A 1133760-nucleotide genomic window follows, 5' to 3' on the forward strand; every position below is an offset into this window, starting at 1 on the left:
CACACTCCATACTTCCGAGTACCTTTAGGTTCTTATGGTCCGTGCGTAACACGAAAGGATGGGTACCGCCTTGGAGTAGGTGTCTCCATTCTTCACAGGCGACTTTGAGGGCCAAAAGTTCTTTTTCTATCACAGAGTAATTCCTTTGGCTAGCTGAAAGGGTTTTAGAGAGATAGGCTACGGGATGCTCTGTGCCATCCTTAAGTTGAAGGAGAACAGCTCCCAATGCGTGGGCCGAAGCGTCTGCCTCGACTATGAAGGGCTGGTCCTGATCCGGTTGAGACAGAATCGGAGCGGAGCAGAATCTTCCTTTCAGATCTAAAAAGGCTTGGTTGGCCGATTCCGACCAAAAGAAAGGTTTGGTATCCTTTTTCAGGAGGGCGGTGATTGAAAGGACTATCTGTGAGAAGTGATTGATAAATTTTCTATAAAAATTAGCTAACCCCAAAAACCGTTGGACGTCTTTTTGGGATGCTGGAACTGGCCAATCCAGGATGGCAGATACCTTCCTGGGATCCATACTGATTCCTTCTTGAGAGAGGATGTATCCTAAGTATGGAATAGAAGGTTGGTAGAAGAGACATTTCTCAAGCTTGACCAATAGCTGTTGCGAGCGTAGTCGCTGGAATACTGTCCGAAGATGACACACGTGTTCGGAATTGGTCTTTGAAAACACCAAGATGTCATCCAAATAAACTATGACACTACAATATAGTAGATCGGAAAACAGGCGATCCATAAAGCGTTGGAATATGGCGGGTGCGTTTACCAGGCCGAATGGCATCACCCGATACTCAAAAAGGCCAAACGGGGTCCGAAAAGCAGTCTTCCATTCATCCCCATTTCTAATTCGCAGGAGATGATAGGCACTGCGAAGGTCCAATTTAGAAAATATTGTGGAACCCTGGACTGCTTCCAATATGTCAGCTATCAGGGGCATTGGGTATCTGTCTCGAATTGTGACCTTGTTCAGGCCCCGGTAATCAATACAGGGCCTTAGTTCAGAAGTATCTTTCTTAGGTATGAAGAAGAGAGATGCACCTGCCGGTGATTTGGAAGGTCGAATAAGGCCATTAACTAAATGGGAATCCAAATATTTACGAAGGGCCCTCTTTTCCGTAAGAGACAAGGAGAACATGCGACTGAATGGCACCAGGGCATCAGGTAGCAACTCGATGACAGTCTTCCGGCCGATGTGGGGGTAGTTCCAAAACTGAGTTGTCCTTGAAGAGGTCCGAAAATTCGGTCAATTCTTGAGGAACTTTACAAATCTCGTTTACCCCTTGTTGTAGAGGAGTAAGGACCTGTACCGGCTCTTCTGCGGGATGGATACCGCAATTGTGTTTACAGTATGAGGAAGTGAAGGCCAAAGTGTTCTGTGTCCAATCTATTAGCGGATTATGCATCCTCAGCCAAGAGATTCCAAGTATTACTGGGAAATGTGCTGCTCGAATTAAATCGAACTGTAATGTTCCGAATGGTGAAAGATGCGAACCATCATGGTTTCGGTGGAGTGGGTGATAGGACCTGATGAAAGCGGAGACCCATCGACTCCTTCCACCTTCTGGACTTCCTCCCTTTGTACAAGTGTGAGCCCGTGTTTGTGTGCCCACATAGTATCCATAAACACTCCTGCAGCGCCACAATCCAACAAGGCCATGGTGGTAAGGACTTCCGTCGGGGTAGTCAATTGGATGGGAACTGCCATAAGACGTGAGTCCAGCGTAGTTGGATGTGACGTCACTGTCACTGTAAGATAGGGACTAAAAGTCCGACCTCGTTCACTCGTCCCCTTTAGTTCCGAGGTCGTTCGTTTCCCGACCGTCTTGGCGGTACTTCTGAGCAATTTCGAAGCAGGTGGGAATCCGAGCCACAATACATACAAAGTCCCAATTCTCTACGGCGTCTTCTCTCTTCGGATGACAAAGGAGTTCTGGTAGACCCAACCTGCATAGGTTCTTCCTTGTTGCTGGGGTGAGCTAGAGAAGGTACCGAATGGGTGCCTTGAGGAAGGGAGACAGGGGACTTATACTTCTTTCTCTCTGCCTTACGTTCACTCAAACGATACTCAATCTGGGTGACTATGGAAAACAAATCCGACAGGGTTGTTGGACGAGTTATTCTTGCCAATTCGTCCTTGATCTCCTCCTTCAGTCCACGACGGAACACAGTATACTGGGCCTGTTCTGGCCATCCTGCGGTGGAAGCCAAGCGCTTAAACGTGGAGATATACGTCAACAGGTCACTGGAACCCTGGTGAACATCCAATAGCTCTTCTGCTGCTACATGGACTATCTCGTCCTGTTCAAAGGTCTGGCGCAATAAGGTCACAAATCCACCAAAATTACTTATCACAGGATCATTGTTTGACACCAGGGGAGTGACCCAAGCTAAGGCGTTCCCTGTCATGTTGGAAACCATAAATCCCACCTTGGTGTGATCAGTTGAAAACAGACTAGGTCTGAACGTGAAATACATAGAACATGCTTCCAGGAATTCTTTGAGGCGCCTTGGGGTTCCGTCAAACTTGCCAGTAGATAAAGCCATGGGAGGCAAATCATGATCCCTGGGTTCTCGTGAAGTGATCATTTGTCTCAAGGTTAGATTATCAGCCTTAACGTTCTGTAGTTCAACGTTCAAGGCCTGAACTGCGACCACTAACTCCTGTACCTGTTCAGGGGTGGCCATTGTTACTTCCGGGCGTTGCAATCTGTCAGCTGTACTCCTACTTTCTTCTAACTTCAGCCCTGATCCCCCTCTATCTTCAATACCTTCCTGCTCACCTTGGGGTATCTTTTCCGGTTCAGCTCCGAATCTCCTTTTCCAGACTTCCTGTTCTCTGGTATGATGATATGACCTACCCCGAGAGGAAGCCACCCTGCCCCTCAAACTCGGGGCAAAAAGAGGGCCCCCGAACCGGGGTAGACCGGTGTAGGGGAAAAAGCCTAAAAGGCACAAAAAACCCCTTCTTGCAGGTCAGTAGTGGTTCTGGTCTGGACTGCAGGGCATATCAGGAGTATGTCGATAGCGAAGCTTGAGGGGTCCGCTTAATAGGGCAGAGGCAGGAGTGTCTACCTAGGAAGGCAGAACGGCAAGCAGAGAAAGGAGCCAGTAGGGAACGCGACACAATGAGAGAGCATAAGAAGGGGATCCCAGTAGTCAATGAGGGAGAAAAACAAAGGGAGAGGACGAGGAACAGAAGGAGGAACAAGAGAGGGAGGAGAGAAGCAACAAGGGGAATGCGGTGGCGAAAGCCACGGAAAGGAAAACTGCAGCGTACCAACCCGGAGCCTGACGCGAAGGTTGCAACGCGCGGGCTTCCGGGTTGGGTGACGTTAAATAGGCTCTGCCGGGGAAGCGCGGAGAAAACTAGACCGCTGGATGTGGACGCCATCAGCGTGACGGCCAATTCAATGGCCGCCCCATCGCCAGCGTCTCCACAGCCGCCAACGGCGGCCGAGCGTGACACATGGTCTGATGAGCTATCAAGACCATGATTTCCATGTCATGCTGGGCATAATCGGATGAGCTGTCCGCAGCATGATTTTGTTGCCAGACCGGCCCATGATCTGATGAGCTCTCTATTGCCCAGCATGACATGGAAATCATGGTCTAATCTGATGAGCTGTCTGCAACATGATTTTATTGCCAGGCTGGCCCATGATCTGATGAGCTGTCTAGACCATGATTTGCATGTCAGGCTGGGCAATGATCTAATGAGCTGTCTGCAGCATGATTTCCTTGTTTGGCTTGCCCATAATCTGATGAGCCATCTAGACCATGATTTCCATGTCAGGCTGGACAATGATCTTATGAGCTATCTGCAGCATGATTGTGTTGCCAGGCTGGCCCATGATCTGATGAGCTGTCTAAACCATGATTTCCATGTCAGGCTGGGCAATGATCCCATGAGCTGTCCGCAGCATGATTTTGTTGAAAGTCTGGCCCATGATCTCATGAGCTGTCTAGACCATGATTTCCATGTCCGGGTGGGCAATGATCTGATGAGCTGTCTGCAGCATTGTTTTGTTGCCGGTTTGGCCCATTATCTGATGAGTTGTCTAGACCATGATTTCCATGTTAGGCTGGGCAATGATCTCATGGGCTGTCTGCAGCATGATTTTGTAGTTAGGATGCATCCCGATCTCATAAACAGTCTGGCTCGTGATTTCATGACCTGTTTAGAGCATGGGTTCATGGGCAAACTGGATAATAATCTCATGGTTGATCGGCACATGAAATCACATACCCAGGTTATAACATGTGGAGCCATTTCGTAGAACCAGTCAGGAGTGTTTTCCCTTTAAAACAATGATGTGTGATTTCGACTGACCTCACGTGACCTGCATTAAATTAATGATTTCAGTTTATCACAGAGGTTTGCAAGCTTTTCAAATGGAGGGCTGAGGGGAGGGAGTGACCATCGAATCATATACTCAGGCGTACAACCCATGCAACCATGTATCTGAACCAATGAGGAGTGATATCTTTTAGAAAATTCCAAACCATTGGAAGGCAGACTGACCTCACTTGACCTACCCCAAATAAATGCTTCAAATCCATTGCAGAAATGTGCATGTCTTGTTCACAGGGGGGGGTGTAAGGTATTTGGCGACCAACTCCATCAGCATTACTCAACATTCTGCACTTCCTTTCATCAACTGCATCCCAGACATCCTTTGCCTCATTGACCTGGACACGAGAACCTACCTCGTGCTTGAGGTTTGACTCGTGCTTGAGGTTTGAGTTGATTTTTACTAATGTGTGCTTTTCCATGGCTCAGTGCTACCCAGTGGGATAGATTCCTGTGTTGCTTTCTCTGCGATGCATGGTATTGCATTTCTCTGCAACACAGTCTAGGTGGAAACTTTCCAAAGTCTTGATAAAGACAGAAGCACTGCCATGTGCTACTTGAATGCATCCCAGACATCCTTTGCCTCATTGCCCGCGGCATGAGATTATAGTCCATGCTTACGTTTTGGGTTGATTATTACTGCTGTAGGATATATTTTCAATTTTCCTTCGCTTCGATACATGACATTGCTGATCTTTCATCATTGCTGATCTTTCATCATCATGTTCATGTCAATTACATGCGCAGCTGTTAGAAACCTTAATGCCACCACCGCATGAAATTGGAAGTTGTGAAATGACTTGTGCAGTCACTGATCTGAAATGCAAGCTACATGTTTGGTATTGGGTGGTGATGACTACAGAAGTGGAGAGCTGGGAAAACATTGAGTCAGAAATAGCGAGGAACCCAAAGACACATCTTTATTATTATTATTTTTTTTCAAAACAGCTTTTTTTTTTCAAAACAGTAAATTCACTTGAAAAATCAGACAATAAGTAAAAAAAGATAGAATACTTTAAAAAAAAAGAGTATTTAAAAAAAAAAGGGAGATGGTCCAACCTTTACAAGTAGTATTAGATTTTGTGGAGGAGATTAGGGTAAGGTGGACAGCAATTCCCCACCTAGCTAGATGTAGTGTTAGGGCTAGATTGATAAAGATGATGTGCTTTGAGACTCGTGCTCATTTTTTTGGGCGTGGACTACAAAAGACCAGTTGGGGGCAGAGAAAAGCAAAGTTTGACAAAAAAAAAACCAGTCTGAAAGTGAGCAGGTTAGAGATGGAAAACTACATTAAGGTAACATGCATGGGAAGCAGGCATTCCTAAGCAGGGCAAAGTGTTCAAAACATATTTAATACATTTCTTATTGTATAATATTTTTGGTCATGGCTGAACTCAATATAATTGGGCTCTTAGAGTCAATGTTTTAGATATTCACAGAGAACCGTATATTTGGCACAACGATTGGCCAAGCCAACAGGAGAGGGCCAGCGAGCTCAGCACTTTCGCTGAGGTTAGTGAGCTTGGTATCCAGTTCAGCTTGTCTCCAGGTTGTAATATGAGTTTCCTAGTGGAACAGTGTTCCCATTTCCCAGGAAAAGCCCCACTCTTGGCACTCGAGGGGTCCTTCATTGCTGGCCTTGGATGCAAGTCGTCTAATGAGTATGGCACGTGAGCTATTCCCTCACTTTCTCTGCAGGATTGAGATGCATTGGTAGAGCAGCGGTGGGCACTTTTGCTGTACTTGACTACGCAATACTTGGGCTGTGACATAAAAGAAGTCTTCTTTCAGTTCTCTAATTTTGGCACACTTCTAAATTGAATACATTTACGAAAATGTGTAAACTGTCTTCTCACAGTAATGAACACTCACTTTTATGAAAAGAAATTGCGCTTGACGCTTTTTTTTGCATTTTCCCCCTCATGGCAGAAGGTTTCCTTCACATAAAGACTTCATATTTTGCACTAGCACAGCCCATTCCTGTCACATTGGTTTTATCTGTGATGATTTGTGAATACTGCTCAGATGGCCTCATGTTTATAAATGCCCCGCAGACTGTGCAGCAACTCCCTACTGAATGATTTGGTTGCTGGGCCTGACCTCTCAAGAAAGGGGCTGCCGCTGGAGACGCGCATGTGCGAATGAGCATTGGCGCAGTGCAGAGAATCTTAGCGGATGTGCTTCTGCTGAGATCCGAGTGTGTTGTCACAGTTGGCAATCCTCCATTTTGCCTGCTGCCTCCCAGTGACTATTCGCGACTCTTGTTCTTGCATCTGTTTATCAGGGGCCAGCAATGCAACACTGCAGGCCCCTCCCTGCCTGACAGCTCACTCTGACTGTGCAAGTTACTTCAGAGAGTTAAAGGTCATGCATGTGGTGCTCAGATTGCACAGAAAACCCAAGTGTGCATTGGTGCATGCCCCTTCCTGTGCAAGCATTCGGAATTCGGTCTTATATGTTCTTTGTTGAACTTATGCTTGCTAGATGAATTTCTGACAAGTCCATGATTACCAGAGACCATATGAGTTGATTTTAGATTTCTCGTTTGTTTCTTACCTAGCAGTTCCGTAGTAAGTTTGAACAGTTTGCGTTGCAAGAGCTACAAGAGGCCTGCTATAGTGCGGTTCATGTTTGTCTACCTTGTGGGAGCAACCTGGCCTCCCGGATTCTCTTGCTTGCTACAACAGCAGTCCATCTTTTCTTTTCTTCATTCTTGCACTGACTGCCCCGCCTGAGCTCTGTGCGCCTCTCCTTTGAAGCACTTAATGCTGGGCCTGGGCCCTGTGTTCCCACGGTCTGTTTTTGCACTGCCTGTGCTGTTTTCTCCTCCCCTTCCTTGCTCTGTTTGCCAGCTCCTGCCTGTGCTCCTCCCCTCAGTTAGACTGACTGCTGGGCCTGGGCCCTGTGTTCCTGCACCCTGTTTTTGCACTGCCTGTGCTGTTTTCTCCTCCCCTTCCTTGCTCTGTTTGCCAGGCCCTGTCTGTGCTCCTCCCCTCAGTTAGACTGACTGCTGGGCCTGGGCTCTGTGTTACCCCACCCTGTTTTTGCACTGCCTGTGCTGTTTTCTCCTCCCCTTCCTTCCTCTGTTTGCCAGGTCCTGCCTGTGCTCTTCCCTGAAATGGGTTACCCCTACTGGGAGCATGGTATCTTCCTGTTTCGAGGCTGCGACCACCATGACAGTGCCCCTGCCGCGCAACGCTGTCACTCATGGTTGCCTGTCATGCTGGTAGAGCCCCTGCTGGGCAACTCCGGCATTGGCTGCTGATGCAGGCATGGGTGCCCCCAGGCCATGGAGGAGCCTGTGTGCTCATGGGCAGCCTTGAAGTAATGTCGGGTGATTTTGATCCCTGCCTATAATCCGATTGCGTGATCAGATCCTGGGTGTCTGCTGGGTGCCCCCAGCTTTGGTCTGCCTGGGCTGCGTGACCGCAGGCCAGGACATAACATTGGCGACGAGGAAGGTCCAGGGCCCCGTATTGGCAAGTAGCATGGGCTGCCGCTTTCTCGCTGCCCCTGTGATGGTGAAAATGAAGGTGTGCAGTCATAATGTCGACATCAATAATGTCGACAGTCAAAATGTCGACAAATTAATGTCGAAAAACAATAATGTCGACAAACAAAAATGTCGACATTATTCGATATTTTTTCGACATTAATTTAGTGTATGCATAATTAAATAAATAAATATATATATGATGTGTTGAGTATGAGGGGTGGTTGGGGGGGTGTGGGGGGGTGGCAGGGGGGTGTTGGGTGAGGGGGGGTTGGGGGGGGGACCCCCCCATAGTAAATACAATTTTTATTTATTTAATTATTGAATAAATAAATAAATAAATAAATAATTGGTATGTGTTGAGTATGAGGGGTGAAAGGGTGGTTGGGGGGGTGTGGGGGGGCGGCAGGGGGGTGTTGGGTGAGGGGGGGTTGGGGGGGACCCCCCCATAGTAAATACAATTTTTATTTATTTAATTATTGAATAAATAAATAAATAAATAAATAATTGGTATGTGTTGAGTATGAGGGGTGAAAGGGTGGTTGGGGGGTGTGGGGGGGCGGCAGGGGGGTGTTGGGTGAGGGGGGTTGGGGGGGACCCCCCCATAGTAAATACAATTTTTATTTATTTAATTATTGAATAAATAAATAAATAAATAATTGGTATGTGTTGAGTATGAGGGGTGAAAGGGTGGTTGGGGGGTGTGTGGGGGGGTGCCAGGGGGGTGTTGGGTGAGGTGTTGATAGTTTTAAGGGTTTATAGTCATAATGTCAAAAAAAAAAATGTCGACATTTTTTTTTCGAAAAAATGACTTTTTACATTATAAGTATAGGATGTCGACATTATTATTTTCGACATTTTTTTTTCGACATTTTTGTCTGTCGACATTTTTTTTTCGACATTATGACTATAAACCGAAAATGAATATGCAAATGTAGCATCAGCCGCGTGTAAAGAGACGGCATCGGCCGCGGAACATGGAGCGGCTGCACTCAGCAGCATCCGCTGCATGGAGAAGAGTTTGGCTGCTCCCTGCCCCCGAGAAATGGGGCTGCTGCATCCGGGGAGAGGGAAGTGTGCTGCCCCTGTGGCAACCGCTGACACTGCAGAAGCCTGCCTGCAGTGCGCCAGCAGCCTCCAATGTGATCCGTGGCTGCCGGGCTATGCTCCGATCCGGAGCGAGCAAGAAGTTCTGGCGGTGGCCGCCTCTTTCGGGCAAGGATCCCGGGCCGCCCAGGGGTAGGGGTTTGTGTGCTCAGTGTCGGAGCAAAGGTCAGGGGCAGTGGGTTGATACAGTGTACCTGGGCAAACGGCGGTGGTGTTGGAAGGGATTGAAAAAAAAATGCAAAATTGACCCTACCCTCATGGAAAGCAAAGCGATCCACGTTGGAGCATAAGATAAGGGCCGGCCCATCTGCGTTGAGGGTGAACGTGGCGAAAAGGTACTACAACGCCACTGTCGAATCGGCCGTGCACATGGAAGCCATCTGGGTGGGCAAATAGCATTGTGACCTGGTGCAGTTCCCGGGCCTAGTGGTGGTGACTGGAAAAAAAAAGAAAAGCAGAAGGAAAAGGAAAGGGGAATAACACGGGCGGGTTGCATCTCTTATGAGTGCATGTGCGCCCTCCTAGACCTGTCGCTCAGACACCCTGCCATCTGTGTCTCCCTGCCAGCAGCCCCAATGTAAAAGAGGAAGTGTGAAGAGTGGCCTGTCACCTGTCAACGGTACCCTGCCATTGGTTTGCCCCCAATGTACATGGGCTAGGCTGATGTGGCCCCTGGTTGCCCCCAGGTCCTGCTTTGCCGGTCCCTGAACTGGTGTGACTGTCCTGAAATGATGCTGGAGAAGGCATGAACTGGCTTCCCGCAACTCCACGAGTGCGTAAAATGGACACCATAGACATCCCCATGAAGGCTGGGAGCCTGCAAACCTGGACTTGCTTAAAATGGCTCAGTCAATGGGCAATGTGAAGTTGTGAACATCTGTATGTGTGGACATGCTGTAAGTGGTGCCAGGGCTCTCATTGGTGTTTTCAGTGGCTTTAGATCTTGCACACCCAGGTTAATAAAGGGTCTTTTAAAAATGTGATGAAACCCCAAACATATCACCAACCCTGTCACCCCCATTAAGTGTGTAATTGTCAGAGCATAAATGTAAGTGGCCTTGATGTCCAGTGATGGTTGTCATTTAGTTGTTCCCTATGGAAAAGGAGGAGTGTAATGGGTTACCATCCTGGGAACATGGTATTTCCCTGTCTCGTGGCTGCGACCACGTGACTGCAATGAATAAAACGAATGAGTGGCCTCCCGCTGATTTAGTCTTGCGAGTAACGGAGCAGAGTGTCCTGTGTCATTATTGTACAGCACCATGCTGGTGCAGCGCCGCTGGCTGAGGGCCTGCCCTGCAGGGCCCTTCACCATGACAGTGCCCCTGCCGGGCAACGCTGTCACTCATGGTTGCCTGCCATGCTGGTAGAGCCCCTGCTGGGCAACTCTATCTCTGGAAGCTGGTGCCCCTGCTGGGCAACTCCGGCGTTGGCTGCTGATGCTGGCCTGGGTGCCCCCAGACCATGGAGGAGCCTGTGTGCTCACGGGCTGACTGGGTGACCCTGGTCCCGAGATGTCTGCTGGGTGCCCCCATCCTTGAAGTAATGTCGGGTGATCCCGACATAAGCAGAGTGATCCCTGCCTATAATCTAGTTGCGTGATCGCATCCTAGGTGTCTGCTGGGTGCCCCCAGCTTTGGTCTGCCTGGCCAGCCTGACCTCAGGCCAGGACATAACACTCCCCTCAGTTAGACTGACTGCTGGCCCTGGGCCCTGTGTTCCCCGCACCCTGTTTTTGCACTGCCTGTGCTGTTTTCTCCTGCCCTTCCTTGCTCTGTTTGCCAGGTCCTGACTGTGCTCCTCCCCTCAGTTAGACTGACTGCTAGGCCTGGGCTATGTGTTACCCCCACCCTGTTTTTGCACTGTCTGTGCGGTTTTCTCCTCCCCTCTGTTACACTGACTGCCAGGCTTGGCCTCTGTGCTCCTCCCCTTTCATGCAGTCCCAGTAATCAAACTTTGCAGATTCTGTGTGCACCATCTCACAACTCTGGATGCAAACTGGAAGTCCTAAAACCTTTTGATCACAGGGCATGCCACTTTTGACACTTAGGATAAAGGGTGGAAAATACCTTAAGGAAAATCATGATTCCATTAAGGACACAGGGGCAGTGTTTTATGCGCTAAACCTCTTTACTTACCAAACCGACGGGTACAACAAACAAATTGAACAATTCCCCAATGAAATGTTCAGCTTTTTCAGAAAGTCCAGGCTTTCACCAGGAAGATCTGAAATTCGACAAGGGTATGAGTTTGTGCGCTGCCTGTGTTCCAGAGGATGTGAGAGTCCTGTTGGGTCCATTAAGGTTCTCCCTTCTTGGGTAGGAAAATCGGGATCTGCGTGGACATCTCCAGCAGATCTGGGAACCAAGCTTGACTCTGCTAGGGTGGAGTTACTAGGACCTGCCTTGCTTTCTGCCTCCTAACTTGAGCTACAGTCCTCACAAACTTCGTATGTGGCCCCCAGTTCTGCAGGAAGGCATTTGTTCCCAATGCTTCTGGATCCGATCTACAACTGTAGAACTGGCTGAGCTGGTTGTTCCCCCTTGAAGCATAAAGATCAGCGTGGAAAGGACTCCTAAACCACGTGAGTTCACAGAAGTTACCTTTGTCCAATTGCCAGTTACTAGAGCGAACAATGGATATGTCTTCCTCTCTTCCTGGCATCGAAAGGCAGCTATACTGCTGGGGTACCTTTGTCCAAAGCCTTGGCCGGTCAATGGCACCATTCTCAACCAGCCCTGTCGAAAACCTTGGGGGTGAACACTTTCTTCAGCGAGACTTGGGACTTTCCAATACCTGCGTACATGTCGTCAAAACTTGACATGTCTTGGACGAAGTACTCTCCAAACAGCATGACCATTGTTGCTTCTGCTGCTTCCAGTTCGGAGTCTATTTTCACCACAATGGACCTTCTGTGTTCCATCACTGTTGTGCAGTTGCAATTGATGAGCAAGCAGATAGCACTTTGTGTCCAACCTGTCGGGATGGGAGGATCAATCGGGGCACCACGGTCTTTCACTTCTTCTGCTAACTGGAGAATCTTGACTAGCACCCCCACAACATCCAATAGCCTAACTTAGCAAGCCTTCCATGATCGATCAATGCCTTTCTTAGCACCCCGTCCAAACGTTCCCATAAAAGTCAGCATGCAAGGATTCATCTTTGGCATCTCTGCTCTTTTGCCTTGCTGTGAGGGCCTGTGGTATTTGTCTCTGAGCTAGTTCCTGGCTTTGCGGCCCAGCGGCATGCGTAGTTGCTTCGTGAGGTAGTCTGCCACCTTAGCCAGGGGTTCCACTCTGGGATCTGGGATGTGCAAGTGAGTCCAGGTCGAACGCGTCTGCTCACTCGTCAGTGGCATTGTCTGGGTCTCTTTTGCACTTCTTTCTCTCCTGCATGTGGCTCATCTTGATAGACTCCAAGTTGGGGAATCCTGTGGATTCCTCGTCATCACTGTATGCTGTTGAGTCTATAGACTCATGGCCCTTGATGACATACTCGGGCTAGAGGGTTCGTCGCCTTTGCTCCACAAGCTGCCCTTGCTAGCCTGTTCTACCAATTCCAATGTGTTTGCATGCTCCTTGGTACATCTCAGAGTTTTGCATGCCTGCACTGGGTGGATGAGTGCACTGCGATTGGCACCTATCTGCAGCAATGCGTTTCCTATTGTGTAGTCCTGCGCACGTGGGGTGAAGGGCTGGAACGCCACAACCTGAAGACTCCTAGCTGCTCTGCTGCGCTTTTTAGTCCTCGCCTCTGTGTGTACAGGCCATGCCACTCTGGCCCTCTATGGGTCCGTGGCAGTGTGAAAAATGCCCCCCGCGTTCTCTCTAGTCGCTGAGTACAATTAAAGTGCAAAGGAAATCTGTGAGGGGAACTAACTGGGCTCGCACTGTGATGCTGCGAAGCAGGGCAAGTTCTACACAATCAACAGAATAATGAAGAATAATACTTATCTGCTGGCTGAGCAGCAAAGAAAGGGGAAGAGACAGTTGAAGGAAACGAGGTTATGCGGAGAAAGGGATTGTGATTGGTGAAGAGCAGCACATGATACATCACATGATCCAATCAGTTTGAACTGCAATGAACACTGTTTTGTTAGGGATTTGTAGTTGTTCTTGTGCATTTGTTTATTGTACTTGGTTGCTTGAGAAGTAAAGAGAAGAGTAGAGCATGATATGAGCCTCAGGGGTATGCAGTGATAAAATTGCGGCAAAAATGTTGCCTATACAAAAAAATCGCAGAAAAAATGCAGTGGTTTGACCAGGTAAAAGTGAACTCTGTTATACCATTTAAGGAGAGCGGAGGTTGCGGGGGTGTCAGTACTGCCCAGTGGTGAAGCCAGGTTATCTCTTCTCTTGTTGGGTGGACTGGACAGTTCAGGTGATCTTATATGGACAGATGCGTGTGTGTATAGATTTATACACAAAAGCACTAAGACAACTGTGCACCATCAAACTACAGATAGCATGAACATATTATAAATGAGCACACTTGCTACTATAGATAGGTAGTTAAAGCCACCTGGCTGCAATGCAGTCAGAAATGTCCCCTCTTGACAGCCACTATTGGGTGTATCTGTCAGAGAATGAATAGTCAAGCCTTCAACCCGCAACTGACCAGGCATCTTGTTCTCTCCCAGGAAGAGAATGTTTTGTCTAGAATTTAAACAAACTGGGCATAATGGAGTGCAGGTGGGGCCAGGCCACACTCTGTCAGAGATTATTGGGAAGGGGGAAGAGTAAAAATGTTGTACTTAGCACTCTCTGGGCCATTGTGGAGTCTGGTACCAATCCCATATTTTAAGGGCGCAAACTAAGAACTCAGTGAGGGTTCACCTGTAAATAGGCCTTTGGGCCCCGTGAATAGGACTCGGGTCTATGAACCCTGCCCAAATACGCATAGGGTTGTTAAAGTGAAGGTGAAACTGGAGACTGGCTAAGATCGCTGGGAGCTATGATAGGTAGGGAACTTTGCAACCACTTTGAGAGTAATCGCCAACAATGCGTCGGGGAGCTTGAGCAGTAGAGGAGAAGTTCAGAAGGATGGTGTTCCTCTGTGCCTTTGTAGAGTTCAATCCCTCCACTATGACATGCTCCAAAATGATCTACTTTTAAATACACCAAAGGGTGATAAAGATGCACCATGTTCTAGCAGTTAACTATTACCTGTTGTTTTCTGAATTCAAGAAAAAAGATTTCATGTTTGGCATTACCGTTCTGAAAAAGAGTCAAGTGGTTTCAAAGTTGCGTTTATGTATTACTTTTTTTGGCATCACAAATGGTGGAAGTCCTCAGGTATTTCTGTTTTGTACATTTGTAAAACATATTTTCAAATTTAGATGTAATAGTTGCCAATTGGAGCCTTTACAAAGAAACTCAACAATGCCAGGGTTCATGCTGTAAACGTAGAGGGCGAGCAAAACAATGCTTGCCACACTGCTCTGCAGAAATACACTCAGCACAGAACCGGAGTATTTGTCTCCTGAAGAAGGGGGCAACCTTGCAACATTACCCGGTTAGGCCGAAACATGAGTTCACCGTAAGTATGCACTAAAATGATTCATTTCATTTTCAATATAGCAAAACAATTACCTTTTGTATCACTTGCTTTGGGATGATAGGATTGTCTACTATTACACGCACACGTTTTATTTTTTATTTTGCTTTTGTAATCAATTTGTTATCATTACCATACAAAAATATATTAAAGAAAGCACAAATACTAATTGAGAATGTGTGGCATTAATTAGCATGCGAGTTGGGAGGGATTAACTGATTGACTCTCTATGTAAAGGGAAGACTTGTGCACCCACAATGTTTATTCATCACAATATCAAACCCGGGCAATCATGCACGCAAATGTCCAGTTTCACTGGAGCACGCGCACGTGACGCGAGTGACGTCATCATTAAAAATAACAAAAATGTCGAACGCAATGCGAAAAGCATGTGGACTGCGTGTGCTGAATCCATACCGGACTTCTGCGCTTGGCAACAGTAGTACATTAATTGGAGGGGTAACGCTACTTGCTTTTTGGCTTAACATGACCTGGTTACTTATTAGTTCCTCTTCAATCTACCCTGTAACTAAATGGCTGCTTTAATTACTGCAGGCAGCAGATCTGTTTTGGGTCTGCAGTTACCCATTATTGGGGAAATTTACAAGAAGCTACACAGTCATTTCAGGAGATTTGCTATCCCTCAATTATACGGTATGTTTTTATGTTTACCCCTTAATTATAGGATATATCATGGAATTACAATTCTGTTATGTACATGACTAATGGATCTCATTCCTGACTTATTACAGGTCGCATTGAATGAAAAGCCTAGGTGAGCAACCTCGCCAGGGTATTATTAAATATATGATCACAAATGTGGGGTGAGCTACCGTTTACCAATGCATGCTCCTTTTGCACTCCACCTTGGACACCATCCAACCAATATATTGAAGCACTTGTGTGTGCACAATCACCCTGCTCATAGCAGTATTTAGATACCAAGAGACCAATATCGGCAGCCAATAATTGACCACAACTTTTGTGTTAAATATTTGTGACAACTACGCAGCACTTTGAAGAACGTCACCTTAGTTATGGATAGGATTTGGCATCAGAGTTTATGCAGCACTATAGGACAATAGTGTGGATCTAAATATGTATATGTAAATGAGGAAAACAACTAATATGTTTATATGTCTACTTTGTTTCCTTCTTCACCCCCCAACTCCCGTCAATGGTATGTACTCATGTATTTCATTTGCATTGGCATGCTAATTAATTCCACACATTCTCAATTATTATTTGTCGTTTCTTTAATATATTTCTGTATGGTAATGACACGAATCGATTCATCACAGCCTTGAGAAAGACGACATAAGTCGAAACACGTGTTGGCTCTTCAACTAGGATTAGATTAGAAGAGAATACATTGATGAACATTATGAACTGTGTTATTGATAGATTTGGAAATATAACCATGTACTAAATGTAACAGTGTTGGGCTTAGCACGAAGAGCTGGTGGTAGACACACACACTTTACTTACTGTATGGTTTTGGGTTTACCACAGACCACTAGCCACGCAGCTGGCCTTCTTGCCTTAAAACCCACGTCCCAGCGCAATTGGACATCGTTTAAACCTGCTTTCTATATTATGCACAATGTTATCAGATGCGATTTCTTAGGCTCCAAACAGCCACACTTGACAAGTATACAACGGAGAACCTACATTCTTGACTATTACCCCTTTTTTGAATATGGAGCTTCCCAACATGCTTTGGTGGTATGTTCCAGGTGTATTTTAATGAGTGACCAGGACTTCTGGATCAGTAGACCTGTTTCTGGCAGTTCAAAGTGCAAATCATTACCCTGATATAGTTGAGATTAAATTACAGCGATTGCCAACTGGGCCATTTCAAACAGTCTTGGCATGCCTAATAAGGTGCATTCGTAATGTTTTGCCCAGGCAAATGTTCTACCAAATCTGTTCCCTTCAAGTTGCTTGCCCACTCATTTTTGATGGTGAATAGTGACAGCATTTTAGGGTGTCAGGTAGTTCTGGGCCAAAGCTGCTGTAAATGTGCAAATCCTATAGAACAGCTGGCTCTCTAGTGCCCTCCCGTAGGCGCTTGGCTAGGGTATTCTGGACAAGCCACAACATACTGCCCTATGTACAAGCCCTTGTGTTGGCTTCCGCTGCTAGATATGGTATGATAGGTTATTTATGATGTGCTTAATAGCCAGAGGTTTCTAAGCACGGACCCGGGGATCGAATCTTTGTGTTGCTCTGTGTCGTCTTGCTTCCAAGGCGAGCACGTTGCCCCTGAGCTATCCTCCCAAGCTATCCTCCCAGATGCTAGGTCGTGCGTTATCAAATACGTTAAGCATATGATAGCAACACAAGGGTGTCCTAGTTGACCTATATTCTAAATTATACAAGCGAATTGAAACCCAAGTTCCTTGTTGAGGTGAAATCTGTTGAACATGCCGAATGTAAACTTAGAACTCAAAATTCAGCCACCAAGGCCTCACATAATACTGTGCATATCACACTCTCACCCTACTCATTGGCCATTACCCCACATGGTAGGGCTTGGAAGAAGTTCCTTAACATGCTCCAGTTTAAATATAGGAGCACCAGGCGTACATTTTTGTTTTGTGCCCTCCCTGATGAACACAGTTTATATTCAAGCCTTCCACGTAAAAGAGTTTTTAAGGAAATGTCTTCACAATGTTTTTTTGCCGCGAAACGTGCAACATCCTTAAATTGTAGAATTCCTTTTGGGCAACAAAAAAACCAACAAAAAATAAATTATGAAAAATGATGATGGAATATTTTTTTACTTTACAAGTTTGTGGCAAGAGGGTGAGTGCTTTTCAAAGGTGCATATCGGTCATCTCATGCTGTTCCCGCAATCCTTTCTAGGATGTCCTGAAATCCGAAAATTATCCAAATGAGACGGAATGTTAGAGTGGTATACTGACTCTCAGGTTCCTGCAAAACCAGCTGTGATGGATCCCTGGGCCGTGGCACATATAATGTCACACGCAGGCTGAAATGCTTGGTCCACTGGATGTAGGCATTAGTCTGCACAGACTCAAGTCTGCTCTTGCACGCTTTCTCTGTCCTGTCCATTTAGGAAGGGGCCACTCGTCTCATCGCTGGTGGAGGCCGAAGAAGAGACGAGCATTGGGATGGAGGAAGTGGGCTCTGTGTGTGAGGTTGTTGTCTGCTGGCGTCTGAAAGAAAATCATTTAATTACAAAAGTGACAATTCCTGATGATAAAAAAAAACGGATGCATACACTTTTTCAGGGAACTCCTATATGGGCACACTATGGGCCTCCTTACAGTTTTGCTGGTTCGGTAAAAATGGCAGTATAGTTGCCAGTAATTGCAGCACCAGCATTTTTACCGGACCGGCAAAACACAAGTTTGCCAGTGGGGGCACTGATATAGCTCCAGCCCTGAGCTGCTGGTAAATTAGGCCCATACTAGCAAGAAAATTCTGCAATTATAGGCAGCGGTAATACTGGTGCCGGTAATTGCAGCAATACCTATGGCACTCCATGGAATGGGGATTTGCAGGCGTTTCCACCACCTGCAATATCCCATTAATACCGGAATATTAGGTGGCGGAAACGGTAGGGGCAGTTTCCCGGTATCCTGCTGGCAAACTTGTAATGGGCCCCTATGTGATAAAACCTTCCTCTAATGCACAATGGTAGTCATTCATACATTTATATATTCATTGCATTCATGCATGTATATTACATGCGTTGACAATGTCGAATATATACAAATATACAGACACTATTTAGGTATAGATATAAATATATTCAAGGAAACAACTTTAGTTGCAGGGAAATTAAGGTGATACCTTCACACAACAAAACCCCTGAAGCTCAGCTAAAGCCACCTTAACTTTGCCCCCTAGTTGTGCAGCCTATGACCACAAGGATGACATCACAGATAAGATCCCTGGTGACATCACTGGTGACATCCCTAATTACATCATCTATGGCATCCCTGATGCAATCTCTGATCAGATTACAACACTAAGCGGCTATGACCAGTGCCCACCGCCTTTGGCTGTGCCCACTGCATTGTTTCACACATTAAGGGGCCAATAGTCGAGGCCATCGGCCATGGTCAGTGGCCACGGCCTTCGGCCATGCCAATTGTATATTTGAACACATTAAGGGTGCACACAGTGATAATGTCGCTGGGGAAATGGCCACCATGTGGTGTCATTTTCCTAAAAATTAACCTTCCAGAAAATCAAACACTTTCCCCAAATATTCTAGGACTGGAGTTCATAATATATAATGATATTGCTCCTAGAATATTTGGGGAAAGAATTTTAGGGGTCAGGAAAAAAGTCACCTACCTGGTACCTTTTTCCTGGTGACATTATCACATGGAACCATTGAGGGACCTTTAGCCATGGCCTTCGATCAAATGTTACGCTGTCCATCCTGGCTAGTGGGCTCAAAAGACATGTATAATGGCCAGGGTTGAAGGTCGTGGCTATCTAGTGGGTACAAAAGAAACATTTTGGGGGAACATGTATAGTAGAAATGACCAAAGGCCATGGCTAATGTCCTGTAAAAAAGAATTTGGTATTACATGACCCTTAAATTGCTCAGATTTAACGCAACAAAACACTTGAAATTCAGCGGATGTGGGAAGTCATGACGAGCTTAACTCGGCACGTTCCCGTTGCAAAGCCCATGAGCACATACATATTGTAAGAGAAGAGGTTCACAATGACATACAAAATCGCATTATGGGGGACATTTATTGCATTAAATCTGTGCAACATAACTGCGCATTAAGTACGTTTTGATCAGTGAATATATACACACATATACCTCCCCCACACACACATAAACACACACGTGAATGTATATTGTTGACCCAAAAGAAAATACCAAAGTAATACCATAATGAGGCAAGCAAAGTCATTCATTCATGAGCTTTTTTGATCCAATAAAAGCATTTGGAAAAATCATTGCAACTTTTTCCAGTCCCATCAGAAATTCCATGTGTGCCGGTCTTTTTCCAGATTTTTAAGTTTCCTCACAGAAAGAAATGCACTTCAAAGGTTGACCCCCGACACTGTTGTCTCCAAGGTTGGAATGGTACACTGACCTGTGTGGGGGCAGGGGAAAGAAAGAGTCCATCTGGGTAGGTGAGTATTAGTTGAATACCAGTATATGTCCAGCTGTTCCCTTTGCATAATCAGTGGTGGCACAATCGCCCACATTTTGTGCATGTGCTTCTAGAAGGTCGGTTGGGAGGGGGCATGAGAAGTTATGTGCTAGATCTTCGAGTTAAGGAGGCTGTTGTGGCAAAACTAGGGTCACAAACCATATGTGTTTCTCTTCACCTGAGGAAAGGGCAGGGTCTAACATGAGACAGGGGCACTCGGAGGCCTCTTGGAAGAAGGTTTGTGGGACTGGGTCGTTTAGGGGGCTAATAGGGTTGGGGTGAAGTGAGTTAAATCAAAAATGAAATCGGGCTGCTTCCTATGAGCAAGAATCTTAGTAAAAATGCAAACCTGTTTGACATGCTTTGACCGGCATCTCCATGGTCTCATTGTAACGAGTCAGTAATCCGACCTAACCCCCTAAACCATTGTAGCTGCCATGCAAGATACGGCCGGTACCCCCCTATGCCCATGATTGCTGAAGGCAAGGGGAAGTTCTGTGCCATCCCCAACATGGTCTGATGGTTGTGCTGCTTTTTGATCCTGCTCCCAACTGAAATCATTTGAATTCAAACAAGCATTAGCAAATCCAATAGGTACAGCGTTGCAAAAGTAGAGGAAGAGCCTTTTTAGGTCTGGCTAGAGCGAGCTTTGCTCACTGGTAGACCATGTGACGTTATATTAGAGAGTGGCCCTGTTGGCAGTTAGCTGCCATGTCATGCATAGCAAGTACATTTTGGAGAAAGCTCTGTTAAAAGGTATCCCCCTTCAATTTGCCTAAAAAGACTTCATCTACATCTAATTCTTCTGCATTCACTTAGTCAGACATTTACATCTTCGTGCACTTACTTCTTCTTACCTTTACTTCGTCTTATAATGTCAAGGTGAACATGGATATGGTAAGGTTATCTGTAAGATTAGGGTTGGGGTAAAGTGGGCTTAGGGGGAAGAATATGGATCAGAAAAGCAGGTTGTAGGGAGTCTCTCTCTGTATTTTTTCGTATTTCGTATTTATTTGTTATTTATATAGCACTTTATGCCAAAGCACTTTAGAAAATACCGATTTACAGTGCAAATGAATGAAAATAGTGGTACAATAGACAACAATTAAAATCTACAATGATATAAAATACAATTAAAATTGAAGTTATCAGAGCTGTTTTCAGTGCAGCTCGGAAAGTGTGATAGGAGTGTATAGATCGTAGAGGGAGTGGGAGAGCATTCCGCTGAAGAGGAGCCAGTAGAGAAAAAGAGCAGAACCGTGAAGATGCACATGGGGGGTGGCCAACAGTTAGAAGAAAGTGAGATTGAGAGGGAAGAGCACGTGAGGTAACACATAAGGCGACAAGAGATGTGAGATAAATAGGAGCAAGTCCATAAAGGGAAATGAACACAATACAAAAGGAATTGAATTTCAGTTGAGAGTGAAAAGATAACCAACGAAGAGAAGCCAGAGAGGTAGAAATAGAGTTGTGAGCAGATCAAGAATACAGGAGGCACATAGAAGAATGAAAGACAGACTTTAGAGGAGCTAGGTGAGAAATGCTGCAAACAGAAAACAGCCATGAGTGAAAAGTTAACCAAAATGTCAGAGTGCGTCACTCCGTGGGAAGAAGTTGCAGGTTCTGCGAGGGTAAGAGAGAGATTCTGAAAGGGGTCCAGATGTCACGTGGCTTATGTATTGCCCCGGTAAGCTCCAGTATAGATGTTTGCACCTCAGAACACCACGCAATGTCTGTCATCCACCCGAAAGCAGTAGGTGCCCTGGGGTTTAGCCAAGTCTTTAGGACACACCTTTCTAGGATATAGGACTAAGCGCTTCCTATGCTGAGAAGGCAAGCACAGCGTCCTTCCCAGTAAACATACAAGCGGGTTGACCCGCACTTCCATACCTCAAATAATTGATATCTTGGACAGTGCTGCATTCCAAAACCTCTTTGTGACCACATAAGGCCACATTGGGTGGAAGAACGATGCACTTGGTTCCCAGCACTTGAGGCAATCACCAGTGTTGGAGGAGTCATATTTATGCAATTGTTTGGTGATATGTACGCTTGGTGTGGTATTCTAAATTGTATTCTCTTATGTTTTGTGTATAAGGAAACCCTGTGGGTGTAATGGAAAATCCTCCCTCTCCTCAATCACCTCTGCCGTATCTCTTTCTCATTTTACCTTAGCTTCGTGGCTCACTTCTCTCATTTCTGCTTGGGTTCATTTATAAAATGTAGACAACGGGTGCTTAGACCCTGCCGAAGGAATCAAGAGCTTCAGACTAGGGGAATGCTTTGGTTCACTTGGAAAGTCCTGACATCACACAGTAATAGCATAGCAGTGACATCAAATCTCCTTCTACTTTCGCCACAAAGAGATCCTTTGTAACAAATTCCCTGTCCAGAAACATGTCTCCCAGATGAGTTATCCCTAACCGGACCCAGTTCACGCATGGGCTAGAGATCGAGAATGCCCCATAGACTCAGTCCGGGGGATAAGGGTTGGATATTCTTAATCTCTTATGCAGCCGCCACCAGGGTCAAACTTGCACTTGTCTACCAGGTGGTGAGAGACCCTTAATGGTTACAGGGAGTGCGGACGACCAGTGAATTCTTCGACACTGACATGGGAATAGTTTAGTGAGCCAGGAATCCAGAATGATGCAAACTGCGCCTGTGCGGCCAAATAATATAGTTCCATATCCAGCACTACCAATCCCCCCGCCACCCCCCCACGCCCATAGGTTCTGGATAATATGTCCCATCTGACACGCAGGACTTTTGGTGACCTGGCTAGAGATGCTAATAATGATCGCATTTTGATAAAGAGCTCCCTATCCTGCCAGTTCGGTATATTTTGGAAATAATACAGGTATTTTGGTACAATTATCATTTTGGCCAGCGATAGTCTACCAAATAGCGAGAGCGGAATCGGTTTCCACTTGTCGATCCTTGTGGTCAGTGAGTACATAACGGTTTTGATTGAGCAGTCTAGAATGGTTTCGGCTTATTGCTATTCCAAGATACTTTACTGACTCCTGTTCCCATTTATACTTCCCTCTATTCTCAGGCCTCGTAGCGGCCTAATTTAGGGGGATGACTATAGATTTTGAACAGTTTATGCAAAACCCAGAGTGTGCTCCAATCTCGGCTATCTCTTGTGTGAATGGGTGTCAATTCGGCCTGGGGTTCTTCAGGTATATCAGAATATCATTCCCATATTGGGAAACTATTTCCCTGCGTCCCCCCAGAGTGAGGACCTTATTTGACTGCAGGCTCCTAATTCTGATTGCCAGCGGTTCCATGGCCAGTGCAAATAGTATAAGAGACAGCGCGCAGCCCTGCCTTGTCCCCTATACAATCAAAAGAGTGAGGAACTCCTTCACACGGCACCTATTTTGGCAACCAGAGCTGAATACAAAAGCCTCAGACAGTTAATAAAATACCCGTCTATGCCCATCTTCTCCAGCACCGTGAACAGGTACTGCCACGACCAAGAGTCAAAGGCCTTGTTGGCATCTAAGAATACTTCCGCTTTATGCACGTTGGGATCCAGCTGGGCCAGTACTGCAAATAGCTATTCCAAATTATGGGCAGTGGACCTCCTGGGGAGGCACCCAGACTGATAAGAGTGTATAGCCGATGCCACTGATTTCAACATGCACCCCGCCAGGACCTTGGGGAAAGTCTTTGTATCCATGTTTAAGAGCAAGATCATACTATAGGAGCAGTTCGCAGGGTTCTTGTCAGGTTTTAGCAGGATTGTGATATAGGCCTCGTTCATAGTTGCCGGTAGACCTCCCAATTCCAGTGCTTCGTCCCACACTGCTAGAACCTGTGGGCAGGTTTCGCTGCATGCTCCTTATAGAGTTTGGCTGTTAAGCCATTAATCGCGGGCATCTTTGCCATAGGAAAAGCATTTTTAGCTATTATTTCTTCAATTGGTATTGGAGTATTCAGCATATTCTCTGTCTCCCCATCTATCCATTTAGGGCAGAAAGATCTCTTCCAGGGATCGTCCATCCTTCTTCCCATAAAGGTCTGCATAGTATTAATGGAATACTCTCAGGATGTCTTCGGGTGATGTGCCCAATGGTTCCACAATGGCCTTTACAGGCCTAAGAGGTTCAGAACCACGTCATCCTCTGGGTTTAGTTCCTGTCATGCAGTCTGGGGAAACTGGAATGGACCTTGTCCATCGGGGGGCAGGGGGGTTCCATACTTGCAAGGCGGTGTGGGTGGGGCGATCTGGCCATTGGGCACTGAGACAGCGGGAAAAGGTGCTGGTGGGTACTGGCTGACTGTTCAGGCCCTCGGCCTGAAGGGGAACCTGTAATGGAGGGTGGGTGCGGAGGGGGGGAATTACTGGGTCCTTGCACCGTAAGAGGCTGGTTATAGTTGGCAGGGTAAGACTGGGGTACTGAATACAGATTCGGACTGGGGGAAGGTATGAAGACTTATCTAGTACTGGGTGGGCCCAAAGTGGTTCTATGACGGTGTGGCCAACTAGCTTTCCAAAGTCCATATCCTTTACAATGTGTGCCCTGATACAATCTGATACTGGGGTTTGGCTGTTGATGGTATCCCATTATTGGATGATAGTCAGGAGCAGATATCTGGTACGCAGGGGCATGGGGCTGGTAAACGCCCCTTCCTAAACCTCCTCTTCGTGGCTGACCTCTTGCTGTGGGCATCATCTGCAGGGCCTGGTCACCTGAGTCTGCAGAGGCCTGCAATGCAGCATTTAGTACTTCAGACTGCTGCTGTAGATGTTGCAACTGTTCCTTGACATCCTGCTGTTCTTTAGTGAGCAGATTACAAACATGTTGTTAGGGAGAATTCTCTGTTAAGGCTAATTTCCCAAACCTAGTGAGTCCCCCAGCAGCTTTGCTGGATTTTTGGGGTTTATTTTTTTCTCCTGCTAAGAGTGAGACTCTTTTTCTCCCACTCTTAGACATGATTTGAGATATCCTTTGACTTTGTAATGTGTTTTAGGGCTATGGGGTCTTTTACTCCATAGGGTTTCATGTGGTCTTTGGTAAGTGTGTTACACAGCACCCTCAGTGCAGTAACACAGGGGTGTCATAGTGACCCCCAAACATAGACTCCATACCCTGGGACTGACTACTGTGCCCCAGGGCATGTAAAGTCAACATTGACTTTACTAGTCTTAAATTGGGAACAGAACCAGTACAAACCATCATATTGTGGAAGTACTGGTAGGGGTAATTACATTGCCCCTGGGTCTGTTTTGCGAGGGGGCACTGTGCAGCCCCCCCTCGTCGAGTTTCTGGCTGGTGGCAGTGGTTACAACGCGAAATATTCCACCGGAATATTTCCTATGGGATTTTCCCATTCATTTTAAACGCACCACTTTTTGGTGCAATGTTAAAGGTACCGCCGGGTTATTTATTTAATATTTATTCCCCGGTTGGGTCTTTTCGCCAGGACTCGGTTTTAAAATGGCGTTTGTGTTCGCCTCTGTAACTCCAACCCAATTCAAGCCCTTTGTTTCACTTTTTGGCGGGTTTCTACACAGAAGCCTCCAAAAGTGGTGCCACTCTGTCTGGGTCTATAGGATGTGTGGGAGGGGGGTTTAAGCACCCTGGACTGAGTTGCCTCGGCAACTCAAGTCGCACTCTTGTGTGATTGGCCCAGTGGTGAGCCGCCCGGCTCACCACTGAGCAAGTTTGAGTGACAGCTAGGACTGATGAATAGGGGTTTTCTGCATAAAAGCAGGGCTTTGGGGACTGGGACATCAGACGTCGCCACAGGACCAAAGAATCCAAAGAGGGAGAAGCTGAGCCGACCTGCAACAACGACACCACTGGTGGAGCCCTGCTGAACCGACTCACCACTAATTCCAACGACAGAGGAGATCTTCATCCCGAAGAGTCTTCTTCCTTTGACTGGTGGGGATAACCAGTTTGCCCGCCTTTTCGCCTTGCCGGATCATCTCGTGGCCGCCTTGCCTGTGCCAAGCGCCCCGGCAACTGGGATACCACATTTTACCACGACTGCGAATAAAAGGGTGGTACCTTTTAACCGGAGAACTCCGCGGCTGGTTTCTTCCCTGGCAGTGCAACGACCTTCAGCTTTCCTCCACGTCGAGATCTTCTCTTCCTCTGGATGACGCCGCGACTTGCACCCGCTGCCAGGAACAACTGCCCCCGCTGGAGGATTCTCTCCACTTTAAAGGTACTGTGTCCGCCTGGCCTCCCTCACAAAGGTCTGTGTGGGGTGTCTCTTAAATCCTCAACTTACCACTTGGGTTGGCCCTAGGCTGGCTAACTGAACTTTTCTGAGCTGTACTAATTCCTTTTTGAACTCCCTGCAAGACTTTTCAAGCCGTTTAAACTGTGTGATCTTGGGCTCATTGGTGTTCTACTCTCTCCATGAGGGGGAGCCTGGCCTCTGAACCTTTTGCTCACAAGTAGACTTTGACTTTCCTGCCTTGCTGGGTGCTTCTAAAGTATTGTGTTGTGTGCTTTTCTAATTTCTGCCTTTTCCCTCCCTTTTCTGATAACTTATTGGAGTGCCATCTTTAGTTAAGCGCTCACCTCTGTCTGAAATTAAGTGGTGTTAACTAAGACTTGTCTAATAAGGAATAAGGGATGTATATATATTAATAGTGACTGTGTTTTGAACTTGCTTACAATAATAGTGCTCAAGTGTTTCTAAGTGTGTATTTTAATAAATAATTATATACTTTGATACCAAGGCTCTGGTTAGTGTTTGTTTGTGCTACTGTATTTTGGTACCTATCTTGTATACTCTATATACTGTCAAACTCTTCTTGAGAGAGGTCTGATTGCTCAGCCACAGCTACCAGATAAATCTGGGTGGTGCAGACTGCTACCAATTGGGTTTACTACCAACACATGTGGTCTGAAGCCTTTTGCAGTGGTCCCTAAGGGAACTGCACAGTTTTCTGCCTAACACATGTCTAGCCTGGGCAAGTATAGCAGAATACCTCATACTGCCCCACCCCAGACAGCTTCTTTCTATATCAGCACTACGTGTTGGATGCAGACTTCCACAAGTGGGTCCAGCAGTTTCAACAGGGTCAGCAATCCTCGAGTACTGCTGATAAGCCTGTTTCACACGTGCCAGGTCATCTCAAAGTTCTTGACTCTTTAATTGCTTTTTATTACCCAAATGTACCTTTTACAATTGACTTTTTGTCCTAATTGACCTAATAATAGTGGTCCTAATTGACCTTCTGCACAATTGACCTTTGCATTTATTTTATTTTTATATATATATGTGTGGGGTAGGTTTGGGGTAATAAAGAATATAATGAGATTGGGTAAGGTGTTGCAGGGTGTGGGGGGTCCCCCGCATATATGTCCTAATTGACCTTCATTTCACGATCAATTGTGAAAAGGTCAATTCTCCCGTGATCAATTGTGAAAAGGCAAATTCGTATACATCCAATTGCTTTACTGCTCTAATTCTTATGCTCGTATTCTCTCAAAATCTGTGATGGAAGGGAAACATTTCTCAATAGCCTTTAAGATCTCTTATAATTTATTAGACGGGGCAGGATTTGCAGGGGTCTGCATACTACCTTCTGTCTTTGCAGAGGTGTTCCTAAGGTCCATGTCAGCAATCCAGTTTGCACTAGTCCTAACAGTCAGGCACGTTCTCAGTAATTGCTGCATGTCAGACCGGGCAGGGTATAGGTTGCTATTATATCGATGAGGAATGTAATGCATTCGTTAGGGCTCTTATGCAAATTCGGGAGCTGACTGTTTAAACTCAGTATCTCAGCAGGGGTCCAATGGGATCAGGCATGTGCTGAGCAAAGCGCCTCAAAGGCCGCGCCCGCCAAGCGGTCGGTTCTGGTGCAGATGGGTCAGGGTCAGGGATCATAACAGGCAGAGGAGAAACAGGCTGGGCTGTGGTAGAGCCAGTCACAGTAGAGGCAGATACAGGAGCTGCAGTGGCAGAGGTTGCAGGGACAGGACTTGCTGGCGGCGCAGGGACTGGGCTACTGCGAGCGGGCAGGTAGGCAGACAGGGCTGGGGCTGATGCAGGCTCACTATACTGGGGCGGGGGCAGAACAGAACAATCTAAAACATCTTCACTGGGGCAGAGGGATCATGGGTTAAGGTTGGGTGATCGTCTTAGTGGAATTGTTTCATTAATACTTTTCAGCTGGGCATTCTGATGCTCTCATTTCTTCTCCAGCTGTTGCTGATGTTTCTGGGTTTTCGTCTTCTGTTCCATAGCACTTTGCTGAGCTCAGAGACAGAAACATTTCCACTGTTTGGCTGCCCCTTTTTCCACACTTCTGATTCTGTAGAACAGTGCAGACAGCTTCTTACCTGCCTTTTATTGCCTGCTCCAAGGACGAACATATTTTGGAAATGTAATCCTGCTCACATTTTCTCTGTAGGTACCCCACTTCAGATCTGAAAAAAGTTGATCCAGTGGGGCTTTAGATGGATAATCTACTCTTGTGACTGTATTATCTGTGGGGAATGCACAAATATATATGTGTCTGCCCGTCTGTCTACCTGCACCCCTTCTGTGCCAACAACAGCGTGATGTGGTCTGGGGAGCACCAATGGTGATTGCCATTCTTCTCCTCTGAGCCCGCGACAGTACAGCCTAGTAGGGTCCCTGTAATCAGTGGTTTCGAACTTCGATCAGTGGTGAACATATGGACAGGCCACCCACAGCCTGGCTTGATGCCAGTTATTTCGACCTCAGCCCTATTTCCCCCAAAACACCTGTCCATAGCTGCATGCCCTTCTCACGGAAAGCACTGCTTGGGACAATGTACAGCTTTTTATACTCACGGTTACATATGGTTCACTGAATGTGGTGTAAGGAAGGCATGGTATCACAAGTATGACAGACACAAATGATGTAGTTAAAGGGTGTTTATTGAACTTTTATTGGGTTGGAAAAATGCCCATCTAAACCTGAGCTCTAACGATGGGAGCAAACTACGACCATACAAGCAAAGGAAAACACAGTCTTAATCATGTCTTGTCAAATAAAAAAACTATTGCCAAACCTTACTCTAAAGAACAAAAGGGTGTGGGGTATTGTAAAGACTGGAGGGGCTATCAGTACTCCTGCCTTTTATATGGCAGAGTAGAAGCACAGAGCACCCCAGCCAAGGTTCTCTATAGGGTAGCTATGGACGAGCAATCAAGGCTTAAGTTCTCAGGAGGTGATGCAGGCTGGTTCTTAAGTACAGTGTATTCCCCAAGCCCCCCACAAAGGAATGTCCACACACTATGTTATGTGATAACAGTTCTTTATATAAATAAGGTTCAATATATATACACAATCAATAGCACACCTTGTGCTTTGGCAAATCTAATATGGTAAATATGTACAATGTCTATGTGGTACCACAGTTAACTCTTGACTCCTTTAAAATGCACCAACTGCTGATAGTTTCTAATGGCATACAAATCAATCAGTAATGTGTATCAGCATAAGACATAGGAAGGAAGACAAGTTAGGTTAAACAATGGCACAATACTTTGTCCCACTGCCATGACACAGTTTTGTGTGAGGATACCCCCCACCTGGGTACCTGTAAATAAAGTGTGTCAACAAGACTAGTCCATATATGTTTAAATAGTCTTGTTTCCTGCTATAATGTTCCACTACCCCAATGTACCTGAGTTTAGCAGAGTTTCTTCGATGGTTCGTCGACAGATCCCTCGAGGGTGAACTCCCTCTAAAGCCGGAGCCACAGAGTGTAGAGAATCCTCGAAGAAATGTGAACACGGGCATTGAGACTGCAGCTTCAATCTTCACGGTGCTCGTCGACCATCGTTCGAGGACGTTCTGGGAAGATGAGGCATGTGGTGCATCTCGATGCAAAGAGTTTGGCATGGCACCGCAAAGAAGACTTGATGAAGAATGTAGGCCCGGCAGTGGGTGTCGGCGTTGAACATCGAGATTCGACTACGGCTGGCTTGTGGATCTTCACCTTGTTGGCGTCTTTGTGGACTTCGGGTGTCAGGAAACCCACTGGCGGATTCTGCTCGGGCATCAGCGACCTCGACTTTCTCTGGCAGGACAAAGCGGTTGACAGTGATGGCAAGGGAGACCTTTGTTTCAATGTTCTTAGGCAAAAGGTGGAATGGTGTGGCTCCGGTCGTCGAGCAGCACAACATCAAGCTGTCCCCGCTTCTGGGCAACACGACTCGACTGGTTTCCAGTGGTTACAGCAATCCTCTGAACCGTGGTCGATGGCAATGGACTTCGATGGCCTTGATGTCTGGGTGCTTTACTTCAAGATTTCTCAACGGACCCCGTCTCCGGTCGACAGGCTTTCGGGACTGGCCTCCAGGGTGTCTTGATGAATATCAGCTTCTGCATGATGTTCCCTCTTAGCTCGGGGAGAGGACTCCTAGCCAGGTCTTCTCTTGGATCAGTCGTCGACAGACTCGACAGCTTTCAGATTGGGTTGAAGAAAATCACCAGCAAATATTCTTCTCGCAGCTGGGCTTCAAGAATAAGCAGCTTCAAGTTTCAACTTCAGCTTCTGAACAATTTGGTCAGTGAGTGGTCCCCAGATATACACATATGTTCCTCGTTCACACTGCTGAGCCCAGCTCAGTCAGCCAATCAGTCAGAAGGGCATTCATGCAGGCAGGCAGCCAATCAGGCTCACAGTGCATTCAGGCCATTCACTTCCACCCAGACACCCATAACAAGGAATGTGGATTGGGGCAAGCACCCAACCTTTCAGCACACCACACTGCATTCATGTCGGTTTCGGGCAGGGCTGTCTGGTTCATGGTGTCACACACACAGAAACAGACACCCATAACATGGAATGCATATTGGTCACACACTCCATTCACACAGGTCCCACCCCAAGGTTGTACCCACAATATACAGTCACTGGGAAGGCTCCAGCCAGTCTGGCCTGGACTTCCCCACAATACCATATATGGTTCTTCCAGGGACAGAGTCAGGGCTTCCCAGGACTTTGGGAAAACAAGGTACCAGGTAAAAGAAACCAAGAGGCACAGGGTCCATCTTGCCTTCTATCAGGAATCCACTGATTCCTATGGCAGGGAATGGGTATCCCAAAATGGAGGATATTCAGAGCACCTGTAAAATTCAGCATGGAGCTGCCACCAGCCCATAACTGGCTCCCCAAACCACATGGGTGCTATAAGGGTAACCCAAGGGTCTCTGTTCAACGCAACCAAAAAGAGGAAGAGCTGCACTGCCAGGAGTCCCAACTGGACTTCTGTACAGAAAACAATACAGAACAGACATGATAAGGGAGTGCAGGACAAGGACATGGAGGCTCTGTCCCTCCAATGCATTTCCAGCATCATAGGTGTTGCAATATATAAAGAAAACAGCATAGGATAAATATAAAAGGTCCATATGGTATGGTAGCTCAGGAAAATTGTTGTCGGAAAAAGGGGGATAGTCCTGGTGAGTTAGTCCACTGGGTCACATATGTAATTTCCTTTTTCTATGCCTCCCCTCTGTGTGGGTACTTGCTGGAATTACGGAGGGCGCAATGGGGCAGGATCCAAATATACCATAAAGGTGGACGAAGTGTCGGAAAGGGGGGAATACTGTGTCTCGCCATTGGATGTCTCACCCCAACTTTCCGAGACTCTTCTCCCAGGAGATCCTCCTGCATTTGTCCACCATCAGAGTCTGGATCAAGAGCGATGGCATCTAAGAAAGGGATCTCCTGGGTCCAGATAGTGAGACACTCTCAGGTTTCTCACAGTGGCCACAGCCGAGTCTCAGCCACCTATCATGGTTGTCTCTGCCCAGAGACAGAAAACACGGAATGAGGACAGGAGAGTATGAGACTTACACCCCAGTTAGTGAGTTTAATATTTCTGCACTTTTAATGGTTGGTCTATCTTGGAAGGAGGTAGCCCTCATATAGCAAGGGCTGTGATGAGGAAGGGGTCTTGATGGGAGGGGGTAAGGAGAAGTCTCTTAATGTGCTATCTTCTTCTCTGGCTAGCATCTGCTCAGTAACAGAAATACTACATATGCAGGTTGCTTTGCATCGTATCCAATTTTACCTTCATTCCTACTGTCAAAAGAAAATCTGTCACCATATCCCGTTCTACTTTCTAAAAGGTACAGTTCCAGATTTTATTTCTAAATAAAGTCGGTTGTTTTGTTTTGGATGGCATCATGGTTCAGGTGTGTAAACCTTCTATGCTTTGCACTGCAAATAACCAATGTCACGGGCGGATGGCTTCACAGACCGAAATATGGTTCAAGGGTTTTTCATAAATACAACGCAATAAGGTTTGATATGTTAAGGGTTAGTTCCACTAGTGGACACTCTAATGGGTGTCCTTCCCAATTGACTCCCTACATCCTTGCCCAGACTTCCCTACAATCCCAAGTTGACTTCAGGCTAGAGATCGGTAACACCTACTGTCTAGTCCTTGTAGCTGCCATGATCCCTTGAAGGCTGTAACTATATCTAGTTAACACCCTCTGGGACTTCCTACAGGGTTCCTGACTCTACAGTTCCTTCCCCAGGTTTGATAGTAAGGGCAAGATTTTGGATTGTGTCGATAACAGACACCAAGCTCCTTTCACTTTCTCTTCCACTTGCCATTATCTCCGATGTCTGAACGTGTCTGTAACTCCCGCTTCCCTTCTCTTCCTATCCTAGTCCTACTCAGCCATTACCCTCCGTCTCTCCTTCATCTCCTCTTGTCCGACTTTCCATTTCTGCCCCCTCCCTTGCATGATCACATTGTCTCTTTCCTTCTCGCTCTTTTTCCCCCTTCTCCTGCTCTATCTCTTCTGTTGGCCTTACAGTCTCTGTCATCCCTTCTTCTACTCTCTCACTTAATCGACCTACAAGGGTCTCAAAGTCTCATAGTCATGAAACAATGGCCCCCAGTTCCAAATGGCAATTCATTCCTTTTGTGACAGACGGTTTGAGTAGTACCTAAGGGGGAAGTTTTTGATAAAATGTGATGCACTTTGTGCATTTTAAGGTGTATTTGTTCAATAACACTGGTGGCAACTACTAGCGGCATGGTGAAGTTAATCTTGTAGACCCCTGCACTAGATTCGTCAGAGGTTTGTTTTAGCCTTGCATAGCTCTGCTTAAATGATGTGCCAGATTCATTTGGGGGCAATGCAGACAGATGGTTCAATGGTGGGCAGCTGGATTCTTCCAGTTTAGCATGTTCAGATGACAAAGGCCTTTTGGCCTGCAGAGGTTTTCTTGGATGCATTTGTGAAGGGCCTTGATAACAGCATTTCAAGAGCTCAGGTGAAGGGGCTGAGGACAGGAAGCACAGGTAGTCTTAAATCAAACCTTCACATTGCTGATATACCCTTGGTTACAGCAGCATATTGTCATTACCTGGGATTTTGCTTCAAGGAAACAGGGGCTTTCAAAGTTGAGAAAAGCCACTGGGCATTGCAAGTGACAGGGATGGGGTTGAGCAACTTCAGTAGACACCTTCGGAGGGCGACAGTGTGGGTACCCTGGGGACTGTCCCGGAGGCATTCAGTGTGAAGATTGGTGCATTAAAACATTGAATACTCGTTTTTGCATACCGAGACGTTCATTTATATATATTTTTTATTACATCTTTTTGCAACTACATCTACTTATTTCATAGGTGCCAACACACCACAGCTGAGAATGATCAGGTGCCCTCTCTATGAAGGACTTAACTTCTAATTCAGACCTCAAAGGTTACTGATTAAGTATTCCATACACTCTTTTTTCTTTAATAGTACAGTGAGGTAACTATATGTCATACATTTTTCCTCTATGGAATTATTAAAGGGGAGGTTAACATCTCATTTCTGAAGAGTGGAAAATCCAGAAATGCCTTGACAGCCTCACAAATATCTTGTATTTACTATGATGGTCAAGATATTTTGTTATGAGATCTAAAGAATATTGCCTTCCCGTTGGAAACGTGTAATCACTGTAATAGTGAAATTTTTCCCGAATTTGTTGAATTTTGACAAAATTCTTCTTCTCTGGTTACATTATTTGCAAAATTGTTTCTTAAAATTACTATCTCTATTGAAAGCCAATATTGAACTTTTGCACTAAAATTATTTGTACATTTTTGTCTATATCTAAATCACTATTATTGTACTTTTTCTTGGATGTTTCCTTTGGCTGAGTGCAGTATTGCATACACAAATATTTTCTGTGTGACAATTTTCTGTTTTCAAAAGAAAACATGCACACAACAACCCTGATCCATCCAAACCAGACCACACACTACTACATGCAGCCCTCATCAATGCTAGATCCCTACCAGCGCATGCTATTGATATCTACGACTTACTATCCAGCCGGGAGCCTAACTTCCTAGCTATTACGGAAACCTGGCTCCATAAAGCTTCGGGTCCGGCTCTATCCCTTGCGAGACCACAGGGCTACACAATCAGTAGATGCGAGAGAATAAATTCATGTGGAGGCGGAGTTGCTCTTATCCACAGAGATAGCTTCCTTATCAGACTCAAAACGTGGCATCAAAAGGAAACTATGAATGCCTCACTGCAAAACTGTTCACAGCACCATCAGGCACCATTACCCCACACGTCATATATCACCAACCTACTACAGTGGTCAACTTTGAAGATGACCTCAGTCATCTTCTATGTGAGAAATTCAAACACACCTCAAGAGTCATACTGCTAGGTGACCTAAATCTTGACCTCCACAACGCTTCTGATATCAATGCTGCTAGTATCTGCAAAGCCCTCACCGACCTAGGGTTTAACCACAGGGTCTCTGCACCTACCCACTTCAAAGGAAGAACCCTGGACTGGTTAGCTGACCTCAACAACCAGACAGCCATCCCCTCCAACAAACTTGTCCCATGGTCGTATCACCATCTCCTTACATTCGGTCTCCCCACGACTAAACCCCATTCTTTAACTATCCCTCCTCCACCCCCTACTTGGGCCCGCAGCACCAAGAAGATCACAAGAGAATCGCTAGCCCGCTTCCTATTACCGCTGTCCAGGGAAAACATCACCACAGCCAACCCTCGGAAATTAGCAAATCTAAACTCCAATACCCTCACTAAAGCTATCGACACCATAGCACCACTCATCCCTAGCCCAAGCCAAAGACCACCGCAATTCTTGTTTCATCAAGTGCCTTTTAGCACTGGGATCCAAGAAGAGGCAAGCAGAAGCCATGTGGGGGAAAAACCCCTTGGTTGCGTAAAAACTATTCTTTATTAACCTGGCCAAAGAATACAAGCAAGCAATCATCAAGGCCAAAGCCAAAACCTGCAATGCCAGGTTAGCTAGAGCAAATTCAACCTCACAGGAGTTATTTAAAATACTAAGAGAGCTTGAATCTCCCACCACACCAACCTCCTCTATCCTCAAAGACGAATCTTAGTGTACTAACATCCAAGATGCCATGAGAAACAAAATGTTCCTCCTACAGAAAACAATTGCCTCAAAATGTAGTTAAACTTACCAGAATCACCTTCCAGCCCAAGCTTGGTGTGTTCTTTCTACCTTGGTCACCTCCTGTTTCCTTGATTTCTTTCAATGTGATCGTTCTGGCTTGTACACCTGCTGTTTCTTTGATCTGTCAGTATGGTATTTCACGCTGGGCCACCTCCCAGTTCCTTGCTCTTTCTGTGTGGTCTTTCTGGCTTGGCCACGTTCCAGTTCCTTGCTCGCTCTGTGTGGTCTTTCTGGCTTGGCCACCTCCCAGTTCCTTGCTCGCTCTGTGTGGTCTTTCTGGCTTGGCCACCTTCCAGTTCCTTGCTCGCTCTGTGTGGTCTTTTTGGCTTGGCCACCTCCCATTTCCTTTCTCTCTTTTCAGGGCTCATTTGGTTTGACTGACACCTGGTTCTTTGCTGTTTCTAGTGTGTTTTTCTGACTTGGCCACTTCCTGTTTCCGTGATCTCTTTTGTTTCTTCACTCGATCTCAGTGTGGACTATTTGCCTGGGCCACCTCCTGCTCCCCTGTCCAGATTTGCCTGTTCCTCCCGCTGCTACAACACCAACACCCTAGACCACCTTCCTAACTCCCTCATAAATCTTGTGCCTCTTTTCTCTAAAGGTACTGATAGAGTAATTGTCTCTATGTCATGATGCATACCCCCGGGCATCCAGACCACGTCCATCAGCCCCAGGAGTAGGCATCATGTCGCCTTGAGAAAACCCAGCAACCCTTGTGTTAGGCAGAAACCTGTGCAGTTCCCTCTGGGACCACTGCAAAAGATTTAAGACTACAGGCGTTTGGCAGTAAACCCACTTGGTAGCAGTCTGTACCACACAGATTCACTTGGTAGCTGTGGCTGAGCAGTCAGACTTCCCTCAAGAAGAGTAAGGCAGTATACAGAGTATTCACAATAGGTCAAGAGAACACAATAGAACAAGTAAACACTGACCAGGGCTTGGTGTAAAAGAGATATAATTATTTATTTAAAACCACATCTAGAAAAACACACAGGCACTAATAGTAAGCAATTCAAAAACAAGGTCACTAAAAGATATACACTCCCTTAAAAGAATATTAGAGAAGTCTTAAGTAAAGCCCCACTTATTTTCAGACAGTGGTGAGCGCTTAACGTAGATGGCACTCTTATAATTCGTTTTAAAAAGGGAGAGAAAAGCAGAGAATAAATTGAAACAGATCCCAACACTTTTTCACGAACACTACAAGAGAGGAAGGCAAAGTAACACTGTGAATTCAGAGTCAGTAGGCCGGATCCGCTTTAAGAGGATCAAAACAAAATGTGTCCAAGGCCACACGGTTGCAGTGCACAAAAGTCTTGTAACGGTTCAAAAAGGAGTTGGACCAAAGAAAGGGACCAGTTAGGGGGTCAAGGCGGCCAGCCCAGTCCAGAAGGTTAAGGGGTAATTATTACCTTGTAGCAATCTTTAGAAAGGGAGGCCTGGCGGGCACAGTACCTTAAAGTGGTGAGAACACTCCAGCGGGGGCAGTTGTTCCTGGCAGCGGATGCAAGTCGGTGCTTCGTCCGGGGGAAGAGAGGATCTCATCGGAGAGGAAGACAGGAGTCCGTTGCACTGCCAGGGAAGAAACCAGCCGCAGAGTTTCTCAGGTACAAGGAGCGGTCTGTTGATTCGCGGTTTAGTGGTAAGTGGCTATCCGGCTGCCGGGTGCTTGGCACGGGCAGTTCAACCACAAACCAGTCTGGGGTGTGAAGAAAAGAAGGTAAACTGGTTGTGCCCACCAGTCAGGGGAAGAAGTCTCTCCAGCCGGGAGATCTTCTCTGTCGTCGGGAAGTGGTGAGTTGGTTCCGCAGGGCTCCACCGGTGGTGTTGTCGTGGTAGGTCGGCTCAGCTTCTCCCTCGTCGGATTCTCAGGTCCTGTGGCGACTTCTAAAGTTCCAGTCCCCAAAGCCCTGCTTTTATGCAGCATACCTGCATTCACTCAGCCTAGCTGTCAATCAAACATGCTAAGTGGTGAGCCGGCTGGCTCACCACTTGGGCCAATCACACAAGATTGCGACTTGAGTTACCAAGGTAACTCAGTCCAGGGTGCCTAAACCCCCTCCCACACCCCCTGTGGTACCCAGACAAAGTGCCAGCACTTTTGGAGGCTTCTGTGGAGAAGCCTGCCAAAAGGTGGAACAAAGGGCTCGACTTGGGTTGGGGTCACAGAAGAGAACACAAACGCCATTTTAGAATAGAGGCCTGGCAAAAAATACCAACCGGCGAATTAATATTAATTAAATAAACCGGCGGTATGTTCGAGGCTATGAGAATTAAATAATTAAAGTTGGTAGCCTCGAACAATGTGAAAATCCCATAGGGAAATATTTGCGGTCGAATATAAAAAGTAGTATCCACTGCCACCAGCCAAAACTCAATCAGGGGGGACGGAGACGTGCCCCCTCGAACAACAGACCCCGGGGCAATCGAATTGCCCCGACCAGTACGTCCACAATATGATGGTTTGTACTGGTTTCTGTTCATAATTTGGGACTAGTAAAGCCAATGGTGACTTTACATGCCCTGGGAGACAGTAGTCAGTCCCAGGGTATGGAGTCTATGGTGGGGTGTCACTATGACACCCCAGTGTTACTGCACGGAGGGTGCTGTGTAACACACATAGTAAAAAAACATGAGACCCTATGGAATAAAGGACCCCATAGCCCAGAAAACACATTAACAGTCAAAGGAACACCAGAAATCATGTCCAAGAGTGGGAGAAAAAGAGTCTCACTCTTGGCAGGAGAAAAAAACAAACTCCAGAAACCCAGCAAAGCTGCTGGGGGACTCACTAGGTTAGGAAATTCAGCCTAAAGAGAGAATTCTCCCTAACACCCTGCTAGGGGGTCATATGGGACATCAGGCTCAAAGGTGCACACTTACCGATGCAGACCATGCTGCAAGAAGATCCAAGCCCGTGTGAGGCCTGGAAGGGACTACTTTACCTTAGGGACTATTTTGTTACTCGGGTGTGGTCGGGGAGGAATACCTACCTGGGACTACTTTGGAGGCTATTTAAACCATGCCCGAAGAGCAGCACACGCCTCGCATTATTCTGCATCCAGCAGCGTAACGCTCACCGTGCCAGCAGCAGCATCCAGCCTTCTGCCACGCCCACCTCGAACCTGGAGCACCTAGAAAGAAGGAAAGAAGCAAAGGTTAGAACAAGAGTATTACCTGATTTCTTACCTGATTCCGGATTCATCGCATCTTCAAACCAGAGGAAAGACTTTGTTTTAAACGCGTCGCATCGCCAGCAGCAGCGCCGCGCCAAACTCACTGTTCCACGCAGCATCTCTTCGATCCGGCGCTGTCCCTATCTTTACATCGCCGAATCCTAGCACCTAAGGGGGACAAGAAACAACAAGGTGAGCAGAGAGAACAGACAGAGACAATCTCTTTAGCCGCCATATGCTTACCTGATTTTACCGCCGAAGGTATAATTCATCAGCATGCCACATCTTCTTATGCCGTACCTGTAAAATAAGGAGAAAGCAGCAAGTTTAACCCTTGGCATTATTCACCGGACAGTGTTGGGTAACACAGACTTTTACCAGAGTGCTTTCAGCTGTCAATCTACTTATTGGGTCAAAGCTGCAAGATAAAAGAGGAATTGGACAGGAGTGAATTCCAGACATTTTGAACTCTTACAAACTATATACTTACGGCTCTTCGCCAGGATCTTTTGGAGTCAGGATTCGTCTACAACTCTTCCAATATCTTCAAGCCAGTGAAGTAACTGGTCATCAACGCGCCCCTGCGTGCTTCGCAGGATGGAGGGCTCATCCTTCAAGAATATAAGGTGAGATTGCTGAGACGGCGCTTCAGAGGTGATTAGTGGGGAGGGCAGTGGGGGTGCTATCACGTGAATCCACAAGTAGCTAAACCCATCCCTCCACTTGTAGGAGAATATTTCTACGAGCCAAGCAGACAAGATTAGGAGGGCAGATCCAGTCAGTCATCGCTGCACTACGCATCACGTGGGTGAGGCTGCAGCAGTCCGGGTCCGACCGACGCCCCTGTGGGAGCCAGGTGAGCGTAACAGAACGCAAAGCCTATCTAAAAATCCCCACCCGGACGTTATGGAAACCTCAGAAACCGACCAACTGGCCCAACTATTGGGGGAACTTAGGGCGGAAGTGCACTCCGCTCGCCAAGAGACTAATGCCCTCAGAAGAGAACTAATTGTATCGAAGGAGCGCACAGATGATCTCGCTAGACATCTGCTGCAAACTCAAGCTGGACAAGCACCCCTACCTGGTTCCGGGGGGAACCCAGCTCCTGTGTTATCGAGTAACCCTGTGCAAATAAACCTACCAGGAAATATTCCATTAGCTCCACCCGAACGCTTTGCCGGAGATCCCAAGAGGTTCGCCGTGTTTATGAACCAATGCCGCTTGCACTTTTTATGCAGACCAGGGACCTTCCCAAACGATCAAACCAAGGTAGCCTTTGCATTATCATATCTCAGCGGCAGTGCAGCTGATTGGTCAATTCCACTAGTTACTGAGGATGACCCAATTCTTCGGGATTTTCAGGGCTTTCAAACGAGCATGGAAAGACTATTTGCCCGGCACTCTCAAGGACAGGCCCTGGATAACGAACTTTTGTCCCTACGACAGGGTAACCAGGATCTCCTAACCTATATAGCAACCTTCAATAGATTGATAGTGGAAACCGGATGGCCTGAGGAAAAACAAATTACATTGTTTTATCGTGGACTTCGGGGAGAACTTAAAGACGTCTTGGCTCAAGTTGTGAACCCACCTCAGGATTGCGCAGAGTTTATGGACTTAGTGGTCCAGCTGGATCATCGACTCCAGAATAGAAAGGCTGATCGAGCTAAGTTCTAAAATCGGGTATTGGTTAAATCCAACGTTGCCCCCAAAGGAACAGATGCATCAGAACCTATGCAAATCGGGGGGGAGGGGGTCAAAGGAGCCTTAACTCAAAAGGAAAGGGAAAGAAGAAGACTGATGCAATTGTGTCTGTACTGTGGAAACTCAGGACATTTTCTACGGAATTGCCGTATAAAACCACCCAAGAAGGTGGTAGGAGTTGCTGATAAAAGTCCAAAAGAGCCTGATTCGGAAAACGACCACAACCGACAAGCGTAGAGGTCCGCTTGCCGAGCTTAAAGAAGGACACTCAGACTTCGCATCTGATCATACCAATGGTCCTAATTGATTCTAGACAACCCTCACGTAGGCATGCAGTAAGGGCATACATTGATAGCAGGGCTGTAGGGAACTATGTGGACCATGAATTGGCTTCCAGGATGAATCTACCTCTCTGCCGAAAAACCACCTCAGATGTCATCACCACAGTTGATGGAACTGAAATAGCCTCTGGGCCTGTAACTCATTCCACCGCAGAGATGACTCTATTGGGTCAGGATGGGCATTGAGAGACTATTGTGTTTGACCTAATCAAAGCCCCACAGTTCCAAATAATACTTGGGATACCTTGGTTGGAAACACATAATCCTTGTATTGATTGGCGCGAGAAGAGAATAACCTTCCCGGATTGTGCACAAACCTGTTACCCAAAGAAAAATCAGAACGCAGACCTGGCCACATTAAGCACAGCAGTCTTGCAACTACCTCCAGAATACCAAGAATTCCAGGATGTCTTCCAGGCAAACACCTTACCTCCTCACAGATCGTACGATTGTCAAATCGATCTCATACCCGGTGCACAACCCCCTTGTAGCAGGATCTATGCCCTTACGGAACCTGAGAACCTTCACCTACGACAATACTTAGACCAGTACCTTGCCAATGGCTTTATTCGCCCTTCCAGGTCTCCAGTATCCTCAGCTTTGTTCTTCGTGCCACAAAAGGAAGGTGACCTTAGAACGTGCATAGACTACCGCGCACTAAATCAGATTACGGTAAAAAACCGGTACCCATTGCCTCTGATCCCCGAATTACTAGACCAAGTAAAGGATGCTTGTATCTACACTAAGTTAGATCTCCGAGGCGCATATCATCTGGCACGTGTAAAGAAAGGCGACGAATGGAAGACGGCCTTTCGCACCAAGTACGGTTTATTCGAGTATCAGGTGATGCCCTTCGGGTTGTGCAATGCACCAGCAGCCTTCCAGTATTTTATGAACGATGTCTTTCGTGAACTCATTGACGTCTGTGTTGTCGTATACATAGACGATATCCTTGTGTACTCCTCCTCAGAATCAGACCATGTTAAGCACGTATGTGCAGTCCTTGAGAAACTACGCCAGCACAAGTTATATACAAAATTGGAAAAATGTGTTTTTCATGTTACTGAAGTTGAATTCCTTGGATTTATCTTGACTCCAAAAGGAGTCCGAATGGACTCACGAAAGGTGGACGCAATTCTCAAATGGCCATCACCTAGTTCAGTTAAAGGGGTGCAAAGCGTGCTCGGATTTGCCAATTTCTACCGCAGAGTCATTCCGGACTTCTCACATGTTGTACATCCCATCACAGCACTTTTGCGAAAGAACAAACGGTTCTTCTGGACCGAAGAGGCTGAAAAGGCCTTCCAAGAGCTGAAAGCGAAATTCACGTCTGCACCTGTCTTAAAGCATCCACGCCCAGAGCTTCCATACATAGTGGAAACTGATGCATCCAGTTTAACCATGGGAGCTGTCCTGTCCCAGAAGGATCCTGAAACTGGTCAACTTCACCCAGTGGCATTTTGGTCCAGAAAGTTCTCGGCACCCGAGTTAAACTATGCGGTTACCGATAAAGAGTTATTAGCCATCAAATCTGCCTTTAAGGCTTGGCGACACTATCTTCTCGGTGCCAGGCATACCATTACTGTAATCACCGATCACCGGAACTTGCAGTATCTAAAAACAGCCAAAGCCCAATCATCGCGCCAACTTCGATGGGCATTGTTCTTTGCCGAATTCTATTTTGTGATCACTTATCGACCAGGCTGTAAAAATGGCAAGGCAGATGCCTTATCCCAAATGGGAATGGAAGAAGCATATGCAAACCCGGAGCAGGTGCCTATAATTTCTGAACAAAGAATTCTTGGCATAACTACTTTACAGACACTAGAAGACATTCATTTAAAAATCCAACAACTCTTCAATCCAGCAGCCCTGCAGGACTGGGTAAAGAAAGGACCGGATTACTCTGTCATCAATGACCTACCCTACTATCAAGGACGACTATTTCTACCACACAAGGAATTACAGGAACTTGTCATCTCCAATTATCATGATAACCTAATGGAAGGTCACCCAGGTATCGCAAAAACCAAAGCCAAAATTAAGAGACAATTCTGGTGGCCCACCTGGTGAAAAGATATAAAGTAATTTGTGATGTCTTGCGGCATTTGCGCCCAAAACAAGAGTCAGAAGAAAAAACCAGCTTGCCTTTTACAACCTTTAGATATTCCACCTACACCATGGCACACCTTATCTTTAGACTTTATTACTGATCTACCTCCATGTAATGGATTTAACACCATTCTAGTTATCGTGGATCTTTTTTCCAAGATGGCCCACTTTATTCCTTTGAAGGGATTACCTTCTGCTTCAGTCCTGGCCAAGGAGTTCCTCGAAAACATCGTTCGAATACACAGGTTTCCTTCTGTATTGGTCTCTGACCGAGGTAGTCAATTCATTTCACATTTTTGGAAGAAATGTTGCCAATTGGCGCAAATCGACATAAGGTTATCAACCAGTCACCATCTCCAGACCGATGGTCAGATGGAGAGGACCAACCAGACCCTTGAACAGTACCTTTGTTGCATGCTTCACCAGACCGAAATGGATTTTATGGATTTCTGAATATGCATACAATAACTCTGTACATTCAGGAACCGGACAAAGCCCCTTTTATACCATATATGGACACCACCCTCGAACCTCAGAACTCGATTCGCCTCAGCACTTAGAAATGCTTGCAGTTAGTCATTTACATTCTACTATTACACAAGCCTTCAAGGAAGCGACAGAACATTTGAAGCAAGCAAAAGAGAAATACAAGAAAAATGCTGATCTACATAGAAGTGAAACTCCACAGTACCAAATTGGAGATCAGGTTTGGCTAGCTACAAAACACATACCTCTGAAAGGAACTCAGACTTTTAATCCTAGATATTTGGGACCTTACACCATTAAGGCCATTATCAACCTGGTGGCCGTCAAACTGGAATTACCCTCCAATATGCAAATTCATCCTGTCTTTCATGTTTCACTTTTAAAACCAGTTAAACCAGGAACAAGATTAACCAAACCACCAGATCCTATCTTGATAGATGGAGAACCTGAATTCGAGGTGAAAAACATCCTGGACTCCAAGGTGGTTAAATCAAAACTTTTTTACTTAATCGATTGGAAAGGTTACGGAACACAGGAAAGATCATGGGAGCCTAGTGACCACATTCATGCACCACGATTAGTGAAAAGATTCCATCGGGACTTCCCAGACAAACCAGGACCAAGGGGAGGAACGACTTTAGGAGGGGCCTTGAGGGGGAGTGCTGTCATGATGCATACCCCCGGGCATCCAGACCACGTCCATCAGCCCCGGGAGCAGGCATGTCGCCTTGAGAAACCCAGCAACCCCTGCTAGGGGCTGTCTGGGTTCAGTCCTGGCACCTATGGCACCAGGCTCATATGGGACATCAGTCCTGGCGCCATAGGCGCCAGGCTCATAGGTGCACACTTACCGATGCAGACCATGCTGCAAGAAGATCCAAGCCCGTGTGAGGCCTGGAAGGGACTACTTTACCTTAGGGACTATTTTGTTACTGTCACGGCTCGCTCCCTTCACTCCTGTTCCCGTCACTTGGGGGCATGTTTTGGGGTTTATTCCCTACTGGACATTTCCTCCGAACCTTATGCTACAGTGCTGTGATGAATTGGGAGCGCTAAAACCTTATTTTCCAAGTTACTTCCCTTCCAGATCCATTCCAGGTTTTTGGCAGCCACCATGCTACTTTGATCTAATGACTATGCTTCCCAGAATGCCTGGCTCACTGCTTCACCTCCTCCCTTGCAGGACAAGGTTGGGTGGAGGATAGGCAACACCTGTGGCTGCAGGTGCAGCAGGCGGCACACCTGAGGGGTGTGCTCGTTAAGCAGCTTTAAAAGCCTCAGTTTGCTTCAGTCCAGCGCTGGTCATTGTTGCAGTGTTCCTGTTGTGACTGGTCCCTTGTTCCTTGTTCCTAGCTTGTGTGCCTAGTTCCTGTTTCTTGTTCCTCTGCCCTGGATTTCGGATGTATGTGCTTAATTGATTTCTGCTTTCTGGATTTCCCTTTCTGTCTTCCTCTGTCTGCAGGCAGCCTTTCTCTGTGCTTTACCCTTTGAGGCTGCCCATTATGCCTGTGTTCTCTGTTTCTTTGATGCTGTCCTTTGCTACTGAAAAACTTGATGCATTAGTCTTTCCCTTTATAGATTTAGCTTCCTGCCTTTTCTCCTTGGATGGGTGGGAAAGGTTTCCTTTTGTGATATCATTTGCCCTGCTCCTGATCCTTACTTTCTATTGGGAGCCATTCCATGTTTTCCATTGCACTTCTGCATTTATTTCCCATTGATTATTAGGTGTGGGGTGCTGTTGTAACTAGTCCCTGTGTGAACGCCTTTTGTTTTCCTCACTATTCTATAATCACAGTTCCTACTTGCCCCTTGACTTGGGTCTTATGTATTTAGTTATCCTCCACCCATTGCTGTTATAGCCTTCTGGGTCCCTGTTTGATCAACTGGGTTTGTGGGTTTACTGACATTCAAGTGGTCTTTCCGGTCCTCGTGAGTACTGTTTCTAAGTTCCTTATTCAGTATCATCCAGAGTGTCAGCTCACAGATCCTGTCCTTGCTTGCCCTCTACGTGGGCTTAGCGCTGTCAGTATCTGTAATAGCATAGTGGGTAAGGAGTTTGCCGACTTTCCTTTCAGTCATAAGGAGGTTCTAAGTGCTTACCCCACATCCCTTTTCATATATTGGTATTATTGTTTCACTCTATTTGCACTCTTGGGTTTTAGTATACACGAGCATAGGGTATTGTATGCACGTTGTTAGATTCAAAGTTGTTCACTGTGCGATTCCGTGCACATTTCCCTTGCCATATGCATTGCCTTCTTCCTTTCTTAACAGAATGACCAGCCGTTATTCCCGTTTGAATATGGCCAGTTTAAGAAATAAAGGCAGCAAGGCCACTAACAGGTTTGTACAGAAAGCTTCCCTTACGTTTACCTGTGACAATCAAATCACTGATCCTGACTTAAATTAACTCCTTGTCACAAATGGGTATTTACGTGCAAAGTATTTCTCCCACAGGATGGCCCATCGTACATTGCCTGATCCTAGTTCTGTCTTTAATTTTGATCCAGATTCTATGTCCGCACAAGCCTTAGCAGCGGAAAACAACACACTGCTAGATTTATTACACACGAGTACCTCTGTTGTTGAACCCCATGATTCCGGTTGTGCTTTATCTCAGATTGAACAGTTTCATGATTCAAACATAATGAATGGAGGGGTTCCTTGCATATCTTCTGTTTTAAGCTCTCAGTCTACAGCTTACTCCTCTGCACAAGTACTTACTGTAGTCCCTAATGCCAAGAGGTCTGATGTCAATAGTCTGCTTAAGGGAAACACAGACCAAGTCGGTAAGAGAGAGTATAGATCACAAAACCTGCAAGCAGTAAATGACAATCTACAATCAGTGCACACCCGGATGGCTAGGGCAGGATCCAGCCCTGATGCCACCATGCCTTCCCCTGTGCCTACTGATAGGGATGTACAGTTAAGGCGGGGCATGCTAAAAGCTGAACTTGAGGAGTTAAAACAAGAATACATTACTTTACAAGAGGAGAATAAAACCTAACAGTCTTTTCTGAATACACCTCAAACTTTATCCGTTGATGAAGTGAATACTGTTCAGTCCCTGAGTGCAGAGATTTTTGTAGGTCATGATACTTGTCAATATGTAAAATCTATTGGGAGTGAAAGTCCTTTTTCTAGCACAGCACTTATTCAGGGCACAGGTTCTGACAAGTGTTCTACTCTTTGTCAGGAATTGCTGTTAGCTGAAGATTTACAAGCCACTCCTTTACCTATTTCCTGTGTAGCAGTTTGTCATAATTCTGAGCTTGAACACATACATGCTTCTGATTTCCAAACACAATCCACAATGGTGGCATACACAGAATCAGTCACTACTGTAGGCTTAGGTTCTGCCTTTGATCTAGCTGCTGAGACTGAAGTAGACATTCAAGCTGATGTGGAAAACGATGCTACCTCTGTGTTCGCTCCTCCTTCTGCTAATTTATGTCACAACAAACAGTCAAAGACAGTACAGAATTCTTGTTTTGATGGACTCATTCCACAGTATACTGAACCAAAGACCCGGCAGGCGATTCCTGAACTGTTGATTGTTAACATGCCACTTTCAGAAGCTAAGACAGAGGAATGGACATTTGACGAAATCCTGATTAACAGAGACTTTACTATGGTGATTCCTCTGGTTGATTTTGACTTCTACAAAGGAAGAGACTCTGTGTCATCCACTAAGGAGAGGGACGGCATGGGTACAGCTCAGTCTTTGGTTACTGGTGCCAAGGAGTCAACCGCCCTAAAGGTGCTTTCCATTCCTGAGCCACAAATGTGTCTGTCGACTTCTGGGACTTCAGTCTGTCCTCCTACAACCATTGACTCTTCGATTATCCAGTCCACGGCTCTGCAGTCATCGTTGACTCATGTGTCTTCAATCAATGAACAATTGCTATGTCTGCCAGTCACTCAAGAGCCTTCACCATGTACGTGGTCAGAGCCAAAGACCTTGACTAGTTTGTCTTCAGCTAACGAGACGGCTCCAGCTTGCATGCCCTCAGCCTCAGAATTTCCTCTGGCATGCCTGTTTTCGGCTACAGTGACTCATCTAGCTGATTATCCTTCAGCCATGGAGCCTCCGGTAGCACATCCTGAGTGCATGTCTTCAGTCCCAGAGCCTACTGCTAGTTTGGCTTCAGTTCATGAGAGACCTGTATCCTGCTCAGCCTCGCTGCCAATATCGGAGGTGCACCTGTCTACTCTGTCTGATCATGTTGCATATTCTTCTACTTCAGAGTTACCTCCTGAATCCCAACCATTTATTACGGATGAACGTCCAGCCTGCCCTTCTTATGCTTCAGGGGGATCACCAGAATGCCTGCCTTTTATACAAGTTGATTCTCCCAACTGCTTGACTGTAGCATCAGCGCCTCCCGAATATGCAACATCTGAGTCTGAGACTTCTGCCAGCTCTCTCTTCAGAAACATCAAGCTGGATCACGACTCGGGAGGGCCTTGCATGCGAGGCCGTTGGACTTGCCTGGAGTGTTACGAGAGGGAGACGGACACCATCCGCCATGGCCCAGTCACCGAACAAGTAGCCGACCAGGATAGCGGGCTGGACGGTTCGCATTTGGGGGCCGGTTTGGATCAGCCGCTTGACAGCTTTCTTGTTGCCGGATCCCACAAGAGCCTGAGGGAGGGGACGGGCACGGCCCCCCAGCTGCAGCACCAGTCGGGTGCAAGTAGCCAAAGGAAGGGTATGACTGCTGCAGTTCAAGATGTGCCTGTTATTGCTCCTGCTGCGAGTGTGCCTGATGTACCAAGTACTGCGTCTATCACTCCTATCGGTATGCCAAACGTCCCTGCGGTTGTATCCCACATGCAACAAGGTGGCTACATGACTGACACCAGGAGTGCCAGCCTCGTACAACCCATTTGATTTCCTGGCCCCCAAGGCTTGGAACAGATGCAGTCGAACCTTGGTCACCTTCAACCACAGGCCTTTACCCAGTTGGATGACGGGAGAAGATCCGAACCTCTACCTCGGCCGCCACCTTCTTTTTCTGAACATGAACATTTCCTGAAACCTGCTATTTTCTCACCTCCTGTGTGTCCGCTCTCGGCAGGGAGGCTACCAGAGCAGCTACCATTGTCTAAAGCATGTTGCACCAGCCTGCCTCCCTCCTCAAAGATGTATGAGTGTTCGCTCCCAATGTCTGAGCTTCCTGGACCTTCCAACTCTGCTTCGGGTCCTGCAAGTCCTTCATGCCTTTCTTCGACCCATGAGTCTCTTCCTCACCGAAAACCTGCCTATGGCTCTTCTAGACTGCGGCCTGATTCTATTCATTCCAGTCCCTCTGCTTTTGCCCGCGGGTCATCGTTTCCATCGGTGCCACCTCCGAAGACAAAGCGCTCCTGTCATGGAAGGGAAGATGTTTTGTGCGGGTGACGGTCGCCTGGAGTCGGCCGTGGGAGGGGGTATACTGTCACGGCTTACTCCCTTCGCTCCCGTTCCCGTCACTTGGGGGCATGTTTTGGGGTTTATTCCCTACTGGACATTACCTCCGAACCTTATGCTACAGTGCTGTGATGAATTGGGAGCGCTAAAACTTTATTTTCCAAATTACTTCCCTTCCGGATCCATTCCAGGTTTTTGGCAGCCAGCATGCTACTTTAATCTAATGACTATGCTTCCCAGAATGCCTGGCTCACTGCTTCACCTCCTCCCTGGCAGGACAAGGTTGGGTGGAGGATAGGCAACACCTGTGGCTGCAGGTGCAGCAGGCGGCACACCTGAGGGGTGTGCTCGTTAAGCAGCTTTAAAAGCCTCAGTTTGCTTCAGTCCAGCGCTGGTCATTGTTGCAGTGTTCCTGTTGTGACTGGTCCCTTGTTCCTTGTTCCTAGCTTTTGTGCCTAGTCCTAGTTCCTGTTTCTTGTTCCTCTGCCCTGGATTTCGGATTTATGTGCTTAATTGATTTCTGCTTTCTGGATTTCCCTTTCTGTCTTCCTCTGTCTGCAGGCAGCCTTTCTCTGTGCTTTACCCTTTGATGCTGCCCAATGTGCCTGTGTTCTCTGTTTCTTTGATGCTGTCCTTTGCTACTGAAAAACTTGATGCATTAGTCTTCCCCTTTATAGATTTAGCTTCCTGCCTTTTCTCCTTGGATGAGTGGGAAAGGTTTCCTTTTGTGATGTCATTTGCCCTGCTCCTGATCCTTTCTATTGGGATCCATTCCATGTTTTCCATTGCACTTCTGAATTTATTTCACATTGATTATTAGGTGTGGGGTGCTGTTGTAACTAGTCCCTGTGTGAATGCCTTTTGTTTTCCTCACTATTCTATAATCACAATTCCTACTTGCCCCTTGACGTGGGTCTTATGTATTTAGTTATCCTCCACCCATTGCTGTTATAGCCTTCTGGGTCCCTGTTTGATCAACTGGGTTCGTGGGTTTACTGACATTCAAGTGGTCTTTCCGGTCCTCGTGAGTACTGTTTCTAAGTTCCTTATTCAGTATCATCCAGAGTGTCAGCTCACAGATCCTGTCCTTGCTTGCCCTCTACGTGGGTTTAGCGCTGTCAGTATTTGTAATAGCATAGTGGGTAAGGAGTTTGCCGACTTTCATTTCAGTCATAAGGAGGTTCTAAGTGCTTACCCCACATCCCTTTTCATATATTGGTATTATTGTTTCACTCTATTTGCACTCCTGGGTTTTAGTATACACGAGTATTGGGTATTGTATGCACGTTGTTAGATTCAAAGTTGTTCACTGTGCGATTCCGTGCACATTTCCCATGCCATATTCATTGCCTTCTTCCTTTCTTAACAGTTACTTGGGTGTGGTCGGGGAGGAATACCTACCTGGGACTACTTTGGAGGCTATTTAAACCACGCCCAAAGAGCAGCACACGCTTCGTGTTATTCTGCATCCAGCAGCGTAACGCTCACCGTGCCAGCAGCAGCATCCAGCCTTCTGCAACGTCTGCCTCGAACCTGGAGCACCTAGAAAGAAGGAAAGAAGCAAAGGTTAGAACAAGAGTATTACCTGATTTCTTACCTGATTCCGGATTCATCGCATCTTCAAACCAGAGGAAAGACTTTGTTTTAAACGCGTTGCATCGCCAGCAGCAGCGTGTTAGGCAGAAACCTGTGCAGTTCCCTTGGGGACCACTATAAAAGATTTAAGAATACAGGTGTTTGGCAGTAAACCCACTTGGTAGCAGTCTGTACCACACAGATTCACTTGGTAGCTGTGGCTGGCAGTCAGACTACCCTCAAGAAGAGTTAGGCAGTATATAGAGTATACACAATAGGTACAGAGATACAGTAGCACAAGCAAACACTGACCAGAGCTTTGGTGTAAAAGCATATCATTATTTATTTAAAGACACACTTGTAAATTACACTAGCAACAAAGAGATAAGTAAATTCGGCACACAGTCACTATTATATATATATACAACCCTAATTACTTATTAGACAAGTCTTAATGAGAAACACCACTTATTTTCAGGCAGAGGTGAGCGCTTAAAATAAGATGGCACTCTAATAAGTTTTTAAAAAGGGAGGGAAAAAGGCAGAGTTATGGAAGTACACACATTTCAATACTTTTAAAAGAACCACAGTAAGGCAGGATAGGCAGAGTTCTACTGGAGAGCAAGGAAGTCAATTGCAAGGCCCACTCTTGGAGAGAGTAAGCAGAAGGGGTCCAGGTTCACACAGTGGGGTTATGCCCAAAGAGTCTTGTAGATAGTTCGCACACAAAGAATGAAATTAAAGTCAGGAAAAGTTAGCTAGGTTGTCCCAGGCCAGCCCAGGTTAGAAAGTCGAGGCTTTACTGTCACCCCGAACGATCTGTCGCAAGGGAAGCCAGGCGGGACACAGTACCTTAAGTGTGAAGGACGCTCCAGTGGGGGCAGTTCCTGGCACCGGGTGCAAGTCGGTGTTTCGTCCAGAGGAAGAGGAGGTCTCGCAGTGGAGGAAAGATGAAGGTCGTTACACTGCCAGGGAAGAAACCAGCCGCGGAGTCCTTCGGTTAAAAGGTACTACCCTTCTCTTTGCGGTAAACTGTGGTATTCCGGTTGCCGGGGTGCTTGGCACAGGCAAGGCGGCCACGAGATGCTCCAGGAAGGTGAAAAGAAGGCAAAACTGGTTATCCCCACCAGTCAAAGGAAGAAGACTCTCCGGACTGGAGATCTCCTCTGTCGTCGGGAAAAGTGGTGAGACGGTTCAGCAGGGCTCCACCGGTGGTGTTGACGTTGCAGGTTGGCTCAGCTTCTCACTCCTCGGATTCTTAGGTCCTGTGGTGACTTCTGAAGTTCCAGTCCCCAAAGCCCTGCTTTTATGCAGCAAACCCCCATTCACTCAGCCTAGCTGTCAATCAAACATGCTAAGTGGTGAGCCGGCCGGCTCACCACTTGGGCCAATCACACAAGAGTGCGACTTGAGTTGCCAAGGCAACTCAGTCCAGGGTGCCTAAACCCCCTCCCACACCACCTGTGGTAACCAGACAGAGTGGCACCACTTTTGGAGGCTTCTGTGGAGAAGCCCGCCAAAAAGTGGAACAAAGGGCTCGACTTGGGTTGGAGTCACAGAAGAGAACACAAACGCCATTTTAGAATCGAGTTCTGGCAAAAAATACCAGCCGGTGAATTAATATTAAATAAATAAACCGGCGGTATGTTCGAGGCTATAGGAATTAAATAATTAAATTTGGTAGCCTCGAACAATGGGAAAATCCCATAGAGATATATTCGCGGTCGAATATAAAAAGTAGTATCCACTGCCACCAGCCAAAACTCGATCAGAGGGGACGGAGACGTGCCCCCTCGAACAACAGACCCCGGGGCAATCAAATTGCCCCGACCAGTACGTCCACAATATGATGGTTTGTACTGGTTTCTGTTCATAATTTGGGACTAGTAAAGCCAATGGTGACTTTACATGCCCTGGGAGACAGTAGTCAATCCCAGGGTATGGAGTCTATGTTTGGGGGTCGCTACGACACCCCTGGGTTACGGCACGGAGGGTGCTGTGTAACCCACTTCAAAAACACATGAGACCCTATGGAGTAAAAGACCCCATAGCCCATAAAACACATGGAAAGACAAAGGAACACCTCAAATCATGTCTAAGAGTGGGAGTAAAAGGGTCTCACTCTTAGCAGGAGAAAAAAATAAACCCCAAAAATCCAGCAAAGCTGCTGGGGGACTCACTAGGTTTGGGAAATTAGCCTTTACAGAGAATTCTCCCTAACACCCTGCTAGGGGCTCATATGGGACATCAGGCTCATAGGTGCACACTTACCGATGCAGACCATGCTTAAAGAAGATCCAAGCCCGGGTGAGCCCTGGAAGGTACTACTTTACCTTAGGGACTATTTTGTTACTCGGGTGTGGTCGGGGAGGAATACCTACCTGGGACTACTTTGGAGGCTATTTAAACCACGCCCGAAGAGCAGCACACGCCTCGCATTATTCTGCATCCAGCAGCGTAACGCTCACCGTGCCAGCAGCAGCATCCAGCCTTCTGCCACGCCCGCCTCGAACCTGGAGCACCTAGAATGAAGGAAAGAAGCAAAGGTTAGAACAAGAGTATTACCTGATTTCTTACCTGATTCCGGATTCATCGCATCTTCAAACCAGAGGAAAGACTTTGTTTTAAACGCGTCGCATCGCCAGGAGCAGCGCCGCGCCAAACTCACTGTTCCACGCAGCATCTCTTCGATCCGGCGCTGTCCCTATCTTTACATCGCCGAATCCTGGCACCTAAGGGGGATAAGAAACAACAAGGTGAGCAGAGAGAACAGACAGAGACAATCTCTTTAGCCACCATATGCTTACCTGATTTTACCGCCGGAGGTGTAATTCATCAGCACACCACATCTTCTTATGCCGCACCTGTAAAATAAGGAGAAAGCAGCAAGTTTAACCCTTGGCATTATTCACCGGACAGTGTTGGGTAACATAGACTTTTACCGGAGCGCTTTCAGCTGTCAATTTACTTATTGGGTCAAAGCTGCAAGATAAGAGGAATTGGACAGGAGTGAATTCCAGACATTTTGAACTCTTACGAACTATATACTTACGGCTCTTCGCCAGGATCTCTTGGGAGTCAGGATTCGTCTACAACTCTTCCAATATCTTCAAGCCAGTGAAGTAACTGGTCATCAACGCGCCCTTGCGTGCTTCGCAGGATGGAGGGCTCATCCTTCAAGAATATAAGGTGAGATTGCTGAGAGGGCGCTTCAGAGGTGATTAGTGGGGAGGACAGTGGGGGTGCTATCACGTGAATCCACAAGAAGCTAAACCCATCTCTCCACTTGTAGGAGAATATTTCTACGAGCCAAGCAGACAAGATTAGGAGGGCAGATCCAGTCAGTCATCGCTGCACTACGCATCACATGGGTGGAGGCTGCAGCAGTCCGGGTACGACCGACGCCCCTGCGGGAGCCAGGTGAGCGTAACACTCTACAAGTTTTCTGACTCATGGGTTAATTTTCCCATTAGTAGCTGTATTCGTAATAGGTCTTTTTCAAAAGGTTGATCTCCTCCCTTTGTGTTTCACTGTTTGTAATCATCAGGCCCAGATGTTGTGGCTTTCCATTATACCAGTGTTCAGTGATTGCCGGGCTCCCCTTTGGGGATATGGTTCATGGGCTGCATATGGGCACTACCTATGATTGACAGAGACTTTCAAAAGGTCAGGTCAGCCAGCTCTCCCCCTTCAGTGACCCCCATGGTGCTGTTCCTCCAGTGTCTCCTGCCTTGCCTCTGGGATTCCTTTTAATCCTGGCCACGGGGAACCCTCTGGCTACCATTTGTCCGTGTTTTGGTAAGTGCATGTAAAGGTTTTGTCTCCCTCAGTGTTGTGACTCCTACATAGCACTGTGGTGCTGTGCCCACATTTTCCTATATGGGTATGAATGAGAGGCTGAGCGCTGCCAGAGCTTGTGTATGTCTTGTCCTTTTGCCCCACTATTCATCCCGAGGGAATGTGATGGGGTTCCCCAGTTCTTTATACTGCAGTGCCATTCACACCCCACTTTAGGGAATGCCCTCGAATGTCTATCGCAGGTGGATCCTGAGGTGACCTTTGGTCTCGCCCTCCTGCTTCCAAGGAAGAGTGGTCAGGCCTCTTCTCTTCTGTCCCTGCTATCATTCTGTATGAACCTTTGGTACCCCAGTCTCAGATACTGGCAGGAAAATGGGACCAGCACATTTAATAAAGGAGAGGGAAGACCCCAGAAAAAATAGTTCTCTACAAAGGGAAAAAGCAACAATAGCAAACCAAGTTTCCAAAGGGAAAACAACAATTATACTAACATTTGTTGATTTATTTTAAAATTCATGTTTTTCTTTTGGGAACTCCAGTTGCTAGTATGATCAATGGTATTGTGAATTGTGACCTCTCACCAATTACTGCACGTAGCCGAAAGGTGTGTACCCCTCTGCCAACCAATGTTCTCACATGCATCCCATGCCACCATTATCTTTATGTGTTTACAATCACGTTTTTGTCAAAGGTCGAAATGCTTTGGGCTTGCCCATAGGTTAGTAATGATAATGTCTGTATACCCGTGCTCCCTGTGCCTAAGGAGACACTGCACCCCAGCCACACCTCACTGACTAATGCCAAACAAAGCAAAAACATGTTTCTGGTGTTGCTGTTGGTACTCTTAGTCAGAGGGTGGTCTGTCATTTTGGTGCCAAACTATAGTTCTGGGCACACAAATCCCATATAATTTGTTATTTTACTTTGTTCATTATGGGCAGTGTGTCTCCCATGCTTTTGGCATAGATGTCCAGATGTGTAGTGATGACACACAGCTTCACCTGTCTTGGGTGTGGGTCTGTGAGGCGTATCGACATTTCACATAGTCTAGACTACATACACTTCTGGGTGATGGAGAGCTACCTGTGTCTGACTACAACAGGGCTGAAACAAAAGGACAAGTGATTGGTGGTAGGCAACAGAACTGGCAACATCCCTGGTCGTGGCACATCTGGACACGTGTATATGGGCCTATCATAGAAACATATCAAAAAAGGTAGTAGGCACTCCTCTCCAGAAAGAACATGGCCTGATAACCTGTTCTGAGATGAGAGTTTGCAGTACGCGCTTTTTGCTCACGGTACCTTTCACAGATGGGAAATATCCATTTGCGTATCAGTCTTTGTCCTGCCCACATGGGCAGTCCAGCACCGAAATGCTATGGCAATTCCTCTCTGAACAAGAGTACCAAAAGCAACCCCATACACGTGTTTTAGCCTTGTTGGGCCTCATCAGTGAGGGGAAGCTGTGCCTCTCTGAGCACAGTGAGCAGGGAGTCCACGTCTGGTTGGCCCCTACTCACTGTGCTCAGAGAGGCACACCTTTCGCCAACAACACGGATTGTCGAATGTCTTCTCAGACCCTAATTGAAGAAGATGAAGATAATACATCCCAGGTGGCGCTCTGATAAAATTGCCCCTCCTCAAAGACAGCTCTGCTGCAGAGCTCCCAAAACGGCTATAACTGGGCGCATTTTGATCTCCTAACCAGTGGTAGAAGTGGACCGAAAACAGTACTGGACCTGTGGTCTCGGGCAGGGAAGACAGTAGGCAGAAGCATAGTGCAACATGGGACAAGGTGTTGCAGTCAGAACATTGTGACTAGTAACTAAGGCTCCTATTGCACCTTTACACTTGTACAGGGATATGAATGGGAAAATCCTCCGTATAGAATGGTGAATATGGTCGCAAAAAGTAGAGGAATGGTAAACGGAAACAATATCAAAGTAGCGGAACACCGCTCCCGACCGTTCCCGCTCACTTCGATCACTGCGCCTAACACATTCAGCCAGCACCCCTTAGTGAGCAGCAATGGTTATTACAGGTCAGTAGACAGAACAAGAAACAACACAGTACATCTTAGCTATGGAATTAACATGCAAAGTGCCATCTACCAGCCGCCCCAGAATGAGCCACTGTGTAACTCCGGGTAAGGGCACCATGTACCTTTTGTTGTATCTGCACCAGGCCACAATGGCGATTAGGATGAATACTAGCACCGCTGCTCCTCCAGCAACATTGCTTCCTGCAAGAGAAAGCAGTTCCTCTCTTTATTCAAGCACTGGAGAATTGACATTAGCATTGACTGAGTTGAATCGCTCTTACCTATCGGTGTTCGTTTCTCCCTGAGCTGATCTGCAAAATAGAAGAGTAAAGTCACTGGAGAACCTCTTACAGCATGATTGCCATTGCAAATAAACATCAGCACCTACAAGTCTTCAGCTCATATCTTGCACATAACTACACCATTGCTGGGTCCTTTTGTCCTTTTCTATATCTTCAATTGCATTACTTTATGTCAATGTTGAAGTCAGTGGTAAAAGTGCACCGAAAAAAGTAGTGGAACTGTGGTCTCGGCAGGGAAAGAGAGTAAGCGGGAGCATAGTGCAACATGTGACAAGGTGTTGTGGCGGAACATTGCAGTATTCTAAGTGACTAGTAACTAAGGATTCTATTACACCTTTTCACTTGCACAAGGACATGAATGGACAAATCCTCTATATAGAATGGTGAATATGGTCGTAAAAAACTAGACTAATGGTAAACAGAAAAATATAAAAAATAGTGGCACACCGCTCCGGACAGTTCCCACTCACTTCGATCACTGGTTGAAATTCAGCTTTGTTAACATGAGGGGGCTTCTATTTTGTTTGTTTATTTATTTGTATTGCGCACCAGACCCGTGGGTATCAGGGCGCAGAGCATAAGACAACTTACAGCTTAGTTACACATCAGAGTAATACAGTACATATGCTTTATACAGAAGAGACACAATGTACAAGCAGCGATCAAATGACAACATAGGCATGGTATGGTAAGAGATAATGACATATACAATGGATAGACATAATATAACTAATGATATAAATATCATGGGCAGGTAGATACAAACTAAATTATTTACATAGAATTAGAAGGGGTCAGTTCTAGGTGTCAAGGAGCAGGCCTTACTTGTCTGAGTCTTTGAACCATCTTATAAGGTTCTGGCGGAAGTTTTGGTAGGATTGATGTGCCCTCAGTGGAGAGGATAAGGAGTTTTGAAAGCTCTGTGGCTGCTGCATCTTTGTGCCATGATATGACGCAACACTAGACACCTTAGTCCATTATTCTTCTGGCTAAAGAAGAGCAAAGGTTTGTCATAGAATGGAGACTGCATTTTGGGACTGAGGGATGGGAAAAGAGGGAGAACCTGTGAGGGGTGATACTTCTTCCAACGGAGTGCCACACAATGTTGACATTTGGAAATCAGCATTACAACTGAGGGAACGATCGTGTCTGCAAGTGCCAGGCTATTATGCAAGTCTATGCAAGAAGGACGAGCTTACTCATCCTTGGCACTTAATGGGTTTAATGAGCTACACTCACGTTCAAGGTTAGGCCAAAAAGGGGGTGTTTTAATATTGAGTGGCAATTGCATTAGGTGGGGGGTCGTTTACATGAACCTGGGTCCCCTGCGTGCAATTTTCATCGTTTTGCAAGGAGGAGTGCAAAAGAAAAGAGTCAAATCAGATAAAAACAAATGTCTTTCCTTACACGCTGTCTTGTAAAAAAAAAAAGTAAATGCCAATGATGCTTTGCAGACGGCATGTACAATGGAATCGTCAGGGACGTCATTTCACCAAAATGCCAGGGGTAGCACAAGTGACAACACACGACCTTTGACCTCTGATGACATCACAGGAAGTGATGTCATTTGACCCCCCCACTCCAACCCGAAGTGACATCACGGGAAGCGATGGAACACAGCCTTTCACCCCTTGACAAAACAGGAAGGGACATCACATATTGTTCCTAAGTACACTACGAAAAATATAGTTGCGATATCACCATGTTATATACATTTCATACAAGAATGGATCACCATATGTATCATTAATATCAGTGTGTATAGGCCCTTATTACCAAATTACTGTGAATGCAAGCAGACGTCCAGGGCCAAATGAGAATGATGTGTTATTATATAGCACTTATGCTTAAGCGCTTTATATAGAACAAATATACATACAATATCATCCAACCTGTGTTGGTACTCATTTATCGACCTCAGAAGGGTTAAAGGCTGAGTTCAGGTGTTTAAGAACAGGCTAAATCAGTGACTCACCCCCTGAAGTGTACTTGGTAATAAACCTTTATTAGTCTAGCAATTATTGGATAGAATTCCAGAAAGACAAATGTATTTGTTATTCAACATTCTTTCTTATTTAGAGTCACTGCTCAAAGGGATATACTTGTGGAACCCCTTGTTTTTTTTAAGAGGCCTGAACAAGAAAGTCAGCCACTCAAAAAATAAAGAGCCACATGACACTGGCCACAGCCCAGGAGCTTACATTTAAAAAATAAAAATAACAATAAAAAAAACATTTTTTTTCTAGGGGTAGCAAGGGAGACCTCATGGGTTGCAGTTGCGACCCCTGGCGACCTCCAAATAATGTCCCTGGGAATCGTAGGTAATTTGTCTGCTTTTACCAGATATATGATATGATATGGCATTTGAAAGGTGCCTATACACAAGTGTTTCAAGGCGCGACGAGGCAGGGAGAGGGGACCAAGGGGAAGACAGACAATGATCCTACTAGGCCAGGTGGCATTCAGATCGCGCAACTGCATGGGTGGAGGGGAAGGGAAAAGTGCAAGGGGAAAGGGAGGGGGGAAAGTGCAGTACAGGGTAAGTAGAACAACAAATAAATACTAGGGCCAGCTGGTGGCAAGTGCAAGGTAAGTGCAGACAAGTGCTGGGAAGGGGGGCTGTAGGGATACAGAGACAGTCCCGCAGTGTAGGGGTTGCCAGGGAGGCAGTGCAAGTGGAGAGTGGCTGGGCCAAGGACCGAGATCGGTGAGAGTGGCCCAGTTGCAGATTCAGTGCAGTTTCAGTCATGAATTTAGCAGGGGGGAGGGGGAGAGAAAGCAGAAGCAACGAGGAAGGTTTTGAGGTGCTTCCGGAACCGTAGATGGTTCTCCTCAAGTTTCAGGGAGGCAGGAAGGCTGTTCCAGAGGGAGGCCCCTTCCGCGGAGAGAGATCGAAAAAACGAAGGCGGACTCCATAGGAATCCAATGGTTTTGCACTTTCATGGGCATCTCATGTTGGCATAAAACGAATTGAATATCCAATACCGAGGAAGAAAGCATGGGGGAGATGTGCACGCTCCTCCTCCAATTAAAATGGCTGAAGCAGCGAACCAAGGCGTAGAAACATTACGTCTTGCTTTTACTTCTTCATTTCCTGCTCTAACCCATGCACAATGACCCCCACATATTTTCTTGTACTGGGGCAGAGGATTTCCTTTGGAGTAAACAGATCTACATCATGTAGTCCTACTTTCAAGCAGGTGTATCTCCCTCCGTTTTACTCTTTGGAGAGAATGCAGGTTTACAGTAGTGTATTTTCCATTTTCCTTTAGTTTCCTGCAGTAGTATGCCCCATTAGTTTGTGCACAGGTCTATTCAACCTAAACCCTGCAAAGATTCCCACACACATACTTTTCTGTTTGCGCTATTCCCAGGCTTCTCAGACAGGCAAATGTTGGACATATCCCATAATTGTTGTACTCAGGCCAATATAGTAAGTTCATTTAAGATGGCACATGCAGGGGGCAGTGTGCTTTCAATTCAGTGCTACTGGCAGGTGATGATAGTGATTTCTTACCAAAAATATCATGAAATAGTGAATAATTTCTTTTTGTGATTTTAGAGTTTCTTTTTGAATTAATTTCCACACAGAGAGCAGAGTACCAAACACACCTTCTCCTCTTCCCTTGTGGCTGGATCCAACTAACCTAAAAGTGTGGACATCTTATAGATATCACTTGCTCCAGGGGGATGAAGTTAAAGCTGGGCTCTTGCAACCTACCCAATGCAGAATTCCATCAAAGAAAATCAAGTACATTTGCAATCATTTAGAAGCGGATCCCTTCTGAAAAGAATTCCAGGTAGAAGTAGCCTAATATGAAAACTTAGGGAGTCTCAAATCTCTTTCCAAGACCTCTCTATGCACCTACAATGTGGAGACATCGAATTTGTTTATGATTTTTGCCTCAAGGTCTGTATGCTTCATTCCGGCTGCTCCAGAGCAATAAAGTAAATCCTATTTCTTAGAAGACATGGACTATGAGACAACCACATGAAAGGTCGATTAATGAATTATTGCTTTTGTCTCAGACGCAGTGAAGTTCATCTCACTTCTTTAATATGTCAGAGAAGAAAGTACATAGCATCCTGAGCCGGGCAAGTTGTAATCTATGGTGTCGAAACCAACCCCTAGATTGAGATACTTCTCTACCCGTCTCAAAAACCAAAGTAATGCAACGCAATACAATATCTTGAGATACTACTATGGAGAACAAACCACAGTGGAGAACGATCCAAGCTGCTGCAAATTATTGAACTATATGTCTGATTACAACATAAATACAGATTGGAATATTATATAGTTTGAGGAGGAGGTTCATACTAAAGTTTGTGAAACGAGAAGTGGTTTGTAGATGCATGATTGATGTAAAGTCCTGATGAAGAGTGCAAAGCTTGAAACACAAGTATGGCTTGAAATGCGCTCTGAAAGGAGCTTAATACATATCTTGAAAGGTTTATAATTGTGGAAATCCTGATAGTTTGGCGCATACCCAACACCTAAAATGTGTTTTGTGTTATATCCCATTTCTGGCTGACATTGCAGTGATAAAGCTGCATGCAAGGTCCTTAAACTGTATTTGTCGTATTTATAACGTGGCCTTGTAGAGGTGAAAACATGACAAAAGAGAGAGCAGCAGTTGTTGGCCTAATTTTATTCTGTAAAATGGGTACACCTAAACATGCCACACAGGTCTTTCTATTTGTTTGTTTCTCCTTTTAAGGTAAGTTAAAAAAAATATTCTGTATTAAGGATATTAAAATCACTTTGCTCCATTAGTGAACAAGCATTTACAACTCTCTATTGATAATTTTTATTGGTAGTAAAAAAGAAGGTCCAGGAAAAGGTGGTAACATCTGAAATTGAGAGGTGGCAGGCAGGAATACGTTGAAGGAGGAGGTTGTAAGGTCAAAGGTATGGCTGTAGAGGATTAGGAGGAGATACCATCTGGATTGAGGTGTAGGAAGGAGATGGTAGGAAGAGGCAAGAGAGGTGGAGGTGTTTGAGAAACCTGAGAGTATCCTCACTCCTACTCACCCTGGATCCTCTTCTCAGGTGGCCAGGGAAAGGCCATCTCTTTTGGATCCTGACCCTGGGGGCGGAGAAGCGAGGATCACCTGGGTGCAGGGTCCTTGGGGCTTGGGAGTGGGGCACCCACAGGCTAGACATAGTATCCCCCTTTCCCAATTGAAGACCAACCTAACCCTCCCCCAGCCTTTATAGACTATTGTAGAACATCCCTCCCATTTCCCCACACTTTACCTATGGCAGTACTGGGACAAGGGAAGTGGCAACTAGGAGTAATGAACACTAGTAACTCCTTTCACCACTCCTTACTGAGACGAAGAAGATGCCTGCCAAGTACTGTGAAGGTCAGGCATGTCCCTTTAACTATGGTCAGGCAAGTCCAGTTGGGAGCTTACACCTGCAACCTGTCAAGTGACACCTGCAACCTGTCAAGTGGTTGCAGGTGTATAAAAGGAGACCAAAGGAGCAACAAAGAGAGCAACAGGGAGGCCTGTTTGGGAGAGACCAGCAGGGGACCCTTTCCGCAAGGAGGCAGCCGTGGTGGGACCCAAGAGGAAGCCAAGACGCCGGCAGAAGTCCCAGCAGACCTGTGGAGCACAGAGCGAGTTGGGCGTTAGACTGCTACAGGTATTGGGAGCCTCATGATTGTCAGAAAGCAGCCAGAGCAGTGGGAAAAGGAACAAAGAAGAAAGGACGCTGTCCATGTCCGTAGCAGAGGAGCAGAGCTGTTGGCATGTGCTGGGAAGCACCCGGAGTTCGAGCGGGGCTCACAGAGACCAGCCCGCCAGCCTGCAAAGCGGAGGAGAAGCAGCGGGGCTGCCAAGGACCGGTGAGTGCATGGTTATTGCACTCGAAGCCGGGGCACTCCTAGGGGCTACGCATGAGTAGCAAAGTGCCGTAGCAAGCAATATTCAATATCAAACTGAATGAAACTTGAAGCAAAGTTGAATTAAGTAAATTGAATACCAAATTGAATGAAAAAATGTATTGAATACTGAACTGAATGAAAAGTTGTAGCAAAGTAAAATTGAATACAAAGTAAAATTAAACTTTATGGCCAACGCTGTTAGCTGTTGAAAGCCAAAAGGGAACAAAAATGTCCATTTGAAAACTACTTACAAAAATAAGCACAAGTGTGAAAGAGTGTGACAGAAAGGTGGGAAATCAATAAGACCACCACAAAGTGAACTATATGAATGGAGACAGTGTGGCAAGGCCAAAGATTGGCATAAGAAGTGCAACACATTGCGGCAAAGTCATGTGAATTGGGACACAAGGCAAATGCAGAAGAACCTGTGTGGGCTGATGAGCCTAGGGTTCCTGGTTGCGTGACCTGTGATGGCTGGACTGTGTGATCAGACAACAGCACATAGACCAGGGAGCCCTAAATTGTGAAAGCCAAAGACATTGTGAAACACACCAAGAAGGAGAACTGTAAGTGAACTGTTGATGAAATTCAGAAGGAGGTTCAAGTTGACCTCGAGTTGTGTTGAACTTTGAAAACCGGCGACAAGTACAAGTTGCTACGTTGGGATCTTGGGGAAGGGAACCCTGAGACTGGATGAGTTGCAGATGCTGTCTTGAGGACAGAGTATCAAGACCCCTTTCTTTTGAACTGCGTTGCCTTGAACTTGGGGAAGAGAATCCTGTTGGATTATGTGGAACTGTATTGCTTCGAACCTGAGAAAGCTAATCTTGAGACCATTGTGGAACTTTCTTGAACTTGGGGAAGGGGAGCTGATAAGGAAGCGAAGAGCTTGAAGAAACTAAGAACTCTGTGTTAATCACCATTCCTTTTATTATTGACATCCCTACATGTTGTTTAGCTTTACCTCAGACTTTCCTTAGTCTCGTTCAGGTAGGGAAATCCTACCTTAGGGTAAGTTAGGCCTTCTACCATCCTGACATTTGAGTTAATACATTATTTCTGTTTGAACTTTGAATCTGTTGTCTGTGTCTTGCTTCATGATGCCTTAACAGGTGGTAGGATATAGGGGTCAGGAGGAGGTGCGAGGCCCATGGGTGACATTGGCAAAATCATATCTGGAGGAGAGAGTGGTACATAGGTGGTGGGAGAAAAATAAAGACCTTTAGGAAGTGAAGGATAGAGTGAGGAATGACAAGATAAGGACAGAAGGAACAGGAAAGTTCCAGCAGGCCAGGCTAGCCCTATGCAGGACCAAATGGTGGGGGAGGAGCGATACGTGGATAGGGCGATTTCAGTCCACTCAGAGAGGCAGATGGGAAGAAATCCACAGTATGCTCTGCCAGACCCAGCTATCCCTCTCAGATATTCCCGACGGTCCTCACTAGGGACCCCTTTGCTCACAAGACTTGTTGCCAGCAATAGTCATGGGGTATGGGACCCCGGAAATCCCTCAACTCATTTGGATAAACCAATGGGGTTCAGGTTATCGTAAACTCACTAAATAAAGGACGGTAACCTACAGTGAACCCTAGAGACTTGGACATTGCCAACAGAGGACCAAATATCCAACTGCCCTTTTTGACGGAAAGGAAAGGAGGAGGCGGTAGCAGTCTGAAGGAAGAAGAAGGAGCAAAAAGCCACAGAGGTCGCAGAGTGGGAGATGAGCTCCAAAGCAGAGCCACCAGAACAAGCCACGCTGGAGGAGGGAGACGCTTACAGGCACTTGCCTGGAGGCATCGCATACGGGAGGAGGGAGACTCAGGTGCAAGGCAGTGGCTGCAAGACCCGACATGGACTTGCAGAAAGGCAAAGGTTCCATTGGCGGTGGTACGAGAGACCGATGCAGGAACCATGAGAGACTCTGGGCAACTGGGGCAATTGGCCAGGTAACGGCACTATGGTACAGCCACATGTTACACCGCTGAGCCAACCAAAAGGAGTTTGGTGGACCCGGGACGTGTTGCAAATCTGAAGGACACTTGGGAAAACAATTTGAACCCCGAACAAGTAGAAAAAAAGGGCTAAAAGGGTACAATTCCCCCACATGAGATGTCAGTCTGGGGAAACCTGGAACCCACAGTGCCACAAGAAAAGAAACAGGCAGACATTATACAATTCTCCTCATATGATATGTTGGTGCGGGGAAACATGGAACAAACATTGCACACACAGAGAAACATTAGCAGTTCGCAGAGAAACATTAACAGTTGTGTAAAAGTTAAACCCCATACTGGCAGGCAAAGTTGTTTGTTTGTTTTTTGCATTTATTTATAGCGCAATACCTCGTCGGTATCTAGGGGCTATTCTCATTGTGTAAGGGTAGGTTATGTCTAACTTGCTATCTTTTCAAAGCGTGAGTCCGGGATTCAAACCTGTGTTTGCTCAGCGTGGTCTTGCTTCCAAGACCCGCGGGTTGCCACAGATCTATCCTCCCGTCCTCCCGTTGTGTGAAGTAGAAATCATTCCTGGCAGGCGAGTAAACCAGGAGAGGAACAGTTGTGTAAAAGTGAAACCATTCCTGGCAGATGAGTGAACTGGGAAAGGAACAAGTTGTGTGAAGTAGAAAGCATTTCTGGCAGGCGAGTAAACCAGGAAAGGACAGTTGCTTTAAAGGAGAACATTTTTGTTGTTATAAAGAGTGTGGCGGGAAGGAAATATTTGCCTTATCCTCTTAACAAACTATTGTACAACAAAAGAGACTTGCTTTGCCATTCTGACAAGAGTATTGTACGAGAAAGACTGTTGTTACATCCTTCAGAGTAATCATGTTGGCATCTTGAAAGGAATACTTTGAGAGAAACAGTTGCTTTTGTTTAAAAAAAGTATTCTATAGGAAAACTGTTATTATATCCTTCTGAGCAACTATTTCAACATCTTGAAAGGAATACTTGGTGATAGAAACAGCTACTTTGGTTTTGAACCAGTGTTCTATGGAAGAGACATTTATTTTGCTAGTTTGAGAGATGTGTGGGATGAAAGAGACAATTTACATTGAACTGAATAGAATATTGTTGGAACAGTGCACTTTCAAAAGTCTTGCGGAATTGATCCAGGGGAAGGGAGTACAACCCTGGGAACACAGACTACTTTATAGGAGTTAACATTTCAAACTGTTGCACATTTCTGTTGAGCTGGAAACAGATGCATTTCCCTTGCACAATTTGATTGTATATGTTAGTGTGAGGGTCAGATATATTTTGGACACAAGGTCCCCTTTGTTTAGTTTTAGTTTGCTAGGTATGAACATTCCTGTTAGGATAGGGACAGATAGTCCTTTATCCCAACCCCTTTTATTTTTAATAAACATGGCAAATGTTGAGAAAAGTACAACTATGTTTCTGTCTCTCATTTCTGACCCCTCGCAGTATGTTGAAGTAATGAACACGTCACCCAAGACATAAAACATTAGTCATTGGCCATGAAAGAGAGTGGGCGATATGAACTATTGTGAAGGATCTTAACATGCCAGATTAGGTCTTAGACTAATAGCTTATCGGCCAGCCTTGTGTAGACACACAGACTGAATGTACATGCCAATTCCTTATGTTACTGTATATAGTTCACTATAAAGGGTCTCTTTTTTATGTAGGTTCAAAAGGAGTAAACATTGATGAAGTATCATGGACTGTCATTCTGGTAGTTGTTAAACTGCATTTTCATTTCCAGTGCAACCAAAGTGGAGCAATATGTCATTCCCTTCCTTCCATAGAATAGGTCCACATTTGTGCATCTGCCACTTTATTGGCACTGTGGCATGACGCAACAAAGCTTTTGAGGCCAGAGACCTTAAAAAGACTTTCTTTTCACTTCCTACCTTTATGCACCCAAAATGATTTCTGCATTTAGAAAAATAAAAAAAAGAGTTGGTTGGCTTCTTGATCTCACATGTACTTTTGACCTATTTTCAGTTTGTGCACTTCACTTTACTATTTACCAAAGTAGTGCTGAAGCAAGACACACTTGTTTCCCAGTGGACTATGTCCTTGAGAAATAATTTGATAGAGTTAATTTTATAGACACATTGGGCCTCATTACAAGTCCGGCAGTAACCCTGCCGCTGCTACTGGTGGGTTGCCGCCGGTCTTGCAAGATTTACCGACGTCTGGCTTGCCGGTAACACCAGGGGATTACAACCCCACCACTCCGGGAAGTCAGGCACCGATAAATTGTAAATCCCCATTACCATTTGAGTCCCATTGGACTCAATGGGAATGGGGACCACGGAAGCACCAGCACCGTTAACAATGGTGCCGGTGCTTCCGTGAAACTCTGCGGGTGGGTGCCGTTCGGCTCGCGCGGCTTGACCCTGGTGGGCGGGACGGCACCCGCCCACAGCGTCATACTGTGCCGGTCTGGTAACAACAGTGCCAGTAGGCTTACCGGCACGGTAATAACCGCACCGGCACAGTTGTAATGAGGCCCATTGTTTCTCTGGATATTAACTTCTTTGCAGTCTATTTTTCTTGAAGAGGGACTAGTGAGTAAAAGTTGGATTTTAAACAAGGAATAAAAAGCCAGGCAGTAACATTAATTACATGTGCAAAAGTCTAGCGTATGAGTTGTACATGTGTAATTTACGTTATGGCTCTTGTTCGGTTATTTGTATGGCAGAGAGGAGACACGGATAGTAAGTTATGATTCCACCTCGCCCCTCCTCCTCGCCATGCAAATACTCCAGCATTTATGCCAGCATTATTTTCATGCTAGGGCCAATGCTGTGGATTCCTATGGAGTCTGCCTGCATTTTACACCAGGAAAATGCAGGCAGATTCCATAGCAATCCATTGTATAAGCTGCCTGCTATGCGTAAATGCCAGGCAGCGTTTACTCATTTGTGCACAGCAGAGTGCAAAAGGATGGCATAAATGCGAGTAAAGGACCTCCACCTCTGACTACGCCAGGCAAACGTTGAAAATTACTATGCAAAAGGGTAAACATAACGGATACCCTCTGCATAATTTACATGGAACTAAAAAATGAGCTCCGCAGTATTTATTTTTGACACATATAATTAAATTGCAGTGTTTCTGGGGCATATTTGGGAAGTAGGGCGGACCTGCTTTTCTGAAGTGGATCGTTTCAATAATGGTTAGTAGAAAGAATAAAAGTGTAGAAATTCTGTTTTGTGCGGATGTTCACACCAGTGCAAGCTCTGTCAATGCCTTCATGTTTCTTCTCTTACTTGTCAGTGACCAGGGAAATGATGGTTTTATTGTCAGTCATTTTATTTTCATGTGCCACTATGGTGATGTGCCTAGTACAAAATACTATAATAGCATAACATGTGTAAAAGCAAGTTATGATATGATATGGTATTTATAACGCGCCTATACACAAGTGTTTCAAGCGCGACGAGGCAAGGGAGGGGAACAAAGGGAGGACAGGCAATGATCCTACTAGGCCAGGTGTCATGCAGATCGCGCAAGTGCATGGGATAATATCCGAGGGTGGCCAGGTGACCAGTGCAGTTTCAGTTTCAGCCAGGAGGTCAGCAGGGGAGAGGAGGAGAAAAAGCAGAAGTAAAGAGAAAGGTTTTGAGGTGCTTCCGGATCCGGAGATGGTTCTCCTTAAGTTTCAGGGAGGCTGTTTCAGAGGGAGGCCCCAGCCAAAGAAAGACATCTAAAGTTGTACTGATATATAACTTCTTTATATTATTTTCTCTTTTATCAGGTGTATTTTTTACGGAAAGGGAAGCTAGTTATCATTTGATTTCCTTTTCTTTTTATTGTGCAATTACATTTGGATAAAACCCAGCAGTGAAATTAACTCAAGCAAAAAAAGGCTTTTAATGTCTGTATATTTATTTATTTAGACATTTGTAAAGCGCATCTAACCCGAGATATCTGGGTGCCAGTTTTTCTTTTCAAAGTACATATAGTATTATGACATATCACTTAGCAGTTAATGTTATAGTTCGGTTTGGTAGTAGAACACATATTCATGCTTACATACATAACAAAGGTCTAGTTTAGCAGTTCAATTTCGAAGGAAAGCATATAGATGTGCAGTAATGGGAAGCATAAAAATGCAGAGTGGTATGAGGGAGCTTGAGATTAGTTTGCCTGATCTTGTGTAACTAGCTAAGTTTTCAAACTTTTTCGGAAGGCCCATAAGGAGGATTCCGCTCTTAATGAAGATGGTAGTGGGTTCCAGTGTTTAGCCGCAACCACTGGGAAGCTGTTGCCCCGTGCTTTCGGTTATTTGTATTTGGGGATGGTGAGTAAGTGGATGTAGGCTACATGGGTAGGTCTGTTGGATTTGTTCTTTGCAAAGTTGTTGGATAGGTACTTGGGAGCTGTATTCGATAACAATTTGTGTATCAGGGAGAGATTTGAATAGGATTTGATCATGGACCGGCAGCCAATGGGCTTTCCTTCTTGCCACGCTAATGTGGTTGTTCTTTGGGATGTTGAGCTCTGCTCTTATGTCGTTATTTTGGATCACCTGTAGTTTTTTTATATTGCGTTTGTTAGTTCCAGTGTAGAGGGCATTACAGTAGTCTAGTCTGGATAAGATGAGGGCTCTAGCCAAGGTGATACAGCTCACTGAGGACAGGAAGGGTCTACAAGCGTTGATGAGATTAGATATGTAGGCTGTCACCATAGCCGTTGCATTGACTTGTCTAGTTAGGTTGAGAGCAGAATCAAGGTAAATGCTCAAGGTTTTTACTCCCATGTAGCCTACATCCACTTACTCACCATCCCCAAATACAAATAACAGAAAGCACGGGGCAACAGCTTCCCAGTGGTTGCGGCTAAACACTGGAACCCATATATAAACTCAAACAAAATATGATTCCTGGTCGAAATTAAACTGGATGAATTAACATAGGTTCAGTGTAACTGCTTTCAAAACACTAGCAGGCACAAAGAGACCCAACACGGACACAGAGTTATTACTTGTTATGTTTAGCTCACACATAATAAAGAAAATGTTAGGTCAGAATTGAGACATCAGTGAGATGCTAGTTTGAAAGATGACACAATTCAGTCGACAATCTCAGTAACCTAATAAAGTGGGCATAGTAATGGCACAGTTTACATCTGTTTCCTGTGGAATTACTTCCAGGTTACTTTGGGAATTTAAGCACTTGTCTATGGACATCCTATTGCCCTGGCGTCCTGAGTTAAGGATGGATAGAGCCAAAGGTCGACAGAGCAATAGTTGACAGCTAATCTCTTTCTCTATTTGATTCTTTGTCCCCTGTTGGCTTCTGTTTGCCATCAGTCATGCCTCAAACAAAGCACTCACCAACATTCAAATCAACCTTCACCACACCACTGAAACAACTAATTACATACACCTGCATTCTACTGAACACACACACACACACACACACACCCCCCCTATTCCTCACCTTCGCTACACTACCTTAACCACCACTCTCTCATCCACAGGGACTAACAAGTGGTGGTCTTGCCACCATTTAAAAAGACTCTCTCACACTTAGCAACCTCACCCACCCACCACACACATACTTTGAAGCATTCTCCCTCAGCTACTCCCCTCCATCATAGCTGCACACATCCACCTTGTTTACCGCTCCCCAACAGGCAATCCTAACTGATTGGCCTTACTCCACTACTGACAACCACAGCTCCCCCTGCACCAACATCTAACTTGATGGTTTTAACCCATGTAGTTCCCAACAAGACAGCAACCCCTTACTGAACAGTTTCCTCATTACCTCGCACCTATGATCTCACCCAACAGATCATTTACCCCACACACATCGCTGTCAATACCACTGAGCTTCTGATTTCTTGCAAAAATGACATCTCTGTGCAAACTCGAATTTCGATATAGTGGTTTGACCACTTTGCGATCCCCTTCACACTCAGCCTGGCACACATAACATCTACCCGTCTGCCAGGCATCGCCCACGCCCCTAAATCAGACAAAACACACACATTACATACACTGCCTTAGCACCACTCATAACACCCCATCTCCCATCAAACGCATCCCTCCAGACGCCTCAACAATTACAACAACACTATCACCCAGGCACTCAACAAAATAGCACCCCTCAAAAAGCCCAAAACCACCACCACAGTTCAACCATTCATTCCTCTCCATGAAATAAGAAGCCCTGATATCTGGACTTTCCATCGAAAATGAATTCATCGAATTAATTTCCATCGAATTTTATTAATGAAAATACTTTCCATCGAAATGCATTTTCATTGAATAAAATTCAATGGATTTCGATGGATTTTAGGTTTAGGCTTAGGGTTAAGGTTAGGGCAAGTAGAAATAGGGTTAAGGTTAGCGGAAGGGTTAGAATTAGGGTTAGGGATTGGGGTAGGGTGGGGGTGCCCTTGGGGGTTGCAGGGGTTAAGGGGATCACCCCATTAAATAATAATTACTAAAACGTTCCATGAAGCTGGTCAGTGCCAAAATACTTTGATGTGTTCAGCACTAGACAGCTCCATGTAACGTTTTCACATGTAAAATAAATGCATGGAAATGCTATCTTTTACATTTAAAAGTACATATCCATCGAAATTTGTCCATGCCTATATTCGATGGACAAGTTTCAATGGATATGTACTATTACATTTAAAATATAGCATTTTAATGCATTTATTTACAATGGAAAATGTTCTATTGAAACATTTTTGATGGAACATTTTTCGTTGAAAAGACCATAAACCAGAAGCCCGCACCCTGAAATAGCCTGACACAAGAACCAATTAACTGCCACCGGAACACCCCTCAAACACTGCTGCAACAAATAGAAGATGTCCATATGCAATACCAACCCAGCCCAACACCTCAAAGAACTCCAATGCACCATCAATCACACTTAGAACCTTTACAGAATTGTCACCAAACAACTACCCACACCTTCCAAACCCCCATTAACCTCCGTATGCAACTCCCTGATGTATTACCTCAACTCTATAATACATAACATTAGATGAGCCCTCCCCACAGCACCCCCACCCCATAACCCTAAACCTGCCAACACATAGAACACATTCCGCCCCATCGACAATAACACCGTCATCATCCTCGCAGCAAAGAAAAAAACAGCACACTCCCGGACGATGCCTGCCGACGCAAAGCTGCATCCAACTGCATCACTTCCCTGGCTCCACACTGACTCAACATCATCAACTCCTGTCTCACACATGGTACAATTCCCTCCACACTTAAAAAAAGGAAAAATGTGTCTCCTCCTCAAAACGTCATCACTCAACCCCACGCTCCCTGTAAACCTACATCCTATAAGTATCCTGCCATATCTGGCCAGAATCATGGAACACTTTGTCACCAGCCACCTTCAAAAACACATCACCACAAACAACCTCTTTAACCCCTTCCAATCTGGCTTTCGACTCCGCCACAGTATTGGGATGGCTACACTTCACTTCCTCAATGACCTCCACAACATCACAAAGGACACACAGCCCTCCTCATATTCCTCGACCTCTCCACAGCCTTCAACACCCCCAACCACTCCTTTCTCCTAAACATCCAATCCCACAGGATGGAACTCTCAGGCACTTTTCTCAACTGGTTCACCTCCGTTGACACTGACAGGGCACACATTGCCTCCATTCCTCTAATTGATCCGATCCACTCCAGTGAAGTACAGGGTTTCCCAAGGATCCTCCCGATATCCTCTCCTCTTCAACATATATGTAGAATTCTTTCGACAGTCCCTTAGTAACCACAACATCCATTTTCACCAATACACAGACTAGATACAAATATGGTTACACGTCTCACCCCCTCACAACACCACACCCTTTAAAGCTGTCTCTCCACATTTACCACCTGATGGACACCCACTTACTCAAACCCAGCCCCACCCAAAAAGAATACCTCCTCATCGGTACCCAAGGCACATTCCTGACCTCACACCCTAGATTGACTCACCACAGACAACCCACATATATCCCACTCAACAACAGCCAAATCTCCAGGTTTTACCATCGACCCTCACCTTACCTCCAAACACCACATAGCTGCCATCACCAAAACATGAAACCTAAAACTGCACCTCCTATGCAATATAAAACATATCCGCCCCCCTCCGACAAGCACAAGTTTTGTCCAAGCTAAACCCTGGGGATGCTCTCCATGTAAGCCATGCAGAACACAGCGGCGAGACTCATCCTGCACCTACCCAAACACTCACACATCACTCCTGATCTTTCTCAACTCCGCGAGCTACCCATACCCCCAGAGAATTGCTTTCAAAATGTTGTGCAAAATGCTGTGCATTGTATAAAAAGCCATCCACCTACTAAACCACTTCTTACCTCCACAACACACTAAACCCCATCACCTACACAGACACGAGACAAGCTAACCAACATCCGCTATGCATTCACTCTGCAAACTAACATGCACACAAAAACAAACTTCACCCACTGGGCCTCCAGAACCTGAAACACCCTAACACTCCACATCTACCCTGAACCCTCCATCATCACTTTCCAAAATAGCCTGAAAACATACCTCTTTCTTCACATCCAATTCTGCCACACCACCTCCCCTGCCATCACCTATCTATCATTTCTTCCTATACTAGCCTAAAATATTTTGTAATTTCTGTTTCACCTCCCACCTTCTGAACTATTGAACCTTGTAAGGTGCTCCGAGACTCCCTGCGTAGGGCCAGCACTGGACAAAAAATCTAATGAAATAAAATAAGAGATTAAATGATTCTATTTGCATCCAAACCATCTAGCTAGTGTTTCTTTCTTTGGATGGCGTTTACCAAATGCTAGGATAATTAACTCCTCCGGACCTTGGATTGCTTGTTGAGGATTTGTCAACCAGTTCCGGGCCAAATAACTACAATGTATGTGCAGTTTTACTATGCGTCAATTACTCTTGTCTATGTTCCTCCACACTATACACAATGTTTCCACCCAGTGTGCATATAAAATTGCTCATTCGGTATGATGTTAAGGGAATGGTTGGTCCAGAAAGTCTCTCACAATTCCGTTTAGCAAATTATTGCATTGGTCACATTATCTGCGACTCAAGGATACATGAGTTGGTTCTATGTTTCCAATTAAATCTGCACATTCATCTGGGACCCTCATCTTTAAATAGTTGTTGAAGATGTTTACACTTGTCAGTAAAACTCGGAGCAGGATCTTCACAATCATCATTCATCTGGAGCCCCCTTTCTTTAAATGGTTTTTAAATATGTTTACACCTGTAAAGTCCACTGTAAATGAGAGAGGGTATGTTAATGTTCTTCTAGAAGATGGATTTACTTTAGTCATTTCTGAATATTTAGTTGATATGCGATCAGAAATGATATCATCAAAATATGATCTTCAATGCTGTTATTGACAGCAACAGTGAATTGTTAATTACCCAAGTATTATTCCATTCCCAACAACATTTGCTGAGACTATTAGATGTATCTGCAGAGCCCTTATACAATCAGGATAGGCCCCCAGTGACTCCAGGTGATCATCAGGAATGCTCACCTGATCAAGGATGTAATCTTAATCCTAGAGGCCCTTTTTGTATAAATACAGAAAAAAAGAATTGCATATACAGAACAGGCTAAATGGAAATCCACAGAATGCATGGTCGCTGGTGCCTTAATAATCTCACAGGTCTTTCAGGAATTTGGCCTGGCAGCGGGGTCTCTCTAGCTCCATGGGCTGCAAAATTCATGGGAGTGAACACAAGGGATTCTGGCTCATTCAAGAACAAGAAAATGAGAGAGGAGATTTTTGATAAACATGATATAATAGCTCTCCAAGAGACTCGGCTAGTCCTGGGATTCAAAGTCGATGGATTTACAATCATAGAACAATTGGCACCCAGCCAAAGTAATGGGAGACCAGCCAGGGTCTACTTTTGGCCCTTAGAAATTCCATCTTGAACACCATAGAAGTGGTGACCAATGTGAATCTGGGGATTTTAGCTGTAAAAGCCAAACAATCAATCGGAGGAGCCTTATCGAGGATAGCAGTAATAGATGTTTAGTGGAACCCCTCATCCTCATTACTCCCTGTCTTCCTTGAACAACTGGCGGAGGTCCTCACACTGATTAAGACGATCCATGAAACAGAAAACATCATATTCACAGGGAACTTGAATTCTCAGTGCATTAGATTGCTTGACGTTAATGGTCAGCATAAAGATCCATCGAGGAATGGCAATCTATGGTCAAAGTTCCTGTCAGATTGGAATATGTTGATGGCCAATGGTAACATTATGGGATATGTACTCTTGTGCTAACATTATCTAGGGGTAAACAGGGGTCTATGATTCACTATCTATATCTATCGAAGGACCTATTCAATGCCTGCACAGACCTACAAGTGAAAATGTTGGGATCAAGTGATCATAATATCTTGGTGGGCTGTTTTTTGAATGAAATGAGGCATCAAGCTAGATCTTATTCCTCAGAGGTTAAACGGAATAATGGGGGAAACAGATTGTCAAAGTTTGCAGGGGTGGCCAGCGTTTAAATGAAGGTCTTTCTACGTTTGTTTCCACTTGTATGGATGTTCAGCTGGAATCACTGTGTAATTCATTGTCTTTTGATGATTTTTTGTGGGATATTCACCCCCTCCCCCCCAGGTTCGTAGGTTATTCTCCGAAGATAAATCATATGTACTCTTATGATGAGGAAACCTTCCAAAGCAAGAGAGAAATGAGGAGGGAAATAAAAAGGATACAAAATAATTACCACCTACAAGAGAATAGTGCCAAAAGTAAATGTTATGTTATGTTGAGTACATTTATATAGCGCACGTTCACCCCCCGAGGGCATCATGCGCTCACCAGACAAAAAGATAGAACAGGATTCAGCAGGCAAGATTCAGCACAGAAAGGTCTTCAAAGCCATGCGAAAAGGAAGATGGTCAGAGGTGGCATGCAGGGACAGGGGGAGTGGATTCCAAGACTTGCCTGCTGCTACCGAAAAGGCACATCCACCCATACGCGAGTGTCAAACCAGAGGGATTTGAATCAGGAAGGCTGATTGTGAACAAAGGAATCTCGGGGAAATGAAAGGAGGGAATTTGGTTTGGAAATATTAGTGCCACATTTTTAATTTTTTTTTAATTGATTTGGCTGAAAAATCCAATCTTTCAACATGCATAGAAAAGAAGAAAAAAACATTTCCATTTATCGAAAAGATAAAATTCATTTGATATGATACACAACTTTTCACTTTCAAGTTCATGAATTCATATAACAATTAAGAAAAGATCTTTAAAATATTTGTTAGAGTATAAAAGTCTAAAAGAGTTCAAATCAATTAGAAAACTGTTTAGACTAATATTTAAACTTTCTGTTAAAATCAATTAAATTGCATCCCTCAAATTACCTCATTGCTGCTTTCTAATTTTAACACTTCCAAGAATTTCACAATTGCATAACCAAGGGTTCTTGACTGTATATGAAAGAGATGATTCCATAGCATTTGCTCATTTCCAACAACATGCCCTTCAAAATGTTTTCTAAAGTACGCTATTCTGATTGATAACAAAGTTGGACATTGAACCATGACATGTTGTAAGGTTTCAACTGCTTTTTGACAGTACCGACATAATGCTGAGAGTTGCTTCAGTGGATACCATGTTGCCAAGATTTCCCTCGTCCGCCATAAATTCCATCTAAAGCATAGAAGCCCTGCACGGAGATGACAATTTGGAGATTTTTCTAGATATGGGGCAATAGTACCATATCGTTTGATAGCAAATAGATTTTTAATAAACTCATGGTATGTTAAACATTGTGTCCGTGTGGTAATCCAATCAAATTCCCACAGTTTAATTTTAGCTCTAGTGGGATTAGTAAGAAGTAATTCAATGGAAATATCCACCCCGTGCAAATACTCCTCTGCCTTGGATTTCCAAGAAGTAATAAAAGCATTTTTTGTGAAGTATTGACATAATCAGCTAACATTATCAGCAAATCATTATGGTTAGTTTTAGCCAAACATTTCCGATATAAGGAGAACAGCTTCCATTTATAATGTGCATGCATTGAAATGAAGCCTAATTCATATCTAATCCTAGATATCGGGACGGAAGATGGCAAGTTAAGCAATGTTTCCAATAGTTGCCTTCAATCCTATCCCAATAGGGCTTAGGCTTCCAACATTTAGTTTCTGAACCGTATAAAATTATAGGTAGGACTTTTTGTTTGTAATAATTTACTATTGGCAAGATAGAAAATTTGCAATATTTGTTGTTAATGAGTGCTTGTGACGTTGTTGTTGCAAGTTTCATTTTTAAACTCATATCACAGGGTAGATCAGCATTATGGTTATTTATATTCACACCCAGATAAATATAATTTGAAACTGTTTTTAACTTCATATCATCTAGTTCCCAATGGTTTTTAGCTATTCGTTGCTTGACATTTCCAAAATGAACTATCTGAGTTTTCTTGGTATTTATCGTAATCATATTACTGAGAGCAAATTTTTCCAAAACAATTAACACATTGCGTAGACGTCTAGGAGTTTTTGAAATTAAAACGAGGTAATCCATTTAAAGGAGCCATTTTATAGTATAGTTATCCAATTTCAGAAAATCAGATACGGAATTCTCTAAGCCAATGCCCACATCAGATATAAAGAAATTGTAGAGGGCTGAAGCAAGGATGCAACCCTGCTTCAGCCCTCTCGATGTAGATATAGGAAGTGACAACAGACCATCCTGATTTAATCTAATTTGTATTGACGTGCCATCATGAAACTCAATTAGCCATTTTAAAAATGTCCACGGGCACCCTCTGTCATGCATGCTGGACGTGGTTCTACCTCTTACGCTCATAGAACAGCTAGACCGTTCTATTCCAAATGGCGGTTGTTCGATTCATTGTCGGGAAAGCGACGTCTGCACTTTTCACGTCGCTAAATTCACGTGAATTCTGCTTCGTCACGTGAGCTACGGCATTACGTATATAAGTAGCGTGGAAACTTCACTCGCTGCTTCTGATCGAATCATTTGGCGTTGTGTAGCTGAACCTCCGATCTGCGTCCTTGCAGTTTTCCTCAGCTGCTTCTTGGGCCTTCTATAGTGTGTTTTCCGCCACACGCTGATTCCTGGAGCTGTTTGTTCGCGTGTAATTTCACACGCGCACGTTGTCTTCAAACGCGGCTGTCCTGGGCTACGTGTATCCTGTTAGCGTGCAAATCCACAAGCGCACGTTGTCTTCAAGCGTGGCTGGCCTGGGCTGCGTGAATCCTGTTCGCGTGTAATTCCACACGCGCACGTTGTCTTCAAACGCTGCTGTCCGGGGCTGCGTGTATCCTGTTAACGTGCAAATCCACAAGCGCACGTTGTCTTCAAGAGCGGCGGACCTGGACTGCGTGAATCCTGTTCGCGTGTAATTCCACACGCGCACGTTGTTTTCAAACGCGGCTGTCCTGGGCTGCGTGTATCCTGTCAGCGTGCAAATCCACAAGCGCACGTTGTCTTCAAGCGCGGCGGACCTAGGCTGCGTGAATCCTGTTCGCATGTAATTCCACATGCGCACGCTGTCTTCAAGCGCGGTTGTTCAGGACTGGGTGTATCCTGTTCACGTGCAAATCCACAAGCGCACGCTGTCTTAAAGCGCGGCTGGCCTGGACTGCGTGAATCCTGTTCGCGTGTAATCCCACACGCACACGTTGTCTTCAAGCACGGCTGGCCTGGGCTGTGTGAATACTGTTTGCGTGCAATTCCACAAGCGCACGCGGTCTTCAAGCGCGGCTGGCCTGGATTGCGTGAATCCTATTCGCGTGTAATTCCACACGCGCACACTATTTTCTTTGCGGCTTTTCAGAACCGCGCGTACTTTGTTTATTCCACAAAAGGGCGCTGTTTCCGACTCCTGCATCTGTGATATTAACAGGTGGATTTATTCATTTCTATACTTTTCTCTACGTGGGAAGGAAGCTTTTCAAGGACTGTTGGAAGGTGACAGTGAACAGTACTTTGGACGCTATCCTGTGGTGCAGCAACCCGGTATCTAGCATGAGCCTCGTGCCGTTTGGGATAAGTCTCCCTTACTAATCTTCCCTTCCTTGTCATTTGTTCCAATTCCGGATTTTCCTCAAGAGACTTCTGCTGGATTCTTCTACACCAGTCATAAGGTCAGTGTGTGAATTAATGCCAAATACTGTTCTATCATAGAGAGTCGATTTGGGGCAGTTTCTTATGATACTTTATTTTCTTCTAGGCTGACTTCCTATACTTTACCCACGCCCTTTCCAGTGATCCATCTCTCTGCCTGTTTCATCAGTCAGAGAGTCGTATCATTTGGAAGGTCTAAACTTGACTTCACAACTATCAAATCGTGTGAACAGGGATCCGGAAGACCCTACCATCTGTATCCTTTTGAGTACTGTATCCTTTTCAGTCAATACTTTGGTGCTTTATGACACCCTCGATCCATTCGTTTTTTTAATAATAAGTCTAAGGGTACTGAGTCGAACGCTGTTTAGAAATCTACAAAGGCTATGAATAAAGGTTGTTTTTCTGGTGATTGTGTGCAATAAGAGAATTCAGTGTGAGTAAATTGATACTAGTACCAAGACCTGGAATGAAGCCTGTTTGATACCGATCCTGACGTTTTGCCTTGGCTATCCATTGATTAAACTCCTTAAGAATGATACAGGCAAAAATGTTCCCCGGGCAGTCTAACAAAGCTATTGGTCTATAGGATCCTGGGTCCATTCCATCTCCTTTCTTAAACAGTGAGACTATTATTGATCTTTTCCAGGATTGTGTAAGTACACCCCTCAGCAGCACTTTGTTAAAGATTTGATTTAAAATGGAAGCCCATACAATAGGATTTTTTTTATCATACTATTGTCAAGGCCATCAGGCACAGTGGCTCTGGATGTACCTAATTTTGATATGTAATGTATGATATCATCTTTGTCAAAGAATATTCGATGATTCCAGTCAAGCTTTGCCAGACTTGAAAGACAATGAGATAGAGGAAAGCCATACATTTCTCAGTAGTAATTGTTCCAAACAGTCTCTGAAATAGGGTTAATTTGAACAGACGCCTGTGTCTTAAAAGTCGCTTCGTTCAATTACACCCATATATTAGCTGTTGATTTTGATGCCATACACGACAACATATGTTCACTGTCATGTTGATATTGTAAAGCTTTTTTCCCCGGAGCCAATTTTTATATATCAATTTCAAGTGTTTAGTTTCTCTTTCTATAAGTGGAAGGTGATTTAAATTTCGAATGGACCACCTTAGGCTCGCTTTTTTATCTTTCACCATAAGATCAAAAACATGTGTATGTTTGTAAGAATGTTTCTGGATGTTTATTCGAATCTGCACAAACCTCTGCATAATCTTTGTGTAGCACGTTGATTTTTGAACTGTTAAAAGATTAATAAAATCCAATAGAGTAGCCACAGACCATCTCAAGCGATTCCTAGCATTGTTTGCTATAACACTACCTGTGTATAGTAATCTTTTCGTTTCTCAGTGTTATACAACTTCAATGTCCATTTTAGACATAATTGATTGTGATCACTTAGATCTGTTTGTTTAATTACTAAGGAGTTTATTACATCTAGAACATTTTGATTAGTATATATGTAATCTATTATTGCTCTTGCAGATTCTCTATGCCAAGTATAATTGGCCGGGGTATCGCCATTAATCGCTCAATTGAGCATTATATACTGTCTTTGTTGTATCATTTGGGATCATATGACTTCTTCTTCTTTTCACAACTCATTCCTGACGGGAAGAAGGTGGAGATTCAAGTCTCCAGCAATCACAACAAAATGTATGACCTTTTCTGACATTAGAGAGTCAAGAATGAATGAAACATGTTCAAAAAAAGTATCAGGGTGTAAGTGGGTTCTACCCCAATAGATGTTCAATATAACTAATGTATAAACATCCTTTTCAATTTTGAGCATTTGAATAAATGGTGTCGGAGATGTACACATTTGAACAGTAAAATCTTTTGAAATCTTGGTGGCAACTCTACCGCGTCAATGTCACTAGACCTGATGTTACTTAGCTTGGGAGAGTCTACAAATGTTCAATATACTGAAACGATTAAGATCGAATTTAGAATAAGGATGACCATGACATCTAATTATCAATTCATGACAATCTTTGTCATATTGTTGTTTATTGGGTTGCAGTTTGTTTCTGTTTATCGTGCTCCATGGTGTGAAAGGTTCTTTGTTCTATAGATCGATTCTAGGAAAACGGAACTGTATTCATAGCGGCCACTCCTCTCGGACCCAAGAATGTTGGTTGATAAGAGGGAACAGACATTACATTCAAATCAAAACCCTTGTGCCCGAAAGGCTTATCCTGGCCACTCAGAATGTAATGGGCAACAGATTTTCCTTATTTCTTCTCGGATTTCATTATTGATTACATCTGAACCTCCTGATGGGTTTTGAACAGTAGATTCAATAGAGGCTGTTATTTTCTTGTGTGAGCAGGTTACACTAGACTGGATATCATTTCCAGAGCCATCTAGCTGAATTGAAGCAGCAACTAGGTCATCTAGGGGTTTGTATTTTAATGCCAATTGCGATATCCTTGCAAATACATTCTCCTGATTAGTAATGCAATCTTTAAGCACACCAGGTTGTTGTGATGCTATTACTGGTCTTCTTCTCCGCAGCGTTGGTTGATAAAATGCCTCGTTTTAGCTCTAACTTTAGCCCTTTTTTGCGTTAATGCCACATTGCCTTGTGGTTTGGAGGATACAAACAAGTCTTTTTTTTGGTTATATTTGTTGTATTCTCAGCAGTTTTCTTTTTTGAAAAAATGTCAAAAGAGTAAGGCACCAGCAATTTTGTTTGCTCATTTACAAGAAGTGTAGATGGAGAGCAACATCTCATGATATTTATGGTTGCATCTGTATCAGTGAGTTTGACTTGTTCTCCAGCTTCTTCTAGGGGTGGTGCAAATGTACTTACATGTTGTTCAAACTGGGGACGTTTTGGCTTATCTTCATTCACAAGTATTGGCATAATGTTTGGGAGTGCAGTCGACGACAGCTTGTCATCATTGGTTTGTGTTCCTGCAGTTGACAATAACTTGTCACTGCTAGTTTGTGTTCCTACGTTGATCAACTCACAATGTCTAAAGATTTCATACATTTCCGAGGGCGCATTCTTCTTGTTTTGATTTTCGCTCATACATTTTGAGTCTGCTAGTTGGTTAAGAATGACCGTCAGATGATACATTTTTTTGATCTATAGTTTCATGCAATCTGGCTAAAGTAAGTGTTCATTGCTGTCAGTGTATGGTTTACTGCATTAACGTTAGTGGGAATAACTTGGTCTAAATATGGATATTCTATTCTCTAGTATGATTTTTGAATATTCACTGTGGGATTGAAAGTAGGTGGTGTTGGTGGAATGAATGAAGAGGAATGAGAAGAGGGAGAGAACACATGATGGGTTGAGTAGCTAAATGAGTAACGCAATTGGGTTTTAAACTGATCGCCCTGAAAGCTATCTAATGAGATGCCTTTGTTTACTACTGGTCAAGTTATTACTTCAGTTGGGACTTCAATTGGAGAAACTTCCCCCATCTGTATTAAATCTCCTGTATTCAAATGTATAAATAACACCTCACCAGAGCGTCCACGTTAGTCCATGAAATCTAGCGCTTCGTCATCAACTTGTCCTATTACTCTTAACGCTTGATAAGCATCCCTTAATGCTTGTGTGTAGCTACCGTACATGGTTTCGGGTTATCAACAACTGCATTTGCGCAACAAGGCTCTAATTTATCTTGCTGAAAAGGTGTAAAACATGATTTGGTTGTATCTGTAATTACACCTGCAAAGAGAGGATTCAGTATGGAAATAGGGTAACACTGATTAAAAGCTGCTTCAATTGTTGTATCGGGAATGCTAGCTTTGTTGACTGATGTTACATTGGTGAGTGGCCGTGTATTTTCCAACGCGCCAATCTTCGCATTCATTTGTGAACATAAATTGCCTGAGTCGCTCTGAGCAAGAATAGGAACACTAGTCATGCGAGGCACAACAGGACTGCAAAATAAACGAATATCGTCTCCTGTGGATTTTGCCCGGCGGATTGATCTCGCTGCCACGCTTCTCCAAACACTCTTTTTTGAAGTGGCGTGGTCGTTGGTACAGAGATATACCCTTTATTATTTCCAGGCATACCAGATTTAAGGGAATACGGAATTAAGGCCATAACGAATGGAAACGCGGAAAAATAATTGTTCAAAGGTTGTTCAAATGGGAGCCTTTAAATATTAGCACTAGCAACAGATTGCAAGTTGATTTTTGTTAGTAAAAATATTCCAAAAAGTAAATTATCATAAAAAAGACACACAAAATAACCAATCCATAAGCATATGAAATTGCAATGGGGAAGTATTTGGTTATTAAAAGAAACACTTCTATTATAGTACGGTTAAAACAAATAAAAAATGCTCCAACCCAGCCCAGGATAGCCACAGACAGCCCTTAACAAAAAAGCCCTTTCTGAAAAAAAGCAAAAGCGCGAGCGGGGGCTGTATATGGGATTGTAGGTAGGGGAGGCGGTGCTTACAGCACTTAGAAAGTTTCCATGAAATTGAACCTGAAATAATGAAAGAAAAAAAATGATAGTTGCATAGCAACTTTCCAGTCTGAGCCATGGATAAGTTCCTTTCAAAGCCATACCGTTGCTCTAGTAGAATGGACACACTGGGGGACACTGCGTAGAAATCCAGTCACAGCAAGGTGAGACAGAGCTTCCAGCAGCCACAGACAGCCCTTAAAGAAAAAGCTCTTTCTGAAAAAGCGCATGCGCGCAAAAGCTTGGCCGTGGGCTGTATATGGGATTTTGGGTAGGAGAGGCGGTGCTTACAGCACTTAGAAAGTTTCCATGGAATTGAACCGCTGCTCCAATTAGAATAGACACACTGGGGGACACTGCGTAGAAATTCCAGTCACAGCAAGGTGAGACAGAGCTTCCAGCAGCCACAGACAGCCCTTAACGAAAAAGCCCTTTACGAAAAAGCACCACATTTATAAAAAAGCTCTGTGCTCAATAAAGAGTGACTTAAAAAGGACACGTTTCTCGACCGGAAGCCAATGAAGCTGGCGGAGAAGGGGCGACATATGAGCGCCGAAAGGACGGTGAGTTACTGACCTAGCTGCTACCTTCTGAAGAAACTGCAGACGGCGCACAAGGTAAGCAGGCTGAGCCAGTAAAGCGCTTTGCAATCATCAATAAATAAATACCTACGGCAAAGATATAGAAACTGGTCCAGGTCACAGAAATGTCTCGGTCTACAAAAAAGACGGAGAACATATGTTCAGGGCCGTGGGGAAGGCAAACTCGAGGAATTTCTGGTGCATCATAAATATGAGAGACAAGCCTCAGTCAAGCTTCCAAAGTAACCTAATTCAAGAGTCAGAGTGGCAGAAATCTTCTCCTTCCTCTATGGCCAATTAGATTGTGGGGGGAGACTTCCTCTCTGAGAAGTAAATTGGTCCTTAAATTTCAGCCAGTGCACAATAAAGGGTCTGATTAAGAAGTCTTCTGGATCTAGGTCGTTGGGGTCCAATGGTCTGACAAATCAGAAATTTAAATCAGACATTCCCATGTGGTCCTAAATTCTGTATCTTCTATTCAGGGAGGTGATTAGGACAAGAACTATCCCAAAGTCATGGCGCTAGAGTGATGCCTATCTACAAGAAGGGAGATCCGGCAAACTATCACACAACCTCCGCCCTAGATGCAGATAGCAAGATATATGCAGGTTTGGTACTAATGGAGCTGGAAATATGGCACAAGAAGGTAGGCATCCTTTCAAAAAATCAGATAGGCTTCCGAAGGGGTTTGTCAACAACACTAAATGGTCCATTAATTAGCATAGCATTGAGTCAGTCTTTCATAAAGGGTACACAATCCCTCTTTGGTGCATGAGTCGACCTGTCCTAGGCATTTGACACAGTAAATAGAGATCATCTGTTGCAGAAGCTAAGATGCTGGGGTCTCCCAACCTCCCTGCAAGCAATAATTGTAGAGCTTCATGCACGCTCCTACCTGAGGGTAAGGTTGGACAAGCAGGGGAGTTTTTCAATAGGCATCCAAACTGAGCGAGGGGTAAGGCAGTGGTGCATGATAGCCCCCTGCTTATTTAACCTTTACTTGGCCGATTTGGCATTAAAATTGAGAAAGTGTGGTCTGGTTAGACCCCTCGTTTCGGGAGGCTAGCTCAGGTGCAACGTGCTCACCTTGGAAGCAAGACGACGTGGAGCAACACAGGTTTGATCCCCGGGTCCGCGCTTAGAAATCTCTGGGTATTAAGCACATTGTAAATAACCAATTACAATTGCAAAGGTGGGATTGGTGCGTCTGAATTGGGTGGCCTATGCGGATGACATAGTGCTGCTCGATCATACCCTGGTAGGACTCCGACGCTTGCTAGATGCATTGGGGGCTTCTGCTCTAACACATGGTCTAAAGATCAATCCTTCAATACCTAAAATTGTAATATTCAAAAAACCATTGAAAAGAGTACCCTCTTTCACCTGGAGGGTGGCAGGGGAGGTAATGCCAGTTGGGCAGGAGATATTGTACTTGGGATTTAATCTGCCTTCTTCCCTATCGCAGGAGTACGTAAAAGTAATCATGGATGGGAAACTAACCCAGTTGGGATGTAAAATGAATACAATTAAATACGATCAATTTATGTTCTCAGTGACGTTATTTATAAAATTCCTCACTGGTAGGGTAATTCCTGTCTTGCTATATGGTGCAGATATGAACCCACTGAGAAGCACAATAAACTGGGCATGATTGGAAGGTTAACTGTGGAAGAATGTCCTATCACTTCCAATTGTCTGCGTTGGGTATAAACTAGGTCTACAGTCCCTATGCTCCCATGCAGATTGAAGGGTATTATCAACATACAGATCGATTCTGGTACCATTACCTGTATGAGGAGATTAACACAGATCTCCAGGCGTGTAGAAATCCTTTTTAAGTAACTTTGGGAAGTTGGTGGAGGAAATCCTGAGGTCATATGAATGCACGAGATATGATTTAGTGGATAATCCAATGCATGTTAGAAAGTCCCTAAAAATAAATTCAAACAATCTCGGAAATGCTCAGCCAGAAAATACACCAATCATGGTCAATGCAGGGTTATCTGAAGCATTTTCCTAGTCCCTCTGGTAGAGCTGATTTCTTAAGATTCCGTGTGAACATTCTACCTATCAGAGAGATCCTGTTTTATAGGCACAAGGATTTATATTCTGACAATCTATGTAAACGCTGTGATGGCTCATGTGTTGAGAGTCTTTGACATGTCCTGATTGACTGCCAAGGGACGAAGGAACTGAGAGTGAAAAGGTTTATAAAATTCGTGGATGAGGAATGGTGGTTAGACTCGCATTCATTTTGGGAACGCATTAACGTGGGACACAAGCCCATGTTAACATGGGAAGTAATTACAGTACTAAAATAATTCAACTTGCTGATTAAACTGGATTCATCTGCATTCTGTATTTAATTTCTCTTTTTTCTTCTTCTGATTGTTTTCTGGCAAATTTTTCTCTTGTATATAATTTGTAAGAATTGTATTTACTGCTTTGCATTGTTTTATTGGAAATGTGTTGAGATTTTAAAGCAATTATCTGAAGGTGTACTGAAAAAACGCACTGTCAGAACTAGATTGTATCAAGGGAAATCGCTGCATTGTTCTGGGATGTACATTATGGCGGATCCCTTGTTTTTATGTTGTAAATGTACGTTGTTTTTAATCTACTTGTACATGTGTTTATAATGATGTAATGTTTGCAAAACCTATCAGTTAAATGTATATTAAATAAATAAAAATAAAAATAATTTGTATGAAGTTTGCCTTTTGGTTTTAAAAATGGTTTCTTTTGTAAGAATGTGAAAAGTCAATTTTGTTGGCTATACCACATTAAATAAAAGAAATAAAAAAGACTGTACTCATCTACATAGTCATTTTCTGTCACTTAGCACCTTGGGCAGTGTGGGTTGTTGAGTGAGCTTGCACAGTGATGTAAGTGTCTTATTTCCAAACCTAAATAATTACTTGTGTCTTCCATGGTTGACTCTTCGTATTGGTCGGTCAGTGGTTGTGTTGTTGCTGTTCCTCTTGAGCTGCTCTCAGGTGTGCCTCTTGCCACAACAGAAGGATCACTTGCCGGAATCGTGAGATGACCAAATGGTGATGATGGAGTCCTGGATGTTGGAATCCCTGGAGACATGGCATCGTTTTTGTAGGGGCTGGGGCTTCCTGAATCTTAAACACAATAAATGGGTTTTGAGGCACTGCATTCTCAGTTACTTCCTGACTGTAACCACACATCATTCAAACCATTGACTTGCAACATTAACAATGATCTGTTGTCTTGTTCCTGACAAACCTGATGCAATGGACCTCGGGATTATTTCTAGGCATACTGAAATTTGTGATAATTAACCTCTTCTCTACAGATTACCAACCTATTACTGTTAGGCAGAATCCCAGGCAGTTCCCTTAGGGAGCACTACAACAGATTAGGACTACAGGTGAGAGCAATAAATCCCCTTTGGTAGCAGTCTGTACCCCAAAGATTTAGTTGGTATCTGTGGCTGAGCAGTCAGACTTATCTCAAGAGGGAGATGAGCAGTATTCAGGGTTTACACAATAGGTAGTACAGTACTATGGAGCAAGGAAACACTGACCAAAGCTTTGTATTAAAAAGAGAATATATATTTATTTTATACACTTCTAAGTCAACACATAATCACAATTGGTAAAGTAAGTTAAAAATTCAGTCAAGGAAAAGTGAATACAACTCCCTATTCAATTGTAGACAAGTTTGCGGTAGGGTGAAAACTGAGCAAAACGGCACATTGAAAACCAACTACAAATGGCACTTTAGCAATTCAACGAAAGGGAGGGAAAGTACACGTTAAACCGAAATATCTTCAGACACCCACTAGCAACACTTCCCTGACGTTTTGTGAACAAGTAATGCACAGTCACACTTTAGCCAAAAGATAAGTGAATGAAAACTGAGCAAAATGGCACTCCACAAGTTAAAACAGGAGGATGGAAGAGGGGTTTAGAAGATTTAGGTGCATCAACACATTTCTCATTGAAAACCAATCTAGTGAGAGCAGATCTAACAAATCAGCCAGAGTCAATAGGCCTGAGCCAGAGTCAGTGGTACAGGACCAAGAGCTTAGGAGCAAAAATGTTCTTGTAGCTGCAGTCAAGTCTTTAGTAGAAAAATATTGAAGAGGTAGATGCGAGGTGAAAGACAATGTTAAGAGAGAGGGCGGCCGACCCCACATGTAGTTAAAGGATTTAAAACACCTTTAGGGCTACCACGGAAAAAGGGCGGCCTAGCGGAACAATGTACCTTAAACATGAAGAAGTGGCTCCTGCGGTGGCGGTTGTTCCTGTTAGTTCCTGCAGGTTGAGGAATCCAACAGAGGAAGAGAGGCTCTTGTCGTGGAGGAAGGTTTGAGTCGCTGCACTACCCAGGGATGAAACCAGCCGCGGTGCTGCCAAACGAAGTTTAAAAGGTACGCTCCTTTTAATCGCAGTCCCGGTCGATATCTGCCTGGCTATCCAGTCTCCAAGTGCTGGGCACTGTCGATTCGACCAAGGCAGGTCTGAGGAAGTGATAGGTGAACTGGTTGACCCCACCAGCTCAAGGGAAGGAGGCTCTTTCGCTGAAGATCTCCTCTCGTTGGATGGAAGAAAAGTGGTGAGACGATCCGGCAGGGCTTCACCGGCGGTGTAGATGCTGAAGATGTCTTTGGCTTCTCTCACCTTCGGTTCCGTAGTTCCAGTTGTGACGTCTTGCTCTTCCAGTCCTCAGGACCCTGCTTTTATGCAGAAAGAGACCCATTCATACAGCCTAGCTGTCACTTACACAGTGGAGTGGTCTTCTTGGCGGGAGTCCCTCCAGCCTATCAGGTTAGAGTGCGACCTGAGTTGCTGTGGCAACTCTGTCCAGGGGTTCTACTCCCCCTCCCAAACAACAGACCCACCCCAGACTCAGAGGCGCCGAAAGGAGGGCTTCTTGGCAGAAGCCCGCCAAAAGAGCGAACAAAGGATCCCCGACCTGGGTTAGGAGTTTAGAGTAAGACACGAGAAAGAAATTATCTCAAAGTTCTGGCAAATAAAACCTACCGGAGTAAAGTTAATAATAAAATAAACCAGCGGTATGTTAGAGGCTGTCAGTAAAAGTTTTAGCCTCGAAAAATGGGAAAATCCCATAGGAAAATATTTGCGGTCAAATATAAACGGTGGTAACCACTGCCACCAGCCAGAAACTTTGTAGAGGGGGGCTTTAAGGTACCCTCTCGAAAATGAACATAGGGGAAAAACTATTAACCCCTTCCAGTACTTCCATATTAAGATGGGGGGTACTGGTTTAGTTTATAGAGATTGACAAGTAAAGTCAAGGGGGACTTTACATGCCCTGGGAGACAGTAGTCAGCCCCAGGGTATGGAGTCTATGTTTGGGGGTCGCTACGCCATCCCTGTGTCACTGCACGCAGGGTGCTGTGTAACACATGTGCATAAAGATGGTTCCTTTGGGTGAGAGAAAAGATCCCATTGGCATTAAACACAAAAATAGCCTAGAACACACATAGCAAAGATGCCTAAGAGTGGGAAAAAGAGTCTCACTCTTCGCAGGTAAAAAGAAATAAACCCTTCAAATCCAGCAAAGCTGCTGGGGGACTCCATAGGTAAGGGAAATTAGCCATAAGTGAGAATTCTCCCTAACAATTACCAATCCATAATTTTAATGTCCGGGATACATAACACATGATAACCTTTCAATAAAAGAAAATAAGTCTTTAGGATGCTAATCATACTGAACAAACTGTGGGCACCACTAATGCATGCGCACTTCTGTGTGGATACTTGATCTTTTGGGAGGGGGGTCATGATACATTTGTTGAAAATTCCTTACTACCACTGGGCAGACATATTTAAAGTGGGAACTAGCAGCCCAGGTTGGACTGCTCCTCTTTGGCATGGAAACCAGCCTGATTTGCACATGGTCTTTCCACTTCTGTAATGGCAAGGGCGATGAAAAAACTATTATCTGAAGGGTTCCCGAGAGCAATGCCAGTGGCTATGATTAATCCAATAGCTTCCGGTCAAGAACCTTCACTTTTGTATATAGTCCTCCACGGCCAGCAGGGATTGGCTAGTTGGCAACAGCTCACAGTGGTTCTGCTACTCCAGTGTTGCCCACCCTCTCCCGCGTAAACCGACAGTCTTCCTCGCATTGGCCGACTGTCATCTTGGATCGCCGCTTGGTCGGCTTGGAGCATGTGCGGAGGGTAGCTAGAGTAGCAGAGCTCACTGCTTCGCGATCCCAGAGGTTATTCTCCACCGCATATGTGGATTCCGTAAACCGGGTGTGTGATGGGGGCGTGTCAGTCAATGCCGACAGAATATATTCCTGACTCTGGCGGCTTTACATGCTCTTCTCCTTTACTCGTGGCGTTTGGCATTTGCCCCCTTTCCAATGGTCCTAGTGATAGCCTGCCCGAACTTCAGTCGGGCGGTGGGCATCCCGCCACAGAGGCGTTGCTAGGGGGGGCTCAGGGGGCTATAGCCCCTGGTCTTTTGGTTGTAGCCCCGGACAGAATCTCAGGAGCTACAACCAAAAGGCTAGCTAGCCCCAAGTCTCGACAGTTCCGACAGTAGCGTAGCCCCGGGTCTTTTCCAGACCTAGCAACACCCCTGCACAGCCAAATAGAGTATGAACATGCAGGGGTCTTGAAAGGTCTTTATATGCTTGCTTCGTGTGACATGCCCCTCCCAGCGGACTGGGGCAGCGGGTGGTAGTACCCAGGCCCCATGGTTACCCTACCATCTCCCAGAAGTACCAGGCAGGGAACTTCGCCACAAGGTTTAATGCCGGACCATTTGTGTTAGAGCTTCTTTCTTATACATTTTCACAGCGATAGCAGAATACAAAGAACACCTTCTATTTTAAAGTGTAACTACAGACGATTCATAATTAATGTACGACTGGTTCATAGAACGGGTCCACGCATGCGTGTTTATGCATTTCTAGGACACGGGCAAGAGAACGATTCATTGTTCACATCTACTTTATAGCTGTTTACACTTGTAAATCAGCATAATCAGAGGGTTCTTGACATTCATCGGCTGCTCCCTTTTTCTTTAAATGTTTACACCTGTTAAGTTCAGTGTAAATTAGAGAGGGAACCTTACTTTTTTCGAGAAGACAGATATAGTTAGTCATGTACGATTATTAGAGTTGCTATGCAATCGGAATGAATAGCATAAAATATGATGCCTTCCTGATATCCGATATTGATAGCAGTGGAACAAGGTACATTTCCCAAGGATGATTCCATACCCATAACACTTACCAATGACCACTTTTATATTCTTTTCACGCCATTAACTTTTGGAAAGCCACGCAAGTGCCAACGAGGTTTGCTTGGCTAATGTCTTGCTTTTGAGTTGTCTGCCCTGATCCATACAAAGTGATTTTCTGTCTCTTAGCACCTTGAAGATGGCCTCACTGAGCATGCTCTATGAATGTTTTAAGTGTCAATTCTTCCAACCTGATCCATTGCGCGAGTCTCCAATGGTTGATGTCCCATGTTGGTCGGTTATTGTTTGCATCGTTCCTTTTGTGGTTGCTGTTCTTGTTGAGTTGCTCCCTGGTGTTCCTGTTGTCACAGCAGAAGAAGCATCGCTTGTAGCGGGAGTCGTGTGAGGTCCAGATGGCGATGTTGTGGACTTGGCTGTAGAAATCCCTGGAGACATATCTGTTTCAGAAGTGCTGATTCTTCCTGAATCTGGAGCACAATGAATGGGATCTGAAGTTGGTATTTTACACTTTCTGCCAGCAGTCATACATCATACAACCCAATGACATGCAACATTGGCAATGAGCTCTGGCTAGTTCTTGGCAGAAGCAAAGAGGTCAGACCTCTTTTTAGGCCCCAGACTACAATGTATGGTAATGATGATAACTAACCTTTTTCTTTATAGATTACCAACCTGTTGGATATCACCAATTTCAAAGTCAGTGACCCATAGAATGAATCGCCAATCAATAAAAGATAATGCTTCTGCAGGCAGCAAAATGCACTGGCATCATTGCCAACTCCTGAGAGCTTGTAGAAGCCTGGGGCCTAGTGCGCGAATATTTGCACTGGAGCAAATCGGAGTTGTCCGTGAGCATTTCTGATTTGAACCTGCTACTTTATACCTGATTCAGAAAGAGTACAACGAGAGTAGACCCATACATGCCTGGAGCATCTGGGAGATGCTCATGTGCAAATGTGATTCTCAGAGATTTGCCCAAGGGGATCTAATAGATCCTCCAAGCATCTCCAGATCTTCTCCAGTACTAGGCGTTTCTTATCAAGCATGAGGATCAAACCAGAGATGCTCACATGTATCTCAGCTTTTCACTAGTTAAAATCTTTGTGAATCCGGCACTTAATGTTACTGGGCAAATTATGCATTTGTTGAAAATTCCTCACTGCACGAGTCAAACATATCTATGCACATTTCAAATAGGAGAATGTAGGAAGGGAGATCCTGGAACAATAACAAAATGCACCATACATACTTTAAAGATATTATAAGATGCAATACTGAAAAAACAACAGCAATGAGAACTAGCAATTCAATGACTAAAACAAGTGAATGGAAAAGTCATATGATAGGGTTCTAGTCATGAGGTCCTTCTTGTTCATAGGGAAAAACAATTAGCAATGGTAAGATTGTGTACCTCACTTTTGAGGACAATCGTACGTGCCTTAACCACTTTTTGTGTCCTATTCCTGTCCTACAGCCCCACACTACCCCAAAAGCCATTGTAGCACCTCTATATTATTAAAAACAGATAGAAGAGATTTGGCAGGAACAGAGGAGAGTACCATATGTTCTTTCCTGTTGGAAAATACATACACAACCATGGGATTGTGAGGAAAGGACATCTGCCCCCATGTTGCTTGCTTGCAATTTTGGCTGTAGTGAGGACATTCCACTGATGGGAGATAACAAATATATGCATTTCCTATGATTTGCCACTGGGGCAGACATAGTGGGAAAGCATACTGAGCAGTATTGATGTTATTATATGTTTTTATGTTAATATGCTGCAATAGTCGACTCCATTGCACCCCTTAAACTGCGGAAAGCAAAACCCACCACTCACAAAAACCCCTGATTCACTCCCACACTTCAAACCATGAGAACCAAGAAACACTCACTGGAAACCACGACGTAAAGCCCCCACTTTGTCCAACAAAGTTTGCCTAGCCAACCTTTCCAAAAATCATAAGCATACCATCGTCACTGCCAGAGCCACTGCTATCACCAACAGAATTACCAAAGCCCAGTCCCACTCACGCAAGCTTTTCACTATTTTACGTGAACTTGAGACCCTGTCACTCCCATAAACAACTTCACCAAAGACAATGCCTGTTGCCAAAACATCCAAGACGTTCTCACCAACAAAATCTCCACCCTCCAACAGAAAATCCTTGAGAAACAAAAAACCCTCCAGCCTATGGCCCACACTCTTGACCTTATGCCTAACACTGTCCCCGACCCCTTGCCACTCATACCCACCCCATTTAGCCTCCTCCCAGTCTCAGGAGACGATGTCACTAAATTCCTGGTTAGCCTTAAACCATTGCGATGCCAGGGAGACATTTGCCCCGCTCCACTCATAAAAGACTGTACAGAAGCCATCACCCCATCATCACAGCTTTTCCAGAGCCAGCCTCATCCCACCCATACTCAAGGAAACCTTTCCCTTCATCCAGAAACTATCACTAGACCCTGCCATATCTTCCAACTACCGCCCCATTCCCACAGTCCCATTCCTATTCCTATTGAAAATCCTCGAACGTGCAGCCTCCCTCCAAACTCAGTCCTACCTTGGTAATAACATCATCCTTTGCCCATGCCAATCAGGCTTCCACCCTGGGCATGGCACTGAGTCTGCACTCCCAGATAGACGATATCTGCGATTCCGGCAATTTAGCCCTCCTACTTCTGCTCAACCTGTCAGCAGCTTTTGACTTGGCCAACCACCACACCTTATGAAAACACCTCACCACCGCTGCCCATTTTTCCCCAGAAGGAACCAACTGGGTTGCATCATTCCTAGCAGACAGAACAGCGAGGGACTATGCAGGAAAGTAGCTGCCATCCCTAAACCTGTTCTTTGTGGGGTCCTGCAAGGCTCCTGCATTTCCCCGACCCGTTACAACATATACACAAAGCCCCTCTTCGACCATCTGGACTTCCTCAGCATTTCCTACAACAACTATGCTGACGACACCTGATCCCGCTCCCCCTCTCTGGCAATCACAGACAAGATAAAACCTCCCTCAATAGAATCTGCTAAATCATACAAGCCTGGATGGCCATTCACCAGCTGTGCCTTAACACCAACAAAACTGAAATACTCCTGGTGGGGACCTCCTCATGACTGGCCAAATTAGAGCCGGCCTACAGAACCTTCATCATTGACACCGTTGGCATCACAGTCTGCCCTCACAGCATAACTCTGGGGGTTTACCTGGACTCCAAACTCAGCATCTCTTGCCATTCCAACGCTATTGCGTCTTAAGCAGCCCATACTACCAAGTTACTTAACGCAGCCAACCCTGTCCTCACTACACAAGACCAATTAACGGTAGCCAGAGCAGTAATTGGATCCCATCTAGACTACTACAACTCCCTCTTTGTAGGCACCTCCAAGCGCAACATCAATGAGCTCCAGACTATCCAGAACAATACGATCCGAACAGCTATGAACCTGACCAAACGGGACCATGTAACAGACCATAGAAAATCTGTCCACTGGCTACCAATAAGAGAGAGAGTGCTCTCCATCACCCATCGATGCCACTGGAATTTGGTACCACCTTTGCTGCACGACTCTGGAACGCCCTACCACCCCACCTAAGGGATGAAACCTCCTACTGGACATTCAGAAAACAACTTAAAACTAGACTGTTCAACTGACTTGGTTCTTCTTCCTTTTTCCCCTGATACCTCCTGACCCCTTCTGTAACCAGCGCCTGGATGCATGGGGGCTTGGAGTGCTTTATAAATGAAAAAATAAATACATTTCATTATAGTAGTTTCAAATCTTCTATCCTTGTCCGTATAGTTACGTACTGTACTAGTCCTGCATGGGGTAAGCCGACCTTAGTCTGCTGGGAGAGCTTGAAAAAGGTGAAGATGGAGGCAAACCAGAAAAAGAGGTTCCAGGTGGAGGTAGAGAATGCAGCAGGGCGAGAATGTTTGGTATTAGTATGGATGTCTCTTAGTCCAAAATATATGGACTGAACTCTAAGGGAGATGCCACTTGGTGATATATGTGCCATCCTCCCACCCCAGTTACAATTATAGATGTCCCTTTTATCTTTTCCTGTGGGGCACAGGGTCAACCATGTATAGGGGAATTCCTTATGCTCATAACGTTGGAGAATGAGTTCATATGGGAGAAAGGACCTTCCCGAGCCCTGAGTTCATGACTGGCAGCTTGGAGCGTGTGAGATACTCTTTTTGTCTCTGTTGGCCCACCACCATAATGCTGCCCCATCCTTTCTTTCTCTAGGCTTCCAGTTCCAGTTAAACCTGTAAGGCCCAAAAGGAAGCGGGTGACCTTTCTCGGTGAACCAATCTTTTCCTTCCATTCCTCTCAAATTGATTCAGCAATGCGTGTGGGTGGGGCGGGTTAATCCTTTTCCATCCTTCCAGCAAAGCTTCAGAGGCTAAACTGCATGAAGAAGGTCAGAGGCAGTAGAGTTAGGAGGATCAGCAAGAAAGATGAAGGTTCAGTGTTAACAGGTCAATAGGAGAATAGGCCAGGCGGGAAAGCAATATAAGGACGAGGTAGAAAGTTAAGGTGACAGGAAATGTGATTTCAAGGGAGTAAAAATAGTTTTCTCCTTCAAAAGAGAGTAAAAAGTATGTGACATCCAGCCGAAGCATGCAAAAGGTTAAAACTGTATGAAAATCCTTATCATGCGGCAGTGGTCCAAATCAGAAAAGCAGACTTCTCTCACAATTGAAAGATAAAGCGCAGTGTGCAGAACAAAGACTTTCTGACAAATGGAACAGATCAGCACTAGAGTTTCCCTGCATGCAACGCATAGGTAAAACAGCAGAATAAGATGTTGAACGCTTTGCTCAGACAGAACTGGTCAGCTTGAGTAGGAGCCATTCAGGCTTCCCTCACACAAACAGAAAAGGCAAAATCAGGGCAACAGCAATGCAAGCTTTCATCATGTAGAACAGGTGGAGTGGATCAGTGCAAGGTAAAAAAGGGTAGAAGATACCCAATCAGAGAACCGATAAGGAATGTCTCTGCAGTAGCAGCTCCCCTCACATACAACAGGTGCAACATAGGCTTCAGGAGTGCACACTACCCTCCTAATATAGACAAGCTATGCCATGGACCGCAGTAGATAATTCTTTCCTCAAATGGATCAGAAACATTGCGAGTGCCAACAGAAGACGATTACCACGGATAAGTCGTCGGTCACAGCAGTAGACGTTTCACTCACACAGAGAAGGAATTTTCTGGGATAGAGCAATGCAAGCACCCCCAAAATGATCAGGTAAATGAAGGGTGTCGGAAATGCAAGCTACAGTCGCACAGATTGGGAACACCAAAAGCCTCAGCAGTCCAAATTTCTATCACAAAGGACATGCCCAGCGGGGCTACGCGAACCAAGCTCCCCTCACATAGAATAGAAATAGCATAACCACAGTGCGAGCACCACCCACATAGAACAATAACAGTGTATTGCCTCTGCAGTGCAAACTCCTCACAGATAGAACTAACATAGTACTGATAGGAATTTAGTAAACTGTAATTAGAAGGAATTCAACCTTAGAAAAACAAAATGATTTGGGTCCCACTTCTCAGCCACTGTACAGTTGGATCACTTAAAGAATGTTGCAGAATGGGATGTGTATATTACAGGAGGCATTTCAGACCCCTCTATGGTATGCATCTTGTTTGCTCGGCATGCCGTGCATTGCCAATCCAAGATGGAAGCCAAAATGGATTGATACCCATTCCAAGACGGCAACAAATCTGTTTCTGGTTTTGCGTGCAGAAACGCTGGTATAAAGTCCAGCTCTTGAACGTGTAGGGTGCGCCTTATTGCGTTCTTGATTCCTGTGTTCCTGATTCCTGTTATTGCCTAGTACTTCTTCCTGTGCACTGCTTTCTAGATTCCTCCTGTCACCTACTGCTTTCCATTGCTTCAGCCTGGCTGCCTGGTATTTAGGCTGTTGCCTTTTCCTTCCTGTTGCTTACTGCTGTCCTTCCTTGGCCTCCTTCTCCAGCGACCCATCCTTCTGCTTAGTGGATTCTTCTAGTCCTCTGACCATCATTCCTGCCTTTCATCATTCTTCACGAGTATTGCTGTGGCGATTATCCATCTTGGATTGGGTAGGAATGGGAAGCGAATGAATAGAGCAATTCTAGGAGGTTAAAAATAGGGACTAACGAAACGGAGTGGAGGAACTGTGAAAACACATAGGGCCTCATTACGAGTCCGGCGTTAACCGAGGCGGTAAAACCGCCTGGTTAACGCCGGACTCGTATTACCATTCCGCCTCTGTGATTCCCGGAATTACCGGGGCATTACAACCCGGTTTTCCGGGAATCACGGAGGCGGAATGGTGTTAATCCCCATTCCCATTGAGTCCTATGTAACTCGATGGAAATGGGGATCATGGAAACACCGGCAGCATCTCGTAATGCTGCCGGTGTTTCCTCGTCCGCCTGCATGCGGGAGGTGTTAAACCCGCCAGGTCAGACCTGGCGGGAACATCACCTCCCGCCTGCAGGGGTCGGACTCAGGCGGTCCGGAAACAACGGTGGCGGCGGGTTTACCGCCACCGTTATTTCCGGACCGCCTGGGTCGTAATGAGGCCCATCGTCTTTGTAAAATTTGTTATACAATTAAATATAAATAAAAAAAAACAAAAAAAACAAAATTGGGTTTTCCTCTCACTTACTGGTTGCTGTCCTCAAAGGTCACCAACCTAGTCTGTATTATACCGTGGGAAGGGGGCTTCGTTGGATGGTAGACTGTAGTTACCAAAAAGAAAACAAAGGTATCAGAAGCAAGGCCTGCTGTTGACAAAGTCACCCAATATGTCTTTCATTGTTCCTCTACATAGGTCTGACATTTGATCTCTTCTCTTCGGTGCATATTTACATTTTTAAGACACAAACAAACCTGGACCATTACACAGTAAAGCTAGCATGACTTGTATTAAGTGTTTTGAGATTTTATAGCAGAATTGGCTTTCGATGATTAATGAAAGTCCTAATTTCCTGGAACTAGCACTATGGTAATGGTATGCCAGTGTTGTGATATGATCGTACAGAGTACGCAATGCTAAAATGTATATCTAATCTCATGTCAAATGTTGGCTGGCTCGAGTTAGCTTTACAACCATCAGAGGTCAGTAAAGTGACTTTCGACTGAGGTAATAATCACAGTGCTTAAAAGTTGTTGGAATCATGCATGAAGCATCACGTGAACATGTTCAATACCTAGCTGGATTACCTCTTCATGGACATGTTTTGCTGAGTTTCTATGCAACCATTTCATTGTATTTTTTTGAACAGTGCTTGCACTGGGTGAAAAGTCAGGTTTTGAATGTTCAAAGAGTATGCATGAAGATTTTAAAGAGGCTGTGGCACCATGGGATTTCTGTAATAACAATTCTTCACCCTTCAGTGAGGGCCCTGCTGCTGATGACCATTTATCACAATGACTCCAAGTTAAGGTTTAATGGACGTTTAAACTAGACATTGCACACTAATATGTGCCCCAGATAAGGTTTCGAGATGGGAGGGTTTTACACACAGTTTTAATACTTGGAGTACAAACTATTTTCCTCTGCAAGAGTTTAAAAAATATGCGTCAAGCAAACAAAACATGACTAAACTTGAAAATGAAAAGAGCACATGACCAAAACAGTTGTGAATAAAAGATGTCTGACTTCAAACAATGTATTACTTTTGTGTAAATTGTTCTCCTGCACATTAATGTGCATGAGCACACCGCAAAGATTCATATTAATGCTAAATGCACACAACATAGGAGCTCCAAAAAATACTTGTGTGCATGCATTCACTGAAAAAGTATAATTTGTTTTTTTTAAAAGGCGACCTCCAAAGTGTAATTAGGGTTTCCAACTTATAACAGTTAAGATTCTAAAATGCTAAGTAAACAAATATGCATTTGTAATGCTTCTTTCCATGAGCATTTACAGACATGAAACACAGCAGAAGTTGAAAAGAAGGAAACCATTCTTTATTTCACTGCACACTGTTTCTGAGTTGCTCAGTGAACACAACCCAGCGAGTAATGTGTTTTCAGACATTCATGGCCTGAAATTGCTTCCATCCGCATAAGAATAAAAAGATGTGTTCTTGTTTCTGTCAAGTCCACTGCCCTTTGCACTGCCCTCTGCTTTCAACTGGTGTGTAAATAATACTCATGGAAAGATAAACAGTGTCATACTTACAAGATTATAATATGATATGATATGATATATATGATATGATATGGCATTTATAATGTGCCTGTACACAAGTGTTTCTAGGCGCGACAAAACAAGGAGGGGGAAACAAAGGGAGAACAAATCAACAATATTACTAGGCCTTGTGTCACTCAGATCGCGCAAGTGTGGGGAAGCCGGATGGGGAGAAGTGCCAAGGGGGAGGGAGAAGTGCAGGTAGCTCAATAAGTGCAGCCAGCGAATGGATCATACGTGCAAAAAGAAGGCACTGTAGGGTTGCAGGTAAAGACCCTTAAGTGCTGGGGAAGTACGCAGGCAGTGTGAGGGCAGCTGGACATGCAGGAGCCTGGGCCTGAGTTCAGAGGGTATCCAGGTGACCAGTGCGCAGAGCAGTCAGGTACGTCAGCAGGGGAGAGGAAGAGAGAAAGCGAAAGCGAACAAGAAGGTCTTGAGTTGCTTCCGAAACCGGACCTGGTTCTGCTCAAGTTTGTGAGAGGCAAGGAGGCTGTTCCAGAGGGAGGCCCCAAACCGAGGAGAGACATCTGCCCCCAACTCTCTGCTTGGAGAAGTGTCTGGCCCTCAGAGAGTTGGTGGTGGATGAGCGGAGAGCTCGAGAAGGAAGCTGTTTAGGAAGAGAAAGCTGGAGGTACAGCAGTCCGAGGCCCCAGAAAGTCTTGTTGACGATGCAGAGCGTCTTGAACGTGATCCTTGCACCCACGGGGAGCCAGTGAAGAGATTTCTGGGCTGGAGAAATATGATCCCTGGGCTTGAGGCCAAGGACAAGTCTTGCAGTCCTGTTCTGGATAAGCTGTAAAGGTCAAAGAGTAGAGGCAGGCAGATTTAAAAAAGTGGCTGTTGCAGTAGTCCAGCCTAGAGAGGACCAGGGCTCTGGAGACAGTGAGAAAAGGAAGAATACCTCTGAGGAGATGCAGTTGAAAGTTTGACTTCTTACAGGCGTCAGAAATGTGAGGAGAGAAGGAGAGGGTGGAATCGAAGATGACACCAAGGTTCTTAGCCTCACAGGCAGGAGCAGGAAGAGGGCCTAAAGTTGGCAGCCAGAGAGAGAGAAGAAAGGAGGGAGCAGGTGTCCCAATGAGGAGGATCTCAGTCTTACTGGCATTAAGACGGAGTTCGTTGGTGGCACACCGTTCCGTAATTGCGGGCAGACAGTCTGGTAGGAGAGAAGGAGAAGAAGTGGCTGAGGGGAGCCTGAAAGAGGGCTGGGTGTGATTCGCAGAACACTGAAAACTGGAACAGAAAGTAGTGATGTGGTGGGCAAGGGGTGCTAAGTAGTGGTTGAAAAGCCAGGCAGAGAGGTTAGACCCCTGGGGAACACCACAAGTAGAGAGAGAGAGATAGAAGGGAGGAAAGACCCCAGTTGGACCTCAGAGGGTCGGTCAGTGAGTCAGGAGGTCAACCGGCCCAGGACCTGATCAGTGATACCCAGGTTGTCACGGGTCGATTGAGCAGAATGGCATGGTTGACCGCATAAAAAGCAGAGGATAGATCGAGGAGAATGAGGACAGAAGGGAGATTAGAGTCAAGATTGGAGAGCAGGTCTTTGCGGGTGTTCAGGAGAGCAGTTTCCGGCTTTTGGCAGATTAAGTTGGGAGATGGCCAGCTTTTCCAGGAGTTTATTCAGGGAAGGATTGATGGAGATTGGGCGATAGTTATCCAGAGAGGAAAAATCGGACATGGGTTGCTTTAGAAGGGGGTGCACAAGGGAGTGCTTGACGGGGAGGAGAAAGTTCCAGTGGCAAAGGAGTGATTACAGAAATCGGCCAAGGATGGAGCAAGGGTGTCGATTGGGGGGTCCTTGATGGTTCTGGATGAGCAGGGGAGAATCTGCTTTGACAAGTCTTTCATAGATCAGACTTGTCTAAAAAACATTGTCCGGGGTGAACAGGGCAAAGGAGGAGAAAGTAGGAGGAAAGACGTTCTCAGACAGGCCAGGAGTGTTAGAGGAGGAATAAAAGGAGGTAGAGGAAGAGAGGGTGGACAGGATGTCCTGAGTTTTAGTGGTGAAATGAGAAGCCAAGGCCGTGCAGAGGGCCTGGGAGGGAATAGGAGAGGTAAAGACTGCAGCAGGTTTGGCCAGCTCCTTGCAGTTTTTGAAAGGTTTGGCCGTGATGTTAGATGCCGCAGACATGCTGGCTTGGATGTAGGCTCTCTTCTTAGAGAAGACAGAGAGTTTGTAATGCCCTTGGAGCAGGCGGCAGGTCAGTTTGTCAGGGGGTGCGCCTGATGGCCTCCACTTCCTGTCTGCCAACCTACACTTTGGTTTAAGGCTGGTGAGGTCAGATTCGTACAAAGAGTTGAACTTGGATTTGGGCTTCAAGCAGATCCTTTTGACAGGGGCAAGGACATCCAGAGTGTTAGAGATAGAAAGATGAAGGTTAGAGAGGGTTGTGTCAAGGTGTCAGCCAAAGGTGCAGGAGGGGGAGAGAAAGTAGCAGTGACAGCCTGAACTGACACACGCTTCAAGGGTTGGATGTCTTATTACCACAATTGTCTGGACTTTGAATTGGATGGAACTGCACAGAGAACTTTAAAATAGTTGTATATCCTCAATAGCAATGCTGAGTCTTTATGATTTGAAACATAGAGTCTTCCAATTGCATCACGTAATTGCTGAATATAGCCCTCAATTCATCACTGTACTATTCTTTGGTGCAGAACTTTGTGCCAATATTGACCTTGAATGGCAAGAGATTCCGGAAGAAACGTTATGGAGGATAGCACTGGGTTTAACCCAAGGAACACCCATTACATGTGTTTTGTGTAAGGGCAGTCCCTATCAATCTTATTATAGCAGGAGATTTTTAGTGATTACTCTTCAAATGTGTATGGAGCGGCAAAAGGGGGATTGTCTCTTTTCAGCCTGGCTTTGTTGCCAGAGTTTCAACAAAGGAGCTTTTGAGGGCCCTCACTGGGCCCCTTCCCTGGGGTCCTTATGTCTACCCGCTGCCCTGCTTCTCTGATACTGCACTGGTCCTGGTACTTCTTGTCACCCTGCCACATGCTCACCTCCACCCCTTTCCCTGGGCAGTGAATGCACTCTCAGCAAGTTCTAATCTCACTAGTCTTGTCTCCCTCTGTTAGGGAGAATTCTCTGTTAAAGCTAATTTCCCAAACCTAGTGAGTCCCCCAGCAGCTTTGCTGGATTTTTGGGGTATATTTTTTTTTCTCCTGCTAGGAGTGAGACTTTTTTTCTCCCACTCTTAGGCATGATTTGAGAATGTCCTTTGACTATGTAATGTGTTTTATGGGCTATGGGGTCTTTTACTCCATAGGGCTTCATGTGTTTTTGGTAAGTGTGTTAAACAGCAGCCTCAGTGCAGTAACACAGGGGTGTCATAGTGACCCCCAAACATAGAATCCATACCCTGGGACTGACTACTGTCTCCCAGGGCATGTAGAGTCACCATTAGCTTTACTAGTCTCAAATTGTGAACAGAACCAGTACAAACCATCATATTGTGGAAGTACTGGTAGGGGTAATTCGATTGCCCCTGGGTCTGTTTTCCAAGGGGGCACTGTTGAGCAGTGGATACCACGCGAAATATTCCACCAGAATATTTCATATGGGATTTTCCCATTCATTTTAAACGCACCACTTTTTGGTGCAATGTTAAAGATACCGCCGGGTTATTTATTTAATATTTATTCCCCGGTTGGGTCTTTTTGCCAGGACTCGGTTTTAAAATGGCGTTTGTGTTCGCCTCTGAAACTCTGACCCAAGTCGAGCCCTTTGTTCCACTTTTTGGCGGGCTTCTCCACAGAAGCCTCCAAATGGTGCCACTCTGTCTGGGGTCAACAGGATGTGTGGAAGGGGGATTAGGCACCCTGGACTGAGTTGCCTTGGCAACTCAAGTCACACTCTTGTGTGACTGGCCCAGTGGTGAGCCGCCCGGCTCACCACTTAGCATGTTGGAGTGACAGCTAGGCTGTTGAATGATGGTTTTTCTGCATAAAAGCAGGGCTTTGGGGACTGGAACTTCAGAAGTCGCCACAGGACCTAAAGAATCCGAAGAGGGGAGAAGCTGAGCCATCTACAACAACAGCACCAGCGGTGGAGCCCTGCTGTATGAACTCACCACTTCCCCGACGACAGAGGAGATCTTCTTCCAGGAGAGTCTTCTTCCCTTTGAGCTGGTGGGACCAACCAGTTCGCCTTTTTCGCCTTCCTGGATAGTCTCATGGTCGAATCGCCCATTCCAAGCACCCCTGCGGCCAGATAGCCACGCTTCACCACTACCGCGAATAAAAGGGTCGTACCTTTTAACCGGGAAATTCCGCGGCTGGTTTCTTCCCTGGCGGTGCAACGACCTCCAGCTTTCTTCCTCGTCGAGATCCTCTCTTCCTCTGGTTGAAGCCACGACTTGCACCCGCTGTCAGGAACAACTGCCAGCGCTGGACCTTTCTCACCATTTCAGGTACTGTGTCCCGCCTGGTCTCCCTTGCAACAGATTGTCCAAGGTGTCCCATAAATCCTTGACTTTCTATCTTGGTTGACCTCAGACCTGCTAACTTTACCTTTCTGAACTGATCCAACCTCTTTTTGACTTTTCTGCAAAGACTTTGAGTGCATTTCCACTGTGTGATCTTGGGCACATTCCGCCTTGCTCTCTCCTAGAGTGGGCCTGGCCTATGAACTTTTTGCTATACAGTAGACCCTGCCTTTCTTGACTTGCTGTGGTTTCTTAAAAGTGTTGGTACTGTGTTATTTTCCTATTCTGCCTTTTCTCTCACTTTTTAAACAAATTATTGGAGTGCCATCTACGGTCTCGCGCTCACCTCTGTTTTGCTAAATAAGTGGTGTCTTAACCTAGACTTGTCGAATAATTAACTAGGGAGGTGTATATACTTATAGCGACTGTGTTTGAACTACCTTGACATATAAGTGCCAGTGTATTTTTACAAGTGTGTTTTTAAATAAATAATTATATACTTTTATACCAAAGCTCTGGTCAGTGTTTGCTTTTGCTACTGTATTTCTAGCCCTATTGTGTATACTCTATATACTGCCTAACTCTTCTTGAGAGAAGTCTGACTGCTCAGCCACAGCTACCAGGTAAATCTGGGTGGTGCGGACTGCTACCAATTGGGTTTACTGCTTCCTCTGTAGTCCTAAACTTTTTGCAGTGGTCCCTAAAGGAACTGCACAGGTTTCTGCCTAACACTGGTGTACAGCAGTGGGATTTGTATTGAGTATACATTTTAGTGTGCTTTTAGATACCTTAGTGCAACTAACCACAAAGCTTAGCACTAAAAAGTTTATTTTCTAACCTGGCAACTATGGAAAGTTATAGTCAAGAGTCCCTTGCTACAAAAACTGCTGATTGTTTAAGAGTTATCTGTAAGCATACGAATCTCCTGACTAAAGGCAATAAAATGGAGCTAATAGAAAGCTTGTTAGCAAACCAAAATCTGGGTGATGGTTCAGAGGAACCTACTCCCCCAGGAAATGTAGATAACAGTGATGATATTGATCTTGATCAAAGTGTTGATAATCTTGAGGCAGAGTCAGAAGAGGAGGGTGAGGCTGTTGTGACTGTCCCCCCAGGACTCTGTCTGCTCTACCAGCTGTACCTACTGGACCTTTACCAGGTCCCACATTTAGTCCTCAATGTATGGAACTAGAGAAAATGAAACTTGAATTTGAGTTTAAAAGACATAATGCTCAAACAGAACAACAGCACCAAGAACTAAGGCTCAGAGAAATGGAGCTCAAGCATGAGCTAAAGATGAAGAACTGGTCTGTTGAAAATGCTTCTCTCTCCGGGTTCCTCTAGGAGTTCCAGTCCCAAAAGACCCCGGATGCCTAAAGAGCTTGTGGGTATGCATGAGCTTAAGTTGGATGTGTTGGATTGGTTGGCTATGTTTGAGTATAATTATGGGCTCCAGGACATCTCAGGGAATGAGTTACTTCCTTGGTTGTTCTCTAGGCCCCCCCCTGTTGCATATGATGTGGTAATGGAGTTGGAGGAGGTGGGTAAGAAGGATTATGAATGTGTGAAGCTAGCTTTAATAGCTAGATTTGGGAATATCCCTTCCCAGTACCTTAAGAGGTTTAGGACCCTCAAAAAGCATGATGGTACCCCTTGGGCTACCTGGGTGAGTGAAAGTTTGAAGAACTTAGAGGGATGGATTAAGGGCTAGAAGGTGAACACTTATGAGGGAATGAAGAATCTTGTAATGTTGGAGTCAATTTATGATGCCTGCTCTCCTGAGCTCAGATGGCACTTGGCTGATTCAGAGGAATTAGATTCCAGAAAACTAGCTAAGGCTGCTGACTTGTGGGTTGCCAACAGGGCTACTCACAAGGATTCTGGGGCAACTCAGAAAAAGGATGAGGGGAAACAGCCAAAAAAGGACTCCAAAGAGAATTCTAATAATTCCAATCCCAAAGCGGGCCCCAAACTAAACAATAAGGGTAAGCCACAAGGGAAACCAAATCAGGCTAGTGTACCTTCTGGTGCCAAACCAGAAGGAGGTCAGAACAAGCCACCATTCCAAAAAGCATTTGATAAATGCTATGTTTGTGGCTCAACTGACCATGTGAAAGGGGATCCCAGATGTAAGGGTAAACCTTCAGGGGTCCACACTGTCTCCTTAGACTTTGCTCCAGAGGAGGAAGTACAAATGGCCAGTGGAACTTTATACTACTGGCTGATGATCCCATTGGAGTTTCAGCCAGTGTTTCTTTCGTGTCCCTGGGGTTGTGGGAACAACAGAATTTAGATGTGTATAATTCTATCCCAGATAATACTAAAGAGTATTATAAGGACAGTGTCCAGGTGAATGGTCAGGAGACTCCTGCCATTAGGGACACTGGGGCCAGCATAAATGTGGTGGATGAATCATTTTTCAAGGCAGAGGATGTTGCTAAGGCACCCAAACGCCTCACCAAGTTAGCTGGAGGGCCTGTGCAGATGCTTCCCCAATTACCAGTTCTCATCCAGTGCAATGATATGACTGTGAAGATACCTGTCAGTGTACAATGTGAGGTACCAGAAAGGGTTCTGTTGGGTAATTACCTGAAAACTCTTGGAGTAGTGTCACACATCCCCAGACCTCCTAGTAAAAGGTTACAGGAGCTAACCATACCTGCAAGAGAGAAAACCATGAGAGGTTCTTCTCTGGAGATGATGAAGAAAAATATCACTCCTTCTCCACTGGAGCTACTTATTGCAGTCTCTAAATCATCAGAAGCAAAGGGGGAACCCAAGACTTCTAAGAAGAAGCCAGCAGCAAGCACTCCAGTACTTCCAACAAGGACTTCCCCTAGGTTGTCCAAAGTTACACCTGTAACTCCACCTCCAGCTGAGGCTGAGAGGGAGATACAACCCTGTATGGTTGAACTAGACTCTGAAGAAGAGCTAGTAGAAGGCCAAGAACATATTGGAGATCTGCATCCTGTTGACCATCCTGAGCTGCAGTCTTTACTGGCAGAAGGTGGACCCAACAGGGCAGACTTCAGTAAGGGACAAAGAGAATGTCCAACTCTGGAAGGCCTTCGCCACCAGGCAGCTTCTCATGCTGATGGGTAAGAGCCTGGGAAGTATAGGTTGCACTGGGAAGATGGCCTCTTCTACAGTGAACCGACTGTGTCTGCACCTGGAGACTACAAGCGGCTTGTAGTACCTCAAGAAAACAGACAACAGTTCTTGCAACTAGCCCATGAGATTCTTTTGGCTGGTCACTTGAGTTTCAAGAAGACCAAGGAAAGGCTCTCATTCTACTTTTATTGGCCAAAAATGGGGGCTGAAGTAGATAAGTTTTGCAAGAGCTGCCACACCTGCCAAACTTCTGGGAAGGTTGCTTGCAAGAATGTGGCACCCTTAGTGCCTCTCCCAGTAGTGGGAGTCCCATTTGAGAGGGTAGGGATTGACATTGTTGGTCTCCTGGATCCTCCAACCTCCTCAGGCAATAGGTTTATCCTTGTTGTAGTAGACCATGCTACTACCATGAGGAAATTCCTATGAGGACTGTTACAGCTCAGGCTGTGGCAAAGGCCCTCCTTGGTATTTTTACCAGGGTTGGGTTTCCTAAGGAAGTAATCTCTGACAGGGGGGTCAAACTTTATGTCCCACAACATGCAAGCCATGTGGAAAACCTGTGGAGTTACTTACAAGTTCTCAACCGCATACCAACCTCAGACAAATGGATTGGTAGAAAGGTTCAACAGAACCATGAAGAGCATGATAGGTGCTTTAGAAGAACCCCTTAAGAGAAAGCGGGACCTTCTACTGCCATGCCTTCTCTTTGTTTATAGAGAAGCCCCTCAGGAGGGAGTAGGTTATTCTCCCTTTGAACTTCTTTATGGCCATCTAGTCAGAGGTCCATTGGCCCTGATTAAGGAGGGGTTAGAGAGTGCTCCTTCCCCCAAGCTAGTCAGAGGACTGACTATGTGATAGGTCTCCGGAGGAGAATGTCACACATGATGGCAGAAGCTAGTGATAACCTGAAAGCTGGACAAGCTTTGGTCAAGCATTGGCATGATCAAAAGGCTAACATGGTTGAGTTCACTCAAGACCAGCTAGTTCTAGTTATGATCCCAACAAGGCAGAGGGCCTTGCAAGATAAATGGATGGGACCCTGCAAGGTTGTGGGTAAACTTGGAGAGGTAAACTATCTGGTGGACTTGGGCAATCCCAAGGAGGCTCCCAGAGTCTTCCACACCAACAGACTAAAGGCGTATGTCTCCAGGCCTGAAGTAGGAGCCTTGCTTCTAGCTTCAACAGAAGAAGAAGAAGAGAGTGAAGCTCTCCCTGATCTCCTCAGAGGCTTACCCTTGGATGAAAAGATTGAAGGAGTACATCTCTCTTCAAATCTGACACCTGAGCAACAAGAGGAGTGCAAATCTATGTTAAATCAGTGTGCCTCCCTGTTCTCACTTTCACCAGACTTGACCCCTTGGGGGCAGCATGATATACTCACTGGTGACTGTCTGCCAGTCAAAAGCAGAGGATACAGAATGTCAGAAAATGTAAGATCCCACATCAAAGGGGAGGTCAGCAAGATGCTTGACCTCGGGGTAATGGAGCCCTCTGCTAGTCCATGATCTAGCCCAGTTGTGTTAGTACCAAAGGCAGGATCCAAAGAATTGAGATTCTGGATGGATTTTAGAGCTCTTAATGCAGTCACCAAGACTGATGCCCACCCTTTGCCTAGAACAGATGAGTTGGTGGATAGACTTGGTGCAGCCAAGTTCCTCAGCACATTTGATGTAACGTCAGGCTATTGGCAAATAGCCCTGACAGACCATGCCAAGGAGAAAACTGCATTTTCTACCCCAGTTGGCTTATACCAATTTAAGGTTATGCCTTTTGGACTGAAAAATGCACCTGCAACATTCTAAAGGATGGTAAATCAGGTTCTGGCTGGGATGGAGGACTTCTGCATGGTATACTTGGATGACATTGCAGTGTTCAGCCACTCCTGGGAAGAGCATGTTAACCACCTAGGACATGTTTTGCAGGCTCTTGGGAAGGCCAACCTGACCATAAAGGTAAGCAAGTGCCAGATTGGAAAGAGTAAAGTGGTCTACCTTGGGCATGAGGTAGGAGGTGGAGAAATAAGGCCTTTGCTCAGTACGATTGAAGCTGTGCAAAAATGGACACACCTACTACTCAAACCCAGGTGAAAGTCTTCCTAGGCCTCACTGGGTATTACAGGAATTTCATTGAGAACTATGGGACCATAGCTTCTTCACTGAATGTGATCTCCTCTCCAAAATTCCCTAAGAAGGTCAGATGAAATGAGGAGTGCAATCAGGCCTTTGAAAACCTGAAGAATGCTCTTTACCAAGCACCAGTACTGAGAGCTCCTGACTACCACCAAACGTTCATTGTACAGACAGATGCTTCAAATGTAGGTATAGGTGCAGTCCTTAGCAACTAGATGGGAAAAGGAGGGAGCACCCCATTTGCTTCATCAGTAGAAAGCTGAAGGATCCTGAGACAAGGTGGGCAACAATTGAGTGTTTTGCCATTTGTGGGCTCTGAAGAAGTTTAGGCCATACTTGTCCTGAGTTTTAGTGGTGAAATGAGAAGCCAAGGCCGTGCAGAGGGCCTGGGAGGGAATAGGAGAGGTAAAGACTGCAGCAGGTTTGGCCATCTCCTTGCAGTTTTTGAAAGGTTTGGCCGTGATGTTAGATGCCGCAGAGATGCTGGCTTGGATGTAGGCTCTCTTCTTAGAGAAGACAGAGAGTTTGTAATGCCCTTGGAGCAGGCGGCAGGTCAGTTTGTCAGGGGGTGCGCCTGATGCCCTCCACTTCCTGTCTGCCACCCTACACTTTGGTTTAAGGCTGGTGAGGTCAGATTCGTACAAAGATTTGAACTTGGATTTGGGCTTCAAGCAGATCCTTTTGACAGGGGCAAGGACATCCAGAGTGTTAGAGATAGACAGATGAATGTTAGAGAGGGCTGTGTCAAGGTGTCAGCCAAAGGTGCAGGAGGGGGAGAGAAAGTAGCAGTGACAGCCTGAACTGACACACGCTTCAAGGGTTGTATGTCTTATTACCACAATTGTCTGGACTTTGAATTGGATGGAACTGCACAGATAACTTTCAAATAGTTGTATATCCTCAATAGCAATGCTGAGTCTTTATGATTTGAAACATAGAGTCTTCCAATTGCATCACGTAATTGCTGAATATAGCCCTCAATTCATCACTGTACTATTCTTTGGTGCAGAACTTTGTGCCAATATTGACCTTGAATGGCAAGAGATTCCGGAAGAAACGTTATGGAGGATAGCACTGGGTTTAACCCAAGGAACACCCATTACATGTGTTTTGTGTAAGGGCAGTCCCTATCAATCTTATTATAGCAGGAGATTTTTAGTGATTACTCTTCAAATGTGTATAGAGCGGCAAAAGGGGGATTGTCTCTTTTCAGTCTGGCTTTGTTGCCAGAGTTTCAACAAAGGAGCTTTTGATGGCCCTCACTGGGCCCCTTCCCTGGGGTCCTTATGTCTACCCGCTGCCCTGCTTCTCTGATACTGCACTGGTCCTGGTACTTCTTGTCACCCTGCCACATGCTCACCTCCACCCCTTTCCCTGGGCAGTGAATGCACTCTCAGCAAGTTCTAATCTCACTAGTCTTGTCTCCCTCTGTTAGGGAGAATTATCTGTTAAAGCTAATTTCCCAAACCTAGTGAGTCCCCCAGCAGCTTTGCTGGATTTTTGGGGTTTATTTTTTTTTCTCCTGCTAGGAGTGAGACTTTTTTTCTCCCACTCTTAGGCATGATTTGAGAATGTCCTTTGACTATGTAATGTGTTTTATGGGGTATGGGGTCTTTTACTCCATAGGGCTTCATGTGTTTTTGGTAAGTGTGTTAAACAGCAGCCTCAGTGCAGTAACACAGGGGTGTCATAGTGACCCCCAAACATAGAATCCATACCCTGGGACTGACTACTATCTCCCAGGGCATGTAGAGTCACCATTAGCTTTACTAGTCTCAAATTGTGAACAGAACCAGTACAAACCATCATATTGTGGAAGTACTGGTAGGGGTAATTCGATTGCCCCTGGGTCTGTTTTCCAAGGGGGCACTGTTGAGCAGTGGATACCACGCGAAATATTCCACCAGAATATTTCATATGGGATTTTCCCATTCATTTTAAACGCACCACTTTTTGGTGCAATGTTAAAGATACCGCCGGGTTATTTATTTAATATTTATTCCCCGGTTGGGTCTTTTTGCCAGGACTCGGTTTTAAAATGGAGTTTGGGTTCGCCTCTGAAACTCTAACCCAAGTCGAGCCCTTTGTTCCACTTTTTGGCGGGCTTCTCCACAGAAGCCTCCAAATGGTGCCACTCTGTCTGGGGTCAACAGGATGTGTGGAAGGGGGATTAGGCACCCTGGACTGAGTTGCCTTGGCAACTCAAGTCACACTCTTGTGTGACTGGCCCAGTGGTGAGCCGCCCGGCTCACCAGTTAGCATGTTGGAGTGACAGCTAGGCTGTTGAATGGTGGTTTTTCTGCATAAAAGCAGGGCTTTGGGGACTGGAACTTCAGAAGTCGCCACAGGACCTAAAGAATCCGAAGAGGGGAGAAGCTGAGCCATCTACAACAACGGCACCACCGGTGGAGCCCTGCTGTATGAACTCACCACTTCCCCGACGACAGAGGAGATCTTCTTCCAGGAGAGTCTTCTTCCCTTTGAGCTGGTGGGACCAACCAGTTCGCCTTTTTCGCCTTCCTGGATAGTCTCATGGTCGAATCGCCCATTCCAAGCACCCCTGCGGCCAGATAGCCACGCTTCACCACTACCGCGAATAAAAGGGTCGTACCTTTTAACCGGGAAATTCCACGGCTGGTTTCTTCCCTGGCGGTGCAACGACCTCCAGCTTTCTTCCTCGTCGAGATCCTCTCTTCCTCTGGTTGAAGCCACGACTTGCACCCGCTGTCAGGAACAACTGCCAGCGCTGGAGCTTTCTCACCATTTCAGGTACTGTGTCCCGCCTGGTCTCCCTTGCAACAGATTGTCCAAGGTGTCCCATAAATCCTTGACTTTCTATCTTGGTTGACCTCAGACCTGCTAACTTTACCTTTCTGAACTGATCCAACCTCTTTTTGACTTTTCTGCAAAGACTTTGAGTGCATTTCCACTGTGTGATCTTGGGCACATTCCGCCTTGCTCTCTCCTAGAGTGGGCCTGGCCTATGAACTTTTTGCTATACAGTAGACCCTGCCTTTCTTGACTTGCTGTGGTTTCTTAAAAGTGTTGGTACTGTGTTATTTTCCTATTCTGCCTTTTCTCTCACTTTTTAAACAAATTATTGGAGTGCCATCTACGGTTACGCGCTCACCTCTGTTTTGCTAAATAAGTGGTGTCTTAACCTAGACTTGTCGAATAATTAACTAGGGAGGTGTATATACTTATAGCGACTGTGTTTGAACTACCTTGACATATAAGTGCCAGTGTATTTTTACAAGTGTGTTTTTAAATAAATAATTATATACTTTTATACCAAAGCTCTGGTCAGTGTTTGCTTTTGCTACTGTATTTCTAGCCCTATTGTGTATACTCTATATACTGCCTAACTCTTCTTGAGAGAAGTCTGACTGCTCAGCCACAGCTACCAGGTAAATCTGGGTGGTGCGGACTGCTACCAATTGGGTTTACTGCTTCCTCTGTAGTCCTAAACTTTTTGCAGTGGTCCCTAAAGGAACTGCACAGGTTTCTGCCTAACACTGGTGTACAGCAGTGGGATTTGTATTGAGTATACATTTTAGTGTGCTTTTAGATACCTTAGTGCAACTAACCACAAAGCTTAGCACTAAAAAGTTTATTTTCTAACCTGGCAACTATGGAAAGTTATAGTCAAGAGTCCCTTGCTACAAAAACTGCTGATTGTTTAAGAGTTATCTGTAAGCATACGAATCTCCTGACTAAAGGCAATAAAATGGAGCTAATAGAAAGCTTGTTAGCAAACCAAAATCTGGGTGATGGTTCAGAGGAACCTACTCCCCCAGGAAATGTAGATAACAGTGATGATATTGATCTTGATCAAAGTGTTGATAATCTTGAGGCAGAGTCAGAAGAGGAGGGTGAGGCTGTTGTGACTGTCCCCCCAGGACTCTGTCTGCTCTACCAGCTGTACCTACTGGACCTTTACCAGGTCCCACATTTAGTCCTCAATGTATGGAACTAGAGAAAATGAAACTTGAATTTGAGTTTAAAAGACATAATGCTCAAACAGAACAACAGCACCAAGAACTAAGGCTCAGAGAAATGGAGCTCAAGCATGAGCTAAAGATGAAGAACTGGTCTGTTGAAAATGCTTCTCTCTCCGGGTTCCTCTAGGAGTTCCAGTCCCAAAAGACCCCGGATGCCTAAAGAGCTTGTGGGTATGCATGAGCTTAAGTTGGATGTGTTGGATTGGTTGGCTATGTTTGAGTATAATTATGGGCTCCAGGACATCTCAGGGAATGAGTTACTTCCTTGGTTGTTCTCTAGGCCCCCCCCTGTTGCATATGATGTGGTAATGGAGTTGGAGGAGGTGGGTAAGAAGGATTATGAATGTGTGAAGCTAGCTTTAATAGCTAGATTTGGGAATATCCCTTCCCAGTACCTTAAGAGGTTTAGGACCCTCAAAAAGCATGATGGCACCCCTTGGGCTACCTGGGTGAGTGAAAGTTTGAAGAACTTAGAGGGATGGATTAAGGGCTAGAAGGTGAACACTTATGAGGGAATGAAGAATCTTGTAATGTTGGAGTCAATTTATGATGCCTGCTCTCCTGAGCTCAGATGGCACTTGGCTGATTCAGAGGAATTAGATTCCAGAAAACTAGCTAAGGCTGCTGACTTGTGGGTTGCCAACAGGGCTACTCACAAGGATTCTGGGGCAACTCAGAAAAAGGATGAGGGGAAACAGCCAAAAAAGGACTCCAAAGAGAATTCTAATAATTCCAATCCCAAAGCGGGCCCCAAACTAAACAATAAGGGTAAGCCACAAGGGAAACCAAATCAGGCTAGTGTACCTTCTGGTGCCAAACCAGAAGGAGGTCAGAACAAGCCACCATTCCAAAAAGCATTTGATAAATGCTATGTTTGTGGCTCAACTGACCATGTGAAAGGGGATCCCAGATGTAAGGGTAAACCTTCAGGGGTCCACACTGTCTCCTTAGCCTTTGCTCCAGAGGAGGAAGTACAAATGGCCAGTGGAACTTTATACTACTGGCTGATGATCCCATTGGAGTTTCAGCCAGTGTTTCTTTCGTGTCCCTGGGGTTGTGGGAACAACAGAATTTAGATGTGTATAATTCTATCCCAGATAATACTAAAGAATATTATAAGGACATTGTCCAGGTGAATGGTCAGGAGACTCCTGCCATTAGGGACACTGGGGCCAGCATAAATGTGGTGGATGAATCATTTTTCAAGTCAGAGGATGTTGCTAAGGCACCCAAACGCCTCACCAAGTTAGCTGGAGGGCCTGTGCAGATGCTTCCCCAATTACCAGTTCTCATCCAGTGCAATGATATGACTGTGAAGATACCTGTCAGTGTACAATGTGAGGTACCAGAAAGGGTTCTGTTGGGTAATTACCTGAAAACTCTTGGAGTAGTGGCACACATCCCCAGACCTCCTAGTAAAAGGTTACAGGAGCTAACCAGACCTGCAAGAGAGAAAACCATGAGAGGTTCTTCTCTGGAGATGATGAAGAAAGATATCACTCCTTCTCCACTGGAGCTACTTACTGCAGTCTCTAAATCATCAGAAGCAAAGGGGCAACCCAAGACTTCTAAGAAGAAGCCAGCAGCAAGCACTCCAGTACTTCCAACAAGGACTTCCCCTAGGTTGTCCAAAGTTACACCTGTAACTCCACCTCCAGCTGAGCCTGAGAGGGAGATACAACCCTGTATGGTTGAACTAGACTCTGAAGAAGAGCTAGTAGAAGGCCAAGAACATATTGGAGATCTGGATCCTGTTGACCATCCTGAGCTGCAGTCTTTACTGGCAGAAGGTGGACCCAACAGGGCAGACTTCAGTAAGGGACAAAGAGAATGTCCAACTCTGGAAGGTCTTCGCCACCAGGCAGCTTCTCAGGCTGATGGGTAAGAGCCTGGGAAGTATAGGTTGCACTGGGAAGATGGCCTCTTCTACAGTGAACCGACTGAGTCTGCACCTGGAGACTACAAGCGGCTTGTAGTACCTCAAGAAAACAGACAATAGTTCTTGCAACTAGCCCATGAGATTCTTTTGGCTGGTCACTTGAGTTTCAAGAAGACCAAGGAAAGGCTCTCATTCTACTTTTATTGGCCAAAAATGGGGGCTGAGGTAGATAAGTTTTGCAAGAGCTGCCACACCTGCCAAACTTCTGGGAAGGTTGCTTCCAAGAATGTGGCACCCTTAGTGCCTCTCCCAGTAGTGGGAGTCCCATTTGAGAGGGTAGGGATTGACATTGTTGGTCTCCTGGATCCTCCAACCTCCTCAGGCAATAGGTTTATCCTTGTTGTAGTAGACCATGCTACTACCATGAAGAAATTCCAATGAGGACTGTTACAGCTCAGGCTGTGGCAAAGGCCCTCCTTGGTATTTTTACCAGGGTTGGGTTTCCTAAGGAAGTAATCTCTGACAGGGGGGTCAAACTTTATGTCCCACAACATGCAAGCCATGTGGAAAACCTGTGGAGTTACTTACAAGTTCTCAACCGCATACCAACCTCAGACAAATGGGTTGGTAGAAAGGTTCAACAGAACCATGAAGAGCATGATAGGTGCTTTAGAAGAACCCCTTAAGAGAAAGTGGGACCTTCTACTGCCATGCCTTCTCTTTGTTTATAGAGAAGCCCCTCAGGAGGGAGTAGGTTATTCTCCCTTTGAACTTCTTTATGGCCATCCAGTCAGAGGTCCATTGGCCCTGATTAAGGAGGGGTTAGAGAGTGCTCCTTCCCCCAAGCTAGTCAGAGTGACTGACTATGTGATAGGTCTCCGGGGGAGAATGTCACACATGATGGCAGAAGCTAGTGATAACCTGAAAGCTGGACAAGCTTTGGTCAAGCATTGGCATGATCAAAAGGCTAACATGGTTGAGTTCACTCAAGACCAGCTAGTTCTAGTTATGATCCCAACAAGGCAGAGGGCCTTGCAAGATAAATGGATGGGACCCTGCAAGGTTGTGGGTAAACTTGGAGAGGTAAACTATCTGGTGGACTTGGGCAATCCCAAGGAGGCTCCCAGAGTCTTCCACACCAACAGACTAAAGGCGTATGTCTCCAGGCCTGAAGTAGGAGCCTTGCTTCTAGCTTCAACAGAAGAGGAAGAAGAGAGTGAAGCTCTCCCTGATCTCCTCAGAGGCTTACCCTTGGATGAAAAGATTGAAGGAGTACATCTCTCTTCAAATCTGACACCTGAGCAACAAGAGGAGTGCAAATCTATGTTAAATCAGTGTGCCTCCCTGTTCTCACTTTCACCAGACTTGACCCCTTGGGGGCAGCATGATATACTCACTGGTGACTGTCTGCCAGTCAAAAGCAGAGGATACAGAATGTCAGAAAATGTAAGATCCCACATCAAAGAGGAGGTCAGCAAGATGCTTGACCTCGGGGTAATGGAGCCCTCTGCTAGTCCATGATCTAGCCCAGTTGTGTTAGTACCAAAGGCAGGATCCAAAGAATTGAGATTCTGGATGGATTATAGAGCTCTTAATGCAGTCACCAAGACTGATGCCCACCCTTTGCCTAGAACAGATGAGTTGGTGGATAGACTTGGTGCAGCCAAGTTATGATATGGTATTTGTAACGCGCCTATACACAAGTGTTTCAAGGCGCGAGAGTTCCTCAGCACATTTGATCTAACGTCAGGCTATTGGCAAATAGCCCTGACAGACCATGCCAAGGAGAAAACTGCATTTTCTACCCCAGTTGGCTTATACCAATTTAAGGTTATGCCTTTGGACTGAAAAATGCACCTGCAACATTCCAAAGGATGGTAAATCAGGTTCTGGCTGGGATGGAGGACTTCTGCATGGCATACTTGGATGACATTGCAGTGTTCAGCCACTCCTGGGAAGAGCATGTTAACCACCTAGGACATGTTTTGCAGGCTCTTGGGAAGGCCAACCTGACCATAAAGGCAAGCAAGTGCCAGATTGGAAAGAGTAAAGTGGTCTACCTTGGGCATGAGGTAGGAGGTGGAGAAATAAGGCCTTTGCTCAGTACGATCGAAGCTGTGCAAAATTGGACACACCTACTACTCAAACCCAGGTGAAAGTCTTCCTAGGCCTCACTGGGTATTACAGGAATTTCATTGAGAACTATGGGACCATAGCTTCTTCACTGAATGTGATCTCCTCTCCAAAATTCCCTAAGAAGGTCCGATGGAATGAGGAGTGCAATCAGGCCTTTGAAAACCTGAAGAACGCTCTTTACCAAGCACCAGTACTGAGAGCTCCTGACTACCACCAAACGTTCATTGTACAGACAGATGCTTCAAATGTAGGTATAGGTGCAGTCCTTAGCAACTGGATGGGAAAAGTAGGGAGCACCCCATTTGCTTCATCAGTAGAAAGCTGAAGGATCCTGAGACAAGGTGGGCAACAATTGAGTGTTTTGCCATTTGTGGGCTCTGAAGAAGTTTAGGCCATACTTGTACGGTTCTACTTTTGTCATTCAGACTGACCACCAACCCTTGAGATGGTTGATGCAAATGAAGGGGGAAAACCCAAAACTATTGAGATGGTCAATCTGCCTTCCAGGGTTTGATTTCACCATTGAGCACAGGTCAGGGTGTCACCACCAAAATGCTGATGGTCTCTCTAGGATGTATGTCATCAACTAGAGGTATGAGATTCATCCAGGAGTGGATTAAATCCTCCTGTCCCTTAGTCTGGTGGGGGCGAGTGTTAGGGAGAATTCTCTGTTAAAGCTAATTTCCCAAACCTAGTGAGTCCCCCAGCAGCTTTGCTGGATTTTTGGGGTTTATTTTTTTTCTCCTGCTAAGAGTGAGACTCTTTCTCCCACTCTTCGGCATGATTTGAGAATGTCCTTTTACTATGTAATGTGTTTTATGGGCTATGGGGTCTTTTACTCCATAGGGCTTCATGTGTTTTTGGTATGTGTGTTACACAGCACCCTCTGTGCAGTAACACAGGGGTGTCATAGTGACCCCCAAACATAGACTCCATACCCTGGGACTAACTACTGTCTCCCAGGGCATGTAGAGTCACCATTGGCTTTACTGGTCTCAAATTGTGAACAGAACCAGTACAAACCATCATATTGTGGAAGTACTGGTAGGGGTAATTCGATTGCCCCAGGGTCTGTTTTACAAGGGGGCACTGTCCAGTCCCCCCTTGTCGAGTTTCTGGCTGGTGGCAGTGGATACCACTCGAAATATTCCACCAGAATATTTCATATGGATTTTCCCATTCATTTTAAACGCACCACTTTTTGGTGCAATGTTTAAGATACCGCCGGGTTATTTATTTAATATTTATTCCCCGGTTGGGTCTTTTTGCCAGGACTCGGTTTTAAAATGGCATTTGTGTTCACCTCCGAAACTCTAACCCAAGTCGAGCCCTTTGTTCCACTTTTTGGCCATCTTCTCCACAGAAGCCCTCCAAATGGTGCCACTCTGTCTGGGGTCAACATGATGTGTGGGAGGGGGATTAGGCACCCTGGACTGAGTTGCCTTGGCAACTCAAGTCGCACTCTTGTGTGACTGGCCCAGTGGTGAGCCGCTCGACTCACCACTTAGCATGTTGGAGTGACAGCTAGGCTGTTGAATGGGGGTTTTTCTGCATAAAAGCAGGGCTTTTGGGACTGGAACTTCAGAAGTCGCCACAGGACCTAAAGAATCTGAAGAGGGGAGAAGCTGAGCCATCTACAACGACGACACCACCGGTGGACCCCTGCTGTACGAACTCACCACTTCCCCGACGACAGAGGAGATCTTCTTCCAGGAGAGTCTTCTTCCCTTTGAGCTGGTGGGACCAACCAGTTCGCCTTTTTCGCCTTCCTGGATAGTCTCGTGGTCGAATCGCCCGTGCCAAGCACCCCAGCGGCCGGATAGCCAAGCTTCACAACTACCGCGAATAAAAGGATCGTACCTTTTAACCGGGAAACTCCGCGGCTGGTTTCTTTCCTGGCAGTGCAACGACCTCCAGCTTTCTTCCTCGTTGAGATCCTCTCTTCCTCTGGTTGAAGCCACGACTTGCACCCGCTACAAGTAACAACTGCCACCCCTGGAGCTTTCTCACCATTTCAGGTACTGTGTCCCGCCTGGTCTCCCTTGCAACAGATTGTCCAAGGTGTCCCGTAAATCCTTGACTTTCTATCTGGGTTGACCTCGGACCTGCTAACTTTACCTTTCTGAACTGATCCAACCTCTTTTTGACTTTTCTGCAAAGTCTTTGAGTGCATTTCCACTGTGTGATCTTGGGCACATTCCGCCTTGCTCTCTCCAAGAGTGGGCCTGGCCTATGAACTTTTTGCTATACAGTAGACCCTGCCTTTCTTGACTTGCTGTGGTTTCTTAAAAGTGTTGGTACTGTGTTATTTTCCTATTCTGCCTTTTCTCTCCCTTTTTAAACAAATTATTGGAGTGCCATCTACGGTTACGCGCTCACCTCTGTTTTGCTAAATAAGTGGTGTCTTAACCTAGACTTGTTGAATAATTAACTAGGGAGGTGTATATACTTATAGTGACTGTGTTTGAACTTGCTTGACATATTAGTGCCAGCGTATTTTTACAAGTGTGTTTTTTTTTTTAAACATGTTTATTTTTGGTCGACACATAGGAGAATCATACATTACAGTTTATTAACTCATCATCAATTGTCCTGCGCATTAGTCCCTATACTTTAGGCTAGCCCCCTCCTCTTAACCCTCAGTCTAGATCCAGCTCTCGCTCCCCCGTCTGCCGCACCATGTGTGCGCACTCAGCCGCTAGAGCGTTTGCCACCAAGTAATTATATACTTTTATACCAAAGCTCTGGTCTGCTACTGTATTTTTAGCCCTATTGTGTATACTCTACATACTGCCTAACTCTTCTTGAGAGAGGTCTGACTGCTCAGCCACAGCTACCAGGTAAATCTGGGTGGTGCGGACTGCTACCAATTGGGTTTACTGCTTGCTCCTGTAGGCCTAAACTTTTTGCAGTGGTCCCTAAGGGAACTGCACAGGTTTCTGCCCAACACCCTCCTCCTGCACTCCAGCTACCTCTGGCTGATTCTCTCTTTCCGCCACCTGCTTTTCCTCAGCTTTCAACCCTTCCTGATGTCCTCTTTACACCACTTTTGTCCTCCCCCTTCCAACCCATGCTGTTCTACTCCTTCCACCACCTGTTTGATGTTCTCCTCCTTTTCACCACTTGTTCTCCCCTTTCCAGCACCCTGAAGCTCAAGGGCATGGGTCGCTTTATAAGAATTCAAATAAATAAAATAAGTAAACCCACAATCTTCTCTCTTCTTCCCTCTCATCTCCAGTCTCCTCGTTTTTCTTCACCCCCCCACTCTCCTCATTGCTCTCTCTCTCAAAACCAACTTGATCCAAACTCTGCTTTGCTCCTGCTGCAAACACCCACACTAACCAATTCTTAGTTGCTGCATTTTCCGCCAGTTTTCTCATCTCCTGTGTTTGGGCACATGAGTTTTTTTTTCCAGGTGTGCACCATTGTTTACTTTGCTTTGACATTGTACGATTTGAAAAATCGTTGTGGATCACCTGTGGTGTGAGCCAGTGCTCAAGAAATGCGCAGTGGTTGGACCATAACTTTAAATTGTCTTGGGACTGGATAGGAAATCTAGCCGTGCAGACATGAGTGGGTACAGCCTTGAGGGCAGAGCCTTGGGAGCAGAGAATCATCTAATTTGTGTATGGTTTACACTTGATGAAGTGCAGATTTTATACAGCGGGTGATTCTGCATTCTCCGTCCCACTGACCAAGGTGTGCTGGGTGCGTGTGGGGCAATTGTATATTTGGGTTTCCCTTGCTCTGGGACTTGCAAAGGGTCTTGATCCTCAGGGCTAGCAGCAATTGATGTGCAAAGGGGATGATCCCCTGCCTGCTGGAGGGGACTTGGTGAGAGTGAGCCGGGCCCACCATCCACAGGCTCCGGGATGCCCCCCGCCCTCTGAGTATCCCCCTTAAAAGTCCCCAGCACAAGGCAGGGGGCTCATGACATATCTCCCCCTCTTTCTTTGAGACACTGGTGGTTCTGCCATAGGGTACCAGCTGAAATATTCTACACTGGCCTGGAGCCTAGACTCTCATTAAATAGCTGAGAATGGGTCTAGTTGGAGAGCCAGGGACCACCTCATGACCCGGGGGTGTTGGTATGATTCGCCCGGGACAACCAAGTAGAGGGGCACGGTCGGTGGCTAGGGTGATCTTCATGTCTATTAGATAGTACCTGAGGGCTTCTAGGGCCAACCCATTCGCCAGACACTCAAGTTCAATAGTGACATAGTTCTGATGGGTATAGAGTGGTTGGCTATGGAAGAGAATGGGCTGATCCACCCCATTCCTGACTTGAGGCAGTACTCCCCCTTATCCCACTTAGGAGGGATCTGTTTGGTAGATAAATGGGTCATTACAATACAAAACTATTAACCAGGGTGTCACATGGAGTTTGCCAAGATTCTAAAGGCCTTCACATTACTTTCAATCCATTAGATATAATTTCATTTGTACCCTTTTAGCTGGTCTGTTCAGGGTCCTTGAAGGTTTACAAAGTTTGGAATGAATTTGTAAAAGTAGCAGAGCAGGCCTGGAAAAGTTCATAATACCTTCTAGTTTTTAGGAGTAGGGATGTTCTGTATGCTTTCAACCTTTACTTATTGGGGCTCAACTGCCCCTTTCAGACCTGAAATCCGAGGCCGTTAACCCAAAGCAGGGCTAGTTGGCACTTAGCTGGATTCGCCTTCAGCCTGGCTTTTCTTAGGCTGTGGGATACCAAATATAGATGTCTCGGGTGATCAGGCCATCTTTCACTATATACCACAAGGTCATCCTGATAGGCTCTATTCAATGCTTGATGGAACCGGTCACTGGGTGCTAAAGATCAAGAAATAAGCTAAAACAAGCTTTAGCAGAAAAGTGCTTGATCAGTGAACCCACTACACAGGACAGGAAAAAATTATAATAGGGAGCTGAATAATGTAAATTTTGCAGGACTCTCTGTTGCTGATGGTAACCCTTTCTGGGTTATGACTTTACAGCCTAATCGATCTCCCGCTCTTACCTAAGGATGTCTCTCGAGTTTCCTCATCTTCCCCTCTTCCTCGATGAGGTATCTGGAGTCTCTTTATCCCCCTTTCACCTGAGGAGGTGTCTTGATGCTCTTTGGGCACCTAATGGGAATCCTTCCCTCCCAGGTTCCATTGGGTCCTGCTCCGGTGTCTGTAGTGTCTGTTGTGGGTTTCAGCAGAGTTCCAAAACCCCTTTCCACTCTACACTGTGGCTTTCAGAGGGGTTACCGAACCCTTATTCCTTATTCTAAAGTCTGTTGTCGGTTTCACATGTGTTCCAAAAAACGTCCTCTCTCTATATCTGTTTCTGGTTCCAGAGGGGTTCTCAAAACCTTATTTCTCTCTCTAAAGTCCTTAGCATGTTTCAGTGGGGTTCCCGAACCCTGTGTTCCGGCTTTTGTGCCTACCTCCTGAGCTTCTATTGACTGTTTCTTCTCAGCGTCTATGTGGAGTGGGCTCCACTGACCGACAGGCACAGCGATGGCAGTCATTGTGCTCTAGAGGCTGGACCTGACAGCCCCTTTAAAGATGTTGGTCCTGTGCCATCTCTCACCACCTTGTACTTGGCAGGCTCGTACTTCAGCACTACCAACCTGGACCACATAGACCACCCTGAGTTATCTGGCTGATAGTGTTCCTTTCTCCTTCTCAGTCATGTTCCAACCACCTCCTGATGTAAAGCCACCTCCTGCTTTTTCATCTCAATTCAACCACTTCCTTTGTTTGCACCATCTCATCCTTCTTGTTCTCAACCCCCTTCTGATATTATACTACCTCCTCATTTCCTCTACCCCCACCAACACCTCCTGATGTTACTTCCTCCCCTGTCCCCTGATCCAACCACCTCATGATGTTTCAACTCCTTCCTGAGCCATCCACCTCTTGATGGTCCTGCCTCCTCTCTCCCTAGTATTCTCGCAGGCCTTATCTGCAATCACTTCTGTACTCTCTATGTTTTTGCCACTCAGCTCCGACCTCTCCTTACTAGCTCCTTCTCCAGGCTCCCACACTGCTGGACTGATCTGGTGTTTTTATGGCCCAGTGTTCGCTCCCCAGGACGAGGCTCATTGGTAGGGTCTGCTGCTATATACCTAGATTAGTTAAGGTCTGTGATTGGACCCCTGCACAGGGTCACCTTATAAGGTTCTGGCCGAACCAAGTCTTCAATTGGCCTGTCATAATTGCGGACAGCTGAGAGAAGTTGTAGGATTTATGGCATTTCAGTTTGCTCCTTCACAATTCTCTTTCCTCTCCAAAGCCCTCTTGTTAATGGTTTCCAACTTCTTTACCTCTCCACCGCCTAAGGATCACATTCAATAACTCTCTTAGGTCCCTTCACAGCCACTGTCTTTGTATGTTAGAAATAGTATTTCTCCCCTCCTCAATCTGGGTGCTTCTGCTCTGCTTAAACTTCTATTTGGAGGGTTCTGTCTTTTGGCCTCCCTCGCCCCTTAGGGGTTTCAGCTGTACTGCTGTCAGCAGAGCTGTCCCCCCTATTCCCCAGGGAGGAGAGAACAGCATGTCTATCTTACAGCTTGTCCTCATTAATGGTTCTTCCCAGGACATTTAACTCACCTGGACTAAAAGTAATCTGTGTAAGCCGACAAAGGATTGGTCTTTTTTGTGGTTGGCCTGTTTGGGATCTTTTGATTGGTCGGCTTTGTAATGTGGTCTTATTGTGTTTAAAGTGCCCAGATTGGTGCCCCTTTACTATTGGTTAATTGATTATTGGTCTTTATTTTTCGTAATGATTTTTTACGAGGATTTAAATGGGCACAGTCTTGATCTCAGCACCATATTTTAAGTCTTACTCTGTTTGATCGCGACTCTGCTGTGTTCTGCAGTGTTCAGCATATGTGGTGCGCGCTGGTATGTTGCTCTGGCCTGACCGTGCCATGCCGTTGTGAATCCCTGCTTCCTTCGGCATGCGCTGGTGCGCTCTTAATTCGTTGAGCTCTCACAGGTCAGGGAGCAAGCATGTTCATTACACTAGTCGTTCCCCGTTCAGGAGATACGTTGGGTTCCTCGAACGATCTGAGTTTGAAAGTTATGTCTGTTCCACCAAACGCTCACTATTCAGGAAATGCGATTGTTGGACCGAACCTTTAATGTTTAGAAAGCCTGTTTGTTCCAAAGAACCTTCACTTTTTCTAAACAATAGTTTCTTCCACTGAAGGTGCCCGGTTTGGGGCACACTTTACTTCGTGATCAATTTCTCTAGAAGCCCCGGTCTGTAGGGCCTTGGAGTTCTTTTCCAAACTTTGTTGTGGGTTGTGTGTCTTCTAAAAGGCAGTAAGGACACTGCGTCTTGGGAGGAGTGACAATCCCAGAGAACCCTGCCCCACCCACCTTCCGGGAGGGACATCTGCTGGCAGATGTGCCCTCCAGGTCCCCTTTGGCTTTGCCCCATCAAATGAAAGAATGGGGAGGTCTTCTAACTCGCCACACAACCCAATCCCAATAATCTGTGTGAATCCACATTCCCTCAAAATACACTGCTGTAGAACCGAGGTTGCCAAGCCGTAATTGGGACAACCAACTAAAGATTGACTTCCAGGGCAAGTTCTCCTGTTCCGTGCCAAGTCACATGAGAATAGCAAATTCACCTGTGCAAATAGTTAGAGATTATGCGACAACATCTATCATTACAGGTATGACAGCATTGCAGGAGGTAATACAGCCAAACGGAATAACGTTTACCACAGGTGGTAGTAATCTGACCACCTCCACCTAATTCCGACTTGCTCGTCATAAGGAGATATCACCAGAGATAGCAGTACTTTTATGGCACCTACAAATTCCTTATTACTGCATTTTCCAGCAGAAATGCCATTAACTGTCAGAAATTGTGAGAAATGCTGAAGCTCAGCAGTGGCCATCATCGGGGTGACAGCTGACAGTTCTTGTGGATGAGATAGTCAAATTGGCTGACTGCCTATTTAGTGCCTAAATGAAAAAAAAAGACTTCTGGGTACAGGCACAGTGAGATTTTGAACGGTGTATGGGAGAAGGTGGTGGCAGTGGGGCAAACTTCATGTCTCAGCAAGGACATTCGAAAGTGGTAGAGCGACCTGAAGGTCCATGTATGCAGCCTTGTCTCATAACACACAGCAGCTTCAGTCCTGGGAGAAAAAGGTGGCTTGCTTCCTGGACATGTGCAGGTTCAAGTGCACTTAAGTCAGGAGCTGAGAGCTTCACCCACTGCAGACGCTTATGAGTGCACAGAAATAAAGACAAAATAGCCAATATGTTATGTCCACAAGGTCCTGCAGAGACTGGCAAATGCTAACCTTGTAGGACCTCATAGTCCAATGTGAGGTGTGGCCAGTTACAACTGACAAGGCTGTAAATGAGCCCAGAGTTGTGTTATAATGTAGAAGTGACACCATGCATGTTCCATATTCTATTGGAGTGTTCATCTTGTGTGGTTCTAGAATCTAGATTGAGAACCACACAAGAAGAAGATGCAGTTTGACTAAGATATGCTGTGAGGGACTTCCTTATAATAAACCTATGAAACTCATTAGTAGTGTCACATCGTTATTGGTGAAACTACATAACAATTGGCGACGAGGAGCTCACATCGTTATTGGTGAAACTACATAACAAGTTGGTGAAAGCCTCCAAATGAGGAAGGGTTGAGAGACATGCAATATTATGTTGCTCAGATTAAATAATAATAATTTCATGGAAGTGTAAAATCAAAACAGGTTGCTTTTATGCCCCGATTTAATGCCACTGCACTCTTTTAAGCGGAGATGAGGCAGAGAGGCTCTTTCCTCCTCTGTCTTCTCACTGCATTTAGATTCGGGCGTGTGAAATAAGGTGATCGCCTGAGGCAGCAAGTAAGTCTTAAGCTTCTTTATTCTGTTACCAGATAGTCAGGTTACATCAAGACATCGGGTCCTAGGATCAGGAGCAAAGATATTCAGGGGAGCCCACTGGCTCCCACCACCCAGGCTACATATCTCCAACTGCCAGGACTGGACCGCTCACACTCACACAAACATTCCATGCACTCACAGAACATTCTCTCGTGACATCACACCATCCATACAGGAAGGGAGACGAGATATAACCAGTGGTCGAAGGGCACGAAAAGAAGTAGTGGAACTATGTTTCCTGATGGCCTGTCCCCTCTCCGCACAAACCCCATAACCACACCCTCTCTCACATGCCATACAAACCCCTACACAAAAGCTCCTGCTGTTTAAGGGAATGTTCAGTGCAGTGCACTGAAGTTCACTTTTCAACTTCTCCCTGCCCTATCAAAAAAAAAACATTCTGGAATGGTTTCTTTTTAAAATAAAAGTATAGGAACACAAAAACTTGCTTTAAAAAAGTAGAGGAGCAACGCTCCCAACCGCACCCGCTCACTTTGACCACTGGATATAACACCACCCCCCCTTCTTTCAATATACCACAGTGGAAACACCAACCGCGGAGAGGAACACACTCATGCGAAGGACAATACAAAACACACCTTCTTTCCTATATGTCTGGTTACAAACTCTTGATGTTCACTGTGGGAGTTGCTAAAACCCCCAGTCCCTCTCCGACTGCTCTGCGCCTCACTGTATTAATTTCCAGTAAGATTCAGGTCAGCCCGGCCAGGGAAAGGGGAAGTGGATAAAATGATAAAACACACTGGAACTCTTCTTACTTCTTTCCGAGGCTCCCTGCACATTAATTAAGTGATCATGATTAAATGCAAAATTATACTAAACAACTGAACTCCCAAAACCACCCTTAGATACTCAGAATGCTCTTCTAAAAGCTCAGAGGATAGATTCAAAACTTTACTTGTTCAAAGGCTGTTTCCTATTGGGTTTCCTGTTAATGTTCATAAGATGCCAAACTCTTTTTACTTCTTTAATTGACCAGTCCTCGAACTTTTACTACCTTGCACCCGTTAGTTTGTCAGTGCATGCAGTATCTTAAAATAGTATTCTCTTAAAATATTTTCAATTAAACTTCCCCTTCAAACTGGTAAAGTAACTGTTTTAAAACTAAACTCTTATATAGTCTGCCTGCCCTTCTTACAAATGTTTGATGCTGTTTTAAGTTCTTAAAGTTATATCTAACTTAATGTATTTCTTTTTATTCCCTGGGTCTGCCTAAGATGCGCATCTCTAAACTACACTAACCACAATTCCATGGAAACAAAATGGCCACCGGGACCCACTTCAAGCTACAAGTCAGAGACACATTTCTAAGACATCCTTTGATGAATTTGGGAAATGTCCTTACCGGAGGCTGCCTTCACAGTGAAAGGTAATTTAACTTTCTTTTGCTTTCACTCTCGAACTGAATAAATAAAATTGTGCTGCCAGTGCTGCGCAGCAAAGTCTCGAGCTGATAACTACATTTCGTATGTTGGAGCGCCACCTGCTGGTATCTCAGTTCTTGTCTGTGAAGCTTTCTTTTCCTCACAAATAGGTTTTAATAAACGTTAGCGCTGCGCAATGTATTTTTATGGACAGTCCTTAGTTCACTTGTCTGCAGCTGGAAATCAGGTTTCCTCAAAAGATCAGATAAATAATTAACACACTCACTAGAACAACCCCTTTGTGTTGTCTGTACCTTGCTCGTGCGCCTCCCACGAATGTTTGGAACCACTCATGGTGTGGGGGTGTTTCTTTTTCACCTACACTGGTAGATCTCCTGTTCCTGTGCCTCTCAATCACTGGATGGCAAGGTGAGCAGGAGGGAGAGGCCTGAAGAGAAGAAAAAGGAGCGTACACTTTGTTCAATGTGGTCAGTTGACTATGGAGAGCACAGCTACTGATCTGTGTTGGACACTGTGTGGAGTGTGGCTCTGGTAGCATGCTCAATGTTTGTGTGAGGGATTCTTGGACTACTGGCAACTCCTGCGTGAGTTGCGGCCCCAGAGACTACGAGGGGTGCTTGTGCGCTCGCCGACATTGATGCCCAACAAGGGGGTAGCGCAGCCGGTGGAAATGCGCAGCCAGGGCATGCAGTTCCGGTGGGTGTCCGTGTACAGTGCCAGCAAGGGGCACTAGCACCAATGCCCAAATTTGATATTTCTGGGGCCCTATCAAGTCTAGGGCCAAGGTGGAAGCAGTGGATTGACCGCCTAGACAATATTTATTTCAAGGCCACGGGCGAGACGGACGAGGAGAGCAAGGTGGCCACGTTGCTCTACTTTGCAGGCGCAGCGGTTCATCACATTTTCCAGTCCCTGCTACTGGCCAATGACTCCTATGTGGAGGCCAAGAATGCTTTGCACGAACACTTTATGCCTCTTGCCAACGTGGACTATGAGCGTTTCATCATGTGCATGTGCAGTGCAAAACAAAAAGACGGTGAGTCCATGTACACGTTTTAGGGCCGCCTCCAGCGCATGGCAGTCTTGTGTGCGTGAGGTAACGAACAATCCATGATTAGGAACCAGCTCATACAGGGATGTCCAAGCTCAGACGTCAGGTGCTGAGTGAACTTGGCCTCACACTACACGGCATACTGGAGTTGGGTCGCTCGCATGAGGTAGCAGAAGTGAGAGCGTTGAAGATGGACGTGGCTATTTGGCCAGGAAAGGCAGAGGAGGTGTGTGCCGTTGGCAGTGGTCAATCGGGGAGAGGAGCACGTCGGCTGACTGGTGCCCCACGAGACAGAGGGAGCAGATCATCTGAGTCGTGCCTGAAATATGGATACGACCTCCCACATCCTGCAGAGTGCCCCGCACAATGCAAGGTGCTTAGAAGGTGCGGAACAGCAGATCACTATCCAAGCATGTGCAGGGCAACGGTACTGGTGGTAGTACAGAGAGGATCGGCCCGGGCAGTATTCTTCCGACAACAACGCCCACCCAACATTGCCTTGGTGGACCAGGAGGAGGAAAGGTTTGCCCAGGAAGTGGAAGAGGAGGACAATGAGGAAAACATCTTTTTCATCTACAGTGTAAGTGCGCTGCATGCCAACACCCGAAGACAGCCAAAATGCCTGGTCCATGTAAATGAGTCAACGGTGCCGGTGCTGGTGGACACAGCTGCATCAGTGAATGTGTTGGCCAGAGTGCACTATGATGCCATGACTGTGCCACCCACGTTACTTGAGCCGAACACGCGCATCTTGACATTTGGGGGAGAGCAACCCATTCCACTGGCTGGAGCGTTTGTAGCGAGGTTGGAGCATGGTGGCACCTCGATCAAGACCTGTTTCTACGTAACTGATGTAAGCGACAAAACCCTACTGAGCTGTGCGGCGGCGGAGGCGTTGGGCAATGCCATCTTTGCCTATGGGGTCTATTTAGAGGATGTACAAGGGATCCTCCAGAAATGTGGTCAGCTGTACGAAGGAATTGGCTGGATGGCTGGTGAGCCAGTGAGGCTACACATCGAGTCCATCCAACCGATAGCACTCAAACACTGCAGAGTCCTGTTCCACCTGCAGGACCTTATGGACAAAGAGTTGGGCAGCCTGGTGTCTCTGGACATCATAGAGAAAGTTGATGGCCCACGCCTTAGGTATCACCCATAGTCATCGCTCGTAAACCAAAGCAACCCAATTCGAGGTACATCACAACCTTCACTACACATTGAGGGTTGTATATATACAAGCGCCAGCGTTTTGGTGTGTCCTCTGCGACGGAAGAACACCATCCGATGAGCCCTGGTAGATCTAGGCGGCATGCTGAACATCAGCGATGACATCCTGGTGTTCGCCAAAACAGAGGTTGAAGATATGGCATGCCTGGTGAGGACCCTAGAGTGATTCCAGGACCTTGGACTGACACTGCACAAGGACAAGTGCAAATTCTTGAAGGCTAACATTGCATTTTTCAGGTTCGTATTTAAGGAAGGACGGATGTGACCAGATCCCTGTAAAGTCAAAGACATTATGGAGGCGAAACCACCGGAAAATGTGACAGAGATCCACAGCTTCTTAGGGATGGTGACCTATTGTGGTCGGTTTACCAAGAATTTGGCTTCCAGGTCGGAGCCCCTGCGGAGCCTCACCAGAAAGGATGTCACGTGGCAGTGGCTCCCGCTGCAGCAAGCTGCATTCGAGGACGTGAAGAGGGCACTCACGGCAGAAGACACCATGGCTTTCTTTGACCCCTGTCTCCCATCCTATGTGGTAGTGGATGCCAGCCCATTCGGTTTAGGTGTGTCTCACCCAAACGGATGCCCTAGCGGAGGTCAGGCCCATTGCCTATGCAAGCAGAGTCCTGTCAGAGACTGAGCAACGTTATTCCCAGATAGAGCAGGAAGCCCTGGCAGTGCTGTGGGGGTGAAGGCATTTTCTGCTCTATGTGTTGGGCCGACCGCTGACGGTCATGACATACCACAAACCACTGCTGCCGATCATGGCTGGATCCTCCTCAAAACCCCTGGCACATATTGAAAGGTGGATGCTGGCGCTCCTCGAATACGGTGTGTCATTGGTGTATCGTCCTGGGACCAACAATGCAGCTGATTACCTATCACGACATCTGCGTAGCGGATCTGAGAAGGGGGAGAACATCAGTGTGGAAGAGGCTGAGGAGCATCTGCAGTTTCTCATTGAACCGGTGACCCCAAACCCCCTGCGCCTCCACGAATTGGAGGGAGCGGTGGTAGCGTATGAGTGCTTCCAGGTGCTCAAAAGGGCGAATGGAGGTCGGTAGTGGAAATCCTCAGGAGAAGGACCCAAGAAGCACAGACAACATTGTAACATCTATGGAGAGTGAGGGATGAACTAACGATCGTGGAGTCGGGGCTTCTTCTCCATGGGGACCGCATTGTGGTAACGGACAGCAAAATTCAGCAGGTCATCGAGCTGGCACACCAGGGCATGGCCAAGACAAAGGCCAGACTGAGGCAGAAGGTGCTTTGTCTCGACCTGTGTTGGCTAAAGCACAGCGGGAGCCCATAATTGAAGCCATACACAGAGGAACACAGCCCTGGCAAACATGCAGACTTTAGGTCCACTGCCAAGGATGTTTATTTCCTTGTGGTAATAGACACAGTACCCCCAAGTTGAGTTTGTCAAGTCGGTGTCATTTAACAGGGTCGCAGTGGCTCTCAAGAAGATCTTTGCCGCTCATGGGCTGCCCCAGACGCTGTGCTTGGACAACGGACTACTGTTCCAAAGGGACAGTTTTGCACAGCTCATGGAGAAATATGGAATCCGTCACCAAAAGATAACACCCGTCTGGCTGCACGCGAATGGCGAGGCAGAGAGGTTTATGAGGGCACTCAACAAAGTCTTCAGAATTGCCAATGGACAAGGCCAGTGCCTTCAGTGGGCACTGTACCAATTCCTGAGGGAGTATAGGGCTAACCCTCATGCGTCATCTGGGGAGGCACCGGCAGAGGCAATGTTTCAGCGATGCCTAAGGGGCCTGATACCTGACGTAGGTGTGCGGGAACCAGCAGTGATCGACGATGCTCCTGTTGAACAGGAAAGGAGAGCAAGGACGGACGGCGAGAACGCGTGAAGGGGCCTCCGACAGCATCAGCTAAGCCCTGTAGATGAGGTACTCGTGAGAAACCGCTGCCCTCAAGGCAAGCTGTGCCTCACTTATGAACCCAACCCTCTGGACGTTGTCGCAGTTAAAGGGATCAATGCTGACGGCATCCGATGGAACTGTAACTGTCACCCGGAATGCTAGCTTCTTCAAGAAGGTGGGAGAAACCAGCCGAGCGGAAGTGACAGTGAATGCCAGGCCGGAGGTGCACTTGAGGTGGTGGCTCTGGCCATCCGCCAAGTTCCCTGGGTCGAGGGGACCCAGGTGAGGAAAGTACGAGCCAGGAAGGGGGCAGGAGGTATCCCCAGAGTGTGGGAAGGGGGAAACCTGCACACCTCCACGGCTATATATTGGACCCCTGAACTGGTGCTGCCTGCCCACCGACTGAAGGGGGATAGCGGGTGCCTGGTTGAATAAAGCAATGGGACGGGGGTGAAATGTTTGCAGTGAAATGTTACTACGGTAAAATGTGTTATACCTGTGTTCACCTCCTGCTGTGTTTTTGTTGTTATGAAAAAGGAGGAGTGTGGTGTCTGTACCTTTCAGGCAGACACACGCGGCGGAGTGACGCAACTCTGCTGCGTGTGGTTTAATAAATGGGGCGGACCACGTGAGCGGCAGTGCGCCTGTGGAGCCCGGACAGAGAGCATTGCGTCCATTGTGCTCTGTTTGACTGTGGGGGCTCACAGAGTGCCAGATGACCATGTCACATCTCAACACCTTGTAAAATCTGAAGTCAGCTGTCAGAATGTAATGTCAATTACACGGAGCGTTTAAAAACTGAAAACAATTTAAATTTCAAACGGACAACTTCAATGAACAGAACTCTGAATACTTAGGTTTTGGTAATCAATCTATTTAAAGAATAGTCTTCATCTAGGCCAGCTTATTCGTAATGCTTTGAGGAAACTGTTGGTTTAAGTTGAATCAATTAAGGATGATGGCTCTCTAAAATTCTGCGCTCCCACCAGTTACTGAAGCAGCTGAGAATTCTGGTTTTCTTCTTTCTTCCTGCTCTTCCAAAATCCTCCATTATAGGCCTCAGTCGAGAAGGCCCAATGCTCGTCTGCTCTTCTTGGATAATGCTGATGAAAGGCAGTTAGGAACTGTGCTCCCCTCCAATCTGCAGTCAACATTTTTATTTGTAATTCTACTGAGGTGAGCCAACATCTTGCCCTGGGTTGTTTCCAAATTCTCCATTTTGTGCACATAACTTAGCTGATCTCTGTAGATAAGTGTTAAGGGAAACAGGGGTGATTTTTAGAATACCATTGTACCCAGCCCCAGACTGCATCCTACTGCGTTCTACAGTCCTTGATAACGGTCTGATTCTCGACCCCAGCCTTCCCATGACCCTAACACTATAACAGAACCCAACAACCACAGTACACCACAACCATCTTCACCACACAACCATCTTCACTGCACAACCATCAACACCACACAACCATAATAACCACACAAACCACCTCCAAGCACAGACATTGATACCAACCATGCGTAACTGACATTCCGCAGACAGCCGCAACACAAACCTACACTCACAACCACCAAAATGATGGCACTGCCACTGGTGGATCTCCAGCCTGCCACACTGAAACAGAAGCCTGCCCCTAGTGGTCCTACGACCTACCACCACACTCTACCAGGGACTCAATCAATTCCTTCCATCCATCACTGCCACTGGCAGACCTCAAGACTGCCACCCTTGAACACAAACTTGCCCCTCTTTGGGCTGGCATGCGAGCCTGCTGCACCACAAGATCACAAATTAACATTCCTATGGCAACCACAATCTCCCAGCCTGAATACCGCCATGCAGGGACACACACATATGAAGAGCACACAGACCCTCACCAGATTATCACTCACAGCCAACACTCATACAGAATCCCACCCCCCACACAAGTTGCAACACAACCAAGTAGGGACCTCCTCTCAGGAAAACAACTAACATCATCAACTTCCCAATTGACTGGCCAGGCAAATTAAGAACCAACAACCATATCAGCAAAACACAGACTATTAGTCCTGCTGGCAAGGTGGAATATAGTTGCCAAACTGACCAACCCAACAGGACTGAGACCGAATAAAATTAACAAGGGGTTGAGAAGGTTCATCAACCAAAAATAATTAAAAAAAAGAAAAATAAACAACTACTGACAGGGCTCAACAAACACGTTAAAAACCATCACACATGACAATACACAAAATACGTCCGAACCCCATCAACACCAAACCGAGATGTTCAAGCAGGTGGTGTATCCGGGCATGCCTCAACTAGACTGCCTTCCAGGAATGAAAATACTATAACCTGGCACACACATCACTGCAACTCCCAACACAATGTGTGTAACTCTTCTAATTGGCATAACAACTCCAAAAAACTGGAAAACACCAGCTAACAGCGAACAAACACATAAACACCAACAGTGAACAGCATTGGTCAAATCTTCAACTCTCCAGAAGATGAATTAAGATTCTGCTGGAGGCGGCGTCCCCGTCCAAACCAGCCTTACCTCCAAAGCTACAATGTGGGAAATATCCTACCCACAAAACTCCAAACTCCTTATATTCCTACAAACTAACATGTTAACACGGTCAGTGACAGAAAGTGGAGACTCACTCTATAAACAATGTCATCCCCTTAATTTAAATACTGTAGAACACTTTGCTAATGATAACAGCATACTAATTCCCATTGAAGAGAGAGTCCCAAGAATGCCCCTCCTCACCCCCAAATTCATGACAAGACGGAGAGCCAGAAATGCTTGCAGCCACCCATCTTATTTCGGACGAATCCTGAGTGCACCAATGATTGGCAAGTACACCGAAAGGTATCCGCTCAGCCAGCCATACAGACCAAATCCAATACATGTCTTCATAGGTATAGGAGAAGAAACAGAGATCATGGATGGAAATACCTATATGGAGAGATTTGAATAAGCACCAAGAAGCCATGATGCTGAAGTCCTCAGTGACACCACGACGTAGCAGCGTTAGACATTAAGCATATTCGCAGTCCTGCACCGCATTACACAAACACACATTTGCATACACGAAGAACATGCTTACACAGTTCTATAGCTAGAGGACAGATACATATACATACTGTCAATGCTTTTATTATTTTCCCAGTAGCCAAATGTAGTAACGCAGAACCGCAAGGCACAAGGGATCCTGAGCAAGCTTGCAGATGCTTAACGTGAACAACCCTATGATACTACAAGGATATATAAGGAACCTGATAGAACCATGTGTGACTGACCTATAGAGTACTTAAATTACATGAACATGTAGAATTTATATTATACGTCTAACGAAAATTACAGAAGGCCTAAAGCCACAGAGCCTGAGACGAGGAGAGCTGACTCCGGCTGCAAAGAGCAAGTAGCAGGCTCACAGCCAAGGTCGGAGATTTGCGGACACATTCCAATCTCCAGACGACAAGGGAACCAGCTGCAGGGAAACAAAATAAATCCTCATAAATGCAAGCTGAAGAGAGCTCGATTTTGTAGTCTCAAAGCATGTGGTATAACCAAAACGAGACAATGGACATTCACCCGTGGTGGGAAAGCGGAGCCGATCCCAGCAAGTCAAACGCAGACAGCAACACGTTTTGCAATGTAAGGAGTGCATTCTCATAGGCAAAGGTGGTACACACAAGTTACAATGCAGACATATAATCAATCACATCACCTTGAAGAGGTGCACACAGGGCTGAGAACCGTATCGAGTCCCAGGCCTGGGGAGACCAGCCCTAACCAATTACAGCTTAGCAAGTCAGGGGTGGATAACAGGGTACGAACCAATGTTAAGCCCATTACTCTGCAACAATGTAGAAGACAGTTTGTTGGGGATGGGACAGGCCAGCCATCTGACATGCAAGGACCAGTAGAATAACCTCTATAGGGTACCTCTATAGGTAATAGTACTCTCGATACCCAATCCTCTGTGACAGTATGTTTTTCGGGGAAGCAGCCATGTGATGAAGCAATACTAGTACAAAATCGGAGCGCACGCCATTGAGAGCCTAGAAGTACTGGAGAATTTCTGTTGTCTTGTATGATCCCTGTTGTTTTTTGCCTTAAACCGCAATTCTAACTTGCAGTTGACTGAGTCGTCCATTTATTCTGGGTAAGGGTATTGGGCCCTTGAGAGTACGGCGGACCCCCCAGACCTCTGGCATACCTTGGGAGAGATCTCCCTCAACAATTTGGCAGCAGGGTTGATAGTTGGCTACAGGCAGGTATTGCTCAGTGGAACATCCACTAAGCTTGGAGACGCCTATTTTGTAGTAAATACTACTTCAGATATTCAAAAAATAGGTAAAATACGTGATATCTGTTATACAATCAATCATTCCAGAAACCAGAATGATATGGATACTTTGGCTGAGATTCAGTCACTTTATACTTTATTTATCATGTTCAATCATTAATTTGGCAGAGGCCCTTGCCAATGCATTTCAGATTATATCCTTCTTCAGGGCGGGCTCTCTAGCCGTGGCTGCTGCGCTTCCAGTCGTGTCCTCTCCGGGCTCGGGCAGCCCGGCATGAAGCTGACTCCTCCGCTGCAGAACCTGCGAGGCTGCAGAACCCCTTGCGTGTTTCCCGAAGATAGGGAACACGTGCCCCGCGTTGAAAGGCAGTCAGGAGTCAGCCTGGGAAATATCCAGTCCGAGGTCCGTGAGGCATCCAGCAGACCAGGAACGGGAAGTGGCTTTGTTGGGGGACGGCACAGCCGAGCAACATCAGCAGACCACAGAGTGTCAGTATTGACCCAGTCACACGGCAACTGTGTGTGTGGGGGAGGGTATCGAGTATCATGGGGTATTGTTGAGTATTGTTTAGCATTGTCCAGTATTGTCAAGGTATTGTCTAGCATCATCAAAATTAGTAGGGACAGGAGCGGAGGTAGATGTCATTATTTGAGGTTAGGGCACATCCGGTATAGAGGTAAAAGGTTTGGTGAACAACCTAAACTATTGACTTGAAAGCACAGATGACAGAAGTTATGTAAGTAGTGGATTTCCTGTAGGTTGGGTGTTTTAGCTCAGTTCGTAAATGACGGTATGCCCATAAGGTTTAGCAAGGGAGCTGACTTAGATTGAGGAAGGTGATTTGTCTGGTTAAGCCTCGAGAAGGTGTATTACTTGCGAGGTGATGAAGCAGGTACAGATTGAACACAAGAGAAAGGTGGTATACTCTGCTAGGAGGCAGGAACACAGCTGTGGGGTTTGTGCTGGGGTTGTGTGTATTTTGGGGCAATGGGTTATAGAATTCTGTGCACAGTATTTGACTTCTTAGCGCTACTTTGTCTAGTAAATTGGTGATGCCACCCATAGTTTTGAACATAGGACAAAGAGAACACGAGACGGTGGGGAGCTAGCATTGGAAAGCTTGAGATTGGCAGACGAGGTCAACCAGTGGTGGTGCACGGAAGACGCATGCGTAAGAATGTGGGTGTGCCTGAGGAGGCAGCGATTATGAAAGGGGTGGTGCACGGAGCACACCTGACAGGTTGTGGAGCCAGAGAGGCTCGTACTGAATTAAAAGACATTGTGATTACATTGTGATCCTCCCTTAACAGCGGATTATTGAAACCCTCAATTTGAGGTCAGGTAAAAGCAAGAGCAATGTATCAAAGGAAGTGCGGGGGTGACATGCCCCTACAGCACCTGTGTGCGACCCTCCCACCTTATAAAGACAAGATTGGCAAATATAGTGTAGAATGGACCAGAAGCACAGAGGTTAAATTTACTAAACCTTGGTCACCATGCTGAATTATCTCCAAGGTTATGCAGCAATCACTCTTGAGACACATACAGGGTACCTTTAAGGGAAAGAAGCTAGTGAGCTGCCTGGCAATATGCAAATTGTGGGAGATGTTTCAGGAGGGCGAGGGGGACGCAGTGAGGTGTCAGTGGATGCTGAGTCAGCAGGAGGTGCAGGGGCTCGTGCCAGCACCCTCCGCTGCCCCACCCGCTCCTGCAAAGGAGAACTGCAAGGACACAGCCGATGAGCAGGGGATGTACCAATTACAAGAGCTAAGAGCAGCAGAGGGGTACTCAAACATGACATATAAACCGCCACCATATTCTCGGGAAGAAGGACAGAAAGGTACAGAGCCGCCGGTGCAGAAGGGCACAAAGGAGGGGCTGGAGGAGATAACCACAAACAAGTGGATAGGGGGATAGATCCTCTTGAAGCTGGAAGGGGAGACGAATGGGGAGGCAGAGGAAGCAACCAAAGCAATAGAAGGCCTTACGGAGAGCAGCGAAGCAACGGATTGGGCTGAGATAATGGAGGAAATGGCTAGGAATGAGAAGGAAAGAGAAGAGAGGCTAGAGAAAGAGAGCAGGGAGAGGAGAAGAGAGGAAGAAAAAGAACAGGGACACAGGGAGAGAGAAGAGAGGCTAGAGAGGGAGTGCAGAGGGAGGAAGAGAGAGGAGCGGGAGCAGCGAGAGTAGCGGGAAAGAAGGAGAATAGAGCAAGAAGAAATCAAGAGATGGAGGTAGGTAGAGGAGAAGGGAAAATGCAGGTTGATAGAGAGGGACCAAAGAAAGTTGCAGGTGGAGAGACTAGCGAGAGAGCTTGCACGCAAGGAGGAGGATGAGCGCGCAATTAGAGACTTCAAGACATGATGGACAGTGGGCAGGGAGAATGACAGAGTTGGAGGGGGCAGACGAGCAGAGCCGGACAGCACAACCACACAGGATAGGATTACCACAGTACCGGACAGAGCGGGCCTAGGGTACTAGGAAGGAGGAAGTAGATATGGCTTGTGTGACATCGATATTACCATGAAGCCCAATATGGATACAACCACTAGGAAACTGAGCTTCCTCAGATGACTTTTGCAGTAATATGGGCTCAGAGTCAGACAATGAAGGAATAAACAGTGGGGACGAGGGAGGTGAGCGATACAGGCCTCAATCTACAGGCACAGGTGCGGACAAATGGGTGACATGGGAAAGAGGGACCGGTTCAGGCAGAGCAGGAGGTGGCAAGGATGAGCGAACACCACAGTCGGTGGACGAGTTATGCAACATCGAAGACCTAGAACCATACGCAGAGAGACTTAGAGACTTCCCAGGACGAAGAAAGGGAAGACAGCTATAGTATGTTCCAGAGAAAGGATCATGGGGGAATCTGATGACTGTGTTTGAATACCCATAACAGAACCAATAGATGTGAACATTGACATTAGAAACGCTGACAGCCAGATCAGACTGACTAGGAGTGCGAATGGGGAGGTAGGGTTCACACAAATGCCCCTGCTGGAAAAGGGGAAAAGGGAGGGGGACGACCTCAATATATACCATGGAAGCACATTTACAAAGAAAAAAGGAGATGTAGGTTACTATTGTTGTCCGCGGGTGCTGGGAAATGGATATATGAGATGGAAAAGATGACAGCAGGTCAGAGGTTTGCAGTGGGGGACATAAAAGGACTGTTAGTGTCAATACTCAGGTAAGCGGCTGATGACATATGTAAAAGGGCAGGGTTTCGCAGAGTGACCACCCAGAACACAATGCATGATGGTTCGCCATTTGCAAATTGCAGAGCTGCCGTATGGAAATCTTTGAGGACCCAATACCCTGACACGTCATACATTGGTGCAATTATGTCTCGCAAAATGGTGATAGGGGAAGACCTCTTACAATACATTCAGGGTTCCAAGAGCTTTGGTGCCCTGAAACATGTGAACCGTGGGACATAACAGTAGCAGTATTTTACCACATATTATGCCAGGGACTGCCAGAAACTGTTCAGAAGCAGCTAAGGAAGTTGGTAGGCATGGAAGCAAAATCTTGGCCAGAAATACAACTTCCGATCGGTCATCATTGTAGGATATTGCAAGAGAAAATAAAGAAGAAAGTGGAGGAAAGCAAGCTAGAGGAAGCAAAACTAGTGCAGAAAAAATGATCAAAGTACGCCATGGAAGGGGCGGTACTGAGAAGCGCGAGCGCACAGCTGACGCAGCAGCAGTACACATTGCCGCCCACGGGGGGGATTCATGGTGCGGGGGAACATTCAGAAAGGGTTCTGAGGAAGAGAGGGGCCATGAAGAGGACGCAGGTATGTGCCACAGATACATCACAACCAAGGGGGTTTCCCAGGAGGGTTTCGAGGATATGGGCCACAGGTTTAGCAGGGCCCCAGGAATTATGCAGGGAGTTTCCAATAGCAAGGGAGATAGCCACTGCAGTGCTGGTTGTGCGGGCAGATGGGGCACATTTTCGAGAGCGTGTAGAAACAGGGGGATGCTGCAGAATTGGGGAGCGCAGTACCAGCAAGCATATCAGGTGGACCAAGATGACTATTATACACAGGACCAACCACAGCAACGGCAAGGACGGACACAGAGTACACACCCGCAGGCACACCAGCCCATGACACAGATACCACAGATGCAAGCATCCATACCACAGTATTTGCAATCACCACAGATTTGAGGCAGCACGCAGCTGGTGCCACAGGTACAGAACAGCATACAGCCAAACGACGGCACAGTATTGCGCATAGACTCCATGGATACGATCCGGTTAGAAACCAGGGAGGGGTCACCATGGTGGGGAACAATCCATTTTCTGGGAATGGGATGTCCTTATACCCTCAATAGGAAAGGCCACAGACAGACTTGATGTGTCACATCCTGTCGATTACACCCAACCCTGCGGAGGAACCTCGCATAGTGAGGCGATAGGTGACAAAATGTTTCTTTTCTTGTAGACACATGGGTGGCTAGGTCCTGCATTTGAGAGGGAACATTTGGGATGTCAGGCGATGCCATGAATACCCAAGGATTATCTGAAGCTCAGGAAGTGGTTCCTTTTACAGACAACATCTCTCTTTCTATTGGAGAACATGATTTATCTCTACCTTTACTTTGCTCTTGACATACACCTGTAAATATACGGGACGAGACATTATGAGCAGACTAAACATGACAATTTCATTCAAAGACACGGAGCTAGTGTGCTCTACACCAGGGGTACATTTTCTCAATGTAAGAGTGATCATTGAAGCCTATTGTGGATGGAAGGAACAGAGGGGGGTGCCAGTAGACGAGGAGCTGTTCCAGCATGGGACTGAAATTGCAATTGCATGGCTCCCAGAGATTCAAGGGAAGATGTGGCGAGTCCCAAATGAGTATTTGTTCAGATCAGAGATACCAATGGATGAGGCAGAAGGGACAATAATAGCAATTGGAATTGAGGCAGTGATTGTGAGGGACGAGTGGATGGCAATACATGGGATGGACACAGGACAATCATAGCAAGCAGTGTTCACGGTAGCAGAAAGGTACAGGCTAACCACAGTGACAATGAACTGTTCAAAGACGAACAATCAGAGCACAAAATGGTGTTCGAAATGAGTGTGACTTATTGGTTGAAAATACACTACCAAGAGGTACCACAGAGGATGGCAATGGCGCTAGAAGCACCACCATCCTTCTGCAAGGAGGATTTGGCCAAGGTGCCCAGCATCCTATGGACCACAAGTCCCTATGATGTGGGGCTTCTAAAGGGGTGGGGGGAGTAAAGATAAAGCTGAAACCAGGAGCAATTGTACCTACAGTGAAACAGTACCCACTATCAAAGGAGGCAGACAAGGCCATTTATGAGACGTTTGCAGCACTAGTGGAGCAAGGAATTCTAGTACCATCAGAGTTCCAAGGCAAAAACAGCTGTGTGCCCAGTTAAGAAAGCAAAAGGGGTGTCATGGCGCCCTTTTAATCACATTGTAGATGCAGAGTATCCTCTGGTTCCAAATCCAGCCACAATTTCGTGCAGCATTGCGGCAGAAGCTGCCTGTTTCACGGTCATAGATTTGAAGAATGAATTCTTCTCTGTATAAGTACACCCACACTCACAAGCCGTGACTTCCTTTATGTATAGAAACCAGAAATGGAAAAATACAAGACTTCCCCAAGGGTACTGTGAGTCACCCTCTATATACAATAGGTTCCTCCAGATGGACCTAGGCAATGTACAGATGGAGAGCATGGTTCTACAGTATGTAGACAACATTTTGATCTGCAGCATGACAAAGGATCAATGTTGAAATGACTCGGTACACACGCTGACAGTGTTAGCTGACAAGGGATACAAGGGGGACAAGGAAAAACTCCAGTACTGTCAGAAGGAAGTGCTATCCATTGGCCAGACAATCTCCCAAAATGGCCTACAGGTGATGCCAGAAAGGGTGTAGACAATATGCAAGACATCAAAACCCATGACAGTGAGAGAGATGCAGCAATTTTTGGGGTTGTGCAATTACTGCAGGGCATGGGTCTGACTACAGCACTTAAACCAGGCCTCTTCTAGGCTAGGGATTCTGAAGGAAGCACAGAAGGGACGCAAGACAATAGCATGGACAACAGAGATGACTGAGGCATCTGATGAGCTGAAAGAAGCAATATGCACAGCTCAAGTGTTAGGGATCCCAGACTATAAAAATGAATTATTTTTGTTTCACACACTGATGGGGTGATAATGAAAGCAGTACTGATGCAGAAGACAAGTTTGGGGCACAAGTCCATAGCCTACTACAGTGGGAAGCTTGACCCAGTAATGAGAGGATCCTTGCGAACAAGCTTTGGCTGATGCCGCATTTGCAGCGGATAAATCAGCAGGTACTACCAAGGGGTGCAGCACCACTCTTTATGTGTAGCATGTCCTCTTTGCGATACTGGAGAAACCAAAGAGCACACTGACAACACAAAGAGCATCAGGATACAAGGTATTACTATCAAACCCATCACTCAAGGTGGTGAGGTGCAGAGTTGTTAACCCAGCAATCTTTCTCTCAGACGTCTTACAGGAAGGTGACTATGCACATGACTGCGCAGAAAACATACAGGAATTCAGTGACACCTGCAAAGTACAGGAGCACACACTCGAGGGGGGAGACGTGCTGTACATTGGTGGTTCTTCGACAATTTACCAGAAGGATGGGGTCAGGCATTCAGGAACTGCAGTGGTGAGGTTGAGGGAAGATGGAACAAGTGAGGTAGTGGTCAGTGCATGATTGCCATCACATTAGTCAGCACAAGCACCCTTATATTAGCATTGGAACACACCAGGGGAAAGGAGGTGACACTGTACTCAGACTCCGCCTACATAACGTCACCAGAACACTCAGGACTGTCATGATGGTTGAGAAGGGGCTTCAGGAGGGCAGACGGGTCACCAGGACAGCATGCACTTTTATTGGGCAGATTAATTGAAGTTATACAGTATCCCGCGCAGCTACCCATAGTGAAATGCCAGGCACACACACAAGGAAAGGGGGAAACGAAGCAGCAGACCCAGAAGCAACATGCGCATCATATTTTGGAGAACTCCTAGAAATGGAGGCATCATCCCATGCCTAAGACTATGCAAAGCCAATGGTACTAAAGGAGCAGTACAAAGTATTACCAGAAACACAAATAATGGAGTTGCAGGGAACTGCACCCAGGGAGGGGGAAGACTTGTGGACTACGAGGGATGTACAGTTTCTCCAACAGAAGCTATATGGTGACAGAATAACATAGGAAACGTGGTCATGCCACTAGCATTATTGCACACTGCACTGACAAAGTTACACTATCCAACGCACAAAGGAAAGGAGGTCATTGCCGCCCCTATTGGAGAAACATGGTTCTGTCCTAATTGGGCGGAACACGTGGCTGAATTTGTAAGGAACTGCTTGACATGCAAGCAGTTTACTGCAGGGCATACATTAAGAGTTGTGAGAGGAGCCATACCTCGCCCAGCAGGCCCATTCCAGCATCTCCACATCGACTATGTCGACATGATCCAAGTCTGCCAAGGATACCGCCACCGCACAGGTTGTGTGCCTATTCTCTCAGTGGATTGAGGCAGGTCCCTGTTGCCATCCTGATGCCCTCAGGGCAGCAAGGTTCTCGGTGCGGGAAATATTCCTGCGATGGGGCGTGTGTGAGGTCCTGCACCAATGAGATGTTCAAGCACATTACCGCGTTGCTGGGCATTCAACATACATTCTCCTGTGCTTATCACCCGCAAGCAGATGGGATGTGTGAAAACCTAAATGGTCTCTTGAAGGAGAGCATAGCCAAAACAAAGAAGAGTACAAAGAAAAAGGACTCCATTGCTTACCCCTTGGACTCTTTGCATTGTGCAATAAGCGTGGGTCAGATCAACATTTAACACCACATGAGGTAGTCACAGGATGGCGCCTGCGACTTCCCCTGGCTCCTCCCACTAGAGCACTGAAGGATGCTGAGACTAGTGCAGCTGTGTTAGGCCAGGAAATATACAATTACATTACTTCCTTGATTGCTAGTGCCCCTTTTTTCTCTCACCAGATACAACACTGGGGAGGCCCAGAAGACAGCGGAGAAAGCAACAGTGACAATGAACTAAAGGACTCTTGGACAGAAAGGCTTGTCATTGTTGGTGACCCTGTACTGTTGAGAAACATTGTAAGAAGGTGGGACACGCCCAGATTCACAGGTCCCCACATTGTCGAGGTAGAAGCAAACAGCGCTGTCTGACAGGCAGGGAAGACAGTCTGGAATCATCTCTCGGACGTCAAGCCCTACAAAGCGGAGACCTCACCTGGCAATGAGATCGACAGGGTCCACGATCCTCAGCAAGGAGAACAACAAGATAATTCTGAACTTACACTGCCGAATGGAGGACACCTAATGGTTACTCGCTGAAGGGCAGCAGAGTTAGGGCAAGGACTTCCTAAACATCCAGAGAGGGGGGTACACTGTCTGTTCTTTTATTCTCTACACACATTCTTCGAGAAAGCCAACTGTGATATTTGATGACTGTTTATGTTACCCACTGATTTCCACCCTGATACCTTTTCAAATCAATTTGCCCACAATGTTAGAAGACTCAGTCGATTTAGGGCCCGTTCGTCTAGAGTATACTATCTTGCTTTTGTAGCATATTTGGGCCAAGCCTACCCACAACTTGGACAGGGAAACCCGTCTGTTCTTACCATACTGAGGGACTCTGGAGTTAGAGATCTGTGGGAGCAGTTATTTATCTTCGCCATTAATGATTATACGGTTTACAGGGCGTAAAGATTAATTTGACACTAACACAGTAACGCTCACTTTTGCGCATTTCAGGCGGGCAACTGGGAATCATCCAAAAAGACAGAGAATAAAAGACCTACTAAACCAATTGTTCGTTTTTAGGCAGTACTAAATGTTCTACTGATAGAAAATCTCAAATTATAATTAAAAGAAATCTTACCTGTTGTTCTCTAATTCTTCACATTCAATCTTCTTTTTCTTTATATATAGCTGTAATTAAAGAGTTTAATTATTTTATATGTATTGGTCTAATAAATTTGATAATTCAACCACTTATTATTATTAATTTAATGTTTCTTTTTAATGAAGTATATTCTAGTTTGTGTTTAATAATGCATGTAATTGCTATTTCGATGTTTGTCCAATAGATGGCATTTCGTATTGATTTTTTCTATTGCGAATATACTAATCCCATTACGTTTTGTGTTTCTGGTTTACCGCTGCCATCTTGTTTAATAGAAGCTCTGTTCGGCTGGAGGAAGTGCCCGGTCCTTCATTTCCCTGTGGATTTTTGGGATTTCTTATTTCTGGGGGATTTTGAACGCATTGCTTCGATGGATTTTTTTGCCCATGGTTTTTGAAGTCTTCTTTGCGTGGTGCAATTGTCTAGTCCTACATTTCGCCGTGGATTTTTGGGATTTGTTTCCCTTTTTTGCATGTATTTGCATTCTGGTTTTTTGATGGATTTTTTCTTTTTCGATGGATTTGGAAGTCCTATTCGCGTTCTTAAAGTGTCCTGTTCTTCAGCTTAAGTGGATTGTTTTTCTTTCTCTTTTCGTTTAATTTGGATTCCGGTTCTTGGATGGATTTTACTTTTCTGGTGGATTTGGAAGTACTGTTCGCGTTCTTCAAGTGTCCTGTTCTTCATTTTCCTGTTGTTTCTCGGTTTTTGGATTCTGGTTCCTTGGATGGATTTTTATTTTTTGAAGGATTTTATTTTTGGCCGGATTGTCTTCATATTGCTTTGCATGGAATTGGCATCTACATTTGTTCTGGATTTTTATTACATTTTCCTTAGATTTTTTTGACATTTCTATGGACGCCTTGCTCTCTAAGTACATATTTACTCTCATTTTTTTTAATGAACATTTTAACCAATACTAACTTGTTTTTATATGTAATTTGCATGCTTTTTGTCTGCTTTTTTAGCATTATGGTTCTTGATATGCACTTTAAAAGACTACAATGTTTATGTTGAATGTGATGCCTGTTATATAGTCACTTAAGGTTACTGTTCCAAATGTTTCTGCTCTTTCTCTTAATTCTTTAATGTTTTGCACACTTTTTGATGTTCGTTTATTCAGATTATTGCCACTTATTTTCTGAATTATGCTGTTTTCCTGCATTCATTGCTCATTCTGTATTGCTGTTATAAATTTCCAAAGGCTTGGTTTGCTATTTCCTATTGCCACATTTAGCCCATGGTGCCAGCCCTCTAGTTTGATATTAGTTTTTGGTGTTTCCTCTTAAATGGCTATATAGCAATTCCAGTAATCTATTGACACTTTTGTGTGTTTTCTCCCAAATCTAGTTTGTGTCCCTATCCATGTTGCCTCAAAGTAGTTTGAGAAACTTTCCAGTTGGGTTACATGGCGTTGATAATAGCTTTCACTCACTGTTGACATGTATGCAATTATTAATTCTGCTTTGGAACAAACGTTAGTGCACATAGTTTTTTAATATAGAATTGAAATTCAATCATGATTATAATGAAAGTAACATCCTTGTATTTCTGTATTGTTAAAAACGATTTCATGGCCTAATAGCAGATATCTAAAAATCCATGTTAGATTTTTTTGAATTTTTGCATGCCTCTGGCATTCTTTCCTTTATTTTTCAAAAATCTCATGGTAGCTTTTCTCTGTTCTGTTAGACATTAGGATGTATAAAAGAGGAAAAAACTATTTTCCTATTTCTGCATGAATACTGTATAATTGAGCAAATGGGTTTGGACAACATTTAAAGGTTCCATCCAACATCCCCTGTTCGCGTTTCATAAACCTTTGTAGATTGTATTCACTAGCAAAGATCAGATATTAGTTGTCCATGTTTTCACTTTCGTGGTAAAAAACACCTTTCTCCTTGTAGTGTGATTTTCAGATTTTCTGGTATTTTCAAATCATTCGTGCTTTTTGGGATTGTTGGCATATTCATTTTATGAATTTCTCAGATAAATTACCTGCTGTTTTAATAACTTTGAAATTGGCATTTTTGCAGCTAAGTGCGGTAGTAGTTCGCCCAATATTAGTCTAACTATTTGGCCACTTGTTCCAGCATCGTCTGTTGCCTTTCTTTTGAGTTCAGTTATTTTTTTCTTAATTTCTATTTTTGAAATATTAGGTTCGTGGTTGTGCATTCTTATGTATTCGATATTGTCATTTACTGTGCACACTCTTCCTCTGCAATCTAACTTTCGATACTCCACACATTTCCACCAACTTTTTTCTATACTTCTAAATGGTATATAACCAGATTGACACAGTTGCTTTTTTCCCTTGTGTGAAATCATGCAATTTGCCTTCTCCATATCTTTTAATCCTATATTAATAAAACACAAATGTTAACCATTGATTAATTAATGTCCGTATTTTCCTTACGTATTATAAGTAGTTGTTTTTACATTAGGTATTTACGTTCGTCTTTCTTACCTGAAGCACGTTAATTTATTCACTAATCAACTTTTTTTTTCCCACTCTGCTTTCGTTATAATAGCGTACTCGTAACTTGCCTCCTCACAATCACTATGTAGACGGTTTAACAGACTTTTCTCTCAAATGATTCTTCTACTCTTCCTGCAACTTGGGTCTTGTGCTATTTACTATCCAATCAGCTTTCTTGTATTTTCTCGTGAATTGCTCGTAAATGCAATGTATCTTCGATCTCCTTCATATTAATATTAAAAACTCTAATTTCTAACATCTCCTGCATTTTTATAACTCAATATATGAATAAATCTTAATATTTAGAACATCTTGATACCATTGAAAAATTAGTATGTGCGAACAATAAATCTACAGTCTTTTCCATCGCAAACTATTCAGCCTCAGTAAAACAACCCCAATCCGGCAACTGATATCTTCAAGTTGCACAAGGATCCAGCAGCACAGGTAAAGAGGGGTGAAATAATAAAAAATGTGCTTATTTTGTCATGTCTCTTATTTCCATGTGGAGTATTTGTATTCATATTCTGGCAAATATCGCTAGAGTCAAGGGAAACGGCTGAATCGTCTTTTAACATCACCCCGACCACAGGAGGTGGAATTACCATGTCAGGTGGACAGGGGAGCACTGAAATCACGGTAAGGAGAGGTAAGTGCAGTGCTGACACACACATGAGGGGGGGTGGATCTCTATCTCACCGACACTGCTCAAGTGTCTAATAACATGTGGTACAAGCACATGACCAATGTAGGTAAGGAAACCCCCGGGGAGAGCTGGTATGCCTGCTCATGAATCCCCTACACCATGAGTGCCTCCAGAACGTTTATAGCAACTGAAATACCAGCTGCAAGAGCCCAATGCCCGATGTACCTGTCCATGGTAACAACTCAAGGAAGATTTCAAGGGAAGACAGCAACATTGAGATGGATGTCTCGAGCGACATTCCCATATGAAGACAGTTACATGAAGACACAACATGATGAACAATTATTGGCAGTTAGATTAAGCTATACAGTACATAACTGACGGGCCTCAGAAAGGCGACACAAAAACAATAACATTGAAGGAGAAGTCCTGCCCGAAGAGTGGTGGGGGGAGGAAATAGGTGTTAGGAAAGTCCACACATGCACGTGCATAGCCAAGTATGCACGGAAGAAGGATGGAAAGACGTAGTGGTAGGAAGCAGAGCACACACCCTAGTACAATCACCATTGAATACAGTGCAAGGAGAAAATGACAAGTGCCTGAAGGAAGGGGGTGCGAGTGCAAAGCTGATCACTTGGGTAGACAATAAAACTGAACCAATGCCTATAATAACCCTGAAGAAGCAGCATTGTGCTACAAGACAGAAGGAGAAGTGAAGGTTGGAGAGAACACAGAATGTAGATACACAGAAAAGCACCCAGCAATGAAGATAGGCACCACAGTACTGATGGACCACTACTGGGCTTCTGGATCCAAGGTATACGAGAAGCTACCACCCAACTGGGGAGGACTTTGCTCGTTGGTACACATCAATATGCCATCAATGGTAGTGCCCTACAAGGACATAACATTTGATGACTTCCTAAAGGTGGACACTAACTCAAGAAAGAAGAGATCTGTGGAAGCAAAAGTAAGGGGAAGCGAGAAAAGGTCTTAGGGTGTAAATAGAGTGAAAAGAAGCAACTATTTCTCAGATGCATTTGAAACAGCTCTAGTTGATGTACCACCAGATCATAGGTTATTTAGAAGAACACAAATATTTTTCGCATCAATTGTTCCAGCAGTACAGATGTATATAGACGCGAAATGGCTGCAAATTAGCAGGTGGGAGCTGATGATGACAAAACACTCTACAGATATATTCTGGATATGATATGATGTGGCATTTATAACGCGCCTGTACACAAGTGTTTCTAGGTGAGACAAGACAAGAAGGGGGAAACAAAGGGAGGACAAAATAACCATCTTACTAGGCCTTGTGTCATTCAGATCGTGCAAGTGAAGGGAAGAGGGAAGGGGAGAAGTGCCGGGGGGGCAAAGAGGGAAGTGCAGTTAACTCACAAGTGCAGCGAGCGGGTGGCTCATAAGTGCAGAGGGAAGGGACTGTAGGGTTGCAGATACAGACCTTTAAGTGCTGGGGAGCCCGGAGGCAGTGCAAGGGCAATTGGACATGCAGGAGCCTCGGCTCGAGTTCAGAAGGTGACCAGTGCGCGCAGCAGTCAGGTGCATCAGCAGGGGAGAGGAAGAGAGAAAGTGGAAGCGAATAGGAAGGTCTTGAGTTGCTCCCGGAACCGGAGGTGGTTCAGCTCAAGTTTCAGAGAGACAGGGAGGCTGTTCCAGAGGGAAGCCCCAGCTGATGGGATAGGTCTGCCCCCAACTCTCTGCTTGGAGAAGCGCCTGACCCTCAGAGAGTTGGAGGTGGATGAGCAGAGAGCTCGAGATGGAAGATCCATCTCATTATTCCCAGATACCTGAACAGACTGTCCTCATTTGGGGTCCGCATCGAGACCAGCTCATCGCTAGTGAAATAAGGTGATCGCCTGAGGCAGCAAGTAAGTCTTAAGCTTCTTTATTCTGTTACCAGATAGTCAGGTTACATCAAGACATCGGGTCCTAGGATCAGGAGCAAAGATATTCAGGGGAGCCCACTGGCTCCCACCACCCAGGCTACATATCTCCAACTGCCTGGAGTGGAACTCCCACACAAACACAAACATTCCATGCACTCACAGAACATTCTCTCATGACATCACACCATCCAGGAAGGGAGACAAGATATAACAGCATGAATGACATTTTCATGCAGGCGTGAAACCAATGGATTCCTATGAAATGTGCTTAAAACCAAGCAGATTTCGTAGGTCGCCATTAGTTAATGCCATCTGCAAAGCTTACTTTACAGGCAGTGTTTACTTTGCCACACAATGGAGAGGAAATCGAAAGAGTTTCACCTCCGATGTGTGAATGCTTCAAATTATATGCAGAGGACCCCACAGCATGTCAAGTGCTACCGTTGGTGCTCGCCCGCATGCAGATAATCAATAGAAAATAAGGCTGGCAGTGTCATAACCTAAGCACTTAATTTCAGGCCAACAGCGTTGAACATCGAGCAAAATATGTTACTCTTCTAAGAGCCACTTTTGGCATGTCATGGCATGGGCAGGGCGGGCATGGCAGAGTCGGGGTCAGGGCCGGCACTGCAGGGGCATGCAAGGGCATTGCTGGAGGTAAGGGCTGCAGCCAGGGTCGGAAATGGGCAGAAACAAGAGAGCGCTTTCCTGAGGCCAGGCCCAGGAGACGGAACGCAGAATCAGCCAAAGCATCAGATGCTGTTTAAAAGCTGTCCAAATTGGTATTTATGTCTTGCAATATGCAGACATATTTGTGCTGGGGAGAGTATTGTGACAAATGGAAAGAGCAGAGTCCAACTTCCATTACTCGCTCAATAGCGTTTCTTGCTGCATCGGTATCAGCGGGCATTCTTATATTGCCATAAGGGTCCTTACTTTTATGCACATTGCGGATTGTGTTCTATCAAGAGATGGGTGTTGTGTGGCCTGGCCTGGGGACAAGCCCATAGGCCCTGGCCCAGTTGCAGAGGGTAGCGACCTTTAGTTCATGTCCAGCGCCTTACTTTTTTTGATTGATTGATATTTTATTTCTATCGCGCTTGTGCACAAGTGTTTTAGAGCGCGACAAGGCAAGGGAGGGGAACAAGGGAGAACAAAACAGCGATCTTACTAGGCCCAGTGACATTGAGAACGCGCAAGTGCATGGGAGAGGGGGGAGGGGAAAAGTGCATGGAAGGGGGGAGAAGTGGAAAGTGCGAAGCAGAGGAGAAACAGATAAATAACAATAAATAAATAATAAAGGCAACAAACAGTGGTAATGCAGCCAGCAATATGCAAGTGCTAGGTTTAAGGCAGCAGACAGGGTAGGTCTAATAAGTGCAGGAAGAAAAAGGGGGGGCTATAGGGGTACAGATACAGACCCCAGTGCAAGGGGTGGCCCGGAGGCAGTGCGGGAGGGTGGCAGGGTGAGCAGGTACCTGGGCCCGAAGGACAGAGGGTGGCCAGGTGCACAGTGCCAAGAGCGAACAGATCAGCAGGGGAGAGGGGGAGCGAAGGCAGAAGAAAAGAGGAAGGTCTTGTGGTGCTTCTGGAACCAGAGATGGTTCTCCTCAAGTTTTAGAGTGGCAGGGAGGCTGTTCCAGAGGGTGCCCCCAGCCAAAGACAGAGATCTACCGCCAGCTTTGAGTTTTGTAGCCCATGATCTGTGGTAGAAAGCTATGTTATGTGCAGTCTTTTCAGACTAGTTGACATCAGTATGGAGTTAAATCACCAAAGAAGGCTTTACCAGCGACGGCCACACGAGTCCCAAAGGTTCAGGGACATTGGCCAAAGTGGCACTTCTGTGGTGTAAACTGCACCTCCAAAGTGGGTGCAGGTGCTTTTGGGAGCGAGCTTTGATCCTGGGCCGATGAAGGATCACACTTGATGGACACAGGAGAGGGCAGGTTTGCATCATTTTCCCATCATACCTTGACCACTGGCAGGGGTGCTGGGTGCCACTGTTGAGGGCCTTGATGGTGTCTTCTCGGTTGTGATTGTGGCTGGCAGCGATGGATCCCCTGAAGAACAAAAAATATGCCAGCATGTTACATAAAACGAGGAAATTCATAGGGCGCAAAACGTGCCAGAGCCCAAATTTAAAGTGCATAAATACATATGCCACCAACCGATGCCCCCCACATCCCCAAGTATGTCCCAGTAAAGCAGCGCAGAAGGCCAGCTATCTCTGATTGAAAGGGTGGACCTGCTTGCAAGAGCCTCTCTTTTCACCATTGGAAAAATTGACACCCTGTACAATGCTCCAAATATTCTCATGTCCTTTAAGAGCTTAAGGTTATATATATTTTGAACCGGTGTATCAGATGTGTAGATGCATGAAGGCAATACTATGAATGTACGTATAGTATTTATGTAGCGTCAACATGGTGCATTTGGTTCGATGCTAATATCCTGCCCAATGGACGGCGCTCCTGAAAAAAGATCGCCTTTTTTGGCCGTCCTGGAGGCCATCCAAAGGGTAGAATTTTGGCTTCATCAGAAGTTTCACCTCACTGTAGAACTCCCTATACCCCCCATCCTTCCCCACCTCATCTTGGCCAACACGCCCCCGCACCACACCCAACTTACCCCGCCCAAAGCAACCACAGCCCACCTGCTCCTCCAAACGCTGCTGCCCCCGGCCTCTCCGAACACTTACCTGAGCCGCTGCTCACCCCGCCCGTTCCGGTGTGGTCTTCTCTGGGGGTGGAGGGTGTTTCCTGGGTAGTCTCTTTAAGTGGCGGTCCAAGAAACGCAGTCTAGAGACTGCATACTGCCCATTTACATATGTACGCATTTGATTTGATTTTGACTATACTCTCTAACCCTTTTTTTGCTGTAAAGACATGTCATATCATGCATAATACCCATACGAGCAATAACGAGAGACAACAGTTGGAGTGTTGGTCTCCCCAGGAGATGAGAGGTGGTAGCCTTAGTTAGGTCGTATTTGGCCGTCTGGTGCTACACACAGTGAGGAATTTATAGACCAGAAAGCCCTTAGCTGTAGGGTCTACAGAGTCTTGCGGATGCCTGGTAGGAGGTTGTTCCATGGCATTGGCGTGTAGTAGGAGAAGTATTGTTTTGTATTGTAGTTTTTGATGTGTCTCCTTTTATTTTTTTATTAGACAGGTAATCTGTACCAGTCAGCGCCCAAAGACTCTATGGTCTGAAAGACAACAGGATAAGTTAGTCTCGAATTGCTAGGATTTGTTTCTAGACGGTCATGGGTTTGAATCCTAGGGAAGCTGACGCATCCATACCTCCTTCTGAGGCCAATAGGCAAGCCCCATGGGGTTGAGTAACAGTACTTGACGCTTACAGTGTTACTTGACAGCAAAATCGTGGTAGCAAGTGCTACACAAAAACACACAATAATTGACAGAACTCATTTTTTTTTAATTTAAAAACCCCATCCAGGTTTTGTGACAAGAAAGTCTGACCATTGGCAGAATCACGGGTGACTGTAAAAGTCCATTTATCGAGCAATTATAAACCAAATATGTCACTATAGTTTATCTATTTTACATTAAGCTGTCCAGAGACAGTCTCAAAACTCACAACCTTGTGGTTAGCAGCAACGCGCATTGAGTGATCAGTCACAGAGACACAGAGACTGCGCATGCAACGGCTTCATTACCAAGACTTAAAATAGTCATCAGAGCAAAAGTTGCTTTGTTTTCAGCATACTTACAGTCACAACCAAATCTTTAACGTTTATTTCCAGGGCAGTGACTGAATCCCAACCCCCTTACCCCACCCCCTCATTATCCCCCTACTGATGGGTATTCAAGGTAGTCCCTTTCAATTGAAGTCCTATTTTTATGTCGATGACATGACCCAGATTTTTATTTTTTAAATCTGGTCACCCTACATCTCTTCAACACCTCTCCCCTTGTCTCCCGTTTTCCCACAATGTGTTCAGTTTTTCATTTTTTTATGCCCCGTCACAAATTAATTTACACACAAATTCCCTTTGCCAAAATTATTTTTCTCAATGGTGGAGTGGGGTGGAAATGGTGGGATTCTCAATTGAATGTTCAAATTGGTGACTGTACATGATTTCCCCCCTCAACCCCAAAACTCCTTGTACCTGCGGTGAATGTCATCAGGTGGGCCCGCAGCTCTAAAAAGGTCACCCACACGTTGTTTGCTGAAGTCACTGCATCCCCACCTGCTAGCATGCGCTGCTCTTTCGCTAAGGTGTCCCCGTTCCACTGTGACATGAAGTAAAACAGCTTTCATGCAATGTGCTTTGCGAGCAATGTGTTACGTCAGGGTCTTCTAAGTAGACCGGCCCACCTCTATTGGCATAAAGTAATGTGGCCTGCGGTCTCTGGTGCAGTGACCCTGAACGTTACGGTTTCTAGGTTTATGGCCTGAGTTCTCTGGTGCAGTGACCCTGAACGTTCCGGTTTCTGGGTGTAGAGTGGCTAGTATCCCTGGGGGACAGATTCTCATAGGTTTGCGCTTGTGCAAAAAAACGGAACATTTGAATTTAGTACCAATGTTGCAGCCTAGACAATGCAGAATAGGGCGACCAGACTTAGCTCTGATCTACATCAGCTAAACAATGTCTTCACTAGAGCAAAAATTAAGTAGACTGTTTGTTTTGTTTTCTGAGTAACATGGTAACAAATGTAGTAAACACATGTCTATTTATGTTATGCAGCAAACAATACTAAAACACTCAGATTACATTTTTGACCTAGTGCAAGCGTTTTTAGCGAATAAGTATTGCTTCAAACCGTGTCTGCTCCATTACGTATTATCTAAGCATTTGCTCAATTATTAGCACTAGTGCTAATCTCAAACATTCTGCCACTGGTGTACATGGAAAGTGTGCGTGAAATGTAGCAGTTAAGCCGAACTGAACTGAACTTAGAGGTTTATCTAACACTGGCACCCGGGGAAGAGCGCTCAGCCAATCAAATGGCCAATCAGATGGCTGGAAACGTGGGTGATACTTTCCACGGCGTATTTAAATTTCCAGCAACCCAGATTGATGGGTTCGGACCGCATTTGCACACCAGCTGGTCTTTAAAGAGCACAGAAGCACTCGCATTCCTGCTGTTCCCATGTGCCACTCGAACTGTTTAGCACCCATGAATCGAACTACATCATCCCCCAAATGCTGACACAGAATCTTTCTTCTCCCACCTTGAGGAGGCCTGCACCCAGGACTTGCCATGGTACCCATTTGCAGTATTGCTCAGACACTTGCCTGCAACAGGGTGAGCATTCCCTGTCCAAGTATGCCCCCGTTTTACTAAACGTTGAGCTATGCATGTAACCCCTGTACAAATAAACAAACTAAACTAAACTAAACCCAAGGGGCAAGACTTCGACTGGGGGAAAAAGCTGCAAGCAGTAACACGCTCCAACTAAACTAGGGCTTCAAACTGCAATCGCTGGGCCAATCCAGAAGACTCCTTGTATAAAAGCCACACATAAGAACCATAACAGGAGGGGTAACAGGAAGCCATGCAACCCACGTATCTTCCTGAATGCCCTCTTAACTACCTGAAAAGAAGGAAAATGCTGAACTTCATGATGGCTTTGCAAACATCCAAGTCTACTGACCCCAAACTGAGATGTTGCAAATAACACAGCAGCCATCTTACCATGGGAAACCCACTGGTAACATCAGGAAACTGATCCCAGCTGAGGTGGTGCATGTTAGGCACTACAGACCCCAGCACTGAGCATGGACATGTAGAATTGATCAACAAGTATGCCACTGGATTCCTAATGCCCAGGCCTACCTATCTGCTGGACCCCACCAACAGGCCTCCAACACTACGGATAAACGCATACCACACCTACCACTACATATTTGTCTGGAAACTGTTAATGAAACAACTGCACAAGTAAGTGTGAGTTAGCAAAAGCAGCAGGATCCAAAGGACTCAGACTAGTGGGATGACCTTATTATGCAATCAAATACAGGAATCACAGATCTCTGAAACCTTTTTCTTCATTGTCCTCAAAACACAACCGATGGTGGTGACCTTAATGCGTGCCCAATGGAATCTGCCTCAAAGGATTTCATCAGAGAAATATGGCTAGAATGAATCTTCCAAGCTCTAGACAATTTCAAATAAATAGCTACAGTTTTCATGATCCGGTTAAGACCATAAAATGCAAGTAGGTGGTATCAAAGGCAACAATGGAGGCAGCAGAAACCCGGTCAACGAACAAACTTGATTGCCTATGCGGAACGCAGTTGACATGTTCTTTTGTTTATAATGTTTAACATCTTTCAAAAATAAAACAATACATCGAGTAAAGAAACAGTCCATACTTTTTCCAAATCAATACAGCAAAAAGGTGCACATACGCATTATAATAATCATGCAATGAGATGAGAGCCATGCATTCCGTTCACACCAACATCGTTCTTCAGCAACGGGAGGACTATCCTGCAGAAAACACCTTCATAGACCTTTCAGATTGCTTAAGAAATAAATACCACCATTTTCCACATCCGAAATACCTTGTCCAAAAACACCTCAGAAGCAGGAAATAAATCCTCAGAGGAATTAATTTCATAAAAAAACATTTCAGTGCATGATATCCAAGCAGAAAATGTTGTCAGAATGCAAAGATTTAAAAGAAGCAAACTCTGCTTTGGGAAACAAAACCACCCAACTCGATTAATCAACATTAAGAAAAAACACAGTGCAATGTGCAAACGTCTGATTGACCCACTCCATCTGACCACTGGTCTTTGGGTGGTAAGTGCAGGGCAAGGCCCATTTAACTCCGAAAGCAGTTTGCACCACTGCCTGAAATTTGTCAAGGTTCTGCAAATGTCGGTCTAAAGTACCTACTAGGTAAATCATACTTGAAACATTCACAGCAATAACAAACACTGAGTGAATTCCAATACTATAGGTAACATGCTAAGTGGCACAAAAACTGTGCCATTTTTTAAATGTATCGACTTTTACTATAATATCTCAAAGGCAACTGCATTTACTCACTGGCTATGAATCATCAGAAATCTCCAATGGCCTAACAACCCACAGATGATTGGCAATATGATGTATTCTGTGAACAAACAGCACAGCCAGTACATCTCAACATACATTCACCAACAAAATGAAGGTTATAACAATTCTAGAGTACCCTAATCCCTTGATGCCAATCACATCTTCTTATTATGGCCAATCTCTGACCCTTCCATTCTGAATTCACAGGTTAGACCAAGAAGTGTGGGTCCAAAAGATAACGATCTATCCTTCTTGTCCAATTTCCTTAAAGACTGAAGCAAAAGGACTTCTGCATTAGATGCTCTGACAGCCTCTCTAACCGGGACCAAAATAGATCTAGCTGAACTCACAACCTGCTGCAGTAAAATCAGTAAAGAAGGTACCTTCCCTATGATCCAACTCCAGATAATCTCTGAACAATACGTAATAGCCAAAGGTAAGACCACCGGGATTGCCTGCTGTTTTGACATTGCACATGTAAAATCACTTTCAATAAAGGTGTGTACTGAGTGGAAGCCTTCTTCATTGGTAACAGCTCTCTCCCGATCATCGAATAATGTATCCAAGTTAAAATGTGAGAGAAAGATAATAAAATTGATCCTCCAGAGGATAGTGAAACTACAGTGAGCCTGGCTCTGTCCATGGCATTAGTCTCCACAAAAACAAGGTGCAGTAATGTTGGTATGACTCACAGCAGGCCCACATGCAGAGGTTTTCCAAAGAAAGGCCTTTGTGATGGATTTTTCCAAAAGAAGCACTGTTGCAAATTCTAATTCTTGAGAAACCAAAAATTTAATTTGCAAAATGTTTATAGCTGTGAAATAAATGCCCATACAAATTGGAAAATCCTGAAAAATGTGAGTCTTTTTCATAGAAGCAGACACTGGCCTCTCAGCCATTATCCTCATCTTCTCGGGATCCACTGCCGATCCATTAATTGACAACACAATCCCAAAATATTGCATTGACTAATTTTCAAACTCAGCTCTCATGTAGCTGTGAGCTGATGTGCTTGTAATCTTTCTAACACATGATCTCTATGCTAGTTTAAAGGGCCTGAAATATTAAAATGCAATCAAAAAAAGATTACAAAACTATTCAAGACATCCAACGCAATCGAGTCCATGAAGCTCTGCAAAACTGACACAACAAAAGGACATTGAGCAGTACTCACAGTGCCCAAATGCCATATGAAAAGTAGCGTTCCACTTACTTCTGCTTAAAGACACAGTAGATAGCAAGCAGCTCAAAGATTGACCTAAAAGCGAATCCTTGCTCCTCAGGTTCCAGAATATCATTGATCAATTACAAATAACCATGGCACTTTACAGTAAGTTTCTTGGCCCAGGAGTATTATTGGGCACGAATAAGAAAGATGACACAGCGGGAGGCTAAGAAGGACCAATGCGTCCATTTTGAAGGTTCTTATGAATGTGCCCCTGTAGTGTCTCCATCCCTTTCACAGATAATGTAAACGAACTGCGAGCAAGACTACTGGATTGGGATCCAGCGATCTGTACCAAAGGCACGAGGTTTCAATGATTGCTGAACAATACTTCCTACCTTTCCTATCATACCATACACGCTAACCACAACAGGAGCAGGTAGGAATAACCACCCCTTTGCCTTCTGCGCTCCCAAGCAGCGGGATACCGCCATCTTCCTGCCCGGCTGTGCTCCATTCTCCACCTCCCTCCCCTCTTCCCCTGCTGGTATCCCATCCCTCTCTTGTCCTGGCTCCAATGCGCCATGGAAATAGAAAAGGCACTATGAGTAGATTCCTTATCCGTTTTTCATGGCAGCCATTTTCTTTTGTATTTTTTTTTAACTTGAGAAACGGTTAGTGCACAGTTTCTCAAGTAAAAAATAGAAGCAATTAGCACCCCAGAAATTATGCCAGGGTGCAAATAGCTACAACCCACTTAATATGGGTGGTTGGGGGGGCAGGGGTTTTTACAGGGGGGTAATGCTGCTGAGTTCCATGTTAGGATCCCTAACTTCAATCAGGTCTATAACTTGGCCCCCTGGCTATTACCTGTTGGTAACATCCCTCACCTCAGGGGCTATTGCTTAATAAATCAAACGGATGAAAGCACTCTTGGCTAAAACAGTTTTATGACTCCAGGAGCAGATTTACAGCTCCAGTTAAGACCTTACTTTTCAGAAGACTGCTTACAAATAACAATGGCATCACCTTAACAGCACAGCGCTAACTCAAAGAGGTCCCAGGTGTGTATGTTTTGGGAGGGGAAATGGAGGTAGTGGGTGGGAATGGTCATAGGGGCTAGCATGGTCATTGTGTAGTCAATGTGTAGATGAAAAGTCAAAGAACACCCACAGGTTGTGTGTAACTCCTCACATCCCAGCTCTCTTCTATCTTTACTACCCATGCTAATAGTTTTGGCTGACAGGTAGTGTTTACAGCATGATCTATACTGTAAGTGAAGTATACAAATCAGAACAGTATCTAAATCGAGAACCAGAAACATGGGTGTTAGGTTTCGCAAGCCAAGCCAAATGAAAGTCATCTTAATACACCTGATAACTGCTGGACCCGTACGCATGCACAAATGCCATAGCCCACCCACCCACCCTGCATAGTGAGTGAGAGCACACAGTTTGCAAGTGTTGACACAGTTTGCAAGTGTTGACAATAAAAGGCCATAGGATTTTATTGTTACAGATGTAGTTATGGAAACAATAATTATAATCTCATATCCATATGATAAACTTTTGGACCGTGCCAGAGGTAGCCCCCTCTGGCCCGTGCCGTCTTTCTTGTCCCACGACTTGTTGTGGACACCGTACAGTGCCCTGTACCTCTTTTCCTTTTGTTCTTCTCCCTTCTTTTCCGGCGGGCGAATGCGCGCGGGACGCAGCATGGCAGGCGCCACCCCTTAGTGGGGGTTGCCGGGCCAGAGATCCACCCCCCCAACCCCCCCCCCCCCGAGTCTCCGCCCTCCTGAGGCTTGCGGGAGGCACGATACGGATGGGGGCAAATGGCAATCAGCGACAGATGAACACGGGGTAGAGAGAAGATAGTCAGGGCCGGGGTACCCCGGAGGCGTCCGCTTGACGCCGACGGGGAGGGGGTGGGGGGCGACCCTAGGTAACCTCACACGGAGTAGAAGAACCTGTGGTGTGGTGAATTACGGATCGTATGTAAGATAACTCCAAGACTTTATGCAAAAATAAAGCTGCTGTGGCATTAACACTTCCAATCGTACAATTGTCTCCGCCTATTATTGCTTGCGCGGGGAAGGGGGAGGAATGAAGGCCCGCACGGGAGAAAGGGTGGGGGGGGGGAACGGCCGGGGGGGAGGTACCGGCCGACACAACACTGGGGCTACAGAATGGAGGGGTGGTGGGTGTGCAGTGAGGGGGGGAGGCGAATGGCGTTAGGCTGCCCCCGCTACGGCGGGCGAATGCGCGCGGGACGCAGCATGGCAGGCGCCGCCCCTTAGTGGGGGTTGCCGGGCCAGAGACCCTCCCACCCAACCCCCCCGAGTCTCTGCCCTCCTGAGGCTTGCGGGAGGCGCGGGGGGGAGGGGGTAACTGACGCTCACAGGGGGGGGGAAGGGGCCGCCCGGATGTGGCTGGGGTACCCGGGGAGTGATTGGGGGGGGAGGTGGCCGGGGGGGGGAACAGGAAGCCGGGGGGGGAAGACCCTACAAAAGGGCAAGGATCGTCGCGGGAACGATCTCTTCCTCCGGTTTCCTGTCCCCCTCCACGTGTTGGGACCTGAAGAAGTTTTCTTTGAAGTGCCTGCCGTCGTTGGTTCGAGCAGCGGTAGCGGTGCCGCTTCCAGCAGTTCCTGCGGAGGAGTTCGGGCATCGTTGGTGAAGGTTCCTGCCCAGTGGCCGGTTCGGGAAACGCGGTAAAAGTTCCAGGTGAGTGTGTGGGCACTTGGATAGGCATGGGTTACGGGTAGTGGTTGTAGTGGGTGGCCGGTGGCGGTGGGGAGGGGAGTACGATGAGTGGCCCGCGTGGGGGGGGAGAGGTGCGGTCGGGGCCTGCACACGCTTCCCTTCGGCGGCCTTTTCCCCCTTGTATCTCTACTACTCCCGGCAGGTTCCTTGTTGCCTCACCCCTATCCCCCCCGCCCTCCGCTGTTGCTCTTTGCCCGGTTGGACAGAGCCCAAAGCCTCTGCGGCTTTTTCCCGATTCCCTCCCCTGGCTGCCGTACCGGGTCCCGGGCGCGTGTCCCCCTAGGCCCCTGCGCGTTCTCCGTTTTCACCCGGCGCAAGGTGCGGGGCTGCATCAGCAGGTGGATGGGTGCAGGGCCTCGGAGACTAGGCCCCGCATACACAGAAAGCGTCCAGCGTTGGCGCAGGCACTGGCGATCGTGGGTCACCGCGCAACCATGGGGGGGGGGAGCCACAAGAGTGGAGCGAGTTGCGGGACGTGTGTGGGTGGGGAGTGGGGGCAGCGGGGGGGGGCAGTGGGGGAGGAGGCGATCGATGTGTTCCCGCGCAGGTGCGGGGGGCGGGGTGGGCACCACGGAGAGAGTGGTCATATTACGATGCCAACGGGTGTTATGCAATATCTGGGAAGCTTGCAGTGGAAGTCGAGCAAGCTTAAGGGGAGAGAAAAAAAAAAATCAAGGGCGGTGTGAATCTAATGAGAACGTAATGCATGTGATGGAAGGATATTGCGCGCATTGGCGAGACTTGCAGTTGAGTCGGACGTGAAAAGCACCCAGCCTACTAGGTAGATTCCCATCCCCCAAAGGAAAGTAGGCAAAGAAATGAGCTCCTGTTAGGAGCCTGCTTTTGATACGGTTACGCGGGCGGCGTGGGGCGGCCGCGCGGTTTCAAGAGTTTCGAACAATGAGAACTGTGTAACTTGACTAATTTACTGCTAAATGTTTCTTGTGGCTTGCCTTGCTATTACCACGCGGTTGCCCACAGGGCTTTGTTTTCTTTTGCAATGTGTGACTAATTTCCTACAAAATGTTTCTTGTGGCTTGCCTTGCTATTACCACGCGGTTGCCCACGTGGCTTTGTTTTCTTTTGCCCAAAGGGTCAGTACAGTGTTGCTTTCACAGGAACACGAGGATTGCTCCAGTAAATAAACAATTGGCAAATCGAAACGGCTATACCTTTGAGAAATGAAAGTAGGCAAAGAAACGAGCTCCTGTTGGGAGCCTGCTTTTGATACGGGTACGCGGGCGGCGTGGGGCGGCCGCGCGGTTTCAAGAGTTTCGAACAATGAGAACTGTGTAACTTGACTAATTTACTGCTAAATGTTTCTTGTGGCTTGCCTTGCTATTACCACGCGGTTGCCCACGGGGCTTTGTTTTCTTTTGCAATGTGTGACTAATTTCCGGAAAAAATGTGTCTTGTGGCTTGCCTTGCTAATACCACGCGGTTGCCCACGTGGCTTTGTTTTCTTTTGCACTGTGGGCGCCGAGTAGCCCAAAATCGGCTACTCCGCGGTTTCGGGAGGGCGGGTCCAGGCGGACAATTGTTATGACATAGTCCCCTCTCCGGGGGTTGCCGTTGGGTTTTGCACGGCTGCGATCGATGGGAAGGGGAGGGCAATATTTGAACGCTCGCGCTCCAGCAACACACGGGACTAGCGAGTCGCTTTGGCACTCCTGGTTGCGGTGGCCCTTGAAAAATTACTTTTAATCTTAAAAGTTTACCGCAAGGCTTGTTCTCCCTGTCTGTTGGGGATATGCCCTTTTCATGTGTTGACTATGCACCTTTCAGGGATCTTTCGTCTTGATGGCGGCTTAGGCCTTTGATTGCGCTTTGCGGGGGGGGCGACCCTTTTGAGGCTATGACTGATCCCCTGGGGTTGGGGGCGGTCGGGTAGTGATCTTGTATTGACGAGGGGCATGCCATTTGGGGACTTCGGGGTGTTGCATGGGGGGATAGGCTAACATGGGAATACCAGTGGTGGGTGTGCAACACAGGAGGGGCGCTATTCAGGGGTTGCAGTGTGTGGGTATATATTGCTTTAATGCGGTTTATCGTTTACATGTGGCACACACCTGGGGCATCGCGGCGTCGAGCAGGGGTGCTTAGGGGCGGCATGCACGGTGTGCGTGACACGCGGGGAACTTTCAGGCATCGCAGCGTGCGGGTTTGAGTGTTAGGGGTTTTTGCATTTATGCACTGCATACGCCACGAGTGTGATTGTTAGGGGTAAGCATTTAAGCACGGCACACGCCCTCAGGGCACCGCAGTCAGTTGCAGGGGCCGAATAGCGGGGGAAGTTCATGGTGCAATGAGGAACAGTGATGCATGTTTGGCGGACATCATTTGGGTGGGGGTACAGTGGTCACCTCGTTTGGTCGGTTTTCCCTTTGGCCCCCCCTGCTGTGCCGTGGTTTGGGTGTTGTTCCGGCGGGGAATAATGCCTATCGTGTGGGCATACTGCACCTCGCCAGTGGCCACTGGCAGGTGCGCCGCTGGGAGCGTCCGGTCAAAGGGGCTTAGTTAAGGGGGTCGGCACGACGGGGCTGACGCCGGGGGGCGTTTCCAGGGGCGGTAGGCGGTTTTAGGTCGTGCGGGAGTTTTTGCCGGGAGAGGGAGTTTTCGGGGAGCTGGAGTAGAGATGCCCAGCTGTGGAGCACGCACAGCCGCTGGGTGCACCCGGCATTGCACTGGGGTATAGGCGGGGGAGGAGGGGAAAAAAAAAGAAAAAGAAAAAAAAAAAGACGACAAAACCCAAGGGCCATGCACTAAACTAACATACCTAGGGATAGAAATAGATACTGAGGAGGGCTCATGCCGCTTGCCCAGGGACAAGATTGAGGAATTCATAGCAGACATTGACGCGGCACTTGAAAGCGAACGAGTCACTGTGAAGAACATCCAATCTCTGGTGGGAAAGTTCAATTTTGCCGCGAGGGTTATTCCGGCTGGGAGGGTGTTCGCAAGGAGGTTGGCCAGGGCAAAGGGGGAGCCGAAACAGCATGGCATAAGATACGCATGGGGAAGGGCATGAAAGAAGACCTCCGAGTGTGGCGCACCTCTTAAAGGACTTCAATGGGGTGTGTCTATGGCAGGCACCATGGACAACTAGCGCTCAGTTACAGCTGTTCACGGACGCGGCGGGGCGGGTGGGCTTTGGGGCCATATTGGGGAGGGAGTGGTGCAGGGGCGACTGGCCCAAGCAGTGGAACAGAAGGGGCCTATGCACGAACATAACAGTGTTGGAATTATTCCCGATTGTAGTTGCTCTGCACATCTGGGAGAGCGAATTGACCAACAAGCGGTTGGTGATATGGTCAGACAATATGGCCGTTGTCCAGGCGATCAATAACAATGCGGCACGATGCCCAGCCACGCTATCGCTGCTGCGCAACTTAGTACGGAAATGCTTGTACATAAATGCAGCGGTATGCGCGAGGCACATTCAAGGAGTGTCTAACACGGTGGCGGATGCTCTTTCTCGTTCACAGATGGCACGATTCCGGAAAGCGCATCCGCAGGCACGGCACAACATGACGCCATTCAACGAGCAGCTGTGGCACCTCGTAAGCTGGAGCAGGGAATGCGACAGTTAGCCACCAGGGCTCTGGCAGGGAGCACTAGGGCACGCTACAGAGCGAATTTCACAACATTCCAAAATTACACCAGACATTTGGGGGCGGTGAGTGGGGAGGAGAAGGTGCATGGATTCACGCTCAGGGCAAAGGAGGAGGGGAAAATCAAGGTCATGGATGGCGGCGCACCTCAGCGCAGTGGCCTTTCATCACCAGCTTGAGGGTACGTCCGACCCAACCAAAGGTTTCTTGGTCAGGTCGGCCCTAAAGGATGGGACAGGGATAGGGGTACCACGCAAACAATACATGAGAGGAGACCCATAGAGTTCGAATTACTAAAGAAGATAATGAGGGCCTTAGCAGATGTATGCTACTCAGGACACGAGCATACCATGTTCAAGGCCTGTTTTTCCACGGCCTTTTTCGGCGCGTTACGGGTTAGCGAGTTAGTGGCCGCGGCTAAGGGCGATAGAGAACACAGGGCACTGCTAATAGGGGACATCTCCATCATGAATGAAGTACTATATATAAAGATAAGGGCATCGAAAACCGATCAAGGGGCCAGGGGCTGCTCCCTGCCCTTGGCGAGATTGGGGCAAGACACATTTTGTCCGGTAAAAAACATGGAAGGGTACCTAGGGATAAGGAGGGAGGGACCCGGGTACCTATTTACACACGCTAACGGCACACCACTCACACAGTTTCAATTCCAGAGGGTACTGGCCAGCACGTTAGAAAGAACAGGGGAGAACCCGGCACAATATTCCACGCATTCTTTCCGCATAGGCGCGGCAAACACGGCCAGTAGAGAAGGCATGGGGGAGGAGGCGGTCAAGAGGCTGGGCCAATGGGAGTCCGATAAATACAAAGGGTGCGTACGCCTATAAGAAGGGCGGCACGGGATGGGGGGGGAGGGGGTATCTGCGGAACAGGAGGAGGGACACATCCGGTAATCACTGTAATGTTTCCTCACAGATGCGGCACGGGTATGGATCGTGGGCCATTCCTTCGTCACTCGGGCGGCAGGAAGAGCACGGATGCACACAGGGATGGTAACTTGGGCTTTCGGCAGACACAGATACGGTGGTTGGGAAAGGCCGGCCTCCACTGCGACCAGTTGTGGGACACCCTGGAAACGGCCTCGCACATGCATGGCTACCCCGATGTTGTGCTGATACATGTGGGGAGGAACGACCTGGTCCCAAGGGGCCGCAAGGACTTATCCGCTCGGTTAAGGGCCCTGTTTACCAGAATTGGCAGGGAATTCAAGGCGGTCGAAGTCATGTGGTCTGAAATTATCCCCAGAATGGTATGGAGGGGGGCGGTAAAACACGGGGCGATTGAGGAATCGAGGCGAAAGACCAATGGGAGGATGGGGGGATTTTTGAAAAGCAGGGGAATGGTTTGGTTAAGGCATCCTTTGCTAACATTAAAAGTACCCGGGTACTTTGAATCCGACGGAACACACCTTTCGGATGTAGGAACAGCACTGATGTGCCTGGAATGGGTAGAAGGGCTAAGGAAGGTGGGTTGTACATAAGGGCGGCCAAAGTGGGGGCACGGGTAAGGAGGGGGCGAGAGCCATTGGGGGGGGCTGAGCAGGAGATCAACAGGGGAGGGTAGGAGATGCAGGAAGGGAGAATGGGGGAACTCTCTGCCGCCGGCAGCCCGCAGAGAGTCTTGGAGGAGTTACATTGCGATCCCTGTAGCAAAGTGCTGTCAGGCCCATAGGGGAATGCACAGCCAACAGATTAGATCTTACGGTGCCCCAGGAGTACTAGACTCAGGGGAGGCCCTGGGAAAAAGGGGAGGGAGATAGGGGTCTTGGAAACCATTCCAAACCCAAAAGAGAGTGGGGGGAGAGCCGGGGGGGGGGGGTCAAAAGAACGAAGCTCAAAATACAACAAAGGTATACAAGGGGAAGCCCTCCGGGGGGGGAAGGAATTGGGGGATGAGGGCCTCAAGTAGAGGCTGTGCTAGAGTAGAAGGTGGGACGGTGAGTCTCATTAGCAGGGGACACTAGTGCATATGGACATCGCAGGATGATGACCTTTTAGGCAGGGAGAAAGTGGTGGGTCGGCACCGGAGGTCGGGGCCGGCCCGGTGTATGTATGAGACATTGGGACACTGTCGGTGGTGTCTGTATAGGAATTTGCCAGTCGCCAGGCGCCAAGGGGCGGCCTGCGGTAGATAGAAGGGGACCTGGGGGACGCAGAGAGGGGAGGGGGCGGGCAGAGCTGCATTCTGGGTCTATGGACCAAAGTTAAGAGGTGAACTACACGCTACGGATGGGGGCAAATGGCAATCAGCGACAGATGAACACGGGGTAGAGAGAAGATAGTCAGGGCCGGGGTACCCCGGAGGCGTCTGCTTGACGCCGACGGGGAGGGGGTGGGGGGCGACCCTAGGTAACCTCACACGGAGTAGAAGAACCTGTGGTGTGGTGAATTACGGATCGTATGTAAGATAACTCCAAGACTTTATGCAAAAATAAAGCTGCTGTGGCATTAACACTTCCAAACGTACAATTGTCTCCGCCTATTATTGCTTGCGCGGGGAAGGGGGAGGAATGAAGGCCGGCACGGGAGAAAGGGTGGGGGGGGGAACGGCCGGGGGGGGGAGGTGCCGGCCGACACAACACTGGGGCTACAGAATGGAGGGGTGGTGGGTGTGCAGTGAGGGGGGAGGCGAATGGCGTTAGGCTGCCCCCGCTAAGGGTGGGAGGGTTTTGCGGAAAAAGGAGGAAGAAATGGAGGACACTGAGTTCACAGTGTACCTCCAGCCTATTTGAGACCCCGTTCAGGGTCTACAAACAGATTGTGTTTTTCTGTTGAGCTGGAAGCCCTTTTTATAAGACCCAGGTGTATCTGTTGGGGGCTGACCCAGCCCCCAGGCCGGCAGAGCCGACTGTCTGGCCCCCCAGGCAGGGGGGTGGTGTGTTCCTGTTCTCTCTGCCTGCCCTTAGGGCGCTTAGCACCCTGCTGCTTATTGGAAGGGTGAGGTGATTTTCTCACCTCACCCTTCCTTTGCTTTGTACTGGGGGAAGACTGCTGTCTCCTGCCTAAGTGGGGGAGTGGAAGAGGGGCCAGGTCCGGATAGTGGGGGGAGCTGGCCCTCTCCCAGGCTTGCTGGATGGTACCAGCAGTTACCCTGCCTCGCTTTGGGAGGCCCTACAGCATTGGCCAGAATCACGCCAGCTAACAGCGGGAGTGTTTTAATCCCACATACACTGTTGCGCTTGATTCTTCGTCCATTAATAAACATGTTTGCTGGGTGTATTAAAGGCCTCTGATAGAAGGAAACGTGGTATTAACATGCATCAGGATTCATTGTGGAAAGGAAGGCTATGCTCGCTGGGGGACTCCAAGCTGGAGCTGGGTCCATGTTTGGGATGCAATGCAATGATGCTTTATTTATAAGAGAAGATGTGACGTGGCACATACAAAAGGGGAAATGAATGCAACACCCCCTTGAAAAAAAGGAGGGGGCACTAAAGAGTGTAAGAGTCTGGTGCTTACATCAAGAGGAACATGGAACAGACGGACGGTTCAGAGCGTTCTAGTAACTGTGTGCGGGATATCATTTATCTCCACATAGGGGGCAGATTAGAACATTTCTTTGAAGAGGAGAGTGTTGGTCCTGCAAATTGAAACTGAAATGGTGCTATTTGGGCAATGCTGAGATGTGACATTATTGTGCTATGCATGCATTTGTGCATACAAAATATGTTGTAAGATGCTTGCGAGTTTATTGGTGTGATCTTTTTCTCTTCCTTTTTTTGGTTCTGCATCGTTTTATCTCATTTTGGAAAGGTTTGAAATCAACCAAAAACTATTTTAAAAAAAAATTCTATGCCGAGTACGTTTTTAAAAGAAAGATGTACGTAGTACGTAATTGTTACATTGTGCCTTTTTTAGAGCACCATATACGACCCTTCTCTGAATAAGCAGTATTCACCCTGCTTCCCCAGAGCGGAACCAGTCGAGCTCTGTCTTTCCTGCTTCTCTTTTAAGCTTTCAAGTAGTGCAAATCTCACCTATTAGAGAGATGTGAAGTATGTCTTTAGGGTAGGAACACACATAGCTTCGGAAGATAATAATACCACGATCACATTTTTATATGACACTTTATGCCATAGTCTACTTGCTTCTAAGCACTGTAATAGTAGAGGGTATCACTCGATTTAATAGTACTCAATGGATGGATCTGAGAAGGATGAAGGGCTGAGTCAGCTGAGTCAGCTGAATCAGCCTTGCTAGGAATCGAGCTTGCAGTATGTGTAATGCGATCCTAGTGCTATCTGGTTCTCTGACCTGACCTTGTCTGTCAAAGGGACAGTGCTATTTCCCGTGCATACCCTTTGGTCTCATTACTCTCCATTTCTTAGACCAATGTGCTGAACGCGCCCTGACAGCACCGGAAGTGAGCTAAGGTCGCGGTTTTCCTGTCTTAGAGCCGGTGAGGAATGGGAATGGCGCCGCTGCATGCTTCCGGCGTCCCTCTACAGTGCCTTGCGGCAAACACAGAAATGCGGCTATGTATGCTATTCTCTTCCAGCTAAGCCATTATAATACAAGTGGAACTGCGCAATGTTTCTTAAACTCTTGTAAAGAGTTTTTTTTAATGATGAATGTCACAATTCCCTCACAATAAAGACATTATGATGCATGGCAGCCTGTAATACTAGCTTGGAAATAATGTGCTTATTACAGGCTAGTTGTGACATCCCTACTGCTCTGTAATCCATTACTATGCTTCTGTTGTGATGTCACAATGCCTGCTGCTTGAGCCTGCATAGAGCAGAACTCCAGCTCTGGCTGCAGCACTTAAATAACGCCTTTTATTTATTTATTTTTATTTATTTATTTATTTACATTTGTTATACGCCCAGGCCCGCAGTTATCAAGTCATTCATGACAAGCTTTACAAATTCCATTCTTGTAAAATCGCTTTCTGTGCCTCGTGACAGCCATTAACTAATAAGGAACTGTTTAGGTTAGTATGTTTATTTGGTGCACTGAAGAGTTTAACACATCAGAACACGAAGCTGCATGCATGGTATTGCCTATTTTAAAAAGAAAACGTTGTTAGCTACATTTTTATTAATCTTCTTTTACTATTTTTCTGCAACACATTAGATGTTGCATATGGTTTTATTTTGTAATCCAAACATATTCTGCATCGAGTTTATGTATCCGCAGCTGGAATTATTTTACAATACATTAAGCAAGAGGCTAGGTATTAATGGGGGATGAAAGTGTGTGGCCATGTGTTATAAGGAATACAATATCCCCTACTGTACTTAAAATGTATGTTGCAGTGTGGGGTACGTTATCCCATGTGTAACACTAGAGGTGTGTACTTATCAGAAGCATTGTGTGTGTTAGTATGTGTCAGAATTTAATTCTGAAAAAAACACAACAATAAACACTGGATGTTGTGTGCCTTCCCAACCTCCAGTTTATGAACCATTTACAGCGCGAGAGTGGGGACTGCTGCTCTCGGCTCTGCAGGCACTTGCTGTGTCCTTTTCCCCTCCTCGATCACCCCTTTCATCCCTCGCCAGCACGATGCGGATCCAGCTCTTAGGTCGCTGTCCTTTGACTGTGTCTCTCCATCTGTCTGACCTTCACCCAGTTTCACCACAGGGGTGGCCTGAAGCTACACACGTGTGCCCTGGACAGGGGCCACATTAAATAAGGGAGATATAACCAGTGTTAGAAGTATACCAAAATAAAAGTAGTGGAACACCGCTCCCGACCGTTCTCGCTCACTTCGACCACTCGATCTAGTCGTTTTGTCTGATTTTTTTTTGCATGATACCGAAGCCTGAACTTTTATAGGCTATCTTCATTGCATTTTAAACGGATGTTTTTTTTATTGGTAATATAATGACCCTTAATGGCGAACTCCTCGAGTTTCTAAGCCCCACACCTATGTTGCATGGGATCATCGTATTCCATATGTGAGCGCTATGCCCCTGATGTATCCTCCTATCCTGGTGCTACTATTAACCATCTAAATGGTACTCATTTTATCAAGTATCTAAGGACAAAAGGCAGAGTGTCCCTTGCCGAAATGTGAGCATAAGGTTCCACACAGAGCTTTGGAGTTCTAAATCTGACCCCCATTGGGCCGCTCTCTGTTGTTCCCTTGCTCTGTCTATGCCTCCATTTTTCGTACTGCGTTCCAGGGCGTGGTTGCTACGTTCACACTATGGATATATATAGCGATGTCATACATACCTATGCAGCTGTTCTTTCTTCTGCTGCACAACAGTAAATTGCATGCAGTGTAACTGCTGAGGGGGTTCACATATTAATATAATGGAAACACTGCCTATGTTTCTCAGCCAACTACTTAATCTTAAACTTTACTATAGCCTACCCGTTGGCTGCATAAAAGAGATGGCTGTCACATAGTACGCTTTTTCAGTGAGCTTCTGCCACTTAAGGGTTGAGTTTGCCTTCCAAGTGGCGGTACACTGACACACTGGCGTAGCGGAGGACCCTGCAATGCGGGGTGGGGGGGGGGGTGGCTGGAGGGTGGATGTGGGTGGGGGGAGTGCTGCCTCACGTCCTGCGAGGGGGCCCCTCAGACTTCAAAAATAAATAGTTTCTTTTTGAAGTCACTCTGCCTTCATAATGGAAATCATTTCTTCATGAAGGCATAGTGACTTGAACATGTCTTTTTTTCTCTTTTAGTCTGAGGGTCCCCCCCCCCCCCGGCCACACCCCTTAACATGGAAGCCTCCAGGCTGGAGGCCTGCATGTCATGAGGTGGGGTGGGGGGCTTTGGACTTCAAAAATAAACTATTTTTTTGTGAAGTCATAGGGCTCCCTCCAACTCCATGAGGTGGAGGCATCCAGATCCTCTGCAAATGATGGGAAGGCCTCATTCCCTGGACCAACGGATTCAGAAAGGTAAGAAAAGGTATTTTGTTTAAATGTGTGCGCTTGCATGTAAGTGTGTGTGTATGTGTATATAATGTAATGTGTGAATGTATGATGTATAGGTGGCTGCCTGGGTGTGCGTGTGCGAGTGTATGGTAAAAGGGTGCACATGTAACTGTATGGGTGTCTGGGTGTGTCAGTGTATGGTGAATGGTGTGTGTGCTTGTGTTTAATGCCTAGATTACTTATTGGTAATCTTCATTACTCCTAGCCCTACTCTTCCTTGTCACAGTACTTGTGTATGACGCAATTTGCCTCATACAAAAGTACTGGGACGAGGTAGAGGGATGGAGGTAATGCATGGTTTAGTTACCTGTAATCTTCATTACTTCTAGTCCCACTCCTCCTTGTCCCAGTACTTACCTATGAGGCATTGTACCTCATTCGTAAGCACTGAGATGAGGAAGAGGTATGTGGAAGCAATTCTGGGCAGAGGAGCTGATTTATGGGGTTGGGAGGGAGAGGGGATTTGTCGGGTGGTGGGGGTTGTGCACTAAATAGTAATGGTCATCCATGTCCAGGCTAAGAAGGCATGATATGTGTTATTTGTGCCTGGACAGGCATTTTGGTGCAGCCAGTCTAGCCATTTCTTACTTTGGCTTGAGTTTTTTTTTTGACTGGGCATCTCTGTCTAATAAAGTTGTCCTGCTAAGTGTAATTACCAGGCTAGACTGGCATGTATGATACAATAACCATAAGTGTTATTGTTTCGACTAGCATTTTGATGCAACCAGTCTAGATATGTCTTAATGTGACATGGCATGTTTTACTGTAAAATGTTATTACGGATCTAGTCTGGTCCACATTGTGCAGCCAGTTGGACATGTTTTTATTGTGGCATGACATAATAGCAACACATTAAATTAATGAAAGCATTAATGTTCCTGTGCACTGTTGGTGACTTGCAAGTATTGGATTTTTGGATCGGCGTTACCTTACAAAAGAATTGCAATGGCTCTCGCTTTTTAGCCACTTTTTCACAGAAAGTGTGCTGTATAATGCATTAAAACACATATTTATATCTGTCACCTAGTGCACTGTATGGCGTGGTAGTCTGGGCCAGGAAAGAGGGTGGCACAACCCGTGATTTGTTGCCGAGCTGGTGTGTGCTCGCAGGGGGCCCCCAGATTTTGTGCTCCGTTACTGCACTGACATTTCATTGGTCTGTGTGCTAAGAAAAAACGACTGGCTGTGGTTCACCTCTGCAGCCCCCACATCACAACATGTGACCTTGCCTCTCCATGACATTCCTTATGTAATGAACAATAGTGACTACAAATGTCTATGGTTACAAAGCTGACATTGGTGGTCAGTGGCATAACTGTATGGAGGCACACTACCCTCAGACAGAAACATGCAGGAACTCGGAAATGTAGCATTGAGTATGCCTGATAACATTCCTCACACATGCACACACCCACAATGCATTGTGTGAACATAACTACAGTTGCACTACGTGCACCTATACACTGATGCATTGTGTTCCCGAGGCAACAGGTGCATTGTCTGTAGTCTGTACAAACCTGCTGATGCATTGTGTGCACATATCCTCTGTGTGTGCATAAATACGTACTGATTAATTGCATGCCTATACTTATGCAGTGTGTGTACACGCATACAGCTACATTGTGTGCATTTACCCGCTGATGCAGGGTGTGCATATACCCACTGATTTATTGTGCGTGCATGGTTACTAATGTATTGTGTGCACATTCCTAATTATGTTTTGTCTATATGTTTACTGATGCATTGTACTGTGAATTGTAATTAGTTTTTTATAACACGCTTAATCCCCAGAGGTTCCTAAGCGTGGAACCCGGGATCGAACCTGTGTTGCTTCACGCCGTCTTGCTTCCAAGACAAGCGTGTTGCCCCTGAGCTATCCTGATGCAAGTCCTCATTCAGTGTTCAACCCACTAATGCATTGTGTGCACGTACTTACTGATGCATAGTGTGTGTGTATTATATGTACACCAAAGTATTGTGTGTATATACTTACTGATGCATTTTACACACATAGTGATGCATTGTGTGATATATTGTGTGCTGATATCTGCTAATACATTGTGTTCACATACTTGCTAATGCATTGTGTGCACATACCCTATGAAGCATTGTGTACTGTCAGGTGTATTGACCCCGTTCGAGTTATTATGCTGCAACATTTGGTGCTGTGGGCTGAGAAAATCCAAGATGTCCGAAAAGCCCACATTTGCGCCAGAATCCAGGAAAACCGCGCAGTTTTTGCACACACCAAAATGGTCGCCTGACCTGCCACCCACCAGTGCGAGCGTGATGGGCCAGAAGCGCCATGAGCGAAATCAGTGCAAAGGAATATGGTGCTGTTCAAAATCCGTTTTAATTGATGTAAAAAATTGCTAAAATCATGGGCACAACACCACCAAACAAAAAATCCAACGTCTGGTTGGGTGTTCTACATTACTCTACTGCAAAATCCACATCAATACAATGTTAGCAAGGATCATATGCCATCAAGTAAAATCCCCTTTTTTAAATGCATTAATTCAAGAAATGGGTGCAGTTACCGGTGTTTGACACTGACCGACGCTAGCGATCTAAACTCTGACAGGAGACCTGCATTTCAGGAGCTGAAGAGGATCCTAAACCAGCTGGGACTTCAAAGCCTTGCTGGTTAATGAGAATTCCTAACACCTACTATTCCCGGGCCCTATACTAGAAGGCAGTCTGATTTAATTAAAAGTTCAAGAGGCCTCTGTCCATGGGAAGCATTCACACCTGCCCTTACCAGCAACAGCACAGGAGATCACATGGTCATGTTAACCAAATGCAGAGTGGCACCCTGGACTGATGCCCTGCTAGCAGGAAAAACCAGACAAAGGATGCCTTCAGCTGAATGGGATATGCTGATTTTGGGTGTGAACTGTAAACATTGCTCTGGGAGAAACAAGACATCTGATCTCTGAGTCAAGCCAAGCTTCTGGGGGCGGACCCAGACTCAGATGTGAATTCCATTAAGGGCAAATGTATGTTTTATTAAATTGCTCATAAAATATTGTATTAAGCTGACAGAAATGTACAATTTGGGGATTCTTAATATGAGAAATGTACCCACAATTTGAGACTAAGCTCAACTCTGTGTGATGTTCTGAGACCGAACCTCGTGATTATTAATATTACAGACACTGTGGTTATCTCAGAAAATCGAAAACTTATTGTAATGTGCCCAGAGAGGGGGTGTGCCTCCGGGGAAGATTTGATGCCGAACCGACCAGGGCAAAACCCACTAAAAGCACAAAATGTTGTAGTTTCTGAACCCAAGCTCGCAGGAACATGGGGCTTGAACAGAGAACTGTCTTGAAACATGTTTGATTATGAAAAATTCATTTATTTTCTAAGTAAAAGCAAAGGGGCGTTTCTCCAATAGTTTGTAAAAGGGTAGCATCACTCTGACTCACAACTCAGTTATCCAGTTAAAGGACAGAAAATCCTCTAGCCTATCAGGATCCTTAGTGGGTTGGGCATAGGAAGTTAGCCTTCCCACCCATTTTCAAAAGACATAAAAAGAGCCACTGAGACCTAGGTGGGGACTGCTCTTTCCACTTTCTTACGAAGCACTTTGACGGACGACTTCAAATTCAGGCAATATCCAGAGACCAGAACTTAGAAAACCAGACTCCAGATTCCAGAACTTTGAAGCAGAAGGCCTACTGCAAGCTAAAAGTATTCTCAGCTGGCCTTACAATTTTGCAAACTGATTTACCCCAGACTTCCAAGGGGCACATCAGAATAAAACAGCCGGGCTGTGCTGTTTGATTCTAGCCAAGAACCTTTGCTAGAACCAGAACCAGACCCAGAAAGCAGAGCTGTATCTAGAACCGCAGACCAGACCAGACCAGACCGCTGTGCAGTGCCAAGAACTTTTGCCAGGACCAGAGACCCAGACCAGCAGAGCAGAGCTGACCCAGATAGCTGTGATTTCAGAACCACCCGCTAGAAGTCCAGTCTAAACCTGTTGACCAGATCTTGACGGCCTATTTCAAAATGATAGTGTGAGTATCCAGCCAGAACTGTGCAGAACCAAGCTCTTAGTCTAAAATAATCTCATCCCATCCATTTCAACCTATTTAGAACTGCATAGAAATCGTGTGTCCATTCTGTGATTTCAAACCTGTGAAAGTGGTATTTGTCATTTGAATCTTACTTTATTTCTGAGAATCTACCTCCACTAAATTGTCCGTATCTGTTGAACCACACGTCCTAGAAGCGAGATTTAACTTTCATTTTAAAGCTAAGAACCTAAGCTTTCCAACTCCTTATAGTTTTTCCGTAATCGCGATCGATGCACTCGGAAAAAGTGCCGCGAATTGCAATTTGACTCAATTTCTCCACCTGTCAAAAATAGCTGTCTTTTGCTTGCAACTGCTGAACTCCGTTTTCAACCTGATAATCATTCATGAATCACTGATAGTGTTGACCTGAACCAATCTTAAATAGCTGTCACCTACCCTGAATCTCCTATAGGGAATTAAAATAATTTTTAGCATATTTTTCACTTCATTGCAAATCACATTTAAAAGTATTTCTGCCTGTTTTAAAGCATACCGGTTGCTCTAAGCTTGCTAGGGGGGAACTGGAATTTGTATTGCATTTGATTCTATTCCTGAAAACTGTGGGCTCTCCTTCCATCTCCTTATATTGCATAGGGGGGGAGTGAATTGTCAAAAGAAAAAGTGATCATATTATCTCTTGTTGAAACCATATCAGTTTATTTCTGTGCTGCATTCTTTCCATCATTGTTTTTCCTTGAAACCATAAAAGTACTCTCTGCTACCTTATCCTTTCTATACTAACTCCTCACTGATTGAAAAGAGTGTGCAATTTTAACATTACCCATTGTTGATCAATGTTATATTCATAAGTGTGCTATCAAATATTAATTTATTCATAAAAGTGTGATATATATATATTGTTTAATTTTTCAAATAAATCTTTTAATTTGCAAAACAAACCTACTTCTTGGCTCAGTGAGGTCAAGGGGATTCAAAGAGAGGGGCATTATACAAGGGTTTATCATCCAGATCTATGAACTTGTCATAAAAATATATAAATAAGGGCTTCCCTTGGGCATCCCAGACTAGGCATTGACTTAGTTGGAGTGCTTAATTGAAGTCACTTAACAGTACACATACCTGCCTATGTTTTTTTGTGCACATACATACCGATGAATTGTGTGCATGCACCTGCTGATACATTTTGTTCTAATACACAAGAGTGTATTGTATGCACGCAGCTACTGATGCACTGTGTGTAGATACTTGCTGATTCATGGTGTGTGTGTGTATACATACCGTGTGTGCATACATACCAAAGTATTGTGGGGATGTACTTACCGATGCATTTTGCACACATACTGATGCATTGTGTGCATGTAAATACTGATATATTGTGTGCACATGCATGCTGGTGCACATTCCTGCCAATGCAGTGTGTGCACATACATAATAAAGCAATGTGCGCACGTACCTGCTGATGCTTTGTGTGCATGTGCACACTGATGAATTGTGTGCATGATTTGAAGCTGCTGGTGCACTTTGGCTAGATACTTACTGATGCATTCTAAGTCTGGATTCGTCCATTTAACGTTGCCATCCGTGGAATCGACTCTGCACACAATAAGACTGGACGTCCCTGCTTTTCTTTTGTAGCCGCTTTCACATGTGTATCGCAGTGCAGTTTCTTTTGGGAACATCTTCCGGGGGAAAGGCTCTGTGTGCAGGACTTGCCTCGGAGAGCTGCACTCTGTAACAAACAGGAAGTGAAGAAGATCTTACTGAGCAATCAATTTCTGTGATCAATTGATACATTAAGGTGGTATCAGGAGCAGTGTCCGAAGTGTACGAAAAGAAGCAGTGGAACTATGTTCCCTGATGGCCTGCCCCCGCTCGCCACAAACCCCATCACTGCACCACCTCCAACACACAATCCAAACCCACAAACAAACACACCTGCTATTTAAGGGAATGTTGCGTGCAGTGCACTGAAGTGCAAGCTTCAACTTCTTCCTACACTTTTATTTTAAAACTAAACCATTCCAGAACGGTTTCTTTTAACAATAAAAGTATAGGAACAGTGAAACTTAAAAATAAAAAGTATAGGAGCACCGCTCCCAACCGCTCCCGCCCACTTCACCTCTAATCAGGAGGCATGGCTGGGTGTGCCACCAAACCTCCATGGACATATAGTGCCTGAACATGGCACCATATGTGTTCCAAACCCATTTCAATTGTTAGGGGAGTTTACCCACTGCCCTCGGGCGAGGGGCGTGGCAACACTTCTCCTAAGTGAATACAGGGTGCACACCAAAGGTCATTCAAACTAAGGGCTATTCACTATACACCAGAGGTCGACAGTATATAAAAACAGTAAAGGGCTTTTGGTAAGACCCTTCCCTCTTCTAAAGGAAGTGTCCGAACTAAATCCCGGTGGCATGTCCTACACATTGAAATGCTAAGGGTTGGGGGAGAAAAAGGTGATCCTAAACACAGGTAAATTGCATGCACATGATATGATATGATATGGCATTTATAACGCGCCTATACACAAGTGTTTCAAGGCGCGACGAGGCAAGGGAGCGGAACAAAAGGGAGGACAGACAATGATCCTACTAGGCCAGGTGTCATTTAGATCGCCCAAGTGCGTGGGAGGGGGACAGGGACAGTGCAGTACATGGGAAAGATAACAATAAGTAAGTAAAGGCCAGCTAGTGGTAAGTGCATGGGTAAGTGCAGACATCAGGTGTCAAGGGCTGGTAGGGGGACTGTAGGGATACAGAGACAGTCCCAAGTGCAGGGATTGCCAGGTGGGCAGTGCAGGTGTGTGACGCTGGCTACTAACCTGGGTCAGACCTGGGCCCGAGATCAGAGGGTGTCCAGGTGGCCAGTGCAGTTCCAGTTACAACCAGGAGGTCAGCAGAGGAGAGGTGGAGAAAAAGCAGAAGCAAAGAGAAAGGTTTTGAGGTGCTTCCGGAACTGGAGAAGGTTCTCCTCAAGTTTAAGGGAGGCAGGGAGGAAGGGAGGCTGTTCCAGAGGGAGGCACCAGCCAAAGAAAGAACTACCACCAACTCGTTGCTTGGAGAAGCATAATAAAGAACCACAGTGCCAACATTCTCTCCCACTTCCATCCAGTACATTGCATCATCCGACAATCCCAAGGAAGGAGCACCAGCTACAGTGCAGCAAATGGAGGAAGGGGAAAAGGATACACCTAAGGTAACGGTCTTCAATCTGTGGGGCTGGCCCACTAGGGCGGCCCAAAGGATGTCCAGGGGGGGGATGTGAGGCTCTTCCAAAAGGGAGTACAGTGACTGCTTTTAATAGAAATGATAAGCCGATGTGGCATCTGGAGGGAGACCTAGCAACAATAAATTTTACACAAGGGGGGACCGGGCAATAACATTGGTACTTAAGGCGGGCCAGCATAGCTAAGTTTGAAGAAGACCGACCCAAGGAAAGACTACGATAGTCACTGAGATAAACAGAGGTGGGCCGCTCAGTACTGGGCCAATGCAGGTCCCAGTGCACTCTAAAACCCCACAGAACACAGTGAAAACATACCTGGACAGTGACGTGTTATTCAAGGTCAGATGAACCAGTGGCAGCCATTAAAGCATCTAAATTAGGCATACAATCACTGGTACCTGTTACACATACCAAAGGCCTGCCTGAATCCCAGGAAAACCCTACTCCTACTCTCCGAATGACAGTGACCTTCTTGCAAAACACTGCGTTAAGATCTAATTATGTATAGAATGACCACCTAGTTAATTGGAATATAGGAAAGCCTACGTTTTATAACAAAAAATACAATTATTGCAATATTTGTATTTATAAATGTAAGAGTTAAACATAAAATTAAAAGTTCCTGGAAATACAAGTTACCGAAGGGTGACCCATGCAAATCTTTTCAGTACAGGTGAGTACATAAAAAAGCTACTTTAGATGAGTTTCCACATAGTTGATGATGGGCAAAGGGAGGTAAGTAATATTTTCGCCCCACGGGTGCATCAGAAAGTGCAACCAGCCACAGGGGATCCCAGAGGAGACCCCAAGATGCGTTCCAACCCACGGTTCAAGAACCAGCAGCGTTCACCTCCCCACTCCTATCCCAACTCCATTGGCTGCCATGGAAATAGAGAAAGGGCTAGGGGTTTGCTCCCTTTTCTGTGTGAGCTGGGTGCAGAAGACCCATGAGGGCGTGGCAGCCAGACAGCAAGTGACCAGTTCCACAATGAAGGCAACAGCAAGAATGGGGCAGCCCAGGATGGCCCATAATGTGGCTGTGTTGGAGAAACAGTGAACCGCCATATGTACGGGCCAGGAATGCTCCCCACCTCAAAGTGGTTTGTCCAAGAGGACTTTAAAGAGAGGAAGCCCTGCGAAGGGCAGGAAAACATCTCCCCTTGAACAACCAATCCAGCCGGCTAGAGGGGCTGGGGAGAAGCAAATGAATCAACCAGTTCAGGAAATCCACCATCAAGGCAGTGCAAGGAGACGCAGGGACGAAAAGGACCCAGCGGCAGGCCTGTATGCCCAGTCTGGGTTCTTCAAGGTGGATCGGTAAGCATGGGGCACACCAATCCATGAGGTTCACATGTGATCAGTTCTATCCCAGGGTTGCCCCATACTGTATGGGCCCCGCCCTACAAAAAGCTCAAACCCTGTTGATATTGTACCACTCGTTGTTTCACAGCTATGCTTGTGTTACAAGCGCGCACAAGCGCGCGCACACACACACACACACACACACACGCACGCACGCACACACAGGCACACACGCCCCCATTCCAGAAAAATGCTCCGGGACCAAGACCATAAATGCAAGACCTGTACTGATGTATGCACTGTACTGTAAGGTAATGGCACATAATAGTCTTAACAGTTTGGGTTCTGCAAATGGTAACTCTTCTGATGTTTTGCACTACATCTCCCTTGATCATTCACTTTTGACAATGCTGGCTAGGGTTAGTGGGAGATGTAGTCCAAAACTTCTGGTGACCCAAAGTTTGCAGGTCTCACAGTGGATCACATAAACAGGGAACAGAATTCCCCTAATGCTAGGCTATATTTGATTATTTCAGGTATGCTCTACCACTTTATGAATGCTGCCATTTGATAACACTGAGCAGCGACCCATTCCGCTATGAAGTTGAGCTAAATATGCCAGTGGGAGGCACCATGTTCATCTTGTCTTTTGACACAACATCCGGCGTGTTGTATTGTGTGTACATGGAAATCTATAGTTCTGGTATTATAGTATACAGTTATGGGCATGGCCCTGTCAAGGGGGGGGGGCTGATGTGGCCTACCTGGCCGCGCCAGAACCAGATCTACCCCAGATTAATTGTGGGGGAATTAAATGGGCCCCAGATCCGCAGAAGGCATTAAGCTGTGTCTGAACATTGGACCCTGCCTCAGACGTGATCACTATCAGCCTCTGTCCTGGTCATGTCTGTCTCTCTAACCTTTCAGGTGATTCCCAGGAGGCAACAACATGCAGAGAGGAACTGGGAATACAAGTGCCACATTGCACCTGGGCTTTAAAGAACAAGACTCCTTGGAACAGGGGGAACGGACTGGTTACCCAAATTAAAATGGCATAGATTCTCACATTCAGGAGCTTAGTGGAATCCAAACACCTATTACAGACTACCTGGGCATGCTGCAGGGGAGCCTCAAGTTACTGATTATTTTGAGCTTTATTCAGCATTCGTGCCATCAAAGCAAGTTACATAAAACATACAAAAACAATGCCCAATAAAAACATATAGAATTAATTTACAAATGTTAAACATAAAGCAAATCAATACTGTTTGACTCAATCCAGTTCTTTTTAAAAGAGGCAACTCACAGGGTGCCTGCTCTTAAATCGTAAAAGAGGGACCAAGCATAGTTTGGTCATATAACATCATGCAAATATTGTTCAAACCCAAAGGCTTCCTTGGTCCTCAAATACTGCTGGCCACTGGGTAACCTGGAGCAAGTGGCCTCCATGAACCTTCTCAACTCTAAAATGCTACCCAGCTTGACGTGTTATTGGGAGCCAATCCCCATGCCAGATGGTTGGTCCCACAAGACACCAATGCTCAATCTATTACACCAATATTTGACATGCTTTAACCATGGGGTTTGTCAGCTACCTTCTGATGCCAAGAAACTTGTCAATAATTCTCTGAACCTGGATGAACTCGGCACCATCCAGAGACAAACCCAGAACAAGAGTGTTTTTAGGAAAATCAATTGCTCAATGGCACAGGGATCGCATGCACGATGTAATATAGCATTGGATGTACTAGCTGGTCAGACTAACGATTGCAAAAATGTATTTTCTTCCACACTCTTTGCTGTGGTTTTTGTAAACCCTGAACTCTCTGATCCATAAAGAGTAGCTGGAACAGCCTGAAACCTATATAAATGTAAATCCGGGGCCAGGGCCTCCCCCATACCCCCATGGGACTGTGAAGATTTCTTAATTCCCCCACTGTCTTTACTTAGGCTCACAGTAGCTTTCATCACTTGTTCAGACCAAGAGTCATTCTCGGCAAAGCGCAAGCCCAGATAATCGGTATGCACTGACCTGCTCTAGTTTCGCACCTGCTACATTGATGATTAAAGTGCAGGGGCGTGGGGGGTTGCCAGTCTATGTCTGAAAACGAGTTATTTATTTTTGCTTTTGTTTACTTCCAAGCGGAGTTCACCACATTTCTTTCAAATACAGCCAGTGTTTTCTATATGCACATCAGAGTCATTGATCGTAGGACCGCGTCATGTGCGAAAAACCACACCAGATAGCGCCAACGGCACATCCTGGGTGAGTCCATGCTGTTGGCCACCAACTCTTCTATCCTCTATTAACCTATTTATGTAAAGGAAAAGAGGAGTGCACCCAACACACAACTCCATCTTACTCCGCGCTGGACAGCACATTTCTCGGTGCACTCGCCACACAACCGCCATCGCATCGATTTACATGTTGATGTCAAGCGTGAATGGCTCGGGGAGAGGAAGTGATGGAAGAGAGAGAATCTTGAGCCGAACGTGGCTTTTGAACAAAGTGCTGCATTGTGGGTTCTGAGAAGTGCACTTTGCTGTAGATTGCTTCAATTTCGTTTGCACTGTATATATTATATAGGAACGTGCTGAAGGACGCCTATGCTAGCCCAGACCAGCTCATGAGTTCCCAACATCATAGAATATCAAGGAGCCGCCAAGTGATGCAATGCCAAACAGCATCCAAAACTGCTGATGATGACGGCTTCGTAGAAGCATTGCGATCAACATAATGTCAAGATCTGTGGACGATGTGGACGATTCATCCAATACACTAAGCGCTATCTACAAACTTCACTGATAGGTACTGTCTGTATCCGGAATCTCATGTAATGTATCATTTCAGTACTCAAAAGGAATCTGGGATGCTGTGGCTGGACTTCCCGACCTGCACCATTTCTATTGAAGGTCTCTCTTTAACTGTCCATACAAAATGGTAGCCGCATCGTGGAAGACTAGTCCCAGGGCTCTGGATGGATCGTACTTTGAATTGGGAACATTTTACTGTCTACTTTCTGAAGCTGGGGATACACTTATTTTTTAGAGCGTAAACAAGCAATTCCCTGTACCAAATGGGGCATATTTTAGGCGTTTACAAGTGTAGTTTAACTTTAAAACAAGAATCGTTCTGTAATCCATATCTAGTTGGTAATGCAAATTTAAAGATAGATTTGTACCTTGAAGTTGCTCGTCAGATCAGGCAAGAATGCAGTCACATCTCCTTGCTCTGACACCACGAATTCAAACAGATCTGTATCGCTTTGCGTGTGGGGGCCAGGAAGCATCCCCTCTGTTTCATTGTTTTTGTTGGGCATATTTGTACTCCCTATTTTACTTATGTTGGGAATACTTGCCTATTTTTCAGGAGCAAAAGCGGCTTATATGCTGCTTATTTGTAGGGTGGAATAGGTCTCCATTAGGGAACATATCATTAGCTCATCAATGTAGACCAGAGATCTTCTCGTAGGTCGGATTCTCATCTGAGTATTCTTTCGGCATATGAACCTTCTGCTTCTAACTGGGTTTTTCTTTCTTGTCCGTTTGTGTATTGTGAGTGTTTCGTTTCGAAGCGCCCTTAAGCCCTAGGGTAACTGGTGCGCTATATAAATGTTAAACATAAACATAACACATTTCCAAAGATTGCCAAATCACAGCATACAGTACATGCTATCCCAACAATATACGTTTCCTTGGAATAAACCACTTCTGGGGGATTGACATTTTTTCTGAGATGCAAGTCTTTCTGCAGCGGGGAATACATGTACATAGTGCAGCTGTTTCAATACACGAGGTCATTCTTGGCACAAGGCTAAGAGCAACGGTTCTCGAGTAACAATTCACAAAGACAATCCAATTTCTGCTGCAAGCAATTCACTTTAGATGTTAATTTTCGGATAATGTGTAAGCTTTAATCATTACACTCAAGCATGTTTCCTGAGTCTGTTTAATTTTTGCAATGCTTTATTTTGTCAACAACTGACTTCAACAAGCCGCTGGGCCAGGCCTTTAACACAAAGGTGAACGGGAAGAGGAAAGGAGTAGGGACAGCTGGGATTAGAACCTGCAGTGAGTGAATGAGAAAATCAAGCGTGCTCAGCCAGGCAGGCCACACGCTAAAACTGTCAGTATGAGTTTGGCGGTTACTGGACTCGGATTACTGCATACGTAAGATGTAGATTTTGTGAAAATGTTCATGATGTCTTTTGTAATTTGTTTTAAATCTAGTTCCATCACTGCTTGCTCACTTGGTTCTCTTGTTCCCAGTTTCTGACTTGTTTTGTAGGGGTATGGGTAGCTGCCCTAATATATATTTCTCTTGGTTTTTGTGTGCGGCTTTGAGCTGTTTGTCTGATTACCAGGCTTGGGTTCATAGGGCCCCAGTAATCCCTCTGGTTATGTATGTCTGTCTACCTCTCTGGACCTGGTTGTCCATAATAGGGATCTCTCCTGTTCTCACGGTCTGCTCTCTGTAACTCCTTCTGCTGCGAGCACCCTGTGAACCTTCCCTACTCCGTAGCAGGTCATGCTCCAATAAGGTGGCTTTGACCCGGTGCTGCTTGCGTTCTCCCCAGCTTCTGGGCGTCCTCTCCTGAATGAAAGCAGTAGTGTTTCTGCGCTCAACTCTATGTTGCTTTCTCTGTGGTTTCACGTAGTGCTGGCGGGGGGACTCGTTCCTCTCTCGCTCGCCAGGTTTGGTGTTGTTTCTTAGGCTCCAGGCCCACCACGTCCTCTGCATGGTCATGCCTTCCCACTGGGTCAGCTCCGTTAAGCCTCGCGACTCTGCATCGCCCTTTGCCTCGTCGGTCTCATTTCCTGTTCTCTCAGGCTTCTCTCTCAGTTCCTCTTCGGGTCTCTTTCCGGGTTCTTCTCCATGCCACAGCTGGATGCGCCTTCAAATGACATCGGCATGTCGGGGGCACGCCTATGCGTATAACTTCTCCTCCTCTATTCAAGGGGGAAAATCCTTTTATTCTTGTTAATAGATACAAAAAGGGTGTATTTAACTGTCAAGCTCATTGAGAGTGCCTCCTATGATTGTAAAGCACTCCATTGCTTTCCGAAGCTAAGTCTGTGCTCAATAAATACCCTAATAATAATAATAATAACTGAGAGCCAGCATTGCCTTCAGCCAACTGTTCAAATGCATTTTCTAAATTATTTAGAGTTCCACAGCTGGCAGTGAGATCCACTTCTGGTATTCCCATATATGCAGATAATGTCTCAGTTGTAGGGAGTTTCTTACCACATTGGGAGTCCCTGTGTCCTGATAGGGAGTCACTCCCAGTGAGGTGACACTTTCCCAAGCCCCTAGGCTCGTTTTACTTAGCGGGCTCACCTCCCTAGCCTCAAAGGGGGTGGCTCCCCTAAGGAAGGAGGGACGAAACCTTCAGATTTATCACACTACCTATCACAACATTATATCTACCTATCACAGCAGGTCTCAACTGCACCCAACACTCCCCACTGTACTACATGAAGCACCTCATGTTTGAGATATGCCTGTTACAATAAATTGTTCTCTGTAAAGAGCTCAGCTTGGGGGGATAGCTCAGGGGCAATGCGTTTGTCTTGGAAGCAAGACAACGCAGAGCAACAGAGGTTCGAATCCCGTATTAAGCATGGTATAAAAGATTCATTAAAGAGCTCAGCTAGATCTGTTCTTTATCAAATTCATACAAATTGAAAAAATACAATATACAAAATACGCTTGCCTAGCTAAACACTATGGGTATTTAGGTGAAAACAAAGGCATACGGGCAATCAAAATTGTGTACCTTGTAATATTTAGAGGCAAAAGCCAAGATGTATTTACCCTGCAATTGAATAGATAAACAGCAAACAAAAACAAGAATGGCACCTCATAGACTCCGTCAGTTATGATTTAGGATCTAGATCTGCTGGTGAGGAAGATTGTGTGATATGATATGATAGGTTATTTATAACGTGCTTAATACCCAGAGGTTTCTAAGCGCGGACACTGGGATTGAACCTGCGTTGCTCCATGTCTTCTTGCTTCCAAGGCGAACACGTTGCCCTTGAGCTGTCCTCCCGAGAATGTGGCACTTCACCCCATAACGAGCACAACATACAAAACATGGGGAGCTATGTGGGTTTTTATCTGGAAGGATGAAGGATGGCTTCACAAAGGTGTGGCAGAGAACTACCATGGAAAGTCAGTGGACACAGTTATGTAGTTTTGCCAAAATGACAACAGTAGTGGAAAGTGATTTGCTGCAATGCAGAATGCCTTTCACAAAGCACACATCTTCAGTGGTACAGGCAAGTAAACCAGTTGAAACAAACTATGATGACAGAGCAGCTCTGACCCGGCTTCCTTAAATATTAGCTACAAATCAAAGCAAGAGATCCTGGGTTCGTAACAAGGAAGGATCTACTTATTAAGACCTTTATACTATACTTCTGAACTCTTCCTAAATGGAAAATGTAAGTTTTACAATGGAAGAATTAGCCACACTCATTTATGGGGTATTTGCACTTGTTGAACATCTAAAAGGCTGAAGATTATTTAAAGCTTAAAAACTATGGAAGATCAACAAGTATGCAAACATTCCAGTGACCAAAGCTTGACTGGGCTTTGACCTCTGCTGTTGGAGATCGATCTCTTCCAAGTATTCTTTCTAGCAGCGCAGAGATAGAATCAGAAAGAACACTGGTCTGCAACTCAACTGATGGTTATTATACCAAGTGTAACATCTTATTTACATAATCAGCTTGCGGCGTGGAACGTTGGGTGGGTCTCAGCCAAACTGCTTGGAATGTATGTTAGAATTACCAATAGTACCTGGGTTTGGGCATTCCTCTTTACCTATTTGTTTAAAGTGGATTTTTCCTGATGGTAAGGCTTGCCAGTTTGCCTCCCACCCTGCCATGATGCTGTCCCTTGTCACCTGCACCTGCTGCCAACTTCCATTTATTCTCGCCAGCCTCTATCCACTCCTGTGGCGAACTCCACCATGCCCTTTTTTCCTGTAGATGCATTTTTCTAGGACAATCCTGGTCCTTATGCTGTCTCTATGTCCCATTTGTTTAGACCAATTTGACCAATGTATGTCCATCAGTGGAATCACTTAGGCTGCTCCTGTCCGTTCTAAGACTGTGCATCCATTGTTGCTCTTTTTTTGTAGTGTATTTTCTAAAAAGGGATTCCTAAACAATGGATCAATGGTGTCACATTTTGTTGAACACAAATATGGTTGAGATGATTTACACTGGATAGTATTGAAAAGGGTTGGTTCATTTTTGAGGAATCTCTAGCAAGAAAAAAGTATCTTTAAAAAAGAACAACAATGGATACACCATCTATGAATGGAAAGGAATGGCCTCAATGAGGCCATTGAATGGCATACAATTGTCCTATTCATCTAAATAAACTGCTCCCCTTAAAAAATAAGGTGGGGAAATTATACAGTAAATATGTCCTTAATACGAACATAACTGAATATGGATCCTTCATTACAAAAGAATCAGCATACAACGAGGGGCCTGGTTAAACCATAAGCCCCACTGCGGGAGCGCTGCTTAGCAATTCAAGTGATAAACATGTAAAAGGAGATGACACAATACCTACAAAAGTATAAAAGCACACACCTTTACCAGGATACACTCTACATTATAGGCCATCACGTCGCCCATAGGGCCACCTGACTCGCTAGATGCAGCCCTCCCCTCTCCTTCCCTCCTCCCAGTACAGCTGTACCCCTCCTCTGTGACCTTCTGTATCTACCCCCTGCTGTATATCTGTTCTGTTGTTACCTCTGAAAAGCGCTCCGTTATGCATCTGTACTGTTGTATACCAATGTAAAGCGCTCCATTATGCATCTGTACTGTTGTATACCTCTGTAAAGAGCTGCGCTATGTATCTGTATTGTTGTATACCTCTTTAAAGCGCTCAGTCGCTTCTCGAAGCTCGGTCCGTGCTCAATAAATACCATTATAATAATAATATTAATTATCCATTCCAAGATGTCTGACTCAAAATGGGCAGAGTAGTCCTGTCTCTGTTTCTGACATCATGCTAGGAAGCCACTTTCTCTCTCTATGAGATGCCATGCTTGATTCCTGCATGATGGATAAGGGCACTTTGAAGAATATGCCGGGGGTATCTGGAAGGATACAGGTAAGCACTGGCAATGCCAACAGTGTTGGCTTTGCCAATGCTTGTTTTTAACAGGACTTCAGTGAAATACACGAATAGGTAAAGACATTAGTAGACCAGTCGCATGTTTACAGCTCCAACTAAGTCACTATCTCTCAGAAGACTGCTTGGAAAAAACAGGGCAGACACTTTGCATACAACGTTTGATGGTAAGGCTTGATAAAGCTAGTTCAAGGAGCTCCCAAGAGGATGTGTTTTGGGCGAGTGGGGGATGAAGTGGGTGGGAGGGGCCATAGGGATTAGCATGGCCATAGGGTCTGTGGGTGGGTAAATAACCAAACAACACCTTCAAGCTTTGTGTCTCTCCTCATATGCCATTCCTGCCTAGCTGTACTCTAATGCAATAGTTTTGGCTTATAGCTGGCGCTTTAGCACCCTAATAGCCAAAACATTGCGAAGGAGCAAAATGAAACTCAGAGGCACGCTGGAACAATGCAGAGCTAGCAAATATGAGCAGAAAAATACAAGGAATGAGAAATAAGTAACTACATAAAAGCACAAGAGGAACAGTTTTGGCTTTTGTAGATACAGGAATGTCTCACTATGCATGCATTTTTAACATTGCCAATTACATACATTACAATGTTCTAAAGTCGTCCCTAGAATGCTACAATTATGTTTGAACTGTTCAATACAAAATAAAACAAGCAAAGTACTTGATTTCAGGGATGTGTGCGGCAATGCTGTACTGCTTAGAACCAAGTGGCCTTCGGCCAGCTAAAGTGGCTTTAATTACACTGGGAGCTGCTCGATAGCTGCAATGAGCAGCTGTTGTAGCATGAGGAATTGCTGTTTTCAAGCACCTTAATGTGACAATAATTTTGGTAGAAGTTAAAAGTCAAAATGTTCACGACTACCTAATCCTCCAAATCTACTGCTCCTTTTGTGATGCCTGTTCCCACGGTATCTAATGACTTCTAATCCCTCCCTCTCTCTTCTTATTCCTACGGCAGACCGAGGTCTAGGAAACCAAGGATGGGTACATAATGTTATTCTCCAGACAAGTATCAGTGCTGGGAGACAACTACGCTGGTTAGTGACACAATGTAGCTGCTTATGCCATTACATCACTGGCCCACATCTACTTCCTGCAGCAATAGTTTTTTTTTCATACAGGTGGATAGTGCCTCCTCCATGAGCCAAAGCTAGAACATGCTATAGGAAAAACAAAGAGGGAAGAAAAAAAAGAGAACGATTAATTAGAGAAAAGCTGCAGATAACGAATATAAAATGGGGGCGGGATCAAGTAATGGAAATGGATGAAACGAAAGAAAAAATCTCAAAAGGGATGCAGCTAGACAAAAAGTAGGAGAACAATATTGCAAGAAAATATCCTTCAGAAAAAGATCACCATGGATTTACTGTAGGAGGCCCGACAGCCATGATGTATAAGAAACGACATATCACCAACTGTACATAGAATATTGCAGGTCACCTTGGAGTTCTGTGGCCTTTTTATAGGCAAAAGCCATTATTCTCACTGAACTCTTCCGTGACCTGCAACCAGGGTCGGACTGGGGCATAGCATTGTCTCGGGCATCAATGAAAAACTGGCCAACAGTTGTAAATGGCTAGTTTTTTTATAAAATATTTTAATAATATTTATCTGGCAACAGTGGTCAAAACTATTAGCCGCATAGTGAAGTAACTCATGAAACTGGCCCACACTGGCCAAAAAAGTAGCCCACTTTGACCAAAACAATGGCTCAAACCAACATTATGTGTTTTTGATTTGGCCATGGGCCTTTTGCCCTATTTGCCAGTACGAGCCTGCCTGCAACATGCTTATTCCGCACAGGTTTGGGTACGTTATCCCAAAGGGGATCAGTTCTGACACCAAAACTCGTCATTTATATAACACTCTTCCAGTTGTGACATCACAACTGGCCGTTCATGTTACACTCCTTCCAATGTGCAGTCACCCCAGGGCCATAACATTAAAATCCTCCAGTTGTGATATCAGTCAACATTTACATGCCGGAATCAAAGCTGAGGGGAAATGCCTGCGAGCCTAGCTTTTGCTGGTCGCGCTCTGCAAGGCCAGGCCTCAGCGAAACATTGAGGTTCATTGGCGAGATATCTTCAGTTGCCTTCATGTAGGGATTTCAATATTAGACATCAGAACCTGAAAGAAATTCTAGAATCGAGGGACAAATCTATGGCAAGGGACCAACACTGGAGAGATGGTATCAGTTTTATGAGTCCCAGTTAGCAGATGGGCAGCTGAATGAAATGCAGGTCTCGGTTAACCTAGAGTTTCTGGTCATCCAGGAGAGTATTACCCTGAGCGATATGTGATAAAACCAAGGCGGGAGCCACTGGTCGAATTAATTTGCTTGCGAGAATAGATTTTAGTTTTTGTAACAGACACAATTGTAATTTGGCTAACTGGGCCTTTTTGACACATAGGCCTTCTAGGAAAGTTTGGAGTCAAGTAACAATCCTAAGGGGCGATAAAAGGTACAATAAAAATGAACTAGACATAGTCAACAAAAACAATCAGTCATCTTAATCAAGATGGAGAAGGTAAGACTTCAGTGACTTACAGAATAAAGGATAGGCAAACATAGATGGAAGAGAATAGGGGAGAGCATTCCAGTGTAGAGGAACTAGAAGAATGAAGGAGGGGAAATGAGATTGAGCACAATGGGGGGGCGAGGAGCTACAAGAAAAAACTGAGAAGAGGAATGGTGAGATTGTGAAGAGGAATAAGAAGATACCAGAGAGGAAAGATAGTTAGGTGCCAGACCATGGAGGGACTTAAAGACAAGACATAGGAAATTAAATTTGAGTTGAGAATGAAAAGATAGCCAGCCAAGGGTAAAGAGAGAACAAGAAATAGACTCACGAAAAGAGAGCAGACAAAGAAGACGAATAGAAGAATTGAAAACAAATTTCAGAGGAGCAAGACGAGAAATTTGGGACCAAAGAGAGTGGTAGAACAATAAAGGAGGCGGGTGAAAATCAAGGAAGATATCAACAGTTTGGAGGCTTCAAAGGTCAAAAAATGCCCGAGCTATGCAGCTATTATATAAATGGCAGCGACAGGCGCGCGAGGACAACGAGATATGGTGGGTAAAGGAGAGAGCAGAATCAACGTGAAGCCCCAGATTACGAGCCGTGGAAGAAATTGGAAGCTGAGATGGGGTAACGAAACAAAGGATCGAGGAATAGGAGGAGGAAGAGTATTAGCAGGGAACAAGAGAACCTCAGTTTTGCCAGCATTGTGTGTGAGATGATGGGTGGACATCCAGGATTTGATAGCGGACAAACAGGCAGAGAGTGTAGGAGGAATATCTGAAGAGAAAGAAGAAAAAGAAAGGAAAAGCTGAGTATCATCAGCATAGAAATGATGTGAGAGGCCAAATGAAGAAAGAACTGCAGCAAGACGAGAAGTCTAAAGAGGGAACAAAAACGGGATCCAAGGCAGACCCTTGTGGAACACCATGAGCAAGCAAAAAAGTGTCAGATGTTTTGCCGGGTCATGAAACTGAAAAGGTTCTTTGGGACAGATATGATTGAAACCAAGAAAGAACAGAACCTGAAAAGCCAAAAGATGAAAGAGAAGTCTATAGGAGGGAGTGATCAACAGTGTTGAATGCAGCAGACTGATCCAAGAGAATAGGAAGGGATGGATGATTAGCATAACGTGCAGTAAGTAGGGAATTCAGAATGGAAAGGAGCACAGTTTCAGTGGAATGACAAGGACGAAAGCCCAAATGAAATCGTGGAAGAATAGAAGAATTGGAGATGAAAGTAGAAACTTGTGAATACATCACCCATTCAAGTAGTTTAGAAAGATAGGGCAGTAAGGTAAAAGGACAGAAATTAGAAAAAAGCAAAGGGTCAGCAGTAGGTTTCTTTAGAATTGGGATAGTAGAGGCATGCTTGAACGATGAAGGTAAAGTTGATGTCAAGAAACAGAAATTGAACAAAGAAGTGAGATATGACACCATAGAATGATAAACTTTAGAAATGAGTACCAAAGGAATTGGGTCAGTAGGGGAAGCAGTAGGGTGGGCTTTTGCCAATTTGAGAGAAGTATGTACATTAGAAATGGGTTTGAAACAAGAAATAGAAACCGCAGGAGCTGGAGTGGGAGAAGTAGAGAGTAATGGGGAGAAGGAAGCTTCAATATCGGAACCGAGAGAAGCCACCTTGGAAGAACAAAACAGAGCTAAGTCAGAGGTTGAAAGAGTAGAGCCAGATGAGTAATCAGGGGAGGGAGGGAAAAGAAAACGCAAGAGAATTTGGAAGAGATGCCTAGGGTGGGTTGATTGTGCATGTAAAAGATCAGAGAAGTACAAGCACTTAGCAGAAAGCAAACACTCATCATAAAGAGCATGATAAGAAAAGTATGAAGAATAGTTAATTGTAGATTTAGATTTAAGTCAGCGCCTTTCAAGGTGATGGAGAAAGCGGTGCATAGTACAAAGATGAGAAGAGCGCTATGGTTGAGAAGGTTTATGAGTAGGAAAGAAGACTGAAGATGGATAAATCGTGTGTAAAGAAGAAAGAGACGAGGAAAGAGTAGACACAGCCTCATCAGCAGACAAGACTGTAAAAGAGGGATGAGAGGGGAGAAATACATGAGGAGACAAAGAGTGGAGAATTAAGGTAATGTAAATTGTGCCGATAGAAAGGTAGTTTAAGAGAAGAAGGAGAAGGGTGAGTGGAAACTTGAGGAAAGAGTGAAACGGAAAGAAGATAATGATCAGAAAGATAGACTGGAAGAGAAGAGACAGATGAAGTAGAAAAGGAGAAAATAAACATAAGATCAAGACGAACTCGAGATGTGAGAAGGAGGAGTAGGAAGAGGGCAGAGAAAATGAGTGTCAAGAATTGAAAGCAGGGGGGAGAGTGGAGTGAGTAGAGGAAAGGTGAAGATTGAAATCACCCAACAGAGTGAGAGGGCTGGAAGAAGGAAAAATATCAGAGAGAAGAAGATCAATGTCTTCACAAAAACAACCAATTGATCCCGGGGGGCCAAGAGATAAGGAGGAAGGAAATAAGATAACGTTTAGAAAAGATAGTATAAGAAAATTCAAAGGAGGAATAAGTAGAAAGAGACTGAGTGGGAAACATAGGTATAGAGGAAGAATGCTGCCAATGCCCCCTCCCCGGGCACTGGTATGAGGGTTTGACAAAAGGAGGTCTGTGAGGTGATCAGGGATGCAGCGACAGTAGTATTGTAAGGAGGAATCCATGTCTCCGTAATACAAAGTAAATGTAAGTTAAGCCTTAGAAGGAGATCAAGCACAACAGAGGATTTATTACAGAGGGATCGGGCATTCCATGAGGCAAGATCAATAACTGCAGTATTAGGAGTGAGTGAAGGATAGATAAAATGAGCATTATTCTGAGAAGAAGTAAGTCGAGAAGTGTAAAGATGGCTTTCTGGAGGCATAATGTTACAATCAGGAGAGAACAGGAACAATGTTACCAGCACCAGAATAAAATAGTTCTTAGCTGAATTAAATTTCACACTGACTTTATCCATTCAGTACTCAATGGCAGTTAGGCAACCTTTGCTGTCATACTGATGGATGGTGACATAATAGTCCTCAATCAAATCTCCCCCACGGCTCCATATAAGGATCAAACCATAGTGGCGAAAGAATGGACACTTGAGCTACACCACACTCTACCACTCACGTGGGGAGGGAGCCCTTAGGACAACATCCAGATAGATTGGCATCTTCCAGATAAGGAGTTATCCATTATGTGAGAAAAAAATGAGAAATGTTTTTAAAAATACAGATATTGGTATTACTGGAATACCACTAGTGGAATGGAAGTAATGCTGTTACCGTTACAACAGAGAGCATTGGTAACTCGGAATTGGGTTGATTTTTAGGAACACCGTCGGTGAAGGTGATATATTCTTGCAGCAGTATTCCTGTTAAAAAAATCCACCAAACTTCTTAAGTTATGATGGCATCAAACTGATTTTATTCAGGAAAATAAACGTATGCTGAGGCATGTTGCAACACAATACAGGAGAGCAGGGGCTGGAGTAGGGGTGGAGTAGGGTTGGAACAGTGGTTTACTGCTTGAAGCAGAGAGTGAGATGTATTCAAACTGCATTCATTTGAAAATTATATAAAGCCAATATAGCTTGTTGTTCAGCTAGATAAAGGAATCTACAAGCTTCACATAGCTGGGATGATGTTTGTTATGTTATACGAATTTGTAAACCGCTAAATCTACACAAAGGCATCTTGCCGCTAAAAGAAACAACAGATAGGAACCAAAGGCAGGAAGACAGAGATCAGAACAGATAGGTCTTCAGCAGCCGACGGAAGGAAATGGTTAAAAGTGTCTTGCAGCGTACGCGGAAGAGAGAAGCTTTAGCGCTGCCACTGAGAAAGCCCGCAAACCGATCCGGGACTGTTTAGCAACTGGTACCTGTATGGTCAGGGATGACTGAGAACGAAGTACCCTCGAGGGAGCAAAGTGGCAGAATTTAACCTGAAGATATTCAGCACTGATTTTATAAAAATCTCTGGGAACAGTGCATAGAGATTTGGATAGAATTTGCTTCTCAATGGGGAGCCAGTGCAGCTAACGGAGAAAAGTGGACATGTGCGAGCCAGACGGGATGTAACACTGCCCTTGCTGCCATATTCTGTAACAGTTGGAGGGGGCGAATAAGATATGCTGGCTGGCCGAGGTAGAGAGAGTTACAGTAATTGACACCACTCATGACCAGTGCAGATACTATTGGCACGTGGAAATGAGAAGCAATAAAAGAGTCTTATTCAGGGTCTTTAACTTAAAATGGCCAGCTTGGCAGATAAAAACTACCTGGTCCTTCAGTGAAATAGAAGCCACGATTTTGACACCCAGACCTTTCAGCACAGTTACCAGGAGAGGACAGGGACCAAGAGCAGGTGGCCAGAAGTCAGAAGTCCAGGAAAGTGAAGAAGAAGGAGAGCCCATTACCAGCTCCTCTTTTTTCTCCACGTTCAACTTACCAGTTGTCGGACATCCACCTCCCCACGGCCTCAAGGCAACCCCTAAGACGACCAAAAGTATCAGATGAAAAAGGTCAAAGTGCAGAATAATCTGTGTGTCATCTGCATAGGAGTAGCAAGGGAAGCTGTGGGATTGGATACGTCTGACAAGGGGCTGGATGTAAGCGTTGAACGAAAGCAGAGAACGTACAGAGCCTTGCAGAACTCTGCAGGCAGGTCAGAGGCACTGGTTTAGAGCAAAAAGGAGAAAGGGAAACAGACTGAGAGAGCCCAGAAAGAAAGGAGGAGAACCAGGCACGTACCTGGCCGGCGAGACCTGCATGGGCTAGCTAAGTGACCAGGGTGGAGTGGTCAACAGTATTATAAGCAGCTAAAAAATCTAGAATATTCAGTGTACCCACTCCACTCTAGTCAACAAAACGTGCCAGATCGTCCAGCACCGAGACAAGAAACAATTGAGTAATCCGGCCAGGGCAAACCTGATATGGGTCAAAGAACACAGAAGAGGCAAGGAAAGAACTAAGTAAAGGAAAGATCAAGGATTCCAACAATTTCATCAGAAATTGGAGTTTTCTCTGAGCCAGATGGTCAGCCACCTTGGTAAATACCTGAGTCAGGGAGGCTAGAATGCAGGAATCCAGGTCGGCACAGTTGACCTCAATGTGGGTACCTAGATCTTGGAAGGATGGCATGTAAACAGAGTAGGGCACAATATGATACTAGGACCAAATAATGGCAATACTGGGAGAAACTGAGATTAGTGACTTAGGCGCAAATATAAGATCCAAGGTATTGACCAGCTGATGCGTAGGATCTAGCACACATTGGCTACGCCTAAGTACAACATTAGAGTCAAGAATTGAGTAATCAGCTGGTCATCGGCCTTGTTGGCAGGGAGATTAAAATCACCTAGGATAGCTAAATTGGCATATTTTAGCTGTAACTCAGATGTGAAGGGAGGAAATTCTTCACAAAAGGAACTATCATATCCCGGAGGGCGATAGACCAGTAGGATTAGCAGAGTAAAAGAGGCAGAGACAGTCAAACGGATTAGGAGAGCCTCCATCTTGAGGTTGTGCTTAATGGGTAAAGTACTAATTCGAAAAGAAGATTTGTAAAGCACAGCAACACCTCCACCAGGAGAGTTAGAGGGGCAGTCGCAGCGTAGAATATTGTAATTGGGAGGTAGGGATTGAAGTACAGAGGGACCGGAATACTCACAAAGCCAGGGTTCAGTAACAAAAGTGAAATCTAGTCATAAATCATCCAATAACTTATGGCTGTTCTGGGTGTGGGCCACCAGGGAGCGGGCGTTAACTAGAAAACAGGATAGGGATGGAATGCATGTCCCAAATGACCATCCTTCTTACTGGGTGCACAATGAGTACCAACAGGTAGTTTGGTGCCTGCTGATGCACAGTCCAGTATTTCAGCACGTGACAGGTTACGGATGTTAGGTGGGGACACGAAAGTCACAGATAACTCAACCCAAGGCCCGTCCTGTACCCCAAAGAGCAAGGTGCTCCCATCAAGTACATTTTACAGCTGTTCTTGTAATCAACCCGGAGTTCCTATGCTCTATCCAGTTTAGCCACTGTGCAGCCTTGTGAACTACATGGCAGTGTAATCCTAAGTGACTTATAACAGGGATCTAATAAAGATGTGATGAACAGAGGGTAAATGGAGCTCCTTGAAATTGGGCATTAAACATTAAGAAGGAGCTAGAGAACCAGGAGTTAGTGTGCTGTAAGACTCATTTTCACACAATGTCTAAACTATGACTTTATGCTCATTCTAGGCTATACCCAGGAGCAAAATAGCTTCTACAATTTGCAATCCCTGTTATACCATCAAAATGTGCAGGGGGAGGGAGGAATTACATTGATTTGTGTATTATTCCAAACACAATGGAACTTCTGCTGCTGTACAGAAAAAGACCTAATTTGGCTACTTTGACAATCTCCAAATTGATTTATCTTTTACTTTATCCAGGAAAACACATTTTCCTGGAATTTTTGTATGTTCCCCGAGACGAGGCAAATGCAGTGATCAGTAACAGCTTAAATTAAAATTTTAAAGCAGAGTGGCTCATTTTGCAGTCGCCCGGAGCAGAAATGCAGGGGCTAAAGACCAGTGTAGCACTGTCACGTCTGGTCAACTCACAAGAAAGTATACCCAATTTAAGAAGGCCTGGGTTACAAGAGTCAGCAAGGCATAAAAGCCTAGATCAAAGTATAAAAAGAGTGCTAAAAAGGAGTTATTGAAAAACTGTCCCTAAAGAGATGATAAAACCCAAGTACATTTTGAAAGAGTTACATGAACTTATCCAGAAGGTGGCAAGTAGAGCAGCGTCATGGTCTTCTCGGGACTTGCCGAAGACAAGTATATCATCGCTGTAGTTCAGCGTGCCATTTATCGGACGAATTACCTGTCTAATCGCCACCGGAAAAATGTCAGCTGCTGACGAGATGCCAAAATTGAGGCGTCTGCATCGAAATAGGCCATCGTGAATTTCAAAGGTGATGATGCCCCCCGAGCCAGGATGTAGTTCTAACTGGTAGTATCCTTGAATGAGGTCTAATTTGGAGAACATCATCGACTTGTTCAGCTGGACGATCATGTCTTCAATTTGTGGGCCAGGGTGTCATTCTCTTCGTATGGCACTGTTTGCCATCCTCATGTCTATACACAGTCTTAAACGTCCACCTTCCTTGGGCACGATGACTAGAGGCTATACCCAGGATGTCGGTTCTGTCGCCGGCTCGATGATGCCGTCATTGAGCAGTTGGGTGAGATCCTTTGAGACTGCCTCTTGAAAATGGAATCCCACTCTCCTGGGATGTTGGGGAATGGGCTGGACCGTGCTGTTGATGTATAGTTTAATGGGGGCTCCTCTGAGTTTCCCTAGTCCAGCGCATAGGAGTGGGAATTTTGATAGGATCGCCTCCTTCGTGATGAGGCTCTGCAGCATGGGGGTGGCATTTACTGTGAATATGTTTCCTTCCCTGCCACTTGGTGGTGCCACTGTGTGGATAACATCGCCTTTGTGGAAATGGATGTCGATGAGGCCTAAGCAGGATTCAGTGTGGTAGCTCAACAGACAACTCCCTTTTGTCAGTCTCCAGATCACGTGGATGACAGTATCTATGGTCAGACCTTTGTGTATGAGCTGGTGCTTAAATTGTCCTATGGAGTGGAGGGGAGGGCTGCACCCCACTGGAAGATTTTTGAGTTTGTTTTGGACAGCGTCGGTTTCTCTGAGATTTGTAAGAACTCTTGTTCGTCCATAATGTTGACAGTGTCGCCAGAATCCACCACAAAGCAGAATTCTATTTCTGATGTTGACGGCAATCCTGGGCACCTCCCTTGCCTCTCAGTCATCCAAAATGAGGTTAACATATTTGTCTCGGTATGGTTGATCATAGTCGTCCCTTCCATAGGAGGGTGCAAATTGCTGGTGCACATTGTGTTCCTGATACATTTGTGGGGGCCCGTTGTATTCGTCCTCAAAGTGAGGGACTTGGTCATAGGGTTCATAGTCTTGAGCGTAGTCCACGGGGTGATACTATTCTACTGCTCTTATGTAGTGCCTTGGTCCTGGTTGGTAGAATCTATTCTGGTTGACAGGCCCTGGGGGGCTCGACTGTACATCCTGTTTTGTGGTTGAGGGGTTATACGCGTGGTGGGAAATGGTCTGCCTTACCTGCAAACGGACTGAAAGTGTCCCCCTCTTCCACATGTGCTGCATCTTTGAGAGAGTGTGGGGACGTCCCGGAGTGTGGGAACGCCATCCCATAACGGTAGCACTATCTTTGTGTTCTGGGCCCTGTTTGACTTGTCCCTCTGTAGGGAACTGCTCCCCTATCACCAGATTGTTGAGTCTTGTCTTGTTTGGAATTGGGGGTGCACGTCATCGATGCTGCCCGAGCCTCCACTATTTCAAAAATTCTTGCCAGCTCGCTTTCTTCATCTATTGACAGAGGTTTCTTTAGTAGTTGCTTCTTCAGGGCTGGGGACAGGCATCCTATCACCTGTAGCCTTATTGCCTCGTCTAATGAGAATGCATAAATCTGGCAGTGTGTGCCTTTGACTCTTAGGTGGGTGATGAACTAATTGACTGTTTCTTCCCCCTCTGCATGCACTGATTAAACATGTAGCGTTCATAGTCACGATTAGCTTCAATCACAAGTTCCTTGTTTAAGGAATTTATCAGTGAAGGCAAATCTGGCTGTTATTCTGGGAGAATTGTCTTGACTATTGTCTTGATTTCACTTCCAATAAAGTTAGTAAACATGTCCTATAAATTCAGGGACTTCTCTTCACCTGCTGCTTTCACAAAGTGGTTAAAGTCTTCCATCCACTCAACCCACCTCGGGCCTTTGTCTGCTTGAGGGATCATGGTGAACGATAGCGGCATGCGCAGCAAAGTCAATTTCGACCTTGTTGCAGCAGGCAGTGATGCTCGGTTGCTCATTGTGGCGGGTGTGATAGTTAGAGTATGCGTGTCCACTTAAGTGTGGGCTTCTTTGGCAGTGGTTAGCTGGGTGGCACACATATGGCCTGTGCACGGGCCCGATTGTGGAGGCAACCACAAAGTCTACTTTTAATGTAGTGGCCACTCAAATCGTGGGATTTGCCTTTGGTTAATGCTGTATTGTACTTCTTGGTGTTCTGTATGAATGTCAGGTGGCACGTCAGTTTTGTATGGAGGCAGGTGTGAGGAGAAACTTGTAGCGGTATGGCAGATGCACGTTTGTTTTCTTGTTCAGAGCAATGAGTGCCTGCGGGGCACCGCACGTGCCTCTCTGTTGCTGCTCTCTGATCTGCGGTAGCCGGTGTGTGTGTGTGAGACCGGATGCATCGGCTAATTGCTTATTTGCATCAGCCATCATGTGAAAGAGACTGGCTGTCGTGGCGGCGGGATTGCCTGATGAGGAGGGAGGTAGCAGTAGCTTCTCTTGATGGGGGCCGGATTGGCTGTCGTGAGGAGGAGACAGGGCGGAGAAATGGCAGGATTACCAGTGATGGAGAGAGGAGGAGGCACCCACCAGTGGGTTTCGCGTGTCGTGCTCCTGCACGTGGAATGGAGGTGACTGCTGGTGGGTTGACGGGCGGTGGGGATGGCTGTGTACCTGCACAGCAAGAAGTGACACAGTGCCTCTCTGTTGCTGCTCTCTGATCTGCGGTAGCCGGTGTGTGTGTGAGACCGGATGCATCGGCTAATTGCTTATTTGCATCAGCCATCATGTGAAAGAGACTGGCTGTCGTGGCGGCGGGATTGCCTGATGAGGAGGGAGGTAGCAGTAGCTTCTCTTGATGGGGGCCGGATTGGCTGTCGCGAGGAGGAGACAGGGCGGAGAAATGGCAGGATTACCAGTGATGGAGAGAGGAGGAGGCACCCACCAGTGGGTTTCGCGTGTCGTGCTCCTGCACGTGGAATGGAGGTGACTGCTGGTGGGTTGACGGGCGGTGGGGATGGCTGTGTACCTGCACAGCAAGGAGTGACACAGTGATAGGGCATCTGGAGCGTCCTCCGTCCACAACCCGGGGATCGCTGGCTCTTGGAAAGCACAAGGACAGTGCGGCGGAACAATATGCTGGAGTAGTCGTTGGCGCAGTGGGATCACCCGTCAGTCACGAGGACTACGGGTCGCAGGAGACCGCCTTGTCGCCATGTGTTAGGCCTACAGTAATAAGGACGCGACACCAGAGGATCTTTGGAACGTCTTCTTTATTGGAACACAAACTACGAACTAACTGGTCTCCCCAAACTCCTCCCCCATATGATTGTCATTGCCCACGTGGTTTCTCTCCCTCTTAAAGGGGACAGGGACTCGTAACAGAATCCGACTTCATGTATCATCTTCTGGAAGCAGCCAGATCCCAAAGAAATCTATTAATAAATGCTGATAGCAAAGCATAACTTGCAGCCCACATTTACTTTTTGACAAGAGGAGAGTAAAGTGATGCATAAAGTCGATTTCGCTTGGTTTTAGTCTTCACTTTTATACTCAGCTTTGCAGATGTGTGCAACTGCATGCAGGGGATCTAAGAACATATGAGTGTTAACGTTACTGGTTCCCTGCGTGTAATTTGCACTCGGTATAAAAGGACCCCCTCAGAAGGTTTCACTAGGAAACATTTGATTCAGAGCTTCTCCCTTTCTCTGGCTCCCACCATCCCAAATCCTAGACTCCACCTCCTATTGGTGCCTTCCTTGTATGATATGATAGGTTATTTATAATACGCTTAATACCCAGAGGTTTCTAAGGGTGTGCTCCATGTCGTCTTGCTTCCAAGGCAAGCACGTTGTCCCTGAGCTATCCTCCCGAGCCTTTTGTGGATGACAAAAAGGTGAATAAAGGTTTGCTACAAATTAAAGAAGTTGAACATGTTAAAGTAAAAGTATTCTAAGATTTTGGTTACAAAATGTATTTTAGTGAATGCAGCTATTTGTACTTTTAGTGTTATTTTTCTTGAATACCGACAAAAGTAAAACCTAATTGCAGATTCGTTCCCCATGGGTAGTCAAAGCACCGTGCCATTGCCTTAATTTGTCTTAGCTGTAACTTGCTTAGAGTGCCAAATCAGTCTTCAGCTTGTGCCTCTGTATTTTTAACGTATTTGTATTTTCAAAATCAAATGAGATCACGTTTTGGTCTTTTTAGTGCTTGCTAAGTTAAGATGTAGCTCACACATCCCTCTTGGAAATGGGATTGCATGAAAAGATCGAACCTAAAATGCTGAATGCACATTTAGTGTGCATTCGGCATGGTAGATTAGATCAAAGCTCATAATACCGAACAGGCTAGAGGGGGTTGCAGGGGTGTTCCCTGCTCCCTCAGTTTGGTTTATGGGGCTGTGGGAGTTGCAGAGGTGTTCCCTGCTCCCTCAGTTTGGTTTTTTGGGCTGTGGGGGTTGCGGGGGTGTCCCCTGTATAATTAAAGGCAGAGCGGGGGGCAAACGGGCAAAACTCAGCTTTCATCTACAACTCTTGCTCCTGCTGGTTGCATGCATACGACCACAATGTCTGACAGAGTTGCCGGCATCAATGGTGAAGAGCAGCTTTGCCCACATGGGTCTAGCACGCACGGTGTGTTTACCATTTTTTACATTTCGCACTGTAGTTGCAGTGTGTTTCAACAGGGCTGCTCCCTACCTCACCCTGGCTCACTGCCCATGCGGGACTGGTGGCGCTTGTAGAGGAGGAGCCAAGTACCCCTACTCCAACTGCCCGCTTCTATTACCTATAGAGTGGAAACCAGAGTATTAGACATACACAGACCAGTTGAACAGATAAAGAACAGAGCGTGGCCTCTGTGCAGTACCAGTGAGAGTACCTATACCTAAGAAGATCTGGGAGGCAAGGTACACATTGCGAAAACCGTACCTGCATACAAGACAATATGATGGTGATAACTGAGATTCCAGAAGAAACAGAGAAGATGAAGGGCTAAGACGAATATGACATTACAGAGAAAGAGATGATGCACACAAAAGAGACGCAGAGGCCAGAGAATGCAGATATTTTATAAGGCATCAAGAAAGTATCAAGGATAAGTGACATCTTGGGATCAAGGTAAAGAAGCTTACGCCACAGAAACAGATGAAGATATTAAGCTAGTTTAAACATGTACAGATGCAACAGAAACGCAAGCTGCAAAGTAATCTTAAAAGCTAGCTTCAAGCTTTATAGTAAATAAATTGCGGCAAGCACCAATATATATAGACGCATATGGATGAGTAAAAGATGGATGTTTCCCCTACGCATTATAAGCAGTGCTGAACATTAACAAGAAGGCCTCATTTCAGGGTGTCGCAGTTAAAAAGTTAATTGAATAACAAGTGAATCTCAGCAGAAGGAGTTGGATGAGCCAAAAAGCCAAGGTCTTATCAGAACTGGAATTGGCTGACATTGGCTACAAATCGTGTGAAAGAACAGAGACTCCTGTTCGGAAGGCTTGAACAAAACAAAAGACGTCAGAGGATTATTAGAAAATAATATTAAATACACGAAAAGGCTCGATTTCCTGGTGTCCAGCCACGTGGAAGACGGAAGTTGGCCGATCGAGGTGGTCACACCTACGCACAAGGGCAGGATGTGCCCGCACTCCTTAAATTTCTCAGAGCACAGTACAAACACAAGGTCAAACTTCAAAGGACTAATTGACACTGGACCACTAAGTGATGATGGACTGATACATTAATTGGTGGGAAGCTAGCCCCCCAGCACCTGGACGTTCAGTCTGCATGCTGCTAGACATAGGTGGAAAAGTACTGATGGGGGTTAGAAGCCAACCAATTGTAGAGGACTGCATAATTAAGGGTCTGATAGTTTGTGTAGCCAATGGAACGTTGTGTATTTAGTGACGTTCATAGTGGCCGTTTTAAGGGGAGGGCTTAGTTGCCCCACCTGATAAGTACACTATCACCCTCCTTCACGGTTCTATACTGATATGGAACTTATACTTAAGATATTCACTTAGAGGCAATCACTCCCTCTCCCGTAGAATGACGTTGGTAATGACACAGGTCAGTATGTCACTGATGATGATTTTGCATTATAAAACCTCAGTTTATACTGAAGATAAGTTGTGTAAGAGGATCGAGCAAATGCTGATGTTTGTTGTACTCCCTTTTTTAGATACTTGGTATTAAAACGAACTTCCTTTTGCCAAATTACCTGAGTCATCTTGATTATTGATGTATGAATAAAAGCTGCATCCCCATCCATCTCCAGGGTATTGCTACTCATCTTAAAGGGCTGGGCAACCCAGTTCCCACTCATCAGGCGCGCAACGCCATTGAGCTAATCGGCTTCATCCCCTGCCCCGAAAATGTGTGCTGAGGGGAGGGGCTGAAGCCCAATTAGATCAATGGCCTTGCATGGCATAGCTTTTTGTTAGTCAGAGAGGGGAAAGAAGACTTTCCTGAAACCAGCAGCTTTAAAATGCTACTGTGTTAGTACAGATAAATGTATTTGCACAAACACAGCAACACTTTAAAGCTGCTAGTTTCAAGAAAGGCTTCCCTCACGTCTCTGCCTAACAAAAATCAAATGTACAGAGCCCCCTCTTCACGGATGCGAGTGAACATTATATGTTATTTCACATCTGAGGGTAAGGGGCTAATGTGCACACTTGCTTTTGGTAGGCAGAGATGCGAGGGAAGCCTTTTCTAAAATTAGCAGTGTCAAAGGGTGTTGCATGTTATCTCATAATGTATGCATGTGTGCAATGAGTGTATATGTAATGTATGTGTGAATGAGTGAGTGTGTGTGAATGAGTGTATGATGTATGGGGGCTGGGTATGCATGGAAATGAGTGAGTGTATGATGAATGGGATGTTAGCGCCAAGGAACCACGAAAGCAAATGGTGACAGTGTGTGGTATAAGAACCTTTAACATAACATGTTTAAGTGAGTGAATGTGTAATTGTGTGTGTGCCTGTGTGTAATGCTGGGTTTCTACCATTTGATACTTGAGTCCCATGCCAGTCAACCCTTGGGGTAGAACAGAGGGGGCAGAGCCTCCAGGTTGGCAACACCCAGTTTAGAAAGTGGCCCGTCCCATCACCAGTTAGCCTCCCGCCTGAAATGTAGGTTTTGTTGTGCCCCTGGCGCTCATGGATCCAGCCTCTCTATAGCCCAGTTTTTCTTTTTTTCATCATGGCCGCCGCCGCCCTCCGCATCTGTGGGCAGCATCCTTGCTAGCCACTCCTCCAATCCTGATTGGGCTTCCTTTGCATCATCTGCCCAATCCGGTAACCGGCAGGCGTTAGTCGGCCCCCAGTCAAGACTCACACCAAGCCCCTGTCTGTGCATGTCCAGGCCTTGGAGGGCCACTCACACCTCCTGGATCTGTCCAACATCAACTGCTCGGAGGCGCTCCATCGTTCATCGTACATTATCCCAGTGCTGCCTAAGGTAAGAGTGCCACATGCGATGATTTTGCAGGCCGCCCAGCACATATGTTGCTGCCATTACCTGTGACATTGCGCACCTGTGAGCTGAAGCATGCTCCTGGGTGACATTCCACGCCACTCGACCACTGTGTTATCCAAATATGCGCACAATCCAGGATGCCCTGTGCCCCGGCTGGATCCTTGTACTTTTCCTTTACTGAAACTGTTTCTTCAGCACTGATGCTTTGGTGTTTGATTGCCTACATTGGTCTCCTTGCCCTCTTAGGGCAATCAGAATCTTGTTTTTTTTCATCTCTGCGCCCTCCATTTTGTACTGCGTATGTGTACTTTCTGGGACTTTTTGATTCTAGGCGCTTTTTCATCTCTGCTCCTCCCCATTTTGTACTGAATATGTGTACTTTCTGGGACTTTTTGATTATAGGTGCTTTTTCATCTCTGCACCTCCCCATTTTGTACTGAATATGTGTGCTTTCTGGGACATTTGAATCTAGGTGCTTTTTCTCTGCACACTCCTATTTGAACTGCATATATGTACTTTCTGGGACATTTGAATCTAGGTGTTTTTTCTCTGCCCACTCCTTTTTGTACTGCATATGTGTGCTTTGTGGGACATTTGCAATTGGGTGTTTTTTCTCTGCACCCTCCATTTTGTACTGCATACATGTACTTTCTGGGACATTTGAATCTAGGTGGTTTTTCATCTCTGCACCCCCATTTTGTACTGCATATATGTACTTTCTGTGACATTTGAATCTAGGTGTTTTTTTCATCTGCGCATCTTCCATTTTGCATTGCATATGTGTGCCTCTTTCGCCTTTCCACTACCCTTCTCTATCTCTTCATCCTGTCAGTCCCTCCCCTTCCTCTCCGTCATTTTATGTCATAGCACTTGAACTCTCTGAAATGCCGTCAGGCCTAGTACGGCAGTTTTGTTCTATGTTTTTGAAAACTAGTTCCCTGTTATTCTATGTCCGTGCCATTTCTAATGCTTTTAGCACTTGCCAAATTCCGAATGACTCAAGGCCCAGTAAGAAGGTGTTATTGCATTTACCCTTGTGCCCTCCCCTGCTTTGAAGTGCTTTGAGACACTGTTTATGTGTATAGGCACTTTACAAATGGCAAAGACATAAATATCTCTCTATTTGTCTGAGGACTCGGCCACCCTCCCCGTCCACTCGTAGCCCAGTGGATTAGGCTGAGGCGTTGCTAGGGCGTGGCTAGGGCGTGGCTAACGGGGTTATAGCCCCTGGTCTTTTGGTTGGAACCCCGGATAGAATCTCAGGAGCTACAGCCAAAGCCTAGCTAGCCCCCAGTCCCAACAGTTCCGACATCAGCGTAGCCACGAGTCTTTTCCAGACCTAGCAACACCCCTGGGATTAGGGGTTACAGGTTGGTGGGCAACATCATTGAGAAGAGTACAAATGGATAAGCATGAGGATTTGGCTCTCTTGTTTACTTGCACTCTGCTAAATCGCAAAAAGGCCACAAATCCAGGTGGCGCGTGTATTTACTTGGATACAATGTAATCCGTCTCTCGAGAGATTTTGTCGATTACATTGTGAATAGATGACATGCAGAAGGGATGCAGTTTTTTGGGAGATGGCAGAATCCATTTGCTACCTATTATTGGTGTTGTTAAAATGTGTTCACTTATGTGTAATTTACCTAAGAATGTACAATGTTATTGTTAAGGTAGCTCTGCCGTGTCATGTCATCATCAGTAACTACTGGATGACACATAAAACAAGAAGAACACAACTAAGTATACATTCCACATATATTGCGATTAGATCCCTTGAAAAGACATTAGAACCCAGCAAATGTCCACCTTACTCCATTCCCAGCCACAGTCTCTTAAAATATGAGACAAAACAATTTAATCGATTATGCATAATTTGGTGAGTTGCTTGCTCGTTGCTATCTGAGGGCGGTCAGCATGGCCTGTGAACCCAGAATTTAGACAAGCCCGTAAAGATGCGCTGTCGTATTTGCAGCACCGTGAGCGTATAACCTGCCCAATTACTTAGACATGATGGAATTGCTAAATCTCCTGGTCGCCAGCGGCACTGTATTGGCACCAGAGAACACAGGGCATTGTGAGCTAACTCTGGAAGGGCAGTTGGCATTGGGTGGAGAGTGGGCTCTGATTTCTATTGTGATGTTTAGCGGGCGATAGCATCTTGTATCGATGCATAGTATGCCATTAACCACTCTCCCCTCCTTGAATTCAATCCGTATAGCGTCAAAGGCACTTTCCCCCTGGTGGTGCACCCTAGGGCAGTTAAGAATGTCCTCACGAAATACGGATAAGCAACCACGAACAGCACGTAACCAGTGTGTACATTTATTTATGAGGGTTTCCCTGGTTTCAAGTACTTGTGGGCCATTCTAGGGACCTTATGCAGACATAGAACCCCTCCAGTGGAGTAACTTTGCTGAAAATGTTGGGGGGACATGACATCTGAAGAAAAGGTGCCCCAGCTAAATGAATGGGGACAAAATGGTGTGCATTGAAAGTTGGGGGGGGACAAACACCCCAGCCCCCCCTAAAATTACTCCCATGAGCCCCTCCATGCATCCCTACCACCTTGCTGTTTTTCACACCTTGCCCAAACTGTAGACTAGGGCCCCCGGAAGTGATAAGGTTAGGTGAAAGGCGACCTGCTCTGCTATCCATCTTGCCGACCAGAGGATCCGCACATAATGTAAGATTTGCCAGCCGGGTGGGAATCGACAGGAGTAGAGGTGCTGTGTGAATCAGTGCGCTAGAGTTGTGGACAGGGGGTGGGGGGTGCGCTAGATGGATTGGACCTTGGGGACCTTTGCTGGAGAAGGCACTCCCAGTCCCACTGCTCTCTCTTTTTTCACAGATGGGCCCCAGCCCAGCCATGTTGGTGCTGGTCGTGCTGGCACTAACATCAGAAGTTTGGAGAACTGCTTCTTAGCTTGGACCCCTTTATGGCACCCTACACACTGGATGATGATTCCAGCATGGTGGCCCCTCTTCCGTGAACTTCAAGGGGGGATACAAGTAGTTTCTTGAACACCACTAACTCAGACAAGACAATGCTGCATTTGCACCCGCCGGCCAGGGTTGCCCTCTTATCAACCACCTTACCAGCTAGATCAGGTAAAGAGGAGCGACTTGGGAGGGAGGATGAGCAGGGAGGGTTGCTATGAGGCGCAGGGCCACTCTTTGCGAGCATGAGCTGTGTTTTCTTATTTTGGTTGGACACATGGTTGTGGGGCTAACTTCAATGGCAGCATCAAAATTACAATTGCCTGCCTCATTTTCAATTGGTGGCGCAAATCTGTTGGGGGTCCAGGTTGTGAGCGCTGGTAATATACCCTGCATGAATGTGGCACATTGTTGGTCTTGCCTCCCTTGAAATCTCTCCTAGCCAGCACCACCGCTCCCAGAAGTCCACCCGGTTGCACAGTGTTCACAGTGGGCTGGCCGTCGAGACCACTGGTTCGCCTCCATCCACGCTGGTAATGATGTCAGAGGTGTCAAGGGTGCTAAGAGTGTCAAGAGTGACCTTAGGGGTCTGGGCGTCGGGGGCTGTGCTGGTCATATTAGTGTCACTGGCTCCCCCACCCCCGCGCCAGCAGGTAGTTTAAATCCACCTTGGGTGAAAGGCAGGCCCCCGGACCATGAAGGCACTGTTGTGCTGTCTGTGATATCTAAGGCATGGCATGTAGGGCTGCACGTGATGTCTCTGCTGTTACTGCGCCCTTGCTTTTCTTACCCCAGGGGTCGGAGACAGGGACCAGTGCGTTACAATCATTCGTCATGCCCAGAAACTGTCTTATTTCATTAATCAACGTGTTTGCCTTTGCTTCCCCGCAGATCACATGGGACTGAGCGCCCATTTCTTGGCTGTGCCAGATGGAGAGAGCTCTACCGGAGTTTTCTCTTTTGACATAATGAGCTACAGCGCACAGATGGAAAGACTTCTCTTGGGTGTCCACGGTGATCAAACCGAGGGGGGGGGTGAGGGGTCGTGGGGGCCGGGGTGCAAAGCCCGCCGTGCCTGTGCTGATGAGACTTTTACCCCACCCCGATTAGCCTTTTATCCAACTATGTACACAGTACTTGCCTTGCATGTTTTCTACCAACTCCGCCGTGGGGTGCAGAGGAAGTCCAAGCTGCAGAATCCACAGGGTGAAGCAGGGTTGGTTCACGGTAGCCTCCCCCTTTCGGTGACGAACATCCTACAGGCGCCAAACACCCGCAACCTTACCGTGGACTTCACCCTGTGGGTTTGTTCTGGCGATTATGAAGAAATGGGGCGTGGTCTGGACAGCAGACAGCTAGGATGGGTCCCACGGGTCAGCAGGAGGTCCTCAGGCACCAAACACCCACACCCTAACTGCAGGCCTCACCCTGTGGGTTTGTTCCGGCGATTATGAAGAAATGGGGCGTGGTCTGGACAGCAGACAGCTACGTGGGTTCCGAAGGTCAGCAGAGGGCCTCAGACGCCAAACACCCAGACTTTACCGCATAAATGTAAAAAGGTTAGATGCATTGTTCGGCCACACTACACATTGACCAACAGAGACGCTTCAAGCCCTGGTTGGATTTAAGATTAAGGGAAGCATTGTGGATTGAATGTACTCTTCACATTTGGAGTGTATTGATTACCCCTGAGCTCCACCGCCCTGTGCCAGTCATTGTTTTGTACTCTCAGGGGACAGCACACAACCCATAAGATAACACAGGGCATCTGAGGACTCACATCAGTACATACAGACAACACAGGCAGTGTGTATGGGCATTAGTGTATGTTCACATGCAGTCACTGGGAACACACACAGCACCCACAAGCATACTGTTTGTAGGCCAAACACCGACAGTCACGCGCATAACAACGCTGCCAGGAAGTCAAAAGACTTCCACAAGCAGCCACACTTAACACTGCTCACAGGTAGTTCGAAGATACACACAGGGAGTCACACACATTGCAGTGCTCCCAAAAGGCGGACACAGATGGGGCACAGACATCACTTATAGTGACGTGGAACTCATAGGCAGACACACATATCGTAGTGGGAACATAAAGTTCTTCCAGGCAGTGAGAGGATCCTTGTCTTTTGGCTGTCCCATGGTACACTTGACAGACACCCAGAGCACTGCTCAGAGTTAGTAACAAGGCGCGAGAAGGCAGGCTGAAATCAACAGCAGTGCACTCTATTTTCAGAGACACGCCTTACTCGCTGCTTGTGCCGTGGCGTCCATATGTTCTGCCTTTTAATGGTCGGCTAAAGCTTATTTCTCACTTTGCTCTGCAGAAACGGCACCCTGGTCTTCTGATGTTGTGAAATATGAGCACAATGTCCCCTTGTCCTGGTCGGAGGCCCATGATGCTCATTGGAGGGCTCAAACATGTTCTGCAACATCAGGTCTGCTCTAGGTGGGCAATATTGCATGCCAAATTCTTATGTACATGCGTTCTCATTGAGCTTCGGATACAGAAAGTCACAGAAATTCTTTTGACAACATGGTGTGAATGCATTATTGTGACACCAAAGCATGGCGCAGTGCATTGAGACCAGTGCTGCCCCATGAATTCCTTTGGCCAGAATAAGTGGATCCATCAAAGCACAGAGGATGGAAGAGAGACATCCTTGAAGTTTGATTTAAAATACCTTTCCTGCAGTTTGTACACCATGGCTTTAGCTTGCTCCTATGTTATCTTTAGGTAACTGCCCCTAGAAACCCTTAGAAGCCATAGGTTTTTTACTGTTTTTAGACCACCTTATTTAAGTGGTTTTACAGTGTTTGGTATAGCCGACCCTGTCCCCTGGATCACCACTCCAGGCAGCACCAATGTGAATATAACTGTACGTTTTACACACATTGCTGAGAGGTTGTAGATTGCTTTAACATTCTTGGAGGAAGTAGGCGAAGAGTAGGATGCTGGGACTATATTCAGCTACATTATTGCTACTATTGAGAACTGACTATTGTTTGGCTACACTATTTTTTAAAGCTTATATATTATCTCTACAAGAAAATAAATATACATACATGCTAAACAAAACAAAAAGACACCAGTGTGTTTCCATTTATGATTATAAAAAGACACTATATTGCAAATGTAAATACTTATTGTTTTAGTGATCAAACTATGTAGGGAAATATTGATATAATTTAATGTTGATCATACACACAACAATAATAATTGGTTCATCGATGCTCCAAGAGGGTGATCCATGACAATATTACTGTCAACTAGTAATCCTTTCAGGGTTAGTACTTTCTCTTAAACTATGCACAGAGATCCAACTCCCTCTAAAGTATTGCATCAGTACAGCACTAGTCTGTACCGCAAATCCTGCCACAGCTCCATGTGGAAGCAGGCCTTTTGATAGTTTTATTTTTGCTTGAATCAATTTGGCTCACATGTTTCTGCTCGAATTTCTCCCATAAAATGTAGGTGGTGAGTTGGGGTTACGCAATATTGGTGGGGATGGTGTGGAGGCGTGTGTAGGTGCAGTTAGGCGGATTTGTGGGGTCTTCTCTTTCTATCAAAAAAGATTTAAGCAAAACCAGCCAAGAGAAATCATTTGTGCAAAATAAAAACAACTATCAATAGACATACAACCCTGCCGGTGGGCATTTAGGCCATCGACAGGGTGGAGGTCAGGCTCTGGCATGTAGGATATCATGAACATAATGACACTTGCATGACCTATTGGGCATGCTCTAGCTGGGCTATACACAACAAGAGGGACACATGGTTACCCTGACAACAAGGGCCGGCCCAGATGCGTAGTTTCACTTGTTCTGAGAAGCTGCTTGGTGTTGCTGAGGGAGTGCTGGGGCTTATCTGTGCCTGCCCTTTGGCTCCTGCCTAATGGGTGGAGGGTTGTTGCCACGTAGGCCCTTATGAATTAGCCTCCACAGCTGTGCCAGACTACATTGCCCTTATCCTTGCTTTCATCATCTCCATGCTCGACTAGGGCAATGGAGTCCACAGTAGCCTCCATAGGAAAATATTGGGCAATGTCTAGTGTGCACAAAATAGTGCGGCACAACTCACCCATGGCCTGATTTGCACAGATCACATTACGCCTGACCTGTACTTCCTGTTTAACAGAGTGTAATTGAAAAAGCTATTCCTGCTGCACAAAGAACTGCATAACGCTGCACCTGACTATCTATTGGAACTAATGATCCCTTACCTGCTAAAAGTACAAGTCTGAACTTCCAAATCAAGCTATCTCTATGGATCATACCCCATAAACACGTTGGCGAAATATCCCTTCTCCACGAGCAACCCTCCATATGGAACTATCGTCCTCTGATCCTAGGCCTTCAGGCTGACTACAGAAAGTTCTACCAAGGCATTGAAATGTAACCCTTCCTTTAAGGTTTTGGACGTGGCTAGCGACAACTGCCCTGTCTGGACTTCCATCTCTACTCTTTTTCTCTCCACTGCGAAGAGGATAACTGGTAGCATGAGCTATATATATAAACAAGTGAATAAAATAGAGACAGATAAATACACCATCCTCACCAGGAAAATCAGAACTGTAAGACAGTACAAGGCACAGGCATGAGAGCGCCACTCAGCTACTCTGCACCCAGGCTGGGCAACTCAATGCTATAGTGGCTCCTCCCCTTAGCTGATGGCATTGCAGGTAGGCTCTTCTATGCCTGGCCAAGTTCCAACAGACTCTCCGTGATTCAGGAAAGAACTCAAAACCCTGTTCTTCAAGGAACACTTCACCCACAAATGAGGGCCATTGATTGACAGGACGATCCACCACCTCCCCACTATGTAGCCCTTCCTCTGTTGTGCAGCGTACCGTTGCGTTTTACCTAGGTTTGCGCTATATACATCACCTACAAACTCTTTGGATGCCAGGAGCTGGGCTCTCCGCAACATGCCCACTGTGCATGGGTTCCAGCCATAGTCAAGGGCAAGAGCCGGCCGCACTCACAGAGTTCTCCACTCAACCTCCAAAATGCGGGATTCTTACCCATAGTGCGTTTGCGATTTGAAGTGTCTGGCAACGGCTACTACACAACACATTTCCAAGCGTAGGAGGCCTAGGAAGAAGGTTACCAGCTTAGGCATTGCCTGCCAACAATGCTATAAAGTGACACGTTAAGCTCCCACATCATTCAAAGCCACGCTGCCAGATACTGCATTGGACTGACCCCACATAATAATTGAACTCAAATGACTCATGGTTTTATCTGTTGTGCTCACTAATTGAATGTACATTACGTTTCTGAAAATCGTTGATACAGTCAAAAAGCAGATGTTTAACTTTTCTGCTGAGATGGTTTTGGTGGGCAGCCAATGTCATGCTTAGGGACTTCCATCGAAGAAGGATGCGAGTTTGCTAGGTTCGCTTTGTCTGTAATGTAGCCTCCTACTATTTATTATTTATTATTTCACATGCTAGATGTTTTAATGCTCCCATCGTTCTGAAAGTAAACCGCTCCCTACGAACGATGAATAAAGTAGCAAACACTTTAGGGAAAGTAGGCCACCCTGCAGAGCAGAATCGCTACAGATTGCGATCTGCTTTTGAAAGGAGACGCCATTTAAATGTTACCCTCATGTAGTATTTCCTTCTGTCTGGCCCTGTGAGACTGGGTGCTTCCTTCCCTCCCAGTCAGAGGAATTACTTATCAGGCTGACCTGAAATTAGTCAATTCATGCATAAACAAATCGCCTTGTTAATTGTGGAGGGGGCATGAAGCAAACCAGGCAATCCCACAAAGGGTCACCAAGGGAAGTAACACATTACACAGCCACGCTTGTTCTTTCCAGATGCAGGCGGGCAGTATATCTTTGCACCTGTACAAGCGCAGATGTGCCTGCTATTAGCAATAGAGGAACAACAACAAAATACCTAGTGCATGAAACGGATTAGGTCAATGAAGTTTGTAAGAGGGCAATGTTTGCCCTAGCGCCTATAGCGCACAGTATTGCACTGGTGCATCACAGCACAGAAAGAATGTGTTTTGGCACTAGGCCAAAAAACTGCAAAATTGCACTTGCACTGGTGCAACGTTTCTCTGACACAGGCAATTGGGTGTGAGACAACATAATACAATGCAACCAGACTGCATACATCAGTGCACGGCTTCCACCAATCCCCCGAAAATCCCTTTGACAAGGCTTTTCTTAAGGGCGCATTTTGCAATGGTGAGTCGATTCCGGGCCACGGAAGGCAGAGTGCATGTTTGCTGATGTGTTACAACACATGGCACTTGCAGGCTGCTCTACATGTTAGGAGTGAACGTCTTTAATGGAACTTCTTGCGGAATCTTCAGGATAGAAAACCTATTTAGAGAAATGATGTCTCCTTATCATGTAATGACTGTGAGAGGCAAGGGAGAGTTAGTTCAGAAGAAAGAAGCCTGGAAAGCGAGTGCCACCTTGAAGTAAGCGTTGCCTCTGGCAACAAGCATTGTAACAACATAACTACTGTCTTAGGTTATTATAGTTGTGTATGGACGTACTTTCCTTCTTAGAGGTGACTACTGATGTCCCAACTATACTATTATAATGTAACACAATTATGTGCAGTTCTTTATGTGTATGACTATAGGTGTTTTGAGACAATAATCGCGCTCGGTGCTGTTTTAGTTGGACAAATTGTTTATTTCCAAAGCCTAGGCTGTTTGCCCAGAGACTTTGGAAATAAATACAATTTGCCTAACCACAACGGATTTGAATATTGAAAGATTTATTCAGACTTTCAAATTGCAACGGGAGTTCACCATTGGACTTAAATTTCTTCTGATAATTTGTCCAACTAAAACAGCACTGAGCGTGATTGTCTCAAAACACCTATACTCATACTTTTATCCATTACGAACCCTAGTGGGTGGTTCTCAGGTTTTGGGATTTTCACAGCTGGTATCAGATACAATTAAAAAGAGGCATGGTGAATAGCGCACAGTAACTTGGTATCTGACCCGCTAAATGTGTTGTTTCAGTGTAATAATGTGCCCTGCCTAACCTTGGGGACCAACAGTAGGGTAGTCCAAGGGTCTGGGTGACAACTCGAGCTACTTGATTCTGGGCCTTAAGGAAATATACTGGGAATCCCCTGACCACTCTTAATGGACAGCACATTAAGGCAGGGTGCAATCACAGGAGCCCTCACACCCACCAATGACAGCCATAAGGACAAGGGAAGACCCATGCCCATTGAAGAGACCCCATCCCATAAGGGTAACACTGTCAGTGAGTCAAACTAGCCCTCATGCTACAGCCAAGGATTCAGCATAAGAAATAGGACCTTCCCCTTTGCAACATTTCCAAAGAATGGACGAGCAAAGCAATACATGTGCTTATCTGGTCCCACTGTTGGAGAAACCACTCCTGATCATGACTTACATTTGAGCTGCACGCGGACGCACAATAGTCACAGAGTTCCAATTGAGAATTAAGAAAGGGACTTGCGTGGACTGCGTGAAGGAGGAAATAAACACACACCATTCTCATATCCTGGCTAGTGCTGGAGGGAATACAAAGATGCAGATTCCTTGTGACGGCGTCACCGTTAACTTAATTGATTCCTTCCCCCGCTTACCAGAGGATTTTGTGACTAGATCCAAATGCTGAATGACCAGAGAGACCCAGAATCAAGCAGGGCAACAGTGGCTCAAGTGGAAAGAAAATAAATCTATTTCATGCCATAGAATATATGGTGGCGGCCTTCACGCAAGCTTATATATGACCACTTCCAAACCCCATGACTATCAACACAAGGCTTAATCACTAACCAGCCAAGCAGTCAGTACACATGTATCCTACATATCCTTAAACCCCATCAAACGGGAGGAGAGACCCTACTATAAAAGCCAGCCTATTCAGTCCTCTGGTGTGGGGAGTTTGAGTAGGAACTGGTGAAAGGAGTTTAGTGGAGAGTGGCGAGACAGAGGAGTTAAGAGAGGAGTACTGAAAGGGGAGCAGGAGGAGTGGGTTGGAGGTTGGAGAGAAAGTCTTGAGTAGGTTGGAGGAAGGAGAATTGTCATCAGGGGGAGAGAGTTAGAGGCTGTAGGAAGTGTGTCAAGTAGGTTAGATAGAAGGAGAGACTTATCTAAAAGGGGGGGGAGTTGCCACTTGTATGGGAAGAGTGTAAGGAAGAGAAGGAGGTGACCATTAGATGAAGGAAGAGAATTGTGAGGAGGTTGGAGATACTTTGGATACAACCTGCAGGAGAGGACTGGAGGATGGAGAGTCTAAAGAGGAAGTAGGGAGGAAGGAAAGTATCTGGAGAGAAAGAGGATGAAACATTGGATGAGAGGAACCACTAAGAGGCCAAAACACCAGCATGGGGAAGTGGACTACTATCATTATCATTATCATCTGCGGTGAAGAAGAGAGCGGAGCAAGATGGGGAGAGACCGCAACCTTGCCTGAGGAGGGGAGAGGAGTACACGTTCCCCTTCTAGCAAAAGAGGGCAAGGAGATACTGGCAGACCCCATTGGTCCAGGGCAGAATCTAGATACTGTGGGAGGTGGTATGAGGATAACCGAGGAGGTGAAGCCGTTCATCCCAAGCGGCCAGGTACACATACATGAGGATTCTCACAGATATGTGCAGGACCTGCATTCATAAGTTTGAATTTTCACCGGGTACTTTCTGCCTTTCATCTTGACACTTAATGAAATGTGAACCATTTACACCCACATCTTTTTGGGGGTGCACAATGATGCAGCTAATAATAACATTGGGTCCTTATATAGTGCTTCATGCCAGACTGCACTAGCTTCTATGAGATGTAATAACAGGTGACATTATTACGCCCTTGTTTGAATGGTACTTCATTTATTAACCCCAGAAGGATGAAAGGTCAGCCCTGCTGCAGGATTCAAATGTACTGAGCTCAGACTACAATTCTATCAGAGACCAAAGCTTTACTTGTGCAGCTATTTACCTTTGGCTATGCGTGAAAACTCCATAAACAATGTTTCTACCGGTTATGCTGCCTCTGCGCAATTTTGGGTCCCACAAACCAGGAACCATGGCAGAAAACCTACTCAGCGAGTTCCCCTGCTCCATGCTGGGGTACCAAATGTGTCACAGCCCAAATGGTGGACGCAAGGCTTTTCCATAGAGCCCATCATTAGCAATCTTTGTTGTTCACTCCTGGTAGAGACTGAAACAGGCTCACCACATGCTGCAGTGTTAGGCGCGGGAACCCGGATTCATCCGGGTCCCAACACTGCATTATCAATTGAATATTCGTAAATTCTTCAGATGGAGCCGGAAGTGTTTAATCCGTATTGGTTAACCCCTTGCTGATGGATCCCACGCTGGAATGAAAATGGGACTCTTAGTCGTATAATAGTAACGTATGTTATTCACAATTATTAGCATATTTGATCTTATACTCTGGCCTGGTCTTGAGACAGTACAAAAGAACGCACTCCAATGGAATAAATATATCTCCCTTAATTTATTGTGACCTCTGCCCTAGACTCAGCTGTATACGGTGCAGGCCCACTCGCAGCAAGTAAAATAAGACATAGGGCTTTATTACAGAACTTCATTAGGTTGGCTCCCATTTCACTCCCAGCTCAAATTCAATTTCCTCTGTCTAGTCTTCAAATCCCTCCATGGTCTTGCCCCCCCTACCTTTCCTCCCTCCTCACTTTCTATACTCCTTCTTGTTCTCACCGCTCTGCTGATTTCTACCTACTCTCTTCTGAAGCACCCCCGTGCCCCTTCTCGCTTCTGCTCTTTCCAACTGCTTGCCCCTTACCACTGGAATTGCCTCCCTCTCTTCATATGCTCTACTTCCTCCTTCACTTACTTTCGTACCTCTCTAAATCTTATCTCTTCCATTCACCTCCTTAAAACACTTTGCTTAATCTCTTACTTCTACTAGTACTCCCACCCACACCCCGTACTCCCTCTCCTACTTCCCTTCCACCTCTCTCTCTCCTTTCACTCTACTCCCTCCTACCCCACGTCCTGCACTTTTCTAATCCTCATGTCTTCCTTCCTTCTCGCTTACTCCCTCGGCCTCCTCTCTTACTTCTGCTCTCACCTTTGCTCATACCTCCTACCTCTTCTCACATCTTGACCCCTCCTTACTCTTCTTCCCATTCCATAATGTAAATTGTTTTTGTACGGCTTTCTGGTTTAATTCAATTGTTATGTAATGCTTACTGTATCTTGTTTGTTCCTCTTGTAAAGCGTTTTGGATTAAAACGCTATATAAATTCAATAAAATACAAATACAAATACAAATTACAAGTGTGCCAGTCTGCAAAAAAATGAATTTTTTCTAGAGCGCACACTTCAAGTTTGCTTGTGGGGGCCACGGATCTTCCGGCAGGCCTGACCTAATGTGTCCTAATAGTTACTAATAGTGCCGGTGATTCAGGGAATCCCATTGAACTCCATGGAAATGGGAATTTACCGGCTCTCCGGTATACTCCGGTAATACCGGAATATCGGGTGGCGAAGACGGTAAGTGCAGTTTGCCGATATCCTGCTAGTAAAACCGACGGGATACTGGCAAACTTGTAATTACACCCATAGACTGGGGACAGTGACAAAGGCCTCCAAATAAATAGGATAAACATAGTAAGGCCTAGTTCCATAGTCTATAAAGGAACCATATACATTTTAGCATAATTACAGTCATTGGAGACATTGGGCCTCATTACGACCCTGGCGGTAAGGGGTTTACGCCAGCGTTAGCTGCGCCGACCCCTTACCGCCAATTACGAGGTCCCCTAGCGCCATGGTGCTTTTAACACCTGCTTTTAGCAGGTGTTAAAATCCATGGCGCTAAGGGACCATGGAGTTAATTACGCCACCGTAATTTACGGTGGCGTAATTAACGCCTTCCCCACTCCCATTATGCCCTATGGGGCAAAAATGGGAATGGGGAAGGGTAAATGGGGATTGGGGACTTACCGCCCCGCCAAGGTCGGAATGGGGCGGTAAGTCCGCCAACCACCATGGCGTAAACGTAGTTTACGCCATGGTGGTAAAGTCACGGCCCAGGCGGTAACTTACCGCCTGGGTCGTAATGAGGCCCATTATCAGTAGCGGTGGGCTGGAGGCACATTTGGACAGAGAAGAGAGGATGTAGGCGATTCCTCTTCACAGGCTAGGAAGCAGTGTTTGAGTCAGGTTTTAAACATTGCCACTGGTGGGCTGGCTTCATGCCTGGGAGGAAAGCATTCCAATAGAGGGGGCACGTAGAGAGAGGGATCTGTGAGAAACCTGTGTGTGTTCTCATTGGTAAACCCCAGGCATCCTTTGTTCAGGTGGCCTGTGGAGGGTCATCGCGCTTGGATCCCGACTTGGGGGCGGTCAAGTGAGGGAGGATCACCTGGGAAGGGGCCCTTGCGGACCATGGAAGGAACGCCCTATGGCAAGACGTGGTATCCCCTTTTCTATGATACACCCATACCCGACAAGCCCTCCGTCTTTATGGGATATTGCCACCACAGTCCCATCCTACCCCAGTACTTCCCTTTAAGAAAAGGCAGGAGAAAGCATATTTATCCACAACGCCCCATCTGTTCCCCCCTTTCTGACAATAACCTTTCTCCCTCTTCCGTCGAACACTACAAACCCCATAATCCTTGTTATTTTGTTGACAAAACCTTTTCTAAATATTCAGGTAACTTTCTCCCAAAATCTGCAACTACATTGCCCCGAATTCCCTTCATTCACTTTGTCCTTCAAATACTGCGAAGAAGAGGAAGCAACAAGGAGGAATGAGGATTACCCATAGGAATCCTGGACCATCGACTTTTATGTCGGACCACCATTTTGTCCCGTTAACGAGGACAGGCAAAGTCAGGCATTCCCTTCCAACCATGCACACCTGAACCAAATTACCACTCCCAGGCAGCATAAAAGGCGGGGCAGGAAAGCTCACTTTGAGTGAGTTTGGGATGCTGGAAGGTGCATGAAGCCAGAGGAAGACCAGAAGAGCTGCAAGACCTGGAAGACCTGGAGGAGGAGAAAACTGCCCTGACACTGGCCCTGTGAGTCCAGAGGAGGCTACACTGTGGAGAAGGAAATGTAAGACCAGGGGAAGATGGAGTTGCCTGGCAGTACCCACAGTAAGACTCCTCCCCTGGGCCAGTCAGGCAAACCCAGGTCTTTGAGGGTCAGCAAAAGAGACCCTGACCCCAGCACAATATCCCCCTTTAGCTCCTGCAGCTCCCAATGCCAAATAACGTTTTGGGGAGCTGAGAAGTGGGAGCAACATCCTGACAGTGCAATACCCTTTTTGAAGATTGTGAACTTTCTGAGAGGGTTCCAAGCCCGGCATAGGGAGGCCCTGTGAACTTTGTGAGAGAGGGTCCATACCCAGTGGAGGGAGACACTGAAAGACTGAACTTTTGGGAGCAGGGTCTGAGCCCAGAAGATGGAGGCCCTGTGTGAACCCTAAAAGGAGTCTGAGCCCGGTAGAGGGAGACCCTAGGGAATGTTGTGAGTAAAACAAGTACCAGAGCTAGAGTGGTCCGTGGCTACGTGGGCACTCATTAGAAGGTCTCTGGCTGGTACCCCTCTCTTGAACAAAGAGAGTGTATTAAACTAAGATTGTGGAAACTAAATGAACTGTGCAAAGCCTGACTGGGGGCTTTAGAGAAAGCCTGACTGGGGCTTAGAAAAAGGAAAGAACCTAAGGGGTCCAGAATGACTTTTTGTTGAAATGTGAACTGTGGCAAATGTGAACCTGACAGAGGGATGCCAAGGGGAAGCTAGGGGAAGGGAACCCCTGCTTTCTCAGCAGATTGAGAAATTGTGAACAGTGCAAAGTATGAACCCGACTAAGGGAATTGTGAAACCGGCATTTTCACCCGGCTGAGGGGAATGCCGTGTGAACTGTGATATTATGAAACATGCACTTGCCACAGAATAACATGGTGACCCAGCGAGACGTGATCGTCCTTCGGATGCCTCTGTTCAAGTTGGCAAGTGCTTTGAGATGCTAACGCTGAAAGAAGGATCGTAGCCAAGCTGAGGGGGATCCTAGGGTAAAGAGTAATCATCCGACGTGAAGGTTACCAGAAGGAACTGTTTGTTTTGTTGTTTTTGTCATATAAGGCCCTCTGAAGCAAGCAACTTTGCCTAAGAAGAGACTTGGGCACAGAGGGCCCTGATATAGAGAAAATGAACTGTAAGCTGGTGCCGGAGAAGCCCAGGTGTGTGCTGTGTTCAAGAGTTCCGTCTTGTCCCGTGCTAAAAACGTGGGGAAGCAAGACCCCGGCCATAACATCCTGACTTATCATTTTGTGAACACTTCTTTCTTTTCTTGTGAACATTATCCCACACTATTTTGTAGCATTGCGGTAAGGATTGGCAATAGTTATTTTTAGTATAGGCCCTTTTTATTTGGCTAGACTCCACTTGGACTGTATTATTATTATTTAAAAGTCGTAGCTTCCTCCAATCTTAGATTTAGGTTTAGATTAGGCGTTTATCTCACCCATTTTTACAGTGTAATAAACACCCTTGAACCTTGATCACTTGTGTCTGTCTTGCTTTGATACCATGCCTTCCTTACAGATCACAAAGTGGGGCAAGGCATGGGGAAATGGACAGAGGATTATCCCGAGTTCAAGAAGGTGAGTAAAGCGAGATGCATTCATCAAGGTGCAGGGGAAAGACCGTGGATAGACTCAGGCAAGGAGTCTACGTTTGAAAAGTGATCGATTTTTTCATGGAGGGCCATCCATCATGATGTTGTTGAGTACATGTGGCAAAGGATCTGGCTAGGTTGTACTGAGTGCATGTGGTGAAGTTTAGGGATAAAGGCGTACAGTGGAAGACCAAGGAGTAGACTTGAGCAGGCGTCTACTCATGAGAAGGTCTTAGACAAAGTGTCAATAGTTAGCTGTCTTTTAGAAGAAAGACAGAACTTGTGACCACTCTTTACAGCACCTTATGATTTCTCCAGGTAACTTTGCCAGTGAACACACGCTTCTAATTTTGCTAGAAACTCCTTGTCATAAACAGTGCATTGAATCTTATTAGAAGTAACCTGTATATTCTTTCATGGAATGACGGGTTGATCTCAGCCGAGTTCCTTGCAGAAAACTCAAGTAAATATTAAATGTTGAAGAAAATGGCCAACCTATGGCGATGTACATGGAAGGGGTACATACATCAGTCGTGACACATCAGCCCACCCACCGTTCCTGTATAGTGGCTGGTGTCCGGTTTAGCCAGAATCAGCCATTAGGCACAGGTCTGATATCTTGCTTCCGGCAAGGATATCTTCCTCTCTCCATTATTAATGTTAAATTGTCATCTGTAGGGCCGTGTATGTTCAAGGACAGTTGAAACAATGTTGCACTTGTTATTTTTGTCTACTTAATAAACCCATGAGCATGTATGTTTCCCTGGTGTAGACTGGCACTTCGTTGTCTAATATTATTTCCGGATAGGGCCACAGGTTTCATCTTGAAAACATATCTGAAAATAGCACAAGTCTGTCCAAAGTCGTGGGGGACAACTTGTTCTTTATAGACTTTCTTAGACTACTTGATTGTATCAGTATAGCTCTTTCAAATTATTTTATATTTGCACATTTAATATTGCATTTATCTGTGTTTTTATGTACAAGTACATGGAATACTTTATTCATTCCGAAATAAACTCATTAATGTCTTAATTGCATTGAATCTTGGGTACAGTAAACTATAATTATAATAATTATAATTGGTTATTTATAACGTGCTCACTACCCAGAGGTTTCTAAGTGCGTACCCGGGGATCAAACCTGTTTTGCTTTGCATCAGCGTTTTGCTTCCAAGGCAATCATGTTGCCTATGAGCTATCCTCCGGGAACAAACTATTTTGGAGTGGTGAGCAATCAGATGTTGAACACTATAGATCTGTGATTGAAATGGCAAAGTCCTCATGGGGGGATTAGGGCATCTTTTTCTAAAATAGAATATTTTACTTTTTTTTAAATGTATCTTTTTTCTTAATAAGGCAAGTCGGAGGGCAAGAATACATAGGAGAACGCTGAAATAACACACAAACCTTAAAGCCCACACACTATAGAACTCTATGAATAACGCTCTCTCGGGGGTGCCTGTTGTCAACTCTCTCTTATTCATACTGCATCTCAACCAATGTGTCTAATTGTCAAGGACAATTCAACCTTGATGACAGGTGCACCTCATTATTTAGACAGGTACGATTTTATTCAATCGATCTTAAAAACAACTCAAATTAAACACATCCAAAAAGTGATCTGTCCATTGTAAAGCGGATAGTGCATCCCATCACAAAAAGTGACTTGTGCAAAGGACAACGGTTAATAGTTAATCATATGAACATCACACAATATTCAATTTATACATACAATGTTTACTAAAAAACTGTTCTAAAAACCTATTTCTAATAAGTCCACAATTGTACATTAGGTCATTATACAAGTTAAACTTGAAATTGAAACTAAAAAAATGTGCTAGTTCAGACGAGATACGATACACTACAAATTAGACATTGTATACTCTTGGAAAGAATATTATAATAAAAGAAATTTACAACCAATCCCGACCAGACCGAGAAGAGGATACGCATCACAAACATCATCATCAGAGGCATCCGAAGTTGAAACTGGAGAGGAAGGAGTATCGAGAAACCAAGAACCTGGAGAAGAAGTACAGGAAGCTTCAGGAAGTGCCTCAGGTCCGGGTACAGGTATGTTTTTAGGCAAAGGAAAACCATAAGATCCAAAAAGAAAAAATCCACAAAGACAAGTCAATTTACCTCCAAGGAAAACTTAGTGATTAATCTTTCTTCATACAAATTAACTCCATTCGAATTGAAAACATTACAGAAAGGCGTATCTTTTGTTTCAAGATATACAAGTAGTTTATTAAAAGGAAAGATTGATTTCTTCAGATTAATCAGGAAAATGAAGTTGAAATTGTTCTTTGTAACTACTGAAATGGCACAATCATTACATACTTCACGGTATTTGGAGATTCCTCTGAAGAGTACATTTTTACCTCATGTACAAAATCACGTATTGGAAGTATTTCAAAAACAAACATTAAAAGACTTCCGGAAGATACCATTCAAGAAAAAAAATATCAGAGGAAATTTCAATAAAGAAGAACAGGAGGTATTGACAAAATCTTGGAATAATGAGGACATTATTTTAAAACCAGCTGATAAGGGTGGAGCCTTGGTCATCATGAATCGATCACTTTACAAACAGAAACAGGAAGTAGAAAGACAATTGCAGGATCAAGATACTTATTTAGAAGTATTCATAGACCCTACAGAACGAGTTAGGGAATTGATTAATTCCTTTTTGGAAGAAGCGGAATCACAAGATTGGACTTCTGAAAAAACTAAACTGTTTTTGACCAAGAAATATCCGATTATGCCAGTATTGTATATACTACCTAAAGTTCATAAGAGTTTGTCTGAACCTCCTGGACGACCCATTATAGCCGCTACTGATAGTCTACTGGAACCATTAGCACAATATATAGATCAGGCTATTCAACTGTTGGTACAATCAACAATGTCTTATTTGAAGGATACTACAGACTTCCTTTTGAAAATCAAAGATTTGGACTTTGAAGAATCTACAGACAGCATTTTTATCATGGATGTCTGCAGTCTGTACATCAATATTACACATGAAGCAGGTTTGGAAGCCATGAAGTGGTTGTTGTTGACATCTCAAGGCTGCAGTGCCAACAAATTGTGCATTCTAAGTCTGTTGAAAATAGTACTCAATAATATTTTTTTCCGATTTGAAGATAGATTCTTTGTGCAAATATCGGGTACATCTATGGATGCCGCTATGGCACCAGGATATGCCAATGCATATATGGCATATCTCGAACAAACAGCGGTATTTAACAAAATACAATACAAAGACCATTTGAGATGCTATTTCCGTTTCATTGATGACATCTTTGGAATCTGGAGAGGGCCTCAGGAGAATCTTTTGGATTTTTTTCATACATGAACCAACTAGCACCAACAATGTAATTCACAACTTTAACCAGCAAAAGTCGCATCCAGTTTCTTGATGTTGAAATATACAGCAAAGAAAAGCGACTGCATACTACTATCTACAACAAGCCAACTGGTAGGAACAGCGTATTAATGGTGTCTAGCTTTCATCCTAAGACCACATTGGAAAGCATACCTTACAGTCAATTTTTACGGTACAAAAGAATTATCTCAAAACCTGAAGAATACAAGAATCAAGCAGCAAAATTACATGAAAAATTCATAGAAAGAGGCTACTCACAAGATTTAACAACTTCACGCATTAAGGCATCATCATTACCAAGAGAACACCGTTTAGCACCATCTGAAAAGACTAATCAAGATTCTTTGGTCTATATTACTACTTATTCAGAACAAAGTCATAAGATCAAAAAAATTCTAAAAAAGAATTGGGAGATGCTTAAAATGGATCCGGTTTTGGCACAATTGTTTGAAAATGTCCCAACTTTTGCTTACAGAAAGAGCAAATATATTAAAGATTTCCTAGTTAAAGCAGAATATCAAGAGTCATCAAAAGAATCAAATATATTCAAAGGGACATTGCCTTGTAACAACTGTCAACATTGTCACAATGTGATTAGAGGTTCAAATATCAATCATCCCTTTACAGGTAGAAGAATTTCATTGAATCACACAAGTACATGTGATACATCGAATGTGATTTATGGAATAAGATGCCCGTGCGGCATCTTTTATGTAGGAATAACATCAAGAAAAGTGAAAACAAGATTGACTGAACATAAATCAAACATAAGAAATACATCCATCCACTCACCGGTATCACAACACTTTAATTCTCACAATCACACCATAGCTCAAATTAAATTTACAATCCTTGAACATGTCCAAAGTCCAAAACGAGGAGGAGACATTAAGTTGTTATTGAGACAGAAAGAGATTGAATGAATTGAGAGGCTTGAGTCCCTGGAGCCCAGAGGGATGAATAATGAGTTTGATTTAGCTTGTTATATTTAGTTTTGGATTGTTTTTGCTCAAAACCATGTGAGAACCATGTAATGTTTGATGATTGAGTTTTATGATACTCTCTACTGTAGTGGTAAATGAGTAATATATATATTGAGGAACAGATATTAAGTCCAACATGTTTTGTTTTCCCTAAGAGCAAACTTGTGAGAAATTAATAATGTTATTTTCTCAGTGCCAAGCACCTTCAGCGCTTTTTTGAATTTGAAATTACCCTATTAATATCCTTGGTCTGACATTGAGTTTATAACAATATGGGTTAATCAAATATATCCCTGTATGTCATCAGATCCAACACAGAACTTTATCAGTATGGGTTATCACCAGTGTTACTAAACGAACATATACTCTTCATGTGTAAGTACGTATAATTCCACAAAGAAAGTGTAACTTATTGATCTGAATTACGTATTGGTCTTTAGTTAAATAGAGTTTTGAACAATATTTTTTTATCATTTTTTTTTGGGTATTCAATGATACTAGATGTAGTAACGTAATGCAAATGAACATTGCACAGAATTACTAGGTTACGACTCACATGATCATGTTTCTCGCGCGATTACGAATAATAAAAAAAAATTACAATTAAATGAATGACTTACATTTGTTAATCTGTTGAGGTTTAAGAGTTGTCCAGAGAGATACTCTTATTTTGTATTAAAAATCTTAAAACATTATGCTATTACTATACACGCATGTCACGTGGCCGGCATCGCGATCAAGTGACTATACCAGGAAGAGAACTGAACCCCGGTACGAAAGACTAGTATCCGGGCTTTGATTTTAGTAATAAGAACTAGTTTCGGGGATTCCAATTAACCACTATGACGATTTCAGAGTTAACATAGATGACTATCACGTGTCACGTGATCGGAATCACGATCACATGACCGAACCAGGAAGAGGTTACAACCGAGGCCCGGGATGGGAGACTGCTTGTGCAGTCGTTTTCACAGTACCCGGACTTCGGGTTTTGAAAATACATCAAGCAGTGAGTCTCAATAATTAAATTTAGCATTTTCCTAGAGCTTTTTTGTGATATGGAGATTTATTTTCCTTAACACGTAACTTACTGCTGCTGGTGGTTTCTCTTATAGATCCACCGCGTGGAATACATTGTTGGCTTTAGCTTGAGAGATACAGGGACTACCTAGTAGGAAGTCTGCATGACTCTTTAACAAGTAGGTGGTTTTTCACTTCACATTTGGACATGTAGTTATATAAAAATAAAAAAAAGATCTTATATATTTTTTGGATCATTGTTTTCAGATCCTAATGACATTAACTCATGAGGAACACGTATAATTTATCCGGATGGATTGAAGACATCCTAGGATAGTAAGGTTAGTGAAGGTATTTACATGATATGCGCTTAGGGACTTGGCAAGAGAAATAACATTAGAAGTTGCTGATGGAAATATTTTGTCTTTTTTTAACAGAAAGGAGAATCTAACAGTAACAACCATACCTGAAGAAGGGGACATTGGACCCCGAAACGCGTCGTATAAAGTGTTGACTAACTGTTTTGTGAACAATATGAAGATAATATTGTTAGATCAACATAGGGTTGTTACTTTATTGTGTTACATTTCATTGATGCTCTTTGAACAAATCAAATGTATTGTTTTCTAAACATATTGTCTATGATAAGTAAAACACATCATGTTGAATTCAGTACTCTGATTTATTTTGGATGTATACAGATGAGACTTCATGCAACTGTTATTAACAATGTAATTGTTTTCTTTACAACACACTGCATTTTTGATTTCATCAGGAAGTTTTTTTTATGGAATTTGTATATATATTTATATTTTGATGAAGAGGATAATTTCCTCATTTAGAGTGACCAGGTTGTCATCTCAGTGGGTTTTGAGGTGGAAATATTGTTCTTATCTTTATACAGGTTATCATCAAGTCTTAGGCCCTCATTCCGAGGTTGGTGCTAGTCATGGCGCTATTAGCGCTATGACTAGCACCAATACCGGTACCGCCACCGGCTTGGTGGTATGGGGACTTACCGGTCCAGTCCGACCTTGGCGGGACTGGTAAGTCCCCATTTGTAAAGCCATTCCCCATTCCTATTTGTGTCCCCATAGGGCTCAATGGGAAGGGGGAAGGCATCAATAGCGGTACCGCAAATTGCGGTACCGTTATTGACCCGGTATCCCTTTGCGGGTCCTGTCCTTAACGCCTGGTAAAACCAGGCGTTAGGGGAAGGACCCGCAAAGGGACCTCGGATTAGGGTGCAAAGGGATTACCGGCACCGGTGTCATTACCGGTGCCCGGTATCCCTTTGCGCCCACCTTGTAATGAGGGCCTTAGTCTTGAATGCATGCGTACAGGCAAAGTTATTTTCTGCCTCATGTCTTCATTATGTTCTTTATTCTACAATCACAGCAATGTGAGTGTTTATATTCCGACCCAACATGTTTCATTCCTCAACTCTGCTCTATCAAGTCTTCGGGAACTTCTTCAGGGGAAGTAAGGACATGCAAATGGCCGTCTTGGCCTCACTCTCATTGACTAATTGTGGGTGAAAAGGACTCAAATTCCTGATGGACACTAAACGTTCTGTCACAGAATCTACAATGCTGAGAACTATATGTGTGTCGACAACTCGTCGGTTTTCAGCAGTATCATTCAATGCTCTTAAACGACGAAATCCTCATCACTTATATCATAGACAAAAGAACAACCCATTAGTGAATGTTGCTCTATTGTCATACCTAAATTGCTTACTATTAGCAGTGGTAAACTTAATGATGCTTACCAGTTTCAAGTCCACGGTTAAACATCCGATGTAGCTGCTGAATCAATGTTTAGTGCACAAACCCTAAAGGAACACATAAAAAGCCATGCATTATTGCCACGCCCTATAGGCTTTAAGTGTATATATCGCGAACAAACAGACGGAATGTATACCAATTAGTAAGTATGCACTTACTAGTAATCTGTGGTGGAACACAAGCACATGTAGATGTATACAGAGGAGCTTGGTTGCCTATCGTGCATAGTCCTCCTGTGTCTCATCATCATCTACAAAGAGAATGTCAAGCCATGTATGAGGGTAAGAATATAGCTCCACATGAGTTAAGACAATGGGGCAGATAATGTTGCAGCCCACCACTTCTATATAGCTGTATATAAGCAGTTACAGATCGATATCTCATTTCAAAAGGGGAAATATCTCTTATCATGGTGCACCCGGCGTCCGCCATAATTTACATTCAGACTTGGATGCTCTGATCTTTTAAAGAGCTAAGGCTACACAAAGCTGTCAACAGTCCTGTTATTTATATTCTCGTATAATTCGGTTTCCTCAACTAGACAAATGTACCCAACCAATGCTGTATGTGGTTCATGCAGTACAGATGCAAGCTTACGTTTTGTGAACACATGGATCAACTCATTAGATGTTTCATTGTTAGTCCACGTCGCGGATGAAAATGTCACGTTGCGCCCTCAATGATAGTATTATGCTATCAGACCGGATCTAGAATAAATCATCATGATATTACCTACTGATTACCTTTCCTCACTGGTCTCATTCTACACTCCAACTTGCTCCCTTTGCTCTAATTCTCAGTTTTGACTTGTAGTTCCAGTCCCCCCCTGTGCCCAATCACACTTTCGCACAATTGCTCACCTTGCCCCCCCTGCACTGGAATCTTCTTCCTTTTTCTCTACGTTCTATCCCCTCCTATTCCTTATTTTGAAAATCGCTGAAACTACATCTGGTCCAGGGCTGATTCCAGGCTCCCAATGTCAATCTTTATTTGTTCACTATAGTACCGTTTTTACACTTCTGCATCTGCCTCTGCATCTTGTGATCACTGTCTACTAGGTAAACAGACACTATTGTGCATCTTAAGCCATGGAAGACAACATTCGCCAAATATACTATATTTTCAACACCATGGTCTAGTGTATTCCTACAATAGAAATCTTGTAAGATTAAGTTGAACAATTTGAACCTTGTATTGACAATGGCTAAAAACACAGATTACTTCAGATAGACAATGGAAGTCATTATCTAGTGAGATATATTATACTATAAGAGAATATGCCAATCAATAGCCTTGTTCAAGCCCTGCTCATGGCTTTTGGTCAAATAGATCAGGCATTGTTCCTGTATAGATAATTTTTGTTTATCATTCTCATTGTTATTTGTTACTTCATTTGAATTGTCCAGCGTAATTCTTCTGGTTTATAGTCTTCTGAGTTGAAGTATCTTAAAATAGGTGTGGTTAACACTTTTTACAACTTTTGTGGTCCCCTATACGTATTTTAATCTTGCGTTCTGTTTTGCCTTTATATAGGCATGTGCACGGGCACCAAATGGCATAGATGACCATAGACGTATTGCAATTGATCTATAATCTTTGTTTCTATGGTGTCCCGAGGCCTATATCGACCTCTTTACTCCTCATTGTTTGGGCACAGCAGCTACAGTGTCCATACAGATTATGCCCTGTTGGTTTTGCCATCCTCACTCTTGAGTAAGTGTCCTTTGGGTGGTTGGGCGTTCATATATGTAATTTCTCATAGTCAGCTCCTTTAAATTCTTGCCTCTATGGAAAGCACACCTGGGTTGGACCAGTGGGCAATCACCTCCATTTAGTACATGCCAATTCTTTTTGATAATATTGCTAATTGCATTGGACACATAGTTATAGGTGCTCACAAATGTTATTTCACTCTTCTGGGGTTTTGGTCTATATTCCATCAGAGCATACCTGTGGTTGTTAGAAGCACGTTTTTAGGACTTTTTAACAGATTTCCTATGGTACTCTCTATTCACAAGAGTATTTATCAATGTCTTAGCTTCATGATCAAACTCTGTTTTTCAACAGCTGTTCCTCTTCAATTGGAGGAATTGGCCAAGTTCTCTCTCCTGTGTTTTTGGTGGAAACTGGAGCACAATAGTATTCTATCAGTGGTTTTGTGAAATGGTTTGACGTTTAATGATCTCTCAGTATTGTCGACAAATATCATCAAATCTAAGATTGATCCCTTCTTTGTCATAACTCGCTGTAAATTTCAAAAATGGGTTTTGATCATTTAGCCAATTGACGAAAGCATCAAAACTCTAATTGTCACTGTGCTATATCAACAAAATATCAATAAAATGTTTCCAAAATTGTATGTATTGTTTGTACGGATTGGTATCTGCTAGAATAAAAATCGGCTCCAAGGTTTCCACATACAAGTTGGGCAACGTCGGGTCCACTGCAGAGCCCATTGCTTTTCCATGAATTTGATGGTAAAATGTGTTGTTGAACATAAAATAGTTCTCCGTAAGGGACATCTCAGTATCCCAAAGAATAAAAGAGTTAGGAGTCTGGCCATCATGTCTTTCACTTAAAAGTAACTCTTCTACCATATTTAGTGTTGCTTCCTGTGGAATTCTGGTGTACAGGGATATAATATCCAATCTGACCAGGAGATCATCATCGTCAAAGGGGTGACCTTCAATTATTTTAATAACCTCAGTCATGTCCTTGACGGAAGACTGCTTGAAATGCAGTCGGCAAACTTCTCCAAAGGTTCCAAAATGGAACCAGTGCCTGAAACAATAGGTCTCCCTGGTGGATTCCCCAGTGCTTTATGGATTTAAGGAAAAACATATAACTTGGGGGTATTCAGGTTACTGGTCATGAGATATTCAGCCTCCTGTTTAGATAACCATTGTCTTTCTTGCGCTTACTCGATCTTGTTATTAATGAACATTTGTAGTCTCTTAGTCAGTTCCTCTGGGATCTCTTATTAAAAGGAATTATCACTCAATTGTCAATCCCATTCAATTAAATAATCCTGTCTATTAGGAATCACGATTGCACCGCCTTTATCAGCTTTCCTGAGGACTAGTTCTTTGTTCGTTTTGAGTGCATGGATAGCCTCTCGCTCTAAACTAGTAGTAGTAGTGTTATCAAAACGTTGTTTTAGAAGATTATTCTCCATGGTTCTTAAATTCAAATCTGCAAGTACACATTTTTCGAATACTGTGGCTTCTGCAGTGTAACTATCTGTCTGTGGATACAAGGTCTACATAGGCCGGTCTCGTTACCATCACCTTCAAAAGTATTGTTCATGAAATATTGTTTGAAATGTAGTTTCCTAAACAATAGTTTCATTTTGAAACTATCATACTTTTCTGTCCGGACAAAGCTAAACCCCTTTTCCAATAATGTGGTTTCTGATTTAGAAGGGGAATACGTAGACAGATTAACTAATAAGTCTTCTGCTCCGAGTCTGTTGTGGTTCGAAGTCCCAGTTCCTGTCTTGGTCCCTTCCTAAAAAAGCGGCCTGTGCTCCATTTCTTCCTCTGCTTCTACTGTTTCTCTGGGTATTGCCATGCCTGTTCCCAGATGAGCCTCTGCCTCTATTTACACCTCTCGTGTTAGAGTTAAAATCATTGTCTGTTCTATTGTCTCCACTATACTCGTCACTTGACCCATGTGAGTTGTAAGATGTATTTCCAAACCACACTCATTTTCCTTTTGTTTGTGTATATTCTGTATTATTATTTAGGTCATAGTTGTCCTGCGTATAAGGAAAAGCTTTCTCATGAGAGAAGTTGGTTAAATCCTTCTTCATCCTGCGTCCAACCTAAGTGTGCTTTCTGTAAAGGCAAGAATTTAAAGGAGCTGACTTGGAAACATGATATTTATGAACGCCTAACCACCCAAAGGACACTTACTCAAGATTAGGGGATGGCGAAAACAACAGGGCATAGTCTGTGTGGACACTGTAGTTGCTGTGCCCAAACAATGAGGAGTAAAGAGGTTGATATAGGCCTCAGGACACTGTGGAAACAAATATTATTGACCAATTGCAACACCTCTACGGTTGTCTATGCCATTTGGTGCCCATGTACATGCCTATATATAAATATACAATATATTTATATATATAGTCAAAACTGAACGAAAGCTCAAAATACGTATAGGGGAACACAAAAGTTGCATACATAATATAGTGTTAACCGCACCTTGTTGGACACTTCAACTCAGTACACCATAAACCAGAAGAATTACGCTGGACAATTCTAATGAAGATAGAGCTTTCAAATAACAATGAGAATGATAAATACAAATTATCTATACAGGAACAACGCCTGATCTATTTGACCAAAAGTCATGAGCAGGGTTTGAACGAGGCTGCTGATTGGCATAGTATCATATATCGCACTAGATAACGACTGCCATTATCTATCTGAAGTAATCTGTGTTTGTATATAGCCATTGTCAATATGATAAGGTTTAAATTGTACAACTTCAACTTTATCTTAAAAGATTTATTTTGCGGGAAGACACTAGACCATGGTGTTGAAAATCTAGTATAATCGATGAATGTTGTCTTCCATGGCTTAAGATGCATAATAGTGTCTGTTAACCTAGTCGACCTAAAGTTCATAAGAGTTTGTCTGAACCTCCTGGACGACCCATTATAGCCGCTACTGATAGTCTACTGGAACCATTAGCACAATATATAGATCAGGCTATTCAACTGTTGGTACAATCAACAATGTCTTATTTGAAGGATACTACAGACTTCCTTTTGAAAATCAAAGATTTGGACTTTGAAGAATCTACAGACAGCATTTTTATCATGGATGTCTGCAGTCTGTACATCAATATTACACATGAAGCAGGTTTGGAAGCCATGAAGTGGTTGTTGTTGACATCTCAAGGCTGCAGTGCCAACAAATTGTGCATTCTAAGTCTGTTGAAAATAGTACTCAATAATATTTTTTTCCGATTTGAAGATAGATTCTTTGTGCAAATATCGGGTACATCTATGGATGCCGCTATGGCACCAGGATATGCCAATGCATATATGGCATATCTCGAACAAACAGCGGTATTTAACAAAATACAATACAAAGACCATTTGAGATGCTATTTCCGTTTCATTGATGACATCTTTGGAATCTGGAGAGGGCCTCAGGAGAATCTTTTGGATTTTTTTCATACATGAACCAACTAGCACCAACAATGTAATTCACAACTTTAACCAGCAAAAGTCGCATCCAGTTTCTTGATGTTGAAATATACAGCAAAGAAAAGCGACTGCATACTACTATCTACAACAAGCCAACTGGTAGGAACAGCGTATTAATGGTGTCTAGCTTTCATCCTAAGACCACATTGGAAAGCATACCTTACAGTCAATTTTTACGGTACAAAAGAATTATCTCAAAACCTGAAGAATACAAGAATCAAGCAGCAAAATTACATGAAAAATTCATAGAAAGAGGCTACTCACAAGATTTAACAACTTCACGCATTAAGGCATCATCATTACCAAGAGAACACCGTTTAGCACCATCTGAAAAGACTAATCAAGATTCTTTGGTCTATATTACTACTTATTCAGAACAAAGTCATAAGATCAAAAAAATTCTAAAAAAGAATTGGGAGATGCTTAAAATGGATCCGGTTTTGGCACAATTGTTTGAAAATGTCCCAACTTTTGCTTACAGAAAGAGCAAATATATTAAAGATTTCCTAGTTAAAGCAGAATATCAAGAGTCATCAAAAGAATCAAATATATTCAAAGGGACATTGCCTTGTAACAACTGTCAACATTGTCACAATGTGATTAGAGGTTCAAATATCAATCATCCCTTTACAGGTAGAAGAATTTCATTGAATCACACAAGTACATGTGATACATCGAATGTGATTTATGGAATAAGATGCCCGTGCGGCATCTTTTATGTAGGAATAACATCAAGAAAAGTGAAAACAAGATTGACTGAACATAAATCAAACATAAGAAATACATCCATCCACTCACCGGTATCACAACACTTTAATTCTCACAATCACACCATAGCTCAAATTAAATTTATAATCCTTGAACATGTCCAAAGTCCAAAACGAGGAGGAGACATTAAGTTGTTATTGAGACAGAAAGAGATTGAATGAATTGAGAGGCTTGAGTCCCTGGAGCCCAGAGGGATGAATAATGAGTTTGATTTAGCTTGTTATATTTAGTTTTGGATTGTTTTTGCTCAAAACCATGTGAGAACCATGTAATGTTTGATGATTGAGTTTTATGATACTCTCTACTGTAGTGGTAAATGAGTAATATATATATTGAGGAACAGATATTAAGTCCAACATGTTTTGTTTTCCCTAAGAGCAAACTTGTGAGAAATTAATAATGTTATTTTCTCAGTGCCAAGCACCTTCAGCGCTTTTTTGAATTTGAAATTACCCTATTAATATCCTTGGTCTGACATTGAGTTTATAACAATATGGGTTAATCAAATATATCCCTGTATGTCATCAGATCCAACACAGAACTTTATCAGTATGGGTTATCACCAGTGTTACTAAACGAACATATACTCTTCATGTGTAAGTACGTATAATTCCACAAAGAAAGTGTAACTTATTGATCTGAATTACGTATTGGTCTTTAGTTAAATAGAGTTTTGAACAATATTTTTTTATCATTTTTTTTTGGGTATTCAATGATACTAGATGTAGTAACGTAATGCAAATGAACATTGCACAGAATTACTAGGTTACGACTCACATGATCATGTTTCTCGCGCGATTACGAATAATAAAAAAAAATTACAATTAAATGAATGACTTACATTTGTTAATCTGTTGAGGTTTAAGAGTTGTCCAGAGAGATACTCTTATTTTGTATTAAAAATCTTAAAACATTATGCTATTACTATACACGCATGTCACGTGGCCGGCATCGCGATCAAGTGACTATACCAGGAAGAGAACTGAACCCCGGTACGAAAGACTAGTATCCGGGCTTTGATTTTAGTAATAAGAACTAGTTTCGGGGATTCCAATTAACCACTATGACGATTTCAGAGTTAACATAGATGACTATCACGTGTCACGTGATCGGAATCACGATCACATGACCGAACCAGGAAGAGGTTACAACCGAGGCCCGGGATGGGAGACTGCTTGTGCAGTCGTTTTCACAGTACCCGGACTTCGGGTTTTGAAAATACATCAAGCAGTGAGTCTCAATAATTAAATTTAGCATTTTCCTAGAGCTTTTTTGTGATATGGAGATTTATTTTCCTTAACACGTAACTTACTGCTGCTGGTGGTTTCTCTTATAGATCCACCGCGTGGAATACATTGTTGGCTTTAGCTTGAGAGATACAGGGACTACCTAGTAGGAAGTCTGCATGACTCTTTAACAAGTAGGTGGTTTTTCACTTCACATTTGGACATGTAGTTATATAAAAATAAAAAAAAGATCTTATATATTTTTTGGATCATTGTTTTCAGATCCTAATGACATTAACTCATGAGGAACACGTATAATTTATCCGGATGGATTGAAGACATCCTAGGATAGTAAGGTTAGTGAAGGTATTTACATGATATGCGCTTAGGGACTTGGCAAGAGAAATAACATTAGAAGTTGCTGATGGAAATATTTTGTCTTTTTTTAACAGAAAGGAGAATCTAACAGTAACAACCATACCTGAAGAAGGGGACATTGGACCCCGAAACGCGTCGTATAAAGTGTTGACTAACTGTTTTGTGAACAATATGAAGATAATATTGTTAGATCAACATAGGGTTGTTACTTTATTGTGTTACATTTCATTGATGCTCTTTGAACAAATCAAATGTATTGTTTTCTAAACATATTGTCTATGATAAGTAAAACACATCATGTTGAATTCAGTACTCTGATTTATTTTGGATGTATACAGATGAGACTTCATGCAACTGTTATTAACAATGTAATTGTTTTCTTTACAACACACTGCATTTTTGATTTCATCAGGAAGTTTTTTTTATGGAATTTGTATATATATTTATATTTTGATGAAGAGGATAATTTCCTCATTTAGAGTGACCAGGTTGTCATCTCAGTGGGTTTTGAGGTGGAAATATTGTTCTTATCTTTATACAGGTTATCATCAAGTCTTAGGCCCTCATTCCGAGGTTGGTGCTAGTCATGGCGCTATTAGCGCTATGACTAGCACCAATACCGGTACCGCCACCGGCTTGGTGGTATGGGGACTTACCGGTCCAGTCCGACCTTGGCGGGACTGGTAAGTCCCCATTTGTAAAGCCATTCCCCATTCCTATTTGTGTCCCCATAGGGCTCAATGGGAAGGGGGAAGGCATCAATAGCGGTACCGCAAATTGCGGTACCGTTATTGACCCGGTATCCCTTTGCGGGTCCTGTCCTTAACGCCTGGTAAAACCAGGCGTTAGGGGAAGGACCCGCAAAGGGACCTCGGATTAGGGTGCAAAGGGATTACCGGCACCGGTGTCATTACCGGTGCCCGGTATCCCTTTGCGCCCACCTTGTAATGAGGGCCTTAGTCTTGAATGCATGCGTACAGGCAAAGTTATTTTCTGCCTCATGTCTTCATTATGTTCTTTATTCTACAATCACAGCAATGTGAGTGTTTATATTCCGACCCAACATGTTTCATTCCTCAACTCTGCTCTATCAAGTCTTCGGGAACTTCTTCAGGGGAAGTAAGGACATGCAAATGGCCGTCTTGGCCTCACTCTCATTGACTAATTGTGGGTGAAAAGGACTCAAATTCCTGATGGACACTAAACGTTCTGTCACAGAATCTACAATGCTGAGAACTATATGTGTGTCGACAACTCGTCGGTTTTCAGCAGTATCATTCAATGCTCTTAAACGACGAAATCCTCATCACTTATATCATAGACAAAAGAACAACCCATTAGTGAATGTTGCTCTATTGTCATACCTAAATTGCTTACTATTAGCAGTGGTAAATTTAATGATGCTTACCAGTTTCAAGTCCACGGTTAAACATCCGATGTAGCTGCTGAATCAATGTTTAGTGCACAAACCCTAAAGGAACACATAAAAAGCCATGCATTATTGCCACGCCCTATAGGCTTTAAGTGTATATATCGCGAACAAACAGACGGAATGTATACCAATTAGTAAGTATGCACTTACTAGTAATCTGTGGTGGAACACAAGCACATGTAGATGTATACAGAGGAGCTTGGTTGCCTATCGTGCATAGTCCTCCTGTGTCTCATCATCATCTACAAAGAGAATGTCAAGCCATGTATGAGGGTAAGAATATAGCTCCACATGAGTTAAGACAATGGGGCAGATAATGTTGCAGCCCACCACTTCTATATAGCTGTATATAAGCAGTTACAGATCGATATCTCATTTCAAAAGGGGAAATATCTCTTATCATGGTGCACCCGGCGTCCGCCATAATTTACATTCAGACTTGGATGCTCTGATCTTTTAAAGAGCTAAGGCTACACAAAGCTGTCAACAGTCCTGTTATTTATATTCTCGTATAATTCGGTTTCCTCAACTAGACAAATGTACCCAACCAATGCTGTATGTGGTTCATGCAGTACAGATGCGAGCTTACGATTTGTGAACACATGGATCAACTCATTAGATGTTTCATTGTTAGTCCACGTCGCGGATGAAAATGTCACGTTGCGCCCTCAATGATAGTATTATGCTATCAGACCGGATCTAGAATAAATCATCATGATATTACCTACTGATTACCTTTCCTCACTGGTCTCATTCTACACTCCAACTTGCTCCCTTTGCTCTAATTCTCAGTTTTGACTTGTAGTTCCAGTCCCCCCCTGTGCCCAATCACACTTTCGCACAATTGCTCACCTTGCCCCCCCTGCACTGGAATCTTCTTCCTTTTTCTCTACGTTCTATCCCCTCCTATTCCTTATTTTGAAAATCGCTGAAACTACATCTGGTCCAGGGCTGATTCCAGGCTCCCAATGTCAATCTTTATTTGTTCACTATAGTACCGTTTTTACACTTCTGCATCTGCCTCTGCATCTTGTGATCACTGTCTACTAGGTAAACAGACACTATTGTGCATCTTAAGCCATGGAAGACAACATTCGCCAAATATACTATATTTTCAACACCATGGTCTAGTGTATTCCTACAATAGAAATCTTGTAAGATTAAGTTGAACAATTTGAACCTTGTATTGACAATGGCTAAAAACACAGATTACTTCAGATAGACAATGGAAGTCATTATCTAGTGAGATATATTATACTATAAGAGAATATGCCAATCAATAGCCTTGTTCAAGCCCTGCTCATGGCTTTTGGTCAAATAGATCAGGCATTGTTCCTGTATAGATAATTTTTGTTTATCATTCTCATTGTTATTTGTTACTTCATTTGAATTGTCCAGCGTAATTCTTCTGGTTTATAGTCTTCTGAGTTGAAGTATCTTAAAATAGGTGTGGTTAACACTTTTTACAACTTTTGTGGTCCCCTATACGTATTTTAATCTTGCGTTCTGTTTTGCCTTTATATAGGCATGTGCACGGGCACCAAATGGCATAGATGACCATAGACGTATTGCAATTGATCTATAATCTTTGTTTCTATGGTGTCCCGAGGCCTATATCGACCTCTTTACTCCTCATTGTTTGGGCACAGCAGCTACAGTGTCCATACAGATTATGCCCTGTTGGTTTTGCCATCCTCACTCTTGAGTAAGTGTCCTTTGGGTGGTTGGGCGTTCATATATGTAATTTCTCATAGTCAGCTCCTTTAAATTCTTGCCTCTATGGAAAGCACACCTGGGTTGGACCAGTGGGCAATCACCTCCATTTAGTACATGCCAATTCTTTTTGATAATATTGCTAATTGCATTGGACACATAGTTATAGGTGCTCACAAATGTTATTTCACTCTTCTGGGGTTTTGGTCTATATTCCATCAGAGCATACCTGTGGTTGTTAGAAGCACGTTTTTAGGACTTTTTAACAGATTTCCTATGGTACTCTCTATTCACAAGAGTATTTATCAATGTCTTAGCTTCATGATCAAACTCTGTTTTTCAACAGCTGTTCCTCTTCAATTGGAGGAATTGGCCAAGTTCTCTCTCCTGTGTTTTTGGTGGAAACTGGAGCACAATAGTATTCTATCAGTGGTTTTGTGAAATGGTTTGACGTTTAATGATCTCTCAGTATTGTCGACAAATATCATCAAATCTAAGATTGATCCCTTCTTTGTCATAACTCGCTGTAAATTTCAAAAATGGGTTTTGATCATTTAGCCAATTGACGAAAGCATCAAAACTCTAATTGTCACTGTGCTATATCAACAAAATATCAATAAAATGTTTCCAAAATTGTATGTATTGTTTGTACGGATTGGTATCTGCTAGAATAAAAATCGGCTCCAAGGTTTCCACATACAAGTTGGGCAACGTCGGGTCCACTGCAGAGCCCATTGCTTTTCCATGAATTTGATGGTAAAATGTGTTGTTGAACATAAAATAGTTCTCCGTAAGGGACATCTCAGTATCCCAAAGAATAAAAGAGTTAGGAGTCTGGCCATCATGTCTTTCACTTAAAAGTAACTCTTCTACCATATTTAGTGTTGCTTCCTGTGGAATTCTGGTGTACAGGGATATAATATCCAATCTGACCAGGAGATCATCATCGTCAAAGGGGTGACCTTCAATTATTTTAATAACCTCAGTCATGTCCTTGACGGAAGACTGCTTGAAATGCAGTCGGCAAACTTCTCCAAAGGTTCCAAAATGGAACCAGTGCCTGAAACAATAGGTCTCCCTGGTGGATTCCCCAGTGCTTTATGGATTTAAGGAAAAACATATAACTTGGGGGTATTCAGGTTACTGGTCATGAGATATTCAGCCTCCTGTTTAGATAACCATTGTCTTTCTTGCGCTTACTCGATCTTGTTATTAATGAACATTTGTAGTCTCTTAGTCAGTTCCTCTGGGATCTCTTATTAAAAGGAATTATCACTCAATTGTCAATCCCATTCAATTAAATAATCCTGTCTATTAGGAATCACGATTGCACCGCCTTTATCAGCTTTCCTGAGGACTAGTTCTTTGTTCGTTTTGAGTGCATGGATAGCCTCTCGCTCTAAACTAGTAGTAGTAGTGTTATCAAAACGTTGTTTTAGAAGATTATTCTCCATGGTTCTTAAATTCAAATCTGCAAGTACACATTTTTCGAATACTGTGGCTTCTGCAGTGTAACTATCTGTCTGTGGATACAAGGTCTACATAGGCCGGTCTCGTTACCATCACCTTCAAAAGTATTGTTCATGAAATATTGTTTGAAATGTAGTTTCCTAAACAATAGTTTCATTTTGAAACTATCATACTTTTCTGTCCGGACAAAGCTAAACCCCTTTTCCAATAATGTGGTTTCTGATTTAGAAGGGGAATACGTAGACAGATTAACTAATAAGTCTTCTGCTCCGAGTCTGTTGTGGTTCGAAGTCCCAGTTCCTGTCTTGGTCCCTTCCTAAAAAAGCGGCCTGTGCTCCATTTCTTCCTCTGCTTCTACTGTTTCTCTGGGTATTGCCATGCCTGTTCCCAGATGAGCCTCTGCCTCTATTTACACCTCTCGTGTTAGAGTTAAAATCATTGTCTGTTCTATTGTCTCCACTATACTCGTCACTTGACCCATGTGAGTTGTAAGATGTATTTCCAAACCACACTCATTTTCCTTTTGTTTGTGTATATTCTGTATTATTATTTAGGTCATAGTTGTCCTGCGTATAAGGAAAAGCTTTCTCATGAGAGAAGTTGGTTAAATCCTTCTTCATCCTGCGTCCAACCTAAGTGTGCTTTCTGTAAAGGCAAGAATTTAAAGGAGCTGACTTGGAAACATGATATTTATGAACGCCTAACCACCCAAAGGACACTTACTCAAGATTAGGGGATGGCGAAAACAACAGGGCATAGTCTGTGTGGACACTCTAGTTGCTGTGCCCAAACAATGAGGAGTAAAGAGGTTGATATAGGCCTCAGGACACTGTGGAAACAAATATTATTGACCAATTGCAACACCTCTACGGTTGTCTATGCCATTTGGTGCCCATGTACATGCCTATATATAAATATACAATATATTTATATATATAGTCAAAACTGAACGAAAGCTCAAAATACGTATAGGGGAACACAAAAGTTGCATACATAATATAGTGTTAACCGCACCTTGTTGGACACTTCAACTCAGTACACCATAAACCAGAAGAATTACGCTGGACAATTCTAATGAAGATAGAGCTTTCAAATAACAATGAGAATGATAAATACAAATTATCTATACAGGAACAACGCCTGATCTATTTGACCAAAAGTCATGAGCAGGGTTTGAACGAGGCTGCTGATTGGCATAGTATCATATATCGCACTAGATAACGACTGCCATTATCTATCTGAAGTAATCTGTGTTTGTATATAGCCATTGTCAATATGATAAGGTTTAAATTGTACAACTTCAACTTTATCTTAAAAGATTTATTTTGCGGGAAGACACTAGACCATGGTGTTGAAAATCTAGTATAATCGATGAATGTTGTCTTCCATGGCTTAAGATGCATAATAGTGTCTGTTAACCTAGTCGACACAGTGATCACAAGATGGCCATCAGTGTTGCCTAATAATATACTCGACGACTGTAGTCTACATTCTGAACAGTCACGTGATATGTAACGCGACTGCAGTTTCGACACGGAAGTACGGCTTCCACTAGTTACCAAGAGAGGTCCCATCCATTGGAACGGTACGGAACGATTACAGAAGGATATTGGAGTAAGCGTGTATATGTATATATTTATATATATATATTATTATCAGATGCCGTGAATACTCTCCTTAATCCTTACTAGTCAAAGTATGTGACTCTGCTATACATTCGAGAGGTAGACGTTAATATCATGATGATTCATTCTAGATCAGGTCTGATGGCATAACACTATCATTGAGGGTGCAACGTGACATTCTCATCTGTAACGTTGACTAACAACGAAGCATCTACTGGGTTGATCCATGTGTTCACAGATGGTAAGCTTGCATCTGTACTGCATGAAACACAAACACCACTGATAGGGTTAATTTTTATAGTTGAGGAAACTGAGCTATACGATAATATATATATGATATGATAGGTTATTTATAAGCCCTTAATATACAGAGGTTTCTAATCACGGACCCGGGATCAAACCTGTGATGCTCTGTGTTGTCTTGCGTGTTACCCTGAGCTATCCTCCCTACACAAGGTTGTCAACCGCACTGTTGACAACCTTGTGTAGCCATAGCTCTTTAAAGGTTCAGAGCATCCAAGTCTGAATGTACACTATGGCGGGCACCGGGTGCACCATGATAAGAGATATTTCTCCTTTTATCGATCTAAACTGCCTATATAAAGCTATCTAGAGGTGGTGGGCTGTAACTTTATCTGCCCCCATTGTATTAACTCATGTGGAGTTATATTCTTACTCTCATACATGATTTAACATTCTCTTTGTAGATGATGATATGAGACAGGAGGACTGTGCACGATATGGGACTTTGCGACGAAGCTCCTCACCGTACATCTAAATGTGCTTGTGCTCCACCACAGATTACTAGTAAGTGCATACTTACTAATTGGTATCCATTCCGTCTGTTAATTATTCTCGATTTATACACATAAAGCCTATAGGGCGTGCCAATAATGCATGGCTTTATATGTGTTCCCTTATGGCTTGTGCAGTAAATATTGATTCTGCAGCCACATCAGATGTTTAACCGTGGATTTGAAACTGGTAAGCATCATTAAGTTTACCATTGCTAACAGTAAACAATTTAGGCATGACGATAGAACAACATTCACTAATGGGTTGTTCTTTTCTCTATGATATAAGTGGTGATGATTTAGTCATTTAAGAGCATTGAATGATACTGATGAAAACCGACGAGTTGTCGACACACAAATACTCCTCAACAATGTTGGTTCCGTGAAGGAACGTTTAGTGTCATCTAGGAATTTGAGTCCTTTTCACCCATAATTAGTCAATCAGAGTGAGGCCACGATGGCCATTTGCATGTCCTTACTTCCCCTGAAGAAGTTCCCGAAGACTTGATGGAGCAGAGTTGAGGAACAAAACATGTTGCGTTGGAATATAAACACTCACATTGATGTGATTGTAGATTAAAGAACAAAAAGAAGACATTGAGGCAGAAAATAACTTTCCCTGTAAATGAATTCAAGACTAAGGGCCTCTTTATGAGGAGGGTGGTACCGCCCCATTACGAGGTCCGCTTGCGTTTGACCAGACGTCCTTAGCGGGTCCCACGAGCGGCCCATCATGCTATCAATGGGCCCGTCATTAACGGGCCTGTTAGCATGTTCCCCATTCCCTTTGAGCCCTATCGGGGCTCAAAAGCGAATGGGGATGGACCCGGGTCTGGGTTCCCTGAATGGGAAATACCGGGCCCACCAAGGTCGGACTGGCCCGGTATTTCCCCATTCAGGGAACCCAGACCCGGGTTTGGGGGTAGCCATGCCCTTAATAAGGGCATGGCTACCTCCAAACTCGTAATGAGGCCCCAAGAGTTGAAGAGAACTTGTATAATGATCTAATGTACAATTGTGGACTTTTTAGTAAAAGGATTTTAGAATTTTTTTTTAGTTAACATTGCATGTATAAATTTAATATTGTGTGGTGTTCATATGATTAACTATTAACCTTTGTCATTTGCACAAGGCACTTTTGTCGGATGCACTAGCCACTTTAAAATGTACAGGTCACTTTTCTGATGCGTTTCAATTGATTTGTTTTAAAGATAGATTGAATAAAATAGTACCTCATTAAGGTTCAATTTTCCTTGACAATTAGACACCTCAGTTGAGAGGGAGTATGAATAAGAGAGAGTTCACCACAGGCAACCCCGAGACAGTGTTATTCATAGAGTTCTATAGGTTGTGGGCTTTAAAGTTTGTGTGTTTGCTTACAATGGTCGCTTCTTCTGGTGTTCCTTAGTGTTAGGAACAAGCTCTGGAATAAACCAGTAATAAAAAGTTGTGAAATCGTTTCTTTCACAAATATGCTGGCAGTCGGTGATGTCATTCTTTGCTGTTGAGATCCGTGCTCAACCTGCAGGTCACAAATTGGAATCCCAAGGTTAGAATCCCGACATGGCTGCGCAAAAGTAACACCTGTTATTTACAGTGCTGCAAAATGGCAAAAATTGAGGAAACATTCAGCAAATAAAATTAGCCGCCTAGTCTTGGCCTAAAGAGATCGAACCACAAGGGATTTTCAGAAGAGCCTCTGACTACATCAACAACTCATAATTAGAGTCAGCATAGTAATATAGCCCAAAAGTATTTTTGTGTGGTTATCCCGAAAATATGGAGTGGATTCAGCTCTTCGGGCTGCACTTGGATATTGAAATAATCTATTTCCTTGATGTTGCGTGAGAGCAGCAGTACAGTATGCTAGCCCTTTCTGCTGGCCCAAGGCTGCCCTTCTGGGCCAGACACTAAACTTAACATAAAAGATTATTTTTGTTTGCTTTGGATAGAAAGGGGCTTTGCACACTACACACAGCGACTATAAAGACTGAAGGACCTCTTCCCATGTGTGCTGTGTGACCATTTTCCATGTAGCAACAATTCAAGATGTTATGCAGATATGTAGTCAAAAAAAGTTGTATTTATCCCAAGAAATCTCAATAACAAAAAAAGGAAACGCAGCTGGAATATTACATAACTCCATATGACTTGGCGTTCAAAACACGTGTTTTTGATTGTGGAGTTTTCCGAGCATGATAGAGAGACCATGGAGAACTTGGAGAATAGACCTGCATCCTTGAGCTGTCTGATGTAATCTGGAGATAATGGGAAACATTGGTTTTCTGCATCCAACACGTTATTTATTGATATGTAAAAGTTAAAGGATTTGTGATTTTATATTGCGTTTAAGGTTTAGCCAATTACCCACACAAGATAATTTGGGTGCGTGGAAAGTTGCCCCTAGTTCTTCTCGGCTATGTAGATTATGTAACAAAAAAGTAGAAACTATTTGGCATGTTTTAACTGGCTGTTCTGTGTTACATGCTAATTATAAAGCTGGCTATGGCTCTTTTGTACACAAGTTGGAGGATTTTGACTCCAATCAAATCTGGAGTATGATTTATGCGGGACAACTGATCATTACAGTGACGGCAGCATTTTATATATGGATATTTTTTAATCAGATTGAGAAATTAAGAGTATGGAGTTGTTTCTCTTTTATTAATGGAATTTAATTTTTTTAAACTGTATTGTTTTACATTTAAGTATTTTTATGCTTACATATTATTGTATGGTGATATGTGATTAATTCTATGATATTTTTGTAACACTTTTTGGATAATTGTGATGAGTTAAATTATGTGTCCAAAGTGTGTAAGAAACCGCGGTACACATTAATAACAACAATTAAAAAATTCCTTGATGTTGCATGGAGCACAGCAGTACAGTATGCCAACCCTTTCTTCGGCCCAAGGCTGCCGGGCTGGGCCAGACACCAAACTTAAGATAAAAGATACATTTTTTCGCTTTGGATAGAAAATGGCTTTCACACTAAAACAAAGCCACTGTGAATTCAGATGGACCTCTTCCCATGTGTGCTTTGTGACAATGATTCAATGTAGCAACAATTCAAGATGGTATGCAGTTATGCAGTCAAAAAAAGTTTGATTTATCCCAAAAAATCCCATTAACAAAAAAAGGAAACACAGCTGGAATATAGATAACTCCATATGACTTGGCATTTGAAACACATGTGTTTTTGATTGTGGAGTTTTTCAGGCATTTGCCGAATACTTTCCGCGCACGATAAAAAAGACCCGTCGATGTCACTTGGCGCAAAGAGATGCTTCCTTGAGCTGTCTGATGTAATCTGGAGATAATGACAGCAGATGACAATTTCTTTAATGACACCTTTCAGAGCTACACTAATGATGATTTCCAGAGCAGATTTCAAAAGCTTAGGTCTGAATTGGTTACCAACACTCAACACGTCCACCTTGCTACTCAAGGCACCAGAGCCAAAAGGTTACTGTTACATGTTATTTGTAAATCGCTCGTCTGCCGTTGATATGGACTGTGGGCTGTCTGAGTGTGCAGGGCTGCATAGTGATGGGTTTCAGGAGCACCGTAGTCTGCCATACTATACTATAACAAATGACCACGCATGCACACCTTGCACATTGGTATACAAGCCACACCATAACAAACAATGTTATACAGCAGAGCATAATCGCGTTGCACAGCGTACCAAACCATAACGGGGCATGGCGTACCATAATGTGACATAGCACAACAAAACAGTGTCAAAAATACAGCACACACAGTACAGCAAAACATAGTGCAGAGCACCGTAACACAGCAAAGCAGGACCTAGTAGCGTAGATGGCCCAAAATAATACCATAGCAATGAAGCATAGCATAACAAAGAAAAAACAAATAGTATCAAAACACTGCGAGGAAATACATATGAGATGGTACAAAGGCAACTATGCGCATGGGAGAGGTGTGGTAGGCAAATAAAGTGTGATTTCTTTGGTCTTAGTACCGTAAAAATTCAAAACATCAGGGCTGAGGTAGCCTGTTAAGGGATATATTTACAAACAATCGGCGGGTTAATTAGTAACACCCAACCCGTGTTTCGACCAAAAAACCCAGGTCTTCTTCAAGCAAAGTAGTGTTCACCTGACAAATAAATCAGTCCTGATACGGACTAAAGAAAGGGTTTGCATAAGGAACTGGATATGGTCAAGTCTAGTGTCATGAAGTGGGGCACTACCTTAGGGTATGGGCATGAGCGCTGTTTTCAATAAATTGACAAGCACTAGTCCTGCAAATGGGTGGCAAGGAACAAGTTACTTACCTGTAACTGTTGTTCTCCAGCATGGGTCTGGCATGGATTCACATGCTCATGAATATTCCCCGTCGTCAGGCTGGGAATCCTCGGTAAAGAAAAAACCAGTATCAGTTTTGTTTCTGATCTGTCTTTCGTAGTAATAACCAATCACTGGTCTCTGTGTCATACTGACCACAGCCAATGACTGCCCTCTACCTAAGCACCGCCTCTGGCAGCCATCTTCAGATTTGGAAGCACGTGAAGTGGCAGTATGACCAAGTGAAGAGCCGCAGAGGGGTAGGCGGGAGGGTTCGCATGTGAATCCATGCCAGACCCATGCTGGAGAACAACAGTTACAGGTAAGTAACTTGTTCCTTCTCCAGCATGGGGTCTGGCATGGATTCACATGCTCATGAATAAAGAATACATACCAGTACACACATGCACAACCACGGGAGGTGGCAAAGGCTCAACATTAAGCATTACAACAAACTCAACATTAAGCATCTTACCTCCTCACCAGGCTCACTTCAGGCGAACAGGTTGCGCAGCACTGCTTGGCCGACCCTGGACTCCTCCCTGGAATCCCGATCGACGCAGTAGAATTTCGTGAAGGTGTGCGTCGACCTCCACGTAGCAGCCCTGCATATGTCCAGCAGGGGCACACCAGAAAGGAACGCCGTGGTAGCTGCGATCGCTCTGGTGGAATGGGCTCTCGGATGGCCAGGCAGCGGTCGGTTTGCCAACCGATGACAGTACATGATACAGCCGGAGAGCCATCTGGAAATGGAAGCCTTCGAGAGAGCCTTCCCCTGATTGACAGGTCCAAAGTTCACAAAGAGTTGTGACGTCTTCCGAAAACACTTCGTGCGGTCCACGTAGAACTTCAGCGCTCTAGCCACATCCAGCGAGTGCAAAGTCCTCTCAGCCGGCGACGAAGGCGACGGGAAGAACACAGGCAACACCAAGGGTTCGTTGAGATGGAAGTCCGACGGTACCTTGGGCATGAAGGAGGGGTGCGTCCTGAGCACTACCCTCGTGTCGTGAAAAGTCAAGTACGGGGCCTTGCAGGAAAGGGCCTGGATCTCTCCCACCCGTCGTGCGGAGGTGATGGCCACAAGAAACGCTGTTTTCCACAACAGAAACTTCAACGGGGCCGAGTGCAGAGGCTCGAACGGAGGTCCCCTGAGCTTGGTCAGCACCACGTTGAGCTCCCACGCCGGGGCCGGCGCCTTCACCGGCGGGAACGATCTGAACAGTCCCTTCATGAACTCTTTCACCAGACGATGAGACCACAGGGACGTCCGGCCCGTGGTTCTGGTGTATCGGGAGATCGCAGCAAGATGAATCTTGATGGACGCGTGTGCCAGTCCAGCTTTGGCCAGCGTCAGCAGGTACGGCAGTACCTGGGGAGCCGTAATCCGTAGAGGGTTAATCTTCTGTGCGTGGCACCAGACAGAGAACCTCTTCCATTTGTGTCCGTAGCATTTAAGAGTCGAGGACGCCCTGGCCTTTGCAAGAACCTCTCTGCAGTCGGCCGGTATGTCGTACCCTCCAAACTCTAGTGCTGCAGGAGCCAGGCCTGCAAGTTCAGCGATTTCGGGTCGTGGTGGAGGATGGCGCCTCCTTCCCTGGAGAGTAGATCCGCGTCCACCGGCAGCTTGATTGGCGGGGACGCTGACAAGTCCAGAAGGTCCGGGAACCATATCTGCCTCGGCCACGCAGGTGCGACGAGGATCATCCTGCACCGTGACCTCTTGAGCTGGTTGACGAGCCGGATTAGCAGTGGCAAAGGAGGGAACGCGTAGAGGAACAGGCCCTCCCAGGGGAACGAGAAAGCATCGCCCATGCTCCTCGCCTGGGGAAACCTGCTGGCGAACCTCCGGCACTTGGAGTTCGTCGCCGTCGCGAACAGGTCGATCTGGGGTGTGCCCCACCGTCGGAAGAGGCGATCCACTAGATCCTGCCGTAGTTCCCACTCGTGGCACGAGCGCAGCTCCCTGCTGAGTGAGTCGGCGATGGTGTTTTTTATCCCTGCCAGATGAAACGGCACCAGAAACATCCTTTGGGCGACTGCCCAATGCCACAGGTCCTGCGCCTCCTTGGACAGTGCTGGGGACCTGGTTCCGCCCTGTTTCCTGATGTAAAACATGGTGGTGGTGTTGTCGGTGAAGATCCTCACCACCTTGCCCTTGAGGGACGGAAGGAAGGACCTGAGGGCCCAGAACACTGCACGGAGCTCCAGGACGTTGATATGGAGGGACTTCTCCGTCGGGAGCCAGAGGCCTCTCGCGTGCAGATTTTCGGTGCGCGCTCCCCACCTCTCCAGGAGGCATCCGTGGTCACTGTCTCCTGGTGGTCTGGGGTCTGGAAGTCCATGCCCGCCGTCAGATGCGCGCGGGTGCCCCACCACCGGACCGCTCGGCGGAAACTCTCGTCGAGTGTGATCCTCTCCTCGAAGCCGCCCGTCGTTTGGATCCAGCGCGCGTCCAGGAACTCCTGCAACGGGCGCATCCGGAGCCTGCACATGGGAATGAGGTAGATGCAAGAAGACATCATTCCGAGGAGGGACTTGATGGACCTCACCTTGGCCGCGTCGGAAACCAACATCCCCTATACCTTGCCCAGGATGGACCTGGTCCTTTCCTCCGACGGGGAGGCCAGAAGGGACACTGTGTCGAGCTTTGCTCCCAGAAACAGTGCGTTTTGCGCGGGTACCAGGTGGGACTTGGCGTAGTTCACGGAGAATCCCAGGTCCGTGAGAAGTTGGACGGTCCTTGCCGTGTGCTCCACGGCGAGCTCCCTCGTCTTGGCTCGGATGAGCCAGTCGTCCAGGTAGGGGTAGACGTGGATCCCCTCGCGGCGCAGTTGCGCCGCCACCGGTGCAAGGCACTTGGTGAATACCCTGGGTACCGACCGTAGTCCGAAGGGGAGGGCTTTGAACTGGTAGTGACGCCCTTGGACCACAAACCTGAGGAATTTTCGGTGCCCCTTTAGGATGGGAATGTGGAAGTAGGCATCCTCCAAATCCAACGACGACAGGAAGTCTCCTTCCTCCAGCTGCCCCAGGACGTGCTGGAGGGTGACCATCCGGAACTTCTGCGCCTTGATGAACTTGTTCAGACGTCGCAGGTCTAGGATGGGGCGCCATCCTCCCGTCTTCTTCTTCACGAGGAAGTATCTCGAGTAAACTCCGGAGCCCCGAAGCCTCTTTGGGACGAGTTCGATGACGCCCTTCCTGAGCATCGCCTTTACCTCCAGGAGAAGCTGAGGGACGTGAAGCTCTTTCCTGGCCACGGGGGGGACGCGCGGGCACCTTCTTTGAAACTCGAGCGCGTGGCCCTGGGCTAAGGCGTCCAGCACCCAACGGTCGTTGGAGATGGACTCCCACACGCTGACGAAGCTCGGCAGCCGGCCTCCCACCGGGGTGCTTCGGTGGGGGCCCGACCCCACGGCCGGTTCAATCCTGTTTCGACGAGGCCTTGCCGCCTTGACCTCCTTGGCGACAACGGCGGGGTCCGCCAGACTTGCCTCGTCCTCTGTAGGCCTCCTGAGACGACGAGCGGGCCGCTTGACGGTAGGTGGAGAAACCGCCGCCGGAACCTTTGGAGGCGCCCTTGCCTCCGCTGCTCCGAAAGGGCGTCCGACGTTGCTGCAGAACCCCAAGGGCCCGGGCCATCTCAGTGTCCGCTTTAATGGCCTGAAGGGAATCGTCCACTGTTTTCCCAAACAGGTTGTTCCCATCGAACGGCATGTCCAGGACTCTGGTCTGTACGTCTTGACGGAAGTCCGTAGCCTTGAGCCATCCACGCCGCCTAAGGCACACGCCGTTGCCCAACTGGCGAAACCCCGTGTCGGCGATGTCCGTCGCAATAGTGATGGCGTGGTCCGACGCCACCTCGCCTTCCTGTAGGATCTCCAGGGCATCCGCCCTCTTGTCGTCCGGTAGGAAGTCCAGCAGGGGAGCCAGTTTGTACCATAACTCCCTGTCGTAGCGGTCCACGATAGCCAAGGCGTTGGCCGCTTTAATCGTCGTCGCTGCAGACGAGATGACCCTGCGTCCCATAGCGTCCAATTTCTTTCCCTCGCCGTCCGGTGGGGAAGTCGATGTGGAGGCCGCACCCCCCCGCTTTCTTCCTGGCCGCCGCGGAGACGACGGAGTCCGGGGTAGGCTGCGCCCGGAGGCACAGGGTGGCCGCGTCCGGGACCCGGTACTTCTTCTCGTACCGGTCTCTTCTAGCTGGCGTCGTGGAAGGGTTCTTGAGGAGGGCGAGGCCCTCATCCCAAATGTCGTCCAGCAGAGGCACCGCGAGGACCGTCTTCCTCTTGGCCTCGCGCCGTTGATAAAGGAATCCTTCCTTTTTCTTCTCCTCAGGGCAGAGTTGGAAAAGCTCGGATGCCCTGGCGATCATGGAGTGGAACGATCCAATCTCGTCGGGCGGAGAAGTCCTGGTGGGAGGTGACGACGGTAGATCCTCGTTGTATACCTCGTCGTCCGTACCCGTCGCTGCCGTGTCAGTCCCCGTATCATCCCCTCGGGTGGACGGGGAGGAGGGCTGGACGGGGCGCGACGGCTGAAAAGGAGGTGGAGGGTGAATCCTTCTTTTCTTGGGCGAGGGAGCACCAGAAGGTCCCGGTTCAGGATCCCCCGACGGGAGAGGTTCCTCCGTCGGCAACGGTAGTCTCGTCCTTATCTCCGAGCATAAGGACTGTATAGCCAACAAAATGGCCGCCGAGTTGTCTTGCGGCACTGGCAGAGGGGAATCCGACGGGCGATCAGGAGCCCCGTCGGCACCCTCGACGATGTCGTCGTCACCTGCGTCGGGATCCATCCCGACGGGCCGGTCTTCTTCCACGCCAAGGCCGTGGCTTAAGACCTCAATCAGCTCTTCCTCTGAGGTTGAGGCCGAATCTACGACGCCCTGCCCCCCCTTTCTCTTCCCCGCCGGGGGTTTCACGGGGGTCCTATCGATGGGCACAAAAGAGGACTCCCTCCGAGGTGGCAGGGAGACTCTGAGCCCCGAGGTCGCCACCACTGGTGTAGCCTCCACAGGCTGAGCCAGGGCCGCCGTGACAGTATCGATAGAGGGCTTGGCCGGATGGATTAAGGCCTTCACCACCTTAGGTGCGCTCACCGCCTTATCCTTGAGGGGGGGGACACTGCCTCGCTCCCCCTCCGATGGGGCCTTCGAGCTCGACCGGGGCCTCTCCAGGAGCTTCGCCGGGTGCTCGCCCTTCCTCTTACCCGACCCAGAGCATTGGCTCGTGGCTGAAGGTGCCGGGGAGGGTGCGCCCTGCCTGGCGCCCGTAGAGCCCGACCGTTCGGCGCTCCCGGTGCCAGCGGACTCGCGGTGCTTGGCCTTGTGTTGGACCCCCGTCGCCGGGGAGTCCTCAAAGGTCTTAGAAGACCGCTCGGATTTCTTCCTCTTCTTCTCGCCTGACGGGCTCTTCCCTTCCAGCCAGTTGGCGAGACGTTGATGGCGGTCCTTCATGGTCCGCTCCGACATATTGCCGCAAAACGCACAGTCCTTCTCCACGTGCGTCTTGTCCTCATGTAAGCAGTAGAGACAAAAGGAGTGTTCGTCCTCCTTAAAGACGTTCTGCAGCTGGCATCCAGGACAGATCCTGAACAGCTTTCCGGGCGTCGAGCTTCCCTTCTTCTGGGCCATGTCCGGGCCTGAGAAACTTCTGGAGTCCTCCAAAAGCGTAGCTCGACGAGATCTTCACCCTTGAGGGGCGCAGACGAATCCGACACGGGTCCCCGTTGATCGGATGGAGAGTCGGTGGAGCTTGAGGCTCTTTTGACCGAAAAAACTAAGTTTTTTGAGAAAAAATGTGAAAAAATAGCACTAACGCTCGAGAGCAATAGCACGAGGATCCCAACACATGAACGTGCGGTAAAAATCTGAAGATGGCTGCCAGAGGCGGTGCTTAGGTAGAGGGCAGTCATTGGCTGTGGTCAGTATGACGCAGAGACCAGTGATTGGTTATTACTACGAAAGACAGATCAGAAACGAAACTGATACTGGTTTTTTCTTTACCGAGGATTCCCAGCCTGACGACGGGGAATATTCATGAGCATGTGAATCCATGCCAGACCCCATGCTGGAGAATAGAAACTTTCGGTATCAGAACCAGATTTGCCGGAGGGTGGCTGTGTGGGGCTCATGCAGAGAGAGCCTTTCAGTGAGTGGGGATTCTGCGTTCCGAATTTGAACTGTACCTGTTTGCAGGACTAGTGCTTTTCAATTTCGTACAATGTATTGAAAACGGTGCACATGCCAATACCCTACAGCAGTCACCATCATTCTGGCACTCATAATCCAGCAGAAATGCCACCAGACTGAGTCCCGGAAACGGTAGAATCATTTGCCGGTATCCTTGCAGGTTTACCGCCAGGATACCAGCAGGGTCGTAATGAGGCCCATAGTGATTTCACACTGTTCTCACCTGCACATATGTAGTTGTGTGGGATAAAATATAGCCCCTGAATGTTAGAAATAAAGAGGCCAGGTTGGTATTTAAGTGTGAAGCTGGCCGGTGATAGCCATTGGAAAATGCAGGCCAGTCTAAAACACTTCTTCTTCTGACTCAAGGCCTAATGACATGGAAAGAAATGGGCCTAGTTAAACTCTATTAAAATTGCAGGTGCGCAAGTGGAGAAAAGCACTTACTTTTCACAAATGAACTGACATTTTGGATAGGCCTACTTCAAGCATTAAAAGGGACATCGATTTCACATGGTAAATAATGGTCTATGCGTGGACAATAACGAAGGGATACTCATGTTATATCAACTGTTATATTAAAGAAAGACATTAAACATGGACAGATTCACAAAAAAACTGCAGCAGTGCACATGGCATGAAAAGAAATAGTTGTGCATTTGGAAGCTAAAAAGGAGGAAGAAGGCCTTTGCAATCCAGAAATAAAGTGAAGGACAGATTAAATTCATCAGGAGGAAAGAGACTTAATGTCATCATATAAAATTACAGCATGAACAAAGAAGGGCTTATTTCTTTGGTGTGGATTTAAATACTGCTTCCTTATGTAACTATGGCCTATCTGCGGGGATAGAGTGAACTTATTTCTGCTTATACAGTATGTAAAGAAAGATTGTATTTATAGACAACTGGCCCTGGTGCAGCATTGAAAGTTACAGATATACGGTGGTTAAATGTAATATACTAGTGTTCCAGAATGGTGAACTGCAACTTGTTGTTCTCGCTGAGCTGAAATCCCCTATTGAACTGTGAACTGAATAGTGTATCTGGATCCTGACCTTGCAGCCCTTTGGTTTGATGAATACTAGATTATATAAAGAGAAAGATTGAATTTGTGGTGAATTGCTGATAACACAACCAACAGAAATGACCTTTAAGGTTAGGTCCCCCGTAAAAAGTGCATTTATCTCTGAACAAAGACCCTTTGAAAACCTGAACTCCAGACCTCTTGGGGCTGGGCACACCAAGAAGAATGTCTCGTTGTCAATGTAAAGGCTAAGATATACAAAGTAGTAGGGTGGATGTATTGGAGTTGCTGATAACATGTCCTGCAGAAGTGACTTTAAGGTCAAGTTTCCCATGAACTGTACATTAAGCACAGAGCAAGGCTTTGAAGGCAAAAGATGGAAAAGGTTAAGGGAAACAAGATGGCTGGTCACATGTCTTAAGTGAAATGAAACTTACTGACACATGTTATGCCCTGCCATTGATTAAACATTAAAGTTTTTCCTAAATAAAAGGAGCATTGTGTGTCCTATCGAGCCCATCCCGTGTTCAAATTAAACAGAAGAAAAAGTCCATCGGGACCCTGAGAAAACAACATTTTTGTGATGTACATAATTTAAGTTATTGGTAAAATTATGATTCTGACATTCTTATACACCTGAGAAATGGGAACGTTGGCACAGGGGTAGATCATGAAACCAAGGTTTAAATTGGAAATGGTCCCATTTTTACCTATTTCAGCAGAGCAGAAAACCACAAAAACAATAGCTCCGCTCAGGAAGGTCATGCCGAAATAAAATTTGTATGGTCTGAGTCGACATAAAATATAGAACCCAGATATATCATCATGTGAGGCCGCAGCTGACATAGGAATGCTTTCAGTGCATGCTACTTCTTGCAATAGATTATCTAAGGGTTCATATTTCAACTCAGCTTCTGAAATGTCAACAATTGATGCTTCTACTTGTGTGTTTCGACTAGCATTTTTTTCTGTGTTAAATTAGCATACTTTTTTGTGACAGCAGCAGAAGCAGCCTGGGTTGGCTTGTTTGGGAGCGTTATGGAGCGAATGAATTGCTGCGAGCTCGCATATTAAATGACCGCAGTCTGTTTCCTACATTTCGATTTATTTAATTTAAAAAAATATATATTTTATTTTTTATATGCAGCTGCGTTTAGAAGATTTGTTGACATATGAAAAAATTGTAAATGCAGCTTTAGGTAAAGGTGTCTTCATTGGCAAGATCAGTTGGGAGAGTTCATCAGAGATTGTGACAATGTCTTCACAGTGGGAGGCTGAAGGAATTGCAACGTGCCCATCATGGATATCACTCTCGAGAGTCATTAGAGGCAGCATGTCTTGTGATTTTGGTAAAAAAAGAATTGAGCTTCTTACACGGATTTGTGTTATGAGATATAATTGGAGACACTTCTGACAGGAGCGCTTCATGGCGCTGGGACACCTTGATTAACAGTTTGTACATTCATTTTGGTATCAAGCGTTTCATATAATTTCGTAAGAGAAAAAAAGCTGTGTTCATTGCTTGCAATGTGACTTCAATGAACGATGGAATTACTGAGTGCAGCGGTATGGGGTCAGCTGAGGGATTTGGTCGAATTTTCCTTGGGGTGGGTTCAGCAAACGATAGTGATAATGCCAGCGATTCCTGGTTGTTATTAGAAAACATAACCAGGGACGGAGACAGATTAGCTAGTGCTGGCACGGAAGGAGGGGTAATTGGAATAGATGTAGGGATGCCATCGCCATCGATGGGAATTATGCCGTCCCTGTTCGCAGACATGTGCTTATCGGTAAGGGCTTCAGGTGAGTTAATGGAATGGCAAGTGTGATTTGCCTCAATTAGTACAGGTGATTTCAAGGTGTTAGGCGGGGCAAGGGAATAATCATGTACTTGAGCAGTAATGACTTTGTTAGTGGCAGGGGTGTTGCTAGGTCTGGAAAAGACCCGGGGCTATGCTAATGTCGGAACAGTTGGGACTGGGGGCTAGCTAGCTATTTGGCTGTAGCTTCTGAGATTCTATCCGGGGCTACAACCAAAAGACCAGGGGATATAGCCCCCCTAGCCCCCCCCCTAGCAACGCCTCTGGTTAGTGGCATTTTTTAGAATGGGTGCATGAATCAGAAAAAACTGAGCTGGCAAAATGAAACCACCGGCAGCAAGGGAACCAGAAGGAGTGGATAAATTGATGATTGATACACCAGTAGTCATGCATACTTTAGCTGGACTATTAGAGGTTCGAGCAGTAGAAACATTGACAGTTTCATACGCCACCGGAAGCTCTTGACTAGGCAGGGAAAGGGAGACCCATGCTGCGGCGGCTCTGATAACTTCCAGGAAGTAAGGGTGAGGAGAGCAGTAGTTACAGATGTCTGTAACTAAAGATATGGAGCACGGGCGTTTTGGAGCACCATGGCTCTGAGTCAGTTTTACAGGATGTGACTTCGGAGTGTGCTTTGTTTTATTTAAGAGTTTTGCAATTTCCTTTGCAGGGGGCATTGCAGAAGTCAGCGTGTATATGCCTGGCATTGGCGTTCGTGCAAATTTCTGCTTGAGTTGAAAGTGATATAAAACATGGTTGTTTAAAGTATGATGATAGAAGACAGAACAATATAAGAATATAAATACAAATACCACTGAAAACAGAATAAAAATTAAAATTACCAGCACATCAAACACATCAAACCAGCTAAACAGCACTTTCTCATGCACTTCCGAAATGCGCGCGCGAAAACGCGCATGTGCCTGGAATGATATAGGGTTTTGGGTAGAAGAGGAGGAGGCAAGTAAGTATAATGGTCTGTGGGGCCAAATTAAAAGGAAATAAAAGGAAATAATAATGTATTAATATTTCCAAATCAACATGGGTCTGAGAGAGCATTCATAAGTCCTTGTAGATGTTAAATGTCCATGTTTTAGTCCATGCCAGGTTAAATTTCCACATGCAGCACGACCAGCAGGACAGCTCAACAGCACTTTCTCATGCACTTCCGAAATGCCTGCGCGCAAATGTGCGCGTGCCTGCAGTGATATAGGTTTGGTGGGAGAAGGGGAGGAGCCAGGTAAGTATAATGGTCTGTGGGGCCAAACAGGTTAAATTTCCACAGGCAGCACGACCAGCAGGGTAGCTTAACAGCACTCTCATGCACTTCCAAAATGCGCGCTTTGCAGTACCCCAATAGTTGCTGCCATCAGCAGATTTGAGTCATGGGTAGAAGAAAAAATGTATCCAGGTTCACACCCTGCAGTCGGGGGAAGAGGCTGTGCACTAGGCGGGGTTTTAACCTCTCGACCACATCTCCTCTTAAAACACGATATTCTTCTAAATCACAAGTGTGAAAGCTTACGTTGATATTTAGCATTACTGGCAGCAGAGACAGTGGATGTTTGCAGGAATTGTGCAATGGTGAAAGGGGTGATCCATCAGGCCCAACGGGACCACAGGAGCGGGGGTGGGTGGTCATGTGAAGTTCAGGGAAGCAGTATGAGAAGATGGAGTCCTTGAGGAGTGTGTGGGATGTCAGGGAAGGAGACTTGGAACGCATGCAGTTTCAAGTCATGTTTGCACCAGGGCAAAAGACTAGGACTTGGGCAAACATTGCACTGGTGCAAAAATGTATTAAAATAATATATTGTTTGCACTGGGGTATTGTTGCCTTAGTGCTAATTTCACTTGTACTGATGCAAAGTTTCTGTAACACCACATATACTGCTTTGATGCCCCTCAAAATAGTACTTTTTCTACTTTATTAACCATTTTATTTAGAGCTTTGCCTATATTAATGCATCTATATAGCTCTCTCCCTCTCACACTTTTTTGCTATCATTATTTCTCCCCCTCTCTCTCTCGCTCCTCCATCTATACAGATATCTGTATATACGTCATCTGTGATGTCGTTAGTGTACTCTAGTTTCCAGTGATGATGTCCTAAGTGTTGTCATATGTGATGTCATCGTTGTGCTCATGCACAGTGCATCATCTTAATGTCACTTCCACTGAATTTGAAGGGTGTTGTTGGATTAAGGGAGTTCACCTTAACTGTGTCTTGTCTAAAGTACGCTTTTTCACTGAATATGCACACAATCATCTCCTAGATTTCATCCTCGTAGGATGTCTGTGCATTGGGAACTGAGAATGTGCAAATCCACCCTTGCCTTGATACAGGGCTAACATTCTTCTTCAGACATTCTTTGGACCCCAATGGAGAGACTGATGCTGTAGGTTGCAGACATGTTATCATCCAGACTCCTCCTATAGCTGTCATAATAGTATATATGCATCAGTGCTCGCATAATGCTATGGTGATTATTGTCTAAAACGAAGCCCAGTGTGCAGCATTTTCTTAGTGATTAAAACATTCAAAGCTTTTATCACAGACACACTCATCAAATATAAAGTTTCAGGGTCATTCTTATGTTCCCAAAATGCGCTTTGATTTTATGTAAAGCCAGCTGGAGCCCTTACTGGTGCTATTTGTATGGTTCTCCTTTCTAATAGGGGTATTTCAAAAAACGTAGAACAGGAATGTAATAATGCCATCTGGGAATGATAACCATTGATCAGAAAATAATGTATATAATTATTCTAGGTTTTGATAATGTGCTTTGCTAAGTAAGACAATAAGAAAAAGTACCCTTATTGTATTTACAATATACACTGGAAGTGGTCATTAGACCACGCCACATCTACCTCAAGCTTAAGGTGAGACAAGTAGAGACAAGTAGACATGAATTAAAGGAAACAACAAGCCAGACTGGAAAAGCTTGACCACCTGATAAGTCTTTCATTGGCCCGAACTCAAATCATTATCAAAGCCATAAGAAAGATGTCTGTTGGCATTCGCTCCATGTAATGCAATTCTATTGATGAGCAACAGAAAGCAATGCGGGAAATCCTGAAGATACTGCCCAAACCAATCTGTACCCTGTCTAAACTCCTGAGAGTCACCAACATTGTTCCTCGGCTAATTATTATAATTATAATTGTTCTTTTATAACATGCTTCATACCAGAGACCAGTTTCTAAGCGGGGCAAAGGACAAAGGACTTTGTGATGTAAATTCAACAATGACATGTCAGTTGGGAGACTTTGGTGTAATTCCATCAGAATAGTGGGGGTATAGAAAGCTAGGGCACAGGCCTTATTTGACCATAAATGGGTGAAAACTATGCTAAGGCAGTGGCAATTCCATGACCTCTGCATTAGCACTGAAATTACCGCACTGACATACTACAGGTTTGGTGATAAGGTGGAGGTAAATCCTCCTCTGCACCACCAAAAATAAGCAGAATTACTGCTGGCAGAATTACCACTGGTGATAATTCAACCCAAATTCCCATGAAGTCCTATGAACTCGAAAAATGGGGACTAACACTGCCCTCCCAGAGCTTGTATTTGTGCAGTAAATCCACAGGACCAAGTGGCAGTAACAGTAATCGAGTTTAACAGTCATTCGGCAGATTTACTTCTGAATTACCACCAAACTCGCAATGGAGTTTTCAAACTACTACACTTTTCCGCCTACTGATGTTCTTCTTGGCGACTGCTAAGTAGAGGTTGGTGAGTCTGCTGGGGACCCTCCCATGGCTTCCACTTTTCTTTGTCTTCCTGCTCGGATCGGTGAGCGGGCCGAGGTGGCCTCTTGTGCATCTGGTGGGGCACCGTTGCATAGGCCCTGGTGTCTGAGTGAAGTGCTTGGATGCATTGTCTAGCACTAGCAAGCGGATTTCTGCTTGACCTGGGGTAACATGTGAGTTCTGAGTGGTGGTGTAGGGTCATTTGTCAGGGTCTGGTGATCAGCTTTGGTAATGATCAGCCCTTTGGATAATAGACATAGAAAGAGAACTGCTCGTGCATGAAACCTTTGGAGGCAACATTGAATATGGGATGCTAGAGAAAATCGGATTGCCATTAACAGGTGTCTAGGATCCAGGCTTGATCATTGCAGCTGTAATCATATGTACTGGAATTGGTGTTGATATTAACAGCCGTGATCTGACATTGTGATAGTGCAGGAGCAGTCCGTACCAGAGCACGGAACTCACTAACGAACCACAACAGGAAGCCAGTCCGGCCCATAGTAGTTTATTACTCGCTCATAAGCTCCAAATTGGACCTTCCACACAGTAATAACAATTAGGTACCAGAGGCCATTTTAAAAGTGGGTAACCTCTTCAAATAAAATTTAACTCAAACAAGCTGGTGTCCATATCTAAATCAGACTAGTCCCGAGTCTTTTAATAGATGCCAAATGTGATGAATGCTAAGCTTTGAATCAATCGTATGAACTGCCCTTGCTTTTATATGATAGGTTATTTATAACGTGCTTACTACCCAGTGGTTTCTAAGAGCGGACATGGGGTTCGAACCTGTGTTGCTCTGTGTAGTCTTGCTTCCAAGGCGAGCACGTTGCCGCTGAGCTATCCTCCCTTTATGCCGTTTCCATTTAATTGTTATAGCTTGTTTGCGCCATTACTGAAGGGGGCCAGCCATATGCAAAGTAGCCATCAATGGAAAAAGTCCAGCCGGAACTGGTATAGCTCCTGCACTCTGCACAGGAATACGAGCATCCCCACACATTGTAGACGGGTTGGGCATCATCAGTGAGGTGCAGCTTGACTCCCTATGCACAGAAAACAAGGTGAACATGCCTGAACATTCTCCACGACTCCTTTAGGGATACTTACAAAAGACTCGAAAATGTGATGAATGGAAAGCTTTGAATTAATCATAACTACTGGTTTCTCGAGCTTTGTAACACTTGTGTATAGGCGCGTTACGAATGTCATATCATATAACTCTGGACAGCCTCCATTTACCATTGTTTTAGCCACTCTGCACTATTGTAGAAGAGGACCAGTCATATGAAAATCAAGCCTGGTCCATTCACCCTGTGGTTTCTCCCTCTCCCTGTCTTCCCCTCATACTACAAAGGTAAACAACATCCAAAACTAAACACCCAAAATAAGCCAGCAAAGACTGTACAGGCTTCCACAGGCACATAGAGCCAATCAGTAATTGAGTGGGCCTCCCCTATCGTTGTCATCCCAAAACATGATAGCTCTTGACTTTTCTGCATCCATTTCCGAAAGGTAAAGGGCATCTCGGAGTTGGACGCCTATGCCAAGCCAAGAGCACTAAGTCAATCTAGGTCTGTCACTACACTGGATATGATGTAGCGCTACTGGCAAGCACTACCCCTTCTCAGACATAGGAAAAAGCTATATTTGCCAACACATCGAGACCTTTATGAACTGACTGCGTTACTTTTTGGACTCCAGCCACCTTCCACGGTTCTAATTGTATCACCACACCAAAGAGGTACGCCAGTGCATACCTGGATGATGTTGTGGCCCACAGTTCATCATGGTCAGAAGACCTGTGCCATCTATGATATCCCATTGGGATCCCACGCAGTGTATACCGGCTACCACGGTGGTTACATATCTTGGGTGGTACGTGTGTAACGGAATGATCAAACCTCAGATCAATAAGGTACAGTTTAGCCAAAATGTAAATGTTTCATCGAGTAAAAAGGTTTTTCAACTTGCATAGTTCCTTTCTTGGATATGTTGATCAATTATCAGCCCACTCCGGTCAAACCGAGTAGTGTGGCAGTGGAGAATTTTCAAAACTTTAAAATGGAACTGTGTAATCTTAGTCATAGCCCTTGACTTCCACAAATTCTTCATGTTACAGACAGAAACTTGTCATGTAGTCCTTTTTTGTGTAATACTTTTATTGAAAATTAAGGCTGCAACACAAAACTGAAAAGTAAATGTGTTGAATTCCATCAATGGCAAAGGACCATAGTTGTTCCAGAATAAGTACAAGGTATGTCACAAACGTAGGACATCACAGTAGTGCTCCTCCATTCATTTTTTTTCACCATATCGAGGTGCCCTATAGTATCCAATTTTGTCATTTCATAATTTGTAGCTAACACAACAAAGGGAAATGCCTCATCAAACTTTGTTTACAGGCGATCAAGGGTCGATTATACAAATATTCAATAAAAGGTAACCACACTCTCACATATTTCGTGTATTGTCCCATGAATAAGGCAGTGATTTTTTCGGCTGAAAGAATGTGCCAAATTTTACCCCACCACATCTGCAAAACAGGACCCATGGAAGCAGTTCTATCGCAGTTGAGGGTCACAGATGGGAAACCCATACTCTATGTAAGTAGACAATTGTATCCAGCAGCCACCCAGTATGCCACAATGGATCCCAGAGCACCAACGTGTTCACAAGCTGTGTGCAGCTAAATCTACCTACCCTCGCCTCACCTACCCAGCAAAACCTCATTGAGTGCTGAGGTACGCAGTTTTGCCATCTCTGGAGGGTATGACGTAAGTGATGCCCAACAAGGCTCAAGCACATGTATGGGGTTGCTGTTTGTACTCTTCTTCAGAGAGGAATTGCCATAGCATTTCGGTGCTGGACTGCCCATGTGGGCGGGACAAAGACTGATATGCAAATGGATATTTGCACCCACTACCCCCATGGTTAACCCTGCTACTGCTACTGATTGTCATGCATGTGTGCCTACTGCCTCTGATATTGCTATTGATTGCCATGCCTGTGTGCCTACTGCCCCCTATGGTTAACCCTGATACTGCTGCTGATTGTCAAGCATGTATGCCTACTGCCTCTGATTCTGCTACTGTTAGCCATGCGTGTGCGCCCACTGCCCCCATGGTTAACCCTGCTGCCTGCCATGCCTGTGTGCCCACTGCCCTCTCCACTACACAAAAGGACCCTACAGGCATTAAGCTCGCAAACCCACTAGCCTCAAACATCAGCAGCACACCTGCCCTGAAATGTGCCTTGGTCAACGCCAGGTCAATCCCTGCTCACACCCTGGATGTTCACGACCTGATTACTTGGGACCACCTAGATCTCCTCTTCATCTGTGAAACCTGGCTCCAAGAATCATCTGGCCCCGCCCTCTCCCTGGCCATCCCCAACGGATGCACCATCTTTAGACAGGATAGGGTCGGCCAAAGAGGAGGAGGTGTTGCCATTATTGCCAGAGACACTCTTAACATTAGAAGAATTCAAAGTGATTTAGGGTCCAACGCTGAATATCTTCTAATCAAACTCCAAACCTCGCCCACCTCTACCATAGCCTTCCATCTAGTGTACCGCCCTCCTGGTCCCTCTTCTGAGTTCCAAGAGGCTCTCATACATGTTCTGTCCAACAACATCAAAAAAACCTCCAAGATAGTGCTACTAGGTGACCTTAATCGTGGCCTCAACGACAGGAACGATGCCCAAGCCTCTACTCTACATAAAGCTCTGTCCACATTAGGGTTTATCCAGTCCATCACTGAGCCTACCCACACTAAAGGCCGGACACTTGATTGGGTAGCGCATCACAACTGTCCCATCCTTATCTCCGATATCTCCCCCAACCCGTGGTCAGATCACTTCTGCATCAAGTTCAACATTGCCACCACCACAAGGCCCACCAGATCCAACCCAGCTTTGCCGGCAGACCTCTCTAGAAGCTCGCGCAAACTCACTACTGAAAACCTCCTTCCCCACCTCCTAGTTCCTGCCCTCCAACATCCAAACCTCCTTGCTAACACCTTTAAGCATGTCATCACCTGTGCCGTAGACACGATAGCACCGCTCACACTTAAGAAAGGGAAGAAATCTAAGCACTCAAACGCCTGGTTCACCCAAGATCTTATAGAATTACGTTCCTCAAAAAGGCGCATGCTTGCAGCCTGGAGAAAAAAAAAACTAACGATAAAACTAAAACAGCTTTTAAAAACTGTTCTAAACAGTACAAAACAGCCATCACTCAGGCTAAAGCTGCATCCTTCAACTCTAGGATCAACAATGCCAAATCTGGAACCAAAGAGATCTTTGCAATCTTCAGGGAACTTGAGACTCCTACCACCCCTCCTTCAACCATCATCAAGGATGAGTCCTGGTGCAACACTATTCAAACCGCTATGCTACACAAGCTTCACACGCTGCATGCTAAAATTATAGCGCACCAAAAAGCTTTAATATCCATCCTAGAAACACAGCCACCCCCCCCCCCACCACAGCCGAGGAATTACCCACCTTTGACTTCTCTGACCTGACGGAAGGAGAAGTTAGAGACCTTATCAAATACATTAAGCCTTCTAACTGCAAAGGGGATGCCTGCCCGGCACACATCATCAAAGAATGTGCCCACTCCCTGGCCCCCCTCATCACTGCCTTCATTAATTCATCCTTCCACTCAGCTCAGGTACCTACCTCACTGAAGGAGGCCTGGGTCCACCCACTCCTAAAGAAAACCTCCCTTGACCCAATGGTCCCAGGGAACTACAGACCAATCACTACTGCCCCCTTCCTGCGAAAGATTCCTGATAAAGCAGCTTACCTGCAAGTTCAAAAATTCCTGGAAGAAAACCAGCTTCTAGGGTTACGCCAATCTGGCTTCAGACCACGGCACAGCACAGAAACTGCCCTACTGATCTCAAAAATCAAATCGATGACTTAAGAGATGCCGGCAGGCCTGCTCTTCATCTCATGTTAGACCTGTCGGCTGCATTCGATCTGGTAGATCATAAGACCCTATGTCATCATCTGTCCTCCACTGCCAACTTCTCCCCAAAAGCCTGCAAATAGATATCATCCTTCCTCAAAGAGAGAGTGATGAAGGTATTCTCTGACTCCTCTAATGCCATCCCTGGCCCTATCAAATGCGGTGTCCCTCAAGGGTCCTGCATATCACCAACTCTCTACAACTATGCGGATGACACACAGGTTCTCATACCTCTGACTGGTGACTACCAGACAGACACGAATACTCTTAATCGCATCTACTCCACAATCCAGTCCTGGATGGCTGAAAACTGGCTGTGCCTAAACAGCGAGAACACAGAACTCTTGCTAATTGGATCCACAACCACACTCAGTAAACTCGATGCGCAATACAGCGCATTCACAATAGACAACATCCCCATTACCGTGTCCCAAGCCATCAAGACTCTAGGCGTATACCTGGAACCGAGCATGACCATGGACAGACAGGTTAATGCCATCGCTTCCGCAGCTGCTTACCACTCCAAACTAATTAATGCAGTGAGGCCTTTTTTATCACAAGACAACTGCATCACCATTGCAAGGGCCATTATAGGTTTGAGGCTGGATTACTGCAACATACTCTATGCCGGTACCTCCCAAAAAAACCTGGCAAAACTTCAAGTTGCTCAAAACAATGCCTTGAGGGCTGCAACGGGTATTGATCGCAGAGAGCACATCTCTGGGGTAAGAAGGCAGGTCCACTGGCTGCCCGTCAAAGAAAGGATCATTTTCAAAACACTGGCCATTGCACACAAATGCATCCATGGACTGGCACCTACCTACTTAGCTCAGAGGATCTCCATAAAAACACCCGCCAGACCATCCAGGTCTGCGTATGCCAATCGCCTCAATGTTCCTCTTACACGAAGAGTCAGAGCCGGTGGCTCCAGTTTCCCTACCTTGGCTGCAAGTCACTGGAACACCCTCCCTGCCCAACTCAGGATTATCGAATCACACACAACCTTCCGTAAAGCCCTAAAGACCAAGCTTTTTACCTAAATTGCCTCCCCCTACTGTCTCAGTCTATGACTGTCTATGCTTACTGCACCGGACTTGTAACCTACTGTATTTGATGTAACTGTTCTATCAACTGTACTGGGCCGCTATCTTGTAACCCTCAAGCAAGCCTGCATATGTATTCTTCTCAGCGCTTCTATGCCCACGGGTTGCAGCGCGCTATACAAATACTAAAATAAAACAAAAATAAATAAATATTTCCCATCTGTGAAAGGTACAGGGAGCAAAAAGCGTGTGCTGCAAACTCTCATCTCAGAACAGGTTATCATGCCATGTTCTTTCTGGAGAGGAGCGCCTGCTACCTTTTTTGAAATATGACGTACAGTACATAGTCCTTTCAAGCACATAAGCATTCAGGTGCCGGTTGTTTTCTGCAAAATTTAACAGGTGCCAGGTGAACCCTTGATAGTTTGCGGACCAGGGTTCATAGATTGGGGACCAGGGTTGAGCCCGGTAGGTGTTTTCACCTATACCAGGCTTTCTATTAATGTATATAATCTCATTTTTGGTTCTGCAAATAGGCACCCAGACACCGGTGAATGTGTTCAGTATTTATTGTCACTTGTTTATTATTTGTTAATTTCCAGAGAGTGGTAATTGAACAGATTCGGAAAATAGATGATACTGTATCAAAAATACTGTTTGCCATTCTCACTTTGATGCCGCTTTGGGCTCACTGTGCTGATACAAGGGGGTGGCAGGGCTTTTGGCATTCAAAATTAATTGGACTTTCATGGTGGGAATGCGAGGTGGTGGTACCAGGGAGAGATTGCTCTACAAGCCTATGCCGGCCGACAGGAATTCTTTCAAAGTGTTATACTTTGAAAGAATTCTGCTGAAAACTCATTGAAAACAATAGGGGGGTAAGGGGATAAAAGGAGAGGGGAGGGGCTTGGCCAAGGGTAATTCGTGTAGGGAAAAAGAGCGATTGGGGGGACCCCCAAATAAATAAACATTTGATGGGCTTTGTCAGCAGAATTGCCGCAAATTACTTCGAGGGAATTCCTGTTGGCAAAATGACATAGAACCCGCTATAAGAGGCAGAAGTTTAGTTCACCTGTAAAAAAAAAGTCTGTGCAGAAAAACGTGGGTAAATAATGACAATAAGAGAGGCGCACACTCACAGTTTAACTTTGTTTCATGTTGTACTTACAGTAACTATGGTGACACAGCCTGAGAGTTACCAATTGGTACATAATGACAGACTGCCATACATTACCAAAGGAGTACACATTGTTCGCGTGGTGAGCTGGGATGACAGCTGTCGCGGTTTATTATGCAGTCACTCTGAACTCAGGGAGTTCCTCCCCCCCACACCTCCCCCATGCAAGGCGACACACAATAAAGCACTTTTAAATTTAGATTATCTTTGGTGAGGCCTCCGACCCGTCTCGCACCCAACCCCAACAAATACCCTGTGTCACCAATGGATTAGGAGCCAGGCCGGTGTATACGAAGAATGTATATTTATTTATTTAAAGTTTGACAAAAATGCTAACATTAGCCACCAATGCTGTGGCAACAGCCAATATCACAGCAGTAACTCGGTTATATAAAACAACACAGCTGAAAGTTTTACACACGCAATAACAACTTACAACAGATTTAATTTCAATTTAGACCAATATACAACATTCACAATACATACAAGGTCCACAGGAATGGCTTAATTTGAAACAATACTTTTCTCCCAGCAACCTACCAGGCCTCAATTAAATAGGACCCCTTTGATTTAAAGGCAATGTGCAGGGAGTGACCACAATGGAATGATCGTTTTGGCTGCTTATGTAATAAGGGATTACCGGCACCGCATACCGCTCCGGGCTATTCCGACTCAACAACCCGGTATTAGCGCCACCGCTGATAGCGTGCTCACCCATACCGGCATGCGGCGGGCACGCGTCCCTTGGGCCCCGCAATTGCGGGAAGGCACTAACAGGAGGACATCACAAGTCAGGCGGACATGTAAATACCGGCATCATGAAGGCGGTAATGAGGGTTACCGGATGCCGGCAATACCGGCATCGCGAACCACCCGCAAACAGCAATGTGCTGTGTTCCCAACTGCCACAGGTGCACACAATCAGCACAGGTGGTGGCAATGGAGTCTGGCCCAGCACAAAAGGAGCACACACACACACCACACCCCTTACCACACTAAAATGATTCCACTTGTAGTAGCAATACTGGGGCTGGAGGACATGCTTATATTGCTACACCAGCAACAACAACAGGCAGCACAGAGGAGATGCAGGAGGAGAAGGAGGGTGAGACAGGGGCAGCAAGACCCACCAGTGCAGCCAGTGGTACCACGCAGGCAGCCCCCAACCCCTCGCATTAGAGCCAGTCTATTCAACCTAACCCCTGAGCAGATCAACACTCTGTACCGTCTGGACCGGGACACCATCACCACCATTGTGGACATGATACACGACAACATTGTCAGCCTGATTGAAATACGCACCGCCATCCCACCCCTACTGAAGGTAGTGTCTGTGCTTCACTTCCTGGCCACAGGCACCTACCAGCACACAGTGGGGCACATGCATGGCATTTCACAACCCTTATTTTCTCGCATGCTGATCCAAGTGCTGGATGCCCTCCTGAAGCACGCAAGGAACTACATATCCCTACCACGGACTGCCCAGGAGATATTTGACACGAAAGTTGGCTTCCATGCACTGGCAGACATGCCAAATTGTATTGGTGCACTTGACTGCACCCATGTGGAATTGTTGGTTCCGCATGCAACGGAGGTGGTGTACCGCAATCGTAAGCTATATCACTCAATCAATGTACAGATGGTATGTGACTCCAGCAAGATAATCACACATTGTTGTGCCCGATTTCCCGGATCAACTCATGACTCAATGGTCCTGCGGAACTCCACGCTACCACGCTACATGGAGCGACATGCAGGACGACGTGCCTGGCTGCTTGGTAAGTTGCATGACAGGCACATGGCAGTGAAATGGGGGGAGAGATGCACACACCATCATGGTGTCATTGTTGTGGTGACTGCACTATGTCCACATCCCACAACACTGTGCCCCAAAGCATCCAAAACGGAACATGACAACCAATCCCCATAACAATGAAGGGAGCTGCACACCAATCACAACATGCCAAACTTTCAACCACCCCATATCCCACAACACGTGCACCACCCATCATCAGACCTCACCCTTCGTAACACAATCCAGCAACATGCTGCGAGTATACACAATGTAAATGTCTGCATCAAATCACCACACAGGACAAGCATCCATTAGAGTGCACAAAACAAAACCACCAATGGAATCCATTGCTTGCCACAGGGCCACCACCACAATAGTGCAGCATGTCACCATGGGAATAATCAGCACAGAATACTAAATAATGCAGAGACTACAGCCAACGCTGCCAGTAAGAAAATCATACAGACCATTACACATCACATATATAGCACAAACACAGCGGTATGCGTCCACAATGCATGAGCAACATCAAGGCAGTGTACACTGTGTATTATCTTGAAGACGCAATCCACACCATAAGACCATGGCACAGCACACATTGAGTCAAGGTCAAATGTGTGCATCCAACCAGGGACATGTGCATGTGACCAACAAATATCTTCAGGCATGTGTGATAACTACAGCTGTCCATCATGTATTCACTAACACATACCTCATTTTGCACCCATGCAGGTGATAGTGGCTATCCCTTGAAGACGTGGCTCCTCACCCCTGTCCGGAACCCGCAGAACAGGCACGAAGAGGACTACAATCATTCCCATACCCGTACCCGTGTGGTCATCGAGCAGGCATTTGGCCTGTTGACGGCACATTTTCGTTGTGTCAGCCGGTCGGGTTGGGCACTCCTCTACAGGCATGAGAAGGTCGCCAAGATCATCATGGCATGTGTCATGCTGTACAACATGTGTATCCGACGGAACGTGCCCCTGCCCTCCTGACATTGCACAGCAACCACCAGGTGATGATGAAGAGGACAAAGAAGATGTGGGCGCACATCATTGCGGTGCAGATGCACAGGAGTGATGTGCTGTGTGCCAGTCTGTGATTGGCCAATATTTCTTAGACACATGGGGGCAGAGGGTGCCATGAAAGTGGGACTGAGGGTACTGGGTGTGGGAGTACATGTACACTATGCACTGTAGACCAATAAATGACACATATACAATAAGGAATGTCCACTCATGTTTTTTTTCTGGTACACAACAGGTGTACTAAACGGTAAAATAGAAAAAAGTGCTCATACCCTCCACCTCAAACACACCCTCTCCGCCTCCCCCCACAACTCCCCCACACACCCTCTCCCCCCTCCCCCTCCCCCAAATCCCCCTACACACCCTCTCCCCCTCCCCCACACACCCTCTTCCCCCTCCCTCTCCCGCCACAACTTCCCCACACATGGTGTCCAAGCAAATGCTGCAGGTTTCTGCGTCAATTTCCTTTATCAGGCTGCCCCATCTACTTTTGTCCACTTCCCGCATCTGGTGGCGGCATGTCCGATCGCCGCAAGGTGTGCGCAGACCTGTGAAGGGGGCGGTTTGAGTGGAGCTCGATGAGGATGCCGTGCCCGCTTGCTCCAGTCTCGGGGCAGGACGCTCTGCCTCCAAGGCATCCGCTATGCGGCAAAGGACCTGCCTCAGAGCAGACACCTCCTCGCAAATACGCATAGTGCTGGCCTGTCTCAGGGACACAGTGTTGTCTCAATGGCCTGTCTCAGGGACACAGTGTTATCCCGCCCCTCCTGCCTTGCCTGGGCACCATCCGAAACAAACTGTCTGACTAGGCCTGTCAGCTCCTCCTGGCGCTGCACCGCATGTGCTATTTGCTGCACGCCATCCCGGACACCAGTGGAGGTGGATGCTGCATATGGCAAATTTCCAGAATCGTGTGGCTCATGCTCCCTTGCCCTGGCTCCCCTCCAGACTGCTCCTGTGTGCTGTCATTGGTGGAGAACAATGGTGTGATCTGGGGTGATGGTGGGGGACTGGGTATGGCAGGTAAGTCTGATGAGTCATCCTCCACAGGGACACACACCTGGCCTTGGCTCTGCACATCCTCATCGGTCTGGGGTGCCGTGGCTGCCGCCTCCCCAACAGAGCTGTTGGCAGCTGAAAGCGCCCCATCGGCCACTGGCTCCGGTGCAGGGGACACAGATGTTGCGGGGACTGTTGCTGTGCCAGTAGCCCTTGGCCGCACCAGTGACGTGTGGCATCCTGTGGTGCCTTCCCCTTCTGTGGCAGTCGTGGATTGCCTGGCCCTTTTGATGTTGAAGGCCTGTTGTCTTCTTCCCTGCCCCTGGCCCTCTTCCTGGGAGTTGTTGCCTGTGCCGCCGAGTCTCGGGCCTCGCTGTCAGGATCTGAGCCTGTGGGGGACCGAGAGAGGGACGGCATCAGTGATGGTTCTACAAGCATCATGCATACATTGGTATTATTGCTATTCTACACATTAGAGGGGATTAGGTATTGAAGTTTTGACATTCAGGTTGCTTGATATATGTGGGAGCATGCAGGTATACGTCAGGGTCACACATATTTGAGGTGGTGTATGCTGTGTCACATGCATTTCTGTTGTGGACTGCGTGCAGTGTGACTAATGCTGTTTCCATGTTTGTGGGGTGATGCTCAGGTATGGCATTGGCATGCTGCATGCATGTGGATGTGTCAGTGCTGAGGACGGCATCTAGGCAAGGATGTGTCCATGCGTCTGTAAAGGGCCATGCATTGTCTCTTTTTTCTTGATCTGAGCTTCTCTCTTGAGGTTATTCGCAAAGACAACCTCAGCATTTTCTGCCAGTGTTTCTGCTAGCATTTTGAGCTCGTCTTTTGCGAAGCGCTCTTTACGCTGCCGGGATGCCCCTTTTTTCACTGCCTTTGGCATGATGCTGGTGGTGATGATGTTTTTCTGCTGTCGGAATGAGGATCCAGGTCCTGTGTAGTGAGGATGGCAATGGATTGTGTTTTTCAAGATGGCCACCGTGCTCTTTCCCGTTCCGGCGCGATGACGCTACTTCCGGTTCCGCTTATTAGCGGTCACCGCTAATAGTGGTGGCCGCTAATGCCGTATCCACTGATGCCGGGCCCGTTATTTAGGGTTGGACAGCAGCGGTAGTGGTGTCTGTGCTTTCCATGATGCCACTAATGGGCATTTTTGGGACCTTAGCGGCATGCCGGTACTGTTGATACGGACACAGTATTTGCTCCATGCCGGTAAAACAGTTTTTTACCTCCAACCGCGTAATGACCCCCATTGTTTGTGAAGTGAAATCAATGGGAAACATTGTTTTGGGCTTGTTACTCGAAATGCGATATTAGGGAAAGGAATACAGTTGGGAAAATACGTTTTTCAATTTTTTTTTTAAAGTCAGGTTGGGAAGAAGGATCTCAAATGGAAATCGTTTTTCAACACACATGAAAATAAAAGGAAGGCCTTGGTTATTTGGGGTCAGAGAAAAATGAAAACAAAAGGGGAAATTTCGTTTTGCAACACACATACAGATGAGATGCAATACTTTGTAACTCTGATTTAAAATGAATGGGGAATTTAGTTTTGAGCATCCTCGGACTGATCTATAAGGTCATAGGGCAATGCACAGAGTGCAGGCCCAATATGCTAGTGCAAGCCAGTTTTTGGCCAAACTTGGGCCTGTTTGAGGAGATACTTCACTTTGCAGCCGGCCGTTTTGACCAGTACTACTGTACTGAACATTTATTCTTTAAATGCACTATTTGCAACATAGTTTACCAAAAACTGCCCTCTGGGTCCTATTCAAACTGTCTGTTACCAAAGGAACAAATTACCATTTGCGACTGTGGGCCACTTCTTCATTGGTGCCGGAGACTATTTTATGCCCTAGTTCGGCCCTGTGGACGGTGCTGAAACACGCAGACAAAGGTGGTGGTAAAGAGATATACCTGGGGTCAACATTTTTAGAAGTAATGTAGGTGAGGGGACACAGTAGAAAGGAACCATTTCCTGTGACCATATTTCAGGCCCCGGCAGCCCTTTATCGGGTGGGTTTCATCACAGACTCAGACCTCATGCAGGAGCTGGGAATATGCAGCTTTCCAATGACGGATGATCACTTTCCAGTGTCAACGCTCCAAGCAGAAGCTTAGTGCAATGCCATGATTTAAGCTGAGTGAAACCCTTTGGGACAGGTCTGCCAATGAAAATCAAGGCCATTCTGTTGTCCAGTTTGTGCCTCCTCAGTGTGATTCAGGTCCTTTGAGAGGTGATGTAGCCCCAACGACCTTATAAGTAGCCACCCATTAGAAAATGAACTATCCACTGTGATGTGCAATGAAGCGGGCTGAATAGAAAGGGAAGGTGGCAGACCAAGAGTCCTATGTCTTGCAAGAGAGATGATGTGCAGGCTAGTGCTAACATGTATTTATTATTATTATTATTATTATTATTATGGTATTTATTGAACGCAGACCTGGCTTCAGGAAGCAACGCAGCGCTTTACAGAGGTATACACCAATACAGATACACAAGGGAGCGCATTGCAGAGGGATACAGCAGTACAGATGCATAACATAGCGCTTTTCAGAGGCAACAACAGAACAGATATACAGCATGGTGTAGGGTAAAGAGGGGTATTGAGGAGAGGCACAGATGTACAGGATGGCAGGGAGGAGGGAGGGGGGATGGCATCTAGCGAGTCAGATGGACCGGGAGACGACGTGATAGCCTACGTGTTGAGGAGCTTCCGTATTAGACCCGATCATGTTATGTTACGTTATTAAGAGTTGTACTGCGTGCCATTATTGCCAGAAACTACTAGGTCTCATTGGCTTGTGGTCTTCATTTTTAGTTTGGGCTATTCGGTGTCACCTGCGACACCTGTAAACTGAAACTATTGCATTCGAGTACAGATAGGGAGAAATGGCACATGAGGAGGGACACACGGCTTGTAGGTGTTGTTTGGATATTTTCCCGCCCATTGATTGCCCACGGCCATGCTAATCCCCATGCCCATTCCCCCCTAGTTCCTACCCATCCCCTCCCAAAACACGTCATCAACGTTGTACTGGAATTGCCCGCCAGTGCTTTTTCAAGGTAGCCTTCTGAGAGTTAATGACTTAATTGGAGTTGTAAACCCGCTACTGGTGTAATAAAAATGTCTGCCTTCCGCCACTCGATTTCTAAGCACTCTGCATGTCCTTCACAGATGTACTGTTAAAAAAAAGCACTGGCAAAACCAACTGTTATGGCGTGTGTGCAGGTATTAAGAATTTGCCAGGCACTGCTTTTAGACGCCCATGTATTGGCACCATTTTGCATCTGGTACCATCAATGGGAAGTTATTACCACGATGGCTGTTCCCGGCAAACGCATTTACCATGCCTATACTGAAGCCCAAACTGTTGACATTACCAATGCTTGGGTAACTTTTGGTATTGTTTTTTCCCGAATTACATTTTTGACTCATACCTGCCTTTTCCACCTGAATGGGATTGGTACACATCCAATAGCGAATTGGGAAATGTATAATCTAGAAAAGTATTAGTCCTTTTTTTCTCCCAGGTCAGCTTCTCACTGTGGCCTCTTGCGTTCCAGGCATTTGTGTTGCAGGGCTTTCTTTTCAGCATTCCGGGCTTTCTGTATCTCCAACTGTAGGCTTATTATAAGTCATAGGGCTTCCTTCTCTGCTGAGCTTACTGGTGAGAAGGTCTTGTAGAAAAGGAGCTGTTGAGATTGCTGCTGCATCCACAAATTCTTCCTTTTCTTGTTCTTGGGGAGCCACATTGCGCAAGTTAGGGTCAACTGCAAAGTCAAAGGTCAACTCTGACCTTTGGGTGCAAAGCTTGAGAGACAGTTCATAAGTTAGTTAATATCTTGTAGCTTGTATTAGCTGAACGTAGAGTCAGTCTGTTATAGGAAGCAACCAGCTTCTGGTTGGCTGAGCATGATACTGGTCCTGATGCTGTACGGTGCACACTGGTAAGTACAGGACCCTGGGTAGAAGATATGCCACAATATTACACATTAGACATTACTTTGAGATCACATGGGTGTCTTTCAAAAAGGTGATCTGATTGCTGGGAATCATGTGGTCGCTGCGAGATAATGTTGAGTGGTCGAAAGGTCCTCCGTGGTGATTCTTCTGGTACGGCGATGCAGTGGTGACGTGGAGGACCTCCAATCAAGAAGAGTACTGTGGAGTCACGAGTAATGATGCTGTGCAGAAGAGGAGCTGAAATGCTGGAAAAAGGGTACATCTAAATGCAAAGTTTGCTGAAGGCACGTTGTCGGCACTGATGCACCAAATGGTGTACCTCAGAGGCAGTTCAGGTAGGAAATGGATTCTTCAGAGTTTGAGGGTATTTTGGACTTCTTGGTTGTTTCATTTTTTTCACTTGTTGTTCTTTTGTGTCGGTTGCCAGTCTTTTTAGTGTCCTATGCTTTTGACCCTTTGTGCTGGTTCTCAACAGGGACAGGGCAGCGCATCTTTTCTAGGAGCAGAGGAGTTTTGACTTAGCTGTGACTTAGTTGATCCTTACAGGTTAAGGGAAAGAATTGCTGGTTCCTTGGTTCCCTCTGGAAACTGCCAAATTCCAGGGTCCGCAGACGTCGGGCATAAGGTTGCCATCAGAAAGCTTATTAGAAGAGTGCAGCGACCAGCATCAGAATGTCAGTCACAATTTCTCTTTAGGTAGCCAACTTCTTCTGTCCTTTGGGACCTGGCTCCATGATCGACCTGGTCCGGATGCAGATCCTTGGGTTAAATAGGAACTTTGGGAGTTGAGAGGAAACTCAGCTTCTAATCACAGGGTTGAATACATTTAAAGTTTTGGTGGACACCAAATCACTGCAGAGTCATCACATTTAACTTTTGCAGGGCCCTGCTGTGCTTCCTCTTAGGTGCGAAATCAGAGCTTAAATCCTAGACACCATTCACAAACTTCACTTTTATAGATTTATACTGTGCTATCCATGGGCCCGAAGGCTTGAGGGCGCCAAAAAACAGACAACAAAAAAACACAAATACAGGAGGAAATTGCAAAAACAAGACTAAAAGATTCAAAAGAATTAGTTAAAATGCCAAGTTTTCAATTTCATTTTAAAATCGTCAGTAGATTTAATACCCCTTAATTCAGGGCGTAATCCGTTCCAGGGTCTAGGAGCCGCATGCAGGAAGGCACCTTTGCCAGCCTTGACAGTGTTACATTTGGGGAGGGTAAGCTGATCAGTATTGTTGGATCTAAGACACCTACTGTGGCTCTTTTCTTCAATCAGAAACTGAAGATAATCTGGCATCTTGCCCAGCTGGCATTTATTCACTATTAGCACTATCAACTGTTCATATTTGGCTTTTGCAAATTCAACCCTTGCCCTGCGAGGAAAGCAGTAGCTTTGACCACATACAGAGACATCCACATCCCATTCATGCTCCCGTAGGAAACAACATGTTTATGTTGGACTCAGTAATGGATGATTTACAAGGGGTACAGCAGGAAGTACCTCAGTATAATCATATAAGTGGATCTGGAACTCACGGGGGCACATTCAGGATTTCCGTCTCTGATGAGGCCCAAGACGAGGACTCCTCAAGGAAATGTGCAGTAAACCAGGCAAGCAAATGTGCTCAGAGAAAATACTCAGAACCTTGTGCCGCAGTCCTAGGATGGAGTGTTTGGACTCGCACTCACATCACAGAAATAGTCAGAGGACGGATGAGAGCACAGGCTTGAAGGCAGAAGACGAGATGGATCAGACAATTGATTGGCCACATTTTGAACACACAGTGTTGCTAATGTTTAAACTTTTGCTCCGTGTCTTTAATAAAATAATAATTTCTGGAACTAATAAATGTTGAAATCGCCATTCTTTACCAGAAGACAGTGAACAGAAGGGAACGAGGACTGATGCTGGTCGAGATGGATAGAATAAGGAGCCTACTGTCGTGGAACAGATGAGTGATCACCTTAAGTGCCTTGGAACTGCAGGGACTTTTTTTAAGATCGTTCTCTTACTCTCAAGTCTTATCCCACCAACAGTCCCTATTCTTTAGTTGCTAAGCTCTGGATTTCAGATGGATCACGTCCAACTAGAGACCCTCATGATGCAGAGAGATTTCACTCTAAGGCGTATTCTTTCTTGGAATGCTGTTCCCTGCCTGTATTGTCTTCCCAACAAGTTGCATGGAACCTCAGAACCACTGCCATTGACAAAGGCACGGCCGTGGAGCAAAGTTATCACATTGTTTTAGTTTTGATTCAACCTCAATTTTTTAATTTCTTCTCTGATTTTGTGCATTAAGGTAGCCCTGCACGTGATTTGAGCCTGCTCGTTTAAACCATATACACAAATAAAAAAAATAAACTTGCTCTTTTGCATTTTCTGTATGTTGGCATGCATGCCTCTAGATCAGAGTTTTGGTGCATGTTGGTATGCTATGTAAACATGTATTATTGCAGCTGTGAAGCTTGTATCAATTTTCGTAAGGGTTCCGCCACACTTCATTGCATGACGTATAAAGGACCAGCATTTCCTGTATGTGATGTTCTTCCAATTCATCTAGTCATTTGCCACAATTTTTAGCATGACCTCCGATAGTATGGACAAATTGCTGGCCTTCCAGTTGGTTAACAAATATACATTTCAAGTTTCAAGCTGATAGCCAGTCATGAAGGTCACAGTGACTACACAGTGTGAAGATGGGTGCATAAGGCAGTATGGCAGGGGTCTGCAACATTGTGTTCGCAAGATGTTTTGGACTACAACTCCCACCAACCCTAGTCAGCTTAGTCCATGATGAGGAATCATGGGGGATATAGTCAAAAACAACTGGAAAGGTGCAGGGTACAGACCTCCACTGTTGGGACTGTGAAGACTTCCCTTGCAGGAAAGCCTTGCAAAAAGGCATGTTTTTTGTGCTTTTTCAGTCTCTATTTTTCTGGGGAAGCATTCAATAGTTTGGCGCCAGCTAATCGTGCTTGTCAAGGTTGGCATCACAGGGCTTGCCTGATGCAGGTAATCTTAGCTCATCTTTTTGCAGTCTGATTTTTTTTTCTCCATAATATTTCTATTGACTTATTGCAGAGAAATCCATTTCATTCTAACTAAATTACTGGCATTAGATTTGTGGGTATCATATTTAATTTATTTTATTTGTATATTTATATACAGGGAGGATCAATGTTCTTTTGATCACAAAAGAACGTACTCTCAATAAGAAATCAGATTTGATGCAAAGCAGTGAACCTCTTACAATGGGGTGAGGTCGAGTGACATTCGGACCAGGTTGTGGAGGGGAGTAAATGGAACAGTCACCGGGACAATGCATGGACATCCCTAAACTAAGTGCGTGTAGGCGGTACGGCCAGCTGTGTTAGGGATGTGACCATGATGGATGAAGTGCTAGTGTGGAGGTAGAGAAAGTGAGGGACAGAGGCAGGTTAAAGGAGAAGGATATATGTTAGCTAGAAAGCAAATGAGGGGTAGGTTAAGAGGGTAGCTCGGAGGCGAGGACAAAGGCTTTTAGTTTGGTTTTGAACAAAGCCGTGTGGACTGTTTCTCAGATATCTGGGTAGAGAGAATTCCCTGCAAGTGGAGCAAGAAGAAAGAAAAGAAGCGAGAGGAAGCACAGGTGCGACAAGGCGAGTCTTGCCACAAGGCATGGCGGCAGAGCAGAGATTTTGAGATGGCTTGTAGTGTTGGATAGAGAAGGTTATATACAACGCTGCCTTACCGTGGATAGATTTGTGAACACGGAGAAGAAATGTATATCTGACCATGTTTCGCATTGTTAGCCATCCAGCCTGGTGACGGTATGAGGAAGTAGGTGTAAAGTGAGGGAGTTCAAAGAGCGTCCTGATAGCAAAGTTAATGATCTTATCGAGAGGACAGAAAGCATAGTTGGGGAGGCCAAAGAGGATGCTGGCACAGCAATCCATTTTAGAGAACACAAGAGTGGTTAAGCGACGCTTGGTGGTGTTAAAGGGACCAAGGTGCCTAATTTTCTTAATATTTTGGAGGTTAAGGCTATCTGCCATTGCCGTTTTGGAGATGAAAGTAGAGTAAGTGTGAGCAGGGCCATACATAATGCTGGGGTTTCTAGCTGAAGAACAGAAGGGAAGAGTATCAGGTGGGAACTGGATAGGGGAAGAGATGAGAGAGAGTGGCAAGGAAGAACAGCACCTTTTTTATGGGTTTAACATCAGAGAGTACATAGCCATCCAATATTTAATAGGAGAGAGACAGCTGGAAAATTTCATAGAGAGATCAGAGGAGAGTTAAGGAAAAGAGAAGAAGATTTTGGTGTTGTCTGCGAGGAGCTGGTAAACCTAAGGATGAGATTACTGCCCCAAGAGTAGAGGTGTAGAGTGTAAAGAGAAGATGACCTAAGACAGAGGCTTGCAGAACTCCAACAGTAGGATGAGTGAGTTGAGAGGTGTTTTGGACCAGCAAACACAACATTGGGGAGGTGCTAGGTAGGTTTGAATTCAGACAAGGGCTCGATCACTATTCCCAAGGAGAGAGTGAGCATTAAGGAGATCAGAGCAATCGACAGTGTCCAAGGCAATGGACAGGTCAAGGTAAATTAGGATACAGGATAGGTTGGAGTGCTTAGCAGAGGCAATGAAGTTGGATACAGTCATGAGAGCAGTTTCTGTGGATTGACGGGAGCAGAAACCTGTTTGTAATGGGCCTTGAAGGTTGAGGATGTCTAATAAATGTGTAAAACGGTTGATCATATGTCAAGTGCAGTCTCAAACACCCTATTAATGTCACTATATGCATGGCGTAGTCTATAGCCCCACATGTGCAGTTTATGCCATTATATGACACATGTAGGATGAATGTCCAGACACCATGCTTTATAAAACTTCCATGCAGACGAATCAAATACATGTAAAGTCATGCATGGACTCCTGGAGGGAGTTATGAGTGAAGAGTTCCCTTTTTTGTTCAGCCAACTAATGCATCTTGCCTGAAAGCATTTTAACTGCAACCTATGAAGCAAATGTGCTTTAAGGTCATCTTTTTTCATTAATCAATGCATTCTATCCTGGTAAGCAGGAGGAAGAAGCACAACCCCTTATCACACCAACCTGCCAACTGAAGTGTGGGGCAATGTGTTTCATGATCTTGCTATTGATTTAAATGTCTGTATCAATCAATAGCTTATTAAATTCGGATTTCTCCATTAACATTAAATGAAACATTCATATTAAGGTGAAATGGGTACAAAACGTTTCCTAATGCAATCGATCACCAAATTGTAAAACATTGTGTAAAATCTATGCAAAACCGACCATTTAATATCGTTATACAATTCTGCCGAAAATCAATACAAAACCTAACATTTCATATACCCTGCTCAGCATATTAGCACAACCTTGACATATTCGTACAAATTAAACATATAATCTGGATTATTGCAATTCATGATATACCAAATTCCCTCCCCAAACGGCCTTATGTCATTCAGGCTAAAATGCGGTTTCAGCAGTTTCTTACGCAAAGTCATCGAAGCATTTGCAGATCAGTAAGAAATTACCCAGATCCTCCAGGGCACACATGTCACAAAAGCAAAGATTAGTCGTTTCTCCCTCTGCCCATTTAATATGTGCATTTAGAGGGAGTACAATTAGGCGGGTCATCAGAACTATTCTTCTACAATCAGGTGAGATAATGTTATGCGCTTCCCCTCCTATGACTGTGCTTGTAGTAGAGTGGCATACAATCCTAGGGATCCTAAACTGCATACCATTCTCCGGTCTTCTTCCAGATCAAAGTGTAGGGCCTGTTGCCTTAAAACCAATCTTTAGTGGACATAAGTGGATTCCTTCAATAATGTCCCATCTACAAGCCCCCACTTCATGAATAATGCACAGCCCTCATTATACCGAGTATATCTGGTTCTCAAAGGAGAGTGTACAATTTCTGAAGCTGAAGCTTTTGGGATATTTGAGGTCTCAACCACCCTCATTTGTGCACATTTGAGTCTCCATAAAAAAAGATCCAAATCTAATATTTGCCTGTGTTTGACATTTTGAGACCCTTCATTTCATTCAAGCTTGGAGCACTATTTGGAGTGCCCATAGGGCAAAATGTTATTTTGTGTGACAGCACATTTGGTACATTTTGAGTACCCCCGCCCCCGATCTTCCGTGTTACCAAGTTATGAGTCAAAAGAGTTCCCCTTTTCATTCAGCCAACTAATGCATGTTGCCTGACAGTATCATCACTAGAACCTATGAAGAAAATGTGCCTTTAAATCTTTTTTTTAAACAAATCAATGCGTTGGATACTGGTAAGCAGGAGAAAGCAACAAATCCCCTTATCACACACCAACCTGCCAAATGAAGTGTGTGTCAGTGTGTTTCATGATCTTGATATTGGTTTACATGTCTGTATGCTTACAATGTCACATAGCACTTAACATCACCCCAAGGCAGCAACAGATTGCTCCTTCATGAAACGAGGAACAGGGGAAAGAGGGGGTGGATGGGTAATGAATAAAATGGGGCAAGGGACACAGTGGTGCTGTCTGTGCACTGGCTACAGGTGGCCAGAGAATGGGAGGGTGGTAAAGTTCACAGAGAGGGGACATTTCCTTTGAGCATTTCAAGAGATGTTCAAACCCCATATGTCAGCAATTAGATCCAGTAGAAACCAAATGTAACGTGTAATCTCTTACAGGCCCCCTTCCTGAAAGCATAAAACTGCAGTCAGCAGGGGATAGTTACAGAGGGTGTGATATTACAGGCTGTTTTATGTCATCTGTGGGTAGCCATGCTAGTTGAATTTTTTCACATTAAGCACCGAGTATGGGAAGAGGGGAGAGAGAGGGGGTTGGCCGGTAACAGGATTAACGCTATAAGCACACTGGGCAGCTGCTGGGTCACTAATAATTTTCTTTTTAATGGAAATCACGACAGCTCTGCTAGTGCAAGCTGGATGCTGTTAAAATATTTTAAAAAATACAAACCAACTCTCGCGCCTAGAAACACTTGTGTGCAGGCGCATTATAAATGACGTATATCATATCAAGATGGTCAGCACACAATGCAGAAAAGAGCATCACTCCAATCTCTATGTTGCTGGTGGCAATCGCAGGAGACTGGTGTGGGCGACGAGGGACCCAAAGGGCTTGTGGCGGGTTTGTAGAATGGAGGGGGGAGAGGTTGGAGGAAGGAGAGGCACTGGACATGAAAGTGTGTGGAGACAGGAGGAAGCAGAGACAAGGCCACTAACTAACAACATTTTTCCAGAATGTTGGAGTGACACATGAGGCCCATGCAGATCCATCTAGGTGCGACACCCTCCCCCCTCACAACAATCCATCCAAGTGTGTCACATTTCCTACCCCCAAAATCCCTCAAAGTGCAACTCATTTCCACCCCCAAAAATCCATCTAAGTGCAGCTCATTTCCTAACCTCAAAATCCATTTAAGTGCAACTTATTTCCTACCTCTGAAAATCCATCTAAGTGCTATTAATTTCCTAACCTCAAAATCCACTCAAGTTCATTACATTTCCAACCCCCAAAATCCATCTAAGTGCAACTCATTTTCTACCCCCAAATATCCATCGAAGTGCAACTTAATTCCTAACCCCGAAAATCCATCTGACTTGCTGACTAACGCTCATGGGGTAAGAGGCTCTGGTTCCCAAATTGCTTTAAATAATGGAAAATTGAATTTGCGTGCTTTCCACTACTCACGCACCTCGGCGCCTTTCTTCTTACACTGAGCCTGCTCCGGGCCAGTGTTTCTTCATGCTTTTCCCCTGTGCCCACCCGCCGGCATCGTGATTGGCCTTGACAAGTTTTGTTACCTGCAGAGGGCCTAGCCCTTATTGTTTTCACTGTGCAGGCACTTTCTGACCAACGCTCATGGGGTAAAAGGCTCCAGTGCCCGAATTGCTTCAAATAGTGTAAGATTGAATGTGTGTGCTTCCCACTACTGGCGCACCTCCGCGCCTTTCTTCTTACACTGAGCCCACTCCTTGGCCGGTGTTTCTTTCTGCTTTTCCCCTTTGGCCTTCCACCGGTATTGTGATTGGTCCATGGCCTATTTTAGGTCTTTCATCCAGGGCAGCCCTCCTGTCTGTGCAGCCCCCCTCCGGCAAAGGGCCAGAAGGCTAAAAGCAGCTACCACAGAAGCAGCTCCAGATCGTGTCCATCGGTGTCAACCAGGGAAGTAGGAAGTCTGCAGCCATCAACCTGCTGCTACCAACCACTTAAGTGTGGTGTGGTCTGGCGGGAGTAACAATCACTGCACTCCAATAAACTGATCCACCCTTCAAATCAATCCTATTTGGGACCCACACCACCGTTTAGCACCTCAGTTAATTGTTTTTTAGCCACCCGCTACATTTCCACTGGAATGTCGCATTTGCACTGCTGCTGTCTTTGTAACTAGGCCCTTTTCCCTCTTTTTAGGAAAATCAAATCTGGGTGGCTTTGCATTGAGGTTACTGTTGTACTGTGAACTTGTCCCTTTAGGCTCTCTCCCACTCTCTTGGTCCCTACCCTTGCTGGGTACAGTTCTACTGCTGTGCGTCCCATGTCTGCTCCCACTAAGTTTCTCTATGGTGTGACATCCAACATCCCCCTCTGCGCTTCCCGCATTTTGCGGCACATTGTGCGGCACATGGTTGTGTCTCTCCTTCTCTCCTTCCTCCCCCACTCTCCTCCTTGCATCCTCTATGGTACTTTCCCTCTTTCCCATCTTCTCTAACTGCTACTCTATCTCCTATCCCTCACACTAAGTCTGGAAAGAAGAGGTTCAAGAGGGACATCCTGGTCTCCAACCCAGGCCTCCCTATCGCTGATACTTACATCAGTGCTTCCTCCAGACAGACTCTCATTGACATCCTCTGTCGGTCCCTCACCAGACCTATGGACCCCTCCAATGGTCTCAGTTCTCTCTCCTATCTCTTCCTCTTCCATTAATGGTGGCACTCGGTGGGAGGTCCTCTTGGCTTCCTTCCACTCCTCCAATACCATCATTAATGTATATCTGAATGGCACCATTCTGGTCCAGGGCCCTCAGCCCAATCTCCTCCTTTTCGATAGGCATCTCCCACGTCTTATCAACTTCCTTCCCTCCCCTGCTACTCCTAGTAGCACGTCTCTGGCTCCTCTGCCACATCCTGCCTCTGCCACCTCTCTGGCCCCCCTCCTCCTTTCTGGCTACTGTCCCACCTCCTGCTACAACCTCTGCCAACTCTCTGGCCCCTCTACCACTTCTGCTGGGTGTACCTCAAGCCTATGGCCCACCCCGGAAGACTTTTCAAATGTGGCCATCTGCTCCATGTTGCTACTCTTACTCTCAACTCTCGCTCTGCTGTCAAACACTCCTCTGAGATCTGCCACCTCCTCGAAGAACTTGACCTGGATGTCCTTGCACTCACGAGACATGGTTCATGGCCAGCTCTATCACGAGTTTTGACACTCTCCTCCCCGATGGCTTCAAGATCCTCTCCCAGCCCAGAACCGACTGACCTGAAGGTGGAGTAGCTCTGATCTTTCTGGAGTGGGTTACTGCTTCTGTCATTCCTACGCAGGCATACTCTTTCTTTGAATGCCTTTTCTGCAAGCTCTCTATCTCTCCTGGCCTCTCTCTGTTGACTGTGGCCACCATCTACAGGCCTCCTATCCAGGTTGCCCTCTTCCTCTTGGAGTGGGCTGGCCTCTCCTCATGTCTCCTTGCCTCTACTCTCAAAGTCTCCTTCTCTGAGACATCAACAACCACCTGGGTGACATCAACATCCACCTGGATGCTTGTAATCCCTCCTCTGGGCTCTTCCGCACCCCCTGCGACACTCTCTCTTTCTCCATTCTACCCTCTGGTCCGACTCACTGCCACTTTCTGCTTTCCTCTCACCTGAAACTCTCTGTCCCTCAGGCAAAGCCCACCTCAGCATTGCCACCCGCCTTCTCTTTCATTTGGTTCATAAAGTGTGTGCCAGTGGATGCCTTTGCCTTTACTTTCTCTGCTCCTCCTACTCCTGCGGCAGACTCACACACTGACACAGCCCTTCCTCTGTAATGAGAATCTGTCTGAAGCCCACCTCCAAGTGCAACAGTTGGTATGACTCTGACCTTGCCGCCCTGAAACGCGAGTGCAGGGTGGGTGAGAGGAAGTGGAGGGCTTTGGGCACATCCTCTGACAAACTGGTCTGCCATCTGCTCCAAATCCAATAGAGACTCTTTGTCCTGTCCAAGCAGAGAGTCCACATCCAAGCGTGTGTCTCTGCAGCCTCTAACAACCTGGCTGAACTCTTTAGACTCTTCAAGGAGCTGGCCAATCCTTCTGCAGTCTACAACTCTCCTGTCCCTCCCAGGCCCTCTGTATAGCACTGGCTTCTCACTTCACCACTAAAACTCAGGACATCCTGACCTGGTTCTCTAGCCTTTCTGAAATGGGCAGCCTGACAAGCAAAGGGAGGGCAGAGGAAGGCTGGGGAGGGGTCGCAAAAGAAAACAGGTACCAGAGCAGGTGGGGAGTGTGAGTAACCTGAGGGTATCTCACCTACTTGTCCCCAGGGATCTGTCGTCCAGGTGACCAGGACACGGCCATCACTATTGGATCCAGTTCCTGGGGGTGGATCAGTGGCGGAGGATCACCTGGGCGAGGGGTCGTCTGGGAGTGGAAGTGGGACCCCAATGGTTGAGATGCGGTAATCCCCTTCCCTGTAACACCTTTTCCCCATCCTACCCTGTAGGTTATTTAGAAGCTCTACCCCTTTCCCCCTTCTCCCACACAATCCCTTTCTAACACTGTAATATACAACGTGCTAACACCACAGCTGTATACCTGACATTTCCGAAAAACACGGGTCAGGCCGAGTCAGGCAATTGACAATAATCACACACACCTGACGGACCTTTCCCTTCCCCACAGGGATAAAAGGCAGAGAACTAAAGCACACTTCGGGGCAAGGCCGAACGAACGAGGAAACAGCTACACCAAACCGGCAGTTCAAGAGGAGAAAAAGGCTGTTATATCTGGATGGATACGGAAGGCAGAATTGCCCCTGCCCTTTTTACCTCAGACCTGTGAATCCTCCAAAAGGGAAAGCATAGGAACAGGAGCTGCAGCTGGCGTGCAAAACAGCAGACGTCAACGGTACACAAGGGCCTACTGCTTTGATAACACAGGCGGAGAGGCAAGCTGGCTACCGTGGTACAATCCTTGACTCCAGAGAACGAAGAAGCCAAAGGGGTTCAGCACAGCCGGTGAGTCGGAGGAAGCTGATAGTAAACCGAACTGTGTTGAGCCCAAGGTTGCAAATGGCAACCTTATTTGAGTGCAAGGAATCTGAAGGACGAAGAAGTTGTGTATGTGTTGAACTTTACTTTAGAGAAAGCCCAGTTGAGGTCCAGGTACAGAGGGGTTCGGCACCACGTGGGCTCTCATTTGAAAGACTCTGACCGGGACCTATTCTTTGAAACTACAAGAACCCAAAGCCCTAGGAAGGGGTGGCGTGAAGCATCAGAGTGATCCTATAAGGGTTACATCAAATCCCTTATACAGTCACAGCCTCATCACGAGTTGGGCTATAGCCCTTAAATGCAGCGGTAACAGTATTACCACCACATTTAAGGGCTGGCCATATCACGAGTTGGGCGCTAAATTGGCTGTTTTACCTCAAGCTTTTTTCTGGAGGTGAGAATCCCATTTAGCGCCCTGTTTTCGGCGGTATTACCACCGGCTGTATTAGCCCACAGTATTAGCGGAGAAAATGCCCCAATGGATCCAATGAACCCAATGGGCAATGGGGATTTACCTTTAACACCCAACCTGTGATCGGGCAGTAATACCGCCAGACCAGTGGGTGCTAAGGCTATTACAGTCGGGCGGTATTACAGCCGGGATACAGCCAACTCGTGATGAAGCCCAGCGTTGCCAAAAGAAAGCTAGGGGACGGGAGCCCTGCTTCCCAATAAAGTTGTAAACTGTAATTTGTGGCAAGTATAAACCCAACAGAGGGATGTGGAGAGAAAGCTAGGAGAAAGAAAACTTGGCTTTCTGATGGAAATGAGCAATACATGAACTGTGTTACAAATGTATGTTCTGTGTGAAAAAAGACCATAGTGAACCCGACGGAGGGAGGCCCAAGCTACAAGGAGGATCTTAGCCCGACGGAGGGAGACCCTAAGGGAAAAGGCAAGAACAGGAGGATCTGAGCCCGACAGAGGGAGATCCTAGGGGCGAGAGGCAATCGTTTGTTTATTTGATTATTTTGAACATTGTGTCAACAAGAGGAAATCCGGTAGAGGGTTGTCCGCAGTGGGGAATTGTTTAAAAACATTTGACTCATACAGGCAACATCTGAAAGGCTGTAGTGAACCCGACGGAGGGAGGCCCAAGTTGCAAGAAGGATCTGAGCCCGGCAGAGGGAAATCCAAGGGGCGAAGAGCAATCGCCCAAGGTACGAGAGTACCGAAGTAACTTTTTATTTATCTGTTTGTTTCTTTGAATCAGCCAGCCTTCTAAGGCAAGAGACTTTTGCAAGAAGGAGACTTAGCTTTTGAAGGTTTTTGAAATCACTGAACTGATCTAGGAGCCTCGTTCTGACGAGGCCAAGGAGTGTGTCTTGCTCAAGAGACCCACCTTGTCCCGTGCTTCAAGTGTGGGGAAAGGAGACTCAGCGATACCATCCTGACATTTCATTTTGTGAACACTTCTTTCTTTTCTGGTGAACATTTATCCCACAGTCTTTTTTTTGTAATTTAGCAGTAAGGAATTGGCAATAGCTTTTTTTAGTGTAGGCCCTTTTTATTTGACACAATGCCACATTTTTATTTGATGGTCGTAGCTTGCTCCCATCTTAGATTTAGGTTCAGATTACGCTTTTATCTCACCCATTATAAAGTTCAATGAACACCCTTGAACTGTAATCACTTCAGTCTGCCTTTACTGTTGCCACTATGAGTTCCTTACAGGAGGGAAAAAGCAACAAAAAGTGGACAAGGGGCCTAAAATGGAGGACAAAACGTGGTGGGGGATACTTACCTCACTAAACCCTGGGTGTCTGCACAGGACCCGCTCTCATAGGCCTGTTGCTGGCAAAATACCGTCCTTGGTGCAGGATTGAAGTTAGCCTTCCTTAAATGGGCAGCATATCACACACAGGGAGGGTGGGAGGAGGGCTGGGGAGGAGTTGCAAAAGAAAATGGGTTCCAGAGCAGATGGGGAGAGAAAAAGCAACAAAAAGTGGCCAACTGGCCTAAAATGGAGGACAGGACGTGGTGGGGGACACTTCCCTCACTAAAACCACGGTGGCTGCACAGGACCCACTATCACAGGCCTGTTCTATAGGGATTTATAGATTATTTATAATGTGCTTGATACCCATAGGTTTCTAAGCGTGGACCCGGGGGTCAAACCCACGTTGCTCCGTGTTGTCTTACTTCCAGGGCGAGCACGTTGCCCCTGAGCTATCCTGTCGAGCAGGAGAAATGCCGTCCTGGCCTCGGTGCAAGATGGAAGTTAGCCTTTCGGAAATGGGCAGCCTATCACGTGCAGGGAAGGTGGGAGGGAGGCTGGGGAGTGGTCGCAAAAGAAAACTGGTACCAGAGCGGGAGGGGAGGGAAAACACAACAAAAAGTGGGCAAGGGGCCTTAGATGGAGGATGGGATGTGTTGGGGGGCACGTAGCTCACCAAACCCAGGGGGGTTGTACAAAATGTTGCTGGTGAAATGCCGTCCTAGCCTCGGTGCAGGATGGAAGTTAGCCTTCCTGAAATGGGCATCCTCTCAAGCGCAGGAGGGGTCTCAAAAGAAAACAGGTACCGGAGCAGCAGGTGGGGTGGGAAAAAGCAACAGAAATTGTGCAAGGGGCCTAAAATAGAGGACAGGACGTGATGGGGGCACTTAGCGCACCAAAACCAGGGCAGTTGCACAGGATCCACTCTCACATGCCTGTTGCTGGCGAAAATGTGGGGAAACGTGATGGGTGTGGTGATTCTGTTTCAACATTGGAAAAGTCAGCAAGCTCTCACATTTTGGGGCATATCCCAGAATTTGAGCATCCACAATTAGTTCCACCCTAGATCTCACAAAAGGATACTGACCGGTCACACTAGCTCTGGAGACAAAGATACACTGGCATGCCCCACGCTGGGAAGGGTAGTTTCAGTGTACACTATTACCATTTGGGTTGCATGGGTGCCTCTTCACTGAAATGATTTATAGATTTGGTTTTAAGGCCAGACAGGAATTTTGCAGGCACCTATATCAGAAACATCAGCATGAGTGAAGGAGTGAACCTGGTGGAGAGCTGGGGAGACTTTCACAAAGCAAACAAGGCCCATGGCTGCATATCATTCCAGTTCTTTCCATCTTCGTAAAACATTTTCCTTAAGGGTTCTTCAGAATGTGATTAAACGTTTCCAGTGGACCATAAGTCTAAGACTTGTTCATGGAGGTGTGCAATGTCTTCATGTGGAGGAAACCCTTAATTTCACTTATGAGCTTTGAAATTAAATTCACTATCAGGTTGGTGAGAATCCTCTTGGGAAACCCCACCCAGGTGAAATAGGGGGCTAAATACTTAAAGATTGGCTGTTTTATTGCTCAGAGTTGAAGACATGCGGTTGGCGAGTAGCATTGTCAGCTATGACTTGTATCAATTTCTTGCTCTTGAAGGCTCCATAGGTCTATCCACCCCTATCCGAGTGTAAGGTACTGGAAGACGCTGAAAGGCACTCTCAGGAAAGCTGTCTTGGGAGGTATTCTCAAACATTTGCCAACTGGGGTACGTGGTTTGGAGACTTCAAAATGGCCTATGTGGTATGAATCTACCATTTCGAGAACTTTCCATTGGAACAGCCTCGGGACCAACAGTTGGAACTGGGTCGCTCCATCCTTTTTGGGGTTATTCTTATGAAGCCAAATCTTTATACAAAATATGAACCTATTTTTTCTTCTCCCTTGGCTTCAGCGTTGACTTTCTGAAAGGCTCTGTCATTTCTCTATTTCTCTGAATGGTCACAAAGTCCAGAGACACTTCTAAGTTCCGAGCCAGTTGAATAGATCTAAGCTCTCAGCCAGCTAAATATAAGATCACAAATTAGCTGAGCTAAGGGATTGCCTTTCTGTACCAGACAGGGATGGGCTCCATGGTTGATAAGCACAACCAAGACTCCCCCCCCCAGTAGTTATTTTATTTCCCCCTCAGTACCCACATTGATTTTGTATTAGCAGTTAACCCGCAATTATGGCACATGCCTACTGTATGTACCTCAGAAAACAGGTTTGATATGATAAAAACCCTGCCTTCGGTAGGAACTACTGCCTCTTCAGGACTATGGAGAGCCGAGGCTAGCCTGATAGGGAAGCTTAAGCTCTTGAGATAAGCAGGCTACCTTAGCGCTGGGAGGCAGTGGACCAGTAGGCTCTTTAAGCGAGGTAGCGCTCTATGGGATGGATGGGGATGCAGAAGCTATTTGTACATCAACAATTAGACTGACTCAGGAAGTTGGCAAATATTCAGCTGTTTTATTTAACAATTATCTAAATCAGGGAGTACAACAGACATCATCAGACATCTCACAGCATATCTCTCAGTGAGTTACATAAAAAAACACAGTTATATAGTAAAAACTCATCATCATTGACATCATACTACGTGGCAAAGTAAGAAAACCTATGTTAGATATTAGTTGGTCTATGGGGAATATCTAGGTATACTTTCTATGGGTGATGGAATTGGGATTGTGTCTCTACAGTCAGGTGGACAACTATGCCCACCCCTGGTGCAAGTCATCTTCAGTGTCATAAAATAGATGACGTTTCATTGGGTCTCAAACTATAAGGCTCTTGTCTACATGGCCCACTACAATTGGTTGCCACGCTTGTATCCTTCTGGAGTATTCCACTCGCTAGCAGCATGCAAGCTGGTAGCCCAGGTGCTGGTGGGTTGGACTTGACCATGCCTCTCCACCCAATTAGCCCATCATCCATCATCACTCAAGCTGTCTGCCATTCAAATAGTCTTTGAACTTGGCCTTGAAGAGTATCACTGCTCCTGGGAATAGAAGGGAGTGTGAGCATGCTCTTATCTTCAAGTCTCGGCGTAACCTGCCCAAAGTGTATTTCCTTCTAGACCATGTGACAGGAGACTGTGCTTTGCGCTCCTTCTTCGTATTTAATACTATTAAAATGAATAAAACTTGGCACTCATTGTCTTTTTAGTTGCACCTTAACAGGAGCTTGTCTCGTCTCTCACATTCATTGTATCTATCCATGATAGATAACCATATTCTTGGCTGCCTCAACCCTTGAATACATATCAACTTGCGACATTCCATGTAGTATTGTGATTCCTTAATGCGAGTGTCAAATACATTTTCTACACACTGTCAATTGCTTTTTCAAGATTTTTAGTATTTTTATTTCATATACAAACGCATACTCTCACTCTCTACACGTGTTTCACCCTTGTTCATGTCACATAATTCAAGAGAATAGAAAACATTTTTTTCAAACAAGAAACGTTTTAACAGTGATAAAGTTTTGAACATCCTTTTTTGTCTTCTAAAGCTTTTTTTTCGAAGCAACTCAAGAAGAAAATGTTTAATTTTGTAAGTGGCACTCACCAATTTCGTTTGCTTTGGGCTTGTTTTGCCACCAAACATTCAACTTGTAATCTATGCATTTTCTGTGGGTGCAACTTTTGATTTTCTTTGGGTAATTGCCCTATTTAGACAAGAAAGCACATATTTCTTAGTTAAGGATGAACCTAGTCTGGTTTCCTTCTAATTTGCAGTATAAATACTTATAATCCTTGGGGGAATCAAGGGTTTTCTCAGCTTACCTTCTGAAGTGATCCGCTTGTCACTCCCTGGCTCCTATTCCGGCACGCTTTTTTGTTTACATTGTGTGCATTTAAATACCATTTCCGCGTATGACGTCATCGCGCTCGCGTTCCCGCGTGCGCGATGACCTCATCGCGTACTCGCGCATTACGTGGTGGCCATTTTAATTGCTGTGACCACTTTGCAGCATTTTATGCACACTTGCGCATTATGTGGCGGCCATTTTAAGTGCTGCGACCAAATTTAATAATTTTGTGGGATATGATGTAAAAGACTGTTGCCTGCAGTTGGTTTTAAACATGCTTGGGAGCATATGACATTTACCGACTTCAAAAATATTATAATAACAGTCTTTTACATGCCCAAAGTAACCATCCGAAGCACATCATATCCAACATCCCGTATGGGGAAATACTAAGGATCAAAAGGAACTGCAGTACAGAAAAAGCATTTGAATCAAACATTGAAGGAACAATTACTAAGTTCGTACAAAGAGGATACAAAGTAAAAAAAGTAAAGGAATCAATCAAAAAAGCTGAAACAATTCCAAGAGAATACCTGTTGCAAGATAAACGAAAAAAAGGAAAGCAACCAACAAAAACAAAATGTATTACGACCTATGGATCAGATACCTCATTACTAAGAAAAATCCTTTAAAAACATTGGGACATGTTAAAGCTAGATGACACCCTACTGAAGCATATAGATGACAAGCCAGGCATATGCTATAGAAAAGCACCAACATTACGGAATAAGTTAAGCCCCAGTCACCTTGAATCCACTGAGAAGCCAGATATTAGAAGCATGCTCTATCAGCCACCAATTTATGGCTCATTCAAATGTGGTAACTGCAAATTATGCCTACAAATGGTTAATGGAAAGAAATAAATTATGTTACCAAATGGAAAAGAACAAAAGATGAAACATTTTATCAATTGCAACAGTAAATTTGTGGTTTACGCAATCGAATGTATCTGTACAAAAATATACATAGGAAGCACAATAAGAAATCTAACATTTACGTGCCATAAGAAACCAAGATATAAAATATCCATTATCACTCCATTGTATAATGGAACATCAAGGACTCAAAGTGGAAAAACTGAAAATGTATGGTCTTGACAAAATTGAAGATTTGCCCAGAGGAGGAAATAAGGAATAAGGAACAGATCCTGTGGCAAAGGGAATCCAGATGGATTTGTTTAATGGACACATGTGAAACCGGACTGAATTTGGAGAATGAATTTTGTAACTGGCTTTAAGTGAAACCAGTTTGTTTGCCACAAGAAATTATTTGTTCTCTATATATTATGTATATATTGTTTTAATCTTTTTTCCTTTTTCTTTATTTCTTCTCTTATATTTTTTCCCTTATCCTCTTTTTTCTTATGTCAAAAGGAGTAGAATTTCTTCTTTTATAATTTAATTATATTACCGTTTTCAAAGAATTAAAACAGTATTATTTCTCATGCAAAAGACAAACTAAATGAATTGCCTGCAAGCATTGTCCAGGACAAAAGTACCAATACTTCCTCAAAGCTATATAGAAACCTAAATGTTTTCGTGTTGTGCATAAAATGCTGCCGAACACGATTGAGCAAATTCAAACAAAATTGTTAAATTTGGTTGCTGCACTTAAAATGGCCGCCACGCAATGCGCGAGTGTGCATAAAATGCTGCAAAGTGGTTGCAGTACTTAAAATGGCCACCACGTAATGTGCGAGTACGCGATGACATCATCGCACACGCGGGAACGCGAGCGTGATGACGTCGCACGCGGAAATGGTATTTAAATGCGCACAATGTAAACACAAAAAGCTCGCCGGAATAGGAGCCAGGGAGTGACAAGCGGATCACTTCAGAAGGTAAGCTGAGAAAACCCTGGATTCCCCCAAGGATTATTAGTATTTTGATTGCAAATTAGAAGGAAACCAGACTAGGTCCATCCAGATTCTATATAATGCGTGGCACCGCCTGCAGTCTATTCACTACGTACAGCTAGCCTTCATGATTACTTAGTCTACTTTCATTACTGCATATGTACAACAGCTTGCATTTTCTTCAGTGCTCCTTGCACATGCAATCTTCATTCCACATGTAAAGGTTAACTCAATCCTCTACTTTGTCATCAGATTCTATATGGTCTAGTCACCTTCTCCCTTGGCATTTCTTCTTGGCGTATCACCTTGCTTCGTGTGACGTCACCAGTCCCCTCTTCCATCCGTCTTTACATGTTCTTCAGGGATCTCTCCCAAGAGACTGTCAGCTCTTCGTGGATACATAAACAATGTTTTTCTCAATGGATACCTTGTCTCAAAGGCTTTTCGTGTTATGGGCATTATTAGAGATGTCATGCTTATTACTATTTCTGGTACCCAACATATAGGCAAGATAGAGGCATTTGGCCCCTCCTCTAAACTAGCTTTCTGGGTGTGAACCCCGATTAAGGTTCTGTTGCTCTTACACGCTTTGTAACAGTGAGGATGCAGCAGGCAAGTTATACACACGAGACACAGTTCACATTTTCCTTGCTGGAAGGTCTAGAAGAATATCTACAGGAACTATTGAGACCCCACCTAAAACATAAAAGAGAGGCTCTATGGTAGTAGTATCAGGGTGTAGAAGTAAAACAACCCAGTGACAGTGTCTATCTATCTATTTATTTATTGTTTGCTTGTTAGGTGCTTATACAGCAAGTGAAATACAATTTCAAAGCGCCAACAGGGCAAGGAAAGGGAACAAGGGAGTTAAATACATTACAAAACACTATATTTAATGAGAGCAGTGGAGGGAAAAGGAAGGAGGGACGGAGCTACTATGCATTGTGAATATTCAGAATGTGCAAGTACAGCAGGCAAGAGGGCAGAGGGCGTAAGTGCTGGGGACTCCAGGCTCATTGGTGAGCCACAGATGAAGTGCGTGGGTTGTTGAATTGCTACACGGCCAGGCGGCAAGTCAGGAGTAAGTGCAAACCTCCAGGAGTCGGAGGGTGTGCCAAGGCAAGTGCTGAGGGTAGACAGGAGCTGGGCCGATTGGGTGTGGGAGGTCAGGGGCCCCAAGGATGCATAACGGTCCCGGACACCAATCACAACAACTGTGGGATTAGCAGAGAAGAGAAGATGGGAAGGAGGAGGTGAAGAGGACAGTCTTGAGGAGCTACTGGAATTTAAGAAATTCCTGCTCAAGGCACAGAGGCAGGGGGAGGCTGTTCCATATGAGGGAGCCCACTGAGGAAAGCGATCGACCACCTACCCTCTGTTTAGCTAAACACTTTACATTCAAATAGTTGGTTCCAGATGAACATAGTGGTCTAGAGGGAGAGTATTTAGTAAGATAAAGTTGAAGATAGTGTGGTCCCTGGGCCCAGACAGTCTTGTGGATGATGCAGAGGGATTTGAATTTAATCTGTGCAGAACCTGGGAGCCAATGAAGACTTTTTAGGGCAGGAGAGATGCAGGCCCTGGGCTTAAGGCCAAACATAAGTCTTGCTGCCCTACTCGCGCCTTGAAACACCTGTGTAAAGGCGCGTTATAAATACCATATCATATCATATCATACTCTGGATTAGCTGGAGGGGTCATAGAGTAGAAGAAGGTAGATTCAGGAGGAGGCTATTGCAATAGTCAAGCCTAGAGAGAACCACATCTAGGGTAACATTGAGCCTCTGGGGGAAAGTGAGAAAAGGGAGACTTCCTTTGAGAAGGAAGAGCTGAAAGTGTGACTTCTTTGTAATGTCCTGAGAGTGAGGAAGGAAGGAGAGAGAGAGAGGAGTCGAAGATGACTCCAAGGTCTCTGCCTTCAGAAGAAGGAGCAGGGGGAGAACCCAAGGAGGAAGGCCAGAGAGAAGGGAGGGAGGAGGGAGCAGGGGTCCCGATGGGAAGGATCTCTGTTTTACAGGCATTGAGGCAGAGATCGTTGGAGGTGCACCAGGACTGGATGGCAGATAGGCAGTCAGGGATGATGGAGGGTATAAGAGGGTCAGCAGGAAGTTTGAAAAAGAGCTGTGTGTTTCGTCTGCATAACACTGGAAGATAGTGTAGAAAAGGAGATGAGGCGTGCTAGCAGAGCAAGGTTGATGTTAAAGAGCAAAGGTGAGAGGAAAGAACCCTGGGGGATACCACAGGTGGATGAGGAAGCAGGAGAGGAGAAGGTGTCAAGGATGACTTTGGAAGAGCGGTCTGTAAGGAAGGATGTCAGCCAGTCCAGTGCCCGCTTGTGGAGACCATCAAGATGTTTGGTGTATGAGTTGAGTTGGGGCAATGACAACTTCTCCAGCAGCTTCCCCAGGAAGGGGGTGATGGAAATAAGGCAGTAGTTGGCAGCGCAGGTAGGGTCTGCTGTAGGTTTTTTCAGGAGTAAGTGCTCAAGGGAGTGGTTAAGGGAGGATGGGAAAGATCCAGTGTCAAAACAGTAATTGCAGAAATCAGCGAGTGCGGGGGCAAGAGAGCCAATGTTATCCTTGATGGACCTGGATGAGCAAGGGGAAAGCTGTTTAGGAGAGACCTTCATGGAGCGGACAACTCTGGTAACTTCTTCAGATGAGACGGGGGAGAAGCAGGGGAAGGAGGAAGGAGGAGGGTGAAGGGCCAAGGGGAAGAAGGGCGTGTGGGATGGGTTGGGAGGGTGGGTAGCAAGGGTGTTCAGGATGTAATCAGTTTTGGTGATGAATTGTGTGGCCAGTGCGTTGCAGAGGGCCTGGGAAAGAGAAGGGGTTGGAGGAAACTGCGGAAGGGTTGGCCAGTTCTCTGCAGATCTTGAAAACTTTAGTCGGGTTGTTGGATGCACCGGAAACCCATGCCTGAATGTGGGCTCTGTTCTTGGCACTTTATTGTCTGTATTGCCTTTGGAGCAGGCAGCAGGCCATTTGTCAGAGGGTGAGCCTGAAGTTTGCCACTTCCGTGCCGCCACCCTGCACTTTCGTTTCAGGGCCGCAAGTTCTGTGTCGTACCAGGTGTTATGCTTAGATGCAGGTTCCAGGCGGATCCTCATGACTGGGGCAAAATGTCAAGAGTATTGGTGATGGAAAGGTGGAGGTTGCTGAGAGCAGAGTCAGAGGTAGAATCAGAGGTAGGCAGGTGAGGGGGGATGAAGGTGGAAGTGAAGGCAGCAGCTGGCACTCGTTACGTCAGGCGGATGTTAGTGAACAAGGTTGGCGTGGCTTTTTGGGGGGCGGTCAGAGGATCCAAGGGACCCAGTAGGGAGGAGAGGATAGAATGGTCTGACCAGCAGAGAGGGGTGACTAGATGGGTGGGGGGAGAGAGAGGTCAGAGTGTATTCTAAGAGGACCGAAGGTCTTAGTCCATTGTCCAATTCACTAGCTATTGTATATTGTTATTAAATGCCGCACGTTAGCTTTGGCACGCAAGATCTGTTTTGTACGATTTGTAAAGGGTTTTAATTATCTAAGCCGGGACCATTTCTAGCTTATAATTTCCAAGGAAATAATGTGTCTTTACCCTTGGTAGCTACTAGATTATTAATGTATGTATTTCCATCGATGTGCTCTCTCACTTGGGTAGTGTAAAGCGATATTGTGGTAGTACTGATCAAGCCCCATGCACTTTATTATTATTTGCGCATTACTTTTCCTGGAGACGTTAATGCTGCTGTTTTAGAGAGAATGTGAAATATTGTATTTTTTAATTTGAACTTTGTATTTTGAAATCATGATATTTGTAACTTTCTGTATTCTGTGAAGTTTTGTAAACAGCCATGACACAGTAAGTATAATAATTTAAAAATAATATTCCATTCAACAAGATCTCAGGGTGTATAGTTCAGCTCAATGACAGTCTCAGGGTATTTGAAGTGACCCAGCACACTTTTTTCTTGTCCTTGAAAGTTGCTCCGGAAGATAGATGGGCATCGGTAGCCGGTGGTCACTGCAGACTACTAGCAGGGCAAGACCTGGGGATTCCTTCCTCATTTTTCTAGGGAAGGCTGTGAATAGTCACCAGTAGAAATGCCTGCCTGCATGGGTGCTTTTCAGACTGATTTTATTATAACCCGCCAATCACAGGTCAAATTATTGGACTAGAACCCACAACAGGATCTTCTTTAATTCCCAAGGACTGCATCATCTGCCAGGGTCTAGCTACAGCATTATAGTGATGCTTCTCTCTCTGGTGGACTTAGGGCTACCCTTGGGTTCCGCGAGATAGCCCCCCAGCAAGCTATTTATAATACTGCTATTTCTCAATGGTGTCTAGTTCTTGACAGCTTCTACGTTATAGTCCCCAGCCGTCTCCTTGATGTCTAATCTCTCTCAGGGACTGAAGTATGATATGATATGATGAGTCATTTATAACGGGCCTGTACACAAGTGTTTCTAGGCGCGACAAGACAAGGAAGGGAAGACAGAGGGAGGACAATAGAACGATCTTACTAGGCCATTAAACATTCAGATCGTGCAAGTGTGACAGCACCAAAGGGCAGGGGAGAGGGGGAAGCGCCAAGGAGAGCTAGAGGGAAGGGGAAGTGCGATCAGGGCAGCAATGCTCTGAGTAAATGCATCCAGGGCAGCGCGGCTATGGGTAAGTGCAAGGAGGCAGGGGACTGTACAGGATACAGTTACAGCCCCTACATATGCGGTGGCCTGGAGGCAGTGCAGGGGAGACTGATCATGGAGGAGCCTGGTACCCATTATGCTCAGAGGGTATCCAGGCAACCAGTCAGTGCAGCAGACAGGTAGGTCAGCAGGGGAGGGAGAGAGAGAAAGCAGAGGTGAAAATGAAGGTCTTGAGCTGCTTCTGGACCTTCAGGTGGTCCGGCTCAAGTGTGAGAGGGGCAGGGAGGCCATTCCAGAGGGAGGCACCTTAAGAAGAGAGAGATCTACCCGCCACTCTCTGCCTAGCGAAGTGTCTAACCCTCAGAGAGTTGGAGGTATTTGAGCGAAGGGCTTGAGAAGAAAGGTATTTTGGAAGAGAAAGTTGGATGTAGTGTGGGCCTGGCCCCAGAAAGCCTTGTGGATGATGCAGAGGGTCTTGAACTTGATCCTTGCAGCCATGGGGAGCCAGTGGAGAGATTTCAGTGCAGGAGACATATGGTCCCTGGGCTTGAGGCCAAGGATAAGTCTTGCAGTCCTGTTCTGGATTGAATGCAGAGGGCAGAGAGTAGAGGAAGACATACTGAGAAAGAGGCTGTTTCAGTAGTCCAGCCTAGAGAGGACCAGGGCTCTGGAGACCGTGAGCTTCTGGGGTAAATTGAGAAAAGTAAGAATACCTCTGAGGAGATGCAGCTGGTAGTGGAACTTCTTCGTAGGCTCTGAGATGTGAGGAGAGAAGGAGAGAGTGGAGTCAGAGATGACACTAAGTTGTTTTGACTCACAGGTAGGTGAAGGAAGAGGGCCCAAGGAAGGGGGCCAGAGTGAGAGAGGGAAAGCAGTGGCAGGGCTCCCAATGAGAAGGATCTCTGTCTTACTGGCATCAAGGTTGAGATTGTTGGAGGCACACCAAGAATGAATCATGGAAAGACAGTAAGGAATGAGCAAGAGAGAAGAGGAGGTTCAGGGGAGCCTGAAAGAGAGCTGGGTGTCATCCGCGTAACACTGAAAGTTAGAGGAAAAAGTAGAGATCAGATGGGCCAAAGGGGCCAAGTAGGCATTAAAGAGCCAGGGAGAGAGGTTGGAGCCCTGTGGGACACCACATCTGGAGAGGAAGGTGGTGAAGAGAAAGGACCCAAGTTGGACCTGGGAGGGCCGGTCCGAGAGGAAGGAAGTCAACCACTCTAAGGCCTGATTCGTGATGCAGAGGTTCTTACAGAGTCGACTGATCAGGATGGTGTGATTGACCATGTCAAAGGCAGAGGAAAAGTCAAAGTGCATGAGGACAGAAGGAAGGCTGCAACAAGATTTGAGAGCAGATCATCACGAGTGTTCAGGAGAGCGGTTTCCTGGTCTCTCGCTGTTCTGAAGCCAGACTGATGGCCATGGATACAACCAACAGATTCAGTATGGAGAGAAAGCTGGGGGTTGGCCAGCTTTTCCAGCAGTTTGCCCAGGAAAAGAGTAATAGGCACTGGGTGATAGTTTGCCGGGGAGGTAGGATTGGCATAAGCCTTTTTAAGGAGGGGGTGCACAAGTGAGTGCTTGAGGAGAGAGGAGAAAGATCCAGTGGCGAAAGAGTGATTGCAGAAATCGGTAAAGGCTGAAGCGAAGGTGTCAATGTGGTCCTTGATGGTTCTAGAGGAGCAGGGGAGCACCTGTGTGGACGACACTTTCATAGATCAGACTTGTCTAGAAACCTCGTCAGGGGTTGTCAGGGAGAAAGAGGAGAAAGGAGGAGGTGGAGAGGCGGCTGGAAGGGGGCCAAGAGAGGTAGAGGGAGAGGAGGAGGAGAGAGAGGACAGGATGTCCTGAGTTTTAGTGGTGAAGTGAGAAGCCAGAGCCATACAGAGGGCCTGCGAGGGAACAGGAGAGGAGGAAACTGCAGAAGGATTGGCCAGCTCCTTGAAGATTTTAAAGCGCCTGACTGTGTTGTTAGAAGCCACAGAGACACAGGCTTGGATGTGGACTCTCTTCTTGGACAGGACAGAGATACTGGAATTGCCTTTGGAGCAGGCAGCAAGCCAGTTTGTCAGAGGATGTGCTCGAAGCCATCCACTTCCTCTCATCCACCCTGCACTTGCATTTCAGGACAGAAAGGTCAGAGTCATACCAAGACTTGCACTCGCAGGTAGGCTTCAGGCGGATTCTCATGACAGGGGCAACGATGTCCAGAGTGTTGGAGATAGAAAGGTGGAGGGTAGAGAGGGCTGTGTTAGAGTGTGAGTCAGCTGCAGGAGTAGGAGCAACAGAGAAAGTAGCGGCAAAGGCATTCACTGACACACGCTTCATGGGCCGAATGACTGAGAAGGTAGGTGGCAGTGCTGTGGTGGGCTTTTTCTGAGGCACAAAGAGTTACAAGTGAGCGAACTGCCATCTGATTTTCTTTCCTCCTGCTACCCTCTTTGTTAGCACACAAACTTCTTGGAACACTGCACTAACTCCTTTCATGAGGGCCTCCTTCTGCTCCTCCCATACCTTTATACTGTTTTGCTGGATTCCAGTACCGCAGTAATGGAATAGACTAGCTGGACCCTTTCCTCCTTAACTCTGTGTCATGGTATTGCCTAACGCTCTGTGGGCCAATTTCCTTCCCTGTGTTTCACCTTTCTTTCTTATATGATTCAGGTGTTTCCTAATTGCCTTTGTTCTGTAAAGTCTTCATTGGACATGACGCTGCGGGCTGACTCACACATACACAGGGCGCCATCTTTGAATTAGGCAAGACTATAATGACGGCTGGGCAGTTCTTTGCAAGGCTTGACTGCACTGTAGGTGACTGTGTTCTCTTACTAAGACTTCTAGCTCACCGTGCAGATGTAACCTCCTCACTGTTCCATGTAATCAAGCACCTGCTTCTGCCAGAACTCTGCTGCGCGCTCCACTGCTGGTCTTTTCTGCCTTTAGGGTGTATGGTGACGAATGCATCCACTCCATCAGGAGAGCGGCATGCACTTTGGATATACTGTACCCCATTCACATCCTTCCTTAGGCTGGTGTGGTATGTGTGTCTGCTTCCTGGTACTACTCCACGCCTGACACTCTATAATGGACGACCCTTCTCCCTCTTCTTTGTACTACAACCCATTGTTGGCTACAATTGATGGCTTCCCAGAATGGGTGGCTGCAGATCTCCCTATGGGTTTGGAGAGGGGTGGCTGGGTGGACCCCTGATGATTTCCATATGCCATCTCCATGGATGGCATGAAATAGTGGCTGGTGAGTTCATACATATGAGTCACTCCATCCATATGTTATGCAGGTGTGCAAAATGTGCCCGAACCGGGGAACCAGGTTCGTGGGAAATTTAGTGTGGAAAATATTTCTTACTTGGCAAACCTCGGCTATAGGGTTGTAATGAGTATGGGCCTAGTCTGAAGAAAATCACCCATCCCTTGTGGGTAATTAAGTAAAGAAATGATAGGCTGTGTATATACCACACATTTTAATGACTGGGTTACTCTGCCATGGTCCAACCCTGCTCTGAGGCAGTGATGGATGAAAATATACATGTAAAACATTAATGTGCACTGAATTTATTTCATTTTCATTGAGGAAACACAAAGTAATTTGATAGATAAGGGTGAGGCATTGGGTAGATGAGGGGATAAGATGATGAGGAGACAAACTGACTTGCCCAAGATTCATCCATTTTGATCAAAAAAGGAAGGCCCTTTTTGGACCCAGACATTCTGGTGCCAAAGGCAGCAACTTGGCACATCATTACATCTTCTTAATTTCGTCTCCTTGGCTTTCCTTGTCATGTGATATAGCATTTTATATCTCTGTTGATTTATAACCATTCTCACATTTGTTAGATAAGAAAGCAGAAGCGGATGGAGGAATAAAGTTGCTCAAGAGCACACAATTTTGGGCAAGTAGGGAAACAGGGATTACGACCAGTGGTATTATTTCACAAGATCACAACCCTTGCCTCCTCTCTAACTTCACTTGAAGGGTCATCGAAAAGTCCTGTGCCCGATTGTGACCAGTGCATTCTTTTTAAACAATATTTATTGGAAGCCTGGCACTGCAACAAGTTACTAATAGTCTGGGATTGACCACAGCACCCACAACTATTGAAACTAGCAAAAGCAGGAGGCCTGCTGAATTAAGAGATCAGCAATCAGACGGTTAAACTGGGGAGATTGCTTCACAGTCCACATTGGATGCCAGCAGAAAGAGGGAGTGCATGTATTGCACCGAAATGATACCATGATTATGATCCAGAACGTCTAGTTCAAATGTCTATAGTTTATCCATTAGAACATACCTCTCGTCAGCATTCATTTTGGAGTAATATTGCTCTTTACACTTGTGTTTCTCAAGCTCAAACAGTTTTAGTTAATTGGGGAAGCCTGGATTAGCACGTGGATCACCGGGTTCTAAAGTTTACAACCTCTATCCTAGTTTGCATTTCCTCTCCTGCCCAATCGCTTTGACTTATTACTTTAAAGAAACTACGGGGAGTAAGAGGTAGGTATGCGCTAGTCTTCTGTATTCGAACAGTTGCCCAAATGCAGCAGTAACAGCATACGAGACCCCCCTGAACACCGTAAAGTAAACAAAAGAGGAAAAGTTGTATGCTGTTGATCCGTGCAAAGATCCTGATTCAGTTCATTAATTCGTAATCAATAATGCACATAGTCCTTGTATATCAAATCCGAAATTGCCTAGTGTAAATGTTTTGATTTATTGGCAAGATCCAACAAATCAACAGCCGACACGTGTTTCAACCAAACGGTCGTCCTCAAGGCAACTTTGTCAGTGACTAAAATCCTTGCTAGCATGAGCTAAACTCGTCATCAGACACGTGCTTCGACCAAACGGTCGTCCTCAAGGCTGTTGTTACCCCAACAGTACACATTACAGAGATTTAGGTAATTCATACATTACTAATTATCATAGCATTAGATATATGTTACACAGATTAAAATAATATAATATCAAGCATTGGTTATTACATACCATGATGTCAATCAGTGTCAGGCAGGGTGGACAGGTACAGAGGGATTGAAATAAAATAAAAAGCGCTTATCAGTTCCTACAGTTCATTGCAGCTTCCAATGTAAAACCCCATGCACTATAAGTGCTTGCCGCGTGATAGCCTAGTCCTGCTAACATACATTCAATTCCACACCAAATAGTGTCGTGGGTGATTAGTTCGGGGTATAGCAAGCATGAGATGCCAGTTTCTTAAGGGGCGGGTTCGTGCTGACATTGCACTTAGTGCAATGGCTGAGTGTGTCTCATGCAGTCCCATGGACTATGCTCTAAGTGACAATATTGTTTGGTGGAGATCAATGAAAAGTGCCCGATACAGATGTCCTGGTGCCAACCCAGTGATGGGTCTCATGCATCAGCCCATTAAGCATCAGATTGGATAGCGACTCACCAACTTGACCAGTGACTAAAATTTGGATCAGGAAATAATAACAAAGAGAATGGCTTACATCCCAGTGAGATGCTGTGGTTTGAATAATAAGTGACTGAATGCATGATGTGCAGATGGGCCCTTCCCCTTGGTAGTATGAGCTAAACTTGTCCTCAAAAGACGATGTTGGAACCAAGTACGGTGTGGTCCCACATTAGTACTGTATCAGATAGGTCAAGTCCTCGTGCTATTGCTCCACTTATACAGTAGCATATCACTAAAAATGTATTGAAAGCCGAATCTTTCGTAAGAAACCACATTAGTTCAAACATCCGCTCTGCATTTGTTCGTGTGATGATGTCAGGTAATTCTTACCTAGATAGCGTTAAGAATCCTCTGATTCATCCGAAAATCCTAATGTTAACTTGTCATCTGTTCTTTTCATACATTCAATATGGGGTTCTGATAGCGGCAGACTGCTGCGCTATAGGTGTTGGCGGCTCCAATCTTTGACTTATTGTTGCACATTATGCTGGCATTCCATTTATGTCTAAGCACTCCTGCATTGGACAGACAACAAAACTGCAGTTCGGGGAACTAAAGAGATGTGCCCAAGATCACACATTGTTCATTAAAAAGGGGAAGCTAGGATTAGAATCCACATGTTCTGGCTCCAAAGTCTGCAGTTTTGCTATGAAACGACATCCTTACTCTGTGCTCCTGTCTTTTTTTAACTTAATAAAGCTCTTGGTACTAGTCTTATACTTTTTCGTGAACTCCCCCATTAAGTGAGGAAGCAGAAGGAGAGGAAAACAAAGTGATTTGGCGAAAAGAACACACTTTTTTTTTAATTCGGGGAAGCTGGGATTAGAACTCTGATCTTCTGCTTCCAAAGTTGTAATTTACAAACTGGACCTAACCCTTTATTTGTGATTTTATAGTTGATTTTTTGGCACCGATACCTGATGAATGGGTTATGGCAGAGGCAAGTTATAATGGTCCTTTAACACCAAGGGCTTTACTGACCACAGAATCAAGAGCGAGAAGTGTGAAAGATCCATTGACAGTCTGTCTGAGAAATTCCTGGAAGAAATGGACTGGTTTGTTGGGTGTGGATGCATATGGATGCATACGAAGATCCTGGTGCCTCATTATGGATGAATCCCTCTATTAAATTAGAAAACAAAACGTTATTTTGGTCAGAATGGTTTTTGGGTGGTGTGAGTTGGATTGATGATCTATTTAAAGAGGGGAAATGGATGAGTGCTAAAGAATTACAGCAACAATTTAATATTGAAAATTTCAGATTTTCAGATTACAGGAAATTGAAGATTGCTGTTGGTGAGATCGATTTCCAGGCTAGGTTAAATATGAATTTTCTTACAAGAGAATCATTAGTAGGTGAGGATGGCTTAACTAGACGGGTTTACAAACAGATTGTGAATGAATATAAAGGCAATGATTTGCTGAGAGATGAATGGAGTCGAAGGATTGCCTCTGACATTACAGTGGAGACGTGGACAGGGATATGTGTAAATGTAAAAAAAAAATTCCTTGGGGTTGACTGAAAGAACGAGACGAATTAAGATCTTAAACAGGGTTTATTGGACCCCTGATAGATTATGTAAGAGAGGTTTGAAGGATGATCCGGAATGTTGGGCTTGTGTTCATGAAACCGCTACACTGGAACACATGCTGTGGGATTGCAGGAAGGTACGAGGATTTTGGAGAGAATTTGGTGTAATCTTGGAGAAGGTCTTGAATGAACCGATTGGCTTTGATTTTGAAGAATTGATATTGGGAAATGATGCTACCTTGGAGTTGCTCACTCAATGCCAAAAGAAGTGACTATTTAGAGGTGACGTGGTGGGAAATAAAATCATCCTTACGAATTGGAAATCTGACATTACTTTAGAGAAGGAGGTCTGGTTGAATGAAATGCTTTACCTGGCAGATGTGGAAAGATTTTTATATAGGAAACAAGGCAAGAATGGGTTATTTATGAAGATTTGGGGTACATTTCTAGCATTGTATTGAATCTGACCTTTGTATATTATATGATGTGAACCATGTGACTATGTGACTATGGGGGGATGTTTCTGTATTGTTTTGTAATTATATATTTATATAATTATATATATAGTTTTTGTAATCTTGTTGACATTTCATGTATCATTACATTTTGCCTTTATGTTATTTTCTCATCCTCTATTCTCTCCCTCCTCGCCACATATTTCCACTTCTGCCTGTGCTCGGTGGGGAGGTTTGTATGGATGTTGGGCATGTGCACTTGGGAGTATAAATGGATGGTAGTCCTGTGCCTCGACAGATTGGGGACTCGAGGGTGCTTGGGGTTGTGCCTCTATAGGGTGGATTTGAAATGGAAGTGAGTGCTGGAATTGGGGGTCTGCCTGTGATGGTGAGGATAGTGTGGCGATTGGAGGTGGATGGTGAACTAGAAACTGTGTCTGAAGAAGTGAGTGAGCCTCTGGAATACACCTGTCCGGGTGGGCAGGGTGAGAAGATGTACACATAGGACTGTTGGTAAAAGCTGAGGATGTGCTTTGAGAGAATGAGGAGGATGGAGCTGTATCTGTGGCACTGTCTGTGGGGGGAATTGGATGGTTGTAATATGGAGATGTGCACGTGGGGCACTTGGAGGTTGAGGGTATGCCTTTGAGGGGCAAGTGATAATGATAGAAAATCCCGCACCTGATCATCAGTACTGTTAACCTTGTCAATATAACTACTACCTCCTACGGTCAATTGTGCTAATCCCTGGCCCTCCTGTAATTTCTGATCACTTGCCTGCTGGTCAAAGCTGCACATTCTGCTTTGTGGCCCTTATTCCTTATTATGTCTGATGCTTATCCTATCTGTTGTTATTATTCCTCTGTGAGGGACAGCACAATCTTCACTAAAAGCACTTACAAATGTGCACAAATGCCGAGTTTGTATTTTAATATAAAACTAGTCTGGGTGGAGAAAGCCCCCTAAACTACTGCAAGAATGGTTCTGTTTGCTTGTTTAGTGATCCCACACCTTTCCTCACAAAAGGACTATTTCACTGTGATCCATGGGTTGTGGGAAATCCCTTGATCGGTGGAAGATTGTGGAAGACTGATGCTATGTCTATACCTATGGGATTGAACATAATAGTTGGGGCCATTCAAAGTGCCCAACTACGGGGAGTTGTAAGAATGCATTCACAAGTGCAAGCCAAAATATTACTTGGCCTTATGATGCATTTATTTGAGTAGCTGATTATAACAATTTTCGGATAATATCAATGTTGATTTTATCCCATTTGGAATGAGGCAGAATTTGTATTTATTTGTCACTTTTTGTGCCAAAATGGTCTTTGTTAATATTGCATTTGGCAATGATGATGGGGTTGGTAAGATCTCTATGTTTCAATCGGACCAATGGCCTGGGTAAATCCTTTCCAGTTGTGGTAGCTAAAATATGGAACTCCCTTCCTCCTAATCGGAGACTTGAGGAAAACCAGCCCAGCTTTTACCGTAAACTGAAAACTTTCCTCTTTGAATAAATCCCTTCCTGCTCGTAATCCTGCTGGAGCTCTTGCTGTCTCGTCTGCTTTGTCTGATGCGGACGGGCTTCGGCGCCTTATAAATAAATAATTATGTGCTTTCATAAAGTTTGATCTGACTACTTATCCAACTACAGTGGATACAATTAAGTCATGTTTCTAGGACATGTGGTTTACGTTATATAGAGTATACAGGGCACTTGCGTAGTCTGTTTACCTTTTCCATGATTAAGCCACGGAAGTGTCAAATGCTTTGCAAATTGTCTGTGAAATGACGCAGCAATCACACCATCTCTAGCCACCTGTCTTGTTGTGTGCCTTGGTGAATGCAAAAGTCATCCCATTGGGAGGGATTGAACCAGCAACTGATTCTACACTCAACATGCAAGAATGAGCTGGACAAGACAGAGTTATTTGTTGAACTGGGTAAACATTTACTAATCAAATAGGCAACTTGGTACAGCATGTATCATAGTGAAGTGACCCTCCTTTATATGTTTCTTTGGTCAAACGTTGCAACATACGCTGGTCAAGTGGCACAGCGAGTAGAGCGCTCACTTTGGCACCCGCTGCCGCAGGTTCGAATCCCAGCAGGGCCAAACTCAACCTTTCATCCTTCCGAGGTCGATAAATGAGCACCACACACCTTGGGTAATAATAAGCAGCACTCAGATACCTGAGGGTTCATAGCGCTATATAAATGTCAAATTATTATTATTATTGTTACTATCACTGGTCCGTCTGGTATTTAATGTTGCTTGATTGGTTGTTCTGATCAATGTACCAGTTATATGAATCCAGAAAATATGTGGTGGTTCGATTCCGCCGATTTCATAATGTTCAAAGCACATTTCCTTTCATGGTGTTTGTTCATATGAAATAGTATTTTTATTTTTGGTTCTGGAAAGCCATCTATTTGCCTATGAGGAGGAGATAGGCGCAATATATTATAGCATGGGGACTAACATGGGCCGTAAAGAGAAAACGAAATGGTTGTGCCCATGCATGCTTCTCTATTATGCTCAAGATGTTTTAGAGTGCCATACAGTATCTGCGCTGACATGCACTGCGGCACTTTAATTTTACCTAGAAGTATTTATTCAAACATGAAATCAGTACAAATCATATTATGAATAATTGCCCAAGTTTAACAACAACATTGTATGAGCAATTTGGTTAGAAACCAAGTTTGGCTTTGAAGGATGAAGTCATTCATAAAAAATAAATTGTGTGGACTGGAAGCTGTTGGCATTTTTTCAAGCATTAGCACTTTATTACAATGAACTCAGGAACATGTATTAACATGTATTTGACAATCGATCAATAAAAAATAGTGCCCTAATTATTGGCACTATACTTGAGCGAGTGAGTTCTGTAATGCACTGGCACTTTATTGTAATATGAACATTGCCAAGATCAGAAATGCGGCTATTAAAAGGAGGAGATTTGCCAAAGCCCAATCTCCGAGGCTCTCCATCTCTGGGCTGCATTCTTCTGCTAAATTGGTTTTGAGAAGGTAGGATTTCCATGCACTTTTCTGCACTTTGAAATGGGATCGTGAGTTGGGTGCAAAGGAATGAATGGACTGTGGTAAGAGGCATGGTGCCACAGAGATCAACATATACATATGTGTACCAAGTTGCCTATTATATCTACGTACATTGAAATAACACAAAACGGTCACGTTTCACAAGATTGCAGCATAAAAACAGTCATGTAAATAACAAGTGTTCAAAGAAATGACAAGATAAAGAGTGAGCTATACATTTAGTATAGAGAGGGTCTTCTTGGGTAGATGTGAGCACAGGGACGTCATTTCACCAAAATGCCAGGGGTAGCGGAAGTGACATCACACAACCCTTGACCCCCTGATGACATCACAGGAAGTGATGTCATATGACCCCACCCCGAAGTGATATCGCGGGAAGCGATGGAACACGACCTGTTGACAAAATAGGAAGTGGCATCACGTAGCATTGTACACTACGAAAAATATAGTTACGATATCACTATAATGTGATGTACATTTCATACCTGAATGAATCGCCATATGTATCGTTAAGATCAGTGTGTATAGGCCCATATTACCAAATTACTGTGATTGCAAGCAGACGTCCATGACCAAATGATAATGATGTGTTAATACATAGCACTTACGCTTAAGCGCTTTACATAGAAGAAATATACACCCAATATCACCCAACCTGTGTTGGTACCCATTTACCGACCTCAGAAGGATGAAAGGCCGAGTTGAGGCGTTTGAGAACAGACTAAATCAGTGACTTACCACCTGAAGGAAGTGTGCATGAAATAAACCTTCAATGAGTCTAGCAATTATTTTATAGAATTCCAGAAAGACACATTTTTTGGCATTCCCATTATTTCTTATTTAGGTTATGTTCAGTGCTGAAAGTGTTAGACTTGTGGCCCTCATATTCTTATTTTTCTTCTTTTTTAAGGGGCCTGAACAAGAAAGCTAGCCACCCCTGAATTAAAGAGCTACATGGTGCTGGCCACAGCCCAGGAGCTCGCATTGCAAAAAAAAAAAAAAAAATTTTTTTCTAGAGGTCTCAAGGGAGACTACAGAGGTCGCAAGGGAGACCTTAGAGGTTGCACTTGCGACCTCTGGCGACCCCCAAATGACGTCCCTGGGTGAGCACCACAGAACACAACAGAATTGCGATGTCCTATTCAAAGAGTCTAGGCTACTTAGCTGACCTACCCCACGTTGAGTCTCCGAAGGAATGTAGAAAAGAAGTCGGCGGATTTAAAAGCTAAGAATTACAATTGTGAGACCACTGTGAAACGTTGCCTTTTTGGGAAATAAGCTCCACAAGCTGAAGTCTTGATCCCAATCAATGTCCGCAATTGGCAGAAGCCATAGTGTGTATTTACAGCATTCTGTTCCTGTTAATATCTCCTTTTGTGAAACAGTTGTTGGAGTAACTGAGTCCTTGTGGTGACTTTGTTGAGAAAAAGACCTTGCTTGGTCTATGAGGGGATCTAAGAAATGTGGTTCTGATATGATATTTATAAGGCGCTTAATACCCAGAGGTTTCTAAGCGCGGACCCGGGGATCGAACCTGTGGTGCTCTGTGTCGTCTTGCTTCCAAGGGGAGCGCGTCGCCCCTGAGCTATCCTCCCAAGACAAAAGTAAACTTGATTATTGGACAATTAGGAATGAAATGTGATCAACGCGGCATGTGCCCAAGATCAATCTGGCTCCCACATGTTGTACCACATTTAAAGGGGGCCAGCCACCTTTTAGGGCTGCAACTTAAGAGAGCTTTATTACAGTACTTGCCGTGCAGAGTCTGCAGCTGTGTCCTGCAGGCACCGCCCCCGAGCCAAGGCATAACTGATAAAAAGTGTATGATTTACAATATCAAATCGTTGAAGCTCTCAAGTAATCCGAACATTGAAGAGACTTTTTGGTGAGGTGCCCGATCAGCAAATTTGGAGAAAAGGAAGGGCCGAGTGACCCCACCCCAGTGTCACAAACCATGGTCTGGGACCATGCACTGCTGGTACGGTGAGCTTGCCTGAAAGACCCGCACTGTATATGGCCTGTCCCAAACACATTAATGGGCCTCATTACAAGTTTGTAAATGTGTGGTAAAAAAAAGTCAGTAATTCCCTTGCCATCGCTTTTTTTGGGAGATAACAGAATTACTGCAACTTTACTGCATCGCCAAGTTCCGAGTTTGACCTTGAAGAGGAGGATTTTCTTCCAAATTAAGGCCACAAATCTGTGGATTTACTGTGCGGTATTACCCTTTGTGATCACTCCGCCATAAATCCTGCCGAAGCCCTATGGACTCCAATGATGGGGATTGACACCGCCATACCACCCCAATAGTAATTTCATGGCAAGACCACAAGAAGGAGTGGCGGTAACGTTACATGATTTTGGCAGTAAATTGACAGATTTGCTGCCAGTTTACTGGCAAACTTGTAATGATGCCTTGACACTTTGTGCAGTGTGTTCAGTGAGTGGCCACTGCGCCGTGCCTGGCAAGCACCCTTGCCGTGGCTGATGACATTACAAATGTAGAAATATAATAACTATCTCATAAAAGTCAAAGAAAATGCGACCCCTGGGGCCTCAGTTGCAACCCCTGGGTACACCATTGCGTCCCCAAATTTTTATTTACAAAAAGAAAAAAGCTCCCTGATAATTATGCAAAAATGCTTGTGATGGAATAGGAATTTTTATTAAAATAAATAAATAATTCTGCCCTGGCCTAGAGCAGAGGCAGATGCGGGTGCATTCAGGCACAGGGGCTCGTCCCGACGCTACGCAAGTTTTTTCTTTTTTTTTTAATTATTACGTTTATTGAAGTTTACAGAAAACTTACAGAACATCAAGTTTATCAGTATTGTAACTGTAGAATTCACCGCAAACAATCTACACACCCACTACCATCCCCAACCTTTACAGAATTAAAAATGTAAAACAGACCAACTTATTATTACATGTCTCCCAAAAATCTACCCCACATTTGATCAAACAATTTCATTTTTTTGTTTCTGCGAAGAATTACCTTCTCAATCCTGGCAACCTGGCTCAAGTCCTCCACCCATTCTGAACAGGTCGGCCTCTCACCACATTTCCATTTTCTCAAAACAATTTTCATCAGGAGTGGACTGGGAACCAAAAGAGGCCCTGGAAATAATGTTCAAAGTGGCCTAATTTCACACATTTTCAGCAAGCCCAACCTTTTATCCATGAGGACATTAAGAAATAAAATACAAAAGAGTCCCAGGGTGCAGAGGCCTACCTGGAAATCTCCAGAGTTCCCTATCGGCCAGGCCACCCTGTTTTTCATGCGCTGCTACTCGAGCCAGGAGGGCTGAGCGCACATAACGCAATCATTTAGTTTTGTGGTTGATGGGGCGCAAGAGATGTGACCCCACCAGTTTTATTTCATGCGCAAACAGCGCACTTTGACACTTTCTTTTGTGTGGCTGACTGTCAATCACTATATCAGTACATTTCATTGGCTGCTTAACAGCCAATCAAATCTGATCTGTTAGGCAGGGGGGGGGCAGATCAGTGCTGCGTGCAGAGTGGCAGAGGCCCAGAGCCAAGGAGTGGTCTATCGCGTGCTAGTGGCTGGCAAGGAGCCGAGTTGCTGAGCCAACCATGTGGCGAGGATACAGCAGCCTCGAGGTAAGTACTGCATGAGGACTTTGCAGACCCTCTCCCCTGCCCCCTCCCTCTAACTCCCTCACTGTCCCTGTCTGGCTGTCTCCCTCTCTGTCCCTCCCCTCATGCCTCTCCGAGCTAGCTGGCCCTGACTTTCTCTCGTTCTGTCTCCTGGCCCGCCTCCCTTTTGTGCCCCTCATTCTATCCCTGTCCTTTGTGTACCCCTCTCACTGGCCCTCTCATCGTGTCCCCCATCCTCCAAGCCATCACTAGGCTATCTACCCTTCTCCCTCTGGGTGACACTCGCTTGCCTGGCCCCGTAGAGTAGACACTCCATGACCCTCCTCATCCTCGTGTGTGGTGCTCCTCATGCTCTATACAGACCCGGCCTCCCTCTCTCTGCCCCTTAATTCCTCATTTCCATATTTCCAGGTACTACTAGTCAGTATCTGTGTCTCACTGGCTCTCACGAATACATCGCATCAAATTGCAATGCATTCCATTTCTCCCAAATCCTCATCCTAAGGAAACGCCAGCTAGGCCCGGGAGCTCGACCCATGACTATAAATTAATTCTGGGATCGGTGTGTATGGTTTGGATACAGAAGCATCTTTCAGATCGAGGCTTGCACACCATTCATTGAAATAAATGCACTCCGGTGAAAATAGAAATGTATTTGCACAAATTGTTAAAATCTGTAGCAATTGTGTTTTATTATAGGATAGTGTACGTCCCAACCTGCAGAATTCCATAAGAGGAACTTTCCTGACAAAGTGTTTGCTCACAGTTTCAGCCAGTCTTTACACACTGTAGATGTTCTTTCAGACTTACTCAGGTCGTCCTTCGTTCCTTTTTTGTGTTCCGAATGTGAGTTCATAAACCACTGCTTGCTCTCCATGTGCACACATCTGGCCTTGTTTAGTGGCGTCCAGGGAGTTGGGGCACAGCTGTTTGAATTGTAAAATATGTAATTTGTCTGGAGTGTTATTTGCCTTCATGTTTCCCACACATGCCCTTCTTCAACATATCGCACATTCCAGGATGGTGAACATTCCACGGTGCGTATGTTCAGGGTTCATCAAAGATCAAAAAGGGCTCTTTTTATATGCCATCTTAAAGACGCAGTGTATGGACCTGTCAAAAGTCCTCCTACCGCTCGCCTGCTTCAACACCACAGATTGCCTACTTTCTAGCTCCAGATATTCTGAACGTTCTGAAGATAGCTCAGTGAGTTAGGTTCTGCCTTCAGACATGAGCCAGCCTGCTTCTTGCAAGTTCCAATTACTACTGGCTTGGTCAGTGCTTCTTCGTTCCAAAGTCAATTGAGTACCATTAAATTGAATAGTCAGAAGGAACTTTAAATGAACTAGTACTTTCTGGGTTTCATAGCAGCACTCCTGTTCTTTGGTTAATTTAGATTACAACAGCACTTCTCCCTGCTGAAGGCTACTGTCGTTGAGGAGGGAGCCTGCTGGCTTTCACATTTAAATCATGTCTTTTTCTGTATCCTGTTGGATTGTCAATAGGAATATACTATAGGCCTTGTGATTGATTGATTGCCTTACCCCACCATTTGCCATTCTTTGAAAGCTTATGTTGCTGGTCCTGTCTCTCATGCTTACATTGGATCCCCTGCAGAAAAAAGGGAGTAATGCTGGGCCTATAATTATTCATGTGCTCACTAGCACAACAATGACAGGGCCCATATGAAGTATGCTCACAGAAAAGGCACACTCATGCTTTTGGAAACGGAAGAGAGCCGAGGCACGTCAGGTGATTGGATCCCAATACCAGCCTCAGCTGCTCGACTATCACTCAGATTGAACAATATTTTTAGTCTTCTCTACTTCCTTGCTCAGATATATGAAAAGAGGGACCTATGCTAAGTGAAAGTTGGGTCAAAGGAGAGACAAAAAGTGATAAAAAGAGACTTGGATGAAGAGAAAATTAGTTTTGGATGAAGAGAGGGAAAATGATGGCAATGCCGAGAGACGATGTTGAAAAGAAGAACCTGACAGAGAATGATTCAGAAGGAGATAAAGGGAGAGTGAAAGGAAGAAGTGAGTGTCTGTGTTCATGTGCAAGAATGGGAATGGCACTACTCTGGATTAAATCATTCCTAGCAGACAGAACACAAACCGTATGGATCAAACCCTTCAAATCCACTCCACGATTTAACGACTGTGAAGTGCCACAAGGATCCTCACTATCACCATTATATTTCAACATCTACCAGACTCCGGTAATCAGGATCTTCAAAAAATACAACATTACATGCAACAACTACTCAAGCCAATCACTCAACCCTAGTAGAATGTCTAAAAGAAATCTTTGATTGGATAAGCGCAAACAACTTGAAAATCAATCCAGGAAAGACAGAAATCATGATTATATCCAAAAATCAAGAGAACAACACCTACATGCCCTGGCCAACGGAAATGGGAACCGCGCCCACACCATCTAAGGTCGTAAAAAACCTGGGAGTCCTAATGGACAACGCCCTAATCTTAGAACCACAAATAAACACAATAATAAGAAATGTGTCTTCCTCCTTCACACAACAAGAAGAATCCTACCTTTTCTCTCCTTCACCCACAAAACATTGACAATCGTTGTGCTCATCATGTCAAGAATCGACTACGCAAACAGCCTCTACCTCGGGATGCCGTAATACCTCCTGAAGAAATTGCAACGCATCCAAAATGCAGCAGCCAGACTCCTCCTTAAACTATCCAGAAGAGACCACACCACTCCAGCACTTAAAATACTACATTGGCTCCCAATCAAACATTGTATAACGTTCAAAACAATGTGCATCGCTCACAGGGCAATCAGCAGACAGGGAGCAGAATTCCTACAAAAGAAAATAACAATCTACAAGCCAGCGAAACTCCTCAGATCAAGCAATGAAACCAAAACCATACATCCAGAAAAAATGAGGGCGTTCCTCTTTCTCCCATCTAGCCGCAAAAACCTGGAACAACTTCCCAAAAGAAATAAGAAACACCAAAGAACAACTAAAATTTTGAAAACTTCTAAAAACCTGGCTCTTCAACTCCCCGAACCAAACTGAAACAACTAAACAATCAAACAGGAAACAAAAAAACAGATTGACAGAATATATGATGGCACAGACAACACCCAGAACCGACTAAGAGAAACTCCAACATGAACTAGAGAGACAACGCTAGGTGGAATAGAACACAAGCGACAACCCCATGAGGACAGGAATTTAACATACATGTGAGGCGAGGAAGACAAGGGTAGAGCATGTGAGAAAAGGAAATTGGGAGCACCACTCTGTCTCCACAAGCTGCTACAGAAGGCAGTGGAGCGCCCAGTAAATTACATGGCTGAGAACTATTAAATGTCATGTTGTGTGTCCCAAATAATCGTAGACAGCATATCTATTTTCTACATTATGCACAGGTCCTTTCTGCAGTTTGCAGATCCCTTTGCCTGGCTGTTCTAGGGTAAAATGGCAACACACAGATTAACATATAGAAAGTATCCTATTCCCAGTTTTTACCAATTTCACTGATGTAGGTGTGGAGTTTAAGGAACTCATGGTGGCAACAGTAAAGACAGACACAAGTGATCACAGTTCAAGGGTCTTTCTTAAATTATATAATGGCAGAGAAAAACAAAATGCTTAATCTAAACCTAAATCTCAGATGGGAGCAAGCTATGACCATCAAATGAAATAAAGAAGTCCCAGTGGCATCTTGCCAAATAAAAACGGCCTATACTAAAAAACCTATTGCCAATCCTTACAACTAAGTTACAAAATAGTGTGGGATAATGTTCTCAAGAAAGAAAGTGTTCACCAAATGATAAGTAAGGATGGTATCGCTGGGTCTCCCTTCCCCACGTTTTTAGCACGGGACAAAGCAGGACCTTTGAGCACAGCATACTCTTGGGCCTAGCCAGCACGAAGTTACAGTTCCTTTCAATGATACCAAGACCTTCCAGGGCCAAGTCTCTTTCCTGCAAAAGTCTCTTGCCCTAGAAGGCCGGCTGTACCAAAACAATAAACAAACAAAAGTTCCTTTTGTAATCGTTTCACGATGGGCGATTGCTCTTCGACTCTTGGATCCCCTTCAGCCGGGCTCTCATCTTTCTTGCAACATTTGCCTCCCTCAGTTGGCTTAACTTCAGCCTTTCACTCAAGAAATATATCATTCTTCACCAACAATCCATTGTAAACATCCCTCCGCCGTGTTCACATTTGTCACCACGGTGTTCATGGGTACATCACTATTTACCCTCTACTCGCAAGCATCACCCGGTCGGGTTCACAATTGCCAGTCTCACAGTTCAATCAGTTTTCTCCTAATGTGTCAAAGACTTCTGAGTGTACAAGGGGATTTTGCTTGACCCTCGTAGGACCACTTTAACACCTTCCCCTAGCCTCTTCTAAGGCCTCTTGGTTTTTGTAGTTTCAAACACAACATACCCGACACAACATACCCCAAAAGGGTTTCAGTCAGAGTCCTTTCGAATGAGTCCCCAGCAACGCCTGACCACTCTGCTTCTGAACCTTTTGATAGGGTTCCTTTAAAGTTCAATTACACAAGTTCTTTGTTCACCAAGGTTGCTGCTTGCAACCTTGGGCCCAGCACAGTTCGGTTTCACTATCTGTCTTCTCCCGACTCACCGGCTGTGCTGAACTCTTAAAGTCTCTTGTCTCGGGAGGCAATGACGGCACCACAGTGGCAAGCGCTTCTTCCTGCTTTGACTATCAGCGTGTGTGGACCCCATGTGCCGTAAACACCTGTCACACCACACGCTAGCTGGACTTCACAGTCTTATGATTTCCCTTTCGGAGGCTTTGCAGTTCTGAAGTGAAAAGAGCAAGGGCAAATTCCTCCTCCTCGTCCCTCCACGTCTCTATGCCTTTCTCCTCCATTTGAACTGCCGGTCTGGAATAGCTACTTCCTCGTGCGTTCGGCCTTGCTCGAAGTGTGCTTTCATGCTCTGCCTTTTATCCCTGTCGGGAAGGAAAAGGGATGTCAGGTGTGCGTAGTTATTGTCAATTGCCTGACTTCGCCTGACCCTTGTGTTGGGACATGTTAGGTAAATGGTTGGGGTGTTAGTCCGTTGTCAGTCACGGTGTAGGAAAGTGTTCGTGTGGAAAAGGGGGGGAGGCATAACCTCTGAATATCCTACGAGGTAGGATGGGGGAAAAGGTGCTATAGGGAAGGGGGTACCAAGTCTCACCCACTTCCACTCCCCGAGGCCCCCTCATCCAGGTGATCCTTCCACAGTGGTCCACCTCCAGGAATTGGATCCAATAGCGATGGCCGTGTCCTGGCCACCTGGATTAACAGATACCGGGGACTAGCAGGTGAGAAACCTTCAGGATTCTTACAGGAGGCAGGGAGTTTAGCAGTCATGCCCTATTAAAAAATATGCCCATCCAGTCATAAAGTCAGACAGAAAGGAGGGCGACTTTTGAGCCCCCAGCAAGCTTTCCATTCTAGCAACACACAATGAAATCATCCCCGTGAAGTGCTGCATTGTCTCCACAGACTAAGTTCCCCTGGTTCTGCTGCAGCTCACCACCCAGCTCCTTAGGAATCTGCGTAGGTGGTGTCCAGTTGTGGCTGTGACACAGGGGAAAAGATAAGAGATAAATGGTAACACTACAACCCACTGTGAAGACGCCTTGATATTCCCCCAGGCATAAACAATGGCAGATGAAGGGATAGCTGAATCGGAGAAAAGCAATAGAATTTTTTTTTTATGGTTTATTACAAACCTTTAAAATATGTTTACAATTCATACATCACTTTTCACAGCATTAAAAAAACAAGAAGAAAGACAATCCAAAACTATAGCTTGTTGTTAGAATAAAATGCAACATATCCAATAGCCAATTTCGTGACTGTGTAGGAATATCCCCAGCCACATCATTATAAGACTGATCACTATGAGTTCTCTGTTGCAAGTATAATTTGTATGCTTCTTCCTCCAACGCTAATAGCTTAGTGAACATATTGTCTAGGGAAAATGTTAAGGCTATAGTTAGTTTTCTATTGATTTCATCAAACATCACCTGCCACCAATCTTCCGCGTTTAACAAGGGGCTTTTTGCCATGAAGCTTCCAAGGTGCACCGTTCTCTCATGTCAAAGATCTGGGCAGAAGAGCGTCAGATGTTTCAAAGTTTCTTCAGTTCCATTACACAACCTACAAGAGACAGTGGTTTTATTGTCCACTGACCAGAGAGTTGTTCTTTCTTTGGTGTTGAATAGATTTATGCGAAACTTCATGTATACTCTTCTACGGCACAAATCAGGAAAGATTTTCCAGTAATTTTGAGTTACATTTACGGCTCTTTTTTCGCAAGGGACGTTTTTCATACTGGTTTGAGCTCTTCTTTGGTCACAGGTCGCACACCAGTCCCGTCTCCATTGCGTTTTTTTTTACATGGACGGGGTTTGTGTGTAGTGTGTCAATGTCAATATCAAGATCATCTAATAAGACTTTACAACGGTTTGCCCACAATGCAAGAACCACGTTTTTGTTGGCGTTTCCAGGATTTTTCCCTATCCTAAATCTTTGATTGTCATTTTTCGGTACAGAGTGAGCATATTCCAACAGACTCATATCAAACTGAGTTCATGGCGAATGCAAGCTGTAGGTGTTCCTCGGGGTAAACCCAGCACTCTGGACCAGAAGATGTTTTCAAGTGTACACCAAAGCTCCTGGGAGAATCTCAAAGCACATTCTGCTCCAAATATTAGGGCAGGAACCGCCTTTTGTTTGAAAAAGCCCAGAACCGGCAACAATGAGTATATACCATATCGTTTGTTCAATGTTGAAGCCTGAATTGCCAGCTGATGGAATTTCTTTTGGTTGCTTCAACCCACTGAGCATCGTTTAAGCTGGAGGTAATTTGCATCCCCGGGTATCTGGTGTGCCCTGTTGTATTTAAGCAAGTTTTCTCCAGATACCACCAGAAGTTTGGCTGATGACGTTGTTTTTTGCCTCTAAGCTTTTCAAGAATAAGTACTTCCGATTTCGATGTGTTGATACACAACCTGTTTGTGACAGCGTATTTCTCCAATGCATTCATATTTCTCTGCAAGCCAACAGGATTTAGATCCACTAAAATTAAGTCGTCAGCATAAAGAAGAGGACTTCTATGGGATCCATTGATTTTTGGTGAATCTGAGACTACGCTTTCAATGGACTGATCGATATTGGAAAGAAACAGGTTGAAAATGATGGAGGCAAGTGGACAGCCTTGTTTTAATCCACACTTGGATGGAAGATGATAACGTACCAGAACGATCTAAACTGATCTTTATTTCCGTGTTAATGTGGAGGTCTTTTATGGCCAAGAGGAGACTTGCCAGACAATTCCACTTGACCAATTTTGACCACAATATCTCACGGTCGATACTGTCAAAAGCAAGAGACAAGTCAATTATGGCAAGGTAGATCTTACTATATGTTCTTATAGCATCCATCTTCAGGATATTAACAATCAGGAGATTCAGGCTACACCCAAATCCCTTAACAAATCCTGTTTGTCTATGATTGGAATGCTTGCTAGAGACACTCCAGGCCAGCAATTTATGTTGTAATAGAGTTGCATAGTTCTTGCTCAGAACGTCTAATAGGGCAATAGGGCGATAGTCTTTTGGATTTGCTCTATTGCCCTTTTGAACACTGGAACAATGATTGCGCTTTTCCAGGATACCGGGGTGGCACACTCAGATGTAATCTTCTTGAATAGATTAAACTCAAGGGCAACATTTATTGTTAAGTTTAACACCTGTCAGTACAGTGCTTCGAAGCAGGAGGACTATGTCGTGGGACATATCTCGCAAACATGATATTAATCTTACATTTTGTATTAAAAATAAAGGAGGGACAGCGGACAGGAGAGGTTTTTTGGGTATACATCATAACAGATGTTCCTTTTTAACTGCAAAGCAGATCAATCAACATACTGTAGTGCATGTGGATAGCTTATCGAGTGACGTGCGCAACTCAGACACGTAGCAGCCTGCACTTTCCAAATTCAATTCTCAGCAAAGCTGAATCAGCCAATCATCGTGTGGGCTTTTTAAGTCCTGTGGCACCCAGTATTATTACACTTAATAATAAAAACAATGGGGGGGTCTTGAGAATATTGAAAGAACCTTTCCCAGGTATTATACTCCAGCAAAGATAGCATTATCAGGTGCACTCCCCTGTGTGCACGCAGACCAGTCTACTAGGTTTCTTCTATCATAGTGGTAGCTGACTCATAGATACATTTATGACCAGGGAATGTTGTTGATACCATATCCTGGTCAATGATTTAATTTTCAGGCCTTGCTCGTCCAGCATTTTGCTCCTGGGTAAATAGACAGTGCAAGCCTCTCCAGGTCCGTGCTTTTTTGGCTTCTTTTACACTGCAACGCCACAGATAACGAGTACTTCTGTGTCCATTGATCTGTAGATATTTTATACACTAGTTGTAGCCTGCATTAGAGATTTTGGTTACTGTGTGTTACAAGTGCTGCATTATGTATGTTTTACATAAAGACCCCAAGTCGATTCTGGAAATTTACATTCTCCAAATGTGTGATTGTGGACAAATCACGCCTCCCTCTGTGCCTCGGTCCTTTTTATCTGGCTGAAATGAGAATGCTTGAAAACACGGGTGCTATACGCACCTGAACAATCTGAAGCTTGTTTGCCATCACTTCCCGTGATGTCACTTGGGGGTGGGGTCAAATGAAATCACTTCCTGTGATGTCATCAGGGGGTTAATGGTTGTGTGATGTCACTTCTGCTACCCCTGGCATTTTGGTGAAATGCCGTCCCAGCATAACATATGCAAAAATGTGCCTTTTAAGTGACATGATTACCCTAAGCAGAAACATTAAAAATATGTCAATTTCACATCATCCAATATTTTCTCTATAAAGTGTGCAAAGGACGTTTGAAACAGTTCACAATGCGCTTTCCGTTTTTTGTTGTATTTTTTGCATTTATTTCAGCGCACCAAGCCCTGAGGTATCTAGGCGCCAGTTACAGTAAATGCTTGTTTACAGATTATTGGTACAAGAATATGCAGGAAGATTACATGCAGACATCATGAGACACAATAGGTGCAAGCATACAGACTGGGAAAGCCTCACTTCATGTTACAGGGGCTATATCCGGCATGCAGACATCATGGGACACAATAAGCTAGGTATACAAACTGGGAAAGCCACACCTCATGTTACGGGGGCTACATCAGGCATGGAGACATCATGGGACACAATAGGCGCAAGTATACAAACTGGGAAAGCCTCACTTCATGTTGTGGGGGGCTACATCAGGCATATAGACACCATGGGACACAATAGGCGCAAGTATACAGACTGGGAAAGCCACACCTCATGTTAGGGGGGCTACATCAGGCATGGAGACATCATGGGACACAATAAGCTAGGTATACAAACTGGGAAAGCCACACCGCATGTTACAGGGGCTACATCAGGCATGGAGACATCATGGGACACAATAGGCGCAAGTATACAAACTGGGAAAGCCTCACTTCATGTTGCGGGGGGCTACATCAGGTATATAGACACCATGGGACACAATAGGCGCAAGTATACAGACTGGGAAAGCCACACCTCATGTTAGGGGGGCTACATCAGGCATGGAGACATCATGGGACACAATAAGATAGGTATACAAACTGGGAAAGCCACACCTCATGTTACGGGGGCTACATCAGGCATGGAGACATCATGGGACACAATAGGTGCAAGTATACAAACTGGGAAAGCCTCACTTCATGTTGCGGGGGGCTACATCAGGCATATAGACACCATGGGACACAATAGGCGCAAGTATACAGATTGGGAAAGCCACACCTCATGTTAGGGGGCTACATCAGGCATGGAGACATCATGGGACACAAAAGGCGCAGGTATACAGACTGGGAAAGCCTCACCTCATGTTACGGGGGGCTACATCAGGCATGCAGACATCATGGGACACAATAGGCTAAGTATACAAACAGGGAAAGCCTCACTTCATGTTACGGGGGGCTACATCAGGCATGCAGACATCATGGGACACAATAGGCGTAATTATACACACTGGGAAATCCACACTCCATGTTACTGGGGGCTACATCAGGCATGCAGACATCATGGGACAGAATAGGCGCAAGTATACAGACTGGGAAAGCCTCACCTCATGTTACAGGGGCTACATCAGGCATGCAGACATCATGGGACACAATAGGCACAAGTATACAGGCTGGTAAAACCTCACCTCATGTTAAGGGGGCTAAATCAGGCATGCAGACATCATGGGACACAATAGGCGCACGTATACAGGCTGGGAAAGCCTCACCTCGTGTTACGGGGGCTACATCAGGCATGCAGACATCATGGGACACAATAGGCACAAGTATACAGACTGGGAAAGCCTCACCTTGTGTTACGGGGGGCTACATCCGGCATGCAGACATCATGGTACAACAAATTAACATTGCGGCAAGTAAACTCAGTGAGCAGGTTAAAAACACACCTAAATGTCATTTTTAGTGGAGTGCCGAGTACAGTAGAAGATAGCCAGTGCTTAGGTTTGGAGTGCCACCTAGATGCAAAGTTACATCAGAGCGCTGAGTACAGCATAGCTAGCATCTACATGGGTCAAGGCGATCATAGGGTGAACTTTGAGTAGGACACTAGCATGCAACATTACGTGGGCAATGTGCAGGTTTACGACGTGTGCACAAGATAAGAAGTCAGTTACAGATGGTAGTAGGCTATTAGACAGAGGGGCAAGCAGCAAGCTGCCGGTCAGAGATTATTGTCCTAGACAGGGCGAGCCAGGGTGCTTACCGCAGCGGTGAAAAAGCAGTTTTGCTATAAAAAGCATTTACAGTGTCCACACAGCAGAAACTATTTAACAGGAGTTAACTAGCAATTCTCAAATCAGTCATTCACTACTTGTATTATAGTACATGTAAGTAGACATTAAAGTTAATTGCAGCTTAAACTTGTATCTAAGAGGCAGTGAACAGGTGGGGCGTAAATATGCGCCCTGAATATGAGCAAGGGAGCGAGCAAAGCGAACGAGCCCAACCAACCTATCCTTCTTCTCCGTTTGTGGGATTTTGGTGTTTTTTTCTACTTCAAAAACTCTTTTAAAATAATAGGTCAAAATCGTGCATTTCTTTGGTATAATCTTTGGAAGAGGCTGAATATAAAGCCAGAAGGGAAACCCAGAAGACACCACAATACTTCAAATACAGTCCCAGGCATGCGATTACATTTCTCCTCTGCAAATCATGTATGTATTCATCAAAACCCTCTGCGCCTGTGAGGACTCCTGGAGGCACAGGAGACACGTTTGTGGCAGCAACAATGAGAAAATGACATCAGCGACATTAACTGGCGTAAGAACATCACCATCTCCCCTCCTCACTTCTGAAAGGCTCTTCTTTCATCTCTTTTTTTCTCACTCATCTTGCTTCCTAAATCAATGGTCTTCCAATTCCCTCTCTTCTCTGCCCGCCTTTTCAAAGCTCTATATTCCACTCAGACTGCAATGTCAATAAATAGGGAAAGCTTTCATGTGCGCACGCTAAAGGTTATTGCGTGCATGCACCTGAAAGGATGTGAACGGCTGAGTGTGCACATGTGCATTTTTGGTGAGCATTTATACAAAAGGCTACAGTTTGTGTGCCTGAAAAGCTATGCTGCATATGAAAGGCTAAAGCTGAGGTGTGTGTGCATGTGAAAGTCTGAATTTCTCATGCAAAGCTGTGGTGCCATGGTATGTATAGCTCTGGGTATTGTGCATGTTACCATTTGGAAACCATATTAATTCAATGACCGCACCAAAAGCTAAAATTAAGATTACCCTGTTTATTACCTGGTTCTATACTCTGGACCAAGCATGCAAAGTGTAGGCTGGTCATTTGTATTTGATGTGAATGCTGACATTCAACTTTCATGACCAACGCGAACTTTGCTTTCCATTGAAAGTTGCCAGGTTTTATAATGTGCGTGGCTGTGTGAAAAAATACATGAAGCCTCTCCTAATTTGCATATTATTGACATTGCTGGAAGTGATACCACAGACAATGGGCACATATGTAGCCTTAGATATTCAATGTGATGATGGTAAGTCACATTACAAAATGTTTTTATAAGTAAACCAAGAGACAAATAAGGTTTCAAGAAGGTTAGGAGTTTAATGTCGGGACAACCGGTCCCCTGCGCGCCTTCTATTGATGATTGTGGTTTTGCCTGCAGCCTGGCACATGGTTTGTCTGGGAAACAACTCTGGGGTTCCCGAGTGAATTGGTACTTGGTGGGGTGACAAAACCTTGTTTGATGTGGGCACTGGCAGGATTGAGGGTCCAATATTTGCAAGTTATGCTGATTGTTACAAGCTAGTGATAGTCCAGTCTTGAATTGTTTTTGTATGGTGTTTTATTTGTGTTCAAATATAGCATGACCAATGTGGCATCTTGTGCCAGGAGTGGTGAAACAAAAAGCCGATGCGCGTTTCGACCGTAGTGTTTATCAAGGCAGAGGTGAAGTGGCAGCAGGCTCGTGGTGCAGCTGGTGAGCAATTGACCCTGATTAGGATGCAAGGTAGACAATGCGAGTAGACAATGCGCTGAAGTATTTTAGAGAGATAAGGTAGTAATGAAATAGAACGGAAATTAGAAACTAGTGAGGGATCCGCAGAAGGTTTCTTTAGGATTGGAATGATTGAGACATGTTTAAACAAAGAAGGAAAAGTTGAAGTCAAGAGACAGATATTGAAGAAAGAGGTGAGATAAGAAACAAGAGAAGGATAGACTTTGGCAATAAGTGCCGAGGGCATTGGATCAGATGGAGAAGTGGTCGGGTGAGCCCGAGCCAACAGGAAGGAAGTTCCTTCCAATTGGTAATTGGAGTGAAACAGGAAATTGTCTCTTTCAGAGACGAAATCGGGAGAATAGCGGTTGATTGCAAAGTAGAAGACTCAATAGCGGAGCGAAGAGAGATCACCTTTGAGGAGAAATATGAGGCAAAGTCAGAGGCTACTAAAGAAGAATTAATAGAGTAATTAGGAGTAGGGGAGAGAGAAGACGTAATAACTTTTGGATACTTTTCAGGAATGCCTTATGCACTTTTAAGGTCTGTAAGAACTGTGTAACACTTTGTTTCAGATCCTTATGAGAGAAACATCACCAACACAAGATAAGTAACTGTAACATCCTTTTCACAGTCCTTCCCTATCTTGTTCTGAGTCACTTTCAGGGTCAGAATGAAGGTCAAAAGGTAGGCACAAGCTGTAGAAAAGTGAAGAGTTCCTGTAGAAATCTTCTGTAAGTAGAAAGTAACATGTTTTGTGAAGAAAATGCACCAGGGACTTCAGGGAAGTCCCCCTTAATGCGCTTAAGTGTTAGGCTTGGGCGAATGTGCATGGGCTAATTCCCAAACACACGAATAACCACCCTAGCAACACAGGAGCAGCAAAATGACCCAAGGTAAGTATTCGCAGGATTTCCACCGTACCTGAAGTGTGATGAAGAAGATGAAGCTGGACCCCTTCACGATGCAGCAGCCATAGACCCGTTGGACTGTTCCTTGGTTGTGGTGACGAAAAGAGGGACAGAAAGGGATTTCACAGCTGCAGCTGAGAGAGGGGGCTTTCAGCAAAGGATTCGTCATACACCAACGTGAATGTGTGGTATTGGCATCTTTTCAAGGACACCAGATGAAAAACGGTTACCGCCTGATGGATTCTTCTCACCTGCTTGTTCCGGCACTCTGATGAGGGAGGTTTGAGGAGTCAAATCTTGCTTCTGGAGGTCCAGCAGGAGTCCACCAAAGGTTCAGGTGAATTCGTTATTCAGAAGATGATGCACTGCACTTGGGTCGGCGGTCCCATGGTATTTGCGGTATGCAGCCCAGAAAGGTCGCAGAACGTTGTAGTATGGCTTCGTCTTAAGGCTGATTGCTCTCACCAGCCCAAAGGAGGCAGTCGCTCTCTTGTGAGCTCCCCTGAATCTTTGAGTGAGGGGTTTTGCAGTAGCAGTTACACTGGAGACTTCTCTGGTCGTCTGGAAGTGGCTGCGGACGTCTTCTCCTCATCTTCTGTGTCGGTTCTTTAGTTCCAGTAGTCAGCTTTGCTTCAGCCTCCAGGATCCAACCTTAAACAGGAACCAACACATTACCTCTGCATACTACCCCTGCAGTTTACAGAAAGGAACGGGTGGCCGTCCAATCAGAACAACCATCCTCCCATTAGGACCTGTATTCTCTCAGGCACCCCAGAAGACAAAGGACTGCAGAGTTTCGGACTCCTCCCCCATTAACTGTCTTCCCAGAGACTCTGGAGCCTTGGAGGGTTTCACAAAGGATTCTCACTGAAGACAAAACTCAAACCAGGACATCTCCCACCCAGGACGGCAGAAGAAGGACCAAGAAAGGACAAGCACACAAGACATGGCGAAAAAAGAAAGAAGCCACCCTCTTGGAACAATGGTGCCCCTTCTGTGCATTACTGCGGCTTTTAAGACAGCCTGCGGGTAAAAATTGCATACGTGTTCATTGTTTCTTTTGTTAATGTTATTAATTTGTTTGTGTAAAATATAATTTGTACACAATAAAAACAATGTTTTTAAATGGCACAAAGGTCAGTAAAACACATCCACTGCCAGCAGCCATAAAGAAATGCTTGTCACTGTAACAGAAATGTATGTAACATAATTTATTGAGCGCAAACCAAGGCCAAAAGGCATCTCTGCGCTATCCAACCAATAGGAAAAAACAACAAAGGAACAGCAAGAAATGTTACAGGAGCAGTGGGAAAGGGGATACTATGTAACCCCTCAGTACTCCACATAAGGTAACATGTAAGAAGAAAAACAAGTATCCCTCTACCCTTGGGAACATGTGTTCCCATAAGGAAAATAGTATCAAATAAAATGGGAAGACCAAAGGGCTCCCAGCAACACTACACAAAAGGTGATGTGTGCTGTGAAAGGACATTTCAGATGCCATGAACACTTGGAGGAAAACGGTCTTCAAGGGTACAAGTATTAAAGAAAACAAAAAGGTTCACAAGAGAGTAAACATGGGGAAAATATTCCCACTCACGCAGGAGACAGACCAAAACATCAAGAAGTCCAGCAAAAAGGGCTGGGGCCTCACTGGTGAAGGGACTGTGGCATAGACATGCAAAACCTCCATAACAACGGGTATTAGAGATATACATGCTTCTCGCGTCTTCTTGATGGCTGTCCTTGTTTGGAGAAATGAGGTAAATAGTTTAGCTTGCAGGGCCTTAAGGGTGCTACTCAATCTATTCTGGGTCTGGTGCCTTAATGACTGGCAATGCTATAATCTGCTCTTTGACTTACTTTCCTGTTCTGGAAAGTTCCAGTTCTGCCTTCTCATCCTCACTCAGACATTACGGATCTGCTCCCTTTAGACATAGGCTACGATTCTCTCTGGGTGGTGAAACAGAACTATGGAGGCTGGCGTGGTATTCCTGCACTACCAGGTGTTCTTGCTCTTCCTTGATGTGTTCCAACGATATTCGTTCCAGGCATTAGCCATCAACATGTAAGCCAACAATCGGTCTGCTCTATTCCCTATATCAAAGTACACCTGTGTCATGCAATGCCAACCTGACCTCTTCAGTCATCAATCCCCAGAAGTCTCTGAATATTGACTCCCTATGAGGGTGGACCTATTCCCAGAAACAGGGGACCTCCATTGATGGAACCAACTACAGGAACAGGACCACAAATGCCAGGGAACGGTAGTCACAGCACTGGTTGTGATAAATGTGGCTCAGGAACCACAGGCGCACAAGTAAGTTCAGTGTCCTATTTAGTTCTGGCTAGTCGTGATTGGGGATTCCGAATGGAGGGGACTTTAATCCATGACCCAGCAAAGTTCTATATGGTTAAAGGAGCAACAAACAGAATGCCTGTGATGATGATCCATGAGGCAGAAGACTTGGCAACCATGGAGATGGTGGCAGAAGCACGGAGGAAGCCAGTCAAAGTGCCAAGTGGCTCAGGGGAGCAGGAATTGGCAGCCAGTCAGGAAAGAACAGTCCCACAGCTGGACATCCCAAAAACAGAGCAGCATCAAGCCACTCGAAGACTCCCCACCTTAAGGCATTTGGGCCAAAAGAATTTTGGCCCAAATGCAACACTACAGACCTGGAAGATGTGCCACAAAGGAATAGCCAGACCAGCGGGTCAGCAGGAACCAAAAGAAGACCCCAGAAGGAGATTCCACCAACAGGGCAGGAACTGGGTGAAATGACAAAGAAGACAGGGTCCAGCCAGGATGGCCACATCAGGATCCTCAGCAGGAACCCATCTTCAGCGGCAGTCCTCCAGAAGGTCAGGTATGTGTCTCAGGAACGCAAGGAGACTCCTGCTGGTCATACAACCACCCAGGGACTGGCCCTAACAACCACCAAATACACACTCATGCCTACACTGGAAGTCGATTGGGAAGTGCGGAGGACTTCTAAACAATACCAGGCCAGTTAAACTACAATCAAGGGTGCATTGGTGGGCTAAGTATGAGCCCATTGAGCAAAAACAAACATTTTGGGCATGCATCATGGTACACATAGACAAAATCATAGGCCAAAATTAAATGGCAGAGAGCAGGGCTTTCAAAATGCATTAATGCCCCAATAGGTACCATGCAGGTGCATGGGGCTACTAATGGAGCCAAAACTAAATTACAATCACCACCAGCCTACTTCATAAACACACGTTCAGGATGGCAGGGTCACCCGGAGACCGACATGGGGTGCATAAAGAACATCCCATTTACTGGCAGCCATATGGGCTACTAGGAGCGGCACACCAGAAAAGGGTTGCAGTGGCAGGAGGGCTTCAGTCGGAGCCATATAGACACAAAAGAAAAGAAAAATAACATGAAAGCCAAACATCCTTTCGGGGACAAAGAAACCGAGAGAGCAGAACTCCAAAAATCCAATGCTGCCCTAACAACCACAAAGAGGTCGGAGAATGCCTTTGGTACTGCTTCCTCCAAAAATGGGCAATCATCCTTACTTTAACCTTGTATTGCACACAACAACAATCACATGCACATCCAGGAGTGGCTCAGCCCCTTGAACACCCCTCTCCAATCTCACACTCATAATCCCCTACTTCGACCATCCCACCACAGCACGGCCACTACACAACCGCCAATGGTGGCAGAGCAGAACTCCTTAGCAAGCAACAGAGTAGAAGGTCACCACCCAGGGATCCCCTGTGGCAAGACATCCAAGTCCCCTAGATTCTCGCAAAGTTCTCTGTGTGGTAGTGAGATTCTAAATGCATTGGGTTGGGGGGGCACATGAGGCCTGTTTTGCCAGCGGGGAATGCAAGTCCATGTTCTGACCTGTGACCATTGGCGGGCTAAGGGGGGTTATAGAGTGGCCTGTAAAGGGGTGGTTTCGTGGCTGAGGTGTAGAGTTTGCTGGTTGTTGGTTCAGAGCTAGAAGACTGTTAAAGTGTCAGCAGCTGAGGCGCTGCTGCACGTGTAGGAATGGCCGATGTGTGTGTGTGTTTGTGTGTGTGTGTGTTTATGTGTAAAATGCAAGGTGGAAAGAAAGATGGAGCTTGAGCGTGTTATTGAGGAGGTGGTTGGTTATCAGAGTCCACCACTCTACTACTGTGCTGATTGTTGCACTATGCAGGCAGTGCTAACTAATCCGGGACGCAGGAAACGTTGGGTGCAGTGCTAAGGATTGTGGGAGGCAGGAAATGGTGGGTGTACTGCTAAGGATTGTGGGAGGCAGAAATGTTTGGATGAGAGAAGGCATGGCTCTCATGAATATGACAAAGCAGGACTCTAGTCCTTTTTTAGTAAGCACACGGTCAGGCTGAGAATATCCTCAGGGATCGCCCTACCTAGCCTAAGTGCTATGCCAAGTGTGCCTCATTGATTTTCTGCCCATAAGGTAAATTCTCGCTGTTTGTCAATCGTTCATCAGGTGGTCGGGACTGAGGGCAGATCCCTGATCATTTACCGGGATAAATCTGCCCTGGTACCGTCAAAGTGGGGGCAGCAGTAAACCTTCAGACCTTCAAGTGCTCGATGTATACCGATCTATATACGTGAGTTGAAGTCTTGCAGAGGGGTACAGAGTTTGCTGGATTTGAACCTCTGACGGGTCACAAAAACGGGTACTGACCCTGATGCACACTTAATGTTAATGTTAAAGGTATTTGAACTGCGCACCGTCACCACTGGACTGGTCGGCAGGCGCTCTGGTGGATCTGAAAAGGAGAGTGTGAAGAAAGGAGGGAGTGGGGGGTTTAGTACAGTGTAGTGTGAATAGGAGAGTGAGAGTTCTGTTGTCCTGTTGACAGCTTCAGTTCGGTTTGTACCGTTTGCTGAGCTTAAGTGCGTTTTTCAGGTCGGTGGGAATTCCCATGTGCTGTTGTGCCGGGTTATGTGTTGTTAGTCTGTTGTTGCAATGTGGGGAAGTGTGTGCAGATTTCTGTGCCGAGAGGTGGCTGTGTGAGCTTCTGCATAAGAAGTGTATGCGGAAAGTTGAGAACTGGGTTAGCAGGTTTTCCTTACTTCTTCGACTTTGCATTTCTATGCTCAACATCTCTGATTATCCTGTGGGTTTGGAATTGTAGTGTGTCCGCCTAGTTCGCAGGCTGTTGAGGAGTGGCAGTTTTCCTCTGTGTTACTCTAGTGGTATGTGAACCTGGCTTATGCCGGTGTGCTCCCCCACCCTGAGCTTGGCGATGTTTAGGTTTGAGGATTCTGGTCCCTCCCTGTCTATCCCGTGTGGCGATCTTACCTACCTTGGTTTCCTTTGTGGATTAGCGGTATGTGGACATGGGTGGTCGGGGCACTCCCCGCCTTCTGGTTTTCGGAAGATTAACTTAGGGGTCATGGTTTCCTCCCTGGGATTCTTGTTTCCCTTTGGGTCTATGCTTCCTAGTCATTTCCTCCTCTTTCTGGGGCCAAGAGCCAAGTTTCTAGTAGTTTTCTGAATTCCAGATAATCCCTTGTGTCGGGCGATGTTTTTTGGTAGGTGATTCCAGGTTATTGCTGCCAGGTGAGAGACAGATGATCCTCTGAATGTTCTTTTATTTTATATTTTGGCTATAGCAAATGTTGTTGCATGATCTGAGAGCCCTTGTCAGACTTTAGACGGTTATTTTCTCCTTTAGGAACTCTGTCCCTTGGCCGTGGAGTGCTTTGTGTGTTAAGCACATCATTTTTAACTTTTATTCGCTGTTTTATTGGTAGTCAGTATAGCACTTTCAGCACTGGGGTAATGTGTTCACTTCGCGGTAGTATGAGCAGGTGTCTGGCCACAGCATTTTGGATGGGCTGATGTTTTTTTAATAGTCGTTCTCACATACCTAGATGTATGCTGTTGGCATAGTCTGCTCTGGACATGATGAGTGTGATGATGGTGAAGTGTTTTATGGGTGAAAGAGAGGAATGGTAGGATCCTTTTTACTGCATGTAGGAGGAAGAAACATTTCTTGATGATGGTGTCTACTTGTGGCTCAAGTGTTAGTTCGCTGACCATTGAGACTCCCAGGTTCTTTACTATTGTAGATTTGGTCGGTACTCTTCCCAGTTCTGTCGGCCATGGGATGTAGTGATTCTTTTCTCTGCTTTTGATATGATCATTATTTCTGTTTTGCCTGGGTTGAGTTTGAGGCTGTTAGTCAGGGGTGTTACTAGGTCTGGAAAACACCCGGGGCTATGCTAATGTCAGAACTGTCGAAAGTGGGGGCTAGCTAGCCTTTTAGTTGTAGCTCCTGAGATTCTATCCGGGGCTACAAACAAAAGACCAGGGGCTATAGCGCCCTTAGCCCCCCCTAGCAACGCCTCAGCTGTTAGTGTTCATCCAGCTGTAGAGTTCTTGTAGGCAGTCTTCCAGGGCTGTGCTTCCTTCCTGTGTAACTTGTATTTTGTAGATGATCTGTGTTTCATCAGCGTAGGTGTAGCATGTTAGGCCGTAGTTTTTAATGAGCTTGATTACAGGCGTCAGGTATATGTTGAAAAGCAATGGGGATAAGGAGGATCCTTGTGCTACTCCACAGGTGGATGCCCTTGCAGTGGATGTGAAAGGTTTGATCCATATGGTTTCTGTTCTGTTTGTTAGGAAGAATTTAATCCATAGTAGGGCTAGGTCAGTGATTCCTATTTCTTCCAATCTCCCAATGAGGATTTCATGGTTGACCGTGTCAAATGCTGTGTAGAGGTCCAGAAGTATTAGAGCTGTGTTTTCTCTGCATCTGCATTAGCTTTCAGATGGCCCCAAATTGAAAGCAGCACCGTTTCCATTCCTGTCATTGGTTTGAAGCCTACTTGTGTTTGGTCCAGCAGTTGGTGTTCTTCTATGAATTCTTGGGTTATTCTATAGACGTATGTTTGGAGTATTTTCGCTGGGTAGGGATTTTGGAGATGGGTCTGTAGTTGGAGAGGTCCTCTCCATTTCCTGCTTTGTCCTCGAGGAGCGGTTTGATGTATGTGGAGTTGAATGATCATGGTACTTTCCCTGTTGAAAGTGATTGGTTGAAAAGGTTTCTGTAGTATTGCATGGGTGTTCCTTGAGTGAGGATTGACTTGTGTATGTCTCAGGGGCATGGATCCATGGGGGGGGCTTGCTTTGTTGCTATTGCTTACCAACTTGACGAATGTCGCAGCTAATATTTGGGGAAAGCTTCAGAGTGTGTTCTGGTGATCCTTGGGTGGCTGGGTGGGTTGCACGTTGCAGTTGCTTGGTCTGCTTTGTATGATTTGTCGGATGGTGCAGATTTATTTTTTGAAGCAGTCTCCGAGGTCATTGCATAGTTTCAGTGAAGCTATCTGTCTTTGGTGCCCAAAGGAAACTATTCTCACAAATCACACACATGCTTGCATGCATGGCCAGACTCAAAGGACCTCTGCCCATTTCTATAGTGCCCCCCGTCACCCGGTGTTGAGGCAGCTTCTGGGTGGTCCAAAATATCATCGACTGACATTCAGTTGTTGCAAGATGGCAGCGGAAACATGGACACAGGGAGAAAGTGGCAGTGGCTTTAAAGGGAACAAGAGGGGTAGAAAGGGTGATAAAGTGACTAGATGGACATGTCCATTGGTAAGATTGGTGCCATTCTAATGATAAACAGTAAATAAATGGGCCTGCCAGGGTCTGAATGGAGCATGTAACAGTAGAATGTAAGCCAGGATAATGCACTTTAAATCATAGGTTGGAAAGAGAAGGCCAATATTAAGGCTCCAGTGGGGCTTGGTGAGGAACTGTTGGAGACTAGCAGTGAAAACACATGCATTGCAAGGTGGGTAAATGGAAGAATTGTGCAGAGACTTGTGATGTGCTGTGCCCGGGGGCAGAGGAATCACTTTGACACACAGGCTCTGAGTGAAGGGAGCATGGGGACCCATGCGTCATGAGCGGAGAGTTCATGGGGACTCATGCACTATGAGTTACGGGACCATGGGGACACATGGACTATGAGTGGAACTAGCACGATCACTTATGTGCTATGAGACAATGGAGCGTGGGGAGTCTTGTACTATGAGTGATGGAATAATGGGGCCTCAAGGGCTTTGAATGGCGCGAGAACGTGGACTTGGGGACAAAGAGGGGAGGCAGCATGCGTGCACTCCCGCTGTTCCCCGAGATGCCCATTTGGAAGGGATGCCCTTCTTTCCGGGGTACACGGGCCATGCACAATGACTCCTGGATTTATCATAATTGCCAGAGTGACATAGGCAGCGGTAGGCCAATAGGCTCCTGGATGGTGTAAAGGTGCTTCCGGGGTCATAATCCCATGCAACAGTGTCGCTGTGTCTCTCTCAACATTATTATTTCATGTAAAGTATTCTATGTGCAATACAATTCAGCCTGTTTCACCCCCAAAATTGGAATATTGACTATTTGCTAACTGTAGCTAGGGCATTAATATATCCACTGACTCTATGTGCAAATTCACAATCCTCTTTAGACCAAGAGACGACCCACTGCTTTAAGTCTGTCTGAGAAATTGCCAGGCGAACTGGTTTAAAGGATATTACATCATCTCAGATCCGAAAAGAGAAATATTCACATTTTGTGTTTTGATCCCTAGTATGTTTGATTTTGGTCATTGCCAAACTGGGCATCCTGCATTGCAAAGTATTCACTACTTTGTTGCCAAACAGTTTCTGCAAAAACATGAAATGATTTTGTATTGCTGCAAAGAATAGGAGGCATAGTATTTAAGAAACTAACTGCTCCATCTCAGATTCTTGTAATTGGAAGATGATATGATAGGTTATTCATAACGCGCTTCATACCCAGAGGTTCCTAAGCGCGGGCCCGGGGATCGAACCTGTGTTGCTCCATGTCCTATTTGCTTCCAAGGCCGCATGTTGCCGCTGAGCTATCCTCCCGCGACCCAAGATGGATGCAATGGGAAACAAACCATGGGCACATTTGGAATAGTTACAAAATAAGGCGGATCACAATCAGTGGCACAGGAGAAGCAATCTTGGAGCATATGTGGGAGGTCTGCAAAACAGCGATAGACTGGGAATGTATAAGAAGAACAAGTTACTTCCTTACCTGGTAACGTTCTTTCGATGGGATGGTCCGACGACGTATTCCATATCTATGACATGTAATCACCACAGCTGTGCTGCTTCGGAAACTTTTTTCGGCGTCTGCGTCCTGCGTCGATGACGTTGATGCGCCGTCGTCGAGAACCTCCTCCGACGTCCGACGTCATCCGATGTGATAAGTAGGACGCACGACGCCCGTAGCCTCAGTTGTAGTTTTTTCCCCCAGAACGTGTGACATTAGTCAACTGCCAGTCAGACACAAAGCCTTGCGGAACGTAAGCTGCAATCGCAAAAGAAATTCTGCAGCGGGGAAGGCAGGGCGGGAGCGATATGGAATATGTCGTCGGACCATCCCATCGAAAGAACGTTACCAGGTAAGGAAGTAACTTGCTCTTCGAGGGGATTGGGTCCTCTGACGTATTCCATATCTATGACAGACTCCCAAAGCAGTACCAGAGCAAGGAGGAGGGAAAGAATTTAGAATCAAAATTTGGAATAGCCAATCAAATAGCAGAGCAAAGGACCGCCTTGCCAAAGGCCAGATCCTGTCCTCGGATGGAATCGAGGGAAAAGTGACGTACAAATGAATGTACTGAAGCCCAGGTGGTTGCATCACAGATGTTGCGAATAGGTACACCCTTCTGCAGGGCAGTAGATGCAGCCACACCCCTGGTAGAATGGGCCCGCAAGCCAGCCGGTGGGTCCTTACCCGCCAAGCGGTAGCACTCCGAGATGGCTAAAATAATCCAGCGAGACAAAGTCTTTTTCGTCACAGCTTGCCCCAAACGCTTTCCAGCGTAACCAATAAAGAGTTGATCGTCCACTCTGACCCGGGACATGCGTGAAACATAAAAGCTTAAAGCTCTCCTAGGATCAAGCCTATGGAGCCTCTCCTCTTCCTTACCAGGATGCGGAGGAGGAAAGAATGCCGGAAGAACAACCTTCTGGGCCAAATGAAATTCCGTCACTACCTTCGGAAGAAAAGAAGGACGAACTCTAAGGACAACCCTGTCCTTGTGAAATACAGTGAAGGGTGGCTTAACTGAAAGTGCCTGTAACTCACTCACTCTGCGAGCGGAAGTAACCGCAACTAAAAACACAGTTTTCAGAGTTAACAGCCTCAAAGGGCAAGAATGTAAAGGCTCAAACGGAGCACTCATAAGAAACTTAAGAACAAGGTTTAAATCCCAACCGGGCACCAGGAAAGGTGACGGAGGGAACACATTAGTGAGCCCTTTCAGAAACTGTGAAATTAAAGGGATTTTAAAGTAAGAACACTCTTCAGACGAGCGCTTAAAGATGGACAGCGCCGCCAGGTAACCTTTAATGGTACCCACTTGCAAGCCCCTGTGGGCCAAAGAAAGTAAAAAGGACAGAACCATAGGGATGTCACATGCAAAAGGATCCACATTCTGAACTCTGCACCAGTTGCAGAACTTACGCCAACGGCAACGGTACAGAGACTTTGTCGCTGGCCTTCGGGCCGAAAGCAACACCTCCATCACGTCCTCAGGGAGGTCCCAATCCCTATACCTCAACCTTTCAGAAGCCAAGCGTGAAGGTTGAGGGATCTGACCTCTGGATGGAGAACCTGACCCCCCTCCCGTGAGAGCAGATCGTCTCGGTAGGGAAGACGACGCAGAGGGCAGATGGACAAGTCGAGAAGGTTCAGGTACCACGTCCTCCGAGCCCACGCCGGAGCAATGAGGATCATCCGGGAACCGAACTTCCGTAACCTCCGCAGCACTTGCGGGATGACGGGGACTGGAGGAAACGCGTACAGCATCGGGAACGACCACTCCACCACGAACGCGTCTCCTAAGGCTCCTTTTGGAGGAAATTCCCGCGAGCAAAACCTTTCGCACTTCCGGTTGACACTGGAGGCGAAGAGATCCACTTGAGGGGTCCCCCAAAGGGCGAAGATCTCCAGGAGAATCTCCTGAGCCAACTCCCACTCGTGAGAGATCGTGCTCTGCCTGCTCAGAGCGTCCGCCGTCACGTTTTCGTCTCCGGCCAGATGAACTGCCGAGATCGAAACTTCCTGCTGGATGGCCCAGAACTCGAGCTGCATCGCCTCCCTGCACAGAGGAAGTGACCCTGCCCCCCCCTTTTTGTTGAGGTAGTGCATGGCCACTGTGTTGTCCGTCAGGATCAGGACACTCTTTCCTCGCACAGTCGGCAGAAAAGCCTTCAGGGCTAGCCTGACGGCCCTCAGCTCCAACAGATTGATATGGAGTCTGGACTCCGACGGAGACCAACGACCGCTGACTGTCAGCCCGTTGGCATGAGCTCCCCAACCCGTGAGGGATGCATCCGTCACGATCGTCACCTCCGGCCAGGGAAGCCAAAATGGAGCCCCCTTCATCAAGTTGCCTTCGACGGCCCACCACAGAAGGTCCCGGGCGACCAAGGGCGGCAACGGGGTCCGACATCCTGCCGGAGGACTGCGACCACTGCGTCTTGAGCGCCCACTGCAAAGATCTCATCCGCAGGCGAGCCTCTGGCACCAGAAGAATGCAGGATGCCATGAGGCCGAGCAACCTCAAGAACTCGAACGCTGGGAGCGTCTGGGCATGCTGAAACTTGTGCACCATCTGCTGAATGTGAAGAGCCCTCACCTGGGGAGGAAAACACTGCCCCAGGGAAGTGTCGAGCACTGCTCCGATGTACTGGAGCCGCTGTGTTGGCGTCAAATGGGACTTCTTTAAATTAAGTGAGAAGCCCAGCCTGTGAAGGGAGTGGCAGGTGACGGACAGATGATCCAGGACTCGCTCGGGAGAGCTCCCCCTGATCAACCAATCGTCCAGGTAGGGGTAGACGTGAATCCCCCCTTGCCTGAGATGCGCTGCCACCACCACCATGAGCTTGGTGAAAACCCTCGGGGCGGAGGTCAATCCGAACGGCAGGACCCAAAACTGAAAGTGCGAGTCGCCAACCGCGAACCTCAGGTACTTCTTGTGCTTGGGATGGATCGGCACATGGAAGTAAGCATCCTTGAGGTCGAGTGACACCAACCAGTCCTGAAGCTGAAGGGCCTGGAGGACTTGAGAGAGAGTAACCATCTTGAACTTGTCCTTCCTGAGGAGTTTGTTCAAACCGCGCAAGTCCATGATGGGTCTCAATCCCCCGTCTTTCTTCGAAATCAAAAAATAAGGGGAATACCATCCCTTGTTCCTCTCCGCTACAGGCACCAGTTCTATGGCGCCTTTCTCCAGCAGGGCTTGAATTTCCTGCGCAAGGAGCGGATCCGGACTCTGCAAAGAGAGGTTCCCCGGTGGATTGTCGCGAGGCCTGTGCCGAAAGGGAAGACAGTAGCCGTGGGTTATGATCTCCAGAACCCACACATCTGAAGTAATGGCATGCCACTCCACAAGATGCTGCGCCAGCCTTCCCCCAACCGGCGAACCATGGGACATGGCCTCATGACTGAGTGGGAGCGGCCGCGGCGTTACCTGAGGGCAAAGAGGCAACTGCCCGAGCGGCCTTGGCACCACGGGTACCTGGTCGTCCACCTCTGGTACCCCTGCGTTGGCCTCTTTGACTGCCAGCTCCTCTCGCTTTACTGAAGGACGAGTAATAGCGAAAGGAACCACCCCTCCACTGCTGTCCCCTAGGACGAAAAGGCAGAGGTTGGCGAACTGCAGCGCCCAACGACTTCGCTGCAGCTTTCGAGGTCTGCAACCTCTCAAGGCTCTCGTCAGCCTTGCTGCCAAAAAGGTGTTCACCGTCAAAGGGCATGTTGAGGAGCCGAGACTGCACATCAGGAGCAAACCCTGACTTCCGCAACCACGCAAACCTGCGTATCACGGTGCTCACCGCCATGGACCTACTGACGCATTCAGCTAAGTCCAAACCCGACTGAACAGACTCACACATGGCATCCTTACCATCCTGGACCATAGCAAGGAAACCATCCCGTTCGTCCCCTTCGGAAATATGTTCAGCCGCTAACGCAACACAGTTCCACAGAGTGTGTGTGAAACGAGACAAGGCACAAATGGAGTTGGCCGCCTGAAGCGCCATACCACCAGAAGAAAACACTTTCTTCACCCAGCCATCAAAACGTTTGTCGTCCCTATCAGGAGGGATGGTAGGGTACGACACCTGCTTTGCCGGAGCCGTGGCCGCCTGCACCACCAAACTCTCCGGAGTGGGGTGCCTGGTCAAGTAGCAGGGGTCGCTACTGGCTGGACGGTATTTTCGCGACAAGGATCTGCCTACCGCCGGGAGACTCTCCGGAGCAGTCCAAGCCGCCACCACCCTTCTCTGTAAAGCCATATGGAACGGCAGTACCGGATCAGTTGGGGGACCAACATCAAGGATGTCCGTCAGATCATCCTGCACAAACTCCCATGGGGGAGCAGACCATCCCAAGTACTCAGAAGCCCTAGCCATAAGGCGCCGGTACGAGGAATCGGCATGAGAGCCAGGCTCAGGCCTACAAAACTCCACCTCCGGAGAGGTGTCCAGTCCACTGGCATCATGCAGTGACTGTCTCAAATCGTCAAACTGACTATGGCCCGAGACAATTTCATCTGGAACCTGACTAGGAACCAGGCCATCAGAATCCTCATCCGCCTCTGAAATATAGTCCAGGTGGCGAAAAGAAGGCACCCGAGAGTGCTTGCTCTTAACCAGAGCCTTCCTAGGGGGTCCTCCCGTGCCATGGGGTACCTCCGACACGAAAGGCGTCGATGGCGTCAAGCGAATCGGCGCCGGCGTCGAGAGAACCGGCATCGGCGCCGAGAGGATCGGCGTCGACGTCGAGGAAATCGGCGTCAACGTCAGATGCAGCGCCTCCAGCATTGGCGGCGTTGACATAGCCCTCGAGGCCGGAGCCCCGAGCGTGTCCCTCGACGACCTGAGCGTCGACGGCTTCGACGACTTCCTCGGAGCCGGAGCCTCGAGAAAGCCTGCCGACGCCCTAGACGCCTCAGACGTCGATGTCTTCCTCGAAGACCTCACAGGTGCACACGGTCTCGAACGCGTTGAGGACCGGGACCTGGAACGGGTAAGTCGAGAACGAGTCTCCTTGTCCGAATGGGACCTCTCCCGTGACCCGCGCCGACTACTCTTGCGAGCGGTGTCTCTTGACCTCTCACGACCGACCCCACTCGGGGGCGCGGACGGCTTAGTACCCTGCGACTCAAGAATCGCCAGCATTTGGCGTTGTGCGAGTCCGTCACCGACATCTTGGACCCACACTCCCCGCACTTCTTGAAACCCGGACGCGGGGTCGAAGACGAAGTAGAATACATCTTCACACGAAGGATTTTCACAAAACGAACAGGTTCGTAGAACCGAGAAAAACAGAACTCTAAAGAGTCGAGGCGTGAACCGAGAATCATGAAGCAACACGTTCGCGGAAAAAACGGAACTGAGGCTACGGGCGTCGTGCGTCCTACTTATCACATCGGATGACGTCGGAGGAGGTCCTCGATGACGGCGCATCGACGTCATCGACGCAGGACGCAGACGCCGAAAAAAGTTTCCGAAGCAGCAGAGCTGTGGTGATTACATGCCATAGATATGGAATACGTCGGAGGACCCAATCCCCTCGAAATCCATGTGTGCAGGTCTGCACAACAATAAGTAGGGAATGCATTCAAAGGTACATGTGGGGGGGGGGGCCTGAAAAGCAGTGACCAAAGGGGGATGCATGTGTGCAGGCCAGCAAAACAGTGATAAGCAGGGGATGCCTCAAATGCATGTGTGCAGGCCTGCGGAATGAGCGGGGCATGTATTAAATCCAGGTGCAAGAAGCCTGTAAAACTGTGGAAAATGCATTAACTGGCATACATCATAGGCTTGCAAACACTGACAAGTGGGTAATGCATTAAAGATACATGTGGGGGCTTGAAAAGCAGTGGCACAAGTAGAATGCATGGAATGCATGTGTGCAGACCAGCTAAACAGTGATAAGCAGGCAATGCATCAAATGCATCTGTAGTTGGCTCGCAAATCAGTGATAAGCAGAGAATGCTTTAAATGCATGTGTGGCAGGCCAGCAAATCACGAATACGCAGGGAATGCATTCAATGCATGTGTGGGAGTGCCTGATTAACACTGTTAAGCAAAGAATACGTTAAATGAATCCCCTGCTCAAAAGAAGGCGATCCATAAAAGCATGCAAAGGGTCAGCAGAGAGAATAAGACAATGGGCATAAAATATCAGGCTACTGTTAGTTTTTGATTTCAGAGGTCCTCAACCTGCGGCTCTCAAGTTGTTTGGTACTGCAACTCCCATGATCCCTCGCCATTGACTATGCTGACTAGGGCTGATGGGAGTTGCAGTCCAAAATATCTGAAGAACCAAATGTTGCAGACCCCTGTTCTACTGCAGGTCTTCCTGGCCTGCTGGTTCTCAAACCTGGGGCTGGAACTCACCTTTGGGTCCTCTCCATTGTCCCCTCGTGCTGGGTTCCTCTTCTGCCCAGGTGATTATAAAGAAAACTTACCTTACTTTCTGCTATCACCACAGCAGACCTAGAACAGGTTTTGGCCCCATATTTTCCTTTGGAAAAACTTCTTAAGACTGCAATTTTTGAATGTACCAGGGATTTCATATAGGTTTCCGTACATTAAACCACTGCAGTTGACACTATGCATAGGAACGCAATTATAGGAATTGCTCCAAGTAGGAAATCTGTTGCTTCTCTGATAATCTGGATTACTTGTATCAGTTCTGAGTGAGCAGCACCAGCGGCGTCCCCGGGCTGAAGAGGGGGAATTCTCTCTGAACCGTTTATGAAGGAGCAATGGAGGAAAGGCGTCGTCTTGCATGTTTCCTGATTATTCAAGTGATGAAGGCTCTGTGCTGTGCTAAGGCTATGGGCATGCCAGAGCTCTGAATCATACCCTGCCTCGTGCTACGGGTTGGCACTGGAATTATTGCAACATCTTCAGGAGTTTATGGCCATCAGATGGTCCTCCTGTGTGTGAAATCATCCTGGACCTTCTGTTCCAGAGATTAGTGGCCACACGATAGCAAAGAAGGTCCCTCCTTACTGTTTCCTGTTTTGGCCTGGAAATATCACTGAGTCTGGGTTGTGTTGTTTGCCTGGGGCACATGGCATGAACTTCTTCAAGGATACTTATGGGGCGCTACCATGGAAGACTTGGTGGGCTATGCATAGGTTTTTTGATTGAATCTTGCATTTGACTGCATGCAGGGGCAGGGTCCAGAGTGCTGGGGTGATGTGTTTCCATCTTTTCAGGATCAACAGGAGTCTTGAGGTGGTTCAGCAGGTGCTTCCCTCTGGAACAACCTCCCTGCCCTTCTTGGTCTCGAGCCTGATCTCCTTAAGACCCGGAAACTCCTTAAGACCTTCTTCTCTTCCTATTTCTCTCTCCCTCTCCCTTACTAGCCTCTCCATTCCCTCCTCCTTCTCTTCCCTAACTCTGTCAGTTTTTGCTGACTGGTTGCCTGGTGCACCTACAAAGCCTCACAGGTCCCAGGTTCCCCCGCCAGTCTTTGCACTTGACCCCGGGCAGCTCCACTTCTGCTCACCACTAGTGCACTTCTTGAATTTGCTCCATGACAAGGGTATCCTCTGTGCACTTAACCCAAGGCACTGCTTGACGGTGCGCACTTGTTCCCCCCCTTTCACTTTCTGTCGGTGCGCTTACATTACCTAGAATGGGTTCCATGTGTTAAAATTGCGTCAAAAATGGCTGTGGACACAAAATATCATGGGAAAAAGGCAGTGGTTTTGCCACCGCAATCCATGTAAAGGATGCGGGGGACACCCCCGTAACTTCCAGACCCTTTATACCATTTAAGCGGAGTGGGGTACACCTCCGCAACCCCTGCTCCCTTAAATGATGTAATGGGGTACACCTTTAACGGGTCAAACCACTGAATTTTTGCCGCAATTTTTTGTACAGGCGACATTTTTGCCGCGATTTTATCACTGCATACCCTAGAATGCACCAAGCCTAGGTGGACTGGCCTAGTACAGTAGTTGTTTCTATATGCCCTTCTCATCCTCCCCTCCCCTATCGCCCCACTTTTTGTCATGCACATGCACTATTTGAAATGTCGCTGGCCTAGTATGGTAGTCTATGGATTGTATGTCTGCTCCCTCTCTTCACCCGTTCCCCTTCCTTCCTGTCTTGCACTTCACTAGTAATAATGCTGTCAGCCCTAGCATGCTAATCATTTTTTTATTTTATTTTTTTTATTTGTATTTGTTACGTGCACTACAGCCCACAGGCATTGAGGCGCTGAAAGCTTGGAGAATACAAGGGCTTAATTAAGAGAGTTAGAGTGAAGCCGCCCAAGGCGTACTTGATAGTTACGGTACATGTTTCACATAAGAATGGATACTGGGCCACACACAGGTAACTACAGGTACAGGTCGGATTATACGAACAAGCAGGTTTTGATTGCTTTGCGGAAGGAAGCATGGGAGTCAATTTTTTTTTGTTACCTCATTCACAATATTCATGCCATAAGAATGACTCTGTATTCATCTGTTCCCTTCCCGCCTTGAAGCTCTTTGAAGCACTTCTCTTGTGTATAAGCGCTTTACAGATAAACAATTACAATGCCTAGAGGCTCAATCATAAGAGTACAAATGTGATGGCTGCAGACCTCTGTGTGGGAACAAGCATGGCATTGTCCATGTCAAAAACGTTTTCAGACCTTCAGGTCATAACTATGCATTGATCCTTTCCGTGGAGATGTTTGTTTATATATCACATCCATGTAGGAAACAGCTTCAGCCTCTGCTGGACAGGTGTTATCTGCACTAGGTTTATGGCAGCCAATAGGGGTGGAACCAGGTTTCCATCTGCGTGACCCATGCACATGTTGCAATTACTGCCCCTTGGCAGGTACTGCTGTTGCTCCAGTTAAGTAGAAAGGGTTGCAGAGAATTGCCGGGGCCCAATGGGTTCCATTGCCTCATGTAGTTGTGCTGTAAGACTAGTATAAAGGCCGGATATAATAGGGTCAGGGGCTTATCACTATCTGACTGGCCAGCCTTGGAGCACCTCGCTGGCAGGTGTAAGGTTATGCAGTGACACAGTGCTGCCTGCGATTCAGTCTCTCTGTGCCATGGCCCTACTGGGCTCTGGCGGAGAGTCCAGGTGACCTTCCTCAGTGCCAGTTTGAGGGCTGCTACAAATGTGTGTTTGACATGTCATAAAAGCATATGTGCAGTTGTCTGATATGGAAAACTGGGGAAAGTGCGATGAACTAAGAAGTCACCTGCTCTGGATCCGTAATTACTCTTCTTTTAAGTGTACCCGCGACATCTGTCTGGGTGACAGACCTGCACCCTAAAGGCCCAAGCAAAACCATAGAAAGTAACCAGAAACCCAAAACAACAATGCGCGTGCCTTAGTTGTTTTTTTAGAGGATTTAATGTATCCTCCAAAGGGGTGTTTAGAATGAAACATGGATGCAGGTTGGCCCTGCATAAGAAAGGAATTGGATAACGAGGACAGCCGACACGTGTTTCGACCTAATTGTAGTTCTTTTTCAAAGCTGTTAGCAACTTTACATTAGAAAAAGATTATCACACATTGTAAATCACCCGAAATGTGAGTCCCATGGAAGACATTTCAGTACCCGTGGTATCAAATAATTATTCAATTGCAAGTTAACCTTAGTCCACGAAGACAAACATATTTGAGATATACCATCAGTATGTACAAGATTGGTTAACATCAGGTACAAGGGGGAGAGAAGAACAGAAGAACAAGCAATTAAATACTGATCATGATAAATCTTTGATAATGATTACTTGTAATGAGTGACCACCATGAGAATCTACCTAGGCTTAAACTCTTGTGCCCCGTGAGTCAAATTCAAAGAGAATAAGAATACGAGGGTATCAAATATAAGGTAAATGTCACAGTTAAATACGTGGTATATAAGCATCTCGGTGCTAATGAAGGTTAGCAACACCTGTGCAACCCAGTGAGAGCAGAGGCAGCAAGTGAGTAATTACCAAGTAAAGTTAGGAGCAGTATGCAAATTATATGCATGTACCTTTAACCATTGTGCGGTTATTAATTACTGGACCACCATTTAAGGGATGAAAAGCATCAGTAAGCCATTGTGGATATTTAAAAATGCCTGGTCTTACCAGGACAAATAACTTAAGCTGACTGCCTATTATGGTTTAAGTTACCTCCAAATATTGTTGTCCAGCATGGGTCCGGCATGGATTCACATGCTCATGAATATTCCCAGTCATCAGGCTGGGAATCCTCTGTAAAAGAAAAACCAGTTTCACTTTCACTTTAAAACTGTATTTTTCCTCTAAACCAATCAATATCATCTGGGTAATACTGCCCCCATCCAATGACAGTCCTCTCCCTAAGCCCCACCTCTGGCAGCCATCTTCAGATTTGGTAAGCACAAAAAGTGGTAGTATGACCAAGAATGTTATGTTATGTTATGTTGTTATGTTACCATATCTTGTAAAGCGCACAGTCGCTCAGGGGCATCATGCACTAGAGGAGAGCGAGAGAAGAGGCCGAGAAGAATCAGAACACATATGTTTTTACCTTCTTTCTAAACTCCAAATAGTTGGGAGTTTTTTTGATGACAAGCGGGAGGCCATTCCACAAAACAGCAGCAGCAATGGAAAACCCCCGTCCACCCACCCGGTCACAAGAGTATTTAGGCACTATGAGCTGTTCCACCGTGGCCGAGCGAAGACTCCAGGCAGGGTGGTAGCTGAAGAATTTGGCTTGGAGATATTCTGCTTCTTGACCATGAAGGGTCCGGTGAACAATACACAGGGCCTTAAATCCACCCGCTGAACCACCGAGAGCCAATGAAGTGACCGCAGAACTGGGGAAATATGAGCACCATACAGAGTGTCAGTGGTTACCCAGGCATTTTGGAGCCGTTGTAGTCGTTTAATCAGGTTCTTGGGTTGGGCTAGATATAGGGAATTGCAGTAGTCTATACGTGAAAGTACTAGATCTGCTACCACTGGGGGCACAGTGGAGCCGGAATCAGAGTCAGTACCTTACTCAGAATTTTCAACTGGAAATGACTAGCCTGACATACAGCAGAGACTTGTTGGTTCATGGAGAGTGAGGCCGACAGCACAACGCCCAGGTTTTTTACCTTTTTTACCGGCGACGGCAGTGGTCCCAAAGAAGGAGGCCAAAAGGAGGACACCCAAAGAGTGGGATCGGGAGGTAGCCCACCACCATCAACTCAGTCTTATCGCCGTTCAGCTTGAGCCAATTGTGGTTCATCCAATCTCCAATGGCAGCCAGGCACCCCCGCAGGCACGACGACACTTCAGACCGATCCAGATCTAAACGAATCAGTATCTGAGTGTCGTCAGCATATGAGTAGCACCTGACGCCAAAGGAGCAGATGAGACACACAAGGGCCCAGATATAAATATTAAACAGAATCGGCGACAGGGAGGAGCCTTGAGGCACTCCGCAGCTGAGGTGACACGGGGGGGACAGAAAGGGAGGCATAGAGAGGGTCTGTGTCCGGTCTGCAAGGAACGACTGAAACCAGGCTAGCACCTGCTCTGAGATGCCAAATTGGGCAAAGCTGGACAGCACGATGGAGCGGTCGACCGTATCAAAAGCCGCTGAAAGATCCAGCAGAATCGGGGCTTTTGCAAACACTGTTTCCCATCTGCTGGAAGCCCGAGTCAGCAATGTCTAGTGAAACTGTAATGGCATGGTCCGATGCCACCTCCCCTTCCTGGAAGAGGGCGAGAGCCTCGGTTTTCTTATTTTCTGGAAGGAATTTCAGGATAGGGCTCAGCTTGTACTAGAGCTCTTGGTCGTATCGGGACAAGATAGCCAAAGCATTAACCACTTTGATCATGGATGCAGCCGTGTAGATGACTCTCTTCCCCATGGCATCCATCTTCTTCCCCTCGTTGTCCAGAGAGACTGAAGATGCAGATGCCGGTTTGGCTGAATGTTTACTTGCGGCGGCCAACACTATGAGTCCACTGACAGTTGTGACCTCAAACACTTGTGTGCGGAATCAGGTACTCTGTATTTCTTCTCCAACCTATACCGTTTGATTGAAGTCGTTCAGGCCTTCCTTGCAAATGTCATCCAAAAAGGGTACAGCCGTGATAATCTTCCTCTTGGACTCACGTCACGTGTTATAATAAATGTATATCTGCACAAGTTGCGCCCGGATGCCCCTAGGCCGGATGGTGCGCGTTATAAATAAACAAAATACAAAAATACAAATACATCGTTGACATAGGAACGCCCTCTTTTTTGTTTTCCTCGGGTACTAGCTGGAACAGCTCAGAGGCCTTGGAGATCATCGAGTGTAATGAACCCACCTCATCTGGTGAAGAGCCTCTATGAGGGGTGCCCAAGTGCAGTGATTCACCATTTGCCGGGACAAAGTCCACATCCCGGTCAGTGTTCATGGCCGTCTCCGTACCAGTGTCTGTGTGTGTATCTGGGTCAGCTAGTGGAGTCAGGTCCCGAGGTGGTGGAGAAGGCTGATGCGGCGGCGACAGGTGATGCTTCCTCTTCTTTCGTGGAGGCTGGTCCGGGGCTTGCGGAACAACCGGTCTTGACCTCTGCCTTGACTGACCTAGGAATCATAGTGAACGAGTGTGGTGTTCGAGCTAAAAAACATGGCGCTGGTGCGCAGTGCATTCTGGGGGAACTCAGAGCCATGATGGATATTTATCCATGCCTCAGTGGAAAGCTGCACTTGCTTTGCGAAACAACATGTTTTCAACGTTATTCGCTGATGGGTTTGGAATGCAGGCCTTCTCAGCCAAGGACACGGCGCTGGGAAAGCTAAGATCCGCAGGTGCCGGCTGGTACCTGATAACGAAGTTTGTTTTGGTTTGCTATGCTTGCGCCAAGGTTTTGAGATGAGTTATGGAATTGTTTTCCGGGGCGCTTAGGAGAGGGAAGCGCTCTGCTCCTTGAGGTTACTGTCGGTTGACCCAGCTGGCAATCAACGGTCACCCATCAATGCGCAAGCGCATTTGCCAGAAGGTTCGAGAAGGTGCCACCCCTTGTTGAGGAGGGCATATATGCGGAAGCCCTCAACGGTCAGACGGGACATGCACAAAGACCTCAGTCGGAGGGGGGACGCCCTGGTCCGATATACCTGTGGGCTGTTGTGCTCTTGGCCTGGCTGTTGTTGGGGTCTTTCAGCCGCTTCTGGCGAGATGAGGTTTTGTCAAGATACGCCCATGGTGATGTATTCCTGCTAATTTCCTATGATTTATCTGATTTATGCTTGTATTGTATACATGCCTAATTACGAATAAATAGCCGTATAAGTGCTACTTACTCTCTAAGCGTGCGTGTGGTTGTAAGTCATTGCGTTGTCTACCTGCGTTCAAAGTATTGGCTCTGCGGCTGCGCTGGTGATAAATTACTGTCCGTGCACTATTGGCGAGCAATACATGTTTTGGCTCTGCGGCTGTACTGGTGATAAATTACTGTCCGTGCATTTGGAGAGCAATACAACGAGAAGTCAGCACTCACCCCCAGCAAGAGGACAGAGTTCCTAGGCTTTGTGGTAGACCCCAGGAAAGCAACATTGGAACCTCCAACTCTCATGATGATAGCGATAAATGAGGAGTTGCGGGTAGTCCTCGGGAGATCGGTTATTTCCTTCAGAGTCTTTGCAGGATAGTGGGTCTGCTTGCAGCTTCCATCAAAGCGATTTTCTCTGGTCTGCTACACTACAGGACCCTGCAGAGTTTGAAGATCAGGCATCTTTATGAGGGGGCATGCATTAGCATCATCTGTTCCTGCTGGACGAGAAAAGCAGGACAGAGCTTCAGTGGCTACACATGGAGGCATGGAACTGTTGGGCCATATTCAGAGACGCTCCTGAGATTATCAAAGAATCTGATGTCAGTAGGTCAGGATGGGGCCCCAGATGCGGGTAGATGCAAACAGAAGGAATATGGTCTACGACACAGCTAGAATTACACATCAACTGCTTGGTGCCGCAATCGGGCTCACTTGCAGTGAAAGCATTTGCCAGGAGGAAGGCACATTGTTTCGTGCTTATGCGGATGGACAATATATCTGCAGTGTGATATAGCAACAAGCTGGGGGAACGAGGTCTAGGATGTTGGTGGAGCTAGCAAAAGGTTTCTGTCACTTTTATCCGGCATGGAGTATCTTAGTCACGGCAGAATACCGGCTGGGATCACAGAACATAATACCAGATTAGAACTCCTGCTATTTAAGGGATTCGAGCAATTGGAGGTTACAAAGAGCAGTGTTCGAAAAAATGTGAGACAAATGGGGGCCATTCAGTACGGATCTCTCCGCTTCCAGACTGAACATGCAACTACCAAGATACTTAAGCTGGAGGCTAGATGCAGAGGCGTTGGGTACAGATGCATTCCTGCATCACTGGGCAGGGAATGTTCATTACATGTTTCCACCCCTTGTGATGCTGACGAGGGCACTAGGAAAGATTCACAGGCAGAGTGAAGGTAGTGATAGTTCCGCCAGAATGGAGGTCGCAAACATGGTTTCTAGTTCTCATGGAACTTTCCTCAGACTTTTTGCCAAAGATTCTCTATCAGCTGGACCTGCTGACGGACCCATCAGGAGCAGTACACCCCCTAGTGCAAGAGCAGAACCTCACTCTGATAGCGTGCAGGGTTTCAGGCACAGATGGAATATGCTGGGACTTGCGGAGAAGCAAGGTACCTTGGGCCTCAATCACTGATAGGAGCTATGATGCAGCATGGCATTCCTGGGAGAGATGGTGCGAGCAAAGAGGTATTCCTCCCATTTCTGCCCTGTAGTACAGGTGATGATTTTTTGGCCGGCTTTGCACTGGCAGGGTAGAGCTTTCTGGATGGTCGGAGAGTCCAGGTTAGCCATTTCAGCAGGGCCAGAGCTGGTGGACGGCGTGCCTATAGACGAGCTTACAGTGGTCGTTTGGCTGATCAAAGGGGTGAAGGTTAGCAAGCCCCCTCTACCGAAATGTTCCTCTTTGTGGGATGTCAATGTGGTGCTCCTAATGAGTTGCTGTCTATGCGGCAGCTATCCAGCAAGCAAACCGGCCACCTTACTATTCTTATTTTCTTGTAGACGCATGTGAGACGTTAGGGCTGAAGAGGTATATTGGAAGGTTTTCTAACTAGAGCAATTCTACAGTAATCTCTTACCCATACTTTCCCCATAATGCCAGGTTATGAATCACACAATGCATTAAGCGGTACAAAGCCACTACGGCAGAAGTCATGTCACACAGGATATAGAAGCTTTTGATTGCGCGCAGGAAGCCTTTCCATGCCGTTGCGTCAGCCACCATGGCGACGTGGGTGGAGGAAGTAATGATCATAGCAGGGTCAATGCATCTATTTTCAGAGCACATTCTGTCCGGGAGCCATGGCTTCCAAGGCCTTTGCGACAGGCGTATCATTGCAAGAATTTCACGAGAGCTCCAGATTGGTCTAGGGACTCCCCATTTAAAACCTTCTATTTCAAGCCAGTATCGGTCATTGCAGCAGCAGCAGCAGCAGTCGAGAGCTTTGAACAGTCTTGACATAGAATGAAGATTACCCAAGCTTACAGACCAGGGAGTCTGGATTCTATTAAAGACACAGAGGTGAGATTATCCCCCCGATGAATACGCGTTACACAGTGCATTGTATGTGCATTGATATGCTGATGCTAAGCGTATTCCCCCTCCCTAATTGCCGTTTTTTCTCTCCTATTGCAGAGGAATGACTGAGCGTGGAAAGGGCTAACAGTGACACTGGTGATGGAGTGGGCGTCCCAGCAAGCGAAACTTCAAGCAGTGTTCTGTGTTGATGGAATGGTTGGTTTTGTTGAATTAATTGTTCGGAAGAAGTGTCAGTTTCAAGGCACCCAAAAGAGGAAAGGACCCAGGCAGGGCATGACATGTGGAGGAGGAGTGCATCCTGATTGGACAGAAGCAGGGCACTCTGGACTACCAGAAAGAAAGGATCTATGGGGGGTAGTATCTCCCTTTTTGTTTTCTTGTTCTTTCTACAGTTTGTTACTAGTGTTTTATAACAACACAAAAGTTAAGTTTAAAGTCTTGAAGGGCTGCTGGAGAGTAGCTAATAAAGAAGTTAAGCAAAATGCTTGCATACGTGTCTTAATTAGAATCAAGACTCCCTGTGCTATAAGCTTGGGTAATCTTCATTGTTTTTAATTTAGTCACCTGCCTGCTGTGGCTTCCCTTGCTGAGGAGTCCCTGGCATCTTCAGGCCGATTAAATGTAACACAATCTATTAACCATGTTTTCATTTGTCTGCCGTGTGCTGAATCGGAACCACAAGTAATGTGCACAAGCGGGCACTGGCCTTGCTCCAGAATCACTGAAGAAGTGCCATTTCTCAGCCCTGTCTCAGAAATATGTCTCAGGGCTTGGCACTGGCAAACACCAGCACAAATTAAGCACCAGCAGGCATGGAAACAGCAAACTTTCCTCCAAGATCACAAGACACCACAAAAAAAAGACAAATGCTTGCAACAACTTTGCAAACAGTCAGCGAGGACCTGAAGATAAGGTGTTGCAGTAAGTACCCCTTTGGCAGGGAGCTAATAGGGAATAGCAGCTTTTTAACACTAAGCGAACTACGACACAACCTGCGGAAATACATGTGAAGCCTCGAGTTCGAAGGTTCAAATAACTGCACGACCAATTCCGCCTTTCTTCCACTTAATGGTTGTTTAAATAAGTACTGTTAAGCTGGGTGATAACGAAGCCTGTATATGGCAGCACAGATCGGTAAGTCAGTTTGTGGAGGGTGCCATGTGAATGATCGCTTTCGACCAACTCATCCGAACACCTTCTTACACGCTCAGAGAAATCTGACTGATTTCTCGTGATCAAGGTGTGATGAACAGGACACACAGAACTAACCACAAGGGGCCATGTTGAATGTTACGCTACTCTTGAATAAAGAAGTAAATAAAGCATTAAAAAACATACGTGCAGGGAATGATCACAGTCATGAAACACTTTTTTCAATGAGCACTAATCAATACAGAATTTAGGAATGAACCAAATTACCCGTATAACACCTCTATCACCCCTCCTGACCTTCACCAACCACACAAAGGACTATGACAAAAACTATGATGACTGATGTAGTCACTGAATGGTAGTGAGACGTATCCAGTGCTCCAGATACGATTTTGAGGTGTGAGTATTTTACTCCCTATTTTTAAACTTTGAGAGTAAATGCAATTTCAAAGGAGTGAAAATTAGTTTTCTCCTTGGCAAGAGAGGAAAAAGTATGTGACATCCAGTGAACGAGCGCAAAAAGTTAATTGTATCGAAATCATTATCAAACAGCAGTGGACCACATCGTAACAGAAAAGCAGGTGTTTCTCACACTTAACAGAGAAGTACACCCACCAGATGAGCACTAACACTCTGGGTTTCCCTTGCATGTAAAGAAAACGTACAACAACAGCAGCATACGCTTTTTAACGTTTCGCACACCCAGCGAAGTCAGCTTTATTAGGAGCCATGCAGGCTTTCCCCCATAAAAACAGATAAGGCAAATCAGGGCAGCCCCAATGCAAGCTTTCATCATATAGAACAGGTGGAGTGGATCAGTGCAAGTTCTAAAGTAAGGGTAGAAGATTCTCATACATTTCCTCGCATCTACAACAGGTGTAACATAGACTCCAGTAGTGCACACTCCACTCCTAATATGCACAATGCTTTCCTCAGATAGAACAGGAATGTTGTGGGTCTCAACAATGCAAGATTACGACATAGATAAAAGATATGTGTGCCTGGGAGCAGTGTACATTCGTCTCGCTGAAGGAGCTGCACTGGATGGGGCAGTGCAAGCCATCCTACACTGCAGAGGTAAAGGAAGAGCCTCACCATTGCGCCCTACACTTGCACAGTACTAGAGCATCATAGGCCTCAGCTGCCGAAATTCCTGTCACAGTGAACATGCCTCAGTGATCCAAGCTCCCCTCACATAGAATAGGTACAGCTTAACCACAGCAGTGGGAGAACCACCCAGCTAGAACATGAACAGTTAATTCATTACCTCAGCAGTCCACAATATTTACAGAACTAATATACCATCGAGAGTGACTAGTCCAAATATGTAGGCTTACTCCAATCTGAATAGCTCTGCCTAGTAGCAATTTAGTAATCCATAATTGGAAGGAACTCAACCTTAGAACAACACATTTGTGTGCCAATTCCCAGCCACTCTACAGTTGGTTCACTTCCTAAAGTATGTTGCAGAAGGGAATGCTATTATAACACAGTAGGATAAGTTTTACAAAAAGCCTTTCATTATTCCTTGATGAAGGCCTGGACTTTCGATCTGTTCTTTATATATTATAATTTTTAAGACAAACAAACCAGGCCAATTACACATTAAAGTACTGCTGGCTTGTATTGGTGTGTTATGAGATTGAATAGCAGATTGATGATGCATGAAAGTCTAGAACTAGTACTAGTTAGTGGTATGCCCATGTTATGAAACAACAGTGCAGAGGGTTAAGGGCTCAATAATGCATTCTATAGATAATCTCTTGGTCAAGTGTTGGCTGGACAGAATTAGCTTTACATCCTTCAGAGCTGACTATCGAATGAGTTAACAATAATCACAGTGCTTAGAAGTTGGAGGGTCCTGCATAAAGCGCTATGTAAACAGTTAAATACCTATCTGGACTACCTCTACAGGGACATATTTTATTGAGTTTCTATTTCAATTACAAATGTAATCATTTCATTTTTGTTTGTTGCAACAGCGATTACACTGGCTGCAGATTCATGTTTTAATTGTACTCTTGAAGAGAGGCTGTGGGTCATGTGATTGGTGTAATGTCAATCACTCACCCATGAGTGCAAGGACCCTGCTGCCACCTGTCATTTATTTTACTATTTACCACAACGACTGCAAGTTCAGGTTAAATGGATGTTTAAACTAGACATTGCATACTTATCTGTGGCCTAGATAAGGTTTTGAGGTGGGAGTATTTTACACGTTTTCACAAAGAATGTAAATTATATTGTAAGAGTAAGCGTGATTTCCTCTGCAAGAGTGCACAAAATATGCAGCAGGTAACCAAAACATGACTAAACTTGAAAATGAATAGGGGCCCATCACAAAACAGAGTTGTGTAGCAAAGATGTCTGACATCAAACAATGTATTACATTTGTGGAAAACCTTCTCCTACGCATTGTGCCTGAATAAACCACATAAATGCATCTTGATGATAAATGCACCTGGAACAGGAACTCTGAAAAATACTTGTGTGAAATGCAAGTTTCCTTTCACTGAAATAAGCATTTTTATTTTTACAATGGATACTTCCCAATTGTAACTAAGGTTTCCATTTGATTAATACTAGGATCCAAAAATGCTGGCAAAATAAAAATGCATGATGTTTCGGTTTTCTCCATGAGCATCTACAGACACAAAACACTGCAGAAGTTGAACAGAACAAAAGCATCCCTTATCTCACTGTGTGCTGTCTCTGTGTTAATCTCGGTGCACACAGCTCAGGAAAAACTGTTTATGTTGAGAGGCTTTCTCCATAGTGTGCCATTTCATCCATGCAGATAAAGATCTAAAGAAGTGTTCTGGTTTCCATCAACTCATCTGTCCATTGTTCTCAACTGGTGGCTAAATGGTCTGCATGGAATGATGAAAGCTGTGTATGTACAAGAATTTAATGCATGAGAAGGCCTTGTAAGAAGCTTATCTTGAGGCCTGGACGCAGCAATGCGTTATTAACTTCAAGGATGGGACAAAAGTGTAGGTTTTAAAGAATATTTTTCAGAACAGAGTAAAGAGGTTAATACCCATCTAGTGCATATGAAACACCTTTTTGGACCGTATTCAGTGCAAAGAAAAGTTTGTCGCTGTGTTAGTCCAGATTAAAAATCTCACAAGATAGAGGTTTCTTTATACCTTGTTTTGGACTAACTGAAAATACTGGGTAGAAGTGGAACAGTACATTAGCCTTCAAAGTCCCACAAGCATCACCAGACGGTGTAATTCATTATAACAAATTATATTTGGGCTTTTATATGGCACTTCATGTCAGAGTCCAGCCTCTAAGCGTGGGAATGAGTATCAAACCCATGCAGCCCAATGTTGTTTTTCTTCCAGGACAAGCACTTTACCCCTAAGCTATCTTTCCAGCATTCAATCAATCAAAGACGTCTCTTTATTTGGGAGCTACATTGGATAAACTCAAAAGGAGCACAAGCTACAGCACAGGAATACTACTCATCACAATGTAATTAATTAATTAACAATCATTTAAACATGCGCCAATTTAATAAAGCACAGTAAAATTAATAAAAGCTTATACAGCATATTTACGGTCACTCCAGAATTGGGGATAGAGAATTTAGAAACGGTTCCCAGAGTGCCAAAGCTCTACTTAGAAACTGAAGTATCACCAACGTGAGCTTAACTGAGGTGCCCCATCTATCTATATATCTATATTTATAAAAGTGAAAATGTGTGGGGGGCTGGGTTTGTGGCAAAGCGTGGTTCCTTATGCAATTCCACACCGTTTCACCAATCTGCACCACATTTTGCATAGTTACCCGTTAGGACCCTCCAGACATTAATGGCCACATGACATTTGGACACCCCAACCCTTTCCCCAGATTTCAGCAAAACTCTATATTTGTTTGTGTGTTTGTTGCTTGGCGAAGTGTTGTTTGTTATACAATTCCACACTGTTCCACCAATCTGCACCAAACCTGTTAGGACCCTCTGGACATGACTGTCTTCATAGCATTTGGACACCCCACCCATTTCCCTGGATTTCAGCACCTTCACACATGAGGCAGTTGCCTGAAATCAGCAAAACATCAACGTGGTCATAGAAGGACCGGTCCCAACACAAGGAACACAACTCGAGGTCCTCTAAACCCACATTTCAAGGCCCTAAGGTGCACAGTTTCCGAGATATTTGCACCACAATGCACAGCAATGAACTGCACCATGCCAGGGTGAGGCGACAGGTGGGGAGAGAACATAGAACGTCCCAGTATGCAACAGAACCCCAACTCTCGCCTTCCCCAACGTCTGCTCCGGGTATGTTAGCCAGCCACACGCACCCATTCTGAGTGCAGTTTATTTCAGGGTGCAAAGCACATCAATTTTTGAGATGACAGTCTCTGAAGAAGAGCTATTTTAACTCCAAACACGTCAATATGTCGGATTTCAGAAATGGAAAACCTTGGCTCCACGAGATCATCATAGAAGATATATATACTTTTTTTTCGGGTACCAGTGGGCACCCCCCCTCTCTGCCGATTACTTGATGGATTTTCATCAAACGAAGAAAGAACCTCCCTGCCATATCTGTTATCCTCCATTATAGAGGCTTCAATCCCCCCTGTGGCCTCACCATTTTCATCCCACAACTTACTCGGTTGGGCTCATTTTTCATTTTAAATCCCACCTTGTAAACTAACAATCTTTGCAGATATCCCTACAATATTCCTAATGCACAGTAGGTAACTTTGCCACCTGCACCACATTATCCACAGTGAACAGTCCCTCCCACCCCCTTCCTAGATTCCTCCTTTCATGTTTTTCTTGGTGGCTTTAAAGATAGATACGTAACCACCATAATGAAAGGGTGCCAACGACCATGCTCCTTGTACCAAAAAATGTACCACATAAGGCTATCATAATTAATAATTCAGACTCCAGAAGGCTAGTGTCTTGGGAGGATAGCTATGGGGCAACACGCTCGCCTTGGAAGCAAGACAACGTGGAGCAACACAGGCTTGATCCCCGGGTCCGCGCTTAGAAACCTCCGGGTATTAAGCACGTTATAAATGACCAATCATAATCAGTAGCAAGACAAGCCACATTCCAGGACATAACTCTTGCCAACATATTGTTCATACTATTATGTTGCCCATCTTTATTGCCTCATTTATCTGCATCTCAATTGTGTTCAGACAGACCTGAAATACCCCTAGAACATTCTGTAAGGACAGATGGCAAAACAGGTTTCATTGGTTTACCTTTCAGTAAAACTACAAACTACCAATGTGTTGCATACAACACAATATCGGGCATAAAATGGCACACCATTCAGTCGATGTATTCTAATGACGCCAATATGGCACACCATTCAGTCGATGTCTTTTAATGACGCCAATATGGCACACCATTCAGTCGATGTATTCTAATGACGCCAATATGGCACACCATTCAGTCGATGTCTTTTAATGACGCTAATATGGCACACCATTCAGTCGATGTATTCTAATGACGCCAATATGGCACACCATTCAGTCGATGTCTTTTAATGACGCCAATATGGCACACCATTCAGTCGATGTCTTCTAATGACGCCAATGGGTGGAAGTGGTTTTGAAACTGAACTATTTTGGCAGAATAAATCTGTTTTTACCTAAGAGCTTCCATCTTGACGCACAGGCTTTTTCAGTATAAACAAGATGGTTTGGGTAGAAAATATTTAACAGAACCAACCTTGTTTTTCTCCCTCCTGGTGCTGTAACCAAGTCTGATGTCAGTGGGCCTCATTACAACCCTGGCGTTAAGGGGTTAACGGTGCCGTAAAAGGCTGCGGCGCCGTTAAACCCTTAAAGCCAGATTCACACTTTAACGCCTGCTTTTTGCAGGCGTTAAAGTCCAAACCACTAAGGGACCTTGGTGCTAATTACGGCACCGTAATTTACGGTGCCGTAATTAGCACCTTCCCCATTCCCATTGAGCCCTATGGGCCAAAAATGGGAATGGGGAAGGGGCCATGGTGAATGGGGATTTACCGCCCTGCCAACCTTGGAATGGGGCGGTAAATCCGCCATCCATGGTGGAATCCGGCATGGACCATGGTGCTAATAGCACCATGGTCCAACGCCAGGGTTGTAATGAGGCCCAGTAAGTACTCGATCACCGAAGAGTTGTAAATGAAACAGACTCACAATCCCCGTCAGATTATTTTCGGTGTTGAAAATCCGTTTGGTCCATTATTCCATTCATGATTTTTTGGGGTCCATTTGGGGCTTCTTAAAGAGGTATTAATTAATATTGTTTTATTTAGTATTCATCAGTCAATCCAATCACCCAATTGGTCTTTCAATACTTAAATAGCAGAGCAATTGAGATTAAATATTAACAAGTAATAACAATATTAAATCGACCAATGCAATTAAAAGGTTAGAACATCTAAGACCTCTTTGACAGTAATCCACATTTTGGCCGTATGGCATATCAATGACACTTGATTGGACCTAAAGAATAATTCCCTTCTTAAGATAGCTACACTTTTGCAGTGGAGCAACAGACGTGTGGTGGTTTCCAACAATCTGCTTCCACACCAGCTGCATGTTCTGTGATCTTTTGCCAATCCCTATCTTGCCCCAAGAATTTCAAGAATGTTAACCTGATTAAACTTCAAGGGCAGAGATTCAATTATGATCTGATCGTTGGGATAATAAACTAAACCGGGGGAAAGAGTTTGACGTTTATTGAGCTGTGAGATAAACTCACCGTTATGTATTTTGGTTGCCAAATCAACTCTGCTCGGTTCCAGGTCGATAGCATAGCAAGCTCCAGTAGTGTTGCGCTTGAAATGAGAGTAGGAGGTGCAAGTAGGGTCAATATAGAGGTGAGTACTCCACTGACAGCCTTCGTCCATCATTGATTTCAGGCACATACCATTCAATCCACCACCATTAATGCAATCAACCTGCTGTAAGATGTTAAGCAAGGTGTTCTCAGCACTGTTTACCAATTTCCAATAAAGTGGGACTCTCCTGGACAAGAGAGCTCCACCAATGCTAGGGAGCCAACATTCAGCTACTATGTATTCTGCTGAAGCATGTCTCGCACTTTTTGTAATTGCTTTAATGCACATTCCTTTGATCTTTTTTAGCTTGAGTAGATGTCTTCTCACCCAAAGCTCAGATCCATACAGTAGACATGATCTGATTGTGCCTTTGCAATCATTTATAATCCCTAGGTACTCATCGGTCCAGACAATGGCAAGCAAGTTACTCTCTAATTTCCACCATGCATTTTTCTGGAGGCTGTTAATTTGTAGGTTAAAAATCATGGCTTTCGATGTATTGGTGTTCATAGACAATCTGTTATTATGGGCACAACATGCTCCACCCTTGGCAGATTTCTGCAATCACTCCTTTGCCCCTGGAACCTTCCCCTCCCCCTTAAGCACTCCCTTGTGCACCCCTCTTCCAATCTTTCCTCTCCGGCTAACTATCGCCCGATCTCCATCACTCCCTTCCTGGGCCAACTCTTGGAAAAGCTGTCCGTCTCCACGACCACCAGTCTGGCTTCAGAGAAGCCAGAAGCAGGGAAACTTCTCTCCGAACACCCATGAAGACCTGCTTTCTAACCTTGACTCTAACCTTCCTTCTGTCCTCATTCGCCTCAATCTTTCTTCTGCTTTTGATGCGTACAACCATGCCATCCTGCTCAATCGCCTCTGTAATATCTTGGGTATCACTGATCAGGCCCTGGCCTGGCTGACCTCCTTTCTCACTGACGGACCCTCTCAGGTCCAACTGGGGTCTTTCCTCTCTTCTCTCTCTCTACTTGTGGTGTTCCCCAGTGGTCTAACCTTTTTCCCTGACTTTTTCAGCCACTACCTTGCACCTCTTGCCCACTGCATCGCTACTTTCGGCTCAAACATTCAGTGTTATGGGTATGACAATCTGCTCTCTTTCAGGCTCCCCTCAGCCACCTCTTCCCCTTCTCTCATACCAGACTGTCTGGCCGCAATCTCGGAATGGTGTGCTGCCAATGATCTCTGCCTTAATACCAGTAAAACCGAGATCCTCCTCATCGGAACACCAGCTCCCTCCTTCCCTCTTTCTCTCTGTCCACCCCCTCTGGGCCCCCTTCCCACTCCTACGTGTGAGGCTAAGAACCTTGGTGTCATATTCAACTCCACCTTCGCCTTCTCTCCTGACATCTCTAAGAAGTCAAACTACCAGCTGCATCTCCTCAGAGGTATTCTTCATTTCCTCACTTTCCCTCAGATGCGCACTGTCTCCAGAGCTCTGGTCCTCTCTAGGCTGGACTACTGCAACAGCCACTTTCTAAATCTGCCTACCTCTACTCTCCGACGTATACAACTTATCCATGACAAGACTGCAAGACTTGTCCATGGCCTCAAGCCCAGGGATCATATCTCTACAGTTCTGAAATCCCTCCACTGGCTCCCTGTGGCAGCAAGGATCAAGTTCAAGACCCTTTGCATCGTCCACAAGGCTTTCTGGGGCCTGGGACCACACTACCCCCAACTCTCACTTCCTAAACATCTCCCTTCTCGAGTTCTCTGTTCATCCACTTCCAACTCTCTGATGGTTAGACGCTTTTTCAAGCAGAGAGTTGGAGGCAGATCTCTCTCTTTGGCTGAGGCCTCCCTCTGGACAGCCTCTCTGCCTCTCTCAAACTTCAGCAGACCCACCAGCGGTTCCGGAAGCAACTCAAAACCTTCCTTTTCGCTTCCACTTTCTTTCTTCCTCTACCCTGCGGATGTCCTAACCTCTCCATGCACTACTAACCTGGCTCTCCTCTGAATTTGGTCCCAGGCTACTGCTTGTCCAGTTGCCCTTGCACTGCCTCCGGGCTCCCCAGCACTAAAGGGTCTGTATCTGCAACACTACAGTCCCTTCTCTCTGCACTTATGAGCCGCCTGCTGGCTGCCTTTATTGAGTCACCTGCACTTCTCCTTTCCCACCCCCCCTCGGCACTTCTCCCCTCCCCTGCACTTGTGCGATCTGAATGACACATGGCCTAGTAAGATCGTTGTTTTTTGTCCTCCCTTTGTTTCGTTTCCCCCTCATTGTCTTGTCACGCCTAGAAATACTTGTGTACAGGCGCGTTATAAATGCCATGTCATATCATATCACAATGTTGTGAAATCTTAGATAATTGTTTTAGATCATTTTCAAATGTATTGTAACAAATTGTATGACATATTGCTGCTATATTCTTATTTTTCTTTTTTTAATGTGTTATAAGGTTTAGTTAACCATAATAAAACTAAATATATATTGGGCAAATGCAATTATATCCAGTAGAATGTAAAGGCCTTTTGCCATGCAATCGAGTAACACGAGATCGTCAGCATAGCCAAGCCACTGAAGCTGATTCACGCCCAGCCTCAGCTGTGTAATTTGAGGGTCCTCAATAGCAAGAGGTACATTGGCCAGAGATAAATCAAACAGCCCAGGGGCAAGGATACACCCCTGCTTTAGGCCGACAAACGTAGGGATAGTGTCACTGACCTCCTCAGCTGCAGACATTCTGGCTTGGACCCTAGTTTAGCGATGCAGCAGCATAATCATTCTGAGTAGGCCCAGGAGGATTCCCCAATAGTAAAGCTTGAGCCAAAGGGTGTCTCGCTGCATAGTGTCAACAGCAGCACTGAAGTCAATGGGCCTCATTACGACCCTGGCGGAAAGTGACTGACCGGACCGCAACAGCGTAAATAGCGTTTCCGCCATTGCACGAAGGAGCAAAGTGCGGCTAATTACGACCCATCGGGCACGAGCATTACGCCATGGCGGAATCCGAAAGGCTGCGATGGCGGAAATGACCCCAAAACGGCCCTTACCGCCGCCGTACGCTGCACTAGGTGCAATACCGCCACCCATCTTAGCGGTCACCGTAATGAGCGGTCACCGTAACGAGCGGGCACCGCAAATTACGGGCACCGTAAATATACGGAAACGGAAGTAAAAGCATGTGGCCGGAACGGGAAACAGCACGCCGCACAACTATAAAATCCGAATCCCAACACAACCATTAAAAATCCGACCCTGACACACATCCCAACCCGTTAGCAACCCCAGTTAAAAAAATAAATATGGGAAAGGTAGCCAAGAAAGCGTGTGATCGCAAGCGGCAGGTCCACTTCTCCCGAGAGGAACTGACCGTGCTCACCGAGACTCTCCAGGAAAATGCCGCCGTCGTCTTCTCCAGTCAAATGACCAGGACGGCCCTTGCCAACAAGAAGGCCATATGGGCCCTGGTGGCACAGCGCGTAAGTGCGGTGGGGACAACACCCCGCACGCCACAGCAATGTCGCAAGCGGTGGGACGACCTGCGGATCCGCGTACGCAGCATACTTTCTGCGAACAGGAACATCGCCACAGCTACCGGGGGGGGTTCAGAGTCGCCCATCAAGTTGACCCCCTGGGAGGATATCTGCGCCTCCACCATAGGAATGGAGAGCATAGAGGGAGTCGGAGGGATGGAGAAAGGAGTGCCGACATCCGGAGAATCAGGTAGGTTGGCCAAGAGAAACAATGCGAAATCCACAAAACACGAACATGTGCAGTACCCTGTGACCCCATAGTGCAATACATACTTTGCCCTGACAGCGCCCTCTAAAAGTCAGAATGAATAAACAAATCAATCAAGATGCCATAAACAACCCCTACATGTGCAGCATGCACCCCCTAACTGCAGGCAGCCAAATGAATGCATCCTCAATCCACACGAAAATGAGACCACCTCCAAGGCCCAGTCCCAAATCAGCCTCATGTACCACCCCAATGCATTTGATACGTTGCCATTCCAAATCCGACAGACCCATAACTAACGCTCGCCCCTCTTTACTCCACCACAGGGTCCGATACCAACGACGAGCTGCAGGACACCCCTACCAGCACGCCTGCAAAGAGGGCCAGGACCAACGTCCCAAGAGCCTCCACCTCAGGTGCAAGGATCAAGACACGGCAGCAGCAGGAATCAAGTGGCAGCACACTGGAGGGGACTGCAACAGGCACCCCAGCAGCCAGCAAGTCCACAACCCCAGCACCACAGGTCCCCCCAAAGAACGTATCTGATGGCACTGCCTCTGGTGCTAGCAGCACCATAGGTGACACAGCTGTCATGCCAGCATGCTCCGACACGGAAAACAGTGCTGGCGACGTAGGTACCATCCATGACCTTTCCCAATCCCCCTGCATGTTCCATCCCCTACACCATGACGAAACCACGCAGGGGCACCCTGAAGACGACGACTGGCCAACCCCCACAAGTCCTGTGCCAAGGCAACATGTGTTGAGCAGCCCCCCTGTCACACCACCGCAAATGTCCATGGCCCAGCAGAGGCAACAGTCCCTCGACCTGCTGATCGAGCAACAGCAGGAAGTGTCCACGCTACTCAAGGACCATGCAAATGAATGCGGGGGTTCCAGGGCAGCCATGGAAACATCCACCGAGACACTCAGGGCACAAATAGAGAAAAGTAGTGAGAGCCTCAGGGGAGAAATGGAGAGAAGCACCGAGAGCCTGAGAGCACAAATGGAGAAAAGCACCGAGAGCCTGAGAGCACAAATGGAGAAAAGCACCAAGAGCCTGAGAGCACAAATGGAGAAAAGCACCGAGAGCCTGAGGGGGGAACTGCATGCGACGTCCAAAGACGTTTGTGCTGAACTTGCTGCTGTGCGCCGTGTGCTCTCGGAGCTCTCACAAACCCTCAGAGACATGCATGGACGCGAGCAGGCCGAGACATCATCCGTGGCAAGTTCCGTCCAGGGCAGCCCCCAACGCAGATCTGGCAGGAACCTGCGCTCCACGGGCAGGGGTGCCCCTGATACCCGTAGAGGGGGCTTGCAATAGCGTCTACCCACGGACAGCATGCATATTTGGACACTGGTGTTGGGGGGGGAGGTAGTCGGGTGGAGGGGGTGTGTTGGGCTTCACTGGGTGGCGGGTCCACAGGGTGTATAAATCAAATCACATTAACAATACAGCACCTCATTATCATCCAATGACATGTGTGGACATTGATATTTGCGTACGAGGCCTTCATAGGCGTACAGTCCACAATGTGCCTGTACTACACACACACAGTGCCACAGGTCCCCTTTCCGTGTAATAGGCACCATGCGTGGTTGCTAGAAGCATGCATCTATGATGCTCTGTCGGATTGCACGTGCATCCTGTGCCTCATGGACTCCTTGAGGTGCCTCCACATCCCCACCCTCATCATCATCATCATCTTCAGGTGCATGCAGTACAGCGTCAGGGGGCATGGGCACATTCCTACGTATGCACATGTTGTGCAGCATGACACATGCCATGACCATCTTAGAAACCTTCTCATGGCTGTACATGAGTGCCCCGCCAGACCTGCTGAGGCTGCGGAAACGAGCCTTCAGTAGGCCGAATGCCTGTTCAATGACCACACGGGTACGTGAGTGGGCATGGTTGTAGTCCTCCTCATGCTCGTTCTGTGGGTTCCGGATTGGTGTAAGGAGCCATCTCTTCAGTGGATACCCGGCATCACCTGTATGAGACGAATAAAGGGTGTCAGTGGAATGATAGTGCTAAGTAGCCCCCCCCCCTCCTGCAAGGTCATTGACGCATCAAATGGGCCACGATGTCATGCATGGAATGAGACTCACCGAGTAGCCAGGATCTGTGCCCTGCGTGTCGCTCCATGTAGCGTGGTATTCTTGTGTTCCTCAGGACCATAGAATCATGGGTAGATCCTGGAAACCTGGCACAACAATGCGTAAAGATCTTGTTGGAGTCACACACCATTTGCACATTGATTGAATGAAATTGTTTCCGGTTGCGGTACTGGACCTCCATGGCATGTGGGACAACCAATTCAACATGGGTGCAGTCGATGGCACCAATGCAACCCGGGATGCAGCCAAGTGCATGGAATCCCACTTTTGCGTTGGTAATCTCCTGGTACGTGCGTGGTAGTGTGATGTGGTCGTCGGCGTGCTTCAGGAGGGCATCGTGCACTTGGAAGAGTGTCCGTGAGAACAGTGGCTGTGAAATGCCATGCAACTGTCCCACTGTGTGCTGGTAGGTGCCTGTGGCCAGGAAGTGGAGTACAGACACCACCTTCAGTAGGGGTGGGATGGCGGTTGGGCTATCTATCATGCTCACGAGGTCAGCATGTGTCATGTCCACAATGGCGATTATGGTGTCCCGGTCCAAACGGTAGAGGGTGTGGATCTGCTCAGCAGTGAGGTTGAACGGATCAGCTCGGAGGCGTGGGATTGCGGGCCGCCTGCGTGGTGGTAGTGGCAGTGCTTGTGGGCCTTGCTGACCCTGCCTTGCCCTCCTCCTCCTCCTTCTCCTCCGTCTCCCCTGTGCGCCCGGTTGTTGTACCTGTTGTTGTTCGTCGTCTTCTTGTAGTTGTAGCACTTGCAGTGCTATCTGGTCCCCCAGGCCCAACATCGCTAGTCCTGCCGGTAGCATTTTGGAGTGGGAGTGGTTGTGGGAGGGGTTTGGGTCTGCTATATATGTGCTGTCGGCCTGTATGGCCTCCACCTGTGCTGATTGAATGGATCTGTGGCAGATGCAATCCCTTCTGGCCGAGCACGTCCCGCACGTAAGGCTGCATTTGGCCGCATGGCATCTTGGGATTGGAATCATGTATCAAATCCCGATGGCAGTGTGATGTACTTTGACTGATTTTCATGCTATGCTCCCATTGTTACACATGATATAATTGCAGCCGCTTACATACCTGTGAAGAGTCAGTGGTATGTAGGGCTCGATCGATGGCCGACCCTCATGCAGCACAGTAACGTACTTCACCGACGGGCGTGGCGTCCCATTTGTGATTGCAGCCAGTTAGCATTATGACACACAGCCGCACTACATTGATGTAATTGTGAATGCAAGCGTTCACAGAAGCCTTTTCGACGTAATGTTGCAAGTGAGGAATTCGAAGGCCAGCATTTTTGGTTTTGAAGTAGCGGCGAGGATACGCCCACAGGTCTGGGTGGAAATGTAACGTTCTATTGTAGAATGTCCTTGGGACATGGCCCATAACGAGCAAGCAATGAATGATATGAATTGAATGGGATGCGCAATAGCGTAGTGGACGATAAGGCAGGACGTTCCCAAATCCATCTTGCTTCACAACACTACAGATCCGGCCAGGAGCACAGTGGTTTTTGCAGACTGCATTACGCACAGACGCGATGGAAGTTTCACATATTATGTGAGTGAATATTCATGCGTTTTCATTGCGGGATGAGGGAATGATGAATGGATGCATGGACAGATGATTCCATTTAGGGTCTGCCATGTACATGGGTTTTTTGAATCACTCCCCTTCCCCTGCGCTATGTGATGCAAGGCTGCCATAGTGGGATTTACGTCTATCTGCCCTTGTCGGATCCTCCCTGTCTCGACGCGCCTTCATACACTTGTGTCTAGGCACGTTACTAATCCCATGTCATGGGTTCTATCTTGACGGACGCATGCACAGTAACCGACGTTGCCAATGGTGTATTTACCTCGATTGATTTCGTTATGAATCGATACTGATTTAGGGGTGTGTATATTCCTTTGGAGTGGGCTAGCATGCATGTGGGTGTGGATTTGGTGTGTTGAATGAAGATTGTAATGCATCATGAGTCCCGTAATGCAATCGGTTAATTTGTGTTTCATTTGGGTGACAGGTATCTCCTGCCCTATTGCAGATGCCATCTCTACGCCACTCCTCCAGATGGGTTTTACTCTCGACACCTGCAGCTTCGGGTGAATCAGTGGAGCACCATTACGATCTTATGGGACGATCGCCAATGGGCCACATGCCCTTACGCTGTACTGGTGGCTAGGTGCAACATTTCGGCCTTTCAGCTCGACTAGTGCCTGCCTCATGGGACGGACCTGCGGTTCTTGCCGCTTCCATGTTGCCTTTTGGAACGTTGATGTAGGCCCTGTGTGCCATGATGGTACAGGGCGTCACACAAGTGGAAGCTGGTCAATTATTGCAGATGCAGCCCTCGGTGATGATGGATGTTTTGGTGTTATTTTGCAAATTGCTGTGGGGCCTTTGTCATTTGGATGTGCATTTAAATTGTATTCCGATATTTGTCGTGTTGCGTTATTCTTTGCAGGTGATGTGGCGATTTTCGATTTGTGGCGGTATGTATTGCGAGATGATCTGCATTGTGTTCCGCCTTCTGAGTTGAGTTGTGTGGTACAGTACTGGCCGCGTTTGCCTACGTAGCACAGTATGGTCACGGATAGGGTCTGCCATTGTGACTGTTTACATGATGTGCTGTTCAGGGGCGGGGGATTGGCTTTTGGCCGACTGGTGCCTGTCAGCCAGGTCGATTGGTGGAATGATGGGATGTTCAGAATGTGGCTGGTCACAGGTGCCTGTGTTTGCGTGCGTTTGTTGGAGGGGGACTGGGGTCATGTCCATTGGAATAGCTTCTGTATTCATGCCATCTGTGCCCTGCAGCTCCCATCGGCCCCTCTTGGGATGAGCCTGGCTGCTCAGTCACTCTGCCAACTTGTGTGGTACATGCTTCTGCTGATGGTTGGTTTGTTTACTGGCAAGAGTACAGGGCTGGTGCAATCCCCCTCAGGATGCTGTTTTGGATGTTGCCTTGCGCTGGTGGCAAGTGATGGGGGACTACTGTTGTTTTGTGTCATGTGTTCTTGATTTTCATTTTGATGTATTGTACCTTCACATTCCTGTGCTGCATCAGTACGGCTATGGTGACATGCCGTACATGGATGCCCACTCACGGGGCGCTTTGAGCCCCTGCATGCATTTCTACGTTGGCATGCATGGGTGAATTGTAGATTTCACTGGTTGCATAGTGTGAGTACATTGCGCCTGCCAGGAGTTGTGCAATGTGGCCAGGGAGTGGAGTACAGGCACTCAGTGGGCCATTTACGGTTGGTTCACGATGCCGTATTTCTCGCCATGGCGGAATGGTACTTTACGACGTGCTTGATGGCGTTCAGTACATGTCCGCTAGGGTCAGAATTCGCGTACCGTTGCGCCATGGCGGTGATTCCAGTTTTGCAAGGCGCGCGTGCGCGTACTTGGTGCAGTTAGCGTTGCCGTTCACTGCGGTGTCGCTAATGGCATCGTACTTTACGGTGACGGGTCATAATCGCAACGAGCGGTGTTCGATGGCGGTATTGCATTTCCGCCATCATTTTTCCATTTCCGCCAGGGTCGTAATGAGGCCCAATGACAGCCACAGAGACGCTTTGCTTCCAGACCCGCCATGAGTATTCCCTAGTGGAAGTAAATGCCTGGGGATTGTTAGAGGAGCCAGAGCCCTTGTGGAAGACGGTTTGGTTTAGAGTAATGAAGTGAGCGGGAGCGGTGCTCCTCTACTTTTTTAAATTACGTTTTACAACTCCTACACTTTAATTTTAAAAAGAAACCGTTCCGAAATGTTTTCGTTTTAAAATAAAAGTGTAGGAAGACGTTGCAGCTTGCACTTTCAGTGCACTGCACTGAACGTTCCCTTAAACAGCAGGTGCAAGTGTTTGGTGGTGTGTATTGTGTGTGGGAGGGGTCGTGGCAATGGGGTTTGTGGGGAGTGGGTGCAGGCCAGCAGGCAACATATTTCCACTACTTCTTTTTGTACACTTCGACCCCTGGAGTAATGATGTTGTAATCATGCACCCAGTTATTAAGTTAACTGAGTAAAATACGTGCAAACATTTTAGATGGAGGGTCCACCATCGCTAGAATGCAGTTGTTTTTTGCACGGAATAATAACGCTACACAGCCAAGAACACAGGAGCTTACCACTAATCTTAATAATCGTCAAAAGAAAGCACTGCGTCCTGCTCCACCAATGAGGGTTACGCTTAACTTAATTAAGCCATTACACAGTCCATCTGGGCTGGAGCGTGCGCACTTTTATTAAGGGTCTTCCTCTCCAGCTTATCCCACCCGCCTGTCATATGGAGTGTGACAGCCTGTGTGGTCGGCAGCCGCCCTATGGTGCTCCTAATCTGCTTTAGAGGCTCCATCCAATAAACATGTTTCAGGGGGTTTGTGATTGACGAAGCTCCAAAAGCCACAACTATCATTTTGCCTAATAATAATAATTTAGCATTTATATAGCGCTATGAACCCTCAGGTATCTGAGCGCTGCTTATTATTACCCACGGTGTGTGGTGCTCATTTATCGACCTTGGAAGGATGAGTTTGGCCCAAAGCGAGGCTATACTCGCTGTTCTATCGGCCATAATCAGCAGCTGTGTTTAGATTGTTTAATCACCTTACAACAATTTTAATGGTCAGAGATGTTCCTGCAAATCCAATGTAAGTCGCTTCTTAGTTGGCGTTTAGCATCTCATATGTCGCTATCAAATGTATGCCTAGGTGTTTTTTGTATCTGAAACATAGTCTTATTAAAAAATTAATGAGTGCAAGTTCTTTAGTGATATTTGTTCTGATGTCATCAGAGCCATTGAAGAACCTCACATTATTGTGGTCAGTAGGAATCTCAGGGGCCAGGTCCTCATTTAGCCTCACATCTAATGATGAAAAGCTGGGCAACTCCAGCCATCGGGTCCAATTGATTTCGCTATGAGGTCAGATAGATTAGTATGTATCTTGGACCGATTAGTAATGTTCCATTTCATTCTATTCTGCCCATGGTTGATTTGCGACAGCTCTGACAACATCAAGGTGAGTTTGAGGCACTTCCACTCCAATCTGTGCGTATAGTGGAAAGTGATCATTCTAATCCCAAATGAGTTTGTGAAGACTGGTTTTGATTGTAAATGAAAAGCGGGACAAGAAAATATAGTCTATGGTACTAGCACTATTATTTGAAAATCTGGTGTATTTGCCAGGCCAGTTACCCTGGCACTGACCGTTCATAATGCATAAACCATGGAAGCCCATGACTTTTGCCCGTTGCAAATAACCCTTTATTATAGTTGACTTGTCTAAGGATAGGGTTAAGGCAAACCCTCATGGGAAACCAAGTCTGCCGAGATCTTAGAATGGAAATCACCAAGCACAGTACATTCATCCCAGCCACCTTGCATCTATAGTAACTAACTTGCCTCATAAGAGCATGATTCAAGGCATGACCAGGCGGGTCGTAAACATTTCTAATTAAAACAGAAAGACTGTGGCCGGCAGGAGTGGGCCATGTAAGTATTGCAGCTAGTAGCAGACCTCCCGGGTTCTTTGTGATATTACCGAATATTTAAGGCCACTTACCAAAAAGACTGATTTTCTTCAGCTGATTTGGTGCGGTCCTCAATATCTGTCATATGTTACATTTTGGGGGATCCCCCCCTCCACTACTTCACCCAATCCTCTGCCCTCTCACCTCAAAATGGGGGTTTTCACCCTCTAACCTCCCTTTGCTCCTTTCCCCGTCCCGAAAAAATACATCACCCTAAACCTCCTCTGTTATCACAGACACACACACTAACAGACACACACACACACTCACCCGTCCCTTCCCGTCCTTGACACAAACAGTCCTCCTGGACCCCACTCAAACACCCTTACACATAACTTATCCCGGCCCCCACAATGCTACATTCTCCCTCAACACACACACATACACACAGAGACAGAAACACACACTCATGATACAGCCGTGTCTTCCGTCTTCAGGTCTGGCCTTGCTTGCCAGCCCCTCCGCGCACTCGTATCGTATGTGGCAGGGGCGTGACTGTTTGATTTAGAAAGACTACTATGAGCGGTCTCACAGCAGTCTTTCGAAATCTTCTTTTTCCAGGTAAAAATAAAGAGAGTGATTTTCCCTCTGTACCGATCCCCGGCTCATTTAAATCGATCAATTGATAACACCTTTTCACTCTGTCCAACAAGCCACCCATGAGTCGTTCCCTGCTGGCTTTCCTAGCGAGTCACTGAATGGAACATCTGACATTTGTAAATCTTCAGTGAGCCAAGTTTTCCTGGCGGGCCAGAACGCGGAACCTATGTATGTTCACTAATAGTCCATCTTCACCAAACAAGTGATTGTGGCCCTGAGTGTTCGAGGAGATCAAGTAAACCTGGCTTGTTAAGGGCGCAGCAAATAATCGGCAGAGAGAAAAGGTGGTAGCCACGTCCAACTTTGCTCTTCATGGCTGTTTGAATCATTAAGCTCCCTGTCGAATTGTGCCTGCTCCCTACTCTGTTAGTGACAATTTTAATGACTGCCATGTTATTCGGTGGAGGTCGCCAAGTAGCTTTAATGTTGCCACCACTATCTGTGTTGCTAAGTTGGTTTAATGTAGGGTTCATTGAAGCAGGATCTGCCAATATGTTACAGACACGACTAAGGATTTTTTCCAGGGTACAGATGTAGCAAAACTTCGAAGCTGTACATGAAATCCAGGGTAAACCCAGAGTGAAAATGAATTCTAGAGATGACGTGTATGGTTTCCTCTAGTATTTCCATTATCTTGATGTCCTTGGAAGTAATAATACATAGCGCTAGTATATGAGGCAAAAGAAATAAAACAGGGGAACGACTTAGATGGTAGTCACCCTTCCGATCGAAAATATTCTGAATTCTAAGGGCGCGTTTGTGTGGGTGGTGAGCCAAGTAACAATTGGAACGGTGCTCTACTATGTCCTGTCTGAGTCTCATAGGATCATTTCGGTCACATTTGCCAATGTTGCAATCTATATCATGGTGGTCTTGTTGAGATGCATATCCAAGTCTCCGGCCCACCAAAGCGATTTTTTGTTCAAAGGCTAGGCACTCGATCGCACCACCTTACAACCGCCCCAAAAACACACATGGCCAAGTCACCCCTTATGACACCTTCACCAAGTGCCACCTCACAGCTAAAAACTCGCAGTGTATCTGCCACCACTACCTACATCCCTCTCAAAACAAAACCTAGGAAAAATCAGGAAACACAACTCCAATGCGCACCCATTAATGCATGCTCCATCCCAGCGCATACCATGCAGATCCACGATCTCATCACTGACCTGAACCTAGACATCCTAGCCATCACCGAGACGTGGTTACACACAGCATCTGGTCCTGCCATTTGCCAAACCCTAACACCTGGATACATCATCCTGCACCAAGATACAACCTCTAGTAAAGGTGGAGGGGTCGCCATAATCACTAGGGAAACCCTCAACGCCAGACAACTAAAAACCACTGAAGCTGACAACTTTGACATGCTACCAGTACAAATATCCCCATCACCTAACGACACCATTACATTCCACACCGTTTATCGGCCCCCAGGCCCTACATTCGACTTCCAATACAACATCACCCACACACTAGGAGCTAACCTCAAAGCAAACACCTGTGCTATCCTCCTAGGTGACCTCAACCTGGGCTTCAAAGACCACAAAGCCAAAAAAGGTAAAGCCTTCTCCAAAGCTATCCAAGACCTAGGCTTCTCCCAATTAGTCAACGATCCCACTCACATCAAAGGTCATATATTAAACTGGATCGCTGATCACAACTGTGAGGTAGACATCAGTTCCAATACCCCACGCCCATGGACTGACCACCATCTTCTGCACTTCTTCATACCAACTAAAATAGCACCCAACCTAAACACACCAGCACCAGCCACACTGGCCAGGTCCAAGAAACTGCTCACCGTAGAAAGAATCCTCCCGCTCCTCAACACATCAGTACTTACCCATCCTACCTCCCAAGATCCCACAGAACTAGTGGAAATCTACAACACCACTCTCAAAGAGGTACTAGACACCTCAGCCCCAATTGAATTGAAAAAAGCCAAAGCCAGACTACACGTCAACTCATGGTTCACACAAGAACTCTCGGACATACGAACCACAAAGAGGGCAGCACTAACCGCTTGGAAAGCAAACCCATCTACCATCACAAGGGACACATACCTTACAATCGCTAAACAGTACAAGCAGGCCATCTCCACAGCTAAAGCGTCCACATACAACTCCAGAATATTGAAAGCTAACTCCCAATCAAAAGAGCTATTTGCCATCTACAACGAACTGACCACTCCCCTTACGCCAATACAACCTACCGAGAAAAACGAAACATGGTGTAACAACATCCAACACGCCATGTTAAACAAAATCAAAACTCTCCAAAACAAAATCAAGACACAATATGACAACCTTCCCACAATCACTCCACCCTCACCAGAGCGTTCGACCCCCCCTGTTGGTCACAGACTCCCCACACGACACAAACAAGCCCACATCCTTTGCATTCAGGGAAGTAACAATCCCTGAAGTCCTATCAATCATGAAGCGCATCAAACCTTCACTATACAATGGTGACATATGTCCAGCTAATCTAATCAAAGATTGTGCAACTGCCCTTGCCCCATTCATCGCCACATTCATCAACGCCTCCTTCACTAACAGCACCGTCCCACATGCCCTCAAGGAAGCATGGGTGCAACCACTACTAAAGAAACCGACCCTTGACCCTGACTCCCCTAACAACTACCGTCCAATCACCACTGTGCCTTTTTTACTAAAAATTCTGGACAGGGCTGCCTATCTACAGATACAGTCCTACAGTCCTACTTGGAAACTCATAACATCCTTGGCAAAAGACAATCTGGCTTTCGCCCTCGTCATGGCACTGAATCAGCCTTACTTGACCTTAAGAATCAGCTCCTCGTAGCCATGGACAAAGGCAAGTCCTCACTCCTCCTACTCTTGGATCTCTCAGCTGCCTTTGACTTGGTTGACCACAAGATCTTGTGCAAACAACTTGCTGACAATGCTCATTTCTCTCCGGAGGCCACCGCCTGGATCACTTCTTTCCTGGAAGGCCAAGCTATGAGAGTCTTTTCCGACCAAGCCTCAGCATCCCCAACCCCCATTGAGTGCGGAGTGCCACAAGGATCCCGCACCACCCCCACTCTTTACAACCTCTTCACACTCCCACTCTTCAGAGACTTAGAAGAATTCGGCATAGCTTTCACAAACTATGCCGATGACACACAAATTCTTCTCCCCCTAACAGGCAACTATGAGCAAGACCTCAACACCCACCAATCTACATATGCTCGCATCAAGGCCTAGATGCCATCCAATGGGCTCTGTTTAAATGGGGAAAAAACAGAAATCCTGCTGGTAGGCCCCAAAGAAGCCCTAAAAAAACTAGATTAGAAGTACAACACATTCAGTATTGAGAACACTACCATCACAGCCTCTACCGCAGTGAAAACCCTTGGCGTATATCTGGACTCCATGCTATCAATGGACAAGCAAGTCAGCGCCATCTCATCCGCTGCTGCATTTACCACCAAAATCATAAACGCAGTAAAACCTCACCTTTCGCCAAGCAACCTACTTAATATCGCTAGAGCCACAAATGGCGCAAAACTTGATTACTGTAACATCCTTCTCATAGGCACCTCTGCTTACAACATCAACAAACTTCAAATGGCACAAAACAATGCCCTCAGAGCCGCCCTCAGCATCCCTAAGCGAGAGCACATCTCCCAGGCTAGGAAGGATGCCCACTGGCTCCCTATCAAAGAACGCATAACATTCAATGCCCTCACCATCACACACAAATGCCTCGCCCGGACCGCCCCAGCATACCTAGCAGACAGAATACACCAGGCTCCTACCCACAGACCCAAACGTGACCAATATTCTCACCTGCTCTGTGTTCCAGCATTCAACATAGCTAAAGCTGGCGGCTCCAGCTTTGAAGTCCTAGCCCCAATAGCATGGAATGCGCTGCCCCTCAGCCAAAGAAGCGAAGAATCCATCACAGTGTGCAGAAAGTTGCTTAAAACGAAGTTATTTAACTAATACTGTCTACAAATGTACCGTTCTCCCCACTGTTCCATTGTAACCTCGGAACACCCTCCCAAAACTGTCACTATAACATGTACTATTGTAACATTGCCTTGCACGCTAAGTAAATCTTCTTTAACAGCGCCACAATGCTTCCTGGCCGCTGGGCACTTTATAAATTCAAATAAATAAATAAATTAGTAATGTCTATTAGGCTTGTTACTTGGAACGTTAAAGGGTTAAATCATCCCATCAAATGTAACAAAGTTCTTACCCAACTCACAAATATGAAGGTAGACATTGCTTTCCTTCAAGTGACCCATCTAGACTCAGTGAAAATCTCAAAATCACAGCTTCATGGACTAACCACACATTTTTCTCGTACGCCTTAGACTAAAAAGGTGGGGTCTACATTTTAATTAATAAAGAACTCACCTTCGCCCTTATCAGTGAAGATAAAGATCCCGAAGGGTGCTGGATCATTATTGAATCTACTATAAACAACGTACCCGTTACTATTATCAATGTATATGGTCCTACTGCCCCTAACCTCCTGTTTTGGTCCAACCTTAAGGCAAAACTTATTCCAGATAGAATTGTTTTATGTGGAGATGTTAACCAAGTTATTGATTTCACCCTCGATCGTAAATCTACCTCCAATTTCGTCAACTCCAAATGCCACAATAATTTTCTCAATATGCTACATAACCTTTATCTGATTGACTCTTGGCGTTTTTGCCATCCAGACATAAAAGACTTCACGTTTTACTCTTCTCCTCATCATTCTTTCTCTAGACTAGATTATATCTCGCTAACCCTTTATTAACCTCTGCCATTATTAATTCCGAGATTGGCCTCATTACCATTTCTGATCATGCAACAGTCTCTACTATTTTAGAATGGATACCTATACCCAAACTCTCCCCAAGATGGAAATGTAACTCCTTAAGGATAGCTCCTTCATTCAAAAAACAACTAATTAATTGAAGATTTCTTTCTCAATAATCGCCCCCAGAACATACTTCATTCCATAATAATTGGGATGCCTTCAAAGCCACCCATTTGGCTACTAAAAAACAACTATATGAATCCACTCATAATACACTATTAGCCTCCATTAAAGATCTTGAGAGATCATATTATGACAACCCTGATCCCACTATTGCAAAACACCTTATGAATAAACGTATTGAATTAAATATTTCTCCATTATTTCACTGTATGCAGGCCATCTGCTCATTATCGCCCTTTAACGGCACTATGTATCATGTATTGACCTGGGTGTATGCCAGTCTGCTTTACCAGTTTGAAGAAGGGTACAAAAACAGTATCCTGCAGCATATATCCTCCAGTGGCCACCACGCATGATTCCCAGTATCTACGTATAGCCTTGCTCACCTGTGGTGTGGATGACATTACTGAAATCAAAGGAGTCTGTACTGATATTGGGTCCTTTAGTCCCATCGCTTCCAGGGCTCTGTCCCACATATTTACTCCTAGAGACATTAGGTGTGCCCCCGGACTCCCTGAGGCTTCCCCACCCACAGTATTTCCCTCAGATAATAACGCGCCTAAGTAGTTTGCAACATCTATGTAACTGGTGGGGGGACCTCAGCAAACCAATCCACCACAAATTGTAGTTGATCCGCTATATAATATAATTCAAAGTGCGGAACTCTGATACTCCCTTCTGCATGCGGTCTATATAGTGATGTCAGTGCTATCCTACTTCGCCCGTTCTGCCACAGGAATCTCCTACTGATACCTTCCAATTTCTAAAAGAAGGACCTGGGTATGGAAAATGGAACGTTCACAAAAAGTGCAATAGTCAAAACCATCTTCTTCAGCATGGACGCTCACCCCATCATTGACAGTGGCAATTTAGTCCAACATCTCATGAAGTTCTTGATACCTCAATGGGAATGTGGATTTACAATTACTGGCGCCTGACTTCCCGGAACGCCAGGGTTGTAATAATCCTGGTGTTTCCGGCAAGCCAGGTGCCAGTAAATATTGCAAGTCCGGCGGCAACCTGCCGGTTTTACTGGCACGGTTACTGCTGGACTTGTAATGAGCAGCAGTTTCTCAAACAGAGCCATAGCCTCTAGCAGCAGCTCCAAATTATCCTCCGGATTCTGAATATATAATAAGGTGTCATCTGCGTACATGGATATCAAGTGTCTAGTCCCATCTATTTTTATACCTACATCCCCGTATTCCATCCTAAGATACTGAGCAATCGGCTCCATGGCTAGGACATAAGCAGCAGCGTTCAAGGGCAGTCTTGCCTTGTGCCTTGCCCTAGTTCCCACGCCTCTGTGAAATAAATATATATCCGTTTTAACCCTAGCCATCGGTCTGGTGTACATCAATTGGACCCACTTAATGTACGCCAACCCAAATCCAAATCTATGCAGTACTGCATAGAGCTAGTCCCAAATCACTGAATCAAAGGCTTTTACAGTAGCCAATGTGGATATAGCACACAGGATGTCCCAGGATGCTGTCCTGTCTATCACATGGTGTAATCTCCTCAGGTTCCAGGTCATACACTGCCTGGGACATACCCTGTCTGATCCGACTGTACTAACTTATGTATCACTGTCTTCATTTTAGTCGCTAGTATGAATGTCAGTATCTTATTATCCTGGTTGAGCATTGAGAGTGGCCTATAGGAGCTGCATTCTGTCGGAATTTTATTGGGTTCGAGTAAGGGTATGATAGATTCTCTCAGGCTGAGTGGGAGTACTCCTTCTTCATAGGAATCATTGAAGGTACTAAGCAAGTGGGGGCCCAGTTCCTTTACATATTCGTTATAAAATTCACTAGGTAGCCCATCTGACCCTGGCGATTTCCCCTTCGGCAACATTCAATATCGTCCAGAGTAATGGTCTCTTCTAGGCTTTCACTCTCCTCTTAGGTCAGTCCAGAGAGCTCAATCTCGTTCAGCACAGCCATCAAGTGGTTGGCTGGAGCTCGAGGTCCTTCTTGGTGTATAGTAGCTGATAAAAAAATCACAAAACGCCCCGCTAACCCCTTCCTGAGTATAGCATAAATTCCCCTGTCCCAGGTTCACCAAATGTATGGAGCCCCTGCACCCTTCATTCTTGTATAGCGATGGAAGCAGTTGGCCCCGTTGGTCCCCCTCTCTATGTTTTCTCTCTGTGTCTTTGGAAAAAAACTGTGCTTGCCCAGTCTCTCCCAGCACTCCATGCATTTTGACTTCAATTCTCTAGCTGTCGCCTTACAGTACAGGTGTGGTTCCCGAGACTGCTCCAGTTTCCTAAGTTGTTCCTCTGCAGAGGTCAGTTCCTCATGTAAAACAGAGGGGGGTCTGGGAAACTCTCTACCAGCACAAACACAGCCCATTGACTTGTTTTTGGGTGGATGGCCCCTGGGAGAGTCTCAACCAAGTCTTTAGCTCACTGTTCTTTTCACAGAGAAGAAATGTCCCCGCATATCAGTCTTTGTCCTGCCCAGGGGCAGACCAGCACCGAAAAGCTAGGCAATTCTTCTCTGAACAAGAGTACCACAGCAACCCCATAGACGTGTTTCAGCCTAGTTGGGCATCATCAGTGAGGTGAAGCTGTGCCTCTCTAAGAACAGTGAGCAAGGGGTCCACGTTTGGATTCCCCTGGTAATTTAGGGTGAGACCCAAACTTACTTGGTATGCAAAACAGAGGGGGTTCTGGGAAACTCTCTACCAGCACGAACACAGCCCATTGACTTATTCTTGGGTAGATGGCACCTGGGAGAGTCTCAACCAAGACTTTAGCTCACTGTTCTTTTCACAGAGAAGAAATGTCCCCGCATATCAGTCTTTGTCCTGCCCAGGGGCAGTCCAGCACCGAAATGCTAGGCAATTCTTCCCTGAACAAGAGTACCACAGTTCCTTATGTATACTTGCTTGGACACCTCGCGAACCCGCAAATCCAGCGTTCATTCTTGTTAAATACACACATAGTATCGCAGACACAGATCCCTGAGTTACTGCCAAGAGGCAGCGAAGAAAGACTTGTTTAAACACAGTGCATAGCGTTTTGAAAGCAAAAAAAAACATGGCGGCTGGGCGCGAGACCCCGAACAGCCGTAGAAGGCCAGGCAACCTCCACCGAGCAGACTTGGATACAAGGAACAAATTGAAATGAACTAAATAAAGAAATCAAATAATAATTAAATAATAAAATGTGAATGCTTGCGTTGTGAAAAAGAACTATTGTTGCAGTTCGAGGTATTTGCTATGATAATACTTTTTATCACTTCTCCTTGTTCATCCTGTCTCTTCCAAACTGTGCCTTTCGGTACCTTTTGCAGTTCTTTGCAACCTTGTATGTTCATATGTTTCCTGTTAGTAGGCAAGGTTGCTATTGGGAAATCCTTGAGTAACACTTCTAATTTGACCAGTCTCTCGGACATAAATACGACTATCAAAATTATGAAGTTCAATGATTTTACTTTTGAGATTTCTTGTGGGAGGCCTTCTCCTATGATTAACAACAGTGTGGGGTTCCCAGAGCGAGCAGTGAGCTTGTTTGATGTGACATGAGAGGTATAACCATTGAACAATTTAAACCCCCTTCCTATTGCATTTTGCCAATTTAGTAGTTAAAACCTTTGAATTAGAGACACCACCACTCTTTTCGTCTGGCCGTTTAGAGTTAGGTTGATTGTAAGAAGTTAGAACAATGGCTCTTGCATTCTCTTTATTGTTCACCATCCATCTCTAAGTTTACCATAACTTCAGGCCTAGTTTTCAGGAGGTTATCTTGGCTATTAATCATTGACGCCGTCATTTGTGTCTCTTTACTCTCTACCATCCTAGGTTTTGAGCCTTTTCGTGCCACAATATCAGCTCTCGCTTTTGAACCATGATGCAGGTGCAATCATAAATAAATAACTGTACTATTGTAACAGCCTCTTGATGGGTACGTCGAAGAAAAATATAAAAAAGTGGCAAGTAATTCAAAATGGAGCTGTCTGTGCTATCTTTGGACTGAGTCAACGTTCCAAGATCTCATCTGCTATGAGGAAGCTGCACTGGCTGCCTGTTAAGCAGCAAATTAAATTCAGAAGCACACTTCTGGTATACAAATGCCTATCAGGCAATGCACCCTGCTATCTTGTCAATAGGATAAAAAGAGTTTCCGTAAGAAGGACCCTCCATTCAAATGGCAATCAGCTGCTGCATCAGCCATGTGTGACTATCAAGAGGGTTGGGGGTACCAGCTTTAATGTCTGGGCACCTACCACCTGGAATCCTCTTTCCTCTGATCTCAAGAGCTGTGTGTTCATTACTCTATTTAAAAAACAACTAAAGACAATGCTGTTTGATGAGGGGCCGGTCTAGTTAATTCCATCTTGTTCCAGCTGATATCAGAATCTCTCCACGGAATGTCTACCTTTTTATGTCATATGTTTGTTTCTGTCTATGTGAGCGCCTTGAGGCCTACAACGAATGGTGTGATATAAAAAGAAAGGATTAGATAGATAGATCACTGATATTGCTTCTGCAGAAAGAGGACCAATCTATGCTGCTACACTGGCTGAGGTGCTACAAGACTACCTACAGTGTTTCCCTTCTGGCAAAGGCCCTTATAAATTCGACTCTGCTTCAATGATATGAGCTTCCGGTCTCCAACTATCTCTTTCAAGTACATATCCAGTGTGCCATTAATCTGTAGCCTCTTAGGTACATTGATGCCCAATGCTGAAGCTGATGCTTACCTTTTTAGCCATTACTCTTAATAGGTAGTATTTATGACTTCCCCTTTATAACCAAGTGTTCTCTGCTGGTCATGCCACTAGTCACGTTTTGCCAAATGGCACATTCAATTTCTAAAATGTTTTTGCTATTGTAAATATTTATTTGAAGAACAAGGATGCCACATTCGATCCATAATGACTGGCAATAACACATTTGCAGATGGCAGAAGCCTTCCCACAAAGGGTGCTGTACAATAGCACAAAGATGAGAACAAGTGGTGAGCCGGTTTTTGAAGGAGTAGAAAAGTGCAACATATACCAGGACAAAAATATACAAACAGTTAAATGCGTCCTTGTCTAATTGTAATCGGGTATGAGCGTCTACTGCTCTTCTACAACCAGATACACATGAAGGTAGAAGTCACTTAGAGACATGTTTCACCCTTGAACACATGATACCTTTTTGTATATGAGGAGCCTGTTTTGTTGGGTTCTCCTCTAGGTGGACCTCAGCGCCCTACTTGATAATTGCTGACTGACAGGTCACGGTCGCATGACTGTAACAACGGAGTTTCCTTGGCTCCCTTACTCCGTTTGAATTGAGAATACAACAAACTGTGTTACTTAAACTATTGACATGTGCCCTTGTTGATGTGGAGAAAAAAAGCAAACAATGACTCTTGTTCTCCAAATTGTAGGCTTTGAACTTTTAATTATGCATAAATTCTAGAGGTGCCCTTTGTGATTACACGTGTTTCGACGTCTCCAGCATCTTTTTCAAATCAGGGCTAGTAATGTTGATTCAGTATTAATGATTTAGTATTTTGAGTTAAATAGTCATGGGTTAAATCCCGATATTTGCATTAATCCTTGAAGCTCGTGTCAACCTATGAGGTTTGTAAGCTACTGTTTGATTCATTGAACTGGAATCTACTCCAATGCTTACTCTTGCAATGTCTCTTTTCTATCAGTACATGTTTTCGTTGACAGTCTTTATTTCGATAGACCTTACTGCCCTCAATACTAAACTTGGATTGTTATTGCTTTATCTTTCAAAGCTGTGTCTGTAAATGTAAATTGAAATGAAGTTGTGGGAATAAAACAGAGGGATATGACTTGAACATCTGACAGCATTAGAAGGGCCATACCTGTGAATGAACCATCCACGACAAAGACCCTTTCTTCAACAATGAAAGCACAGTGGTAACATTTGTCACCAGCATCCCCATTCACCACCAGGCATCGACACCCTCCATGGGTGACCCCGTCCATTATGCTGCCTCTAAATGGTAAAAAAGAGCACCCCTCAAAACAATGCAATAGGGTGAAAGTCATGTGTGTTTAGGTCTACTATTCTGTACTGTGTTCTGCTAAACTGTGTCAAGATCTGCAAGGATCCCTTTTACACACCTCATCACAATATACGTGGTAATATAGGGCTGGGCAATATACCGAGTTTTGGAGATATATGGATATATTTTCAAAATCGATGTAGGATGAGACAATATCGTTAACATGGAGATATATATACATTATTGTATGTACTACAATTTTTATTTATATTTTGACATTTACACAGCTGTGTGCGTTCTCAAACAGGAAGAGGAACCCTGTATTTGCACTTTATTTTGATCAATGTCTTATAAATAAAGATGTTTGTGACATCTCACATGTAGTTGCCGGCTTACAACTGAGCATTTAACCCACATAAACAATATGAATATATATATATCGTATATCACCATTCAGCCCAAAAATATTGAGATATGACATTTTGGTCTATATTGCCCAGCCCTAAGGTAAGGCTGCCTATCCGTGTTCAGATTCATGCCGTGACGCAAATAACAGGATCGCTCATGCTGTACATTGAAACGCCATGTCATATTACCCTACAATAAACTTAGAAATGGTATGAACACAAGCAAACACTGTTGATTGATGTGATGTCCACGATAAGTGGTGTATTATGAAAGCATCTGTAACCTTCTAGCTACTGCCCGAACATTCACCCGCAGAGCTCTACAACAGAACCCTCCATCAGCCTCCCTAAAGGATAGTTGTGTAGAACTTCATAAACCAGACAGCCAGAGGACAGATTTTCTGTTATTTGTTTAGTCACCCCAAGAAAAATTCAGAACTCTCCCCTCGTTAACCACACAAGCTAGATTGAATATATATTTACTACGGTGTATTAATCTATCATCACCCACTAGTTATACATCAACTATCTCACAGGAATGCTGACAAAGAGTGTAGGCCATGGGCTGCCAACTATAGCTACCTGTGGACCATGGGCTGCGTAACTGAGGACTGCAGACTGCGGCATTTAACTGTGGTTTGCCGTGGCCGGCAGCTGATGCAAGTTTACAGGTCTGGTTTCCTCCCACCTCAGAAATTGGGAGACTGGATACTGGCCTTAATATCGCTTAATCTCCCTTTGCCACGGACTGCACCCAATGTAAGTTTCCAAACCTGAGCTCCTCACACGTTAGAAACTGGGACACAAGAATACCGGGAAACTGCATTCTGTGCGTAACCTCGCTTCGCTGCGGACTGCTGCTCTTAGAAGTTTACGGGTCCGGACTCCAAAAGCTGCTCCTCCCACCTGGGAAATGCGCATATGCTTATCCATCTAGAGGGCTCCAAAGGAGTGTAACAGGGGTAACATTTTATGGGTAATCTAATGGTGTGGTTAAAAGTTCCTAACATGATTCCCCTGGTGAATAAAATTACAACTAATGCTCATTTTGCTTAATGTAAAGTTGCTGAAGTAGTGCCCCTTCTGGATGAACGTAGAACTAATGAACTTAAAACAGATGCTTACTTTACGTAACAAATGACCATAGCCATTTGTCTTGACATTCGAACATAACAAAAGCTAACAATTTGCTCAAGAAATTAGCATAATAAAAGCTGAACATGTGCCAATGATTAGTACAAGAAATCCGGGAAAATGAAGACAAGCAAATCCGGCAATTACTCTTCTCAACAATCAAGAAGTACACATCCCCAGTGACAAAAAAACCCTGCAATTCAATCATCATGCCACCCAAAAGACAATCTACTTTTGGAGACACCAGAATAGAGACAACCCAGACAACCGGCTGATGCAGCCAGACATGCAGCACAACAACCAGACAACAGGCTGATGCAGCCAGACAGGCAGAACAAAGACAGCAGGAGACCCCAGAACAAAGGCAAACCAAACAACAGGGTGATGCAGCTAGGCATGCTGCAAAATGACAGCAAGAGACATCAGATACATGACAAAGAAGACTCCAGAATGAAATGTCCAGGAAAGCTGAGGCCAGAGTGAAAGCCCCAGGCAAGTTGAGGTAATCTTTTTGGTTATGACCCTCTGGAAAGTCACACAACATTGTGTATAATAGGGTGTTCAGTGAGAATGCTAATCATTGCTATGTATGTACATCTATGACTATGCATTGATAAAGAAAACAGAACTATTTAGTCAATTCTTATTCCTCTTTGATCACCAGTGGAAAACCATGTGAAAGGTGTGGTTACTTTTTAACGTGGACAACGCTGGGATATCTGCTAGTATAATATATATATTTTCAAAGTGTGTCTGTCTGTTTGTCCACTATAGAAATTAAGTAGGAACTATCTAGCGGGCTCCAAATGGGCTAACAAGGACGGCTTTTTACGAGGAAACTATTGATGTAGTTAAAAGTTACTAAAGTGGTGCCCCTGGTGTACAAAATTAAAAACAAATGCAAATTTTGCTTAATTTAAAGTTGCTGAAGTGGCACTTCTGGTGGATGAACTTAGAACTAATCAACTTACAACTGATGTTTACTTTGAAGCACCAAAATACAAGCACAAAGTCTCACTCGGTGCCTCAATCGAAAAATCAAGAGCCATGTACCAATTGTTATCAATGTGTTGTGAATGTATTTGAGGATGATAGTAGATCCTTCAGTGGAAGGACACAGTGCAAATACGACATTAGGCATGTCTCAAAATATACAAAAATATAAAGTGAAACTATAATGAATCCAAAGGATACATGTTCAGCAAAGACGTGTTTCGAGCTAATTACTTCCTCAGAGCTGTTACTATTATGTGTATTTTTCCAACCACAAGTAAATCATCACACACGTACATGGCAAACGGTGAAAACAAGCAACATACACACTGGAAAACACAGGAGAAAAATATAAAACAAGTTAATCAAAATACATAATTATAAATGTACATGTATTATCATTGATTTTATACAATTTTATTGGAATGGTTTTTCCAGTGTCTATTAACATAAATATTAAATTACTAAATTCCTATTAGTGAATCTTCATTTTAGTGTGAAACAAAGTTGTGGGAGTTGTTCAGTGCAGTTAGGCAGGTGTTAGTATATTTGTGCATCACCTTCCAAATACAGGTGTTGAGGCGGGCTAAAATATATATATATATATATATATATATATATATATACATACATCATCAATACATTCTTAGGTCCTGAAGTGGGTGTATTCCACATGTCCAGTAACCAATAGTGAGAGTTAGATTGGATTGTGCTAAGGTAGTGGCTATGCAAGGCCGCTTCATACCTGAATCTTCTGTCAATCCTTGAATCCTGTGTCCAGGAAATACAAGATGTATGTATTACTAATGGTGCTAAAAGTAGGTGACAGGAAGACAGAGATGTTCCTCTTCCCATGCTATTTTGGACTGGAAATGTTGGACACTTACTCGATATTAAGTGGCAGTATTGGAATATGGTTGATGAACAACCGCTGTCTACACTAAACGGGAACCTTAGCAGTGCAGTATACTGGGTATTTCCCGCCTTTTTAGATGGATGTTTACTTTGCTTAACAAACAACCATAGCCATTTGTCTTGACATACGACCATACCAAAATCTAACAATTTGCTCAACAATCGACCATAGTAAAATCTGAAAATGTGCTAAAGATTAGTACACGAAATCTGGAGAAATTAAGACAAGAATATCTGGGCAATTACTCTTCTTGACACTCAAGAAGTACACATACCCAGTGACAAAAACAACTGTTATTCAATCATCATTTCACCCAAGAGACGATCTACATTTGGAGACACCAGAATAGAGACAAACCAGACAACAGGCTGATGCAGCCAGAAAGGGAGCACAAAGGCAGCAGGAGACCCCACAACAAAGGCAAACCAGAGAACAGCTCAATACAGCTAGACATTCTGCAAAATGACAGCAATAAACACCTGATCAACATCAAACAACACTCCAGAGTGAAAGGGCCAGACAAACTCAGGAATTCGTTCTGTGTATGCCTCTACTGGAAAGAGACACAACATTGCATATACAGTGGTGTTGAGTTACAATTCTAATCATTCCTAAGTATTTACATGTTTAACTATGCACTGACAGAGATTACAGAACTATGTAGCCAATTCTTATGTCTCTTTGTTCACTAGGGGAAAACCATTATCAAATGTTTGGTTACTTTTTAGCCTGGGTAACCAAGATGCACATTGGTATTGCAATTATGCAGGTCACCATAAGGCAAACATTTTGATATAAATCAAACAAGTATTCAAAATGCCCTGACCCACAGTTATGCAGGCACAGAAGAAATTCCAGATCACACTTCGATGAAAGCATACACAAAAGTGAAATGACTACTCTTATAATTATACAAAACAGAACAACATTGTGTGTAAAGAATAATGCATTAACAAAATACAATACTGTAAACATGTTGACTTAAACCATTGTTCATAAAAGCCTTCTGTTCAGAAAAAACTAATGGTGCAAGAGATCAAAATCTCCCAAACAATACCGAAGGAAGGGTCAGTGGAAGAATGAATCTTCTGTTACATGAATGACTCCACCATTGTGGGCATGATGGTGCAGACTGAATCCCGAATGAATATGATGGGGGTTATCTAGATACTTTGTGGAATGATGAGGGATAAAAAGAAATCTGAAACATAAAATACATGCCTCTTATTGGTTCAATTTCTTAACCTATCAGATATTTAGTAACAAAGGGAATACTCAGACATTAGCCGGTGCTTTTATGTTTCCTGGTCCTTATGCGCCCATATTCTCTGGAAGATTGCTCTGTCTACTTATACCGTGCTGCATCTGCTTCAGCCATATATTAGCGGTCTGAATAATCACTGCCATTCCCCACTCAATACAAGCATGAAGGCAATGTTCAAAGCTCTAACAGGTGATGAGGGGTTCACATGTGAATGGCACAAGCACACGTTGAAGCTTACATGTCTGTGCTGAGGAACGCAAAGGGCTTCATTATGAGTTTGGCAGTATATCAGACTGTTTGAGTCTATTAAGTGCTACACTCCTGAAGCGGATGCTTCTTTGGCGGTGTGGAGGGAGAGTGGGTTTGAGCCCCGCAAGATCCATGGCTGGTGTCCATAATCCTGTGAGTTTGGCCTCTGAGATTCTCGGCATCCCGAAATAACAGAGGCATGAATTGGCGTGAGGGAGCTGATGGTTCAGCAAAAATAACAGACCTAAGTGATAAGGGAACAGAAATAGCCAGTGGGTTAGACGTAGCTAGAAACAATACAACTGGCTGCTCAGGCAGCAAACCAAACAATGCTAAGTTTCTGGAGGGTGGGTCTGAATGCCCAGAAATATCACCAGTCAATTAATCATATTCTGCTAATATGTCCAATAGCGGGAGTTCAACTCAACATTCATCTGCAACCGAAAGCAACACGCAGATGCAATGGAGACAATAACACTACAGAGATGAACATCAGAATATGCAAATTCTCTCATTCCTGCAGTCGATATCCTTACACGTGGAGCACGCCTGGACATGTTGATAATACAGAAGATATGTAGGTACAAAGGAAAGCCATGACCCTTGTGACTGACTCCTCTTTGGAATGATCCCATTCCAAGGAATTCTCTGAGGGTAAGAGTATCTGCTTGATAGCCATTTCTCCTATTGAAGAACCCAACTGAACCAGGGCTGCTCAGCAGTAGCTACACTGATTGGCTGCGGGGGATGTCTAGGAAGTGGAAAGTCACTGATCAGGCAAAGAATGCTTGAGAAATTCACAACGCGAGAAAGCACTTATTTTAGGACTGTTGCAGGAGCTGTGAACCAGACGTTGATTCTGAGGATGCGTCCTCTTCCTGGTGTAACGATGCAGTATACGTTAGAGTTGGAGATCCAAATGCCACACTACCCAATACTGTGCAACTGCTGGTCTGGCCATAGAAATCAGCCACATTCTTAATCTACTTTCCATGCATCATGGGCTACCTGCTCTGCAAGCAATAGAAAACTGTCACAATACAGAAAATTCTAGGCATTTGGATCCAGTACTCAAGGGCACGCTAGCTATCAAAAATAGTCCACCAGCCTCTCTGCCTATCAATGAGCAATCTATTTCAAAAGAAATAATCGGAGGGGGTGACTGTCTCCACCAGTAGTTTAGCTACTATGCATCCAGATGTGGCAGACAAAAGCGATGCGACAGAAGCTCTAAAGACAATCATCACTAATACAATTGGCAATCTGACCCAATTATGCACACTTAACTGTGATGTTTAAAGTCTGCTGAAGGAGGATGCTCCTAAAAAGAAAAACTTGGTTAATTAAGAAGTTGTTAATCCACTATCCTCTCAAAAAGAGTTTATTTGCGAAGAGATGCATATTGGGTACTTGCCAAGTGCCCTGAACGTAGTACTTTGGGGCATTCAGATAGGGATTGTGTGACAAGTACTGAACCTGTAATGGCCATCAAACTAGATGTCACCTCAGTAGAATGTGCAAAGCCAAGAAATATGGATGATAGTCTGCACATGCAAGGAAACTCTAAGTGAGCGAGAATAATCAACCAACAAAAAAAGAATTAGAGCTCTGCAGGACACGAGGGTCTGCCATTGCTCCGTTTAAGGCAGCATGCTAAGGATAGAGAGGAAGGTGAGAAAGAGGTTGAGGACTACCGTGTGGATGAGCAAAATATTGGGCACCACCAAGCGTCTAAAGGGATGCTCAAATATTTGACAATCATTCACAATACGCTTTCTGACAGCTTTCCTGCAACAGAGCCTCAACTCAAGGGATTGAACCATCATGGCGCGTTCACCACTACACACTTGCTGCTGAGCAATTAAGATCTATCCGTCTGGAAGAGCAGGTCTGGAATCGTGGATAGTAAATCTGATGCGACACTCATCAAGTATAAATGCGGAATAGAGGATAAAATGGCAATAAGAGAACACATTGGATGTGCCGATGTAACTTATTTTGCCAGGGAATTCCTGAGGGTGCCCATTATTGATCTTCCTAAATCCACACTTTTCAAGGGTGAGGATCCCATCGATCCTTTTATCTCAAAAGAGAGGTACTCACTTGGACTATTCAGTCATGAGATCAGTTCATATCAAAGGATTATTCTGGATCAATTAAACATCCAAAAAACCTTTGCATGTAAATGACAAACATTAAGACACATGCAATTCATCGACAAAGACATGTAAAACCAACTAAGGATAATTTTACATGGGTTATAGGGGTAAACCAAGGCGTAAAAACAAGTAAAAATGTGTGAATGCCTCGATTTACTGATCCAGACCATTTTTGATTCCCCTGATGGCAGAGAAGCGGAGTTAAGATCTCTGTCATACTTTCTTCTTCCATCTTCAAAGTACAATTCGCTTCATGTCTGCATGAGATTTCCATGCATGGGCAAAAACAAAAGGAATTCTATGTTCTATGGAATCAGCCCCAGTTAGCACCTGCTAAAGGCTGGCGTATATTATAGAAATCCATTTGTGAATGCTGCCTGCAAAACAATCATTTACATTTGCTGCACAACAAAGCGTGAAATGAAAGAGTAAAGGGGATCACGCCTGGTTTTACTCTTTCAATTAACACTCTGGGACTCATTACGCGGTTGGAGGTAGCCTTGCCGGTTTTACCGGCAAGGCCACCTCCAAACTCGCATCCGGGTCTGGCACCCGCGAATGGGCAATTACCGGGCTATTCCGGCCCAGCAGGACCCGGTAATTGCCCAATCGCGGGTGCCGGGCCTGGTACATCCCCATTCTCATTTGAGGCCAATAGGGCTCAATGGGAATGGGGAGGGTGGTAGCACCGGTACCGTTAATAATGGTACCGGTGCTACCATCATGTTCTGCTCGCGGGTGCCGGTACGGCCACCAGGTCAGACCTGGTGGCTGCAAGGGCACCCGCGAGCAGAACTCCTAGTATGGCGGTACAGTAGAAAACGGTGCCGGTATCGATACCGGCGCTGTTGTTGCCTTACCACCATACTTTTGCAAACGTGTAGAGCTAACATTGGAGGTCCTTTGCATGCCATTGACACTTGTTATACAATGGCCCCAAAATAAATTAATAACATTAACAGCGTTAAACAAATTCCTAACAATTAAATACAGTCAGCTCATAAATATGGAAACAAGGCCCTGGGTGTGGAAACATTTAATTGAAGAGACCCAATACCTACTTAATTCTAGATTCATTTGGGATGCCTCTGAGGCAAATTAGTTCAAGGCCCAGGTAGTGGGCGATCTCCTGCACGTGGGAAATGTAAATACACTCGCCTACATTGCTTAAAACCCGTAATAGTCGTCCTTACCCCAACCACTCTACAAGCTAGACAAAGTAATTCAAAATGCACTGAAGTTTCAATCCTCTTTGTCCAGTCTGGGATGTCCAGCCCACGTGCCCAAATCTAATGTGAAGAAGATTGAAGCTAAAATGATGGATAATAAATCGCTGTCGCTGACACTGTCATCACGGTCTAGCTATAACACAATACACAATTGGCCAACAGTACCATTTGGCACATTGGTCAAAGTCAATTCAGGATAAGAAAAACAAAGGATCGTTAATGCCTTTTCCTTGGGTAATATGTTATTAATAATGGCCATGGTCAAATATGAAAAGCAGGGTCGGGTCGACAGCTGTTAGACTTTCCACTCACCCCAAACCCCAGCTCAATATGTGTTGCAAACACAGATGCTGAAGGAGGAAGGGCAAGTATGTTGCGACAAAAGCTCTTCTCCCCTTTCTGACCAGGTCCAGAATTCTCAAAGCCCCAATTACCACATTGGGTCAAAGATTGAGCTTTGGGCCTTTATGTTCTGAGCATGATGTCAAATGGGTGGACTCGTAGATGGTTTGAGAGTTGAGGAACCGGCTACAGCCTGGGTCATACGTGTGGCGTTCGATACAGGAGCTTTCCTAATACGTTTTTTGATAAGACATATAGCAAGATAATTAAAATCCTAAATTATGCCCTTCAGGGTGAAACTTCCTACTATTTTTGGACCTCTTCCGACAATCAGGATGAGAATTTAGAAAACATCTATTTTTAAGTCCCTGTCCCTCATAAAAGCAAATTATTCACCAGTGAGTGGCTGTAGTGCCCTATGTTTCAGGCACCCAAGACCAGGAGTGTTGCTAGGTCTGGAAAAGACCCGGGGCTACGCTAATGTTGGAACTGTTGGGACTGGAGCCTAGCTAGCCTTTTGGTTGTATCCCCTGAGCTTCTATCCGGGGCTACAACCAAAAGACCTGGGGCTATAGCCCCCTAGCACCCCCAGCTAGCAACACCTCTATCCAAGGCGGTGTGATTTGCATAGGATTAAAGGCGTGGTGTACTGTCCGGTGTAGGGACCATCTCACATGACTGTTTCCAGGACTCCAGGAAGAGTGTTCTTATTACAATTTTTTTTTTAACACATTTTATTGTTTTATAATAACGACCAAGAAAACCAACACAAAAGAACATAACATGATTGGGTAATCTTGTAGAGTACAAGGACCAGGGGAGTTGCCACAAAGAAAACAAATGAAGCAAAGATGATCTCATTAAACAGCAATCAAGCCCCCTCCCCCTGAACATCCCTCTCCCAGTTCCCTCATATTTTAGACCATTGCTCTGGCAGCCCTGTGCATTATAGACTCTTTTTAGGGCCATGCTCCTGTACCGCTCAGCGATCCATTTAGTCAGACATGGGCGCTCCGCCGCCCCCCCCACATAGATGTAATAGTTTGTTTCATCAGTCCAATGGATTAAGCGTATCCAATCGGAGATCCCAATTTTCCTGGGAAAAAGCAGGGCCTCTACCCAGTCTTCCAACTCCAAGGGTTCCACATCCCTCTCCCACCGAGCCTTAAGATTGGTCAACTCCTTGTCCCCAAAGGCTGCATATATATATAGGGTGGAGATAACCCTGGAGAGTATGCGTTCCGGGAGGAGATTGGCCTCAAGGTGGGAGCAGGTCAGCACATCCTGGAATGTCAGAAACTGAGCCTGCAGAGCACGTGGCAGCTGCAAGTGATGGTAAGTTTCAGTCACCGGAAGGCCAAATGTGTAACTCTGCGAATGTGACCAATGCACCCTCCTTTACCACATCTGCGACACATAACACATTACACCTTATCCATACCCTAAAACTGACAATCTTATGAACTTCCCCCATGTGCACGTTGTCCCAAATGGGTTGAACCAGGGTAACCCTCTCCCCCATCCCATGTGATGGTAAGTATCCCTCCACACCGGTATAGTATGTTGCATCATGGGTGGAAGCATCTGTCTGCCTGGTCTACTATAAAGATATAGCGCACTATAAAGAATCTGGAGAGGAGGGAGAACCTGCAACCACCTCCTCTCCGCCCCCACATGCGGCAGGGATATGTCGCCATGTAGGCAGTCGTTTACAACCGCTGACTGTTCGGCCCAGTAGTAACGGCGCAGATTGGGGAGCTCGGTAGCCCCTTCCCACACTGATCACTGTAGAGTGGCCAGGGCATGACGAGGCTGAGCCACACCACAGAGAAGGGCCCAAAGAGCAGTGTCAGTTCTGTTGAACTCCGCCTTGGGGACCAGCAGTTGGGCATGTTGAAGTGGATATGAAGATGGAGGTCCAAGCGTGGCCCTTGTGACCCCCACTTGACATGCAGCCCGAAGGCAGAGAAATGAGAGATGTGCATCACTTCTGGGCCCTTCATCATCATTGTGAATAAATCGCAGATGTGAGAAACATTACTCGCTCAGGCAGCCATTCAAACCGTATCCGACTGACAATATGGAAGAGACAGAGTTGTCATTGATCGAATAAGTCGACTGACTAGAACTTCGGAAGCTGATGACGTCACTATTACCATCATGATCTAGATGCATTTAGACATGAAGCATATAGGCATCCATGCACGAAGCTACACAAACACTTTTAGTTTATTGCAGATAGACAGGCAACAAATGCTTAAGAACCATGGTAGTTAGAGGACTGATACACTTACACCAGTACATCTTAAGCTATGTTGAAACAACAAGATGCCAAGAATACGTACAATCAGCTTGCACATGCGACTTACATGCACAGCCATAAGAACAAAGATGGAAGCCATAGGTGCAACCAAGTGAATGGGAGAGGCAAGATGGACTTCGAATACATGGTGAAGCCGACAGCCTGGTTCTGCAGAAGGCAGACAGACAGAGCTTCCAGCACAGACATGGTGCACATCCTAGCCAAGGACGAGCAGAGACGGGAAGTTTCCAGTTTACCAAGGCGATAAGACACCTGCAAGGAATACAGCTTGAAACCCTCATAATTACAAGCAGGAGAGCTCCATTTCATGGTCCACACACATGTGAAATAGAAGACTAGGACAGTGCCTATTCATTCAAGGCAGATGGAGCAAAGCTGATCCCATCGAACCATAGGTGGAAAGATACAATTGCTACACAGATTCAAAGCTGGATGTACGCTCTCAGGTAGAAGGCAATCATGGTGGCAACATGATGGGAACATACAGCACCTTCGTGATCCTAACCATTACTTTGAGTAATTCCACTCAGCCTGGTAGCTCTCCAACGTCCCAAGCCTGGAAAGCCATGTTCTGTCCAATCCTTAACTACCTTTCACATTTGCGCACACTATGTTGCAGTGGTCAATAATATCCCTGTACCCTGCAACTTTGTATTTGTTACATTTAGAGGTGGTCCTAGGAGGAGCTACCAGATACAGCGATCCACTGGTGAACGAGGACCTGTGGACTGCTATGCCGTTCTAGTGTGATCCCTGTCACTTTCTTTGATAATAAAGACAGTAAACCTTGCCCTATGGTTGAGTCTTACGTTCTTGCGGCAGTGATTTTGTTGGGGCCCAAGTACTCTCTTGCTGGTAATCGGGGTACCTGCTAAGAGTGCCCCTGCCGTTCCTTTACAAGTGGTAGCAGAAAATGGTTGCTAGGACCTTTTGGCACTAAGCCCGCCTACTCCCGCCGCATGCCTGAAGGGCTGTGCAGCGACCCGAGAGGATCGGACCCCAATACCACGGGTGGGACTAATTGAAGAGGTCATCAGGGGCCGCCTTGGAGGAATTCTATGCCCGCTCCCTGTGGGACGCCAAGCATACCGGACGGCAGAGTGGCAGATTGTGGGAGAGTCGGTATCCGTGCAGCTTTAGCGAACCATCGAGTGTAAATATAGACTCAACTATACAGCAAATATAGGGGAATGGGAAGTTCTGCTTACTGTTATGTTTCTGTGTTTATGTGAAGGTTACCCATTCTTTAGTCGGTCAGTTTAAGCGGTCATCTTAGATTACGGATGAAAAATACAAAAAATACCTTGGCAATGTTAACATATTAAACAGGGCCGCCCTCCCCAGTAATGTCAGGGGGAGAGAGACCCCCAGTGGGTGACATTGCGGGTGAACCTATCAGTAATAGGAGGGAGATTGGTGCGCACAAAGTTCCCAAGTTCTGGGCCCACTTGCACCCCCAGGTATTGAAGCCCTCGATAGACACCCAGTATGGAGAATGCCGGAGAATGACCTCGTCCACTCCCTGAAGCGGGAAGGAGATGGATTTGTACCAATTCACCCTCAGGCCATTACCCCTTGGAACTCCCGGACAGTATGTGTGACCCGAAAGCAGGCTACCTGCAGTTCCCCCAAATATACCAGGAGGTCGTCTGTATACAGCAAGACCTTATCTTTATCCCCTTGCTGCCAACGGAATCGCGACCAGGTCTGATCCATCCCTAGGCATATTGTTAAAGGCTCAATGGCCAGTGTAAATAGGAGGGGAAAAAAGGACTGCCCTGCCTCGTTCCCCTTCATTGGGGGAAGGACATAGAAGAATAGTACATTGACCCAGACCTCTGCACTTGGTGAAGCTTACAGCAGACAAACGCAGCTTCAAAAATGATCCACGAACCCCATGATAGACATCACCTCCCAGAGAAACTCCCACTCCACAGAATCAAAGGCCTTTTCAAAGCCCACCAAGAGAAGGGCTAGTGGATCATCAAGCACGGGTGCCTGAGAGATGGCCATAAATAACAGTTGGATATTCATCCGGGTGGACTTGTCTGGCAAGAGTCCACATTTGTCCGGGTGAACCAGAAAGGTAAACCCCCTACCCGGGCGCTCTGCCAGTACCCATGCCAGGACCTTCACCTCTCTGTTGATCAGGGAGATAGGCCTGTAGGGAACACAGGACTCCGGGGTTTGCCCACCTTAGGGATGACCACAATGCAAGCCCACCTTTGGGTGGAGCAGGCCAGTACTCTTTAAGTAAATACAGAGGTAGTGCATGTGAAAAGGCGTTGACTCCCTAGCCTCTTCCAGACCTCCACAGGGAACCCATTGGGCCTGGAGGCCTTTCCAGCCTGAAGATGTGAAATGGCTGTGGCCATTTCCTCACCAGTAATATCCGCCTCTAGGTCAAGTCTTTGTGCAGAAGCCAACTGTGGCAGAGTGATACCATCTGTAGGAGTGGGCCTTTGATCACTGTAACCCAAAGCAGGCACACCCTGAAAGCGTAAGTGCATGCTTTGTCCGTAAAGCAAGTTTATTGTACAAATGGCAGGGAGGGGTTAGATGACATCAAAGAGTCAAACTAACCTGTCTCTCTGGACCACACAAAAAACACACATTTTATACAATTTGCAATAGTTAAAACACTCTGAGGGGTTTTGTTACAAAGTCAACCCCCACACATGATTGGTTAAACCTATACAATGCAACCATATTCCCTTCAGTTCCCACACTTCTTACTTGATATATTCATCTAAGCACCATCCTCTTTAACTTATAAGTGTATGTTTCATATTTACATTATACCCCTCTCTGGGGCCTTTCCATGTTTGGTTATATCCCCATCTCCTAGTTACACAGTTTACACAATTTACAAACAATGTCAATTATCACAGGTTCCATCTGGTTGGAAACCTTTACCCCTAGTTGTGACGCACCCGGCTACTCTATGTAAATTCCATTGATGTCAAGAGGAGGGGAACAAACAGATTTCCTTTTGATCTATTGTTGCTGGTTTTATTGCCCAAACGTGTTTGTGTCCCCATTTCATTCTAAAATATGCGACTGACAAAGTTACTCACCGGAGTGACTACCTTACTCCTAGTCCATAGTCCTCCATACTTGTGGGATATTCCGTCCACCGGGACGGGACCGGAGCACTTTTAAAGCATCAAAATATTAACTTTTTCTCCTTTTATTTTTACGCAAGGACACCACACGTGACCGTAGCCCAGCCTTCCTGAGCTCTGCAACGCACATCACCCTTCAGTCCTTTTCTATTGCCAGGTCCAGGACCATTTAGCAATAATAGAGGATACTTTTTGGAGGGGGCGGTGGGTGGGCATGTGGAGGAATGGGGACTATGAACTAGGAGTAAGGTAGTCACTACGGTGAGTAACTTTGTCATACTTCTGCGTCCCATTCCCTTTCCTCCGTATTTGTGGGAGATTCCCAAGCACTGACCATAGGAAATATGGATGGATGGAAAGTCCCTTATTGGAACACATTCTTAAGAACTGCCTGGCCAAATTGGGCATCAGCCCGGGAGCACAGGTCAAGACAATAATATCTGCAAAAGCCGATGGGGAAGCTCACGTAGAAGCCTCGGCTATGGACTCCCAAGGGATGTATTTTTGGAAGGCAACAGGAGCTGCTTTGCCACAGACCAGATGTGCATGAGTGCCCTTTGGGGGCTGAAAGCCTTGAATTCTGCAGGCTGCAGAAATACATCAAGCTATCCAACGAGAGATGGACGCTTTCGAGGTTGGTTTCCCTTTTGGGTCAGCAAACATAACAAAGAGTTGTGGAGAATTTTTAAGGTTCCCTTGTTCTGTCGAGTTAAAACTTCAGAGCATGTCTGACGTCTAGATTGTGTAAAAACCCTCTCAGCATCGTTGGTGTGGAAGAGCTTGTCAAAAAGGCTGCTTCAGACCGTGTGGGTTGAAATGACATTTGGTCACTGCCTGAAGTGATCTGCGTCACAGGTTTTCGTGAGGCCATTGTCTCTACAGGGATAGTAGGGGCTTTTGCATCGGTTTTAGCCCTTTGACAGGGAACCTCGGCAGAGCCGATACTAGCAGACCTGGAGCACCTTTCAGCCCTTTCGGTTTCTGCAGAAGAATTCGCCCTTAGTGAGGGAACCTCTGCAAGGCCGATGCTTGAAGACTTGGGACCTTTGCCCCCTTTCTTTGCCCCTCAGCAGGATCAGTAAGACCACAAGATTGTGTGGTAAAGCTTAGGGCACACCCGGTAGCCAGAGCTCCGAAATGGAGCTCCTCGTTCCACTAGTCTTTGAAAGAGCCCGGATTGGGGAGCCTCAGGGTTTTACCCTAGTACTTTTAGTCACTTGACAGGAAACCTCGAGACTAGGCTCGGTACATCAAGTCCTAGACTGAGAAACCTCGGGGGATCACCCCAGTTGAAGCAGCCCCAGAAGCGTTGGGCTTACTCTTAGCCCCAAGATGGGGAACCTAAGAGAAAAATCTGGTGTTTGTGGTTCCATTCATCATCTGTGATTGTCTGCTATGCCTCCAGATGAGACGATATACGTCCCCCCACCAGCATCTTGTGTGACCGATGGAAAACAATTTGGATGACTTATTGGGGCGGGATCACCTTTTGCCAAAGAGAAGGCTGATGACCGAGAGAAAAACAGAGAGAAAAACCGACCACTGGATGCTCCTGGCACCCTATGAAACCTGAGAAGCACTTTGTCTGGGTCCCCGACCTCTGCATATAGGCCGCTTTAGCTGGGGTTTTGGCAAGGACCGACAAAGATTTAGCCGTTTGCGTGCTTGCATTTGTTTTGAGTTCCTCATTGGTGGACGAGTGAAACAGCTACTTACCCTCGAAGGAAAGATCAAATACTGTATCCCAAACCTAATTCGAGAACCTTGTAGCATGCAACCACTCTTGGCAGGAGATGTCCACTCCAACCATAAGGCCCAGAGCAGAAGTGTCTACATGATGGGCCGTGGCCTACAGCAGGTCCTGAGCCAGAACTCTGGCATCGGATAGGCCCTCTTTAAAATCTTCCATACATTCAGGAGCTCCTTCCAGAGCTTGAGATTTGCTGCTACAAAGATGACACGCAGGAGGGAGCGAGACTGTGTGTGGCAGTGGAAACCAAGCACGCCAATCCATTGGAGGGCGTAAAGGATTCCTATTGTCAACATTCTGTGGAAAATTCTGCTTGCCCCCCAAATATAGGCCCCTCTGCCCCAGCCGTTGAGAACGTTAGTGCGAAAGAGCTCATCAAAATGGCCACCTCAGACCAAGTGGGTTGAACTGCCATTTTGTCACTGCCCGAGGTGAACCGTGTCACAGGTATCATTGAGGCCATTGTCACTACAGGGGTTTCAGGGGCTTTTTTTATCCATGTTAGCCCTGTCACATGGATCCTCAGCAGAGCCGGTACTGGAAGTTCTAGGGTGCTTTTGAGCTCCTTCGGATTCTGCAGTGAATTAGCCCTTACTGAGGGAACCTGGACAGAGCTGGTACTGGCAGATCTAGAGTACTTTTGAGCTCCTTTGGATTCTGCACAAGAATTAGCCCTCAGTGCAGGAACCTCAGCAGGGCCAGTACTTGAAGACTTAGGGCCTTTGCCCTCCTTCGTTGACCCTTCAGCAGGATTGGTTCAACCACAAGGCTGTCTGTGGGAAGGATTAGAGTCATCCCCGGTAGCCATACCCCTCGGAGGAGGCCCCTCAATCTTGTCGGTTTTAAATATAGCCCCTAGTTGGGGATCCTCTGGGATAACCCTGGTGCCTTTATTCACTGTATAGTTAACCTCGGGACTAGGCTTAGTACGTTTTTAGTTCCAGACTTGGAAACCTCAGGAATAACCCCGGTCAAAACAGCCACAGAAAAGTTGGGCTTAACCTTAGCCCCCAGATGGGGAACCTTGGATGAATATCCAATCTTGACAGTCCCTTGACAGGGGCCTCGGAGCGAACTCCAGAATACAGGTTAGATCCCTTTCGGGACACCTCAAGGAGAACCCTGGTACCAGAGCCACTTAGGCCCCTCCCGGAATCAGAAGACCCTGGGGGGAGTCCCCTCGCCGGCGTACCCTAAAAAGGAAGGAACTTGTTTCAGAGGCTTTTTAATCCATTTTGTCCTTGTGACAGGGAACCTTGTCAGAGCCTGTCCTTGCAGAACTAGAGCGCTCTTGCGCTTCTTTGGATTCTGCAGAAGAATTGGCCCTCGGTGCGGGAACCTCGGCAGGGCCAGTAATTGAAGACTTAGGGCCTTTGCCCTCCTTCTTTGCCCCCTCAGCAGGATTGGTTGAACCACAGAACTGTTTGTGGGAAGGCTTAGGGTCACCCCTGTAGCAAGAGCCGTCGGAGGGGGCCCCTCAATCTTGCCGGTTTTAAGTATAGCCCCTAGTTATGCCTGGTGGGAGTTATCTAGTCTGACCATAAGGCCTTGAGCCGAAGTGTCTACATGATGGGCCGCGACCTCCAGTAGCTCCTGCGCCAGAACTCTGGCATCAGATAACCCGCCCTTCGAGCCTATTAGGAGGAATACATTCCTGGAATTCAGCAAGCTCCTTCCACAGCTTGACATTAGTAGCCGCTAGGAAAATCTCAGTATTAGTCTCACACAGCTAAAGAGCCAAATTGGAAAATACCTTTTTCTCCAAAGGTGTCAAGAGGCTTATCCTTATTGGAAAGGATCTGAGATGCTGCAGTGGAGTATGTAGAGACCGGCTTCAACTGGAGCGTAGTTTCCACCATCGTCGAAGAGTGTCAAAATGGCCACTTTGAGCGGGTCTGCCGACAAGGATATGACGTTCCTGGTGCGTTCATGTGCTGACAGAGTGAAGGCTCCAGGAAGTACCCCCGCTTGTGGAGATGGGGGCTCGGGCATTGGGATTTCTAGCAGAGCCATCATATCCAGCATCCGGTCTTTAAAAGTTCTATTAGAGCAGGTTGAGTCATCACCTTTCTGGTCCACCTCATCCTCATCCAGTGAGGCGGGATCAGAAGTCTGATCCGCTACACATTGCGCTTCTGACCCCAAAGGCGTGGTTGACAGAGCAACCAGAGTCTTTTCCACAGGGGAAAGTGGAGGCAGAGGAGGCAGTGGGGAGGAGGCTCCACGGGGAGAGGTGGAGGAGGTGGCACTACCAAAACCTGCCTAGGGATTGCTGGGGCAGGGGGCCGGTTCAGGTGGCTTAGGATACATTTCCTTAAATCCTTACAGTACGCCTTCATGGGTTTAGAATGCATACCATTTGAAAACGTGCTAAAAAAAGCATCTTCAGATGAAGTCTAGGCGCTGGAGTGGGCTGAGGCCGCTCTGAATGGGCATATCCCCAGGAAGAGGATGGTTACCAGGATGGTCCCCCACCATCTGGATCTACGTAGATCAAAGGCGTGGATGCAGAAGGGATCAAGACTGCATGCGGCAGCACAGTCCGAGCACATCAATTCATTGGAGAGCGGAACGGGTTCTTGTTATCAGCAAAGTGCGGAAAAGGCTGCTCTGCCCCAAAAACAGGCCCCTCAGCATCAGCCGTGGTGAACGTTGGTGTAAGAAAGGTAGTCAAAATGGCTGCTGTGGATTGCGGGGGTTGGACCGCCATTTTGTCAACGCCTGAGGCGAACTGCGTCACAGGTGTGATTGAGGCTGTGGTCACCACAGGGGAATCAGAGGTCTTATGTTCCATTTAGCCTTGTGACAAGGAACCTCGGCAGAGCCGGTGCTAGCAGATCCATAGTGTTTATGAAACACCTTATCGACTGCTGATGAAATTAGCCCCAAGAAAGGGAACCTAGGCAGAGTCGGTACTGGAAGACTTCATAGTGTTTAGCCGTCTCCTTTGCCCCCTCAGCAGGATTGGTTCTACCACTGGTCTGAGTGTGGGCAGGCTTAGAGAGACACCTGAAGCCAAAACTCCCAAAGCTACTCCTCAATCCTGCTGGTCTTAGATATAGCCCCAAGAAGGGGAACCTCAGGGACAACCCGGTATGTTTAGTCAGCTTGAAAGGGACCTCGAGCCGAGGCTCGGTACACTTAGTTCCAGATGTGGAAACCTCAGGGCTGTCACCGGTGAGAACGGCACCAGTAGAACTGGGCCTAATCTTAGCCCCCTGAAGGGGAACCTCGGATGAATATCCAATCTTGGCAGCCCCTTTTACAGGGGTCCTCTGAGGAAACTCCAGTGTGCCTGTTAGAACCCTTACGGGACACCTCAGGGAAAACCCTGGTAATAGAGCTCTTTGAGCCCCTCACGGACTAGGAAGACCCCGGATGGAGTCCCCTGGCTGGGGTGCCCTGAAAATGAAGGAACTTACCAGTCGTCTTCGTTTTTCTTCAATAAACAGCTGTAAATGTGGTGGAGGAACGCATTGGAACACTTCCTCGCACCTGACAAGCCAACGCTGGAGTGCCCGCACGGAGAGGGAGTCACAGCAGAAGCACGAGTCCCAACAGTGTTCCGGGTCTAAGCACTCCAGGCAACGAGTGGGGATCCGCCCTAGCAAAGCGACGTTTTCAGGATGTACAGGACATGAATCCCATATGCTCTGGCATAGACGGAGGAAGAGATGACCGTGGAACTGGAGCAGGAATGAAGGACAAGGGAACAAAAACAAAAATATTCCCTGTGATGCAAGTGTGTCCAACCGCGCAGAGAAAAGGACTGAAGGGCCATGCGTGGTGCGGAGCTCAGGAAGGCGGGGCTACGATCATGTGCAGTGGCCCTGCGTAAAACTAAAAGAAGGACAAAAAAGTTAATTTTTGATGCTTTAAAAGTGCTCAGGTCCCATCCCGATGGACAGAATGTCCCAAAAATATGGAGGAAAGGGGATGGGACATAGGAGTATTACCATTCCAGCCCATATTGTCCCAACTCACACCTTATCAATAGTTACTCCTGGTAGCCCTTCTCAATGTGCCAACTTCAAGTACAAAACATAAAAAATCCAGTAAATAGGGTGGACCGATTCTATACCATTCTTGTTTCTCACTTTTTTCTTTCACTGATATTCTCAAAGGAATTATTTAAGCACTAGTTGGCATGGTAAACAAATTCCATTTTTTATTTAAGTTTTTCTTAATTCTTTTTCTCACTATATTCCTTTCTTTCTACATGTGTTTCCCCACCATTTTAAAGTGGATCATCAGGAGAGAATCTGAGATTTAAAATCAAAACAAATGGCAAAATGAAAATAATTAGCCTCTAAGGGTGACAAGTTTCTTCTTCAATAATCATTTCAAACATTTCTCACATATCCTTTTTTACTTGTCAACTGAACACTCACCCTATTACTTCGGCTTGCTCCTTCTGCAAGTATATGATTTTGTTAGTAATTGGTTTCCCACTTTTCAAGCCAAAGTAAGGAAATACCCAGGCGAGATTAGCAAAGATCTATTTTAAGATTTAGTTAAATTTCTACTTTTTAGCACAGATTTTCTAGGGAAACCCCACTACAAGTGTGTGATTTAGTTGTAAAATCTTCCCATTAGCTGTTTCACAAAGGATCCACTTGTCCTTTGTTCGAAACCGCCGATCCGTGATTCGGATCGGCGAAAAAAAGATGGCAGCTTTATGTTTATGGGCGCAATGACATCATCACGCTTATATACGTGATGAGGTCATCGCCTATGTGCGTCCCGCAACCATCTTTGTTTTCACTTTACGGTTGGCGACTTGGTGTATGCTCCATCATCCATAACTTTCTAGGTTTTTATAGTTATAGCTTTCTGTTATCATAAATGACAATGAGGGCAAACCCCGCCCTCCATAGCTGTTAGGAGGTCAAAGATATATTGATTTTGCAATGCTACAAGCATCAAGGCCCTGAGTTCTTCTTTAACTGCACTGAATGCTGATTCAGAGGATTTAATGAATATTAATAATTCATAGCGAACAATTTGTAATTATTTTGAATTCACCAAAGCTTGTACGCCAGGGGCCAAAAGGGAAGTAAAAAACATTTCCGACTGGCTGAATAGTCGAAATTGTTCAGGAATGTTCAAAGGATGCTGATGAGATGTAGTTTGATCTTCTCGATCATTTCAAGGAGTTTGTTCCTCTGAAAGTCCCTGAATCATCCATATCTGATGGCAAAAGAGATGCAAGGGGCACAGAGGTTAAAGAGGGCACAAATATAGACTCCAATTTTGAATATGCGAATGTCAGGTGGCTCTGGGGAACCACAAGGACGGGCACATATAGGGTGGTGAGACTGAAAATGCCATTGCGGAGGTAACTGCAAACTACTTGCCATGCCGGAGGTAACTGCTTATAGGAAAAGGGTTCAAAGGACCAGTGCAAGTTGAGAAGTGTTGCCGTACCTCCAGCCAGATCAGCGATGCGAAGTATGAGGCTGCAGTTTTGAATTGTGGCTACAGGCACCATGCCTTCGCCCTTAAAACACAGAGAGAAATGTGTAAGTAACTGGATCCATACACTTCCACATACTCAGTTTATTTGTGCAACCCCTTCTTCAGGAAGTCCCACCAATCCTCCCGCTCTGCAACTCGTCACCCCTTGCTCTCATTTATTGTTCAAGATTGAACTGTACTCTTTGCATTCAACGGACATCCTTCCGTTTTTCCCCATCTAATGGTAAACATTCTTCTTTGACTGGAAGGATAGAAGCTGCTACAGATGGCCCCTGAAACTGCCCTTAGACCCTGCACAAGGCTAGGTGCAGTAGACACTGTGCCTCTGCTACCTCTACCTTGTCGGGAATAAATGAGCTAGTGACACCAAAAGCATGGGGGATAAGAGAGCAAATGTAACACAACTCTTTCGCTTTCTCTCTCCTCACACTCTTCATATAATGATACCACAAATTATCTGTCATGAAGCCGTGTGCGTCATTTACTGTTTCTAAATTTACATCATCATCATTATTTATAAAATCTATTTCAAGGTCTTGTTGTGCTCTTAATAAATGTTCTGCCGTATCCATAGTACTTGATAACTCAGATCCAATTACATTCCTGTTATTGAGAACATATACCACAGAAATCAAGAAAGAAATAGATCTAGACATTCTCATACACATTTTTAAATGCATTCTTTTGTTTTACAATCAGAGTAACAATTCTCGATCTCTGTGCGCTCCCTCCCCCCTTCACTGGCATGAACTGCATCTCCCTACAGCACACTTATCTTTTCAGGACTGCTCTACCCCAGGTGTCTGTGGAGGGACTATGGTGTCCCCTCACACGTTATGGACGTGGATCCAAGTTTTGTAGCCCTCCACTTTGACTGGTATCTGAGCATATCTCTGAACCTTTATTTTGGTATTAAAAAAATTGGTGCCATTATCTGATCTCAGGACTTCACATATTCCCCACTGTGGAAATACCTCCCTCACCAAAACTGTAGCTGCCAATTTTGTATCAGGGTGCACGCAGGGACCAACCACAAGCCATCGGGAAAATTGACATGCAATTATAATCAAATACCTGAATTTGGTACACTTCTGTATCATATCGACAAAGTCAATATGGAGCTCTCAGAAAGGACCTGAAGGCCGGGGAATTACCCCTCTCAATGTTTTCATGGCGGTAACAGGATTGAATTCTTTACAAACTATACAATTCCCTACAAATCTACTTACCTGTTTGGTATAAACCACTCCTCCTGGAGTTCTGTTGCTATTTGTTGTTGGGACATATGTGACGAGTAATGTAGTTGCTTTAGAGCCACAAGAAGTCTGTGCACAAGAGTACACATCCCTTCTTTGCCCAGAGCTCCTTCTCCTCTTTAGATGCCTTTCCCTGCCTTTCTAGTATTTGGAGCAAAGGGACTGCAGTATCTGGGACTGGCAATTGTACCTGTTGGGACACCATTTCCATTTTCAGAGGTTCTGAAAAGGGAAAACATGCTGCTTCCTTTACTACTCTGTCTGAGGCATCATTACCAAGCGTTATTAAATCAGTTCTGTTAGTATGCACTGCGCACTTCACTATTCCTACCTCTAAGGACAATGTTAGCACTTCGATTAGGTGGGATAGCAGCAGAGCATGCTTGACTGCGGTTACGTCTAATCTTTTAAACCCTCTTCCCTTCCATCTAGATAATCCAGGATGTACCGTGGAGGTGATATACACAGAGTCAGAGTAGATAGTGACTGCCTTCCCCTTACTCATCTCTAGCACCTCGATGAGTGCCACTAGTTCTGCCGCTTGTGCGGAATAATGTGAAGGCAGCCATTTCTTTACTCCAGCCCGGTGTTTCCAAACCACAAGACCTACAACAGCTGCCCTTGTGTGCCTTTCACCAGGCTCCTGATCAATTGTTGATGACCCAGCAACAAAGAGTACCTCACCTTTTTTCAAGGCATCCTCCTTAACATTCATATCATCAGGTTTCACTGGTTCAGCTGGAAATGTCGCCGGATTGACTAGGTTACACCTTACTGGATGTATGGAGGCATTTGACAAAATAACTTCATTCCCTGCTACTATTTGGTTTGTAAAAGTTGACTTAGACTTTTCCAAGATAGCAAAAGCTGCATAGTACACAGACAATGTCACCTGGCAGCCTGTGCACTTTATAAATCTAAAAAATAAAAATAAAAAATAAATAATAATGGTTGAAGACTTTTGTTTCGCAAAAGCTGCTGCCGCTAGAGCTTGTTCACATGGGAACTGGCCTTGTATAACTGAATCCAAAAGCCTGCTGTAGGAAGCCATGGGCTTGTAACCTAATGATTTTGCTGTCATTACCTTTCCATCTGTATGTGAAAATAGAAAAAACAGTTTCTGGTAATTCGGGGTCACCAAAACTGGAGCATTACTGATCGCAGTCTTGAGTTCCCAAAATCATGTCTCATTTCCTCTGATCATTTTACCAGACCCTTCTCCTTTTGTGCTTCCTAAAGCACTTGAAGTAGCTGCCCCATGTAACTAGAGTAGTAAAAAAAACCAAATAGTTACAGAGGCCCAGAAAGCACTGCATCTGTTCTACGGTAAATGTCTGAGGCGTATTCTGACCCAGTTAAAAACACTAAGGGATTCACAGTACCCCTTGGGTAACCCTGTGTGCTCAAATCTCTGCCCGTGATACATAAACACTCTGCGGCACTGGGAATCAGGGTGTAAAGGGACAGAGAAAAAGGCATTTTTAAAATCAATTACTGTAAAATGGGTCGGCCCAGTAGGGACATTAGAGAGAATGGTGGCAGGATTTGGTACCACCGGAAACTCTGCTTCAACAATGTTGTTCAGAGGCGTCGCAAATCCTAGACCATCCTCCAACTGGACCCCTTTGCTTTCTTCACAGGGTAGATGGCCGTATTACATGGGGATACAGATGGTTGTATAATGCCTTGCTTTAACAATGCGATAATGGTCACAAAAATCCATTCCACTGCCTCCCTAGACATGGGGTATTGCCTAACTCATGCCATTATTGCTCCTGTTTTTAATTTAATCTGTACTGCTCTTACACTTTTCAACAACCCCACATCATGAGGATTGTTGGTCCACAAGTGGTCTAGCACTTTCTCCAAATCCTCCTTCCAACATGGCAATGTTTTTCTAGCAACAAGCATTGTCTGTGGTACTTCACTATGCTATGTAATTACCTGGCAAGGCACCCCAGACTCAAAGACCATCTCTCCTGTGTCTTCCGCATCCTCAAAAAATTGCTCATCGGACACATCTCTTAACAATGAGGTTGGATTGATGCACAACACTGTGCACCATTCACCTCCTTCCTCATCTGTGCCTGAAAGAACCACCCTCTCATTCTTGACTTCTAACACAATGGTACCAATAGTCCCTGGCGCTATCTCCTGTGACTCAGCAGGCCGAAACAAAAATTCAAGAGGAATACGCATGTTTGATCTTTAATTCCCAGAACCCAACACAACACTATCATCACCCCATGCAGAAACAATGCTGAATGCACTGGCACCCCCCTGGTCGCACTATCACTGTAATACACGGGGGAAAGTGCTGCTTCTCTCACCGGCACAATCCTGGACGCGAGCATACTATGCCGTATTTTGAAAAAGTAATCGACATATTAAGCTTGCTCAGAAGGTCTCTTCCGCAATGATTTCGCAGGGGTATTCTTACAGTATAAGAAGGGAGCAGATCATATTTGCTTAGCTACCTTGTACCACAGATCATCGGTGTAAGTAACCAACAGGACAGCCCCAGAAAATCCCTGTGTCTCCATTGTTTTGCCTGCAAGGAAAAACTCACCTTCTTTGATGCATGATTTCGTAGTCCTTGTATCGATCATAAATGAAAACTTCTGCTCACCTACATTTAATAATATCAGAGCTCCTCTTCCGGATCAGTAGTAGCCGATAGAATCGGGCACATCAGAGAATCCCTATTTGCTGTCCTATTCCTGGTACATATGAGCACTAGGAGGCCAAAAAGGATTTCCTCCACACACACTTGCTCCGGTGTAGTGGTTGACTGTCCCGTGGGATGGAACAAGTTACTTAGCTGTAACTGTTGTTCTCCAGCATGGGTCTGGCATGGATTCACATGCTCATGAATATTCCCCGTCGTCAGGCTGGGAATCCTCGGTAAAGAAAAAACCAGTATCAGTTTCGTTTCTGATCTGTCTTTCGTAGTAATAACCAATCACTGGTCTCTGCGTCATACTGACCACAGCCAATGACTGCCCTCTACCTAAGCACCGCCTCTGGCAGCCATCTTCAGATTTGGAAGCACGTGAAGTGGCAGTATGACCAAGTGAAGAGCCGCAGAGGGGTAGGCGGGAGGGTTCGCATGTGAATCCATGCCAGACCCATGCTGGAGAACAACAGTTACAGGTAAGTAACTTGTTCCTTCTCCAGCATGGGGTCTGGCATGGATTCACATGCTCATGAATAAAGAATACATAGCAGTACACACATGCACAACCACGGGAGGTGGCAAAGGCTCAACATTAAGCATCACATCAACTCAACATTAAGCATCTTACCTCCTCACCAGGCTCACCTCAGGCGAACAGGTTGCGCAGCACTGCTTGGCCGACCCTGGACTCCTCCCTGGAATCCCGGTCGACGCAGTAGAATTTCGTGAAGGTGTGCGTCGACCTCCACGTAGCAGCCCTGCATATGTCCAGCAGGGGCACACCAGATAGGAACGCCGTGGTAGCTGCGATCGCTCTGGTGGAATGGGCTCTCGGACGGCCAGGCAGCGGTCGGTTTGCCAACCGGTGACAGTACATGATACAGCCGGAGAGCCATCTGGAGATGGAAGCCTTCGAGAGAGCCTTCCCCTGATTGACAGGTCCAAAGTTCACAAAGAGTTGTGACGTCTTCCGAAACCCCTTCGTGCGGTCCACGTAGAACTTCAGCGCTCTAGCTACATCCAGCGAGTGCAAAGTCCTCTCAGCCGGCGACGAAGGCGACGGGAAGAACACAGGTAACACCAAGGGTTTGTTGAGATGGAAGTCCGACGGTACCTTGGGCATGAAGGAGGGGTGCGTCCTGAGCACTACCCTCGTGTCGTGGAAAGTCAAGTACGGGGCCTTGCAGGAAAGGGCCTGGATCTCTCCCACTCGTCGTGCGGAGGTGATGGCCACAAGAAAAGCTGTTTTCCACGATAGAAACTTCAACGGGGCCGAGTGCAGAGGCTCGAACGGAGGTCCCATGAGCTTGGTCAGCACCACGTTGAGCTCCCACGCCGGGGCCGGAGCCTTCACCGGCGGGAACGATCTGAACAGTCCCTTCATGAACTCTTTCACCAGACGATGAGACCACAAGGACGTCCGCCCCGTGGTTCTCGTGTATCGGGAGATCGCAGCAAGATGAATCTTGATGGACGCGTGTGCCAAACCAGCTTTGGCCAGCGTCAGCAGGTACGGCAGTACTTGGGGAGCCGTAATCCGTAGAGGGTTAATCTTCTGTGCGTGGCACCAGACAGAGAACCTCTTCCATTTGTGTCCGTAGCATTTAAGAGTCGAGGACGCCCTGGCCTTTGCAAGAACCTCTCTGCAATCGGCCGGTATGTCGTATCCTCCAAACTCTAGCGCTGCAGGAGCCAGGCCTGCAAGTTCAGCGACTTCGGGTCGTGGTGGAGGATGGCGCCTCCTTCCCTGGAGAGTAGATCCGCGTCCGCCGGCAGCTTGATCGGCGGGGACGCTGACAAGTCCAGAAGGTCCGGGAACCATATCTGCCTCGGCCACGCAGGTGCGACGAGGATCATCCTGCACCGTGACCTCTTGAGCTGGTTGACGAGCCGGATTAGCAGAGGCAAGGGAGGGAACGCGTAGAGGAACAGGCCCTCCCAGGGGAACGAGAAAGCATCGCCCATGCTCCTCGTCTGGGGAAACCTGCTGGCGAACCTCCGGCACTTGGTGTTCGTCGCCGTCGCGAACAGGTCGATCTGGGGTGTGCCCCACCGTCGGAAGAGGCGATCCACCAGATCCTGCCGTAGTTCCCACTCGTGGCACGAGCGCAGCTCCCTGCTGAGTGAGTCGGCGATGGTGTTTTTTATCCCTGCCAGATGAAACGGCACCAGAAAAATCCCTTGGGCGACGGCCCAATGCCACAGGTCCTGCGCCTCCTTGGACAGCGCTGGGGACCTGGTTCCGCCCTGTTTCCTGATGTAAAACATGGTGGTGGTGTTGTCGGTGAAGATCCTCACCACCTTGCCCTTGAGGGACGGAAGGAAGGACCTGAGGGCCCAAAACACTGCACGGAGCTCCAGGACGTTGATATGCAGGGACTTCTCCGTCGGGAGCCAGATTCCCCTCGCGTGCAGATTTTCGGTGTGCGCTCCCCACCCTTCCAGGGAGGCATCCGTGGTCACAGTCTCCTGGTGGGCTGGGGTCTGGAAGTCCATGCCCGCCGTCAGATGCGCGCGGGTGCCCCACCACCGTATCGCTCGTCGGAAACTCTCGTCGAGCTTGATCCTTTCCTCGAAGCTGCCCGTCGTCTGGATCCAGCGCGCATCCAGGAATTCTTGCAACGGGCGCATCCGGAGCCTGCACATGGGAATGAGGTAGATGCAGGAAGACATCATCCCGAGGAGGGACTTGATGGATCTCACTTTGGCCGCGTCGGCCACCAACATCCGTTGCACCTTGCCCAAGATGGTCCTGGTCCTCTCCTCCGACGGGGAGGCCAGAAGGGACACTGTGTCGAGCCTCGCTCCCAGAAACAGTGCGACTTGCGCGGGCACCAGGTGGGATTTGGCGTAGTTCACGGAGAATCCCAGGTCCGTGAGGAGTTGGACGGTCCTTGCCGTGTGGACCACGGCGAGCTCCTTCGTCTTGGCGCGGATGAGCCAGTCGTCCAGGTAGGGGTAGACGTGAATCCCCTCGCGGCGCAGCTGCGCCGCCACCGGTGCGAGGCACTTGGTGAATACCCTGGGTGCCGACCGTAGTCCGAAGGGAAGGGCTTTGAACTGGTAATGACGCCCTTGGACCACGAACCTGAGGAATTTTCGGTGCCCCTTTAGGATGGGAATGTGGAAGTAGGCATCCTCCAAATCCAACGACGATAGGAAGTCTCCTTCCTCCAGTTGACCCAGGACGTGCTGGAGGGTGACCATCCGGAACTTCTGCGCCTTGATGAACTTGTTCAGCCGTCGCAGGTCCAGGATGGGGCGCCATCCTCCCGTCTTCTTCTTCACGAGGAAGTATCGCGAGTAGACTCCGGAGCCCCGAAGCCTCTTTGGGACGAGTTCGATGGCGCCCTTTCTGAGCATCGCCTTTACCTCCAGGAGAAGTTGAGGGACGTGAAGTTCTTTCCTGGCCACGGGGGGGACGCGCGGGCACCTTCTTTGAAACTCGAGCGCGTGGCCCCGGGCCAGGGCGTCCAGCACCCAACGGTCGGTGGAGATGGACTCCCACACGCTGACGAAGCCCGCCAGCCGGCCTCCCACCGGGGTGCTTCGGTGGGGGCCCGACCCCACGGCCGGTTCAATCCTGCTTGGACGCGGCCTTGCCGCCTTGACCTCCTTGGCGACGACGGCGGGGTCCGCTAGACTTGCCTCGTCCTCTGTAGGCCTCTTGCGACGACGAGCGGGCCGCTTGACGGTAGGAAGCGAAACCGCCGCCGGAACCTTTGGAGGCGCCCTTGCCTCCGCCGCTCCGAAAGGGCGTCCGTCGTTGCTGCAGGACTCCAAGGGCCCGGGCCGTCTCAGTATCCGCCTTGATGGCCTGAAGGGAATCGTCCACTGTCTTCCCAAACAGGTTGTTCCCGTCGAAGGGCATGTCCAGGACTCTGGTCTGGACATCCTGCCGAAAGTCCGTAGCTTTGAGCCATCCACGACGTCGAAGGCAAACGCCGTTGCCCAGCTGGCGGAACCCAGTGTCGGCGATGTCCGTCGCCACGGTGATGGCGTGGTCCGAAGCCACTTCACCTTCCTGGAGGATCTCAAGGGCCTCCGCCCTCTTGTCGTCCGGCAGAAAATCCAGCAGGGGAGCTATCTTGTACCAGAGCTCCCTGTCGTAGCGGGCCACGATAGCCAAGGCGTTGGCCGCTTTAATCGTCGTCGCTGCCGACGAGATGACTCTACGTCCCATAGCATCCAATTTCTTTCCCTCGCCGTCCGGCGGGGAAGTCGATGTGGAGGCCGCACCCCCCCCCCGCTTTCTTCCTGGCTGCCGCGGAGACGACGGAGTCAGGGGTAGGCTGCGCCCGGAGGCATAGGGGGGCCGTGTCCGGGACCCGGTACTTTTTCTCGTACCGGTCTCTTCTAGCTGGCGTAGTGGAAGGGTTCTTGAGGAGGGAAAGGCCCTCATCCCAAATGTCGTCCAACAGAGGCACTGCGAGGACCGTCTTCCTCTTGGCCTCGCGCCGCTGATAAAGGAAGCCTTCCTTTTTCTTCTCCTCAGGGCAGAGTTGGAAAAGCTCGGAAGCCCTGGAGATCATGGAGTGGAAAGATCCGATCTCGTCGGGCGGAGAAGCCCTGGTGGGGGGCGATGACGGAAAATCCTCGTCGTATGCCTCGTCGTCCGTACCCGTCGCTGCCGTGTCAGTCCCCGTATCATCCCCTCGGGTGGACGGGGAGGAGGGCTGGACGGGGCGCGACGGTTGAAAAGGAGGTGGAGGATGGATCCTTCTTTTCTTGGTAGGGGGAACACCAGAAGGTCCCGGTTCTGGATCCCCCGACGGGAGAGGTTCCTCCGTCGGTAACGGTAGCCTCGTCCTTATCTCGGTGCATAAGGACTGTATGGCCAACAAAATGGCCGCCGAGTTGTCTCGCGGCGCTGGCAGAGGGGAATCCGACGGGCGAGCAGGGGCCCCGTCGGTATCCTCGACGATGTCGTCGTCGTCACCCGCGTCGGGGTCCATTCCGACGGGCTGGCCTTGTTCCACGCCTAGGCCGTGGCTTAAGACCTCGATCAGCTCCTCTTCTGAGGTTGAGGCCGAATCTACGACGACGCCCTGCCCCCCCTTCTTCTTCCCCACGGAGGGTTTCACGGGGGTCCTATCGATGGGCACAAAAGAAGACTCCCTCCGAGGAGGCAGGGAGATTCTGGGCCCTGATGTCGCCACCACTGGCGCAGCCTCCACAGGCTGAGCCAGGGCCGCCGCGACCGTTTCGATAGAGGGCTTGGTCGGATGGATCAAGGCCTTCACCACCTTAGGTGCGCTCACCGCCTTATCCTTGAGGGAGGGGGCACTGCCACGCTCCTCCTCTGCCTTAGAGCTCGACCGGGGCCTCTCCAGGAGCTTCGCCGGGTGCTCGGCCTTCCTCTTACCCGACACAGAGCGTTGGCTCGTGGTTGATGGTGCCGGGGAGGGTGCGCCCTGCCTGGCGCCCGTAGAGCCCGACCGTTCGGCGCTCCCGGTGCCAGCGGACTCGCGGTGCTTGGCCTTATGTTGGGCCCCCGTCGCCGGGGCGCCCTCAAAGGTCTTAGAAGACCGCTCGGGTTTCTTCTTCTTCTCGCCAGACGGGCTCTTACCCTCCAGCCAGTTGGCGAGACGTTGATGACGGTCCTTCATGGTCCGTTCCGACATGTTGCCGCAAAACGCACAATCCTTCTCCACGTGCGTTTTGTCCTCATGAAGGCAGTAAAGGCAGAAAGAGTGTTCGTCTTCCTTAAAGACGTTCTGCAGCTGGCATCCAGGGCAGACCCTGAACAGCTTTCCGGGCGTCGAGCTTCCCTTCTCCTGGGCCATCTCCGAGACCGGGCCTGAGAAGCTTCTGGAGTCCTCCGAAGTGTAGCTCGACGAAATCTTCACCCTTGAGGGGCACAGACGAATCCGACACGGGTCCCCGTTGATCGGATGTAGGATCGGTGGAGCTTGAGGCTCTTTTGACCGAAAGAATTGAAGTTTTTTGTGAAAAAGCGCGAAAAAAAGCACTAACGCTCGAGAGCAATAGCACGAGGATCCCAACACATGAACGTGCGGTAAAAATCTGAAGATGGCTGCCAGAGGCGGTGCTTAGGTAGAGGGCAGTCATTGGCTGTGGTCAGTATGACGCAGAGACCAGTGATTGGTTATTACTACGAAAGACAGATCAGAAACGAAACTGATACTGGTTTTTTCTTTACCGAGGATTCCCAGCCTGACGACGGGGAATATTCATGAGCATGTGAATCCATGCCAGACCCCATGCTGGAGAAAGAGGGTTTTTCTCACAAGCCTGTACTGGTGCCTGGGCTGACACAGTCGGTGGGGGTGCATGGATCTGTGCTATTCCAGCTCCAGGGTTCTGATCAACCTGGATTTGCTGCGATGGCACAGAGCTTGGGGCATATGGAAAAGTTGGGGGACTCATTTGTGAAGGACCTGTATTAAAATATTGCGGCTGGCTTTGACAGTCCTGTGCGATGTGTCCCATTCTCCCACATGCCCAACACTGCACTCCATACACTCCATAACCTCCTCCCATTAGCCCATTAAACCAGGATCCCATCCCTCCATACACGCCAAATGACCCACCACCCCGTGATAATCATCCCCTACCCCGTGGAAACTCTCTCATAGGTCTCGGTCCAGGTGCGTACCTGTCCATCCGTCCTTGCCCCATTCTGGTTTCCATTTGTCCCTGCTGTCCTGATTGCCTCTGCTGTCCCTCTGTGAAGCTAATTATCATTGCTCCTTCTAAGTCAATCTTTGCCAGCTATTTCTGAACCAGCTTGGCCTCTGCCTTTTGTGCTTGCTCCATGCTTTCCTTCTCCTTCTCCAGACGCCTTTTACAAAAATGCACCATGTGTGCTTGATTCTCCAGCAAAATCTTGGCCTCTATTTCTATCACTTTATCCAGGTCGTGCTGGACTTCTTTGGGGAGTTCCCTTTTTAACATGTGGTAGAAGATAGCCACATTCTCATCCCATGCTTCTCCCGGCTCTGCCCTCCACATTTGTTGAATTAATTGGATATGGGCAGAAGTATCCTCACCTAGGTTCATTGTTTTTGCCAAGTTAGAGTTTATATCAGGCATATTGGGGTAGATCATCCTCAATTCCCCCCCAAAACCTGTGCCCTATGATTATTAATTGCCACTCCATCATGGATGTTTGTGTTCAATTGAACCCCAGGATATTCTGCCTTTTTCCAGAGCTCACCAGCCTGTTCCCCCATCAACACCGTAAAAAGGCTTTCATGTCCCCAATCTCTAACATGATACCAGCGGTTTGTTTTTCCAAAACATACATCCACTTCCCAGCCCCTGCAGTGAGAAAAGGAAGTGTATTAATTAGATTATTTTTCCAGTCCATGTGTGACCACAGGACATAATATGCCTTCCCATGACCCTTCTGGAGTAGTGGGAATTGAGTTTCCCCTACTTTTACTGGGGCTTTCCCCATCTGTCCTCGGCTTCTCCCTACAGCCATGTGAGCTCCACGGCATGTCCGAAGGCCCCTTGATGTGCTTTCCCTGATTACTGCTGGAGTGGGAGGCACAATTACTACTTCTTGTCCTCCCTGCTTGTCAACTGATTCCCATGCATCCTCTTCCTCCTCTGTCCCTATTACCTTATCCCCTAAGATTTCTATGGGGGCGGAAGCGTATTTGGCACTGCCATAGCCTGCCGCTTCTCTTTCTCCTTGTTCTTATTCCGTACCTGTGACGGCACGTCCTTCCTCCAAATCCACATTTACTCCCTTTATAACTGATTTATCTAACCTAACGAAGTTCTGACCATGCCTCTATCTCCCTTCCTCAACCTCCTTCACTTGCCTATTACCTTCTTCTTGTTTGTCATTCCTGCTCTGTTGTAACTGCATTACTTCATTCTCCGCTAATCTTACTGCTTTTTCCTGTTTCCGTTGTTTCTGCCTCACTACTACCATCCGCAATCTATCTTCTATTCTAGTGACGGGGGCACCGCCTCCCTTCTGAACTCTTCATCGCTCCTTGCTCTTACAGTTCTCTCCTGCTCTTGTTCCTTCAGCTCCAATTTCGGTGATGATCTAAACGCTGAATAGACTTTTGTCATTCAACATTCTTTTTATGACTGATTAAACTTTATTTCAATCAAAAGTCATAAAAGCCAGCAATATAAACAAAATTTGCACATAATCACATAAACCAGCGAATATAAAAATATCAGTGCATTGGTACATCATTTGGGCAAGTTCATAACAATTCCATAAAGTATCACTACAATAGGGATCCTTTGGGCAAGTACATAACAACTGTATAGCACTGTGTACACACATCCACTATCAGTATTTAACAGTTTTCTACCGTGGTTTTTGTCACAATGTAGATATATATCCTGCAACCTCCTTATAAAACGAAAAACATCATCAATGGACTAAGGGATCATTACATTGCATGGGTTTTAATACACTCAAACTCAAATGTAGTCCTATCACAGTGCAACCAAACAGGCTGTAAATTGAATCCAGCTCTCTGGGAGCACCACTATTCAAATTACTACATAGTATACATAATGGGGTCATCTAAACTTCATGATGGCGATGCCTTGTTTCTAATGCTCCAGGCCTACCCTAGGTACCTGCATGTAGCAAATACTGCTGGGCTATCCCCAGAGTTTAAACAGGTTGCCAAGGCAGCCCAACCGTCCTACAGCTCTTTAAGGCCGGGCCTTAGAAAGCACTTCCTTAATGATAATGTAACCGGGCACAGCAGGAGAAAATGCTCCAAATCCTCGGTCACTTCCTTGCATAGAGGACATAAGGGAGAAACATTAATAGAGCATTTGTGAGCTACAGACCCTATAGCCAAAGTGCCGAACCAGAATTTTATGTACAAAGATCTCTCAGGCTTGGGGTTAACATAATCAAGATACTCTTCAAGCCCCACATGGGTTTTAATGGCCACATATCGTGCCAGCTGAATCACAATGGAATTTTGCAAGCACAGCGTCTTTTAGCGTCTTTTTGGATTGCTTCGAGATCCAGGATTGCTCCAATAGACCCCGAGACCGAGATCCTTGAGACACGCCTTGACATGCTGTACCCATTTCATTTAGGAACTTATTTTCTACACTAGCTAAAGAATGAACCTCTGACTGTCCCCAGAGGTCAGCCTCAAATAAAGCAGCATGTGTTGCCTGGGCCTTAAATAGGGCCCTTTCAAACACCTTTCCCCCAGAATCCAGCAAAGAGATTGCCCTATAATTACCAGGTTGGTCTCTAGGGCCTTTCTTGTATATGGGGACTAGGTCCGCACTGGTCCAAGTATCGGGGACCTCATCCGGTTGAGGGAAGCATTAAATATCTTTGTCAGGTATGGTACCCAGACAACAGGCTCATTGGCATAGCTGGGACCCTGTCCGGGTCAGGTGCTTTACCCAATTTTTGAGAGAGAAGGGCTCTGCTGACTTCTTCCTGTGTCAAGACCAACAGTGAATTAGTGGGCCCAGAGGCTAACTTACCCTTAGATCTATTCGCACCAGAGTCCACACCATCATTCTCCCTTCCAAGCCCACAGAGACTGCCTTAGTGCTCCACCCAAGCAAGTTAAGTAATGCAACAGTGCAAGGTATTTTGACCCACTGTGCTCCACCTCCCAATTAAACCTCAGAAACTTCTAGAATCGCCCTTCTTAATAGCACCAAGTAGTGCCCCCACACGTCCTTATATGATATGATATGATAATTTATTTATATTGTGCTCGTACACAAGTGTTTCAGAGCATGACAAGGCAAGGGAGGGGGACAGGGGAGACAAAACAACGATCTTACTACACCCAGAGACATTGGGAACGCGCAAGTGCATGGGAAAAGGAAAGGGGAAAAGTGCATTGAAGGGGAAGAAGTGAAAAGTGCAGAGCAGAGGAGAACAGATAAATAATAATAAATACAAATAAATAGATAAAAAACGCAATAAACAGTGGTAGTGCAGCCAGCAAGTGGCAAGTGCTGTGTTTAAGGCAGCAGTCTAGGTATGTCTGATAAGTGCAGAAAGAAAAAGAAAGGACTGTGGGGGACTGTATGGGTACAGATACAATCCCCAGTGCAAGGGGTGGCCGGGAGGCGGTGCAGGAGGGTGCAGGAGGGTGGCAGGGTGAGCAGGTACCTGGGCCCAGGGGACAGAGGGTGGCCAGGCGCACGGTGCCAAGAGAGAAACAGATCAGCTGGGGGGGGTGAAGGCAGAAGCAAAGAGGAGGGTCTTAAGGTGCTTTCAGAAGCGGCAATGGTTTTCCTCAAGTTTCAGGGTGGCAGGGAGGCTGTTCCAAAGGGAGGCCCCAGCCGAAGAGAAAGATCTACACCCAGTTCATTTTTTTGAAAAGCGACTCACCCTGAGGGAGTTAGAAGTAGAGGAGCGAAGAGCTCGAGAAGGGAGGTATTTGCAGACGGATAGTTGAAGGTATTTTGGATCCAGGCCCCAGAAAGCCTTGTGGACAATGCAGAGGGTTTTGAATGTAATCTTTGCATCCACTGGGAGCCAATGAAGGGATTTCAGAGCTGGAGAGATACGATCTCAGGGATTGAGGCCAATGACAAGTCTCGCAGTCCTGTTCTGGATTAGTTGTAGTGGGCGGAGAGTAGATGCAGGTAGATTTAGTAAAGAGGCTGTTACAATAGTCTAACCTGGAAAGAACCAGAGCTTGGGAGACCATGAGCTTCTGGGGGAAGGAGAGGAAAGGCACAGTACCTCGTAGGAGGTGCAGTAGGAAGTTTGACTTTTTAGAGATATCTGAGATGTGGGCGGAGAAAGGAAAGTGTGGGGTCAAAGATGACCCCAAGGTTCTTAGCCTCACAGGTAGGGGTAGGAGGAGGGAGGCCGGCCAGAGAGTGAGGGGAAAGGATGGTGAAGGTGTACCGATGAAGAGGATCTCAGCCTTGTTGGCGTTTAGACAAAGATCATTGGCGGCACACCAATCTTGAATGGCAGTTAGGCAATCGGAGATGAGAGGAAGGAACCTAGCTGGATCTGGGAGGGTCGGTCTGAGAGGAAAGAGGTCAGTCAGGCCAGAGCCTGATCAGTGATACCCAGGTTATAACGGAGATGGTTGAGCGGGGTGATATGGTTGACCGTGTTGAAGGCAGAGGAGAGATCGAGTAGGATGAGGGCAGAGGCAATGTTAGAGTCAAGGTTGGAGTGCAGATCCTCACGGATATTCAGGAGAGCAGTTTCCGTGCTTCTGGCCGATCTGAAGCCAGACTGGTGGTCATGGAGAGAGCCAACAGAATCAGAGTGAAAGTTAAGCTGAGAGATGGCCACTTTTTCTGCGAGTTTTCCAAGAAAGGGAGTAATGGAAATTGGGAGATAGTTAGCAAGAAGGGTCAACTGTGGGTTTCTTGAGAAGAGGATGCACAAGGGAGTGCTTCAGAGGGGAGGGGAAGGATCCTGAGGCAAAGGAGAGGTTGCAAAAATCGGCAAGGGCCAGAGCGAGGGTATCAATGTGGTCCTTGAGTGTTTTAGGGGAACAGGGATGAACCTGTTTTGATGAGGCTTTCATAGATCGGACTTGTCTAGCGACCTCATTAGGGGAAAAAAGAGGAAAGGAAGAAAAATAGGGTGGTTGAAGGAGGGTCAGCAAGCACAGACTGACAGGGGATAGGAGGGGGAGGGGAGGAGAGCGTGGACAGGATGTCTTGGGTTTTTGAGATAAAGTGAGAGGCAAGGGCATTGCAGACAGCCTGGGAGGCAAGAGGAGGGGTAGAGACTGCAGCAGGGTTGGCCAGTTCCTTGCAGATTTTAAAGAGTTCGGCCGATTTGTTAAATGCTGCAGAAACACAGAGGCCAGTTTGTTAGAGGATGAACAAGAAGCCCTCCTTTTCCTCTCAGCCGCCGTACACTTACGTTTATGTGTAGCGAGATCGGAGTCAAACCAGGAATTGAAAAGAGCTGATTTGGCCAGGGGGCCGGTACAGAGTAGCAACAGTAATAGAGTGGCGAGGAGAGATTGAGAGCCTGCAGACAAGGCATTCGAAAGAGGAGTATGTCTGAGTGGGAATGATAGTGGCAGGAATCCACTTAGGAAAGATCAGGGCTACACTCCCTCCGGGCCGGGTGGATCTGGGTGCAGAGAAGATCTTGTAGCCAACAGGGAGGAGAGTGTCAAAGCTCGTGACAAAGCTGGCCGTGAACTATGTCACCGTAAAACCGAGAACATCAAGGTCCAATTCTTCAAGGAGGTGGCATATGTCAGAGGAGTGTTTGACAGCAGAGCGAGAGTTAAGAGTGGCAAGATGAAGAAGGTTGCAAGCCTTAAAGACATTTCGGGGAAGGGTTCAAATCAGAGGTACGACTTGCAGAGGTGTGGAGGTAGCCTGAAGTGGGGCAGAGGAGGAGGGAAGAGTGGGCAAGGTTGCCACAGAATGAGAGCAGAGGACAGATGGAGATGATAGTAAGTTGATGAGGCGAGAGAACCGAATATCGAAGAGGAGGAGATTGGCCTGAGGACCTTGGACCATGACAGTGCCATTTAGGTAGATATTAAGGATGACTCTGGAGGAGTCGAAGGAATCCATGAGAACTTCCCAGTGAATGCCACCATTAATGGGAGCGGAGGAGACAGGACAGAGCACAGAGATCATATGCTGGGTCCATAGATCCGGCGAAGGAACGACAAGGAGGATGTCCGTGAGGGTCTGTCTGGAAGAGGCGCTGGAATAGGTATCAGCGATAGGGAGACCTGGGTTTGAGGCCAAGATATCCCTTTTAAACTTCTTCTTTACAGACTTAGTGAGAAGGGAAGGAAAGTTCATAGAGAAGCAGTTGGAATATATGGGAGAAACAGAAAGCGCCATGGGTGGGAAGAGAGAGGAGGCAGAGGGAGGAGTATGCAAGTACAGTGGTATGGAACAGTCACTGTGTTAGCAGGTTACAATCAATGGACAAAGTTAAAGAAATGCAAATACACCCAAGTTTGACTATCAAGTTAAATCCAAAACACACCCAAGTTTAACTATCAAGTTAAATGTAAGGCCCTGTAGTTAAGGAAGCAAGTGGGAATCAGATGGTAAAGGTGAGTACAGAGACTGCTTCAATGGAGTATATAACAGGGAGAGCTGAGAGTACCAGTAGAGAAGGGAGAACAGGGCAATCATAGGGAGGGAACTAACCCATTGTCATGCCACGGGACTTGAGACGGGTTTCAAGAATTCCACGATTCGCCAAGAGTCTTGCTAAACCTAATGTAGTACAGAAATACGGCAAAAGACTCCTGCGTTTCCGACCCGATTCAAACAGAAGGGCTTGGAAGTTACCTTGGCCACGGTGGAAGCCGTTGTCAAGGGGAGGGAGTCGGCGTTCAGGAAGCAAACACTAGTCACATGACTTGCTCTTCTTAAACTCTGCCCTGTTCTAAGATCAGTGCTTCTGATTGAGCCTTTTTGGTATACTGCTTCGATCTGTGCCTTTTTTGTGATTTCTGCTGACGTTTTTCAGACCTGCATTTGGATTTCCCTAGTCTGTCTTGTACCGGGAACTTCTGTTTTTTTCGACGTACGGCACTCGTCCCTGGACTCTCTACTTGCCTGCTCCTTGGTTCTGTCGCCGCCCGCTTGTGTTTTTGATTCGGACTGGTATTTGGCTTGCTGTTCTTGACCCCTTGTTTTTTGACGCCTATACGGATTTCAGGTTTTCCGCGTTTGAGTTCCTTTCTTGTGTACTCACTTTTTGTTACTTCCACGTAATTTTGTACCGATAACTTTCTCAACCCTCGCTTCCTTGCGGGATAGGAGTGTTTCAGCCTCAGCTGCATCGTGGGATAGTATCAGCCTCCGCTGCATTGTGGGAATAGGAGTTCTCAGCCTCAGCTGCACCGCAGGATCCTGCCAGCCTCCGCTGCTACGTGGGAGTGTTGTGTTTTCCATCCTGGCCACCCCGTAGGCTTCGTTGAAGACCCAGACCCGGACTCAGCCTCAGCTGCACCGTGGGAGAGATCTAGTGGAACTATTGCGGTACGGTAACCTGTGCTTCATTTTTGTTTACTTTTTGGTTCAGGGAAGTGGGTCACTCCAAACCATACGGGTTAGATAGGAACTTTTCTCTCACGTTTGGCTATCCAAGGGATATTATTACCTCCTCATACTGTTTATCTAACATAGGGGTTAGGCTATTATTTGTATCATCGATCCCTCAGTCTATTCTGTTCTCCCGCAGTGGTTTCTGTTACAGGAAATTCCACGACTACTGACTAGAGTCCTTGTCCTAATAGTTCTGGGTCTTGCCACTAACCTCACAGGTTAGTGTAATAGATACATTAATTACTGTATCTTTCTTCACAGCCACGAGGTCTCCAAGGATTCCAGTCTTTCGATTAATCAATCTTTCTGTATGTTCCTTTGTACATTCAGAGAGGTATATTGATAGAAAGAATTCTTCCTCTACACTACGGGGTCAAGTTTGTGAGGAAGAATTCTGACAAAATCAGAAGCCACATAAATGGAATCTAACGAGACCCTGGCTAATTTGTTTCAGTTAGTGTCAGATTTGCGCACTGACATGGTTAATGCACATGCCACGACCCAACAACAAATCCTGGAAATACAAACGGCCATGCATCCCCCCTCCCTTCCGGTTCATCCACCTCCATCCGCTTCGGGTGCAGGTGCTGCAGCCGCACAGGCCGAGGCAGGACCGGTGTACGTTACCTCACAGTTTCCGTTAGCTCCTCCTGAGCGGTTTCATGGGGATCCTAAACACTTCAGGACATTTTTGAATCAATGCCGGTTGCACTGCTTATGTCGACCAGGATCTTTCCCTGATTCCGCAACCAAAGCCGCCTTCCTATTATCCCATCTTGGGGGTACTGCTGCAGCTTGGGCTAACCCTTTATTGGAAGAGGGTAGCCCTCTACTGTTCGACTGTGATGCGTTGATTGCAGCCATGGGTAAGGTTTTCGATACACGGTACACGGCCCAGGTTATGGAGTTGGAGTTGTTAAGTTTACAACAGGGGGATTCAACTCTTCTGGCTTATTTGGCCAAATTTAATCAGCTGGCTGCTGAGACAGGGTGGCCGGATGATAAGAAGGCCTCGCTTTTTTACAAAGGGTTATCCGATTCATTAAAAGATACCCTTGCTTTGGTACCAGTCGTCCCAAACACATTTCCACGATTGTTGGAACTGGTTCTGCAGATCGATGCCTGCAAGGCTGCTAGAAAGGGTGAGAAAAAGGGGTTACCTCCTCCAGTATCAATTAACCCTATTGCAACTGCAGGAGGACCCGAGCCCATGCAAATTGGAGCGGCCACACGGGGACCCCTCTCTCCAGAAGAGAGGGAAAATAGAAAAAAGAACCAGTAATGATTCTATTGTGGTGCTTCCGATCATCTCCTGAAGGAGTGTACTAAGAAACCCATGAAGAAACAGGGAAACTTGAAAGCTCGACAATAAGAGGAGTCCGTTTGTCGAGCCCTTCCATGTTAATGGACTCCAGTTTGGTAACGCCTTTCACTATGACAGTTATGTTCCTGTTCCCTCCTGGGAAATTGGTTCCAGCTACTGCGGTGCTTGATTCAGGTGCCACAGGAAACTATATCGATTCGCAATATGCCAAAGAGCTAGCCTTACCCATTCTCGCGAAGGACAAACCAGTGGCTGTTAATGCTGTAGATGGTTCTTCCTTGTTGTCTGGCATGGTTACCCATCAAACTATTGACCTTGTTATGGAAACTGGTCAGGGGCATACTGAGACCATTGGATTCGATCTCATTTCAGCTCCACACCTCAAGTTAATCTTAGGGATTCCCTGGCTTAGAGCACACAATCCAACCATTGATTGGTTCACGAACAATATTGAATTCTTGTCGGAACACTGTGAAAACCAGTGTTGGCAGTCAAAATCTCCAGTAGATAATCCATGTCGTCCGTTGCTGGATGTTACATCCACCATCGGAGCAGTGCTCACAGGGGAACTACCTAAAGAGTATGCTGAATTTCAAGACGTATTTGATGAAGGAAGTGCCATGGTTTTACCACCTCATAGACCCTATGACTGCCCCATAGATCTTATTGCCGGATCCAAGATACCTTCCGGGAGGATTTATTCATTGACTCACAAGGAGGACCAAGTGCTCAAAGAATACATTGATCAGTCTCTTAAGTCTGGGTTTATTTGTCCTTCTCGGTCTCCCGCAGCTTCCCCCCTATTTTTTGTTCCTAAGAAGGAAGGGGATCTGCGTCCATGTATCGACTACAGGGCTCTGAATCTAATCACTATTAGGAATCAATATCCTATTCCTCTAATCTCTGTCTTGTTGGATCAGCTGGGTTCTTCAGCTATCTTTACCAAATTTGATCTCCGAGGGGCCTACAATTTGGTTAGAATTCGTAGTGGGGATGAATGGAAGACTGCATTCAAAACTAAATATGGCCTTTTTGAATACAGAGTTATGCCATTCGGACTTTGTAATGCCCCTGCTACCTTCCAGTACTTCATAAATGATGTCTTTCATGATATGATCGATCAATTCCTTGTTATCTACTTGGATGACATTTTGGTTTACTCAGCTAATTATGATCTTCATGTACAACACGTCACCCAGGTCTTACAACGGCTTCGAGAGAACCGTCTGTTTGCTAAATTGGAGAAGTGTATCTTCCATGCCACTGAAGTGGAATTTCTCGGGTATGATATCACGTCCAAGGGAATCCAAATGAGTCAGTCTAAAGTCAAAGCAGTATTAGATTGGCCAATACCTACATCACTTAAAGCTCTCCAATCTTTTTGGGGATTTGCAAACTTCTATAGAAGATTCATTAGGGACTTCTCTACAGTGGCAGCTCCTTTAACTGCTCTCACAAGCAGTAAAAAGTCGTTTATATGGGGAGAGGATTGTACTAATGCCTTTGTTAATCTCAAGACGGCGTTTACAACCGCTCCCATTCTTCATCATCCAGATCCTTCTCTTCCTTTTGTGGTTGAAGCCGATGCTTCTGACATAGCTCTGGGTGCTATCTTGTCTCAAGAATGCCCAGATACCCATGGGTTACACCTGGTTGCTTTTCATTCCCGAAAATTAACATCTTATGAAAGCAACTATACCATAACAGAAAAGGAGTTGTTGGCCATCAGGGATGCGTCTATGACCTGGCGACATCATTTATTGGGTTCAGCAGTACCAGTCCAGGTATTCATAGATCACAAGAACTTACTAGCCCTACAATCGATAAAATGTTCCACGGCTCGACATGCCAGGTGGCATGAATTCTTTTCAATGTTTAACTTTACCATAACATACAGACCTGGAGCTTTACACACCAAAGCTGATGCATTATCTCGTATGCATGGTGTTCCCTCTTTGAACCGACCCGAGAAGCAGTTGCTTCTACCCCATCAGGTGGTATGTGCTTGTACTCTAAAACCCACTCTTCGTTCTGAACTACTGGTTTGGGTGCAGAAAAATCCAGATGAGGTTAAACGATCGAGTCTTGATATCATCAGGGGTCTTCCGTATGTCAAAGGTTTGTTATACTTGCCAGATGAGACTACTCGGAAGAAAGCTGTTAGTTGGTGTCATGATTCTAAGGTGGCAGCACATCCTGGTACTAAGAAAACCATGGATCTATTACATCGGTGGTGTTGGTGGCCATCCATGGGTAGAGATGTTACTGAATACATCGCTCGCTGTTATGTTTGCGCCCAGTGTAAAAGTTCCCATTCTAAACCAGTAGGTTTGCTACAATCCATGCCCATACCGGACCAGCCTTGGTATATGATATCTATGGACTTCGTGGTTGAACTACCTTCGGTGTCCGGTTTTGATACTATTTGGGTTGTCATCGACTATTTTACCAAGTTGGCCTTGTTCGTACCTTGTCATGGGATACCTACTGCTCCGGTGTTGGCGGAGTTGTTTCTAAAGAATGTCTTCCGTTTCTTTGGTCTTCCCTCAATTATTATCTCGGATAGGGGTTCGCAATTCACCTCTCATTTTTGGAAATCCTTGACTACCTCTTTTGGTATTGATGACAGGTATTCTAGCTCATATCATCCCCAGACGGATGGGCAAACGGAACGTTTGAATTCCACCATGGAGCAATACCTAAGATGTCTGACCCATCAATATCAGGACGACTGGCTCTCAGTCCTCACTATGGCGGAATTTGCGTATAATAATTCTCTGCATTCCTCTACTCAGTCCTCGCCCTTTTTTGCCTTATTTGGACGTCATCCTAGGTCTTTGCCATTGTCCCCTGTTTGTCCTGCTAATCACCCCGCAGCGGCCTCTTGTGTGGAAAGTTTGGTGTCGATCCGTAGCCAGGTTAAGCGACATTTGGAACTGGCTCAGGAACGCACCAAACACTATGCTGATGCTCATCGTTCTCCAGCCCCTAGCTATTCTGTGGGTGGGAAGGTGTGGTTATCTACGAAGAATCTACACTTGCCGGGGAAAAGGGCCCTCTTGCCTCATTATGTGGGTCCTTATGTGGTCACTGCATTAATCAACCCAGTGACGGTGCGTCTGCGCCTTCCTCTGAAGTGGCGGATACATCCGGTATTCCATGTGTCCCTTCTGAAAGCATTCTACCCAAACACCTCCCTGCCTTCACGTCCACTACCTCTACAGATACAGGGTGAGGAGGAATATGAGGTTCGCAAGATCCTCTCTACTAAAGTGTCCAAGGGTGTTCGATGGTATTTTGTTGATTGGAAGGGCTATGTGCCAGAAGACCGTACTTGGGAACCCGTGGATCATATCCATGCCCCACGGTTGATTGCCTACTTCTGGGCTTCTCGGAGAGGGGGTCTACCTTTTGGGGAGGGTACTGTCATGCCACAGGACTCGAGACGGGTTTCAAGAATTCCACGATTCGCCAAGAGTCTTGCTAAACCTAATGTAGTACGGAAATACGTTAAAAGACTCCTGCGTTTCCGACCCGATTCATACAGAAGGGCTTGGAAGTTACCTTGGCAACGGTGGAAGCCGTTGTCAAGGGGAGGGAGTCGGCGTTCAGGAAGCAAACACTAGTCACATGACTTGCTCTTCTTAAACTCCGCCCTGTTCTAAGATCAGTGCTTCTGATTGAGCCTTTTTGGTATACTGCTTCGATCTGTGCCTTTTTTGTGATTTCTGCTAACGTTTTTCGGACCTGCATTTGGATTTCCCTAGTCTGTCTTGGTACCTGGAACTTCTGTTTTTTTCGACATACGGCACTCGTCCCTGGACTCTCTACTTGCCTGCTCCTTGGTTCTGTCGCCGCCTGCTTGTGTTTTTGATTCGGACTGGTATTTGGCTTGCTGTTCTTGACCCCTTGTTTTTTGACGCCTATACGGATTTCAGGTTTTCCGCGTTTGAGTTCCTTTCTTGTGTACTCACTTTTTGTTACTTCCACGTAATTTTGTACCGATAACTTTCTCAAACCTCGCTTCCTTGCGGGATAGGAGTGTTTCAGCCTCAGCTGCACCGCGGGGTAGTATCAGCCTCCGCTGCATCGTGGGAATAGGAGTTCTCAGCCTCAGCTGCACCGCGGGATCCTGCCAGCCTCCGCTGCTACGTGGGAGTGTTGTGTTTTCCATCCTGGCCACCCCGTAGGCTTCGTTGATGACCCAGACCCGGACTCAGCCTCAGCTGCACCATGGGAGAGATCTAGTGGAACTATTGCGGTACGGTAACTTGTGCTTCATTTTTGTTTACTTTTTGGTTCAGGGAAGTGGGTCACTCCAAACCATACGGGTTAGATAGGAACTTTTCTCTCACGTTTGGCTATCCAAGGGATATTATTACCTCCTCATACTGTTTATCTAACATAGGGGTTAGGCTATTATTTGTATCATCGATCCCTCAGTCTATTCTGTTCTCACGCAGTGGTTTCTGTTACAGGAAATTCCACGACTACTGACTAGAGTCCTTGTCCTAATAGTTCTGGGTCTTGCCACTAACCTCACAGGTTAGTGTAATAGATATCTTGCTCGAATTTTGTTATAAGAATTCAGGTTATTAATTAATGTATCTTTCTTCACAGCCACGAGGTCTCCAAGGATTCCAGTCTTTCGATTAATCAATCTTTCTGTATGTTCCTTTGTACATTCAGAGAGGTATATTGATAGAAAGAATTCTTCCTCTACACTACGGGGTCAAGTTTGTGAGGAAGAATTCTGACACCCATGCCGAATGTGGTAAGAGAGTCATGGTATTCCAGTAGTCCAGGGGTAGCAAACTCAAGGAGGGTTGGGCTGTGGCAGAAGTCTCATATAGTGCCTTGTTAACGGACAGGGAATCTGACAGGGGCCTTAGAAGTAGGCCTTTGTAGATGGTGCCGGCCCCCGCCTCCCGGTTGCTTCGATTGGGCAATGAAGGCCCAGGCAACCAATGGGGGTGGGAGTCAGGCAAGGCAGGAGGACATCAGGACAATGAAGACAGTGAGGCCATCTTGGAGGGGCCTGAAAAACAGTGGGCCCCAATGGAATGCAGCAGGCAAAAAGTTACAAACCCACAAGACGGGTGATGGCAGTATGAAGAATGCAACTATGTGCAGTCCACCGCCCTCCTAACAAAACCCAAATACATTTTGCGTTTTTTTTCTACAGAAAAATCGCGCTTCACGCGCACGTTGCACACCACAACTCAGGGCTTACCCTGCAGTTTGATCTGGTCCCTGGAGAGTGTAGAAATAGGCAAAAGGGCCAGCCGGGCCACTGGAGGCAAGGATCAGACCTGGGAGGGATCAGACCTGGTAGGGTTCAACCCTGCCAAACCCTCTTCTTATCCCTCAGAAGTCTAATATAAGCTGTCCTAGCTGACTTTAACCCCAAATTAGTTACCCAATCCTTACACTGCAGTTCACTAACCAGGCGCCCCTTTGCCAATTTGCACTCCTTATCGTACCATGGGGTTAGGGATTCAGTTTGCCTGCAGAACAACCCCAGGGGCTTCGACAACTTGGACCTCACAGCAACCACTATCCTTTCATGCATATGTATTAAGAAGGCAGCATCACTGGATTCCAGTGAAGCCACCTTTACATAAACCACTGACGGGCACCCCCCAGAGGTGCTCACTCATCACCATAGCAAGAGGGTAGAGATCCCTCTCATTTCTACCAACAACACTGAACGCTTTCACATTCGCCCAAGCCTCCAGGTTCACCAAGATGTAGTCAATCTTATTTTTCCCCTGACTACTTTCAAATGTTGGTGCTGCTGGAGCATCCTCCATGAACCGGCCATTACAAGCTCTCAAATTAGCTGCCATAAATAGAATGGTTACCTCCTCTACGTTTCGGTGCTGCCTTGATGGATACACACTGTCGATTGGTGAAAGGCTTCAGTGACTATCCTCCTCATTCCACATTCCACTCGAGACCCATCAATAACTTTTACTAAAGAAGGTGTTATCCTCCTGCTCCCATCATGATCCCATCTTTCAAATATTGGAGCTGACGGAGGTGTCACCCCTGTCCGTCTTATAACCGCTGGAGTGGTTACCGGGGAGTATGGAGGTTCAAACTCAGGGGTGGTTTGTGAGCGACAAAGGATAGCACCCATATGGGAGTGGTGCAGAAGACAGTCCTATATCCTCCTTTCTTGTCCCTTCCTCAACAGTCATAATTGTATGGGTCTTCCCATCCTTCTCATACAACCTCCATACCTCCACGATATTCAATCTATTCTCCAATTACAAACTTTTATACTTAGGTACTTGGAAAGTATGCATATTCTCCAACATACCCTTATCATAAAACCCTTTGTTAGACCAGGAATTAAGCAGTTTGCCTTTCGTTTCCCTCAAACATTCTCGATGGTATTTTAAAATGTTTACCTTATATCTGGGAAGCACCGGACATAAGGATTCAATGGAGTCTCCATATTCCAAACCAATGTAACTCAAACACATTTTCAAAAAATCACGATATAAACCCCAAGAAATAAACCCTCAGCACAAAAAAATCACTACTCTCAAAAGATCCCCTTTTCCTTTCCCTTTTCTAAAATAAAAAAAAATAATTTCCTGCACTCACTCTCATTACTCGCCTTCCACAACCTTCTCTGTAATTATGCACTCTTCAGGCATACACTAAATACAGCATATTATCAAAACACACAGCAGCCAAAAATCCTCCTTACTTTACTCAAGCATAAAAGGAGTGCAATGATTTCTACTACAACACTGCTGTATCTCTATCTTCTTTACTAGTGCAACATTCTTGACTACAGTGCCGTCTTTTCTTGACTACAGGAAGATACCCTTCACTACTTTGACTAACCAAGGAAAAGCGAGGCGCGGGCTCCGGCCGCACAATCAATACAAAGTAAGGGGTTACCAAGGGTACACTCCAGAAAGGTATCTACAGGTGGATTTACCATAAAATACCACCTCACCCTAAGATGAGAGCTCTTGCCAACCAGACAAGCAACCTGAAGGGTATCAACACTATCCTTACAATGGACGTGCAGGTGCGGGAGACCACACCTCTAAAATAACAAACTAGGTAAAAACGTATGACATGGAACAATTCATTCACTCCTCCAAAAACACTCTCTTCCAACCTACTTGACCTCATCTAACCTTACACTTACCTATCTTGCCCTATCCAAAAACAAAATAAATTCTTGTTTCTTCTCCCCTGTAGCCCTCTTGCTTTACCTGGCAAAGATGCACTCACATGAAAAGGAACCCCAAAGCACTCAGACGTAGTACTACTTTAATCTGGCCTGCACAGCCGAGCAACGGCACCACACCTCTGGGGGGGGCAGACAGGCCTCTCACCGATATGGTACCTGTAGACCTCTTCCTCAACAAGCTCGAAGACTGGTCTGTGCAGAGAAGCTCTGCGGCCAAGCTGGGTGGACCAGAGACCCCCAACATCTCAGAGAACCTGAGGCCCACCGAGGGATGTCAAATGTAGGAGTGGGCCTTTGATAACCGTAACCAAAAAGCAGGCCCACCCTTAAATAGTAAGTGCACGCTTTATCCGTAAAGCAAGTTTATTGTACAAACGGCCAGGAGGGGTTAGATGACAAAGAGTCAAACTAACATGTCTCCCTGAACCACACAAAGAACACACAATTTATACAATTTGCAACAGTTAAAACACACCCAGAGGTTTTGTTACAAAGTAAACCTCCTACACATGATTGGTTAAACCTATACAATGTAACCATATTCCTTCAGTTCCCACACTTCTTATTGAATACATTCATCTAAGCACCATCCTCTTTAACCTATAATTGCATGTTTCATATTTACACTAAAACCCTCTCTGCGACCTTTCCATATTTGGTCACAGCCACATCTCCTAGTTACACAGTTTACACAATTTACAAACAATTTCAATTATGACAGTTTCTATTTGGTTGGAAATCTTTAACCCTACTTGTGACGCACACGGCTATTCTATGGAAATTCCATTGATGTGAAGAGGGGAACAAACACATTTCCTTTTGATCTATTGTTGCTGGTTTTATCAGCCAAACGTGTTAGTGTCCACATTTCTTTCTAAACTATACAACTTAACATTCCAGCCCACATCGGCCCAACCCACACCTTGACAACTCATTTGAAAATCCATGTTCTATCAGTGCTCCTTTCCCCGCAAGCAACCCACAACAGGTTTAATTGTCTGGCCCTAAAACCCAGCCCTACCTGGTGGCTGGAATCCCTCAGTGATTCAATAACAGACTCCCATATACTTACAGAAATTGCATCCCCCCTCACAATGCACCAGGCCATAAAGAGGCCTGCCAGAAACTGACCATCTGATATTCATCACAACTGCTGCTGTTTTTCTCCAACCTTGTAAAAAGAGTTTCTCAGTCACACAGAGGTCAATTACCCAACCCAGGTTTTCAGCCAGCACAATTCCTAACTTAGAGAACTCTGCTGCAAAACAGATCTGTAAATTCATACTACCCAGAACCAACTTCCGTAGAGACCCCTGTGTTTGTCTGCCTATACATGTATGTTCAGGACTACTGCATCCTCTCACACTGATTTTCCCATTGCAAATCTCCTACCTTGCATGCACCTCGCTGCCCGATTGTTAGGCGATATGTGGCACGACATACCTATATTGCATTTATATTCTATTAGCAGTTTTGATATTTATCTTGCTGCGTGCATGCAATTCGAAAATATATCAACTAAAACACAAACAACACAAAAAAATAACACATATCTCATTCCCATTAGCTACACTGGATTCATGCAAAATTGAAACATCATGTCAACATCGCTGCCACTCCAGCCACCAATATGGCACTCAATTTAAACCTCCCTTTACCCGTGCTACCCTTATCAACTACCCCAAAACATCCAAGAAGGAGATGCTGAATAACTGGTTCTGAGCCTGTTGGGAGAGATACAGCCCCTCGTAATAAGTGGCAAATGCTTCTGCAATCCCTGTATCCTCTGCAAATTGCTCCCCCCAAGCCAATTATCTCCCTCACATGTCTGCGCCCCTCACCCCTCTTCTCAATCCAGAGCCCAGCCCGGTCACCTGTCTCATAGATCTGGCTATGTTTACGCTAGTGGGTTTGCCTCACATTGTCCAGGGCAATATTTTGCAGCCAGTGTTGCGCACTATGGAGGGCCTCATGCTTTTCTGGAGTTCCATCCTCCAAGTATGCCTCTTCCACGGCTATCACGAGGTCCACAGCTTCACACAACTCATTTTATATCAATTAAATAGAGGGGACAAAGACACAGCCCTGCCTAAACCTTCTCATACTAGTAACAGAGGGTGTACAATTGCTTGCACCATCACAGGATATGTGTTTGAGTGCATCACGAAAAGTACTCTAAGGAGTCCTCCAGGGATTTCCCTCTCAACAAAAACGTGCCACAGCCTCTGACAGTCCTCCAGATCGAAGGTATTTGAGAGGTCCATGTAGATTACATCACCCTTCATGATGACATACTTGGAGATCAAATGGAGAAGGCGCAAGCCCTGACACACCCACTCAAGAAGGAACATTAGTCACAACTTTGTTGTGCAAAGTTGTATTAACACCCTGGGGTAATCTATTGGAACCCACATTCTTTGCTTCCTGAGACAAATTCTCGAATGCCAGCACAGCCTATTCCCCTTTTTTACTCTAACCCTAAAATATGACAAACTATTTGTCCCTTATCATGCGGGTGACTGGGATCAATAATGAGGTCAAGATGGAAGTGCAAGTTAAACTAAGTTTTTTTAATTAAAAAATAAAAATAAAGGGTGGCCAAAACAACAAACGGGACACTATAACATAAATAAAGGAAACTGAGATCCTTCAGAATCTATCACAACATGAATCTGGTTTTACAGGGGTTCCCAACCCCTTTTTTCTCTTTCCTAACGAGGAATTTCATGTAGTCTCAGGTTGGGATTGAAGGTTTCCTGCACCTTTCTGCTCTGTGCTTCTCAGCGTTTCCTCATCCCTGGATATTTGGTCTTTGGTTTAAGAGGTTCCTCTGCTCTTATTCTCTGATCAGCCCTAACTCTTCACCTCCCGATCTTACATCTGTTCATTTACCTGAACAACTTTCGTCATCGAAGACTGCCCATGACCATTCTCTCTCTAGTGCACCTATTGATTCTCTCCCTCATTCGTCACTAGCGACTCATAACTCCCTCCCTAGAAAGCCCTCTTTCTTTCACCCCTTACACCGTATCTGAAGTGATTTTGATCATACTAAAAAATGAAGACCACCTCATGTAAAGGTGATACTTGTCCATCTAGGTTGCTGGTACAATGCCTGCAGACTATTAGTCCCTGGATCACTAAACTGATCAATCAGTCCTTTATGGAGGGCCAAGTACCAAGAAACCTCAAGGAAGCATGTATTACGCCCTTGCTCAAGAAGGCCAATCTGGACCCCCTTCTTGCAAAACATTACCGCCCTATCACCAATGTGCCCTTCCTTTTGAAGGTCATGGACCGAGTGGCCTATCTTCAGTTACAGAAATGTATTGACGACAATGCCATCCTTGGGCCTCGTCAGTCTGGTTTTCAAACCTGTCATGGCACAGAAACTGCCATGCTGGATTTAAAATCCAATCTAGGATCAATTATCGATAGAGGCCATCCTGCACTTTTGATGCTGTTAGATCTCTCTGCTTTGTTTGTCAACCATGCGCTCCTGGCAACAAGGCTACAATCTCTTGTCGGCTGCTCAAATCTTTCCACACAATGGCTAGTCTCTTTTCTAGGTCCTCGGAACGCCTGCATGGTTATCCAAAATGCATCCTCTATACCCTCTCTGCTCACACATGGTGTCCCCCAGGGATCTTCCCTATCTCCTACTCTGTTTAATATTTATATTCTCCCCCTGCTTCTTCTGCTTGACGACCTGGGTGTCCTGTATACCAACTACTCTGAATACACCCAGGTCGTCCTTGAAATGTCTGGCTGCCACCCCACAGACTCCAAGGCCATCTCTGCCATCTATTCCATCGTCCATTCGTGGATGAGCCAGAATTTCATGGCTCTGAATGCGGATAAAACCGAGATCCTCATTGCAGGATCAAGTCATATGTTTTTTACTATTGCCAATGTGTTGTAACGCTCACCTGGTATCCACGGGGACGTCACTCAGCCTGTTCTGACCTTTTACGACCTTAAACCCTTCCCTGGAGGCTATTCGACTGGAGACTGGGCCTGAAACACATGATTGGTAGAGTTTAACTCCCTATTGTCTCTGTGTGCTTGAACTCCTTCTACCCCGGGGTCCAACCGTTCCCTTTGATCCACAGCTCACCTTGTTTTGTTGGATAGTGTGCTCTCCGTCCTGCTTTCAGCGCAGGGGCGCCTTGATTGATGCGGGCTCGTTGCTGCTTAGTTACTTCACTGGCAAGAGTCCGACAGGTAAGTATAATGAGTCTTTTGAACAGTTTTCTAACTTTGGTTCTTTCCTTCCTTAGATGATGGCCGGCGTCCAGGGATGGCGGTGTGCTGCTGAGATGAGAGGCGCTGATGGTGAGAGCGCGATGCACGATGCACCCCTTTCATATTTGTATTGAACTGAGTTCTTTTCCTGTGTCTTTTAGGTGCCGCAACGTTTTCATCGTGGATGCCGGTTATGAAGAACAAATGCGGTGAGTAATAACAGTATGCGGCGCCTCTAGATGTTTCCACGCTAACCTGGATTGTCTTTTCCCCCTTGCAGATGGATGAGAAGTTCCAGAGCTAGAGTTCCCCCAGAGCGCCTGGGATTCAGGTAAGCATTTGAAGCTCGTACAGAATTTAAAAATAAGCAAAGATTTGCAGAATGCTTACTAATGCCTTTTTTCTGTTCTTTTCCCTTTTCCTTAGGAAGCGGCGTGCCGGGATGGGAATGACACCGCCGAAGAAGCCCGCAGAACAGAAGGAGCAATGAATGATGGGCAGAAGCGCCGCAAGTTAAGGCTGTTCCTAACAGTGTTCTTGTTCTTGCAGAAGCTGAGCGCAGAAGAAAGATGCAGGCCTACTGGAGACCGATCAGAACACGGTGAGTGTCACGCTGCAGGTGCAGAAAACACAAAGCATGTTTCTCAGCCTAGGCATAGCTTAAATAGTCTCTGGGTATCCCAGGTGTCTCTGGGCTGAACCACACCCAAAAGACTAGACTGCACATGCAGTTCTGGGAACCGAAATATGTGGGGGAATCCATCTTGTCCCCATCAATGCACTACAAGTCCAATCCCCAAGGTTATCCTATGGGAGTGAGTAAGTCTGGTGCCACAAGCGCCAAGTCTGACTCCAAGTGGGTCTTTGGAGGGATGGAGAGGCCCTTGAAGGCCATGTAGGTGATTGTGGCCTGGCTCCAGCCTGACATCTTGGAGGGCTGGGGACATGAGGGGCAGGAATCATGACATGTGTCTATTCCAGTGGCCCAAAGAGTTAAGACTCTTGGCGTCACCATTGACGCTGAGCTCTCAATGCGCTTGCATGTCACTAAAACCAGGGCAACCTGTATCTGGATTAATAGGCAACTTTATGAAATGCACCCTTTTCCATCAGTCAGCAACATGTCCCTTCTTGTATATGCCCTTGTTAATTCCAGGTTAGGCTATTGCAATAGTCTCCTTGCATGCAAGTCGGCAGCTAATATCGCCGCTCTCCAGACGACCCAAAATGGTGCAGTCCGAGCAGTGTTTGGTTTACCCAGGCATTCTTCTATTACTGAAGCCAGGAAAAAATTACACTGGTTACCCATCAAGCATAGGGTATCCTTCAAGATACTCACTCTTACATTCAAATGCCTGATTGATTCTGCACCCATTTACCAGCACAGTGCATTCATCGATATGTCCCTGGTCGATCACTCAGGTCCACCGAGTAAGCCAGGCTTAGTCAGCCTCGCTTTCGCTCAGTCAAATTTGGCAAAACCATCCTCAGTGTCACTGCTCCTGCTCTTTGGAACTCTCTACCTCTTCACCTTAAGAGTTCCTACTCTGACCAATTTAAAAAAATAAATCTTAAGACCCATCTCTTCAACACTCCTTAGTCTTTGCTAAATGGTATTTTTTCAGATTTCCGCTCTTCACTTTCTCTCTCTCTCTCTGTCACTGTCTTGTTTGTTTTATGTGTGCCTTGAGACCTCTGGACGATTTTGGCACGTTACCAAGAATTGAAATAAATAAATAAATAATACATAAGGGTTCCCACACTATTCTTTAGTGATCAAGGTCTCTCTTGATCTGCTCTTCTTGGGGTCCCCTTTTTCTGTACTTAAGTTGGCTTCTTCAAGACGTTCTCTGCCTCCTCTTGATATTCCTCTACCACCTCCCCAAGCCTCTCTCTACCTCCTTCTAATTATCCTCTACTACCTCAAGTCTCGCTCCACCTCCTCCTGATGATCCTCTACCACCTCAAATCTCGCTCCACCTCCTCCTGCTGATCCTCTACCACCTCCAGTCTCTCTCAACCTCCTCCTAATGTCCCTCTACTACATCATGACGTCTCTCTCCACCTCCTCCTGATGATCGTAAACCACCTCAAGTCTCTCTCCACCTCATTCTAATGATCCTCTACCACCTTCTCAAGTCTCACTCCACCTCCTCCTGATGATCCTCAATCACCTCCTCAAGTCTCTCTCCACCTCCCCTGATGTCTACCAACTTTTCATCTATCTCCCCTCTGCACTCCAACTACATCCTCCACACTCCTTCCCTCTCCAACCTCATCCACACACTTTCCCCTCTCTCTAGCCTCCTCCAAACGCCTAACTATCTTTCCAACAAACCTCCAAATTCTTTCCATGCTCCACCAACCTCCACCAAACTCTTGCTGCCAGCTCCTGTTCCAACTGCTAAGACACTATGGCTGGGATGTGGTCTTCCATCGCCTGGTAACCCCTCCCCTGGGGTTTGGCATTTGGTAAGGACATGCTATGTGAAAGTAAATGGGAGAGGCTGGCTGCCATTTGTCCACATGTGCTTATTTCTGATTCTGGGGATGGAGACTATGAAAGTCTGATCTTCCATTTTGAATGTTATTTCCCTAAACCCTGTTGGCCACTGGGTGCCTTGGAGACAGTGTTCATGGTTTGAGATTTTAGCTAAGTGTAGGAACAGCATTTATGTACTTCCCACCAGTTGCCTCCCTAAGCAGTGGGGGTTTGATTTCCAGGGAGATGTGTAAGACATACTTGTGTATAGTAGGCCCACAAACCGGGTCCTTCCAGAAAACACAACCTCTCTCGGAGGCTCAAATGGGCACATGTTGTGAGCCCCATAGAGGATTTCAGTATGGCTTTGATACTTGTTTGTGCCTTGGATCTTTGTGTCTGAGGGCAATAATTTGAATGTTACATGTTTTTCTGAACACTCAAAACTATAGGCCCTTAATGGGACAGTGCCAGCAAATGCCTTGGCTCATGGTATGTGCAAAGTGATATGGCTGGAGGACAGCGGAACCTGTGTGCAGTCGACTTGGTTTATTTGACATGGTCCTATTGAACCTACGGTTCCTCTTAAAGAGACAATGGGAGTCATTACGAGGTTGGCGGTAGCTGTGCCGGTAAATACCGGCAAAGGTGCCGCCGGAGTCACAATTTTCCAGCACCCGCCAATGGGGGACTTACAGGGGTTTACAGGGGTATTACAGCCCTGGCGGGCCCGGTAAGTCCCCGTTGCCGGGTGCTGGAAAATATTACTCCCCATTCCCCATTGGACGCAATGGGAATGGGGAGGACGGATGCACCGGCACCATTAATGAATGGTGCCGGTGCATCCGTCGAAGTCTGAGAGCGGGTTCCGTTCCGCCCGCCAGGTCAGAGGATTTTGAGTTGCTCAAAGGAACCCTCTCGCAGAACTCGTAGTTTGCCGGTCCGGAAACAACCGTACCGGCAAGCTTACCGGTACCGTTGTTTCCGGACTGGCAAACTTGTAATTTTTTCTGGAATTGCAGGGCGAGAGTCTGTCTCCCTTATAGCAGCAGTAGCAGTTACGGGAAAACTAGTGTTTTTAAGGGTACAGTCTTCACCGGCCATACTCTGTCTATTGTGGTAATGACCCTGTTGAGGGTAAAGTCCAGGTATGGCTAAGTCCACCACCGATAGACAATGGTGAGGTAAGCTGCACGGGCCTGCCCCCTGCCCAGTGATGGGGACGAAGTGGGGGTGGCCAGGGGATCCCCCCTATGCCACCCTGGGGCCATCATCCACTAGCTCAGGGAGGCATCCAGCCCCTATGGCCAGTTCCACTAGAACTCTCCAGACACAGGCAGGGGGGCCTCATAACACTGCCCACCTATTAAAGGGATTTGCAGCCCCGGAATACCTTTCCAGAAAGGATGCAGACTATGTACAATAACAAAAATTTCCCTTTCAAAACTCCCTCTGAGGAAAAGGACTTTCTATGGAACTGAGTGCTCTTCACTTACAGTTCCTGAATGCATGGCAGACCAGTTGCGAATAGAGCAGACATGATCTTGCCAGGTGGGGTGATAGCACAAGCTATATCCAAAAAAAAAGGGATAAGGGGTCTGGCTGATAGCCAGGAGCAAGGCCTTTCTTTTTGGTATGCAAGGAGGGACAGTTCAAGCCTCCTGACTGTTAAGAGACGAAGTCCTGGGTGAAAGGCGGAGGCGTAGCCAGGAGTGTCTAACAAATATGTGCCTGTAGCCTAAACTTCTGCAAGCGCCTAGATGCCTGACGGCCCAGTGCGCTCTATAAATAAATAAACAATACAATACAAGTGGGGCCTGAAGCTAATGGAGTTGCGCCCACCGCAGTGACATTAACACCTGTAAATGCCCACACAGTGCTGCTGAGTGGGCATTTACAGATGTTGGGTGGGCATTACCCGCTCAGGCTCCACCCTGCCTATGCCTGCGGTGAAGGGCTCCCTCAAGCAGGGTGGGTGAGTTAGATATGGACCGTGGGTGGGCACTTCATTTGTGGGATTGCGCTGAGGGGACTGACCATAAACATATTATTGAATGGTAGGTTAAAATAGCAATAAAAGGGACAAGCTGCTGCATTACTAACGGAGCGAAACATGGTGAAAAATAAAAGTATTTAGTTATCAACTGTCGCACAATGAGCCCACATCTACTTGCTTGTTCGCCCATTCACTACTTGGATGACTACTGTTTCGGAAAATCATTAAACAGCAGCTTTGCTGACTCAAGTGCTTGTTGAAGTATGGCATATGCTTCCGCAGCACAGTCATCACAAGACCTGAGTAAGATAAATGCTGTCTGAGATAGTGGTGTTCGGTGTCCAGGCCCCCATCCGTTCTTATTTTCGATATTTACAACAGCTGCAACTAGAGCTCTTAGAAGCGGGATTCATTCGACATAAAGCACTATATGAAAAAGTATATCAACAACATATTTTTATTTTTACCACAATCAAGATGTTCTTATTGTTAGGCAATAGACAATAAAAGATCACACCTACCCCACTTCCCTGAAGAAGTATGGATATGTGAAACACACACTGTCAGGCAATTAAATTACATGTGATAATGATGATATAAATATGCATCAGGAATAATTCATTAACGTGCATGACAAGCTCAATTTAATTTATGTACTCAGTATCTGGGCTAACACTTTGTTAATGACCATCATTGCTCTATTTATGTGAGCCGGCTCTCCCAACCTATTACACCTGTGTATTACTTAGTTTCACTTGGTGTGACACTGCTGCATCATACACACACAACAACTTCATAGGTGCAAATAAAAAAGGCATAATATGGCTTTCATGCCCTGCCAAGAGGGTGAATATGCCCTTTAATGGCACTCCAGCCCGATCTAAGGCATGCCCAAGCGTAACGAGGGCCTCAGCTCGGCCGTGGGCCGTTAAAGGCCATGTCCGCCTTCCTGGCAACGCATGAAAGACATTCGCACCCCGGGGTTCGTCCGGGGTGCGAATGGCTTTTACAATTTATCATCGGGAGATCCGTGCTTCTAGCGCAGCCAATCTCCCGATGAAAAACAGAAAAGAAAAGATGGCTGCTGCCATATGGAAAATGAACTAAGTCCCTTTTCTATGTCTCTGGCGGCAGTCAGACGGCTCCGGTCCGCAGGTAAATGGAAGGGGTGGGGAGGCAACAGGGAAAGGCTCCCTGTTTCCTATCCACAATGAAAAAAAGAAGAACAAAAGTGCCAACTGGGGAAGGGCCTTGGGTGTCTCAGACAGCAGGCGGGGATTGTGTATTCTCGCCCACTGTTCCAGCCATCTGATTGGCTGAGCGCCCTTCCCCGGGTGTGAATTGACAATCAACATGTGAGGGCAAAGCAGTCCCCTTTCAAAGAAGTGTGTACTGTCATATTGAACACAGGTATGCTTATTCAACAAATTATTCATAAAACAAAAATCAGGCCTATCAGTTGATTGTGCCTTCTCCCTGAGCATATTTGTGATTTTTGGCACAAAACAAACCTTTTCCCGTATTTTCATGTATGTAATTTGCTAATTTTCTATATATGGTTTATTTTTTGTCTTTTGACAGTACACACTTCTTTGAAAGGTGAATGGTTTGGCCTCGCATGTTGATAGCTAATGTAGATTACCCCTGCTATCTGCGCAGGGAGTATTAATTCTATTAAAGACTAAGGAGGCGAGCATGCTTCATTTAATTCTACTTTTCAGCAGTTCAACAAAACACATATAAACCATGACAAATGTAAAACAACATTTCTTTTTTTTTTTGCTTTTTCAAACTACAACATCCATGAGTCTCTGTAGTCCATGCCCTTTCCACCAGTCATAACCCACTTCCTGTGCCTGGACTCCTCTGCTTTTACTCGCTCTGATAGTCTCTCATGTCCATTAACTGATCCTCGCCAATGGTGGGAAGGCTCCTCTGAACTTTAAACTCAACTGCCGGTGAACTCTCGGCCTCCTGATACTTTCAGCTACGACACTGTCTTCAACTATTCTTCTGATCTTCCCCTATGAAAACATAATAGGAAATCTTAGGATGGTGCGTATGTAGTGTACTTACTCATATAATGCATCAACATTTTATATACAGTACATCACTCGGGTGGGAATTTAATGCTCGCCTCCTTAGTCTTTAATAGAATTAATGCTCCCTGCGCAGATAGCAGGGGTAATCTACATTCTATGACAAGACTGGAGGCGAGCATTATGCTTGTTCAAAGCTTCCCCAACACAGGACTAGCCAAACTCTCCGCTGGCTTAAAGTAAAACTCTTTAAATGTAGGCTCCCTTGACCAGTCTGCTGCTAGCATTATCTCACTCAAGGGCACTCTTGCTCTCGCGGCTGACAATGCCATTGCTCCTCTCACTGAATGCGCTCCATACGATCTACATTCACACCTGCTGCATGCATGACCTCCTTTATCCATCTAGCTATGGTAGCTGATGCCACTGCGTGATAGGGTTTCCTACGCGCTATTAACAACTGAGTAGTATTAGCTGCTCTATTCTCTGCTGTTTTGTTCTCGTATTCTTTAATACATCGTGCCACGCACCATTTAGAATTGTTTGGAAAATAAGGATAATGCACTGTGGATGTGCCCGTCTTAGTTCTCCTGGCTATGGAGAATGTGACTCCTTCCGGTCCGAAGGACCGTCTGACACTCGTTTGCATGAAATCAGACATAATAGCATAGCTAGTTTACCTGATAACTGTTTAAGAGAAAGGTATTTGTTTGCTGGCCAATCTGATAATAATCGTAATACTGTCGCCACGTCCCATGTCGTATTATATCTGGGCACTGGTGGCACTCTGAATTTTGCTCCTCTGATGAGTCTCACTACTGCTGGATGCTCTCCTGCTGGTACCCCTTCTATTGGCATATGTCCTGCTGATATCTGACCTGTATACTCCTATCGTACGGAAAGCTCTACCGTTCTGCAATAGGTTCGCTAAGAAATTCAGAATTTCCACTACAGATGCTGAAACGGGATGAACACCTCTGTTCTTGCACCAACTTGTCCATTTTGTCCAAGCTGCGTCGTAGCTCCTCCTAGTGGAAGGAGCCCAGGATTCTGCGATAAGCTGAGCAGCTTGCGCCGAAAATCCTGGCAGGGCCCAGCGTCTCCTGATATCCTGCACGCGACTAACGGGAGTGTCCCTCTCGCTCTCAGAGGATGACACGACCCAGCTGGGTCCGTGGTCAGTCGCTCTCCTTCGGGGGGGAATCTGGGTACCTCCGCTACTAGCTCCATTAGCGTCGGAAACCACACTTGAGACTTCCACAAGGGTGCTACTAATACCAGTTCTGCTTTCTCCCTCCGACATTTCGCTAGAATTCTGCTCAACATCGCGAAGGGGGGAAAAGCGTAATGGGGGCCTCCTGCCCACTCCTGCTGAAAAGCATCTGTTCCTTGGGCTCCCGGATCCAGCCTCCAACTGTAATAGAGGCTCATCTGAGCGTTGAGCCGAGAGGCGAAAAGGTCCATACGCAATGGTCCCCATCTCCTGTCCAGCTTCTGGAACACTGCTGGGTCTAGTCTCCAATCGCTGGAGTCTGTCAGGTAGCGAGAGTTCCAGTCTGCTACCACGTTCAGTGTGCCTGGCAGGTACTCCGCTGTCACTGACGTCTCTGACTGAAGGCAAAAGTACCAGAAATCCTTTGCTAGCTCTGCTAGCATCTTGGATCTCGTGCCGCCTAAGTGATTTATGTACCGTACCACTGAAATGTTGTCCATCTTCACCAGCACACAGGATTTCACTCTTCCTCTTGTGAAGGCCTTGATTGCAAAAGATCCTGCCAGGAGCTCCAGACAGTTTATGTGAAGACGAAGCTCCTCTTCGCTCCATTTGCCCCCGGTCTGTAAGGTCCCACATCTGGCTCCCCAACCCTTCCGGCTGGCGTCTGATTCTATTATCAGATCCGGCTTGTCTCCGAATATGGCTCGCCCATTCCAAGCGTCCATATTCTTTAACCACCACTCTAGTTCCGTAATGGAGTCTTGATCTAGAGGTACCTGCTGGTGATACTTCAGACCCTGTTGTAAATGTTTTATCTTCAGTCTCTGCAGGGCCCGGTAGTGCAGGGGCCCCGGGAATATGGCCTGAAAAGATGCTGCTAATAGTCCAACTATCCTCGCCAATGTCCTGAGGGATATCCGTCGTTTCTCTAGACATAATCTGATCTCCCTCTTTATGTCTTTCAGCTTTCGAGCTGGCAACTCCAGAGTCGCTTTCTTTGTGTCTAGCACAAACCCCAGAAAGTCTAACCTCTGAGCTGGTATGGTATCGGATTTCTCTATGTTCACTAGAAATCCTAGTGAGATCAGAAGGTCTTGTACCCATCTTGTTTGGTATATTAGCACTTCTCACTCTTCCGCTAGTAGTAAGAGGTCGTCCAGATAGATGATCAATCTGACGCCCCACTCCCTGATCGCTGCTGCTACTGGTTTCATCAGCTTCGTAAATGCCCAGGGAGCTGACGCCAGTCTGAATGGCATTGTCTTGAATTGCCAGAACTGACCGTGCCAACGGAACGCTAGGTATGGTCTGTACTCTTTGAGTACGGGGACCGTGAGATACGCATCCTTCAGATCTAAACGCGTTAGCCAGTCTGCTTCTCTTATGGAGTCCCTGAGCTGGTCTATGCCCTCCATCTTGAAGTGGCAATATATGGCCTAACCGTTCAGCTCTTTGAGATTTATAACTGGGCGCACCTTTTCTTTCCTGTGCACCAGGAACATATTGCTCACAAACCTGGGTGACGTCTCGCATCTCTCTATCGCCTGCTTGTGAACTAACTGCGCTATCTCGCTGTCTAGAAGTGCTTGTTCCGCTTGCACTAGTCTCTGACTCTGCGGTCTGTTCGGCTGAACCAGGGTCTCTATGAAATCTAGTCGCAGACCTCTGACGGTCTGCAATATCCAAGAATCGCTTGAAAGCTTGCGCCAACGCTCTAAAAACATGCGCGTCCTCCCACCTACCGGAGGATACTGAGCCGCTCTCACCTGGCGTAAATCCTTGACCTCGTCCTGATCCTCTGGACCTGTGGCCTCTCGGGAATCTCCCTCTGGACGGGAAGAATGTATCCTGGCTCTTGTTCTCCCAGTATTGTGCTCTGGGGTTCTGAGGTCTTCTCCCTCCTTGACTGCGACCGGCTGAACGACCTCTGTAGCGGCCGGTCCCTCCAAAAACCCTACTCGGGAATATTTTGTGGATGGACGCCTGGGCCTTCTCGAGAGAAGCGTATGTCCCGACGAAACGGCCCATCTCCTTCCCAAAGGTCTCTCCAAACAGGAGGCCCTGGGCTCCTTCTCCCGCTTCATACGATGAGAGGTCGCTGAGCTTTGAATCTATTTTGAGTAAGAGGCCCTTCCTTCTCTCAGAGGCAATGGCACAATTTGCGTTCCCGAGCAGGCAAACTACTCTCTGCGCCCATCCCACGAGAAGCTCAGGGTCGACTTCTTCCCCCGTGTCCTTTGCCCTCTCCGCCAGGTCCATGATTTTTGCGAGAGGGCCTGCCAAGTCTAATACTTTTTCCTGGCAGCTTTTCAAGGATCTATCAATGACTTTGCGGGGATCTTTACTTGTTTTTGACACGAATGTCAGCATCTTCGGATCGAGCTCGGGGGCTTCCGCTACTTTTCCCGGAAGGTCTGGGCGCGGACACTCAGCCCGTAGTCGTTGTCTCACCTCCTTGTCTAAAGGCTTACAAAGTCTTGCTGCCATGTATTGTGCTACTCGGGGGGATGGTTGCCACTCGGTGGACCTCGGATTTATTATGCTATCTGGGTCGAACATATCATCCTGCGGCTCCAGGAGATGTTTCTCCTTTCGCGCTCTTTTGCCCCCACTGGGTTTCGCCCAGTCCTCATCCTCGACCTCCTCGTCTTCCTGCGAGGACTGATCGTCAACCTGCTCATCTTCCGAGCCAGGGTCTTCTCCAGTATTCTCTTCCCCTGGAGAGGGAGACATGAGGTGTGGCACTGCCTGCCGTTGCAGATACGCCTCTTTAAGCTTTGCAAATGCGTCAGGCACCTCTGGGGCCTTCCCTGCTGCCCCTTCCAAAGAGCCCTTGGGGTCGTCAGAGGATTTCCTCTTGAGGGCTAGTGTACTCCCCTTGAGTCCCTCCTTCAAGGGATCCGTGGGTGTGCTCTTCCAGTCTATGGTGCTGCTACTAGGCTGTGAAAGCATAGCTTCCAGTGTCTCCAACCTCTCCTGTAAGGGTCTGACGCCCTCTGCCACTGCATCAACAAGGGAGCTTCCCAGCACTTGCTTAAAGCTGGCAGCGAGGTCCTGAGACTGTTCCTCCTCGCTCCACTCGAATTCAGACATCTCTAATGTTCTGTGTGCCTAAATTACCTGAGCCAGGTGTCTTGGCACGCCCACTGCCCTTGCTTGATGATTCAGAGTCAGTAAAGTCGTTTTACTCTTTGTACTCTTTTCTCTTTTTCAGTGGCTGCACCTTCACTGTAATCAGTTTTTTGCGGCTCCTGAAAGCCCTCTTCTCCGTAGCGCCAATCTACTGCTATCTAGCAGACTATGAGCCCTGCAGGCTCTTGTCTCCTGCAGCTCCTTATCACGTGGACTGCAGTCCTCTAAGTGTTCCCTCGGAACACGGCGCTCGCGACCGTGAAGACCGCTATATTGTGAACAAAAGGTCTCTTAATTGAGATCAATCAGAAACTGCTGCTCCTATGAGCGTACTGGTGCCTGTGTGCCTCTTAGAAAAACGTCGCATGAAAGTGGCGTCCTGAAATGCGTGTAAGACGCGACTAACTCCTCCCACCCCTGGGTGGGGGCCAATGCTTAAGAGAGATGGGGACTCCACTCGGCTCGCGGTAGTCCCACCCGCGGGTGTGGGCTGCTGCCTGAGGAGCACTCTGGCCGCCCTACGCGTCTCGCGGAAGCCGGCTCCGCCTACGCGAAGGTGGGGGCCGGCTCGCAGATGCAGGCGCGACCTGTGCTACGTGTTTCGCGAGGCTGGCTGAACCCCTGGCGTGCCGGGTTTACGACACAGGGCCGTCAGCCTCGCGAACAAAACACTTGCCTGACAGAAAACTTCGGGGATTCTCCTGCGTAATCCTCGCGCAGTTACGAATGCGCGCCTAAACTGCTATGCTAACGGGTCGCCTGATCAAAAGAACCACGCTCATAACTTTGTAAAATCACTATTATTATCATATATATAACACCATTATATTTATTTATTTTTTCAAACGCTGTATAAGCGGCTCTTCTCTCTCACACACAATACCGTGACTAGTCTTAATATTAATCTCCCACTCAAACCCAGTCAATACATTCACTGACATGCGGAGAGGGAAGAAATGGTACTTATATGCTTGAAGTGCAGTAAAGGAAGAGGAGTCCAGGCACAGGAAGTGGGTTGTGACTGGTGTAAAGGACATGGACTAAAGAGACTCATGGATGTTGTAGTTTGTAAAAAAAAAATATGTTGTTTTACATTTTTCATGGTTTATATGTGTTTTGTTGAACTGCTGAAGAGTAGAATTAAATGAAGATGAAGCATAATGCTCGCCTCCAGTCTTGTCATAGAATTATGCTTTTTCTGTCTGTTGCACCTATCAAGTTGTTGGGTGTGTGTGATTAGTTTGTCCTAAATTTCATAGGGACCTCAGCGTCCCTGGTGTGTTTTTGAGACTGATGCACCTACCAGCAGCCCTCTTTTGTGCCTCCATTGTGTAGTAGGTTCGTCCAGAGCACAGCCATTTCTGGAAGTGTGTAATGCAGTACATGCGGGCAACGCCCAAGCAAAGCTAGTCAGGGCTTACAAATGTGCATACTCAGTAGTTCCATGCAGACTCAAATAAACCCTGCGGGGTAATGTTAGCAACCCGTCCCGCCCCCTCGGCCCCCAATGAAAAGGGGGAAGAGATATGAGCATGATTAGCAGAGCAAACAGAGCCATGAATTGGATGCACTTGTGAGTGTTAACGTAAACACGGTGCGACATGTTCTGTCTCTCTCTCCAGTGCTGGAAATAAAATGCTACTGGGGGAACCCTCTCATCCTTGGAGGGGTGGGGTTGTGGGGACAATGGGGCGGGCCGAGGGATGTGGCCCCAGGCCAGGTCATGCAATAAAGTATCCCTTCATAGAACCCAATCCTGTTGATCTGCGTAAAAGCAGAGCATTATGGGTACTAAGAATGTGCACAATTTAAAATTTCAAACATGTCTCATAATGATTCAGTAAGAACTACTTTTGAGCAAATAATGGAAGTTGGGCTTTACAGTTTTGATTGGTCATACTACTCACCCTAAGAAAACATGTCTGTACATTGCAGGACATACATACCAGTTTGGACAGCTGCAGCAAGTATGTGAGGCTTTGGCTCCTTCTGTGTTCAGTTTCCCGTGCTGAGTTTATTGAAAGTATCTGCTTATTGAAACGTGGGTTTCTCGTGCATGTGATAACTCGGCTTTAGGATTCCCTGGGAGTAGCCTATTCCAAAGCTGACTTATCACACGCATGAGCAACCTGCGCTTCAACAGACCCTTTTTAGAAGCGTGGGTGGTGTTGCATGGTAACCCTTCCTGGGAGCATGGTAGCTGCCAGGATGCTGTGACCAACCTAATAAAAGAAGCGAGCCGCTTCTGGCTCGCCAGTCACTCCATCACGAGGCTCCAGCGTCGTTCTTTGGGAAGCACCATGCTGGTGCTGCGCTGTGTGTGCTGGGCCCAAGGACGGGGCCCAGCTGGAGGATGGTGCCCCTGCCGGGCAACGCCGTCCGGACAGTGCCCCTGCCGGGCAACGCCGTCCCTGCGGGTCCCCCTAACCCTGTGAGCCGGGTTGGGGAGGCAACGCCGGCCTGGGTGCCCCCAGAGCCGGGGCCGTGGTGCGCTGGGTGTCCCCAGCCACGTCTGGAGCTCTGGTGGTCCGGAGCGGGTGGGGTGACCCCCCACCCATGAGTCTGTGGCGTGAGCGCCACCCCCGTGTGTCCTGCCGGGTACCACCCGACCCGGGTATGGGGCTGACCGATGACCCGTAGCAGCCCCCAACAGGCGGGTTGCACGTCCATGCGATAACACGTCTTCAGAGCAGTGTCCTGGGCAAGCCCCTGGGTCTGGGCACAGGGCTGGCCCATTTCCTGCTCTATCTCTCTGCAACCTGTGGGCAGTGAAGGCAGCAGAGGCATGCTGTCTCACCTGCTCCATGCGAATTGGAGATAACCCTCTCATTTCCACAGAATATCGTCAGACCTAGGGTCCTCCTTTTTTAAAGTCGGGCTCTTTGCCGCTGGTGACAACTGCAAATAGGAGCTGTCCGCGAGCTGTATGGTAAAGCTGTACAGCATCATGGCGGAGTCCTTCCTCGTCAGCAAGCTGGGACATTCCTAGACGCATTTTTTCTCTTTCAGGAAAATCTCTTTAGCCAAAAACATATTTGGGGCCAGCAATCACTCTCATCATATCTGCTAAATTGCATTGTTTCATGCGTGACACCTGGAGTCAGTCCAGCACGTTGCATGCTGGGACATGTAGTTTTGTTTTTTTCAATGTAAGTCTGGGCCTTCAAGTGCCAGGGAAGAACCAAGGACTGGCTCAAGTGGCCTTCCCATTTATGTTTATTTAAAAAACAAAAACAAAAAAGAATAATTACTTCAACAAATAGCAAAAGTCTTGAATAGCCGAGGTGGTGGTGAGAGGGAGTTACAGAAGTGCTCTGAAAGGTGAGATTTCTACCACCAAAAGGTTTGTTATTGGGCCGGAAAGATTTTGGAAGTTGACCTTGTTCATGCCTGGCCGACTGATAGAGTTCAAAAGGTTTGGTGAGGTAATAAGGTGCTAAGCCATGGCATGGCCTAAACAAGGTAACTGGAAGTCAACACATTTTTGTAAGGTTACCCAGTGACGGGATCTTTTTTTTTTTTTAAACTCTTTTTATTAGTGATCAAGAGATACATAGCTCAGTTACATCGTTACCACAATGAAGAAACGTCAAATTAAATACATATTGTGCAAACATCAGGGTCACACAGTATCATCTTCCTCTGGGATCATGTCACACAAGTACATTCTGAATGGCCCCCATATGCCTTTGGGCCTACACATCGATGGACGTGTGATGACAAACTGCTCTTCAGCTTCATTAACATATGTTAATTCCTTAAGAAACTGTTTCATGGTGGGCGGCCCAGTACTGTTGTAGAATGCATTTTTTAGCCACTGCACACAAAACATTAAACAGTCTTCTGGTTCTTTCGGAGCATTTGCCTATGTCTCCAAACAAGTATTTCTGCAGGGTTAGTGCAGGGGGGACTTGTATGATTTCCTCTAACATCTCTGCCACCTCCTTCCAGAAACCTGCCACTATCGGACATCCCCAATACATATGAAATGCACCCGCCCCATCTGCCTTGCATTTGGCACATTCTCCCGACACATCCGGTGCAAACTGTGCTATTTTGGCTGGAGTAAAGTGTAGTCTATTTACAATTTTGAACTGAATTAGACGAAGGCCAGCATTCAGGGAGACTCGTTTGGTGAGTGAACAGTACCTTTCCCAGGTCTGGTCATCTATGGAGATCTGCAGATCCCTCTCCCATTTTACTCTAACTATGTTAGTCGAGGGGGAGTGCGTTTGGATCGCAGCATATAGTTCCGAAATCCCAGCCTGTCACTAGATGTTACCAACTGTACACAGGGATGAGTCGGGGGTTCCTCGGGGAAGGATGACCAGCGTCTCTGAAAGGCTGATCGCATTCGATAGTATTGAAGCACCCTAAGCGGACCCCCGCCAAAAGCCCTAGTAATTTCCTGCAGGGTCGCAAAGCTCCCGTTAACAAATAGGTCACCCAGCTTCATCTCCTCATTGGGATCCCAGGCCTCGTGCAAGCCACTGTCATGTGTAGGTGGTATGCCAGGGTAGTTCCAAAGGGTGGTCTCCGAGTTATATGGGGACTCAACGCCCAGTTTTTTTAAATATGGCTTTCCACTCACCAACTGTACAACTCACCGGGTTGAACTCGCATGTGTCTCTATAGCATGTGTCAAATATCACAGACTTTATATTAGTATGGTGTAGGGGTGTCACGGTATTAGTTTTATGACGGTACAATAACCTTCTTGCCAAATGACGGTATATCATGGTTATCGCGGTATAGCAGGTGGAGTTAACTAATCTTAACAAATATTTTCAAAAAGGTCATACATTGTCAGGTTTATCATCACAAACAAAACCAGGCACCCAGGGCCAGAATTGGGCTTTTCAACATAATTTCCACTGAAATGCCACCCCTTGCTTCCACCAAACACAAACACGTGTGGAAAGGGGGGGGGGCTGCTGCAACTGGCAAAGCAAACTGAATAGCTTTTCTTAAATGGTCCTTTAGGCTTTTAGCTCCGCCCACTGGCTACTGGTGAAGATTAACTTGTTGCCATCTTGATAATCTGCATGCCACAGATCAATGGAGTCTGATGGTAGTATACGCTTGTGCGCATACACACACACACACGCACACACTCTCTCTCTTTATGTTACAGCCTTTAGTTTACTTCCGGGCCAAAAGGTGTTCAGTAATCACAGACATGTTACCCTTTGTTATGGCAGCAGGGAATACCCACAGAGATGATTACATTTCACAGTGTGACTTATTATATGTAAATTCAATGAAAGAACCAGGCAAATCCCCCATTGTCATACGTTTAGAAAACATTATCCATTATAAATATATAAACCACAAAGCCACCAACCTAAAGTCCCGGGACGATAGCTCAGCGACAACGTACGTGCCTTGGAAGCAAGACGACACGAAGCAACACAGGTTTGATCCCTGGGTCCGCGCTTAGAAACCTCTGGGTGCTTAAGTGCGTTATAAATACGCAACGAAGACAAAAACAATTACGCAACTAAATAAACAAAACCAATTTCTTTAACAGCGCCTCGATGCCCGCAGGCTGTGTGAGCGCTTTTAAAAAAATGTACATAAAAAAAAAAACCCTCTTCCTTCTTGGCACTGTATTTATTCTTCCTATTGCTAACATATTGCTTTTGTGTCAGGCACGTGTGGTTTATGGAATGGCATTAAAAACTGCTCAAACTGAAACTACTTAGCAGACGGCACATCCAACAGTGCAAGACCAAGACTGTGCAGCACTTGCTTACTGCAGCCTTTCCAAATCAGATTGAAAAGCCCACTTAACGGTATGAACGGTATACCGGTATAAACAATGTGATGGTTATTATTGTTCAATTAAGTGGTTCACGGTATCTTTAACGGTATACCGTAATACCGTTACATCCCTAGTATGGTGTGTGATGAGTGTTTCTATCTCTACGTGTGGGGGACCAGTAGGTTCATCATACCAGTACCTCGAAAATTGGGCTTGGGCCGTGTAATAGTATAACTCAAAATCAGGTGCGGCTATACCTCCTGAGGAATATGGCTCAATCAGTTTTTCCCACCCTATTCTAGGGGTTTTTCCATTCCAAAGAAAGGTTGTCGCCATTGACCTAAGCCTATTGAAAAAGAGCCGGCCTGGCCATATGGGGATATTAACAAAAAGATATAGCAGCTTGGGTAAAACTATAATTTTAAGGACCGCTACTCTTCCATGCAGTGATATCGGGAGGCGGTCCCATAGTAGTAATTTAGTGCTTAGGGCTTGGAGTGTGTTTTTGTGGTTGTCCGTGTAAAGCGTGTGTTTATTCCTTGAGACCACAATTCCCAGGTATCTAATGCACTCTGCAGATCACTTGAGTCCGTATGTAGAGTTGGGACACATGGCTGTCGGTGTAAGTGGGAATACCTCGGACTTGGCCTTATTTATGGAGTATCCCGAGTGGGCAGTAAATTCTTGAATCTCAGTCATCAGGGGAGCAATATTGTTTTCGGGTTCACGAACATACAGAAGGGTGTTGTCCGCGTATAAAGAGATCAGCTGGGAGGCCCCCCTTAATTTAATATCCCTATCTGAGTGTCTGAGCCTGATCGCAATCGCCATAGGTTCTATTGTCAGTGCAAATAATATGGGTGAGAATGGGCAATCCTGCCTGGTCCCTCTCCCCAGCAGGACCAGATCAGAGATAGTTCGATTGGTCAGCACTCGTGCCCCAGGTTCCGTGTACAGCAGTTTCACGTATGCAATGAAATGGGGACCGATACCAAACGCCTCCAGCACCGCCAACAAATAGGCCCATGACACTGAATCAAAGGCCTTTTCGGCGTCTAGGAATATGGCCACTGCTTTCCTCTCCGGATCTAGCTGAGCCATGATCCCAAAGAGTCTGCGGAGGTTGAGGGCCGTGGACCTGTTTGCGATAAACCCGTTCTGATCAGGGTGAACCAGGTTCGGGACCTCAGGCAGAAGGCTGTTGGCCAACACCGTGGCAAATATTTTGGCGTCAATGTTTATTAAGGAGAGCGGCCTGTAGGATGAAATGTCCTGTGGCGGACGCCGGGGTTTAGGGAGCACAGTTATGATGGCCTCCCTCATCGTAGGGGGCAAGGTGTTGCTCTGTAGTGATTCCTCCCACACCTGCAACAGCACAGGGACTAGTTCTTTGTGGAATTCCTTGTAGAATTCCGCCCCTATTCCATCTGATCCTGGGGCTTTATTGGATGCCAAGTCTTTAATCGCCTCTGCAATTTCCTCAGCTGTAAAAGGCTGGTCCATGGCCAGACGTGCCTCCTCGGTGAGTGTAGGCAACCTCTTTGATTCTAGGTACGTCTTAATTTCGGTGGGTGTTTTGGTATCCTTGTTACTATATAATTGCTGATAGAATTTAGCGAACTCAATATTATTCCCTGTTCCCCCAAAAGGACCTCCCCCTGTGGAGTCTGTATGCTAGTGATCCGGCTGGGATACACTTTCAAGGATTCCCATACCGTGGAGTATCTGTCAACAGAGCCTATGTTCCTGTCTAGGAACTCTGCAATTTCAATGTGAAATACTTCCACGATCCCGGCATCACAGAGCAACCCTCCGGGCATTCTCCATCTTTTGACAGGTCTGGGGGAGTCACGACAATCGATCTCAATCACAATCGGGGAATGATAAGACAGCGTGCGGGGCAATATCTCACACGTCTGCACCGCAGTAAGTGCAGCGGGGGAGACAAACCAGTAGTCATTTCTAGACTGCGAATCGTGTACGGACGAGTAGTATGTATATCCTCTACTTTCCGGGTGGAGCACCCGCCAGGCATCTTCAAGGGAGAGTTGAGATAGGATATTGTGCAAGGTAAGAACCGTTTTGGTGGATGGCCTTACAATCGTACTGGACCTGTCTAACCTGGGGTTGAGAGCAACATTAACCCCCCCCCCCAAATTATGGTGGACACATCAATGGAAGTGACTATCTGATATACCTCGGTATAAAAAGCTGGGTCGTCTATGTTAGGACCATACGTGTTAACCAGTAACACTTGTCGACCAGTGATCACACCCCACACAATGACATACCTGCCAAGGGGGTCGATTTTTTGGCCTTCCAATGTGAATCCCAAACCTGGGTGTATTAAGGTGACGACCCCTCTGGACTGGGATGAGTAATTCGTATAGAACCTAGTTTTACCCCAACCAGGCATTATGCATTCAGTAGTATTATCCATGGCATGCGTTTCTTGTAACATGACAATCTGGGCACCATGTCTGGTAATGTAGTTCGCCACCTTCCTAATTTTAGCTCGATTGTTTAGGCCCCTAACATTCCATGACAGTAGCTTCATTTTCAGACCGCAACCAACATTTACAGAGAAGTGATCGGATAATGTCATACATTGTGGTAATGCACCTCACGTGGAACATGCACTGCGCCAACACCTCAGAGATCACTTGATTAACCGTTAACCAACAACCTGGTTCTCCCCTTCTCTTACCCATACTGGGTTTCATAACATGAAACCCACTGCCGGCTTCAAACTGCAGGGCTGCATAGCGACAACAACTTACTGGATTCCCTTCAACCAGCCCGCCTACCTCACCATCTCCCCCAACTTGACGATGTTCCCATGGCAACTTGTGGAGCATTCCAGGGGTGGTCATGTTGCCTCACATGGCCACCAACTCCGTCTCTCCCGCGCCCCACCTGTTCATAAGATTGTGAGGCTATCTGTACTACTAAATAAACACAGGCTAGAAAATAGAGATTCCAGAGAGGATCGGACAGGTCCATGCTACCTTACACCTCAATCAGCTGGACGGGGTCTGTTGTTCTGAGTGGGTCTGTCTCCTCTGGGAGGCAGAGGTATAGAGGATTCTATGTAAGCCAGGGCTTCGGCGGGGTTTTCCAAAAAGTGAGCTCTCCCAGCATGTTGAATCCTCATTTTTGCTGGGAATATTAGGGCATACGTGATTTGGGGCGCTTTCAAGAGTTTCTTTACAGGTTCGTATGATCGTCTGCTCGCCTGAACCGCAGCTGAGATGTCTGGATAGATATGTTTACGGTTTTCCTCAAATTGAAGCGTGCCGGCCTCCCTAGCTAGTCGAAGAATCGTGTCTCTGTCTCTGTAGTTCAGGAGACGGGCAATTATCATACGTGGAGGTGCCCCAGGCTTGGGGGCTGGCGCTAGTGTGCGATGAGCCCTTTCAATCAAGAAAAGTTCTGAAAAAGCATCAGGACCAAATAAAGATTTGAACAGTTCCTCCAGTTTCTTTTCCATTTGGTTCTTCCCAAAGGATTCCGAAAGGCCGACGTTGTTCCTTCTTGATCTGGATTCGAGGTCTTCGCACTTGTTTCGCAATTTACTGACCGTGTCCTTGATCTGGGATATATCTTGCTATGGCGAGCAATAGTGTCCTCATTGACGGATATTCTATTTTCAGTTTCTGTAACTCGAGCGCTTTCCTTGTCGATCCTGGCCCTCATGGAGCCTATGGTCGCCACTATTTCATCCAGTTTCACATTTACTGCCAGGAACCCATTCTGTACCAACATCGCTAGTTTGTCCTCACGTTCCCCCAATTCATGTTCTCCAGACCCAACGGGTTCTCGGTGACTGTCGTAGTTCTGGCTCTCAGTGTTCGTGTAGGTGTCCATTGGGCCCTTCTTTCTACTTCCAGGGTTCTTGCATGACTTGCCCGACTTGTGTGGTTCCTCCACCTTAGCGAAGAGCAGTGTATGTCTATCTCCAGTACAAGCGTAGGTATGAAGGCAATCCCCCCAGAGCTCAGCTCGTATAGGCAAGGATGGAGGTTTAAATGTTTCTGTGCTTCGCCTCACTTCAGGGTGCACCAGTGCTCGTGAGCTCGGATGGACTGTGTTCTGATATGTTATACTATTATTTCCCAGTCGCGCTTGTAGCCTGGCGCGTGCAGCGCACGTGTCTTACCGGTACGTACTCCGGGATCTGGGAGTAGGAGGCCCGGGGGCTGCTCCCCACGTCTCTCAGGTCAGTCAGGAGATGGTGACTCGCAATGCCGGGGATCTCACGACCCGCGAGGACTCAGGAGATCAGCACTTCTCCCCGCAGGCTGCCGCAGCGCCCATCTATGTCCGTCGGGCTCCGCCGTCACGGAGCTCAGGATGTGTCTTCACACGAAAGGAATGGCAGCTCGGCGGGGATCAGTGGCCCCCGAGCGACCACACTGGCCGAAACCACGTCCAGGGAGGAGGGGCCGGGGGCACCAGAGCCAGGCCCGCAACCGAAGCTCACACCCGCCCACTCCTGGTACCTCAGAGAGCACGCGACCCGGATCAGGCTCCGTCCTCGATCCCGCTCCAGCACCGTCCCAAGGAGGAAGGATTCCGCCCTGTTCAGTTTTTATCTTCCGCTGCCTGCAGAAGCTCGCAGCACGGCACCACAAGCCCGAACAGAGGGAGGGATCCACAGCTCCCCGCCGCCTCCACTGGTCTCAGCCAGACCCCGATCGGGTGTGAAATCGTCGCGTGAGGCTCCTCCCACCTGCGGCCCACAGCTCCTCCACAGCCCCGGCGCCTGGGTGAATACACGTGGTTCCGGCCGCTGGATCACCACAGCGCCAGGCGGCGGTAAAACTTCACACGTCCGTAACTTGAAGGATTTAAGCCGTTTTTTCCCAGGATTTTCAGACGTTGTGTCCGGCTATATAGTATGTTGGTGGAGCCGTCTCACGGCTCTTAAAACAGCCTCCAAACGGAGTTTGATACGGATCTTGCGGTGGAGCGGGAGCTCCGGAATCAGGCGGCCATCTTGATTGTGCGCAACAGCGCCCCCCCAGTGACAGGATCTTGAGGTTGGGAGATGTGGTCATTGCGTTTCAGGCTGTACCTGTTGTGGGCAGTCTTTCTAGGTGTTTACCAATTAGTCAGTGTATGTTATGTTACAGTAGTCCAATTAGGAGATGCTGACAGCAGCAAGGAGTGAAACCATATAAGTTATCTTGAGGAAGGGAAGCGTTCACTTGAGGCATGATTCAATGCTGGCAACAGACCATTCGCCTAGGTTACGTTCATGATATTTGGGTGAAGTTCTGACGGCGATGGAAAAGGGCGTGACTGAGCAGACCAGTAGAAAGTCTGACTTGCCTGCATTCCAAGTAGGTTTATTGATGGTTGGCTACGTCATGACAAATATAACTTCCTTCATCGTTATTTAATGTTAATGTTAATGTTAAAGGATATTTGTACCACGCACTATCACCACCGGAGTGGTCCGCTGGCGCTCATTTAAGTAAACCGGCTGTCGTAAACCACAATATGTCGTAATCGTTCTTTAACTTGCGCCGCAGTGGAATTATGGAATGTGCTCCCTCCAGAGATTAGAATGATTGCAGAGTCCTTGAAATTTCGAAAAGCAGTTAATACATGGTTCTGGAATAAATGTTTTAATTAAATAGTTGTACAAGGGAAACCTTTCTCTTAAACTTCTATTTTATGAATTTGACTGACAGTGTTTTTTAGTATTGTTCGCAGTGGTAGAAGTGTACCGAAAAAAGTAGTGGCACTGTGGTCTGGGGAGGGGAGAGGGTAGGTGGAAGCCTAGTGCAACATGTAACAAGGCGTTGCAGCCAGGGCATTGCAATAGTCTAAGTGACTAGTAACTAAGGATCCTATTACAACTTTACACTTGCACAGGGACAAGAATGGACCCTCTATATAGAATGGGGAATATAGTCCTAAAAAGTAGCGGAATAGTAAACAGAAAAAAATAAAAGTAGTGTACTTCGACCACTGAGTTAGGTCGAAAAGTTTAGATATGGACCTTTTAGTTTCAACTATTATTAATTACTGTGTATTTGTGTTTGTACAGGTATTTATCAATGTATTTTAATGTAATGGTTGTACAGCGCTCACTCAGATAAGCTTTTTGTCTATTTCGCACTTTCTAAAAATCATAAATAAATAAATATGCATGTTTCGCCCACTTTGTGGTGTGCTGATGTGGTATAGGAATTGAAAAGGATCAGAGAGAGATGGAGACTGGGAGAGTCGGCGAGAGAGGAAATCTTTGCGGGACCCAGCAGGATCTGGCGATTCTGGTTGATGTGGAGGTAGCCCGCTTGAACTGTCATGTGTGGTTCTGGACAGTTGCTCCGTGCCACTTCGGCGCATTTCTGGAGGCTCCTGCTGCCGCTTTCAGGTCGTTGCGTGGCAAGCTCTGGTCTACTGTATCAAAGGCGGTAGACTGGTGGACGAGAATCAGCACACACATATGTCCTTGATCAGTGGCATTGAGTAAAACTGCTCTGATCTTCATGACCGTTGTTATTTATTTATTTATTTATTGAAATAATTATTACAAATAATTTAAACCCGAAAGAGAATGAGAGTGGTTGCTTGCCTAAATATTCAAATGGATGTGGCGATTACTCGAAGAGGAGAATATGCATAGAGCTGGGGCCCCCAACCTTAGACTCCCCAGATATCTTCGGTATACAACTCCTATCAGCCCCAACTAACAGAGTCAATGGTGAAGGATCATGGGAGTCGTAGTCCTGTTGTGCACCATGTAAGTGGTCCAATAACTCATGACATTACTGTGGGGGAAGGGGTGGGGGAAAAGGATTATACCTCTGGGCCCTAAAATGAAGAACAAATCGTCAAATTCCCTGAATCAGACATATTCCAACACATTGTTTTGCATCAATACATTTTTTCTCCAATATAATGTTTCTTTGCTTAATCAAGCTCAGGCCAGCGCCTGTCGGGGATATGGCTAGCAGAGGTGCTCGTCTCCACTCACTCACTGAATATTCTAAATATATAGTGTGGAACAACATAATCCACAAGAGAGACATTTGGAGGCTCTCACAAGCATAAGGACTATCAACAACGCCAGAGGTGAAACCACGGCATCATTCTTGTTTACTTATTATCAATTATTGTACAATTCAAATGGCATTTCTGATAAGATTATGTATTCCATATGGTGAGCAGTTTTCTTCAGCAGAGTACAAGAGACCCTGATTTTGCAAAGGTTTATTATTAACCAATGCAGTGGGGGGATTTATGGAGTACACTCTAGGCAGCCATCTTCATATTTGTATAATGGACCAACACATTTCAATAGTAAATAAATAGTGCAGGGACACCTAAATCCCACCTGTTAGCTTTCCACGACAATACGTGTTTGTCAGTAGCCCGCCGTCGCTCTAGGTGCAGAACATTGCTTCAGTCCCCTCCCTACTCTAACAGCTTTCTTTTTTTTATTGTTTCTTCCTCTCATACCTCTCTTTCCCTTTCTAGTCTTTCCTCTTCTCATACATTCTTTCATTGTACTACTTTCTATTCGTCTAATGCCTTTTTCCCTGTAACTCACTCTTCCCTCCTTTAATAGATCTTTTTATGTATCCTCTTATGCCATTTCTTTCCCTGATGGTCCATTTTTCTCTTCTCCTACTGCTTCTTTCCTCGAATTCCTTTTTTTCTTCTCTACAAACTTCCCGTTCTCCTAAATTCTTCCGTCTTGACGTTGATGCCTTCCTTATGTACTTCTACTGAAGTTCTTCATCTGTTTTAGCTGTGAAGGAGTGAATCCTTAAGGTAGAATGATTCACCACTTAAGACAGGAACCTGGTTACTCTGGTAGCCATCACGAGCAAAGACGCGGGCCTAAGAAATAGACAATGTTCAACAGGAGGAGGAGTCAGTAGGGGATCATACATGACCGAGAGAGTATGCGGAGCAGAGAGATATGACAGATGCTGTTGGGACTTGATGGGTGGGAGGGTACGGCCAGAGAGAGAAGCCAAGCCTTGCTTAATCTACTTGGATATTTATGCAGTGGTGCTGGAAGCGATGATGAAGTGGTCCCAATGGAGATCCTGAGGCCACCAAGACCACCTGAGGTTCGTGGTTACCTACCTGGAGATGGAGAGAGGAGAGCACAAGTTCAAGGACAGGCCTGCGAGAAAACCCGCCATGATGAACTGACCATAAGGCAGAGAATGTGCACCACTCACCCCTCTGAGTATGAGACCAAGGAGTGCAACCCTGAAGGGATTGCCATTGAGAACTGGTGCAGAAGGGTTGAGAGGTTGATGGAAGCTGAGGAGGTGGTGAGGACGTAAGGACCTAGAATGGAAACCCCCACATGAAGCACAGGAAGCGGTCCTATACCATTAAGACAATCATTTTATTTCTCCAAAGACATTGTGCAGTGATGATGTTAAATTCAAGGAACGCTAAAGAGAATTACAATGTAGGAGATGTGGTTCCAACACACCATAGACAGCGCACAGTTACGCTGATAAAGGCAAGGAACCAGAAGCCCATTGCTTTGTGGGAGTTGTGGTTCCAGCACTCAAAAGACATAGAGCAAGACCACAGATGAAGTCGGGGAACCTGCAGAGCATTGTGTGAGGTGTGAATCCAACACTCCATAGCCACAGTGTAGTGGCACTGACAAAAGAAAGGGATCCTGAACTAAAATGCCTTTTCGGAGTCAGTGGCCAAGGCAAATGAACCACATGCACACTGTCTATTGAGAGTTGTGGTTCAGTCACTTAAAAGACATACTGAGTGCTGACTAAGCCAAGTGAACCAGAGAAACATTGCCTTCTGGGAGTTGTGGTACACTCACTCAAAGGACACAGCACAGGAGCACTGACCAAGGCAAATGACCTACGAGAAAATGTCCTTCTGGGAGTTGTAGGTCACTCACAAAAAAGACATAATGAGTGAGTCAAGTTAAGGTAACCAGCTGAACACTGCCCTTTGAAAGCTGCAGTTCATTTACGGCAAAAAGACCTTGTAGGAATGCCGATGAAGTCATGTGAATGCAGGAGACATTGCTTACTGGAGATTGTGATTCAAGCACGCAAAGGATATAGTTCAGTGACATTGAACAAGTCAAGGGAATTGGATTGTGTGATTTCTGGTTCCAAAACTCTGAAGTCAAAGAGCAAGAGCAGGGATTAGGTCAAGGGAAACTGAAGGCAAGCATAAGGTGAGAGTCTTGACTCCAACAATCCAAAGGTACAGTGCAGAACTACTGACATAACAAGGGAATCTGATGAGATCTACCTAACAGGAGTTCTGGTTCACTCAATCAAAAAAGACATAGCGCTGACCTAGTCAAGCAAACCAGAGGAACATTACCCACTGGGAGTTGTGACTCCAGCACTCCAAAGGCATGGTGCAAAAGTGCTGATAAAGTAAAGGGAACCTGAAGAAAATGGTATTGTGGGATGAAATGGTATTGTATGGTAAAACACTTGTCAGGTGCAAACATTCATCTCCACGGAGGTATCAAGGCACTGTAAACAGTGGGTACAGAATGACCCAGACCAAGAAGCTAGGCCAGAGACCCAGCCCTCCCACCCCCATCACTACACTACAAGGTACTCCGAATTCAAGGTGGAACCAAAAAAGTATTTAGCTTATGTCTGAATCTGTGTGACAGGATCTGTGGTTCCAGCATCTAAAGACATGGTGCAACAGCACAGATAAAGGCAAGGGAACCTGCAGAACAGCATTTGGTGGGAGCTGTGAATCCAACACTTCAGAGGCTGTGGATCAAAGAGTCCAGAGACGTAACACAGAAGTGTTGACCATGTCAAAAGAAACAGGAGAATCTTGCATATTGAAAGCTGTGGATCAGCCATTGCAAAGATTTAGTGCAGACCCTGTGATCAAGTCAAGTGAACCAGGGGAGCATTGCCTTCTGGACATTGGGCCTCATTATGACCCTGGCGATAGGGAGTTAATGGGGCCGGTAGAGCTGCCGGCCCCGTTAAACCCCTATCGCCTCATTACGAGGTCGTCTGGCGGGACCCGCTAAGGATGCCTGGTAAAACCAGGTGTCCTTAGCGGAACCGCTAGCAGACCAGGATGCAAACAACGGGCCCGTCATTAACGGGCCCGTTGTTTGCATTCTCCCCATTCCCATTGAGCCCTATGGGGGCTCAATAGGAATGGGGATGTACGGGGTCCAGGTTCCTTGAATGGGGAAATACTGGGCTCTCCAAGGTTAGAATGGCCTGGTATTTCCCCATTCAGGGAACCCAGACCCGGTACCCGGTATGGGGGTAGCCATGCAGCAAATAGCGGCATGGCAACCTCCATAGTCGTAATGAGGCCCATTGTGTCCAAGCACGCGGATGACATTTCCCAGGAGTGCTGACCAAACCAAGTGAAGCAGAGGAGCAATTCCTATCAGGAGTTGTGAGCCAGTTTCTCCATCACCGACAGAGACGCGGACTAAAGAAACAGTGCCTACTGGGAGCTGTGGTACAATCACTTCAGACACATAGCACAGAGACGCTGGACCAGTCGAGCGATAAAGCTGAACAGTGACCATTGGGAGATGTGCTTTAATCACCCCAGAGTCATAGTGTGGGGGTGCTGACCAAGCCAAATGAACCCGAGTCAAGCAGTGGAGCATTACATCTTCGTGTCACCCAAGACCAGTCACAACATATTCTAATTTTTAAAACGTTTACACAAATGAACCTTTTGTGTCTGAGCATCTCACATCATCCTTTGTAAAATGTTGTGTGACATACCTTCTCCTTTCCTATAGTCACGTGTGCATTCCTCTCCTACACTGCCTTTCCTTCTCTTCTTTTCTTCTCTTGACATTATCTTTCCTTCTGTTCCTTCATCTCTCCTCCACAATCTTCTGTTTTTACTCTGCATGCTAAATCCTCCCCTCATCTTCTATTCCTCTCTTTCCTGTCAACCCTTCACTTTTACCCATTTACTCTCTCCCACACCTTCAATTTCCATGTATTCTGTGCTCGTACATATCACATATTGACCTTCCTTTCCAATTTTCCCTTCCTCTCTTGTTTCGCCTTTGCCTTCAGTGTAATGCCCTGCCCTCTCTAGTCTTCCACTTTTCTTTTGATACTTTCCCCTCGTTTCATATTCATGTCCAATCATCCTATCCCTTCTAGCGTCTTCCCACTCCCCTGTATTGCTCTTCATTACTTTGTTTCCTTTTCGCCTTTCCTCTCCCCTCTTATACCTTCTTTTCCTCTCTCCTCTCCACATCCCATTTGCTTCTGTTTAATTCTCTTTCCTTCCCTTTTTCCTGCTAGTCATTTCTCTAAACTCACATTGGTCCTTACCCATGTGTTTCTCCTCCTCGTTACCATTTGGTATCCAGTGATAAAGTCCCCAAGGAAAACATCGCAAGAGGGGATATTTACTCAAATTTGCACCCTGATTAAAATCAAGCACTTTCCCCAAATATTCAAAGACTGGAGCTTGGAATAGTAAATAACACCAGTCCTAGGATATGTCGGGCAACTCCATACCTTCAGCCTCTTCTATGCCGTCATGCCTCTGCACATATCTGCTTCCTGCCCATACTCATGCCGTTGAACTCATCAGCCTACTTTCATAGCCTTGCCCACTTATATTGCTTCCCCTCTTAGATGTGTGCTCCTTTGTATTTCTCCCCATCCTCACACCCTTCTATCTCTTATCTTCTTGTACTTGAATTCCTTTAACTTTCCCATCATGGCTTCCATGCCTGGCAACAAGACAAACTCGGCTGTCTGCTGACAACCTGACGTACAAAACGTGCACACCTAGCTAATAACACTGAAATGTTCGGTATACGTGCTGATGGGAAAACAATGGCATACATGCCACCATAATCCATTCCATGTCCAGCCCTGGTTTTAACTTTGCCTTCTGGGACTTTTAATCTTGAAGCTCCCCATTATATATCCAGGACAACGAGTCTCAGAATACAAAGTTACAACCAGGACTGGCCTGGCATCTCCCGAATGAAATGGCAATGTTGGCATGCAGGCAATGGAGAACCCAAGGAGAAAGTGAGTATGTGTATATCTGTCTTTTTATCACCATAGCATGTGCTGACATGACTCTGTCACAATGAAGACGGAGGTGAGAACACCCATTAGGTCGACGCTGGAGGTAACGGCTTTCCTGCCCGAGTTAATGAGGGCCCACACAGCGCCATTACTGCCAGGGTCGGCCCTGCCTTTTGTGTGTTCCCCAGTCAAAAATGAAGATCATCCTGGAATAATTCTGGAGGCATCCAAGTACTCCATCTGAGAGTCATCCATGGATAGTTCAGCAAGATCATCTGAAGTCATCCTGAAGTATGTGTACAGGCCAAAATATTTAAATGAGATGACTCTAGAGTTATCACCAAAACTACTCAAGGATCAGTTCCAGTGATGATCTTGGATTACTCCAGGATGACTGCACGACAACTACAGGATGAGTGGGGATTACTCCGGGATGATTTAGGATTACTCTAGGATGACTAGGTGACAACTTCGGGATTACTCCAGGATGACTTCATGACAACTTCAGGATGGGTGGGGATTAGTCCAGGATGACCCATGACAACATCAGGATGGGTGGGGATTGCTCCAGGATGGTTCCATGAGAACTTTAGGATGGGTTTTGAATTGTGAATGATTATTGCAGACCACTCCAGGATGAGTTTAAGTGATTTCAAGATGCTTCCAAAAGATTTAGGAACATGCTAACATGGCCTCACACCCAATAAACAATTACAAAGCACTGCATTAAAATACACACTTCCAGAGACCTAAGTTCTACCTGCATGACAGACTGGCGCCAGTCACTTCACCAAATATCACTAAAATCAGCTCAAAATTACCTAGTTTACGTTATGATAGTAAAATACTGCAGGTATAAATTGTGGATATTTTAATACTTCATTGCTGTGATAATGCGTTTATCTGTCTTTTTATGAGCATAGCATGTACTGACATGACTCTGTCACGACGAAGATTCAGGTCGACGCTGGAGGTAACGGCTTTCCTGCCCGAGTTAATGAGGGCCCACACAGCACCATTACTGCCAGGGTCGGTCCCACCATTAATTCCGAACACGCGGACGCTGAAGGCCTTTTTTCAGTTTACAAAATCAAAATTAAAGTAACCCCAGGTATCAGAAGCAGCGCCGTCTTGTCTGTTTCAGTGTTTATTACGAAGACTTAAACAAGATGGAGAATGGACTTCAACATAGAGGAGTGGCAATGAAGGTACTAAATGTATCAGTTTTGTTTTTTTCAATAAGAAAAGAACCATTAACACCCGAGTCTTAAGATCTGAGTTGCTCGTGGGAGTGCTGATGGCTTCGGAAGGGGTCAGACTGGCTAATAGCTCTTAAAGGAGTGCAGCACTTAGGCTGCTCTTTACGTGGGCTTGTGCCTGTGAATGCATTCTGTGCTTGGAGCAGCCTGATTGGCTGCACACCCGTTCCCAGGAGCTAATGCAGCCCACGTCATATTTCCAATAGAAGTAGAACCCTGGATTTTCATGTTATGTTTGCGTGCCCAACTCTATTGGGAACACTGTTTACAATACAAAGAGTGTATGCCTGAGTGAACATTCAATGGGCTTGCTTTACAGAGCGTTTTCCAATGCCATTGCGCCATTGTACAACACTTTTGTAAATCAGGCCCAGTTCCTTTGTTCAAATGCAGATCAGTGCACGTTACGCCCCAGTGCACCGTAATAGCACCAGGGAATAGTTTGTCCTAGTGCTGAAAACATTGGGGCCATATTAGAAAACAGTTGCACCATGATAAGTGCAATGTTTCATGGCATAAGCAAAAATGAATGGAAAGTACATGTTTTTTGCACTAGGTCAATGTTTGCCCTAGTGCTTATACCATGGAAAATTCCACTTCTCATGGTGCAAATGTTTTCTAATAAGGCCCCAATGTATTCTGCACTAGTCCAAACTTTTCTCTAGTGCTAATATGTGCAACCTTGCACTTGCACAAGTGCAACGTTTCTGTAATCTGGCCCCTGGTGTTTTTTTCAGCTAAACTAGTGCTCTGTGATGTAGGTATATTCTCTAATACTCAAAAAGAGAATGCACTTATTTTGGTCCCCCGTACCAGGTTCTCGCCCTACTCCAGCCGACAAGGTGAGGAATTTGGGATTCACAAAGGGCACAAAAGTTCTACTGCCCTCCATCCACCCTCAAAGGATCAGGTGCCCATTTTGGGGAGCGGACGCGTGAGAAAACAAAGGGCGTTATTAGATATGTTCTCTTTCAGCTGCCAGATCCATCTTGCCAGAGCCTTTGCACGCCCTCTGGTCATCCCAAAATATCATATCCAGAAACTACAGAATTTTAAGAACGCTGGGCAAGAAAATCTTCAGGTCACTCCACAGCGCGCTACAAATCCAGCTCTCAAAGAGCTGTCCTGGCTTCCCATTCCTGAACAGGCAAAATGTACAAACTTTCTGTTTAGTTCGGTTTTCATCAAAGCGGTCCATTAACCATGTCAAAATAATTCAAGAAAACTATCCCCGCTTGGTCGCTGCACTCAGCTGATCACTGACTTCTTATAGCTCCACAATGACGCTATGTTACTTGGACTGAACATTCCTTCTCAGGCCAGGCTCTCATATGGGGTGTGCATTCCTTCTCAGGCCAGGCACTCATATGGGGTGAACACTCCTTCTCAGGCAAGGCACTCATATGGGGTGCGCATTCCTTCTCAGGCCAGGCACTCATATGGGGTGAGCATTCCTTCTCAGGCAAGGCACTCATATGGGATAAAGAGAAGGCCAGGCACTCATATGGGGGCCAGGCACTCATATAGGGTGCACATTCCTTCTCAGGCCAGGCACTCATATGGGGTGCGCATTCCTTCTCAGGCCAGGCACTCATATGGGGTGCGCATTCCTTCTCAGGCGAGGCACTCATATGAGGTGAGCATTCCTTCTCAGGCCAGGCACTCATATGGGGTGCGCATTCCTTCTCAGGCCAGGCACTCATATGGGGTGAGCATTCCTTCTCAGGCCAGGCACTCATATGGGGTGAAGAGAAGGCCAGGCACTCATATGGGGGGCAGGCACTCATATGGGGTGAACATTCCTTCTCAGGCCAGGCACTCATATGGGCTGAGCATTCCTTTTCAGGCCAGGCACTCATATGGGGTGAACATTCCTTCTCAGGTCAGGCACTCATATGGGGTGAGCATTCCTTCTCAGGCCAGGCACTCATATGGGGTGAGCATTCCTTCTCAGGCCAGGCTCTCATATGGGGTGAGCATTCCTTCTCAGGCCAGGCACTCATATGGGGTGAGCATTCCTTCTCAGGCAAGGCACTCATATGGGGTGAAGAGAAGGCCAGGCACTCATATGGGGGCCAGGCACTCATATAGGGTGCACATTCCTTCTCAGGCCAGGCACTCATATAGGGTGCACATTCCTTCTCAGGCCAGGCACTCATATGGGGTGCGCATTCCTTCTCAGGCCAGGCACTCATATGGGGTGCGCATTCCTTCTCAGGCGAGGCACTCATGTGAGGTGAGCATTCCTTCTCAGGCCAGGCACTCATATGGGGTGCGCATTCCTTCTCAGGCCAGGCACTCATATGGGGTGAGCATTCCTTCTCAGGCAAGGCACTCATATGGGGTGAAGAGAAGGCCAGGCACTCATATGGGGGCCAGGCACTCATATAGGGTGCACATTCCTTCTCAGGCCAGGCACTCATATGGGGTGCGCATTCCTTCTCAGGCCAGGCACTCATATGGGGTGCGTATTCCTTCTCAGGCGAGGCACTCATATGAGGTGAGCATTCCTTCTCAGGCCACGCACTCATATGGGGTGCACATTCCTTCTCAGGCCAGGCACTCATATGGGGTGCGCATTCCTTCTCAGGTAAGGCACTCATAAGGGGTGAAGAGAAGTCCAGGCGCTCATATGGGGGCCAGGCACTCATATGGGGTGAACATTCCTTCTCAGGCCAAGCACTCATCTGGGGTGCGCATTCCTTCTCAGGCCAGGCACTCATATGGGGTGCGCATTGCTTCTCAGGCCAGGCACTCATATGGGGTGAGCATTCCTTCTCAGGCCAGGCACTCATATGGGGTGAACATTCCTTCTCAGGTCAGGCACTCAAATGGGGTGCGCATTCCTTCTCAGGCCAGGCTCTCATATGGGGTGCGCATTCCTTCTCAGGCCAGGCACTCATATGGGGTGCGCATTCCTTCTCAGGCCATGCACTCATATGGGGTGAGCATTCCTTCTCAGGCAAGGCACTCATATGGGGTGAAGAGAAGGCCATGCACTCATATGTGGGCCAGGCACTCATATGGGGTGCGCATTCCTTCTCAGGCCAGGGACTCATATGGGGTGCGCATTCCTTCTCAGGCCAGGCACTCATATGGGGTGAGCATTCCTTCTCAGGCCAGGCACTCATATGGGGTGAACATTCTTTCTCAGGTCAGGCACTCATATAGGGTGAGCATTCCTTCTCAGGCCAGGCACTCATATGGGGTGAACATTCCTTCTCAGGTCAGGCACTCATATGGGGTGAGCATTCCTTCTCAGGCCAGGCACTCATATGGGGGGAACATTCCTTCTCAGGGCAGGTGCTCATGTGGGGTGAACGTTCCCTCTCAATACAGGCACTCATGATGCGATTGTTTCCTCTTAATCCAGGTATTCATGGGTGAAAGTCCCTTCTCAGTCCAAGCACTCATGTGGGTGAATGTTCCTGTTCAGTCCAGGCACTCATGAGGGGTGAACATTCCTTCTCAGTCCACAACGTCATGTGGGGTGAACATTCCTTATCAAAACAAGCCTTCATGAGGTGATAATTCCTTCTCAGTCTGGGCACTCATGTGTGGTGAACGTTCCTCCTCTGTCCAGGCACCCATATGGAGTCACTCATGAGTGGTGAACCTTCCTTCTCTCTGCAGGCACACGTTGGTGTGAACATCCCTTTTCATCCAGGAACTCATGTGGGGTGAACGTTCCTTCTCATTCCAGGCACTCATGTGGGGTGAACGTTCCTCCTCTGTCCAGGCACCCATATGGAGTCACTCATGAGTGATGAACCTTACTTCTCTCTGCAGGCACTCCTGTGAGGTGAACATTCCTTCTCACTCCAGGCACACGTGGGGGTGAACATCCCTTTTCATCCAGGAACTCATGTGTGGTGAACGTTCCTTCTAAGTCCAGGCACTTATGTGGGGTGAGCGTTCCTCCTCTGTCCATGCACTCGTGTGGAGTCACTTGTGAATGGTGAACCTTCCTTCCCTCTGCAAGCACATGTTGGATTGAATATCATTTCTTCTCATCCAGGAACTCATGTGGGGTGAACGTTCCTTCTCAGTCCAGGCATCACTCTTTCATAAACCAACTGATGTTAATAATTTATTGCATTTTGCGAGTTTTCATCCAAAGCCAATGATTGCTAGTCTGCCATATAGTCAGATATTGCGAATTAAGAGAATTGTTATGGATACTGATGAATTTAAAGTTGAATGTGAGTCGCTCTCTAAAAAATTCTCTGAAAGAGGGTATCCAGTACAACTTTTGAATGAGGCCCAGAACAGAGCGCTCCCGATTACAAGGGAGCAATTGCTTACACCTAAGGTGAAGAAGGAGTCTGATGCAATTTTGCATATTTCCAAATTCTCTCGACAAAGTTGGCATGTTAAAAGAATCATACATAAACACTGGTTGATTCTCCATCATGATCCTATACTTCTGGGATTGTTTCCATCTCCACCAATGTTGGTGTATAGAAGAGGTAGGAACCTGAGAGATAGGGTTGTGAGAGCCGAAAGAGGCCCGAAGGAAATTCAGATGACATTGGTGACTAAAAAAAAGGGAACATTTCCTTGTTTGTCGTGTAGTCATTGTAACAATGTGGCTAAAGGAGAATACATTCTTCACCCGCAGACGGGCAAAAAAATCACTCTTAGAGATTTTGCCACATGTAGATCCACAGGGGTGATTTACAGCATTAAGTGCCCGTGTGGATTAATGTATATTGGACAGACAGCCAGATCCGCACGTGAAAGATGGACTGAACATAAATCTCAAATACGGTGTAAAAATGAGAAATCTTCAGTTGCTAGGCATTTTAATATGTCTAGACATACTATTGCACAATTGAGGTTTAATGTTTTGGAAGTGGTGAAGAAACCACCCAGAGGAGGTGACTTTTTGAGAATATTAGCTCAGAGAGAGATGTTTTGGATTGACCTCTTGGGGACTTTATCTCCAAGAGGGCTCAATGAAGAGTTCTCTTTGAATTGTTTTGTGTAGGTGTCGAGGTATGGTTGGTGAATGGTTTAAGTCGTTCATAATGCATAAATTCATATGTGTTTGAGGTCACATGGAGTGATTTGTGTTTTCCGGGTGTTACATACTGGTTGTTCCATTAGAGGTGTATGGAAGAGTAGTTATTGGATTTGTGTAATGAGTACATAACTAGGTTATTTGGTTATTTCTGAATTTGCCGCGTAGTTCATAATGCATAAATTGATATGAGTTTGAGGTCACATGGAGGGATTTGTGTTTTCCGGGTGTTACATACTGGTTGTTCCATTAGAGGTGTATGGAATAGTAGTTATTGGGTTTGGGTAATTAGTACATAACTAGTTTACTTGGTTATTTCTGAACTTGCTGCGTAGTTAGGTATGGTTGATGGACAGCAATTGTTTTAAGGCACTTATTCATTATTTTTTCAATTTTTTCAAAAATGTAGTCTTTCTTCTATGTCTATCTTCTTTTTAAATACATACACATTTATCTTTAGTACATAACTAGTTTACTTGGTTATTTCTGAATTTGCCGCGTAGTTAAGTATGGTTGATGGACAGCAATAGTTTTAAGGCACTTATTTATTATTTTTTTATTTTTTCAAAAATGCAGTCTTTCTTCTATGTCTATCTCCTTTTTAACTACACACACATTTATCTTTGGTGTCTTTTTTATTTTGTTTGATTTACTCACTCAGTACCTGTGTGCTTAGTTAGCATTAGCTGTGTATTTGGCAGTTCGTAGGGAGTTTTGTGCATTCTTTTAGTATTCAGTGCCGGCGGGTCACGTGACTTTATCATGTGACTACCAGGAAACAGTATAAAATGAGCCAGGAAGTGTGTTGTGGGTTGGGATCTGTTACGTGTAAATTGGAGAGGAGCCGTTGAATCTGAGGTGAAGAGGTGCGCTTCTGGAAGTAAGTTTAAGCTGTGTGGATGTGTTTATATTTATTTATGTTTGTATTGGAAAGGTGGTGTTAGTTTGTAAATGGTATATTTTGTGTTTGTTTTTTAGTTGCATTATACATATCTATAATCAGCAGGATGCTTTACATTGGATGCTGAGTACTGGAAGTCCTGAATTTGGATTGGATTGGCTATTTGCCTTAGGTAAATAATATATGTTGGAAGAGTTGCACAATTTAAATTTTGGGTTTTCTTTGAGGATTTGGGCTTTTTAACTTTCTGTGTTAAGTTGATGTGTTGGCACAAAGATGAGGTGGTGGCACAAGGTTGTGGATTTTGGTGATCGTTGAGCTGCACAGATTAGCTGCCAATGAGTAATAGGTGTTTTTTGAACTAGTTGTTTAGTCATTAAGGTTTGGTGATTTAATTACGTGTAATTGGAGCTGCTAGATATACTTTGGTATTCCAGAGTTCGGCAATCACATTTCACTTGTTGAGGACGGCAGGAGTATTCGCAGGGATCCTGGTTCTGTGTACGACGTGCACAGACAGATGCACAGACAGAGACTCTATTTTCTTTGACAACATTCCCACTGTGAGGTACATACGAATAAGTGTTTTAGGTTTTAATGCATTTTGAGATTTACATTTGGAGCCATACCAGTTGTACCACTGTGAATATACAACCACTTGTGTATGCTATGTAGAATTGTGGTTCGATTTATGTGTACATAATTATTTAATGTATTCTCTTTATTTAATGTGTTTAGTTTGTCCAAACTTTTAATGATATGTGAGATGTCCTCTAATTGTATATATATCTATACTTGCAGATATTTTTGCTCCTGAAGAAGGGGATAGTCCCCGAAACGCGTAGAGCTTGAAGCTGCAGTTCAAAATTGGGAGCTTATTTCTTTGTCTGGTTTGATTTGTTTTTCATGCTGGCCATATTGGAAGTCAGTTGATAGCTTTTTTCTGTACTTTTATGAAGATATTTTGTTACCTATGTTCTAAATTGACAATTCTTTCTATATATAAAAGTGCAAATGTTATGAAATTTGACTGATTTATTTCAGCTTGTAAGGTGTGCAGGGGACGGGAGTGTCTTTAAGTTTAGACACTTTTTGTTTTATGTTTAACACATGCTCCAGTGTCAGGGCGTGTATTCCTCCCCAGCACCCAGAATTGTAATAAAATCTCTCTAAATAGTTATTTAGTTTTTGAGTAATTAGGTGTGCTCTGATAGATACTTCTTTTTGTAATTGTGTGGAGTCGCTCATGTGTGGTGAACCTTCCTTTTCTCTGCAGGTCCTCCTGTGAGTTGAATGTTCCTTCTCACCCCAGGCACACGTGGGGGTGAACATCCCTTCTCATCCAGGAACTCATGTGGAGTGTACGTTCCTTCTCAGTCAAGGCACTCGTGTGGGGTGAACGCTCCTCCTCTGTCCAGGCACCCATGTGGCGAGTGCTAATGTGTTCCACTCTACTGTTGCATATAGTAATCATAACCCTAATTCATGTTGTATCAAATGCACTGGAACACACTGTGGGAGATGGAGAATTTTCTTCCTACAAAATGCCTTCGAGTGATACCCAGATCTTCCATGATAGACATAGTGCAGTTTCAGGCCCATATGTTAATATGGGGCATACTTTCTGCTTGTAGAAGCTCAAAATCAGCACTAGAGAAAATGTGCAATATCTTCGCTGGAGGAGCCTGGCTTGTATGGTTAAGACGTGCATCTTAGATTTCAGTGCCATTACATGATTTGCATCTGTCTTACTCGAATTATTTTTGATGCCTAGGTATTTTGCCTTTGGCAATTGTAATACGGGTTCTTTTGCCAAATGCCAGATAAATTTGGTTTTTGGTCGTCTTCCCTCCAGCCTTTCAAGTACTAGGATTGGGGATTTACGACCAGTATGTCCAGGTTCTCTGGCAGGATAGCAATCCCAAACTCATACTATGCCTCTAGCTCCCACTGGGTGCTGTGTGGCCACACTCACTCTCTGTCCTGGGGTCCCAACCCTTCTGGCATCCATTCTGTGCCCTTCATTTTCTCCTTGGGTGGTGGAACATCTGTGGAGGGGAATGTGTCCCCTCTCCTTTCGCCTTCCTCCTGCTCCCCCCGCAGCCCCCGCAGCAGTCTTATCTCTTCACTCCCCCACAGGAACCTTGTGGCTTCTTCCTCCGGGGTCGCCTGGGTCTTCACCCAAGACCAGCTCATCGCTAGCGGTTAGATTCAGAAGATTGATACTCATGAAGGCCGCAGGTCTGATGATTAGCTTCTTTAATCACGTTACAGGTTCAGTTCATTTTAGGATCATATGACATCAGGTTCTTATGGAGATCAGGAAGGACAGAGACGAGCCCACTGGCTCCAATCACCCAGGCTACATAGTCCAACTGCCTGGGTGAAACCTCATTCAACCACAAACATTCGAGTCACACTCCGAACATTCCTTTTATGACATCATACTATGCATTTAGGGAGCACGGACCAAGCAAGGAAACCAGTCATAACAATGCTGCTTGGGAGAAACATGGGCCTCATTACAAGTTGGGTGGTGCATCTAAATTCGGTGGTAATGCAATGGTAACATAGTTTCTGCTGCATTGCTGCACTGCCCAACTATGGTTTTGGTGGTGGCGTGAAGGAAAAACCTCCAGAAAATTGCTGGGTTTAACTCCGCCTCGTTACCGTCGCAAAAAGGCCATTTTGATGGAATTACCGCCAGCAAAATTACTGTCACTGGTAATTACACCAAAATCACCACAGAGGCCTATGGACTCCATATATGGGGAATAACACCACCATACTACCACTTTTAATTTGGCAGTAATTCCACTGCACCAAGTGATACCACTGAAACTTGTAATGAGGCCCACTGCAAGGCAAACTTCTAGTTATAACTAAAAATAGTTTTAATTAGCAGCACCAACTCGCAACCATTTTCACTAATAAAGTCACTAAAAGTAGTTAATTAATCATCACATATCCCAACAAATCCTTCTAGATCCCTGTCCCTGCTGACACAGAAAAACACAAATAAAATACAAATGTTTTGATTGATGAGATAGGTGTTCTTAAAGCACATATAAAGAAATATTTTTACTATCTCCAAAACTGTGTTCCTGCTTGTCAAGTCCATATTTATTATGTTAAATACAAACAATCAATTCTAGAAATCGGGTTCACATGTTTCGCGCTTCACTTGTGCTTCATCAAGACCTTAAATGAAGCAAGGAACAGAGAACCTAACATAAAACATTATAGACAAACAATCTCACAGGTAGCATCCTGTAAACATAATATCGACAACAGCCATCAGCCTCAATAAACAAATCCACACTGTGTAAGTACCATTTAACAATCAGTACAAATATACTGTAAAATGTCATCAACTAAAATATCCTTAAATGTATTCAAACCAACATGTTGATAAGTATAACAATATAATAAATTGATCTTGTTAATACAGAGAGGAAGATAATAAAATAACTTTCAGAGACATACAACCATCCTCTGATGGTGCACTAAAATCAACGAACTTTTTATTAGGGAAAATGTAAAGAAGAGAGAAGAAAACACCAATTGCGCCCAAGGTGAAAACAAAACAAAAGTTATATGTGATTTAATCTTTCCTCAAATACCGAAAACACAAAATAGTGGTCCAATAATAGGAGTATAATTTTCAGAACACCCCATTCGCAAACACTGGAGTAGGTAGTTACATCATTGAATAAATAAATACTGCTGCCATAAGCACAAAAAGAACCCGAATCTTGTTTCCAAATGCTAATGTAATTTAAGAGACAGAACAAAGCTATTTGTAAGAGGCATCCAAAATAGAACCTAAAAAGAAAATAGCAAAATTAAAAGCTCTTTCAGAGGCAAAATCGTCAAGTGGGACTGTAGTCAAACAAATTTGCCCAAAAAAGCCATTTCACAATGCAGAGTATTGTGTTTAACTTAAAATATTAAACATTGGCCCTCATTACAAGTTTGCTGGTCCAGAAACAACAGTACCGGTAAACTTGCCGATACCGTTGTTTCCGAACCGGCAAACTACGAGTACTGCGAGCAAGTGCGTTTCAGCCTGCCAGGTCTGACCTTGCAGGCAGAACGGCACCCGCTCGTAGACCTCGATGGATGCAATGGCACCATTCATGAATGGTGCCGGTGCATCCGTCCTCCCCATTCCCATTGAGTCCAATGGGACTGAAATGGGAATGGGGAGTAATATTTTCTGGCACCCAGCAATGGGGATTTACCGGGACCTGCTGTAATGCCCTGGTAAGTCCCCATTGCTAGGTGCCTTGAAAAAACTTTACTCTGGCGCATCCGTGCCGGTATTTACTGGCACGGCTACCGCCAGTGTCATAATGAGACCCATTGACTGTTAAAAGACATTACAAAATTCAGAAACCACAGTTATTAAAGAATAAAAAGTTAAAATAGTAAACGTACCAAACTTCACGTTGTAAATATCCATCCAAGTATTGCACTGTTTAGAAAAGTTATCTTTTTTTCGATTTCCAAGAGGAAATACACCAATCCAAGAACCATATCCTGTAAAATCAATAATAAAATCCTGTATAAATTGGCATCCAAACCGGCGTGATAAAATCCAATTTCCAAAAAGTAATCCAGCGATCCGAACGAAGTATCCAGTGAAAGCATTCCAAAGCCAAAGAATCCAAGAAAAATGAACATCCGAAAATGTGAAATAATCCAAGTTCTCACGTGTATTCCAAAAAATCCAAATACAGTGTCCATAAAAAACATTACAAAAACCAAAGATCCAAGAAAACCCCTCCGAAAATATGAAAAATTGCAAGTTCCCAAAATAATCCAGCAATCCAAACACATAATCCATAGTAAGCATTCCAAAATACAAAGAATCCAAGAAAAGAAAATCAGAAAATGTGATGAAGAAACAAAGATCTCAAAAGTAATCCAGCAACTCAAACACAGTGTTCAGAGAAAGCATAAAAAAAATCCAGTAATTCAAAGAAATAAAACATCCAAAAATGTGAAAAAATGCAAGAAATATAGTAACCCAAAAACAGCGTATACCTAAAAATTTACTAACAACCAAAGAATCCAGGAAAAAAAGCCATCTAAAAAAATGAGAGAAAAAATTGTCCAAATGAGTGCGGAGAGTCTTCACCAGGAACTTCCTCTGGAAACACCGATGAATGAAAATGGTAGGCGCGGGTAACCGGAAATAAAAACTAGCGCAAAAGCTTCCAGTGGACGAAAAGGCAACCACATTGCATTAAACTTGTGCAACTGCCTCTAGTGGTGAAAATGGGAATTACAGGCCATTTAATTAAGTACATTAATATATGAACTATAGAATATATGATATTTAAGTTGTATATAAATGTACATTGGCATTGACATTTTCAGATATTAAAATATTTCAATGAATATTCACCACTGAATAATGCTTCTTCATCCTTTGTGTCAATATTATCATTAGTTACCCAAAACAAACTGTTAAAGTGCCAGGCTATTATGCAAGTCTATGCCAAAAGGACGTCTTTGGCACTTAAGGAGTTAATGTGGAGCACACTGCACTTACTCACACATAACATGTCTTTTACAAGGTTTCATAACCCAAAATCTGTCCAAGATCAAACAGATTCAAGGTGCTAACTACCAAAATGTATGATCAAATTGAAATAAATCAATAACAACGACTAAATTTATATGAACAACCAGTTGAATTAAACCGAATCCCATTCATAACATCAACATTACTGATCTAATCCATATATCAATTAGGTTTCACTAAAATACAGCCGACAGGCATGTGTACTCAATTTCAGATATGGCATCTCCAAATGGCCTAAGCATACCGCATTAAATAACCTGCCTTCCTCTTTACTCACATACATAATGTCAGATTTATTTGATATACAGAATAACATATACACACTGCTGCTTTCTTATGGAGTGTTACAAAACAAAATAAATTGGAAATATTAATGTATATAACAAATAAACCCTTTGCAAGTGCATGTTTAATTACATGTATTGCAGTAACATCAATTACTTGGACATACAAACTGTGGTACAGGCTCTTCTCAGCCTTGGTGTCTTCCACTTTCACCTGGTATGAACAAACCCGTTGCTAGATTTAATCCTCATCTAATCAATTATGATATGATATGATATTTATAATGCCCCTGTACACAAGTGTTTCTAGGCGCGACAAGACAAAGAGGGGGAACAAAGGGAGGACAAAACAACAAACTTACTAGGCCTTGTGTCATTCAGATTGCGCAAGCGCAGGGGGGAGGGGAGAAGTGCAAAGGGGGGTACAGTGAATGGAGAAGTGCAAAAGGGAGGGGAGAAGGAGAAGTGCATATAACAGAGCGCAGCCAAAGGGTGGCTAAGTGTCAATAATCAGAGGGTGCAGCCAGCGGGTGGCTTATAAGAGCAGAGAGTGGGTGGACTGAGGGGTTACAGATACAGACCACAGTGCTAGGGGGGCCAAGAGGCAGTGCAAGGTGCAACTGGACAGGCAGGGACCTAGTCCCAAATTCAGAGGGTGGCAGGTGACCAGGTGCGTGGAACAGCTGGGTCATCAGCAGGGGAGAGGAAGAGAGAAAGCAGAAGCGAAGAGGAAGATCTTGAGTTGCTTCCGTGGCCGAAGATAGTTCTTCTCAAGCTTGGGAGAGGCAGGGAGGCTGTTCCAGAAGGAGGCCCCAGCTGAGGAAAGAGATCTGCACCCAACTCTGCTTGGAAAAGCAGCTGACCCTCAGAGAGTTGGAGGTGGATGAACAGAGAGCTTGAGAAGGGAGATACTTAGGAAGAGAGAGTTGGAGGTTGTGTAGACCCATGCCCCAGAAAGCCTTGTGGACAATGCAGAAGGTCTTGAACTTGATCCTTGCCGCCACTGGAAGCCAGTGAAGAGATTTCAGAGCTGGAGAGATACGATACCTGGGCTTTAGGCCAAGGACAAGTATCACAGTCCTATTCTGGATGAGTTGTAGAGGACGAAGAGTAGAGACAGGAAGTTTTAGAAGGAGGCTCTTGCAGTAGTCCAGCCTTGAGAGGACCAGAGCTCTGGAGACAGTGAGCTTCTGGGGGAAAGTGAGGACGGGAAGAATACCTCTGAAGAGGTGCAACTGATAGTTTGACTTTGTAAAGACGTTAGAATTGTGATGAGAGAAGGAGAGGGTGTAGTCGAAGATGATCCCAAGGTTCTTAGTCTCACAGGTAGGAGAAGGAAGAGGACCCATAGTGGGCGACCAGAGAGAGAGGAAAGGAGGGACTGGTGTTCAGATGAGGAGGATCTCCATCTTACTGGCATTGCGACAGAGATCATTAGCGGAACATCACTCCTGAACTGAAGACAGACACATCAGGAATCGGAGAAGGAGTAGAGGCGGCCGAGGGGAGCATGAAAGAGAGCTGTGTGTCATCCGCATAATTATGAAAGTTGGCGCATAGAGCAGCTTGCGGTGGGAGAGTGCTGGCAGGTATTGGTTTAACAGCCAGGGAGAGAGGTTAGACCGTTGTGGAACACAACAGGTAGAGAGTGAGAAAGAAGAGAGGAAGGACCCCAATTGGACTGGAGAGGGTTAGTCCGAGAGAAAGGAGGTCAGCCAGGCTAGGGCCTAATCAGTGATACCCAAGTTATCACAGAGGCGCTTGAGGCATGGTTGACCATGTCAAAAGCAGAAGAAAGATCAATGAGAATGAGGACAGAAGGAAGGTTAGTGTGAAGGTTGGAGAGCAGATCTTCACGGATCTTCAGGAGAGCAGTTTCCATGCTTCTTGCCACTCTGAAGCCAGACTGATGGTCATGGAGACAGCTAACAGATTCAGTGTGAAGGTTAAACTGGGAGATGGCCAGCTTTCCCAAGAGTTTGCCCAAGAAAGGAGTGATGGAGATCAGGCGATAGTTAGCCGGAGAGGAAGGATCGACTGAGGGCTTCTTGAGGAGGGGGTGCACAAGGGAGTGCTTCAGGGGGAGGGGAAAGTTCCAGTGGCAAAAGAGTGATTGCAGAAATTAGCCAGGTCCGAAGAAAGAGTGTCGATGTGGTCCTTGATTGTTTTGGAAGAACAGGGAAGAACCTGTTTTGACAAGACTCATAGATCGGACTTGTCTAGAAACATTGTCTGGGGTGAACAAGGGAAAGGAAGAGAAGGTAGGAGGAGAAGAAGCCACAGATGGTCCAGGCATGGAAGGAAGGAGGAGGAAGAGAAGGAGGACAGGATGTCCTGAGTTTTAGTGATGAAATGAGAGGCCAAGGGCGTGCAGAGTGCCTGGGAAGGGACAGAAGAGGTAGAGACTGCAGCAGGGTTGGCCAGCTCCTTGCAGATTCTGAAGAGTTCGGTGAGTTGTTAGATACTGCAGAGATGCAGTCTTGGATTTGTGCTCTCTTCTTGGCGAGGACAGAGAGTCTGTACTGCCTTTGGAGCAGGCGGCAGGCCAGTTTGTCAGAGGGCGCGCCAGTAGCCTTCCACTTCCTCTCAGTCACCCTGCACTTGCGTTTCAGGACGACAAAACCTGAGTCGTACCAAGAGTTGCACTTGGATTTATGCTTCAAGCAGATTTGAGTCAGCCAAAGGTGCAGAAGGAGAGAAAGTAGCGGCGAAAGCCTCAAATAACACACGCTTCAAGGGTTGAATAATCGAGAAGGTATGTAGCAGTGCTGGGATTGGCTTTGCCTGGGGGGTAGAGAGAGAGAGATAGAGATGGGAGGAAAGGAGAAAGTGGTCATTCCAGGAGAGAGGAGTGGTGTGAGGGTTGGAGAGAGGGAGGTCTGAGGAGATCAGAACATCCAGGGTGTGCCCTGCAGAGTGGGTCGGTCAGAAGGACGAATAGAGAGACAGAGGGACTCGCAGAGGTTGCAAAAGAGTCCTGCAGAAGGACAAGAAGCATCCAAGTGGATGTTAAGGTCTTCCAGGAGGAGAAGGTGAGAGGTAGAGGCATGGAGGGAGGAGGAGAGATCCACCCACTGAGCGAGGAAGGTGGCTACCTGGCCGGGCGGCTGATAAATAGTGGCCACAGTGAGAAAAAGGCCAGGAGAGCGAGAGAGCCTGCAGACCAGGTATTCAAAGGAATGATAAAAGCAGGGGTCCACTCCGGGAAGATCAAGGCTACATCCCCACCGGCACACTTGGTTCTGGGCATGGAGAGTGTCCTGTAGCCATCAGGAAGGAGAGTGTCAAAGCTTGTGACAGAGCTGGCCGTGAACCACCTCTTGGTCAGACCGAGGACATCCAGATCGAGTTCTTCCAGGAGATGGCAGATGTCAGAGGAGTGTTTGACAGCTGAGCGAGAGTTGAGAGTGGAAATGTGGAGTAGGTTGCCACCCTTGAAAGACTTCCGTGTAGGGGTACAGGCCAGAGGAATGCCTTGAGGAAGTGTTGTAGGTGCCCGAGGGTGGGCAGAGGAGGAAAAAGGAGAGGGCAAGGAAGAGGAGGCGGGTGCCTGAGGGGTTGGCAGAAGAAAGAGGCAACAGGGTGGCCAGAGAAGCAGCAGGGGCAGCCGTAGAGGTGGCCAAGCAGGAGGGAGACAGAGGAGCCAAAGAGGGGAGAGAAGGGACAGCAGGAGAAGAAAGGAAGTTGATAAGGCACGGGTAGCGTCTATCAAAAAGGAGGAGTTGGGCCTGAGGGCCTAGGACCAATACGGTGCCATTTAGGTAAACATTAATGATGGTCCTGGAGGAGTGGAAGGGGGCCAGGAGAGCATCCCATCGTGCGCCACCATTAATGCGTGAAGAAGAAAATGGAGAAAGAACAGAGACCGTATGGAGGGTCCATAGGCACAGAGAGGAAGCGACAAAGAGGACCTCAGTAAGGGTCTGTCTGTGTCTGGAGGAAGCACTGGTGTAGGTGTCAGCAATGGGGAAGCCTGGGTTGGAGACCAGGATATCCCTCTTGAACTTCTTCCTACCAGACTTAGTGAAAAGGATAGGATAGTCGACAGAAAAACAGTTCGAAAACATAGGAGGGACAGAGAGCACCATAGAGAGTGCAAGAGGGCAGAGTGGGGGAGGGGTGAGAGACTGGAGAGTGGGGGGTAAGCGGTGGGCTAGGGGGCAGACAGCAGGGGGGAGAAACACTAGGATGAGGGGAGGACACAGAAGGAGGAGGGAACAAATCGGACATAACAATAACCGAAATGAGATACAAATATAGACAAGCAAACAGGAGCAAAAACGCTGCTAGAAAGCAGAACCATCAAACAGGTCACCTGAAAGAAGGAAACAACAGCAAGATGTAGGCAATAAAAAGGCGAAAATAACCAGGAGAAACAAAACCACCAAGAAAGCGCAAACAACCAGGGAACCTAGAAAGGAAAGAACAGCAGGGATACAATGACGCAAACAACAAAACCGCCAGGCAGAGCAATCAACCAGGAGAACCTAGAAAAAGAATGAACAGCAGGGAAACAGTGACGCGAACAACCAGGAGCTACAGAACGCACAAAGACAGAGCAATCAACTAGGGAGCCTACAAAAGAAAGAACAGCAAGGATGCAGGCAGCACGATGTAAGCAAGCAACCCTGAATAGTAAACAACCCAAGGCAGGACAACTACCACGTGAATCTGGAGGGAAGAAAAACAGCAGGACAACTATCAGAGGGAAATAAAACAGCAGTACATCTACCAAGCGAACCTAGACAGCAAACCATGGAGAACAAAAAACACAGAATTAACAGTAGGTCAGGTGAAAGTTGGGAGGGGGGAAGGAAGGGCTCGCAGGGGAAGTGGAGGGCGAACAGCAGGTGGAGAGAAGGCCTAAGCGTGAGGTAGCGCACGCAATCAGGGAATGCGTGGGACCACATGCGGCCAAGGACGCGAGGAGCGCACATGGCCAAGGACGCAAGGAGCACACGTGATCCAGGGATGTTTGGGAACGCATGCAGCCCGGGGCGCAAGGAGCACACGGGATCAAGGAATGCAAGTGACACACGTGGCCTAAGCATGAGGGAGCGCACGCAATCCGGGAATGCGCCGGAAAATACATGGCCCATGCACGAGAATGCACGTGGCCAAGGGCAAAAGCAGCACACCCCATCATGGAATGCGTGGGCACGCACATGGCCAAGGACACAAGAGAGCGAACGAAGTCCTAGAACTGAGCTTCCTAACAAGAATCTATAAACAGCATTCTCAAAGGGCCATCAGCCAATCAGGTGGCTGGAACAGCGGGCGACAATAGACATTCTCTGCCTGCTACTTCCAGCCACACAAGGCCCTCCCCTGGTTGGTGCCATTTAAAAAAAAAATAATGTTGGGAGGCAACAGGGAGGCCGTCCCTGTTGCCTCCCCATGCCCTCCTGCACAAAATCCTCTGATCCCCTTTCCCACGCCCTCATCCCCTCCACACTTACCTATGGGATTGGATCTTTGAGCTCTGGTCCTGGCACTCCTCCTGCCTCCTGACTCAGTCCCTTCTCCATGTCTATGGCGGTGGACATCTTTTTTGTGCCCCTTTGGAGATCATCTGCACGAATCTCCTGAGGAAAAAATGAGAGAGCCATTCGCACCCCGGATGAACCCTAGGGTGTGAATGGCTTTCATGCCTGCTATGGGGGTTGCGGGATGTTCATGGCCTTTAATGGCCCACAACCTGAGCCGAGGGCATCGCTTTGTTTGGGCATACCATGGTTTGGGCTGGCGCGCCGTTGGAGAACATATCTGCCTTCCAAGGTGGGCATGAAAGCCATATTTGCCAATGTGTCTATTCCATTTAACTTTCTTTTTCAAATAATACCTAATAATGTTAATTGAGTAAAATACCCCAAATCAATGTTTATCACTGATGATTACAGGACATCTTTGCTCGGGCTGTTCAGGCGCACCCTTTCCATACAATTTTGTGAGGATACATCTTACATGCTCATATTTTACAAATAATGTTTTAATGAATTACACCTTGTACTTATAGAAGTTTTCACAGATGGCATCAAGAACACACCAACTCTCAAAACGGTTCAAGGGTTTTACTTAAAATGTTTCAGAGGGGTCTAACTAAGTGTCGTCCCTCTCTCTATCATCCCCTGTGGGCTTTGACCTTCCTAACCCAGGCATCCTTAAACTCCAAATCAATAGAGATGACCCCTACTATCAAAGATCTGGTTAGCTAGTGGTGAGGGCTCAAAGGCAACCACGTTATCTCTCTTACTCCCACTGGGATCTTCTAGGTGGATCCTAACCTGGGGTCCCACAAGGAGAATGATATTAAGAACTGGTGCCTCCAGTCACAGAGGTTTCACTTGGTGTTTACCTCTAATGCTCTTGTCTTGCTCACACTGCGTCTGTGGGGCCCATTTTATAGGCAGCACAATTCGAGAAGATATGAGTACTTTCGCTAGTCAAGACGCTAAATATCCACTTGCCATGCACTAGCAACATTACCATCAAATGGATGATACTAAATACATACGATTTCTTTACCTAAATGGCACTGTCATGGTCCAAGACCCTCAGGCCAGCCTCCTCCTTTTTGATACTGATACAAGAACATATGTGTACTATCTATAGTCAAGATGTTAAATATCTACTTGCCATGCACTGGCAACGTTACCATCAAATGGATTATACTAAAGACATACGATTTGTCGGCATGATACAAGTTATCCTACCAGAGGGAGGTGGCAACCGACAACTCAAGCTGAGGCAATCAGAAGCACGGCTTATATGCAAACATAGGACTGTGTAACATGGACTTAAAACAGACCATGAATTTTCGGTTTTTCTGTAAATGTACTTAGAAATTCTGACTCACATAATTTGTGGGCAGGCAAACATTTAGTATTTGGTAATTCCTATTTATCGCTTAAGCTGTCCGAAAATGTTTCTTTGTAATGGCAATGGTGGTAATTCAAGCTGACAGTTATATAAACATATCTTTTTATTTTTATTTGTTATTGCGCATTCAGTTTATTTTCAAATCAAGAAAAAACTTTTTGCACATTTAAAAGAAAGCAAAATTCACATTTTACAAGTCTAAAAAACCTAAATAACATACATTGATGTATTACAATAAAATTAGGAGCATTACGTTCAATTGTCTAAGTCATAACCTGCTTCCATATATAAAAAAAAGCTGCAGCATTCATAACTATAGATTCAGCCCCTATCAAAGCAGCCCAAAATTGTTCTCCTCTTATATTATCTATAGATCTCACAAAACCTCCATATCCTCTGACATCTAGAGACATCACTGCAGTACAAGAAGTAAGAATGTTTCTTCTTGTCTCAACTTCACAGAAGCAATGCCCACAGATTCCATCTTGCACCTCCGTTTTTTCCACTTGCTCAGAAACTCTTTTGTCCCTAGAATATTAAAACGGAGTTGCATTGCAAATCGTTTAAGGCCTGGATTAGACAATTTTATTAGATAAGAACGAGGCTTACCACTTTTAAATCCCTGGGAAGCATATTCTCTGTACCTCTTAAGTAGGGCTGTGCCGAATAGCATATTTAATATTCGGCCGAATACCGAATAGTTTGTGAACTATTCGGCCAAAGCCGAATATGAAGCCGAATAGTTGCTTTCATTAATAAATCATGTTCCAAACTTGAAAAAACACACTTATTAAAAAAAAATAAAGCATCATTTTAAATGCATGCTATACTTGTTTTTCTCTTCATTGTAATCAATGCAGCCTCTTTATTAAAAGTATAAAAGCCAGAGAAAATGCAGATTTAACCTTCATTGTCTGATTGCTCCGAGTAAGAGTAGGGTGTTATCTCTTTGCGTGGTCTGGGAGGTGGGAGGCCATGCAGGCATTTATGTTTAGTAGGGATGGGTAAGCAGAATTCCAGGTAGAGGATTTGTGTTCTTAGGGTAGGAGGTAGAATGCCATGTATGGTATTTGTGTAAGGGGTTTTCAGGCCTCAAGTAGGAAGTTTGTGGAGGTGTTGGGGAGGAAGGATGCCAGTAATGGGGGCTTGCACTGTAGGCTGGCACAGTGTCAGCAATGGTGTCTTTGGTTCCAAGACTTACATGCTAATTTTGCCGGTTCAGCCCACGTTTGCCACTTGGAGCCAAGCCGGACTCCAAGGCTCGGCCCAGACTTGGCCCATCCCAGAAATTCTCTGGCTCTCCCAACTCTACATCCTACAAATTCCACCAACAGAGCATAGCTCTCTGATTGTCTCATACAGAGTCCTCATATCTATCTTCACCCGCTGTCACACACTGGCCCACTTTGGAACTGGAGAGATTACCCAACATACATTCCTCTGAGAGGCCTGTTGGGTGGGAGCATATTACTCTGCCTGAAATAACTCAGCCCTGCTTGTCTCCACTACCTATTGTGAATTCTTAATGTTTTTCCATGGGCATGGCCCATTAGAACAAATGCTGCAAACTTTTCACTTATCCTCGCCATTCCTTATTTATTTGGATTTGTAGAGTGCACGTCAGCCCGGGGGCATCGTGGCGCTTGTTACAGACATATCTTAGTTGCATATACACAAGTAATACATAATTTACAGGAGCAGGTATGACATTTGTACAAATTTACAGTGCAGTATATTTACATAGGTTAGCGAGTGTCACATATTGTGCAAGGAAGGAGGTCTTAAGTTTCCTACGAAAAATCGGGAGTGAGTTCTCCGCTCTAATGTCTGCAGGTAGAGAATTCCAGGACTTGGCAGCAATGTAGGGGAAGCGTAGCTCCTTCTCCCCAATACACAAACATATGCACCTTATCATTCCTGATAAAATATCAGATAATGTTAATAAACTCAGGACTCAAGTCCTTAAAAAAGAAAAGGGGGGACTATGACATACACAATGGGAAGTGACATGACAAGAACTTAATGTATCCTAAAGTGAAATATACAAATTTATTTCAGTTTGTCTTTTCCAACTGAAGAAATTGCACAGTGCATATAAACCGTCACCAAAAGAGAAAATGTTCTTGTATTATTGCTGGCTAAGTATAAAAGGTGATAGCAATTTGTCTGGTTTGGTGGCTAAGTGTCTGGTCTAATTCTATTCAGTTTTGCAAACTGAAGTCTATATTTGCCTTCCTGAGTTCTTGTTGCATTGTATTCAAATGAGAATGACAAAGTATTCGGCAAGAGCCGAATAGCAAGAAACTTTTCGGCCGGAGCCAAATAGCTTTTTTTCAGCTGGAATTCGGCCGAATACTCACTCGAAACCGAAGTTCGGTACCCCCTTCTCTTAAAACTATACAATCTATCTATCGCCCTGACCTTATCCATCTCGCTTAGTTTCCTCTTTATTAGTGTTACAAACTCAGGGCAATCGCGTATTATATCCATAGTAAGTTCTAATTTGGACAAATAATCTTTTGTGAAGGTGTATAGGACTTCGACGAACTTATTTGGGCAAGATGTATGCATGTCTTTGCACAGTAGTTGTGAGAGGTTGTTCGAAGCAAAGGCCATTTTGTCTAATTTAAAGTAAAAGAGACATTTTTTAATCGACCAACATGAAATCCAGGATTGTTAGCCGTATTCCAATCTCAGGGCCTCTATGGGCATGTTTATTATTGAACGTAGCAATTTGGCCTCCAATTTGTCAAGCCAAGCTACTCCCAAATTTAGCAGAGTCTCCAAAGCATATAGAATGGCCGGACATATAATGGTTCTATATATTTGGACGAATCCTTCTATGTTACTTCCACCACTGCGCTCGACATAGGTTTTTATGGCCGACCATCTCCTCCATATTTTTGTATGCATGTAATCCTCATATTGAGAGGCAGATGGCCTAGACCATATAGAGAAGCCCAAATACAGAACTTCTTTCACATTGAGCAAGGCAATTCCATCCAAGTGCCACTGTGGTTTTCTGAGCGTAATTTGGGAACCCTTTAGGCACATGGTTCTTGTTTTTGTTTTATTTATGATCATACAATTTCCTTTCGCATATTGGCTTAAGGCAACCAGTGTACACTGAAGGCCAATCTGCGTTTGGTAAAAAATGATGTCATCAGTGTATGACATACTAATAATTCTAACACCATTTATGCTAGGAGGAAAGTTGCTTACAGCCTTAAATGCTTGTTCCATGTCAGCCGTATATAAATTGTAAATGATGGGTCGGGTCGCAAAACACAGCCCTGTTTAAGCCCCTGGTAAGGATATAGTAAAGCAAGACAGGATCAATGCCCCAATCTTTTACATTTTGCCAAAGCCTGATTCTGGAGACCAAGTCGAAAGCATTTGAGAAATAGACAAAACAACAATAAAGCTTATTCTTCCCTTTGGGCAATAATGCCCTCAGGTACTGTAAAGTTGCAATATTGGTAGTTGTATTGTATTTTTTCTTGAATCCTGTTTGGAATGTACTCAGTGTGTTATTAGTTTCCATCCAGGTATTTAGTTGTTCTAGGAGGACATTGGCAAATAGTTTCTGGCTTGAGTCCATCATAGCAAGAAGGCACCAGTTAGTTGGAATGAGTCTATCCCCTTTATTTAAGACCGGCACCAAAATAGACTGACACCAGCTATCTGGTATTTGGCCACTCTTAAGGAATTTTAGGAAGTAAAATTCCAAAATCCTAGCCCAGAGAGTTGGAATATCCTTAAGGACAAGGTTAGGGATGCCATTAGGTCACGGAGCACGAGAAGCTTTAGATTTTATTATTAACCTTTCTATATTTGCCACTGTCATCTCTGCTTCTAATTTGGCTCATAGTGGCAAACCCACCATGCCCCGGGCCACAGACACCTCTGCCTCCATCTCCATAATTGCACTTCCAGATGGGGAGTACAGGTCTTGTATGTGTTTAATCCAAATATCCTGTGTCAAGGAGTTCCCCCCCTTCTCACCTGGGTCCATTCTTTGCAATAGCAGTGAGACGCGCAGAGCCGCGGAAGGCGTGGTCTATTAATAGAATATGTTACGTCCAGTGCGTGGAGCGAGAAAGGGGTTTCACGCTGGACGGCCATGTTGGAAGTATTATGGAGTGCATGCCCCGTTGTGACAAGGACCAGGAAGTCCAAAAGGGACGTGTCCTGTAGTTCATGACAGCATGCCTCCTCCGAAGACCCTTTCCTCCAGGTTTGCCTGGGTGTATGAGGTGAAATCTTCTGAGCAACCGAGGGGCCTTGATATTAGAAATAGGTTCCCAGGTTCTTTCACTAGGAGGGTATCCTTTCCATTCAACCAGGTATTGAAGCTGGCCTTGTTTATACCTGGAATCGCAAATCCGGGATACCTCATATTCCAGTTGGTTGTCGACCAGCAGAGGAGGAGGTCTACAGGATTTCCGGGAGGATGGAATGTAGGGTTTCAATAAGGAGGTATGAAAAACTGGATGAATTTTCTTCCAGGAGTCTGGTAGTTTGATCCGGTATGAGACAGGGTTAATAATTTCCTTGATAGGAAATGGATCATAGTACCGGGGGGCCAATTTGTTTGGTCGTAGATGTCGGGGCAGTAATTCTGATGACAACCATACTTGCATAAGAGGGGCCTGGTCTTCTTTTGGAATCCGCATATCTCTTGGTCTGCGTTCTGGACTTCTCTAAGTATTCCTTGGCCTCCTGGTGTATGTTGACAAGGGTTTCGATCCAGGAGTCAACAGTAGGTACCGGTGTAGAATGAGGAGGAACAGAGGGTAAAACCGATGGATGGAACCCTTGACTACAATAAAAAGGACTGGCTTTGAGCGCTGAATGTTCGGAGTTGTTGTAGGCGAATTCAGCAACGGGTATCAGGAGTGACCAGTCATCCTGGACCTTGGTGGCGAAACATCGAAGATACTGTTCCAGGGTCTGATTCGCACGTTCTGTGGCTCCGTTGATTTGGGGGTGATACCCCGAAGAGAGGGCACGTTGAATTCCAAGAACTCGACAGAGATGTTACCAGAATTGTGAGACGTATTGAGGTCCTCTATCAGATATGATCTTGGAAGTCCATGCAGGCGGAATATGTGTTCCAGAAAGATTCCAGCTAGTTCGGAGGAGGATGGTAGTTTACTGAGGGGCGTAAAATGAGCCATATGAGTGAACAAGTCTATGGTAACCATGATAGTAGCGTATCCTCGAGATGGTGGTAGTTCCACAATAAAGTCTGTAGCGATAAATTCCCATGGCCTAGTTGGCAGTGTTGGTTGCAGTAGAAGACACGCCGGTCTCTTGTTATCATCCTTATTTTGAGCACAGACAACGCAAGCTTGGACGTACTGCTGTACGTCAGTCTTCATTTTAGGCCATCAGAACTGTCTCTGTATAAGACGGAGGGTATTGGTGATGCTACGATGCCCGGAGTGAAGTGTGTCATGACAGAGGTTTATTATTTTCTGTTGTCATTTCTGTGTTGGAATGAGCAGTGCATTGTCCTTGAATAAATATCCTTCCTTGGCTCTTAGATTCCATTGGTTTTTCCTTGACATATCCCTCCATAACTCAGAGGATTGGGTTTGCGCTCGGATTTCTTCCAGGAGGTTGACTGCTTGAGCTACGAAGATCGTGGGGGAAAACATTTTAGGATATGTCTTATCTTCAGTGGTTACGTAGTCAGGACGTCGAGACAAGGCGTCAGCAATCAGGTTATGTGATACGGGAACATGAGTGATGTGGAACTGGTACTGGGCAAAAAAGTAGGCCCAACGCGCCTGATGACTATTTCTACATTCCAATGACTGTAGAATCTGAAGATTCCGATGGTCCGTACGGACTTGGACTGGATGTCTAGCTCCCAGAAGTAGATGCCGCCATTCAGTGAAGGCTTGGCGGATGGCTAACAATTCCTTTTCCAGGACGGAGTAGTGTGTTTCACTCGGAGTCAGGGTTCGTGAAAGATAAGCAATGGGGTGTTCCAGCTTATCTTCTAATTTCTGTTTCAACACTGCTCCTATAGGGTAATTAGGTAATTAGAGGCATCCGTTTCCACTAGAAATGGTCGGCTTATGTCGGGTTGGGCTAAGATAGGAGATTGTGTAAACTCGGTCTTCAAACGCTGGAACGCTGTGTCTTGCTGTGTGGACCAGATAAAAGGGGTGTCCTTCTTTAAGAGAGCAACGATCGGTGGAACAATCTCGGAAAAGGTGGATATGAACCGGTAGAAATTGGCAAGCCCCAGGAAGGATTGAACTTGTTTCACGGACGTAGGAGCAGGCCATGCCAGAATAGCCTTTACCTTTGAAGGGTCCATACCAATTCCCTCTGGGCTAAGGATAAATCCTAGGTAGTGAACAGAGGTAACGTGAAACAAGCATTTTTCGGGTTTGGCTGAGTTGGTGTTCACGGAGTCTTTGTAGTACTGCCTTTACGTGTTCTTCATGCTTTTGAGGGTCCTTGGAAAAGATCAATATGTCATCCAGATATACAATGACTAAGAGGAACAACATGTCAGAGAACACCCTATCCATAAAACATTGGAAGACTGCCGGGGCATTAGCTAGTCCAAAGGGCATGACCAGGTATTCGTAATAGCCAAAGGGTGTTCTAAAGGTGGTTTTCCACTCGTCTCCTTCCCAGATCCGGATCAAATGTTAGGCACCCCGGAGATCCAACTTGGTGAATATTACCGCGCCTCTTACGGCTTCCAGGATATCCGAAATCTAGGGTAGTGGGTCTCGGTCTTTGAGGGTGCATTGATTTAGGCCACGATAATCGAGGCAGGGTCTGAGTTCCTAGGTATCCTTTTTGGGAACAAAGAATAACGAAGCACCTGCTGGAGATTTTGAAGGTCTTATGGTGCCATTTTCAAGGTTGGCATCCAGGTATTCTTTGAGGGCCTTTTTCTCGGGTTCAGAAAGGATGAACATCCTGCCGAAGGGAATCACTGCTGAGGGTTCCGTTTCTATTGCACAGTCTTCAGGCCTGTGTGGGGGTAAGGCCTGGACTATGGCAGTCGAAAACACATCAGCGTAACCTTGGTAGGCCTCAGGGACTTGTATGATATTAGAAACCATGAGTGGTGTTTCTTGGTCTTTATGCGGTTCCTAAGGGGGTGTTAATGAAGGTACCAGGAATAGAGATTGAGACATACAAAACTCTGAGCCTAGGAATAGTGATCCTGCTGTCCAGTTGATATACAGATTGTGTTTTCGTAACCAGGGCATACCCAATACCATGGGGTAGTGGGCTGACTTAATGATGTCGAACCTAATCAGCTCTTGATGGTGATTTATTGAGAGCTGGATTTCCTTGGTCTGCAGGCTTATGGGCCCTCAAGTGAGGGGTCTTCCGTCGATGGCTTCCACAGGCTGCAAGGTACTTCGTGTCTCGTACGGAATATGGTGACTAGCAACCCAATCATGATCAATGAAGATCCCCATAGCTCTGCAGTCTACCAAGGCCAAAATGGGATAGGTCTTGCTCTTGGAGGGTGATAGAAATGCCTGTAGTATGACCAATTTGTTTTGTCCAGGAGAGTTCAAGGATGGAATTAATGTGGAGCAAACATCTCTCTCCCGAAGCTCTGCTCCATCTAGGATCGGGAGCTGGCGTTTCCTGAACACCGAGGGGGGGGGGGCTAGAGAACATTCCCTAACCAAATGTTTGTCCGAAGCACAATATATACACAACCCAATATGAATCCTTCTCATCCTTTCTTGCAGGGATATGGGTCCACGGAAGGCTCCTATCTGCATGGGTTCTGGTTCTGTGACTGAGCCTGGGTTTGTGTCCATTCTGACGGTGCTCTCAAAGGACACCTTGGAAGGATTTCCCCTGGATTTCTTCTTTTCAGCCTTTCTTTCCTGGATACAGAAGTCTATTTGCATGGCAAGGTCCATAAGTGCCTGGAATGAGTTTGGTCGAGCCACTCCGGCCAACTCATCCTTAATCTCATCATTCAGTCCTCTCCTGAACAGGGTGAAACTCGCCTCAGAGGACCAATCAGCTTCCTTGGCCAATTGTTTGAATCTGGTCACATAAGTGAGCATATCCTGGGATCCCTGTTGAAAGTCTAACAGACGTTCCTGGGCACTATAGACCTGCTCAGGGCGATCAAACATGTTTTTAAGGGCCTGTATGATCCCATCATAGTCATCTAGGAGGGCATTGCCGGATTTAATGAGGGGTGTAGCCCAGGTTAAGGCATTCCAGGAAAGGTGGGAAATTATGAAACCCACCTTAGCCCTGGGAGTCGAAAAGTAATAAGGCTTAAATGTAAAGTGGACCAAACATGAATCCAGGAATCCACAAATGGTTTTTGCTGACCCATCGTATTTGTCAACAATGCCGCCCAACAAGACGCTTTCTTTTGTGGCCGAATCCCGGGATAGGACCAATTGTTTGAGTGCGGCGTTTTCCACCTTGAGATTTTGGACCTCGGTTGATAGTTCTTGCATGCGACGCATCAGGTCCTGAACGGCGGCTTCCATGTCGCTATCGAGTTCGGTCAGGTGGCGTCTCAAACTGTCAAGGAGTTCCCCCCTTCTCACCTGGGTCTGTTCTTTGCTGGAGTCCTTGGTCGCTGCCTTCTTGCGGACGGACCTGGTTTTGAACAAGGCTGCCTGAGTCTCTTCCGACTCCAGAGTGCGTTCAGGAAAGGAAGGGGCAAGGAACGGGTAGATAGACAGGTACAAGGAAACAATATCGCGAGCTACGGGACACACGTCGGATCGCTACTTTCCAATAGCATTGAGACGCGCAGAGCCGTGGAAGGCGTGGTCTATTAATAGAATACGTTACGTCCAGCGCGTGGAGCGAGAAAGGGGTTTCACCCTGGGTGACCATATTGGGAGTATTATGAAGTGCACGCCCCGTTGTGACAAGGACCAGGAAGTCCAAAAGGGACGTGTTCTGTAGTTCATGACATCCTGTGAGAATAGGTTAAGCTCCATCTGAGAGGAGGGGTTTATAAAGCTGTTGAAGCTGCACCAAAATGTAACCTTATTATCTAGCCTTAGCCACAGATACAAGTTCTGCCAATCAACAGTTCTTATGGAAGCTTTATAAATGTTATGCCAGTTTCTATATATTGTGGCAAGACTAGTCATCATCTTCTTTTTGGTATTGGGAGATATTGCAACATTTTTTTCGACAGCTGTCTTATCCCTACGGTACTGTCTCTTTCTTTGCAGAATCTTTACGTCAAAGGGCTTATGGCAGCTGTCATGGGGATTATCAGACTGTCCATTTCTGGGGTTAGTGCAAGATGGGATCATAGCACTAATCATTTTCTTCTAGGTTCCACTCAGCTGTTTTTAACATAGTGTCTAGAAGTTCAAAATTTTTACTAATGTCACTATGTACCCAAAGTATTCTATTGCCTGCAAAATTGGTTGTTACTTTGGCACATTTCTGAGTTGTCTCTAGGATAGCTTTTAAGTTCGCTGACCAGCGTAATGCACCATGATCACTGATCCCATTGTGGAGTAAGACTATTGGGCTACACAACAAGCTCATTTCCACATCAACTATAAAGTAGTCAATTAAAGAGGTTACAATGCCATTTGACCATGTATATTGTGGTTCAACATAATTGCATGGCATAATACTAAGAGTTCAAGGTCAGACAATTCAAACAATGTATGCCAGGAATAATTCTGCCCGAAATTGTTAATGTCAGACATATGTAATAATCGCCTGTTGAAATCGCCGGCCAGCAATACGTGACCAGATGGAAAGGTACCAACCAGCGAGATATTGTGTCCGTTATTAAGGACTGTATGGACTTAGTGTGAATACCTTCTGGTGGATCGTAGATGTTGATAATTAGAATTTCCACAATGGGGAGAGTTGAAGTCTGCAATGTGTCCACGAATACATTCAGGGACTGGTTCTCGCTTGAGAATCCCCTTCTGTGGCCGAGTGGCATTGTTAAACAGAATTTGATATCCGTCAATGTGAAAGTGCTTGTTGCTCCAGGTTTCTTGCAGCAAGAATACATCCAGCTCTTGCAAAAGTGCCTGTCCTTTCGGATGAAGAAAAAGGAATGATGACCTTGTGAGTTCCATGAAACCCACGACAAGCTTAAAATGGTACTCCCTCGTCAGTTGGCTCCATTGTAGGTGCACGTTGGCATCCAGAGGAATGAGTCTGTCATTTTGTCTCCCATCTGTGAGCTGTGATTTTGCAATGCTCTTAATGCTGCTCTCTCCGTTGACCGTGTTAAAGTTGGAACGGTTTTTGTTGCTGTTTTTACAGAATCCATATTATGCCCAGGTATTTTCTGACATGCTATTAGTGTGGATCCTGCCTTCAAAAGCGTCTCCGCCTGAATTTTCAACATGGCAACCATTAAGGGTGATGCAAACTCTACCAGCACCCAGTTTGTGTTGCTGTTCCATCGCGGTTGTTCCATTTTCAGTATATCTATAGATTGAATGAGCTCCAGGTATGGCAACTGCTTGAAAATAGACAGTAACACTGATCTATTTAGAAAAGGGCCGTAGGGCGTTGGAGTATTTTCTTCCAAATTGACCCAGGTACCCCTATCCTTTAAGGCACCAGGAGGTATAATCGGCAATGCACTATCCAGCTTTTGGGGAACTTCACTCACCCCAGAAGGTTTTATCTGAGCTGATGAAAGAGATAATGCTTTATTCTCTACAGGTTGCCCCTTTTTAGGGGCCAGATTGATCAGTTGTTGGTTTACCCTCTTAATAGTTGAGTCTTTGTCTTTTTGGCCACTGCAAAAGTACTTGTCTTTTGGGTCCTTCAGATGCACATTTTTGAAAGCCAGGGCCCTTGCACACTCTCTGTTTCTCCTCCTTTGGATTTCCATTTAAATGTGTCTGCCTAGATACATCTGCAGGTATATGCAGGGTGGGTAATGTATGTATTTTCTGAGGTGTACGTTTGTTTTTTAGGGCCTTCTTCAACTCAGAGGGTGGAGAAATGTGAACTTCCTCAAATTCCCAACTCAAATTAGGTTTTCCAATAACCCCACTAGCTTTTGGTTTCTGTGTGGTAGCCAGTTTTACTTTAGTAGGGGTTCATTCATTTCAGCCAAGGTGAGGTCAGTGTTATTTTGCCCCAAGACTTTTTGCTTATCTCTGGCAATTGCAATAACATCAACTTTCCTAGACAAAGATGTAATTATGTCTAAGAGTTTCAGACAAAGTCTTTGGCTAGCCCCGAGCTCTGAGCTCGTTCATTATGGATGCCACTATTAAAGCTTGGACATCAATCTTACACTCCAATCCTGCCATATAGTCCTTCATTACAGCTTGATCAGCCACACTTATTCCGCCAGCGATGTCTGAATCGGTGTCAGCCCCTGATTCCGTTATGTTAGAAGAATCGGAATGTGAGGCAAATACTGTCATGTCTGGTGTGTATGACAGACTTATAGCATCATTAATGTCAGGGTTTATCTTATCCAGGAAATGGTTCTCACCCACCATTGAAGCTCTTTTCAGATTTGTTACCAGATTCAATAAAGAGTTGTTATTATCTACTGAATCGGCCAACTGCTTTTCATTTTCTTCTGCCAAAGTTACAGATGAATGTCTAACCACATGGCTATCTTTAGCGCCAAAAAAAGCAGTTATTTCGGCTTGTGAAGGCAGGTCTAACTTAGAGCTTTTTAGTGCATTGTGTTTATTGCCACTTCGTAAATTGGCACGTTTATGCTGTCCCATTGCGCGTAATTCGTTGCTTTGTGTCAATTCAGAAGGGCGTTGTTGTAACTTGTAATATCAGCAGCCTCTGTCGAAAGCTTCTGTGTTCTGGGATAACAATGGCGGTATATGAAAAGTTAGCTGGGCTTTCAGCTTGATTGTCGGAGGGCCGCACTGAAAGGCTTCTGGGGTACCAGTCACAGTGAGCTTCCCAGTATACGTAGCAGGGCGATGACGTATTTTACCTTCTGCGTGTGTATGCAAGGATAAGATAGTAAGTGTCCTTTAAGTGGGTAAAGCACACAGGCTCACAGCGGCTTACCTCATTATTAGATGTACCAATGCGAAACGATGGGCAAAGGCGATTTCTTCAAATTGTAGAAATTCATTCCCAACTCATAGCAAGCTTCCAAGAGAAAATCCCGATTCCCAGGTGAGCGTCCCCCCGAACATCAGAACACACTGCAGCACACCGCCGGCAAGGGAGCTTATGAGGGGAAAACACCTCCCTCAAACAGCTGAGCAGTGTGAAGTAGTAGACAGACTCAGGCAATATCTAACGAGGAGATATTTTGGTACATGTAACCCCAGGCCCCGTTTGGGCAATATCAAAGCCGAGATAGGGTAAGTGCCCCACAGTGTTGGAAGCAATTTATAGCTTCGTGAGAACAGGAATTTAGAGTAACAAACAAGCAAAATTGCTTTGAGGGCTTTGGCCACACATCGGTGCTCATAAGAGGTTATTAGAATTGCCATTGGGTTTAGATGTAAATTCAATTAATATTTGGTAACATTATATTCACAACTAGTAACAAGCTTAATTTCAGTCTTATTCTACAGCTATTGTTGCGTCTTGGCAAAATGGCAACAATCACCATAACTATATAGTTTCACCTTAAACTGACTATAGGGTAATGTTTGAGATTGTGGGTATTACTAATGGACTAGTGGCATACTCTAAATATTTCCCTTTCAAGATGGCGGACCGTTGTCCCCAAAAAGGCACTTCCGGCTATGCATCTAGTGTTCCTGTTTAATGATTACGAAGAGACAACTGCCTCTGAAAGTTTGTTGTTCTTTTTAGGCTACCAGCGTGAGACAGGAGGTGAGTGCCTTTAGCAATACGGGGAAGCTTGCTTATTATGGTTTGTTTACGTGTGGCAATATAATTACAGTGCCATTTTCTCTCACTTCCCTTCTTTCCAATTTCATTTGGATTCCATATTTCCAGACCACTGTTCCTCACTGGCAGTATCATTTATATCATTCAGGTAAGGGAAAGAGTTCTATAGCTCTTTGAACATGAAATCCGACTACATGTGGCAAACAAACAATGACAGCGTCATGGTCTCTCCCCCTTCCCCTTTTTCTTTCACCTCCTTTGTATGCTTTAACTGTAGACCTTCCTTCTCCGAATAGGCTAAGTCAGAGAAGCCCAATTGGACATGCCTTAGAGGGTAACAGAGCCTGCCCTTATTCTACTTTACCATTTCAGCTCACGACCCCCAAAAGTGGGTGACTCTTAGAGGAAACATTCACTGGTAGGCGGCCATCATTTGAAGGAATGCTGTTCACATTACTTTATTATGAAACACACGGGAGTCTAGTTAATTGTGTAGTTTAATAAGGTAACATAGACATACACTGCATGGTTAACTCATGTGTTATGGTGCACTCGGCTCTGATGTAAACCAACGGGTGACAATAAAGGGTATCATTTATATTATCTCTGTAATTTCACCTTCATATATAAGATATGTGAATGCTGTTTCTCCTTGGCAATCAATGCCATGCTCTCATGAATTTACAAATGTGCTTTCATGTCTTTCTTTGTCTGACCATGATATGTGACAACGTATCCTTTCACGATATTCCTGAATGGGTTCAACCAATGTATGTTTAATTTATCCTCACTGGATTTTGCAAACACACCAACATTCTGTGCCTTGCTTCCTCCCCCCACACCCCTGGTGTTTTGCTTAATGTGATTGGAATTTCCTAAAAAAATGCTAAATGTTTTGCTACCTTTATTTTATGCATGCTTGTGACTACTGATACCGATTTCGGGTGTGCTATCATGTGAAAATCAGCCTAGAAGAAGACCTGTGGTCGAAACACGTGCCGACTGAAGTCTATTACATTACATTTGAACACCATTTCACAAACTGTAATTGCGCAGTGTGGTTGTGTAATCTCGAATTTCAAATCTCTTTTGGATTCCTTGGGCAGAGGATCTATTCTGACACACCTACCCACAGCAGTTACACTTCTTTGTAACCTTGGCTTCAATTTAAACAGATACTTGATTCCCTTATAACCAGGTCATAGACCCGACATGCGCTAAGGGCTCCAGCCTCATGCCCCGTAAGGTTTTGTTTACTCCTCTCACTGTTGTGCTTTCCTTCCTCCTAGTCTCTCCCTCCCTCTTCACCCACTTGCCTATCTCCTTTCCTCTCTGTCTCTAGGATCGTCTTCCATCTACTGCTACTCTCCCTCCTCCTTACCACTCTCCACTACCCTCTCGACTGCTCTCCCCTCTCTCTATGCTCCACCCTGCTCTCTACTACACTCTCCTTCCACTACTCCCTACTCCACTCTTCTCCCACTCTACACTCCACTCCACACCTACTTCTTTCACTGTCTCCCTCCCTTCACTCCCTTATACACCTTAGTCACTCAGCCTGATTTACGACCCCATACGTCCAGTTAGTTTCATTCACTCACCTTATTACCATATACATGCTCTCATCCAAATAACACTTACCAACCAATACCTCACCTTATACACACTCTCTGTAACCTTCCTCCATGCTTTACTGCACTGTCCTTCCTCTGGCTTGTCTCTCATCCCGCCTTCTCCTCTCTTTACCTCACCCGAACAACCCACACTGCCCTGCTCCTGGCATTCCTTTTTGATCTCCTCCTTCCTATCTCATTGTTTCTGGTGCCCACCTGATTTCCCACGACAATCGCTACCTTGTTCTCCCCAAAGGGCAGGGCTACAGATGTGGGAACACATAAAAGCCTCTTTAGACTCTGCTCCCTTTTGGAAATCAATCCAGCTGGAAACACGCAATGATGGCCCGCTACAATAAAAGTCTGTTTCTGAGTTTGTACTCCGTGTAGGATGAGTGTCTAACTTGACAGTCTGCAGGGAAAAACGCTACACTGGCTTGCGGTTGACCGCCACCCTCTCGCTGGAGAGTTGCGCATTCCCTCAAGGACTTTTGGGCTTTGGAGTCCTAGAATATAAGAAAGAAAACAGGTATAGGGCCAGCAAAAGTGTCACTGTGCAACTGCCTCCAGGCACATGTATAAGCGACGGGGACTGCAACCCCCAACTCCCTCACCATGCCTATGGGGCAGGGCTGGCTCTGACAAACAGTATGGCTATTCTTCTGCCTCAGGTTGAGAGGGTCCCCATCCCAATAAATTCCCTGACCCTGTGTCAAAATATAATCTTAATAAAGTTAGTATGCATTACTGTCTAGTAAGTTGCTGGCCAATAAAGACCCCCATTTCATGCTCTTTATTCAGACCCAGAGAAAAAGATCTCAAAGCACAATTCCATCGTAGTTCCAGCTTTGTCAAAACCAAAGTCTTGTATCCTCTTCCTTTTGCATAGGCAATTATTCTAGTAGACAGAATGTAATATCCCTCAAATGCATGCCTTTGCACTCATCACACCAATGAACCCCTGAAGGATAATTAGTGTTCTGGAACTTAATATCTCCCAATTATTCCGAAAACCTATTACGCATTGGCGGAATAGTGCTTCAAAAATAGTATGTTTTGCAAATACTCTTTTACTTTCCTAAACTCCCACTTAGGCTCACTCACTCACCTTACTACCATGCACACACTCTCGCATCCAAGTACCACTTTCTTTCACCAACCAATACCTCACCATACGCATGCTCTCTGTAAGCTTTCTCCATGCTCTGCTTCACCGTCCTTCCTCCGCCTGGTCTCTCGGTCCGCCTGCTCATTCCTTGAACACACCGAACAACCCACACTGCCCTGCTCCTGGCATCACCCTTTCATTCTCCTCCTCTCCCTCCCATTGGTTCTGGTGCCCACCTGGTTCCCCTGACAAGTCATTACCTTTGTTCTCTCCAAGGAGCCGAGCTACAGATATGGGAACACTTAAAATCCTCTTTAAACTCTGATCCCTTTTGGAATGCATTTGTGCCAGTAACACACAGTGGCGGTCCGCTCCAATAAACATCTGTTTCCGAATCAGCATTTTATGAAAATACAAACAATTTACTAAACAGCGGATACATATTGGCAATTCAAAGGTTTGTCCATGAAATAATTAAATGTCTAAACTGTATTAATAACTTTTACATTATTTATTGCATAATTACACATGGAACATTTCTCGCATATGAAGAAATATTTTACTACTGTGTTCAACTATGTACCTTTGGTAGTCAACTCTGGAAGCAAACTTGGAAATAGTTTATTCTTCAAAGTCGATTTGCCTTTTTATGGGTAATCAATGTTTTCTCAGTTGGATATATTCCTTGAGAACCCGGTCCATTTTTAACAAGCTCCAGGATTTGCAGAGCATGTGATACGCTCCTGAGCTTCTTCGATTATAGGGACTGATCCTCTGAAATGCCCCCACTTTGCCTATTTGTGAATTTCCTCAAAGAGTTTTGTAATAGTTCTCTCCGATTTATTTTTCGACATTTGCAATGGTTTCCAAACTCTCCTCCTCAAATCCCTTAACTTACTTATTTTCTTTGATAGAGAAGATTCAAGATCATATTTAGTTATTGCAATACAGTAGTTTCTGATTGTTCAAAATCATCCTAATTTAATATTCTCATTCTGAAAGAGAGGAATATGTGTGTTTTTCGCATGTAATATTACATTTGGAGCAGTAGTTTTCTATATATCCTGCTCTTCAAGAACCCTTGGTATACATAGATGAGGAGGTCAAGAAATACAATGGCCCTGATTCATGGAATTATTTGCCTCTAAAACAGGGATTTGCGTAAAACCCTCCTTGACGAATGGGGATTTGCGGGCAGAATGGCACGAAAATCCCTGTTTTACAGGCAAATAATTCCATGAATCAGACCCAATAAAGTTAGTCTTATGTCACAATCTTTCTTATTGAATTCTTCCACATATTCTTCTAAATGTTTATTATGTCATCCTCATAGATGTCCTTTGAGGATGCCAGAGGTAGCATCGCCAGAGGTAGCAGTGGCAACAGCTGGCTCCCTCACTGCTACCCCTGACCTTGTGACCCTGATGCAGGTGTTGCGATGGCAGCAACCCCAGAGATGATGAGAAAATCACAGTCTTCAGTTACAATAAAGCAGCAGAAGGAGCACAAACACCAATATTGCAATTCGCCAATCAGTAAAAGTAAATATTCAAGTGTTTGATCTTGGGAGACTGCCATCGTTAGGAGCAAGATTACATGTCATTATGCACGTGTCGTTATTATGTGTGAGTAGTGCTACTTGCCTTTTCTTATTTTAGAGCAGTTTGCTCGGGCCCTGTAAGTATATTTGCACGGCGACTGACCTGTTATCAACACTCTGTTATTTGCATACCACACACCTTTGTGTACATTGTGCGCACAATGCAAAGTCTGCATGGAACTCGTGCTTGAAATCCCCAGAGATGGCGCTTGCTCCTACTCTTGCAGGGAGAACTGTGCAACTATGGCATCAGTGTGAGAAAGAGTGACATGTGACGGGTCCACATTTTCACTGTACACACCTGCTGTAAATATGCACTGCTGCTTGGAGCAAGGCTTTACTTGCAGAATATGTTTTTGTAAAGACTGTGCATGTTGCGGGCAACATGCAAAATGCATATTCTGTGTAAAAGAGATATTTTGTAAATGTAACCTTGCATTGAGCAGTACACATACATGCTGTATTGCCCAGGAGATCCTCATTTTGATGATTGTACTCGCATTTTACTCTAATTGGACAAGCATTCCATTGTCTGAGCTTTGCAACACGCTTGGACTGAAGTAGATGCAGTCAAGCTCTGAACTGTAAGAGGTATCCTCAATGGTGCCAGTGAAGAAGCGTTCCTGGGTCTAAAACACCCATTAATAAAAATGCTGCTGGTTGCTTGTGGGGTGGGAGCCCACTTTGGTGCAGAATTATGAACTCAACTCAGTCGGGTGAGACTTGGTGGAGACTACCCAGAGAATTAACATATGAAGCTTGGTGCTCTGCTGCTTTTTTGACATTTATCTTAAACCGTCCTTTAGAATGTGCACCCAGAGTTCTGTCAGCCAGTGCCTTCAACAAGACCCTTATGCTAATGATTGAAATGACGGCGCGCAAAGCAAGGAGGGGAGGGGAGTTTAGGTGCGTGACTTAAAAGTGCCTATTTTAAACTTAAGTGTGTGTGCCTGTGTGGCTTGTGTAGCCGTGTCTGTAAGTAAACAATAGTAAACACTACAAGCACCTCTAATTAGGCCAGTGTTCCACGGTGTCAATCTCACAATTCTGCTATATCAGGCTTTTTTTCCTGACTGTTTCTGGAATGTTGATTTCAAAGGGCAGCTGAGTAGTTGAACACCTTTGCATCCCTGTGCATGGCAGAAATGGACTACACTGGCTCAAAGTATGCTTTGCGTCTCTCAGCTGAGCTAGTGAATCTAGGTGTACTGCTGCAGTGCTGAGCAAAAGACGGCAGCATTTGTGCATGTGAAATTGCACTTAGTTTGTAATGAGAGCGACTGGATATGGGATGCTGTATCCTGCTTGTGATCACTGATTGTGTGGAGTTGTTGGCAGCACGCCAGTGGGACTTATCCACCTAGATGGGCTTTTGGAACGTGGATGCTTATTTGAAAAAAAACTGTGTATGAATAGAATCAGACGGATAGAGCGTACATGGGTTTAGTCCCTCCAAAGATGGGCTTTGGATTGTGGACGTTTATTTGAAAAATACTGTGTATGAATAGGTCTTCGAGCATTAGACGGATACAGCGTATATGGCCTACAGTCCCTCGAAAGAAGAGACCGTGTGCTGATTAAGAGCAACTACTAGTCATGAAATTCCTATTAAATTGGAATTGTGGAAATAACTCCATTGCGTGGAAGAAGTTTCATGTATAATTAGCAGTGTATTTTACACTGTTACAAGTGTTTTATGAGAGTCACCCACAGCACCAAGTATTAGAACCATCAAAAGTAATTATGAAATGACATCCCCTGATGAATGTACTACCAATGTGGTGCGATGAACAGAAACATGTTGGGATTTTGAGTTATCATTTTTTGTAAAATTGTGTCTGATGTATTGTTTAGTGTTGAGGTATTATTATTGATATGTGATTCAGTGTATTTGTATATGTGATGCTTTGTGTTTTGTTGGGTGTTTAGTTTTTACCACTATGATGTGTCATATTGACAAAATAATGTAATTGATGAATTTGTTTAGGTCTACTGAGTCCAATATTTCAGGACTTACAGTGGGAGATAAGATTGACCTGTCACCATATATGAGAGAGCTGTTATAAATTAATTCTATCTATCTCTCTTCGTACGTGCATAATTAGGTCTGCCCCAGACCGTAGAGATAGATTGACCTTGTGGAGGGGTCAATTTATGGGCTGTTTGGTATATTGCCTATATTGGGTGCATACATCTGGCATGCAAGGATTCATTCAGCCCATGTTGTCAGGATTTGGGCATTTCAGTCTTCAATTAGCATATGATAGCAATACCTGCGCATGTAACAATGCACCTTGCATACAATAATTACACCGGGTTCACAAGGCTTTACCTGGCCTAAGGCAGCACCGCTTTGGCATTTTATGTTACCTGTGACATATGATAGCAGCACCTTGACATGTGCGGCTGAGCCATCCATAATGCCAGTGCGCGGACGAGGGAGACATTGTCCACCAAACCCGCATTTGGTAAAAAAGCAGATGATTCAGATTACTGAGACCGCCACAAATAGCACCAGAAACACTACTAAAAATCACCTCCTGCCAAAAGCAGGCAGGAATTAGTGCCAGGTGCATTGAAACCAGTCATAGGTACCTTGCTATCAACAGCAAGACCATTGAAAAGGGAGAGTCAAACAGCACAACATGCAGCAAGGGGGAGCCCTGTCATACCTGATTGGAGACCTGGTCATAATATTTGAAGGCAGGAGATTTGATGCCATACAGCAGCCGAGGGTAACACAGCCTCCCTGATACTGAAAACCCCCCACGGACCTTCACAGACAGCCAAATGGTACCTCTGCATTGTCCCACAAAGAACACCATCATTGAACACCTGCAGCTCATAAAGGTTGAAATGCAAAGTCATACCCGTGAGCAGGCATACAGGAATCACATGACGCAATACACAAGGAATGTGGAGATGACGTGATGTTGACCTAACCATCGCCCACTGCCGTGTCCAGATTCCAGGGTGAGTACAAAGAGAGAATAACTAGGTAATTCTGTGGGTGAGTATGCAGAGGTAATACCACAGAAATAATTGGGAGTGACTATAAAGAGCAAATGCCTGGGAAATAATGGGTTGGGACAGAATGGAGATGGGAGTGCACAACACGTCCTCTACACACAAGCGGGTATGCCCAGTCAGATCATCAAACATGTCTACATATATCGTGGAAGAAGAACATCACCAATATTGTGCTGTGACATGTCCTTTTCATCCCTCATGAAAGGTGGCACAGGCAGCACCCTCCTGCAATGGATAATGACCCCATATCATGTCCACCACAGCCCACAGGCGAGACCCCACAATGAAGCACAGATCCATACCAGATGCACACTTTAGAAGTCTTTTTGGCTTCACAGCAACATTCCGCTGCCCGCAACCAACAGGTGTAGAACTAATGTACACGCCCAAAAAGGTGGGTGACATCATCATTGAATGCTGTATGCTGCAAACAATAATAGCAGAATCTTGTTACTGCTGAGATCTGTGAGTTCAATAAAAGCTTGTTCTCCAAGATGATGCCCGAATTGTTAACTTCAGTGTTTAGCGCAGGACAGGGACCAAATGAGTCTGGCCAGCAAGAAGAATTCCAGGAATTGTTTTTTCCATTGATGACCAGTATTTCGGTTTAGTCTGGATTGATTTTAGGACGTTTTTATCCATCCAGACCTTCACTGTCAAAAGGAAATGTTTGATTCTGTCTGATATGACATCATTATTCTCCTTAAGGTCTACCAACATTTGGGTATCATCAGATTAATTTTAAAGTATCCCACCCGCTTCCTGGAGAACATTAATCAGTGGCTGAAGATACAGATTGAAAAGAAGGGGGGGCGGAGCAGAGCCCTTGGGGACACCACAGTTCAATGACAGAGGAGAAGAGAAGAAGTAACCCAGTTGATGCAAGAAGGATTCTATCCAATTTGTTTAAACAGTCCGTCAGTAAGCAATGGTCAACGGTATCAAATGAGGCTGACGTCGAACAAAGTTAGGGCACCAGTTTCATTTCTATCAGCCTTGTTTCAAAGATAGTCAAGGACTGATAAGTACACCAGTTCTGTGCCACGTATTGGTCTAAAGCCCATTCAGCCCTTGTCCAGTAGATTGGCAGATTATACGAAGTTCTGTAACTGAGAGACCACAATGCTCTCAAGTTGCTTGAAAAGAAACGGAATTTGGGTGATTGGTCTATAATTAGACAGGTCTGAGGATCAGCAGAGGGCCTTTTCAAGAAGGGTTTCACAACCGACTGTTTCCAAGTTGTAGGATCCCAGAAGAAAAAGAGGTATTAAAAATGGTGAGAACGTTAGCTGCAAAAATAGGGCATACACCCCTTGCCATTTTATGGGGACAAGATCCAAAGGGGATCCTGATCCCTTAGCTGTAGTCAACAGGTGATCGTTTTCCTGTGGACCAAGTTTAACCAAGGTATCCATGATGGCTAAGGATGTGATATCATTCTGATCTATAATGGGCCATGGGTCAACAGAGCTCGTATTTGTATAAGATAGATGTGTTCTTATTTTTTCAATATTTCCCATCATGTGGGCAGTAGATCCGCCATGCTTTTGCGTTGGAATGATAGAGTGAGTGTTCAACTCCCTATAAAGATCATTCACCACTGCAAATAGCTGTTTGGAGAAATGGGGAGTGGAGTCAATCTTATTTTTATAGAAGTACTTTTTTACTAGACTAATATTCTTTTTATAAACTAGTTGTTGTTTCAGGACATTAGGAGCGTCTTTGTTCTTGGAACTGCAGCATTTTCTTTCTAGATTCCTTAGACTACAATGCTCAGTATTAAGATCAGGGGTGAACCAATACTGTTCCCGAGTCTGAGACAGTTGAGGTCTTTGAAAAGAAAGGGGGGCAGGCTTGTCAACCAGATTTAGCATTACGTTATCAAAGTTCCTCAATAATGCATCTGGATCAGTTTGGTCATCGTTTGCTGTGTAAGGAGGAGTTTAGAAATATTCGTAAATCAAAATGCTCATCAGTTTAGAGGAATGTCAGAGCTGAGACCAAGTAAAGAGTATGCTGCTGTGGCAGGCAGGGTAATTGGCAACTTCAGATGAGCAAATGGACAAGTTGGCCCTTGCCTTTCATTGATACAACTAATTTCAATATAGCCATGAATACTGCTTTGAGGGGCGGGCCGAGCTTGTAACACCCATACAGCCCGAGCAGGGTAGGGCTGGGGAGCAACGCTGCAGCCCTGCTCGCCCCCGATGTGGTATTTATTGGTATTAGCACCCCAGGTGCTGATATGTGTTTTTTATTTTTCAGGGCAGGTTTTGCATGTGTCCCTTACAGACAAACTAGAAACAAATTTATCTAAGTTTGGAAATAGCTGTTTCCAGAGCCTGGTGGCGATCCAGGGTGTGGGTTGGGCATGGGGAATCCAGATTGTGGTCCAGATGGGGACTCCAGCAGAGACACGACCTGGGACAGCGGCACCAAGATGATGGCCCAGGGCAAGCTGCAGGGGGCTGTAATGGAATGTTGGCAATTACTTGCAGATTCTGCGTGCTGTTGGGATGCACGTAGAGCTGCCATGCCCTCCCAAGCCATTCAGACTCAGAAAAATCTATTAGCGCATGAAAAAGTAAATGTGCGTGGCAGCAGGGGGGTGGAGAGCGCAGTAGTCATAGAAGCGTAGGTAGGCCCAGGTGATATTGTGTAGCAGTAGTGAAATATAATGTGTAACGATGATGATGTAGACACAGAGCCTGAGTTCGGGAAATACTGAAGCATTGCCATATTGGAAATGAGGCCTACCATTTTGTATTCCCTGTTGGTAAGTGTAGCAGTGTGGCACAATGAAGAGATTGAATCATTTTTCTTTTTCCAAGCCTCCGTAGTGAAGTTGAGAATAGTGACGTTCATGCCGAACAGATAATGGTTTACGTGTATCAAGATATAGGCTTCCGAAACCCAAATGAAATGTGAATAGAAGAGCAAGGGTAAGGCTGTGCCTATCCTGAAGGACAAATCCATGGGAGCCAGGTAAGAGGTCTCGAGCTGCAAAATGCTCTGCTTAGATTTAGGACATCAGCACCCCCCGGAAAATTGGCCATCCCATTTGAACTGCCAGGCGGCTGGAAAACAGAGTATATAAATCCCTCAGAATTGGGTGGATTCATGTGGTCCTCGAGAGAGCCAGGAGCTTTACTGGGGGTGCGCAACAGATAAGGGGCAACGAGGAGCAGGCCATCCAGTGATTTGTGATACAAGGATCAAGAGGTGCAGCCACCAAATCTAGTCCCACGTCGGGGTGGCATGGCTGCGGCGTCTGCATGTCTTGTATCAAGAGAAGCGCACTATTTTTTCAAAGGGCCAATTTGACCTCGAAGTTGTCCACTGAGCTCATGCTAATGACCAGGTGCAAACCATGTGACTAGGCCGATGGGGTGGATTTCATTCAAGCTAACTCGCCAATCCAGTAGCTGGGAACCAAGGTGATGGACTTGGGGAATCATGTGTTAGAGGGCATGGGTAGATTAGGATGTGGCCAATTGGCCAAAGGACTATAGGGGACTGGTAGTATGTATGTAGGTGGTAGCCAATGAGGGTGGGGGATAACTCTGTATACTGTTTGCATCATGAGTGATGATTACCTTCTTTAAAAGCCTTGTACCTGCTTTGAACTAACAGAGAGCTCCATGCCAGTTTGGTTCTGCAGGACCTCCTGTCACCTTTTTCCTATTTGTTTACAAAATAAATCTTCTTTTCTTTGCAAAGAGGAGCTCCAGGCCTTTTTCCTTAGAGGAGTGTTTTAATACAGTCATAGGGGGATCTGAAGACTAAGTATAATGCATGGCTTTGCAGTAGGACTGTGATGTACAGACTGGATGGAACTATTGGTCCTAACTTTACCTAAACATCTAGGTTGCTTTGTGTATTTATTCTTCCAAGAGGAAAGACAATGCTAAAGACTAAGCAAAGCGAATGGCGTAGCTGGCAGACAACTGGACAAATTAGGTGGAAAATTGTAGTTTGGCTACATCGCCACTTTAAAGGAATTCATGGTCAGCTCATGCTTTAAGCACCGGCTAGACAGATATATTTAAACCAGCAGGTTCCAGAACTAGGTTTTCGATTTTGGTTTTGAGATACTGTACTTTTTCAAAAGTGTTCTCTTTTGTTCATCAAATATGATGCACTTTCTACTACACAATTCAGTACAGTTCTCACAGAGATTTAGATACACTACCCTGAACTGAACTTTATGCAAAAACATGGAAACAATGCCGTGTTTTGGAAATAATTGTGTGATGTAACAACTTGCATTTGTAGAAATAGAATTAATTAGCTTAATACAAATATCCTCCTGATTACTGCTTGTTTGCAATGATTTGAAAAAACAAACAACTTTTCATGGCTAACTTTACCACACAGGTCCTTGGAACGTTTAAGAGTGGAGGAGATAATTACTGCCGTGTTGTGTGTTCATCACATTGAACTTTCTGTGAGCAACGGAAGGACGATGGGGAAAGCAATGAGCGCAAGAGAAGAATGCAGTGTAAACTGTGGTGTATTGGACAGGATCATTTAAATTGCCGGTTCTGCTATACAAGTGTCAAATTAATTAACACATCTACAGAATTACATAGCAAATTGTGATGTGATACTGCTTATTTTATGCCTTAGAAAACTACATTTGTTTTAAGTGACTGGTTTTATTTAGAGTGTAAAACAAGAAGGTAAAAATATGTAAGCACTAATGCCGCATTATGACAAATCCTTTCGTTTAATTTCACTGAATAGAGATCCTGATATTTAATTTGAACCGAAAGGAGTTGACATATAAGGTAAAAGTGAAACCTCATTTAAAAGTTGCATTTCTCATCTATTTTGCATACCAAACAGGGAACAGAAACACACTGCAGTTGCATTTCGAGGCCTATCCGTATTGGGAATGTGAGATGATAAACACATGGAGAATCACAACACATGAAGCATGGATATCTTCAGTGCGGTTGGGGGCCTGTTAGTAGATTATTACATTTAATGGTTAGGCCAGATGGTTGTTGGCTCCCAATACCAATAATATGTTTTGGAGTCCTCAACTTCAAAGAGGTTTCAATATCCAGCAGAGATAAAGGCTCAAAAAAGTTGCATTAGCCCCGAAAAGTCAGGAAAAGAATGACTGACATTCAGATTGCCGCAAACAGAAATATGCTTTGAATTATTCAAGGTGAAAGGTTATGGAAAATGTGACTAGCCAGAGAATTTTGCTTTGAATAGTAATAACATGAAGAGGGAATATTTAGGTGGGTTATCAGCACTGCTCTCCAGTGGAGAACAGCTGCAATTGCACAATAGAAAATCCAATGGATTTAACAAGAAGGAAAACTTACATTACCATGTGTAATCACAAAATAAATCAGTGCATGGTAATGGAAGCTCTGTCTGATTGACATGGGATGTTGATATGTTGTTGCCAGAGATAGTGCCTATCTCAATTTATAAAATATAAATAAAAGCCCAAAGATTGTAAAAATGGGTAAGATTGTGAAATATAATCACATAATGTTCATTAAAATCTCTAAATGTCCACCCTGAATACGGAATCTGAAAATATAGTTTGATCAAGGTAGCAGATATATGTCTAAAACATATATATAAAAATGAAATTGCCATGTTTTTAAAATAGAGCAGCTTCCCTCCCTCCTTATCTGGTCATATGGCTAAGAAACCATACCTCTGTGAAAAGGCAGGCATGAGGTAAACGGGCTATAAGAATGGATACTGTAAGAAACCTGACTGTATCCTCACACCTACTCTCCTTGGATCCTCTTCTCAGGTGGCCAGGGAAAGGCCATCGCTTTTGGATCCTGACTCTGGGGTGGAGATGCGAGGGAGGATCACCTGGATGGATGGTCTTTGGGGCTTGGGCACAGGATATCCACAGATGAGACACGGAATCTCCCCTTTGCTGATGAGAGCCAACCTTACTCTCCCCCTGCCTTCATAGGCTGTTACCAATCACTTCCCTTCATTTCCCCACATTTATATCACCATAGTACTGGGACAAGGAAGAGGCGACTAGGAGTAGTACACACAAACTTGCATTTCACCACTCTGGTACTGAGACAAGGAAGAGGCTTAAGGACTGTTGTAAGGGTCAGGCATGCCCCAATAACTATGGTCAGGAAATTGGAGCTAAGAGCTCACACCTCCAACCCAGTAAATGGTTGCAGATGTATGAAAGGAGAAAGCAAAATCAGAGGAGAGAACGAGATTCAGAACGAGATAGAGAACCACCTGGGCAGGAGAGCGCACCAGTCTGAGGTGGAGCAGGCAGAATATGGGCCATTGAAAAGGACACCGATTACTGAAGGGAAGCCAGAAAGACGCTGAGGCCAGAGTGGGCCACGAGAGGAGAAGGAGCTTTCCAGAGTGTTAAGTCGTGTATTCCCCGTTGGAAGCACAGAGACCTCCCTGACACCACCAACCACTTTAGGAGAGTCTGGGCAAAGCGAGCGCTGCTCACCAGAGCTTCCCAGAAGTGAGAGAGGAGCCAGCGAAAACCCGAGAGTGAAACCAGAGCACCCTGGGGAGCGGCTGCATACTGACGAGTGAAAGGGAAGGACCACTCAGGCCGGGGCGCTTCAGGGACATGGTGTGTGTACTGGCAGATGCCAGTTACATGAACATACATGACAAATGGGCCTGGAGACCAAATGTGAACTGTTGAATATCGAACAAGATGTCAAGCACGTGATGAGTTTTGAATGCTGAACTGTGGAAAAGATATGAGAATATCAAAGCAAAGTGGTAACCAGGAGAAATACTAAGAAGGAAAGTGTGTGAGAGTCACATGTTGGTAAAGGCAAGAAGCCATTAAAGTGAAACAGAAAAATATGCAGACTTATGACACAGATACAGAAAGAAAACCAGTGTTGTCAAGGAAGTCCTATGAGGAAGAATGAACTGTTGCAAAGTGCTAAAGGTTATCGGTTACACGACCTGTGATAGGTGGACCGTGTGGTCCAACAGCTGTGCCTAGACTGAGGAACCCTTACTTGGAGTAAACCAAGGGAAGTCAAGAGGCTGAGGCTGGTTGGCCTAAGATTGTTCAAGTGACAGAAAGAAAAGGCAAACTAAGGAAGTTGATTTGACTGCGAATTTCACACCAAAAGAGCTGCCTACTTGGGGAAAGGGACCCAGACACCTTTTGTGTAAAACTGTGCTAAACCTGGGGAAAGGAAACCCCAGACCATTCTGTGGAACTGTGCTGAACTTGGGGGAGGGATCCCCAGACCATTCTGTGGAACTGTGCTAAACCTGGGGAAGGGAATCCCCAGACCATTCTGTGGAACTGTGCTGAACTTGGGGAAGGGAATCCCCAGACCAATTTGTGGAACTGTGCTGAACTTGGGGGAGGGAACCCCAGGGACATTTGGTGGAACTGTCTTGAACTTGGGGAAAGAAGCCAGGAGCTGGAAGTAGCTCAGAACCTTTGTCTGAACACTGTTTCTTTGTTTGCTGATATCCCTACACATTGTTTAGCTTTATTTGTGAGGGCAAGTATAGGTTTTGGACACAGACATGCTCGTTTCAGCTGAAATTACTGACTCAGACTATACTTAGTTTATTTAGGTAGGGGAATCTCATCTTAGTATAGGGCAAGTTAGGCCTAATTTGAGTTAATAAAGATATTTTTTTTAAACTTTGAATCTGTTGTCTGTGTCTTGCTTCATGATGCCTTCATAAATTGTTTCATGTGTGGGATACGGCTCAACTAATACAAGTTGGGGAATCCTAAGATTTGAGAAGCTAAGTGCCAGAGCATCAGACCCATCAATAGCCACAAAGGGCTCTATTTGGTTTAATATTTGTAGCGGTAGGGAGGAGATTATTTCCCCAGGTCAAAGAAGACTAATATCCACTGGTTTGATTCTAATTCCACCCCCTGATACTTAAATTAGACTGGCACCCAAATCCGGGCTAGCATGGAGGTTTGGAATTGATGTGTTAGCTGAAGTCATAGACCCAGACATTAGTGGTGATGTTAAGGTGTTGTTACAAAATCACGGTAAGGCACCCTTTCAAATCCATCAAGGGGATAACATTACTCATGGGGTGCTGAGGAAAGCAATGTTCCCTAGGGTTAAGGAGGTGTGCACTAGCACTTTGGAGCGTCTCATGTGCTTGATGGAATTACCAATAATGATCTCAGACCAAATAACTGAACAGACTCAAAGAATATGGCAAAGTACTACTCTATACATTTTTTAAATCACTTTTTTATTCAGGTTTTTCACAATATTAGTAAACAACGCCAACTTACTTGACCCCAATCCCACCACCCTAACACTCCCAAACAAAAACCCTCTAAACTACAGATGCGGCTACAATTACAGATGTTATATGAAAGTAAGGTAAGTGCAAGGTTAAAAAAAAGCAGGACAATCATGGTTGTGCATATTGGGTATCACAAGCAGTGTATATGGCATTGAAAGCAAGACAGGGGGCCATACCTAAGGAACATTGAGAGTGGCTCTGTTTTACGTTGTGATTTCCTGGTCACTCTAGTTCATCTGGGATTCTTCCTTGCAAGAGAGGTTCATTGGTTTCAAGAATGTACGACCGAAAGGGGACCCAAAAATCAACCGGTCTAACTCCAGTCGGGAGAAAGGGAAAGTATAAGGTCTCTCTACATTCTCATGTTTTCATCATATGCATCCATTCTTTCAACGAGGGGGGTCTCTGTCTCTTCCATGTTTTTGCTATTAAGGCCCTGGCCACTGCAGACGCCATGGCTAAATGTTTTCTGTCCGCTTCAGTGGGGACATCAAAATATGCCAGCAGCCAAGCCATAGGGGTATTCTGTGGACAGGCAGGGACCATACCAACCATTACCTTATAAACTCCCTCCCAAAAGGACTGTATGTGTCTGTAATTCCAAACCATGTGAGTATAATTAGCAGGATCAACCTTACACCATGGGTGGGTGGCTGATCTCTCAGGGTATTACTTTTGTGAGGGAGAGTGGTAGGTCTGATGAAGGAATTTAAAATGTATTAATCAATACCTAGAGTTCAAGGATATCTTCTGAGTCATCTTACATTACCTGCCATTGCGACTCTGTGTGGGGTATGTCAAGAGACCTTACTGCTTGGGAGCTTGTGGATTACCCTACAGACCTCCTCCTCTGAGGGGGTGAATTCAGTAGGTCTGCCTGTGCAGGGTCAATCCACCCCTGAGTTACCCGGTTGTGGTATGACCTGAATTCCTCCAAGGAGTCTGTTAATTGGGATGAATATAATCGGTTGTAATAGTCATCGAATACAACATTAATTTCCTTGGAGTCCCATACTGGAATCCCGCTTGGGTCGTCCACTTACAATATCCGCCCCTGGCTCCTTTCCTTGCAGTTCGCCCAGGTGAGGGTGCAACTGGGTCTATTACCTTCCACATATTTTGCTGCAAGAACCGGATTTTCCAGATATCTGTCCTCTCTATCTGATGTTTCCAAGTTCTCTGAGTTTTTTCCCAGTTAAAAGTTCATCAACCGACAGGTCCCCCGTAGTGCTTGTCTCCTTGCAAGGTCGATCTTGGGGGTTTAAGGACACTGCCCAGTCTTGAGATACAACAGCCCCTTATGAACACCTTAAAGGCCTCCCAGATTGTTCTATAGTCCGGGACAGAATCCACGTTGGTCAGAAAGTATTCCTGAATATCCCCCTGTACCCCCTCGGAACACTACGTCGTCCGGGGCACGAGGGCGGAAAGGCCATTGCAGGGTAATGGTATGTAGGAGTATGTAGGAAAGAGTCCTAGGTAACATTCTGGTGAGTTGTGTCACGCCACCTAGGAGAATGGTTAACATAATATAGTCTATCCTAGAGGCACTACCATGGACACTCGAGTAGAATGAGAACTCTTTAGCGTCAGGGTGCATATGTCTCCATAGATTGACAAAACTGAATGAATTGGCTATGCCCTCCCTGGCAGTGACCACCTTAGGTACAGTTGTTTGCATCATAGTTGAGTGGTCTATGTCTTGGGACATCGCTAGGTTAAAGTCACTGACCCATACTATTTCATATGTAGGGAATTTATGAATCAAAGCCACACAGTTTTGAAAAAATTCAGGTGTGTCAACATTGGGAGCATACATATTGATGAAAAGAAGTTTCACCCCAAGACATTCGCCTGCAAGACAGATATACCAACCCTCATCATCACATATTTTAACGTGTAAGCAAATTTCAATCACTGGTGTACATATATTATGACTTCTCTAGATTGTGATGAATAGGAACACCTGTAGCTATGTGCCCCCACCCAGCCTCTGGCCAATAGAAGTGTTCCATCCCTGGGGAGGTGAGTCTCTAGCAAGCAAAGGTCCGAACCTGGTGCACACACTTCCTTCCATTGCTGTAATTAAATCCAGAACATACCTGTTCTGGAGGGTCATGAGCCCGATTGCCCTCTTGCCCTCAGTTCTTCTTTGATTGCATTAAATCCTTTTATTGTTGTGTTTGATCATTTGTAGCAGCTCCCACTTAGTAATCTGTAACCACTTAGCGTTTACTGCTGTCTGTATTCCTGCCATGAATATGGCTGCAAATATCACTGCTGTATTGCTACATAATCTATGCTCCACTGGAATATCGTCATAGACTGCTATTGATTTTGCTGCAAAATAGTTCACCCTCTTCAGCCAAAGGAGGTTGAGCGACCTCTTCTTCCTCTAGTGTGCATCCATCTTTGGAAACTCTTCAATATGGAGGTCACTTTGGGGAATCACTAATGCAGGAAAATGTATGACCACAATAGAAGGTATTCCTCCCCAATTTTTAGGCAGCTTCATATAAACTTTGCATCCACAGGCACAATATCAATTCATTAACACAGCAGTTCCATCATTCATTCCTGGTAATTCGAGCATCTGCTTGCATCCTTTATTTTCTTCAACTAAAACCAGGCCGTTGGTCGCATTATTTATTGGCATTATGGACACATGTCCTGCTTCAATTTTCAACCCATATTAGTAACTTGGAATACTTGGCCCATGCCTTTAGGTATCCCTCGTTTACAATTTGCACTATGTCTACTGGCTCTTAAATCAATAAATGCAATGTGGGATAGCATTCCTTCTTCCCATCCTGTACTGGTGGAAACTCGTCCATATACCAATAGCTGTGGTCTCTCCCAGCATCCTGGCAATCCTGGTGTTTCCGGTATATCTACACATCCCAAAATCTTCAGTTCAGCAATCCTTATTTGCTCTCCAGAGATGGATGAATATATGAGCATTCTGCTCAACCAACCTGTCTCTTTTACCATCTACTGCATTTTTACGTTTGCATTTTAATATGTAAATGATTTCTTGGATCGTCAATCGTAGGGTTGCCCATCTTCCTTCAAATTGTCCTCTTGTTGTGCATGCTGCTAGATGGCAAAGGCACTTCGCACCATGTGCAGGTATTTCTCTTGCAATTAATGTTCTGGCTGCGTTCAAGGCATAAGGGATGAGAGAGCATACATAGCAGCTTTCATCTGATATTCTCTTCCCCACCTCTGATACCACATGTTATTTTCTAAATGGGCTGAATTATCAAGATATGTATTTATATCTTCATGATCTTCACCAGCATTTCTTTGAAGCCGAAATCAGGGAAAATATTACTTGTGCTTTTGTTAGGGATCATAAAAGATGTTACATTGTCAACCACTGTATCTGCATTTGTTATCATTATGTGTCTGAACACCCTACTAATAAGGAAAAAAAGACAAATCATAATGCAGAATGAAATCACAACTATTATTCCAGAAAAACGTATCGCTTTTCCTGATGGTAGTGAGTCTCCTATATTTTGGAACATTCCCATCTTGTTTTAATTCAATATGTAATTTTGTTATCTTTTGTAAATCACACTTTTATATCAAAAACTGCAGAATGATCGCAACAATGATTCTGAAAATAATATGACTGTGTTTAGGGTTGGCAAAAAATGTTACAATGTCCACATGTCCTCTTATCAGAGCTCGGTAAGACTGCAATATGTAGGTAAAAACGACATGCAAGATTGTGTGCAATGTTTTTGTGATTGGTAGCATAGAATGTATTATGTAATTCTAATATCGTGTTTTTCAATATTCAATCTATTTTTAATTCAACTGAGAAAGTTATGGAACAGCTGCAAGTCCATTCATTCCTTATTAGACTGAGGAAATTTCAATTTTGTTCCAGAGTGTTTTTTCATCCATGGATTCTTTATCTTTGCTCTTGGTAGCCGATCTGTTCAGCATGTGTGGAACTTCTTCTCTTGCTTCACTGTGGGCAGATGCAGGAGGGGTCAATGCCTCTCCTTTGTATAGCTTGATGACCTGCAGGTGTAGCTAGGCTCCTCTTTCTTGTAGCTTGACAGCTGTAGGAATAACTTCTTCTACTTTGTATTGTCCTTCGAAACAAGATTTATTCCAGGTGAGGACAAACTTTCGAACCAGCACCTGGTCCCCTGGATATAAACTAGGTTGTTTCAATAGATTATCAGGATCAATTGGTTGGCTGTCTTCTTCAATAATCTTTGACCCCCTCCCTCCAGTTCTTGTTCTGGTCAGAAATAAGAGACACTAGCAGTCATTGTTGCCAAATAATTATGCATCTCATCACCTAATATCTTTGCTACACTGTCAGCATCAGTTTCTATCCTACTAAAAGGAACAAGATGTATTCTCAAGCAGCGTCCAGTCACTAACTCATGAGGAGTCAGATGGTGATCTGAGCCAGGCTGATTTTGGAGTGCAAATAATTCAAGGGGTAAGCAATGTAACCACCCTTCTGTAAAGCAACCTTAATTACTTTAAAGAATGGTGGTAATTTTGACTATCCTCTCATTAAGGAGTCTGTTTAAATGCTCGCAAATCCCATTCACCTGTGGGTGGTCGGCAGAAGAGAACCTAAGCTTTACACCTAATAAAAAAGTGACATGCTCAAATAGTTCATTTACAAAATGCAGTCCATTGTCAGACCGCAGGACTTCGCACATACCCCATCTTGGAAACACCTCACACATGTGAATCTTGGCAATGCATGTGGCATTGTGGTGCGTACATGGACCTGCGTCAACCCATCTGGAAAAGGGACATACTACTACCAACCTGTACCTCTACCAATTACATGTCTGCAACATATCCACATAATCTATATGTAGATGCTGGAAAGGGCCATTAGTTCCAGGGAGTGCTTCTCTCACTGCCCGCAAAGTGTGCCCTGCTGTAAATTTATGGCACACAATGCAATTTACAATAAACAGTGCCACCTGTTCTAATACATTGGTGAAAATCAATCTTCTGCAATCATAGCAGAAGGACTCTCTCGAATCGTATGCGCGGGTTAGTGCCGCTGCTCCAGCGCCACCTTCAATAATGCTAGAGGCAAAACTGGCTATCCAGTGCTATTCTGTCTCCATGTAGCCTCAGTAAGGGATAACATACACCTCTGTTTTCTCCATAAATCTTGTTCTTCATGGGGGGCTTGCCCTTGTAATTCCATTAGCTGAACAACAGACAACATATTAAACCCCTCTTTAACATCATGCACCTTCCTGGTATTTGTTTAACACTTTTTACTTCAAAATCAGAAATGTTTGGGAAATATGCTGCCCTTTTGGCTTCTACATCTGCGGCTTCATTACAGTGAGAAATCATGTCTGTTCTTTTAATGTGGGCTGTGCCTTTCACGATAGCGATAGCCAATGCGAGTCTTAGTGCCTCAGTAGGCTTATCCAATAGGGACTTATGTTGCAATGCTTTGCCATCTGCATGGAGGAACCCCTCCTTTTCCAATGTGATATACCTGCGTGCACAATTCATGTCACATAGGCGGAGTAAAAGTACATTGTCACTTCCTAATCCTCATATCTTCGGAGTGCAGCGATAAGTGCCACTAATTCTGCAGCCTGTGCTGAGTAATGCAAAGGCAATCTCGCCCTTGTCACTACTTCAAATTCACCTTCACGGTTCAGCTTTACTACTGCTGATCCAGTATGCCTTTTGACAGTCGTTGGGTCAATTTTTGAAGAACCATCAAGAAAGAAAAGTCCCCTCTCGAGAGCATTTTCTCAAATGCGGGGAATATCTTCATAAACTCAGTATACGTTGTGCAGTCATGTACATAGTCCCCTTTCCCTACTGGTTCTGCTATGAATATTGCTGGGTTCACTATTCTGCATCTAATAATTTGATCGCTGAGTTCAAAATAATTGCCTCATATCCTGATGATATTTGTGTAGTCAATGTACTTTTGGGTTTCTCTAAAATGGTGTATAATGAGTGCTCGACAAATAATTTAACTGAACATCCCATTGTAATGCTTGAGCTTTTTCAGTAGCAACGCAGCAGCAGGTAATGCTTGTCCATGAGGGTAATGCCCTTTCATTACTGTATCTAAAATCTCACTATATTAAGCCAATGATTTGTGCCCATGTGCCGTTTTCTGTATGAGGACTGCTGTCATATCTTCTCCATTTGAATGGGAAAATAGGGAAAATTCTTCATGATAATCTAGAATTCCTTGTACAGCACTTGTACTGATCACCTTTTTAATTCTTCAAATCCTTCAGCCATTCAATCTGCCCATATTATCTTACTTTTTCCTACCTGTGCTTCCTTAAGCCCTTTTAAAAGTGGTTGAATATATGTGCTATAATCGAAGACACAGGCTCTGCAGTAGTTTTATGTTCTGGTGTCTTCATAATTGCTTCTGCTCTTTCTGGTGTCACTTTTCTCCCTTCTTGAGAGATTAACTGTCCTATATACAGGACCTCTTCCTGACAATATTGTAATTTTTCTTTTTCTACTTTGTATCCATTTTCTGCTAGCGTTGTCATCAGTCGAACTGAGTCTTCCCTGCATTGCTCTTCTGTTTCACTGCACACTAATATATCATCTAGATTCTGGATTATTGCACTCTCAAGTTGTACGTTACTTACATTCATCTGGAGAACCCTATTAAAGATTGAGGGGGATTCCTGAGGAAGACGAGTATTATTTAGGTGCTGATTTCTATACGAAAATGAAGTCAAGTCTTGTGAGTCTTCATGAAGGGGAATTGAAAATAATGTGTTCTTTAAATCTATTACTGTAAAATATTTGGCCTTAGATGGGATGTTGCATAATATTGGAGCAGGATTGGGAACTAAAGGAAACTCTGCTTCAACAATATTGTTCAGGGGAGGGAGATCCTGAATATATCTTCATGACCCCCCCAGTCCATTTCCTCACTGGGAACACAGCCCTGTTACAAGGGGACCATGATGACATTAATATTCCCTGCTTCATTAAAGCGGAAATAGTCTCAAATATACCTTCATCTGCTTCTCTGGACATGGGATATTGTTTTGCTCATGGCAAGATTACTCCTGGTTTTAAGTTTGATTTTAACTGCTCCATTCAATAGACTCACGTCATGTGGACTGCTGGTCCATAAAATGTTTGGAACTGTGGGCCTCATTACGACCCGGGCGGACTTCGCGGTGCTAAATGCACCGCGAAGCATGGCGGAAAGCCGCCGATAGCGCCATGGGGGTTGGCGGATTTACCGCCCCATTCCGACCTCGGCGGAGCGGTAAATCCCCAATCCCCATTCTGCCCTTCCCCATTCCCATTTTCGCCCCATAGGGTATAATGGGAGTGGGGAAGGAGTTAATTACGCCACCGTAAAATACGGTGGCGTAATTAACAACGAGGTCCCGTAGCGCCATGGTTTTCTCCGGCTGGTAAAACCAGGCGGAGAAAACCTCCATGGCGCTACGGGAACTCGTAGTATGGCGGAGAGGTACGCCATGCACTACGCTGGCGTAATACCCTCTCCGCCAGGGTCCTAATGAGGCCCTTTGTCTAAATCTTGCAGGAAAAATGATGGTTTCTTTTTTTACCATTGCCATTCTTTGTGGTATCTCTCTATTCTCCACTTTAATCCAGTAAGTGAGACTTATGAAAAATACTAACTCATCATCTGAATAATGATCCCTGAAAAGCTCCTTGTCTGTCAAGTCTATCAACCTATATCCTTCACCTAGGGCTATCACTGCTCTCCATCCTCTTCCCTCATCATCTGTCCCATGTACGCCCACCCTTTCTTTTCTAACCACTGCTGATTCTAACTCTAAGGTGATAACCTGTCCTTCTTCATCATCCATAGTTCTGGTCTAAACAAAAACTCTTCAGGTATTCTCAATATTAGACCTACCAACCTGCGTAACCACGTTAATAAAACAGTCAATCCATACAAAAATACTTCTGGATCTAAACGAACTCCTCATACTGTTTTTGGCCTGAGAATGCTAATATAAACTCTTTCACATTCATATAATATATCCCTGGAGTGGAGCACACAATTCCTTCATCAGTAAAAGATATTGGGCCTCATTACACGGTAGGCGGTGGACCAAGGTGCTATTAGCACCTTGGTCCATGCTGGTAAAATACTGGCACCGCCTTGGAGGAAAGGGGAATTACTGCCCTATTCCAAGGTTGGCGGGGCGGTAATTCCCCCTTCCCCATTGCCCTTCCCCATTCCCATTTTTGCCCCATAGGGGCAAAAATGGGAATGGGGAAGGGCAATGGGGAAGGGCAAAAATTCCTCCATTTTTGCGGGTTGGTTTTTAAAAGCAGGTGTTAAAGTACCAACCGGCAAAGGGACCTCGTAATCAGGCGGTAAGGGTTAACGGTCACCGGTACCATTACCGGTGACCATTAACCCTTACCGCCTTCCGTGTAATGAGGCCCATTGTCATGTTAAGTCTTGTCATCAAGCCAAGCCCTAATGTATTAACTGGTGTCTGCTGAGAATACATTAATGGCATAGACAAGTCATGTTCTCCTATAGAGATTGGTCATTCGTCTGTAAAAGGAACTAAGCTCATCACCCCAGCGAATCCCAGTGCATTTGTGGCAATACCTGACATTGGGTATTTCTCACAAACACAGGAACAAGTCACACCAGTGTCTACAAGAAACGAAAATGTCTTGCCTCCTATCGTTATCTTGACCCTTGGTCCCTCTTGTGTGCCCAGTGTCACTGATAGTACTGAATACATCAGATCTCTCTGTGGGCTATATAAATGCATCCCTGTACCCGTCAAAGGATTTCCTCCTACCACAGTCACACTCCCTGTTCTAGGTGTGGGTGCTTGAGGGACTCCTGCATTCACATTCCATTGTCGTACCATGGTCTGTTGTCTCTCCGCTTGCTGAGTTTGTAGCTGTTGTGTTTGCATGGTCACTTGCTGTGGATGTCCTTGTGACGGTTGCATTTGTAATGGAGCTTGCTGTGTTTGCTGTGTTTTGCTGCGCACATGTCTGATTCTACATGTTATATTGTGGAACATAACATAGCCCATCCCCCTCTTGGAGTTTGCCAGTTTTTCTGCATGCTCCTTCTACTTCTACTTCTACATGTTCTGGCTATGTGTCCCATCCTTCCACAGTTTCACCATTGCTGTGGCTGTCCGCCATTAAATCCTCCTCTTCCCTGAAGTTTTTGAAATTCACCTTGTCCTCCCCTGGGTCCATTCACTCTCCCTCATGGCCAAATATTGTACCCACTCTGATACATAGGGTACACTACATTGCTTCGCTGTGCTGGCCATATCTCTTGTTTCATCACGCCTTCACCACTCGTCAATACCACCGCTAATTTGGTCAATTTTCTCTGAACTAACCTCGCTTCCTCCTGCTTTCTGCTCTCAGCTTTCTTCTTATTTTTCTTTCATGTAACAATCTGCAATGATGCACCAATGTTAATTGTATCTCTGGCCATGGCTTCGCTTCCATGTCTACATTTTTCTGCACTGGCTCGGGCAGTCCTTACATAAAATGCAGTAAAATAATGCCACTGCTTTATCCCACGGTTCTCTCGTCTTGAGACACCAGCATTCTTGAATATCTTGAATAAAGACAACATGGTCTTCATCCTCACCCATATTCATAGTCATAATCGCACCCATGTCTGATGTATCGGGATATTGTACTATGAGCGCCTGCCATACATCTGCTCTACAGTTATTAAATGGCACTCTATCATGTGTCATGTTTTGTGCAGTCATACTCGCATACCCAGCTCATCTCCAATTGTCGTCAGCCCTCTCCCCTAGAATGGCTGTTGACAGGCCTTTCATATCGCCTATCGCTAACGTCATGCCTGATGTCATTCTCTCTATTTCATAAATCAACTTTCCTGCACCTGAAGTCAAACTAGGTAATTTACATTTCAAATTATCCTTGACCATTTGTGGCCACGGTATATGTTGTGGTCGTCCTCCCCCTTCCTCTAATAACAGGAAATGTGTAACTCCTGATCTGTAATCATACCCACCTACACTTATTGTTTTCCAGATGGGCCTAGTTTCACCCATTTGTCTCCATCCTGGCAGTGACCTAAATCTGCTTACATAAAGCGTGGCTATAGCCTCTGCACTCTGTGATCGCACTTGTGGTCGTTCAGTGTAAGGTGTCGGTTCTGGTGTTTTTTCTTTAGGGTCCTCCAAGTCTGACGATTTTACCCCTTTTTCTACACTTGAGTCTTTTGAAAAACTGCATGCGCTCTCTTTTCGTGCTTTCTCATTTTCTTGATATAATAAAATATGATAAGGCATTTATAACGCGCCTATACATAAGTGTTTCAGTCTTCCCTTTTTTTGTCTGACATCATTATTACACTACCCCTCAGGCTCCCATTATTAAATGCCAAAAACATGAAAAGCTTCTATTTTCCTTTGAAGCCGTTATAGAGGACTCTCTTATGAAAATTCTCAAATTGTCTTGGAACATTTGGTTATTTTTACACCACTTCTTACTTGTTTCGTAAATGCCTGCTTCTATGACAATGATGTGCCTGACTGTAACAGTAACCTCACTATTGAAAAAGCCTAATTTTAGATCTGGCAATTCATTCTAACTTTAGGCCTATAACCAACGTTCCATTTATGTTGAAATTAGTGGACAAAGTTGCTGCCATACAATATGAAAAACATCTAGAGGAGCTAAATATACTCCATCATTGCCAATCAGGCTTCAGAGGTTTTCATGGAACAAAGACTGCTATGCTGGATTTACAGACTGAAATGTTGAACATCATTGATGAGAGCAGATCAGGGCTGCTGATGCTTTTAGATTGATCAGCAGCCTTTGATCTTGTAGATCACGTTAAATTGTTACAGTGAATCCAAGACATAGGAAAAATCTCTTCTAACACAGTAAAATGGTTCCAGGCATTTATGAGCAACAGGACTTCGATGATTGTTTTGGAGACTTCTTCCTCATACCCAGTACCTATTATATGTGGAGTCCATCAGGGAGCGTGCCTGTCTCCGGCTCTCTTTAATATTTTCTGTCGTCCTTTGTGTGATCTATTGGAATCGATCGGATTATATTTCACAAATTACGCTGATGATAATCAGCTTGTATTTAAGCTGAGTGGGGACTACACAAGGGATTCTGACCTTATCAGGTACCTCTATGACAAAATAAGAATATGGATGACCGGTAATGGGATGTACCTCAATAGTGAGAACCTGAGTTTCTTATTTTTGGCTCACCCCAGGTAAGGGAAAAACTCGGCTCTGCATGCGCCAATTTTGACATTGATCAGCATCCTATAAAAACATTTGTCAAAGTGAAGACACTAGGTGTTGTAATTGAAGCATCACTCAATGCGGACGCTCAAGTTGCCAATGTCACAAAGAGTGTACATTATTATCTGAGACTACTACGTCTGAACAAGCCCTATATTTCAGATAGTAATTGCATTACAATGGTCAGAGCCCTAATTCTACCAAGACTTGATTATTGTAATGCCTTGCTTGGTGGGGCAAGTAAATCCTGTTTAAAAAAGCTGCAGATCCTACGAGATGATGCTGTCAGAGACGTGAATAAGGTTTCTAGATTCAAGCATGTATCATCTTTCAGAAGGAAACTGCACTGGCTCCCGGTGGAAGCCAGGATACAGTTCAAAATCAACGCGCAGACACACAAGTGTTTGTTTGGTAATGTTCCTGCCTACCTAAAAACACAAATGAATGTCCAGAGTTCTGCTAGGACCATGAGATCTAAAGAATCCAAGAGATTGTTATGTCCTAGATTTAAGCAAACTAAAGGGAAAGAAAGGTCTTACCCAGTAAGATCTGCTATAGCCTGAAACAAATTGCCAATATACCTGCGCTGCAAGGAGAGTCTTCCTGCTTTTAAAAAAGCGCTGAAAACACTTGTATTTTCTTAAATTGCTATGCAGTATTCCTTCTCCTTCCATTTATTTGATCTGTATTCTCCGCACTCTTATGCCTGTGGGCTGAGGTGCGTATGATTTAATATACCTAAAGACACCATTCTATGTTTGTCTGTTATTACGGCCCTCATTACGACCCTGGCGGAGTGGGTTTACGCCAGCGGTATTCGTGGCGGACCCGTCCGCCCTACTACGAGTTCCCGTAGCGCCATGGAGCCTTTCTCCGCCTGGTTTTTCCGGGCGGAGAAATCCATGGCGCTACGGGACCTTGTTGTTAATTACGCCACCGTACTTTACGGTGGCGTAATTAACGCCTTCCCCACTCCCATTATACCCTATGGGGCAAAAATGGGAATGGGGAAGGGTAAAATGGGGATTGGGGATTTACCGCCCCGCCAAGGTCGGAATGGGGCGGAAAATCCACCAACCCCCATGGCGGTATCGGCAGCTTTCCGCCGTGCTCCATGGTGCATTTTGCACCGCGATTTCCGCCAGGGTCGTAATGAGGGCCTACGTCTTCTGACCTGCCTCCTGTTTCCCTTGATAGAGATCCTTCGACATTCTCTTTGGTTTTATACCCATCCTTATCCCTCATTTGCCTATATAAATCCCCAATCCTTTTCCCTATGTCTTCTGCCTCATGCTCGTCAACCCATGTTTGTATTCTCGGTATCCCTTGCAGCTCCCTACGGGACTGTTGTGACCCTCTCTCTTCTTCCCATCGTTCTGGTGCTTCAATCTGCACAATGCCTCTGTTGAACAGATAATCTATTTTGTCATTCCTTCGCCCCCTACTCATGTTCATCTCTTCTTCCCTTTTCCTCATTTATATTTTCTCTTCAATTTCTTGCCTTCTTTGCAACCTTTGTACTTTCAGTCTCTGTGTTTCTATCTCCACTCGTTTTTTTCCTCTACTCAATCCTTTTCTTTCCTTTCCTCATGTCTTCTTTGTTACTCCTTTTGCTTCCTCTCATTTTGCTTCTCTTCCTTGTATGCTTTCTTTCGTTCTCTTTCCTTCTTTTCCTGATCTTCTTTCTTTTCTTTCTCTATCCCCATTAATGCCCTTGTCCTCTAGTTTGAGTAATATCTGTCCTCCCATCCTTTCATTCTGTACTAGCTTCACTCCCTTGGCCTTGTCCTTCGCTTCTCTTTGCTTCTTCATCTATCTCTGTTTGTCTGTCCATTCTCTCATCTCAATGTTTATTTTCATTGCATGTTGATATTTATGTGAGTTCTCTGTTTGCTTTCTTCCATATTGTCCTCACTGTTATAAGCATGGGCCTCGTATGTCGGATTAACATACCCCAATCCCTGCTCGTTTTATTATTTTATTTTATTTATTTGCATTTTTAAAGCACTCACACAGCCCGCGGGCATCGAGGCACTGTTACAGGAATTGTTTGTTCTAGTTGCATAGTTGTTTGTCTTAGTTGTGTATTAATAACAAGCTAAATACCCAGAGGTTTCTAAGCGCGGACCCAGGGATCGAACCAGTGTTGCTTCGTGTCGTCTTGCTTACAAGGCGAGCACGTTGCTGCTGAGGTACGGTTATTCCTTCGTTTACAATTTCTATCAACTCTTGCTGTCTTGTTGTTTTACTATTGACACTTTAAGAATACCGTCTTTATTTATTTATTATTCTCCTTTGGTTTTTATCCTCCTAATTGACGTCAAGCTCTTGATTTAAAAATCTGGTGATCACCTTAGTTTTTTACTATCGTTTTATATCTCTTAACCTAAACACAATAAATGTTTTACACTTAAAGTTTTATAAACCCATACACAAGCACACTTTTTAATTTTTTGCGTAAGCCTTCCTTTTCTACCTATAGTAAATGTATCTCATCTCACTTTTTATCCCATTTTGGAGTTTGATACACACTCTTCATTTTGACCTTGCCTCAGGATTCCTTAAATAATGCCCCCACTTGGAGTTTTAGTGCATACCCTTCCACTCCTCTTGGAACCAGGAATCGGGGTATCTATTTCTTTTCTTTTTAAATCCCCAAAAATTCCCATTACTTATATACATATATTTACAATACAGTCCCTTCCCTTATATTTGCAACTTTCGATGCTCTACTTACTTCTGTGGCTCCGCTCGGGTCCCTCAGCATCGACTCTGATGACCAATTCTTTTCACACGTGTGTATTGCATGGCGCTCTCCACAGGAAGCTCCACAATCTTCTGGCTAGTGGCGAAGGTTGTCGATAGTCCGAGAGTCTAGACCTGGGCCCAGGTAGACTGGACAAGAACCATTCGTACTTCTACAAAAATGTGCACTAGCACCTTGGAGAATCTCATGTGCTTGATGGAATCATCAATAATGATCTCAGATGCAAATAACTGGACAGATTCAAAGAATATGGCAAAGTACTACTTTATTATCATCTCAATAAAGTAGTGCAATCTGGCGAGCAACAAATTGTAGTCCATGCACTCACACTTAAGTTTTGATTATAAAAAGGCTTTATACCTCAAGATGCATCATCTATGACTTCATCCTACATTGCAAACTGTAAAACCTATTGAAGGAGGGGATTGGTTAAGGGAACATATGTACCTATATGTCATATAAGTATTAGTAACGTTACTGGGTGCCCCTTATCTGGTAGGCACGCCTTGAACCACCTCTAAATATGTATAATAAAGATCATAGCCGAATAACAGCAGCGGATTGGCCTGTGCAACATTGTATAGCATGTGGCTACATAGACCCCTATGATTGGTTGGCATTCTCTCCCAACCTTGGACTTTCAGCTCATTAGCAGCGCGTAAGCAAAACGAAACCAAGGTGCAGAGAACAACGTCAGACTACTACCCACTTGCCAATTAGTCCATCCTCACTCATCGGTCAGGCCCCAAGCCAAGGCTTCTCCTTTGTAGTTGACCTTGAAGCCTGTTCTATGCTGTAGGACTTTCAAGTGAGTGTAGGTATATCATTATCTTCGTCTGGAACATAATGAATAGCTCTTATATTGGACTTCTGAATCACGTGTGAAGAGACCACAGTTATGTCCATTGTGACCTTTTACTTAGTGTTATTTATGCTGTCATTACTCCTCTTGGCATCTACAGACTTGGTTGCTCTATCTCACATAAGCTTTCTGCATACTTGACTGTCCAGTACTTGGCCCTTGCAGATGTTTTCTTCTTTGCTTAATTGAAGAGAAATATGTTTTAAGTACATGGCTTGTCCTCTAGACTCCCTCTGTGTCTTGCAATTGTTCCTCGATGTGGCATCTTTGATCTCAGGCAAATAGACTCCTCGTTATTCCGCACACAAAGCTGTTTTTCCAGGGTCTCCTGTCTGTGCATCCCTGGTTTGTCTCTGAGGTAGCGTGATTCGTTTCAACACAAATCTGGCATCCATCTTTTTCTCATGGCTGCTTTAGTTGCATTCTATTTTCCCTTGCAACCAGCTTCTATATGTCTCATCTACCTTGTGTTTCTGCATATGTACATTGACTTAGTTTTACTGACTTATTTATTTGGGGCACATGATTTCTTTGTATTCGATTACATGTTCCTGAACTATTTGCATATCATTTCAGTATGTCCTTGTGTCTTCCCTTCAGGATGTCTCTCTACAGCTGTCAAATTTTCTTTACAGCTCTTCAAAGCTTAGTGGTTCCTGCAACTTTCCCACTACCCTTTCAGTTTGTGGGTACATTCGATACAGTTGTCTGAGTGCCTATCGTCTCTTATACACTCAATGCAGTATTGGGACAATACCTGGTGACGCACATAGGGCTCTTCTACTGCTGTTCCAGTATGACAGAGGAGAGGGGGCGGGAGCTAGGGATGATGTCAACATTTGCTCCTCTACAGAAGAATCTAGTGAAAAGGGAACAGATAGAGGTACTCAAGGCTTCGGAGAGGCAGATGAGACACTTGATGCCCCTTCCAAACCCGAACCCAGAAGAATTACAGAGGAAGAACCCGAAACACTTCCAGACCTAGCCTTTGCCCAAAGGAATGATCTCTTATTGGCTGAAGCATTCTTGCAAGTCCTAGCTGAGCCAGAGGGTTGTGAGAAAGGGCGACCCTTTTTCTTTTTGAAACATGGACTTCTATATAGGGGAGACACCACTTCAGAGAGCTTGGTAAAAACACAGTTGGTGCATAAAGGTCATAAGCAGGTGGTCCTAGAGATAGCCCATTCACATCTGAGGTGAAGCCATCTGGGACAATACAAACCTCAGGCCCAAATAACTAATACTGGCACGGAATGCATGCAGATATTAAGAACTTTATTGAGTCTCGTGAAATCTGCCAGAAGACTAGCACTCATATACCACCACCAGTTCCCTAAAATCCCCTTCCATTAATTGTGGTTCCATTCTCAAGGATTGGTAATGACATTGTGGGATGCCTAGAGACTTCCAAACTGGGAAATAAATACATTCTGGTAATTGTTGACTACGCAACACAATATCCAGTGGCCTTTCCCCTGAGAGCAAACACAACACAATATTTGAAGCAACTGCTCCCTTTATTTTCCCTAGTAGGGTTTCCAAGGGAAATATTAACCGACCAAGGTACTACTTTTATGAGCAAACTCATGAGTGAAGGTAAACAAGCACCACACCACGGACATCACTGTATCATCCCCAGACAGATGGCCTTGTGGAAAGATGAAATAAAACCCTAAAGACCATACTACGGATGTTGTGGCAACAGGATGGTAGAAACTGTGACCACATGATTCCCTTGCCTCTGTGTGCAGTTAGGGGACCCATCAACCTTCCACAGGATTTTCCCTGCTTGAGTTGCTTTTGGGTGGGAACCCCAGGATGTCCTGGATATATTGAGGGAAACTTTGGAAGAGAGAGAAGAAGCCCCAATTACACTCTCCCAAACTGCAACTAGGCTAAAAGAACATATGATGCTGTTAGATCTTTGGTTCTGACTCACATTGTCAAAGCACCGGAACAACAGAACATTTCTTATGACAAAAAAGGTATCTTTAAGGTCCTTTTCTATAGGTTAAAAAATACTAGTGCTGTTACCCACATCTGAAAATAAACATATATCTAAGTGGCATGGACCATATGAGGTATTGGAATAGATGGGTCCCTGTAATTATAACATTTCCCAACCGTACCATCGTTTTAAAACCCAAATTTACCATCTAGATCTGTTCAAAGGATGGGGAGAAAACCCTTCTGAGCCCCATGCTATCATATTATCCTGCCTGTGACCAGAGGATACAGATAATAATGCCTTAATGTCCCCTAATCTTAGTGATAACCAAAAGCAAGACCTATATGACCTGATCAGACAGTTTCCTGACGTGTTTAGCAAGGAGCCCGGAAGAGTGAAGGATATTTATCATCACATCCGCACTCCAGAAGGAAAGGTGGTACATTTAAAACCTTACGGATAACCAGTGTGTCAAAAAGATACCCTCATTCAGGAAGTTAAGCAAATGCTTGAGGTCAACATCATAGAACCTTCTAATAGCCCCTGGTCCTCATTTATCGTGTTGGTGGCAAAACCCGATGGAAGTTGCATAAAGGTGAATGCCATCTCTGCTTTTGACACTTGCCCAATGCCACGTATTGACAAGCTTATTGGACGGCTGAGTATGCTGTCTATCTTTCAACAATAGGTCTCACAAAAGGATATTGGCAGGTTCTGTTGTATGGACCCGGCAAAGAGAAAACTGTCTTTCCTACTCCCACTGGACTATTTAAATTTAAAGTCCTACTGTTTGGTCTACATGGTGCACAACAACATTTCAAAGATTGATGGATAGAATATTACAGACTTACTCTGACTTTTGTGGAGCCCATATAGATGACATTGTAATACATAGCATGACATGGAAAGATCATGTGTACCACCTTTACACAGTCATGAGTGTGTTAAGAAAAGCTGGGCTAACAGATAACCCCAGAAAATGTGAATTGGCCCAATCAGTGAAACATCCCGTTCGAACCCGCATATGGGAAGGGTATGTGGAAAACCTGAGGGTTTCCTCACACCTACTCCTCTTCAATCCTCTTCTCAGGTGGCCAGCGAAAGGCCAGCGCTTTTGGAACCTGACCCTGGGTGTGGAGATGGGAGGAAGGATCACCTGGGTGGAGGGTCCATGGGGTTTGAGGAGAGGATATTCGCAGGTGAGACATAGTATCCCCTTTTCTGATGAGAACCAACCTTACCCCCGCCTCTATTTGTTATTTATTTTATTTAATTTACAGGACAAAGTAGAGATCAGGCAAAGAAGTGGAGAAAGGTCGGTCCTCTACTCAAAGAGGAGTGTTTTAGGGACCAACGGAAACTCGTCAGAGTTTGCTCCTGTCTTAAGTGCAGGGGAAAGGAATTCCAGATTTTCACAGCCCAGATTGGGAAGGAGCAGCCCAGTCCATGTTTGCATTTGAATCCTGCGCACTTGATCAGAGACTGGTCTGACGAGTGCAAGCGTCTGGCTGGGGTGTAGCTCCACACTAACAATTTCAGGTAGATGGGGGCCGAGCCATAAATGCACAGATGAACTAGCATGGATGCCTTGGAATGGATTTGTGCCGGTACCAGAAGCCATTGTAGATTGCTCCTATAATTGGAAATATGGGTTCTTCTTGTCACACCTTAAATAATGTGGACAGCATCATTTTGGATCACTTGACATTTTTGGAGGCAAGAATGATTTGCTCCAATCAGAAGCGTGTTACAATAATCCAGCCATGATAGAATAGTAGCCCTAGCTATTGTTGCACAGTTCCTCTCAGAGAGAAAAGGGTGGATGTTTTGTAGTAGTCTAAGATGATGGGTGTAGTTCCTGGAGATTTGATTGACATGGGTCTCTGTACTCATTGAGGGCTTGAGTTAGACGCCCAGCATTTTTACCTTGTTTAAGACTGGGATATTGTTGTTCAGAATTTTGAAATTCTGGTAAACCGAGAAGTTTAGATCTTACATGGTAGACCCGAAGATTAACGATTCAGTTTTATTCCCATTGAGGCAGGGCCAGTTATTAGTCATACATGACTCGACAAGATGGTATGTGTGTTCAACATTAGCCATCAGATTCATAGTTTCTGCTAATCTCGAGAACAAGCGGTGTGTCGTCGGTATCATTTGTGAAAAATATCCTCCTTTCCTTGAGAAGTATACAAAGAGGTCTAATATAGATGTTAAAGAGGAGAAGTGACATACATATTCAGAGAGTAGGAGGCGTCCAATGGCGTTGATGCCGGACGATGACCAGTGAAGACCGGCTTGGTCCTGGTGCGCCGGCACTGGTGCGCCTGGTCTTGAGATATAAACGCTAGGGTTGATGGGAAATATAGGTTTCCAGCCCTTATTGCGTGATTAAAGGCTAACAAGGTAAACAAAGTGTAATGCACACCGCGGGCAACAAGAAATGCTCAATGCGGTGTATGTAACAGCAGGACAAGGCGATAGTTTGCTAGTAGGTTTGTTCTGCACAAAAACTGTTTCAAATTTTAATATTTCAACCCAAGTATTCAAAATAAAGCCAAATGAATGACCTGGTGAAACTTCTAATTTAGATGGCACAAAATACAATTGTATAAGTACAACACAGGTATTCAATGCAAAGGAGGATGCGACCTAGTGAAACTACAATTTAAAGATAGTTGTTCAATTATGAATGTGCTAACTTTCTGGCAGTGATATAGGCAACAAAAGTAACAGTTTAGCTCATACTAATGCCAACTTTATCGGCTGTTACCAATCACTTTCCCATATTTGCCCAAATTCAAATCACCATAGTATTGGGATGAGGAAGAGGCGTCTAGGAGTAATGCACACTAACTTGTCATTTCACCACTCTGGTACTGAGATGAGGAAGAGGCCTGAGGACTGTTGTGAGGGTCAGGCATGTCCCAATAACTATGGTCAGGTAATTGGAGCTACGAGCTCATACATGCAACCTGTTAAATGCTTACAGGGGTATAAAAGGAAAAATGAGAAGCAGATGAAAGAACGAGATCCAGATCCAGCTGGGCAGGAGAGCATGGCAATCCATGGTGGAGCAGGCAGAATATCCACCGGGGAAAGGGACGCTGACTACTGCAGGGAAGCCAGAAAGACGCAAAGGCCATAGCGGTTCACAAGGGCGTCAGGAGCCGTGCAGAGCCCTATGTCATGTGTTCCCCGTTGGGAGTGGGGAACACAGAAACCTCCCTGACACCGCTGACTGATGCCGGAGAGTCGGGAGGAAGCTAACGCTGCTCACCAGAGCTCCCCAGGAGTGAAAGAGGAGCCAGCGAGAACCCGAGAGTGAAACCAGAGCACCCGGAGGAGCGGCCGCATACCGGTGAGTGACAGGGAAGGATCACGAAGGCCAGGGCACTCCAGGGGCACAGCGTGTATAACGGTGGATGCCGGTCAAGTGAAAATACATGACAAATGGGTCTGGAGACCAAACGTGAACTGTTGAATACTGAACAAGATGCCAAGCATGTAAACAGTTTTGAATGTTGAACTGTGGAAAAGATATGAGAATATCAAAGCAAAGTGGTAACCAAGAGAAATATCAAGAAGGATAGTGTGTGATAGTCACATGTTGGTAAAGGCAAGAAGCCATTAAAGTGAGCCAGAAGCATATGTGGACTTATGACACAGATACAGAGAGGAAACCTGTGTTGTCAAGAAAGTCCTATGAGAATGAACGGATTGTTGCAACTTGCCAAGGGTTATCGGTTGCGTGACCTGTGAGGGTTGGACTGTGTGGTCTGACAACTACGCCTAGACCAAGGAACCCTTACTTGGAGTAAACCAAGGGAAGTCAAGAGGCTGAGGCTGGTCGGCCTAAGATTGTTCAAGTGACAGAAAGAAAAGGCAAACTAAGCACGTTGATTTGACTGTGAAATTACGCCAAAAGAGCTACCTACTTGGGGAAAGGAACCGTGAGACCTTTTGTGTAAAACTGTGTTAAACATGGGGAAGGTAACCCCGAGACCATTTTGTGGAACTGTGTTGAACTTGGGGACGGGAACCACAAGCCCTTTTGGTGGAACTTTCTTGAACTTGGGGAAGTGAGCCAAGAGCAAGCCAGGAGCAGGAAGAAGCTCAGAAATTTATTTGGAACACTGTTTCTTTGGTTGCTGATATCCCTACACATTGGGCCTCATTACAGGTCAGGCAGTCCGGAATTAACAGTGGCGGTAAACCCGCCGCCACTGTTAATTTCGGACCGCCCGATCCTGAGTCCGGCAGGCGGGACGTGATCTTCTCGCCAGGTCTGACCTGGCGGGTTGAACACCTCCCGCCTGCAGGCGGACGTGGAAACACCAGCACCATCACGAGATGGTGCCAGTGTTTCCACTTCCCCATTCCCATTGAGTCCTGCTGGACTCAATGGGAATGGGGATTAACACCATTTCGCCTCGGTGACTCCCGGGACACCGGGGCTGTAATGCCCTGGTAATTCCGAGAGTCACGGAGGCGGAATGGTAATACGAGTCCGGTGGTAACCAGGCGGTTTTACCGCTGCGGTTATCGCCGGACTCGTAATGAGGCCCATTGTTTAGCTTTAGTTCTGTGGACAAATATAGGTTTTGGAAACAGATAGACTTTTAAGTTGAACTTACTGACTCTGACTATCCTTAGTTTATTTAGGTAGGGAAATCCCACCTTATTATAGGGCAAGTTAGGCCTTACACCATCCTGACATTTGAGTTAATAAAGATATTTTGTTTAAACTTTGACAGGCCGATTCATGGAATTAATGTGCGCTGAATATTTCCGCGTAAGCGTGCGAAAGCGTGCGAATCGCAGCGCAAGTGCGAAAATCGCAGCGAAACCCGCGCACATCGATTCATGGATGTCTGTGCGCGTGTAAATCCATGGATGTGTGCTGAAATCTTGCATGGCGCACGCGGGTGCACACTTCACCAAACAGCATGCGCTATGCGCATAGCGAAAGCGCACATAGCGCGGCGCACACAACAAAAGTAGGCGGAACACGGGGCATAACACGCGGAATGGGGAGCGAGTGAAAATGTGGGCATTATGAGGGAAGTACAGGAGGCAAATGCGCGGAACGCCCTCACGCGCGCCTACAACACGTATTCATGGAATCGAACAGGGCTAACGCGTGCGTCAAAAAAGACGCGCTAATCCAGAAACACGTACGCCAGCAGGAAGCAGGCGTACGCGGTCCCGCGCAGCATAAAAGTGCACGCAAACAACAAACAAGCTCAGACGCTACGATGAATATACCGTTCCTCGCAGCAGTGGGCGTGGGATAACGCAGCAGGAGAAGGAGGATAATCAGGGCCAGAATGTTTACACCCAGGGCCAGCCTTTCTGGGATGCCTGATGACCAGGTGTATGGGAGGTACAGGTTTCCACCTCACATAATACTCGACCTGGTGAGTGAGTGGGAGGATGACCTCACATAACCCATCCTGTGCTCCCAAGCACTGAGCCCCTTGGAAATGGTGCTCAATGTACTGCACTTCTTGGCTACTGGGTCATTTCAGCGGACAAGTGCCATAGTGGGGGGGTGTCACAGGCCACGCAGTCACGCTGGCTACACCAGGACTTGGCCATCATGACTGCACGGCCATCAGTCCGCAGGCACATATACCTGCCCAGAACACCTGCAGAAAGGCAGGCTGCCGTCCAGGATTTTTACGGGGTGGCACACTTCCTCAAAGTGATAGGTGCCATTGATTGCACCCATGTGGCTCTACGTCCTCCCAGGGCATCAGAGCACATCTATAGAAACCGCAAGCACTGGCATTCCATCAATGTGCAGGTAGTATGTGATGCCAAGGGAATCATCACCTCAGTATATGCCAACTATCCAGGGTCTATCTAGAAGCTGGGCGGAATGGCGATATATGGCTGCTTGGTGAGTATAAATGCCACTGCACATGCATGCATGTCAGATACTGAGTAATGTCACAACCCCACTAATGATACCCATCATCACCTCCCCAGGGGACAGTGCCTACCCTCTGCGCACCCACATGATGACGCCAATTCGGAACCCCACCACACCACCCGAGGTAAGATACAACACAGCCCATATTGCAACCCGGGGCATAGTGGAGCGCACATTCGGAGTGCTCAAGTCACTCTTTCGCTCCCTTAACCGTTCTGGTGGGCAGCTGCTATACACTCCCCCAGTAGTGTGCAGGATCATAGTGGCAGCATGTGTCCTGCACAATGTTGCAACACGCCAGGGCCTGCCGGTCGACATGGTGGTGCCCCCACATCCCCAACCACATGCACGGCCGCTGAGCATGGCAGGAGAAAGGGCACGTGGTGAGGCAGCCCGTACGGAGCTGGTGGCTAATTACTTCACCTAAAATCACACCCCTGTGGAGTGCACACAGCCCTGCCACATACCAGCTGACAATCAATGATGATGACATAAGGGACAGTCAATTGTCACAACCATACCAGCCTGAGATTGGTCACCTGGAAGTGTTACATTGTGTGCATCCCTACCTCCGAAAGACAACCAATGCTGTGTCATTAAAAGACATACATTCATGCTGCATGAATGACTACCCCCTGGCAAAATACAACATGAAAATAGCGCCATGTCACCCAACCCCTCCCCATCTCTGCCACTCAACACACCATGGCATGTCATGCAATGTGAAAGCAAACAAAGCAATACACAAGACCTGACACATGTGTCACAAAGTGCACTGTCCCAAATGGAAACAGCCCACAGACAATATGCTCCCAGTAATCAATAACAAACAGCACACATGACCAAATACTTACCACCAACACAATACAGCAACACAGCATGAAACATTGCAAAAACATGACAGTACAAAGTCAAAGTAGTGGTAGTCTTACAACCTGAATAAGCCATCACATCGACCCCTTCCAACTGTAGAGTGTTGCTGCCACGCAAATGTGTCATTGTACTGCATACAACATGAACTCCATCTGCAAAGGAGACGGCCTTGTGAAGACATGAAGAAGGTACCTGCGAATTTTGAGGAAGACATGGATGCACAAGCACATATCAATACACCATGCAGTGTTCAATACAACAACAATACCCACTAGGGATGTCCACACAGTATTGACTACAGACTGCCCACACAGCTCATGGGAGCTTAATGTCACTGTGTAAATCACTGTCACTTGGTCACACCCTTTGCAAGCCCATGGAAATGGGAAGCAGGAGGGGTGTGTGTGTCACGAACCCAAGCATCTAACCCAAACTCAGGACAAGCCTGCATGTGCCCAGCCGGAACAGACAGTGGATGCCCACGGGAGCCACACAAGGCAACACACTGTAAAAAAAAATGGCCATGGGGGGGAGAGGAGGCCACCCAGGAGGTTCGAGGACAGGGTGCACACCAACACCCACCTGCGTGGATGTTGTGAGGAAAAATAATACGTCCATGGGCTCATGGCCTGCACGGCTATGCCATTGTGGGAGAACTGCTGTCAGTCTCTTCACCCTCTGCTGCTGTATCAGGAGGTGGTGGTGCTATGGGAGGCAGCCCACGCAAAGCCCTGGTATGGTCCTCCATGGCAGCAAGCATGCAGGTCTGGAAGGTCTGATTCTGCAGGATGATAGTGCGGAGATCCCCATGCAGCACCTCACGGCTTGCCTGCATTTCTGCACGTATGGCCTCGCGTGATGCCCGGATCTCCTCACGGGTTGCCCGCGGCTCAGCTGAGAGCGAATATGTGAGCTGCTCCAGCTGCTGTCCTGCCCTAAAATTTCGGGAAGCCTCAAGTTTAAGCAGAGTCTCCCTGACGTTATGGAGTTCTACCCTCAGGGCTTCCCTGTGGCCCTGTGACTCTATTGACATGGCTTTGCACAGAGTCTCCAGTGCCGCCCGTCGGTCCCTGTTGGACGCCAACATGTCTTCCCTGTGTGATTGGCAAATGGAGTCTGTTGCCTGCTGTTGTTGCTCCATCTGCCTTTCAGGGGGATAATGGAAGTGGCCACCCTCTCCATTGCCTGAGCCATCATTTCAACTGATGCTGCCTGTTGGGTTGCCATACCGTACATGGGCCCTCATTACGACCCTGGCGGAGAGGGGTTTACGCCAGCGTAATGCATGGCGTACCTCTCCGCCAGATTCCGACTTTCCGTAGCGCCATGGTGATTTTTACGCCCGGATTTTCCGGGCGGAAAAATCCATGGCGCTACGGGACCTCTTGTTAATTACGCCACCGTAATTTACGGTGGCGTAATTAACGCCTTCCCCACTCCCATTATACCCTATGGGGCAAAAATGGGAATGGGGAAGGGTAAATGGGGATTGGGGACTAACCGCCCCGCCAACCTCGGAATGGGGCGGTAAGTCCGCCAACCCCCATGGCGGAGTTGGCAGCTCTGCGCCATGGTCCATGGTGCAAATTGCACCATGGATCTCCGCCAGGGTCGTAATGAGGGCCATGGAGTTTTGCCATACAGTATTGCCTGGTGGCGCACGGCTACCGTGTCGGCAGGCACCCCACCTGTTTGGGGCAAGGCGATCTGCGCCTTGCTGTGCTGGCACTGCCTGAGGCTGCAGGACTGCATTCCCCATCTGATCTGCTGGCCCAGGAACAGGATCAGATGTTGTGGAGTGTGACCCTGCATCCGTAACCACAAAAGGCGGACCTACCAACACTGATATCCCCAAACAGGGTTCTACCCCTGATGCAGGTGGGTTTGACAGAACAGAATCCCTGCCAGAAGCACTCACCTGCGACAGCACATAAGTCTCATCATCTGATTCAGCACCTGAATAGAGGTCTGGGGAGGTGCACCCAGAGACACCCCTGGACAGTATGGTCTGCAGTAACAAAGGGTTTTCACCCACCACCACACCACGTCCTCCACTGGTGCCCGGTCGTGGCTGAGATCCCTCCTGGGTCTGCACCATCTCCTCAACCTCACCAGCATCAAGTGCGTCATCACCTGCAAAAACATGAAATACAACAAATGGAAACAGGCATGAGCACCATGGCACATACATAGGCCTGACAAGACAGAGATCCTGTACAGACACTGAGGCCACCAAGATGGAAAAGCAACACACTTGCTGCATGGTGGGTAGCACTGGCATCACACATTAGCCTGTGAGTGGCATGTCCAATACACATACATGACACATGCCAGCACACAGATGGAATGTAGCATAGCCATGGTACATTAGACAACTACAGCGATATGTCAGTGAATGAGTACTGTCGCCCATCCATGTGAGATGGACATGATGAGATAAAAAATCCTAGTGTGGCAAAATATGCATGTGCCACACACAGCAACACATCCAGTGTACAATAATACAGTGATTGTAGGCAGATGTACACATCAATGGTTGGTCACTTTAACATGACAGGAAACAACTATCATGTTCCACATGCAAACAGGCCCTAAAAATAAATGTGAGCAGGCCAATACTCTATCGGCCTGAATGGTCTAATCATTCACATAACCAGGTAACAAATGTGGCCCAATTTGTGGTGTAATCAATGACAGAAGCATGTCACATATGTGGCATTAGGGCTGAAAAATGCGTAGCAAAAATGGGAGAATTGAAACAATCAGCCTGAATGAACACTGAAAAAATCTGAACAATGTTGTTGCAAGATGACAGTTCAAGGGCAACTGCAGTAATGTGGTGCTAATTGGCTACTGTGGGCAGAAGGGATACTGGCCCTCATTACGACCCTGGCGGAAATCGAAAAACGATGGCGGAAATGCAACACCGCCATCGAATAGCGCTCGGTGCGATTATGACCCGTCACCGCAAAGTACGATGCCATTAGCGACACCGCAGTGAACGCCAACGCTAACTGCACCAAGTACGCGCGCGCGCGCCATGCCAAACCGCAATTACCACCATGGCGCAACGGTACGCGAATTCTGACCCCAGCGGACATGCACCTAACGCCATCAAGCACGGCGGAAAGTACCATTCCGCCATGGTGAGAAGTACGGCATCGCGAACCAACCGTAAACGGCCCTACTGAGTGCCTGTACACCGCTCCCTGGCCACATTGTACAACTCCCCGTAGGTGCAATGAAGTCACACAATGCAACCAGTGAAATGTACAAGTCATCCATGCCTGCCAACGAACAAATGAATCTCAAGAGGGGCCAATGGGAGCTGCAGGGCACAGATGGCACGAATACAGAAGCCACACAAATGGACATGACCTCAGTCTCCCTCCAAGAAACGCACGCAAACACAGGCACCTGTGACCAGCCATATTCTGATAATCACATCATTCCACCAATCCACCTGGCTGACCGGCATCTGTTACACAAAAGCCATTCCCCCGCCCCTGAGCATCACATCATCAAAACAGTCACATTGGCAGGCCTCATCCCTGACCTCACTGGGCTTCGTAGGCAAACGCGCCCAGCACAGTACCACGCAACTATACTCCGAAGCTGGAACCCAATGCAGATCTTCTCACAATACATCGCTCCACAAATAGGAATATGACACATCACCTGCAAAGAAGAACGCTACACGGTTCATATCAGAATAGGAATTTAATGCACAACAAATTCACCAAGCCCATACAGCCATCAGGCCATGAACTCCAAAATACATTTCACCATTGTGGGCTGCATCCGCAATAAATGACCAGCTACTTCTCGTGTGACGCCCTGTACCCTCATGGCACACAGGGGCTACATTCTCGTACGAAAAGGCAACATGGAAGCGCCTCGACCCGCAGGGCCGTCCCAATAGGGAGGCACTAGTCCAGCTGAAAGGCCGAAATGTTGCTCCTAGCCACTAGTACTGCGTAAGGGCATGTGGCCCATTGGCGATCGTCCCATAAGATCGTAATGGTGCTCCACTGATGAACACGAAGCAGCAGGTGTCGGGAGTAAAATCCATCTGCAGGAGTGGCATACAGATGGCAGTGGCAAAAGGGGAGGAGATACCTGTCACCCAAACGAAATGAAAAAGAATAGTATGGCCATCAGAACTACATTTGAATTACTCACTTCAATGATCACACCAAATCCACAGCCATATGCATGCTAGCCCACTCCAAAGGATCATCACCAACCAAAAACCACTAGCGAATCATAACTATCTATATCGAGGTGAAAACACCATCACAAACGCCTGCTTCCATACTCACATGACATGTGAAACTTCCATTGAGTCTGTGCGTAATGCAGCCTGCAAAATCCACTGTGCCCCAGCCCGTAATTCCAGTGTTGTGAAGCAACATGTAATTGGGAACGTCCGGCCTTATCGCCCACTTCGCTATTGCGCATCCCATACTATTCATATCAATCATTGCATCCTCGCCATGGCCCCTGTCCCAAGGACATTGAACAATAGAACGTTATATTTGCAGTCAGACCTGTGGGCATCTCCTCGCCGCTAGCTGAAAACCGAAAGCGCCGTCCTTCGAATTCCTCATTTGCAACATCACGTCGAAAAGGCATCTGTGACCGCTTGAAATCACAAATTCATCCATCTAGTGCGGCTGTGTGTGAAAATGGCAACTGCCTTCACTCACAAATGGGACGCCCCGCCCGTCGGTGAACCTCGGTGCAGTGTTGCATGAGGGTCCACCGTTACTCGAGTACTACGTTCCACTGACCCTTCACAAGTCTGTTCGCGACTGCAAAGATAGTATGTGAAACAATGGGACCTAAGCAGAATGAACATATCAACCAATGTTACACTGCCATCGGGTACAAATACATGATTGTAATGGCAAGATGCCATTCGTCGAATTGCAGCGTTGTGTGCGGGACGTGCTCGCCCAAAGGGGAGAGCAGCTTGCACAGGTGGAATGAATCACCACAGGTGGAGGCCATACAGCCTGGAAACACATAAATTGCACACCCAACCCCCTCCCACAACCACACCCACTCCGAAATGCTACCGGCAGGACTAGCCATGTTGGCCCTGGGGGACCTGATAGCACTGCAAGTACTCCAACTTCAAGAAGAAGACGAATACCGACTACAACCGGCCGCACGGAGGAGACGCAGGAGGAGGAGGAGGAGGGCAAGGCAGGGCCAGCAAGGGCCGCCAGCACAGCCACTACCACCACGCAGGCAGCCCGCAATCCCACGCCTCCGAGCACATCCGTTCGACCTCACTGATGAGCAGATCCACACCCTCTACCGTTTGGACCGGGACACCATAACCGCCATTGTGGACATGACACAGGCTGACCTTGTCAGCATGATAGATAGCCCAACCGCCATCCCACCCCTACTGAAGGTGGTGTCTGTACTCCACTTCCTGGCCACAGGCACCTACCAGCACACAGTCGGACAGTTGCATGGCATTTCACAGCCACTGTTCTCACGGACACTATTGCAAGTGCTCGATGCCCTCCTGAAGCACGCAGACGACTACATCTCTCTACCGCGCTCGGAGCAGGAAATTACAAACACAAAAGTGGGATTCCATGCACTTGCCGGCATACCGGGTTGCATTGGTGCCATCGACTGCACCCATGTGGAATTGGTCGTCCCACATGCCATGGAGGCCCAGTACCGCAACCGAAAGCAATTTCATTCTCTAAATGTACAAATGGTGTGTGACTCCAACAGGATCATTACACATTGTTGTGCCCGATTTCCTGGATCAACCCATGATTCTATGGTCTTGAGGAACTCTACAATACCACGCTACATGGAGCGACACGCAGGGAACAGATCCTGGCTACTCGGTGAGTCTCCTTTCAAGCATGATAATGTGGGGTATGTGATGCGCCAATGACCTAGCAGGAAGGGGGGGGTGCGTACGTAGCAATGGCATTCCTCAAACATCCTTTATTGTCCACATACAGGTGATGCCGGGTATCCACTGAAGAGATGGCTCCTTACACCAGTCCGGAACCCACGGGACCAGCATGAGGAGGACTACAACCATGCCCACTCACGTACCCGTGTAGTCATAGAACAGGCATTCGGCCTACTGAAGACTCGTTTCCGCTGCCTCAGCAGGTCTGGCGGGGCACTCCTGTACCGCCATGAGAAGGTTGCAAAGATGGTCATGGCATGTGTCATGCTCCACAACATGTGCGTACGTAGAAATGTGCCCATGCCCCCTGACGCAGAACTGCAAGCACCTGAAGATGGTCATGATGAGGGTGGGGATGTGGCAGCACCTCAAGGAGTCCCCGAGGCACAGGAGGGCCGTGACATTCGTCAGCATATCATAGATGCATGCTTCTAGCACTCACGCCTGGTGGCTGATACATGGACACGGAACTTGTGGCACTGTGTGTGTCCGGAACATGCACAATAGGGACTGTACGCCTATAATGGCCTCGTACACAAAGATCAATGTCCACACATCTCATTGGATAATCGTGCATTGTTTATGGCATATGTGAAATCATGTTACACACCCCATCGACCCGCCACCCAAGTGAGCCCAACACACCCCCTCCACCCTCCTACCTCCCCCCCGAACACCAGTGTCCATAGATGCTCATTGTCAGTGGGCAGTCGCTATTGCAAGCCCCCTCTCCGGGTATCAGGGGCACCCCTGCCTGTGGAGCGCAGGTTCCTCCCTGATCTACGTTGGGGGCTGCCCTGGACGGAACTTGCAACGGATGATGTCTCTGCCTGCTCACGTCCATGCATGTCCCTAAGGGTTTGTGAGAGCTCAGTGAGCACACGGCGCACAGCGGCAAGTTCGGCACATACGTCTTTGGACGTCGCATGCAGTTCCCCCCTCAGGCTCTCGGTGCTTCTCTCCATTTGTACTCTCAGGCTCTCGGTGCTTCTCTCCATTTCTACTCTCCGGCTCTCAGTGCTACTCTCCATTTGTGCCCTTAGTGTCTCTGTACTTCTCTCCATTTCTGCCCTAAGTGTCTCAGTTGATGTTTCTATGTCTGCCTTAGTGCCCCCACATTGATCGGCATGGTCCTTGAGGAGCGTGGCCAGTTGCTGCTGTTGCACGATTACCTGGTCGAGGGACTGTTGCCTCTGCTGGGCCATGGCCATTTGCGGTGGTGTCACAGAGGGGCTGGTCACCTCATGTTGCCTTGCCACAGGGCTTGTGGGGGATGGCCAGTCGTCGTCTTGTGGGTGCCCCTGCGTGGTATCCTCATGGTGTACGGGATGGAACAGACAGGGGGATTGAGACAGGTCATGGATGGATCGGACTTCGACATCCCCGTTTTCTGTGTCGGAGCATGCTGCCATTAATGCAGTGTCACCTATGGTGCTGCTGCCACCAGGAGCAGTGCCTTCTGTGGCATCCATTGGGGGGACCTGTGGTGGTGCTGTTGTGGGCATGCTGGGTGCTGGGGTGCCTGTTGGAGTTCCCTCCTGTGTGCTGCCACTTGATTTGTGCTGCTACCGTGTCTTGATGCGTGCAGCTGAGGTGGAGGGTCTTTGGCCGTTGGTCTTGGCCCTCTTTGCAGGTGTGCTGGTAGGGGTGTCCTGGAGCTCGTCGTTTGAATCGGACCCTGTGGTGGAGTAGAAGAGGGCGAGCGTTATTGATGGGTCTGTGGGAATTGGAATGGCAATGTATCACATGCATTGGGGTGGTACCTGAGGGTGATTTGGGTTGGGGCCTTGGAGGTGGTTTCTTTTTTGTGTGGAGTGAGGGTGCAGTTGTTTTGCAGCCTGCAATTAGGGTGTGCCTGCTGCACGTGTAGAGGGTGTTTTTAGGATTTTTAATTATTTATGTATTTAATGTGAGTTTTAAAGTGTGCTATCGGGCCTATGTATGTGGCCGTTCTCCTGGACATGTGTTACTGTTGCACTATGTGGACACGTGGTACTTCACATGATTGGACATTGTGGTTTTAGCATTGTTTTATTTGGGACACCTACCTGATTCTTCGGATGTCTGCACTCCTTTCTCCATCCCTCCGACTCCCTCGATACTCTCCATTCTAATGGTGGAGGCACAGATTTCTTCCCAGGGGGTCAGCTTGATGGGTGATTCCGATCCTCCCCCGGTAGCTGTGGCAATGTTGCGGTTGGCAGAAAGTATGCTACGGACGCGTATCCGCAAGTCGTCCCATCGCTTTCTGCATTGCTGTGGGTTGCGGGGTGCGGTCCCCACCGCACTTACCCGCTGTGCCACCAGGGCCCATATGCCCTTCTTGTTCGCAAGTGCCGTCCTGGTCATTTGCGTGGAGAAGACGACGGCAGCATTCTCCTGGAGGGTCTCTGTGAGCACGGTGAGTTCCTCACGGGAGAAGTGGACCTGCCGCTTGCGGTCGCACGCTTTCTTCGCTACTTTTCCCATTTTTCTTGGTTTCACTAGGGTGGATGTCGGGTTGGGATGTGTCTCAGGGTAGTATTTTTAATGGTTGTGTGGAAATAGTGTTTTTATAGGTGTACGGCGTGATGTTTCCCGTTCCGGGACCATGTTTTTACTTCCGTTTCCGTATATTTACGGTCACCGTACTTTACGATTGCCGCTAATTGCGGTGACCGCTAAGAGGGGTGGCGGAATTGCACCTAGGGCGCCGTACGGCGGCGGTGTGGGCCGTTTTGGGGTCATTTCCGCCATCGCGGACTTTGCACTTCCGCCATGGCGTGGTGCTCGTGCCCGATGGGTCGGAATGAGCCGCACTTTGCTCCGTCGTGCAATGGCGGAAACGCTATTTACGCTATGGCGGTCCGGTCGGTTGATTTCCGCCAGGGTCGTAATGAGGGCCACTGTCCTACCCAAATCCAAGGCACGTGAATGTATTGGAGGAAGCACATGGGTGACCCATACCACTCTGGAGTACACACCCTCACCTGGCGCTCAATCAGAACCCGTCACCCAAACAACATACACATGGATTACACACACATGCATGGGCACTCACCGGACAATGCGTTGTAATCAGGTAGGTCTCCCACGCCTCGGATATGTTCCTCTGCGACGAAGGTTCCAGCAACAGACTCATGTTCAGTGAGTTGGTTGTCCTCTGGTGGAGACCCACCACCAGTCACCAGAGTAGAGGCATGATTTGAGGCCAGCTTGTTCTTTGCTCTGCGTTTCAGGTCATTCCACCGCTTGTAGCAATCATCAGCTGTGCGCCTCACAAATCCAAGGGCACTAATGTGGTCCGCGATGGTCTGCCAGTGTGCCCTACATTGACCAGGTGTGGTCTTGCACCCTGCAGTCACCACCATTTCGCGGCTATGTGCCAACACATTGGACACAAGTGCATCAAGTTCGGTGTCATTAAAGCTAGGCTTCCTTGACGTGCCGGAGTGTGTAGCCGTGTCTGGGGTCTCAGCCTGTAGTGCCAGAGCACCCTTCTTCTTTTTCAAAGGTGGTGCGGATCCTGAGTGGCTTACGCCGCTCTGGTCAGTAGGGGCAGAAGCGCCGGTGGACTGTGTATTAGGCGTGTGCGAAGGCACAATGACCATAGGTCTTGGTGCAGGCATTGGCTGCAGGGTGATGTTGGCAGGGGCACCGTTGGTTTGATGGACCTGGACCGACACTGTCCTGGATGGGAGACTCAGAGCTGGGATGGATAGAGCTGCAGCTGCCCCTGCAGCCTGCCCACCCTGCCTACTTGGGGCAGCAGATGACATTGCTGCCCCAGATCCACGTGGCCTGGTGACACCAACTTGCACCCCCATACGTGGCTTAGACTAACTGACCTGGAAGTCAGCCTGGGAGTGTTTCTGTGCCGGTTCAGGTGCCACAATGGGCCGGTCCAACAAGGGCTGAGCTGGGATGGTGTCAGCTACGTTTCCGATAACCATGGGGGGGTGGGGCATGGGTGTCCCTGATTGGTCCTCCACACATGGGGGTCTAGGGGCACCCTGCAAATCCTGGCCACGTCCCCTTACGCGCCCACCACTCCCACCTTTTGAAGGTCGGCCACCTTTGCCTCCCTTACCACTTGGTCACCTCCCAACCATGACACTGATGTTGTTGTGCGTATGGGAGTAGCATTCAACTATTGTCCTGGGCAATTAGGGGTAAAAGGGGTAGGGTACTAGATGGAATTCGTACCCTAGTGCTCTAGCAAGGCTGTCTGTGACCCCTGGGGGAAGATGACGGGTCACGCAACGCACAGGCACCCCGAAAACAAAAATGAACGTGCACGCAACCCCTCGTAGACCACGTGCGTCGAAAAATGAACCCGCACTACGCTGTGGAACCCAGAAACACAAAAATAAACGTACGCGTAATACACGCAGCCTACAATGACCTCTGAAGGGGTACGCGACACACGGGGCAAGCACAGTTGGTAAATACGTGCGCGACTCACCATATGCCTGGAAAAAGAACGTGAAAAAGACGCGTGTGTGCGCGTTGGCAACACCCCCGCCAAAAGAAGAATTGTATGCTGTCTGAGGAAACAGGACAAAAGAAGAAGTGAACGCTGTTAGAGGTATCAGGGAGTACGAACTTGAAACGCTGTGAAGTAATCGCGTGTGAACCGACAAGAAGTACAAAATTCACCCACTCGCTCTCCACGAAAAGCACGTACAAGTAAATGGCATCCTACACGTACCTTTTAAACCGCCCCACAGTTAAAACGTCACTTACGCCTGTACGCGCTAGGGCCCTTTCCTCCAATTACACGAGCTGACACTCAGACGTGCAGTTTTTGCACGTGTACGATGAACATACACCCGTGTTAAGGGAAATGCCCTTGCGCGTCACGTCACAGACGCCCTTATGCGCTAAAGGGCCTTTTGGTCCAATGAATTCGCGTACGTGCGGTGTATTCACGTGCTGATTCACTATGCACCCGTCACGAGGGAAACACCTGCGTGTGTAACGTCACAGACGCACTTACGCGCTAAGGCCCTTTCCTCGAATTACACGTTGACGTGCAATTTTTTCACGTGCCAAATCACTCCGTATCAAGCTGGCTACGCGACAACACACGGAAGACCATGCTCCTGCCCAGAAGGCCGAATTACTGCCCCCAAGAGCCCCGAGCACGCTCCCACCTGCCATCTGCTGCTGCCTGCCTGCCTGCTGCCCACGTGCCGTGCTATTTGCTACCTGGACATCAGCCAGGGGTGAAGTTGCTCTGACCACCCCTGCTGGAACTGAAGACTCCCGACTGGGATACCATCGCTCCACAGCCCAGCCCCAGGACCCAGTTGCCCACCCACACCTGCCTCTGGGGTTGCCATGTCGGGCACAACACCATCTGGCCCCACTGGCAACCCCCAGCCAGAGAGGCAGAGGGCCACCAGCTTCAGTGCCAGGGAAGTTGGTGTCGTGGTGGAGCAAGTCCTGGGGCAGTATGATGCCCTCTTTGGAGGTTCGCGCGCCGACTATGAAGGATGGACCAGGATCTGGATGGACTTCGTGACTGTCATCAACGAGGAGGGGGTGGCAGTCCGCGACATCAAACATGTCAAGAAGCGCTGGGAAGACTTCAGGTCCAGGACCCTCGACAAGGCCCGGCGCCTCTTGAAGGCAGCGCATGCCAAGGGGCACCGGGGCCACCTGTCCGACCACCAAATGAGGGTCCTGGAACGCATAAGCCCAGCGCTCCACGTCCAGGTCCTTGAGAGGCAGACCCATCTGGAGTTGAGCGGTAAGTGTACATGCATACTGGTTGGACGCTGTGCGTGTGCGTGTCGTGGTGTGCCAGTAGTGTGCAGGTTGCACATGTGTTTCTGTAGAGCCATGTATGGATGTGTACGTACAGGGGCGCGAGTCCTCTCATGTGTGAGACACATGGATGGTGTATGTGTGGATAAGCATGCAGGCCAAATGCAGATGTGGGAGCACACAAGTTTGAATTACTGTGTATGTACGTTGGCATGGTTGTGGTGTCACACATGGATGTTGGTTCCAGCTGCATGTATCTGCACTGTGTACATGTGCATGTGTGTGTATTTGACAAGTGTGCAACTGTGATGCAACATGGATGCATGTGGCACTGACATGTAGAAGGCTGAATGCCAGATGTGACATGGATGGTGATCTCATCACTCTGATAGCTGGTGGACATGTACACATGCATGTAAGTGTGTTGGTGTGTGTGCATGTGTTGTGTACTCCCCGTGTTTCATGTGACGTCAGGCTCACCTTCGGATGCTGATGCTGTTGTATGTGTATGGATGGTGCTGCCTGGTGCAATATTGCTGTGGAGTTGCTCATGTGTGTGAGTAGAAATGACATGTGTGTTAGGGAGTGTGATGCCATGTCTGAAGTTTGACACTGCCACTCATGTGCAACTGTCATGTGTGTATCAGTCCATTGTACAGTGCCCTGATGCCTGTGTTCTATCTCTCCCTGTCTGCAGCGTCAACTGATGAAGAAGGCGGAGAGGGTGCTGTGGAGCAAAGTGGCAGGGATCGCACCACCAGCCGGAGACGCAAGGCCCAGCTCCCCTCCCAGATTGTCATCTCTTCGGGGAGTGAGGAGTCTGGTGCCGCGTCCCAGGCCACAGCTGCCGAGGGTAGGTTCAAGAGCGGAGGTTGAAGATGGACTCCTCGGCAGCAGAAGGGGCAGCTGAGACCCCACAGGGTCCAACTGAGGAAGATGGCATGGAGTCATCAAGGTTGGTGGGGGGTTTGGAGGAGGAGGAGGCCGTGGAAGGGACACACACGGGGTCTGGAGGTGGGGATTCCACTGGTGCCAGTGGTGCAGTGCAGGGGCAGGGACAGGAGGCAGCACAGGCTACCGCGGAGGTGCCTTTGTGTAATCCTGTCCCTGATCCTGTCACTGCATCATCCGGCACCGGCAGGGATGCCTACGTCCAGACCTGTTTTCAGGGAGGGGATGGGCGCACAACAACTGGCCTTCCTCTCCCTGCAGATGTGAACCCGGGACCGGGTTCAGCCTGTCCTGGCTGGGATAGCGTTGCGTCAACGGGGCATGCGAGGTGACCTGCAGTGTTTTTGTGAAGACACTGCACGTCATCTCGGATGCCTCTTTGACCGCGTTGACCTACTGGGACGGGTCACCAGTGCTGGATTCCTCTGTGTGCTGGACCTTCTTGCGACCCCCTCCTCACCTGAACCTCCTACGCGCCAATCATCCTCCATGCCATCTTCCCACCAATGTATCACCTGGGTACCCTGTGGAGCTGCCTCTGACCCAGCGGCCAGGCTGGTGAAGGACACATCCCTGCCACAGTCGGGAGTTGGACGTCCAGCAGGGGTGGCCACCACGACAACTGCACCCCAGCCGGAAGAGGACGTGCAGGCAGCAAGAGCCAGGGTACAGGCACAGGCACAGAAGCAGCAACAACATGGTGGGAGCAATGATGGCTCGGGGCCTTCAACATCGGAGGGGCAGGCATCGGCCAGAGGGCAGGGGGACCCAGGAGTGCAAGTGTCTTCCGTGTGGCAGTGGTTGGGCCACGCCATAGATGCGGAGCAGCAGCGGGCGGAAGAGGCACGGCTCACAATGGTCAGGGCGGTGAACTCCATGTGGAGGGCACTGAGGCAGGCCGAGTGCCTCGAGGCAATTCGCAGGGAGTTGGAGGTCAACATGTCATCGGCCCTGCGAACCCTCGGGCCATGGAAGAGGACCGCCTCCAGGACATTGAGCGGGAGTTTGATGATGCCCTGGCCCGGGACATCAAAAAGTGAGCCGTCGGACTAGCCCGCTGCCATTGTAAATAGTTAGTTAGTTAGTGTTAGGTTTCATTTTGGTTTTCATTTTTGTTTGGGGCACTTGGACAATACCCCACATTTTTGTATATAGTTCTTCATTAGTTAGTGTATTTTTGTAGGTTTCATTTGGACAGTTGGGCTCATGGACCCAGAATTTCATCCTTGTAAATAGTTGGAGTGTGGATTTGTCGGCATTTTCTGTTTTGATTTTTCCATGGAGAAATGGATTTTACTTTTTCATTTCTGTTTGGATTTGCTTTGTTGGAAGGAGACTTTGGAGACATTTTTGATATCATATATTTTGGATTCTGATTTCCTTTTTTTATCATTATGTGAAATTCTGCATTGTTTTCCTTATGTACATTGTTTGGTCATTGGATTTCTTTCACCACATTTTTTTTTCAATACATTTGTTCCCGTACTTCAATGTGTGGTATTCTATCATTGGTTTCATGCATGTCACGATGTGGGTTTTCACATTCACTGGCACCCATTTTGTGTGTGTGACAGACATGTGTTGATGTACATACATGCCATTTGGGTTGTTTCATGTAATGGGCATTTCAATGTGGGGTGTATGTTATGCTTGGTTGGTTATTTGGGCAGGGGTGGCGTGCTGTGGGATTTTGGTGGCCATGAGGGCCATGATTGTGGGTCATGTTGACATGTTGGGGGGGACATGAGTGGGGGCCTGCTGGTAGGTGCCCCTCACTTCTGGGGGTGGGGGTGCAGCGGGACATGTGTGGGACATGTGTGGGGGCCTGCTGGCAGGTGCCCCTCACTGCTGGGGGGTGGGGGTGCAGGGGGACATGAGTGGGACATGAGTGGGGGCCTGCTGGCAGGTGCCCCTCACTGCTGGGGGGTGTGGGTGCAGGGCAACATGAGTGGGGGCCTGCTGGCAGGTGCCCCTCACTGCTGGGGGTGGGGGTGCAGGGGGACATGAGTGGGGGCCTGCTGGCAGGTGCACCTCACTGCTGGGGGGTGGTGATGCAGGGGGACATGAGTGGGGGCCTGTTGGCAGGTGCCCCTCACTGGTGGGGGTGCAGGGGGACATGAGTGGGGGTCTGCTGGCAGGTGCCCCTCACTGCTGGGGGGCGGGGGTGCTGAGGGACATGTGTGGGACATGAGTGGGGGCCTGCTGGCAGATGCCCGTCACTGCTGGGGGGTGGGGGTGCAGGGTGACATGAGTGGGACATGAGTGGGGGCCTGCTGGCAGGTGCCCCTCACTGCTGGGGGTGTGGGTGCAGGGGGACATGAGTGGATGCCTGCTGGCAGGTGCCCCTCACTGCCGGGGTGTGGGGGTGCTGGAGGACATGAGTGGGACATGAGTGGGGGCCTGCTGGCAGGTGCCCCTCACTGCTGGGGGGTGGGGGTGCAGGGGGACATGAGTGGGGGCCTGCTCGCAGGTGCCCCTCACTGCAGGGGGGGTGGGGGTACAGGGGGACATAAGTGGGACATGAGCGGGGACCTGCTGGTAGGTGCCCCTCACTGCTGGGGGGTGGGGGTGCAGGGGGACATGAGTGGGGGCCTGCTGGCAGGTGCCCATCACTGTTGGGGGTGGGGGTTCAGGGGAAAAGAGTGGGGGCCTGCTGGAAGGTGCCCCTCACTGCTGGTGGGTGGGGGTGCAGGGGGACATGAGTGGGGGCCTGCTGGCAGGTGCACCTCACTGCTGGGGGGTTGGGGTGCTGGGGGACATGAGTGGGACATGAGTGGGGGCCTGCTGGCAGGTGCCCCTCACTGCTGGGGGGTGGGGGTGCAGCGGGACATGAGTGAGGGCCTGCTGGCAGGTGCCTCTCACTGCTGGGGTGTGGGGGTGCTGGGGGACATGAGTGGGGGCCTGCTGGCAGGTGCCCCTCACTGCTGGGGGTGGGGGTGCTGGGGGACATGTGTAGGGGCCTGCTGGCAGGTGCTCCTCACTGCTGGGGGGTGAGGGTGCAGGGGGACATGAGTGGGACATGAGTGGGGGCCTGCTGGCAGGTGCCCCTCACTGCTGGGGGTGGGGGTGCAGGGGGACATGAGTGGGACATGAGTGGGGGCCTGCTGGCAGGTGCCCCTCACTGCTGGGGGGGTGGGGGTGCATGGGGACATGAATGGGGGCCTGCTCGCAGGTGCCCCTCACTGCAGGGGGGTGGGGGTGCAGGGGGACATGAGTGGGGGCCTGCTGGTAGGTGCCCCTCACTGCTGGGGGGTGGGGGTGCAGGGGGACATGAGTGGGACATGACTGGGGGCCTGCTGGCAGGTGCCCCTCACTGCTGGGGGGTGGGGGTGCAGGGGGACATGAGTGGGGGCCTGCTCGCAGGTGCCCCTCACTGCAGGGGGGTGGAGGTGCAGGGGGACATGAGTGGGGGCCTGCTGGTAGGTGCCCCTCACTGCTGGGGGGTGCAGGGGGACATGATGGGACATGAGTGGGGGCCTGCTGGCAGGTGCCCCTCACTGCTGGGGGGTGGGGGTTCAGGGGGACATGAGTGGGGGCCTGCTGGAAGGTGCCCCTCACTGCTGGGGGGTGGGGGTGCAGGGGGACAGGAGTGGGGGCCTGCTGGCAGGTGCCCCTCACTGCTGGGGGGTGGGGTGCAGGGTGACATGAGTGGGGGCCTGCTGAGCCTCCTGCATGTAATTTTAACATTTACTAAGTGGAGTGCATTTGTTGAGCGTAAATGTAGTTGAAATTGTCTTTAATCTTCACCTTTAAACTCTGTTTTGCAAAAAAAGAAACACTACCTGCAAATTACGCTTTGCAGGCAGAGTTTATGAATGGATTTCTATGGAATCCTCCTGCTTATCAACTGGTGCAAAGCGGATTCCATAGGAATCCATTGGTTTTACAGTTGGATGAAAATCTAATACAGGGTAAAACCTGGTGCTCTTCCAAGACAGAGGAGGAAATCAAAGGGGAGATGCAAGCTCTGCTTTGCTCCCCTCCTTCGAAATGGCACGAAAATGTCCTGAATGTAAACGTAAGGCATTAACGAATAAAGCCTTGCGTTTACAGCTTACTTTTGAGCTTCACTACATTTCAGGAGATTAAATAACCCCTACTTTAAGAGATAAGGAGCGATCAAGCACAAAGGGATACATGAAAAGTCATTGTATTAGCAGACTCAACACTGAAACAAAACCGTGAAGCTTTTTTTCTATACATTTTGAAAAGCAAACATTCAGAAAATATACTATATTTGATTCTCTCTGTTTCCAGTATATTCCCCAAGGCATTGTCTCTGGAATATCTCATTAGCAGAAATCACCTGTATTACTTTCCCCAGCCATTACTTTGATTGGTGCTAACGGTGTGCAAACGCGTACATATTTCAAGTTCCAACCTGGTGACGTGTAAAGCCTTAGCTACATGCTCTACAGCGAATATTTTACATGTAGTTGCCTTTTCAGTTCGCTGTGTAGACCAACATTCAACGGCCGCAGTTGGTACGTCATACTTTGCGATGTACGGGAAGTGCAAGCACTTTAGAAAATCTGGGCCCAGCCGAAGTTGCACACTTTTTGTCATCACAAAACCTGCACCGGTGCACTGAAAGAAAGTGCTTTGGTGTGTCAGCAGCCCTTCTCAATCGCTTGTTCAAACGCATCTCCATCATTCCTTCTTTGAAGTGCAAAGATTTACAATGTGCAGTTTGTGCTGCAGATGCAAGCGGGGAGGCAGCAGCCCTGTACAGCTGTGCGCGTCCATGGCCCTGTGCAGTGTCAGGGGATGTGGATTGGGAACGATTTGTTACTGTGTTTTAAATGTCTTAGTAATGATCATGTATTTAGAATGACTGTTTTAATTTTCTTGAATATTTTAGTGAAGTTTTGTATGTTGAACTTGCAATTTTATTTTGTTTTATAATACTTTTGAACCAATGTTGTGACATTTTTTTTTGAAAGGTTGATTTAATTCAACCAATTCAATAAATAAAAAAATTAATAAAATTGTGAAGATTTCACTCGTAATCATAATATACCATTATCTTGGGCACAGGCCGACTGTCTTTCGGGGCTCAGCACACAGCCACTAAACTCATCCCTAAAATCAGCCCTAATCACACACAGTGCTGTAAATCGTAAATGTGTCTCCGTGTTTCCTTCTGCCTGGAGGGGCAGACTCACTGCATCTGTAATCTGTGTGATTTGTAAGCAATAAAATAGTCCGGACGTGTGTACAGGTCTGTGAGTGTTCCTGATGCAAGGCCCTCCTGTGCTGCTCCTTTGCCTCCACGTCGCGTAGCCCTGGGAGGATGGCCTTATGGTGGGCCTCGCCTCATGTATGCTGAGATCGGATCACCGGAATGGTAGGGGCACCCGCGGCTCTTCCGGGTGGTTGCACAGGAGGTGTTAGTCTGCATTTTCATGGGTTGGCGCACGCTTTTCTGAGTGGGCTTTCCGCCATCATCGCCCTCTGCGGTGATTGTGGCAGGCAATGCGGGGTTTACAGTGTGTTGTGCGGTGGCCTCATTCAGGACTGGGACCAGCATTCTTTGGTCTGGGGGCCCTCCTAAGACGCTGCATTGGGTGCAGGGGCCGTGCGTGGTGTTTGGGTCTTCTCATGGGCACTTGTACTCAGTGCAGGGGCCTTGTGCCTCCCCACCCCCCTTGCCACCTTTACCCACAGAGCTGCGTTCACTGGGAGGACCTGCTTGTCACTGCGCTCGATATATTGGCAGTTGGTGGTAGCAGAGGTGGTTATAGTGTAGGGGCCCCAGCCCCGACAGACGTCCTTCCCCTCTCCAGGATATCTGCAGACGCGACACCCTTATTGGGCTGCCATTGACAGATGGAGGGTGGCATTGTTGGCTGGATTAAAGTGTTATTGACACAGAAACATGCCTAAGAGACCTGCTGCGTGTGCATCCTCTAGTCTCTGAACGTTCTCTGACTTCGGCATCCTTGGCCCTTCACTCCCGTAATGAAGCAGCTGTCAGCTCCCAGGGGTGCATGACAGGGTCAGTCACACGCATGCCACCTGTGCTCGTGCATGGTTTGCTATGCTGTGTTAGTATGCCTCGCGCTCATCACTTCCGGTCATCCCAGCGCGCGTGCCCGCCCTTTCTTTTCCGGGAGTATGTGGATACGGCCCCCACATTGTCCCGGACCCTGCCCCACTGTGCAGCTCACGTGCTGGGTGCAGGTGTGCCCAAACTACTATTATTCGAACCACTCTGCTAATCGTCACACCCTTTATTAACCTGGGTGAGTGGTTCTATCATCACACAATACTAAAACTACTGGCACCATTTGAGACATTCCGCGTGTTCAAATGTGCACCGTACTACACCTCCCACCCACCGAGCCATTTTACACCAGGCTATCTCTGCAAGCCCAGAGTGTTCATCGAGGACGTTGGTGATGACGTCCATCTTCTGCACCTCCGTATCTGGACATAGTCTGTGTCTTCCCTCACGTTCCCCAGAGTCAAAAAAACCGGCAAAGCCGCACCTGGGGAGGCCTAGGGGCCACATCAGCTATGTCCTCTTGCATGGGGGGCAACTCGCGGCAGGGCACTGTTGACAGAGGACAAGCCACTCCTCACACTTCCCCCATCACATAGGGGCTGCTAGTATTGTGTTAGGCCATTCAGGTCTCCTGCAGCTCTTCTTGGCGCGGTGCTGTTGGCAAATGACAGGCTCTTCCTTCCCGCCCGGGTCAGCTAGCAGGGCGATGCTGGTGGTCTGGTGCCCGGGTGTCAGGACGCACAAGCATTCCGGAGAGCTGCAACCCCTGCGTGTGGAGATGCTTACTTCCCCTCCACTGGGCCCGGGTTGAGCCTGGGCCACGCACCGTTAGGGGTGGGCTACAGGGCACTCTGCCATTCGTTTTCTGATTGCCCCTGGTGATATGCCCACATGTTCCTCTTCACAGAGGCCCAGGTGGTAATGGGCCCGCTTCATTGATCCACTTTTCGGGGACTCAGGAGGCCCGCCTTCTGCCGAATTGACGGGCCCAGTTGAATTTGTGCCTGCTTCCGTGAATAGGGAAGGGGGGGGGGGCAGGCAGCTCTCTCTCTCTGCCTGCTCCTCGGGGCAAGCACTCCATTGTCCTTGCGAGCCCAGCTGGTGCTGGGCCCGCCTCCTTTGTTCCTTTTGCAGGCCCGTTTGATTCAGGCCTGCAATATCCTTTTTTTGTTGCGGGCCCAGCTGATGATGGGCCCCCCTTCCATTGGGGGCCGTATCAGCTGTTGGGCAGCCCCTGCCCCAACTCCGTGCCGCGGCCGATGCCGCTCCTCTGTCAGGGCCACCTCACATCCTTGCAGCACGGCCGTGGGGATGGGGCACACTGCCCACGTACCCCGTCCCGCCTGCCATCACCGAGCGCTCCTCCCCGTGTTGGGGGGGAAGACCGCCCTCTTAATGCGGCCAGCGCCGCTCTCTGTCGGGGCCGCCTCAGCTGTTCCACGGCCCCTCGTTTCCCTCCTCCTCCTCCCCGGGTGGGGGAGCGGCTCCTTATTGCCTTGCTGCCCAGTTGGAGGTGGGCCTGCATCGTTGATTTTCCTGCGGCGAAGTTGGCCGCTCCTTGTCTCCACGGCTTGCGGGTGAGGGGGGAGGGGCAGTGCCTCTGACTCTTGTGGCCGACGCCGCAGAAACTTCTCTCCCCCACGGGGATACGGGGGAAAACAGCCTCCGCTCCTCCACATCGCAGGCCCAGTTGGGGATGGGCCTGCACCATATCTTCTTCGGGGAACGCGGGGCCCCTTGCCTCGTCGCCATTGTTGGGGGCTGCTCTGGATCACCGGGCAGCCCCATGATCATGTCGGGTGGCACCCGACAACATGCTCAGGGTCGCAGCGACCACGCTGCATACACAAAGAGTGGGGGGGGTCACCCCACCCGCTCCGGAGCTCCGCACAGGGGCCGGGTGGCAACCGGCTTACCGCGGCCCCGGCTCTGGGGGTCGCCACCCTGGCCCAACTCACCGGGCCAGGGAAACACACAGGGACGGTGTTGCCCGGCAGGGGCACCATCCGGACGGCGTTGCCCGGCAGGGGCACCGTCCTGGAGCTGGGCCCCATCCTTGGGCCCAGCACACGTGGTGGGGCGCCACCATGGCGCTAACACAAGAACACACACACACCACGGAGTCTTGTTGGTCTCGACTGATGAGCCAGAAGCAGCTCGTCCCTTTTATTAACGTGGTCACATGGGAAGCCATGTGACCACAACACACACTGGAGGGTACCATGTCCCCCCGGCAGGGGTGACATGCAACACCCATGAGGTTGCCTTGCAGACCAGGCGCCACTTTGGCCACGTCCTCTGCATGACTATATTGCCGTGCCCAGGCGCCCATCTGCATCCTTCCCACCTGCCGCGTCCCCTGTGGTTGTCCTGATTGCAGTAATGGCTGCCGGCAGCTGTGTCTTTCTATGCTATTCTGCATTCAGAAACTGTGAATGTGCATGCTGCTTGTAGTTTACACACGCAGTGCTGTATTGCCTGTAAATATCTTTGTGTTATTGCATGTGGAATTTAGCCTTACCATCTGCATGGCCGAATCGCCTGAGTCTACCAGTGCACCTCATTTTACCGCATGTGGTAACAGCAATCAACACTTTCCATTTATCTGGTGATTTACTGCCACACACTAACGGAGGCCCCAAAACGTTGTGCCCATTACTGTGTCGATTATATGTGACTCATTATGCTTTAAATATCATCTCTACACGCCCAATGCTGCTTTATACACGCTCCCAAAACAAACATTGACACACAAAGGTGTGCTTCTATGCACCCCTTGGCCTGGGGTGTCAAATGCAGTTCCTGGTAGCTCGTGTTGGCAAGCTAACCAGGCTCTTATAGCTCCCAGCAATTTTGAATCCTGTTCTTTACTTATAAACTGTACAGCAAAACAAAATAGCATGTGCCCAGAATTCTAGGCATGAGTGTGAGTCGAGCACTCTCAACATCTTTATCTGAAACAAGTCTGTGATGACAGTAGGGGAGAAAGGCGGCAATGGTGTGTACTGTTTTGCAGCAGACAGTGGCGTGTCCAGAGTCTTGTGGGGTGGGGAGAGAGGGGACTTATGCAGGGGTGGCATGAAGTACGAGCACACGCACACACAATGATCATAGTTTAGGATAACGGGTTGGCACTGGGGTGGCCAATCAGATTCCAGGGGTAGCACGTGCCACCACGGGCCACTGCCTGGACACGCCCCTGGCAGCAGAACAGAAACAGTTCTTACATTGTGTATGCATATATTATGTATGTGTATGTGATTTACATAGCGGTAACCTAGCGAGCAAACAACAGACTGCTGTCTGAGAGAGGGGGCGAACTGTGACAGATAGAAACTGGGCAGAGGAGGGAGGTAATGGGAGGAGGTGATCTTTGGGCACCCTGGGGCCAGGCTTACACATATGTAGCTACTCAGGGATTGTTGCTGGACCTGAATGCATGCCTATGTTCAACTACCGACTCGGTCCTCCTGCCTTTTATCCTTAAGCAGACGATAAAAGTACCATTTAGTTGGTTAATAGTAAAATCTGTTATTTAGAGTGCATTGAGACAGACGATGGTCCTGGGAGCGTGCATAAGAAAGCGCTCCAAATAAATATACATCTCTCTCTTAGCCTATGCAGACGCCTGCTAGGCCGTGGCCCATGTGTGTATGACTCATGCCCGTTCTGCAGAGAAATGGACAAGGGTCACACCAGGCGAGGAGGCGAAGGGTGGAGAAACAGTGAAAGGACTTTGAGGCTGTAAAAAGGAAAGCATTGCACACAGGGCTTAGGAGGCCTCAGATTCCCAAGCGCACGTGAGGAGCACAATGGGAAAGTCTGCATACATGAACACGGAGAGAGAGTTCATAAAGTATATGAGCCTTTGTTACGCCCTAATGAGACGTTCTGTATAGAGGGACACTGAGAGAAAGTTCCTAAAGTATATGAGCCTTTGTGACGCTCTGATAACCCCGGCATCCGTCCGTTTTGGACACAACACATAGCAATAGCTGCTTCCCTTTCTCCCCCACAGAAAAGTGTAGAATTAGTCTTGCTTTGTTTTTTAGCATAAAAGGCTGCAGATTTATTTCCACAATATCATAAACCACACTGCACACATTAGTGGAAAACACTCAGAAGATGCGGTGACTGCTCCGTGTCCAAATAACCTGCTTCCCCCTTTCTTTCCCCAAGAGTCCAGAATAGGCCCAACTCTCCCAATCTTTGCGTCCGAGCCTCTCCTGCCCCTGCAGGCGCTCTTGGGTGGGGAGAGTGCCGTATCCTTGGGGGCAGCTGAGCCTTGTTGTTCCCCCCCTGATTCCCCTGCCGCTTAGGCTCCCAAGGTGCGCTGGTCTGATAAGAACGAAGACCCTTCCAGCTTTCTCCTGGCTCATCCGGAGTCTGTCTCTTGTGCACTCCATCCTTGAGAAAATATTCCGGAGATTTCAAGTTAATCAGGCTGTTTCTGATCTGCCCAAAGCCTCTGCCCCTGCAGAACTTCGCCATTGCACAATTTAGCTTCCGCCTGGACTTCTCCACTGCTGCGTGATTATCCGCGCCTCTCCATTCCCGTCTCGGGATTATCTCGGACCATACAATTTCTGTTTCACCCAGCTGCCCCGCCAGCTCCTGTAATGAGAACATAATTTCCCGCATCAATGCCCCCCTGCCCAGGCTTGTCGTTCCCCCCCAAATGAATAACCAATACGTCCAGCTTTTGCTGTTTGCCCAGCAATCTGCTCACTTGCCCCTGCAATTGCGCCCATTTCATTCCTGGCACCCGGTGCCACACAATCCTGAACTCGCCGCCCGTCAGTTTTTCCTGCTCCGCCGTCCAGCTTGCCCCCGCCCTAGCCACAAATGAGTGCCCTATTACCCAGACTGATATCTTCCTCCTTCGGGCTGGTGCTAGTGGGGAGAGAAGGAGGCATGTCAAATGTCAACCTTACAGTTTTCCGGCTGATATACCTTTTGAAACTCCCTGATTTCCATCTACCAATCTGCTTGATTGCTACCTCCCTCAAGCCCATAGCTGCGGCAGATGTAGCCGCCCCAATTCGGAATGAGTGTGTCCCGAATACTCCCTTCGTCTCTCCGATTCTTTCTAGTGCCAGCTCCATCACCCTCCTGAATTGAAAGCGGCTCAGTGCTGATCCGTCAAGGTGAATGAGTAGTGGAGCCCCCCCCCCGCTGAGGTAGGTCTTAGCCTGAGGAAGCCTGACACTGCCTTGACTGTGCATACTATGCTCCCTGAGATGGGTTGGAGGGAAACTGTGCACCCCTTGCCTTCCTGATCCGTCTTTGATATTTTTAACCATAATGTCACCTGTTCTTCTGAACGGTGTACATCCTGTAACTGTAGAAATCCTGTACCTTTATCCCCCTTGTTCTCCGGTACCAGTTCACTCACCCTGAATGCCCCAAAGAATGCCAACGTAAAAGCTGCTTTGAACAATGCCACCTCAAAAATCCCGTGGCAGACTTCCCCATGCCACTACCCTCTGTAGTTTGACTATGTCTATGGGCCTCCTTTCGTCACCTTTAGGCGTCCCTTGCTTGGCCCAAACTTTCATGGCCATAATAATGTAGTGCTCCTTTGTAGGGTCACCTTCCCCTTCCAGCTTAGAATAATGGGCGATGGTTGCCAGGTGGTATGTCATCCATGACCTGTTTTTCCCCTCATGCCAGCCCCAACCCACAAAGGCCCTCACCGGCATCTGCCGCTGGCTTTCCTCCAATACCTCCTGTTTGAACTCCAGGTACCGTTCCCAGCATGCCTTGTATCTCCTTGCCGTGCCTGGTGCTAGTGCCGTCTGCATCAAGGAGCTCAGATTGCCCCAATCATGTCCCACCACTGTGTTTCGAATGGGGACATCACCTTGTCTGCTGCTGGACAACTCCCTCAGAATTTTTCCCACTGCAAAAGAGAGAGAGCATCAGCTGCCGTGTTTTGAACCCCTGGTATGTGTCTTTCCCGTACTTCGATATTATGTTCCAGCATGCATTAATTGAGCTCCCTTAGCAAAGGCAAAACCCCTGCGTTGCTAGCAGAACCTTGGTTTATGATCTGGACTACCGCTAGATTGTCTGACCAGAGCATGACTTTGCTGTCTTTCAGCTGATCCCCCCACAGTTTAAACGCTATGACAATGGGGAAGAGTTCCAACAGCGTGATATCCCTGGTGTCCCCTTGCTGATGCCATTCTTCAGGCCACGCCATGCCACACCACTTGGTGTCCAGAATTGCCCCAAGACCCAGGGCCCCAGATGAGTCTGTAAACAACTTGCACCTGTCATTGGTGCTCCTTTCACTTCTCCACATTAGTACCCCATTGAAATTGTCCAGGAATGTGTCCCACATGGCCAAGTCCTCCCGCACTTCCGGCCCCAGCCTGATATGTTGGGCTGCATGTTGCAGCCCCACCATTTTCAGCTCAACACTCTTTGCGAATGCCTTACCCACCGGGATGACTTTTCCTGCAAAGTTGAGGTTACCTGCCAGTGCCTGGAGTTCCCTCAAGGTTGCCTTATTCTTAGCCCTCAACCCTTTGATGGTCTCCTTCAGCTTTTTGACCTTGTCCAGGGGGGAGCCTGCATTCTCCTTTCACTGTGTCAATTTCAATCCCCAGGAAGGTTCAGACAGGTCACTGGTCCTACTGTTTTCTCCGCGGCTAGCGGGACCCTCATTACCTTCATCAACCTCTGAAATGTGCCCATGATGGCCTCGCATTCTTTAGACCCCTTTTTACCGATGAACAGAAAAATCATCCAGATAATGTACCACTGCCCCCTCCTGACACTCTTGTTTTACCGCAAACTCTAGAAAGGTGCTAAATGCCTCAAAATAGGCACAGGAGATGGCGCACCCCATCGGTAAACATTTATCATAATAGTACAGATCCTGCACCTTGAACCCAAACAAATGTTGACTTTCCTCATGAATGGGCAACAACCGGAATGCCGACTCAATGTCTGCCTTCCCCATCAAGGCTCCACTCCCGGCGGCCCTCACCACTTCCACTGCGTCCTCAAAGGATGAATAATGCACTCTGCACAGTTCTTCGCTAATCCCATCATTACTGACTCCCCTTTGGGAAAGGAGAGGTGGTGGATCAGCCGGTATTGCCCTTCCTCCTTCTTAGGGACCAGCCCTAGCGGGGATACTACCAGATTTGACATTGGTGGTTGGTTGAATGGGCCCGCCACCCTGCCCAGGTTCACCTCTTTGGCTACTTTCCTTGCCACCACCTCTGGCATCCCTAGTGCTGAACGCAGGTTGAGCGCCTCGCGCCCTTTTTCACCTCTGCACACGGGATCTTGAACCCCCACCTGAAACCCTCCCACAACAATCTAGCATCCCCACAGTTGTGATAAGTATTCAACCACAGATTCGTTGCCTGTAGGTTGACCGGGGTTGGCAGCCCAATTTAATCACACCATTACACATTCGTTGTTGGGCTGACCTTGACATGCTGTTCTTAACCTCATTCCTTTTTGACTTTATCCTTTCCCTTGGGGCTGCTCCTGCGTTTCCCTTCGCTGGCAGAGGAGCTGCGGTCCTTGTTGCCTCCCCCCCCGTGGATGCTTAAATCGGCATGTTTTGCCAAAGGGGCAACCCCCTTCCGCATTGACCCTCCAGCAGTCAGCTTGCTCCCCCTGGTAGCTGGCTCTGCTGTTCCAGGAGGAGTACCCGCGAAAGTACGCTCTCCCCCACCGGGTATACCACCACTACCCCTCCAAACCTGGGGCTCCTCCCCTGGGGATTTCCCCCCCCTTCTCCTGTAGGCACTAGTTTATCCAAAAACCTGCCCATATCCATTTCATCCCATGACAATGCTGGCCATACTTGCATTTTTAAACAGAAAACCCGGTCATACTGTAGCCATCCCTCTCCCCCGCGTTTCAAATAAAGATCATGGATGTACTTTTCATAAGCAAGCATCACCAACGCATCCTGCTGGTACTTTTCTATCATTATTGACGTATACACCTCGAACGCCTTTAGCCAATTATGAATGAATGCCTCTGTCTTGGGTGTCTCCCTGTCCCTCTTCTCCTTCTCTTTTTCAGACAATTCCTTTATCCCATTTCCCAGAGGCTCCATTCCCACAAAGTCCAGGATTTCAATAAACTCTTTTCTCCACACCCTCTCTTTGACAGCCACTGGTATGTGCCATGATAGGGAGTTCACTGCCACCCTGACCGGGCCAAACCCCAGCATTGTTCTCCCATACTGAGTCATTGTTCCCCACACCCCTTCCTGCCCGGCATTGGTGCTGGAAACTGGAGGCAACTCCGGTCCCGATACCCCTTGATCCCACCATGTGGGAGCCTGCGCCGCCCCTGCTATTGGTGGCCCTACTTGGGTCACTGGACTGGCCCCGCCTCTGGGGTTTGCATTAGGCACTGTAGTGGCCTGTTGTTCCTGAGAAAAGATTCCCGGAGCGACCTGGCCCATAACGTTAACACTGGCCACTGGGTTGGCCCCTTGGCCTTGTGCCTGCTGAACCGCCCCTCCTGGGAGTGGCATGATGGGCCAACCCCCCGGCCACTGGCTCCCCCCTACTGGCACCATGTTGCTGAAAAGGTTCCCTGGCTGCTGGTAAGCCCCTGATCCCACGCCCCCTGGCCCCGGCGTTACCCCTCTGTGCTGTAGTACAGCTGCCCCACTACCCATTTGGTTAAAAGCATTTACATTCCCACTTAGCAATTGCCCATTACCCCCATTCCCCCACGTTTGCACACATTGTATTATTATACCTTTTACCGCCTCCAAGGATGCAGGCCCGTCTTCCCTCACAGCCACCGGTCTGGTTGCAGGCGTGCTGGGTGGACCCTGGTTCCTTGGTGCCTCCACAGGTGCCGGTGCTGGTACGGCTACAACCTCCTGTGTCCTTCCTTTATTTCTTACCCCATTTACCCTATGTTTCTTGCCATTCGTGGCTTGTTCCCTGTTAGCTTTGGCTTTTTGTGTCATAGTCCTCTTTCTTTTCCCGGTCGGTTCTTCTTCCTCTTCTAACCATTCCTCCTCTTCCTGTCCTTGTGGGTCCTCATTGTCCGGGAACATTAAAGGTGAGTCAGGCCTTTGGCTAGGCCCTGCTTGCTCCTCCTCTGGTTGGGGTATCATTGCCTCCATCCAGTTGGGGCCGTGTTTGGCTGCTGCCAATCTGGCCATAGGCATGAATGCCTCCAGATCCATAGTTCAGCAGAAGACCGTTTGCCTGATTGAGTATTTGCCTTCTCTGCTGAGTTTTTCTGTTTCAGCCCGTGATCCTCACGTGTCCTTTACTCGCTTTGTTTCCTGGACGTTCCTATGCACTTCGGCGCTTGCTGGCTGGAGGAGGTGGGGGGAAGAAAGTCCTTTCCCGCTCTGGCGCTTGCTGGCTGGAGGGGGGAGGAAGGAAAGTTCTTGTGGCGCGGGCCGCGCTTAGAATCCTTATTTCTGCCCCTGCTGATCGCCCCGAGCCTGGCAGGGCCCGCGTGCCTACTTTGTCCTACTGGTTTAGGCTGCCGTTTCCCTTTTTGCCGCACCTTCGTGCTCCTGACGTGGCCAACAGGTAGTATCCGGCAGCAGTGTAGCGGCGCGTGTGGCAATGCTCCGCCGTGAGGGCGGGGGGCACTCAGTGCTGATGGCCGCCCCCTCCCAGCTAGCGTGTGTTTCCTCTCCCCGGCACCTTGCCCACAGTCTGCTTCCTGCCCGCTCACCTGGATCCTCGGCGGCAGCAGGTCCTCCCGATGTGAGCTCCTCCTCAGCGCACAGCCCTGGACCCTCTGCGTTGGTCGGTCCTCTTTCGGTGCGACTCCCTCGGCGTCCGCTGGTGCTCTCTCTCACTTCGCTGTGCACCGTCCCCTCGGCGGCTGGTCCAGCAGCTGGGCACCACCTTCCTGCTCTTCCGGTCCCTCGATCAACGTCCGCTGGTGTTCTCTCTCACTTCGCTGTGCACCGTCCCCTCGGCGGCTGGTCCAGCAGTTGGGCAACACCTTCCTGCTGCTCCAGTCCTCCGATTGGCCTCTGCGCCTTCCCGGTCTGCTGCGCACCTTCTCTGCACCGTCTCAGCTGTTCGATGTCCCAGCTGTTCGCACGGCATGCAACCGATTCGTCTCACACGATCCCCGCGCTGGAGCCTCTCCCACCTTCAGTACTCCTTCTCCTCACAAAAGCAAAACGAAACGAAACGAAATCCTCTTCTCCATGTAGACAGGCGGGCATCCCTCTGCTGCGGCTGGATGCTAGCTGCAGTAAGGAGCCCGCTCGTTATAAAGGGGGTAGCCCCTCCCCTTTCATTTGTTTGCCCTTCGCGAGCTTTACTCGTGTTTCGCCGCGCTTTCCCTTTTCGCGGGCTTTCTCCTTATTCCGCTGCGCTTTTGGGCGGCGCCTCCCCTTCTTCCCAGGAGGGGGAGGACAGGAGGAGGACACTGCCTGGGTTATCGGGGTGCCTCCTCCATTTTGCTCTGCTCCATTCGTCATCACTGGCAGACGTGCTGTATAGAGAGAAACTGAGAGATAGTTCCTAAAGTATATGAGCCTTTGTGTAGCCCTAATGAGACGTGCTGTATAGAGGGACACTGAGAGAAAGTTCCTAAAGTATATGAGCCTTTGTGATGCCCTAATGAGACGTGATGTATAGAGATACACTGAGAGAACGTTCCTAAAGTATATGAGCTTTTGTGAGGCTCTAATGAGACGTGCTGTATAGAGGAAGTGGGAGAGAAAGTTCCTATAGTATATGAGCCTTTGTGACGCCCTAATGAGACGTGCTGTATAGAGGGACACTGAGAGAAAGTTCCTAAAGTATATGAACCTTTGTGTAGCCCTAATGAGACGTGCTGTATAGAGGGACACAGAGAGAAAGTTCCTAAAGTATATGAGCCTTTGTGAAGCCCTAATGAGACGTGCTGTAGAGAGGAATTGTGAGAGAAAGTTCCTAAAGTATATGAGCCTTTGTGACTCCCTAATGAGACGTGCTGTATAGAGATACACTGAGAGAAGGCTCCTAAAGTATATGAGACTTTGTGACGCTCTAATGAGACGTGCTGTATAGAGGAATTGTGAGAGAAAGTTCCTAAAGTATATGATCGTTTGTGACGCCCTAATGAGACGTGCTGTGTAGAGGGACACTGATAGAAAGTTCCTAAAGTATATGAGCCTTTGTGACGCCCTAATGAGACGTGCTGTATAGAGGGACACTGAGAGAAAGTTCCTAAAGTATATGAGCCTTTGTGACGCCCTAATGAGACGTGCTGTATAGAGGGACACTGAGAGAAAGTTCCTAAAGTACATGAGCCTTTGTGACGCCCTAATGAGACGTGCTGTATAGAGGGACACTGAGAGAAAGTTCCTAAAGTACATGAGCCTTTGTGACGCCCTAATGAGACGTGCTGTATAGAGGGACACTGAGAGAAAGTTCCTAAAGTATATGAGCCTTTGTGTAGCCCTAATGAGACGTGCTGTACAGAGCTGAGGGAGAAATGTCCTAAAGTATACGAGCCTTTGTGAAGCCAGATTGAGACGTGCAAGAAAGAAAAACTGGAAGAGAAAATTCCTTAAGTCCTCTAAAAGTGTTTGTGAAACCAAACCGATAAGCACTACACCACGGAACCGGGGATGAACATTCTTAAATCATATGAGAACCTTTGTGAAGCCAGGCTGAGAAACCATACAGGGAGGAGCCGGAAGAGAGAGTTCTTAAAACAGATGAAACCCTTTCCGAAGCCAAGCTGACACACTCTGGATAGGAGATCTGGGGCGCGAAAGCTCTAACACGCGTGAGTCTTTGGGAAGCCAGTGGAACATTGTCGCATAAGAACCGGGAGAGACAGTTCCCTCACACGAAGGTGAGTTGCAGTTCCACCTGAGAGACTCTACATGCAGGAACTCAAAGGCCAAGGCCTACGCCAGTCCAAGTGCCAGTCCCGGAATGGCAAAGCCATCAGATTCTAAATATCCTGATCATTTTGAATGTAATAAATTACAGTAAATTTTGTATAGCATTATCTAAATCGGGCTCTATCTGTACAACTAAAATATCTCAAAATATATGCAAACATATAATGCATCTTTGTATGCCAAAAAACTATGTATAGTTAAATCCTGGTGCATACGCATAAGAACACCTTATAACAATGATGACAAAGCAAAAACCTGCACAATACACCATTGAATATTATCCACAAAAAAACAGGCAACACGTGGTCATTTCACACCTTTACACAACCTATTGTAAAGCCAAATCCGATGAATGTTGTAATGCATGTCTTCTATTCCATTGCTGCGAGAAGCGCTCCCTCTTGTTTTGTTTGAAGCAAGAGCGTTTCTGCTTTGGAAGGTAATTAGTATATTTTAGAAAAGACTGGTTGAACAATCAAAAGTGAAACGCTATTCAGGAGCAGAACACACCCTCTTTTAAAGGGGGATAAAGAAATCGCACGTACAGCAGTGTTTTTGCGTGATTGGTTGAGAAAGGTAAGAAATTAACAAACTGCTATCATTGGGAGTATTATGCCAGTGACGACGAATGGAGCAGAGCAAAATGGAGGAGGCACCCCGATAACCCGGGCAGTATCCTCCTCCTGTCCTCCCCCTCCTGGGAAGAAGAGGAGGCGGCGCCGGCAAAAAGCGCGGCAGAATTTGTGGAAAGCCCACGAAAGGGGAAGCGCGGCAAAACATGGGGAAAGCCTGTGAAGGGCAAAACAAAAGAAAGGGGAGGGGCTACCCTTTATAACGGACGGGCTCCTTGCAACAGGCAGCATCTTGCCACAGCAGAAGGACGCCCGCCCGCCTACACAGAAAGAGGACTTCGTTTTCGTTTTGTTTTGTTGGAACCTCGTTTCGTTTCGTTGGAATCGTGCCAGAAGAGGAGTTTGTCGGACTGCGTGGAGCACGGTTCTACAAGAGTCTTGGTGTGCGGATCGACGGATGTCTCGGTCGGAGACTGGGAGCCCAGCAGCGAAGGATCACTACAGCCAAGGCGGACCGTGACCCACAAGGGGCAGGACAGCCGCCGGGGGATCCGAAGAAACCGCTGCAGCAACCCACGAACACAGGAAGAGCAGGAAGCGAGGGAGGCGGCGGAAGACCAGAGGCCGAGCGCAGAGCTGCGGCACAGCTCCGAAGGAAACGCGACCCCACTAGACGCCCCCTCTCGTCCCCCCCCAAGCAACGATCCAGAGCGAGAGGAGGAGGCGCTCGACGCAAGCCTACAAGGGAGGCAGCCGCAAGAGGTGTGCACGCGGCACTAACCGAACCGGCGGTGAGAAACAAAAGGAACCGGGGCTGCCTGGGTGAGTGATAAGGTTGCAAGCCCCAGATTGGCCCCGGGCCCATCGCAGGCAAAGAGGCCGGGCAGGGGCGGCCAGCAGCACAGTGTACCCCACACAAGCAGTAAAACACAGCTGCGTTGCTTGAAACGCAAGCGCAGCAAAGGGGGAAACGGCAGCCTAAACTACTAGGCGGAAGATGCACACGGGCCCTGTTGGACGCGGGGCGAGCAGCTGGAGCTGTAAGGAGGAGTCAGAACTTTCCTCCTTCCCCCTTCCAGCCAACAAGCACCGGAACACAAAAAAAAGAACATTCCTCTCTCCCACCACCAGCCAGCAAATTCAAGAAACAAAGCGAGGGAAAGACACGTGGAGGTCACGGGGTGAGGAGGAAAGCGCAGCAGAAAGGCAAACACTCAGTCAGGCAAACAGTCTAATGCTGAACTATGGACTTGGAGGCATTCGTGGCTATGGCCAGATTGGCTGCAGCCAAACACGACCCCAACTGGATGAAGGCAATGATACCCCAACCAGAGGAGGAGCAAGCAGGGACAAGCCAAAGGCCTGACTCACCTCTAATGTTCCCGGACAATGAGGACCATTAAGGACAGGAAGAGGAGGAACAGTTAGAGGAGGAAGAAGAACCAACCGGGAAAAAGAAGAGGACCATGACGCAGAAAGCCAAAGCTAACAAGGAACAAGCAGCGAATGGCAAGAAGCATAGGGCGACTGAGGCAAGAAATAAGGGAAGGCCACAGGAGGTTGTGGCCGTACCGGCATCTGCACCTGTGGAGGTGCCAAGGGACCAGGGCCCACCCAGCAAGCCGGCAACCAGACTGGTGGCTGTGAGGGACGACGGGCCTGCATCCTTGGAGGCGGTTAAAGGTATGATAACGCAATGTATGCAAACATGGGGGAATGGGGGTAATGGCCAATTGCTGAGTGGAAATGTAAATGTGTTTAACCAAATGGGTAGTGGGGCAGCTGTACTTCAGCAGAGAGGGGTAACGCCGGGGCCGGGGAGCATGGGCTCAGGGGGTTACCAGCAGACAGGGAACCTTCCCAGCAACGGGGTGCCAGTAGGAGTGAGCCAGTGGCCGGGGGTTTGGCCCATCATACCACTCCCGGTAGGGGCGGTTCAACAGCCACAGGGCCAAGGGGCCAGCGCATTGGCCAGTGTTAACATCATGGGCCAGGTCGCTCCAGCACAGTTCGCACAGGGGCAACAGGACACTAGAGCGCCTAATGCAAACCCCATAAGCGGCAGCTCGGTGGCCCAAGTAGTGCCACCAACAGCAGGGGCTGAGGAGGCGCCCACATGGTGGGGTCAAGGGGTAACAGGACCGGAGTTGCCTCTGGTTCCTAGCACCAATGCCGGCCAGGAAGGGGTGTGGGGAACAATGACTCGGTATGGGAAAGCAATGCCGGGGTTTGGTCCAGTCAGGGTGGCAGTGAACTCCTTATCATGGCACATACCAGTGGCTATCAAAGAGAGGGTGTGGAGAAAAGAGTTTATAGAAATCTTCGACTTTGTGGGAATGGAGCCTCTGGGAAATGGGATAAAGGAATTGTCTGAAAAAGAGAAGGAGAAGAGGGACAGGGAGACACCTAAGACAGAGGCATCTATTCATAATTGGTTGAAGGCGTTCAAGGTGTATACATCAATAATGATAGAGAAATACCCACAGGATGCTTTGTCGATGCTTGCGTATGAACAGTACATCCATGATCTGTATTTAAAACGCGGGGGAGAGGGATGGCTACAGTATGGCCGGGTTTTCCGTTTAAAAATGCAACTATGGCCAGCATTGTCCTGGGATGAACAATGGTGGTGGTGGCACGGAAAGTCGCCAAAGAAGTGAACCTGGGCAGGGTTGCGGGCCCATTCAGACAACCAACAATGTCGAATCTGGTAGTATCCCCGTTAGGGCTGGTCCCTAAGAAGGAGGAAGGGCAATACCGGCTGATCCACCACCTCTCCTTTCCCGAAGGTGAGTCAGTTAATGATGGGATTAGCGAAGAACTGTGCAGAGTACATTATTCATCCTTTGAGGAGGCAGTGGAAGTGGTGAGGGCTGCCGGGAGGGGGGCTCTGATTGGGAAGGCAGTCATCGAGTCGGCATTCCGGTTGCTGCCCATTCATGAAGAAAGTCAACATTTGTTTGGGTTCAAGGTGGAACATCTGAACTATTATGATAAATGTTTACCGATGGGGTGTGCCATCTCCTGTGCCTATTTTGAAATGTTTAGCACCTTTCTTGAGTTTGCGGTAAAACAAGAGTGTCAGGAAGGGGCAGTGGTACATTATCTGGATGATTTTCTGTTCATCGGAAAAAAAAAGGGGTCTACTGAGTGCGAGGCCCTCATGGGTACATTTCAGAGGTTGATGAAAGTAATGGGGGTACCACTAGCCGGGGAGAAAACAGTGGGACCAGTGACCTGTCTGACCTTCCTGGGGATTGAAATTGATACAGTGAAGGCAGAATGCAGGCTCCCCCAGGACAAGGTATCAAAACTGAAGGACACCATCAAAGGTTTAAGGGGCAAGAAGAAGGCAACCTTGAGGGAACTCCAGGCACTGGCGGGTAACCTTAATTTTGCAGGAAAGGTCATCCCGGTGGGTAAGGCATTTGCAAGGAGTGTCGAGCTGAAAACAGTGGGACTGCAACATGCAGGCCAACACGTCAGGCTGGGGTCGGAAGTACGGGAGAACTTGGCTATGTGGGACACACTCTTGGACAATTTCAATGGGGTACTAATGTGGAGAAACGGAAAGAGTACCAATGACAGGTGCAAGTTGTTTACTGACTCATCTGGGGCCCTGGGGTTTGGGGCAATTCTGGACACCAAGTGGTGCGGCATGGCGTGGCCTGTGGAATGGCACCAGCAAGGGGTCACCAGGGATATCACGCTGTTGGAACTCTTCCCCATTGTGGTAGCTTTCAAACTATGGGGGGAGCAGCTGAAAGACAGTAAAGTCATGCTCTGGTCGGACAACCTAGCGGTAGTCCAGATCATAAACCAAGGTTCTGCTAGCAACACAAGGGTTTTGTGGTTGCTAAGAGAGCTCAATAAATGCATGCTGGAACGTAATATCGAAGTACGAGCACGACACATACCAGGGGTGCAAAACACGGCAGCTGACGCTCTCTCTCATTTGCAGTGGGAAAAATTCCGAGGGAGTTGCCCGCGAACAGACGAGGTGATGTCCCCGTTCGAAACATGGTGGTGGGACATGATTGGGGCAATCTGAGCTCCTTGATTCAGATGGCACTAGCACCAGGCACGGCAAGGAGATACAAGGCATGCTGGGAACGGTACCTGGAGTTCAAACAGAAAGTATTGGGGGAAAGCCAGCAGGAGATGCCAGTGAGGGCCTTTGTGGGTTGGGGCTGGCATGAGGGGAAAACTAGATCATGGATGGCATACCACCTGGCAGCCATCGCCCTGCCCATTATTCTAAGCTGGAGGGCAAAGGAGCACTACATTATTATGGCCATGAAAGGTTGGGCCAAGCAAGGAATGCCTAAGAGTGACGAAAGGAGGCCCATAGACATAGTCAAACTGCAGACGATAGTGCCATGCCTGGGGGAGGTCTGCCACAGGGGTTTCGAAGGGGCTCTGTTCAAAGCAGCTTTTACGTTAGCATTCTTTGCGGCATTCTGGGTGAGTGAACTGGTACCAGAGAACAAGGGGGCGAAAGGTACAGGATTTCTGCAGTTACAGGATGTACACTGTACAGAAGTACAGGTGACACTATGGTTAAAAAGATCAAAGATGGATCAGGAAGGCAAGGGGTGCACAGTTTCCCTCCAACCCATCCCAGGAAGCATGGTATGTCCAGTGAAAGCGGTGTCCGGCTTCCTCAGGCTAAGACCTGCCACAGCGGGGGTGGCTCCACTACTCATCCACCTGGACGGATCAGCACTGAGCCGCTTTCAATTCAGGAGGGTGATGGAGCTGGCATTAGAAAGAATCGGAGAGACGAAGGGAGTATTCGGGACACACTCATTCCGAATTGGGGCGGCTACATCGGCCGCAGCCATGGGCATGGGGGAGGTCGCAAGCAAGCAGATTGGTAGATGGAAATCAGGATGTTTCAAGAGGTATATCAGGCCAGAGAAACTGTAAGGTTGACATTTGACATGCCTCCTTCTCTCCCCACTAGCACCAGCCCGAAGGAGGAAGAGATCAGTCTGGGTAATAGGACACTCATTTGTGTCTAGGGCGGGGGCAAGTTGAACGGCGGAGCAGGAAAAACTGACGGCCGGCGAGTTCAGGATTGGGTGGCACGGGGTGCCAGGAATGAAATGGGCGCAATTGCAGGGGCAAGTGCGCAGATTGCTGAGCAAACAACAAAAGCCGGATGTATTGGTGATTCATTTGGGAGGGAACGACCTGACAAGCCTGGGGAGGGGGACATTGATGCAGGAAATGATGTTCTCATTACAGGAGCTGGCGGGTCAACTGGGTGAAACAGAAATCGTATGGTCTGGGATAATCCCAAGACCGGAATGGAGAGGCATGGATAACCACGCACCAGTGGAGAAGTCCAGGCGGAAGCTAAATTGTGCAATGGCGAAGTTCTGCAGGGGAAGAGGCTTTGGGCAGATCAGGCACGGCCTGATTAACTTGAAATCTCCGGAATATTTTCTCAAGGATGGAGGGCATTTGTCACCGTTGGGAATGGATCTGTTTTACTGGAATCTATGCACAAAAATCCTGGAAATGTAAGGAGAGGAGCAAAGGGGGAGCCACGGTGGGCGGTAACCTACCCGTGGCGTGGCAGTGTTTGGCCGAACAAACACAAGAGACAGACTCCGGATGAGCCAGGAGAAAGCCGGAAGGGTCTTCGCTCTTCTCAGACCAGCGCCCCTTGGGAGCCTAAGCGGCAGGGGCATCTGGGGGGAACAACAAGGGCTCAGCTTCCCCAAAGGACACGGCACTCTCCCCGCCCAGGAGCGCCTGCAGGGGCAGGAGAGGCTCGGACGCAAAGGTTGGGAGAGTTGGACCTATTATGGAAGGAAAGGGGGAAGCAGGTTATTTGGACACGGAGCAGTCGCAGCATCTTCTGACTGTTTTCCACTAATGTGTGCACTGTGGTTTTATGATATTGTGGAAATAAATCTGCGGCCTTTTATGCCAAAAAACAAAGCAAGACTCATTCTACACTTTTCTGGGGGGGAAAAAGGGAATGAGCTATTGCTATATGTTCGGTCCAAAATGGACAGATGCCGGGGTTATGGTTAAAACTACAGAGGCACAATCAAGTTTGTGTATTAGTTGTCAGGGCTGTTATATGATCCAGCGAAGTAAACATTAAAAGAGAACATTATTTTGTGGGTCTTCTGCAGCCCATTAATGTGCAACAACTACATATAATATGACACGGGAGTGAGAAAAGAGAAGTTATACCCCCTGCCATACAGCTGCCTTCCACGACTATTACAAATACCAGGCAATCATTTGAGCTACAAGGAAACAAACAGTTGTCTGTAAAGGCTAAGGTAGCTCTTTTATCAGAAGGAGAGCAAAGGCAGACAATAAAAGCTGCCACACTCACAGCATGTTCTGAAAAGGTTATGCACAGCCCTGCAGATAAGGGGTGTATTAGCCACGCTTACTCCCTAAAAATAGGCAAACACTCCCGACAAAGAAAAACCGGGAGTACACATACTTGCAACAAAAAATAGGAAACAGAGTTTGTCGCACCCAGTGCTTTCACCCAGCAAATTCCATGGATATGCTTGGACCAGTAAGTACAGTAACACGTAGCGCGACATGAAGAAACACTATTATTATCATTGCCTGATCTCAAAAGGAAAAACTGCGTTTGTTAATGTGTATGGATAGCTAGCTGCAAAGTCCTATTTATGTTTATTTTTAGTATTGATTTGGCTGAAACATTCAACCTTTCACCATTATTGTACAAAATATTAGCATTTAAAATATAATTCATATTTACAGTAATTAAAATTTAGCATGAAAGTAACAAGGAAAATTAATACAAAAAAAATAAACTTTATAAAATTCATGAAAGCACTTAATAAGAAAATGTTCCCTAATGAATTCAATTATTTTATACAGCATATTCATGACAAAAACTATTCTTTTTAAAATAAAACATTTTGACTCACTCATAAAATACTCCCATTGGGAATGAGACTCCCTTTTTTACTGCCTCACAATCATTGACTCACAACTATAAAAAAAAATCGGGAGTATTCCTATTTCAAATGTACATCTGGAGCACTGGTTGCTTTAACAAATGACAACGGCAGGCGCCGAGGAGCAGCTAGCTAGAATTCCATATTCCGCTTGCCACACTAAATACCAATCGGTTTGGCAGACGAGAAACTATGAGCCAAAATTAAAAAACGCCAGTGATTAAGGTTTTGAATTATTCCCTGATCCTGGGAGTTTCCAGCCAGGGTGCTTCACAGGTTCGCAGGCCCCGGGGGTCCCCTGAGATGATAACCAGAACAGAGAGAGCACACGCGCGCCGTTGTGAGCACTGGAGCTGGCTCCCGGAGCTAATGATTCTGCATCTGTCTGTGATTATAGCTCTGCTCCCTGCACACCTCTGCATTGCCCGGTCAGAGGGCAAAGTGCAGGCTCAATCTCACATCATACGTGCCCTTTCCTGTCAGCCGTCCAGGAAAGAGATTCGTGATCCACTGGAGGCATTTCATTGAGGGGGAGGGAGGGTATAGCGTGGGCGTGGCTCTGCTGGAAGGGGGCACTCGAAGATGCACGAGGACTCCTCTGCAGCAGGGGCGATGACTGGAGGAGAGAGCCGGCCCGCTGGGGGCTTCCCTGCAGCGCGAGGCGCGCGAGCAGGCGTGGTGGAATGGAGAAGAAGAGGCATGCACCTCTATTCGTGGATTCACAGCAAGACCTTTTTCTATGCATTGTGGTCCTTGTAGTTTTGCTTTCCCCTCTTTAAATCCAATACTACAAGTCCCAGAGTGCAAAGAAAAGGCTAGGACTGGATGGGCACCCCTGAATGACATGGGCTATGTTGGCATGCATAGACAGAGTACGTGATAAGCAGTAAGGACGCCTCCTCTGAGAGTGGGCGAGGACGGTGGGGAGTAGGGAGGCTCCCCTGGAATAGGGAGGGCTGGTGATGACCATTAGAGTGCCCCTCTACGGGAGGGCACCGCGCGAAAGTGATTTCATGCAGTGAGTAGGACTCGCATGGAGGGGGGGGGAGTAGTGATAAGCAGCAGCAGGGACCTGGTGATATGCAGTTTGAGGGACCCCAGAAGCGAGACGGCTGGTGTTGAGCAGGAGGAGGCCTGCGTTGGAGGAGAGGGGTGGTGATTATCAATAGCAGGGCCCCGTGGAGGAGGGAGGGTTGCTGATCATCTGTAGCAGGTCCCCCTGGAAGAGGGAGTGCTGGTGATAAACAGTGGGAGTGTTCCACTTCAGGAAGAGATGACTAGCGATAGGGAGTTGCAAGGCCCCACTGGGGGTCCAAGGGTTGGTCATAAGCAGCAGCAGGGCTCCAGTGGAGAAAGAGAGGGCTGGTGATAAGCAGTAGCAGGGCTCCAGTGGAGTAAGAGAGGGCTGGTGATAAGCAGTAGCAGGGCTCCAGTGGAGTAAGAGAGGGCTGGTGATAAGCAGTAGCAGGGCTCCAGTGGAGTAAGAGAGGGCTGGTGATAAGCAGTAGCAGGGCTCCAGTGGAGTAAGAGAGGGCTGGTGATAAGCAGTATGAGCGGTCCATAGTTGGTGATAAGTAGAAGTATGGTTCCCCTGAAGGAGGAGGGGGCTGGTGATAGGAAGTAGTAAGGCTCCCGCTGGGGGTGCAAGGTTGGTGATAATCAGCAACAGGGCTCCAGTGGAGAAAGAGAGGGCTGGTGATAAGCAGCATGTGAATTCTCTTGGAGCGGTGGACGTCTGGTGATAAGCAGTAGGAGCAGGCCATAGTTGGTGATGAGTAGTAGTATGGTTTCCATGAAGGAGGAGAGGGCTGGAGATAGGGACTGGTAAGGCTCCTCTGGGGATGCAAGTGTTGGTGATAAGCAGCAGCGGGGCTACACTGGAAGATGAGATGGCTGAAGGGAAGCAGCACAAGGTGTTTCCTGGAAGTGTGGATGACTGGTGATAAGCAGTAGGAGCGGTCCATAGTTGGTGATGAGTAGTAGTGCTGTTCCCCTGAAGGAGGGGAGAGTTGGTGATAAGCAGCATGCAAATTCTCTTGGAGGTGTGGGTGTCTGGTGATAAGCAGCAGGGGTGGTCCATAGTTGGTGATGAGTAGTAGTGCTGTTCCCCTGAAGGAGGATAGAGCTGGTGATAGGAAGTGGAAAGGCTCCTCTGGCGATGCAAGTGTTGGTGATAAGCAGTAGCGGGGCTACACTGGAAGATGAGATGGCTGAAGGGAAGCAGCTTGGGTGACTTGTGATAAGCAGTACGAGGGGAGCATAGTTAGTTATAAGCAGTAGGAGCGGTCCATAGTTGGTGATGAGTAGTAGTGCTGTTCCCCTGAAGGAGGATAGAGCTGGTGATAGGGAGTGGAAAGGCTCCTCTGGGGATGCAAGTGTTGGTGATAAGCAGTAGCGGGGCTACACTGGAAGATGAGATGGCTGAAGGGAAGCAGCACGAGGTGTTTCCTGGAGGTCTGGGTGACTGGTGATAAGGAGTGCGAGGGGACCATAGTTAGTTATAAGCAGTAGGAGGAGTCCTTAGTTGGTGATAAGCAGGCGGAGGGTCCACTAGTCTGGTTATAGGCCGGAGGATGGTTCACCTGGAGAAGGCTGGTGATAGGCAGTAGGAGAGACCCTTGGAGAGGCCCTTGTCAACAGGAGAGTGAAGGCCCTTGTCAACAGGAGAGTGAAGGCTGGTGATAGGCAGTAGGAGAGGCCCTTGTCATCAGGAGAGTGAAGGCTGGTGATAGGCAGTAGGAGAGGCCCTTGTCAACAGGAGAGTGAAGGCTGGTGATAGGCAGTAGGAGAGGCCCTTGTCATCAGGAGAGTGAAGGCTGGTGATAGGCAGTAGGAGAGGCCCTTGTCATCAGGAGAGTGAAGGCTGGTGATAGGCAGTAGGAGAGGCCCTTGTCATCAGGAGAGTGAAGGCTGGTGATAGGCAGTAGGAGAGGCCCTTGTCAACAGGAGAGTGAAGGCTGGTGATAGGCAGTAGGAGAGGCCCTTGTCATCAGGAGAGTGAAGGCTGGTGATAGGCAGTAGGAGAGGCCCTTGTCATCAGGAGAGTGAAGGCTGGTGATAGGCAGTAGGAGAGGCCCTTGTCATCAGGAGAGTGAAGGCTGGTGATAGGCAGTAGGAGAGGCCCTTGTCATCAGGAGAGTGAAGGCTGGTGATAGGCAGTAGGAGAGGCCCTTGTCATCAGGAGAGTGAAGGCTGGTGATAACCAGCAGGAATGTTCCCCTTGAGCAACAGAGTTCTGGCAGCACGCAGAATCACCCCGTTGAGTGTCAAGAGCAGGCCACTGCTCCACCGGAGAAGGATGAAGGTCTGAAGGTATAAAGGCCATAGATAAGGGGCCATGCCAAGTGTCCCCATGTCATTGCAGACACCACGATCAGCAAGCTCGGGGTTTTCAGTCAAGTGCATGCTGGGACTTGAAGTTTTCTTTTGCTTCACTTTAAATGGGCCTACGAGTCCCGATATGAAAAGTGTGGTTAGAAAAAGGCCTGGAGTCACACATGGCATGGTCTCACCTGACTGCTTCGATAGCGCTACTATTTATTGGCGCTGGAGGTTGTTTCTGGTCAAATGAACCAAGCCCTTAGGAGGGAAGAGGGACCAGCTGCTTACTTATTACAAATAACTGTTTGACCAGCAACATGCCATCAAAAGGGCCAATCTGCATATCAGGTAACACACTCAGTGATTGTTTGCACACTACAAAATAAGTGATATCTAAGCACAGTTATTTCCAACAGTGAAAATGCTCTTTCAGTTGGACAAAGAATGCGGTCATAAAAGTTACATTCATAATGTTTTCTTAAAAGCCACTCAGTACATGCTCACATTATAACTGCTGAACCCATATGCATGCATCATTATACTTTGCCGAAACCACACCCTTACCCAGAAATAATTTGGCTCACACATTGTTTGTCAAGTGTTGGCAATAAAAGGCTGTAGGTTTTTATTGTACAGATATGGTTATGCCAATAACAATAATCACATATCATAAGATAATGAACAATACTTTTGGGCACCGGGTCTTGGGGTTACCCCCTCTGGCCCGTGCCGCCACACGTGGGCAGGTTGACGGCTGACCGCGTTCCCCTAAAAGTATCTCCTATTTACAACCCCTGGAGGCTAGAGTTGCTGTAATTTCTCGAAAGAAATGTTCCATGCCCTTGATAGATAAGTGAGTGCCGTCTTTGTGAAAAAGGTCCAGATCACCCAGTGTAGTGGCTGGGTGCCTTATGAAGCCCAGTCCTCTTTCTGTGCAGAATTTTTCTAGCCCCCTGTTGATTTTTCGTCTGGAAATGTCTACAGATGTGTAGCAATTGGCCCCTTGCTATTTCTTTCTAGGCAGGATGGCTGAGAAATATATTTCCGTTCCTTTCCAATTATGTGCGATGCCTGCAAGGGAGTCGCACATGTCCTCGAGTAACTGCCTCCTCCCCACTGATACAAGGTCATTGCCACCTGAGTGGATGATCAGAAATTCTGGCGGATCCCTGTATGCGACCAGCTCTGCTAATGTTTCATGGATTTCTGCCCCTCGCAGGCCTCTGTAGCCCCACCATGATGAAATGGTGTTCGTGAATGGTGGCCTTTCTTTGGTCTCCTCTGCCCATCGGCCCGTCCTGAAGAAAAAAGCGTGGCCGACTATCCATGCTGATTGAAGCACGGCCCTCCCTTCGCCTGGTGTTTCTGTATGAAGGGAGGGAGAAAGAAAGGGTGAGGGTGGCTGGCTATATTAGTTGCGGTCTGATGTATCTTTTGTAGCAATCTGATTTCCAACCCCCTATGTTTTTCAGCTGTTGGGGGGAGGAATGGGTGCCGAAATCCTTGGGGTCCCACCCGGCATTGTTGATTGCTTTCATCAGCACCCCTTTCAATTGGTAGCGGCTTAGTGCCGAGGCATCCTTGTGGATCAAAAACCTCCCCCCAACCTTGGGTCTCTGCGCATAGTAAAGATTGGTGATACTTACCGGGCAGTTTACTGCTTCATCGATACAACAAATATTGATGGTTCTTTTTGCCCCAGTTTTCGATTGTTGTACTTCTATGCTGATGCTCTCCTGTCTGACCCTGACTTCTATGATGCCCAGGCTATTGCTGGCCTTGGCCCTGGAAGCAATGAGTTCACCCACTCAAAAAGCCCCTGAAGTATGCCAAGAAAAAGGCTGTTCTGAACAGTAATATCTCAAACGGATGCCAACATATGGCTTCCAGCTGGTTTGTAATTTGTACCAGTTTGCAGAAATCAAGGGGGCGGCGGGTATCTTCCTGTGGGCCCTCTAATCTGCCCCATCCTTTTAATGCATATGTAATGAGGGGGCTTTGGGTGGGTCCGAATCACCCCGAATTTTAGAAAAATATGACACTGCGACTAGATGTCTTTTGGCCCAGTCCCTCTTGAAGCCTTGTTCATGTGCCCATTTAAAAAAAGTTTCTATGTCTTTCATGGTTTTTAATTCTACGTGTTTTATGCCTATGGCTTTAAAAACTGTCTGTAAGCACTTACTGCATTGCGCTGCGGTGGTGCTTGCCAGTGTTTTCTCTGCCATTTCCGTGAGGAAACCTAGGGAGGTGTTGGCACCCGATTTTGAGGTGCCTGGTTCTTGTTGGACATCCTGGCCTAGGCTCTCTGGCGTTGATGCCGTTATATTATTGGCACCCGTATTTGAGGTGCCTGGTTCTTGTTGGACATCCGGGCCATGGCTCTCTGGCACTGGCGTTGATGCTGTCATATTATTGGCGCCCATATTTGAGGTGCCTGATTCATGTTGTGCATCCCGGCCTGAGCTCACTGGCGCTGGCGTTGATGCTGTTATTTTTGATTTCCCATTATTCCCAGCATTCCGCCGGTATTGGCGTCATCTGTTCCTGGGCGTGAGGCGCTAGCTCCCGGAATCTTGGCCACTGAAAGCGAGACAAGGCATCTGCAATGTTATTATCTGCCCCAGCAATGTGCTTAGCTTTGATCACAATTTTTTCTTGTAATGTGACTGCTGTGATGGCTCGTAGGACATTTAGTACTAAAAGGCATTTGGTAGACCTTCTGTTTATGGAGCCTACGACTGCCATGTTGTCGCACCACACCAAGAGTTCCGTGTTAGCAATCTGCCTGCCCCAAATGTGTAATGTTAGCCAAATGGGAAAAGTTTCTAGGAGGGTGATGTTTTTTGTCCATCCTGCCCATTGCCTTGAGTCGGGCCAGTGTCCTGCCACCCACTATGTGTCTAGTATGGCTCCAAACCCCTTGCTCCCAGCTGCATCGGTAAAAAGGACTCTTTTTGTCCATGTGTTCAAAGGTGTTCGCCAAAGCGCTTTCCTGTTGAACTTTATTAAGAAATTTCTCCAAATTTCCAGGTCTTGTTTCACCTCTGTGCCTAGTCGGTTGTGTAGGTGGGGTTTGGTAAATGATTTGATTTTCAGTTCCAGGCTTCTGGAAAATATCCTCCCTTGCGGAATGATTCTGGCAGCAAAATTGAGACTGCCTGCTAAAGAATGTATTTCTTTGACTGTGCCCTTGTCTTCAGTTATCAAGGCTTGTGTCTTCTCCAAGAGTTCTGCGATTTTTGTTTTGGGGATCCTGCATAGCCCTTGTACAGAGTCAATTTCAATGCCCAGGAAAATTATGTTGGTGGCTGGTTTGGTGGTTTTTTCCTTTGCTAGGGGTATTCCCCAGCCAGCGGCCATTTCTTCTAGTTTTGCCAGGGCCCTATTGCATTCTAATGAATTTGCTGGGCCCATGACCAAAAAAGTCATCTAAATAGTGAACGACTTTGGTCCCTGGTCTCTGTTTTTGAAAAGCCCATTTGAAAAAGGAGCTGATTTGCTCGAATAGGGTGCAGGATACTGCACACCCATCGGCAGGCAGGTGATTGCTCACACCTCACCCTTCCTCAGCTTTGTGCAGGACAGACTGCGTGTCTCTATGACTAGGAGGGGAAGGAGAGGAGCAGAGAGGGGGAGAGGACGTGCTGCCCCTCTCCAGGCCTGCTGATGGTAACAGCAGTTACCCTGCCTCGCTTTGTGAGGCACTGCAGCATTGCCCACAACCATCAGACTAAAAACCTTGATTCCCTTCCTCATTGCGCGTCAGTGCGTAACTAGTCTCGTGGTTAGGTTGGCTGTATACATTATTTGAACCCAGGCAATCCAGATGTCTGCAAGCTGTGGCTCTCCAGATGTTTTGAGCTGTGACTGCCATGGCCCCTCACCATTGACTATGCTAGCTAGGGGTGGTCAGTCAAAATGTCGAAAATAAAATGTAGAATGACAATAATGTCGAAAAATAAATGTAGAAAAAAAAAGTCGAATTCCCTCTTTTTTAATTATATATTTATTTTGGGGTCCGGGAATAAAAAATAATGGGTAAAACAAAAACAAAAAACAAAAAAAAAGGGGTGTTTGGGGGGAACCCCCCCATTTCGAATAAAAAACATCATAAAATTAAATTCGACATTTCTTTTTCTACATTTCTGTTCGACATTTTGACTTTCTACATTTTGACTTTCTACATTATAAATATAAACCCTAGCTAGGGCTGACGGGACTTGCATTTCAAAACATCTAGTCGGCCAAAGGCAGCACAAGTGCACAACCCTGCTATAATCCAACCACACCCAGTACTGACGCATCATGAAATGATGGGAAAAAAACTATTAATTGTGCAATTTAAGTACTGGTAGAAGTGGAAGACAACATGTAGTGGAACTCGGTTCCTGTTAGCTCCCACTGATTTCGACCTCTGAACATAAGCTCACGTCCAGCCACACGATAAGGTCATTCAAAGCAAATGTGTTAAGAAATGACTTTGGACTCAACTTCGCAGCAGCTAAATCTGTGAATCTGGGGGAGTTTATACTTAGGGAAAGCAGGTTCCAAGAAAATGCATATCTGTACATTCTTAAATGTAATAATATTGCTTCTGAGTGACACATGTAGAACTTTGATCTGCCACAATCGAACTAAAGCAAAAATTCGTTTCTATCTTGGCCAAATGTGTGGTTATAACCAAGACTATTTTGTAGGTTGAAGAATCAAGCAACAGGTAGTAAGTAGGCTTTTGCTTCGTTTACTCAAGGTGTACAATTCAGCCTAAATGCTGTAAAAAGGTCTTCAGACATCCCAAAAAAGTGGCACAGTCAATGGACCGGTGTAGGAGTGCATCTCAGACCATCACTGCAAGCTTGACCCATAGTATCCGGTCATGAACATGAGCCAGACGAGAGAGCAAACCCCCCTGTGTGAAGTGAAGTCTTGGCGCTGAATGCTTGACTGAATTCCTATTTACCCTGAAGATGGCTAGTCAGCGCAGCACGTGACTGCCTCCCTGTGTAGTGCAGTAAGCTGTACCTTGGGTCAGACATTGTGTTGGCCCCTGCTGAATGCAGCGCTCTTGTGGGGGGTTATTTAAGATTGTTGCCAATGAGTGTTGGGGGATCTTCAGCATCTAGGATCGTAGAGAAGGCTCTGCATTTAACTCCCACCATCACTGAAAGCGAAAGCAGCCCTTTGGCATTTTAAGTAATTTCCCTTTTTACCCTTAAAGGAAGGTATATGCAGACAGGGAAAATGGCATACGAGGAGGGACACAAAGCTTGTGGGTTTTGAATGTTTACTTACCCAACCATTGGCAACCCATGGCCATGTGAATCCCTATGGCCGTTCCCATCCAGTTCCTCCCACTCCCCGCCCAAAACACCTCCTCATGGGAACTCTTTGAGCTCACTTTAATCAAGCCTAACTATCAAACTTTGCACTGAAAGTGCCTGCCAGTATGTATTCAAAACAGTCTTCTGGGAGTTGAAGTCTTAACTGGCGGTGTTAACGTGTTAGTGTTGTATTTAAACATCTACAAATCTGCTCTGCCTTCAACAACTCGATATATAAGCTCTATGCGTGTCCTTCACTGAAGTCCTGCTAAGAACCAGCATTGGCAAAGCCGAACATTTTGGCTCGTGTTTAAGTATTAGGCATTTGCCAGGCACTGCTATTAGATGCCCAGATTCTCACACCACGCTGCACCTGCTACCATCAATGGCCAGTTAATAAGACTACAATAGAGCCGGGCACGTGCCTTTCACATGCCTACACAAAAGCTCAAACTGCTGGCATTGCCAATGCTTATTTGTTGCCGCAAGGAGCTGATGTTATCTAAACTTTACTTTACGGATGAAGGCAGCAACATGTTTGGAACAAGGGGAGAGATAAGTCAGGGGTGGAGCACCCCAGCCACCTGCTTGGGGGTTGAAGCCCTCCCAAATTGAGGAAGCGAAGGTGGAAGGCAGCAATCTGCTATGTGCACAGCCCGGGGTGCAGATGGGCAAGGGGGTGCTACATCAAGAGCCTGTCATCTCTCAGCTGTGGAAGCAGAGTGATGTTTAAACAACCATTAACAGGCAGCAGCAACACAGGGGCAGTGGCAGAAGACCTGTCCATATCATATCCACCCCATGATGAAGCCAAAGCTTTAAGTGCAGAAGCCGGCCCTGTCCATATCAATATACCCCCCATGATAACCATATCATATTCACCCCATGATGAAGCCAAAGCTTTAAGTGCAGAAGCCGGCCCTGCCCATATCAATATATCCCCCATGATGAAGCCAGAGCTTTAAGTGCAGAAGCCGCCCTGTCCATATCATGTCCACCCCATGATGAAGCCAGAGCTTTAAGTGCAGAAGCCGGCCCTGTCCATATCATATCCACCCCATGATTAAGCCAGAGCTTTAAGTGCAGAAGCCGCCCTGTCCATATCAAAATATCCCCCATGATGACCATATCATATCCACCCCATGATGAAGCCAGAGCTTTAAGTGCAGAAGCCGGCCCTGTCCATATCAATATATCCCCCATGATGACCATATCATATCCACCCCATGATGAAGCCAGAGCTTTAAGTGCAGAAGCCGGCCCTGTCCATATCAATATACCCCCCATGATAACCATATCATATCCACCCCATGATGAAGCCAGAGCTTTAAGTGCAGAAGCCGGCCCTGTCCATATCAATATACCCCCCATGATAACCATATCATATCCACCCCATGATGAAGCCAGAGCTTTAAGTGCAGAAGCCGGCCCTGTCCATATCAATATATCCCCCATGATGACCATATCATATCCACCCCATGATGAAGCCAGAGCTTTAAGTGCAGAAGCCGGCCCTGTCCATATCAATATCCCCCCCATGATAACCATATCATAACCACCCCATGATGAAGCCAGAGCTTTAAGTGCAGAAGCCGGCCCTGTCCATATCAATATACCCCCCATGATGACCATATCATATCCACCCCATGATGAAGCCAGAGCTTTAAGTGCAGAAGCCGGCCCTGTCCATATCAATATATCCCCCATGATGACCATATCATATCCACCCCATGATGAAGCCTGGTCTGATCAGCTTTTAGATGGCTCACACCTCTCAAAGATTAGCATAACTGTGTGGAACAAAATATATCCAAAATCGGTATGGAGGGGGTGTTAACGGTATAAAGGGAGGCAGAAAAAGACGAAGGAAGGGACAAAAGAAAACAACAGTCAGCCTCCTGGTCTCATTGGAAGACAGTTTTTTTCTTGTGCGCGTGCACGTGTGTGTGTGTACGCGTGTGTGAGCGTGCATGTGTGGCTATCTTTGTGTATGTGTGTGTGTCTGCGGGGGTGTGGGACTTACAAGTACTTGGTATGAAACCAGATAAGACCACCGAGTATGTTAATGCACCTACTGCAGAACTCTATGTGTAACCAGAAGGCTGCAAATCCCGTTCCTGTTGAGATACTGATACATGTTTGCTCGGCGGAGACCTGTAGTCACCTCACATCACCCTAAAAAGGTGCCCTGTTTGATTCCAAGTACTAGTAACTTATCACCATTGACCCTTATGCTTCAGGTATATTCCTCAATTTTTCTCAGGTCAGTTGAAATCAGAGAGGCAGCTTATTTGTGACGAAGGTTACCAATATCAGAGTGTTAAAAGAAACGGCACACTTGATAGTGGGGATGCAGACATTTGGGGAGCATTGGGTGCAGGGACGTCATTTAGGGGTCGTCAGTGGTCCCAAGTGTGACCCCTGAGGTCTCCCTTGCTACCCCTGTGGTCTCCCTTGCTACCCCGGAAAAAAAAAGTTTTATTTAAAAAAAAATAAATGCAAGCGCCTGGGCTGTGGCCAGCAGCATGTGGCGCTTTGCTTCTGGAGTGGCTGGCTTTCTTGTTCAGGCCTCTTAAAAAAAATAAAAGAAAAAGACGAAAAAATTAACAGGGGCTCCACAAGTCTGACACTTTCAGCAGTGATCCTAAATAAGAAAGAATAGGAATACCAACTAATTTGTCTTTCTGGAATTCTATACAATAATTGCTAGACTCATAAAGGTTTATTTCAGGCACACTTCAGGGGGCGAGTCACTGATTTAGTCTGTTCTTAAACACCTCAACTTAGTCTTTCATCCTTCTGAGGCCGATAAACGAGTACCAACACAGGTTGGGTGATATTGTATGTATTATGTTTCCTTATAAAGAGCTTAAGTGTAAGTGCTATATAATAACACATCATTATCATTATTTCCTTGGACGTCTGCTTGCATTCACAGTAATTTGGTAATTTGGGCCTATAGACACTGATATTAACGATACATATGGTGATCCATTCTTGTATGAAATGTATATCACATTATAGTGATATCGTAACCATATTTTTCATACTGTACTTAGGAACAATGCTACGTGATGTGGCGATCCATTCTTGTATGTAATGTAAATGACATTATAGTGGTATTGTAACCATATTTTTCATACTGTACTTAGGAACAATGCTAGGTGGCGCCACTTCCTGTTTCGTCAAGGGGTGAAAGGTCGTGTTCCATCACTTCCCGTGATATCACTTTGGTGTGGGGGCAAATGCCATCACTTTCTGTGATGTCATCAGAGGTCAAGGGTCGTGTGATGTCACTTCCGCTACCCCAGGCATTTTGGTGAAATGACATCCCTGATTGGGTGATCACTCAAAGCCCCACTTGCTACTCGGTTTTCAAAACTGTTTCCAGCCACCCCGAAAATGGTGTGTCTGACTCCATCCCAAGATGCAGAATTCATTGACCCACATCGTAAATCGCAATTTGTGATTTTGGATGACAAACTGTGTTAATCGTACCCAGCCAGGGGCATATTTTCAGATACATTTGTGGAACATTTTACATTATAAAATACCATTTGGACAATATCATTCACCACCATCTGCAGAGTCCATTAACCCATCAAACTGACCCACATTGGCCAATAAAAACAACACACACCGGCCCATGGTGCCAGCCAAAACAGCAATGCCCTATTGCCCTATCCAGGCCAGATGATGGTTTTTCCATAATCACCATCATCAACCTCTTAAAGTCAATGCTGAGGGCAGTACTATCATTGCTGAACAAAGCCAGCTGGTGCTCTTGTGGGCATAGGCATCCCTAGAAGGGAAACTAGGTGGACAATTGCCCACCCCTGCTATTTGTCTAGTTGGTGGCCTGCACCACTCAAACTCTTACCAAAAGGTGCTCCTTTGCCCAGCCACCATTCACGTGTTTGCAGGGCCTTTATTTCCTTAGCCTGTGTTCTTTCTTCTGGCCGGGAAGGGGCACCATGGGGATCAAAGGGCCATAAATATCACTAGGGTGGGGGCCATCAGTGTTAAAAGCAGGCTTGCTACATGCTGGGCACACTACTGTTTTCCAAATGTGCAGCTTAAACTTGCATAGAAAAAACAAAAGACATTTCCAAACTGAAACATGCTTCTTAAATTTACATTCACTAGTTTTCTTTAAAATGTGTTTATTTTTTTGTTGGACTACCCCAAAAGTACCCTGTGAATTGTGTGCCCCTTCCTTTTTTTTTATCACAAGATATATTTCTAAAGATCGTATATGCACGTGAAACTGCTCAATAGCCAAATACATGCTTATATTGTGCTGACAGCAGTTATTAGGAAATTAAACAGTGGGTTCATGGGTGCCAACTTTTAATTTTCACTATGAGGTCAGAAATTCTCCCGCCCTGAATATAAGCAAGCGACCAGACCAACCTATCACATGGCTGAAAACATTTATTAGCACTTAGGAATTGCAAAAATTCATATTATTTACAGCCATTTTTAAATAGATAACACCTCAGCAACAGTCACTCCACCTGCTAAGCTACCCTGATAGCCTTCTACTGTAGGGTGCCTCTATAGATACCTTAATGTGCTTAAAATCACTCCATTAGCAACAGTGCAGTTCATGTACATGACTTCAAAGCAACAGTATTTCATAACCAGCCACACTGACCCTGTGCATAGATTCATTGAGGGTGTGCCATTGGCAGGCTCGTCCATAAAGGGCAAGGGGACACAGACCCACGGGCACACTCACCCAAAATGGAGGAGCTAGGTCAGTATAAACTTTGAGCGCTCCCTCAGCTGCTTATTGCAGCTGAGTGAGTGCTTCTGTGTTGGCTTGAACTGTTAAAGGGAAACGTGGTTTCCGTTTGACAGTTCTGTTCCCTAGTTGTGCATGTCAATGGAAGCCTGGGGTGTTTTGCTTCCATAACCTTGTATGGTCCACTGGGGAGGCTGACAGGGGAAGTGCATGTCTGTATGTACGAGGAGGTGCTCCTACTCCTCCCTGCACATACAAACCGAGCAGTGCGGTTCGTCATCAGCGTTCTGGATCTTGCATGCATTTGCATTAACCAGGATATACTCCATGCTTCCTGGTACTTGTTCATGCTACGTGAAAGCTGGAGAGCTGTGAGGAAACTTCAGGATCAGGGAAGAAGGTAAATTAATGTAAATATGTGTATGTATGTGAGTATGCTTGTACTGTGTATGCATGAGTGCATGATAATGGATGCGTTTGGGAATAAGTGACTGTATGCTGCATGTGAATGTTTTTTTTTCCAGGGCATCTACGATAGATGCCTAGTAAAAAATACCATGCCTGCCCCTTGGGCCCTCCAGCATCTCGAATGCACACATACTCACATTGGGCCTCATTCCGACCCAGGCGGTAAGGGGTTTACGGCAGCGTAAACAGCGCCGACCTTTACCGCCTGATTCCGAGGTCCCTTAGCGCCATGGAGGATTTAACACCTGCTTTTGGCAGGTGTTAAAATCCATGGCGCTAAGGGACCTTGTTGTTAATTACGCCACCGTAATTTACGGTGGCGTAATTAACGCCTTCCACACTCCCATTATGCCCTATGGGGCAAAAATGGGAATGGGGAAGGGTAAATGGGGATTGGGGACTTACCGCCCCGCCAACCTCGGAATGGGGCGGTAAGTCCGCCAACCACCATGGCGTAAACGTAGTTTACGCCATGGTGGTAAAGGTACGACCCAGGCGGTAACTTACCGCCTGGGTCGGAATGAGGCCCATTATGTTCATGCAGGATGCGAAAGTCTTAGGGGACAGGAATAGCATTTTATACTTGGCAGCTATGATAAAGCAACCATGCTCAGTGCTATTATGTAGTTAGGTTGGCATTTTGGTGCAGCCAGATTAGACATTTCTTACTGTTACATGTCATTTTGTTTTGGGCATCTTTGATAAAGCAAACATGATAAGTGTTATGTAGCTAGAGTGGCATTTTGGTGCAGCCAGTCCAGCCATTTATTACAGAGGCATTGCGTTTTTTATTAGGTAGCTTTGCAAAAGGAAGAATACTAGTGTAATTATGCGGCTAGACTGGCATTTTGGTGCAGCTATTCTAGCCACTTCTTACTGTGACATGACATTTTGTATTGAGCATATTTGATAAAGCAAGCATGATAAGTGTTATTACTTGACTAGGCTAGGTTTTTGCTGCAGCCAGTTTGGACATGTTTTCCTTCTGCGGCCTGGCATTTTTAATGGTAAAGCCACCTGGAGTGTGTTGTTACGTGGGGATACTGCCATATATTGGCGGCAGAACAAGCGTGGACATGTTTTCCTATAGTAGCATTGCTGGCATTATACACAAACCAAATCTGAGCACGTTCTTACATGGGAATTCTGGCATGCATTGGTGCAGCCAGTATGGAAATGTATGGGCTCAGCTAGCGTGAACATGTTTTATATTGGCTTATATTGTGGCCAAAAGCATTATGAAAATGTTTTGGGGAAATGCTCCTGTGTGCGGTTGGTGACTTGCATCTATTGACTTCTGTCATGAGTTGCCCTACAAAACCAATTGCAAACTGTTTGGCTTTTTACCCAAGTTTTCAAAGTGTGTTGTAAAATGCACCATTTTAAGTGATTATTTAAAATATGTTCTTAGGGGAGAAACCCCTCCCCCCCTGAAGCCCCTCTTGATGTGTTCGGGCTCCTGTCGGGAGTGATGCCTCTTTTGTTAATACCACCACTAAGCACACATTATTTCAAGCTGCGGTGGGAGCGATGTCTACTTCAGTTATCTTGCCGCGGGCTTGTTTGCAACAGTTGAAACAGAGAAAGCTTTTCCGGCTGTATATTAATTTGATGCAAAACTTGTATTGTCTTACATTTACTCTGAACATACCTAACGTCATGTAACCATCCTGGTAAAGGTAGGTATACTTAAGCCAGTTTGGCAGACCCTTATTTGAGGTGCAAACACCCCGCCGCCCCCCACCCCTGCTGTGCCTGTGCCCCCTAATGCTGACTTCTACCGACGCCCATGCCAGTGGCGCCCTCCCCGCTGCGCCCGCTGCGCCCCTGGCCCGTGCGCTGCACGCTGCTGGGCAGGCTTGCCGGGTTCCTGAGCTGCGCCATGCCGTGTGTGTGGCGCCCGGGGCATGGGCGCTCCCTGTGTGGAGGGGGGGGCGTCTCTTACCTGCGTCTGCCTTGGCCTGCGGTGCTGCACAGTGGGCACGGAGCAGCACGAGCAGGGCGCTGCACAGTGTTCCCCGCCAAGCCATGGGCGGGTGAGCGGCTCTCCTGCCCGGCGGCAGGGGGCGCTTCACCCCACACGCTCACATGGCGGCCTGGGGGGGCGCGGGCGGCACCGGGGTCCGTGTTGCCGGCTGTGGAGTGAAAGAGCCGGACGCATGTCTCCTCAGCCGCCTTCGCCGCCCTTTCACTTTCGCTTTCGCCTCAGCGGTGCCTTTAAGAGAGGGCAGCACGCGTGTGCTCTCGTGGAACGGGTTTATTGTCTTTTCTGGGTGACCGGGGCACGGCTCGCGCTGTATCACCGCTTTCACCCCGGGGCAGTGCCGTTTGTGTGCTTATACTATTGTAATCTTTGCACCCCAGGCCTGCCGCCTCTCCCCATTCCCTCGTTTCTCCAACCATCCCCTGTCTCCCTTCACAGCACGACATCGCTTCTTTTCTTTCCAAAGTTTTCTTTCTTGCCTCGCTCATGTTCTCTTCACATTTCTCCCCTGCTCTCCCTCGCCTCAACCGTCACTTCCCAATGCAAGTTTCTTTCACCTTCTCTCATTTTCGGTCGCTAGCCCCTCCACCCCCTTCTCTGCCCCAGCCCCACTTCCAGCTCTCCTTTATCTCATCGGCCAGACTTTTTCTGCATTGTCTGCATGTTTTGCCCTCAATGCCCCGTTTCCCTTCTGACTAATAATACTTTTCTTTCTACAATCCTTCTTTCCCTTCCAGGACCTAATTTAAAAAAAATAATAATATTCCATTTTCCTCCCGAGTACTCAATTTTATTCCTTAGCCCTGGATTTTAACCTCAAACTCCCCACTCACACCACTTAACCATTTCTCCTACTGGTCCTCAGTTTTTCTTCTCTTTTCTTTTGTTGCTCTTTTTTCATTGCTCATCCTTTTCTCTGCCCACTCCTCCTGTATCTCCTTAAACCTCCTTTTATCTCCCCACTCCTTGCTTTCCACTTTCCTTTTTTTCTCACCAGGCCTCATTTTCTCTCTCCACCCTTTTTTCCTTTTGCCACTTTTCCTCCCATTCCTCTTACCTAAGTTTGCTTTTCAACTCTGCTGTTTTTCACTCCTCTGTTCTTCCCTTCTCAGCCCTCCCTTCATTTTTTCACTCCTGGTTTTACTCTAATAACTCCTAATTGTTTTCTAAGTAGTCTAGGGAGGATAGCTCAGGAAGAAAGATAACATGGAGCACCACAGGTTCAATCAATCCCCTGGTCCGCGCTTAGAAACCTCTGGGTATTAAACATGTTATAAATAGCCTATCATATCATATCATACCTTCTCTTCCCGCAATTCCCCCTCTTCTATTTTCATAGATTCTCCATTTCTTTCTCTCGTCCTTTATCTTCTAGGTTCTCCTTTTCACACCTCATCCCTTCTTTCCTCTCCTCAGTGCTCCTTTTCTCTACCATCAGCTTATTTTTTATCCTCTGTCCTTTTTATTGCCACCCAGTGCCTTTCTTTCCTGGGTTTTACCTTTTATCTTTGTTTGCCCTCTTTGTCTCTTTTCAGTCCATTTTGTATCTGCCCAGTCCTCCTTTTCTCTTCAAAATACTCCCTTTATCTCTAAGGCTTTTGGAAAAATCCATCTTTAGTCTTGCATCCGCTGATATGTTTTGCCCTGAATGTACCCCATTCTGCCCTCGGCGGATGCCTTGGGGCTCTCTGGAGTTACATCAAGCAAACATGCGATCAGGATCGGGAACACGTGCACTTGGGAGCACTTGGGAGCACTTGGGAAGCAATGAAATGCAGCTGCTTTTCATTTAAGGCCTAAGAATTCTCCCCAGGCCCTTGCACTGCTACCATTTAGCAGGGCCTCCCTCCCCTGAATAAAGTAGCAGAATTATTCAATGACTGTGACCAGTAGTTGTGGCTATGTTGTGACTTCATAGGGCAGGTATACAGGAGCCCCTTTTTTTTGCCACAACACAGGGCACTTATGGATTACCTCGAGACCGCTCACCCTGCATTTTGCTTGACAATATTTTCTTTCATCGTTGGACTGGGACTAAAAGGAGGAAAAGAGAATTCGCACATCACGATTTTCATCTGGTCACAGCACACCTAGGACACATTTATGGAGAACATGTGGTTGAAATGGCTCATTATAAAGCACACTGGGCCAGTAACATTGGTTATAGCTGCCAGCTGCATAGGCACCAAGCCATTGCCATATTGCCCTACAGGCCAGTCCTAGCCTGTTAGTAATGTGATTTTTTGGGGAGCACAACAGACTTTTGGCTTCAAAGATGGGGCACTCTATACGGACAGGCAAGATGAAATGCGTGTTGTACCCATGGTTCCTATCATGCCCAAAACCGTCCTTTATGTGGGTAACTTTAAACATCATTGGACCGCCTTAGCAGCAATTCTGGACTAATGGAATCTGTTACGTAAAAGCCGTCCCTCTCAGGACAACTGTTGTCTCCCTTAAAACATGGGTTCAATAAGCATCGATTCGAGGGAGAATTCCGAAAAGGTGTTGTTTAGGAGGGGAGCAACTTTTATGTTGGCCTGCATGCTGGTTGTGTGAATTGAGACAGCTATGAGTGTGTTTGATTCTAAAACGCTTAAAACGCTCCTTAAACTCCAAAAGTCACTGGCGATCGAGTATGTGCGTTTAGCATTCAAACAGAAAAGCTGTGTAACGAGACCTTGCAAAAGAGTTTGCTGTTATATAAAAACAGTCACACAAACAAGGGGGGTTCGTGGAGTTTCTCTACTACCGGCCTATATCCTGGGTTAGAGTCTCAACCAGAGTCTTTAGCTCACTATCCTTTCACAGAAGAGAAATTTCCACTACGTATCAGCTTTTGTGCTGCCAAGGGCAGTCCAGCACTGAAATGCCTGGCAATTCTCTTCTGAACAAGAGTACCAAGAGCAACCCCAGCCACAATGGTCTGGAGGGTTGCCCAGAGCTGTGCGCTTGGTTATGATATATTCAAAACCTTCCAGCCATCACCTTTTTGTTTTGCTAAAGTCACCCCGAGTGGGACGGGTCATCCCGTGTCTGCCGGGCCTAGAGACCCAAGCTACTCCTCACTGATGATGCCCAACAAGGCTGAAACATGTCTGGGGATGCTTGTGGTCTCGTGCAGAAGGGATGTGACCTAGCAGTTCGGGCTGGACTGCCCCTTTTGGGGTAGGACCAAGCCTGATTTGCATATGGTTTTTCCCCTTCTGTAATGGCTTGGCAGGCTGAAAAACAATGGTCTGGAGGGTTGCCCAGAGCTGTGCACGTGGTTATGATTTATTCAAAACCTTCCAACCATCACCTTTTTGTTTTACATATAAAAACAGTCTCCAGGAATCAAATTTAGGGGGGCACAGAGGGGACCACAGACAAAAGAAGGGGGGCTGCGTATATTAGGCCAATGTATATGGTTTGGTCAAATTGACGCAGTCAAAGTAGTCCAAAGTGGCCCGGTGGAGGTAAAAAATTGTGCATTTATACAGCAAGCAATTCTGTTGGAAGCACATTCAAAATTGTAATACTTCTGAAGCCAGGGCATCAACTGTAAGCAGCATGCCATGAATCATAAGTCGGTAGAAATATTGGCGCAGGAGTACATGCAGTGCACAGCATTGGGTTTCTGCTGTTCCAGACTATAAAACATATCTGCGAGTGGTTAGTCTGATAAGTTACTTCAGCATGTGGATAGTAGTTTTGATCAGTGTTACTGAATAAATATTATTTAAAATGCAGAATTTGCATCCCATTTTATCAGTCCTCCAGCCCCCGGGTACTATTCAAACAGTCTGTCACAAAAGGAAAAAATGTCCATTTGCAATGGTGGGACACTTTTTAATTGGTGCCCGAGGCGATTTTATGCCTCAGTCTGACTTACGCTGCGGCCATTGAGGACGGGGCACACCAAGAGACCATGAATATGGCATTGGATGCACTATATAAAAACAGCAAAGAGCACAAGAAATCCACTAATTTATGAAACTGCATGAATGTGTTATAACTTCTAAGGTCCTGGCATTTTCCTACAAGCTCAGCACACATAGGCTCCGATGCTTCCTCAGGGAGCTACGATTTATTAATTCGCTTGAATGTCATTATGTGCTGTGCTTTGCAGATTGTATTAGTAACAGTGACATGAATTCCGTTATTTCTCTCAGTCACTGTTTATGGAGGGTGTAGGAATGGAGTTTGCAGGATGGGGAGCGCTGGTAGATAGTTTAGGCTAGGTAAAGTGCAGGGTTGGGGAGAGTGCAAGTTATTTATTTATTTATTTATGTATTAACATTTATAAAGCACGCATCAGCCCGTAGGCATTGTGGCGCTGTTACAGACATTTTTAAATGTTGCAGAAGAAAAACTTAGTTACATAGTAGAGCAGAACGGATTTCAAGACAAGTTTTAGAAATTGAAGAGGGAGTAATGTTTCACATAGAGAATCTAGCATTGATATGGGACACACACAGGGCCGTACAACAATCTTGATGGGGCGGGTTCTACATGGCAGTGAAGTGGTAGTAGTTCTATTCCTACTACCACTTTTCTGTCCCACTGAATTATCACTTTCAAGGAAAAATGGAGAAGATACCGCTAGCATATTGCATAAGATACCTCTTTCAATTTACCAGCAAAAAATTCCCACTGGTATTATTACCACCACAAAAATTAGTCCAAAATCCTCATGGAATTCTGGGATTTAAACCATCATTATTAGCGTAGTCATAATACTCAGAGGCAGTAGGCTCTGGGAATGTGTGTTTTGCAAGCACTAACATTCCTTTCTCACTGTGCGTGCGCACCACTGCTTTTATTACACTAACCCTACCATGCTTCTCCAGGCCAAGCCATTTCTCTGTGCTTGAAATAAAATAACTGGTTGGTAATTATCACTATAGCTTTAGCGGATGAGATTGCTCGTTGGGCCGAAAGGAATGCTGAGAGATGGGTCTTTATGCACAGCAGCTGCCCAACAAACAGTTCCGGTCTTTTTATGCCTTAACTTTTTTTTTTAATTTCTTTATTGGGTTTGAACAACAACAAGACAACAAAAACAAAACATACAATCTGAGATGACACAGCATCACTGGCGCGTTAGTATGTTTCTCGGAGCCTGCCGTACTTCCGCAGCTTCGGGGTTCTCAGGCGACCGTACCCTTCATGTCCATCACCTTTGTTGGGTCTACCGCAGAGTTCTTTACAGAGGTGTCTCGCCACGGCGCTCGTGCCTGGTAACCTCATTCTTACTCGTTAGTCTGCCGTCCCCATGGGGTCCTCACTGTCTCTCTCTTCTCTCATGTCGAATAGGTCCCGCATCAAGGAGTTCCATGCGGCCAACTTGTGTACTGTTTCCCCTTCCCCTCTTTTCACCACTCTTATCCACACCGCAGTCTCTGTCTGCGCCCACTTTTGGAGATCTGACCACCATGCATCTATGTTCGGGCCCTCCTTTGACTTCCATGACATTGCTATTCTTCTTTTAGCCAATATGCATATTAAGTCCTTCATTTTTGCTTGGTGCGATTCATGTCTGCTTCCTCTTGGGAAGAGGCCTAATAGGTATCTCTCTGGATGCTCTGCTTGTAGTTGGAGTCAGCCTTGTGCTATCTTGGTTCTGATTCTGTCCCAGAAAGTCTGTATCACTGGACATGTCCAGAACATGTGGAGCACGTCGGCGTCCTCAGCCAGGCAGCGTGGGCGCCTGTTTTGATTTTCCGTCCGCATCTTGTGCATCGTCTTGGGCATGAGGTATGCTCGGTGTGTGATATATAGCTGTGCCTGCCTGAACGTGCATTCCTTGAGACCTTTTTTGGGTATCTTAGCGCCCTGGCCCATTCTTGATCACAAAATGGCCTCTGGATTTCCTCCTCCCAACGTCGCCTTGTGTTTGATCCTTGCGGGTCTACTGCTTTTAGCAATTGTTCATATAACCTGGAGGTTGTGTGGGTTCCCTCTGAAATGTCATACCATACGTCTAGCTCTGTCATCTCGAGGACGAATTGGCCTTCGTGTATCTCGTGGTCATCTACTATTTCTTGAAAGTCTGCCCACCTCTCTCCTCTCCTCAGGTCTCCAATTTGTGCTACACCTTTGGTCTCCCAGTGCACTCGGTACATCGCTAGCATGTTCATGTTCCCCCCTAGGAGGCCCGCCAAAGGGATCTGTGTCGAACACGGGTCCTTCATACCCTGGAGTTGCCATGCCCTTTTCCATAGCCCCACTGCGATCTTAAGCATGTTCGGCAGGGTCTTGAGCTGGGGTGTGTTAAGCCACAAGGTCTCCCTCAGATAGTATTGTTTCAGTGCTGGCTGAAAGACAATTGTGTCTATTGTTTCATCCTCTCCCAGCCACTTGACTGCGAACTGCAGCTGTCCTGCTAGGTAATATTTCTCGAAATCCGGTAGCCTTATACCACCGTCCTCGTAGTCTTTCTCGAGAGTCTCCATTGCAATTCTGTTCCTCCCTCCTCCCCATAGGAAATTCCGTGTTATCATATTTAATCTGTTGAAGAAGGCTCTGGGAATGGCGTATGGGATGTTTGTGAAGTAATATAGCAGGCGCGGCAGCACCACCATTTTCAGGAGGGCCGCCCACTCCATCATCCCCAGCGGGAGTGTTCCCCAGAAGACCATTGATTTCTGTGTTTTTCCCAGTGCCGCCAGTGTGTTTTTCCTATGGGTGTCAGCAGTGTCGTGGTGTATTTCTATTCCGAGGTATCTGAAGGAGTTCCGTGCCCATGTCAGGCCCAGGTCCGGGAGGCTGCCCGGGGGGACCCGCCTTAGCCCCGCCAGAGGGAGTACCAGGGATTTATCCTTGTTAATTGCTATGCCCGATAGTTTGGTGTATGCTCCGATCGCCTCTAGGAGGCATGGTAGATTGGCGGTTGGATTTTCTACGAATAACAGCATGTCATCCGCGTATAGCGAGATTTGGTGGAGAACCCCGTCTATGTTTATCCCGGTGTCCCCATATTCCGCTCTAAGGAAGGCCGCGAGCGGCTCCAGGGCCAGAATGTATAATAATGGCGACAGTGGGCATCCCTGCTTGGTACCCCTATGTATTCTCCACTCCCTTGAGATGAATGGCCCCGTCTTCACCCTTGCTCTAGGATCGTTGTATAGCAGTTTGATCCACTGGAGGAATCCCTCACCAATGCCGAAGTGGGCGAGTACGCTCACCAGCCACTCCCAACGCACCGAATCAAACGCTTTGACAGCGTCCAGGGACACTATTGCGCTCTCGCCTTGTCTTTGATTTGTCTCTTCTAGTACATGGTGCAATCTGCGAAGATTCCACGGCGTGTTCCTCCTCGGGACGTAACCCGTTTGGTCCGAGTGGATCAAGGTGGGCACAATTTTTTTCAGGCGGTTGGCTAACACCGCCGTCAGAATTTTAGCGTCCTGATTGATAAGGGAGATTGGCCTATAGGAGGCACATTGCTTGGGCGGCTTCCCCGGTTTTAGGATCGGGACTATCGTCGATTCGGACATGCTGGGTGGCAGCCGATTGCTCTCGTATGCGCCTTGATACGCATCAAGTAGCTTCTGGGAGATGGTACTCTTGAATGTTTTATAAAACTCCCCCGGGATTCCATCCGGACCCGGGGTTTTCCCTGTGGGGAGCTCCATAATCACGCCCTCTATTTCCTCTACTGTGATAGGTGCGTCCAACGACTGAGCCTGTTCTTCTGCCAATTTTGGTAATCTAATTTCTGCCAGTGCATCCACTATGTCCTCTGAATCTATCTCTGGGTTCGGGGCGTATAGTCGCTCGTAGAATTGGGCAAATAGGTCGTTAATATGTTCCTGGTTTCTGATCTCTTTCCCTGTATGATCTTCTAACACTGTTATGGGGTCCCTTTTGTTTTCCTGCCTAGTAAGCCACGCTAAAAGTCTACTGGGTTTATCCCCTTCCGCATGTAGGCGTTGTAGATACCTCCCGTAATTCAGCCTTCCCAGTTTTTCCCAAAGTACCATACAGTCTGACCTCAATTCCACTAGCTCTCGGGGCTCACTCCCTCCCGTTCCTGCTCGTCGCTCTTCCGTTTCTATCACCTTCTCAAGTTCACTGAGCTCTTTCATAGCTGCCCCCGTTAATCCCCCTGTCCTGCCTATTGCCGCCCCCCTTATCACCACTTTGAACGCGTCCCATAGTGTAGAACTACTTTCCACGCTACCCTCATTCTGCTCAAAGTAATCCTCTATGGACTCTTGGAGGTATTCCTCCAGCTCTCCCTCTCTTAGGGCCTCTGCCCGGAGCAGCCAGGTTGATATCGGGGCTTTCCTGTGGGTGTGTGCCCATGTTGCTAATACTGGGGCATGATTGGAGAGTGTGCATGCTTTGATAGTGATTTCTGTGAAATCATTTAATGATTACCTGCCCGAAAATTTGTAGTCTAACCGTGTAAATGTCCCATGCGGTGCACTGTAGTGTGTGTACCCCCTCCCCTCTCCATGTACCTGTCTCCAGATGTCGACCAGTTGTAATCCCTCTAAGGTCCTGTGCAGTTCCTTTGCCGGGGGCGCTGGCTTCCTGTGCCTGTCGTCCGACCTGTCCAGCAACGGGTTTAAGGTGCAGTTGAAGTCGCCGGCCCAGATGAACGTTGCTTCCCTGTACTGGGCCAGCCTGGGCGCCAACATTTTAAAGAAGTCTGCTGCGTCACAATTCGGGGCATAGGTGTTGATCAGGCACACTTCCTTATGTTCCAGCATTCCGTGTACCAGCACCAGCCTTCCCTCCGAGTCTGACTCCTGCCGGAGCATTTGAAACGGAATCCCCGGGGCAATCCATATCAGTACTCCCCGTGCATAGTTCGAATACGTGGCGCTGTATGTTTGTCCTCCCCATTTCTTGTTCACCTTGGCCTGCTTTTGTGAGGTTAGGTGTGTTTCCTGGAGCATCGCTATTTTGACCTTCATTCGATTTAGCCATGCATAGACCCTAAGTCTCTTGACATACGCATTAAGGCCTCGCACGTTCCAGGTGACTATTGATGTGCTATCTAGGCCCATTGTTCTTTTTGCCGTCTGGCTTCCTCGTCCCACAGCCGTGTCTCCGTGTCCTGCCCTCTACTCTCCCTGTGTGGGAGTCTCCTACGGTTCCTGTTGCGGGGCCCCCGCGTCTGGTGCGGCCATATTTGTCATCTTTTGCCACTTGCTGTATATATTTCTGGTCACCTTCTACTCGTATCTCCCCTTCATCCTTTGCGGTCGTTTTCCTGTTGCCTGCGCCATATGCTGTCCATTCACCACACTCAGCAGCGGCGTGATGCCTTAAAACTGGCATCTAAACTTGGTGATCGCTCTCACTGTGCGGGGGCGTCGCCTTTCTCAGCCAACCTTGACTGAAGTGAGGTTGATCACTCCTTTATACTTGTCTTCCGGCTTAGTTGCTTATCAATTGTTTGGTAACATTGCGCGTGACTGCGTTTTCTCTCTCTCGTTTCGCCTTATCAGAGTCTGTTTGCATTATTATTGGCGTTTCTCTGCCTCAGCTCGGGGATGCCCTGCGCGTCCATCCACCTGTGGGCCTCCTCCACCGAATCGAAGAAGCATGTTTTATCCTGGTGTATCACCTTAACTTTGGCGGGGAACAACAGCATGTACCTCACCCCTGCACACCTAAGTCGTTCTTTCGTTGGGCTGAACTGTGCTCTCTGCTTTTGGACCAGGGCCGTATATTCTGGGTACATTGTGATCTTAGAGGAGTGTCTGACGATCTCCCCCCCCCCTCTTGAGAAGGCCAGTATTTTGTCTCTGTCTTTGAAGTTCATGATCCTGGCAATTATCGGCCTCGGAGGGCCACCCGGTTGGGGTCTTTTTGTCAGTGCTCTGTGTGCCCTCTCCACCACGAAGCCCTGAGACAACTCCCCGGCCCCTACCTCCTGGAGAAGGATGTTTTCTATGTACTCGGTAGGGTCTTTACCTTCTTCGCCTTCCAGAAGTCCAATTACACCTAGCTCTGCCCTCTGCATCCTCCGCTCTCCGTTCTAGGGCCTTGACTCTTTGCAATACTTCCGTTAATTGCATCCGTGTTGTGGCGACCCCTGCCGTGTTTTGCTGCACCTGTTGCTCCGTCACCCCCACCCTCTCCGTCAGGTTCCTCGTATCCTGACGAAGGAGGCCCACATCCACCATCACTGCATCCAGTTTGTTTTCTAGCGACACCTTCAGGGCCCCTATTGCTGCGTCCATTTTGTTTTCAAGAGATGCCTTCATGGCAACTATTGCTCCTATGATTGTGCCTTCGTTTGCGTCTTCTGTCGGTTGAGGTGCAGCCATTTCCATGTCTGTTGGCGTTGTCTGTTTTTGCCCTGGTGTCTTGGTGTAGGTGTCCATGGTACTCTGCTTGGCCTTCCCTTCGATTTTCTTATTTGGCATTGTGCCCCTGTGTGTCTATCCACTTTCGATCCTGTGGACAGCTGGGCCAAAGGTGGGGGACGGCGTTTCCAAGCGGAATGCTAGTACCAAGTCCTGATATTTGCCTCTAGATTTTCCCGACCCGGCTCCTCCTCTACCTTCTACGGGTCGTGCACTGTAGCCCTTTACCTTATTGCGTGGGCGCCATGTTGGACTGCCGGGGGCCCGGCCCTTGCCTTGTCTTGGGGGTGATGTAATGGCGGCATTTAGTCAGTCCTGCTTGGTGCGTGTTGGTGTCCAGGGAGGCGGGCCGCCTCCCCCTCGCTCCGTGGCCTTTCGGCCGGCACCGGGAGGCCTTTCCCCTATGCCGCTCAGTCAGCGACCTGGAGCCGGAGGTCCTGCCGCTTCGTCCGGTGTGCACTGCCCGGTGTCTTCTCCACAGGCCATGGCTCGTTCACCGTCGGGAGTCCGCTACGCGGCGACCTCTCTTTTGCTCTCCGTGCCCGTCGGCCTCTCCACGGGGTCTGTCTCCTCCAGGGCCGCTCCTTCCCCCGCTGAGGCGCCCACGTCCTTTTCCTGCCGAGCCTGTTTTCCTGCGGTTGGCTTCAGTTTTCTGTTCTCCTCCCCACGAGGGGGGGTCGGTTGCCGCAGGATCGCTGGGTGGTCTGCTCCTTGGCCCAGTCGTATCACCGCGGGGATCTTCCCTCTACTTCGAGGTCGCGGCTCCGTCCGCCATCTTGGATTTTCACCGAGCTTTCTTACAATCGGGCGTTTTACTATGTAAACGCTCAGTTTTTGCTCGGGATTTCGCTCCGCTGCTGTAGGATTACTTCTTCCTCCTTACCCTGCACTCAGGCCGCTGCAGCGTGCGCCAGGATGTCTCTAAGTCGGATATGTGCACGGATCGTAACGGGAGCTCCGTCTCAAGACGACCTCACTCCATGGGCTCAGGCCACGCCCCCCTTTTATGCCTTAACTTTGATGCTGAACGGGCGGGCCGGGGTCAGGCTGCAGACTGGATCCTCTGGGGACTGACGGTCAGCGTGGACGGCAAAACAAAGAGAAGCTAGATCACTCGAGGCCGGCAGGCAAAATTCCTGTGGCAATGTGCTGGCTGCTGTCAGTGCTGTGCTGACATTGGGGCATTTCTAAGCGTGTTTTATGCAGGCATAGTGGCGCCTGTATCAAAGTGAGTCAAAGAGTGTTAAGTCGTATATCAAAGATGACACATGCACACCTACAGAGAGGCAAAGCTGCGTACAATGCACGCCACCTACCCACACCCCACTGCACCTCCCCATCAGAATGCAGGCCCAAAACCATTCAATGACTAAGGCCCATCATTAGCAGTTCCCTGCGCTCCATTCTGATGGGAGGGGTTGGACCTAGCTGCAGCGTGTCACAATATATTATACAGCACAGGAAAGTCAGGGATCTCTTTCCCCTGCAATGAATGTGGTGTACAATAAAACCGTTTTTATTTTTACAATTGCGCTTCATTTTTTAAGGAGGCCTCCAACCCGTCTCACACCCATCCTCCACAAGCACCCCGCGTCACAGTAGACCAGGAACCAGGCCGGTGTGTTATCAATGAATATTTTATTAATTTATGATTTAATGGAAACATTTAGTAACCAGTTACAAAGGTGTGGCAACACAAATTTAGAGACTTTTTAGTCTAGTGGCCCACTGAGAAAACTGAAACATGTATAGCACAAGGATTTACTTTTTTACTTCTCTCACCAATACTATCAAGACCGTTTTAAAACAGCATGAAAATGAATGCAACCCACTAGAAAGTGCATGCTCACACAAAGGATTCTTGGGTCCCAGCAACCCTCACCCCCGTAGACCTCCACTAGGCTTGTCAGCTTTGGATGGAAGTCAGTGGCGAGGAATGAGAACACAAGCTTAAAATCGGATTTTGAGTGGGGCATTCATAAACAATAGGGGAGCCAGCAATGAAAAGGACACTTTGTTTATCTGCACCAGGAAAAATGGGGTTTTACTTAGTTAGGACAACTGCTTTGGTGTAAAAGCAAAAGGAAATATCGAGGCTGAGTACCCCAAAAGGAAATACACCAAACGCTGGCTTACAAAGATACACAGATCTTTATTCAATAACTGAACAGTTTTCAAAGGAACAAAGTATCAGATAGCTATCTGGCCCTCAGTACATCACAGCGAATACCAGCCCGTTCGGTTTGTGAAGTGAGTGGGACTGTACATCACAACTTTCGCTCTTTTATACAATTTTGTAACATGATGTCCAGCCCATCTACAGGTTAATAATTCCTCGGGCTAGGGGTTCGTGCCGAGATCACTTCTAATTTATACATCTATATGTGTATGGATTATTCCTAGTACATACTCCAATAAGGTTACAATGGCAACAGTGTGTCTTTAGATTTAAACATTAAGCCTTAGTACATATTTTATACAATGTAGTTCAACAAGTGTTCATGTTCGGTATTTAAACAGCATTGTACTTAATATATGCTCGCGGATCAGTTTCGTTGGCACAGGTAATCCTTGATCTACAGGTCAACGAAGGACAAGGTCTCATTACATGACCCTAACATTTGGCCTACGGGCAGTTTAGGCATTAACTTGTCTGTGGAGGTCAAGACAGCCAAGTTACAAACAGAAGAACACTGTCCACCATTTTAGAACAGAGGGTGACTTTGGAGAAAGAATCAAAATGGCGGATGAACCTAAAATGGCGGCTGGGCTTAGGCCAATATATACAATAAAGGAGGCACAATACATGGCAGTGCTGGGCTTAGGCCAATACAATAAAGGAGGCACAATATGATTTCCCAAACCCTCCTTTTGGCCTAAGCCAAGCGCTAAACTACTTCTAGTCACTTTACGAGTAACTCCATGTCCCAATGTCCACACATCCTGAATCACTATCAGAGATATCAATTGCCATAAAATCAGATACTAAGATTTCTTTCAACACATATTTGTTGGAGATCTTTTCGGAGGCATATACTTTGTGTCCCAATGTACCCATCGCTTGCGCGCAACATCCCCGTAGCATAGAACACATACTAGGAAGACATTGTATACAACAACAAAGAAACAACAAAATACCCAAAATAATCAGCAAGACCGAAAATAGTTTCCACTCCCAAGATCGCAAGAAGTCCCAGAACCAAGCGCTAAACCTCTGAACTAAGGGCATGCTGATTCTGTATTGCCTTGAAGATAGTTGGGGAGGAATCTGGCACGAAAACGCAGCAAGAGGACCCCAATAATTTACATACACCACCACGTTCAGCCAGGATGACATCTAATGCCATCCGGTTCTGAAGTGCTACTAACCTTATTGCTTTCTATTCCAGAGTCATATTATAGAGTATGCCAGTGGTCCGGTTGATGGTCCTCTCCAGTACTCTCGCTAGTCTCCTGATATCTTCTGAATTCATTATTTGCCCCCAAAATGTCACAAAGGATTTAGCTACATCACCCAGAACTTGTGCTGAAGTGTCACCATTCTCGTCTCGTCGTGGACGAGCCTTCGAAATTTCTACAGTGCTAACTATGAATACCCCGGGTAGCAAAATCCCTAAATAACAAGTTCCCTGCCAATTCCTGGGCAACCATGGAAATGCTACATTACCGCAAACAAAGTAGACAGGTTCACCTACATACAAAGGTCTGTCCTCGCCAGTCAAATTCGCAACTTTGGCGCAACCTTTAAAATCACCCATTGACTGAGTACCATTCCTTTGTATGCAGAAAGAAACTGAATCGGGGCTGTGGGTAACAGTATAGGAAGGAGGTGTGGCATCCTTATTGCCTATAGGAGCCATCTTGAAAGAGATCAAAGATTGAAAAGGTTGGGACAGTCTATCAGAAGGCCTAATAGAAGCAACATTAAGCTTACTCCTATTTGCAAAAAGCAAGCATCCCAGGGGCGTCAGAACATATTTCTCAAACTCGTTCAAGTTAGTCCCATCAAAGTTCCCCGAGATGCTATCATTCCATCGGCCAAAGAATAGTGCTCTAAGAGAAGCATAGCATGCAGTTGTCAAAGGTAAAGGATGAATATACCAACCTAGCCCCTTATCCCTGTTTTGCGGTAAATGTGAACAGTCCCAACAGTTAGACTTGTTAAAAATGGCATGTGTAGCATTCATGATGAGTAATAGTGTGTTGTTGTGATAGCTCTGTGTGCTGAGAGTCTCTAGGAGATAGAGTGTGCAGATGCACGAAAGGAGTAGAAACAGTAGGTACATTTTCAGTAGGTAACACATTCTCAAATGGATGTACTTCTTCTAGATACCAGAAACCTAAGACAATGACCATTGTAAAACCAATTAACATTATCACAAGACAGCAATACGTTTTGTCCATTTTCGCAGCTGGTCACACGTTCTCTTATCTGTTCCATGCGAGCGGGAGCGGTTGCAGGCATTGTAGTTTTCAAACGAAAGCACCAATGTTATTTGCTGGCGACCTCCAGGCCGACCGTTTTCTTAGTCCTTCCACAAACCCTAGCCAACAGAATCCCCTTATGTACAGATGATCGGGCCAAAAAGACAAGCCCTTTGATGATTTTCCTTGATAGCACAGCTGAACCGTGCCGTAAGTCTACTTCCTCAGATGCAGATCGTACCTTGCGATCCCTGGTACTGAATGATCTGTGAACAACGTGTTGTCACTTCCCACTGGAAGTGGCGAATGAGCAGAAGCAAGGTCAGAAAACGGAGCAACTTCCGGAAACAAAACAGTTGAAGAGTGTGGAGATAAAATGGCTGTTTCCCCAGGCCTCACGGGCTTAGGGAGAGTCTCTGATGCACTGTCGATGCTGGTTGCTGCTTTGTGATTGTTGGTTACAGGATTGGTGAGGGGTTCTGCATCTTCTGTATCTTGTGGCACTGGGTGTGGAATCTTCTTGGTATGTGACGCATGGATCCAATGCTTCCGGCCTGCTACCCGCACCGCAGTCTGTGTGACCAGCAAATCTTGGAAGGGGCCCCGCCAACGAGGTGCGAGGCAAAAAGATCACTCAAACCTCTTTGTGAGGATCCAGTCCCCCGGTCGTATGCTGTGACCATGGCCCTCGTACCGTACAGGTAAAGCCTCTCTGACCTGCTGATAAATCAAATACAGGCTTTTAGTTAACTGTCCACAGTAGTCAGAGAGAAGTACATTTTCAACGTCTCGTAAAGAACGAGACTTCGGAACATTCCAAATATTAGCTGGCCTACCTATAACCACCTCAAAGGGAGAGAGCCCAGTCTTAGTTTGAGGGGTTGTTCGCATAGATAACAACACGATCGGTAAGGCGTCCGGCCATTTTAGTTTGGTGCGGGCGCACGTCTTAGCGAGCTTGTTCTTGATGATGCCGTTGTGTCTTTCTACTAGTCCGGCACGAGCGTGTCTAGCCGAATGGAACCGTTTATCGATCTGTAATCCGCGCATATCTGCAGAATTACAGCAGCAATAAAATGTGGACCATTGTCTGACCAGATGACTCTCGGCAACCCAAACCTTGGAAAATATTCTTCTAACATAATCTTTGCCGTGGTCATAGCAGCGGCATCTTTGACGGGAAAAGCCTCAACCTATTTGCTAAAAGCACAGATGACAACTAATACATACTTGAAATTGTTGCAATGCTCCATCTCAATAAAATCAAAATGAATAACCTCGAAGGGGACAGAAGGTGGACCAAAACTACTCCTAGGAGTTGATGTGCCCTTTCTGCTGTAAACAAATCATGCACCCCTGAATGAAGCGTTCAGCTACTTTAGAGATGTAGTCATTTACCCACACATTTTGCAACATCTTAGTGATTTTTCGAGCACATATATGGGTGGGACCATGAGCCATAACAACCATCATCATAGTGTATGTGTCAGGCAGTAACCATTTCCCTTCAACTTTGTCCACCCAACACCCATCATCATCCAGTTTCCCCAAGCCCTCAGCCCATTTCTTAGATTCTTCTAATGTGGCATCGGATTGGATATCCCTTAAAGAGTCAATACCCTCATCCAAAGTATAGGCATTTGTGGCTTCCCTTGAAGTATACATTTCTGAAGAGAGAACAGCGGCAGTCTGTTTGGCTATCTGGTCAGCAAAAGCGTTCCCTTTTGCTACATTGTCTACAATCTTCTGATGCGCTGCGCATTTTATGATAGCTAGCTGAGTAGCGAGTGCAAGCGCAGAGCGTAACTGCACTATCAAGGAGCCATGTTGAATTTTTGTACCATGTGAAGTCAAGAAACCTCTTTCTGACCAAAGTCTACCGAAGTTGTGAACCACCCCAAAAGCATACTGACTGTCAGTGTATATATTTAATGTAAGCCCTTCGGAAAGTTCACATGCTCGGGTCAATGCTATAATCTCTGCGGCCTGTGCGGAGTTATGCGTGATTCTCTTGGTTTCCACGACCGTGCTCAATGTGGTGATTGCATAAGCAGCTGTGGATGTACCATCCGGGAGTTTGAAGCAGCAGCCATCGCAAAACAGCTCCCCTTGTGGATTGTTCAAAGGAGTATCCTTCAGATCGATTCTACCTTTTGTCTCTTGTTCAGTAGTGTAAAGGCAATCATGTGACTCTTTGTCACTGCAAGCAGTACATTGCGGGAAAGGTAAAAGTTCAGCTAGTTTAAGAACACAACACCTCTTTATTTGTATGTGCGGTGCAAACAAGATCAATTCATATCTCGTTAATCGTGCGGAGGTGAGGTGTTGCATTTGTGTTTTGTTCAGTAGAACATCTACAGAGTGAGGTACCATCAGGGTTAAAGCATGGCCTAGGACCATTCCCTCGCTCTGTTTTATGGATGCAGCAGCAGCAGCGACAGCTCACAAACATCTTGGCAAAGCACATGCTACAGGATCAAGGGCGGAAGAAAAGTAGCCGCACGGCCTATTCTTCCATGTTCCTGGGTTAATACAGCCAAAGCATATCCATCACATTCATGCACATACAACACAAAGGCCTTTTCGTAGTTTGGTGTGCCCAAAACCGGTGCCAAGCACAATGCAGTCTTGAGCAGATCAAATGCTTGCTGGTGTACCAAGTCCCACGGCAATGGCGAAGAAATGCCCTTCTTCGTGAAGGCCAACATTGGTTTAATCACTAGTGAGAAATTATTGATCCACTGTCTACAGTAAGAAGCCATTCCTATCAAGTCTCTAACTTCCTTCTGCGTATTTGGGACAGACATGCTAGAAATGAGTTTTATCCGTTCAGGTGACAACCTTCTTCCCTCCTTTGACAGGAGATAGCCTAAATAGGCGACCTCCTGACAACATATTGACATTTTTTAAGCAAAGCTTTGTGTCCATGTTTAGCCAAGTGAATAAGTAACGACACAGTGCCCTCCTTACAAGCACTCTCTGAGTCAGCAGCTAAAAGCAAGTTGTCGACATTGAAGCAGTGTACAAGTAGAGGGCACCTCAAGGGTATCGAGCTGCTCTTTCATAGCCCTACTATAGAGGCTAGGACTTTCCGTGTAACCTTGTGGTGCACGGGTGAAGGTAAACGAGCGTCCCCCTAAGGTGACCGCGAAAGGTATCTACTGTCTTTGTGTATGGGAATACTAAAGAAAGCGTTCTTTAGATCTACAACACTAAAGTGAGTAGCTGAAGCCGGAATCATGGTTAATATTGTCCTCACATTAGGCACAATTGGAAATTGAGGAGCAACGATCTTATTGATGGCACACAGATCAATTATGAAACGAAAAGGAATTGCATTATCACCCTTTTTGTACACGGGCAAAATCGGGCTATTGCACAAGCAACTTGCAATTTTCTCAATCACCCCTCGATGCACAAAATCGTAGACTTTGCATTTCAAAGCTTGCTCTCCATTGACCGAGATCTCATACTGGGGAATTCGTGGCAGCTTCACTCCATGTTTCAAGACAATCTTAACAGGTTCAATTTGTAAAACACCAACATCATTGTCAACTGCCCACAAACACTCCGGAACATCACTAAATTCCGGTGGCAAAGGTCTGGTCAAAAATTGAGAGACAGAAAGTTGCTGTGGTGAAATCGTCAAACGCACTCCGTCAGTAGAACAATGAATTACTGCATTTAATTCCTTCAACAGCATCAACCCCAACAAATTCTCTCCACAATTCGTAGTCAGAAGGAATGGACAATGGTCTGTAAAAGGACCAAAAGAAATAGGTACCGGTGAAGAAACTGGACAGACAACTGGTGTGCCAGAAAACCCTACAGAAACATTGGTTTGCCCTGACAGTGGAATGTTTGGAACGCACAAATGGTCAATGGAACACTTCTGTGCCCCTGTATCTATCAAAAATAGATGTTTCCTATTTCCCACTAACATTTCAACGTAGGGACCTTTCTGATTAACGGAAATAGGCGTTGGTTCCAAACCCTGATTCGGGCAATCCTAGCAAAACAGAATATCATCAAAAGGAAGTTCAGAGAGGTAAGCAGCAGAAGGATGATCAAAAATGTTCCTACTATCCACACTTGGTGCCTGATTGTCCCGTGAAAAAGGTTGCTGTTAATCCTGTGAAAACTGACCTCTACCAGGACCCCCTACGCCTGGGCGACCTCTAGATCATCTACCCATATTCCCAAATGCGTTATTCGACCTCTGTTGGAGGATCGGGCATTGTGCATGCCAATGACCCTCTTGTCTGCAATAAGCACACTGGTTTATGTTTACAGGACCCAATGGCGCATTTCCCTGTGGAACATACTGACCTCTAAACTGTGAGTTACCCAATCTAGGGCCTCTAACAATTTGCTGCAATAATACTTTAGTTTTTAAGTCACCTTTCTCTTTTCAACTCTCTCCTTTTCATTATTGACACGATTCTCATAGTACTGAGCCATGTGCAATACTTCTGACTGAGACTTCACTTGCCAAGCGCTCTCAGAGGACATGATATGTGACTGGATGTCAGGCAGCAATCCACGCACAAATTTGTCCACGAATAATCTTTTCCCAGACTCTGTGCCTAAGTTTTGTCCACTGAAATCTAAAAATACCTGTTCGACCCGATTAAACAACTTGGTAGCACCCTCAGACTTCCCTTGGACACAGGCAGTAAGCTTGTCCCAAATAATTCTCTTTTCAGGAATTATAGTTTTCAATTTCATAACTATTCTGTCAGGCAAAGTTAGTATCACCTGAGGCGGTCTTTCGCCAGCTGGCCTTTCTCCATCTAGCCTAGCCATATTAGTCCATGTGTCTCCTAGCCCTGGTACATCATCTACAGTTCTAATCTGTTTCCACAGATCAACAGGCAGGAGTACGGGAAATAACAAATCAATATCACTTAGAGTGAATACCGATGATTGCAGGACAGACTCTATTTCTTTGTAGAACCCTGTCGGATTCTTCCTAATGTCGGGAATAGATTGTTTAATGGTGTTCACTTCCTGTCTTCAGAACTGGACGTAAACGAACTGTGACACATAATGTGCAGGAATTTCATAGGCCAGTGTAACTGCTACAGCATTAGCTGGAACCTCGTCTTTTGGGACAAATGACAGAGGGACCTCTCTCATAGGCAACTGAAAAGTAGGCAGCTCCGAAGTCTTAATAAGCAACAGAGCCAGTTCGAGAACTAAAGCAGCTGAAGAAGTGTCAAACGAAAAAGCTCTCTTATAAATACTCAATAACTCTGCGGGACAACAAATCTTTTTTTTTACACAGTGATCCTGTAGGTTCTCTACCATTACCTGTATCACTTTCCTCTGTATTTCTGGCGTATACTGACTATACGTGTTATATACTTCAACAGGAGTTATCGACATAGCTGAAATCCATCTAATCGCATCTTTCATGCAAATCCGTGTTTCTTCATTTATCAATTTACGACAAGGAAGGAACCGTTTCTGTACGAACATAACGTCCAAACTATCACCATCTTCATCTTCATTTCGTAACCTTTCTAGCTCAGTTCTATACTCAAGAACCCTCTCAACATGCTCTTGTACTTTCTCCGCAGTATCTCTAGAGAACGCTAAAGTATTCAGATCCCTCAACCCTTGTGGGAGATCTATATCATTTAGCCTGTTCCACATTACACATAAATGAATTCCCAATCCTTCAATAAAAACGTTTTTCTCAGGAAAATTGCCTATATTAGAAAGTGTGGCAAAAACATCAGCTTGTTCACCCTTCTCCATGCAATGCTTAGCCCATGCAATTAGCTCACGCTTTTTCTCTGAAGATACAGTATTACGAGTTACAACCCTCGGTCCCGCTCCCCGATCTTCTACAAGTAGTTTAGAACCACTTGGAAGAGAGAGAGTAGGCAAATTTTGAGGTACTATCACTGGCATGGCAGGTAAACCCACCGGACCCATAACAGCAGGCAAAGGTGGAGGAACGGGTGGAGGAGCAACAACAAGAGAAGGAACAACGACTGGAGGAAGAGGAACGGCAGGAGGAACAATAGGAGGAACAGGCGGAACTATGGGAGGAGGAATAACAGCAGGGAGAGGCAAAGCAGCAGGAAGAGGAACATACAGAGGTGGCGCAGTGGCACCAGGCCTTAGTTCATTTAACAGTTTATCGATAAGATCATCAGAAACATGAAAGTGTTTAGAAGGATAGATTTTCTGGATACCAAGCGAGAAAGCTCTATCCATAGTCCTAGCTGCCTCAGACTGTTTATTCTGGTCATACAACAACGCTTTTTCGGCGTTCGTCATATGACGGCGCGCATGCTTTTCTCTACTCTTAAGTTGCTGCAAAGCTTCTTTCTTCCAATTCTGTAATACATCAAATGCTGCAGGTCTAGCCTTTTTCTTCAATAATATAGAATCTAAGTATTCAATACGAGGGATTTCAAAACTACGATTGATTGGCCACTGAAGTTCGGGAGCATGTCTAGTTTGTCTGAACCAAATATCATTAAATACTATACTACCAATGCCATGCTTACAGTACATAGTACATGCCGGCGACCCCTCCATTGGTGCCTCTCGGCCAAATTCCAAAGATTGTCTGTCCTTGCGGAATAATGCCCTGAAGCAGGCAGACAATTTCCCAGGCATATCAGAATACTGGTGTTACCTGGTCAATAATTGTACTCGTGAGTGCAATACGCCAAAACAAATTATCAGGATACTTAAGAATCGGGTCACGACTCACCTGATCAAATCCTAAGGAGGTCTGATCGGATTACAAATTTTCTAACAAAGGTTGCCGCGTGTTTGGTGATTGCGGCAAATCTGCTCGCTTCGATATATGGACCCTCGTCAAGATGCCGACTCGGACCGCGTGCTCACCGTCCAGGGATCGGGTCGTGCAGCGCTGCTGAGGTGTCACGTCTCATCCAAGAATGTGTCCCCCTTTACACTGTCTGATCCCGGTCCGATAGCCGCGTCAACCTTCAACAAGCTGGCATCAATTTTGTGGGTCCCTATTCGGGCGCCATCTGTAAAAGCAAAAGGAAATATTGAGGCTGAGTACCCCAAAAGGAAATACACCAAATTCGGGCTTACAAAGACACACAGATCTTTATTCAATAACCGAACAGTTTTCAAAGGAACAAAGTATCAGATAGCTATCTGGCCCTCAGTACATCACAGCGAATACCAGCCCGTTCGGTGTGTGAAGTGAGTGGGACTGTACATCTCAACTTTCGCTCTTTTATACAATTTTGTCACATGATGTCCAGGCCATCTACAGGTTAATAATTCCTCGGGCTAGGGGTTCTTGCCGAGTTCACTTCTAATTTATACATCTATATGCGTATGGATTATTCCCAGTACATACTCCAATAAGGTTACAATGGCAACAGTGTGTCTTTAGATTTTAAGATTAAGCTTTAGGACATATTTTATACAATGTAGTTTAACAAGTGTTCACGTTCGGTATTTAAACAACATTGTACTTAATATATGCTTGCGGATCATTTTTGTTGGCACAGGTAATCCTTGATCTACAGGTCAATGAAGGACAAGGTCTCTTTACATGACCCTAACATTTGGCCTACAGGCAATTTAGGCATTAACTTGTCTGTGGAGGTCAAGACAGCCAAGTTACAAACAGAAGAACACTGTCCACCATTTTAGAACACAGGGTGACTTTGGAGTAAGAATCAAAATGGTGGATGAACCTAAAATGGCGGCTAAGTCGATCTAAGGTCAGAACCTTGCAACGTGGATTTCTTCGCAGAGCGACTGGGCTTAGGCCAATATATACAATAAAGGAGGCACAATATGATTTCCCGTTTAACAATGGGACAGCACACATGGTACTTCGTGCTGCTTATTCTTAGGAGACAAATAAGGCTTCAGAACAGACTAGCCAGCACACAATAGGAAAATCGATTTTAGTATATGTAACACAAGGGCAAATGGAAACGTATTGCAATTGCAAATTCGTTATCACAGTACAGTATGGGAAGAGGAACAGATTAGGAAAAACGGTTTTTAAAAGGTTAAGCTACATTTCCAGGAAAAAGAAAATGAAAATGATACTCGTTTTTTCTAAGGCTACAAATGGCAGGCACACTTTAGTCAATGGTGAAATCAAAATAGAAAAATCGGGTTTCAGTTTATATGACAGAGGCACATAACAGGTAGGCTCTGGGCAAAGAGATTACTCACAATAGGAAATCGGTTTGGGTTTAAAATGATAGATACAAATAGAAATTTGTTTTGTAGAACATCATTTAAACACACAGACAAATTGTTTTTCAGCTCACAATGAAATTACTTCTTTGGGGAACACTTTATAACTATAATGACTCACAAGGCACCGGGAAGAGATAGTTTCGAATTCCAACTTCCCAATCCTGTGAAATAAATGTGGAAGTTAATTGATTTACTGCACAGAAATATGCTAGGGATCTACACAAGCAACTGGAGATTCTTCAATGTGAAATGACTGAAATGAACAGGCAAACAAAGGATTTTTCCACTGGGAAAATTACTGAATTACACAAACAAAGAAGATAGGGATTTTCCCATGGGGGAACCTCTATGGCAATGTTGAAGAAGATAGGGCATATTTAATCTATGGCTGGGGATGTATATACATACAGGAGAGGGCTTGAGGGACATCAGGGCATACCAGAGCCTCGCTGCTGGGACAATCAAGGGGTCAGTCAAGGCTTCTCTCTGTCCTCCAAAAGGGTCCCACTCCAGCTACTACAGCTCCTGGCTTCACTCCAAGATTTAGGCCTCACTCTGCAGGTATGGTTCCAGTTTTTGTCAGCTGCACACCACAAGATTTGGTTGGGAGAGTCCTTATTTGAGGCAGAGTGACTATTTATAAGGCAATTGACATCACTGATGTGTCATAGTTCTCGCAAAATGGATAAGGCAGTGTTCAAGGGTTCCCCACCATCTGTGGGTCGATAGAACCAGAGAATGTGGGCATGTTTTGGGAAGCCAATGGAGGAGACCCAATCCATCATCTACTAAGACAGGGGGGCTGGGTCTAGTTTTTGCACATGGAAATCTCACGGTATGACAAATGTCCTTTCTCATCATATTAGGACACATATGCCAGCATTTTCTAACACTACATTTTTCAGTGAATCGTATACACTTTATCTGGTGTCTGTGCGACCTACTGGTGCAAAGCAACAGTATTTTCTCATTTCCTCCCGAACTATATTAACTATATTAATGCCCAAGTTATCCCATTAACAGCATATCTTCCATTCTGTGCAATTGTTGTAAAACTACCCCTTAGCTCTGGACCCCACCCTTGGAATGGATCTTTTGCAGGCTCTGACATCAAGAGGAGTTCCTTTGTTTAGATTAGCCCAAGGCTTCCAGGGCTAATGGCCAGTTTTATGATGGCCTAAGTGGTTTTAGTCCTAAACTGAGGAGCAGGAGAATGTTCTCATCTTTTCCACCCCCTGCACAAAGGATCTCTACCAGCCTTAGGTTTATATTTTTAACAGAATGGGCTCATGTTTGAAGGAGAACCAGACTTTCATTCCCATGACAATGGAAACTTGAAATCTAGTTTCACATCTGGGACCTACACCAGAGAAATGCAACCTTAGCAATTGCACATAATCTAAACATGTAAACCCTTGCAAAAGTAGCTTCCTGCAAACAGTGATCCCAGAAGGGCAGCATAAATATATGTGTAAAGACTTTAGCTATACATCTGAATGCTTAAAGTATTAATTTTAAAGGCACACTTGCAATGTCAATGGGTGAAGTTTGTATCCATGAAACCTTTCATTCTGCTGCAATTCACATGTCCTTGCAGATTCTGTGAATTATGGTTTCCTCTATGAGGGGCTCCTTATGAACAGAATTCCAGTTGCTTTATCACACTTTTGCACACATTTTAAGGAGCATATCTTTAACTCAAAGGGAAAAACGGGGTTTACATGCAATTATTTCTGTCATAGTAACAAGCTCCATTCTGCAATGTAGCATTGCACACAATCTTGGTATTTTCATTCAACATTCTGGAAACGACTATTTCTGACAAGATGACTTCAGCTCTCCGAGACTTTTTGCAACTGTTGTTTCATGTCTTTCCCTTATGTAAGACAATGAACATTTTTGGGCATCTCCAAGTTTTGATGTCTAAGTTCGCTCCTTTTCACTTTGAAATTGCAGGGCCTTATTTCGATGTTAATTCAAAGCAGGCTTTACGTTTTGGGGAGCCCTCATACTGACTCCAGCCTTTCTTTATGGCAGTCATGGTTATTTCATCCCACAAGGGGGAACTGAACTGTTTTTATTGTTGTGCTTATGTAAAAAAAAGCACAGCAATAAGGGGTCAATTAACACTATGGGACTGATTCACAGAACATTTTCCTATGGGATTGCGCCAATATAAAACACTTCCATGAATCAGGCCCTACAATGGACCTGAAAAAAAAATGAGCGACTTTTTGTAAAAAACAAGACCAAAGTTGCTTATTATAAGTGGACATGGCAATACTGGAGGTGCAGCCTCGACTGACAGCCTCTGTTCTTTCATAGGACGAGAGACGGCAGTCACTGGTACAGTGCTGGTAGCTTGTGGTGAATGAGGCTGCAGTCAGGAAGGTGCAGGACTCAGACAGTGCAGAGAGGGCAGCCCAGCTGAGTTAGGAACAAAGAATTGAGACCAGGGTGACTTATATGTACACCACCTCCTTTCACCCCAAGATCAGTGAATGGGTGGAGAGGTTCAACACAACCTTGCATAGTATGATGTGTATCACAAAAAAAGTGACAAGTAGAAGAAATCAGACATCTGCCTTTTCTGTTTGCCTACAGTGAGGTATCACAGAAGGGGGTTGACACCAGTCCTAATGAATGTGCCTTTGGACACATGGTCAGTGGTCAGATGAGTTTTGTGTAAGAAGGTGGGCACTGAACACATTCAGAATTACATAGTGAGACTTAGATTCAAGGTAGCCAGTACGGGAAGAAAGCCTACAATAATCTAGAAACTACGAAGGTCAGTCAGATGAACCTCAGGATTGACTCCAAGGAAAGCCCTTACATGTCAGAGAACTTAAACCTCACAATAGCTGAGCTGTTATGGTGTGGCTCCCTGTGGCTGGTGATGAGTATGAAGGTGAGCTATCCATGACTTAATGCAGGGGTCTGCAACTTGTGGTGCGCCAGATGTTTTGGACTATGATTTATCACTTTGGACTATGCTGGCTAGGGTTGATAGGAGTTGTAGTTCAAAACATCTGGAGAGTGAAAGGTTTCAACCTCCTACATGGATGGAGGAGAGACAAATTGCTCTGTGAAAGGGGTAACTCCCTTCATACAACGGAAACATAATCATCTAAGAGATGGTAATGTAATGGTTTATTGAGAGGCCACCCTTAACACAGTGAGATCCTTCCCTCCGCAGTTCAGGTGTCACATAACACACCTTTTAATGTCAGTTCTTTGTTCAGCCCAATTTTCCCCTGGGACGCTTCCCCCTGAGCTACCAATGAGCCAAGAACCAAGCCGGTGTACAGGAAATATACTGATATTTATTTGAAAGATTGAAAACAGAGATCACACTAAAATGACACATGCCACCTAATTTGTGGCTCGCAATTAAACTTTTTGTTGCATAAATAATTCACACAAATTGGTTGGGAAAAACACAAACCACAATACTTTACTTTCTACAAAGCTCACTTCAAGGAATAATTAACTCTGGTCAATGAGCACAATCAATTTACAAATGCAATGCTGTGCAATTTCGATTTTTCTTGCGTGCTTAAAAGGCTAGCAGTTTGGTTTACAGATGTGTACAAATGCATGTGGCAATTATTATCTCACCCACACTTTTGCTTTAAAATAAACACAGGGTGATTTAGCAGTTGGTTTTTCAGACCCCTCCCCCTTTACTTTGGTCTGTGTTGGGGAAGTCGACAGAACATTGGGATGATTTAAGCTTTCTGGATGTCAGACCCCCTCTACTTAAATGCATGTGTTGGGGAAGCTGGACTGAAAACAATTGGGATGATTAGAGAATGTGGGATTTTCAGCCTCCCACCACTTAAAGGTCTGTGTTGGGGAAGTTGACAGTGTAGGGATTTGTTTTAGTGTTTTAGTTTAGGGACAAATGCACCCCTCTTCCTAAAAGAAGTAGGGGTTAACAGGAAAAATAGGATTACCCAATTACATTACAGTTTATAGTTTGCAGCGCACACTGGGAATGTGCTTTGTTAATTTCAAATTTTAGCAAAAATCACCCTGTGGTGTTCTGCCAAGGGGAATTAATTACATTAATATTTTTAGTTACATAGGCTAAGGATCTACACATGCCCCCTAACCCTGCCCAGTATAAAGGGAAAGGATTTAAGGCAAGCAGATGCCCCCACATTTTGGTTTTAAAGTGCTCAATTCTCCTTACATTGAAAACCTCTGTTAAAAGTTCAGGAAAGCCAGCTGCATTTCAGGACCCTCTTGGAGGACAGGGCAGGGTTCTGGTCACTCCACTCTCAAGGATGGTCTCTAGCTCTTCACCAGAGCACCCAGTCAGCTTTTCTCAGGCCTCCCTAGCAATAGACAGCTCCACCCAGATGCAATAACAGCAATAGCCATTGGTGTTTCCTTGCAGCTGTCAGATGGTAATTTTTAGCAGCTCTCCCCCTTCTCTCATAGTACATCCACTTTATATACCAGTGATGACACTATCAAGATTTCAATATTGGGCATTGTGACCAGGATTGGACAGTTACACTTCTCTCTCCTCCCAAATCAACCTCTCTCTAAGGATTGGTTTAGTAGTCTGGAACAGACATATGGCCACTCCCATTTGAAATCCCCTTTTGTTATAAGGTCAAATTTTGGGCAAAAACTAGTTCTGTGGCAAAACTTAATAATTTACTGTCATAATTTATATATATTTCGATTCTGCTAATTATGGATGGATTTTATTTCAATAAAATCACCTGGAAATGATCTAAAAAATGACACCGAAATGGTTATGACACTTATGGTTGCTGAAAAAATCCAACAATTATGATAGTCCATTTAAACTAATGTGGAATCTTCATATGTGTACAAATCTTTTCTCCTTTCTCCCGGCTATTTGTCATTCCTGGCCAACATCTGACCAGAGCTTCCTGGATTGTGTTTTTATTAGCCTCTTTGTTGTTTGAAATTGACAGGCTTCCGGTCATGAATAGTTGGAATACACAGGTCAAACATCGATCCCCCACTGCAGATAAAGAGCTAGGCAGACCCTGTGATGTCACAAGGCCCTACAGACATCTGGCATCCTGTCCTCTTATCTGAAGAGGGCCACCATTTCAATCCAAAAAGCTTCTATGTTCTGGTATTTCTTTCAGCCTTGATTGCAGCCCTTATTTTCACAACTCCACCCTACATTCCAGTCATGCACTGGCGAGGGCCATTTGTCCTGCACACAGCAAAGCCTTAAGAGACAGCAAGTCTGGGAAAGTTTGTTTTCAACACCTCTTAGCAGGACACACTTTATTGCAGTTATACATAGCTGGGATGCAAGCCATGCTTTCAGTAAGGGAAGCCATATGTGCAGTCTGCCCAACAACATGCCAAAAGGGTCTGCCTCAGGCGTAAACTAAATCTTCATGTGACCCATGGAAACAAAGTGTTTCTTTTCACTTGTTGCCGGTATTTTGCACGTGAAGCATAATATACATTACATCTTGTTTAACACACTAAGGGCCTGATCACGACTTTGGCGGTAACCCTTAAATCCGGCAGTAGCGCTAATACCGCCGGATTTAAGGGTCTGCCAAATCAGGACTTCGTCAGATTTCACCGAAAATTCGCGCTATTACCGCCGGCGGGAAATCAGCCGGCGGTAAGAGTGCGAATTTTCCCCATTGAGCCCAATGGGGAATGGGGCATTCCCGAATGGGCTCAATGGGGAATGGGGAATTACATTACTGTCGAACTCGTGATCCGGCAGTATTAGCGCCGGGGAGTTCAGCGGTAGAATTAATACCGCCAGCGGTAATACCGCCAGCGTTACTGCCAAAGTCGTGATCAGGCCCTAAGTTTTTCCCCTGACATCTTTATGTTAACAGGGGAAACTGTTTCTCATATCTTGCTTTCAAACTGCAAACGCACATGGAAAGCCATTTTTGTGTCAGTATTTGCAAATTCTCCTTTTCATGTGAAAGTGGCCTTTGATTTTCTTCTGCCACCATGAATTGAAAGGCTGATTTTCCTTTTGTAATGACCGGTAGGCCTTTTTTATCTTGTACTTCCTTGTGTTACTTGCCGAACCACCACAGCCTGCTTTAAAAGGCCCATTTTCAGTGCGAGGGTTTTGTTATTTTTTTATGACATCTCACAGATAATTTTTTCCAGTGGGCTCTTAATTTCCGTTGGTTTGGATGATTAAACCGCCCCCCCCCCACACACCTCCCAGTTCTTCCATGATTCTTTCATGGGGAAGAACAGGGAAGAGTGAGGTTTTCATCCAAAGTCTCTTTTTTATCTTTTATATTTTTCTTTATGTTGGTGCCCATCCGGCTCAATTTCCTTCATTAGGGAGTGGGCAATGTCGGGAATGGAACACAATCTTCCCACAGCCTCAAGCACTTTAGGATAAGGCAAAGGCAGCTGCAGGTACTGGAAGAGACCAGGGGGCAGAGGGGAGCTCTTAAGGCTTCTTCACAATTACATTATTGCATGCTTTATAGGCGCAGCACACATGCGAGAATAGCAGCCATCTTAGATATTAGCAGCCAAAATGTGGTCCGAAGCTTAAATGTAGCACAACTGTCAGCACCCTAGGCTGTGAACATGAGCAAAGCAACAAAGGAATAGATTGTATCCCAGACACTGATGAGAAAGGCCAGAGCTACACAGATATATAAACCCTTCATTGTCCTAAAATGTTGCCAACCTTCGCGCCCTGGGAAGAATGTACCCCACAAAGCCATGGGAGGAGGGCTGAGTGTCTGTGAACAATACGATCCCACGAGAAGGTGGGCACTGGCCTCCAAACCCCACCAGTCCAAATTCTAAATTATAGTACCAAATGCCCTAGTTTTAGAACCCATTAATTCAAAGGTACCAGCCAGCTCCAGACCACTGATCGTAAACATGTTAGACTCCCGATAGATCAAAAGATCAGAATGCAGGGCCTTCCTGCCTTCACTTCTAGGTCATGTGATCCTTCCAAGGTCGATAAAATGAGTACCACTCTGTGGGATAATAATGTCTTCTGTTATTTGAGTGCTGTGAGACCTATGGGTGTGTAGCGCTATATAAGAAATACATTATTATTATTTATCAGGGCCTGCTCCTGAGTTCTGTAAAGCAAATGCTGAGGTAACACCATTTTCCGTCCAGTCTTGACCTCAAATGGAGACATCTTTGTTGCAGAAGATGGTGTAGACCTAATAGCCAAAACAACTTGAAAGGGACGAAGGGTAGATGTGAATGTTGGGATCTTACCGTTATAGAGACCACAAAATATACAACAAGGATCTCAACACCACAACACTGTTTCCTTAGGACCTACCAGGTTATGCACCTCCTATTAATACAAGAACTCTCTAAACGTTGGATTTATTCAGAGTGACTTGACTTGTATTCCTAATGGACATCATCAATTGCAGATCACAATATTAGAAATATGATAAATTCAATTACTTAAACAACCTATTTAAAAAAAAAAGTTTAATATTTATTAAATTCTTCTTCTTTTTCTAAAAACACATACAAAATCAATTACATTTATCATTTCATTTATCAAACCACTTTTGTCAAAGTGACTCGTGCAATACAGTGAAAAATACAAACTTTCTCAAAAGATTATTTTATAATGAGAACGTGAGCAGGGTTCTTACTCCCCTTACTGCAATGTTATCATCTGCCAGTTAGTATCTAATTGATTCAAACATATACTCATCTAGCAACAAAAACATTCATCTTTTACCGGGTCCCTATATTCAGGAAAAGCGGTAATCAGATGTCCCAATTTGATCCAGAGTCTGCCACAAACTTCTTTAAGATACTCACAATTGTCTTGTTGTATCACTCCACCTTGAGGCCAGGTGATAAGCAATGTGGAGTTTTATTTTCACCCCTAGAATCTCCCACATCTTTGCCATCACCTGACTGGTAAAATGGCTTCCTCGGTCTGAAATGATAGAATATGTGGTTGATCATGAGTGCAGCAGCTGTTTCTGCCTTATAATTTGGGGTTGGAAGGCACTCTACCCACGTTGTGAACAAACATGTCACAGTCAACTTAATTGTTTCCTCTAGAGGAGTGAATCACTTTGTTGACCTTGTCATGTTTTTGATGGAGTCCGGTGATTTTTACGAATAGAAAAGTTTCGAAAGGCAAACTTTCGAATCTTTTTTTTGGAAATACAAAAGTTTGGAATGACAATTTGATTAAAAGAATTTGAAAGTTTTCCTTTCGATACTTGGGTTAGGGTTGGGGGGTGGGAGGGTGGCTTGGGGGTTTGGAGGACTGGGGGGAAAACCCCCCCAATATTTACTAAAACCTTGCAACATTGCATGAAGTTGTCCAACGTTTCAAAGTGTTTTGTGTATATTGGCATTTAAATGCCTTTTTTTTAACTTTGAAACGTTACATGGAGCTGTCCAGCCCTGTAATTTCAGCACTGGACAGCTCAATGTAACGTTTCAACGTTACAAACAAAAAGGCAGTGAAATGCTACTTTTAACATGTAAAAGTGCATTTCAGTTGAAACCAATCCATGACTATTGTCGACGGATTGGTTTCGAACAAAATGCACTTTCCATGTTAAACATAGCATGTCGTAGCCTTTGATTTTGAAACTTTTGTTTCGAAACTTTGGCTATTCGATTCTTTTGATTCGAACAAATGACCATAAGCCGTTTTTGATACAATACCACTGTTAGGCAAGTATCTGAGAACCCTGTCTCTAAGAAGAACTACATGTTCTTCATGTGGTAAACCAAACAAGGAGCATGGGAATGGCTCCTTTTTAGTTGTTTAACGGCCTTGGTTTGTTCTGAACCCCACTCTCACCTGATTTCGGACTTTAATGAATGGACCAAGGGTCGAGTGACCTCTGTGTAGTCTTCAATGAACCTCCAACTATAGTTAGTGAGTCCAAGAAGGCTTCTTAATTTTTTTTAGAGTAGTAGGGTCTTTTAATTTCATTAAGGCTTCCACCTTTTCGCCTGGGGATTAAAACCCTCAGGGGTGATCTCGTGCCAAAAGTTCACTCAGGTCTTACACCACTGTGCCTTCCTAAAGGACAGTTTTGCTCCTGCTTTCTGCAACTGTTTCAGAACATAGCGGATCTCTGTTATATGTTCCTTTGTGAAAAACCAAAGGTGTCTCACTTGCTAGTCGCGAGGAATCTCTCTCTCAGGTGGCCAGGCCACGGCCATCGCTTTTGGATCCAGACCCTGGGGGTGGACCAGTGCGGCAGGATCACCTGGGTGAGTGATCTTCGGTGACTGGGGGTGAGGCAACCAATGGTGAGACGCTGTATCCCCCCTTTCCCGTGCCCATACCCCATCCTATTTTTTAGGATTCGTCAATGTCCCAACCCGCCCCTTTCTACAAAAACACTGGGCCGAGGAAGAGGGCAACCTAGAGTAAAGAGGCTAACACTTACATATCTCATTGGACATGTGCAATTAATCAGGTCATGGGAAAATAAGGCACTTGACCGTAATCACATATATCTGATACCCATTAGCTCCCACCACATGGATAAAAGGCGTAAAAGGAGCAGATCTTCTGGGGCAGGACGACCGATCGAGGGACCGAAGTGAGGGGTAGGAAAACCCAGAAGTTCCCTGCAGGAGGTAGTTGTCTAGGGAAACCATGAAGGAGACGCTGAGAAAGACAAATCCCAGACAAAAAAAAGCCTGCATTGTGTTTCAAAGATGCCAGCGACCCTCCTGGGTGAACAACAGAGTTGGGGAAGTAAGGCAAACCTTGACTCGTGAATCAAAGCTGCAAAGACAAGAAAGGAATGCACACAACCAGTGAGTTAGCAAAAGAAATGAAAGGCCGGTTTGTGTCAAGAAAACATTGAAGCCGCAACAGTGTATTGTACGATTGAAGGTTGCACACGTGATGATGAGGCGTGAAAGAAAGCAAACCAGTAATGAACTTATATGTTACATATAACTGTGAAACCAGTTATACAGAGTAGCGGAGTGGTCCAGCGAAAGGAAATTGCCCACTTGAAAGTCTCAGTGAAATGTTTGATGTCTTGTTATAAAGCAGCAAAATGAACAAACCCATAAATGCGCAATGGTCAAGATTAACCCAAACGAAAGGGGAAGCTAAAAGGTGATTGTTTGCATAGGAAGATTTCTTTGAACTTTTCTGATTGTGGTGTAGAACTACCAATACCAAGAGACATTGCGGCAAATAACATTAAGGTAAAGCTGAAGTGAAAGTCAAAGTGGTCCTGCGAAGATCTATGTTAAAAGCCTCTCACATTCGAAAGCCTGTGAAAGGTCCGAGCCCGGCTGAGGGAGACTGGAAACACAAAATAAGTTAGGAGGAGGGGACCCCTAAAAAATGTGAATAAAGCTTGGCGAAGGGAACCCCTGCAGTGCTGTGATTGCGAGCTCCAAGCCCTGCTGAGGGGATTTATATTGAATCAGGTACTTTTGATTGAAAGGTCAAAGTCTGACTGAGGGAGGCCTACATTAACTAGTAATGCCTTGAGAGGTCCGAGCCTGACAGAGGGAGACCTATGTGAACTTTTGTTGAACTGTAAAAGAACCTTTGTAAAGCTGGAATAAGTGACTTTAATGTGGAAGGCCAGGTGGGCCTCAACCCTTGTTTTGAACTGCCTTTTTTTGATAACCTGAGCCAGAGCGTGTCATGGGAAGGAGAGCTGACACAACCACATTGAACCTTATGTTATAACATTGACTTTTCTTTACATACACATTCTTCTTTACACAATTTTTGTATATGAGATAGGGCAGGCATTAGGCTTTGTTAGCATAGGCCATTCCGATTTGACATAGACTGATTAGGACTGTGTTTTCTTTATTATTTGATGGTAGAGACTACTCCCATCATAACTATAGGGAAACGTAGGAGTTTGTCCAAACCCCAAGTATCTAATAAAGCTTTTGAAACTTGTAACTCTTGTGTCAGCGTGTGCTTAGGCAAAGGAGCACTGAGGCTCTGGACGGCGAAGGCGGTCGTCGATGGTGATGGACTTCAATGTCCGCGCGCTTTGCTTAGTGATTCCGCAGTGGTCCCCGTCTCCAGTCGGCACCCTTTCGAGGACTGACTTCAAGGACGCTTCGGTGAAGGTCAGCTGGTGCACGATGGTCCCTCGTATCTCGGGGAGAGGTCTCCTAGCCAGGTCCTCTCTTGGATCAGTTCCTTGAGGGAACAGCATCTTTCAGATTGGCAAAGGACAGCAGAAGCAATTCTTCTTCTTCCAGTGGGCTTCAAGGTTAAGCATCAAGTATCAACTTCAGCTTCTGAACGATTTCCATCAGTGAGAGGTCCCCAGATGTACTCTTTGGTCTCTCATTCACTCTGCTGGGTCACAATCAGGCAACCAATCAATCAGAAGGGCATTCATGCAGGCAGACAGCCAATCAGGCTCACAGTGCATTCAGGCCATTATCCTCCCTCCAGACACTCACAACAAGGAATGTGTGTTGGGACAAGTAGTCAGCCATTTAGCACTCCACACTGCATTCATACCAGTTTCGGGCAGGGCTGTCTCAGTCATTGTGTTACATACCAGAAACCAGACACCTATAACATGAAGTGCATATTGGTCACACACTTCATTCACCCAGGTCCCACCCCAAGGGTGTACCCACAACATACAGTCACTGGAAAGGCTCCAGCCAGTCTGGCCTGGACTTCACCACAATACCATATATGGAACTTCCACCCAACAGCCAGTCAGGGGGAAGGGACAGAGTCAGGGCTTCCCAGGACTTTGGGAAAAACAAGGTAACAGGCAATAGAAAGCAAGAGGCCACAGGGGCCATCTTGTATTCTATCAAGAATTAACTGATTCCAATGGCAGTGCTCGGGTATCCCAAAATGGAGGATACTCAGAGGAGCTGTCAAATTCAGCATGGAGCTGGCACTAGCCCATACTCTGATCCGTGGGCCACACACAGGTGCCAAAAAACATACACTAGGGTTACCCCCACCAATGGGTGCCAGAAGGGTATCCCAAGGGTCTGTACACCAAACCAAAAAGAGGAAGAGCTGCACTGCCAGGAGTTCCACATGGACTTCTGGGCAGACAATAACACAGGTCGTGCAACCAGGAACCGTTAGTTTTCCTGCTTTTCCACCTTCATGCTTATCATCCTCCAAGTATACACGTTACTGTCCTTTAGACACAGTTATGGGGGTTTTAGTAGTTCAATATGCAACAAACCAATAGTTTCTCAAATGTAGTTTCACAAACACAGTTTCTTTAACTGGACTTCCACTCTGCAGTCTGAATACTTAATTCGACTTGGTTTACTATTTCTATCAGTACGTGATTCAAGATTAGGAGGTTTGCTACTTTCTGTCAGTTCGTTCACTATTAGCAAATTCATACTTTCTTTCAATTTGTTATTCAATATTAGCCCACTGTTGCTTTTCTTCAAGTTGTTATTAAATATTAGCAGATTGGTGCTTTCTTTCGGTTTGTTATACAATATTAGCATATTGAGACTTTCGTTCAGTTTGTTATTCAATATTAGCAAATTGATGCTTTCTTGCGCCACTTGTCGTTCTTCCGTAGCCTACCCGGAGCTCCTCGGTCTCTGGGTAACTTACCCAGCACTCACCGGTTTGTCAGCGTCTTCCTCCGGAGGCACTTGCTGCTGCTTCGCGCTCTGTGAGCCCTGCTCGCTCTGGGACTGGAGCTTGGCAGGGGCAATGTCCTCTTTGTATTGGCCTCGTCGCAACTCTCTTTGATCCTACTTCACACGGGAGGCTCCCCTCGACCTGGGGATATCAGCCGGCCTTCCATCTGCATCTCGGGTCCCACCACGGTTGCCTCCGGTCTTCTGAGGATTTCTGCTAATCTCTGTCCAAGTTCCCCAGGTCTCACTCTCTCTTCACTTCACAGCTTCTCTTTTTTTCACCTGTGGTTCTTCAATAGGCTGCAGGTGTATTCCATTATTCAATTTTTTCCTGACTCAGATTAAAAAGGACATGCCTGACATACATACCTTGCAGGCATCTTCTTCGTCACTGTACCAAAGTGGTGAGAGTGAGTGGTGTTCATTGCTCTCAGTTGCTTCTTCCTCATCTTAGTACTCGAGTGGGGAGAGTGTGTGGTGTTTATTACTCTGTTGTTTCTTCCTCGTTACAGTACTGTCATGTACCCAAAGAGGGTAAAAAAGGAGAGATGATCTACAGTAACTCATAAATGTCGGGGGAGGGTTAGAATGGTTATCACTAGGAAAAGGGGGATACCCTGTCCCACCTAAAGATACCCCACTTCCAATCACCGAGGTGATACTCCCTTGCTTGTCCACCCCCAGGGTCGGCATCCAAAAGTGATGGCCCTTCCCTAGCCACCTGTGTAGAGGATCCAAGGGGACTAGTAGTGAGAATACCCTCAGGTTTCTCACAGCTCCTATGTGTGGAAAGACGCTTTAAACTGGCTGCCTTATAGGTGGACCATTTATAATGATTCTGGTCCTCCAGTCCCAAAAAGAAACTGGAGTACTCAGGAGAAAACGTCCATTTCACAAACGCCATGCAATTTACGTCATTTTTAATTCCAAATGAGGACATCATTTGTTCATACAATTCTAGAAGTTCCCACACAGAATACTTAGCGTTTCTATGGTATGAGGTTGTGAAGCTCTGTCTAATTGGGTCTTTGGCAAAACCCTTTCTTTGTTTCCTGTCTTCCTTTTTCTCTGCACCTGAGTTAATTCACCTTCTGACTCAGAGCTGCTATTGGTACTCCATACCCTATCTTCAAGGCACTCCCTATCTCTATGAGACTGGGAATACCTCCCAGTACCACAGGGTCTGGACTCCTCTTGCCAGTGCCACAGGGAATTCTCAGGGTCATTTCCCCTGTAGTCACCTTTTGGCACAGGATAATACTCAGTCTCTTCCTCAGACTGACTCAACTGTGTATCTACCGCTTACACCTAGTCTGGGGAAATTCACCCTTTTAATATGCCCCTCCTGTGCGGAGGTTTTGAATGTTCTTCTCCAGCAAAGCGAGCTAGGTGGTCTCTCAATCTCATTTATTTTAAGTCCAACTGCCTCATTTTCTCATCAAGGGAGCTTTCATGGTCTGAAGTACTCACAGGATTATTCTTAACATCCCAGGACACACTGGTCCAGCCATTTTCCCTTCTGTGTTGTAGAGGTGAGTACTCCTCAACCTCAGATAAGTACTGGCCTTCTAGATCAGTGGCTAGGCCTGGGTAAGTCTAGGTGCCTCATGTTTCCTTGGGCTTTAAAGATAGAAAGCCTGAGGTCAGTCAGAGTCGGCCCATAGGAAGTTGTGGTTAACTGGCATGAGGTTCCTGATGGGGAGGGCATCACCTTAGATTAGAGGGCCCATTCCAATACCCTGATTGGTCAGGGTGCCTCAATGCCTGTTTGTAGTTTTAAATGTAATTTGTCAAACTGTCACACCGGCTTCTCTCCGTCCTTATTTCCTGATGGTATTCAGAGAGCTTGCTTTTTAACTCTGAGACCAGGGCATGGTTGGCCTCGAGGCACTTTGCTCTGGGCCATTAATCGATCTTTCAATTCCCTGATTTCAATCCGACTTGACTCATTTTCATTTTGTGTGGCCTGCATTGTGTGTGTATATTCGAAGTGGTTTGATGTCAAAATACCAATCTCTTTCTCTTGCGTGTTTCTATATTGCGCTGCCTGTAACAGGCCAGCTTCTGCTTGTTTCACACACTCCATGAGTTCTACATATTCATGCCTATTTCAAGTCAGTTCCCGAGAACCTGACTGAATCTTTTCAGCATTTTCAACTGATGCACCTCCTGGTAAAAGAGGTCTTTTTCCTTTATAAGCTGCATTTTCTATTGCTGATGCATCTGATCAAAGTCATTTTTGTAATCAACCTCTTTTATAATTAACTAACTGTTTTCATTTTCTAACTCCTTTATTTGTAATTGAAAGGTTATAATGTCATCTAACAGCCCTCTATTATAAATAGTCTGATCATTGACCTTATGTTGCAGCATGCTCACATTTCCAACACACTCTTTATGTGCAACTTGCAGTGCAGAAAACTGTGTTTCACGCTCTACACTCTCTTGCTGCTGGATTTTTAACTCATTTTCGAATTGTTTCCTGAGGCTTTCTTGTTTTAACTCAAAATGATGTCTCTGCTGTGCTTGATCTTCTAACTGTTTAAGTTCTTTCTGCGCCTTGTTTAGAATCTCAGTCTGACTTCGCGCACAGGCCTCACTCTTCTGCACTCGCTCTTCCACTAACTGCAAGTGAAAATAAAGATAAGCTGTGAGCTGAACCATTTGACTCAGTTCTTCTTGAGCATTTAGGGTCAAATAAAATGCCTCTAATGCTTTGTGCCACCTTCACACCAGATGTCAATTCCTTCTGATGTAACATCTTGCATAATATTAGCTTGCAAGCTCCTTTTATCCACCTCTGTCCACTCACCGTGAATGATCAGCTTAGTAAGGAATTGTCTCCTGGCATCATCTAACTCCATTGCATTCATTTTTTTAAATTGCCTTTTTACAATTTATGTACAATTTGTTTGCGCAGGGGCAAAAATCACCCGGTTCCCCCTTAATTTCCACTCACAATGCTAAATCAAAATCCCTTTTTACTTAATCTTAATTTATCACCTATACACCTGCATGGAAATCAGGTGCAAGTCCTCACAGCACTTTAACAAAGCAAAGATGACTTTCCATCCACCTTAATGCAATTCTATCAAAATGAATAGTCTGTCGCAATGCACTTGTCATGAGTCAAAAATAGCCAGCCAAATCCCGGCCATGAGCTCCCAATTTGTAACAGTTTATTGAGAGGCCACCATCAACATGGAGAGTTCCTTCCCTCTAAAGTCCAGGTGTCACACAAATGTCATCTCTTTATTCTGCCCTATTTCAGACTTATACCATGCCTCTGTGATGCATCCCCTTGAGCTACCAATGAGCCAAGAACCAGGTCGGTGTGCAGGAAATATATTGGTATTTATTTACATAATTGAAAATGGAGATAACACTAAAGAGACACACACCACCTTCTTTGTGGTTCACTATTAAACATCTGTTACATAAATAAATCACACAAATTGGTTGGGAAAAAAACAAATCACAATATTTTACTTTCTTCAGAGCTCACTTCAATCAATAATCAACACTGGCCAATGAGCAAAATCAATTTACATATGCAATGCTGTGTAATTTCGATGTTCCGGCGTGCTTAAAAGGCTAGCAGTTTGGTTTACAGATTTGTACAAATGCATATGGCAATTATTTTTTCACCCACACTTTTGCTTTAAAATAAACACAGGGTGATTTAGCTGTTGGTTTTTCAGCCCCCTCTTACTTTAGTCTGTTTTGGGGAAGTCGGACAGAAAAGTGGGATGATTTAAGAATTCTGGATTTCAGACCCCCCTCCACTGAAAGGCCTGTGTTGGGGAAGCTGGACAGAAAATAATATTGGGATAATTGAACAATTTTGGATTTCAGACCCCTCTGTACTTAAAGGTCTGTGTTGGGGAAGCTGGGCAGAAAAAAATCAGGATGATTTAAGAATTTTGGATTTTCATCCCCCTTCCACTTAAAGGCCTGTGTTGGGGAAGTTGACAGTTTAGGATTTTTTTTGTTTTAGTTTAGGGACAAAGGAAGCCCTTTTCCTAAAAGAAGTCAGTGCTAACAGGAAATTTGCATTACCCAATTACATTACAGTTTATTGTTTTCTGTGGACACTGGGAATGAGCTTGGTTAATTTCGAATTTGAAAAAAAACCTGTGGTGTTCTGCCAAGGGGAATTCATTAAATTAATATTTTTAGTTACATAGGCTAAGGATCTACACAGTTTTGCACCCCGCCCCTCTCCACAATAAGGGGAAAGGATTTAAGGCAATAGGATTCCCCCACCTTTTGGTTTCAAGTGGCTCTACTTACATTGAAAACCTCTATTTAAAGTTCAGGAAAGCCAACTGCATTTCAGGACCCTCTTGAAGGACAGGGCAGGGGTCTGGTCACTCCACTCTCAAGGATGGTCTCCAGCTCTTCACAACAGGGTCTAGTCAGCATTTTCTTAGGGCTCCCTAGCAATAGACAGCTCCACCCAGGTGCAATCTCAGCAATCTCCTTTGGTGTTTCCTTGCATTCTCCCTTCTCTCATAGTGCATCCACTTATATACCAGTGATGACACCATCATGATTTCAATATTGGGCAGTGCCCTTGAAGAGTTCTTGCGACCAGGATTGGATAGTTACCCTTCTCTCGCTTCCCAAATCCAGCCTCTTGCTAAGGATTGGTTTAGGATTCTGGAACAGACCTAAGGCAACTCCCATTTGAAATCCTGTTTTGTTTCCATGTCAACTTTTTGTCAAAAACTAGTTCTGTGGCAAAACTTCATAATGTACTAGTAACTGCCATAATGTATATATTTCGATTCTCCCAATCATGGGCAATTAAATAAAATGACACCATGTTGCACGGGCGTTTGGCAATTTTCCACCATTTTTACAAAAACAATAATAGCTATGCACATGCAATTTACTCTCCAAGTATCTAATTTGACCATCCACCAGCATGCCAATTCTCATATTCGGGACATGTTCAGTGCAGCCAGGAACCCCTATTAGCTGGTCATTACAATTCTCTATGTTGCAGGTGGATGGATTTTATTTCAACAGGATCGCCTAGAAATTATCTAAACAACTACACAGAAATGAAGGTAGTACGACTTATGTTTGCTGAGAAAATCCAACATTGTGATAGTCCATTTAAACTAATGTGGAATATTCATATGTATGTAAATCTTCTCTCCTTTCCTCTGGCCATTTGCCATTCCTTGCCAACATGTGACCAAAGCTTCCTGGACTGTGTTTTATTAGCCTCTTTGTTGTTTGAAATTGGCAGGCTTACGGTCATAAATACTTGGAATGCACCGGCCAAACAGAGATCACCCATTGCAGATAATGAGCTAGGCAGGGCCTGTGATGTCACGAAACCCTGCAGACATCTGGCATTCTGTCCTCTTATCTGAAGGGGTCCACCATTTAAATCTGAAAATCTTCAATTTTCTGGCATTTTTTCAGCATTCAGCATTGATTGCAGTCCCTGATTTCATAACTCCTTCCTATATTGTAGTCATGCACTGGCTAGGGCCATTTGTCCCACACAGAGCAGAGCCTTCAGAGACAGCAAGTTTGGGGAACATTTGTTTTCAACACTTCTTAGTAGGCCACACTTTATTGCAGTTATAAACAGATGGGATGCAAGCCAGGCTTTCAGTGGGAGAAGCCATTTGCGCAGTCTGCCCAACAACAAGCCAAAAGAGTCTGCCTCAGGCCTAAAGGTAATCTTCATGTGATCCATGAAAACAAAATTGTTCATCTTGTTTAACACACACTAGAATATCTTCCCTGACATTGTTATGTTAGCAGGGGAACATTTTTCTTATGTAAGCCATTTTCGTGTCAGTATTTGCAAAACCTGCTTTTTGTGTGATAGGGGCCTTTGATTGTCTTCGCCACCATGAATTAAAATGCTGCTTTTCCTTTTGTAATGACAGATAGGCCTTCTTCACCTTGCACTTCCTTGTGTTACTTGCCGAAGCCCCACAGTCTGCTTTAATAGGCCCATTTTGAGTGTGACGGTTTTATTTTTGTATTACAGCTGGCAGATACTTTTTTCCAGTAGGCCCTTCAGTTCCGTTGGTTTAGGGCCTTTGATTACACCCCACAGTAAGGCCTTGCCGCAACACTTTTCCAGTTTGTGTTCTATGTTCCAAAGGCTTCAAGACTGGCATCCTCCTCACTTCAATGCAAGGACAGCATGCCTTCCAAAAAAACTCTAACATAGTACATATATGGTAAAGGGTGAACATTGAGAGCAAAGCCTCGAAGATGCTGGGCCTAACAGCATTTGCAATCACTTACAAGATTTTACCACATTTGGATGACCCCATCCATTTTGATTAATTGCAAAAACTCTACTCATTTTACAAATGTCTTTTTTATGACAATTGTTTACACTCCTGTTTTATCAGGAGTTGTGGCCAGCGTGTTTCCTCCACATACCTCAAAAACCCTTTTCTACTGCTTAAAATGCTCCCTTATTTCTTTTTTATTCCTTGACTTTCTCTCTTTTTCCTATTTCTATTTCTATTTGTCCATCTCTCCTTTAACCCTAGCCCTAAGCCTATGACTTACCCTCGTCTCCCTTTCCTCATAGTACCTTCTTCTTTCCACAGTCATCTGTGGGCACTTCAGGGTGCAAACAGGCAGCAACCGTTAGTTTTGGGTGCCGCTGCTTTCTTTGCATATACCCGGGCCTATTGTTCCGAATTTACTCTGTTTAGAGTGGGTGTGCAAAAGACCGGCCTCTTCAACCTAAAAGACCATCAGCGAATCAACTCTGCTCCCTCCGTTCTTTGGACTTCCATGAAGTTCAAATGTTATCCGCCCTTCTAGCTGCAGCAGACTAAGCACATTTTTACAGCTGGATGTTCAACCTACTTTTACTTTGGCAGAAGGGGTTGCGGGTGGGGAATGCTAGAACAGCAGGGTTTGGTGAGTGACCCTCCCCATAGAAACACCAGGGTAATGTGATGAAATGTCCCACGTGGTCAGATTCATTAGATCCATTCAAATCTCCTTCCGTGTAAATGTGAAATGGGACAATGGGAACTCTATGCTCCTACCATGGCAATGTTTCATTCCCTGCTGATGCTCTCCATTGGTTCATTTGGATCAGCTCCCTCCTGGTTTGGGTGTGATCGGCACAGATTGTACTCTCTATTAGTCATCTTCTTTCTCCCCTTGATAGTGGCCTACTTCAGGGGATATGAGATGGAAAATGCCATGCATCTTGTGCTTTCCCGAAGGCAGATGAAAAGCCCTGTATGACAGGAGACTGAGGTTCTGCGTGGAGGGAAGCGAGTAGGGAGGAAACGATGTGGCCAAATTTACTCTCCTTCAGTAGCTTAGACAGATGGATCTATGTGAAAACATCAAAAAAATCACGCGAATCACAGAACATAGATATTTGAAATGAATTTTAGCACAGTTCATTGACGATAAATGCGACAGCCCCGCAGCCCCCAAATCTGCCAACTTTCATTAATACAGAACAAGACAAAACCATAAGTCACCGTATAGTAACCCCCGGGATGCACTCCAAAAGGGTCCCTCCGAACCCAGGGTAAGTATGGCAATGTATTAATCGGGAATTTAGCACCACGTCAAAGTCCCCACTTTACATATATATAAAAAATAGTTTCAGGATTTATACAATGATGTTCAAAAGAACACAGTTCAAACAAGGATTTTAATTAAAAAACAAATGTAATTTAGTGAGCATAAAACAATACTTTCAAAGAAATTTCAATTATTTCACAAAAGGTAAGTACACTTATCGATGAACCCCTATTAACTCATAGATTTCGTATTCATAAACAACAAGATAATTTCAAGCAGTTCTGTGCTTCAAATGATTCTTAGTTTAAAAGTCCATGTGATGACTCTGTAACTTCTTGATTCAACTCCACATGATACAATTACAATTTCTGGAGACACAAATAAACAGCTTTGGCCTCAAATAACTTCCCTTCAGTAATACATCCAGCCCCAAGTGACTTCCTTTCAAAAATACATCCAAATAGACTTTGCTCTATGTTCTTATACAGTCAACGCGTTTCGGATTGGAGAACAATCCATCTTCAGGGTATAGGAAGCCTAAATGTTCCACAAGTCAAAACCACTCAGGGAGGCGCACCTATGAGAGTACAGACATAAACCCATTAGGGGACTACTCAGAAACAAACATTCACAACACCTTAATCCAACATCACCCGATACCAACCTTAGCGCTTGGCACATGAAATTAATGTCTTCCAACAGAATCCTGATAAAACAAAATCAATAATAAAGTATGTAACTCAAATTGTGCCGGCACCGCTATATCCTTCAACAAAGCATAAGGCGCTGTATACTATACCAAAACCACATCACCACACTGTGTAAATAATACGAGTGCCCCTGAGGGTGAAAGTGACTACACCAAAAACAGAGGACCCCAAAGCCCATAAAACACCACAGTGTAGCAACATGCACTCGTCCCCACACGGAGGAGCTAAAAGCCACCCCCGAAGATGGTAGTTAAATCTATGGGTACAGACATGTAAAATCCCCACATACCAAAGCGACCGGAACTCCGGCATTAAACCGTACCACAACCGTGGTCGTCACTCGCCTGTAACATCAAAACACAAGTAGTTCATAACGTTAGGTCCCTATCCGCAAATCAACCACATTACTAAATCAAATGCGTGCCTCCGACAGGAGAATATGTACACTTACCAGAGTAACACCCAACTCCATTCGTTCAGAATCTAACTTCCTAGTAGCCGGTAGCCGCACTAATCAGCCTGACAGATAGGATCAAGGCGCTAATGCGAGTACACATGTGTAAATAACATTTACTGACGGAGTCCGCCGTAAACGACGGACCAAAGAAAGTATGCGTATGTCACTCGCCATCTTGGATTTGTAATAGAATGTACGCTCAATCATCTAAGCAACCGAAATAATGCCACAACAAGTTCCGTGATACCAGCCAATCAGTCAGCGGTGCAGCACAGGAGCCCGCCCTAAAACAGACCCAAAGAAGGTCTGTACAAGATGACCAACTACGCAGAGCCGCTTGTATATAAAAAATGACAGAGCAGAGGGGGAAAGCAACGCAGACCAGCGAGATCTGCTCCAGTCCCCATGCCAGTCAAGAGATAAATAAACGCATAGAACAAAAAAGACGGAAATAAGCTGTACCCCAATGTACGGGATGTCTACACTCCGATAGGCACCCCCACGGAATGTGAATTGAATCAAAAATGTAATGCTTGTAATTTCAAGTAACAATTATAATTCCAAGAAAAAAATAAATACATCAAAGTTCTCAGCATCTAGGCGTTTACACTATGCTCGCCATTTCAAAGAACACCATATTCCTCTGTAATTTCTCAGAACAAAATGCATTTACATGAATGTAAATTAAAACAAATGGGATACATATAATTACAAGAAAAAATATATACATCAGAGTTCTCAGCATCTAGGCATTTACTCTATGCTTGCCATTTAAAAGAGCACCATATTTCTCTGTAATTTCTCAGACAAAATGTATTTACATAAATCAATATACCTCACCAATTAGATAACACAAAAGTGTAACACTTTGACATCCTAGACAAGCTGTATTTTCTCATCGTTATTCCTTATACATCTCCACATAAAAGTTGTTTTAAAATATACAATAACTTTTCAAATAAAGCACATCAAATCGAATTCAACATTCATGCCTCTAGGACTTAGGGAGTCCAATAGATCAATCCACATAATTTCCCTTTGAAGGAGCTTTCTATGAAGATCACCCCCCCCCCCGTGGGTTCATTTTGACTTGCTCAAGGATTACACAATTAAGCTGAGCTACGGTATGCCTAGCTATGTGAAAGTGACTTGCAACAGGAGATTTTTGGTTATTATTGCGAATGTTAGATTTATGCTCAGACCAGCGTGTTTTCACTTTCCTAGTCATTATCCCCACATAGTACAGGCCACAAGGGCATTTCAGTCCGTACACCACGTTTGTAGCATCACAGGTGCAGGAATGTTTCAACCAAATTGGTTTACCAGAATGTGGATGTGTAATACTATTCCCTTTGATCATTATTACCCCAAACCAACCCCATCTATATTTTCGATGAAATGTGTTAAAATTCATTATTAAAAAATGTGATGTTTTGTGATTCGCAGCAATGGTCTTCGATGATTTGGTATGACACCAGATCTAGGGCTAGGAGGCAGGTTCATTTCTGAAGGTCTCAGAGTGCTACTGAGATGTACTCATTGGTCCTGCTTGAGTCAAGGCAATGATCCCTGAAGGTGCCATGAGAGCTGCGTCTAAGAGCCAGATAATTATTTGAGGGGCTAGGTGTGCCCGTAGCAGTGGGTCTTAAGGGGGCTGATCAGCCACAGCAATTGCTCCTGAGGTACTGAGAAATGTTCTGCACCCAGAAAATAGGAGTCAAACTGATTAATTTTCAAACAAACAATCCCAGGTTTTGGGATTGTCTGGCCAAGTGAATGGGGGTTTTCAAAGAAATAAAAAAAAGGTAGCTTTTCCAGCTTGCTTGAGGACTGTAGCTCATTAGGTTCTTCCTCACTTCCTTGTAGCTCCCACTCCTGGTCGAAAAATAGAAGCCAGTCAAAGTCAATGGGGTTTGTAAGTGCCCTCAGGACTGATCTTTCGTGCCTTGGTTGGTTTCTTTGGCTGTTGTTGTCATAGCCAGGATGCTTATTTCTGTAGGTGATCCTCTTTACCTATCAGACTGGAAGGGCACTGACATTTTTCAGGCAACGCCACCCTTAGGTTATGCTACGCCACATCTTACTGAGTCCATGGATCTTTGGTTGTGAGCTCCATTGTACTGGTGACTAACCCTGTCACAGTTATTGCCAGCACAAGGTGGTCAAGGGGTCCTTCCACTGGTCCTCTTGAAACCCCTCTCAATCTCCAGAACTGCTCACTCTCTTTCTTATCTCCTCTCTTCCACTCCTCAATTTCCCACAAAGATAGGGCCCTCTTCACCCCCCTCTTAATGTTTCTTCATATTCCATGAGTGTTTCTGGTCCTTTACCCTGTGCACTCTCTCCTTCTATTTTTATTCTTGCTCCTTACTTGCTTTCACACCTTTCTCATCCTCCTCCCTCTTACTTGTTATGTCTTACCATTATACGCCTCCTTAATTCTCTTCTCTCATTTGTGTTTTGACACTTCCGCTTAGCTGTACACTACCACCTCCTCTATTCCCCACCTGGAGGTTCCACTCTCTACTTTGATTTTCACTGTGTTCTCCTTATATTCAGCTTTCCATATCTTTACACGTGCAACATTTTACTTTTTGTCTCCTCCCATTTTTATTCCCCTGTCAGGGTATTTACACTCTCCACTTTTCGTTTCACCACAGCTTCCTTCTATTTCCCTCTCCAGGCCTTTCGTCTCCCTTCTTGCACTTCCTGTTTCCTCCCTCCTCTCCCCGCCTCTGCAAATCCTCCACCACCACCACCATCCTGTTTGTGCCTCCTTCCTGTTAGTTTATCTGAAAGGTAATTTCTCAACAAAGAAGGATGTCTTAAGATTTTTTTCAAACATTCCCAGCACACTAATGGTACCAACCTGCAGACCTGGTCTGTAAAGACAGTCTGCATGAACTATTGCAAGTGCTACAGGACCCTCTTCTCTTCTACCTTGCCCTCCCGCTCCACTGCTGATCAGCACAATTTTCCTCCTTCCAACACCTACTCACATCATTGACTGACTGAAAGCTGCTTATATAGCAGTGCAGACCTGCCTTCTGGGTCTACAAACTCTGAACCATGCCACGCTGCTGTGCTGTGGAGCTCCAGTGTGGGGATAGGAGCCCTCACTAAACACGTAAAAGGGTTGTCGGTCATCTTGTATTTCACCATTTCACCATTATCTTGTATTTGCTGCTGCCAATCTCCTACTCTGTGACTGCAGCGGGGATGCTTCCATGCTCGCTCTGCCTTATGGGCGGTTCACCTTCCAGTCCATTGGTCTCCAGAGGGAAGCACATGCTGGTCTTTTTCACATTGAACCATTGTTTAATGGTGGTTGTTTACAGGTGGCCGGACACCATTGTTGTGAACCCTCTCGTGGTTCCTGCAGTCTCTGGTTGCCGTTCTCATGAACATTAATGATAAAGCGTTCTGTGTGTGATTTCGCTGCAAATCCCACATCCATTCTTCAAAGTGGCATTGCAAGTCTAGTGGGCCTTGAAGAAGAACAGACTCTTGGCAAACATGGTGTCACCAGTATGGGGGATGGCGATGAAACAAAAGGGAAGCACCCTGGGCTATAAGTGAAGACCTTCACAATCGTTTTTGGAATTTCTTCAAGAGATGGGGTGCATGTCTTTCTCAACAGGGATCATAGGTTTTAGGGGCCACAGCAGCGGCACACGTGGGATGCAGGCCTTGATCCTGCTTATTCCTTTCCCAAAGATGGTGAACCATCACTCTAATCTGAGCCCTCTCAACCTGAGAATGGACCTTTTCCTTTTCGGGATCCTACTTCCACCCAGGTTACATATTTCGCCTGTCCTGGGGTCCTGTGGCTAGTGCTGAGGAGATGTTTCCTCCTAGGCTTGCGAAGGGCTTAGGAGCCTACACCATGTAGCAAGTCTTGGCCTGGTATCTTGCAACATCATTATTTTGGAAATTCATCTAAAAGTTAATTTCTTCATCAAAGGATGCCTTTAGAAGTTTTTGTCAAACATTAAGCGTACACTCCAATAAAACAACCCTTCGATTCTGGTTTCTAAAAAAGGTATCGAAGAACCGTGGTCCTGCATGAACTATTGCGACCCCAGGTATGTGCCTGCCTTATACATCGAGGTAAGGAACTTTTTGTTAAGTTAGTGGCTGTAACGTTTCTGATTACCCAATAAGCGGGCACCTTTGGCGTACCACAGCGGATGGTCCACAGGAAAGATATATATTGTCAATTTATAGGATCCGCATTGAATTTGAAGTGAAGCATATGGGCTAAAGAATAAAAAGAACTCATATAAGAGGTTGGCCTAAACAGCCCTTAACTGCCATGCAATGTATTAGCTTGGCATTTCTAAATGCTATTGCTATGGTAAGTGTGCACGCTGAAAGAACCACACCTTAAAACGACTCCAGAAAGTGTGTATGCTGCTTAGTAGAGTCAACATGGCGTTCAAGTCCACAGTTAGATTATGGTGGGTTCATTTGGATGCCTTTGCCACTATCAGGACACGGTTGCCAAATGTTATCCTCATGCTCCCTCAAATCTCCTTCTGAGACTCAGGTAGGTAGAAGGGTTACAGCAGATTTTTCCTGCACCCCAAATCTGCCAAAATCTCCCTGTAGAGCTATTAACCTTTAGTGAAGATTGGCAGAGTCTGGGCTCTTTTGATTTGATTGTTGGGGAAAATACATACATAAAATAACTTCAAAGTCTGCAGGAATGGAGATAAGGTTTAAGAGAAGGGAGGGTGGGGATGTTGCTGGATACTGGTGTTAGCAATAGGAAAGTGCATCTATAAATGTTATCCAGCTACGGCAGTACAATAAGCTCTGCAGTGGGATATCTCAGTAGGTTAATGCACCTGAAGAGGTGGAGAGTTTGTGCCATATATGGCTGCACTGTAGATCCTCAGAGGCGAGGCACATTTCTTATTTTGGCCATTTTATTCAAACCTATGCCCAGGTCCATACTGAAAGAGTATGGCAGCTCATCATGAACTCTTATGGTCATAATACAGGAATGTTCGCTGCGATTCATTTTCTAAAAGACATCTTAGATTCATGTGAAAGGGTAACATGATTGATTTGACTTGAAATGTATTCTAATACATTTTCCTTCCTAGTGTTATGGTTTCTTTCCTTCTTTCCTTTCTTGGGGAAATCCGTTTTAACCTACATAGTTGTGTTTTTGATCATCATATGTTGCATTCTGATTTCTAAATGATTTCTAAATGATTTCTAAATTAAATATTATCTTTCATTCTGTATTTTAAATGAAATATTATCTTGTATTCTGTATTTTGTACTTTGTTAAAGGTTACTTTGTTAACCAAATAGCAATTAAAAAATTCCCAAAATATGCACCTTTTGCAGAGATCTGTGTATATCCTGCAGATCCGAGCTTTACATTTTGGTAAGAACAACTCTTCCTTTCATGCTTCTGAAATGAGTAAAGGTGAAGTGGGCATTTGTAAGATTTCATGTCATCTGAGCAGAGTCACTCTGAGGTTGGTACATTGTTCATTACTGAGGTTTATCATCTTATGATGTATGGAATTCATACCAGACATGGACCTCACAAAAGCACATTGGGCTGTGGAAGAGCCAGGCATACACTCGGGATGCATCAATTGTCATCCTGCTGCGTTTGCTTCCATAAGGACTACCAGGGTTAATTATTTTATAATGGGGAGTGTCCGTGGCTGCGAGGTAATAACCCCAGAAAGACCAGTAAAGCTCCAGCACAGTTAAGCACATGTCATGCATTCATGATGTAGACTTTTGTCCTTCTGACATTGTTAACTCTACCTTTTTGAGTGAACCAGCTGAGCAAGATGTGAGCGTGCAGAAGGGCCCTACCTTGGAAGTCAAATGTTCAGTGATTGAGGACCAGAGTGATGGGAATGCCTCTATTTTATCTCCTCACTTTCAAGCACGGGGGGCCTCACAGCCACCAAGTCTCACAGGAACTAATTCCACACCACCTCACAAAAAGTGAAAACATCCAAAGTTGCCAATTATGACCCAACAATCTAGGAAATTCATCTCCTGGATGTTCTTGAGATCAGTGGACATTGAATTCAATACAATATTGCTCATACCTTGAGAAGCGAGTTCTGATAGCATTCGACCAGAGATATCTTCTTCAACATTCAAGAAAAAACCAAGGCGGGGTAAGAAGAATTTAAAAAGAAAAGGGATCTGAAATCAAATTAGGATAATCTGGAGTTCTTGAAAAAATCACAATTGTCTGAAACCAAAGACCATTTGTTTAAGGCATTGAACACAAATATGTTGTTACTCTTGGATGTTGTCCTCCAAGTGAACATGGTTGATACTCATCATAATGCTCATTCAACACAGGTGGTAAATAAATGAATCGAGCACAAAGCAGCGCACCTGGATTCTGGCTTGGTCCCAGGTAAGGAAAAATTGTTATTAGGAGTAATAGAATATCCCAAACCATCAAAGGTATCCCTAGCACAAACAGCACCAGCAAACTTAGCCTGCAAGTTGTTGATCATTGGTTTTGAATATATTTTCAAAGCTTGTGAGAATACTCTTCTTAATAGGACAGCAGTTTTATAGTTGTCCTGTATGATTCACGTCTTACATATCCTGGACTCATGTGATATTGCCCAAATAGAATTTGCGGATGATATGCAGGCTTATTTGGTAGATGTCCATCTAAATTACAGACTCATTTATATTTTAACAACGAATGAGGCAGAAGCATTTCTAATGCATCATATTGACATATTCTTGTTTCACAAGTCGATGATCCTAAACTCCCATGATCAGAGTTGTGGGGGTTGGCGGAAAGAAGCACAAAGGCTAAGACAAGTTAAAGTTCAACTTCGGTGCACTTTGAGTGATATCTGCAAGTAGGGTCCCGAGATTTTCGTTCTGATTGGTCTCTGCTGCCGGCCCTGTTATATTCCGAGGAAATCATCTGTACAAGATCTCAAAATCTTTAACAAAGCAGAACTAAGAATAATATATTGGAACTCAAGGGATATAATTGTTTATTGAATTCCGATGTACATTTTTTAAATATTAATTATTTTTATGTATTCTTATTCCAAGAGGTTTGGTTACTAAAATTCCTAACATTTATGGTTACACCCTGTTTTAAAGAAAGCAAGCAGGGGAGCACTGGGCTTCCTTCAATCGGGGCTCCTAATGACTTTTAATAATTTTATTAGCTCCTCATTGCAGGACTGACAGGCATCGATAGATACCTTAATGGCAGTGAGTATGATTTCGAGTGACATCCAGCTAGTGATTGTCAATATTTTTGTAACCTGATCAAGATGGCAAAGGATGCTCTTTTTGGATCCATAGAACAGTAGCTGTTGGGTTGGTACAATTCCACAGGGTCAGGGAGGATCATCATAGCTGGAGACTTAAATTGTAGTGCCCTAAATGGGATGTTTTGAAGCAAGAGAGCTTTGAGTTATTGGGGCTCACTTCTTCACCAGAGACAAACATGCCAAATGGATATGTCTCCTTTGTGAAGGGTGCAGTGAGCTAAAACAGGGTTGTAGCCCCTCCTAAGTGGAAGAAATTCCAGCGAACAGGGTATTTGATCCATGTTCGTCCTCAGTAGAGGGGCACCCACATTCCTGTTGAATTTGTAAAACTTCGGGTGTCACCCTAAGTAACCAAGGGTAATCCAGGCGTGGGCCCCTTGCTCACTGTGCCTTAGAGAAGCTCAGATTAACGTCACTGAGGAGGCCCAACAAGTCTGAAACACGCCTGGAGTTGTTGGTGGTATTTTTGTTCGGAGGAGAATTGCCTTGCATTTCAGTGCTGGACTGCCTTTGAGGGCGGGACCAGACTGATATTCAAATGGATATTTCTTCTCTGTGAAGGGTTCCGTGAGCTAAACCGTGGTTGTAGACCCTCCCGGGTGGAAGAAATTCCAGCTAACAGGGTATTTGGACCATGTTCGTCCTCAGTAGAGGGACACCCACACTCTTGTTAAACATTTACTCTTGGATTTTGAGAAACCCTACAGAAATGCAGATTGTTTGGCAAATTCATTTACGATTGTGACACATATCCCTACCCTGTGTTTTGGTTTCGTCTTCTTGTGGGAAATCAGGCATCCTTAATACATGCCCTGATCAGAGTAATACAAATTAGAGATGAATTATTGACTTTAAAAAAATAAAAAAAAACATGTGTTTTGGCTGGATCTTCGTGTATTGTGTTTTTTAAACTTGTGGTGCTCTTGTGACTATTTCTAAATTTAGCAAAAATGTAAAGACATTTACATTTTTATTAATGAATAATTTTTTTAGGATGTATCAAATGGATTTTACTGTTGGAATTTGTGTGTGGTTTATCAAACTAATACACAATTTAAAAAAGTGCATTACAAGTCATGGGCGGCATGGAAATAGCCATATATGTGTGGACGACATAACCTTTTTATGGAAAGTAATGTGTTTTTAGTTGCACATTAGCATTTCAACAATAATAAACAATTTTATTCCGTGTTATAGTTCACATAAAATAAACTACAAATCATATATTTAACTTGATAATAAAATGCATCCTAAAAATCGAACATCTCATTTCACAATTCATTTAAAACAGGAGTACTGTGATATTTCTTATCCAGATATTTCATTTAAAGTGTAGTCCTTACATTTCATTATCATTAGACCTGTAATACAATCATTTCTCGGATTAAGAGCCAATCAGATCTTTTCATTAGATTCGCCCAGTTTGAACTACGCCACTTCCCATACATTGCAAAGTGCAATCATTCATGAAACATTATTAGAACTAAGACAGTACTTCCAGAAAGCACAGTCGCTTATAGAATGCACACTATATACAGATTGAGTGAGTAATTGTAGATACTGGTGTTTCAAAGTCACACATGAGGTCATTATGTGTTGTGCCGTCTGAATTAGGTCAGATCTCAGACAGAGACGGCATGTGCAAAGCATCCTTGGAATTAGACGTTGGGGACCCCAAGTTGACAAAGTGGTAAGATGGTCCAGCCTTAGCAACAGATAGAATCTACGGGTCTCACTAGATGGTCATTTCTGTAAGTAACATCATGGAGACAAGAATGTGTGTATCAAAAGGCAATGGTCAAGGTCTCTTTTAAGCGATTCAGTATGAGTGTAATTGACTACCCAATCCAATGCATTTATTTTTTCCACAAACTCTGTCTTCAATTAAAAGAAGTCCAAAGCCCAATCAGGGGTCCAAGTAAGGACTTCAAACAAATCAAGAGTTAGTGCTGCCCATGCATGTACTCTATTCCCCTTGGACTTCTCCCGCTTCCAAAGGCCCATACCCCTCAGCAAAGGGCACTTAGAATCTGTCCAAGCCTTAAAAAGGAGTATGCCTCTTCATCTAAGCACCAATGAGGTAAGCAAGCGTAACCCAAATTCAAGGCACACTAACTCGATTGGAACAGGCCTAGGTAGATTCAGTATTGTTCTCCAAAATGACCCCTCGATTATTTTCAACCAGCTCAGGAAAGCCATACAAAGTGCTTCTAAACTGTAAATTATAGCTGGGCAAAAACATTCCTTGTACGGTAGAGCAATTCCTGCATAGCTATACCCCACAATATTATTAGCATTTTTTTTTTAAATCAATACACTCTGAATAATTGCCTTACGTTGCGTCTCCACCTTAAGTTCGAAATAGTTTCCCCTATCAAATTTCAGACCAAGGTATCTATAGCAGGTGGTAATTTCTTTCTTTCGCTCGGGAAGTCTGTAGGGGTCTTTCCTGCAATCCTTGCCATAACACATGAACGTAGTCTTCTCAGAATTAGGTACCAATTCGTGCTGTCCCGAAAATCGACAAAACTCACTGACTGTCCAAATCATGGCGACATAGATATCATCGATCAGTACAATGTTGTCAGCGTAGGACAGCCAGTGAACGGGTTCTCCCGTCAACTTCGGCGGACAGCCCCTTGCTTTCCCAAGGCACTCAGGCAAATCCGAGATGTATAGGTTGAAAAGTAGAGGGGCCAGTACACAGTCTTGTTTGACTCCACAATTGGTGAGCACTGGCTCAATGCAGGCCCTTCCACTATCCAACTAGACATGCACGTACGTAAACTTATGCAGCTGCCTGATCACCTCCAACAACCAGGGCATTATGCCAAAACCCACATGTTTTCCCCGCAATTTTGCGCGATTAACTGTATCAAGCACCACCCGCAGGTTGATGTATAGCACATGTGGAGGGAGGGAACCCTTCACAAGGCATTTCCAATAAGAGAGTCCACGAGCAGTAAATTATGATATGTGGATGAACCACGCCTAAATCCCACCTGAAATGTTCCCAGCAACCGCCTGGGGTCTACCCAGTCCTCTAATACTTTAAGAAGCAGGGTAGCAAACAGCTTGCTGGTTGATTCTAGCATGGACAACAGGCGGTAGTTGGTCAGCAAACCTCTGCTGCCCTCCTTAAAGACAGGAATAAGGATCGATCTTTGCCATGAATGAGGAACACAACCAGTATGACGTAACTTTCTAAACAGGGTCACCAAGACCTGTGGCCAAAGCTCTGGGTTCTGTTTAAGCACAGAATTAGCCAGGCCATTAGGTCCTGGCGATTTTTGGCATTTTAGCCTCAATATCAGGGCTTCCACATCCTTTTTGTCAAAGTTTAGTTCAAATGATATCCTGGGGCATTAATCTTCATCATTAATGGCCTTCACTGTATACTATGTTTTTTAAATATATGCAGACCATACTGGACCTGCAATTGGATTAATCGTGCAATGTTGTAAATTCCCCCTATAGGTACGCAAGGCTTCCCAGATTAATTTGGTCTTCCCTTCTGCTAGGACTTTGAGTATGTTCTGCCATTGTATGTTGTTTAGGGAGTATTGTGCCTTCTTAACCAATTAGGGCATAATTCACAGAAGCGTTTTGTAATGGCAAACCCTCATTGGAAAATGCTCTGTGAATAAGGGCCTTATTGTGCTTGTTTTTAGCCATACGAATCTTCGCTTGGCACTTCAAAGGGTCTTCAGTTTGTCTATACATTCACCCAATGGTTAATCTCAATATACGTTTGGCCGATACAATAGCTTTATCATGCCTTTTTCATGATAATTGTTTCCCTCCTGCAATGCAAACGATAGGGGACACAAGGCAAAGCATTCTGTCAGCTGGGTAGTCCATTGGTCAGTCGAATCAGCAGACTTATAGTTGATGTCAACCATATTTTGGTCCATTCTGTTTTTCATGTAACGAGTCATCCTTGCCAAGTTACGAGCACTCCAGCAAATCCGAGTCCCTCCACTGTTAGCCAAACCTGACTCATACTCATCCTTTCCATTGGTGTTAGGTACAAACATCTGAAGAGCCACCAGGGAATGACCACTGTTTACATTCAGCAGTACACACACATTTCAAACAAAGGGAATCAGATCACATGAGCAATAGAAATAATCAACAGTAGCGTGATAATCACCCTGATACCAGGTAAAACCACCCGGAACATCCACACTTGTGCCCCCATTCAGCAACACCATAACACAGTCCCCAAGGAAGTTGCACCAGCGTTGACACGCTCTATTATCCAGGACTGAAATCTCTGCACTGGCTCCCAGTGACTGTGCAGATTACATTCAAAACACTTTGCATTGTCCACAAGGCCGCCTGGGGCCCTGCGCCTCAATACCTTCAACTCTCTCTTCCTAAATATCTTCCTTCTCGAGCTCTTCGCTCATCCGCCTCCAACTCCCTCACTCCTCCAAGCAACGAGCTGGCGGTAGATCTCTTTCTTCTGCTGGGGCCTCCCTCTGGAACAGCCTCTCTGAAAACTGAGGAGAACCATTTCTGGTTCCAGAAGCACCTCAAGACCTTCCTCTTTGCTTTGGCTTTCTCTCCTCCTCTCCCCTGCTGAACTCCTGGCTGAAACTGAATCTGCACTGGTCACCTGGCTACCCTCTGCTCTCGAGCCCAGGTCCCCGCCCCACCAGTCGCACACCTGCACTGCCGCCTGGCAACCCTTGCACATGGGGCTGTTTCTGTATCCCTACAGCCCCCTACCAGCACTTGACACCTGATGTCTGCACTTACCCTTGCACCTCCCACCAGCTGGCAGCACTTCTTATTATTGTTCTTATTTATTGTTTTTTTTTAATTTATTTACTCTTATCCTATTTACTGCACTTCCCCCTCGCACTTTTCCTCACCCCCCCTGCACTTGCACAATCTAAATGTCACCTGGCCTTGTAAAATGGTTGTCGGTCTTCCCTCTGTTCCCCTCCCTTGCCCCATCGCGCCTTGAAACACTTGTGTATAGGCGCGTTACAAATGCCATATCATATTCATTCTGGCCTGAGATAGGATAGAACTCGATTGAACCCAATCATTGGCCTCCAGCACGACTGTATCTCTACAACCGACATTCAGATCCCATGCAATGTATGTCTGAAGAATACCGTAACAATACTATTTCCAGAATGCTGGCAAAGATATCCGCGGTCAACATACCCTTGGAGGATCATAAACATTTTACAGTAATAGCCTTCTCTACTGGCCCAATGAATCAAAACATAGTTCTACTGCAAGCAACTTTTCCTCAAGTTTAGAGGTGTTTATCATTTCTGCTACTATATCATATTTTGCACCTGTATCCTGCCCTCCAAAAGGCCTCCCATGTACACCTTATTGGGCCATATTTTGAAAAGCAACATTCCCCTCCACAATCAGTTCTGTAGATATCCAGCTGTCTTGGAGCATAAAACATTGGCACATCTCAACAAGGCCAACGAGCCAGGCTTTACCAATATGTGACAATAGCCTCGTGTACTCCAAATTCTTAAGCCGATTCAATCCTGCTTTCCTTGAGCATGCAGCAAAAACGTTGCCAACCAGTTCGAACCCTGTTGATCATGAAAGGGTTGGTATGCGCTCGACGTATTGTCCTTTTTGTTCACAGCTGGCTTTTCCATTGGAATTACGTTTCCATTAATCTCAGTGTTGGACACAGCCAAAGTGTCAATGTCCAGCCTGAATCCCAATTTAAATGTAAAGAAATGTGTAGAGAGTTTAGCTATTAATGTTGCAATAATCTCCCACGTGCAGTGCACCCGGTATTCATGTTAGAGGCTTCAATTATCTCTGCAAACTCTAATTCATGGGTGCATAGTACTCTCAATGTGGGGATGAGTTGTAATAGATTCAGAAACACTGAACGATTGATTAATTGGTTCTTTCGATTTGAGAAAATACTGGTTATGCACTCAAGTAATGCTTGTACTTCTAGGTTTGAGTAGATGAATTCTTCCTCCACACTCATTTTGAGGTTAGGTGCTGGTGTCGAGCAGCTGTCTGGTGCACTCACGCTGCTGGATTCGTGGTCCAGTACAGATTCCTCCAGGTCTGCTTCCTGAGGAGGTTCCACACGATTTCCAGTTAACAGCCAAGATAAAATTCAGCTAAACCCTGAAGGCCAATTTGCTCAGTTAGCCTTCCACTTAGTTTAAGTCGCATATAAAAGCGAACTACATAGTGGACATTGCAGACAGGAGGCCAAGCGAAGGTTCACAGCCAGGGACGTCATTTAGGGGTCCCCAGGGGTCGCAACTGCAATCCCTGAAATCTCCCTTGCTACCCCTGTGGTCTCCCTTGCTACCCCTGTGGTCTCCCTTGCTAGCCTTTTTTTCTATTGGGGATCCTGGGCTCTGGCCAGCAGCGTGTGGCTCTTTGTTTCTGGAATGGCTGGTTTTCTGGTAGCTATAGCCGGTAAGATAGCTCAGTGGGTTGAGTACTCGCTGCTGAAATGTGTGTGTGATCTGCAGGTTGCAGGCTCGACTCCCAGCAGGGTCAGCTCAGCCTTTCATCCTGCTGAAGTTGATAAATGAGGACCAACACAGGTTGGGTGATATTGTATGTGTATTTGTTCTATATGAAGCACTTAAGCTACATAATAACACATCATTATCGTTTGGTCATGGACGTCTGCTTGCATTCACAGTAATTTGGTAATCTGGGTCTATACGAACTGATATTAATGATACACATGGCGATCCATTCTTGTATGCAAAGTATATCACTTTACAGTGATGCCGTTACCGTATTGTTCGTAGTGTACTTAGAAACAATGCTATGTGAGGCCACTTCCTGCTTTGTCAGGGGATGAAAGGTTGTGTTCCATCGTTTCCTGTGATGTCACTTCGGGGTGGGGGTCAGGTGTCATCACGTCCTGTGATGTCATCAGAGGTCAAGGGGCGTGGGTTTGTCACTTTCGCTACCCCTGGCATTTTGGTGAAATGATGTCCTTGTTCACAGCGTTTACACGTATCTTCAGAGCCTAATGGATACGCGAATAATTGGGGTGTGGTGCTCAGCCTGGTCCCCGGAATCAGGGTAGCACAGGCTGTTTCGATGGGGTCCTAGCTGGAAATTGGAGTAATCAGAGCAGTATGCAGAGGGGGAATAGCGTGTGCAGCTATCTCGGTTTGTAACGAGTGGCACATTGAGGAGGGAATTGTTATCAGTATCCAAAGTTTAGGTGACGCCTGACAAATCATAACCTCCCCCTCAACTTCCCCGTCCTCAGTTTTATTGACCCCTTTCCCCGCCTGGAGATATGAGGTAATTTTATCAGTTTCCGGCAGTGTTTTAGTAATTTTCTCGCTCCTCATTTTACCATTAATAACTTTGGCATGGGACCCCCGATAGCAGTGCTGGGAGCATCACTGCTAGTTTTCTTTTTGTTTTTATTGCGAAGATTACAAACGGGCATTTCCCCCTTATGTTTATTCGTCATTTAAAAATGTAGACAAATGAGGTACCAAAAAGAAGTTTCAAAGATGATAATATATAATGGTGTTGCAACTGAGTCACTATGCCAAAGCGACCAGCACTGCCAGTTCAGATGAATTTCCGGCATACAGTTTACACACATAGGCCCTCATTAGGATACTGGCGCTAAACCATGGCGCTATTAGCATCATGGTTGGTGCCGGTATTGTAACGAGTCCGCCAATGTTCAATGGGGAATTACCACCCCATTCCAAGGTTGGCGGGGCGGTAATTCCCCATTGAACATTGGCCCTTCCCCATTCCCATTTTTGCCCCATAGGGCTCAATGGGACTGGGGAAGGCACTAAGTACGGTACTGCAAATTGCGGTACCGTACTTAGCACCAAGGTCCCTTTGCGGGTCCCTACTTTAACAGCTGGTCTAGACCAGCCGTTCAGGTCGGGTCCCGCAAAGGGACCTTGTAGTAATAGGCGCTAAGGGCCTCATTACACGGTAGCCGGTAACCATGGCGCTATTAGCGCCATGGTTGCCGCCGGTATTTTACTGTGTCTGCCTTGGTAGATGGCGGAGTTACCGCCCTACTCCAAGGTAAGCTGGGGCGGTAATTCCCCATTCACCGAGGCACTTCACCATTCCCATTTTTGCCCCCATAGGGCATAACGGGAATGGGGAAGGAGCTAAATACGGTACTGCAAATTGCGGTACCGTACTTAGCACCAAGGTCCCTTTGCGTGTCCCTACTTTAACAGCTGGTCTAGACCAGCCGTTCAGGTCGGGTCCCGCAAAGGGACCTCGTAGTAATAGGCGCTAAGGGCCTCATTACACGGTAGGCGGTAATGAGTACCGCCGGTATTTTACTGTGTCCGCCTTGGTGGATGGCGGAATTACCACCCTAATCCAAGGTGAGCGGGGGCAGTAATTCCCCATTCACCAAGGCCCTTTCCCATTCTCATTTTTGCCCCCCATAGGGCATAATTGTAATGGGGAAGGCGCTAATTACGGTACCACAAATTGCGGTACCATAATTAGCACCAAGGTCCCTTTGCGGGTTCGTTTTTTAACGCCTGCTCAAAGCAGGCGTTAAAGTACCAACCCGCAAAGGGACCTCGTAATAAGGCAGTAAGGGTTAACGGTCACCTTCTAGCATTACCGGTGACCGTTAACCCTTACCGCCTTCCGTGTAATGACGCCCTAAGTGTTTAACGGCGCCACAGCCTTTTACGGCGCCGTTAAACACTTAGCGCTAGGGTCCTAATGAGGGCCATAATGTCAAAATTCGAATGACTTATATGTCAAGTAATATGTCTGCTTCCCCGCCACAGCACTTAAAGAAGCACTTGCTGTGAGAATGCACGCATAAGCGCAGGGGGTTATGATGTAGGCCATGGGACCAAGTGGGAGGAGTCAGCATTACGCTATGTAGAAGTCTGACAAAGATACAGGAGACAGTGGGAGCCACCAAACCAGCACAGCACTTAAAGAAGCACGTGCTGTAAGCCATAAGAGATGACAGTCAGAGAAACATGAATAAAAAGGGACGAGGTTGCATAACGAGGCATACAAGTATCTTAAGATGCATAGGAAGCATGAAGAGGCAAAACAGCATGCAATCTCCCCTTCCCCCTACATCTCATAAAGAGTTTGGGCCTTCAATTGGTTATAGGACAAAAGCTGTCCAAAGGATTGGTGGAAGAGGAATTGCCAGGGCTAGGGTGTCCAGATGGGCACAGGTCAAAGTATGTTTAACAATCAAATTAATCCTGGGAGTTGTAGTTTTGGTTAATTTCAATTCAATAAATTTGATTTATTACACAGTAAATTATTGTATTATGCAATTTGAGTGTTGTCTTATATTTTAGTTGATTGCTTTGAAATCGTAACTCTGGGTTGATGGAATTATGTATCCTTGAATTGGAGCAAGAGAGATAACTCTTCCAATAACAAGCATGGGCAAAACCGAAAGTTTTGGCTTTTGTGTAGGCACGACATTCTCATTTCCCAGGCACTGCTATAAGGAAACCACCAGGCCATAAGATGGCAAAAATAGTGTTGGTACCTGGTCATATTATGGCATAGCTTTTTAAGTGCCTAAACAATGCCTATCCATCAGCCACAACTGTTGGCGACTTTGCCAATGGGTGTTGTTTGTGAGACATGCCTGTGCACGTTTCTACCATTAAAACAGGTACAGTTCATTATATATCTTTTCCTGAACTGGCTAAACTGTGAGTGCTCTGTATGGTGTCGCGCTCCGCTGCAAATCGAATTAGCATTTTCTCTTAATATAATGCAATTGAAGATGATGTTAAAAGAGCATGAATTGGGCTACACAGGGCCACATTTCTTCACAAATCTGAAAAGGCAAAGAATATTAAGTAACTGGAGAATCCATTTTCTTTTGTAGTTTGCACGTGACCAGAGACAGTAACAGCAAATTTAGTATGTTTCCTAGCAGCATGCACCAGTAATCATATCTGGCAGGTGGCCAACCTCTGCTGGCACATTTCCAAAAGTACCAATGACAAGAAAACCTGTCACTGATATATTATGGTTTTAGTGATACAAATGACATCCAAATGGTTGTGATAGGTTATTTATAACGCGCTTAATACCCAGAGGTTTCTAAATGGGGACCCGGGGATCGAACCTGTGTTGCTACGTGGCGTCTTGCTTCCAAGGCGAGCGCGTTGCCTCTGAGCTATCCTCCCGATTTGTGTGGCATTGTAAGTAAATGATTTTAGGAGCAATAAAGGTCACATTTAATTCAAGAACTGCCTGGAAGTGTTGCAGTATGTAATCCGTTCACCTGCTACATATTTAGCTGTGGTTCACAATAGTGGCCAAGCAGGGAACACTGGGGTAGGCCTCTAAGGGGAGTGTCCGAATGGCAGTTTCTAGACAAAGCCGTGCACAGGGCAAAACACCACAATACACCTCTATACTGAGAATCCCGCACTGCAGCCCCTCCCCTACACACATCTAGGTATTACAACATGAACAAGTATTCACTTATGATGAAAGTACCTAAAAGTAATAAGCAGACATGGTAGATTAGATAACAAGGATCCTCTTTGAGTATTGCTTGCATACGTTCATTGTCTAAAGCACAATCTCCTAGATTTGGCTGCTGAACATTTTTTTTCTTGGTTTTCTTGCTGTTGTGTAATCTGTGTTTGTGATGATGTTGCTTTCTTTCTAATGTATAATTGGAACCAATAGCTGCTATTTAGCCGTTAATAACTGTAAATATGTTTTTTAATCAGATCTAGTTCACTGACTGAAACACTTCTCAACAATCATTACCAGCACTTGTAATTCGGGGTGACCCACACATTTGGAAACAACACATGTTTCTTTGTATAGTGAATATGTAGTGAACAAGCAAGCATTTTCCTATCCACAACCTACAATTGTTGGCTTATACAATAACTGTAGTGGACTTTGTCAATAACCATGAGTGAGGCATTTTTTTTAAAAGCACACACTGCAAACTGGATCACTTCTAGGCACCCACCTATTTTGACAGCTAAACCATAGTGAGACCAAATTATTTGCCCAGGATCATAGGAGATTAAGTGGTGAAGCTGAGATGTTAGCCCAGTCACAATTTTGGCACTAAAGCAACTATCTTCCCAGCTCTAGCTAGTAAGGGTATGTTGATTGGAGCTTAAACACATCTTCTAAGTTGGAAGAAAGGCTGTAGTAAGGACATCAGTTTCTAGTCATTGTTTTACACAGCATGGAGCTTATTTTGCACCCTCCTATTTTGGATCACACAATAGTTGCCCTTCTTAAGGGACATCACATAAAGAATAGTAACTGCCAAGTATGCAGCTGTGCCTGCAGTCCTCTGCCCCTAATTGCCCTGAATTTAAAATGCTCTGTCGATAAAGAAGACATCTTACAACTTGTCAGACTCTGTGCCATCTTCTTTCTCTCTTTGTACTTGAAATGCAAAGACAAAACAACCTCAAACAAATTGGAACAGCGCTGCAAAATTAGTCTCTGACTGGGATCAGCTGATCCCGTGGATGAATGAACGGACAGAAGGTGTCCTCCAGAAACGACAGACACTCAATCAGGAAAATAGAGCGCAACACAATTTCTGATGAAATAATCACCCGACCTGGGGGCGCCAGTGATGTAGTAAAAACGAGTGCTAGTAGATATACTCAATGGCAAGATGGAAATGTTCAAGTCATTTCTTCCTCATATAAGTCCTTTAATTGGTGGAGTTCTTACTACTAATCAGCTGAGGCCAATGCCGATGCATTTCGGACTGGAAAGTCCATCTTCAAGGCTGGCTCTACAAACATACACAATGGCCCTCATTCCGAGTATGGAGGTAGTCATGGTGCTATTTGCGCCATGACTGCCTCCCATACCGGTATCGACTCCGGTTTGGTTCAATGGGGACTTACTGGTCCATTCCGACCTTGGAGGGACCGGTAAATCCCCATTTACCAAACCATTCCCCATTCCCATTTGAGCCCCCATAGGTCTCAATGGGAATGGGGAGGGTGCAAATAACGGCCCGGCGTATGCAAAGCCTGTTATTTGCACCCACGTCCCTTAACGGGTCCCGTCCTTAACACCTGGTCAGACCTGGTCAGACCAGGTGTTAAGGAAGGGACCCGCTAAGGGACCTCGTAGTAGGGCGGTAAGGAATTACCGGCACCTGTCTCCTTACCGGTGCCCGGTATCCCTTACCGCCCCACTCGGAATGAGGGCCAATATAAACTTGCTAATAAAATCTGCTCAAAAACAGATCCTAGAATATTAAACGGGCAGCTAAAGGAGACACTTATAAACAAATGCATGTAGGTTCTGGTATAAAGCAAGAGAGTCTTAACTGATTGCATTCCCCGCTTAAGTAAATATGGTATCTGCCACCTCTACACAAAAATGGCTGCTCTAGCGTGTGATGTCATAACGTTGCGTGATGTCACGACAGGAACAGCGAGTCGGCACAAAAATGTTCTTATTCGTGAAAAAATCATCGGTATTGTGAACCGGAATGAGTGGGAAATTCTCTTTAACATCTGTAATCAAGTTCTGCAGTGGAAAGGTTGTTCCCAAGCTTCTATATGGTATGGAGGTTATGCCTATTTGGCTGATGACCAAATTAAACAAGTTTGAAGCAATACTTTTTGGCACCTTCCGAATTGCGTCCCACTTGTGGCCAGCCGCAGGGAATTGGGTCTTCAGTCACTTCGGATAAGAGCACTGTGGAGACTTTTATCGCTTCTCTGAAAACTGCTATACTCGCCTCAAGATTCGATGTATTCATGTCTGGGAGGGGAAGGTATGTTATCTAGGGGTTCCCAGGGAAAGTCAAAATGGCGGTGCGCCTGTATGACTGGCAGATTGGTACACGCTTAGACTGCGCCACCTCCGTAAATAAATGAAGTTTGAGTCACACTCAAGGGCCTTTTTCAAAACAATAACTTATTTGTGGGCAAATAAAATCCTTTTTAGTACTTTCGGGATTCAGTTTCACGAATATCACGGGTTAATCCCTGTTACCTGTTTCCGCGTTGTTACACAGTCCCTCGCGTCGGCATCTGTCTAAATTTAGACAGATGCCGACGCAAAAGTACTACAAAGGATTTTATTTGCCCACAAATAAGTCATTGTTTTGAAAAAGGCCCTTGAGAGGCTGAAACACGTGTCAACAACAAACGGGCAATAGGAGTCAAAAAATAATTAATACATTACTCCGACAACACCAAATCAAGTATGACTCAAACTTCATTAATTTACAGAGGTGGCGCAGTCTAACTGTGTACCAATCTGCCATAGCTGTGAACCAAGGGAAGGAGGGGGCTGGTCGTTAGCTAAACCAACACACAAACGTGACGCCAGACCAACCGGAGGCATATTAAGGTCGCTGGCATAAGTAGCTGCACCCAGAGCCAAACCCCAAATAAAATACCGCCTGTATGACTGGATTGCTACTGGTGATCAGCTCGTGAGGTTCAAATTATATGGCCATTTAAGCCTTAAACAAAAGCGAGCAGGTATGGGTGAACCATATGTTTATAGATCTCCAGATAGACGAACCGGGATCAATTTATGAGGTTTCCCTTTAATGTGCTAAGCACTAATGACATCCGCTGTATACAGAGGCAGGTATCCACAGACGTAACCATGTGTCGATTTTGCAAGAATCCGTGGGTAATTGAAAACGTCAAGCACGCATTGCTATTTTGTCCAGAACTTCTGGCTCAGCAAATTTTAATCTCTGGAAAATGTCCGTAGCTTAGATTGGGTTGATATCGAGAATCTCTGGCTGGCCATGTGGAGTGGCCTCGGCCATTGTGAGATGCTTAACATTTTGCAAGCTTTGCCCATAATGCATTTTTAACTGATTTGCTTAATATGTGGAGTTGTATTGTGCTATGTTTGTGCTATGATATTGATTATTTCTTTCTATGAAGATTCGTTTGATAGATTATTTGTGAAGATGTATATGAATTATGATCTTTTTAGTGCATATTGTAAAGTTGCATGAAAGACTATTAATCCACCACCAATGTTCACTTTCTGATATATGCAGTACACACGCTGATGAATAGTTTACATGGACATTTTCATAGCTGGGAAAATCCATCACCCAGGTCGTTGGTATTTCCGGCTAATGGTGCTATCTATATGCAGCACAACCAATGGATGCAAATTATAAGCATTGAATCACATGATACATCTTTGAATATTGCCCGCCTGACTCTGCAGCTCCGCGTCTAACAATATCCTAACGAGACAGAATCCTAATATTTCGGCATGGCAGATTAAAGCAAATACATTGCCCGACTCCAGAATGTAGTGGCATAATATTGGCTGCTTTTCAAGACGTTCTGACCCTCCGTGGCTCAGTTTTGGTGGCAGCGTGGGCAGCCGCTTAGGGTTCCTGTGTCAGCCGGGTAACTACTGATGAGCAGAGGTGCACAGAGGGATGGATCGGCTGAATAAGACTGTAGCCGGAGGGGGAGGACGGTAAGCGCAAGCTTCTGCACTCCTCATGTAAGGTGGGCTCGCCCGGTGTTCTGCTCCCCATTTGATGTGATTGCTGGGGACACTGTCGTGGATTGCGGTGACCAGAGGGTGGCTGCCATCTTTTCTGGAGCTCCTGGACTTTGCTTTGGGGTTCCCGCTCCTGGCGAAATTGGAGTAAGACACAGATTAGTGTCCCTTCTACTGCTCCCCATGACGGATGATTTGCAGAACTCGCCACGCCCATGCTGGCTGCGGAGGTGCAATGGGCTCCTTTAACGCACAGCGCTGCTTATTGAGAGATACTGATCGTCGTGTGTGCTACCTGCTGCGCGGCGGTCCTGGGGGCGATGCTACAAATGATTGCTGTGACCATGAACTCCTCTTGAGGCCTGTTGGGGCCTACCTACGCAGGGGTGTGTGGTTGATGCTGCTACCCCTCTCCTCTTGGGGTCGCGACACTGGGGGCTGCTGGCTATACATACATATAGGGCCGCTGCTGGGAAGTTGGCCCCCAGTGATCTGCAGGCTAGCCTTGGTGCTGGCTTATTGCTTCATTGACACCTTGTGTGACTGTGTCCTCCAGTGCAGCAGTAGCCCCATTTTCTTTTTCCTGCTTCTGGCCGACTGACCCGAGGCAATGAGAAAAATAGGAACGGCCCCCATGGACTATTTTCCAAGCATCCTGCACAAAGATGCCATGGCGTGCCATGCAACAGTGGGTGAGAATGAGGGGTCCCTCCTTTGCACTCCCAATATGGATCCTTATATGTCAGAGATGCAGGCTGGGTTTGCGTCTGTATTCTCCAAGCTTGTTGATATCGCGTCGACCATCAACTCCGTACAGATTAAACTTGATAAGGAGAGTGGCCGGATCATGGTGGTGGAAATGTGTTGGCGACCTGGAGGACAAAGTGGGGGTGCATGGCCAAGATCCTGAAGTCTTCAAGAAGGAGCTCCTGGTGGTACGCTCGAAATGGGAGAACCAGAATAATATCAGAATAGTGGGGATCCCCCAAAGTCTGTGGCCCAATGGAGCCGTTCATAGAGGCTGTCCTGCAGTCTGTCTTAAGCAAGGTGCAATTTTCTGCACAGTTCCTGGTCGCCAGGACGCACTGTTTGTTAGCCCCGATCCAGAAGCCTTGGGCTCGACCATGTACGATCATTGCTAGGCTCCTAAACTATTGAGACCAAGCTGGCGAGAGAGAAGGGAACCCTTCCATTCGAGTCTGCACATTTACCCAGTCTTGTCTGCTGATGTCCAGGCGGGGAGGAGAATATTTTGCCATGTAAAACACCTCCTTCGAGACAAACAGGACCAATATGCCATGATGTTCCCAGCAAAGTTGGGCATACTGCACAGAGGAAAGGCCAATTCCTTTGAAATCCCTGAAGAGGCCACAACATAAATTGAGAGGTCCAGACCTTTCACGGTAGGTCGGGGTCATGATGCTGGATAGAAAGACTATGCTTCTACAACTGCATAGCTTGCATTTGGTGACTGCCTGTAGGTTTGCTACATCCAACACTAATTCCTATAGCTCCTTGTTGTGATGCACTGCTGTGCCGCACTGGACGCTATGCTGAACGTTCCTACCATTCCAAGTTTCAGTTGGTGTTCAGACTGCGCTCCTTGATGTTACATACGAAGAATCACTTGGGGTAAACTATCAAGTTGGGGTGCATGGTGAGGGTGGGGTTAGGTTGGGTATTGGAAACGGGTCAAAAGTTAAAATGTTTAAGGGTCATGTGGGGGGTGTCTGCATGTGGGTCATCGTTGAGGTTCTTGTGTGCTTTGGTGCAAGTACTTACACATGGCAGGTGATGGGTTAGGTGGGAGAGGTCTCCTGCTCTCTTTACTAACATAGAATGTACAGGAGCTAAATAATCCTGTTAAGGCCCAGAAGATTCTCCTGTATGTCGAAAGACATGGGCCTAAAATGATCATGCTTCCTGAAACGCATGCCCTGGGGAGGGTGCACAAAACATTTGTTCACAGGTGGGGCCAGATGCGGTTCTACACAGATTACTCCTCACAGTTGCGGGGCATCCTCACTTTAACACATCATTGTTTAGGGTTCAGAGTCTCTAGGAGCTGTGTGGACCTTCTGGGCAGCTATGTTATAGTCTGGGGGGGCTCTGCCGGGCAGTCTGGTTATCTTGGTTAGTACATCCAGTCCAAATGTGGACAACCCCGATTTCTACTAGCAGAACTCTGATACACTGACTAATACTGAGGGGGCATGGATAATCTGGGGAGGGGATTGCAATACGATCCTTGATAATCAGGTTGATTTAACATCTGGTACCCCTCGGGTGCTGGCCAGGGTGGCCCAGACAATCCACCAGCTGTTGTTGTACCTTCCACTGTCAGACGTTTGGAAGGAGTTGCATCCACATGAGTGGGCGTACACCACCTATTCATTAGTCCATGGCTCTGGGTCATGCATAGACCTTTCGTTACTAAGGCCTGAGTTGTTGTTGATGGTTCAGGATTGTTGCATTTACCCTCAAACGTTGTCTGACCATTCCCCTGTGGTTCTGTCATTGTTTTTTGTGAACTGCTCTAGACCACATCCTCTCTGGAGAATGGCCCCGGCTGTGTTGCAAGATTCAAACATTCACGGGACATTGCTTAGTGACATAGCCAAATTCTTTACTCTTATTGAGGGATCTGTGCAGTTCCAATCCACACTATGGGAAACATTCAAAGTATGGATGAGAGGCGTGCTTCTGTCCACATCCACATGTGCTCTCAGAAGTTTTAGGCCTTAGCTAAGTGAGGTTAAGAGCCAGCTAAATGAGCTGGAGAATGTGCAAGGTAGGACACAGAATGGGTCTATATTTGGATACATTTGGGACATGCTTGTGTGGTTCCATGCCCTGGCTGATCAGGAAGTCTTACACATGACCATACCAGCTAGAGCCAGGCGGTACGTGGAAGGAGATAAGATGGACAGGCTGTCTGGGGCAGAGAAGCTTCGACAGCTTATCGCTATACTGAGTGGGGCGGTACAATGCTGGTGTGAGAAAGTGATATCAATGACACGTTTTCCACATTCTATTATACTTCGTATTCTAACTGTGGCACCGTAACGGACAACGATCTTTCCCATTACTTGACATTGAGTTACCTACATTGCCTGCAGAGGCAGGTCAGGTTCTAGAGCAGCTCATAACGACTCAGGAGATAGTGGCAGCAGTAAAATCGTTGGCCTCTGGAAAGGTTCCGGGCGCTGACGGGTTGGGGATAGAGCTTAATAAAGAATTCCATCAGGGACTAGCTCCCAGATTGCTACAAGTGTGGGAAGAACCTCTCGTGAGGTGTGAGCTCCCCCGTCCATGCGTGAGGCTATTACAACTGTAATATTGAAACCCCACAGACCCTCCCACTGTGTGGAATCCTATAGATCGCTATCTTTTTAATACAGACTCAAAGATTTTTGCTAAAATGTTGGCTAGACGTTTGCTCCCATTCATGCCTCAGCTAGTACACCTACATCAGTCTGGCTTAATTCCCACCATGTCTACAACTTTAGATCTGCGGCGGCTGTTTTGTGTGATGGCACAAATCAATCCCCAGGCCAAAGCGGTCGCTGCGTTGTTAGATGCAGAGAAAGCTTTCAATACGCTCTTGGCACTACTTTTTTCAAGTTCTCAGCCGATTTGGAATTGGCACCTATTACTTGCAATGTGCTCAGTTGCTGTGCCCACTGGCCAGAGTTGGTACCAATTGGGAAGCGGCACCAGGCTATATTACATTTGTTTAAAGATACTGGACACAGTATAAGTAGCACTGATCCCTCTAAAAGAATTGAGCAGCTAGAGTATTTAATAAGTAAAGAAATAACCCAAAAATTGCATGCCACTATACTCACCAAATACTACAATGTCCAAAGAATCCCTAAAGGGTTACGCATTTCATTACGTCCAGCACTGTGCAAAGAAAACATAGAATTTGTAAGGAAGTGTGAAAACAATCTTAATAAATGCTCTCTTCATTTAATTCTACTTACTATTCAGGAACTATCTCTTCAGTTGAACTAAATTTCTAAGGAAATAGAAGAAATTAAGATAGAGCTTATATCGTCTCTAGGCGAGGAACAAATCACTTACTTACTGGAAGACATTAATTCAAATCTTGACAGTTATAAATCATAGCTTCAGAACAAAAAACAAAGATAATTCAAACGAGACATGTTTGATCATCATTATGATGAAGTTTTTACACGGAGGAACAAATGAGAACAAGACAATCCATCCAATAGAAACAGCTCAACTGAACAATCTAGTTTTCAGTAACAAACCAGCACACAAGAAGCACCAGGTGGGACAGATTCAAAAGGGCCACCCAGAGAAGGAAGTGGAACATTAGATAGTACTTCTAGCAGCAGACCTGGTGAACGACAACCAACACTGCATAGAAAAACATTTTTAGAAAAAGACTCAAGAAGAAAAGAATCAGGCGGGGAAGGAGAAAGAGGCAGACCCCAGAAAACACAGAGCAGACATTCTGACAGGGGAAACAAGTTGTCAATTTATCTGATGCAGCCTTCAATAAATTAGAAAGACACATCCTTCAGAAAGGACTTAATGTTGTCCCAACCAATGGCTCGAATTTATTTAACAATAAAGTTGAGGTGTTTAGTTTATCCAAAAATTAAAACTAAGATTTTTTTTGCTGATATTTACACTGAGGAGTTGAGATCTACAGATGAGATGGGGTATTTAGAACTTAAACCCAAAAGTTACTTTATGCCGCCACAAGGCACGTGGCACGATCAGTGTTTTTCATGAGGCTGTATTGAGAGACCTGAAGAAACTCTCTTACAGATTTCCTAAATATAGAAAATTAAGTAAAATGGAATTAACCATAATCAAGAACCTATATAAAGATGAAGAAATTACCATCCGCCCCGCAGATAAAGGGGGTGCATTAGTTATCATGAACACTAAAGATTATGAACAGGAGTGCAATAGACAGCTTGAGGTTGACAATACCTATGTCAGTCGAGGACATGATATCATACCGGAAAATGCAGAGAACTTAACTTGAAAGTTCTTTTGGAAGAGAGTTGTGACTGGGTCAATGACAAGACCAAGGGCTTCATTACAACTATTGAGGAAAGCGTTTAACAGCGCTGGTAATGGTGCCGGCATGTTAAACGCATTCTGCAATATTACGAGGTTCCCTCGCGGAACCCGCTCTGGACGTCTGGTTTTACCAGACGTCCAGAGCGGGACCCGCGAGGGGACCAGGGAGCTAACAATGGGCCGGTCGTAATCGGCACGTTGTTAGCTCCCACACCCATTCCCATTGAGTCCTATGTGGGCTCAAATGGGAATGGTGAACGTTCGGGCCTGGGTTCCCTGAAGGAGGAATTACCGGGCACTCCAAACTCGGAATGGCCCGGTAATTCCCCATTCAGGGAACCCGGACATGGTTTTGGAGGCAGCCATGCCCTTGTTAAGGGCATGGCTGCCTCCAAAGTGGTAATGAGGCCCCAAGACTTTTTTATTTAAGGGCTATCCCAAGGTATCCAATATTTATTTGTTGCCAACAATCCACAAATCGTTACAGAAACCACCAGGCCACTCGATTCTATTAGCTACAGACAGCATCTTGCAACCACTTGGGATTTAGATTGGTAAAATACTCCAACATCTAATTCAAAAACATTCTATATTTATCAAACACACCACACATTTCTTGAATATACTTAATTCTTTGACAATAGAAAAGGATGACACATTGATAACCATAGATGTCAGGAGTTTTTATACTTCTATTCCTCATCATTTAGGACACCAAGCAGTGGAATGGAATATTTTGAAAGAGAATGAAGTGAGAGTATCTAAAGAGTTTAGCATGGTTGTGTTAAATTTTGTATTGCAGAACTTTTTCTTTAAATTCAATTCTGAATTCTATCTTCAGACATGTGGCACCGCAATGGGAGCTTCCATGGCTCCGGTATATGGCAATACGTTCATGCCCAAATTTGAACATGACTGTATATCTTAAACCACCATGTGCGGCATAAGTATTTATGGTATTGGGGTTGATACATCGACAATGACCTTTTAACATGGAATTATATCATTGAAACACTAGGTTCCCTTTTAAGGTATCTAATGTCATCTATACTAGAATACAATTCACACATGCGATAGGAGAACCAGGAATACATTTCTTGAATGTTCAAATCAAACCAGTAGCACCTGGCTTTGAGACATCTCTGTACCCTAATCTTTTGCAAAGGATGGGTTTTCATCTCACTTCGACCATAAAGTGCCCTCCGTACAGTCAGTTGCTCCGTGTTAAACAGATAGTGAATACTGACGATCAACGCAAAGAAGAGTTTGATAGGTGTGAGAAACCAGAGGGTATTCTCACTCCTATTCCCCATGGGCCCTTGGCACAGGTTGCCAGGGAAAGGCCATCACTCTTGGATCACATATCCTGGGGGTGGACAAGCGAGGTAGGATCACCTGGGTGGAGAGTCTTTGGGGACTGGCAGTGGGATGCCCTTGGGAGAGACATGGTATCCCCTTTTCCTACTAGTGACCAACCCAATCCTTCCCCCACCTTCAACTCCCCTGCCTTCCTCATCTATGACTGCTAACAGTACTGGGACAAAGGAGAGGCAATCAGGAGTTATGAAGACTAGGTGCTTTTACCACTCTGGTACTGGGACGAGGAAGAGGCCTGCTAAGAGTAGTAGAGGTCAGACATGCCCCCTTAATGATGGTCAGGCAGGGCTAATTGTACATTCACAACTGCAGCCTGTTGAGGAGCAGCAGGTGTATAAAAAGCCCAATCAGGTAATGTCAAAGCACTGGCGGCGAGTGTGAAGCAGCAGCAGAGAGTCCAAGGGAAACAGCGAGGAGCTGTACATGGGGAGCACGCCAAAGGTTCAAGGGAGAGTGGGCCGGGAGTTGGGGCTCCGTGTAACCGAATGAACATTTTAAAGGAGAGCTGTGCAGGCAGGCTGCACCTTTCTCTGGTGCTCGAAGTGCTCCTTCTCCTGGGGACAGAAGCCAACTCAGGAGTGCCCGAGGGGCAGAAGGTGGAGCCCTGAGGCGGAGAACTGAAGGCCGAGAGATCTGCGCTGCAGGAACTCGCAACAAAGCAACCAGTGAGTTTCTATGAAAGCAGAAACCCGGTATGCGAGTGCGTGAACTTACGCACAAGGTTATTTTGTATCGGAGTGATCGCGTGAATGATGAGACACTTTTTGGAAGGTCTCTGATTCGAATCCTTGATAACCAGCAAACAATGGAACTTGTTGAACTTTGAACAAGTGAGAATACTTTGTTACGGAGTGGTCGCGTCTATAAAAAAGCACGTTTTCGCAAAAGTCTCTGAGTGCTGGGCACATTTAAAAGCAAACTACAGAGGCATATTACAACTAAATGAAATTTTGACTATGACAACAAAGTGAATTAAATGAAAACCTTTAATAATCATTGAATCCCAAACCAAAAACAAAGCTTAACAAGCATATCTTCATTTTTATTGAATACTGCACTGAATGAAATCTGTTACCTATGAAGTTTATAAAGAACTGAAGCCTTACAGTTTAAATAAATCCTTGTGTGTCAAGTTCAGACTGAATGAAATTGTAAATGCAAGCGAAGTTCATGTATGTTGAATTTACAAATCAAGCACATTTCTAATTGAAGAAACTAATACATATTGAGCCTTAATGTGAATACAACTTTAAATAACGCAAGTGAACCCCATGTCTTCTGGACTCCAAAGTGAATGGAACTTTGGAGATCAACATTAACTAATGAATTCAAACAAACTGCAATTTTCAGCCAAGACAATTTTGTGGTACCAAGACTAACCCTATGCAGAAGGGCGCAAATGTGGCGCAGAACTTTAAGAAAACTGGGAAATAGCATCATATCAAAGTAATATTGAAAGTGCATCTTGGGGAAGGGAACCCTGAGGTCTGAATTACTTATTGACTTGAGGATGGAGTCCCAAAATATTGTGTGTTCATTTGAAATGCGTTTTGGAACTTCGAGAAGGGGACCCTGAGTACTGGTAACTTCTATATCATCCTGAACTTAAGGCAATCCTGAAATTGTTGTGGGAACTGCTTTATACTTGGGGAAGGGAGCTGAAAGAAAGCTGCAAGCTGGGCCGAGCTCTGTACTTTATGTTGAACGCTGTTTTGTTGGTTGCTGACATCCCCACACTTTGTATAGATTAGTGGTTAGGGCAAGTATAGGTTTTGGACACAGATGGATTCCTAAATTGTTTTGGTTCGGCAGGGAAATCCCACCATAGTATATGGCAAAATAGGCCCTTTTCCATCCTGTCTTTTAAGTTAATAAAGTTTTATTGTTAATTCAGAATATAAGATGCCCTCACATAGGATAATGGCAGAATTCACAGAGAGGGATTATCCTAGTGAGGAATTGCAGGCAGCTAGAACTAAGGTAGAATCCTGAGAGAGATTGTCACTACTTAAAGTGAATACAAGAATACAAGACTACTTGAAACAGATAAGAACCCTTTGGTCTTTGTAAACAATTATAGCATTCTGTCAGTGAAGATCAAAAAAACTATACTGAAACATTGGCAAATACTTTCATGTGATAACAAATTACAGAACCTGTTTAATGAAAAACCTATCTTTGCATTTCAAAGTAGTCGTAACTTAAAGATTTATTAGTCAACACCAAACTTAAAGAAAAAATGATACCCAAACCTACAAAAAGAGGCACATGCCCATGCCTGTCTTTCAACATTTACACCTTCCATTATTGGACAGGAGAAAAGATATATTTACACCATTATGCAACATGTAATTCTCAGAATGTTATATATTCCCTCAAATGTCCTTGTGGCCTCCTTTACGTAGGTGAGACATTCTGTAAAGCACGTATCAGATGGAATGAACACAAGTTAAAACGGATATTCGTGAAAATGTCAAAAGGGAAAAGATCGCAGGAGGAAAAACCGACGTTTTCCTAACTGCATTTCCCTGTCAACATATTTACATTTCTCCTATTACGCCCTCAACCCCACCCTACTTACCTTCTGGTGGCAAACTTTGTTGTGTGCCACCGACTCCCCTGTCTACCTACGATGCATGTTCCTTCCACTTATGTGGACGATAACCAGCGCCGCAGGGTCCTTTTCATTTTTCTCTTTTTTTCTAAACGTTATTGTTTAGAAAGCGGGGATACCCCAACAACCCCTGATGCCATTATAGCGAACAAGAGTACGGGGCACACCCCAGCAACCCCTGCTCCCCTTGTTCGCTATAATGCTGTTTGAATTTCGGCAGTACAAAGGTTACGTACAGCCGAAAATTCTGAACAGTTGCACCATACGTTTTTTTTCTACATTTTCTACGAATTTCGTCAAAATCTATCAGTGATCAGACATTTTGAACAACACAGAAACCAACTATCCCAAATCAGGTTTCAGATTCTTGAAGTAGCGAATGACACAGGCTTAAAATTGAGCATCATCAAAAATTGGAATAGCACGAGTCTTACTGGATTGATAGACTAAATACAGTTTTTCCCAATGGGATAAATGAGGAGCTAAACCAACATTGTTTTGGATAAGAATGATTATATGTTTTTTGGCCTATACCATTTTTCCATATTATCATTGTAGGAAACTGTTGTGGTTATATTCTCACAATTGTGTAACCTGTTTCCGATTTGATTTCAGATTCTGCAATTGTGTTAATAACATTTTTAGAGACTATGTTGAGACTCGGTCTCATACTTGATATATGGTGATTTTACGGATCTTAGGTTATCCATTGTTTACACAATCTCTGTATGTATGACATAACCAACTAAGAACTGCAATACGTAATATGTCAATATAACTCAGAGTTGAACATTTCGATAAGACATATTACCTACCATGTGAGGACGGATGACTTATTTTACTGTAACAATGATGATGTTGATTACATAAGATGTTAACTATATATGGAGCAACCTTTTTATACGCGACCGTTGCATCTGCACACTGACATACATATATGCTTCTATGCTATTGGACTGGCAATTAGGACTTTAATTATTATTCCAGCAGCCAGAATTTTGATTATAGTTAACACTACCTTTCCTTTTGCTGTCATGCTGTATAAGCTGAGACTGTATGCAATATTCAAACGAAGTATCATGTGATTCAATGTTTATAATTTGCATCCATTGTTTGTGCTACATATAGATAGCACCATTAGCCAGAAATATCAATCACCTGGGCAATGGTTTTTTCCCCAGTGCGAAGATGTCTGTGTAAACCATTAATCAGAATGTGCACTGCATATATCAGAAAGTGAAAATATAAAGGCATCACTTTAATGATGAATATCAGACCACCTTCAACTACGGTATCATAAGGGATACTGTGAGTATATTATGAAATTTCAAAGTGTATTAACACCTTGTACATATATATTCTCTGTGAGACCGACACATTCTACATGACAAGACGTTTCCGTTTTGAGAGACATGGTTGACTCAGCATAACATTACTCATAACAGTTGTCCAAGAACAATAAAAATGAATGCTCACCAGTCTGAGACCAAGCTATTTAAACTAATTTCAGTACACAATCCTGATGATTTTTTCACAAATAAGAGAATTTTTGTGCCGACTGGTTGTTCCCGTAGTGACGTCGCCCGACGTTATGATGTCAAATGCCAAAGTAGCCATTTCTGTGTCAACGTGGCAGATAACCTATTACTGAAGCGTGGAATCAAATAAGATAAGACTCTCTAGTTTTATGCCAGCAGCTACACACATTTGGGATGTGTTTCCCAGATGTGAAGTAAGACGAAATGGCCATAGGATATGGAATTTCACTTTAAGAGATTTTATATATATTTATACCTGTTGATCTGACACTTTTTTAACACAATTTCTAAGTAATGTCTTTTTACACCTCATCTGCAGACAATCCAATGTTTCTGCTCCGCGGTAAGATTACATTTCTATAACATATTGATTTTCAAGTATAACCACATTTATGGACTATAATGAGTTTTCCTTCACTGATTTCAGGTAGACTTTACCACACCACAGCTGCAGACAACTGGTGATTTTTTAATTACTAAGGACCTCTTCTGTTTTAATAAGTTAGGACATGCCTACCAAAATTACTGTGGGTGTACCGATTGTATAGGACAGGTAGGCTAGTATAGATTACTTGTGTTTATAAGTGCCCTCCTTATCTGCAAGTCTAATATTCTAGGATCTGTTTTTGAGCATTGTTTATATTGTGTATGTTTGTAGAGTCAGCCCTGAAGATGGCCTTTCCAGTCCCAAATGCATCAGCACTGGCCTCAGCTGTTTAGTAATGAGAAGAGCACCAACAGAAGGACTTCTATGAAGAAGATTTGACTTGAACATTTGCATCTTCCTGTAGAGTTTATATAACATGCAATAGTTTTTGCTACATCACTGGTGTCCGGTCTGGTTATTATTTCATCACAAATTGTGTTGGGATCAGCTGATCCTGTGTCATCAAAGTACCTGCTCCCCAGGTAGCAGGCCACTTTGCCCACCCCAAGAGTGTTCATTTGGTAATCCATACATATTAACCAAAAGTTGTACACATCCATTTACCAACTGTATTATTTGTATTTATTTTTTTGTATAGCGCACCAAGCCCTCAGGCACCTGGGCGCATTACTTTGGTTACATAGGTGCAAAATTACAGTGGCAGGGTAGATAAGCAAGGGAGCGATACAGAACAAGAAATAGGGACATTTAGGCAAGTAGACACGGTAGGCCCAATAGACACAGACACTGTACAGAGATGTACGCCTGGGTGGTGGGAGCCAGTGAGCTCCTATAAGACATCTTACTGTAACCTGATGTAAAGGAATAAAGGACCTTACCTGTAAATAAAAAGAAATACAAAAATAAAAAAAATGTACAGAAACCTTTGCTTATCCTAGATATTTGTTTAGAATCACTGTCAGATGCAGTTTACAAACCATTCTTAAGACATTCTTGAAGTGGGAGACCGCTTTCTGGGTTGCTTGCTGCACTCCCTTAAAGCTAAAGTGCACCATGACTCAGCATGTTCCTGCACTAACCGCTGATATCTACAGAGGTACTCATGGGTATCTGGTATCACATTCCTAGGGCGGGAGACCGCTTTCTGGGTTGCTTGCTGCACTCCCTTAAAGCTGAAGTGCACCATGACTCATCATGCTTCCGCACTAACAGCTGCTATCTACCGAGGTACTCATGGGTATGTGGTATCACATTCCTAGGGTGGGAGACCGCTTTCTGGGTTGCTTGCTGCATCCCCTTAAAGCTGAAGTGCACCATGACTCATCATGCTTCCGCACTAACAGCTGCTATCTACAGAGGTACTCATGGGTATGTGGTATCACATTCCTACGGCGGGATACCGCTTTCTGGGTTGCTTGCTGCATCCCCTTAAAGCTGAAGTGCACCATGACTCATCATGCTTCCGCACTAACAGCTGCTATCTACAGAGGTACTCATGGGTATGTGGTATCACATTCCTACGGCGGGATACCGCTTTCTGGGTTGCTTGCTGCATCCCCTTAAAGCTGAAGTGCACCATGACTCATCATGCTTCCGCACTAACAGCTGCTATCTACAGAGGTACTCATGGGTATGTGGTATCACATTCCTAGGGTGGGAGACCGCTTTCTGGGTTGCTTGCTGCATCCCCTTAAAGCTGAAGTGCACCATGACTCATCATGCTTCCGCACTAACAGCTGCTATCTACAGAGGTACTCATGGGTATGTGGTATCACATTCCTAGGGCGGGAGACCGCTTTCTGGGTTGCTTGCTGCACTCCCTTAAAGCTGAAGTGCACCATGACTCATCATGCTTCCGCACTAACAGCTGCTATCTACCGAGGTACTCATGGGTATGTGGTATCACATTCCTAGGGTGGGAGACCGCTTTCTGGGTTGCTTGCTGCATCCCCTTAAAGCTGAAGTGCACCATGACTCATCATGCTTCCGCACTAACAGCTGCTATCTACCGAGGTACTCATGGGTATGTGGTATCACATTCCTAGGGTGGGAGACCGCTTTCTGGGTTGCTTGCTGCATCCCCTTAAAGCTGAAGTGCACCATGACTCATCATGCTTCCGCACTAACAGCTGCTATCTACAGAGGTACTCATGGGTATGTGGTATCACATTCCTAGGGCGGGAGACCGCTTTCTGGGTTGCTTGCTGCACTCCCTTAAAGCTGAAGTGCACCATGACTCATCATGCTTCCGCACTAACAGCTGCTATCTACCGAGGTACTCATGGGTATGTGGTATCACATTCCTACGGCGGGATACCGCTTTCTGGGTTGCTTGCTGCATCCCCTTAAAGCTGAAGTGCACCATGACTCATCATGCTTCCGCACTAACAGCTGCTATCTACCGAGGTACTCATGGGTATGTGGTATCACATTCCTAGGGTGGGAGACCGCTTTCTGGGTTGCTTGCTGCATCCCCTTAAAGCTGAAGTGCACCATGACTTAGCATGCTCCCGTACTAACAGCTGCTATCTACAGAGGTACTCATGGGTATGTGGTATCACATTCCTACGGCGGGATACCGCTTTCTGGGTTGCTTGCTGCATCCCCTTAAAGCTGAAGTGCACCATGACTCATCATGCTCCCGAACTAACAGCTGCTATCTACCGAGGTACTCATGGGTATGTGGTATCACATTCCTAGGGTGGGAGACCGCTTTCTGGGTTGCTTGCTGCACTCCCTTCAAGCTGAAGCACACCATGACTCATCATGCTCCCGAACTAACAGCTGCTATCTACCGAGGTACTCATGGGTATGTGGTATCACATTCCTAGGGTGGGAGACCGCTTTCTGGGTTGTTTGCTTAAAGCGGAAGCGCACCTGACTCAGCATGCTGCCGAACTAACAGCTGCTATCTATGGAGGTACTCATGGGTATGTGGTATCACATTCCTAGGGTGGCAGACCGCTTTCTGGGTTGCTTGCTGCACACCCTTAAAGCTGAAGCACACCATGACTCAGCATGCTCCCGCACTAACAGCTGCTATCTACAGAGGTACTCATGGGTATGTGGTATCACATTCCTAGGGCGGGAGACCACTTTCTGGGTTGCTTGCTGCACTACCTCAAAGCTGAAGCACACCATGACTCAGCATGCTCCCGTACTAACTGCTGCTATCTACCGAGGTACTCATGGGTATGTGGTATCACATTCCTAGGGCGGGAGACCACTTTCTGGGTTGCTTGCTGCACTACCTCAAAGCTGAAGCACACCATGACTCAGCATGCTCCCGTACTAACTGCTGCTATCTACCGAGGTACTCATGGGTATGTGGTATCACATTCCTAGGGCGGGAGACCACTTTCTGGGTTGCTTGCTGCACTACCTCAAAGCTGAAGCGCACCATGACTCAGTATGCTCCCGTACTAACAGCTGCTATCTACGGAGGTACTCATCGGTATGTGGTATCGCATTCCTAGGGTGGAAAACTGCTTTCTGGGTTGCTTGCCGCACTCCTTTAAAGCTGAAGCGCTTCATGACTGAGTATCCTCCCGTACTAACAGCTACTATCTACGGAGGTACTCATGGGTATGTGGTATCGCATTCCTAGGGTGGAAAACTGCTTTCTGGGTTGCTTGCCGCACTCCTTTAAAGCTGAAGCGCTTCATGACTGAGTATCCTCCCGTACTAACAGCTACTATCTACGGAGGTACTCATGGGTATGTGGTATCGGGCGTGTGCATCACGAAGTACGGGCTAGTGAACAGGAGGGAGTGCAAAAGAGAGTGTATGATGGTGGCATCATTCATTTTAAACACCAGAGCTCTGCTGAGGTGAACTGGACAGTCAGCTGCAGGTTTATGCTATCAGCTACAACACAAATATATGGCACTCGTTTTCAAATGCGCTTTCTTTGTTTATCATCAGTTACAATATGGGTGAAGTTTGCCGACTTCTCTCAAATCCTATTTCCTAAGATTCACTTGTCAGCCTTTCACCTTTTGTAAACTAAGGGCCATTATAAAGGGTTAAAGCACCTGGTAGCAATGTCCTCATTGAAGGTCAGTTCAAATGTACTTCAGACATTGTAGTTCATCTGACTACCCCAGTGTCTCTATAAAGCGCTCTTAGAATCCTGCTAAAGAGTAGCCCTCAAGCCCTAGGAAAAAATGGAGGACTGTGGATTTTATGAATATCTTTGATTATAGCTGAGCAGTTACAGATTTGAATCCGAGTCACATAGCTCTGCTGTTAAGGTGCCTTCTGCAGAGATTGACGTGCAGCTTGCTGGTTACAGGTTTTAATCCTAGTAAAATAGCTAAGCAGGCTAATGTGTTTCCTGCAGAGATACTCTTATTCCCCTGGGCCCACAAATTATTACACACCAGCTCCCCCGGAAGTTTAATCCAGTCTTGCGTGTGTGTGTTGAATGTTCTTACGTTGTTGTAATGGTGTGTGTGTGTGAGTGTGTACGAATGCTCAAGCTAAATGGTATGTGATGACTAACGAGTGAACAGATTCTGTTCACTTGTCAGTCATCAAAGAGTGAGGGGTTGAGGAGACCATCATAGAACGTTCAGGTTGCCTTTCAGCATTTTTCCAGTAATATTGTAAAAATGGTCAAAGACCACATCAGTGTGTTGATGTAGGGGGGAGGGGGAGTGTGGTGGTTACATTGGTGCACTGTGCAGCCAGTCTGGACCACATTTCCTCACAGAAGCATGCCTTTTCTTTTACTGCCATCAAGGGTAAAGCCAACATGACAGGTGTTCTTATGTGATTGTACTAGCCCACGTTGGTGCAGTCAATCTGGGAATATTTTCTTACTATAACATGATGTCATAGTAAGAAAATATATCCAGATTGGCTTTGGAATCGCATTTGTTACTGGCATCAAAGGGTAAAGCCACGGGAATGGGAGGTTTGGTAGCAGCATATTTGCTCGAAGTAGATTTAATCAAATTCTATTTACATGATGTTGTCGCAAATATATATGCGGGGTAGGTTTAGGTTAATATTGAGTGTAGCAAGTTAAGTGGGTCCCCCCCCCGCATATATTTGCACCCATTACAAAGACATTTTATGAAATCTAATTTGAGAAAATGATCTCTGTGACCTCTGAGCCTGCTCGCTGCCACTGTGCTTTTAGTGTGGAGTTTATGGAATGACCCGCATCATTGTATTAATTAAAACAAATAATTTAAAAAGGCAGTGCTTCTACACACCTGCATTCTCCTCAACTGCCAATCTGCACCTTCATCTGCACACCCACATGACCTCAATGGGTTCATTAGCACACACTCCCCACTCATGGTTAAAACCCCTCACACACCCATCATCCCTGACAGACCCCCTCCACACTATCTCATCTACCACATAGACTGCCCAATAAAACGAGATGGCGGCATTGCCATCATTTACAATAAAACACTCAGTCTCAGCCCCCTACACATCCCCATACACTTTTCTTGAAGCTCCCTCTATCAAATGATCTACCTCATTTACCGTCCCCAACACACAATCCCAACTTTCACATTGACTGGGCAGACTTCACTACTTACAGCCACAACCCCCCCCCCCGCGCCAATATCTACATTTGTGATTTCAACCCTGGTAGTTCCCATCCAGACAACAACCCCATCCCAAAATGAATCATCTCCCACTCAACTCTATGCCCTCACCCAATTTATCACCTACCCCACTCACATAGCTGTCAACACCCTTGACCTTCTGATTTCAAGCAAACATCATATCTCTGTGGAAAATCCAATTTGGGTGATGTGCTCTGACCACTTTGGGGTCACTTTTGGGTCACCTTCACTTGGCCCACGACATCTCTGCACCCGCCACACATCACCACCGCTCACCAGCTAGATAAATAAAACAAATTACGGATATAGGGCCTCATTACATGATAGGCGGTAAGGGTTAATGGTCACCAGTAATGGTACCGGTGACCGTTAGCCCTTACCACCTTACTACGAGGTCCCTTAGCGGGTTGGTACTTTAACGCCTGCTTTTAGCAGGCGTTAAAAACCAACCCGCTAAGGGACCTTGGTGCTAATTACGGCACCGCAAATTTGCGGTACCGTAATTAGCACCTTCCCCATTCCCATTATGCCCTATGGGGCAAAAATGGGAATGGGGAAGGGCAATGGTGGAAGGGGGAATTACCGCCCCGCGAACCTTGGAATAGGGCGGTAATTCCCCTTTCCACCAAGGCGGTGCCGGTATTTTACCGGCATGGACCAAGGTGCTAACAGCACCTTGGTCCACCGCCTACTGTGTAATGAGGCCCATAGTGTTAGCACCACTCATGCCATCTCCCTCCTCCTCTCACACCCATCCCTCCATTCTGCTCAACAATTACAGCACAGCCATCACCCAAGCACTCACACTCAACAAAATAGCCCCCCTAGTCACACACACTGCAACCACCACCATAAACCATGGTTCAGCAGTTACCTTCTCTACATGAAGCAGGAAGCCAGGTGGACTAGAAGGAGCCTGGCAAAATAACCCATTCCCTGACAGCAGGACACCTTCAAACACTGCTGCAACAAGTACAAAACAGCCCTCTGCATTGCCAATGCCACCCACTACCCCCAAGAACTCCAATCCACCACTAATTGTACAAAGAAACATTTCAACATCTTCAGATCACTCTCCAAAGGACCACACACACCTTCCACACCACCATCCATATTGGTATGCAACTTCCTCATGGGCTTTTCCAACTCTAAAATAACACAACTTCAGAGAAGCCCTCCCCTCTGCTGTCCCAATCCCACTCTCCTCTCCCAAACACTCCATCACATGGGACACTTTCCACCATATCGACAAAGGCACCCTCATCACCTTCACCTGCCAAAGCCAAACATGCACACTTCCTCGATGAATCATGCCCACCTCATGGCACATCCAACTGCATCACCACCATGGTCACTCAGTGGCTCACCATCATCAACTCCAGTCTCTCATATGATACTTTCACCCCACACTCAAAACTGGACAATTCAACTCCCTCCTCGCAAATGCATTCCGCCCCACACACTCTCCAAGAACTACTGCTCCATCACCTCACCATGGAATGCTTCGCCACAACCCAAATCCAAAATCACATTACCAGAAACACCCTCCTCAACCGCTTCAAATTTGGCTTTTGACATGGACATAGCACAAAGACTGCTACACTTCACATCCTCAATGACCTCCAAAACATCACTGACCAAGAACACAACGTACTGTCACGCTCACCTGATTCCCACGGAGGCGCAGGTCTGGCTTCGAGTGCTGATGCTTCTTCAATGGTGAAGCGCAGGACTCTGAAGATGGACAGGATGGGCCCCTCTACTCTGGCTTTTCTGGCTCGCAGGAATATTCCCCTGTGCATGAAAAGGGAGTATTACCTACTGACGGAATAATGCTCAAGCCTCCCACTCCCTTCCAACCCTCCACGATACCCTTCCACGATTCCCCGTGAAGTCTCACCTTAGGGTCTGGAAGGATGAGTTCTCCATCCTGCTTCTGATGCAGGGGCGCGTTGAAACCCAGTTACTTCACTGGATTGAGGTTTGATGGGAGTTCAAAATAAGCTTGACTATTCAGGTGAGGCGCTGTAAGAGTTCTGTTGCAAGTTCAAAAGTTCAAGCTTAATAATAATGTTCATTGTCTTATTGCAGCAAGCGCTAACGCTTATGTCTTTTTCCCCCTTAGGGGCCGGGGTTCGGAATGCCGGAGATATGGCGCCGTCCCGAAGTGATACGTGCAGTTCCAGTAAATGACAGGTAAGTTCTGGATGAGCGTTCGGGTAATGTCTTTGCATTCGCTCATTCAATGTCTTTGTCTTTTTTCCCCATAGGGGCCGGAATCCGGAATGCCAGGAAGCGGCAGGACCCGAAATGAAATGGGAATGACCCAACAGGTAAGTCTTAGAAGGAAACTGAGCTTTTCCTATTCCCTTCCTTCTCTCACCTTGTGTTCTTGTCTTTTTCTCTCTAGGCTCTGGGAAGTGGCTGCGGATCCGGATGATCGCTGCTGAAGATGGAGGTGCCCAGGAAAGGTGAGTGAAATGCAGCGCTGCAGCGATCGAAGCGAAATGCTTTTAAAAATGATGTCTTCCCTTTCAGGATCGTCGGTGTGATGTCTCCGTGATGCAGCTTTAGCAGGTAAGGTCTTCTTTCTCACCAATTCTCTCTTATCTCACTTTGCAGGTGACCCAGGATGCTGACAGGCGTGGCTGAAGTCCAGATGCAGGAGCTGACACGGTGAGCGTCCAGCTGCGAGGAGCAGAACAACGCGAAGCGTGAGTTACTGATCAGGCGTGGTTTAAATAGCTTTGGAAGAAGTTCCAGGTATGTATCCTTCCACCGATCAGGTATGTATCCTTCCCCGACCACACCCAGGTGGAAAGTAGTCCCACAGGTAAAGTAGTTCCATTCAGGCCTCAAGAGGGCCTGGATGTAGCAGCCTGGTCTGCATCAGGTAAGTGCACATTAAAACACTTGAACACATGTCTAGCTTTATGAGCCTGGCGCCTAAGGCGCCAGGACAGGGGTCCAACATGTGCCTGGCGCCTAAGGCACCAGGACTGTGTCCAAAGGGCCCCAGCTTGGGCCCGCTGGCACTTCCCTGGGGGGAATGATGCCTGCCTCTGGGGTTGCTGGGTCGGACCTGGCTCCTTGGAGGTAGGCATCATGACAAGTACTGCTCGACCTCTCTGCAGCCTTCAATACAATCAACCACTCCATTCGCCTCAACATCCTGTCCCACAGGATGAAACTCAGGCACTGTCCGTGATTGGTTTGCTTCCTTCTTTACTGAGAGGACATAGTTTGTCTTCAGGCCCGTTATTGATCCAACCACACCACAGTCAAGAATGGGGCCCTGCAAGGATCCTCTCTGTCTCCTCTTCAACCTTTATGTAGAACCACTCAGACAGACCTTTACCAAACACAATGTCCATTTTCACCAATACGCAGACAACACACAAATGTACTTCCAAATCTCACCCCCCTCACAACTTCACACCCTAAATAGCTGTCTGTGGACTATTACCATCTGGATGGCCACCTCCTTCCTCAAACTCAACCATTCCAAAACAGAATACTTCATCATCTGCCCCCCAGACACAAACCCAACCTCAACCCCCTGGTCAAAGAACTTGTCATGGACACATCAAATATATTCCTCTCCACACTTGTCAAATCCCTTGGTTTCACCATGGACCCCAACCTTCATTCATGCACCACACAGTTATCATCACCAAAATATACAACCTACAACTACACCTCTGCAAGATACGACACATTCTTCCTGCTGGCGACTTCCGCACTGCAGTCCAAGCACTGCTCCTGTCCAAGCTGGACCATGGTAATGCTCTCCTCACTGGACTCTCCAAAATCAATCTTGCCCCCCTGCAAGCCATGCAAAATGTTGCAGCAACACTCACCCTCTACTTACCCAAATACTCACACATCACCCCTGGTGTCCCCCAGCTCCACTGGTTCCCCATACCTGAGAAAGATTCCTTCAAAGGACTCTGTATTGTATTCAAAGCCATCCACCTCATATTACCTTAATGACAAACTGAAACCCATCATCCACACAAACAGCAGACAAGCCACCCAGCATTTTCTACACTTTCCAATAACATTCACCCAAAAACAATAATGTACTCATTAAGCACACAGAGCATAGAATATCGTAGCACTTCACATCTGCTATATCTGCCCTTCCACCTGACAACCCGTGGTTTAGAGGACGCTAGCGGGTGTTCTGCTGAGCGGAAATAGCGGGAGGAATGCTGCTACGCTCGCTCCAAAACCTGGTGCAAGTGGTGGGCAGACCCCTTCCAGAGGCATAAGAATCCCAGAAGCGTTCAGGTATAGTTTTCTTGTGAGGGTCCAAATAGGTAGAAAGGAGAGAGGAACTGGCAAATTGTATCAATATTGGGTTAAATTAAGTGGCAAACACAGAAAGCCAATGCAAAAGTGTTGCAGGTCTGATAGAAGTTCAACCAATAAAAACCCAAAATCACAGTTCCAAAGAAGTTCAGAGTCCGTTACCAGGTCGAGAAAAAGAGACCAGCAGCAGGAATTCAGAGAGAGGAGTCTCCAAGGGCAAGCATGTCCAGAGGTCAGGGTGGTCGTAGCGTGAAAAGGCGACGTCGAGGCATGCAACAGCAGCTGACTTCGCAGGAGCGTGGCTCCAAAGTAGGCATCATGGCTTTGGATTCACGCCGACACAGGCCACACGTGTCCCCTTAGGAGTAGTAGTGTACTCCCCTCCACAACCTCGCCAGAATGTCACTCAAGCTCACCCCGTTGTGAGATGCTCACTGCTTCCTGTCAAATTTGATTTCTTATCTATTCTATGCTATTTTGTGATCAAAAGAGCATTGTTCCTCCCTGTATGTAAACATAAATAAATAAAATATATACATAAATATATAAATAATGCAGATCAAGCTGCGGTATGTCAGACGCCAGGGCAGCCGCAAATCATGGCGACTCGCAGCAGTACCGCCCAGAGGGCCTTTACTCCCAACAGTTTTCTCCGCGACATGCAGGACCTGCATATTCACATGGTGCACTGTGATCATTATTACTAATGTTTACTTGATGGCGTGCTAAATGTTCACTGCTAAGGTTTTGCTCTATAACCTATACAGTGATCCATTGCTCCCAAAGTAGGTTTGCTCTACAAAAATAAATAATAATAACAATAATAATGAAAAGGAAGTTTGAAATTCTGGATCACTGTTTACAGGTAACTTTCTTGGTTGGTGGAGCATTAAACTCGAAGAAGAGTGAGAGGACTGACATGTATTATTTACTTGTGCAAGAAAGTCGTGATTCTTGTAAAGATGTACATTTTCCTTTACGCACACAAGTGTGCAACTTTCTATTTATTTATAACCACATCGAACCCATAGGTGCACTTCAGAATGCCTATACGCTTGCACTAGGAATCATGTTTTTGTGCAATTCTACTCACCTTCATCTCTAGATCGCCAATAGGCTTACAACCATGTTTCTCATTGCATTTAATGAAAGGTAGCATTTCAGGTCTAGATGGCACTAAACATTTTTTGAAAATCTGGACCCATTGGGTGTTGATTTAAACCTGCTGTATTCCAGGATCTGCATTTGACTAAACAATCCCCTTGAGAATTTTTGAAAACACCTTGTCGGCCATCTTATAATACCTGCTTGATTATCACTCATTGCACTTGTTACTGATGCCAAGTGGTTGGGAAAACAGAGGGCCACTGTGCTCTGGGGGACATTTGTCTTCCATTGGCCCTGACTGGTGTATGGCACGGCAGGCTGGGCAGCTGCGCCTCTGCCTGCTTCATGAAAGAGCATTGTATTGTGGCAGTTCACAGTCCACAGTGCGTCCACTTCCTTTCAGATATGGTTATTCCCACAGTAGGCAGTTGGTATTCTATTGCACGAAGGTGTTGGTGCGCAGAGTGTGTCACAAAACCGACACAGAGCGGGGTTACCGAACAGACTGCAGATCAGGACGAAACGTTTTGGCCTTAAGAGTTGGTGTCACACTAAACCAACATGTCAGAACGTTAAAGTCACACAGTTACTAACCCACTGCAGTTTGTGATGTAATGAAACAGAATTTACACATACATTGGAACAATATATAAACCACATGACGTGGATTGTTTATGAGTTGCACTGATAACGGGGGAATCTTCTTACATAGTATTTTCTATAAAGGCTAGGTTGTTAACCTTCCCCAGTGATAAGCAGCACTCAATACCAATCAGTAGGACACAAAAGAAGCAGATACATTACAAATATAGGGAGGCGCTGGCAAGCTGAGCCTATCAACTACCGAATCTTACTTGGTCTAGCAGTAGTCGGCTGTGCGCTTGCCTGCTTCATGAAGGAGCATTGCATTGTGGGAGTTCACAGTCCACAGTGCTGTCACTTGCTTCCAGATAGGGCTCTTCCCACAGTAGGCAGGTGGCATTCCATTGCAGGAAGATGTGGGTTCTGAGAGTGTGGTGGTGAGGGGGCAGATGAGCAAATGCAGGTGGAGTGGAGGAAAGGCAAGTCATCTTGTATTTAGATACCGGCCTGGCCCCCGGATGATCATTTTGTCCATGGATGTGGTGGACCCTCAAGGGGCTGTAGAACCTTACCTGTGGACACCAGCAGGACACAGCAAGCCTTCTGAGCTTGGTGTCTGCAGTTGACCCTTAAGGCAGCCATTCCAGCAGTCTCAAACGGAATAATATAATGGATCACCCTTCTCCTGGCTCTGAGCTCTGGTCTTAATCCCAAAACCCGCCACAGATGAGAATGTTGATTGCGATTCAATTTAGTTTTGAAATCATCTTTTCTTGAAAAACTGTGTATTTGTTCTTAGCTTTATTTGTTTTGCCACTTGCTTTGCATAATTACGAATCAGACTTAGATATAGTAGTCCAAATCATGTACTTGACCACTGAAACAGTTTCACAAGCCTTAGATTAAAAGTGAGGTACAATAATAGGCAAGTGTGTCATGTGCTTGCATAATGGATTGGACAGCATGAAGAGTGAAAAGCTGGTGAAAGGCTGTGTCAGAAGCGGCTGTGGCGTGTAACGAGTTATTGGGCACGTTCTGACAGTGCGGCTTGGCACGTTTCTTTGGGCCCGTTCCTCTAGCTTCCCTTTTGGATGCCCAGCGTTCGAGGTAACTGAACCCGCGGCTACTTTGCTATTTGGCGTGGTAATTTCAGTAGCATACATTGGAGAGCTTGGTGACCGTGATGACTAAGGAGACCTCTGGCTAAATTGGAAGTGAAGAGGGTGTGAGGGGGTGTCAAGAGCCATCCAAAGTGCCAGAGACTCTCGAGTCCCATGAGTGCCGTGACCCATGAGCCATGCTGGTGAGAGTGGGAGTTGAGGATGCCCTCACTTCCTTGCTGTCATTGGCTGACTGGGCGGCTGGTAATTGGGCTGGTAATGGGCTGGTAATGGGACAGTGACTGCCTTACTCGCAAAATGTTCTCCCAATTCCCAATTCTTTGCACTATTATACTTGCACTATTTTACTTGGATGCCGTCTGCAGCAGGCTAATTGCTGGTTCTGGTGGTAGTGTGGTGTGGCACAAGCCACTTCCTCCATAAATACCTTCCCACTTTTCGCTCCTCCACCTCCAACTCCCTCAGTGTCAGTCGCTTCTCCAATCAACGAGTTGGGGGTAGATCTCTTTCCTCGGCTGCGGCCTCCCTCTGGAACAGCCTCCCTGCCTCCCTGAAACTCGAGGAGAACCATCTTCAGATCCGGAAGCACCCCAAGACTTTCCTCTTTGCTTCTGCCTTCGCTCTTCCCCGCCCTGCTGATCTGTCTGCTTTGGCTCCGTGCACCTGGCTACCCTCTGATTTCAGGCCCAGGTCCCTGCCCATCCAGCCAAACACCCGCACTGCCTCCTGGCAACCCTTGCACTTGGGTCTGTGTCTGTAACCCTAGAGTCCCCTTACATGCACTTATCAGACATCCCTTGTCTGCGCTTTAAACCTTGAACTTGCCACCTTGCTGGCTGCACTACCAGTTGTTGTTTTTATCCCTTCCTCACCACTTTCCACCTCTCCCCTATCCCTTGCACTTTTCCCCTTCCCTCTCCCCTGCACTTGCGCATTCTCAATATCACTGGGCCTAGTAAGATCGTTGTTTTTGTCCTCCCTTGTTCCCCTCCATTACCTCGTTGCGCTCTGAAACACTTGTGTATGAGTGCGATACAAATAAAATATCGTATCATATCACTGTAGCGCTGTAGCACGTGCTGTGCAGAGTGCATAGTTTACTCACCCCCAGTTAGGCCAGTCAGGCCAAAGGCAGTCAGTTTCTCTATTGGTGAGAAAGTGGATCGTTACTTATGATGGAATCAGGTGGCCCCCAGACACGCCATCAACTTAAGCTCCAGGACGCTCCTACACCAGCACCCTCATTGGAGGATGAGGTGAGGGTGGGGAGCGAGAGTGTGACCATGGCTCTGATACCTGGGACTTCTTCTGTAGTGCCCGCTGCTGATTTTCCTCTACACTCACCACTATTTGGACTGTCAAAACCCCCCACTACAAACCTGGATCTAATGGATATTGAGAGCTTGGAGGTGGGAAATGTGGGTAATGTGGACACTGGGGATCTGGGAGAGAGGCATGTCTGAAGATCCATGTAAATAACGCATGAAGAGATTGAGGGTTGGTGAAGCAGATGCTCCAATCATTACCTCTCATATGCCTGCCCTCCCGCCATCTCATCCCCTGAGCATGTGTTGATAAAGATACAGCTGGGGCCCATTGTGGCATCGGGGGAAGTGCAACTCCTGTTATTTACCACAATGAGACAGAGGGAAATGAGATGAAACCCCCAAACCACAAATCCAGGATTGCCATTGGGCATTGATGCCCCCGCCTCACTTTTGGCAGCGCGTCTTTCAAGGGACATTGCTGCTATAAAAACAACACTGGAGCGACATAGGAGTGTGAATGCACTGGTGTAGAGATTGGAGAGAGCGGTCAACGCCCCATGCCATAGAGAAATGGGTGGTAATTCGAGTAAATAACGGAGGGTTGCTCTTCCCGAGAAAATGTCGTTATCAACATCATTACAGGGATAACAATCTGTCCCTTCAAGGGCCATAGAGCATTTGACATATTCTCAAAGTCCACTCCTTGAATCAGGCCCCTCATTTAGAAATGAGCATGCTGGCTTCTACTCTTCGTCGGCTTCAACAACACCAAATCATTTGGTATTTTCTCCTACTGTACGGCCTCCAGATTTTTTATTTCTCAGCAGGATCTGCCTTTCAATTCCAGAATAATATAATATCAGCTCTTACTATTTCCTTGGGCCAGTTCTTAAAACTGTATGAGACAATGCACGATAATTATAAAGACCAGACTATCCTATTGGCCATGATACATTCAAAGCTGATATTTCTGGTATCTTTTACAACAACTGTACAAGCAAGGTTGGACTATGAGGCTGAGATATCGTCACAATGGCAGGCCACCTTCGCGATTTGGCCAGAGGAGAATTGGCTGATAAAAGCATCCTGATGGAGGCTACAATGGAATCTCTCAAATGGGGGCGAAAAAGTCATGACCTTATGACTATGGACCGTAATCCCCAGACTAAGAAAGACGAGAGAGTGACCATTAGGGGGGACACTATATCCTTGGTGCAGGATCAGGGAGATGTCATCCGGGATTGATCGCGAAGCAAAGGAACACCTCAAGGAAGGGGGAGGAATAAGGATGGAGTTGTTGTTCAAAACTCCTCCAATATGGGACTGCTGGTACACCTTACAGACTCTGTTCATTAACTTTTGATTCCGACTGCAACTGTAGACTTGGCACCAGCATTTCACCCTGTTAAAAAATAATTTCCCCTCTTTGAGAAGCAAACAAATCCCACCTCGCTCGCACTACCCTCACAAAATAATTCAAAAACATACAACCATCTAAGAAAATTAGATCGAATGGATCAAGAAAATGTCTCCATAAATTTCAAAACTCCTCCTCCATTACAACAAAGCTCTTTTGACCATACACAAGAGAAACGAAAAGATGCTTATGATTTGAAATCCAATTCACCACCACAATTGCCCCTATCGGAGTAAGTGCCAATAAATCAAGACTTGGATCAGACACATAGGGAAAGTATATTAGATGGCTCATTTATTTTTTCTACTTATTCAACAGACTCAATATCTGATGTATCAGGAGTACGGGCAACTGTGCCTATTGCAGTAGAGGAAAGGAGGGAGCAGGTGGCCACCACTATTGACACTGATGATGAGGTGACAGGATCCTCAGTTAAAAGTGGGCAACCCTTTCTAACGCTTGCACAAAAATGCAATTTGGCGGATTTAAAATTCCAAAATGATGGTTTTTAAATGTCTTCCTTCCACTAGTTCATAAACCAACTGAGAATTTTTCCCACAAAATAAATGACAAAGATGGTAACATGACTTTGTCATTGGAATGTCTACTTGACTCCGATGATAGTATAATTTTAAACAGACTGAATGTTTTGAATTTACTGCATCATATACCCCAGTTACGCTATATAGATTCCGAGGATATTGTAGTAGTGGAGTTTGTGACAGAGGACAGAACGGATTGGGTTAGACTGCATTTTAAATCTAATCTTGTGACAATGGCCTTCTGGGAATTTACTTTGGCATTTCTACCATTGGGTTTTTAACTAAAAGACGGACCTATGGGGTTGCAGTGTGGGAGATCTATCATGAAGGGTGGAAGAATCGAGAGATTGTGTGTTGCCCAGAAGCGTTCCTCAAAATCCTCAAAATTCAATTATATTTAAAATCCTAGAAACACGGCTTGGACCCCAGTGGCAAACACAGTAGGGTTCACTAAAAATGCCATCAGCTCCTTTAGAGTGACCTTCTCATGCATAGATAATCATGAAAGGTTGGTGGATATGAATTTTTAGCACCAGCCCTTGCAAAGGAAGGTTCAAGACTGGCATTGGCTATGGGGAGCCTTACACCAGTCAAGTAATAAATAGATTTTAGAGGGGCTGGACGGCAGGCAGGTTACGGTTCGCAGTTGGAGCATGTGTGGCTTTCTGCACCTATTTGATTAAGGTGACCTTTACCAGGAGCTTTTTGATATTTTATGTCTCCAGGAAACTTGGCTTTTGGCATAGTTCGATCTGTAATTGCTACTCAGCCTTCTTAAATCCTGCAATTAAAGGAGGGAAGGGTAGACCATTTGCAGGGCTCCTAACATTGGTCAAAACAGGTCAAAACAGGAAAAGGGATTTGAAAAACTAAAAATCTGAACTCTAATCCCTGGTTTCCAATGTTAGTGTTGGACATTGTGCTGGGAAACTCAAGTAGAATTAAGTTGGGGGTTGTATTTAACCTTTACTGGAACGCTGCCAAAATAACCTCTACACATTTTATTGATGGTGTAATGAGTTTAATGGAAGAGACCTTTGTAGATCTGAAAGATCCTTATGTTATCATATGCAGTGATCTTAACATAAAATCTTTGGATAACAAGGGTGTACCGATAAGACATCTGAATGATCGGGCTCCATCCTCACAAAAGAGAGCAAGTGTTTGGATGCGAGAAGTAGAAACTAGGGATTTACATCTATTGAATGGTTAGATCAGTGGTGATATCCCTGGGAAGTCAATTTGGGATTGTGGTAGCTCAAAAGCCGTCTTTGACTACTTCCTTGTATCCACTAACCTACTTTCTCTTGTTGATTCATTGACTGTGGTTTCTATGAAGAACAGTGATCACAGTCTGCTGAAAATGATATGGAGGGGTGGGGATGGGGGCTGTAAAAAAGTATTGGTGGCCGATATTGCAGTCTCACAAGAAAGATGGATTCTATGAAGAACAGTGATCACAGTCTGCTGAAAATGATATGGAGGGGTGGGGATGGGGGCTGTAAAAAAGTATTGGTGGCCGATATTGCAGTCTCACAAGAAAGAAACATGTTATTCATCAAACCAAATAAATGCCTTACATTCTATCGAAATTGAAGGATGTGATAGATAAAGACAGCTCTGGCCTGAAATACGCTTTGGCTTTTATGGAGTTTGACGTAAACAATGGTAATCATTATAAACCAAACTTTCACCATAAGCACACTTATAACAAAGATTTGGTGGAGGGTAGAACGATATATCACAGAGATCTCCGAATATTAATGAAATTGCTGAGAAATTTGAGCATAGCTTTGATGAGGAAAAGAAAGCAGCATTACAAAAATTGGCTGCAGCAGAACAAATGCTGAGAGCAGTAAGTAAAAGAAATCTGCACAACATATGGGATTTAATCAATAATAATGGTACCCTTCAAGCTGCTCTCCTAGTTAATGCAGTTTCTGAAGAGCAGTGGATTAGGCATTTAACAGCCCTCTTTCCACCCATTAATTTGGAAATCCCTAAAAAAGAACTGGGATATAAGGATGAATGGTATTTCAATTGGGACAAGGAGGATATTGAGATGCTAATTTCAAAATTGAGCTCTTCACGTCCATGGGACCAGATGGTCTCACCAATGGTACACTGAACCTATCATCATATCATATCAAGTGTGGTCCAAGCTATCTTCTTTTCAGATCTATAATTTACAAATTAATAAAAAATGTATATGGTTCTCATCCATACCAATCCCACAAGTGCATGGTTCTAGTTCCCACCGGGAGAAGATTTAATCTTTTAATCTGATCATAAGGACAACCCGCCTACACTCTTGATATTTGATCAGAAAGTTTGAAGATGCTACATCGATGCAAGTCTCAATATAAAGTGCTAGGGGGCAGCCTCAGGACACGCAGCGCAGTGTTCTCAAACTCTTCTTTTTCATCGCATATCTTGATATGATAGGTTATTTATAACTATCACGATAGTCTGTAATATCTTCTTCTTCACTGGACAATTCCGGTTCACCCACCTCCCCCGACTCCTCACCTTCCACCTTCTTCTTGGATTTCCCTTTCTTGGAGTCTGAAGGTCTCTCCTTTTTTTTTGTGAAGAAATGGACGTCCCCGGAAGGATGCCACCGTGCCACCAATAAAGGGTGCAACGGGGGGAACCCTTCCGGAGACACCAAGAACGGGGAAAAAGCCAGAGGCACAAAAAACCCCGAAGAGGCCCAATCCACGGAAATGAGGTTCTGACTCGAGTGGCTGGTGCTTGGTGTGGATGGAGGTTCCAGGGAATGGGGGCGCCGCTGAAAGGGTGGCGCTAAAGATGGTTCCACAAGCAAGAAGGTGTTAGCGGACAGTTAAGCACCAAGGGCAAGGCAGAGGTAGTCCGGCAACAGGCAGAGTTCTGTACACAACGGAAGCGTAGATGCAAGGGGTTAGACAAAGGCAATCCGTAGAGCAGACCGGGTCCTGGTACACGGCGGACGGGAAGGCAGAGATAGGGCGTAGCTGAGCCGATAACGAAAGTCCGGCTGGTTCAGGTAAGCAGGAAACGGAAGAAGGAGAGAAATTAAGGAGGGAGGAAAGGCTGAGGAAGATGAGAAGCAGAGAGCGAAAGAAGGGGCACGAGAAAGGGAAAGGAAAACAGAAAGAAGGAGAACAAGATGTACACAGCGGAGTACAAGGAAGGCGAGGGAGCAGAAAACAGAAGCGAATGAGAGCGACAGCAACACAGTAGGAGAATCCGGAAACATTGCAACGCGCTCGCAACCCGGAAGTGGTGAGATATATACTTCCGGATACGTGCGCGTGCAACAACTAGAGCGGTGCAGGTAGAAAAGAAGAACATGATGGGAACGTCATGGCAGACCAAAACGCCAGCGGTTCCAAACCCGCCATCCCTGTCTAGATGTGACAGTATGCCCCCTCCGAAGGTGGCCTCCCCCAGGTTTGCCAGAATGAAGGAAATGGAATCTACGAACTAAGAGCGGGGCATGGATGTAAGAGGCCGGTTCCCAGGAATTTTCAGACCAAGGATACCTTTTCCACCTCACCAGGTATTCTAACCTACCCCTACGGTACCTTGAATCGCAAATCTGGGCCACTTCGAATTGCTCCTGGGTGGAATCTGAGGGCAAGGGAACTCTTTTAGGATGACGATCCCAAGTGTCCTCATGAAATGGTTTTAGTTGAGAAGCATGAAAAACAAGGTGCACCCTACTAAGGCCCTTAGGCAGTTTCATTTTAAAGGCCACCGGGGTGATTCTGTACGGTCCCAAAAACAGGGGAAAGCTTGGAGGGGTGAGCCCATCGTGGTAAATAACTAGTGGACAACATTACCCTAGACCCCACCCCCCACCCTGGCACTGGGCGCCGGTGTTTGTCAGCTTGGGATTTGAACTGTTCTTGGGCCTCTCTGAGATTCTTTTTTGCCTGCATATGAGTTTCCCGAAGGGTGGCTAAAACGGAATCCACTGTAGGTAAGTTAGAAGGGGAGTCAGAGATTGTTAATAAGGATCGCGGGTGATAGCCATAGGTACAGAAGAAAGGGCTAAACCCGTGAGCAGAGTGGAAAGAGTTGTTATAAGAAAATTCCGCTATGGGTAGAAGGGAGGCCCAATTATCTTGTTGGAGGTTTACAAAACATTGTAAGTATTGCTCAAGGGTACCATTGAGGCGTTCAGTTTGTCCATTGGATTGAGGGTGGAACCCGGATGTTAAAGCCCTCTCCACTCCTAGTCGACTACAAAGATCCTTCCAAAACCGGGAAGTATATTGGCTTCCCCGATCGGAGATAATCTTTGTGGGTAACCCATGGAGGCGGAAGATGTCCTTGATGAAAACAGCAGCCATATCAGCAGCCGACAGAACCCCCGGTAAAGGGGAGAAGTGGGCCATTTTAGTAAAGGAGTCGACTACCACCATGATACAAGTACATCCCTTAGATTGAGGCAGGTCCACAATGAAATCGGTTGAGATGACATTCCAAGGCCTGTCAGGAACAGCGCAGGGTTCCAACAGCCCTATCGGCTTTTGACGTACACTCTTGCTGCGAAGACAGACTGTGCAGGACTGAACGTAACGAGAAGCATCTTTTCTCATACCAGGCCAGTAAAAATGTCTTTGTAGATACTCCAGAGTGCTGCCCTCGGTACCTCTGTGTCCAGCCATCATTGAATCGTGACACCACGTCAAGGCCGGTTTACGAAAAAATCGTGTGGGTAGATACAATTTGTCTTTTACAAAATAAAGGCCGTCCATGATGTCGTATTTAATGCCTTTGGAATGGTTATCCACTTCAAATTGGCCTCCAGAGGTTTCTCTCACCTGTTCTAAGAACGAGGATACCACACCGACACGCTTGGTAGCGGGAAACATCAGTTCCCGAGAGGTATCCGATTCGGGTAGGTAATCCCCTCGACGGGAAAGGGAGTCTGCCACCAGATTGAGATGTCCGGGTATGTAGGTGATGTCGAAATCGAACTGAGCAAAAAAGTGGGCCCAACGCGCTTGTCGTGTGTTATAACACTCACATTGTCTCAGTACTTGCAGGTTTTTGTGATCTGTACGGATTGTAAAAGGATGTTCGCCTCCCTGTAATAAATGACGCCACTCTAGACAGGCTGACTTCATTGCTACGAGTTCGTGTTCTATAACGGAATAGTTCTTTTGACTAGCATTGAGTGTTTTGTAATAATACGAAATAGGGTGTTCCACTCCTTGATGTTCTTGCAATAGGACTGCCCCAATGGCAGACGTGGAGGCATCAGTCTCTACAATGAATGGTCGGCTTTGATTGGGTTGGCGAAGGATTGGGGCGGTACAAAAGGCTTCTTTCAGGCTGCGAAAACTGTCTTCAGCCTCTGTAGACCAATAAAACGGGGCTGAAGATTTCTTGAGCAGGGTGGTAATGGGTACTATCCTTTGAGAAAAATTAGAAATGAACTTCCAATAGAAGTTCGCCAAGCCCAGAAACCTCTGTATGTCCTTGATGGATTTGGGAGAAGGCCACTCCAGAATGGCAGTCACTTTACGAGGGTCCATGGCGATGCCTTGGTTGGAAAGAATGAAACCCAGATATGGTATGGATGTGACGGAGAAAACACATTTGCTCAGCTTGACCGAGAGATGATTATCTTTTAACCTCCGGAAAACCTCCTTGACGTGCTCTTCGTGTTCTTCAATGGTGTTGGAATATACCAAGATGTCATCTAGATACACAATGGTGGTCTGACACAGTAAGTCAGAAAAGAGGCGGTCCATGAATCGCTGGAAGATCGAAGGGGCGTTTACCAGCCCAAAGGGCATCACCTGGTATTCATAGAGCCCAAACGGTGTCCGGAAAGCCGTCTTCCATTCGTCTCCTTTCTGTATCCGTAGCAAGTGGTAGGCATTCCGTAAATCGGGTTTAGTGAAAATAGTGGCACCCTGGACGGCTTGTATGATTTCGGCTATCAGAGGCATCGGGTAACGATCTTTAATAGTTACTATATTCAATCCCCTATAGTCGATACAAGGTCTCAATTCTTGTGTATCCTTCTTAGGGATAAAAAACAAGGAGGCCCCAGCAGGTGATTTTGAGGGCCTGATCAATCCATTGGCCAAATTACTGTCCAGATACTCTCTGAAGTATTGTCTTTCTTCCAGAGTCAACGGGAACATCCGACCGAAGGGCACTAGAGCTCCAGGAGTGAGCTCGATACAGCAGTCTTCAGGTCTGAGCGGAGGAAACTCTATCAGAGTCTTCTCTGTCACTACTTCCGTGAATTCCTGAAGATGATGCAGAAGACAGTGAACGATTGTGGGTTCGCCGCTACATGAGGTCTGGACGGTCTCGAACCTTGGTTCAGGTAGACACTCTGCTTTACAAAAAGCAGATTGAAAGCTCAATAGATTTCTTGACCAGTCAATATAGGGATTGTGTTTTCGCAGCCAACCTATCCCCAAGATGAGGGGAAAATGGGCAGCACGAATGATGTCGAAAGAGATCCTCTCCGAATGTTGCTGTACATAGAGAGTGAGTTATTCCGTAGTGTGGGTGATCATTCCAGAACTTAGAGGTTCTCCATCTACGCCTTCTACTTTCTGGTCTTCTGGTTTAGCCACTCGAGGAATACCCTTTTGTTCAGCCCATAGGGTATCAATAAAGTTGCCGGCTGCTCTGCAATCTAGTAAAGCCTGGGAGGCTACATCAGTGTTCCCCAGTCTTAATGTTACAGTAAGGACCATAAGATGGGAATCTTCTGGGATGTTCGAGGAGGATACGGAGAGGGTAGTATAAGGACTTGGAATAGCCCCTCGGAAGTGAGTCCTAACACTTACCGAGGGTGATTGTTTCCCGACCTTCTTGGAGGAACTTCTGGGCAGTCACGCAACAAATGGGTTGACACTCCACAGTACATGCATAGCCAGCCTTCCCGTCGTCTCTTCCGTTCCTCCGGGGTGAGTGGGGCTCTGGCAGTCCTAATTTGCATAGGTTCCTCTTTGCTTTGACGTGGAAGAGGCGAAGGAACTAGTGAAGGAGTGTCAAGAAGAGGGGGTCCATAGAACTTAGTCTTTTTTTTTTTCGGCTCGTCGTTCCGACAGTCTGAAGTCGATCCGGAGGGTTGCAGTGATGAGATCGGTGAAGGAGGCTGGTCGAGCGATCCGAACCAATTCATCTTGAAGATTCTCTCGTAACCCTCGCCGAAAGATGGCATATTGAGCCTGCTCCTGCCAACCTGCTTCTGCAGCAATTTGTTTGAAGGTAGTGATGTAGGTCAACAAGTCGGAATTTCCTTGTCGGATGTCCAACAGGTCTTCGGATGCAAGGAACGTGCTTTCTGTGCGCAGGAAAGTTTCCTGTAGCAGGGTCTTGAATGCGCTGTAATCCTGCAACACAGGATCAGGTTGATTGACCAGAGGGGTAGCCCAAGCCAGAGCATTAACCGTCATGTAGGTAATCATGAATCCCACCTTGGCGTGGTCAGAAGCAAAGGTTTGAGGATGGAACAAAAAGTGGAGGTTGCAGGCATCTAGGAATTCTTTCACTCTTTTGGGTGAGCCATCAAACTTGCTCGAAACCAAAGGAAGTGGCGGTAAGTCTGTAGAGGGCCGTTCTCTTTCCGTTATTCGCTATTGTAAAGTTGTGTTAGCGGCCTTGAGATTCTGTACTTCCAGGTTCAGGCTTTGGACAGCAGTTACCAATTCCTGCACTTGCTGGGGCGTAGCCATCTCAGGTATTTGGTGGCGTTGCAAACTATCACGATAGTCTGTAATATCTTCTTCTTCACTGGACAATTCCGGTTCACCCCCCTCCCCCGACTCCTCACCTTCCACCTTCTTCTTGGATTTCCCTTTCTTGGAGTCTGAAGGTCTCTCCTTTTTTTTGTGAAGAAATGGACGTCCCCGCAAGGATGCCACCGTGTCACCAATAAAGGGTGCAACGGGGGGAACCCTTCCGGAGACAACAAGAACGGGGAAAAAGCCTGAGGCACAAAAAACCCCGAAGAGGCCCAATCCACGGAAATGAGGTTCTGACTCGAGTGGCTGGCGCTTGGTGTGGATGGAGGTTCCAGAGAAGGGGGGCACCACTGAAAGGGTGGTGCTAAAGATGGTTCCACAAGCAAGAAGGTGTTAGCGGACAGGTAAGCACCAAGGGCAAGGCAGAGTCAGTCCGGCAACAGGCAGAGTTCTGTACACAGCGGAAGCGTAGATGCAAGGGTTAGACAAAGGCAATCCGTAGAGCAGACCGGGTCCTGGTACACGGCGGACGGGAAGGCAGAGATAGGGCGGAGCTGAGCTGATAACGAAAGACCGGCTGGTTCAGGTAAGCAGGGAACGGAAAAAGGAGAGAAAGTAAGGAGGGAGGAAAGGCTGAGGAAGATGAGAAGCAGAGAGCGAAAGAAGGGGCACGAGAAAGGGAAAGGAAAACAGAAAGAAGGAGAACAAGAGGTACACAGCGGAGTACAAGGAAGGCGAGGGAGCAGAAAACAGAAGCGAACGAGAGCGACAGCAACACAGTAGGAGAATCCCGAAACGTTGCAACGCACTCGCAACCCAGAAGTGGTGAAATATATACTTCCGGTTACGTGCGCGTGCAACAACTAGAGCGGTACAGGTAGAAAAGAAGAACATGATGGGAACGTTATGGCAGACCAAAACGCCAGCGGTTCCAAACCCGCCATCCCTGTCTAGATGTGACAATAACGCGCTTAATACCCAGAGGTTTCTAAGCGCGGACCCAGAGATCGAACCTGTGTTGCTCCGTGTTGTCTTGCTTCCAAGGCAAGCGCGTTAACCCTGAACTATCCTCACGTTATGATCAACTTCTTCAGTTCTTTTGTCATGAAGCTAAGGAGCTCTATCCTATTTATCTCCCATTTTTCCACTAAAACAATCCCCTTCGAGTACCATTGGTACTTCCATTGTAATGGCATGGCATACTAAAACAGACCGGTTTGGATAATTTCCCAGTGCAATGCCAGTGGTTATGACTCGTTCTGTCCAAGTCCACAACATGGGCCACACTTGGCAGCTTGGGTCGGTTGCAATGTTAAAGGCTGGAAAACAGTCACCAGACTAAAAAAAAAGTGAATTGAATCAGAGTAGAGAGGAGAAAGAACTGATGTGCAGGTGAGGTGGCACTCGACACACAGAATGCACTTTAACAATATGACAGCAGCCCTGCACATCAGATGCGGCTTTTAAATATTACTGCATATCATGCATGACAACAAGGTGGGGAAGGGCTTCGGTGTGTACATGCCCAGCTTCACAACTGTAAAATTGAAGCAATGGAAACAACATAGTAATCAACAACATAATGTAGCCTATAGGATAAATGCCTTCCATGGCGACATGATTTTCAGGGTTCTGGGAGTTTTTCAGCTCGTGCCAGAATGTTTTTTTCATGAGATGTCCATAAGGCCTCCAGAAAGGGGAACCTGGATGCGTGTTCAGTCAGTAAAATCAGCGCATGTAATGTGACTGTCCTCCACTCTCTGCAATTTGGTTTTCTGCTGTGAGAATCCTGGAAGCCACCACCGGAGGTGCCAGTCCCAGGTTGCCTTAGACTCTGGCATGCAGGAGTAAGCGGTTCACAATCAGCATGCCTGCCACACGCCCCGATTTCGATCACAGCTGTACATTAGAGGAACCTACCGCTTCAGGGCCCGAGGTGAATGCAACAATGAAAAAGTGATGTTCCGTAGAGGAAGAACACTTTGATTAAAAGCACCATATTCTGTTAAAGTAAGAATGTGCTGGCCTGGCATCAAAGCCTAGACTTTTGCAGTGCCTGATTTACAGACTGACAACACTTCAAGCAACCATCAGTGATGCAGGGCGGGCATTACGAGGTGATTCTACTTGCTAAGCGCTGGTTTTGCATGTACAAAAAGGAGTTCAAATACAGCACCTATAATCAAGGCACTTTCCAGACCAGACGCAGCGTCACCTTTCAGATGCACTCAAAGCTCCAGGACACTTTTGTAAATCAGAAAAGTGGCACCGTTTTTAGAAATCCTCACATTGACACTGGTTCACACTCTGCCCCCACCATAGATTTTAGCAGCTTTTGTTGCTGGACAGCATGATGGACAGCATGACGGCACCCCTCCAATCCTTCCACCCACCTCAGAATGGTGATGCTGGAAACTGGAGGGGGGGAATGTCAGCTTTCCACACTACTTTTGTCCTGACCTCAGAATCCGGCCCTGAGTCAGTCTTAGTGTTTGCAAGACTCTCGCTATTTCCACTCTGTTTTGTTCCCATATGAATATGGAGCAAATGCGTACATTGTGACCATGCTGGTGTCCGTAAACAGCAAACTGATTCTGACACTTTTGCTCCACCTGTGCACAGAATATTGCAGTTGTGCCACTTGACATGTCTGACGCATCAAGATCAGAAAAAGGCTGGTCTGATTTTTGGAGCTATTTCCTCCAGGTGTACAGTGTTGGTGAACGGACACCAGGTCCTGATTTGCAGGAGGCCTGTGAATAGCAGCACTTGCGGGAAAGCAGGTTTACTCATGGAACACAAGCTCCTTTTTACAGGCAAATGCATGTACTGCAATAGTCACCTGTCTCACAGTCCACTTTTTCAAATATTCTGTGGCAGTATGTTGAAAAGTGAATTTTACAAAAGTGCAGGTTTTCTGAATGTGGTGGGAGCTACTTATAGGACACATGTGCGATCAGTGCCCCCATGTCCAAGGGAACTGATGTTCTACAACAGAAAAATGCAATATTGAATTAATGTTGAAATGATCTTCTCAGGGATGTAATTTCACCAGATTTCCAGGGCTAACGGAAGTGACATCATGAATCTGGTGACATCACATGAAGGGACCTCACATGACCTGATGTCCCCCAGCACCACCAACAGTGATGTAACATAAACTTTGATAATAGCAGCATTGCAAGAATGGAAACAAAAACCATGATGTTTGTAAAATTAATGCAATAACAAACTTACTACGGACAAAAGGGTTATTTTAATTAGTGCCCATGTTGCCAGAGGTGCATCAATTGTTTGCCAGGGGCACACGCATCACACACATCAAAGGTCGGGGGCACCATCGTCTTATACCAGTACAGTCTGGCATGGCCAGTTACTTCCCTTCCATATCAAGTGAAGCTACAAAAGCCAACCATCTCACCTGCCCATGTACTGTCATTATGGAAGGCTCAGCATCACATGTCAATGTGCTGCTATCATATGCCATAGGCAACATCAAATTCCAAAGTACTGCTGCCCTATGCCAGGTAAAGCCTTGTAACAAAACAAAAGAGGTGATGGCTCGAAGGTTTAAAATTAATCTCGACCTCTAGCATTGCTCTGGGCAACCTTCCAGACCATCATTCTTCGCCTGCCAAGCCATTACAGAAGGGGAAAGACCACATGCAAATCAGGCTCGGTCCCTCCCCAAAAGGGGCAGTCCAGCCTGAACATACCTTCTGCATGAGACCACAAGCATCCCCAACCATGTTTTGGCCTCGTTCAGCCTCATCAGTGAGGAGTAGCTTCTGGGACGTCATTTCACCAAAATGCCAGGGGTAGCGGAAGTGACATCACATGACCGTTGACCTCTAATGCTATCACAGGAAGTGATGTCATTTGACCATACCCCAAAGAGACATCAGAGGGAGAGATAAAACACAACCTTTCACTCCCTTGATAAAACATGAACTGGCATGACATAGCATTGTTCCCAAGTATACAACGAAAAATATGGTTACGATATCACTGTAATGTGATATACATTTCAAACAAGGATGGATCACCACATGTATCTTCCTCTTCGCTTCTGCCTTCTCTCTCCCTCTCCCCTGCTCGACCTGCTTAACTCCCCACTGAATTCTGCACTAAACCTGCATCTGGGCCACTCTCAGCGACCTCGGTCCAGGGCCCAGCCACTCTCCACCTGCACTGCCTCCTTGGCTCCCCATGCACTGTGGGACTGTCACTGTATCCCTACAGCCCCCTTCCCAGCACTTGCTCTGCACTTACCTCGCACTTGCCACCAGCTGGCCCTTTTTATTTATTATTATTTTGTTTTTTACGCTACTTACCTTGTACTGCACTTTCCCCCCCACCTCCTCCCCCTGCACTTTCTCCTTTTCCCCTTACCTCTGCACTTGCGCGATCTGAATGACACCTGGCCTAGTAGGATCGTTTGTCTGTCTTCCCCTTGTTTCCCTCCCTCCCTGCCTCGTCGCGCCTTGAAACACTTGTGTATAGGCGCGTTACAAATACCATATCATATCATATCATATCATTAATATCAAATATCCCATATTACCAAATTACTGTGAATGCAAGCAGACGTCCAGGGCCAAATGATAATTAGGTGTTATTATATAACAGTTAGATTTACGCACTTTATATAGAACAAACATACATACAATATCACCCAACCTCATTTATCACTCTCAGAAGGATGAAAGGCTGAGTTGGGCTTGCCGGGATTTGAACCTGCAAACTGCAGATCGCTCACACATCATAGCTGCGAGCGCTCAACCCACTGAGCTATCTTACCAGCTATAGCTACCTTACCGGCTATAGTAAAATCAGCAATTACATGTCTGAATGTTCTCAAAGTCAGAAAGAAAATTACACTTTGTAGTGGATACTGATGAACTGGTAACTGAGATTTACAGGCCTGTTGATCTGCAGGTCTAGTTCAAAGTTGGCCACATGTCAAGCCTGCGTGGATCTATTTTTCAGACTTCAGAGGTTGGCAAAATACATACCCTTGTGAGGGTTCATAATTATGTATTAAAGAATTTAGAGTAGCGCAGGGAAAGCAGTGCACTCGCAGGACATTGTGTACTCTGGGAACTCTTTGCCTCAAACATGCAAACAAACATCCAGAACAGCTAGCAGGGTAGATAGGAAAGATAGACACATTACAACAAAACATTAATTGTGGCACAATGAAATCAAGGGCCACGTTATGTGCTATGGTCAAACATTTCTACACTGTACACAAGTTTTTAGGCACAAGGATTTTGTCAAATGACCGAGGATATCGAGATGGAATATCTTGTGAAGAGTGTAACAGAGACAACGGCAGAAAAAAACATGCTATAACTGCAACTTGCGAAAAGCAAAATACATACTCCAAAATGGATGCTTATTCTACACTATATACTTTTGGGAAGTTTTCCTGCATTGTGAATATGAGGTGTTTAAAAACAGACTAAATCAGTGACTCACCCCCTGAAGTGTGACTGAAATAAACCTTTAATGAGTCTAGCAATTATTGTATAGAATTCCAGAAAGATGTTATTCCTATCTTATTTAGGGTCATTGCTCTTGTGGAACACCATGTCTTTTTTAAGAGGTCTGAACAAGAAAGCCAGCCACTCCAGAAACAAAGAGCCACATGGCGCTGGCCACAGCCCAGGACCTTCCTTTAAAAAAAAAGAGAAAAAGATTTTCTTTGTTTTTAGGGGTAGCAAGGAAGACCACTGCGGTAGCATGGGAGACCTCAGGGGTCACAGGTGCGACCCCTGGCAACCCCCAAATGACATACCTGAGTAGCTTGGGTCTACATCAAAACAAAGGAGGGCATGGCTGGAAGGTTTAGAATGAATCCTAACCTCTGACATTGCTCTGGGCAACCCTCCAGACCATCGTTCTTCGCCTGCCAAGCTATTACAAAAGGGGAAAGACCATGTGCAAAGCAGGCTTGGACCTCCCCAAAAGGGGCAGGCCAGACCAAACTGCTGGGTCACATCCCTTCTGCACGAGACCACAAGCATCCCCAAACATGTTTCAGCCTCTTTGGGCCTCATCGGTGTGGAGTAGCTTAAGTCTCTAGGCCGAGCAGGCACAGGACCCACATCTCGGCATACCCGTCCCACTCGGAGTGACTACAGCAAAGCAAAAGAGAAATTGAAGACTCAAATTTCAAATCCTAACACCATAGACCAGTTGAAACCGTGCATGCTGGATGCAGTCATCAGAAATGAGGGACAGCATCAGATATTCAGGTGCTGCCATCACATACCAAGTGCAATTACAAATGCCCAAATACTGCCTTCTTATGTGTAGCACTGCATCAGGACGTATAGATTCACTAGTTTATTCGGAGTCATTATATTCCATTTCTGGCAAGATAACTGATAAATAGGTGTTCAACTACTCAGCAACACTTTGAAATCAGCAGTCGAGTAGAAGCAAGTAAAGAAGTCCTGATATAGCAGAATCGTGCAAGCTTTTTTCAATCATTAGCATACAGGTCTTACTGAAGGCACTGGCTGCCGGAGCTCTAAGTGCACATTCTAAATTCTGGTTTAAAATAAATGTCAAGCAGCAGTACAACACCATGCTTCATAGAATCCATGTGCTCATTCTCTGGGCCGTCTCTTGACCTTGCAGCCTGTTCTCTGTTCTGGGACTTTGAAAGGAGTGTACGTACACCATTATCTTCTTGTCATGATCTCTGCTTCCAAAAGATCAGGACCTGCCCGACTCCCTTGGAAGCAGACCCATAACCCCGGTTCCGAGTGCCAGCCAGTCCCAATTGGGACCTTTTGGACCCTGTCCTGGCGCCAGTGGCACCAGGCTCATAAAGATGCCCAGTCCCAGCGCTGGAAGCGCCGGGCTCATAATGCTTGGGTGGATTTACCTGCAGCAGACCATGCTGCTTACTTACCTGCCAGTTGAACCCCTGATCCTCTTCTGTTTGGGACTACTTTTCCTGTTGGGTGGGGCAGGAGCCACTCCCTAGGTTCAGAACACTGGAACTCTTCTGGAAAGCAGGAACTCTTTTCTTACCTAGGCGTGGCTGTGGAAGGAGTAACCTAAGCACTACAGGAGGCTATTTAAACCACACCCGATGGATGAATCTTGCTTTGTGTTATTCTGCATTCTCTGCAGCAGAACGCTCATCGTGTCTTCTGCTTCTGATCCTGGGCCTAAGGGAACAAAGGCTTACCATCCTGGAATCCAGTCTTCAGCAGCACCTGTAAAGACAAAGAAAGAACAGGTTAGCACTACGGTCTTCAGTGGCAGCGCATCTCTTACCTGGTCCATCGGCTGTCACCAACGCCTCGCGCTGCATTCCGGCATCTGAAAGACAAAGGCTTACCTACTCTTCGCATGCTCCGGAGGTCTTCGCACTGCATTCCGGCATCTGAAAGACAAAAGCTTACCAGCTCTTCGCACGCTCCGGAGGCCTTCGGCGCTGCATCCCGCATCTGAAAGACAAAAGAAGGTGCGTTTAAAGACATTGGGCAACTTTATTACTCACGTGCCATTACTCCTTCCCACGCCGAATCCAGTGGGTATTCCAGTACCCTTCAGCTTCTCTAAAGCTCCGAACTTGTACCTGCAAGATAAAAGGGACAGTTAGTGCGCATCGTGAAGCAGGCTACAAGCGCTTACTTACGTGCTTCCAGGCGCTTCTATTCCTCACGCGGGTTCGATCCTCAACTCTCATCAGCCCGCCATCCGCCATCGCCGGAACCCTGCAAAACAAGAGATATCATTACAAAAGACTTTTAAGACATTTGAAGTGCCCAGAACTTACCGTTCGTGCAGTTAACGACGGACAGCAGTCCTCTGAGGTCAAGAGGCCTGCACCCTTATCCAGTGAAGAAACTGGTTACGGCACCCTGCCCCGAGGCAGATGGAGAGCTCGGCGTTCACTTACCTAAGACATCTTACTCTTCGAGTCAGACATACAGTGCACAGAGGTCCAGCCCAAAGAGCCAACCGTGTGTTACACATCACCTTTGAAGATACGGCATTCACCCAGTCAAGACCGGCGCCTCTGCGGGAATCAGGTGAGCGTTACAGAACACAAAGCCTACCGCAAAACTCCCACCCAGGCGCTATGGAAACCTCGGATACCGACCAGCTAGCCCAGTTACTTGGGGAACTAAGAGCAGAAGTGCATGCAGCCCGTCAGGAAACAAATGCTCTAAGAAGGGAACTGATTATTTCCAAGGAGCGAACAGACGATCTCGCTAGACAATTGCTACAGTCACAAGCCGGACAAACTCCGTTACCCGCATCAGGGCAAATCTTCCTTCAACATCCTCTACGAACCCAGTGCAGATCAACCTACCTGGGAATGTACCTCTGGCTCCGCCCGAACGATTTTCTGGTGACCCAAAGAGGTTTGCAGTATTTATTAATCAGTGCCGGTTGCACTTCTTATGCCGGCCAGCAGCCTTTCCAACTGATCAAGCTAAGGTAGCTTTCGTGCTTTCGTACCTTAGTGGCAATGCGGCAGACTGGTCGATCCCTCTAGTTAATCAAGATGATCCGGTTCTCCATGATTTTCAAGCTTTTCAGCTCAGTATGGAAAAACTGTTTGCAAGACATTCACAGGGGCAGGCCTTGGACAATGAGCTCCTTTCATTGCGACAGGGTAATCAAGACCTTTTGGCTTATATTGCGTCTTTCAACAGACTGATAGTGGAAACTCGATGGCCTGAGGACAAAAGGATTACGCTGTTTTATAGAGGTCTACGTGGAGAGCTCAAAGATGTGTTAGCCCAAGTAGTGAATCCCCCGCAAGACTGTTCGGACTATATTGACTTAGTCGTTCAAATTGACCACAGACTGCAGAACAGGAAGGCCGATCGTTCCAAGTTTGATGCTCGAGTATTTTCCAAACCACCAACTCCTACCAAAGGAGTAGACTCCGGGGAACCCATGCAAATAGGGGGCCTGAAAGGACCACTAACACAAAAGGAGCGGGAAAGGAGAAAACAGCTGCAATTATGCCTCTATTGCGGAAACTCGGGGCACTTTCTTCGAGACTGTCCGGTGAAACCAGCCAAGAAGGCAGTAGGAGCTGCAGTTACCAGGGTCACAAACTCTGAGCAGGGAAACGACCTCGCCCGACAAGAATAGAGGTCCTCTTGCCGAGCGTTAAAACCAGTTCAGTGACCTCGCATTTCGTGATACCTATGGTCCTCATTAGCCCTGAACATCCGGATCGATTACATGCGATTGAAGCTTACGTCGACAGCGGTGCCATCGGCAATTATGTGGATCATGAAATGGTTTTGAGGATGAATCTGACTCTTTGTCCAAAGGCTGTAAAGGACGTCATTACTACGGTGGATGGTACGGAGATAGCCTCCGGACCCGTAACGCATACCACCCAAGAAGTGACGCTAGTAAGTCAAGATGGACACCATGAGAAGATCGTGTTCGATGTGATCAAGGCCCCTCAGTTCCAGATTATTCTAGGAATTCCTTGGTTAGAGAAGCACAATCCTCAGATCGATTGGCGAGCAAGAACGGTTCAGTTTCCAGAATGTGTCTCTACTTGTCACCCTCGACCTGGTGTTGCACTGGCAGCAATTTCCTCGGAGGCTCCCCAGTTACCTCCTGAATACCTAGAATTCCAAGATGTTTTCCGGAAGGATCAGGCTAACTCTCTACCTCCTCATAGGTCTTATGACTGCCAGATAGACCTGATACCTGGATCTACTCCTCCTTGTAGTAGAATTTATGCCCTCACCGAGCCTGAGAATCTTCACCTCCGACAATACCTGGATCAATACCTAGCGAATGGGTTTATTCGTCCTTCCAAGTCCCCTGCTTCCTCAGCTTTGTTCTTCGTTCCAAAAAAAGAAGGGGACCTTAGAACTTGTATAGATTATCGCGCCCTGAACCAGATCACCGTTAAGAATAGATATCCGTTACCTTTGATCCCTGAACTCCTGGACCAAGTCAGAAAAGCATGCATATATACAAAGCTGGATCTTAGAGGAGCCTACCACTTGGTACGAGTAAAAGAGGGCGATGAATGGAAGACGGCCTTCCGCACCAAGTATGGGCTATTTGAATATCAGGTCATGCCCTTCGGACTTTGCAATGCCCCGGCCGCCTTTCAATATTTTATGAACGATGTCCTCAGAGAGCTCATAGATGTGTGTGTTGTTGTTTACATTGACGACATCCTCGTTTATTCTTCATCGGAAACTGAACATCGGAAACACGTGAAAATGGTCCTTGAGAGATTGCGTCAACACAAACTTTTCGCTAAGTTGGAAAAATGTGTTTTCAACGTGACTGAAGTTGAATTCTTGGGATTCATATTATCACCTAGCGGAGTGCGTATGGATTCAAAGAAGGTCGATGCAATTCTCAAATGGCCATCGCCATCCTCCGTAAAAGGTGTTCAAAGCATGTTAGGCTTCGCTAACTTTTACCGCAGGTTTATCCCCGAATTCTCTCGAATAGTCCAGCCCATCACCGCCTTGTTAAAGAAAAACAAACGTTTTGAATGGTCCACCGAGGCGGAACAAGCTTTCCAGAATTTGAAGACTAGATTTATCTCTGCACCGATCTTAAAACATCCTCGCCCAGAACTCCCCTACATTGTTGAAACTGATGCTTCGAGCCTTGCCATGGGGGCAGTTCTATCACAAAAGGACCCAGTAACCAATCAGTTGCATCCCGTGGCATTTTGGTCCCGCAAATTCTCGCCTCCTGAAATCAATTACACTATTACTGATAAGGAACTTCTAGCTATCAAGTCCGCCTTTAAGGCTTGCCGGCATTATCTTCTGGGGGCCCGACACACCGTTACTGTGATTACAGATCACCGAAACCTGCAATATTTGAAAACCGCAAAAGCTCAATCCTCTAGGCAACTCCGTTGGGCACTATTCTTTGCCGAGTTTGACTTCATAATTACCTATCGACCTGGTACAAAAAACGGTAAAGCTGATGCCCTTTCTCGGATGGGAGTGGAAGAACATTTGATGAATCCTAAACCTGTACCTATAATTCCCGAACAAAGAATTCTAGGTGTAATCGCCACACAATCCATAGAGGAAGTTAAGGATAAAGCCAGGCTACTGGTAACTCCAGCAGACATACAGAATTGGCATCTGCAGGGAAAGGACTTTACGGTGAAGGACAACCTATTATATTTCCAAGAACGGTTATACCTGCCCAGCACAGATTTACAGAAAAAGGTAATCTCTTGTTATCACGATTCTTTAATGGAAGGACATCCCGGTATGACCAAGACCTCGGAAAAGATCAAGCGCTACTTCTGGTGGCCGTGGAAAAAAGATATCAGAGACTTTATAATGTCCTGTGGAGTATGCGCCCAAAACAAGAGTCAAAAGGAAAAACCAGCCGGCCTCTTACGCCCTATTGACATCCCGCCTCGCCCTTGGCATACGCTTTCTATGGACTTCATCACCGATCTACCTTCATGCTCCGGATACAATACGATCCTAGTAATCGTGGACCTATTCTCCAAGATGGCGCATTTCATTCCACTCAAAGGCTTACCAACAGCAGCAACTCTGGCCCGAGAATTTCTCGAAAACATCGTCCGACTGCACGGTTTTCCTTCAGTTCTAATTTCGGATCGAGGTAGTCAATTTATTTCTCATTTTTGGCGAAGTTGCTGTCGGTCGGCTCAAATTGATGTGAGACTTTCGACCAGCCACCACCCTCAAACCGACGGACAAACCGAGAGGACCAATCAAACTCTGGAACAGTATTTGCGCTGCATGCTACAACAAACTGAAAAAACTTGGAAAGATATCCTTTGGATAGCCGAATATGCCTACAATAACTCTGTCCACTCGGGAACTGGGAAGACCCCGTTTTTTCTTTTATACGGTAGTCACCCTCGAACCTCGGAGTTGGATCCACTCCAAGATCTTGGAACACCAGCAGTAGACCACCTGCATTCTACAATCACCCAAGCCTTTAAGGAAGCCGTTTCTCACCTTCAAAGGGCTAAAGAACAATACAAGAAAGGAGCAGACCAACATCGGAAGGAAGCCCCCCAATATCAAGTAGGAGATCAAGTCTGGTTATCCACCAAATATCTACCTCTAAAAGGACCACGCACATTCAACCCAAGATACCTTGGTCCCTATTCCATCACTACCATAGTAAATCCAGTAGCGGTCAAGTTGGACTTGCCCCCTCACATGAAGATACATCCGGTCTTCCACGTCTCTCTATTAAAACCCGTGCAACCTCAAACCCGACTAACTACATCTCCAAAACCTATTCTAGTTGATGGAGAACTCGAGTTTGAAGTCAAAAGCATCCTGGATTCCAAGATCTCCAAATCTAAACTATTTTACCTGATTGACTGGAAAGGCTACGGTCCCCAAGAAAGATCCTGGGAACCTGCAGAATATGTCCACGCGCCTCGTCTAATCAAAAGATTTCATCGAACATTTCCTAACAAGCCCAAACCCCCGGAGAAGCCCGGTTTGGGAGGGGCCTTGAGGGGGGGTGCTGTCATGATCTCTGCTTCCAAAAGATCAGGACCTGCCCGACTCCCTTGGAAGCAGACCCATAACCCCGGTTCCGAGTGCCAGCCAGTCCCAATTGGGACCTTTTGGACCCTGTCCTGGCGCCAGTGGCACCAGGCTCATAAAGATGCCCAGTCCCAGCGCTGGAAGCGCCGGGCTCATAATGCTTGGGTGGACTTACCTGCAGCAGACCATGCTGCTTACTTACCTGCCAGTTGAACCCCTGATCCTCTTCTGTTTGGGACTACTTTTCCTGTTGGGTGGGGCAGGAGCCACTCCCTAGGTTCAGAACACTGGAACTCTTCTGGAAAGCAGGAACTCTTTTCTTACCTACGCGTGGCTGTGGAAGGAGACACCTAAGAACTACAGGAGGCTATTTAAACCACACCCGATGGATGAATCTTGCTTTGTGTTATTCTGCATTCTCTGCAGAAGAACGCTCATCGTGTCTTCTGCTTCTGATCCTGGGCCTAAGGGAACAAAGGCTTACCATCCTGGAATCCAGTCTTCAGCAGCACCTGTAAAGACAAAGAAAGAACAGGTTAGCACTACGGTCTTCAGTGGCAGCGCATCTCTTACCTGGTCCATCGGCTGTCACCAACGCCTCGCGCTGCATTCCGGCATCTGAAAGACAAAGGCTTACCTACTCTTCGCATGCTCCGGAGGTCTTCGCACTGCATTCCGGCATCTGAAAGACAAAAGCTTACCAGCTCTTCGCACGCTCCGGAGGCCTTCGGCGCTGCATCCCGCATCTGAAAGACAAAAGAAGGTGCGTTTAAAGACATTGGGCAACTTTATTACTCACGTGCCATTACTCCTTCCCACGCCGAATCCAGTGGGTATTCCAGTACCCTTCAGCTTCTCTAAAGCTCCGAACTTGTACCTGCAAGATAAAAGGGACAGTTAGTGCGCATCGTGAAGCAGGCTACAAGCGCTTACTTACGTGCTTCCAGGCGCTTCTATTCCTCACGCGGGTTCGATCCTCAACTCTCATCAGCCCGCCATCCGCCATCGCCGGAACCCTGCAAAACAAGAGATATCATTACAAAAGACTTTTAAGACATTTGAAGTGCCCAGAACTTACCGTTCGTGCAGTTAACGACGGACAGCAGTCCTCTGAGGTCAAGAGGCCTGCACCCTTATCTAGTGAAGAAACTGGTTACGGCACCCTGCCCGAGGCAGATGGAGAGCTCGGCGTTCACTTACCTAAGACATCTTACTCTTCGAGTCAGACATACAGTGCACAGAGGTCCAGCCCAAAGAGCCAACCGTGTGTTACACATCACCTTTGAAGATACGGCATTCACCCAGTCAAGACCGGCGCCTCTGCGGGAATCAGGTGAGCGTTACAGAACACAAAGCCTACCGCAAAACTCCCACCCAGGCGCTATGGAAACCTCGGATACCGACCAGCTAGCCCAGTTACTTGGGGAACTAAGAGCAGAAGTGCATGCAGCCCGTCAGGAAACAAATGCTCTAAGAAGGGAACTGATTATTTCCAAGGAGCGAACAGACGATCTCGCTAGACAATTGCTACAGTCACAAGCCGGACAAACTCCGTTACCCGCATCAGGGGCAAATCTTCCTTCAACATCCTCTACGAACCCAGTGCAGATCAACCTACCTGGGAATGTACCTCTGGCTCCGCCCGAACGATTTTCTGGTGACCCAAAGAGGTTTGCAGTATTTATTAATCAGTGCCGGTTGCACTTCTTATGCCGGCCAGCAGCCTTTCCAACTGATCAAGCTAAGGTAGCTTTCGTGCTTTCGTACCTTAGTGGCAATGCGGCAGACTGGTCGATCCCTCCAGTTAATCAAGATGATCCGGTTCTCCATGATTTTCAAGCTTTTCAGCTCAGTATGGAAAAACTGTTTGCAAGACATTCACAGGGGCAGGCCTTGGACAATGAGCTCCTTTCATTGCGACAGGGTAATCAAGACCTTTTGGCTTATATTGCATCTTTCAACAGACTGATAGTGGAAACTCGATGGCCTGAGGACAAAAGGATTACGCTGTTTTATAGAGGTCTACGTGGAGAGCTCAAAGATGTGTTAGCCCAAGTAGTGAATCCCCCGCAAGACTGTTCGGACTATATTGACTTAGTCGTTCAAATTGACCACAGACTGCAGAACAGGAAGGCCGATCGTTCCAAGTTTGATGCTCGAGTATTTTCCAAACCACCAACTCCTACCAAAGGAGTAGACTCCGGGGAACCCATGCAAATAGGGGGCCTGAAAGGACCACTAACACAAAAGGAGCGGGAAAGGAGAAAACAGCTGCAATTATGCCTCTATTGCGGAAACTCGGGGCACTTTCTTCGAGACTGTCCGGTGAAACCAGCCAAGAAGGCAGTAGGAGCTGCAGTTACCAGGGTCACAAACTCTGAGCAGGGAAACGACCTCGCCCGACAAGAATAGAGGTCCTCTTGCCGAGCGTTAAAACCAGTTCAGTGACCTCGCATTTCGTGATACCTATGGTCCTCATTATCCCTGAACATCCGGATCGATTACATGCGATTGAAGCTTACGTCGACAGCGGTGCCATCGGCAATTATGTGGATCATGAAATGGTTTTGAGGATGAATCTGACTCTTTGTCCAAAGGCTGTAAAGGACGTCATTACTACGGTGGATGGTACGGAGATAGCCTCCGGACCCGTAACGCATACCACCCAAGAAGTGACGCTAGTAAGTCAAGATGGACACCATGAGAAGATCGTGTTCGATGTGATCAAGGCCCCTCAGTTCCAGATTATTCTAGGAATTCCTTGGTTAGAGAAGCACAATCCTCAGATCGATTGGCGAGCAAGAACGGTTCAGTTTCCAGAATGTGTCTCTACTTGTCACCCTCGACCTGGTGTTGCACTGGCAGCAATTTCCTCGGAGGCTCCCCAGTTACCTCCTGAATACCTAGAATTCCAAGATGTTTTCCGGAAGGATCAGGCTAACTCTCTACCTCCTCATAGGTCTTATGACTGCCAGATAGACCTGATACCTGGATCTACTCCTCCTTGTAGTAGAATTTATGCCCTCACCGAGCCTGAGAATCTTCACCTCCGACAATACCTGGATCAATACCTAGCGAATGGGTTTATTCGTCCTTCCAAGTCCCCTGCTTCCTCAGCTTTGTTCTTCGTTCCAAAAAAAGAAGGGGACCTTAGAACTTGTATAGATTATCGCGCCCTGAACCAGATCACCGTTAAGAATAGATATCCGTTACCTTTGATCCCTGAACTCCTGGACCAAGTCAGAAAAGCATGCATATATACAAAGCTGGATCTTAGAGGAGCCTACCACTTGGTACGAGTAAAAGAGGGCGATGAATGGAAGACGGCCTTCCGCACCAAGTATGGGCTATTTGAATATCAGGTCATGCCCTTCGGACTTTGCAATGCCCCGGCCGCCTTTCAATATTTTATGAACGATGTCCTCAGAGAGCTCATAGATGTGTGTGTTGTTGTTTACATTGACGACATCCTCGTTTATTCTTCATCGGAAACTGAACATCGGAAACACGTGAAAACGGTCCTCGAGAGATTGCGTCAACACAAACTTTTCGCTAAGTTGGAAAAATGTGTTTTCAACGTGACTGAAGTTGAATTCTTGGGATTCATATTATCACCTAGCGGAGTGCGTATGGATTCAAAGAAGGTCGATGCAATTCTCAAATGGCCATCGCCATCCTCCGTAAAAGGTGTTCAAAGCATGTTAGGCTTCGCTAACTTTTACCGCAGGTTTATCCCCGAATTCTCTCGAATAGTCCAGCCCATCACCGCCTTGTTAAAGAAAAACAAACGTTTTGAATGGTCTACCGAGGCGGAACAAGCTTTCCAGAATTTGAAGACTAGATTTATCTCTGCACCGATCTTAAAACATCCTCGCCCAGAACTCCCCTACATCGTTGAAACTGATGCTTCGAGCCTTGCCATGGGGGCAGTTCTATCACAAAAGGACCCAGTAACCAATCAGTTGCATCCCGTGGCATTTTGGTCCCGCAAATTCTCGCCTCCTGAAATCAATTACACTATTACTGATAAGGAACTTCTAGCTATCAAGTCCGCCTTTAAGGCTTGGCGGCATTATCTTCTGGGGGCCCGACACACCGTTACTGTGATTACAGATCACCGAAACCTGCAATATTTGAAAACCGCAAAAGCTCAATCCTATAGGCAACTCCGTTGGGCACTATTCTTTGCTGAGTTTGACTTCATAATTACCTATCGACCTGGTACAAAAAACGGTAAAGCTGATGCCCTTTCTCGGATGGGAGTGGAAGAACATTTGATCAATCCTAAACCTGTACCTATAATTCCCGAACAAAGAATTCTAGGTGTAATCGCCACACAATCCATAGAGGAAGTTAAGGATAAAGCCAGGCTACTGGTAACTCCAGCAGACATACAGAATTGGCATCTGCAGGGAAAGGACTTTACGGTGAAGGACAACCTATTATATTTCCAAGAACGGTTATACCTGCGCAGCACAGATTTACAGAAAAAGGTAATCTCTTGTTATCACGATTCTTTAATGGAAGGACATCCCGGTATGACCAAGACCTCGGAAAAGATCAAGCGCTACTTCTGGTGGCCGTCTTGGAAAAAAGATATCAGAGACTTTATAATGTTCTGTGGAGTATGCGCCCAAAACAAGAGTCAAAAGGAAAAACCAGCCGGCCTCTTACGCCCTATTGACATCCCGCCTCGCCCTTGGCATACGCTTTCTATGGACTTCATCACCGATCTACCTCCATGCTCCGGATACAATACGATCCTAGTAATCGTGGACCTATTCTCCAAGATGGCGCATTTCATTCCACTCAAAGGCTTACCAACAGCAGCAACTCTGGCCCGAGAATTTCTCGAAAACATCGTCCGACTGCACGGTTTTCCTTCAGTTCTAATTTCGGATCGAGGTAGTCAATTTATTTCTCATTTTTGGCGAAGTTGCTGTCGGTCGGCTCAAATTGATGTGAGACTTTCGACCAGCCACCACCCTCAAACCGACGGACAAACCGAGAGGACCAATCAAACTCTGGAACAGTATTTGCGCTGCATGCTACAACAAACTGAAAAAACTTGGAAAGATATCCTTTGGATAGCCGAATATGCCTACAATAACTCTGTCCACTCGGGAACTGGGAAGACCCCGTTTTTTCTTTTATACGGTAGTCACCCTCGAACCTCGGAGTTGGATCCACCCCAAGATCTTGGAACACCAGCAGTAGACCACCTGCATTCTACAATCACCCAAGCCTTTAAGGAAGCCGTTTCTCACCTTCAAAGGGCTAAAGAACAATACAAGAAAGGAGCAGACCAACATCGGAAGGAAGCCCCCCAATATCAAGTAGAAGATCAAGTCTGGTTATCCACCAAATATCTACCTCTAAAAGGACCACGCACATTCAACCCAAGATACCTTGGTCCCTATTCCATCACTACCATAGTAAATCCAGTAGCGGTCAAGTTGGACTTGCCCCCTCACATGAAGATACATCCGGTCTTCCACGTCTCTCTATTAAAACCCGTGCAACCTCAAACCCGACTAACTACATCTCCAAAACCTATTCTAGTTGATGGAGAACTCGAGTTTGAAGTCAAAAGCATCCTGGATTGCAAGATCTCCAAATCTAAACTATTTTACCTGATTGACTGGAAAGGCTACGGTCCCCAAGAAAGATCCTGGGAACCTGCAGAATATGTCCACGCGCCTCGTCTAATCAAAAGATTTCATCGAACATTTCCTAACAAGCCCAAACCCCCGGAGAAGCCCGGTTTGGGAGGGGCCTTGAGGGGGGGTGCTGTCATGATCTCTGCTTCCAAAAGATCAGGACCTGCCCGACTCCCTTGGAAGCAGACCCATAACCCCGGTTCCGAGTGCCAGCCAGTCCCAATTGGGACCTTTTGGACCCTGTCCTGGCGCCAGTGGCACCAGGCTCATAAAGATGCCCAGTCCCAGCGCTGGAAGCGCCGGGCTCATAATGCTTGGGTGGACTTACCTGCAGCAGACCATGCTGCTTACTTACCTGCCAGTTGAACCCCTGATCCTCTTCTGTTTGGGACTACTTTTCCTGTTGGGTGGGGCAGGAGCCACTCCCTAGGTTCAGAACACTGGAACTCTTCTGGAAAGCAGGAACTCTTTTCTTACCTCCGCGTGGCTGTGGAAGGAGACACCTAAGCACTACAGGAGGCTATTTAAACCACACCCGATGGATGAATCTTGCTTTGTGTTATTCTGCATTCTCTGCAGCAGAACGCTCATCGTGTCTTCTGCTTCTGATCCTGGGCCTAAGGGAACAAAGGCTTACCATCCTGGAATCCAGTCTTCAGCAGCACCTGTAAAGACAAAGAAAGAACAGGTTAGCACTACGGTCTTCAGTGGCAGCGCATCTCTTACCTGGTCCATCGGCTGTCACCAACGCCTCGCGCTGCATTCCGGCATCTGAAAGACAAAGGCTTACCTACTCTTCGCATGCTCCGGAGGTCTTCGCACTGCATTCCGGCATCTGAAAGACAAAAGCTTACCAGCTCTTCGCACGCTCCGGAGGCCTTCGGCGCTGCATCCCGCATCTGAAAGACAAAAGAAGGTGCGTTTAAAGACATTGGGCAACTTTATTACTCACGTGCCATTACTCCTTCCCACGCCGAATCCAGTGGGTATTCCAGTACCCTTCAGCTTCTCTAAAGCTCCGAACTTGTACCTGCAAGATAAAAGGGACAGTTAGTGCGCATCGTGAAGCAGGCTACAAGCGCTTACTTACGTGCTTCCAGGCGCTTCTATTCCTCACGCGGGTTCGATCCTCAACTCTCATCAGCCCGCCATCCGCCATCGCCGGAACCCTGCAAAACAAGAGATATCATTACAAAAGACTTTTAAGACATTTGAAGTGCCCAGAACTTACCGTTCGTGCAGTTAACGACGGACAGCAGTCCTCTGAGGTCGAGAGGCCTGCACCCTTATCCAGTGAAGAAACTGGTTACGGCACCCTGCCCCGAGGCAGATGGCGAGCTCGGCGTTCACTTACCTAAGACATCTTACTCTTCGAGTCAGACATACAGTGCACAGAGGTCCAGCCCAAAGAGCCAACCGTGTGTTACACATCACCTTTGAAGATACGGCATTCACCCAGTCAAGACCGGCGCCTCTGCGAGAATCAGGTGAGCGTTACACTTCTTCTGGAGCTTACTGAATAGCCCTTTTTTTTCGACATTTGAATCACGTGTGAGGAGACCACACTTTTGTCCATTTCAACCTTTTATATACTCCAATTTGATTAAATTATGCTGGGTGTTATTACTCCTCGTGGCCTCTGGAGAATGAATTGCTCTTCCTCACAGAATCTTTTCGCATCTTTGATTGTGTAATACTTGGCACTTGCAGATGTTTTCTTCTTTGTTTAATCATAGAGAAATATGTCTAACGTACATGGCTTATCCTCTTGACTCTCTTCGTGCCTACGTGCCTTGCAATTGTTCCTTCATCTCAGGCCAATAGATTCTTCTTTATTCCTCACTCAAAGCTGTTTTTCCAGCGTTTCTCCTAACTCTGCCGCCCTTGTCTGTCTCTGAGGTAGCTTGATTGATTTCAACACAAGTCCAGCGCCCATCTTTTTCGCATGGAGTCATGTTATATTTTCTTCTGCAGCAAGCCTCTACATGTCTCATCAACCTTGCGTTTCTGCGCATATACTTTCACTTCATCTCTACTTACAAATTTCTTTAGTGCATATCATTTCTCCGTATTCAATCACATATTTCTCTTGTTACTCCAGTTACATCTTCATTCTTTAAGTATTTGCATATCGTTTCAGTGCGTTTTTGTGTCCTTACTTCATGACCTCACTCTGACGTCGTCCGATTTCACGTATAGATCTTTGATGTCCAATGGTGTGTGCAGATATCCTTCCACCCATTCAGTGCGAGGGCACATTCAATACGGTTGTCTGAGTGCATATCGTCTCCCATAAACTCGATGCAGCAGTGGGACAATACCTAGTGTCCCACATAAGGCTCTTCTTCTACTGTTCCAATATGATGGAGGTGAGGCGGCGGGAGCTAGGGATGACGTGTCCACACCTCTACACTGCGGCGAGGCATCCTCTTCCAAGCTCGATGCAGAAAGATGTTTACCACTAGTGTTTAATCCTGGTTTATGTACATATCAGATGGGTTATGTTGATCTTCTTTTCGTAATTAATGTACAGTATGTAAAGAGTGAGCCTGAACAGCCTAGCCAGTGATGTACTGCAATCATCACCGATAAACATTAATTTGGGGTATTTTCCCCAATTAACATTATTGGATATTATTTAAAAAGGTAAATGTTACAGATACATTTGTAAATGTTCATAAATTCTTGTGAGGGAGCTCAATTGATTGGATGAGGAGTATGTTTAGCAATTGGTTAAGTATGTAGTCAGTGTATTTTTCTTCAGGTGGAAGTAGAAGACATTGAGGCTGAGAAGAGGCTGTACCTCGGTATGCGTGTCCGGATAATTGCTGTTGTTGTGAAACATGCAAATAAGTATATGCATTTGTATAAGAGTTTCTTTGTAATACACATTAGCATAATACATATTATTTCAATCGGCCAATTTATTTAATCTGATAATGGCAAATAAGTAGCCATATTCTGGAAGTCAAATTAATACAAAATTATGTATGTAAGTAAACCGGAAGGCAGGTTTTTTTCTGCTATGTACTATGTGCAGCACCCATTTGCTGAGGACACGTCTGAAATTGAGTCAACATACCTGCCGGCTTTCTTTCATTGAATTCGAATTGATATATGGATTAGGTCAGGGATGTTGAACATTTGAATGACATTTGGTCTGATTTAACTGGCAATACATCGCATTTTAGCAATTGTCATTGATTGATTTCAGGCTGATCCTACATTTTGATAGCTACATACTGTACTTGTTTTTTCTTAGACATCTTTTTTTGTCAGGAAAACTTGAAAAAGGCATGTTATATGTGAATAAGAGCACCATGCTTTTTTTTTTAAAATGTATTTTATTTGTTTTTTTACAACATGCAATCGGGTCGACTCGGGGTACATGTGCAGATACGTTTTAGTAACGTGAGACAATCACAATAACATGGGGCAGTGCATTCACTGGGTTTCGAATGTTGGGCAGTTCCATTGTCATGGGTCGGATGATAGGGAAGAGATAATGGGCCTCATTACACGGAAGGCGGTAAGGGTTAATGTTTACCGGTAATGGTACCGGTGACCATTAACCCTTACCGCCTTACTACGAGGTCGCTTTGCGGGTTGGTACTTTAACGCCTGCTTTTTAGCAGGTGTTAAAAACCAACCCGCAAAGGGACCAGGGTGCTAATTACGGTACCGCAATTTGCGGTACCGTAATTAGCTCCTTCCCCATTCCCATTATGCCCTATGGGGCAAAAATGGGAATGGGGAAGGGCAATGGGGGAAGGGGGAATTACCACCCCGCCAACCTTGGAATAGGGCGGTAATTTCCCTTTCCTCCAAGGCGGTGCCGGTATTTTACCGGCATGGACCAAGGTGCTAATAGCACCTTGGTCCACCGCCTACTGTGTAATGAGGCCCTAAGAGTTCAATGTTTCGTACACCATCCAGATGCTGGTGGTTGTTGTTAAGATGGATTTCTGAACTCTGACCTGGTGGGCAGAGGTTCAGAAGGCCAGCCTAGTTTCTTGGAACAGGGTAAACTTCTGGACAAGCCAGACCAATCACAGTAGCATTGGCGGTGGTCAAGACTAGGTCTCAGGAGGGGTGTGGGTGATTGAAAGTCCACAATGAGCACACAGTAAACGAAACCACAAATTACCCTCAGTCAGGTGTATATAAAAAATATATATACACTTATTAAAGGCCTTTTAAGTCAAACATAGAGTAATTATTCAGCAGTAATAACAAAATCAACACAACACTAATCTACCAAACATATATACAGTAACCAATGGCCTAAAGGAATAGTACACAGTATTGATCCACAACCTGCAAAGAAAGGGGTCACACAGTGCGAATATCATTTAGGCAGTCCTTCATAATTCAAACCCTAAGTAAGAGGCAGTCCAGTCCCTAAAATAAGAGGAGCCTTGAGCTCAAAAGTACTTTTGGTGCTGGCACACGTGATCGTGCGGTTAAGTTAAAATGGGGTTCTTCCAGGGTTGTAATTTCACCAAAATGCCAGGGGTAGCGGAAGTGACATCACACGACCATTGACCTCTGTTGACATCACATGAAGTGGTGTCATTTGACCCCATCCCTAAGTGACATCATGGGAACCGATGGAACACAACTTTTCACCCCTTGATAAAACAGTAAGTGGCATCACATAGCATTGTTCCTAAATACACTACGGAAAATAAAGTTACAATATCACTAAAATGTGATATACATTTCATACAAGAATGGATCACCATATGTATCGTTAATATCAGTGTGTATAGGCCCATGTTATCAAATTACTGTGAATGCAGCCAGACATCCAAATCCAAATGATAATGATGTGCTACGTTTAAGCGCTTTATATAGAAAAAATATACACCCAATATCACCCAACCTGTTTTGGTACTCATTTAGCAACCTCAGAAGAATAAAGGGCTGAGTTTAAGAACAGACTAAATCAGTGACCCAACCCTGAAGTGTGCCTGAAACAAACCTTTAATGAGTCTAGCAATTATTGTATAGAATTCGACAAAGACACATTATTTGTTATTTCTAGTCTTTCTTATTGAGGGTCACTGCTCAAAGTGTTACACTTTTGGAACCCTGTGTTTTTTTTAAGATGCCTGAGCAAGAAAGCCAGCCACTTCACAAATAAAGAGGCACATGTTGCTGGCCACAGCCCAAAAGCTCAGAGTTAAAAAAAGAAAGAAGAAAAAAAAGAAAAAGATTTTATTTTTTTAGGGGTAGCAAGGGAGACCACAGGTGTAGCAAGGGAGACCTCAGAGGTCTCAGTTGCAACCCCTGGTAACCCCCAAATGACATCCCTGGTCTCTTGAAGGGGCTGTAGTGACTCAGGAAGGTGGGTGAGGCAGTGAAGAATAAGTTCCCACTATTCGAGGAGGGTCTCCCCAAGAGGGCAGAACAGGATCCAAGAATGGGGAATAGCTCAGTAGCACAGACTACCTTGATAAAGAAGAGTGGCCCTCAGGGGACACTCGTGCGTAAAAATGGATGGAGGTGCCAGGGGCCACCAGTAAGGGTTGCAAGTACTCACTGACCCTCGGCGCACTCCAGACCAAACTTCGGCAGTTGAGTCCACTTCAGTCGCAGGTTCAAATCCTGCAGTTGCGCGGCTCTGCAGCTTTCTGGGGCTGCGCTTCAGTGATGATTCTGTGGCGGGACAGTGGCAATTTCTCCACTCCTGATGAAGGGATCAAGCCAATTCTGCTGCAGCGAGTCTGAGGACGCATAGAGGTGCACAGCAGCAAGGCACCCACGAAGTTTGTCATCATAGCTAGGCGATACAGTGACAGCGTATGCTCGGGTTCAGGCAGACTATCCTAATTCCAGACCTAGGAATGCTAGGTCTTTGAAACTCAGCGGCAGAGTGCCTTTTACCCAGAGCATACAGTCTCCAAAGGCTGAAGTTGAAACTCAAGCTGGCGGTGGTTCCAGGGCAAAGGTTCGCGTACGAGGTGGTCAGTTCACTGGCAGGTCCAGGAACACTTCCAAAAAGGCTCGCTTACAGGTTAAGTTGGAGGTGCCGATAATATTTGGTCCCACTGTTCCAATGGGTTGAAACGCCCTTGTAGGCCTTCTAGGTTCGATCAGAAACAGGGGGTCGGATGGGACAACAGTTCGCTCAGGGTGCCAAACCTTCCAGTGGGTCAACAACAGTTCCACGGATCTGCTTTGTTGATTCACGATACTCGGCTCCTTTACTAAGTTCGGTGTGAACTCAGAAGATCAACCTGGAATGGGTGTAAGATGCCTTCTCTTATCCGAAATCTCCTTCGCGCCAAAATGAAGAAAAACCAATAGGAGATCTGCTCACATAGAGCCATCCCAGACGTTGACCAATCATGAACCACGGTGGCTCCAGTCATCCCAGCACAACAGACATCCTGGGAACCAAGATGTGTATTGGAACTAGACAGCTCCAGCCCACATCCTGGAGGTACACACACAAGGCAGAAGCCTGCGAAAGCTTAGTTTTGCGCGGCGGTCCGCATGACCAAATAAGGAATTTCCTGGGTCTGCTCGAGCTGGGGGAGGCAAAGGAACAATATGGCCAAAGGACATAACAAAGGACCTCGTGGCATGGCCATTTTAGGCACTGGCCACTGTCCTGGTCCAAATGCAGTAAACGCGTTTTGTAAAATTGAAAAGAGTTGGAAACACATAAAAAGTAACAGCTGTCACCAGCTCTGCCAAAGTCACACTTGTACATTCACCAAAAAATCCTTTGCGAGTGTCTAGGGTACCTTAAAAGTAAAAAGGGGACCCCAGCGCACTGTATTGTAAGGTACTTTGTGCACTGATAAAATGTTACTAAGAAATAGCAGCAAAGTGAAAGACTAAGGGAAACAAAGTCTCCCAGTACTGACTGTCTTAAGGGCATGACATTTTCCCCATACCAAAAATGAGCAAAAGGCCATTGGAGTACAGCAGCAGGCTGGGCTCCACTGGAAAAAGTCAGGCTAGGGTGGTCAGACAACAGCAAAAAGTTGGGGGTACACAACTGGAGGGAAAATTACCCATAAATGGAAATCTTTCCTAACAGTTGTCGCACTATCCCTGGGAATTGTTCTGCGTAGTACAGGAAGGGGGCCCAGGTGTTGTGAAATGTCCCCATGACTCCCAGTTGAGAGGCCGTTATTTTCTCTGCCACTGCTGTATCCCAGCATTTTACCCACCACATGGTGACTGCCGGACTTTCAGGGTGCTTCCATAGCCGGGCGATAGTGATTTTAGCTTTGGTGAGGAGGTGGGTAATGAAGTCTGCCATGTATCCCTTGAGTGGGAATGTCCTCCCGCCCGTGTTGGCCAATAACACAATCCCCGGATGCATGGAATTGTCAGGCACATGATTGATTTCATCTTCAAGACCTCTTTCCAAAATAACCTTGATTTTGGGCATGACCATAAAAGGTGGAATAGTGAACCCGTTTCTGCGCATCTCCTCAAGCAAAGCAGGAAGTGCCCTGGGTTGCATTTGTTCAGGATTTCTGGGGTTATATTCTACCTGCAGCATACCTTCATTGCTCCCTCCTTGTTCGTAATGCATTCTGAGGTTTTATGCATGCGGGTCCAGATACGCCCCCATTCTTACATTTCTATTTCTCTTCCTAGGTCCCTCTTCAATCTGAGCATATAGTTCTCCTTCTGATTGGGGTCACCCTTCTCTAGGAGCTTGTATAGGGTTGATGTTTTCCCCCTCGTGGCCGTTGATGTTAGTGTGAGTTCCAGCGGGTTCAGTTCTCTGCTCCCATGGGTTCTAGTGTTGTGTTGTGACATCCAGTGCCAGAGTTGTGCATGGCGGAATCTTTCAGTTTCTGGGATTTGGAATTTAATTTTGCTTTCTTCAAAGGAGAGTGGTGCTTCATTAGTGTAGAAGTCCTTAATTTGCCCCAAGCCCACCTCGCGCAATTTGTTAAATGTCTCTTGTTTGAGTCCAGGGGTGAAGTCTGGTTTATTCCATCCTTGAGTGAGTGGGCCCCATGATCCCCTTTGTCCCCATTGGCTTGCTGCCTTTTTCCAGCACTGGACTGTGTTTCTAGTTGCCATTAGTGGGCCGGTATCCAGAGCCCTGCGCATTGCCGTGTGGTGTGGTAGGGTGGATTGGGATGATGAGCATCAATGTTCTTCTATTTTTTTCCATCAGGATATATTAGTGTCGGCCAGCCATGTGAAGGCATGTGATAGTTGGGCCCACGAGCTATATCCAAGAACGTCTGGAACCCCCAGACCTCCCATCACTGCCCCTCTGAGCATAACTATTTTTGCGATTCTTGGCTTTTCCTGCCCCAGACATATTTCAAGACCCCTTTTTGCAGCTTTTGGTGCTCACCTGGGTGCATGGTTACCGGTAGCACCAGGCATTGATATAGGAGCCTCTGGACCATGTTCATTTGTAGTGCTACAATTCTCCTCAGCCATGAAACCTCCTGTTTATTCCAATGCTCCATGTCCTTTAATAGGGTCAGGATAGCTGCGGATGTTGGCCCAGTATACCCTCTCTGTTCTGTTTGGTATGTTTGCCCCTAGGTAGGCTATCTGTGATTTGGCCCATGGGACGGGGATAATGTTTGTTAGCATTTCTCTACGCTCCTGGTTAATGCTTATTCCCAAGGCCCTAGCTTTCCCGTAGTTGACTCTGAAGCCCGAAGCCTCCCCAAATGCTGAGATCTCCTGCCAGAGTACTTCCAGAGAGAGCTCAGTCTGTGTTAGGGAGAGGAGGATGTCGTCGGCATACATGGTGACCTTGCACTGGCTTCCCCCCAGCTGTAGCCCCTGTATGTGTGCGTTATCTCGTATTCTGGTTGCAAATGGCTCAATTGAGAGAGTGAATATTAGAAGAGATAGGGGGCAGCGCTGATGAGTACCTTCGAGAGATGTGGACTTTAAGGGCTGGAGTCCCGTTGATTGATAGTGAGGTGGATGGATTCTGATGGTTGGCCATGACCCATTTGCTAAACCTCGGGCAAAACCTGAAATGGGTTAGTGTCTTCGGGATGTAACCCCAGTCCAGTAGGTCAGATGCCTTGTGGGTGTTGAGAGAGATTATGGCCATTTCTATTTTCATTCTAAAGGCACTTTCCATCAGGTTTAGGGTACGCCTGATCAGGGCTGGACTGGGAACCAAAAGTGGCCTTGGAAATGTTTTTCAAAGTGGCCCCATAGTAACATGAACTGAACGATTTGTAAGAAATTCTGTATTCATCCCACTCAAAAGAGGCCCACCAGAAGATCTCCAGAGTTCCCTGTAGGCCAATCCACCACTGGTAGTGGGCAATGATTCCCAACGTATAAATGCTGAAACCTATAAAAGGCAGGGCACATCCTGGGCTCTTACTGCTTACTAGTTATTGAGTGCAGAACAATACATCCAAGTCAGAAGACATGTCTGAAAGAGGAATTCATGCCAATTAATCCTGACACATTGTGAGAGCCAATTGCAACATACATTTCAGGGAAGAATTAAAATGAGTGTTCAAGCATTTTCTGTATATTAATTGTTTTTACACCCTCTGAATGACAATAGGCCAACCTCTGTGGTCTAAAAGCAGAATGAGTTGCCAGATCCTACATGGACCTCAAGTGTGCTGTGTTCATCCAGATCTGCCCGTTCCTTCAAGCATTCACCGCACGCTGGCTTTGCACTGCTACTTCCTCACTTTTTCCTTTTGGAAAACACCTACTGGATTGCTGGATAATGAAAGCGCTGTGATGACATGTTCTTGGTATATGATTGTGCATGATGACATGTCCTTAGGATTTGATCGTGCACGTTTAAAGTTTAAATCCAGTTATACATTCATTTAAAATAAATAAAAAAATTAAACTCATTTCAAAGAATATCAGCATCCTCGCAAAACTACAAAACACACAGTGCCATTTTATCCTTTAGAAAATTATTAAAATACCAACAAATATTTAAATTTAAAATACCTACAAAACGTGTAAATACCTACGCATTCATAAATATTTTTACATATTTGTTTACATGTATAGCTCAATGATATTTCAATTTCATATTGTGCTTTATGACACATTCTTCGTGCTTCTAAGTGCTATTATGATAGCTGCTATTATTACTAAGTTTCATCTGCCTCTGCATGCTGAAGGTCTGAATTAGCTATTTCGGTATGCCATATTTAGCATTCATTGAGAGCACATTTGACCCTGTTTTGGAGTCTTGTGGAACTACAGTCTTTTCAATACTTATTTCAGAATGGTAGTGCGAGTATTCAGATGCTTACGCTTGAATGTTTGAAGAAGTCATTAGGACTCCAAAAGTGTATGCATTGTACCCCAATAGAAGATTGCTAAAATGTAGCTTGCATCGCAACATGCCATCTTGAGCAACTCCTGATCTTTCACCCACAGTAAAACGCTGTGCTTTCTGGAACCTGTAGTTTTGTTATTCCCATTACAAGTATAGGCCTAGAAGACATGGAATATGATATTTAGAGAGGACAAACCTGATTTAAAAAATGCTGTTGCTGATCACCAAATCTATTTTTTTTTAAACTGCATGTTGAAGATAGGAAGAGTACATGCCTTACAAATAAACAATCATTTTGGTGACTTTCAAATGCATGCAGCACCGTCTATTCTAATGCTTGTTAAATGTTCACTCGTATTGAACTGGACATTACAGCGATTAGTCATACCCTGAAAATAGTGAGAAACGGCCTTTTGTAAAACACTGACTGTAACAGTGACCTAACATGTGTGGAATTAAGTGGATAAAGACACCGGTGCAGATACTGAACTAGTGAAAGAAATAGACGAATCAGATGCATACAGACATTCAGACAGATAAATGGAGGTCTATAACAGAGAAACTAAGGGAGAGGAAGGAGCAAACAGAGAGAGGGAGATACACGCATTAAGGAAAAGAAGAGTGTCAGACAAGAGACCCAGAAGCAGGAAAGAGAGAATTACATGATTGCAATTAATGAGCAAGCAGGCAGTGCATGAAACACATTACAGGAATAACTGAGGTAAAGAGAAACAGAGACACACACCCACCTGCTGCAGGCACCCAGAGCTGCCCCTTGCAGCGTGATCCTCCATGAGACGGCCTAATGATAGGAGAGCTCTAACCCGCAGCAGTCTGGGACGTCATTTCATCAAAATTCCAGGGGTAGCTGAAGTGACATCACATGACCCTTGACCTCTGATGACATCACAGGAAGTGGCATCATTTGATCCCCCCCCAAGTGACATCACCGGAAGTGATAGCACATGACCTTTCACCCCTTGACAAAACAGGAAGTGGCAGCATTTTTGAACACATCAGAAACACAAGGCCTCAGACAAAGAGTGATCGCCCGGAGCAATACAATGGGGGTCATTACGAGGTTGGAGCTAACCATGGAGCTATTAGCTCCATGGCTGCCTCCAAACCCCTTCCGACTCCTCCATGGTGAATGGAGGTATTACCACCCCATTCCAAGGTTGGAGGGGGCGGTAATTCCCCATTCACCAATGGCCCTTCCCCATTCCCATTTTTGCCCCATAGAGCTCAATGGGAATGGGGAAGGCGGTAATTACGGTACCGTAAATTACGGTACCGTAATTCCCTCCAAAACCCCTTTGCGTGTTCGTTTTTTAACGCCTGCGGAAAGCAGGAGTTAAAGTACAACCCGCAAAGGGAACTCGGAATTGGGCGGTAAGGGTTTAACCGCACTGGTCTCGTTACCGGTGACCGTTAATCCTTACCGCCCAACTCGGAATGAGGCCCAATTTCTGCTACTGTCGCAGACGCCTGTCTTCCAATTACCAGATCTTAACATATCAGTCTTTGGTCCCTGCCCTATCCTCCCATTCCTCCACTGGCACATTATGCTATCTTCCAATATGTATTTCCCTTTACATTCATTGCTCACACCAGTCAGTCACTCACGTGCTATGAAATCTCAAACTCGTTTCTCGCTTATGCTTGAACAGCCTTAGAGGCACAACGAAACCTAAATTTGGGGTGGGGGAGCTATCCCTTGAAATGTTGGGAGTGGTGCTAACTTAAGAGATGTTGGGGAGGGGCAAACCTATTTGTGTGGGTGGCATCTAACTTCTTTATCCATTCTAATGAGACTATTCTAGTGCAGCTTCAATGTTACAAGCAGTTCACTCTCTCCTTTAAGTCTAAAAGCACCCACTTAAGGACTGCTGTGAGAATGAGCAGTCTCCTGCCCCTCTCCACTCTTCCAATCTTTCCCCTGGCATGCAAACAGTTTTGTAGGGAGCAGGGAAACTCATGAAAAAAGTACAATAGATGCAAGTCACCAAAGGTGTACAAGCGCATTTCCCAATGCATTGTCATGCCGGTTCTTGCAATATATGCCAGTACAGTATAAAAATATTTTCATGCTGGCTGTGCCCATACATTTCCATGCTGCTTCCATCAACATATGCTAGTATTCACATATAAGAACATAGTCATGTTCGCTTTAAGATGTGTTTTATAGTATCATTACTGGCACCAGGCACAAAGCTGGCTCCGCAAACATGCCAGTACTCCTATGTAAGAACATACTCCCGTTGGTTTGGACATTAAAGGTGACATGCCACAATAAGAAAACATGTCCGAACTGGTTCCAACGTAAGCCAGTCTAGACCAATAAGAACACTTATCATGCTTGCTTCATCATACCACTTCATAAAATATGCCTGGTAGAAGCCACTGCAGTGTTTATTCGCCTGGCTATATGATGTCTGCATTTCCAGAAAATGAAATCATTCCTGCCACCGTGGCAGAATTGAGGTCTTTCAAACTACACTTTGGAAACCGTGGACAGGTAGGCATTAGACTGCTCTGCCAGCTTAAAAAACATGAAAACATTCTTGAGGTGTAGAAGTGAGTGTGTTGCACCCCAGCTATATGCGATCACTTGAAATGGTAAAGCACGTCCGATGTAAGACCTTGTAAGATGCTATCGGAGTCAGCTGCATGCTATTACTGTAATGGCATGACTGGGCTGAATAAAAGGAAATTGCTGCTGCGTTGGAAACTTTACATTCACAAAACAGCGCAACATTTCCGTCTGGGAATGAGTGCTTGGGCTTGAGTCAGACGTGTTGATTTTGTAGTTGCAATAATCAGAAAACGCAGGAGGATCTTTCCGTTGGTCTCAATTTACTTGTGAAATGAAAAAAGCAGAAAACAGCATAGATGACTGTATTGCTCTCCCCCAAAAAGTGCACGGAACAATCATAAATCACCAATGCAATTATAGAGCAATACTTTGAACAATAAACAGACAGACACAATGGGCCTCATTACACGGTAGGCGGTAACCATGGCGCTATTAGTGCCATGGTTGCCCCCGGTATTTTACCATGTCCGCCTTGGTGGATGGCGGAATTACTGCCCTACTCCAAGGTGAGCGGGGGCGGTAATTCCCCATTCACCAAGGTACTTCCCCATTCCCATTTTTGCCCCCATAGGGCTCAATGGGAATGGGGAAGGCGCTAATTACGGTACCGCAAATTGCGGTACCGTAATTAGCACCAAGGTCCCTTTGCGGGCCCGTTCCTTAACGTTAAGGTCGTAGTAAGGCGGTAAGGGGTTGAGCGTAACAGAATTCCTCATCTCGCCCAGAAGCCGCTGGAAGACCCCGGGAACAGCCAGGCCGAGAGCACCACAGCTCACAGGAAGGCCGGACGTAAGCGTCCTTCTCCGGCTGAAGTCTCACCTGACCACCTCTGGGCTTCCGCATATATACACACTCCACAAAGGGGAGTTAATTCTCGAACATTCTGGAAATTGCACTTGCGCAGTTGAGGAACAGACGTCGGTTGCCAGCTGGGTCAATCGAGAGCTCCCCCCAAGAAGCGCAGGGCCTCCCTTCTCTAAAAACATGCTCCACAGAGAACAGTAGCAAACCATAGCAACGTTAGATTTCCCAGCAGAAATGGCCTTGACCGCATTCCAGGTTTGGAAAAGCATGTTTGTCTCAGCACCGTGAATCTAACACTCAGCAAAATGTGTGCAGCTTTTCACTGCGGTATGAAGTAATTATCCATCATGGCTCCGAGCGCTCCCTGAAACGCATTGCGCACCAGCGCCATTTTGGATCAAGCATAAATCAAGCATAACAATTCCACCCTTTGGATATTTATCTTCCATATCCCGGTGGCACAGGAACCGGTCTCTGAAACCTACGAAATGTTAAAACTAAATTGGGAATACATTGAATGAAACAACAGCAAGCAATTATAATAGACAGTATAATAAAAATGCAAGCAAAAATGTAACGCAGTGTACCCCCAATATCAGGTATACATGAAAATAACCAATCCCACCAATTTCTATTACGATCTTGAGACACTTGAGAAATGAGATCCCTCAAACCTCGAATATGACTTTCAATAGATCGTGAGTGGTCACTTAAATTGAAACAACACATACCTTCAAAGGCATTACACCCTAAATTATGTTTTAAAAATAGATAATCAACAGCAGCTCTGTTCTGCAAAGTTGCTTTTCTAATAACTTGACTATCAAGGAGTAATTCTTCTAAAGCCTGCGAAGTATGATTGAGACTTTTAACTACTAAACACGCTAATTTCATCAATGATTTGTAACCTCCAGCAGCTAAACCCCACACTCCCACTAATGAAAGGGTTAATGCTAGAACCTCAGCTTCTGATAACAAATGTACATGTGAATCACAGTCAGGAGATAGCCCTACAGATTCAAAAGTTGACCTTTTACCTCGAGTTATCGCTGAATGTAAAGGAAACATCATTAGTCCTAATCGAGTTAAAGCACATGGACCTCCAGAAATGTTAGCTGGAATATAAGTATATGTAATGTTACCACATGAAAAGAGCCATCCTGTTGGAAGTTTCACATGATTCAAATGACTAGCAGTTATCACTGTATGATTGCAGGACATAGTGTTATTTACACTGGTGCATTTGCGTGACATTCGCGAACATAGTCGCTTCTCGAACATAGTGTGATTGTACTGATTGGTCAACTCTATTTGTCGACATTTGCCAATTTCTTGTGCTTTGCACGTCATAATGTAACACACATCACCTTGAGTTATATTGTAAGTAATAACACGTGTCAAATTTCTCCATTTCCTGTCAGTCTCTTGGCAGTACCGACAGTATTCGTAGACTGAAAAAGATTGTCTAATGTTTGAGTCTTGAACTAAAGAATCATTATGTGTGACGCCGAAGATATGCTTTAAAACCGGAACAGGCGTCGGCACCGCTACTAAACACATAGTCAATAAAGCTTCAGCATTGGGCATATCAGTAAGACAAAAGTGTGATATGTTCAGTACTTGCTGTGCCAGATATATCCACATATTCTCCTCTTGGGTAATCATAGGAGACTGTTTCCGTCTTCCTACAAACGTGTCTGGCACGACTGGCATCAAGGTTGTTTTCACTTGCTCCTGATGTGTTTGTCGCATTTCACGAATCCATGTCTTCGGTCTGGCGGGCTTTTCGGCACTGGCATAGGGCTGCTTGGGGACAACATTATTCATCACTATCAGAATCCCCTTGATCACTGGCACAGATGTGACATTTGTCGTTGGTAACAGCAGACTGTTTAGCTCTCCCAAATGGAGTCCATTTAGTGCCACAGTTACACCAACCAAACCCAGGATCTATAAAGCAAACCCAGAAAAGAGATATCAGTGTTGCACATCACTCTCTCAGGTAACATTTGTCTGAGGGTACATATTGGCCCTCATTACGACCCCGGCGGTAAGTAATGGACATTACCGGCATGGGGAAACTAACGTGTCCGTGCTGGTCTTGAATCGTTAAAAGCAGTAAATTACAACCTCTCGGGCACGAGCATTGCGCCATGCCGGTAATGTAATCTGCGTCATGCCGGTAACGTCCCAAAAACTTCAGCCACCGGCATCGTATGCCGTGCAAACTGCACCACCGCCACCCTACCCACCGATATTAGCGAGCACCGCAAATAGCGGTGACCGTTATTAGCGGTGATCGCTATTAGCAGTGACCGTAAAGAAGCGGATCTGGAACTTACGCCATTGCACCGGAACGGGAAAGAGCACGGCGGCCATCTTTAAAAACACAATCCATTGCAATCCTCCACAACCAGTGCACATCTGACCCCGAGAGCTGGCACAAAACTTCACCCACATCCACGCATCCCCACAATGCCGAAAGTTGTAAAAAAATCTTGCGATCGGCAGTGGCAGGAGCGCTTCAGTAGGGAAGAGCTTACAATGTTGGCAGAAACGCTCCAGGAAACGCGGACATCGTATTCTCCCCGAAATGACCAGACCGGCAATAGGATGGAAAAAGGCCATATGGGAACTAGTTTCACAACGGGTCAGTGCTGTAGGAACAACACCCCGCACCACCAAACAGTGCTGTAAAAGGTGGGACGACCTCCGGCTCCGTGTAAGGAGCATACTGTCGGCCAATCGCAACATGGGCATGGCAACTGGCGGAGGAGCACACTCTCCAATTAAAATGGAGCCATGGGATGAGATATGTACCACAACGATCGGCATCGAGAGCATCGAGGGGGTCGGTGGAATGGAGAGAGGAGCCCCGACATCAGGTGACACAGGTAGGTGCCTCAAATTAAGCCATGCTAAACTCCCTGAAGTCCACTTACATGGGAATCACAATGTTGCCCAATAGGGTTAACGCAACACATCAGCAGAAGACTGCCAACAGGCATCATTGACCTACACCCTGTACACATGCAGTATGCACACTCCATAGTAGGCAACCACATTCCTGCATGCTCAACCCACCCAAAAGGGAGACAACCTGTATGTCACAGCCTCCAAAGTGCACCATCTATTCATCAAATTCATGGAAGTCATCACAATGCCTGCTCAATGTCTGCTGACCCATCAATAACACTTTCCCTCCTTTGCTCCACCACAGGCTCCCATTCGGACCCCGGCGAGGACGAGACTGGCACCACACCTCCCAAGAAGGCCAGGCCAGAGGCAACACCACACCAACCCTCCACCTCTGCTGGACCCAAAAAAAAACCATAGCAGCCAAAATTGACTGCCACAACACAGCCCAGGGCAGCGATGATCCCCAAGGCAAGCAGCATGGTACCACCATCAAAAGACATGCAACAACTGGTGGCCACTGAAGGGAATGTGTCTGCAGGAAGCAGTACAATTGGGGAGACTGCTGCCATTGCAGCCTGCTCTGATAGTGATGTGGGGAATGATGAGGATGACACAGAATGTCCCCTCACTGCCCACCTTCATTCTCCCCACCTGTCCCTATGTAGCCTGCACGCTGATAACACACAGGGGCTATCCCCTAATAACTCCTGGCCAGCCACTCCCTGCCCAGTGGGAGGTGTGGAGGAGGGGAGTAGCCCAATGACCCCGCCAATTGCATCATCCAATGCCCCAAAATACCAACAGTCGCTGGACCAAATATTGACAAGGCAACACCAACTGTCCTCACTCCTCAGGCAGCATGTGGCCGATTGTGGAGGTGCCAGTGCTGAATTGCAAAGATATGCCGAGACTGTTAAGGCAGCCATCCAATCCTCCAGCAAGGACATCTGTGCTGAACTTGCCGCGGTGCGGCACATGCTCACTGAGCTCGTACAGACAATGAGGGACATGCGTCCTAGCGAGCAGCCGAGTATCTCCTCCGCTGCCAGTTCTGCCCCAAGCAGCCCCATCCGCAGATCGGCCAACAACCTGCGGAGTACAGGCAGGGGTGCCCCGGGGGCCGGCAGAGGGGGCTGCCAGTAGAGGCCACCCAGTGGATCAATTCCACATTAGGCACTTCGACACAGGGATCCACGCACTCTTGCGGGGAGTTGAGGGGGGAGGGGGGAGTGGGTGTGTTGGGGAGTTGAGGGGGGAGGCGGGAGTGGGTGTGTTGGGGAGTTGAGGGGGGAGGCGGGAGTGGGTGTGTTGGGGAGTTGAGGGGGGAGGGGGGAGTGGGTGTGTTGGGGAGTTGAAGGGGGAGGGGGGAGTGGGTGTGTTGGGGAGTTGAGGGGGGAGGGGGGAGTGGGTGTGTTGGGGAGTTGAGGAGGCGGAAGTGGGTGTGTTGGGGAGTTGAGGGGGGAGGGGGGAATGGGTGTGTTAATTGAATTCACATTTATAATACAATTCTTTCTTGATCACAAGTCACATGTGTGGACATTGCTCTTTGCGTATGTGTGATTTATTGGTGAACAGTCCACAGTGTCCATATCCCAGACACACACAGTGCCCCAATTGCCATCTCCATGTGACACCCCCATCCGGGTGTGCTAGAAACATTGGTTGATCAGAGTCCGACGCATTTCACGCCCCTCCTGTGCATCGCTGCTTCCCTGAGGTGCTGCCCCATCCCCACCCTCCTCATCCTCATCATCAGGTGGTTGCAGTTCTGCGTCAGAGGCACATTTCGTCTGATGCACATATTGTGTAGCATGACACATGCCATGACGATCTTTGCCACCTTCTCATGGCGGTACAGGAGTGCCCCACCAGACCTGCTGAGGCAGCGAAACCGTGCCTTCAGTAGGCCGAATGCCTGCTCAATCACCACATGGGTACCTGTATGTGCACGGTTGAAGTCCTCCTCGTGCTGGTTCTGTGGGTTCCAGACTGGTGTAAGGAGCCACCTCTTCAGGGGATAGCCTGCATCACCTGTATGTGGGCAACAATGTATGTGTCAGTCATGACATCAAATTCCAAACATGACGTGCCACCATGGCATGCATTCAACTGTTACTTTGTACCAATTTTACATGCACAAATGGATTCAGACTATGTGAACGGTATATGTGTATTCCTCTCATGGACTGTTTTGCATGCCATCAACCAATGTATGCAGGGGGGTCAAGTGCCTTGTGAGTGCCCATTCACTGTGTTCGCTCATGGCGTTTGTTTTGGTGACCTGGCAGGTGTCCTGTGATATCAACGCTCTCATGATGGCAACATTGCTGTCAGCCTCATGATGACCCCACTGAGCACTACTAATGTTGATAGGGACATTTTTGGGGCCTCGGTGTCTGTGTAGTAGTGTATTGATGTTTCTGTCTGTCATGTGCCTTCTTTGTGCGCAGTTATGGGGGACAGGCCTTTCAGTTGATGGTGTTTGGTGCCGTGCATGTAGGTGCTTTTCGTTGAAGTCAATGTGGTCCGAATCGGTACAATGCACTTGCAGATGGTTGTGTCATGGTTGGGACACACCTTCATTCACATGGTAGGGCTGCTTATATCGGGCATTATGTGTACAGGTGTCAGCTGACGTTTGTGCTGCTTTAGGGTATGAGCTGGCTCCATTGCCTCAGCTACTCGCAGCCAGGTAAAGTATGCATCATCCCCCCCCCCTTTCAGCCAAGTAAAGTATGCATCATCCCCCCCCCCTTTCAGCCAGGTAAAGTATGCATCATTCCCCCCCCCTTTCAGCCAGGTAAAGTATGCATCATTCCCCCCCCCTTTCAGCCAGGTAAAGTATGCATCATTCCCCCCCCCTTTCAGCCAGGTAAAGTATGCATTGGTACGTCAATCACCTATCCACTTCACATTTCCATGGCCATGACATGAGACTCACCGAGTAGCCAGGATCTTGGCCCTGCATGTCGCTCCATGTAGCGTGGTATTGTGGAGTTCCTCAGGACCATTGAATCATGGGTTGATCCGGGGAATCTGGCACAACAATATGTGATGATCCTGTTGGAGTCACAGACCATTTGCACGTTGATTGAGTGAAATAGTTTACGGTTGCGGTACGGTACCTCCATGGCATGTGGGACCACCAATTCCACATGGGTGCAGTCGATGGCACCAATGCAACCAGGTATGCCTGCTAGTGCATGCAAACCCACTTTGGTGTTTGCAATCTCCTGGGCAGACCGTGGTAAGGAAATGTGGTTGTCTGTGTGCTTGAGGAGGGCATTGAGCACTTGGATCAGTGTACGTGAGAATAATGGTTGTGAAATGCCATGCAAGTGCCCCACTGTGTGCTGGTAGGTGCCTGTGGCCAGGAAGTGGAGCACGGACACTACCTTCAGTAGGGGGGGGGGATGGCGGTGGGTGTTTCTATCATGCTGACGATGTCGTTGTGTATCATGTGAACGATGGTGGTGATGGTGTCCCGGTCCAAACGGTACAAGGTATGGATCTGCTCAGCGGTGAGGTTGAATGGACTGGCTCGGATGCGTGGGATTGGGGGCTGCCTGCTTGCTGGCCCTGCCTTGCCCTCCTTCTCCTCCTGCGTCTCCTCTGTACTGCCTGTTGTTGTTGTTGTTGTTGTAGTTGTAGCACTTGCATTGCAATCAGGTCCTACAGCCCCAACATTGCTAGTCGTATTGGAATCATTGTGGAGTGCGACTGGGTGTGGGAAGGGGTGGGGTGTGCTCTTTTTGTACTTGGTGAGTCTGTATTGCCTCCATCTGTGCTGATTCTGTGCACCTGTGGCAGCTGGGAGCACTGCACATGGCCATTTACGGTTGGTTCGCGATGGCGGAATTAGCACCATGGCGGTAAGGTACTTAACGGCCTTTGCGATGGCGTTAAGAGCATGTCCGCTTGGTTCGTGATTTGCCTACCTTTGCGCGATGCCGGTTTTTATGGCGTGGAAGGTCGCGTGCACGTGAACTTGGTGCTGTTAGCGGCACCGTTAACTACGATGCCGCTAATAGCACTTTCATGGGTCATGATCGGACCTAGCGGAAAACGATGCCGGTAAACATTTACCGGCATCGTTTTTCGCTTACCGCCGGGGTCGTAATGAGGGCCATTGCCATTTCTTTCTACCAGGCTCCATAACTAAAACTACTTGATCTTTGCCTGATGCAATGACATCTGCGGGCACTGGTGGGCCATTTGGCTTTTCCACCTACACCTTTGCACCCGGTACCATACTGTCAAAACCGCGATCCCCACGGGTAGTTAATACTGTAGGAGGCTCCCCTTTCTTAATCATGGACAACTTAATGGGAATGACTATCAATTGGGCCACTCTATCACCTTTGTGTATTGATAACAGTTGATCCCCACTATTCATTAGGATGACTTTAATCTCACCCTGGTAATCAGCATCAATTACCCCTCCCAACACTTGAACTCCTTTCAATGCTAGGCCAGATCTAGGGGCAATCCATCCCATATGCTCTGGGGGAATCTGTACTCCAATTCCTGTTTCAATTACAACTATTCTTCTCGGATCTAATCTGATTTCTTCATGGGAATGCAAGTCTACCCCTGCTGACTCTGGAGTTGCTCGATAGGGAGCTAAAGAACCTGGAGTAATTTCCCAGTATAATAGTGCTTCTCTGACTGAATTGGGTTGAACCTGTAAAGTAGGAGTCATTAATCGCATCAAAGGAGTTTCATGTTCATACAGAGGCCTATTGTTTAACACTTGCACCGCATCAAACACATGATCACGCCAGCCTTCCAAACTGCCATCTCCAGATTTGCGCAACTGTTCTTTCAGTAACCCATATATTCGTTCAATTAGCCCTGCCGCAGCTGAATGGTAGGGCACGTAATAGATCCACTCAATGCTCTTTTCCTGACAAAATTCTTGGATCAATTTGCCTTTGAAATGTGACCCATTGTCACTTTGAATCTGTAAAAGGCACTCCATAATGTAATATGATCTGATCTAACAACCTGATGGTGTTCAATTGGGTTGCACGTTAGCACGGCAAAACCATCAAATATTCCGAGTATGTGTCCACAATAGTGCATGCATACTGACAACCTCTTCTGGTTGGCATAGGACCGATATAATCAATCTGCCAAATTTGACCTGGTAATATTCCTCTTCTCAATGTGCCTCGAACAATTTGAGGTATAGGTCTATGCAATTGGTGTTGGCACACAGGACATTGCAAAATGATTGTTTTCACTACTTCTAAGGGAAGACTGATTCCTCGAGCTTGTGCCCACCTGATAGTAGCCTTTTCTCCAAGGTGCCCACATTTCTGATGGGCCCATTTGGCCAAACCCTCCATATCGTCTTCCCGAGCCTCTGCATCCACTGAGGAAATCTTGGTGTGTTCATCTGCAACAGAATTAAACCAACGTTCTAATGAATCTGTAGCACAATGCGCGTCCACATGATATACAGTGACTTCACTTTGTAACAACATTTCTGCAATATCTTGCCACAGTTCTTTTTCCCACAACTGTTTTGAATGAATCTTCCATCCATTCTTTTGCCAAGTTGGCAACCACACTGCCAATCCATTCGCCACTGACCATGAATCTGTGTACACACAGGGGTCTCTTGTTTCAATGCTTGGTAAACTGCGTAAAGTTCTGCGAACTGACTGCTCTTTCCTCTCCCTGTCGTTGTCAACATCTTTTTTGTTTTGGGATTGTACGACACTGCTTTCCAGTACCACTCAGTTCCCACGTATCGAGCTGAACCATCCGTGAACCAAGCATGCTCTGTTTGCTCCATGGTCAAATCGCTGTAAGGTACTCCCCATTTCACGGGAGACTCACGTTTTTCAGGCACTTCCGGTGGTATGTAATCTGAGGGCGATTTGTTGGCTACTTGCTCATGTAGTTTTGCTACTCCACCCTTTCCTGATTTGGCTCTGTCTTGAATATACCATTTCCACTTAATTATGCTGGCCTCTTGAGCATGTCCTATACGATGCGTTTTAGGAGAGCTCAGTACCCACTGCATGATTGGTATTTCAGGTCCCATAAATACATCATGGCCCACCGTCATCTGCTCGGTATCAACAAGAGCCCAATAACATGCCAGCAATTGCTTCTCAAACGGAGTATATGAGTTACCAGCGTCGGGCAACTTACGACTCCGAAACCCTAATGTCACACGTTTCCTGTCTTGTTTCTGCCACACACTCCAGTTAGCATAATTGTGTTGTACAGATACATTTAATTCCACTTCGCCTTCCTTCAAGGGCCATAAATCAAGCACCTGCTGCACGGTGTCTTTCACCATTTCAAAGGCTTTCTGCTGCTCTTCCCCTCACTGAAACTCATATTTCTTTCGTGTCACCTTGTAGGGGGGGCCACTATCTGCCCTAAATGCGGAATGTGCTGTCTCCAAAACCCAAACAGTCCTATAAACTGCTGCGCTTGCTTTTTGTTCGTTGGAGTGGTGAATTCAAGTATTTTCTGTCGAGCTTTTGGCACCATTTCTTGATGCCCATGATGCCACTGAATTCCTAGGAATATCACTGTTTCAGCTGGACCTTGAATTTTACTCAGATTAATCTCCCACCCTTCCTTTTTCAATCCTTCCATAAGGACATCTAACTGACTTTGCACACTGTGCTCATCCTTGCCTTGGATCAAAATATCATCAATGTAATGAGAGATTTGTATATCAGGTTTACACGGAATCTTGTCTAAGTGCTCTGCCACCAGCCGGTGACAGATAGTCGGGCTGTCCATGTACCCCATGGGTAGTCTCGTGAAAGTGTACTGACGTCCACCCCACGAAAATGCAAACTGTTCTTGACACTCATCAGCAATTGGCACAGAGAAAAATGCATTAGCTAAATCGATCACTGCATACCAAGTCCCCTCAAACTTTTGGACATTTTCAATCAAGGTAATAGCGTCTGGGACTGCGGGCACTAAGGGAGGAGTATGTTTATTCAACTCCCTGTAATCCACCGTCATCCTCCACGACCCATCTCCCTTTTTAATAGGCCAGAGCGAGTTGTTCCATGAGGTGGTAATAGGGCGTAATACACCCGCCTCCACGTACTCTTTAATGGTGTCTGAAATTTCCTTGTGCCCGCCAGGGATGCGGTATTGTTTCATTGCTACCCGCTTGGTTGCCACTGGCACTTGCACTGGGGGCATCTTCAATTTGCCTATGGTAATGGGTGTACATATTAATGCACTCACCCCAAACTGGTACGTTTTACCGCCAAGTCCCAAGGTTAACCCTTCCAAAATGTCAAAGCCAATTATATATTCAGGTATCGGGACAATCAACACTTGGTATTTCTGCCTTTTTAAATTGCCTATTCTCATTTCCACTCTCGTTTGTACTGCGGGGGTCTCCGTTCCCCCTAAACCTGTAATAGTAAACTGTTTGCCTTTAAATCGTGTTGGATTACCATGAATCAAAGAGGCCTCCGCCCCGGTGTCTATCAATGCTCGCACCCCTTGTGTATTTCCTGGCCCCCAAAAAATCTTAACATCAACATGAGGCCGCCTATACACTTTTAAGTGGGCAGACGCTGCCGGAGCTTGGCCGAAGCCCTAGTCAAACTTCGAATGAGTGTGACTCGACTCCGCCTCTAACATCGCACTCACCACCTTTCTCAAATCAGCGTAAGTTGGCTGGTACGGGGAAGGTGTCCCCATAGACTCTTCGTCTTGTTCTTCCGCAGGGGGAGCAGAAGGTGAGGTGTCCCCCTGTGGCGTAGTGACTACTTGTTTCTTAACCTGTTTATAGTGCTCTTTGGCTGCAAGTCCTCGTTTTTTGTATAATTCATACATTATTCTGGTTTCAAGGCCATCAATTTCCTCGTGTGGCACGCCATATTTTAACAAAGCCAAAAACATGTCTTTTCGGGATACTCGGGAGTCTCTGCTATCTTGTCGCCTGCCTTCGGTTCTTCTCTCACTACGCCCCTCTCTCTCCCGTGGCTTGTTATCACTCTTATCCCACTCTCCCAAGTCTGCAAGTTGCCTAATGGCATCTGCTACCTCATCAGTAGCCTTGCCTGTCATACCTACGAGCAAAGTCATAATGACACTTTTGTATGCGGGTTGTGCTGTTCTAATCACCATATTTCGAGTTGAAACTGAGAGCGGCACGGCTCCCATGTGATCAGGAGCATCTATGTGAATCACCTCTTTCATAGTATGCTCTCTGACTTTTTAAATTGCTTCTCTCAACGTATACCATTTTGTTTCTTCACTGGGCCAATCTGTGATAATAAGGTATTTACGGTTACATGCTTGGGCTACCAGGTGCAACAAAGACACCTGCGTATCTTGACCATTTGCGTCAGGGGGCGGTCCTGCTCTTAAGACCTCTTGTACATTGGTGTCAATTGACAGGGGTAAAAAACGCGGTGAATCAGTAGAATCTACCAACAACCCTGCAGCACCCCCATCTAGCAATCTCACCATCCATGTCAGTAAACCTTCCCCTGATTTTTGCCTCAAACGGGTAATCATTTCCCCAACCTCCTGTTGTGTGTAATCCTCCAAAGTGGTCAAATCCACCATTCCACCACCAGGATTCTGCGGATGGGGTCCGGCTCACCGTCTTCTAACAGGCTTAGCTGCCACTATTTTCTGTTTCGCCTCTGGTTTGGGGTCAGACTCATCTGCGGAACAACTTTCTAGACTGGTCGAATCAAAAATATCACCATCCCACTTATCCGAATCCCATTCTACGCCAGCGGTAGCGATTACAGTTGCCACCTTTCTTTTGTTGACCCCTCCCCGTCTTTTCCTATACTTATACCGGGCTACTCTGACTGCCACCGCCTGATATGTGTCGGCTTTATCTTTAAACAGTTTCATTTGAATCTGCTGCATTAACGCAGTCTGCCGTTCTACAGCTAGCTCTCTAATCGCAAGACCTCATTTTTCATTTCCACCTTCATTTGATATATTTTCCTATAAGCATGCAAAAGAACCCAACCTCGCCTACCTAATGCCGCACATTCTTTACCACGCTCTACTGGAACTTGTTGCAAGCATGCAATTACATCAGCCGGATCGGCATCTCCCAATCCTTGATCCCATGTTTCACTTAAACCTGCACCACATGCCCACGCCTGAGCCAACTAATCATATGGACTCTTAGTCCAACCTGGAATAACAACATCAGAACAGTCACCGCCAGCAGTAACCTTCTTCTTGAACAAGCTACTCATTATCGCAAACAAAGCAAAATCTTGTTGAACCTCTATATTTCTTCTCCACACTGCAATCACTCCCACATGCACACAAACACTTACAACAATGAGAAAGAAGGAAAAAATAACTTCACTATTCACTTACACGACAACCAAATCCTATCTACGCTTCAACAGACTCTTGAATACTCGGAACAACTCATTACGAGCATCCTGTTCGTGACGCCAAAAATGTATTGCTCTCCCCCAAAAAGTGCACGGAACAGCCATAAATCACCAATGCAATTATAGAGCAATACTTTGAACAATAAACAGACAGACACAATAACTCACAACCATGCACTCTTAGAAGATAATCAGCTCTTTATGGCTATTTATTCAAAGCTTAGATATACATAGAAATAACTCACAAGAATAATATGGACATAAATCACAGAATAAGTAAAGAAGTCAAAAAGAAATATATCACTGTGAGCGTAACAGAATTCCTCATCTCGTCCAGAAGCGGCTGGAAGACCCCGGGAACAGCCAGGCCGAGAGCACCACAGCTCACACGAAGGCCGGACGTAAGCGTCCTTCTCCGGCTGAAGTCTCACCTGACCACTTCCGGGCTTCCGCATATATACACACTCCACAAAGGGGAGTTAATTCTCGAACATTCTGGAAATTGCACTTGCGCAGTTGAGGAACAGCCGTCGGTTGCCAGCTGGGTCAATCGAGAGCTCCCCCCTAGAAGCGCAGGGCCTCCCTTCTCTAAAAACATGCTCCACGGAGAACAGTAGCAAACCATAACAACGTTAGCTTTCCCAGTAGAAATGGCCTTGACCGCATACCAGGTTTGGAAAAGCATGTTTGTCTCAGCACCGTGAATCTAACACTCAGCAAAATGTGTGCAGCTTTTCACTGCGGTATGAAGTAAATATCCATCATGGCTCCGAGCGCTCCCAGAATGCATTGCGCACCAGCGCCATTTTGGATCAAGCATAAATCAAGCATAACAATGACCTAAACTTTTGTAATCAAATATAATCTGGGACATTTGCAAATACATGTATTATTAACCGAACTACATGGTTCATTCAACTTTGTAGGATGAAAGCTTGGGTCGGCCCTTCAAAAATGTACCAACCTCATGCACATGTCTGGCTGCGGCGACAGCGAGCAGTTGTATTAAAATATTTAAAGAAGGTTTTTTTGGGGATTATTTTTAAATCCTTTAAAAGCTACCCACAGTTGGCAGGTTTGAAAGAATAGCTGAAATGTGCATATGATTTTGCTTTGCATACTCACAAATAGGACATGCTCGGAAAATGGCAACATATTTAACAGCAACAAAAAATAAACACGGATGAAAAAGTGCAAGAGCAAAAAAAAAAGCAGTTGCTGAATCCAGTGACTTTTGCAACATTTTGCTGTCTGCAAACACAAGCGCTAACTCTCCATATTCAAGGCACTCCATATTTTTTATAAGCCCTGCCGTGGAGAATGTGCTCCAGAAGCTCGGATTGACAGTTAATTACAAATGTAAACATATCTCACACTACAATCCTTCTCCACAACAGTCACGATAAGCCATGATTTGCTTATATTACTTCTATATTAAACCCGTCCACATCACTTACTTTCTCAACTGTGACCCGCACACGAGAACGAACACGAGCACTGCACTGTGAATCCATTACAGCCAGCCTCAAAATACACAGACTGACTGAATACTCACCCTTCATCACACAAACCATTTACAATTGCGAACGGCTCTGGCTGCACGCCTTTATGGCACCTGGAACGCTGACCCTGTGACCCCTCCAAGCATCTGGTATGAGAGGCGCCAACAATAAAGCCACGGAGAAGTGAACTCTACAATTGAAATAGGAGATAACTTCCACCATGGCTTATTGTTGCTCTTTCACTTCACCACTGAGGCGCCAGCCCGGGCCGATTTCGCAGCTTCAGTGCACGTGTCAGTGTCAGACTGGCGCTGCAAATGAAGAAGCCTGAGCGAGGGGTGAGCTTGAAGCTCCTGGTATCCCCCGCACCGTGGGCGCTGCGAAGCTCCACAGGAGCATCCGTTTAAAGAAAAAATATGAATTTTTTTATGTTTAAAAAAAAAAACTTGTTTACCCCAAAAATCAGGGGTCGCAAGGGAGTCTCTAGTAGTCGTGGCGGTAGCTGCAGCAGTCGCTGCCGTGACCTTTGGTGACCCCTAAATGCATCCATGGCATTCCCCCAAGAAAAGAGGCCCTGTGTGCCCAGGCCCACCGGGGAAACTCCTGGTGTCCCGGTGGGCCAGTCCAGGCCTGCGCCTGATCTTGTCATGAGTGGTGCGACCCGGGATGAATCCTGTCTGGTCTGGGTGGATTAGATCTGGAAGGGCCCTCACAATTCTGGTTGCAAGGATCTTGGAGAAGATCTTTGCATCGTTATTCATTAGTGTGATGGTCCGGTAGGATGCACAGTCCTCTGGGTCTTTGTCCGGTTTGGGGACGAGTATAGTGAGGGATTCCTCAATAGATGGTGTGATGCTCTATGTCACTAGGAAGAAGTTAACGAGTGTGGTGAGTTGGGGGGGCTTAGATGTGAGCGTACACCCTATTAAAACCTTACGGTGAATACGTCAGGCATGGGGCTGCGTTTTTCAGAGTTGCTATGGCTCCTTTCGCTTCCTCCGGGGTTATGGGGAGTTCAAGGGGTTCTAATTATGTTATCACAGACCTCCCTCAGGAGTTGGCCAGATCGTTTGCAATTGCTCGTCAATCGGGCTCCCTATCATTATCTCGCTATGGTGGGTCATCATTGCGCTCCCTTTGTCGTCCTCGGAGGACAGTAGGGACCCGTTTTTGCTTCTCAGTGTGGATGTATTATTTCAGGTGTGTACCTTTTTTAGTTTATGTATTAAGAGCCTACTCTTTATTACTGTTTATGTAGTAGAACTGTTTGATGTATGCCAATGCTCTAGCAGAACGATTTGCCATATGCATTTCCAGCGCAGCTTTAGCCTTTTTGGGATCCCTGCTTATCTTTACCGATTGGTTCTTTTTTTGTGCCCCTTACATGGCTGCTACCTTCTTCTGCAGGCTATGCTGCTGCATTTTCCCATCCTTTTTTGTGCTGCAGCACACCTTGTTACCACTCCCCTGATCACTGGCTTCATAGCATCCCAGACTACCACTTCTGAGCATCCCACCAATGAGTTTTCCCCAAACTAGTAAGTGAGGGCCTTGGTTATTTCCTCTTTGAATACTGCATCTTGCAGTAGTGAGTCTTGCATCTTCCAATGCCGTTGCGGTGGGCTTGGGAGCCCGCATACCACGATCCGGGCCTGTGCTGGAGTGTGATCCGAGATCACCTTTGGGTGCATCTGGATTTCCTCCACGCAGGGTAATAACTCGCTGGACATTAGATTAAGTCTATTCTTGAGAGGCCTTTATGGACATGGGAATAAAATGTATAGTCACATGCCCCCTCATTGGAGAGTGCCAGACATCTACTGATCCCGTTTCCCTTAGGAATTCTGCAAATCCAATTGCTTGCACAACATCCTCTCTCGATTGTGGCAGGGTCTTGTTATTATTTGGGTTGGAGACCAGGTTAAAGTCCTTCCATGAATCTGACTTTGTCTGGTAGGATGGAGTGGAGAAACCGGGTGCTGTTTGGGCAATAGATGGAGGCAAATGTTAGGGCTTCCTCTAGTAGGTAACCATTGACCGATAAGAATCTCCCCATTGGTCTTGTTTCACCGTCACCTGTGTCAATGGTACTTCCTGGCTAAGGAGTAGCACCACTCCCCTCTTGTTATCTCCCGCTGTTGCAAAATAGCATTTGTTGAATCGCCTAAAGTGGATGCGCTGTTCATCTTTCGCTAGAAGGTGTGTTTCCTGCAAGAAGGCTACGTTGGCGGAAAGTATGGTGCACTCCAACGATTTATGTTTCCCTTGAAAATGAATGTCCTGTACATTCCAGGAGACCATGCAAAGTTCCCTAGTCACGTCTGCCGTCATGTTTATAATGTTCCTAGGTTCTAGCGTCCAACCTCTGTCCCATGTGCGGGAGCTCTGGACCCTCATGCTGTGTTTCCTCCTGAGTTGTTGCTTTGTTATGTCTCTGGTTTGACCCTTTTCCTGACCCATTTTCCCCCTAGTAACAGAACCCCTCCCCTCCTGCCCCCAGCCACCAAAACAAGAGTCGAGTCTCTGAGACCAGCCCACAACTCTCGGGGCAACAGGCTCAGAACCTGACGACCAGCCTTTTGCGGACATCCAGTGCCCATTGGGTAACACATGAAAGCATAGCAGTGGCTTCAGCAATGCTGTTTGCAGTAACAGCCTTTGGTTTCGGATGTCCCTCACTTTCTTGGCAATCCCTTTGGTGCTGTGCCCTCCTTGGATGCCGCAGTACTTCTTTCCAAAGGTCCCGCTGCCCGTTTCTGGGGTGTGTGCTGCCATAGTTCAGTCAGAAGCATTAGGGGTGCCTGTGGGGGCACCAGATTGGGTGAATATTTTTTGTACATGAAATATTCCCTCTCAAGGCCTGGCGCCTTTTTTGCCTCTTTGTGATGGGCCTTTGAGGCGCCTTCTCCTGTTTAGCCGTGTCCAGGGCTGCGTAGTCCCCTTTGATGAGTCCTCTTTGAGTGCCGAACCATCTTCGTCGTTGTCCTTAACCCTTCCAGGTGCAGTAGCTTTTCAGCCTCCTTCAATGTACGAATTCGCCATTGTTTACCTTCCAGGTTGAATAAAATTGCAGTGGGAAAGCCCCAGCGATAGAGAACCTTTTTGTCTCGCAGCCATTCTGTTAACGGTTTTAAGGATTTCCTTTTTAGTAATGTGGCAGCTGCAAGGTCGTGGTATAGGGAGATTGAAGTGTCTTGGAATTGTACGAGAGAGGTGTTGCTGGCTTCCTGCATAATTTTCTCCTTGAGCCTGTAGAAGTGGACTCTTGCCAGTACGTCTGGTGGAGTGGTTGGCGCGATTGGTTCTTGTCTAGCCCTTGTTCGGTGCACTCTGTCCAGTTCCAGCGGGGCGCTATTCGGGAATGTTGGGACTAATCTGAAGAGGTCTCGGGTGAAATTAGCCAGCTCTGCATCTGTGATGGAGGTTGGATTCCGCGTAATCGGATGTTGTTACGGCGGGAGCGCTTTTCGGCGTCCTCTTGCTTAGTTTCCAGAGCTTTGCATTTGGCCTCCAGTGTGGTCATTCTGTTTGCTCCCTCCCCTATTTCGTAGAATTGTTCACATATGGTTGACTCTTTCTCTGCTATTCTGTTTTCCACCTCGTCCATGCGCTTGTTTAGGCTGGGTATTCTTTTCATGAGCTCTTCCATACCTCTTTGGTATTCCTTAGTCATGGCCTTTAGGAGGTCTTGCAAATCTGTTTTGGTGACTCCATGAGTCGGTGGAAGGGCAGGGGCGCCTCACAGTCTCTTTCTTGTGCCATTGCTTCGGCTCGCTCCCCTTTCTTTCCTTTATCTCCGGTGGATGCCGAGAGCAGTGTAGAGATGTCAGCTTGTTTTGTAGTCTTGGGGGCCTTTGCCATTTCTTCCTTTGGCGCTCGGAGAGGAGGTCCTTTGTGCACGTGGCTCCTTGCAGTTAGGTGCGTTGTTCCCTCTAAGGCCTGGAGTACCTTGTGATGAGCTAGGTCGTGTGGAGCCTGCAGTAGCTTTGAGCTCCTTTTACTTGCTTTTCCTGCGTATTCCTGACTTGAGCCAGCCACTTAAATGGAGATCCAATGAGTCAGGGGGTAGAATTTGGCATGCTGCTAGTCTCTATTCATTTGGGGCGACCCGCGTGGGTATTGGCTACTGCCCTAGTCACCCAAATCCTCAGTGGGTGCTCCCAGTTGTAGCTCGGCTCCTATACAGTAATTGTGGGAAGTGGACAAGCCCTCTGAGGCAGAGGTGGTGGGAGAAATGTACCTTAGTGTTGCACAGGGGCCAGGGCGCAGCCTCCTCATTTGTAATTGAGCTGATGCATCATCTTGCTTCTGGTAGGTGCTCTTCCTTAACCTACTGGTCAGCAGCGTTGGGGAGGCTCTGCAGGGGTAGCCGTTACCTCTTCCAGTAGGCTGCTTTTGCTTGAGCACCAGCGGCTGTTTACTTGTCGCTTAAATCATTTTCTCCCATACTGTGGTTGTTGCACGCTTTACACAGCACAATACTCTTACGTTCTGTCCCAGAGGAGCTCCTCTGCTACGGCTCCTGAAGTGGGTATGTCCTCCTATCCCTCGGAGTGAGAGGGGTGCCAGGGGAGAGGATTCTGCATACCGCCGCCGTGGAGTAGTGCAAGGGGCTTCTCATACGCTTCCTGAGATCTCAGTTGTCCCGGTTGCCATCTTGGATTTTCATCGGGCCGCACCGCGACTGGCTGCCGAGGTCAATTCCTCAGGGATCCGTCATGTATGGACTTATCCGCTCTGGCCAGCTGGGTGCAGCACTGTCCCCGAGCCTCATGAGCGTTTTCAGGCAAAACCACTTGCTTTCTGCTGCCTTAATCCGTCGTCGTGTCTGGGACGGGAGCTAGTGAGAGGAGCCATGCTTCGCGCTCTGGCTCCAAGCCACGCGCCCTTCAAGAGCAGCGTGCTTTACATTCATACAGTTTGTTTTGTTTTCACAATGGCTGCAATTCATTTGTTCTTCTTTTCCTTTTTCCTTTTTGGTGTTGAGATGTTCTAATTTGTTGCTCTCTCTTCGAATGATACTTATTTAAATATTTTCCTCTCTGAATTAACAAAATGCATCTCTTATCTTACTATACTTATCAACATGTTGTCTTATATAAATGTGAGAATATTTTATAGAATATTAGCAATGATTGTTAGATTGTACTTACACAGTATGGATTAGTTTATTGAGGCTGATGATTACTATTATCTTTAGAGTTTTATGTTAGGTTGTCTGTTCTGTGCTTCATTTATGGTCTTGACAAAGCGCAGGTGAGGAACAACACGTCAACCCGCTTTCTGGAATTCCTTGGTGCTGTATTTTTGTATTCATGATACTAAGTATGGGCTTGTTAAGCAGTAGCACCACATTAGAGCATCGTCCATACGTTCCATCATCATTACCAGTCTCTTTGCATCTAACAAAGTAACATCAGGGACTAATTGGCTTATGGACAAACAAGTGGGCTTTACCAAATGCCTTAAGTGTAAGGCTTGTCAGTACGGTATGAACGTAAAACAATACAAGAACCCACACACTGGATGCATTGTCAAAATACAATCCCGGCTCACATACAGCAGTAAATATGTAGTCTATGTACTCTCGTGTGACTGCAATTTATGGTACATAGTGAGTACTAAACATGAAGCCAAAATGAGGGTCCTACAACATACCAGAGCCATTAAGAACAAAGACCCCACGTACCCGCTAGCCAAACACTTTGAAGAAGCGCATCAAGGCGATGATATGTCATCACTGAAATACTTTGGGCCTCATTACGACCCGGGCGGCAAGGGATTACCGGTACCGGTAAGGGCACCGGTACCGGTAACCCCTTACCGCCCTATTACAAGTTCCCTTTGTGGGTCCTCCCTTAACGCTTGGTTTTACCAGGCGTTAAGGACAAGACCCGCAAAGGGAACTTTGGAGCTAATAACGGTACTGCAATTTGTGGTACCGTTATTAGCGCCTTCCCCATTCCCATTGAGCCCTATAGGGGCTCAAATGGGAATGGGGAAGGGCCCTGGTGAATGGGGAATTACCGCCCCCGCCAACCTTGGAATGGGGCGCTAATAGCTCCATTCACCAGGGCGGAGTCGGTAAGGATATGGAGGCAGCCATGGCACTAATAGCGCCATGGTTACCTCCAGACTCCTAATGAGGCCCTTTGTAGTAAAATCTATGGGCCTCATTACACAGTAGGCGGTGGGCCATGGCGCTATTAGCGTCATGGCTCATGCCGGTAAAATACCGGCACCGCCTTGGTGGAAAGGGGATTTACCGCCCCATTCCAAGTTTGGAGGGGCAGTAAATCCCCCTTCCACCATTGCCCTTCCCCATTCCCATTTCTCCCCCATCCGGCTCTATGGGAATGGGGAAGGCGCTAATTACGGCACCGCAATTTTGCGGTGCTGTAATTAGCTCCGAGGTCCCTTTGCTGGTTGGAATTTAACGCCTGCAAAAAGCAGGCGTTAAATCCCCCAACCCGCAAAGGGACCTCGTAGTAAGGCGGTAAGGATTTACCCGTACCGGCATTTTACCGGTACCGGTAAATCCTTACCGCCATCCGTGTAATGAGGCCCTATATCTACAAAGACACAAGGGCTAATAGAGAAAAATGATTAAGGCAAGCAGAGGCCCGCTATATTATTGACAATTATACCAAAACCTCCAGTGGTCACAACAAAGCAGAACTGTATTTATTCATTGGTGAGTAATATATATTCTTAGCCCCATTTGTTTGTCGGCGTTGTTTCTCTGCCTCAGGGTTTATTTTAACCTTTCTATGTATATATTGGTATTTCATAGCCTTTGCAGTTTATAAATTAGACTATATGAACTGTTGAGTTATGTTACTGCTGAGCAGGTCAAGATGGTTACTCTTTCTGCATGTTCGAATAATGGTAATCATCTTGGTATGTGGATATATTATCCCCACATAGTGTGGCGAGTTACTATGTGTTCTTTTCATGTTATCTGTATCATTCCTCCTTTTCTTTGTAGTTCACGGATGTTAGAGCATGTGGTGTCATTTATTTGATGACATTCTGTGCATATGCATGAGCACACATTACTATGTGTCTTCACCACATGTGCTTTACTCGCACTACAATGTATTCTGTGCGCTATGGCACTGAGGAGGGTGTCTGATGTAGGTGATGCTTTGACTGAACCTCCATCTTGCAATATTTTTTATTTATTTATTTGTTTTTGGTTTTAAAAGAAAAACCTTTACAAAAGAATAGTGCCTTTCCAAAGATAAAATTGCAATAGGATCTCGGAAACCAGGGAATCACTGGAATAACTGGAGGGGCCAAATAGTGTCAACCAGGAAGCTCAATAAGCCGTGTCGTCTTTTGATACTTTGTTAGTATAGTAAGTTTCTCTGAGACTTTTACTATAGCTGCAGTGAGCATAATTTCCTGGCCGGAGATCAGTCTGTTCCAGAATGCTTCTTGGTTTAAACTCACTTCTCTGCTTACAAATCTCCTCAGTAAAGACACTCTTATGGGCCATGTACCTTCGCACTCCAGCAGTAGATGTTTCAATGTTTGGAGGTTCAAAGTTTTACAAATTTCGCAGAATTTTGTTACCTTCTCTCCCTGGTTTCTTTGAGCCAATATTTCTCCTGTATAGGCTAGGTTCAGTCTCAGTCTGAGAAAGCTGTTTCTTATCTCTCGATCTGGGAATTTTTCCAGGTAACGTGGCATGGTGCCAAGTTTCCTATCTACTATAAAGAAGGAGTTTAATGTTTTTAGGTTTCTGACTCCTGTGATTGTTTCGATCCAGTCAGCCGTTTTTAGTTTTTTTTTACTTCCAAGGGGTTTTGTAGAAGGGTTTCTGTTGGTAAATCAAGCTTATGTAGAATCTGTCCAATCTTTTCTTCTAAGCTCGATAATTGGTTTGATTTTGCTTTCTTTAAATGTTGGTTTATATCGAAAAAAAGAGTAGCACTGCTGGCTATGATTATATTGCGATAGAGCGAAAGAAGTTTCCACTCTGCACGGCAGCTCAAGGAGGTCAGGCCTAGTTCGAACCTCAGACTGACTGACAAAGTGCACATTGGTAGGAAAATAGATGATTTCCAAATGAGTCCCTCAATTCTGTTCCAATCGTAGTTCCACAGCAGAGGTTTTGCCTCCAGTCCATAGAGGAGGACAGGAACTGCTTTGCCTACGTAGAATTTCTTGAGTGGAGAAAATGAAAATTTACAAAATTTTCCGTTTAGGTTTTTCATTTGTGCAATAATTTTCGAGGTCTTACTGAGAATTGATGAATTCACCTTGTTGGCAGTTGGATGGGCTAAGACTTCATATCCCAGGTATGTGAGCTCATCTACTCGGGGAATTGCCTTGTTGTCCAACACCCAGATCCTTGATGTTACCTTTTTTCTTGGATGTTTGAAGATCAGGACCTTGGATTTTAGTGGGTTGATTATTAGGCCATTTAACTTGGCATATTCATTGAGTTTGGACAAAAGATGTTGCAGTCCTAATGCTGATCCATCCAAAAGAACTAGATCGTCCGCGTAGGCCAGCCAGTGAATTCTTCTGCTGTTGATCCTGGGACAAATGAGCGACGCCGAGGCCAGAAAGTCTCCAATGTCTGATAGAAATAGGTTGAAAAGCAATGGTGCACCCAAACATCCTTGTCGTACCCCTTTAAGGACCTGGATTGCTTCTGATAGGTTGCCGACGTCATCTAGCCTCACTCTGATCGTGGTATTTTTGTGTAGTTCGATGAGCATAGCCAGCAGGGGGGCCGGAATTCCCCAGTTGTTTAGTTTCTGCCAGAGGAGTGATCTGTCCACAAGGTCAAATGCCTTCGACAGATCTACCCATGCCCCATACAGAGGAGAGCCTTCTTTCTCATTTGAGTTTTCGCTCAACAGGTTCAGTATGAGGCCATTGAGGCTGGTAGAGAGCCCCTTCCTGAAACCTGTTTGTTGCGGGGGGAGAATCTCATTTGAGTCCACCCATAGAGAAAGTTCCCTCAATAATATTCTTATGAATATTTTACTGTCTATGTCCAAGAGGGCTATGGGTCGATAGCATGTTGGATTTAGCCTGTCACCCCCTTTGAAGAATGGAATAATCACTGCGTTCTTCCACGACGGTGGGAAAGTTTTTTCCCTCAGGATTCCTTGAAAGAGATGAAATAGCAGTTTTGACCATAGTTTTGGCTGATTTTTTAACACCTGATATGTGAGGCCATTCGGACCTGCTGCTTTTGAGGTAGAGGATGATGTTATGAGTTCTTCAATATCCTCTTCAGTAAATTCCAGAGACCAAGTGATGTTGCAAAAGCTAATGTCTCTTGGGCCTGTTGCTTCTAAGTTCTTAGCCAGATAGTCTACCCACTTGTGTTCCGGCACTAAGTTGCAAAGAGAACTATTTTGACCTGTTTCGAGTTGATTTAAAACTGCCCAAAAATTTCTGCAGTTATTTGCACTAAGAAGCAAGAGCATTCTCTCCCCATCCTCTTGTATTTTTAGATGTTTATGATTCTTGGACCAATTTCGATAAATTTTTTTGGTCTTTTTAAGTTTTTGAATGCAGCCTAGAGGATCTTCTGCTCTGGTCTGTCTTATTCTTCGCAATGTTTGTCGCAGGATTCTTTTCCTTTTGAAAGTTTCCTCGTCAAAGTGATGAAGATGTGTCTGTTTCCCCACCATTTGTATTTCGCTTGGTCGACAGATGGACCATATAAACTTTCCGAATCTTTCTGGATGGCACTCTTCGGCCAGTATTGAGGGATGAACTACTGCTAAACGATCGTTCAAGTTTCCCCCCCCTGTTTGTACTTGACTACTTTCAGTTTCCCCCTTGAGCCCTCCAAGTCCTGTCTAATGCGTGGGTTTGTAGAACACTGAGTTTCAGGAAAGTAGAGTTCCAACCTCGCATGATCACTAGCCCTTTCCCAGTCTAAGGTGAAATGATGTGGGTGCAGGGTAAGTGATGGTGAAGCGAAGATGTAGTCTATTATTGATTGCAACCTTCCCTGACGCCATGTTGGTCCGGGGTTGTCCGTACTGCTATCGTCTTCAGATATCATGTCAAGATCCCATGATTGAAAGAAGTCCCACCATTGTTTACCTTTCTGTGTGGTACTGTGTTTAGGTAAGCTGTTTCTCCTATTTCCTACACTAATGAGATCTGTGTTCAGGTCCCCTGCTACAACAATCTGTGCTCCTATGTGATTAATCTTAACCATGGAGAATAGCTCATTTAGAGTTTCTATGTAATCTCGGAGTTTGGAACTGACTGGGTTCCAATAGATATTTACCAGAATGAGAGTGGCCCGGCAGTCGCTCTGTCCTGTCTCTGCTTTACAGGCCTGGATACCCACTGGATTATTGCAGAGCGTTACTACATTTTTAATGGCGGAATTTTTGGTTGCTATTAACATTCCTCCTGCTGGTCTTCCTTTGGCTTTTTGAGAGGCCTTGAGGTTTTGCACTGTAAAGCCCTCTATCTCGATGGAATTGGCTAACCATGTCTCCTGGAGTAATAAAATATCATTGCGCTCTAAGAGGTCATTTTTAAGTTGCTTTTTCTTCAAAAAGTTTGGGCCTCTGGTGTTCCAGGAGACTAGTCTAAGGCCCCTCCGACTAAAGACTGTTCTGCTCCTCACCCAGTTTCTGGAGGACTTGCGAGATGATTTCTGGGAGTTTAATTATCAAATCATCTTTTAGTCTGAGACCACTTGTTACGTTGTTTTGGGGCCCTCTAGCAATTCCGGCAGTGCCCACCGCGGTGGGTGCGGATTCTTCTCCTGTCTGTTTATGCCACAAACGATTTCCAAATTTGCCTTCTTCCTCTGATTCGTAAACCCAGAGTCCTTCTTTAGCCAGATCATCTTTATTGTTAATAAGTGCCTGTTGTGCCTTTCTTGAGGTGAGAGCTATCTCCACAAAGAATTTATCCTCCCTGAATGGGAAGGCTAGGTATTCAATGTCCTCTGAAGCGAAAAGAAAAAGATTGTAGTTCTTTTGGATTTCTGACAATAGGACAGATCTACAGAGTGACGTCTTTTTGCTCTGATTCTCTAGTCTAAGCCACAATCTTGGGATTGAAAAGTTTGATACCGCTCCTTCCTCTTTTCCTGCAGTAGGGTTTTGTTGTTTTTGTTCACTTTTCTCTCTTCCTCCATATTGAGGACACATTTCCAGGTTTTTAAATTTCCCGGTCCCATTCCTTCCTCCATATTGAGGACACATTTCCAGGTTTTTAAATTTCCCGGTCCCATTCCTGCAATCTACTTCACTGAATAAGGGGCTTGGTGATATCGCATCTTTAGTGGCTAACACGGGAAATTTATTTTTTTCTTGTAATGCAGGAGCCTTTATACCTGACGGTTTTAGGAAAATGGGGGCCATTTTTATAGATACTTGCTTGGGCTCCTCGCTAAGTCCCTTTCTTGGTTCTTTGTGTATATTTTGTTTTAGGAATATTGGGGCAATCTTAATATTTGTAGAGGCCAATGCACTTTTTTGGTTGTAAGAAGCTGCAGGTAATGAAAGTATAAAATCCGTTTGCATGCCGAAATTTGATGTTTGGACCTTGATTTTACTAGGACTCTCCCTGCCCGTTGAGCACGTCTTTTTTCCCTGGATTCTCTCAGAGGCACGCTTGCTTACAAGGGCATCATATACCTTTGAAGTTTGTGAAGAATTAATTGCTGGGGATGCCATAACGATGGAATCAGCTGCCTTTTCAGCTGTGGGGGTGGTTAGATTTTTCAGGAATGTGTTTGTCCCTGTTTTCTTTTTTGCCTTATTTTTCTGATTTTTGGATTTCTTCATCGTTCCACCTAACGGTTGAGAGAAGGTAGCCTCTATTTGATTGCCCCTTTTGTTCCTTTTGTGACACTTTTTCCTTCTCAATCTCTGTGGTACCTCGAAATTCTGACTTAAACTGTCGGTCGAATTTCCTTTTTCTTCCTCCTCTTGGGTTTTTTGAGGGCTGTTGTTGGTATCTTCTATATAGTCGACATCAACATTTGCCAGCCTTCGAAATTCTTCCAAGATTGAGTCTGAGAGTGGTGTGTCGTCGAAAAGATCTGTTGGCCCTTCTTCATTTGAAGTTTTATTCTGGTTTTGTAGTTTTTGAATTTCCGCAGGTATTAGCTTTAAAAGATCTTGGGTAGTAGAATTGCTTTTTACCCCTTCCTTCAGTAGGCTTTGAATTTGGGTGATGTCTAGCCCCTGTTTAATGCCCTCTGTTTGTGTTTCCTTTAGAATTGGAATCAGAATGCTATTCATGATATTATTTACAGCAACCATAGCTGATTCGTTTTTAGCGATTTCCTGTGACATTTCCAATAGATGGCCTGCTTGTGTTTGCACCTCTGTTCTTAGAAGTTCGAACACTGAGACCAGAGAATTTAAAACATAGCTCAGGGCTGCCAGTGTGTTTTCGGATGCCATTGAGGGCCCTTCTGGTGGGATGGCCAATGGCTCTTCTTGTTGGCTACGGTTTCTCGGTGAGATTGCCCTGGTTCCTTGAGTTTTGTTTGTCGAAGTAGCGTTTACTTCTGGCCCCTCTGTAGGTGTATTTGTGTCCGGGGTATTGTATTTGTGTGTTGGTAATTGCCAAGTAGTATCAATAATGTCCACTAGGTCGTTGGTACTCTTGTTCCTTTTTCTAGGAAAGTGGTCATTGATTCTTGTCTGAATTTTTTCAGTTGTCAGAGTGTACTCTAACCCTCTTTTCCATGTTTTTTGAATGTTAAGATTGGGGAATCTTCCCGCTGGAGTTTGTTGTGCGTCTGTGTGGGTTAGAGTCTCCTGTGAGGTTGCTGGGTCTGCGTCTAAGACAGTAGATGCCCCCTTCCCTGGCTCACGCCCTGCCTTTATGTAAGACCCGTCTTGTGCATCCATGTCTTCCTCGAGAGGGGAGCTGCGCAGTCTCATTACGGGAGTAACAATTATTGTTTAATGGTGTTAGTGCGCGCAAGACCCGATAGTTATTTACCTGCTTGGTACGCCTCAGACCGCCTAACAGCCGCACAACAGCCAGCGCCCTTTACCCCTGTCGGGCTTAACGCCGCGAGGGTGGAAGCCTCAGTGCTTTAAGGTCGTGGTGAGTCACGTGATAGATCACGTGTCCAGTGGCAGCTCCGCCTCCTCCAGGAAGCGAGCAGATACAGGCAAGAGCCCCTAGGCGGCTCGCAATGCCGTTTCTCACAAAGGCAGAACGTTCGTGAAAATGAAAGCAAATCCCTTCACATCCAACAGCACTCGCCACTCGGGCGGAAGCCTCAGTGCTTTAAGGTCGTGGTGAGTCACGTGATAGATCACGTGTCCAGTGGCAGCTCCGCCTCCTCCAGGAAGCGAGCAGATACAGGCAAGAGCCCCTAGGCGACTCGCAATGCCGTTTCTCACAAAGGCAGAACGTTCGTGAAAATGAAAGCAAATCCCTTCACATCCAACAGCACTCGCCACTCGGGCGGAAGCCTCAGTGCTTTAAGGTCGTGGTGAGTCACGTGATAGATCACGTGTCCAGTGGCAGCTCCGCCTCCTCCAGGAAGCGAGCAGATACAGGCAAGAGCCCCTAGGCAGCTCGCAATGCCGTTTCTCACAAAGGCAGAACGTTCGTGAAAATGAAAGCAAATCCCTTCACATCCAACAGCACTCGCCACTCGGGCGGAAGCCTCAGTGCTTTAAGGTCGTGGTGAGTCACGTGATAGATCACGTGTCCAGTGGCAGCTCCGCCTCCTCCAGGAAGCGAGCAGATACAGGCAAGAGCCCCTAGGCGGCTCGCAATGCCGTTTCTCACAAAGGCAGAACGTTCGTGAAAATGAAAGCAAATCCCTTCACATCCAACAGCACTCGCCACTCGGGCGGAAGCCTCAGTGCTTTAAGGTCGTGGTGAGTCACGTGATAGATCACGTGTCCAGTGGCAGCTCCGCCTCCTCCAGGAAGCGAGCAGATACAGGCAAGAGCCCCTAGGCGACTCGCAATGCCGTTTCTCACAAAGGCAGAACGTTCGTGAAAATGAAAGCAAATCCCTTCACATCCAACAGCACTCGCCACTCGGGCGGAAGCCTCAGTGCTTTAAGGTCGTGGTGAGTCACGTGATAGATCACGTGTCCAGTGGCAGCTCCGCCTCCTCCAGGAAGCGAGCAGATACAGGCAAGAGCCCCTAGGCAGCTCGCAATGCCGTTTCTCACAAAGGCAGAACGTTCGTGAAAATGAAAGCAAATCCCTTCACATCCAACAGCACTCGCCACTCGGGCGGAAGCCTCAGTGCTTTAAGGTCGTGGTGAGTCACGTGATAGATCACGTGTCCAGTGGCAGCTCCGCCTCCTCCAGGAAGCGAGCAGATACAGGCAAGAGCCCCTAGGCGGCTCGCAATGCCGTTTCTCACAAAGGCAGAACGTTCGTGAAAATGAAAGCAAATCCCTTCACATCCAACAGCACTCGCCACTCGGGCGGAAGCCTCAGTGCTTTAAGGTCGTGGTGAGTCACGTGATAGATCACGTGTCCAGTGGCAGCTCCGCCTCCTCCAGGAAGCGAGCAGATACAGGCAAGAGCCCCTAGGCGGCTCGCAATGCCGTTTCTCACAAAGGCAGAACGTTCGTGAAAATGAAAGCAAATCCCTTCACATCCAACAGCACTCGCCATCTTGCAATATGCATTTCAGTTATCAGTGCCTCTATAGGTTGGGTGACCAGATTTATAAAATAAATAACTGGGACAAGCCACCGACATAGAAGTAGGACTACAGTGTTGGTGCACATAAGCACAAATGAAGGACAAAAATAAACATAGGCCTCCAATGAAACTATAGTCCTAGGTCTATGTCGGCGGAACCACGACGTCTGGTCACCTTTTCTATAGGATTATAAACACAGATTATCACTGTGTAGCCTAAAGTCAATATGTGCGCATTATTAGCCTGCTTATGCAGTTTCAGTATGCATTGGCACTTTACTGAAGACTGGCACGCGCATTGATAGGCACCCAGTGGACCTTGAGGCATCCACTACTGTGTGTGATGGAGACTCTTAACAAGCAGTGCACTTTATTAGTATCATGTTAACGTGACCTCTATCTGGCTGCAATACAATGCACACTGTGAGAAATGGTGCTGCTACATAACGACTTTGCTTATGTAAGGGATCTATCAAGCTGTGGGCGTTGAGATGCTAATGCACTGGCACTTTATAATAATATCTATGTGATTTCCATGCAGCTGCTGTGTAATGCAGAGATGAGATTGCTTTCCTTAACAGGATGAAACAGATTGTTATCTTGCACATTGGCACAAGTATAGGGCAATGGGAGAAACGGCTATTTAAATGCACTTGCGCCTTGTTATATGACGAATGTGACCCATCTCTTAGCAGCTGCTAAACACAGGCACCTTCATTAGGCTATCAATGTGATTACTATGTAGCAGCGGTGAAACATAAGAACTTTATTGTCTTTTTCATGATGAAATAGTATGCTGCTATTTAGAGCAGCTGCCCCTGTATAGCACACATTGGGCCTCATTACGGGTTTGGCGGTAGGCATGCCTGTAACACCGGCACGGCTGTCGCCAAACCCGTGATATTACCGGCACCCGCAAATGGGCAATTACCGGGTCATATCGAGTTCGGTGGACCCGGTAATGCCCATTCGCGGGTGCTGGTAATAAGGGACTCCCCATCCCCATTCGGCCCCATAGGGCTGAATGGGAATGGGGAACTCGGATGCACCGGCCCTTTTCATAACGGTGGTGGTGCATCCACGAGTTGTGCTTGCGGGCGCCGCACTGCCCACCAGCTCAGACCTGGCAGGCAGAGTGAGACCTGCAAGCACAACTCGTAGTATGGCGGTACGGTGACAACGGTGCCGGTAGGCTTACCAGCACCGTTGTCATCGTACTGCCAGGGTCGTAATGAGGCACATTGAGATGCAAATGTTTTAAAGGCACTGGCACTTTATTATGTTATCAATGTGACTATTACCTAACAGTTGCTAAATTGGGGCACACAGTGCCAATGCTGATCTTAACGGTTTCCAAACAAGATGAAAACATATAATGTATTGTCTCATGTTTCCGGACTAATACTGTTGTGGTAAGAATGTTTAGGTATATAGATAGCACATTTCTCATGTTCTAGCATGTCTCAATAGTGCACCTTCCAAGATGGCGTTCCTCTTCACACTATTTGTACAGTGATGTCATGTAACTCTCTCTTAACCAAGGATTTCTTCAGTGAATTGCAAAGGTTTTGGTGCTATGTATTTTTGACGTTAAATCTGATCACCTTAGCTCTCTCCTAATTAAAGATCTTTCACTGAATTTCAAAGGTATTGTCATAATATAGTTTCTTCAAGCCAGGTTTCTTCGGGGCGCACGCGCCATGGCCTTTGGCCATGGCAATTCTACATGTTGCACCAATAGGCTTCTTTGTGGCCCTCTAGCCATGGCCCCTGGCCATGGTCTCTGTACATGTTGCACCAATAGCTTTATTTGGGGCCCACTAGCCATGACCTTCGGCACAGAGACCCATTACGCTCTGCCTAGGAGATGTGATCACTGCAGGTGTAGAATTACTTTTTTTACCTCTCTCTCCCCATTCCTGTGGTATTCCCCCAATTTTCCTTGATAAAGGCAATGAACTACACATACCGTGGCATTGAACTACTACGACAGTGGAATTCCCCCGGTATACCCCCGATAACCCTTGAAAATCCAAAGCTCTTTCCTGTCCTCACAGTCACTCACCACATGCCCATTTCCTTTTTCCATGGTTCCCCCACACCCCTCAATTGCTTTTTTCATCTGTGGCCCTCTTCTGGTCCTTACCCCCTAACACTGTTTGGTTCATGTGACACATTTTCTTCTCTGAGGTCGGTTGGACTGAAATGCGAGTTCTGAATTTGAAGGGTTTTGTTGCTTTAAATCTGATCACCTTAACTTTTGCTTAACTAATGGGTTTTTACTGAATTTCAAGGGTTTTGCTATACCTTAGTTTCCTCAGGGCCCACCCGTCATGGCCTTTTGCCGCTGTTGTACCAATCATTTTCTTTTGGACCCAGTAGCCATGACCTTCAGCCATGTCATGTGCCGAACATGTTGCATAGTTTCTTGAAGTCTCACTAGGTATAGCCTTTGGCCATGTCCTCTGTACGTGTTGTACGAATATCTTTTTTTATTTTTTAAGCCCACTAGCCATGGCCACCGGCCATGCCACACCATTAATGTGTTCCAAGCACCCATTGCCCCCTGCCCAGTAGATGTAGGCACTGCAGATTTTTTTTTAAAAATGTCTAACTCCTTATTCCCACAGTAATTTCACAGTAATAATTTCCAATAACAGAAATTCCTGCGCTAGAGCAGTTGGTGGCCAAAATATTGCTCAGATTTAAAAAGTCTTCCATGTCTTCACAGGCACTCAACATGTGTTCCCCTTCTTTTATGCAGGTCCCCTCACTCCACTCAATTGCTTTTCCCCTCCCTAATCCTCACACATTACCCCCTTTCGCTCGTCGCTTTGTGTGGTGCACATTTTGTTTATGAGCAGGTCTCGCAGCATTGCCGCTCTTATTTCGTGAAATTCACAGTCTTCTCTGATAAACTGAAAATATTCTACTCGTAACTGGCCTCCCAAATCACCCCCAAGTCTCCAATTTCAAATGGTCTCTTCTTTCCCACTCCCACCTCTAGCCTGATATGATTGCTATTGGTATTGGAAGTTATCTAGCGCCTACGGTCAGGCCATCTGAGCACTCTAGTTCAAAACAGTCAGTGTTCCCCTAGGAGTGATTACATAAACAGAAGAGTTTTGCGTCTCTTTCTGATGTCAAGAACGTTATTAGACTATATAAGGTCATGGAGGAGTTCATTCCAAACGTCTGATGGCATCATTTTTCTCCTTCAAATAGCGTTTTCAGTTCTTTCATTTGCAGCTTCTCCCAGTAATATTGCAGCAATCACTTACATTGAGCAAAAAATAAATGGTGCCTCTTCATTTCAGAACAGCCTCTCAGTCTCTCTCTGCTGCAAAGCCTTGAGACAATGCAAAGGCTTTTAGGAGCAGGGGCCACCCCATGTCTCTGTCGATTATTTTAAGAACTACTGGATGGATTTACACCAAACCAGTCAAGGAAATTACATCAATGATTTTTGCACAAGTTCTTTCTTATTTGGCCCAAATCTGCCCAGTGGTTTTCACGCTATGGCGGTTCAAAAACTGCACTTTTTCTCTATGGGAAAATGAATGGGCTGAAAACTGTGGTATTTTGATTTCGTTATAACATTTGCTTTTTATAACACATTGTTCCCGAAGTTTGCAGTTTGTGGGGCCCTTGACAAATATTTAGTTTTGAAAATGCCATCAAAATCCGTCCAGCAAGTCAAAAGGTATTAGCGATACAATTTTGGGAAGAAATTGATACTTTTTTATTTCCCAAAAGACTATCCGCCTCCCTGCTGCAAAGCACTATGGGAGATATACCTATTTTTTTGGGAGCAGGGGGCACCCCCTTCCCCATCGAATATTTTTAAAGCTCCTGGATGGATTTACCCCAAACCTGTCCAGGAATTCGAGTCAAAGCTTTGTGCCCAAGTTGTCCTTTTTTGGTCCAATTCCCTCCAGCAGTTTTTATGTTTTGACTTTTTCTCTATGTGAAAAGGAATGGGAGTAGGTCTAAAACAGTGTTTATTTCCTTTCATAGTAACTTTTTTATGTCTTAACTAATCTTTCCCAAAATTTCCCATCTGGGGGCGGGGAGGCCTCTTACAAACTTTTTGTTTGGAAAATAGCCAAATCCATTCTGCAAGTGAAATGTTATTAGCAATAGGTTTTTCGCATTAACTATGGATGAACTCACTCGTCTTAACTATAATACAGTGACTGACGCCCTACAATATATCTATTTATATATATTTCTAACCAGGAATCTAGTTCCCCCTTTACAATTGGCATAGTAGTTCACAAGGGGTGCATCTTGGCATCCCTGTTATTCTCATTATTTTTTAACTATTTGATCGTTAAAATATCAGAATTAAATGCAGATGCCCTGCGTTTGGGTGACTAGAAATCGCATATCTATTTCATGCAGATAACTCAATTCTTATATCAAAAATGCCTATGGGCCTTCAGCGCCAATTGCCATTTTTTAACAACTTAGTAAATAAGGGCCTTAAACGAAATATCTCTAAAACTAAGATATTGATATGTTATCCCCACAGATGCAGGAAAGCCCTCAGGCTACAATTTGCAATAGAGGGCACTAATGTAGATATTGTAGACATATTAGATTTCTTAGGTGTCAAGATTGATACTGCAATTAAATTGGAACCCAAAAATAGAGAAAATCAGCAACATCGTAATACATAAGGGGGAAGCTATGCTTAAGTTCTTCATGCACCATGAAGATCGGGTGTTATTGAGTGCCCTTGAGGTCTACAACTTTCAAGCCATTGCGGCAACTACACATTGCTCGGAATTGTGGGGACATAGAGCTATTTCAGTAAGAGAAACTAAAGAAAACAGTATTCTACAAAGGCTCTTATCCCTGACCCACAGGGCCCACTTTAACACTGATTGGGCCTAACTTAACAGTTACATATGAAAAGGATTTGTTTTTCATTTTTGTTTGGTAAATGCAACTTTCAGATAGAAATGTGTACTGTTCACAAACTGTTATGTGTTCCCTCCTCCCAGCATAAGGCTGTTGGTGTTTTGCATCCCCAGCCTTGCATGGCACATTGGGCATGCAAGTTGGGCAACTGCATGCTCCTGCACCTTCCACATTCAGATGCCCTTGGCTGGTGCCTTAGGGGGACGGTGGCTCCTGCATGCATGTGAAGAAGCCAGGAGGTGCTCTTTCTTCCTGGTTCCTCTTCGTGCTGCAGGAGCAGGACAGCTTTCAGGCAGGCACTGGCGGTGGGAAGCATCAGGAACAGGGCAGAAGGTTGGATTGAGTTTAAAGTATGCATGTTTGCATGTATGTGTATGTAATAAATGAGTGTATGATATATAGGTGCACTTGTGAATAAGTGAGTGCATGGTATATGTGTGTGCATGGGAATGAGCAAGTGAATGCTGTGTTTGAGTGAGTGAATGGTGTGTGAAAATGTGTGTGTGTGTGTGTTCTCTTGCGTTTGCTGGGTTGGGGCACTGATTTTGGTGGGGAAGTGAGCTGCAAGCGGGGGAAGAATGCACTGCATTTTTTTTACTAGGCATCCAGGATAAGGCAATCATGATAAGTGATATTACGTGGCTCGTCTGGCATTTTGGTGCAGCCAGTCTAGCAATTTCTTCCTGTGGCATGACATTTTTACAGAGCATCTATGCTAAAGCAAGCTCGATAGGTATTATTATGTGGCTAGACTGGCATTTTGGTGCAGCCAGTGGAGCCATTTCCTATTGTGGTATGACATTCTTAACTGTTTATTTTAATAAAGCAAGCATAGTAAGTATTATGTTGCTAGACTGGGATTTTGATTCAAGCAGTCTAGCCATTTCTTGACAAAGCTAAGACCCCCACAAGACGGCATCAGTCTGTCAGACAGCTGCATTGCTAGGTGAGATGTTCAAGGCCTTGTTATGGCTATGAATCTCCATCAAGATGGCAGCCTGAAAGAACGTGCAGTCGCCATCTTGCAGGACAGAGGTGTAAAGACTGGATGGGGAATAGCTATACTCCTGCCCACTATATTGCAGTGTAGAAGCACAGAGCACCCCAGCCAAGATTCTCTATTGTAGTAGCAATGGAAGAGCAATCAAGACTTGAGTACAGTGTAGTCCCCAGGCCCCCACAAAGGAATATCCACACACTATATTAGTGATAACACAGTTCTTTATATAAATAAGGTTCAGAATATATACATACACAATAACACACTTTGTGCTTTGGCAATACTAATATGGTAAATGTGTACAATATCTATGTGGTACCGCAGTTAGCTCTTGACTCCTTTAAAATGCACCAACTGCTGACAGTTGCAATGACATACAAGTCTAATAGCAATGTGAACCAACACCAGACCTGGGAGAAAAATAAGTTGGGTTAAACAATTGGCAGAATACTTGTCCCTACCAAAGCCATACTTCTGTGTGAGGATCCCCCCACCTGGGCAACCTGTAAATAAAGTATATTGACAAAAGCAGTCCATATATTGTTTAGCAGAGTCTTGTTCCCTCCCAAAAACGTTCTACTACCCCAATGTACCTGGTTTAGTAGAATTCTTTGATGGGTCATCGACGGATCCTTCTTGAGTGAACTCCCTTTAAGGCAGCAGCCAAAGATCTGCACGATTCCTTGAAGAAAAAGTTAACAATGTGGTTGAGGCAGCAGCTTCGGTACTTGCGGTGCTCGTCGACCATCAGTCATGGAGATCCCACTAAGATGAGGCGTGCGGTACACATCTATGACAAGAGTTTGTTGCCGCAAAGAGTACTTGCTGAAGAACGGAGGCCTTGCAGTGGACGACGAGTGTCAGCGCTGTCGTCGACGATCGGGACTCGACCACGGCTGGCTTTCGGAACTTTGTTTACGTCTTTGTGGACTTCGGGTGGCGGGAAACCCACCAGCAGATTCTCCTCAGTGTGTCGGCGACCTAGACTTTCTCCGGCGGGACAAAGCGGTCAACGGTGATGAGCAAGGGAGTCCTTGATATCAAAGTGTCTTAGGCAATGGAGCGTTGAAGCTCAGGTCGACGAGGTTACATCGGTCGTCCGAGCCTCGGTCGATGACGATGGACTTCAATGTCCGGGTTCTTCACTTCAGATTCCTCGGCAGTCCCCGTCTCCGGTCAGCCGCCTTTCGAGGACTGACTTCCAGGGAGCCTTGGTGAAGATTAGCTGGTGCACTTTGTTGGCTAGAAGCTCGGGAAGAGGTCTCCTAGCCAGGTCCTATGTTGGATCAGTTCTTGAAGGCACAACAGCTTTCAGATTGCATCAAAGGAAAGCAGCAGCAATTCTTCTTCTTCCGGCTCGGCTTCGAGGCCACTCATCAAGTTTCGACTTCAGCTTCTGAACGATTCTAGTCAGCGTGTGGTCCCAGATATACTGTCCTGACTCTCATTCACACTGCTGAGCCAGGCTCAGGCAGCCAATCTTTCATCAGGGCATTCAGCAGGCAGGCAGCCAATCAGGCTCAAAGTGCATTCAGGCCATTCTTCTCCATCCAAACACTCACAACAAGGAATGTGTATTGGGGCAAGCACCCAGCCTTTCAGCACACCACACTGCAGTCATACCAGTTTTGGGCAGGGCTGTCTCGTTCATTGTGTCACACACCAGAAATCAGACACCCATAACATGAAATGTATATTGGTCACACGCTCCATTCACTCAGGTCACACCCCAAGGGTGTACCCACAACATACAGTCATTGAGAAGGCTCAAGCCAGTCTGGCCTGGACTTCCCCCACAATACCATATATGGAACGTTCACCCAACAGCCAGTCAGGGGAAGGTACAGAGCCAGGGCTTCCCAGGACTTTGGGAAAACAAGATAACAGGCAATAGAAAGCAAGTGGCCACATGGGCCATCTTGTCTCCTATCAGGAATCAACTGATTCCAATGGCAGTTCCTGGGTATCCCAAAATTGAGGCTACTCAGAGCACCTGTCAAATTCAGCATGGAGCTGCCACCTGCCCATACCCTGCTCTGTGGGTCACACACAGGTGCCCAGAAACATACACTAGGGGTTACAGGGTTGTACCCCCATCCATGGGTGCAATAAGGGTATCCTAAGGGTCTGTTCACCAAAACCAAAAAGAGGAAGAGCTGCACTGCCAGGAGTCCCACATGGACTCCTGTGCAGAATATCACACAGAACACACATGATAAAAGGAGTACAGGAGGCCCTGGAGGCCCTGTCCTTCCAATGTATTTCAAGCATCACAAGACGTTATTGGCGCTCATTCATTTATGGTGACTGACTATTTTGTGCAGCAGCAATTTTTAAGGTTTGTTTGTTTATGTTTGTTTATTTATTTGTATAGCGCACCTGACCCAGAGGTATATGGGCGCTTGAGCATCAAGTTACAGGCATAGGAAGGAATATTTGTACAATTGTGCAATGTAAGTATAGTTACAACATCGGTTATGACAGCAGTTATAGTAGACTGAGTGACATACATACATACGGTGCTAGTTAATTGTTAAGTAACCAGGTGATGATCTTAGTTCTGAAAGGTTGAAATGTAGGGGTAGATTTGATGTCCGATGGGATAGTGTTCCATAATTGTGAAGCTAGAACTGGGAAACTGGATCCGCCGGCTCTTTTGAGGGAGTATTTGGGCACTGTCAGTTGTAGTGTATTAGAGGATCTGGTGGTTCTAATATTCTGTCTTAAGATGAATTTATCGGTTAAATAAGGTGGGGCCAGGTGGTTAAGAGCTTTGTAGGTGAGGCAGATAGTTTTTAGGTCTATTTTTTGTTGGATGGAGAGCCATTTGCATGTGATTCTTGTGGCTGAGATGTGTTCTCTTCTGGGAATATTAAGGGCGGCGCGGAGTGCATTATTTTGTAGAACTTGTAGTTTGTTAACAACCGTTTTATTGGCACCTACATACAGGCTGTTGCAATAATCCAGTTTGGATTGTATAAGTGCTCTGGCTAGAGTAAGGCAGTTGTTGGGGGATATCAGAGGTCTGCAGGCTCTGATTAGTTTCCCAGTGTAAGCAGTGGCTGAGGCGGTCATATTAATTTGTTTGGCGAGGTTGGTGTTAGTGTCGAGATAGAAACCAAGAGTTTTTACACTTTTGGCAGTGGGAATGGTGTTGCCGTCAATGATGAAGCTAGAGTAGCTCGGGCTGAGATTCCGGATAGTGTTGGGTGAGCCGACAAGGAGCAGTTCGGTCTTGTCATCGTTCAGGCAGAGGCCATGTGTGGCCATCCATGCCTGAACGATGGAGAAGACTTCACCGATCCTGTTGGCATCCGTGTTGTGGTTGCCTGATAAAGTGAGGAGTATCTGGGTGTCATCGCGTAGTTAGTGTAGGTGACACCCAGATGGTCCAGTTTATCGAATAGGGGCTTTGTGAATATATTATACAAGGTGGGTGAAACACACGATCCTTGTGGGACACCGCAGGTAATGGGAATAGGGTCGGCTGCTGCAATGGGTGAGAAGACTCGCATGGTCCTATTGTCCAGGAAGGATTGGATCCATGTGACCGCCGAGTGGGAGAAGTGTGCTGCCGATGATAGGTGGTTGCACAGGATTTTGTGGTCAACCAGGTCAAAGGCAGCGGAAAGGTCGAGGAGAAGCAGGATAGCAGCTCTCCCTTTATCTTTGATTTCGTCTATCTGGCTCTTGAGATCAACAAGGGCCGTTTCCGTCCCATGTTGGGGACGAAAGCCAGATTGGCGAGTACCTAGTAATCGGTTAGTTTCAAGGTAATCCTGAATTTGTAAATAGGCCACTCTGTCAAGGATCTTTAGTAAAAATGGGACAGTGGTAATGGGTCTATAATTTGTGGGTATGTCTGGGTCGAGGGTCTGTTTTTTTAGCAAGGGTAGGACCCAGGATTGTTTCAGATTACTTGGGACCATATTGTTAGAAAAAGACAAGTTTATTAATTTGGTGATGAAGGGGGAGAGATCCCTGGCAGCATCCTTGATTATCTGTGCGGGGCAGCTATCCCCCTTGCAATTCGAGGGTTTCAAGGATGCTATAATTTTTTGTACTTCAAGTGTGGTCACCTTTTTGAAGGTGAAGCCTGAGCTAGAGGCGGTGAGTGGGGGATGGGTGGGTCTGGAGGAGGGGTCGTGAGTGAGCTGTTGCCGTTTGTTTTCAATTTTAGTTTGGAGCCCTGAGATTTTGTTGGCAAGGGCGTTCTGGATCCCTGTGACCAAGGTTTATCCTTTGTGCAGGTGTCTTCAGGAGGAGTGGGGTTTTCTAATTCCTTTAAGATGTTAAAGAGCTCTTTTGTGCTGGAGCCTGCCTGTGAAATCCTGGAATTAAGAGATTCTTTCTTAGCACGCGTGATCTCATTTTTGTAGTGGGTGGAGAAGTTGGTGAGGTTAGTTCTATTGTCTGCTGAAGGCACCGATTTCCATAGTGATTCCAGTTTGCTTTTTTGTAGTCGGAGAAGTTTGAGCTCTGGGGTGTACCATGTATCCAGGTGCGCTTTAGGTTTCCCTTTACGCATTTTTAGTGGGGCAATGGTGTCGATAGCTTTAGCCATGGAGTCATTATAGGTGTTGACCAACGAGTTTAAGTCAGTTGTATTTGGTAGGGCGTTCAGAATGGGGGTCACCAGAGGCATTAAGGCTTCAGCTGTAATGTTACTCTTTTTCCTAGTTTGGCAGGCCGGAGCAATAATAGGCTTTTTGTGCACTAGGCTGTTTATATTAATGTCAATGGGGAGGAAGTGGTGATCAAACAAAGTCCTGCAGCTATTGTAAGATATTTGTATGTAAATTGAATTCTAACTATTTTTATGAAATTAAGTGAAAGTGATTATTTTATGAATTTGTATTTCTAGAAATGAAATTCGCGATTTCACTGTTTCATTTTAAAATTATTTTTCTCTTTTCCTTTGTTTTAATTGTGTTGTATTGAATTGTATTGCTAAGGTTGAATTTATTTTTAACCAGTAAACAATAAAAAAAAAATTGTAAAAAGATCACAGGAGTCCATTTTGCTTTTAATCAAGATGGCAACCAACCTGTTTATTACAATCCAGTTACAATCCAGTTGTCTTTAGTGGTTAACAGAGAGTTGCTAAACTACAATACAAAAAGCCACCTAGTAAGCAGAGCACTTGCTTACATCATATGATACAGTACTATTTATGTTTAATAAAATACCATGGCTGTTCACAGGGGTGAGTATAAAAACATTATTAATTAATTATATGAATTGGTAAATTAAACAATTAAACAGAATTGAACAGCGAGCAAAGCATACACACTGCCCACTGTTCTCCAAGCCCGAAACATATCAGGGGTGGCTTGTGGTCTCATGCAGAAGGGAAGTGACCAACAGTTCAGGCTGGACTGCCCCTTTTGGGGTTGGACCAAGCCTCATTTGCATGTGGTCTTTCCCATTTGTGAATTTGCTTTGCGGGCTGAAGTACGATGGTCTGGTGGGTTTCCCAGAGCAACACCAGAGGTTAAGATTAATTCTAAACCTTCCAATCATCACTTCTTTTGTTTTATTTAGATCACCCTGATTGGGACAGGTATGCCCAGACGTGGGTCCTGACCATGCAGTTGATAGAGGACCAATCTACCACTCACTGAAGAGCCCAGCGAGGCTGAAACATGTCTGGAGCCGCTTCTGGTCTCGTGCAGATGGGACGTGACCAAGTAGTTCCCAACGGGACTGCCCTTTTTGGGATTGCACCAGGTCTGTTTTGCATATGGTATTTCCCCTTTATGTAATGGCTTGGCATGCCAAAGAAAGATGCCCAGGGCAACGCGAGAGGTGAGGATTCTTTCCAAAACTTCCAGCCATTACCTCTTTTGTTTTCTCTCTGTCCTCCCTTTGTAAGGCAATGGTAATCTATAAATTGCCCTTCATAATATCGCAGAAAAGCCTAGATAGGGTAGCGACTGAGCTGGCAAGGCGCTGTGGACATGTACATATGTCATTGTGAAGCTCGCTGACTCGGGTGCTCCATGCATGTCAGGTACTAGGAAGCCTTCTCTGATTCCTGTTGCTGGTTCACAGAAGATGGAGGCCTGTGGAAAGGCTAAGGAGGCGGCTGCACGTCAAGTCTGGAGGGAAACAGTTACGCTGTGTGTATGCGTGTGTGCAAGGATTGTATGTATGTTTGTATGAATGCATGCAAGGTGGTGTGTAAGTGTGTGTATGTATGCATGTCTGCACGGGGGTGTCTGTAGGTGCATGCATATGAATGAATGCAGTGTGACTGATGTTCATGGGTGCGAGCACGTGTGAGAATAAGTATGCAGTGTGAATGTTCTGGGTGCTTGCATGGATGCCAGAGAAGCTGTGTCGGTGCATGGATGGTGAGTGAAAGTAAGTGTGTGTGTGTGTGTGAGAGAGGCCGGGGTCCAGAGCTGTGGGCGGTGGGGGGTGTGGTATTGAAGTATGAACGTTTTTTGACAGGGGCATGGCATGTTTTCCTGCATTTTTGAGCAAAGCCACCTTGAGTGTTATTAAGCGAAGGGGGGGTTGGGACGGGGGAGCATATTCCGACAGGGTGGGCTGGGTACTACTGAAGCATGGAATGTTGTAATCGCATTCCGGACAATGTCAAAACAATGGGTTTCCTTACATCAACATGACATAGCCGCAACACCCCACACCGGCCTTCGACGGGCCCTGCATTTGATTTACCTGGTTTATAAATTCACTTTGGTGTAACCTGCGGCCCTCCACACATTTCCCTTTTCCCATACCCTCCCCCAACGCCCCCCCAGAAATAATACACTGACTCAGGTTGTGGATGGACAGGTCGCAGTTGCTTTATTAGCAGGAGGTATCTTACAGGTGCTCCGTTACTTGTTACTTGGTAATACAGCATCAGGTTATTCTGCTCTGAGCTGCACACCCTTACACTCCCCACTCGGTGGCGAGCAGCATCCACTGATTGGAAGTGACGCCGTTACTTTTCCACTTTAATTTGTATAAACTCAACCTTGAATGGCGAGCAGCATCCGTTGAGCGGAACTGACGCCGTTAGTTTTTCACTTTACTGTGCACGACTTCAAACTTGATGGCGACCAGCATCCGGGCAGAACTGACGCCGTTACTTTTCCACTTAATATGAACTCGAACTTGACGGCGGGCAGCCTCCGTTTGTGCAGAGCTGACCCCGCCACTTTAACTTTCCACTTTATTAACTTATTAACTGGTACTTTGAACACTTCCCCTTTCGGCACCGGCTTTATTTTCAGCCGGTTCCACTTTTACTACTTTCCCAGGTGTAGGATCGTTAAACCCACCCCCCCCTGTTGCCTGCCCCCCCTCTGCTCCCCGTTGACCCGGTGTACATGCTCTACACTTTCCCTTTGACCAACCCCTTCCTAACGCCCGGCCCCCAGGTCCCTATCTTATTCCTCGCCCCCGGGTTCCTGCCGTTCTCTCACCTCCTCACCCCTCCCTCCTTAGGTATCTGACCTGTGCCCCTTCCACACAGTCTCCAGGCCTACTACTCGCTCCCCGTTGCTAATGTGACTCCCCCATTGTTGTTCCCCCATTAGGTTCCAATTCTCCTTCATTCCCCGTTGCACTTGGCCCCTTCCCTTACCCCTGTTGCCTGCCCCTCATTCCCCTTGGGGTTGTTCCCCCCCACTCTCCTCCCACCCTCTTTGCTTCCCCCTGGTACCCGACCACTAGTCCTCTATCAACTCCCCAAGTAGATGCGTCGCTTTCTTTCCGTATATTTGTCCCCTTCCCCCTTTCCCGACCAACTGGATTCCCCCTGCGCCCTGTTACCTTGTGCCTGCCAGCCCCTACTGCCAGTTACCTAGACCACCGCCACTTGCGGCGCCTGAGAGTTCTCCCACATGCCTCTTCGTAGGCCTCTTTGCCTGGTTCAGTACCCGTTCCTTCCCTACTCAGAGCTCCCTTTAGCTGAGATCAGTTAACCTCCCCTAGGCACTGAGAGCCCTACCTTAAACTTCCACTTACCTTATATTAGCTATTCTCAATTTGACTTTTCATCTTTCATTTTGCACTAATTTTTCACCTTTTACTTTACTTTCCTTTCCACTTTCTATGCCTCCTGCCCCCCACCCCCAACATACCCCGTGGCGCTTCAGAGGTTAGTCCCCCGCTGCTGCCCTATTTCGTGACCTTGCACACTCTTCATTATTCACTCACTCATTCGTTTTTATCCCCTATACCCTTATTTTTCCTTTGTTTAACATTTGACCCTCAATATCCCCCCTCAGCCCCCTTCCCCTTTTCCCCCTCTGCACCCCCCTAGTCATGCTAGCCAGAGCACCCACTCATGCCGCAAATCCTTGCCTTGTTGAGAAGGGAAAAAATACAACTTGTGCGCCGTACTTTAGCTTTTGGTTGCATTATACTTTTTTTTAATTATTATTATTATAATAATTCTTTTCAATCAATTTCTTTACCCTTAGTTTCCCTCCCCTCTTCTTCTCTACGTGTTTACCCTACACTTCTCTTGCTTTTGCTTACTAATCACTTACACATTACTTTTAACTATGGTAGGATTTTGCTGGTCAACGCTCCCTACCGTTTCACCTAATTAACATCTCCCTTGCTCCTACCTATACTTTCTTGGCCCATACGTGTGGGTTATCGCTCCCAGTTATCATCCGGAGATGTTGCATCCAGGAATCCTTATCTGTGCCATTTTCTGCACACCCTCCTTGCCCCCCCATTTGTGCCCGCCAGAGCACCCCTATTCCCCGCAAATTCCTGCCTTAGGGCGAAGAGGATCTAACTTGGGCGCACTATTTTCACTTTACGTTAAATTTAGCTTATTTTCACTCTATGTTTACCCTTAACTTTTCATAATTTTTCTTACTCTTCATTTTTCTTTCCGTTTCGTTACTTAATCCTCTTCTCCTTTACTAGCTCAATCCCCCCAGCAAGACCCTAATCTCGCTGGGAAGCCAACCACTTCCTTCCAGCATTGTTTAACATTGACCCCCATCCCCTCCTTTTGTTCACTATTCCTTTCAACCTCTGTCCTTTCCAGCCCACTAACACTCTGCGCTGTTCCTTGCCTTTTCCCCTATATCCCTCCCTCGACCCCCCTTGTTACGCCAGCCAGAGCACTCCTCTCCCCCACAAATTCTTGCCTTAGGGAGAGGGGGATCCAACTTGCGCGCCCTAATCACCACATTGTTCGCCCGAACTTTGCATGTTATGGGGCGTTTGCTACTGTGCGTCGGCTATCGCAACGCTTTGCGTTTCACCCTCTTTTGCTCCTTTATGCAACTTCTTTTCCTTGCCCTGTTCATCACATCTGGAGTACCCGCCTGTGCCTTCCGGAATGCTGACCGTCCTTCAGAATTGCATTCATATGGTTAGTCTAGTTATCTTGATCATATTTACGTTTAAGTTTCCTTTGCTGTTGTGGTCCCTAACCCTAGTATAGTCCTGAGATGTTCCGCCTCCCTCGCACTGCAAAGGATTTGCAAATCTAGGTTTGTTGTCCCTTGTAATCTTGTACTCTAACTGCACTGTCACTTCTTCTCCCTTGTTGATCGCCCTCTACCTGCACTGTGAACTTCTTCTCCCATGTTAAATGTCCTCGCATTTACCCCTCTTGTGCTCGACCAGCGCATATGCTACACTCGGCAGGATAGTGAATTCAACTTACAAATGCCAGTGCCCCCCTTGACACAAACCTGTAAGCGCTATATATATCTTCCTTCTTTCCTGTGCAGCAGACCTCCTCCTAATCACTCCGCTAATTTTATAAACTCAACTCGACATATCATCAATACAACACAGTCCGCCTGGCCATGCAGATCCCACACACGACGGATGTTATTATGGGCTTATAAAATGGGCGTTATACGGCAAGTCACAATACACGCAATGCCCAGCCACAAGGAAAAAAGGGCTCTTCCCTTACATTCACTTCTCTACTATTACTTTCCTAAATTGCTTACAGCTTCCTCTTTCTCTTTTTTGTTTCTTTTTTCTTTTTTTTTTAGAAACTCTAGTTGCATTTTTGCTGGTGAACGTCCCCCAGCGTTTTGCTATGTGTTCCACCTCTCAAGCTCCTACCTACACTCGGCTAAGAACTAATGGTGTGGACTCAACCCAGCACCAACATTTCTTGGTGAAAATTCTGCTTTCTAATCTTCTGCGCAAGACAACCCGACTTACGCTCACATGTTAGTTGCCATGTTAGGGCGTTTGGCTGAGGTGGCAACCTTCTCACTGCCTTGCCAGCCTTGCCTTCTCTCCCCTCCGTGCACTGGCGCAACCTCATTGTCACTGGTCCTAGGAAGCTCATTGTCCTATTTCTCCCTTGTCCACTTCCTACGCCTCGTTGCGCCTTGAAGCCCTTGTGTATACGCGCGCTATACATACCATATCATATGCACGTGCCATATGAGTGAGAAAGAGAGAAACCTCTTTGGTTCTACTGTTCCTTCGCATTTCTCTCTTCTTGCCATATACGCATCCCCCTAATCTCCCTCAATTGTGTCTGCCAGAGCACCCCTCTCGCCCTCAATTTCTTGCCTAAGGGAGAAGGGGATCCAACTTGCGCCCCCTACCTTACACGGTTTGCCCAGCCCTTACCCTAGCTGTTTAAGTACACTGCACCATGGACATAGCTAACCGCTCTGCCTGGGTGACAGCAGGCATTTGTCCTGCTCTACTTTACCTATTCTCCAGTCTGTTGCATCCCTTTCGTCTTCCACCCCATATGTGTGCTAACCATTTGCTTAAACATACTATTAACTCACTATGCGCAAGCACATTCGAATTTCTGTGCCAAGGACGGCTGTCTTGGAACTGTGGGCCCCCCTTTTCCTTTTGTTGTCCCCACAAACGTGGCCACCTTGATAACAAAAGACACATTGAATTAGTATAGGTCATGAAACATTAATTTACTTTACCATAATGATGGCCTCCCTCTTCCCTTCCCACACCCAAACCTATAGATTTGCTTAATTTATAGAAAATAAGTATTTATAGAGCAGCCGGATCACACATCAGTACTCTTAATTCACTTTGCACCTTGTTACGTCCCCTCCTCCCACGCTAGATACCTGTGTTAAGTGTTTCGCTAATCCAAAGGTATATTGGCCAATTGTGGGATTATGTGATTTATATTGAGAGGTTTTCTGGCCGGTGTGGCCCAGTTTGATGAGTCATGAACACTGTGTGCTTCCGACATCCTAAGGAACACATCAGACAATGGGAGCCCTGGCCCGCGCAATTCTGAATTCTCTGCACTGCACATGAAATTGACAGTAAAACAACTGCCAATACTTAACCAACCAATTCTAAATTGCAAACAGTCAAAGGCGCACAGTCCCAACAAAGAAAAGGTAAACTATTGTTACACACGATGCCCCTTTACTAGTAACTCCTTCCTTAGATAGTCATTCCTAGTTGACTGTGGTGTGTGTCAATGCCCCGCGCGACACGGTGACCACATGGTGTGCTAACAACACCAATCTATCCATTTTCTACAGCGAGTCGGTAATGGAGAGTTGAAGATGCAGCGATTACTACAATTTAACCAGCGCAAATGCACATTAAGTAAAGGCACTGGACTTTAAATAGATTTTCAGAGTTGAACCCAACGGGTAAAAATAGAGTTGGGGTAATGATGCTGTCATTAAGTGTAGCAATTGCACCAAACCATTGCCAAACTAAATCTGCGGGGTGCGGCCACCGGTGCCACGCGCCTAGAGGTGATTAAACCCCATCGGTGGGGCGCTGTACGGATTTATCACTCCTTGGCCCATCAGCAAGCCCAGCACCGAGGACCAAGGGAGAAGTGCATGTTTACTTGCTTTCTTGCGCTCTAGCTATAAAGGGACCATCTCACTAGAACTTCCAAACAATGGCAAGCGTGCCAACTTCCCACCAGAGAGGACACCCGCACATGTCAACGGTCCTACAAGACACCGATACACAAATACCCACAGATCAAAATGTACACGCCAGGACACGTACTTCCAAGATGTGATGGAACCACAAATGCTACTTCCAAACAGTAACCTGCTTCCAAACAGCTACCGGGATGTAAGCCGACACTGACAGCATAACATGACCTAGTACAACACCTTCTAGGCAGAAGCTGAAAGCATATAGGCACAGTACTGCCACTCCTGAACAGACACCAAAAGCATATCATGGAACAGTACATTTACCTTCCAGGCAGATGCAGAAAAACACCTATGCACCGTACTGGCACTTCTGGGCAGACACACAAATCCAATGGCACAGTACATCAACTTCTATGCCGATTCTGACAAACACATATGCATATTATTGCCACCCCGGGTGGCCTGGCCTATAAGGAACTCTGGAGATTACCGGGTGGGCCTCTGCACCTTCGGCCTATTTCGTGTGGTATTTCCACATTTTTTCCTAGCCAAAGCATTGGGCTTGCTGCAAATGTGTCATATGGGGCCACTTTGAATATTATTTTCCGCGCCTCTTCTGGTCCCCAGGAAACATTTCCGGGGACCCTTTTAGCTCCCAGTCCACCGATGCAGCCACCTCCGAACAAACACCAAAAGCATTCCATGCAGTAACCAACATTTCTAAATATCTTCGAAAAACCTTGAGCGTTCGAAAGCAGCGCTTAGAAACCGATCGCTAAACACTACCTGTCTGCGCTCCACAGTATGGTGGCGAGCTGCGGGCATCTATCTTTTCGCTGTTGCAAACAGCGACACACACAGGTCATCGTCCTCTGTGGTCAGCCCTGACAGTCGCTGCTCGGCCCTCAATGACGCCTGTTTACCCATGACTCTACACCGCTCTCCAAACCTTAATCTACCCTAGAGGTGGGGTGGGGGGAGGATGGATATCATATTAGCGAGGACCGGGGGCTCCTCGCAAGCAACATTGGAGTTTTGCCCTTGGCTTCGCGAACCGTGCGAACAATACCTCTGAGAGCCCATCTCCAGTACAGGGGCTGCAGCAGAAGGGAGATTCGATGTCAGACCCAGAGGGACCTTTTACCTAAAATGAAAGGATGAGGCACCTGCGTCCCGTTTCATATGCAGCGCATTCTAATGAGAGCCAGCCTTGAGGTTTCTTCAATGCGTGTCTATATGGTCCCTTGCCTCCTTCCCAACTCAGATGAAAGGGCGCAGTTTAAGGGGAATGCCCCGTGTGTGGCACTTTACTACACAGCTTAAGGAAGGGTATGGCAGAATTGCTAGGCGGAGTTCCTTTCTGGGTGCTTCAGTAGCATACCCTCCATTCCCTGAGATCACATCGCCTCTAGCAATGCAAGGCTGCCACCGCAAAAACCCACATCATCACCTTTCATTGGACAGAACTACAGGCTCGACCCCACCCTTAGCAATGCATAACCGTACATCGATGTGCTTGCCAACCAGTACACCAGTGTTGCCTTAGAGGTGCCTTCTATCACCCTGTGCGTTCCTTTCCATTGCCTCCCCTTGCACCTTTCCCCATCCGTGCCTAAACCTCCAGCGCTAGTATGGCGCTTAAATCAGGGTCATAAGATTCCTGCCTGTTACAGCTGGCATGCTCTTATCTCTTTGCTCCTAAATCTTTCTGCCACCTCCCTCCCCATTACCTTCCCCTCTCCCTGTTTCTCATTCCTGCACACACCCCCCACCCCGCTCTACCCGTGCTCCGTCTGCCCATAACTCCTACGCCAGCACATTCCGATCCACACACAACATATTGCCGCCGTTAACACATTCCCCCCCTCCTACCACCTGAATGCCCTGCCGGCTGTGCCCCGGACCACATGTCTAACTACTGCAACCTGGCCAGGTGCGTTGCCACGGCCAGGGGCCAAGCTACAATGCTTTATTTAACCCTTTCTTTGGTGCCTCTATCGCCGGCATGGTTCCGTTAGGACTTTCAATAAACAGTGTGGCCCTCATTACCAGTAGGCCGGTAACAGCGTGTTCATTACTGGCATGCCGGAACGTGCGAGTCCGTGCCCGCATGAACCCGCTAACAGCAGGTGATTATGAGTGCGCCAGCACGCGCGTTCCCCCATGCTGGTAGTGGCAAAACCGCCATGCCGGTAAAGGGCCACCAACCCCCCTATACCGGCATTGCGGGTGCCGTCCATTGCGTAACCGCCTCATAACAACCCCTAAATACCGGCACGGTAATACTGGCGCGGTATTACCATGTTCACAAAAACAGGACCCGGAAATTACGTCATCGCGCAGGAACGGGAAATGGGCCGGCGGCCATCTTTAAAAACACAATCCTGCATATTCCTGTACAGTGAAACTTAACTAAGGAAACCTATACTATACCTCTACATGAGACAATTCGCCGCTCATCATGGCTGTTGGTTGTATGATCCATGAACTCTTGCAACTACAGACATTGCAATTCCCTGGTTAACCGTGTGTCTACCTGTAAGTACATACTCTTATATTTTTCAAGCAGTACCTCGTCCCGGTGAGTCTGCAGACCTGTCCCTGATAATTGTAGTGGCATCCTCGTGCCTTTGAGCCCCAATCACCCCCTGTTTTCCTTCCTGACCGTGCCCGCTCCCCGCTTCCTGGTCCATCCACCTCCCGCCTCCTGCCCCGCCTCCTTCGCGCTCTGATTGGCCAGCAGGCCGTGTGTTGTGTGCCTAGTGTGCCGCGCTCCCATACGGAGGGCCATTTCAAGCAGTACCTCGTCCCGGTGAGTCTGCAGGCCTGTCCCTGATAATTGTAGTGGCATCCTCGTGCCTTTGAGCCCCAATCACCCCCTGTTTTCCTTCCTGACCGTGCCCGCTCCCCGCTTCCTGGTCCATCCACCTCCCGCCTCCTGCCCAGCCTCCTTCGCGCTCTGATTGGCCAGCAGGCCGTGTGTTGTGTGCCTAGTGTGCCGCGCTCCCATACGGAGGGCCATTTCAAGCAGTACCTCGTCCCGGTGAGTCTGCAGGCCTGTCCCTGATAATTGTAGTGGCATCCTCGTGCCTTTGAGCCCCAATCATCCCCTGTTTTCCTTCCTGACCGTGCCCGCTCCCCGCTTCCTGGTCCATCCACCTCCCACCTCCTGCCCCGCCCACAGTCCTTCCCATTGGCCACCCGGCCCCCTTTCCCAGGCCATTACTGCACCTCCCAAGGCAGCCCTCTGCCTGGCAGCCCCTGCGGCTAAGGACCCGAGGCAAAGGACGACTCCTCCAGGGACGAACCCAGATCGTATCTGCAGGTATCCGCAGGAGAAGCAAGAAGCCAACAACAAGTAAGTGTGGCAAGGGCAGGGCCAGAAGCATCTACTTCAGGTCGTACTACCCTACCACTCCTCTAAAACAGCACCATTCCCATTATAAGTTACACTCAGAAACCCGGCATCGCATTGCTCCCAATTGTACTCTAAAGTTGCGCCCATTAGCCTCTCGCAGGAATGTTGCATTTAGAAGTGTTCCCGATTACATTCAGTAGTGTTCCCAACCGTATTTAATAGTGTTCCCAATTGCATTTAGGTGTGTTGCCCAATAGCCTCTCTGAGGAAAATTGCATTTTGAAGTGTTCTCAATTACATTTAGATATTGCGCCCATTAGCCTCTCTGAGGAAAGTTGCATCTAGAAGTGTTCTCAAGTGCATTCAGTAGTGTTCCCAACCGTATTTAATAGTGTTCCCAATTGCATTTAGGTGTGTTGCCCAATAGCCTCTCGCAGGAAAATCGCATTTAGAAGTGTTCCCAATTGCATTTAGTAGTGTTCCCAACTGCATTTAGGTGTTTTGCCCAATAGCCTCTCCCAGGAAAATCACATTTAGAAGTGTTCCCAATTGCATTTAGTAGTGTTCCCAAATGCATTTAGGTGTTTTGCCCAATAGCCTCTCTGAGGAAAATTGCATTTAGAAGTGTTCTCAATTACATTTAGATATTGCGCCCATTAGCCTCTCTGAGGAAAGTTGCATCTAGAAGTGTTCTCAAGTGCATTCAGTAGTGTTCCCAACCGTATTTAATAGTGTTCCCAATAGGTATTGTGCCCAATAGCCTCTCTGAGGAAAGTTGCATCTAGAAGTGTTCCCAAGTGCATTCAGTAGTGCCCCCAACCGTATTTAATAGTGTTCTCAATTGCATTTAGGTATTGTGCCCAATAACCTCTCTGAGGAAAGTTGCATTTAGAAGTGTCCTCAAGTGCATTCAGTAGTGTGCCCAACTGTACTTAATAGTGTTCCCAATTGCATTTAGGTATTGTGCCCAATAACCTCTCTGAGGAAAAGTGTACCTCTCTGAGGAAAGTTGCACTTAAGAAGTGTTCTCAAGTGCATTCAGTAGTGTTCCCAACCGTATTTAATAGTGTTCCCAATTGCATTTAGGTATTGTGCCCAATAGCCTCTCTGAGGAAAATTGCATTTAGAAGTGTTCCCAATTGCATTTAGGTGTTGTGCCCAATAGCCTCTCTGAGGAAAGTTGCATTTAGAAGTGTCCTCAAGTGCATTCAGTAGTGTTCCCAACTGTACTTAATAGTGTTCCCAATTGCATTTAGGTATTGTGCCCAATAGCCTCTCGCAGGAAAGTTACATTTAGAAGTGTTCCCAATTGCTTTTAGAATAGCCTCTCACCTAATCCCAATTGAATTTAGTAAGTGATCCCAATTGCATTCCGAAGTTACACCCATTAGCCTCTCTAATGAAAATTGCATCTAGAAGTGTCCTTAATTACATTTAATAATATTCCCAATTGCATCTAGGTGTTGTGCCCAATAGCCTATCTGAGGAAAATTGCATTTAGAAGTGTTCCCAATTGCATCTCAGGAGTCGTGCCCAATAGCCTCTCGCAAGAAAGCTCAATTAGAAGTGTTCCCAATTGCATTTAGGAGTTTCGCCCAATAGCCTTGAGTAGTGCCCCCAATTACATTAAGTATTGTTTCCAATTTGCATTTAAGAGTTGCGCCCAATAGCCTCTCTCAGGAAAGTTGCATTTAGAAGTGCACACAATTCCATTTAGCAGTGTTCCCAACTGCATTTAATAGTGCTCCCAATTGCATTTAGGTGTTGCGCCCAATAGCCTCTCCGAGGAAAGTTGCATTTTAGAAGAGTTCCCAATAGCCTCTCTGAAGAAAGCTGCATATAGAAATATCCCCAATTGCATTTAGTAGTCTTCCCAACTGCATTTAGGTGTTGTGCCAAATAGCCTCTGTAAGAAAGTTGCATTTAGAAGTGTTCCCAATTGTATTTCTGAAGTTACCCCCAATAGACTCTCTAAGAAACCGGCATTTAGAATTGTTCCCCAAATTACAATTAGAAGCTGCGCCCAATAACCTCTCTGAAAAAAGATAAATATTAGTAGTGTTCCGAATTGCATTCATTATGTATTACACTCCTTTAGCCTACGTGCGTAAGTAGAAGTTGTGCCCAATAATCCCTCTAAGAAGTCTCTCTGAGACTAACAACTGAATACCCCTTCTAAGCAAATAGAATCTTGAGGCTGTCCGAATATCCTCCCTTGCGACAGAGGAACCTAGAAGGGTACCCAATAAACTAAAATAATCTCTGTTTACAACTCTAGCTAGAAGTGAACCCAATAAACTAAAATAATCTATGTTTACAACTCCAGCTAGAAAGCATCGAATAAATCTAATACCTTCTTGAGCAGTTGAACCCTGAAGTGTACCTAAAAGCGTGTCATCACCGACCTTAGAACTACAATCAGAAAACCCTCCTAAACCAATCTCAAAACTCGCACCAATCATGAGTGCACCCACTCCACCAGAATTAGTCAGAAACACCACCCATGGACCACCCAATCTGTCCTCCGTTCCTTCCCGCCTCTCCCAAACCCCGCCACCCTCTCTCGAACTCCCTGCTTTTCCCCTCTCCAAACACCAAGCAAGGGGGGCACGATGGCGAGCCACCCACCCCAAGACCAGTCATCCCCTGAACCCCACCCCCGACCCACCACCAGCATTACCCATACCCGCTCCCCTCTCTAACATACCTGACACACCCCACCCTGCAATCGCCCAACTCCCGCCCTGCCCTTATACCCCTGCCACCATCCCCACTCGACCTCATCCCTTCCCCTCACTAAAAACTGCACGGCTAGCCCTAGCAAGAACCGAAGCCGCCTCCCGCTCACCCTCCGACCCCCCCACTCTCTCCCACACACCAGTCGCAGCAAGGAAACTAAAGAGGAAACGTTCATGGTCCCCCTCAATCTCACAGCACTCCTCGCCCCCCCTATCTCGACCAATCACATCTATCCTGCAATCCCCCTCTCCCCCGCGGCTTCCCCCCGCCTGAAACCCCTCTCCCTCGATTTCTCATCAGCTGCAACTGAAACTCCTAACCGTCAACATCCTTCTCTCAAATCCCCCTTCCAAAACCCGACCATCCAATCACACACAGCCTGCCAACCCCACCGAAGCCTGCCAATCTCTCTGCTCGCCCACTATTCCCATCTATCATCACCCAACCTAGCCCCCTCCCCCCAAACTCTCCACCACTGCACCCTCCCCCTCCACCACCAAGATCATCACTGACTGCCGATGTGAACTGCATCCTATTTAACGCCCGATCAATAGCAAAAAACAAACATTCCATCTTTGACCTCCTCACCTCTGACAAACCAGACCTAGTTTTCATCACTGAAAGCTGGTTCTCTGACGATTTCGGCCCAATCGCCAACGAAGCCTTTACCCCCCAACTACTCCCTCATCCCACTGAACCGTCCGTCCAGGGGAGGAGGGGTAGCATTCGTCTTTAAATCTCTCTTCCGCGCCTCAATCATCGATAACCAACCCTCCATCCCATCCTGCGAATCTCTCCTTGTTAAACTATCCCTCTCACCATCGCTCTCACATAGCTTCCTAATAATCTACAGACCCCCAGGCTACGATAGACACTTCGCAAATAACCTTTGCGACTCTATTGCCACCCTCCAACTAAACCATCGCAACCTCACCCTTCTTGGAGACTTCAACATATGGCTCGACATCCCCACCAACCCTATGACATACTCCCTGGTTGACGGATTAGATGCAATTAACCTCCAACCCCACATAAACGGACCGACCCACTATAAAGGACACACTCTCGATGCCATCTTTAGCTCCAACAACCTGATTCAGCTAATGCCACCCACCCCTATCATCTGGTCTGATCACTTCATTCTCCCTTTCACCGTCCACTCACCCGAACCCCCCCCCCTCACTCATATCCGAACCTCCGAACATAGGCAAATGCTGGAAGAAACTAATAATCACTCCAGACCTAGCTGAAGTTCTCCTCCAGTCTCCACACCATCCTGCCCTCTCAACAACCATCTCACCCCTGAGGCCCTTGATTCATGGCTTAGCGCATCTCTGATGCGCCTCACCCCCTCCTGCAAACCATCAACCCGCCGTGGCCCTTTCCCCAGATGGTTCACTCCTGAGCTGAAGACCACTAAACGACTATACAAACACCTAGAACGCAAATGGCATAAAGAGAAAACCCATGAGAGCAGGACCACCTTGGCCCGACACCTGTATCGGTACAAAGCCGAAATCCGGAAAACAAAAAAGGCACACTACAACTCCCGAATCCTAAACTGCAAAAACCCAAGTAAAGAACTCCACAAAATTATCTCCGAATTCACCAATCCAGCTTGTAACACAACCATCCCGACCGCATCGCAATCACTCTGTGACTCACTCTCCCTCCACTTCCACTCCACAGCTATAGAAAGGACAAATACTCTAACCTCCAAACTAGCACTCCTACAGCCACTAGACAATCCTCAGCCCGTACCACCTAACCCATCAGCCGCAACCTCCACGCAACCAACGTTCGACTCTTTCAGTCCATTAACAACAGAACAGTTTCTCAAACTCCTATCTGCCCGCAAACTGTCCGGATCTCCATTAGATCCATGCCCAGCCACTACCCTTAAAGAAATCTTTGCCTCCACCTGCGCAGGAGAACACGCAAGATCCATCATAAATGCTTCCCTCTCTTCCGGTACCTTTCCAGACGCATTCAAATTGGTGCACGTCAAACCCCTGATTAAAAAACCCTCGCTCGATCCGCTCGAGCCCAAAAACTACCGCCCCATATCAAACACCAGGTTCCTCGCCAAACTCATTGATCGAACCGCCTACTCTCAACTTAACGCCTTTGTTGAAGCCAACAAACTCCTAGACCCCGCCCAATCAGGCTTCAGAACCTGTCACGGAACTGAAACCACCCTAACCTCTATCTTGGACGACCTTAAAATGACTGCTGACTCCGCGGGATGCGCCGCACTAATCCTTCTCGACCTATCAGCCGCCTTTGACACGATCAATCACTCAATACTCCTTGATCGCCTCCACTCCCTAGGAATACGTGGAACCGCCCTCAAATGGATAGCCTCATTCCTCAAGGGCAGGCACCAAATAACGACACTCTCCAACTTTACCTCCCAAGCCCGACCAGTCGACACAGGAGTCCCACAAGGAGCGTGTCTATCTGCTCTCCTTTTCAATCTTTACCTGATCACCCTCCCACCGATAATTCGTGCACACAACATCCTATGTTACAATTACGCCGATGACACACAACTAATTCTAAAATTCTTGAACACGAATCCTAACTCACGACCTGACCTGGCAGCCTGCCTCCTTAACATTGAACGCTGGATGACCCAAAACCACCTCCTGTTAAACCCCTCTAAAACAGAAATCATGGTGTGCGGCAACCCAGATCTTCTCCCGCACCCACTGCCCTGGCCAACCGCCATGGGCAACTCGCCGATACCCCCCAAGACAGTGAAAAATCTTGGATGCACCCTAGACTCTGACCTAACACTCTCGCGCCAAGTCAACAACGTCTCAAAGTCCTGCCACTACCACCTCAAAAACCTTAGGCGCATCTTTCCATATCTATCATTTCCTAACAGAGTCTCTGCGGTACAATCAATCGTCATCGCTCGGCTGGACTACGGCAACCCCCTATACCTCGGAATCCATGCCTACCAAATGAACAAACTTCAAAGAGCACAAAACGCGGCGGCCAAAGCGTTACTTGCGCTTGGTCCAAGAGACCACGTATCCCCAGCCCTCAAGACACTGCACTGGCTTCCAGTAGCCCGTAGGGTAGCTTTCAAAACCTTATGCCTCACCCATCGAGCAGTACATAAAACTGGACCGCAATATCTTCAAGAAAAACTAATAGCTTATCACCCCACTCGCACCCTTAGATCAAGCACAGCCGGCCTCCTAGTAATTCCTAAGACAAACTCAGTCAGGTTAGGCGGAGCATCATTCTCAGCCCTGGCCCCAACCCTGTGGAACTCTCTCCCACCCCACATCAGGCTAACCGAGGAGCTAACAGCTTTCTGCAAACTACTGAAAACCTGGCTCTTTCCCTAAAACCAACCAGTTCCGTTCTAGCATCACCAAAATAACACCGACCCAGCGAAGCACCTATAGCAAAAAAAGCAAAAAAAAAAGAAAAAAAAAACTGTATCACAAATTGACGAAATAAATTAAAACGAGTAATGTAGACCTATACAGTGAAGTCAATAATACGAATTGATCACTGGATAAAAGAAAAATAGAGCGTAGACGAGCTTTGAAAGCCGATGTGTGTGGTGAACAGATGACTGTGGAGCGCGGACGACTGTGGAGCGCGGACGACTGTGGAGGGCTGATGACTGTAAAGGGCGGATGACTGTGGAAGACGGATGACTCTGGAGGGTGAAGGACTGTGGAGGCCGGATGACTGTGGAGAGCGGATGACTGGGTAGCGCGTACGACTGGGCAGGGCGGATGACTATGGAGGATGTATACCTATGGAGGGTGTATGCATGTAAAAGATGACTGTAGAGTGCGGATGACTGTGGAGGACTGTAGAGGGCGGATGACTGTGGAGGGCGGATGACTGTGGAAGGCGGATGACTCTGGAGGGCGAATGACTGTGGAGGCCGGATGACTGTGGAGAGCGGATGACTGGGTAGCGCGTACGACTGGGCGGGGCGGATGACTATGGAGGATGTATGCCTATGGAGGGTGTATGCCTGTAGAAGATGACTGTAGAGTGCGGATGACTGTGGAGGGCGAATGACTGTGGACGGCGGACGACTGGGCAGGGCGGATGAATGTGGAAGGTGGGTGCCTGTGGAAGATGACTGTGGAGGGCGGATGTCTGTGGAGAGCGGATGTCTGTGGAAAAAGGATGACGGTGGTGGGCGGATGATTGCGGAGGGCGGTTGACCGCGGAGCGCAGATGACTGCGGAGGACGGACGATTGCGGAGGGCGGACGACGACTGCGGAGGGCGGACGACTGCGGAGGGCGGACGACTGCGGAAGGCGGACGACTGCGGAGGGCGGATGAGCTGAAAAAATCGCTTTATGCAATTTTTTCACAGTTTGGGCAGATCTTGGATATTTTGGTGTCTCGTAGTTTAAAGATGAGGGGTCAAGCATTTGTCATCTTTAAGAAGTCAGCAGTTCCACCAATGCCTTGCGCTCCATGCAAGGGTTTCCATTCTACGATAAGCCCATGGTAAGTGCATGTGTTCATTAATGATTAGTTTAATAAAGCTCCTGCATAAAAAAAGCCCACTTAAGGCTGTGGGTGCAAACATTAACTGATGCCACTGTCCTAATACCAGCAGGAGCTTGCCATTGCACATCCTCCACTATACCTGCATCTAGAACTGTACCTGCACCCTCTCTGTGAAAGTTGAATTCAGAATTGTTCCCACCTGCATTAGAATTATACCCAATCTTAATTAGAAGCTGCGCCCAATTAGCCTCTCTGAGAAAGTTGAATTAAGAACTGTTCCTACCTGCATCTAGAACTGTACCCTGCACCCTCTCTGAGAAAGTTGAATTTAGAATTGTTCCCACCAACATTTAGAAGTGTACCCAATTGCATTTAGAAATTGCACCCAATACACTCTCTGAGAAAGTTGAATTTAGGACTGTTCCCACCTGCATTTAGAAGTATATCCAACTACAGTTGAAGTTGCGCCCATTAGCCTCTCTGAAAGTTGCTCAACTCAGTAGTATACCCAACTGCATTAAGAAAGTGTACCCAATTGCATTTAGAACCGTACCAAGTTGCACTTAGAAGTATATCCAATTGCTTAGAAGCACCAATTAGTCCTTGACTAGTTGAGCCCAGAAGTGTACCTATAAGTGTGAGTCACCGACCCTAGAACTACAATCAGAAAACCCTCCCAAATCAACCTCACACCAATCATGAGCGCACCAACTCCACCAGTGCCCATCAGAAACCCAAGACCACTCATCTCCTGAACCCCACTGCCGACCCACCAGCACTGCCCGTGCCCGCTCCCCCCACTACCACACCCCACCCCGCAAACACCCACCCCCCGCCTTGCCATCATACCCCTGCCACCTCCCCCCCGACCGCACCCTTTCCCCTCCCTAAAAACTGCACGCCTAGCCCTAGCGAGAACCAAAGCTGCCTCTGTCTCCCCCTCTAACCCCCCTACCCTCTCGCACACCAATCGCAGCAAAGAAAGCGTGCGGACTGAACGAGTGTGCCGACTGGACCAGGGTGTGAACTAGACGATGATAATGACTAGACGAATGTGTGGAGCGGACGAGTATGAGGAACGGACGAATATGTGCAACGGACGATACTTAATATGCTTTGGAATGAAGGAAACACTTGAAAACATACATCATACCACACCCCACGCTTACTCTCCCCCTTACACCACCACTCATCTAGAACACAGAGATACTATGACACCATTCGGTATAACTGTTCTCATATCTACATTCTCCCGCTTACTCCACATCACTCTAAGTAATCATTGCTGGTTTCACACCCCCCAGCCAGGCGTTCTCCTCAGGCCTAACGCAGCCACACTCGTTCTGGGTAAAACCGACCAGAGCGAACACATACTCCTGACCGCTCAACCACCACACCTACAGCTAAGAAGCAGCTACCACTTGATTTCCGCACCAGCTGCACACATACCTGGTGCGCACACGCACTTTTGGACTCCCTCTACTCTCTCTACTGACCTGAACTTCGGTTCCCAAGGGCGTTCAACCTACCAGCGCCTTCAGACCATACCAATGGTATATAAGGCGCTATATAAATGCAAAATAACAATAACAATAACAATAACAATTATGTGCATTACAATCACTCTCGTCCAGTTTGATTTAACGTATTACTGCATCAGCATCTATGCAATTCTCTAACTATACTGTCAAATCTTGTTGCCCTGCCATTGGGTCATGCACGCATCTGCTGCTATATTGTGGATTATTGTCATGATCTCTGCTTCCAAAAGGTCAGGGTTTTCCCAACTCCCTTGGAAGCAGATCCATAACCCAGGTTCCGAGTGCCAACCAGTCCCAATTGGGAGCTTTTGGACCCAGTCCTGGCGCCAGTGGCACCAGGCTCATAAATATGCCCAGTCCCAGCGCTGGAAGCGCCGGGCTCATAATGCTTGGGTGGACTTACCTGCAGCAGACCATGCTGCTTACTTGCCTGCCAGTTGAGCCTCTGATCCTCTTCTGTTTGGAACTACTTTTCCTGTTGGGTGGGGCAGGAGCCACTCCCTAGATTCAGAACACTGGAACTCTTCTGAAAGCAGGAACACTTTTCTTACCTAGGCGTGGCTGTGGAAGGAGACACCTAAGCACTACAGGAGGCTATTTAAACCACACCGATGGATGAATCTTGCTTTGCGTTATTCTGCATCCTCTGCAGCAGAACGCTCATCGTGTCTTCTGCATCTGATCCTGGGCCTAAGGAAAAAGGCTTACCATCCTGAATCCAGTCTTCAGCAACACCTATAAAGACAAGAAAGAACAGGTTAGCATTACGGTCTTCAGTGACAGCTCTTCACTTACCTGGTCCATCGGCTGTCACCAACGCCTCGCGCTGCATTCCGGCATCTGAAAGACAAAAGCTTACCAACTCTTCGCACTCTCCGGAGGCCTTCGGCGCTGCATCCCGCATCTGAAAGACAAAACAAGGTGCGTTTAAAGACATTGGGGAACTTTAATACTCACGTGCCATTACTCCTTTCCACATCTAACCCAGTGGGTATTCCGGCACCCTGCAGCCGCTCCGAACTTGTACCTGCAAAATAAAAGACAGTTAGAGCGCATCGTGAAGCAGGCAACAAGCGCTTACTTACGTGCTTCCAGGCGCTTCTATTCATCACACGGGCTCCATCTTCAACTCACTTCAGCCCGTCATCCGCCATCGCCGGAACCCTGCAAAACAAGAAACATCATTACTAAAGACTTTAAAGACATTAGAATTACTCGAAACTTACCGTTCGTGCAGTAAACGACGGACAGCAGTCCTCTGAAGTCAAGAGGCCTGCTCCCCTTATCCAGTGAAGAAACTGGTTACAGCACCCTGCCCCGAGGCAGATGGAGAGCACGGCGTTCACTTACCTAAGGTGAGAGCGTTAACCTTTGGGGTTCTACAGGAGAAGAGAAAGGGAAGAAGAGAGAGACATTCAATAACCCAGTTCCTTAATCCCATATTTTCTATCTGCAGACATCTTACCCTTCAAGTCAGACATACAGTGCACAGAGGTCCAGCCCAAAGAGCCAGCCGTGTGTTACACATCACCTTTGCAGATACGGTATACGCCCAGTCAAGACCGGCGCCTCTACGGGAATCAGGTGAGCGTTACAGAACGCAAAGCCTACCACAAAACTCCCGTCCAGGCGCTATGGAAACCTCGGATACCGACAAGCTAGCCCAGTTACTTGGGGAACTAAGGGCAGAAGTGCATGCAGCCCGTCAGGAAACGAACGCTCTAAGAAGGGAACTGATTATTTCCAAGGAGCGAACAGATGATCTCGCTAGACAATTGCTACAGTCACAAGCCGGACAGACCCCGTTACCCGCATCTGGGGGAAATCTTCCTTCTACATCCTCTATGAATCCAGTACAGATCAACCTACCTGGGAATGTACCTCTGGCTCCGCCCGAACGATTTTCTGGTGACCCAAAGAGGTTTGCAGTATTTATCAATCAGTGCCGGTTGCATTTCTTATGCCGGCCAGCAGCCTTTCCAACTGATCAAGCTAAAGTAGCTTTCGTGCTTTCGTACCTTAGTGGCAATGCGGCAGACTGGTCGATCCCTCTAGTAAATCAAGATGATCCGGTCCTCCATGATTTTCAAGCTTTTCAGCTCAGTATGGAAAAACTGTTCGCAAGACATTCACAGGGGCAGGCCTTGGACAATGAGCTTCTTTCGTTGCGACAAGGTAATCAAGACCTTTTGGCTTATATTGCGTCTTTCAACAGACTGATAGTGGAAACTCAATGGCCTGAGGACAAAAGGATTACGCTGTTTTATAGAGGTCTACGTGGAGAGCTCAAAGATGTGTTAGCCCAAGTAGTGAATCCCCCACAAGATTGTTCGGACTATATAGACTTAGTCGTTCAAATAGATCACAGACTGCAGAACAGGAAGGCCGATCGTTCCAAGTTTGATGCTCGAGTATTTTCCAAACCGCCAACTCCTTCCAAAGGAGTAGACTCCGGGGAACCCATGCAAATAGGGGGTCTGAAAGGTCCTCTAACACAAAAGGAGCGGGAAAGGAGAAAACAGTTGCAATTATGCCTCTATTGCGGAAACTCAGGGCTCTTTCTTCGAGACTGTCCGGTGAAACCTGCCAAGAAGGCAGTAGGAGCTGCAGTTACCAAAGTTACAAACTCTGAGCAGGGAAACGACCTCGCCCGACAAGAATAGAGGTTCTCTTGCCGAGCGTGAAAACCAGTTCCGTGACCTCGCATTTCGTGATACCTATGGTCCTCATTAGCCCTGATAATCCGGATCGATTACATGCAATTGAAGCTTACGTCGACAGCGGTGCCATCGGCAATTATGTGGATCATGAAATGGTTTTGAGGATGAATCTAACTCTTTGTCCCAAGGCTGTAAAGGACGTCATTACTACGGTGGATGGTACGGAGATAGCCTCCGGGCCAGTAACGCATACCACTCAAGAGGTGACGCTAGTAAGTCAAGATGGACACCATGAGAAGATCGTGTTCGATGTGATCAAGGCCCCTCAGTTTCAGATTATTCTAGGAATACCTTGGTTAGAGAAACACAATCCTCTGATCGATTGGCGAGCAAGAACGGTCCAGTTTCCAGAATGTGTCTCTACTTGTCACCCTCCACCTGGTGTTGCACTGGCAGCAATTTCTTCAGAGACTCCCCAGTTACCTCCCGAATACCTAGAATACCAAGATGTTTTCCGGAAGGATCAGGCTAACTCTCTACCTCCTCATAGGTCTTATGACTGCCAGATAGACCTGATACCTGGATCTACCCCTCCTTGTAGTAGAATTTATGCCCTCACCGAGCCCGAGAACCTTCACCTTCGACAATACCTGGATCAATACCTGGCAAATGGGTTTATTCGTCCTTCCAAGTCCCCTGCTTCTTCAGCTTTGTTCTTCGTTCCAAAAAAGGAAGGAGACCTTAGAACTTGTATAGATTATCGCTCCCTGAACCAGATCACCGTTAAGAATAGATATCCATTACCTTTGATCCCTGAACTCCTGGACCAAGTCAGAAAAGCATGCATATATACAAAGCTGGATCTTAGAGGAGCTTACCACTTGGTACGAGTAAAAGAGGGCGATGAATGGAAGACGGCCTTCCGCACCAAGTATGGGCTATTTGAATATCAGGTCATGCCCTTCGGACTTTGCAATGCCCCGGCCGCCTTTCAATATTTTATGAACGATGTCCTCAGAGAGCTCATAGATGTGTGTGTTGTTGTTTACATTGACGACATCCTCGTTTATTCTTCATCGGAATCTGAACATCGGAAACACGTGAAAATGGTCCTCGAAAGATTGCGTCAACACAAACTTTTCGCTAAGTTGGAAAAATGTGTTTTCAACGTGACTGAAGTTGAATTCTTGGGATTCATATTATCACCTGGCGGAGTGCGTATGGATTCAAAGAAGGTCGATGCAGTTCTCAAATGGCCATCACCATCCTCCGTAAAAGGTGTGCAAAGCATGTTAGGCTTCGCTAACTTTTACCGCAGGTTTATCCCCGAATTCTCTCGAATAGTCCAGCCCATCACTGCCTTGTTAAAGAAAAACAAACGTTTTGAATGGTCTACCGAGGCGGAACAAGCTTTCCAGGATTTGAAGACTAAATTTATCTCTGCACCAATCTTAAAACACCCTCGCCCCGAACTCCCCTACATCGTGGAAACTGATGCTTCAAGCCTTGCCATGGGGGCAGTTCTATCACAAAAGGACCCGGTAACCAAACAGTTGCATCCCGTGGCATTTTGGTCCCGCAAATTCTCGCCTCCTGAAATCAATTACACGATTACTGACAAGGAACTTCTGGCTATCAAGTCTGCCTTTAAGGCTTGGCGGCATTATCTGCTGGGGGCCCGACACACCGTTACTGTGATTACGGATCACCGAAACCTGCAATATTTGAAAACCGCAAAAGCCCAATCCTCTAGACAACTCCGTTGGGCATTATTCTTTGCCGAGTTTGACTTCATAATTACCTATCGACCTGGTACAAAGAACGGTAAAGCTGATGCCCTTTCTCGGATGGGAGTGGAAGAACACTTGATCAATCCTAAACCTGTACCAATCATTCCCGAACAAAGAATTCTGGGTGTAATCGCCACAGAATCCATAGAGGAAGTTAAGGATAAGGCCAGGCAACTTGTAACTCCAGCAGACATACAGAATTGGCATCTGCAGGGAAAGGACTTTGCAGTAAAGGACAACTTATTGTATTTCCAAGAACGATTATACCTACCCAGCACAGATTTACAGAAAAAAGTAATCTCTTGTTATCACGATTCTTTAATGGAAGGACATCCCGGTAGGGCCAAGACCTCAGAAAAAATCAAGCGCTACTTCTGGTGGCCGTCTTGGAAAAAAGATATCAGAGACTTTATAATGTCCTGTGGAGTATGCGCCCAAAACAAGAGTCAAAAGGAAAGACCAGCAGGCCTCTTACGCCCTATTGACATCCCACCTCGCCCTTGGCATAAGCTTTCTATGGACTTCATCACCGATCTACCTCCATGCTCCGGATACAATACGATTCTAGTAATCGTGGACTTATTCTCCAAGATGGCGCATTTCATTCCGCTCAAAGGCTTGCCAACAGCAGCAACTCTGGCCCGAGAATTTCTCGAAAACATCGTCCGACTGCACGGTTTTCCTTCGGTTCTAATTTCGGATCGAGGTAGTCAATTTATTTCTCATTTTTGGCGAAGTTGCTGTCGGTCGGCTCAAATTGATGTGAGACTATCGACCAGTCACCACCCTCAGACCAACGGACAAACCGAGAGGACCAATCAAACTCTGGAACAGTATTTACGCTGCATGCTGCAACAAACTGAAAAAACTTGGAAAGACATCCTTTGGATAGCCGAATATGCCTACAATAACTCTGTCCATTCGGGAACTGGGAAAACCCCGTTTTTTCTTTTGTACGGCAGTCACCCTCGAACCTCGGAGTTGGATCCCCTCCAAGATCTTGAAACACCAGCAGTAGACTACCTGCATTCTACAATCACCCAAGCCTTTAAGGAAGCTGTTTCTCACCTTCAAAGGGCTAAAGAACAATACAAGAAAGGAGCAGATCAACATTGGAAGGAAGCCCCTCAATATCAAGTAGGGGATCAAGTCTGGTTATCCACCAAATATCTACCTCTAAAAGGGCCACGCACATTCAACCCAAGATACCTTGGTCCCTATTCCATCACTACCATAGTAAACCCAGTAGCGGTCAAGTTGGACTTGCCCCCGCACATGAAGATACATCCGGTCTTTCACGTCTCTCTATTAAAACCCGTGCAACCTCAAACCCGACTAACTAACTCTCCAAAACCTATCCTAGTTGACGGAGAACTCAAGTTTGAAGTCAAAAGCATTCTGGACTCCAAGATCTCCAAATCTAAACTATTTTACCTAATTGACTGGAAAGGCTACGGCCCCCAAGAGAGATCCTGGGAACCTGCTGAATATGTCCACGCTCCTCGCCTAATCAAAAGATTTCACCGAACATTTCCTGACAAGCCAAAACCCCCGGAGAAGCCCGGTTTGGGAGGGGCCTTGAGGGGGGGTACTGTCATGATCTCTGCTTCCAAAAGGTCAGGGTTTTCCCAACTCCCTTGGAAGCAGATCCATAACCCAGGTTCCGAGTGCCAACCAGTCCCAATTGGGACCTTTTGGACCCAGTCCTGGCGCCAGTGGCACCAGGCTCATAAATATGCCCAGTCCCAGCACTGGAAGCGCCGGGCTCATAATGCTTGGGTGGACTTACCTGCAGCAGACCATGCTGCTTACCTGCCTGCCAGTTGAGCCTCTGATCCTCTTCTGTTTGGAACTACTTTTCCTGTTGGGTGGGGCAGGAGCCACTCCCTAGATTCAGAATACTGGAACTCTTCTGGAAAGCAGGAACTCTTTTCTTACCTAGGCGTGGCTGTGGAAGGAGACACCTAAGCACTACAGGAGGCTATTTAAACCACACCCGATGGATGAATCTTGCTTTGCGTTATTCTGCATCTTCTGCAGCAGAACGCTCATCGTGTCTTCTGCATCTGATCCTGGGTCTAAGGAAAAAGGCTTACCATCCTGAATCCAGTCTTCAGCAACACCTATAAAGACAAGAAAGAACAGGTTAGCATTACGGTCTTCAGTGACAGCTCTTCACTTACCTGGTCCATCGGCTGTCACCAACGCCTCGCGCTGCATTCCGGCATCTGAAAGACAAAAGCTTACCAACTCTTCGCACGCTCCGGAGGCCTTCGGCGCTGCATCCCGCATCTGAAAGACAAAACAAGGTGCGTTTAAAGACATTGGGGAACTTTAATACTCACGTGCCATTACTCCTTTCCACATCTAACCCAGTGGGTATTCCGGCACCCTGCAGCCGCTCCGAACTTGTACCTGCAAAATAAAAAGACAGTTAGAGCGCATCGTGAAGCAGGCAACAAGCGCTTACTTACGTGCTTCCAGGCGCTTCTATTCATCACACGGGCTCCATCTTCAACTCACTTCAGCCCGTCATCCGCCATCGCCGGAACCCTGCAAAACAAGAAACATCATTACTAAAGACTTTAAAGACATTAGAATTACTCGAAACTTACCGTTCGTGCAGTAAACGACGGACAGCAGTCCTCTGAAGTCAAGAGGCCTGCTCCCCTTATCCAGTGAAGAAACTGGTTACAGCACCCTGCCCCGAGGCAGATGGAGAGCACGGCGTTCACTTACCTAAGGTGAGAGCGTTGACCTTTGGGGTTCTACAGGAGAAGAGAAAGGGAAGAAGAGAGAGACATTCAATAACCCAGTTCCTTAATCCCATATTTTCTATCTGCAGACATCTTACCCTTCAAGTCAGACATACAGTGCACAGAGGTCCAGCCCAAAGAGCCAGCCGTGTGTTACACATCACCTTTGCAGATACGGTATACGCCCAGTCAAGACCGGCGCCTCTACGGGAATCAGGTGAGCGTTACAATTATCAAACCTAGCTGCCCTCCACAGGGACATGTATGCCTTTTAGCTCTATTGCCAATTATAGTAGCCCTTATCTGAACTACTGCCCTGAGTCATTACTCGCATGCTGCACATGTACTTACCCAGTCGGCCATATCTGAGTAATTGCCTTTGAGTCATTGATTGCCTGTACATGTACCTACCTAGCTGGCCATAGTTGAATAATTGCCTTTGAGTCCTTGATTGCCTGCACATGTACTTACCTAGTCGGCCATATCTGAGTAATTGACTTTGAGTCATTGATTGCCTGTACATGTACCTACCTAGCTGGCCATACATTTGAGTAACTGCCTTTGAATCATTGACTGCCTGCACATGTACATACCCAGTCGGCCTTATTTGATCAATTTGATTAATTGCCTTTGAGTCATTGATTGCCTGTACATGTACCTACCTAGCTGCCCTTAGTTGAGTAATTGCCTTGGAGTCATTGATTGCCTACACACGTACCAGTTACTAATATGGTATTCTAGATAGGCCACCACTATACAACGATGTATCTACACAACCCTACCGAGGACTATCCTACACTTACTCATCATGCCGGATGTTAACGTACTTAATCCCTTGCCACCTTTGACGTCTGTAGTATACTTGAATGACAACTCCCCTGACCTATATTTACGTCCTAGCTACGAGCCCCTTGAGACAGCCACCGTGATATCTCAACCATGTGATACACCTAGTAGAAACCTTAGACTCCGTGCAAGACTATCTAAACTGCATGAACCCCTCCGCAGATCTTTGCCCTCTACCAACATTAAAACAAACCTCAAGCAGGTCTGTAAACCCAGCCATACTAGACGACCCTCACAACCTAATTCCTATATTTGCCTAACCCAGAACAATAAGTCAAAAACACCCAATATGTCCACTATTTTACCCCCTCAAGCCATAGAGGTCACTAAAACCCCAACGATTGTCCGAGCACTCCTTAACGTGAGATCGCTTGTCGCCCATGCCCTAGACATTGCCGACATAATTACAGAAGGCAACCTTCTCGCTATCACAGAGACCTGGCTACACAATGCAGCAGGACCTTCACTCATGCTAGCTATCCCTGATGCTACACAATAGTTAGACATGACCGAGAAGGTGCTAGAGGTGGCGGCATTGCTATAATCTCTAAAACAAGCCTCTCACTCAGATTAGTACCCACCCAATCGATTCAATCTTGTGAGACCCTATCTGCCAAACTTCAACTAAATAATAATCAAACACTTATCATTCACCTTTTATATAGACCCCCTGGCCCTCTAGGCACCTTTGAAGAGGATCTCCATAACTTACTTACAAACAATCTCAAACCTTGCTCTCAATCAATCCTTCTTGGGGACTTTAACTTAGGTCTCCATGACACCTCAGACACCAACGCTACATTGGTAGCCAACACCATTCACGCACTTGGCCTAACTCAAAGAGTTGACAAGCCTACGCACCTGAAGGGAAGAACATTAGACTGGATAGCTGACTGCAACTGTACAGCCACTATTTCATCTATAATGCCCTTACCCTGGACAGACCATTCCCTGGTGTCCTTTAACCTAGCTACTGCCAGACCTAACCCTACGGCCCTTCCACTAGCGCCACCTTGCCTAACCAGAAATAAAAAATGTATCACTGTAGAGAAAGTGATCCCAGCTATATTACCGACCCTTAACGCTCTATCAGCTAATCTAAACCCTAGCATCCTAGTGCAAGAATTTAATACTATCATGATCACCACCCTAGATAAAGTGGCTCCTCTCAAACTTAGACCAAGCAAACCAAAAGCTCATCTAAACAAATGGTTTACTCCACAGCTAAGAGATTTACGCATTCTGAAAAGAAAGAGTGAAACCACCTGGAGGCTCTGCCCATCAGTCGATAACAAAGCCAAACTATCCACACTTTCCTCACTTTACAAAAAAGAAGTTTGCCAGGCAAAACGTAACTCATATGATGACTGTATAGCTAAATCTAATTCCAGCATGAAAGAGCTTTTTTCCATTTTAAAGGAACTCGAGTCTCCCATCGCCATTCAGGACACTTGTACTATGGACAAACCTTGGTGCATGGATATCCAGCAAGCCCAAGCAAATAAAATTATCACTCTCCAAAATAAAATCCAGCAAAAAAAAGAAGTACTTAAAATTCAGGATTCGCCTAAAATGCCTCACATCAATAACCCACTGGCGCACAGCAATACCTTCCACTTCTCCAAAATGACCCCCTTGGAAGTAGAAAAAGTTATCCTGTCGCTTAAACCATCAAACTGTGAAGATGACATTTGCCCAGCACAGCTAATAAAAGACAGAAACGGCCCTCATTGACTTAAAGTCTCAAATTGATGAGCTGAGAGACAAAGGGAGAACAGTACTCCTACTACTCCTGGACCTCTCAGCTGCCTTTGATTTGGTGGATCACAAAGTCCTCTGCAGTCACCTGGACTCCGCCGCCCATTTCTCCTCGGAAGCCATTGGATGGATCAAGTCATTCTTGAGCGAGAGAACGATGAGAGTCTTCTCCCCCTCGGCAGCGGCAGATCCCACCCCTATCTCATGTGGTGTTCCCCAGGGCTCTTGTGTATCCCCAACTCTATACAATATCTTCACCAAGCCCCTGTTTGATGATCTGGACCATCTTGGTATCACCTACACTAATTATTCAGATGATATACAGATCCTCCTCCCGCTTTCTGAGGATCATGCTAAAGACACGGAATTGGTGAACAAGGTATACCTTATCATCCAGGCATGGATGGCCACACACGGCTTCTGTCTAAACGATGATAAAACAGAGTTGATTATCCTGGGTACCCAAGCCAATATCAAAAAACTAGGTCAGGAATTCTCCTCATTCAACATAGACGGGAACATCATCCAAGTATCGAAGGATGTAAAAACCCTGGGATTCTATCTTGATTCTACACTATCACTTGACAAACAGCTAATATCCCTTGCCTCCTCCACAGCCTACATATGCAAACTGCTAAGGGCCGGTAAACCATTCCTTTCCAATAAGAGTTGCCTAATCCTGGCAAGAGCCTTAATTCTCTCCAGAATTGATTATTGTAATGCTCTATACTCTGGAGCCAATAGAAAAATAACCCAAAGACTACAAACATTACAAAATAATGCCTTGAGAGCAGCACTAGGCATTAATAAAAGATCCCATATCTCTTCCGCCAGACGCCATTACAAATGGTTGACCACGGAGAACAAAATAAAACTCAAGATGCTATCCCTGACTCATAAAGCCCTAATAACTCTGCCCCTAGTTACCTGACTAACAAATTCCACAGGAGAACATCTCTTAGACCAACCAGAGTTGTCAATTCTAATTGCTTGACAATACCGAACTTTAGACTCACTACTATTGGAGGAAATAGCTTCCCGGTAAAGGCTGATAAAACCCGGAACTCACTACCACAAGACCTTGGAGCTGACCTGCCCTACCTTTGTTTCAGGAAAAAAGTCATTCAATTCCTTACCTCGACTGACCTCAGTTGACCGGTGTTACCTACCTCCTACTGGTATTAACCACTAGACCCTTCACTCTATACAGCTGTTACTCTGATTGGCCTACTCGAACCTGTATATTTGAACTTGTATATTCTGTAATTATTTGTGTGACCTTATTGTATCTTCTAATGTACACTGTGCTATGATGTAACCTTGTAAGTTTCGCACTCTCTTGCCATTGCGCCCTACTACCCCTCGGTCTGGCGCGCACAAAAAATGAATAAAACAAACAAACAAACAAACAAAAAAACAATCCATTGCCATCCTCCATAACCACCACTTCTTTCGTGTTGTTGTGTGCCACAACAGAAGCAGGATGTCTAAGGCTACCAAGAAGTCGACCCAAAGGAAGAGAAAGCAGCGTTTTTCAGACGCAGAAGTCACCATGCTTGTCAACACCCTTGCACAGCATGCAGATACGATCAGGAGCACTGACCTGAAGCATGCGGCCCAAACAAGAAAAAAAGAAGTCTGGCAGGAGGTCGCACAGAGTGTGTCGGCAGTGGGGAGCACCCCAAGGAGTGTGCGTGACTGCCGGAAGCAGTAGGATGACCTCCGCCTCCGGGTGAGGAAGATCCTGGCGGAGAACAGGAGGGCCGCAATGGCGACAGGCGGGGGCCCACACTCCCCTGTGAAGTTGACAGCATGGGAGGAGACCGCAAGTACCTTCATCGACCCTGAATCAATCGAGGGAATTGGAGAACAGGAGGTTGGTGCCGCATCATCCACAGAGGAAGGTGAGTGAACCATCACATCCCTGTGGGCTAAACCATGATGTGGCACAAGTGATGTGGAAGTGAGACTAGGCAAGGTAATGCATGTCCCAAGGCTACATCAACATATCCATTCAAGAATGTGTGCCACACCCTGCACCACACGCATGCTTAGTGCCAATCCCAATCCCAACAGAGGTGCTACATGACCCAACCATGCCCATGGAACTCACCACACAGACACCAAACCAATGCCATGCCACCAGCCATGCATTGATTTCCCACATGCCCCCTCAGAACACCAAATGCCACAGCCCAGAAATGAAATGATGCCTGAATGTATGAACACATCACACCGCAATACATCATAACTGCCATTTGACAACATCACTGATGACCTGCATCTCTTCTATCCCCCAGGCACCGATGAGGAAGAACGAATGCAGGACAGGGGTGCAAGTTCATCCACTGCACGCCAAGGGACCAGGGCCACCGCCACCCCCCAGCCCAAGAAACTGCCTACAGCAACAGCCAGTGTACCACGCAAGGCAGTACCCCTGCAGGGGACACCTGCAGCCACAGAACAGCAGCAGCCACCCACAACTCTCTTTCCATCCAGAGCGAGGTGAGTTGCACCGCAGCCTTTTGTGTGAATGTTGTTGCCTAATTGGTGTGTTTTGTTTTGGTGGGCTCCGTGCCCTGGTGATTCCCGCTTCCCTCGAGGTTCCTTCTCGCGGCGCCTCCTGATTCCTGCTCGGCCCTCCCTCCCGCCTCCCATCCCGCCCACCACCCGCTCCGATTGGCTGTTGCATCCCTGCTCCCCAGACCTAGTCCTCTGCAGCGCCCGTCCCTCGGCTCTTTCCATCCAGAGCGAGGTGAGTTGCACCGCAGCCTTTTGTGTGAATGTTGTTGCCTAATTGGTGTGTTTTGTTTTGGTGGGCTCCGTGCCCTGGTGATTCCCGCTTCCCTCGAGGTTCCTTCTCGCGGCGCCTCCTGATTCCTGCTCGGCCCTCCCTCCCGCCTCCCATCCCGCCCACCACCCGCTCCGATTGGCTGTTGCATCCCTGCTCCCCAGACTTGGTCCTCTGCAGCGCCCGTCCCTCGGCTCGTTCCATCCAGAGCGAGGTGAGTTGCACCGCAGCCTTTTGTGTGAATGTTGTTGCCTAATTGGTGTGTTTTGTTTTGGTGGGCTCCGTGCCCTGGTGATTCCCGCTTCCCTCGAGGTTCCTTCTCGCGGCACTTCCTGATTCCTGCTCGGCCCTCCCTCCCGCCTCCCATCCCGCCCACCACCCGCTCCGATTGGCTGTTGCATCCCTGCTCCCCAGACCTAGTCCTCTGCAGCGCCCGTCCCTCGGCTCTTTCCATCCAGAGCGAGGTGAGTTGCACCGCAGCCTTTTGTGTGAATGTTGTTGCCTAATTGGTGTGTTTTGTTTTGGTGGGCTCCGTGCCCTGGTGATTCCCGCTTCCCTCGAGGTTCCTTCTCGCGGCGCCTCCTGATTCCTGCTCGGCCCTCCCTCCCGCCTCCCATCCCGCCCACCACCCGCTCCGATTGGCTGTTGCATCCCTGCTCCCCAGACCTAGTCCTCTGCAGCGCCAGTCCCTCGGCTCTTTCCATCCAGAGCGAGGTGAGTTGCACCGCAGCCTTTTGTGTGAATGTTGTTGCCTAATTGGTGTGTTTTGTTTTGGTGGGCTCCGTGCCCTGGTGATTCCCGCTTCCCTCGAGGTTCCTTCTCGCGGCGCCTCCTGATTCCTGCTCGGCCCTCCCTCCCGCCTCCCATCCCGCCCACCACCCACTCCGATTGGCTGTTGCATCCCTGCTCCCCAGACCTAGTCCTCTGCAGCGCCCGTCCCTCGGCTCTTTCCATCCAGAGCGAGGTGAGTTGCACCGCAGCCTTTTGTGCGAATGTTGTTGCCTAATTGGTGTGTTTTGTTTTGGTGGGCTCCGTGCCCTGGTGATTCCCGCTTCCCTCGAGGTTCCTTCTCGCAGCGCCTCCTGATTCCTGCTCGGCCCTCCCTCCCGCCTCCCATCCCACCCACCACCCGCCGGGATTGGTCCCAGGTTCCCATCCTAGGAGCAGGTGAGTCAATCCCCACTTCCCCTCCTCTAAAACCTCTTCCTGACCCCATCCCTCCGGCCCACCCCCCCTCTGATAGGCCCCTCAACCTTTATCACTGGTCCTCCCAGGGCAGCCCTCTGCCCGGCAGCCCCCAGCGGCTAAGGGCCCCAAGGCCAAGGGCGGCTCCAACAGAGGCGGCTCCAAGATGTGTCTGCAGGTGTCCGCAGGGAAGCCAATAAAGCCAGCAACTAACAGACACCACCAAAACCGTGCGTGTGGTATGGGTGGGGGAGTAGAGCAATCACTCCACTCCAGAAAGCCCATGCCACTCTATCTTACCTCCAAATAACATAGACTGCCATAATGTTAGCATGTCCACTCTTAGATGGAACTGTGAAAGTTAGCATGTCCACCCTTAGATAGAGCTGTGAAAGTTAGCATGTCCACCCTTAGATAGAACTGTGAAGGTTAGCATGCCCGCCCTTAGATAGAACTGTGAAAGTTAGCATGTCCACCCCTAGATAGAACTGTGAAGGTTAGCATGTCCACCTTAGATAGAACTGTGAAAGTTAGCATGCCCACCCTTAGATAGAACTGTGAAAGTTAGTATGTCCACCCTTAGATAGAACTGTGAAAGTTAGCATGTCCACCTTTAGATAGAACTGTGAAAGTTAACATGCCCACCCTTAGATAGAACTGTGAACGTTAGCTTGTCCACTCTTAGATGGAATTGCGAATGTTGGCCTGCGTCGCATCTGGATGGAACTGTGAATGTTAGCATGTGAAAGTTGCATTTAGAAAGTGTGCCCTACAGCCTCTCTGGCAAATGGAACTTAGAAGTGCGCCCAAGATCCTCTGTGAAAGTTGCATTTAGAAGTGTGCCCAATAGCCACTCTGTGAAAACTGCATTTAGAAGTATGCCCAATAACCCCTCTTTGAAATTTAGAAGTGTTCCCAATAACCCCTCTGTGAAATTTAGAAGTGTTCCCAATAACCACTCTTTGAAATTTAGAAGTGTTCCCAATAACCACCCTTTGAAAGTTGCATTTAGAAGTGTGCCCAATAACCCCTCTGTGAAATCTAGAAGTGTACCCATTAGCCTATGTAAGAGTTACATTTAGAAGTATGCCCAATAGCCTGGTAAATTGAATTTAGAAGTATTCCCAATAGACTCGCTGGAAAATGGATTTTAATAGTGCGCCCAGTAGCCTCTTCGTGGAAAATTGAATTTAGATATGGGCCCAATATCCTCTGTGAAAGCTGCATTTGAAGTGTGCCCATTAGCCACGCTGTGAAAGCTGCATTTAGAAGTGCTACCAATAGCATCTGTGAAAGTTGATTATAGAAGTGTATCCAATAGACACTCTGGAAAGTTACATTTAGAAGTTTGCCCAATAGCCTCTCTGGAAAAATGAATTTAGAAATGTGCCCAGTAGACGCTCTGCGAAAATTGCATTTAGAAGTGTACCCAATAACCTCTGCGAGAGTTACACTTAGAAGTGTGCCCAGTAGCCTCGCTGATAAATTGAATTTAGAAATGTTCCCAATAGCCTCTGTATGGAAAATTGCACTTAAAAGTTCGCCCAGTAGCCTCTCTGTGGAAAAAAGAACTAAGAGGTTCACCCAGTACCCTATCTGGTTGCATTTAGAAGTTTGCACACTGAAAGAACATATAACCATTCATACCACACCCCACGCTTACTCTCTCCTTTACATCACCACCCAAATAGAACACAGAGATACTATGACACCATTCGGTATAACTGTTCTCATACGAACATTCCACCGCTTACTCCACATCATCCTATGTAAACACTGCTGGTCTCACACCCCCAGCCAGGCGTTTTCCCCAGGCCTAACGCAGCCACATCCGTTCCGGATAAATCCTGCCAGAACGAACACATTCTCCTGATCTCTCAACCGCCACACCTACCGATAAGAATCAGCTATTACACGTGTACCGCACGAGCTGCACACATATCAGGTGCGCACACGCACCTTCTGACTCTCCCTACTCTCTCTACTGATCTGAACTTCGGTTCCCAAGGGCGTTCAACCTACCAGCGCCTTCAGACCATACCAATGGTATATAAGGCGCTATATAAGTGCAAAATAACAATAACAATAACAATAACAACAGTGGGAGGCGTTTCCATTGATGCCCCGCCAGCCACCACAGACGTTGGGCCTCATTCCGAGTACGGCGCTAACCAATGGCGCTATTAACGCCTTGGTTGACGCCGTACCCGGACCGGCAGCGCCTTGGTGGATGGCGGAATTACCGCCCCATTCCAAGGTTGGCGGGGCGGTAATTCCCCAATCCCCATTTACCCTTCCCCATTCCCATTCTTGCCCCATAGGGCATAATGGGAGTGGGGAAGGCGTGAATTACGCCACCGTAAATTACGGTGGCGTAATTAACATCAAGGTCCCTTAGCGCCATGGTTTTTAACACCTGCTAAAAGCAGGTGTTAAAACCACCATGGCGCAAAGGGAACTCGGAGTATGGCGGTAAGGGATTACCGCCACCGCTCTCGTTAGCGGTGGCCGCTATCCCTTACCGCCATACTCGGAATGAGGCCCGTTGTGTCTACAGAGGTGGATAATGAGGCTGACATCATGTCCGGAACACCCACCCCAAGCCCCATTACCAGCCCCCCCCTATAGACTCTGAGAGCATGGATGATCCGTGCCTCCATGACTCAGACCTAGGAGACTCTGACATTGGCATCTTTGAGGAGGACAGTGCCCTGGACGTGGGCCCCACGCAGGTGCCAGCCACCACCCTGCCAGCCACCACCCTGCTAGCCACCACCCTGCCAGCCACCACCCTAGCCACCAGTACTCCTGCAACCGACGACTCTTTCGAGGCTCGCCTGGCAAGGGTTGAGGCCCGACAAGAGTCCATGCTGGAACTCATGCGGCAACAAGTAAACAATGGGAATGAGGCCATGAGGGCCATTGCAGCCAATACTGCTGCTGTGGAGGCATCAACATGTGCCTTTAGGGAGTGTATGGGGTCACTTACAAAGACCCTTCTTGCAAATCTGCCGCAAATGCAGGGCCAACGCCTTGGGCCAGCCATGGGACTGACCATTGACACCTCCTCTGCAACAACCTCTTCCACCTCTGCCCAATCGAGCCCTGTGCGGTTGACACAGAGAAGTGCACGGCGCTTGACCATGGCACCCCCGGATCCAAAAATTGCCAAGAAATAACAGGACAGGTAATGGCATTTTGAAAATGTACATTGGTGAAGGGACCACTGTTTGTTGGACATATGGGGACGTTTAGGTTCTGTGGGGTGGGAGAGGGAGTTAACTGGAGTATTTCTGGGGTTTGTGGGGTGGGTGAGGGAGTTTACTGGGGGTTGTGAGGGGATTATGTTCACCATATCACGTCTGCTGAAAATACACCATTGTGTGCAAGCAAACCATTGGCTGGACATCGTTCTTTTTGTACATGTACATTTATTGTGTGATGGTGTACAGTGGGGCAATTCGAACAAAGAAAGTGTGCATGTACAGATTCAGTGTGTCGCAGACACATTACTTACATTGTCCATGCGTTTCAAAAGTATTCGTCAATTAGTGCTTGGCTTACAGCATGGCCATCCCGTGCATCACGTACTGGCAGGGGTGCTCCTTTGCCTCCGTCTCCATCCCCTTCATCCTCACCCAGCCCATGTATGTCAATGTCAGGTGGCAGTGGTACATTCCTTCGGACGCACATGTTGTGCAGCATGACACAGGCCATGGTAATCTTTGCCACCTTCTCAGGCCTATATAGGAGTGCCCCAGCAGATCTGCTTAGGCAGCGGAACTGCGCCTTCAGCAGGCCAAAGGCCTGCTCAATCACAACACGGGTACGAGTGTGCACACGATTGTACTCCTCTTCATGGCTGTTCTGCGGGTTCCGCACAGGGGTAAGTAGCCACGGCCTCAAGGGATATCCTCCATTACCTGCAAGCAGATACAAATAGGTGTGTGTCACACAGAACTGCCACCTTCAGGGAGCACAGTCATGGCAGCAGCTACTTGGTGTGGGCATGCACATGTCCCTGTACGTGTACAAAATAGTCACCTAGATGCAATGTATACTGTAATGAGGTGTGGTACACTGGATGGGGTTCAATAGATGATACTGGCTGTAATCATGCATGCACTGGCAGATGTGCTTTGGTAGTGCGCAAATGTTTGGGCTCCAAATCATGCTGTATATTCTTTAATATGCATGGTCAATCTCACCGCTTTGCCACAGTTGCCATCCTATTCATTCATGCATTGCTTGCCATCACGATTGTGCCCTGGTTGTGCTCCTTACTTGTTGTCATCCATCTGCAATATTTGTGATAAGTGGCCCAGTGATGTGTTCTGTCTTGCTGGTTTATGGGGAGGAGTGTTTAGCTCTGCATGCATTCTCCACTCACTGGCTAGTGCAACCCAGGTGCACTATTCCCCCCCTCCCTTTCCCACCCAGGTACAGTAGCCCCCCCCTTCTGCATCCACACACATCAGTACCCCACAGCATGGCTATGGGCCTGTTGTGCAACTCACCGAGCAGCCAGGCACGTGGTCCAGCATGTCGCTCCATGTGACGGGGTAGCGTTGAGTTGCGCAGTAGCATGGCATCATGTGTGGATCCAGGAAATCGGGCGCAGCAATGGGTGATGATCTTGCTGGAGTCACATACCATTTGCACATTGATGGAGTGGTATTGCTTGCGATTGCAGTAAACCACCTCTATGGCATGGGGGACTACCAATTCCACATGGGTGCAGTCGATGGCACCAACACAATTGGGCATGCCTGCCAGTGCATGGGAGCCTACTTTGGTTTCGGCTATCTCCTGGGCAGTCCGTGGTAGGGATATATGGGTGCTTGCGTGCTTCAGGTGGGCATCCAGCACTTGGTTCATCATGCGTGAGAATAGTGGTTGTGAAATGCCATGCAGCTGGCCAACCGTGTGTTGGTATTTGCCTGTGGCCAGGAAGTGTAGCACATACACCACCTTTAGTAGTGGGGGGATGGCAGTGCGTATTTCTATGTGGCTGGCAATGTCGTTCTGTATCATGTCCACTATGGTGGTGATGGTGTCACGGTCCAACCGGTACAGGGTGTGGATCTGCTCAGGGGTTAGGTTGAATGGGCTGGGTCTGGTGCGAGGGATTGGTGGCTGCCTACGAGGCACTGGTGGCTGCGCTGGTGGTAATTGCTGGGCCTGTCTCACCCTCCTTCTCCTCCTATGTGCTGCCTGTTCTTGATGCTGTAGTTGTTGTTGTTGTTGCTGTTGTTGCTGTAGTTGTAGCAGTATAGGCATGTCCTCCAGCGCCATGATTGCAACTGCTAGTGGTAGCATTTTGGTGTAGGAAGGGGTGTGGTGTGTAGGTGTGCTCCTTTTGTACTGGGCCACTCTAAATTGCATACACCTGTGGGGGGGTTGTGGTGTGTGGGTGTGCTCAGTTTATACTGGCACAGCCTCCATTGGCTCCACCTGTGGTGATTGTGTGCACCTGCGGCAGCTGCCTTGTATCCTGCTTGCTGTTTGCGGGTGGTCTGCGATGCCTGTATGTCCGGCATCGTGCAGCCCATGATTACCGGCTTCGCGATGCCGGTATTTGCATGTATGCATGGGTTGGAAATACCCCCTATTACCGGCATGCCGGTATTTGCTCCCTTAAGGGGCGCGTGTACGCGCCTATGCAGCTATTAGCGGCACCGTTGTTTAGTGTGCCGCTAGTACCGGGTTTGCGGGTCGGAATGCAATGGGACGATAAACGATGCCGGTATTACCATACCAGCATCGTTTTTGCCTTACCGGCATACCTCGTAATGAGGCCCTATAACTTCTTGCACACAGTCGAGTGTATGTTATCGGTCAGACAATACTGCACTTAGCGCCTTAACAGACCGATCTTTCAGTTTGTAATACTGTCCCTTCTTGCCTTGTAGTTACTTTAACATGAACGTCCCCCTCATCAATCAGCCGGCCCCTTCATTAAGCAACCACGCCCATTCCCCCCCCTGCGTACTGCATCCCCCACACCCTACACATCTATCTCCCTGAAGCTCCTTGCCCCTATGCACTTGCCCGCTCTCGATGCCACTGGGCTTAATAAGATCGCTGTTTTGTTCTCCGCTGCTCCCCTCCCCAATATTGTCGCCATTCATATCGGGCATTGGATCCACATCTAATGTCCCAGGGTTACCACCTCACCCCCTACCCCCCTCCCGCCTACCATAGTTGCTCGTTTTACAGGGTAACCTACAGCCTGAGCATCTTTGTTCTTAGCGCCTGATGTGTGAACTACTTGGCTCCTAGCCCAGCAGTGGAATATCGCTCTATACGAACGCCCCCCCTGCCCCCCTCCCAAAACAGCAATGTAATTGTTGGCGAGTTGGCGTACTATGCTATTCCAGTAGGGGTCCATAATAATATGGGGTTAATTTCTTTGAAGGTGGAGGTGCGCTGGGTCACAGGAGTGTTGGCACGATGTGCGTGGGGAACGAAACAATGACAAAATGAGGGCCCTCCAACATGGTGCGCAGCGGGAGTACCAGGAGGGCCTTTGTATGCAGAGAGGAGGAGCGCCGATGCATGAGGGTGACTTCAAGGGAATATACAAGAGCATAACGGTAATCATGTTGCCATAAGATTGTTAAATTACTCGGTACCTCAACTACAGCTCCCAGAATGCACCGTGTAAAACACCCTTAATGCAGGTATGAAACAAGACTCCATTAGTTAACTGGACGGCGACCGTCGATACTAATGGGCGCGTTGTAGGAGGGCCGGGCAAGAGACTTCCTCTCACCTCCATTCTGACACTGCCTTACATTGCATAGTATTGGTATGGTATTGTGTAGTTATATTGCGCAAGTGTTTCAACGCTCTTGAGGAGTGCAAACGCAGATAAACAGAGCAAAAGAGCAATCCTGTGGCGGGGATCCCCTGACCCAGCACACACAGGAGACTGTGACATTCACCTGCCCACTTCATGTGGGGCAAGCACCAACAACAATACTGTGGAAAGAACTACAAGTCCCACCATTAGAGATTAGAGACAGAAAGAGACCGGCGTGACATGGCTAGTGAAATTGGCAAATGCTAATTAAACCATTACGCGGAGTAACACTTAAACAGATTCTTTTAATTACTGTTGCTGGATACCCTTTAAATACACGTAATACATCTAATCTCGGAAATGTATAGCGCCTACAGATGTTTCATGCGCCAAGTGCACGCCACATCCGAGTGACGCCCTTCCGCAAAGGGGAAAGCTCTGTTGTATATGTACCGTAGTCTCGGGACTACTTTATGGGGGGTTGGGGCGGGCCAAGTTGCCAAGAGCAGATGGAAGCTCCGCTTACAACCTTTTTATGGGTGCCCAAATCGTATGGAAATCTCTTTTCCCGTACTGAAAGCGAATGGGAATGTACGTGGTATGTCCAGGAACACACCAAGTTGCAGAACATGGGTATTCACATAACACAGTGATATATACACAGGGCTTTAAGTGGGGTAAGAAATCGAGGGGGGCCCTCATTTGGGGGTGTGGATTGTGGGAGGGGCGTGGCCTAAAAAGTACGCAAATCGTAGGGTATACACACAAACATATATAAATGTTATATATTTGTGTGCGTACCTTACTATGGTTTGTGTACTATGCAAGCCATCTTTTCTAAACATAGAAATATGTAACATATTTCTACGTTTATAAAAGATGGCTTGAAATGTGTACTTTCAAAGCCATCTTTCATAAACCTCGAAAAATGTCGAGGAATCCCCAGGTTCGCCGAGGGTTAAAGGCGACCTGGGGAAACAAAGGGACAGTAACTCCCTCTGGTGAACTCTTGCGCGAGGGGTCACCAGACATGAGTCGCAGTTACTATGACTGGCGCCGCTGTGGCTGGCTGCCACTTCTGTCAGCTTGCCTGACTTCATTGCAGGTGCATCTCCCGTCGCGGCTGCGGCCGCGACGGGATAATGCATCCCGCGATTCCCGCCAATGTTGCGGCAGGACGGGTAGAGATTTTACCTATTAGTACCTATAACACCAGGATCCTCAATACCATGATATAGTTGTTTCATTTATTGACAAATATTGGGGACGCACCTGGCTAGTAGCAGCTCTACCTCTCTTTGGTTTTTGTATTTCTTATGCCCGAGTCTGCTACGCGTCACCAAGGGCATACCGAAGCTCTTTGTTTACACCAAACTCTCACATGCCTGATGAAACCTCTCAATAACAACACTCCTAACACCCCTCTGCAACACCCGATGTCCCCATTGAAACGTTCAGCTGCATCTGCGAGCATGGGCGCTGATTCCATTCGATAACTTAACTTTGGAGCACAAAATCACTAGGAACCCTCGAACCACCATGCTCCTGTTTTACGAGTGCCCTTATCATGCACATTCCTTCCCATTACCTCCCTTTGCACCTCCCCCCATCCGTGATTTTGTCGCCTGCCCTGGCGCTTAAATTAGGGTCATAAATATTCCTGCATACTGCAGCTGGCATGCTCTTATCTCATTGCGTTCGCTCCTCCTCAGTCATAACCACCCCCAAGACCATCCAACTTCGCCCCTCCTGCCCCCCCCTGCTTCTCCCACCAAACCCCCCCCCCCCACCCCGCCCCCACACTACTCGTACCCCATCTGCACCTAACACTACGCCTACTCCACCCCGGATTCCGCGCTCATAACCTATCGCAGCCATTAAATACTTACCACTTAAATCAACCTAACTTTCTTGCCACACCCACCAAATTATTTTGAGATGTAACCTTTTCCTTTGCGCCTTTAATTCCGGCCTGGGTTAGTTAGCACTCACCAGAACGGCTGCAAATCTTGCCCACACGAGTGCATCTTTCTCAGTGACAAGCACTTGAACGCTAAATGCCTGTAATGTGGCAATATTTCTCCATGGTAAGCACACTGGCGGAGAATATACACACCAACCCGCCAAATACCCATCTACCTCAGTCCTGGTACTTTGAAGTAGACTAACACGCACAAAGTATGCGGCCGCGTTTCCTTTTACCAACACTCCATTAATGGAGACTGATTTTCTTTGGCGCCTGAGAGTACCCCCACGTCGTGTGTCTACCTTGCTAACACCTACACCCTCTACCACTACCCATAACCTACATGTGCTCTACCTCCATCAACCGCCCCTTGCCCCCGTCTTATAACCGCCCATACCAAGATTGGCCTCTTTGCTGTGTATTCATCTTCCGTTCTTCCCCTCCTGCCGTACAGAGCCCCATTAATCTTCATACCTTATCACTAACACAGTCATGCTGTGTGTGTGTGTGTGTGTGTTAGCTGGTAACGTAGCAGCAAGGCATCAGTACCTTCCCCCACCTATTCAGCAAGCAGCCTCTGGTTTCTGTAACCCTGCGTTTCATATACCTTTCTCCCCCCACCCCTTACCACCTCCTTGCTCTAACGCCCTAAAAAAAATAATAATCATAGGGCTGCACCCTAAACCATAATGTCAGCGTGATGCTGCAAAAGACCAAAGGGACCACTTCCCCATGCCGCTACCCACCCCCCCCAATTTGGCCTTCACTCGCCACGCCTGCATTATTACATTAAACTAAAAACACTGGGCCTTTGCAATTTCATACCTGAACATTTCTACCATGATGCCCACAGTAGTTTCCCCTCTCTTAACTTACCCTATTCATTTTGCCTGGTCCTGCTACCGAACCTGGACACTATTTACACCACAACCTGATACACTGGAACTCTTGGGGCCTCATTACGACCCTGGTGCTAATGGGTTAATGGCACTGTAAAAGGCTGCGGCGCAGTTAAGCCATTAGTGCCTGATTACGAGGTCCCTTTGAGGGACCAGACCTTAAGGGCTGGTCTACACCAGCCGATAAAGTAGGGACCCGCAAAGGGACCTTGGTGCTAAGTACGGTACTGCAATTTGCGGTACCGTACTTAGCGCCTTCGCCATTCCCATTGAGCCCTATGGGGCAAAAATGGGAATGGGAATGGGGAAGGGCCATGGAGGAAGGGGGAATTACCGCCCCACCAACCTTGTAATGGGGTGGTAATTCCCCCTTTCTCCATGGCGGAGTCGGTAAGTTACCGGCATGGACCATGGTGCTATTAGCACCATGGTTTTCAGCCTGGGTCGTAATGAGGCCCTTGTTCTTCTTCCTTCTTGGTCGTTGGAGAATGAGGCTGTTTCCCCCACCTCCCTGTGCCTTTAAAGGGATGGTCTAGTAAAAAATGTTATTTAAAAAATAGATAGGCCACATAAAAAAAAAAATACTAGCATTCTCTGTTTTAAAACTTCCTATGCAAAATTTTGAGCTATTCAAGCTCAAAATTCGAAAAAGCAAGCACAGGGGCGCACCATTGTAACCCATTATTTAAAACATTTTCTTGGAGGGAGAAACCAACCCCCTCTAACTCCACTTGATTGACCTGCGCTCCCTTGCTGTGCTCCATCACTCCTGCGCATTCGTCCGGGGGCAGAACAAGCCGCCTTGCATCTGTGGATCCCCACAGGGTGGGCCCCACCACATTAGCTCCAGGCCACTCTTGTTACACAATCTTGGCTATGCCTCTGCTTACATTATTGTTGTATCTAGATAAATGTCCTCAAAAGCATTTCAGAAATAAGCAGCCGTCACTAATTCTGGCTTCCAGAAGGAGTTGGTCCTGGAACATAACATTTATCAAAATGTTTGTCCTCCTATGATTCAGTGCTGCCTTCAAGTTGGCGCCAGAGGTCTGACACATCATCATGTACAACTGCACGTGTCCTCTGAGCATTCCCTTTGGAAAACGATTCATCCAGAAACAAAATCTGAAAGTGCATTTGCCTTACTCAGAGTCACCTTGTAAGAGGATTCAATTCAACACTACAGCTAAGTCAACGCCTAGTCTAGAATACTGAATGAAAACCCTTATTGATATATCTTTATGTCCAGTTCATGCGTTCTGGATGACTACCCCTATATAACACCCCTCTCTTGGAATCCCCCTGACCCCACTGAGCCAAGAAGTAGTTCTGTTTTGCAAGTTTAAAAGGTTTATTTGATAATTTAAACAATAGATATATATAACACACTTTATAATAATTAATAATTGGATATCACACTTAATCTGAGCAGTAATCAATAATGGATAGTCTGGCACTAGCACACTTGTGAATAGGAACAGAAGAATAAGGTGGTAGAGAATACTTTATATAAGTTCAGATGGATGTAATGTTGAATGAAAATGCAATACAGAAAATACTCAATATGATTTCAACAAAACAATGTAATCACTTTTCTCTGGCAATCCCCTTCCCCCTTTATGCAATGCAAGGAAATGGAAGGAAAACACACAGTTCTCAGAAATGAATCAAATGTAATTCAGTTCACCCCAGCAAGCTTAGACTACAGAAGTTTGAAACACAGGCCCAAAATGCTTTTATATGTGCTGGCAATGAAGTGAAAAATTTGCTAAAATGCTTTTAATTCCCTCTAGAGGTTCAGGGTGAGTGGTATCAAGTTAATATTAGTCCAGGCTCACTCTAGCAATGATTCAGGGATGGTTCTTAAGAGGCAAACGAATTTTTAGCAAGGAAAGCAAGGAAGCTGCTGTTTTCACACGTGGAGAAATGTGCAAATCGTGGTAAAATTCGCGAGTGCATTTTTCGCAATTGCGGCAAAAGTATAGGGGATAGGAATGCGGTTCTAGGTTCGTTGAAAAGCCAAGATTCCCAGCTTTCAGAGGAAAGTTACTGCAAGTCTCTAAGACAAACGGTCACGGAGATATGAGCGATATGGTAAAGGTCGTTTTTCCGATTTTAAATTTTAAAGTTCAAAGCGACAGGTTACAGCTTGCAACTAGAAAATGACAGGTGACAGCTTTGCAAATGACAGGTGACAGTTAGGAGGCAGTTCTACTTAGATTAAAATAGCTTGGATTAAATTATTTTAACTAAGAGATTGGGTTCTGCACAGTTCTGCTAGGTACTCACAATATATTTAGAAATAGATGGGCCTCGCCACGGATCTGGTCAGGTTTTCTTCACTCGCCACGGACGGTCTCTGCGCACAGCGGTCTGGGTCAGCTCTCTGGTTCTGCGAACAGCGGTCTGGGTCAGCTCTGCTTCTGGATCTTTCTGCACAGCTTTCTCTGGACCCAGCGCTGATCTGCACGGCTCCTGGATGCTGCTATCGCTGTTAGGTTTGCTGGAAACTGAGGCCCACTGAGAAGAGTTCTCAGTTTGTGGGTTTAGGCCCTTGCTTTGAGATCTGAATCAAGTTCTTTGGAGTTTTAAAGTCTAAGTGTGGAATCTAGTATCTTCTGGATGTTGTGTGGTCCGGCAGAGCGCGTTGCAGCAAATGGAATTGAATGTCCCTATCTGTCCTGACTGTCTGCTTTTATGTGTTTAGAAAGTGGGTGTGTGAGCAGCATCACTAGCCAGCCCCTCTCTCAACTGCAGATTGGCCCAATTCTCCCCTCTCCCATGATTGGGGAAGGAACTGTGAGTCAGAGTGATGCTGTAGGTTTTATGGGTCAGAGGATCCTCCCCTGGTCAGTTTGCCCACAAAATCTATATTTGATCAAAATGCACACTTCATAGATACACAGTGGTTTGAAATTACATGCACCCATCACATATCACATGAGATATACCCTGTCCAAATCTGCTCTTCCTGAGAGCTTGCATTGAGAAATGGCAACATATTTCACTTTTTGGTCAGGTTACCAATATCAGATTCTTACTCAAATTTACCCAAATCTGTGCAAGGCATGCAGGCATTAATTGATGAAGTATCAGACTTTTCACATGCAGACATTTTAAGTAATACCCTCTTAACTGCTAGTTTGCCCCCAGATCATGCCACCGGTTCTAAAAACCTCTTAAAATGTGGACAGAAAAATAACAAGAATTATGGTATCATTTAAATAATTATGACAAGTCCGTACTATGAGTTATTCATCTTTTTCTAAAACCATATTCTGGCTACAGGGGTGTGGTTTCCCAAGTCACATGGTGTAGAAACCAGTTTGTCCAGTTTCTGCCAGGCTCAGAGGCCCTGCCCCTTCCAGCTTCTGCCAAGAGGAAGCTGTTTTACGGTCCCCCAATAAACCATCTACCTGGGCCCTTGAAGGCCCATTGTTCAAGAGGAAGCCATTTATGGCCACTTCAATAAACCCTCTGCCTGGGTCCTATGTTTAGACTCTAGCAGTCCCTTGGTAATTCAATCAGAGAAGTGTCATATCCCTTTTGGTGGGAACAGCAAAAGGCAGCTAGGCCTGGGAACTGCTGTGGATCCAGTTTCACTCCAATTGGGGGGAAGTTGTCAAGCAGAATCCAGTTCCTTAAGCCAGGCCCCAGCTAATATCACTTTTAGTTACCCAGTTTTCTGCATTCAAATAAAACTAACCATTTTTACATATGCAGCTAGAATTCTGATTCTAAGTTTAAAACTATGACATTTAAACAATTGCAACCTATGTGACACTCAAAAGTAGGTCACTCATTTCTTTTAAACATTTAGGTTTTTAGTGTCTTTCAGTCCAAATTTACTTAAACTGCTGAAATCCACAGCTCAGCCAGTCTTGTTATAAACCTTCAAGTCACTTCAGAATATAACTTTACATTGTATCCACCCCTCAGTAAGTCATTCTTTGGCCTGCTTTGGGTTCATTTATTCAGTTTTACACAAAAGAGTCTGGTGTTGTTTTAAAACGCCGGCTTTCTGATAGTGGTGAGTACTGGTAATGCAAGCATTTTGGGGATTTTTCTTGGATTAATGCATTCCAAACAGGAATGGTTCTTACATGGTAGTAAATCCTTGCTTAACATTGTTTTGATGGGGCTCCTTACAGTAAGATGGTTATGTGGAACCCCACAAAAGGGTTGAATCTTTCAAGTGGTCCAATGAGTCACAATTTCAGCAACTTTTTGACATCAGTAACAGTGGATTTTGTTAACAAAGATCTTTCTTTACACTGGTGGGTGGCAAGTTAGGTAACCATTTTGGGTGTGCGCACAAACTGCGTGGTTCTCCTGGATTCTGGCGCACTTGTGGGCTTTTTGGCCATCTTGGATTTTCTAAGCCCACAGCACCAAATGTTGCAGCATGATAGCTCAAACGTGGGTCAGGACACCCAACAGATCCCCCCACGTGACTGCCCTTTGAATTTGAGTCGATGGGGAGTCGGGTGCACAAGGGTTTTGACCCACGCACTGGTCTGTCCGCATAATCTTCTTCCAATTCTGCAAATGGCACAGTTCAGCATCTTTTCCTCCATCCAGTACTGATCGATCGGTTCTCCTCGCCGGTCCTGATGGGAATATTGGGTGGTACACTGGGCCCCTTGCGTCTCTGCTCCCGGTCTCCGGATCGTCCTCCTTGGCCAGCCTGCAGGTTTTCCTTCTCCTAGGACGACAAAGGAAGAGCGGCAATACCTATTCATAGACATTTTTCCCCCACCATTGATATAGTGGGGTGGCAAATAAATTTATAGTCAAAACATATGAACATGCACATTTCTTTTTGCATTCAACAACGAAAACACCCACATTGAGAAACTCAGAATTTGATAGGCGATATGTAGGATCTTTTAAGTTAGAACTGAGTTAATCTGAGAGAGTACCCTCTAGGATTCCAGAGGATTCCTCCAGTTGTTGCAGAGTGTGCCTGGGATGGCAACACTTCAAGTGGTTAATGTGGACCCACTTGTCTTCCCCCTCTGCCAAACCGCCTTTGGGGATGCGGATCTTGTAGGCCACAGGGGAGATTTTGTCTATAATCTCAAAGGGTCCCTTCCATGTAGGCAAAAATTTTCGCTGCTTGGCCTGGTTCCTTTGGAAATTGTATAGATAGACCCGGTCCCCCACCTGATATTCCTTCCTGGAAGTCTTCAGGTCATAGTGGGTCTTCATGCTATCAGCTGATCTTTCTAGATTCCGCTGAGCATAAGCAAAAGCATGTTGAAGGTGTTTCCTTAAATTCTCCACATACTCATGAGTTGTGGAGGCATTTATCAGTGTCTGCTCTTGGGTCCTGTAGAGCAAATGCTGAGGAAGCACCATCTTGCACCCAGTCATCAACTCAAAGGGTGACATTTTGGTTGCAGATGAAGGGGTAGATCTGATGGCCATTAGGACCAGAGGTAATCGGATATCCCAACTTGGCCCAGAATCTGCCACAAACTTCTTTAATATGCTCACAATGGTACGGTTATATCTCTCTACTGCCCCAGAAGAAGCTGGCCGGTAAGCAATATGCAACTTCCTTTTGACCCCCAGTATCTCCCACATCTTTGTCATTACTTCACTGGTGAAGTGGCTACCTCTGTCTGACTCAATCCTTTGAGGTAGACCAAAACGGGAAAAGATGTGGTTAATCATCAAGGCAGCTGCCGTTTCTGCCTTGCAGTTTGGGGCTGGGAGACATTCCACCCACTTGGTAAACAAGCATGTCACAGTCAACATGTACTTATTCCCCCTAGCAGAGCGAATCAGGGGGCCTACAAAGTCGATTTGTAAATCTGACCATGGCAGTGTCATCCCCCTCTTTTGGAGAGACGCACGGTGCGTGAGGGATGATGGCTGAAATTGTGCACACACAAGACACCCCTTCAAGTATTGGTCGAGGTCCTGCCCCATGTGTGGCCAGTATGCAACCTCTCTTAAGATTTCCAATGTTGTGTGAAACCCCCTATGACCGGCGGTGGCCGCATCATGGGCGTGACTTAACATCAGGCTTCGGAATGAGGTAGGAACCACCCACTGATCGTGGCCAGCTTTGGATTTCCTTACCAACAAACCGTCTTGGATCCGGAACATTTTTGGACATTTCATCAACACCCTTAGGTCCTCTTTCCCAGTGTAATCGGTATCCGTCAGGGGAAAGTTCTCAGGGTCCTCAAGGTGCTGGTAAAATTTACCAATTATTGGATCCCCCTTCTGAGCGGTAATCAAATCAGCATCAGGGGTCTCCTTGCTCCATTGGGCAGTTGACAGATCATTGTGAGCATTTGTCTGGGACCTAGTGATAGCAGTGACCTGGATTTCCCCCAATAGGGACTCAATCTCAATTAGATCCCCTTGGATGGCCCCGGTTTTGGCCAGCTGATCAGCTAAATCATTTCCAGTTTTGTCTGGTCCCTCTACTTTGGAATGACCCTTGATCTTTTTCCAATAGATGGTCATCTCATTCGAGGTGACCAGATCATCAATGTTTTGGATCAACTTCCCATGTTTCAAGGGTTTGTTGTAAGCACATAACATGCCTCTGGTTTTCCAATTAACCAGGTGCTCCACGAACCCGTTCCGTACATAATCAGAATCTGTGATTATGACCAGTTCGTGGAGTTGATGTTGGACAGCAGTGAGGATGGCCTGATGCACAGCCATCAATTCTGCCACCTGACTACTTCGGGGACCAATTTTGTATCCAGCGGAGGGTTCTGGGGACTCATTCACCCATGCATTCCCTACGCCGGCCACCAGTTCTTTCTCCCCGTTGTTGTCAACATGGTAAGAGCATCCATCCACATAGACAGTGGGCATTCCCTCACACTTGTCCTCTTCAAAGACTTTGTGTGGGGAATTAAGGTATGCCTCCATGTTGTCCTTGATTTTTAGACTTTCGTCCTTGAGACAGTTTTCTCTGGCACAATCATGCAAGTCAGCCAGACCTTGCGCGAGGGGACTCTTCTTGTTTTGGCCATATCTGACCTCCACAGGAAAGCCTTGCATTGATAGAATCCAGGAAGTAATTCGGGAATTACTCACATTTCCGGCCCGGATTCTGTCACTTTGGAGATATTGCAGAGGCTGGTGTGGAGTCTCCACTATGATGTGTTCACCATGGATAAACGGGCGGTAATTCTTCAATGCCCACACCGTTGCCAGGAGTGCCTTCTCACAATCGTTGAATTTTTCCTCCACAGAGGATAAAGTTTTGCTCGCATAGGAGATTACTTTATTGACCTTGTCATGCTTTTGGTATAATACTGCCGTCAAGCACGTATTAGAGAACCCCGTCTCCAGGAAGAACTCCTTGTTTCTGACAGGGTAAGCTAGGCAGGGCGCTTGTGAGAGGCTTCTTTTGAGTTGTTTTACCGCCTCGGCTTGTTCTGGACCCCATTCCCACTTGACCCCCCCCCTTCAGGAGATGAATCAGGGGTCTGGTAATCTCTGAGTAGCCCTCAATGAACTTTCTGCTGTAATTAGTCAGTCCAAGGAGGCTCCTTAGTTCCCGCAGAGTTGTGGGGTCTTTCAGTTTCTGAAGTGCTTCCACTTTCTTTTCCTGGGGACAGAGACCCTGAGGAGTAATCTCATGCCCCAAGAAATTAACACGGGTTCTACACTACTGTGCTTTCTGAAAGGAAAGTTTTGCTCCGGCGGCCCTCAACTGCGTCAGAACATAACGGATCTCCGCTATGTGTTCCTCCACAGATGAACTTTTGATGAGGACATCATCTACATAAGCCAGGTTACCCCTCGCACCCAGGTCGGGCATGGCCTTATGTAGGAAAATATTGAACTCATTACCGGAGTTAAGGTATCCGAAGGGAGTCCGGGTCCATGTATACTGCTGGCCCCCAAAGGTAAAAGCCAGCTTGTATTGGTCCTCCCTACTGACCGGCACGGTCCAGTATCCATTGGTCAGGTCTATTGCAGTGAATACCTGTGACCCCTGGATCTGGGCCAGCCCTTGGTCAATGTAGGGCAGAGGCCATCGGGAAGTATGGACCCGTTTGTTGAGCTCCCTGAGGTCGGCGCAGAGTCTCCACTGGCCGTTTGGCTTCAATATTCCCAGCACCGGATTATTGAAGGTGCTGTGGACTTGATGGATTATTCCCCGGGACTCAAGGTTCTTAATTATTTCAGTAAGGGACTCCATTGATGCGAGAGGCAAGCGATATTGCTTCACAAACACAGGAATCATGCCTGGGTCCGTGTGGATTGTTGTTGTGTCGATGTCAGTGCCACCACAGTCATATGAGTCTACCGCAAAGAGATCTTGGAAATCCAAGAAAACTTGTTTCAACTTTTGCTTTTGTTCCAGAGTCACACAGGCATCAGCTAGGTTGACTCTCTCTTCCACCATCTGCCTGAAGCCTGGAAAGACTTCTGGTTTGGCTATTTCAGCGGCCTCCTCCAGCTGGGTGGAGAAGTCCCTGGTCAGAGTGCTGATTTGGACTGGGGGCTTCGGGTGGGAAAGGCAGCCCTCATGGACTTGGAAAATCACCTCATCCCTCCTGAAGTCACAAGTCACATCTTCCGCACCATAAGGGCAAGAAGTGTACACCAGGAAGTTCCCCCCATGCCGGGTAAAAATCCTGTCTGGTGTTGTATTGTCATCACTGTCACTGTCAAAGCAGTCCTTGGGGATTGGCCGTAACAGTTCATTACCTAAATCGATGGAAAAATGACGGTCATCAACCGCCATTCCAATAATGGTGCCTGCTGCTAGAGTAATACTCTTTAAGTCGCTGTTATCCACCTCTATTAGAATGGTGTCATGTTGTATGTTGACTAATGGAGTTGAGTTTACCCCCAACCCTTGCTGTTGGAGAGAAGCGTTTAGATGTATGTAAGCATCAGGGTTTTGCAGATATTGTCCTCTTTTAACTTTCACTTCCAGGGAGAATTGTCGGGTCCTTTCTGGGATGGTGACTTCCTCTTTGATCTGAATTTCAACTGCATAAGGTAGCAATTGAGCTGACCTAAATGCTTTTTCTGGATCATCAAAGCCAATGGGATTGTCCGCTAATCGGGACCAAGCTTTGAAGTTTATTAGGTCCAAACTAATGGCAAAGCGATTGAGAATGTCACTGCCTAAGTAAAAGGCGGCAGTGACGTCTCGCACGACCCAACAATTATGGACTATGCTCTTGTTGCCAATGGAGATTTTGAGCATACACCTGCTTGGCAGGAGATGTTGGGAATTGGGTGCTTCCAGGTCCATTTCCCATTTGTCTATCAGTTTGAATGTGGGAATGGCTGGATCTTTTGGGAGTTGGCGGAACATGGCTTCGCTGATGAAGCTCTTACCGTTGTTCACACACACTCGAGCGAGAACAGAGTCCTTCCCATCATTTAATTGGACAGGGATGAACAACTGCTCTCCAATTTGCTGAATATCAGCCAGGCTCTGAGCTGATTTCACATCTTTCTGGACTATAGGAGTGGGAGTTTCTGATTGTGGATTAGTATAGAATCTCAGAGTGTTTCCTTCCAGCGTGGAGTACCACTTTAGACTGGAAGGAAGGTTGATTTTCAGAAATAGAGAGGACCCTCCATCACCAGTCTGTTGTCCTACTGCCATTGCTGTCACGTCTGGAATTTGGCTATTCTGTAAGTGAAATTCTACTTGGTCAGATTTTTGTTCAACCATGTGGCAGGTGCCGTTTAAACTAACATGGTTGACACTCTGTTTTAATTTTATTGGTCGGCTAGTCTGGGTCCAGAGGACCTTGTTTACGCAATCTATTAAGGGTGACAACCTCCTCAGGAGGTCATTCCCCAGTAAACAAGGGGTGCCCTCTGGAGTCACTACTATGACCGGGTGTTTCACCTTGTGTCGCCCGATCTTAATGTCCAAGTCTGCAGTCACCTCAACGGGAATTTCCTTCCCGTCAAAGTTCTGCAGTTGTCCAGGAAGAGAGGTGAGAGGAATTTGGTAATTCTCTCCCCTTCCTGCATTCAGTTTGTCAAAGGCCCTTCTGGACAGAAGAGTAGCTTGAGATCCAGTGTCCACCAGTGCCAAAATTGTACCCTGCCCCTGTACTTGTACCGGGGCATAGTATCTTCCCTCCTTCTCCTCAAGGGGGCACAGATAATGCACATTTTTGGACAACTGGTGGGATAACTTTCTAGTTTTGGACATCGCTAGCGAAGAGATTTGGGCAGAATTCTGTGGAGAGCCTTGGGAATCTGAAAGAAAAAGTTGGCAACTGGAGATCAGAGCCATTGTGGGTTCCCCTGGCTCCGGTTCTGGGCCGCCCTCCCCTTTTTGGAGGCATTCATCAGGATGGGTTTGAACCAGGGGATTTTGGTATTGTGGGTTCTGGGATGAGATGATGGGCGGCGGTAGCTCAGTCTCCATATCTCCCCAGTCTGGGTTGGAATCCCTTGGGGCCCATTTTTCCTTGGGAGGAGTTCCCCCATCTCTGAAGGAGAAGATCCTTTTCCCAGGATCTTCTGAGGATCCCTCTCCCTCAAATTGGAAGATCTGTACCTCCTCCTCAAACTGAGTCTGTTTGGGTCTTTTGTTTCTCCTACCCCCCCTCTGCTCCTTAGGAGGCAGACTTTCAGGGGCAAGAGATTTTGTTTCCGGTTCCTGGGTTTCCAGGGGCTGTTTACAAGTGAGGAAGGAAGCTTCCTCCAAGGCTTTACACCCCCCTTCCCTTTGTGCCTCCTCCCTGGGAACCGGTGAGTTATCGGGGTGCTGCCCCCGTCATTGTTCTGGAGCACCAGGTCCAGAGTTGGGTGCGTTCTGCGCCGGCATGCCGATCTGAGGGTTCTGCTGAGCCCTCAGTATGTGACCCAGATCCCACGCCATGTTTTGAACCTGGCGCTCTAACTGGGAAACCCGCTCAGGCTGATACGGGGCCCTGTTTTCTCCCCTGGGCTGATCCCGGGAAGGGTAGCTATCCCTTCTTTGGTAGTACCCCTGGTTGGGAAGATTTGGATACCCCTCCACCCTTGGCCTCCCCTCTCCCGGATTCGGTTGTCTGGGCTCAGGGAATTGGGGAAAGAAGGGTGGAGGATTTTGGGACTGGAAGTTGGGTGGATACCTGGGGAAGAAGTTCTGCCCAGGGTTTGGTGAGTTTCTGCCCTCCGGTGGGAAGTTAGGAGGGAAGTTCCCTGGGTTAGGTGCTTGACTGGATCCCCCCCCCTTGGGCTGGAGGAGTCCACACATAACCCAGGATGGGTCGATTTCCCTTGTAACGGGGACTTACATAATCAGGAGAGCGAGGGACCCCATTTGTGGGACTACCTCCTTGACTCCCTGTTTGTGACTGGCCCGAGGACCTCCTGGGCCTAGCATTATTAGGTGCAGGTAGGTTTTTAGGCCCCCCCATCTCCAAATCCAAAACGGGGGTGACCTTTACCTCTGCCACCTTGGCAGCAGCAGGGGTGCTGTTGGTTTTGGGATTTTTCTGGGTATTGCTTTTATTTTCTATGGGCTTCTGCGCCTCATAGATCCGGGTAGCCTGTTCGATGACCCAGTCTAAAGATCTTTTCTCATGAAAATCTCTCACGAGCTGGGTCATTATATATTTGGGCAAGGCATGGAAAAATGTATTGACAAATTCTCTGCTGTCTGTGCGCACCCTTCTGGTGGTCTGCGCAATGGCACGTTTCAGTTCTTGCACGAATTCTTGTGGGGCCTGATCCTCCCCACATTGCAAATTGTAGGCTGCCTTGCGAGCCTCTTGAGGATTTCTGTGAACAGAAAAATGTTTCAAGATGGCCGCCTTATAGGTGGACCACCTTAAATGATTTTGGTCCTCCAGCCCCGCAAAGAAACTGGAGTATTCCGGGGAGAAGGTCCACTTTACATATTGAATACAGCTTTGGCTGTCTTTCAAATGGAAAGTCTCCATCATTTGCTCAAACAACTCTAAGTGCTCCCAAACAGAATACTTGGCGTTCTTATGATAAGGCGTGATGACGCTCCTGATTGCCTTAATCTACTTTAAGGGGTCCTTAAGCAAGGCCCTTTTTGTCTTATTGGCCCTTTTGGTCCGGGTAACCCTGGTCCATTCATCTTCTGACTCAGAGGCACTGCTCCCAGAGGTTCCCGTCTGTTCTTCCAGGTTTTCCCGGATTCTGCAAGCCTGGGAATGGCTGGCAGAATGTGGGGACCTGGTCTCCTGTGTCCTGTACCGCTCAGAGGAGTCTTCAGATCCCTCCTTGCTGCCAGGATTTGATGGGTACCCCCCCCCCCACTGACCTAACTGGGCAGAGGTTTTCAGGATGCCCTTAATGGGCCTACTCACCTGGGGTTCCCCATCAAATTGCACTGTGCTTGGGTGCCCATACCCAGATGCCCGCCCCTCCATTCCTGGGTGGTACTGGCCTATGAGCCCCATGCTTCTGGCTGGATAGTAATCTGCCATCCCTGTGGCCCTGTGCTCATGTGCGCCAGGGGACATGGGGGTGGCAGAGTCCAGGGACTGAGAGAAATAAAGGCCTCTGGTACTAGGGCTCCTGGGGTTATGCTCAGGAGTTTCTCTTTCCCAGCGAACCTCATCTCTATCCGCCCCTGCTCCCTGTTGCAATGCAAGAGCCTGCGCCTTCAGTTCCTCAGTTAAGGCCTTACTAGACTCTATCAGTCTCTCCTGCATCGCTACCTGTTGTTGGAGTCTATCATTGTGCTGGCAGAGAGCCTCATTCTCTCTCTGTGCCTCCTGATTGGTCCTGGAGCACTGGGCCAGTTTTTGCTGCAGGAGGGTTACCTCCTGAGCTGTGTCCCTATTGGCCTGCTCCTTTCTTGCCAGAGCATCCTCCACCCTCCTGGCGTGTTCTAACAAGTTCTGGTGTTCTTTTTGGAGATCACCCAGCCCCTGGAGGGCCAAGTGATTTTCTTCTGTTTTTCTTTTTAAATGGCAGACTTCCTGGCCTAAGGCGTCTCTTTCCTGACTAAGAGCCTGCATTTGTGCCGCCAGGTCGTCCCTCTGCCTTTGAAAGGCACCAGCTTTCTGGCGTTCTTCATCAAACTCTGCCTGGGTATCCAGGTCTTTCAAAATCAGCTTGTTGCTCTCTGCCTTCACTCTATCTAGATGACTTTGCAGGGTGGCTACCTGCTCCGTGCATGCCCTGTTAAAGTCTAATTGTTGCTCCAGCTTTTTCTGGCTCTGCAGTAAGGAGTCCAAACTGTCTTGGTGCTCCTTCTGCAGGGCCAGAAATCTAGTATCCTGGTCAGCCTTTTCCTGTTGCAGGATGTCCATATCCTTCTTTATTTTAATGATGTGCTGTCTACTCTCATTTTCTGACTCCTGGCTCCCCTGCAGCCTCTGCTCAGAAGAGTCCAGATCAGATTGGGCCTTCTGTAATGCCAGCAGTTGCCTACTCGCCAGATCTTGGCCTTCAGCACATTTGTCCTGCATGGCTCCCATATGTAAATGTAAATATGCCGCTACCCTGGCAATCTTGTTGTGCTCATCCTTGGCCTTAGAGGACATATATAGTTCACTCAGGGCCACATGTAAGGGACCCTGGTCTCTCCATATATCTGACCCTGTTTCCATGATCTGGGGTGCGATTGCTTGCAACCAGACCGTCTGGTCCTGACGAGTCCACTCACCTCTCACAAATAGCTTATGTAAGAAGTGCTCTCTGGCTATTTTCATATCTACCAAGGTCGTCATTCTGGAATTTGAGTTCCTTCCTGACTTACAGAAGTTTGTATTTTATTTTTGCAAAACAGACCTTTTCCTTAGAGCGTTCCTTTGCGGAGTGCTTTACAGCGTAACACAGCGTGATGATCCGACCGGATATGTGTATCTGGTCAGCTGGCACACTGTATTAATCTGCACAAGTGATAGATCTAATCCGAAATCCCCGGCTACGAGCCCCCAATTTGTAAGAGGATTCAATTCAACACTACAGCTAAGTCAACGCCTAGTCTAGAATACTGAATGAAATCCCTTATTGATATATCTTTATGTCCAGTTCATGCGTTCTGGATGACTACCCCTATATAACACCCCTCTCTTGGAATCCCCCTGACCCCACTGAGCCAAGAAGTAGTTCTGTTTTGCAAGTTTAAAAGGTTTATTTGATAATTTAAACAATAGATATATATAACACACTTTATAATAATTAATAATTGGATATCACACTTAATCTGAGCAGTAATCAATAATGGATAGTCTGGCACTAGCACACTTGTGAATAGGAACAGAAGAATAAGGTGGTAGAGAATACTTTATATAAGTTCAGATGGATGTAATGTTGAATGAAAATGCAATACAGAAAATACTCAATATGATTTCAACAAAACAATGTAATCACTTTTCTCTGGCAATCCCCTCCCCCCTTTATGCAATGCAAGGAAATGGAAGGAAAACACACAGTTCTCAGAAATGCAATCAAATGTAATTCAGTTCACCCCAGCAAGCTTAGACTACAGAAGTTTGAAACACAGGCCCAAAATGCTTTTATATGTGCTGGCAATGAAGTGAAAAATTTGCTAAAATGCTTTTAATTCCCTCTAGAGGTTCAGGGTGAGTGGTATCAAGTTAATATTAGTCCAGGCTCACTCTAGCAATGATTCAGGGATGGTTCTTAAGAGGCAAACGAATTTTTAGCAAGGAAAGCAAGGAAGCTGCTGTTTTCACACGTGGAGAAATGTGCAAATCGCGGTAAAATTCGCGAGTGCATTTTTCGCAATTGCGGCAAAAGTATAGGGGATAGGAATGCGGTTCTAGGTTTGTTGAAAAGCCAAGATTCCCAGCTTTCAGAGGAAAGTTACTGCAAGTCTCTAAGACAAACGGTCACGGAGATATGAGCGATATGGTAAAGGTCGTTTTTCCGATTTTAAATTTTAAAGTTCAAAGCGACAGGTTACAGCTTGCAACTAGAAAATGACAGGTGACAGCTTTGCAAATGACAGGTGACAGTTAGGAGGCAGTTCTACTTAGATTAAAATAGCTTGGATTAAATTATTTTAACTAAGAGATTGGGTTCTGCACAGTTCTGCTAGGTACTCACAATATATTTAGAAATAGATGGGCCTCGCCACGGATCTGGTCAGGTTTTCTTCACTCGCCACGGACGGTCTCTGCGCACAGCGGTCTGGGTCAGCTCTCTGGTTCTGCGAACAGCGGTCTGGGTCAGCTCTGCTTCTGGATCTTTCTGCACAGCTTTCTCTGGACCCAGCGCTGATCTGCACGGCTCCTGGATGCTGCTATCGCTGTTAGGTTTGCTGGATGCTGAGGCCCACTGAGAAGAGTTCTCAGTTTGTGGGTTTAGGCCCTTGCTTTGAGTTCTGAATCAAGTTCTTTGGAGTTTTAAAGTCTAAGTGTGGAATCTAGTATCTTCTGGATGTTTTGTGGTCAGGCAGAGCGCGTTGCAGCAAGTGGAATTGAATGTCCCAATCTGTCCTGACTGTCTGCTTTTATGTGTTTTGAAAGTGGGTGTGTGAGCAGCATCACTAGCCAGCCCCTCTCTCAACTGCAGATTGGCCCAATTCTCCCCTCTCCCATGATTGGGGAAGGAACTGTGAGTCAGAGTGATGCTGTAGGTTTTATGGGTCAGAGGATCCTCCCCTGGTCAGTTTGCCCACAAAATCTATATTTGATCAAAATGCACACTTCATAGATACAAAGTGGTTTGAAATTACATGCACCCATCACATATCACATGAGATATACCCTGTCCAAATCTGCTCTTCCTGAGAGCTTGCATTGAGAAATGGCAACATATTTCACTTTTTGGTCAGGTTACCAATATCAGATTCTTACTCAAATTTACCCAAATGTGTGCAAGGCATGCAGGCATTAATTGATGAAGTATCAGACTTTTCACATGCAGACATTTTAAGTAATACCCTCTTAACTGCTAGTTTGCCCCCAGATCATGCCACCTGTTCTAAAAACCTCTTAAAATGTGGGCAGAAAAATCACAAGAATTATTATGGTATCATTTAAATAATTATGACAAGTCCGTACTATGAGTTATTCATCTTTTTCTAAAACCATATTCTGGCTACAGGGGTGTGGTTTCCCAAGTCACATGGTGTAGAAACCAGTTTGTCCAGTTTCTGCCAGGCTTAGAGGCCCTGCCCCTCCCAGCTTCTGCCAAGAGGAAGCTGTTTTACGGTCCCCCAATAAACCATCTGCCTGGGCCCTGGAAGGCCCATTGTTCAAGAGGAAGCCATTTATGGCCACTTCAATAAACCCTCTGCCTGGGTCCTATGTTTAGTCTCTAGCAGTCCCTTGGTAATTCAATCAGAGAAGTGTCATATCCCTTTTGGTGGGAACAGCAAAAGGCAGCTAGGCCTGGGAACTGCTGTGGATCCAGTTTCACTCCAATTGGGGGGAAGTTGTCAAGCAGAATCCAGTTCCTTAAGCCAGGCCCCAGCTAATATCACTTTTAGTTACCCAGTTTTCTGCATTCAAATAAAACTAACCATTTTTACATATGCAGCTAGAATGCTGATTCTAAGTTTAAAACTATGACATTTAAACAATTGCAACCTATGTGACACTCAAAAGTAGGTCACTCATTTCTTTTAACCATTTAGGTTTTTAGTGTCTTTCAGTCCAAATTTACTTAAACTGCTGAAATCCACAGCTCAGCCAGTCTTGTTATAAACCTTCAAGTCACTTCAGAATATAACTTTACATTGTATCCACCCCTCATTAAGTCTTTCTTTGGCCTGCTTTGGGTTCATTTATTCAGTTTTACACAAAAGAGTCTGGTGTTGTTTTAAAACGCCGGCTTTCTGCTAGTGGTGAGTACTGGTAATGCAAGCATTTTGGGGATTTTTCTTGGATTAATGCATTCCAAACAGGAATGGTTCTTACATGGTAGTAAATCCTTGCTTAACATTGTTTTGATGGGGCTCCTTACAGTAAGATGGTTATGTGGAACCCCACAAAAGGGTTGAATCTTTCAAGTGGTCCAATGAGTCACGATTTCAGCAACTTTTTGACATCAGTAACAGTGGATTTTGTTAACAAAGATCTTTCTTTACACTGGTGGGTGGCAAGTTAGGTAACCATTTTGGGTGTGCGCACAAACTGCGTGGTTCTCCTGGATTCTGGCGCACTTGTGGGCTTTTTGGCCATCTTGGATTTTCTAAGCCCACAGCACCAAATGTTGCAGCATGATAGCTCAAACGTGGGTCAGGACACCCAACAACCTACAACCATCCTGCGGGTGTTTGTAGTGATCTAAACACATCTGGATTTATTTAGCTGTAGGGGCCTAAATATTTGCCACAAATATGCAGGAGGAAGCAAATTTAGGGAAGGAGGCTGTGCCATCCAAGGAGAATATTATGGGTATTCTCGTTGAGAACATTTTTTGAATAATGGGTTCACTTTTTGTAAACAATTGGGTAATAATCCAGACAGTTAGCAATCGGTTTAGTAGGGTGGCCCATGAAAAAATCCAATAGATGCAAGTCACCAACAGTGCATAGGAGCTTTTCCAAATGCATTTTTATTATGCCTTTTCCCACAACATATACCAGTACAAAAAACATGTCATACCGGCTGTGACTATACATTTCCATGTTGGCTACACCAATATATGCCATTATCTCAATGTACAAACATACTCCTGTTGGCTTTGCTATTAACAATGCCATCCCACAATAAGAAAGCATGTCCAAACTGGCTGCAGCAATGTAGGGCAGTCTAGACACATAATAACACTTATGTTTACTTTATTATAGATGCCCAGTAAAAAATGACATCACACAGTAAGACATTGCTAGAATGGCTGCACCAAAATGCCAGTTTAGCAAAGTATTAATGCTTATTATGATTGCTTATTCATAGATGCACAATAAAAGATGTAATGCCACAACAAAAAATGGCTAGACTGGCAGCACAAAAATGCCAGTGTAGATACTTAATAACACTTATCATGCTTGCTTTATCATAGATGTCCAGTAACAAATGTCATGCCACAGTCATTGCAACTGTCAGCAGTTGGTCCATTTTAAAGGATTCAAGAGTTCACCGCGGTACCACATATATATTTTACATATTTACCATATTAGTATTGCCAAAGCACAAAGTGTGTTATTGTGTATGTATGTATTCTGAACAATATTTATCTAAAGAACTGTGTTATCACTAATATAGTGTGTGGATATTCCTTTGTGGGGGCCTGGGGACTACACTGTACTTAAGAACCAGCCTGCATCACCTCCTGAGAACTTAAGTCTTGATTGCTCTTCCCTTGCTACCACAATAGAGAATCTTGGTTGGGGTGCTCTGTGCTTCTACTCTGCCATATAGAGGGCAGGAGTATAGATATTCACCATCCAGTCTTGCACGTTCTTTCAGGCTGCCATCTTGCCTGGAGATGCAGAGCCATAACAAGGCCTTGAACATCTCACCTAGCAATGCAGCTGTCTGACAGACTGATGCCCTCTTGTGGGGTCTTAGCTTTGTCAAGAAATGGCTAGACTGCTTGGATCAAAATCCCAATCTAGCAACATAATAACACTTACTATGCTTGCTTTATTAAAATAAACAGCTAAGGATGTCATACCAAAGTAAGGAATGGCTCCACTTGCTGCACCAAAATGCCAGTCTTAGCTTTAAAAGGATGCTATACCAGTCTGAAGTGGAAGCCTGATAGTAGATAGCTATAGAAGGAGCAGAGAATTTGCGTTTTGGGAGATAAAAGGAGTTATCTGGAACAAAATAGCTGTGACACCACACTGCACAGGGGCCATATTGTCCTGGACATGGTCATATTTTTCCTCTTTTTTGAGTCTAACAAAGCTGGACTGAGTGATGGTTTTCCTTTTTCCTTTTGAGAACATCTTATCTTGTAAAGCTGAACAAATATGAAACTGGATTTTTTATGTGTTACTATTTAAGAGCAGTGTTTCATTTTTTTCAGCAGAATTACTTTTAACTTTATATTTATTTCTCATTGTGTTCCTAAGTAGCAGGAATGAGGAAACATCCATTACTTCTAACGGGTGCTGCTTTCCCATAGTTTTAAAATAATTTCCCATTTTGTGTACAAACACCACCTTTAATAGCTCTTATATAGTCAATCCCATTTCATTTGACTAACGCTTTAGAGAAAAAAATCCCTTTTTCCATGGCGCTCGGTTTATATTTCTTGAAGACGTTCTGCTGGAAGCTGTATTTTAGAAACCACCATCTGGGGTATTTGTATTTCTTTTTACCAGGATAAGCAGTCTAACCAGAGATGAAATGAGAAGTGTGCATTCTCTGGTAAGGATATCATCTTTTAGCCCAGCAACCTAAAGTCTGTGAGCACAACTCTACCGTGCCACGTTATACATGACTGTACACATTTATGGATGGTGCTGGTAGCTAGCTAAACTAGTAGTATATTAGAAACTAGTCTATGGAGTTGTGTTGTGTAACAAAGTTTTTTTTTCTTTAATATAATATTGCGTTGACTGATTTTCATGCTTTTGTAATTATGCATATTAAAATGCAGATATATGTCTAAAGACGCTAATGAAGTGGGGCTTTCTCATTTTGTAGGTAAAACACCTCTTGCAAACCAGCTTGGTGTTCCTATAGAATGCATCACTGGTTATCGGTGATGGGTTCTCTGATCTCCATATAAGCTGAAAGGAGACTCTGTGTAATCTCTGAGTGTGCTATACATTCTATGAATTCAGCATTGTAGACCTACTACTATACAACTGCTATAGTGTAAAGACAAATTCTGGCAGTTGCACATGAGACGTTGGGTTTTTGCAGTTGGCCGCGGAACTGCAGCAACTCTTCTCCTGAGGCTTTGTGCCAAACTCAGCTCTATACTTGGCTGCTTAAATCGGTCTCAGTTTAGTAGACTGACTCTGCAAGTGGTTTAGGCTTTGGCTAGCAGGTCCTGCTAGTCAATCCTATCGGTAAGGCGAGGATGGAGACTGAGATTGTCCCTATGGTTAAATAAGCACTGGAAAAGCCAATACGGGTGGCCATTTTCAAGTTTATTGATTGTGCGGTGTATTGGCGGGCGTGCTGTTGGGCATTGAGATCTGGGATGCATGCGTGTCAGTGGTTGTGTGTGTGTCATGTCCATGGTTTGTGTGGCTGCATAAGTGGATGTGCACATTGCTAGAGTGTTACTTGGTGTATCTATGTTGTTGTACAGAAATCTCCCACTAGATGCTTAGATCGAGCATTGTATCGTACACTCTTGTACTGGGTACCTGAATAATAAGTCTATTTTTCCAGGAACTCATAGTGTGTATTGCCTGTGTGCAGTCAGATACTCCCACTATGTCCCATTTATGCAGTGCTACAAAATATCCTTTGCTTTTTTCATATGCCTAATAGTTAATTGCGCTATTCCCTATATGCCCAGGATTGCCACCACATGCTGCCCCCATGCATGCCATGCCAGTCACTAGCATGATAAGCCTAGATACCCTCATCGCATACCCCCTTTGCCTACATTTAATAATTACAATATACTGATCGTGGGGATGTATGGGGATACTGATTCGTGGGTTTTCATACTCTCCAGTCTGTTTCTAAACATTATTCACACCAAGACATATTGGAATCCTGGAGGATGTCCCATCTGATCCCTCTATTTAAGAAGGGAGATGGGGCCCAAGCCAAAAATGATCACCCCATTGTCCACTTGGACATGGTAAAATCTTTTCCTTCATCCTATTGGGGAACTTAATAAATGGGATCAAGATAGCTTCAGATTGGATGCCAATCAACCAGGTTTCCATAAGGGTCTTGGTGCCCAGCTGAAGGACTTTCTTTTAATTTTGCTGCTCAAGAATTTAGGGCAGAGAAGAGGAGTCTCTACATTGCTTATATAGACCTGTCCCCTGTCTTTGCTTTGATCATTTGAGCAGGGCCATTCTTTGGAGAAAATTGAAGAACAAGACCATTTTGGAAATCGTTAACTCAATTCATATTGACACCAACGTCAAGGTGAGCCTAGCTGGATGTGGTCATATGTCAGGGGCAGTGGGAAGCAAATGAGTGGTGTGACAGGGTTGCGTCTTTGCTCCTGCACCCCTTAATTTATATTGATCAGATTTGGGGATTATCTGATGAGTGCAGGAGCCTTTCCCCCGGCATTGGTACCTTTCCCATACAATATTTCACCTATGCAGATGATCTGGCCATATTGGATCTGATTCTGATCGGTGTACAGCAGCGTCTGGATGCACTGGCCTCTTATATGAAAATGCACCAACTTCAAATCAATATTAATAAATCTAAAATTATGATTTGCTCTAATAAGAGGTCCATAAGCAAATTCAATTGGAGAGTAAATGGTGTGATGATGGAGTCTATTGATCGGTACCCGTATTTGGGCTATACTATCTATAACCGCCATCTTGAAAAACGTAATAAGAAGTGTGGGATGTAAACGCTGAACAATACATATGGTCAGATTTCTCTCTTGCCGACAATTAAGTACTCCAAAGCGTAAAGTAATTCCGCCCTGCTGGACGATTCAGAGATACTCTTTGACATCAATGAAACTCAGTGGCAGATATTGGAAGGGAGAATATGGAGAGGAGCGTTGGGTCTCCCGGACTTTGTTCGGTGGTGATAAAAAGATCGGAACTAGGCCTGATGTCTCTGGCTTGCTTGATGAAATGGAAGGTCCTGTTGTTTTACAGAAAAATCCTTAACCCACCTAAACTATCATGGTTTTTCAATCTGAATTATGTTATGCTCAAGGAAGGCTGTCTCCATCTTGCTATATGGGTCAGGGAATGTGAAAATCTGGCTAAAATATATCAGACTAGGAAGACACTGATATCCCATCCCCTCGATGTGAAAAGAGCCATGTGGAAATTCGACTGGTGTGCTACCAGAGACGCAGTACATAACTATGTTGTATATAGATATCAGGCCCGTTAGGAAAAATGGCTTAATACTCCCGAAAATTATATTATGAAGTTCGCTTTCCCCAAAAGGGGACATCATTTTCTTCCGCTTAGGTTGAACTTGTTCCCAGCCCTAGAAGTTGTAGGTGCCCAAATGAATATGGCCAGATCAAAATGCCTATGCAGACTCTGTGGAGAGGAGGGTAAGGTTCAGACGCTAGAGCATATTCTACTGGAATGTACACAAACTCTCCATTTTAGATCGAACTATCCAGCCAGATTTGTTCAGCAAAGACATATATAACCTCAGTCGCCGTTTTGGTGCAGAATACTAGCGGGGACCCAGATTTCCCTGACTTTAGCCGCCTTGAGATGTATCGTTGAAATCCTAAATTCTATTGTGGCAAATAAGTTTAATATTGTCTCGTATATGTGGTTAGTGTCTTACCCCCCACTTTTGAATATACACATTTTCTGCCGCTTTCCCCCACACGTGGCTAGCAACTTATTTCTGCCTTTGAAACACATGTATCCGCATTAATGCTTTTAATGTTTGATCATTTAATGTGGCATGGAAGATTCTTATATCTACTATTGTTCGTATGTATCTGACTAATTGAAGTATAATGAATTGTGCGTAGTTCCATCTATATTTTATGAATTACGATGGCCTAGCACAGTTTTTAACATAAAGATACGTTTTTGGGCTGATTGATTGCTATGTGATAAGTCAATGTAGTTTTAATATAAGTATATATTGTGCGTGAACCAAATTGTTCTGTAACAATACCCTGATGAATTATTGACATTTTTTTATTGATTTCATTTTTGGAAAGGTTTATAATAAACCATGTCACAAATAAAAAAAAAGAAATATAAAAATTAATTACAAATATAAAGTATTTTGTAAGGAAAGCTGCTGTTACCCAATTTAATCGCAATCAATGCATTGGCCGATGAAGAGCTGAGAGGGGCCTGCCAGGATTCGAACTTGGGAAATGCAGGCTGGGTCTTGCCACAGGCACACATGGGAGTTTATAATGCCACATTGCAATGCTGCGGTTACAGCCCTCTGAGTGCAGGGAGAGAATGGAGAGTAACCATGCCAATGCCAAGCTGCACCTGTCCCAGGCACAGCATACCGTTATTTCATTGTCAGCAAAAATGTTGACTTCTGCTATTTTTAAGAAATGGCGTGCATATATGGGTAACGTGTGTTTCAATGCCTGCAAGTCATTAAAATGACACCCATGTGATGAATAGCACCTATTCACATCCACATATTATGTATATTCTATATACATATACATATATATATATATTTACATGTATGACATATATGTTATTCAGGGAGACACATATGCTCTACCAGCCCATATATTTCACCCTTCAGTCTCAGGTGTAAGTAAAGTACCCATATTTTAAGAGGTGAGGGCAGTGCTTTAAGTGGGATTAGAAACGGAGGGGGCTCTCGTTAGGAGGTGTGGCCTAAATACGGGTGTGCTTAGGCCATGCCCCTTATCTAAAGCCATCACCTAAGCTGGGGCGCACTGGCATTGTTACCTTGGATGCGCCCAGCCCCTCCTTTTAAACAAAACAAGGGGCTGTGTGCCCCAGCTCACACCCAGCAGGCAGCCCTTTCATTCTAGGAGCCCTGTGGTGCAACGCTTTAACCAGGGGCTCCTTGAATGAAAGTGCTGCCTGCTGCTGTTGGCTCTGTACTCTGAAGCAAGAAGAGGGCTGGACTGCCCAGCTCTCCTTTTGTTTGGAGTAAAATAGCCATCAGCCAGCGTGAGGAGCCCAGTGGCTTCAGGCTGGGTGATGTCTGTTTACTCAGAAACAAAAGGAGGGCTGCCCAGTCCTCCTCCTGTTTCCGACTACAGAGCCATCAGGCATCCTGCACTTCACAGTTGCACCTGCTGCATTCAGGTGTCCGCACTTCGGTTTAGAAAATCTTTACCAAAGTGCTGACACCGGCAGGAAACTCGTGTAACCGTGCAGTCGCTACACGAGCTGCCTTAGGTGTCAGCATGGCCGGGGCTAGTCGGGGGGTGAGCCCCAGCAGGCATCCCCGGCTCGGGAGCCTTTTCTGAAGACTGCTGGGGCTCGGCCGTGGCTAGCCCCGGCCCACTTAAAGCAGTGGGTTAGGGCCAGGAAGAAAATATAGTGTTGACGTAGTTAGTTTTCATGCCATCTTGTGTTTGCTATGGCCACCACAAACAACCACTATTGTAGGCTTGTGGTGCAGACAATCCAGACGTTCCATTAGAAAACTGGTGGAAAGTTAAAATAACGGCGAGCACAGTAAAATACAGAGCATATCAATACCAGTCCGTTGCGTAAACATTCAGAGTTCACACAGCTGCCCTATTTTACTACAAGCATGTATCTGTATCACACAGTGCGAGTTTGGGAAGTCGTTGTATTTGCAGATGTGCTTGGCATTTGTACAGCTCTCATTTGCCATGGTATGGCATTGTAGTGCTGAGGAATATCTAGATGTCCCAAAAGAGATTAGGGGGGTAGCTCGGGGGCAACGCGCTCGCCTTGGCAGCAAGACCATGCGGAGAAACACAGGTTCGATCCCCGGGTATGCGCTTAGAAACAGCTGGGAATTATAATTAGGGGGTGTCCACACTCTCCCATAGAGTGACATTACATAAGGAAACTGGCAGGGCAGGAGGCGTAACAAGAGAGCGGGCAGGGCCAAGTAATTGCACTGACAATTTTACAAAATGCAGCCCACGGTCATTGGACTGTGTACTCAGGAGTCTGGGACACCCTGCTCGTCTGCCCCTAGGGTGTTCAAGGGCCCATGTGTCCAGAACAGCAGACCATTTCGGTCCCGAGTGCCCACAGTATTTGAGGGCAGTCAACCCCTTTTCTGCCATTGAAGAATGCTGCAGACTGTCTCAAAGCGCTCAGAAGCAGTCCAAAGACAGGATGGGAGCGCTATATAAAACACCAAAAACAAGCAAAAGCGGAAATCCTCTCGTGGGCATGCTGCCCCCGATGCTGCAAGAGGTTCATGCTTCACAAAAGTTTAAATAATTGAATGTATATACTTTGAAAATTATCGGCTTTCCACAGCTTTTATAAATAATGCTGTAGAAGAATGTGGGGGTAACACCGGAGGGAGATTCAGAACATCGGTTCATAACTCTCCACTTCTCCTAAACTCGTCCTCTTACAGGAATCTAAAAGTTACAGTTCTGGGGGTGCGCCCTTTTCCCGTCATGCACCACACGCCAGGGTTTCAGCATGACTGTGCCTGCCATCCCCGCCCTCCGCCCAGGCACATAGCGAACCCCGGAAGAAAAACAAACCTCCCTGGAGCCCATTTCAGGATAACCTCAATTTAACATCAGTCCTGAGTACAATGATCTAACCATTGGGAAAACCCAGACACGAATCCCAACTCCCACAAGCACCATCTGGCAGGAAGTCCACTATCGCCAATCAATTTGAACTGCCATACTTGCAACTTGTTATTCGACCTGTTTCAACGTCATGCCAAAGCTCTCACCCCAGGAAAGAAATCAGCCAACACCTATTGGAATAATGCACAACAGTCAATATAAACACAGCAAAGTACACACCATGGGACACAGCACAACAACGATATACCATACAGAAGGCTTCCAATGGAAACTCAATACTGCGTCATGAGCAAAACATGGCGGTGTCAGCCCCCATTGGTGCCCCCTCCCCGCCCCTTTTGAACCTACACCTGAGCTGCGAATAAATAATAGCCAGACACTAGTTCACATTTCTGGAAACAACAGGTCACAATGTATTGGAGCATACAACGCAAGGGGCAGTCCCAGCCCTAAAGCATCATGGTTCACAACCATCTATACCAAAAATCTAGCCCCACAAAAGTGGGGCAAACCATCTGAATGTTCTTGGTGTACCCTTGCCGCCCAATGCAGTCGCAAGGCACCGGACATACGCTCTAGATTTTAACTGCACAGTTCTGAATGTTCTCGGTGTCCCCTTGCCGCTTCCATGCATGTCGCAAGGCACCGGACATACGCTCCAGATTGCTGCACAGAGTACTTCTGCCTCGGGCAACTGCACATGAAGGTGAGGAGTCTCCAGTATCCATACGATGTGACAGTGTCTTACACCTCGAAATCCGCTGAAAACATAATAAACCATCATACATATTTACCTCTGGTACCGTAAATACAACACCTGGCCGTTATACCAAACTTACACCTCGAAATCCGCTGAAAACACAATAGACAATTGTACATATTTTACACATCTTTCCCTCTGGAACCGAAGATACCAAACCTGGCATATTCACCAACTTACACCTTGAATTCCGCCTGAAGCAATTCCACCCATCCATCTTTTCCTCCAAATCCTCAATCCACGGCTATCTTAGTCGCCCGGAGCAGGCTGCTGAGGGTGTCGGAGGGTGGGAAATTTGGCGAGGGGGGACAGGAAGAGGCTGTGGTCCAGTCCCCCTATGCCTTATATGTGGTCCCCAGGGTGAGCCGGAAGTGCCCGCCCCGGAGACGGTGAAACCCCGCCTCCTGGAGGAGTGGGGGGGGGTGCAGTGTATAGAGGGGGGCAGTCAGAGGGGCATCCCGCTATGTGGGACGTCCCTCAAGCACCCCCTGGGGGAGCTGGGACGTCCTCTCAACACGCATCATGAAATATAGCACAGTGGCAATGAAAAACTGCAAACTACAATGTTGTGGACTACAGTTTCCAAGGACATATGATTTGATGTGATAATGAGATGATATGATATGTCATTTTTTAAAAATTTCATTTATAACGTGCCTGTACACAAGTGTTTCTAAGTGCGACAAGAACAAGGGAGGGAACAGTGGAAGGACAAGACAAACAATTTTACTAGGCCTTTTGTCATTCAGATCGTGCAAGTGCGACAGAGCAAAGTGCAGGGGGAGGGGAAGGCGAAAGGGCAAGGAAGAGGGAAGGGAGTGTGCAATCAGGGCAGCATTGCTCTGAGTACGTGCAGGCAGTGCTGCTGTGGGTAGGTTAAAGGAGTCAGGGGACTATAGAGATTAACAGTCACAGCCCCTAGTGCATGACAGGCCTGGAGGCAGCGCAAGGGGAGACTGACCATGGAGGAGCCTGGTACCCAGTGAGACTCTGAGGGTAGCCATGCAGTCAGTGAACGCAGCAGATAGGTAGGTCAGCAGGGGAGGGAAAGTGAGAAAAGGAAGCGTTCCTTTGAGGAGGTGCAGTTGGTTGTGGGCCTTCTTGGCAAGGTCCGTCATGTGAGGGGAGAAGAAGAGAGTGGAGTCGAAGATGACACCAAGGTTTTTTGCTTCACAGGATGGCGAAGGAAGAGGGGCCCAAGAAGGGCGGCCAGAGTGAGAGTGGGAAAGCGGGAGCAGGAGTCCCAATGAGAAGGATCTCCGTTTTACTGGCATTAAGGCAGAGATTGTTGGAGGCGCACCAATCCTAAACTGCGGATAGACAGTCAGGAATGAGTGAGAGAGGAGAAGAGGCTGTGGGAAGCATGAAAGAGAGCAGAGTGTCATCTGCCTAACACTGAAAGTTAGAGCAGAAAGTAGAGATCAGGTGGGTCAAAGGGGCCACATAGACATTGAAGAGCCAGGGTGAGAGGTTAGTGCCCTGGGGAACACCACATGTGGAGAGAGAGGTGATGGAGAGAAAGGACCCAAGTTGAACCTGGGAGGATCAGCCCTTCAGGAAGGAGGTCAGCCACCCCAGGGCCTGCTCCGTGATGCCCTAGTTCTCACAGAGTCGATTGATCAGAATGGTGTGATTGACCGTGTCAAAAGCAGAGGAAAGGTCAAGGAACATGGGGACCGTAGGAATGCTGGAATCAAGGTTGGAAAGCAGGTCTTCACGGGTGTTCAGGAGAGCAGTTGCCGTGCCTCTGACTGCTCTGAAGCCAGACTGATGGTCATAGAGATAACCAACAATTTCAGTGTGGAGAGTAAGCTGGGAGATATGGCCAGCTTTTCCAGGAGTTTGGCCAGGAAAGGAGTGATAGGGATTGGGTGATACTTTGCCAGACAGGTAGGATCGGCAGAAGGCTTTTTGAGGAGGGGGTGCACAAGGGAGTGCTTGAGGAGAGAGGGGGAAAGTTCCAGTGGCAAATGAGTGATTGCTGAAATCGGCCAAGGCTGGAGAGAGTGTGTCAATGTGGTCGTTGATGGTTCTGGAGGAGCAGGGGATCCCCTGTTTAGACAACATTTTCATAGATCAGACTTGTCTAGAAACATCCTCAGGTGTTGTCAGAGAGAAAGAAGAGAAAGTAGGAGGAGAGAGAGAGGCGGCCAGAGGGGATCCGAGCAAGGTAGAGGGAGAGGAAGAGGAGAGCGAGGACATCAATACACCCAAATGTCTGGGGTAGCGGAAATGATATCAGACATATGATAACATCACAGGAAGTGACATCACTTGACATTTGAACGCAAAACATCAAAGTAAAGGGTGTGCCGTGAACTTTGAGCTTGAGGACATCACATGAAGTTATATCACTGATGGTAAAAACCTATAATAAGCATACGATGAATAATAGTATATTTACTAAAGCAGACAAAGTGCAGTTAAGTTCACAAACACTTATTAACAAGTGTTTTGCCAAAGGAGCAATCATAATTAGTCCAGTGCTCAAGCGGCAGAACCAAAATAGTTCTGGGGCAGTACTTTCCTAACTGCTTTACTATGCCAGTTGTAGCCTGAAATGCCAGCAATTAACATGATAGGCTAATTACAGCTAACATGCCCACGGGCTGCCATAATATGCCATGTGCTGACTTGCATGCCCAGATACTTCTACAAGCTAACATATAAGATGCAGTCATCATATGTAAAGGAGTTAATCAATTCAAATGTTGTGCAATCCATCAAAAGGGCTGAATACCTATAATGTTAATTAAACAAGATATGCTTTCCCAGAGCTGCTTAGCATACGCTACAGCAAAATGCACACGTGCAGACATTTGGCCCTCACTAAGTTGCGCTTTCTCAGTTTGTGCCTGCACACAGAAGTTCTACTTGTGTCCCAGTCAGCAGAATTCGCTCCCTCTCAACCCTGCAGGGTTTGGTGTGAAGTGCAGGCTTTCCTATCAATTCTGATATATTCTTTTATGCACAAGTTTGGCTTCACCCTGCTGCCATCTTGTAACCCAAGGAGGTCACTGCTGCCTGGGGAGAAGTGTTATGTGGAGGCAATTGCCATTGAGGCTAGCACTGGCCCACAAGCCCCCTCTCTGCACAATAACAATGGACATCCAAAAGCAATTGACGAGACAGAAAGTCCTTTGGCAGGGCAGGCACAAGGCACTGAACTCGGTGGAGTTAAACATGGAAGCCCACTTTCAACAGTGCCCTGAGACACCCAGCTCCCAGCATGTAGAGCTGGCCAATCACAGGTATTCAGGGCATAGGGGATCCTTGGGGATCCTTGGAGCCTAACTCCAACTCCCGCAGGACAGATCTGTTGTGCCTTGATACAAAGTCACTGTTTGACCTTGCTTTTTTCTAGGTTGGCAGCATGTCTCAATGCATGGATCGAGTAAAGATTTGATAGGATGCATGTAAAAGTAAATCCAGGATATCAGAGGTATTTTCCATTAACGCAGGCACTTTCTATCGGGGAACGAGGAACTACTAAACAGCAGTTTCAAGTGAGATGCAAACTTCACATCCAGTACGTATGACCTACGGTGCTTCAAATGTTTTCTAGATGTGTTTTAATGCAAAGTCCCTGGCACAGTAAACTTGTCTATCAAAGTTGTAGTTTCTGCTTACAGTGAAACCCAATCTCCTGCCTTGGTTTAATCAACTCAGTATGTCAAGAAGATCGCGTGCAGCGCTACACAGAAAGGAATGTCCTGCTGCTGACATGATATGCCAAGTGCAGCTCAAAGTGCCAAAGCGCTGCATGTTGTGCCGGCTGATGTATGCCATGACAAGCACTTTAAGACACAGCCTCATATGTTCAGGTTCCACCACCAGAGTCCCGGCTCAGCCTCACATTCCCATGTAGGAAGGATAGCTCGGGGGCAACACGTTTGTATTGGAAGCAAGGCAACCAGTGCAGCACTGGTTCGAATCCTAATCCTGCCCAGTAAATGAAGTACTGTCATCGCATGCTAAATAAAGCACATGTAACAGACACGGTCATCATTTCTAAATGGAATCACACCTGTCTGGGTGTTGCTTTATGTAGATTTAAAAAGCACACACACACACACCGTTTTTTGTAAAATACAGAATTGAATAAGCAAAAATAAATGTTAATTCCTGGGGTCTGCAGAAGCAGAGAAAAAAACAAAAGTAAAGAGGGCTCTCAGCAGAGAGCCCTCTTTGCATTAATTTCGTTTTTAAGTCAGTCTAACTTCAAAAAGAAGTTATTTCCATTACGGTTTGAATTTATTTTTTGAAGTTAGCCAGATTTCCAAAAGAACCCTCTCTCCCTTGCGTGCCAGAGGACATGCACGTTTCTGTCTCCCCTGCTCTGACAGGAACCAGAGCCGATTCTTTGCCTGCCTGGAGTATGGGAGAAAGACCTGCCTGCAGAGGAGTTCCTCAGAGCAGCAATGGATTTGGAAAAGGTAAGAAAGTGTTTTTTTTGTAAATATGTTTGTGCGTGCATGAAAGAGTGTGTGTGTATGTATATTATGTAATGTGTGTAAGTGCATGATGTATGGGTGGCTGAGAGTGTGAGTGAAGGGTGGATAGGTGCAGTGTAAATGAGCATGTGAATTGTGTGCTTGTGTTCAATACCTACATTACTTACATGTAATCTTCATTACTCCTGGTCCTACTCTTCCTTGTCCAAGTACTTGCCTATGAAGCACCTTGCCTCATATGTAGGAACTTGGATGAGGAAGAGAGATGTGAAGGTAATGTTGGGCCAAGTGGCTGAGTTTGGGGATGGAAGCGGAGTGTTGGAGGGATAGGCGATGCATCAGGAGGGTGGGGCAGGTGGGGGGTGCGCTATCACGTAATGGCCATCCATGATAATGCAGGCATGATATGTGTTATCAGTGATTCACATTTTGGTACAGGAAGCCTAGTCATTTCTAAATGTGACATAGTAAGCATGAAAAGTGTTATTACGCGTCTAGATTGGCATTTGGGTGCAGCCAGTCTAGTAATTTCTTACTGTGGAATGATATTTTCGCGTGACATCTTTAATAAAGTAAGCCTGATAAGTGTTTTTACTGGTCCAGAATGACATTTGGGTGCAGCCAGCCTAGCCATTTCCTAAGGCGTCATAGCATAATATTCTCAGCATCTATAATGAAGTAAGCATCATAAATGTTATTACGTGTCTAGACTAGCATTTTGCTGCAGCTAGATTAGCCATTTCTTACTGTGGCTTGACATTGTGTACTGGCATCTATGGTAAAGTAAGCATGATAAGTGTTATTAAGTGGTTAGATTGGCATTTTGGTGCTGCCATTCTAGGTATCCTTACTGTGGCATGGTATGTTTTACTGTACATCATCAGGGCTACAGCAAATATGATGTCATTACATGTCTGGCTTGCATTGTGCAGCCAGTTTCGACATGCTTTCTTATGGTGGCATTGCATTTTTAATAACAAGGCGGTAAAATATCTCAATGGGTTGAGCACTTGCTGCTGTGATCTGTGTGTGATATACAGGTCGCAGGTTCAAATCCTGGCAAGGCCAACTCAGTCTTTAATTCTTCCGAGATTGATAAATGAGTGCCAAGTTCAATTGGGATGATAATTGTATGTAAATATGAGTTATGTACAGCACTTTGGCAAAAGTGCTATATAAATAACAAATCATTATCATTAAAGCATTAATGCTCATGTGCACTGAAAGTGGCTTGGATTTTTGGATACTGTATTATCGCAGCAACTGGCAATGTAGGGGATCTTCTTTTCATATAATGACAGTGTTACATGTCCATTTATTTCGGTATTCAATATGCCGTTATTTGCTTACTTTCATGAATCGTTGTTCATTTGCGGTTTTATAGAAGTGCCCCCATGCCTGAGCACTCACCAGCCTTCTGAGTCTCTTCCCGTTGGTTCGCGTGTCTTCCTCTCAGCTTCTGAAGCTAAAGATCCCGGCCTTTCTTGCCCCCCCTCCTACTCCTACCTGCGAGGCTAAGAATCTCGGGGTCATCTTTGACTCCACACTTTCCTTCTCCGTACACATCTCTGACGTCTCTAAAAACTCAAACTTCCTACTGCATCTCTTAGAGGTACTCTGCCTTTCCTCTCCTTCCCTCAGAAGCTCACTGTCTCCCAAGCTCTGATTCTCCCTAGGTTGGACTACTGTAACAGCCTCTTTCTAAATCTACCTGCCTCCACTATCTGCCTTTTACAACTAATCCAGAACAGGACTGCAAGACTTGTCCTTGGCCTTAAAGGAATGGTTCGGTCAGAAATTTTTATTGTCCCTACGGGTCGGCCATGTGTTTTTCAGCCTAAGTCACTCGATTTTAGAAAGATTTCCTATGGACCTTACCCGAGTTTTCGTCCATTATACGCACGCGAAAACAGGCACCAGGGCGCTGCTATTTTGTGATAATAACTTGCCCCATCGCCCTGGCTGACCTGCTTTTGCGGCACTAAATCATATCCCTCGCCTATGAGCCTGTCATCAGCAGACGCGTACTGCCCATTTCACAACGCCAAAGCACGTCTCGTGTCAACAATCGCTGTGCTTCAGCTAATGACGTGTCGCCATGGAAATGGCAGGACGCCTCTTTCCTCAATAAGTATAAACAGACCGTTTCACAACACACAGCAGCAGATTTTCGATTCCATTCCTCTCTCTGTGTTACTTTGAGTATTCTGTGACTCGTTTCTGTGCTCTGGTCAGCTACCTTCGCTGCTTGTAGCCCGTGTGAACACTGGTACCATTGCTATAAATTATTTTAGTTTGTTTACCACACAATGGCTACAATAATGGCCTACATGTACGAGCCCGAGTATACCGAGGAGGAACTACTAGAAAGGGAAACATGCGAAAACGATGGGGCATCGGACGGCAGTTGGCAGGACGAATCAATGGATGAAGACACTGGACCTGGTCGCATGGACGGTGTTTCCACCTGGTGCACATGCAATTGGTGCGAGTTAATGCCAACCGAGGACGAAAATTGCTGCTGCTGTGAAAACTCGGGATGCGTGGCCTACATTTCGGAAGGCGAGCCACGACCGCAATGCATCACCGAGCTGCCAGACTTCAGGGCAGCCTGCCTCACATGGTCTGTGTTGAGGATAATGATGGTGCTTATGCATGAACTTCGCGCAACTGTTCATCCTCGTAATCCGAGTAACGAGTAAGTATACTCTGGTTGTGATGCCACTACTATTTCATGATCGTCTCCTATATCCAAAATTACATCTACATATCATTGTAACGCATGAAAGTCGTTCAATAGTGTGCAGTGTCTAGATAGCATTTGTCTGAGCAGAATGCCATTAGTTACAAGAATTGTCATTGACACCAAATGTTTAATAAACTTATCTTGGTCATTTAAAAACAGTTTGTATCATTCTTTTTCACAGGTGGTACAGGCTGGTGACCTATCGTTCCTTTACATGGTGGCTTCACGGGAGGCTTGGACACCGCGTTCGAAGAGTAATACCCGCCTGTGCCGTTCGTGCCATAAGACAAACTTTCCCCAGTGACAGCGGTCAGTACAGGGGATTTTGCCTCGCTGTGCTGCAATCTGACCTGTACAATGTGTAAAGTTTTGTATTTTTGTGCCATCAAAATAAGGAACAAAATAAAACACCACATATATTTTAACAATGACTGTTTTGATTTTTTAAATGAATCAAGTGTGTCTCCATTCAAGAGTCTTCCTGTTCCTTGCCTGCACGGCCACCGGCCCATCCACCCCCCCCATCAAAGGCAGTTCGCACCCGGGGATGAGTGCTGCCATGGTGTGCTGTCAGGGGCGATAACGGCCAAGGTGCCAAACACCATGTACACTTCAAAAGGTATTCCACGCCCAGGGGCCATCGCTCACATGGCCTCCTCAGACCCCGTGTCTCCAGGAAGGCCTCCCCTGATGCTGGCCGCGCCCCTGCAATCCACATAAGTGTGTCTCCATTCAGCAGTCTTCCTGTGCCTTGTCTGCACGCCAACCGGCCCATCCACCCCCCCATCAAAGGCAGTTCGCACCCGGGGATGAGCGCTGCCATGGTGTGCTGTCAGGGGCCATAACGGCCAAGGTGCCAAACACCATGTACACTTCAAAAGGTATTCCACGCCCAGGGGCCATCGCTCACATGGCCTCCTCAGATCCCGTGTCTCCAGGAACCCCCCTCAAGCTGGCCGGCCCCCGGCAAACCACATAATACCACGACATACACACGCCATTCATTCACAAACACACCCCTGTTGCTAATACTTTATAAACCACTTGATATGTCTCATGAGAACATCTTTGTGCTTTGTAAGTCAACTCCTGAACAGGCTACCTGTGAACCACTGAGATCTATGGTAATCTGCTCGTCGTCATGCTATCCGTGAACTTCTGTGACCGCTTCGAGCAAACTCATCAGTGTGCTACCTCTGGCCATCTACCTATTCTCCTGCAATATACTGCTCGGCTTGCTGAATCCAACTGTTTGTTGGTCAAGGTAAGGCCATGTATCCTAATCATATTTCGTTGATTTTTAAAATTCTATCTATTTGCGAGTAGAGTACTCAATAGTGCTATGTTCATTGGTCTCATTGCTATTGACTTGAGTTTCAATTGTTATGCTATCAATAGATCTATTTATTTTCATCTGTGTCAATTGTCATCGAATTGCATCCTTCGGGGGTCCAGTCTATAATGTAAGCATGTTTCCTTCTCGTGCAAGACAGAACATCCAAGGAACGAGTCACATGTTCAGAGTTTAGTCACATCATTTATACATTTCTGCAACTTATTCAAATACTAAGCCGCACATGATGAACTGGTATAGTTTTTCCCGAAAACTGTTGGACGAATAAGAGAATGGGTCAGACATTGCGGATATCCACTGGTTGAGCTGGAAAGTAGAGTCCAACAAGTCTTAGAGGACAAGAGGGGTGATCGATACCGCATCTGCAGCCGGCACTTTTCCTCGAACATGTATGCCACATCTTGGGTAACAAAGAAGAATAAACGGCGAACGACCTGAAAATTGCTCGCAAACGCTATTCCCACTCTATTCGTCCACATTCCGCCACTGGTGAGTCAAGTGTCCGGATTTAGCTTTAGGCCTTGCGGTAGTGTGTAGGTAGCTGAATCGATTAATTGATATTTTAGGTGTTGTGTCCCTTGTAATACTTTTGACATTGATATGAGTGTCTAGCTTTTTGAATAATGACATTTAACAATATATTCTTTTTAGATTTCATAACCCACAAACAAAATTTATATATGGGTACAGGGAACTTTGCTATATTGCGCATTTTCAATAGCATTACTCTCAAGTATTCTGTCGACTTACATGGCAATTTTTAATATTGGCATTTCATTATCAAACAATAATTTACCTTTACAACTGATTGACTATCCCTTGAATCTGAAGCAAGAACATTCTACTTCCGTCACATGCTCGCAGTTATCAACCACTTCTAGTGCGTATCAGGTAATCTTACTTGGCTATTCCGCTACAGACTTGTTTTATGCATGTCATGTAATAGTTTTTATGTATCGTGTAATTATTTTACTGAATAGTTGGTTAGTGCTTTCCAATTGATATACACCTTAGTTATCGTCCACTGGTGTTTGTTTTCAGTTATAATTAGTGTTATCCATACTAATGCAAGTACTGTCTTTCAGGGAGATGCTGAAGCGTCCACCACATTGACAACATCCCTAGATGTTCTTCAGCAGCACGAGGTATGGATACTGACAGCTCCATCGAACTAGATAATCAGAGCTGGAATATTTGTCGTTTGATTGTTCTACACAATGTTTCATTCCTGGTTAGCCATTGATATGTACCTGTGCGGTCGACCCCAAGTGTGTGTTATGTTTTCAATATTGTAATCCTTACTAATGCAAGTACTATGTTTCAGGCATTTGATGGAGCGTCAACCCCTGCACTTGATGCGGAGCCTGACATTCAAGTAATTCCAGGGGAAGTGGAAGCGGGACCATGCGTATACGAATCAGCGCAACAGCTTCCGGAAGTGCGCACTACATTTACAACATCCATAGATATTCTTCAGCAGCACGAGGTATGAATACTGACAGCTCCATCGAGCGTGATCATATAACGTGATTCCATTTGCTATACCTTCTTCCCTATTAACGCAAGTACTGTGTTTCAGGGAGACGGCGGAGCTTCCACTACAATCACAACATTCCATTTAGATGATGCAGATGTGAATAAATCAGAGAAATAAGTTGATTAAATCTGATCATATTTAGATATTCCTTGATTCTTTTAGACAATGCATCATTTGTGGTTATCTCTTTATATGTACCTGTGCCGTTGACCCCAAGTGTGTGTTATGTTTACAATATTGAAAACCATACTAGCGCAAGTACTGTGTTTCAGGGAGACGACAGAGCTTCCTCTACAATCACAACATCCCTTGTAGGTGATGCAGATGTAAAGAAATCGGAGAAAAAAGTCGATTGAATCGGTTCATATTTAGATATCCATTGATTCTTTTAGACAATGCATCATTTGTGGTTATCTATTTATATGTACCTGTGGTGGCGACTCCAAGTGTGTGTTATGTTTACAATATTGAAAACCATACTAAATGCAAGTACTGTGTTTCAGGGAGTTGCTGAGGCGCCCTCTCCAATACAATCATTCATGGCAGTCTATGCGGAGCCAGATGTATGGATACTGACAGTTCCATCGAACTAGATCATCAGAGCTCGAATACTTGATTGTTCTACACAATGTTTAATTTGTGGTTAGCTATTGAGATGTACCTGTGTGATCGTCCTCATGTGTGTTTTATGTTTTCAATATTGTGATACATAGTAATGAAAGTACTATGTTTCAGGGAGTCGATGGAGCGTCATTCCGTGCTGTCTATGTGGATCCAGAAAATATAGTTGTTGCAGCGCAAGAGGAAGGGAAGACATGCGGAAACAAATCGAAGCAACAGCGTGCAGATGTTGAAGTTCGAGTCAAGAAAGTTGCAAAGAAAAGAAACAAAAATAAGGTTAGTTACAAACAGTTCATAATTTTAGAAATTGTTTTGTGCTGGGGAATATATTATGTTTTTTTCCTGTCAATTGTACTATACTTTTGGCCTCATTACATGGAAGGCGGTAAGGGTTAACGGTCACTGGTAATGGTACCGGTGACCGTTAACCCTTACCGCCTTACTACGAGGTCCCTTTGAGGGTAGGTACTTTAACGCCTGCTGTTTAGCAGGCGTTAAAAACCAACCCGCAAAGGGACCAGGGTGCTAATTACGGTACCGCAATTTGCGGTACCGTAATTAGCACCTTCCCCATTCTCATTATGCCCTATGGGGCAAAAATGGGAATGGGGAAGGGCAATGGGGGAAGGGGGAATTACCGCCCTGCCAACCTTGGAATAGGGCGGTAATTCCGCTTTCCACCAAGGCGGTGCCAGTATTTTACCGGCTTGGACCAAGGTGCTAATAGCACCTTGGTCCTCCGCCTACCGTGTAATGAGGCCCTTTATCTTGTGTTTAAACTGAACATCCCTTTTCCAATCTGTCCTCTAGCTACCCGTGGGTATACAAACTATACATACACAGACGGTGAAGCAAATGAGAGATGTTGCTTGCCAGACCATTTACACTATGGAGGAACTATTAATTCAGACGTGGTGTGTTGAGACTCGAGATGCTTATGTCCAATGGCCAGAACATGAATTGAATGTGTCCAGAGAATCCAGTAAAGTTTTATTGGACCATTGCTACAGTGCGACCGTACCACCACAAGAAGATGATACTGAATGTATTAAAGATAGCTCTGAAGTAGTCGCAGATCAATTCACACAATCTACATCCGCCAAAAAAATGCTACCCAAAAAGCTGTCGACATTGTTGTGTTCTCCCATCAATGTTGAAGTAACAGATGTTGAAATGACAGAGAATGAACCAGCAGCAGTATTCACCGACGCATCAGAACTTGATATCAGCGATATTTCTTTCAATTGTGGTGATATGTCCTCAACGATACAGTCCGAAACAACTTTGACGCCGGATGACAGTCTAATTAAAGAGGGCAAATACATAGTATTCGACAGTTGTTTGATGGCTATTATAAGTATGCTGAAATGTGGCCATTTAGATAGAGGGGAAGTATGTGGGAAGCCATTGATTCATGTGACTCGTCAAAAACAAAGCAGTAACGTCAAAATACATGCTGCCTGCAGATTAAATCATACGTTCTCATGGTCTGCACAACCGATGCTGGGGAAACTGCCAGCAGGCAATCTACTGTGTGCAGCTGCCTCACTTATTAGTCGTTCCAGTTTTAGAAAGTTAGAGTCTTTCTTTCAGTTTGTGGGACTCCATTTCATTTCTAAAACGCAGTACTACAAATTCCAACATGATTATCTATTTCCGGCCATTAGTGATGCTTGGAAAATTGAACAATTGTCTCTAGAAACTACATTCGAAGGCAAACTATTCAGGCTAGCCGGCGATGGACAGTGCGACAGCCCTGGATTTTCTGCCAAGTACTGCACCTACCACTTTCAGGACATGGATAGTAAGGAAATTGTGAGTTTGGTGGTCGTGCAGGTATCCCAATGTAAATCCTCAGTGGCCATGGAGAAACTAGGATTTATAAAATCATTGGAATATCTACAATCGAGGGGAATGCACCTCGACCTCATAGCCACAGACAGACACGTTTCAATAGCCAAGACAACGAGAGAGCAGTTCCCACATATTAAACATCAATTTGACGTATATGGCATCTTGCTAAATCAATCAATAAGAAAATCTCGGCTGCAGGGAAAAAAAAGGTTTGGAAAGTATTTCACAGTGGTCCCAGTCTATCAGCAGCCATCTTTGCTGGAGCTCCAAAACTTGTGATGGGTCAGTGGAAATCCTACTTGAAAAATGGCGGTCACTGATGCACCACTGTACCAACGTTCACCGCTGGACAGAAAACCAACATTTCCACTAATGTGAACATGGCTTTTTGTCCACAGAGGAGGCACGGAAGAAGAAGTGGTTGATTCCATCTTCACCTACACACAAAGCCATTGAGAAGATTGTTTTCGATAAAACTCTATCAAGAGATTTGAGGGGACTGACAGAATTCTGTCACACAGGAGGTTTGGAGGTGTTCCACAATATGTGCCTAAAGTACAGGCCAAAGCGATTACATTTCGGCATACAAGGCATGAAACATAGGACTCTACTAGCGGTCTTGGCCCATAACGAGAATGTGTGCCGTGAACAATCTAGGACTATGGTAAATGTAGGGATGCCTCATTATACTACGACCTTTGCAAAAAGAAGTAAGAAATGGGTGGTGAAACCAGTATATGAGGAAATACAGTTCGACTTTGTTAAAGGCCTTATTGTTACTGTACTAGAGAAGCACAAATATGGAATGTTGAGCATTTCTGGGCACAGCACTGATGCATTGCCACCAAACATTGCCACTGTGCCATGTCCACCCAAAGCAGAGCTCGTTGAGAAGTACAAATCCCTGTTTTAATCATTGTAATTGGATTGTCTTTTTGAAAATAATGTTATTGTACAGTGTACATATAAAGTATGCTAACCCTAAACCCTCCCTTCACCATCCTGGGTGGCGAACATGGGTGTAATCTTTGACTTCTCTCCCTATTCACCTCATATCGCTGACCTTGTGAATATGTGTATGTATATATTTTTGTTGCTGTAACTAAGTTTCGCAATCTCATGTAAATGCTGCGCACTGTTAACCGAGGGGAGGCTTGTGCATTGCAAATAATAAAACAAACAAACAATAAGTCTCACTTTCAACTCAACTCCTCGGGTACTTTATAATTTCCCTGACCTTCCCCCAAAAAGTCAATGGGCCTCATTAGGACCCTTGCGCTAAGTGTTTAACGGCGCCGTAAAAGGCTGCGGCGCCGTTAAATACTTAGCGGCTTACTACGAGGTCTCTTTGCGGGACCCGACCTGAACGGCTGGTTTAGACCAGCCGTTAAAGTAGGGACCCGCAAAGGGACCTTGGTGCTAAGTACGGTACCGCAATTTGCGATACCGTACTTAGCACCTTCCCCAGTCCCATTGAGCCCTATGGGGCAAAAATAGGAATGGGGAAGGGCCAATGTTCAATCGCAGCAACTGGCAATGTAGGGGATCTTCTTTTCATATAATGACAGTGTTACATGTCCATTTATTTCGGTATTCAATATGCCTTTATTTGCTTACTTTCATGAATTGTTGTTCATTTGCGGTTTTATAGAAGTGCCCCCATGCCTGAGCACTCACCAGCCTTCTGAGTCTCTTCCCGTTGGTTTGCGTGTCTTCCTCTCAGCTTCTGAAGCTAAAGATCCCGGCCTTTCTTGCCCCCCCTCCTACTCCTACCTGCGAGGCTAAGAATCTCGGGGTCATCTTTGACTCCACACTTTCCTTCTCCGTACACATCTCTGACGTCTCTAAAAACTCAAACTTCCTACTGCATCTCTTTAGAGGTACTCTGCCTTTCCTCTCCTTCCCTCAGAAGCTCACTGTCTCCCAAGTTCTGATTCTCCCTAGGTTGGACTACTGTAACAGCCTCTTTCTAAATCTACCTGCCTACACTATCTGCCTTTTACAACTAATCCAGAACAGGACTGCAAGACTTGTCCTTGGCCTTAAAGGAATGGTTCGGTCAGAAATTTTTATTGTCCCTACGGGTCGACCATGTGTTTTTCAGCCTAAATCGCTCGATTTTAGAAAGATTTCCTATGGACCTTACCCGAGTTTTTGTCCATTATAGGCACGCGAAAACAGGCACCAGGGCGCTGCTATTTTGTGATAATAACTTGCCCCATCGCCCTGGCTGACCTGCTTTTGCGGCACTAAATCATATCCCCCGCCTATGAGCCTGTCATCAGCAGACGCGTAGCGCCCATTTCACAACGCCAAAGCACGTCTCGTGTCAACAATCGCTGTGCTTCAGCTAATGACGTGTCGCCATGGAAATGGCAGTGCGCCTCTTTCCTCAATAAGTATAAACAGACCGTTTCACAACACACAGCAGCAGATTTTCGATTCCATTCCTCTCTCTGTGTTACTTTGAGTATTCTGTGACTCGTTTCTGTGCTCTGGTCAGCTACCTTCGCTGCTTGTAGCCCGTGTGAACACTGGTACCATTGCTATAAATTATTTTAGTTTGTTTACCACACAATGGCTACAATAGTGGCCTACATGTACGAGCCTGAGTATACCGAGGAGGAACTACTGGAAAGGGAAACATGCGAAAACGATGGGGCATCGGACGGCAGTTGGCAGGACGAATCAATGGATGAAGACACTGGACCTGGTCGCATGGACGGTGTTTCCACCTGGTGCACATGCAATTGGTGCGAGTTAATGCCAACCGAGGACGAGAACTGCTGCTGCTGTGAAAACTCGGGATGCGTGGCCTACATTTCGGAAGGCGAGCCACGACCGCAATGCATCATCGAGCTGCCAGACTTCAGGGCAGCCTGCCTCACATGGTCTGTGTTGAGGATAATGATGGTGCTTATGCATGAACTTCGCGCAACTGTTCGTCCTCGTAATCCGAATAACGAGTAAGTATACTCTGGTTGTGATGCCACTACTATTTCATGATCGTCTCCTATATCCAAAATTACATCTACATATCATTGTAACGCATGAAAGTCGTTCAATAGTGTGCAGTGTCTAGATAGCATTTGTCTGAGCAGAATGCCATTAGTTACAAGAATTGTCATTGACACCAAATGTTTAATAAACTTATCTTGGTCATTTAAAAACAGTTTGTATCATTCTTTTTCACAGGTGGTACAGGCTGGTGACCTATCGTTCCTTTACATGGTGGCTTCACGGGAGGCTTGGACACCGCGTTCGAAGAGTAATACCCGCCTGTGCCGTTCGTGCCATAAGACAAACTTTCCCCAGTGACAGCGGTCAGTACAGGGGATTTTGCCTCGCTGTGCTGCAACCTGACCTGTACAATGTGTAAAGTTTTGTATTTTTGTGCCATCAAAATAAGAAACAAAATAAAACACCACATATATTTTAACAATGGCTGTTTTGATTTTTTAAATGAATCAAGTGTGTCTCCATTCAAGAGTCTTCCTGTTCCTTGCCTGCACGCCCACCGGCCCATCCACCCCCCCATCAAAGGCAGTTCGCACCCGGGGATGAGTGCTGCCATGGTGTGCTGTCAGGGGCGATAACGGCCAAGGTGCCAAACACCATGTACACTTCAAAAGGTATTCCATGCCCAGGGGCCATTGCTCACATGGCCTCCTCAGACCCCGTGTCTCCAGGAAGGCCTCCCCTGACGCTGGCTGCCCCCCTGCAATCCACGTAAGTGTGTCTCCATTCAGCAGTCTTCCTGTGCCTTGTCTGCACGCCCACCGGCCCATCCACCCCCCCCATCAAAGGCAGTTCGCACCCGGGGATGAGCGCTGCCATGGTGTGCTGTCAGGGGCGATAACGGCCAAGGTGCCAAACACCATGTACACTTCAAAAGGTATTCCACGCCCAGGGGCCATCGCTCACATGGCCTCCTCAGATCCCGTGTCTCCAGGAACCCCCCTCAAGCTGGCCGGCCCCCGGCAAACCACATAATACCACGACATACACACGTCATTCATTCACAAACACACCCCTGTTGCTAATACTTTATAAACCACTTGATATGTCTCATGAGAACATCTTTGTGCTTTGTAAGTCAACTCCTGAACGTGCTACCTGTGAACCACTGAGATCTATGCTAATCTGCTTGTCGTCATGCTATCCGTGAACTTCTGTGACCGCTTCGAGCAAACTCATCAGTGTGCTACCTCTGGCCATCTACCTGTTCTCCTGCAATATACTGCTCGGCTTGCTGAATCCAACTGTTTGTTGGTCAAGGTAAGGCCATGTATCCTAATCATATTTTGTTGATTTTTAAATTTCTATCTATTTGCGAGTAGAGTACTCAATAGTGCTATGTTCATTGGTCTCATTGCTATTGACTTGAGTTTCAATTGTTATGCTATCAATAGATCTATTTATTTTCATCTGTGTCAATTGTCATCGAATTGCATCCTTCGGGGGTCCAGTCTATAATGTAAGCATGTTTCCTTCTCGTGCAAGACAGAACATCCAAGGGACGAGTCACATGTTCAGAGTTTAGTCACATCATTTATACATTTCTGCAACTTATTCAAATACTAAGCCGCACATGATGAACTGGTATAGTTTTTCCCGAAAACTGTTGGACGAATAAGAGAATGGGTCAGACATTGCGGATATTCACTGGTTGAGCTGGAAAGTAGAGTCCAACAAGTCTTAGAGGACAAGAGGGGTGATCGATACCGCATCTGCAGCCGGCACTTTTCCTCGAACATGTATGCCACATCTTGGGTAACAAAGAAGAATAAACGGCGAACGACCCGAAAATTGCTCGCAAACGCTATTCCCACTCTATTCGTCCACATTCCGCCACTGGTGAGTCAAGTGTCCGGATTTAGCTTTAGGCCTTGCGGTAGTGTGTAGGTGGCTGAATCGATTAATTGATATTTTAGGTGTTGTGTCCCTTGTAATACTTTTGACATTGATATGAGTGTCTAGCTTTTTGAATAATGACATTTAACAATATATTCTTTTTAGATTTCATAACCCACAAACAAAATTTATATATGGGTACAGGGAACTGTGCTATATTGCGCATTTTCAATAGCATTACTCTCAAGTATTCTGTCGACTTACATGGCAATTTTTAATATTGGCATTTCATTATCAAACAATAATTTACCTTTACAACTGATTGACTATCCCTTGAATCTGAAGCAAGAACATTCTACATCTGTGACGTGCTCGCAGTTATCAACCACTTCTAGTGCGTATCAGGTAATCTTACTTGGCTATTCCGCTGCAGACTTGTTTTATGCATGTCATGTAATAGTTTTTATGTATCGTGTAATTATTTTACTGAATGGTTGGTTAGTGCTTTCCAATTGATATACACCTTAGTTATCGTCCACTGGTGTTGGTTTTCAGTTATAATTAGTGTTATCCATACTAATGCAAGTACTGTCTTTCAGGGAGATGCTGAAGCGTCCACCACATTGACAACATCCCTAGATGTTCTTCAGCAGCACGAGGTATGGATACTGACAGCTCCATCGAACTAGATCATCAGAGCTGGAATATTTGTCGTTTGATTGTTCTACACAATGTTTCATTCGTGGTTAGCCATTGATATGTACCTGTGCGGTCGACCCCAAGTGTGTGTTATGTTTTCAATATTGTAATCCTTACATTAGTAAGTACTATGTTTCAGGCATTTGATGGAGCGTCAACCCCTTCACTTGATGCGGAGCCTGACATTCAAGTAATTCCAGGGGAAGTGGAAGCGGGACCATGCGTATATGAATCGGCGCAACAGCTTCCGGAAGTGCGCACTACATTTACAACATCCATAGATATTCTTCAGCAGCACGAGGTATGGATACTGACAGCTCCATCGAGCGTGATCATATAACGTGATTCCATTTGCTATACCTTCTTCCCTATTAACGCAAGTACTGTGTTTCAGGGAGACGGCGGAGCTTCCACTACAATCACAACATTCCATTTAGATGATGCAGATGTGAATAAATCAGAGAAATAAGTTGATTAAATCTGATCATATTTAGATATTCCTTGATTCTTTTAGACAATGCATCATTTGTGGTTATCTCTTTATATGTACCTGTGCCGTTGACCCCAAGTGTGTGTTATGTTTACAATTTTGAAAACCATACTAGCGCAAGTACTGTGTTTCAGGGAGACGACGGAGCTTCCTCTACAATCACAACATCCCTTGTAGGTGATGCAGATGTAAAGAAATCAGAGAAAAAAGTCGATTGAATCGGTTCATATTTAGATATCCATTGATTCTTTTAGACAATGCATCATTTGTGGTTATCTATTTATATGTACCTGTGGTGGCGACCCCAAGTGTGTGTTATGTTTACAATATTGAAAACCATACTCATGCAAGTACTGTGTTTCAGGGAGTTGCTGAGGCGCCCTCTCCAATACAATCATTCATGGCAGTCTATGCGGAGCCAGATGTATGGATACTGACAGTTCCATCGAACTAGATCATCAGAGCTCGAATACTTGTCGTTTGATTGTTCTACACAATGTTTAATTTGTGGTTAGCTATTGAGATGTACCTGTGTGATCGTCCTCATGTTTGTTTTATGTTTTCAATATTGTGATACATAGTAATGAAAGTACTATGTTTCAGGGAGTCGATGGAGCGTCATTCCGTGCTGTCTATGTGGATCCAGAAAATATAGTTGTTGCAGCGCAAGAGGAAGGGAAGACATGCGGAAACAAATCGAAGCAACAGCGTGCAGATGTTGAAGTTCGAGTCAAGAAAGTTGCAAAGAAAAGAAACAAAAATAAGGTTAGTTACAAACAGTTCATAATTTTAGAAATTGTTTTGTGCTGGGGACTATATTATGTTTTTTTCCTGTCAATTGTACTATACTTTTGGCCTCATTACATGGAAGGCGGTAAGGGTTAACGGTCACTGGTAATGGTACCGGTGACCGTTAACCCTTACCGCCTTACTACGAGGTCCCTTTGAGGGTAGGTACTTTAACGCCTGCTGTTTAGCAGGCGTTAAAAACCAACCCGCAAAGGGACCAGGGTGCTAATTACGGTACCGCAATTTGCGGTACCGTAATTAGCACCTTCCCCATTCTCATTATGCCCTATGGGGCAAAAATGGGAATGGGGAAGGGCAATGGGGGAAGGGGGAATTACCGCCCCGCCAACCTTGGAATAGGGAGGTAATTCCGCTTTCCACCAAGGCGGTGCCGGAACTTTACTGGCTTGGACCAAGGTGCTAATAGCACCTTGGTCCTCCGCCTACCGTGTAATGAGGCCCTTTATCTTGTGTTTAAACTGAACATCCCTTTTCCAATCTGTCCTCTAGTTACCCGTGTGTGTACGAACTTTACATACACAGACGGTGAAGCAAATGAGAGATGTTGCTTGCCAGACCATTTACACTATGGAGGAACTATCAATTCAGACGTGGTGTGTTGAGACTCGAGATGCTTATGTCCAATGGCCAGAACATGAATTGAATGTGTCCAGAGAATCCAGTAAAGTTTTATTGGACCATTGCTACAGTGCGACCGTACCACCACAAGAAGATGATACTGTATGTATTGAAGATAGCTCTGAAGTAGTCGCAGATCAATTCACACAATCTACATCCGCCAAAAAAATGCCACCCAAAAAGCTGTCGACATTGTTGTGTTCTCCCAACAATGTTGAAGTAACAGATGTTGAAATGACAGAGAATGAACCAGCAGCAGTATTAACCGACGCATCAGAACTTGATATCAGCGATATTTCTTTCAATTGTGGTGATATGTCCTCAACGATACAGTCCGAAACAACTTTGACGCCGGATGACAGTCTAATTAAAGAGGGCAAATGCTTAGGGCCTCATTACACGGAAGGCGGTAATGGTTAACGGCCACCGTTAATGGTAACGGTGACCGTTAACCATTACCGCCTTACTACGAGGTCCCTTAGCGGGTTGGTGCTTTAACGCCTGCTTTTTGCAGGCGTTAAAAACCAACCCGCTAAGGGACCTCGGAGCTAATTACGGCACCGCAAAATTGCGATGCCGTAATTAGCGCCTTTCCCATTCCCATAGAGCCCTATGGGGCAGAAATGGGAATGGGGAAGGGCAAAGGCAGAAAGGGGATTTACCGCCCCTCCAACCTTGGAATGGGGCGGTAAATCCCCTTTCCGCCAAGGCGGTGCCAGTATTTTACCGGCATGAGCCATGGCGCTAATAGCGCCATGGCTCACCGTCTTCCGTGTAATGAGGCCCATAGTATTCGACAGTTGTTTGATGGATATTATAAGTATGCTGAAATGTGGCCATTTAGATAGAGGGGAAGTATGTGGGAAGCCATTGATTCATGTGACTCGTCAAAAATTAAGCAGTAACGTCAAAATACATGCTGCCTGTAGATTAAATCATACGTTCTCATGGTCTGCACAACCGATGCTGGGGAAACTGCCAGCAGGCAATCTACTGTGTGCAGCTGCCTCACTTATTAGTCGTTCCAGTTTTAGAAAGTTAGAGTCTTTCTTTCAGTTTGTGGGACTCCATTTCATTTCTAAAACGTAGTACTACAAATTCCAACATGATTATCTATTTCCGGCCATTAGTGATGCTTGGAAAATTGAACAATTGTCTCTAGAAAGTACATTCGAAGGCAAACTATTCAGGCTAGCCGGCGATGGACAGTGCGACAGCCCTGGATTTTCTGCCAAGTACTGCACCTACCACTTTCAGGACATGGATAGTAAGGAAATTGTGAGTTTGGTGGTCGTGCAGGTATCCCAATGTAAATCCTCAGTGGCCATGGAGAAACTAGGATTTATAAAATCATTGGAATATCTACAATCGAGGGGAATGCACATCGACCTCATAGCCACAGACAGACACGTTTCAATAGCCAAGACAACGAGAGAGCAGTTCCCACATATTAAACATCAGTTTGACGTATATGGCATCTTGCTAAATCAATCAATAAGAAAATCTCGGCTGCAGGGAAAAAAAAGGTTTGGAAAGTATTTCACAGTGGTCCCAGTCTATCAGCAGCCATCTTTGCTGGAGCTCCAAAACTTGTGATGGGTCAGTGGAAATCCTACTTGAAAAATGGCGGTCACTGATGCACCACTGTACCAACGTTCACCGCTGGACAGAAAACCAACATTTCCACTAATGTGAACATGGCTTTTTGTCCACAGAGGAGGCACGGAAGAAGAAGTGGTTGATTCCATCTTCACCTACACAAAGCCATTGAGAAGATTGTTTTCGATAAAACTCTATCAAGAGATTTGAGGGGACTGACAGAATTCTGTCACACAGGAGGTTTGGAGGTGTTCCACAATATGTGCCTAAAGTACAGGACAAAGCGATTACATTTCGGCATACAAGGCATGAAACATAGGACTCTACTAGCGGTCTTGGCCCATAACGAGAATGTGTGCCGTGAACAATCTAGGACTATGGGAAATGCAGGGATGCCTCATTATACTACGACCTTTGCAAAAAGAAGTAAGAAATGGGTGGTGAAACCAGTATATGAGGAAATGCAGTTCGACTTTGTTAAAGGCCTTATTGTTACTGTACTAGAGAAGCACAAATATGGAATTTTGAGCATTTCTGGGCACAGCACTGATGCATTGCCACCAAACATTGCCACTGTGCCATGTCCACCCAAAGCAGAGCTCGTTGAGAAGTACAAATCCCAGTTTAAATCATTGTAATCGGATTGTCTTTTTGAAAATAATGTTATTGTACAGTGTACATATAAAGTATGCTAACCCTAAACCCTCTCTTCACCATCCTGGGTGGCGAACAACATGGGTGTAATCTTTGACTTCTCTCCCTATTCACCTCATATCGCTGACCTTGTGAATATGTGTATGTATATATTTTTGTTGCTGTAACTAAGTTTCGCAATCTCATGTAAATGCTGCGCACTGTTAACCGAGGGGAGGCTTGCGCATTGCAAACAATAAAACAAACAAACAATAAGTCTCACTTTCAACTCAACTCCTCGGGTACTTTATACTTTCCCTGACCTTCCTCCAAAAAGTCAATGGCCCTCATTAGGACCCTGGCGCTAAGTGTTTAACGGCGCCGTAAAAGGCTGCGGCGCCGTTAAATACTTAGCGGCTTACTACGAGGTCTCTTTGCGGGACCCGACCTGAACGGCTGGTTTAGACCAGCCGTTAAAGTAGGGACCCGCAAAGGGACCTTGGTGCTAAGTACGGTACCGCAATTTGCGATACCGTACTTAGCACCTTCCCCAGTCCCATTGAGCCCTATGGGGCAAAAATGGGAATGGGGAAGGGCCAATGTTCAATGGGGAATTACCGCCCTGCCAACCTTGGAATGGGGTGGTAATTCCTCATTGAACATTGGCGGACTCGTTACGATACCGGCACCAACCATGGTGCTAATAGCGCCATGGTTTAGCGCCAGTATCGTAATGAGGACCAATGTCTCCATAGATATGGTTCTCTAGGGCTACAAAGCTCGCGGACAACGAGGACAAAATTGGGGGACCTTAGAATGCACCAAGCGAGGCGTTGCAGATGGCAGAGAAGCTTGTTCGTATTTGCACATTGAGGCCTAGTACAAAGATGGAGTCGAAAATTCAAGTTCTCACAGATGGCTTTACACAGGATTTTGCAAAGTAAGAATGTATGCTCATGCAGAGTGAAGGTCAGCGGCTTTGATTTTTTGCTCGCGAGCTGAAGAGGCACGCGATTAGCACTGGAAGTATAAGGTTCTATTGTTTTTTGACCTTGAGAGACAGGGACCATGCCGAAGGACTTCATTTGAAGGAAGGGTGCAATAACGTAAGAGACGATAAGGCTGAAAATTCTGAAACTAGACCGAGTTTCATGTCAGTTCAGTATATTAAAAATCGTTGGAACGAACACAGTGGGATTCACGGACTGCATTACGCAGAGACACAATGGAAATGGCAAATATAATGTAAGTAACTCTTTAGACGCTTTTATACCGGAATGAAGAATTAATGAATGAATGAATGAAGAGCAAGTAAAACATTTGTGGGATCGTCTTTCTACCGGGCACATGGGCATGCATGTGCCCATTCGACACGCATGTAGACAAACAGTTGTTTCCCAGTGGTTCAACGCTAAAAAATCATTACATTGTGTGTTCACCTCGATTTATTTCGTTAGTTTTCGCATTGCTTTTAGAGCCGAACATACTCCATTGCACTGTCTTCGCAAGCAAATAGTTTCAGCTCGGCCGTAATAAATAAAATGAATAATAGTAATAAAGATCGACTGGTGAGACTAATTTCAATTTTTATGTTTCTAAACAGGAACATCCTACCGTACTGCTACTGCCACCTATTCCAGACCCCGGCCGATGGATTTTTTAATCACCAGCTGCAGCTTCTTCTAAACAACTGCACAACGTTCACAATTTTATGGGATGATCGCCAAGGGCCCATATGCCCTTACGCAGTACTAGCGGCTAGAAGCAACATATCAACCTTTACGGTGGCCTAGTGCCTAGTTGATGGAACAGCCTGGCGGTTCACCGTGTGACCAAAGTGCTTCTTTTAACGAAAACCAACACCTTGTGTACCATAAAGGAACAGCGCGCGACTCACTATAAACTTTAGAGGATTTGCGGATCCAGAGAAAAGAAAAAAAAATTCCATTCCAATTTAATATGCCAATTGCTGATAATTCTCTAAACATTTAATGTCAAATAAATGTACTTTACAAAATGTACCGTATTGCTGTTTGATTTTAAAGTACAGTTTCATATTCCGAATTGTGGAGCGCTGTGTTGTGAGTTGATCTGTGTTGGTTTCCGGGTTCTGTGTGAAGTCGGGTAGAAGACGACTGGGCGCATTTGCCTACGCAGCACAGTAACGTCACGGAGAGAGGCGGGGAATATGAATGTTTTGATAATGTCAGGCTCAGTGGCGGGGGTTATGATTTAGTGCCTCAAAAGCAGGTCAGCCAGGGCGATGGGGCAAGTGATAGGATTATCACAAAATGGCAGCTCCCTGGTGCCTGTTTTCGCGTGCGTTTAATGGACGAAAACTCAGGTAAGGTCCATAGGATATTTTTCTAAAATCGAGCGACTTAGGTTTAAAAACACATGGCCGACCTGTAGGGACAATAAAAATTTCTGACCGAACCATTCTTTTAAGCCCTGGGATCGTATCTCTCCAGATCTGAAATCCCTGAATTTGCTCCCAGTGGATGTAAAGATTACATTTAAAATCCTCTGCATTGTCCACAATGCTTTCTGTGGTCTGGGTCCAAAATACCTTCAACTATCCCTCCGTAAATACCTCCCCTCTCAAGCTCTTTGCTCCTCTACTTCTAACTCCCTCAGGGTCAGGCGTTTTTCAAAGAAACGAGCTGGGGCAGATCTCTGTCTTCAGCTGGGGTCTCCCTTTGGAATAGCCTCCCGGCCACCCTGAAACTTGAGGAGAACCATCTCCAGTTCCGGAAGCACCTCAAGACCTTCCTCTTCACTTCTGCATTTGCCCCTCTTCTCCCCTGCTGATCTGTTTTTCTCTCTTTACACTGTGCACCTGGCCACCCTCTGTCTTTCGGGCCCAGGTACCTGCTCACCCTGCCTCCCTCATGCACTGCCTCTGAGCCACCCCTTGCACTGGTATCTGTATCTGTACCCAAACAGTCCCCCCTTCCTCTTCTGCACTTATCAAATATACACTATCTGACCAATCATGCCCTTTCCACTGGCTGGCTGCACTATCACTTTTCACTGTATTTATTTATTTATTTATTGAACTTATTTATCCTGCACCTGCACTTGTGCATACTTAATGTCACTGGGCCTTGTAAAATTGTTATTTCTGTTCTCCCTTGTTCCCCTCCCTTTGCTTGGTCACGGTCTGAAAGACTTGTGTATGGGCACGATACAAATAAAATATAGCATATCATATCATATCCACCGGCGCAAACCCCACTTGCTTGCTGTGTGTTTCCTTCTACATACTTGCACCTCAAATGCTTCTTCCTGGACACGGGGGGTGTCCTCTGTGCTTGAGGCTCCTCAGCAGCTGCTGCTGCTCACTCTGGGTGAGGGGGTCTCCCAGACCTGTGGTAAGTACACAGCCCATTCGTATCAGGTCCCACAAGTCCTCTGGGATAATCGCTGGTGTCTGAGCTCTTTCTCCGGTCCCACCACGACTGCCTCATCACAAGGGTCTCCTGCTGGTCTGCCACACACAGGTCTCCCTGTTGCTCTCTTCCCTGCTGGGCTTGTCTCCCTTTATATACCTGCAGACCCTTGACAGGCTGCAGGTGTGGATGCTTGATTAGCCCTGTCTAACCATAATTAAAGGGACATACCCAACCCTCACAGCTCTTAGTAGGCATCGTCCTCGGACCAGCGCTAAAGTGGTGAAAGGGTGTAGTCTTCATCACTCTTAGTTGCCTCTTCTTCGTCCCAGTACTGTCAAGTGTCACATGTGGAAAAATTAGTGGAGCTGGCTTAAAATAGCCCATAAAGGTTGAAGGAGGGTTAGCTTGGTCATCAATAGGAAAAGGGGGATTCCATGTCTCGATCAGGTGATCCTCCCTTGGTTCTCCACCCCCAGGGTCAGGATCAAAGAGCGACGGCCTTTCTCTGGTCATCTCCGTAGAGGATCCAAGCACAGTAGGAGTGAGAATACCCTCAGGTTTCTCACAGTACTCTTGGATAGGATCTTTGCTGGTTGGCTCTTAAGTTCTCTGTGGCGGGTCAGAAGAAGGACACAGACTCTGATTGCTCATTTGCACTGATGACTTTATTAACTAAAAGGAACACAGGCCTCTCTTTCCCTATACTAAGGGATTTCCCTGCCTGACACAGCTAATTTAGGTACTCGTCAGTCATCGGTGAGAGTCCAAATCAGAATCAGTGCACTGTCCAAACTTACCTATTCTAACTCTACCGCTATTATAACAATAGAAATCAGGAGAATGACTCCCTTCTCCTGTAAGCTGGTTCTACGCCAAGTTCAGTTCAATAAGGTATTGCTAAGTAGTTCTGGGCAACTACTTTTGTTGAGTCACACAGTTCTGATATTGAGTTCTTGAGATGTATAATCCTCTCTTGCTTTGAATTTCTCTTTTGATTCTTTTGATCCCCTTCTTGTTTTCTTTTATATGTATGTATCCCTTTTCTCTCATAGGGCAATTTTATCCAACACTTGAATTTTTCTCTTGACTTCCTGGGTTTTCATTCTGTATATCACAGTCTTTGGTTTTACTTTGGGTTCGACTATTATTCCTTGTTTCCACTTGCTCCTCAGTGTTTCCCTTCTCACAGAGTTTCCTATTGTGTAATGTCTCTGGGCTTTCTCCTTGACGTAGTGCCAATATCTTAACACTGGGATGAATGTGAGCAGTCCAGTGCTGATTCTCTTTCTCTTATTTCAATTCCAATATGACTCTGGCTCAATTTTTGCTCCTTTCTCCTGTGTTTCAGTCTTTTTTCTTCTTCATTACACCTTCTTTGTTCACCTTTCTCGGCCTCTTCTATATCTTGTTTTTTCTGGCGACCTCTGTCCTGCTCTCTTACCTGCCCCAGCCACCTGCCCTTTGCCTGATTGGGTTTTCCTCAGAGGGAGCCTAAACCTCCTTTCTGGGACCAGGCTGCTTCAGCCCATCTTGCGGCCTGGCCCCTGTGAGATGAGAGTCCTCCTTCTTGCCCTCTGCCTTCAGCATCGCTCCTTCTGCTTTTTTTCAGTGTTTTCTCTCCTTTTATCCTCCTACCCCCTTTCCAGACCTCTGGCTCCATTTTCGCTCCTTTCTGTTGTTTTTGCAGCTTTATTTTCAAATTTCACTCCCTTTTCAGGCATCTGGCTCATTTTCGCTCCTTTCTGCCGTTTGTACTGCTTTTTCTCGAAATTGAACCCCCCTTTCCAGGCCTCTGGCTCAATTTTCGGCCCTTTCTGCCGTTTGCACTGCTTTTTGTCGACTTAGATAAGATATGATAGTTTATTCATATAGAGCCTACACGCAATGTGTTTCAAAGCGCTTCAAGGAAAGGGAGGGAACAAGGGAAAATACAATGACATTCTTACAGGCCATGAACAGTAAAGATGTGAAATTAACTATTGTACTCGGCCTGACGACATTTCAGATAGTGCAAGAGCTAAGACATAGATACAGAAGGAGGGAGAGAGTGGGAAGGAAATGGAAACAGACAGGCGACTACCGTACTAGGCCTGACAACATTTCTGGTATAGCCGGAGAAAAACAAAAGGTGAGGGAGAGGGGTGCAGAAAGGGAGGGGAGGAACAAAACAAGCAACTGTCATACTAGGCCTGACGACATTTCAGATTGTGCTGGGGGGTCGGGGAGAACCAAGTAAGGGGAGGGCAGAGGAGACAGACGAGGCTGCTATCATACTAGGTCCTGGGACAATTTTGATAGAGTAAGTCCATAGAAGAAAGTAAGGGGAGGAGGGGAGGCGATAGGAAAAGGGAGTAAGGGAGAGGAGGAGAGAACAGAGAGTAAGCAAAAAGAGCAAGGGGGAGAGCGAATACAATTCCAGAAGTCAGTAGTAACACATAATGTTGCAAGCCAGGATACAAGATGAAGATGGGAAAAGCATGATTCAGGGCCACCATGAGGAAAGGACTCAAAGGAAGTCCAGCATGAGAGATGAGAAAGGGTGACACACCGTGAATCAATGAAGACCACAAAAGTCAAATCCAGCATTGGCCACAAGATGGTGATGGTTAAACCAGAATGTATCAGGACAGACTTCTGCAGAAGTAGGCTGGAGGTGGGGGAGAGGGAGTAGAGTAGAAGAATCAAGCAAAACAGGCAACACCTGTCTGCGAGAAGGGGTGGGGTACAAAGCCCTGCCTCCATTTAGTCGTCTTTCTGCCATTTATTCAGCCTTTTCTCGACTTTCACCCCTTTTCCAGTTCTCTGGCTCCATTTTCACTCCATTCTGCCAGTTGTTCTGCTTTTTATCGACTTTCATTCTCTTTCCAGGGCTCTGGCTCCATTTTTGCTCTTTTCTCCTGTGTTTCAGTCTTTTTTCTCTGTTCATCACACCTTCTTTGTTCGCTTTTCCAGTGATTGATTGATTGTTTATTTATATGGCACTTATACACAGATGAAGTACTCTCCTGTTTCTGGTTTTCTATGGTGACCTCTGCTCTTTCCCACCCCCCACCTGCCTCACCTTCACCTGACTAGGTCCTTTTCAGGGGAGCAGCCTCTTAATAGTGTCTCCCAGAGCAGCTCCACCTGGGCAGCCGTCGGCTAAGGGCTAGAGGCAAAGGGCAGCTCCTGAAGAAGCAGCTTCAGATTGTGATTGTATGTGATCACCGGGAAAGCAGGAAGCCTGCAGCCGTCAACCAGCAGCGACTGACAAGATAAGTGTGCTGTGGGCAGGGGGTGCAGCAATCACTGCACCCCACGAAACTGCCTCCTGCACCCCACGAAACCTCTCTAATTTCTCTTAATTTCTCTTAGTTCACTACCACCCAAAATATCTCATATAAACCAAGTGTCTTAGTCTCCCAAACCTAGACAAACTGTATTGCTTTGCCATCGCTTGCATCTAGGCGAACTGTGTTAGTTAACAATAGCTCACATCGTTAGCATTCTGTTAGTTAGCCATTACTGTACTTCATTAACTACCCCTCCCATCTCACTTCCCAATTCCCTACTCACCAGGCACTCAGCCTACTTGTTGCTTATCAGCTATAGTCCGCAATTACCCCACTTCTATTAGGTAGCCTTTCTGAATTTAGCTCCAATGTGTAATGTTACCATACGTTGCATAAAGCCAATTGGGTTAGTCAACCACATTTTACATTCTGGCCAGCTATGAATGGGGTAAAATTGTGAGGATTAGCTTGTGTCACATCTAGACAGAATTGCCAATATAGGCCTACGTCACATCTAGACAGAATTGTGGATATTACCCTGCGTCACATCTAGCCAGAACTGTGGATATTAGCCTGTGTCAAATCTAGACAAAACTAAGAATATTAGCTTGTGATGCTTGCATCACATCTAGACAGAACAGTGAATATTTGCTTATGTCACATCTAGATAGAACTGTGAATATTAGCTTGCGTCACATCTAGACAGAACTGTGAATATTCGCTTGCGTCACATCTAGAAAATATTGTGAATATTTGCTTACGTCACATCTAGACAGAACTGTGAATATTCGCTTGTGTCACATCTAGTCAGAACTGTGAATATTAGCTTGCGTCACGTCTAGACAGAGTTGTGAATATGAGCCTGGGTCACATCTACACAGAATTGTGAAGATTAGCTTGCATCACATCTAGACAGATTTGGAATATTAGCTTGTGTCACATCTAGTCAGAACTGTGAAGATTAGCTCAGGTCAGAATTGTGATTATTAGTTTACGTAACATCTAGGCAGAACTTTGAAGATTAGCCTGCATCACATCTAGACAGAATTGTGGATATTAGCCTGCATTACATCTAGACAGAATTGTGAACATTACCGGTATCACATCTACACAGAATTGTGAATATCAATCAACCCTCTGCATACACCTCTCACATACTGCACAAAACATCCAGAACCCCTCAGCACAGCTAACCGCACACACTTCACAACACTGCAATATGACATAGCATCCACAACCATGCACAACACCACATGACATCCGCCTCCCGAATCTCGCACCTAAGCTCAGCATACGGTACTTCCGAACTGAAGCTGCCAACAGCCATCACAGTTCATTTGCTCTTCTCTCTCGCTCCTCCCACTAACCCACCCATCCCCTCTTATTTTCACAGAACTGCCAAAGCACCAAGAGACCATGCACACCAGTGCGCCGAGAGACCACACAAGCGGCACCTGTGCATGTTATAAAAACCTTTAAATTTAACATTAACTTTAACAATATCTTAAGACTGGGATGAGTATGGGCGTTTCAGTAATGAGTCTCTTTCTCTTCAGTCAATACCAATACCTTAGGACTGGGAAGAATAGGGGTGTTCTAAATAATGATTCTCTTTCTCTTCCTTCAATGTCAATATTTTAGGAATGGGACGAGTAGGAGCATTCCAGTAATGATTATGTTTCTCTTCTTCCAATGTCATTATCTTAGGACTGGGACGAGTAGGAGCATTCCATTAATGATTCCTAATCCCTCTCCCGGGTTCCCCGTTACCTGTGGTGTACCGAGCTAGCGCCACCGGGGTTTTCCACTGGTTAGGACCTTCACATTCACTTGTCAGGTTAGTCTCTTGCAGTCTCAGGGGTTTCACACACAACCTTTCTAGTTTCTAGTTAGTCTGCACTTTCTATGTCAGTTTGAAGGCGGTGGTATCAGTGTTGTTTACAGTCCTGCGGGTCCACCTCTGTGCCTTTTTGGTCACACCACCACATAGATTTTGCCATGAAGATGATAACTTGTGGCCGTCTCAGTTTCTCTCTGTTCCTTCTCTTCTTGACACTGCATGCCAGAATCTTCTCTCGGGTTCCTTTTTGGCATAGGTCACTACAAGTCCTATCTTTCGTCAGCACGCACCTGTGAGCAAACCCGTAACTTGTGGGTTCTCTCATCACCTCTCCTGTTTCCACTTCTTTCCTTTATTGTGCTGCTGTGGACCTTCCCTAGTTCAATGTCACAGTCCTTTCTCTCTGTTTGTTGTGGGCTCTGTATTCCTCAGATAGCTTTCTCCTCATCTCAGTATAATGCAGCCATTATTTTAAAGGGATAACTTGCATTTCCTAGTAAGAGTCACCCATCTTTGTATGTTCTTCATACTTTTCTTCACTGAATGTTTTTAGAAGTGGATCATTGGCATACAGAGAGGGAGTTCCTCAGAAGAATGGGAGACCTTACCCTCTGAGGGGAAGTCTCTCCCGGTGAGGTCATGCTTGCCTCTACCCCTAGGGAGGGTTTTACAGAGCGTGCTCACCTCCCTACCCTCACAGGGAAATGCTCCCCCAGGGGAGAAGTAACGGATTACTGTGATTCATCACATCGCCCATTCTGGAAGTAGAGTTGCAGTTGTTATCCTTTTCTGCTGTGGAGAAGTGTTGTGCCTTACTTTGCTCAGTTCCTCTTCCAGGACCTTCACCTGGGAGTTGGGCTAGAGTTGCTTTCTTCCCAGACCTTTCACTGGCTGGGGCCCTGGGCCTGCATGAGGTCAGCCTATTGACCAGTCAGGTTTCATGCCTGCCATTGGCCCCCGGCATTTTAACCCTCCCCTGGTGATCTCTGTGATGGGCATCTTTCATGCCCCACCCCGCCATTTTCTTTCCCGAGTAGGGATTGCTAATGACCCTCCATGGTGTAGCTGAGAGGTCATTCCTTTTCGGCCAAACTAAGTGCTGTCCTGATCTTTGGATCTTGGGGTTGCTCCATAGAGTAAGTACTGGGGCAAGGAAGAGAGGTTGTGGAGGTAATGCTCTGATTATTTACAGGTGATTTTCATTATGCCTAATCCTATTCTTCCTAGTCACAGTACTAACAACCCGTCTCTCCATCCCCGGTGGTAAGATCGTCACGGTTCTTAGGGGTATTTTCAGGAGGACTTTGGGATTTATCAGGTGCTTTATACACCGGGCTATGATCGGAAGGTGCAAAATAAAGATTTTTTGGAAAGGTTTCTGTTGGAAGGCAGAGAGCCTTGAAAGTGTAAGTACTGAGACGAGGAAGAGCAGTGCAATGAAGATTACCAGTAAGCAATCAGAGCATTGGCTAGCACTCAGGGGTCGCGGGCAATCTCCCAGCGGTACCGAACTGAGGCTCAGGTGTTGCAGATGGAATCCCTGGCGACTCATTAATGACATCTGCGTATCTGCTCGGCTGACTTGATAATCACCCACTGCAATGTTAATTACACATTATTTAGACCAACACGCATCTAGTGATGACGCTCACTCCTCATAAAGGCAGTCGCTTGCTTGGTGGGTCACTGTTCCCATTACTTTCTGCAGCAGGGTGCTGAAGGGGTTACGTTTTACTTAATTATGTGACCTATCACCACAGCTAAAGTACTGTTCTCTCTGTTCTTAGGTTACAGTATGTATCCGCTGGGGTCAAGTCCTAAAAATTAAAGTGGGGCGACTCATCAACTAACGCCATGGGATGTGACGTCGCCAGAAATGAGCAAATCAAGCTGAAATATGCACATTTCATTACATTGGCTTTGCATAAGCACCCAAATTGCACAGGTCGAATAGCATTTGCCCTTCATAAAATCAACACACACACAAAACCAAGGCAGGATATTATCTTCTAATAGTGTTTTTAAAACAAGCATGCACACCTGTTAACGTTTTCAAACTCCAAGAGCCAGAACAAATGTTTTCCCTAGGATTTGCAGTACTGCAATAGGATATAGTTGTTTGGTATTTTTCATCAGGTTATACAGTGCAGTGGTGAAGTGTCTCGCCTACAAATCTGACGACTGAGGTTCGCTTTAAATCATAAATTCAAAGAGGGCTTCCAATGTTTCTCTTTTGCTGGGGGGGGGACTGAGTCCTCCCTCTGAATATAGTGGGTGGACTCCGTCCCCCCACTTGTACCCTTGACTTGAGTCATGGCTGATGGCCCCTCTGCTGTGCGCTAGCACGCCAGCAGGAATGAATCGCAATCAAGCTCACAACATGACAGAATGGACTTTTGGAAGTTGATGTCGGTGTCTCCATATCATGGACGTGTGCAGGAGAGGCACGTTTTCTATGTGCAGCGTCACCTGGCTCCTCTTTGCACTCGCAGTGCGCCTACTGAGCGGCTCATTTGGACCTTGATGTGCACTGCTCTTCACTGGGGCCTGTTGGCTGTTACCTGTTCAACCTGTTCATCGTCGTTGTGGTTGCCATGGTTCACAGGAATCGTTTACCTCTGGCACGGTGTCATTGTTCAGGGTTCGTAGTGTACAGGACACACTCAATAGTGCGCAGCTTGTGCAGTGCAATTTCGCACCACTGACTGCACCTCAAACGCACCTACATCTCGGCTGTAACTCTACTACTGGCTTCACTAATTCTCTTCTCTCTTGTTGGGCAGCCTCATAACCTGAAAGGAAAACAAACATTTCCAAAGCCAATAGTTTTGGGCGTTTACTGCTGTCATTTGCAGGCAGGGTGAGTAGGAGTTAGAGAGAGTGGGGTCAGGGTCTGTCGGTGGGAGAAGAGAGAGTGGGGGTAGGGCAGTGGGTAGGGGTAAAAGACTGTGGGTACGGTGGGAGGGGAATGTAATGAGACAGGGGGAAGGATGGGTGGAGCTAGGGAGAATTGGTGAAGGGTGGGTGTGGCAACAGAGAGTGGGGAAGGGTGGCATGTTGTGGGTGGGACTAGAGAGAAATGTGGTAGGGTGGGAGGGTGGTGATAGGGAGTGTGAGGGAAGCATGAGTGGGGGTAGGGAGAGTGGGGGTAGGGTGAGTGAGTGGGGGTAGGTTTGGTGGTTGTAGAGAGAGTTGGGGTAGAATGGGTGTAGTGAGAATGAGGGTAGAGTAGGTGGGGGTAGGGCGAGTGGGGGTAGATTTGGTAGGGAATGGGTATAGAGAGTGGGGGTAGGATTGGCGGGTAGAGGTAGAGAGCGTGGGGGTAGGGTGGGAGGCTGGGGGTAAAGAGAGCAGGGATATGGGTGGATAGTGGGGGTAGAGAGAGTTGGGGGTGGATGGGGGTATAGAGAAAGGGGGTGGATGGGGTAGAGAGAGTGGGGTTGGGGTAAAGAGAGTGGGTGGGTGCAGGTAGAGAGAGTTGAGTGGTAGAGGAAGGGGGTGGGTGGGGGAAGAGATAGTGGGATAGGTGTGAGTAGGGAGAGTGAGGTGTGGGGTGGGTGGTGATAGAGTGGGGGTTGGGTGTGTGGGGTAGAGACAGTGGAGGTAGGGTGGGTGTAAAGAGAGTGGAGGTGTGGTGGGTGGGTGACGATAGAGAAGCTGGGGGTAGGGTGGGTAGGTAGCCTGTGGTAGTTTGTTCTGGGCAAAACAAAAACATGAAGAACAAAGCAGCTTCGGGAGGACTTGTCAAAAGTAGCCCAAACAAAACCCAACCAGCACACATAATGGGGAAGGGGTGAATCAGTGGGGGTAGAGAGAGTCGGGGTGTGTGGTTAGAGAGGCAGCCACAGGAGGACAAAAAACAGATATGCTGTGCAAAAATAGCCTAGAAATAGCCAGTGGCCCAGAAATAGCCTGATACATCCCAATATAAAATCACCGCACAGCTGGGAAATTGAAAGCCCAGCACCTAACTTGCTTCTTACAAAGCTGCTGATTGGAGCAAATATTGTTAGGGAACTCCTCATTGGGTAGTACGGTGGAGGAGTTTGGAGAAAGAGATTTTAGTCATATGGCAGTTTCATGTCATGGCATTGCTGGTTGCTATGCCAACCAGATATTCTCGGTTCAGAAACCCCATTCCCTCTCTTCTGTGAAAATGGTTTCAGCAATTTCATGGTTTCAGCAATTTCCCACGAACAGCAACAGTAGTGAAACTCCCTCATGAAATGATTTATTGTATTTCCAAACTACCTCAACTTGACACTCTGTGGCATATGAGTAGTATGTGCCTTGGCAAAAGTGTTGGCAATGCACAGCAAATAGTATGGGCCACATTCCGAGTTTGGCAGTGCAGCAAAAAAAGTTGCTGTCATTCTATAACTGGCAGCATAACCACACCGTTGAATACCGAGTTTTGACCTCAAAGTACCTGCAGTAACATCCTGGATGTATGTCATTAGGGACACAAAGTGGTGGAGTTAAGGTGGTGGAATTAACGCGCCGTTAAAAAACAATTCACGGACTCCGAAAGAGTGATTTACACCGCCCTGCTACCAATGACAACCCTGTGTTAATTCTACAAGTTTTTGGTGCTAGTAACCTCAAGCAACCGATTTTGGTGGTAATTTCACAGGTTAACTGTAAAATTGCCACCAAAGTCTTAATGGGGCCCCTTGTGTTAAAAGGAAGAGTGATTCTCTAAACAATGATGTGAAGATTACTTTCAAAGGTAGATCCAGTTTGGGCCAACATTCTTTTGTTGACTACACTTGCGCAATAATGCAATAATTGACAATAAGTATTCATATTTACTGCCAATAAGTCTTTTGTTTGTTGTACATTGAACCACACCACTATTGATACATTAGGTTGAGTGCATTTGAAACTTGAAGACATATGGGCGGTCATTACAACCTTGGTGCTAAGTGCACCAACTTTACCACCATGGTGTAAACTACGTTTACACTATGGTGGATGGCGGATTTACCGCCCCATTCCAAGGTGAGTGGGGCGGTAAATCCCCATTTCCCATTTTCCCTTCCCCATTCCCATTTTTGCCCCCTAGGGCATAATGGGAGAGGGGAAGGCGCTAATTACGCCGCCGTAAATTACGGCGGCGTAATTAGCACCATGGCGGGTTAGCGCCATGGACTTTAACGCCTGCCAAAAGCAGGCGTTAAAGTGGGAATCCGGCGTTAAGGGTTAACGTCGTCGTTAACCCTTAATGCCGGAGTTGTAATGACCTCCATGGTCTTAATTTCGTGACGGGGATGTCAGGGAAGCGCCTCGTGCTCTATATGAGTTTCAGGCCACACCCTTTCTGAGATACTTAGATTGTAGCAAATTGATTAGCTTTGGTTATCCCTAAGTTGTTTGTTTTCTGACCTTGTGCGACAGTTCACGTTCGGAAACGCATGTCAAATGTATAACAATGTCATTACACGGTGGTGGACAATTAGGGCTATGAGTGCATGCACTGGATGGCGCGCAGGGCGCGTCGGCAGTTTCAAAGAAGTTGTTGTGTAGGATGGCTTCTGAACAGCCTTTTAGGATCACTCATTTCACCTGCAATCATTTATGTTAGAGGGATTTTCCTGTTTTTCACAAGTGTACGCCCACTGCAACTGTACTTGTTCGTTATGTTATAGTCACTTGTATAGCGCCCGGTCGCCAGAGGACATCTTGGCATCTTGGCATGAAGCTAAAGTATACTTCTCTGGTACACATCCCTTTTACAAAGGACTTCTTAACCACTACAACTATACATTGTTTTCAAGCCCATGCCAAGAGAACCCACACTTAAATAGCATGACCAAAGACAGAATCAGGGAAATGGCTGCCAGGGTAACATAATATTTGCTTTCATCATGTTCCCAGGTTCAAGTGGGGCACGGCCGTCATGGATAGTGTCAAATTCACGCAGTCCATTTAGTCTTGCCGGATCCACTGTTTCTACGGCTTTCAGTTCAAGTTTACTCAGTGATCATTTCCAGCACAAGAACGTACTTGCCCCTTCACTTTCATTAGTGTGGTGGTTTGCAACGCATGTGCAGTGTCGGAGAAACCTATGCACACAACCGCACCAAATGATTTGCAGGACAGTGACGTAGAATCAGAAATCTGCAATGTTCAGCAGGTGGCCATGTTATTAGGCGTATTAAGGGGAGGAGCCATGTACGTCAGGGCGTCATTCTCATAAAACAAAGAGCACAAGCGCACGCCCATGTGAATGTAAGCCTAGTCTTGGGTACCATCTAAGTGACGGAGAGGGAGATATGTTTACTGGCTCCCCGGTAATATATAACATTGTCAATGAGGAGGTACATTTCACTCCCACAAAGGGGCGTCTAGCTTGGTGAACCCAATTCTTCCCCTTGCGCATCCACCCTGGAGGTGCACACGGAGTGCCGGGACCAGAGGCGTTGCTAGGTGGGGCTAAGGGGGCTACAGCCCCGGGTCTTTTGGTTGTAGCTCCGGATAGAAGCTTGGGAGCTACAACCAGATGACTAGCTAGCCCCGAGTCTCAACAGTCCTGACAGTGTAGCCCCGGATCTTTTCCAGACCTAGCAACACCCCTGGCCGAGACCAAATATCCAACAACGCATTTCACACAGTGTGACGCCATCGGGAAGATGCTGCTGATCGCTGCACGAACAGCTCAAAAGACAACATGGCAGTAAGGTCTGCACCGAGGTTGTGGCTCCCTGGGGAGTGCTTGTGCGCCCCTGTATGATTCTCCACAGTACACCTTTGTGTGAATGTTTATCAACTGTATCTTCTTGAACAATCACATCCTACACCTCGTACCATGGGCCCATCACTCTGCTTCAGCAAATATAATGCTTCTGACCACACATTGACCTACACATTGCACCACGCCTTCCGCTCTCAGAGGCCTCTTCCCTGCTGTGTCAGGAGGAGCACTGCGCTGATTTACCTGATGTAGTGCTGCAACAGTGATACGGATGGCTGATGCGATTGCTGGAGCACCAGACTCTGCAATGCTTCACAGCCAACAAGGATCACTGGCTCCTATGACTGATTTTGATATTTTGTGGGTGGCAACCAGCCAAGGGCTAAACTGGGCCCTATGGGTGGAAGGTTTGGAAATGTACTTTAATGCCACAGGTGAGCTAACTGAAGTCCAATCTTCTATACTTGGCGGGTGCTTCTGTAAACAGAATTTTCAAGACTCCAGTGGATACATTGTATACTGCCACTACAGCAGCCCTACGTAATTACTTCAGCCCCATTACTTCAGCCCATTGGTCAATGCCGACTATGAATGTTTTTTGCTACACTACATGACATGAAATAGAACGTGGGAGAAATGCTGGATGTCTTCCATGCAAGACTAAGGCAACTCGCCTTCATGTGTGTACTCCAGAACGAGGAAGACGAGATTCACGCCCAGGTAATCCAAGGCCGTTTCTTAGTGAAAATGTGGAAACAAATATTGTGGGAACCAGGTATCAGTCTGACGAGGGTTCTGGAACTGGGAAGGTCTCATGAGTTGAAGAAAGTGACAGCATCCAGAATAGATAAAAGGGGGGTGAGGCGGGTGGGGATAGAGAGAGTGGTGGTCCAGAATAGACTCCACATTGAGGGTGGTCAAACTTGAAGAAGCATATGTGCTCAAGAGGAATTCGCCAAAGTCGTTTGTAAAAAGTGGGTGCTGCAAAGATGGACAGGACATCTGAGTTGGCTAGCATCAGACCATAATGCAGCTATTCCTTGCCACGTACTGGTGGCTTGCCTGCGAAGGGACATACATGTGGCAGACGTGAACGCATCCTTATGTGAAGGCATGCAGAACTAAAATACTACCACTGCCATTGCGACTTAAAAGTAAACAACAACAACCATTCACGAGAAGAAAACAAAAGGTTATTCAAGTACATCCATTAATCCAGGAAGTCGTGTGGGATGTCTTAACCCACTATTCCAAGCCAGTCTTGCAACATCACTGTGCATTGCCGGCAGCAGAAACATAATAATAGCCGCGGGAAAGCATGCTGCTCGCCAGAAATACCAGAAAGTGTGCAGTGAAGGCCTGAAAAATAGGCCACCATCTACTTTTGCCTATGTCAGTGGTAACACAGGAGACCACTGCCAAAACCCATCATTTGGCTGCTCACAGAGCAAAATCATTGCCAAAGAAACTGAGCTGGTTTCAAAAATCCGTTTTTCATTTGGTGTCAAATTTGCACAAATCATGGCTCATTAACCACCCAAAAAGATCCAACCTCCTTGTTGGATGGTCAACATCATTCTCCTGCAAGAATCTACATAAATATAAGGTCCACAGAAGTATATCTATATCTGAACAAAGTCCACTTTTGAGGATTGCTTGCTGGAAGAAACCTGTCAAAAATGGGTGTAATACCGTTACTCACCTCTACCAGAAGCCGGCGTTTTAAAACCATTTTGTGTAAAGTTGTACATTGAGCCCAAACTACGCCAAAGAAAGACTTGCTATCAGAAGCCTAAGAGGTCGATACAATTTAAAACCATACTCTGAAAAGGCTTGAATTGAGAAATGGTTTAATGTATGTGTTAAAAATGTGAGTTATATTATAAGATAAGACAGTTTTTGGACATTGGGTTTCAGAGTTAAAAGTTTCCCACACTGTTTTCAAACGAATTCCACACCTTCTCCCTGGACAAAGGAGACTTCCCCGTGCCCTTGGCTAAGAGATTGACAGGATGGTGTCAAAAGGAACTGGGAGTGGCACCCTGGCCTGTTGCTCTCAGTGCAGACAAAGGAATTCTTGGGCTGAATAGAAAATGCTAATTCGGGTGTGACTGACAAAAAACTGCTGCCAGGAAGGAGAGACATGTGACCTCTGAGTCAGCCCAGACCTTGGAAGCGGAGACAAACCATTGTGTGGATTCAGAAAGCACATTAAATATATGTTTTAGAAAAATGCTTATAACAAATTGCACTGAACTGCCAAAAATGTGAAACTTTGAGATTGTTAAAATGAAAAATTCACTCACAGTTTAAGACTAAGCTGGACTCTGTGCGATGCTCTGAGACCAAACCCTGGAATTATTCATATTGTAGCGACTATGTTTATGCCAGGAACCTGAAAGATTACAGAAATGTGCTCAGGTGGGGTGTGCATGCATGGATAAAAATTGGTGCAGAAATAATATTGAGAAACTCACCAAAAGCGCAAAAAGTGGTCATTTCTGAACAAAAGCTCTTAGGAAGATGAGAGTTGAACAGAAATGTACCTTAGTTAATCTGTCATGTGATTTATGTAATATTAACAAGTTGTGTATATTGTAAAGATGTGTTTTATGAAAAATAAGATATACTGTACAGAGACAAAGGGGAGTGTTTTCCCCTAAACCATAAAGATGACACAGGATGACACGCTGCTCCTTTCTCCAATCAGGGGACAGTGAATCCTCTGACCTATCAGATCTTTAGAGGGTTGGGCATTGCAGAATCAGCCTCCCCACCCACTTTGGAAATACATAAATAGGGACTGCTGAGAACAGATAGGACACACACTTTTCCACTACTCAACTGATTTCTTGGTGAGGCACCCTGCAAGAAGATCCAGACAGAGCTCCAGACAAAGATCCAGAACCAAGCTCTGGTTTCCAGAGCGGTATCTAGAACCCGTCAGATCCAGTCCAAGAGGCCGCGCAGACCGCAGTGCAGTGCTGAGAGCAGAACTGAGACCTGTCCGGTGGCGAGTTAGAATCCCAGCCAAACCCTTGACAGGGCCCACTCCATTCCAAAGCCATAGGAGTGGGTATCTAGTCTAGAACTGTCCATAACCAATCTCTTGGCTTAAAGTAATACTATTATATCCATTTCAATCTGTCCAGAACTGCATTACAGAACCTCTGTTGTCTATCCTTAATTCTTCTCTTCTCCACATAATCCTTGATCATTGTCGTGATAATCATCTTGGCGCTAATACATATTTTCTGGAGAAAGGCAATCGTCTCGTTCAGACAGAAACCATCCGGATGCACCTCTGGATAGGTGGCTGGGCTGTCGTGTAGTTTGCGTCTCCATAGACTCTTTAGTGTTAAGAACTCTTTGTTTCAAATCTTCAATAGCGCATCTTTCATTTTGAAATCTTGACTCTGTTTCTGAAAAATCTACCTTCACCAAAACCTCTGTAACTTTGGAACCACATGTTCTAGAACCAAAATTTAACTGGCATTTTGAGGCTAAGATCCCAAGCCTTCTAATGAACCTAAACCACATGCCAATTCCTTATAGTTCTTCCGCAATCATGTTTCCCGCACACTGAAAAGTTGCCACGAATTGCATTTTGGTGAAATTTCAACACATGTCAGAAGAGCTGTTTCTTGTTTGCAACTGCTGAATTTCGTTTTCAATCTGATAATCATTCATAAATCATTGCTAGTGTTGACTTGAACCAACCCATAGTAACTCTCACTTATCCTGAATCTCCTATAGTGAATTAAAGTAATTTGTAGCATTTTCCCCATTCATTGCAAACCACATTTAAAAGTGATTGACCTGTTTTAAAATCATACCTGTTCTCTCTAAGCTTGCGGGGGGAACTGGGATTGAACTGCATTATTGATTATATTCCTGAAACCTGTGTGCCCTCATTTCCATCTCTTCATATTGCATAGTGGGGGGAGTGAGTAGTCACAGGGGAAAGAGTGATCATATTATCTTTTGATTGAAATCATATCAAGTTTATTTCTGTGTTGCATTCTTTCCCATCATTGCATTTCCTTGTGTCATACAAAGTATTCTCTGCTACCTTATCTTTTCTTTTCCTACTCCTAACTGATTAAAGAGATTGTTGATATTGTAATATTACCCATTGCTGCTCACTGTACATATTCATAAGTGTGCTTTTCAGATATGATTCTATTCATAAAAGTGTGATATATATTGTTCAATTCTTCAAATAAACCTCTTAAATTGCAAAACAAACCTACTTCTTGGCTCAGTGAGGTCGGGGAGATCCAAAGAGAGGGGCGTTATATAAGGGTTCATCATCCAGATTTAAAGAACTTTGACATAAAAATATATAAGTAAGGGCTTCCATTGGGCATCCCATACTAGGCATTGACTTAGTTGGAGTGCTGGATTGAAGCCACTTACAGATGACACAAAAGACCTGGATGAAGACGATGGAGATGTATTCTTTATCGCAAATGTTCTCGGTGCAGGCAGTAAACATAAATGCCAAAGCAGGTGTGCAGTGTGCGTTCAAAAGACATTCAATATTCAAATACGTAGCCAATTCCACTCATTGGGGTTTTCAAAGCAATAGTTCAAATACATGCAAGATTCTACTTGACGTCTGTGAATGAGGACACTCTGCTTGTTGTGCCGTGGCTGAAGCACTACTGATGGTGAATTTTGCTTTCAGAGTTTACATGGAAGATGTCAAAGCGCTGGCTGAAAGATTCTGCTTAATTTTTGATCTTTTGATGAAATAGATTGCATGGATTGACCAGTGGTCCTGATGCCCTGAGGTGGAATTTGTATCATCCACGGCAGCAGCAGATGTTCTGCCAATACTGGAAATAGAGCTTAAGGTTCATGGAAACCCCACAGAGATATGCGTGGATAATGGTCCACTCTTTCAAGGTGAAGATTTCCACAATTTCAGGAAGAATTAGGGATTTGGCAGAGGCAATGCACCAGCAGAGACAGGGCTCTGTACCAGTTCCCGTCGGACTATCATTTGACACCTCACTCCTCTACGCGGGTTGCGCCTGCTGAGGCGCTGTTTGGACAATGCCGCAAAGCCTCATTCCACTTCATGTATCATATGAGCTGAGGAGGATTGATATTGACACTGTCAGGAATGACAGAACAATGACCAATGAACGAAAAAGCAGACGTCAAAGATTACACAGCAGGATCTGGTCTTTGAAGACGCTGTACTCTTGAGAACACGCAGACTAGCTGGTAAATTGAGCCTCACGCATGAACCTCATCCGTTTTGTGTGGTGGACAAGAAAGGATGAATGTTGTTGGTCTCTGATGGATGTGAAACCATAACAAGAAACTCCTGTTTCTTCAAAAGGATCAGTAATTCCACTAATAAAGGTTGTGAGCCAGTGGGTGTTGTTGAAGAGCCACAAACTCGTCCTAATAGGGATCTGGAAAACATAATCTCCAAAAAATGCAGATAATGCGAAAGAACAGTAATCTAATGAGACCTGTGTGCCAACAGATATGGATGGAGGTTCACCTACCGAGGAAGAGTAACCGGGCAATGTCCAATGTATTTGGAGTACTAGGTCCTAGAGTCCTGGAAGGAATTGGAACATGGTCCTATAGTTACATGCGAAAGGTGATGTGTTAAATTGTTAAATGTTGCTATGTCCATTTTGTTGCCCTGATACCTGAGGGCGTGTGCGTGCTATATAAATGCAAAAAATAAAATAAATACATTATGATAAAGGAGGAATGTTATGAGGCTTATGACTTTAAGGGGAGGAGTCATGTACGTCATGGCGTTAATCTAATAAGTATGGGTCATGCTGCGTGGACCAAAAAGAGCACGAGCACGCACCAATGCAAAAGCAGCCCTGTCTCCTGAGTATCTGTTGGGGCCTGTTCTTGGGTACCGTCTGAACGACAAATGGGGAGATATGATTTCCGGTGCCCCGGTGATATGTAAGAGACCAGAGGCCATGCACCCTGTGTATACCAGAAGATATCACCCTCCAATGTGACCGAACTTGCGCACACACATCATGTACAGAAGACGGAGTGTGGCGTAGAGGTACATTTTCACTGACCTGCTGGTATTTACCAAAAAATGGAGAAGCGCCGAAACACTTTTGAAAAACATCCTGTAATTTCTGAAATTGTTGGTTTGTGGACACATACTCGGAGATTGCAGAGTAACAAAAAGTGGAGCCGCTGATGTGACAACGGACACCTAACATTGCACTTATGAACAATTATTTCCCAGTCAAAACAAAGCCAGTAAAACTAAAGCAATGAAAACAGTACACTAACTATATTCTATGGGAGAAATGCCTTTAATGGCCCATCGTTTTCTATGAGTTTCTGCAGTTTGTAAGTCTGAACCGAAAACATTTATCAGAAGATGCCCACTATGGTGGACAGCATTTATCTTGGAAGCAAGACAATACAGTGCAACACAGGTTTGAATCCTGATCCTGTGCTTAGAAACCGATCTCTGGTATTAAGCCAATTATAATAGTATAATGTCTCCATAAAAGAGAAACAATATTTCTTTGCAGCCTCCGTCCAATAGTGCACACGATGCTGCTGGCCCCACCTCCCTGCAGTGCGAATAGTAGAAAAGCAAATTGCAACAATATTACCTTTTCACCCAGTATCCACCTATGTAGGCATCTCTGTCTTCCTGACACTGTCCCATGCTGCCGGAGACCCTGGCTTGCTGAAGTGCACAGGCCTTTCAGTGCTAGGTGTGTCTCCTTAGGCACAACTGGAAGATTTTGTCTGTCCAAAACGTTATGTTCTTAACAACAATGTATGAACACGTCAGTGTTTAATAATGGATAGAATCCTGAGCCTGCTGATTTGGGGGGAAGCAAGGGAGAACATAGTACTGCAGGGACAGTTGTGGGTAATGTCATCTATATATTGTCAGACTTGTTGGTACTCTGGCTGCTCAAAATAGAACTGCAATGTTTCCCCCTTCCGGTATCCAGTCAATATATCTAAAACATTACAGAGTGGTACATTTCAGAGTGGACCATAATACCGAAAAACACTGCAAACATTAACTAAATAAAGGGTAGTGGGGTAAAAGGGTTAAAGTGGGTCGGGATGGGGTTGGGGTGGTGTTATAAGGGCAAATAAAAAGGGGACTTGGGGGGGCACACCCCAAATTAAAAACATGATACATTTGGTATTTTGTCCGCGATTCATTTTACCACTCTGTAATTGTGGGCGGTAAAATCACATATAACCCCCCTTTTGTGTGCAGATGAAGGTATTGCTAAATGCACACGTATTCACTTGTGGTTGTGATTGCCTTCTCATCAAAGTGGTCCCTGTTAGTGTCAGGGCAGTGGCATAAGACGTTTGTTTGTGATATATAGTTACGTTTAATGGGATTCATTCTCTTTAAATGCAGAAGTCCAACCAAATGGGAACAAAATCAGGTGTGTTATGTGCTGCTCTGTTTTCTAGGCCCTCCCTCCCATGGTGTTAGGTCCCCACTCCCTTACTTCTTTGCTTCCGTCACCATGTTCTTCCTCCTATTATTGTATAGCGCTGCGCTGCTTCCAAAGCTAGGCTCTCGCTATTTAAATACCCTTATAATAATAATGATAATAATAATAATGCTGCTTCATTACTGTGGTCAACTATTGCAATTGGTGAAAACCAACACTTGGTTTTCTTGGCCATCAATTCAGTAGTGAAGGAGTCAGTGGGCCCGACTTCCCCATTGAAAAACGCTTTTGTAAATCAGGCCCAGTGTGTTTACTCTTTATTGGGATGAGACCCACATTGCTTGAAGAGAGATGGAAGCCTTTAAGCACCTGCCGAGCCTTCTGATTCCGGCAGTAGGCTACTGCTGGTTCAGCATTCCTAGCCCCCTACAGAAGCTATGGACTATCCACCTGTCCTCAAGGAGAAGTGCCCGGAACCTCTGAGCACCCTGTGCAGCTGGCGAACGCACGGCGCTAACTTCAAAGATCTTCTCACAGTTCCTCTTCCATGGTAATGGTCACATTTTTCTTCATAGGTACCCTGCTATGATTCAGTTGAAACGTAGTTGTCCCGGGAGGATAGCTCAGCGGCACCGTGCTCGCCTTGGAAGGAAGACGACACGAAGCAACACAGGTTCGAACCCCTGGTCCGTGCTTAGAAACTTCTGGGTCTTTAAGTGCGTTATGAATACGCAACTAAGACAAACAACTGTGCAACTAAAACAAACAATTCCTGTAACAGTGCCTCGATGCGCGCGGGCCATGTGAGCCCTTTAAAAAGGCAAATAAATAAGCCTCAGGGAAGAGCTTGGAGTTAAAAAGAATGATGATTTGTTATCTATTTAACTAAACAACATGTCCCTGAATATTTCAATGTGATGCTGCCACACCCATAACCAGAGCACTTTGTATTACTGAAAGATAATGCATCGAAAACTGATAGTGTGTGTTAAACGGGGGCTTGTAATGTTTTTCAGCCAGAAGTTGTTTGACTGCAGGACCAGGGCCTGTCAGATGAAGCTGCTCTACTGGACATATTGGTCTTCAGAAGCTTTGGGGGATCTAGTATGCATGCCAACACTATCCCTCCGTTCAGTAAATACTCATTCAGTCCTGGTTTTAACTTTGAATTCTGGGACCTGCAGTCCTGGATTTCCCCATTATAAATCCAGGACTACAAGTCTGAGATTGCAAACCTAAAATCAGGACTGGAATAGCGTTTCCTGATTTTAAATGGATAATTTTGGCCGGTATGGGCCTAGGAGGCATGCTTTGGATCTGTCAGAAAGCTCTGTCATTCTGGGAAGAGATAAAGCGGAGAATACTCCAACTCCACCTCAATCACCGTAATAAGGAAATAACTGAGCCTGCTATCTCTTGGGGGAGCAGTGAAATCCAGCATGCTTATGCTCTATCGCAAGTCCAGAATGGTGTCAGACGTCTCCATCTTCACCTTAATCAAGAAGGAATGTGACAACGGCCAAAGCAAAATATTAAATCGCTGGACAAAAGCAAATTTGGCACTACTGGCGACCACAGAATGTGACGAAGAGACTCTCTTCATAAACCCTACAAAAATAAAAAAAAAACTAAAAGAAATCGATTGGATTCAAACCAGTGAGGCAGCCTCAAAGAACAAACTTACACAGCACCTACCGCCTAATATTAGAAGATTCAACGAGCTACAACCATGTATCAAAAAGTTCCCTTCGAGACAAGCACGAGATCTAATTATGAGAGCCCGACTGAACCTACTTCGAACGAACGAAATCTTGGCAATTAGAGGGCTCTCTTTATCGAACAAGTGCCGCTTCTGCAAAGCTCCAGAAGTGACAGAGACAATCCGGCACCTGCTCTTGACATGCACCAGTACTGCCAGGATCAGAACAGTATACCTGACAAGGACTTTTTCGGATCACATTCTAAGCGACCAAGACGTATGTTGGTCTAGACTGATGACCGGGGACAGATCCTTGTGGCAACTGGCCGCCTACAAAATGTTGGACTATATAAATACTGAACTTCTTAGCAGGCCATCGCCAGTCTAATGGCGCTCAAAAGGCTTCTATCTTCATACTGCCACACCTAGACTGAAAATCAGATGTCTTCTCTTTGTAAAAATCTTATTGATTAAAACAAATTTAAAAAAAAAAAAAAAAAAAAGCGGAGAATACAGACTCCAAACATCTTTCAACTTTTCTCTTCGGTTAAGAAGAGGTTCTGAAATGAATCTTGTTCGACCAGATGTTGTGGTGCCAAATGGGAGCAATGCTTGCCAGAAGAAGGATCCCATGGCTGTGAAAATCTTATTCCATGGCTACAGTGGAAGATTGGGAGTCTGACCAACAGTGGAAAGGACAGTCTTTGAATACAGGTACCTCGAAGGTGTGTTGGGTGCAGCGTGGTGATCTGTGCATGCACACGCAGCCTTTCTTTTTGTGTTCTTCTGTGTGGCACGCCGCTGCAACCCATTATGAGTGTTGTGAGGCAGGCTGCAGGCAGTGCAGTGTGGCACAGGCAACAGGGACTTATCATTTACAAAGTGACGGGTTGCCCCATGTTGCCCTCAAGAGCATCACTCCTGATTAAGCCTGGAACCACGTGAGAGCCAGGGCTGCCAGACTGGGCTATTTCCAGCACAACAAGGCTACTTAAAAAAACAGTGTCGCTGGAAATTACAAGCGTGTGAGGGTTGTTTTTTTGGGCTATTTTGTTTGTTCGTGTAAATCCAGAGGTGGAAGTGTAAAACAATCATTGGTATGCTATATCACTAGCATTTCTTTTATATAAGTGTGTACCTTTACTTCAAAAGCACACAACAAGAATCCTGCTTCTCCTGGAGCAACATTTAAAATCAGCTCGGCTCTGTACAGCACTAAATACACCATAAAGAGCAAGCTGAACGGATGTATACGCTTGGGCCGTGGCACAATTGGTCGCGGCCGAATAGACCGTGGTAAATTCGGCTGCAAAGGCAATTTTGCAGCAGCCTAAACTGCCCAGTATAAAATATCCTCCCACCCCCGCACCACCCCCCCCACCCACCCTCTACTTACCTTTTCACCAACCGGGCCTTTACTGACCCTGCAGCGTCAGATACGTCCCTCATACGTGGGTTGGATCCGACGCCACAGGGACCGCTTTTCTTTTCTTTTTTTGTTTTTTGTCCCCTGTCTCCATAACTCTGGAAGTGGGGGATACTCCCGCTATCTCCAAAGGCAATCACTACCAAACATGTGGAGCGGGGACAGCCCCGCAAACACCGCTCCCCATGTTTGTTAGTGATTACCCAAATTGGTCGTTTCGATAATGACCCAATGGTACTGGATGAATTCGGGAAATTGTACCATTCTGTCAATTCGAAATTACCAATTTGTTTAATACCAGCTGAATGACCTCAATATTTTACTGTCCACACCACCAGGTGTGACCGTACATACATTTCACAACAGGACCAACGTGCATGTTCAAAGTAAATTGTCCATGCAGTTTCTCTTTTCTCGAGATTGCAAGACTTTGAGAACTAGGAGATGTCCCAGAACGGTAGTCCGGATGCCGCAAAGGGGCTGGCAAGGGAGAGGCTCTTCAAGAGTCTACCCATTAAAGCCTACAGTTTACAGTCACGATCCCCCAGGAACCTGAAAGAGCTGCCCATTGTGCACATAGAGTAGAAACAGGCAGTCCGAGGCTAAACCCTTCCAGGAGGGATTGAAGGATGCTCGCCACTGGGCCTACGGAAGGCAAGAGATCCTTAACTCTACACCGGGAATCAAAATTCCTAAGTTGTCCTGCCCCCTGATGCGGACTGCCAAAAGTGCCAGGAGGTTTGATTAAGCCCACTTCCCCAGTTCCAGTGCCAGCTTTCCCAGAAGACCCCCCTGCTTGACCACGTAAGCCACTGTGGTGGTGGTGTTCGTCTGAGCTATGAGAATGTTTGTAGGGCTGCTGCCAGCTTCCTCCAATTGGAGTAGCGGACTGCCTCTTGTTCTGACCACGGTTCCCGGTGGACGTGACTTTGTACCATTGTCCCCCGACTCCCTGTTGTAGGCATTGCTGGTAACCGGAGTCTGCAGAGATTGCTTTGAAGGAAACCAACCCCTTCAAGAGATTGGCCATCGGCAACCACCGCTGTAGTTCTGGAGGAAGAGATGCTGCAGCTCGGAGCACACCCATGGACTCCTCCCTCGATAATTTGTGAAGGTGGATCAAGAGAGGTGTCAGGTACAGGCGTGCCCAGGGTACAAGAAAGAGGCAGGAGGCCATGTGACCCAGAACCTGTAGGAAGTCAATTCAATTCGACTTTATTTTCGAAATTTTCATTTCACAAAAGTACAAAGTATTCATAAAAAAATACAAAACATCTGTTAAAATATTTTTGTCCTTTTATAACCATTTGATTTTCTCACGAATAATGCATTTTCAATAAAACCATAAATAGAATGGACAACGTTCTTGCAGGGGAGGGAGAACACGAGCATATTGGCCTCAGCTAATGTACGAACATTGTACAATCTAAAAATAGGAAGGAGTAACTTTCTCCTAAGCATATTCAGCGTAGGACAAAAGAATACAAAATGAGTCTGATCTTCCACTGGGATGCCATTACAGCTGCAAAATGGGGCTATATTCTGTGTCTTATTAGTAAGCCATTGGCCGCAACATAGGCTGCTGGTAGATGATTTACTCTGAAAATAAATAAAATGCCACTTTTACGTGGATTGGAAAACCAGCTGGTATACTTGTCCAAACTCGGCTGTGGGCAATGCTCCAAAAAGTATTGAAGCATAGGTTTTTCAAGCTCACAGCTACGCAGAGTTAAAGCTTTTTCCTGTAAGAAAGCAGCTTTAAATTCCTCAACGGGCCTGATACATGTATTGCAAGATCCCATCAAAGACAAAACCTGCTTTATGAATTGCAGCCATGGGCTGGGCCCACCTCCACCCACCTCTGACGCCAATAGAGCCTTTAAGGTCCTATATTCAAGTGGACGATCCCATTCCCTAGTGCGCCACTGTCTTTCCCATAGTATCAATTGTATTTATTGATTTATTTATTTTTACATTTGTAGCACCTCAGGCATCAGGGCGCTAGTTGCAGAAAGTGCAGATGACGTTCTTAAAAATGCAAGATCACGCAAATGGGTTACAGCATGCAGTGGTTCATCACAAGCATAGTCTGGCAAAGCCATGCCTCATGGTGCCGGGGCTAAATCAGGGATATAGATAAGCAAGAGACAGAATCACCCCATGGTGCAGGGGGGCTAAATGCAGGGTGCAAACATGCATAAGATACCGAATGCATCAGGACACTGGCAGGCTTAGCATAGCCCCTTCCTCTGTAACAAGAACACTAACCAGTTTGAGGATCGCCCTAACTGAAGAGCAATGACACAACTGTGACCACATTACTTTGCTAGCAAATACCCTTCCATGTGTCATATATTAATGAAAGTATCTTTGAAATCTCTCCTGGTGAACCATTGAGTTTAAGATGGTGAAACAAGTGTCGAGAGATTAGAATCAGGTTGGAAACTAAAATCATAGTCTCCTTTTTTTGGAAGAATAGACATTTAAAGGAAATAAAAACCTACTTTTTTTGGCAACAGAACACTGTCAGAATGTCGTTTGAACTGAGACTCACCAATCACATTTTTTTTGGTGTGCAAAACTCTTTAATCTAACATAAATTGCTAGATCAATTCTGGCACTATATTTCCTCTGAATACTGGTTGGCGCCGTCGAATATTATCCATCCTCCATTACCACACAATCGGAGTAAGTAAACACTCCTAAAAAGCCTCACCTCATGGTGTGGGGGTCTAAATACAGGGGTACAAACATGCATAAGATACCAAATTGGCGTGGTTCCATGTGTTAATATCCCAGCAAAAATATCGCCATACAAAAAGTTCGCCATATTTTTCTGGTGATATATTAAACCATGGAACCTGCGGGGGACACCCCTGCAACCCCCATAACTTTTTGCTTGCCTGGGGTACACCCCCGCATCCTCCAGTCCCAATAACCCCATAAATTATCCCCATTAATAATATTGCCTATCGCCTTACCCAATGACCCCATATGCCGATATTATTGGTGGGGATAATATTACCTGATACCATTGTCGTATGTAAACATTCTTGAAATGCCTCATCTCATGGTGCAGGGGCTAAATGCAAGCAGGCAAAGCCCCAACCTTGGAATGCAAACAGGAAGAGTGAAAACACAATATTAGGTGGGGCCCAAGGTACGGAGTATGTGGGTCCATTATTTGCAGACAGTCCAATGAAGTCCAGATTGGATGGACAAAGGAAGGGAGTAGGCATATTAGGCACGGTAGGGGGCAGGTGGAAAGATTACAGAGTAGGGGTACAAGTCAGATACGGTTCGAGCAACACAATTGCGAAGGAGAAGAAACGTGGCAAAAATGCAGGATACGGCATCAGTGATCCGGCTTACCTTGTGGAAAAGAAGATTGGTCAGGGATGGCGTATGTGACCGCACCGGGAGTGCGGTTTCTAGGCCTGCCGGCTGAGACCGGCAGAGACATTGTATTACGGCCTTAACTTTGGCCTTCACTGAGGACGAATGCGCCTCCTGGTGCAGGCCAAGGAAATAAAGGCTGATTGATCTGCATGGCAGCCAATGGAAATGTTGCATGTAGAAGTCAGCAACAGCGCAGGAAGCACGACGGATGCGGCGGATGCGTTGACGGCCCTCACATTATAGTGGTGAGGCCAGCAGGCATGTGGGCATCCAGGCATGATGCTCGAGCTGGGCATCGGGTCTCTGCCGGGATCCAGATGATTTTTGATCCCGGCAGAGACGATGTATTACGGCCTTAACTTCGGCCTTCTATGGTTTTCAGATTTAAAATATCAGAAATATAGCCCCAGCCAGCTCCCAGGTGCAGCAAGTATGTAGGAGGACCTGCCAATAATACAAACCAATGATGCTAAAACATGCCTGGGGATGCTTGTGGTCTCATGCAGAAGCGATCTGGCCCTGCAGTTGGGGCTGGACTGCTCCTTTTGGGGTGGGACCAAGCCTTATTTGCATATCGTGTTTTGCCTGTCTGTACTGGCTTGGCAGGCGAAGAGCGATGGTCTGGAGGGTTTCCCAGAGCATTGACAGAGGTTATGATTAATTGCAAACCTTCCAGCCATCACCTCTTTTGTTTTGCTCATGACGCTACAAAACTGCCTCAAGTGACCAAGCTACTTGACAGATACAGCATGTGAAATGATATAATTACCACAAGAATCCCACCTGCGACCGCACGCAAAGCGCGGCTAGCCTGGTCACTGACCGCAGAGGCCAGGGCCCCATGTTGCTAGTTGTAATAGTGGCGTGCATTTCCTGTGCCAAATTACACTAAGAAATACAAACCATAAGAGCCTAATTCCTCATCTGGCGACTGCAGTCTCTCACAGTCACAGCCCCACTAGTCCTCGGAAAGCAAGTGGAACTGAGACCGATAGTACAGGCCATTGACCCGCCTTCAGACAAGCCAAGTGGAGCAAAGCTCTGCCTGGCGCCTACCACGGATTCCCTGACTACCGGCAGGCTAGATATTGTTCATTATAATGAAATCCTTGCGGTCTGCCAACGCCCCCACTTGTCGCTAGGCACAGGCGGTGCATCTGCATGTATTTCTCAGCAGCTGGCTCCAATCTAATCATGCACAGAGGAATGCTAACCTATCAGACGTGGAATTTGGCCACTTAATGTCAACTAAAGCATCCAGCCTGTCTTGATGTAGGCTGCTCGCCCAGAAAGCTAAATCGCATTTCATTAATGTGCTATGTTTTTGATGTTTTGGAGTGCAACCTCGTCCGGCCCACAGTATTCTTTGACACTGCCCTGTGTATTTATTTTCATTGAGCACATTTTGTGGTTTTTCTTAGTCACAGGTACCTGACATCATTGCCCATTTGTTTCTGCCCAGTTACATTTTCTTATCACCTTTCTTGGTCACTGCTCGACCCAGCACATTCATCCCTTCCAGCCCTCATGTTTCTCACCAAGCCTATATTGGCCTTTTTGGTGTTTACTTGGTGTAAGTTAAAATACTGACAGGGGTGGACTAGGAACCAAAAGAGGCCCTGGTAATCATGTTCAAAGTGGCCCCATACTACACATATTCAGCAAGCCCCAAACCCGTTTCCTATGAGAACAATTGGAAATAAAACAGGTCATTACAAAAAGAGCTTTACAATTGGGTTCAGGTCATTCATATATTACACACAAGAGGCCACAGGGGGCACATGCCTACTGAGAAATCTCGAGAGTTCCCTGTAGGCCAGTCCACCCCTGATTACTGTTATCCCACTTCCCAGAACCCCGAGGGAAACCTAGATCATGCAGATGTCACAATGCCTATTTTCCAGCTTGCCCTTGGCCTGTGCTGCCACCCATTCTAGTCTTTTGCACCCCCTTGACTACCCAACGTTTGTACCAGTGTTAAACATTGGGTTAATGCACTTAGCAAGATTTATTTTACTTGAGTAATGCAGGAGGGAGCAAATGGGTTTTACGCAAAACGCATTACATAACATTTCTTGCAATGCAATTACACGGGTGTGCCCGTCTGTCTCGGGCAGTATAATATATCGGGCTTTCTCCAAATGTATACATCACTCTATTACATAACACTTTGAGCTAAGGAGAGAAAATCGAGAACATAAAATGATTTTGGGATATAAACGTAAATGTTGGTGGACTTTCCAATGTCAAATGATGGGTTTTCTTAGATGGACATCTGTTTCTTCTTATGTCAGAGAGCAGATAGAGCAGACATCAGACTGCCTCACTTTTGCCCGCTGTGACAGGCCGGTAGAACGCCGCCAGCCACTGTGTTCCCAGTACTGAGACTATACACAAAAGTGTCAGTACAGTGGCTAAACCCAACACATACCACCTAATACATAAGCATGACAAGATCAACAGAAGAAGAGACTCCGCTTCTGACTCCAAAGGGTTTGCAAAGGGAATGTCTAGAGGTTAAAATTCCAGAAAAACAAAAAATCCAAGCCAGGTGATGGGTGCTTGCAAAGTGTTCCAAGAATCCATCCAAGTCCCAGCAGACAAAAAGAGTGTAAGCCACAAGAGTTCCCTCTGCAAGAAGGGAGTTGTTGCTCTGCAGGCTGCAGGCTTTCCCGCCTGTGGCCCACAGTCCCCAGGCAGATTCCTTCTTTCGGGGTTCTCCTGATTGCTGCCTCAGAGAGCCTTTCCTGGCGGCTATTTCTTTCCAGGCCGGCAAGGAAGTCAAGCTGGGCTGGGCCAATGGTTGGATTGGTCTTGCATACCCTGGTGGGTTTCAGCAGAGAAACATGGCCCTACTCTTCCATGCCCCTCACTTTTCCACTCTCGGTACTCTCTTTGAGGTGATACTCAGTCCTGACTATCCCCAGGCTGTGCTTCCTTTTCCTGGTGTAGCAACACTGTCACACTCATTCCTCCACCTGTCCCTACACTCTCCTCTGGCCCATCGTGATCCTCTTGAACCTCCCTTTTCTTGCTAGCTACGGGGGAGAATGCTCTTTCGCTTCTCACCGCAGATAATCCAGTTCTATCATCCAGTTTAGTGACACAGTCTCTTCCTCTCTTTCCTGATGGTATCTTTGGTCCTTATCTGGCAAACAATGCCCCCTTCTAGGGTGGTATCTCCTTACTCAACTCACCTTCCTTCGGTGCTGGATACTCTCTCCTTTTCACAACACCATTATCCTTCACTTTGACTCATTTGCACAACATATCTCCAGCTGGTATCTCCTTCCTTCTACCAACACAAGGAGACACATCACGCCTTCTCCTCCCAATCGACATCTCCCTCTTTCTCCAAGATGATATTTCTCTCCATCCTATCTCTAAAAATATAAATCTCTGTCCTCACCGATGGGATATCTCTCTTCACCAGTTGCTAAAGCCTTCCTCTTCCAGGTGTTATCTCCCTCTTGCACAGCACCTTTCCCCTCCTCCTTCCAGGTGTCATTTCCCACTTCCATGTGAAAGGTGGCATCCCACAATATATCCCCATTCTAGCACAGATCTATCTCTCTAGCAATATCAACCTCTGTCTCCAGCAAATCAGAACTACACTCCTGAACTCCTGCAGCACCCTCTTAGTATTATCCTCCACTAAATACAGACCTCCTCTTCCTACCAAGGTATCTCTCTCCTTTCTACTCCACACTTCTCCAACCTTACCAAATACCAGTGTCTCCTCCTGCCGGATCGCTGGCTATGTGCTCTCCTGACTTTGGGTCTCCAGGGCAAGGGTCTCGAAGTGGCTGGTGCTCTCCTCCTGTCGGCTCTCCTAAGGAGTGACTCTGGCTGACTGTGATGACTGGCCTTTAAAGTCTGATGTCTCTTCCTCTAGGGTAGTGTTTGCGCTTCTGAATTGCGCCTCTGCAGTATAGGACGGGTGTGAAATCGGGGCAATCGATTTTGGTCAGGTGAGGTTGAAAGGGGCTGGCCCCAGCTTACATTAAGGCCTGACACCATTTTGTAATCTACACTCGTTCTAGACCTGTGCAAGATATCTTTGCCTCCCCCCTGTAGCGTTGCTCCCCTTGCCTGCCTTAAATTGGGTCTCCCTGCTCTCCCAGCATGTGAATATGGGGTCGAACAATCCCCTGGTAATGCTGGGAAGCTGCCTGTTAACATTTATAGCACCATTCCCTCCTCCCTTCCCCCCCCACACCGTCGCCCCCAGAAGTTTGCTGCAACTTTGGAACTCCCACGACTCTAGTGGGGTCAGGGGAATTGGGTTTGTTTATTTTCACCCTTACGTGTGAATCCATTCCCTATTGTTAAAGTGCTACTTTGTGTCCTTGTGACTTCTGAGGGTTGCGCATGTATGAGTCATACTCCTAAATGTTTCCATCATCATTGGCCACGAAGGTGACTGTCAGATGTTGCAACATTGTTTCCTTAAAAGGGAAAGACATCTTTTCTGACGTTGGCGGTTTGGTGCTAGATGGAGGGGGCTTCAAGCTGCCTCCATCCTATGAGGCCTTTTGTCCTTGGTTTCCCCCTGCTCTGGAGTTCTTTTGGTCCTCCAATGGGCCAAAGGAGGGCTTTGGGGGCTTTTCCGTGACTCTCCCAGCACTTGCACATGTGACTTCCTCACATCATGTGCAGACATCTTAAGGCAATATGTTTGGGGGGAAAGCCTATTTGCTCTATTCTGTATTACAAAAACAGTGAACTGCTGCCCTATTTTTACCACAAATCCCATATAATGACACATTACCTATTTAATTCCTCCTGTGTTACAAACACATATCCCAGCCTTATCTTGCTCAGTGATATCTGCTCCCTGATGGTCTAGTTCAATATTATTTGCTTGCCTCTAACATGCACAGAGATTTCCCACACAGCTGGGTTTGTTCAGTAACATCTTCTTCCCGCTCTGTGATATCTGCTATCTGCTGTTTTTGCTGCATAGTGTTTGGTCCCTGGATATTTTGAACTTCATATTGGGCCCTGCTAATTTGCACTTTGGTGTTTCGGCCTTCGTGCCATGAAGATTTGCACAAAGTCTTTGGCATTCATTACAAGTTTGCCGGTCCGGAATCAATGGTGCCAGTAGAACTGTACCAGCACCGTTTACTGGGCCGGCACATTCTGACCCACGATGGCAGAAACACCATCTCTGCAAAGTGACCCCCAAGGTGCTATCGCAGCCGGTAGCACTGTGTCCAGAAAAAGTTGGACAATTTGGCCGAGCTCCCCCAATTATTGGCAAGGCACAATACCGGGTACATTACAAGTACCACGTACACGAAAACACTGCAACAAAAAGGACGGTAACACTGTGCACACCGTGCCTGTAACACCGGCACCGCAGACTAAGTGTTAAACAGTGGTAGGTGTGCTGCAACAACCCCCAGGTGTGCACAATTAGGCCAGCTGCACATCATAGTCCACTGGGGCCTAGAAAAGGGCTACACCCAAGCCACCTTGCAAAACAACCATGCTGTCAGTCGCCGTAGCAGCAATTGGGACGGGGAACCTGCAAGCAGCAGCGGTGATGGAAGCAGCACTGAGGCAGAGGAGGAGGCGGTATAGGCGCCGGAGGCAAATGAGGGACCCGGTGGCCATCCCAAACATCAATGCACAGCAAGTACCACCCCGCAGGCAGCGAGCAATACTCTGCATCAGGGCCTCATCCTGGAACCTGATCCCAAGTTAAATACATACATTATACTGGCTTGACAGGGCCACAATAATATCAATTGTCACCCTCATTGAAGAAGACATCAGCAGCAGAATCAACATCCAGACTGCAATCCCATCCCTGCTGAAGGTAGTCCCTGTACTGCACTTTCTTGCCACTGGAACCTGTCATCACACTGTTGGGGAGCTACACGGGCTGTCACCAATTTGTTAAGATGGATTTCTGAACTTTGACCAGGTGGGCAGAGGTTCAGAAGGCCAGCCTTGTTTCTTGGAACAGGGTAACCTCTGGACAAGCCAGACCAATCAAGGTAGCTATGCCAGGCGGTCACGACTAAGTCTCAGGAGGGGTGAGGGTGACTGAAGGACCTCAATGAGCACACGGAGCAAGGACACTTACAAATTACTCCTAGACAGGTGTATATATCAAAAATATAAACACATTTATTACAAGGCCTTTGTAACTCAACACATAGTAAAGGAATCACAGCAATCCTACTAAACCAACACAACACAATCAATACAAGATATATACAAGACCATTGGGGTCTAAAGGGTTAAAGGCATGAAATATGTTCACAACCTAGAGGGGAAGGAAAATAGGCAGTGCAGATAGTCTTTAGTCCCCTTCAACATCAAACACACACCTAACTAAGAGGCAGTCCAATCCCTAAGAAGAGATTAGAGACAAGATTGCCTTATGGTCAATAGTACATGTAGTGCAGGCGCATGCGGTTGTTCCAATGGGCAAAACGGGGTCTCTTCAGGGGACTCTAGCAGCTCAGGAAGGTGGGTCAGACGATAAAGAATAGATTCCCACTATTCTAGGAGGGCCTCCACTTGATGGCAGAGGTGATTCCAAGATTTGAGAATAGGTTGCTAGTTCGCACTAGCAGTGGAAAGGAGAGGGACCCCCAGGGGCCACTTGTGCGTTAAAACAGATGGAGGTGCTAGGGGCCACCGGTTAAGGTTAGGGTTACTCACCGGCCCCAGGCGCACTCCGGACCGAACTTCGCCAGTTGAGTCCACTGCGGCTGCAGGTTCAAATGCGACAAAAAGTATGTCTCTGCGGCTTTCAGTTCCAGCGATACAGCGATGATTCCCAAATGGGACAGTGGTGATTTCTCCACTCCTGATGGATTGATCAGGCCAGTTTCACTGCAGCAGGCTTCAGGGGCAAGAGGGACACAAATGCAGTGCACCTGCAAAGATCATTGCCGCCGCTGAGCAACACAGTAACCGCGTTTACACCAGTCCTGGTGCACTCGCCTCACTTCAGACCTGGGAATGCCAAGTGTTCGGAATTCGGTGTGAGGGTGCCGACACAAAGCTGGCAGTATACCAAGTTTCGAGGGCCTCCTCGAAAAGGCGGCGGAGACAGAGCAAAGACCCTGCGTAAGCTGGTCAGCCCACTGGTTGGCCCAGGGCCACTTCCGAGAAGGCTTACTTGCAGGTTTTGTTGAAGGTGCCGAGAATAGTTGGTCCCACTATTCCAATGGGTCGAAGTGTCTTCGCAGACCTTCTAGGATGACCAGATGCAGAGGGGTCCCACGGGACGACAGCGGGCTCAGGGTGCCAAACCTTCCAGCGGTTCACTAGCGGTTCCTCGACTCGGCTTCTTAGTTTCAGGATATTTGGATCCTATCCTTCGTTCAGTGAGAACTCAAGAGATCGGCATGGTATGGGTGTTTTCAGCCTCCTCTTATCAAAAGTTCCCTTTGCGCCAAAACAGAGAGGACCCAATGGGAGATCTGCTCACAAACACACACTCCATACGTGGACCAATCGTGGACCACGGTGGTCCCAGGCATTCACAGCACTCCAGACTCTCTGGCACCCAGGATGTGTATTGGGGACAGACACTCCAGCCCACATCCTGGAGGCACACACACACAAGGCATGCAGAAGCCCGCAAAAGCTTAGCGTTTCGCGGGAAACTGCATGACCAAATAAGGACTGACCCAGGTCGGCTCAACCTGGGGAAGGCAAAGAGGCAAGATGGCCAAAGGACAGTCAAAAGAACCTTGTGGCATGGCCATATTGGAGCCAGGCCACCTATTTGTGCCAAACGCGGTAAGCACAGTTAAAATGGCAGGAAAGGGTTAAAATTACATGAAAAGATAAGCTGCCACCAGCCCTGTCCATGACACATCGGCACATCTCCTAAAAAGTCCTACGAGAGTATCTAGAGTCTTTGGAAATTACTATGAGACCCAAGTGCACTGTAGTGTAAGGTACATTGTGCACTTGTTACATGTTGCAGAAAAGTGCCAACATTGGAAAAGGACTAAGGGAAACAAAGTCTCCCAGTACTGACTGTCTTAAGGGCATGTCAGTTTCCCCATAAAAAGTGAGCGATAGCCCAGAGGAGTGCAGAAGAAGGCTGTGCTTCTCTGGCAAAGCCAGTCTATGGTATTTAAACAGCAGCAAAAAAAAGTTTGGGGGTGTACAACTGGAGGGAAAATTACATATAAAATGAAATCTTTCCTAACACTCGCCCCTCCCAGACTAAGGACAGGGGGAACTAATCCACCCCTGGATGAGTCTCATGTTCAGGTCGGTTAAACATTCTGGACTACCCATCAGCATTGCTGTGTTGGACACCTGGCCTATGCTCAATAGTGAAGTCAAAGCCTTGCAGACTTATGGAGCACCTTAGCAACTTTGGATTCTCTCCCTTCAAGGGCCTATGGTCAGTTTGCACAGTGAAGTGGGCCCCATAGAGGTAGGGCTTCAGCTTCCTTAGGGCCCACACAACAGAGAAACAATCTTTCTGTACTTTTAAGCTGGCGACCAATGAAGCCAATAGGGTGTTCCTTACCCTTCTCATCTACTTGTGATAGTACTGCTCCTATCCCAGTGTCGGAGGCATCTGTCTGCACATTAAAATGTCTTTGTAATCAGGGGCCCTGAGAACAGGGGCTTGGCACAAGGAGTTTTTTAAGACATTGAAGGCCTTCTCACACTCTTCAGACCATGTTATCTTCTTTGGTTTCTTTTGAGTGGTGAGAGTAGTCAGAGGGGCAGCTATGGTGCCATAGTCTGCCATGACATTTCTGTAGTACTCTGTGAGTCCTAAACAGGCTCTCACTTGGGTCTGAGTGGTGGGGGTAGGCCAGTTGTGTACTGCTTGTATCTTACTGGTTAGAGGTTGTATCCTCCCTCCACCTACTTCATGTCCAAGGTAGACCACTGATCCTTGTCCAATCTGGCACTTACTGGCCTTTATGGTCAGGTGGGCCTTCTGAAGAGCCTGTAACACAATCCTAAGGTGTTTTGCATGGTCTTCCCAGGTGGCACTGAAAACTGCTATATGATCCAGATATGCAAGACCGAATTCATCCAACCCATTCAACACATGATTCACAAGCCTCTGGAAAGTGGCAGGTGCATTCTTCAACCCAAAATGCATTACCCTGAATTGGTAAAGACCCTGAGGTGTTGAGAAAGCTATCTTCTCCTTGGCATGTTCTGCAAGAGCTATTTACCAATAGCCTGCAGTGAGGTCAAATGTGCTGAGGTATTTGGAGGCACCCAACATATCCACCAGCTCATCTGTTCTAGGCAAGGGGTGTGCATTTGTCTTGGTGACAGCATTCAGAGCCCTGTAATCCACACAGAACCTCAACTCAGAAGAACCTGCTTTTGGAACCAATACCACACGGCTGGACCAAAGACTAGAGGGTTCAATCACCCCAAGATCCAACATTTTGTTGACCTCTGTCTTAATGTAAGACCTTACTTTTGTCTGACATTCTGTATCCCCTAGTATTGGTAGGTACATTGTCTCCTGTCTTTATGTCATGTTTGCACCAAGGTGTCAAACAAGGGGACTGTGAAAACAAGGGGGAAAACTGCCTAAGCAAACTTTTCACCTCTGCTTGCTGATCAGAAGTCAGGTGAGGGGCTACTTGGACACCCTCAATGGAGCTGTCTGAGGACTGCGTTGGAACAGGTCTGGGAGAGGTTCTGACTCCTCTTACTCAACATCTGAAGCCAGTAGCAGTGCAGCGATTTCAACTCTTGGGATTAAAGTCTTCAGTCTATTCACATGGAACACTTTTGGAGCCTGACCAGCCCTTCCAAGGTCCACTAAATAGTTGACCTCACCCAGTGACTCCACCACTGTGTAAGGGCCTGACCATTTGTCCTGCAAAGCTCTAGGCCTTATAGGGTTCATGATCAGGACTTTCTGACCAGGTATGAAAGTGATGAGGGAAGCTTTCTGGTCATACCAATGTTTCCCCAGTGCTTGCCCTGCCTTCAGTTTCTCACTAGCCAGACCCACCAGGAGTACAATCCTTTATCTGAGCCCTAGCACATAGTCCACTAGATTGGTAGCTGTGCGGGTAGTGGGCATCTCCCATCCCCCTTGACTATGACCAAGGGTCCCCTTATGGGGTTACCGAACAGAAGCTCGAAAGGGTTGAAGCCAACACCCTCCTGTGGTACCTCTCTGTAGGCAAACAGTAAGCATGGTAACAGAAGATCCCATTTTCTTCTTTGGGGTTCTTCCAGAGCCCCAATCATGCTTTTTAAGGTTCTGTTAAACATTTCAACGAGAACAATTGTCTGTGGTTGTGTGTAGATGAAAATGTATAGGTGACACCACATTCCTTCCACTTGGCCGGCATATACTTTGACATAAAGTTGCTGCCCCTATCAGACACAACTTCTTTAGGGAAGCCAACCCTAGTAAAGATGCTTTTGCAACTGCTGACTTGGCAGTGACAGTTTTAAATGGGATGGCCTTAGGATATCTGGTGGCATGGTCGACCAGCACCAGGATAAACCTATTGCCTGAGGATGTTTGTTGGTCAAGGGGACCAACAATGTCAATCCCTACCCTCTCAAACGGTACCCCCACAACCGGGAGGGGTACCAATGGAGCTTGGATTGTTGAGCCACTCTTACCAGATAACTGGCAGGTGGCACAACTCCTGTAGTGACTTTCTACTTGCAACCTCATCTTGGGCCAGTAGAAGTGCATGGATAACCTTTGCTTGGTTCTCTTGATTACAAGGTGACCAGCAAGAGCCACTTCATGCACCAGCTGCAGGAGGAAGGGTCTTACAGCAAGGCGAACCACCAACATCCTATGGTCTCCTTCTGTAGACTCTGTAGGATCACTGTACAGGAGTCCACCTTCCCAATAAATCCTATGTGTCCCAGGAGGTTCACCCTCAAGCTGGGCATGGGCCTATCTCCATAGGCCTTCCAGAGATGGGCACTCACGTTGGCCTTTACTGAATTCTTTTCTGTCATGAATACCTTCTACTAACAAGTCTTTTAATTCAGGGTGGTCATTTGGATCACATACTTTGGGCAACACCTCTACCTCGTCAGGTTCTGGTGATTGACCAACTACCTCCACCTCAGTGGTAGTTGAGCTAGGGGAAATGTTCTCTTTCCCTCTTTTGTTTTTTCTGACTCATTTAACCTTGGGTTTCCCCTTTGCTTGGGCACTGCAGTGGTCTTGTTTGAGATCTTGTGCAGGGTCTTTCTGCTGTATCTCCCACAAGCCCTAAAGCTCTGAGATAATTTCCCAGCAAGACCTTTCCTGGGACATCTCTCTGAACGCTCACTGGAATCCTGACTACTGTACCATTTATTGTAAGATTTACAGGTATTACTGGGAACTGGAGAGGTGGGCAATGAGCCAATTTAGTGGGCATCAGAGGAGCTCTGGCAACTTCCTCTGGGTCTACCAAGATAGAGTCCACTACAGTTCGACTGCACCCACTATCCCTAAGAGCAGGAGTATCCACTCCATTGATCAACACACTGTTTTTAAAGTAGTGCTTGGTATTGTCTGGAATCCTAGCATAAGCCTCTGAGACTTTAGGCTCCCTGGAACCATGGGAAACAAAAACTACCTCAGAATCTATCCCACTGGGGAAGGAATCTGAGGAGAAGGATGCTCCTGTAATCTCTTCTTCCTCATAGGAGGAGAAGACCAGATTAGCAGGGTGAACCACCAAGGTTTTGACCTTACATCTGGGATCCCCCTTCACATGGTCATTTGCTCCACAAGCCACACAAGATCCATTGGGTCTGTTGGCATAGGGAGGCTTACTGTAACTAGAGTTCTGTTTTGGAGGATAACCTCCACCACCCTGTGCGTTCTCTTGTGACTTACCCTTATTTCTATTTTTGTGGCCCTTCTGGGAGGAAGTTTATCAGGTCTCCCACCCTCCTTATCTTTGGGCTTTTTCCCAAAGGACACTCTATGTGACACCCACACATCTGCTCCTATGTCTAGCTTCTTAGGATCTATCTCCTTTGAATCTGCCAAATGCTGCTTAAGCTCAGGGTAACAAAATGCAAAAATATGTTCAAGTATGACAATACATGTCAGACCCTCAAAGGTGGAGACCTTATAACCTTCAGCCCAGCCAGTCAAGTTTTTTTAAGGACTCAGTTACATAAGACACACAAGTACCTCCTTCTTTTCTTTTTGTACTCTCTGCATCTCTTCAAGTATTGGGCAGGAGTCTTTCCAATCTTTAAGATGAGAGTTTGCTTCAACATTGTAAAATCTGCTCTCTCAGCTTTTAACATTTCCACAATGGCACTGCAGCCAAAATGTGGCAGTCTGCTAAGTGACCATGCAATCTTATCAGCACTATCAACCTATTGAACCTCACATGCATACTCAAAAGTATTCAGCCAGTCCATAATGTCACTCTTTTCATCATACCATCATACACACTGAGCAGATCTTTAGGAAACCTTGGATGAGAGGAGGACCCAGACCCATGTCCCAGGACCCTTAGATCCATTGGAAACTTGAAGCTTGGCCAGTTCCAACTGGTGATCCCTGTGTTTCTGTTTTTCTGCCTGATCTATCTTCAGCTTTGCCATGTTAAATTCAAGCTCCTTCTGCCTAAACAGCAGCTCTTGCTTCTTGAATTCAAGCATGGCCTCAGCATCAGCACTGGCAGAGGAAACATTGGACATCACTGTAAAGATACCGGTGGGGGGTGTCTGTACATCTGCTCTCTATATGGTAGAGGAGAGGCACAGAGGACCCCAGCCAAGTTTCTCTATAAGGTAGCAATGGATGACCAATCAAGGCCTAGCTTCTCAGGAGGTGATGCAGGCTGGTTCTTAAGTACAGTGTAGTCCCCAAGCCCCCAAAAAGGAATGTCCACACACTGTATTACTGAAAACACAGTCTTTATATAATTAATATTCAATGGTATGTACACTATCACAATAACACACGTTGTACTCAGAAATCAACAATGGTAAATATATACAATTCTAAAGTGGTACCACCAATATTATCAGATCTCATTAAAGTGCATCAACTGTACTGTTGGAATGTCACACAGATCAATAACAAGGAAACCAGCAATAGAGATAGGAAGGAAAGCAAGATGGTTGACACAACTGGCAGACAACTGGCCCAGCTACCTAGACACAGTTCTGTGTGGAGATCCCCCCACCTGGGCAACCTGTAAAATAAAGATATATAGCACAAGCCCAGTCCATATATCGCTGAATAGTCTTGTTCTCTCCTATAAAGTTTTTACCCCCCCAATGTACCTGGTGGAGTAGAGTTCTTCGAAGAAGCGTCAACGGATCCTTCTTGAGTGATCCCCTTTCAAGCAGGAGCCACGGATCGTCGAGAGGCATCGAAGAAGGTGAGATGAGAAGTTCGAAGGTGCTGAGACCACGGCGTCGATCCAGGCGGTGCTCGTCGGCGACGTCCTGCGAGGATGATGTGTGCGGGGCACCTCGGCGTTTGATAGTTCTGGACCGCAAAGAGTTTCAGAAGAACTGTGGCCCAGCAAGGGTGTCGAGTCATTGAAGTCTTTGTGGCCTTCAGGTGGCGGGAAACCCACCAGCGGATTCTCTTCGGCAAGTCAGCGGCCTTGACTCTCTCCGGCAGGACAAAGTGGTCGTCGGTGCGGACAAGGGAGTCCTTCGATTCAAATGTTAATAGGCAAAGGAGCGGGCGGCTCCGGTCGTCGGGGCACGACGTCAAGCGGTCCCCACGTCTGGGCAACACAACTTCGACAGGCCTCAAGCGGTTACACAAACCTGCAAACCCTGGTCGAAGGCAATGGACTTCGACAGCGGCTAAGTCCTGGTGCTTCACTTCGTTCTCATCAGTGGTCCCCATCTCCGGTCGGCAGCCTTTCGAGGGTCTGACTTCCAGGGCACTTCGGCGAAGGTTAGCGGTGCTCGATAGTCCCTCAGAGCACAGGGGAGGGCGCCTTACCAGGTCCTCTCGCGGATCAGTCTTCAATGAATTTGGCAGCTTTCAGACCAAGTCGAAGCAAATGCGACAGCAAGTCTTCTTCTTCCAGCTGGGCATCGAGGATCAGCAGTTCCAGTTACTGTTCAAGTGCAGACACAGCTTCTGAACAATTTCCAGTGGTGAGAGGTCCCCAGATATACTATTCTGCTTCTCATCCACACTGCTGGGTCACACTCAGCAGCCAATCATACAGAAGGGCATTCATGCAGTCAGTCAGCCAATCAGGCACAGAGTGCATTCAGGCCATCCTCCTCCCTCTCAGAAACTCACAACAAGGAATGTGGATTGGGACAAGTACCCAGCCATTCAACACTACACACTGCATTCAGGCCAGTTTCGGGCAGGGCAGTCTCAGTCTTAGTCTCTCATACCAGAAACCAGACAGCCACAACAAGAAGTGCATATTGGTCACACACTCCATTCACCCAGGTCCCACCCACAGGGTGTACCCACAACATACAGTCAGTGGGAAGGCTCCAGCCAGTCTGGACTTGACTTCACAACAACACAATATATGAAACTTCCACCCAACAGCCAGTCAGGGGGAAGGGACAGAGTCAGGGCTTCGCAGGACTTTGGGAAAACAAGGTAACAGGCAATAGAAAGCAAGAGGCCACAGGGGCCATCTTGTTTTCCATCAGGAATCAACTGATTCCAATAGCAGGGCCTGGGTATCCCAAAATGGAGGATACTCAGAGCACCTGTAAAATTCAGCATGGAGCTGCCACCAGCCCATACCTTGCTCTGTGGGCCACCCACAGGTGCCCAAAAACATACACTAGAGGCACAGGGTTGTACCCCCACCCATGGGTGCCATAAGGGTATCCCATGGGTCTGTTCACCAAAATAAAAGACAGAGAGCTGCACCGCCAGGAGTCCCATATGAACTCCTGTGCGGAAAATACGACAGAACACACGATAAAAAGGCAGTAAAGGACAATGATACGGAGGCCCTGTCCCCTCTGATGCATTTCCAGCATCACAATCACATCATCTAAATCCTCATGGGTCCCATGGATAAGTGCAGCGACAGACTTGTCCGTTCTGCCAGTGAGAAGGTTAACAAGGCACTTGTTTACATTTTGTTCGATAGGTCCATGGCCTTTTTCAGTTATGCTACAATAATTCACTATGTGTCCTGGGTAGGAATAACTCGAAATGCTTTCACAAGTGTGCAACACTGGATATCTTCAGTCGTATCCCACCGCTGCCACAAGTACCGATTAGTACCATTCATTGCAGCCTCACGCTTGCTGCAGCCCCCTGCTATGATCACACTTGATTCCATTTAGCCTCTCAACTTTGCAAATCCTGCCAATCGTTAGCACTGTACAAGTGACATGCATACCCCCTCAATTGTAATTGCTTGTCTCCTCTAGCCGAAGCCATCCATACATGGACTCACGTGGACCTGTTCAACTGTACTGCGGTCACCTCCCGTAATGTGCTTCTTTGCTGAGACATGTGCCTAGGCAACTACCCGACCTACACTGTATGTTCCTGCTCCCTGCCTATCAGTGTACTGTTAACACTCTTACTTTTTAAACTACACAACGTGCTACTTCCCCCACTTTCACTGTCACCTGTGTGCAGTTAATCTCCTGACACTGTATGCCTATTATATTCTTATCTTATGTAATGTACCATGCAGCCATTTCTTGTTGCCATCTATGCCTAGACAATCTCCCCACCTGAAATGGTATGAAACTGACTTCTAGTCACTGTGCTATGTTACTTAACTGCTTTTCTTGTGTAACGTTCCACTCTGATCAATTCATCAATATCTCTTTCTCGTGCACTGATCCACCTAGATCAGCTTATTCTACATAGTCTCCCTGCTAATAGGGGACTAGGGACTAGCCTATTTCGAATCTGTAACTGGCCAATATATGTGAGACCAGCCTATCTTGCTTGTAACCATGCTAATGTGGGACTAGCCTATTTGGTTTGAATGCAACCATGCTAATGTGGGACTAGCCTGTTTGATTTGACTGCAGCCATGGTAATGTGGGACCAGCCTATTTGATTTGAATGCAACGATGCTAATGTGGAATTAGCCAATTTGATTTGATTATAACTATGCTATTGTGAAACTAGCCTATTGCTTTGATTTGCAACTACCCTATTGTTGTGGAACTAGACTATCCTGCCTTTATCTGCCCTACCTATAAGGGACTAGCCTATTTTTTATTTTATATGAAAGACCAGCCTATTTGACTGCTACCACCCCACTAATGCGGGCCAGCCCATTTGCCTAGAATCTGACCTGCCCATGTCGTACTAGCCTCTTCTGATTGGCATTACACACTTCCGCACCTGTACACCAAAATATTGCAGCCAAATAGAACTATGCATACTAGAAAGTCCCAGTTGACCAACACACAACTGTCACTTCTTTGCACCCTCACGATAATGGCCTGCATCAATTTCATACCCTGCTCCTTGCAAGACAGAAACAACAGACTTCGAGCAAAACTACCCCGTCTTCACAAGCCTGAAACAAACAGAACCAGGCTCCAAAACCCCCACCTCAATTATAACACCACTGCCATAGATCAGGAACCCTCCACATCAGCTCTAGAGACCTTGCAAAAAACACAGAACTGCGGCACCCCCCTCTCTTCACACCCATACCAGAACCAATCACCTTAAACGCAAACCCTCCCCTCCCCAAGGGCAGAACAAGATGACGACAATCTCTGGAGCTCTTATTAACGCTAGATCTCTCATGGCGCACACTACTGAAATTGCAGACATATTATCCACTGATGATTTAGACATCATGGCAGTTACTGAATCCTGGCTTCATGATGCAGCAGGCCCTGCCCTCATGCTAGCTATACCAGATAACTACCAAATACTTAGAGTAGACAGACACAATGCAAGAGGAGGCGACCTAGCCATCATAGCTAAAACAAATCTGGCAGTAAGACTAACCACACCTCCCCAAATTAAATCCTGTGAAATACTCTCAGCCAAATTACCTATATCCAACACCCGTACGCTAACTACTTGTTATATAGACCTCCAGGACTGATAGGCACCTTTGAGGAGGACTTATCGAGTCTCCTCACAAACAACATTAAGGACTCTGCACAGCTTCTACTCCTAGGAGACTTCAATTTGGGCTTCAAAGACCCTGAGGACAAACACACCCAATCAGTTGAAGCTATCTTGACTGAACATGGCCTTACCCAAAAAGTTCTTGCTCCCACTCACACCAATGGGAGAACACTAGACTGGGTCGCCAACTTAAACTGCACTATCACTATCACTAAAATAACACCACAACCCTAGACCGATCACCACCTAATTGGTTTCTCCTCCACAATAGACCCCCAAAAGCTGAAAAACATAGATATGGTAATCCCCCCACCCCAACGAGAAGTAAAAAAAATATTACAGCTTAAATATTACTTCCTCACCTCCTCCCTACCCTCATCTCTCTCACTAACAATTCTGACCCTAACATACTAGTAGAGATCTTCAATAACACTATGACCAAGGCCCTTGACATCATTGCACCAGTCAAACTACGTAAAAGTAAACAGAAGAGCCATTTTAACACCTGTTTCAACACCCAGCTTAAAGAGCCATGACTTCAAAAAAGAAAACTCCAAGCTATATGACGACATTCCCCCATGGACATGAACAAAGTCCAATTAACCAACTTCGTCAATATGTACAAAAAAGAAATAATCCTCACCAAAAGGAATATGTTCAATGACAGAATTTCCAAGGCTAATTCCAATACTAAGGAGCTATCCACCATCCTCTGTGAAATGGAAACCCCCATTCCACCGACAGACAATGGGCTTCATTACGAGCATGGAGGTAATCAAAAAAGGAAGGCGGAATGGTAATACCGGCATCGAGTTCCGGTCCGGGCCATTACGAGCTGTAAAACCCAGCATTACCGCCACTGCTTGTACCGTGCCCCTTCTTACTGGCATGCGCGCATCCATGTGTCCTTCGTGGCAGCAATACCGGGATGCCGCTAACAGGAGGACATCACAAATAACACGGGCATGCACCTACCGGCATCCCAAAGGCAGTAAATAGGGCCTGGACAATGGCGGTACTACAGGCATCGCGGATCACCCGTAAATAGCAACCTGCTGTGTACTCAACTGCCACAGGTGCACATAATCACCACAGGTGGAGGCAATGGAGCCTGCCCCAGCACAATAGGAGCACACCCACACACCACACCCCTTCCTACACCAAAATGATCCCACTTGCTGTTTCAATCCTGGGGCTGGAGGACATGCCTGTACTGCTACACCAGCAACAACAACAACTACAACAACAACAACAGGCAGCACAGAGGAGATGCAGGAGGAGACGGAGGGTGAGACAGGCCCGGCAAGTCCCACCAGTGCAGCCACTGGTACCATGTAGGCAGCCACCAATCCCTCGCATCAGAGCCAGTCCATTAAACCTAACCCCTGTGCAGGTTCACACCCTGTACCGGTTGGACTGGGACACCATCACCACCATAGTGGACATGATACACGACGACATTGTCAGCCTGATAGAAATCTGCACTGCCATTCCCCCACTACTGAAGGTAGTGTATGTGCTCCACTTCCTGGCCACAGGCACCTACCAGCACACAGTGGGCCAGCTGCATGGCATATCACAACCTCTCTTTTCACTCATGATGACCCACGTGCTGGATGCCCTCCTGAAGCAGTGCTGCGTAACTCCTCGCTACCCCCCTCATGGAGCGACATGCTGGATGACGTGCCTGGCTGCTCGGTAAGTTGCCTGACAGGCCGATGGCAGTGCAGTGGGGGGGGGGGGTTGCATACTCCACCTGGGTGAGATTGGGGGGTGGTGGATGCATACTCCAGCTGGGTGAGATTGGGGAGGATGCATACTCCACCTGGGTGAGATTGGCGGTGGGGGATGCATACTCCACCTAGGTGAGAATGGGGGGGATGCATACTCCACCTGGGTGAGATGGGGGGGATGCATACTCCACCTGGGTGAGATTCGGTGGTGAGTGGACATTGCACATACAGCTAAACACTGTGGCCCTGAACATCCCAACCTGAACATGACACATCAATGCCATACATAAGACCAATGCTGCACAGCAATGACAATATGCCAGACGTACAAGCAGGCCACATCCCTCAACGCGTCAACTGCACATCTAATTAGCATACCCTCTGCGACACAATCCAGCAACATGCAGTGAGTATGCGTAACGGGCATGACTGCAGCAAAGCACAACATAGGACATGCACCCTTGAGTGGTAACAAAGAATTTCCACCGAGGGTATACACTGATTGTCACTAACCTATCACCACAGTCGTACAGGACGCCACCATGGGAATGTCAAGCGATAGATGACAAAACATGATTACACCTGTGGCAATGCCGCTAGTGGGATTACATACAGAGTCCTATACATCACCAATATGGGTGCAAACACATTGTTCCGCATCCACAGTACATCTACATCAACATGCAAGTGAATACCCTGCATCATCTGGACAACGCAATCCACACCACTGCAGACTATAGTACAGCACACATTGCGTCAAATGGACCTGTGTGCATACATCCAGGGACATGTGCATGCCAACACCAAATAGCTGCAGCCATGGCAGTGATTTCTAAAAGTGTCAGGTCAGATATTGACTCACACATACCTCATTGTGCTCCCATTCAGGTGATGGTGGCTATCCCTTGAAGCCGTGGCTACTTACCCCTGCACAGAACCCGCAGAACAGGCACGAAGAGGAGTACAATCGGGTTCATACCCGTACCCGTGTTGTGATCGAGCAGACCTTTGGCCTGTTGAAGGCACGTTTCCGCTGCCTCAGCAGGTCTGGTGGAGCACTCCTTTACGGGCCTGAGAAGGTGGGAAAGATCACCATGGTCTGTGCCATGCTGCATAACATGTGCATCCGGCAAAGCGTACCACTGCCACCTGACATTGACCTGCATGCACGGGGTGAGGATGATGAAGATGATGGAGGAAATGCAGCACCCCTGCCAGTTCGCGATGCACAAGATGGCTGTGCTGTGCGCCAATCAGTTATTGACAATTTCTTCTGAACCACTGGGATGCTGATGGTTCTGTGTTAGTACTATCCAAATTAAGGGTTGTGGGTAGGGATCACGCACTCACATCAACGTAATCCATGATCAAATATGTGCTTTCTATCTATATGGACACTTCCATAAGTACAAGGACTAATATGTTAAACACATAGATTTATTAGTTCATTGGTCAGCTTGATCATGGATTACGTTGATGTGAGCGTGTGATCCCTACCCACAACCCTTAATTTGGATAGTTAACTTTTGCCAGCTCTTGGTGGATGAGCTGGGGGGTCTTGGGACCATGCTGTCGGCTACACATTTTTTTGACTGCTGACCATTTCACGTATTTCAAGAGTGATCACGAGCGCACGGCATTCTGTACTCGAATCCACAACCTCTAATCCTTCCTGTGTTAGTACTACACTGGGCACTGGGATCGTGTGCATATGGACACAGAGTGTGTGGGGAGTTGGGCACTGTACGCTGTCATGAATTGAATAAACACACACAAAATGAACAATGTCCAGTCATGATATGATTTTGAACACAATGGCTGTATTGGATATGTAACATTGTTGTGGTTGATCCCCCACACCCCAAAACCCCCAACACCACCTCCCCCATCCCTCAAACGCCCCCAACACCCCATATCCCCCAACACCACCTCCCTCCTCCCCAAACACCCCCAACACCACCTCCCCCCTCACCCATTGTCATCCCACACATGATGTGCCAATAATGGTCTTCCCCAGGATGAAGTTAGCACATGCAGGGTGGCCCTGCTAGTTGCGGCCTCTCTGGGTCTGGGGACAGCATGCCCATGTGGCGTGCACTGCGCCTGGTCTGGCGCACAGTGCTTGTGGGAGCTGAGCTAGCAGGTGTGGTGGATGGCTAGAGGATGCCTGTGCAACCGTCGTTACAGGTCGTTCCTGCTGCACTTGTTCAACAATCCTGCCAAGGATCTGGGTTACTGCAGCTAAGCTGTTACGGATGACCATGGTGTTAGTGTTCATGGCTATGATGTTAGCTTCATTTGCTTCACGTATCTCACGGTGGGTCAGTTCCCTCTCCGCCACATACTGCCGGACCAGCTCGATCATGCTATCCTGGCGGGCCTCAATCCTCGTCAAGCGGGCCACCATGTTAGTGGTGGCTGTGGAGGTGGACGGTGCAGTGGCAGGGCAGGCCAATGCTGGACTGCCCTCTGATGAGGACGACAGATGTGGACTCCCCAGTACTCCGGCATGTTCTTGCTTGGGGCTGACTGGTGTGCCCTGTGTGGAGTGCAGGGGGGTGGGCTAGGGCTCAGGGTATGAGGACATACCACATGGAGGTTGTCGTCCATGTCAACATTTTCTTCAGCGTGGCCCTCCACATCGCTGAGAGGGGCTCAGGCAGCTACCTCCCCAATAGAACTGGTGGCAGCAGACTGTGTGCCATCACCTTCTGCCTCTACAACAGTGGATGACTCTGCTGTGGCAGTGTCATCGGGTGGTATCTCACTTGTAATTTCCGTCTGCGGTGGCCTGCCCTGTACTGCTGATGCTGGCCTTTGTGGCAGTCTGGCCGTTGGTGTTGCCCTGGAGGTGGATGGTCCTGTGCCTTCTCGGCTGGCCCTGGATCCCTTGGAGGATGTCGTGGCCTGTGCGGCAGGCTCCTGGCCTTCACTTTCTGCATCTGTGCATTTGGGGGACCAAGAGATGCAAGGCATCAGTGACGGTGGTACGTGCAAGATGCATAAATTGGTGTTGTTCAGTACTTCATGTTTCATGCATTGCATTCTTGTAGGTGTAATGCACAGGGTACTGGCAATGTGGGGGCATATTGGCATACGTCGTGGACTCTCCTTTCTGGACTGATGTGTACTATGTGCCATACCATTGTATTGCGGTTTGCGTGATGTGTGACATGTGATTTCTTCCTGTGTGTTGGGTGTCTGTTGGTAATGGGATTGGCACGCAGCATGCATATCATTGTGACAGGGTTTGGGCCACCATCTGGACATGGATCTGTATATGTGTGTATGATGGGTCATGCATTGACTTGGTTCACTTTCACATCTGTTGTGCTACGTCATGCTTTGGTTCTCTGGTTTGTGGGGACACTCACCTCCTTCTGCCGATGACGGCACACCCACCTCCATGTCTCCGAATCCCTCGATCAACTCCATATTGATTGTGGTGCTACATGTCTCCTCCCATCTTGACAGTTTGGTGGGAGAGGGGAGAGTGGTCCCCGCTGCCTGTTGCCATGGCTTCCCTGAGGTTGGCAGAAAGGATGTTCCATACGCGGAGACGTAGATCGTCCCACCTATTTTTTCACATCCTTCCTCGCCTCCTCCTCCCATATTTCTTTTTTGCACAGTTGGGCTGTGTGTTTTAGGTCATTAGCAAAGACCTCATCAGCACGGGCCACCAGCGTGTCCGCTAACATATTGAGCTCCTCGTCCGAGAACCTCTTCTTGCGCAGGCGGGGGGTGGACTTCCTAGTGGCATTCGACATACTTTCCTGATTCTGCATTCTCTCCACTCAGTATCAGTGCTGTGTTCAGAGGATTGCACTCAGTATCAGTGCTGTGTTCAGAGGATTGCAATGGATTGTGTTTTATAAGATGGCCGCGGGCGCATTTCCTGTTGAGGCGTGATGATGTTACTTCCGGGTCCGGTTTTACGAACCCGGTATTTACATGATGGTATTGCAGGTCCGTTATTAAGGGGTTGCTCCTGTGCGGAGGCGGTGTCAGCAGGTTCTGTGACGCCACTATTGGGATGTTGGGGGGGTCTTTAGCGGCAGGGCGGTGCAGCCATTACTGGCATGGGCGTTCACGCGTGCTCGCGCTCTCATAATCAGCCGATGTTTGCGGTGTTGAGGGTACACGGATGCGCTACTAACACCATGCCGGTAATGACTGTTTTTTTACCGCGATTCTCGTAATGAGGCCCAATGTCCCTAAAGACAAGCAATGGTGCACTAGAATCCAGAATGCGCTATCCAACAAAATAGCTACTCTTCAGACTAAAATAGCCAACAAAAAAGCATACCTGCTCTCCACTGAGATGCAACCCACCCTACCTACTGTAATACCTAGTACCGACACACTTTTCAGATTCACTAAAATCTCTATACTAGAAACTGAAAAAGTCATACTATCTCTGAAACCCTCAATCTGTCAGAGTGACAGTTGTCTGGCAGAAATAATTAAGGACACAGCTAGAGATCTAGCACCATTTATCTCTAAAAAAATGAATGCCTCCTTCAAGACCAGCACTGTTCCAAACAATCTCAAAGAACCTGGGTTCTACTGTTGCTGAATAAACAGACCCTAGACACGTCCATCCCGAGGAACTACAGATCGATCACCACTGGCCCTTTCCTCCTTAAAATAATTGACAGAGTAGCTTATCTCCAAATTCGAAACCATCTTGAAACCAAACACTTACTAGGCTCCCGCCAATCCGGATTCAGACCACAACATGGTACGGAAACGGCACTAATTGATTTAAAGACTCAAATCGACAAGCTGAAGGACAAAGGTAAAACAGCTATGCTACTCCTCCTCGACCTATCGGCAGCCTTTGACCTGGTGAATCACGCAGTGTTATGCAAACACCTGGCGTCAGCCGCCCATTTCTCGAGTGATGCTATAGAATGGGTACAATCCTTCCTAGCCAACCATACGATGAGAGTGTCCTCCCCCTCAGCATCCGCAGACCCAATACATATCACCTGTGCCATTCCACAGGGATCATGCGTCTCACCGACAATGTATAAAATCTTTACCAAGCCACTTTTCGACAAATTGGATAGACTGGGTGTCACCTACACTAATTATGCAGACGATACCCATATCCTCATACCCCTTTCGGGCAATTTTGTTGAAGACACAACTTTGGTAAACAAGCTATACCTCATCATTCAGGCATGGATGGCATCACATGGCCTCTGCCTGAATGAGGATGAAACTGAGATCTTGATATTGGGCTCTTGACGCTAACCTAAAAAAACTTAGCCCCAGCTATGCTGCTTTCAATATTGATGGCAATGTAATTAAAGTGGTAACGGAGGTACAAACATTAGGATTTTACCTAGAAACTACCCTATCACTAAAAAAAACAAGTTAGAGCCATGGCATCATCAACTGCCTATACCTGCAAACTTATTTGGGCTTGCATACCCTTCCTTTCCAAAGATAGCTGCAGCACGCTGGCCAATGCACTAATAATGTCCAAATTAGACTACTGCAATGCCTTATACACAGGAGCAAACAAATACATCCTAGATAAAATGTAAACACTACAAAATAATGCCCTCAGAGCAGCTCTGAACATACTGAGTAGAGAGCATATCTCCAACATTAGAAGAGACCAGCACAGGCTAAAAATCAGCGAGAATATCCTTCTCAAAACTGTATACTTCACCTACAAATGCCTGAACAATGCTGCACCTCCATATCTTTCAGACAGACTGATTAGAAGAACTTCGACCCGCCCTACCAGATCATCCAACTCCCATTTTCTACCAATTCCCAGATTTAAACTTGCCAAATCTGGCAGAGCCAGTTTCCCAGTTAAAGCGGCTCGATCCTGTAATGCACTCCCCCTAGCCATCAGAACTGAACAGTCATACGCTAGATTCAGACACAATTTGTTAAACTGGCTCTGGGCTAATGACAACTAATACCGGTCAAGTGGCACAGCGAGTAGAGCGCTCGCTTTGACATCCGTGCAGAGCCTGCTAACGCAGGTTTGAATCCCGGCGGGCTAAACTCAGCCTTTCATCCTTCCGAGGTCGATTAATGAGCACCACACACCGTGGGTAATAATAATAAGCAGCGCTCAGATACCTGATGGTTCGTAGCGCTATATAAATGCCAAATTATTATGATTATTATTATTATTATTATTATTATTATTATTATTATTATTATTATAATTGCTTTTTCTGCTATACCCATATGTGCACTTGACTACGTGACCATTCTTTCATCCAATGTACCACTCTGTTGAATTGACTACTGCACTTGCTTTGTATGTTACTCCCTACCCATTGCACTCCAAAATGTTATTACTGTACTTATTTACATGTTGTAACTAAACTTCAAGTATACTTGTATCTGCTGCGCCCAGCTACCTAAGGGTTTGGTGCGCATTACCAAATAAACAAACAAACAAACAAACAAAAACAACCCTGTTTTTCCAGGATACTCTTCCAGGAACTGGTTGCGCTGCTGCACCATGTGTCAGACCACATTGCCCTACCCTGTACCCCTGCCCAGGTCAGTGCCACCAAAGTGGCCCTTCATGCCCTTGGCGACATGCCCAATTGTATAGGCGTATTAGATTGTATGCATGTGTAGTTGACTGTCAGACATGCAAATGAGGCAGTGTATCGCAATCAAAAGCAATTTCACTCACTCAACATGCAGATGGTCTGTGATGCCCAACAACTTATCACGCATTGCTGTGCATGTTTTCCCGGGTCCACACACGACTCAATGGTACTGCAGAACTCCACATTGCCAGGGACATGGCATATTATGCGTGACAAAGGACATGTCTGTTGGGTGAGTACAACTGCCAATGCATGACCCCTGTGTATTAGGGTGCGGGGGAGATAGACAAGCACCACAGTGTCCCAGGCTGTTGGGTGAGCAGAACTACCAATGCATGACCCCTGTGCATTTGGGTGCTGGGGGAATAGACAAGCACCAGAGTCCATCCAGCTTACCGCTGCAATTGCAAAATGGCACTATGCCATGTTACGGCAATACATACCCTGGCTATCATTAGGAATATCATAGCCATGGAGTGGCACAACATTCAATGCCTACATGTGGTTGCCAGTATCTCCCCCGGAGTATTAATATTAGCTACACCCATGTGCACGATGGGTACACCTCGTGCTGCGTGCAGAAGTCACCTCATTGGTGTGGTCTGCGTCTGCCTGATGCAGATCTGCCCAGCACCTTACAATACATGAGCCAACTACCACATCTGAACACATGTACATTGCATTTATTGAGACATGTACTTGGAAACAATCACTACACAAATGGAAAAATCAGACAAAACTGACTCTGTAGGAATGTGTGACCCAAGTGTGCAGAGTAGATATGTCCAACATTGGAATACCAGACAGGACATATGTGGGTTGTTGTGATCACTGTGTTGATTACATGCAGAGAGTCTAGACATGCTATCTTATTCAAACAGTAATACCACAAACACTAACATGTCTCCTTACTTTCACTCCAATGCAGGTGATGCCGGATATGCACTCACGCCATGGCTCATGATGCCCATCCGACGGCCACGGAACAGGCATGAGGAGGCCTACAACCGGGCACACATGCGGACACGTGGCGTGATAGACCGGACCTTTGGACTGCTGAAGTACAACCCGATGAAGGTAGGCAAAATTGTGCTGGAAATGGCATGTGCCATGCTGCATAATCTGTGCATAAGCAGGAACATTCGAGTTCCCCCGGACATTGAGCCAGCAGATGAGGATGAAGATGATGATGGGATGGGTGTACAACCAGGCCAGGGTGCCGTTGATGGCCTACATGCACGTGGAGCACTCATAGACACATTTTTCTGATGAACTTCAAAGGTACATGCTGCACTTCAAATTGTCACACTTATATTTAAATGATTACAACACACACAAAAGGAGATTGTCCACTCGCAATTTGCATTTTCACACCAGTGTATTGAGTAATTAACAAATGGAACAGGTGCAACTAGTTATGATGGCCACATGTGACCTCCCCAACGTACCCACCCACCAACCAGGCCCAAACTAACAAACCCCACTATGTACCAATCCCACTTCCCCAACGTACCCACCCACCAACCAGGACCCAACTAACAAACCCGACTATGGACCAACCCCACCCAGCAACCAGGACCACATAACGACCTGTGTGACTTCTGTGTCACACCATAAGCCCTATTTTCTCCCACGCTTGGGCCCATGATTGTCCTTTCCAGTTGCTCCAGCCAGCCGTGTCGACCTCCTCCTGAGGCTGCTTGACACAGAGATCATAGGTGTGTTGCTGGCAGAGGGCAAAGCGGGGTTTGGTGGGGGCAGGTGGCCCATGATGGCCTGCAGGACCAGCGACATTGTCTCTGCAATGTTGGATTCGATGCTGTTGTCCTCTCTAACCCTTCTCGCCAACACCATGTTGGTTGTTGCAAAACGCCCTATTGCGTGTCATAGGCGCCGCACGGAGGTCGCGTTGCTCTCCCGTTGCAAACGGCCTCCTCCCGCTGGAGTCTTGTCTCCTCCAGCTGTTGCTCCACAAGTCCATTCAATGTGTCCTGGCGCTCTTCAGTGGACTGCAGGCGAGTGGTAAGTTCCTGCAGGGATAGTGTAGGTGAGCACATTGGACTGTGCAGTCCGGTCGGGCTGAATGTGCCCAGCTATTCAGGTGTGGAGGTGCACCCCTCATTCCCAGACTCTGGTGCCTCAGTGGCCTGATGGTCATGCGCGCTTTCAATGCCATCAGACTCTTCATGGCTTGGTGGTGCAGCAACACTTGCAGGTGCACTTTGAGTGGCAGCAGGGGGATTAACCGGCGGTGCATGCTGGTCTACAGGCGCTGGGGGGATGGTGCTCTCCATAGGGTGGCGCACTGGTGGTGTAGTCGCAGCACAGGTGCCGGAGGTGCTAGCAGTGGATTGCTGGTCTGGTCTCTGATAACGACCACGTGCAGTCCTCCTTGGCGCCGACTGTTGACCCCTGTCACTGTCGGATAATGTTCCTGTAAGGCATGCCGTTAGTGGTGTCACAGGATGTGTATGGGGCAATCACATGCAATACACTTCTCATGCTTCATCTAGTTGCAAGTAGATGCTTTGATGGGTGCTGAACTCAGGTGTGTGATTGAGGGTTTGCACTGGGCTGCACGCCGTCTCGCTGGACGGGTGGTCGTGCCCCATGGGGGTGCTGGGTATGGTGGGGTTGATTGGGACTGTGCTATGTGGCTGTGTGTGCCTTGCTGGGGGGCCATGAGGGTGCTGGTTGTGGTCAGGTTGATGGGGACTGTGCTATGTGGCTGTGTATGCCTTGCTGGGGGGGCATGGGGTTGCTGGGTGTGGTGGGGTTTATGGGAACTGTGCTATCTGGCTGAGTGTGCCTTGCCGGGGGGGGGGCAGGTGTGCCTTCATTCACATTCATGTCTTTGCACTCGAAGTACTTACCATCCTCGCAAGGTGTGTCTGCTCTGGCCTCGGCTTCCCCTACCCCCTCAATTCCTTCAAGGTGCAGCACGCTGTGCACCTCTCCTCCCACGGTTGCAGCTTCAATGGGGAATGTGGTCCCCCTCCTGTGGCACAGCTTTGCTGTCTGTGCGCTGACAGCAGGTTCCTGACCCGCAGCCGCAGGTCGTCCCACCTCTTGTGGCAGTCCTTTACTGTCCGACCAAGTAACACCCACAGCTGTGATTTTCTGGGCAGCCTCAGCCCATATGGCCTTCCTCCTCTGCTGCATGGAGTGCCTCTGGTCTGCGCTGAATAGTTCATTAGCATTATCCACAATGTGCTCTATGAGCATGGTGAGTTCCGCCTCACTGAAGCAGGGTTTCTGCCGGCTGACTGTCATCCTTGATGTCATGTTCCATGTGGTTTTGAGCCAGGCACAGTACCTGTGGGCCTTGTGGTTAAAGAAGAGTGCAGTGGATTGTGATTCATGTAATGGCCACCGCTCTCCGTCCGGTTTTCGTGATGCCGGTATTTCCGGCACCAGTGTTTCTGCAGCCGCTGACACCAGCATAGCTGTGGCAGATATGGATGTACCGCTGGCATTTGGCCCGGTGCATCATTCTCCATGGATGTTACCGTGATGGTGGTGGCACCGGTTCTGCACTGTGCTGAGGCGCGCAGCCGCCAACCTGTAATTCTTCCTTGTTTCCGAATACATGCGGTCACGAAACCAGTCTCACCACTATCACAGTAACACCGGATTCCGGACTGGCAAACTTGTAATGAGAGCCTTTGTTTGCATCTTGTTGATTGGCAAAGATTCCACCCTGCTGGTTTTCTCAGTTAATGGTGCCTCTCTGGGTGTATTTTGTTTTATGTTGGACCTTGCTGGTTGCACTGTATGTTGTTTGCATCCTGATGCTTCTCCATCTTGCTGATTTGCACCATCTGATGTCCCTCTATATTCTGCAAAGGCTTCTTGTCAAACACAGGATTCCCTGTATCGCTCAATGAGCTGCCTATGGCAGAGGGCCTGAAATAATAATGGAGAAGTGTATCCCATAGGTCCCGGGCAAGATACTGCGATCAGGCAAAGCTTCCTTATTGATGGTTCCTTGGCACAAAAGGAAAGGGCAAGGGGGTCCTGCAGTCACTGTGATGGCCAACAACCTCTGGCACACCATGCATGATCAAATGTGCCTGATGTAGGTTTCTATTTTATTGTGCATGAATATCAATAAACTGTATAGTATCTTGTTACATTTGAATCAATGTTTTCAAATAACAAAACAAGAAGAAAGTTTGCCAACACATTTTTTGAATGTCTTGACTCTTCATCAGGGCTACACAGCTTAAGTGCCGTTAGTATTAGTGAAACATACATTTAACATAAATCATAGAAGGAATTATTTTTCTTTACTAATATAATCCAATTCCCTTCTAGAGATTGCACTACTGCGTGCATATATCTACTTTATATCCCATACAGTATATTTCATATGCAACAACTTCCTACTAGAGATATCTTCCCATGAATAAAGTATTTTAGCATACAAAAATGATTGCAAATAATAGGAGGGAAGAAATAAAATATGGTATTAGTAATTTAACCGCTGTGAATACATAGGTTTGTATTACCATATCTGAGAAACCTGAGGGTGTCTCCCTGACTAGTTGAGGGATCTGTCATCCAGGTGGCCAGGACATGGCCATCACTATTGGATCCAGTTCCTGGGGGTGGACCAGTGTGGGAGGATCACCTGGATGGGGAGTCCTCGGGGAGTGAAACTGGGACACTGATGAGTGAGATGTGGTATCCCCTTTTTTATAACACCTTTTCCCCATCCTACCACGTAGGATACTCAAACACTCTACCCCCGCCCCTTTTCTGACACAAACACCTTTGCATACCACCAAAGACAACGGACTAATGTCAGAGCCGTTTACCTGACATGTCCAAATGCAGGGGTCAGGCAGAGTCAGGCAATTGACCAGAATCTCACACACCCAACCGACCTTTCTCTTCCCCACAGGGATAAAAGGTGGAGCATGAGAACACAACACGAGCAAGGCAGATTGCATGACAAGACGGCTAACCCAGCACAGCAGTTCAAGAGGAAGAGAAAGGCGTCGACAACCAAAAGGGTAACAAGTAGAGAAGCGACCTTGCCCTTTCTGACCCAGGCCCGTGAAACCTCCAGAGAAGGAATCATAAGACCGCAAACAATAGCCAGCATGTGCTGCAGCAGGTGTCAATGGTACAGAGGGCCCTCTTGCACTGATAACCAAGCCAGGGAGAGATGGTTGCCACCATGGTACCGTCCTTGACTCCAGAGACAAGAAAAGCCAAGCGGTTCTTCACAGCCGGTGGGTTGAGGGAAGAACCGATAAGAAACCAAACCATGTTGAACAACAGGAGCAAACGGCTAATTGAAGAAAGTTCAAAGAACTGTTAATACAAGAGGGGAAAACCAGCTACAGAGGAGTCAGGCACCACGTTGGTGCTCACTCGAGAAACGCTGGGCAATTACGCTACGGTAGAAACTACCATTACAGGAAGGGCTTGGGAAATGCGAGAAAAGGATCAAAGTGGTAATACAGAGGTCTAACAAAATCTTCTGTACAGCCGAAGGACTTTGACCAGTAAATGAATGTAAACCTAAGGTAAGTGAATCCCACATCATAAGAAAGTAAAAGGAACTGTGTGATTGGCAAAAGTTGGCAAGTGTTGAAACCGACAGAGGGATTCCGATAGAAAGGGGCGAAGCCTAAAGTCCCAATGAACAGTGTGTTGACAAAGGTAAACCAGACAGAGGGATGTCCACAGTGAACTGTTTAAAAAGACATTAAGATTTGTGAATGTCATAAGGGAAGTTGATTTGTTGAAAGCCGTAGTGAACTCGACGGAGGGAGGCTAACATTCGAGAAGGGTCTGAGCACCGAAGAGGGGGTGAAAAGGCATCATCCAAAGTACAAGCCGAAAGGAACTTTTGTTTATTATTCTGGAACATATGAGGTCCTTGGGGATAGAGACTTTTTCTAAGAAAAGAGACTTAACCACCAAAGCTACTGATATCTGAGAGGCGGAACTGTTGTCTCATGCTGGAGAAGCTCGAGCATGTGCTGTGCTCAGGAGTCCCGCCTTGTCCCGTGCTCAAAACATGGGGAAGGGAGACCCCCGGCTACCACATCTTGACTTATGATTTGTGAACACCTCTTTCCTTCTTGAGAATATTATCCCACACTCTTTTGTATTTAGTTGTATTTGACAAGACGCTGCTAGGACCGCCTTACTATTACTTGATGGTCGTAGCTTGCTCCCATCTTAGATTTAGGTGTAGAATAGGCGTTTTTCCAACCCGCATATACAGTTTAATAAAAACCCTTGAACTGTGATCACTTATGTCTGTCTTTACTGCTGCCACCATGAGTTCCTAACACATACCACAGACATTTATTTCTTAATCACTGTTTTTGGACTGTCCTTTTAGAAAGTGGCTACATATGACTAGCTCTCTTAATTACATTGTTTGTTAGAATAAATGTTAATGATTAGTGTTCACGTTCTGAATCCTCACAAGGCATAGTAGGTTTGTCTCCCCTTCCCGTTATTCTCATTATTGGTTTGTACTAATAATGGAATTATTTATCCTTGCTGTAATTCATTGTCTACCTTCCCCTGTCCCCACCCTGTTCACCCTGTGGGCACTTTGAAACTGTTTGCTAATTGTATAAGTGCCTAATAAGTGACCAATAAATAAATAAATAAATAAATAAATAAATAAATAAAGTACATTTAGTTAACAGTTAACAAGTAAAAGTGTTACAGCCTTATCCACAATTTGCTGTGAATACGATGTTGAGCTGAGGGTGCTGCAAGGACAGGTCCAAAAGTAGGAAAAAGTAATCCACAGAACTCAAAAAAGGAGTGCACCACTTGCAGGAATAAACACAAAATGTATTCATACATCACGGCCGGGAAAATGAACTGAACATAGCCAACTTCACACGACTACCGCAGGCTGAACATTTTATAGCCATACACAAAACATTAACATAAACAAAAGAAATGTAACAAAAATATGATATGTTATTTGTAATGTGCTTAATACCCTGAGGTTACTAAGCACGGACCCAGGGATCGAACCTGTGTTGCTTTGTGTCATTTTGCTTTGAAGGTGAGGATGTTGCCCCTGTGCTATCCTCCAGAGACTAAACATTCTAACATTATCATTGGCTGGTCGTCACTAGTCCACTAAACAAACCTATACATTGCTCAAAAACTGATGGCGGTTATCTTGTCACCACAAAGAAGAACACCAGCCACCCAACAGGTTCTGTCCCCCCCTCAGACAGCAAATAATGCACCAAACCCATCTAATAGGATTATGTTACCTAATGCAACTGGTGGCTGGAACGTCCCACTGAGATTAACCAATGAGCCGCAAACCAACATAGTACACACCTCCTCTATAGCCAAACAAAAGGGGTGATGGTTGAAGGTTTAGAATTGATTGTAACCGCTCGCAATGCTCTGGGCAACCCTCCAGACTGCCATTCTTTGCCTGCCAAGCCTTTACAAAAGGGGAAACACCATATGCAAATCAGGCTTTGTCCCATCCAAAAGGGCAGTACCTGACTGATATGCATATGGCTGGCCCCCTTTTGCAATGGCGCACACAGGCTAAAAATGGTTTTGTGGTAGGTTGCCCAGAGCAGCACCAGTGGTTCAGATTCATTCAACACTTTCCACCCATCACTTTTTTGGTTTCATTTTGTCTTCTTATATGAGAGAGGGTATGCCTAGACGTGTGTCCCTTGCTTGATGCGCGATAAGGAACAAGCTGCACCTCACTGATGAGGCCCAACAAGGCCGAAACGTGTCTGGGGTTGCTTGTGTTTCTGTGCAGAGGTGACCTGACCTGGCAGTTCGGGCAGGGCTGCTCCGCCTTAGAAAAATTGTGACCGGTCTGCAGCTGTGCACCGCTTCTAGAACATCCTTATTATTCAGCCAATTTCACATTGTGGCTGCCTTCAGAACTACTCCCACCTCTCGGTGTGGCCTTCATAAACGTTATGTTCTCTTTCCGTATCTGATGCTGCAACATTTGCTGTCTGGGACTGGGCATTCATCCCTTGAGAAATGCCTTCCTTGCAATAATAAGTTGGAAACTGGCTCATATCCTTCCCCACTTGCCCTTCAGCACTCAGCCTGCTTCTAGGAAAGGACGAAATTCAATCAAATGCTCCCAAGTAACCACTATAGCCACTATGGCATAATATACTGTAATGGCAGCTCTACCCCTCTGGCTGAGGTCTACTCAAAAATGTCAAAACTCTTGTTCATTATAACGAATAGCCCACCAGGTACAATGCACAATAATCCAGTGCTGTGTGTTACACACTTTGCACTCTAAAAACTGCAGAGAGCACAAAGTGCACTTTTCATCATGGAAAAAATATATACCATGATGAACTGTATGTGTATTTGTCTCAGATGGTGAGTGTGTAACTTTACGTGCTGTGCACCATCTGTCCAGCTGTCATGTAACCAGAACGTGTAATACTATGAGCTTGATTGTGGGCAGGTGTGCTAAGCAAGGTGCTGTGTATTTCCGGTGATGTGTGATGCATGCAGGAATGCCGTGCCATGCTCCATGTATTTTCTGCAGTCATGTCGTGCGGGCAAAGTGAAGTAAGTATGGTGCCATGCCATGTGCTGCGTGCCGTTCGCAGACGTGGGGCAATGTGCTACATGAAAAATAATATACTGCATCGTCTTTGTGAGGTGCAGTGCATGCAAGGAATACAATGTTATGAGCCGCAATGCTGGCAAAAAGCAAATCTGCAATGAAACAATTGCCTGTGTTAAATACAAACAAAAATATACAACTGTGTGCTATATTGTGCCACATCTGAGCTACTAACCTAAAGTTATCAACACTGCTACTATCCTCATGGCACGTGGCTATTACGTCACTGTCAGGGTCCTGCTAGAAGACCTTTCTGAGACCATACTTGCACTCACGTTGTGGGCAGTGCACCTGCATCTGAACAATTCCCCCTTTTGTTAGGTCATTAACAAACAACTCCTCCTTCTTCCCACCTTTCTCCTCCACCTTCTTCACCCACATCTTACGAACCTCTTTCACACAGTAGCCCTCCTCTGCACATTCCTCTGGGGGCCTGGAAGGATAATGCAGTCCGCTTCCCAAAAGCTACTCATCCAGTACATATCATAGTTCTCAGGACCCGTCAGTTCTGAAAACCATACCTCAGGGAAATCAGCAACTCTTCCCACCCTAACTCTTCCTTTTTTCTTCCTTCCCCCATTGCCTTCTTCCGTCACCACCCTATTTCCCAGTCCCTTCACTTGGAGAGAACTTCCTTCCTCTCCTTCTAACTAATCTCCTCTCTACTCCTTTCCCCCCAGCCAGCGCACTACAAACCAATGCTACTTGGTTGATGCAGAGAACGATGAGCACCACTATGAGGACACGGGCCAACTCCTTCAGGATCTTATGAGGACACGGGCCAACTCCTTCAGGATCTGTGCTAACTATGTGGGCAGCCATGAAAAAATTGCATCATACCAATCTTTTTTTATGGCCTTGCTAGATTCTCCCTCCATATTTGTGTGTAATGTATGTAAAGTATTTATTGCTGCGGTCAATCTACCATTCTGTTAATTGTTAGCTGGTATCAGGCTATGGCAACTTGCACCAATTTATTTTGTAATTTTTTAATGGCATTTTGAATAATAAAAAACATAAAAGCCCTCCAACCGCCCCTCTTGCCCCCTTCACCCTCCTACCCCAACCCTCTTCTTCCCATCATGTATGGTACAAACAAAGTAGTTTCTAACATGTCAGGCTGACATATAGTGGATCCTTAGATTTCCATCTTTGATCGATTACCAATAGAGTTGCGAGCTGTAAAATGACATAGGCTTTGCATATTGATTTGGAGCTGTGACACATGTCTTCTTCTATAACCACCAAAAGGCAGGATCTAAGGGACCTAGGCTCTTGTAGGTTGAATATGTATGTCATATGGACATTTACTTCTTCCCAATATTTTGTCAGGCCAGGACAGCTCCACCATACATGTCCCCTATCGCCGTACATTCTCTCCAACACCTGTCAGAAATAGATGGTTTATTTTATGTACCCTAGCTGGTGTATAGTGCCATTGTGTCATGAGCTTGTACAATAATATGCAAACCTGCATACAGCAGGTACGTTTGGGTATGTCCTTCCACAACTTATCCCATTCTGCTACCAGTACCTCTGGCCCTAGATTTTGGTGCCATGGATGTATGTATCTCGGAGAGCTTTTAGGAGTGATGTCAGCTATTATTTTACACACATTCGAGATGAGAGCTTTGTTTCCTGGATTAGATGTGACAAAGGGGGTTAGGTCCCTGATTGCCGCTTTCTTATTTGGGGGAGCCAAAATCCAGTGTCTAACCAGAAAGTATTGGAATCGGGCAGATTCTGACAATCCCAGTTCTAGCTTTCATTGTGTAAAGGATTTGGGATCATTTCCCTGGAACATGTCTCGCTATCTATTGCAGCCTGCCCATCTTCATTTAACAAATGCAAGTGGTTCGAGGACTGGGGTAAAGTGTGGATTGCAAATCATCAGAGGTGTAAGGGAAGGGAAAGTCGTAAATTGATATTTCTTGATTGCCGTATCCCAGACTTCCTTGACGAGACTCATTATCTTGCTGAAGTGCATGTTTGGGGGCCGTTCTTGTTTAGGCAGCCATAGCCTATCGTCAAGCTGTTGCCCGCCTAGCACCTTTTCCATCTGGACCCATGTTTTTTCCATGATGTCCGCACACCAATCTTTCAAGACTCGAATTTGCGTAGCTGTAAAATATTGTAAGAAATTTGGCAAGCCCAGGCCGCCCCTAGCCTTGGGCCTTCAATAAACTAGCTACCTGTGGGGGTTTATTCTTCCAAATAAAAGTGGAGATCGGCGCATGCAATTTTTGGAAAAAGCAGGTGGGAACGTTGATTGGTAGTGCCTGAAATATATAGGGAGCTTTAGGCAGGGTAAACATCTTTATCGAGTTGATTTTACCTAACCAAGACACCGACAGTTGATTTTCATTTCTTTGAACAGAGGGGGATAGCCTCATACAGCCCTGCCAGAGTGTGAGTTAAGGTAACTCCCAGTAGTTTAATCCCTTCCTGAACCCACCTAAACTGTGTATATAATCGTGGGTGCTGCGGGAGAGATAGGTTTAAGATTTCTGATTTGGATGTATTTATTTTTAAACCGGCAACTGACCCAAACTTTTCCAGTTCTTCTGCTGCTGCTTGTGTTGGGACCAAGGGGTCAGAAGCTAGGAGCAACATATCATCCGCACATGCCATCGCTTTATGTAAAATTCCAGCAAAATCAATCACTCGGACAACCTCTGTTTGTCTAACCTTGGCCAGAAAGGGTTCCAGATGTAGTGCGTATAGGAGCGGTGACAATGGACACCCTTGTTGGGTCCTGCGTTGTAAAGCAATGAGGAGGGATAAATGGCAATTAATGATTAGCTAGCACTAGGCTGTATATGGATTGCCCGTATTTTATGTATACATGTTTCCACGAACCCCATCCGAGCCGTGGTCTGAAAAAGGAATGACCCTTCAAACCAGTCAAAAGCTTTCTGCGCGTCTAAGGATGAGAGGACCGCTGGGATGTTTTTCTTTTTGACTTTTTCTAATATATGACACATTCTCCTAATATTATCATGCGTTTGTCGTTGTTTTATGAAGCCTGATTGGTCTGAGTGTATTAATGACGGTAACAGATCCTCTATCCTCTTAGCTAAGACCTTGGTATACATTTTTGCGTCCAGATTTATTAAGGCTATTGGTCGATATGACCCGCACAAACATGAGTCCTTGCTGGGCTTGGGAAATAGTACTATGTTAGCTTCTTCCATTGTAGGGGATATGTGACTGGAATGAATAAAGAAATTATATAAGTCAATTAGTTTAGAGGCTAATACTGTCTGGTAAGTTTTATACAATAAGCCAGGATATCCATCAGGGCCAAGTGATTTGTTCAACTGGAGGTTGGAATGACCCTGAACATTTCTTCTTGTGTGCTTTCTGAGTCAAGTTGGTCCCTATACACTGTTGATAATTGGGGAAGAGTGACAGCATCTAGATACACTCTTTGACATCCTGGGTCAGGCACTTCTGACTGATATAGGTTTGAGTAAAATACATGGAATTGTGAAAGAATATGAGTAGTTTCAGTGATTATCTCCCCCAAAGGACACCAAATTGATTGTATTATCTGAGATACTGCTTTCTACCAACGCTGTCTAGCTAAAGGTCGGTCTGTCTTATTAGCTTTTATGTAATATTTCTGTCTAAGGTATAATAGAGATTTTTCAGCTTTTTCTGAATGAAATAGGTTTAACCTGCCTGCAGCCATTGTAAAATTCTCTGTGTAGGTAATCCTGTGTTTGTTTCAAGATCTTTTGTTGCGAGTCGTAGATCCTCCTCAAGTCCTATTTTCAGTGCTTTGTTTTGTTTGTGTATAATGGCCCCCTCTGCTATCAGAACCCCCTGTACAGTTGCCTTGAAGGCGTCCCAAACTGTATTTGCGGCGGTCTCCCCGAAGCAATTAAGATCAAAGAATTTTCCTATCTTTTCTTCTATTTTGTCATTCTCCACCTGATCCCTCAATAGTTCTAGGGGGAATCTCCAGGCCCATAATCCTTGTTTTGCTTGTGGGATATTTAAATCTATAGAGATTGGGGCGTGATCTGACAACATTATTGTATGACACAAAATCTGCGTAATGTTGCCTAGAAGTGGGATTGAAGCCCTAGCATAATCTATATGTGAAAAGGAGCGGTGAACATGTGAAAAGAATATAAACCCTTTCTCTTATACTCTGAGAGTTAACCAAATGTCCACCAGAGATAACATGTGTGAATTTTTGCTTTAATGTATTGGAGGGGGGAGGTTGAGCATATCGAGTGATAGTATTACGATCACGCCTAGGGTCCTAAACTATATTGAGATCTCCAAGGAGTAATGTTTTGCCCTCCCTGAAGGATTCCAAATGTGCAAGGGTCCTCTTCAGAAAGCCCTCCTTACCTACATTGGGAGTGTACAGTGAAGCCACTGTTAGTTGTCAGGGGCACAATACCAAGGATCGCAAAAATATAGCGGCCTTCTTTGTGGGCCTTAGAATGTATCACTTTAATTCGGCTCCCGCCCTAATTGCTAAAAGTACCCCAGCCGCTTTCCCTTTGGCATTCACCTGTAAAATAACTGGGTAGTGTCGCAATCGAAGCTTATACCTATCTGAGTCCCGGACATGAGTTTCCTGAAGTGCCACCAAGTCCGGTTGGGAGCTCGCCAGTAAGCCCTCAACCTTCCGCCGTTTTACCGGGGTGTTCAGGCCCCTGATATTCAGCTTTAAACACTTGAAAGTGACTCAACAAAAGCGAGACCTCGATAAGGCTAATGTGTATCTGAACCAGCATGTTGCTTGAATATGTTACAACAACCATACACTAGGATTTCCCCCCTCCCTGATTCCTTCCTCCCAATATTGAGATTCCCCACCCACATGCCGAATATTCCCCTTATGCCCCCTGGTGTGAGCCACAGTATCTAGTGTATCCTGGGGTGAGAACCCACAGCTGTGAATCAACATATGTTCCAGGGAAAAGTGTGTGGTATCCTAAATCCCCCATCTGATACCTGAATAGTTAAGATCCAAGATGGTGTGTTCCATCTCCGCTAATGTTGGGTATTACTGCTTTACTGTTCGTAGTTTGCTTGTTTTTACCATTGTTGTCAACCTATGAAGATGCTTTTGAGTTTTGCCCTCTAAGACAAATTTTCCAGTCGTCTTTCTGAGTGCCCCTATTCCTGCAGTCCTGATCTCGGAAGGATCCTTCTCAGGAAGTAGGATGCCTGGTATGGTGAGTATGCGTGTTCTCTGTTTATTCCGCCACAGTATCTTCTTCTATTTGTAGAAGGGCCATGTCTGCCTCTTGAGAAGTGATTCTATGCTGTCGTCTTTCCACAGTAAAAACGATTCCAAACGGGAAGGTCCATCTGTATCCATCCCTCGTGACTGCAACATTTTCACCACTCCTTGCATGTCTCTGTGTTTTCTAAGGGTTGTCTGCAGTAGATCCTGATATAATTGAATCTCCGCACTGTTGTATGATACTGGTGCCGATTTTCTTGCCCATTGAAGGATTAGATCCTTCTGTGGATATGATGCACAGGCTACTAGTATATCTCGCGAGCGGGCCGCGGGTTCCGTCCTTTTCGGTCCTGTCCTCTGAACCCTGTCCAATAGGATATTGTTGGACTCTTCCTCTGCGATTATATCTACAAGGATGTACATTACAGTGTCTTTTAGATTCAGGTCCATCACTGACTCAGAAAGGTTTTTAATTTGAATGGTAGAGCGCCGGGATCTATTTTCCAAATCTTCACAGTGAAGTTCAAGATTGTAAGCTACCCTCGCCAAATCTTCAATAGCCACATCGGACTGCCTACATTACTGTGTCAAGTCTGGTATTGTACGTTTATTTGCATCGTCCCGGTCTCCCAGGGTGGAGATTTCTTTGCTAAAATCATATAATGAGCGCCAAATTTCAGATGTAAACGTAGAAAACTGCGATTGAAAGGAGGCAGAATTTCTTTCTGGAAAGTCCTGGAAGCTTTTTGCAAAATCCTCCTTGGAGGCTGCCATTTCTAAATCTTCCTTATGAGCTTCCAGTGGGAGGTTAGGCTTTGGGGTTTATAGTGATTGCATTGATTGCCAAAGCATTGAATGCCTTAGCATCTAAAAAAAAGCAACGAAAAGAAAAGCATTGAATGCATTTTTTTCAATTTTTTTAAAATGGGGGGTTCCGCCAACTCCTGTCTTTTTACCCCTTAAACCACATTATAATTAAAATAAAACCTTTACCTTTGAAAAAAATGCATTTGATGCTTTTTTTATTTTTTATTTTTCTGATGCTTTTGGCATTCAATGCTTTGTATTCGATGCAATGACTGGATACCAGCTTTGGTATGTTTTCAGGTGTGGGAGCAGTTGGATCTTTTGCCCACAGTCTCTGCAGAGGATTAGATTGTGTTTGGTGAGTTGGTTTGTGCCCCACCGGTATATTCTTCCTTTTACTTCTCGGCATGTGTGTGCTGCTATATATAGCATAGAAGTCCCTTTGGCCTGCTGAATCACCTGGGATGGGGCAGCCTATTGGGAATCCAAGATTGCAGAGTCCCAAATCCTTTGGGATGAGGACTACACCTTATCCAAAGAACACTCCTCTTATAACACTCCATAAGGCTATTACCCCCCTTCCAACCATACAAGCGTTATGACAACTCACACTTCTGTCCAAGTTTCCCCATTTGAGTGGCCTTGATGTCCGCCTTCAACACAGACAGAGTGACATGAGGATAGTCTGAGGAAGGGCGGGACTAAGCTTATCCCTTATTGCTGCCACTGCGGGTAGAAATAATGGCAGTTTTTAACTGTGGGCTGGCCGAGAGTCAGGCAAATCATAAAGACTTAACCTGTCGTCGAGTGTACGTATGTCATGGACTCCTCAGGGATCCCTGTAAAGGTGGAATTCACTGCACCTCATGTCCTGTCTGAAGGGGGCAGAGTTTCTCACACAGCCCAACCAGCATGGTAGGGCGAGGGTCCAGAGCTCCTGCAGGAGAAAAACACAGTTTCTGCATTGCTCACCACTGCCGAAAAGGCGGGTCTCGTTGGATCCTGCAAGGAATCTCAATTGGTGCTTATCCTCACGGGGGAGGCATGACAGCGGCTCGCCCGCTCCGACTGGACACCTTGTGTTTTGCTGTCTCTGGTCCTCGCATTCCACGACCACCTGGAACATCTCGGGTGGATACCCGGCCACAGCACGCCAACAGCCCAAGAGAGGAAAGGACTGTGTGTTGCTCAGGGAGGCTCCAGACCGCAATCCGTTTGTCCCCACAACCTCCACACCACCGCCACAGGCTTGGGAACGGGTTATCAAAGTACTAAACTGCTAATGGGTGTGCCCACGGCTCATTCCGAATGGAGGGCCCCTTCTGGATAATCCCTGCATAATCTGTTTCTAAATCGGAGACAGAGCACTCGCACGTACATCTCTACAGTGCAGCGGCCATCTTGGAATCCCTCAACTTGTGCCAATTTGTGTGCATAACCTGTTTTGTAGGGTCATCAATCTCACCACCCTAAGCTCCTCTCGTATAGAATGCAACCCCCTCTCTCTTGCATTAGCTTGCTGCAACAGCTCCCAGCGTGTAATCTGGAGCCATTTAGTATTTGCATCTGCTTGAAAACCTGTTGCTAAAACAGATGCAAAAAACATGGCAGTCAAAGAAAACAATCTGAGCTCGGTCGGAATCTCATGCAACAAATCCGATGATTTCTGAGATGCGTAATTATCTCTTCTTCTCCTTCTTTTACTTACATTGCGTAAACCTCTTTCTGTGTTCACCATTTTAGCACCCGCATAGCTATAATTCCTAATGTTATTGACAAGTTGACTAGGATGCAAGTGTTTGTGCCTAGCATTCGATAGTCCTCCAATAGTACATCTAGGCCATGAGTGTCTGATATTTTCCTGGAAAGACAAGCAAGCTTCATTTGAATATTCTGCAAAATAACATGCATCAATCAACAGTTTGGTAACAGTGTCGGCATTTAAAGGGGCAAAATTTGAGTGGGGCACAACCAGGGCTGGCGTGAGCAGGCCAACAAGGGAGCAGGAGCTGGCCCAACATGGTGGCAACCATAGATAGGCACTGGGCCCAGAGGCCCAATAAAAATCAATAATGGTAGAGGTCCTGTCTTGCATCCTGGGTAGCTTCATCGTTTTGATTCAGGCCTCATTCTCGTGTTTATTAGTGGTACCTCATGATCTGAAACACAAAGAAGGATGTGTTCAGTGGTTCGGTTGTCACTTGTGTTTTGTTGTCTGTTATCCAAGTGAGGGTATGCACATCTCTCTCCCGTGTCTCCACTTCATACCCAAACCTGACAAACCCTTTGCCCTGCAGCTCATGAACTCCTCCACCCATTCATCTTTGAAGCAAACCACCCCCTCCATGCGCATTTGTGGCCTAGTCCTACACCAAAATGGGTCCCTGCCTCGTTAATGCAGGTAAACGTAAGGTGCCTTGAGAATCTAACCATAGCCCTTTGTGGTCCCTCCCTCTCATAGTGCAAAACTACGTCTCTTGTGTTGGGAACCTCTGCCAGCTTTTTAAAATCTTTATATAGTTGTCATCATGTACTATCTCCCCTTTCTCCACCCACTGTGCAGTTACTGTCTGTCCCTGGAAAAGACCTGTAACTTGACACAACACCATAACTAGTAAACGCAGTGCCTTCTGTGCCTGTACCTCTCTTGGAATAAATATTCTGGGTGCCCCCATCACATGTGGTATGAGGGAGCACACATAACATGTTCCATTAACTCTCTCTCTTGCCAGTGCTGCCATGTGGTTGTACCACAGCCTGTCAGAATCGGTGAGAGGCTGGGCCCACGCTTGGCACAAGAACAGATCAGAGCATGAAACGTTTCTCTTAGCCCTTGCTACGTTATGGACATTCGCTGGGGGATGTATAAGAACCCTTCTCCAACTATATACAAATATCCCATTCCTGTCAAATGAAAAAAGGCAAAGTGAAGAAAGAAAGAGAAGAGAAAAAAGAAAGAGAAAAACAAAAGAATACATCAAATATTTCAAACTTTCTCCCCTTTCTACTGAGACCACCCAGGAAGATTGTTCGACAACCTGCAGCTGCAAATCGAGGAGCAAAAGGAAATACTCAAATGACTGGCATTCCCCTTTTGTCAGCCTCCCCCCTTCTTCTCGTGCGGAGGGTGGAGGATGCTGTTTTTGTCCCTGTAGACATCTGTCAAGTGTATCCATAGAAGGCTGCCCTCTACTTTGATCGCTGTTGGAGTTGAGTAGATGACAGTGTGAGGCCCCACGGAATATGGCTGGCTCCACCTTTTCCTAGTGAATTCTTTATCAACACCTTTTCTGCTGGGTACAGTTTCAGTGGGGGCAGTAATTCCGGTGCCTCTTGCTCTGGTGATGCCTCTGTGAATGGTGGTGCCAGCTGGACTCATTGGGGCCAAGTTTGCAGTGATATAAATCTGAGAGATCGAGTGAGTTCCCTAAGGTACCTGCTAACCTCCTCCCCCAGAATGTCAGCAAAACTATGAGCATCAGAGACAGAGCGAGTATTGCAAACAGGGGCATGTGGTATTAGCATCTGTCTGCCGGTCACAATCTCATGAGGTGTGAGATGGTGATCGGATCCTGGCTGCTTGCACAAAACGAATAGTGCAAGCGGCAAGCAGTGGAGCCATCTCTTGTGAAGTGTATCACATAACCTCGCAAGGCATTCTTTTAGCAGGCCGGTGAGGTGCTCCATGAGACCATTGGCTTGAGGGTGGTGAATCGAATAAAGCTTGTGCTTGATGCTTAAAAGGGAAGTAATTTCCTTAAAGAGCACGCTGGAGAAATGCGGGGCCATTATCGAACATTATTACTTTGCACACTCCCCACCTGGGGAAAACCATGCTTGAGGAATTTAGCTGTTGATTTAGCATCAGGGTGGAAACACGGTCGTGCCTCAAGCTAACGGGAGAATGGGCAGGTCACAACTATTACACAGCGATTGTTAGATCACCTCTGTTTCATATCAAGGTAATCAATATGTAGTTGGTGGAAGGGCCCTATGGGTGAGATGAAATTAATTTAATAATTTTGAGTGTGGACCCCGCTGTACACACAATAGGCAATGAACTTGGACATGTGCTTGTGCACATTGGGAATGAACCATTTTGCCTGTAAATCTGCTGTAATGCTTTCTTTCAATGTACGTGCTGGGTAATGGAGCTGTTCAAGAGCCACCTTAAGCAAATCTATAGGCATGACCGGCTTCCCAGAGCTATTCTGATGTCAAATTAAATTGGTGGGGGACAAGGAGCAACCCCTCTTCTTCTATACATTGTGATCCTGCTGCGAGGCCCTACCCTGTAATTCTGTTATCTGGGTCACTGGTAGAGCGTTATAGAAGTTTGCTAGCTGCACCTTCTTTTGTGACATGCTGTGAACATGGAAGCCTAAACAGTAACATATGGCAGATAGGCTGCTTGTTTGGCAGCCATGTCTTCCACCTCGTTGACACGCAATAAAAAGTTTGTTTACCCCTGTGTGGACGGCACACTTGACTGCTACCAGAACTGAAGGTATACGTAACACCTCTATCAACATCGACAGGAAGGGTTTGTGCTGCCCCAGTTCCCCATCATTTTTCCTGAAACCTCTACTCTTCCATCTAAACAGCTCTGAATGTACTGTGGGGGTGACATTCATGCCAAATCTAAATAAACTGTGACACAGCATCCCTTACACATCTCTATTGCTGTTATCAATGCCACTAATTCAGTAGCTTGTGCTGTGTGCTGAGTAATGTGATGGTAACTTCACTTGTGATGCCACCTCATGGTGCAATCTTGAACACCATCACCCACAGCACTGGCTGGGCGAAGAAGGTCCCTTGATTATGAATTGCTGAATTTCAAAGTATAACCTCATACCCTGACACTCGTTGGGTAATCTTTGATTTTTCCAGGATAGTGAACACTGCATTCTCTGCATACCGGGTCACTGGGCAGCCCATTGTTATGGCAGTTGATTTTTCAATTGTGAAAGCTGCTGCTGCAAGTGCTTGCTCGCATGGAAAATGTCCCTGCATTACTGGGTCTAAAATACCACTGTAATAAGCTAGGAGCTTGTGTCCTTGTGACTTTTTCTGGGTGAGGACAGCTCTCATAATTTCTCAGTTGGAATGGGAAAATGTAAACAATAGTTGTAATCTGGAGTGGCTAGCACTTGTACATTGGGGAGTGCACTTTTTAGTTCCTTAAATAATTGTATCATTGTGGCCGTCCCTGTAATTAGACCCTTCACCTTCTGTGCTGCCTTGAGCCCCTGGGGTGGTGGCTTAGTGTATCTGGAATAGTCAGAAATTCAGGACCGGCAGTCATTGCACAAGCCCAGAAACTGCTGCATCTCTTTTACCGTATTCGACTGGGGTGTATCCTGTACCACTGCTGTCCTTTCAGGTGTTAATCTCCACCCTTCTGACTATAGTATCTGCCCTAGGTAAACAACCTCCTTCTGACAATATTGCAGCTTCTCCCACATTCACCTTGTACCCCTTGCCTGCCAGTAATGTCAAGCATGTTACTGAATCCTTCCTACATTGCTCCTCTGTAGTGCTGCACTGTTAAGGTGTGTGTCCCTGGGTCGGACAACACCTGTAGTGGCGGGACTCTTGGAAGACGTCTGTACTGGAGAGGCCAGACTGAAGGACTGATCACTGGCTTCAGGTACCAGGTAAGTGCACCGATTCTTCTGGGAGCGGGGACAACCAATGGGTTAGATAACATGAAGGGGCAAGGTACCACAGAGAGCCAAAGGAAAACCCAGTAGGCAGGAGATCAGGGAATCGGGATTGGCTTGCTGATGGTAACAGGAAAGTCTTAGAAGCCAAGGGGTGAACGAATGCAGTGTGAGACCAAAAGGCAAGGGAAACTGATTCCTGGTAGGCAGCAAGGAAAGGCTCCACAATAACCCAAAGAGGGCTGGAATCCGGGAGAGCCAACTTGGACCGGACCCAGGAAGGCAAGCAGGCAAGAAGACCAAGAACAGGAACCCAGGCTGGAGGCAAAACAGTTGCGAAACAGAAGGTAGGCGCTGCTGCGGCTGGTCAGGAACGAACCGTGTTAAGACGCGATTCGTTTCCCGACACAGCCGCTATTTACATCCCTCGGCATGAAGCCGAGGCGTGGAACGCAGGCCGCCTTGCGCATGCGCAGCCCGTAACCCCGGAGCGACAACGAGGCTTGAAGCGCAAGCCGTTGGCCTCCGCGGGCTGAGGCGCATGCGCGCAACGGATACTATCCGAGGATTCGGGCGCCGGGAGACTCCTCTCCCTGCTAACCGAAACCTCGGATAGATCCGCCAGGACCGGGAGCGTCTCGTCTCCCCCCAGGTAAGTGGCCTAACACCATAACCCCCCACAGGAAGACCAGGAGAACCGGGTTTCCAAGGATGAGAGAGATAGAACTCCCGAACAAGACGAGGGGCATGAACATTGACGACCGGTTCCCAGGTGCGGTCACAGTGGGGATAGCCCTTCCAGTCCACTAGAAATTGCAATTTACCCCTATAAAAACGGGAGACACAGATCTCCTGGACCTCAAACTCTGGCGTACCTTGAACATCGACAGCTGCTGGTCGAGAGTGGGAACGACCAAAGGGATCGGGACGATAGGGTTTTAGCAGGGACACATGAAAGACCGGGTGAACACGCCATGAAGTTGGTAAAGCCAGTCTAAAAGCCACCGGTGACACTTGTTTAATGATACGAAAAGGGCCATGGAACCTAGGAGCCAGTTTTAACGGAAGGTTTCGGGCCGGGAGATTTCTGGATGATAGCCACACTAGGTCTCCTACTTGAAAAACCGGACCAAGATTGCGATGTCTGTCAGCAGCCTTTTTCATACTAGCCTTGGCCAGATGCAAGGCACCCAACACCTGGCTATGACAACCTTGTATGTTGGCTATCAGCTGATCAGCCGAAGGAACTGAACTGGGTTGCACGGGTGAGAGTGGTAGGAGTTTGGGGTGTAGGCCGGAAGAACAATAGAAAGGGCTAAACCCAGTAGCTGAGTGCATGGAATTGTTGTAGGCTACCTCTGCCAAAGCTAGATTAGATTAGACCCAATTAGATTGGGAAGCATTAGTGAAACAGCGTAAGTATTGTTCCAAAGTCTGATTGGTTCTTTCCGTCTGCCCGTTGGTCTGTGGGTGGTGGCCAGAGCTGAGAGCCCTGTGGATACTCAAATGGCGACAGAGTTGACCCCAGAAGGCGGAAACAAATTGAGAGCCTCGATCAGATATTATTTTCTCTGGCAAGCCATGTAGACGATAGATGTTCTGTAAGAAAGACTGGGCCATCTGAGTAGCTGTGGGTATTTTCGGAAAGGGGACGAAATGTGCCATCTTGGTGAAGCAGTCCACTACTACCATGATGCAAGTCTGACCCTCGGAGCTTGGCAGATCCACGATAAAGTCTGTGGCAAGTGTGTGCCAGGGGTAAGGTGGAATTTCAGTGGGTTGCAATAGGCCTACAGGTTTCTGTCTAGATGTCTTTACTTGGGCACATACTGGACAGGTCTCCACATATTGCTTGATTTGACTAGCCCAGCCAGGCCACCAGAATTGACGGGCTATCTTCTCCTATGTAGCGTGTACCCCACGATGTCCTGCAACTTTAGAATCATGTAGTCCTTGCAATACGGCCCTACAGAGATCTTCGGAGGGTACGTACAATCTATTCTGGAAGAGCAGGAGGCCGTCCTTTTCGCTCACTTGCGGGTTCTTCAATAAAGTTGTACGTCTCGGATCCGCAGCAGTCTCCTGAGCGACTCTCTGTAGGTAAGGTGTAAGAGCCAGAACAAAGTGTTTCGGGGCTAGCATAAGCTCTCCCTTGTTTTCTTGTGCTATGTCATCCTCCAAAGAGCGGGATAACGCGTCAGCCTTGACGTTCTTGTTGTGGGGTATGTATGTGATGTGGAAATCAAATTGCGAAAAGAAGAAGGCCCATCTAGCCTGGCGAGATGTTCTACATTGTAATGAACGTAAAACTGTAGGTTGCGGTGGTCGGTACGCACTTCTACAGGGAAACGTCCTCCCAATAAATGGTGGCACCACTCTTCGAAAGCAGTCTTGATGGCAAGGAGCTCCTTCTCAATGATGGGATAATTTCGCTCACCAGCGGTACGTTTTCTGGAATAATAAGCTAAGGGAAGCTCCATCTCTACATCTGGATCCAATTGCAATAATACTGCTCCCACAGCATAATCCGATGCATCTGCTTCAACAATGTAGGGTCTATCCTCCCGTGGATGTTGAAGAATGGGGGAGGTGCTAAAGGCTTCTTTTAACCTCAGAAAGGAAGCAGCGGCCTCCGGTTCCCACGAAAAGGATCTCTTATTGCTGGTCAAGGTAGAGAGCGGGGCTGCCCACTTGGAAAATGATGGAATGAATCGCCGATAGAAGTTTATAAACCCAAGGAAGCGTTGCAAAGATCGTTGGTCTCTGGGAGGCTTCCATTCCAAAATGGCACGGACTTTCGCCGGGTCCATATGTATCCCCGTAGCACTGACGACATAACCCAGGAACTCCACTTGGGCTTGATGAAAAAGGCACTTTTCAGGCTTAGCATACAGATGGTTCTGCTGAAGCCTCTTGAGAACCTCCTGGACGTGAACTAGGTGTTCATTGCGGTCTTTGGAATACACAAGGATATCATCCAGATAAACCCAGACTGATACTCCGATCAAATCAGCAAAGATGCTATCCATAAAGCGTTGGAATATAGAGGGGGCATTGCACAACCCAAATGGCATCACGCGATACTCGTAATGGCCCATCGGAGTCTTGAATGCGGTTTTCCACTCATCACCGGTTCGAATCCGCACAAGATGATAGGCCCCTCTGAGGTCCAGCTTCGTGAACACCCGGGCTTCATGTAATGACTCCATAATGGTACGTATTAAGGGGAGCGGATACCGGTCTTTCTTAGTGATGTCATTTAATTGACGATAGTCAATGCATGGCCGAAGAGTGCCCTCCTTCTTCCTAACAAAGAACAAAGGAAATCCCGCAGGAGAAGTGGAGGGTACGATGTATCCCTTTTGGAGGCAATCTTGTAGATATTCCTGGAGAGCTTCCTTTTCGTGCACAGTTAGGGAGTAGACCTTGCCATGTGGTATTGTTGTGTTAGGAAGGAGCTCTATCGAACAATCGAAGCTTCTATGCGGAGGCAATGGAATCTCTTTGGGATCAGAGAATACCTTGTGGAAGTCCCTGTATTCATTTGGTATCGTAGTGACCGAGTAGAGACCAGTTCTTTTACCTACTTCGGTCTGAGTGGAAGACGAGGCCTTCAGAGCCGGATGATAGTGGTCAAAGCATTCCTGCTTGCAACGGACTGAACAGAACTCCAGTGTCCTGGTCTCCCAGTTGATACTGGGGTTGTGATGTAACAACCAAGGCAAACCCAGGATGATTGGATACGAAGGAGTCTTGATGACGTCAAGAGAAATCAATTCCCGGTGCTCCTCAATTTGCAGTTGTAATGTCCCAGTATGCTGATAGACCGGTCCAGAAGACAGAGGAGTGCCATCAATGACCTCCACCATGGAGGCGCAACTTTTCTGCAACAAAGCTATCCCGGTCTTGGCTGCGAAGTCAGCATCGATATAATTTCCAGAAGCCCCACAATCCAGCAGCCTGAGGACTTCTACAGGGTCATTTCTTGCCCAGGTCACATTGATCCTCAAGGCCATGAGGACTACTGGCTGCATGGGTTATTTCTCCCGGTCGTTCTCTGGAAGGACTGATATCAAGGAAGAGGGGCCTGTCGTCGCCTTCCCTACATACGACAGGCCGTTTAGTTTTCCGACCTACGGAGAGGACGTTGTGGGCACGTAGAAAGGTAATGCCCTGAGGCCCCACAGTACAGGCACAACCGGAGATCTCTTCTTCTTTTCTTTTCGGCGTCTGACAGGGGTCCTCTCAGAGCTCCCAATTGCATGGGTTCGGATGCTGGTTCTTGTGAGCCTTGGGCTTTAGGAAAGTCTGGCAGGATTCTGGGAAGCGGTTTGTCAGATCTGCGTCGCTCATTTCGCCTCTCCGTCAATCTATGATCAATACGTAGGACTTGTTCTTGTAGTGCCTGTAAGGTCTCAGGTTCTGGGATATGTAACAATTCGTCTTTGTACTCCTCCCTTAATCCTCTACGAAAGAGGGTTTTCTGGGTAACTTCTGGCCACTGGGAATCTGTGGCTAACTGGCGGAAACGACTGATATAGACAATGATATCACTGGTACCTTGTCTTAAGTCCATTAACTGGTTCTGTGCTGTTGCTGCTAGGTTTGGTGACTGGAAGACGTCCAAAAAGGCCTTTTCGAAGGCTAAAAAATCCTCCAGAATCGGACTCTTGGCTACAACAAGGGGCGTAGCCCAAGCCAACGCATTCCCAACCAGGTTACCTAATATATATCCAATCTTGGCTTTGTCCTGGTTGAAATGGGTTGGGCGACACAAAAAATGAATCCGGCAATGATTGCAGAACTCTGCTACTCGTCTGGGATCTCCATCAAACTTCACTGGGCTGGTCTGTGCCATCACTGACTCTGGCGTAATATTAGCTCTGGACCCTTGAGCAACCATCTGCCGTAAGGCCATATTCTCTTGGTGGAGTGCCGTCATCTCAGCTCGTAAGGCTCGGATCTCAGTTCTTAGTTCCTCAATGTCATCCATCCCTGGATCAGTACAGATTGGTAGGCGTCTTAATCTGTTAAGGTGTGTGTCCCTGGGTCGGACAACACCTGTAGTGGCGGGACTCTTGGAAGACGTCTGTACTGGAGAGGCCAGACTGAAGGACTGATCACTGGCTTCAGGTACCAGGTAAGTGCACCGATTCTTCTGGGAGCGGGGACAACCAATGGGTTAGATAACATGAAGGGGCAAGGTACCACAGAGAGCCAAAGGAAAACCCAGTAGGCAGGAGATCAGGGAATTGGGATTGGCTTGCCGATGGTAACAGGAAAGTCTTAGAAGCCAAGGAGTGAACGAATGCAGTGTGAGACCAAAAGGCAAGGGAAACTGATTCCTGGTAGGCAGCAAGGAAAGGCTCCACAATAACCCAAAGAGGGCTGGAATCCGGGAGAGCCAACTTGGACCGGACCCAGGAAGGCAAGCAGGCAAGAAGACCAAGAACAGGAACCCAGGCTGGAGGCAAAACAGTTGCGAAACAGAAGGTAGGCGCTGCTGCGGCTGGTCAGGAACGAACCGCGTTAAGACGCGATTCGTTTCCCGACACAGCCGCTATTTACATCCCTCGGCATGAAGCCGAGGCGTGGAACGGAGGCCGCCTTGCGCATGCGCAGCCCGTAACCCCGGAGCGACAACGAGGCTTGAAGCGCAAGCCGTTGGCCTCCGCGGGCTGAGGCGCATGCGCGCAACGGATACTATCCGAGGATTCGGGCGCCGGGAGACTCCTCTCCCTGCTAACCGAAACCTCGGATAGATCCGCCAGGACCGGGAGCGTCTTGTATCCCCCCAGGTAAGTGGCCTAACATGCACACTATGAGGTCATCCACGTATTGTATCACTGTGCTCTGTATCTGTAAATTTCCTAAGTCTGCCTACAGTACCCTATTCAATATACTTGCCATCTCACAATACCCTTATGGGAGTCTGGTGTGTTAGAATCGCTGACCGCAGTATGTAGATGCATTGAGGTACTGAGAATCTGGGTGTAATGTTAGTGAAAAGAATGCATTCTTAAGATTAATCACCGTAAAGTAAGTTTCCCCCATGGGAATATTACACAAAATGGTGGCTGGTTGGTGCACTACTGGAAACTCTGCCCCCACTATGTTATTCAGTGGGTGGAGATCCTGTACCATCCTCCAAGAACCCCCCTTTGCATTTTGTTCACAGGGTACACTGCTGGGTTACACAGGCAGTATAAGTGCTGTATTATGCACTGCTGCCATAATGCAACAACAGTGTCATATATTCCTTTATCTGCCTCCCTGGACAGGGGGTACTGTTTGATCCCAGGAAATGTGCCCCCTTGCTTTAATTTGATGTGAACTGCCCCTAACCCTTTCAAGAGACCTATGTCATTGGGCCTGCTGGTCCATATCTCTGCAGGCACATTCTGAAAGTCTTCCTACAAGTGTGCTGACATCCCCTTCATGAGGAGTATCATTTGGGGACCCTCCCAATGTTGTACAATCAAGTGACATTGAAGAGGGAGACCTAAATGTGACCCTCATTGCACCTATCCCACTCTCATCTTGACGGCTAAGAAATTAAAGGTGTACATCGTTCTTGCTCCCTTCATCTCCATCATTGATGTACCGCAGGTGCGAGAAACGTTATTCACTCAGACAGCCATTTAGACCACATCCTGATGACATCACTGAAGCTATATGTTTGCAGTCAATGGAGCAGTTAGACTGACCGCAGCTATGAAAAAGCTGATGACCTCATGACTGAGACCATGAGGTTGATACGTTAGACATGAAGTACATATGCATCCCTGCATGAACTACATAGACCCTTAGACTAAATTGCTGCAGACACAAAGGACATGCTTATGGGCTACTTAGATAGAGGACAGGCACACTTCTGCTAGACAGCAACTGCAAGTTGCATAAGAATATGTATAAACTGTTTGCTGACACCAAACGCAACCAACATGGGGGGCCATGTAAATCAAGATAGACGCCAGAGCTACATTGAAGTGAATGGATGGTGCTCAAAGGACTTGAGAATACAGAGAGAGACCTGACATGCTGATTTCACATAGACGCGCAGACGAGGCTGTCAGTGCAGCCAGTGTGTATGTTCCTGCCAAGGCACAGTGGAAGAAAGTTTCATATTAGCAGATGGGATAGGACACCTGCATGTGTAAAAGCTGAAAAGGCTTGCAAATGCAGGCAGGGTATAATCAAGTTTGTGGTCTCTGCACATGTGATCTGAACCTGGGGAACAGAGCCTATTAATTCGAGCCAGGATAAGCAGTCGTTCCTATCCAACCTAAGACAGGATGATGCAAAAGTAATACAAGGTTGAAAGCATAATGTTCTGTCTCAAGGCCTAGAGGATCAGAGATGGTAACTTGTTGGGAAACTGCAGCACCTTTTTGGGTTGTTCTCACCACCTTGAGGAGTTGCACTTGGGCTGGTAACTTTTGAAAGCTCCATGGCTGAGATAACCCACTCTGACCAATCCTTATTCACCTTTCACACTAAGCTTGCACTTTGTTGCATCACCCAATCATAGTACACTAACCCGGATAACTGTAGTTGCAACATTTAGGAGGTGGTCGCAGGAGGAACACCAGGCATGTTCTGCCCAATTCATGTACTAATGCCCTACACATAATATGTGTAATCTGCTCTATTAACTAATCGTGTCCCACCTTAGGTTTTTACAAATGTGTCTGTATATTGTGTGACGACACAGAACAACAAAACGGGCGACAAACATGAGATCGTTGAGAGAGTGTTGGAGAATGTTGTATTGTCCATGCTTGATCCCTGTTGTGAAGACTTCAAATAAACATTGCGCGACTGAGTACAGGGGATTTTCTCTGCCCAGTTCTTCTTGCTTGTAATCAGGGACCTTATTGAATCCCTCACTGTAATTCAGGTGGTAACAGAGGACGGTCGCTAAGACACCCCGCAATTGCCATTTTTTCCTGCAGCGTGCCCGAAGTGATGCATCGTGACCTGTGAGGACCGGATTAAAGACCAAGCGTGGAAATTGAGAAGACCGTCAGGAGACCCCCTTGGTGAAATTCCTGCCCGCTCTCTGTGGGACACCTAGCAGCCCGGAAGACAGAGTGGCAGATTGTGGAAGTGACGGCGTCCGAGTGCTTCAGCGGATCCGCAGAGTGTAAGCATGAGTCCAGCCATTTGCCGAACATCAGGGTGGGGACGTTTTTGTTTGGTGATTTGTTTCTCGTGATTTATGAAAATATCCCTGTTTACAGGCACTAGCTAGGCTACAGAAGAATTATGTATGGATCCCTGTTTCTAGGTGGATTAGATTAGTTTACAGATGAAGAGAGGTATCCCTGTTTCAAGGCGGTTAGCTTATTTTATGGATGAATGATTTATGTATACCTGTTTCTAGACGGTCAGCTTAGTTTACAGATGGCGACAGGGATCCCTGTGTCTAGGCGCTAGCTGATCTCGCAGAAGGCAGTACCTTAATTAATCTTTTATAGATGTATCCCTATGTTCCGATATAGATGAAGGTCAACACATATTTTAAGAGTTTGTATCCCCTGTGATAGCAGGATGATGGCTCTGAGGTATTGTCATGTCTTGATGAATTGTGGGGCTTGAGAATGCACTCAAAGTATTGGGTTTGCATAAAAGCTTGTGATGTCACTTAACAGGTTGTTTATAGGACCTAACACATTGACGCAAAGGCAGAGGCCTGCAGTGGGTCATAAAACTGCTGAAAAAGGAGAGAAAAGACTGAAAAAGGGTGATAGTTTGTAACTAGGCGAAGCAGTGGTGGAGCTTTACAAGTTGAGAGGTGTGCTGTACCATTTGGGTTGCGCATGAGGAGCATGTGTGAAAACAATGATTTTGCAATTGAGGTTAGAAAGTAGAGTGGGGGCGGTGTACAGAACACATCCTTGTTGGTAGTCGGTGAGCCAGAGAGGGCGGTGGAACAGATTGGAGCTTGTGTATTGGAGAAGTCGATTACCCCCTGCAAGATTACCTTGTCCTTTTGTGTTATTACCACATGTAGCTGTATAGTGATGACAGTTCCAGTTGCTACTTCCTGCTGGTCTGAACCAAAATTCTGTGGGTAGTCAGAAGGCATGGTTTCTTATCCTAGGTACCCAACCTAAAAGCAGCTGCACCCCATAGAGGAATAACTGGGGGTATATTGGGGCCCCTTGCAGTGTGCTGTGGGTGCAAAGTGTTTGAAGCACTGTGCATGCTTTGGTGTAGTACACCCCAGGAGTGGAACATACTATGTCTTTGTCAGTGAACCAAATGGTCATGTTCAGTTTGCTTATAATGTCTCTTGCTGATCTGTTGATTGGTGTATCTTTGGAGTACAATAGGGGTTAAACTTTTTCCTGAGTGCCAATGGTAAGGGGTAGGTCTTTGATGAAAGGAACCGTTACCACAGCCCCAGAGAATCCCTGTTTGTCCATCAACAAAGGGAATCTTCATTCTCTATTTTGGCCAAAAAATGAGAATGTCTTGCCACCTATGCTTACTGCCACCTGTGGTTCCTGTTCTGGGTCTGCAGTTACTATATGATTGGGCATGCCAGAGTCCTCTGTGGACTGTCCTATTAGGTGTTTGTGTCTGTGCCTAGTGGCAGGATAGGGTTGACCCCAACACTGCTGCTCCTGTATAGTGTGGTACCGTGCCGTCAGGTAACAAGTTGGTGTCCCATTGCTGATTTGCTGACTGCACTTGTGTCTGTACATGAATATGTGACTGACAATTGGTGGTGGGTATTGCTTTGGTGTACTGCCAATGGGTGAGGCAATTGGTGACTGTATCTGTGGAGCCGCTGGTGCGGTTGGGACTGGTGTGAACTGCTGCTGGGGCATCATCAGCGCATTCGCAGCATTCGGGACAACCAAGGGCTGCTGCTGTGGCATAGTCTGACTCTTCTGGGTAAATTTGCATTGCATGGGCTGTGCTAGCTGCTGTGTCTGTGGAAAGTAAGGCATGTTGTGCTAGTGTGGGTTGCCATCAGGGCCATAGTGTATTTGATTTCTGTTCCTACATTCCCGGCACAAGCCCAACTCTGTCCCTCATATTGCACCCTTGCTCCTCCATAACCAAACCCCCTCCCTGAAAGCCCTCTTGTGGTCTTGGAAAATATCCTCTGTGCTGGACAAACCCCCCTTGAGGGCCAAACCTTCCTTGTGGGGAAAACCCCCCTTTTGATGCAAACCCTCCTAGTGGTGCAAACCCTCCGTGTGGTGCGAAGGCCCCCTGTGTTGCGAAACACACATATTAAAGGAAGAACCCTGGACTGGCTCGCGGACCCCAATTGCAGAACCAATCTGATAACCATCACACCATGTATCTGGTCTGATCATCACAAAATAACCTTCTCCATCAAAGCTTCCCCACACTGCCCCAATCTGAACATTTCCCCGGCTACTCATACCCGTAATAAGAAGGACATTACAACAGTCAAACTTCTCCCACTAATTTTTCCCCTTCTCAACAACACATTAACCTCCTCAGACCCTACAGTCTTAGTGGATATGTACAATCACGCCACCCTGAAAGCATTAAAATCCATAGCTCCTCTAAAACTGAGCAAATCCAAACCACGATCGCACCTTAACTCTTGGTTTACACCGCACTTGCGAGAACTGCGCAAAACCAAGAGAAACGCTGAAGCAGACTGGAAAAACTGCCCGTCTCAAACTAACAAAAGTTCCCTGAATATAGCCTCCTCCAACTATAAAGAAGCCATCATTCTAGCCAAAAAAGACACCTACAATAAACGTATCATACAAGCCGAATCCAATACAAAAGAACTGTCTAGGATTCTTAAAGAATTGGAATCGCCTATTGCCCCCACTGGCAAATGTATCACGAATGCTGTATGGTGTACCAACATCCAAAAGGCTCTCCTGGATAAAATATCGATGTTACAAACCAAAATTAACACCATAAAACACAACCTACTTACAGACCCTGAATCCAAACCTGCTATGTATAACATTACCCTTCCAGAGCCCTCATTCAAACCATTTAGTTTCTCACCTCTGTCCATGTGGGAAGTGAAAAACATCATCAGGAAGCTTAAACCGTCCAACTGTCAAGGTGATTTATGCCCCTCACCCGTCATTAAAGCGGCCGCACATGACCTTGCTCCTTTCATCACCAATCTCATCAACGCCTCCTTTAAAACAGGAATTGTGCTCGATAACCTAAAAGACGCTTGGGTCATCCCATTAATCAAAAAGCCTACCCTTGATCTAGTAAACACTCCAACTATAGACCCATCACAACGGTGCCCTTTTTACTGAAAAATACTGGCTGGGGCAGCCTACCTGCAAATACAGGCGTATCTAGAAACTAACAATCTCCTGGGCCTCAGGCAATCTGATTTCCACCCCAGACATGGTACAGAAACAGCCCTGATTGAATTCGTAACACAAATCCAAGACATAAAAGATAAGGGTAAATTAGCCCTCCTACTATTGTTCGACCTATTGGTGACTTTTGACTTGGTCAACCACCAAATTCTGTGCCACCACCTGAAAACAGCTGCACACTTCTCTGATTCGGCTGATTAGATCTTTCCTTGCAAACAGAACTATGAGGGTCTTCTCACCATCCGCCTCTGCTGAACCTTCTCCAGTACTCTGTGGGGTCCTGCAAGGGTCATGTGTCTCCCCTATGCTTTATAATGTCTTTACGAAGCCTCTCTTCGATATTCTCGATCATCTGGGTATCACATATACCAATTACGCTGACAACACCCAGATACTCATTCCTATCTCTGGAGACCACGAACAGACACAAAAGCCCTTAACGTAATATATTCAGTAATCCAAGCTTGGATGGCGCACCATGGACTCTGCCTAAACGACGAGAAAACTGAGCCAATAATACTCGGCTCCCCCACTAGACTTAACAAACTACACCCTGCCTTCAAATCCTTCACTATTGATGGCAACACTATCATGGTATCTAATAACACGAAAACCCTCTGTATCTACCTTGATGCCACACTATCCTTCACTAGACAAACTAACGCTGTGGTAGCAGCACCAGCATACACTTGCAAGCAAATCACTGCGTGTAGGCAATTCCTTACGACACCAACTGTATCACCCTTTCCAGAACCCTAGTTATGGCCAAAATTGATTATTGCAATGCCCTCTTTTTAGGGACCAGCGACAGAAATATCAATACACTTAAAGTAACACAAAACAATGCCATCAGGGCTGCCCTCAACATTCCGAAGAAGCTCCATATATCGGATACAAGATGTAACCTCCATTGGCTGTCTGTCAAGCACAGAATCTCCCTTAAAACACTTGCTTTAACACGCAAAGCAAGGGCCAATCTTGACCCAGCATACCTCATCAACAGACTCTCTCCACACACTTCCACAAGGCCACTAAGAGTTGCCCAACCTCACACCATGTCCATCTCGAGATTTAAGCTCCAAAAATCCGGAGGCTCAAGTTTTCCTGTTCTGACGGCCAAGCTCTGGAACACGCTTCCCTCCTCCCTCAGATCCGAACCTTCCTGCCAACTATTCAAGAGCAATACTAAATGGTGGCTCCAGGAACTTGATCTTGATGGACAGTACTCATAAATTTAGCTATCCCCGTCGGGGTCTACTAGAGGGCTACTACAGTCCCCTATTAGTCCCTTCCTTATATTGCCATCTCACTGTGCTCCTGTGGCAATGCCAATTGCTGCTACCTTCTTTCTTGTACCTGCCTTATTCAATTTTGTGTATTGCCTGATTTTATGTTGTAACCTATGTAAAATGTAAAATGACTGTATATTTTTGTGTAACACTATATGCTGTAAAACATGCACCCAGTTGCCTCAGGGCCAGGAGTGCTTTACAAATTAATACAAATACAAAATACAAAAAAGTGGTCCTGCAATGGGTCAAGCTAAACTCTGTGCACATTCGAAAGTCTTCGATAAAAAAAAAGGTGAACTAAAATTGGTCCGAGCCCAGCTAAGGAAGACTAATTGAGAAGGTGAAGGACCTGAGCCCAGGTGAGAGAGATCTGTGGTGAACCGTAAATCACCCGAGAAAACAAATATTCTATGAACTTTGAAAGAACTAGGATCTGATCCCGAAGAGGGGATCTGCAGTAATGAGTTGAATACTTAAGAAGAAAAGAACTGTGTATCTTAATTTTGTGTTCATCTGGCCCTCTGAATCAAGAGACTTTGATGAGAAAAGAGACTTGGGCACAGAAGGCCCTGTTGCTGAAAATAGAATTGTACCTTGTGTCGAAGAAGTCAGAGTGTGTGCTCTGCTCGAGTGAACCCCCTTGCCCCGTGCTGAAAACATGGGGAAGGGAGACCAAAGACCTGAACATCCTGACCTATCAATTTGTGAACACTTTTTTCTTTTTCATGAACATTACCCCACACTATTTGTAAATTAGCAGTAAGGATTGAGAATAGTTTTCTTTTTTTAGTACAGAACCTTTTATTTTGACAAGACTCATTGTTTGATGGTCGTAGCTTGCTCCCATCTGTAGATTTGGGTTTAGATAGGTGTTTATCACACCCTTGTGAAAGTTCAATAAACACTCTTCAACTGTGGTCACTTGTGTTTCTCTTACTGTTGATACCATGCGATAAATACAGTCCACTCTGTGAGGTGCAGTGCATGCAAGAAATACAATGTTATGTGCCGTAAAAGCAAAGATACAATGCAAAAATTGCCTGTATTATGTAAAAACAAAACTATATTACTGTGTGCTATATTTCGCCACATCTTAGTTACTAACCTAAAGTTATCAGCACTGCTACTATCCTCGTGGCACGTGGCCATTACATCACCGTCGGGGTCCTGATGCCCTGCTAGAAGATCTTTTTCAGACGATACTTGCTGTAACAGTTTATTGAGAGACCACCCTCAACCTAAGGAGTTCCTACCCTCCCCAAGCTAAGTGTTACACAATGAAAGGTTAATGTCAGTTATTTTATTCAAAAAGTAAGAACAGGTAGACACATGAAAAAAAAATAATTCCAAATCAGTTAATTTTGTGCAATCATTTCAAAGCAGTGAAAGGGAGAATAGGTTCAGTCAGGTAATAGAAGCAATTTAAACATATTTTATTGGTATCATAAAATTACAATATAATAAAATTGAATCACACAATAACATCATAAAAATGTATAAGAGCATAACCAATTCTAAAAGCAAACCTTTAGTCCACTGTCTTGCCTATAAAGTGCCATATTGGTCGCAAAGACAGTTCTCAAAGATGAAAAGATCAATGCTAACATCAAGTGCTTAGTGCCAATTTTATTATATTGTAATTTATTTATAAAACGGACTCCCCTTTTGCCAAACTACCTGAGTCATTTTGATTATTAATATATGAATAGAATCTGCATCCCCATCCATTTCCAGGGTATTGCTACTCATCTTAAAGGTCTGGGCGACCCAGTTCACTTGGTAGTAGAGAGAGTATGGTTCTTTAAAAAGTCCATTGACTGTCAAAATAAGTAAACTTTAGAGTCTAGGTAATATCGTACAACCTTTTGCCATTCGGCTGACAGGACGTGAAGCTCCCCCTAGATAGTGGTTATTATAAAAGACAAAATTACTTGCAAGAAGGATGTGATAGGTCCCCTTATTTTCAATAAGAATCCCTTCCCACTTCTACTATGAGCGGAACAGACCACGGTTTGAAGAGGCAGTAAAGGAGGCGTATGATCCTGAGGGTCTGAAGAAGAAAATATGCGAATGGTGAGTAGAAACTGAGAAGTGTGGCAAATTGATGCATGCATAGTAAAATAAAGCAGAGTAATGTATGGAGGTGGGATAAACGTAACGGAAGAGTAAGAGAGTAAGAGTGTAAAATATATATATATATATATACACACATATACATGGGGAACTTAAGTGTGGTCGGGCAATATAATAAGTAATAGCATGTGAGAGGCAACAAGGCAACGATAAAGAGGATACACCCTATACTTAAGTTTTAAAGAACATTAGAAGAAATCCTTCTCTAAAATCCCATTTGCGGTTGGCGTAGGAAACAAGCCCGATTTAAGATGGACCTAAAGAGATAGATTTAAGTTCCTTTGAGGAGCATTTTTAGAGGGTAAAATGAGTCTTAAGGAAGAAGATCATAAAAAACATTATGTGACCTGTCAAGTTTGTCTTTTTGTTTTCTGTGGTTTTGAATTGCATGATGATGTCATAGTTAAAGGAAAAATGTATGATAAATGAGAGAAGTGTGTAGTTTAGGAAAAGAAAGTGATTGTTTTTATTGTATTTTGATGGCTGTTTTTTAGTATTGGGTGAGAGAAAATGATGGTAGCACAAAAATGTCTGAGTATTTTGATGAAGATATGGTGAAAATGCCAGTTTCATTATGGACCACTGGCCCCTATAACGTAGGCTTACTAAAGGGGGTTGGAGAAGTGAAGATTAAAACGAAACCAGGAGCGATTTTACCTCGAGCACGACAATATCCCATGTCTCGAAGGCAGATGAAGGTATTTTTAAGACGATTTCCGCCATGATGGATCAGGGTATCTTAGTGATGTCAGAGTCATGATGTAATACTGCAGTGTATCCTATCAAAAAATCTAAGGGGGGTCTTGGAGACTACTACATGATCTTAGGCTGATAAACCAAATTGGAGAGGCCGAGTTACCTCTAGTCCGAACCCGTCTACAATTCTATGTAATATACCTGTTGACGCACAATATTTCACGGTGATTGACTTAAAAAACGCATTTTTCTCAATCCCATTGCATAAAGACTTGCACGATCTGATGTCATTTACGTTCAGACAAACTGGCCTGAAAAGCACTCGTTTACCCCAGGGGTACTGTGAATCCCCATCAATTTTCAATAGAGTCCTTCAGATGGATTTATGCAATATCGCTTTGGAAAGCGCTGTGTTGCAATACGTAGACGACATTCTAGTTTACAGCCCCTCAGAGGAAGAGTGCAGACGCGATTCTGTCCAGCTGATGATCATACTCACTGACAAAGGATATAAGGTTGACAAGTAAAAGTTACAATATTGTCAACAAGAAGTGTTGTACATAGGCCAATTGATTTCGAATGAAGGGAAGAAGGTATCACCTGAAAGAGCTGAGGCTATTTTTAAAACGTCCATGCCACACACAATAAAACACATGCAGAGGTTTTGGGATTATGTAACTACTTCAGAGCATGGGTCTTTGACTACAGCTCATATATAAAGCCGCTATTACAGGCCTTAAAGAAAGCACAGGCAACACATTGAAAAATGGTGTGGAATGGGGAGATGGAAGACAGGTTTGATGAATTGAAAAAAGTAATTTGCACGTCCCCAGATTCAGGGATTCCAAATTATGTGGAGGAATTATTTTTGTTTTCACATACAGACGGCACTGTTATTACAGCAGTACTCACACAGAGAACCACGTTGGGGTACAAACCCCTTGCATATTACAGTGGAATCTTAGACCCAGTGATGAGAGGTCATTGTCCGTGCAAACAAGGTTTAGCAGTTGCTGTGTTCGCCATAGAGAAAGCTGCAAGCATAGTAATGACGTTATTTGTTGAGCACGCACTAATTGCCATTTTAGAGAAACTAAAAGGCACACTGACTTCTCAAAGGGCTTCTGCCATGAGGTAGTCATATGAAACCCAGCGATTAAAATAGTTCAATGTAAAATAGTGAATCCTGCCATGTTTATAGCTGAGCCAATGACAGAGGGAGAGCCTGTACACGATTGTGCGAACTATGAAGAATTCTGGATTGAGCTCCCTAGAATAAAAGAGAATGCATTAGCAGGGTGAGAGATTATTTTCATTGACAGTTCTTCACGGATCGAGCAAATTGATGGACAGAGATATACAGGTGCCTTTGTGGTAAATCACATGGTTTATGGGGAATTTTGGGTGCTTATTAGTACTCGATTGCCATCTCATTTTTCTGCACAATCTGCAGAATTATTGGCTTTGATACTCGTGATCGAGAGTCACGCAGACCAGGAAGTTACAGTGTACAGCGACTCTGCCTCTGTGACATCAACGGTGCATGCACGGTTAACAACTTGGAAGAGGAAGGACAACCTCTGAGCGGACAGCACACCAGTACAACACGACACCTTATTGGATAAGCTCATCAAGGCACTACAACTCCCAGTAGGCACTGCAGTCGTTAAATTCACAGCCCATACTAAAGGGGCAGATTTTATGTCACGTGGAAATCAAGCAGCAGATGCTGAGGCCAAGACTTGTGATGTGAATGAAAAAATGATTATTATGTTCACTATATCAGAAGGGTATAACCATTTGTCAAAACCGCAGTTAGTGGAGATCCAGGGGGAAGCACCTCAAGAGGAAAATAATTTGTGGAGGCAAAAAGGGTGTTCTTTAGACCCCTCTGAAGCATTGTGGCAACAGGACAGAACTGGTAAACCGGTGATGCCTGTAGTCTTATTAATGGTGGTGCTAGAACAGCTACACTACCCCGCGCATACAACTAGGGAGACTCTTGCTGAAACTATTGCTGAGGAATGGTTTGTGCCCAATTTAATGGAGCATGTTGCATTTTGTATAGTGAACTGTATGGTGTGTCGCCAATTCACGGCTGGGCATACACTGCGCACAGTTAGGGGAGTCATTCCAAGACCTAATGGCCCTTTTCAGCACTTGCACATCGACTCTGTTGATAGGATACAAGTATGTAATGGATATAGATACCTGATCATAGTGGTGTGTCCATTCTCAAGGTGGATAGAAGCAGGTCCCTGTACACACCCAGATTCTACCTGTGCAGCAAAATCTATAGTGCAGGAATTATTTCCTAGATGGGGAATGTGTGAAGTAATGAGGTTAGATAATGGCCCTCATTTTGCTAACACAGTTTTTGAAGAGATTAGCTTGTTGCTTGGGATAAAGCACACGTTTTCTTCAGCTTCTCATCCGCAAGGAAATGGGATTTGTGAGAGGCTCAATGGCTTTCTTAAAGAAACAATAGCCAAGTTGAAGCTTACCTTAAAGAAAGGGTGGTTGCACTGTCTACCACTGGCATTATATGCTTTGAGGAACCAACCAGGTTCTGACCACCATCTCAAACCCCACAAAATTGTGACTGGGAGACAAATGAGAACACCCCTAATGCCTTCATCCAGAGTTAGAAGTGATGCTCAGCCAACGTCAGAACTGTTAGGATTGGAATTATGTGATTATTTGAACTGTATGACTTCAAGTATCTCTGTAATTTCAGGACATCTGCTGAGACGAGGGTGTAGAGCAGTACAGAACACAGAAGGAGATGCTTCGACAGACCTCAAGAATTTGCTGTTCCCCAAATATTCACAGGAGATGCGGTTCTAATACGCAACCATGTGAGGAAAAAGTGGGACGAACCCCATTTTTGTGATCCTTTCATTGTGAAAGACACCACGCCATCTGCTGTCAAAGTGCAGGTCAGGCGTGCTTGGATCTTCCTGGAGTCTTTAAAATCCTTGCTGGAGAGACTCCTCTGCCTGCACCCCTATACAACGAGGCAAGTACAAGCATCAGGGAAGAACCACAGCACATGCAGACGAGATTTATGATGAGGAAGAAGGATGCAGAAGCTGACAAGTAGAAAGACAAGGAACTCATTGGACTGTGGCTTGGTTCGGAATGCTCCCTTTAAGTCATCTATAAAAGGATCAAGGAAAACTGGTTGGAACACTCTGTGCTGTCATTTCAGGGTGAAAGAAGATCTTTAGGTTTTAAAGCCACAGTAGCTTATTGACTTTGTACTGAGGCATGCTTAAGGCTTGATAAGAAGCGAGTTATGCCAGATTTTGATTGTGGACACAGCAATTGGAAAAGGGTACAATCCCCAGATTCATTTGACACTGAGTTCTTGTTTGGATTTACCTATGGTGTTACTCAGTGATGAACTTTCTAGGAACATTCTCACCTATTTTGAGTTGGTGCTGTGCAATTGCCCTTCACTGATGTGGAGAACCACTCGCATACCAGCTTTTTTCAAAAATCCTAAGAATGAAGAAGCTATAAGAAGATTACTCATAGTCATCACTAAACAATTCTTGCAGTTACCTGAGTGCAGTGAGGAGAGTACAGATGCCACTATCAAATGAAGCAGCTCATAGACTAGACAGTGTGGTGTTCTTTTGTCTGATTGAAGAATATCCGCACCTCGTTGGGCGGCACACTGACGTGCGCACCTTTCTCAGGGATCAAAGAAACACTGCCAAATTGAATGTGATCCTGGAATTTATCATCATCCAAGTGAGCATCTATTCTGAAAGAAATCACAGATCGGTGTGGAAACTTTCCTTCGAGGGACAGATCGAGAGGTTGCTGATAAAGAAAGACTTTTTGGTTCCTGTTGAAAGAAATTCGACATGTCGTCTGGGCAGAGGCAGAATCAAGGCATAGATTTGGAGATAATCTATGTCATACAGATTGTATAGACTTACTGAGATCGTGTTACTTCATGCTAGAGAGGCGTCTACATTTCGACTGGTGAAAGACGGATTCCAGAGACACAGACAAAGTGTTTTCATCATCCAACAAGCAGATAACTGACCAAGGACGAATTGCTGAAATCAAGACGGCAGCTTCCAGAAGCAGTTCACAATGCTGAAATATAAAAAAATAAGTTTTTTCTTCCTTAGGTAGTTAAGATGGGTAACTGAAATAGCAACACCATTCTCCCGCATGATGAAACTCGCTCACGTTGTCCAGGAAGTGTTGTAGGTTAACGTACCACTGTGTAATCTACACTTGCATTGTGTTAATAATTGTACTGCTTTCCTTGACTCTGAGAATGGCATTTTATATTTGTGCACATGGAGCTAACACTCCTGTGCATGTTTCTGAGCAAAAGGAAAAGTATGCAAGGAAACTACTAGGCAGCCTAGCCCCTATGAAGGTATTCCTGTCCCAAAGAAAGATGGCAAATTACCTGAGCTTGAGATGGATGTCACTAATAATAGTTCACAAATAAAACGTGTAGCAGAACTTATTTTTGGACACCAAGGACAGGCTCGACGAAACAGGCAAGGCAAGGGGTTGATAAAAGGTGAGCCTACACAAATAACACATGCAAATACAACTGATCCTTTGACAATTGATCCAAAAGCAGTTTCAAAAGGAAGATCCCAGATGGAGATTATGAGAGACATTTTCATGCCTAAATGGGGTGCTGAGCAGATGAGACATTCTGAACTTTCCCCTAACACAGGGAACCCGGACGGATGTTCCTATGAATAATTCAGTGAGAAGAAGCTACATGGGTACATTTCATGATATGATTATGGAAGCTCATATGAAAAGAATGAGATCTAAAAGAAGCACACAGGAAGATAATCATGAATTAAATGATTACCTGGACAGCACAACATACTTGGGAAATAACATATGGTACCAACACATGAAGGAAGTCAGGAGAAGAACTTCAAAGGAGGCCTGCTTTGTATGTGAACTCCTGCCATACAGCATAGGGAAGTCAAAGATCTTCATAGCTGTTGAAATAGATGTGCACAATGCACATTGTCATTCACACATAGCACTTTGCAAGAACAGAGGCCAGTTCATGGGAAGCAGTGCTTCTCTCAAGTGGCAACTGAAGAGACAGATCCAGATGAAGACGATTATATCCAAGATATAAAGACAAGAAATAATGCAAAAACAAGGAGTATTGTGATTAGATAGGAAAATCCTGGAGTAAAAGGAGCTTAAATTAGAAGGGAAGTGAATAAAAAAGTGGAGACCGCAGGAAAATCTGCAGATGATATTTATTTCAATATGGAAGAACAGAGGTCAGATGCAGATCTGGGATCAGTATTATCACCAGATGGATGGGAAAAAGGAGTGGTGATCTGCAGAGCCTGGATGGTAACTAATCGTCCTGAATCCACTATTTTGAATGTACAAGAGGTATGCAAACCATTGTGGCAGAGACTTTCTAAACTATTGACATAGGTCGAAGACAGAGGAGGACCTCTGCAAATAGTGCATTTGGAGATCTCAAAGTTATGCTTCAGAGGGAATGGTACAAGTTGGAGAAAATCAGAAGTGTGATCGTATCTTTGATACATCAGGGATGGTGCATGGAACAGCAGTAATCATGGATCATTATTGGGCTATCGTTCCAAGGCCTACATAAGGCTACCTAAAGACTGGGGAGGAATATGCAAATTGGTGAATTTCCCTGTTCCAGCATTGGTGATTCCAAAAAGTGATCTGAATCTTGACAGTTTTCCAAAAGCATATGCCCACCTGAGGAAGAAGAGGTCTGTGCAGCTGATAAAGAGGATGAATAGAGAGAACTACTTTTCAGCAAAATCAATAGAAGCTTTTGACTGTATCCCATTTGAAAACAGACTATTCAGCCAAACTTCTTCAGTGTTCACATTGATCTTCATGCCAAGAATCCAAGTTGGAAAAAATACCAAGTGGCTTCAGATAACCAGATGGAAATTGCTGCAGACAATCAACACTACTATAAAGGGATTCAATGCAATCAGAGAAGAGATGAGAGCCATAATACTAATGACTCTCAAGAACAGATACGTCTTGGACATGATCCCAGCAATGGATGGAGGTGTTTGTGCAAAAATTGGAGAATCAGGTTGCGCATTCATACCTTCTCATGATGACGAGAATGGAACCTTGACAGAGGCCTTAGACATGCTGACGAAACTCCATGGCCAGATGATAGACGAAGTAGAAGACATTGCCGATGACAGCTGGTTTGGATTACTTGGGTTCCACAATGGATGGCAGACAAATTTCTTGGAGCCCTGATTGTGTTGGTATTGCTTGGATTTTGTGTGATGAAGATAATAATCTCACAGTGCAGGACGACAGCCAAGAGAGCCATAAGGATGAAGATTATGATTGATGTTGAACCAGGATGGAAGCCCAAGGATCTGACAGATGAAGTGATCAGAGTCTTTGTGAAGGCTAGTATCCATGCACCTGAGGGAACAAAGTTCCTGTACCCATAGAACCATAACAAATATGTGAGATAGGACAGTGCATGCTCATGACATGGAACAAGGATGAGCATGTGAAATCAGCAGGATGTCTGAAAGGAGGCATAAAGATATGGATCCCAAAGAAGCAGTTCTTCAGACCAGGATGTCTAGAGGTGAAGAAGGATGAGAGAGTGGTCGATAAATCACCCAGAGGGGAGAGTGTAGAGGAGGAGCCAAGTACTCCCCCTCCAACTCCGCCGCCCTTATTACCTATAGAATGGGAACCAAAGTATATGACGTATGCGGAACAATTGAATCAGCAAAGAGCAGAGCGTGTACTCTGTGCAGTACCCATAAGAGTACCAATACCTAAGACAGTCTGGGAGACAAGGTACCCATTGAGAAAACCGTACCTGCATGCAAGACAATATGATGGCCATTTGAATGAGATTCCTGAAGAAGCAGAGCAGATGAAAGCCAAGCGCCTGCATGCTGCTAAACATGGGTGGGAAAGTACTGATGGGGGTTAAAAGCCAAACAATTGTGGAGGACCATGTAATCAAGGGTCCTATAGTTTGTGAAGCCAATGGAACGTTGTGTATTTAGTGACGTTCATAGTGGCCATTTTGAGGGGAGTGCTTAGTTGCCCCACCTGATGTTAAGCCCCTATCACTTTCTTTCACGGTTCTATACTGATATGGAACTTATACTTAGCTATTTACTTAAAGCCTATCACTTTCCCTGATAGGTTTTTGTAGTTTGCCACGTAGGTAGTGACGCAGATCAATGTCAATGATGACAATTTTATGTAATAGAACTTCATTTTCTACTAAAATGAGTCGAGTAAGAGGATTGAATGACTGCTAATGTTCGTTGTACTGCCTGTTTTATATACTTGTTAATAAAACAGACTCCCCTTTTGCCAAACTACCTGAGTCATTTTGATTATTGATGTATGAATAAAATCTACATCACCATCCATCTCCAGGGTATTGTGACTCATCTTAAACGGCTGGGCGACCCAGTTCACTAGGATCTCCCGGAAAAGCAAGGACAACAACCTAGACCATGGATCTATGTTTCCCTTAAGGACCTGGTAGGTTAGTCCGTTTGGCCCTTGCATCCAGGAAGAGGAGAACTTGCTAATCAATTCACCTATGAGGATTTCCAAATGATCTAACACACAATCATCTCTAGGGGCCTCATTACGACCCAGGCGGTAAGTTACCGCCTGGGTCGTACCTTTACCACCATGGCGTAAACTACGTTTACGCCATGGTGGTTGGCGGACTTACCGCCCCATTCCGAGGTGAGTGGGGTGGTAAGTCCCCATTAACCCATTTACCCTTCCCCATTCCCATTTTTGCCCCATAGGATAATGGGAGTGGGGAAGGCGTTAATTACGCCACCGTAAATTACGGTGGCGTAAGGTGTTAAAACCTCCATGGCGCTAAGGGACCTCGGAATCAGGCGGTAAGGGTCGGCGCTGTTTACGCCGCCGTAAACCCCTTACCGCCTGGGTCCTAATGAGGCCCATCTTAAATCAAGTCCTCAAGGGTGCCTTTTTATAAAGAAAGGAAAGAATTGTTGAACCATTAGACCTCAGAAATAACGGTGCTCCGAAGGCTAGCCTGGGGGGCCTCTAGGTGATTTAACAATGCCCAAAAGCTGCATGAATTATTATTTGCCACCACTCATAGCATCGATTCACTATCCCTTTGGTAACAAGAGGCTAGTCACCATCGGGACCAATTTCTAAAATCCTTCTTGTGCTGATCCACTCTTGTTTTAAAATGCTCTAGCTCCCAGGCTCTAGCCTCCAAATCTCTTGTCTGTTTTCATAGGCTCCTCTTCTTTATGCACGTCGCCTCATCAAAGACATGGTGGCAAGCGGGGCACATATGTTGTTTAATCCCATAAGAACTCTTGGAAGGCCAGGGTGTCATGATGTCTACCCCCAGGCATCCGGACCAAGCCCATCAGCCCTGGGAGCAGGCATCTAGACATTTAGTAAAACCTCAGCAGCCCTGGCTAGGGGTTATCTGGGTTCAGTCCTGGCACCTTAGGCGCCAGGCTCCTAGTAGGAATCAGTCCTGGTGCCTAAGGCAGACCATGCTGCAAATGACTCCAATCCAACATGAAGCCTGAAAGGGACTATTTTTCTACAGGGACTGTTTTTTACTCGGGTGTGGTTCTAGCGACTTCTTACCTGGGACTACTTTTGAGGCTATTGAAACCACACCCGACCAGCAACACACGCTTTGCGTTATTCTGCATCCAGCAGCGCAACACTCACTGTGCCTGCAGCCTGCATCCAGTCTTCTGCCACGCCCACCTCGAATCCGGAGCTCCTAAAACAAAGAGGAAAGAAAGGAACAAGGTTAGAAAACGAACTTATTTCTATTCCACACCTGATTCTGGATCCATCTTGTCTCCGGACCTGTAAAGAACATCATTTCTGCACGCGTCGCACCTCCAGCTGCAGCGCCGCGCCATACTCACCAGTCTTCACAGCATCCTTCGGGTCGGCGCTGCCTCCATCATTTCTTCGCCGAACTTCGGCACCTAACAGACAAAAGAAGACCACAAGGTGAGCCGAGGGAACCAACAAATATAATTCTTACCACCATAGACTTACCTGATTTACCACCAGAGGCATCCTTTTGTGACTCTCCATATTTTCACGTGCCGCATCTGTAAAGAGAGACAAAACAACACGTTTTCCTCGTGCAACATTTACCGGACAGCGCCGGGTAATACAGACTCTTACCTGACCGCCACCAGCTGCCACAAGAGCATCTTTTCACGAGCCAGCTGCAAGACAAGAAAGGAAGGGGGGATCAAGAGTGAACATCGGACATATTGAACTCTATGAACTTATCACTTACTGGTCCTCACCAGGAACCTCAGAGTCAATACTCTCCAGAACTCTCCCGAGCCTTCAAACTAGTGAAGTAACTGGAATCGACACGCCCCTGCAAATCCACGCAGGATGGAGAGCTCATCTTTCAAGAATATAAGGTGAGATTGCTGTGAGGGCATTTCGGAGGTGATTAGTTGGGGAGGACTGTGGCGGTGCCATCACTAGAATCCACAAGTGGCTAAATCCATCTCTCCACTTGCAGGAGAATATTTCTACAGGTTAAGCAGACAAGATTAGGAGGGCAGATCCCGTCAGTCATCGCTGCACTACGCATCACGTGGGTGGAGATCGCATCTGTCCGGGTCCGACCGACGCCCCTGTGGGAGCCAGGTGAGCGTAACAGAACGCAAAGCCTATCTACAAATCCCCACCCGGGCGTTATGGAAACCTCAGAAACCGACCAACTAGCCCTATTGTTAGGGGAACTTAGGGCAGAAGTGCACTCCGCGTGCCAAGAGACTAATGCCCTCAGGAGAGAACTGATTGTGTCAAAGGAGCGCACTGATGATCTTGCTAGACAATTACTGCAAAACCAAGCTGGGCAAACACCATTACCTGGACTCAGGGGGAATCCAACTCCTGTTTCATCGAGCAATCCTGTGAAAGTGGTTCTACCAGGGAGCATTCCTTTAGCTCCACCCGAACGTTTTGCTGGGGACCCAAAAAAGTTTGCTGTGTTTATGAACCAATGCCGCTTGCACTTTTTATGCAGACATGGAGCTTTTCCGAACGACCAAACCAAAGTAGCCTTTGTACTATCATATCTTAGTGGCAGCGCAGCGGATTGGTCAATTCCATTAGTTTACCAGGATGACCCTCTTCTTCGGGATTTTCAAGGTTTTCAATTGAGCATGGAAAGACTATTTGCCAGACATTCACAGGGACAGGCCCTGGATAACAAACTTTTATCATTACGACAAGGTAACCAGGACCTACTAACCTGTATCGCCACTTTCAATAGGTTAGTGGTAGAAACCGGATAGCCAGAGGTAAAACGAATTACATTATTTCATCGTGGACTTCGGGATGAACTCAAAGACGTTTTGGCCCAAGTTGTGAACCCACCTCAGGATTGTGCAGAATATATAGACTTAGTGGTCCAGTTAGACCACCGACTTCAGAATAGAAAGGCTGATCGAGCTAAGTTTGAGAATCGGGTCTTGGTTAAACCCAATGTTACCCTCAAAGGAGCAGATGTATCAGAACCGATGCAGATCGGGGGGGGTCAAGGGACCCTTAACTCAAAAGGAAAGAGAAAGAAGACGGCAGATGCAATTGTGTCTGTACTGTGGGGCCTCAGGACATTTTCTACGGGATTGCCCAATAAAAACATCTAAAAAAGTAGTCGGAGTTGCTGATGAAAATCAAACAGAGCCTGATTCGGGAAAAGACCACGCCCGATAAGCGTAGAGGTCCGCTTGCCGAGCTTGAAGAAGGATACTCAGACCTCACACTTCATCATACCAATGGTCCTTATAGATCCAAGGCAGCCATCACGTATGCACGCAGTGAGGGCATACATTGATAGCGGGCCATAGGAAACTATGTGGACCACGAGTTGGCTTCTAGGATGAATCTATCTCTCTGCAAAAAGACCACTTCGGATGTCATCACCACAGTCGGTGGAACTGAAATTGCCTCTGGGCCTGTAACTCATTCCACCGCAGAGATGACACTATTGGGTCAGGATGGGCATCGAGAGACTATTTTGTTTGATTTAATCAAAGCCCAGCAGTTCCAAATAATACTGGGGATACCTTGGTTGGAAACACATAATCCTTGTATTGATTGGTGAGAGAAGAGAATAAACTTCCCGGATTGTGCACATACTTGTTACCCAAAAAAACCCTTGAACCAAGGCCTGGCCACAGTCGCTACTCCAGTCCTGCAGTTACCTCAGGAATATCAAGAATTCCAGGATGTTTTCCAAAAGGAACAGGCAAACACCTTACCACCTCACAGATCATACGATTGTCAAATCGATCTCATACCCGGTGCACAACCTCCATGTAGTAGGATCTATGCCCTTACGGAACCCGAAAACCTTCACCTACGACAATACTTGGACCAATACCTTGCTAATGGCTTCATTCGTCCATCCAAGTCCCCTGCATCTTCAGCTTTGTTCTTCGTGCCTAAAAAGGAAGGTGACCTCAGAACGTGCATAGACTACCACGCATTAAATCAGATCACGGTTAAGAACCGATACCCATTGCCTCTGATCCCCGAATTACTAGACCAAGTAAAGGACGCTTGCATCTACACTAAATTAGATCTCCGAGGGGCATATCATCTGGTACGTGTGAAGAAAGGTGACAAATGGAAGACTGCTTTTCGCACTAAGTACGGGTTATTCGAATACCAGGTGATGCCCTTCGGGTTGTGCAATGCACCAGCAGCCTTCCAGTATTTTATGAACTATGTCCTTTGTGAACTCATTGACGTCTGTGTTGTTGTATACATAGACGATATCCTAGTGTACTCCTCTTCAGAATCAGACCATGTGCAGCACGTTCGTGCAGTCCTTGAGAAACTACGCCAGCACAAGTTATATGCAAAATTGGAAAAATGCGTTTTTCGTGCTACGGAAGTTGAATTCCTTGGATTTATCCTGACTCCAAAAGGAGTCCGAATGGACTCTCGAAAGGTGGACGCAATCCTCAAGTGGCCATCACCCAGTTCAGTTAAAGGGGTACAAAGCATGCTCGGATTTGCTAATTTCTACCGCAGATTCATTCCGGATTTCTCACATGTTGTACACCCTATCACAGCACTTTTGCAAAAAAACAAACGCTTCTTGTGGACCGAAGAAGCTGAAAAGGCCTTCCAAGAGCTGAAAGCGAAATTCACGTCTGCACCTGTCTTAAAGCATCCATGCCCCGAACTTCCATACATAGTTGAAACTGATGCATCCAGTTTAGCCATGGGAGCTGTCCTGTCCCAGAAGGATCCTGAAACCGGTCAACTTCACCCAGTAGCATTTTGGTCCAGAAAGTTCTTAGCACCCGAGTTAAACTATGCGGTTACCGATAAAGAATTATTAGCCATCAAATCCGCCTTCAAGGCTTGGCAGCATTATCTTCTCGGTGCCAGGCATACCATTACGGTAATCACCGATCACCGGAACTTGCAGTATTTAAAAACAGCCAAGGCCCAATCGTCGCGTCAACTTCGATGGGCATTGTTCTTTGCCGAGTTCGATTTCGTGATCACTTATCGACCAGGTTGTAAAAATGGCAAGGCAGATGCCTTATCCCGAATAGATATGGGAGAAGCATATGCGAACCCGGAACCAGTGCCTATAATTTCAGAACAAATAATTCTTGGCATAACCACTCTACAGACACTAGAGGATATTCAAGTAAAGATCCAACAACTCTTCGATCCAACAGCCCTGCAGGACTGGGTGAAGAAAGGCCCGGACTACTCAGTCATCAATGACCTACCTTATTATTAAGGGCGACTATTTCTACCACACAAGTAACTACAAGAACTAGTCATCTTCGATTATCAAGACACGCTGATGGAAGGACACCCAGGTATCGCAAAAACTGAAGCTAAAATTAAGAGACAATTCTGGTGGCCCACCTGACGAAAAGACATAAAGTCATTTTTAATGTCTTGTGGCATTTGCGCCCAAAACAAAAGTAAGAAGAAAAAAACAGCTGGCCTCTTACAAACTTTGGATATTCCACCTACACCATGGCACACCTTATCGTTAGATTTTATTACAGATCTACCTCCATGTAATGGATTTAACACCATTCTAGTTATTGTGGATCTTTTTTCCAAGATGGCCCACTTTATTCCTCTAAAGGGATTACCTTCTGCTTCAGTTCTGGCCAAGGAGTTCCTCGAAAACATTGTTCGAATCCACGGATTTCCTTCCGTATTGGTCTCTGACCGAGGTAGTCAATTCATTTCACATTTTTGGAAGAAAAGTTGTCAACTGGCGCAAATCGACGTGAGGTTATCAACCAGTCACCATTCCCAGACCGATGGTCAGACGGAGAGGACCAACCAGACCGTTGAACAGTACCTATGTTGCATGCTACACCAGACCGAAAGTAATTGGAAAGCTATTTTATGGATTTCCGAGTATGCATACAATAACTCTGTACATTCAGGAACCGGACAAAGCCCCTTTTATACCATATATGGACATCACCCTCGAACCTCAGAACTAGATTCACCTCAGCATTTAGAAATGCCTGCAGTCATTTGCATTCTACTATTACACAAGCTTTTAAAGAGGCAACAGAACATTTGAAACAAGCAAAAGAGAAATATAAGAAAAATGCTGATCAACATAGAAGTGAAACTCCACAATACCAGATTGGGGATCAAGTTTGGCTGGCTACAAAACACATACCTCTGAAGGGAACTCTGACTTTTAACCCTAGATATTTGGGACCTTGCACTATTAAGGCCATTATCAACCTGGTAGCCGTCAAATTGGAATTACCCTCTAATATGTGCATTCATCCTGTCTTTCATGTTTCACTTTTAAAACCAGTTCAACCAGGAACAAGATTAACCAAACCACCCAACCCCATCTTGATAGATGGAGAACCTGAATTCGAAGTAAAAAATGTCCTGGACTCCAAGAGGTTAAATCAAAACTTTTTTATTTAATCGATTGGAAGGGCTACGGACCACAAGAAAGGTCATGGGAACCTAGTGACCACGTCCATACACCTCGGTTGGTGAAAAGATTCCATCAGAACTTCCCAGACAAACCAGGGCCCAGGGGAAGAACAACTTTAGGAGGGGCCTTGGGGGGGAGTGCTGTCATGATGCCTACCCCCAGGCATCCAGACCAAGCCCATCAGCCCTGGGAGCAGGCATCCAGACATTTAGTAAAACCTCAGCAGCCCCGGCTAGGGGCTATCTGGGTTCAGTCCTGGCACCTTAGGCACCAGGCTCATAGTAGGAATCAGTCCTGGCGCCTAAGGCGCCAGGCTCATAGTCATTACTTACCTCAGGCAGACCATGCTGCAAATGACTCCAATCCAACATGAAGTGTGGTTCTAGGGACTTCTTACCTGGGACTACTTTTGAGGCTATTTAAACCACACCCGACCAGCAACACAGGCTTCGCGTTATTCTGCATCCAGCAGCGTAACACTCACCGTGCCTGCAGCCTGCATCCAGTCTTCTGCCACGCCCGCCTCGAATCCGGAGCTCCTAAAACAAAGAGGAAAGAAAGGGACAAGGTTAGAAAACGAACTTATTTCTATTCCACACCTGATTCCAGATCCATCTTGTCTCCGGACCTGTAAAGAACATCATTTCTGCACGTGCCGCACCTCCAGCTGCAGCGCCGCGCCATACTCACCAGTCTTCACAGCATCCTTCGGGTCGGCGCTGCCTCCATCATTTCTTCGCCGAACTTCGGCACCTAGGAGACAAAAGAAGACCACCAGGTGAGCCGAGGGAACCAACAAATATAATTCTTACCACCATAGACTTACCTGATTTACCACCAGAGGCATCCTTTTGTGACTCCCCATATTTTCACGTGCCGCGTTTTCCTCGTGCAACATTTACCGGACAGCGCCGGGTAATACAGACTCTTACCTGAGCGCCACCAGCTGCCACAAGAGCATCTTTTCACGAGCCAGCTGCAAGACAAGAAAGGAAGGGGGGAACAAGAGTGAACATCGGACATATTGAACTCTATGAACTTAATATTTACTGGTCCTCACCAGGAACCTCATAGTCAATACTCTCCGGAACTCTCCCGAGCCTTCAAACCAGTGAAGTAACTGGAATCAACGCTCCCCTGCAAATCCACGCAGGATGGAGAGCTCATCTTTCAAGAATATAAAGTGAGATTGTTGTGAGGGCATTTCGGAGGTGATTAGTTGGGGAGGACTGTGGGGGTGCCATCACTTGAATCCACAAATGGCTAAATCCATCTCTCCACTTGCAGGAGAATATTTCTAGGGGTTAAGCAGACAAGATTAGGAGGGCAGATCCCATCAGTCATCGCTGCACTACGCATCACGTGATTGGAGACCGCAGCTGTCCAGGTCCGACCGACGCCCCTGTGGGAGCCAGGTGAGTGTAACACAGGGGACTACATTTACTCTTCAACACCTGTTTGTGCATCCCCATACATATCCTTTGAAGCTCTTCATTTAGGAATATGCCATTCCCTCTATACTTAGCCAGCCTATTCCCCTCATGATTAACCATAAAGGGCTGGCAGAGACCCTGCCTGCTCTCAAAGGAGCCACTGTGGCCTTGTGTCGGCCATGGTCACTACAGTCCCCACCTGTGACCTGGAACATGTTGCAGATCCCAAATAATTGAGGCGATAGGAACACATAGTCAATAGTTGAAGTTGACCTCCCCAGTCTCCAAGTCACGGACAGAGGTACGTCTCCTTCTATTGCCCCATTCACCATCACCAAATTCCATTCAAGGAGAAACGATATCCACAACTTACCTCAAGCCGTTACTCCTTTGGGGAACAGTTTATCTTGATTGATCGAAGTAGCAATACATTGCGTATTAAAATTCCCAGCAAAGAGGATATCTATTCCGGGATAGTTTTTAAAAATGTTTTTAATTAATTTAGTTGAAAGAAAAATCAACCTTTCAATAGGGAACATAAACATACAAATACATTTACAAACATTTTACAAAATACATTAATACTAGAATTTTAGTGTATAAAGAAATAGCCTAGTGAGAAGATAGTCATCTCATGTACAACATTTACTCTGGTTTTCAAGCTCAATTAACCTAGATCAAACGATGCCAAACAATTCGCAATAGCTCTTTTCATAGACACTTGCTGACAGTTAAAAAGAGTATGCCATAAAGATTCAGATATTACTATATAATAGTCACAAAGAAAATGCTGAAAATACATTTTTCGTCTCTTTAACAAGGAAGGGCACACAGTTAACACATGTTTGATAGTTTTTGGTTACTGTGGACTCTGGCAAAATCTGCAAATATGTGTCTCTTTAGAAATGATGTTGCGCCTTGCTAATACATCGTTAGTATGCCATAAATTGAACCGAAATCTCAAATATTGGTCTCTATATTTCAGAGCAGGGAATTTGATAAGATCTGATTCTACAGTATTAAATCTCTTAGGTAAGAGGACATGTTCTTGCAAAAGATGTGTTTCATACATTGTTCCCTTTTGGAGATCCAATAAAAGTTAAATAGTTTTTCCTTGGCCCTAACTGGATTAGCTTTTAATAGATCCTCAGATATATCAGCAAGTAACATAGAGACCTGAACCTTCAATTTCCATACTTGCATAATTTTATGGGTTGTAGTATTTATATATGTGGACAGAATACTCATCAGAGAGGCCGTCCTCGAGGGTAGTAGGCATTTCCTATACAAAGAACACGTTTTCCACGTATATAAGGAATTTAAAGGCAGAAGACCCAATTCATGTCTCAGAATGCATATTGATAAACTCTGAGGGATATTCTACATATTTTTCCAAAAATACCCTTCAATCCGCAACCAAAAACTTCAGGGTGCCAGGTTCTGGCTTCAGCGCCATAAATCATAGTAGGAATGACCTTTATCTTATAAAATGTCAATAATGGAATTAAGGAAAATTTGCCATACTTTGCTTGCAGAATGCATGCTTTTCGCCGTTGCTGTTCTGGTAGGGCCGATCTGATATGTGATTTTTTGTTTTCAATCTTAAATACTTGTACTCATCGACAATCTGTAATGATTTCCCTGCAAGAACCATGTAAAGGCAATTCTCTTTCTGCACTGTTTAGTTGCACTTATCAATATCTTAGATTTTGCCAGGCTCACCGTGAGCAAATTCACTTCACTATATCTACCCAACTGGGACAAAAGCGATTGTAATTTGTGTCAATAGAACAAGGTTGTCTGCATAAAACAGGCAGAGGTTCGGATTCGGCACAGCCTTGACGAATCAAAGATAATTTCAGCAAAATTATGTTTCATGTATAATATGAAAAAATTTAAGGGATCCGAGGCTAAAATGCATCTCTGATTCAGCCCTCTGAAGGTGGATATGGTGGCTGATAGCTTTCAATCCAAGGACAATCGAACGTGGATGGTTGTATCGGAGTGAAATTGAAATATCCAATGCTGGAGATGAGCCGGGCAGGTTGCCTTTGACAATTTAACCATAAGCAATTTTCTAGATATTGAATCAAATGCAGTCTGGAAATCTAGAAAGGCCAGAATCAATGATTGGTTCATCTGCCACTCATGCAATTTAATGGCATGGAGTGTTTGCAGATTTACAGTCATTCCTAGGCCCAATACAAAACCCATCTGATAAGGATCCTGCGTATGTGACCCAGCTATCCACTGGTTGAAGTCCTTGAGTACGAAACAAGCAAATAACTTGGCCAGTACATCAAGGAGGGCAACTGGTTTGTAGTTGGCAGGAAGTTGTCAATAACCTTTTTTGTACATGGGCACAATAATAGATTCACGCCATGATGGCGGAATTTGGCGATTATGTATAACTTGAGTGAATATTATAAATAAGATATTGGCCCATGCTTCTGAATGTGACTTAAGCATTGCATTAGAGTTTGGCTATTTGGAAGATTATATCTTCTACATCAAATTCAATGTCAGTATGCATGTGCGAGATTTTATCCATAGCTGGGCTGGTTAATGCAACCGCAGCGTATAACGTTTTATAAAATATTTCCCAGGTTTCTTCGGGCACTGCATTTATCTGCATAGGCGTTTGCATGTTGTTATTGGCCTTTTTCAATAAACACCATATTTGATTTATTTATTTATCAAGCACCGGAAGCCTGCAGGCATCAGGGTGGCACATAAAGACATAGGGGGTCATTACGACCATGGAGGTAGCCATGCCACTTTTTGCAGCATGGCTACCCCCATTCCGGGTACCGAGTCTGGGTTCCTGCAATGGGGAAATACCGGGCCATTCCGACCTTGGAGGGCCCGGTATTTCCCCATTCCAGGAACCCATCCCAATTCCTATTCGAGCCATGGGAATGGGGAGCATGCTAACAACGGGCCTGTTAATGACTGGCCCATTGTTAGCATGCTTGTCTGCTTGCGGGACCCGGTAAAGGCACCTGGTAAAACCAGGCATCCTTAGCGGGTCCCGCGAGGAGACCTCATAATGAGGCGGTAGTGGGTTAATGGGGCCGGCAGCTCTACCGTCCCGTTAACCCCCTACCGCCAGGGTCGTAAGGACCCCCATAGAGAAATTCAGGAAAAAACTGACTTACGTAAATGACGGGACACTTGGCAAGCCAAGACAAAGATGGACAGTTACTACGCTAGCTTCCCGTTTTCATTTGAACAGGAGCATTTTCAGTGCTTTTCTGAATTTGAGGTGATTGGGTTCTAGTCTCAAACTCAGCGGCAGCTTATTCCAACTGATGGCCGTCCGGTTGGGAAAGGCTCTGCCTAGACCATTAGCTTTTTTATATGGGTTCACTACAATGAGCCCTTGTGCCTCAGATCTTAATGTACGGGTAGGTGTGTAGCCAACAATTTTAGACTTAAGGTAAGCCGGGGCCTTTCTGTACATACACTTATGGGTGAGTGTTAGGGACTTCAACATGACACGGTCTTCAACCCTAAGCCAGTGTAGGTCCCTACTGGCTTCACTGATGTGATCCGATCTTGCTTTTTGCTTGATTATTCATAGTGCATGGTTTTGGATAAGTTGGTATTTTCTCAGGCATTGTTTGCTTGCACCCAATAACAATGCATTACCATAATCCAGGTGAGAAAGTATAGCAGAGTTGGTTTCGTTAAGAAGGGGTCTAATAGCTTTCAACAGCCTCCAGTTATATAAACAGTTTTTACTGACATAAGAGGCTTGAGCATCTGAGCTCATGGAAGCTTCTAAGGTCATACCCAAGGTTTTGACCCTGCCCACTACTTTGATGGGGGAATCTTTTATCAGAAATGAATAATATTGGGATGGTAATTTCGCCCTAGCTTGGTTGGAGCCGAAGACCATCAACTCAGTCTTTTTTCCGTTCAAACACATCCAGTTTTGATCCATCTACAGTTCAATGATGTTATAGGGGTCGTTAATGTTTTTTTTGTCTTTTACATATTCCCTGCTTAGTTCCACCACTAGCTGTGTGTCGTCAGCATAGTTGCTGAAAAAGGCGTTAACATTGTCCAGAGCCTCACAGAGGAGGCGCAGGTAAAGATTAAAAAGGAGTGGTGAGAGACTAGTTCCCTGGGGGACACCACTGAAGATATTGGACTCATTTGAAAATGATCACCCCGATGTACTCTGGATATTCTATCCGCCAGGAATGACATTAACCAGCCGATTGCCTCTTTGGAGCAGTTAGCAATTTTCTCCAGAGCCTGCTGCAATAACTGATGGTCTAGCAGGTCAAATGCTGCACTGAGGTCAAGTAGGATTAGCATGCCTGTCTTGTCTTTGTCGATAATGCCCAGCATTTTAGTTTGCAAATCCAGCATAGCCGTTTCAGTACTGTGTGCAGCACGAAAACTTGACTGTTGGTAATGCAAAATCTCATTGGTCTCAACATAAGCTTGTAGTTGTGCTGTAGCGATCTTATCCATTACTTTCAGGATACAATTGCAATTGGTAATGGGTCTTAAATTTCCTGGTTCTCGTTGATCTAGATTGGTTTTTTTACCAGAGGGGAATGGTCAGAACTTTTAGATCCTAAAGCTTGTAGCATCTGTTGAGCATCAACCTGTATCATGCACGCTTTCCTTGTTCTGATCCAATTTCTATATCTGGTTTTTAGTGTCTTCAACTTTTCGTCCGTTATTCTTAATTGTAGATTATTCAAAGCACGTCTGGAAGCACGATATTTTGATCTCATTTTATCGAGCTCCTGATCATATACACAAGGTGTCTGTTGTGGGCGTTAGAGTTAGATGAAATCTTTAGTTTGAATGTCTGTAAGGCTGAAACGTACATACCATCTGAATAAATCACCTCTGAGTGAAGAGTATCTGAAGGATATTCAGTTGCAAATGTAATTCTTGCAATAGATTAGGAGTCCATCTGAAATGGTTTTGACCATTTGATATATGCAGGTCTTGGACTCTCGACTCTCTCGATGCATTAACTGAAGAGGACCAGGACCATGATCGAGACAGAAGCTTGTGATCACTATAGGTCTGTAGTTCGATCTGGAACTTGTCTACTATAGCAAACAAGCTTTGATCGACATCGATGTAATCAATTAGAGCTGACTGCTTACCTCTGTGCCAGGTGTTGCATGGTGGAATATCATCTGGCACAGATCCATTAACCATTACAAGCTGTCTTTCCTCCATGATTGAGGCCCATCGCTTTGCTAACTTTGAAAGCCGAGTAGTAGTTCTCACAATGCAATTATTATTAAGTCTCCTGCAATAATCGTATAGTGAATCGAAGGGTCACTAGACATTAGATCTAGTAAAGACTCTACAGCTTCCAGGAAATCATCGTCCTGAATACCTGCATGATTCCAATAAATATTTAGAAGCGCAATTGTGTAGCTAGACGTTTCAATTTTAACTAGTTGTAAGAACATGTTAGGAGAGGCCCACTGGGAAATACGTAGACCCAACAAGACTCTTACAGCGACCAACAAGCCAGCCATTGGTCTTCCTCTAATGGGGGTCTTAGCTGGTACTAGACAGAGAGTATAATTATCCCAGATCGGGGGCGTTGTCAACTATATCTCCTGTAAAGCCACTATGTCATAAACATTCAAATGATTTAAAATAGTTGAGGTCAAATGCTTATGGCTTTTAATTAATTTCCTCACCTTCGGTTGTTAATGCAAGTAGTGAGATGTTGAACGAGATGGAGCTGGTGCTACCAGTCGCAAGGACTGAACTGCTCTTTGAGAACAGTTTATTTTCAGACGCGCCACCGTAGAATGTATGTTTGCATGTGTAATGTTCTTATATGCCGGAGCAATGGCCTGTAGCTGGTCAGATGGGGGATGCTGACTCAGTAAAAATCCCAGATTATAAATGTCTTCCTGAGCCTGCCAGATCATATTCATAACAATTCCCGACTGCATCCACAGTTTGACAATAGATGAATCATGATCATTTATGAATTCAATCTGTGTAATTTCACCCGAGCACAGATCTTCCAAAAGCGTAATATCCCCCAGAATATTCAGAACGCTAGTTCTGTTAGGATCCTGTACGGGGAATGGTCCACCTCTACATTGTAACATTAGATAATGATGAGTTTTAGCTGTACAACCTATATGTTTCACTTTGGATGCACCAACTTCATTTGCATGTGTGTGATTCATTGTTGGCCTCATGGAATAATAATAATAATAATAATAATAATAATAATAATAATTATCACTTGTGTTTTTATTTCTGATGTTACTGCAGTCAAGTGGGTTTTCAATAGATTTATTCTCTATGTTAGAATGCCTCGAATCACGACGATCCAACAATAACGGAATTGATTTAGCAATGTCTTCTCGTCCCTCCTCCAGAGTTTGAAACTTTCCATAATCACTGCCTATTGCGACAGATTAAGACTGTTGAACCCCTGTTAGAAAATGTCAATTTGTTTAAAAAATTTGCGAAGGGGATTCAGTTCTCTGGTCACACTGAACTGCTCTGAGTAGGTTATGTAAAGGTTCATATGCTAAAGCTGACTTAGATCGTATTGAGTCAGATACAGCTGTCTGGCTCTTTCGCACTTTAGCGCGAGCTAAATTTGCACATTTCCTTGAAACCGCTGCGTTAGCCACTTGTGCATTGTTCTCTGGCAGCGACAAAGAGTGAATAAAATAACGAGAACTCGACCGCTTAGCAGCGACCAGCTGTTTAACATGTTTGCTCTTCTTGGTGGGTTGCGACGCAGTAGGTATTTTTTTCTGTTTTGAAAATATGCTGTAATTCGTTTTCTCAGATGATGCTGAGGCTGATAACACATTTTGCAATTGGATGTCAGCAATCAGAAGACTATAGTCTTTCTGACCGGTATTTTTATACTCTTTGCTCTTCTTTTTCCTATGCATACCAGCAGGAGAGCACGAAGGCGTGGCCACATTCTGCTGTTTTAGTGGGGCTATGCACATAATAGCCTCCGATTGAGCTGTCTCAGATCCACTCTTGATTACAGACAGAGGCGTTGCTAAGGGGGGGTGGGGGCTGAAGGGGCTATAGCTCCAGGTCTTTTGGTTTTAGCCCCAGATAGAAGCTCAGGCGCTATAATCAAAAGGCTATAGCTAGCCCGAGTTCCGCCAGTCCTGACATAAGCTTAGCCCCTGATCATTTCCAGACTTAACAACACCCCTGAACAGAGTCATCCATGCAAAACTTGTCTTCAAGTGCTTCAGTTATATTCATCGACGTATTAGCATCTTTTTAACAAGGGGTTCTATTGTTCGCCTGTGTAAGTTGCATAATTATATGTGTCCGCTCATTTAGTTTTCTGTGCAAACGTTCAGCCAATTTCGCCAATGAAAACAAGGCTTTGTTCATTGGCTTGTAGAGTAATTTCAGTGTTCGAAGATGAACATGCTGCCGGTAACCAGAGGCGAGGAGAGCGCTTTTATTTTCCTAGGCGTGGGATTTGTAAATGAAATTGACAGAACCGATGAGTCTTGAGCAGAGTTTGGAAACAACACAGGGGATTGTGAAACCTCGCTCAGAGCTGGATTTGTAAATGAAATTGACAGAACCGATGAGTCTTGAGCAGAGTTTGGAAACATCACAGGGGATTGTGAAAGCTCGCTCAGAGCTGGATTTGTAAATTAAATTGACAGAACCCATGAGTCTTGAACAGAGTTTCAAAACATCACAGGGGATTGTGAAAGCTCGCTCAGAGCTGGATGAGGTGCCTGAGTCTTAGCCACTGTCCTCAAGTCATTTATCTTGCAAGACAGGAACTACAGGTACTGGGAGGTTAATGGGGGGTCTGCTTTGATCGCTTTCTGGAGCAATTTCCACTGAAGAAATGGAAGAAGTCTGCAGGGAAATGGGAGACTTTGGCCCTGACTCACAGAGCGTTTTCCAATGGGGTTTTGCCATTATAAAAAGCTTCTGTGAATTAGGCCCTTTAACGCCACAAAAGGCAGAGCTGAATGATTATGAACTTGAGCCACAGTATGCACTTCCTCCTGATCTCTATAGTAGGAGCAGAGCTCTCTATCAATTCCACCCCTAATGAAAACCCTGCTGCCACTAGGGAGTCCGGAAGCGTGCAAAGATTAATGTTTTGAGGTGTGATACTATTGCCTTATTTACATAATTCATTCCAAGGCTGTGGCCTTCGGGTTTGTAGTAGCTGAACTTGCATTCGAAAGGACAGCAGTTTCAGCGCAACAGTATTTACGGATATCTTTTGCTAAAGATATTTCGAGGTCGCGCATCGCTGAGCTAGAGCTCCTTGTTAGATTTAAAGTATGCATCAAGAGTTTAGGAGTGGATTTAGATTCATTAAGCAGATTCGCTATCTCCTTTGCCGCCGGCATTGGGCGAGGTCAAAGTATAGTCACTGTTTAGCTTTATGAAAATACAAAAGAGTCCTAATCCAATCAACAAAATAATGGAATCACACGCTCATTAGCAATCCAGCAAACGGCCAAACAGCACTTGAGAAAGCTCTTTGGAAATGCGCATGCGCAACGCGCGTGCGCCATCCTGATATGAGGTGTGTGGGTATGTGGGCCGAGCCAAATGATTTCCACACTAAAATCGACAAAAAAGTAGAGTATCAACACAATAGTAACGTGATAATAAGTAAAGATCCTAGTAAGTGTTTACAATTCAGCAGGGCCCATAGTGTCCGTCAAACAGTCCATACCAATTGTTTTTTCTTCAAAGTTGCAGCAAAGTAGAGCAGCACATCCCAGCCAAATAGCACTTGAGAAAGCAGTTCGGAAATGCACGCGCAAAAAATGCACTCGTGTCAGTGATGATATGGGGTTTGTGGGAATGTGGGCGGAGTTCCATTGAGGACTCACATAGTCTTGATTCCTATGTTAATTCCATCAAAAGCCTTGAATGAACTTGCACTTTGCCCTTCAGTAAATCAAAAACCTTCACTAGTGAGTTCAATACAAAGTTCATGGCCGATATGGGGGGCTCATTTAATCTCGCATCAATTCGGGAGTTTCCTAAATCAAGATGTCCTTCCACCACTTGGACATCCTGCTTCAGGCCCGGTGTAAATATGGAGGACTGCACCATATTTCTACCCAGAGGCCTTTCCATCTCTGGATATGATAGACCTTCCCATCCCGCATCTGACACTCATGAGGGAGTTTCTCCACTAAATAAGAGGAGGGGTTCTAGATCTACCATGCTCCGACACTTCCTCTTTGGAAACAATGATTTTGGTCATTGTAAGGGTATATTTCAATTCAGATATCAATAATTGTGCAGGATTGAGCTCAGCCACCAAGTTCCTTACCCCAGCATCTTCCACTTGGTTGTGGTCTTGGGCATGGATTTGGGAACTTATAACATCCTGGCCTATCATCATTGAGTGGGAAGTTTGCAAAATCTGGGGACAGTCCGAATCCTTCCCCCAAGGCTCCGTCGTTAATCCTTCCCATTCTGGCACCCGTAAGTCGTCTGTCAGGTTTCCAATGTTTGCTAATAAAATGACGCCATGATTTATCAGTGTCTCTGCACTTCTAGGCCAGGCAAAGTTCCAAGTTCTGATTTCTTTTCAAATGCTGCCTCTCTGCTTTTCTGACGACTGCTGCCATAACCAATCTATTTCAACTAAGCCAACGTTTGGTAAACTATTGACGAAAGTTACTTACCAGAGCATTCACGTCTTCAAGCTGCACTCCCTCGGTCCTCCCTCAATACATTTGACAGTCAAGGAGAATCGCAAACCCTCGCCTGTGTGTAGTTCCTCCCCGGAGCCCTGTGCCGTCGTTCAAAACCTCCTGGTCATGGCGCACCGGCGCACAGGAACACACTTTGTGAGCACACTCTGCGCTCGCTTGGCGAGGGAATGACGCTCTTGTAGCTTCCAGCTGACGCTCTTCTCCACTGGGCAATGAAGCTGGAAAAAAGACTCAAGCAAGCGCCTTCAGTATCAGTACCAGTAACTCACACTCTGAGCACACTCAATTTAGCCAAACGTGCCTTTTCGACTCCATCAACTCAACCAACACCTCTGCTTTGATCCAGCACATCAGGATCAAAATAATGGGGCCCCAACACGTATTCCAGTTGGCTCGGACCCAAGACCTCAGAGCACTACACTATTCTAATAACATCCTCAGTGAGATCATTCTCCACTACTACCCCCAATGAGAAAGGTGTCAGCCCTGCCACCTCAGGTTCATCACACTTTCAGCTCACTGGTGCTACCTACTCCTTTCAGAAACAAACCACTGCTGTCTAACCTCATTAGTGCCTGCACACTTTCTGCACCCTTGTGTTCAAGTCTTTCCATGGTCTATCAATCATCCCCAGAATCTCACACAGGCCATCCATCAATATATGCTGAGCTGTACCCCGCTACCTTCATCAACACTCTCCTTTGTTCCCCATGCACTCCTTCACTTCAACCCCACATCAACATCTCCTCTCCCAGAAGCAAGGGTGTACTGGGAAGGGTGAGCGGGGGGGGGGGCAATTGCCACAATGGCTGGAGGGCTGTTGATGCCTGGGCAATGGTTTGCAACGTGCAAACAAAGTCCTCCAGAATCTAGCCCGACAGGAAGGAACAGAGTACAGCAAGGGCTGCCCAGGGTCTCTGTAGAGGGGGGAGGCACTCTGGTTGATTTCCACAATGTTGCAAATCTGCCTAGATGGACCTGAAATGTGGGCCTGCACAGCGAGTGAGTGAGTGAGTGAGTGAGTGAGTGAATGAGTGAATGAGTGAGAGGGAGAAGAGCTTATGTGGCGTGGCACGCTCATGCCACACACAGACCCTAGATGGCTATGTTGACACTGGTGCCATCCAAGGGACAAGTCCTAAAAAATACTGTGGGGGGACTCATTAACATACCAATTTAATGTGCTATCACCAGAAATGAGCATTTCAAGTGCCCTCTGAAAAAACTGGGGGGACTCCTGAAAAAGGTGGGGGACTGTGTCCACCCGCGTGCACCCTCGACTTGAGCCCTGGTGCCATTCTTACACTGATGGTCTGTTTCAATCCTCAGCATCTTATCAAGAATCCTTGTCGACAAGGAAGTAAGGGCCAATATCTCATTACAGACTGTCCTTCGTTTCTCCTTGTCAGAATATATCCCCTATGTTGTGGTGACATTCTTAATCATTGGTGAAGAAAATAATAGCACATTGAAAAGCACCCAGAGATATTATCATATGGTAATTATAATAAAGGCTGTTGGATTGTTTATGGTGCTGAATGTAGGGCACAGTTCACAAACATACACAAACTGATGCAAAATTCAAGTATTAATTATTAGTAAACTATAAAGTGAGTCTGTGATCGTTTTTTATTGTCTTGTCAGAATTTTGTATGTGAACAACCAAACACACATATACAAGTCAACCACATATATGCTTACATACACAGTCAGATGAGCACACAGATACATCCTTTTACATATAATTTACATAGTCAAAAAATACTCAACACCAACCACACACACACACACACACAAACACTTCTCTCTCACTCTTTCTCTCTCTCTCTCTCTCTCTCTCTGTCTCTCCTCTCTATCTCTCTCTCTCTCTCTCTCTCTCTCATCTTTACTTCCCTGTCACCAGCTCCCCGGTAGACGCCCCTTGCAGTCTGCTTTGTCTTCATGAATTGAAATTTTCAGCTGGCATTTCCAGAGGTGTAACTTAGGAGTACAATGAAATCGAAGGTTCCCTGGTGTTTTTAGTGCTGCATTGTCTAGGTGCATATCCCAGTGCCACAGTTACCAGCAAGACCCGAACCACTATCCCGTGTCATGTCCAGATGAGGCTGACATAGGAGACAGCGTTTTGTTGGTCCTAAAACTGAAGCTAGGCTCTCTTGTGCTGTCTACATTGTAAACTGTCTAAACAGGACACCAGTTCTCACCTTTCACACGTCGCACGTTATGTGATCCTTACACAGTAGGAGGCACTGAAGGAGTGTATGCTGTGTCCATTTTATTTTCTAAAATAGCACTTGTCATGGCATCTTCAGAAATATTATGATGTGGGTAAATGTTTTCCAATGTGTGTCTGTGTGTGTGTTTGTGTGCGCACACATCTCTGGATATGCAGTTTGCTTAAGTGGGATGTCGTATGTCTTATGTGTGACACTTCATGGTAAACTGTAAAAAGCAGTTATTTCGATGCACTTTTGCACACGTAGGAAATGCACTTTTGTATGCAGTATGTAGCAATGAACACGTAGCTCAGTGGGTTAAGTGATTACCAGTAGTTATTGCGTTCCTCCTGCATCCCATCACTGTAAACTATACGCCTTTTGCACAACAGGTTTTGATCAAGATTTCTTTTGCACTTTCAGATTATTTTAAAACGTGTTGGGTGCATTTATTATTTTTCGAACTTGGGGTATCTATTGAGGGCAGACCAAGCTTCGGAAGCAACAGAGAACTTTACAAGTCATGGGGGAAGTTCATGGAGGGAGGAGCGGAGATGTCAGGGAGTAAGGAGCTAACAAGGCGAGTAGGTAATGGGTGAAACTTTGCAGCCAGGGGGTGTACAAGCATCTGCTTCACAGATTTGCTTTATTAAAACAGTGAGAGAAGACAATGCATACCGATTAGTCTGTTGGTGAAACATGAATGTGGATGTGGTCTACTGGGTACATTGGCGACAGGGAAGCATGCAGAAATGCCGGCCTCTTCACCCGACGAACATGTGTGATCTTAGACAAATAGCTTTACCTCATAGGACCTAACTTTTCGAATTGAGATCATCAAAGGCGATTCATTTAAGTTTGGAATATAAAATATACGAACAATCTAAATCATGCATCTAGCCTTTCAGGCTTCACTTGACATAAGAGGAGAGCACTTGGGCGACTGTGTCTGCACTTGGCAAAGGTGGCAGCACTTGGGCTTGTGAGGCTGTAGCTTCCAAAGGAGGACTGAACACGGCATATGAGGCTAACATGTAATACGATGGCACTATCTGGTATATGAGGTTTCACTTAGCCTTTTATAGCACTACCTGGCATGTGAGCAGTTTCTAGCATAATATGGCATGTGAGGCTTTAACAGATATAAGATGGCCGTCAGGGGCCATATGAGACACAGATATAAGATGGCTGCCAGCGGCCATATGAGACACAGATATAAGATGGCCGCCAGGGGCCATATGAGACACAGATATAAGATGACCGCCAGGGGCCATATGAGACACAGATATAAGATGGCCGCCAGGAGCCATATGAGAAACAGATATAAAATGGCCGCCAGGGGCCATATGAGACACAGATATAAGATGGCCTGGCGGCCATATGAGACACAGATATAAGATGGCTGCCAGGGACCATATGAGACACAGATATAAGATGGCCGCCAGGGGCCATATGAGACACAGATATAAGATGACCGCCAGGGGCCATATGAGACACAGATATAAGATGGCCATCAGGGGCCATATGAGACACAGATATAAGATGGCCATCAGGGGCCATATGAGACACAGATATAAGATGGCCGCCAGGGGCCATATGAGACACAGATATAAGATGGCCGCCAGGGCCATATGAGACAGTACTGGCATAAGGAAGCAGTGCTCCAGGCCTATGATGGCTCTGAAGGGGTCTGGCCCGGCATGTAATGATTTCAACCATTACACATGGGGACAGCACCCTCGTTAATGTATGGTTGAAAACTAAAACAGCCTTTTGTCCGCTTTAGTACTGTTTGTTATTTTATGAATCCCTACTCATGGCATTTTGGTGAATTGAGGCCCTTGAATCTGCTCTGTAGGGAAAGTCTCACTCCTTTGGGTTTATAATCTATAGTCTTACTACACACATGATAAAGCTAACAGCCATTTATAAAATGTGTACTGGTCGGGTGGCCGGATACAAGATGTGGGTCTGTTGTTGTGGGGAGTCAGGATGCCAAACAAGGCTCTTATGTGGGGGTAGACAGGGTGCCGCAGGGTATGGGTTTTGTGTTGTGGTTGGGAAGCCACTTGCCCTTCTCCGTGCATCGCGGGCACAGAATCTGCCATGCTGTTTTTCATCATTCAACAGGCCCTGCTGCTTTTTAACATAGAGTCTTATCATTGATGTGCTGTGTGCATTGCGCATGGTGCCTGTGTAGCCCCTGGTTTTTCTGACTCGTGGCCCGCCTGAGCGCACACCTCTACTCCGGGACAGGAAGGGACCACACTGGAACCACCCCACCCTCCCAGACCAGCTTGTGAGGTGAGGGGCTGAGGAACCTGTAATTAATGATATTAGCACAGGAGATGGGCCACAAACCTGGGGTCCTGATATCCAATAAGCCACAGTACACCGAAGGGGAGCTTTTTAATATTATAAAAGACATCAAATATGTAAACATTTTTCACAGCACTTTCTGCCCCCTTGAAATCTCAAGCACTGTTTGTTCTTTTGTTTCTCAGGGTAAATTCTAAAACCAACCCCACACGATATAAACCTTGAGCAGGTTGCCCAGTTATGTCTTCCCCTACGCTTCCCCCTTTCATGCAATACTTCCACCTTTCTCCCACCGCCCCTTTTGATCTTGTTTCTCCTCTGTATATAGCATTGGCAGCTGCAGTCTGCCTTTAACTGCTTGTATAAGTAGATGTGTCAGCCAATACACACACACACACGTATATATATATATATATATATATATATATATATATATATATATATATATATATATATATATATATATATATATATATTCACATATTCACATGGAAGGTACTGTAATTTAACTTATTGCACAGACATGCAATAAGTTAAATTACAGTACCTTCCATGTCTTGCCCAAGTTCATCACCCTCCATCTTACTTGCAAAACCCTGCTCTACCATGGGCGATTTCCAGGGGTTTACCGACTTTCCCTTCAGGTCAGGGCTTGACTTGAAGTGCCAACCCCAGGTTTCCTCTGTGGAGGTGTTGTTATTATTTAAGAGGCTAATGCAGACTAAATTTGCCCCATGATTGTGCCCCTGTAACTCCTTTTTCCTCCGTGGCGGTGTTGCTTGCCTAAGCAAGGGATGCCACTGCTGGGCTCAGCTCAGGTCCCGCCCACCTGGGCATAGCCTACGACAAACCGCGCACTACAGCGCTGAATCCCAGCCGCATAGGATGCATAGCCAGGCTCAAGGTAAGTCTCTCACCACCCTCCTCATCTGGCCCCAAAATGGGTGTAGTCCTCACAGGCCCATTGGGTGGTACAGTGCAGCCCCCCCGCATGCCACTCAGCTCCAGACGAAATGCTATCTTCAGTGCCCGCCTCCTCTAGCCCCATCTAGCTCAGCCGACACCTCAGCCACACCACTGTTTCCTTGATCTCTGCTATGCTGCGGCTGGAATATGCTTTATCTTGCTTGCAAGTAGAGGTCGAAGTGAGCGGGAACGGTTGACAGCAGAGTTCCACTACTTTAATTTTTTACTGTTAGCAGTTGCACTACTTTTTGCAACCATTTTCGCCATTCCAGAATTGTTCTTAGTGAAGTTAAAGCCCACTTCTCAACTTTACCACCCGATAGCAGTTACAACTAAATTGAAAGCTGTTTCAACTAAATTGGCTGTCAACCAGCATGGCTGCCACCCTTGAAAAATGTGTTGCATGTCGCTTTCCTCCTGCCTACCCTGTTCCCCACTGGGGCAACAATTCCACTACTTCTTCTGGTACACTTCTACCCTCGCATACAAGGCACTACCTGGCCTACGATAGCAGTATTTCTGCACTTGGCATAGGCTGGCAGCATTGCCACATGAAAGGCTGTACCTAGAATGTAATGACTATATATAGTATGTGAAGCATAACTGGCATTGAATGGTAGTACTTGGGCATGTGTGGCTGCATTTGGCATAGGAAGGCACTGCCTGGGCAGAGGAGGCTGTATTTAAAGCATAGCAATTGTTCCTGGCATTAGGTGTTAGCAAAGGTTCCTATGAATTTGCACTGACATCAGAAGGCAGTGCCCCTGGTCTGTTATGGCTCACGTTGGGTATTCCTCTGGCATATGAAAACAACACGCTAGCCATTTCAAGTCAGGACAGTAATTGGAATATAGATTTCCACTAAAATACATGTTTGTCTGCTTTGGTCATTTGTTTTATTAATCTGGCACTATTATAGTTTTTATCTAAGTGATGTAACTTCCATTGGTGCCATCAGGGTAGAATCCCATGTGATCTCACTTCTGTTGTCCAAATTGGTGTCATGGTTACGTGATGTCACTCCCTGTTCTGTGCGATGTCATTTCTGCTACTCCTGGCATTTTTGTGGAATGACATGCCTGGCCCCCTACACACAGCAACCAATCAGTACACAGCACACACACTTCCAGCATGCAGCTAGTCTAACATGCTCTCTTCTATGCTTTCTTTCCAACTGCAGCTTCTGGATCCTGTAATTAAGAGGGCCCATGCTTTTGTGGTGTTAGAGGCTTGCCTTCGTACTCTGTGTACATGCCAACATTATATATTCCATTGAGGAGACAGTAGTTCAGTGCTGGTTTTAACTTTGCATTCTGGGACTTGTAGTGGGGAACTCCAGGCCTGCGAGTCCACAAATGCAAAGTTTAAACCAGGACTGAACTAGCTTCTCCCAAATGCAATGGAAACTATTGGCATGTGTGCCTGCTGTCTGAGTGCCTATGATGCTGCCCCTCCTTAGCTTCCAGACCTGCAGGGCTGTATGTAGCTGTCTTCCTTGCCTACCCTAATGCCAGCCACTGATGCCAAGGAACAGGGGTCAAATGACGATACGGAGGTGACCGACTAGGTTAGTACTGAATGTTTGTGTTTGCCTGTGTTGCGTTTAGTGTAGGTGTGCGATGCGTGCATGTATGGCTTGCCTGCAGTGCTGCCCCCCGCCTGCCTGAGTGAGTGGGACACTGTTGTTGCCTGGGCCTCTTGGGCCTAGCTCATCTGGCAGTAAGTGCCCGTCACCTGCCCTCTGCTGTCACTCTTCACTGCTGCTCAGGAAGCACAGGCCAGCTCAGAATGGTAGCGGATTAGGGAGCATCCAGGAATCTGGACATCCTTGAAGGGGCGGGGCTGAGGGCGTGGTCCCAGACCAGGTCAGGCAATGCGGTATCTCTCAATGGAATGCCAGCATGGCGAATTGCATAAAAGAAAATAGCATTTTGGGAACATAGGAATGCCCACAATTTTACATTTGAAACGCCTGTTTTAGTGATTCAGCAAGAAACCCTTTTAATCGAATAATGGAAGTTTGATTCTGTTCTTTTCATTGGCCACAATACTCACCCTAACAAAAGAATCTAAAAATTGCAAGACATATATTCCCATTTGGACAGCTTATGAGTCTATAGCTGTTTCTCAATTCAGTTTTGCTTATTGCTTCTGAAATATGGCATGCTTTATGTGAGAGCGTGGATTAGCAGCAGATCTGGGCTGGCCCCTGGGCCTCAGGACCTGCTTGAGAAAAACAAACTTTGCTGGAGCTCTTCTCGGTCGTGTTCTGGCCCATTTCCTGCTCCTATCCAACAGAATTCCTCTACACCCTGCACTGTGTCAAGTGCACCGCAGCCAAACCAGTGATTTTCTGCGGTGGCTGGTCAGCACGTGATCTGCACACCAGCCATTTTCTGTCTGTGCCAGCCTGCCAGCCAAACACATAACAGGCTTTCCCTTTTTTTCTACAGCGTCGCTAAGAAAAGCATGTTATTGTGTGCAACACATATTCGAGGACACCTATCAACTATTATCAAAGCAGCAACTAAGTATTTTCTAAGGCAGGGTTGTCCAACTCCAGATTTTCAGGATACCCATCATTAATATTCATGAGCTAAATTGGCATACAATGTTTCTAAATGTAAGCACATTTCTTCTCATTAATATAATTGATAAATATCCTGAAACCCTGAGCAGTTTCAGGCTTTTGGGGCTTGGAGTTAGGCAACCCTGTAACTGCTGGACTCATATGCATGCAAGTTCCAAATCCGACCCACCCTCCCTGGAAAAAGAAGAGTTGGACCACACAGTTTGCAAGTGTTGGCAATAAAAAGGCCATAGGATTTCATTGTCACAGATATGGCTATGAAAACAATAACAATAATCACATATCCATCTGATATCATAATTTTGGGCACCGGGTCCAGAGGTAACCCACTCTGGCCTGTGCTGCCACACACAGGCAGGTTAACGGCTGTCTGTGTTCCCCCAAAAGTGGTTATCTGCAGCCCCTGGTGGCTAAGGTGGTGGAGATTTCTCAAAAGAAATGTTCCATGCCTGGTCCCGATAGGTGTGTGCCATCTTTGAGAAAAAGGTTGGGATCTCCTAGTGTAATAGCCAGGTGTTTTATGAACCCTAGGCCTCTGGCTATGCAGAACCTTTCTATCCCTCTGTCCACGGATTTGTAACAGGTGGCCCCCCTGCCATTTTCTTCTGGGCAGGATGGCTGAGAAATAGATTTCAGTATCTCTCCAATTGTGGGAGATGCCTGCTAATGAGGCGCACATTTCTCAGAGTAAGCTTCGTCTTCCTGTGGACACCAAATCATTGCCACCTGGGTGTATTATCAGAAATTCTGGCGGGTCCCTGGAACGACCAGGTCCGCTAGTTTGTCGTGTATGTCTGCCCAAAGGATGCCTCTGCAACCCCACCAGGATGCAATGGTATTCCTGAATGGCGGGCCCTCCTTGGTTTCTTCTGCCCATCGCCCTATCTTGAAAACGAACAAGTGGCCGACTATCCACGCTGATCAGACGGGGGCATTCCACCCGGCTGGAGTTTCTGGTGGGAGAAAAAAGGGGGGGCGGGGAGGAACTATATTAGTTCAGGTCTGATGTATCTTTTGTAACAGTCTGACTTCCATCCCCTATGTTTTTTAATTGTTGGGGGCCGAGTCCCCCTTGCCATGCTGAGGTTGCGGCCCCAATTCTAAAAGATTGGGTGCCGAATTCCTTGGGATCCCACCGTGCTTTGCTGATGGCTTTTGACAGCACCCCTTTGAATTGATAGCGGCTTAGTGCTGAGGCATCTCTGTGAATTAGGAACCTCCCCCCTACTTTGGGCCTTGGTGCATAATACAGGTTGGTGATGCACACTGGGCAGTTAGTTGCATTGTCGATGCAGCAAATGTTTATGGTTCTTTTGGCCCCCGTTTTGGACTGTTGTATGTCTATGGTTACACTGTCCTGTCTAACCCTGGTTTCCATGATACCTAAACCGGTGTTGGCTTTGGTGGTGGAGGCGATGAGCTCTCCGATACGAAACGCCCCAAAGTATGCCAGAAAGAATGCTGTTTTGAATAAAAGGCCCTCATATTGGTGGTGGCATATGTTTTCCAGCTGGCTTGTTATTTATATTAATTTGTCAAAATCAAGCGGGCGTCTACCTGAAGTTTCTTTATTTTGCCCCAGTCCTTCATGGCATATGCGATCAGGGCGCTCTGGGAGGGGTCTTTGTCCCCCCGGAGTTTGGAGTAGTAGGATATTGCCACTAGGTGTCTATTTGCCCAATCCCTCTTGTAACCTTGTTCACTTTAAAAACAATTCTATCTCCTTTACTGTTATTAATTCTACGTGGTTTAAACCTTTTGTTTTAAAGAAATTTTGTAGGCACTTACTGTACTGTGCCGTGGTAGTGCTCGCCAGTGCTTTCTCTGCCATCTCTGCAAGGAACCCCGTGCCAGGGTTCATGATCTCTGTGGGCAGAGTGTTGTTGGCACCCGTTTTTAAGGTGCCTGTTTTATGTTGTACATCCCGGCCTTGACTCTCTGGCGGTGGCGTTGATGTAATTTCTTTTAGTTTCCCATTATTTCCCAGCAGTCCACTGGTATTAACGTCATCATTTCTTGGGCGTGAGGTGCTAGCTCATGGAATCTTGTCCACTGAAAGCGAGATAAAGCATCTGCAATGTTATTATCCGTTCCAGTGATGTGCTTAGCTTAGGCTTAACCACAATGTTTTCTTGCAGCGTGACTGTGGTAATGGCTCTTAGGACTTTTAGTACTAGGTGGCATTTGGTGGTTCTTCTGTTTATGATGCCTACCACCGCCATGTTGTCACACTAAATCAAGAATTCCGTGTTAGCTAGCTGCCTGCCCCAGATGCGTTTTGTTAGCCAGATGGGAAATATTTCTAACAGTGTGATGTTGTCTGTCCACCCTGCTGGTTGCCATGTCTTTGGCCAGTGCCCAGCCACCCATTCTGTGTCTAGAATGGCTCTAGACCCCTTTCTCCCGGCTGCGTCTGTGAAGAGGACCCTTTTGGTTCATGTATTCAATGTCGTGCGCCAAAGGATGCTCCAGTTGAAGTGTTTAAGGAAGCTCTCCCAGACTTTTAGGTCCTCTTTCACTTCTTTGCCTAGCCGGATGTGTAGATGGGGTTTTGTACATGATTTGGTTTTGAACTCTAGACTCCTATAAAATACCTTCCCTTGTGGGATGATTCTGGCTGCAAAATTGAGGCTGCCTGCCAGTGATTGTAGTTCTTTTAGTGTGCCCTTATTTTTTATACTTAATGTTTGTATTTTTTTTAGTAGTTCGGCTATCTTTGTGCTGGGAATTCTGCAAATGCCCTTTGCTGAGTCTATCTCAATCCCCAGGAAGATTATGTTGGTCGATGGTTTGGTTGTCTTCTCTGTGGCCAAGGGTATGCCCCATAGGGTAGCCATCTGTTCTAGCTCTGCTTGTGCCCTTTTGCATTCTCCTGACTCAGGAGGCCCCATGACCATGAAATCGTCTAGGTAGTGTACTACTTTTAACCCCGGGCGTTGCCTCTGGAAAGCCCATTGGAAAAATGTGCTGAACTGCACGACTAGGGCGCAGGAGGCTGCGCATCCCACGGGGAGGCATCTGTCGACGTAAAGTTAGTTTTAAAAGGTAAACCCTAGCCATTGTTGGGATTCTGGGTGGACTGGCAAGAGTCTGAAGGCAGATTCAATGTCAAGCTTGGCCATTAGTGCATTGTTGCCACATTCCTGTATAAGTCTGACTGCTTCTTGGAAATTAGTGTAGGAAACTGCTGATTCATTGTAAGGAATGCCGTCATTCAGCGAGTGGCCTTTTGGGTAGGACAGGTGGTGAATTAGCCTCATTTTTCCTGGTTGCTTTTTGGGAACCAGGCCTAGTGGCGATACTATGTAGTCTGAAAATGGCATGGAGTCCCAGTGGCCTGCTATCCTGCCCAGGCTTAGTTCTTTCTCTGATTTGTTTTTCACCACATATGGGTTGTTCCTGGTGGATTTTAGGTTTTTTGGGATGTTGGGGGACCCTGTTCCCTTGAAGGGTATGATGAAACCTGTTTTGAACCCTTGTAGGATTGCCATGCTGGTTTCACTACCCGGGTAATCCCGTAATGCTTTGCTGAAATTGCTGGGGTTGATGGGGGTTTTGCCTGGTTCTAAGACTGGTTGTTCTTTTGGCTGGCCTGGGTTGTTGAGAATCTTTCGTATTTTTGGCCAGGAGTCTGGTGCAATTGATTGCCGGGTGGTCGCCATTGCAGTTTGTACAGCTGTGTTTATACCAACACTCTTTGCCCCATGTGCATAGGTTTTTTGCAAAATTCCTGCATGGAATATTGGCTTTGGGACTGTGGTGATTTTTGTTCTGTCCGTGGGCATTAGCCTTAGCCGCCCAGGGCTGGTTTTTCTGAAAGGGCTGCTCCCCTTTCTTGTTTTTCTCATTGTCTGTGCCTCTGGCGCCTTGAGAATTTTTGTTGGTGTTGGTTGTTGGTTGGGCGACTTCTTCCTCTGATGGAAGCTCGGCGTTTAATATGTATAGGTCATTTTGCACCTTATTTCATTCTATGGCTGGCCTCTCTGACATACTGCGTCTGAATCTGATGTCGTAAGCCAACCAGATTCTGCCTTTTTGGGTGATTTTTACTTCTCTGACTTTATCCATGTAGGCCCATAGCTTGGCGCCATCGCCGGGGACCTTTTCCAAATATATGGTTGCTAAAATGGTGAAGGATTTTAACCAGTTGTCCTAGTTCTGTTCTACCTGGGTGTTCCTAGCTATCGCCTTTTCTTCTATTTTCTTGGGCTATCTAAAGGCGTCTCTCCCCTTCGTTGGGCTTTTATCAGTTAAAAGATTTTGATAAATTCTTTAGCCCATATGGCTTCTTTAATTGTCGTGTCTATGTTCCATGCTACACATCCATTGTATCCAGAATTTCTGTGTGGAATGATTTCAACCTTTGGTCTAATTGAGCAGTGCTAATCATTACCATTTCAGCTCCGCTGCTTTTGTTAGTATCTGCTTGCCCTGGTGTGCTGGTGTTGGGGGTTGCCCATGCATTTAGTGTACCCTCCTGGTCAGGTGTGGTTGTTGCTGTTGTATGCTTACTTGGGCTTGTGGCTGCTATTGCCCGGTCAGCAGTGGTAGTGGGGGACAAAGTTGTTGCTGGTGTTGCTGGATCTAATGTTGTTGGTGTTGGTGTGGGCAGGGAGGGATTTATGATAACTATGGGTTCCGGAGGAGTGTTGTGGCTTCTTGTGTCATTTGTGCCTATGGGGAGTTGTTGCTTGTTTCTAGATTCTAGCATCATTTGCTGCATGTCCCTCATGCTCTCACATAGTTTTGACAAAATATTACTTTTGTTACCTTTGCCTGTTCCTTCGCTTGACTTCCTCTTCTTTGTAGGTGGTGGGCTGTCCCCCACCCCAGATGGCATGGGCATCCCATCCTTTGGTAGGCCATATAGGTTTTTCCTGACCCAGCCCCAACTGTAGTGTTCTGCTGCCTCGATTGCTGTAGCAGGTGAGGTGATTTGGGAATTGGTAGTGAGCTTGCAGTTCCCTGCACTTTTCATTTGGGAGTCATCTGCCCATTTGTGGGAAGAAACAAACTTTTTATTTTTTGTTGTCAAAAACTAAAACCTCCTGGCTGCTTTCCATGCAGTTGTGCATACGTTTAGTTAAAATCAGCGTGTTGCTTAAAACATTTATGGGAGGACTTGTGTTTTGATAAAAGGTTTGGCCCCCCAACCTTTTGTTTATAATCCACAACGTTTGCTGGCTGGTTCTGAGTTTTTTAAATTTGTTCAAACAACTTTCCTTTGTTCTATTTGTTGTGTCTGACTGGTTCCCTTCTGGTGAGATTCGTTCCATATTTATAACACGCTTAAAATACCCAGATTTTCTTAAGCGTGGCCCCGGGGATCGAAACTGTGTTGGTTCGTGTCGTCTTGCTTCCAAGGCGAACACGTTGCCGCTGAGTTACGGTTAGTGAATCGAATATTGTTCCTCCCCCGTTAAAGGGAACGCATGGCACTGCACTCGATTTGAATTTGTGTCTGCACTCTGTACAAAACAGGTTTAAATGCGGTTTCAAAATGTCCCTCAGGTCTGTCTCGTATGCGAAAGCCCCCCGCGTTTGCATCATCCGTTAAAGTACGTATTTCAAAATGTTTCTCTTTTACAATGTATCTTGTAATACACGCACACACTGTCTGGCACTCTGCTCTGAGTCGGCTGGCTTCAAAGTCAATATTGCTTATTCCGAGGAGCGATCAGCCTGCTACCTTTTGTTAAAGTACGTGTTTCAACCTTTGTCTCATTATAAAATGCAGTTTGTAAAACATGCGCGCACTGTCAGGCATGCTGCTCTGTGTTGGCTTGCTTCCAAAGTTAATGTTTGTTTAACCCGTGTAGCGATCGGCCTGCTGCCTGGTGCCAGGCAACCTGGTGCAGGGGCACACTTACTTGAAAGGGTGAATGGAACACCACCTGTGCCGGGCTGCTCTGTTGTTTTCTCCTGTTTTGCTTGTGCCGCGTGACACCAACTGGAAGGCTCCCAGGCTTCTGCTCTCCGCTCTCTCTCCTGGTGTTGTTTTGAACAGGGCTATGTTCAAAGGAAGTGGAGAAGACACCGCGTGTGCGGCGAACTTGAGTAAGAAAAGGGGGCCCAAGGTAGGGAAAGCCATGGGAAGATGCTCAGTTAAGAGTACACTTCACCAAGTGGAAAAGGAGGAAAAGTGGAGGACACTGAGTTAACAGTGAAACTCCTGACTGTTTGGGTCCCTGTTCAGGGTCGACAAACAGTTTGTGTTTCTGTTGATCTGTGCATCTATTTTTATAAGACCCAGGGCAAGACCTGCGTCTTTGAAGTGTGCCTGTGGGGGCTGAAACCCAGTCCCCAGGCCGGCAGTAGCCGACTGTCTGTCCCCCCAGGAAGGGTGTCAATTGCTCTCCATGCCTGCCTGTTAGTTTCCTCTGGGTGCTTAGCACCCTTCTGCTTTGTGGAAGGGTGAGGTGATTTTCTCACCTCACCCTTCCCTTGCTTTGTAATGGACGAGACTGCTGTCTCTTGTCTAAGTGGCGGAGAGGAGCCAGTTTTGGAGGAGGGGAGCTGGCCCTCTCCTGGGCCTGCTGGTGGTACCAGCAGTTACCTTGCCTCGCTTTGGGAGGCCCTACAGCATTGCCCAGAACACGGTCGGGGCTCTGGGCAGGCAGTTGCCCGCCTCCTCACTCTGGTGCTTGTCTGGGGGCCCAGCTTCACCCAGAGAAAGGTTGCCATTGCCAACTCAAGTGTCTCCATTCTTTTGGCTCATTTTAGGGTGCTCCTGCTGCTCACGCTGCAATGTGGGCTCTAAGCCCTGCTTCCACATATAAAAAATGACGTTCTAATAATAGATACCGGCACATGTGAGTTTAAAAACATAAATGAGTTGGTAGAAAATAGACGCGCGACAGCCCACTTCCCACACTGGCATACCAACCTGTGCCGCGTTGCTGCTTTGCAGGGGTGGGGGCATCGCACTTAATCCAGAGTTAAGGCAAACATAGCAGGGGAGATTTAGCACCTTACAAAGGGTGACCAGATTTAAAAAGTAAAAACACGGGACATTGCAACTAACATAGAAGTAGGACTAACTCTTGAAAGTGGCTGCCACTTCAGTAGCGGTTGGAGAAGGGGGTTTAAGTGTTACTGATCAAATAAACATATATTATAATTAATTTATCACAAACAAACATTATCTCAAGTTGTAAAATGCAGCATTTCTTCTGTGTGAGATTTTTGCATTCATGCCTGTCAGCTTTGAAGACCGACTACCAAAAACCGGGGCCACTACAGTTTTCTATGGAAACATAATATTGAGAAAGGGGGACAGAGCAGCAAAAACCGGGACAGTCCCGGAAAAAGCGGGACGTCTGGTCACCCTAACCTTACACGAATTTGCAACATAGATAAAATGATGCCTTGCATTACTTTCCACATGCTAATTACCTCTCTGAGGCGTCTGGCCAGCTGTAGGGGTGCTGGTGGGGGGGGGGGCGGGGCTCCACGAACTAGCCAGCTTCCAGGTGCTTTCACAGATAGTGAGTGCCGCTGGGACAGGTCTAAGGGAGAAAGGCTTTAATGCTGGAGCACGCAGGGCATATGGGGGGCAGCTCTCCGGCGGCTGGGTCGACGGAAGCCCATTTTAGCAATATTCCGAGCTCTGCCTGGCAAAACGCTAATGCGCCGTATAAAAAGAGACGCCGTTCTTTTAAAAAAGTGCCCGCATATCCCTAAGCGCTGTTTTATTCTGATGTTTTTTAAGCGCTATAACACATTTTAGAACTACTGCACATACCAGCAAGTTGCAGCTCAAAATGGGATGTGTACCAAATTCAAATGCATTGAAGTGTGTCTTGCTGATGTGATTTTAATACATTTTACATACACAGGCATAGGTTGATCGAGAGAGAGAGAGAGAGAGAGAGAGGGAGAGACAGACAGGTCACGGGGCACATGTGTAGTTAACAAGCTGCAATGTTTCCTCATTGGTTCACTATGAGAATCCTGTGAAACGTACAAGGAGCGGGCGCCTCAGAGGGGAAAGAGGAGCCATGAAAGGGCTACTTACATGCCGTCCCTCTGCTGCCCCTTTGTTGCTGTCCCTGTGTGTGGCAGCAGGCGCTATGCTATTCCTGCAGCCGCTGATGTGTGCACATTAATCCCACGAGGATGAGTTGAGGCTAAAGGAGCCCTAGACCTACGGACATCGAACAAGCTCATGGTTGCTAAGCAACCTTTGAGAGCAGAGAGCACTCTAGCCTCAGTGGTGCCGCGCCCGCCACCCAGGTGGAGCTTACACTTTTTTTGAATAGTTTGTTCCTTTCAACAGGGAGCACCGTCCCCTGTTGAAAACAACAAATTATTTAACAATAAACGCAAGCTCCATGCTTGGGGTCACACAGGCTATGCCAGGGTTTACAAGGGAGTCACTAGGGGACTGTGACACCTAGCAACCCTCATCGGACGTTCCTGTGCTAAGATGATTTCCCTTTAATGAAAAAAACAAATGAAGAGTCTCTTAGAACGTTGTGGACTCCTGCAGGCCCCACTCCACTGTTCTGTACTTTGCCCTTGTCTTTGGGTTACAGATTTTCAGGGTACCTGAACCCTCTTCTCTATATCTGGGATCCTCTAAGGTCCTGGGTTTGTAATCTGTAGTGTGATGGTCTCTTTCACCAGTTTGAGGTAACCCTTGGACCTTCCTCCACTGGGTGTTACTCTCTGAAGGTCTGGGGATCAAGCTCTGGATCTCTGATATGGCAGAACCACCTCCCTGTGCTAGGGTTCTGACTTTGTGACACTCCCCTCCTCATGGACCCTGGCATAAGCTCCCTGACATTCGGTGAGATTTCACTATCTTGCATCTCCCCATGCTTCTGAATTCTCCCTGGGACAAAACTGGTCTATGGAATCTCCATGCTCTTAATCTCTATCGGGATCACTTGTTCTCTGCCCACCTTCTCAGATTGAGTGATACCTCCCCCTCCAGCTGTAAGAGGGTAGCTGGGTAGGAGGCACAAATAGGCTGACACAAGTATAGTTTCCATCAAAAAGAGGGTTTATGTTGGCCACAATAATAGTAGTGGAAACTACTACTTAGTTGCTGCCCTGGACCGACATGGAGGGCATACTGGAAACCGCCCTCGGGCTCTCTTTTTCTAGATGTGGTAATTGTTCTTCTCACACTTCCTCATGGACAATGGTTATATCTCCCACTCTTGTTTCTCTCTCCATCTTCCACTGATGTTAATGCCTTCCAACTCCTTCCCCAATCATGGCCATTGATCTCTATGTGGTTCCTCTCCAATCTTTCCACCCAACTTTCTCTTTCACTGATGGTCCACTTTCTCCACTGCTTCGCCACTCCCCACAACTCTACTTCTCCTGATGACACCTCACCCTTTCTAGAACATCCTTGAGGCTATGACACCAACGTATAGCTCTTTTCTCCTGCTCCCCTCTCAGTCTGTCTCTCTCTTGCAACTCTCTGCAAAAATCTCTTTTCTCCTGCTCCTTTATTAGCATTCTCCCTCCTCTTGGGTGGCACTTAAGGACATTGAGGACACCTGTGCACCGATGGTTGTGCTATCTTGTGATTGGACTATGTGTGGTGGTCAGGTGATTTGAAAGGGTGTTGACCTGAGATTACATAGGTCTTGTCACCATTTTGGAGTTTAGTGAGGGCATGGACATTTGTGGTGTCTCCTTCCCTCCCTCTTGCATCACTGTTGCTTTTACCTGTGTTAATCTTTCAGAGTTTGGAGCGTGTCAGGGCTTGGGGTCGTCTGCTGCGGTCTGGCCCATTTTGAAGTGGCTAACACACCTTGGCAGTGTATGTCTTTGGCTCCCAAACTACATTACTCAGAGTTCCGGTGGCTGAAAGGAAGCCAGCCGGGAGCTCTATTTAAGCCCATACCCCAGCCCGTGCCGGTTGCTGGTAGTTAATGCTCATGGCACGGGCAAGGCGAGGTTCTATCCCTTTTACGTTTCAGAGACTTTGTTCCTGAAACGCTGCCACATAATCGCTGCTTACCTGCACACTGCCTCAGCGGGCAGCTCACTGCCTGAATACCGCTTATCTGCATGCTTCACATGCATATTGACCCACTGACACGCTGCCTCTCACTACTTACTGGCATGCCGCTCCAGCGATTCTCAGCATGGTTTGTTGTTCGTTACGTGGTACGCATCTTCGGGTTCTTCATTGACCTGCTGATTTGCATACCTCTTGGCAAATCCTATCCAAGACATTTCTCACCGCTGCTACCAGATAGCCCTGGGAACTTGCATTGTGGGCTCTAGAGCCAAAGATAAGTGAGGCCTTAGCTTAAACGGGCAGGAGTAAGAACATGTAAAGATAGTTGGGATTTTGATAAACTACAGGCTGAACCTCTTTTTTCTTATAGAACTGTGTAACAAGAGGAGGTGTCAGCCACTGGATTTGGGACTGTGAGCGTACAGGTGTTCCATGGACTTGCAAGTGCATTCCGCAAACCTGTGTGCAACCGAGCTATGCTTCTTCGTACTGCTTAAATTTGCTTCTGCTTTTCATTGCTGTGTTACAGATTTTACTCCATGCTTGTAATGCTTATGCTACATGTAGTGTTTGCTACTGCTCCATGTTGCTGCTTATGCTGTATTTGCCATTAACCATGTTATCTGTCAATTACAACAGCTCTTGATACTAGATATGGGAGATCAATGCAGGCAGTGTCTATAGATATAGGATCGGGTTGGGGTAGGTTCTTGGTCTACAAATAAGAGTAGACAAAGTCCAAGTTGTGGGGTATTTCCCTCACAGTTCTATGTATGCATTTGTGAACTTCCTTGTGCATTCCCCATACATATCCAACTCGCTTCCCTAAACCTCTTCCTGGTTTTCCTAAAACTCACCTACCCTATCCACAACCTCTCCCTAACCCTCTGCCTCCATTGCCTGCCTTGTGGTCACCTGTTGCATACAAATCAGAAACCCGTTCTAAACAAGGTGGGAGGGTTGTTCTCCATTCGGCTTTCGTGGTTGGAGAGGGAGTGTGGATACAACCCACATTCTCCTTGGCGCTGACATGACTGGTTTTCTTGGTTCTATCAGCATGTGTATTTTAAGTCAGGAAATGTTTTAGTAAGTCTGGGAAGCTGTCTGTCATCGTCACCGGAATATGCCATCTTGTAATCCCTGTGACACTAGTGAAGCCAGGAGAATGGGGTTTGTTTCCTTTATTGCTCATGCAGTGTACACAAACAACTCCTTAATTCTATGGGTGAAACTGTAACAATGGGACGTCTGCTAAATCATATATCATTGTGGATTGCTTTCCTTGGCTTCAACAAATGCAGAAGAAGAAAGTGTATTTCTTTGCTCGTCAGGTGCCTTGAAAGGTTGTACCATTAATATCCTTAATGGGAGAGATTCTAAATTCCATGCTGCATGTGCGAGTCTGGCTGGGGTGATGGAATGGCCCTCCTAGTTGGTCAGCCTCATGTGAAGGAGTCTCCTTGGAAGGTTTCAACATCACTTCTCCCGTGGGGTGGTCTTTGTCCTGGAATTAGATATTGTAGTGGGGGTTTAAGTGTCCACGTCTCTACTGTAGGATATGTTTTGGGGTTATACCTAGTATGTTGTGGTATTTTTGTGGTATTTTGCTGTGATTTGCTATGATGGTATTTTTGTGGTATTTGTATAGTGGTGAGACTAATTTCAGAATACTGCCTGATAATTATTTCACCAGGGTCACTAACAACAAACAAATAATGAATTTAATACACTCTGAATAAATGTCTCATGCTCTCCTGTGATGATTTAGTTACAACATTATGCCGATGCCCTCCTGGCTGTGTTTCAACAAATGTAAAGCATGCACATGAAATGCAAAACATTCATTCAGCCTCTCTAAGTACAACAATTTACTGCGGCAACTTTGCTTTGAGATATTTTTTACTGCACGTTTAAATCTCTATGCATGTCAAATCAAAGAGACTGAATGGCGAAGAAATACGAGACTAATTTACCTTTTTAAACTTGTTCTTTATCATGAACTAGAATTATGCAAGTTACACAGAATGACACGTACACCCACAATATAATTCACAATGTGAGCAAAACTTTCTTGCAATGGCTTTCAACGCTCTATCTGTGATAATGTGCCATGCTCTGTCAAATCAATCTTGGCTTCGCACAAAACTTGGCAGGAAAAATACTCTGAATAACAGTAAGACTTTGAGAAACATAAACAGAGTTTTAAATGCACATTTAAATTCGAATCTAATGCAGTGCCTAAAAATGGACTGAATGATCTAATCTGTGCTACGATGATTGTTTGTTTATTGATTTATACAGTGCACCAAACTCGGGGGTATCTGGGCGCATTTCAGGAAGGTTACAATTTAGCATAAACGAGGTTACAGACAAAGCATACAATATGTACAAAGACATAAAGCTAATACAATATGAAGCAGGATGGCACATTCGAGAGTTATTGACTGTAGTTAGGCACAAGATAACATTGTAAAGCAATTGACAGTAAGTGAGAAGCTATCCTAGGCACATCATTGGTCCTTCTCCGACAGCCAGCTTATGGTATTTCTCCTAAAGTTAGGGAAGGAATGGTCCAAACTTAGAGAGGGTGAGAGTGTGCTCCAAAGCTGAGCCGCCATAACTGGGAAGCTGCTCCCCCCTGCTTTTTTTAGTTTGTACTTGGGCAGTACCAGGCAAGAAGAGTTTGCCAACAGGGTGCGGCATGATGAGGATTTTATGCCAATTTTCTCGGTTAGGTATAGTGGGGAAGCATGATTAAGACATTTGTGGGTTAATGACACTGTTGTAAGCTGAATTTTATCTTTGATGGAAAGCCATTTAGTCTGTCTCCTCGATTCCGAGATATGTTCTCTCCTCCATATACTCAGAGCAGTCCCAAGTGAATTATTTTGAAGAATTTGGAGTTTATTGACAATGTACTTAATTACACCTGAGTATAGTGCATTGCAATAATCCAATTTTGACTGGATGAGGGCTCTGGCTAGGGTAAGACAACTTTCTATAGAGAGAAAGGGTTTGCAGGCCTGTATCAACTTGCAAGTATATGCTGTTGCCGAGGCCGTGGCTTTGACTTGTTTACTTAGCTTGAGGGCTGAATCTAGGTAGAAGCCTAGCGTTTTTACCTCTTTTTCCACTTTAATGTTATTCCCATCAATGTTGAAAGAGGCATATTTGTTGCTGAGTTTGTTCTAGCATCAGGAGCTCTGTTTTATTATCATTCAGGAAGAGGCCATGGAAGGCCATCCATGCCTGGATGATTAGACACATTTTATTTACTAGGACCACGTCAATATCATAGTTTGCAGAGAGATGTATGAGGATCTGGGTGTCATCTTCATAATTAGTGTAGCTTACACCCAGATGATCAAGATCGCAAAACAGAGGCTTTGTGAAAATGTTATACGTTGTCGGTGAGACACAAGAGCCTTGGGGTACTCCACATTTTATTGGGATAGGGTGAGCTGCCGCCAAGGTGGAGAAGACTCTCATGGTCCTATTGTTTAGAAATGTCGGCTCCTGGGAGAAATGGGCCGCTGAGGCAAGGTGATTACATAACACTTTGTAGTCCACCAGATCGAAAGCAGCAGACAGATTCAATAGTAATAGCAGTGCAGTTTTCCCCTTGTGTTTAAGTTCATCAATCTGGGTCTTTAGATCAATCAATGCTGTTTCAGTGCCATTTTGTGGCCTAAAGCCAAATTGTTGAATCCCTAAGAGGTGATTGGTCTCTAGGTATTCCTGGATCTGAAGGTATTCTACCTTGTCTAGTATCTTTAGTAGAAACGGGACAGTTGTGATCAGCCTGTAATTAGTGGGTATAGTGGGGTCCAGGGATTGTTTTTCTATGAGGGGTACGACCCATAACTCCTTTAGGTTGCTAGGGACAGTGCCCGATGAGAAGGAGACATTGAATAATTTTGAGATAAAAGTCGCCAAGTCTCTGGCAGCATCTTTGATTATCTGAGCAGGGCAGCTATCCCCTCGGCACCTTGAGAGTTTGAGAGAATCAATAATGTTTTCTACCTCGAGGATAGAAACTTTGGAAAATTTGAAGCATTGAGGAGGTTTAGCGGAATGCACTTGAGTTCTATGGGAAGTACCTATGTTAGGTAGGTTTGATCTTTTGTCAGCTATTTTGTTTTGGAGAGTGACGATCTTGTTAGCTAGAGCATTCTGGATGTTAGTACACCAAAGTTTATCCTTCAAACCGGTGTCTGTCGAAAGAATGGGGGCTTCCATTTCTCTGAGGATAACAAAGAGTTCCTTGGTACTAGAACTAGCTTTGTTAATCCCATTGTTGTCGGTCTCACGTTTGGTGAGTATTATCTCTTTTTTATATTTAGCTGAGATATTCAGCATGTTAGTTTTATTCTCCACATAAAACGAATATATTGGGGATAACATAGGCATACTCGACAGTGTCGGCCTTAAGCATATGAGACAGGGCCTCACTGGGCAAGTAGATGTAAATGGCACACTCGGCGGTAATACTGTGATACGCATGGTAGAGCATTTAACATTAGGGTCATAGCCTCATAAGGCAGGTAGATATAGACGGCCAAACAAGGCAAACTCAGGAATAGCAGTGTAAAGCACACAATACAGTATTTGATCATGAAAGTCCAGACCTCACTAGGCACGTAGATATGAGCGGCACATTCGGCAGTAATACTGTGATGTGCACAGTGCAGTATTAAACATTGGAGACACAGACTCACAAAGGTATGTGGCAAAGTAAAGCACGCTTGAGAAATCCTTACCCTAATATTTATAGTCAGGTAGTGGCTGGCTCCTCAGCTCTGTCAGGGCACGACAGGCACAGACATGGGTCAGCCTTTTGTATCAGGCCTTGTGTGTGGAAGGCCGGCTATCACCTTCCGGTTGCTCTGGTCGGCTTAAGAAGAACGTTGCAGCCAATGGGATCAAGCTGCTCTTTCGAGGCTGTTGCTAGGCAGCAGGTAAGCATCGGGCAGCGGCGGCCATCTTAATGAAGGAACACGTGTATTTATTTCAGCTACGTTGCGCCTCGACAGCGGGTGGCAGTGCAAAAGCTGATGCACTTGTCCTTACCCTAGTTTCAATATTCAGACGTAGGTCAGGATTGTCATGCTGCTTCAGTAGATGGCGGTGGGGAGCAAAGAAGGGCTCCTGCCCTGCCTCCCAGGAAATGGATACGGTGGCAACTGTATCATTCACTTCACCTTCCCCTTAATTAGTACATCATAATTACCTAGATTAAGTTGGTGATATTCCCCGACTCAGCTTGGCAGTGTTCCAGGGTCATTCACAGCTAAGGTTGCTCGAAATTTCACAGCCCTTCTAAAAGTTGCCAACCCAGCAGAGAGACTGCTTCAGCCTTAGTCAGCTTGCAAGCACTGAACTCAGTGTGCCCAGGAACCAGCACTTCTTTCTCCTTCATCACTCACTGCAAGGATAGGAATGCCTCTCTAACTCTGCCTCAAACCCTTTGTCAGTCAAGAACACCTCTCCTTCACCATATCCACCCACTAAAACATCACGTGATTTCCTCTGTGCCTCTCATTGTGCTAACTGCATTGCTGAATAGAACTTGCTATATTTTACTTGCGCTTACTGCTCCAATACAATGAACATTTTTCATCTTACAACACAGACACAGCCTGCACGTTTAAATTCTCATTTTAAGAGCTTCATGCATTTTGCTCAAACTACATCCAGCTTATTTCATGGACTAATTTGCACCAAATGTTATTATGGGAATCTGTTATATGTTAAATGGGGTTGGGTTAATTAGTATATTAGATTCATGTTAGTATTATATTTTGGTGCAACTCAGCCCAATTAAAATAGCATCCTGGAGCAAAGTGACCATTTTCTATTATGTGCTCTGTGCATCGGCATCTATTTAAATTCAGCCTGAAACTCATGCTTGAGTCCAGCAATGAGTCTCACACCCTTGGCTCTAGTTAAAGTTCAAATCCTCCCTAAAATGTGAATGCTGAAATGCAGAGTCTAGATGTTGTAATGCGCAGCTTAGATTCTTCCTACACGGCCTCCTTTTTTTCCTGCTGGGATATAACTAGAAATCACTGCAGGAAAAATAAAGATCTATGCTCTAATCCCAATAAGCCACATCTTAATAGTCAAAATAAATAATATGGAAATGGTAATATTCCTACACGAGAAACACTATGTATACATCTCTAGTCTTGAGCAAAATAACGATGAGTCTTGAGCAAAAGAAAGTAACAAAATCTTGAACAAAAACAAAAAACATTTGTAGAATGTTTTTGTTTTTAGTTATTTTTTACTCTCCTGATCACCTTTATCTTTTATCTTCTTTTAATTGGTGATCTATTCTGTTTTTTTTTAAATAATTCTTTTTGTTTTTTGAATAAATGTTTGCGGAAACATTAAAGAAAAATAATGTCACACTTCCAAATCATAAGTCCATAAAACTGTGCCATTGGCCTCAGTCAGATGTAAAAACCAATGAAAATCAATTTGTGATAAAAATCAGTTTGTGATAAAAACAGTAAAGATAGTCCTCGAATAATTAAAACATCGCACAGGAAACCGTTGTTGGTGGAATGGACCTCCATCCTGGAACTTCATGGGAATTCCTTCGGGGGCCTCATCTTCACATCTTTTTGGGGTCATCATCTTCACCCCCTTCTTCGGTCCAGGGGGCTTTCCAAGGGACTCCAGTACAGTGGTATCCTCCAGGGATCCGGCACTCCAAGGATCCAGCACTGATGAGGAAAACAATTATTTTTCTAAAGTAAAAAGAAAAGACAACTTAAGAATCAAGCACATCAAACCTTTTCCTTTCTCACTGGGATATCTGCAATCAAAATCAGTTATGCAAATGATACCAAACAACATAAATAAAATCCAAGACATCTCTTTATGACCAACTGAAATAACATTAATGAAGCATACTAATATCACATTGTATTTTTCAGGTAACAGTCTCAAAGACAACACTCCTTTCTCTTAGTTACTCACTTACATTTTGTTCACTAATTTGATATATTTTTCCTTTTTATTTTTACCTCTTTAAATCTCATTTTGACATATTTGCACTATTTACTCCTATGCACCTGTTCTGGTAATTCTATTTAATAGGTAAGCGCTTTACTTTTTCATTCCCTGCTAGTCTCAACTCGCTCTAGTATTTTCACTTCATGTTTCGGGTGAAAGGGCTTAATTTGATTTACATGGAAAACTGTTCCACTGTTAATTCTCCCTCTTTAGCAATTCCGTAGATCACAAGTGAAACCTCATCTACAATTCTATAGGGCCCTTGCCATGCTGCAGGGAATGCAGAGTTTTTATGTTTATTCTTTCCGAAATTAAACTTATATACCTGGTTCCTATTTCATATTCTCCCACAGATGCCTTCCTATCATAATATGTCTTTGCACCATCAGCGGCCTTTGACAAATTTCGCTACGCAAACACAAACGCATATTGCAAGTGCTTTCTCAATTCTTCCACGTATTCATGAATTGTGGATGCATTTACAAGCACCTGTTCATTTGTTCTGTAAAGTAAGTGTTGTGGCAAAACCATTTTTCTTCCTGTCAAGATTTCATGGGGTCTGAGATTTGTTGATTTAGAGGGCGTCGACTTGAGAGCCATTAGTACCAATGGAAGCCGAAAATCCCGACCAGATCCTGCTTCAGCTACAAACGTTTTCACCATATCAACTATCGATCTGTTACACCGTTCCACTTCCCCTGAAGAGGAGGGCCAGTAAGAAATGTGTAGCTTCCATTTCACACCCAGGGTTTGTCATATTTTTGTCATTAATGCACTAGTGAAATAACTTCCATGGTGTGATTCTATTCTTTAAGGTAAACCAAACCTTGAAAAAAATATGATTTACAAGTTAAGTGGTCACCGTTTGTGCACTGCAATCTGGAGCTGGAATGCACTCCACCCATTTTGACATTAGACAAACTACTATCAGCATGTACCTGTTTCCCCTTGCTGATCTCCTCACGGGCCTGACATTGTCGACCTGTAAATCAGACCATGGGAGAGTCAAGCCTTTTTCATCAATGGTGCTCTATGAGCTGGTGACACAGGTTGAAACTGTGCACACACTAAACACCTTCTGGTGTAGAGCTCAACATCTTGGGAAATGTGTGGCCAATAGGCATAATCTTTAGAAATGTCCACATTTTTCTGTGAAACTCTTTGTCCTGCAGATATGGCACTGTGGGCATGATGTAACATCAATCCACAAAATGACAACGACACTACCCATTGGATTTGGAATGTCACAGATTCTCTAATGATCAGTCCATCCTGTATCCTAATTCTCTTTTTGTTTTTTAATAGCACCCTTAATTCCTTTATCCCTTTGCAGTCCTCTTCAGTCAGTGGATTCTGGTCTGAATTTAGCAAATGGTTGTTAAATAGCCTTTTGTGCCTTGATCAAGTCCTGATCTGGATTATCAAAACTCCATCGTGCCACTGGTTGTTCAACTGTTTTTGGAGTTTTGGAACTTGTTATCGCATCTACCTGTACTTCACCAAGCAGGTGTTAAATAGGAAATAACTCCCTCATTACAGCTCCAATATTGGCTAATTGATAGTCCTTGAGCAACTGGGCTCTTTTTATTTTGTCCATATCTCACTTCTACAGGAAATCCCTGAAGTGCTAATGTCCAGGAAGTAATTCTTGACTGGGCCAAATTCCCTGATCTTATTCTATTACTTTACAAAAATTGCAGAGGTTGGTGATTTGTTTCAACAAGCACCCGCTCACCTTGAATTATGGGACGGAAATGTTGTAATGCCCAGACAGTGGTCAAAGCGCTTTTTCACATTCACTGAATTTGGTCTCTACCTGTGACAATGCTTTGTTAGTATATGCAATGGTTTTGTTATTCACGTCATGTTTTTTTATATAACACTGCTGACATGCATTGATCTGTGAACCCTATCTCTACAAAGAAATCCTGTTTTTTCATTGCATATGCCAAACATGGCGCTTTCATTAGACACTCTTTTAGCCTGGCTACTGCCTCATTTTGTTCCTTTTCCCAATTCCAGGGTACGCCCTGCTTCAGTAATGTCACTAAAGGTTGTGTAATAGCTGCATAATTTTCAAAACATTTCCTGTTGTAACTTGTCATTCCTAACAAACTCTTTAAACATTTTAAGTTAGTGGGATCCTTTAGTTAAGGAATCACCTCCACTTTTATCTTTTGTGGATTTAACCCATGCTCTTTCGCTTCATGACCTAGGAAGTTTACTCTTTTTCTGCACCACTGTGCTTTCTGTAAAGATACGCTACAAGACAATCTTTTCTCATTATTTACCAGCCTAGAAAAAGACCTGTTAGGTCGAAAAACATGTCAGCACCACTTGCTATACCATCAATTGTTGAATTCAAGAGAAAAAAAGATTGGAAGGAATGAAAACCACTAACTTTGTGGAATTGCATTTGTAATGCAAGAATGAACAATGGAGTAAATCCCAGCATGCCAAACAGCACACGCGCCGAATGAGTGGAAACCATGACAATTCTTGCTTGGTTCCTATAGGCTTAGACTCCAATTATCCTGGTAACTCACCCTGTGCAGTCACATAGCTTTCAGGAATGTTCCTGATCACTGGATTACTGAAATCAGCAGTGTAGTAAAGTTTCTGTATTGCCATTCCTAATGCTCAATTCTCTTCCAAATTAATATCTTGACACCCTTTATTGTCCACCCCAATCTCTATCAGTGGTGTATAGTCACATTCTAACCCTTGCTGCCTTATGGATTCATTTAGGCATAGAAATGCATCAGAACCTTTTATTTGTTGTCCCTTTCTGTATTTTAATGCTGCTGTAAATTGTCTGGTGAATGCAGCAATGGTGATGTCCCTTTCACCTGCAACTCAATTGCATATGGTGTCATTTGGGTACAATGGTAAGCTTGTCTTTTGTTATCAAATTCAGGTGTGGCTTGACCCAACCTGGACCAAACCTTTTGATTTAGAAATTCTAATACCATACATATCCTGTGCATGATGTAATTTCCCAAATAGAATTTATTTTGTGTCCGGCTCATGATCCACACATTGTGATGAATACTCTTAGGGCCAATTGGAATCTTTCACATGCATCTTCCTACAATACTTTCTCCCAACTCAGGGTCATCTAGGCCATAACTGTGGTGAATCTTTATTCTGAACTTTGGTATCTTCTCCCTGTCCATTATTTGCCGGAGTATCTGTTCATTAATAAAACGCCTTTCATGTTCAAGCGCCAAAGTGGCTTCCATCATTTCAGGATACCCATTCACATGGATAGGGATCCATGGCTGCCCTTCTCCCATGTTTATTTCTGAGATTGTTGAAATGTGTTTTTCTTTATTTACCTCTGGAGTGACATTTGGTTTGTGTTTTTCTATATTTAGATAAAAACTTAGCGTGTTTTCTGTTTGCCAGTTTTTCTTCGGGTCCAAAAGAATTGCCAAAGACTGCTTCTCTTTTTCTCCTCGTATTTCATTCTGACACATGAGAATAACGGTGACGCTGGGCACACAGCCATTTTGAAGATATACTTCCACTGTACTTTCTGATTTAGCAACGGTGTGACATTCTTTTACACTGCTTCGTTGGCTAGTTATTTTCTTGGGTTTCAATGGCTTTTTACCTAAGGACCACAATACTCCATTTACCCCATCAATGAGGGGCGATAACCTCTTCAGGCAATTCGTCCCTATGAGAAAGGGAATTTCATTAATGGATGTGATCAATACTTTCTGTCTCATCCAATGCTTGCCTATCTTTATGTCCACCTCAGTGACATCTTCAATAGGTATTTCTTTCTCATTGAAATTGTGTATTAGGCCTTAATTATTCCTCACCTTTACATGATTTTGTGGGGATCTACCTTCATTGATACTTTTCTCCAGTTCTTTCGACATTATGGTTGCTTGGGCACCTGTATCAATCATTGCAAATGCATTACATTTTCCTTCAATAGTGATAGGCGCATAGCACCTATCTTTATCCTCTTCTAGTACACATAAAAAGTGTGCATTTTTGCTAATTTCAGGGCAATTTCGGCATATGAAATAACATTTTACCCTTTTTGCCCACTTCATTTTGAATTTTTTTGTCTATTCTCTTGGGCTCAGAACCCATTTGGAGTGTAGACAATGACTTCCCCTCTGACTTGGAACCACTGGTGTTCACACCCCAATTTCTTATTGTACTTTTCTCGTTGTCTGGGTCCTCTATACTTACTTCTACATTGTAACCTATTTGCTGGGTATTTTCACAAGTGTCACGTGAGAGCCTGTCACCTTCTGGCATATGACTCTTATCTGCATTTTGCATGCAGCCTGTCATTTCTGTCCCTTGGAATATCCGTGGTTCTAAATACTCCACAGGTGACTGACCTGCACCCGCTTTTTGGGCCATTGTTTCCTCTGTGTGGGTATCAACAGTATTTTGATTATCAAATAAATATAATCTATCTGTTCATCCTAACTCTTCATTTTGTGTTTTATTTTCACCTTGGATGCTCTTTTTAAATATGCTTCTCTGTTCTTTGTGTTTTTCCTGTTCATTTTCCCCCTTTTGCTCTTCATTTTCACACACCTGAATAGTCTGATTCATCTCTAAATTGAACCACACTTCCTTTTTGTGTGTGTTGAAATTTCCTGCCTCATTTTCATTTGTTTGTTTCTCATTTTTAAATCAGCATGCAATTCAGTACCGTTATTCAAAGGTGATGTTTAGGCATTTGTTTTGTTCTCATCAGTGCAGAGGTCTAGTCACTTGTTGTCGATATGTACAAGATCACTCCTATGGCCTTCTGCACATTCACTAGGCGGTTGCCTTTGGACTGCACATAATTTTCCTATCTGTTCAGACAACATTTTGACTTAGGCATCTAAGCATTGAATGCTCTCCATGTCTCTGAATTCCCCTCTTTGTGGCCTGGACCGGTTATGATTAAACTCACCCTGATTAGGCCTGTTCTGATATCTCTCAGAAGATTGATTTCTATTTGTGTTACCTCTGAATTCGTGTGACACAGGAGGTGGAGAACGCGGAGTGACCATCCTTTGACCATGGTCGACTAGTGGTGGTTATTGATTATATTGGCGAGGGACATAATTCATATTTTGTCTTTCATTTGGTGGGAATTGTTCCCTATACTGTTTTTGATTTTCAGTGATTCTATCCACATATCTTCGTCTTTCTTGGTGACCACATACCATTGTATTAGGGTGAAATCTACTCTAGGTCCCTAGTGTCTGGCATGGGCCACTGTACATTTGATTTTGATTGTTATTTAGGCCTGGCATATCACGGCGAAATCCCACTCTGGGAGAATTACCAAGATATCTTGGGCTAATGTAAGAATCCCTATTGCTGGAATCAATGGATTGGAACATAGGAGTTTAGGGTGATGTCCTTTGTGGAGGCATGCCCCTTTGGCTAGATGTCATGTTGCTCCTTGCCTGAGTTTGGGCTGATCCTAGCAGCATCTTTACAGATTTTACCTCCAAAATCGCTGGTGTGGATTCCTTAGACTTTGGTTTTCTCTCCTTATGCTTAGGTCCCTCCGCTCTCTGACCAAATATAACTTCATACAGTTTGGTCCCCTGTTCTATTATCCATTCTAGTGGGTTTTCCCTGTCAAATTCACAAATTAACTGGGAGATAATTTCTTTTTGAAGTCCATAAAGGTATGCAGTCTTAAATTCTACAGAGTTAGGGTCAAAGGCCACATCAAAGCATGAAAATGCTCTTTTTAAGTTTTGAAAGTATTGGCGAGGAGACATATCTGGCTTTGCTGTCATAGTACAAGCTGCTTTTTTTGGCATCCTGTACAGATTGGTAAGGTGAAAATTGCTGTCTAACCTCCTTCTCATGGTCCGCCCATGACACATTTTCCTGTTCATTGAGACCACGAATGATACTAGCAGATGCTGCATCTAGGGTGAGATGCAAGTACTGTCTATATTGTTCCAAAGGTATCTGGAAGGCTTTTAATATATCATGAACTTTCTCTAAATGGTCTTCTATGCAACAATCGCCTTCTTTTTTTAAAGGTTTAATTGAAGTCTTGATGGATTTCATAATTTTTATAGGACTACTTGGTACATTCTGGTATGTGCCATTTTGTTGCTCATTTCTGTTCTCTTGTGGGCAGGAATGCGTGTGAATATTTGCAGGTGATTCAGACTCCACCATTGGGTTATAACCAGATGTGGCCGAATGGACAGTTGTTGGTACATTGTTTCCTTGGCCAGAGCTCCGATTGAATTCAGCTCCAGTGAATGTTGTACTCTGTCGCTTTTCCTGAGATCTGCAATGAAATATTTTCTGTTCTAGGTTCTTGCACTATCCATGAAGATGATCTGCTTCAAGACAGAGATCAGAATTCCCATCCCTGACCTTATTGATTATTGCCTGCAAATCATTGATTTGTGTCTGAGACTGATTAAGCGCTTTGTCCTTTTTGTCATTTTCTTCCAGTAAGTTAAATATCTCCTGTTCTATAGCATGAGTTCTTTATCTTTCTCCGTGCCATCTTCTCTATGGCTTGTATTCCCAAAATAGCAACATGTATATCATGTCTTATGTCATCTAAAATTGCTTTCAAGTGGGTTAATTCTTGCTCATTCTCATTAAATTGTTCCTCTCTCTGAGCCAACTGAGTAGCAAGATTGCTACATTTGGCTTGCATTCTGTGTCTAGCTCCCTCTGCTTTAATTCCACTTTTAATTGATTGCTGTACCTGATGACATTCATTGTCCAAACTGCATTGTAATTCAAACTTTTGATCGTTCCTAAGTTTCAAAGGAAATTATTACACTTTTCAGTGTTTACAGAACTAATCCTGTTAGATAAAAGGGGCAATGTTTTGAAGACAAAAGAAAAAGAACGCACACAACACTTTATGCTGTTTATAACGTTGCACACATTCTTGTATGCTGTTTTCACTTATATACTACAATCCTATCCAGCTCTAGTGAGACAAAATGTTAATATTGTCACCTTTTTTGGAAATCCAAAGACAGCCCCTATTATCCACAGCTAAATCAATAGAGGCATATTACGACATTCCAGATGAGCACAAATTGTTCGATAGGACAGCAGCTATATTTATAGCTATATTCATGCCAGGAATTCAGGCTGCAGCAAATGCCAAGTGGTTACAATTCATCAGATGGGAACTGCTACACATGATTAATATAACAATAAAAGGATTTAGTGTGATTAAAGAAGAATTGAGGGCCACCAGGCTAATGATCCTCCAGAATAGGTATGTCCTGTACTTAATTACAGCAATAGAAGGAGGCATGTGTGCCAAGATAGGCCCTTCTTGCTGTCCATACAAACCAGTCCATGATGTAGAAAATGGAGGCCTGACAGAATCAATAACTATGCTGTCAACTCTGCACCCGAAAATGGTGGAAGAAGTAGATGAAACAAAAGATGAAGTTTGGTTTTCATCTCTGTTCTGGTGGGTTTCAACCTGGATGGCAAATGCCTTCAAAATGTTGGGAGCAATAATAGTGTTAGCGCTGCTAGGATTCCGCCTTGTAAGAATAATCACAGGACAATGTAGGAAGACAGCAAAGAAAGCTATTGGGATTTAGATAATGATCAATGTGAATACTGTGGCTGATGAGAACACACAGACTGAAAACACCAGCCATGAGCACCTGAAAGCAAGTATCATGGCACCCCCAGGACCGACGTTTCAGTATCCACAGGATCATAAGAATGATGTGGGGCACTGGGTGTTTTGTTCACTGACTGGGGAATGCTGCTATATGACCTGGAGTGTGGATGAACAGATAAAGAATGCAGGTGACCTGAGGGGGTGACAAAGATATAGATTCCTAAGAAACCACAATGGGAATAAAAGGTGAATAAAATTGAGGAGGTGGTTGAGGACTCGAACAGAGGGGCGAATATAGAGAGGAAGGTGTGCACAACATCTATAGAGCGCACCCTCTCACCTCTGTCATATTGATAGAACAGCAAGAGAACACTGTGCATGACACCTGGTATCATCCCAATACCATATCTTATACAACCATATTGAATATACTCCTAAACTGATGCAGTAGACATGAGTCTGCAGACACCACTGGATATAGAAGAACTATAAATTAACTCTGATGTGTGAAGTGTCAAAATGAAGAAGAGAAGATACGTGGACACACTAAACCTGATGTATGGATATCTAGAGAATTAAGATGTGACTAAACTGATGAAGTAAACACATATGCGAAATATGAAGAAAACCATGTACACTTAGAAGATAAGTAATAAGGGATGCAGTAGATATGTATAATCAGAAACGCAAGCTAGCTAAGGTAATGTGGGATCTTGCTAAGGTAGTACATATAACGTGAGTAATATGGACCATGCATTGTTGCAGAAGCCTATTCACTGCTGTTGTTACTAACAGTCATATAAACTATAGGTATATACCTTCCCTTAACCAATCCCTGTACTTGGTAGCTTTTTATTGTTTGCCACGTAGGATGATGCCATAGCTGATTTATGTCGAGATATAAAACCTTTTGCATAATCGAAATGCATTGAGAGTGTGTGAGCTACAATCTGTTTGTTCGCCAGATATTCCCTACTTTATTGACTTGATAATAATAAAGTAGTAATTTGCCATATTCTTTGAGTTTGTCCGGTTATTTGGCCTTGAGATCATTTATTGTGGTAATCGCATTTGGCACTTGGAACGCTCCAGGTGCGACTGCACATACACTTCAAATATGTCAATATAATTAAACATGTTGTTCACAACATTTACAATTGTTTGTATACCTTTGCATACCTAATGTACACCTTTTTACAGTCTTTACAATTATTTGTAAAACTTTACTAATAGTTTCAGTTCAGTCTTTTATGTTTGTTATGAAGTACTAATTAAGGCTTCAAGTAAACACTTTACTGCACGCCACTTAGTCCCAAAGTGGAATTTTGGAGGGGTTCCCACTGAAGCCTAGTAGGTACAGATCTGGAATCCACTGCAGTAGCTGGGCTTCCCTGCTTACGGATTGGCTCAAACATGCCTATAAAAGTTGCAGGAACCAGTTTGATGGCACATCACTGACAGCCTGCCTAAAAGAAACAAAAGGCTCGAAAAATATCTAAAGCCTCTCCATCATATGATTGCATGCCAAGCTTGCAGTGCCCGCTTCACCAAAGATGAAGATCCATAAAGAAATGCACACATTCACTCAGGAAAAAAAACAACCTTAACCACTTATTTTCTCTCGAAAGCCAGTGCCTGGCATTTTGATGTAGAGTAACACTGCTCCCCCTTTCACCTATATTTCTTTTTACTTTTTCTTTTATCCTACATGTATTGCGCTTTATTTTTATCTAGATTCATCATTCTCTTAGAATGTCTTAAATGTCCCCGGCGTGCCAGTGCACTAAAATTACAGTTTACACAGCAAATTAGGTTAAGCAGCATCTAAATAACATGATAATGACAAGGCACTGACGCAGACAATAGAGAATTGTGTTTAAAGGTATGCTGACCATTATGGTTTCAGTGGGAACTGCCACAGGCAAATCCAATCAAAATTGCACTGATGAAGCAGGCAAGACCCTATAGAAATCATAGAGGATAATTATAGGAGAAGGTAATGTACACTCTGTGAGAAACCCTTAATAAAAGCATTCTGAAACACGAGATCCTATTTTCTTATTTATTTTATGATAATTACAGGGAAAACAAAGCATTTCTGGCACAAAACTGCTTACTTGATTTGAAGAGTGCAGGACCAGTGCCCTTGACAATGGGTGTGAGCATGTGGATTTAAGACCAGATGATGCAGGGGAGGTAGAAAGATGAACTAGGGATGAGGACAGTAGCTCATGATGTAGGAACTGGATAAAGGCAGAAGTGCTATGTTTTAGGATAAAGGGGTGAACGATAAGTGCCGTAGGGTTCGGGGAGAGGAGGACAGGAAGATGTGGTGTCGTAGAATGCTACGCAAGTGGTTGTTCAGAAAGGAGGAGAGCTCGGAGGCTGGATTGAAATAGAGATAGAGTGGGAGTAGTACAAAAAGGAAGTGGAAGAGCATTCCAGATTAAGGGGGTGAGGAGAGGAAGAGAGCGGCAACGAGAGGGAGCACATGAGGTACGAAAGGTGGCAAGGAGGTGAGCTCAGGATGATCGTAGGGAGCGAGAGGGAGATTAGGGAGGAAGCTGAGCGGATAGGTAGGGTGGGACAAGTCTGTGTACCTGAGGTTGCACCCAGCACATGCATCTGCTAGCCTGCTAAGGTATTTTAAGGGATCTTCCAAACAAGCATTTGTTTGCGCCTCAACCCTTCATTGCAGAACACCAGCTTGCTTCCTCGAGGTTGCATCAGAATCACAATACTTTCTTCCTAGACGGTATGAAGCATGATTTTATATAATCAGAGCTTGAAAATCTTACTGAAACACAAACAGTGGCAATGAGAATGTGTGTGACTGTGGGCAAGTAGTTGTGCAATCTGCACCTTCTTAGAATTGCAATGGTTCATGTTGTATGTGATTTCTAACCTACCATGGATATATTGAAACACATCTATGGGCACCCAGCCACATCTGCTCTGAAAAATCCCTGATGCAACACCAATGTAGCCATCTTAGCTTCTAGGTCTGGCTCTGATTACTGTACTTCAGCTTTAAAGTGTTCGGTTTATTGGATAGAGTTTAATAGCAGAATATTTCCTTTTGGAAAGTAACATCAACTGTGGCAAAAAGGCATCGCAGGCTAAGAAAGATAGTGATTTGGCCATGATCAGAATTTTGTTAAGAGGAGAGGACCGAATAAAACATAAAGCCAACTTATTCGCCAGTTTATTGATGCATGTCACTTTTGAAGTCTTTCATTGAAATTGGTGCTCACAGCAGCACGGTCTGCCTATCCCCACTTTTGTAAAGCTTGGTCTCCCTGGTTTCTCCTCTGTGCCTTCGTTAATGCGAATATGGGTCCCTATTTTCTTTGTATCTTGCTCCCCCGGTCCACTCTATGATATAGGATTACAGGCGTGTGGCCATGTTTTAAGCTTGGCATTATCCTTCTATCTGAATGGTGAATGGAGTACTCTTCACAGATTATTATTTCGCTTTTCACATGACATTTGTATATACAGTGCTATTCTATTATTCTAGTAATATGCTTATGTCATTTAGGCACAACCCTGGATTCATTTCATTGATGTCATGAAACAGAATTCTGAAACGTAAACTTTATAGTATTTGTCCTGAGCCGACAGCCTTCGCCTCTGGCAGCACCCCCAACCAACTCAATGTAGCCCTGATTAAAGCTAGAACGGCAGTTAGTCACACACTAGAACTACATGACATGGTGGAACAAAATAATCTGGACTTCCTCGATCTCACTAAAACTCGGTTCAATGAGGCATCCTTTGCCATGTTCCACTCTTTGGGTCCCCACGACTTTTCCATTAAATGGCTTAATCGTGCCACGCACAGAAGAGGTGGGATTGCAGCCATCTATAGGAACCGTTGGAACATACCACATTTTGAGGTCCTAAATTGGGATGATGCCTCAACACTCAAATTAGATACATTCATATGGTTTTATCCCCCAGTCTTTAACATTACTTTATGTTATAGGTCCCCCAGGCCCTGAAAGGATATTTCTAGACAATCTCAAACATGTTTTGGCCACAAATGCCCTAGGATATATGGCACTACCGATCATCCCTAAACCCCTGAATCATCAGAACTTTGGGAGATCTTGAATCGTCTTGATCTGCACTCTTTAACCCCGTCTCACAAGCTAGGACACTGTTTAGACTTAGTATTTATGCACGGCTCTGGAATCTCCTGGAATAGAAGGCTAACCTGTTAGCAACCCTCCCGCTCCCTTCGACCTGATGACCAGCATTTACTCGTAGTTCCTTCATCTCGGTGTGTCCATAGAGGCGATAGACGATTTTCAATCTATGAACCCAGCTATGGAATTCACCATTGACCAGTCAGAGCCTGACGTCAATTACTACTTAGTGGAAGGCCTTAAAAATGTATCTATTCTACTAAAGGAATTGTTGTGTCCCTTGCTCCCTCTTTCTCTGGTTGGTTCTAGTACCATGGTTATTGGTGTGGTGGAAAACGTAGAACATCTGTGCTTGGATGTGGTTTACTCTGCTTTAAGTGCGACAGAAATGCATCAAAATCAAATCACTTTATCCCCCTTATGAACGTGGGTTTAGAATGTGCACAGTGTGGCTGAGCAAATACAGCACACACCACTAGATTATAAGAAAGCAACACTGCTTATACCGTGCAACTCCACCATTTCTTGAGCTATAATACCAAAATAAAGAAAACAATCATTAGCACAGAGTGGCAGTCTGCTTAAAGCAAGCACCACCCTTACGCCCGATTGTAAGAAAGTAGAGGAACCTTTAGCAATATGAGGCAGACCACTTAAAGCAAGCACCACCCTTACGCCCGATTGTAAGAAAGTAGAGGAACCTTTAGCAATATGAGGCAGACCACTTAAAGTAAGCACCACCCTTATGCCCGATTGTAAAAAAGTGGAGGAAGAATTAGCACAAAGTGCCAGACTGCTTAAAGCGAGTGCCACCCTTATGCCCGATTGTCAGAAAGTAGAGGAACCATTAGCAATGTGAGCCAGAATGCTTAAAGCAAGCACCACCCTTATGCCCGATTGTAAGATAGTAGGGGAACCATTAGTAATGTGTGTCAGACTACTTAAAGCAAGCACCACCCTTATGCCCGATTGTAAGATAGTTGGGGAACCATTAGTAATGTGTGTCAGACCACTTACAGCAAGAGATCCCACATTGCCTCTGGTTGGAAGAAAGGAAGAAGAGCAAACTGATCAAAGACAGAAATTCACTAGAGAGACCAAGGGAGTGGAGGGCAGAACGGAGTATCCCAAACTTGAGGGGAGAGAGAGTTGCACAAGGGGGGCATGCCCATGACCAAGCTTAAAATGGTGAGCTGGTCTGAAAATGTTCACAAGAGTGGGTCACTGGTGTAGATGACATTACTAAGTCTAAATGCCCATCCATGCTCAGACACGGAAGAGCCATGTATGATAATATTTATTAATTACTGCTGCGCGTGCATTAATGCGTGTAAGGTCTCAAACATTCTGATCCTTCATATAAATTCAGCTGACCTCCTTCATTTCCACGCATAGAAAAACTGCTCAGTCGAAGTCCTGCTTATGATGTTCATTTCTACAGGCATTTTATTCTAATACCAATAAATCCATAACCCATAACTGGGCCAAAACCCCTTCCCACTAAAAAGAAACCCTGGTCGGCATTACAATCCATCACCAACATAGGTCCAAATGGTGCAGCTGTTCGCTCTGACTAACCAGATTATTGGAAACCCACCTAATGCCGATAAAACACACCAGGTAGAACCCCTACAACTATTTGCTTACCCCTTCCCCACCCTGACACTAGCTGTTGTCTAGGCCTCTTATCGCCCAGACACAGGACTATAGGCAATCTGGTTTCTAGCCTAAATCCTCTGACTATATCCTACCTGTTATCACCAGCAATGAGGTTATGGGACTGTTAATGGGGACACATTCCCACTGATCAAAATAATGTTTTAATGAGCAGTAGCTAAACGCAGCTCCCGGGTATCAGGCATCAACCAGGAAGCAGGAACTGTATCTGGGGGACTTGGAGTCTGCCCTAAATGTAACTTCCACATCAGATGCAAATTATTGTCCATTATTTATGCCTCATCATTTTATTGATTGGATCTTTGTTTAATAATAGTTTTGTTTTCATCATGGTGTTATGTTTTTGTGGAAGGACATATAAGACATATGCTTTGTTATATTTTTAATTGCTTATGAACGTTGTCCTAATGCGCCATTTAACAGATTTGCAAACAGTTATTTTCACATAGGTATATTTGCATGGCACCAGTTCCTCTGGAGAGTCACAAGTAGCTCCCGGAAGCTGTTTGTGTCAAGCTAGCCAGGCTATTTTAAGCTACACGCATGAGCTAAATAGCTCCCAGCAATTTAATTTCCTGCATTCAATTTGAATAGCAGAAGAGACAGAAACTGTCTTGTACATGTTGACAACATTTTCCAAATGTACTTGCCAATTTCTCACCAGTCAAAGTAAAGTACATACTCTGCTGCTAACATTGTACCATCTGGTGCAAATACCTTCCTGCTCTTCTTACATCGGGGAATACCCACACACATAACCAAACATATCACCACTTGCCAAAGTAAGCTCAGTGCAAGACTTAGATCACACACTTAGCCACTGTCCATACGCTGTGTTTTTCATGGGGCCAGACCAAGCTGCTGCTTGATTGCCACAGCCTGCCACAAACACCACGCAAGCAGTAACATTTCCAATGAGGGCAGCAGAGAATCATTTGACAGAGTTGACAGAGATGTACACACAGAGACTGTGTATGCAGAAAATACAGACTCGAACAAAACATACAAGCACACACATGAACAAAGAATGCACACACATCACACAATGCACATGCAGGCACAACGGCCTCGTGACACCAACCAGCTTCTCCTGCCCCAGCATGGGTGACTGTGTGGATGGATGTGTGGGTGTGTCAGTGCACAAAACGGTGGTGGAATTGCATGGCAGTGGATGGATGGGTGAAAGAATCAAGTATTTGCACGAATAGGTCAGTCAGGAGGCTAGGTTTAGTACCTGAATGGAACTTTCATTGTATTGACACAGGGGAAAAGATAAACTATTTTAAACCTACCAAAGCATTGAAGGTCATCAAGAGTGTCCTGGGCTGGCTGATCCTCTAGTTAACCCAAAGCAAATACAAATGACGAGAAGCTTTTTTCTGGGCAATCACTTGGGCCTGCAAGAGTAGAAATTCAGCCGGGGAAAGGGGAGAGAAGGACGTTTAACTCATCTGATGGGAACCCGTACTGCAACCCTACCATCACATAGATGGTCAATGGATGCATTGGCATTTGAACCTGTGGCGGAAAAAATGTATCAATTTGTTTGGCATCCAAGATATAGTTAACATGCATCCATCTTATGACCGATGTCAAAGGGCCAAGGCACTCCCATCCAGTATTGGATTGATCCTGGGTGATGACAGAGCCTGGGTCCACAGTTACTGTTTGAGGGAATAGAAATTGCTGAGTAGATGTTAGTAGGGTGGAGGAGGTTTCACTGACTAGAAGATCTGTGGTGGCCACAGACCTCATGCTGCCATTATTTACGTGTCTAGCTCCCAGACTGCATGCAGTGGTCTTTGGGACTACTACTGCACGAGACAACCTCCAAAACATCTACTTCTAAGTTTCATATGCCACCAAACATTGAGTCTCACTTCCCAGCTGGGATAACAGCACCAGCGGACATAAATGGATCAATTGGCGCAGTGTATGCAGAAGATGACGCCATTCATACTTGTTATGCAATGATCACTCGACTGCATCATTTGCATCGTGCAAGTGCAGCACCAAGAAGTGCAGGGAAGTGGGGAGGGGAATGAGGGTCCACATGCTAAGTGCAAGGACAGGGCTGGATTGGGCTATGCAGGCGTGTGGGCCCAGCCACTGCCAGGCTAGTACACGGGGAGGGAGCCTAGTAGGGAAAGCGCAGGTTTTGGGTGGCAGGGTCAGGGGAGAACAAAGTGCTGGGGTAGACTGGGTGAGGAGGGCCTGGTGCCCTGAAAGAAGGAACCAGGCAGCCAGTCAAAATGCAGCAGAGGGGGTCATTAGCAGGGGACGAGGAGAGGGAAGGAAGAAGAGAAAAGGAGGGGCAGGGAGGTCATTCCAGAGGCAGGCTCCTGCGGAAAAGAGAGAGATCTACCCCCCACTCTCTACTTGGAAAAGCATTTGATCTGCAGAGAGCTGGAGCTAAAAGACCGAAGGGCTCTAGCTGGGAGGAATTTCAGGAGAGAGAGATGGCGGTACAGGGATCCCTGGCCCTTTTGGGTCTTGATCCTCGCAACAACTGGGATCCAGTGGAGAGATTTCAGAGCTGGAGAGATGCGGCCCCTGGCTTGAGGCCAAGGATAAGTCTCACAGTCCAATTCAGGATTAGTTGAAGGGGGCGAAGGGAGGATTTAGGCAGATTGAGGAAGAGGCTGTTACAGTAGTGCAGCCTAGAGAGGACCAGAGCTCTGGAGACAATGGGTATGGTGCTCATTTCCTCCATCAGAATAGTCACCCTGACAGTAAAATGTGGGCAAAGCATGAGCTATGTACACAGCTTTGGACGATTTCATTGTTTGCATTTGGGCTGTTGGGCAGAGGACGACTTTCAGATGCAGTCTGTGAAGTCGTTGCATACCGTGTTTCAACTGCATGTATAGAAGCACTGTGCCTGGCACTGTGTCTCTATGTGGGCAGCCGATCAGTGATATGCAATGAGCGCTGTGGCAGTTTCCTGCCTCAGAAACAGTGTTCAGGACAGTCACGGGCAAGTACTTCCACAACTTAGGGAACGGCGCTCAAGTAAGACAAGTAAGACAGTCTTGTTCTGGACCAATCCCTCCCCTGCACACCTGAGCAGCAGCACTCTTCTGTACACCATCACTGAAAGCTAGTTCCCCTGGACCATGATGTACACACTCATGATGCACACACTCCCCCACATCCCTTGAAAGGAGACAGAGGTTTGGAGACCAGACTTTTGAAAGGAAGTCAGCTTGAGCAGCTATCATCCCCCCTCCAGCGACTCCTCACATCCCAGGTAACGCTGTCAATCTCGCTTGGGTTCTTCTCTTTGATTCCTATCATGCATTTAGGTCACTCTCATCTAGATTCTGTTATTTAGGGTCTGGCAATAGAGCAGGTCTTGAGTGTGTTGTCAAAGGTGCGGTCGTCCTGACTTTTGAGAATTTCTTTAAGTGAGGAAGTTTGGTGGCCATAAGTGTGAATGATGAGGCTCCGTGGCTTTTCAAAGTGTAGCCAGGCACTGCCACGAGTGCGGCGCTGCTGCAACATAAAGGCCTCATTGGGTGGTAGAAGTGATCTTCGTTTGGCTACATTCTGCCCCCTTAGCTCTGTAAGGAAGGCATGGTGAACTATGATGAGTACCTCGAATTATTTTATTCCCCAATGGGGAGCCAGTATAGCACTCATAGTCCTGCAGTGATATGGTCATTTTTGACCCATGAGAGACTGGCTGCACACATTTCGAATTTCTTTAACAGGCTGGTGTTCTAGGATGCCCAAATAGATGCATTTGATCTAAGCCAACCTGTATATATCACTGTGGGAGTTCTGTGTGGAAGGTGAGGAAAGGCACCTGATGTTAGTGAGTGAAAATAGCATCTTTAGTTTTGGAACTGGGTGTCACTGTTAGTGCTGCCTATAAACCAAAACTATTGCAATGTGAAGCGAAGATAGGAGCGACTCGAGAGAGGGGGGTGGGAGGAGGGAATCACAGCCGGCCTGCATTTGGCTTTTTACTCACCAGTTGATCATCCATAGCCAAGCTATTCACGATGCCCATTCACACCCACCATCTGCCCCACCGCACCCAAAACACATCCTCTGTGAGGTCGGCACGAGATCTGTGCTTTCCGAGCAGCCTTAATAGCTCAACTGTATCTAGAAACACGCTGCTGGGCTAATAAAATGTATTATCCAAATGTGCCTTCAGCCACTTAACCTGTCAGCAGTATGGGTGCCCTTGCACTTGTTCCTTGCACTGAATGTATTTTAAAGACAAGGTGGCCAGGTCCTAATACCCTTTGGTCAGTTGTTGCCATCTTATGGCCTGCTAGTATCATTATGTCAGTGCCTGGAAAATGCAGATCTCAGCATTCACAAAAGCCAAATCTGTTGGATTTCCCAATGCTTGTTTGAGTGGGTCATGAATTTCAGGCTCTAAGATGAACAGTCCATTATGAATCATTATTTAACGTTTTTGACCCCTTTAGCAGTTTGTGGGTAGTCTCCCATTTCCTTTGGCCATGGGATTGAACTAATGGTAGTTGACCTCATGGAACAGATCATGATTTCCATGTTGCAAGGATTAATTTTGTAATCTCTTCTCCCCCATCCATGTGCCATATCAGTGAGACATCGGGCAATAGCTGTTTTTTTAATTATTTCTGTCTGGAGAGTATGTGAGTGGTATCTGCTTAGGTGTGTTATCCGAGGCCATGCTTGCTGATGTGATGGGCGTGATCCTTGTGCTACTCCTCAGGTGATACGTGGGGTTGATCAGAAAGAGGGATCTGAGGGGAGTTGAGTGGGTTCATCCCTATCTGTGAGGAATGATGTCATCCTGAGTAGTTCTGTCTCTAAAGGCAGCTTCTTTGATTCTCCCAAATAGAATGCAAAGTGTGAGGTCTGAGAAGCCAAGATACGATCTGGTCATGCACCGAACTGAAGCCGGGAGGATAGCTCAGGGGAAACGCGTTTGTCTGGGGAAGCAAGACAGTGCATAGCAACATAGGTTCGATTTACGGTCTCCGCTTATACCCCGCCTCTAATGTTAAGAATTATAATTATAAACTGGTGAAATAGCCCAGGAAAGTCTGATGTGACCACTGGTGATTGGGTGACCACCAAATGTTTGAAAGGACCTTATTTTGAAGCTACACTTAACGCTCTGCTATTGGCCTGGAAGTCTTCACCCTTCCGTTGAGTAACCTTGTGACGAGTCCCAAAACACACAGAGCCTTTGCCATACCTATGTACGTAATAAAGGTTGCTTACGACCCTTGCAACTGATATTGGGATGGATTTAGCCTTTCCGTATTGAGTATATCCAGGAAGTATTATGTGTAAAGAAAAGTTCCTACATCTGCCAAGGCCAGGTAAACTGGTATTAACTTAAATACAAATAATGAAAAGTACTGTGATTAAGTAAAGTAGTACTAGGAATAATGAAGATTACCAGTAAATAATCGGAGCACCATACCAAGGGTCACGTATTCAACATTAGCGGAATAGTTAATTTTGTGTCTTTAACCTAAGTAGAGTACAGATCCAATTGGACAGAAGTTTCTGCTGCTTTTCATCCCAAAGGATTTCCTTGTGACTGTAATGCTTGCTCTGATTCGCACAGGAGTTCGTGTTCCAGTAAAGTTGGGGCTATTCTCGTGGACTGACTTGCAATGATTTAAAGCCACTTGAAAACCTCTCTCTCTCTCTCTCTCTCTCTCTCTCTCTCTCTCTCTCTCTCTCTCTCTCTCTAGAGAGAGAGAGAGAGAGAGAGAGAGAGAGAGAAGATTGTAATGAGGAGAGGAAGAGGTTAGAAGAGAAATCAGAGGGTGGTAAAGAAAGGAGTCAGGGCGTATAAATATATACACACACACACACTCACACACACTCTCTCTCTCTCTCTCTCTCTCTCTCTCTAGAGAGAGAGAGAGAGAGAGAGAGAGAGAGAGAATGAAGATTGTAATGAGGAGAGGAAGAGGTTAGAAGAGAAATCAGAGGGTGGTAAAGAAAGGAGTCAGGGCGTATAAATATATACACACACACACACTCACACACACTCTCTCTCTCTCTCTCTCTCTCTCTCTCTCTCTCTCTAGAGAGAGAGAGAGAGAGAGAGAGAGAGAATGAAGATTGTAATGAGGAGCGGAAGAGGTTAGAAGAGAAATCAGAGGGTGGTAAAGAAAGGAGTCAGGGCGTATAAATATATACACACACACACACTCACACACACACTCTCTCTCTCTCTCTCTCTCTCTCTCTCTGCAATGGCAAAGTCAGCAGTTTTGTATTTATGTAGGCATTTCATAGGAATTTGGCAAATACATTTATAATGGAAAAGGATGAGAATACCTGGGCATGTGATAACACCTATTCACAAGGGAAAACTGCTTGCTCTGACAATGCTACTTTTTGCCACAAAGTGCCTTTTGTTTTGTCATTTTAACCAAAAAGTGCATTGTATATGCTCACATTGCAATGTGGTACTTGATTTACATTCGAGATAGGTAAAAAAAAGCAACCGTCACATTTATTTTATATAACTATCTTTTTAAGGTTTTATACTTCACTATGACTTGTGTACTTGTCATATCATCCATATAAATACATGAATGACGAACATTAACACACATTTCTAGTAGCTACTTGCCATTATGAAAAATGCAAATAAAATGTTATATTCCTTAAGGACAAATGAATGTTTTCATGCGTGCATATCAAACAGATATCATGGAAATAAATTAGACATTTTAAAAAGAGGACAATGGTTCATTTTGGATTGATTTAATTTGCAGGTTGCAATTCGCCCCTTCCTATCCAGCTGGTCTTGGGGGTGGCTGGTTCCCGTGGGGACTGCCCCTGGCCCTGGGCGAGGGAGGAGTGCAACCTTGCCATGGACCAGGGCCAGAAAACAGGGGCTACAAGTAGTTATGTGTGGTGTAATGTAGCTCCCCGGCTTCATTCAGCGGTCTGTGGGAGGCCATGCCCTCCACTGTTCCAGACAACCCCTAAAGCATTTCCTACTAAGTTTCAAATGTCACTATATTTTGAGTCTCGCTCTCTAGCTGGAAAACAGTCGCGGAAGGATAGCTCAGCGGCAAGTGCGCGCTTTGGAAGCAAGACGACACGAAGCAACACAGGTTCGATCCCCAGGTCCGCGCTTAACCTCTGGGTGGGTGTTTAAGCCTGTTATAAATAAATACGTAACTAAGACAAAAAAAAGACAATTACGCAACTTAAAAGCAAACGATTTCTGTAATAGCGCCTCAATGCCCACCAGGCTGTGTGAGCGCTTTGGAAACGCGAAATAAATAAATAAAACAGTAAACCAGAGAAGCTCCTTCCTCTAAGTATGACATTTTAAGTTTGGCTGGCGGACATTTGCACCATTACTGACCCAGTGGTGATCTTGCACCTACCACTTGACAGACTCCTTGTGGACCCTGTAGCACCTCAGCGACTTGAGAAAATGCTACACCGACTTCAAAAACTACCATTGGCAAAGCCAGCAGTTTTTTTGTAGGCATGAAATAAGCATTTGCCAAACACTGCCATAATAGTACTACATAAAATGGAAAATGGTGAGAATACCTGGTAAATGATATCAGTGCCAGTAAAATGCCTATGGAACATCCATAAACAAGCAAAAACTGCTGACACTTGTTTTTAATAAGACTTCAGTACAAGGAAGAGATTGGAGGAAACACATATTGCTAATAAATCACGTAGCTTACACAAGTAGCTAATGTACAGCTGCAATTAAGGCATTCATTCTTATAAGATTGCTTAGAAATAACACTGCCAGGCCTTGTAAGGCAAAACGCTTGATGTTATTGCGTGATAGAGCTAGCTCAAAGAGATTCCAGAAGGGTATGTTTTAGGCAGGGACGGGCGGGTAGTAGGTGCGACTGGCATGATTCTCAGCATACGCATGGATGGTCAATCGTTGGATAAAAAGCCAAACATCCACCAGTTTTGTGTCCCCACTGACATGCCATCTCCCTCCTACTTGTACTCCAATGCAATAATTCTAGCTTATAGGTGGCCCTGTGGTGCCACCTAATAGTCAAAACTAAAAAGATAGAAGCCTGGACTGGTTCCAAAACTGCTGCAAAAAATAGCCAACTGAAGACCTAAACAGTTGATTTTTAAGACAGCTATGATTATACAAATTCAAAGTTCAACAGTACAACATCATTCCTTAAAAAGGTTTTTTCACCTTGATTAAATTAACTATGTTAATAGCATTGATGAAATTGAGTGATTTTGAATTAACAAATTAGTTTACCCTATTCAATCTATGAAACAACAAAATAGGTTCTTTTGTTTATCAAATTCAAATTGTTCATCTAACGAAAGTTGCATTGTTAAATCCAAGATGGCGGTTATTTGGTGTCATGCCATCATCGCGCTGGATGTGATGGGATGACTTCATCTGACACTTTACAAAGAGACGCCAATTTCACGCCAATTGCTGCATGCAGAATTGGGGTATATACAACACGGAGGACCCTAGATAAATTAATCTAGTCACCATGATGTGAGCACAGGTAAGAAGTATTGATTGTAGTATTAAAATGTGTAGGTTTTATTCTTCCTCTCACTTTGTTTGTACATCCTTCATGATCTATATTGTTTCGCTTCAAATAGATTAATATCCCAGATGATACCAGTTCAAATCAACACTATATTGATTTTCAAGGCCAATTTAAATCTCTTTCTTTGTAGGCTTATATGTCTTTACTAAATCTACATATATCTTTATTTTTCAGCCCATAACAAGGGTTCGCAAATGGAAAATGGGGACTTCAAGACAGACAAATGAAATGTCTTAATTAATCACAACCCATGAGAATAAAAGATAGTCATTAGAGGGTAGTACTCCACTATAACCTTTTTCATAATTATACAAAGTGAGATTTAATGCAGCCGAAAAAAGTAATTAAACCCATACTATATGTTCTTATTAAAGAATTATTCTTCCTGATGAGCCATAGTTGATGAAACACATGTCGTGGAATACCTTAGGAAACTGTAAATGGGAAATACTTAAGAATGCTCCATTTTGAGGAATACATGAGCATGATATAATACCACCATAATTTGAGGCGTTCACAAGGATGACTTAATCCATAATTTCAAAATCTAAGGAAATTGAAGGATAATATTAAGCAAATCTCAGGTAAATTTAATTTACAAACTTGTCGTATTTTATGACATTACTTTTGGGTCTATGTATAAGAACCTTGAGAAATCTATCAATAATTGAGTGTTAAGTTCTTTAAACATGAATCGTTTCCTAATATATTCAAATATAGTTTTCATTGAACTTTGGGGCAACAGTTCTTCAAGAATTGCTTTTTTCCTAAACAAATATGTGTATGTTCTTCACCCTATCCATGTTCCCTGGAACCCTCACGACTCATGCTTTTATGTTTTTTATGATCCGCGGTGCCTTGTGAGGCCTGTACTTGGCCCCTAAGAGGAGAGAAATCCATGGACCATCGCTCTCCTGCCCTGAGACTTTCAGAGACGATAGACTCACCTCTCCTATGCTCTTCTGCGCAGAAGAAAGGGCAGGAATTCAGTGCTTGAATTCTCACAAAATTCTTTTTGTGATTTGATTTTAAATTGATTTTAAAAGCAACCCAGGGTCCCAGAAATGGAAACCTACATGTAGCCCAACTGGGTCCAACTATAGCCCAAGTGCTTGCTCCATGCTTTCTGACAAAGAAGTTACTACACAGGGCTTTTTGTTGTGGCTTCCTTATGTAGGGAAATGTATTCAGAATGTCAACAAGGGCAGCTCCACATTTCAACATCCACATTTTAGCAAAGGTCTACATTTTAACTAGGGCCAAGGGGGTCAGACTCATGTGTGTGACTCATGTGTGAGACTCAGGCTCAATCTAATAGATGCCAATATTGGGAATGTACAGAACCCATTCTAGAAAAATAAAGGAACAGGGTGTTATCACTTTGCACCATGATACCATGGCTGTGGGCTGAATTGCATTCAAATAAAAACGAACATAAAACTAACATATTCATTTACCTTATCTGTGATGGTAACAAGGGGCATTGGGCATTGGGAATAACCAATAGTGAGTTTGTATTGCCGCCTGTGGTAATTTCACTTTCCCAAGTGTGATAAGACAACAACCAAACTGGTTATTGTACATGGGTTTCAGAAGGGCTATGTGTGTGTGTGAATGTTCATATTTCATTTACATGATAAATGTACTCTGAGATGCAAGTCAAAGGGGCAGAAAAGTGGAATTGTAAATTAAATACTGCAAAAACATAGAGTCAGCATTGGGAGTGTACTAAATCCAGTATGTACTTGCTGTTAGTGATCCTGGAATAGGAACAATTATCAGGCAGTACTCTAAAGTTAGGCTCACCACTGCACCACGGAATACCAAAATACCACCAACCAAAAATACCACCAACCAAAGAAAATACCACCGTAAATACCAAAAGGGGTATTTGTTATGCTCACATTGCATTGTGTTACTTGTTTTCCATTCAAGACGTGCAAGGGCAAAAAAAGCAACAGCCACATTTCCTTAATTTAACATATCTCTTTGAGGTTTGAGATTTTTGTCAAGTTACTTCATTGTGACTTGTGCACTTTTCACATCATCCATATGAATAACTGAAAGACAAACAGTAACACACATTTCTAGTAACTACCTACTGCTTGTAATTGTGAACAATGAAAAGAAAATGTTACATTCATAAAGAAAAAAGAATGTGTTCATGCATGCATGTCAAACAGATATCATGGAAGTAAATTAGACATTTAAAAAAGAGGACAATGGATCATTTTGCCACTCCATTAATTTATCATCTAGAGGGGATTTCAGTCACCACCTGGTGGTGCTGTGTGGAGGCTTTCAGTTGCAAAAAGCACCCATCAGCGCCTATCACGCTAATTTAGTGAGACTTTCTGCCATTCGCAGTGGACTAAGAGCTTCTCTTTCAAATGTGCAGAGAGGTCATTGCATTTGCATGGCCTTAATGATTGGGGGAGGTGTGGTGTTTTTGACAGTTCTGGAGGTGGTTGGGGTGAAAAGCCCACAGAAGAGCAAATCCCTGGGCTGTCATACATGTGATACATGGCTTCTGCTGGCCCTGTTACTTACTTTTTCAAATGAATTAGTATTCCATGATAAGTAGCCGAAATTAGCCCAAAAATAGATTAACTGCACACACTCGTTTTCTGACCCACTATGGTATTTTAAGTAGCCCAATTGAGTGTGAAATAGCCCAACCTGGCAACCCTGGAAGCAACTGCCCAGGCTGCGGTGGCAGGCAAGTGCAGCATGGCAGTGGTATAGAACGCTCTGCCTCCTTCCCGAGGTCTGCAGAAGTCTGCCCCCTGTGGGTGGAGGTCTCCAGCAGCTGCTTCTACGGTCAGGAGGAAGCCACTGCATTCACACAAACACCTTTCTACTGACAGAGAGTTGACCTTGCTGTTAAAACGTGTCAGTACCAAGGGCCATGCTGGGGAGGGAAACAGATTCAGGACACTTCAACTTGCTTTGCATCAAGTTCAATTCCTATCAAAAATGCCTGTGGCTCCGCTTTATCAGTGGTGGATCAACGGGATGGGAGCTACTCATTGTTTTCACCCTTTACGTTAGCTGTACACATGCAAAGCACTTATTAGTCTATGCACATAGTATAAGAATCCGGGGAAATGTTACTGTCTTTAAAAAAAACCTTATTCTACACATTTGCAACATGGCCTATTCTATGGATTTATAATTGGGAACTCTGCCAGTACATGTTCCAGAATGCAAAGTCAAGACCAAAATAGACTATAATTTTCTCGTATAGAATTGGGAATATTGTCAAGTATGAATGTGTATTGTTTTGAGGGGTATTTATATAGCGCTACGAACCCTCGGGCATCTGAGCACTGCTTATTACCCACGGTGTGTGGTGCTCATTTATCGACCTAGGAAGGATGACCGGCTGAGTTTGGCCCTGCCGGGATTCGAACCTGCATTAGCAGGCTCTGCACGGATGTCAATGCAAGTGCTCTACTCACTGTTTTTATATTTACTTATATGTTTATCTGCTGGGCAGAACATTTTACACTGTACACTGATAGTAAATTCACAGTGCCTGATTCACAGAGCGTTTTTCAATGGGATTGCGTCATTTTAAACCCCTTTTGTGAATTAGGCTCACCATGTCTGTGCAATGTCTTGAATCTATAACATGTGTATGTGGGTGTGTGCCATACTTGCTACATGTGCCCAGCTCACCCCTATTTGGATGATCTCAGTCACCATGGGCTATTGTCAAACTTCTAACAACTTCACCATCTGAGTAAATAGTCAACACCCTCCCAAGAAATAATCTCCATTGACTTCAATGGTAATAATAGCCAAACAGCACCTGCCTTTACCTGCCTTGGAGATTCTGCAGGTTGAGAGTATGAATGCCGACATGTTTCATGTCAATGGGGAAATGCTCATCCAGTCCTATTTTTGATTTGCCCGAGTGGATTGCTCGTGAGCAAAGTGTTGTTGTGTGAGATGAGGTTAGCCTGCAGTTTGCAAATATAAATCCATGGCAGGGCCGACTTAGTCTTTCATCCAGCATGAGGTTGCAAAATCGAGTACTATAACATGGGGGCATGATAACACTTGTTTTTGTAGTACGTCGAAGCTGTAAGAATTGAGAATGAAGTGCTATTTAAGAATGATTACCTACCCCAGAGAGAATCCCTGGACCCAAAATGCAAAATGTGTAAGGGAAACACCAACCTTCCCAAGACTCAATATACACCAATATACACACAAAAAACAACAACCGAAGGTTCAGTTCAATTGGTTTCCAGCAGAAAATTGAGTGTACATTGTTTATTTAAAACAAATCCTAGTCGTTAAGTTTCAAAAACATATATATTTATTATATTCAGAATTACAAATTCAAACAATCAGATTACAATTTATGATACATGATAGGTTATTTATAACGCGCTTAATACCCAGAGGTTTCTAAGCGCGGACCCGGGGACCAAGGCGAGCACGTTGCCCCTGACCTATCCTCCTGTACCATTAAGAATAGCTTTAAAAATTATTAACCTCAAAATATTTGGTCAATACGGAGAACAAAGACTCTACCACATCCCACATATGTGTTTCAGTCGACCACACCCGTGGGACCTAAAACCACAGTCATACTACTGTGCGCATATCCCACAGCCAAGTGACTTAATTCACATGTAAAAGCAAAGCGTGAATGCTATTCCACTTTCTCCTAGTCACTGCTGGTCTGATCAACAGGGCACACCTACAGTGTTTCAATGATGCCCTGTAAGTTTCTCTTAGCACCGCTCATCTGTGCGTCAATGCTGTCATGCCATATTTCTGTTTCAGTGCAGCTAAATACCGAACAAAGACAATAAAGGCTATGTTAAGTGTAAATCACTGGGGTAGTCGCATACCCAAATCATCTACAAAATGAAAGGCAAGGAAGAGGAGAACCCCACGCTTACAGACTGTCTCAGATTACTCTATCAACGGATGAACACTAACAGCCTCAAAATCAACCCAGACAAAACTGAAATCATGATTTCACCGAACAACCAAGTGTCGGGGAGATTTTACCGTGGGCCGGCAGAGCCGTCCGCGTACCTCCGGGGCTGGGGAGGCCTCAACTCCTCTCGCGTCCCAAAAGCAGTATGAGACACACCCAAGAGCAAGGTAATAACTGCTGTTTATTATAGTAACGGCAGGGATACGCTCAGACCGCATGCATCCGGAGAGGCTCTCGTCGTTATTGGGGATCGCAGGCCCTTTTTACAGCAGTATGACGCGCTACTCGCGTCACCTGGGAAAATCGTCACAAAACCTAACACCACTTCGGCTTGGTTCCCCGAGTGGTAGGGTTAGTATAGGTGCCTATGGAAGGAAATATTAGTGGATAAGAACGGGTCAGGTGGTACACTTGTGCTGTCCCTAACAGTTGCTACACCGAAATTGTTACAAGGGGACACTTGGTGATTGGCTAAGGGTAGAGGTGTCAGTGATGAGCCCCTTGTGTTCTGATTGGTTCTCCCGCGAGCCCCCAAGCCTGGGACCATCGCTGTTCCCAGCTCACAGTGTACCTGGCATTAGCAACAATGTGCGACTATGTTTTTATGGCGGACAATGGACAGGTCTTGTTAGTGGCTGATGATCACGCCTTTCCCATCGGTGTATGTGTCCAACTTGTTGCTTCGTTGGTGCAGACTGTGTCCCAGACGTGGGACCCTGGTGACTTTCTGTCTCGTGAGCTTGGCACCTTGTCAGTTCGGCTTGGTCACGTGTGGAGAGACCGTAGCTGGAGCAGAATTATGAGCATTAGATTTGTATTTCGCCTCTGAGGAGCATTTGGCATTGGCAGGTGTAACCTTGGCGCTGGGAGCGCGGCATGTGGGTTGCAACATTGCAGCCTTGGCTGTGGGCTTTCGCTGGGACTCGTTCTGCATGGTCAGCGCTTTGCTTTTCGTCTTGGGAGGTTTTTCGTCTGCAAGGCTCCTGCCTGGGGACTCTTGCTTGCGGCCTACTTGGGCCTAGTTTCTGGGTGGCATTACATAACGTATAATATGGGGGTCGCGGGGCGACAGAGTGTCACAAGTAGCATTAGGTATACATGGTGGCGTCTTCATTGGGATAGGTAGCGAGAAAGCATCACCAAGCATATACACAAGCTCCTCAGGCGTCTTGCGTCTCTGCGGTGCTGTAGAAGGCCTATGTGAAAAATAACAACGATGCATGTCCGAGGGTATGTCAGTCCGCTACCTCATAGCACTGAGTATGTTCTTCGTGTGGGTTGGTGTGTGAGTGACCAGTGTGCATGTTGGCACGTGTGTTCTTGTCTGTTGGCTATGTTGTCATGGCATCTCTAACGATGTGAATACTGTGGCTGTTGTTCTAGTCGAGCTGGTCCATGTCGCAGGCGTCGGCTTGACCGGGGGCTGTTAGTGGGCATGCTCCTCGTGCATGTGGGCCCCGAACACATGGTACCTTGTCGTTTGGTAAAGAAGGGAGTTGGTCGAACTCCTCTCGTGGGGGCTGCTTGGGCCGTGGTCCCCTAGGCCATGCTCAGTATGAGACTGGGGGGAGGGTATTGTCCCATTATCCCACTTCAGTCCCCCCTGTGGTCGACTTGTCGACCACAAAATTATCCGCTCTCTTATCTCTGCGTACTCTCCATACTTTCGTTATTCCAGCCAGGTGTCCATAGTGGTTCACATGATCCTCAAATGACCAGTACATGTAAACGCATCCACCACCAGGCTTGCCGTAAACCCACTTTCCAACATAGCTCTTCGGGTTCCTTGGGTTCTCTACCTTCACAGATGGTGGGTACAAGTGTGTTCCTAGTAATTCTTGCGCAACCTTTCTCGTTCCTCTATTATTATATCTGTGTGCTTTTCGTCTTCTGCTGGCAACATGGCGTGCATGCTGATCATTTACATCATTTCATCTGTTGTCCATGCTGTTCTTGCTTTCCATAACCTTATTCCTCAAAGGGCAGCCATACCCAGTAATATGCACCCAGCTATTATTTTAAGGCCATCCGACAACCATGATGGCATTCACGACCACAGGTAGGAAAACCAGCTGCCATCTGTCTTCACTCCCTTACCTTCTTCTTCCATCTTGGAGTGCATCTTGGCAAGTTGTGATACTGCCTCAGTAAGTGTCCGTTCTCTGCGTCATTTGCTGGGCAAATGTGCAACATGATTTTCCAATTTTTGCACAAACTCCTCCTTCCATCGCCGTCAGTAGATCCAGCACATATCTATTCTGCAGTGCTACCATTCGTACTGCCCTCAATTCTTCTTTTATTGCATTGAATCCATTGACGGTGGAGTTTATTGTCATCATTAGCTCCCATCTTCTTATCTGGAGCCATTTTGCATTTGCATATGCCTGCAGTCCTGGATGTATTACTGGTGAGAAGAACATTGCTGCTCTGCTAAACAGTCTATGTCCTGGTGGAATGTCACTGAGAGCTGTTTCCGATCTACCCCAAAGGTAGTTTCCCGTCAGTGGTTCTCCTTGTCTTTTCACTCTTGACAATATGTTTGTGTTGTTATTTTCATTACCTTCTTCAATCGTCACAGATCTTTTCCATCTCAGGGAAATTCCCCAAATTGACATCTTTTTGTGGTACCACTAGGGATGGTACATTTATGTGTACCATTGTGCATAGTCCATTCTAAGATGGCGGCAAGCTGTGGTATGCCTTATCTCCGCAGGCCCAATAGTGGTCCATCAGAACAGCTGTACTGGCACCCTCCTTAGTTATTGTCACTATCCTTTTGCAATTGCTGTTCCTTCCGACATGGACGTCACCGTTGTGTTGGTAACATAGTGTGGGTGCAGTTAGTGGAAGGATTGCTACTGGGTCTTCGTCCTTCTCCAACCAGGTCACCAGTCCAGCTCTCTTTATCCATCCATTGAAACACTTGTTGTTTTCTTTTTCGATTTTCGCCATATTTGGTGTCGTCAGTGTTACCATCTCGCTTCCCACAACTCCGTCTGTCCATCCTTCCTTTGTGTATACTTTCCCATACATTAGCAGCAGTGGTCTTTCCCAGCACCCCATTACTCTTGCAACTTCACTTGCGCGCCATTCACATGGTAGGTAATTCAATGTTACTTCCTTCGTCTCTCTCTTGTCTGGCCCATCCGTCACGTACTGGAGCCCTTCTGTTAGCTGCCAGTAGTGATTGTACATGTGAAGTGTCTTGATGAAGTTATTTTCATACTGGTATGTGTCTCTTGTCTTCCACTTTATTATTGCCATTCTCCTTTGAAAACATCCTTTCGTTTGGAACATGGCCAGGTATATCAAACATTCTACTGATGTTGCTGGTACTTCAGTAGCCACAAATGTTCTGGAGGCGCTCATGGCGTATGGGATCAATGAGCATACATAGCAGCTGTCCTTGGTTGTCCCCTTACCAAACTTAGACATGTGCTCATACCACATGTTGTTTGGGACGTGTGCTGAATCTGTGAGATATGTGTCAACCCCATTATTCTCAATAGATGTGCTGCGTTTACTCCTTCCCCTGTTTATTCTTGTTCTACTTGTACCACCTGACACTGTACCTGTTGCAGCCGTGGTGGGGGGTTTGTTAGTAGGAGGTGCAGCCATAACTGAAGAAGCATAGTGTGCCTGCCAGACAGTGGCAGCAAGTAGACCAGTGATAAACAACAAGCCTATAGTTTTTATTACAATAGCTAATATCACTGGCATTTTCCTCTTACCTTTGCTGCGGTCCTGCAGCTTATTATTCTTGGCGATATAGATGCCCTCCTGAAAATTTCTAAAAATAAGCATTAATTGTGTTAGTTGTTGTTTATTCAAGCTCTCCCTATCAAGTAATCGTTTAATGCCCAAGCGAAAAGCTGTTCCCACGCTACTCTTAGTGACCTCTCTCTCAGGGCTGGTAAGTGCTCGTGGAGATGTGGGAATGATTGCTCTATGGCCAAAATGAACGTGTTGTAATACACACGTATTCTTCTCTTCTTTAAATATTTCGTTTTTTTATAACATATACAAATTGGTGTGACAGTGCTTCAGGTGTGTTGTCGTCTGTGGGCAGCATTTACCCTTGGGCATAACGCAACGTTAGTTACTTCACTTTTCTTTATACATAAATAGTTGTACGCGGTACCTGCCTGTGCGAGACAAAAAGAGAAAGAGAACATGCACGTGTCTCCAAGTGTGGTGCAATATGACAGTTTGTTAGGCAATGTCCTTTATTTGGGTAGTGGCAGGTCGGGGCTGGCCGGGGCAGTGTTTTGTTTGCTATGGGATCTCGTGACCATGGGGTGGGCTATGGGCGATTGTCCATTTCAGTCCTTAGTAGTGTCTGTTGTTTGGGAGGGGTTAGGGGCTGTATCGCAGTTGTCTTTTGTTGCTGTTGCTGCCACGTTGTCTTCTGTTGCTGTTGCTGCTGCGTTGACCCTGTCGACAACGCAAGGGCGGGTCTGATCTTTGTAGGGCTTGACGTCATGCAGATGATTCCAGACGTGCTCATCTCTCAACGTTATTTCTCTAGGAGCTACTGCTTCTACCTGGTGGGGCCCGGTAAATCGGGGGCTGTTCCACCGGCGGTTGAAGTTGTGGAGGAGGACGTGGTCCCCTTCCTTAACAGTCCACTGTGATGGTTGTTCCTGTTCCTCGTTTGTTTCTTCTTGTTGGGTGTTTTTCGACCCACCCTGCGTCTGCTCGAGCTGTTGAGAGATACAAGCGACACTAGGAAGACACGTATTCGTACATTTCATCACCAAAAACATTAGCGGAGGTATGGTAGTCTGACATGGCCCTTGATGGTGGAGTTAGTGGAAGGCGCATCTGACATCCAGTCACCACCTCGTGTGGTGTGAGGTGGTGATCTGACCCTGGCTTATTCCTTAATTCAAACAGGGCCAAGGGGAGGCAGTACAACCAGTTTTTCTTAGTTGTCTGCTGAATTTTTGCAATCTCTTCTTTTAGGAGGCCGTTCAGGCGTTCGCAAACACCATTAGCTTGCGGGTGGTATGTGCATGCAAATTTGTGTTTGATGCCAAGGAGTGTAGTTATGTGTTGGAACATTTCATTGGCAAAGTGCGGGCCATTGTCTGACCACAGCACCTCGCAAACCCCCCACCTCGGGAACACCTCCCTCACCAGGAACCTAGCTGCTCTGAAGGTGTCTGCATGAGAGCAGGGTCCAGCCTCGATCCACCTTGAAAATGGGCATACCACTACAATCATGTAACTGTGTCCTTGACGTACATTGATCATTTCAACGTAGTCAATGTGCAGGTGCAGAAAGGGTCCTTGTTGTGGTATGTGAAGCTTGTCAGGTCTTGTGAGTAAGGGTGCAGAGGTATCGAAAAGAATGCATTTTTGAGGTCAATCGCGGTGAATCGTGATGCCTCTGGTGGTATTCCACATAGTATGGTGGCTGGGTTAGCTGCTATGAGGTACTCTGCTTCTACAATGTAGTTCAAAGGTCTCAGGTCCTGGATAAAACGCCAAGACCCTCCTTTTGCTTTGCGCACAGGGTACACAGCAGTGTTGCATGGTGAATCAATTGTTTATTAGGGCTGTTATTGTTTCATATATGCCCTCATCTGCCTCTTTTGATAGTGGGTATTGCTTCACTCTTGGTATCATTGCTCCTTTTTTCAGTTTCATTTTTACTCCTCCAATGCTTTTGATGCAGCCAACATCATATGGACTGGTGGTCCACAGGGATGTTGGTACAGCTGCCATGTCTTCCTCGTAAAATGGCTCTGGTGTAGGGGCAGGTGCCTCTAGTGCCATGGCCATTTTTTGTGCCACTTGCTTGTATGTTACTTTCAACCAGATGTTAATGCTCATCCCAAACACCATCTCCCCTTCTCCATTATCGTCTGAGAAGAGCTCCTCATCAGATACCTGTGTAAGTCTGCACCCTTCTGCCAGTGCTATTACAGCTCTCCAGGCCCTCCCCTCTCTATCCTGGGCATGTACTGCAATGTAATCTGCAGTGGCCATAATGCTCTCGATGCTTACTGAAATCATTTTTCCTTCCTTCTCACTTGCTGGTGTTTCTGGTCTGAATAGGTAAGCTGCTGGCCTCCTCCAAATTTTGCCTTCAATTCCAGGCAACCATGCTATTGCCATCTCTGTCCCATATTGGAAGATGTCTCCATCTACTGGCTCAGCCCGGGCCACTGTTTGGCCACAATAAGCCTGCAGTATTTGTCGTGCTGTGAGCATGTTAATGCCTGGTGTAGAGAAAATGATGCCCTTCTCCGTGAAGGAGATGGTCATATTCAATCTGCTCATGATGTCTCTTCAAAGTATGTTTACTGGTGACTGCTTCGAATACAGAAGTGGAAGAGACATGTCATGATCTCCTATAGATAAGGGGATGTTATCAGTGAAGGGAACCAACCCTCGAGCCCCAAAAAAAATCCTTGAGTGTGCATAGCTTTGCCTGACAGTTTAAACTTCCCCTTCCTTATACAAGACCTAGTTACCCCGGTGCCTACTAGGAAGGAAACATTATTGTCACCTATCGCCACCTGTATGCGTGGTTCCTCCGCAGTATTAGGTGTTACTGATAGGATGGGACACATCAAAGACATCTGTGGGCTGTCCTATTGTGGATATAGTGATTGACCGCTTCCTGTGTAAGGGTTGTGACCCAATATTGTCACCTTCCCTAGCTGTGTCTGCTGTAGGGGTGCATCAGTTGTTGATACTGCATTGTCCTGTGTTTGTGTGAGCTGCTGTACCGTTTCTACTTGATGTCGTGTGGCTATCGCCTGTTGCTGTGGTGGTGTGTATGTTTGTACCTGTATCTGTGGCTGTTGCGGTGCCTGCTGTGCCTGTTGTTGTTGTTGTATTTGTGGTTGTTGTATGTAGGCCGCTGTTTGTGGCTGGGGTTGTTTCAGTGGCGCTTGTTGTTGTGGTATAAATTGCTGTGTTCCTTGCTGTTGTTGGTAAAATTGATGTTCCCCCATAGGCCCTTACTGCCCTAGTTCCCCCCAGGCTACTTGAGGGGGTCTCATCCTGCAAGTGCGTGACATGTGTCCCACCATCCCACATATCCAACATACTGGTGGTTCACGGGCCTGCCATGGGAAACCCAGCGTGTTGTCTTGATATCCCTGCTGTCCATTTGGGTTGTAGCCCCGGAACCCTCCCCCTTGTTGTTGTGCAGGTGGACCATAACCCCTCCCTCTCATCTGGCCGCCCCTCCCCCTGTAGTTGTTTGAGTACCCATTTTCCATCTGCATATACCCTCCTCCTGCGTATGCCGTGTATGGTGGGGGTAGGGGCATCTGCTGTGTTATTATTTGTGCTGGCTGTTGTAACTGTGCCATCTGCTGTTGTGTTGTGTCTTGTGCAACCGTGACCTGTGTGGGGGCGGGTGTTGTAATTAGTACTCCTTCCATGGCATATTTTGATAGCTTCTTCTGTACCAATTCTGCCTCCTCTGCCTTTCTATCTTCCTCCTTTTGTTTCATCTTTTCCTGCCACATCCTGCAGTGGTGTACTATGGTTAGTTGTATTTCTGGCCAGGCCTTAACTTCCATCCCCACTATTTTCTTCAGCTGCCTTTATACTTGCTCCGGGAGCCCTTGTACTAGTATATGGTAGAAAATTGCTAGTGTTTTATCCCACGGTTCCCGTGTTTCCAAGCGCCACTTCTCCTGAATCTCCTGGATATAATCAACAGGATTTTCATTCTCACGCATCTTGCGTGACGTTATTGCTCCTTTGTCTGATGTGTCTGGGTACTGGACCCTCAATGCCTGCCACAGCTCATGTCTGCAGTTGTCAAATGGTGCTCCATCATGTGACGTGTCTGTTATTGTGACCCCTAGGAAGCCCGCCCTTTTCCAAATGTCATCTGCAGCATTCCCCAATATTGAGATCAGGAGCCTCTTCACGTCCCCCACCGCTAGCTTTTGCCCCGCAGTGTGTTTTTCCATCTCATATATCCACTTCCCAGCTCCTCCACTTAGTGACGGAAGCCTGCATTTTATATTTTCTTTATCGGCATGCTTACAGGGGACATATTGTGGTCTGCCTCCCCTCTCCAGAAGTGGCATTAAATTGTACTCCCTCACCTCCCCCGGTGTTCGTGCGGTTATGTTGGTGTATTCGTTCTCTTCCTCTGTGTCAGGTAGCTCTTCAATGATGTCAGTGTTACAGTGGTTTGTTCTTTCGTCCCCTGCATCATTCCTCCCTCTCCTGTTACCCTCTTGTCTCACCGTGGGCGTGCTCGCCCGTTCTTCCTGCCTGCGTCCTGTGAGGTCCCTAAGTCTGCCGACATATGGGGTGTGCGCAGGGGTTGGTGTCAGTGGTCGTGGTGTCAATGGCGCGGTGTTTGTACTGGTGTCGGTGTTAGTGGTTGTGGCATTTTTCTTGTTGCCTCCCATACCTGTGTTTCTCCTGTGTTTACTTCTTCCCTCCTTTCACATGCCCATGGTGACTCGCAGTTAGTGTGCGTTATGTATAGCTTGTCTAAACTCTCCCTATTGCCATCTCTTCCACTTGATCCCGAACCTTCCTCTTCCTCGCTGCAAAATCCATCAGGAAATGACAATCCCCACTCTGTGCGTTTTCCCCCCACTGTTACCGTCCTTAAATCTATTAAGTCCATCTCCTTGTGCTCACCTCCTTTAACAGCGGTCCCCTGTGTTGACGTTGTTGCCACCTCCAAGTCCTGGCGTGTGTACTTTTTAACTCTGTGTTCCACTCTCCTATCTCTTTCCTCCTCTTCCTTCTCTCCCACTACTTCACCGCCTATTTCCACTCGTTTCCTGTGTAGTTCTTTCAATACCTCTTTACTCACCATCGCCAATATCCTCTCTTCTTCTTCCTTTCTGTAACGCTCACCTGATTCTCGCAGAGGCGCCGGTCTTGACTGGGCGACTACCGTATCTTCAAAGGTGATGTGTAGCACCCGGTTGGCTCTTTGGGCTGGACCTCTGTGCACTGTATGCCTGACGTGTAGAGTAAGATGTCTGCAGATAGAAAATATGGGGTTAATGAACTGGGGTTATTGGGGTGTCCCTATCTCTTTCCTCTTCTCCTCTCCTGTAGACCCCCAAAGGTTAACGCTCTCACCTTAGGTAAGTGAATGCCGAGCTCTCCATCTGCCTCGGGGCAGGGTGCTGTAACCAGTTTCTTCACTGGATAGGTAGCGCAGGCCTCTTGACTTCAGAGGACTGCTGTCCGTCGTTTACTGCACGAACTGTAAGTTTCGAGTCATTCAAATGTCTTTAAAGTCTTTAGTAATGATGTCTCTTGTTTTGCAGGGTTCCGGCGATGGCGGATGACGAGCTGAAGTGAGTTGAAGATGGAGCCCGTGTGATGAATAGAAGCGCCTGGAAGCACGTAAGTAAGCGCTTGTTGCCTGCTTCACTATGCGCTCTAACTGTCTTTTTATTTTGCAGGTACGAGTTCGGAGCGGCTGCAGGGTGCCGGAATACCCACTGGATTAGATGTGGAAAGGAGTAATGGCACGTGAGTATTAAAGTTCCCCAATGTCTTTTAACGCACCTTGTTTTGTCTTTCAGATGCGGGATGCAGCGCCGAAGGCCTCCGGAGCGTGCGAAGAGTTGGTAAACTTTTGTCTTTCAGATGCCGGAATGCAGTGTGAAGACCTCCGGAGCGCACGAAGAGTAGGTAAGCCTTTGCCTTTCAGATGCCGGAATGCTAACCTGTTCTTTCTTGTCTTTATAGGTGTTGCTGAAGACTGGATTCAGGATGGTAAGCCTTTGCCTTTCAGATGCCGGAATGCTAACCTGTTCTTTCTTGTCTTTATAGGTGTTGCTGAAGACTGGATTCAGGATGGTAAGCCTTTTTCCTTAGGCCCAGGACCGGATGCAGAAGACACGATGAGCGTTCTGCTGCAGAGGTTGCAGAATAACGCAAAGCAAGATTCATCCACCGGGTGTGGTTTAAATAGCCTCCTGTAGTGCTTAGATGTCTCCTTCCACAGCCACGCCTAAGTAAGAAAAGAGTTCCTGGTAAGAAAAGAGTTCCTGCCTTCCAGAAGAGTTCCAGTGTTCTGAATCAAGGGAGTGGCTCCAGCCCCACCCAACAGGAAAAGTAGTTCCAAACAGAAGAGGATCAGAGGCTCAACTGGCAGGCAAGTAAGCAGCATGGTCTGCTGAAGGTAAGTCCACCCAAGCATTATGAGCCCGGCGCTTCCAGCGCTGGGACTGGGCATATTTATGAGCCTGGTGCCACTGGCGCCAGGACTGGGTCCAAAAGGTCCCAATTGGGACTGGTTGGCACTCGGAACCTGGGTTATGGATCTGCTTCCAAGGGAGTTGGGAAAACCCTGACCCTTTGGAAGCAGAGATCATGACAGTACCCCCCCTCAAGGCCCCTCCCAAACCGGGCTTCTCCGGGGGTTTTGGCTTGTCAGGAAATGTTTGGTGAAATCTTTTGATTAGGCGAGGAGCGTGGACATATTCAGCAGGTTCCCAGGATCTCTCTTGGGGGCCGTAGCCTTTCCAGTCAATTAGGTAGAATAGTTTAGATTTGGAGATCTTGGAGTCCAGAATGCTTTTGACTTCAAACTCGAGTTCTCCATCCACTAGGATAGGTTTTGGAGATTTGGTTAGTCGGGTTTGAGGTTGCACGGGTTTTAATAGAGAGACGTGGAAGACCGGATGTATCTTCATGTGCGGGGGCAAGTCCAACTTGACCGCTACTGGGTTTACTATGGTAGTGATGGAATAGGGACCAAGGTATCTTGGGTTGAATGTGCGTGGCCCTTTTAGAGATAGATATTTGGTGGATAACCAGACTTGATCCCCTACTTGATAGTGAGGGGCTTCCTTCCGATGTTGATCTGCTCCTTTCTTGTATTGTTCTTTAGCCCTTTGAAGGTGAGAAACAGCTTCCTTAAAGGCTTGGGTGATTGTAGAATGCAGGTAGTCTACTGCTGGTGTTTCAAGATCTTGGAGGGGATCCAACTCCGAGGTTCGAGGGTGACTGCCGTACAAAAGAAAAAACGGGGTTTTCCCAGTTCCCGAATGGACAGAGTTATTGTAGGCATACTCGGCTATCCAAAGGATATCTTTCCAAGTTTTTTCAGTTTGTTGCAGCATGCAGCGTAAATACTGTTCCAGAGTTTGATTGGTCCTCTCGGTTTGTCCGTCGGTCTGAGGGTGGTGACTGGTCGATAGTCTCACATCAATTTGAGCCGACCGACAGCAACTTCGCCAAAAATGAGAAATAAATTGACTACCTCGATCCGAAATTAGAACCGAAGGAAAACCGTCCAGTCGGACGATGTTTTCGAGAAATTCTCGGGACAGAGTTGCTGCTGTTGGCAAGCCTTTGAGCGGAATGAAATGCGCCATCTTGGAGAATAAGTCCACGATTACTAGAATCGTATTGTATCCGGAGCATGGAGGTAGATCGGTGATGAAGTCCATAGAAAGCGTATGCCAAGGGCGAGGTGGGATGTCAATAGGGCGTAAGAGGCCTGCTGGTCTTTCCTTTTGACTCTTGTTTTGGGCGCATACTCCACAGGACATTATAAAGTCTCTGATATCTTTTTTCCAAGACGGCCACCAGAAGTAGCGCTTGATCTTTTCTGAGGTCTTGGCTATACCGGGATGACCTTCCATTAAAGAGTCGTGATAACAAGAGATTACTTTTTTCTGTAAATCTGTGCTGGGTAGGTATAATCGTTCTTGGAAATACAATAAGTTGTCCTTTACTGCAAAGTCCTTTCCCTGCAGATGCCAATTCTGTATGTCTGCTGGAGTTACAAGTTGCCTGGCTTTATCCTTAACTTCCTCTATGGATTCTGTGGCGATTACACCCAGAATTCTTTGTTCGGGAATGATTGGTACAGGTTTAGGGTTGACCAAGTGTTCTTCCACTCCCATCCGAGAAAGGGCATCGGCTTTACGGTTCTTTGTACCAGGTCGATAGGTAATTATGAAGTCAAACTCGGCAAAGAATAATGCCCAACGGAGTTGTCTAGAGGATTGGGCTTTTGCGGTCTTCAAATATTGCAGGTTTCGGTGATCCGTAATCACAGTAACGGTGTGTCGGGCCCCCAGCAGATAATGCCGCCAAGCCTTAAAGGCAGACTTGATAGCCAGAAGTTCCTTGTCAGTAATCGTGTAATTGATTTCAGGAGGCGAGAATTTGCGGGACCAAAATGCCACGGGATGCAACTGATTGGTTACCGGGTCCTTTTGTGATAGAACTGCCCCCATGGCAAGGCTTGAAGCATCAGTTTCCACGATGTAGGGGAGTTCGGGGCGAGGGTGTTTTAAGATTGGTGCAGAGATAAATTTAGTCTTCAAATCCTGGAAAGCTTGTTCCGCCTCGGTAGACCATTCAAAACGTTTGTTTTTCTTTAACAAGGCAGTGATGGGCTGGACTATTCGAGAGAATTCGGGGATAAACCTGCGGTAAAAGTTAGCGAAGCCTAACATGCTTTGCACACCTTTTACGGAGGATGGTGATGGCCATTTGAGAACTGCATCGACCTTCTTTGAATCCATACGCACTCCGCCAGGTGATAATATGAATCCCAAGAATTCAACTTCAGTCACGTTGAGAACACATTTTTCCAACTTAGCGAAAAGTTTGTGTTGACGCAATCTTTCGAGGACCATTTTCACGTGTTTCCGATGTTCAGATTCCGATGAAGAATAAACGAGGATGTCGTCAATGTAAACAACAACACATATATCTATGAGCTCTCTGAGGACATCGTTCATAAAATATTGAAAGGCGGCCGGGGCATTGCAAAGTCCGAAGGGCATGACCTGATATTCAAATAGCCCATACTTGGTGCGGAAGGCCGTCTTCCATTCATCGCCCTCTTTTACTCGTACCAAGTGGTAAGCTCCTCTAAGATCCAGCTTTGTATATATGCATGCTTTTCTGACTTGGTCCAGGAGTTCAGGGATCAAAGGTAACGGATATCTATTCTTAACGGTGATCTGGTTCAGGGAGCGATAATCGATACAAGTTCTAAGGTCTCCTTCCTTTTTTGGAACGAAGAACAAAGCTGAAGAAGCAGGGGACTTGGAAGGACGAATAAACCCATTTGCCAGGTATTGATCCAGGTATTGTCGAAGGTGAAGGTTCTCAGGCTCGGTGAGGGCATAAATTCTACTACAAGGAGGAGTAGATCCAGGTATCAGGTCTATCTGGCAGTCATAAGACCTATGAGGAGGTAGAGAGTTAGCCTGATCCTTCCGGAAAACATCTTGGTATTCTAGGTATTCGGGAGGTAACTGGGGAGTCTCAGAAGAAATTGCGGCCAGTGCAACACCAGGTGGAGGGTGACAAGTAGAGACACATTCTGGAAACTGGACCGTTCTTGCTCGCCAATCGATCAGAGGATTGTGTTTCTCTAACCAAGGTATTCCTAGAATAATCTGAAACTGAGGGGCCTTGATCACATCGAACACGATCTTCTCATGGTGTCCATCTTGACTTACTAGCGTCACCTCTTGAGTGGTATGCGTTACTGGCCCGGAGGCTATCTCCGTACCATCCACCGTAGTAATGACGTCCTTTACAGCCTTGGGACAAAGAGTTAGATTCATCCTCAAAACCATTTCATGATCCACATAATTGCCGATGGCACCGCTGTCGACGTAAGCTTCAATTGCATGTAATCGATCCGGATTATCAGGGCTAATGAGGACCATAGGTATCACGAAATGCGAGGTCACGGAACTGGTTTTCACGCTCGGCAAGAGGACCTCTATTCTTGTCGGGCGAGGTCGTTTCCCTGCTCAGAGTTTGTAACTTTGGTAACTGCAGCTCCTACTGCCTTCTTGGCAGGTTTCACCGGACAGTCTCGAAGAAAGTGCCCTGAGTTTCCGCAATATAGGCATAATTGCAACTGTTTCCTCCTTTCCCGCTCCCTTTGTGTTAGAGGACCTTTCAGACCCCCTATTTGCATGGGTTCCCCGGAGTCTACTCCTTTGGAAGGAGTTGGCGGTTTGGAAAATACTCGAGCATCAAACTTGGAACGATCGGCCTTCCTGTTCTGCAGCCTGTGATCTATTTGAACGACCAAGTCTATATAATCCGAACAGTCTTGTGGGGGATTCACTACTTGGGCTAAAACGTCTTTGAGCTCTCCACGTAGACCTCTATAAAACAGCGTAATCCTTTTGTCCTCAGGCCATTGAGTTTCCACTATTAGTCTATTGAAAGATGCAATATAAGCCAAAAGGTCTTGATTACCCTGTCGCAACGAAAGAAGCTCATTGTCCAAGGCCTGCCCCTGTGAATGTCTTGCGAACAGTTTTTCCATACTAAGCTGAAAGGCTTGAAAATCATGGAGAACCGGATCATCTTGATTAACTAGAGGGATCGACCAGTCTGCCGCATTGCCACTAAGGTACGAAAGTACAAAAGCTACTTTTGCTTGATCAGTTGGAAAGGCTGCTGGCCGGCATAAGAAGTGCAACCGGCACTGATTGATAAATACTGCAAACCTCTTTGGGTCACCAGAAAATCGTTCGGGCGGAGCCAGAGGTACATTCCCAGGTAGGTTGATCTGCACTGGATTCATAGAGGATGTTGAAGGAAGATTTGCCCCTGATGCGGGTAACGGGGTCTCTCCGGCTTGTGACTGTAGCACTTGTCTAGCAAGATTGTCTGTTCTCTCCTTGGAAATAATTAGTTCCCTTCTTAGAGCATTCGTTTCCTGACGAGCTGCATGCACTTCTGCCCTTAGTTCCCCAAGTAACCGGGCTAGGGGGTCAGTATCCGAGGTTTCCATAGCGCCTGGGCGAGAGTTTTGCAGTAGGCTTTGCGTTCTGTAACGCTCACCTGATTCTCGCAGAGGCGCCGGTCTTGACTGGGCGACTACCGTATCTTCAAAGGTGATGTGTAGCACCCGGTTGGCTCTTTGGGCTGGACCTCTGTGCACTGTATGCCTGACGTGTAGAGTAAGATGTCTGCAGATAGAAAATATGGGGTTAATGAACTGGGGTTATTGGGGTGTCCCTATCTCTTTCCTCTTCTCCTCTCCTGTAGACCCCCAAAGGTTAACGCTCTCACCTTAGGTAAGTGAATGCCGAGCTCTCCATCTGCCTCGGGGCAGGGTGCTGTAACCAGTTTCTTCACTGGATAGGTAGCGCAGGCCTCTTGACTTCAGAGGACTGCTGTCCGTCGTTTACTGCACGAACTGTAAGTTTCGAGTCATTCAAATGTCTTTAAAGTCTTTAGTAATGATGTCTATTATTTTGCAGGGTTTCGGCGATGGCGGATGACGAGCTGAAGTGAGTTGAAGATGGAGCCCGTGTGATGAATAGAAGCGCCTGGAAGCACGTAAGTAAGCGCTTGTTGCCTGCTTCACTATGCGCTCTAACTGTCTTTTTATTTTGCAGGTACGAGTTCGGAGCGGCTGCAGGGTGCCGGAATACCCACTGGATTAGATGTGGAAAGGAGTAATGGCACGTGAGTATTAAAGTTCCCCAATGTCTTTTAACGCACCTTGTTTTGTCTTTCAGATGCGGGATGCAGCGCCGAAGGCCTCCGGAGCGTGCGAAGAGTTGGTAAACTTTTGTCTTTCAGATGCCGGAATGCAGTGTGAAGACCTCCGGAGCGCACGAAGAGTAGGTAAGCCTTTGCCTTTCAGATGCCGGAATGCTAACCTGTTCTTTCTTGTCTTTATAGGTGTTGCTGAAGACTGGATTCAGGATGGTAAGCCTTTGCCTTTCAGATGCCGGAATGCTAACCTGTTCTTTCTTGTCTTTATAGGTGTTGCTGAAGACTGGATTCAGGATGGTAAGCCTTTTTCCTTAGGCCCAGGACCGGATGCAGAAGACACGATGAGCGTTCTGCTGCAGAGGTTGCAGAATAACGCAAAGCAAGATTCATCCACCGGGTGTGGTTTAAATAGCCTCCTGTAGTGCTTAGATGTCTCCTTCCACAGCCACGCCTAAGTAAGAAAAGAGTTCCTGGTAAGAAAAGAGTTCCTGCCTTCCAGAAGAGTTCCAGTGTTCTGAATCTAGGGAGTGGCTCCAGCCCCACCCAACAGGAAAAGTAGTTCCAAACAGAAGAGGATCAGAGGCTCAACTGGCAGGCAAGTAAGCAGCATGGTCTGCTGAAGGTAAGTCCACCCAAGCATTATGAGCCCGGCGCTTCCAGCGCTGGGACTGGGCATATTTATGAGCCTGGTGCCACTGGCGCCAGGACTGGGTCCAAAAGGTCCCAATTGGGACTGGTTGGCACTCGGAACCTGGGTTATGGATCTGCTAACAAGGGAGTTGGGAGAACCCTGACCCTTTGGAAGCAGAGATCATGACACTTTCTCCCCCATATTCCCCCTTCCCTCTTTAATATGCTTTCTATTACTTTACCTTCTTCATACTTCCGGGCGCTTTCAGATAGTATCTTCTTTTTCCACAGTTCCATTTTCCTATCCTTCTCTTCCTCCTTCCTTCTCATTTCCCGTTGCTCCACGCATGACACCCTTTCTGCTATTGCCCTCATCCGCTCCTCCTCATTCTTCCTTTCTTCTGTTCGTTCCTTCATCCTCGCCTGCTCATCCCTATTCTCCTTTCTTTCCTTCGTCCTTTCTCGTGTTTCTTGCTCAAACTGTCTGATCAGTGCACTTCGTACTTCTTTTAATTCAGCCAACCTTTCCTCCAACATTCCTTCCTCTACCTGTGACAGTCGCCGTTCTCTTGTCTTACTCACCTCGGTCCCTGTCTGTGCGTTGTCCATTTCTTCCTTGTTCACTCTCCTCGCTGCGTCCTCTTCTTCCCCTGTTAGTGTCCCCCGGAGCTTTAGGAGCACCTGTGCTGCTATCCATTCATCTGGTCCTATGTTTGCGATGTTTTCCACATGTCTCTTCCCTCCCCCTGTGCCTGCCTGTGTGGTGCTTAAGTCTATCGTGCCCGTCGCCGCCACCCCCCTCTGGTAGCTATTTGTAGGGGCGTATGGTGGAGGGCTATACGCGGGGTTTGAGTATCCCTCAGCGGCTGTTAATTGCTGTCATGCGGCTTCTCTTAATTCTGTTACTGGGTACAACCCTCCTTCTTCCTTCTTCACTACCTTCGCCAGAGGCATATCTTCTGTCCCTTCCTTTTCCGCCTTTGCTTCTGATACTGCAACCGATCCTTCTTTCTCTCTCTTGCCCTCTTCTGTGCATAGTGCGTTGCTGCACGCCATGCTCACGCCCCCTCCATTCTCCTTCTCCTCTTTTACCTCCTACTCTTCTTTACTCCCTTTCTCCTCCTTTATCTCCTCCACTGTAAACATTACCATATCTCCTGGTCTTGCTCCCTGGAACATTTTCCATAAATTGAACATTTCTATATGGTGAGCTAATTTCTTTCCTTTGTAGGTGTTGTGTATGTATGCCAACAGTGAGTGTTGGGTGTATGAATCAAAGCTGCCGTTAGGCGGCCAAGGTGTTCGTATTTTGTTGTCTGTCCCTTGTGTCCAGTCAATGCTGTACTTTTCTCTTTATGTGGTGATAGTGACGTGCAAATGTGCTGGAGGGGTATAGTTAAAATGCTTCCTCTCATCCCCCACCCAACTCCTGCCCCCGACCCATAGTATGTAGCCATGTTACAATTTGCTTTTTACAATTGCAAGTGTACATTTCCTTCTCTTTTATTATTTGTTTCCCTTGATGTGCCGATTATGGCCCCCTGCGGCTGTGGCGCACGTAGCCCCCTGCAGCTGCGTGCCCTGTGTGGCGTGCTTTAGAGCCGCCCCACCTTCCTTTCTTCGTCAGACCTCTCCTTCCCCTTTCTCACCCCCCTTGTCGAGCGTGACCGGCATTCTCCGTGTGCGGCCACCTCTCCCTTTTTCGCCCCTCCCTTATCGAGTGCTGCCAGCGTTTTCCGTGCGCGGCCCCCTCTCCCCTTCTGTCCTGCCCCTTTCCACTTCCTGCCCCCCGGGTACCCCTTGATGAGCACGAGATGGTCGCGGTGTCCTATACAAGCCCGACGGGTGACGTCACCAATTTCTGCAAGCTATTACCAGTAAGAAAACTTTACACAACCAAAGAGCACACAATATGTTTTAACCTCTTGTTCCCCGTAAACCCCACAGCTGTGTTCCCACTTCATCTATAGTGTAGTATGCAACACTCAATCAACTTATTACAATCGGACTGCGCATGCTGCGTCGCCTCGTGTGTGACACGCCCCCCCTTCCTCGGGGAGCTTAACCAGCCAATTGTCTTCCACACTTGGGAACAAACTAGCTACCTCCTGCGGGAAAACATCATCTACCTAACGAGCTTCAACACTCAATTAGTAGGGATCCTCGTCTACTCATTGATCTATAATGTCAATTCATCGGAAAACCACACCTCTCCCCTACAGGTGCCCGCAATCTGGACAAATCAGTGCCTTCGAACAACCACACGTGGTAGCCTTGAGCTCCACCCAATTCACTTTGTGACGTGTTAGAAGACGGCCCTCGTGCCTGTCCCACTACCACTCACACGTCTTTCGCCACTTATTAATCAAATCTTCTACAACACACTGTAAACGCCTACCGCCACCCTCATTCCAATTCCTCCCCCCTCCCACACAACATTACATTGCTGGTTGGGCGTGTCATACTCACCAAGTCCTCGTGAGCCGGGGCTGCTCGACCGCGTGCACCCCTCCAAAGCAGCTCGCCACCTCCCCTCGTCTGGACCACATCTGGACACTCGCGAACTGCAGGCGGGATACTTCTCAAGTCGGCTCCTGAGGGCCAATGCCGGATTGCGCTGTCCGGTCTTCTCGCAGTTCTGCGATGGTCCTGTAGTCCTCAAAAGGGGGCAACGGCAGAGGGGGCCGCGCTGGCGGGTTGCCTCATTGCAAGAGGCCTTGGAATGCTGCCCTCAGGTTAGGAAGACCTCAAATAGATCTCAGCAGTGCCTCCAACTTGTCGGGGTGATTTTCCCGGGGGCCGGCAGAGCCGTCCGCGGACCTCTGGGGCTAGGGAGGCCCCAACTCCTCCTGCGTCCCAAAAGGAGTATGAGACACACCCAAGACCAAGGTAATAACTGCTGTTTATTATAGTAACGGCAGGGATACGCTCAGACTGTATGCATCTGGAGAGGTTCTCGTCGTTATTGGGGCTCGCAGGCCCTTTTTACAGCAGTATGACGAGCTACTCGCGTCACCTGGGAAAATCGTCACAAAACCTAACGCCACTTTGGGTTGGTTCCCCGAGTGGTAGGGTTAGTATAGGTGCCTATGGAAGGAAATATTAGTGGATAAGAACGGGTCAGGTGGTACACTTGGGCTGTCCCTAACAGTTGCTACACCGAAATTGTTACAAGGGGACACTTGGTGATTGGCTAAGGGTAATGGCGTCAGTGATGAGCCCCTTGTGTTCTGATTGGTTCTCCCACGAGCCCCCAAGCCTGGGACCATCGCCGTTCCCAGCTCGCGGTGTACCTGGCATTAGCAACAATGTGCAACTATGTGTTTGTGGCGGACAATGGACAGGTCTTGTTAGTGGCTGATGATCACGCCTTTCCCATCGGTGTAGGTGTCCAACTTGTTGCTTTGTTGGTGCAGACTGTGTCCCAGACGTGGGACCCTGGTGACTTTCTGTCTAGTGAGCTTGGCACCTTGTCAGTTCGGCTTGGTCACGTGTGGAGAGACCATGGCTGGAGCAGAATTATGAGCATTAGATTTGTATTTCGCCTCTGAGGAGCATTTGGCATTGGCAGGTGTAACCTTGGTGCTGGGACCGCGGCATGTGGGTTGCAACATTGTGGCCTTGGCTGTGGGCTTTCGCTGGGACTCGTTCTGCATGGTCAGCGCTTTGCTTTTCGTCTTGGGAGGTTTTTCGTCTGCAAGGCTCCTGCCTGGGGACTCTTGCTTGCGGCCTACTTGGGCCTAGTTTCTGGATGGCGGTACATAACCCATAATATGGGGGTCGCGGGGCGACAGAGTGTCACAAGTAGCATTAGGTATACATGGTGGTGTCTTCTTGGGGATAGGTTGCGAGAAAGCATCAGCAAGCATATACACAAGCTCTTCAGGCGTCTTGCATTTCCGCGGTGCTGTAGAAGGCCTATGTGAAAAATAACAACGATGCATGTCTGTGGGTATGTCAGTCCGCTAAGTCATAGCACTGAGTATGTTCTTCGTGTGGGTTGGTGTGTGAGTGACCAGTGTGCATGGTGGCACGTGTGTTCTTGTCTGTTGGCTATGTCGTCATGGCATCTCTAACAATGTGAATACTTGTGGCTGTGGTTCTAGTCGAGTTGGTCCATGTCACAGGCGTCGGCTTGACCGAGGCCTGGTAGTGGGCATGCTCCTCGTGCATGTGGGCCCCGAACACGTGGTACCTTGTCGTTTGGTAAAGAAGGGAGTTGGTCGAACCCCTCTCGTGGGGGGTGCTTGGGCCGTGGTCCCCTAGGCCATGGTCTGTATGAGACTGGGGGGAGGGTATTGTCCCATTCTCCCACTTCACAAGGACACAACCAGAACATCCCATGGCCAACAGAACTGGGAACCTCACCGGAACCATCCAAATTAGTCAAAAATCTTGGAATCCTAATGGACAACGACCCAACACTAGAACCACAAGTCAGCACAATTATTAAAAATGCTTCATCCATCTTCACACTACCCTTCCTTTCCTTCAGACACAGAACACTTGCCATCATCTCCCTCATCATGTCCAGGATGGACTACGTCAACAGCATATACCTTGCCGGAATACTTGCTGAGGAAACTACAACAAATACAGAATGCAGCTGTCACACTATGACTCTCCCAAAGAGACCACATCACACCAGTCAAAATATGAATAATCTTCAAAACAATGTGCATAACACACAGAGCAATCCACGGCCAGGGAGTGGAATTCATACAAAAGAAAATCCCCATCTACAAACCAGCAAGAACACTTAGATCCAGCAACAACATCTGCCTAGAACCGAAACTGTACGCAAGAAAATAACTTGGAGAATCAGCCTTCTCTTGCATAGCTGTAAAACTGTGGAACCCCCATCCCCAAAGAAATACCAACTACAGAGGACCATCTAAATTCAGAAAGTTTCTAAAAACCTGGCTCTTCAGTACCAAAGGGGATGAAAACACCTGAACAGTATCTACCCACCCCGAAATGAACAAATGCACGGAAAGGAATCCCTCGAAACCAGGGACTAACCAAACACACCTGGCATGAAGTGAAACCCAGCAAAGGGCTCTACCCCCATCAACACAATCCAATGCGCTAAACGATGCAAAATGCAACACGAGAAAACATCCAGAAAAGCAGGGAGTACAACCTCCAATGTACTCCAGAAAAAATGCCCTACTCTAATCACCTGATATCTTATACCTACAAGCTTTTGGCTTACTCGCATAGGCTAGCCTTATCCCGCAGGTAACCTAACTGTGTAAATTACCCACTTACACACTTAGCCTGTATGCGTCGGTTGGCCACATTCTACATCTAGCCTAATGGTATAGCTAAGCCTTATGCTCCCTACTGCGCTCTGAGACAGACTCTATCGGACTTCTGTATCATGATGGGTTGGTTGAGACGAACTGTGTGGGGTGGAATATGCATTGCACTGCTATAGACTGTTGGGGACTGGTAACGTATCACACCAAGCTAGATTGTTGAGGGTGAGGAGCGTGTCACACCGGGGTAGATTAGAGGGAACAGGAGAAGCATCATATGCGGATGGACTGCTGGAGATGAGAAGGATATCGCACTTGGATGGAGTGTTGAGGGTGGGAAGTGTGTCTCAATTGGATGAATGGTTAGGGGCGTGCGATGTACCGCACTTAGATGGACTGACGAGAGTGAGAAATGCGCAGCACTTTGAGAGATTGGTAGTGGGCAGAAACCGTGCTGCACTAGGATTGAATGTGGGGGACAGATAATGTTTATCACCTGGATGAATTGCTGGGGGAGGTAAATGCATCACACTGGAATGAACGGTTATGGGTGGGAAATGTATCACATTTAGACGGAATATCGAATGTAGGAAAAGTTTTGCCACTAACTAATCTAATTAGTTAGTGGCCCGGGTCTGGAAGGAGTTGCCAGAATCCCTTCGGAAGGAAGGAAGGAAGCCATCTTGCCTTTAGGAAATCATTGAAGACTAGGCTGTTCATGTAAAGAAACCTGAGATGTCGGACATCTCTGCCTCATAGTTCTGTCTCTCTGTTCAGTGCCTGGATGCCCTAGGACTTTGGCGCTTTATAAGGAAAATAACATAACAGCATAACATAGCAATTAAAAACTCACCTTTCTGCACACGCACCCTCAAACTCTCAAATAAACACAACCATACCTCTACCGCACCACAAATGACATGCACCTCACAACACCCGACATGAAAACAAACCATACACAATCACACCTCAACATTACATGACGGATACCAACCAAAAACGCAGTAACGCTCAGTGACCGGCTTCTCCGAGCTGTAGCTGCCAACAGCACATCAAGACCCTCTTGCTCTTTTCCTTCTTAACTCCACAGACAGACCCCACAACCCTCCTTCTATTGCATATCCGCCACAGCGCCGAGAGACTATGCCGGTGGCAACACTGTGCAGTAGAAGGCCCAGAGCTGTCGCTAGGGGGTGGGGGGCTGAGGGAGCTTTAGTCCAGGGTCTTTTGGTTGGAGCCCAGGATAGAAGCTCAGGGGCGACAACCAAAAGGCTAGCTAGCCCAGAGTCCCTACAGTCCCGGCATTAGCATAGCCCCTGATCTTTTCCAGACCTAGCAACACTCACAAAGGCTCTGAGTGCATAATGTGCAGGGCAAAAAGAGAAGTGAAGGTTGCATTAAAAAAAACGAGGACATTTACACCTGTGTTGGTGGTGGTCTTACTGGCACAACTTGTCAATTGTCCTGGCACAGTTTTCAATGAAGGAAAACATGCTTTACCCCAAATGAACAATATTTTTTTCTACCGCTGCAAAATATTTTTCCATGACTTATTTGACCACTTTCTGCACACAGGCCACTCATTTGCGAGGAGACAGTTTAACTTTCACACTTCTTATCTCCCAACCAAAAATGCATTCACAGACCCGTTCCAGACGATTATGTGGATCAGGTACGCGCGCGTGTGTGCATGCGCGTGTGTGTGCATGAGCGCGCGTGTGTGCATGTGTGCACGTGAGGCATTTTCAACATTTGCCGATTCAAAGTGCCCCAGAACCTGCTTGTTGATAGAAAAGTTAGAACAGGTTTTGTGAATCAGGGATTCGCCTTTTAATAAATCGCACGTAACTCACCCTTTACAAGTTTAAGAGGCACGTGACCCAGGGAAATGTTTTGTGACTCAGCCATACCTGCCTACATTTCAAAAAGAAAAACACAGCCATTTGCGTCACACTACACCCGCCCACATCCACTAAAGTCTCTGCCCACCCCCACGCCTCCTTTTGCCCACCAGCTTCACACCCTTTTTTTTTTTAAAAAAAAAGGTCTTGCGCTATGTTGACAATCCGCAGTGCACCATCGCCGCTACACATGTCTGTGGTATGCTTCTGTGGTGAGTCTGCAATAGACCACGGTATCCTGCATGTCTGTGGAGTGATTGGGCCTCATTACAACCCAGGCGTTAAGGGGTTAACGGCGCCGTAAAAGGTGTCGGCGCTGTTAAACCCTTAACGCCTGATTACGAGGTCCATTTGCAGGTTGCACTTTAACGCCTGCTAAAAGCAGGCGTTAAAAAACCAACCCGCAAAGGGACCTAGGAGCTAATTACGGCACCGTAATTTACGGTGCCGTAATTAGCGCCTTCCCCATTCCCATTGAGCCCTATGGGTCAAAAATGGGAATGGGGAAGGGGCCATGGTGAATGGGGAATTACCGCCCCGCCAACCTTGGAATGGGGCGGTAATTCCGCCATTCACAATGGCGCACCCCGGCATGGACCATGGTGCTAATAGCACCATGGTTTAGCGCCGGGGTCGTAATGAGGCCCACTGTGTGGGCATTACATCATGGTCTAAATATGTGTCTGCAATACATCACGGTATCCGTGCATGTCTTCAGTGTGATGGTGTCCTAAATCTGCAATGCACCATGACATCAATACATGTCTGCGGTGTGGGGAGTCTGCAGTGCACCATAGCAATTCATGTCTGTGGTGTAATGGTGTGCTGAATGTTCAATACATTGTGGCATCTGTAAAAGTCTGTGATGTGATGGTTTGGGTGTCTGCTGTCCAGATGCATTTACAAAAGTGAAAGAAAACTGTTCAGTTGTACACATTTCACAAATTACGCAATTAATGTTTATCCTTGCAATTATGAAAGTGAGCTTGGCTGACCTCCACCACTCTCTCTCCCAACGTCCACTGTGCCTTCTCTTCCTCTTTCCTCGCTGCTATCAAGACTCATCTTCCTTCAGTTCACTTGTGACTACTAGGTACCTCGGATTTAGGTGTGTTTGTCAGGGACGTCATTTCACCAAAATGCCAGGGGTAGCAGAAGTGACATCACAAGACGCTTGACCCCTGATGACATCACAGAAAGTGATGTAATTTGACCCCACCCCAAGTGGCATCGCGGGAAGCGATGGAACATGACCTTTCACCCATTGACAAAAAAGGAAGTGGCATCACATAGCATTGTACACTACGAAAAATATGGTTACGATATCACTATAATGTGATGTACATTTCATACAAGAATGGATCGCCATATGTATCGTTAAGATCAGTGTGTATAGGCCCATATTACCAAATTACTGTAAATGCAAGCAGACGTCCATGACTAAATGATAATGATGTGTTATTATATAGCACTTACACTTAAGCGCTTTTTATAGAAAAAATATACACCCAATATCACCCAACCTGTGTTGGTATTCATTTATCGACCTCAGAAGGATGAAAGGCTGAGTTGTGGCATTTAAGAACAGACTAAATCAGTGACTCACCCCCTGAAGTGTGCCTGAAATAAACCTTTAATGAGTCTAGCAATTATTGTATAGAATTCCAGAAAGACACATTATTTGGTATTCCTATTCTTTCTTATTTAGGGTCAGTGCTGAAAGTGTTAGACTTGTGGCTCTCCTGTTCTTATTTTTTTAAGGGGCATGACCAAGAAAGCCAGCCACTCCAGAAGTAAAGAGCCACATGGTGCTGGCCACAGCCCAGGAGTTTGCATTACAAAAAGCAAACAAACAAAAAAAGAGGTCGCAGTTGTGATCTCTGGCGACCCCTAAATTACATCACTGGTGTTTGAATTCCATCGGTGAACCTCCTGCATTTCACTGTGTTGTGCCTCCTTTGACGGCTCCTACTAGGCCTCCTGGTGAGTTTAGCTAGAACTGTATTGTGCAGCCACTCCTCTTTTCTTTCCTGTCCAAACCTCTGCCGACCGATGTCTCTCTCCATTTCTCCAATATTCTCCAACTGCTACATTACAACTGCTACAATGCTATTACTCATTGTGCTTGTTGTTCAAAACGAATTGAAAGCCCGGGGGTGTCAGTCTGTGTAAGGACTATATTATGCCAATGAAGACCGACATGGACACGACAGCCCCTCTTTGTGCCTCTTCTTCTTCAAATTATCGAATGCGTGGGCGGACCCACGCAGGCGCTTCCCCATCCAAAAGGATGATGTGCACCTACCCCACCAATCTTACACACAGCCCTCACATTCTCATTACTCCTCCCACCGCCCCGTCTACCCCACAAAATCCAGCAGCACACTGCTCCTCTCCCTGCCTCTCACCCCGATTCCTCCCAGCAAAGTCATCCCACTCAGTTCAGCCACTCCCAGCGCAGACAACCGAACCCTCATCAACTCTCTCTCCTCAACATGCCTCTCACATGCAAGCAGAAAATTTCCCACAGTCTCAGGCACCCCACACACCGCACAGTCCCTCGACTCACACTTCCCCACTCGAAACAGACTGTCATTCAGCCCTGCATGCCCTATCCTCAACCGGTTCAGCATCACCTCCTCCCTCCTCCTCCATTGCAGTTTCCCTGCATCCACCTTCACAGACACTTTCTCACGAACACCAAACATCCACCTGCCCTTCACCCCACTCTCCCACCTATCCTGCCACTCATCCATAACCCGCTTCACCACCACAGCCTTCACCTCATCCACACTCAAATGTATCCTCACATCAACCGCTCCTCTCCTCATACCTGCACCCGCCGCCAAATCCACCAACTCATTACCCAAAATGCCACTGTGACTGCCACCCAGGGGATCACAGCCAGTGGCCTGTATGAACACAGTTTAGAAGCAAAAAGCCATTGACAAAGCCAATAACCGTGTGTTTTATATAGACACAGTGAAGTTTGCTTAAAGCGAGCAGAAATGTGTTTTGAAATAGTGTTTGAATTGAATTATTTAATGTTTGTTCAGAATAGTCTGACCAATTTATTTATTTATTTATTGCATTTGTTAAATGCCCAAACCCTGAGGTATCACAGTGTTGTTACAGACATCTTACAATTGGTTTGACAGCATTCAAATATATAACAACAATGGTATAGTATGGTCACGATGGCTAAATTACTTTTGCTAGAACTTATGTACATTGAGTAGGCATATATCTAGACCTGAGGAGGGTGAATACTGTGCATCAGTTGACTAGAATTGCTTGAATAACCAGGTGTTTAGTAGTTTTTTGAAACAGTGGAAGGATTCTTCCTTTTTAATATTTAGAGGGATGGGAAGCCAATGGGTCTCCCTCCTAATGTTAGAAATATGGTTGGACTTCTTAATTCCTAGAGCTGCTCGTAGTGCTTTGTTTGCATTAATTGTACTTTCCCTAAATTGGTATTAGAGGTCCCATGTAGGAGCATGTTACAGTAATCCAACTTAGATAGTATTAGCGCTCTAGCTAGAGTAATGCAGTTTGTGGGCATGAGGTATTGACGGCTGAGTGCAATTAGTTTGGATGTGTAGGAGGTGGACGCTGTTTCGATACTGAGATCAGAGTACCGTCAATGTTGATTGATGAATAATCTGGATGGAGAGCACTGATTTTGGTTTGCGAGCCCACAAGGAGAATCTCAGTTTTCTCATCGTTCAGGCAAAGACTGTTCAGGGTCATCCAGTTCTGAATTATTGCATATATCCTATTAATGGTCGCCGTATCCTGGACATAGTCCCCTGTGATTGGTATGATGATCTGAGTGTCATCAGCGAAATTGGTATAGATGACACCCATGGCATCCAATGCTGAGAAGAGAAGTTTTGTATACGCATTATATAGAGTGGGCGAGAGACAAGACCCTTAGGGTACCACAATGGGGACTGGTATAGAATCAGCAGCCTCTTTGCCAATGGTTACTCTAGACTTACGTACGTTCAGCTAGAAAGGATTTCACACAGAGGGTAGCATCTTTAGAGAAGCAGAAATCAGTTGCTAGAGTAGTGCATAGTTTGTCATGATCCACTCGATCGAATGCTGCAGATAAATCTAGCAACAGTACTATGCATAGTTTACCTGAGTCCCTAATGGCATCCATCTGAATTTTCACATCCAGGAGTGCCGTTTCTGTACTATGGTTGGGCCTGAATCCTGATTGTCTAGCTCCTAAGAGCTGGTTTTGTTCAAAATGGGCTTGAATTTGGTTGTATGCTATTTTATCTATGATCGTGAGCAGAAACAGGACCGTGGTTTTGGTCGGTAGTTTGTGGGTACTGTCGAATCAAGGGATTGTTTTTTCAACAGTGGGGTCACCCACACTTCTTTTATGCTTGCCGGGACCGTATTTAAACTGAATGACGCGTTCACAAAGTTAGTGATAATAGGGGTGAGGATGGGGGCGCAAAGTTAACTAAATGGGCTGAGAAGTTATCCCCTTTGCAGTTAGAGGCTTTTAATTTAGAGATGGTGTCTATCACTAGATCCTGGGTCACTGGGGTAAACTGGAATAGCATGCTCGCATTTTCCTTGGTTTTGTTAATATTGGTATTGGGCGCCCTTTGTTCGGATAAGATTTTTCTTTTTGAGTGAATTTTCTTTTGAAGTAAATTAATTTTGGAAGCTAGTGCATTTTGGATAGTGGTTCACCATTCTTTGCTGGAATTAACATGGGTGGTAGCTGGGGTTGGGTTTTCCAATTCTTTAAGAATGGAGAAGAGCTCTTTGGAATTAGAGGTAGAGTTACTAATACACATGTTTTATGCGCTGGCTTTGTGTGTTATGATTGCTGTTTTGCACATTTTGTTGAAAGCTCTGAAGGCATTAGCAGAGTCTATTGTAAGGGATCTTTTGAGGATATGTTCAAGAGATCTTTTAGTTAGCCTTAGCGAGACTAATTTCTCATTGAACCAAAAACTCATTTGTTTGTCAGCACGTTGTGTTTTGGTTGTTATGGGTGCTACTAACTCAATAGTGGTGGTGAGGCACTTGTGGTAGGTATCTGCCAGGAGACAGGGGTTGTCACTAGTAATCAAATTGGATGACAACGCTTCATTTATGATGGGGGCTAGATTATTAGCTGTTAGCTTGTGAGTGTTTCTTGTTTCATAGGTGTCTGTTACCTTAGTCTTTAGAGAACATGTCTCATTACTAATACGGGTAAAATTGACACTATGGTGATCAGTCCAATCAAGGGATACAATCGACTTGATAGATACATTGAGTGAGTATCCAATCCAATGTTCGGCCCTTAATGTGGGTGGGGGCGTTCACAAGTTGTGTGAAATTCATGTCTTTGAGTGCAGTATGCAAGGCATCTGCTTTGAGGTCCTGCTTGTCATTGAAACCTAAATTAATATCACCAAGGATGATACACTTGGCATTAGGTTTGATGAAGGGAGCTAATAGTAAGGGGATGTCTAGGTCTGGATGGGTATTGCTGTTGGGTGATCTGTAAATGACCAAGATACTAAACGTGGTTTTCTGGTCAGATGCAAGTTTGGCTAGAAGGAGTTCATGACCTTCTATTTGTTCAAAGGGACAGGATCTAATTTGCATGTTTGCTTTGGCTATTATAGCCATGCCACCTCCTTGTGCATTTGATCTATCAGTCCTAATGATGTTATAGTCTGGAGGGACGGCAAGAGATAGTAAAGAGATAGTAAAGGTCCAGTAAAGGTCCAGATGCTTCGTGCAGCCAAGTTTGTGTAACTACTAGAAGGTCCAATTGTTTTTCGATGATGAAGTCATGGATTTCAATTCCGTGGGCTCCTAGTGAGGGGGCATTGATAAGGGCACCTTTAAGTTAAGTAATGGCTCTACTGGAGGCCCAGAGATAGTGGTCAGTGCCTGCGTGTCTATGGCGCTAGAGGGATGTTTGGCAGTGACTCCAGGAGGCGTCTTGTATTGTTTATTAATGGGGACCCATGGGCGCGATCTGAATATATGGGGTTGCAGAAAATAAATTTTATGCGCATCTTGAGGAGTGCTGTTTTAACGCAGTTTATAAGAAACGTGTATTTTTTTTAAAGTTGCAATTATATTTTTAAGTGATAGACCTCTGATTCATCCTACACAGGCACCCAGCAAATACATTTCATTCTGTTTTATATAAAAGTTCCCTGCTACACCCTTTCACAACATGTGTGATGTTTGCCAAAGAACTAAAATGCACCCGGGTACAGGCTGTCAAACTATAATTTCACACTGTCAGCACTGTGAAAAAAACTAATGGTAAAGGCCCTCAGTCTATGGTAATAAATAAAATATGCAGACCCTGCATAAAATAGTTATTTTAAAGTTATTTTAAAAATGTGACCTTATATTTTTGTTCATATATCTATACAATCCTACACTGCTTAAGTATAAAAATGGGGAAGCTTTTAAGTCTGTAACTGCCCAGGTTGTAGCATTCTTTATGCATCTGCGGCTGATTTAAGCATGCCTCACTATAACTATTTAAAACCCATGGCTATTAACTGTGTCAAGAATTGTTTCTTATAAACTGTGTTAAAACAGCCCTCCTCAAGACGCTCATAAAATATATTTTCTGCTTCCCATATATTCAGATCGCTCCCATGGGTCAGACTATTCTGCACAAACATTACTTCCTTCAATGCAAATACTATTTCGAAAAACATTTCTGCTCGCTTTAAGCAAACTTAACTGTGTATATATAAAACACACAGTTATTGGCTTTGTCAATAGCTTTTTGCTTCTAAACTGTGTTCATACAGGACGCTGGCTGTGGTCCCCTGGGTGGTACATATATCAGCGCGAAGAGGAGCCATTATGTCCATGTCAGTCTTCATTACTTCCTTACACAGACTGACACCCCCGGGCTTTCAATTCGTTTTGAACAACAAGCACAATGAGTAATAGCATTGTCTTTAAGGCTGTGGGTCTCCATCAGGGAAACACAGGCCTTACACAGACTACTTTCAAAATACCCAAGGGTTTCAAGCTGGTTGGAAAAGCAAGCACAATAAATATTAATAGTCTCTGCCGCAGTCTGGTTCGCCCCACCCCCACACACTTGGCCCTGTTTTTCACCAAGGTTCATGGGGACGGACGCAGTCTCCGTCGTCATCACCGCGCCCACCTGCAGAGCCATAGATTTGCAGTCCTTGTCTTCAAGGCTCGCATCGGCCACAAATGGCTGCTCCAAAACCGCATCGTCATTGTCCCAAAACTCTTTGGGTTCATAGCCGGTTATTAAATCCTGAACATCTTCCCCCCCTTCGTACACCAGAAAATCCACTGGACTTCCTGGGGGTGTTCTCCACTCGTAGTTATAGCTGTTCATAATAGCTGTTTCTGGAATAGTCCCTGTAAAGCTCAAAAAGTGCTGTGTTTTCCAGCTCACCGCAGAAAGCTATATATCCAGGTTGTAAAGCCCACCCCCTGACGCCATAACAGCCTTAAGCCGGCCCTTTCTATCAAATGTTATATTAAAATGGTATTACGTTTATATAAAATGTATCAAAGGTCTCATCAAAATGCCCTCCAACTTTATATAGAAGTAGTATAAAGTCTATATAAAATCTGTTAAAAAATGATGACTTCACCCCATCTGCCTAGCTTTATATTACATCTCTATTAAATCTATATAAAATGATGAACATTAAAGTGCTTATCAAAATCCTCATCAGCTTTATATCAAATTATTAAAAGTTTATATAGAATCTGTTATAAAGTCGTGACGTCACCCCGCTTTATATTACAGCTGTAATAACATTATATAAAATTATGAACATTAAAGTCCTTCTCAAAATCCCTGTCAGGTATATATAACATTATTCAAAGTTTATATAAAATCTGTTATAAAGTCGTGACATCACCCCATCTGCTTAGCTTTATATTACAGCTCTAATAAATCTATATAATGTTTATATAAAAATATTAAAAAGCTTATCAAATATGCTCCAAGTTTATATACAATCTATATAAAATGATGATGTCATACCATAAAGGCCACAACCCATCATCACCACCACCTAACACTCACCGGCTAACTCCTCAAAACTCACTATGCCCTCAACGAAGCAACAGCGCACACACGCTCTCCCATATTAAATTTGAATATAAACTATATATTTAATATTAAAATCATTTTTATATAAAGTTTATATTCACTTTATATCACAACATATCAAACCCAAACAAACCCACTTTATAGCCGTTTATGTAAATCTGATATCAATTTGATATCAATTTGATATCATTTTTATATTGAATCGATATTGAAAATCCTATCAAAAGTGGGCAGGACTAAAGACACAAAGGGGGCGCGTCCACCTGTCAAAATTAACTTGATGGGGAAAGAGGGCCCCATATGCTACTGATAAACTTTTCAAATTGAGAACATGGCCGCGTATGAGAAAGTGTGTCTGTGTGTGATGTCATCGCCCCACATTCCACACTCTGTAATACGTCCCTAAGGTGCCTACAATGTTTGGTCATCTGACAAAGATTTTACTAATTACAATCTGGAAAATTCTAGGATTGTCAATTATGATAAAAAGGAAAGACTACCAATGTTAAAAATACTGTTGTAGAGGGTATTACCAACACTCCAAATCAACTAAAAAGTAACGTCTAGAAAAGTTGCATATACCAATCTTACAGTTACTATGAACACTCACTCTAAACAAGCTCCATCAACCTACAAATTAAACTTAAACTCAAACTGAGCAACTGCTTCACAAGACTCGTGTTAATTGTAGTACTGATGCACGCTACCTAACACTTTAAGCTTGCTGAATATCTTTAGATTGCAGACATCTACTTCAATGGATCACATTGTGTGCTCTTGGGCAGAATTGGTCTTTGTATTTGTTAAATTGTTAGCCCCTAGTAGGGTGACTCTTGGAGGAATACAAAATAAAAACAAGCATTGCCAATGCTCAGCTCCAACGTCCAGAGATGTGAGGATTTCACGCAGCATGCGCGTATGCTATGCAAATACTAGTAACACTGATAATTATAGCACTTAGAAGTCTGGGGAATTTGGCATCAAGCACTATACAATTCACTAAAATATTATTGCTCATCTGCTATCTATGCCATTGAAACTCATATGCACATATGCTAGCATATGGGACCAACCAAGAGACATATTTAGCATTTGAAACAGGGTGCCCTGCTGACTTCCATTGTATTGGATGATAAGAAAGAAGTGGCAACATACCTTAATGCTTGCCCATTAAATTAGGCACAGCACTCACCAATGTAAAAACGTACAGAGTGCTCATTTGTACGGACACCGGATAAAGCCCTATTATGATTAGTTGTCAACAATGAATGCTTGTGTGACATAGGATTTACATTTATTGAAGAGCAGTGTTTCACATAGCCTTGGTGTAGACGCACATTTTTGACTAAACCTTTCAAAAGTAATCACTGATGAAAGTGTGCTGCTTGTCAAAAGAGAAAGGGTCTAAGGGCCAGGGAGACGGAGTGATTTTTCCAAGATCACACTGTTTCTCAAATGGAAAGCTGAGATTTGAACGAAGATCTCTTAGCTCTGTATGTGAAATCTTGCCCAGAGCAATATATGCGTTCACAATACAGGGACCCCAAATACTGGCCACAGAGATAGTTTGCATCTTTTTCAGTTGGTATCAGTAAATATACGTGTTCACTGTTTAATTCTTGCACACGTCGTTTATTTAACCATTCCTAGTCACGTGAGCACTACCCTGTATTTAAAAATTAATTTGGAAGCTACGCAACTAGGCACTTTGGGAAAAATGATAGCCGACGCACTCAGACATGCAATGTATTGCTTTGTGATCACACGCTTTCAAAAACGTGTAATGCAGAAGAAAGGCTTTTTTTATTTTATTTAAAATTATATAGTTTATACATAAACTTTTCATTTAAACCTTTTAAGAAACACCAGTGTTTATGTTAATATTTGTGCATATTGTACCAAATGCATCAACAGTATCATAAAGCAGACGTCACCATTAGGTTTTAGACAGAATTGTTTGTTTGTTTGTTTTATTATTTGTAATGCGCAGTCGTACGCTCAGGTAACAGTGCGCAGCATTTACATGGGATTGCGAAGCTTGGTTACAACATCAAAAATATATAACATACAGTAATAACAGGAATATATACAAATGTGCAAGTAGGCATCAATGGGTACAGGCAATAGGCAATACAGTAAAGCAGGTGTATGATAGACTAGGCGCCTGGCTATGATGGGAAGCCTGCGTTTTCAACCATAAAATGTCCTTAGAACGGAAATTCTGATAGCGCAAGTCCATTCTGAGGGGGGTTGGTGGTAAAGAGTTCCACAATTTTGCTGCTTTGACTGGGAAGCTGTTACCCCCTATGGTTGAACGTTTAAAATTTGGGACAGAAAGGCAGTCTTTATATATTGTTTTTGTTGGTCTCAGGGAGGTCTGTCTATGGAATCTATCGATTAGATAGATGGGGGCAGCATTATTGAGGGATTTGTGGGTAAGTGAGGCCATTTTTAAGAGAATTTTGTCATTGACAGAAAGTCAATTATTCTGTTGACAGTGTGCTGTAATATGTTCTCTTCTAGAGATGCTCAGTGCCGCTCTAAGAGCGTTGTTCTGGAGAGTTTGAAGTTTGCTGGTGATGGCTTTGGAGGACCCAACATAGAGAGCATTGCAGTAGTCCAGGCGGGATAGTATGAGGGTTCTAGCGAGGGTCAAACAGCTAGTGTCAGACAGAAAGGGTTTGGCTGCACGGATCAATTTGCACGTGGAAGCCGTGGAAGAGGCTAGAGATTTCACCTGTTTGTTAAAGGAGAAGGTGGAGTCTAGGTAAAAGCCTAGGGTTTTGACCTCTTGTCCCACTTTAATGCTATTGCCATCGATCATAAAGGAGCAATAGGCAGAGCCCAGTTTCTTTAGGCTGGTAATAGTACCTAGAATTATGAGTTCCGTTTTATAATCATTCAGGCATAGTCCATGTGTGGCCATCCATGGCTGGATGATGATGTACACTCTATTCACCAAGGCCAAATCCTTTCCATAATCTCCAGAAAGCGGAAGAAGGATCTGGGTATCATCCGTGTATTTAGTGTAGGTGATACCGAGATGATCCAAATCATCCAAAAGGGGCTTGGTAAATATATTGTACAAAGTGGGGGAGACACAGGAGCCCTGTGGCACGCCATAAGTGATGGGAATGGGGTCTGCTGCAGCTGTAGGTGAGAAGACCCTCATGGTTCTGCCGTTGAGGAAAGATCTAATCCATGTAATAGCCTCAGCAGAAAAGTGGGCTGATGTGTGTAAGTGAGTGCATAAGACAGAGTGATTGACCAGGTCAAATGCTGCGGAGAGGTCTAGGAGGAGGAGTAGGGCGGCTTGGCCATTGTCTCTAAGCTTGTCGATCTGGGCTTTAAGGTCAATGAGGGCAGTCTCGGTCCCATGTTGAGGACGGAAGCCTGATTGCCTAGCTCCAAGTAGGTGATGTTCTTCTAGATACTTCTGTATTTGCACGTATGCAACCTTATCCAATATTTTCAGAAGGAATGGCACGGTCGTTATGGGTCTATAGGTTGTAGGCTGGGTCAAGTGTGGGCTTTTTTAGTAGTGGCAGTACCCAGGATTGTTTTAGGTTGGTGGGGATAGAACCAGTGGAGACGGAGGCGTTAATTAATTTCATGATGAAAGGGGAGAGGTCACAGGCCGCATCTTTAATTAGCTGTGCAGGGCACAGATCGCCCTGACAGTTGGACGGTTTTAGTGACATGATTTTTTTCTACTTCATGTGTGGTGAATTTAGAGAAGTTAAAGCGGGTAGTTTCCCTTAAAGTAGGCTTCTCAGGCGATTTGGGGGAGGGAGGGTCATTCAGGGAGGCTTTTTTGCAGGAAATTGTATTTTGTAGCGTAGCAATCTTGTTGGCTAAGGCCTTTTGAATTTCTGACCACCAGTTTTTATCTTTAGTACAGGTATCTGGTGGTGCAATGGGGGTTTCTACTTCTTTAAGGATGGAGAATAGTTCCTTCATGTTTGATTTTGCTTGGGCTATGCAGGAGTCAAAGGAGGATCTTTTAGCAAGGTAGATTTCTTTTTTGTAGAGGGCTGCTAGTTTGGTTAGTTTAAGTTTATTAACTACTGAAGGATGTTTTTTTCCAAATGGCTTCACAGTTTCTTTTTTGCTGTCTTAGGTTTTTGAGGAATGGTGTGTACCATTTGTTCAGATGCGTTTTGGGCTTGCTTGGTCTGAGTTTGAGAGGAGCGATCAAATCCAACGAAGTGGACATGATCTTGTTATATTCTTCAACCAAGGTCTCCGGGTCCAGGTTGTCAGGAAGTGTGTTTAGTGTGGGGAGTAGGTTCGGGATGAGTCTCTCCACAGTGATGCTCTTCTTGTTTCTCGTGAGTGTGGGTGTGGCCCTACTAATAGGCAAAGGTGGGGGTTGGATAGTGGAGAGCGTGAATGATACCAAGTGGTGGTCGGTCCAGGCTAATGGTGATATTGGCTAGACAATTGTAGTCAGCCACCCAGTCGAGTATTCTACCTTTGATGTGTGCAGGTTCCATGCATCTTTGGGTAAATCCTAAATCGGAGAGGGTACTGAGTGTAGTATTGGCAGTTTGGTCTTCTAGGTCATTATAGCCCATGTTGAAATCCCCAAGGGTGAGTACTTGGTTGGAGCTTTTGAGGTTGCTAGATAATATAGTATTAATATCTTCATCGAAGCTGCCTATTGGGCCTGGAGGGCGATATATCAGGTGTATGTTGAGAGTTTGGGAGTTGGTAAGAGGGACTTTAACAGAGAGTAATTCGCAAGAAAGGAAGTTTATAGTGGTAACAGTTCTCATGGTAAGGCTACATTTGTGTATGATAGTAATACCCCCTCCTCTGGAATTGGGTCGGTCGTGTCTCAGGATAGAGTAATTATCTGGGACTGCAAGCATGAGCATAGGGCCTGCTGCCGGATGTAGCCAGGTCTCCGTAATGGCAAGGAGGTCGAAGTCTTCTTTAAGGTTCAGGTCTGCAATTTCTTTTGCATGAGCTACTAACGATCTAGCATTGATTAGGGCTCCCTTGATTTGGGGTCTTGCGGTAGTTTTAGTAGTTGTGATTTGAGGTATGAGGTTGTGGGTCTGGGATGAGTCAGGTTTGAGGGTGGGAGGGCTAGGCCAGGCAGTCGTGGTTCTTAGTCTCTGTGAGGTGGGCATAGAACGGGCGAGGGGCTCATACATTTTAGCTAATCTGGCTCTGAGTCCTAAATTCCTATCAGAGGTAGAGCGTGGGAGGCTGGTGGGCAGCAGTGGCTGTAGGTCACCAATATGTGTAGGAGCGCTGCCAGGTGACTTAGTATTACTCGTAGTTGAATACATAATGATAGGTGATTGGGATGACTTGCTAAACAGTGCTGCTGTATTTCTGAGTAGGAGGCAGGCGAACAAGCTAGTGCGCAAGGGACACATGCTAAGTATTTTATAGCAAATAATTATAAGTGAGGGTAGTTGACCTAACTCTGGAACAAGGGCTCAGGCCTAGGCTGGTGGTGAGTAGGCTCTCCCTGGACAAAGAGGGCTCATGGTGCAAGAAGAGTGGCGCTAGTTGAGGAGCAGCAGTGCCTGGGTTCGAGCTAACGTAGTTTGGCTGAGCTGCAATAGGGTGGCACCTAAGTGCGAGATAACAAAATTTGGCTAAAATGCAATGAAGTAGCATCTAAGTTCAAATGACACAATTAGGCTAAAATGCAATGAAGTAGCACCTAAGTTCAAATGACACAATTTGGTTAAAATGGGATGAAGTGGCTCCTAGATTCAAATGGCACAAATTGGCTAAAATACAATGAAGGTAACACCTAAATTCAAATGACACGATTTGGCTGAAATGCAAAAGAAATAATGCAAAGAATACAATGAGAAAACACCTTAATATGAAGTAACACAATTAGGCTAAAAGGACAGTGGCGCGGCACCTATAGATGCAATTGGGTACATTGGTGGGTGCCTAACACAATGGTGCTCAGGTGCAGTAGGCAATGGCTGGACACAATAAGGCAATAAGTAGAGTACATATAATAATTAGGCAGAAATGCCATAGTTCGGCAAAGTACGTAAGGTGTCCTAAGGCAAGGGTCCTAGATCCGGACGTAATGGAGTCGTTGATAATAACATCAAAGTGGTATATTCGCCAGGCAGAGCAATTGAGGCATCTAAGTGCCTGAACCATTAATACATTAGGAGTAAGCGCCGCAAGGTTATATAGGGCACAGTACAGTACAGTACAATAGCAAGGGTGAGGCAATGCGAACAGGTGGGCAGGTTAGGCAGGGTGTTGAACACTTAATGTGGATGAGACAAGTGTGGATCAGTGAATCCAACTGACCAGGACACATAGGGTAAATTGCGGAGATGTGCAGTGCCTACGACCGAGAGTACTTATGGCTCATGGGAGCTTTGGAGACCAAGTGTGCCACATTAGTTGGTAGGCGTTTACGGGCGTATGCATAACAGTTGAAAATTAACAGATTCAAGGCGATAATACATTAAGGACACGTGTGGAGGCTATAACAGTAATCCGTAATTGAGATAGATTACTGCAACGGTTTGTCAAGATCCAGAATATGACAGAGAAACTGTTCAATAGTATGTATTCGTTTTTTATCATAACCACTCAATATCAAGGACCATCTGGATTCGGCAGCTAGCTGCTGGGCGGATCGGTTAAAGAAATCTCCAAAAGGTCTCTCTTTTGGGAGAGTGTTGGGCAGGCCATGATGCTATGATACAGCGTTTCTGGTGCTTTCTGAACCAGGCAAAAACGACAAAATTGGTTAGTCATAAGAATGTGTCTGGTTTTCGCTAGTCTATACCGGGTCGGAATAATATTCAAGCAAATTTTCATAAGCAGTTTGCGAATATATTGATCCGGAAATAGAGACAAATACCGGGGGAGTTCATTGATAGCTCGGATATCACTGGCGCATTGGAGATTCATGATATACCGTGTTTTGATCCAGTCATTATGCTGGATCTTGACTTTAGCATGTTGCAGGCGATTTATTAGCATTTCTGTGGAGATATCTTCCTTTTTCAGTCGTTGTTCTAACTCGTGTTTCCAGGCTTTCAATACAGCGTTATTCATTGCATAAGGGATCTCATGAAGTATTTGGATGGCTGGCGTTTTATCATTGTTCATCAATTTACGAAGTAGGTCCAGTTGTTTCCATAAAACGATGGATGCTAATGACTGAATTGCTACTTCAAATCTTATTCTAAGAAGAAAGGCTTTTCAAAGTATGAGCTCACAAGGATGGAAGGGTCCCTTCAATAATGTATGTGTGGCTAGAACGTCCTGGGTGCCTGCAGTGTGTGTTGTCTAATAAGAATGCCTACAATGGCTGCTAAAAACATGCACTCAAATGCTGTTTCTTTCGAAATGCACTAAACAGAGAATGGAATATTATACTTGGGGTTTTAATCCTATTATAACCCATGTGAAAGACAAGTGATTTTGGCTCACTTTGATTTAACTTGACCAGACATTTCTTTGCATAATAATCTGTGAACATTTACGTTCAAGCTTTTTGGAGACTGTTTGACCACCTTTAAATATCTAGGTCTCCTGATAAATCAATCAAGAATAGAAAAAGAATGGGCCACATATTAGAAAGAAAAAACACAATCACTAGCAAGACCAGGCCGCTTTCTTCACTGCAAATTTGGAAAATTTTCGCTGAGACCCATCATCGCCTTTTATAGGCAAAAAGTGGTGCCTATGCTAACTTATGGTAGTGAACCCCTGATCAAGTTCTCACAACTCTTGTGGCAAAAATACGAAGCAACATTCTGGCGGAAGATCCTAGCTCTACCACAAAATTATCCTATGGCAAGAATTAGATTGGAAATCGCAACTCAATCACTTGCATCAATTGCTCGATTGAAACAACTTGACCTATTTTGCAAAACACTGACCTCTGACAAAATTCTAGCAATGCAAATCCTTCAAACCAACCTGAATAGAATGAATCATACCATTCTAAACGCATGGAAACGTGATATGGAACGACAACTGACAAGTGAAGATATCTCAATGGAAATGCTACTACAACGCCCGCAGCATGCCAAAATACAGGTACAGCGTAATGACTGGGCTAACACCATTCGAGAGAAAACAGCATATCAGATGAATCTACACTACGGAATAGACATAAGAGCCATTAATGAACTTCCAAGCAACCTACATTTATTTCCAGATCGAACAATTTGAGATACATATTTGAAATTGCGGCTGAATACTATTCCAATGCGATATAGACTCGCAAAAGGGAGACACATTGACAGTACAGAACAATACTGCCGCTTTTGCCTCAATCAACAATCACAAGAAACACTGCATCACATCATCATGGAGTGTCCGGCCCTCGCACAAAAGAGAGGGCTATTTAGAGATCAGTTCGAGATATCAGCACAGCAAATGGTGCCAGTATCTAGATGGGCAATGATCCTCTTAGGAAAAGACAAAAAACGGATACATACAATTGTCCAGTTTCTAATCCACATCTTAGAACTGGGAGCGACCTGGACGAGATCAACGAGATACTCCAAACTTATGATGAATTCCTATTCAACTGACTGTCTCTATGCATTTTGTGTTCCTGCTGAGCGATTGAAACATAAGATGATTTATCATAACCCAAGGTCATAAATGAAAAGTTTAATATGTAAACTATATCATTTTAAATAAGAAAAATAAAAAAACAAGCTTTTTGGAGACTGTTTGAAGTGCAGTGCAAGTGCACTGCTGGTATTGCTGTGTTTTGTTTACCCATCCATTGACCTCCCATAGTCATGACAATCACTATGGCCATTCCCATCCACAACTTTCCCCTCCCTGCCAAAAGCACATGCTCCTGGGATCTTTTGAGCTATCTCTATCATGCATCACCATCAAACTATGTGTTGTATATGGCCCGCCAGTGTTATTTAGGGGCACCATTCAAATAGTGAACAGCATAGTTGTTCATATAGAGGAGCAGTTGGTGTAATCAAAATGTTCTTAACCAAGTGTTCTTTCAGCCACTAGATTTATAAGTAATATGCGTCCTCACATATGTTCTTTGCACTGAGGTCCTGTTAAATTCTCATCACAGTTGATGCATGTTCGTATTTGTCTACTTACTTTTGCTAGCTAGGATAGATGGGTGGGTTGAGCGAATGCTGCTGACTGAGCACAGAATACAATCTATAGGTCTCATGTTTGAATCCCATTGAGGTGGAATCAGGATTGCATCCATCTGTGATTGACCAGAACTAGGACAATCACGTTTCAGGATATTGTTTGTTTGTTTGTTTATTTATTTGTAGCGCGCGCCCGACCCGAGGGTATCCGGGCGCGTGTTCAAGAATACTTTAAGCTTACATGTTACAGTTACACATTTCAGGAGGGTTACAAGGTGCATTAGCAGTAAATGATGACAATGTACGTGTTACAGTTACACATTTCAGGAAGGTTACATGGTGTATCATTAGGAAGTGATGACAGTATGCGTGGGTACATGCGCAGGTGATTGCGCACAGGGATGTGTACACAGTAAGCATTGAGTGTCAGGAGCAAGGTAGGTTAAGCGGGTGATGAACGCGGTATACGTTCGGCTGTGGATTAACAGGTGGGTCAGACGTGAATAGTCCTAGTCTAGTGGGTTATAGGTCATTTTCTTTGAGCCATTTAATGCAATTGAGTTATTCTTTTTACTTTTTAGTAGCGCATAGCTGAAACTTATATTTTCTTGCAGATGCAGCGGCAAATGATTTTAGCTTATCTTGCAGCCAAGCAGAGCCCAGAGTTGATTACTTGAAGTTGCGGGCATTTCAGTTTTGGTACATTTTGTTGCATTTGTTTGGATTGTATGAGTACCGTATGTTGGAGACGACACAAATCTTGTAGGTGTTTGGTTATTTGCCCACCCATTGATTCACCATGTGGATAAAGTATTAGGCCTTTCACAGGCACTGCTATTAGTTGCCCACAAAAGCTCAAACTGTTGGCATTGCCAATGCTTGTCTGAATCGGAGCAATGTGCTACGTTTGTTCAATTGTGTGCCTTAATTACGCACAATCACCACAGAAGATATTGCACTGGTTGATCTCCCTTTGCTTCATAGTGTTGGTTTTCCCTATCATAGTGGAGTTACTGATGTCTGATGAGTTTTTGAAAATAGGCTACGAGTTAAATTTACCAATGGCAGACATTAAAAATGATAAGTACTGTTGTGCTCATTAGTCAAAAGCATGATTTAAGTAATTATAAGATAGAGTATTGGCATTGATAAGTCATTAACGCAGATTAATGCAGCTTTTGACAAGCCCGGCCATCGATTTGATGAGCCATTTCAGATGCGCCAACACAATAGATGGCCAGGGGCCTCATTAGGACCCAGGCGGATTTCGCGGTGCTAAATGCACCGCGAAGCATGGCGGAAAGCCGCCGATAGCGCCATGGGGGTTGGCGGATTTACCGCCCCATTCCGACCTCGGCGGAGCGGTAAATCCCCAATCCCCATTCTGCCCTTCCCCATTCCCATTTTTGCCCCATAGGGTATAATGGGAGTGGGGAAGGAGTTAATTACGCCACCGTAAAATACGGTGGCGTAATTAACAACGAGGTCCCGTAGCGCCATGGTTTTCTCCGCCTGGTAAAACCAGGCGGAAAAGGCCGCCATGGCGCTACGGGAACTCGTAGTATGGCGGAGAGGTACGCCATGCACTACGCTGGCGTAACACCCTCTCCGCCAGGGTCCTAATGAGGCCCCAGGTATCTCTGCCTGACCTGCAACAGAAAGTAAAAACACTGATTTTAATATCATTCATTGGAATAAGAAAGTAATAACACTGATTTTAATGTTATTTCTTGGAATATGAGGGGCTTCCATTCCTTTTGTCGGCGACCCCCAACGCTTAAGCTTCTTGTTTAAGGCCGAGATTTTCACCTTGCAAGGAACATGGCTCACATGTTTTTTTTTTATCATGATGGTTGCAGTGTGTTGCAGAGAATTGCAAAAAGGAAACCCATGGGCAGACCGTTTGGAGGCTTAATGATTGGTGCCCGAAACAGAATCAATTGATCAGATTATTTACCCAGCTTGCATAATGATTACGCATTATCAGCAATATTGATTCGTTTGTATTGCTCTTCCTTACAACCTTTTTTGATAATTCATTTGTATGATCTCCCTGGAGGCTTATTTAAGGATGGGATTATGAACCATGTAGAATATATCTTAAATGAATGGCTCCTGGACCACCCAGGGTTTCAATTCTTGGTGATGGGTGACCTAAATGTGTCTTGTCATGTTATAGATGGGCCGAACAATTATTCTAACTATCAAAGTGATACTGATTATTTTAAAGCCTGTTTACAAATCAGTATGTGATTATTAATAATACCAGTGGCTTGTTGACTGGTTCCGATGATAGATGGGTCATCTTATTGGAGGGAATTGCCTCAGAGCAACTACACTTATATGATTTGGATACTGTTCCCCGTTGCTATACCGAGTCTAATGGAATATCTCACTCTTGTATAGATTATATTTTATTAACTGGATTTATCATAGAAATTGTTAATACATTTTTCGACTATACTGTTAGGATGAACTCCCAGGTAGGCAGGAGGGCTACTAGGAGTTCGCGAACCCCCAAACTCATGGAAGGCCTAACTCCTTCCCTTCCAAAAAGGAACGCAAGCTCAGACAGACAGAAAGTTCAAACTGTGGTTTATTACAGGCAAAAAACAACTGGGATCAGAACAAGGAACAAGCCCCTGGAACGTCTCCGTGAACTCTGGTTCGCAGGCACAATGATGTCATAACCTGGGCCCCTCTCCAGCAAATCTATCGGACGAGTGGATTGGGTGTTGAGTGGTAGTCCACTTATAGTGGACTGTATATGGGTTAGTTCATTGGCTTTCCCATGTCAGATGTCAGGCCTGAACCATCCCCAAAAAATGCTACTTTTACAATGTTCTAGTGTGAGGGTCTTACCATTGGTTCTTGTCCGTTGCTACCCACTCCTAGGGTCCTGTCCTGTGATTGGTTAGAGCTGTCACCCCCAGGCCTGGGACCCAAATCAGTTCTCAGCTTGGAGTGTACCTTTTCATGGTAAAAACAACAACTTTGTGTCTGCATTGTAACATGTGTGTGCCAACAATGCCTGCGAGTGCTCGTTCTCGCCATGCAACACTCAGCTTCTCCTGTAACGACTTTGTTGCAACTTCTGTCTAGGTGCGTGAGACTGCTCCACGTTCCCAGCTGCTAGTTTTGGTTCATCATCAACTCAGCGGGTAACATGTTTAGAGACCGTGTTTGGGGCTTTTGGAGCTCTGAATTACTATGATTTATTCGCATTTACTGTGCCGGTGTTACTGCAGTTCAGGGAATGGAATGTCAATTGCATCTCGGGGGCCTTGGCAGCAGGCCCTGTCCCACGCGGTTGCTCTCTTGTTTGCGCTGGATTCAGCTTGGCTCAGCCTTTACTGAGACGGTTGTGGCCTATTGTAATTGGCCTAAACCATGGCATGGCGTCTAACCTGCATGTGCTATTCTATATTATCCATAGGTTAGTTGTGTATGGGAGTGTCAGGTCCCTCAGGTGCTCCTGCAGCTCCATAGGTTAGTTTGCATGTAGGCATCTGCAAGCCTGCTCAGGATCTCTTGCTTCTTGTGGTTTCTGCATTGCCGCAGTCAAGCTAATTACAAAATAATAAAGGTGCAGACAGTATGTATATATTTTTGTCCTCTAGCTTACAGAACTGTACGCATGTGTTCTTCTTGTATTTGGGTGCGTGATTGTGTCCTGATGTGCGGATGGCACGTGTGCTTCATGTTTAATGCTGCTATGTCATGGTGTCTCTAACGATGTTGTATCCTAGCTCCTTGGCACTTTTAGTCGAGGCTGTCAATTGAAGTGTCCTTAATGGTATTCAGAGGCTCCTCGTTCACCTTGGGCAACGTTTGTACTGCTCCTGGGCTATAGGGTTGACTGACTGGGTACCTCTCCATGTATTTGTTTATTATGGGAGCACTGGGGACCGGTCCAAAATGGTATGAACGTTCATGGTTCCTTCGGTTCTTCTTCCGGTCTGTGTGTCTGGTGGCAGGGGAAGCAGGGGTCGTATTTGACTGTCCCTATTCAGTCCCCCTTTGGTCAACTTGTCGACCACATCTCTAAAGAACCACCCATCTTCTCTGGGTCACCATATCTTCGTCACTTCTCTGAGGTGTCCATAATAGTTTGTGTGATTATCAAAGGACCATTACATGTAACATCACACTCCCTCAGGGTTGCACCAAACCCAATTCCCCTCATACTTCTTTGGGTCACGGGGGTTGGTCACCTTTGTTCCCGCCCGAAATAAGTCACACAGTGTTATTCTCTCCCTCAGCCGGTCTCTCTCTCTCACAATGTCATTCGTTATTCCTCCCAAGTTCACATCCATCAGGATCTGCATTCCGATAGCCTCTTCTGCTGTTTTCTTGCACCTTGCAATACATATCTTCACTCCACATACTGATGCCGCTCCCAGCACTCGTGCTCCAGCTATCACTTTCAGTCCATCTGACAGCCATGATGGCATCCACGACCACAGGTATGCTAACCAACTCTTGTCTTTCCCTGTTCCACGTGCCTCATCTTCCATCTTTGCATGCATTTGTGCCAGTTGTGCAACTGCGTCTGAGAGAGTCCCATTATCCTCGTTGTTAGCTCGTATGAATGTGCAACATGAACTCATGATCTTTGAGCAAACTCCTCCTTCCATTGCTATGAGGAGGTCCAGAACGTATCTATTCTGGTGTGTCACCAACCTTATTGCTCTGAGCTATTATTTTATGGTGTTGAACACATTCACTGTTGAGGTAATTGTCACCATCAGCTCCCCGCGGGTGATCTGTAGCCACTTAGCTTTGGTGTATGCCTGTATTCCTGGTATCAGTAATGCAAAGAATATCTGTGTTCTACTGAATAGTCTGTGTGACTCTGGTACTTCGTCCAGGGCTGTTTCTGATTTGCTTGGAAAGTAAATCCCCCCTCTCTTTACTCTGCTCAATTCTGTTCGCTCATCAATCTTCCCTGTTTGGACAGGTGGTGTCATTTCTAGTGACCTCTTCTTCTGCTTGTTGTTCTACATCTTCGGGAAGTCATCAAGCTTCATGTCTTTCTTGGGTACCACCAACAAGGGCATGTTGATATGCACCTGGAAGCATACTCCTCCCAATTCGGTGGCAGTTTTTCATATGCCTTAGTTCCGCACGCCCAATAATGATCCATTAGTACTGCTGTTCCTGCTCCCATCACCAGGATAATCTCTACCGCCTTGCATCCCACGTTCTCCCCAATTTCCACATCGCCATTGTGCTGGTAACACAGAGCTGGCGTCTTCAGGGGAATTATTGGCATTGGTCCAGCTTTGTTTTCCACCCATGTCAACAACTTTGCACTCCTGTCTCATGCCTTCAGGCAGGCATTTGTTGTTCTCTTATTGCACCTTACTCGATTTGGTTAAGGTCAGCGCCTTGCTTCCCACCACTCCATCTTCCAGCCATCGTTAGTGTATAAACGTCCATAGACCAATATTTGTGGTCACTCCCAGCATCCAGGCTCTCCTCCTATCTCTTTTATGTTTGTCCATGGGCATGGCAATTCCTTCAGTATGATAGTCTTTGTCTCTCCTTTCACTGGTCCGTTGGTGACGTACTGTAACCCCTCATGCAGCTGCCAGTAATTGTTCATCATGTCTAATATCTTAATGTAGCTGTCTTCAGAGGGGAACGTCGCTTTGGACATCCATCTCAATGTTGCCGTCTTCCCTTGGAATCCGCCTCGCTTTGCACCATTGCGAGATACATCAGGCACTGTGCTTTGGCTGCAGGTATTTCAGTTGCAATTAATGTTCTGGTAGCACTCATTTCATAGGGGAGTAAGGAGCAGACATGGCAGCTTTCCCCGGTGGTGTCCCTACCAACATTAAACATGTGTTTATACCACATGTTGTTTGTGACCCATGCAGTGTCTGTGAGATACATGTTAACTCCCTTCATGTCTGTGTCAACACTGCGCTTACCTCTCCCTACCTTATTAGCAGTGTCTTCTCTTCCACCAGACATGGTAGTTCCGCCTGCTGGGGTTGGGGAAATGTTAGTAGTGGATACAGTGGTAGCTCTCATAGCGAAGTAGAGCTGCCAGACTATAATGCCCAGCACTCCAGTGGAAATCACACCATAGTTAACACAAATTCTATTGTTTCCGACATGACCACTTACGCTGCTTGGTCCTTGCAGCTGATGAGATGATAAAGTTGCCTGCCTGAAAATCGCAAGAAAGGCGTCATTGAGTTGTATTTGTTAGTACCCTTAAGCTCCGCAAACTAGGTAGTCGCTGATGGCCAAAGCGAAGATCTCCTCCCAAACTTGGCTTATCAAGGGGTCTCTCAAAGTGGGTAGGACTGGGTAGGCACTGTGTTCAGGTTGTGGGTATGCTTGGGCCAAATATTCTATGAATACAAGGAAATATACAGCAGGGGATCAGGCTCTGAATTGGTGTACAAACTGGTTGGAAAAAGTTCTGTGTGGTCAGTGGGAGGTAACATCAGGACAATTCCCTATACAGTTCTAACAACATTCGCAACAACCTGCATGTGTGAGAAAAGAGAACAAAACAGTGTTTCAGCTGTCACATGCATAAATATTCCTGTTGCTACTTCACAACTTGCTTGTGCGAAGAAAAGAGAGAGAGAACAAATAACTGTGTTTCAGCTGTCAATATGCACAAGTGTTTCAGTTGCTACTTCAGCTGCTTGTGATCGTCGGACCATAGGATGGCCAGGTTTCCCTAAATCAGTGCGTTCTGCACGCACTTGTAAGTCATCAAGGTCCTCAACGTTGGCCCTGTCGATTACTGTTGCTCTCCTACCAGGAGAGGCCAGTGCTTTGTATGGCTTGACGTCCTGGAGGTGGTTCCAAATGGTCTTCCCTTTATTCCTAACAGCCCTATCCGTCACGGCCTCCACAACATGAGGTCCCGTGAATCTTGGCGCATTCCAGTGCCTAATGACATTTTTCAGGAGAACTAGGTCTCCCACTTGCACTAAATGTTTGTTTTCAGTTCTTGGCTCTCTGTCGTCAGAATCTGATTGTTCATTGTCTTCAGGTCTACCCTGGGTCCTCTGTATTTGTCGAGCGATTAAAGAAGCACTCAAAACCAAAGAATCTATGTATTCAAACATTTCTTGACCCAGCACTTCTGCACTAATTTCACAACCCTTCAATGCCCTAGTGGGAGGAGTAAGTGGAAGAAGCATGCACCATCCTGTCACCACCTCGTGGGGCGTTAAATAGTGGTTGGACCCTGGCTTGTTGCCCAATTCAAACAGTGCCAATGGTAGGCAGTGTAGCCAGTTCTTTTTGGCGCTCTGCTGAGTTTTGGCAAGGTACCCCTTCAGGAGCCCATTGAGACATTCCCAGAGCCATTTGCTTGCGGGTGGTACGCACAGGCGTATTTGTGTTTGATGCCTAAAAGGCTTGTGATGTGCTGAAACTGTTCATGTGTTAAGTGAGGGCCATTGTCAGATCGCAGGACCTCACACACGCCCAGAAATGTGGCTGCTCTGAGAGCGTCAGCATGTGAACAGGGCCCAGCCTATATCCACTGTGAGAATTGTCAAACAATAATCATGTCTCCTCCTGAGTGCAGCTCCCTGCAATTCCATAATCTGAGTTTCCGGATTGTGTTGTACCCCTCCCTCAACACCATGTTTCTCACTCCTCCTGTGGCATTTGGTCTCTCCTTCAGTGCCCACAATTCCCCAAAGTACGATGCATAGTTTGCCTTGTAGCCTGCTGCCTCGTTCCCCCTTGAGATAGTATTCTCCCCCTTTTTGTGTGCCTGGAATTTAACTACTGCCAGCTCCTTTGGATATGCAATCACATCAATCAGTTTGCCTAATAAGAGCTCATGCTGCACTGGGGTGCCATCTGCCCTTCTGACCCCCCCCCCCCTCAGCCATTGTGCTAATCCGGAGTGTACTGTTGATGTGACATAAGCACTGTCAGAGTATATCGTCACCCTCTTCTCTACACTGTGTTCTAGTTCTAGTATGAGAGCCACCAGTTCTGTTTGTGCTCAGTAGTGGGATGGTAATTGTGCACTCACTACTACCTCACTTGTCCAGTCCTCCCCCCAGTCTCACTACAGCAGTTCCAGTCCTACTGATCCCATCAGTCTGGTCAATAGTCGATGAACCATCAATGTACAACATATCTCCCCCCTCAAATGCATCTTCCTCCACCTTTCGTGTGTCACCAAATAGTTCTATGTTCTTTGTGCAGTCCTGAGCCCAGTCCCCTGGCTGGAGAACGTCTGCCAAAAATGTGGCTGGATTTACTGTCTTGCATCTCACTATCCTCAGTCCTATATTTGATAGTATGACCTCGTACCCTGAGGCTCTCTGTGTACCCTTGTGTGCTCTTTGGCTTGTGCAGTGTCGCAAATAGGGCGTGATCCACATAAAGGGTATTGGTGCACCCCATTGTCCTTGCAGATGATTTTCCTACTGCGAAGGATTCAGCAGCCAATGATTGTTCGCAGAGATAATGTCCTCTCATCACTGGGTCAAACTGTCCACTGTAGTAAGCAATTGGCTTATGGCCCATGCTTGTTTTCTGAGTCAGTACTGCTTTCATCACCCCACCGTCAGTGTGTGAGAACAGGAAGAATTCCCTTTTGTAATCTGGGATCCCTAACACTGGTGCTTTTCATATTGCTTGTTTCAATGCCTCAAAAGCCTCTGTCATCTTTTCAGTCCATTCCAGTGTCTTTGTTCCCATATGGGCTTCTTTTAATGCAGTCAAGAGTGGCCTGGTGTATGTGCTGTAGTCGAAGACCCATGCCCTGCAATAGTTGAACAACCCCAAGAACTGTTGCATCCCTCTCACTGTTGTGGGTTGTGGTATGCCACGTATTGTCTCTGCTCTCTTTGGGGCAAAATGCCTGCCCTCTTTAGATATCATCTGTCCGATGTAGAGCAGTTCCTCCTGACAGTACTGCAGTTTGTCCTTGTCTACCTTGTACCCCTTGTCAGCTAGCAATGTCAACATGTGCACTGTGTACCTTCTGCACTCTTCTGTCTCGCTGCAGATCGAAATGTTGTCAACATACTGTAAAACCATGCTCTCTGTCTCCATGTTGCTTAGCTCCATCTGGATCACTCTGTTAAAGATAAATGGTGATTTGCAGTACCACTGTGGGGGCTGAGTATGTTTCCAATTCTGGTTTCCGTACATAAAGCTAGTTAAGTCTTGTGAGTCAGGGTGTACTGGTATAAAAAAGAATGCATTCTTTAGATCAATGACTGTAAAACAGGTGGCTTCCGCTGAGATTCCACACAAAATTGTTGCCGGATTCGCTGCTACTGGATACTCTGCTTATATAATGTGATTAAGAGGTCTTAGGTCCTGGATGAAATTCCACGACCCAACGTTGGCCTTGCGCACTGGGTACACTGCCGTGTTGAATGTGGATTCTGATGGTACTAAGATGCCTCTCTCAATGAGGGCAGTGATTGTCTCATAGATGCCCTCATCTGCTTCCTTGGTTAGGGGATAGTGTTTTACTCTTGGCAAGATTGCTCCTGGCTTCAATTTAATCTTCACTCCCCCTATGCTCTTGCTGCACCCCACATCATAAGGACTGGTGGTCCATAAGCTGTCTGGTATCTTGCCCATGTCCTCCTCGAAGAATGAGGGCGGCGCCTCCGGCGCCATCGCCATCCTCTGTGGCACTTCCCTGTAATGAATCTGTAACCAGAAGTTTATACTCATTTCAAAGATCATCTCTAGCTACAGTCTCTCTTGCCCAAAAAGCTCTTGCTATGTCACTGTGGTTAGCTTGCATCCTTCTCAAACAGCAATAATTGCTCTCCACGCCCTCACAGTGTCATCTGTAGCATGCACTGCAATCCAATCCTCCCTTGCCAATACTGCCTCAATCTCGATGGACACTATGGTCCCCTCCGGCTTATCCAATGGTGTCTCTGGCCTAAACATGTTCTCATTTAGTACTCGTTTGGTACTCGTCACACCTTCCCTACGATGCCTGGCATCCATGCAATGGGGATGTCTGTCTCATATTGAAACATCTCGGGGTCCACTGGCATCTCCCCTCTGTACTGTGCCCCCACAATATGCCTAAACAATCTACCTCATGTTCAACATGCATATGCCTGGTGTTGAGCATAATATGCCTTTGTGAATGAAATTGTCATGTTTAGTCTGCTCATGATGTCGCGCCCCAGTATGTTCACAGGTGTCTGTTTAGAGTAAAGTAAAGGTAGTGATAAGTTGTGATCTCCTATAGATAAGGAGATGTTATCATTAAAAGGAACCACTTCTCAAGTCCAAGAGAATCCTTGAGTGTTCATGGCATCGCCTGACAACTTAAATCTTCCCTCCCTAATGCATGACCTAGTTGACACAGTGTCAACAAGAAAGGAAAACGTTTTGTCACCTATCGCGACCCCTATGCGGGGTTCCTCTGCAGGATTGGGTGTGACGGACAGGATGGGACACATCAAGTTCGTCTGTGGGCTGTCCTATTGAGGGTACATTGACAATCCATTCCCTATGAAGGGGTTGTTTCCCACCATGGTAACCCCTCCCAATTGTTTGACTGGTACTGTTGCCATTGTGTCCATGGGTTCTGTTGTCCCGTTGTACTGTAGCTGTGATAGCTGTTGTGTAGTCCCTCTGATTTGTGGTGCCTGCAAATATTGTGGTAGTGGTGCTGCCATTTGTGGTGCTTGTGTCTGTACCTGTGATGGTGCTTGTGCTTGCGTTTTTTGCCTGCTGCATTTGCTGATGTGAACCCTACATCTGCACTTCCCCTTGATACTGCGGCTGCTCCTGATCTCCCCAATTCTGCTGTGTTCCTCTAAATTCACAAATTCTTGAAATATGTCTTGAAATATGTCCTAGTTGCCCACAGGTCCAACACTGTGGTGGTTCTGTGGTGGTTGTCTCCCCTGTCCTGGGAAAGCCCCTTGAAAGTCTCCTGGCCCCTGTTGCATGTGCTGGCCATATCCCTGAAACCCTCCTTGCATTTGCGGTCCAAAGCCACGCCCTCTTTGGAATCCTTCCCTTCCTCGTGACCCAGGCAGGAACCTGCCCCGCCCCTGTATCCTCCTCCCATGGGCGTGCATATTGTGGTGGCTGTTGGCATGGTGGCTGTGGTGCTGGTGCTTGTGTGGTGGGGCTGGTTATAACTGCCCCCTCTATCGCATATTTTGATAGCGTCTTTTGTACAGGTTTGACCCTATCTGCCTTTATTTCTTCTGCCATTTGTTTGACCTTCTCCTGCCATAATGTGCAGTGGTGTACTATTGTGAACTGAATTTCTGGTGATCGCTTCACATCCATCCCCACTAATGTCTTCATACTCTTCTGCACTGGCTCTGGCAGACCCTGTACTGAAATGTGATAGAATATAGCTATAGTTTTGTGCCAAGGCTCTCGAGTTTCTAGGCGCCAAAACTCTTGAATCTCCTGAATACGTTTGACAGGATATTCGTCCTCACGCATCTTGCGTGATGTAATTGACCCAATGTCTGATGTCTCTGGGTATTCTGTTTGTATGGCTTGCCAAATTGCTGCTCTGGAGTTTGCAAATGGTGACCCATCATGTGCTGTGTTCTGTATTGTACTTCTAGGAACCCCACCCTCTTTCAGATGTCATCAGCTGCGTCACGCAGGATCGAAATTAACAATCCCTTAAGTCACCCACTGTCAATCTGTGACCTGCTGTCAGTTTCTCCATCTCATAAATCCATTCCCGAGCCCCTGCACCCTAAAGATGGTAACCTGCATTTAACATTTTCCTTGCCTGTGTGCTTCCAGGGCACATACTGAGGTCTCATCCCTCCCCTCTCTAGCACTGGCATTTGTGAATATACTTCCCTCTCCTCAGGTGTCCTTCGATACTGTCTGATCTGTATAGGTCCTTTCTCATCCTCAATGTTTCTGGATATGCCCAGTAGCTCTTTTGTGGGTACTCGATTGCTTTCAACATGAGCTCTAGACAATCGTCATCTGCAATGTGCTCTTCTGCGTCCTGGGAGATCCCTCAGTCTATTGACATATGTGTTATGTGTAGTGCACCTGTCGGTTGCTTGCTGTACTCGTTCTTCTAAATAAGCCGTTCCTTCTCCCTGTCCATGGGATCTACACTCACATGATGCTCCTGCCCATGTCCCAGTGGAGTGGGGCCTGCTTTGCTCCTCCCTCTTATCACTGCTGTGTCTGTCGTCATTGTCAGACACTATGTCTATGTTGCTGCAGAAGTCAAGTCGATGTTGTGTTTTAAACTAAGATCAATATCCACCAAGTTATACTTCTGCCTCCTGCCCATACCCCTAGGTGTGCGGTCCCACTTCCTACCGCGCACCTTCCTTGCATATTCGTGCTGTCTGGTTCTACTGGCCTCTCCACCTCACGTTTATTCCACTCCCAGTCCTTTGTCACCTGCATTTTTACAGCACTTATTGCTCGCTCTTCTTCCTCTTTACGTGCTTGTTCTCTCGCCAGTGTATCCAATTGCAACTTTTTCTGCACCCTCTCTGCTAACTTGCGTTTTTCTTGCTCTGCTATCTCCTGTCGTCTCTCTGCCTTCTTTATTTCTCTCTCCCTCTTCTCCCTCATCTCCATCTCCATTCTCTTCCTCTCCTTCAGATCTCTTTATATGCTTTCTTCACACTCCCTATCCAGCTGTTCCCTTTCCTATTCCTTTCTCTGCTCTCTGTCTTCCCGCTCCAGTTTCTCCTCTCTCCTCCTTTCTCGATCTTCACGTTCTAACCTCACCTTCCTCTCCTTCCTTCTGTCCTCCTCCTCCATTATGTCTGCCCAGTCAGACATATCTCAATCCTTTTCTAGGTCCTCCATTGCCTTAGTTTCCCCTTCTGGCTCCCCTGTGGTCTTCCCTTTGAGCTTCAGGAGTATCTGTGCCCCTATCCATTCATCCAGGCCTATACCCTCAAACTCTGCCCTCGTGCGCTACAGCCCCTCCTCGTTCGCTCCTGTGCTCTTAGTTGGCCGTTCTACACTTTTCGGTTTGTCCTCTCGAGTGTATGGTGGTGGCTTGTATGTCGGATTTCAATACCACTCTGCTGCTATCAGTTCCCTAATTGGGTACATGTCAGGCTGAGAGTTCCTGTGTCCGCGGAAGCTGCTGAACCCCCGACAATCCCCCTGAAGTGTAATTCTCAGAACCAGAAATACTACTCAGCTCTGTTAACTACACCCCTAAGGGAAAGGGGGAAGTGGATAACATAAAAACACCAGGCTGACTGTGTCAGGACTAACCGAAACTGAACCTGCAGAGAATACAAGAAAACAGATGCAAATCCTCGCATTATTTAACTTCACAGATTAGAATTGACTTTAAAATCCATAACTAATAAGTTAAGAATCATACCTGGTTCTTCTCCTAAAACTTCTTAGAGAAGTTTGCAGAAGTAGCTGAAAATCTTTCTTACTTGAGTCTCTTGAAATTTACAGCAACTTCTTATTCATGGCAAACCTGAGAAGTCTTGCTCTTGCCTTTTCAAAGTTGACAAATTGTTCCAGTAAGATTGTCTTTAGTAATTTTTTTTTTTTATTTTTTATTAAAAATGTTCAGTTTAAATTTAAACTTTTCATTTTATCTTATCACAGTTGTTATGTTTTAAAACTTAATTTTAGTCAATTCATGTTTTCAATTCTATCAACGATCTTCTTCCAAAAATGAAAGATTATGTAAGTCATTTGTTTCTCCGCCCCTGCCAATATCCAGGCCCATCTTTGATCAGCACTCAACGTCTTTTGTATTGACTCAAAATAAGATCTACATATAGTTCTTTCTTTACTGAGGGCGGGGCATGTCATCATAAGGTGATACAGACTTTCTGTCTCGTCCTGATTTTTGCATATCCGACAACAAATTTCTTTATTCACTAGCTGTTTAGTTCTCACAAGTCTTTCTCTAGTGGGTAGTAAATTAAGCCGGAATTTCAAGAAAAACATTCTTATTTCTTTGTCCGGAAATATCACCAGGTACGGTGGGAGGACGTTGATTGGTCTAATTTCTGCTTTACTTGCTATATTTTCTTTGTATCGAATTATACAATCATTAGTTCTTATCCAATCTTGGTACATTAATCGTTTCTTGGCATGTTGAGGCCTCATTTGTAGCATTTCTTCTGTTATCTCTTCATTTCCTAATGCTCTTAGTATTTGTTGTTTCCATTTAGACATGGCCCTAGCGTTTATTGCATTGTGCTTTGCTTTGAAAATTTCTAACGCCGGGATAGATTGTTCCCCAGTTATTTTCCGATACAGATCACATTTTTTCCAAAGTGCCACCGATGCCAGTGATTGCACTGCAATTTCTGCTCGGATACGGGTTATCGGGAACGATTTGGGCAGCCTCATTATTTTCCGCTAAAACGTTGCTTCCAAAATTGGCCATATCTTGTCCGACAGATTAATCAGTGTTTCACTTCCATATGTCAGGATAGGGATAACTTTACTCCTATAAAATGCAATGATCGGTTGGTACGAAAATTTGCCATATTTTTCGTGGAGTATATATCTTTGTCTCGCCAGGGCCATTGCTTTTTTTTTAATCTGTATCTCCCATTCTTTTTCTTCCATAGTTTGACTAATCAAAATGCCCAGATATTTATATGATGTTACCGTGTCAATAATGGAGGAGTTAATGGATATCATTGTTTTTTTTCATTTGGTTTCGCTTTCATAATAGTCATGATTTTGGTTTTTGCTATATTTATTTTCAATTCATTTCTTTCCATATAGTCTACCAACATTCGGAGACTCTCTTGTAAACCTTTCGGTGTTTTATCCAATAATATGATGTCATCCGCGTACATCATTATTGGTATCTTTATTGAGTTAATTTTCGGTGGAAATATTCTGTCCGAAATCATTTCACATGGGAGATCTGATGTGAACAAATTGAAGAGTGTGGCTGCCAATGGACACCCTTGTTTCAAACCATTCCAGGTTTCAATGTACGCGGTTATATGCCCCTCCTCAGTTAGCCTTACTTGTATTTTTGTTGACGAATAGAGCAACTTTATTAGTTGTATTATATGTGGGGGGCAATTCCACTTAACCAGTTTGTTCCATAGCAATTGGCGATTCACACAATCAAACGCAAGATGTAGGTCTACTAATGCTATCCACACCTGTTGCTTAGAACACATTGCTTCATGTTTTAAGAGATTCAGCAGAAATAGGTTGATGTTAGTACCAACTGCGCCAACAAAGCCCGGTTGTCGAGTAGCAATACGTTTGTTTTCTGATACCCAAGCCGTTAGTGACCTTAGTAGAATAGTAGCGAAAATTTTGCCCAACGGGTTTAATAATGCAATGGGCCTATAGTTTGTTGGGTTCTCTTTATCTCCTTGTTTAAAGATAGGGATCAGAACCGCTAGTTTCCAGGTTGCAGGAATTTGGTGTAATTGATTAATCAGTTTAATGATTTGTAATAACATGTCCGCCCATATCTCTGGATCAGCTTTGATTGTGGCGTTTGTCAGGCCATCCGGGCCGGGAGCTCTTGATTTATTCAATTTCAAGATTATCTGTAGGATTTGTTCTCTGGTAGTGGTAATTGCCCATTTATTCATTTTCTGTTGGGTTTCGGCTTCAGGGGTGTCCTTCTTCTTATATACAGCGGAAAGATGTTCTATCCAACATGCTTTAGTCACATTTTGTATCCTTCGATGTTGGACACCTTGTGTGGGATTTAACAGACTCCATAAATCACGCGTATTGCGATTATTCAGGCTTGCTAGCATTTGCTCTGAATCTTGTTGCAACATTTGACTTTTGTGGGATTTTAACCAATGCTGATATTTTTGTTTAGCAATATTAATTGTAGAATATGATTCTTTAGTTCTTTGCTTTCTTAGTTCTCTACATAATTTTCGCAGTTCTCTTTTTTTCATTGCAATCATAGGGTCGTATGTATGGATATGAGGCAAGTGTTTTTTCTGCTCTTTTTGGGGTCGATAATGTGGCTCAAATAGCCATTCATAATTTATTTTCTCATCGTCTTTTTTCCCTGTTTCCCTAAATTTCTGGTTTATTCCCACAATGTCGTTGGTTTTCAATCTTAGTCTTGTAGTTTTCGCGTTAAGTTCCATCTCTGGCAGAGTAAGTAGCTCTTTGTCTAGGTTTTGCCTTTGCCATGTCATTGATATCATGCAATGATCACTGTTGTTTTTCTTTGTGATCTATGTTTTTGTCACTGCATTCCCAATGTTCTCAGAGGTGTATATGTAGTCTAGAGCTGCTTCCGATGTACCTTGTGACCATGTTGGAATAAGTTGTCCGTCCGCATTCTGATAGCTACCCATCAGCTTCAGATTTCTTGTTTTCATTTCTTTCATCCACGCGTTTGCTCTCGAGGATAGATCGTTCTTTTCTTTGTAATTTCCAATTTTATCAAAAATATGTATATTTAAGTCTCCACATATTATTATGTCAATTGATGGAAACTTTGTGACCAGTTCATCAAGCGCTGTTAAGAATGCATCAAGATATGCCGGTTCGTCAGTCGCTATGGGGTTCCAGTACATATTAAATATGACCATCCAGCGTGACTGGTTGCAGGCGGGTTTGTATTGTTGTCGTACCACCACATATTGGATCCATGGGTTCAGATTTGTTGCTTCCACCGGCGTCCAATAGGAGTTAATTTTTATCATCGTTATCTGCCCTGACGACGGTCTTCCCTTTTGTTGTATGATGGCTGGATTAGTAAAAATATTGTATCCTTCGCACGTGGGAGGGTGCGACAACCATGTCTCTTGAAACAGATTATGTGCGCTTGTTGTAGTTTAGGATGGGTTTGGTGGAATAAATGATCATGACCTCTGGTGTTCCATGAGGTCAGTAGGATCTGTGCTCTCTTTTTCTCCACTCGTTGTTATGAGGACACAGATAAGCTACTTTCATTTTCTTTTGATTGAAATGTATATTCTCTTCTGATATATCTAGAAGTAGAAAATCGTAGATTTGTTTGATTTTCGTCTTCCCCGCTATCTGACATGTCTGTTAATGATGCATCGTTGATTGTTGGTGAAGCAAAGTGTGTATCTGCTTTTTCATATTTTCGGCTAAATGGCCCCAGATCGTTTTTATTGTACTTCGTGGCATCAGACCTTGGTCCTTTGTTCATCTCCTTCGTCTTGATACATTTGAAGCCAATATATTGTAATTGCGTGTCGGCTTGCAGGATTTCTTGCATAGTTGTTTGAGTCATAAGCTGTATTTCAACTGTATCAAGTTTCTGATCATCAATGAATTTGACTAGGGATAAGTCTTTCGTATTGATGTGCTTCAGTTCTGGAATGGCCTGGAGAACACGTAGAGTATTAGTGCGGTTTAGTATCACCGCAGGCTTTGCTGGTCGTATATGTGTCATTGTAATTACATATTTCTCTTGTCGTTTTAAGGGATCGACAAATATGGGTGTTTTTAACAAACGGTAAGCAAAACTCTTGTCGTCATAAGTCGACTGACAGTGGGTGCCTAGTGTTGATTCATTTATTTGTTCTCTTAATAGTTTCTGGTCAGCAGGACGACATTTTCTTCTTTTTTCCTTTGTTTTTGATTTTTACGTAGTATGGAAACTTTCAAATTCTTCATCCGATATGTCAATACAAGTAAGTTCTAGACGGCGGTTAGCCGTCGAGTTGGAATTAGGGTATTGATCTAAGAGGATCATGTCTTTGATGTTCTGTTCTTGGCTTATAGATGAAGTGTCTATGGAGTTGCCATCCGGGTAAGTGGATAGATCTAGTAGCTCAACTTCATCTTTTGCCTCCTCTTGTTGTAATTCTCTTCGTGTCAGTGAAGGCATCTCTGTCTTTTTTGTTTGTCTTTTTCTTTGGGTGTTACCCTGTATGGTTTGGTTATCTAAATTCTGCATATGGGTTTGCGGTATCAGTAGCCCTTCCTGGGGCGTGGGTATGGTCAGATTTCTTAAGAACGCACAGGATCCTGTTTGTCGTTTCTTGTTTTTCCCTTCGTTAGAGACCTTTCCTTTTATATTTCTTCTGCCATCCGGCTTCAGGAACATGTCGAAGGGTAAGGGATCTGATCTTTGAACAGGTAGTATCTCAGTTGTGGAATGAATTATCTCTCGCCGAGGTGATATCTTGGCATTTGTATTCTCTAATTGTACTTCTTGTTGTGTCTGTACATATTGTTCTATTCTCCTCTGCGCGCCACACAGTTCTGTTAATTTTGCCATTATCTTTGTCATCTCATTCATAAGTAACATGATTGCAGAGTTCCCTTGTATTCTTTCCATTCGATCTGCACTGGCAATTTCGGCCAGTCTATTTTGCCATGCATAGCTTGTCTCAGCTTTGGTGTTCAGACGTTGTTGTATTTGGCAGATGAAATTCTCAATATGAATCTGCTTAGTATGCATCAGCGCGATCAAAGTGGCTTGGTCTTTTATTGCATCGACAATTGACTCATGTAATTTTAGGAATCAGTGACTGTGATGTTGTTGTAATCAAGAGATTTTGTAATTCCATCATTGTTGTTGGTAGACGGGCCATATTCAGGGTCTCTGTCTGTTGTTCTGCCATTCTATCATCAGGTGTACCGAGGTCTGTAAGAGGTTGCTGTTCTACCTTTAATGGCCGATGTCTGTCCTATGTTACCTCGTGTGACTTATTATGACATTCTAATGGATTGTCTTTCCATGGACATAACGAGTGCTCCTCTGTCTGTTTTTGCACCAGGGTTGATGTATGACATGTTCTTTTCATAGTTGCATTTTTGTAATTTGGGTCTTGTTCAGCTGATAAGTCATGTAATGTCATTAGTGAATTTAATTCCATCATGTCCATTGACAGACGCGCTGCTCTGAAAGATTTTTGTGGGTCGATTTCCTGTGTATGGGGGATTTTTCCCCTATTTTTCTCTTGTACTTGAACCCATAGTGCTCTTGCACGGGCTGCCTTCGCTTTCCTTTGTGTTGAAATTTCGTTCGAGGACAGCTGTGTTAGGTGTTTCTCAGTTGTATCATGGTTTCTCATTCCATTGAAGGATTCCAAGCGGACCTCTACTCTAGATTTCGCTTTCTCATCTTGAGGAAGCGTCTGCAGATCTTGATCCTGCTTTGACATAACAGCAGGAGTACGCCACTCCGCATCGACACCACCAGGGGGCGGTGTCGGCAGAGCATCCACGCCCAGGAGCTCGCTCGGCATAGGAGTCTGAGCCTCACTGCTCGGGGAGGGCGAAGCCACGGCACCCGGACGCGGCCAGGCCCTCGCGTCCCCGCGGCCCTTCACCCCCCCCCTCCCCGACAGGGAGCCCAGCAGCCAAGGCGGGCCGAGCAGCCAGAGGCGCAGACACCGCCCCCCAGCCTCCACCGCTCTCCCCGCCGGACCCCCGCGGGGCCCAGGACCCGTCCCCCGCCTCGGCAGCCAGGGCCGCGGCAGGCCCACCGAGCACCGCAGCCAGGCAGGGGGACCCACGACAGCAGCCAGGTAGGGGAGCACTCTGAGGGGGGGGTCGCTGGCACTGCGCAGGGGAAGGGGGGTGAGGAGGGGGGGAACGATGGCAGTTCTAGTCCGCTGTTGGCTGGGAGTTGTGAGATACTTATGTTTTCCGCCACATGCCTACTGTGTGGGGGTGGATCAAAAACTGCAATGGTGGCATTCAGGTTTCTTACCTTTTTTTCTCGCGCCGTCATGTCAACATTACTCTTCGTACGTTGTATTTGTTGGCTCGAGTTTTGTCCTTTAGATATTGTGGCAAAAGCTTGGGAGATAGTTGGTTGATTCTTACTGAGAGGTAAGACCGGGTGCATATTCATTTCTGTTTTCCCTCTCAATCGTGTTCTGGGCCTGGGTACGATAGGTGACATGGGTGACATCTTCAGTTCGCCACCATTTTCCTTCTTACTCATGGTGTTGGGCAGGGAGCACAAATAGTGCCTCTATCCAGTGAGCTAACAGCGCTCAAGCACGCGTGAATGGGCACTTCTGACACAGGGCACGTTCAGGAAACAGTGGGCCAGCAAGGTCGCAGGGTCGCCCCAAGAGCCCAAAGACCATAAGACACTGCGACCTGACTCCGCGGCCGCTCTGCGGCTAGTGGGAGCTTTTAGCTTTCTCTCCCTCTCCGAAGAAACAAAGTAGAAAGAGGACTGGATGTGCCTGCGTGACTGGGTCAAGTGCTTCAGTGGATTTTTCTTGCTGGGACACAGGTGGTTAGGTTGACACACCAACGCTTGGAGCGATGCTGCGTTGCCAAGTCTTACTACAGATGTCAGGATTTTGTATGGTGCCACTGCTGCTGGGGACTTTGCTGTCCTAGATGGGATGATAGAGCCAATATGTGTTCCGGAACGTAAATATAGCAGGCGCCCGTACACGGCATGGAGTGTTCCTTCCTCGTGATTCTCTTCTTAAGCACATTGTCTTTAGTAATGTCTTTGTTTTATTCTTTTCTCAAGTTCCAAACTATTTACAAAACAATTTAGTATGTAGATTCTTGAAGAAACGCGCGCAAAGATGCATCCGCGCTGAAGAATGCCCGCGCTAAAATCACACCCGCTGAAAAGTCCACGTGTTGAAGCGCACCCCCGCTGAAGAATACCCATGCTAAAATCACACGTGCTGAAAAGTCCACGTGTTGAAGGGCACCCGCGCAGAAGAACACACGCGCTAAAATCCCACACGCTGAAGAGTCCACGCACTTCAGATTTCATGCGCAGAAGGATTCTCACGCTAGGAAACACACGCGCTGGTAAAAACACGCGCAGCAGAGGTCTCACGCGCCGAGGAATTCTCGCGATAGGAATCTCACACGCATAACACACTCGTGCTTTCTATGTACACGCGCAGACAAATTCTCGCGCTAAGAAACACATGCGCTGGTTACACACGAGCAGTAGAGTTCTCGCGCAGACAAGTTCTCGCGCCGAGGAATTCTCGCGATAGAAAGCCCACACACATAACACACGTTAACCCTTGCGCTTACTTTCAAACGAACACCAAAGTTCACGCACTTAAACAATTCAAAGTTAAAGGCTCCAAGAAAACATTTTACGAATTCTCTCTCAAACGACTTCAAGATGAAGGCAAAGCAGTAGAATTAAAATCTCAAAAGATAGTCACTTATCTCCAAAATGATTTCTAAATATCTTCAGGGTTTCCTGTCTTCAGATCACTTTCCTGGTAAACAAAGATCTTCTCCTGACACCCTCTAGAGAGTAGCCGCTCGACTGCTAGTGCCTGAAGGATAAAATCCACCAGGCCCAAGACTAAAGCAGGAGCAGCCACTACACACGTCCTCTCAGATGGGTGTTAGATGATGAAAGGCAAAGAGTGACAGTTTAGAATGTTCATTGTTGTTCTGCAAGGTTCTCTAGCCAATCAGAGCAGTCACTGAGAAACTCCATCTTGCCTTGGGTCAGAATTAGGATTCTGTATTAAGAAGTTAAGGCAAAACCAACTACAAAAGAAAACTTCCCACCCACATAAGGCCAATCTAAAAGGGATAATAATAATAATAAAGAGATAAAGGAAAAGAAACCTGACAGTGCCCCCCTCCTAAGGCCCTGTCCCTGGGCCTACTTTATGTGGATTTTTTGCATGAAACCTAGCAATTAAATTGGGAGCATGTACATCAACTGAATCTTCCCAAGTTCGTTCTTCAGGTCCATATCCCTCCCAATCAATAAAATACTGCAACTTTCCCCTCACTTTCCTGGAATCCAAAATCTGTTTAACCACAAATTCCTCAGATGAATCCTCCAAAATCACAGGAGGAGGAGGGGTTCTAAATCTAGTTCCTGAACTAACTCGCTTTAAAAGGCTAACATGGAAAGTGGGGTGTACCTTCAATTGCTTGGGTAATTTCAATCGCACTACCACAGGATTGATGATTTTCTCTACCTCAAAAGGGCCTACAAATCGTGGACTGAATTTATTCTTCCCCTTAATTTTTAGATACCGGGTAAAAAGCCACACTAAGCCTCCTATCTTGTACTCAGGACTTGCTTTCCTTCTCAAATCAGCACATCTTTTATACTTCAACTTGCTTTCCTCCAGCACCTTTTTTGCTCTATCCAAATTATTCTTCATTACCAGCAAACAATCTTGCACTCCAGGATTCCCGGAATCCTCAAAAACCTCAAAACTCAGAAAGCGAGGATGAAACCCATGACCCAAAAAGAACGGGGACATAGAAGTAGCATCCTTATCACAATTGTTGTAAGATAATTCAGCCAACCATACTTAATCCACCCATTCCTCTCCGCCTTGTAAATAACACCTTAACAATTTCTCCAATTCCTGATTTACTCTCTCTACTTGTCCATTAGTCTCAGGATGATACCCAGAAGTTAAACTAACTTCCACCCCAAGTTTCTTACAGAAGGCCCTCCAAAATTTTGAGATAAATTGAGATCCCCTATCAGAGATAACTTGACTAGGGAGCCCATGCAGTCTAACAACACCTTGTAAGAAACTATGAGCCAGTTTTTCCACAGTAACCTCTCCATCCATCGGTAAAAAATGTGCTTCTTTAGTAAGAAGATCCACCACAACTAGAATGGTAGTACAACCTTTATCCAGAGGAAGATCAACAATGAAATCCATAGAAATATTGTGCCAAGGACGAGGAGGAACAGGTAACGGCTCCAATAAACCATGCGGCTTCCCAACTTGACTTTTTGCCTGTGCACAGACTACACATGTCTTAACAAAGTTCAATGTGTCTTGGCAATTTTCTCCTACCAAAAAGTTCCTTTGAACTAACTCCAGAGTTTTCCTGAAACCAGGATGTCCTGACAAGATGGATTCATGACAGTTTCTCAAAACCTTTTCTCTTAATTCTTCAGTAGGTTAATAAAGCTTGTTGTCAAAAAATGGTAGACCGTCTTTTAAACTTCTGGCTGGATCTAGTCTCACCCACTCCTCCATCTTCTGCAAGGACATATTCTGGCGAACTTTGTTCAAGACGTCCATGCCTTTAATGACTCCAGCTAACAAAAAACGTTCTGGAGCAATAAGAGGTTCTGGCTCCAGAACCTCTCTCACCTCACTTCCAGGAAATTGGCGGGATAAGGCATCAGCTTTTTTGTTCAAACTTCCACGTTTAAAGGTCACGACAAAATCATAGTCCGCAAAAAATAAGGACCAACGAAGCTGTCGTGGAGACAAAGTTCTTGCAGATTTTAAAAACAATAAGTTTCGATGATCAGTAAGAACAGTTACCGTGTGTCTTGCTCCCTTAAAAAAATGTCTCCATTCTTCAAAAGCGGACTTGATTGCTGGCAGCTCACGATCTGAAATTGAAGCCGGTCAAGTGGCACAGCGAGTAGAGCGCTCGCTTGCCATCAGTGCAGAGCCTGCAAACGCAGGTTCGAATCCCGGCAGCGCCAAACTCAGCGTTTCATCCTTCCGAGGTCGATAAATGAGCACCACACACCGTGGATAAGCAGCGCTCAGATACCCGATGGTTTGTAGCGCTATATAAATGCCAAATTATTATTATTATTTTATTATTATAGTTAACTTTGCTGCAGAAAATTTTCTTGAAAAGAATGCAACTGGATGTAACTGACCAGTAGTTTCATGTCTTTGTGAAAGTACCACCCCCCAATGCTAAATTTGAAGCGTCCGCCTCCACAAAAAAAGGTTTAGAAAGATCTGGATGTATTAGAATCAGACTAGAAGTAAACCTTTCCTTTAACTCTTGAAAAGCTTTTTCTGCTTCAAGGTCCCAGTTAAATTTCACTCCTTTTTTCAACAGTCTCGTTATAGGAGCAACTAGCCGAGAAAATCCTTCAGTAAATCTACTATAAAAATTTGCAAACCCTAAAAAACTTTGTATTTCCTTAACCTTAGTTGGAGTAGGCCATTCTAGAACTGCTTGAACTTTTTTAGGATTAATTTCTAAACCCTTTGGTGAAACTATAAAACCTAAAAACTCCACTGAATCTGTATGTAATTGACTTTTTTCCAGTTTGGTGAACAAATTATTTTCTCGCAACTTTTGTAAAACTAAGCGAACATGTTTCTGATGTTGATCCAAGTCAGAAGAGAAAATCAAAATGTCATCGATGTACACGACAACAAAAATATCCAGGAATTCCCTAAAAACTTCATCAATAAAAAATTGGGAAGCCGCTGGAGCATTGCACAACCCGAATGGCATAACTTGGTATTCATACAGCCCAAACCTGGTCTTAAAAGCTGTCTTCCATTCGTCACCTTCCTGCACACGCACAAGATGGTAAGCTCCTCTCAAATCTAATTTAGAAAAAATAGTGACCCCTTGTATTTGATTAAGCATTTCTGAGATGAGAGGAAGAGGATACCGGTTCTTAACAGTGACTCTGATGACTGCTCGATAATCTATACAAGTTCGGAGTGTTCCATCTGGTTTTGGTACAAGAAATAAAGGAGAGGCCGCCGGTGACTTAGAGTGGCGAATAAAACCATTGGCCAAGTTTTCTGTTAAATATTCTTTTAAATAATCATTCTCTTTCTCAGTAAGAGCATATACTCTGCTACTAGGCAAAATTGCTCCTGGCTCTAGCTCTATTTTACAATCAAAGGGCCTATGAGGTGGTAATTCTCCCGCCACCTTCTCATCAAATACATCCCAGAAATCTTGGTAACACTGGGGAAAATGACCCACTACCGCTCCCACATCATGACATCCAATTCCAAACTCAGCCAGAAAATTAGACACAGAATTACTCTGTTTGACATCTTCCTCAAAGAGGCTTCCTGAAAAGCAATTCTCTTGACAGAAATCTGACTGCATGTTAACTGTCCTGGCACTCCAATCTATCAAAGGATTATGAAGAGTAAGCCAAGGCATTCCCAAAATAATCTTTAACAAAGGATCATCAATTAACTCAATCGAAATCCTCTCCATGTGACCTCCTGTTAACTCCAAAATCAAGGAACCAGTCTTGTGGGTAATTGGGCCTGAAGATAGAGACGTTCCGTCTACAGCCCTAACTTGCTCTACAACCTCTTTCTGAAGAATGGGAATTCCCAAAGATTTTGCCAGACCCCAATCCATGAAATTCCCAGTGGCACCTAAGTCAACCATAACGGGACCATTTCCCATACACTCCCTCTCCAGGAACAAGGATACATTTATCGTGATATGAGGAAAAGCTGTCTGCACAGTGTTGGCGATCTGTTGTACCTTGGCCGTTGAAGTAGTAGTCTTTCTTGGAGTGTAAGGACAATTCCCTAAAAAGTGTCCACCTCTTCCACAATATAAACACAGATGGTTATCTCTCCTCCTAGGCCTTTCTTCTATAGTTAAAGGACCTCTGACCCTGGAAGGTGGATTATTCCCCTTTGTTCTAACCTCCACTTTAGATCTGTCCACTTTAACTAGAGATTTAAAATCACTCTATGTCGCCTCTCTGCCTTCCTTTCACTCAAACGAAAGTCTAATTGAATAACCAAATCAATCAGAGCTTCACAAGTAGAGGGGCGCTCAACCACTCCTGACAAGGCATCCTTTAACTCATCTCTAAGGCCCCGATAAAACAACAAGGCCTGTTTATCCTCGGGCCATCTGCTTTCTAACACAAGGGACTTAAATTGCGTTATATAGGCAACCAAATCTCTATTACCTTGTTTTAATTCTAAAAGTTCACCATCCACTTCCAGAGATAACTGCCTTCTATCAAAACTTTTTCTGAAAATCTCTAAAAAATTGGTGTCATTTCCTAGAACCGCACTCTTTTGATTAACCGAAAACCCAGCCCAAGCAGATGCCTCCCCAGAAAGATAAGACAACATGAAAGTTACCTTGGATGCATCCGTGGGAAAGATCTCTGGTCTACTCATAAAATGTAACTCACATTGCGTCAAAAACACCTTAAAACTCTTGGAGTCCACTTGATAATGTTCTGGTGGCGCCAAAGGAACTGGCATAATTAAGCTTCTAACCCCTTCTGTAACTGGAGGGGTCCATTGTATTTGTGGTAACCGGTCATCTCCTTCCCTTTCTAACTGAGGCGGAGAACCAGCACCCCCAGACACCTCATCCTCTCTCCTTTCTCCCATCTGTTGAATTTGTATCACTTTAACACTTAAGTCATCCACCTTTTGACTAAGTAAAGCATTCTCAGCACGGGATATTTTCAACTCCTCCCGTAACTCCCTGATCAAAGATCCCAACGCCTCCATGGATTCGTCGGGGTTCATGACAGCTCAGGCGGACTAAGTTATTGGCCTTTCATTCTGTCAGGCTGAGAGTTCCTGTGTCCGCGGAAGCTGCTGAACCCCCGACAATCCCCCTGAAGTGTAATTCTCAGAACCAGAAATACTACTCAGCTCTGTTAACTACACCCCTAAGGGAAAGGGGGAAGTGGATAACATAAAAACACCAGGCTGACTGCGTCAAGACTAACCGAAACTGAACCTGCAGAGAATACAAGAAAACAGATGCAAATCCTCTCATTTCTTACTTAACTTCACTAATTAGAATTGACTTTAAATCCATAACTAATAAGTTAAGAATCATACCTGGTTCTTCTCCTAAAACTTCTAAGAGAAGTTTGCAGAAGTAGCTGAAAATCTTTCTTACTTGAGTCTCTTGAAATTTACAGCAACTTCTTATTCATGGCAAACCTGAGAAGCCTTGCTCTTGCCTTTTCAAAGTTGACAAATTGTTCCCGTAAGATTGTCTTTAGTAATGTCTTTGTTTTATTCTTTTCTTAAGTTCCAAACTATTTACAAAACAATTGAGTACGTAGATTCTTGAAGAAACGCGCGCAAAGATGCACTCACGCTGAAGAATACCCACGCTAAAATCACACGCGCTGAAAAGTCCACATGTTGAAGCACGCCCGCGCTGAAAAATACCCGCGCTAAAATCACATGCGCTGGAAAGTCCACGTGTTGAAGCGCCCCCGTGCTGAAGAATACTTGCGCTAAAATCACACGTGCTGAAAAGTCCACGTGTTGAAGCGCACCCGCGCTGAAGAATACCCGCGCTAAAATCACACGCGCTGAAAAGTCCACGTGTTGAAGGGCACCCGCGCTGAAGAACACACGTGCTAAAACCCCACGCGCTGAAGAGTCCACGCACTGCAGAGTTCATGCGCAGAAGGATTCTCACGCTAGGAAACACACGCACTGGTAAACATACGTGCAGCAGAGTTCTCGCGCGCCGAGGAATTCTCGCGATAGGAATCTCACGCGCATAACACACTCGTGCTTTCTATGTACACGCGCAGACGAATTCTCGAGCTAAGAAACACACGTGCTGGTTACACATGAACAGTAGAGTTCTCGCGCAGACAAGTTCTTGCGCCGAGGAATTCTCGCGATAGAAAGCCCACGCGCATAACACACGTTAAACCTCGTGCTTACTTTCAAACGAACAACAAAGTTCACGCACTTAAACAATTCAAAGTTAAAGGCTCCAAGAAAACATATTACGAATTCTCTCTCAAATGACTTCAAGATGAAGGCAAAGCAGTAGAATTAAAATCTCAAAAGATAGGTACTTATCTCCAAAATGATTTCTAAATATCTTCAGGGTTTCCTGTCTTCAGATCACTTTCCTGATAAACAAAGATCTTCTCCTGACACCCTCTAGAGAGTAGCTGCTCGACTGCTAGCGCCTGAAGGATAAAATCCACCAGGCCCAAGACTAAAGCAGGAGCAGCCACTACACACGTTAAGTTAAGAAGTTAAGGCCAAACCAACTACAATAGAAAACTTCCCACCCACATAAGGCCAATCTAAAAGGGATAATAATAATAATAAAGAGATAAAGGAAAAGAACCTGACAGTACATTCCCTGTTCACTGTCTGTGTCATCAGATACTACGCTCGGAGGGGCAGGGAGAAGGGCAGAGGGATGGTTCCTTTCCTCCTTTACCTCGTGCTGGTTCATATCCACAACGCCTCACAGCTTCCCCCTCTCCCTCTGGAATATGCCCCATAACTCGAACACCCCCATGCATTTGGTAAATTTCTTTCCTTTGTACGCGCCCTGTATGTGTGTCAATAGCGATTGCTGCACATCTCTGGAGAAACTGCCGCAGGGCGGCCATAGTTTGGTGAATTTACCTTCCATGTTTTTGGACCATTTTATACTGTACTTAACAATCTTCTCTTTGTAAGGTGGCGATGTCTTACATAAATGCTGAAGGTGGGTGACTCCCCCGCTACTTCCCTGATACATTTCTTTGGTACCTTTTTACCTGACCTCAAGTTGAGGCTTTTGATAATCCGCTGCTCAAGGGGTAAAAGTTACAGCACAATGGTATTATGTTCCAATTTCTACAAGCCTCCTTGGCTCTGCACCTTACCAGGCATGCTCTGCGCACAGCCCCTCTTCACAATTGCTGCCTCTCTCGGTCACACCACCAGAATTGTGCACATGTGTCTTCCGCGCACCGCCACTGGTTCACCTCGTCTACCAATCCCAAGTTGTCAACACTATTCGCTGTCAACTCTCCATCCTATGCATCAACCTAAGGGTGATGTCACCAAGTAAAAATAACAATACAGGTAGATGAACAATCATGCACACACAACAATGACCCGTTACTCCAACCCCACACAAACCCCACAGCTGTCTCCCGACCTCTCCAGGGCAGAGTATACCAATATTCTCTTGTGATTGAACTTCACCTGTTGCGTTGCCTCTGTCCAGGGGACTTAACCAGCCAATTCACCTTCCGCAATCTAGGATAGCTCCAGCTAGCCTTCACAGGAATACCGTCATCTATGAGCCGAGCTAAATTGCCCAACCCACAGGAATACCTTATTCATAAACTGCCATCATCCAAGCCCTCTAAGACTGAATATTACCTACCCCTATAAGACAAATGCTTCTACCTCTGCTCCAGTCCTTACTATAACGCTATACAATACTCTAACAACATACAATAACAATACCCAATACTTCCCAATACTCAACACCCTCCCTTGCACCCACAATTGCTGTTAGCCTGGACCAATACTTACCTTCTGTGCTGCACTGGCGCTGCTCGGCTGTCGGCTCCCCCATCAAGGCGCTCGCTCAACTCTCCTTCCTAGCTTGCCTGAACAACTCGCCGATTCCGGGCGGGATGATTTCCAAACAGCTCCCGACAGCCTTTATTCGGTTACACGTTTCCCAGTGTTCTGGAAATGCACATGAGGATCCCACAGCCTCTCAGGTTCCGCGGCAAAGGGGTTGGCTTGGTGCCGGGCTGGTGCAGCCAACCGTCCTCTAGGCTACCAACTTGTTAGGATAAACTCCCAGGTAGGCAGGAGGGCTTCTGGGAGTTTGCAGACCCTGAACTCATGGAAGGCCTAACTCCTTCCCTTCCCAAAAGGAACACAGGTCCAGACAGACAGCAAGTTCAAACTGTAGTTTATTACAGCCAAAAACCAACCGGGATCAGAACAAGGAACAAGCTCCCGCAAAGTCTCTGGGAACTCTGACTCGCAGACCAGTTTTTATGCAAAAACACATCACAATGATGTCATAACCTCAGCCCCTCTCCAGCAAACGTACCGGACGAGCGGATTGGATGTTGAGGGGTAATCCACCTATAGTGGACTGTGTTTTGTTAGTTCATTGGCTCTCCCATGTCAGATGTCAGGCCTGGACCATCCCAGAAAAATGCTACTTCTACAATGCTGCAGTCTGAGGGTCTTACCATTGGTTCTTGACCGTTGCTACCCAGCTCTAGGGTCCTGTGCTGTGATTGGTTAGAGCTGTCGCCCCCCGGCCTGCGACTCAAATCGGTTATCAGCTCGGAGTGTACCTTTTCAAGGTAAAAAGAACAAATATGTGTCTGCATTGTAACGTGTGTGCACCACCAATGCCTGTGAGAGTGCTTGTTCTCACCATGCAACACTCGGCTTCTCCTGTAACGACTCTGCTGCAACTTCTGCCTGACTGCGTGAGACTCCTCCTCGTTCTGAACTGCTGGTTTCGGTTCACCATGAACTGGGTGGGTCATGTGATTGGGGCTTCTGGAGCTCTGAATTACTCTGATTTATTCACATTTACTGTGCCGGCGTTACTGCAGTTCAGGGAATGGTATATCACTCTCATCTCGGTGGCCTTAGAAGCAGGCCCTGTCCCACCCGGTCGCTCTCTTGTTCGCCCTGGGTTCAGCTCAGCTCAACCTTTACTGGGACGGTTGTGGCCTATTGTAATTTTCCTAAGCCATGGCATGGCGTCTAACTTGTATATGCTATTCTATAGTATCCATAGGTTAGTTGTGTATGACACTTCAGGTCCCTCAGGTGCTCCTGCAGCTCCATAGGTTAGTTCACATGTAAGCATCTGCAAACCTGCTCTGGATCTCTTGCTTCTTGCGGTATCTGCGTTGTTGCGGTCAGGTTAATGACAAAATAATAAACATGCAGACAGTATGTATATCTATTCATCCTCTATCTTATAGAACTGTACACATGTGTTCTTCGTTTATTTGGGTGCGTGAGTGTGTCCTGCTGTGCGGATGGCACGTGTGCTTCATGTCTAACGCTGCTATGTCAGGGTGTCTCTAATGATGTTGTATCACAGCTCCTTGGTGCTTTTAGTCGAGGCTGTCAATTGAAGTGTCCTTAATGGTATCCAGAGGCTCCTCGTTCACCTGGAGCAACATTCGTACGGGCTATAGGTTTGACTGAGTGGGTACCTCTCCACGTATTTGTTTATTATGGGAGCACTGGGGATCTGTCCGAAATGGTATGAACGTTCATGGTTCATTCGATTCTTCTTCCGGTTCGTGTGTCTGGTGGGAGGGGAAGCAGGGGCGGTATTCGACCGTCCCTTATCAATATCCAATGATCTAAGTGATCATGTGATCTTAAAATGCTCTTTAAATCTTCTGCGGAAGGATAATCCTCAGCATCTTTTAGGTGAATTCTCAGTTAACTTGAGTGGGAACAGAATTGATTGGAATTAAATGAATATTAAAAAATGTACTGCAAATCTAATTACACGCTTAGCTCCCAGTGATCATTTTGATAATCTGACTTTTGAAACTATACAAGAGGAGATTCCTTATGCACTGAACCAACTTTTTCATTCTCAGAAATGGCTTGTTTGCACTAAAGCTAAGCGTGGTGTTATATTTGATGCTGTTATCTCTTACAAAAGGTAACTTGAGGCCAACATTAAAAGAAATAATAATTTCACTAATTCCTTGGATGGTATCGATTTAATGACTAATTTTAAACTCAATAGAAAAACGGACTCAGACCCTATAACTTCCCTCTTCAAAATGCTCTCTGGCAGCTCATTTGTAGTAGTCTTCAAACCAATGATAATCGAAAATGTTGGCTATTGTATAATAAACGTATGACAGAAAGTAGCGTCAAAATTGAGATCAACGACATCCCTTCAACACGATGGCAGGATTATGTAAACACTCTCTATTATAAAGTCATTGGGCCTCATTCCGAGGTGGGCGCAAAGGGATTACCGGCACCGGTAAGGAGACCGGTGCCGGTAATCCCTTTCCGCCCTATTCCGAGGTCCCTTTGCGGGTCCCGTCCTTAACGCCTGGTCTGATCAGGCGTTAAGAAGGGACTGCAAAGGGACTTCAGAGCTAATAACGGTACCGCAAATTGTGGTACCGTTAATAGCTACTTCCCCATTCCCATTGAGCCCTCTGGGGGCTCAAATGGGAATGGGGAATGGCTTTTTCAATGGGGACTTACCGGTCCCCCATTGAACCAAGTCGGAGATGGTACCGGTATTGGAGGTAGTCATGGCGCAAATAGCGCCATGACTACCACCATACTTGGAATGAGGCCCATTAATGCAATTATTGTGAGCACTGAGATCAATTATAAGGCTGACTGCCGTGTTTTTGCTATTGATGATATTCTAGATAGATATTATTGCGAAATTAAAATCCTCCCGTGCGCCTGGCCCGGTTGGCATCGCAAACATTGTTATAAAGAGAGCTCCTCTATTCTGGGCTACTTTTATGTACAAGTTCTTTTTTGAAATTGTCAGATCGGGTGTTATTTCTGATAGATGGAAAAAGTCTATTCTTATTCCTGTTAATAAGAAAGGACCACGGGATGATCCTTCCAACTATTGTTTATTGGAGATGATTGACTCCTTCTCCAAAGTCTTATCGTACTTCCTGCTAGATAAAATCAACACCTAGACTTATGAGAAGAACCTAATTAAAAGCCAACAAACTGGTTTTCGAAATGGAGTGAGCACTACGGGTAACATTTGGTGCCTACTTTATTTGATTCGTTCTACTACAAAAACTAAAGACCTTAAACTATACATATGTTTTATTGATAATGCAGGTGCATTTCGATACAGTCAAACGAAACAGACTTTGGCAAAAGCTGGAGAAATGGGGTTTAGTATCCTCAATTTTCAAGTTCATAAAGTAACTTTATACAAATACTACAGTCGAGATTAGATTGCATTGGTTTACTCTTTGATTCTGTTAAAACTAATCATGGGCTCAAGCAAGGGTGTGTCCTCACCCCCATGCTTTATGATCTATATGTTTCTGATATACATGAGATCTTACAAGAATGTCAGAATGTTCCACTTCGTATTGGCAAACTGATCTGTTGGCTCTCTTATACAGGTGACACTATCATTGTGGATCGCACTCCAATCAGACCTATGCATAGCCTGCAAGCTTTATATAAATATTCCCTAGAAAATTACCTCTCACTTAAAAAAGTTATGATAATTCAAGCTAGAGGACAAAAGAAGAATATCTATTGAAGTCATTAATGAGTGTATCTATCTCGGGGTTCCCATCTACTGTTCTCCTAATCAATCTCATTTGGTAGAAATCACAACTCTGAACATTTTGAAAATGTTTCAGGCTGTGAAAGCATTTATTTCTACTAGTGGTGGGTGCTCCATGGAAGGTCTTCCAAAATTATATAAGTCGAGCATTGTTCCGGGGGATTGTATAGTCTAGGGGCTTTTCATGGAAAGTATGTCACTTGGTTAAGTACTTTGGAATAAAAATTATAGCGCACATGTTTGAGGGTGTCCAAATCAACGCCTATGGAAGCAAATTGTTGTGAACTGGGTCTCACCTCCCTACTTCCTGGAAGGTTGCACATAGCACTCTATAGTTAAAAATAGTGGCTGATGTAAACAACAAAAACTCTCTTTATAGTTTATTTAAAGATTTTTTTCATATGGAATCCTGCCCCTCTTTAATATTCAATGAATTTGATCAGTAGTTAAATCATCGCATAGCGATAGAGATTTTCATCTGAACACCCTTTTTAATTTGGGTTTATTGCTCATTTAATGAAGGAAAAAGCCACAATTTGGGACAGGAGTACTATATGAAGAAGATATTTACTAAGTGCACCTTTGTGGAGTATGTTAGGTAGGTTTTCCCAGTTGGTAAGCCTTTTGATTATATTGTAAAAGTGAGAAATCCACAAATAAGGAGTTTTATCACCCTGCTTCATTTTAATTCATTGCCTGTTCAAGTTCGCGGGCATGGACTAATGTGTGTTATGAACAAAGACTCGGTTGCCTCTGCCAATCACAAATTGAAACTTCCCGCCATGTCTTAACTTCCAGTGCTAGATTGAAAAAGATCTATTATAAAGGTTATGACAAATATGTCAGTAGTTTTTAACCAATTCAAACCAATAAGTTTTGAGGGCATGGTATTATTTTCGGCAAAGATTGTACTCCTTACAGCAGCTGCCTATCATATATGGCTTGAAATGAGAAAATTGATTTAGTAATCATGTCATGTAATGATATTTTTAGATTGTTCAGGATAATTGATTGAATGTTTTGTATTCACATTTGTACTCCTTGTTTTTATGCATATATATTTTTTGTGGTTGATGTTTTATATTGATGTTCATTTTAGTGTAAAAGGTTTCTTGTAAACCAAACGTACTTGAATAAAAAATAATAAAAAAATAAAATGGTGGATGAGCGGGTGGGTGCTCCTTTGTGTATATCGGAACTTGCACTTACCTGCAACAGAAGATGAATAAAGAAGCCATTCTATATGTACAAATAATCTGGCTGCAGTGTGGTTATAGCAATGGTACCAATACAATATTTTGGCGACAAGTTAAAATAAAATACTCTCTACCCAACTGACAGCCATTCTCCTCATCAAGAGAAATGGAAGGTCTACCGTCTCCAAAGTGTTCCAAGCTGGTTTGCGAGGTGTACTTAAAGTGTCCTTGTAAAGGGAGAGAGAAGAGGAAACAAACCTCACTGCACTTGGTGGATTACAAGTAGTAAAGTCATCACTGCAGAGGCTGGAGGACCGGTGTTGTGACCGACTGGTATAACCGCTCTTAAAAGAGTCTGCGGTAGGTCTGGAGTGTCGGGAGAGATGGGGCAGTGCCAGAGACCATAGGCAGTCTCTGGAGGTCGGTGCACAGGATGGTACCCATTTTGCTGGTGTGGTGAGGAAGGCACCAGTGAGAAGACATTTGTGTTGATGATTGAGCCCTGGAAATGTACCATGGGGATTTTGGAGGAAATACTGCTGTGATAATTCTGCCTGCATTAATTCCTTCACTTTTTGGCATTAAAGCTAAGGATATATATCCAGCATTTGACCACAAGTATCTCCTTTACTTTAAGACCAAACCTGAAATTTGGTAGTATGGAAAAAGTAGCAGTAATTAAATTACTGCCAAAAAAGTTGTGGTAAGGGAATTACTGAAATGTTTCTACTGTCCTGACACACTCATAATGAGGCCCATTGAGCCACTGGTTAGTCATCACGTTTTTTCTGTCACATATCACTTAAGTTTAGAACATAGTTCATAACATGATTTTGTCTGCTTTAGGTTTATCTTACTATGTGAAGCCAACTCAACATGGTTTGAATCAATAGTTTCTGATGGATCAAAAAAGACTGAGCTGATATAAAACCCATTGGGTGTCCATGGGTTATATTGACAGTTAAATAAGAACAACCTAAAACCAGCCACAGGTAAAATATGTTAAATCCCCCGGCAAGAATTCCTCTCACACTTCCTCTTTTCTTTTATTGATTGCCTCGTCAAGGCCAAAGAAGTATAAGGGGAAGCACAGTCGAACTTTGGAGGTGGTGCCGAAACGTGGTACAATGCTAATCGTAGTGTTTCACCAGCACAGGTAAAGTTGAAAGGCGTACCTAACACAAATACATCATGGTGTTTCTTAATGATGATGCAACGGAAAAGAAAAACATATGCTGCAAAATTAGGTAGAAATTGCTTATTTCAGTCCCCCAAAGTATTGAAACAATTAAACATAAAGAATTTGGTAACAATTGGCAAAGCGCCAAGTTATAGCCCGAGGAGCAGTTTAATGTCTCAGCTGGAAGGCATCTGAAAGCTGTTCACATCTTGTTTGCAAAGCTGATCAGCTCTAGGTCATTTAGGTTTGCCTCCAAATTATTGAAGCAAGCATTAAAAATAAGAATGTGGAAAAGTGACAATTGCAAGGTCCAAAGTCTAGAACTACAGTAATGACCTAGTGATTAAATGTGCTGCTTGCTCTCTTACCCAGGCAGTCAAGCCTTGTGCGATCAGCTGCGTTCTCCAGGTTGTGCCCCCATCTGGATGTGCACCGATGTAACCTCAGGCATGTTCTGAGAAGTGGGTCCTTGTTGCCTTGTGCAGATGTTTTTCTATGAAGAATTAGGACCTCCCTTTCAGTCCATTTGTTCCACCTCTGTTTTACTGTTAGCCAATCCTAACAAATGAGTGTCATTCATGTAATCAGTTGCACCGACAGCCCTATCAGTTTCCATTGATTTCTTTTTTTTTAGTTTTTTTTTTTTTAATTTGTTATTATTGTGCTTTGGCTCAAGCTGAACCTTTCACAAATTCATTACATCACATAATTCACAAAAGTAGACATCAACTACACAATGATACAGAACATGTGTTAAAATAAAGTAATTATCCCCTCTGAGCTGATAAAACCAATAATGAAAGATTATTGATTTAAGTACATGTAAAAAAAAAAGAATATCTCCTAAGTGGCAAGTGTATGAGGTTGTAAAATGGGGTGGCCTCCCAGCCCACTTCTGGGTTTATCCAAGTGTTTCCAGATCACAGAGGGGTGGGTGGTAGGGCAGCTGCTCCTGTCCCCCCAGACTTCGGCCCACATTTGTCTTATCCCCCAGTCAGGGGTACCGGGTACGCTGGTGCTCCGCTGCCTGTGCACCACTGGGTACCCCGAGTCTGACCTACATGATGTGTGCTCACTGCACTAAAGTTCTAACACTTCCCTAAAATCTGGGCACCAGCACCCATTTAATATATTTATTTGACATTTGTAGGAGCGCACACAACCCCAAGGGCGTCTAGGCGCTAGCTACAATCAGGAAATTCATAAGTTGACTCAACTGTCAGCAAGCTGGCTTTGGGCCGACTGGTCGTGCTAAACATCTGCCTTGCAGAAGTCTTTCCTGCCAGGCAGTTCTGTGCCTCAATTATCTGATTGAGGCGGGTGACGGGTTCTCTGGCTCACGTTCAAGATTCAGGGAGTTTGAGTCAGTGGCTGGCGGATGAGCAATTATTTTTTTTAAATCTTTATTTTTGCAACACTTGGTGGAACACATTCAATACAGTGATCCCATACATTATGTAAGCATCAATACAGCACTTGACATGAGCGGAGCATGCAACAAACTGCCATGTACAGAGGAGCAGGTGATCAAACATAAGAGCAGAAGCATAAGAGTAATCTACATCCGTGCAGCTTTCGCTAAATGTATTCGGAACTCTGATCAAATGTCTTCAGAGCTGCTAATACTTGCTAGTAGAGTGATATACAGTTCTCCGTTATCGTCCGCCCAAATAACACCCTACAACCATACTTCCCCTGTGGGCGGTTACTTCCAAGTCGATTTCATCAGTATCGCTCTTTTGGCCAAAAGCAATCCTAGGTTTAGAAATCTGCGCTTGGCGGTCGCCATCTTGCCTGTATGACCTAGAATGCAATCACGTACGGTTAGCGTCGGATGCTGACCTAAGACGTTTGTAAGAAAATTAATAATGGAGCGCCAGAACCCATTCAGTCTTGAACATGACTACAGCATATGCAAGAAAGTAGCATTCGCCATATGACATCTGGGGCACTCTGGCATCTTGCCAGTTTGGAATAGCCCTGTTCTAGAGGGAGAGTGATATAATCTTTTGAGAACCTGATATTAGACTTCAGATGTACCCCTTTCATTAGGTCGCTGTTAGGAAAGATTTCGTAATTGTAGGTAATTTTCCTTCCATGTGGCAACCCCTAAACTTTTTGCTGTTGTTTTTCACCTTGTTCTCGACTTTGCCAGAGAAGTGCAGCCTTCTGCCCACTCCTCTGGGCTTTCACTCCTTTCTTACGGGGAAACTGACATGCCCTTAAGACAGTCAGTACTGGGGAACGCTGTTTCCGGTAGTTTCTTTTATCATGTTGCGGCTTTCGTGCAACATGACACAAGAGGGCACTGTAAGCTAAGTTACAGCTCTCTTGGGTCTCTAGCCTTCTACAGGCCCTAGATACTCGGTTAGGATTGTATCTGATCGGTGCAAGTGATTCAGGGACGGGAATGGTGGCAGCGATCGTTTCTTGTGTTTTGAGCTCCTTTTGGCGTTCTAAGCGCGTTTCTCGCGCTTAACCCAAAATGGTGGCCTGGCTCCCAAAATGGCCAGACCACGAGGCTCCTTTGTCCTGTCCGCTGACCGTCTTGCTCCCTTCACCTTCCCCAGGTCGAGCCGACCCGGGGCCTTCCTTATTTGGGCATGTACTTTCCCGCGAAACACGGATGCTTTCGCGGGCTTCTACATGTCTTGTGTGTGCCTCCAGGATGTGGGCTGGGATGTTTGGTCCCAATACACATCCTGGGTGCCAGAGAGTCTAGGGTGGTGTGAATGCCTGGGACCACCGTGGTCCGTGATTGGTCCACGAATGGTGTGAGTGTTGATGACCGGATCTCCCATTGGGTCCCCTCCGTTTTGGCGCAAAGGGAACCGTGGATAAGAGGGGGCTGGAAACACCACTACCATGTCGATCTCCTGAGTTCTCACTAACAAAGGAATACAGGAGCCAAGTATCCTGCAACCAAGAGGCTGGACCGAGGAATCGCTGGTGACCCGCTGAAGGACTTCTCCTCTACACTGCTGTCGCCTTGTGAAACCCTTTTCACCTTTGATCGAACCAGAAGGCCTGTACTGGTACTTCGACCCTTGGAATAGCGGGAACAGCTATTTTCGGCATCTTCACCATCTCCTGCCAGTAAGCCTTCAAAAGCGTCTCTGGGCCATCCAGCTGACTGACCAGCTTACACGGGAGTCTTGCTCTGTAACCGCCGCCAGGTTGTGTAGTATTTCGAGTCCTTGTCACTCTCACACGCTTCGTACACTTGGCGTTCCCAGGTCTGAAGTGAGTAGTGTACATTTGGCTCAGATACACACGGCCGCTCCGTTGCCCTGCTGTGGTAACAAACTGTGCGGGTTTCTTCAATTGGGACGTCTTTTTACTCAACACGACGACGAGGCATTCCCTGCTCTTCTGAACCTGCCAGCTGCTGAAACTGACACGGAGAAGCCTGGGTCTGCTTGCATCGGGGACCGGTGAGTAGCATAGCTAGGATCTGGTCGCCCTCCTGCAGGAGCCCATTGCTTTTCCCCGCTGTGTCAAACAGCACCCTTTTCCGTACTCGCGCTCTGCTTCTGCCCACTGTGGAGGCTGCGCTTGAGTCGCGGAACTTGTTCTTCTTCTTTTGGGCACTAAACTGAACTGCCTGATTTCCCTCGAAGAGCTTCTCCTTTTGCCCGTTGGCACCAGCGCGTGCAGGTACTTTTGAGCACAAGGCTCCACTCTTCGCAGGGCTCGGACTTCCATCTAGTTAGGTGCCTCTGAAGGCGAACTGGGTCTAAGCATTATTTCGCACTGCCTGTCTTCCTTCCCTTTTAGGTGGACTACCCATTTCGTGCATCTAACGCTTGAGACTGTCGTATTTGTATATATATTGTGTTGATATGGTATGTGTTGGTTTACTATCGTTATATTGTGATTTTCTCGCTACGGTCATTGTTTTAAAGGCCTTGGAATAAATGTGTATATATTTTTAATATAACAACTGTTTGGAGTAGTTTGTAAGTGATCTTGCTTTGTGTGCTCATTGCGGGCTTTCAGTCACCCTCACCCCTCTTGAGACCTAGTCTTGACCGCCGCGATCGCTACCTTGATTGGTCTGGCTCGTCCAGAGGTTACCCTGTTCCAAGTAATTAGGTTGGCCTTCTGAACTTCTGCGCCACCAGGACAGAGTTCAGAAATCCGTCTTAACAAATTGGTGTACAGCGGTGGGATACGACTGAAGGTATCCAGTGTTGCGCACAAACTAAGGCATTTCAGGTTATTCCAACCAGGACACGTAGTGAATTGTTGTAGTATAACTTTAAAAAGGCCATAGTCCTATCTAACAGTATGGAAACACATTTAACTTTAAATGCTTCCAAATCAGAAACATTGAAAAAGATGTGTGCGGAGAGAGGTGTTTCCTCTCAAGGCACGAAATTGGAAATGATCCAAAGAATCGTGGCGTGGCAAGAAGCGTAGCTTGACGCTATAACTTCTGAGGACAGTGCGGAAGGAGGTGGGGCTGCTCTCACTGGTAGAACCGACGGTTCTGCCGCTGCACTGATCCATCGCGACCACGAGGACAGGGAGGATGAGATGTCTAATGTTTTCTCTGCCAGTGCTGATGGGGAAGCTATGCTTGAATTCAAGAAGTAAGAGCTGCGGTTTAGGCAGCAGAAGCTTGAATTCAGCATAGCCAAACTAAAAATCGAACAGGCAGAAAAACAAAAAGACAGGGATCACCAGTTGGAACTGGCCAAGCTTCAGGTTGCAAATGGGTCCAAGGGTCCTGGACATGGGTCTGGGGCCTCCTCTCATCCACGGTTTCCGAAAGATCTGCTCAGTGTGTATGAGGAAAGGAATGACATTATGGACTGGCTGAACGCGTTTGAGTATGCATGCGAAGTTCAACAAGTTGACAATGCTGATAAGATTGCCTGGTTACTCAGCAGACTGCCCCATTCTGGCTGTAGTGCCATCATGGAAATGTCAAAGGCTGACCGAGCTGATTTCGCAATGTTAAAGCAAACTCTCATTTTAAAGTTTGGTAAGACTCCGGCCCAATATTTGAAACGTTTCAGAGAGTTTAAGAAAAAGGAAGGTGGTACTTGGGTATCTTATGTCACTGAGTCCTTGAAAAACTTAACTGGCTGGGTCGAAAGTTATAAGGTTTCTACCTTCGAAGGCATGATAAATCTTGTCATGCTGGAACACATTTTTGCATCTTCTTCCCAGGAGCTTAAGCAGCATTTGGCCGATTCGAAGGAGATAGATCCTAAGAAGCTGGCCATTGCAGCCGACTTATGGGTGTCACATCGAGTGTCCCATAAGGACAAAACTCATCCTGGTAAGCAGGAGGAAGGGAAAAAGTCCAAAGATAAGGAGGGTGGAGAATCTGATAAATCTTCTTCTCATAAGGGCCACAAAAAGAAAAATAAGGGTAAGACACAAGAGAACTCACAGGGTAGTGGAGGTCAGCCTCCGAAACAGAACTCTGGTTACAATAAGCCTCCCTATGTAAACAGACCCAATGGATCTTGTTTTGCTTGTGGAGCAACTGACCACGTGAAGGGGGATCCCCGGTGTAAGGTTAGACCTTTGGGGGTCCACTCCGCTAATCTGGCCTTCTCCTCCTACGAGGAAGAAGAGATTACAGGAGCATCCTTCTCCTCAGACTCATTTCCCAGCGGGATAGAGGCTGAGGTAGTTTTAGTGTCCCTGGGTTCCTGGGAGCCTAAAGTCGCAGAGGCTTATGCTAGGATTCCGGATAATACCAAGCACTACTTTAAAGACAGTGTGCTGATCAATGGAGTAGATACTCCAGCTCTTAGGGATAGTGGGTGCAGTCGCACTGTAGTGGATTCTACCTTGGTAGACTCAGAGGAAGTTGCCAGAGCTACTCTGATGCCCACTAAGTTGGCTGACGGCCCACTCCGTATGTTCCCAGTAATACCTGTAAATCTTACTTTAAATGGTACAGCAGTCAGGATTCCAGTGAGCATTCAGAGAAACGTCCCGGGAAAGGTCTTGTTAGGTAATGATCTCAGAGCTTTAGGGCTCGTAGGAGACACTGCCGAAAGACCCTACACACGGTCTCAAGCACAGGCAGTATTGGCCAAGACCAACACGCTGCCCCAGCCGAAGGGGAAACCCAAGGCGAAAGGAGTCGACAAGTCAAGACGAGGGAAAGATAATATTCCCCCGAGCTCGCCTACCACTGCGGTGGAGGAAGTTGGTCAATCGCCCGGGCCTGACGAGGAGGTGGCGATGCCTGAAGTATTTGACCCCAACGATCATCCTGAACTAAAAGACTTGTTAGTTGAAGGAGGTCCTGATAGGGACGAATTCAGTAAAGGCCAACGTGAGTGCCCATCTCTGGAAGGCCTAAAGAGACAGGCCTGCTCCCAGCTTGAGGGTGAACCTCCTGGGACGCATAGGATTTATTGGGAAGGTGGACTCCTGTTTAGTGAGCCCACAGAGTCTACAGAAGGAGACCATAGGAGGTTGGTGGTTCCCCTTGCTGTTAGGCCCTTCCTCCTGCAGTTGGCGCATGAAGTTCAGCTTCAGCTAGCCCAAAACAATGCTCTAAGGGCAGCCACCGGCACCGCAAGGAGAGACCACATCTCCGAAATCAGAAGGCAAGTGCACTGGCTCCCTGTTAAAGAAAGAATTGTCTTTAAAACTCTTGCCATCACCCACAAATGCATTCACGAGCTTGCCCCCCCCTACCTGACGAACAGAATCACCAGGCACTCCGCCACAAGACCACTTAGATCTCTCTACGCCAACACCATTGTCAGGCCTACCTCGCGGAAAGTGCGTGCTGGTGGCTCCAGTTTCCCCACCCTAGCAGCCACACACTGGAATGCCCTGCCACCTCACCTCAGACTCATCGAGTCACACCTAGCCTTCCGCAAGGCTATCAAAACCAGACTCTTTGTATGACCTTAACCTGTTTCTGCATATATGCCTGCTAACCTGTAACTAAGAGCCTCCTGCACCCGAATGTAATCTTAAATCTGTGTATCCTCTGTAACAGCGCCTCGATGCCTCATGGGCTGCAAGTGCGCTTAACAAATGCAAAATAAATAAATAAATAAATAAAAGTTCCCCTTGCTGGTCACCTTGGTATGAAGAGGACCAAGCAAAGGTTATCCATGCACTTCTACTGGCCCAAGATGGGGGTGCAAGTAGAAAGTCACTGCAGGAGTTGTGCCTCCTGCCAGTTGTCTGGTAAGGTTGGCGCGACAATCCAAGCTCCGTTGGTACCGCTCCCAGTTGTGGGGGTACCATTTGAAAGGGTAGGGATCGACATCGTTGGTCCCCTTGACCCGCAAACATCCTCGGGCAATAGGTTTATCCTGGTGCTGGTCGACCATGCAACCAGATATCCTGAGGCCATCCCATTGAAAACTGTAACTGCCAAGTCATTTGCAAAAGCTTTACTTGGCATATTTACTAGGGTTGGCTTCCCTAAAGAAGTTGTGTCGGATCGTGGCAGCAACTTTATGTCGAAGTATATGCAGGCTATGTGGAAAGAATGTGGGGTCACCTACAAGTTCTCTTCTGCATACCACCCCCAGACCAATGGTCTGGTGGAACGTTTCAACAGAACGTTAAAGAGCATGATTGGGGCTCTGGAGGAACCTCAGAGAAGAAAATGGGATCTTCTTTTACCATGCTTACTGTTTGCCTACCGAGAGGTACCACAGGAGGGTGTTGGCTTCAGCCCCTTCGAACTTCTGTTTGGTCATCCCGTACGGGGACCCTTAGCCATCGTCAAAGAGGGATGGGAGATGCCCACTCCCCCTGTTAGTACCAACGTAGTTGATTATGTGCTAGGGCTCAGAAAACGGATGGTACTTCTAATGGGCTTGGCTAGTGATAAATTGAAGGCAGGACAAGCGCTGGTGAAACATTGGTACGACCAGAAAGCTTCCCTCATCAACTTTACACCTGGTCAGCAAGTCCTGATCATGAATCCCATAAGGCCTCGAGCTTTACAGGACAAATGGTCAGGCCCTTACACAGTGGTGGAGCCCCTGGGTGAGGTTAACTATTTAGTGGACCTTGGAAGGCCTGGACAGGCTCCAAAAGTGTTTCACGTGAATAGGCTGAAGGCTTTCGTCCCAAGAGTCGAAATCGCAGCACTGCTACTGGCTTCAGATGTTGAGGAAGAGGAGTCTGAACCTCTCCCCGACCTGTTCCAAAGCGGTCCTTCAGTTAGCTCCTTTGAGGGTGTCCGAGTGGCCCCACACCTGACTTCTGATCAGCAGGCTGAGGTGAAAAGTTTGCTTAGGCAGTTTTCCCCCCTGTTTTCACAGTCGCCTGGTTTGACACCTTGGTGCAAACATAACATTGACACAGGAGACAGTGTACCTACCAAAAGTAGGGGATACAGGATGTCAGACAAAGTACGGTCTTATATTAAGACCGAGGTCAACAAGATGTTAGACCTTGGGGTGATTGAACCCTCTAGTAGTCCTTGGTCCAGCCCTGTGGTTTTGGTTCCAAAGGCAGGCACTTCTGAATTGAGGTTCTGCGTGGATTACAGGGCTCTGAATGCTGTCACCAAGACAGATGCACCCCCCCTTGCCTCGAACAGATTAGCTGGTGGATACTTTGGGTGCCTCCAAGTACCTCAGCACATTTGACCTCACTGCTGGCTATTGGCAAATAGCTTTAGCAGAACATGCCAAGGAGAAGACAGCATTTTCTACTCCAGACGGCCTTTACCAATTCCGGGTAATGCCGTTCGTGTTGAAGAATGCACCCGCCACTTTCCAGAGGCTTGTGAATCATGTGTTGAATGGGTTGGACGAATTCTGTCTTGCATATCTGGACGATATGGCAGTTTTCAGTACCACCTGGGAAGACCATGTGAAACATCTCGGGATTGTGCTCCAGGCTCTTCAGAAAGCACACCTGGCCATAAAGGCTAGTAAATGCCAGATTGGACAAGGCTCAGTGGTTTACCTTGGACATGAAGTAGGTGGAGGGAGGATACAGACTCTTCCCAGTAAAGTACAAGCAGTACAAGACTGGCCTACCCCCACTACGCAAACCCAAGTGAGAGCCTTCTTAGGACTCACGGGGTATTACCGCAATTTTGTGGCCGACTATGGCACCATAGCTGCCCCTCTGACTGCCCTCACAACTCCGAAGAAACCCAAGAAGGTAACTTGGACCGACGAGTGTGAGAAGGCCTTCAATGGCTTAAAAGACTCCTTGTGCCAGGCCCCTGTCCTCAGGGCCCCTGATTATCAAAGACCTTTTATCGTGCAGACGGACGCCTCTGACACTGGGATAGGAGCTGTACTATCACAAGTAGATGAGAAGGGTAAGGAACACCCTATTGGTTTTATTAGCCGCCAGCTTAAGGACAGAGAGCTCAGATGGTCCACGGTAGAGAAAGAATGTTTCTCTGTTGTGTGGGCCCTAAGGAAGCTGAGGCCCTACCTCTATGGGACCCACTTCACTGTGCAAACTGACCATAAGCCCTTAAAGGGGCTAATGAACATGAAGGGGGAGAATCCAAAGTTGCTTAGGTGGTCCATAAGTCTACAAGGCTTCGACTTCACTATTGAGCATAGGCCAGGTGTCCAACATAGCAATGCTGATGGGTTGTCCAGAATGTTTAACCGACCTGAACAAGAGACTCATCCAGGGGTGGATTAGTTCCCCCTGTCCATAGTCTGGGAGGGGCGAGTGTTAGGAAAGATTTCGTAATTGTAGGTAATTTTCCTTCCATGTGGCAACCCCTAAACTTTTTGCTGTTGTTTTTCACCTTGTTCTCGACTTTGCCAGAGAAGTTCAGCCTTCTGCCGCACTCCTCTGGGCTTTCGCTCCTTTCTTACGGGGAAACTGACATGCCCTTAAGACAGTCAGTACCGGGGAACGCTGTTTCCCGTAGTTTCTTTTATCATGTTGCGGCTTTCGTGCAACATGACACAAGAGGGCACTGTAAGCTAAGTTACAGCTCTCTTGGGTCTCTAGCCTTCTACAGGCCCTAGATACTCGTTTAGGATTGTATCTGATCGGTGCAAGTGATTCAGGGACGGGAATGGTGGCAGCGATCGTTTCTTGTGTTTTGAGCTCCTTTTGGCGTTCTAAGCGCGTTTCTCGCGCTTAACCCAAAATGGTGGCCTGGCTCCCAAAATGGCCAGACCACGAGGCTCCTTTGTCCTGTCCGCTGACCGTCTTGCTCCCTTCACCTTCCCCAGGTCGAGCCGACCCGGGGCCTTCCTTATTTGGGCATGTACTTTCCCGCGAAACACGGATGCTTTCGCGGGCTTCTACATGTCTTGTGTGTGCCTCCAGGATGTGGGCTGGGATGTCTGGTCCCAATACACATCCTGGGTGCCAGAGAGTTTAGGGTGGTGTGAATGCCTGGGACCACCGTGGTCCATGATTGGTCCACAAATGGTGTGAGTGTTGATGAGCGGATCTCCCATTGGGTCCCCTCCGTTTTGGCGCGAAGGGAACCGTGGATAAGAGGGGGCTGGAAACACCACTACCATGTCGATCTCCTGAGTTCTCACTAACAAAGGAATACAGGAGCCAAGTATCCTGCAACCAAGAGGCTGGACCGAGGAATCGCTGATGACCCGCTGAAGGACTTCTCCTCTACACTGCTGTCGCCTTGTGAAACCCTTTTCACCTTTGATCGAACCAGAAGGCCTGTACTGGTACTTCGACCGTTGGAATAGCGGGAACAGCTATTCTCGGCATCTTCACCATCTCCTGCCAGTAAGCCTTCGGAAGCGTCTCTGGGCCATCCAGCTGACTGACCAGCTTACACGGGAGTCTTGCTCTGTAACCGCCGCCAGGTTGTGTAGTATTTCGAGTCCTTGTCACTCTCACACGCTTCGTACACTTGGCGTTCCCAGGTCTGAAGTGAGTAGTGTACATTTGGCTCAGATACACACGGCCGCTCCGTTGCCCTGCTGTGCTAACAAACTGTGCGGGTTTCTTCGATTGGGACGTCTTTTTACTCAACACGACGACGAGGCGTTCCCTGCTCTTCTGAACCTGCCAGCTGCTGAAACTGACACGGAGAAGCCTGGGTCTGCTTGCATCGGGGACCGGTGAGTAGCATAGCTAGGATCTGGTCGCCCTCCTGCAGGAGCCCATTGCTTTTCCCCGCTGTGTCAAACAGCACCCGTTTCCGTACTCGCGCTCTGCTTCTGCCCACTGTGGAGGCTGTGCTTGAGTCGCGGAACTTGTTCTTCTTCTTTTGGGCACTAAACTGAACTGCCTGATTTCCCTCGAAGAGCTTCTCCTTTTGCCCGTTGGCACCAGCGCGTGCAGGTACTTTTGAGCACAAGGTTCCACTCTTCGCAGGGCTCGGACTTCCATCTAGTTAGGTGCCTCTGAAGGCGAACTGGGTCTAAGCATTATTTCGCACTGCCTGTCTTCCTTCCCTTTTAGGTGGACTACCCATTTCGTGACATCTAACGCTTGAGACTGTCGTATTTGTATATATATTGTGTTGATATGGTATGTGTTGGTTTACTATCGTTATATTGTGATTGTCTCGCTACGGTCATTGTTTTAAAGGCCTTGGAATAAATGTGTATATATTTTTAATATAACAACTGTTTGGAGTAGTTTGTAAGTGATCTTGCTTTGTGTGCTCATTGCGGGCTTTCAGTCACCCTCACCCCTCTTGAGACCTAGTCTTGACCGCCGCGATCGCTACCTTGATTGGTCTGGTTCGTCCAGAGGTTACCCTGTTCCAAGTAATTAGGTTGGCCTTCTGAACTTCTGCGCCACCAGGACAGAGTTCAGAAATCCGTCTTAACAGTCGCATACAGCCTTCCATTGTGGGTCTGTAAGGTCCACTTGGAGGTTGGCTCTACATTTGGCGTGGGCCTTCTTGGCTGCTCTGGTGTCCGTGCCTTGTGCTAGCTTATACAGTGTGGAAATACTCTTCCTCCCGGGTGAGTGTAGTAATATGTATGATAGGCATGCATGCTGTGGGGGCTCCTCAGGGAATGTTGGCCAGTGCGACATGTATGCTGCCTTCATACAGAGATAATTAAATATTTGCAGTGGGTTGTCACCTAGCTGCGACTTCAAATCCTTACAGTCTACAAAGTGGCCCTCCGTGTATAAGTCCCTCATGAAAAGCATACCAGCCACTCTCCAGGCTCTATCCATTTATGGTGCGTGACAGCACTTGCGCCCCCTACAATGGGAGCCATTTATTATACAGGGAATTGATATCTAGTCTTTTATTTAGCTTCCAACCACGTGTTCCGAGTTGCTCCCACTGGGTCTAAAGGGTGAGTAGGTTGGTATGGACTTCCCGCCAATAGCGAAAACAACGGCGTGAGATGTACCCGTGCCCTTTCTAAGCGTACATGCAGTAGATCAGTCTCATCGGTTGTCCAGTAGGTTGCGTAGTGTATTTACGCCATGAGGTAATACAATTCCAGATCGGGGGCATTCAGTCCCCCATCCTCGTAGGGCCGAGCCAAGTGTCCCCACTTCATGCGTACCTGACCATTCGACCAAACAAAAGTGGTGCACAGTTTATTAAGCTCCAGAAAGAATGCACTTCCTGGCCACATCAGTATATTATGAAACATATACAATAAATTAGGTAGTATTATCATTTTTATCAATGACAGCCATCCTGCTAACGACATCAGGCTGTTCCCCTACATCTGTACCTTAGCTTTCATGGACATGAAATATGTTTCGTAATTCATGGTCTTCCTCAGTGTTAATGGAGCAAGCTATTAAAATAACCAGATAGCGAATAGATCGTGCAGCCCATCTTAGACCCTTTGAATATGTGTCAGCGTGTTATCATTCAAACGCAAGAGTTCACATTTATTGTTATTCATGTGTAAACCAGAGTGTCCCCCAAACTCCTCCACGGTCTCTATTACTCCCTCTAGGTTGAATTCTGGATCTAGAATATACAATGATATGATATGATATGATATGATATGATGCGTCATTTCTAACGTGCCTGTACACAAGTGTTTCTATGCGTGACAAGACAAGGTTGGGAAGACAGAGGGAGGACAAAACAAACGATCTTACTAGGCCTTTTGTCATTCAGATCGTGCAAGTGCAGGGGGGAGAAGGAGAGGAGAAGCGCCAGGGGGGAGGGAAGGCAGAAGTGCAGTCAGTGCAGCATTTCTCTAAGTGCAGCCAGGGCTGCACGGCTCTGGCTAAGTGCAAGGAGGTAGGGTTACATATACAGCCCCAAATGAGCAGCAGGCCCGGGGGCAGCGTGAGGGTTACAGTCGTGGTGTGGCCTGGTGTCCATTGAGATTCTGAGGGTAGCCAGGCAACTAGTCAGTGCAGGAGAGAGGTAGGTCAGCAGATGAGATAGAGAGAGAAAGCTGAGGTGAAAGGGAAGCTCTTGCGATGCTTCCGGAACCTCAGGTGGTCCGCTCAAGTTTGAGAGAGGCAGGGAGGCTATTCCAGAGGAAGGCACCTGCAGAGGAGATAGATCTACCACCCACGCTCTGCTTGTAGAAGCGTCTGACCATCAGAGAGTTGGACATGGCGGAGCAAAGGGCTCTAGAAGGAAGGTGTTTAGGAAGAGACAGTTGGATGTAGTGCAGGCCCTGGCCACAGAAAGCCTTGTTAACGATGTAGAGGGTCTTGAACTTGATCCTTGCAGCCACCTGGAGCCAGTGGAGAGATTTCAGGACCAGAGAGATACAATCCCTGGGCTTGAAGCCAAGGACAAGTCTTGCAGTCCAGTTCTGGATTAGTTGCTGAGGGCGGAGAGTATAAGAAGGCAGATTGAGAAAGAGGCTGTTGCAGTGTAAGGGAGGTCCCAGACATGGCCTACACCCCAACCCCACAGTTTGAGGTACCAGGAACATACTCGCCAAAGTACGTGACGCATGAGGAACAATTGAACCAACAGAGAGCTGCACTGAGCCTATGCCCAGTGCCCATCAGAAGAGCAATACCTATTGAAGTGCCTATAACCAGACAACCATGGGCGGCTCGGTACCCGCTGAGGCAACCGTACCAGCAGCTGTCCCGAAGTGAAGACTACTTACAGGCCGTCCCCGAAGAGACCCAAAGAGCCCTAATGGAGGGTAAATGGTGACGACATAAGAGCCTGGACAGTCGTACAGATGCACATAAATGACAAGCGAAAAGGATAACATGAACACGAACAACAATCGAAAGATGACGCACAAGGACGAAATGGAAAGAATAATGATGTAATGGATTTATAAAAAGAAACGATGTTGATACATAAAGACACATAAGGAAACATAGCTGCGAAGCAAGATGGAAGTATTCAACCAGCTAACGCTTGTAAATAGGCTTGGAACGCATGAAGCTAAGAAAACGGAACTGCTTGCAATGCTTAGTAGAAGAATAGAGCGGCATGCGCCAATTATATATCTACCTCAATGAAGCACTGTATACAAGTGCGACTCCATTTTGGAAAGCAGAACTAAGCCCATGCTGCAAGGGGCTAACAAGGTCAAGATTTATATTCCAGCCAAAGCCAGAGGAACGAGCGGAATCGAAACTCAGTAAGAAGCAGCTCATGCCTGGGAATTCGAGGTCAACCTAAGGAAGGGAGGAGAGCAACAACCTCAGAGAATCGAAACTTCAGAGCATACCAGCCAGCCAGTGAAGGTCGAGATAAAGAGGCCCCAGGCAGGTGGCGAGGCTACAGAAGAATCAAATACACAAATAACAGGAAAATTAAGCAGATTCACGGTGAACAGACACATAACCAACCAGGTGCGAAGAGGTACCAATGTCTGATGTCACCGAGAACCAAGGATGCCATAACTTTTCCAGGTAAGAGGCTACAGTTTCGAGGCCATCCTCAGCCAACTAATTGACACATGGCCCTAAAAGTACTCATTGATGGAAAGGAGGCAGGGTGAATCTTGGGGCACAAGGCACCTGGGTGTCCATTCTGCATGCTGCTAATTAAAGTGGAGATTTATGTCTAGGGGTGTAACCCACCCAATCACAATGGACCAAATAATTTAGGGTCCTATAGCTTATAGAACCAATAAGACGTTGTAGTTGTAGTGACGTCTATCACGAGTGATGTAGAGGGATGGGCGTAGATGCCCACCCAATAAGAGTTATCCAATCCTAACGCTCTGTTACCACATACAGATATAGCACCAATACTTAAGTTACCTTTTCCAACCAATAGAATTGCATGACAAACTTTGAGTTTTACACGTCAAATGATGATGAATTTTGCCTATAAGAATTGCTGTTTGAATGGAGAATTTGGGAGTTGGAGCGAGACAGGCGATCGCGACACTGTTGATTACCATTTCTTTCCCTGTTTTTTGTACTTGTCATTAAACGGACTTCCCTTTGCCAAACTATTGAGTTGTCCTTATTGAATTGTGTCGGAGTGAGAGAATTCTGTACCCCATCCTCCTCATGGTGCAGCTATCTTGTCTTACAGGTACTCGAGGGTGAGCTCTGACCTATGGGCCCGTCAGAGGACGCTCCGCCCTCCTGTACACTTGGTAGCAGAGGATGGTTTTGACCATCAACTATTGATTAATTATTACTAAGACACCTATTGACCGTTGACACAAAGTAACTCTAGGTCTTTCGGCAATATCACAAGTCCTTTGCCATTCGGTCGAGTAGACTGAGAAGCTTCCCGTGGACAATGATAGTGTAAGTCCATAAAAACTGCAGTGGGTCTGAAGGAACCTGCCTTACAGGGCATAACCCTTCTCATTCCTACGGGCAGACGATCGGACGAAAAGTCTGAAGGAGGCGTAAAAGAGGGGTGGTGATCCCGAAGATCCAGAGAGGCAAGATGCGAGCGGTGAGTGAAACAATAAATTCAACATTTTGGCAAATGTCTTGTAGGCATTAGAACAAGTAAGGGAAAAGGTAACGGAGGGAGGCGGAAAATAAAAATAGTCAGAAGTAGAGAAGACTGTATATATATAAGGGGATACTGACTCGAGCATAATAGAGAAAATAAGTGGTTACCAGGGAGACACCCGAGTGAAAATAAGTAGTTACCGGGGGGGACCCGAGAGAAAATAAGTGGTTACCGGGAGGACACCAGAGAGAAAACAGTGGTTACCGGGAGGCGCACCCGAGAGAAAAAACAGAGGATACCAGGAAAGACACCTGAGATAAAAAAGTAAGAGGATTCGCCTTGTTCCTGCGCTTTAATATAGCGGTCAGAAGAAACGTGAACTCAGAGGCCACATAATAGGGGACGATTAGGCTACTGTGACGATTAAAGACGTCACAAAAGGGGTTTGTTTAAACCCCATGTCGGGGTATTGATTAGAAGGCAGGGATATGTGTGTCCAGCTGGTGTCCGTCTAGTCTGTCAAGTGTCTGTCATGCATGTTCTGTTATATGTCAAATGTAAAGAACTGTATCGTTGAGTGGTTGAAATGAACTTTGGGTTTTACGCGATTCTGTAAGTAAGAGGGAATTGCCAATGGATTGATGTTCTTTAGTAAACAATGATGTAGAATTTTGGCAGGAAAAGATTGGATTGGAGCTTGCGTATGTGGTGCTCGCTAATATTGTTGGAAGTATTAAACGTGCATGAAAATATTGTTGGTAACGGAATTTAAGAATGGAGGAGATTACCCCACTTGCCCACTTATGTAAGCAGCTCCCCAAACATGCACCCAAGCTTAAAAAATATAGCACCGAGTGGGTCAAGGGTACCACCCACAAGATGTTTATGCCGTGGCCACAGAATGGGTCCCTATCCAAAGCCGTCTTACAACACATGACGACTTATCTGCATGCCACATATACAGGTAAAACACTAGAGAAACGCCTTGCTCTTCTAGAACTGTGGAAAATGTTCGAACAGACAAAGGAGGAAGAACCACCTGCAGACTGGATATTAAACGTATGCACGGAGGGGGTGAGACGCCTACCGCTCCACCAGCCCCGCCTGAGCCAGAAATCGAGGAAAGTAAGTCAGAGGGACTTTACTCGCTAAGGGAGCTCAAGGCAGCCACGGGATATAGCAACCCCGCGTATGAGTCACCTACGTACAGTAGTGATGAAATCAAGGGGAAGGATCAGGAAATTAATCTCACCTCCGCAGTCTCGAGGGACAAGGAGAGAAGTGATGATGCAAGAAAGGACCAGTCACAGATTGGTGCACCTCTCGATAAAGAGAGAGAAGGAAAGAAGTGGAAAGGAAGTGAAGATAGAGCTGATGAGATAGCATTCGCAAATGACGAATGGATGGGAGGACAGATATTATTGAAACTCGATGGAAAGGGAGGTGATGATGTGAGACCAAGAGAGAAGTCTGATGAGACGCAAAGAAGAGAGAAAGAAAAGGAGAAGGAAATAAGGGACGAAAGGATAAAAAGGAAAGATATGCTGAGGCGAGAACAGCTATATCGCGAAGAGCAAGAAAAACAGCTCGTTCGCAAACATAAGGCAGCCTATGACCAGTACAGACAGAATCAGCAAAGTTTGGAAGAACAGCAAAGAGTACGTGAAAAAAGGATAAAGAGGCGAAAGGATGAGGAAGTTGTAAGGGTAAATGAACGTAGGAATGAAAGAAAAGGGGAAGAAGAAAGCACTAGAGAAGACGCGAGGAGACGCAAGGAAGTCGATGAGGATATAGAACGTAAGCGTAGACAGAGGGCACGGGATCTCGAATATTTGGAGCGGGAAGTTAAAAAACCCAATCCTGTTGTACAATGGGAAGACATCAAAGAATTCTTTCCTGCGTATGACTCAGTACCAGGCATGAGTGGGGCAAATATTGATGATGACTTCGACACCAGAAGCATCGGGGAAACGATTGAGAAAATATACGATGAAATGGGGCTGGAACAAATATCCAAAGGGGGAAGGGAAGACGAGCGCTTGGAAAGCACTCAACTGTTTGACATTGAGGATGTCACCCGAAGTAGTGGGAGCAGGGGACTGTCCCTGGACAGGCTAGAAATTAGTAAGAATGACGAAGATGCAATGAGTTGCGTGAACTGGGAACAATCAGCGTCCGATTCCAGTGGGGAGACAGAGGACAAGGCACATGAAGAAGGGAGACGGCGCGAGAAACGGCTCCCAAGGGACAAAGGGGTACGATGGTCAGACGCCAGTGAGTCTGCATCTAGGGCATCAGAGTCTGCCGCGCAGCCTGGCCGACATGACGGAAAACCCCACGGTCAGAGGGGGGGTGTCAGCACCTGCCTATGTAGACAGGTTGAGGACATTGCCAGGTAGACGGCGATGTGGGAATGCTACTCCAGCAATAGACAGGAGAGCTATGGGGAAAGAGAAGGAGGAATGCACATTCCAATTCTCGCTACTAGAAAAAGGGGGAGTAAGACCACAATATATTCCATGGCCACACATGGACAGAGAGAACCTGAAAAACAAGCTTCCAATGTTGACATCGGGAGCCGGGAATTGGATACACGAGTTGGAAAAAATGACAGGGGTGTCACATTAGCTATAGGGGACATTAAGGGCCTCCTTATCGCCATACTTGGTGAGAGAGCAGACGATGTATGGAAACGGGCTGGGTACCCTGGTGTAACCATAATTAACACTACCCATGACATTGAGAGCCGGGAATTGGATACACGAGTTGGAAAAAATTACAGGGGGTGTCACATTAGCTATAGGGGACATTAAGGGCCTCCTTATCACCATACTTGGTGAGAGAGCAGACGGTGTATGGAAACGGGCTGGGTACCCTGGTGTAACCATAATTAACACTACCCATGACGGAGAGCCATTTCATAATTGTAGAGCAGCGGTGTGGAAAGCACTACGAGTATTGTACCCAGACACTTCCAATATGGGAGCTATAATGACTCGAAAAATGAAAGAGTCAGAGGATCCTTGATTTATATCCAGAATTTTCAAGACGCATGGGTGCTTGAAACGCATGAATCTTGGACAAAATCTATCCCTGTATTCTACCATATATTGTGCCAAGGGTAGCCTGAACCGGTGCAAAAACAACTCAAGAAATTGGTAGGAGTAGAAGCTAAACCATGGGCCGAAATACAGTTGACAATTTCACATTACTGTAGATTGTTGCAAGAAAAGAATTGAAAAAAGGAGGCAACTCGTAAGGGTAAGGAAGCGAAGCTGGTGCAAAAGAAACTCTCAAAGTATGCTCTTGAAGGAGCTATGCTGACCAGCCCAGCTGAATCAAACCTACAACAGGCGACTAACCTGTCACAGAATAACCAGGGTAACGCTGGATTTTACCCGAGGGGAAGGGGATTCAGAGGAAGAGGATGGCAGAGTAATTAGGGAGGGTTTCAAAGTAATCTGGGAGGTTTTCAGAATAATCAAGGAGGCTTTCAAAACGTACAGATGGGCAGTCCAGATATGCCAAATGGACAGATGGCCCGACCACCGCCAGTGTGTTGGCTGTGTGGAATGACAGGACATGTGGCGCGCTCGTGCAGAAGCCAAGGAGCGTGGCAAAATGGTCAAAGAATGGGAGCAGGCATGGTGAATCCACCTGCTATCCCACAACAGGGCGGTGCACAAAATCACACAGTGCAGCAGCCAGCACCAGGTTTGCAGCAAGGTGCTCAGCAAGGGGTTCAACCCTCGAACATGGGGAACCTTCACAAGGGCAATCCCAACAGGCACCACCGCAAATGTCTCAGGGCACAAACTCCGGTAGGGGAGGCAACCCTGGGAATGGAGAAAATACACAAGCATACAGTGGACCGAACTGGGAACCCTGATGTGTTCTATCCTATCAGTGACACCAGACCCTAACAGGGAACCAAGGGTAAATGTCGTCATAGGGGGGAAAGAATATTCCTTCTTAGTTGACACGGGTGCAACACGCTCGTGCATAGATACTCAGAGTTTTACATGAACTCACAGCAGAGTTCCCTTTACGGACAATCTCCCAGTCTCTGTAGGAGATTGTGAGATAAATGTACCTTTACTATATTCACGTCAGACCCCAGTAAACATTTTGGGTCAAGACTTAATGACAAAGTTGAATATGACTATCTCGTTCACAGAGGAGGGCATAGTATGCTCCACTCCAGGTATGTATTATTCGAACATGTGCGAAATGATCAGAGCATACTCTGGACGCATAGCCATGAGAGCTATATCATTAGAACCAGAAGTCTTCGCATATGGCGTGCGTGTGCTTATGGCGGGATTGCCAGTCCTCGCAGATAGAACTATGAGAACCCCTGATGAGTTCCTATTCAGGCCGAGAATACCTATGCATGAAGAAGATGGACAAGTATTTCCCTTAATGATACATTGTGCAGCAGTGCGAGGGAAAGTAGCATTGGTCGAAGGATACGATGATGAAGGCAGACAATGGTGCGTGATTATCGCCATTGAAGAAGGGTATCGATTGACTGGCGTCACCGATGACGATCTGTTCGAAGAACACCCTGATTTAGAAGAGACAAGGGTGGAAGTAAGTCTCATATTCTGGGTCAAAATGATCAAACGAGAAGTGCCACAGAGAATGATGTTGGCGCTGATCCGTCCATCATACTATGATGATGACATGGCCCAGGTGCCTGTCTCAGTATGGACTACACGACCCTATGACGTAGGCCTCCTGAAGGGGGTGGGAGAAGTGAAAATCAAATTGAAACCAGGAGCAATTTTACCAAGAGCGTGACAATATCCCATGTCCAGAGGAGCGGATGAAGGAATCGCAAAGACAATTTCCGCCATGATGGATCAGGGCATCCTAGTGACGTCAGAATCTCCCTGTAATACGGTGATTTACCCCGTCAAGAAATCAAAGGGAGGGTCATGGCGTTTAATCCAAGATTTAACAGCATTAAACAATATTGTTGAAGCCGAGTTCCCTATAATCCCTAATCCATCTACGATCTTGTAGAACATACCGATCGAGGCGAAATACTTCACGGTGATTGATTTGAAAAATGCTTTTTTCTCAATCCCATTACACCGTGTCTCGCAAGATCTGATGTCATTCAGACAAATGCATCTGAAGAGCACGAGATTACCACATGGGTATTGTGAGTCCCCGTCCATTTTTAACAGAGTCCTGCAAATGGACCTAAGCAATATTGCAGTAGACAGTGTTGTTTTGCAGTATGTGGATGACATTCTGATCTGCAGCACCACTGAGGAGCAGTGCAGGCACGATTCAGTACAGCTACTGACCATACTGGCTGAGAAAGGATATAAGGTTGACAAAGAAAAGTTACAATACTGTCAACAAGAAGTGCTATACATAGGCCAGTTAATCTCACACGAGGGGAAAAAGGTCACCCCAGAAAGGGTTGAAGCTATCATGAACACGGCTAAGCTGCTCACGATAAAGCAAATGCAGAGCTTCCTGGGCCTGTGCAATTATGTTAGAGCATGGGTCTTCGATTACAGCTCGTATACCAAGCCCTTGCTCCAGGCCCTAAAGAAGGCCCAGGAGACAAAGGAAAAGATTGAATGGACTGAGGCAATGGAGAAGGGATTTGCAGAACTCAAGAGGGTGATTTGTATGGCCCCAGTTCTCGGAATTCCTAATTATGCAGAGGAATTCTACCTGTTCTCAAACATGAATGGCAACGTTATGACAGCAGTACTTGCCCAAAGAACCTTGCTGGGGTACAAGCCCCTGGCATATTACAGTGGGAGCCTGGACCCAGTCATGAGAGGCCACTTCCCATGCGAACAAAGTTTAGCTGCCGCAGCGTTCGCCATCGAGAAGGCGACAACCATTGTAATGGGCTGTTCCATGACGTTATACGTTGAGCACTCATTATTTGCCATCTTGGAGAAACCAAAAGGCACATTGACATCACAGAGGGCTTCTGCCTATGAAGCGATAATATCTAATCCATCGATCAAAATAGTTCGATGTAAAACTGAAAACTCGGCTACGTTCATAGATGAGCCAGTCACTGAAGGAGAGCTGATACATGACTGTGCAAACTATGAAGAATTCTATGATGAATCCCCAGGGTGAAGGAAAATGCCCTGACGGGAGGTGAGATCGTTTTCATCTACAGTTTGTCAAGAATCGACCAAGAAGACGGACAAAGATACATAGGCGTGGCCGTGGTAAAACACATAGTAAATGGAGAATTTCGAGTGCTCATCAGTGCACGAATACCATCACATTATTCAGCACAGGCTGCAGAATTATTGGCGCTGATACTCGCCATTGAGAGTCACGCAGACCAGGAAGTAACGGTATACGGTGCCTCCGCCTATGTGACGTCCACCGTGCATGCAGGCCTAGCGCGATGGAAAAGGGGGAGCTACCTTCGAGCGGACGGCATGCCAGTGCAGCACGCAGCCTTATTGGACAGGCTGATAAAGGCACTACAGCTCCTAGTGGGCATAGCGGTCGTGAAGTGCACCGCCCACACTAAGGGGACAGACTTTGTGTCACGTGGAAACCATGAAGCAGACACGGAAGCCAAGCGTATGGCATCCAAGAGTGAGACGATCATGGAAGTAGAAGTGGCACGCACCACTGAACGAATGATGGTAGCTCGAGCCACACCAGAGGCCTACAGTAATATGGGGCAGACTCAACTGATGGAACTTCAAGGGGAGGCACCGCAGGACGAAAAGAACCTGTGGAAGCGTCGAGGGTGTTCTTTAAACCCCTCAGATGGGTTGTGGCGGCAAGACAGCACTAGTAAACCAGTAATGCCTGTAGCCCTACTGAAAATAGCATTGGAGCAATTACATTACCCGTGTCACATGACAAAAGAAAATCTGGCAGCAACACTCGCAGAAGACTGGTTTATACCGAACTTAGCAGAGCATGTTGCATTCTTTATGGTGAACTGCATAATCTGCCAGCAATTCACCTCTGGGCAAACATTAAAAGTAGTGAGAGGAGTCATCCCTAGGCCAAATGGGCCCTTTCAGCACTTGCATGTCGATTATGTCAACATGATTCAAGTGTGTAACGGGTACAGGTACTTAATTGTAGTGGTGTGTCCATTCTTTAGATGGATAGAAGTAGGTCCCTGTACACACCCAGACTCAACCACTGCTGCCAAATTCCTGGTGAGGGAAGTGCTCCCTAGATGGGGGGTGTGTGAGGTGATGAGGTCAGATAATGGGGCTCATTTCGTCAACGCAGTCTTTGAGCAGATCAGCTTGTTGCTTGGTATAAAGCACAAGTTCTTGTCGGCGTATCATCCGTAAGGTAACAGGCTTTGTGAGAGGCTCAACGGTTTGTTAAAAGAAAGTATAGCCAAGTTGAAGATTACTCTAAAGAAGGGATGGCTGCACTGTCTACCACTGGCATTGTATGCACTTCGGAACCAACCAGGCTCCGACCATCATCTTACACCGCACAAGAAGGAGAATGAGGACCCCCCTTATCCCTCGAGATAGAGCTAGATGTGATGCCCAGCCAACCCGGGAGGTCTTAGGAGCCGAGCTACAGAAGTACCTGAATTGTATGACATCCAGTTTCACTGTAATTTCAGACCAAATACAGCTACGACGAAAAGGGTGCAGCACAGCACAAGACACAGCAGGAGGCACTGAAACAGATGCAATTCAAGGTCTATGTGTGGCAATCATCTTCCCTGGTGATGCCGTGTTGATAAAAAACCACACGAGAAAAAGGTGGGACGAGCCAAGATTCAACGGCCCGTTCATCGTAGAGGACTGCACTCCCTCAGCCATCAAACTGCAAGGCAGGAGAGCGTGGATCTTCCTTAATGAAATTAAACCCTATATCAGTGAGATCCCTCTAGCTGCACCCCACCGCGAAGAAATCACAGACAACGGGGAAGAACCTCAGCACGTGCAGACGAGATCCATGATGAAGAAGAAGGACGCATGAGCAGCAAAGCCAAGACAAATGAACTTGAAAATTGTGGCTTTAAACTGGACATTTCCTCTAAGCAAAAAGGGGATAAGGACATAATGGACACTCTGTGCATTTTAGTTGCAGGGTGAAGAAGAGAGTTGCGCATCTAAGCCACAACGCACTGACAATACGAACTTTCGAATCAAGCCACACTTGAACATTGTTGAAGAAACAAGACTCTGATAGACTGTACACAAGGACTTTATGAAGAGCTTAACACAGCAACCTGAAGCAACCAGCACCAAGACTTTGTTTTGCAGATCTCATGGTATCTCCCAGCAGAATTCTCACATGGGATGTACTCACCTACTTCTAGTTAGTGGTATTATCTTATGCGTCACTTATAGGGAGAGTAACCTGTGTTACAGACTTTGTTCAAGATCCTGCTAACAAGAAAGTAATCCGGCAACTGCTGACTGTCATCGCAGAAGCCTTCGCCGAGTTGCCCGAATACAGTGATAAGGACACAAATGCTTCCGCCACAGGTGATCATAGATGAACTCACGTACCCGCTTTTCTTTCGTATCATAGAGGAGTGCCCAGGACTCATCGGGAGAACCACGGACACACTCACGTACATTAGAGATCCAAGAAACACTGAACATTTGAACCAACTGTGGATCAAGCTAAACTACGTGGTCGCAATCCACCCAGCAGGAAAGTGCATAGACTGTTCACGTCAAAAGAAAGGCTTGTGATCCAGAACCCAGCCAAGCAGGACAAATGTCCCTGTCACCCGAGGACAGCCAACTGGCTCACAATGTCCTGTTCCGCCTAGTCACTGACTATCCAGAAATGGTGGGAAGGCCTGCAGAGGTTGACGTCATCACCTTCCTCAGAGATCCAGCTAATATCGCAGACATGGGAACACTCCTCCATGGAATAATGCTCCAAGTGGAGCTGTCCAACTTTGAAAGAGAGTCCCTAAGGAGATTCCAGTGAAACCGTCCGCCGAGGGACAGATCCAAGAGACAGGGACACAGTTCTTCATCTTTCCGCCGAGGGACAGATCCAAGAGACAGAGACACAGTTCTTCATCTTTCCGCCGAGGGACAGATCGAAGAGACAGAGACACAGTTCTTCTTCTTTCTGCCGTGGGACAGATCGAGAAGAGCAGAGAAGAGAACTTCACTGTTTTGTTTTATTTTTATTTTTATTTCTATTTTATTTTGGTTTGATTTTAAGTGATACCATTTTTTCAATTTTTTCCGCATTTGAACAGGTTCCAGCATGTCCTCAGGACTGAAGCAGATTCGGGGAGTGCATTGGGAACTTACCTATTTTGAATATGCATAATGAAAGTGATTTACCAAAGATGTTAGTCTAATCTTTTTCCATAGTCCAGTAAGAGAACTATTTCTCATAACCAGAGACAATCGTCAACCGCAAGTGGGGGACACTCGAGAAGCACTTGACACTTTATGATACAAATCATTTGAGAAACAAGAACGGAGTAAGTAAAAAGAATTAAACACTGACAATTGACTCATGATTGAAATGGGGGCCAAGAACAGTAACTTGGTCCTCCCGCAAACAGAGGGGCGCCCCCGCTTACCGGGAAGAAAATGCTGTCAGCTGTCGTACCGATCAATCATGTGTATATGCATAGTAATTATAATTGTTTTTCTGTCATTAACAATCAGAACTGCATTTTTCATTGGTGCACGAAGCGTCCCAATTTCAGTGCACTCACCGGATAAGGTACGCATGAGTCCCACAAAAGCCCCTAGACCCTATATAGTAATTCTAGTCCCAAGAAAATCTGATGGTAAAGTAAACAAACTAAAATTGAAGAAAGATATAACAAAAGCCCTCAAGAAGACAGAGGCAGCTACAAGAGAATTCACTGCATAGACACAAATGCTGATAGACCATTTGTTCCCATTTATAGCTAGAGCGAAGAAACTGCATGAGGAACTGAAAAATAGAACCGCAGAAACTGCCGTGATAAGCACACCAGTTCCAACACAAGAAACAAGCACCAGACCCAAGACGAAGCCATACGTTGGACAGATGGTACACATGGGGTGGCTAAAGGAGCTCTACAAGAGAATACAAGAGGAGAAAGAGAGAATCGCAAAATCTCCTCCTACCACAGCGATACAGATAATGAAGCCTGCTCCACTGGCAAGCATGCCTGAGAAACCTCCAGCAAGAAAAAGTAGCACAGACGCATTTAGAGATATAGTTATAGCTAACTACAAAAAGACACTAAGAATAAAGAGAAGCCCACATGAAGACAACAATGAACTAAACGATTACTTGGATAGCACAGCACACCTAGGAAACAACATTTGGTACCAACACATGAAGGAAGTCGGAAGAAGAAAGCTAAAGGAGAATGCTTCGTCTGTGCTCTTCTACCGTACAGCATGGGAAAATCCAAGATCTTTGTGGCTGTAGAAATCGATGTCTCTACAGCACACTGTATGTCACACGTAGCAATGTGCAACACCAGAGGACAATTTATGGGAAGAGACGCCTCATTGATATGGGCAACTGAAACAGAGTATCCCGATGAAGACGGTTACATCCAGGATATCAAGACAAGAAACAGAGCGCACACTAAGAATCACGTGATCAGGTACGAGAAGCCTGAAGTGAAAGGATCAGGAACAAGATGGGAAATAAACCCGAGGCTGAACGTCCAAGGAAAGACTGCAGAAGAGGCTCAAATTTGGAAAAACAGAGGCCAAATTCAGTTCTGGGGAACAGTGGTTTCCCCAATTGGATGGGAAGGAGTTGTAATCGGCCGAGCATGGATGGTCCTTGGAGCCTGCTGAGAAGCAATAGAGAACTCACAGAGGTTATGCAATCCTCTATGGCCGAAATTGGTAAAGCTGCTGACCTGGGTCGAAGACAGAGGAGGACCCTTGCAAATAGTACCACTGGAAAGCCCAAAATTGTGCTTCAGAAGCAATGGCACAAGGAAGATGGGAGAGAATCAAAACTGCGGATGAATCTTTGAAGCTCCAGGAATGACTCAAGGGACCACTGTTATCATGGACCGCTACTGGGCATGTGGATCCAAGGCATATATAAGACTACCGAAAAACTGGGGAGGCATATGCACACTAGTGAACGTCCACGTTCCTGCACTAGTGATCCCGAAAAGTGACCTGAGTATGGACAGTTTCCTGAAAGCAGATGCTCACCTAAAGAAGAGGAGGTCTGCGGAACTGGTATCCCGAATGAAGAGGGAGAATTACTTTTCTGCCAAATCAGAAGAAGCATTTTATACCATCCCATATAAACACAGGCTGTTTAGCCTCACCTCATCAGTATTTACAACAATACTCTTGCCACACATCCAAGTCGGAGCAACTACTAAATGGTTGCAGATAACCAGATGGGAGTTATTGCAGACCATCAACACCACCATAAAAGGATTCAATGCGATCAAAGAGAACTGAGAGCAATCCGACTGATGACCCTCCAGAACAGATATGTACTTCACAAGATCACAGCGATGGATGGAGGTGTTTGCGCAAAAATCGGAGAATCATGTTGCACATTTATACCTTCGCATGACGAAGAAAATGGAACGTTAACAGAAGCCATAAGTATGCTGACAAACCTAAAGAACCAGATGATTAACGAAACTGACGAAGTGGATGATGACAGCTGGTTTGGAGCACTATTCTCATCAGTTCCACAATGGATGGCAGACATATCCAAGTTTCTAGGAGCCCTGCTAGTGATGATACTGCTAGGATTCTGTGTTATCAAGATAATCATCACACAATGCCAGAAAACTGCGAAGAAAGCCATTGGGATGAAAATCATGGTCGATGTCGAACCTGGATGGAAGCCCAGAGACCTAACTGATGAAGAAATAAGAAACTTTGTGAAGGCCAGCGAATTCGCACCAGAAGGAACAAAATTTGTGTACCCCAGAAAACGAAAAAGGTATGAAGGTAAATGGATCTACTGCAGCCCAAATGGGCAATGCCAGCTAATGACCTGGAACAAAGACGAACATATAAAACAGCAGGAATTCTGAAAGGAGTGATAAAGATATGGACTCCAAAGGCACACACGTTCACACCATCATGTACAAACCCAGAAGACGATGAACAAGATACTGAAGAACCAAGTAAGACGAATCCAAAGGAGGTAGCAGAAGTGGTCGATGAACCGACCAGAGGGGGGAGTGTAAAGGAGGTCCCAGACATGGCCTACACCCCAACCCCACAGTTTGAGGTACCAGGAACATACTCGCCAAAGTATGTGACGTATGAGTAACAATTGAACCAACAAAGAGCTGCACTGAGCCTATGCCCAGTGCCCATCAGAAGAGCAATACCTATTGAAGTGCCTATAACCAGACAACCATGGGCGGCTCGGTACCCGCTGAGGCAACCATACCAGCAGCTGGCCCGAAGTGAAGACTACTTACAGGCCGTCCCCGAAGAGACCCAAAGAGCCCTAATGGAGGGTAAATGGTGACGACATAAGAGCCTGGACAGTCGTACAGATGCACATAAACGACAAGCGAAAAGGATAACATGAACACAAACAACAATCGAAAGATGACGCACAAGGACGAAATGGAAAGAATAATGATGTAATGGATTTATAAGAAGAAACGATGTTGATACATAAAGAGACGTAAGGAAACGTAGCTGCGAAGCACGATGGAAGTATTCAACCAGCTAACGCTTGTAAATAGGCTTGTAACGCACAAAGCTAAGAAAACGGAACTGCTTGCAATGCTTAGTAGAAGAATAGAGCGGCATGCGCCAATTATATATCTACCTCAATGAAGCACTGTATACAAGTGCGACTCCATTTTGTAAAGCAGAATTAAGCCCATGCTGCAAGGGGCTAACAAGGCCAAGATTCATATTCCAGCCAAAGCCAGAGGAACGAGCGGAATCAAAACTCAGTAAGAAGCAGCTCATGCCTGGGAATTCGAGGTCAACCTAAGGAAGGGAAGAGAGCAGCAACCTCGGAGAATCGAAACTTCAGAGCATACCAGCCAGCCAGTGAAGGTCGAGATAAAGAGGCCCCAGGCAGGTGGCGAGGCTACAGAAGAATCAAATACACAAATAACAGGAAAATGAAGCAGATTCACGGTGAACAGACATGTGACCAGCCAGGCGCAACGAGGTACCAACATCTGATGTCACCCAGAACCAAGGATGCCATAACTTTTCCAGATAAGAGGCTACAGTTTTGAGGCCATCCTCAGCCAACTAATTGACACATAGCCCTAAAAGTACTGATTGATGGTAAAGAGGCAGGGTGAATCTTGGGGCACAAGGCACCTGGGTGTCCATTCTGCATGCTGCTAATTAAAGTAGAGATTTATGTCTAGGGGTGTAACCCACCCAATCACAATGGACCAAATAATCGAGAGTCCTATAGCTTGGAGAACCAATAAGGCGTCGTAGTTGTAGTGATGTCTATCACGAGTGATGTAGAGGGATGGGCGTAGACGCCCACCCGATAAGAGTTATCCAATCCTCACGCTCTGTTACCATATACAGATATAGCACCTATACTTAAGTTAACTTTTCCAACTAATAGAATTGCATGACAAACTTTCAGTTTTACACGTCAAATGATGATGAATTTTGTATTGATGTTTGAATGGAGAATTTGGGTGTTGGAGCGAGACAGGCAATCGCGACACTGTTGATTACCATTTGTTTCCCCGTGTTTCGTACTTGTCATTAAACGGACTTCCCTTTGCCAAACTATTGAGTTGTCCTTATTGAATTGTGTCGGAGTAAGAGAATCCTGCACCCCATCCTCCTCATGGTGCAGCTATCTTTTCTTACAGGTACTCGAGGGTGAGCTCTGACCTATGGGCCCGTCAGAGGATGCTCCGCCCTCCTGTACAGCAGTAGTCCAGACTAAAGAGAACCAGGGCTCTGGAGACAGTGAGCTTCGGGGGGGGGGGAAAGTGAGAAAATGACGAATACCTCTGAGGAGGTGCAGCTGGAGAGATTGTAGTCGAAGATGACACCAAGATTTTCTGCCCAACAGGAAGGCGCAGGAAGAGGTCCTAAGCAGGGCGACCAGAGTGAAAGAGGGAAAACAGGAGCAGGGCTCCCAATGAGAAGGATCTCAGTCTTACTGGCATTAAGGAAGAGATTGTTGGAGGCGCACCACTCCTGAATCGCGGATAGACATTCAGGAATGAGCGAGAGAGGAGAGGAGGCTGAGGGGAGCCTAAATGAGAGCTGAGTGTCACCAGTATAACACTGAAAGTTAGAGGAGAAGGTAGAGATGAGGTGGACCGAGGGGGCTAAGAAGACGTTGAAAAGCCAGGGTGAGAGTCTAGAGCCCTGGGGAACACCACACATGGAGAGAGAGGTGGTGGAGAGGAAGGACCTAAGTTGGACCTGGGAGGGTCAGTCCAGGAGGAAGGAAGTCAACCAAGCCAGGGCCTGATCTATGATGCCCAGGTTCACAAGGAGACAATTGATCAGGATGCATGATTGACCATGTCGAAAGCAGAGGAAAGATCGAGGAGGATGAGGACAGAAGAAAGGCTAGAGTCGAGATTGGTGAGGAGATCATCTCAGGTGTTCAGGAGAGCAGCATCTGGCTGCTCTGAAGCCAGATTGATGGTCATGCAGACAACCAACAGATTCAGCGTGGAGAGTAAGCTGGGAGATGGGCTGCTTTTCCAGGAGTTTGCCCAGGAAAGGAGTGATAGATATCAGGTGGTAGTTTGCCGGAGAGGAAGTATTGGCTGAAGTTTTTTTTAGGAGGGGTGTACAAGGGAGTGCTTTAGAGGGAGGGGAAAGTTCCAGTGGCAAAAGAGTGATTGCAGAAATCGGCCAGGGCTGGAGCTAGGGTGACATGACGTGGGCTTGGATGTGGGTTCTCTTCTTGGACAGGACCGAGAGTCTGTATTGCCTTTGAAGCAGGCGGCAGGCCAGTTTGTCAGAGGATGCGACCAATGCCCTCCACTTTCTCTCAACACCCTACAGTTATGTTTCATGGTGGTGAGGTCAGAGTCATACCAAGAGTTGCATTTAGAGGTAGGCTTCAGGCAGATTCTTATGATAGGGGAAAAGCCATTCAGAGCGTTAGAGATAGAAAAATGCAGGTTACAGAGGGCTGTGTCAGAGTGTGAGTCAGCCACAGGAGTAGGAGGAGTAGAGAAGGAAAGCGGCAAAGGCCTCCACTGACACATGCATCATGGGTCAGATAACCGAGAAGGTAGGTGGCAATGCTTTGGTCAGCTTCACCTGTATGACAAAGATCTTCAGGTGGTGGGAGGAGAGCAGAAAGTGGTCAGTCCAAGAGAGAGGAGTGGTGAGAGGATTTGAGAGGGGGGGTGTCTGAGGAGAGGTGAACATCCAAGGTGTGCCCAGCAGAGTGTGTGGGGGTCAGTGGGTAGGATAGTAAGAGAGAGAGAGTGTCACAGAGATTGCGGAAGAGCTCAGAGACTGGATTTGAGGCATCTAAGTGGATGTTGAGGTCTCTGAGGAGGAGAAGTTGAAAAGTAGAGGCAAGGAGATAAAAGGAGAGGGCAGTCCACTCTGACAGTATGAGGGCGACTTGGCCAGGTGGCCTGTAGATGGTGGCCACAGTCAGAGAGAGGCCAGGAGAGATAGAAAGCCTGCAGACAAGGCATTCAAAGGAGGAGTAGGCCTGCACAAGAATGACAGAAGCAGGGATCCACTCTGGAAAGATCAGAGCTACTCCATCTCCGGGACGGTTGGTTCTGGGTTCGTAGAGGACCTTGTAGGTGTCAGGGGGAGAGTGTTAAAACTTGTGACAGAGCTGCCCGTAAACCATGTCTCGGTGAGAGCAAAGACATTGAGGTCCAATTCTTAAAGGAGGTGGCAGATGTCAGAGGAGTGTTTGACAGCAGAGAGAGAGTTGAGATTAGCGACGTGGAGCAGGTTGTCACATTTGAAAGACTTACGTGGAAGGCTACAGGCTTGAGGTACGCCCTGCAGAGGTGGTAGAAGGGCCCAAGAGTGGGCATAGGATATGATATATGATATGATATCATATTTTATTTATATCGCGCTCGTACACAAGTGTTTAAGGAATAAGGAGGTGGCAAAATAGCCCGAGAGGATGAGGAGGGTGCCAGAGAGGAGGTGGAACATGAAGGTGGCGGAGGAGCCAGAGAGGTGCTAATAGAAGTAGCAGGAGAAGGAAGGACATTGATAAAATGTGGGAGGTGCCTATCGAAAATGAGGAGATTGGGCTGAGTGCCCTGGACCAATACCGTGCCATTCAGATAGACATTAATGATGGTCTTAGAGGAGTGGAACGGGGCCAAAAGGACCTCCCACTGAGTGCCACCATTAATGGGAGACATGGATAAAGGAGAGAGAACAGAGACCATATGAGGGGTCCCTGGGTCTGGAGAGGGAATGACAAAGAGTCTGTCTGGAGTTAGCATTGATATGGGTATCAGTGATAGGGAGGCCTGGGTTGGAGACCAGGATGTCCCTCTTGAACCTCTTCCTTCCAGAATAAGTGAGAGGGGCAGGATAGGAGATTGAGTAGCAGTTGGAGAAGATAGGGGAAATGGAAAGCACCATAGAGGGTTTTAGGAGGGGTAGGAGGAGGATGGTGTGAAGAGAGGGGGGGGACATGCAGCCAATGCTGCAAAGGATGAGCAGGGGGAGGGGAGGTTCAAACAGTAAGGACCACACAGATGGGGCAGGTATGTTCACTCAACAGTATGCAGGAGCTCCCAACAGGGAGGGGAGCAGGGGAGTGAGGAACCAAATGAGACACAGTTAGCATTAACACAGGTGTCACAAAGCAAAACAGATTCAACTTCCCTAAATAGAGGGAAAAGGCCTGGTTTTCAACACAGCAGCAATGCAGAACACCCAGATTCAACTTTCCTAAATAGAGGGGGAAAAGGCCTGGTTTCCAACACAGCAGCGATGCAGAACACCCAGATTCAACTTTCCTAAATAGAGAGAAAAAGGCTTAGTTTCCAACACAGCAGTAATGCAAAAGATGAGTCTGTACAGGGGATAGGTGGGAGGCTAAACCATGCAATTTATGGGGAAGCCTATGTAAAATATCACCTGCATATAGCAATATAATTCCTGCCTTCCCACCCAGTCCGATGCCTGCGTTCTTACGCTTAATGCGTATCTTGTCTGCCAGGGTTCAATTATCAGGGCGCACAATAGTGGGGAAAGATGGCAGCCCTGACTGGGACTGCCGCGCTGCTGCAAAACCTGGGATCATTTTTGGTGCGGACCCGGTCGAAGGGACCCGCATAGAGCAGTTTAATCTATGATATGAACTGAGGGCCAAAAGCCATAATTGGACAATGTTTGGAAGAGAAACGGCCATGATACAGTAACAAATGCTTTCTGCATGTCATGAGAGACTGCCACTGCAGAAGAGTCAGGAGGTAGCTGAGCTATAATGTTGTATAACCTTCTAATGTTTAATGTGGTAGAGTGGCCGGGTATAAAACCAGATTGGTCATGGTGGACCATGTAAGGTATTATAGGGTACAGTCTGGTCGCTAGTACTTTGGCGTCTATATTTATAAGGGACAGCAGCCTATACAAGCTGCACTCTTCTACTGGTTTGTCTGGTTTAAGTAGGAATATTATGATAGCTTTGTGTACCGTCTCGGGTAGTATACCCTGTACCAGAGCCTCCTTCCACCTCTGCAAGAGGCGGGGGGTCAGTATATCCCGATATTCTCTTTAGAATTCTGCTCCCAGCTCATCGGAACCTGGTGCTTTGTCGTTCGGCAAATCCATTGTGACAGCTTTTTGTCTTCTACCATATGTGGTATTTCAAAGGCATCGCTAGCTTCCCTAGACAGGAGAGAAGTTGGTATTTCATTTAGATATTGTTCGGACTCAGCGGCCATGGCCCGTGCTTTCGGCTGATACAGTGCCAAGTAGAAGTCAAAGTCAAAATTCTGTTTATATCTTCATCAGTATGCGCCACTGACCCATCCTGTCTTTTAATATATGATATGTGCGTACTGCCAAATTCAGACTTCACTGATTGCGCATGTGTACACCCCGGCCTATCTGAATCACTGTATCGGCTAGCTAGCACTGGTTTATCCATGAATTTTAACTCCCTATGTGCCAGATCTCTGAAGGCATCTAATGTGGTCTTGATTTCATTACGAAGCTCTGATGTGAGATTGAGACCATATCACTGCTGTAGCAGCTTCAGCACAGCCTCTGTGGTGTCTAGTTCTCTTCGTAGGTTTGAAAGGACCCCGAATCCTGTAGCCATGGCCACCCCCCTTATATACACCTTAAATGCCTGCCATAGTATTGCGATGAACAGAGAGGGTTCAAGATAAAATCATGCAGTGTTGTACGGTGCTGAGTAACGTGCTGGATATCAGTCATGTATCGATACGTGAATACATATTATGGACTGAGGAGTAAAACGTATATTCTCTATCCGTGATGTGTAGGGTTCACCACGTATCCAGCAACCCGATTGCCTGCACATTAGTGAGGATAGCCCGCGCCTCCTTACTTAATGATCTAGCGGAGGTACCAGTGCGGTCGAGTGCTGTGTTGAGTATGGTATTCAAGTCACCTCTGCAAATAATATCTGCCAGTGGATATGTGGCAGAGATCTGGAACACTTCCTCATAAAAGGCCAGATCATCCAGGTTCGGCTGGTATATATTGACCAAGAGAACTTCCCTTATGCGTAAAATGCCATGTACTAGTAAATATCTTCCCTCAGCATCAGCCCTGGTCTCCAAGTGTGTCAAATGCAAAGACCTGTGAATCAACGTGAATACTCCCTTTGCTTTTATGGAGTAAGACATGTAGTAGAGTTGCGGCCCCCAGCTTGGTGCAAGACTAAGTGCTTGCTGCCCTGAGCGTGAGTCTCCTGCAGCAATAGTATCTTTGCCCCCTTTCTATTGACATATTTTCCAGGCTTTTATCGAGTTACCCAGTCCCTGGACATTCCGACTAATGAGCGTAACCATTTGTTTCAGCCCCCCAATCTGTGCCATACATGCATTAATATGTTATAGCTCAAAGGGTGCGCTAGCGCACCTCGCTTGTGTCCTGAAACCAGTTCCGCCAAGTGTATTTTATATATACCACATCCCTTACAAACTTCCTCCCACCTTCCCACCCTCACTGCTCCCAAAACACCAGCAGTGGCGTCCCACACCCTACAACAAAATACCTACACCACACCTAACAGTTGCACTTGCAACTAGAGTGGGCGACGTACCATTGTCATATTATAACACTTATAATACTAGTCAAATCCATAAACAGTATTGTTACAAAGAGCATGTATCAACTAGACACATGATGACAAAATACAATCAAGTAAACTTCAGGAGGCGGCCGAGCCACCAGAGTGAGATGTACACAGTGGAACCTGGGCTTCAATAAAGGATATTGCTTCGGACGGGACTGTAAAGAAACAGACTTTGTTGTTATGCTGGAACTTAAGTCTTGCCGGAAACAGCATAGCATATGGCACGTTTCTTTCGGTGAAGGTGCACCTTTCTTGTTGTATTGTGACGATAGATATATGTAAACACTATGCGATTCAACTTGCAGTTCTTTGTTCTCATGCGCAACGTAGAATCCGTTCCTTGTCTCTATAGTTTAAGATACGTGCAATGATAGATCTTGGAAATTCCCCTGGTTTGGACCTTTGCTGCTAGTGCCCGGTTGGCCTGTTCCACAGTATAGTGCGGTGATAAACCTGGGTCGACCAGCAGCTTCTTGATCATTTCCTCGACCGCCACCTCCACATTGCCTCTCAAAGCGTCCTCGGGTATCTCTACGATGCACAGGTTGTTCCTGCAGAACCTGGACTCCAAGTCATCTCATTTAGCTTCCACGAGTTTCCTATTTTTAGAGAGGTCAGAGTGTTCGGCAATGCCACTTTATCGACTTCCGCTGTGCTTATTTTGCCCTCTGCAACTGTAATTCTTTGTGTCTCCTTTTCAAGCTCTGTGCGCATCGACATGACATTGAACATAATATCCTCCAGCTTATCATTAACTGAACAGAAGCCTTTTTGCATCGTATTCATGAGCTGTTGCATACTTAAGGGCTCCGAAATGGGTGGGGATGGGGAGCGACCCGGTGCCAGTAGAGATGATAAAGCCGTGTCAGTGAGTCTAGGAGTGGTTTTTGCAAATCAATCCATACTCCCACCCTTCTTGCCGCCAGTGCCTTTCGTCATGCCAAGCCTGCTACCTCCCTTGTATATGCCTGGTATGGCACAGTTCCCCAATGGGTGTCTCTACCAGCGTCACAGCGCAAGAAGTACACAGCCAGTGTGAGGACCCTTGTAGCACTTATTGAGTGTGATGGATGTGCTTCACTCCAGCAGCATATATTATGGGGGTTGAGTTACCAAACACGCCACCTGCAATGGTCCAATGACCCTGTCTAATGGTGGGCCAACAGCTCACCATGAAGCTCCCAACACCAAGTGCACTACCTCTGTGAAGATTGGGACCAGACTAGTGCCAAGGGGTGGCCTACTCACTGCTCGGGCTGCCCAGAGGATCCCAATAATCCATCAGGCTTTTTTACATCCCCTGCCACAGCTCAAAACCGTAGAGGAGAGCTCAACAGTCTTTGATTCAGCCACAACTTGCCTGCCTCCGGGTGATTAGGACAACATAGGCACCCCCAGGCCCTCATGGCATACACTGTTGTTGCTGCCGTCTCAGACTCGTGTAGCTCAGCCACCAGGCCAACTGCTGGGCCAGCAGTGCCTCTGGTCTGTCATAATCCTGCGTGACGCAGGTACGTATTCGCCAGGGGGAGCGGGCAGGCCTCTCACGGCCCTTTTACTGCTAATGGCTAGATCGCTGCACTACTGCACACAGGGGAGTGCCGCTAGGTGGCAATGGGTCCGAGGCCAAGTTGGATATCTTTCTGATGTTTCGGAGACCCTGCGGCTCACTCACAACAATCAGGCTGCGCTCCACTGCTCCGCAGAGCGCCTCCTCTCTCCAGGACTCCCACGCTGCACCTCGGCTACACCCTGCTTTGCCACAGCCGGCATCAGGTCTCGATCTTCTGTCCCAAAGTGATCCGGGGGCCCGAATCACGGCTCTGATGAGCAGAATCACCTCCTTCATAGGTAGAACACGAAATGATGGCTCAGTGTGAGATTGGGTTCGACTAGACCCAAAGTGTTCTCCTGCTCTACACAGAGCTTAAGAGAAGCCACCATCTTAGCTGGCTCTTCCACAGTGCCCTCCCCCCGCCCGAGCAATCTTAATGGCAACGTTTGGTAGCAGTAATCACAAACCCTTAAGAAAAGTTTGAAAAAAGAGCAAGAGCCACAAAGAAGTCCAACATTCATGTTAGTTTTTCAGTAAGTGCTACCAACATGATTGCCCAAAAAAGGTCTAAAGTTTTGTATTGAATCTGCTCATTCATATGTGCCAGGGAGCAGGAAAACAAGTCATCAGTGGGATGCAGGTAACAACAACACGTGTAAACTACTCAGGTGAACTAAACTGATACAGATGACAACATGACGCATGCACAGAACCCCGAAAGCATGTGCTCACTGCTCCACGCCCTAAAAGTTACAAAGCAATGACGCCTGGCACCAAGTTGTCAATGTTGTTCCAGGCACTCCTGTGCTATTTTTAAGTGATGATGCATTCTCTATCGCAAACACATCTTGACTACATTACGGATGGGCCCATGGAATATCTTCACTCGTCTCTACCCAAGGCTCAGGTGGAGGGTACATGAGGGTGGATGACTTGATCCCACTTTTTTCACAGGGCGGATGGCGTTCCTCTGGGTGTTTTTTTGGTAGGTAGTAAGAACGAGTTAACTTGCGCCATTTATTTGAAATTCAGTTTGTTTTCGGAAAAAGTGCGTGTGCTGAGATTCAAACGTCAGTCGCCAGATTCGAAGGCTCAGCACTTCCCCCACAAGAACACAGTAAAAGCTAAGCACAGTGTAATGGAAGGTCTTGCATTGAGATTTTGTTGTACAAATAATATGTATGTTTTTACAATCCGGAGCTTAAAACAAGCTCTCCTTATATACTTTGCTGGAAACCCTACAACAGAATATCTACTCTTTAGCAATTTTTCGGGTGTTGAGAATATCCTGAAAAGCAAGTGCTCATTCAGCCTTATCTCTCGGGGGATAGCTCAGGGGCAACGTGCTCGCCTTAGAAGCCTAGATGACACGGACCCCCTCAAGTTCGATCCTCTGGTCCGCGCTTAGAAACCTTTGGGTATTAAGCGCCTTATAAATAACCGATCATATCAATATCCTGTGCTGGCCAATAGAATGAAATGTGCAGGATATGTTAATTTCTGGTGACGCCACTGCCCTTTGTATATGTTAATGAGTCCCCAACTTGTATTACGACTTGCACCCTGTTTAATTAACGCAGGCAAGTGACACAATTGTTCAATAAAGATAATCAAAAGGCCGCCCCAACTGCCCCTAACAGGGATCACTGATTGTCTGATATCATGGACCTATGTTGTATGGATCTCGAAAGGCATGAGATGTCACAGACAATGCCCCTACATGTTTTTTGAAAGTGAAGATGCTGTGGGCATGTCCATAGTGATCTTTCAAATATTTATCTGCACAATGTGCTTGTGAACACCAGTAAGCGGTACTGCATTTACAACAGCAATGTAAAATGGCAGTAATAAGAAAAGCTATGTAATTTTTTTTAACTCTGTTCATTGAAATATTCAATTTAATTTTATGCTATGTACAGGTGCAAAACCCTCCAAAAAGTGGTGGTACTAAGAATGGTACCCGGCCCCCAGCGCAGTTGTCTGTGCACCCCCAAACCCTGCAGAGCCGGATTCTTTGGGAATCAATCCATTTGCACCGTTTGACTTATAGGTGAATAAGGCCTGACTCATGTGCAGAAGGGCCTTAGAATTAAAAGACTGTAAAACTGATATTGACTACAAGAAAACCCTCAATGCAAAATGTGCTTTTGAATTACATTGATTTCTATGGACCTTCATTCTGTTCAATGGACTTTATTGATTCTTTCAATTGGCTGGAATTTTCCGGGACAACAACTTTGCTGCCCATCCCATCCCCCAAATCCTGTTTACCAATCTTTTCAGTTGCGACAGTTGAAAATTGTTACTTTGGGTATTTCCATTCTTCTATCACTATAATAGACAAGGATTCTAACACCCGCCCCCTCCGACGAGACCGCCCAACTGTGCCTAACAGAAGGATGTCAGTTAGATACCTTCTGTAACCTGAAGTTATTTATTTAACTTTACGGATACTGAAAACATTGTGTAATTTCGTTAGTTATTCATGTCATTGTGTCATTTTAATATTAGGAATGCTGTTTTACTGTTTATCGTTTCAGTTGGCACTTTATTTGCAAGGTATTATGAATAGATCCGCTGTGTAAGGAAGGTATGGTATCAAAGAAAGACAGACACAAGTGATCCCAGTTCAAGGGTGTTTATTGAACTTTATCAAGGGTGTCATGAAGGCCTATCTAAACATAAATCTAAGATGGGAGCAAGCTACGACCATCAAATAATAATGACGCAGTCCTAGTGGAGTCTTGTCAAAATAAAAGGGCCTAAACTAAAAACCTGTAGGCAATCCTCACCGCTAATTTACAAATAGTGTGGGGAAATGTTCATGGAAAAGAAAGAAGTGTTCACAAAATGATAAGTCAGGATATTCAGGCCGTTGGCCTCCCTTCTGTAACAACAAATGCAGTGTGTCACGACTGGCATTTGACGTGGTGCATACTGCAGCAACGGGTTGCAAGCAGGAAACTACAGCACCCAACTGTTCTAGAGCACTGTGCTCCACGTCCTGTTGTACGTCCATGCGTACATTCTGTCACAGGACGCAGCATCATCAGGAAGCAGCTGATTGTTCGCCACCTTCGATATAGAGCCAGCAGTTGCAATCATCCAGTGCTTCACAGCTGACCGGTTGCCTTTGTGTTCCAGAATATCTTGTTTTTTCTTTGCCTGATTCCCTGTGTACTCGACTGTCGACTTCCTTGACCTCCTTCTGGATCACCGTTTATGGATTTGTTTGCCTTATACTTTTGGATTGCCTGACCTTTTCTTGGATCTTGGTTTGGACTTGTATGCCTGGATTACCTTTGTTTCTGTCCTTTTTTCTGTTCCTTGGGGACTTTTGAGAAAAGGACTGCCTTGCTGCTCTTTGAACCTGGACTCTGGCCAACTGATTGCTTGAGCTTCTTCTCCCTTCTGGATTAAAACACCAAGACTTCCTTGCCTGCTTTTTCCCCGACTCCCTGACTCCTTCCAGGAGACCTGGCCTGTCCCCCACTGCTGGAGTTGTGCTCCATATCCTCAAGACCCCAACTGGAAAACAATCAGGTATATCAGGATAGATCGGGGTAGTGGGTCATATGCTTACCTTGTGCTAATCTTACCTTTCCCTATCTTTTCAGCTCCTGTAAGAAGGTGCCTTGCATCTTCTTTGGCATTTTGCTCAATCATCTCTTTAGGGCTTATATTTGAGGC

At 45.9% G+C, this 1133760-nt stretch overlaps 1 protein-coding gene across 4 annotated transcripts; it reads right to left on the reverse strand.

The window, feature by feature from the left end:
* Window positions 1-14189: 14189 nt before the first annotated feature.
* On the reverse strand, window positions 14190-588127 carry IL15RA (interleukin 15 receptor subunit alpha). Of its 4 annotated transcripts, XM_069629656.1 has the most exons (8): window positions 228109-228194; window positions 227935-227997; window positions 176092-176283; window positions 150988-151077; window positions 86024-86245; window positions 56034-56063; window positions 55875-55953; window positions 14190-17692 (listed from the first exon to the last, which is right to left on the reverse strand). In XM_069629656.1, exons 2-8 carry the CDS (start codon window positions 227957-227959, stop codon window positions 17551-17553), a joined length of 780 nt encoding a protein of 259 aa, XP_069485757.1. In that variant the 5' UTR covers window positions 227960-227997; window positions 228109-228194; the 3' UTR covers window positions 14190-17550. The 4 variants fall into 4 exon arrangements, with proteins under 4 accessions (XP_069485757.1, XP_069485755.1, XP_069485756.1 ...); XM_069629654.1 differs by lacking the exons at window positions 227935-227997; window positions 228109-228194 and adding an exon at window positions 587868-588127; XM_069629655.1 differs by lacking the exons at window positions 227935-227997; window positions 228109-228194 and adding an exon at window positions 587868-588126 and having other exon boundaries at window positions 86036-86245.
* Between the last annotated feature and the right edge of the window lie 545633 nt (window positions 588128-1133760).

This window comes from Ambystoma mexicanum, chromosome 12, assembly GCF_040938575.1.
Source record: "Ambystoma mexicanum isolate Mex_15411 chromosome 12, UKY_AmexF1_1, whole genome shotgun sequence".
Taxonomy (NCBI): domain Eukaryota; kingdom Metazoa; phylum Chordata; class Amphibia; order Caudata; family Ambystomatidae; genus Ambystoma; species Ambystoma mexicanum.

Bases quoted from the DNA above. Each gene is read 5' to 3' on its own strand.
- IL15RA (XM_069629654.1), bottom strand. From the start codon at position 587,952: ATGGCTTGGCGGGGAACACTGTGCAGCGCCCTGCTCGTGCTGCTCCGT. The intron at 86,246-150,987 runs GTATGATGGGAA...ATTGTGTTTAAG, and splicing joins CACCCCTGCCAGTGGTCAAG to ATTCAGGAAGCCCCAGCCCC. The intron at 17,693-55,874 runs GTACATGGTGCC...ATTTTCTTTCAG, and splicing joins TGGTGCAGATACAACAAAAG to ACGCCAGCAGACAACAACCT.